General features: G+C 41.9%; 5 protein-coding genes, 1 long non-coding RNA gene, 2 other non-coding genes and 1 pseudogene across 19 annotated transcripts; 5 read left to right on the forward strand and 4 right to left on the reverse strand.

Annotated features, from left to right (window-relative positions):
• Positions 1 to 4,192: 4,192 nt before the first annotated feature.
• Positions 4,193 to 32,962, reverse strand: C4H7orf57 (chromosome 4 C7orf57 homolog). The gene is made up of 9 exons (XM_019959650.2): positions 32,853 to 32,962; positions 32,466 to 32,627; positions 24,414 to 24,599; positions 22,474 to 22,582; positions 21,875 to 22,031; positions 9,126 to 9,223; positions 7,704 to 7,903; positions 6,722 to 6,736; positions 4,193 to 5,066 (listed from the first exon to the last, which is right to left on the reverse strand). Exons 2-9 carry the CDS (start codon positions 32,518 to 32,520, stop codon positions 5,020 to 5,022), a joined length of 867 nt encoding a protein of 288 aa, XP_019815209.2. The 5' UTR covers positions 32,521 to 32,627; positions 32,853 to 32,962; the 3' UTR covers positions 4,193 to 5,019.
• A 129-nt stretch (positions 32,963 to 33,091) lies between these two features.
• On the forward strand, positions 33,092 to 84,854 carry SUN3 (Sad1 and UNC84 domain containing 3). 3 transcript variants are annotated; one of them, XM_019959649.2, is made up of 10 exons: positions 33,092 to 33,266; positions 44,111 to 44,172; positions 53,685 to 53,788; positions 63,879 to 63,919; positions 65,448 to 65,619; positions 66,896 to 66,980; positions 69,458 to 69,573; positions 71,017 to 71,184; positions 76,934 to 77,026; positions 78,013 to 84,854. In XM_019959649.2, the coding sequence occupies exons 2-10, from the start codon at positions 44,136 to 44,138 to the stop codon at positions 78,127 to 78,129; spliced, it is 933 nt and encodes a 310-aa protein (XP_019815208.2). In that variant the 5' UTR covers positions 33,092 to 33,266; positions 44,111 to 44,135; the 3' UTR covers positions 78,130 to 84,854. The 3 variants fall into 3 exon arrangements, with proteins under 3 accessions (XP_019815208.2, XP_070643556.1, XP_070643555.1); XM_070787455.1 differs by lacking the exon at positions 33,092 to 33,266 and adding an exon at positions 35,046 to 35,159; XM_070787454.1 differs by lacking the exon at positions 33,092 to 33,266 and adding an exon at positions 38,705 to 39,061.
• LOC139182890 (U6 spliceosomal RNA) lies at positions 61,455 to 61,558 on the forward strand. Its single transcript, XR_011566449.1, has one exon. It is a non-coding gene; the product is annotated as a U6 spliceosomal RNA (small nuclear RNA).
• A 10,725-nt stretch (positions 84,855 to 95,579) lies between the features above and the next one.
• CLDN12 (claudin 12) lies at positions 95,580 to 176,214 on the forward strand. Of its 3 annotated transcripts, XR_011566158.1 has the most exons (8): positions 95,580 to 95,697; positions 97,155 to 97,242; positions 155,490 to 155,536; positions 161,935 to 162,028; positions 164,109 to 164,202; positions 167,891 to 167,952; positions 170,296 to 170,361; positions 175,912 to 176,211. XR_011566158.1 is itself a non-coding variant. In XM_019959647.2 (3 exons), exon 3 carries the CDS (start codon positions 106,629 to 106,631, stop codon positions 107,361 to 107,363), a length of 735 nt encoding a protein of 244 aa, XP_019815206.1. In that variant the 5' UTR covers positions 95,580 to 95,697; positions 97,155 to 97,242; positions 106,592 to 106,628; the 3' UTR covers positions 107,364 to 109,938. The 3 variants fall into 3 exon arrangements, 1 of the variants encoding a protein (XP_019815206.1); XR_011566159.1 differs by lacking the exons at positions 95,580 to 95,697; positions 97,155 to 97,242 and adding an exon at positions 148,686 to 148,976 and having other exon boundaries at positions 175,912 to 176,214; XM_019959647.2 differs by lacking the exons at positions 155,490 to 155,536; positions 161,935 to 162,028; positions 164,109 to 164,202; ... (1 more) ...; positions 170,296 to 170,361; positions 175,912 to 176,211 and adding an exon at positions 106,592 to 109,938.
• An 18,962-nt stretch (positions 176,215 to 195,176) lies between these two features.
• LOC139182831 (U6 spliceosomal RNA) lies at positions 195,177 to 195,275 on the reverse strand (annotated as a pseudogene).
• A 70,311-nt stretch (positions 195,276 to 265,586) lies between these two features.
• On the forward strand, positions 265,587 to 930,645 carry CDK14 (cyclin dependent kinase 14). Of its 8 annotated transcripts, XM_070787460.1 has the most exons (15): positions 265,587 to 265,992; positions 271,455 to 271,486; positions 418,447 to 418,695; positions 439,213 to 439,307; positions 477,519 to 477,598; positions 535,719 to 535,813; positions 574,370 to 574,432; positions 596,341 to 596,464; positions 641,819 to 641,939; positions 675,365 to 675,458; positions 748,980 to 749,043; positions 777,379 to 777,427; positions 820,268 to 820,407; positions 827,512 to 827,653; positions 927,260 to 930,645. In XM_070787460.1, exons 1-14 carry the CDS (start codon positions 265,902 to 265,904, stop codon positions 827,625 to 827,627), a joined length of 1,413 nt encoding a protein of 470 aa, XP_070643561.1. In that variant the 5' UTR covers positions 265,587 to 265,901; the 3' UTR covers positions 827,628 to 827,653; positions 927,260 to 930,645. The 8 variants fall into 8 exon arrangements, with proteins under 8 accessions (XP_070643561.1, XP_070643562.1, XP_070643558.1 ...); XM_070787457.1 differs by lacking the exons at positions 265,587 to 265,992; positions 271,455 to 271,486 and adding an exon at positions 306,636 to 307,401 and having other exon boundaries at positions 927,238 to 930,645; XM_070787459.1 differs by lacking the exons at positions 265,587 to 265,992; positions 271,455 to 271,486 and adding an exon at positions 307,275 to 307,401.
• On the reverse strand, positions 846,812 to 846,883 carry TRNAC-ACA (transfer RNA cysteine (anticodon ACA)). Its single transcript has one exon. It is a non-coding gene; the product is annotated as a tRNA-Cys (tRNA).
• A 46,486-nt stretch (positions 930,646 to 977,131) lies between the features above and the next one.
• LOC109558184 (uncharacterized) lies at positions 977,132 to 977,530 on the reverse strand. Its single transcript, XR_002180623.2, has 2 exons — positions 977,428 to 977,530; positions 977,132 to 977,265 (listed from the first exon to the last, which is right to left on the reverse strand). It is a non-coding gene; the product is annotated as an uncharacterized lncRNA (long non-coding RNA).
• A 2,551-nt stretch (positions 977,531 to 980,081) lies between these two features.
• Positions 980,082 to 982,783, forward strand: FZD1 (frizzled class receptor 1). The gene has a single exon (XM_019959644.2). It carries the CDS (start codon positions 980,566 to 980,568, stop codon positions 982,501 to 982,503), a length of 1,938 nt encoding a protein of 645 aa, XP_019815203.2. The 5' UTR covers positions 980,082 to 980,565; the 3' UTR covers positions 982,504 to 982,783.
• Positions 982,784 to 1,153,433: the final 170,650 nt, after the last annotated feature.

Here is a 1,153,433-nt window from a genome sequence, read left to right on the forward strand (position 1 = left end):
TTTTGGTTCCTGGTTGACACCCCACAAGCGTATATCCTGTTGGAATTGCCCAATGGCCGTGGTATAAGACCACAGGGTCTGAGCCTCTGGATCTAGGAAGAGGTCATTGACATAAACAAAAGGTCATCCATATAGCATCTCATAGGATTAAGACCAACCTGTTCCGTAGGGGCAATACAGGTGTTCAGTTCAGTTCAGTTCAGTCGCTCAGTCGTGTCCGACTCTTTGCGACCCCATGAATCGCAGCATGCCAGGCCTCCCTGTCCATCACCATCTCCCAGAGTTCACTCAAACTCGTGTCCATTGAGTCAGTGATGCCATCCAGCCATCTCATCCTCTGTCGTCCCCTTCTCCTCCTGCCTCCAATCCCTCCCAGCATCAGAGTCTTTTCCAATGAGTCAACTCTTCACATGAGGTGGCCAAAGTACTGGAGTTTCAGCTTTAGCATCATTCCTTCCAAAGAACACCCAGGGCTGATCTCCTTCAGAATGGACTGGTTGGATGTCCTTGCAGTCCAAGGGACTCTCAAGAGTCTTCTCCAACACCACAGTTCAAAAGCATCAATTTTTTGGTACTCAGCTTTCTTCACAGTCCAACTCTCACATCCATACGTGACCACTGGAAACACCATAGCCTTGACTAGACGGACCTTTGTTGGCAAAGTAATGTCTCTGCTTTTCAATATGCTATCTAGGTTGGTCATAACTTTTCTTCCTAGGAGTAAGCATCTTTTAATTTCATGGCTGCAATCACCAAGGCTGTGTATTGTCACCCTGCTTATTTAACTTATATGCAGAGTACATCATGAGAAACGCTGGGCTGGAAGAGCACAAGCTGGAATCAAGATTGCTGGGAGAAATATCAATAACCTCAGATATGCAGATGACACCACCCTTATGGAAGAAAGTGAAGAGGAACTAAAAAGCCTCTTGATGAAAGTGAAAGAGGAGAGTGAAAATGTTGGCCTAAAGCTCAACATTCAGAAAACTAAGATCATGACATCTGGTCCTCACTTCATGGGAAATAGATGGGGAAACAGTGGAAACAGTGTCAATACAGGTGTGGAGGACAGCTACTGGTAAAGCCTCCTTCCATCCCAGGGAGGTCTCCTGGGTTATCTTTTTTATTGCTGATTTTAAGAATTGGTTGGCTCTTTTTACTTTTCCTGAAGACTGAGGCTATCAGGTACAATGGAGATAATAAGTAATGCCCAAAGCTTTAGAGACCCCTTGGATGAACTTAGAAGTAAATGATGTCCCATTGTCATTTTGTAATGACCTGGGCAAGCCAAATCTCAGAATGATTTCATGGAGCAATTTTTTTTATCACCTCCTTAGCCTTCTCAGTCTGGGTGGGAAAGCCTTCAATCCATCCTGTGAATGTATTTATCATGACTAATAGGTAAAGATAGGCTCAATAAAGGACAGAAATGGTATGGACCTGACAGAAGCAGAAGATATTAAGAAGAGGTGGCAAGAATACACAAAAGAATTGTACAAAAAAGATCTTCACGACCCAGATAATCACAGTGGTGTGATCACTGACCTAGAGCCAGACATCCTGGAATGCGAAGTCAAGTGGGCCTTAAGAAGCATCACTATGAACAAAGCTAGTGGAGGTGATGGAATTCCAGTTGCTGCTCTTGCAGCTGCCAAGTCGCTTCAGTCGTGTCCAACTCTGTGCGACCCCATGGATGGCAGTCCACCAGGCTCCCCCGTCCCTGGGATTCTCCAGGCAAGAACACTGGAATGTGTTGCCATTTCCTTCTCCAATGCATGAAAGTGAAAAGCGAAAGTGAAGTTGTTCAGTCATGTCCCACTCTTGGCGACCCCATGGACTGCAGCCTACTAGGCTCCTCTGTCCATGGGATTTTCCAGGCAAGAATACTGGAGTGGGATGCCATTGCCTTCTCCGAATTCCAGTTGAGCTATTTCAAATCCTAAAAGATGATGTTGTGAAAGTGGTGCACTCAATATGCCAGCAAATTTGGAAAACTCAGCAGTGGCCACAGGACTGGAAAAAGTCAGTTTTTATTCCAATCCCAAAGAAAGGCAATCCCAAAGAATGCTCAAACTACCACACAATTGCACTCATCTCACACGCTAGTAAAGTAATGCTCAAAATTCTCCAAGCCAGGCTTCAACAGTACCTGAACTGTGAACTTCCAGATATTAAGGCTGGTTTTAGAAAAGGCAGAGGGACCAGAGATCAAATTGCCAGCATCCACTGGATCACATGAGATCTTTTGCTGTGGCACGTGAACTCTTAGTTGCAGCAGGCAGCATCTGGACTCTGGTTCCCTTACCAAAGATCTAGCCTGAGTCCCCACATTGGGAACATGGAGTCTTAGCCACTGGATCACCAGGGAAGTCCCTATTTTAGGATTTAACTCGCTAATATTTTGTTAGAGATTTTTGCATCTATGTTCATGAGAGATATTTTAATTTGCATCCATAATTTTCTTGTAATGTCTGTCTGAATTTAGTATCCAGATAATGATGATCTCATGAATGATTTAGGACTTATTCTTTCTGCTTCTATCTTCTGGAAGAGATTGTAGAATTAGTATAATTATAATTAATTCATATAATTACAGATTATAATTATATATTTATAAATATGTTTCTATTATATATTAATCATAAATTTTAATTATAATCATTTATAATTATAAATAATTACATATAATTGTTTTATATATTATATAATTATAATTAAATTATAAATTCTTCAATGTTTGGTACAATTCGCCAATGAATCCATCTGGACTTTCTTTTACTTTTTTACAGTCTGGCCAATTTTTTAAACTGTTTCTCGGACTCAGGTTAGGCCTATCGAGGGGTTCAGAGCCTCATTCTCTTCCATCATCATGTCTGCTCTAACTCCTGACACTCACTTCTGCTTTCTCTCCATGCTGCCTCACGGTTGCTTTTGTTCTGCACTCTCCTCCTTGAAGTGCTTCTCTGGTCTTTTCAGTTTTCCACTAATTTCTGCTTTGCTTTTCATGGGCCCATTTCAGCAGTTCTCAAGGCTGTGTATAAGCGGAAAGTACACCAGCTGACAGAAGTAGGAGTCACGGCTTTCTCCAGGGACACTGCTTTTCCTCTGTGGGTCTGGGCTCCCTTCACTGTAAGCTGACCACCGAACTGAGCACTGGATCTGAAAGCCGAGAGAATGATTGAGTACTGTGTCAGATGTTGTGTCAGGAACCTCGCTGAACTTTATTTTGGTTAATGCTCACAACAGCCTTTGGATAGGACGTATCTCTTTTTGAGAAAGAAGGAAACCGAGGCCCGGAGCTAAGCTCTGAGAGCAGTCTGTGGTGAGCTGAGGTTGCCAGATGCTTGTCACAAAACCATCAGGACCCTGGAAGGGTGTGCTTGCCCATGCCTGCATGCACATGTGTGAAAAGAGGTATTTCATTAAACGCTTTTTTTGCTAGTTGAAGCTGACAATTTTTCTTTAGAATGATTTTGCTGTATTTTCTTACTTTTGGCAAAAGCCCTTTGTTTCAAAATAATTGGATGGAATGTGCAAAACTTCTGTTTTCATAAAGTCTGTTGTTTATTACAAAGCAGAAAGTTAACTGCAGGGTTGTTTTTTACCAGTAACAGACACCAGAGACCTTGCATGGAACCAAGGTCTGGTCACAGGTTCCCTGCTCCAACTCTGTCCTCTTCCTAAACCACAGGTTTCTGTACTCTAATACCCTCAAAAGAGAATTAAATAGTCATAAGCTACTGTATGGGGCTTCCCTGGTGGTTCAGACAGTAAAGAATCCACCTGCCATGCAGGATACCCAGGTTCGATCCCTGGATCGGGAAGATCCCCTGGAGAAGGGATCTTCTCCCACTCCAGTATTCCTGCCTGGAGAATCCCCATGGAGCCTGGTGGGCAACAGTCCATAGGGTCACAAAGAGTTGGACATGACAGAGCAACTAACACTAAGCTACTGTATCTGTTCCTGATGGTTTTTTCTTGGGGAGGGAAGGGTGAGGATGGGGTAGGTTTTAAAGAAGAGGAAGGAAAAGGTCACAAAGGAAAGAAAGTTGGCACCTTCCCCTAAAGCGAACTCTCTCTGTTCAGCACACACACCACTCACAATCTCCCTATGGCTGATTCAAGGATACAGATCCATGTGCTCAACTCAGTGTCCTTAAATGAAGAATTAATTGAAAACTTCAATTTGAGGTGAGCAAGTACATGATAAGTTTATTCTGGGAAAGAAGCTAAAATATCTCTGACTTTACTTGGCTGTCTGAAATCTTCCAGCAGAAAATTATTATTTTATTAATGAATTAAATGTACAAAATATAAAATTACATTTTATGCTAATTACTTACATTTAAATGGCAATGAAATTTATAAAATGAGAGAACTGTCTCTGTATTAAAACATTTTTGTTAAGAATACTAAATTAAGTATTTAAACATTTTTACTTAATGCAAAACAATAAATGTTCGCTACTATGAATTTCAGTTGATGCAAAAAATATTATCAAACATTTAAAACTAGAAAATGCAGCAATGTTTTTATATTAAATGTTTAAAACTTCAAGGTATAACAAATCAATCTTTTTCTTAATATAAACTATATCACAATATTCTGGAATTAAATGCTGTTTTGTAACAGAAAAATTATTTCTACAAAAATTTCAAGACCAAAACAATGAAAAAGTTTTGGTGAGTTTTTTCCAGTTAAGCATCTAAACCACGGATTTCAAAAGAGGTAGGACCCACAGAGGCTCACACGGCAGGAGGTGACGTGCTATCTGCTGAGGATGGGGAGGAAGCAGCTCTGGGACATCCCAGGCCGGCAAGGCGCAGCGGGGCAGAGGCCACTTGCCTGCCATCCCAGAGAGACGCAAGAAACAAAACCCAACACCAGCACCGCCACGCAGCAGGGAGTTCACATCTGTTCTAAGACGGGTCACTCTGTAAAATCTGTGTTAATAAACTATAACAGGGGACTTGTGACTATAGCTGTAACATAGATCCAGGATGCCCTTTATGTCCGGGATTATTTGAGCTCCACGGGTGTTGAGTCAGGTGGAGGTGCTGCTGAACCTGCAATATAAAACAAAGAGTTGACAAGTAAAGATATTAAGATGGCCTGTTTCATAAATTTAAAAATCTAACCTATTAATTGTATTTTTTTTGCAAGCTAATTTTTTTTAATGTGTACCATCTTTTTTTTTGATAGGTAAGAAGTGGGTTTATTTAGAGAGAAACAGGGTCCCCAGACAGAGTGTGGGCCATCTCAGAAGGCTGAGAGGCTCATGTGTACCATTTTTTAGTCTTTACTGAATTTGTTACAATATTGTTTCTGTTTCATGTTTTGTGTTTTTTTTGGCCAGGAGGCAGGTAGCATCTTAGCTTCCTGATCAGAGATCAAAGTTGCAACCCCTGCATAGGAAGGGGAAGTCCACCCCTGGACTGTCAGGGAAGTCCCTAACTTATTAATCTATTTTAAATAAAAGAAAAGAAATGTCTCTGTACTGATTTACTAAAGTAGTAATCCTATTTACCGGATTCTAACTGTAGTCTACATAAAATTCTAGTGTACTGTCCTACCCACAAGGACTAATCACGTGTCAGAAACACCGGCTTCCAACTCGCAGGCAGCTGGTGGTCCCTGAGTCAGTCCCACGTGTGCTGAGATATTATACAACACGTGCAATGATTTATTTCCCAGTAGGAAGTATATAACCTTAGACTAATGTTCTTTAACCAGATAACATATTTTGGTGGTGGTGAAGTAAATTCTACCTACTTAAGACGATGCAGAAAAATGACAATAAAACCCCTTGGAGACCCTCCGTAGGTGGGCCTTGGTGCCTGCCACATCTGTATTTAAATTGGGGTCCTCTCGTGGCCTTTCATTCTTTGTGCTCAGTTGCTAAGTCATATCTGACTCTTTTGTGACCCCATGGACTGTAGCCTGCCAGGCTTGTCTGTCCATGGGATTCTCCAGACAAGAATACTGGAGTGGGTTGCCAGTCCCTTCTCCAGGGAGAAGACCTGACCCAGAGGATGAATTTGTGTCTCCCGACTGGCAGGCGGATTCTTTACCGCTGAGTCATCTTGGAAGCCCCTTTCACTTCTTTACCATTATTTAAACCCACATCTCTCACACGGTGCTTAATAAAATGTAGGTCTCTGGCACCTCACTCCAGTACTCTTGCCTGGAAAATCCCATGGACGGAGGAGCCTGGTAGGCTGCAGTCCATGGGGTCGTGAAGAGTCGGACATGACTGAGCGACTTCACTTTCACTTTTCCCTTTCATGCAATGGAGAAGGAAATGGCAACCCACTCCAGTGTTCTTGCTTGGAGAATCCCAGGGACGGCAGAGCCTGGTGGGCTGCCGTCTATGGGGTCGCACAGAGTCGGACACGACTGATGCGACTTAGCAGCAGCCGCAGCAGCAAAGTGAACTATACTATGCTTTATCTTGTGTGATCTGCATAAAAGACTAGTCTTATTGTAATAATGTAAGTGCTCCTTCTTTTGCTGTCCCCAGACTGTGTTGCTAGAACTCGACTTTTTAAAGGGGTAGATGGCACCAGCTTTCGTAGTTAGGACACCAGCAGTTTAGAGAGGGATCTCATAGGCTTCTGAGACACGTCAGCTTCAGGTTCAAGAACTATGTCCATCGACTGTTCTGTGCGTCTAAGACACGTTTTATATTTGGACGCAGGTCAGTTTCTCTAAAAATACTCACTCAGAGGAGAAGACTCTGGAATAAAGAACAAGTACATTAGTTTTTTAATTCAATAAAACAGGCTAATTTTAAAAGAATTACTTTTAATAATTACTTAAAAATTAGTAAAAAGTTGTATGACTTAAGATGGCATCATGGTGACAGTGGAGGGAGTGTGTCATTAAGACAGTGGCTGGGGCAGTGAGGTGCCCACTGGACAGGAAGGTGCACAGAGATCACACTTATATATAAAACATTTGAGATGCTTGAAGGGACATAACACAGTTCCTGCCTCCTTAATCGGAGAACTGAAGCCTCAGGGTGAAAATAAGTTTCCTAGAGGTAAACGGTCAATAATTCCTAGAGCTACCTACTCTGGGAGATTGTGAAGGACAGGCAAGCCTCGCCTACTGCAGTCCATGGAGTCGCAGAGCTGGACGTGACTTGGCGACTGAACCACAGAAACTAAGCATAGTACTCGATGGATTTGAAGACGGACGTGGCCAAAAAATAAGACCAACTGTCCCTGTGACTGCGATTGTTAAAAATCAAATAGAGTTTCTGGGTAGCAAATTTCAGGGAAAGGACTAAACTGTTGATACGTAAAGTTTAATGACAAAGTGTAAGAAGTGCTGACAATGGCACGACTCCAACGTGAACTGCTAGTGCTTTTCAGAAACCATGGCTTTTTCTGAAGCTGCCCCAGAGAAGACCAGTCATTGCGTGGGTCAGAACCTTTTGGATCCAGGAGACTAAAATCGATATTATGTGTGTGGTACAACACAAGAAGCGTCGGAATTTTCAACAACTAAAAGAAAACGTAAAGCTACAGAAATAATGACTTTTGCTATTCATCCGAATAAACAGGGAAAAAAATAAAATACATATTATCCTCATGTGTTCCTGTAACCTCAATACTTCTGTAGGTTTTTTATGTGGCTTTTGGATCACTCATTATGATACAGTGAATGAGACAAGGGGCCTCGGTGGCCATGCTCCTCACCTGCGGCTTCCGTGGTGTCTCCGGGAGCCTCTGGGTCTGCGGGCAGCTCAGCGTCCAGTGGGGACGGAGATGAGACAGAGGACTGAGGGGTCTGCGGGGCCCTCTTGTCTGAGTCCGCTTGCTGCTGTAACCACTCATCCTTATATCCATTGCTAATCAGTTTGGAAAAGTTTGTAGGTGAACTGGGTCTTTGACCAGGTCTCAAAAAGAGAAAAATTAAGTACTTAAGAACAAAGGTGAATGAAAACCCAGAAGCAATCATATTCATGGTAAATTACATGTGTTATTGTTCCTAAAGACATAATAGAGATGGTTCTCTTCTCTCCCTGCCTCTCTCCACCTCTTTCTCAATCTCTCTCCACTTTTAAACATAAAGAAGTGACCAGCAAGCACGCCCTGGACACTTATACTTAGTTCAGCTCACACTTAGTTCAGCTTCCAAAAGCCTTTCTTCAGAACAGACAATGAGAAGAAGCAGAATTCCAGCATTCTCTGGAGAGCTCTCCGGAGAAAGCACTGCCCTGTCCCTGGGGAGGGATGAGTGACTCTGACTCTACCACTTTGCAACAAATTATTATTTTCTTAATGAGTTCTGCCCAGTTCACATTACAGATTATCTTCTGCTTCTCTGCACAGATGATAGATGATTAGGGGAATAGATAGAAGGACGAATGGATAGACAGAGAGATGGAAAGTTAGGTAGATGATAGAATTTTTTTGCCCTCATAGTCTGAGTGCGGCGCTCTCATGACATTTGTCACACATAATGTGACTGATTGATCACTCCCCTTCCCCTCCACCCACTAGCGGAGAAGCCATTTGAAGAATTAGTCGGACAATTAACGGCATTGGTTCTGGCACTAAAATGGGATTCTGGGAAAGTGAAGAGAAATAGAAGGCATCAGGGGCCCTCTCTCCAGCCAGGCAACTACCCACATGTCAGGGCACCTGATGGATGCTCCAGCGGAACGCAGAGTCGGGGGCTCACTTGGCATGGACACTGGGGGCCAGGCCCCAGGGACAGAAGGCGGCAGGACTGAGCAGCACACACGTATTAGGCCGAGTGGTCCCAGGTTGACAGGGTGAGCCTGGGTGAGGGGGTTCCTGAGAGGGGGAAGGCAGCACTCGGGCTGATGGAGGAGACAACTCAGCCCGCGCTCACAGGCGCATGAGACAACAAGGGGACAAAGGGGGCCATAGGGTCCAGGGGCGTCAGGAGGGAAGGGGAGACGGGAGAAGAGGCCAGTGGACAGGCCGGGCCGCGGGAGGTTGTGCAATTGCAGGGACACCCCCGAAGCCTGCTGCTGGGAGGTGAGTAGCCTTAGGCGGCATCCGCCTGTGGTGTGGGAGGGTGCCTGCCACCTGGACCAAAGACCAAACCCACACCGAATCCAGACTGCGCTGCCCAGCCCATGCACTTACATGGGTGGAAAGGACAGTTTGCTTCCTGCAGGCTCTCTGTGGCCAAGAGGGGTCCCCACTTTGCTTGGATACTTGGACTTGATGGCTGGCAGCCTCACCTGTGGAGAAGGGAATGGCAAAGCACTTCAGTATTCTTGCCTTGAGAATCCCATGAACAGTATGAAAAGGCAAAAAGATAGGACACTGAAAGATGAACTCCCCAGGTCGGTAGGTGCCCAATATGCTACAGGAGAAGAGTGGAGAAATAACTCCCAAAAGAATGAAGAGACGGAGGTGGATGAAACTGGAGCTAATTATACAGAGTGAAGTAAGTCAGAAAGAAAAACACCAATACAGTATACTAACACATATATATGGAATTTAGAAAGATGGTAACAATAACCCTGTATCCAAGACAGCAAAAGAGACACAGATGTAAAGAACAGTCTTTTGGACTCTGTGGGAGAGGACGAGAGCAGGATGATATGGGAGAATGGCATTGAAACATGTAAAATATCGTATGTGAAAGAAATTGCCAGTTCAGGTTTGACGCACGATACAGGGTGCTTGGGGCTGGAGCACTGGGATAATCCAAAGGGATGGGATGGAGAGGGAGGCAGGAGGGGGGTTCAGGATGAGGAACACATGTACACCCATGGCGGATTCAAGTCAATGTATGGCAAAACCAATACAATATTGTAAAGTTAAATAAATAAATAAATAAAACTTAAAAAAAAAAAAGGAATGAAGAGACGGTGCCAAAGCAAAAACAACGCCCAGTTGAGGATGTGACTGGTGAATGAGAAGTGGCCAAACAAGAGATGGCAAGAGTGAACACTGACATTTTAGGAATCAGTGAACTAAAATGGACTGGAATGGGTGAATTTAATTCAGATGACCATTATATCTACTACTGTGGGCAAGAATCCCTTAGAAGAAATGGAGTAGCCATCATAGTCAACAAAAGAGTCTGAAATGCAGTATTTGGGTGCATTCTCAAAAATGACAGAATGATCTCTGTTTGTTTCCAAGGCAAACCAATATCACAGTAATCCAAGTCTATGCCCCAAACAGTAATGCTGAGGAAGCTGAAGTTGAACGGTTCTAAGGAGACCTACAAGACATTCTAGAACTGACACCCAAAAAAAACCCCCAATAATGTCCTTTTCATCATAAGGGTACTGGAATGCAAAAGTAGGAAGTCAAGAGATACCTGGAGTAACAGGCAAATTTGGCCTTGGAGTACAAAATGAAGCAGGACAAAGGCTAACAGAGTTTTCCCTAGAGAATGCACTGGTCATAGCAAACACCCTCTTCCAACAAGACAGGACATGACTCTACACATGGACGTTCACCAGATGGTCAATATTGAAATCAGATTGATTACATTCTTTGCAGCCAAAGATGGAGAAGCTCTATACAGTCAGCAAAACCAAGACTGGGAAGTGACTGTGGCTCAGGCCATGAACTCCTTATGGCCAAATTCAGACTTAAATTGAAGAAAGTAGGGAAAACCACTAGACCACTCAGGTATGACCTAAATCAAATCCTTCATGATTATTCAGTGGAAGTGACAAATTGGTTCAAGGGATTAGATCTGATAGACAGAGTGCCTGATGAACTATGAACAGAGGTTTGTGACATTGTACGGGAGGCAGGGATCAAGACCATTCCCAAGAAAAAAGAAATGGAAAAGGGCAAAAAGGTTGTCTGAGGAGGCCTTACAAACAGCTGAGAAAAGAAGACAAGTGAAAAGCAAAGGAGAAAAGGAAAGATATGCCTATTTGAATGCAGAGTTCCAAAGTAAAGCAAGGAGAGATAAGAAAGCCTTCTTCAGTGATCCATGCAACAACAACAACAAAAAAAAAAAAAATAGAGGAAAACAATAGAATGGTAAAGACTAGAGATCTTTTCCAGAAAATTAGAGATACCAAGGGAACATTTTATGCAAAGACAGGCACAATAGAGGACAGGAATGGTATGGACCTAACAAAAGAAGAAGATATTAAGAAGAGGTGGCAAGAATACACAAAAGAACTATACAAAAAATATCTTCACAACCCAGATAATCACAATGGTATGATCACTCATCTAGAGCCACACATCCTGGAATGCAAAGTCAAGTGGGCCTTAGAAAGCATCACTATGAACAAAGCTAGTGGAAGTGATGGAATTCCAGTTGAGCTATTTTAAATCCTAAAACATGATGCTGTGAAAGTGCTGCACTCATTATGCCAGCAAATCTGGAGAACTTAGCACTGGCCACAGGACTGGAAGGTCAGTTTTCATTCCAATACCAATGAAGGGCAATGCCAAAGAATGCTCAAACTACAACATGATTGTACTCATTTCACACACTAGTAAAGTAATGCTCAAAATTCTCCAAGCCAGGCTTCAACAGTACGTGAACCGTGAACTTCCAGATGTTTGAGCTGGATTTAGAAAAAGCACAGGAAACAGAGATCAAATTGCCAACATCTGCTGAATCATAGAAAAAGCAAAGAAACAGAAAAAGCATAGAAAAAACCATGGAAAGAGATGGGAATACCAGACCACCTGATCTGCCTCTTGAGAAACCTGTATTCAGGTGAAGAAGCAACAGCTAGAACCAAACATGGAACAACAGACTAGTTCCAAATTGGGAAAGGAGTACATCAATGCTGTATATTGTCACCCTGCTTATTTAGCTTATACGCAGAGTACATCATATGAAATGCTGGGCTGGATGAAGTACAAGCTGGAATCAAGATTGCCGGGAGAAATATCAATAACCTCAGATATGCAGATGACACCACCCTTATGGCAGAAAGTGAAGAGGAACAAAAGAGCCTCTTGATGAAAGTGAAAGAGGAGTGAAAAAGCTGACTTTAACTCAACATTCAGAAAACTAAGATCATGGGATCCAGTCCCATCACTCCATGGCAAATAGAAGGAGAATCAATGGAAACAGTGAGAGACTTTATTTTCTTGGGCTCCAAAATCACTACAGATGGTGACTGCAGCCATGAAATTAAAAGACACTTGCTCCTCGGAAGAAAAGCTATGACCAACCTAGACAGCATATTAAAAAGCAGAGACATTACTTTGCCAACAAAGGCCCACCTAGTCAAAGCCATCATTTTTCCAGTAGTCATGTATGGATGTGAGAGTTGGACTATAAAGAAAGCTGAGTGTCAAACAACTGATGATTTTGAACTATGGTGTTGGAGAAGACTCTTGATGAGTCCCATGGACTGCAAGGAGATCAAACCAGTCAGTCCTAAAGAAAATCAGTCCTGAATATTCTTTGGAAGGACTGATGCTGAAGCTGAAACTCCAATACTTTGGCCACTTGATGTGAAGAACTGACTCATTGGAAAAGAGCCTGATGCTGGGGAAAGATTGAAGGTGGGAGGAGAAGGGGACGACAGAAGATGAGATAGTTGGATGACATCATCGATGGACATGAGTTTGAGCAAGCTCCAGGAGTTGGTGATGGACAGGGAAGCCTGGGGTGCTGCAGTACATGGGATCGCAAAGAGTCGGACATGAGTGAGCAACTGAACTGAACTGAGCCTCACCTGTGCAGAGAAACACAGGATAGAACGGGCTTGCTCCCCACACTTTCTCAGCCCTGCACTTTCTCAGCCCCTGGATAACTCTGTCCATGGTTTGGGGGCAATGCAGCATTTCAGCCTTTAACAGGGCATGTGCACCAACCCTGTTTACCATCTATCTGAAGGCTCTGGGTATTGCTGGGAGGTGTTGCCAGAAACATGCATGTTCCTGAGAGCAGCTCATTCAGTGATTGTGCAAACGCCAAGACTCAGGTTCAGGGCTGGGACTGGGTGTCTTGGGGGCAAACAGCCAGCTAAATATAGGCAGCTGACCCTGCACATGGGGCTCAATTTTCCAAGCCCCAAAATAAACTTCCAAGGGTTCTCCTCCAACTAGACACTGGGAAGTGGGCCTCAAGGCTACTCCCTGGCAAGGCAGGGTTGTTGTGTGTGTGTGTGTGTGTGTGTGTGTGTGTGTGTGAGTGTGAGGGTGGCAAGGCTGGCTCATTGCCGGGACACGGCTGCTAGTTTTAACATGAACATCACTAGCTCACCCATAGATCCCCACGTCCCAGGAGCTGTGACCAATGGCCTCTGAACTGAGACACCACCATAAAGCCACCAACCAGGGATGGCCTTCCATGGCTCCCTTGAAACAGAAATGCCTTAAAAGTGTGTCACCCTGGAGCCAGCATTCCTTCAAGGTCAAATACACTTGTGGGGTTTGTGCAGCTGCAAAGCACTGTCTCCTCTTCCCTTCCTGTCCACACAGTATTCTGGGGAATTTTACCTTAAACCCTCAAACAGAATGGGCTCATTCAGGAACTGGATAACGTCCTTCCTGTCTGGGCAGATGAGAAGTGATGGCTAACTTTCCCCATGTCAGCTCCTTAAACAAAAGGCAGTCTCACATCACAGGTTTGATGTTCATAAAGAGAAAAGGATAGGGCGGTCCTGGGATGGCAGAGGAATAGGATGGGTAGACCACTTTCTCCCCCACAAACTCATCAAAAGAACATTTAAACGCTGAGTAAATTCCACAGAACAACTTCTGAATGCCGGCAGAGGACATCAGGCACCCAGAAAAGCAGCCCATTGTCTTTGAAAGGAGGTAGGAAAAAATATAAAAGACAAAAAGAGAGACAAAAGAGGTAGGGACGGAGCTCTGTCCCGGGAAGGGAGTCTTAAAAAGAGAGAAGTTTCCAAACACCAGGAAACACTCTCACTGCCGAGTCTGTGGCAAGCCTTGGAACCGCAGAGGGCAACATAAATGGGAGGAAAAATAAATAAGTAATTAAAACCCACAGATTACATGTCCAGCGGTAACTTCCCCAGCGGAGAAGCAGCACAGACGCCTGCACCCGCCACTAGCAGGCAGGGGCTGGGCAGGGAGGCGTGGGCTGCATTGCTTAGAGTAAGGACCAGGCCTGAATGCCCCGACGGCAATCTGAGGGAACTAACTTGTGCTAGCAAACCAGACTGCAGGATAGCCACCACACCCAAAGCCCTAACCTAAGACACCACCAGGCCCACTCACAGAACAAAGGACTGACTAGAGCTACGAGAAAAGCCCTAACCTAAGACCCCGTCAGACCCGCTCATAGAACAAAAGACTGAACAGGGCTAGTGGGCTGCAGACCATCCCCCTCCGGTGACAGGCAGCCAGAGCTGGAAGGGGGCAATCGCGGCCCCAGAGTGGCATTATCTACCAAACTGCAAGCAGGCTTCTTCACTAACTAAGACTTCTTGGGATTCTGGACAGTCAACATCCGCCTGAGAAGGTGTGCTGGTTGTACACCCAGAAAACCGAGCGGCAGGGATGGGGGAGGCGATAAGTCACAGCGACCACGCTCGCCAAACACCTGGTCACCTGAGCTGCTCAGACCTGGGAAGGGCACAAAATGCAGGCCCAACCGAGTCTGCACCTCTGAGGACTACCCAAGTGCCTGAACCTGAGCAGCTTAGACCTGGGAGGTGCATACAACCCGGGGCCGGCCTCAGACAGTTCCCAGCAGGGCAACCTAGAGCCTGAGCAGTGTGGGCAGGGAGGGCACATGCGCGGTGAGCTGGGGCAGGCCCAGTGTGGCTGAGACATGCGAGCACATGCCAGTGTTGTTTGCAGTGTCCCTCCCTCCCCACAGCGCAACTGAACAAGTGAGCGTAAAAAAGTGTCCACCACCGCCCCCTTGTGTCAGGGCGGAAATCAGACACTGAAGAGACCAGCAAACAGAAGCTAAAACAGAGGGAACTGCCTTGGAAGTGACAGGTGCAATAGATTAAAACCCTGTAGTTAGTACTGACTACTTAGGAAGGGGCCTATAGATCTTGAGAAATATAAGCCGGACCAAGGAATTATCCGAAAATGAACTGACCCCAAACTGTCCACAACAACACCAGAGAAAGTCCTAGATATATTTTTACTATCATTTTTAAAAATTAAAAAAAAATGTTAAGTCCTCTATTACTCCTTTAATTTTCATTTTTATAACCTACTATTACTTTGCAAAAAAAAAAAGAGACCCTATTTTTTAAAGCAAACTTCATATATATATATATACACATATATATATATATTAATTTTTGTGACTTTTTTTCTTTAATATTGTATTTTTGAAAATCCAACCTCTCGTCTAGATTTTTAATCTTTGATTTTTGGTATTTGTTATCAATTTTGTACTTTTAAGAACCTAATCTTCAGTACCCATTTTTACTTGGGAGCAAGATTACTGGCTTGACTGCTCTCTCCCCCTTTGGACTCTCCTTTTTCTCCACCAGGTCGCCTCTATCTCCTCCCTCCCCCTTCTCTTCTCTACCCAACTCTGTGAATCTCTTTGTGTGTTCCAGATGGTGGAGAAAACTTAGGGAACTGATTACTGGCTGGATCTGTCTCTCTCCTTTTGATTCCCCCCTTTTTCCTCCTGGCCACCTCTGTCTCCTTCCTCCCTCTTCTCTTCTCTGTATAACTCCATGAACATCTCTGAGTGGTCCAGACTGTGGAACGCACATAAGGAAGTGATTACTGACTAGCTTGCTCTCTCTTCTTTTGATTCCACCTCATCTCATTCGGGTCACCTCTAACTCCCTCCTCCCACTTCTCTTCTCCATGTAACTCTGTGAACCTCTCTGGGCGTCCCTCACTGTGGAGAAACTTTTCATCTTTAACCTAGATGTTTTATCAATGGTGCTGTATAGATGAAGAAGTCTTGAGGCTACTGTAAAAATAAGACTGAAAACCAGAAGCAGGAGGCTTAAGTCCAAATCCTGAGAACACCAGAGAACTCCTGACTCCAGGGAACATTAATCAACAGGAGCTCATCAAACGCCTCCATACCGACACTGAAACCAAGCACCACCAAAGGGCCAACAAGTTCCAGAGCAAGACATATCACACAATTTCTCCAGAAACACAGGATCACAGCCCTGAGCTTCAATATACAGGCTGCCCAAAGTCACTCCAAACCCACTGACATCTCATAACTCATTACTGGACACTTTATTGCACTCCAGAGAGAAGAAATCCAGCACCACCCACCAGAACACCGACACAAGCTTCCCTAACCAGGAAACTTTGACAAGTCACATGTACAACCCCACCCACAGTGAGGAAACTCCATAATAAAGAGAACTCTACAAACTGCCAGAATAGAGAAAGGCCACCCAAACACAGCAATATAAACAGGATGAAGAGACAGAGGAATACCCAGCAGGTAAAGGAACAGGATAAATGCCCACCAAACCAAACAAAAGAGGAAGAGATAGGGAATCTACCTGATAAAGAATTCCGAATAATGATAGTGAAAATGATCCAAAATCTTGAAATCAAAATGGAATCACAGATAAATAGCCTGGAGACAAGGATTGAGAAGATGCAAGAAAGGCTTAACAAGGACCTAGAAGAAATAAAAAAGAGTCAGTATATAATGAATAATACAATAAATGAGATCAAAAACACTCTGGAGGGAACAAATAGTAGAATAACAGAGGCAGAAGACAGGATTAGTGAAATAGAAGACAGAATGGTAGAAATAAATGAATCAGAGAGGAAGAAAGAAAAATGAATTAAAAGAAATGAGGACAATCTCAGAGACCTCCAGGACAATGTTAAACACCCCAACATTCAAATCATAGGAGTCCCAGAAGAAGAAGACAAAAGAAAGACCATTAGAAAATACTTGAGGAGATAATAGTTGAAAACTTCCCTAAAATGGGGAAGGAAATAATCACCCAAGTCCAAGAAACCCAGAGAGTCCCAAACAGGATAAACTCAAGGCAAAACACCCCAAGACACATGTTAATCAACTTAACAAAGATCAAGCACAAAGAACAAATATTAAAAGCAGCAAGGGAAAAACAACAAATAACACACAAGAGGATTCCCATAAGGATAACAGCTGATCTTTCAATAGAAACTCTTCAGGCCAGAATGGAATGGCAGGACATACTTAAAGTGATGAAAGAAAATAACCTACAGCCCAGATTACTGTACCCAGCAAGGATCTCATTCAAATATGAAGGAGAAGTCAAAAGCTTAACAGACAAGCAAAAGCTGAGAGAAGTCAGCACCACCAAACCAGTTCTCCAACAAATGCTAAAGGATCTTCTCTAGACAGGAAACACAAAAAAGGTGTATAAACTCGAACCCAAAACAATAAAGTAAATGGCAACAGGATCATACTTATTAATAATTACCTTAAATGTAAATGGGTTGAATGCCCCAACCAAAAGACAAAGACTGGCTGAATGGATACAAAAACAAGACACCTATATATGTTGTCTACAAGAGACCCACCTCAAAACGGGGGACACATACAGACTGAAAGTGAAGGGCTGGAAAAAGATATTCCATGCAAATAGAGACCAAAAGAAAGCAGGAGTAGCAATACTTATATCAGCAAAATAGACTTTAAAACAAAGGCTATGAAAGGAGACAAAGAAGGACACTACATAATGATCAAAAGATCAATCCAAGAAGAAGATATAACAATTATAAATATATATGCACCCAACATAGGAGCACCACAATATGTAAGATAAATGCTAACAAGTATGAAAGGGGAAATTAACAATAACACAATAATAGTGGGAGACTTTAATACCCCACTCACACCTATGGATAGATCAACTAAACAGAAAATCAACAAGGAAACACAAACTTTAAATGATACAATAGACCAGTTAGACCTAATTGATATCTATAAGACATTTCACCCCAAAACAATGAATTTCATCTTTTTCTCAAATGCACATGGAACCATCTCAAAGATAGATTACATCCTGGGCCATAAATCTAGCCTTGGTAAATTCAAAAAAAATTGAAATCATTCCAAGCATCTTTTCCGATCACAATGCAGTAAGATTAGATGTCAATTACAGGACAAAAACTATTAAAAATCCCAATATATGGAGGCTGAACAACATGCTGCTGAATAACCAACAAATCACAGAAGAAATCAAAAAAGAAATCAAAATATGCATAGAAATGAACAAAAATGAAAACACAACAACCCAAAACCTGTGGGACACTGTAAAAGCAGTGCTAAGGGGAAGGTTCATAGCAATATAGGCATACCTCAAGAAACAAGAAAAAAGTCAAATAAATAACCTAACTCTAAACCTAAAGCAACTATAAAAGGAAGAAATGAAGAACCCCAGGGTTAGTAGAAGGAAAGAAATCTTAAAACATAGGGCAGAAATAAATGCAGAAGAAACAAAAGAGACCATAGCAAAAATCAACAAAGCCAAAAGCTGGTTCTTTGAGAAGATAAATAAAACTGACAAACCATTAGCCAGACTCATCAAGAAACAAAGGGAGAAAAGGCAAATCAATAAAATTAGAAATGAAAATGGAGAGATCACAACAGACAACACAGAAATACAAAGGATCGTAAGAGACTACTACCAGCAGTTATATGCCAATAAAATGGACAACGTGGAAGAAATGGACAAATTCTTAGAAACGTGCAACTTTCCAAAACTGAACCAGGAAGGAATAGAAAATCTTAACAGACCCATCACAATCACAGAAATTGAAACTGTAATCAGAAATCTTCCAGCAAACAAAAGCCCAGGTCCAGATGGCTTCACAGCTGAATTCTACCAAAAATTTAGAGAAGAGCTAACACCTATCCTACTCAAACTCTTCCAGAAAATTGCAGAGGAGGGTAAACTTCCAAACTCATTCTATGAGGCCATCACCCTAATACCAAAACCTGACAAAGATGCCACAAAAAAAGAAAACTACAGGCCAATATCACTGATGAACATAGATGCAAAAATCCTTAATAAAATTCTAGCAATCAGAATCCAACAACACATTAAAAAGATCATACACCATGACCAAGTGGGCTTTATCCCAGGGATGCAAGGATTCTTCAATATCCGCAAATCAATCAATGTAATACACCACATTAACTAGTTGAAAAATAAAAGCCATATGATTATCTCAATAGATGCAGAGAAAGCCTTTGACAAAATTCAACACCCATTTATGATAAAAACGCTCCAGAAAGCAGGAATAAAAGGAACATACCTCAACATAATAAAAGCTATATATGACAAACCCAAAGCAAACATGATCCTCAATGGTGAAAAACTGAAAACATTTCCCCTAAAGTCAGGAACAAGACAAGGGTGCCCACTCTCACCACTACTATTCAACATAGTTTTGGAAGTTTTGGCCACAGCAATCAGAGCAGAAAAAGAAATAAAAGGAATCCAAATTGGAAAAGAAGTTAAACTCTCACTATTTGCAGATGACATGATCCTCTACATAGAAAACCCTAAAGACTCCAGAAAATTACTAGAACTAATCAATGAATATAGTAAAGTTGCAGGATATAAAATCAACACACAGAAATCCCTTGCATTCCTATACACTAATAATGAGAAAATAGAAAGAGAAATTAAGGAAACAATTCCATTCACCACTGCAATGAAAAGAATAAAATACTTAGGAATATATCTACCTAAAGAAACAAAAGACCTATATATAGAAAACTATAAAACACTGGTGAAAGAAATCAAAGAGGACACTAATAGATGGAGAAATATACCGTGTTCATGGATTGGAAGAATCAATATAGTGAAAATGAGTATACTACACAAAGCAATCTATAGATTCAATGCAATCCCTATCAAAATACCAATGGTATTTTTCACAGAGCTAGAACAAATTATTTCACAATTTGTATGGAAATACAAAAAACCTCAAATAGCCAAAGCAATCTTGAGAAAGAAGAATGGAACTGGAGGAATCAACCTGCCTGACTTCAGGCTCTACTACAAAGCCACAGTCATCAAGACAGTATAGTACTGGCACAAAGACAGAAATATAGATCAATGGAACAAAATAGAAAGCCCAGAGATAAATCCATGCACATATGGACACCCTATCTTTGACAAAGGAGGCAAGAATATACAATGGAGAAAAGACAATCTCTTTAACAAGTGGTGCTGGGAAAACTGGTCAACCACTTGTAAAAGAATGAAACTAGAACACTTTCTAACACCATATACAAAAATAAACTCAAAATGGATTAAAGATCTAAACATAAGACCAGAATCTATAAAACTCCTAGAGGAGAAAATAGGCAAATCACTCTCTGACATAAATCACAGCAGGATCCTCTATGACCCACCTCCCAGAATATTGGAAATAGAAGCAAAAATAAACAAATGGGACCTAATTAAAATTAAAAGCTTCTGCACAACAAAGGAAACTATAAGCAAGGTGAAAAGACAACCTTCAGAATGGGAGAAAATAATAGCAAATGAAGCAACTGACAAACAACTAATCTCAAAAATATACAAGCAACTCCTACAGCTCAATTCCAGAAAAATAAACGACCCAATCAAAAAATGGGTCAAGGAACTAAACAGACATTTCTCCAAAGAAGACATACAGATGGCTAACAAACACATGAAAAGATGCTCAACATCACTCATTATCAGAGAAATGCAAATCAAAACCACTATGAGGTACCATTTCACGCCAGTCAGAATGGCTGCGATCCAAAAGTCTACAAACAATAAATGCTGGAGAGGATGTGGAGAAAAGGGAACCCTCTTACACTGTTGGTGGGAATGCAAACTAGTACAGCCACTATGGAGAGCAGTGTGGAGATTCCTTAAAAAACTAGAAATAGAACTGCCTTATAACCCAACAATCCCACTGCTGGGCATACACACCGAGGAAACCAGAATTGAAAGAGACATGCGTACCCACAATGTTCATCATAGCACAGTTTATAATAGCCAGGACGTGGAAGCAACCTAGATGTCCACCAGCAGATGAATGGATAAGAAAGCTGTGGTACATATACACAATGGAATATTACTCAACCATTAAAAAGAATACATTTGAATCAGTTCTAATGAGGTGGATGAAACTGGAGCTTATTATACAGAGTGAAATAAGCCAGAAAGAAAAACACCAATACAGTATACTAACGCATATATATGGAATTTAGAAAGATGGTAATGATAACCCTGTATGCGAGACAGCAAAAGAGACACAGATGTATAGAACAGTCTTTTGGACTCTGTGGGAGAGGGAAAGGGTGGGATGATTTGGGAGAATGTCATTGAAATATGTATAATATCATATATGAAATGAATCACCAGTCCAGGTTCGATGCATGATACAGGATGCTTGGGGCTGGTGCACTGGGATGACCCAGAGTGATGGTACAGGGAGGGAGGTGGGAGGGGGGTTCAGGATTGGGAACACGTGTATACCCATGGCGGATTCATGTTGATGTATGGCAAAACCAATACAATATTGTAAATTAATTAGCCTCCAATTAAAATAAATAAATCTATATTTTTAAAATGTTATTATAAAAAAAGAGGAGAAAAGGAAGTTAATTTATTTTGGCCTCTGACCTTTGTATTTTCCAGTACTTTGGCTATCTGATGAGAAGAGCCAACTCACTGGAAAAGACTCTGATGCTGGGAAAGTTTGAAGGCAGGAGGAGAAGGGGATGACAGAGGATCAGATGGTTGGATGGCATCACCGACTCAATGGACATGAGTTTGAGCAAACTCTGGGAGTTGGTAACGGACAGGGAAGATTAGCGTGCTGCAGTCCATGGGGTTGCAAAGAGTGGGACATGACTGAGTGACTGAACAACAACTGGCCTTTGAAAAAATCAAATTTAAAAGGCAGATTCCGGGGCCACGAGACACACACAGCTGACAAGCAACGCCATGCTATCTATCTGGTGCTCCTGTCACCTTTTTTTTCTCCTTTTCAAGTTCCTCGGCCTCTCTTTGCCAAATCGTCTTCATGTCAAAGTCAAAGGGGCCCATTCTGGACTCGAAGTTGCCAGTGGCCTGATCTGGGTTAAACTCTTCATAAACCATGTAGTCAGGTATGGACACAGCAGGGACCCTGCAGAAACAAAGGAAAGGGCCCCGGCCAGCTGCTTAGGACCACCTCCGGATTCCCCCTCCCCTGCTCCCCCATCTCCAGCACCCGGTACTGACCTTCTCCAGGCCCCGCCCACCTCCCCCCACCCCTCATTTTCTTGGCTCCTCATTCAGCTAGGATAAACTTCCAACTCTTAGCTGGGGGAAAGGAGGAAGGGAAGGGGAAGAGTTGAGAGGGGGAGGGAAGGGAGGGAAGAAGGGAGGGAAAAGACAGCAGGGAAGCGGGGAAGCCTCCGGGATGCAGGGCCCAGGAGAAGCTAGGCAGCCAGCAGAGCGCCAGGAAGGATGAGAGAGAAAAGGGCTGCAGCGGCAAGGAGGCTGCAGGCGGAGTGGCCGGGAGCGAAGTCAGAGGCTGGGGGTGCCGGGCTGGGCGGTGGCTGCAACGCGGGGGTCAGGACACTCACTGTCTCTGGTCTGCCGTCGGCGGCTTGCTGTGGTGGATGTACCAGTCTGGCAAGGAGTAGGCCACCGGCGAGCCCTTCGTGGTCCCGGGGGCAAAGTGCTTCAACAGATCTCGAAGGCAAAAAGACGTGGCGGTGACCATCACCGCCCCGATCCGAGCCTGAGCATCACCAGCCAGCACGTCCCCGCTGCTGACAAGGGAACTGGGCTTCCTCCTGAGCTTCTCTAACTGGGGTCGGGGTTGTGTGGGGGTGGGGGCGGGGGGCGGGGGGCGGACTTCAGGGTGTCCCTGGTTCTCACCTGCCAGCGCTGCCTGCCCAGAGAACAGCCCCTCCCTCTGCCCCACCACCTCCTCCTCCCATCCAAGCGTCCCTGGAGGAGGTGGGGGGTGTCGTTGCTCCATGCCAATGACTGTGGAGACAAAACTCATCGGGCTAGGGGGCCGGGGGGTCGCTTGCTGTCTCCTTTCTCAGCCCAGGAGGGTCTGTTCTCTGTCCCTACTCCTTCACACCCGGGGCATTTCTGGGGTAAGCCTCCAGGTTTCTGGTGGGAAGCGGGCACCAGCCCCTCTAAATCACGAGAGTAGGGGTCCTATTAACTGGTGTCCCCTTCAGAGCCAGGCTGAGAGGCACAGAGACTCACTCCAGCTCCCAACCCACCCACTTGCTGCCAGGTCTTCGTCCCCCTCCCCCAGGCTGGAGGCTTTTCACAGGGGCAGCTCAGGCAGGAGGTCGATGGGCCCCAGCTGGGAGTGACTGGTTTGCCTGCTAAGCAGGTTTTGCCTGCTATGGGGGGGGGGGGGGGGGGGCAGTGGCCAATACTATTAGTAGACATTTGAAACTTTTTTAATATGTGAACTTTCATTGTTTAAATATTTCAAATGTAGACAAAAGTTCCCTCATATGGTATGAATTCCGCTATACCCGTCACCCAGATTCCCCAAACACCATGCTTCGTTTCCCATTTGCTCGTTCTTTCTCTCCCCCATTAGTATTGTCACTGTCTGTTGCTTATTGGGGGACCATGTGGGGTGTTTCCAGTGACAGTTATGACATAATCACAGTGCAGTGATCAAAATCAGGAAGTCAGTGTGATGCAATCCTTTTATCCAATTACAGATCTTATTCAGATTTTGCCAGCTGTCCCACTGATGTTCTTTTAGCCTAAGGCTCAGAGTGAGGAGGGGACCCTGCTTCTGTGCTTCACACGCAATGAATCACACAGTCTGTTCTGGGTTTTGTAGCATCACAGCCCAGATGCCACCATCTGCCACGTAGCCCATCTTCTCCGCGACAACCTTCATGGAAGGAACGGCGGCCAGAAAGAGAAAGGTCAGCGTTTCTCAGGGTCGCTCTCCACAAAGGCCCGGCCGAAGGTGTTCCAGACGTGACTCCTAACCTGAGCAGCAACCTGAGTTAGGACAACTGAGCAAGACTTGCTCAGCGAAATCATGGATAAAGGCCGGATGTTTGTCAACATCACCGCTGACACTCATCAGCCTCTACCATGCAGGAGATATTAATATACCCCTGAGGGATGAGGAGACCGAGCAACAGGAAGCAAAGATGCTTCACGGGCAAGTGCAGAAGGGGCAACCCCTTCTTACCCCCCAGAAGGGTGACCGCAGTCAGTGCAGAGACAGCGACTCTGCAGTTAGACAGTGAGGCTGGCGTGGGAGTCACCCCAGGGTGGTGCTCAGGAGAAATCCAAAGAAAATCCCAGTCTGGTGAATGCACAGTCCAGTCGGTCTTTCCCATAAACGGCAGCATGTCCCTGAAGAGTCTGCACCCTGGGCTGTATCAGGTGACCTGGATGCCCTATGACCTTGGGCAAAATTCCTACACTTGACAGTAACAAGTGTCCAGATCACAGATGGCATCTGGATGTCCAGACGACAAGGTCACACCACCTGCCCACCGCCCCCACACACAGAAGCACTCACCAGGGCGGCCACCTTGCTTGGCCAGCTTCACGTACTCCGAGTCTGTCTCCTTCACCCAGTACCTCCGCAGCCCGAGCGTGTGCCCGCTGGGGGCTTCCCTCGGGTCGCTGAGGCCAGGAATCTGCGATGCTGGCGGGGAGTCCACAGCCTTCTCTGACTGCTTCACAGGAAGGTGGTAATACCAGTCTAGGGAAGAGGAGGCCCAGGGTCGGGATGTTACTCACGGAGCCCAAGCTGGCTTGGCCCCCTGCCCAGGAGACATCAAGGAGGCTGTCTCACCCTCCCCAGGACACCGGCAAAGGAGAAATTGCCCTCTTCTGAACACCTGTTACCTGATGCGTCTCCCTGTGGTCATGGAGTCGGCAGATCCTAAAGGCCACCAGCAGCAGCCACAGTGCCCAGCAGGAGAACACCCTCGAGGGGGCCGGCTGGCCTCTGCGCCCAGCTGCCCCGCTGTCCCAAAGCAGTGAGACCAGAGCCCTTCCCTGGGGGTCTTAGCCTCCCAGTGAGGTTTCCAAATTCCCTAATTGTCTCTCTCTCTTCTCCTTCAATCTTCCCTGAATTGGGACTTGACTGCATTTCTGGATATGTCAGGAAGTACGCATTCCTGATGGAGCGAGAAATGGCAACCCACTTCAGTATTCTTGCCTGTAAATCCCATGGACCCAGATGGGCTATATAGTCTATGGGGTCGCAAAGAGTCAGACACGACTGAGCATGCATCATGCACCCACACATTCCTGAAAGATCCAAAATCACTTAAACATGGGCAAGTCTCTGGACTATGGGGCCAAAAGTTGGCCAAGATTTGATCAACTTAGACTTTTAAAACACTGAGATTTCATGATAAAAACTCTCACCAAAGTGGGCATAGAGGGACCTATTTCAACATAATAAAAAGCTACTATGACAAACACACAGCCAGCATAATACTCAATGGTAAAAAGCTGAAAACCTCCCCACTAAACTCTGGAACAAGACAGTGATGCCCATTCTTACCACTTCTATTCAACATAGTACTGGAATCCTAGGCAGAGCAGTCAACAAAGAAAAATAAATAAAAAGTATTCAAACTGGTCAGAAAGAGGTAAAATTGTTATTATACACAGGTGACATGATACTATATACAGAAAACCCTAAAGACTCCAAACAAAAACTACCAAAAATGATAAATGAATTTAACCACATAGCAAGATACAAGATTAGCATACAGAAACCTGTTGCATTTCTTTATACTAATAATGAAATATCACAAAGTAAAAAAAAAAAAAAATCCCTTTTAAAATAGCATAAAAAATAAATAAATAAAATAAAATACTTAGGAATAAACCTGATCAAGGAGGCAGAAGACACATATGCTGCTAATTGTAAGGGAAATTGAAGATGATTTAAAGAAGTGGAAAGATATCCCATGCTCCTAGGTTGGAAGAATTAATACTGTTAAAAAGACCATACTACCCAAAGCAATTTACAGCTGTAACGTGATCCCTATCAAATTACCCATGACATTTTTCACAGAACTAGAACAAATAATCCTAAAATTTATATGGAAAATATTAAAAGATCCAGAATTTTCAACCAATCTTGAGGAAAAAGAAAAAGTTGGAGATATAATTCTCCCAGACTTCAGACAATACTACAAACCTACAGTAATTAAAACAATGTGGTACTGACACACAAACAGACAAACCAATCAATGGGCTAGAATAAAGAGCCCCGAAATAAACCCACACACCTGTGGTCAACTAACCTTTGACGAAGGAGGCAAGACTATACAAGGGGGGAAAGACAGTCTCTTCAGCAAGCGGCATTGGGAAAGCTGGACAGTCACATTTAAATCAATGAAGCTAGAACACACTTTCTCACCACACACAAAAATAAACTCAGAATGGCTGAGAGAAAAATATGACATGACACCATAAAGCTCCTAGAAGACAGCACAGGCAAAACATTCTCTGACATAAATCATAACACTGTTTTCTTAGGTCAGTTTCCAAAGGCAATAGAATAAAAAGAAACAAAGGGGACTAATCAAACTTACAAGCTTTTGCACAGCAAAGGAAACTTAAGCAACATGAAAAGACAAACTATGGACTGGGAGAAAATACTTGCAAACTATGTGATGGACAAAGGCTTATGTCCAAAATACACAAACAGCTCATACAATGCAATAACAACAACAAAAAGCCCCCCCAAAAAACAATCAAAAAATGGTCAGAAAAGCTAGACATTCCTCCAAAGGAGACATACAGATGGCCAACAGGCACATGAAAATATGCTCAACATCATCAATTACTGCTGTTGTTCAGTCGCTAAGCCATGTCCCACTCTGTGACCCCATGGACTGCAGCATGTCACACTCCCCTGTCCTTCACTGTCTTCCAGAGTTTGCTCAAGTTCACGTTCATTGAATTGGTGATGCCATCCAACCACCTCATCCTCTGTCACACCCTTCTCCTCCTGCCTTCAATCTTTCCCAGCATCAGCGTCTTTTCCAATGAGTCAGCTCTATTCTTCAAATAGCCAAAGTATTGAAGCTTTAGCTTTAGCACCAGTCCTTCCAATGAATATTCAGGGTTGATTTCCTTTGGGACTGACTGCTTTGATCTCCTTGCTGTCCAAGGGAACTCTCAAGAGTCTCCTCCAGCGTCACAGTTTGAAAGCATCAGTTCTTTGGTGCTCAGCCTTCTTTATGGTCCAACTCTCACATCTGTACCTGACTCTTGGAAACACCATAGCTTTGACTATTTTGGCCTTTGTCAGCAAAGTAATATCTCTGTTTTTGAATATGCTGTCTAGGTCTGTCATAGCTTTCTTTCCAAGGATCAAGTGTCTTTGAATTTCATGGCTGCAGTCACCGCCTGCAGTGATTTTGGAGCCCAAGAAAATAAAACCTGTCACTACTTCCACTTTTTCTCCTTCTATTTGCCATGAAGTGATGGGACTGGATCCCATTATTTTAGTTTTTTGAATGTTGAGTTTTAAGCCGGCTTTTTCACCTTCATCAAGAGGCTCTTTAGTTCCTCTTCACTTTCTGCCATTACAGTGGTGTTATCTGAGGTTATTGATGTTTCTCCTGGCAATCTTGATTCCAGCTTGTGCTTCATCCAGCCTGGCATTTAGCATGATGTACTCTGCATATAAATAAAATAAACAGAGTGACAATATACAGCCTGATGTACTCCTTTCTCAATTTTGAACCAGTGGGCTGTTCCCTGTCCAGTTCTAACTGTTGCTTTTTGACCTGCATACAGGTTTCTCAGGAGGCAAGTCAGGTGGTCTGGTATTCCCATCTCTTTAAGAATTTTCCACAGTTTGTTGTGATCCACACAGTCAAAGGCGTTAGCGTCATCAATGAAACAGAAGTAGATGTTTTTTTAAATTCTCTTGCTTTTTCTATGATCCAACGAATCATCTGATCTCTGATCTTTTGCCTTTTCTAAATCCAGCTTGTACATCTGGAGGTTCTCAGTTCATGTATTGCTGAAGCCTAGCTTGAAGGATTTTCAGCATAACCTTTCTAGCAGGTAAAATGAGCACAACTGTACTGCAGTTTGAGTAATCTTTGGCATTGCCTTTCTTGGGGACAGGAATGAAAATTGGCCTTTTCCAGTTTTGTGGCCACTGCTGAGTTTTCCAAATTTGCTGGCATATTGAGTGCAGCAGACAGACGCACATCAAAACTACAATGAAGTCATTGTAGTTTTGTAGAATGGTCATCATCAAAAAGTCTACAAACAAAAAATGCTGTGGGTGGGGAGGAAAGGGAACCCTCCTACACTACTGGTGGGAATGTAAATTGGCGCAGCCATTATGGAGAATACTATGGTGCTTTCTTATGAAACTAAAATAGAACTTCCATACAATCCTACAATCCCACTCTTGGGCATATATCTAGAAAAGAAGAAAACTCTAATTCAAAAAGATACATGCACCCCAATGTTCTTAGCAGCACTATTTACAATAGTCAGGATATGAAGACAACCTAAATGTCCATCAACAGATGAATGGATAAAGAAGATGTGGTGCATGTAATGGAATACTATGTAGCCATAAAAAAGAATGAACTAATGACATTGCAGCAGCATGGATGGACCTAGAGCCTATCACACTAGGTGAAGTAATCAGACATAGAAAGACAAATACCATGTATCACTTATAAATGGAATCTTAAAAAATGATACAAATAAACTCAATTATAAAACAGAAACAGACTCACAGACATAGAAAACAGACTTAATGATTACCAAAGGGGAAAGATGAGGGGAGGCATAAATTAGAAGGTTGTGATTCACATGTTGCTGCTGCTGCTGCTAAGTCGCTTCAGTCGTGTCCGACTCTGTGCGACCCCATAGACGGAAACCCACCAGGCTTTCCCATCCCTGGGATTCTCCAGGCAAGAACACTGGAGTGGGTTGCCATTTCCTTCTCCAATGCGTGAAAGTGAAAAGTGAAAATGAAGTCGCTCAGTCGTGTCCGACTCTTCGAGACCCCATGGACTGCAGCCTACCAGGCTCCTCCGTCCATGGGATGTTCATGTACACACTGCTATATATAAAATACATAATCAATAAGGACCCACTGTATAGCACAGGGGATTATACTCAGTATCTTTTAATAACCTATAATGGAAAGAATTTGAAAAAGAATGTATATATATGTGTGTGTGTGTGTGTAACTGAATAACTTTGCTGTACATCTGAAACTAACACAAACCACATTGCAAATCAGCTATATACTTCAATTAAAACAAACATACTGAGACAGAAGTCACAGCTTTAGTGAACGTGTTTGCTAATTTGACAGGAGCAGGACCGAGTGCCACCTCAGGAAGGCTAGATGGTGAGCAACCTGACCTGACACCCACTCCCCAGGGGGGCATCCTGGCAGGCCCTCCTCCCAGACGCTGGCCGCACCCTCTCCACACAAGCCCCTCAGCTTTCCTTTTGCTCGAGGCGGGAAGCAGGACATCCTGAGAGGTCAGACGGGAAAAGGGAGAAGCACCCTGAAGGGTTGCTGAACAGAGAGGCAGGGGCTTTGCCCTGGGCAACCTCGTGCTGTGGGAACCCTCTCAGGCTGCAGACTGATCGGGGGCTGAGTGTGGTTCCCATGGAAACATCCAGCTGGGTCCCGCAAAACTGACGTGCGATGAGTACAGATAAAGCGTGTGTCCAGTGGTTAAAAATCCGTCTGCCAGTGCAGGGGATGTGAGTTCCATCCCTGGTCTGGAAAGATCCCTTGTGCAATCTTGCAGCAACTAAGACCGTGCACCACACTACTGAGGCCACGTGCTGCAACTCCTGAAGCCTGTGTGCCCTAGAGTCTGCACTCTGCCAACAAGAGAAGCCACTGCAGCGAGACACCTGCTCGCCACAACTGGGGAAGGTCCATGCAAGCAGCGAAGAGACAGTGCAGGCAAAATAAACAAATCCATTTTAAACAGTGTATGAGATTTCTAGGATCTGAGATCGGATAAAGACGAGGGTGGGAGGACAAAGCGGGATAAGAGAAGGCCAGCTTACTCTCTCACCTCCCTCCCCATTGATCTGTTGACCCCTACCTCCCCCAGAGAGTGGTCATGGGTGGTGAGCAGAACGGGCCTTGGCAGAGCCCTGAGGCCCCTCAGTGGGCACCCAGGACAGAACCCTGCAGGTGGCTTTGGTGACCACCTATGAGGGTCCCTGCCAGGAGCAAGAGGTGTCAGCAGGAGCCCAGGGACCTGCAGTTATCAGGTCCACTCATAATCCCACAGAGAGAAGACGCTCGGGCTGTTGGCGTTCTGGTGACACTTTGCATCCAAAACTGATGAACCCACGTGTCCAAATATAAGAACAGACATCACAGCTGACTGAGAACTAGGGGAACAAAATCTAGAAGGGATGTGAAATTAAAAAGACGCCACTACCATGGCACAAGTGTCTCTAGAATTTAAGAGCTTACTGGAACCAGCTGTCCAAAATGCACGACAGTCAGGGTCTAACACAGGACCAGCTCCTGGCAGGTGCAATGGGTGATTTCCTGCGTTCACTTGGCTAGGCCACAGTTCCCAGACTGAGGTCTCCTGAGAAGGAAGGAATTCTGCCCCCAGACAGCCTTCCAACCCAGGACTGTAGCATCAGCTCCTTCTCGGCCTGCTCCACAACTGTGTGAGCCAGTTCCTTAAAATAAATCGATGTCTCAGTCAATCTCCCTTTCTCTTTCTACACACACACACACACATACACACAGGCACAGATGTTGTTGGGCTCTGGAGAATTCCGAGTGATACAGCAGGATCACAGGAAAGCAGGCTGAATAAGATGGCTTTACACAAGCACACACGGATCCCAGGAACAAGAAGTCGTCTTCCTCCACAGCTAAAAGTTAGCCACGCAGTTTCTACTTAGAACTAAAGCTGAGTTCACTGCGTAAAAAATGAATGTTCATGGAAAAATCTTTAAAATATCTGAACAACAATAATGAGATGAAAACTATAGTGAAAACACAATAGAGGGAGAAGGAGAAAAGAGAAAGGGTGGGGGGAACCCAACAGGAAAGCTTTCAAGAAGTTTGCCTGAGCTCACAGAGTTAGTTTTAGATCCAGGAGGAAGGGCTTAGGAGCATCATATCTGATCGTCTTCAGCTCAAATATTTTCTTTCAGAGGGAAAGCATTCAGTTCTTGCTTTATTTTTCCTCTCTGTATTTTGATTACTAATTAATCCACAGAGAACAGTTTCTACATCTCATTACTGGAAGCTTCGGGCAGGAACTGAGCTCTGATTTGGTTGGCAGTTTATGATGGCGTGCCCTGCAGAGAGTCAGCACATGAGTCACTGTGAACCAACTGTCTCTCTCACACACACACACACACGTGTGCACACACGTGTGCACACACACACACACACACACACACACATGATTAGTACTTGTCTGGCACCAGATCACTCACGACCGTGTAGATTTCTTTACTGGCTCCCCTGTCCCAAGGAGCCCGGCTCAGAGATGACCATAGCGTGACTCAGTCCTGCAGTTCTCTGGTCTTTGAGCCATGAGAGGCAACCCAAAGGCAGGATCCTGGCAACCAGCCTCAGCCTTGGAGAACAGGGCAGCTTTTTGAAACTCTAAGCCTCAGGTTTCTCATCTGCAGACCAGAGCTAACAACCCCTCAGCAGGTTGTCCTGAAGTTCAATGTCAGTGTGACAGTGTTTAGCACACAGGGGAGGCTACGCAGTAGGGCGCTGAGATACCAGAAAACCAGGCTGAGAGCCCACAGTAGAGACTGGGACCCAGGCCTCCTGTGCCCCTTCCCCTCCATTCCAGCACAGCCACAGCCTCGTCAGTAGCGGCCACAGTAGAGCTCTGGGCAAGAAGCACGGGGAGACTGTGAAGGCCACACTCGGGCCCGCTGCCTGCAGTCCAACCCCTACCCCGCCTCTTCCAACAGAGCTTCAGGGCCCTCTTCTCCATCCTCCTACTCCAGCCCTTCACGAGATGTGGAAGAATAACAACAAAGTCAAAATCAGACCAGAGCAGCTAGGTCTTCTTTCCCTTCTTCCAACTTCACAATGAGAAGCCCACTGCAGTGCCAACCTCCGCCGGAGGCTTAATTCCTGTGTTAATCCGCTTAAAGCAGGAGACAGTTACCCTGGTTGGAGTCTAAATTAGGAGCAAGAGATAGGTGATCAATGAAATACATAAGGATGCAGCTGAAAATGAAAGTGTCCAAGTCAGCACACGGTTACTGATACAGAGAAATTTTCAGAGATGCTATTGCTCCAAGAACTGAGTAGCTCTAACAGCAGTGGGCCGGTACCCTGGCTTTCTTTTGTTGAAAATAGGGAAACAAACGAAAAAACCCCAGAAGTCAAGTTCCCCTCTACCCCTAGATCCCCACCTTGCTTTTAAGCCTTACTTCCACCCAGGGGCACAGGGGCAGTGTGTAGCTTTCTTTGATGGTACCCCGTGTTAGTCCTGTCCCCTCCCCACCGCCTTCTCCACACACGCATGCAGAATACAGGTGAGCCTGTCCAGTAGCAGAACAAAGGCAGATCTCCTCTCCTCTGGTCACTCACCGCAGGGAGCGTAGCGGCTCGCGGCCCCATGCAGCTCCTTGCTGGTATTCCTCATGCCCTGAGACACGCTGGGCCGGGTGTTCACGGGTGAGCCAGGAACCGTTGCCGGGGCTGAGCTGCAGAGGCTGGGTCCGCACCCCTACTCGGTCCGTCCTCCTCCACCTGACAGGTATGCAGGAGTCTCACCATTCAGGTAGTGCGCGCATGCCCAGGCAAGCCATCAACAGGAGCGCGTTCAGCCAGGGTATATGCATCATGGGCACACATGCAGAGTAGCCAGCAGGAGACAGCAGGTACCGAAGTCCCGCCCCGGCCCGGTGCTCCCCCATTTCAGGAGACAGGGGTCCCTCCCGGTCCCGACCCCACTGGCCGTCTGACCCCGCTCACCTGCCGACCTAGGGTCTGGATGGGTGCCACCTGCAAAGTCTGATACCAGTCTGTTCCCGCTGGCGGCTGAGACCAATCCCAAACTCCCAGAGAGGCGCGGAACTACAGCAACCCGCGTCGCCAGGGCAACGGCCTGGGCCAACCGGCGGCCGCGGACGGAGCACAGGCAGCCAATTGGCGCAGTGTGAGGGCAGGCCAATCGCGTCAGGGGCGTGGCTTGGGCGCCTACAGTCAACTGCCTGGGGCTTGGGGGTTGTCGAGGTGGTGGCGCCGGCTTGGCAGCGTGGCTGCTGGGGCGTGCCAGCCTCAGAGTTCTCCTGGTGAGACCTCCGCCCACCTGACGTCCTGGAAAACCCAACAGCGGTTTTCTTGTCCATCTCCGGTTTATTTAATACATTGTTAAAAAGAGGACGAGTAAGTACCTGGGGAAACTCAAAAGACAGCCATTTCTGCCAGTTGTGTATTAGTAGGAAAATTACTATGCACACGTCTTTCCTCATACGTTATTTTTTTCAGTATTTCTGGTTTGGAAACTTGGTTTGTAGTCCTTCTGTGATTCCACCAGCCCAGGCAGCAGTTGGAGCTAAGGTTGTCTTTTGCTAAAATAGAAAAATCACGATGTCTTAACGGTGGTCATTTGGCAACTTTAAACAAGGCGCTGCTTTTGCTACTACACAAGTTAAGCATTAGAAATCTAGCAGAAGAGAGGTGATGTAACCATTTGGTAGGGAGAAGAGAATTCTTGTGACAGGAATTTACTCTCACTGTGGGTTATCCAGCTCTCATATAATATTTTCAGGATCCTCAGCTGACCCAGTTTTGAAAGCAAGCAAGACATCACTTTTCAATGTCAAATGTTTGTCCCATTGCAGGTAGACATGTAGACTCTCACTAAGTATAACAGGGTTTCCTGTTGCATAAGTCAGGGCATTGTTTACCCAGGGAACTGTGTGCCAAGAGAAGGTGGTTTTTTAAAATAGTGTATCCTACTGATTGAAGCCATCCTGCCTAAAGAATATCTTTCTCTCTTCCTGAGCTTGGTTAACAGAAGAGAAGGAAACTTACTCAAGTTGACAGCCCTTTTTACTAGTTGAAATCATGATTTGAGCTATAATGAAGAATGATCATTCCTCAGAATAAAGTTCTGACTTTTGGAATGTGACTGAAATCACAAGTATTTGCAGGTGCCAAATTAAATAAGAACGTAAGTGAGCTGCTATACAAATGAAAACATGGCACAAGAAAAATCTATTGTGAAGATTTCTCTGTTTATTTGCTATACACATATGATCTTTCTTTCATACAATAGCCCAGAGTTTTTAGAAGGATCCAGCCTTTCCTCATATACAATCTCACTTCATGTACAGATTTAGTCAGCAGTTTATGGAGAAAAAATATTCAATTATTTGTAGATGTTTGTTTAAAGTATTATCTCTATTTTATATATGGATAAATTCTTAGAGATTTGTATCTTACATAGATATTGTATATGATTATAAACTGTTTATGAGTTTTGGGGGAAGAGGAAAACATGTATTTGAGTATAAATTCCGATTTTTTAACAGCCCTCGGACCCTTCCTTCTTGCCTGCTCTTGGTTTGCTCATGTTGTTGACTGAAGCTAATATTTCTAAACTCCTAAGACACATCTTCAGGCTCAAGCCCATCCTTGTTTCATCTTCCAACCCAGTAGATAAATTCCTTTCCCTAAACATCATTCCCAGGAGACTCAATCCTCCATAATATGCAGCATATTCCTTAGACTAGTTTCATAAAATGGGGGGGATTTCCAAATTTGGTGTTTTCTGTTTGATGATAATCTAATCATTTCAAGACAAATGCTTCCTTTTCGACACATTTATGTATTTCAGTATTAGGCAGCATTTTGGGTTTTCAGTCCAGTTGAAAACTGAGATTATCATCTGTGGAAACAAGATTATCATCTGTAGTTGGCACAGAATGAGACAGGATTTCTTTGTGTCCTTATCAGCATCTCCCCTCCATTATGTGTTAAAGTGATAATGATCTTTCTCTTTGGTAGAAAAACTTCACATTTTACAATAAATTTCAACAGATTACCTTTCTTAAGATGTAACAGTAAAATGTTTTGGAAAAGTGACAGAGTAAAAAAATATATGAAAGTAACAGAACAGTTTAAATCGTTTTAATTTAAATTCCTATAATGCAGGAGTTGGTGATGGACAGGGAGGCCTGGCGTGCTGCGATTCATGGGGTCGCAAAGAGTCGGACACGACTGAGTGACTGAACTGAACTGAACTGAATGCAACAATTTATATATAATGCTAAGGTAATTGTATTAGTTTTGAAGAAATACTTCATATTTGAAAAATAGTAAGGCCATTTATCATGTATGATTTATTATTGAAAAAGCTAAGTTGTTACAGGCTATCAGAAACCAATGTTTTTTAAATTTTTTTGGCCATGCCACTTGGCTTTCAGGAGAAACTCCCTGGACCAGGGGTGGAACCCACAGCCCCTGCATTGGTAGTGCAGCCTTAGTCACTGGAACGTTAGGGATGTCCTGGACATCTGTCTCCATGTGCTGCCTGCATTCACTGCCAGCCCTACTGTATGAGACAACTCCCAGTTTTTTCTGCCAGTTACAATGGGTTTGATCACTGGTGGGAGAACTAAGATCACAAGTGGAGCAACTGAGCCTACATGCTGCAACTGCTGACCCGTAGACCTGCACGGTGTGATGAAGGTCCTGCATGCTGTGACCAAGACCAGCCAAATAGATAAATAAATATTTTTTAAAATAAACAGTTACAAATAGGTTGGGGTCTTCTGCCAAATACAAGCTTTGGGGTTGTGGTCTCAGTTCAGTTCAGTTCAGTCGCTCAGTCGTGTCCAACTCTTTGCGACCCCATGAATTACAACACACCAGGCCTCCCTGTCCATCACCAACTCCCAAACTCATGTCCATCGAGTCGGTGACGTCATCCAGCCATCTCATCCTCTTTTGTGCCCTTCTCCTCCTGCCCCCAATCCCTCCCAGCATCAGAGTCTTTTCCAATGAGTCAACTCTTCGCATAAGGTGGCCAAAGTATTGGAATTTCAGCTTTAGCATCAGTCCTTCCAATGAACACCCAGGACTGATCTCCTTCAGGATGGACTGGTTGGATCTCCTTGCAGTCCAAGGGACTCTCAAGAGTCTTCTCCAACACCACAGTTCAAAAGCATCAATTCTTCAGTGTTCAGCTTTCTTCACAGTCCAACTCTCACATCCATATATGACCACTGGAAAAACTATAGCCTTGACTAGATGGACCTTTGTTGGCAAAGTAATGTCTCTGCTTTTGAATATGCTATCTAGGCTGGTCATAACTTTCCTTCCAAGGTCTCAAGTACCTCCTATTTCCAAACTTATAATGGCAGTAGATGAAATGCAAATAGAAAATAATTTACAACTCTGGAAGTCATGGGAGGCCAATAAACACAGAGGATCAGAGACGAACAAGAGTGAAAATAGGAAACTCTTCACTCAAAATAAGTCTGCCATGCACAACCCTAAGTCACTGTAGAAACAAGCCATGGAAAGATGGTGACTCATCAGAAAATGAGTAATCTCCAGGCAGATTTTATTTTTAATTCAGTTGCTTGACAATGACTTTTAAAATAAGTACATACTTAAAGAAATAACTATACACTTCAAGACATAAATGAGGGCTTCCCTGGTGGTTCAGTGGTTGGCAGACCACCTATCAATGCAGGGGACACGGATTTAACCCCTGGTCTGGGAGTATCCCACATGCAAGCGAAGCAACTAAGCTTGTGAGCCCCAACTGCTGAGCACAAGTGGCACAGCTGCTGGGGTCCATGGGCCTTGGAGCCCATGCTGTACAGCAGGAGAAGCCACTGCAATGACAGGCCCACACACTGTATCTGGAGAGTGGCCACCCCCAACCCCGGCTCCTGGCAACGAGAGAAAGCCCACGCACAGCAACGAAGACCCAGCATGGCCAAAAATAAATAAAAATTTAAAAAACAAAGACCTAAGTGAAAGAATGATAATGAATTTAAAAATACGTTTCCAAGCAAAAGAAACAAAGCAAAAACAGGTAAATAAGAAAAGCAGAACCCAGGAGAATGTGGGTCTTAACCACGTGGGGAAAAAAGCTCAAACTCACTCATCAGAATGCAAAAAGAAACTCTCCTGAGGTACCGTTTTTACAAAGGTATTCAATTGGCAAAGATTAAAAGGTTGATAATACACCATGTTGGTGAATAAGAGGAAAATATCATAAATTCCAGTGGAAACTTAGCTGGCAGAGCCTCTGGAGAGGACAAAGGCAACATTTATCAAAATGACAGACACGGAGAGACGTGGACTCAGCGGTTCGTATGATTTTTTTCCTCCAAAAAGGAGAAAAGATTAAAAACCATGATCACAATGTGGTACATTGCTGAAACTGAAGAACATCAAAGATGAACAGAAAACCTTGAAAACGACCAAAGGGAAAAGAAAAACCAAGTTGCCACACAGTCTGTCACACAAAAAAGGAATAAGGAGAGATGAAGATTAGGCAGGATTTTTATCCCCAACAGCCAAGTCCAAGACTATGGAATAGCATCTTCAAAGGACTCAGAGGAAAATAACTGTCAGCCTGCAGTTTTATGCCCCAAGTAAGCATGCTCATCATTCCAGCAATTCCATTCCGGAGGTTCACCCAGGGAAGCCCTTGTGGTGTGCACGGGACAAAGGCAGGCATTGAACTTTGATCGTGTTGCTAAAAAACCAAAAGCAACTGATAAAAGACTGGGAAAGTGAATTGTGATGTGTTGCCTGCCATTCCAGTAAAGAAGGAATGCTGCCCGACCATCAGGCCATCAGTCACTGCCGACAGGACTCACAGTGGAGAAAAGCAGGATGCTAGCCCTGTAGAGTTAAGGTCTATGTCAAAGGCATGATTTCAATGAGCCCAGACTCTTGCATCTTCCCATTAATGGAGAAGCATTAATCCATTAGTTCAGATGTGTGATTAGCAGTCATCTTTTGATATTCTACTGCATGTAGGTCTGTTTGATTTTCAGCAAAATCCCCTATATATCTTAGCTCCTTCCTTACCTCTTCGGGACAGTTCCTCGGAGCTACCTGAGAAATTTTGTGTTGGTCTAGTCCTCAGGGCATTTGAGCTCAGTCAGTTCAGTCGTGGATGATTCTTTGCAACCCTGTGGACTGTAGCCTGCCACTCTCCTCTGTCCATGGCATTCTCCAGGCAAGAATACTGGAGCATGTTGCCATGCCCTCCTCCAGGGGATCTTCCAGACCCAGAGATCAAACCCATTTCTCCTGTGTCTCCAGCATTTCAGGCTGATTCTTTACCACTGAGCCACTGGGAAAGCCCAGCCCTTAATAAGGCCACTGAAAAAAACTTAACTTTCAGATTGTGAATTTGTCTGTCATCGACAGATGTATATGTGATAAAACACTATACAGCAGTTAAAATGAGTAATCTGAAGTGAGTATTTCTCAAGACCAGTAATCTAAGAAATCTGAGAGTAGCTTATCATTTGAATTCACAGCATGAAAACATTTGTGGATACATATTTATGTGGTAAAATATCAAAAACGTTTTGTATATCAATTTTCATTTTTCTGCAGGAAAGAAAGGAACGGAGTGGTGTTCTGGGGTCTTCCCAGAACATGATATTATGTTTGTGATATTTAATTTTTTGAAAAAGTATTGAAGCAAGCACAGTGAAACAGAGATTTCTTGTGGCAGAAGCGTGGGACCTGGGGGACCCTGGCGTTTCGCAGTGTGTCTGGGAGCTGCTGCCATGAAGCCTTGTGATACACGCTCGGGCTGGGTGCTTGCTGGTGAGGAGGCCGCATGCCCCCTGCCTGGGCGTCCAGCCATTGTGATGTGTCACAGAAGGTGATGCAACAGAAGAGCCGGGGTGCCTCCTCCAGAGTTAGTTCACTCACAGTTTCCCCCTCGAAGGAGAAACAGCCGAGAAGGAAGAAGGCAAAGCCCCAAGCCAATCCCAAACCATTTTGTATCACCTCATGTTTTCCATCAAGTAGCAAAGAGGCTGCCAGCAATCAGCTACTCGGCTGGGGGAGATGAGTGGGAGACCCAACTCGAGAGGGAGCTCCAGGCTCTTCAGGGCTCCCTCTGAGGACGCCAGCAGCGGCTCTAGTGGGAGCGCTGTGCTCCCACAGCAGGAAAACCCCGACGCCAGCGGGTACGTAACTGCAGGGTGATCTCCTTAAGATTTGATAGCGTACATGTCATGTATCACGTGTGCTCGTCCCCCTGGAAAATAACCTGCCTTTATAGAGAGAACCTCTGAAGATTTCTCTGGATCCCAGTACTTTCTGACCTGTTGTCTCCTTCTGTGGTAGGGGTTAATTACAGCAAGTGGGAGGGAAGATCTCCCAGAGGAGGGCATGGCAACCCACTCTAGTATTCTTGCCTGGGGAATCACCATGGACAGAGGAGCCTGGTGGGCTACAGTCCACAGGAACACAAAGAGTCGGACATGACTGAGCGACTAGGCACAGCACACACAGCAAGTGGGGGACGAAGTTTGTGGAAGAGAAGACATTCTTTTTAAAGGAATGAGTCTCACCAGCAGTGTGAAGTTATGACTGCAACCTGCAGCCTCATGGGTCGATCATTTGTCAGTGGCCTCCTGCTCAGTCTCTGCCAGGTGCAAGGTCCAGCACCATGCTTTGCAAGTCTTTACATGGAGGGCGCTTGTTACATCCCTGGGTGAGAACTGACTACACGGGCTGTTAGTGGGTGTACGTTTTGAGCTAACAACTGTGCTTCCTCTAACTGGAAGAAGGGGAAACAGCAGGAAATCTTGGACCACTTGGATGGCCCCAAAACCCAAGCCTCATCAACTTTGCCCTTGAAGGCACTGCCTGCTGGTAAAACAAAACAGAGAGTAATGAAATAACCACCCCACGGATAACAGCTAAGGTTTAATGAAAAAGCTTAGTGAACCTTTGGTTAATGTTCATTTAAGCCAGTCCCTTGGGAGGGTCTTATGACCTTTGAGTAACTTTCTTTAGACAGTGGATCCCTCATGTGACCAGTGAGATGTGAAGGATGGTGGTTTCAAGATTTCGTGTCCCTTCAGAGGAGACTTTTGGGACTACCTTCTTCTCTGTTGCTTTTAGCACATGTCTACAACAAACCAAGACAGTGTATTAAAAAGCAGAGATATCACTTTACCGACGAAGCCCATATAGTCAAAGCTATGTGTTGAAGCAGTCCAAGCTGGGATTGGAAAAGGATTTCCAGACAGAGTATTGCAGAAAGGAGAGTTTATTAAGAACAAAGAACAGAGATAATGTGGGCACTGCAAGCGCAGCGGGTCAACCTCCTGGCAGACCAGGGATGGTTGACAGTTTTTGTGGGTTAATAGCCAATTTTTATAGCCTCAAGGCAAAGAAAATTCCTACAGGAAAGCTGACACTAGTTGATTGGTTGGGCATCTTTGCCTAATTGGGAATCAGGAAGCTTGTTAGTGATTATTAGGGGGCTTTTGGCAACGGTTACAAAGGGGCTTAGGTTCAGCTTCAGAGGTGACCTTGATTCTGGGCTCTGCTTCTGTGGTTTTGGTGCAAAGCCTCCCACCTATGGCCTGGGGGACAGGACTCAACACTATGATTTTTCCACTAGTCATGTACAGATGTGAGTGTTGGACCATAGAGAAGGCCAAGTGCTGAAGAATTGGTGTTTTCGAACTGTGGTGCTGGAGAAGTCTCTTGAGAGCCCCTTGGACTGCAAGATCAGGCTACTCAATCCTAAAAGAAATCAACCCTGAATATTCATTGGAGGGACTGATGCTGAAGCTGAAGCTCCAATACTTTGCCCACCTGATGTGATGTGAGGAGTCAACTCATTGGAAAAGACCCTGGTGCTGGGAAAGATTGAAGGCAGGAGAAGAAGGAAACAACAGAGGATGAGATGGTTGGATGGCATCACTGACTCAATGGACATGAGTTTGAGCAAATTCTGGGAGATGAGAAAGGACAGGAAATCCTGGCGTGCTGCAGTTCATGGAGTCACAGAGTCAGACACGACTTAGCGACTGAACAACAATAACAATAACACATTGGACAGACAATGGGCACTATTGCTTTCTGTAAGTGGATGAGCTACTTAGAGATTCTGTACTGGGTGAAATTAGGTGGCTTGTGCTTCAGTTCAGTCACTCAGTCATGTCCGACTCTTTGTGACCCCATGAACCACAGCACACCAGGCCTCCCTGTCCATCACCAACTCCTGGAGTCCACCCAAACCCATGTCCATTGAGTTGGTGATGCCATCCAACCATCTTATCCTCTGTCGTCCCCTTCTCCTCCTACCCTCAATCTTTCCCAGGATCAGGGTCTTTTCAAATGAGTCAGCTCTTCGCATCAGGTGGCCAAAGTATTGGAGTTTTAGCTTCAACATCAGTCCTTCTAATGAACATCCATGACTGATCTCCTTTAGGATGGACTGGTTGGATCTCCTTGCAGTCCAAGGGACTCTCAAGAGTCTTCTCCAACACCACAATTCAAAAGCTTCAATTCTTCAGCGCTCAGCTTTCTTCACAGTCCAACTCTAACATCCACACATGACCACTGGAAAAACCATAGCCTTGACTAGATGGACCTTTGTTGACAAAGTAATGTCTCTGCTTTTTAAAATGCAATCTAGGTTGGTCATAACTTTCCTTCCAAGGAGTAAGTGTCTCTTAATTTCATGGTTGCAATCACCATCTGCAGTGATTTTGGAGCCCCTAAAAAGAAAGTCTGTCACTGTTTCCACTGTTTCCCCATCCATTTGCCATGAAGTGATGGGACCAGATGCCATGATCTTTGTTTTCTGAATGTTGAGCTTTAAGCCAACTTTTTCACTCCTCTTTCACCTTCATCAAGAGGCTCTTTAGTTCTTCTTCACTTTCTGCCATAAGGGTGATATCATCTACATATCTGAGGTTATTGATAGTTCTCCTGGCAATCTTGATTCCAGCTTGTGCTTCCTCCAGCCCAGAATTTCTCATGATGTACTCTGCATATAAGTTAAATAAACAGGGTGACAATATACAGCCTTGACGAACTCCTTTTCCTATTTGGAACCAGTCTGTTGTTCCATGTCCAGTTCTAACTGTTGCTTCCTGACCTGCATACAAATTTCTCAAGAGGCAGATCATGTGGTCTGGTATTCCCATCTCTTTCAGAATTTTCTACAGTTTATTGTGATCCATACAATCAAAGGCTTTGGCATAGTCAGTAAAGCAGAAATAGATGTTTTTCTGGAACTCTCTTGCTTTTTTCATTGATCCAGTGGATGTTGGCAATTTGATCTCTGGTTCCTCTGCCTTTTCTAAAACCAGCTTGAACATCTGGAAGTTCAAAGTTCACGTATTGCTGAAGCCCAGCTTGGAGAATTTTAAGCATCACTTTACTAGCATGTGAGATGAGTGCAGTTGTGCGGAAGTTTGAGAATTCTTTGGCATTGCCTTTCTTTGGGATTGGAATGAAAACTGACCTTTTCCAGTCCTGTGGCCACTGCTGAGTTGTTCAAATTTGCTGGCATATTGAGTACAGCACTTTCACAGCATCATCTTTCAGGATATGAAATAGCTCAACTGGAATTCCATCACCTCCACTAGCTTTGTTCGTAATGATGCTTCCTAACAAAATTCGCCCCCCACCATGCAATAAAACTTTCTCTGCTCCAAACTCCACCTTTCTGTATGGTCTGGCCTCACTGTGTGACCGGCACAGTCGGTGACAGCTTCACCCCCTTTTCTGAGCTGTGACTCAGTGCTTCTCCTGCTACATCAAGGTGCCTTCTGTAATTAATGAATGACTCATCATCAACTGGTTTTTATATGTTTTAAATAGAAATTTCAATTTGCTGTCTTAGAGTACTTTGTCCCAAAGCTCCTAGCCTTCTGTTTCAGTGAGATTAGTCTATTTTAGCCATTTTCTTTTTTTTTTTTTTCTCCTTTAAAAAAAAAATCTTTAAAGTTGGATGTGGAAAGGTCACTGAAATCACTTTGTGAAACTCTTTGGAAAGATCTGCTGAGACCGGATATGCACTAACCCAGCAATTTCTGGCCCAACAGAGCAGGACCCCATGGTGCTTGTCCCAACGCCCCTTGTCCTCCGCCTGCCTTTTGTCTGTGGAAAACTTGAGTCAAAGAATAAGTTTAATCAGGGAAATGAGAAATACAGAAACAAAAGAAAACGAAGGAGACCAGATAATAATAATGTAGTCATTAAGCATAGTCAAGGACCTTTTAGTTCCTAATATTCTGAGCCATATCCTGTGAGCTGTCTTATAGATAATGAAACCTCAGATAGAAGGAGTTAACTGCATAATGACCAGACTTTCCAAGGTGAACCCACAACTTAAACTGCCGAAATTCTGAGAACTGACCTCAAACACATGGGGAAAAATTGGACCCTGAAATTGAAGATTAACTGTACCTAAAACAATCAGGATGATGCTGGTCAGACCACCCGTGACCAATCTGAAGACAGCTATGGGAGCTGACTGTGCTGTTTCTGCATGGAGCCGCCTCCTGTCTACAAAAGCCCTTGTCCCACTGGTTGCCAGTGGGAGGGTGGAGTTGGCCTTTGGATCCACTGAGCTGTGCCATGATCTGTGCTTTTTTCTTTATGTATGTTATATTTCAATAAAAAGTGAGGGAAAGGGTTAGGATTGCTTTAGAGAATTTTATCAGAATTTTGTGTTCATTGACATAGTTCTTTGGACTTCCCAGCTGGCTCAGCAGTAAATAATCAGCCTGCCAGAGCAGGAGACACAGTTTCGATCCCTGGGAGGGGAAGATCCCCTGGAGTAGGAAATGGCAACCCATTTCAGTATTCTTGCCTGGAGAATTCCATAGACAGAGGAGCCTCGTGGGCTCAGTCCAGACTCTTTTTTTCTTTTTTCTTCTGGACTGATGATACATTGCAGACCTCTAGGATAACCTCCTTTGCTTTCTTCTTCATAAGCATTTGTAGGCATAAAAACCTGCAACAACAGGACAGTAATATGTGTGAAAGAGAGGGCTGTGTATGGTGTATATATGTGTGAATATGTATATATACCACTCTGAGTACTGTTTTCCCTCAGTTTCACAGTGGATTAGGAACTAAATTAACTCACATGCTCAGCCTAGTCATGTCTGTCGACTTGGTTGTAGAGGTTAAAGTTCAAATTAAAGGTTAAGAGTGGTGTATTGCTAAATTGTTTTTGCTGTTATTTTTCTTCTTTTTAGGTTAACTCGATCATGGAAGGCTGTCATGGGTATGGTGTTTATACTGACCTTACTTCTTCTAGGTGAGTCTTACTAAGCAACGATCCTTGAAGCCATTTCACAGGGTGTGTGTGTGATGAGAGAGCTGGCAGGGGAATGACTCACATTTGCAGTAAATGCCCCAGAAACCTGGAAGTGACTGAATGCTCTTGAACCATTCCTTCCCCTCGCTCAATATTTATTTATGAATCTGTTTGGCAGCATCAGATCTTAGTTGCGGCATGAAGAGTCTTCATTGCGTCATGCAGGGTCTTCCTTGTGGCTTGTGGGCTCAGTGGTTGCAGCACTCAGGTTCTCTTGTAAAAGTGATCTGGGTTTCTTTGTTGAAAACTTAGTGAGAACTTTATTTCTCTTAGAGTTGTTACCAGATCTAAGCTTGTTCTGTTTGACAAGAACAGGTCGATAAATCGGGAGACAGGGTATCAAGGCAAGAAATAGAGACTTTATTCAGAAAGCTGGGCATCCGAGAAGATGGTGGATGAGAGTCCTGGAGTACTATGTTATGGGGTCTGGATGCCAGTTTCTTTTACAGAACAGAGGAGGAGGAGGAGGAGGAAAGGAAGTAAAGTAAAAAGACCATGAAGCGAAAGTGTAAGTCACTCAGTCCTGCAGTGCCGAGTAGTAGTCGTAGTGGTAGTGTTAGTCACTCAGTCGTGTCTGACTCTGAGACCCCATGGACTGTAGCCCACCAGGTTCCTCTGTCCATAGAATTCTCCAGGCAAGAATACTGGATGGGTTGCCAATCCCTTCTTTCTCCAGGGGATCTTCCCAACCCAGGGATTGAATCCAGGTCTCCTGCTTTGCCGTCTACTCCAGTATTCGTGCCTGGAGAATCCCATGGACAGAGGAGACCCACGGGCCACAGTCCACGGGGTCGCAAAGAGTCAAACACAACTGAGCGACTAACACTACTGAGCGACTAACACTACCATTACTCCTGCTTTGCAGGCAAATTCTTTACCATCTGAGCCATCTGGGAAATCAAAAGGCCATAAGTGTTGCAAAATACCTCCTGGTTTGGCCATCCTCAGGGAAGGGATGCATTCATTTCTTTTTCCTGCTGTCATTCACAAGTGGGCAGGGTCAGAATGTCTCCCAGTGAGCTGAACAAAGACACTTTAGTTTAACATTCATGCAGTAGGGAAGGGTTCCCCAAGGCAAGCCATTATGTATAGACAATATCTTTTTAATGGACAAAAGCCGTGGGAAGCAATGATTAAAGTAAAAGAAACAGATCCAATATGGAGTCAGATTTTTTTCTTCCCTGTTACATAATCATGGTTCCAAATAAGAGAAATTGCTTTGAAGTTAGGAATCCTTGATATTTCTATTGCAAACACATAGAATTGATCTTTTCTAAATCTGGGCGACTCATCTTGAAGGATTTTGACAACCAGAGACTGACTCATCATGGGGTTCTTGAAGAAATGCTAGAACACATGCTTTGCCATTTTCTGGCTGTAAATATCACACACCATGAATCCAAGTACAATGAGGAATTGTTCTGTGGTACGTGGACACCTTGAATTGCAGAGTGTCCAGGGACGTCAGAGTTTCACCCAGCTATCGCCACAAAATGCCATTTTACGCAGCAACGGGGGCTGTTCAGTTGGGCTTGCACATGGATACCTGGACTGAGGGCTCTCTGAAGTCTGTGCCAGCCTTCCGTCAGCTGCATCTTAGTGCCCTGAGCACCCACCCCATCTCAGCAGACCTCTAAACTTCATCTTGAAGTTTCCAGTTCTACTGAGAACTGCACACTGTCTGGCTCTGTTGCTTCCATCTGTCTGGTCTTCACCTCTGCTGATTTCAGCCTGTGAGCTTCAGCAGCCCTCCCCCGACCCCGTGGCTGTTGCCGGCTCCTGACTCACGAGCCCTCTGCCCCGACTCACGAGCCCTCTGCCCTTGAGACTTCCCACAGCCCTACCCCAGCCCTGTGTCCAGTGACGCACGCCTGCTCTTCTGAGGCTCCACCGCCCTGCCTGTGTCAGGAACACGCCCTGTGAACAGTAGAATTGTTTGTGCTCAGAATTTTCCTTATTTTGGAAACGAATGCCCTATATCCCTTAGACATTTTTTTTGATGATTTTTGTTGATGTGGACCATTTTTAAAGTCTTTATTGAATTTGTTACAATATTGCTTCTGTTTTACTTTTTTTTTTTTTGGTTGAGAGGCATGTGGGATCTTATTTTCCAACCAGGGACTGAATCTGCAATCCCTTCATTGGAAGGGGAAGTTTTAACCACCGGCCTGCCAGCAAAGTCTCTGCTTTGACATCTTTTAAGATTGAAATATATACATCTTCTTAGTGCGTACAAACTGCTTCTTTGTCTTTCCCCACTCAGGTTTGATCCCTGGGTTGGGAAGATCCCCTGGAGACGGCAATGGCACCCCACTCCAGTACTCTTGCCTGGAGAATCCCATGGACGGAGGAGCCTGGTAGGCTACAGTCCATGGGATCACAAAGAGTCGGACACGACTGAGCGACTTCACTTTCACTGTAAGGTTACTCATTTGCCCACAAAAGTGCCAGATCCTTTTTAGCCACCACTGACGTGTTAATGATTTCAATGGAATTAAACTGAACTTGCATCCATTTTTATTTGCTAGGGTGAAATCCACATAATATAAAACGAACCATTTTGACATGAACAACTCAGTGGAATTTAGTGCATTCACAATGTTGTGCAAGTACTACTTCTATTTCCAAAATATTTTCATCGATGCCAAAAGAAATCCCACACTCTTAGTCAATCCCCAGCCCCACCCCACCCCCACCCTCTGGCAACAACCACCAATATGCTTTCTGTTTCTAAGGACACACGTGTTCTGAATGTGTCATATAAATGGAATCATACAATGTATGGCCATTTTTGTTGGGCTTCTTTCACTAAGCTCATGTTCTTGAGGCTCATCCCTGTTGTAGACGGATCATTCCTTTTTGTAGCTGAATAACATTGCAATGTATGGATAGACCACAGTTTGTTTATCCATTCAGCTATGGATGAACATCCAGTGTGTCCACCCTTTGGGTATTGTGTATAGAACATGTATGTACACGTATTTGTTTCAGTCAGTTTAGTCGCTCTGTTGTATGTGACTCTTTGCAACCCCATGAACCACAGCACGCCAGGCCTCCCTGTCCATCACCAACTGCCAGAATCCACCCAAACTCATGTCCATCAAGGCGGTGATGCCATCCAACAATCTCCTCCTGCCCTCAATATTTCCCAGCATTAGGGTCTTTACAAATGAGTCAGCTCTTCGCATCATGTGGCCAAAGTATTGGAGTTTCAGCCTCAGCATCAGTCCTTCCAGTGAATATTCAGGACTGATCTCCTTTAGGATGGACTGGTTGGATCTCCTTGCAGACCAAGGGACTCTCAAGAGTCTTCTCCAACACTACACTTCAAAAGCATCAATTCTTCAGTGCTCAGCTTTCTTTATAGTACAACTCTCACATCTATACATGACCACTGGAAAAACCATAGCCTTGACGAGACGGACCTTTGTTGGCAAAGTGATGTCTCTGCTTTTTTAATATGCTGTCTAGGTTGGTCATAACTTTCCTTCCAAGGACTAAGCGTCTTTTAATTTCATGGCTGCAGCCACCATCTGCAGTGATTTTGGAGCCTCCAAAAATAAAGTCAGCCACTGTTTCTATGGTTTCCCCATCTATTTGCCATGAAGTGACGGGACCAGATGCCATGATCTTCGTTTTCTGAATGTTGAGCTTTAAGCCAACTTTTTCACTCTCCTCTTTCACTTTCATCCAGAGGCTCTTTAGTTCTTCTTCACTTTCTGCCATAAGGATGGTGTCATCTCCATATCTGAGGTTATTGATATTTCTCCTGGCAATCTTGATTCCAGCTTGTGCTTCATCCAGCCCAGTGTTTCTCATGATGTGCTCTGCATATGAGTTAAATAAGCAGGGTGACAATATACAGCCTAGATGTACTCCTTTTCCTATTTGGAACATGTCTGTTGTTCCGTGTCCAGTTCTAATCGTTGCTTCCTGACTTGCATACAGGCTTCTCAAGAGGCAGGTCAGGTGGTCTGGTAGTCCCATCTCTTTCAGAATTTTCCACAGTTTACTGTGATCCACACAATCAAAGACTTTGGCATAGTCAATAAAGCAGAAGTAAATGTTTTTCTGGAACTCTCTTGCTTTTTTGATGATTGAACAGATGTTGGCAATTTGATCTCTTGTTCCTCTGCCTTTTCTAAATCCAGCTTGAACATCTGGAAGTTCACCATTTACGTATTGCTGAAGCCTATGTTGGAGAATTTTGAGCATTGCTTTACTAGCGTGTGAGATGAGTGCAATTGTGCGGTAGTTTGAGCATTCTTTGGCATTGCCTTTCTTTGGGATTGGAATGAAAACTGATCTTTTCCAGTCCTGTGGCCACTACTGAGTTGTCCAAATTTGCTGGGATATTGAGTGCAGCACTTTCACAGCATCATCTTTCAGGATTTGGAATAGCTCAACTGGAATTCCATCACCTCCACTAGCTTTGTTCGTAGTGATGCTTCCTAAGGCCCACTTGACTTCACATTCCAGGACGTCTGGCTCTAGGTGAGTGATCACAGCATCGTGATTATCTGAGTTGTGAAGATCTTTTTGTACAGTTCTGTGTATTCTTGCCACCGCTTCTTAATATCTTCTGCTTCTGTAAGGTCCATACCATTTCTGTCCTTTATTGAGCCTATCTTTGCATGAAATGTTCCCTTGGTATCTCTTAATTTTCTTGACAAGATCTCTAGTCTTTCCCATTCTATTGTTTTCCTCTATTTCTTTGCATTGATCGCTGAGGGAGGCTTTCTTATTTCTTCTTGCTATTCTTTGGAACTCTGCATTCAAATGGATATATCTTTCCTTTTTTCCTTTGCTTTTCACTTCTCTTCTTTTCACAGCTATTTGTAAGGCCTCCTCAGACAGCCATTTTGCTTTTTTGCATTTCTTTTTCTTGGGGATGTTCTTGATTCCTGTCTCCTGTACAATGTCACGAACCTCACTCCATAGTTCATCAGTCACTCTATCAGGTCTAGTCCCTTAAATCTATTTCTCACTTCCACTGTATAGTCATAAAGGATTTGATTTAGGTCATACCTGAATAGTCTAGTGGTTTTCCCCACTTTCTTCAATATCGTCTGAATTTGGCAATAAGGAGTTCGTGATCTGAGCCACAGTCAGCTCCCAGTCTTATTTTTGCTGGCTGTATAGAGCTTCTCCATCTTTGGCTGCAAAGAATATAATCAATCTGATTTCAGTGTTGACCATCTGGTGATGCCCATGTGTAGAGTCTTCTCTCGTGTTGTTGGAAGATGGTGTTTGCTATGACCAGTGCATTCTCTTGGCTGAACTCTATTAACCTTTGCCCTGCTTCATTCTGTACTCCAAGGCCAAATTTGCCTGTTACTCCAGGTGTTTCTTGACTTCCTACTTTTGTATTCCAGTCCCCTATAATGAGAAGGACATCTTTTGGGGTTGTTATTTTAGAAAGGCTTGTAGGTCTTCATAGAACCGTTCAACTTCAGCTTCTTCAGCATTACTGGTTGGGGCATAGACTTGGATTACCGTGATATTGAATGGTTTGCCTTGGAAACGAACAGAGATCATTCTGTCATTTATGAGATTGCATCCAAGTACTGCATTTCAGACTCTTTTGTTGACTATGATGTCTACTCCATTTCTTCTAAGGGGTTCCTGCCCACAGTAGTAGATATAATGGTCATCTGAGTTAAATTCACCCATTCCGGTCCATTTTAGTTCACTGATTTCTAGAATGTCAATGTTCACTCTTGCCATCTCCTGTTTGACCACTTCCAATTTGCCTTGATTCATGGACCTGACATTCCAGGTTCCTATGCAATATTGCTCTTTACAGCATTGGACCTTGCTTCCATCACCAGTTGCATCCACAGCTGGGTATTGTTTTTGCTTTGTCTCCATCCCTTCATTCTTTCTGGAGTTATTTCTCTACTGATCTCCAGTAGCATATTGGGCACCTACTGACCTGGGAAGTTCATCTTTCAGTGTCATATCTTTTTGCCTTTTCATACTGTTCATGGGGTTCTCAAGGCAAGAATACTGAAGTGGTTTGCCATTCCCTTCTCCAGTGGACCACATTCTGTCAGACCTCTCTACCATGACCCATCTGTCTTGGGTGGCCCCACACAGCATGGCTTAGTTTCAATGAGTTAGACAAGGCTGTGGTCTGTGTGATCAGATTGGCTAGTTGTCTGTGATTATGGTTTCAGTCTGTCTTCCCTCTGATGTCCTCTCTCAGTACCTACCGTCTTACTTGGGTTTCTCTTACCCTGAGTGTGGAGTATCTCTTCACGGCTGCTCCAGCAAAGCGCAGCTGCCGCCTCTGACCTTGGACGTGGAGTAGTTCCTCTCGGCCGCTCCTGCGCTATCGCAGCCACTGCTCCTTTGTTTGAATACCTGTTTTCAATTCTATGGGTTATGCACCTACTAGTAAATTGCTAGGGAGGAATTGCCACTGTTTTTTGGAAAAACTGCACCATGTTACTTTCCCAGTAGCAGTGTGTGGTGGTCCCAGTTTTCCCACATCCTCACCAACACTTGCCATTCTTTTTTCACAACTGTAGCCATCCTGGTAGATGTGAAGTGCTGTCTCACTGGGATTTTGTATTTTTTATTCTGTACTTTATATTTCCCTAATGACTGCTATCTAGAGAAGGACATAGCAACCCACTCCAGTATTCTTGCCAGGGAAATTCTGTGGACAGAGGAGCCTGGCAGGCTACAGTCCATGGGGTTGCAAGAGTCGGACATGAGTTAGTGACTAAATCACCACCACCACCAATGAATGATATAAACTAATATTGAGCAACTTTTTACGTACTTGTTTGCCATTTATACCTCTTCTTTGGAGAAAATTTCTTCTAATCTTTTGCCCATTTAATTGGGGTTTTGTCTTTTTGTTGTTGACTTGTAAGAGTTTTTTAAAAATATATTCTGGATACTAGACTCTTCTCAGATACATAATATTTCCCTTCATTCAATAGATTGTCCTTTTACTTTTTAAGTAATGTCCTTTGATGCGTAAAAGGTTTCAGTTTTAATGATGTCATATCTAAGAATCCATTACTAAATTCTAGGTCATGACAGCTTACCCCCATGTTTTTTCTGAGAACTTTATGATTTTTACTGTTATGTTTAGCTAATCGATCCATTTTGAGTTACTTTTTATATATAATATGAATTTTTAAATTTCATTTTCATTTTTTAGCAAATGAATTAAAAATGAACCAAATTCATTTTTTAGCAAATGGATATCTTGTTGTCTCAGCATCATTTGTTGGAAAGATATTTTTCCCCATTGAATGGTCTTGTTACCCTTGTCAAAAAATTCAGTCAGCCCTAGATGTATAGGCCTAGCTCTGGATTTGCAATTCTCTTCTTTCTCATCACACTTGATAATCTCAGTTGTTCTATTTTTGAGTTCACTGAATCTCTCTGTTGCCTGCTAACATCTGCTGTTGAGCCTATTTAGTGAATTTTTTCATTTCAGCTACTGTACTTTACATCTCCAGAACTTGTACTTGTTTCCTTTTGTAATTTTTCAATTGATATTCTCATTTCATTCATACTTCATTTCTTTGGTTTTCTTTACTTCTTTTCTATGGTTTCCTTTAGTTTTTGAGCATATTTAAGACAGTTGATTTGTAAAGTTTTTGTTCAGTGAGTTCAAAGTTTGAGCTTCCTCAGAGATGTCAGTCAAATTTTTTTCCCTTTAATGAGGTGTACTTTTCTTTGTATGCTTTGTAATTTTGTGTTGTAAACCAGACATTTCAGTTTCATAATGCAGTAACTCTAGGAATTGGCATTTCCCCTTTTCCAAAGGTTGCTTTATTACTTGTTGAGGGCTGTAGTCATTTGTTTGTTTAGTGATGGTCACTTTTCTGATATCACAGTGGTCAACCAATGTCCTGACAGGTTTCCTAGGATCAATGAATAAGAAAGAGAGAGCAAGGATGTGAGAACCGCTCTCCCAGTCCGGGCTGTTTGGCTCTAAGCTGGGACACTATTTCAAGGCCAAACTGGGCCACCCACAACTCTGTCATAAACTTCACCTCCTGTTTGCATGCAGCCCACAGATCCACCTAAGGTGCAAGCCTGGGGTCTTCTCTGGGATCTTTCTTGAGCATGTGTCCAGTCCTGGACACTCACACCGCACTCTCCCTTCCCTTCCAAGCCCTTGTTCCCACATGAGCCTTCATCCTCTGCCTTCTCTCTCCCTTGATGTTGGATCTGTCTGCCACTTTCTCCATTCACAGTCCCTTGCTCAGATGGTCATGGCCAGTTTATGTCTTTAATTCTTTCAACAGTCATTATACCCTCCCAGAAGATTTTTCTAGTGCATGGGAGTGGATGGAAACAAAGATTGGCCTCTGCACTAGACAATCAGGGCAACACCAGGCAGATAAGCACATAGAGTCAAAGTAGTTGAAGAATAAGGTCTGTGTTAGATCCCTGGCACAAGCAAGCTGCATCAGAAATATTGGCTGCCACCCACAAAGCCACTGCCACCATTCTGGGCGATAGTATGCAAGTGAGTGATAATGCCACACTGCTCTCTTGCCAAAAATAATCTGCCCTTTCCTTCAGTCCTCTGGTTGATGCAAGCTTGTGATTAGGTTTTGGAATTCCAATAAAGTTGATCTTGATAGTCTTTGCCAGCTGATGATTGTTTCAATGGAGAAACAATTTTTTGAGCACCTTTTGCTGCCATTGAAAATTATTGTCCCTCAAGATCCTGACATAGGACTTCCCTGATGGTCCAGTGATAAACAATCTGCCTGCCAATGCAGGGGACAAGGGTTTGATCCCTGGTCCGGGAAGATCCCACATGCTGAGGAGCAGCTAAGCCTGTGAGCCTCAACTACTGAAGCGTGTGCAGCGTAGAGCCTGTGCTCTACAACAACAGGAGTCACTGCGGCGAGAAGCCTGAGCACTGCAAATGGACAGGAGCCCCCTTGGTCTCAGCTAGAGAAAATTCCCCACAGCACCGAAGACCCACAACACAATGAAAAAAGAAAAAAAAAAAGTAACTTGCTATAGCTTCCCTCCTTAGAGAAATTTATATTAATATATGTTGTCAACAACAATTCAACTAACAATCAAGTTAAGAAAAAAGAGGAATTTTATCCAAGCTAAACTGAGGATTGTATCCCACGAGACAGACTCTTAGAAGCTCTGAGACCTGTTCCATGTGTTAGAAGTTGAAGGCACAGTCATACACATTTTTGAGACAAAGGCTCATATGTTAAAATGACACACTGATATTTATATAAAGTTCATCCCCATTTTTGAGGCACTCTGATTAACGTGTAATGTGCATGCACACCATACATCAAGGAGGGAGGGAGGAGGCCTGAATGGACACAGAGAAGGAACTTTTATTTTTTTCTTGTGCTGCCTGAAAATATAAATTGTTTCATCAATGTAAAATATAAGTATTTCAAGATAAACTCTTTAACCGAAGTTGATCTTTTCTTTAACAGGATTTATAAATCACATGAAGCTTAAAGAGAAAGCGTTTCCTCAGAAATCTAGACAAATTTATGCTGTAATTGCAGAATATGGTTCACGGCTTTACAATTACCAGGTGATGTTTCCTTAAATCATTTTGTCTGTTACTCATTTAAAATTTAATGTGCTACAAAAGAGAGTCCAACTAGACATGTGTTATATTGGTTTTGCATGTGACTATCTAATAGAACATCTAATAGGTGTTCAAGCTCGATTTAGAAAAGGCACAGGAACCAGAGATCAAATTGTCAGCGTCCACTGGATCATTGAAAAAGCAAGAGAGTTCCAGAAAAACATCAACTTCTGCTTTATTGACTATACCAAAGCCTTTGACTCTGTAGATCACAACAAACTGGAAAATTCTTCAATTGATGGGAATACCAGACCACCTGACCTGCTTCCTGAGAAACCTGTATGCGGGTCAAGAAGCAACAGTTAGAACTGGACTTGGAACAACAAACTGGTTCCAAATCAGGAAACGAGTACATCAAGGCTGTATATTGTCACCCTGCTTATTTAACTTATATGCAGAGTACATCATGAGAAATGCTGGGATGGAAGAAGCACGAGCTGAAATCAAGATTGCCTGGAGAAATATCAATAACCTCAGATATGCAGATGACACCACCCTTATGGCAGAAAGCAAAGAAGAACTAAGGAGCCTCTTGATGAAAGTGAAAGAGGAGAGTGAAAAAGCTGGGTTAAAACTCAACATTCAGAAAACTGAGATCATGCATCTGGTTCCACCTCTTCATGGCAAGTAGATGGAGAAACAATGGAAACAGTGAGAGACTTAATTTTTCTGGGCTCCAAAATCACTGCAGATGGTGGTTGCAGCCATGAAATTAAAAGACGCTTGCTCCTTGGAAGAAAGTTATGACCAACCTAGACAGCATTTTAAAAAACAGAGACATTGCTTTGCCAATGAAGTTCCACCTAGTCAAGCCCATGGTTTTTCCAGTAGTCATGTATCGATGTGAGAGTTGAACTATAAAGAAAGCTGAGCACCAAAGAATTGATGCTTTTGAACCATGGTGTTGGAGAAGACTCTTGAGAGTCCCTTGGACTGCAAGGAGATCCAACCAGTCCATCCTAAAAGAATCAGTCCTGAATATTCATTGGAAGGACTGATGCTGAAGCTAAAACTCCAATACTTTGGCCACCTGATACGAAGAACTGACTCATTTGAAGACCCTGATGCTGGGAAAGATTGAAGACAGGAGGAGAAGGGGACGACAGGATGAGCTTGTTGGATGGTATCACCAACTTGATGGACATGAGTTTGAACAAGCTCTGTGAGTTGCTAATGGACAGTGAAGCCTGGCGTGCTGCAGTCCATGGGGTTGCAAAGAGTCGTACACAACTGAGCGACTGAACTGACTGAGTCGTAAAGAATCCACCTGCCAATGCAGGAGGTGTAAGAGACGCTGGTTCGATCCCTGGGTCAGAACAATCCCCTTGAGGAGGACATGGCAACCCACTCCAGTATTCTTGCCTGGAGAATCCCGTAGACAGAAGAGGCTGGCGGGCTACAGTCCATAGGGTCTCAACTGAAGTGACTTAGCATGCATGGATATGTATAACTGCTTCACTTTGCTGTACTCCAGAAACTAACATAGCATTGTAAATCATCTGTACTCCAATAATTTTAAAAAAAAAAATAAATAATGTTGGGACTGGAGATCTACTAAGTGGTTTTATGACTGCTGCTGCTGCTAAGTCGCTTCAGTCATGTCCGACTCTGTGCAACCCCATAGACGGCAGCCCACCAGGCTCCCCTGTCCCTGGGATTCTCCAGGCAAGAACACTGGAGTGGGTTGCCATTTCCTTCTCCAATGCATGAAAGTGAAAAGTGAAAGTGAAGTCGCTCAGTCGTGTCCAACTCTTAACGACCCCATGGACTGAAGCCTACCAGGCCCCTCCACCCATGGGATTTTCCAGGCAAGAGTACTGGAGTGGGTTGCCATTTCCTTCTCCAGTTTTGTGACTAAGAGACTCTAAAAATCCTCCACAGTCTCCAATCCCTGTAAACTCCTGCCACAGATTGGATGTTTCTGATTCATCAATTTTTCTGCTTTCCAGTTTCTCCCTTTTGCGATGGGAATGTCTATAGTATGCTGATCCCACTACTGTATTTTGAAAGTACACAATTTGTTTGATTTCACAGCATCTTAGCTGGAGGGGAGGTTGCTTTGGATGGATTGTATGCGGGGTCTCATCCGTATCTGACTTGGATGATATTTAGTTGAGGCATTGAACTTCAGACATAAGTTGATGCTGGAATGAATGAAGGCCTTGGGGTCTGTTGGGATAAAAGGATGTATTTTGCATATAGGAACATTAATTTGGGGGGCGAGAGTTAGAATGTCATAGACTGATTGCTGTGTCACCTCCACAATTCATATGTTGAAACCTAATCCAAGGCATTGGAGAAGGAAATGGCAACCCACTCCAGTGTTCTTGCCTGGAGAATCCCAGGGATGGGGGAGCCTGGTGGGCTGCCGTCTATGGGGTCACATAGAGTCAGACATGACTGAAGTGACTTAGCAGCAGTAGCAGCAGCAATCCAAGTATTAAGGCTTCCCTATTGGCTTAGTGGTAAAGAGTTCACCCGCCAATGCAGGAGACTCAGGTTCGATCTCTGGGTCAGGAAGATCCCCTGAAAAGGAAGTGGCAACCCACTCTAGTATTCTTGCTTGGAGAATTGTGTGGACAGAGGAGCTGGCGACGTACAGTCCGTGAGGGTCAAAAAAGAGTTGGGCATGACTTATCAGCTAACCAACAACAACAAACCCCAGGTATTAGGAGGTGGGTCCTTTGGGAAGTTATTAGGTCATAAGGGTGGAGCCCCCTGACTGGGATTAGTACTATAAAGAAAGAGAACCCAGGACTTCCCTGGTGGTCCAGTGGTTAAAAATCCACCTGCCAATGCAGGGGACAGGGGTTTGATCCCTGGTCTGGGAGGATTCCACATGCCAAGGAGCAACTAAGCCTGTGCCCCACAACTACTGAAGCCCGTGAGCCTAGAGCCTGCGCTCCGTAACAAGAGGAGCCAGCGCCATGAGAAGCCCACCCACCACCGTGCAGAGTAGTTCCCGTTTGCCGCAGCTAAAGACCTGGGCACAGCAGTGAAGACCCTGTGTAGTCAAATGAATGAGTGAATCAATACAATGTAAAAGAGAGACCCCAGAGGGTATCTCTCTGCCATGTGAGGACACAGTGAGGAGACATTGTCTGTGGACCAGAAGTGGTTCTCATCAGACACCAGCTCTGCTGGTGTCTTGATCATGAAATTGCAGCTCCAGAACTGTGAGAAATCAACTGTTCTTCACAAGCTGACCAGTCTCTGGTGTTCTGGTGCAACCCGAACAAACTAAGCTGGCACCCCAAGGGAAGCTCCGGCAGATAGAACTTCAGTTAACCCCTGCCTGGAGCTCTGGACGGAATGGCTTCGTGTTGGTCCTGGAGCTAGCTAGAGGAGAATGGCCCAGACACTGGTGTTTGCTCTCTGGTGCATGCCCTGGCTCTCCAGTGCGCCAGGAGGAGCCTTGTCCATCCTACACTTTGGCCTCTGAAGACAAGAGAGGGGAAGAAAGACAGGAGCTTCAATCAAGTCAACCACTGCTCTGTCGGAAGAAGGGACAGATCAATGAATTCACCCTGTCAGCAAACTTGACCTGAGTTCCCTTGGGGCTTTTGAAATTCTCTGTTTCCTGGTTCATCCAGCAATTTCTGAATCTCAGGGTGCTTGTCATGAGGAGCCCCTAAAGGGGAAGATGGAGCTCGTGTGGTCCCTGCAGCTTTCCAGCCTAGTGAGGATTGTTCCCTGGGGAGTTCACAGGTCACACGGGAAGCACCCACAGGTTCAAGGATGCTGCTCATTTTGCCCACACTGAGAATCTGTGAGAATCAGGTCCCAGATGGAAGGGCATCTCCTTGTGGGTCTGTGGAAACCCGAGATAACTCCTACACCACGAGGTCCCCACATCAAAGCCCAAGGCCCTGGGCTCACAGGAGGAGCCAGAGAAAGCTCATCACCAGAAAAACAGATGAGACATGGTCAACGGCGACCTCCAATAATTGCCAAATCGTGATCAACTGTATTGTGATGCCTAATTTTATGGGCCACTTTTGCTAGGCTATGGTGCTCAGATGTTTGGTCAAACACTAGTCTAGATGTTACTCCAAAGGTATATTTAAAGTAAGTTTAACATTTAAATTGGTAGACTTTGAGTAAAACAGATTATCCTCCATATGGTGGGTGGGCCTCGTCTAACCAGTCGAAGGTTTTAGGAGAAAAAGACCAAGTTCTCCTAAAAAGGAAGACATTCCACCTCCAGATGCCTTCAGACCTGAGCTGCAACATCAGCTCTCCTCTGAGTCATGGACCTGCTGGGCTGCCCCACGGATGTTAGACTCCCAGCCTCCACAATCACATCAGTTCCTTAAAGTAAGTCTCTCTGTGTAAATACACACATCCTGCTCTGTTTTTCTGAAGAACCCTGACTAATATACTCCCTCTGCCTATGATATTCTGCCCCAGATCTTTGCAGGAGTAACTCCTCTCTGGCATTTCAGCCCAGCTCACGTGTCACCTGGGAGAGGCTTCTGTGGCCAGCCGCCTACTGGTGACAGTCCCCGTACATCAAGTGTTGCCTCTACTTCACCGTGGACTTGTTGAAATGAGCAGAGAGCTTGTGCAAGCCTGACACCGTTCCCGGAACACAGAGTCTCCACAGACACTGGCATGAGTCAATGAAGGAATGAATGAGAGTGCTGTCATTTTGAAAGGCCACCTTCCTCTCCACTTCATGGGTTTAGGTGGATCAGCACACTCGACAGTGCCTTCTCCTTAATTTCTAAGGCTGAGCATATAAAGCCGGTATTTTTCACACGGGTAGCATTTTACTGGGTCTCCCTGGTGGCTCAATGGTATAGAATCCACCTTCCAATACAGGACACACAGGTTCTGTCCCCTGCTGGGGAAGATCCCCTGGAGAAGGAAATGGCAACCCACTCCAGTATTACCTGGAAAATCCTGTGGACAGAGGATATCTGGCAGGCTTGGGGTCTCAAAACAGGCAGACTCGACTTAGCAGCTAAACAACAGCATCAGCATTTTACTATGATCAATAACCAATGGTTAACCTGTTTTTCACACAGAAGAAAGTTCTGTTACAAACCACATGAATCTGTGACTCATTTCCATGTGACTTCTTTATAGATCCCAAGCTACATGCAATAGAAGCTGTTTCTCAGCCTTTTTTAAAATTCAACTAACAATAGATTTGAAGATGTTCCCCTGTCTTTAGACATTATTGTTTTAAAAAATATTTATTTATTTGGCTGTGCTGGGTCTCAGTTGCAGCATGCAAGATCTAGTTCCCTGACCAGAGATAGAACCAGGGCCCCCTCACTGGGAGCATGGAGTCTTGGCTACTGAGCCACCAGGGGAGTCCTTAGATATTATTTTTAACAGCATTTGATTGCTAACTAATATTCCAATGAATAAATAATATATTCAACAAATACTTATTTCTCAACAATCGAATTGTTTTCAACTTTTCAATATAAATGTCATTGTTGCTGAATCTTTTCACTCATTCTTGATTTTTTACTTAGGATAAACTAAAAGAAGGATACAGGAAGGATATTCACAATTTTTAGGTGACCTTTTAATAGTGAATCTTAATTAATCAATACCACTTTTTTTTTTTTTTTTTTGCCACAAGGCATATAGTATTTTAGTTCCCTGACAAGGGATCGAATGCATGCCCCCTGCAGTGGAAGCATGGAGTCCTAACCACTGAACCACCAGGGAAGTCCCAATATTGCTTTTCAGAAAGTTAGATGTGCCCCACCCCCCAGTCTCCCACCATGGAGAACGGGAGGATAATGCGCCAGAAGTTATTTGTAAGTACATTAAATACAGGTATCACTTTATCCTCCAATGGGAGCGAATCTATTTATAGATCAGGATGCTGGATCAGAACAATTGAGGGAATTTCTGTGTGTGCCTAAAGCAACACAGCTCTAAATTCCAGAGATGAAAGACAAACTCCAGCTTTGCTGTGCGTGGCCATTGGTCTGTCCTGTTTACTTACGCTAAGGACACAGTTCAGCTGTCACACACGGTACAGTCTCAGTGGACCATATACTCACCATCACAATGAAGGGCTTAAGACCAGTGATTGCAAATTACTTGCTCCAAATATTTAATTGGTTTAGATCTAAAACTCTATGTAAAGCAGCAAGCTTAATGATCTAACTGCAGGTGCAATCTGCAATCATTGTATTGGGTTAGCCAAAAAATTCCTTTGATTTTTTAGGTAAGAATAAAAGACACATTTTTCATTTTCACCAAGAACTTTATTGAATGTATTCATCATTTTGTTCCACTATCTTTTGCCATTTTTCAGGCAACTTCATAATTCCATTTTCCCAAAATGTTTTTGAAACTTTTTCCATTAAGAGAATTTTATAAAGACTGAAATAAATGGAAATCCAAAGATGCAGTGTTTGGGAATAGAGCAGATGAATCAGAACTTCCCAGCGAAGCTGCAATAGTTTTTGCCTGGTTATCAAAGAAACATGCTGTCTTGCATTATCATGATGGAAGATTATGGGCTTTCTGTTGACTGATTCTAGACACTATTTATTGAATACTAACTTCAGTTGGTCTAGTTGAGAGCAGTACATATTCATTTGGTGTGGCTGGTGGTGGTTCATTTCACTTGCCCCACAGTCTCTTCAGCTTTTCATGGTTCATCAGAATTTGTTTTAAAAACAGACCATTTTCATTATGTTTCAATAGAGAATCACAGGTGGAAATATGGTCAAGAAGGCTTTATGTGGAACCCTAACATCAAAGCGATTAACATAACCAAGACTTCATGTCGCGATTTAATCCCTGTCAACTGGTCTACCCGAACGTGGAGCATCGTTCAGCCAGAAATCTCCAGCACAAAACTTCACAAACCACTTTTGACGTGTTCGATCACTCACAGCAGCTTCTCCGCAAATCTTTGTGTTTCAGTTGCATTTTTATCTTTCTTGATATATTAAATATGCCCAAAATGGTATATGAATATTATGCCAAACATAATATGCCAGAAATGTTCCTTTTTTCTTCTGTCTTCAATATTAAAATGGCCACACAAAAATTCACCAATTTGATAAATTTTTTTTAAATGCACACTGATATGTCAGCAGTCACAATACAACCTAACAAAATTGTTTAAAACAAAGTTAAAGACAGCTAAACACTACTAGAGCCATTTTACAGGAAAAAAACTGAACAAACTTTTGGCCAATCCAATAGCTTCCAGGATTCACCTGGAAGTTACAGGGTTTAAAATTAGATAACTTGCATGCGTGCTCAGTTGTTCAGTTCTGTCTGACTCTGCGACGTAAGGACTGTAGCCCGCCAGGCTCCTCTGTCCATGGGATTAGGGAAGAATATAAGAGTGGGTTGCCATGTCCTCCTCCAGGGGATCTTCCCAATCCAGGGATCCAATCCGCGTCTCTTCTGTCGTCTGCATTGGCAGGCAGATTCTTTACCACTAGCGCCATCTGGGAAGCCCTAACCTGTGACAGTTTTGTCTAAAAAAAGAAAGAAGTACTGGCCATGTGAGGCATTTGTGAGCTCTTGCATCCAATCTGTCCCAGCTCTAAGTATCGGAGCCACATTCTAAGACATAAAGTTTTGGATCTCAGTCAACCTTACCTGAAAAAACAAAACAGCGCTCAGCTTGGCAGCTCATATACAAAAACTGGAACAATGCAGAGATCAGCACAGCCCCCATACAAGGACGACTTGCAGATTTGTGAAGGCTTCCATATTTTTAAAAATATTTATGTATTTTTAATTGATAAGTCTTCCATATTTTTAAGGGTAAAACAATGAAACAACAAGAAGAAGCAAGGCTGTGGCCCTGCCCACAGCTGTTTCTTTGCGTTCTCTCCTTCACCTTGTCATTTCTCAGGAGGCTGCCAATTCTACACCCATTCAACTGACTGCAGATGCCCACTGGCCCTCCTTTAATGGGCATGTTTAGGGTTGGCCAGCAGGTGATTTGTTGGAGTTGCTGCAGAGTCTTAATGAAGGCTTTGGATGTCTGTCCTAACCTTCCATGGGGCTCTGCCCACCTGCCAGGAAGGAAGCCCTGGGAAAGTTCTTAGGAGACACCCAGCACGTTCTTATCACAGGAGCCTCATGGAAGGGATGGATTACCAGCCATAGGCAAAGCAGCCTCTGCCACATCTTTGAGGTTTTTTTTTTTCCCTGTGGACCGCTGTCAACTCTTGTCTTCCCCATTCCCTCCCACCCACACCCAATTCCGCTGTTACAATGTTAGGAACAGATGTAGGGCCACAGCTGAGAACTCCAGGAATTGAAGTCACACTCATCTTTCACACGTTTTCGTCCTTTTCCAGTCCTTGTTTTCTATTCACTTTCATTGCCTCATCTTTTTGTTCAATGACTTTTTATTCTATGTTTGTTCGTAAAGTGGAAGCCACCTGAAGTCCTTTTGGGAATGAGGCAAATGCTTTTAAAAATTAGGAGAATGTTAGCTTTCAAAGAACTCTGAAATTCATTTATCAGCAAATTAGTGAAGGCATACTTTCTATATGTTCTTTTAAGGGTAAAACAGAAAAAAGTAACAGAAATGCAAAACACTGCCCCTAGCGAAAGGAAACCTATTCAAACAGCAACTGAAACACTGGAAATAAGAATTTATCCCTACCAAAAATCAGCTCCCAGCTTCAGCTCCCAACTCCACATCTCTGTACAAAGAAAAATATCGAGGAGAGCCTGTAATAAGTTAAATTGCTCACTAACGAGAACCTACTGTATAGAACAAGGAAGTCTACTCAATGCTCTGTGGGGACCTAAATGGGAAGGAAATCCAAAAAAGAGGAGATACGTGTATACGGGTAGCTGATTCACTTTGCTGTACGGCAGAAACTAACACAACGTCATAAAGCAACGATACTCCAATAAAAACTTTAAAAATGAAATTAAAATGCTCAGCAGGAAAAAAAAAAGCGAGGTAACTGTTTTCTGTGCAGTGTACAGTGGCGTGGATAAGATGTCCCTCGCCCCTTGAACCATTTTGGCAGCAAACTGATGGGAAGCCAGAGTCTTTGAAACATGGAAGCAGACTTGTCGGCTGAGAGGATGGGCCTCGTTTGTCAGAGAACACATGGATGGTCCCTGCGGTGAAAGTGAGCCCCGAGAAGCTATTTCATGGCCCAACCCCCAGAACCTGCCCACAGGACCTTTATTTGGAGAATGAATCTGCAGACGTAATTGGGGATCTTGAGATGAAGTCGTCCTGCCTCTCCCAGATGGTCTCTCAAGCGCACTGAGATGTGTCCTCATGAGAGAGACACAGAGGAGAAGCACCCGGGGGCGAAGGGCCCGTGGGGACGAGGCAGAGGCCTGGATGGTGCTGCACCAGCCAGGAAGCCGAGGACCGCCAGAAGGTGGAAGAAGCAAGAAACAGACTCTCTCTGGAGCCTCAGAGCAAAGTACGGCCCTGCCCACAGCCTGCCTTTGGACTTTCGGCCTTCAGGCCCATGAGAGAATTCACCTCTGTCAGTTTAAACTGCTAGCTTTTCAGCCATTTCTGGGGGATCCTGAGTGGCATGTGGAGCCTCCCACACAGAGGAGCTGGTGGGGGTACCAGGGTCGGGGCACGGCAGCCTGAGCAGACCCTCGGTCCGCTGTCCCTGTGTGGACCGCCTCCACTGAGGCCGTGCACATCCTTGACATCAGTAGCATCGTCACCCTGGCTGGGGCACCACCTGTTCACACACAAGACGGTCCTTCTGAGACACCCTGTCGGTGTTAGATAAGCGTCTGTGATCCTCCTGATGTCATGGCTAATGGATTCCAGCAGCCAGCTTCCTCATGTAGAAAGGGGATGCTCCTCACTGTTTACAGGGACAAGCCTCAGGGCTGGATGTCTCTGTGTCTCCTCTAAATATCACTCTTTGCAGGAAGATGTAGGTGTCTTAAGAGACTGTGGGCCCTGCTGGCTAGGTGTGTCTATCAAGGGTGGTCGTGTGACTTCCTTCCCCCTCCACAAATAGGAAAAAATAACTCCGCCCGAGTAAGCAGGATTTGGAATGAAACGGCTTTGCTCTGTTTTATTTTTCAGGCCAGGCTTCGAATGCCAAAAGAGCAACTGGAACTTTTAAAGTGAGTGAGATGTTCTCATGTGTGTGACTTTCTGGTGTGTGTCCAAACACTGAAATGCTTTTGCAAAATTATAAAGCTAATTTCTACTTCTGTGGATCCTTCTTGAAGGGAACGTACACTGGGAGGTGCTTTCAGTATTATTTATTTTTTTAAATGGGATAAAATTAGAAAAATAAGCCAGGTTTTAAATGCCTGGAATAGAGAATTATGAAGCCATTAAAATAATTTAAAATATATTTGGTTATCTGAGAAGTGTAGTGGGACACAAAATTATTTTATTATTTAATACAACTTTTTTGCATGGGATAAAAACTTTTACAAAAATTATTAACAGTTTCTATTTCTTCAGCAGTTTTACATTTTCCAAATTGTGACCATATATTGATTCATAAGTTTTTGTTTGCTTGTTGCTTTTAGTTACTAAGTCGTATCTGACTCTTTGCAACCCCATGGATTGTAGCCCACCAGGCTCCTCTGTCCATGGGATTTCCCAGGCAAAAATGCTAGAACGAGTTGTCTCTTCCTTCTCCAGGGGATCTTCCCGACCTAAGGATTGAACCTGCATCCCTTGCATTGGCAGGAAGATTCTTTACCACTGAGCCGTGAGGGAAGCCCATTTTATAAACTGGGGGGAAAGAAGTGGCTTCCTTGGTAAAGGGAAAGCCAGCAGTAAAGAATCTGCCTGCTAATGCAGGAGACATGAGTTCAGTCCCTGGATGGAGAAGATCCCCTGGAGGAGGAAAGGACAACCCACTCCAGTGTTCTTGCCTGGAAACTCCCATGGAAAGAGGAGCCTGGCGGGCTACAGTCCATGGGAGTCACAAAGAGTCAGGCACAACTTAGTGACTAAACACACACACACACACACACACACAATAAGTATTGACAGTACTTACATTTTTTCAACATAAAGAAATACCCATTGGTTTAACATTTTCTTATTCTCTCTACCAGTAACTCTCAAACTGTACAAGTAGCAGAGCCGATTCTTGGGAAGTAAAATCTTACACCCTTGAGCTGGTGAAAGGCAGCTGCCCCACCCCCACCCCACTCCTCTAAGCCCCCACACCTGGGCCCCTGAATCTTTCAGTCACTTGTCTCTAAAGGCTGATTCACAGAATTTCAGGGCTTGGTTGGCATCCCCCTGCTCCGTACTGTACTCAAAGTGCAAGGTGCCCTGCCCCTAAGGCGATGAGAGGGGGGTTTGGGGCACTGTGGAGTTGCCCAGCTCAAGTCAGCGTGGCCTCAATCCCCGAGGGAGGAATGGGATGAGTGAAGGCCTTTGAGCCCCCCTTCCCTGCACAGACCGCAGCCCACGCCTGCGATGCCCTCAGGAGTGCTTCCCGAAATGTCTTTGCTCCTCATGCACAGCGCAGGGCCGTTCTCTAGAAAAGGGGGCACCCCTCACTCAGGGTTCTCTCTTCTGCAAGGTAAAGCGCTGCTTAGTTTTGCTGGCCCTGAAGCCCAGCATGGGGCTGGCAGGGAGCCCACTGCTTCCTCCTTTCACAGTGAAGGTCTCCTTTCACAGGAAGGAGAGCCAGACTTTGGAAAACAACTTCCGGGAAATTCTCTTTTTAATTGAACAAATAGATGTTCTGAAGGCATTGCTTAGAGACATGCGGGATGGTCTGCACAACTACAGCTGGAATGCCGACATAGACCCAGCTGAAGGCTGGAACCACACCGAGGTCATCGACGAGGTAAGTGAGCGTGGGAGGGAGGCAGGGGCGTGTCCCCTTTCAGAAAGTGGACAACTTATGATAGGGAAATGTAATGATTGATGGCTGGGATGTGTGGTCTGTCTTCTTTCTTCTTGAAAATTCCTTTTCTACATTAGCTTGTAAAGTGAAGTGTTAGTTGTTCAGTCATGTCCGACTCTTGCAACCCCTTGGACTGCAACCCGCCAGACTCCTCTGTCCTTGGAATTCTCCAGGCAAGAATACTGGAGTGGCTAGCCATTCCCTTCGCCACAGGATCTTCCCACCCCAGGGATCGAACCTGGGTCTCCTACATTGCAGGCAAACTCTTTACCATCTGAGGCACCAGGGAAGCCCCTACTTTACTTTTACTAAGGCTCACCCCTAGAAGCACACTTTTTCATAATGGCTGTGTCACAGGGAAGATTTTGTATTGCAGTAAGACTGACTTTCCACCCAAATAAGTAACTGACCGTTTTATTTTGCAGTTAAAAAAAAAAAAAGACTGCTCATTCACAAATGGCAGTCTCTGAACGTTTATAAACAAATACTTAAATAGTAAAATATTTTTATTCAGGGACCTAACGCTAGTGTATCTGACCGGATGAGCACCATGATCAGGCAACATGATGATGAAGACCAAGAGCTTGTTTTTACTTCTTCTCCTTCTGTTAGCACTGGCTTCGTTTCTTTTTCCTGAGATTCTGTTTTTTGAAGTACACATTCTGCTGACGCTGACCACCACTGCCTCCAAGCCCCCATCCTCACGGCCCTGGGACAAAGTGCTTTGTCATTTAGAACTCAGACCGTTACATTCTCTCAGGATGCTTGGTTTCTTAAGACTGAGAACATCCTTATAACCCAATATTGATTTAAAAGAGGAATAATTTCTAACACAAGCAATCATGTGCTCTGTGTAAACTGCCTTCGATTCCCAAACAGCTACAGAACACTCCAGTCTTCATTGCTAAGCAGGGGGGCCCAGCGGGTCGCACACACAACCTCACTGGGCTGTTCCACTGTGCGAGCATTTTGGGGTGCTCCTCAGGGGACTGACATCCAGCCTTCTTCCATGACCTTGGTGAGTGGCCCAGCACCTCTCAGCTCCCTGATACCTCAGCTGCCTGTGAAACACGGATCCCACTGATCTGCGGAGGGGAGAGGAAGAACCTGTGTGTGTTTGGCCGATTAGCAAACGTAGGTCCGAATCAGTAAATTGTCAAGACTCAAGAAGGTGATGGAGATTCTTAACAGGAAACTCTTTTTACAATTTGTATAGGAAATGTCCAACTTGGTGAATTACATACTGAAAAAGCTGAGAGAAGATCAAGTCCAGATGGCTGATTATGCCCTTAAGTCAGCAGGTGAGTAAAGAAACGTTAAGCTCGGTGTAAAAAGTCAGGACTTCAGAACGATCTCCGTTCACTAGCGTCTGTGAAGAGGACCACAGAGAAAGCCTGCCTGCCACAGCAAGTTTGCGTAAGCATCACAAACTTCGTTGCATTTTGTCTTCTACATACAAAAATGACTGCTAATGACTGGTCTCAATGCACCATTAGTGATTAAGTGATAGTGTCTCAACTCTATGTAATGTCCTTTTTTAAAAAAAAATTTTTTTTTAAATACTGGTCTGCCCTGGGTCTTTGCTGCTGTGCCAAGTTTTCTCCAGTTGCGGTGGGTGGGGACTACTCTCTGTTGCGGTGCACGGGCTTCTCATTCCGTTGGCTTCTCTTGTTGAGCACAGGCCTGCGGGCTTCCGTAGTCGCAGCACGTGCGCTTCGGAATTGCAGCACGTGGGCTCGTAGTTGCGGTGCACAGGCTTAGCTGCTCCGTGACTTGCGAACCTGGACCCCCTGCCTTTGGAGTGCAGAGTCTTAGCCGCTGGACCGTCAGGGAAGTCCCTGATGGGGTTTTAATACATGTAGATGTGACAAGTCTTGAGGGAAGGTCAATGGGTGAGGTTAACTCTATGGTTATAAAATTTTGAATTTTACACATGTTGGTAAGATATTAACTGTAAACTGACTTTGAAAAGTTAGTTATGTGTATTAATATTGCCAGAACAATCACTAAAAAGAACACAAAGTATGTAGAGGGAACCTACCTCAACGTAGTAAAGGCGTCTATGACAAGTCCACAGCTAACAGCGTACTCAGTGTGAAAAGTGGAACGCGTTTCCTCTAAGATCGGAATCTGGACACGATGCCTGCTCTCACCACTTTTGTACTTTTGTTCAGCATCGTATTGGAAATCCAGGACATAGCAATCAGAGAGGAAAAGAGGTAAAAGGCATCCAATTGGGAGAAAAAGAAGTAAAACTATCATGATAGTAAAACTATCGTGTCAATTTGCAGGTGACACGATACTATATATAGCCATCAAGACTCTGCCAAATAATTATTACTTACATAGAGATTTACATAGAGAATCATCAAAACTCTATTAGAATAAGTGACATTAGTAAGTTCAACTGTGTATATTTCATTTTTAAATGCTCATGATCAGAAATTGGGAAAAGAAAATTTAAAAACAGTCCTATTCACAATGACAGTGCAAGACATGAAATTCTTGGGTGTAAATTTAATAAAATTTTCATAGGATCTGTGTGCTAAAAACTGGACAGATGAACAAACAAAACCCACAAATGGAAGAAATAACAGAAGACCTAAATGCTGGACAGATCTTCCATGTTTGTCGATTAAAAGTTTCAATATTTTTAAGATGGCAATTCTCTGACTAGTTTGGTGATTCAATACAATCCTGATCAAAATCCCAGCACGACTGTTTGTAGACGTCTACGAACTGTCTCTAAAATAGCTGAAGCAGTTTTGAAAGAAGAACAAATTTGGAGGACTCCCTGATGTTAAGCTACAATATTATAAAGCTGCGGTAATGAGAGTTTGAAATCAATGGAACATAATAGGAAGTCCAGAAATAATCCCACACTAATTAACTTTTGACAGTAGGGAAAAAGCAAGTTGATGGTGCTCAAAGAGTTGGACATATAGTTCCAAAAGGAAAAGAATGGGTAATTTGGGCTTCATCCAAATTTAAAACTTCTGCTTGGCGAGAAGATATTGAAAAGAATGAAAAGACAAGTCATGGGCTGGGAGGCAGTATTACAAACCAAATAGTTGACAAAGGCCTTTCATCCAGAATTTGTAAACACTCTCAAACTTCACTATTGCAAAGCCTGCCTTCTCAGAAAAAGCACTGGTGATTTGATAGTCATTCATACTTGTGTTTTTTTAATGCTGTGTTTTGATACCCAGATGGAATTTAAGGACGTGGTTTGCATTTGATTTCTTAAAACACCTTTTATTTCTAAAGTGAAGTAATTTGAAGGGATAATATTTGATGAGCATATTTTTTATTTCTTTGATTAAAATTAAAGCTCAATGAATCCAAAGAAAGGCCATTATAAATACAACTTGTTAGTATATTTATGACACAGTTGGTTTTCCTGCTTTTGTTTTTGAGTGAATCAGGTTTATTTATCACAAAAGCTGTTAAAATGTGGGGATCCATGTTTCTTTAGGTAATAAACACAATCCACCTAATAGTTCCATGTCTAAATCAGTGGCTCCAGATTTCATTTTTTTATCATAATGTCAGTTCCAGAAATTTTGTGAAACCACAGAACAAACATGATTTTCTCAAAGTGACAAGATTTCAGTGGTAATTAAAGCTGAAAATCATACTTCTACCACCAATTTCCTGGTATGAGTTTTACCTCATTTGTGAGTTGCCCAGTAATAGTTTTCCAGCAACATTAAAATCTAAGTGGTGTTTTGAATTGTGTGATTTTTTTTTAATTTAAAAAATTATTTTATCTTATCAGGAGCCTCTGTTGTTGAAGCTGGGACCTCAGAAAGTTACAAAAATAATAAAGCAAAACTGTACTGGCATGGGATCGGCTTCTTAAATTATGAAATGCCTCCAGACATCATTCTCCAGGTAAGAGTTAAATTAAAAATAACCTGTTTATATTTTAGGATCTTGTTCCTATTATTTATCATGAAAATATTAATGTCTGAAAGAGATGCAGCTCTGAACTTGTCAGAGAACCTGAAACCATCTCCTTGCATTTTTATAGTTATCAAAATACATGGGCAGAAAATGCATTTTTATACTCATCAAAATACATTATTTCTTATTTTATGGGCAGAAAACTATGATTAGCTACTTGATTACTATTTTAAGATCAGTGAACTAGACTATGTACTTCTCAAATAGGACATATACATTCCATATCTTCTCTTAAAGCTGATTCTGTAGTCTTCCTTTTGCACCAAAAACTTCAGTCACTTGACAAATATTTGTTGAAGGTGAGTGACCCCTGAGTGCAAGTACTGTGCTTTGTGCTGTTCAGGTCACCACATTTTTATAAAGCCCAATTTTAACAGCAGAAATTTCCAAGTAATATTTTCATTAACATTTCAGTTCAATTCAAAAGGCCCTTGATACCAACTGACAGGAGAGTGTTTAACCATAATTACACACCTGAATTTATTTCTAATTTAGAAATACCTTCAGGAGCAAACCTATAAATCTCAGTCCAGAGTACAGTCTAGATCTAGAAAATGGTGGACATCATTTTTCTTCCTTAGTACCAGTGCCAGGATCACTGTCACCACCGTTATCATCTCTATTATCTCTATTATCATCATCACCACCATCGCAACCACCATCGCCACCATCATCACCAACCACCACCATCATCATCATCACCCATCACCTACCATCACCACCAGCACCAGCACCACCAGCACCACCATCACAACCACCATCATCACCATCGCCACCATCATCACCAACCACCACCATCATCATCATCACCCATCACCTACCATCACCACCAGCACCAGCACCACCAGCACCACCATCACAACCACCATCATCACCATCGCCACCATCATCACCAACCACCACCACCATCACCACCACCATCATCACAACCCCATCATCATCCTCACCCATCACCACCACCATCACCACTATTATCACCACTATCACCTACCATCACCACCATCACCAGCACCACCACCACCATCACATTAACCATCATCACCGTCACCTGCCGTCACTGTCACCTCTCTCTTCGTTACCACAACCAGCACTATCTTCTCCAGTGCTATCACCACTCATACCAACCGGCTGCATCTAGCAGCTTACAGTCTTAATTAGAGCAACAAAAGAAGACACACATGAAATAAAGGTTCTGATTGACATCAGCACACCTGTGGGACTCTGGCAGCTTTGCTGTTTGATATGTCTCACACAGTGCCTTCATATTACAGGCATAAGCAAGATCTATCGTCAGTAGTGATTAGCTGGCCAACCTTGTAGGAGTGGAAGTATATAAGCAAGTCAGGGATTGATGCAGTGCTTTCTTTCCAGCCGGACGTCCACCCTGGGAAGTGCTGGGCCTTTCCAGGCTCCCAGGGTCATGCCCTAATCAAGCTTGCCAGGAAGATCATACCAACTGCTGTTACCATGGAGCACATCTCAGAGAAGGTGTCCCCCTCAGGAAACATCTCCAGCGCACCCAAGGAATTTTCTGTCTATGTGAGAAGCTGTCTAAATCTTCCTTCAGAAGGGGTTATAGGAGGTGATCAGCTAGGAACTGGGAGCTGGGGTCTCATCTGAGCTGTGCAGCTAAACATTTCTGTGTATTACTTCCAGTATCTCAGCTTTGTCATCTGCAAAGTGAGAGAGTTGGACCAGATGATTACTACTACTTAATGCTATTTTAAAAAATTTTATCCAAGTTCAGTCAGTCAGTTCAGTCGCTCAGTCATGTCCGACTCTTTGCGACCCCATGAATCGCAGCATGCCAGGCCTCCCTGTCCATCACCAACTCCCGGAGTTCACTCAGACTCACATCCATTGAGTTAGTGATGCCATCCAGCCATCTCATCCTCTGTCGTCCACTTCTCCTCTTGCCCCCAATCCCTCCCAGCATCAGAGTCTTTTCCAATGAGTCACCTCTTCGCATGAGGTGGCCAAAGTACTGGAGTTTCAGCTTTAGCATCATTCCTTCCAAAGAAATCCCAGGGCTGATCTCTTTCAGAATGGACTGGTTGGATGTCCTTGCAGTTCAAGGACTCTCAAGAGTCTTCTCCAACACCACAGTTCAAAAGCATCAATTCTTTGGCACTCAGCCTTCTTCACAGTCCAACTCTCACATCCATACATGACCACAGGAAAAATCATAGCCTTGACTAGACTGACCTTTGTTGGCAAAGTAATGTCTCTGCTTTTGAATATGCTATCTAGGTTGGTCATAACTTTCCTTCCAAGGAGTAAGCATCTTTTAATTACATGGCTGCAGTCACCATCTGCAGTGATTTTGGAGCCCAGAAAAATAAAGTCTGACACTGTTTCCACTGTTTCCCCATCTATTTCCCATGAAGTGATGGGATTGGATGCCATGATCTTCATTTTCCGAATGTTGAGCTTTAAGCCAACTTTTTCACTCTCCACTTTCACTTTCATCAAGAGGCTTTTGAGTTCCTCTTCACTTTCTGCCATAAGGGTGGTGTCATCTGCATATCTGAGGTTATTGATATTTCTCCTGGCAATCTTGATTCCAGCTTGTGTTTCTTCTAGTCCAGCGTTTCTCATGATGTACTCTGTATAGAAGTTAAATAATCAGGGTGACAATATACAGCCTTGATGAACTCCTTTTCCTATTTGGAACCAGTCTGTTGTTCCATGTCCAGTTCTAACTGTTGCTTCCTGACCTGCATACAGATTTCTCAAGAGGCAGATCAGGTGGTCTGGTATTCCCATCTCTTTCAGAATTTATACAGTTTATTGTGATCCACACAGTCAAAGGCTTTGACATAGTCAATAAAGCAGAAATAGATCCAAGTTTTATGTGTACAATTCCCATAGATGAAAATGAAACAAGATTTTCCCTTGTCTCACTTCTCCCACCAATTTTTACTCCCTGGAAGCTTTCACTTGCCAGAGTTTGGGCTGCTTGTGTGGTTACTCCCTTCATATTTGCTATTACTGTTATTCCTTGATTTTTCAGTTTTGATTGTTACAATTGACTTCCTTGAATGGAAAATGGAGATTAGTTCTCTTCCATGCCTCTCCCAATTCTCCCAAAATGTTTATGTCTTAACTTAAAAGAAAAAAAAAAACAAGTTTATTGAGATATAATTCACACATCAGCAATTCAGTCAGGTAAAGTGTACACTTGGTAACTTTTGGTATATTCACAGAGTTGCGTAACCATGATCATGATCAATTTTAGAGTGTTTTTAGTATTCTCCAGAGAAACCCTGCACCCCTTAGCTGTCACTTCTCATCCCCCACCTCACTGCCCCAGCCACTGACAACCACTAGTCTCTCTTGTATCTATAGATTTGCCTCTTTCAAATGTTGTCATTGTTGTTTAGTCACGAAGTCATGTCTGACCATTTGCAGCCCTTTGGACTACAGCCTGCCAGGCTTCTCTGTCCATGGGATTTTCCTGGCAAGAATACTGCTCAAGTACAGGTTGCCATTTCCTTCTCCAGAGGATCTTCCCAATCCAGGGATAGATCCCATGTCGTCTGCTTAGCAGGCGGATTCTTTACCACTGAGCCACTTGGGAAGCCCTATTTTGGATAGTTCCTATAAAATGGAATCATATTGTATGTGAATGGTTTTTGTGAATGGCTTGTTTCACTCAGCATAATGTTTTCAAGGTCTATGTAGGCTAAAATGTGTCAATATTTCATTTTTAATTGCTGAATAATATTTTACTATATGGATAGTAAAATATCCATTTTTATTTATCCATTCAGCAGTTGCTGGACATCTTAGTGGATCCCACTCTTTTAACTGTTATGAACAATGAACAATGCTGCTGTGAGGCGCTGGGTACAAAGCTTTCTGTGGACCTGAGTTTTCATTTCTCTTGGGTTTGTGCCTTGGAGCAGAGTTTCTAGATCACATGATAAATCTGTGTTTCATGTGTGAGACACTGGCAGATGGTATATCTCAGCTTCAGTACACATCCAATGTGTTCATTGTGAGTCTGTGAACAGTATTGTTCTTAGCTGAGTCATACAATGCCCTTGAATACATTTTCTTTTTTTAAAACCTTTTAATTTTGTATTGGGGTATAGCCTATTAATAATGTGATAGTTTCAAGTGACCAGCAAAGGGACTCAGCTGTACATATACACGTATCCATTCTCCCGAAACTCCCCTCCCAACCAGGCTGCCACATCACTGAGCAGAGTTCTTTCTCTGTGCTCTACAGCAGATCCTTGTTGGTTATCCACTTTAAATGTATCAGTGTGTACATAGCCATCCCAAACTCCATAACTATCCCTTCCCTGCATCCTTCCCAGGGATCGCACCCATGTCCCCTGCATTGCAACCCAGACTCTTCACCACTAGACCACCAGGGAAGTTCCTTTATTTTTTAAAGATATCCCTGGGGAGCAGTCTGCTCACATCTCTTCCCACCTGGTGCCTGGTCAGGCCTGCTGCACAGCTGTTATCAGGGGATTTCAGCTCCACTCTCTGAGGATTTGACTTGTTTTAAATCTGTTGTTTTAAAAATGTTTTTAATGTTTCTTCTTTGGTTTTCTGTTTTACTGTTTGGAATATCTAATCAATTTATATTTTAAACCTAATTTTGAATATTTAAATTCTGCTGTTATGATTATTCTGATTTTTTTTTTTTTTTGCAAATGCTCCCTTTTCTAGAATCTAAATATCTTCCTTCATGGTTACAATACTTCCCTCCAACGTCTGAAGATATGAGCAGATGTAGATTTGTTCCATGTTTTCAGCTCCTTCACATACTCCCAAGTACCTCCCTTGCTATTTATAATATGGGCTCCATCTTCCTTGCTAAGTGCTTTCCTCGTGTGTTTGGTGATGCTTGTCTGTCTCATTTAAGAGCTGAACAGTCAAAAGCTGGCTTTTTCTGCACACATTATGGGCAAGCTGACAGCAAGCTTCACAGCTCGATGGTCTGGTTGGAGACCCCAGAGTGTGGTTTCTAGAAGGTTGACCCCAGGAATCCTACAACCTTGTGCCCAGGGGTTTTCAGCTCCGCCCACATCCTGGGTGTGGCAGTGCACAGCCCATCATTCATGATAGGATCTACCTTCCCCTGTTATTTCTGCAGGATGCTCTTGAGGTCAGTTGTCCTGGAGGTGGGAAGAAAACGACAGTTCTTTTCTGCACCAGGACAGGAGTGATGGCTAGGCTCTAAATGCTCCTTAAAAAGTCCATCAGAGGAACTTCCCTGGTAGTATAGCAGATGGGAGTCTGCCTGCCAATGCAGGGAACACGGGTTCAATCCCTGGTCTGGGAAGATTCCACTTGCCGAGGGCAACTAAAGCCCACACACCACAGGTACTGAGCCTGCGCACTGCAACTACTGAAGCCTGTGTGCCTGGAGCCTGTGCCCTGCAACAAGAGGCGCCACCGCTGTGAGAAGCCCATGCGCAGAAACTAAAGAGTGGGTCCCGCTCACCGCAACTAGAGAAAGCTCGCACACAGCGAAGACCCGGTGCGATGAAAACTTAATCGCTTTTTAAGAAGATCATCAGCCCACCCTCAAATGAGGGGACTCCCAGCTTCATGCTTGGCCTCCACACCGTGGCCCCACCTCTGGCCCTTTCTAAACTGGGAGTCAGCACCAGCTCCAGCGTGCTGCTGGTTGCCCCCTGCAGCCAGCGCGACTTGAGTTTCCTCTAGGCCAGTGCGCCATTTGGCCGCCTCCAGACGCTTTTCTCTTCGGGTCTGCGCCCGTGTTTCCCTCAGAGGTTTATGCCTTACTCCGTCCCCTCAGGGTCCCTCTCTGAAGGGGGCTCAGCGTTAAACACGGCGCTTACCTGCCTTGTGTATCATTGGAACACCTTTAGATGCTGTGGCTCTCGAGTTGTAAAACAGATTGCCATCCTTTGATGCGAGCCTGCTGGCACTCACAGTCGGTGTCTACAGACACTTGTAGTTGAGTTATACTGGATTGGAGCAGGTCAAACCTGTCTCAGAAAAGTGCACACAGTTGCTCATTAGAGAGGAATTATGAGTGAATCCTTCAGGCAAGAATCCTTTAAGAAATTGACCATATTTAAAGAGTGAAAAAAAAATCCTTTTAGTAAGACAAAATACTTCTCACTGTTTTTCTCAATATTAGCACATTTATGAACCAAGTGAAATTAAAACAGGATCATAAAGAAGGTTTGAAATAAAACTAGCATATCTCTCTGAACAGGCTAAAGGAACTATATGAGATGATATACATATATGTCAAATATGAAATATGTATGTTTATATATGTCATTGTATAGATGAAAAGTATATATAATTGTGGGGCATTATTTAATCATGATGTATCCAGTTCTTTTAGTTATCCATTTATTTCTGGCTGCGCTGGGTCTTCCCTGCTGCGTGTGGGCTTTCTGTAGTTGCAATAAGCAGGAGCTACTCTGTTGCGGACAGTGGGGTCTGGGCTCTGGGCTTCGGTAGCTGTGCGCACAGGCTTAGTAGCTGCAGCTCGTGAGCTCCGGAGCGAGGGCCCAGTACTTGTGGCCCACAGGCTTCGTTGCCCTGTGGCGTGTGGGGTCTTCTCGGATCAGGAGTCCAACCTGCATCCCCTGCATTGGCAGGCGGAGATTCTTAACCACTGGATAACCAGGGAAGTCCCAATTCTTTTACAAAATTGACTCATATTTTAAATATTATGATTTTCATTACAAAATGATTGAACTCATGAAACTTTATTTTTTGTTGAGGTGCTGCAATTCAAAGACTCTAACCATAAACTTTAGATTTGCAAGATAATGTCCACCAGTGTGCTCTCTCTCTCCTCATAAATCTTCAGCTTTAAAGGGTAGAGAAGAAAGGTCAAAAGCACAAGGGAAATTGCACACACATATCAACAAAAGCTTACTTTTTGGATGGAGCTATCTGTGTGATCAAAGTTCAGCAAACTGGTGAAGTTTAACGCATTTTGGGTCCATGTTGGGGCTCATTTTTTGGTTTATTTTACCCAAAGCGTAGTAAATACAGTTAGGAGGTCAAAGTCAATGCTGACATGTGCTGTCATCTGTCTCTTCATCCTGTCTGTCTGTCTCTCTCCATCTTAGTCTGTTCAGCCCTTTGATTAGGCTGGTTCTTGCCTCACAATCCTCCCCCCCTTCCATACCCAGTGCTGACATGCAGCGCAGCAGTGTGTCCCTGATGGACACCCAAAGATGTCTGGGGAATTGTTACTTAAACAGACAATTGACTCCGTTTATTTTAACAGAACACACATTCATTACAACCTCCCTGTCTGTTGCTTTCTTTATAGGGCGTCTTGAAACAATGTGAAGGAGAAGAAATTTTTCTAGGTCAGTTTGTATATAACAAAACAGGGACCACCGTCCAAACATTTGCACTCCAGGTAATGAGAGCCTTGGGAGAAGGTGCGGTATCCATGGCTCCATCCCCAGGAGGGATTTGTGGGGTTGCTTGATGTAAAGTGGTGTGTGAGAATGACTGTGACAGAAGTGTGAGATAAGCAAGCCTTGTCTGAATTCCAGTTCTTAGCTCCAATCATGTTCATAAGTTTTAAAGCAAAAAAACAGGCAAATATAATACAAAAGTTGTTTCCGAGACAAATTTTTTTTATTATTTGCTATTACTTTTATACACACACACACACACATACTCTTCCTCAGTCCTTATTTGTCAGATTCCCTTGATAATATTTAATCTGACAGTCACTATCTTCTTCCTTGGGTAGAGGGGGTGGGGATGATGGTACAAAACAAGATGATTGGAGGCAGAGAGGAACTTAGAGAGAATAGATATCTCATACCAGATAAGAAAAACTTCTTAGCCTAACTCAAAGGGGAAGGAATACCAGTTGGTAACTTATAAATCCCTAAAAGTCAGTAAGGCATAAGAAATGTAATTCACTAGTTCTCATTAGTCACAGGAACTAGTGAAAAGATGTAAAAGGCACCTCAAGCCGTGTAAACACAAGTGTGTTACGCCTCTTGGCCAGTGGCGAGAAAATCTAAGCTGAAAGCAATGTATGTGTCAGAAATGAATGCCCTTACCGAGTTCCACAGTCAACTGTACATCCATGTCGCTCCCTGCCCCTCCCTGGGGCAGCTAGTCAGGACCACCGTGGAGGCAGGAGAAGGCGGAGAGGGCCCCGGTGTGCAGACCACCGTGCTATCTGCCTTCCCCGTGTCTGCCTTTTTATCAGCTCTTTCCTGACGGTAGACCAGGATGTCATCCGTTAGACTGGTGCTTGAAAGTACTTGAGTTAAGAAGGAAAGAAAGTGTTCTAATTTTTTTCATTTATATCAGCATTACTTGAGATTCTTTGAGATAGTTCATTTGATAAGACATTAATTTTAATCTTTTCTATTTTTTCAGCATGTTCCTGAATTCTTGTTATGTGTGAAACTTAAAATTCTCAGCAATTGGGGACACCCAAACTATACTTGTTTATATAGATTCAGGGTTCATGGCACCCCAAAAGATGACAGCTAGAAGAACTGGTGCAGGCAGCCATGATCACAAGTCCAAAATAGTCAGGTACTCCAATTCCCTTTGATTATATCACATCCATAGGAATCAAAAATCAGAAGTGGGAGAGAAACCTTAAAGTGGTTCTTACCTGCAGTAAAAAGTGAATGAATTTTACTATTAAGAATATGAAAATAAATTCAGTCTCTGCATTAGTGTGGCTTCTGAGGATGAATCATGTTGTTGAAGCACTGAAAAATGAGTTTGCATTTAGAAGAAGATGGTAATTCTCAACACTCTTTCTCGTAATAGCATATTTGCTTTCATTTATTAATTCATCCACACCAGGCATGGATATCTGCTGTTACCACTATTACTTAACACTGATCTGGACACACTCTGTAATTAGAGAAGCTAAAGAAATTAGAGGTAAAATTTAAGAAGGCCAACCATAATTCATTTGCAGATGACTTGATGAATTCCTTCAAAAGCAATAAAATCAATGAAAAAATACATTATAAACAAAGATGGATACAAAATTATCATATATAAATCAAAATAAAAAATATAAACCACAACCAGTAAGAGGATATAATTTACAAAAGCCTCAATGGAAATTTTAAAAAAATCAAATGAAAGAATTAAACTGTATGAAGACCCAATAAAACAGCAGTGGATAATGAAAAGACCTAAAAAAATGGAAAGATTATCCTGCCTGTGGATACAAAAACTTAGCTGTCAAGAAGTCGATTCTGTCTAAACTGATCTACAAATTCAGTTAAATCTTAAATTAAAACCCAGAAAAAAAAAAAAAATTCTGATATTTTGGCCATATGTGAGGGCTTGTGGACTGCCTCAAATAGTGACAGGATTTCAGAGGCCTGTTTAATATCCTTATTGTTTGAGGTTAGAAGCCACCTTTCTTTCCAGATTGCCCAGTGAACCTGCCCCACGGAGGATGCATAGTGGGAGCCCGAGTATATATCAGCCAGGAGCTGATTTCTGCCTTCTGAGCTGAGGTCCCTGGGGGCAGGGCTTTTGCTTTAATAATCCCTTTAAGTATTGCCACTGCATACCCAGGGGCTTCCCTGGTAGCTCAGCTGGTGAAGAATAAGCCTGCAATGCAGGAGATCACAGTTCGATCCCTGGGTTGGGACGATCCCCTGGAGGAGGACATGAGTTTGAATTAACGCCCCAAGGCTTATACCCTATCTCTCATGTATATACAGTTTGAAATGCTTTTTAAAGTCTGGGAGTGCCAAAGCTGGGGTTGAGAGTAACTTTATTAACATTTTTATTGTTTCACAGACCGGTTTGGCACTCTTTAGTCCCAAACAGGGGTTCAAGGTCACGTCCCTTCAGTGCCCCGCTAGAGGGGTTTTCGCTGTGAGCCCGTAGTTTGGGATCTAAATCCGACAGAACCCTGCCATTTCCAGAAACCCTCTCAGTTGGCTGTGGGTCTTGCTGCAGCTGCTGCTAAGTCGCTTCAGTCTGACTCTGCGAGCCCACAGATGTTCCCAATTCTGCAATTGCTTACTTCCTATGAGGCCAAAGACCCCCGCTGTCCTTGAGAGAGAGCAAAGCCTAGATACTTGCTCTTTGCATATCTGGGCCTTTTTCTGGGAGGCCTTATATCCACAATTGGCCAAACAGTTCAGAGTCCTGATGGTATTTTGTACACATGTGTCACCTGTAGGACTCGCTGTGAGCAAGTCATGCACATATAGGAGTAAGAGTCCTTCATCCAATCTTAAATTTCTAAAGACTCTAGCTGGCATCTCCCCAAACAAGGTAGGGGAATTCCTAAATCCTTGAGGCAGGACTGTCCAACAATACTGTTGGATTACCTGTGTTTCTGGGTCCTGCTATTCAAAAGTAAATAGATGGCTGTGATTTTTCTGTAATTGGAATGTGTAAGAAAGCATCTTTTAAGTACAGGACTGAGAACCAGCCATATTCTCCTGGAATAGTTGTAAGCAGGGTACATAGGGCTTCCCTTGTAGCTCATTCGGTAAAGAATCTGTCTGCAGTGCAGGAGATCTGGGTTCGATTCCTGGGTCGGGAAGATCCCCTGAAGAATAAAATGGCAACCCACTCCCATATTCTTGCCTGGAGAATCCCATGGACAGAGGAGCCTGGCAGGCTACAGTCCATGGGGTCACAAGAGTCAGACATGACTTAGTGACTAGACCACCATGGATTAGGTCCCACAGGGTATAAGACTTCATTAACAGCCCTCAAGTCCTGGACAGACTGATACTCTGTGGAGTCTGGCTTCTTAACCAGGAGGATTGCTGTTGCTGCTAAGTCGCTTCAGTCGTGTCCGACTCTGTGCGACCCCATAGATGGCAGCCCACCAGGCTCCCCCGTCCCTGGGATTCTCCAGGCAAGAACACTGGAGTGGGTTGCCATTTGTTATATGCAGACCTGCAAGGTTTAATCAGTCCTATTTTCAAAAACTTTTCTAGAGTTGGCTGTATTCCCTTTTGGGCTTCTTGTCTCAGAGGATATTATTTTAGATTAGGTGTCCCAGAATCCCTTTTTGATGGGATTTGTATTGGTCTTGCTTTTTTGGCCTTCCCCAGAGTGCTATCAGTAGGTGAAGAATCTGCCTGCAATGCAGGAGACACAGGAAATGCAAGTTCAATATATGAGTTGGGAAGATCTCCTAGAGAAGAAAATGGCAACCCACTCCAGTATTTTTGCCTTAAAATCCCATGGAGAGAGGAGCCTAAAAGGGGTCTAAAAGGGTCACAAAGACTCAGAAACAACTGAGAGACCAAGCACACACACAGACAGTGCTGTCAGCCCACACTTCTGGCCTTACCTTTTCACAGACCTCGGTGGGGAAGAACTCTGTCTCCTCCTCTGGGGTTTTCATGAGCAGCATTTGTAGGCTCAGCACATGCTCCAGTGGGACCCTAGTGTCAAGCTGTTCTTGGTGGAAAAAGTTACTTGAGCATTTAATTTACAAAGGAGATTTCATCCCCAAGGCGGGGCTAGGGCGCTCTGACACATAAGAAGTTGTGTTTCAGGCTGAGATCCCCTAGTTGGCATTATAGAGGTAGTTAAAATGAATGGTTTACTACTTGTCCAGAACTCCCAAGACTGGGATACACTGGGATGTTTTCTGTGCCACCGTGGTGTTCACTGCAGAATATGTAGCACCCGTATCTGTTAGAAAGCCCATCGATTTATTCCCCACTGGCAGAGTCACCCGGGGCTCCTGTGGCAAAATTAGAATCAGATGCCTCAAGCCTAAGGGAGCCGGTGGGACTTTTCATTCATTATCAGAATATTCCCCTCTTTCTACCATATGAGAGGCTCCTGTCCCCCTGATATACTTTAGGGCCATCATTTTTCCAGTGCCCATCCTCCTTGCAGTAAGCACACTGTTCCTCCCCCAGTGGTGGTGGCTTACCTCATTTAGGTTATTCGGCTTCTGGGAATCCAGTACTGCTGCCAGAAAAGCTGCCTTCTGGTTTCCATCTTTCTTGCTTCTGCTCTTGTTCCCTATGGTTGAATACTCTAAAAGCAACATCTACTAATTGAGAAGGGCTCATTCTAAATACATCATCTAATTTTTGTAATTTTCTTCTTATGTCTGAGGCACTTTGCCCAATAAAGGTCATATTTATCATCCTTACATTCTCAGGGGCCTCAGGGTCTGTATCCAACACCATGCACCTCTTGATATGATGCAATGAGAAGGTCAGATCATTGCTTTTGTCCTACTTCCACTAAAAACATCGCTTGAAACTCATCTTGAAGAATCGTGTAGCTTATCAGTTGTGCTTTTGTTTTTGCTTCCTTCTCTACCTCTCCTGATCTTATATTTACACAGTAGTGCCTATAAGTTTGATAAATCCTTTCCAGAAACTCTGATGGATCTTCATTTGGTTTTTGTTTTACCTTCTGGATTTTGTTTAAGCTCCTTTGTTCAGGTATCCCCTTTTCAGATCAGATCAGTCGCTCAGTCGTGTCCGACTCTTTGGGAGCCCATGAATTGCAGCACGCCAGGCCTCCCTGTTCATCACCAACTCCCGGAGTTCACTCAGACTCACGTCCATCGAGTCAGTGATGCCATCCAGCCATCTCATCCTCTGTCGTCCCCTTCTCCTCTTGCCCCCAATCCCTCCCAGCATCAGAGTCTTTTCCAGTGAGTCAACTCTTCACATGAGGTGGCCAAAGTACTGGAGTTTCAGCTTTAGCATCATTCCTTCCAAAGAAATCCCAGGGCTGATCTCCTTCAGAATGGACTGGTTGGATCTCCTTGCAGTCCAAGGGACTCTCAAGAGTCTTCTCCAACACCACAGTTCAAAAGCATCAATTCTTCGGCTCTCTGCCTTACTCACAGTCCAACTCTCACATCCATACATGACCACAGGAAGAACCATAGCCTTGACTAGATGAACCTTTGTTGGCAAAGTAATGGCTCTGCTTTTGAATATGCTCTCTAGGTTGGTCATAACTTTCCTTCCAAGGAGTAAGCGTCTTTTAATTTCATGGCTGCAGTCACCATCTGTAGTGATTTTGGAGCCCAGAAAAATAAAGTCTGACACTGTTTCCACTGTTTCCCCATCTATTTCCCATGAAGTGATGGGACCGGATGCCATGATCTTCATTTTCTGAATGTTGAGCTTTAAGCCAACTTTTTCACTCTCCACTTTCACTTTCATCAAGAGGCTTTTGAGTTCCTCTTCACTTTCTGCCATAAGGGTGGTGTCATCTGCATATGTGAGGTTATTGATATTTCTCCCGGCAATCTTGATTCCAGCTTGTGTTTCTTCTAGTCCAGCGTTTCTCATGATGTACTCTACATATAAGTTAAATAAACAGGGTGACAATATACAGCCTTGACGTACTCCTTTTCCTATTTGGAACCAGTCTGTTGTTCCATGTCCAGTTCTAACTGTTGCTTCCTGACCTGCGTACAAATTTCTCAAGAGGCAGATCAGGTGGTCTGGTATTCCCATCTCTTTCAGAATTTCCCACAGCTTATTGTGATCCACACAGTCAAAGGCTTTGGCATAGTCAATAAAGCAGAAATAGATGTTTTTCTGGAACTCTCTTGCTTTTTTGATGGTCCAACGGATGTTGGCAATTTGATCTCTGGTTCCTCTGCCTTTTCTAAAACCAGCTTGAACATCAGGAAGTTCACGGTTCACATATTGCTGAAGCCTGGGTTGCAGAATTTTGAGCATTACTTTACTAGCATGTGAGATGAGTGCAATTGTGCGGTAGTTTGAGCATTCTTTGGCATTGCCTTTATTTGGGATTGGAATGAAAACTGACCTTTTCCAGTCCTGTGGCTACTGCTGAGTTTTCCAAATTTGCTGGCATATTGAGTACAGCACTTTCACAGCATCATCTTTCAGGATTTGGAATAGCTCAACTGGAATTCCATCACCTCCACTAGCTTTGTTCATAGTGATGCTTTCTAAGGCCCACTTGACTTCACATTCCAGGATGTATGGCTCTAGGTCAGTGATCACACCATCGTGATTATCTGGGTCGTGAAGACTTTTTTGTACAGGTCTTCTGTGTATTCTTGCCACCTCTTCTTAATATCTTCTGCTTCTGTTAGGTCCCTACCATTTCTGTCCTTTATCGAGCCCATCTTTGCATGAAATGTTCCTTTGGTATCTCTGATTTTCTTGAAGAGATCCCTAGTCTTTCCCATTCTGTTGTTTTCCTCTATTTCTTTGCATTGATCGCTGAAGAAGGCTTTCTTATCTCTTCTTGCTATTCTTTGGAACTCTGCATTCAGATGCTTATATCTTTCCTTTTCTCCTTTGCTTTTTGCTTCTCTTCTTTTCACAGCTATTTGTAAGGCCTCCCCAGACAGCCATTTTGCTTTTTTGCATTTCTTTTCTATGGAAATGGTCTTGATCCCTGTCTCCTGTACAATGTCATGAACCTCATTCCATAGTTCATCAGGCACTGTATCTATCAGATCTAGGCCCTTAAATCTATTTCTCACTTGCACTGTATAAGGGATTTGATTTAGGTCATACCTGAATGGTCTAGTGGTTTTCCCTACTTTCTTCAATTTAAGTCTGAATTTGGCAATAAGGAGTTCATGGTCTGAGCCACAGTCAGCTCCTGGTCTTGTTTTTGCTGACTCTATAGAGCTTCTCCATCTTTGGCTGCAAAGAATATAATCAATCTGATTTCGGTGTTGACCATCCGGTGATGTCCATGTATAGAGTCTTCTCTTGTGTTGTTGGAAGAGGCTGTTTGTTATGACCAGTGCATTTTCTTGGCAAAACTCTATTAGTCTTTGCCCTGCTTCCTTCCGTATTCCAAGGCCAAATTTGCCTGTTACTCCAGGTGTTTCTTGACTTCCTACTTTTGCATTCCAGTCCCCTATAATGAAAAGGACATCTTTTTTGGGTGTTAGTTCCAAAAGATCTTGTAGGTTTTCTTAGAACAGTTCAACTTCAGCTTTTTCAGTGTTACTGGTTGGGGCATAGACTTGGATTACTGTGATACTGAATGGTTTGCCTTGGAAACGAACAGAGATCATCTGTCATTTTTGAGATTTGCATCCCCTTTTGAAGACCCGTTAAGATACATCTCCTGCAGTGTTCTAAAAGTGGCATGCCTCTGTTATTAGGATCCCAGTAAGGCTCCACAATCGGAGAAGACAATGGCACCCCACTCCAGTCCTCTTGCCTGGAAAATCCGTGGGTGAAGGAGGCTGGTAGGCTGCAGTCCATGGGGGCGCTAAGAGTCGGACACGACTGGGCGACTTCACTTTCACTTTTCACTTTCATCATTGAAGAAGGAAATGGCAACCCACTCCAGTGTTCTTGCCTGGAGAATCCCAGGGACGGGGGAGCCTGGTGGGCTGCCATCTTTGGGGTCGCACAGAGTCGGACACGACTGAAGCGACTTAGCAGCAGTAGCAGCAAGGCTCCACAATAGGGACTGCAAGATTTTCCTTCTGGAGTTCCATTTGGATCCGCTAGATGGTGCTGGTGCACTTTCTCTCCAACCTTGTTAGTGACCATCCTCCTTTCATCCCTGCTGCTGCTGCTGCTGCTGCTATGTCGCTTCAGTCGTGTCCGACTCTGTGCGACCCCATAGACGGCAGCTCACCAGGCTCCCCCGTCCCTGGGATTCTCCAGGCAAGAACACTGGAGTGGGTTGCCATTTCCTTCTCCAATGCCATTTCATGCATTCTCCAATGCATGAAAGTTAAAAGTGAAAGTGAAGTCGCTCAGTCATTTCCGACTCTTAGCGACCCCATGGACTGAAGCCCACCAGGCTTCTCCCCGCCCATGGGATTTTTCAGGCAAGAGTACTGGAGTGGGGTGCCATTGCCTTCTCCGCCTTTCATCCCTAGAAAGCATTATATTTATAAAAGGGTCAGTGTCTGCCCAAGTGGAGTCAGTTCAGTTCAGTCGCTCAGTCGTGTCCAACTCTTCGAGACCCCATGGACTGCAGCTCGCCAGGCCTCCCTGTCCATCACCAACTCCCGGAGTTTACTCAAACTCATGCCCATGGAGTCAGTGATGCCATCCAACCGTCTCATCTTCTGTTCTCCCCGTCTCCTCCTGCCTTCCATCTTTCCCAGCATCAGGGTCTTTTCAAATGAGTCAGTTCTTCACATCAGGTGGCCAAAGGATTGGAGTTTCAGCTTCAACATCAGTCCTTCCAATGAATATTCAGGACTGATTTCCTTTAGGATGGACTGGTTGGATCTCCTTGCAGTCCAAGGGGCTCTCAAGAGTCTTCTCCAACACCACAGTTCAAAAGCATCAATTCTTCAGTGCTCAGCTTTCTTCACAGTCCAACTCTCACATCCATACATGACCACTGGAAAAACCATAGCCTTGACTAGATGAACCTTTGTTGGCAAAGTAATGTCTCTGCTTTTTAATGTGCTGTCTAGGTTGGTCATAACTTTTCCTTCCAAGGAGTAAGCGTCTTTTAATTTCGTGACTGCAGTCAACATCTGCAGTGAATTTGGAGCCCCCTAAAATAAAGTCAGCCACTATTTCCACTGTTTCCCCATCTATTTGCCATGAAGTGGTGGGACCAGATGCCATGATCTTAGTTTTCTGAATGTTGAGCTTTAAGCCAACTTTTTCACTCTCCTCTTTCACTTCTTCAAGAGGCTTTTGAGTTCCTCTTCACTTTCTGCCATAAGGGTGGTGTCATCTGCATATCTGAGGTTATTGATATTTCTCCCAGCAATCTTGATTCCAGTTGTGCTTCCTCTAGCCCAGCGTTTCTCATGATGTACTCTGCATATACGTTAAACAATCAGGGTGACAATATACAGCCTTGACATACTCCTTTTCCTATTTGGAGCCAGTCTCTTGTTCCATGTCCAGTTCTAACCGTTGCTTCCTGATCTGCATACAGATTTCTCAAGAGGCAGGTCAGGTGGTCTGGTATTCTCAAGTGGGTCGGTGGCTGGCCAATACGGAGGTGAAGAGTTCAGTGGTACGGAGTGGGTCCTCTTGGCAGGCAGGGTTGTGGTTTCCCCTGGGTTTCCTTTCAGCGGTTGTACCACAGGGTGGCAGTCCTCTGATTCCTCTTCCTCCTGATGTAAGTGCATAAATGCTTCTGCATACGAAATCTTATCTCTTTTCCCTGCTCTTTTGCAAAACACTTCCAACTGTGAGATTGTAAAATAACTGAAAGAGCCGATCAGGGGCCATCACTCTTCTGATCCTCATACACATAGTGTACAAATTCCATTATAATAGTATATCCTGTCTTTCTTAGTCATAGGCTCATGGATCTGTCTGGCCCATTTATCTGATATACACCACAAAAGGCTCTCCTTCAGGACAGATGGAGTATTTACTATTTTTATGTTTGATAGCACCAAGCAGATCCAACATGGAATCGGGTCTTCTATGTAACAGGAGGATCAATAAAAAGGATTGGCCATTAAATGATCACTGAATTTAGGTACTGGTTCACAAGGTTTCAGTTAATACTATTCTGTCTACATTTATATATGTTTAACATTTTCCATTTTAGCAAGTTTTTAAAAGATTAAAACACATATACATAGAAAACCAAAGGGATGTGTTTTCAACCAAATTGACTCTAAACTTTCAGTGGAAATATAAGCTCAGTGGGAAGCTGGAGAAGGTGTCACCAGAGAATGAAACCGTTAGATATCAGTAGCATCACTGACTCAATGGACATGAATTTGAGCAAACTCTAGGAGACAGTGGAGGACAGAGGAGCCTGGCATGCTGCAGTCCATGGAGTCACGAACGGTTGGGCAGACTTAATGACTGAACAACAACAAAAATAAACCTTGAAAAAAATGACAACAAAGGGAAACAGCTGTATGACTATTATACTATGATTTACAGTAAGAAATATACATTTGGTTTTCTTCCCAGTTTATGGGCTTCTCTTTTGGCTCAGTTGGTAAAGAATCCACCTGCAATGCAGGAGACCTGGGTTCAATTCCTGGGTTGGGAAGATCCTCTGGAGAAGGGAAAGGCTCACCATTCCAGTATTCTGGCCTAGAGAATTCCACGGACTGTACAGTCCATGGGGTTGCAAAGAGTCAGACATGACTGAGCGACTTTCACTTTCACTTCACTATGGTACAGAGCTCCGAAAATCCTTGGAATTTCCAAAGCCATAAGAGTGAGCAAGGTGTCTTTTATTGTGTCAATGAGGTAACTTTGGAAAGGATGGGGGATGGTTGCCAGGAGAAGCGACCACTGATTAGATTGGGACCTTCAATCTCAGCCCCCAATGTCTGGGGACTGGAGAGGAGATGGAGGCTGAATGGAATGCCAGTGATTAAATCAAACCAATCACACTTATGTAAAGGCACCTTCATAAAAATCCGAAAGGTTGAGGTTTGGACAGCTTCCACACTGGTGAACCTTTGGAGGTTAGGGAACGCTGGCCAGTTCTGAGGGATAATGGAAGCAGTGAGCCCCTTCATCACACCTCACTTTATTCATCTCTTACATTTGGCTGTTTCTGAGTTACTTCCTTTTGTAAGAAGTAAGTAAAATGTTTCTCTTGAGTTCTGTGAGCGGCTCTGGCAAAATATTCAAATACAAAGAGGGGGTCATGGTACCCCAGTTTATAGCCCGTTGATCAGAAGGATAGGACTGTGACGGGGGAGCTGAATGAGGGGGCAGTCTTGTGGGGCCTGTGGGGTGTGTCAGACTTGATTCATAGGACACCCGGCTGGTGTTGGAGCATTTCTTCTGGTGGGAGGAAAAAAACCCCACACATTGGACTGGTTTCCCAGAATTATTAGTGACATAGATATAAATAATTTAAGTTGTGTGGCACTGGAACGCTGACAAATCAATGGAACAAACAAAAAATTATATTTCTGATATTTAGAAATAGATTGATATCTACATCAAAATGTAATATTTACATGATAAATGTGGCATTTTTAAAAGCATAGGGAAAAACAAATGGCTTGGAACAATAACCTTGTCATTAAGAAAAGAGCATTCCATTCATACTTCTCCATTGGTGAAAGGAAAGAAAGAAAGTGAAAGTGGAGTTGCTCAGTCATGTCTGACTCTTCTCGATCCTGTGGACTGTAGCCCGCCATGCTTCTCTGTCCATGGGATTTTCCAGGCAAGAATACTGGAGTGGGTTGCCATTTCCTTCTCCAGGGGATCTTCTGGATCCAGGGATTGAACTCAGTTCTCCCAAATTGCAGGCAGACTCTTTACTGTCTGAGCCACCAGGGAATCCAGTTGGTAACATGTTGAATTCCTAACATGGTAAAAAATTTACAGGTGCAACAGAATCAAAACATACTATAAAATTATAACAGTAAAACTTGGAAGAACTCTTGTATGACATTGGATAGAGGAAGACCTTTGTAACTATGACTCGGACTTCAGAAGTCACAAAAGGGGGAAAAAAAGTTCTAATACATCAAAATGAAACATAGCAGACACCCAACAAGGCTTCCCTGGTGACTTAGTGGTAGAGAATCTGCCTGCCAAGACAAGATGGGGGGTTGATCCCTTGGTCGGGAAGATCCCCTGGAGAAGGATATGTCAACCCACTCTAGTATTCTTGCCTGGGCACTCCCATGAACAGAAGAGCCTGGTGGGCTACAGTTCATGGGGTTGCAAAGAATCAGACACAACTTACCAACCAAACAGCAACAGGCACCCAACGAACACTGGACATCAGTTCTCCTGGGTGGAGGGGCTCCTTCCTCAGAGCCCCAGCCCCCAGCACTGTACCTAACACTTCTAATGGGCCCCACATATGGTAATGTTCTAAAAAATTATGAAATGTATTGGTGTATATTTCCTTTAATATCTAAAAGATGAACAAGAATTTCTGAAGACTTGTTTAAGCAAAACCTATCATTAAAGTAGTAAAAGAGTAAAGAGGCAGAAGATATTAAGAAGAGGTGGCAAGAATACACAGGAGAACTATACAGAAAAGATCTTCATGTCCCAGATAACTATGATGGTTTAATCATTCACCTAGAGCCAGACATCCTGGAATGAGAAGTCAAGTGGGCCTTAGGAAGCCTCACTACAAACAAAGCTAGTGGAGGTGATGGAATTCTAGTTGAGCTCTTTCAAATCCTAAAAGATGATGCTGTGAAAGTGCTGTAAACAATATGCCAGCAAATTTGAAAAACTCAGCAGTGGCCACAGGACTGGAAAAGGTCCATTTTCATTCCAATCCCAAAGAAAGGCAATGCCAAAGAATGTTCAACTTACTGCACAACTGCACTCATCTCACATGCTATCAAAGTAATGCTCAAAATTCTCTAAGCCAGGCTTCAACAGTACATGAACCATGAACTTCCAGATGTTCAAGCTGGATTTAGAAAAGGCAGAGGAACCAGAGATCAAATTTCCAACATCCACTGGATCATCGAAAAAGCAAGAGAGTTCCAGAAGAACATCTATTTCTGCTTTATTGACTATGCCAAAGCATTTGACTGTATGAATCATAACAGACTGTGGAAAATTCTTCAAGAGATGGGAATACCAGACCACCTTATCTGCCTTCTGAGAAATCTGTATGCAGGTCAGGAAGCAACAGTTAGAACTGGACATGGAACAACAGACTGGCTCCAAATTGGGAAAAGAGTCTGTCAAGGCTACTGTCACCCTGCTTGTTTAACTTATATGCAGAGTACATCACGAGAAACGCTGAGCTGGAAGAAGCACAAGCTGGAATCAAGATTGCCGGGAGAAATATCAATAACCTCAGATACGCTGATGACACCACCCTTATGGCAGAAAGCGAAGAACTAAAGAGCCTCTTGATGAAAGTGAAAGAGGAGAGTGAAAAAGTTGGCTTAAAACTCAACATTCAGAAAATGAAGATCATGGCATCCGGTCCCACCACTTCATGGCAAATAGATGGGGAAACAGTGGAAACAGTGTCAGACTTTAATTTTTTGGGCTCCAAAATCACTTCAGATGGTGACTGAAGCCATGAAATTAAAAGATGCTCGCTCCTTGGAAGAAAAGCTATGACCAACCTAGACAGCATATTGAAAAGCAGAGACATTACCTTGCCGACAAAGGTCCATCTAGCCAAAGCTATAGTTTTTCCAGTAGTCATGTATGGATGTGAGAGTTGGACCATAAAGAAACTTGAGTGGCAAAGAATTGATGCTTTTGAACTGTGGTGTTGGAGAAGACTCTTGAGAGTCCCTTGGACTGCAAGATCAAACCAGTCAATCCTAAAGGAAATCAGTCCTGAATATTCATTGGAAGGACTGATGTTGAAGCTGAAACTCCAATATTTTGTCTACCTGATGCGACTGACTCATTGGAAAAGACCCTGATGCTGGGAAAGATTGAAATCGGGAGGAGAAGGGGACGACAGAGGATGAGTTGTTTGGATGGCATCACCGACTCAGTGGACTTGAGCTTGAGCGAGCTCTGGGAGTTGGTGATGGACAGGGAAGCCTGGCGTGCTGCAGTCCATGGGGTCGCAAAGAGTCAGACACGACTGAACTGAAAGTAGTAGTATTCTCAAAAGACATTTACTCATGCCACCTCTGCAGTACACTTTCCCTCATTTTACAGTTTTCTCGTGTAATAGGAAAAAATAAAGACAAATGCTGCCCATCAGGATTGCCACAGTACCTCTTAGCTATGTCAGTCTTTCCCCTTGGGTAATTTTTCTGACATTAACTGGTAACTACAGGTCTGCAAAAAACCTTCCTCAGGGGACTGGGGACTGAAGTGAGGAAGTAGGCGCCTGACAGACACTGGTAGACACAGCTTTGGGTAAGAGCTAATAAATACATGGGCTTCCCTGGTGGCTCAGATGGTAAAGACTCCACCTTCAATGCAGGAGACCCAGGTTTGATCCCTGAGTAGGGAAGATCCCTTGCAGAAGGGGATGACAACCCACTCCAGTATTCTTTCCTGGAGAATTCCATGGACAGAGGAGCCTGGTGAGCTACAGTCCGGGGGTCGCAAAGAGTCGCAAAACACGCACATAATAAATAGTTATCCAGGTAGAGTTTACCGTCTCTGCAATTATGAAAAGGTTAGTTCCTTACTTCCAACTCCACACCCAAACTGATGTTTTGTATGCTTCACTCTAATTGCATTTCCGATGAGGGTATTTCCTTGCACAATAAACAAACATAATGAGTAGCGTCCACACTGCTCCCCAGCTCCTTTAATCATCTCCACTAGAAAACTATGTATTAGATAGACCAGCAACAATGTGAATATGTTGTAGGAAGGGGGGCCCCTTCCAGGGCCTGAGAGTGGGTTCTTGTCTAACACTCGGAAATGAATTGTCTGAGGAGGCACATGTGCTGACAAAGCAAGAGACTTTATTGGAAAGGGGTGCCGGGGCGGAGAGTGGCAGGGCAAGGGAACCCAGAGGAACTGCTCTGCCACATGGCTCCCAGTCTTGGGTTTTACAGTGGGTGATGGGACGAGTTTCTGGGCTGTCTCTGCCCACTGATTCTGACTCAGGGTCCTTCCTGTGCTACATGCATTGCTCAGCCAAGGATTTCAGCAAGGAGGGTTCTGGGAGGTGGTAGGACATGTGGCATCTCCTTTCATTCTTTCCCTAATTCTTCTGGTTGGTGGTGGCTTATTGGTTCTGTATTCCTTACCAGGACCTCCTGTCGTAAAATAACTTTTGCAAACATTCACTACAGAGCCTAGTCAGTGTGGTTCCTGTAACACTCGGGCATGTAAGTATTTCATCTTTTCTGTACCGAAGGCAAGCTAACCATAGACCTGCACTTGATTAAGAAGTCTAGAAAAAGAGTTGTCTCCCCTTCTGTTTGTAGCTTTAAAAAAAACTGTTATCAGCTACATATACATCCCAGCTAAAGTCTGCTGCTGCTGCTGCTAAGTCACTTCAGTCGTGTCTGACTATGTGCGACCCCATAGATGGCAGCCCACCAGGCTCCCCCGTCCCTGGGATTCTCCAGGCAAGAACACTGGAGTGGGTTGCCATTTCCTTCTCCAATGCATGAAAGTGAAAAGTGAAAGTGAAGTCGCTCAGTCGTGTCGGACTCTTAGAGACCCCATAGACTGCAGCCTACCAGGCTCCTCCGTCCATGGGATTTTCCAGGCAAGAGTACTGGAGTGGGTTGCCATTGCCTTCTCTGAAAGTCTGCTAACCAGATTTAACTAATCATCAATGATTGGGAAAAAATATATATATATAATGATTTTTGTACACAGTTATCTGATTCAGTTCCATTTTCTACATTAGAGAACTGAAGTTCAGAGCAAAGAATCCTGTGTCGTATTGTTCTTGCCTGTCTGCTATTACCAGAGCTGGCCTGCAGCCCAGACACTTTCTGTTCCCAGAGTTTCTTTACTATCTAATGCTGCCCTCTTTCTCACTGCCACATCTCTTGGCCTGGCTTTGGGGTCAGATCGCTTCTGGTTTTTAATTATCTTGCATTCTCTGAAGCAGTGTGGCAGATGAGAAAGTGGTAGCAATGCACAGATAGTGGCTTTTTCCATAACTAGTAAATAGTCCCGTTGTTACTAAAGCAACAGAAAAACGGTAATTGCAAACACGTACAGTCCTTATTGTGTGTTAGACACTATTGCAAACTTTTCTGTGTTATAGCAACTCATTTAATCCTCACTGCAGTTTTTTATATAAATAATTATTACAGATGAGATTCTGAGGTACAAACAGGTTCCTTACTTTGCCCAAGGTCATACAGCAGCAAAGTGGGATAGGAATGGATGCCATCCTTTACTTTTATTTACAACTACGATGCTTTTTCTCAAACTTTTTATTTTGAAAAATTTCAAAAGTACAGAGAATTTTAATAGTACAATGAACACCCGCATACATAACTCTCTCTAGATTTAACAGTTACCAACATTTGCCACACTTACTCTATCTGCATTTATGTGTGTGATCATGACACTTCAACATCTGTCCTGGGCAGGTCACCCCCAAATATGCCTCAATGGCATACCCATTGTTTTGAAGTAAATTTACTTCAGAAACAGCAGGTGGGGAAAAAATAATATACTTGGGATGGACATGTACACCCTGCTATAATGAAAATGAATAATCAACAAGAACCTACTCTACAATACATGGAACTCTGCTCAATGTTATGTGGCAGCCTGGATGGGAGGGGAGTTTGGGGTGAATGGATCGGCATATATGTGTGGCTGAGTCCCTTGCTGTTCACCTGAAACTATCACAGCATTGTTAATGGGCCATGAACGTGAAAGTGTTAGTGCTCAGTCCAGTGGGACTCTCAGTGACCCCGTAGACTCCTGGCCCACCTGCCAGGATCCTCTGTCCATGGGATTTCCCATGCAAGAATACTGGAGTGGGTTGCCGTTCTCTTCTCCAGGGGATCTTCCCAGCCCAGGGATTGCACCCAAGACTCCTGCATTACAGGTGGATTCTTTACCATCTCAGCTACCAGGGAAGCCCAATAATGGGCTATCAGATCAGATCACTCGGTCAGTCATGTCCGACTCTTTGCGACCCCATGAATTGCAGCACGCCAGGCCTCCCTGTCCATCACCAACTCCCAGAGTTCACTCAGACTCACGTCCATCGAGTCAGTGATGCCATCCAGCCATCTCATCCTCTGTCGTCCCCTTCTCCTCTTGCCCCCAATCCCTCCCAGCATCAGAGTCTTTTCCAATGAGTCAACTCTTCTCATGAGGTGGCCAAAGTACTAGAGTTTCAGCTTTAGCATCATTCCTTCCAAAGAAATCCCAGGACTGATCTCCTTTAGAATGGAGTGGTTGGATCTCCTTGCAGTCCAAGGGACTCTCAAGAGTCTTCTCCAGCACCACAGTTCAAAAGCATCAATTCTTCGGCGCTCAGCCTTCTTCACAGTCCAACTCTCACATCCATACATGACCACAGGAAAAACCATAGCCTTGACTAGACGAACCTTTGTTAGCAAAGTAATGTCTCTGCTTTTGAATATGCTCTCTAGGTTGGTCATAACTTTCCTTCCAAGGAGTAAGCGTCTTTTAATTTCATGGCTGCAGTCACCATCTGCAGTGATTTTGGAGCCCAGAAAAATAAAGTCTGACACTGTTTCCACTGTTTCCCCATCTATTTCCCATGAAGTGATGGGACCGGATGCCATGATCTTTGTTTTCTGAATGTTGAGCTTTAAGCCAACTTTTTCACTCTCCACTTTCACTTTCATCAAGAGGCTTTTGAGTTCCTCTTCACTTTCTGCCATAAGGGTGGTGTCATCTGCATATCTGAGATTATTGATATTTCTCCTGGCAATCTTGATTCCAGCTTGTGTTTCTTCTAGTCCAGCGTTTCTCATAATGTACTCTGCATAGAAGTTAAATAAACAGGGTGACAATACACAGCCTTGACATACTCCTTTTCCTATTTGGAACCAGTCTGTTGTTCCATGTCCAGTTCTAACTGTTGCTTCCTGACCTGCGTACAAATTTCTCAAGAGGCAGATCAGGTGGTCTGGTATTCCCATCTCTTTCAGAATTTCCCACAGTTTATTGTGATCCACACAGTCAAAGGCTTTGGCATAGTCAATAAAGCAGAAATAGATGTTTTTCTGGAACTCTCTTGCTTTTTCCATGATCCAGCGGATGTTGGCAATTTGATCTCTGGTTCTTCTGCCTTTTCTAAAACCAGCTTGAACATCAGGAAGTTCACGGTTCACATATTGCCGAAATAAAAAGTTTAAAAGCAAATAACACTCTGACTACCCCCAGCCCCCCAAGTGGGGCGGGGTAAATAAAAAGTGGTAAATAAATTACTTAGTGGGAAATATTTATTTGGGTACCCAACTCACAATTATTTTTGGCTCTGTTTCCTCTAACTGTTTTGTAGACCTATAACCCAAATCTAAACGTAAGTTAAGGTGTTAAAAGAATGGGGGAGGTGGGAAACAGAGCAGAAAGGCGGGAGGTGGTCGCAGGATATTGCCTGGGACTGCCAGCTCAGTGGATTTTGGGAATTGTAGTCTGCCAGTCATCCAGGGCATTCCTGTTTAGGGAACCTGACTACGAGTCCCAGAAGCCTTTGGAGCGGCTCTCTGGGAACGCACTTCCTGGGACGCCGAGAGGAAGACGCTCCGAGAGGCTCCTCAGTGTGGGCGAGTGAAAATGCCCTGGATGTGAGAAACAGGTAGGTGTGGGCAAGAATGTTCTGGTTTCTGGGTCTTTTGCATAAGTAGTTGAGGATTTTTGTAAGGTTGCTTAAACGAGGAGAGTCACTCAGCATTGGAACGTGCTGACCACCTTTGTGGACGTGAATGCTGAATGAGGAGGTGTTTGATGAAGCTCTCAAAATTACTTTGGACCCAGAAGTATGAAAATGTCGACGTGTCTGGCCAGGGCTAGGGGCCTGGCTGGCCAGGTGTGTGCTGTGGAGGTGCAGGTTGCTATTTTTGAATCACTGGCTCATGCTGGTTGTGTAATGATGACCTGGTCTCTATTCAAACCCACTTAGTGGTGCAGGGATAAGCTTGTTCTGAGAGCGTACAGTCACTGCTGCGGTCTCTTTCCACTGGCTCTAACCAGGAAAGCTCTCTCTCTCTCTCTCTGTCTCTTTTTTCAACCTCCTCTGTCTTTCTACCAACTCTGATGCTCCTGAGGACACAGCTCAAAGGGAGTGCAGAGAGGGTAGTGGGGAGGCGGGCTTCTCTGGAAGCCCACTTTGCTTTTCTCTGAAGCCCAAGTTCTGTGTTACAGGCTTTGCAAGGGGCCAGTCGTGACATTAGAAGGCCAGACTTGGTGACCTGACTTTAAAAGGATTGCTCAGAGATCCTATTGTGTGTTTATATTGTGACACTTATCAGTAAGTAAGTAAGCAACTGTGATTGAAACCAACCAGACATACATTTAGAAAAGAAAAAAAAAAAAAAAAAATCTGGCTGAAATCCCTTTCTTGCAGACTGTTGGAAACATCATTCTACTTTATGATCATTGTAGGGCTAGCAATATATATGTATATAGACACACCTTGAACCAGGAAGTTCTTAGGCGTTACAAGTTTTCCTTCTCATCCTTCTACTTGAGGTAATTAGTGTTTGAAGAGGAAGTTGTTGATGCTTAAGAAAGACATATGAAAACATTTAAATGGTGGGTTGAGCTGTTGGTGGAACTATAAACTGAAGAGAAATTCTAGTTGCAAGTTTTAGGGGGCATGGTAAAACCAAGCAACTTTGACTAGTTTTGTTGTCAGTATCCTTTTAAAAGGAATAAAAGAAACCTCAGGAATGTGTTTTATGCCAAGACAACTAATTACATAGTGCTTCATCAGCCCTCCTTATTCTTTCACTGTAGTTATGAAAAGATTTCCAAAACAGTGAAGTGATTTTCATCCTTGTTTTTCCTATCTTCTTAAGTCACAAAATGAGAGTTAATTTTTTCTTCTGTAGCTCACAAATAGATATTGTGTGAATTTAAGAATAAACTACCTTTTTTTTTTTTTTTTTTTTTAACTTACTGCCCACCTTTTTTTGGCTTAAGATTTCTTTGGTTTTAGATGATTGGTAATTATTTTTCCTAGCTCCATATGAATTCAAATTGAGTTTTTAAAGAAGTACTATATTAATTTGGAGTGCTTTTCCTGTTCTTTAGGTCCAGGCCATCTTGACTGTGTTCAGACGTGCATACATTTCTTCTAAGTTGATTAAAGTTGTTTTGGAACTATCAAGTACCTCAAAGAGTAAGTACATGCCCTGATTTTATTTCTTCCTTTTACTTCCATATATATGACACTTTTTTCTCTTAACAAAATAAAGTTACAGGATAGATCTCCATTCCAGGTGCTATGTTGATGATCTATATCTTCTAAGAAAACCCTTCTGAGGGAGACAGTACCTTCTAAGGTAGAAGGGACTGCTAGTGTTACGACCGAGGATTAATGTGGCTGCTATTACAGATGTGTTCTCATGTAGCTATTCCTTAGAATTGTCTCTGAAAAAAATACAGTAATGGATCTGAGAATTCTTAAAGCTTTTCGACATTATTCCTGCTTCAAACTTCTTTGAACTCATTCAGACCTACAGGAAAGATATTCTTTTGAAAAATATTTTTATTTGAAATATCTTTGATAACCTTTAATTGTGTACCATCTCCTCTGCACGTCATTGTGGAACAGTCAGATGTGAAGTGGGTGTTTCGAACAGAGGCTTTATCTGATTTGGTCAGTAGCTGTTCTCAAAGAGAATGCTCTCCAATAAACCTACCAGTAATGGTCACAGACTTAAATTTCCCACCCTATTCTGTTTTACGAAGGGTTTTACTATTTATGATCTCACAACTATCTTGGGGGACATTTGAGAAATTTGAGATGCAGAGGGCATAGGACTTGGCCGGTTTGCAAATGGTGGTTTGTGACTTGCGTTTGAGTCTTGGGTCGCCTGGGCTACAATACCATGCTGCCTCCCAGATGGAAACAGCAAACCCACACATCTGTATATACAACTCAGCTCAAGACCTGTCACCCAGCTAGTGTTCGTGGGTGCTCCTCAGATTGTTAAAGTGTATTCTTAGCCTTGCACATCTGCTGCAGTCGCTAATAAGAGGCTTTCATATGGCAAAAAGATGTTTATTTCTTTTCCTCAGTTGGGAAAAATATTTTAAAAAGGAAATAGAAATACAAGTATAAAAAATTGCTTAACTTTGATAAGCAAACATTAATTCAATATATGAACCAGTAGTCTTAAAGGCACATCCTGTATGTAACATACCTATTAAGTTGAAAACACGAGAATCAACTGTCATAATTATCTAACCACGGTGGGAATTAACCAGTGTTGCTAAACTTAGATACGTGTTTCTAGAAGCAGAGGCTGCATATAAATAACCTGGGAATGGCTTCATCTTTCTTAGGAAATTTCTGGGGGAAGAAAATGAACTTCATTTTTAAAAATGAGAGAGACTTTGGCCAGTAAAGAGTGGAAAGCAGGGGCACATTCTAGAAGCAGTTTGGAGGCTTCAGAACACAGAGTATGAAAGAATGTAATGAGTGGAACTGATCCTGGAGCAAATTGATAACTCTCTGTGTCCTCACCATACTCATATGAACCTTCCATTTGTTTTTTTGTTCATTCATTAAACAAATAATTGAGTGCCTTCCGTGTGCCAGTGTTGGACACAGTGAATAAAACAGAAGGCTCTTTGTCCTCCTGGAATTTACAGTCTGGTAAGACGGATAAACACTGAACAGAGAATATAAGCAAATTCACTGCTATCAAAGAAAAATTACAAAGGTGCAACCAGGGCGTGTAACTAGGGAAGGGGGAAGGGGAAGGGTTGGAGAGAAGAGGGGAGGTTTAGGTCCAGCCTCCCTGGAAACTAGAAAGGTAAGTACATGTCAGCTAAGCAAAGAATAGGATGGGATTAAGAAAGTTCTAGGAGGAAACACAGCATGAGAAAAAGCCCACATTGAAAAACATAATTTGAAAAGTTAAAAGAAAAGCATTATGTCTATATAGACTAATATGTAAGGTAGAAAACTGACTCAGTAAGGAGACTAAGAATCTGGCAGGAACCAGATGGTGGGAAGTAAAACTTTGGAAATTATGGGAAAGATATGAAACTTTGGAAACTTTATTCTGAGGAAACTATTCAGTAGAAAGCTGCTACTGCTGCTAAGTCGCTTCAGTTGTGTCCGACTCTGTGCCACCCCATAGATGGCAGCCCACCAGGCTCCCCGACCCTGGGATTCTCCAGGCAAGAACACTGGAGTGGGCTGCCATTTCCTTCTCCAATGCATGAAAGTGAAAAGAGAAAATGAAGTCGCTCACTTGTGTCCGACTCTTCGCGACCCCATGGACTGCAGCCCACCAGGCTCCTCCGTCCATGGGATTTTCTAGGCAAGAGTACTGGAGTGGGGTGCCACTGCCTTCTCCCAATAGAAAGCTATTGAATGGTAAAATGTAGTGAAATGATCAGATTTGCAATTGAAAAAATAATGCGTGGTTTCAAATTAATTGGTAGAACTCCAAGAGTCAGCGTATCTTTCAGTTTTAAATCACTGAACATATTCCTTCTCTCACTGTCCCTATAAGATGTTACTTTATCCCTCTATGGGATATACTGGTGCTGTTGCTGCTGCTAAGTCGCTTCAGTCGCGTCTGACTCTATGCTTTGTATCAAATCATACACATGTAGAGTTATGAGCAGGGTATAAAATGTAAAGCAGCCAAAGAAGTTTACAAACAGTGAGGACATTAATTCCAGCACCGAGATTGAAATTCAGTTAAATTAAGGTTCATAATATTTCCCTTCTGAAAAATGCCATATACTTGTTCAGTTCAGTTCAGTTGCTCAGTCGTGTCCGACTCTTTGCGACCCCATGGACTGCACCACGCCAGGCCTCCCTATCCATCATCAACTCCCATAGTTTACCCAATCTCATGTCCATTGAGTCAGTGATGCCATCCAACAATCTCTTCCTTTGTCGTCCCCTTCTCCTCCTGCATTCAATCTTTCCCAGCATCAGGGTCTTTTAAAATGAGTCAGATCTTCGCATCAGGTGGCCAAAGTATTGGAGTTTCAGCTGCAACATCAGTCCTTCCAATGAACATTCAGTACTGATCTCCTTTAGGATGGACTGGTTGGATGTCCTTGCAGTCCAAGGGACTCTCAAGAGTCTTCTCCAGCACCACAGTTCAAAAGCATCAATTCTTTGGTGCTCAGTTTTCTTTATAGTCCAACTCTCACATCTATACATGACCACTGGAAAAACCATAGCCTTGACTAGATGGACCTTTGTTGGCAAAGAAAATATCTCTGCTTTTTAATGTGTTGTCTAGGTTGATCATAACTTTCCTTCCAAGGAGTAAATGTCTTTTTAATTTCACAGCTGCAGTCACCATCTGCAATGATTTTGGAGCCCCCAATGTAAAGTCAGCCACTGTTTCCACTGTTTCCCATCTATTTCTCATGAAGTGATGGGACCGGATGCCATGATCATAGTTTTCTGAATGTTGAGTTTTAAGCCAACTTTTTCACTTTCCTCTTTCACTTTCATCAAGAGGCTCATTAGTTCTTCTTCACTTTCTGCCATAAGAGTGATATCATCTACGTATCTGAGGTTATTGGTATTTCTCCTGGCAATCTTGATTCTAGCTTGTGCTTCCTCCAGCCCAGTGTTTCTCATGATGTACTCTGCATGTAACTTAAATAAGCAGGGTGACAATATACAGCCTTGACAGACTCTTTTTCCAATTTGGAGCCAGTCTGTTGTTCCATGTCCAGTTCTAACTGTTGCTTCCTGACCTGCATACAGATTTCTCAGAAGGCAGATAAGGTGGTCTGGTATTCCCATCTCTTTCAGAATTTTCCACAGTTTATTGTGATCCACACAGTCAAAGGCTCTGGCATAGTCAATAAAGCAGAAATAGATGTTTTTCTGGAACTCTCTTGCTTTTTTGGTGATCCAGCGGATGTTGGCAATTTGATCTCTGGTTCCTCTGCCTTTTCTAAAACAAACTTGAACATCTGGAAGTTCACAGAAGCCTGGCTTGGAGAATTTTGAGAATTACTTTGCTAGCCTGTGAGATGAGTGCAATTGTGTGGTAGTTTGAACATTCTTTGGCATTGCCTTTATTTGGGATTGGAATGAAAACTAGCCTTTTCCAGTCCTGTGGCCACTGCTGAGTTGTCCAAATTTGTTGGCATATTGAGTGCAGCACTTTCACAGCATCATCTTTTAGAATTGGAAATAGCTCAACTGGAATTCCATCACCTCCACTAGCTTTGTTCGTAGTGATGCTTTCTAAGGCCCACTTGACTTCACATTCCAGGATGTCTGGTTCTAGGTGAGTGATCACACCATTGTAATTATCTGAGTCGTGAAGATCTTTTTTGTACAGTTCTTCTGTGTATTCTTGCCACCTCTTCTTAATATCTTCTGCTTCTGTTAGGTCCATACCATTTCTGTCCTTCAGTGAGCCCATCTTTGCATGAAATATTCCCTTGATATCTCTAATCTTCTCGAAGAAATCGCTGGTCTTCCCATTCCATTGTTTTCTCTATTTCTTTGCATTGATCCCTGAAGAAGGCTTTCTTATCTGTCCTTGCTATTCTTTGGAACTCTGCATTCTAATGGGTATATCTTTCCTTTTCTCCTTTGCTTTTCGATTCTCTTTTCACAGCTATTTGTAAGGCCTCCTCAGAAAACCATTTTGCTATTTTACATTTCTTTTTCTTGGGGATGGTCTTGATCCCTGTCTCCTGTACAATATCATGAACCTCTGTCCATAGTTCATCAGGCAGATCTAGTCCCTTAAATCTATTTCTCACTTCCACTCTATAATCGTAAAGGATTTGATTTAGGTCATACCTGAATGATCCAGTGGTTTTCCCTACTTTCTTCAATTTAAGTCTGAATTTGGCAATAAGGAGTTCATGATCTGAGCCACAGTCAGCTCCTGGTCTTGTTTTTGCTGACTGTATAGAGCTTCTCCATCTTTGGCTGCAAAGAATATAATCAATCTGATTTTGGTGTTGGCCATCTGATGATGTCCATGTGTAGAGTCTTCTCTTGTGTTGTTGGAAGAGGGTGTTTGCTATGACCAGTGCATTCTCTTGGGAAAACTCTATTAGCCTTTGCCCTGCTTCATTCTGTACTCCAAGGCCAAATTTGCGTGTTTCTCCAGGTGTTTCTTGACTCCCTACTTTTGTATTCCAGTCCCCCATAATGAAAAGGACATCTTTTTTGGGTGTTAGTTCTAAAAGGTCTTGTAGGTCTTCATAGAAGCATTTAACTTCAGCTTCTTCAGCATTACTGGTAGGGGCATAGGCTTGGATTACCATGATATTGAATGGTTTGCCTTGGAAACGAACAGAGATCATTCTGTTGTTTTTGAGATTGCATCCAAATACTGCATTTTGGACTCTTTTGTTGACTATGATGGCTACTCCATTTCTTCTAAGGCATTCTAGCCCACAGTAGTAGATATAATGGTCATCTGAGTTAAATTCACCTATTCCAGTCCATTTTAGTTCACTGATTCCTAAAATGTTGATCTTCACTCTTGCCATCTCCTGTTTGACCACTTCCAATTTGCCTTGATTCATGGACCTAACATTCCAGGTTCCTATGCAATTGGACCTAACATTCCAGGTTCCTATGCAATAGTACTCTTTACAGCATCAGACCTTGCTTCCATCACCAGTCCCATTCACAACTGGATGTTGTTTTTGCCTTGGCTCCATCTCTTCCTTCTTTCTGGAGTTATTTCTCCACTGATCTCCAGTAGCATATTGGGCACCTACCGACCTGGGGAATTCATCTTTCAGTGTCCTATCTTTGTGCCTTTTCATACTGTTCATGGGGTTCTCAAGGCAAGAGTACTAAAGTAGTTTGCCATTCCCTCCTTCAGTGGACCACATTTTGTCAGACCTCTCCACCATGACCTCTCTGTCTTGGGTGGCCCTACACGCATGGCTTAGTTTCATTGAGTTAGACCAGGCTGTGATCCATGATGTGGTCCATGTGATCAGGTTGGTTAGTTTTCTCTGATTGTGGTTTCAGTCTGTCTGCTCTCTGATGCCCTCTCTCAGCGCCTACCATCTTACTGGGCTTTCTCTTACTTTGGACATGGGGTATGTCTTCACGGCTGCGCCAGCAAAATGCAGCCACCACTCCTGACCTTGGATGTGGGGTAGGTCCACTCCGCTGCTTGCCGTGCAGCCACTGCTCCAGGTATACTTGTTGGCTCTCTAAAAATATGACTTAGTTAGTTTCTGAGATCTGAGCCAAGTATAATTGAGCAGAAGCCAACTCAGGGGACTGATCCAACATCTGGATTGATATGATGTTTGATAAATTTGAACACACTTAAAACTGAAATAGATGTTAAGTATTGATCTGGCTCTGTTTATTAGTGTCATTTGATAATCTATAGGCTAAGAACTACAGAAATTTATTTATTAGTAATAAAATTCGTTCTGATCTTGTTTCTCATTTTGTTTGTAGGAATCAGGGGTACAGGGGAGCTTGAATGAAAAAAACTCAATTATACTGATACTCCAAGTATTTGTTCCCTACCTCTGAAAACAGGAAGGAATTGTGATTGGGTTAGGACTTAGCAGTGGTGATCTGAAGGCTTTCTGAAGCTTTGAAAGGAATTGAGGGAAACTTTTTTTTTACATCTTCACAATGTTGATTAAGTCTTCTTTCTTTTCATTGCTCAGTTTTTCTCTAAGCCTGAATTATTCATTTTTATGAACTTGTATGGAAAATCCCATGGACGGAGGAGCCTGGTGGGCTGCAGTCCATGGGGTCGCTAAGAGTCGGACACGACTGAGCGACTTTATTTTCTCTTTTCACTTTCATGCATTGGAGAAGGAAATGGCAACCCACTCCAGTGTTCTTGCCTGGAGAATCCCAGGGACGGGGGAGCCTGGTGGGCTGCCGTCTATGGGGTCGCACAGAGTCGGACATGACTGAAGCGACTTAGCATAGCATAGCATAGCATATCTTATTTGGTTGATACCTAATAATGATCACTTAATATGTAGTAATCAGATGCCTTTTTCATTATCAGCACTTTGAGTTTTGATAAAACAGCATATTCTTTCCCTCAGTCTGATGGTTAACATATTGGGGCAAAGTCCAGATCTTCATGGCCTTGGGTGTGCCTCAAGGACCTAACAGAGTGTTCTGCGTGTGCTGAATAGTAAATCCCTGCTGAATGAATGATTGCTTAGTAATGGCTACTTCCTTGTCCAGTTCTATATCATTAAGAGCCTACCTTTTTAAGCTCCTGTGGTCTTGGGTCAGAGCCTAGTATTTATTTATTCAAATATTCCTAAAATGACTTGTGTGCAAGTTGCTGTCAGTATACTGGGGAGAAGATACATGAGCGGAAACCAACAGGAAGCTGGGTTCTGGAGCCTGACAAAACTAGTGGCGTTTTCCAGTGTAAACGTCCTCAAACCTGCGCCAGTTTCCATCGTAGGACTCAGGTGGTTGGTAGGTTGCTAAAATCAGGCATTTAAAATTTGCAGGAAAAAAAAAATAAATTATGACCATAATTCCCCCAAGTATTTTCATCCATAACATTTTTTTTAAAACAATTACTACTTTTAGTAATATTGATAGAAGACAACATGATAAACAAATAGTAAACTAAGAACAGAAAAACTTAAAACTAGTTATTCTTGAGGACTTTAAAAAATGGTCACTTTTATATTTTACAATATAAAAATCACTTAAACTGATTTTTATATTGTACACTTACATATGTGTGTGTGTATAAGCATGTTCAGTTCAGTTCAGTCGCTCAGTCGTGTCCGACTCTCTGCGACCCCATGAATCACAGCACGCCAGGCCTCCCTGTCCATCACCAACTCCTGGAGTTCACTCAGACTCACGTCCATCGAGTCAGTGATGCCATCCAGCCATCTCATCCTCTGTCGTCCCCTTCTCCTCCTGCCCCCAATCCCTCCCAGCATCAGGGTCTTTTCCATTGAGTCAACTCTTCACATGAGGTGGTCAAAGTATTGGAGTTTCAGCCTCAGCATCAGTCCTTCCAATGAACACCCAGGACCGATCTCCTTTCAGTCCAAGGGACTCTCAAGAGTCTTCTCCAACACCACAGTTCAAAAGCTTCAATTCTTCAGCACTCAGCTTTCTTCACAGTCCAACTCTCACATCCATACATGACTACTGGAAAAACCACAGCCTTGACTAAAAATTATTCCCAGTTTTTGTGATTGGACTAAATATATAGTAAATTAAAACAGTCTGTTCTGTTGCCTTGCAGGACACATGATAGAAAGTAGAAAAAATACATTTGAGTGGTGTTTGGAGAGTGAGTTTCACACTCCTGAAGAAATAAAGCTGAATAATATACTGGTTTTTTTTATAATATGTCATATACAGATGAAGAGTCCAGCCTTTTAATTTGAGATGAAGCGTCTTGCTAGCATTAATGCAGATAGGTTGTCATTTCAGAAATCTTTGCATTCATCTTATATGAGCAGTCATAGTAGACTAACCAATAGTAGTATGTCAGTATTATAACCAATAACCAATAGTTTAATCTGAAAAGCATGCCAGCCATAGTCAATCAGTGAGGAAGTGATGATGCAGAATAATGTCAGGGACCTTTTTTCTGTCTTTTTGCTTTGACTAACTCATTGGAGAGGAGTCTATTTACATTTTGTGTTTTCTGGTATGCCTAGTATATAGGAATGAGCCGTCTGCTTTTTCTTATTTAACGTTTACTCCACAAATGTTCTTTGAACTGCTCCATGATGCCAAGCACTGAGCTGATCACTGAGTGCTTAGAATAGTTGACACTCACATCGCACTTCCAAGGCACCAGGTATAATTTTAAGCACTTGATGTCATATTAATTCATTGAATACCTAGAAAAGCTGTGAGTTAGGCACTGTTACTTTCCCCATCTTGCAGATGAGGAAAGTGAGGCGCACAGAAGTAGTGTTGCTGATCCAAAGGCACTTGGGTCACTTGGCTAGTAACTGAGGAAGCAGGGATTCGAATTCGAGCCGTCTAGCTCAGCGTCTGCCTTCAGCTACTCCGCTGCCCTCTCTCCTCACACCTTTGCCTTTTTGCTAGTCTCCTTTTACATCTGCGTGAGCATCGGAGGCCGAATTTGTGTTTGGACTTGATGGTGGTGTGTTTGTGGATGGTGCTGTGACCCTGCATATTTGAGTATCTGACACACCTAAGTGCTTGGTAACGTGGGTGTCGAATGAGTGATTTTTGAAAACTGAGAGAATTTCAGATGTGATGTTAAGTGAATTTGGAATTATGTTGGTTGTTCCTCTGATTTCACCGGATAGAAAAATGCTCGTGCGTGAAGACTCTGGTTGCTGTGTGAGCAGTCACTGATGAGCAGGGGTGTGCATGTACGCCTGTGTTCTGCGGTCACGGCATGTGTGTTCATACCCGTTCCTACTGCATATGGAGACAAGGGACAGAATTCTGTCTGATTCCATGTCCCTGGTGTGTTTCCAGACAGCCCCACCCTTCCTGCTCTGCTCTCCCGGGGTCCCCTCATGATCTCTCCTCTTCTGTGTCCCCCCAGTCTGACTGGCAGTACTGCACACGCCTGCCTGCCTGCCATGGGCTGTCGGGATGTCCACGCGGCCACCGTGCTGTCCTTCCTGTGTGGAATCGCCTCCGTAGCGGGCCTCTTTGCAGGCACACTGCTTCCCAACTGGAGGAAGTTACGACTGATCACGTTCAACAGAAACGAGAAGAACCTGACCGTCTACACAGGCCTGTGGGTGAAGTGCGCCCGCTATGACGGGGGCAATGACTGCCTGATGTACGACGCTGCCTGGTACTCCTCCGTGGACCAGCTGGACCTGCGGGTCCTCCAGTTTGCCCTGCCGCTCAGCATCCTGATCGCAATGGGCGCCCTGCTGCTCTGCCTGATCGGAATGTGTAACACGGCCTTCAGGTCCTCCGTGCCCAACATCAAGCTGGCTAAGTGCCTGGTCAATAGTGCGGGCTGCCATCTGGTGGCCGGGCTGCTGTTTTTCCTGGCGGGTACTGTGAGCCTCTCCCCGTCCATCTGGGTCATCTTTTACAACATCCACCTGAACAGGAAGTTCGAGCCAGTCTTTGCGTTTGACTATGCTGTGTACGTCACTGTGGCTAGTGCTGGGGGCTTGTTTATGACGGCCCTGCTACTATTTATTTGGTACTGTGCATGCAAGTCCTTGCCCTCTCCTTTCTGGCAGCCGCTGTACTCCCACCCTCCCGGTATGCACACGTACTCACAGCCCTATTCAGCCCGTTCCCGCCTCTCTGCCATTGAAATCGACATTCCAGTAGTTTCCCACACCACCTAATGGGGAAGTCATTGTTCAAGAAACCTTCTAGCCTCACATTTCCCTCGTGAAGAAGCCGTTTTGGACCTATATCCATTTTCCTCGGTTCCTGATCAGTCAGTGAAGCCAAATCTGTATGTCTTGGTAGGATGAAGTGCTGCTAGTTTTTATGAAAAGTACAATATTTTAAATGTGAATCATTCCTTTTATCTTGCTTCTTGTGCTCAAAGCATTTTTAACCTCCATATTGATATCTGATCAGTTATTTAGGTAGAAAGGACCTGTGTCTCAATTGAGGTGATTTAGAGCCACATGGTAAAAAATGGTTATTAAGAGGAGCTGTTATATGTGATCCTTAGAAATATTTCAGAATGTCAGAATGTGTATCGCCCTTTTTCTATAATACCTTAAATTGGTGGGAAAAAATGGACAATTTCAAATTAAGATTTTTTTTTTCAGGTAAGGGTAATAGTTTATCAGTAGCCAGTCTACCAGCTAGGCTGTAACTTTTCTTACTTCTTTCTCGGGGCTAATTGTATTGAATAGAGTTTGGTATTTTGAAGATGACTTTCTTTTGTGAGTTCTTATCTTCTACCTCATGCCTATGTTTAAAAATAAAATGTATCTTAAGTGATGTCAGAATAAGCCTAACCTTTAAAATATCTATTAGTATGGATAACATTTAACCTAATTATAAAAGTTAATGGTTCTATAAGTTGTATTATTAGAGTTAAACTGTGCCATGTGATGGGTTGGTGCTTCCTTTGAGGCAAAAAAAAAAAACCTTTTTTTTTTTTCCAGATATCATCAACCAGGTGGCACTCAGGCCCACATGTAATCTCTTAGTGACCAAGAGAAAGAAAGAGGCCCGAGTGGTTAGTTCTTCAGATAGTGGCAGGGGACAAGCATCTGCTCTTCGGTGACAGCTGCAGAGGTTCATTGGGGTGACTGCCTTTTGGGTGATGGGTGGAGTGAGGCATGGCCTCCCCATGACCAGGTTCCCTCTTGATTCAGTTCCCGCCCCATCACCGACTATTTCTGTGAGTGTATATCTTTGCCCAGCACGTTACTAGGTGCAGTTGAGAATACATGGAAAGTATGAGATCTCGTCCCATCTACTAAGAAATTTTACTTCAAGATAGAAGATCATACGGTTAATGACCTCAGTGGCAGCTGGTCTTCACTTAGTCATTGTGCCTGGAGTACATTTCACCCAAAGCATGGCTTTCTGGCAGCCAGGCTTATTGTAAATACCAGCAATATTTGGATCCAGAAACTCAGTTTGTTGGATCCTGTAGAGCACCTACCTTAGTCTTGATGCTGTGATAACAGGGTATCAGATTCATGAGAACTGGATGGGCCACAGTGGTAAAAAAACAAAACAAAACCCACCAATTGTTCCCTTTTCACCTCTAAAAATATGATGGCATATCAAAGAGGGAGAAGTATCTAAATCTCTCTTCTAATGAGATAATGCTTAGAGGAAACCATGTTAACACCGAGATGAATGCTTACAGATTCAGGGATATTGGGTCTTTACCCTTCGGAATTTGAGCTGCGTACTTATTTGATGTCATTTGCTCCACATCAGTGCTGTGTTCATGCGGAATTTGTTCTATTACCCATTACAAATCTCACGTACAACTAGTTGCATGATTGACACGTTATTGTGCCTCTTTTGCAAATCTGAGTATGCTTCTGGAACTTCTGTGCATAAAGCAGTACTTTCGTTTCTAATTCCAAACACTGGTTTATGTAAATAGCAAGTACATCCAGTTGTATAATTTTTAAATGCCTTCAGTTGAAAGCATGCAAAACTCTGGTTTTTAAGCAATAGCTTCTGATTTCCTTCAGTTCTTTTTACTCTTCTTGGATGTAGCTGAGTTTTGATCATTCCAAGACAACAGCAGGTAAAATGTTAAGATTAATATTAATTTTCCTTTTACTAATTAATTTCTGTTCCCATTTTCACTCACTTTGTCCAGAAGTGTCAAGAATTCCACCATTCTTTGTATAAGTAATGTTAAAAGCAGACCAAGCCATTAATATTCTAGACAGTTTTTAGTCCGTGGGACCATATATATAAATACATATAAAATGTTGAACTTTTACTACAAGCATTTTTTGGATTCTTTTCATAAACTATAGCCTCAAATTAGTGTTTATTATGGATTCACGTGGCAATAGAAACAGGTGTTTCCCTTATTGTCATTAATATTTCAGATTTGCTGTCAGAAACTATTCTTATTCTTCAGAGCCATCAAAGGAATCCATATATTTATAATTTTTTAAATAACTTTTGAGCATTCATCAGGCTATCATTGTGATGGGGGATATCTTTCTTTTGTTGTTGCAAGTCTCTTCATGTTAAAGGCCTTTTACAGAAGCTTGGGAAACAGTTTGCAAGACCTTAAATGTAGTCTGATGGACCAGTTTTGGTTTATCCAACCACGGGAGGAAAAAACGCCTGAGTTTACTTTACTTGTAAATAAGTATACACTATAATAGATAATATGTTTGCTGTAAACTGCAGTGTAAAACTTCGATAAAACTGCACTGTACTTCTTGATGTTTATTAAAAGATGTATTTTTACAAGTTTCTGTTTCTGTCCTCATTTTCATCAGTGCTTTAAGGTGAAATATTTTGAGAAATGTTTCTCAAATATGTGCAAATTGTAAAAGACACGGCCCCTTTTAAACCCCTGTAGAATAGCAGTTGGAATCAGAAAACTTGGCATTATTGTTTCAGAAGCATCAAGACCCTTCATTTCTAAGAATGGTCTTAGGAGTTCACTGGACTATTTCAACATTCCACAGAAAAACAACAAATAAAGTCAAATAGGCCAGACTTGCCTCATCAGTGTAGTTTTCCAGCCACCTGTGCTCTTGGCGATTGCGAGTTCTCAAATGGTTAAGTGAGAGGACCTTTCTTCATTCTTCAGAACTCAAGGTTGCCAGGAAAAGTGGTCCTAATAGGTAAGCACCTCAAAATTTCCAGGACCTGGAATGAGCTTTTAGTTTTTGGCCTCCCAGTGATAGCATTCACAAGCACCCCTCACTGAACCCATGGCTCTGATGGGACATTGGATGCCAGAGCTGTTGCACTAGAAGTGTGAAGCCATTTCAGGCTGGCCATCACCATAGCTGATTATACTAACACACTACAGTCTGGAGTCTGCCCCCAAGTTGCACAAGCTCCCTGAGGGTGGCCAAAATGCTGGAGAAACTCTTCATGCTAACCAAATTCACAAGTGATTTACCAACCAGAAGTGAAAAATATAGATGGCTTGCAATCACTATCCAAGACCAATTTTTAAAAATATCCCCTACACAGAGCTCTTTGGAGAAAAAGAATGATTCTAGTCCCGGGGTAGGAAAAGTGCAAGATGAGCCCAGCACATTGTCTTCTGCAAAAAGAAACACTCGAAGAAGGATGGGGACTTAACAAATTACACAGGAGCCGGCTTAAAGAGGTTCCCACTGGTTCAATCTGGGACAATCTAAGCATCAAAATAACATGGAATCTATTGAATAAAGCAAAAAGCCATGCATCCCTACCGATAGAAATAGGAAAAAAGAAAAGTTGCTTCTTCAGTAAACTACCAAGTGATCAGTATAGAAAAATAGATGGAATTGGGAAAACATCAATGGAATTAAAACTGGTGAAAGTTTGACAAAAAACAGGATATTTACATAATCTCAAAATACTGCTCCACAAATTACTAGTTTCTGAGGGGAAAATAGTAACAATGGATCAACTTGGCAGTTGCAGCTTTAACCAGGTGAATAAATTTATCACCAATGTTAAACCAACACCATGCACCTCTTGATATGATGCAATGAGAAGGTCAAATCATGGCTTTTGTGATAGTTCCACTAAGACCATCGCTTAAGACTCATCTTGGGGAAACATGTAGCTTGTCAGTTCTGCTTTTGCTTTTTGCTTCCTTCTCTACCTCTCCTAATCTCACACTTCTTCATTTTTATAAAAAAGCAGAAAAACTTACAGTCAAAATTATCTCTAAAATATTTCATGTTTAGTAGAGAATTTGAAGAGCTTGCGTCAGGTTTCTCTGGAAAAAATAAAAAGGTCCTTGCAAAAGAGATATAAATCAAAGTGACAGAACCACAGGACTCAAGGGATCTGAATTAGCTGTCCCATTTCACTGATTATCAATAACTACAATCCTGAAGCATACTGACAGGTTAGCATAAGGGCTGTCCCCCTCCCTTCCCCTCCCCTACACTGGAGAACTTTTCTAGGAGAGAGTCATTCTCCCTGTCCCTGCTGGGTGTCTCCAGCCAAGAAGGTTCTGTGTCAGTGCCATAGCGTGCCAGAGCCCTTTAAAACCTCACGGTAGGACTGGAACTCTGCAAGAAAAAGCCCAACTATGGCCTGCCTAATATTCTTATGCAAATCTGCGATTAACAGAGAATTTAGGGTTTTTTCACTTTGTTTGGAAATAGGCCAGCTTTCCACGCTGTTCTGTGAAACAAATGCTTCAGCAAATTTTGATGAAGACAATGAGATGGTGGATGAGGAAAGAAATTTTTTATTTTCACATTGTGAAAAACCTAGTGTGACTGGGTCCTATTAGTAATAATGTAGTAATCATGGTTTCGAGTGGTCCTTGTTCACTTAAATCCTCTATGGAAAAAAATATGTATGTAGAGTCATGTCTCCAGGGTTATGCTTTATAGAAAAAGGTAACAGCTTCTCATTAAGAGTAAAGGCATAGTAATAATTTAACTGCATTGTATATCTAGTGGCGTTGCTCCACAATTCATTCTTTTTTTTTTTTTTAAACTTTACATAATTGTATTAGTTTTGCCAAATATCAAAATGAATCTGCCACAGGTATACATGTGTTCCGCATCCTGAACCCTCCTCCCTCCTCCCTCCCCATACCATCCCTCTGGGTCGTCCCAGTGCACTAGCCCCAAGCATCCAGTATCGTGCATCGAACCTGGACTGGCATCTCGTTTCATACATGATATTTTACATGTTTCAATGCCATTCTCCCAAATCTTCCCACCCTCTCCCTCTCCCACAGAGTCCATAAGACTGTTCTATACATCAGTGTCTCTTTTGCTGTCTCATATACAGGGTTATTGTTACCATCTTTCTAAATTCCATATATATGCGTTAGTATACTGTATTGGTGTTTTTCCTTCTGGCTTACTTCACTCTGTATAATAGGCTCCAGTTTCATCCACCTCATTAGAACTGATTCAAATGTTTTCTTTTTAATGGCTGAGTAATACTCCATTGTGTATATGTACCATAGCTTTCTTATCCATTCATCTGCTGATGGACATCTAGGTTGCTTCCATGTCCTGGCTATTATAAACAGTTTGAAAGGCTGTGTGTGCTGTGCTTAGTTGCTCAGTCATGTCTGACTCTTTGCAACCACATGGACTGTAGCCTGCCAGGCTCAATTTGTCTATGGGGATTCTCCAGGCAAGAATACTGGAGTAGGTTACCATGCCCTCCTCCAGGGGATCTTCCCAACCTAGGGATTGAACCCAGGTCTCCTTCATTGCAGGTGGATTCTTTCCCATCTGAGCCACCAGGGAAAACCATGAATACTAGAGTGGGTAGACTATCCCTTCTGCAGGGGATCTTCCTGACCCAGGAATCAAACTGGGGTCTCCTGCATTGCAGGCAGATTCTTTACCAGTTGAGCTACCAGTAAATGAATACAGATAATTCACTTAAATTTAAAAATACTTTTTGCCCCTATGCCCATGTCCTTTTTCTTGTCCTTACTCTTAGGCTAATTCTGTGGTCTGGATAGTCCAGGTTGGAAGTTGAGTACCAGCATGTTTCTGTGGAGGGTGAGGACCCTGGCTCCTGACTGATCCCCTCTGGGGTGAGCAGGTGCCTAAGAAGTCTGTCTTCCCCCTTGCTGGCCATGTAAGTAAGGACTTTGGGTCATGTTCTGACCTACTGACCTGCTCCTGGATGCTTCTGCTTAAAGAGCTTGAAGGTAGCAGTGGGTGCTGGAGCCTGGTGGTATCAGCCAGGTGTACACATCTCTTCCCAGCTCCTTGTCCAGTGAGATCATGTTTGTAGTTTGAAATTGGCCATGGTGAAAGTATTGATGCCACAGAAATTAGCAGATACTACAAAGTTTTATCTTTTCCCTTTTTGTCTTCTTTCCTCTCCTCCCTCCCTCCTTGCCTTCCTTCCTTCTTTCCTTCTTCTCATTCCCCACCCTCCTCAGCTGTTATTAAACACTAAATAAGCACATACCATTGCTCAGGTGAGATTAATTTGCTGAGCTTCAAATTAGTTAATGAAGGAGCTGGAAATTATAACAAGTGTAAAACTTTATCTTTGATAAAGGGACTCTCTGAAACAGACTTTTAATGGGCCTATTTCCAGTATTGCTCTTTCTTCCTCCCCACCACCAACCCATCCCGTATACTGACTACAGAAGGAACCTAATAAAATCCAAACATGACCTTGTCTCTCCTCAGCTTTATTCAGCAGTTAGTTACCTCTCAGAACAGAATCTACATTCTTGCTCTGAGACTGAGTGGTAGGTCTTGTGCAGCAGTAAACAAAGGAGTACATCAAAGAACATGGAGCCAGGAAAAGCACACTGCCTGGCATAGCACAGCCACACAAATTACCTGGAGAGTTTTATTTTTTCATTGTGCCCATCATTGATCAGACTTTTAGCAATTATTGACACTAACAATATCTTAAAAGTTAGGGTTAGTTATTGAATGCAAATTCAATAATAAATAATAGCGACTATCCCTTCTCGAGGACCTTTGGATTGGTCACATACCAATCCAAATTGGTCACAAGAAAGAGGCCTCACTGTCTTGGATCATGTCCTCTGGGGCGAAGCCAGCTTCCATGTTGTAAGGATGTACACAGCCCTATAGTTACTTTAGGAAGAACTGAGGCCCCCTACCAGTTTTCCAACCATGTAGGAAAGCCACGTTGGAAACAAGGAATTTCTGTTTCCTATATGATGGAAAGAGTGGCATAATGAATGTGATAGCTAGCCTTTAAGATGGTCTGCAGTGATCCTTGCCTCCTGGGATTCACATCCTTATGCAGTCCTGCTCCCATACTGAATATATTAGAGTCCAAGCTCTCTCTGCTCGCAGCATGACAGGCCAATAAACTTGGAGATGAGGTGTTGAAACAACGAATACAATTTCATTCGGAAAACCAACTGACAGAGAAGGTGGCAGACTAATATCTCAAAGTAACCATATTATCTGGATCTAGATGTTAGGGGGTGAGGAAGTAAAGTAAAAAGGCCATTTATCCTGCAACATAGGAGGGGATGTGTTAATTTCTTTCCTGCAGCCATTCACAGGTGGGCTGGAATGCCCACCTGTGCATTGCATTCAAGTTGTCTCTCTGTGAGCTGAACAAAGGCACTTTTAGTCAGGCAGAGGGGCAGGGTCCCCAAGGTAAGCCATTACGTATGATTATAATAATAAAGTAACGAAAAGCAAACCAAAGAAATAGATCCAACTAGGAATCACAATTGGCTCTTCCCTGCAGCAGGGCTGACATGTGTTACCAGTAAGACTTTGCAGAAATGATAGCTTGTGACTTCTGAGGTTATAGGTCATAAAAGATGTAGCTTCTGCCTCTCTCTCTTGGATCACTTCTGCTGGGGTGAAGCCAGCTTGCATGTTGTAAGGACATACACAGCCCCTAGAGTTAATTTAGGAAGAACTGAGGCCCCCTACCAATTTGCCAGCCATGGAGCTTCACGTTTGGAGAGCCAGAATCACTGATGACTGTGACGTCCTTGTTCACTGATATGGCAGGAAATACTCCGTTTCTCAGGGGCAGTTTGTTATATGGCAGTAGATGACCTACAAAGAGCATAAAGCAAACTCGGGGGTAACCTTGAGGAATATTTGTCTTTACGCTATGAAGAGGTATTGTGAGCTTTCCTGGCTCCGTGTCAGAAAAAAATCTCTCTCATTATCCCAGATTCCCTTAGAAAATGCTAAATATTTATTACCAAAAGGTGGTAAAACAGCCTAATCTGGGTGGGAGGTGAGAAATACCTGGGTTTAGGTTGGGAGCAGAGTCCTTTCTAATTCTGGTTAGGTTATAAGTGACTGCCTCTGTTACCAGGGAAATAAACTGAAGAATACATGGGGTTTGGAATAGATGTTAAATCATGCATTTACAGTCAAACTACTATGATATATAGGAGAAGGCAATGGCAACCCACTCCAGTGTTCTTGCCTGGAGAATCCCAGGGACGGGGGAGCCTGGTGGGCTGCCGTCTATAGGGTCGCACAGAGTCAGACAGGACTGAAGCGACTTAGCAGCAGCAGCACTATGATATATAAGAAGTGGAATATTTCCTGCCATATCAGTAAACAAGGGAGGTCACAGTTATCAGCAATCGCAGCCATCACAGTGGAGAGCTGGTGAGTCCTGAGGGAACTCAGGAAGGAAGGAATACCTGCCCTCTATCATAGCAGCCATCAGACTACAGTCACCTCCTGCGGTGAGCCCTGAGGAAACTCAGGATGTGGAAACACAGGATACAGGCCCCAGACTCTGAGGTGCATACCAAAGGAATGATTTCAGTGAGCTCGGACTCTTGCATCTACCCATACAGCCATCCAGTGCAAACCACCACCATGGCTCACTGGTGGTGCAATAGCTTGTCAGTGGTCTCCAGGATTCCATCCTTTTCCTGTATCATTGATTCTCCGCCCAGCAGTCAGTGGTGGGGGTGGTTTAGTTGCTAAGCTGTGTCTGACTCTGTGCAACCCAGTGGACTGTAGATCACCAGGCTCCTCTGCCCATGGCATTTCCCAGACAAGAATACTGGAGTGGGTTGCTATTTCCTTCTCCAGGGGTCTTCCTGCCCCAGGGATAGAATCCTGTTCTCCTCATTGCAGGAGGATTCTTTACTGACTGAGCTACCAGGGAAGCCCTCCCATAAATAGAAAAGCCCTAAATTCCTTAACTTGGGTTATCTGGTTTTCTCTAATTAACAATAATCTCTTGCTGTTCAGTTTACCTGAACTTTTTCTGCAAAACTTCTATATAATCTGGCTCCTCCCCTCGCCTCTTGTGAACAGTTCTCTTAGGGTCACTTGAGATACTGTCTCCTGGATTTGAAGTCCTAAAAATCGCCGCTGAATAAAATGTAACTCTCAGCTTTTAGGCTGTGAATTCAAGTCCACATATATATAGTGGTTGGGGCTTCCCAGGTCACACTAGTAGTAAAGAACCACCTGCCGATACTGGAGAAGTAAGAGACTCCGGTTCTGTCCTTCAGGAAGATCCCCTGGAGGAGGATATGGCAACCCACTCCAGTATTCTTCCCTGGAGAATCCATGGACAGAGGAGCCTGGTGGGCTACAGTGCATAGTGTTGCAAAGACATGGACGTGACTGAAGCGACTTAGCACAGCACACATACACAGTGTTATGTTGGTCTGTGGTTATCAGGAACGAATAAACCATCCCTTAAAAAAATATATCGTTTGTTTTTATCTAATGGTCAATTATTTCTGGGGTCAGCCTTTCAGGAAGAAAAATAAAGCTGATAGTTTCCTAGGTAGAGGAGGAAATAGCTGATTCTAAGATTCACCAGGCAGTGGAGTGACAAGCAAAACCTTCCTTTGGTAGAACAAACGGCAGGATAAAATCCTGTGGCAGAGACTTCCCTGACAGTCCAGTGGTTAAGACTCCGCACTTCCAGTGCAGGGAGTGGGGGTTTGATCCCTGGCTGGGGAACTAAGATCCATATGCCGTGCAGCCAAAAGAAAAATTAAAAACTTGATGACAGCAATTGTGAGATCAGCATTAGGAGCAGGAAGCTGAATTGTATTGGTATTTCAGTACAGTGAAGTTAATCTGATTGCTTTCCTAATACTTGGCCTGAAAAGGGCACAAGCTAGGTAGCTTAGGACTCCCAGAGCGGGGAGCCTAACGACACTGAATTCCTCAGTTGGGGAATAAAAGAGACTGAAAGAAAAAGTGACCTGGGAGGTGGGGGTGGTGTGGGGTGGGGGTGGGGAGAATGGCTCAGCCACGGAACGGAAAGCATCAAAAGCCAACTGTCCCTACCCTTCTTAGACTGCTTCTCTCTCCACCAGCCGGTACAACTTTGGCAGGCACAGAGGGAGAAAAAGCCATTAATGCTAATAACATGGAGTTAGGCTGTGTGTGTGTTTGTGTGTGTGTGTGTGTGTGTGTTCAGTTGTTCAGTTGTGTCTGACTCAACCCCATGGACTGGAGCCCGCCAGGCTCCTCTGTCCATGGAATTCTCCAGGCAAGAATACTGGAGTGAGTTTGCCATCGCCTACTTCAGGGGATCTTCCGGACCCAGGAATGGAACCCTGTCTCTTGCGTCTTCTGCACTGGCAGGCAGATTCTTTACTACTGGGAAGCCTGGAGTTAGGGAGAGACTGATACATTTCCCCTAAAGCAGAACCACCGTGACCGGGAACAGAGCAAAAATTAAGGAAGACCTAACACTGGAAAGTGGAAATTATCTAAAGTTCTAAAGTTCAACTCCAGTGAAATTCTTGCTTTTAGAAGTGGTACCGTGAAAGGATGATGACTAGAAATTCAGTTTATTCAAAGGACAAAAGTATGATTGTTAAGGAAGTAAAGGAATCAAAATTTAGGATGCTCCAATGAGAAAAAATGGCAAAAAAAAAAAAAGAAAATCATCTTACCCTGATGTTTTACTTGGGAGCCCTGCTATCGACAGTCGCCCCTCAAGGGACTGGCAGCCTTTTTTCCTGTGTTTATGTATTTGTTTTTGTTTCTACAGATGCCTCTGAATTTTTTGTTAGAAGTAAAGTCATTCTCCCTGCCAAGATACATTAGCAACTCTTTTACTGTGGCACATGCACAAGCTGTACCATGGACACATAAGAAGCACTCCCTGGTTCCCCGAGACCCAGCTGGATCTGTGCTCTGGGAAGGTACTGTGTCATGGGAGCAGGGCTTTGTGGGACCTGTGCAGGCACATGAGGTCCTGGGTTCAGAAGGGCTCTGCCCTTGGTTTAATAGTCTGGCCGCCGTCTGGAAATTCTTTCTTTCTATATTCTTTTCTAGCTGTGCTGGCTCTTCATTGCTGCGCGGGCTTCCCTCTTGTTGTGGGAAGCAGGGGACACTCCCCAGCCACCGTGTTCATGCTTCTCATGGCCGTGGCTTCTCTTGTGGCCGAGCACTGGCTCTAGGATGTGCAGGCTTCAGTGGCTGCAGCTCAGGGGCTCAGCTGCTGGGGCACATGGGCAGAGTTGCCCCGCAGCATGTGGAATTTTTCCAGACCAGGGATGGAACCCGTATCCTCTGCGTTGCCAAGGCAGATTCTTAACCACTGGACCACCGGGGAAACCCTGCCTTGAAATTCTTAATTTGTTTCAGTGGGAGGCAGCAGAGGAGCCCTGCGTGTGGAGTCAAGAGCACTGAGATCCCTGTAGTTCCGGGTCTCCTCTCACTAAGTAGGCTATGGGCAGGTGTCTGAGAATCCCAGCTCCTGTTTCTCAGTTTCTACATCTGTACCTTGACACAGTATTAACCACTTTAGTAGTAGTCTTAGTCATTCAATCGTGTACTACTCTTTGCAACCCCATGGACGATAGCCCACCAGGCTCCTCTGTTCATGGAATTCTCCAGAAGAATACTGGAGTCAGTAGTCATTCACTTCTCCAGGGAATCTTCCTGACCCAGGGCTCAAACCCCGGTCCCCTGCATTGCAGGCAGATTCTTTATTGTCCTAGCCACCAAAGAAGGCTAATAGCCACCACACTTCTTTTCAAAGATGGTTGTGAGGCTGCAACGGACTTTTCTTAAGTTCTGTTTGTGTGTGTGTGTGTTCGGTCACTAAGTCACATCCAACTAATCCAACCATCCCATCCTCTGCTGGCCTCCTCTGCTTTTGCCCTCAATCTTTCCCAGCTTCAGGGTCTTTTCAGATGAGTCGGCTCTTTGCATAAGGGGGCCAAAGTATTGGAGCTTCAGCTTCAGCATCAGTCCTTCCAATGAATATTCGGGTTGATTTCCTTTAGGATTGACTGGTTTGATCTCCATGTTGTCCAAGGGACTCTCAAGAGTCTTCTCCAGCACCACAATTTGAAAGCATCCATTCCTTGGCACTCAGCCTTCTTTATGGTCCAACTCTCACATCTGTCTGTACATGACTACTGGAAAAACCATAGCCTTGACTATATGGATCTTTGTCGACAAAGTGATGTCTCTGTTTTTTTAATGTGCTGTCTAGGTTTGCCATAGCTTTCCTTCCAAGGAGCAAGCATCTTTTAATTTCATAGCTGCAGTCAGTGTCTTCAGTTTATTTTGGAGCCCAAGAAAATCTGTCACTACTTCCACCTTTCCCCCTTCTATTTGCCATGAAGTGATGGGACCAGATACCACAATCCTGGTTTTTTAAATATCGAGTTTTAAGCCAGCTCTTTTCACTCTCCTCTTTTACCCTCATTAAGAGGCTCTTTAGTTCCTCTTCACTTTCTGCCATGTGAGTGGTATCATCTGTGTATCTGAGGTTGTTGATACTTGTCTTGGTAATCTTGTTTCCAGCTTGTTTCCAGATTCATCCAGCCCAGCATTTTGCATGGTGTACTCTGCATAGAAGTTAAATAAACAGGATAACAATATACAGCCTTGACTTACTCCTTTCCCAATTTTGAACCAGTCTGTTGTTCCATATCTGATTCTAACTGTTGCTTCCTGATCCATATACAGGTTTCTCAGAAAGGTAATGTGGTCTGGTATTCCCATCTCTTTAAGAATTGTCCACAGTTTGTTGTGATGCACACAATCAAAGATGTTAGTATAGTCGGTGAAGCAGATGTTTTTCTAGAATTCCCTTGCTTTTTCTATGATCCAACGAATGTTGCCAATTTGATCTCTGGTTCTTATACCTTTTCTAAACCCAGGTAGTACATTTAGAATTTCTCAGTTCATGTACTGTTGAGGCCTAACTAGAAGGACTTTGATCATAACTTTGCTAGCATGTAAAATGAGTGCAGTTGTACAGTAGTTTGAACATTCTTTGGCATTGTCCTTCTTTGGGATTGGAATGAAAATTGACCATTCCCAGTCCTGTGGCCAGCACTGAGTTTTCCAGGTTTGCTGACATATTAAGTGCAGAACTTTTAGTGGCATCATCTTTTAGAATTTTAAATAGCTCAGCTGGAATTCCATCACCTCCACTAGCTTTGTTTGTAGTAATGCTTCCTAAAGCTCACTTGACTCCACACTCTAGGATGTCTGGCTCTAAATGAGTGACCACACCTAATATTGGAGCTGAGAATGAAAAAGGTGATGCAAGGTAGCATGTTGCACATCAGAATCTTCCTTTAGAGATGCTTGTCCAGAAAGAACGGTAGTGCGCTCCATGATGATATTTGAATTTGGATGATGAGTTTCGTGCATGTTCAGTCACTTCAGTCATGTCCAACTCTTTATGACCCCACAGCCCCCCAGGCCCCTCTGTCCATGGGAGTTTCCCAGCAAGAATGCTGGAGTGGGTAACTATTTCCTACTCCAGGGGCTCTTCCTGACCCAGAGATTGAACCCGTGTCTTCTGCATTGTAGGTGAATTCTTTACCATGAGCCATGGGGGAAGCCCAGATGAGTATGACCCTATTCAAAATGCATTACAAGGACTTCCCCACTGGTCCAATGGTTAAGAATCTACCTTGCAGGGAATATGGGTTTGATCCGTGGTCTGGGAAGATTCCTCTTGCCACTGGGCAATGAAGCCCTTGTGCCACAACTACTGAGCCCCTGTGCCTAGAGCCTGTGCTCTGCAAGAAGAGAAGCCACCACAGTGAAGCCTGGGCACCACAAGCAGAGAATAGCCCCGCTCACCACAACTAGGGATAGCCCACGTGCAGCAACGAAGCCCCAGCGCAGCCGTAAATAAATAAACAGAATTTTTAAAATAACCTCAAAACAAAATTTAAAAAACCCAAAATGCATTACAAGTTTAAAGAAACACAGTATCACGCTTAAGTATTTTCTCCTTAAACTAGCCTTCTTAAATAAGACAAAGTAATTGAGCCAAGAGTTATGAGACCTACCTCTCCCCTTTTACTATGATTTTTAGGGGGGAATACAGGAATGAGTAAGTCATTAGCTCAGGGAAGGGCCCAGTGGAAAGTTGATGCTGCTATTACGGACAGGAGTTTGAGTGGGTGTTGAGTGGGTGGAGGAGACACCATAAAGGAAACAGTCATTGGTGCTGGTTACACAACATTCGGAATGTATTTAATTCCACTGCACACTTAAACGTGATTTAGAGAGTACATTTTATGTTATGTGTATTTTATCTCAATAAAAACATTTTTAAGAAAAGATAAACAAGTGGTGGGCTGGGTGTGGCTGGGTTGGATTTTGCAGATCACTGCCCTGATGGATCATCATGGGTGCATCCATGCTTAGAAGACCCCTGGTCTACAAAACTGTGTGTTTGCACAGTTCTCCAATAATATGACCTAAGATAAACTGGGTGGGGGAAAAGACCCAGCCCTTAACCAGTTTAGAGCTACCACACTGCTCTTCCATCATGTTAGGATAAAGATGTAACCCTTACCATTTAGTTCAAGCATAAGAAAAAATGGATGATGGCATGGTGCAGGAAAAGGTATTACTATTTATTCAGTTACAAACCATGGAGAAGGGAATGGAAACCCCCTCCAGTATTCTTGCCTGGAGAATTCCATGGACAGAGGAGTCTGGCAGGCTACAGTCCATGGGTCGTAGAGTTGGACACGACTGAACAACTGACATCATAAACCATGTCCATTTGAAAAAGACATGAATGAGCTAGAGCTGTGAGGCCAGGGGAGGTGGCTAGGGGACTGGGTCCTGATGTCATTTCTAGCTTTAAAAAATTTTGTCCACAAACAATCAGTTCAGTTCAGTTCAGTCGCTCAGTCATGTCTGACTCTTTGCGACCCCATGAATCGCAGCACTCCAGGCCTCCCTGTCCATCACCAACTCCCGGAGTTCACTCAGACTCACGTCCATCGAGTCAGTGATGCCATCCAGCCATCTCATCCTGTCGTCCCTTCTCCTCCTGCCCCCAATCCCTCCCAGCATCAGAGTCTTTTCCAACGAGTCAACTCTTCACATGAGGTGGCCACAAGCAATAGGCAGACTTATTTTCCTCTTTCTGAAATGCCTAAGGTTAAAGATATTTAATTCAGTTGGACCTATAGGTTGGATGGAGAAAATTAATTACAGGCTGATAGTACTTTTTATATCAATCCAAAAAAGTCATTCTATAGGAGAAAATCAAAGAAAGTATGAAAATCTGCTTTGAAAATTGTAGACAGTACCATGGACTAAAGGTATTAATATGGAGCTGACTAATATCTAACACTAAATATGCTTACATATATCACTTTGTTAATATAGTAACAAATGTTGTAATTCATTACAAATGAAAAACTTTCAAAAAGCACCTGAATCTTCAGGTTTGATATTCTGTTTTGCTTTGCCAAAGTGAGACCTTCTCAGCCCTTTCATTACCGATTGTATTTTACATCTGACATAAAACTAGTGAGCAACTATTTGTCAAAGTTATCACCTAACACTGTTGATCTGCTTTCCTGTTCAGTTGGCACCTCCTGCTTCTGTATTTGATGAAGAAATCCTGGTTTTAAAGCCAAACATTTATTTAGCCCTCTGTGTGCAGTTGCTTTTATTTGGAACTTCTTAATCGAACACTAAATATGGGCTTGGTTTCAACATTTGCTTTGACTATTAGTTTCTGAGTACAGAAACAAATAAGTGATATGTATTTCCTAATATATTTGTGTGTGTTTACTTTAGATCAACATCAAATATGCACTTGATATAAGGGAAATACGGGTGGCATTAGGAAAGCGTTGTGAGAATGCAGGTTTTGATAAGCCACATGCGATCTAGGGTCTTAGGGTCCCCGAAGTATTCACATTTCTCAGAAGTAGATCTCACTGGATTGTGTCATGTCTAGCTTAAAGGGCGATCAGGTAGACGTGCACAGCCCAGCCTGAGCCGTGCTTCCCAGCACGCTGTCACCCCGCCCCACCTCGTTTCCTGGGCACTCATCTTACCTTTCTTTCGCAGTGGGCTTTGTTCTTGTTTAAAGCTCAATAAATCTTCACAACTATTCAGTAACAGTGCTCAAAGGGTCACCTCATTCAGAGATATTTTACAGTTAACACTTATAAAGATTGGAAACTCTTAAACTCCTCAACATTAATCTCTCATAGTGAAATTTTAGGAATTATACATGTTTGTGGTGAGATTCCTTGAAGCCTGAGTTCCTCCTGGAAGCTCCCAAATCACACCACAAAAGCCTACTCCATTTTAGTGCATTTTAGAATAAAGTTTTATAAAAGCATATAAAAACCCACTGAGACTTCTTTGTGATAAATTTTTTTTTTCTTATTTTTAATTGAAGGATAATTACAATGTAGTGTTGGTTTCTGCCACACATCATCATGGATCAGTCGTAGTTATGTATACATATGTCCCCTCCCTCTAGAGCATCCCTCTCACCTCCCTCCCCATCCCACCCCTCTAGATTGCCGCAGAGCCCTGGTTTGAGTTCCTTGATATGAGAAAAACATTTTTTAAAAAGAGAATTTGAAGATCACTTTGTGAAATACTGTTTTACAAAGTACTTTGTGATGTACATTGTCCTTGTTGAAGAGTTGGGTGGCCTGGATAAGCACCAATTATCTTGAAGTGAAAGCCTATATGGGGGTTTCCCAGGTGGCTCAGTGGTAAAGAATCCACTTGCTAATGCAGGAAGCACAGGAGATGCTGGTGCCATCCCTGGGTTGGGAAGATTCCCCTGGAGGAGGAAACGGCAACCTACTCCAGTATTCTCGCCTGGAAAATAACATGGACAGAGGAGCCTGACAGGCTACAGTCCATGGTGTTGCAGAATCTGACATGACTGAGCATGCACACATAAAGGACTATATATACAAAGTTCTTTATTACCTTCAAATTTGATTGACTTTAGCTATAGCTTTATTTTTGTGCAACAATTGTGACATCTAGTGGTTATTCTAAGTAATTCTAAGGAATGGTTTCATGTGTTTTCATTAAATGCATTCAAATATGAGAACATGCTATTTAAATAACACTATAACAAATATCCTTACAGACACCCTTTTACGTACTTAATTATATGGGATAAAGACCAAGGAACAAGCTAGTGGTGGTTTAGTCTCTAAGTCGTGTCTGACTCTTGTGATCCCACGGACTGTAGCCTGTCAGGCTCCTCTGTCCATGGCATGCTCCAAGCAAGAATACTGGAGGAGGTTGCCATTTCCTTCTCCAGAGGATCTTCCTGACCCAGGAATCAAACCTGGGTCTCCTGCATTGCAGGCAGATTCTTTACCAACTGAGCTATGAGGGAAGCCTAGTGGGGGTGATGAAATTCCAGTTGAGTTATTTAAAATCCTAAAAGATGGAGCTGTTAAAGTGCTGCACTCAATATGCCAGCAAATTTGGGAAAACTCAGAAGTGGCCACAGGACTGGAAAAGGTCAGTTTTCATTACAATCCTAAAGAAGGGCAATACCAAAGAAGGTTCAAACTGCCATACAGTTGTGATCACCTCACATGCTAACTAAGTTATGCTCAAAATCCTTCAAGCTAGGCTTTGACAGTACACGAACCGAGAACTTCAGATGTACAGGCTGGGTTAAGGAAAAGCAGAGGAACCAGAGATCAAGTCGCCAACATTCATTAGATCATGGAGAAAGCAAAGGAGTTCCAGGAAAACATCTACTTGTGCTTCATTGACTGTGCTAAAACCTTTGACTGTGTGGATGACAACAAACTGTGGAAAATTATTAAAGAGATGAGAATACCAGACCACCTTACTTGTCTCCTGAGAAACCTGTGCGTAGATCAAGAAGCCACAGTTGGAACCGTATGTGGAACAACAGGCTAATTCCAAATAGGGAAAGGAGTATGTCAAGGCTGTATATTGTCATTCTGCTTCTTTAACTTATATACAGAGTACATCATGCAAAATGCCAGGCTGCATGACTCACAAACTGTAATCAAGATTGCCAGGAGAAATATCAATAACCTCAGATATGCAGATGATACCACTCTAAGGTCAGAAAGTAAAGAGCCTCCAGATGAGGGTGAAAGAGGAGACAAAAAAAGCTGGCTTAAAACTCAACATTCATAAAACTAAGGTCATGGCATCTGGTTCGATCACTTCATGGCAAATAGGAGAAAAAGCAGAAGCAGTGGCAGATTTTATTTTCTTGGGCTCCAAAATCACCAACGATGCTGACTGCAGCCATGAAAGTGAAAGATGCTTGCTCCTTGGAAGAAAAGCTATAACAGCTAGACAATACATTTAAAACCAGAGATATCACTTTGCCGACAAAGGTCCATATAGTCAAAGTTATGGTTTTTCCAGTAATCACATATGGATGTGAGAGTTGGACCATAAAGAAGGCTGAGTACCAAAGAGTAGATGCTTTCAAACTGTGGTGTTGCAGAAGACTCTTAGAGTCCCTTGAACTGCAAGACCATCAAACCAGTCAATTCTAAAGGAAATCAACCCTAAATACTCACTGGAAGGTCTGGTACTGAAACTGAAGCTCCAATACTTTGGCCACCTGATGGGAAGGGTTGACTGATTGGAAAAGACCCTGATGCTGGGAAAGATTGAGGGCAAGCGGAGAACTGGGTGACAGAGGATGAGAGGGTTGAATGATATCACCGACTCAATGGACATGGGTTTGAGCAAACTCGGGGAGATAGTGAAGGACAGGGAAGCCTGGTATGCTACAGTCCATGGGATCACAAAGAGTTTGACATCACTTAGAGACAAATTACAACAACAAAACTGAGGAGTGGAATTTCTGAGTTAAAAGATGTATTTAGAATGTTGGTATTGTCAATTCACCCTCCAAAGAAGATTGCACCAGTTTATACTTCTGCAACTGCAAGTACAGAGTTCTTCACATCTAACCAATGATGACAGTTACCAAATGCATTCATCTTCATTTGATTTTCATTTCTTTATGAATGGGCATTTCACCTTTCTATGGCTGTTTTTCCTTTTTCTTTCTTTTGTTTTTATTTTGTTTGGCTACTTGTTTTTCTTTATCCCTGAAATGCCAACACACACTGAGGAAATTAGTCTATAATTTATCTATAACTTGCACTGAAAATATCTTTCTCAGTTTTTCATTTATTATTTATACCTAGTGATTTTTGTTTGTTTGTTTCACTTTGCAAATGTTTGAGATTTATGTAGTCAGGGATATCAGATTTTTCCTTTATAATTTTAATTTTATGTCATATTTCAAAAGGCTGTCTCCCAGGGGATAAAAATTAAAAGTTATATATCTTTATTTATGTAACATTTATAGTGTTTAAATTTACATGATTATGTTACATAAATATATTACTATAAATAACACTATATATATAACATATATTACCAAGAACATGTATTATGTATGTTACAAAAATTATTTTACTTAACACTATAAATTTAAATTATTTTATTTAACACTATAAATGTTACATAATTTATAATTTAAATTTATAGTGTTATTTATTTAGTAAATATATATGTTATATATATATGTTACATTTATAGTGTTTTAGTATTTTTACTAAATAAATAAAATAATTTTTGTAACATACATAATACATGTTCTTGGTAATATATTCAAATAGTAGAGCGCCGTATGGAGACACAAGTCAAATCCCACTTATCCCACCAGCGTCTCACGGGCACTCCCTAGAAGTGCCCGCTGCAATAGTTCAATGTGTGCATGCGTGTGTATGTGTGTATACATCCTTTCAGATATTTTCTGGGCCGTTGCAGGGAAATTGTTTTTCTACATAAAAGGAATCATATTATCAATATTGCTCTACCCTTTACATATTTTTGACATCTTTTCTCATCAGTATGGAGACCTACCTCAATCTCCTTAAGAGCTATAGTTCCATTTACCAACCTCCTTTACGCATACACACATTGAACTATTGCAGTGGGCACTTCTAGGGAGTGCCTGTGAGACACTGGTGGGATGAGTGGAATTTGACTTTCGTCTCCATATGGCGCTCTACTATTTGAATATATTACCAAGAACATGTATTATGTATGTTACAAAAATTATTTTAAAGTAATAGTTAATAATATGGGAAGATATTTAGGATCTGTAGTTAACTGAAAAAGCAAGTTATAAACAATAAGTAAAATATGATCCCATTTTAGAAAACAGAAGACTGTCCATGTCAAGAGAAAAGACTGCATGGATATGCACCAAAATGTTAACCATGATCTCAGAGTTGATCTCAGATTCGGGTCATGTGTATTGCTTTCTTTTGTACTAACCTCTATTTCCCAAATACTTTACAGTGGACACACATTTCATTGTGATTATAAAAAGTAAATATATATTTATATATGTACACACACACACGTGTATATACTAGAATTGATTAATTCTTGTAAGATACATGAACTGTACTTTCACATAGCTTATGGTTTACTTGGACTTCCCAAGTTGTGATAGTGGTAAAGAACCCACCTGCCAATGCAAGAGATGCAGGTTTGATCCCTGAGTCCAGAAGATTCCCTGGAGAAGGAAATGGCAACCCACTGCAGTATTCTTGCCTGGAGAATCCCATGGACAGAGGAGCCTGGCGGGCTACAGTCCACGGGGTCATGAAGCGTCTGACGCAACCGAGTGACTGAGCACACGGCACATGATTTACTCACCTAAAGCCCTAGCACTGTCCGCTCCTTCTTCCCCACTCCAGTAACCTATTTTATCGTTAAGCAGTTTGATTTGATGTTTGATCAAACATTTCTTATAAAATAAGATGATATGCTCTTTGATACTTTTAAAGGGAGAAGTTTCTGGTTCATGGAGCCAGAAGATAATTGAATACAAAAATATCTGACATGAAGGTTATTTCTTCCACCAAATTTCAGTCATGCAAGACTGCTTAATCCTAGGGTTTCTCCTCCACACTTGACTGATTTCATCTATATTTTATGTGGAGTAAGTAGCAAATACTTTTGACATTCTTCTAATTCTTTTAAAATTATTTATATAATTTTACTCAGTCTTGTTCCAGAAAGGATTTAAAGTCCTTACTAAAAAAATACACAAGTTTTAAAAATAAGTGAAGTGTAACCAGAGAAAGGAAAATGTGAAATAAGCGGGTGGAGAAATCAAGATAAAACAGGACAGAAAGAAAGAGAAAATGAAATCACAAGATGAAATCTATCCCTTAAGAGCCATTTTTCTTTTGAGGGTGATTTGACTCTTCTAAATAGCTCCCTCACCCTAAAAGAAAGAGATCAGAGTTGGGGAGGCTCAGACTGTTCTGAGATTGAGGCCAAAGGGAAATGAGTCAGTGCAGGAGGTTGATATAGGACAGTAACAGTGGCCACAGCTTCTACTCAGGCTCCCTGTGGGTCAGAAACCAGGCTAAGCTCTGTAACTTTTTTTTTTAATTGATGTGTTGGTTTGTGCCATACATCAACACAAATCAGCCACAGGTAAACACGTGTCCCCTCCCTCTTGAACCTCCTTCCCATCTCCCACCACATCCCACCCCTCTAGGTTATCACAGAGCACCAGGGTGAGCCTCTGTGCTATACAGCACTTCCCATTAGCTTTCTCTTGTACACATGGTTATGTGTATATTTCGATGCTACTTTCTCAGTCTGTCCCTTAGGGGTATATGCCCAGTAGTGGGATTGCTGGGTCGTGGGCAGTTTTATTTCCAGTTTTTAAAGAAATGTCTGTACTGTTCTCCATAGTGGCTCTATCAGTTTACATTCCCACTAACAGTACAAGAGGGTTCCTTTTTCTCCACACCCTTTCCAGCATTTATTGTTTGTAGATTTTTTGATGATGGTCATTCTCACTGTTGTGAGGTGATACCTCACTGTAGTTTTGGCTTACACTTCTCTAATAGTAAGTGACACTGAGAATTTTTTCATGTGCTTGTTAGCTATCTGTGTGTCTTCTTTGGAGCAATGTCTGTTTCGGTCTTCTGCCCATGGTTTGATTGGGTGGTTTGTTTTTCTAATGTTGAGCTGCTTGTATATTTTGGAGATTAATCTTTTGTCAGTTGCTTCATTTGCAGTTATTTTCTCCCATTCTGAAGGTTGTCTTTTCATCTTGTTTATGGTTTCCTTAGCTGTGCAAAAGCTTTTAAGTTTAAATAGGGCCCACTTGTTTATTTTTGTTTTTATTTCCATTAATCGGTGGGTCATAGGGGATCTTGCTGTGATTTATGACAAAAGTGTTCTGCCTATGTTTGTTTGCTTGTTTTTTTCTAAGACTTCTATAGTTTGTGGTCTTACGTTTAGATCTTTAATCCATTTCAAGTTTTATCTTTGTATATGGCGTTAGGGAGTGTTCTCGTTTGATTCTTTTACACGTAGCTGTCCCATTTTCCCAGCACCACTTATTGAACAGACTATCTTTTTCTCCATTGTATAGTCTTGCCTCTTTTGTCGAAGGTAAGATGCCTGTAGGTGTGTGGGTTTATCTCTGGGCTTTCTATCTTGTTCCATTGGCCTGTATTTCTGTTTTTATGCCAGTACCATACTGTTTTGATGACTGTAGCTTTGTAGTATTGTCTGAAGTCAGGAAGGTTGATTCCTCCAGCTCCATTCTGCAAGTCATGGTTCTGCTTCATCTTTACAATAAAACCATTCTTAGTGGGGGACTTTTTTTTCCTATTTACTGTGTTTCTTCTCCATTCCCCGGGTCACTTTGGGAGTGACTTGTTGGGCTACGTAATCTTCTCCTGTGTAACTCCTTCCTCCTCAGGATGAACTTGGGAGAGTTGGTGGTTTAAGAGAAGGGAAAGCAGCTGCAGCTTATTCCCTGGGGAGGCTGTGCCCCAGCCTAGGGGATTCTCAGTCCCTCTGTACACGCTCAGAACCCTGCCCCTGTACTTCTGGGGTTCTGATGTGTTCCCCAATTCAGCTTTCTTTGTAATGTACCTGACATTACACAATTCCTTATCTGAAGTTCCTGGGACCTGGTGGGTTTCAAATTTGAGAAATTTTAAGACTTCAGAAAGGTTATATGTCTTACTTACAGGTTCTGCGACAACTCCCCATTATCACTTTGTTATTTATGCAATAAAAGGTATGAATGTTCATGCAATGTTGGATAAATTAAGACTATGTCTCATTAAGTCAGACCAGATTTTATTGTCAAATGAGTTCAAAGATGTTGGATTCTGCTGCCAAATGAATTACAAAAACTCTTTTGGGTTTTAAAACTTTTTGGATTTCGAATTGTAGATAAAGGATTGTTTGGCTGTATTTTGATCTCCAACTGTGTCTACTTTCTCAGTTGGTTCCTGGTTTAGAAAATACAGAAATGTAGAGGTAGATAAGGGCTTCCCAGGTACCATTCAGTTTAGTCGTTCAGTCGTGTCTGACTCTTTGTGACCCCATGAATCGCAGCACGCCAGGCCTCCCTGTCCATCACCAACTCCCGGACTTCACTCAAACTCATGTCCATTGAGTCGGTGATGCCATCCAGCCATCTCATCCTCTGTCGTCCCCTTCTCCTCTTGCCCCCAATCCCTCCCAGCATCAGAGTCTTTTCCACTAGCTCAACTCTTTGGATGAGGTGGCCAAAGTTCTAGAGTTTCAGCTTTAGCATCATTCCTTCCAAAGAACAGCCAGGACTGATCTCCTTTAGAATGGACTGGTTGGATCTCCTTTCAGTCCAAGGGACTCTCAAGAGTCTTCTCCAACACCACACTTCAAAAGCATCAATTCTTCAGCACTCAGCTTTCTTCATAGTCCAATTTTCACATCCATACATGACTACTGGAAAAACCATAGCCTTGACTAGACGGACCTTTGCTGGCAAAGTAACGTCTCTGCTTTTGCATATGCTGTCTAGGTTGGTCATAACTTTCCTTCCAAGGAGTAAGTGTCTTTTAATTTCATGGCTGCAATCACCATCTGTAGTGATTTTGGAGCCCCCCAAAATAAAGTCTGACAGTGTTTCCACTGTTTCCCCATCTATTTCCCATGAAGTGATGGGACCAGATGCCATGATCTTTGTTTTCTGAATGTTGAGCCTTAAGCCAACTTTTTCACTCTCCTCTTTCACTTTCATCAAGAGGCTTTTTAGTTCCTCTTCACTTTCTGCCACGGCGGTGGTGTCATCTGCATATCTGAAGTTACTGATATTTCTCCCGGCAATCTTGATTCCAGCTTGTGCTTCTTCCAGCCCAGTGTTTCTCATGATGTACTCTGCATATAAGTTAAATAAGCAGGGGGACAATATACAGCCTTTTCCTATTTGGAACCAGTCTGTTGTTCCATGTCCAATTCTAACTCTTGCTTCCTGACCTGCATACAGGTCTCTCAAGAGGCGGGTCAGGTGGTCTGGTATTCCCATTTCTTTCAGAATTTTCCAGTTTATTGTGATCCACACAGTCAAAGGCTTTGACATAGTCAGTAAAGCAGAAATAGATGTTTTTCTGGAACTCTCTTGCTTTTTCCATGATCCAGCAGATGTTGGCCACTTGATCTCTGGTTCCTTTGCCTTTTCTAAAACTAGCTTGAACATCTGGAAGTTCACGGTTCACGTATTGCTGAAGCCTGGCTTGGAGAATTTTGAACATTACTTTACTAGCATGTGCTGCTGCTGCTAAGTCACTTCAGTCGTGTCCGACTCTGTGTGACCCCATAGACGGCAGCCCACCAGGCTCCCCCATCCCTGGGATTCTCCAGGCAAGAACACTGGAGTGGGTTGCCATTTCTTTCTCCAATGCATGAAAGTGAAAAGTGAAAGTGAAGTTGCTCAGTCGTGTCCGACTCTTCACGACCCCATGGACTGTAGCCCACCAGGCTCCTCCGTCCATGGGATTTTCCAGGCAAGAGTACTGGAGTGTGAGATGAGTGCAATTGTGTGGTAGTTTGAGCATTCTTTGGCATTGCCTTTCTTGGGATTGGAATGAAAACTGGTCTTTTCCAGTCCTGTGGCCACTGCTGAGTTTTCCAAATTTGCTGGCATATTGAGTGCAGCATTTTCACAGCATCATCTTTCAGGATTTGAAATAGCTCAACTGGAATTCCATCACCTCCACTAGCTTTGTTTGTAGTGATGCTTCCTAAGGCCCACTTGACTTCACATTCCAGGACGTCTGGCTCTAGGTAAGTTATCACATGATCATGATTATCTTGGTCGTGAAGATCTTTTTAGTACAGTTCTGTGTATTCTTGCCACCTCTTCTTAATATCTTCTGCTTCTGTTAGGTCCGTACCATTTCTGTTCTTTATCGAGCCTGTCTTTGCATGAAATGTTCCCTTGGTATCTCTAATAATCTTAAAGAGATCTCTAGTCTTTCCCATTCTGTTGTTTTCCTCTATTTCTTTGCATTGATCACTGAGGAAGGCTTTCTTATCTCTCCCTGCTATTCTTTGGAACTCTGCATTCAGATGGGAATATCTTTCCTTTTCCCAGGTACCATTAATGATAAAGAACCCACCTGCCAATGTAGGAGACATAAGAGATGTAGGTTCAATCCTTGGGTTGGGAAGATCCCCTGGAGGAGGGCATGGCAAACCACTCCTGTATTCTTGCCTGGAGAATCCCATAGGTAGAGGAAACTGGCAGGCTATGGCCCATAGGATCGCGAAGAGTCAGATATGACTGAACCCTTCACTGGCCTTATAACTTTGTATTTATAATTTTATATTCTTTCTCTTTTTTTAATTTTTTTTTCTAGAAATAGACTGTATTTAATAACATAGTATACAATAAAGGATGCATTTTTTTTTTTACATTAGGTATAATTTAATAGAGACAAATGGCAGACCTTGTATTAGGTAGAAAAACAACACCATCCATTCATGATAGATTTGACAAGACTTAACAGTAGCATATGCAAAAAAGAAATATATTTTTTGTTAACTGTATTTTTTCTTTTTTTTTTTTTTAATTTTTTAAAGTATACATGTGTTCCCCATCCTGAACCCTCCTCCCTCCTCCCTCCCCACACCATCCCTCTGGGTCGTCCCAGTGCACCAGCCCCAAGCATCCAGCATCATGCATTGAACCTGGACTGGCATCTCGTTTCATACATGACATTTCTTTTTTTAATTTAAATTGATTTATTTTAATTGGAGGCTCATTACTTTACATTATTGTATTGGTTTATATTCTTTCTCTTAAAGAGATCCCTAAAAAATACAAGCTTCAGACCCCATAAAACCTAGGGCCACCCTGGGGAGAGCTATGGTTGCCTTCTCTAAAACCCAATAGCCTAAAGTTAGGTACCAACATCATCCTCATTTTTCTTAGGAAGGGATGGAGACAAAGAGGTTAATAAGTTGGCATCAATTATAACTGGCAGAGTATGGAGTCAAACTAGGTCAGTGGAGCTAATGAGTCTGTGCTTTTAACCACTGACTTTCTACATCTGTGGATAAAAATAAAATAGTTGACAGTCTCTTTTCAGTTAAAGTAAATCCTGGAGGATAGCCCTTACCCCACAAAAATAACCTCAGATCAGATCAGTTGCTCAGTCGTGTCCAACTCTTTGCAACCCCATGAATCACAGCACGCCAGGCCTCCCTGTCCATCACCAACTCCCGGAGTTCACTCAGACTCATGTCCATCGAGTCAGTGATGCCATCCAGCCATCTCATCCTCTGTCGTCCCCTTCTCCTCCTGCCCCCAATCCCTCCCAGCATCAGGGTTTTTTCCAATGAATCAACTCTTCGCATGAGGTGGCCAAAGTACTAGAGTTTCAGCTTTAGCATCATTCCTTCCAAAGAAATCCCAGGGCTGATCTCCTTTAGAATGGACTGGTTGGATCTCCTTGCAGTCCAAGGGACTCTCAAGAGTCTTCTCCAACACCACAGTTCAAAAGCATCAATTCTTCAGCGCTCAGCCTTCTTCACAGTCCAACTGTCACATCCATACATGACCACAGGAAAAACCATAGCCTTGACTAGACGAACCTTTGTTAGCAAAGTAATGTCTCTGCTTTTGAATATGCTGTCTAGGTTGGTCATAACTTTCCTTCCAAGGAGTAAGCGTCTTTTAATTTCATGGCTGCAGTCACCATCTGTAGTGATTTTGGAGCCCCCCAAAATAAAGTCTGACACTGTTTCCACTGTTTCCCCATCTATTTCCCATGAAGTGGTGGGACCGGATGCCATGATCTTCGTTTTCTGAATGTTGAGCTTTAAGCCAACTTTTTCACTCTCCACTTTCACTTTCATCAAGAGGCTTTTGAGTTCCTCTTCCCTTTCTGCCATAAGGGTGGTATCATCTGCATATCTGAGGTTATTGATATTTCTCCCGGCAGTCTTGATTCCAGCTTGTGCTTCTTCTAGTCCAGCGTTTCTCATGATGTACTCTGCATATAAGTTAAATAAACAGGGCAACAATATACAGCCTTGATGAACTCCTTTTCCTATTTGGAACCAGTCTGTTGTTCCATGTCCAGTTCTAACTGTTGCTTCCTGACCTGCATACAAATTTCTCAAGGGCAAATCAGGTGGTCTGGTATTCCCATCTCTTTCAGAATTTTCCACAGTTTATTGTGATCCACACAGTCAAAGGCTTTGGCATAGTCAATAAAGCAGAAATAGATGTTTTTCTGGAACTCTCTTGCTTTTTCCATGATCCAGCGGATGTTGGCAATTTGATCTCTGGTTCCTCTGCCTTTTCTAAAACCAGATGGAACATCAGGAAGTTGACGGTTCACATATTGCTGAAGCCTGGCTTGGAGAATTTTGAGCATGACTTTACTAGCGTGTGAGATGAGTGCAATTGTGCAGTAGTTTGAGCATTCTTTGGCATTTCCTTTCTTTGGGATTGGAATGAAAACGGACCTTTTCCAGTCCTGTGGCCACTGCTGAGTTTTCCAAATTTGCTGGCATATTGAGTGCAGCACTTTCACAGCATCATCTTTCAGGATTTGGAATAGCTCAACTGGAATTCCATCACCTCCACTAGCTTTGTTTGTAGTGATGCTTTCTAAGGCCCACTTGACTTCACATTCCAGGATGTCTGGCTCTAGGTCAGTGATCACACCATCGTGATTATCTGGGTTGTGAAAATCTTTTTTGTACAGTTCTTCTGTATATTCTTGCCATCTCTTCTTAATATCTTCTGCTTCTGTTAGGTCCATACCATTTCTGTCCTTTATCGAGCCCATCTTTGCATGAAATGTTCCTTTGGTATCTCTGATTTTCTTGAAGAGATCCCTAGTCTTTCCCATTCTGTTGTTTTCCTCTCTTTCTTTGCATTGATCGCTAAAGAAGGCTTTCTTATCTTTTCTTGCTATTCTTTGGAACTCTGCGTTCAGATGTTTATATCTTTCCTTTTCTCCTTTGCTTTTTGCTTCTCTTCTTTTCACAGCTATTTGTAAGGCCTCCCCAGACAGCCATTTTGCTTTTTTGCATTTCTTTTCCATGGAAATGGTCTTGATCCCTGTCTCCTGTACAATGTCACGAACCTCATTCCATAGTTCATCAGGCACTGTATCTATCAGATCTAGGCCCTTAAATCTATTTCTCACTTGCACTGTATAATCATAAGGGATTTGATTTAGGTCATACCTGAATGGTCTAGTGGTTTTCCCTACTTTCTTCAATTTAAGTCTGAATTTGGCAATAAGGAGTTCATGGTCTGAGCCACAGTCAGCTCCTGGTCTTGTTTTTGCTGACTGTATATAGCTTCTCCATTTTGGCTGCAAAGAATATAATCAATCTGATTTTGGTGTTGACCATCTAGTGATGTCCGTGTATAGAGTCTTCTCTTGTGTTGTTGGAAGAGGGTGTTTGTTATGACCAGTGCATTTTCTTAGGCATCTTAATTTGTACCAAACAACTCAGCCTGATAAGAGAAGAAGGAAATTCTTCAAATAATGTCCTCTAGTAATGTAGGGGGGAAAAAGCACGAAAATTAACATCTCTGTACATGTTATTCTAAAGATAATCCTCGGGGTTAAATTCTGTTCATGCATGATCATTCCCCTGATATTGCGCCTTTGATATCAGGCAGAGTTTATTCTTTTTCCCCCCAAAGTGATTGTCTTTGCACTCCCCTGCTATCTTAACTACACTTGGCTTTTTATAATGTTCAGCCTGAAAATCTGTGAAAATCATGTACATAGGATCCTCTGTCAAATTTGCATCACTCCATTTACTCTGCACAGCAAGCTGTGCGAAGGGGAAGCAGGGAATACCCACGTGTTACAAATGAAAGAGACTGAGGTCAGGAGAAAGGAGCTTCTCCGAAGTCACCAAGTCGTGGCACAGCTGACCTCCTGACTCAGGACATTTTCCTCCCTAGTCCAGGGCCACTAAAACCACATCTGTTTCATAAAAGCTGGAGGGGTAATTTTCTCCATTAGGGGAACTGTAGGAGGTTGTTTTTCTAAAGCATCAACTCTGGTCATGTAGGTTCCAACTTATTGCATGTTTCATCTCTGGCTAACTTGTTGGCGAAGTGCCTAAGAAAAATAGAACTGTTCACTCATTCAGACTGATTCTTATTTCACTCTCAGATCCTCCACTTGGTATAAGAGAACAATAAAAAAAAAAAATCTTTTTGTGCCATTCCTTACAATTACAATGGCATTTAAGCACATTTTTATGAAATATAAGTAGTTATAGAAAATAATGATGATCCCTTGAAGAAAACAATGATACTCACCACACAGCTACAATACACATGATCATTTTACCATATGTTTGCTTCAGATTTTTTTTTAAGTAATAAAGTACCAGTGAATGTTTCTCCAATTCCATTCTTTACTTGCACCTCCCAGAAGTAACCAGCAACCTAAAATTTTTATATTAACCCATAAATGTTTATATAGTACTTTAGCATGTAAATTTTTAATACCAGTTTTGTACTTATATAAAAAGATAAATTTATCAAATTTATATGAATATCTATCCTGTATCTACCATGCTGTACTTCGTTTTCTACATTCAATGTTGTTTCTGAAATTATGTTGATATTTAAAGCTAATAAATTTATATCTTTAGCTTTTATGATATTGTAGATGGGAACTTTGTTTCAATTACATTTTCCAGTTGGTTTTGACTAGCATATGAGAACATTGATTTGAAATCAAGAAAACTTTTTGAACTCATTAATTCTTATAACTTATAGATTCTCTTGGATTTTCCATGTGAGCAATCATCTGAAAACAAGAAGAGGCAAGCACTTTTAGAAAGATCATATTTCTCAGTGTGACCTGCTGTTTTACAGAATAGCAAGCTAAAGCTGAAACTCCAATACTTTGGCCACCTCATGTGAAGAGTTGACTCATTGGAAAAGACCCTGATGCTGGAAGGGATTGGGGGCAGGAGGAGAAGGGGACGACAGAGGATGAGATGGCTGGATGTCATCACCAACTCGATGAACATGAGTTTGAGTGAACTCCGGGAGTTGGTGATGGACAGGGAGGCCTGGCGTGCTGCAATTCATGGGGTCGCAAAGAGTTGGACACGACTGAGCGACTGAACTGAACTGAACTGAACTGAAGGTTATCCGATTTCTGAAATAAAATCAGTATCCAGTATCTACAAGCATATGTTCCAGCGATATTCAGGATATCCCAAATGTTTCTAGAAGTATATTAAGGGCTTCCCTGGTGGCTCTGATGGGAAATAAGCCACCTGCAATGCAGGAGACCTGGGTGCAATCCCTGGGTTGGGAAGATCCCCTGGAGGAGGGCATGGCAACCCACTCCAGTATTCTTGCCTGGAGAATCCCCATGGACAGAATATCCTGGGGATTACCGTCCATGGGGTCACAATGAGTCGGACACAACTGAGTGACCATGCACAGCACACACATATGAATAGTTATAATCATGTTCTTTTCTTGCTCTGTTGCTCAAAGCCTCTATTCCTTGGTGTGACTTCAAATGGACCAGCACAAAACCAAAGAATTGGAAGCAAATGGGTGATACTCAGAAGAGCATAGTATCCCACTTAATATCTGTGATTAAAAAAAAAAAAAAAAACTATTTATTTGACTGCGCTAGGTCTTAGCTATGATACTCAAGATCTTTGATCTTTGTTGTGGCATGTGAAACCTTTTAACTGAGACATATGGGATCTTGTTCCCTGACCAGGGATGGAACTTGGACCGCCTGCATTGGGACTGTGGAGTCTTGGCCACTGGACCACCAGGGAAATCCAATACCTGTGATTTTTTAAAGAACAGAAATCTTCGGGGAGAAATAGTCTTTAGATTTATGTAGCTCCTAATCACATTTCTCTGTAAATAGAATGATACAAAGCAGTTCTCTCTTTGTTGATTGGTAAAAAACAAGTTGGAGGAGAGATGTGAAGTCAGCATCATCTGTTCCCTTTGAGAAGTAACATAATGTCATATAATGAAAGTCAAGGTCAAAGACCCATTATCTTTGTGGCCATTTATTCTGACCACCTGTCAGTGCTAGGCAAAATGATCAGTAGTCTTAATAAAGCAAGAGTCTCCTGGGAGAGCATAGTCTGGTTTCCATGTGAACTTGAAGCCACAGATTTACTGCATGTCCTTTCTTATTATTTTCAACTGACATTGTTAAGGGACGTTTCCCCCAGATTCTGCTCAGTAGAAAACATTATTGGACCTCCCTGGTGGCCCAGTGGTTAGGCATCTGCCTGCCAATGCAGAGGACATGGGTTCGACCCCTGATCCGGGAAGATGCTACATGCAGAGGGTCAACTAAGCCTGTGCATCACAACAAGAGAAGCCAGGCACAAAGCTAGAGAAACCCCATGTGCACCGACAAAGAGGAGCCAGAAGTAAAATACATAAAGTTTCAAAAGAAGATAAAAGCATGACATTATCAAATAAACTCTATGTGTCAATTAGAATTCTTTGGATGAAAATAATAGGAACTAACTTTGCCTATATAGATTCGTGCAGTTATCCTTGATTTTATTCCATGGTGCTTGCCAGATTACATAACTTTGAATTCCAATCTATGAGCGTGTAAAAGTTTGTGCACGCATTGAATGAGAGAATGAGGAGGGTCTAATATTTACTGAATGTTGCACGTCAGATACTTTGCTAGGTTTATTTATTTATTTATTTATTTATTTATTTATTTTGGGGGGGTAACAAACAAAAGCTAAGATTTTTCTGAAAAAGATTTTCAAAGCTAGATGCAAACATTTCTCTCAGAACTGCAAACACTCTGCTGAAAGAAGGGGCAATTCAGCCATCCTCCTGAGAAATTTGAGCCTCATTTAAGACTGAAGCAAGGATTTAGATTTAATTTTCCTGTTAGGAATAGGTAAATTCTCTGCCAAAGACATGACCTTCAGTTTCCCACCCCCCCAAAACAATGTCTTTCAGAGCCTGCAAAACAAATTCAGCTCACATGAGAATGTAAATCAAGTTAGGATATGAAATCACATATGCTATTCCACACTCCATGGAAGTTTGACAGTAGAGTTTAGGTTGCAACAAGCTTCAAGGTATCTGAGAAAACCTTTCATTTCAGGGCTTAAAATGATTAGATGATTCAAATTGCTCTTTAATAATTAAACATGCCATCTGTATAAGGCAGAGTGTGACCTTTCACCCAAGGTCTCTCAGACTGTTCTAGAATTTCTGCAGTTGGCACATATGGTATCAGAAATCCATTGCTAGTCTTCCTTTGAAATATTAGAGGAGCAGACTTAGAGCAGCTGTTTTTGTGCTGCCAGGTTTCATTGAAATGTGGGTTTTAAAAGCCCTTGGCTTGTCATTTTGAGTTAGCTTACCTTAATCACAAATTTCACCATAATATAATCCAACTGATGCCTGAAACTCAGTATCACGGAACATTTGATGAACAATGCACTTAACAACAGTGTCCAGCCAGAATGTACATTCTCTACTGAAATGTCCTTTTCATGTTATACGTGCCCTCAGAAATGTCCAACTAATCATAAACATTCCTTTTTTCTGTAACAACAAAATACCAAGAAAACAATCCCCACTATGCTTTCTTTCCACTGGTTGGGAATGTAAAAAGAATGTGAAGTCTAGAGAAGTGTCTACTGTATTACCGAGGTACTGCTTAAAAACTGGTGCAGCCCTGTCACTGAGCCAGCAGTAGTACTAGACAGTAAGTAATGGGCCCAGTTGCACGTTTGCCTTAAGCGTCATCTCACGCAACTTTCAAAGCTCAGTGACCCACAGGTGAAAAAGGAACGTCAGTCACCAAAACACAATTTCTCTATACTTTGGGGGGAAAGGGGCATCGATACCAACTTTAATAGTATTCACTAATTATTCCAGTAGTATCCTGGAGACTTTTCATCTGCTTGCCTTCGATAAGCAGTTTAGTTATCAAGGTTCGGCTGTTAGACAACATTTGAGTGCTTTAAATTTTCACTTTAGTGCTTCTTTTGGTGATAAACTCAATTTTTCACTTCCATTAATAACCTATATTGGAAAAAAATCTGAAAAAGAAAATATATGTATAACTGAATCACTTTGCTGTACATCTGAAACTAACACAGCATTATAAATCAACTTTTCTCCAGAATAAAATTAAAAAATTAAATTCAAAATAAGAAACAAAAATGTGGACTTTCAAACCCCAAACCAAAGATAAATGAGCTAGTATTATTTAAATAATGGAAAATTAATTTTTAAAAGGCAAATTGTGCTATAAATTCTTAGATTCTGCTGTGTGTTTCTCATGTCTGCATATAGCCAGCAATCAGGAACAATTATCCTGTTTTTGTTATTGACATCTTTATTATACTTAGGAGCCAGATGGAATTCATTGGTCATTAAAATGTAACACAAAATTAGTGTACATTTTCCCTTATTCCCCCAGCAAAATTTTAAGCCATGGAGACAGACAATAAGTATTCATTCATTTAGCTATTCAAAAATTATTTATTTATTAATTCCTCCTATAATGGGTAATGGCATACTTAACACCATGAATGAGGCATGTAAGAACTGAGTCTTGATTTAGTAAAGGGAGCCAAACACATAAAATGAAAATTCATAATACAACATGATTTTATATACAAATACATATTTGTGTATAAGTATATATCACAGGAGAGGGCTATTTGTTTTGTGAAGTAAAGGTATAGATTATTCACCAGCTAAACTTTCAAACCCATTCTCCACCCTCCTCTGCACTGCCCTGACATCTATCGATTGGATTGCATTATTACCTGAGTTTCTTTGCCTCTTTGGCTTTGGGAGGTTTATTGTTGTTCAGTCGCTCAGTCATGTCCTACTCTTTGTGACCCCATGGACTGCAGCATGCCAGGCTTTCCTGTCCTTCACCATCTCCTGGAGTTTGCTCAAACTCACGTCCATTGAGTTGGTGATGCCATCCAACCATCTCATCCTCTGTTGTCCCCTTCTCCTCCTGCCTTCAAGCTTCCCCAGCATGAGGGTCTTTTCAAATGAGTCAGTTCTTCGCATCAGGTGGCCAAAGTATTGGAGTTTCAGCTTCAACATCAGTCCTTCCAATGAACACCCAGGACTGATCTCCTTTAGGATGGACTGGTTGGATCTCCTGCAGTCCAAGGGACTCTCGAGAGTCTTCTCCAACACCACAGTTCAAAAGCATCAATTCTTTGGTGCTCAGCTTTCTTTATAGTCTAACTCTCACATCCATACATGACTACTGGAAAAACCACAGCCTTGACTAGATGGACTTTTGTTGGCCAAGTAATGTCTCTGCTTTTTAATATGCTGTCTAGGTTAGTCATAACTTTCCTTCCAAGGAGTAAGCGTCTTTTAATTTCATCTGCAGTCACCATCTGCAGTGATTTTGGAGCCTTCAAAAATAAAGTCTCCCACTGTTCCCACTGTTTCCCCATCTATTTGCCATGAAGTGGTGGGACCGGATGCCATGATCTTAGTTTTCTGAATGTTGAGCTTTAAGGGAACTTTTTCACTCTCCTCTTTCGCTTTCATCAAGAGGCTCTTTAGTTCGTCTTCACTTTCTGCCATAAAGGTGGTGTCATTCTGCATATCTGAGGTTATTGATATTTCTCCTGGCAATCTTGATTCCAGCTTGTGATATATAAGATACATATATACGTATTTGGTCTTCATCCTATTTCTGGCATAGAGCTCCTAAAACTCTTGGAAGTTCGTTCAGCCATTATTTTGTGATAAGTGTCAATGGAGTACAATCTGTAAAAATACTGACTCACTATGCTGTACTCCTGAAACTAGTATACTATTATAAATCAACTATACTTCAACCAAACAGTCCCTTGGAATTTCTCAGTAAGGACCACGATGGCTGGGTGCGTGAATGCTCAGTGACGATGGCTGGGTGCGTGAATGCTCAGTGACTTCAGTTGTGTCCGCCCTTTGCAACCCTGTGGAATGTACCCTGCCAGGCTGCTCTGTCCAGGAGATTCTCCAGGCAAGAATACTGGAGATGGTTCCTTACTGCTGAGCCACCAGGGAAGACCCAGGACCCTGATAAAGGTGCCTTTTTAATGTAAATGAGGTGACTTTTGGAGCCTCTAAGTATGGGAGCTGATTGCCAATTACCCTCTTCCCTCCTTTTCCACCCCTGCCACTCCCCTCCACTCAAGAGAGGCTAGAGGTTGAATCAGTTGCCCATGGTCAGTGACTTAATCAAACACACCTCTGTAATGAAGCCTCCGTAAAAACCACAGAGGAGTGGGAGTGAAGAGCTTCCCAGTTGGTGACATGGGGAAATGGGAGAGTGGTGGGGCTGGAGAGCATGTGGAAGCCGCTCAGCCTTTCCCCATACCTTGTCTTACGTATCTCTTCCATCTGGCTGCCCCAGAATCATGTCCCTTTATAATAAACTGATGATTTTTAAGCACAGCGTTTCTCGGTGCTCTGTGAGCCACTCTAATAAATTAACTGAACCAGAGCAGGATGTTGTGGCAACCTCGAAAGCACAGGCGATAACATAGACTTGCTCTGACTTGTGTCTAAAGTGTGTTGGGGTAGGGGTGCAGTCTTGTGTTACTGAACCCTTCCCTGAAGAATCTGATGCCACCTCTGGGTAGACAGCATTGGAATTTAGTTGAATTGTAGGGCACCCAGCTGTTGTCCAGAGCACTGTGGGGGGAATATCCCCCAACATGTTGAAATTGGTGCCCCAAACCTAAAAGAGTTGTGTTTTTTTCCCCATATTTTACAAACAATTCTCTCTACCCGATAAACACGAAAGCAGGGAAAGTACTGAAAACCATTTTCGTAGGCGCACATTTGCTTTTGATAAAGGCAAGAATACAGATGAGCTGGAAAAAATGCAAACGAGGGAAAACAAAGTTTGCATGTGCACAAGGAATGAATTTTTTTGACAGGAATAATTCTGAAGGACAAAGAGTGAATCTCAGGATGAGGGGAAAGTGCTATGTCTGACTCTTAGGGGCAGAATATGCCCCTCAAATTTATGTCTATGGGGTTTCTCAAGCAAGAATACTGGAGCAGGTTGCCATGCCCTCTTCTGGGGATCTTCCCGACCCAGGGGTTGAACATGCATTGGCAGGTGGATTCTCTACCACTGAGCCACCGGGGAAGCCTACGCACACCCAGAGGAAAGGCCACATGAGAACACGGGATGAAGGCCTCGGGAGAAACAAATGCTTCTGGCACCTTGAACTTGGACTTCCAGCCTCTGGAACTGGGAGAAATTAACTGTTTAAGCCACCAGTCTGGTATATTGTTATGGCAGCCCAAGCAGACTTACCCACTAACCAATGGAAAATAATCCACAAGAGACCAGGACAAGTGACTAAAACAATTAAAAACTGTTTGTGTATGTGGCTAAAGGACTGTGATTAATATCAAATGACTGTTAGCCTTTGGAAAGGGTTAGGCATTTGTTCCAAAATTAAAACTGAAGAATGACTCTGAGGCTTCCCTCTTAAGTGACTGGATGGATATTGGTGCTGTAAATCAAACTGGGAAGACAGCAGGAAGAACAAATTTGATGGGAAAAAATGAGACTGACCTTGGGCATACTGGGTTTGAGACATCTGAAGGATGTTCAAGTAGAGATTTCTTGGAGTATAAGACCAGAGCCAAGGTGATGAATGCTTGGGGATATAGATTCAATTTGAAAAATTGAGCATGTACTATGTGCTTGGCATTCTTCTAATGTTTGCATTGTATGGGTAAACAAAAGAGACGGAAATCCTCACTCTGTGGAGTTTATATTTCCAGTGGACAGGAGAAAGGAAAAAAGCAGTAACATAAGAAGCAAATTTTATAGTATTTTAGAAGTTAATACAAAGCCTAAAGACAATAGAGCATGCTAAGGGGATTGGGAGGACTGCTATAAGGGGGTGTGGCTTGCAATATTCTCCAAGGGGGTTCAGGAGAAGCCTCGCTGAGCAGATGCCATTTAATCAGAGACTTGAAGGAGCTGAGGGAGTTAACCAAGGGGCTATCTAAAGGAAGTGCGCTCCAGGCAGAGGGAACACCCATTGTAAAACCCTGTGCTGACAGCATAGTGAGTATATGTGAGAAACAGCAGAGATGCCAGCATGGCAGGAGCCTAATCACACGAGGAGAGAAAGAGAGTAGCTGATGCCAGAGGGGCCAGGCAGGGAAGTGTCAGACCACACAGTCATCAGCTTTCTGTAAGGAGCTGAGTAGTACTCTCAGATGGAAGTTTCCAAGTAGAGATGTTACCTGGTCTGACTCTTAACAGAGTTACTCAGTTCAGTTCAGTTCAGTTGCTCAGTCGTGTCCGACTCTTTGTGACCCCATGAATCACAGCACGTCAGGCCTCCCAGGCCATCACCAACTCCCGGAGTTCACCCAGACTCATGTCCATCGAGTCGGTGATGCCATCCAGCCATCTCATCCTCTGTCGTCCCCTTCTCCTCCTGCCCCCAATCCCTCCCAGCATCAGAGTCTTTTCCAATGAGTCAACTCTTCACATGAGGAGGCCAAAGTACTGGAGTTTCAGCTTTAGCATCAGTCCTTCCAAAGCTGCTGTGTTACTGACAGGCTGGGAGAGTAGGGCAGGACAAGGTTGTGAGCAAAGAATAACAGAAGAGGAGGGAGAGGTTTATTCATCTGAAGACAAGAGGTGATCTGCTAATGAATTTGGGTGCAGAGTGTCAGAAAACAAAACAACAAGGATGACTTTAAGGTTTGGGGACTGAAAAATTAAAAGGATAGGAACATGGATGGAAGATCATAAATTTTGACTGTCTAGAGATAAGATGTTGTTTGAAGCTGTTGAATAGGCATTTTGATATATTTGTCTGGAGTTTAGGAGAGAGGTCCAAGTTGAAAATAGAAATTTAGGAGTCAGCAGCACATTGGATGATATTGGCCATGATATTTAAAACCATATCACTAGATGAATAAATGTATTTAGAAAAGAAAACCAAGGATTCGCTCTAGACTACGCAAATATGAACAGGTCTTGGAGAAAAGTAGCATCAAAAAAAAAAAAAAAACTAAGCAGGAATAACCTGAGGGGTATAACATTCAAGAGAGCTTGGTGACCTAGAAATGAACTGAGAGCGGGTATCAAGGAAGATGGTGCGAGCAACAATGCCAGTTGTTGGCCATCAGTCAAGGAAAAGGAAGGTTGAGATCTGATCATTGGATTTAGTACATGGAGATCATTAGTGTCCTTGACAAGAAGATTTTTGGTGGAGTTGGGGTTGGGGAATATGATTAGAGAGAGTTTAAGAGACAATTTGGACTTTTCTGGGAAAAGACCCTGATGCTGGGGAAGATTGAAGGTGGAAGGATAAGAGGGTGACAGAGGATGAGATGGTTGAATGGCATCACCGATTCAATGGACATGAACTTGGACAAACTCCGGGAGATGGTGAGGGACAGGGAGGCCTGACGTGCTGCAGTCTGTGGGGTCACAAACATGAGTTGGTGACTGAACAATAACAACAACAAGAGACAATAATGGATGAAAATTGAAGTCACTAAGTATAGGCTCCTCCTGAGAAATGAGGTGATACCTAATAAAAGAAGTAGAGTTAGGACAAAGTTTGTATGTGATTTTAAAAACAGAATCAATAAGAGCATATTGTATACTATTGAGAATGAACCAATAGAGACTGAAAAACAAATAATGCAGAAGAAAAAGAGGAGAGTTGATGGAGCAATTCTATGGGAGAGACATAGAGGGTGAAATCTTAAGTGCCCATGGAGCAGCTTTGCCTTTGAACAGGAGCACGAAAAATTTTTCTATGGTTACAAACAGGAAAGCAGAGAATGTGAGTGCAGATGCTGGGCTAAGTGTGGAAGTGGAATCTAGGTAAATTTCCTTTGGACTGGTTCCATTTTCTCTGGTGTAGTAAACAAGGCCATCAGCTGCAAGTGGAAGGCGATGAGTAAGTGGCAGTTGTTATGTCGGAGTATATGAGGCTGGTTTCAGGTCAGCCAGAGTTGGGGCAACCTCTCTGGGCATGATGGTACTTGTGATGAGGCGATAAAACCTAACTCGTGAAGTGCCAGGAGACTGAGGTCAGTCCAAGAGTTGCAGGCATGGTGGGTGATCACATCACATTCTCATCCCTCTGCCTGAAGTGGGATGCTGCAGTTATCTGAATAGATTCAGGGACTCAGAGCCACTGAGGTCCACATCAGGACAGGGAAGGCATTAAGTGACACAGGAGAGAGATGCCGTGGGAGAGTGTCCTGACCAGGCGCTACGGTTCTGCGCTAGAAATTAGGGGTCTCCTGTGACAATCACAATGTTCTGTTCTGAATGTGGGACTGTATAGAAGTGGTACCTTTATCTTGTATGTATTTGGATAGATAATTTTGCTTATTTGGATAGGTAATTTTGTATGTGTATGTACATATGCAAATGAGTGTATACAAATGTACATATGGAAATGTGTATGTAGATAGAAAGAGCAAGAGAGCAAGCTTCATTTATGAACAAAAGGAGTTCCATACATGGGATCTGTTGAGTTACAGATTCCCTTTCCTCGCTGCACATATTCACATCAACTCCAGAAAGGAGCACAGGGACTTTGCTTAAGAACAGTGTCACAAATCTATAACCACCGCTTTTCCTTCCTAGGAGGAGTCTTGATATGTTGCTGTTGAGGAATGCTCAAAAAGACAGAAAACATAACTCAAATTGGCTTAAGCAAAAGGAGACTTATTGAGTCAGATGATTGAACAATTTGATTCCAGGGATTGTCTGATTCAGTGTCCAAAAGGATCAGCAGGGATTTATTTCTTCTTCTGAAATGACTATTGTTTTTCCTTCTGTCCTTATCTTGTCAGTTTATGAGTACTTTTCATATTATATTAACAGCTCTATCTGTCCTCTGCATTACAGAGAGGTGAGGAAAAGAGACTCTGTGCTGGTCACACTCACCATCTTTATTGTCAGTACTGGATTCATCGTCCTCAGCGTGAAGTCTTGATCAATGTGTCAAGGAGGCCATGGGACAGCTCCATCATTCAGCTTTAAAAAATAAGAGACTTCCTGGGTGATCCGGCAGTTAAGACTTCACATTCCAAAGCAGGGGCTTCAGTTTGATCCCTGGATAAGGAACTAAGATCCCACATGCCTTGGGGCCATGAAACCAAAACAAAAAAAGATGCAATATTGTAACAAATTCAGTAAAGACTTAAGAAACAACAAGATAGACCCTGATCAAGCAGAGGCCTCTATACCCTGTTCCTTCCCACCATACCCCTGGGCACTGGGGCAATATTGCTCAAGTTTCAGTCATTCTGGAACCACCTTCACAAATTTTGCCTTATCCTTTAAACCATACTATTTCTATTTCTGAAACGTGACATCTTTACCTAGATTATTTTGAAAGAATAGCATATATTGTTGCCAGTATATCATTATGACTTTGTCGTTGTTCAGACTTTGTTGTTCAGTCGCTCAGTCGTGTCCGACTCTTTGCTACCCCATGGACTGCAGCACGCCAGGCAGGCTCCTCTGACCTCTGCTGTCTCTGAGTTTGCTCAGATTTGTATTCATTGAGTTGGTGATGCTATCTAACCATCTCATCCTCTGCTGGCCCCTTCTCCTTTTGCCTTTAATCTTTCCCAGCATCAGCATCTTAACTACTAGTTATATTTTCCCCATCACTTTAAAAATAAAAACTAATAAGCAGGCGAAGAAAGCTGCTACTGCTTTCTATCTATTGAATGGTGGAGCTTAGAATTCAGGCCTTCTTCAAAAGCAACAACCCAGCAGGGAAACGCTGTGGGTTTGGGAGAGTAATGGACTTCGATCGAGACCAGTGGACAAAGCGTAGGTGGTGACCATGGTAGGCCAGTGTTGCATGACAAACATTCTGCATTCTGGCTGGAACATTAGTGGTACTAAAATTCTGCGAATTTTGCTGGAGTCCAAGGCTCTGAAAGAGCTGCCTCGGAAGGGACTGCTGGGATGGCTCATGGTCCGTGAGTGGGTCCGCAGGTCCAAATAAGTACCTGATGCCTACCACAGTCCCTCTGGCCAGCAACTGGTGGCACCCAGGTCCGAGGAGCTATGTGCTGCCTGCGGTCGTGGAGCCAAATCCTCCTGCCAGTTTTTATCTCTCTCTTTCTCATCCAACTGTTTATCAGCTTCTCAGAAAATAGCTTTCCCCAAATCTCCAGATACAAGAACAAGCACAGACCAAAAGCTATGGATGATGGTAGGTAAGCCGTCCTGAGCCCAGAGGCTTCACGTGTGCCATGGCTTTTATATTTCAGCCTTCCTGGAAGGCTGAAATTTACATCTCTAAAGTTGCCTTTGGGTGTTGACGGTGTTGACTAAAAAGATGCACAACATGTGAGATACTAATGAAGTTTTTGAGGGGCAAAATAAGGACTGCAGCCTGGGAGACAGCACCTCAGATAGCTCTGAGACACCACTCCAAAGAGGCAGTGGGGGAAGGTCAATATATGAGGTTTTGGTGAAGGGGGAGCTCAATGCAATCAAATGCTTTCTTACAAGAGGTTTTCTGCCAGTCACCAGGAGCTGATGTCACCATGAAGGGATTTAGTGATTTTTCTATATATGAAGAGATGTAAGGATTGGGATTGTGAAATCAGTTTGTGAAAATATCTAAGTATCTTAAGACCTGTCCCACCAGATTCCTTGGAGCACAGAGTGCCTCACTCCACCCTGAACTCCTTCAGCGGGTGTTCAGTGTCCTCAGAGGCAGACGGCAAATGCCCTTGGCAAGTGCCAATTTGTAGTTGACAATGGGAAGACATTTTTAAAAGATCTTCACGTTTTTGGTGAAATCCAGTTAAATTGGGGTCTTCCCAGGTGGCTCTGGTAAATGGTAAAGAATCCACCTGTAATGCAGGAGACAATTCTTGGGTTGGGAAGATTGGGAAGATTCCCTAGAGTAGAAAATTGGAACCTACTCCAGTATTCTTGCCTGGAGAATCCCCATGGACAGAGGAGCCTGGAGGGCTGCAGTCCACGGGGTTGCAGAGTCAGACAAGACTAAGCACTCACACAGTCTTTTTTTAGTGTTTTAAAGTCTTAACTAATAAATTCTTAGTTTGGGTCTTGTCAAGTCATTACTTTGGTTTAGAGACTTCCCTTGGTTCCCCTCCCCAACAGAAGAAATGTTGAAATGTTAAAAGCCTTACTGAGTTAAATTTACGAACCTGGAGATGAAGTTTCCAGTATCCTAAACTGGAAATGTATAGATAGAATAAGGACAGGATTTGAACTACTTGGAAAATGCCCTGTAAAAGCCAAGGTTGCCATTTTTATGAAGACTGAGACAGAATAATTACTGCTTTCTGGTTTTCAGAGCCAAAAAGATAGTATCTATAACCAAGTTTGTCTTCCTTCCTAAAACCGAACCGAAAACTCTTAGCTTTGCCCTGAAGTGAGAAGTTCCTTTGAGAGGGTGGAGGGTGGGGGCGGCTGAACCGGAAGACCTGGCTTGCTTCCTTGGGTTTCATCTCTCCTGTACACAGAGTCGGACCCGACTGAAGCGACTCAGCATGCATGTACATGTTTCTCACTTAACCTCGCAATCATTCCCATACATACTTTAAGCAAAACAATGTTCTCTTACCACACCTGCCACATTCTCCCCACAAAGAGTGCCTAAAAACATAGGCTGAACGTAGAAACAAATCTTTCCCTTTGTCCCCCAGCAAATTGGAGTCATACTAGAATTTTTTAGAAAACCATGTTAAAATACTGAGGAAGAACAAAAAGGGAGGAAACAAAAATAAATCAAGAATCATAGATGACAGCCATGAAATTAAAAGCATGCTCCTTGGAAGAAAAGCTATGACGAACCTAGACAGCATATTAAGAAGCAGCGACATTACTTTGCCAACAAAGGTCTGTCTAGTCAAAGCTATGGGTTTTTCCAGTAGTCATGTATGGATGTGAGAGTTGGACTATAAAGAAAGCTGAACACTGAAGAATTGATGCTTTTGAACTGTGTTGGAGAAGACTCAAGGAGATCAGTCCTGGGTATTCATTGGAAGGGCTGATGCTGAAGCTGAAGCTCCAATAAATACATTGGTCACCTGATGTGAAGAGCTGACTCAATTAGAAAAGACCCTGATGCTGGGAAAGCTTGAAGGCAGGAGGAGAAGGGGATAACAGAAGATGAGATGGTTGCGTGGCATCACCAACTCAACAGACAGGAGTTGGAACAAGCTCCAAGAGATGGTGAAGGACAGGGAAATCTGGCGTGCTGCAGTCCACAGGGTCACAAATAGTTGGAAATAACTGAGTGACTGAACAGCAAATAGATGACAGTCTTGTCTTCTAGCCAGCTTGGTTCTGGGGCTGACCAATCTTGGTCAGTGTTTCTAAGAAAACAACTTCCCTTTTGGAGGGAGGACCTGGTTCAGCCTATTTCTGAGCCTCTCCTGAGTGTTGGCTTCTTAGCGTGGGGTAATTTCCCCTTTGAGCACATTCAACCTTCCCCTTTTATAAGCATATGGTTTCTTAGACATGATACTTTCACTTCCAAAACCTCTTCTAACCTCTCACAGGAGATTTCCACCTCCATCATTTCTAACACTCCGAGTGATAGACCTTCCCACAGGTACCCACAGGACTCTGTGAATGATCCCACATCAAGTGAGATCTCCTACTAAGTGGGTTACTTTGATCCCCAGAGCTTTTAACCCTGATGTTCACTTACATTTGAGAGTTTAGTAAGCAATATCTGAAGAAGTTCTAGTTTGCTCTTGGTACTTTGGATTAAGAATCTTCTTCTCTATTACCTAATGAGTGAACAAAAATACTAAACTCTAGAGAAGTTCTCTTACTGGGAGCAGTCAGACAACAAAGGGGAAGCATGGAAAGAAATAGAAGACTCTGGATCAGAACAGAACAGCACAGCATGGCAACACTCCAAATGCCACCATCACCCCTTAGAAATGACCCAGTCACTAAATTCCAAAAATGTTCATTAGTACTCCCGGATCTAGAGAGATGCAAACTGATTGGGTGTCCTATTTTTCACCCTGTTCTGAAGAACAGAGAAATAGTTACAGAGAAGAAATAAGGAAAACAGAGAAATTGAACAATGGATCTGACTCTGATGGAAACACAAGTTCCTGGGCTACACACTGGATTTAGGGAGCAGATCTACAATTCAAAGATATCCCCTGTTTGGAAATGAGCAATTTTAGCAATTAGCTAGAGTGAACCCTGCAGTGGAAAAAAGACAAAAGCTCAGAAGAGAGTACAGAGTCCAGATACCATAACAAAGTCTGGTGGCACAGGCTCACGTGAGTTCTCTCCCTTTATCAAATGCTCAGAACGGCCAAGTGAGAAGAATGTGCTGTTGTGTGTGTGCTCAGCCATTCAGTCGTGTCTAACTCTTGGCAACCCCATGGACAATAGTCCACCAGGCTCCTCTGTCCATGGAATTTTTCAGGCAAGAATACTGAAATGGGTTGCCATTTCCTACTCCAGGGGTTCTTCCTGACCCTGGAATCAAACCTGCATCTCTTGCATCTCCTGCATTTGCAGGTGGACTCTTTACCAGTAGTGCCACCATAAAATATGGTACAGCTAGTTTGTCAGAAGAAAATTTTCAAGGACAGTGGTAAGGTGGCCAAGATGTCACTTATACTATGTCAGCACACATGGAAGTTCTGAAAGAAGCTGTCAAAGCATTAGTAAGGTGAAAATGGACAATATAGAACCTAAGCAAACACTGCACAGCTAACAGTAAATAGTGAAGGAGCACATGGTCACGTGGGCTTCCCAGGTGGCTCAACGGCAAAGAACCCGCCTACCATGCAGGAGATGTGGGTTTGAGTCCTCGATTGGGAAGATCCCCTGGAAGAGGAAATGGCAACTTGTTCTCTAGTATTCTTGCCTGGAAAATTCCATGGGCAGAGGAGCATGGTGGGGTACAGTCCATGAGGTTGCAAACAGACACAACTGAGTGACTGAGCACACACGTATGGTCACATGCAGAAAAACAGATAAACTGTCCTAGAAGAAAGCATAACTCAAGGAACAGATGACAATCTCCCCCACAAGGGCTGAGCTAGGAAACCACCAAAGGAGAAACAGATCTCAAAGTCAGAATGAGATGAAAAGTCAGGTCTCTCAAAGAAAATAAAATGAAGGCTACATATTTGAAAATGAGGCAAGGCTTGCAGGTTTTCTCTTTATTTCTGTAGTATATATTTGTTTATTTCTGCTAATGGTGAACACACCAAGAATATCTGTCATGCAGACTCTACATATACTTATTATATTGGTTTCTGGTAGCTGCCTCCTTCCTCTGCCCTCTAGCATAGCATGTACTGATATCTGGGGTGAGCTGGGTCTTCGCTGTCTTCCTCCTGGTAGATTTCTCAATCTTTTCTATCACCTGGGTACCTGACTCCTATGTTATAACCTATTTTATATATAGTCAGAGTGACTTCTGTCACTCTACAGACCCTCTCTGAGAAAGGTGTGCCCAGGGATATTGTTCAGTAAAATGAAAATGAACTAAGGGGAAATGTGGGATTCAAAAAAGAGTAGTAAGCAAAGAAACCAGTGAAACAGAATTAATTATAAATGATTGATTGCAAGTTGGTAGCAGTGTAAATGCACTGATAGTCTAATAATAATTGATAACCAATAATTATTAAAATTCCAGATGACTTCTTCCTGGGGAGTGGTGTGGGAAAGGAAAGGAAGAAAGTTAAAGCACATTAAGATCCTTGTATAGGTGGAGAATGTAGATCTTGATAAATCAATGAGAGAAAGAAGAATATAAAACATATCTCAAAAAATTTTAAGGAAACAGAAACAGGTGTGACTGCAGGGTGTGACTAGAGGAAATAAAGGAACAAACAATAAATTGATGAAATAACATATACACTGAAAATGCTAATGAAAAATAAAGCAAGTATAGCAACATAGTTAGATAAAACAGAATTTAAATAAAAAAACATTTAAGGAGAATAATAAGCAATATTCCATACTGACATACAGCTCAACACATGGAGATGATATATTATGAATCTTTATTCACCTAACAATATAATTTTGAAATATAAACTATGAAATAGAACTACTTTCTAGCCAAAGCTGATAGAAACTTTAAAAAGCACTTAACAAATTAAAAACCCCATGGACTCACTTTACATGCCTATATAAGAAATCAATAAAGTAAATAAAATATAAAGAGGTGGTCTAGAGAATAGTAATAGTAATATATGAAATCTTGTTATCCATTGCCTAAATTATTCTCTTACCTATCAAAAAATTTTGATTCCAAAAATATTTTTACTCATCCTAGATAAACTTGTCAGATTCAGTTGTTCAGTTTTTTAGTTATTATTTGCAATGCCAATCAAAAAGAAAGTTTTTGCTTTGATATGGAGTATAATATATTTTGATGCCTGGCGTCTCTAGGTATTTGAAATTGTGATCCCTCATAGAAGAAGAGAAGATCAAGGATGGAACTTTATGGAATAGCAACATTTTAGGCATAATTAAAGCAAATGGAACCAACCAAAAAACTCAACAAGAATGGCCAGAAACATTCCAAGAGAACTAGGAGAGAGTGATGCTGCAGGTATTAGGAAAATGTATTCAGGAGGACGGAAGTGACTAGATAGAAAACAAATACACACAAAAATCAGTCTTTAGAGTACAGGGAGAATCTGGCCCTGAGAATGCTGTGGAAATAGCTGGTGTCTCTTTCTTCAGGCACAGAGGAAAAGAAGGAAAGAACTCATTGCTTCATGTAGCCGATGGTCATGTAGGTCAGCTGCCCTTCATTGGTTTTTCAGTAATAGGAAGAAAGACTACAAGAAGGACCACTGGTTAGTTCTACAAATACTTCGTCTAAATCTCTAAGATGGACCCAGATCAGCTCATTCCCTGACCTGAAGTGCAGGCTGCAGAGAAAGGAATGAGGCCATAAGGAGCAAATAGATTTGGAAAACGATGGAAACGTCATGAAAAGTAAAGGTCTGAGTCATGCCAAAATGCAAACAAGAGGAAAGGAGAGAAGATTCTAGTCTCTGACTAGATTTAAGATTTTTAAGTATTTAAAAATTTAAGATTTAATGGTTGCAGTCCTCTGTAATGATGGCAAAATTCAAATTTAGATCATGGTGATAATTTGTTTAAAATAAGATGAAGCATCAGAATTTCTCTGGATGGTGGGATTTCAGCTGACTTTTGATTTTTATGTATCCTTATTTCTTATATTGAATATGTATCACTTTTATAATTACACAAAGATAAAAACCCTATTTAAAATTTTGAAGAATTGGAGATCTCTAACCCTCAAGTTCCAATCTGTAAATCATGGAAGGAGGCTTCTGATTGGTCTGACTTTGTCAGATTCCTTTTCCCTGGATCGGTGAGTGCAGTGTGGGATTAGTCCAATTTGCTTCAGAGGCGTAGCCTTCGATGTCTGGTGGGACCAGGGAGTTAGTGTAGGAGAGGGAGGTTATTTTTTAGAACTTTACTTGTCTCATCAAAGTTGGATGGTGCTATCTCATTTTTTTCTGAGTTTAAGAGGAGAAAGTAAGGAGTTAGGGTTTAAATAGTATCAATGAGAAAGTGTCTAGACTTATGAAAATAATAAAGGAAAATGCTCCAGGTATGGATACATTTGCCATGAAACAGGAATGACTTAACAAAATGCATTTTATCTAAAATCAAGCAACAAAAATATTTATATTTTTGTACTTAATTTTTTTTTCAGAATGTACTGCAAAGAATGATTGTCAATCATGTATAAACAGAAAGAAAGTAAGTTAACTTTTATATGAAGAAATTGTCTTGGGAGTATTATAAAGTCATGTAATTTACAGTTGTAGTCTAAAAGGTATACCAAACTTCATTTACACAGTTCTTTAATAATAGGAATGACTGGTCACAGTTATTAAGATGTATTTCTGCATTTCACACCATTCCTTGAGAACCTAGAAATAAAGGAAAAACTTAGTGTGAACATGTACTTCCTTCTAGAAAATTATACTTCAAAAGCAAAATAATTTTTGTTTGAAAAAATTATAATTCAATTTTATTTATTATTTTTAAATATAAATTTATTTATTTTAATTGGAAGCTAATTACTTTATAATACTGTAGTGGTTTTGCCATACGTTGACATGACTCCGCCACGGGGGACATGTGTTCCCCATCCTGAACCCCCCTCCCACCTCCCTCCCCATCCCATCCCTCAGAGTCATCCCAGTGCACCAGCCCCAAGCATCCTGTATCATGCATCGGCCTGGACTGGCGGTCTGTTTCATTTATGATAATATACATGTTTCAATGCCATTCTCCCAAATCGTCCCACCCTCGCCCTCTCCCACAGAGTATAATTCAATTTTTAAAAAGAAAAGAAAAAACACACTCTTTAGTCTGGTTCAAAGTCCATCTCCACTTGAGAAAAGTTTGCCTTTCCCAATAATTCCACAAAATCCCACGATGACAAATCTCACTCCCACCACTATGGAAGCCTTTTCTTTTGTATACATAACTTTACTGGTTTGTCTTGGGCTGTGCTGGGCCTCCGTTGCTGCTTGGGCTTCTCTTTGGTTGTGGAGTGCACGGGCTACGGTCTCGTGGTGGCGCTCAGGCTTCACCCTATGCTGGCTTCTCCTGTTGTGGAGCACAGGCTCCAGGGCGTTGGGGCTCTCAGCGGTTGTGGCACATGGGCTCTGCAGAGCCCTTGACGCTGTGAGCTCTAGGCTCCCGGGCTCAGCAGTTGTGGTGCAGGGGCTTAGTTGCTCTCAGGCATGTGGGATCTTCCTGGAACAGAGATCGAACCTGTGTTTCCTGCACAGGCAGGCAAATTCTTTACCACTGAACCACCAGGGAAGCCTGAAACCTGTTCTTTTTTTTATTATTATTAATTGGAGGCTAATTACTTTACAATAGTGTAGTGGTTTTTGCCAAACATCAACATGAATCAGCCACGGACTCACTTGTGTTCCCTATCCAGAATCCCCTTCCCACCTCCCTCCTCATCCCATCCTCTAGGGTCATCCCAGTGCACCAGCCCTGAGTACCCTGTCTCAATGCATAGAACCTGGACCAGCAATCCGCCTCACATGTGATAATATACACGTTTCAACGCTACCCTCTCAAATCATCCCACCCTCGCCCTCTCCTACAGAGTCCAAAAGACTGTTCTTTACATCTGTGTGTCTTTTGCTGTCTCGCATATAGGGTCATCGTTACCATCTTTTAAATTCCATATATATGCATTAGTATACTATATTGGTGTTTTTCTTTCTGGCTTATTTCACTCTGTATAATAAGCTCCAGTTTCATCCACCTCATCAGAACTGATTCAAATGCATTCTTTTTAATGGCTGAGTAATACTCCATTGTGTATATGTACCACAGCTTTCTTATCCATTCGTCTGCTGACGGACATCTAGGTTGCTTCCATGTCCTGGCTATTGTAAATAGTGCTGCGATGAACATTGGGGTACACGTGTCTCTTTCAATTCTGGTTTCCTCAGTGTGTATGCCCAGCAGTGGGATTGCTGGCAGTTCTATTTCCAGTTTTTTAAGGAATCTCCTCCATAGTGGCTGTACTAGTTTGCATTCCCACCAACAGTGTAAGAGGGTTCCCTTTTCTCTGCACCCTCTCCAGCATTTATTGCTGAAACCTGTTCTTTATTCTACCATAGCTTCTGTGTCTAAAGCCCTCCCTTCCTATATAGATTTTTACCTATTCTTCAAAACTCAGACAAATTCTTCCTATTTTCTGAAAGAAATCTTATGTAGTTAATCAACTAGGAGTGAGTACTTTCTCTTATGAACTACTATCACATTTATTATCTGTTCCACTCCTTTCAAAATTATATTTTTCCACTTAGAGACATTTTTTTTTTTAATAGAGTGGACATATTATGTCTGCTAGTTAAATTTTCAGCCTCTAGAAAACAATACTTTAGGGCTTCCTTGCCAGCCCCCAGTGGTAAAGAATCTGCCTGCCTATGCAGGAGACACCCAGATTCAATCCCTGATGTGGGAAGATCCCACATGCCACGGAGCAACTAACCCTGCACCACAACTATTGAGCCTGTGCTCTAGAGCCTGGGAGCCACAATTACTGAGCCCACGCACCCCCAGAGACTGTGAAAAGTCACCACAATGAGAAACCTGAGCACTGCGACTGGAGTAGCTCCCGTTCGCCAAAACCAGAGAAAAGCCTATGCAGCAATAAAGACCCAGTACAGTCAAAAGTAAATAAAAGAATAAAATTATAGAAAACAATGCTATTTATATCAGTGTAATCTAACCTCTATTATCTCTAACGCTTGGCCTTAAATAATTAGTAAATACTCTTTATCCTCTCTATGTCCACTACTATGAAATCCCTCTTTGCACAGTAAGTACCTTTCTCCTCTCTGCATTTTTTTCCATTCTAATGATATTATCCATCAGTCTAAAGTCTGTTAGCTGACTTCTCACTTGTCACTCTCTGAAGGGTCTCTGGTTGGCATGGCTTTGTGTTTATACAGGTCATCTTCCTTAGCTACAGGAAAAAAAAATCCTGTAAGTTGTCCTAAATTATGCATTAGTAATTTAGAGAGGTTGAATATATTCTGCAGTTCTTCTGGGTAATTTGAAGTTCTGCTCTTTGAAGACTTTTTAGCCTCAGTTAAGGAATTAGATCTTTTTGTGATAAGTGACCCAGCTCAAACTAATTTAATCAAAAGAGAATATATTGACTCACAAAACTGGTAAGTCCAGGGTGGCCTTGACTTTACACACAGCTGAGTCTAAAAGGCTGTTATTCACATTTCCTCTCTTTCTTTTTATCCCCCAGCTCTGCCTCCCTCTGGATGTACTCAGTCGCTTCAGTCATGTCTGACTCTGCCATGCTATGGACTGTAGCCCGCCAGGGTCCTCTGTCCATGGGAGTCTCCAGGCAAGAATACTGGTTTGGGTTGCCATGCCCTCCTCCAGGGGATCTTCCCAACCCAGGAATCGAACCCAAGTCTCCTGTGTCTCCTGCACTGCAGGCGGATTCTTTACCGCTGAGCCACTGACCTCATTGTGTTCTATGGTGAATGAACATTCCAGAGAGCCGGGGAAGAGGCAGGCTCTTAGCAGATCTCTCCCAATGTCTATACAATTCCCCGGAAGATTCTGATCGACCCTACTTGTCTCTCCTGTCCGGTTCAGCACTAGTTACTGGGCCAGAGGAACCAGCTGCTCTGGGTACCATCACCCGCATCCGGTGATTCCAGTAGGAAGAAAGTGGTGGAGCGAAGCTGGCTGATTGCTGTAGCACCCCAGAAAGTTGGGGAAGAGCTCCACAAAGGAAAGAGGGTACGGTTAGCAGAGGAAGCAGGGTGGTGAAGAAGTCTAGGCAGACAGAGAGGAAACAAAGAAACTACCTTAGGCGCCTGTTTCATCCTTTGACCTTTAGGAGGCACATATTCTATCTTCCTCATCCCTACATTTTAAAAAATGCTCCTGGCAAAATAATGCATCTAGCCTTCAAGTAAAATTGGAATTATTCAGAATCATTGTCAGTTATTGCCTCCCACTCCCACCCAGCTATAACTTTGGAATCTCAGGGAAATGTGCAGATATTCGTGGAATTTCCCTGACCAGGCAGTAAGTTATTGATCACCCAGTCTGGCTGCCACCTGCCCCGCCACCCCCGACCCCCCGGCTCAACCTGCAAAGCAGCTCCCTCTTCCACTGTTCCCTAAGCTCCTATCAAAGAGAGGGGCAGGGGAGAAAGTCTCTTCTGGGGGCTGCACTGCCTTAGAAGCTCACATGCTGTGAACCTGGTGTCCGGGGCCAGGGCACCAGCCTGGTGCTGAGTGACCACAAGCTCCTCTCTGACAGGTTCAGGTTTTTCCTGGCAACTCATCTCCCATAAAACCCTGCTAGAGCTGCCCTGATGGTCCAGCATTTAAGACTCTGCCTGACAATGCAGGAGACATGGGTTCGATCCCTGGTCCAGGAAGATCCCACATGCCGCCGAGGAAATAAGCCCGGGTGCTACAACTGCTGGGTTGCCCTGGAACCCGTTCACCACAACCAGAGAAGCCACCAGAATAGAAACCTGTGCAGCATGATGAAGACGCAGCTCAGCCCAAACAAAACAAAAACCCTGCTAGATGGCATGAACTTAGAAACTTCAAGATCTAATGACCAAGGCCTGAAGTCTCCACAGTGTAATCTTTGATTCTAGCCCTTGACCTTGAAGTTCCAGTCTTTAAGCAAAAGTCCAAGAGGACAGGACCCATTTAGCCTAAATGATTTCAATCTGAAACTTACCTTCACTTGACCTTTGATCTTGGCTAACACGAAACGAAAGCTGACCTGTGATGTATCTCTTGTTCTCAGGAAGTGTCTGAAAAGTGTTCATTGTTCAATTGTGTCCTACTCTTTGGGAGTCCATGGAGTGTAGCCCTCCAGGCGCCTCTGTCCATGGAATTTCCCAGGCAAGAATACTGGAGTGGGTTGCCATCTAAGGAGTGACTTTTTACATTGGAATGTATATCCTGCTGGTCTCAGGATATCCAGCAGGAGGAGATTGGGAGGGGTCTGGGAGCAGTCTCATAGGGTTGGTTACCAGCATAGAATCAGATTGGTTGCGTTAGAACCTACGCTTCCCTATTTACTAGATGTGTGACTTCATGTGAGTTGCTGGACTGCTCTGTGCCACCTTCTGCTCCTCTATAAAGTGGACATAACAGTCCATAGCTTATAGGGTTGTCATGAGTGTGAAGTGACTTAATACATATACAGGGCTCAGAATAGTGCCTGTCACGTGGTAAGCCTTATGTAAGTGACAGCCATTTTTACCACTCTGCTGTCCTTATCTTTTTTTTTCTTTTTATTCTTCTAGATTCTGGTCTAATCTCCCATCAGTGCTTGCCACCGTTATACCTTGCTTTTACTTACTTCAACAAGGGACTTAGAATTCAGCTTTCCTATTTACGAATGATCATCAACCACCAGAGAACAAAAAGGGGAAGGGGCCAAGGCAAGGCTGGTTGACAGCACCTCCAGGCCCATGTATAGTAGAAGAGGAATCCCCAGAGGAAAGTGAGAGTGCTGCAGACAAGGGGGATAGGAAAGAGTGTTCGAGAAAGGGGCCAAAAAGCAACCTATCTACTGAAATCCTTATTAATGCTCTGTGAAGTAATGTGTTAGTTCACTAGGGCTTCCCACGTGGCTCAGTGGTAAAAATTCATGTGCCAATCAATGCAAGAGACGCGAGAGACTCAGGTTTGATCTGTGGGTTGGGAAGATGCCCTGGAGGAGGAAATGGCATTCCAGTATTCTTGCCTGGAGAATCCCATGGACAGAGGAGCCTGGTGGGCTACAGTTCATGGGGTCGAAAGGAGTCAGACGTGACTGAGTACACTCACACAATCTAACAACCACAGAGCCTGAGAAAGAATCCAGGAACATGTGATTCCTTGAGTGACTGCTGTTCAGCAAAATTATTAATATGAAGGAGTAAGGGACTCAGAGAAACTAAGGGACAAGAGCCAAGCTAAGATGTGATCTCGGCCAAAGCCTATACTTGGCCTGAACCCTGGGCAGCTCTGGGGCAAAAGGTTATATAGCAGATTGGTGCCTGCCTTGAGGCAAGCAAACCCATCACTCAGAACCCCGTGTACCTGTCAGTTGACAATGCACAGTGGCTCAAGTGATGAGGAGTCCACCTGCCAATGCAGGAGATGCAGAAGACATGAGTTTGATCCCTGGGTCGGGAAGATCCCCTGGAGGAGAGCATGGTGACCCACTCCAGTATTCTTGCCTGGAGAATCCCATGGACAGAAAAGCCTGACAGGCTACAGTCCATGGGGTCACAAAGAGTTGGATGTGACTGAGCACACCCATGCAACAACACAACATACCTGTCAGTTACTGATGGAGGTGGAAGTAACCTCAGAGGCAAGTTGGTACCTATCCATGAGGACAATGCAAGAAAAAGGGCAGCTTGAGCCACTGTCTGTCACCACACACTGCAGCTGGGTTTGTGTGTTTGGGCCTGGTAAAGCAGATCTGAGCAGACCACCAGCAGCATCAACTACAAATAATAATAATATGATGATGATGATGGCTGTTATAAATTGAATACTTATCAAACTAGTACCAGAAACTTACTGAGATTGTGATTATTATACTTTTTTTTTCCTTCCAAACAGTGTTTTTGGTGCAGTGAAGAAAAGGCTTGCAAAAAAATTTGTTTTCCAAATTCTGAGTGTCCTGTCAGTTGTTCATTTTGGTTAAACTGTCAAGGTGAGTTGTCCTTATTTGAATTTTTATGCACTTTTTAATAACAGACTTGCAAACACTACTGATTTGCTAAAGTTGAAAAATTATTATATTTACTTTATTAAAATACAGCAAATCTGTTCAGTTCTGTTTCCCCTCATTGCTTCCAGCCAGCTTCCAAATTACTGCTGCTAAGTCGCTTCAGTCGTGTCCGACTGTGTGACCCCATAGACAGCAGCCCATCAGGCTCCCCTGTCCCTGGGATTCTCCAGGCAAGAACACTGGAATGGGTTGCCATTTCCTTCTCCAAACTAGCTTCCAAACTAGGTCAACCTTCATTCTGATTGGTGGGTGCCTTACCTTAAGTTCAGTTCAGTTCAGTTCAGTTCAGTCGCTCGGTCATGTCCGACTCTTTGCGACCCCATGAATCGCAGCACGCCAGGCCTCCCTGTCCATCACCAACTCCCGGAGTTCACCCACACTCACGTCCATCGAGTCAGTGATGCCATCCAGCCATCTCATCCTCTGTCGTCCCCTTCTCCTCCTGCCCCCAATCCCTCCCAGCATCAGGGTCTTTTCCAATGAGTCAACTCTTCGCATGAGGTGGCCGAAGTACTGAAGTTCAGCTTACCTTGCTGCTGCTAAGTCGCTTCAGTCGTGTCCGACTCTGTGCAATCCCATAGACAGCAGCCCAGCAGGCTCCCCCGTCCCTGGGATTCTCCAGGCAAGAACATTGGAGTGGGTTGCCATTTCCTTCTCCAATGCATGAAAGTGAAAAGTGAAAGTGAAGTTGCTCAGTTGTGTCCGACCCTCAGCGACCCCATGGACTGCAGCCCACCAGGCTCCTCCATCCATGGGATTTTCCAGGCAGGAGTACTGGAGTGGGGTGCCATTGCCTTCTCTGTCAGCTTACCTTACCAATTGTTAAATACTTCAAATTTCATCCCTAAAATACTCCTATATACAATGACTATAACTCAGTGAAAGGAGAATTGTGTTCTTAAGTTGCTTTAGGAACTCCAGGAGTTTCTTATAAGCTAATCCTGGGGATGAGGACATACTGATCCCAGTGGTGTTATTATAATTTATATTTTCTCAGCTAATGTGTTTAATACTGAGAATTGCCAATCAAAAAGAATGATTCCCTAGAACTAAACTCATCTCAATCATCAAAGAATCTTTAAATTATATCTGTAATATTGTATTTTTTTAAATTAAAGTGAAAGATTACAAATTTTTCTCACAAACCCATGTTTTCTTCAGATACCATCAGGTAAATTGAATTCATAATTGTTTGTTGCAAAGAGCTGATATGAGTGAGTGACACTTTGTGTATTTAGTATGAATGGGGAACCCCTAGGCTCCTACTTCATCTTCTGCCCTCTGGTTTCATTTTTCAGGTACACCAGGCTGATAAGTTAAATAGTATTGAGAGGAGATAAAGTTTCCAAGTGCTGGAGATCTGATTTCCCAGCAAATGTTGCTTGTCTTTTTGATAAGGAACTCTTGAAACTCAAACAATAAACCATCCCCCACTACCCACTATTTGTATTTGTACAGAAATAGTAGCCTGAAGGATCTTTTTTTTTTTTTTTCTGTTGAGATATCACCTGGGAATGAGTTTAGAGATAAAGGAAAAAAATAAGCTAGTGGCCTAATGGTTTACCAATCTAGAGATGAAAGTACTGTTGGTCATTCAGTCCCGTCTGACTCTCTGACATGATGGACTGTAGCCTCCCAGCCTCCTCTGTCCGTGGAATTCTCCAGGCAAGAATACTGGAATGGGTTGCCATTCTCTTCTCCAGGGAGTCTTCCCAACCCCGGGATCAAACCAGGTGTCCTGCATTGCAGGCTGATTCTTTACTGTCTGAGCCACCAGGGAGATAAAGAACATTTTTTAGCAACCCAGATTATTTTCAGATGTTAGTGATGATTGCGTTAAAGATGGTTTTATTGGAGTGTATAACGTATGGTACTGTATAATTTTTAACAATGACCTGTGAATTTGTATTTAAGAATTAGACTGCGTGGTAGTAGAAATGATGAAACTATGAGAAATTAACCTTCTATCGGCTTAAAATATAGTTCTTTTCATTCATTTCAGTTGACATGTTTGGATTCCTGATGCTTCTACTCCTTGCAATCATGGTTATAGCGTTCATTTGTCAATTCTGCATTTATCAATATTACCTACAGAGGTATGTTCATTTTATCCTTAGTAAGAAAACACTTTGGGATAATATCACTGAAGAGAATGAGCTAGTAATCAAGGAATGGTTTACCTTTTTCATGTAATAAAAATAATACATGTATCCATATGATAAGGGCACATCACTTTTTCGAAAAGTACAGAAAATTGTCAAATAAAAAGTTTAATTTTCCCATTCCCCACTCCACCTCTGACACCTCCTCTCCAAAAGCAATCCTTTTAGTGTGATTCTATTTGTGGTTCTTCTTTTGGTTAACTCCAAGTCTTTGAACAATATGGCTTTTTCTCTTTTTCATGATTTATTGACTTTAGATATTATCTATCTGCTCCCCATCATGAAAACTGAAAAATGTATATTGCACGATCCATATTTCTTTTTGTTTTTCACTGTTACAGGATATTATTATTTTGCTATTTTAGAATTTTAACTATCCTTGTTACTACTAGCTGTTAAGATGCCTAATATTTCTTCTGTTGGCCATCTTTTTTACTTTGAGTAATCTGCTTAGCCCTCTATTTCTCTACCTATCAATACTTTTCCTGTTAATTAAGATCAGAAAATCTGGAAACCTGTTTCCTTCTATTTGTCTTCTTCTCTCTCTAACTCCTAAATTCAGTAAGCTTTCTCACTCATTTGACTTTTTTCAGTGTATAGTATTTGCATTCTGTTCTGTAACTTTATTTATATCTTGAAATACTTACTCTATAATTTGAATCTAAATTTTTTTTAACTATTAAAAAGAATAAAACACATTGTGATTGTGCAAATAATGTTTAGGAAAGAACTGAAGTGGAAATATGCTATGCTATGCTAAGTCACTTCAGTCATGTCTGACTCTGTGCAACCCCATGGACGGCAGCCCACCAGGCTTCCCCGTCCCTGGGATTCTCCAGGCAAGAACACTGGAGTGGGTTGCCATTTCCTTCTCCAATGCATGAAAGTGAAAAGTGAAAGTAAAGTCGCTCAGTCAAAAGGTAATTCTATGTCACAAACCTGTATTGCTTAACAAAGAATTACCTAGTGTTCCAACCAAATAGTCTCTTTCTTTACTCTCCATTTCTCAAAATCCTGATACATTTCAGCTTGAATTGTAACTTTCTTATACAGCTTTTGGATTTCCTGGAGTTTTAGCTACCTTTATTATTTCTTGACAAAAAGGACACAGGACACATGTATCTTTATTCCTAACACTGTGGTTACTCATTTCAGTCACTTCAGTTCAGTTCAGTCGCTCAGTCGTGTCCGACTTCTTTGCGACCCCATGAATTGCAGCACGCCAAGCTTCCCTGTCCATCACCAACTCCTGTAGTTCACCCAGACTCACGTCCATCGAGTCAGTGATGCCATCCAGCCATCTCATCCTCTGTCGTCCCCTTCTCCTCCTGCCCCCAATCCCTCCCAGGATCAGAGTCTTTTCCAATGAGTCAACTCTTCGCATGAGGTGGCCAAAGTACTGGAGTTTCAGCTTTAGCATCATTCCTTCCAAAGAAATCCCAGGGCTGACCTCCTTCAGAATGGACTGGTTTACTCATTTAGTATTTGGTAAAATATGTTCATTTTCTTATTATAAATATTCTTTTAAAAGTCCTCTGACTTCCTGTTATAATTTACAAAAATTAGTTTCTTTTCACTGCTCTACTGAGTTAGAAGAACTTTTTGAATCCCATATCTTCCTTTTTTTTAGAATTCATTATTTTTTTCTTTTGCTGGAGTGTATTTTCAAGTAACTTTTTCAAAAGGAGTTCACAAACGGTATGGAAAATATTTTCATAGTCCATACACTTTGAGAAGCTTTTCTCCATTCTCCTTCAAGCCAACACAATATTATTTTCTTTCTTCAGTTTGTGTGCCTTTTTCAAGAAGAACCCATAGACAAGATAGAAAGATCCATAGATAAGGCAGAGGCTCATTAATAGGCCCATCTGTAAGTAAAATGTGCCTGTATGAAAAAATAAGTGTTGGCCAAATGTTCTGTTCACTTACTTAAGACCACTAATTTGTCCAGGACTTTGTATTTTTCTGGCTATGAGACTTTTTATCCTCTTCTTATTAACATATAAGGAGAAAAGAAACAGTAAGATAGAAGATAATTCCTTATTCTTTACATCTCATTACAAAAATATACCCAGAAAGAAGAACCAAAAAGTGTACATTACATTTGTGGCAAGAGGCTGTAACAAACTTGTTGCTTTTTTAAAAAAATACCTATATTTTCCCTAGGGCCCTGGTCTTTTATAAGTGTCATCACTTTTTTGCATAGTTGCTTATCAGTGAAGTGGCTGATTATTCCCACAAGAGAATAGGGGCCCGAGCAAATATCCATCACTGAAGCTTCTGCAGTTTGAATGGAAAGCTTTGAAACCCCTGTAAATATGGGCCAACAACTGCCCTCATTCTGGTTTTGCTCTGCTATTCACCTGCTATCTATCTCTTCTTTTTTTGTTTTCATTTAGAGATCTGTTGTTTTACAGTCACTAAGTCGTGTCTGACTCTTTGTGACCCCATGGACTGCAGCACATCAGGCTTTCCTGTCGTTCACCATCTCCCGGAGCTTGCGCAAACTCAGGTCCATTGAGTCAGTGATGCCATCCAACCGTCTCATCCTCTGTCTCCCCCTTCTCCTCTTGTCCTCAATCTTTCCCAGCCTCAGGGTCTTTACCAATGAGTTGGCTCTTTGCAGCAGGTGGCCAAAGTATTGGAGTTTCTGTTTTAGCATCAATCCTTCCAATGCATATTCGGGGTTGATTGCCTTTAGGATTGACTGGTTTGATCTTGCTGTCCAAGGGACTCTCAAGAGTCTTCTCCAGCACCACACTTCAAAAGCATCATTCTTCGGTGCTCAGTCTTCTTTATGGTCTAACTTTCACATCCGTACATGACTACTGGAAAAACAACAGCTTTAACTACACAGACCTTTGTCAGTGTAGTTATCTCTGCTTTTTAACACACTGTCTAGATTTGTCATAGCTTTTCTTCTAAGCATCTTTTAATTTTGGAAATCTTATTAATTCCATGAGAACTGCATCCTGTTAGGGAAATTTGTGTTAAGGACTTATTGTGCTTCATAATACAAAGATTCTTCTTGGGTTCCAGAAACATCCATTTTTCAATTAAAAAATGAATGAGTAATGGGGCATTAAAATATTGATTATTACATCTGATCTAATGGTCTTATTATCTAGCAGATATGCTTCTAAGTTAAAGCACTTTTTAAAGTTCCAAATGTCAGATAACATAAATGTTTAACTGTTCATGTACTCAATGCCTCCTTGACTCTCATCTGTTTCAGTAAATATTTACTGAGTATTTATTATGCCTTATGTAATGTGGTTGTCACTAGGGACATAATTATAGCAAGAAAAGATAAATCCTTGCCTTCACATAGTTTACATCCTACTGAGAGAAGATGTGGAGAAGTAAATTAGCAGTTGTTAATTCTATTGCTAACTTACTGAAATTTTAAATGACATTTCATTAATTTTAATTTTATTACCATATCCTTAATCAAACACTTTAAGTCTCCTGATGGATAAATATAAGGAGAATTTAATATGTGATAAAGCAATGGTAATAGAACATTACATAAATGTAATCTAATGAAATAAAATAACTCCAATGATAAATTTATTTTCAAAATAAGCCTCACTAATTTCAAATTTATCATCCTTTTGAACAGAACTCAAGTCTATATTGGTGGAAGACCACACACAGTTTACATGCCTCATGGGGGTGATCCTGGCAAGTATTTTAATTTATTTGATGAGATGCCCCATACTCTTTCAGTAACTCACAATTGAAATTCTTCCCCTTACTTATTCCAGGCATCAAAATTAAAGTATGAGTATTAAATACTGTTCTCATTTCTAAAACATATTCTTGTAACCTCAATAGCTAATCTAAAATGGGTAAAAACCATCATATTGATAGAGAAGACTAAAATTTCCAGTCAGAGTTGGGTATTAATAGCTTTCCCAGTTCCCCCTACTCCCACTCCACAAAAAGAACTCAACAAAAAATTAACTTTGCTTTAAGAAATCCTTGAAGACTTTTCCCAAAACAATTTGCCTTGCTTAGTCGACTGACCCTGGCTCTACTTTTTTTCAGCTTGATTCTTTAAGCCTTCCCCTACTTACAAGGTTCCTCCTTACCCAGAACTCAAATCTTAGCTTCCTTCCACTAAACATGGACAGCTCTGGGTAGGTTCTCACATGCTTGCACCCATGCCTGGACCCTGGAAAGTGAAAGTGAAAGTCGCTCAGTCATGTCCGAGTCTTTGCGACCCCATCAACTGTCCATGGAATTCTCCAGGCCAGAATACTGTGAGTAGCCTTTCCCTTCTCCAGGGGATCTTCCCCAACCCAAGGATTGAACCCAGGTCTCCTGCATTGCAGGCAGATTCTTTACCAGCTGAGCCACAAGAGAAGCCCAAGAATACTGGAGTGGGTAGCCTATCCTTTCTCCAGGGGATCTTCATGACCCAGGAATCAAACTAGGGTCTCCCACTTTGCAGGTGGATTCTTTACCAACTGAGCTATCGGGGAAGCCCCTAGATCCTGGAAGCCCAACTAAAGTCAGAACCATAGTACTCTTGTTCACCTGGATGTCTGAACCATAAAATATTGACTGATGAAAGGGTACTGCAAGGTCCTTTATAATTTCCATTAAAAATAATGTCAGGGGATATCCAGGTTATTGTGCTGTTTTGGGCCTCTGGGACATTATACTATATCTGAATGAGAAGCAGGGTAAAATTTGTATGGTTTAAGGATCAACTGTCAAGCATGTATAGACTCCATTGCTAACCCCTAGCTCTTGTTACATAGAAATTGTTTCGATGGTAACAGGATCATGAACTATTTGGAAAAGCTATTTAAGAGAGTAGCATTAAAACATATACATTACCATATGTAAAACAGATAGCCAGTGGAAATGTACTGTATGATGCAGGCAGCTCAAAGCTGGTGCTCTGTGACAACCTAGAGGGGTGGGATGGGGGGTGGGAGGCGGGAAGGAGGTTCAAGAGGGAGGGGATATATGTATGCCTATGGCTGATTCATCTTGATATATGGCAGAAACCAACACAACTTTGTAAAGCAATTATCCTCCGGTTAAAAATAAATTAAAAAAAAAAAATAAAGCTGTTTAAGGAGAGGAGCTGAAGTGCTGCTTCCTAGGATTGAAATCAAACCAGAGGACTGCAGAGAACGATGTGGCATTTCAACTTGTGTCCATCCACGTTCAATTCCATAGCAACTGGGCCAGGAGAAATGCTTTGAAAAGAGCACAGGGTTGTATGTGTGTGGCTGAGTTGCTTTGCTGCGCACCTAAAACTATCACATTGTTAATTGGCAGTACTCCAATACAAAATAAAAGGTTGGTATTTTTTTTACCAAAGAGCACAAGGTTGGATATTTATTCATTTTAGGTAGAAGCAGTTATGTATTCACATTTTGAGAACAGTTAGTTACAGGAGATTCATTGTAAGAATATAATGTAATCAAATTCACAAAGCAGCTTTACTTTTACCCAGAAGAAACTTCTCAGGCTTAAGGGACTGCCTGTATTAAAAGGTTGAGTAAAGGAAACAAGACTCTTCAAAAGGAATTCATTGTGCATCCACAGGCTGTCGTCAGAGACAAGTTGTCTTGTGGTCACCACCAGATATTTGGCCTTTTTCTCTTTGACTCACACCCAATTTGATAATACCTTACGTCATTTCAGCCTTAATTATTAAAACAGAAGTTGGGTGGCTCAGCAGTAAATAATCTGCCTGCAATGCAGGAGATGTGGGTTTGATCCCTGGGTCAGGAAAATCCCCTGGAGGAGGAAATGGCAACCCACCCCAGTAATCTTGCCTGGAGAATTCCATGGACAGAGGAGCCTGGTGGGCTATAGTCTGTGGGGTCACAAAGAGTTGGACACAATGTTGTGAATAAACAACAATATAAAAATCTCAGAATAGAAATCATATGATATTCATAAATATTTTATGTTTAGCATTTTTTTTGAAAATTAGGTAAGTCATCATTGACTTTGCCTAGGAAGACTTTGAAAAGGTAAATTGATTGTCTCTTCTCGCAGTATATAATGAATAGATAACTGAAAAGCTGGATTGCCCAGATAGAGAAGAAGGAAGTTTCTTCAATGGTAAGCTTTCAAATTATATTGCATGAATTTTCTGCATGACTTCCCTCCCTTCTATAATGAAGCTTTTCAGAAATGTAATCAGAGTGGTGCAGAAAGTAAATGGAAATAAAATCTGTGAAATGTAAAGTGATTTTCAGTGCCTGAAACGTGAACCAGAAAATGGAGCTATAACAGCTCCTAAGTCAGGCTGCCTGAGTTGAAATCTGGGCTCCATTTACGAAGTATGTCATCCTAGACCACTAACTTGGCCTGTCTGTGTCTTAGTTTGCTTATTCATTAATACTCTCTAGTAATCGTGACTAAATTAGTCATTTTGTCTGAAGACAAAATGAGATTTTTATGGGCAAAATTTTTAGAATTTCCCTCATGTTCAGTAAGCCCTTAATAAATGTTCACTGTTTCTAGGGGAGTCACGGAATCTCAGCCCTTGGAGGCAAATAAAGGTCACCCTGCTCAGCTCCTGCTCCAGTGCTAGGACCCTCTTGCCTATATCGCTGGCATGCTGGATGGTGAGCAGCTGGGGACTGTCACTTGGATTTAAACAGTTAGTGATGTGGCTTTGTGTGGTGTGTGTGCATATACGCTGTGTGCACACACAGGTGCTTGACTTTGAACAGGATGAACACACAGGCACACTCCTATTGCTACCTCCTACACCCAGCATCCGCGTGCAGGGAAAGGGAGTCCTTACCTAGAGGCGTGCTGCTCCCTGATCCTGTGACTCTGCCGTTGTCAGTGCAGGTGAATAAGGAAGGGGGGAAAGAGAATGCAGGGAACCCCCAGAAGCCTGCAGGCCCCCTAGAAGCCAGGATGGTCTCCAGGAGAAAAACTAGAGTTTAAAGGACCGATGACACCTGGATGACTGTCTGTCATCCAAACCATTTTGAAAGTAAAAGTGGTAGTACTAACAAGTATGCTGGGAGGCCAGGTGTAAACCAGGAGTCTCGTGCACAGGTGAGAATGTGCCGCTGTGCTGGTTGGTGCCCACTGCCGGGAGGGACACGTGTGTGTCTGTGTGCTGTTGGAGGGGCTGGGTATCTCTACAAACTTTAAAAAAGGAAATCTGACAATATCTGTCAAAACCTTTTTTGAGTTACTCTATGACTTGGTAATTCTGTTATTAGTTAATGGAGATTTTTCCCCTTATGAATTACCAAAATTATACGTATTAGTTGAATCATTTGAAATTTCTAGGTTTGTCCATTTGTGACATATTAAAGGAGCAATTGCATATAGTTTAATAAAATGATCAGGAGTTGATCTTGGTGTTGTGGGGTCTGAAACTTATGGAATTTGGAGACCTTCCTAAAAATTGTTTTTATATCATCCTTTTCTTAATTTTATAAAAATGTTTGATAACACATATTCCCAGGGTCATGAAAGGCCTAGGGCAACTGAGGGCTCCTAAAGCTTATGCTCTACACACACATATTTTATTAAATGTTCTAAAAAATAGGACACAGTTCTTGTCCAGGCTTGAATAAGAATGGGAACTGACATATACTATGTTTAGGGATATAAATTAGTAGAAGAGTTCTAAAAATCAGTTTGCTAATATGAATTAAGAACCTTAATCTTTTTTACTCTTTAAATCCCAATAATGTCACTTTTGGGAATTTATCCTGTGAAAATAATCTGAAATAGTTTCAGTTTTTAACATTTAGCTCTATGATCCATTTGGAATTAGGCATAATATATGCTGTGAGATTCAGTTCAAGTTTTGTCTTTTTCCAAATGGCTGTCCAACACAATTTATTTTAAAAGTCCATCTTTACATCAGTGATGAGATGGAATCTTTTTCATAAATTAAATTTCCATACATATTTGAGTATAGTTTTGTATATCTATTGACTGCCATTGGTTTGTCTGGCTCTTCATTCCCTAACACCTTAATTAATTATGCTACTAAGTCGCTTCAGTTGTGTCCGACTCTGTGCAACCCCATAGACCGCAGCCCACCAGGCTCTGCTGTCCCTGGAATTCTCCAGGCAAGAACACTGGAGTGGGTTGCCATTTCCTTCTCCAACGCATGAAAGTGAAAAGTGAAAGTGAAGTCGCTCAGTCGTGTCCGACTCTTAGCGACCCAATGGACTGCAGCCCACCAGGCTCCTCGGTCCATGGGATTTGCCAGGCAAGAGTACTGGAGTGGGATGCCATTGCCTTCTCCGTAATTAATTATGGAGGATATGTAAATTATTTTAATATCTGGAGATGGTGTTAAGCTTCTTCCCACCTCACATAAGTCTTTTTGTTTCCATTTTTTTCTTAATTTTAAGTTCAAGCATAATAAAGATGAGTTGTTTATTCTAACTTGCACCAATGCTGGAAATTTCAAAAAGTTAAATATTTGGTATCTGGAAAAGATAATCTTTCCCGAACTTCAGAGGTTCTGCACGTAAAGTAGGAGAAGGCAATGGCACCCCACTTCAGCACTCTTGCCTGGAAAATCCCATGGATGGAGGAGCCTGGTAGGCTGCAGTCCATGCGGTCGCGAAGTCAGATACAACTGAGCGTCTTCACTTTCACTTTTCACCTTCCTGCATTGGAGAAGGAAATGGCAACCCACTCCAGTGTTCTTGCCTGGAGACTCCCAGGGATTGGGGAGCCTGGTGGGCTGCCGTCTATGGGGTTGCACAGTCGGATACAACTGAAGCGACTTAGCAGCTGCAGCACATAAAGTAACTCATAATTTTACAGTTATTTCCTCTTGATTTGTTTCAACTTGGTTGTCCTTTCCTGTCCTGTCTTTCTTCCTCTTCCTCTTTTTCTCTTCTTTTTCTTCTTGCTCTCTCTTCTTTTTCCTCCAACCTTCATTTCTTCCTTTCAGAGCAGACTTAACCAAAGAAAAATTTGATGATATTAGTATATCTTTTAAATTTAGGTCTTCTTATGCTGCCTTGCTGTCCAACTTTTGTAGCAGAGCAGTTTGTTTTGAATAAATAGCTATTGCAGAGGGAAAATGTTGTTTCAGAAGAACTTTTACTATGCATTTGACCATATAAACATCATAGAAATACTTTCAAATGCATAATATAAAAGTTACAATTTTTAATGCTTTTTGGTTAGATAGTATGTTAAAAAATAAAACAGTTGAAACATTTAAAAAATAGACATGATATTCCAGCCCCAAAGTATCTTTTATAAGGCAACATTTTGAAGTCTTAAAATAAGGCATTAAAATATACTAGCACAAATTATATAATGACTTTTCAATTCTTGTTTATATCTAACCAGTAAATTTGAAGAAAAGGTAATGAATTCTATTGAGAGGAAAAGAATTGACCCAGGATTGTGAGCAAACAGGACTTTTGAGCAGAGAGGAATAAAGAACTAGAAAGACTGAGATTCAGGGAAGCCTTTGAGTGATGAGAATGGAATGAGAGAAAGAGTATTAGAAGAGGGAGCTATCTTAAATTGGGATATAGGCTCCAAGGCAGAGTTTTTCCTATAAGAATTTATTGGAGAATGCTGTTAGGAATAACTCATGTGCGGGAGAGAGAGAAGGAGACTTGGGCAGGGGGGAAATAGTCATAGAATCACAATAGAGACCTCAGTCAATTTTACAGAGAGTTCTGGAACCTGGTAGGCCTCTCTAATTGAGACAAAGGGGCCCAAACCTCTGTATCAGCTGTCATTAAATGTGGAATGCTCTTCAAAAGGAGACTTAACTTTGAGCGGGGCAGCTCCCTTTGACTGAGGGCAATTACCAAAGACAGCCTGGCCACTGGAGGAATGAGTACCCTGTTCTGGAAAGGGAGGTCCAGGCATCTACCACAGCAGCTGTCATTGATTTGGGGGGATATTGAGATTAGCAATGCTGGGAAGATAGGATTTGAAATGTTCTTCTTGTTGTTCAGTCACTAAGTCATGTCCGACTCTTTGCAACCCCATGGACTGCAGCATGCCAGGCTCCTCTGTCCTCCACTATCTTCTGGAGTTTGCTCAAATTCGTGTCCATTGAGCCAGTGATGCTCTCTAACCATCTCATCCTCTGTGGCCCCCTTTCCCTTTTGCCTTCAACCTTTCCCAATATCATGATCTTTTTCAATGAGTCAGCTTTTCACATCAGGTGGCCAAAGTATTGGAGCTTCAGCATCAGTCCTTCCAATGAAATATTCAGGGTTGATTTCCTTTAGGATTGACTAGTTTGACTTCTTTGCTGTCCAAGGGACTCTCAAGACTTATATTACTTTTTAAATGCACACTCCTCCATTTCAACTTTTACATTTTCTTTACAACCCAAAGGAATATTAACATTTCTTTCAATGATATCTTTCCATTATTATTATTTTGATTGACCTTATGCAGAGATTGGGCCACATGTGACTATATTTAAATAAATTTTGGAATAGAATTAATTGTGATACCGAGAAGGGAAAAATATGTAAGCAGAAGATGGTAGATTTACTAGGAAAAGAAGGCAATTGAAAAATGGTTGTCTTGAAGAAGTAGAAATAAAAGCAGATCTAATGGGACAGAGAGTGGGGGTGTAGGTTTGTCCCCAGGGATTAAAATGTCTTCTAGAACACTAAGAGATGGGACAATTTAGGAATTAACAAACTTTTTCCATAAAGGGCCAGATAGCAAATACTTTAGGCTTTGGGTGTTTTCTGGTCTACTCAACTTCGCTATCATTCTGCTAAATCAGCCATAGACAATATATAATTGAATGTATGTAACTGTGTTCCAATAACATTTTATTTGCAAAAACACAAGAAGGCCAGGTTTGGTTTGTCAGCCACAGTTCATGGATTTCTGGTTTAGATGATGAAAAAGAAGATTGCCTATCTCATTACATTGACTTTGTAACAAATATTTTCGAAGATTCCAAATAAAATAGACAAAAGAAGACACAAAAGGAAAGCCCAAATAGGGTAGCCATTATGTAACTAATAATCCCATCAATTTTGTTACATGGTAAATATTGTATACACAGGCTTTCATTTCATGATTTATTAATGTTTCATCTTTTGTTTTTATATTCTTACTTCTAAATACTGAGTTTTCTGAAATAGAAGCAAAAATTAATCCAGTCAATATATGCCACCCTGATAAATTCAGACAAGTTTTGGCAAACACATCTTGCTGCTGCTGCTGCTGCTAAGTCGATTCAGTCGTGTCCGACTCTGTGCGACCCCATAGATGGCAGCCCACCAGGCTCCCCGGTCCCTGGGATTCTCCAGGCAAGAACACTGGAGTGGGTTGCCATTTCCTTCTCCAACGCATGAAAGTGAAAAGTGAAAGTGAAGTTGCTCAGTCGTGTCCGACTCTTAGTGACCCCATGGACTGCAGCCTACCAGGCTCCTCCGTCCATGGATTTTCCAGGCAAGAGTACTGGAGTGGGTGCCATTGCCTTCTCCGAAACACATCTTAAAAAGTAGCTAATCTCATAAGAAATGTAGCAGTAATCCAAAAGTAATAGATTAGACTTCTGAAATATACATGTGATAAGTGTCTTTCCACTTAATTTGTGTGATTCTTGACAAATCTTTTGCCTTCTGTACTTAATTATTCAACTGTCCAATAAAAACACCTTTGATACTTTTCCAGAGTTTTGAAATCTACATGACAAATTTTAAACTCCTTTGAAAAGGATGTTCAATGCCTTTTTGGAATAAGGCAATATTTTCCACATTCAAGTTGCTGCCTGGCCAAATCCACAAACAGGAATGTTACTGAAGAAAGTCTTCGTTGGATTGTAGGTGAGATGAGATGACCCTAATCATCGCAACTGTACAACCAATAGAAATTTACTCCAAACTTTCACTTATTCTTATAAATTGGGCCCTCAAATAATAAAAAGGGAGAACAAAAAGAGACGCCTTTATGTCACTTCTGTTTTTTTTTTTTTTGGTAAACATATGCTGTTGAATTACCGTCGAGCATGCCAGAGCCTCATGAGCAAATTTGTGACTGAAAATCATGGAGGTAGATTTAACTTTCTTTTTTCTGCTGGTAGAAGAGAGCCCACAGTTAAAAGGCTGAGGGTGAGTGGCAGACAACAGTAGCTTTGTTAACCTGACTCTGTGGATTAGATGATCACTGCCTGAAATGCAAACTTCTGGTTGGCTATAAGAAAATGCCTTTTTTTCATTTCACTCACCAGCCTTCTCTCCCCCATTTAAATGGTAATTATACATTTATAATGCATTGCAAATACGTCCAGTTTTCCTCAGAATCTTCTAGAAGCTCTGGAATCTGGTGCTTTCATAATGAAGGTTACTGTAACTCCACTCTTTTGGAGTTATTCTTTGCTTGGGAAGATCTGGGTTCTATTAATTTTCTTCTACTTTCACTTGCCCGTTGTTTCCCCCCAAAACCAGCAGGATATTTCCAATCAAATAGTGAGCGCTGGCAAAAGGGAATAATGGTATTCAAGTCATGTAACTTTAAGTAATATCTTCTAAGTATCTTTTGATCAACTTGGAAGTTGCTGCATATTTACTTAGTATTATTGCTTTCCCATAAATAAGTGAGACTAATTGCCAGTAAAATCACCCCCTCCCTCAAGTTTTTCCTTTTCAATGTTGTATTCTTATAAACTCTTAAATAAATCTAGTGTTTGACTCTGATCCTACATCTTTTCTTTTCCCTTTCTTTCTTTGCTTGGCATTTAGTTCAAGATCTATTTTGGTATTCATATCAGTGCCTATTGTTTAGGTTTAGTATTTTATCTTGACCTTCCACATAACTTGAATATAATAGAAATACAGCACAACCCAATTATCTGGTGAAATTAATAATGACAAGTACTAAGTGTAAATCTCTCAACATATTCCTGACCTAGTATTTACTATTTTTTATATCAATGTAAGTGTATATAGTAATACTTTCTGTCAAAAGGGTGTCTAAATCATTTTATATCAATAACTTTTTCTGACATCAAGGTCGTTTTTATGTAAATTTCTATCAAATTCTTTGGGGAACAATCATTTTTCTGCCAAGTTATTTATAATAGGCAGGATTAATAGTTGATATATAAAGATAAAAGTTGATAAAATATAATGCAGGGATTGACTTTTTTCTATTCAATATAAATGTATATAGTGATACTTTCTGTCAAAAGGGTGTCTAAATGAAATATACCAACCTAAATGAGACTCTGGGAAGGCAGTAACATTTTTCTAAAACGACTCTCCTAAAATGTGACAAGGCTTTTGGGAAAATGGGGGAGTTCAGAGGTCAGATTTACAAGATGTGTCTGGAATTTATTCACTGTAAGATCTCAGGTAAATTGCTGAGCCTTGATTTCTTCATGCATATAGGAATAATGGGCTTCCCCAGTGACTCAGCAGTAAAGAATCTCCCTGTAATGCAGGAGACGCAGGTTCGATCCCTGGGTTGGGAAAATCCCCTGAGGGAGCACATGGCAACCCACTCCAGTATTCTTGCCTGGAGAATCCCATGGACAGAGGAGCCTGGCGGGTTGCAGTCCCTGGGTTGCACAGAGTCAGACATGACTGAAGCAACTGGGCACATCAATTCAGTTCAGTTGCTCAGTCGTGTCCAATTCTTTGTGACTCCATGGACTGCAGCCCGCCAGGCTTCCCTGTCCATCACCAAACCACAGAGCTTGCTCAAACTCATGTCCGTCGAGTCAGTGATGACATCCAACCATCTCATCCTCTATTTTCCCCTTCTCCTCGTGCCCTCAATCTTTCCCAACATCAGGGTCTTTTCAAATGAGTCAGTTCTTCGCATCAGGTGGCCAAAGTATTGGAGTTTCAGCTTCAGCATCAGTCCTTCCAATGAATATTCAGGACTGATTTCCTTTAGGATAAGAATAATAATAACTACTTTGCAAGGAAATTGAGGGGAAATGTAGGAGAAGCTCTTAGAATATAATATACACTCAGTAAGTGGTAGCTCCTGGGCAAGGGAAGGAGCCTGGCAAGATACTACCATGAAGTAGTCTGGTCCCTGAACCAGCAGGATCCTAGGTTCTCATCTCGGCCCAACAGTTTTGGGCTGTTTGCTTGCATGCTCAGTCATGTCTGACTCTTTGCGACTCTTTGGACTGTAGCTCACCAGGCTCTTCTCTCCATGGGATTTTCAGGCAGGAATACTGGAGTGGGTTGCCATTTCATCCTCCAGGGGATCTTCCTGACCCAGGGATCGAACCCACATCTTCTGTCTCCTGTGTCTCCTGCTCTGAAGGCAGATTCTTAACCTGCTGAGCCACTGGAGAAGGCTTTTGAGCTGTTTAATGCTAAGCAAATTATTTATTTATTTTTTGGTGTTCATGTTGGTCTTTATTGTAGATTTTACTATAGAGTAATAAAAATTGGATAATTAGAGAGACTGATTATAACGATTTTAATATATAATTAAAAACCCAACATGAATCAGCCATAGGTAAAAACCCAATTAAATGATAGAATTTTATTAGTAGTAACTAAAAACAATTCTAACACCCAAATGTTTACAGTGTTTGTTTTACAGTGGTGGGATTCAGAACAATTTCACTTTTTTCATTTTCTAAATTTCCTCAAAAAATATTTACTATTTCATAATAAAAAATGAAGTATACTTCAAAAATTATAATAAAACTCTCATAAATTTAAATTCATGAATTTTAAAGTTGAATTAGATTTTTTGCTTGCTTGTTAAGCAAATTATTTAAATACTAAGTCATTCTACAGGAAAGGGAAATAGCAATACTAAAAATGTTGTTGTGAGAAGTAATTTTTGTAGTGCCTGGCATACAGTAGATACTCAATAAATGGTTCTGTTATTGCCTGTTATGTCCCTGTATGTCTGTAGGCGCTGTAGAAACATATGGAAGAAGCTTACAGGTTACCTTTAGACACTTAAAATCTTTTGAGGAGGACAAGGTCTTAAGATATACGAGTTTAAGTTTAGATAGTACAAATAGTAGTGAAGTCAGGTTCCACAACAGGGGTCCATAGGTGCCCCGGAGTTGAGTTAAAGTCTAGACAGCTCATATTTGTAGGGGTCAAGTAAGTCCTTCATGGCAACAATCACGGCAGCTCAGTTGAGTTTGAAGCGTGGGCAGGCAGAGATTAGAGCTGCAAGGGGAGTTAGTTTGGGGGAAAGAAAGCAGGAGGATCGATGAATGCCATGAAGGTGGAAAAGCACAATTATACATGAATAAACTAGTAAGCCAATTCTGTTTCTTTAACGTATAAGGAACAGGGAAGGGGCATGATTAAGCCCTGACGGTTGCTGGGCAGTCATTGCCTGATGCTGCCCTGAGGGCTGTGATTCACTGAATCCTCACAACAGCCCCACAAGAAAAGCCTTAGTGCTGGCTCCACTGAATGTATAAGGGAATAGAACCTTAACAGTGCCTATACGTGAAACAGAAAGTGGTGTCGCTTTCCTGAGCCTGTAGAAGCCCTGTTCTGAGGCAGCTTGGTGAGTGGAGGGCTACACTTCTACCCCTGCTCACACCTCGCCCTCAGTCACTCGGGACACCTCAGCCTACACGAGTGCGTGCAGCAGTCCTGCTTAGTGTCTCAAAGCTGGGCGCTCTGGCTCTAGGGTCTGAGCTTTTAATCATGATACTACTACATGATACTTTTAATCATGAGAAAGGCATCTGGTCCTTTTTCCTGGAGAACCTTGAAATCCCCACTGAGGAATTTGAGCTTCATTTTTAAAATAAAGGAGATACTGACTTTATTTTGAAGAAACGTAGAAGCACACTTTGGCAAAGGTGAAGAATAGCAATCACATTTGCAAGGAAATATATCTTGATAGTATCATTGAGGGGAGCAGGACAGGAGATGGGATGAATGGATGATTTAGAGAGGGGAGATTGAGGCAGGAAGAGTGCCAGTCATTCAAGTAGGCACAGCTGACAGCATGAAATTGGGAGGAGACTTGAATGACACTTGAGATTAGAATTCACAAATCTTCTTGATCATTTCGGGCTTCCCTGGTGGCCCAGGTGGTAAAGAATCCTCCTGCAATGCAGGAGACCTGTGTTCAATCCCTGGGTTGGGAAGATTCCCTGGAGAAGGGAATGGCTACCCATTCCAGTATTCTTGCCTGGGAAATTCCATGGACAGAGGGGCCTGGTTAGCTATAGTCCTTGGGATGACAAAGAGTCGGACGCAGTTGAGCAACTGAGCATAGGAGGAACTCAGGCTTCAAAGAATATCATCACTACCATGCATAATACCTAAAATTCCACCACAGAAGATTAATTTACATTCCCAGCTGGCTCAGAGGTAAAGAATCCACATATGGGGAACCCAAGACATGCGGGTTCAATCCCTGGGTCAGGAAGATCCCCTGGAGGTGGAAATGACAGGCCACTCCAGTATTCTTGCCTGGGAAATCCCATGGACAGAGGAGCCTGACGGGCTACAGTCCATGGGGTTGCAAAGAGTCAGACACGACTAAAAGACTGAACTGAACTGAACTGAACTGAAGAGCTTCCCAGGTGGCATTACTAGTAAAGAACCTGTCTGCCAATGCAGGAGACATTAGAGACACAGGTTCAATCCCTAGGTCTGGAAGATCCCCTGGAGGAGTGCATGGCAACCCACTCCAGTATTCTTACCTGAAAAATCCCTTGGACCCAGGAGCCTGGCTGGCTACAGTCCATGAGGTTACAGAGTCAGACACAACTGAATCAACTTAGCAGCAGCAGCAGCTTAGGTAATTAAAAGGAGTTTGGGTTGTGTTAGATGTGACTGAGAGGATCGGATTTTCAGCTGACTTTGTTATTTAGTCACTCAGTCATGTCCAACTCTTTGCAACCCCATGGACTGTAACCTGCCTCCTCCATCCATGGGACTTTCCAGACAAGAACACTGGAGTGGGCTGCCAGTTCCTCCTCCAGTAAGCTCACTTTAAGACTATGTAAAATGTAGAGAAATATTTGGGATTAGGTGTTTGAGATGGAAGAGCAAAGCCATGAGGTTGTGAGGAAGAATGGTATCAGGAGATGAAATAGTCTGAAATGGAGGAGTTGCGCTGGGGATTATGAGAAACTACTCTCTTTCAGAGGCTATCAGTCTATAGAGCAGCTGCTGCCTTACAGTAATGGACTGGACAGGAATTTTATCACAGCAGATGAAAAGTCGAGCCGACGTGGTCACCTTTTGGAATAGATGGTTTCTTTTCTGCCAAGTCGAACCTTTTCTGGGAGTATTTGTGCTGAGTAAGCTCCCTGACCTTAGAGCAGGGCGGATAAATGCTATCCTTCACGAACATTCAACCCTTTTCCTTTCATGTCAGCAGAAGGAAATAAATCACTTATGTTAGTTTGAGTAATTGAAGAAGCTTTTCATTTCCAATTTACCCTGCTGCGTGTGACTAATTTGAGTTGATAATCACTATTACCCACGCACAGCTTTTCAAGGGAAGGACCATGAGTTGGAGAACATTATATTTCTATGAAAATTGGTGTAATGGCCTTGAACTTAAGCTTCCTAGTCTAACGTGAAACCTGAGAGTTAACGTGGTATTACATTTCCAGTAATGACTGTGTCCTTTTTCTTTCAGGCTTCCTTTAGGATTTTAATCATCCATACAGCCTCTATGAGAACGGTTGAACTTCCAAATTCCCTTAAGTTAAAAATTTAAATTCTATTGAACACTTTTGTAGAGTATTTCATTACTTTTACATTATGACTTGTGAAGTAATTTGTGATTCTAAGGGTTGAAAAAACTCTTGAAACAAGATTTTATGGTTAGTTAAAAAATTTTTTTTTTAACTTTTGAATAATCTCCTTCCTCACTAGCTTTATAATCTTAATATTCTTCCCTTTGTATATAACATGGAATAAATATAGAATGTACGAGCACCTGACATGTAAATTTATGCATGGCAGAAAGATTAGTGGCTACACTCTCTGTTTATATGGGCTTCCCCAATGACTCAGCGATAGAGAATCCACCTGCAACGCAGGAGACGTGAGTTCCATCCCTGGGTCAAGATCTCCTGGAGGAGGAAATGACAATCCACTCCAGTATCCTTGCTGGGAAAATTCATGGACAAAGGAGCCTAGTGGGCTATGGTCCATGGGATTGCAGAGTCAGACATGACTGTGCACGTAGCACCTATGTTTGTGTCTGAAGTTGCTGTGATGACCAGACAATAAATAAAGATTCTGATCTTGCTTACATTTATCATTACAAAAATGCTCCACTATTCAAATCTTCCCTACAGTAGTAAATTTTAAGTAATGATCGATGTTATTAGAATCTGTGTTGATGAATATATATCAATGATAATATATTTTTAATGCTATAGATAGTTTAAAAATAAAAGAGATAATGTGATTGCCGGGGGAAGGATGGGGGGGGATAGTTAGTGAGTTTGGGGTGGACATGTACTCTCTGCTATATTTAAAGTGGATAACCAACAAGGACCTCCTGTACAGCACATGGAACTCTGCTCAGTGTTATGCGGCAGCTTGGATGGGGGTTAGTTTGGGAGAGAACAGATACATGTGTATGTATGGCTGAGTCCCTTCACTGTTCACCTGAAATTATTACAAAATTGTTAATTGGCTATACCTGAATACAAAATCAAAAGTTTTTTTTCTTAAAAAAAAAAAAAAGAGAGAGATAATGACTCTTAACAATGTAAGAAAAATACTCGAGGATTTTTTTTTAGAGGATTTTTTAATAGAACAAAATTATGCCAGTCTTGTTTCAATACCAAATAGTTTCTTCACTAAAATTCAGTAATGCTCTGAAATATTCATTAAGTGGGTTTCACCAACATTTTTTTTTTAAACTTTACCTATTAGGCAGAATTTGGAAAAAAGAAGGCATAAACTTATATTTGATATTTTTGCTACTTGCAGTACTTTCATGTAAACTAACATGGCTTCAATCAAACTGGGAGTGGGGGATGTGATATAAAGAATTGTGAAGAAAACAATCAATTATCATTATAGAATGAATAAAACTTGATTCTGTATATATTTAGAAGTGTTTCTCAAAGCTATCAAGGCTGGAATAACTTGAGCGAGGAAAAAACAAATTTTGGTTGATGTGGCTGTAACTCCAGCAAAACAGATCTTTCACTGGATGAAAGACTGATTTCTATGCTAGGCAGAGAGACTCCATCTGCAATCGCCGTGGGTTGGATCCCTAGGTTGGGAAGATCCCCTGCAGGAGGGCATGCTACCAACTCCAGTATTCTTGCCTGGAGAATCCCTTGGACAGGGGAGCCTGGAGGGTTACAGTTCATGTGGTTGCAAACAGCTGGACACCACCGAAGCAACTGAGCATGCAGTGAACTGTAACAGCAATGCAGAAGTAAGTAACTCTTTGTTCCACCAAAATCTGAGAAGTGAAAGTCACTCAGTCGTGTTCGACTCTTTGTGACCCCAAGGATTCTACAGTCCATGGAATTCTCTAGGCCAGAATACTGGAGTGGGTAGCCATTCCCTTCTCCAGGGGATCTTTACAACCCAGGGATCGAACCCAGGTCTCCCTCTTTGTGGACAGATTCTTTACCAGCTAAGCCACCAGGGAAGCCCAAGAATATTGGAGTGGGTAGCCTTTCCCTTCTTCAGGGGATCTTCCTGACCCAGAAATCAAACTGAGGTCTCTTGCCTTGCAGGCAGATTCTTTACCAGCTGAGCTACTAGGGAAGCCCAAAATATGAGAACTTCCTGTCTTTTTCCCTCATGAAGTAACAACCCTGACCTTGCTCCTCTCTGTCTCTCTCTTTCTGCTGTTGCTTGTTTCCCAATGCTTGTCCTCACTTTAGTTCCTTTGACCTAGCTTTGCTGAGGTATAATTGACAAATAAAATTACATATATAGGGAATTGCCTGCTGGGCAAGTGGCTAAGACTCTGCACTTTCGCTGCTGAGGGCCTGGGTTCAATTCCTGGTTGGGGAACCAAGGTCCCACAAGCCACATGGTGTGGTGAAAAAGCAAATCACATATATAAAACAATACAGCATGATGGTTGATATGCATATATATTGTGAAATGAGTACCATAACCAAGTTAATTCCTACATCCATCACTTCACATACTGATGTGTGAACGTGTATATGTGATGGGAAAGTTTAAGACTATGCTTTAAGTTCAAGTGTAAGGTACAGCATTATTAACTACAGTCACCATACTGTGCATTATATCTGCAGAATTTATTCATCTTACGACCAAAGGGTTGTATCAGTTACCCCCAGCCTCTGGTAATCACCATTCTACTCTGTTTCTATGAGTTTGACCTTATTTTTTTTTTTTTTAATATTCTACATGTAAGTGATATAACACAATATAATGTTTGCCTTGTCTGGCTTATTTTAGATAGGATAATATCTTCCACGTTCATCTATGTTGTCACAAATGGCAGGATTTCCTTCTTTCTCGTGACTGAATAATATTTTGCTGTTATGTATACATATTGGGGTAGGAAATGGCTCCAGTATTCTTGCCTGGGAAATTCCATGGATAGAGGAGCCCAGTGGGCTACAGTCCGTGGGGTTGCAAAGAGTGAGATGCAACTGAAGCAATTTAGCATGCGTGCACATATACACATAACATACATATACATATGCAACATATGTTGACTATTTATACAATTACCATTGCCAGATTGAAATATATCCTTTTTATTAGAGGAATTCATATCTCAATAGCATGCTAACTTTCAGAATGTTAAACATACATTCATGATGAAGTCGCTCAGTCGTGTCCAACTCTTTGTGACCCCATGGACTGTAGCCCACCAGGCTCCTCCATCCATGGAATTTTCTAGGCAAGAGTACTGGAGTGGGTTGCCATTTCCTTCTCCAAGGGATCTTCCCAACCCAGGGATTGAACCCGGGTTTCCCGCATTGTGGGCAGACACTTTGCCGTCTGAGCCACCAGGGAATCCAAAAATTAACACAAAAATACATTCATTTTGTGTTAATACAACATTTTAAAATCTTTCAAAATCTCATTAATTAATATTTGGTGGGAGTTTCTTTTTTGTTTATTTCACCAAGATAAATTCCAATTTAGGTTCTTAGTTCAAAATAATTAGGTGTAGGCTATATTATCTTCTGTAGAATATCATGTCATTTCTACTAAATTGTGAAAAAAAATCATCTTTTAGTTGTATAATCTGAGTATGGCTCTTAATTTTCAGTCATCTAAAAGAGGGCTTCTATAAATAAATACCAAAGAAAATAATAAAATATTAAGCCATACTTATTTTATTTTAATAGACTTTTTCAATTAATTTTTTCATGACTGTTCCTAATTAATTCATTTTAAAATTCACTATAATTCTACATTTATAAAAATGATTTACTAAACATTTTAGAAGTTTTTTTCTCAATCACTTACTTTATATAGTCAGATTGAATAATTATCAATATATCATAATTCCAAATTGAACAATACTATATTTTTTTAACAATACTATATTTAAAGGATTAATGACTTTGGAGTTGTTTGGCATTAAGTGAAATTATGAATAATCTTGCTCTCTGTGCTCTGTTTGACATTTTCATTTCATCACCTATCAGGGAATCTATAAAAAAGAAAAGTGCAACTCAGCTGGATGTCTTTGAAGAATAATAATTTGAGATGAAAGTAAGTTGATAGTGTAGTAATTGTCTGGTGATAGCTTTCCCAGGAGACATCTTATGCAAAAATGATGGAGACCTGCCCATCACAGCACATGGAGTGCTGACGTTCTTGACTTTAATAAGAAGGCTTTTATCTTTTGTACCTGCTTCAGGACATGAATAGCTGTCATGCACTCCATCAAAAGAGAGGAGAACTGTCACTATGATTTACGAAATATGCATTGGTGTAAGAAAAAGCAAAATATTTTGAGCACTTAGAAATTACTTTTCTTGCTCTATTAGGCCTGGTTTCTACAGTGATTTATTTAAATTATGTTTAATAGTGTTAGAATTTTCCTATTGAGTTCATCAGTATGACTTCATCATTATAGAAAGCTCTTTGAATTATTAAAGAGACCCTGTGTGTGTGTGTCAGGAGTAAAAGATTGTGCATTTATGATTACCAGATTTTCAGTAGTATATAACAAAATGAAATACCTAGATAAAATGTAAATGTAGTCTTCACAAGTTTATCAGTAAGACAAAATTTCCTTATAAAGTTTTAAAACTTATTCCTAAAGGTTCATTAATTTAAATGAGTAAAATAATGGAGTAAAATGCACACTGAAGTTGATTTATTGGAAAAACAGAAGGTTTTCTTAAAGGCTTTTAGATTCCTGACAACTTGACAATGGAACCAGAGCCTTTAAATGTGCTAAAATACTGCAATGTTACTGCTTTTCTACAACACTTTTGTTTCTAAATATTACTGCTTTACCAGGTGAAATTATGAAGGAAGGCTGTCAGATCTTTTTTACATCTATGTTTTCCCAGCAGGTGTTTCCTCCCATGGCATTTTATATGCTGATTTTTCTTTTCTTGCTGTCTTTCAATTTTAACTTTCCTTTTTAAAATACACAAGAGATTTCAAGATGATGTACATGAACACGCAGTGTGTGTATGTGTGTGTACATATATATATAAAGCATAGCTATACTTTAATCTGAATCATCTTTTAACACTAAAATTAAGAACCAAAATTGATTTTCTCCCTTGAGGATATTCACTATTTGAAATTATTCACATATTTCACTTCCGATGTTACTTGAAATGTCTTTAAGAACCTGTAGAACATATAAAAAAACATCTTCAGTGGTGGCAAGTCATCAAATTTTAAGGATGGTTGAGAGATGGGAACAAAGAATTTGTTTTTGAAGTAGCAGATAGGCATTCATACCCATATGTGATGAGAACAGGTAACTGATTGCTTCAGAAAATCCATTTTTGGTCCAAGTCAGGGATAGGCTATGAAAAACTTGGAAAAATGAAAAGGTAGGGAGGAAAGGGAGGGGCTGAAATTGATTATGATAGGATAGCAATTTGAAAAGAAAAGTTCAAAACTATTTCAGCAGTGGTTGAAAAACCTTTGAATTTTCAATGGTGACTGGAAAGGATGCAAACATTTGGAAGTAGTGGTGGCGCATGAAGTGCTGAAATTTTATATGATTTTAATTTGTACTTCTGAGTTCATATCTATATTGGGATTCAGAGTAAACAGCATATAAATCAAAACTGAATCTGATTAGTTCTTCCCAAGGCTCTTCCATTCACCTGGCATCAATCTGGACAAAAGCCTAATTCTCCAGCTTGCACCAGCCTGTTTGATTCTTACTAGGAAGACATCTTAGCCTTCTTAAGTTTCTGAAAACTCGAGTTGCATCAGTGCAGTTCAGTTCAGTTCAGTTCAGTCACTCAGTTGTGTCTGACGCTCGGCAACCCCATGGACTGCAGCACGCCAGGCTTCCCTGTCATCACTAACTTGAGTTGCATAGATGATGCTGAATCAAGGTGAGTCCAGAAAACATTAGCTTTGACGAGAGGAAGCAAAGTAATTTTATAAAGGAGGAAAGGAATTTAGATTCAGAGAGAGAGAGTCTCCATTCCAAATCAGAACTTTGGTTTACCTTGAAGAGTGAAAATGCTAGTTGCCCAGTCATGTCTGACTTTTTGTGACCCCATGGTCTATAGCCCACCAGGCTCCTCTGTCCATGGAATTTTCCAGACAAGAATACTGGAGTGGATTGCTATTCCCTTCTCCAAGGGATCTTCCTGACCCAGGGATCAAAGACTCGGGGTCTCCTGCTTGCAGGTGGATTCTTAACCAAGTGCTTCACCAGGGAAACCCATGGTTTTCACCTTAGAAAGATATAATCTGCAGAGGGATCAAAAATGATCATTTTGATACAAGCTGCTAGCTGAAATTTCATACTGATTATTCAATTTTCTCTGTCGTAACCTCATGAGATTGAGTGGTATGCTTGGAAGAGGTGTTCAAATTTCAGATTTAGGACACCTGGTCCTAATTTCAATTTTTTTTAATTGGAGAAAAATTTCTTTACACTGTTGTGTTGTTTTCTGTAGCACAATGCAAATCAGCCATAATTATACATATATCATCTCTCTTTTAAGCCTCCCTCTCCTCCCCTCATGTGACTCCCTAATTTTAATCCTGACCCCAAATTATTTGTGGTCAAGACAAATTAATTCAAGAAAATGGTGTTTTTCTCATTTTCTAAATGGCTATTTTGAATTAGACAGGTACTAGTGCCTCTATTTTATAAATAAGGTATTTAAACAAGCAAGGCTCTTCTGTCCGTGGGATTTCCCAGGTAAGAATATTAGAGTGGGTAGCCATTCCCTGCTCCAGGGGATCTTCCCAAGCCAGGGATCAAACCTGGATCTCGTGAATCGCACCTGCATTGCGTCTGAGCCACCAGGGAAGTCCCTTAAACAAGCCAGCCACAGCAAAATGAGTTGTCCAACATCATAATGGGTTTAAGACATGAAGGTAGGCTTGGAAGGACACAGCTTTTGTCACGTAAAAAGCTGCTTCTCAGTGAGGTAATACCACAAAAAATTTCTTTCCATTTTTCTAAAATCATGCAAAAAAGAGGTTATTGTGCTATTAAATAGAAAAGACTTTCCTCTCAGTGAAACTGAACAATTCTAGAGGAAAATGCTTTTTCAGCTCTACAAGATAAACCAGAAAACTTGATGCTTAGTTTTGAAGTGAAGGACTGGTATGCTTTTTATTACCCTTTAGTTGGTTCAAACACTTCCACTGACTTACAGCTCAAATGTTTACTTTGTTCATCACGGTGAAAATCCTAAATTTCAAAAGATTATATTAAAGACAGTCTTCTAGCCATCTGGAAATCATATACTAAAACCTTAGTGAAACGGGTTCCATTTTGGGGAAGAGTTTTGTGCCCAATGTTTAATCCTAACAACATTTGAGGCCCTGCTCTGTGCAAAGCATTATAGGTTTTTCATAATAATTGCAATAACAGTGCCCCAGACATCACTCACTGTAGATACAGATTCTAGCTAGTAGGATATTTTCATGTTTGCTTGCATGCTCTAAACTTCATGCTCTAGACAATAGACAGGTTATTTCATCTTAAAACATAATGACACATAGAAAAAAAATCCGTGGAATATACACAAACATCAGCAATTGCCAATATTTTTTCTAAGTCTGTGTATATTTTTGTCAGTAATAAAGATATTTTATCACATATAACTCCCTTTTTTTGTTCCAAAATCTTCTTGACTTGATTTTTCTTCCTTGAAAATTCTTCTAACATTTTCCTTAAAAAAGAAAACAACAGATAAGGACTGTGGCTAGTCTCAGTCTTTCCACAGCTAGAATGCTTTTTTCCTAATCTTGTATCAATCTTCTATGTTGAGAAATGTGAGTTAAACAAGATTTTTTAAAACAGAAACACACTACCGTATATAAAATAGTTAACAGCAAGGACCTACTCTGTTAGCACCGGGAACGACATTCAGTATCTTGTAACCTATTACATATTATAACCTATAATGTATATATTAGGTATATATTATAACCTGTAATGGAAAAGAACCTGAAAAAGGATATGTATGTGTGTGTATAACTGAATCACTTTGCTGCACACCTGAAACTAACGTAAAATGGTGAATCAACTATACTTCAATTTTTTTTAAAAGCAAGGGGGAAAGTGATTTTTTAAAAAACCAATATTTGTTTTGTTTTTTATAAAAAGAGGACAGAAAAACAAAAAATCTATACTTCAAAATGCAAGACACTAATAAGTATCTTTTAGTCTCTTCAGCTGTCTCAAAAGTGACTGGCAGACTTTCTCCAAAGAGCCCTAAGCATTCTATCATCTTACACGTTCTGGCTTGTTGCACTATGGAAAAAAGAAAGGCTAGAATTGTTTTAGGAAGAAGAACTACTTACAACGTCTGTGACATTGAGCTCTTTTAAGTGCAGTGCTATGAGACAGTACATTTTACTATTTCCTATACACCGTGCTGTTGTTTAGTCACTACCTTGTGTCCAGCTCTTCTGTGACCCCGTGGACTGTAGCCCGCCAGGCTCCTCTGTCCCTGGGATTTCCCAGGTAAGAATACTGGAGTGGGTTGCCATTCCCTTCTCCAGGGGATCCTCCTGACTCAGGGGTTAAACCTGCATCTCTGCACTGGCAGGCAGATTCATGACCAGGGAGCTGCCAGGGAAGCCCTATACACTAGCTAAACCATTTGATATATATTATGTGTGTGTGTATGTGTAAATTTTAAACATAGCAGTTTGCTAACTTTCATAAAAATTTTGAATCTGGGATCCCTTAATCAAGAATGTAACATTTACCATATTTTTCTTTGGGAAAAAAATCAACTTGAATTATTATTATTAGCTTATATAATAACAAAATAAAATTTTATACAACTTTATGTTAACAAAGCATTGCCAATGAAGGGCTTTTTTTCTTCTTTGTCTACATCACTCTCCCTTTCTCTCCTTCATTTTTCCTTCCTCCACTCCCCCAGTTTTTTTGACATTTAGTTAACATGTAACATTGTTTTAGATATTCTGTATAATTATTTGATACATATGTGTATATGTATGCTGCTGCTGTTAAGTCACTTCAGTCGTGTCCGACTGTGTGCGACCCCAGAGACGGCAGCCCACCAGGCTCCCCCGTCCCTGGGATTCTCCAGGCAAGAACACTGGAGTGGGTTGCCATTTCCTTCTCCGATGCATGACAGTGAAAAGTGAAAGTGAAGTCACTCAGTCGTGTCCGACTCTTCGCGACCCCATGGACTGCAGCCTACCAGGCCCTTCTGTCCATGGGATTTTCCAGGCAAGAGTACTGGAGTGGGGTGCCATTGCCTTCTCCGGTGTATATGTATATATGTACATATATAGCAAAATGATGACCATATAACTATAATTTTGGGGGTTTTGCTATAGAGTTGTAACAATTTTTTATATTTTTTTGAATATAAACTGTGGGAAATTCTGAAGGAGATGGGAATACCAGACCACCTGACCTGCCTCTTGAGAAACCTGTATGCAGATCAGAAAGCAACAGTTAGAACTGGACATGGAACAACAGACTGGTTCCAAATAGGAAAATGACTACATCAAAGCTGTATATTGTCACCCTGCTTATTTAACTTTTATGCAGAGTACATCATGAGAAACGCTGGGCCGGAGGAAGCACAAGCTGGAATCAAGATTGCCAAGAGAAATATAAATAACCTCAGATATGCAGATGACACCACCCTTTTGGCAAAAAGTGAAGAAGAACTAAAGAGCCTCTTGATGAAAGTGAAAGAGGAGAGTGAAAAAGTTGGCTTAAAGCTCAACATTCAGAAGACTAAGATCATGGCATCCGGTCCCATCACTTCATGGCAAGTAGATGGGGAAACAGTGGAAACAGTGTCAGACTATTTTTTTGGGCTCCAAAATCACTGCAGATGGTGACTGCAGCCATGAAATTAAAAGACGCTTACTCCTTGGAAGAAAAGTTATGACCAACCTAGACAGCATATGGAAAAGCAGAGACATTACTTTGCCAATAAAGGTCCGTCTAGTCAAGGCTATGGTTTTTCCAGTAGTCGTGTATGGATGTGAGAGTTGGACTATAAAGAAAGCTGAGTGCTGAAGAATTGTAGCTTTTGAACTGTGGTGTTGGAGAAGACTCTTGAGAGTCCCTTGGACTGCAAGGAGATCCAACCAGTCCATCCTAAAGGAGATCGGTCCCGGGTGTTCATTGGAAGGTTGATGTTGAAGCTGAAACTCCAATACTTTGGCCACCTGATGCAAAGAGCTAGCTCATTTGAAAAGACCCTGATGCTGGGAGGGATTGGGGGCAGGAGGAGAAGGGGATGACAGAGAATGAGATGGTTGGATGGCATCACCAAATCAATGGACATGAGTTTGGGTAGACTCCGGGAGTTGGTGATGGACAGGAAAGCCTGGTGTGCTGCAGTCCATGGGGTCACAAAGAGTCGGATACAATTGAGCGACTGAACTGAACTGAACTGAACACTTTATCAGACCTATGATTTGTGAATATTTTCTTTCATTCCACAGGTTGCCTTTTCACTTTGTTTATGGTTTCTTTTGTTGTTGAGAAGCTTTTTATTTTCATTTAGTCTCACTTATTTTTGCTTTTGTTATCTTTGTTTTTGGTGTCAAGTTAAAAAAATCATTACCAAGACTGATATGAAGGCACTTTATGCCTATGTTTTCTTCTAGAAATTTTATGGTTCAAGTCTTGCTTTCAAGTCTTTAATCCATTTTGAGTTGATTTTTGAATATGGTTCAAGATAAGGGTCCAGTTTTATTCTTTTGTATACAGCCTGTTCAATTTTCCTAATACCACTTATTGAAGAAACTGTCCTTTCCTCAGTGTATATTCTTGGCTCCTTTCTTGTAAATTACTTCACCATATGTGCATGGGTTATTTTCTGGGCTCTCTCTGTTCTGTTTGATTGGATTATGTGTCTCTTTATGCCGATACCATACAGCTTTGATTACTGTAGATTTGTAATATGGTTTGAAATCAGAGGGCACGGTGCCTCCAGCTTTGTTTTTTTTCTCAAGATTGCTTTGACTATTCAGGGTCTTTTGTGGGTCAATACAAATTTTAGGATTATTTGTTCTACTGCTGTGAAAGATACCATTGGAATTTTGACAAGGGTTGCATTGAGTCTAGATTCAGTGTCTTGGGTAGCATGGACATTTTAACAGTATTAATTCTTCCAGTCAATGAACACAAAATATCTTTCCACTAATTCATGGCTTCTTAAGTTTCTTTCATCAATGTCATAATTTTCAGTGTATATGTTTCACCTCTATTGTTAAATTTATTCCTATGTTTTTAATTCTTTTTTAAATTTAAATTTATATCCTTTTAATTGGAGGATAATTGATTTACATTATTGTATTTGTTTCTGTTATATATCAACTATTTTATTCTCTTTGATTCAATTAGAAATGGAATTGTTTTCTTAATTTCTCTTTCTTATAGTTTGTTATTAGTGTATAAACGTGTAACTTATTTTTTAATATTGCTTTTGTATCCTGCAACTTTACTGAATGTATTTATTATTTCTAACAGTTTTTGGTAGACTCTTTAGCATTTTCTTTATATAACATTATGACATCTGCAAATAGAGACAATTCTGACTTTTTTTCTTCTTTCTTCTTTTTTTTTTTTTTTGACTGCCTGTTGTGGCTTGGACTTCTGGTACTGTGTAGAATAAAAGTGGCAAAAGTTTCAGATCCTAGTAGAAAATCCTTCAGTTTTTCACCATTGCACATTTTAGCTATGGCTTGTCATATATGTTTTAGCACATACACCGTGTTCAAGTGGGCTTTATTCCAGGTATAAGGACGTTTCAGCATCCACAAAGCAAGCCTTCATTTGTCTTTGTTTAGGCCATCGTATGTCCCAATTTGCCTGGGACACTTTTACTTTATGCTTGTTTTCTTAGTGTAATTAAAAATAGTGCCCCCTCAGATAAGCTCATGAAAACATGTTCAACATCATTAGTCATTAGGGAAATGCAAATTAAAACCAAAATAAGATACACAGTCACTAGAATGGCTAACGTAAAAAACATTGATCATAACAATTGTTGGTGAGCATATGGAGAAAGTATAATTTTAATACAGGGCTATGTGACATGAAAGTGTCAGTCACTCAGTCGTGTCCATCTGACTCTTTGCAACCCTTGGGACTGTAGCCCACCAGGCTCCTCTTTCCATGGGATTTCCCAGGCAAGAATACTGGAGTGGGCTGCCATGCACTCCTCCAGGGGGTCTTCCTGACTCAGGGATCAAACCAGCGTCTCCTAAGTCTCCTGCCTTGGAAGCCAAGTTCTTTACCACTAGCACAACCTGGAAAGCTCTCCTTACCACGGGACCTCTAGGAGATTCCTAATAGCCTCTTAAAAACTGAAATGCATCTACCGTATCACCCAGCCATTCCACATGTAGATGCTTATATAAGAATGAATACATATGTTTGTACCAAAACTTTTACAAGAATGTTCATAGCAGCTTTATTTTTGATAACTCCAAACTGGAAACCCAAACATCCAACAATAGGAGAATGAATAAACAATCATGATTTAGCCATACAGTGGAATATTACTCAGAAATCCATATGAAAAAAAGTGTTGATACATAACATACAATGTTTAAGAATCACTATGTGGAAAAAAGTCAAACAAAAAAGAATGTAGTGTATGATTCTTGAAACAGCACATTAACAAAATGAATTTTAAAAGCATATTATCATCTCAATAGATGCAGAAAAGACCATTGACAAAATCCAACCTCCATTCATGATAAAACTCTCAGCAAACAGTGTATGCTGCTGCTAAGTCACTTCAGTCGTGTCCGACTCTGTGCGACCCCATGGACTGCAGCCTACCAGGCTTCTCCGTCCCTGGGATTCTCCAGGCAAGAACACTGGAGTGGGTTGCCATTTCCTTCTCCAATGCATGAAAGTGGAAAGTGAAAGTGAAGTCGCTCAGTCGTGTCCGACTCTTAGTGACCCCATGGACTGCAGCCTACCAGGCTCCTCTGTCCATGGGATTTTCCAGGCAAGAGTACTGGAGTGGGGTGCCATTGCCTTCTCCCAAACAGTGTATAGAGGAAACATATTCAACATGATAAAGGCCATATATGACAAGCCCATAGCTAAAATGTGCAATGGTGAAAAACTGAAAGCTTTTCTGCTAAGATCTGATTCTGTCAATATAAAATTCTATAAAACACAAATGTAACAGAAACCAGATGAGTGGTTGTCTGAAGATAGGGAAGGTAGGGGTGAAAGGAGAAGTTACAAAGAGATACAAGGAAACTTTTTGAGATGGTGAATATTTTTATTATTTTGTGGTGAATAGTTTAACAGGTATATGCCAAAACTCATCAAACTGTAAATTTATTTTTTTATTTTATTATTTTTAAAATATGGAGTGCTCCACAAATTCATGTCATGCCTGCACAAGGCTCATGCTAATCCTTTCTGTACAATTTTAGTATATGTGCTGCTGAAAGGAGCACAAACTGTAAATTTAAATATGCACAGTTTATTGTATATCAATATACCTCAACTGGCTGTTAAAAAGTAATGCCACCTTTCATTCTCAAAAATATTTCAGTTTAGGGAATTCCCTGGTAGTCCAATGCTTAGGATTTGATACTCTTACTGCTGGAGCCCCACTTTGATGCCTGGTTGGGAAACTAAGATCCCAGATGCTGAGCCAAATACATTTTTTTTTTTTTAAAAAAAAGGAACATATCTGAGCTTTGTTGGTCATACTCTATTCCTTAGTCTGGGTACTGATCTTATAGATTTTTTTAATCTGGTTATTTCATAATAAATCTATTTCATAGATATATTCAGTTTTTGAAAATCCACTTATGATCCACTTTTCTATATATGTATTAAACTTCAAGCCAAACTTCCCCCATAAAAGGACCTGAAAGAATGTCTGAGGGAAACATGCAGAAAGTGTCCCAGCTGGACAATAAGTTATAGGCTGACCCTATTCTTTGCCTGGAGAAGGAAATGGCAACCCACTCCAGTATTCTGGCCTGGAGAATTCCACGGACAGAGGAGCCTGGCAGGCTACAGTCCATGGGGTCGCAAGAGTTGGACACGATTTAGCGATGAGAGAGAGAGAGAGAGAGAGAGAGAGATTCTTTGTATTTTTATTTTTTCTACTGTAGAGAAAAGAAAAGTAAGATTTAGGAACAGCTTTCAAAAGGCCACAGAAATATTCAATATTTCAGTGTAGACTTCAGCTAGGTTTTGTTTCCTGAAAAATCTAGGTGCTTTCCTGTGCCTTTCAGCTCAGTGAAAGAACTGGCTTATCTTTAACGAAGGTTTGTTATGTTACATAATAATTAGCCTTATTTTTTTATAGTCACTACTTATATGCATTTATATTATAACGCTTGATGATTTACGTTATATTCCTTCAGAGCTGAAGAATAATATTCATTTCCATTTTTATAGCAGGTTTTGGAACACAAAGCAACTGACCCCTTGTCAGTTAGTACGACAGCACCGATATGGTTGTCAAGACAAGGAACTGTAATTTTAAAAGATTTTAAGGAAATGAGAGAACTCCCTACTAGAGGAGAATGTAATTCTGATTATAGAATGAAATGACTAGTAGAGAAAATAATACATTTACTAGCATTTCAAGGTACAGTGAATACTTAAGGAAAAACTCCATGAGCTGATGTGGATTCTTATGTGTCTTGGTGGCACCACGCGTGTGCTCAGTCGTGTCTGACTCTTTGTGACCCTTTGGACTGTAGCCCGCCAGGCTCTGTCCATGCGATTCTCCAGGCAAGATTCCTGGAGTGGGTTGCCATTTCCTTCTCCAGGGGGTCTTCCTGACGCAGGGATTGAAGTCTCCTGTATCTCCTGCATCACAGGCAGATTCTTTACCCACTGAGTCATTGGGGAGACCCTTTTGGTGGCTGCAACTCAGTGTAAATCTTTTCTCTTGGAAGATCTGTGATTACCAGGGTGAAAAAAAAGAAACAAACAAACAAGTTTTGGTATCAAATAGCAATTTCATTACTCTTATAAAATAATTAAACTGACGTAAAGAATATGGTTTATAGTGTTGTAACAAACACGCCCCGAAGACTGTTATATTGATATGGTGCTTTGCATGCGGTAGGCCCTGAAAGTGGTGTACGCTAGTTTTAGTTCACGACCAGTTTAGGGAAAACGTTGGGAAGGAGAAAGTGGTGAGGCAGACAGGAAAGAAGAAAAAAGAATTATTTGGTTATTTTTGGCTGTCCTGGGTCTTCACTGCTTTGGTTGGGCTTTCCCTAGTTGTGTCGAGTGGGGGCTACTCTGTGTGTGGTGTGCGGGCTTCTCACTGCGGAGGCTTCTGTCGTTGAGCACGGGCTCTAGGTGCGCAGGCTCCGTAGTTGTGGTGAATGGGCTTAGTTGCCCAGTGGCATGTGGGATCCTCCCAGACCAGGGATCGAACTCATATCGTCTGCATTGTCAGGTGGATACTTAACCACTGGACCACCAGGTAAGTCGGAAGAGGAAAACTTTAGGTGTAACAGGGCAAGAGACAGCAAAGAAATGCTCTGCAGGTTCTAAAATAAATCATTTCCAGTGATCTTCAGCTGTTGCTTGAGGCTTGGGGTGCCTAATAGATTTTAGAAGATTTTTTTGGTTGTCTACTCAATATTTATTTCTCTGCACACTTGTGCTAAAATGACCAAGGTTTTGTTCAAAGAGCTACCCTCCTCCATGTGACCACATACTAGTAGGAGGCTGGCCCTATTCTAGCCCAAGAAGGTAAATCATAATGGCTCGATGACACTCTGATTTTGCCATTGGTTTAGGAAGGATACATGACCCACTTCTGACCAATCAGAAATGAGAAATCTGCTGGACTCCTCTAAGAAAGGCTTTCTTACTATTAAAGACAACTTCCTTGTTTTCAGTTGGACAATATTATACCTAGCTGTGATTCCCAGAGCTGCTCCACCTACTTTCCCAATCACTGAGATAAACATGTGGAAAAAGTGAATACCTTGAAGGAGGCAGAACTGAAACTGGAAAGAACCCAGGTCTTCAGGGATGTCATTGAGCCACTCATTTACCCATCCTTGGGGTTGCTACAAACCAGCCAAGGTATCTGGGCCTCAGCTTCCTCAACTATAAAATGAGAAAGATGATTTTTCAACCCATCCATCTGGGACCTTTCTGCTGAATCATCATTCCATGCTTCTTGCAATCCACTGACCATGACACTGAAGTTAACTGCGTCCCTCTTGCTGGTGAAAATACATAACCCGGAGAATGAAAACATCATTGAGCTCTAATATGATTTTCTGTGTAGTTTCTAGAAGCATGAGTTTTAAAAGTTGCCTAGGGCCAAGTTATTAAAAGATTTCCAGGCATTTCGAAAGTTGATATATGCCCCATGTTGATATAATGTGAGAAATAATTGGTAAGAATGTTGAGTAGGTGCCGAGCAGCAAAATCTAGACTGAGAGTCCCAGCATCCCAATACTGGCCTGTCTCTTTTGCTTTCAGTGGTATTGCTGCTGCTCCTGTTGACTTACATCCAGTATTTCAAAGCCATTTTCTCCTTGTTAATGATGTTTCAAAATTGCCTAACCTTGCAATAACTTTCAAGGCAATAAAAAAAGGATTCTTGCATCACACTGGGTTTTAAGCCAACTGATCTCCAAGGCCGTTGTCCCATTCTTGAGAGTTCCTGAGAAGTAAACCTTTTCTCCAGTGGAATTTTTTCTATTTTCAAAAACAACTATTAACATGTCTCAGCTATTGATAGAAAAAGCAACTTTTAAAGTTTTAACCCATCTCAAGCCAGTTTTATATGTAGACAAAGAAGTGATTTTCAGGTCTTTCAGAATATTCCCATTATGTAGTATTTGCCTTTGAAATGCCTGTTAACTATCTGAAAATTTCTCCTCCTCTGTAAAGAAAAGATGGACAAGAGAGCTTTCCAAATATTCTTCTAAGCTCAAGTTTCTATGAGTCAGTATGACATGAATTAGGACATTAGTAAAGTCTATCTTACTTTCTTCCATATGAATCATATATTTGATTAGTCCCCATAATATATGAGTTGTGTGTTTGTGCTGAGTGTCTCAGTCATGTCTGAATCTTTGCAACACCATGGCCTGTAGCCCACCAAGCTCCTCTGTCCATGGGGATTCTCCAGGCAAGAATACTGGAGTGGGTTGCCATGCCCTCCTCCAGGGGATCTTCCCAATTTAGGAATTGAACCCAGGTCCCCTGCATTGCAGGCAGATTCTTTACCATTTGAGCCACCAGGGAAGTCCATGAATACTGGAGTAGGTAGCCTATCCCTTCTCCAGAGGATCTTCCTGACCCAGGAATTGAACTGGGGTCTCCTGCATTGCAGGCAGATCCTTTACCAGCTGAGCCACCAGGGAAGCCCAATATATGAGTTACTATAATTTTATTTTGGGCCCCCCCCCCCCAGTGACTCAGCAGTAAAGAATCTGCCTGCAATGCAGGAGATGCAGATTTGATCCCTGGGTCAGGAAGATCTACTGGAGGAGGGCATGACAACCCACTTTAGTATTCTTGCTTGGTGAATCACATGGACAGAGGAGCCTGACAGGCTACAGTCCATAAGGTTGCAAAAAGTTGGACACAACTGAAGCAACATAGCTCGTAGGCACACAACCAGAAAATTAACCCAAAAGAAATGGAAATACCCTTAGAAATCCTCAACAAAGAAAGCAAGTGATAGGGAAGGAGTTGGGAGTAAATCCTGCAGTATGTGGATTGAATTTAGTTGTACTTTAGTTCCCCATCTATGTAATGATAGTAAATTGAATATATTTGATTATTAATAAAAACTGACTGTTTATAAAGGGCTTAGAATTTTATGAATTATGGCAAAACAAGCATAAACATAACTTGGGGATCTTGAGACTAATAATATTCTCATCTAATGCCTTTTTAAAAAGTGTACAAACTCTGTTTTGGTCACAATGATTCTAACATTGCAAATAACACACTCAAGAGACCAGCTTTTCTTTGAAGAGTATTCTCTCTGAAAGTAATGTCAGGGAAAGCCAGCCTGGTTTCCTCCCTCTGACTCACCATCTTTCCTTTGGATTTTCTACAGATGCCATCTACTCACAGACACAGTTTCACCCATACGCTGTGTCCAAGCATAGACTCCCAGACTATCTACAAGCCTGTCAGAGCTAATTCGTCATACCAGACTCGGTGTGTCGTGGATGCCCGGGCACTCCTGATCTAGAGCTTTCTTCCTCCTCTCCCTGCTGAGTGGTTCCGTCCTCCCCCTGGTTGGTTTGTCCATGGATGCATGTCTGCCTCTAGTCATCCTGTCTGCCTTCTCACCTTCCTTACTAAGAGCGGTGCCCCTCCTCCTAGGAGCCACCAGTTCCTGCCAGGCCATCCTCTGAAACAAGCCATCAACATATTACAATTGAGAACCGGATACAATTTCCCAGTATCATGGCTGGCCTTCCAGCTTAAACACACATCCCTCTCTCTAGCGACAGTTCCAGCTTTTGCTTGAGATTCAGCCTTCACCCATTTTAGTCTGAGTAGACTAGGTGGACCTCGGTTCTAAGTCCTAGGCAGTTTGGGAGCCAAGATATCCTATTTGAAAACAGTGATTGGTTCAGAGATGGGAATGTGGCCTAAAAAAGACAAGCAGAGAAAACGTCAGGACTTCCTCTGAAAGTTGTAGGATAGTCGGCCCATCTTCTTTGATTTTAAACCTGAAAGGTTATAACCTAAACAGATAATATGTGGAAGTCACAGAGCAAGGAAACAAGAGGAGGCTTATGTTCTAAGCATAGAACCATGTGCTTAAATATGTAAAATCTCACACAATGTTAAATACTAATTGTTCTTTTACTCTATTTCTCTGGTGGCTCAGGCGGTAAAGAATCCGCTCACAATGCAGGAAACCCAGGTTCGATTCCTGGGTCAGGAAGATCTCCCAAAGAAGGGAATGGCAACCCACTCCAGTATTCTTTCCTGGGAAACCCCACAGACAGAGGAGCCTGGTGGGCTACAGTCCCTGGGGTCACAAAGAGTGGGACATGACTGAGTGACTAACACTTTGATTTTTGGACAAATATACTTTCATAATGACCTTGAAGGCAAGGTTCAAATCCTCAGACTCTTCAGATTTCTGCTCTGAAACACAGCTGGATGAAAGGATCTGCAAACCATGGTCCAACTGCTTCTCTTCTTACTCCTGCCTCAATTCTGTGCCAGAAGGGGACTCATAAGACATGTAAGAGAACCCCATCCTGCTCATCTAAATTCCATATGCATCATCTGCAAGCAGCTCACTCTTGAGCCTGAAGATGTGCAAGCTGTCAGTTTCACTCACCTTCAGGGGGATGGACTAAAGCAGAGTTCCACTCAGGACTGAGAGCTAGCTTGCAGATTTGGGGCAGGGAATCCTTGGGTCCGTGGTACCCAGAGTGTGACCTAGAGGGATGTGAAAAGCTTCTAGGGGAGTGTGTGCCTTTGGCTCCTGAGGCTCTTTGCCCCATAGGGAAGGGCATGGCTGAAGCAGATCCAGAGAAGAACTCCCTAGAGTACAGGGTCCTGTGAGCTGGGGCAGGGTCCCGTTTCAATTGGACTGAAGGATGGCACTGCTTCAGGAAGCTGTCTCACAACCATAAAGGTAGGATGTATCTTAAATCCAACACATCAGAGACTTCCATGGTGTCTTAGTCTTAATCTTGGTTAAGATTTGGCCTTCTAATGTAGGGGGCATGGGTTCAGTCTCTGGTTGGGGAGCTAGGATCCTACATGCCTTACAGCCAAAAAAATATAAAATAAAAGAGAAGCAATATTGTAACAAATTCAATGAAGACCTTTGAAAAATGGTCCACATCCCCGCCCCCCAAAAATTTTTTTAAATCCTACATATCAGAGAAAAACCAAGCCAAACCAAGAGGTGGAGAGAACTGGATTATGGTTATATCATGTAAGTTTCCACATAAGCCTCACCTACACTCTCCTGGGACTATCCAGTTTATGAGCTAATTCATCTGGGTTTTGCTCAAACCAATTTGGGATGAGGTTTCTATTACTTGCGACTAAAAGAATCACGTCTGGTAGATTTCTTGATGGTATTGCGTGAATGACTCATGTCTGGTCTGCTCTGTCTGCTAAGGCTGTGGATTAACCTCGATCCAAACAATCTCTGCAAATGAGAGAGCTCCCCTATCTTGCTCCCATGCACCTTGGTAGAACAGGGTTCTACATCCAGTGTAAATCCTCTTCCTCATCAGCTCTATTCTGCCTGGGTACCAACCTGCCTCATACATATGTCCTCCTAGTTTCCAAGGGGAATGAGCTATAAACTGCCAAACAATGATCCACTCTTAAAAGTATTGGTAAATTTATAACCCCCAACAGATGGGCCAATTGAAAATATGCTACAGTGTGATAGATGTCAGAGAGAGACTCAAATTACTTCATGAACTCTGTATTCTTGAAAGCATCAATTCTTCATCATCAGCTTCTTCAGAAAGAGTACTCTAAACATGTGGGATAGAAATATACCTACTTTGAAAACTGGTTCTTCTGTTTATTGACAACTGTTGTTTAAGATGTGTATATGTGTGCAGGGCTTCCAATGGGGCATTAGTGTAAAGACTCTGCCTGCCAATGCAGGAGACCCAGGAGATGTGAGTTTTATCTTTGGGTTGGGAAGATCTGTTGGAGTAGGAAATGGCACCCCACTCCAGTAGTCTTGCCTGGAAAATTCCATGGGCAAAGGGACCTGGCAGGCTACAGTCCACAGGGCTGCAAAAGAGTCAGACATGACCTAGCGGCTGAGCACACACACACACACACACACACACATATGAAAGAACTTTGCTTCTCATTCCCCTTTGCCAATGGTCTGTCTTATTTCAGTACCAATCAATAAAGGTTCAGCTCAGAACTTTGGTACCCTAGGGTTTTCCTGGTGGCTCAGTTGGTAAAGAGTCCACCTGCTATGCAGGAGACCCAGGTTCTATCCCTGAGTCAGGAAAATTCCCTGCAGAAAGAAATGGCAACCCACTCCAGTATTCTTGCCTGGAGAATCCCATGGACAGAGGAGCCTGGTGGGCTATACAGTCCATGGGGTTGCAAGAGTCGGACATGACTTAGCAACTAAACCATCACCAGCAGAGACTTTAAATCCCAGAAATTAACTTGAGGTCACAGGGAACAACATGAGAACGGAGCTTTATCAACTTCAGTTGACTTTGTTCTCTAGGAAATCATACCCTAATCATCATCATACCCTAATAGTCTTCTCAGTGAAGTTATAAAAATACAGTGCCACTTAGTCGTATAAACTCTTGAACCTGTCTAGAAGTTCACACTTAGTATTACATGAAAATGCACAATGTGATGTCTTTAAATGCACAATGAGATGATTTTTAAAAAATAAAACCACCTCATAAATAAAATTGCCTTGAGAAAAATTTCTAAATATAGATTCTTAAGTGGAGTCTAAATAGGACTTCACTTTTTCTTTTCTGAAAGGAAGATAGTATTTTCCCCATGTGTTGCCTGCAGGCATTGTAAGTGTAGACTGCCTTCTCCCGCCTTCTATGTTTTTTTGTTGTTCTTAAACACTCTCAGAACAGTCAGTGATTTTACCCTCTTCTGGTTATATCCTTTTTAACCTTTTTATTTTATGTTGGAGTATATCTGATTAACAATGTTGTGATAGTATTAGGTGACAAGCAGAAGGACTCAGCCATACATATGAAGTGAAGTGAAGTCGCTCAGTCGTGTCCGACTCTTTGCGGCCCCATGGACTGTAGCCTATCAGGCTCCTCCGTCCATGGGATTTTCCAGGCAAGAATACTGGAGTGGCTTGCCCTTTCCTTCTCCAGGGATCTTCCCAACCCAGGGATCGAACCTGGGTCTCTGGCATTGTAGGCAGACGCTTTTACCGTCTGAGCCACCAGGAAAGCCAGCAGCCATACATGTACTTGTATCCATTATCCCCCAAACTCCCCTTCCATCCAGGCTGCCACATAGCATTGAGCAGAGTTCCCTGTGCTATACAGTAAGTCCTTGTTGGTTATCCATTTTAACTATAGCAGTGTGTACGTATCCATCCCTAACTCCCTATCTCACCTTCTGCTTTTGATCTAAGTTAACAGAACTGCAAGCTCAATTCATTTTTCTTCAATTTAATATTTTTTTGACTTATGATAAAATTATTAATTTGTAAGCAAGATCTTTCAGAATGCCCAGCTCATGTTCATTTTGTTTCAAAATCACAATTTATTAAAAAAAATAGGAAGACAATGATGTGAATTTTTATAAGTATTTATATTCAGCTACCAGAATTGTGTGATTTTTCTAACAAAGAAAAATGTCAAGGATGAGAATGCATACATGTGGATTTTTTTAAGTGAACATGAGAACATAACCTTTTGAGGGTATTAGCCCAAACACAGATCATCTCCAATTCTCCGAGAATCAAGGTCCCCTGCTCCTGTAGGTGGAGGGTATGTCTGCTCTGTGTATACAACATGCCTTATGGCTACCACTTCCACCTTTGACCACAGAGAGCAAGAGAGGAGGGAGGGGATAGGAGTGGGAACAAAGCTGAATAAAGGAACAGAGACGAGAGAGCAAGGGAGTCCAGAGAGAGACACACACCACGAAAGAGTAATGGTGAAGATCGCGGTCACCAGAGGCCACCTTTAGTTTCTGCCTGTTTATTCTGAGAAACTCCCTGTAACTTTCCAGTAAAATATGTTTTTTGTTTACTCTTTAGGTTTGTACTGCTTTAAGTGAAAGTTCTTAACAAACACCTACTTTATAAAAGTCTGTCTTCTAACTGGAGTACAGTCGTGGATTTTTAGCTCATTAAACTCTAAAGCAAATCTGAAGAGTGACTTTTTTTGGTCTGGGCACATCTTGAAGTGCTACGATTACTGTCACTTGAATGAAGATTTGTTCCTCTGCTACATAAGAAAGTTCTATTTAAAGCAGTCATTTTTACCCTGGATAATATGAGTGGTGCAATTTGCAATGTTCTTGAGGATTTTAAAATAAAGATCTTTCCTCTAAATATCTCAGTGGTAATTAGATTTCTGATCAATTGCTAAGTCCACAAGTGACTCAAATCTTCAGCAAACTTGAAACTATTGAACTTCATCTTTTAGTTTTAATGGTCTCTTTTTACTTTTTATTTAAGTGATTCTAGCACACATTGAAACTATCCTTGAGTAAAAGAAAAGTTCTCTATCTACCTGTTTTTGCTAACCTTGATTAATGCCCCAGGCCTTCTTTTATTAAAAAAAAACAACAACAAACTTTTATGAAAATCTATCTATGATTTAAGTATTTATATTAGTTGGCTGGGGCTGCCATAACAAAGAACCACAGACTGGGTGGCTTAAACAACAAAAATATGTTTTCTCAAAATTCTGGAGGCTAGAAGTCTGAAATCAAGGTGTCAGTGGGGTCGGTTTTTTCTGAGGCTCGTCTCCTTGGCTTGTAGGTAGGATAGATGGCTGTTCTCTCCCTATGTCTTTGTATGGTCTTTCCGCTGTGCTTGTGTCCAAATAGCCTCTTAGAATGACCATCAGTCATTTTGGATCAAAGCTCACCCTAATGACCTCATTTAACGTTAACTATCTCTTTAAAGACTCTTGTCTCCAAACACAGCCACTTTCTGCGGCACTTGAGGGTTAGGACTTCAACATACTAATTTTGGGAGGACACAATTCAGCTAATAACAACATTTAACCAATATATTTTGAGTGCCAAATATAAGCTGTACTAAAGACTGGGGACAACTATGAAAAAGAAAAATCTTCCCACCCACCCTTGTAAAGATCCAGTCTTGAAGGGTACGTTCTATCTACAATGCCGTGTAAGCCTCTGTGACAGACAGACCCCAGAGTGGAAGAGATGGAACTTTCTGTCCACACTGGAGTCCTGAGTGGGACAGCTAAGCCTGCAAGACGGTTGTGTCATCTTGACTTGACTTCCCCTTTGGTCACAGGGCAGCTTCCTGACTCTCAACCCCTGCGGTAGAGTGGAAAGGAAAAGGCACACTCCTGTTAAGAGTCTGACCTAGAATTTTTACTTAACTATTTCTGGTCAAAAGGAAGTCATAAATCCACAGGTGTCAGCAAGGAAGGCTGAAAATGTAGTGTGTATCTAAGTGGTCATGCCGGCGTGGGCGCTCAGTTGCTTCAGTCGTATCTGCCTGGTGCAGGGGACATGGGTTCCATCTCTGGTTTGGGAAGACTCCACGTGCTGCAGGTCAGTTAAGCCCAGGCACCACAACTTACTGAAGCCTGATCGTCTAAGCCTGTGCTCCACAGCAAGAGAAGCCGCCACGACAAGCCCGTGAAACTGGAGAGTAGCCCCGACTCTCGACAACTAAAGAAAGCCCACGAGCAGCACAAAGACCCAGTACACCCGAAAATAAATACGTCTTTAAAAATACATGGTATTTAAGAAAATGTGGACCAATGACATGTCTTCCCTGCCTAAAATTCCAACTTGGCTTTCCGTCGCCCTGGGAACAAAATGCTAATCCGTCCCACCATCTGCAGGGTCTTTCCGCGTCCTGCCTTTGCCAACTGTGCAGACTGAATCTCCAACAGCTGTTTGCTTGGCTCGTTCAACTCCAGCCCACCAGGCTATAGTCAGTTCCTAGCCTTGGCTAATGTCTCTCCCACTCTTAAGGGCTTGGCAAATATCACTTTCAGGGTGTCCCCAGTGGTTTAGTGGTAAATAATCCACCTGCCAGTGCAGGAGACACAAGAGATATGGGTTCGATCCCTGAGTTGGGAAGATTCCCTGGAGAAGAAAACGGCAACCCACTCCAGTATTCTTGCCTGGGAAACCCTATTGACAGAGGAGCCTGGCAGGCTGAAGTCCTTGGGGTTGCAGAGTTGGACACGACTGAGCAACTGAACAACAAGTATTACTTTCACTTAACCTACCAATCTCCCAGTTCTGATTGATCTGTTCTCATTATTCAGATCTCAGTTTAGCTGTCATCTCTTCTAGGACTTTTTCTAAGCACCGCATCTGCTGTGTCTCCATTCCCCACCCCGCCCAGCAGTCAATCTCCATCTCGCTGCCCCAATCATTTTTCCCTTAATTACTGTACTACACTTTTGACTTAGCAGTCTCCCTCACTAGGAAGCCAGGAACTTTCTGTGTCGTATTTGCTGTTGTATCCTTGTGACTCCAACAACGCCACCAAGGCTTTGTGTTTTCACTGAAGGGAGGGGTAAATGGGTCAGGTTCCCAACTTTTCAGTGAGCATTTCCCTTTCAGTAGTAACTAAGAGACATTTAGAAGGAATATCTTGCTTGAAGGGCATTCTTGCTATCAGGAAGGATTTTTACCTGTTGTATAACTTGTTCAGATGCTCAGTTGTATCCGACTCTTTGTGACCCCAAGGACTGCAGCATACTACGCTTCCCTGTGCTTCACTATCTCTTGCAGTTTGTCCATCGGGTCGGTGATACCATCGCATCCTCTGTTGTCCCTTTCTCCTCCTGGCCTCAGTCTTTCCCAGCATCAGGGTCTTTTCCAGTGAGTCAGCTCTTCACATCAGGTGGCCAAAGTACTGGAGCTTCAGCTTCAGCATCAGTCCTTCCAATCAATATTCAGGGTTGATTTCCTTTAGGATTGACTTCAGTTCAGTTCAGTTCAGTCACTCAGTCATGTCCGACTCTTTGTGACCCCATAAACCACAGCACTCCAGGCCTCCCTGTCCATCACCAACTCCCGGAGTCCACCCAAACCCATGTCCATGGAGTTGGTGATGCCATCCAACCATCTCATCCTCTGTTGTCCCCTTCTTCTCCTGCCCTCAATCTTTCCCAAGATCAGGGTCTTTTAAAATGAGTCAGGTCTTCGCATCAGGTGGCCAAAGTATTGGAGTTTCAGCTTCAACATCAGTCCTTCCAGTGAACATGCAGGACTGATCTCCTTTTGAACCACAGTTCAAAAGCATCAATTCTTCAGTGCTCATCTTTCTTTACAGTCCAACTCTCACATCCATACATAACCACTGGAAAAAACATAGCCTTGACTAGATGGACCTTTATTGGCAAAGTAATGTCTCTGCTTTTAAATATGCTGTCTAGGTTGGTCATAACTTTCCTTCCATGGAGCAAGCGTCTTTTAATTTCATGGCTGCAATCATAATCTGCAGTGATTTTGGAGCCCAAAAAAGTAAAATCAGCCACTGTTTCCACTGTTTCCCCATCTATTTGCCATAAAGTGATGGGACTGGATGCCATGATCTTCATTTTCTGAATGTTGAGTTTTAAGCCAACTTTTTCACTCTCCTCTTTCACTTTCATCAAGAGGCTCTTTAGTTCTTCACTTTCTGCCATAAGGGTGGTATCATCTGCATATCTGAGGTTATTGATACTTCTCCCGGCAATCTTTATTCCAGCTTGTGCTTCTTCCAGCCCAGCATTTCTCATCATGTACTCTGCATATAAGTTAATAAGCAGGGAGATAAGATACAGCCTTGACGTACTCCTTTTCCTATTTGGAACCAGTCTGTTGTTCCATGTCCAGTTCTAACTATTGCTTCCTGACCTGCATACAGATTTCTCAAGAGGCAGGTCAGGTGCTCTGGTATTCCCATCTCTTTCAGAATTTTCCACAGTTTATTGTGATCCACACAGTCAAAGGCATGGCATAGTCAATAAAGCAGAAATAGATGTTGACTTAATCTCTCTCAGTTGTCGTATCTAGTGATTATCCAGGCCTACTGTTGTTGTTTTCAGTATTTATTTGGCCGTGCTGGGTCTTAGTTGTGACATGTGGGATCTTTTTCCCCAGCCAGGGATGGAACCTAGGCCCCCTGCACTGAGAGCTTGAAGTCTTAGCCCCTGGACCACCAGGGAAGTCCCCAGGCCTATTTTAGTTGCTCTGTTCTTCTTACTGGGCTTCCCTGGTGGCTCAGCTGGTAAAGAATCCACCTGCAATGCAGGAGACCTGGATTCGATCTCTGGGTTGGGAAGATCCCCTGGAGGAGGGCCCACTCCAGTATTCTTGCCTGAAGAATCCCCACGGACAGAGGAGCCTGACGGGCTACAATCCATGAGGTTGCAGTTTGGACATGACTGAATGACTAAGCACAGCACATTCTTCTTACAAAATCTAGGTAGGAGTCTCCACTCTACAGAAGAGAAGTGACTAAATCTCTGTAAAAAACACAAAAATCTGGAAAGCTTTCACCCATATAAATCATGTCATGCATAGCAGTTAGTGGGCAAAACCCATTCTATCATGATAACTCTGTAAAACTCACGGTGAGCATGAGTTCAGTCCCGTTTAGGGCTACAACTGCCTCCCCTTCTAGCTCAGGGGTTCCTCCACCCTCAGCACCTCACACCTCGGGTCTGCTTCATCAACACCACCCACCCACGGACCATTCTACCCTCTTCACATCCCTCAGGCCCTGCGGCCCCCATCTGCCCCCCTCAGGATCCATGTGTCAACCATGCTTACTGGCTAATCCTGCTGCTGCTGCTAAGTCGCTTCAGTCATGTCTGACTCTGTGCGACCCCAGAGATGACAGCCCACCAGGCTCCCCCGTCCCTGGGATTCTCCAGGCAAGAACACTGGAGTGGGTTGCCATTTCCTTCTCCAATGCATGAAAGTGAAAAGTGAAAGTGAAGTCGCTCAGTCATGTCTGACTCTCAGCGACCCCATGGACTGCAGCCTACCAGGTTCCTCTGTCCATGGGATTTTCCAGGCAAGAGTACTGGAGTGGGGTGCCATTGCCTTCTCCAACTGGCTAATCCTAAACCTCCTTGTTTCGCTGCCTGTCTGAGAAACTCTCAACTCTGGAGAAATCCAACGGCCCGTCTTCTCTCCATGTTGGTATCTTGGCTTTAAGCGGTCTCTGGTTTAGGAAAATTTTATCTCCTGCCTTACGATGCCTCCTTATGTTCCCGTCTTTAGATGTCCTTTGTTCACTAAATGCTTGAATCTAAAACAGTAGGTGAGTCAAGGCCGAGTGATACAGAACCTGAATATTTTCACTTTTTCAATATTGAAACATTTTCAACATTTCACTTTCATGATCCAGCAACATGTGCACACACGGGTGAGAGAGAGGGCTGCGCGTGTCAGTTTTTATCAAAGCCATATCCACTGATGCAGTGGCCAAGCATTCACCAGGTGTGGTGCGCTCACTTGGCAGAGAGCAAAAGGCTGATAGCTACTCCCTGTCTCCAGGCAGGCCTCCAGTCTAAGGAAATTTTCTCATTCTTCTTACAATAGGGCTAGTTCTTCTTTTTTTTTTTTTTTTTCATTCTTGACTTCATTTATTTATTTTAGAATTTTATGTATTTATTGATTGATTTTTGATTATGCTGGGTCTTCATTGCTATGTAGGCTTTTCTCCCTTTGTGGCAAGGAGGGGGCTACTCCCGAGCTGCAGTGTGCCTGCCTCTCACTGACGTGGCTTCCTCTGTTTTGGAGCATGGGCTCTAGGGCATGCAGGCTTCAGTAGGTGCAGCTCACAGGCTTAGTTGCTCCAAGGCGTGTGGGATCTTCCTGGACTGTGGATTGAACCTGTGTCTCCTGCATTAGCAGGTGGACTCTTTGCTGCTGAGCCACCAGGGAAGCCCAGAAAAGGACTAGTTTTATATATAAGAAATGAAAGCATCAGAGTAGAGCTTTAATTAGGTTTTATTAAAAAGGTGAAGTTAACAGGTGAAACTATTTCCCAAAAATTTGTTTTGGGGACTTTTCATTTAAAAAAAAAAAAAAAAAGATCTTCTCCAAAGTAATCAATGAGAAGTTTCTAACACTCGCCTGTTGTTGGTGGATTTAACTATCTTTAGCAAGCATGAATTCCAGTGAAGGCAGACGAATAGACAACTTTATGGTATATAACTTAGGAACCCGGCCTATTTTGTGCTAACCTGACTCTCCATGAATTTCGCGGCAAATGAAACTGTGTGACAGATTCCTTTTTTAGACTCTGACACTGACAGCTACTTTGTTCAGTTTTATGGTTATATAAATTTTGGTGTCAGCTTCAGCAATTTTTCGTGCTTTCCATGTCACCCTAAGGGAAAGTGGGCAATCATCAGAAAGTAGCCGTGGAGAACTTCCTCTTTCCTTTACTAAGTGTTGCTGGAGAAAAATCACCTTCTGGGCAGATTGATTTGGCTATAAATTTGTGGATACCCTCTTCAGCTGGGCTCATAACATTCCTACTCAGTTCTCTGTTTCCTGGCTCACTTCTTTATCTTATACTCAACAGGGATTGTTTCAAAGCACTATCAAAACTCCAATTTCCTCTTGTTTCATTTTTAAAAAAATAGACCATGTGTCTTACTTGGCATAGAAAATAGAAGCCATCTGAACAGAAATCTCTCCATTCTCACTACAATTATCCGAAACTACCCAAATCTAGATCTGACTCTTCCCCCTTCGTTCTTTATCAGGGAAGAGGTCTCCGTTTTTTGTTGATAGTTTATCACTCTGGTGGCTCAGACGGTAAAGCATCTGCCTACAATGTGGGAGACCCAGGTTCAATCCCTGGGTTGGAAAGATCCCCTGGAGAAGGAAATGGCAACCCACTCCAGTACTCTTGCCTGGAAAATCCCATGGACAGAGGAGCCTGGTAGGCTACAGTCCATGGGGTTGCAAAGAGTCAGACACGACTGAGCAACTAAACTAAACTATTACCTTCTGATCGGCAGTCTGTAAACTGGCTCCAGTGGCTCCTACTTAGCGATATTCATCAGCTTCCTTGGAGGCTCAGGAGTAAAGAATCCACTTGCCAATGCAGGAGACACAGGAGATGCAGGTTCCAATCTCTGGGTCGGGAAGATCCCCTGGAGGAGGAAATGGCAACCCAATCCAGTATTCTTGCCTGGAGAATCCCATGGACAGAGGAGCCTGGCTAGCTATAGTCCATGCAGTCATAAGAGAGTTGGACATGACTGAGCAACTGAGCATGCACACAGCCATAGTCATGCTCTGTAAACCCCTCTCCACTCAAATGACAGTCAGACATAGGTAACTTCTTCCCTAAAATAGAATACAGTCAAAGTCATAGAGTGTCTCTTCTATGGCTAGGTTAATAAAAATATTATGACTCTGTCTTGGGTACTCTCTAGCTCTCTCTTCCTCTCTCACTGACTGATCTTGGAGAAAGTTCAGCTGCTATATTGTGAGGTGCCCTCCGGAGAGGTTCATGGGCCAAGGAAGGCCTCTGGCTGACAGGCAACAAGGAACTGAGGCTCAGCAGCCTCTGAGGAACTGAATGCTGATGATAATACGTAAGTACAGAAGCAGATCTCTTCCCTCCTCCCCCTGCCACTCTTGAGTCACCTGATGAGACCACAGACCAAGCAAATAGCCTGACAGCAACTTCATAAAAGACCTCGAGCCCTGGATGTGCCCTGGTTTCTGACACACAGGAATTGTGAGATAGTAAATATTTACTGTCTTATGCTGCTGAATTTAGGGATAAGTTATTATGCAGCAATAGATAACTAATCAACCTTCATCTGTGCTCTGAATCCTTCTCACTTGCTTCTCTTTTTCCACATCTTCAAATCTTCTCTATCTACCTTCTCCTTCTAACAAGCAATTACCAATGGAAAAACAACTTAAAACAAAAGAAACCTTCAATTCCAATTTCCCTTCCAGCTATAGCTACATTCCTCCCCTCCTCTTCAGAGCCAAACTCCTTGATTATCTCCACTCAATTTCTCTTCCCCTCATCCCCTTCTCTTCTCTTTCATTCCATTTACCTCCTGTTCATTCCCTTGCTATGTAGTCATTAGCTCCAAGAAAATAGAAAAAGTTCTCTCACAGTGTGGCCAATGAATGTAGTGGGAATGTTCAGACCTCATCTTACTTGACATTTCTTAATCATTCAGTACACTTCAGTTCTCTCAAAAATGTTTTCCTTCCTTTTTCCTTTTCTGTCATAGCAAATAACGCACTACCTGAGTAATACTAGCTCAAGCCAGAAGAGTGGTCGACTTGACTCTCATCTGTTCATGCACCAAATTGTTTCTCTTTTCTTAATAGTTCACAGTTCTGTCTACTTTTCTCCATGCACAATGCCACAACTCTAGGACACCACTGTCTCTCACCTGTAACAGCCTTCTAACTGGTCTTCAATTCATTATTCTCTCTGAAGTCTTAAAGGACTGTTTCAAAACTCTTTAACAATGTCAATTCTCTGCTTAAAATTCATCAGTCTCAAAAATAATCATCAATCTCTTCCCATTTGGAAAAAGTCAAAGTTTTGCCTGTAGGAAGTATGGCCATTTAATTTATTGTCCAAACAGGACACTTTGGAGAGTGAAAGGAAGTGCTGTTAATAATTATGAAGGAACAAGTGTATATTCTGAGACTGTCTGAGAAAATGGCCTAAGAGGTCACCCTATTTATAAAGTCCTGTGACATCTGGTCCCTGACAACCTCACTGCCCATCTCCTGTGTTACCACACACTCCAGTCATTCTGAGCTTCATTCAGTTTTCTGAACTCACAGTAACTCTCTTATTTTGGGGGTTTGGGACATATTGTTGTATTTCCCTGGGAAACCTTCCACCCTTCCTGTTCTGAAAAACTCCTGTTCATCCATATGGAATCATCTTAAATGTCCCCTGTCTGGGAAGATCTTTCTTGACCTTTAGATTCCTCTGCTGTGGGTTCCTAAAACACACAGTACACCTCATATCATGCCTCTTATTGCTCTGTATTTATAATTTACTTGAGGACTGATTTCCCAGCTGAACTCTAAACTCTTTAAAGGAAGATACTCTCTCTGTTTTGTTCATAGGAAAGACGTTTATGGAGGTAAAACATTCAAAGTCCCAGTGTGGGTCTGAGAAAAACACATTCTGGGAAATTGCAGTAGAGAAACAACAGTTAGAACTGGACATGGAACAACAGACTGGTTCCAAATAGGAAAAGGAGTATGTCAAGGCTGTATATTGTTACCCTGCTTATTTAATTTGTATGCAGAGTACATCATGAGAAATGCTGGGCTGGATGAAGCACAAGCTGGAATCAAGATTGCCTGGAGAAATATCAATAACCTCAGGTATACAGATGATACCACACTTACGGCAGAAAGTGAAGAAGAACTAAAGAGCCTCTTGATGAAAGTGAAAGAGGAGAGTGAAAAAGTTGGCTTAAAGCTCAACATTCAGAAAAAAAAGATCATGGCATCCGGTCCCATCACTTTATGGGAAATAGATGGGGAAACAGTGACAGACTTTATTTTTTGGGGCTCCAAAATCACTGCAGATGGTGACTGCAGCCATGAAATAAAAGATGCTTACTCCTTGGGGGAAAAACTATGACCAACCTAGATAGCATATTGAAAAGCAGAGACATTACTTTGCCAACAAAGGTCCGTATAGTCAAGGCTATGGTTTCTCCAGTGGTCATGTATGGATGTGAGAGTTGGACTGTGAAGAAAGCTGAGCGCCAAAGAATTGATGCTTTTGAACTGTGGTGTTGGAGAAGACTCTTGAGAGTCCCTTGGACTGCAAGGAGATCCAACCAGTCCATCCTAAAGGAGATCAGTCCTGGGTGTTCATTGGAAGGACTGATGTTGCAGCTGAAACTCCAATACTTTGGCCACCTGATGCGAAGAGCTGACTCATTGGAAAAGACCCTGATGCTGGGAAAGATTGAGGGCAGGAGGAGAAGGGGATGACAGAGGATGAGATGGTTGGATGGCATCACTGACTCCATGGACATGAGTTTGAGTACGCTCTGGAGTTGGTGATGGCATGCTGCAATCCATGGGGTCACAAAGAGTTGAACATGATTGAGTGACTGAACTGAACTGACCTGAACCCAACCTTCTATTTCTTCTTCTTCTGGTCTCCATAGCCTAAGACAAGTGCAGGAGGAATTTTTGAGGATTAAGATTTCAGCCCCAGAATTTCTGACTCAGTTGGTCTGGTGTGGGCTCAAGAAACAGTACTTTAGAAAAGTCTCACAGGCTTCCCTGGTGGTCCAGTGGTTAAGAATCACCTTCCGACGCAGGAGACACAGGTTCTATCCCTGGTCATGGAACTCAGATCCCACATGCCGAAGGACGATGAAGACCCCACATGCCACGACTAAGACCTGATGCTGCTAAAAATATAACAGATACTTAAAAAATACAGGCTCTTAGGTCCCATACCAGTTTGGCTGAGTCAGAATCCACATTTTAACAAAATCTTCAGATTATTTGTATGAACATTCAAGTTTTTCTTTAATTTACCAAGGTATAGTGGACATGTATTAATTTCAGAATGAACATTAAAATTTGAGAAGCACTCACTTACATGATTTTGTGTAAATCAGACAGTTCCAAGGTTGCCTTGTGAATACTTTTGTGCTGTAGAATTACTCTCATACCTTCATTTAGCTTTTGCCTTTCAAGCTGCTTTTTTAAAAAAGAGTCAAATCATGTGTGACCCTACTCTTGGCTTCATTAATTAATTCTTCTCTAGGTCTAAATTTTCTTCCTGAAAACGCAGAAATCCTCACAATAGATACATGATGCCTCACAAGAGATGGAATATGTTACATCTAAACCAAACACTTGGTATTATTGTCTGTGGTTTATATTCTGCTAGTAAAGCTTTGCAGCTTATTCTTCAAACTTTTCACAGGTTACCTTTCTTGAGGTTGCTTCCTGCTGCCCTTTCAATTTCCCTCCAAGCTGAGACACTTCTCCCTTTTGAACTTCCTCACTCCAGTACTCTTGCCTGGAGAATCCCATGGACGGAGGAGCCCGGAAGGCTGCAGTCCATGGGGTCACGAAGAGTCGGACACGACTGAGCGACTTCACTTTCACTTTCCTGCATTGGAGAAGGAAATGGCAACCCACTCCATGTTCTTGCCTGGAGAATCCCAGGGACGGGGGAGCCTGGTGGGCTGCCGTCTATGGGGTCGCACAGAGTCGGACACGACTGAAGCGACTTAGCAGCAGCAGCAAGCAATATCTAGCTATAACTTTCCCAAGAACTTAAGAGTCTATGGAATGGAAACACAGGCAGAAAACTAGCCACTGGAAAAGGGTGCTTCTGGGGCTCACAGCTAAACCTTTCTCAAGGAGTCCGACCTTTGATTTTATCACTGTGCTTAGTTGCTCAGTTGTGTCCGACTCTTCGAGACCCTTTGGATTCTGGCCCATCAGGCTCTTCTGGCCATGGGAGTTTCCAGGCAAGAATATTGGAGTGAGTTGCTATTTTCTCCTCCAGAGGATCTTCCCAACCCAGGGATTGAACCCAGGTCTCCTGTGTCTCCTGTATTTTAGGCAAATTCTTTACCCACTGAGCCACTGGGGAAGTCTTCACGTTGCTAAAATGCTGCTCACCTACCTGCCCCCCCCCCTCCCCGCCCCTTGACCCCTGACTTCTACCCCATATTTGTGCCTCCTCCAAAGTACTGCTAACCCAGAGCATAAACCCCCATCTCATCTGAGGGCCAATGACAGAGAAAACCCAGTTTTCCTCTCTTGTCCTGATGGAAAGCCTGTCCCAGTCCCCCGTGTGCCACCATGCAGTCTAGTTCCTGCTGCTGCTGCTAAGTCGCTTCAGTCGTGTCAACCTAGAAATCCTTGAAACTCCAATTTAGAAGAGACTTGAGCTTTATTTTTTCAGAGTCAACAGATCCACTTAAGCCCACCCCTGCCTCCCAAATATTTAACTAGCTTCACAGGCACTTAGTGAAATAGAAAGATGCTGCAAGTTTTCAAACAAGTCAGGATTCCGCTGCAGATAGAGCACACTTTCCGTTTAAAATAGTTTTGTTAGTTCATTCAGAGGAATAGCGCTAACTGTCAGAAATGCAAATGTGTGGCTGTATTTTTTTTTAATATCGAAACTTCCCTGACAGCTCAGTGGATGATGACGACTTCATCGTCCAGTGCAAGGGGAATGGGCTTGATCCCTGGTCGGGGAGCTAAGCTCCCACATGCCTCCAGGCCAAAAAACCAAAATATAAAACAGAAACAACATTGTAACAAATTCAATAAAGAATTAAAAAATGGTCCACATCAAAAAACCTTAAAAAAAAATTAGCGGTCTTTTGTGCATGTTTGTTGTACGAGTTCAAAGAATGACTTAAGTATGAGTCAAGTGCCCTCTTTACTCTTAATTTCCCTTTTTTCAAGAATCATTTAAAATTTTCCTGTTTCTTGATATAATTTCAGTGAAGTTAATCTTGAATAAAGTAATTTCACCAGACAGTGCTGAAACAACTAGATATTCATGGGGAAAAAAACGGAATTCAATTCATACCTCATCCCATACACAAAAATTAATTCAAAAAAAAATTTAATTCAATGTGGATTATAGCCCTAAACATAAATTCTAAAACAATAGAGATTCTAGAAGAGATCATAGGACAATATCTTTGCAGTACTGGGGAAGGCAAAGATTTCCTGAGGGGAAGGGAAAGCACTAACCACAAAAGGAAAAAAACAAACATTAAATTGGACTGCATCAAAGTTAAACACTTTCAAAAGACAATGTTAATAGAATGAGTAGATAAACCACAGACTGGGAGAATACGTTTACAGCACATGTGTCTGACCAAACATTTGTACCCACCCCCAAAAAACCCCTACAATTTAATAATATAAAAAATCTAATCTTAAAATTAGGCAAAAAAGTTTGAACAGTCATTTCACAAAAAAGATACATAAATGGCCAATAGGCACTTGAAAAATGCTCAACATCTTTAAGGTCTTATAAAAATGCAATTTTAAACCACAGTGATACAATGTACACCCACTGCTGCTGCTGCTAAGTCACATCAGTCATGTCCGACTCTGTGCGACCCCACAGACGGCAGCCCACCAGGCTTCTCTATCCCTGGGATTCTCCAGGCAAGAATACTGGAGTGGGTTGCCATTTCCTTCTCCAGCACACCCACTAGAATGGCTTAAAAGAAAAACTCCAAACTCTTCATGTTTTGCAGATAAAAGTATAAAATAATAACCATTCTGGGAAATTGTTTGGCAGTTTCCTGTAAAGTTAAACATATATTTATGGGGCTTCCCTGGTAGCTCAGTGGTAAAGAATCCATCTGCAAATGCAGGAGACACAGGTTCAATTCCTGATCAGGGAAGACCCCACATGCTTCAGGCCCGTGTGCCCCAACTACTGAGTCTGTGCTCTGAAGCCCAGGAGCCACAACAGCTGAAGCCCAAACACTCCAGAGTCAATGCTGCACGACAAGAGAGGCCACCACAGCGAGAAACCTGAACGCCACGACGAGAGTGACGCCTGCTCACCATGGCTACAGTGAGGCCTCCCACCAGCGGAGACCCCGCACAGCCAAACAAGCAAATGAGTGGCGTTTTAAAGAGATGCATGCTTATCACACAAGTCAGCAGTCCCACTCCTAAATACGTATCCTGGAGAGATGAAAAGATGATTACACACCGAGGAAACCAGAACTGAAAGAGACACATGTACCCCAGTGTTCATCGCAGCACTGTTTGTATAGCCAGGACATGGAAGCAACCTAGATGCCCATCAGCAGATGAGTGGATAAGAAAGCTGTGGTACATACACACAATGGAGTATTACTCAGCCATTAAGAAGAATACATTTGAATCAGTTCTAATGAGGAGGATGAAACTGGAGCCTATTATACAGAGTGAAGTAAGCCAGAAAGAAAAACACCAATACAGTATACTAATGCATATATATGGAATTTAGAAAGATGGTAATGATAACCCTGTAAGCAAGACAGCAAAAGAGACACAGATGTATAGAACAGTCTTATGGACTCTGTGGGAGAGGGCGAGGGTGGGATGATTTGTGAGAATGGCATTGAAACATGTATAATATCATATATGAAGTGAATCGCCAGTCCAGGTTTGATGCAGGATACAGGATGCTTGGGGCTGGTGCACTGGGATGACCCAGAGGGATGGTACGGGGAGGGAGGTGGGAGGGGGGTTCAGGATGGAGAACACGTGTACACCCATGGCGGATTCATGTTGATGTATGGCAAAACCAATACAATATTGTAAAGTAATTAGCCTCCAATTAAAATAAATAAATTTAAATTTAAAAAAAAGATGATTACATAAAATCCTATACATAAATGTTCATAGCAGCTTCATTTCTGGTGGCCTTCACTTGGAACCAGTCCAGGTATCCACAAACAGGACAAGAGATAATCTGTGATATACTCTTACAGTAATACAATGCAGTGATAAAAAGGGACTCATACAACTACAGGGATGAGTCTCACATACATTGTGCTTGAGTAAAAGAACCCAGATTAAAAAAGAGTACATATTATACTATTTAGTATGAAGTTCAAGAACAGGCAAAACTAATCTATGGTTGCAGAAATCAGAATAGCTGTTGCTTGGGGGTAAAGGTGATGGGCATAACCGGAAATGAGCTGAGAGAATTTCTGCTATTAGTACATTCTTTATCTTGATAAATGTGTGGATGACCGCAGGTGCCAGAACTGAAGCCTGTTGGGAATTTTGTTAAAACTGACAGGACTGTACACATAAGATCTGTGTATTCTCACTGTTCAAATGGTATCTCAATCCTTAAAAACTTGAGCAGTTTAAAATAATATAATAATTGCATTTAGTCTCTGTCATAACCACTGATTCATAGATCCTACTAATTCTACTGCTGCTGCTACTGATAAATCCCTTCAGTCGTGTCCGACTCTGTACGGCCCCATAGACGGCAGCCCACCAGGCTCCCCCGTCCCTGGGATTCTCCAGGCAAGAACACTGGAGTGGGTTGCCATTTCCTTCTCCAACGCATGAAAGTGAAAAGTGAAAGTGAAGTCGCTCAGTCATGTCCGACCCTCAGCGACCCCATGGACTGCAGCCTTTCATGGTCCTCCATCCATGGGATTTTCCAGGCAAGAGTACTGGATTGGGGTGCCACTGCCTTCTCCTAACAATGGTCAATTACTTGATGTTGCTGATGAATAACAGTTCATATGTTATCTAAGTAGGTTAAACTATTGTTGATTTGGGCTTCCCTGGTGGCTCAGGGGTAAAGAATCTTCAAGCCAATGCAGAAGACATAGAAGACACAGGGTCGATCCATGGGTCAAGAAGATCCCCTGGAGAAGGAACTCACAACCCACTATTCTTGCCTGGGAAACCCCATGGACAGAGGAGCCTGGTGGGCTACAGTCCATGGGGTCACAGAAGAGTTGGACATGACTTAGCAACTAAACAACAACATTTGAATCTTCTGAATTTTGCAAAACATAGCTGCACATGTATTTCTGTTTCTACTACAACGTCTTGTATATTTGTTCTAGAAGATGACTGATTTTCAGCTCAGTTCCCTTAGTGCTTTACACAAACATGCAATCCACTTACATCTTTTTGTTCATCTTTATTTTCTGATCTGAAATGTTTTCAACAATAGATTCTTTGCCACCAAAATCCCATCAATCTATCACAGCCCAGTTCAAGTGCCATTTCCTCTATGAGGCTTTCATTCCCCCCTGCAGCTAATGTAGCTCTTAATTCTTTCCTGAACCATTGGAACACTTTTCCTTTCAAGTCCTAATTCTCATGATGTTGCAACCGCTTAAAATGTATTTGGAACTTCTTTTCTAGAAATGGCCATCTTTTCTAGAGTGCAGACTACACAGCGTTAGGCACACAGAAGGTACTCAAATACTTAACTAAATATTTGAACTTAAAAGTGTTTAATGTAAATCTTAGGTAATGAGGATCTCCTTTCCCTCAATGGAAGAGTATACATATAAGACAAATAATTTAATGTGTCCAAATAGAACTTGCCTTTTTCTAAAAAGAATAATAAGAAAATTTGAATAGTACTCCACCTTTTAAATTCTTACAGTTAAAATGTATCGTTTTGTAATCACAGTCATTTTGTACATTACAGTCATTATACTAGAGAAAGTTCAACAAAACACAACAAAAGTGACTGTTTCCTTTTTATTATCAAAAGACAAGAGGCTGGTTGGACTAGAAGTGTGTTTTCAACAGGTACATCCTGTTTATCTTTGGCCGGAAGTTAAAAAACAGCTCTATAAGATTATATGGAGCAGTGACAAACCTAGCCAATTCTTTAATGAGAATATTTTATTACTGTGTGATATGAGAGCCTTTAGCACGTATTAGGGACCATTACTTAATAAATGTATTCTAGTGTTCATGCAGTTTCGATTGTTATATTCTGCATTTTATGATTAAAGCTTGTATCAGTCATTCCTGTATTGTCATGATAATAAAAGAAACAATGGTAATAACTGATGATTTGTTATACGGGATGTACAAACTTAGATTCATGAATTCTCTTATTGTTTTCATCTTTTCTGGACACTAGGCAGTGTCCATTCTTCTCAAATGAATAAATATTTCAAAGCCCCTGCCAAATAAGTACATTTAGAAAATATGAATGAGTATGGTATTGAATAAACCACAATACCTTAAAGATACTTCACATCAGATACCAAGGTAGTTCAAGATATTTACTAAATTAAAAGCCACCAGAGGGCAGCTTAATACAATAGTGATGCAATACTTTTAAGTATGGTAGCAGTATTTTTAAAATAATTCCAAGAGCTAGATATTACAGATATAGAAAGTGAAAAGAGACATATTTAATAAAATGTTTTAAAATTTCAATTATAATAAATGTTTCTGAGTTTTATGTATTTTCACTATGTTTTATATACAGTGCACTTTTTAAGTTGATCTTCAAATACAACTGTGAATTAAATTTACCCCCTCACTTTTTTTTGGCAGCACTGAGAGTAGCCATGAAGTCAAGCAATTTGGCCAATATGAACATTGTAAAATATGATCTTGGTTACCCCCTCTCTGTGGTGACTGGTGTTCCTCCTATAAGAAGGAATTGGAGAAGGGAATGGCAAACCACTTCTGTATTCTTGTCTTGAGAACCCCATGAACAGTATGAAAAGGCAAACAGATAAGACACAGAAAGATGAACTCCCCAGGTCGGTAGGTGCCCAACATGCTACTGAAGATCAATGGAGATATAGGTCCAGAAAGAATGAAGAGACAGAGCCAAAGCGAAAACACAACCAGTTGTGGATGGGACTGGTGATGGAAGCAAGGTCCGATGCTGTAAAGAGCAATATTGCATAGGAACCTGGAATGTTAGGTTCATGAATCAAGGCAAATTGAAAGTGGTCAAACAGGAGATGGCAAGAGTGAACATCGGCATTTTAGGAATCAGTGAACTAAAATGGACTGGAATGGGTGAATTTAACTCAGATGACCACCATATCTCTACCATGGGCAAGAATCCCTTAGAAGAAATGGAGTAGCCATCATAGTCAACAAAAGAGTCTGAAATGCAGTATTTAGATGTGATCTCAGAAATGACAGAATGATCTCTGTTCGTTTCCAAGGCAAACCATTCAATATAACGGTAATCCAAGTCTATGCCCTGATCAGTAATGCTGAAGAAGCTGAAGTTGGACAGTTCTATGAAGACCTACAAGACCTTTTAGAACTAACACTCAAAAAACATATCTTTTTCTTTATAAGGACTGGAATGCAAAAGTAGGAAGTCAAGAAACACCTAGAGTAACAGGCAAATTTGGCCTTGGAGTACAGAATGAAGCAGGGCAAAGGCTAATGGAGTTTTGCCAAGAGAATGCACTGGTCATAGCAAACACCCTCTTCCAACAACACAAGAGAAGACTCTACACATGGATGTCACCAAATGGCCAACACTGAAATCAAATTGATTATATTCTTTGCAGCCAAAGAAGGAGAAACAGCAAAAACAAGACTGGGAGCTGACTGTGGCTCAGATCATGACCTCCTTATTGCCAAATTCATACTTAAATCGAAGAAAGTAGGGAAAACGACTAGACCATTCAAGTATGAGCTGAATAAAATTCTTTATGACTATACAGTAGAAGTGAGAAATAGATTTAAGGGACTAGATATGATAGACCGAGTGCCTGATGAACTATGGACGGAGGTTCGTGACATTGTACAGGAGGCAGCGATCAAGACCATCCTCAAGAAAAAGAAATGTAAAAAAGCAAAATGGTTGTCTGAGGAGGCCTTACAAATAACTGTGAAAGAATAGGAGCTAAAAGCAAAGGAGAAAAGGAAAGATATACCCATTTGAATGCAGAGTTCCAAAGAATAGCAAGGAGAGATAAGAAAGCCTTTCTCAATGATCAGTGCAAAGAAATAGTGGAAAACAATAGAATGGGAAAGACTAGAGATCTCTTCAAGAAAATCAGATATACCAAGGGAACATTTCATGCAAAAATGGGCTCAATAAAGGATAGAAATGGTATGGACTTACCAGAAGCAGAAGATATTAAGGAGAGATGGCAAGAATACACAGAAGAACTATACAGAAAAGATCTTCATGACCCAGATGATCACGATGGTGTGATCATTCACCTAGAGCCAGACATCCTGGAATGTGAAGTCAAGTGGGCCTTAGGAAACAGCACTACAAACAAAGCTAATGGAGGTGATAGAATTCCAGTTGAGCTATTTCAAATCCTAAAAGATGATGCTGTGAAAGTGCTGCACTCAATATGCCAGCAAATTTGGAAAACTCAGCAGAGGCCACAGGACTGGAAAAGGTCAGTTTTCATTCCAATCCCAAAGAAAGGAAATGCCAAAGAATGTTCAAACTACCTCACAATTGCACTCATCTCACATGCTAGTAAAATAATGCTCAAAATTCTCCAAGCCAGGCTTCAGTAATATGTGAACTGTGAAATTCCAGATGTTCAAGTGGGATTTAGAAAAGGCAGAGGAACCAGATCAAATTGCAAACATCCATTGGATCATTGAAAAAGCAAGAGAGTTCCAGAAAAACATCTATTTCTGCTTTATTGACTATGCCAAAGCCTTTGACTGTGTGGATCACCACAAACTGGAAAATTCTGAAAGAGATGGGAATATCAGACCACCTGACCTGCCTCTTGAGAAATCTGTATGCAGGTCAGGAAGCAACAGTTAGAACTGGACAGGGAACAACAGACTGGTTCCAAATAGGAAAAGGAGTACGTCAAGGCTGTATATTGTCACCCTGTTTATTTAACTTATATGCAGAGTACATCATGAGAAATGCTGGGCTGGAAGAAGCACAAGCTGGAATAAGATTGCCTGAAGAAATTTCAATAACCTCAGATATGCAGATGACACCACCCTTGAGGCAGAAAGTGAAGAGGAACTCAAAAGCCTCTTGATGAAAGTGAAAGAGGAGAGTGAAAATGTTGGCTTAAAGCTCAACATTCAGAAAACGAAGATCATGGCATCCGGTCCCATCACTTCATGGCAAATAGATGGGGAAACAGTGGAAACAGTGTCAGACTTTATTTTTGGGGGCTCCAAAATCACTGCAGATGGTGACTGCAGCCATGAAATTAAAAGACGCTTACTCCTTGAAAGGAAAGTTATGACCAACCTAGATAGCATATTCAAAAGCAGAGCCATTACTTTGCCAACAAAGGTCCGTCTAGTCAAGGCTATGGTTTTTCCAGCGGTCATGTATGGATTTAAGAGTTGGACTGTGAAGAAAGCTGAATGCCGAAGAATTGATGCTTTTGAACTGTGGTGTTGGAGAAGACTCTTGAGAGTCCCTTGGACTGCAAGGAGATCCAACCAGTCCATCCTAAAGGAGATCAGTCCTGGGTGTTCATTGGAAGGACTGATGCTGAAGCTGAAACTCCAATACTTTGGCCACCTCATGTGAAGAGTTGACTCATTGGAAAAGACCCTGATGCTGGGAGGTATTGAGGGCAGGAGGAGAAGGGGACAACAGAGGATGAGATGGCTGAATGGCATCACCGACTCGAGTGACATGAGTTTGAGTTAGCTCTGGGATTTGGTGATGGACTGGGAGACCAGGCGTGCTGCGATTCGTGGGGTTGCAAAGATTGGACATGACTGAGCGACTGAACTGAACTGATAGTGTTGAGAAATGGCATATTTCCTGCCATATTAGAAAACAAGGGCGATTACAGCCCTCCACTTTGAGCTGGTGAGCCCTGAGAGCACTCAGGAAGGAAGGATTATGTGCTCTGTAGCAGCCACCAGACTGCAGCCACTCCCCACGCTGAGCCCTGAGGAAACTCGGGATGTGGAAACAGGGGATACTGCCCCCAGACAGAGGACCTGCATACCAAAGGATTGATTTCAGTGAGCCCTTTGTATGTATGCACCTTTCCATGCATAGAAAAGTGCTAAATTCCTTAACTTGAGATATCTGGTGTTTAGACTACCCACCCTTTGCTTCAAAACTTCTGTATAACCTATCTCTTCCCCTCACCTCCTCAGAGCAGTTCTCTCACGGTTAATTGAAATTCTGCCTCCTGGGCTTAAGTCCTAAAAATTTCCACCTAATAAAACATACCTCAACGTTTAGATTGTGAATATTTTTTTAGTCAACAGTATTTAGATCCTCTTTCAGAAGAGAAATTTTTGATTAAAAATTATGTTGTTTTAGAGACTTCCCTGATGGTCTGGTAGTTAAGACTCACGCTTCCAGTACAGAAAGTGTGAGTTCAATCCCCAGTCAGAGAACTAAGACTTCATAAGCTGTGTGGTGAGGCCAAAATAAATTTTTTTCAAGTTATTTTAGTCTGTAGTTATATGGTCACTTGGGAGATGAATAAACCTCTCTATTGAGGATACCAATAATTTATCATATGTTTTATCATATCATACTAAAAATTTTATCTTATTTTCCCCACTTTGGTATTTTATCAGGTACCAAACTCATCTGTGAGTACAACAAAGTGTCATGGATATATAAACATGCCAGTAATGACAAAAACCAATAAGTGCGTGTGTGTGGGTGGGTGCATGTGTGAATATACATGGTGTGTGTAGCCAAACGTTTTATGTAGGTGTAAAGAATTCTTTTTTACACTTCAAAAAGTTAACCATAGTCCAGAATAGGAAAATCTACAGAGACAGAGAGTAAATTAGTGGTTGCCAGAAGCTAGGGGGAGGGGAGAATGGGGAATGACCGCTAAAGGGTAGAGATTTCTTTTGGGCATGATGAAAATGTTCTGGAATTAGTCAGTGGTAATGATTGCACAACTTTGTGAAACTGCTATAAGCCACTAAATTGTACAGTTTTAAGCGGGTGAATTTTATGGTATGTGAGTTACATCTCAGTAAGTCCATTATTTTAGAAAGTCAATATGCTTATTTCTCGAATAACCACTTGAAATTTCAATTTTAATAAAAATGACAATGTGTTTTAAATCATTTTCCCAAGGCAAAAGAAAGAGCAGAGGCATGTAGGCTTACTGATCCAACCATAATTCAAGGGTAAAGGGTGCAGGGTTTCTATTTGAGGTTATGAAATTCTTCTAGAATTAGATGTTGATGATGGTTGCTTAGCCTTGTGTGGATACTAAAACCCAGGAAAGTGCACACTTTAAAATGGTGGGTTTTATGGTATGTGAATTATATCTTAAGTTTTTAAAAGTTTATTTAAAAGGTTGCAAGTGCTACTATTTGGCCCAGCCATTCCACTCCTAGATCTGTATTCAGGATGGGACTTCCCTGGTGGCCCAGTGGCTAAGACACATGCTCCCAATGCGGGGGCCTGGGTTTGACCCCTGTTCAAGAAACTAGATCCCCTCACACACACACAAAAGAAACTAGATCTCACGTGCTGCAGCCAAGACCCGGCATAGCACCCTCTCCCCAGAAGATATACACTCAGGAGAGATGGGTATGTATGTCCACACAAGAACTTGCACATGAGTGTTCATAGCAGCATTATTCAAAATAGCCCTGAAATGAAAAGCACCCAAATGTCCATCGCTTGATGAAAGAATTAATAAAATGTGGTGTAGCCACACGTTGGAATATTACTCAGCAACAAAGAGAAGTGAAACATAGATGCATGCTGCAGTAAAATGAACCTTGAAAACACTAGGTAAGTGACAGAAGCCAGTCACAGAAGACCACATAGTACACGATTCCCTTGTGTGAAATGTCCAGAACAGGCAAATTTATAGACGTAAGGAGAGTAAGTTAGTGGTTTTCCTAGGAGAAGGATGGGAAATGAAGGGTAACTGCTAATAGGCAAGGGCTTCTTTTAGGGGTGATGAAAATGTTCTGGAATTAAATGGTGGTAACGGTTGTAACAATCTTGTGAATATTCTAAAAAACTTGAATTGTATACTCTACTTGGGTGAATTACATGGTATGTGAGAAGTGTAGCTCAGTTAAACTGTTTAAAGAAAGAAAAAATGCTAACAAATAGTTACAAAATGTTGAGATAAATGTTGAAGAAAAACAGATGGTAAAAGATGGTCTCTGCTAATATAATGTTAAAAAAAAAAAGAAAGAAAACACACACAAAAAATCCCTTTTTCACTTTCTCAGCTTTCTCTATGAATTGTAGACAACAGTTGCCAATATCTTGAATCTATAATGATGCTTTAAACCCTTTTCTCCTTTCTCATTCCCTGCCAGGGTTCACTGTTCACATTGCAAATGTCCTTCTTACTCAGAGTTTATGAAACCCACATGCAATTTTTTTTTTTTGACTAACATTATTCTGTACTATGACTTGATTAAGAGTTTAATACCATCTTCAATTTTTTACTTTTACTGTGAACTCTTTTTTTTTTTAATAGAAATTCTAAATAGTGTTGATGTTATGCATTCATGCCAGATAGTCACCATGGCTGAGTCTGCCAAGAGAACAGCATTTCCCATGGGCCTCTGATTCTTGTTATTATTCAACTCCTACTAGAAGAAAATTATGTTTCCTTAGTAATTGAGTTGTTTTAACTATTGTTTTGACTTTTAGTAGCCTTAGAAGTAGAATTGTGTCAAATGTTTTAAATTATAGAACTTGCAAATTCATTCAACAAATATTTATTGAGTACCTGTTATTGACCAGGCACCATTTACTTACATTTATTTATAACAAACACTAGAGAACACTAGTTGGTTAATCAAGTATGATTTTTTTTCCTTACAGATACTGGTAAGAGCACTCCAAAGATGTGAATCAGTTTAATTCAGGGCTGTTGCTTCTAGCAGATAAGCCAGCCTACCTGCTGTTGAATGACGTGCAAAAAAGAAAGTGGGAAGAAGAAAGTCATTTGAGTAAATTCTTTTTGCATTTGTAGAGCGCTTTTGTTTTTGGGGATTTTTTTTTTTTAAACAATAACATTAAAAAAAAAAATCCTCACGAGAACCTTAGGAGTGGTGCTGGGCAGCACTTCCCACGTGATTCTCCCATGGATGAGGATAAGGAAGTCAGAGAGGTTCTGTGATGGTCTTGCTTGGATATACACAATGAGAAATGGAATGTTTCCTGTCCTATCAGTAAACAAAGATGTCACAGTCATCGGCAGTTGCAGCCACCACAGTGGTGAGCCGGTGAGCCCTGAGGAAACTCAGGATGGAAAGAATACCTGCCCTCTAGCAGCCATCAGACTGCAGCCACTCCCCATGCTGAGCCCTGAGGAAACTCAGGATGTGGAAACACGGGATCCTGGCCCCAGACAGCTGAGCTGCATACCAACGGAATGATTTCAGGGAGCCTGGACTCTTGTATCTTCCCAAACAGAGAACAGCACTAAATTCCTTAACTTGGATTATCTGGTTTTCTTTAATTAACAGTAATCTTTGGATGGTCAGGCTACCTGATCTTTTTGGTAAAATTTCTATCTAACCTGGCTCCCTACCCCACCCCCCTGCCCAATCTTGGAGCAGTTCTGTCAAGGTTGCTTGAGACGCTGCCTCCTGCTCGTGAAGTCCTAAAAGTTCCTACCAAATAAAGCATAACTCTCAACTTCAGAGAGGCACCCTGGTGGCTCAGATGGTAAAGCGTCTGTCTACAATGCAGGAGACCAGGTTCAATCCCTGGGTTGGGAAGATCCCCTGGAGAAGAAAATGGCAATCCACTCCAGGACTCAGATCAGTCTCTCAGTCGTGTCTGACTCTGCGACCCCATGAATCACAGCACGCCAGGCCTCCCTTTCCATCACCAACTCCCGGAGTTCACTGAGACTCACGTCCATCGAGTCAGTGATGCCATCCAGCCATCTCATCCTCTGTCGTCCCCTTCTCCTCTTGCCCCCAATCCCTCCCAGCATCAGAGTCTTTCCCAATGAGTCGACTCTTTGCATAAGGTAGCCAAAGTGCTGGAGTTTCAGCTTTAGCATCATTCCTTCCAAAGAAATCCCAGGGCTGATCTCCTTTAGAATGGACTGGTTGAATCTCCTTGCAGTCCAAGGGACTCTCAAGAGTCTTCTCCAACACCACAGTTCAAAAGAATCAATTCTTCGGTACTCAGCCTTATTCACAGTCCAACTCTCATATCCATACATGACCGCTGGAAAAACCATAGCCTTGACTAGATGAACCTTTGTTGGCAAAGTAATGTCTCTACAATTGAATATGCTATCTAGGTTGGTCATAACTTTCCTTCCAGGAGTAAGTGTCTTTTAATTTCATGGCTGCAGTCACCATCTGCAGTGACTTTGGAGCCCAGAAAAATAAAGTCTGACACTGTTTCCACTGTTTCCCCATCTGTTTGCCATGAAGTGATGGGACCGGATGCCATGATCTTCATTTTCTGAATGTTGAGCTTTAAGCCAACTTTTTCACTCTCCACTTTCACCTTCATCAAGAGGCTTTTTAGTTCCTCTTCACTTTCTGCCATAAGGGTGGTGTCATCTGCATATCTGAGGTTATTGATATTTCTCCTGGCAATCTTGATTCCCACTTGTGTTTCTTCCAGTCCAGTGTTTCTCATGATGTACTCTACATATAAGTTAAATAAACAGGGTGACAATATACAGCCTTGACGTACTCCTTTTCCTATTTGGAACCAGTCTGTTGTTCCACGTCCAGTTCTAACTGTTGCTTCCTGACATGCATACAAATTTCTCAAGAGGCAGATCAGGTGGTCTGGTATTCCCATCTCTTTCAGAATTTTCCAGTTTATTGTGATCCACACAGTCAAAGGCTGTGGCATAGTCAATAAAGCAGAAATAGATGTTTTTCTGGAACTCTCTTGCTTTTTCCATGATCCAGAAGATGTTGGCAATTTGATCTCTGGTTCCTCTGCCTTTTCTAAAACCAGCTTGAACATCAGGAAGTTCATGGTTCACATATTGCTGAAGAAATCAGATTGATTATATTCTTTGCAGCCAAAGATGGAGAAGCTCTATACATTCAGCAAAAACAAGACCGGGAGCTGACTGTGGCTCAGACCATGAACTCCTTATTGCCAAATTCAGACTTAAATTGAAGAAAGTAGGGGAAACCACTAGACCATTCAGGTATGACCTAAATCAAATCCCTTATGATTATACAGTGGAAGTGAGAAATAGATTTAAAGGCCTAGATCTGGTAGATAGAGTGCCTGATGAGCTATGGAATGAGGTTCGTGACATTGTACAGGAGACAGGGATCAAGACCATCCCCATGGAAAAGAAATGCAAAAAAGCAAAATGACTGTCTGGGGAGGCCTTACAAATAGCTGTGGAAAGAAGAGAAGCGAAAAGCAAAGGAGAAAAGGAAAGATATAAACATCTGAATGCAGAGTTCCAAAGAATAGCAAGAAGAGATAAGAAAGCCTTCTTCAGCGATCAATGCAAAGAAATAGAGGTAAACAACAGAATGGGAAAGACTAGAGATCTCTTCAAGAAAATCAGAGATACCAAAGGAACATTTCATGCAAAGATGGGCTTGATAAAGGACAGAAATGGTATGGACCTAACAGAAGCAGAAGATATTAAGAGGAGATGGCAAGAATACACAGAAGAACTGTACAGAAAAGATCTTCTGTACAGAAAAGATGATCACGATGGTGTGATCACTGACCTAGAGCCAGACATCCTGGAATGTGAAGTCAAGTGGGCCGTAGAAAGCATCACTACGAACAAAGCTAGTGGATGTGATGGAATTCCAGTTGAGCTATTCCAAATCCTGAAAGATGATGCTGTGAAAGTGCTGTACTCAATATGCCAGCAAATTTGGAAAACTCAGCAGTGCCACAGGACTGGAAAAGGTGTTTTCATCCCAATCCCAAAGAAAGGCAATGCCAAAGAATGCTCAAACTACCACACAAAAACTACCGCACAATTGCACTCCAGGACTATTGCCTGGAAAATCCCATGGACAGAGGAGCCTGGTAGGCTACAGTCCTACCAGGACTAGGATCGCAAAGAGTCAGACACGACTGAGTGACTTCACTTTCTTTCTTTCTCAACTTCAAGGTTGTGAGTATTTCTTAAGTCAACAACAGGAATCCAGAAAGTCTGGCTCTTACAGTTTTATTTCAGCTTGACCTCTAGAAGCAAGAAAGACTGATGATCAAGCTGCCTTAATTTTTTCTAAACTGTTTATTTTATTCAAACTTGATTCTAATCTGAAGTTGCCTTTAATGAGAAAAGAGCCCCTCCTAGCTTTTGCCCAGTAGGATCTGGTATTCCATCTAATCTCTTCAGGTTAGTGTGTAAATGGACCAAGGTTAAAGAGAAAACAAAATCTTTTGTCAATGTCTGGGGATTGTGGAGTAGGACAATTTATCTGTAAAGCAAAAAAATGGTAAACTGTACCTCTGCTTTTTGGTAAGAAAAATTCTGAAGTGATTGTGTTTTGTTAATGAAAACTTCACAGTACTTCACAGTACTTACCTTTGGCTAGAGATTAAACATGGAAAAATCCATTCACTCAAAATCATAATTTTTATAAAATTATATGTAGTGAAAATGCATGGATCTTATTCTTCATTGGTTGCTGAAATGTTACAGCTTCAAACGTTGTGTCTAAATGCTTTATTTGGAGTCAATTCATAATAGTACTGTCTTTCTTTTACCAGGTACTAATTGTGTAGAGAAAACCTAAACTGCCCCTGTGTATCTCTTTTACTCTCACACTACTACCACACTCACCACACTTCTGACACCAGCTGTGTGGTTTTTACCCCACAATATGCAGTCCTGTGACACCAGCTTCATGTCCTACAATTTAACTCAATTCTGACACCGTCTGCTTGGAGATAGCACCAGATCCCACATGTTAAAGGCTCAGTCCTACAGGACTGCCCCTGCCCTCCACCACTTTAGATGCCACTCACAAGTAGTATTGTTGCAGGAAGGGGGATCCCTTCCAGGGCCTGAGAGTACTCTCTTGTCTAACACTTGGAAATGAGTTGTGTGGGGAGAGACATGCTGAGAAAGCAAGAGACTTTATTGGAAAGGAGTGCCTAGACAGAGAGGAGCAGGGTACGAGAACCCAGGAGAACGACTCTGCCATGTGGCTCGTGGGCTTTATGGTGATGGGATTGGTTTCTGGCTGTCTCTGGCCAGTCATTCTGACTCAGGGCCCTTCCTGTGGTGCAGGCAATGCTCAGGCAAGATGGATTCCATCAAGGACTGTGGGAGGTGGTAGGAGATGTGGGATCTCCTTTGGACCTTTCCCGAATTCTTCTGGTTGGGCGTGGCTTGTCAGTTCCGTGTTCCTTACTGGGACCTCCTATCATAACATAACTCATGCAAATCGCGACTGTGGTGCCTGGCCAGGTGGGCAGTTCTGGTCAGTGTGTTTCCCCTGACAGTAAGCCCTCAGGTAACCCACAGCCTGCGTCTAACTTGGCTACGAATCAAATGTTCTCAAGAACTCCTCCCCTTTGGATTTGATTATTTTCTAGAACGGCTGACAGAACTCGGGAAAACACGTTTACCAGTTTATTAAAGGGCATGATAAAGGATACTGCTGAACATCCAGATGGAAGAGATCTGAAGGGCAAAGAATGTGGGAAGCGGTGCAGAGCTTCCACGCTCACTGTCCCAGCACCTCCACGTCTTCCACAACCTACACTAGAAGCTCCTAGAACTCCATACCTCGGGGTTTTTTTTTTTTTTTTTTTTTTTTTAGGCTTCATCATGTAGGCATGAAGGATCTTTAACTCCATTTCCAGCCCTTTTCCCTCCTCTAGAGAATGGGATGTGGGTTGAAAACGTCACACTTCTAATCATGGCTTGGTCTTTTTTTGGTGACCAGCCCCCATTTGAGAGCCCACCAAGAGTCACCTTATTAGAAAAAAGATTGTTATCCCTCAGGAAATTCCAAAGGATTTAGGAGATTGGTGTCAGGAACTAGGGTCAAAGACCAAATAGTAGAACAAAAGATGCTCCTAGAGGTCTTAACCACTTAGGAAATTAAAAGGGTTTTAGGAGCTCTGTACCAGGGACTAGGGGTAGAGGCCAGTACATGTATATTTTCTATTATCTCACATTTACTAAAACCTATTATAAGTGGTTTATAACTATTAACTTCTCTAATTCTCACACAACACAAGAGCTTCATATGACGAAACTGAGGCACAAAAAGAATGAGTTTCTTGATCAAAGTCTCATAGCTATTAAACATTAAAATTTGAACGCAGCACTTAAGCACTACCTTCTTCCATCTTATTTAGAGCAAATACTCTCATGTTAAGCACATATTCTTAGTTCAGATATTAGCAGTCTGTAATAGCTGTAGATAGATAGATAAATAAAAGCTCCTGTACTCAGCAGCTTCCCTGGTGGCTCAGATGGTAAAGAATTCTCCTGCAATGCAGGAGACCCAGGTTTGATCCCTGGGATCACAAAGAGATGGACACAACTTAGCAACTGAACAACAAGAACAACCTTACTTATCAAAAGCAAATAGCTCACCAACACCAGGGTTTTAGTAACATTTGAAATCTTTCTTCAGCATGTTTCCATTTCCCTGCGTTTGCCCATGACTTCCCTTCTTCTGGCCTCATCTACCCCTTTCCCTCTTCCCATGGGCTTCTCCCAAGCCCTGGCCCCACAGCCCCATTGAGGGCAGCCTTTCCAGCAAACTGACCTGAATCTTCTTTCTGAATCTAAATTGCCTCCGCCATTGCTTCAGCTACTATGAAGAAAGCCCAGTAGTATTTTATGTCTACAGAGGAACCTGTTGCTTAGGCCAGGGCAACGAAGTCTGGTCAGAACTTGCAGGTGACTGGGACTTCAGTCCAGTGGTTAAGACTCGAGCTTCCATGATCCCTGGTCGGGGAACTAAGATCTCACATGCTGTGTAGAGCAGCTAAAAAAAAAAAAAAGAAAAAGAATTTGAAGGTGATTGAAAACAGTGAGTTCCTTAAGGCCATTTTCCCTGTGGCTTATTCCACCCTGGTCAGAGAACAGTGCAGAGGGTAGACGAGACACCACGGAGGCAGAGGAGTGGCCACGACTGTCCCCTACCTTCTCAGTTCCCTACATAATGTACCTAAGCCTCGATGGGATTTCCTAACTACAGTGAAACAGCAGCAGAGCCGAGGAGCCCCACACAGGGGCCCGCTGCCCGTGCTGTGTGCGGTGGGGAAGGGGTCACACCACAGCTCGAGGGCCTGCCCTTTCCACCTGCTTGCAGATGCTTGCTGCTCTCACGCTCATGCTCAGTCGCTTCAGTCGTGACTGACTCTTTGCGACCCCATGGACTGTAGCCCACCAGGCTCCTCTGTCCATGGGATTCTCCAGGCAAGAATATGGGAGTAGGCTGCTGTGCCTTCCTCCAGGGGATCTTGCCAGCACAGGGATTGAACCCCTGTTTCTTGTGTCTTTTGCATTATGGGCAGATTCTTTCCCCACTGAGCCCTGGAGGAAGCCTGCTTGCTACTCTACAGTCATTTAATTCTATGTTCTAAGTTTCAGGGCCTACAGAGAAATTTACCATAAAGCTAATAACTTTTAAACCTCAGGACTCCTCACATCCCAGGCCCCTGAGAGTGGTGGGAGTTGCTTGGAGTTGTAGAGGGTTCCAGGTGGGGAGGGAAAGCTGGTGCAATCAAGAAGGATGTCTCTGAAGGTATAGTTCCCTAGAGACCTCAGAAGAAAGGTACTTGAATTTCCTAAGCTCCAGGATTTTACTGTGATTTCTCATTCTAAGTAAATAGCCAGCTTTGTACCAAATTTATATTTGTGATTCTGCTTTATTTGTTTTTTTGTTTTATAGAGGGCTCACAAAATTGCATCAGGATCGGGGCCCACAAAAATGTGGAGTCACACCTGGGGCCTGCCTGGTCCTTTCTGTTTTATCGGAACTGAAAAGGAACCAAGTTTGCTGAAAAGGGATTTGAGAGCAAGCTGCTTGGGCTTCCCTGGTGGCTCAGATGGTAAAAAATCTGCCTGCAATGTGGGAGACCCGAGTTTGACCCCTGGGTTGGGAAGATCCCCTGGGGAAGGAACTGGCAAACCACTCCAGTATTCTTGTCTAGATAATCCCATGGACAGAGGAATCTGGCGCCAAGAGCCGAGTCAGAACGTTTGAATCCACTGCCAATGTTATGTATAGATTATGAAATACAAATTGTATCATTTTGTGATTCTTCATCCAAGTTAAATGCTCTTATACTGCATTTAAAATTGACACTGCACAATGTAAGTGGTAAACTTTGTACTAATCACTTAAACTTTTAATGTTTTCTTTATTTAAAATGGTGTGAAATAGAAAAAAATTTAAAACATGACCCATCAAGTGAAAGGGAATGAGAGATGGTGAAAGAAAAGCTAAAGTTTTAGATTTCAAGATCTTCAATTACTTTTTTTTTTTTTTTTTGATTTTTCAGTTTGCACTGGGCTTCACAAATTTATGTACTGGGTCATAGTTAATGATTCTTCCACCCAAGGCTGCAGTTCCTGATGGTGGCCCTTCCCTGCCACAGGCCTCCCTGGGTGCCCAGAGATGATCCCTCTCCCTTGCACCTTCAAGCCTGCTGCTGGTAGTACCTGCCACTACTACCAGTCTGGTGGGGGGGGTGGTGGGGAAGGAGATATCACCTTCCCTGATTTTCCGTTATCCTCTGCCCAGGCCTTTAAATGTAAATCACTTTCACTAGTCCTTCTTCCCTTGTAGCTCAGACATAAAGAATCCGCCTGCCAATGTAGGAGACGGGGATTCGATCCCTGCATCGGAAAGATCCCCTGGAGATGGAAACGGCAACCCACTCCAGTATTCTTGCCTGGGAAATCACACGGACAAAGGCGCCTGGCCGGCTTCAGTCCAGCAAAAGAGCTGGACGCAAGTGAGTGGCTGAACAAGACCCTCTTTTCCATGCTTCCATTTTCATATATCTTAGGATAGACTATTTCAAACACAGACGAAAAAAGAGAAATTAGTGTAGTGGATGCCCACATACCCGCTACCCAGGGTCAATGATACTTCTTTCATTTCTTTGGCACGTGCCATCTGTTTCTGGCTGGGATCCTGACTGATGTAGGGCCTCCCTATGCACTTGAATTACTATTTAGAGTCATTAAACCTCCCTCTTCAACCAGGACAGACTATTTCTGAGAAGAACCAAATGGACATTATCCCACAGGTTAAGATAGGGCAAGTGGCTTTACACATATTTCCTGCCTCTTCAATGCAACTTGGCTCCCTAACTCTGCCCCACCGCCTCCCCGCCCCAGTCATCCTGGCTCATCCAGGCTTTGTTTTGTACCCAAAGCTGCAAAGAGAGGGCATACTTGGTGCCATTTAAAACAAGTGAAAGACACTAATCAACAGTATATTTATTCCCACAGATTAATACGTGCTTGTCATTTCACTCAGAAGAGAATAGGAAACACTTGGAAGAAATTTTTCTTTGTGAGGTGGTCCTCTTTGTGAATACAGTCTGTGGGGTTGCAAAGAGTCCGATATGACCAAGCGCACATGCTCAAGCCTCTTTGCAAGAGGATTGATTACGCGGTCATAGGTCGGCAATATATTTGTCTTCCACAATTTCAGGAAAATAATTTTGTCATTAATGAGATTTGCTAGTAAAGCAGAAAGGTCATATCCACAAGGATAGAGTCATCTGTAATATGAGACCTGTGTCTCTTAGCAAGAAAAAAGAATCACTTCAGATTTAGTCTGTTTATTAACAGACACAATAAAAGTAATATACTCATCTATACGTGGGTATTTGGAATTAGACTCTTGTTCATCACACCCCATCAGGGATACCATAGAATTGCTTGAATCGATAGGAAGCTATAGAAGGAAGGAGTGGGGAAAGAACTAATATTTATTGAATGCCTTCTTTGTGCTATAAGTGCCCTCAGGTTTATTATCCACCTAATCCTCATGGCAGTCCTAAGAGGTAGATGTTATTATTCCTGTGTTATGGAGGAGGAAAGTGAGGCTCATGGCAGATAAGTTGCCCAAGGGCCGTAGTTACATGGTAGTTAAAATAGCCACTATTTATGTATGGCTATGTTTGACTCTGGCTTCCCTTGTGGTGCTAGCGTAAAGAACCCACCTGCCAACACAGGAGATGTAAGAGACGCGGGTTTGATCTCAGCCTGTGCGCCACAACTCCTGAAGCCCGCATGCCCTCGAGCCCATGCCTGGCAACAAGAGAAGCCGCCACAGTGAGAAGCCTGCACACTGCGACTAGAGAGTAGCTCCCTCTCCCTGCAGCTAGAGAACCTGTAACCCGGCCTCTCACAACCCTGTAAGAGACCAGGCTCAGCGTGGCAACCCACTCCAGTATCCCTGTCTGGAGAATCCCATGGATAGAGGAGCCTGTCGGGCTGCAGTCCCTAGGGTCCCAAAGAGTTGGACACTGAGCGACTTAGCATGTGTGCACGCATGCTTGACTCTGTGCAAAGCACTTTACATTGAAATGTGTGAAACTGAACCCTGTGTGGTAAATCATTCTACGCCCATTATACAGATGAGGTGGCTTAAGAATTTTGCCATGGTCATGTCAATAATACTGGCAGAATCAGAATTCTGAGTCAGTTCTGGCTGACTCAAATCCTTGTTACTTCTCCTGGCTTCCAAAGGAAATGGGTACACTGCTACAGCTTTTTTCCCCCATCTTTTTAAAAACTATGTATTTACTTGCTTTTGGCTGTGCTGGGTCTTCACTGCTATGTGGGCTTTCTCTAGCCACAGGGAGCAGGAGCTACTCTCCATTTGCAGAGCACAGGCCTCTCACTGTGGCGGCTCTTCTTGTTGCCAGGCATGGGCTCTAGGGCATGCGGGCTTCAGTAGCTGTGGCGCACAGGCTAAGTTGCTCCGTGGCATGAGGGATCATCCTGGACCAGGGACTGATCCTGTGTCCCCTGAATTACAAGGCGGATTCTTAGCCACTGGATCACCAGGGAACCCCTTCTTTTTCCATCTTGGGCGTCTCTTCCTCTTTACCAACGTCCATTCCATCATTCTTGTTAGATCTTTCTCTCTGATAAAGGACACGAAAGAAATGTGAAGAGACAGGTCCTTTGTCATCATATTTCATTGTGCAATCGGTCTCAATAGCAGGCCTGTTCTTCCCTTCATCATTTTCTTGTCTAACATGATTTTCTCCTTTTGTTGTTTCTGGATGTGTTCACTAAAGTACTCCTAAAATATTTTAAGATGCAATACATTCCTCACCACATTTTTAAGTTGATGCCTAGAATTTTTACCATATCGAGCTACAAATATATATGTACAAATATATATATATATGTCCCAGCACACTATAAATAATGACATTTAAAAATAAACTATCACATCACTATTTAATATCTATCCAGTTGAATCTAAATAATATAGCAATTTGATGACCCATCATACTTTTAAAATACACATAAATAAGTTCTTATTTGTTGCTGTTGTTCAGTCGCTCAGACATGTCCGACTCTTTGCAACCCCATGGACTGGAGTGGGCCAGGCCGCTCCCGGAGTTTGCTCAGACTCATGTCCATTGAATTGGTGGTGCCATCCAACCATCTTGTCCTCTGTTGTCCCCTTCTTCTCCTGCAAATGATACAACAATTTGATGCCCCATCATACTTTTAAGATACACATAAATAAGTTCTTCTTAACCCATCAGAAATTTTCTTTGTTTGTTTTTCTTCTTGATATTGTATTTCCATTCTATTTCCTAATATATTTTATACTTTAAAGTATTTCATGAATAACATACTTCTATGCATGTTAAAAACATGGAAACATGGAAAAAATGGGAATAATTTAAAATTTCTATGTGATCATAAGATTCTGAGTGTTAGAAACCTCTACACAATTTCTCAGAACAGCATAAATATATTGCAAATATTGATGAACCATTAGTAAACCTAAAATGTAAAATTGCAATGGAATTCCAGCTCTTCATGAGACAAGTAAAGCCTTTCTCCCCCATGTATCCAGGGATAAATATACAGGAGTCAGCATCAATGCTGAATGTTTGGTTTGGCAGATAGTTGCTAAGAAGGTCTTCACCCAAATAAGTAAATGGGAGCGATAGAGTTTTATTATAGAACAGGACTCAATTCTTTGGATTCTTCTCAGTTATATACCCCAAATTACATGGTAATACATCATCAAGATTATTTTTAGTAATCTGTCATCTCGACAACTTAATTAGGTGTCCTTCCTCTTTGTGGAAAGCAGAGAATTGTAGTCCACTTGAGTAGCAAAGGATTAAGTACCCTATTATTAGAGTCATTCGACTCTCCTTTCTTCAGCACCCTAGAGGCTTTTACACTCCAGGCAATGCCTAGACAGCGTATTAAAAAGCAGAGACATCACTTTGCCGGCAAAGGTCCATATAGTCAAAGGTATGGTTTTTCCTGTAGTCATGTACAGATGTGAGAGTCAGACCATAAAGAAGGCTGAGATCCCAAGAATTTATGCTTTCGAACTGTGGTGCTGGAGAAGACTCTAGACAGTCCCTTGGACTGCAAGGAGATCACACTAGTCAATCCTAAAGGAAATCAACCCTGAATATTCATTGGAAGGACTGGTGCTGAAGCTGAAGCTCCAATACTTTGGTCACCTGATCCTGGGAAAGACTGAGGGCAAGAGGAGAAGGGGGTGACAGAGGATGAGATGATTTGATGGCATCACTGACTCAATGGACATGAGTTTAAGCAAACTCTGGAAGCTAGTGAAGGACAGGGAAGCTTGGTGTGCTGCAGTCCCTAGGGTTGCGGAGAAACACGACTTGGTGACTGAACAACAATAACAATGCCTTAGTAGGTTTGGGGTGAGTGTGAGGTATGTCTTTCTATGATCAATTGATAAAAGAAATTGAGCAGAAGAGATGGGAAAGGAGAAACAGCCTGAAGTCTGGACACAGGAACTTTCTTGGGTCAATCCATTCTAGGAAAGCTTATCTGAAAACGAATTCCCTTGAAACAATTTGTGCCCACTTACCCATTGGTTATTCTTCCTGTATCTCCCCTCCTCTAATTGAAGACCTTGGTGTCTAGCATTTGTTTTTCTAAGCTTTTGGTCATTTGGCACTTTAGCATCCTAGCATTGCTGATAAGCTCTGTGGTTAGTCTTTTATATTTGTTCTGTGAAGAGGGCCTTTTTTTCTCCCCATCTCTTGTACATATTTTCTCAAACTTTAAGGTCTTCTGAAAGCTCCTATAAGGTCTTATAAGTAAGGCAACTCTATGAACACAGATATTTAACTATCCCGGCCAATCTAATAGAAAGAGAGAAAAATAGAGAGGGAGGGAGAAAGAAAGAGAGGAGGAGGGGGCTTCCCTGATGGTCCAGTTGTTAAGAATCCACCTGCCAATGCAGGGGACATGGGTTTGATCCCCGGTCCGGGAAGATCCCACATGCCCTGGGGCAGCTAAGACCATGCACCACAACTGCTGAGCCTGCGTGCCCTACAGCCCATGCTCAGCAACAAGAGAAGCCTCTGCAATGAGAAGCCCAAACACCACAATTAGGGAGTAACCCCTGCTTGCTGCAACTAGAGAAAGCCCAAGCAAGCAACGAAGACCCAGTGCAGCCAAAAATAAATAAGTAAATAAATTTCCTTTTTTTTAAGAGAGAAGAGGGAGGGAAGATCACAAATATTGTTAAAGATGCAGATGGGATTTTAAATTATAAGAGTCTGATTCCATATAGTGGGGCTGTGCATCAGGCTGCACTTATTCAGGTTTCTCAGGCTCACACAGACTGATTGGATGTCTCCATTCAACAGCTCTTCCTCCTTTTGAAACTGAGCAGGGCAGTGTGGAGCTCGCAGGCACGAAGGCCTTTCTTTCCCCCATTTCTTGTAGGCAAGACTCCAGCCATTATGACCTTCCCTGAGTTCCAAAGGGCAGATCTGAACAGTTGCTAACCAAGGGAGGAGCAGCAAAAAAACCAGCTGAGCCGAGATTAAAGGGGCCAGAGAAGCTCCTCAAGATGAGGAAACCGCCTGAGACCCTGCTCATGTGCTAGTCTTGTCAGGGACCCCTGTTAACAGTTGACTCACTTATAAACCCCTCAAGTTCTTTGGAGTGAAGACACACGGCTTTTTGAGGCAGAAGCCCAGTGAGTCCCCCTTTGCCTGGCAAAGCAAGCAAACTATTCTTCTTCACGAAAAACTTCATCTCCGAGATTTGATTCAGCACCAGCTTACAGAGAGGCCTAGCTTTCGGTAACACTTCCCCTCACTGCGAGTTCCCCCAACTCATTCTCAGTCACAAGGGTTTGGTGATTGATCCCATCTTAGCCCTGTGGTTCTGACGTGGTCATTGACCTAGGCCAGTGTATCCCATATTCTGTAGGAATTGATTGGTCTGAGAGAGCATATAATTCAATCCAGGAGATTTTCCCCAGGCTTCTAGGGAGAAAGAAAACATAAAAAATTCAAATATATGTTTTGGCAGAAGCTGCTGGCAGAGATGCTTCCTTTGCTTTTGGACATGAATGATGAGAACAAGCCCCAAGCATCTCCAGTAGCCGTCTTGCAAGCACGATGGCTATTGTCGTTATTCTGTTGTAAGTTGTGTCCGACTCTTTGCGACTTCCTGGAATGTAGAATGCCAGGCTCCTCTGTCCATGAGGGCAGAAGTCTTTTAAAAACAGATCCAACACTATTTGTTTGTAGTACAATTTTTTTTTTTAATTGGAGGATAATGTTGCTTTACCATGTTATGCTGGCTTCTGTCAAAGAACAGGGTTAATCAGCCCTAAATAGGTATATATCACCTCCCTCTTGAGCCTCCCTCCCCCACTGCTCTTCCTCCATCCTGTCCCTCTAGGTCATCACGGAGTGTAACGGGAGGGAAAGGGGCAGGGCGCAACTTTTGAAAGAACGGCATAGGCCAAGCACACAACATAAACCAATCAGAATCAAAAGGAGCCGAGATGGCAGATAAGGCTAGACCTTGATCCTCAATCAGCAAGTGAAATGACACACCCAGAGGTGCCACGACAGTTCCAGTTCAGTTCAGTTCAGTCGCTCAGTCGTGTCCAACTCTTTGCGACCCCACGGACTGCAGCACGCCAGGCCTCCCTGTCCATCACCAACTCCCAGAGTTTAGCCAAACTCAAGTGCGTTGAGTCGGTGATGCCATCCAACCATCTCATCCTCTGTCGTCCCCTTCTCCTCCTGTCTTCAGTCTTTCCCAGCATCAGGGTCTTTTCCAATGAGTCAGTTCCAAGGCACTGTTAAAAGTCTAAGGAGTGGGCAGTGGCCCAAATCCTGGAAATCTCCACCCCTTCCCCAAAATAGTTGGAATAGCCCTCCCACTCATTAGCATATGAAATTACCCAGCCTATAGAAACTAACCAGGCCACATTTCAAGGCCACAGTCGCCCTCTGCAATGGCCCACAATCTGTCTGTGGAGTGTGCTTCTCTCTGAATAAATCTACTTCTTACCTATCACTTTGTCTCTCACTGAATTCCTTCATTGATGAGACATCAAGAACCTGAGCTTTATTAGCCCCTGAAACCAGGTGCTGTGGGTGTTGGCTGGGTTCGAGTCCCAGCACAAGGGTTCAAGTCCCGATCTGAGGTAAAGGGTTTCAAGAGCACTGGGCTGATATCCCTGGAAGTTATACAGCAGCATCCCACTAGCTATCTATTTCATGAATGTGGATGTATATATGTCAATGCTATTATCTCAGTTCGTCCCAGACTCTCCTTCCCACCCTATGTCCACAAGTACAATTTCTTTTTCCATCTTGAGCTTCTCAGAGCTCTTGGCAGAAACCAGAACTCCTCAGAGTCATTTAATCTGGGACCATCCTCTCCCAGATACATATAAATTCCCAAATTTTGTCATGTGACCTAATGAATTTTTCTCATTGCTTGCTAATCTGAGTTGAGTTTCCTGTTACTTGCTACATAAAAGTGATAGTTAATATAATCACTACTGTAACCAGGACATGTCTGCATTTATTTTGTTAGGTTTTTTTTTTTTTTCTTTTCCCACGTATTGGGGCTAACATACATGGTTACAAGAAAGGATATCATGCTTAAGACAATTGCAAAGCCACAGACCTAGATTTTCATAAATTTTAGGAAAGAGGTATTGGTGTTTATTATGGGTCAGTATATACAGAATATATGTTCTCTTTTCTTTACCTGATCTCCAAAGACAGTGGGCCCCAGTTCAAAATGTTAGTTTTCCTACAGATGGAGCTGTGTGGTCATTGCTTAGCTTATGCTTGGAGCAAGTTTCCTAATACTTTGGGCCTGAACTTCACACTCAGCCACAGGCTATGCTGAACCAGCACACACCGGTCTTACGAAACTCCTGACAAGGGTGCCTAGGCAGATATATAGCTTCAGGAGAAGGGGAGAAGACGCGGCATGGCTGCAGCACCCAGTGGCTAACCCCAACCAGTCTGTCAGCCCTCTTACCAGGGATGAGATGAGTGGGAGGCAGGGGCTGAGAGTCCAGAAGGCAGATGTACTAAAAGACCTGGGTGGAATTGTGGCTCATACCAGGAAGGAAACAAACAATGCCTTGTGGAAAAAAATGAACGGACAAGGATCCTTTCAAAGGGGTAAGTAATCTGGCAAGGCTCTGTGAGATGACATCTGAAGTGAGACTTGGAAGATGAAAAGAAGCCTGTCATTCAGATGAGGGAAGAAGATGGGGGCTTTCTTGGTAGAAAGTGAGCAAGTATAAAAGCCGTAAGGTGTAGAAGAATGGGGATGATGGGGATGGGAGGTGGCACAGGATGAAGCTAGAGAATTAGGCGAGGGCCAGACCACGTGGAGCTCGTGAGAGATGGTCAGGTGTTTGAACTCCCAAGTGCAATGGGAAGTGGTCAAGCCACTAAACAGTTTAAATAGGAGAGTGACATGAACTGATATGTGATTTTAAAAGATCCCTTTGGTTGTTCTGAAAATGAGGTGAGCAGATACAAGAGCAGAGACAGGAAATCAGTTGGAAGGATGCAGTAGTAACCCAGAGGCTTCCCTGGTGGCTCAGATGGTAAAAAGTCTGCCTGCAATGTGGGAGACCCGGGTTTGATCCCTGAGTCGGGAAGATCCCCTGGAGAAGGAAATGGCAACCCACTCCAGTATCCTTGCATGGAAAATCCCATGGATGGAGGAGTCTGGCAGGCTACAGTCCATGGGGTTGCAAAGAATTGGACACGACTTAGCGACTTCACTTACAGTAGTAATCTAGGTTACTACTGGCAGTAACCCAGAAAGGATGTAGTAGTGACCCAGAGAGAACGATTTCCTGATCTAGAGCAGTAGCAGTGGAGATAAGCAGAAAGTGAAGGGTTTGAGACACGTTTTGGAGCTGGTCTATACAATTTACTGATGGATTAAATATAATATGTCCTTTCTTCTTTCTTTCTTTCCCCTTTCTTCTCCTTCTACTCCTCTTCTTTATCTTTTTTATTTTTTTGGCCACACCTCACAGCATGTGGGATCGTGGTTCCTCAACCAGGGATCAAACCCATGTCCCTTGCAGTGGAAGCACTGAGTCCTAATACCCTGCACCGTCAGGGAATTTCCTCCTCTTCTTTTATCATCTTTTTTCTTATTTCTCTTTGTATGGGAGGAATACATCAATATTTTCTTTGTAGACATGTTAAACTTGAGGTACACAGTTGAGACTCAACTATATGGATCTAATAGTCTGGAATTTGCATTTGGAATATACATTTGGAATTATCAGCAATTAGATGGCATTTAAAGCTATGGGAATTGAGAGCGCCACCTGATGCAAGGAGCCAACTCATTAGAGAAGACCCTGATGCTGGGAAAGATTGAAGGCAGGAGGAGAAGGGGACGACAGAGGATGAGATGGTTGTATGGCATCACCGACTCAATGGGCATGAGTTTGAGCAAGCTCCAGGAGATGGTGAAGGACAGGGAAGGCTGGCGTGCTGCAACCTATGGGATCACAAAAAGTCAGACACGACTGAGAGACTGAACAATGAACAACAACAAGGGAAGAAGAAGATAAGGAGAAGAGTCTAAGGAATCAGAGGATCCCCTATGTTTAGAGGTCTGATGGAAACCAAGAAGTAGGGGGAGGGGGAAATGGAGAATGAGCAGCCAATTAGTTAGGAGCAAAACAAGAGTATCGCCGAGAAGCGTAGAGAAGGGAGTATCCCAGGACTGCAAGAACACTCTTAAGATGAAAACAGAGGTCTTCTGTATTTGGCCCCAGGAGGTCTTAGCTGGCTCAACAAGGGCAATTTCTGTGGGGGAGGGAAATCCAATTGTCCTACAGTTGAAGAATGAATGGGAGAAGAAATGGGAACAGAGTTACCTGCAATGCTTTTGAAAGATATTTTTGTGAAGAGGAATAGAGAAGGTACAAAGGGAAGGAAACGGGGGCCACGGAGGATTGTGTATGTGTTAATGATGGGAGGTTTTAGAGCCATTTGCTGATGGAGATGATCCAGTAGGGCGATGGTGACACGCAGGGGAGAAGGGCGGGGGAAAGCAGTGAGGTGCTTGGGGAAGAGCATGACTCCAGAGCATAAGAACAGAGGTTGAACATTGAGAGGGAAGGCCTGTCATCTACCTAATAGAACAGGGAAAAGGAGGGGGGACCAGGCGTGAGTGGTCAGAGAAGATGAGGGAGGTTCTCTGTCTGATTCTTCTGTTTTCTTTCTGGTGTTCAAGGCCTAGGACAGAGTAATATAGTTACATCATCCCCAGTAATTCCAACATCTTATCGTAATATTATGTTAGCTGTAAATCAAAATATGATTTAATTTATAACACTGTGAGACTTTCCATAGATAGAAATTCACAAAGAAAAACAAATTTCTTGATTGGGATATGTGTGCAGATTTTTTCACTATAAATAGCACATTCTAATTGACCATATTTAGAATTAAATATAAAAGAGCCAAGAGTATCCTATAATTATGATTACAGATATAATCACTGACATTTGGAATCCACTTGCTTGAGTAGACCAGATAATTAGAATATCATGTTAAATATTCTGAGGTGCAAACATGTACAAGACTGAATGCTTTGCACAGAGAAAAAATTTCATGGCTAGAGAACTGCATTCTTAACCTGGGCCAGGTATTTAGAAAACATGCTGTTTTGGTTATAAGGGAGAACAGGGAGCGGGTGGAATGCATGGGGAAACACTACAGAAGCTTTTGTGCAAACTCATCTGCATTGTTGGAAAAACAACACAAAACCACGACCAGTTCAGTAACATTATCTTTGGCCTCTAAAGAACAGTACATGTTTTGGCTGACTGTCATCCTCAAAAATTTATCTTGTTGTTACATAATATGTTTCCTTAAGAAAACTCAAAGAACCCTACACAAGTTATGTCATTTGTCTTTATAACGTTCTGAAGCTGAAAACAGAAGGGAAGTTGTCTAGACCAGTGCAGTCCAATAGAAATATAACACGAGCCAAATAGAAAGTAACTAGAATTTTTCTAGTAACCACATTAAAAAAAAGTAAAAAAAAAAGTTAAAAAGGTGAAATTACTTTGAATATTATAATTAACCCAATATATCTAAAATATTATCATCTCAACATATAACAAAGATAAAAAGTTGGCCGTGAGTTCTGTTCCGTTCTTTTGCTGGTACTGAGTCTTTGGAATCTGGTGTGCATGTCACACTAAGCACATCTCAGTTTGGACTGGTCACATTTCAAGGGCTCTGTAGTCATGTGTTAAGTCACTTCAGCCATGTCCGACTCAGTGCAACCCCATGGACTGTATCCACCAGACTCCTCTGTCCATGCGATTCTCCACACAAGAATATTGGAGTGGGTTGCCGTGCCCTCCTGCAAGGGATCTTCCTGGCCCAGGGATTGAGCCTGCATCTCCTTCTTGCATTGGCAGGCAGGTTCTTTACCACTAGCGCCACCTGGGAAGCCCCAGCAGCATCTCGATTCTAGAGAAAAATGGAAAGGGTGATGGTCACAGAATCCAAAGTCTGGACTTGATTGCAAGCTAATGCAGTGTGAGTCAGAGTTTGTCGTCGTCCTGCTGAAAATCCTCCCGGCTTCTCATCACTCTCCACACCACAGCTAGCCTCTTGCGAGGCTGAGCGTGCTATGGCGCTGCCTCCCTTGGCCACCATCTGGCTGACCAATCCCCCCCCCCCTCATTCTGTGTGCCCTCTGCTCCCGCCCCCATCTCAGGATTGTGCCACTTCCTCCGTCAGCTTGGAATGCATCTTCTCCTGGCTCCATCCCTGAGTTCATTTAGCTTTTTGCTCTAATATCATCTCAGGAAGGCCTGTGATCTAAAATATAGCTCTCCTTGCTAGCCACTCTCCAGCTATTTACCTTGATTTCTTGGTATTCATGACACTAAATACTGAGAGTACACAAGCTGTTCAAAATTTTGTTTACCATCTATGTCCTCCAGTAGAAAGTAGGATTTGTGAGGTCAGGGCGTTGTTACGGACACTGCTGGATTACCAACACCTGGAGTAATGCCTGGCACACAGGACGTTTGTTGAATGGACAAGGGAATAGTATTATTTTTGGCAGATTGTTTAGAGGGTATAGTGAGTGCAGTGTTGAAGACTGTACAATCCGGAGTCAGACTATCTCTTTTTGAGATCAAATTCCAGCCAGTCTGTTTATCATCTCTATTCTTTTGAGTAATTGCTTGATTTCTTTAAACTTCAGGATCTTTATCTGAAAAATGGGGGTGTTAACAATAGTATGTATTTCGTAGAGATGGTGTTGTTTTGGAAATTAAATGAGCTAAAGGATGTAACGTACCTAAGTCAGCATGTTGCCATAATAAGCACTCAAGAAAATTTCCTATTATCTTTTAAACATTGATGAAAATGAGTGTCCTGACTCACAAGTATTCTTCAGCCTGCCTACCTGCTCCGCAGACAGGGCTCTTATCAAGGGTATTTACTTTCCCTCCTCTTTTCCTCTCCAGCGTACTGCGGTGTTCCCTTTCAGCTCCTTGGATATGGCTGAACATTCTCTTCCCTAACTTCCTGGTGTACAGAGACCTTGCTATGGCCTCTGCACCTATTCCCTTTTCCTCCCCTTTGCCAACTCCTCTTCCCTGTTTGTATTTGCTCAGGCTTTGTCTTTGGTGCTGGTTACTCTACGCCTACTCCCTGAACAGTCTCTCACTCCCAGGACCTCAGGGCTATTCCTATGCCGCTGATGCCAGATCTCCATCACCAGCCAGGCTTTCTCTCCTGAGCCTGAGTATATCCAATACAAAAGTCATTCTATTTCCTTCAAACCTGCTCCTCTTTTGGATTTTCTGGATGATCCCCTGGACGAGGGCATGGCAACCCACTCCAGTATTCTTGACTAGAGAATCCCATGGACAGAGGAACCTGGGGGGTTACAGTCCATAGGGCTGAAAACTCAGACACGACTGAAGCAACTGTAAAACAATTTGACAATGTTGTTTCTGTTTGATGTTTTGGTTTCTTGGCCACGAGGCATGTGGGATCTTATTTCCCCAGCTCAGTTCAGTTCAGTTCAGTCACTCAGTCGTGTCCTACTCTTTGCGACCCCATGAATCGCAGCATGCCAGGCCTCCCTGTCCATCACCAACTCCCAGAGTTTACTCAAACTCATGTCCATCGAGTCAGTGATGCCATCCAGCCATCTCATCCTCTGTCGTCCCCTTCTCCTCCTGCCCCCAATCCCTCCCAGCATCAGAGTCTTTTCCAATGAGTCAACTCTTTGCATAAGGTGGCCAAAGTACTGGAGTTACAGCTTCAGCATCAGTCCTTCCAATGAACACCCAGGACTGATCTCCTTTAGGATAGACTGGTTGGATCTCCTTGCAGTCCAAGGCACTCTCCAGAGTCTTCTCCAACACCACAGTTCAAAAGCATCAATTCTTCGGCATTCAGCTTTCTTCACAGTCCAACTTTCACATCCATACATAACCACTGGAAAAACCATAGCCTTGACTAGACGGACCTTTGTTGGCAAAGTAATGTCTCTGCTTTTGAATATGCTATCTAGGTTGGTCATAACTTTCCTTCCAAGGAGTAAGCGTCTTTTAATTTCATGGCTTCAGTCACCATCTGCAGTGATTTTGGAGCCCCAAAAAATAAAGTCTGACACTGTTTCCCCATCTATTTCCCATGAAGTGATGGGACCAGATGCCATGATCTTTATTTTCTGAATGTTGAGCTTTAAGCCACCTTTTTCACTCTCCTCTTTCACTTTCATCAAGAGGCTTTTTAGTTCCTCTTCACTTTCTGCCATAAGGGTGGTGTCATCTGCATATCTGAGGTTATTGATATTTCTCCCAGCAATCTTGATTCCAGCTTGTGCTTCTTCCAACCCAGCATTTCTCATGATGTACTCTGCATGTAAGTTAAATAAGCAGGGTGACAATATACAGCCTTGATGTACTCCTTTTCCTATTTGGAACCAGTCTGTTGTTCCATGTCCAGTTCTAACTGTTGCTTCCTGACTTGCATACAGATTTCTCAAAAGGCAGGTCAGGTGGTCTGGTATTCCCATCTCTTGAAGATTTTTCCACAGTTTATTGTGATCCACACAGTCAAAGGCTTTGGCATAGTCAATACAGCAGAAATAGATGCTTTTCTGGAACTCTCTTTTTCCATGATCCAGCGGATATTGGCAATTTGATCTCTGGTTCCTCTGCCTTTTCTAAAACCAGATGGAACATCTGGAAGTTCATGGTTCATGTATTGCTGAAGCCTGGCTTGGAGAATTTTGAGCATTACTTTGCTAGCGTGTGAGATGAGTGCAATTCTGCAGTAGTTTGAGCATTCTTTGGCATTGCCTTTCTTTGGTGTTGAAATGAAAACTGACCTTTTCCAGTCCTGTGGTCACTGCTGAGTTGTCCAAATTTGCTGCCATATTGAGTGCAGCACTTTCACAGCATCATGTTTTAGGACTCGAAATAGCTCAACTGGAACTCCAGCACCTCCACTAGCTTTGTTCGTAGTGATGCTTTCTAAGGCCCACTTGACTTCACATTCCAGGATGTCTGCCTCTAGGTGAGTGATCATACCATCGTGATTATCTTGGTCATGAAGATCTTTTTTGTACAGTTCTTCTGTGTATTCTTGCCACCTCTTCTTAATATCTTCTGCTTCTGTTAGGTCCCTACCATTTCTGTCCTTTATCGAGCCCATCTTTGCATGAAATGTTCCCTTGGTATTTCTAATTTTCTTGAGGAGATCTCTAGTCTTTCCCATTCTGTTGTTTTCCTCTATTTCTTTTGCATTGATCACTGAGGAAGGCTTTCTTATCTCTTCTTGCTATTCTTTGGAACTCTGCATTCAGATGTTTATATCTTTCCTTTTCTCCTTTGCTTTTCGCTTCTCTTCTTTCCACAGCTATTTGTAAGGCCTCCCCAGACAGCCATTAGTTCCCCAACCAGGGATTAAACATGTGGCCCCTACAATGGAAGGCAAGGTCTTAACCACTGGACCGCCAGGGAAGTCCCTGGATTTCGTATTTTAATAAATGGCACCCCACTTACTCATTGTTCAAACCAGAAAATGGAATATTAGTCTTCAGTCTTGAGTCTCTTCCATCTCACAGTACAATCAATCACCATCTTAGTACTGCTACCTACCCCTGTAGCCATACCTGAATCCAGGCCAACTTCCTGTCTGGATTTCAGGCTAGACTAGCTAAGCTTCTTGATAGACACCACCATGTGCATTCTTTCCTTCCTTTGATTCCTCTCCATAAAGTGACAAGAGTAATCTCAATGAAGTGCAAACTGATCTCACGATCATGCTCAGAGCCCCATTGCTTAGATCACCAAGGTGATGGGTAGCTCTCCGTTGCCTTTAAGATAAAGTCTGATCTGAGGGGCAATTTAATTATATCTGTTTGAGAAATTATTCATGCACACGTGTTACAAACGAATCCTCCCCAGCACTGTCCTCTATTTCTTATACTTCAGCCTCTTCGGGCATGCATGCATGCTGCATGCTAAGTTGCTTCAGTAGTGTCTGACTCTGTAGCCCTCCAGGCTCCTCTATCCATGGAATTCTGTAGGCAGGAATACTGGAGTGGGTTGCCATGCCCTTCTCCAGGGGATCTTCCCAATCCAGGGACTGAACTCAGGTCTCCTGCATTGCAGGCAGATTCTTCACCATCTAAGCCACGAGGGAAGCCCCCACGAGTCCAAGGGAATTTCAAATAGGGCAGACTTTAGCTCATGTTTAGGAAAATTCCCCACCATGCCAGCTCCACCCTTTAACCACAATAAAAGCCCCCAAACCACCCTTCAACCTTTGTTATTTCCTCATCAAACCTCTATATGAGCACTTTTCCTGCTGGGAACTTCAAAAGTTTAGTATTCTGTATTATATTCGTGGGTGGATGCATTCTGTCAAATGTGTCTGGACATCCAGATAAATTCCTAAGGGGAGTGTTCACCTTTGGGCAGACTGAACTATGTACTTTCTGTCTATGCTCAGTTGCTTAGTCGTGTCCAGCCCCATTTACTGTAGCTCACCAGACTCTATCCATGGGATTTTCCAGGCAAGAATACTGGAGTGGCCTGTCATTTCCTACTCCATTTTTTCTGGATACTTATCATCAATACATTCCCAAATTGCCCCACCCCCTGTTTTACTACTTCCTTCAGCATTCTTTACATTCCACTCTCGTTTTCTTGGTGCTCACTCTCCATGGCCTCTGTCCTGCTCCAGCCCAGCAGATTGGTTGATCTTTAGGCTTCCTTCAGAGCTGTGGTCTTGGATTTTCTCTTCACTATCACCCGGACTTTCTCGTGTATCAGAATTCCTTTCCCTGGATTCCGTCTTCTCTTTTCTTATTTTAGTTGAATAAAGTATCTCATAGCTCCCTGAAAAATGGACCAATCAGGTAGTGTTTTTGCTCTTTCACATCAGAAAAATACATATTCTGCCCTCTCAGTTAGTTACTCATTTGCCTGGGGGACTCTACATTAGAAGTCTTTTCCTTCTACTAGTTTCTAGCATTCAGTGTGGCTGCTGAGAATTCTAAAGCCATTCCCATACCTGACTCTTTTTAAAATCCTGTTTTTCTTGCCTGAAAGTTTTTAGAATATTCTGTGTGTCTACAGGGTTTTCAGTTTCATGATGAATGTGTCTCAGTGTAGGTTTATTTTCATCCATCGTCTTGGAAGCTCAATAGGCTCTTTCAATTTGGAAAGTCAGGTCTGTTCATTCTAAGAAATTTTCTTGAATTGGTTCTTTGATAGTTTCAGCCCCTCCATTTTGTCTGTTCTTTCTTTCTGGAACTCCTTTTATTCAGATATTGCACTTCATGGACTAGTCTCTGCCTTTTTCATCTTTTATCTCCTCTTCTCTTTCTTTTTGTTTTACTTTCTGAGGGATTTCCTCAATTTTATACTTTAAACCTTCACTAGAAAATTTCTTTTATACTATGATGCTTTTAATATCCAAGAGTTCATCTTTATCCTCTGACTGCTACTTTTAAAATCATTAATACCATCTAGCTCTTATTCAATGGCTGCAATATCATAATGTGTCAGTATCTTTGAATCTTTAAAGTTATTAATAATACGTTTTATTTTTCCCTCCTGCATCATCTTTATTTCTTCTTTGTTTCTTTTCTGTTAGTTTTGGCCACTGTCTTTCTTATTAGAATATTCTATCAACTGTCTAGAGATCCTTGGCTGTCCACCCATATCTAGAAGAGAGGCACTAGAAAGTCTGGGGCAAGTTCAATTTACACGGTTGTTGACTTGTTAACTGTGGGTTTCACTGGAGGGCAATCTATTGGGCAGAAGTATGGAAAGAAAGTGAAGAAAAAAGTCTAGGTGTCTTTGAGACAGGAAGAGGGCAGGGCAAGACCTTTAAAAGAATGACAAGCCCAAGGACATGACATAAAACTGATTTGAACCAACTAGGTCTAAGAGGTCAGAATCAACTTCCACCTGACCTCAACCTCAGTATATGCTCCTTGTAATACATCGCAGGTACCTCGATGGTTCCAGGAATGACCGCAGAAGGTCAGAAAGTGGGTGGTGGCTCAATTCCTGGAAAGCCCCACCTCTTTCCCCAAATAGCTGGAATACTCCTCTCACTGAATCAGTTCAGTTCAGTTTCTCAGTCCTGTCTGACTCTTTATGACCCCATGGACTGCAGCACGCCAGGCCTCCCTGTCCATCACCAACACCCAGAGCTTACTCAAACTCATGTCCATTGACTCAGTAATGCCGTCCAACCATCTCATCCTCTGTTGTCCCCCTTTCCTCCTGCCTTCGATCTTTCCCAGCATCAGGGTCTTTTCAAATGATTCAGCTCTTTGCATCAGGTGGCCAAAGTATTGGAGTTTTAGCTTCAATATTAGCCTCACTTTCATCAAGAGGCTCTTTAGTTCTTCTTCACTTTCTGCCATAAGGGTGGTATCATCTGCATATCTGAGGTTATTGATATTTCTCCTGGCAATCTTGATTCCAGCTTGTGCTTCTTCCAGCCCAGCGTTTCTCATGATGTACTCTACATATAAGTTAAATAAGCACGGTGACAATATACAGCCTTGACGTACTCCTTTTCCTATTTGGAACCAGTCTGTTGTTCCATGTCCAGTTCTAATTGTTGCTTCCTGACCTGCATATAGGTTTCTCAAGAGGCAAGTCAGGTGGTCTGGTATTCTCATCTCTTGAAGAATCTTCCACAGTTTGTGGTGTTCCACGCAGTCAAAGGCATAGTCAATAAAACAGAAATAGATGTTTTTTCTGGAACTCTCTTGCCTTTTCGATGATCCAGCAGATGTTGGCAATTTGATCTCTGGTTCCTCTACCTTTTCTAAAGCCATCTTGAACATCTGGAAGTTCATGGTTCACGCATTGTTGAAGCCTGACTTGGAGAATTTTGAACATTACTTTTGCTAGCGTGTGAGATGAGTGCAATTGTGTGGTAGTTTGAGCATCCTTTGGCATTGCCTTTCTTTGGGATTGGAATGAAAACTGACCTTTTCCAGTCCTGTGGCCACTGCTGAGTTATCCAAATTTGCTGGCATATTGAGTGCAGCACTTTCACAGCATCATCTTTTAGGATTTGAAATAGCTCAACTGGAATTCCATCACCTCCACTAGCTTTGTTCTTAGTGATGCTTCCTAAGGCCCACCTGACTTCACATTCCAGGATGTCTGGCTCTAAGTGAGTGATCACACCATCATGATTATCTGGATTGGGAAGCTCTTTTTTGTACAGTTCTTCTGTGTATTCTTGCCACCTCTTCTTAATATGTTCTGCTCTGTTAGGGTCATACCATTTCTGACCTTTATTGAGCCCATCTTTGCATGGAATGTTCCCTTTTCTTGAAGAAATCTCTAGTCTTTCCCATTCGATGGTTTTCCTCTATTTCTTTGTACTGGTCACTGAGGAAGGCTTTCTTATCTCTCCTTGCTATTCTTTGGAACTCTACATTCAAATGGGTATATCTTTCCTTTTCTCCTTTACTTTTCACTTCTCTTCTTTTCACAGCTATTTGTAAGGCCTCCCCAGACAGCCATTTTGCTTTTTTGCATTTCTTTTTCGTGGGGATGGTCTTGATCCCTGTCTCCTGTCCAATTGCATGAACCTCCGTCCACAGTTCATCAGGCCCTCTAACAGATCTAGTCCCTTAAATCTATTTCTCACCTCCACTGTATAATTGTTAGGGATTTGATTTAGGTCATACCTGAATGGTCTAGTGGTTTTCCCTACTTTCTTCAATTTAAGTCTGAATTTGGCAATAAGGAGTTCATGATCTGAGCCACAGTCAGCTCTTGGTCTTGCTTTTGCTGACTGTATAGAGCTTCTCCATCTTTGGCTGCAAAGAATATAATCAATCTGATTTTGGTGTTTACCATCTGGTGATAATGTGTAGAGTCTTCTCTTGTGTTGTTGGAAGAGGGTGTTTGCTATGACCAGTGCATTCTCTTGGCAGAACTCTGTTAGCCTTTGAAGTGCCTCTCACTCATTAGCCTATGTATTACCCAATCCATAAAAACTGACAACCCTATATGCTTGAGCCTCTTTTGCCTTCTGAGATGGTCTGCAATCTGTCTATGGAGTGGTTAAGAATCTGCCTATAATGCTGGAGACCCAGGTTTGATCCCTGGGTTGGGAAGATCCCCTGGAGAAGGGAATGGCAACTCATTCCAATATTTTTGCTGGAGAATTCCCATGGACTGAGAAGCCTGGTGGGCTATAGTCTGTGGGGTTGCAAAGAGTTGGACATGACCGAGTGATTAACACTTTCACCTTCTCTCACTTTGTATGGAGTGTGCTTCCTTCCTAAATAAACCTTCTTTCTCTTTATCTGGTTCACTCTTGAATTCTTTCCTGTGTAAAGCCAAGAACCCACACTTGGTGGCTGTACCTGGGACCCAGATGTGACCATCGTCCCTGCATCTTGACCGGCAGTTATAAGCTTTCAGTAGGTTGCCTCCCAGGCTGGCCAACTGCTGGCTTAGGAATCAGCTTTCTTGGGACTGGCAAGTCAGTTACTACTCAACCATTATTTTTCCAGTTTCCAAATTTTTCTGGTGCTATTTTTCCTTTCAATATCTATCTGCTGGTGGACTTCCACTCTTAAAAAAATGCATTCTTTATCATTTTCGTGGGTTTACAGGAGGAACAGAGACTCCCCTGAGTGTTCTCTGACATTCTGGTAGGACTTAGAGCTTACATGGTCTTTACTGTATGATTATTGAAGTGCCTGCCCTTTTGGCCCTTCTGAAATTCACTAGTCTTATCTCATGTCCATTCTATGTGGGCCACCTTTCAATTTCTTGAACGACTACAGTCTCCCTTTACGCCATCTGGTCCCCACCAGTGCTGATCCCTCTTCCAGGAGCTCCCCCTCAGATGCCTCCGTGGATCTTTGATGTCTCAGTTTACATGTGATCGCTCAGAGTGGACATCACTGACCCTCAGCTTAGTGTGAAGTCTCCTTCCCCTCCCATAAAGTGGGCCACCTTTTATTTTCCCTCACTAGTCTGTTAAGCTCTGTGAAGGCAGGGCTTGTGACCACGCTCTGCTGCTTTCACTGCAGGATATCCACCTCTTAGCGCAGGGCCTAGGACATAGTAAGTGCTCAGTTTGTATCTGATGAAGGACAAACGAAGACAAGTAAAAGGACTTGCTTGTGACAAGAGAACAGATTTAGTACTGGAAATCCATTCTTTCAATCTTTTCAACTATATTGGCCTATTCCTTGGTTAGAAGAAATCAAAATAGACTTGATTTGGGAAAGGAGATAACAGTCCCTTAAATTTGTATATAGGCAGCACCAGGATAATTGTCTGTCTTTGCTATTAACAACGGAGAAGGCGATGGCACCCCACTCCAGTGCTCTTGCCTGGAAAATCCCATGGATGGAGGAGCCTGGTGGGCTGCAGTCCATGGGGTCGCAAAGAGTTGGACACTACTGAGCGACTTCACTTTCACTTTTCACTTTCATGTATTGGAGAAGGAAATGGCAACCCACTCCAGTGTTCTTGCCTGGAGAATCCCAGGGACGGGGGAGCCTAATGGGCTGCTGTCTATGGGGTCACACAGAGTCGGACACGACTGAAGCGACTTAGCAGCAGCAGCAGCAGCTATTAACAAAATCCAATAGACTAGGTGACTTAAAAACAATGAAAATTAATTTCCCACAGTTCTAAAGGCTGAAACTCCAAGATCTTGGACTTCGCTAGAACTGTCTATCTTTGGTTTACAAATGAGGAAGCAGAGGATTAGTAATATTATACAAGTCATGAGAGAAGGTTCTAGAACTGAGAATTAGTTCTCTTCTGGCTCCTAATCCTGTTTTGTTTTTTACTGCTTGAGACACATCTAGGATTTACATCTCCAAGCTTATTGCCTTTTATGCTTCATGGATATTTTTGTGTTGTTCTCTAGGTATACGGAGAAGGCGATGGCACCCCACTCCAGTACTCTTGCCTGGAAAATCCCATGGATGGAGGAGCCTGGTGGGCTGCAGTCCATGGGGTCTCGAAGAGTCGGACACGACTAGGTGACTTCACTTTCACTTTTCACTTTCATGCATTGGAGAAGGAAATGGCAACCCACTCCAGTATTCTTGCCTGGAGAATCCCAGGGATGGGGGAGCCTGGTGGGCTGCCATTTATGGGGTCACACAGAGTTGGACACGACTGAAGTGACTTAGCAGTACCAGCACCAGCAGCTAGGTATACTTAACTTTCATCAAATAACTACCATCATGTTGCTACTTAAAGACTAAATCAGTGATTCTCACTTGCTGCAGGTTGTGCACAGTCATCTTTGAGGGTTTTTCAATCTCTTTGTGCCCCATTCCTCCTCCTCTCCCTGCCTAGTGGTCCTTTGGAAATGCTACCCAAGTGCTATAGACTGAGTATTCGTGTTCCCCCGCCCCCACCACCCAAAATTCATGCTTTGAAAACTGACTCCCAGTGTGACAGTATTTGAAAGGTCACAATGGCACCCCACTCCAGTACTTTTGCCTGGAAAATCCCCTGGATGGAGGAGCCTGGTAGGCTGCAGTCCACGGGATTGCTGAGGGTTGGATGCGACTGAGCGACTTCACTTTCACTTTCATGCATTGGAGAAGGAAAGGGCAACCCACTCCAGTGTTTTTGCCTGGAGAATCCCAGGGATGGGGGAGCCTGGTGGGCTGCCATCTATGGGGTCGCACAGAGTCGGACACGACTGAAGCGACTTAGCAAAAAGCAAAGAGAGATGATTTGGGTATGAGAGTGAAGCTGTCACAAATAGGATTAGTGCCCTTACAAAGAGGTGATAAAGAGCTTCCTCATGCCTTTTGCTATATGAGGACACAGTGAGAAGTTGACAGTCTTCAACCCAGAAGACGGTTCTCAGCAGAACTCAGCCATGCTGGCACCTTGGACTTGCAGCCTCTGGAAGTGTGGGAAATTAATTTTTGTTGTTTTACCCAGTCTGTTGCATTTTGTTATAACAGCCTGAATAAAGACACCAATTAGTTTTGATATGACTCACTTTCATGGACATGAAGTATTGGATTAACTATTAGTTATGAGCAAAACTGCATTAATCCATTACTAACACATGGGAGAAATATCAGTAACCTCACATATGCAGATGACACCACCCTTATGGCAGAAAGTGAAGAGGAACTAAAAAGCCTCTTGATGAAAGTGAAAGAGGAGAGTGAAAAAGTTGGCTTAAAGCTCAACATTCAGAAAACAAAGATCATGGCATCTGGTCCCACCACTTCATGGGAAATAGATGGGGAAACAGTGGAAACTGGCAGACTTTATTTTTTGGGGCTCCAAAATTACTGCAGATGGTGATTGCAGCCATGAAATTAAAAAATGCTTACTCCTTGTAAGGAAAGTTATGATCAACCTAAATAGCATATTGAAAAGCAGAGACATTACTTTGCCAACAAAGGTCCGTGTAGTCAAGGCTATGGTTTTTCCAGTGGTCACGTATGGATGAGAGAGTTGGACTGTGAAGAAAGCTGAATGCCGAAGAATTGATGCTTTTGAACTGTGGTGTTGGAGAAGACTCTTGAGAGTCCCTTTGACTGCAAGGAGATCCAACCAGTCCATTCTGAAGGAGATCAGCCCTGGGATTTCTTTGGAAGGAATGATGCTAAAACTGAAACTCCAGTACTTTGGCCACCTCATGCGAAGAGTTGACTCATTGGAAAAAACTCTGATGCTGGGAGGGATTGGGGGCAGGAGGAGAAGGGGACAACAGAGGATGAGATGGCTGGATATCATCACTGACTCGATGGACATGAGTCTGAGTGAATTCCGGGAGTTGGTGATGGACAGGGAGGCCTGGTGTGCTGCGATTCATGGGGTTGCAAAGAGTCAGACACAACTGAGTGACTGAACTGAACTGAACACATGCTACAATGGTTCAACAAGTGATACTTTTAGAATGTTCAGTTCATTTATAAACACTAATTAAAACACTATTTTTCAAAGTCGAGTGTATATCTCAACTCTGCGACCCCATGGACTGTAGCCTGCCAGGTTCCTCTGTCTGTGGGATTCTCCAGGCAAGAATACTGACTGGGTAGCCATTCCCTTCTCCAGGGGATCTGTCCTACTCGGATTGAACCTGAATTTCCTACACTGCAGGTAGATCCTTTGCTGTCTGAGCTACCAGGGAAGCCCTATCTTTCAACATCACACTTCTAATTTCTTCCCCTAAGGTAGGAAAAGGCAAAACACAGCACTAGAGTTTAGGAGTTTTGATCCATCCATTAGCCTGTTTGAGTTTGGCTAGTTCCTTGCTCTCTCTCTGCTTTAAAATAGTTCCTTTCTACATAATAAGGACAACCATAATTATATCCAAAATATACCAAAAGAAAAAGAAGACACCACACAAGTTGTTAGAAAAATGCTTTATGAAAGAAGAGATTTTGGTGACCAAAGTGTGTCTCAGTCTAATACTGGGACCTGTGTAATGCTCTGGGAGATAATCTCTTGGCATCTCTAGGCCCATTTCCTTTATGTTACATAGTGATAATGATAATGTCCTTGGAGTAGTATGGGTTAAAATCAGATGAGATCATCAGTTTATAGCCCAGTATAAAGCCATAAGTTATTCTAGTTATTTTATAATTATATATAGTAGGCCATTTTAGCTAGGAAATATGATATGTCCAATGACACCATCAATACAGTTATCCTATGGATAGTTTTTCTGGCTTGTAAGCACTTGATTAGAACAGGCATGTGAATGTAGATGAACTGTCAAGGGCCTTGGGAAGAAGGATTAGAATTTTTTTAAACTTTTTTTTTTTTTTAAAGACTAGGATAGTTTTGGTAAAAAAGCTACATTTCTAAATCTAATTACTGTTAACAGGACTTGTGTAGACTGACCAAAAGGCACAGGGTTCGGGTTCCCTGGAAGTATTAACTGCTGACTGCTTTTGCATCCATGTCCGGAGCTCAATTACAGTACTGGCCTCTGAAGTTTCATTCTGATGGGTGCAACATGATGCACTGAGACTGACGACAACCATAAACAAGGACCCTCTAGTAATGACATGTCTGTACCACACACACAAGCAGCACCAAAGGGCTAACTGAGTGAGTCTCGAGTTAGAAATGATAGTAGATAGTTTCTCATACAAAATTCTATTGTACAAATAATACCACAGTGAAAAACAGGAATGAGAGGCCATTCTTATTTTTAAGTTTGGTTTAATAGGGGGCTTCCCTTGTGGCTCAGCTGGTAGAGACTCTGCCTGCAATGCAGGAGACCTGGCTCTGATCCCTGGGTTGGGAAGATCCCCTGGAGAAGGGAATGGCTACCCACCAGTATTCTTGCTTGGAGAATTCCACAGATAGAGGAGCCTGGCAGGCGTGGGCTTCCCTGGTAGCTCAGAGGGTAAAGAATCTGCCTGCAGTGCAGGAGACCCCCAGTTTGATCCCTGGGTCATTTACTAGATCTTTAATGATTTGATAGGAGAGGGGAATTTATCAATATTTCAATGTACACTTTGACCTCGATAGTTTCTTTTCTTCAAAACTATTCTGAGCTAATTTATCCTTGACACTATTTGAATGGGTTTGCAACTTCTTTGTTCTTTCTGCAATCATTTGCAAGTAGGTCAGCTGACTTACATCCCTCGGTCTCCTGAAATATATTATGAAAAAAATTAGAATTACCTGCAAAATAATCAAATATAGGTTTTATTCTTGAACAAACTGAGAGGTTTATGTCAGCACTGAGTGATTTCTGTGAAAGTGAAAAGGATTTGAATTATGAGTGACTAGGTAATGGATCGGAGAAGGCAATGGCACCCCACTCCAGTAGTCTTGCCTGAAAAATCCCGTGGACGGAGGAGCCCGGTAGGCTGCAGTCCATGAGGTTGCTAAGAGTCGGACACGACTGAGCAACTTCACTTTCATTTTTCACTTTCATGCACTGGAGAAGGAAATGGCAACCCACTCCAGTGTTCTTGCCTGGAGAATCCCAGGGACGGTGGAGCCTGATGGGCTGCCGTCTATGGGGTCGCACAGAGTTGGACACGACTGAAGCGACTTAGCAGCAGCAGCAGCTGGTAATGGATGGGTGTTAGAACAGAAGAGAAGGAGGCAGGAGAGCCTCCATTTACCTGAGTGTGAGAAACACTGGTTTCTGTGCCCTTCCATTTCCCTCCCTTTTTTTGATTTTAATTAAAAAAAATTGTTTTAAAATAATTATTATTTGTTTATCTATTTTTGACCATGCCACACAGCAGGAGTGTGGGATCCTAGTCCCTGACCAGGGATCAAACCCGCACCCCTGGCAGCAGAAGTGCAGAGTCTTAACCGTTAGACCGCCAGGGAGGTTCTCCGTTTTTTAATTTTAATTTTCTCTTTGTCAAAACAACAACAATAACAAAAAGGAACCCGTAAGATTGGACATTACCCAACAGCTGGGACATAAAAGTCAGTGGTGAGAGCTCTGAATTCCATGTGCCAGTTTCACTGATGACTCACTGGGAACTTGGTATAGGTCACCTAAACTTGTGCTACTTCAGTTCCTGGATGTGTGGGGAAAAAAAGGATAATATTTGATCCTAAAAATAATTAACTAGGGTAACTGTTTAGAGTTTGAAGAGGATATTTAATTAGGTAAGTTTCCACCACTTTAATAGCTACACTCAGCTATATGCCGTAATCATTAGCTATCTACCATAATTAAATAGTAAATATTTACATTAATAAACATATATTTTCACTTTAACTTCACTTTCCAGCTCTAGTCCCCACATCCTTGTTTCATAGCTTTCTTTTCTCTGATACCATCTTCTGATACTGTTTCAGATCAGTAAATCTGCTTCTACGGGGACTTAAGATTCTAATCAAATCCTGTATATTTCATCTCATTTGGATTAAGATTCATTCTCTTAAAATTAACTGCCAGCATATGAGCCTACTATTTTTCTTATATGAACAAGATCCATTAATAATAAGAACATAATTTTTGTATAACATGACTAGTGTATCTTGGTTAAATTTCACAACATTTTCATTAGTGGATCTTTGTCTATCTTACTTGTGTATTAATTACTCTTCCTTAATGTATCCCAGTGTATAAGCTGAGAGAGGAGAAGTGTCACCATTCAACTTAGAATTAGAATTTTGCAGCTATGGATGACCCTAGAGGTCAGCTACTTGGAAATCATCATTTCATAGATAACGAAGTGGGTAAGTCACCTGTCTAAGGCCACACAACATCTGGGGATAGAGTAGGGATGAGAACCCATGAGTCCTGGGTCTCCAGCAACCCGCTGGAATTACTTGAGGCCTAACTAATACCCTTTGATCCCTGGGTCAGGAAGATCCCCTGGAGGAGGGCATGGCAACCCACTCCAGTATTCTTGCTTGGAGAATCCCATGGACATAGGAGCTTGGTGGGCTACAGTCCACGGGGTCACAAAGAGTCAGACATGACTGAGCAAATTAATACACATACATGCTTTAACTGATTAATTTGATTCAGTTCCACCCGTGCTGGGTTCAGCCCCTCAGTAAGCTTATCTGTTTATAGGCAGATACTACACCTTTAATTCAGGCCAGAGACAACTGGCACAGATCCATTCTCCCTCTGAAAATACATATGCCATACAGATGCTGGAGAGTCATCTTTGCTTCTGAGGACAACACGTAACTTCTCAGTGGCAGCAATACATTCTGAATTCATCTGAAAGTGAAAAAGAAAGTATTAGTCGCTCAGTTGTGTCTGACTCTCTGCGACCCCGTGGACTGTAGACCCCCAGGCTCCTCTGTCCATGGGATTTCCCAGGCAAGAATACTGGAGTGGGTTGCCATTTCCTCCTCCAGGGGATCTTCCCGACCCAGGGATTGAACCTTGGTCTCCAGCACTGCAGGCAGATTTCCTACTGTCTGAGCCTTGACAAATATTTAATTTACATCCACTATGAAACAGGTATTATACCTTTCATATCTAGGGCCCTACAGTCCATGGGGTCACAAAAAAGTTGGGTATCACTTAGTGAGTAAACAACAACACCACCCAAGGCCCTAGCCCTTGGGGAACTTACACTGTAAAATGAAGGCAAATATGGAACAAATGACCATACTAAGAGTTGAGTCTGGGAATGCCCTGGTGGCCAGTGGTTAGGACTTGGGGTTTTCGATGCAGAGGGCATAGATGCTAGTCCTAGTCTGGGAACTAAGATTCTGAAAGCTGGGCAGCACAGTCAAAAAAAAGTTGAATCCTATAACTTTAGTGTACATATCTTAAAAGCATCCAGTTAAAATTTCCTTTTTAATATCACAGTTTCTTGGAAATTAGCCATTTTAATTTATAACTGATGAAGGGAAGTTGATTTTTCATACTTGCCAAGCTTTACATGGCCCACTACTAACAGTTGTTTCTCCTGCAAGATATACCATGGCAGTTGCGTGAAATTTTTTTGGAGTGGGATACGTAAAAATGTAGTAACTATTATGTTTATGTTTTAAATTATTATTTCTATTACTATAAAATTAATGCATTTTGGGGGTAAAGCATTTAAATTATATTTAAGGGTACAAAGTGCAAAGAAAACATTCTCTCTATCCTGAGTATACACACTCAGCTTTTTGTTCCTCTTCCGAAATTTTCTAAGCATTTAGAAACACATATATGTGTATTTTTTCTTATAACTATGAAAATGGGTTAACGGTAAATATAGTTTTTTCCACTAACCCGAGACATATTTATATATCCACACATATTGATCTGTTTCATTTTTTAAAATGTTTACCTACTCTACCATAGACTACATATACCATAATTTATTCAAACAGAAGTTGATCTTTTAAAAAGTCAATGATACTAAATACTGGGAAGGTAAAACAGAGAACATGAATTATATATATGTATACACACACACACACACACATATATAAACATATTCACACACACACACACACAACATTGTCAGAGTGAGCAATAGGATTAATAGGCTAGCCACAGAAGCATAGTTGTCAAAGTCCATTCAGTTAATGACTACTTCATCGCTGTTGACTGGTAGGTACAACCCATCAGTATCTTGATTGGTGGTTTTAGACTTTTCATTCAAAGCTGCTGCTACCTTTCTCCCCAACTAACCTGATGTAGTGGAAAAGTCAAACCTTCTCCGTCTGAGGCCACACTTGGTGCTGTCAGTAACATCTTGTTAGAGGCACCAGGACCCAACATCCATTTTAACTCATCAGTTTAACTTTCTTAAGGAATTCCCCACCCTCTGCTCCCCACTTGGGTTGACTTCCTGTCTTCTACCAGTCGCCATTTATCGAGACCCTATAATGTGCTCAGTGCAGAGCAGAACCAATGGAAGTGTTCCACCTCACAATTTAAGGAAGGCAGGGGGCTAGTTTTTGTTTTCAGATAAAAGTCTATTAATAAAACATAAACTCCCTAAAACTTCCTGTAAACCAAATAGCATTGTCACATGCTCACAAACTCTCATTACTTTCATAGCCAGATGACTCAAGATTACTACATTTCTATTCATAAGGACTTTCTTGGCCCGAAATCAACACAGTCAGGCCTTTCCCCCATCTTCCTTCTATCTCCCTTGGGAAACAGACTTTTGGAGGCTAGCTCCAGAATGAAGACATGTGTGTCTGCTGCCTGAACTGTAGGTTCTGGGATTTTATAAAGCCCGAAATCCTCTTTTAAAATTCTTGTTTTGAGTTTGGGGAAGTGGAGGTCTGAATTTTTTTTTTTTTTTTTTTTTGCCTCTAAGCCTTTCAATTTAGAACCATATTCTAAAAATGGTAAATAGACTAAGGCCTTCTGCTTGCTACTTACTATAGAACTGGATATTCATATCAGAAATCAGCCGCGTCTACATTACCGTCTGTCACTCAGCGTGACGGCGGATGAAGGGAACAGACCACCAGCCCTGCCCTGCCTGGGGAGTTTAACACTTGAAGCTTCTGCTTTTGCACTTGACTCTCCTAAAAAACGGGCTCACCTTCCTGTTTAGTTCTTTCGCTTCACAGTTTCCTTGTCAAAACTGAAGAAAAACAAAAAGTCACCATCAAACCTGGGTGCATCCCCGAGGCTCTTCCACTCCTCGGACCGAGAGGAAGCGATCTCGGCCGACCCCACCTCTACCCCCACCCATCCCGCTCTTTTCACAGGCGATCGCGGCAGGGACAAAACCGCTGTCATAAACGATCCAGGCTCACCCCCTTTCCTTTCGGGGCCTCCCCACAGCGCGAGACGGGGTTCCCAGCGGCAGCCGGCTCCCAGCCTCGCCCGATCGCGTTCCTCCGCCGGCCGGGGTCTTGGACCGCGCGGGCAGGGCCGGCCGCCGTGGGGGGGGGGGGGGGGGGGGAGGGGGGCGAGCGGGCCGGGGAGGGCGGCAGGGAACGTGGGGTCCGGGCCGGGGGCCGAGGTCGCGCCGGGGTCCCGCGCCCCGGGGGCCTGCGCCAGGGGGAAGGCGGGGCCGAGGCGGCGGCGGGAGGGGGTTGAGGGCGGGGCGGCTGGCGGATCCGCGCCGCGGCTTTCTCTCCCGAGCGCCCGAAACTCGGGGCTGAGAACTTCTCCCCGCCCGCGCCCCGCGCGCTCGGCGACCGCCCCCCAGCCCGGGCGCCCGCACCCCGTCCCCGGCCCGCCCCCGCCCCCGCCCCGCCTCCGCCCGCGCCGCCCCCACCGCCGGCCGCCGGCCGCGCTTCTGTCGGTTACAAAGGAGGGAAAATGAGCTGGGCGGCGGCGGCGCGGCGCGGGGCCACCACGGCGGCGGCGGCGATCGCGGCCGCCCCCGGCACCACGTAGAACGCCCCCGCCCGTCCAGCCGCGGCCCAGGCCCGAGCCGAGCCTGCTGCTCCTAGCTCGCCTCCCCAGCCCTGCGCTTCGCCTCTCGGTCCGAGGAGGAGGTGGAGGAGGTGCAGGAGGCGGAGGAGGCGCCGCCTTCGCCGCGCCGCGCGCCCTCGCCGTTGTCTGCGCTCCGCTCTGGACCAGTTTGGGGAAGTTGCCCGAGCCCCGTGTCGCCCAGATGTGCGACCTCATTGAGCCGCAGCCGGCCGAGAAGATCGGCAAGATGAAGAAGTTGCGGAGAACTTTGTCGGATAGTTTCAGCCGCATTGGTAAGTGGCGTGCTGTCCCGGGCACCCGGCCGGGCGCCCTCGGCCCCGCGCTTCTGGCACTAGCGGCTCAGGGGCCACCCGGGACTGGCGTGGGGTGCGCTGCGCGCGAAGGGTGGGGGAACAGTGCCCGGGACCTGGGGGAGGGCGACGACAAAAAGAAGGGACACCTCTTCCCCTCATGATCGGAGGGTTCATTTCTGCCTGATTTTAAGCCTACGACTTGGGTTCCCTCTCCTCGCCACTAGCGCTCCTGCCTTCGCGCCCGCGGGGGACAGGCGAGGGCACGCTCCGTCCCCCGCTGCTCTCCCAGCTGCGCGGCCGCCTGGGTCACTTTTTTTTTTTTTTGCTCTCAGGCCTTGGTATGGGGTGTTTAGTCAGTAATTTAACTTTGGGAATTGGTGAAATGTTGAGTTTGTGCCATGGTATTGTTTAACATCCAGCCTAAAGAGAAGTGGGACAGATACCTTGGGATCTTTTGTTCGGTACTTCGGGTCCTCGAAACCGAGATTTGGTTGTTGAGTCCCGAGTTATCTGAATCTTTCCATTGCTGCAGAGAAATGCGCTCTGTGAACCTGTCTGAACATTTTAGGAGTAAGTCTCCCAAACTTCTTCCATATACTGGAGCTCCAGGGCTATTGTCTTTAAATCAGCCTGCCAGTTGACCGACAGATAGCCGACCGAGAAATATTCGGGACATTTAAGAATAAATCCGTGTCACAGACTATCACAGGCTGACAACAGTGTCACGTGGAATGGGTTGGCTCGATTTCTAGGGTTGGCCATAAAACCCCCTTTAACCTGACAACGGCGGCTACCTTTTCTAACATCTGAACTTTCATTTGCACAGGCAACTGTTTTCAGCAGGAAAATGGTACAAGTACTAAAAATAATACCTCGGAGTCCCTAAGAAGCCTTTTGAGTCCCTCTAGCCTTTGTTTCGCTTGTTTAACATGTCATCCATGTTAATGAAGGTGTTAATGGAAATTAAACGTAAGGTGCTTCATGCCTTAAACTAAAACCGTGGAGTGCATTTGAGTATTGTCTTGTCCTTCCATCCATTCATTTAAAAATAGTGGTATAAGTGCATCGTGAAATATGCAAACTTCCCACAAGTCAAAATATGTTTTTAGTCTAGGTTTCTTTGTTGTCTTCTAACTTAAAAAATTTCGTATTGGTATACATAATCTTTCCCAAGATGACCATAAAGTTATGGTATGAAACCAATATTTAGCCCTGGTTTATTTATTTTGTGTATTGGGTATTTGCAGTTTTATGAGTTAGGGATGCCTATGAAGAGCCCTTGCATTCAAATGAAGTTTGAAGCCAAAAAGAGTGTGAGATAGCAAGGTGTTGAGTCTCTGTGCATTATTAAGAAGGATGTTTCAGCCCCCGACCCAAACTATCACAGAGGCAGATTCTGGAGTCCATTAAGCCCTGTTCTAAAAGGCACTAAATGTATATTTACTAATGCTAATAACTCTGTTGGAACCCATCCAGTTTTGTGTTAAATAATTCATTGCAATTGAGTCTCAGTAAGAAGCCAAGGACATTAATATAAAAATTCCTTATGTTTAAATAATTTCCAGGTTTTGATCGACAGTCAGTAAAATTAGGATTAACTACAATGCTGGCAAATGTGATATTGTTTTTAACTGGATTTTATAGCTTATAGAGATTTAGTGATGTGGAACTCCTTTTGATTCCAACTCTTGTGAAAAAGAGGGTTAAGTGACTCCGGTAGTACACCAAGCTCAAGACATTGATTAGAAGTAGCATTACAGAAGAGACGTCTTTGTTATCTACATATTTTTTAAAGTTTTATTTGCAAAATCAAAAAGCAATGAAATCGATCCCAGTATTTAAGGATTTTTAAGGTACCGGAGGCTGCTGAGTTGAAGCGTCACTATGGGATCACCTAGTGTATAGATTAAAGGTATGGGCTGTGCGTCAGGTGGACTGGGGTTTCCCGAGTCATCAGTTACAGTGGAGTGACCGTGGACAGGTCCCTCATCTCTGAGCTTGCTTTTCGAGTCACTTTGTTATTGGCACTTAGTTAAGTAAAGCATAAGATGTCCTGTGTTGTATGGCATTGAAGACTCCATAGATGTTCCTAATGTGTTATGTTAATGATTACAACATCCTGACATATGGATCTTCTGGTGGAAAGCAAGAGAAAAGAAGTGGCCATTGACTTGATGGTAGAGTTAACCTGAAAAATGGATGGGTTTGGGAGTTACACTGATCTGGGTTCGAATCCCATTTCTGTTGCTAGCTGTGTGCCTTGGCCAACTAGCAGAGTTTCCCTAAATCCCAGAGTCCTCATCTGTCAGTTTTCCTAAGGCCGTTATGAAGATTAGATCAGGTAAAATACATAAACTATCCAGTGAATATCTTTCCCGTGGTGAAGATTGATCCTGGAGGCTGTTACTGTTCCTTCTGATTTCTCAGTTTATCTCCTTTATCTTCTTCCTTTCTTCCTTGGTACTTCTTGAGGACATCAAAGAGTGAATGATTTATTCCTGCTGAGTAATTCAACGTGTCAGTATATTCATTCCCTTTAACCAATCTACTATGGGTTTTGAAATAAACATACTGACTTTATTTTGCTTTTTTAGTATTATTCAAAAATATAGTTTGTTATAGGGTAAAATATATAGTATCATTGTTTAGCCATGAGAAATTAGTAATCATCTACAGAAAATGAGGACAGTTTTGCAAAGTCTGTGATTTTCCTTAATTATGGATTAATAATCCATTATTATAAAAGATTAATAATAATAACTCTACATATCGGTGACATTGCTCATGTTTAATTTACTTGCACATGCAAGATCAGCCAACTTTGTCACTACCCACTTCAAATACAGCTGATCTGAGATTACTCTATTATAAAAGGTCTAATAAAACACACTGGCTTTCAAGCCATAGCACTCTAATTTATGACATTTGCCAGGGAGTGACACAGCTATGGTTCTTTTGTAAGATGGGTGTAATTGAATTTCAAAGTCATCCATTGATTTCAGTAGTGAGTATTTATGGTTTTTTGCTAAATAGTGTTAGTGTGTTCACTTATTAGGAATTACTATAGTTGTGTCACTTAAAAAAATTAGCATAAATAGAGACAAATGGGAAATTGATTGTTTAAATATTAAAATCCATTTCCTCTTTTCTTTCCTTGTTTCTTTTATTTTCAGATGACTGCTTAGAAGGAGAAAGGCTTTCTGTAATACCTAATGTGAGGTTAAGGTTGAACTGATGTTTCTTCATATTCGTTTGAATGCATTTCTTCACACTTACTTGGATTATCTCCCTGAGAAAGGAAGTTTATACTCTGTGATGTTTGAGACGAACCCTATGTATACCATTTCTTTAAAAGATGAAGCTTGTGAGATAACTGAAAAAAAGGAAGAGGCTGTGGTTACTTTGAAATTGGGGGTTTGTTACCTTGTTCTGTAAGAGTGTAATTTTAGAGTCCAGCTGTCACTTGATAAATCCATTCTGTCAAAAAGAGAAATGTAAGGTTAAAGGTTCACATGCAAAATTGAACTATTGTACCATATCCTCTCCTTCCCCATGCAGTTTCAAAAGACTTTACTTTGAAAACTGTGATATGGAATTTATATCTATGATTCTTTCATAAGAGACAATACTACCTGGATTCTTTCATAAGAGACAATGGTACCTGGTTTTCACATGCCAAAACTTAATGTATCTCAAAGGGTAAGATGCTATTCTTTTGCCCTTGAAGTATAGCTCATTAATTCCACAAATAATTATTGAGTACCTCCTGTGTGCTAGATATTGTGCTGGTGTTCAGAGTCTGTGACCATTGATACTGCTTCCTGTCCCTCAAAGACTTTAAGAGAAGACAGGCCAATGAATGAGCATTGACAAATTCTACCAGGAAGATTCGCATGATTTGCTGTTGGGAGAACATAGGAGGGATACCATTTTGGTCTTAGTGAGATCATGGAAAGACTTCTAGAGGGAGCAGGGTCTGAGCAGAGGACTGAATAGAATATCTGATTTTTTTAGATGGCTTAATATATGCCCCTTTGTTAACCCAGAAAAATGTAATATGCTTGTTATTCCATGATATCCTTGAAGACAGTTGTGAGTTTGTATTTACATGAATGATTAATGACAAGCAGGGAATGTAATCAATAATGAGATGTTGTATGCTTGTTTAGGTCAGAGTTTCATCGGTGACCTGATAAATATTTGGCAAAGACAACTTTAATTGGTCTTTTTTGTTACCACTAATTGCTCTTCAGGGAAGGGATTCAGTGTTTAAAAGAAACAATGCAAGGTGTCAATTTAGTAATTAAGTGTTCAATGAAGGGGTAGACTTCTTGGTCTTAAAATATTCTCCCCTGTGGTGTCCTGGGTTTGAGAATAGTATATACGGGAGATTATTTGGCTTCCTTCTCTTTATATATTAGAAAATACACCTGCAATTCCCCCTTTCTCTTTCCTCCTTTTCTTTCTACCTATAGATCCCAGCCCTTTATCCAGAAGGTTGGAGGAATTGGTAAGACTTAGGTGGCAAGAAGGAAATAGTCCAGTCTGGGTGTTAAAGATTTTTTAGTGTCTACTCTATTGAGCCTGAATAGAACTTTAGCGGATAGACCAGTAAGCCCCTATGCACAATGTGTACATCTGAAACGTTTCTCCAACTCATGATTTCAGTTAAATTTACTCCTTTGTGCATTCTTTTCAATCTCAAACATTCTAAATAATTGTAGCATTTAAGGACCTAGGTGTTTGTCAGCGAAACATGAAATACTTCTCTTTCTTTTCAGAGTAATTAAATGCCTGTTCTGAGGGTATAAATATTTCAAGTAAATTTCAAGTATTTACTCGTTCCTGTGAAACACCCCAAATGTATTGTTTCCTTTGGTGATACCCTGTTAGAAAAGTGATGTTGAGAATGTTTGAAGATGTTTCTGCAGTGCTTATTTTGCACATCTTATCTTTTATCATCAAACTTAAACTTCTCTCAGTATGAGAATCTTGTTCGGGGCCCTGTGCAGAGTCGGTGTCTTCCTGACAGTTGGTTTGGGAGGTTCAGCCACCCTCTGCATAATGGTAGACGAGCAAACAACAGAAGTTTAAGGGGAAATTGCTTTAAGATTCCTTTTTGATTCTTTCATACTTTGATGAAAACATTTTTCTACTAAAGGAGAAATAGAGGAAAGATATGCCTACTACTTTTCCATGGTTGGGAGTGTAGTTTCATTTATGTATTTATGAAAGTGCTTCACGAAGGTGTGTGCTGTGCAGTTCTGTCGTTTGCAGCTTTCATATTGGTATCGTAATATTGTTATTCAGCTTGGGGTACGATTTTACTTTCTGAAATGGAAACACCATGCTACGTCTTTTTTAAATTTCCTAGAACTTAGATACTTGGCCTCTTTGAGATGTTTCACAATAATTGTTTCCTTTCCCCTTTTATTTTATAGCCTTGAAGAAAGAGGACACCACCTTTGAAGAGGTAGGTTAAATTTCTTTATCTAACGTTAGAAGTGTTTGATTACTGCCAGGTAAACTCAGTAGGTGTCAACTTTACACTTAGAAGCAAACAATCTTAAAAAATGCCTTAGAAAAACAGACAAGCGACAGACAAAATACAACAAGATTTACGTTGTATTTTCCAATTTTAAATAACTGTTCAGATTGAATTTTGTTATCAGTCAACAGAAAGGTGTCTTTTGAAATTAACAAGCGAACGCAAGACCCCTGCGAGCTTTGTTTGGTTGCTTTGCTGACGATGGTGGTGTTGGTGAAGCCCAGTGTGATGTGTGTGCTCAGGGCAAGTCTGGAGCTGTTGGCAGGTCGGGCCCCACTGCTCTGAATGAGGGCGTGATGCGATGCTGACGCCACAGATCGTCTGTCAGACTCCCAAAGGAGGTGCTGTCTTCTCTTGTTCTAGTTTTCCTGGTCTTTGCCTATCAGATCTGTCTTTATCTACTTGCCGCAAGGTAGCATTGTTCCAGAAAGGCAGGGGGTTCCTATGTAATTAATAGCACTCTGAATGTGATTTTTCAGTTGTACTCTCTGAATTTTTGATAGTATCTGTGGGAATCACTAGACAAGTAACGTGTTTCCAGAATGTTCTCAAGAACTCTGTAGAGTGAAGTGTTTCATTGTTGCCATCCAAAGCCACTGTCATTGATATATGTTGTAAACGGGGCCGTATATGTGTATATATATATGTATATATGTGCTCAGTCATGTCTGTCTCTTTGCAACCCCAAGCACTGTAGCTCGCCAGGCTCCTCTTTCCATGGGATTCTCTAGGCAAGAATACTGGAGTGAGTTGTCATGCCCTCTGGCAGGGGATCTTCCCAACCCAGGGATCGAACCCCAGGTCTCGCATTGCAGGTGGATTCTTTGCCATCTGAGCCACCAGGGAAGCCCAAGAATACTGGAGTGGGTAGCCTATCCCTTTACACACACACACACACACACACACACAGTATGTTTATGCGTGAACACATACGTATCTACATAATGTACTTATCCTGTAGCCTGATGGAAGAATAGATGAGTTTGGTTGTGGTTTGATTTGTCTTAACAGTTGCAGATTCCACGAAAGAGGCTACCCGACTCCCCTGTGCTGCAGTGCTTCAGAGAGGAAAGGCCACATGTGCTAATGGAAAGTTCCCCGGGCCATGTGGCTGGCTGTGGTGCAGGACAGGGGCACTCAGGGAGAACCTGCACCAGACCGGGATTTCTGGAAGGTGCCCGAGACATTCAGCTCTCACGGTCTGCCACTTCGTCTGTTGCACCTGTTCTTTCTTCCCCACTGGGTCCAGCTCTACACATGGCTTCCCCGGTGGCTCAGCGGTAAAGAATCCTCCTGCTGATGCAGGAGAAACGGGTTCGATCCCTGGTTCGGGAAGATCCCCTGGAGGAGGAAATGGTAGCCCACTCCAGTATTCTTGCCTGGAGAATCCCATGGACAGAGGAGGCTGGTGGGCTACAGTCCACGAGGTCTCAAAGAGTCGGACATGACTGAGTGACTGAACAAGCTCTACAAAGCTGCGTGTCCCTGGACTCCAAAGCGACTTTCCCTGCCAACATTCCTGAGATACGCTGTGAAATTTAGTGATTCCAGACCTGAAGCAATAAAGGAGTCTTTTCTTTCCCATCCATAGTGGGTCATAATGCTATTCTCCTTGAAACCTGTCTTTCTGGAATTTCTGCAGTGTTACCAAGATGTTTTCCGGAGAGTATTTTCTTTCTTCTCGGAAGAAATCAGTGTGAGAATATTGAGCACCTTTTTTGTGTAAAGAAAACTCTCCCCTCTAATAACGGAGGTAATTTAAGTTAACATTAAAAAAAAATAAGGAAAAAGAGAAGAAAAACCTCCCCAATCCTATTATTCAATTACATCTGCTATTGAATGTCCTTGCCTCTTTTCTTGTGTAAAGAACAAACAAAAACAACCTCCGCCCCCAAAACTGTAGCCCATATATTTTATCCCACTTTTTTTTTCAACCTCTGTTTTTGAATATTTTTACAGATGACACCTAATCTTTGTTAGAAATTTTAAAAACCTGTTGTCGTGTTTAAACACCATGAATGATTGTGTGTTATTCTGCCACGTGGTGGTGACATCAGCTTTCAAAAACACCTGAGGCTGGAACCTAGATGGAAGTTCAGGACGAATGAGCGAAACTTGTAACTTCGTGCCCTACCTTACCCCCACACTTTTGCAATTTGGGGAAGAATTATCCTTAGCTTTTTTTAGAAAAGAATTAATTGCTTAAGTTTTGGCAGTGCTGGGTCTCCCTTGCTGCGCAAGTTTTTCTCTAGTTATGGTGCAGGGGCTTCTCACTGGGGTGGCTTCTCTTGGTGCAGAATCCAGGCTCTGGGGTGCAGGGGCTTCAATAGTTGTGGCGGGTGGGCCCTGGAGCACAGGCTCACCAGCTGTGGTGCACAGGCTTAGTTGCTCCTTGGCATCAGGGATTGAACCTGTGTCTCCTGCATCAGCAGGTAGATTCTTTACAACTGAGACACCAGGGAACCCCTATCCTTAACTTTTATAAAGCCATTTTTTTTTCTCTGCTAAAGGAAAGAGATTGGATAGATAGCTTACATCAGTAAATCACAGAATGTTCCATCTTGAGGAGACGCTGGAAATCAGGTGGTCAACTTCATTGTTTCAAAGGTGGAGAAACTGAGGTCCGGGGCAGGGGAACAGGTGATTTTTATTTAGTCAGGAGAGGACCCAGGGCCAGGAGCCTGGGAGACAGGATTAGTAAAGACATGCTTGAACGTCAGCCCCAAATCAATCAACTTCCTTTCTCCAGGCCTTTTATAAAATAGAGATGTGATAGTACCTCCTTCCTAAGGTTATTGGGAGGATTGTGTGTGTGTTAGTCACTCAGTCGTGTCTGACTCTTTGTGACCCCATGGACTGTAGCCTGCTAGGCTCCTCTGTCCATGGAATTCTCCAGGCAAGAATACTGGAGTGGATTGCCATTCCCTTCTCCAGGGGATCTTCCTGACCCAGGGATCGAACCCAGGTCTCTTGCACTGCAGGCGTATTCTTTACCATCTGAGCCACCAGGAAAGCCCATATTGGGAGGATTAGTTAAGCTAAGTATATAAAGATTCCAGAATAGCCACTGGCACATAGTAAATGTCTTATATTTCATCATGTCACTGTCCTTGTCCTCATCATTGCCATCATTATTGATGCTCTTAACATGATATCTGCCTTCTGTAGTTGAAGGGCTACAAGGAGGATGGAAAGATTAAATTCAAAGGTAAGTATATAGTCTATGAGGAGAATTATTTTCAGATATTCCCTTAAAATTTCAAAGACTTCGTGCGATGATTTGCATATTAAGACTGTAAAACTAGTATCTAAAAACCTACCATTTTTTAGATTCCCTGAAGGGATGACTGCCTGCATTCATTTTGTAGTTCCTCTGTGTCTTGCATGTGGTTAATGTTCAAAAAAACTATTGAATATGAGTGAATATATGTTGCAAATGAAAAGAAAGTTCATCCCAGGGTCAGCCAACATGGGTTCTCATTTGCCACTTCCTAGCTATTTGTGCAGGTATTTACTTTATCCAGGACTCAGTTTTCTCATTGGTAAAACCAGTCGGTAAGGCTGTGATCTTCAAGTTGCTTTCTATCTGTCAGTGCAGCGCAGAATCCTGCAAAACAGTCAACATAAAATTACAGTTTTACCAAGATCAGAAATGTGTACTAGATCCGTGCTTATGTAAACAAGAAGTCACTGAGGTTTTTGTATGATCATTTTCAGATTATAATGGTAGAAATTTTCTTGAATTCCTTTCATGGTCTTCCACTTCTCCTGTGGGAGTTGGGGAACTCACAGTCCACTGGAATCCAATTAAGATTTGAGTCTTGGAATCTGGGGGCTGAGTGTGATTCTTAGATATGCGTGAGGTGTGGCGACTCCTTCCTCAGTGTTTATGAGCTGGAGAGCGCCTTATCTCAAGGAGTGGCTTTCTCTAGAGTGCCTAGACGGGGAGCGTGGTAGCTGCTCCCTTATTCATGTAGAGTATTTCTGTAGGTTGTGTAAATGTTTGACTTTGAACAGAAAGAGAAAAAGAAATGTGGATTTCTTTGGAAGAATTTTTTATTTTTCCTTCCCTTTCCCCCTCTAACCCTCCTTACTTTCCTTCTTTCTTTATTAACTTATAGTATATTGTATTAGTTTCAATAATGATTCCGTGTTTGTACATACTGCAGAGTAATCACCACAATAAGTCTAGTTCACATCTGTCCCTATACATAGGTACAAAATTTTTTTTTCTTGTGATGAAAACTTTTAAGATTTTGGTTCAGTTCAGTTCAATTCAGTTGCTCAGTCATGTCCGACTCTTTGCCACCCCATGAATTGCAGCACGCCAGGCCTCCCTGTCCATCACCAACTCCTGGAGTTCACGCAAACTCTTACTCTCTTACAAACTTTCAAATGTGCAGGACAGTGTTATTAACTATAGTTACAGGGCTCTACAGTACATCTGTTGGTCATCTGTATGTCTTCTTTGGTGTTTGTTCAGATTCTCTGCTCATTTTTGAAATATGATTGGTTTTTGCCGTTAAACTGTATTACATCTTTATATATTTTGGATAGTAATCCCTTACCAGATACACTATTTGCAAATATTTTCTTCCATTCAGTGGACTGCCTTTGCAATTCTTTCTGTAATCCGGTTGCCTCGTTGATAGTTTCTTTTGCTGTGCAGAAGCTATTTATTTTTGCTTTTGGTATCAGGTCCAAAAAATTATTGTAAAGATTGATGTCATGGAGCTTACTGCCAGTGTTTTCATCTAGAAGTTTTAGGGTTTCAGGTCTTATAATCAAGTCTTTAATCCATTTGAGTTATTTTTTGTGTATGGGGTAAGATAGAGAATTTTTGTGTATGGAGTAAGATAGTTTTACTCTTTTGCATATAGTTACCCAGTTTTCCCAACACTATTTATTAGAGTGTCCTTTCCCCACTGTATATTCTTGGCTCCTTTGTACGTTAACTGAACATAGATGTGTGAGTTGATTTCTGGGCTTTCTATTTGTTCCACTTACCTATGTGTCTCTTTTTATGCCATACTGTTTTGGTTACTGTGGCTTTTTAATATAGCTTGAAATCAGGGGCATGATGCCTCCAGTTTTGTTCTTCTTTCTCAAGATTGCTTTGGCGATTCAGGGTCTTTTGTGGTTTTATACAGATTTTGGAATTGTTTACACTATTTCTATAAGAATTGTGAAATCAGATTCTATTTGCTATTTTGGGTGATGTGGACATTTTAACAATATTATTTCTTCCAGTCATATATCTTTCCATTTCTTTCTTTCATCAGTGTCCTATAGTTATTAGTATACAGGTTTTTTTTTTCCACCTGCTTGGTTAAATTTATTCCTTGATAGTTTAGATTCTTGATTAAGTTGTAAAGTGAATTGTTTTCTTAATTTGACTTTCTGATAGTTCATTATTTGTATATAGAAACAACAGATGTCTGGGCATTGATTTTTGCATCCTGAAACTTTATTGAATTTATTCTTTATTTTAAAAAATTCTTTATTTTTGTTTTTGGCTGTGCTGGGTCTTTGTTGCTGTGTGTGGGCTTTCTCCAGTTGCAGGGAGCAGGGCAATTAGTTTATCTCGCTGCAGCTCTCTAGTTGCAGGGTGTGGGCTCCTTATTGCGATGGCTTCTCGTTGCACAGCATGGGCCCTAGGGTGTTCAGCTTTCGGTACTTGTGGCACATGGTTTAGTAGTCTCTGTACATGAGTCTAGTCGCCCTGAGGCATGTGGAGTTCTCCTGGACCAAGGATTGACCCCATGCACTCTGCATTGGCAGGCTGATTCTTAACCACTGGGCCTCCAGGGAAGTCTTCGTTTATTGCTTCTAGCAGTTTTTTGGCGGACTCTTTAGTTTTCCATATCTAGCATTATGTCATCTGCAAATAGTGACAGGTTTATGTTCTTTCCAATTAATGCTTTTTATTTCTTTTTCTTGCCTAATTGCTCTGGCTAGGACTTTTGGTACTTTGTTGAATAAGAGTGGTGAAAAGGGCTGTCCTTTTCTTGTTCCTGATTTGAGAGAGAAAGCTTTCACCGTTGAGCATGATAGCTTTGACTTGTCATATATTCTCTTTATTATGTTGAGGTACACTCCCTCTATACTCACAATTCCAGTGTTAGGGACTCTGAACCTCCACACAGTCAAAAATCCATGTGAACTTTACAGTTATTTCTCCATATCGGGGGTTCCACACCCATGGATTCAGCCAACCCAGATTGGGAGATAGATGGGGCATTGTACATTGATCTGAGTTTCTAGTTCTTGTCCCTCTTTTGTTATTTTGTATAAAGGTATAACTCTGATACCCCAAATAATAGATAGGGCAGTGATTTTTTAATGTGAACCAGAGACTAGGGGTTAGGTACAAATATTTTGGGGATATTCCTGGTGATTCTTTTCCATCCTTTGTGGATGGCAGAAGCCTTTGCATTCTTTTTTCACCCTAACTGTCTTCATCACTGGAGCTCTCAGTGTCTTGTGAATGATGTGTGTGTTGTATACAATGTTGCAGCTTCGCACTTCCCTGACTTCTCATCTAAAATACTAAATTTTGGTAACAGTGGTTCCTTAGCCCTCTTGCTGAGGTTATACTCCTTGTATCTCTTCTATGCTGGTTTCCAGTTTGCAGAGGACCCCTCCTCTGCCTACCTTGCCTCCTTCTTCCAGCCCACAACTGATCCTCCCTTCCCTATTTCCTTTCTGTTCATGGTATATCTCTCCCTTGACAGTATCCTCAATGGCCTTACCCCTTTGTACTTTGCTTGTAATCTACTCTGCCAGCTCTCGATTTTGACCTGGCGTCTTTTCCTGTCTACCCAGTGGCTGCCAAAGCTGCTTGAGAAAATCACTCTGTAAATAAATCTATCATCTCCGTTCTTCGCTGGAACCCGAGGCAGCAGTGCACAGTCTTGTGCTGTGTGGCTGACCTGTTTCCTGCTGAAACATTTCCACTCCCCTCAAACCTTCTAACTGCCCTCATCCAACCCTCCTTCCTTTTCTACATGACGTTCGCTCTCTATTAGTTTGCTAGAGTTTCCATGGAAAAACATCAGACATTTTATTATCTCACAATTCTGAAGATCAGAAGTCTGAAGTCCAAGTGTTGGCAGCTTTGGTTCCTTCTGTGGGCTGTGAAGGAAGCATCTATTCCAGGCTTCCTCCCTTAACTTGTAGATGGTCCTCTTTTCCATGTGTTTTCACATCATCTTCCCTCGGTGGGTGTGTATCCAAATCCCCCCACCTTTTTTTAATAAGGACCTCAATCATATTGAATCAGGGGCTCACTCTAATTAGGGGCTCACTCAATCTCTGCTCTGGTTTATTGTTGTTCAGTCGCCAAGTCATGTCTGACTCTTTGTGACCCCCTGAAGAGTAGCATGCCAGGCTTCCCTGTCCTTCACCATTCTCAGATTCATGTCCATTGAGTCGGTGATGCTATCTACCCATCTCATCCTCTGCTGCCCCCTTCTCCTCTTGCCTTCAGTCTTTCTCAGCATCAAGGTCTTTTCCAGTGAGTCAGCTCTTCACATCAGGTGGCCAAAGTATTGGAGCTTCAGCTTCAGCATCAGTCCTTTCAATGAACATTCAGGGTTGATTTCCTTTAGGATTGACTGATTTGATCTCTTTGCTGTCTGAGGGACTCTCAGGAGTCTTCTCCAGCATCACAATTTGAAAGCATCAATTTTTCAGCGCTCAACTTTCTTTATGGTCCAACCCTTACATCCATAAATGACTATTGTTACAAATTCATCTTAATTTAACTAATTACATCTGCAGTGACCCTGTTTCCAAGTAAGATCACATTCAGAGGTACTGGGGTAACTTAAGACTTAAACATAGACATTTTTGGTAGATACAATTCAACTGATAACAACCTTCTTAGAGCCCTTAACAACATTAGGTATTAGCCCCTTGCCTATATATGTACATTATTTGCTACAATCATACTTCCTGTTTTTCTCTACCTGAGAGGAAGATATGTCTTTTTTTCCTCTTCTGGTTTCTCCTGATTCCTTCCCCTTTTGTCCACTCCAGAAGCTTGTGTAATTGATTCTTTCCTTTATTTGTATAATTTATTTTATTTTTAAAATTTATTTTAAAGTAGAGTGTAACTGCTTTACAATGCTGTATTAGCTTCTGCTGTTCCGCAGTGTGAATCAGCCATTTGTATACATATGTGCCCTCCGTCTGAAGCCCCGCGCCCCACGTCTTCTGGGCACCATGGACCCCGGCTGAGGCCCCTGTGCTGTGCTGCAGCCCCGCCAGCTCTCTACACGTGGGAGAGTGCATGTCAGGGCCACTCGCAGTCTGTCCGCCCTCTCCTTCCCACCGTGTGTCCACAGCCCGCTCTCTCTGTCTGTGTCTCTGTTCTTGCCCTGCAAGTAGGTTCATCAGTATCATTTTTCTAGATTCCGTATATCTTCGTTCATATTTGTTTTTCTCTTTCTGGCTTACTTCACTCTGTATGACAGACTCTAGGTTCATCCACTCTCTTACACTGTTGGTGGGAATGTAAATTGATACAATCACTATGCAGAACAGTATGGAGGTTCCTTAAAAAACTAAAGATAAAACTACCATATGACCCAGCAGTCCCATTACTGATCATATACCCTGAGAAAACCATGATTCTTTACTTCCTTATCTGCGTTTCCTGTCTCTTCCCTCTTATAGGCATTTCAGCAGAGGCTCTGAGCATGGTTAAGTCTATCCAGCTGCCCATTGGATGTTTCTGCTTCTGTATCTTGTAGTCACCTGGATTTCAGTGCATCAAATACAGTTGGCCTTCTAATGACATGGGTTTGAACCACAGCGGTTGGCTCACATATGGATTGTTTTTAAAGCAAATGCAGTTGGTTGAATCTGTGGGTGCATAACTGTGGATACAGAGGGCTGATTATCAAGTTATACTCAGATTTATTTTTTTTAAGCTGTATATATTTCTCTGTTTTTAGCTGTGCTGGGTCTTCGTTGCTGCATTTGGGCTTCTTCTAGTCACTGAGAATGAGGGCTAGGCCTGGGCTTCATGCTGCGGTGGCTCCTCTCGTTGCAGAGCACAGGCTCTGGGCGCACGGGCTCAGTAGTTGTGAGCAGAGGCACACGTGCTCAGTAGTTATGAGCACAGGCTCTGGACCCACGTGCTCAGTAGTTGTGAGCACAGGCTCTGGACACATGGGCTCAGGAGTTGTGAGTGCAGGCGCTGGACACGTGGGCTCAGGAGTTGTGAGCGTAGGCTGTAGGTGCACGGGCTCAGTAGTTGTGAGTGCAGGTGCACGTGCTCAGTAGTTGTGAGCACAGGCTCTGGACACACGGGCTCAGTAGTTGTGAGCGCAGGCTCTGGGTACACGGGCTCAGGAGCTGTGAGCACAGGCTGTAGCTGCACGGGCTCAGGAGTTGTGAGCGCAGGCTCCAGGTGCTCGGGCTCAGTCGTTGTGGCACAGGGGCTTCGTTGCTCCTCGGCATGGGGGAAGTCTTTCCAGAGCAGGGATCGAACCTGTGTCCCCTGCATTTTCAGGTGGATTCTCAACCACTGGACGACCAGAGAAGCCCTATATTCAAGTTTTTGGCTGAGCAGGGTGTTGGTACCCCTAATTGTTCAACGGTCACCTGTGTTACTAATTCCTATATTCTCTAAATGTGCGTCATTTCTCTTTCCTATCTCAGTGGTTGCTTTCACAGCCACATATTTTTGAAGGCAGAAACATGACCCCATTCTACACATTCCTCTAAGCCCCACATCCATGCTTTGGGTCGGTTCTTATTCCCTCGTGTTCCATCCTTTCCCCTGCTGAGGTAAGCATTCAGCCTCTCTTGTCTGGACAGCAGTAGCCTTCTGACTGGCATCCCTGCCTACAGCTTGCCTCCTATTCTAATAGAATAACAGATCTAAGATGTAAATTGTGCTGTGCTCCTGCTTAATGCTTTAAAAGCCCCATGTTAGCTGCAGGTTCAAGTCCAAACTGACTTTTAAGGCCTTTCATCATCCGTCTCTCACCTGCCTTTCCACCTTATCAGACAGTCATCTCTTATTTTAATGCCTTAATTACCAGTCCAGCTGCTGCCACTTCAGGTCAGGACTTCATCACCTTTACTTGTTTTACACCAGCAGCCTTTCATCGGCCTTACTGCTCCGTCTCTCACGCCTCCACTCCAGCCTTCCCAAGGCATCTTTCTTGTTATGTTGTTGTTGTTAGTCACTCAGTCGTGTCCAACTCTTTGCAACCCTGTGGACTGTTGCCCACCAGGCTCCTCCGTCCATGGGATTCTCCAGGCAAAAGTACTGGAGTGGGTTGCCATTCCCTTCTCCAGGGGATCTTCCCAACCCGGGATCGAACCCAGGTCTCCCTCATTGCAGGCAGATTCTTTAGCATCTGAGCCACCAGGGAAACAAGATCAACTTGTCATGATCCTTTCCTAATCAGAGATTTGTGCAGCAGGCCTTCACAGTCAGCCCTCCCTCTCTATGGCTTTTGTGTCCATGCATTCAACAAACCTTGGATTGAAAATGTTTGGGGAAAAAAAAAATCCCAGAAAGCTCCAAGCAGTGAAGGTTGAATTTGTTGCATGCTGGCAACTATTTATGTAGCGTTTACATTCTATTTACAACTATTTACATTGTACTTGCAACTATTTACATATCATTTACATTGTATTAGGTATTATAAGTAATCTAGACATGATTTTAAAGTATAGGGGGAAATGTGGAACTCTGCTAAATGTTACGTGGCAGCCTGGATGGGAGGGGAGTTTGGGGGAGAAGGAGTACATGTGTATGTATGACTGAGTCCCTTCACTGTTCACTTGCAACTGTCACAACATTATTAATTGGTTATACCCCAGTATTAAATAAAAAGGTAAAAAAAGTATACGGAAAAAAATAAAATATATGGAAAAATGTGTGTGTTATGTGCAGAACTACGATGCTTTTTATAGGGAACTCAGCATCCACGCCGATGGTACTGAGGGACGGCTGAATCGATGTCTGTTTTACGCCAGGCTCTGAATGTGCTCAGAACCTGATTCTCACTCTAGTTGATTTCCAAGATCATGCCACTGGCATTCACAGATTGACCAGCCCCTGTTGGCTTACAGCTCTGGGCTTGGGCACAGACTCAATCTCTTTATATTAAGATTTTATATTACTTTATATCCTGTTTTCCTCTTGCCATGGCCATGTTTGCCAACCTGGGATGCTATGAACCTGTCACCTGAAAAGAGGTCTAGAAATTAACAGACAGTTTCCTGATGATGTCAGTACTTTGGTAAGTCATTATCTTTCCAGTTCAGCATTTTAGATGGCTGAGAAAGAACATCATTTCCTCTTTAATTCTCTCTTTGGAAATTGCGTTGAAATTTTCGGATTCTTAAAACTTCGTCTGTGCTTCATTTTTTCCTTTCTATAAATGTTTGATCACATTTACCCTCTCCCTAATTATGGTAGACATAATTGCCATAATTATATCTAGTCCCAGACAGTGGCTAGAATGTCTGGGTAGTGCTCTAAAGGTTCAGAGAGGAGGTACATGTCCCAAAATGCAAAACGTATGACAATTTGAGAGAGTTCATCGCTTTGATAGTCTTCATTCTCCAAAGACACAATGTTACGGAAGTGGAAAGCGCTGAACAGCATCCTCTCTGTCTCTGTGGGCACTGTGCATCCTGACAGCTGCTGCGTTAGACTGTAGGAAGCCTCTCCTGTACGGCGGCTGGTGTTCCCTTACGGACAGTGCTTTCATTTGTGTGTTTGAATTCACTTACAGAAAGCTGACCTCTGGCTTAGGAAGTCTCTCTATGCAACCCAGGTACTTACGATTTTCCTCAACAGGTTCAAAATGGATCCAGCTATACGAAGTACGTTATACCCATTTTCCTTTTGACTGAAATTTGAGCCGCTAATTTATAATCCTCAAATCCTTAACTAGCTTGGTTGTGTTGGTCTTTCTTGGCAGCTCAGCTGTTAAAGAATCTGCCTGCAATACAGGAGACCGGGGTTCAATCCCTGGGTTGGAAAGATCCCCTGGAGAGGGCATGGTAACCCACTCCGGTATTCTTGCCTGGAGAATCACCATGGCCAGAGAAGCCTGGTGGGCTACAGTCCATGGGGTCACAAAAAGTCGGACATGACTGAATGACTAAGCACAGCACACAGGTTTGAAATGGCCTCTTATTCATGGAGCCGTAACCATGAACTAAGCCAGGGGTGAGGGTTCTCTGAGGACTGGAATCCTCGTCTACACTCGATTGGGAATGTGCTGACCTTTAGGGCTCTGGGATGCCTAATGATGCTTCTCTGAGGATGATACATTTATTAATTTTTTTTTTTAACAGTCCAAAGGTGATTCTCAGGTGGCACCCACTCCACTATTCTTGGCTGGAGAATCCCATGGACAGAGGAGCCTGGAGGGCTACAGGGTTGCAAAGAGTCAGACATGCCTGAAGTGACTTAACGCTCACGCACAGTCCAAAACACTCATGACTCTTCTTCTCTGTGTCATAAAATTTACAAAAGCCTCAGTTATCAAAACTTGGAACTAGCAAAATGCTGGTTCCAAAATGCAAGTTTGATTTCTCCAGAATGGATCCATGTCTGGCTTCCTGAAGGAGCTCTTCAGGAAGGAATACTCAATTTTTCCTTCTGAGTCAATTTTATTTTCAATATATAAAGTTGTTGTTGTTCAGTCGCTCAGTCGTGTCCGACTCTTTGCGACCCCATGGACTGCAGCACGCCAGGCTTCCCTGTCCTTCACCATCTCCCAGAGCTTGCTCAGACTCAAGTCCATTGAGTCGGTGATGCCATCCAAGCATCTCGTCCTCTGTCGTCCCCTTCTCCTCCTGCCTTCAGTCTTTATTGATATCAGGGTATTTTCTGAAATATAAAGTAGGTTCTGCTTATCCTTCAATTTTTTATTCAGTTTTAAAATTTTAGTTTCTCTTTTACTTTTTTCTGCCATCCTTCCTTTCTTTTCCTCCCTCCCTCCTTCCTTTCTCCCTTTCTTCCTCCCTCTCTCCCTTCCTTTTCAATATACGACTCTGGGCATTTTCTTAAAACTGTGTAAGTTTTATGATCTGAAAGTATGACAGTACTCTTTATTACAGTGTCTTACACTGGAACATTATATGCTTAAATTTTAAAATAATGAGATTAATAGCTTTTTGTGTAAGTTTAAAAAAAATATTTCTTTTTATTTGTCTGTCTGGCTGCACTGGGTCCTAGCAGCATGTGGGATCTAGTTCCCTCACCAGGCATCAAACTCAGGTCCCCTGCACTGGGAGCAGAGAGTCTTAGCTATTGGGCCACCAGGGAAGTCAATGTGTAAGTATTTTAAATAGCTACTCTAAATTTTAAATTGCATGATGTTATATCTTACATGCATGGCTAATGAATGTGTGGGAAAAACTTTTTAAACACTATTATGACCATATAGTTAAAGTAGAAAATCTGCTTCAACATGTAATTGTAGACTCAGCCTACATTGTATCAGGTAGAGTATTTATTTGAATTTCCAAGGATAGTTTTTTCCAACCTGGCAAATCAGAAGTATTGAAAGAGACTTGGAACTGGATGGAGCGTCTGGGAAGGTCTTGAAGTCTTCGGTTCCATGTGTTTTCGAATCTGTGGATCGTGTTATCTCAGTCTCTGCATACTCTCATGTGAAATGCCTATAAAGTGTGATGTTTACAATGTATCTTCATATTCTGTGTTTTGCTATGTTCTGATCAGCTGAAATATTAACTATGCAAATAGCTTCCTATAAAAAAAATAGCAGATTGAGATGTCTCCATTGTGTTTTGATGTATTTTCTTGAGTGGGAAAGAACAGGGCTGAGCTGCAGTTACAGGACCAGGAGTTTGGCACATTCCAGAGTTTGCCCGTGGGAATGTGCCAAGTATGAAACAATTACCCATGACATATGTCTTAGTGGAAACCAAAGAAATATGTTCCTTTAGTCTGTTCCTTGCTGTAAGGCTGGGCTATGACTCTACTTATCTCAGAGCATGATTTGTTCTATTTTAAAGGATTTTCAAAAATGGGGATTGCACCAGCTCTATAAAACAGTGATGGTGTGGAGGGTGGACGTTTTTTAAATGCTCCCTGAATAGAGATTGGGGGCAGGAAAATTCCTCCTATCCCAGATCACACACCTTGAGAATACTGCTGTTATAGTTAGCGCAGGTCAGGTTTTGAGAGTGTCATATCCCACAAGTGTGTTTGATGATAGAAATGACTGAGACCCACTCTTCTAAAATATCTGTTACTGAACTATTAGAAGTGAGTTGAAGATGGATATTGGTACAATCACATGCAGTCTGAATTTTTTTGAACAGCTCTTGATTTTAGATCATATGTCCTAAGTTTTGGTCCTGAAAATAGTCTTAGTTCTACAATTGTGTATTTCCTAACATCACATTGATTTTCTAGGTATTTTAGCTACAAGAAAAGTGCAAGAGTACTGGAGTGGGTTGCCATTGCCTTCTCCGAAGAAAAATGCAGACAGTGATAAAGAAATGTTTAACAAAGAAGGGACTAAGTAGATAATATCTACAATAGGTTCAGAAGGAGTAAGAGTAACTTATGGTTATTTTTTCAATTTTAATGAAAAATGCATTAATTAAAAACATTATAGGTAAAGAAGAGATAAGATTGATGAAATAAAATTGTATGTTAGTCACTCAGGGCATGAATTACATCTTTTGTGTTATTGATGCTCATTTATTTTAAATTCTATTTATTTGACCTCACTGTGCAGCATGTGGAGAAGGCAATGGCACCCTACTCTAGTTCTCTTGCCTGGAAAATCCATGGACAGAGGAGCCTGGTAGGCTGCAGTCCATGGGGTCGCTAAGAGTTGGACACGACTGAGCGACTTCACTTTGACTTTTCACTTTCATGCACTGGAGAAGGAAATGGCAACCCACTCCTTGCCTGGAGAATCCCAGGGATGGGGAAGCCTGTGGGCTGCCGTCTATAGGGTCGCACAGAGTTGGACATGACTGAAGCGACTTAGCAGCAGCAGTGCAGCATGCGGGATCTTAATTTCCTGATCAGGGATGGAACCCGTGCCCCTTGTGAGGAAGTGTGGAGTCGTAACCACTGGGCCACTAGAAAAGTCCCTGGTCATTTATTTTAAATCTTCTTCAGCTGTATAGCTCGCCTGATATTGTCTTCAGGTGAATATGATGGAGAATGTTCTGCAGTGCTTGATTCTCTTCTCCTAAAAGGCAGACTATTTAATTTTATGAATGAGCATCCTTGGGTCATTAAGTATTGGGGTTCAGGTATGCAGAAGACTTGGTAACATATGGCCTGTTCCCAGATGCCCTAATTGAGCTCAGAACTCTCCCCAGGAGATTTGCATTACTTTACCTAAATGGTGTGTTACATGAACAAGAGCTTTGTCCCATGAAAGGAAAAGATAAATATGTACTTTGCAAGATACGCAAATCTATCTTTATGTTACCCTCGCTACACTTATTAGAAAATAAAAATGTTAAAACCTGTATGAAACACATTAATTGGGTGACCATAATTATGGTTGATTCACTTTTAGTATCCACAATGTTCCTTTTCTGTCCCTTATTATGATATTATATATGTGTGTGTGTGTGTGTGCTAAGTCACTTCAGTCGTGCCTGACTCTGTGTGACCCCATTGACTGTAGCCGTCCAGGCTCCTCTGTCCATGGGATTCTCCAGGTAAGAATACCGGAGTGGGTTGCCATGCTCTCCTCCAGGGGATCTTCCCGATCCAGGAATCACCTACGTCTCTTACATCTCCTCCATTGGCATATCCATTGTGTAAATGTATGTATAAATTTATATATACATATACACACACATACACATATATATGTGGCTTCCCTGATGGCTCAGTGGGTAAAGAATCTGCCTGTAAATGCAGGAGACATAGGAGATGTGGGTTTGATCCCTGGGTTGGGAAGATCTGGAGCAGAAAATGGCAACCCATTGCCATAATGGCAAGCCACTCCAATATTCTTGCCTGGAATATCCAATGGACAGAGGAGCCTGGTGGGCTAGAGTCCATGGGTTACAAAGGGTTGGACATGACCGAGTGACTAGCACTTTCTTTCTCTACACACACACACACACACTTTTTTCTCTCATTTAAATATTTTTTGTTCAGGCAACACAGCATATTGAAGTCACCCTGGACATTTTTTTTCTGGTTCACAATTTTCCCTTCTTATCACAATTATGTATTTATCACTGAGTAGTTTTAATATTTCTATGAAGAAAAGTAAGGATGCTCGTTGCAGAAAATTTATGAAATACTAAAAAATAAAAATGACTATGTTAAGTGAAAGCAGCCATTGTGTATAAGTCTGATCTCAGCTTTGTAGAACATATGTGTTCTCTATACGGGGGAAACATCAGAAAAAAGGGAAATCAATGAATGGTTAATATGGAAGTTGAAGTTCATTGATGCTGTGACTTGCTCAAAGCCCCTTAGCTAGAAACTCAGTTAGTCTGTAAGTACAAGGTAGTCTGTCTGATGCCAGTGTGTGCTTGACGTTTTTCTAGGCTGCTTCCTAGGAGAAATGAAAGTTAAAAGTGAAAGTCGCTCAGTCATCTCTGACTCTTTGCGACCCCATGGACCATACAGTCCATGGGATTCTCCAGGCCAGGATACTGGAGTGGGTAACTGTTCCCTTCTCCAGGGGATCTTCCCTACCCAGGGATCAAACCCAGGTCTCCCGCATTGCAGGCGGATTCTTTACCAGCTGAGCCACAAGGGAAGCCCAAGAATACTGGAGTGTGTAGCCTGTCCCTTCTCCAGGGGATCTTCCCAACCCAGGAATTGAACTGGGGTCTCCTGCATTCCAAGTGGATTCTTTACCAACTGAGCTATGAGGAAAGCCCTCCTAGGAGAAGGGAGGAGCAGTGCATGGGCACTGTGTGGTGGTGTCGCAGATAGATGGAGAAAGGACCCCGCATTCTTACAAAGGTGCAATTCGTGTTGGGTAGTAATTCTAATAGATGAATGGTTTTGCTAATAAGGCACAGGGAGTGAATGAGCCTAAAAGATTCCTGCAGCCGAGCTATGCTATTTTTGAACCAAGTTACACGTAACCATTTTACAGAGGGGAAACTGAGGTCCAGGTAGATGAAATCAATTGTGAAGAGAATATGGTTGGTTAGTGTGAGATCCAGGAGGTCTCTTGTCTAAATAGCTCTTTACATTTCAGGTTTCAGTTTCATGGTTTTATTAAAACTGTGCTTTGATTGCCATTTTTTATCTGGATATAGATGGGGTTTAGGTGGAATGGTTTGAGACATAAGCTTGATCCTTAATCACTTAATACAAATTTCCGGTTAGACATTAAGGCACTGCCCCAGTGAAGGGTATGGAAGGTTATCTGTTGCGTGAGGTACCCTGGATCACCAACAAGCCTGCCAGTAGGTTGGTTGGAGCTGGGAGACATGAGGGTGATGCTGGTGTGGGTTTTAACTGGTGTGTTCAGAAAACAGTGTCAGAACACCTTTCAGAGGATGTACATTGCCTTCCTCAAATAAGGTAGATAGTTAATATTGAACAGAAAGTGTCAGATGATAAATTCATTTCTTTTCTCCAAGTTCTGGCTATGTATACACGTGGGATTATTAGCTTGTGCATGTGAAGTGACTCTAGCTTCATTTTTATTTCCAACTGTGACAACTGGAATGTTTGTGAAGGCTAAAAATAAAGAGAAAACAGGCAGATCTTTTCAATAGATCTTAGTAAGAAAAAAAAAGGCTTGTAGGTGGGCATGGAGAGAAATACTGAACGCTTCATATTCCTTTTTATTAGTAGGATGGGTGCTGAGAAAAGAGACCATTTCTGCCTCCTTCCCTCCTCCCTTTCTTCCTTTCTCCCTTTGCTCCTTCCCTCCATCCCTCTTTCCTTCTTTCCTCCCTTCCTATGCTTCCAGTGTCATTGGGTTTCCTTTTTTCCCTGAAACTGCTTGTTCTTGGTGGGGACCCTCCGCTCCTTCTTCTCTGAAGCAAGCGATCTAAGTGGTAGCCACTGGGCTTTCTTTGGCCTGAGCTCTTTCCCGGTCCAGGCACTGGGTCTCATCCATTGAGTAACCTTTGTGGCTGCTTTTACATCCTCCCACTGTGACAAACACGATTCTTTTCTGGTGCGTGCCTGGTGCGGGTAAGGGTAGAGTTGCAGGCGGGTGAGGCAGATGCCCTATAATGATTGACCCCTGCTCTGCAACTAGTCGACAGAATTATAGCCCCTAAAAAAAGGCCTGAACTTCCTTGTGCTCCCTGCTGCGTTTCATGGACTAGTTGTGCATGTGTATTATTTGATTTACTTTATCTTTCTGCTTTTACCACTGATCAAGTTGGGAGGTTTTGAGTACTCAGATGTAAGGAGTGATTTTTATTTTTTGATTTATTTATTTTTATATTTAATTTAATTTAATTGGCTGTGGCAGGTCTCAGTTGCTGCATGTGAGATCCAGTTCCCTGACCAGGAATTGAACCCGAGACCCCTGCATTGGGAGCTTGGAGGGCTTAGCCACCGGACCACTGGGGAAGTCCCGAGAGTGACTTTTAGATTTTTCTCTGGTACTTGTCAGTGGGCTCAGAACTAGAAGAATGTGTGCCTTCTTAGTATTTTTTTTCTTTCTTTTTTTGATGAGAAGGAGCAGGGAAGTGAAAAATCTCAAGAGAGCAGTATCAGTTTTCCGGTCACCAAGCTCATTAAGTTAATATTTACTTTTAAAATGAATGTATTTGCCAGCCCTTCCTGCTGTTTGTTTGGGGACCATTTAGCTCACATGTGAGAGCCTCTAACTGGTTTCCACTTCCACTGGGCCTTTCACCTCTGAGGCCAGTGACTAGTCCGATGGGCCGATTCCTGTTGTAACACCTGTTTTTTATTTTAAAGCTTCAAATTACATTTATCTTGAGACTAAATAAAAGGAAAGAAATGAAACTTCGTCAGTTTTCTCGTGTTTCTCTGTGTCTACTGCTCAGTCTTGTTAAACTCATTTCTGATATTAATAACTCAATTCACACATATATAGAGGCTTAAGAAAACTGGAAAATTGATTAAAATACAGCCTCAAAACTCAAAGATGTTTTGAGTTTGAAGGCTTTTGATATTTTTACCATTAATTCTAATACTGTTGTAGTTTTACATTGTAAAATAAACAGCTGGTCATTAATGAAAATGTAAAAAAATACAGATGATATAAAAAAGGGAAGTTTAAAATATTAAGTTTTATATTTAGTAAAAAGTTTTCTTTTCACACTTAAAATATCCTTTTCAAAAAGTTTATTTTTTTTTTAAATCCAGAAACATAGGATATTCTGATATCATTTAAGCCTTTTGTAAAAAATAAAAATCTCTTCATAAACTGTTATAGTTTAAAAAATTTTTGTGACCTGCTTTTTTATTTGTCAATGATGCTATTTTGAGACTTCTTTTAAAAAATAATTGTTAATTAAGAATGAGAATTAATTTTTATCTCTTCTGCCTGTTTCTATAGATTTTTACATGTTTATTTTGTGTTTTGTTGTTTAACTCAACTCTGTTAGTTCCACTGTTCTTCAGAGGTTTCCTTTGGGTTTTCTTGGTATATAATCATGTCATCTGCAAATGATTTTTTTATCTCTTCCTTTCCAGTATTGCATGAGATGATATCATTTTTTTTTCTCTTGATGTTTGTAACTTTCTAAATGAAGGCTGTCATTTTTCTTCAGGTCTCAGAAGAGTTTTTTCAAAATAAAGAAATGTAGTGAGCATAAGATATTATTTCTACTTCTAGATATTTAATAATCAAAGGGTCCTCAGATACATGTTATAGTAAGTTTTGTTGGTGACTTTTTTAAGCCTTCTGTATTAGAGAACTGCCAGTTATGTTTGATTATTTGAGGAATTCTTAAACTTACTTTTGAAAAAGAGAGAGATGCCTTTTGTTCAGTATCTTCTTGATTTTCCATTGGTCTTAGGAGTCTGTATGTGAAATGGTTCTGTGATGAAAGCCACAAGTGTGCCCTGGGTCACCATTAGCCCAGGGTATTTTTAATCTAGTCAGAAACCTGAAAAATGTGTATGAACTTTCTGTGGCACATCTATCGCCATTTCTGAGATCAGCAAAGATCACCAATTCAGGGACGATTCTCAGGAACTTCTGATTCAATAATTGATGGGTTGGGTATTTTTTTTTTTTGAGATTAAAAAAATTTTTCAAGTGGTTGGTGCTGGCTGTCCGTGCGCCTGCAGCGCTGCGTGGCTTCTCTCCATCCCCAGCGCCCCGCGAAGCAGAGTGCCGAGTGGAAAGCACAGGGACAAGAGCTTTGGGGTCTCGCTTCTTCTGCAGTCCAGTGGAGTTCTCCACCCCAACGCCCCAGACTTTGTGCACCTCCTTTTCCTTATCTGTGCAGCAAGGATAGTGTACCTCGCAATGTTACTACTAATATTTTTTTTTAACTGCAAAGTCAAAGTGTTAGTCGCTTAGTTGTGCCCGACTCTTTGCGACCCCATGGATTGTAGCCCGCCAGGCTCCTCTCTCCATGGGGATTCTCCATACAAGAATACTGAAGTGGGTAGCCATTCTCTTCTCCAGGGCATCTTCCCAACCCAGAGACTGATCCCGGGTCTCCTGCATTGCAGGCGGATTCTTTACTGTCTGGGCCACCAGGGATGCTCTAAAGGGGACTCTGGCTGCAGGGCCGGGAATTGAACCCGGGCCTCCCGTCTGGCAGGCAAGAATCCTACCACTGAACCGCCCCTGCACCACTACATTTTTAAACTTCTATTGTGTTTCTTTTCTTTCTGGCCACTCTGGGTCTTCACTGCTGCAGGGGCTCTCTCTAGCTGAGGTGAGCAGCGGCTCGTCTCTTGCTGTGGTGTGCAGTCTTCTCTTGTTGTGAAGCATGTGCTCCAGGGCCTGTGGGCTCAGCAGTTGTGGTGCACAGGGCTCGTTGCCTGGCAGCATGTGGGATCTCCCTGGACCAGGGACTGAGCTCATGTCCCCCATACTGGCAGACGGACGCTAACCACTGGACCACCTGGGAAGGTCCTGGCAGTGTTACTATGATTAATCAGATAATACCTGTCCATCCTTTGTCAGACTGGGCACATGGCGGGCACTCTGCTTACAGGGCTCCGTTGTGCCACTCACAGCATCCCTCATGCTCAGGGACACCTGTGTCATCCTTCTCTCAGTGTGAGCTCTCCCATCTATGGGGGGGCGGGCAAGGCGCTCTCACAAGCTGGGGGTCACACGATGGCTGGCTTTATTGTGACATACCAGTGCTAGAATTTAAGAAACCTCCTTATTTTAAAGATAAGGGCTCTCTGAAGTCCAGGCTGAGTCTTCCTCCTGCCACTGCCCCCTTCTCCTCCATCTCAGTGGCCTTGCCATGGCCTCAGGGAGTGTCTACTGGTGGGGTGTGTCAGCTCCATGGGTTTGGTGGGTGGACTTTTGTATCCTAGGAGACAGTCATGGACTCTGCATTGGTAAGAATTCTTCTTTTTTATAAAGAAGATAAAACTTCTTATTTTGTACTGGGATGTAGCCAGTTAACAATGTTGTGATAGTCTTGGGTGAACATCAAAGGGACTCAGCCATACATATACATGTATCCATTCTCCACCAAACTCCCCACCCATCCAATCTGCCATATAACATTGAGCAGAGTTTCCTGGGCTGTACAGTAGGTCCTTGTTGGTTATCCATTTAAAATGAAGCAGTGTGTATATGTCTATCCCAAACTCCCTAACTACCCCTTCCCTCCATCCCTCCCCCACCCCACTGGCAACTCTTAACTCTGTGAATCTGTTTCTGTTTTGTAAGTAAGTTGATTTGTATCATTTCTTTTTAGATCCCACATAGAATGGATGTCATGGAATATTTCTCCTTTTCTGTCTTACTTATTTCAGTCAGTATGACATTCTCTGTGTCATCCATGTTGCTGCAGATGGCACTATTTCCTTTTTTATGGCTGAGTAATATTCCTTTGCATATATGTACCACATCTTCCTTGTCTACTCCTCTGTCAATGGACACTTGGGGTGCTTCCATGTCGTGGCTGTTGTGGTGAGCATTCTTAACCAATGTTTTAGTAGGAAACAGTGGTCACATACACCACATCTACAGTGTGTGTCTGTTGACAATTTCCAGAAAGATCTCCAGGGCTTACCTTAGCTGTAGAGCGAGGAAAATCTCCCCATCCTTTCCCACTTCTAGGTCAGTGCTTGCCCTGTAGTTTCTCTGGATGATGTCTGTGTGGCCCTCTTCCTTGGTTACCAATATTTTTCCTGGAACTTATTCATGATCGGTTGCAGCCCTTTGTCCCTTTCTGTCTGTCCTGTGCCTACGTGTTGAGGAATTAGTTTTTTTTCCCCCCATCAGGATGTTATCCCATCATAGGTGCTTCTTATTAGGATCTTAGGACCTGTTACCTGAGCAGATACTCACATCCTTAAAATCATCTTTTATTTCCCCAGCAAGAGTGTTTGGCTCCAGGGGGCAGAGGTCATTTCTCACTCTTTCTAAACCTCCTTTGTTCAACACTGTGCTTTGTACCTAGTATGTGCTGAGTAAGTGGTGCTTGAAAGAATAAGTAGAAGACACATTTGGGGTCTTTTTGGTGAGTTTATTTCCGTAATTCACACAATATCTTTTTCTTTCTCTCTGTCCTTTTTTGAAATTCACTAATCACTTATTGATGGTGAGACTTGAGAAAAACCCAATAAACTGTTTAAATGATTGTTCTTTCTGCACATTATTTAGTCTTCCCAATAATATTGGCATTGCTGTTTCTACTTTTGCACATGGGGAAACGGAAGTTTGGAGAAGTTAAGCAACCAGCTCAGGATCCCAGGGCTGTGAAGTGGCAGAGCTGGGGGTGACCTCCACAGCCCCCTTTCAGACAGCTAAAGAAGCTGCTGGGAGGGACTTGTGGGATTGTTGGCCTTTTAAAAGGAACACTAAGTTCCTTGCATTTAAATGACGATTAACATTCATTATTGAATTGTGTGAATTTTAAAGCTGCAAATGAATGCTGAGAGTATATTAGAGTAGCCCCTGGCTGTGGGGCTAATTGAGAAACAAAATGGAAGTACTGCAGACACAGTGATTTTCCTGCTTAGAGTAGGGGCTTCCTCCCAGCCCATCCATCCTGTGATTTTCCCACTTAGAGTAGGGGCTTCCTCCCAGCCCATCCATCCTGTGATTTTCCCACTTAGAGTAGGGGCCTCTTCCCAGCCCGTCCATCCTGTGATTTTCCCACTTAGAGTAGGGGCTTCCTCCCAGCCCGTCCATCCTGTGATTTTCCCACTTAGAGTAGGGGCCTCTTCCCAGCCCGTCCATCCTGTGGCATTTCCCCAAAGGATCCTTTCTTCTCCAGTTAAACAGTACAGGCCAGATGTTATGTGTTGTCAATAATTTAGTAACCATGTTTTTTGCCCCTATGGTTAGTTTGGAGACAGCAAGTTAGAATAATCTGTGCACATATTTTAAAAATGTAGAATGACTGTCCATTTGCATAGTCATGTTTTTGCTCATCTAGAGCTTGTGGGAATTTTGTCCTTGTCTTGAAACTGTCCTCTAGAAAGACTGTCTGTCCAGTGTCGTGTCTTTTCCCAGAAGTCTCTAGCTTCTCATGGGGGAAACAAAATCTGTGATTCTTTTGGTTTTTATTTTTTAAGACTTTTTTTGATGTGAACCATTTTTAAAGTCTTTATTGAATTTGTTACCATCCTGCTTCTGTTTTATGTTTTGGTTTTTCTGGCTGCCAGGCATGTGGGATCTTACCTCCCTGACCAGGGATTGAACCCTCGCCCCCTGCATTAGAAGGTGAAGTTTTGCATCTTTGGTTTTTCCTCCTATTCTCAAGTTACATACAAATTAAACATTCCAGATTGCACATCAGTGTGCTGGGTTTTTCTCTGGGCTTGTCCCTTCTTTAAGTGGGGAGTTGGGAATGTGAGGGGTGTGGCAGTGCTTAACTAACTTTGGTAGTAATTAGGAGACTGCAGGATTCTTATCCCAGACATCCTGAGCAAAGATGACCCCAAATGTGCTTTTACTGAGAGCTCTTCCTGTCATTCTGGGTAATTTTATACTGTTTATTTATTTACCTTTTTGTAAGGAAATTCCTTCTTTACTGTCCTATCTTATCTTAGATCAAAGTTTCCACCCAGGAACGCTTTCTTAAATAGTATTGTCTAAGGTCTGTGTTTTCTTTCCTTCTTTCTTCTTCTTCTTTTAAAAGCTTTCTGAGTTTTTGCTCCATGAGCACTCTCTGGTATCCTTTCATTCTATTTATGACTATTGTGTAATGAATATTCATAGTTTCCATCATTAACGTAGTAGCATGTCATTTGTCAGTGCACTGGCTTCCTTGTACTGTAATTGTTTAAAATTCTGTTTCTTTTATTTATTGTAAAAATGTTGGCCTCTGTCTTAAATTTTTTTTTCCTAAGGTTTGTAATCATGTGAGTTTCTGTCTCTAGCTAAGGCATATGTGCAAGCCTAAAACTACACCGTGCAAGATGTCAAATGGCTTAAAAGGATTTCTGTTGTGGCCTGAAAGAGTGGCTCTGTCTTCTGATGGTATAGTCTGACCACATGAATACCAATAATTAGGCATCCTTTATTTTAAGAGAGGGGCAGCTGTTACTGGAGTTGAATTAGAAGATCTTGAGCTATTTTGCTCCTCTTTTTAAAGGGCTGTTCCCCATATATGCATCTTCTTGGCACGTTTGGTAACGGACTTTGCTACTGGCGTGTCCATAATGTGATACATGGAGGGAAAATAAAAACATCTGAAAAGGATTATCTGAAGTGTTCTGAACATTCAATTTTAAGGTATTGGTTTGTTTTCCTAAGTTTTTTTTGTTGTTAGTTGATTTAAAAAAATGTAAAGTATCTAAGCATTGTACATGTCATTCATTTTTAAGTAATTTTAAGGTAAAATCCTTCATCTTGCATTTGATCAAAGGGTCTAGCAATGAAAGCGCCCCTCGAGCATCCTTAGACATCTCTTGGAGATTTGATTAGGAAGGCACTTGCTGAGGTGATTTGCCTTCCGGAGTTTGTAAGCCTTTTATTTAAATCCGTGTTTATTATCTCTTACTGTTGTTTAAAAACACAGCTCGTAACCTGAGAATCCAGTGGTTAATTCACCTGGAGGCTGAGTTACTGGGTTTGTGGGATGAGAGGGACAGACCGCGTTCCCCCTGATCGTCATCCGAGGTCCTGAAACCCTTTCTCATGCTGGCTCATACCAGGCAAGAGCATCACTGTGTTTTCAGAACAGATTTTATAGGGCTTCAGGGTTTACAAAACAATTTCATATGTTACTTCAGTCATTTCTTGCAACAACCCTGTGAAGCAGTGGATAAATATTTTCATCCCTGTTTTGTGGAGGGGAAACTGCATTCCAAGAAGGGGTGTGCTGGGCCCCAGGCTACAGTTTTGTATTCTCACAGTGGAGCTGGGTCTGCAACCAGGGTTTCCTGTCCTCCTGCTTTGACCCCATTATTCTGCTTCACCCACCAAAGTCAGGATTTAAGGATATTGCATTCAGGATCAAATCAGGCAAGCTCTAATAACGTGGCCTCCAAAGTGGTATTTAATTTCCTCAATCTTATAATTTTAATGAGAATTAATGTGACTCACCCACTAATTTATCCATCTGGACAGATGCATTTGATTTTCTATATTCCATGACAGATTTTTAGACCTGAATACTTACTTCTACATAACTGTGAAGAGGGCTTCCCCAGTGGCTCAGTGGTAAAGAATCCGCCTGCTGTGCATGAGATGGAGATGTGGGATTGATCCCTGGGTTGGGAAGATCCCCTGGAGGAGGGCACGGCAACCCACTCCAGTATTCTTGCCTGGAGAATACCATGGACAGAGGCGCCTGTTGGGCTACACTCCACCGGGTCACAAAGAGTCGGACAGGACTGAAGTGGCTGAGCAGCAGCAGCGGCAGAGCATCGATCCTCTTTTGTATTTTTCAGATGCCTCAAGGGCCAGCAGCTCAAACTGTAGTAGGAGTCTTGGCAGTTTAGCTAAGCGAACAGAAGGGAGAAGTGGCTAGCCACTCTTCCCTGGGGCATAGGGAGAACATACTTGTGACAGCATTACAATCTGGGCCAAAGGTTTGGTGCAAACAGGAAGCTGCTTTTGAGAAGAATTCAGCATTTGGTATGGGTGTGAGTCCTTGCTCCTCTCTGTAGGCTCTTTGTTAGGACGGACAGTCAGTCTCTGGATCCTTCTGAGCCTCTGTCTCCTGTCTGAGGGTGAAGGCTGTGAGGCAGTGCCAAGTGTTAGGTGAGAGTTCAGGGTGCCGATGCGGCGGGTCTGATGTCATAAACCTGCAGTTCCGTCCAGGCTCCAGCACCTCTTGGTTGTGTGATACTCTACCTCCCCACGTATCCTGAACAGGGGGACATTGATAACACCTACCTCATGGGATTCTGAAGATCCCCTGAGAAGGAAATGGCAACCCACTGCAGTATTCTTGCCTGGACAGAGGAGCCTGGCAGGCTACAGTCCATGGGGTCGCAAAGAGTCAGACATGACTGATGAGCGACTAACGTAACTGAAACATAACCTGAGGTTGTTAAGATCATATGAATTTTAATACATGAGTGACTTAAAAGTTTCTTATCAAAAGTTAGTCATTCTTAAATGTGACAAGGTAGGGAAGTACCTGGTGCTTCTATTAAGCTCTCAGTATGTTGGTTTCTTTTTCTCCCTTATAGATTTGTTGAGGTTTAGCCTAATGAAAGGAATTTAAAAACCTTTAGAATATATTTTCATATAAGCACTAGCCTCCCTTTATGTAGTTATTGGCCTCCTACACGTTGGACACTTATGTTTTAAATGTGATATTTTTGTATTATTAAACTCTTAAAATACTGTGTTATACCATGTCTAGGAAATTCATGATGAGCCTTTTGAAGAGAGAAGGCTTTGTGATAAAAGCCAGCTGCCCAGACATTTCCACCCTCCTCGCCCATCCCCCAGCCGACTGCAGAAGCAGAGCCTTGGCAGAGATCCAGGCTTCCTAAGTGATGGGATTGTTCCCAGGCGGGAATGAAAGGAATCTGCCCAGATTGGATATGGCTTCAGCTCCTCTGCTAGTTTCAGATTGGTAGCCCCATTCCCAAACTGACCAACCCAGCACCATTTTCCCATTGTTGGGGATACTGTTTTCACACTGGAGTGTAAGGTCTTATTAAAAAAAACTTTTTTGAATCTACTTTTTAATCTCATGGAAGTTTTTCTAGTTTTTATTTGTAGTGCACAAGAATTGTGAATTCATTTTCATTTATAGTTTCATCTCTGCAATCAGTATGGTCAGCCCCTGGTGTTCTACAGGCCTGACACCTTTCTTGATTGGATCCATGTACTGAGCTTGTGGTTTTCACCTTTCCCATTTTAGGGGTGGAAAGGTTTGGTGATTTGAGTGGCTCAGGCCAGGAAATTATTGGCTATTGTCAGTGGAATTTGTTTATCTTTTCTACGCCTCTGCATTCCTGGACTCTGAGAGAACTCATCATCGCTGGGGGATTGCCTTTCAGTTAGTGTCAGCTCCTCCCCTTGCTCTATTTTTATTAAACACTTGATGTTTCTCGCTTCTTTGGATGTAAATTCAGGGACCCCTGCCACCCCTCCTCCCCGGCCCCCTCATTTCAGAAAAGACTCACTTGCTCAGCAGTTGTTAAAATAAAAAGATCTGCTGAACACTTGCCATCCCCTTTTAAGTTTGGCTACCTCCTAAACACAGTTTCTGCAGTTATTGTCTAGGACTTATCCATCTCCATACTTATTTTAAACATAGAGTTGATGCATGTATAAGTCTAATGAACTTCTTGACCCGTACTCTCCAGTGGATCTATAATGTAAATCACATTAAAACTTACTAGAAAATGAGAAGTTTTCTAGTAGTCACATTAAAATATAAAAAGAATAGGTGACTAATTTTATATAATATTTAATCTAGCATATCTAAGTATGATTTGGACTTTATTGAGGCCCCCCTCCATTGATGCTTTTGAAATGTGGTGCTGGAGAAGACTCTTGAGAGTCCCTTGGACTTCAAGGAGATCAAATCAGTCAATCCTAAAGGAAATTAACCCTGAATATTCATTGGAAGGGCTGATGCTAAAACTGAAGCCCCAGTACTTTGGCCATCTGATGTGAAGAGCCAACTCACTGGGAAAGACCCTGATGCTGGGAAAGGTTGAAGGCAGGAGAAGAAGCGGGGGACAGAGGATGAGATAGTTGGATGGCATCACCAACTCAATAGACATGAGTTTGAGCAACCCTGGCAGGTAGTGCAGGACAGGGAAGCCTGGCGTGCTGCAGCCCATGCGGTTGCAGAGTGAATATGACTTGGCAACTGAACAACAAATGGTGAGACTTAGCTGTCTGAATAGGACTCAGAATTTAGCACGGTCTCTGGATGCTCTGCCATGCACGGAAGCTGGGGAACTCCTTCTGCAAAGCTGTGAATGTCATTTGTGATTGACACCTGCCTCCCATATGTTTCAAGTTTATCGGGTTTAAAAGGTAAAAGAAGACAGATCCTTGTGCCAGCTCCTGTGCTTTATGTTTCATCCTGTGTCCTCGTCTTTCCAGGATCTCTCTATTACTATTTTAGAGAAAAACGGTTCTTGAGGATTAAAGATCATTTTTGAGTCACAGTGTAGATGGCTATGGCTGAATTTCAGCCATTGGAAGGTCATTTTCTATTCTAGGACAGTGTTTCTCCAACTATGATGTGGATGTGAATCACCTTGTTAACAGATTTAGGTGCAGTAGGTTTGAGATGGGGCCTGACATTTTGCCTTTCTCAGAAATTCTCTAGTGATACCGATGTTACTGGTTCAGAGGCCACACTTGGAGCACCAAGGATTTTGTGCTATGGTCACAAAATGCCAATCTTTGTTTAAGTTTTTCCTAGCCTGAAACAAAAAGAGAGAAATAATAATGCAGTGAGTAAGGTTTTCCACTACACTAAACATGTTCTTGTTTTAGCGACTCTTTTAAAATTCAGAAATAATTTCTTTCCTGCCTTCTTGTTACCATGGTGATGGTAAATGGTAGTTCTTATTTTTTTTTTTTAAATGATCTTTCATGGCAAAATCAAAAAACCGACAAACCTATTTATGTCTCCAAGTTAATAAAAGAAAATATTTTCACTGATCTGCAGACTTCTAAAGTCTGATGCCACCCCACGATCTAAATTATTAGTTTATTAATTTTCTTTCATGGCACAGAGTGTTTTATATTGACGTAATTACTTGGGTGTTGTTTAACTTCACTTTCTCCACTGTGCTCTAGGTTCTTTTTTTTTTTTCAAGTTTTTTTTTTATAGATATTTGCTATAGTTATTATCCTGTTTTTAAAAACATTGATTTATTTTAGTTAGTTTTGGCAGTGAGTCTTTGTTGCTGCCCCTGAGCTTTCCGTGGTTGCAGAGAGCAGGGACTCCTCTTCTTTGTGGCCTGACTTCTTACTGCCGTGGCTTCTCTTGTTGGGAAGCACAGGCTGAAAGGTGTGCAGGCTTCAGGAGTAGCAGCACATGGGCTCAGCAGTTGTGGCTCTGGGACTTAGTTACCGCAGGGCATGTGGGATCTTTCTGGACCAGGGATCGAAGCCATGTCCCCTGCTTTGGCAAGTGGATTCTTAACCCCTGGAACCCAGGGAAGTCCCTACACTTGTTTTTTTTTTTTTTTCACCACATTTCGCTCGTGTCTTGCACTGGGTCTGGATCCTGTGAGTCCCCAGGCAGTGCTTTTCTGTAGAGCTTTATTCACTGGGTCTCAGTGGGAGGGGGACTGCTTCCTCCAGGAGTGTTTTGGAAATCGGTGGGAACTGACTGGTGGCCCAGGAGCATGGAGTGTGTGACTGGTGTTTGGTGGGTGGGCGACCAGAGATCTAGGCATTCTGTAGTTTAGAGAACAATAGTGACCAAACAAGTGAAAGCTTACCCTGTGCGTTCTGCAAAATCTTGCTGCTGCTGCTGCTGCTAAGTTGCTTCAGTCGTGTCCGACTCTGTGCGACCCCATAGACGGCAGCCCACCAGGCTCCCCCGTCCCTGAGATTCTCCAGGCAAGAACACTGGAGTGGGTTGCCATTTCCTTCTCCAATGCATGAAAGTGAAAAGTGAAAGTGAAGTCGCTCAGTCGTGTCCGACTCTTAGTGACCCCACGGACTGTAGCCTACCAGGCTCTTCCGTCCATGGGATTTTCCAGACAAGAGTACTGGAGTGGGGTGCCATTGCCTTCTCCCCTGCAAAATCTTAGATTATCCTTATTGGGGGTTTGGTGAAATATCTGTCTGTAATTACCAAAAACCTAACTCTATTTGACATATAAAGACAAAATTTTGGGGACCCAGTTTTAATATTAATATATATTGAAATTTTCAGAAAATATGACTGCTGAATACTTAGAAAGCTGCACTTTGATTTCTGCCCATAGCTTTCATTCCAATCCCAAAGAAAGGCAATGGCGAAGAGTGTTCAAACTACCGCACAGTTGTACTCATCTCACACTCTAGCAAAGTAATTCTTAAAATTCTCCAAGCCAGGCTTCCACAGTACTCAAATCGTGAACTTCCAGATGTTTAAGCTGGCTTTAGAAAAGGCAGAGGAACCAGAGATCAAATTGCAAACATCCACTGGATCACCGAAAAAGCAAGAGAGTTCCAGAAAAACACCTATTTTTGCTTTATTGACTATGCCAATGCCTTTGACTGTATGAAAGTGAAAGTCACTCATTGGTGTCCGACTCTTTGGGACCCCATGGACTATATAGTCCATGGAATTCTCTAGGGCAGAATACTGGAGTAGGTAGCCTTTCCCTTCTCTAGGGGATCTTTCCAACCCAGGGATCAAACCCAGTATCCCGCATTGTGGGCGGATTCTTTACCAGAGCAACAAGGGAAGTGGGATCACAACAAACTGGAAAATTCTTAAAGAGATGGGAATACTAGACCACGTGACCTCCCTCCTGAGAAATCTGTATGCAGGTCAAAGCAACAGTTAGAACTGGACATGGAACAACAGACTGGCTCCATATCAGGAAAGGAGTATGTCAAGGCTGTATATTGTCACCCTGCTTATTTAACTTATATGCAGAGTACATCATGCAAAATGCTGGGCTGGATGAAGCAAAAGCTGGAATCAAGATTGTCGGGAGAAATACCAGTAACCTCAGATATGCAGATAACACTACCCTCATGGCAGAAAGTGAAGAAGAACTAAGGAGCCTCTTGATGAAAGTGAAAGAGGAGAGTGAAAAAGTTGGCTTAAAGCTCAGCATTCAGAAAACTCAGATCATGGCACCTGGTCCCATCACTTCATGGCAAATAGATGGGGAAACAATGGAAACAGTGAGACTTTATTTTTTTGGGCTCCAAAATCACTGCAGATGGTGAGTGCAGCCATTAAATTAAAAGACGCTTAGTCCTTGGAAGAAAAGCTATGACCAACCTAGACAGCATATTAAAAAGCAGAGACATTACTTTACCAACCAACAAAGGTCCATCTAGTCAAAGGTATGGTTTTTCCAGTAGTCATGTATGAATGTGAGAGTTGGACTATAAAGAAAGCTGGGTACTGAAGAATTGATGCTTTTGAACTGTGGTGTTGGAGAAGACTCTTGAGAGTCCCTTGGACTGCAAGGAGATCAAACCAGTCCATCCTGAAGATTTGAAATCATTCCTGAATATTCATTGGAAGGACTGAAGTTGAAGCTCCAATACTTTGGCCACCTGATGCGAAGAACTGACTAATTGGAAAGATTGAAGGAGGGAGAAGAAGGGGATGACAGAGGATGAGATGGTTGGATGGCATCACCCACTTGATGGACATGAGTTTGAGTAGGCTCTGGGAGTTGGTGATGGACAGGGAAGCCTGGTGTTCTGCAGTCCATGGGGTCACAAAGGGTTGGAACATGACTGAGCGACTGAACTGACTGACTGATTTTGACTTATTTGTAACTTTTCAAAGACATGTCCACCTTTTGGTAAATTCTTTCATCTGTAGCAGTGCTGTTTGTGACATCTGAATTGTACCAATACGTATTTGTGGGCAATATAATGATTATTAATACACACACACACACACACACACACTTAGCCTTTATTTAAAAATATACAACTTATGGACATGGGGAGAGGGGAGGAGAGGGTGAGATGTATGGAATGAGTAACATGGAAACTTTGATTACCACATGTAAAATATCAGCCACCGGGAATTTGCTGTATGGCTCAGGAAACTCAAACAGGGGCTCTGTATCAACCTAGAGGGGTGAGATGGGGAAGGAGATAGGAGGGAGTTTCAAAAGGGAGGGGATATATGTATACCTGTGGCTGATTCATGTTGAGGTTTGATAGAAAACAGCAAAATTCTGTAAAGCAATTATCCCTCAGTAAAAAAATAAATAAAAGCAAAGCAAATAAAAATATCCGATAGAAAGCATTGAACATTTTCAGATGAATGCATTTTACTTCTTTTAAGTTCAGACTCATTTGAAATAGTTGCAAGCATCTTACATCATTATCATTAAATCATTTGATGTGGTCATGTCTGTTTGCATCTCAAAATATGTATACATGTAATTTACACATATGAAAGATGGCCAAAGCTGTTCCCTGTCATTTTCCTTTATACTACAGTTTTCTTTATCTGTATGTGTACATATTCTCTGTGGATTCCAAAGGTTTGGTGTCTAGAGGTGGCATTGGTCTGGTAGGGTTGAGAACCTTTGTTCTTATGGAAACATCATGGAATCAAGGATTCTTGCATTCTATCTTTGGCTTATTTTTCCAAGCCGCTCATTTAATGTCTCTGAATTCACTAGATGCTCTACATCATTCCCGGTGGCTCTGATGGTAAAGAAACCACGTGCAATACAGGAGACCTGGGTTCCATCCCTGGGTTGGGAAGATCCCCTGGAGAAGGAAATGGCAACCCACTTCAGTATTCTTGCCTGGGCAATCCCATGGACAGAAGAGCTTGGTGGGCTACCATCCATGCGATCGCAGAGTCTGACATGACTGAATGACTTAATACTTTCACTTCTACATCACACGAGTTGTAGTAAATGGTTTGTGACTGACTGAACACGTGGTAAAATGTCTTAGCTTACTTGGTGACTTCTTGCCTGGAGCTCCTCAGAAAGGCAGAGTGCCCACCTGAGACCCACTGCTTGGCTTCCCTTGTGTTTTTATTAATAATAGGGAAGACAGACTGTGTCTAATCCCTGGAGGAAGAGATTAGGAAAATGCTGAGGTATGAAGGGGTGTGGAAAGTGCTGGCAGTCGTGGAGGTGGGGAGTTTTATGAATTAAAGTTCAAGTGTCAGGTGAGTAAAAGTAGAAAGTGTTTTGGTTTTCCAGGAAGAATTGAAGATTCTTAGAGTGGGGGCCACTATTATAAGAATTTTTTGACAATTACATGTGTTGCTGCTGCTGCTGCTAAGTTGCTTCAGTCGTGTCCGACTCTGTGCGACCCCATAGACGGCAGCCCACCAGGCTCCCCCGTCCCTGGGATTCTCCAGGCAAGAACACTGGAGTGGGTTGCCATTTCCTTCTCCAATGCATGAAAGTGAAAAGTGAAAGTGAAGTCGCTCAGTCGTGTCCGACTCTAGCGACCCCATGGACTGCAGCCTATCAGGCTCCTCCATCCATGGGATTTGCCAGGCAAGAGTACTGGAGTGGGGTGCCATTGCCTTTTCCAATTAAATGTCTACTCCAGAGTAATTAACAATGGGATCTTTGGAATTCACGGACCGGGGAGGCGTGTGTGTCTTGCTCAGTGGTTGTCTTGAGTGAGTCTCGGGGCTCAGGGAGGGGGGTTAGTAAACACAGCCCATGCTTGGTTGGTGCTGGGAAAGGCTCCTGGGGCTGAGCTGGAGCAAGATGACTGTGGGGCCCACAGGAGAAGTACTGCAGGTGGGCTTAGATCTGGCTAAAACGTTGCTCATTAGTTGGAACTAGAAAGAGAGAGGAGGCTCAAGGACCGTTGACCCTGGAAAAAGGTCACTAAAGGTGAACCCATGGGAACGAAGATTGACATTTCATGATTTCTGTGCATATAAAGTGTGATTGGGATTTGGTCTTTTAGAAAATAAACTGATCATCATGAAAATAAAGTTCATTTTAGTTTTTACTTGCAGTTAATTAGAAAAATATGTGCCAGTAATTAGGGGAAAAAATGAATAAGGTTTTTGGGAAAAATCATTCCTGCAATTGTATAATAACATATATGTTGTTGTTAGTCGCTCAGTCACGTCCAACTCTTCGCAACCCCATGGACTGCAGCATGCCAGGCTTCCCTGTCCTTCACCATCTCCTGGAGTTTGCTCAAATTCACGTCCATCGAGTTGGTGATACCATCTCATCCTCTGTCGCTCCCTTCTCCTCCTGCCCCCAATCATTTCCAGCATTAGGGCGTTTTCCAATGACTTTTTAAGTATAATCATGAGGAGGGTCTTATTTATTTTCATTTCTCTAAGAGATTAAAAAATTTGATGATTATTATATTCTCTTTTAAAGTATCTATAAGCTTGTAGATTTTAAAACCTTTCATTGTGGATTATAAAGAGAATCCTGTGGTCCTCTTCTTTCTGTGGTCCTGTGCATGACAAGCAGTTTTCCAAAGTCACTTTAATTAATCTCATGAAATATTGTTTATTTGGCAAGATTTGTAGTTGATTTGTTTGAATTTTCATGCCACTGCAGAAAGGGCAGATGGGAGGGAACGTTTGCCTGCGGAACTGATTTTATAAGTCATCAGTTCCCCAGAGGGTAGTTTTGAATGAAGACAACCTAAGTTTGGAGATAAATATTAGTATCACAAATCCCCTTATAGCCCTCGAATTCTTTGGGTATTTCGTTATGCCAGTTAGGTGATAGAATCAAGGGGTGAAGTGTGTGTATGATCTCTGTGTCTATCATTGAGTAATATGCAAGTAGAATTAATAATAAATACTTGTTAATGGAATTATTTTGAATATCATGAATTTATATTCTTTTGTGACTTCATATTTGCAGATTTTCTCCAAGTTGCCAAAGGTTGCCATGATACAATTTAGCGTAACATCTTTTTTATGTTATACTTTATAAGGTAACAATTTCATCTAATATTTGGATCATGACTGCTGAATGTTTGCTTCAAATAGGACAGTTTGTTCTTTGAAATTAATAATAATTAACCCCCCACACACTGAATAGCATCTGTGCATGGATCTTTCCCTTCAATATTATGAGCAATTATGAATCATGACCAAAGAGAGACCTTGTAAATTATGAATAATCTGAAAACAATGAGGCATATTCTCCTGCTACAAAGATAACACCAGAGTTAATGGAAGTGCCATATGCCTAGAGGGGAGATGCCATCAAGACAAACATGTTGTTTGTCAAAGTGACGTCTAGATGAGTGTAAGCAATATTAATCCAGTCATACACTTGTCAAGCTTAAGCCGGGTTTTCAAAATATAGGTTTTAGGCTAATTTGTATATCTCTGTCTGGTGTAACAAGGGATTTGAAGCCATCAAACTTTAGAGTAAAAGATAAAATTGCATAAAATTAATCAGCGTCTGGATCTCTTCTTGGATGTGTGTGTTTGTGTGTGTGCTCAATCAGTCTTGTCTGAGCCTTTGCGACCCATGGACTGTAGCCCACCAGGCTCCTCTGTCCATGGAATTTTTCAGACAAGAATTCTGGAGCGGGTTGCCATTTCCTTCTCCAGGAGAGCTTCCTAACCCAGGGATCGGATCTGCATCTCCTGCATTGGCAGACAGATTCCTTACCTCTGTGCTACCTGGGAAGCCCTTAACTGTGAGTAGTTATAATAAAATACACAAATAAAAAATAATTAGAATAATTGAATTTAGAAGAAAAACATTAAAGACTAGATTTTGTGGTCACAGGAGATCAAAGGCATTTAACTTTTAAGTATGTATGAAGCTGTTACACAGAAGTACAATAGAGTATTAATAAATCGGAAGACTATCAAGCATAAATACATTAGCATGAACTTCTGAGGGAGAAGAGGAATGAAATGTTTCAAAGAGCAAAGGGCATGATGTCCATTTCCTGGCCTTTGTTTATGTCTGTTTTATATGGACTATGGTGGGAATGAAATCTCCATGATATTTAGGCTTCTCTGGACACATTTAAAAGAATAGTGTTAAGAAAGTGAAAAGACAGCCCACAGAATGGGAGAAAATTTTTGCATGTCGTATATCTGATAAGGGGTGAGTAGCCAGAATATATAAAGAACTGTTACAATTCAGTTATAAAAAGACAAATAATCCTATTGAGAATTGTCAAAGGATGTGAATAGATGTTTCTTCAAGGAAGTTATACAAATGGTCAATAAACATAAAAAAAGATGCTCAGCGTCATTAGTTATCAGAGATTTGCAAGTCAAACCACAATGAGATGCCACCTTACACCTACTCGGATGACTAGAATAAAAAGGACATAATTACAAGTGCTGTCACAGATGTGTGTAATTCAGCTGCTTTTGAAAGCTGTCTGTAGTTCCTCAAATTGTTAAACATACAGTTACGATATAATCTAGTAAATCCACTCCTTAGTGTGTATCCAGGAGAAATGAAAACAAGCCCATACAGACTTACACCAGTGTTCATAATAGCTAGGAAATGAGAACAATCCAAATGTCCGTCAACTAATGAGTGATAAGTGCTCTATCTTGTGCAATGGAATGTTATTCGTGAATAAAAAGCAGTATTGATAGATGCTGCCATGAATGTGCTTTGACAACGTGATGCTGAAAGAAATAAGCCAGTCACAAAGGACTGCATAGTGTATGATTCCACTTATACAAAATCTCCAAAGTAGGCACATCTGTGGATGTGGGAAGTAGATGGATGGCTGCCTGGGACTTGGTTAGGAGGATGGTGAGATGGTCAGGGACTGACAACCAGGGAGTGTGGGGTTTCTTGTTGGGGCAGGGGCAGTGTTCTCAAATTCAGTGTGCATGTTTGTTCAACTTTGTGAATGTACTAAAAGCCATAGAATTGTATGCTTTAAATGAGTAAATTGTATGGCATGTGAACTGTACCTCAATAGAGTTCCTTAACAATAATGTAATAGTTCTGTTTTTAAAATGTCAGTGGTTGGAATATGCCAGAAAGGACATACTTTGGATCCTTTAAATAAACTTAAGGTAAATTGTTCCAGATGTAACTTTAAACACTGGAAAAAAAAAGTGCCATATTTCTGCAGTCATAAATTATCAGTTTTTTGTTGCATAATATTTCATTGAATTGATGCAGACTGCTTTGCTTACTCTCTTCCTATATAAGGATTTTCTCATATTTTGGTATTTTAAATAATGAAACTTTCCAGACAAACTTTTTTTTTTTTTCTTCTGTTATTTTCTTTGGATAAAATTCTAGCTGACTCTCAGGAATGAATGGATTGCTGAGACTTTAAATAGGTAGTGCCATGTTATTTTTCTGAAGGGTTGAAGAATTTTTTGAACATTTAAAATACAATTTTGCTATTTTGTTAAGTATAGTGTCCCCTACCAATTAAGGGACAATTTAAAGTTTCTTTAAATTGTATTTCTTTGACTAAACAAATTGTTTTTAAATGTTTGTTTCTTTTGATTACCTCATGAATGATGGACTTTTTTATTTATTCAAGAGTGTTTACTGAACACCCCAGAGGCTCTGGCGGTTAAGAATCTGCCTGCAGTGCTGGAGACCTGGGTTCGATCCCTGGGTTGGGAAGATCCCTTGGAGGAGAGAATGGCTACCCACTCCAGTATTCTTGCCTGGAGAATCCCACAGACAGAGGAGCCTGGTGGGCTACAGTCCATGGGGGCTCGAAGAGTCAGACACGACCGAAGCGACTAACACTTCCACCTGGAGTCAAGACTTGTGCCAGTTGCTGGGTATACGCAAAGATGAGAAAGGCTTATTTAGCTTGTGCACTCAAAAAATTCCATTTCTCATGGGAAAATAATTAGTTATAGTAGGTACAATGAGCGTTTCACTTAAAGTATAAGAAGGTGTTTAAGGAGGAACCTGGGGAATGTGGCCAGCATAGGAGCGAGGTTATGTATATGTGCAGCTTGAATATGTGCCGTCGTCTTTGCCTGAAGGGAGGAACGATGAGGGGCAGAGAGAGTGTGAATTATAGACAGCCACCAAATCCTGTGTTGTGGGCAAGGAGTTCCCAGAGGTTCCCTCAGGATGAAGAACTGTTAGGTCCTTGGTGTTTTCTGTTTATTCATGAGTACATGCAGTTGTTTTTGTCATTAACATACCTCCATTCCGTTCGGATGCTAATATTAGTGTTAATTATTGTCACGTTTAAGACAGACATTCTGTTTTAGTCTGTTCTTTGACTTTTGATTTTAGTTACTTTTCAGTTTTACTTTCTCATCACATAGAATTATGATGACTTGTTTTGATTCATAAAATTACAGATTTGGCTGAAACAGCAGCAGTGAAATCTTGTTTCTGAAAGTGGTTTCCCCACTAAGTGGTGAGAAGGGTTGTAAAATGTATGTGGAGCCCACCATTCCCACACTCAACTCTTTGCAGGTCTTAACTCCTTGATGGTAAACAGCCTTGTATTCTTGCTGAGTTAGCGAGCCAGGAGACAGTGTCTCTCTCTCTTTTTTTACTACATCTTCTCTAGGTTGAGTGGCTTTATGTGTTTGACTCAGAGAGCCAAACCAACAACCGTATCCTCTTTGGGTCTGTAGCAGCAGGAAAGGGACAAACTTATTCACATCTCGACAGCCTGAGGTTTTTAGTCTTCCAGCAATACAGCAGATACTCACGCGTGAGAGGATCGAAACCACGTGAAAGGGGGCTTGCTCCCCGCTGATTGTGTCCTCCCTTAATTTCTGTGCCAAAACTTTTCCTCCAACATGACTGTATTTGGAGGTGGGGCCTTTATGATGTGTTGTTGTTTGGTCACTAAGTCATGTCCTGCCGCTTTTGACCCCATGGACTGCAGCACACCAGGCTTCCCTGCCCTTTGCTAGCTCCCAGAGTTTGCTAGAACTCATCTCCATTGGGTCAGTGATGCCATCCAACCATCTCATCCTCTGTTGCCCCCTTCTCCTCCTGCCCTCAGTCTTTCCCATCATCAGGGTCTTTCCTGGCTCTTCTCATCAGGTGGCCAAGAATTGGAGCTTCAGCTTCAGCATTAGTCCTTCCAGTGAATATTCAGAGCTGATTTCCTTTAGGATTGACTAACTTGATCTTCTTGGTGTCCAAGGGACCCTCAAGACTTCTCCAGCATCACAATTCAAGAGCATTAATTCTTTGGCCCTCAGCCTTCTTTTTGGTCCAACTTAGGTCATAAGATAATTGATAACATTTAAATGAATGTTTTTAGATAGTTACAATTTATTTGTTGTGAGATGAACAAAAGTACCTCACCTGTGAGCAAATAAAGCCCATTTTAAGACACAAAAGTTCTCATCTTTAACATATTGGACCAAAGAGAAGAAATGTTCTTTTGTTTTTTTTCGCAGTCCAATTTTTTGTTTTTGTTTTTGTTTTATATTGGAGTATAACTGATTAACAATGTTGTAATAATTTCAGGTGAACAACAAAAGGACTCAGGCATACATACACATGTATCCATTCTTCCCCAAACTCCCCTCCCATACAGGCTGCCGCATAATATCGAGCAGAGTTCCCTGTTCTATACAGTAGGACCTTGTTGGTTATCCGTTTTAAGGATAGCAAAGTGTCCATGTCAATCCCAAACACCCTGTCTCTTCCCCTCAAAAGAATGTTCCTTCTGAATGCAGTTTCCCTTCTGTGTCACACACCCTGAGAATAATTAACCACCACTTACTAGACTTCTTTTCAAAGAAGATCACTGATCTGGGAAGTGCTCACTTAGTCTCAGGAAGGGTTTGGCCAACAGAGAGGAGGATCACATGAGGCTGGCATTTATGGGGGGAGGCCGTTGGCAGGGGCAGCCAGCTTTTTGACAACAGCTGTGTGCTCTGGACCAGTTAGGACCGTGAATGCTGACTCCTTTGTATTTCTTTAACCTTGCCGCTCTTTGCCTAACATTCACATTAAGGCAGCTCTATCACATTTCATGATTTGTGATGCTTAGGGCAGGAAGATGATCGCCTTGTGGAGCCCTCCCGTCTTTGAGTTAGTGGTTTGCATTAAGATGGCCAGAGAGCTCTGGTTCTGCAGTTAGTGAGAGGCATGCTGATGGTGTGAAGGACCTTTTTTTCTCTCAGAGGTGATTTTTAACAGTTGAATGTACATGTGAGTGTCTTAAACTCAAAGCCAGACTCCGGCTACTTGGATGGACTGTGTTTTAAATTACTTGGAAAGTAGCTGTAACTTAACTCTTTATTTTTTCTTTTGTTCTTTTTTCTGTATTAAGCTTCCCCCCTGCCCACACACACACTTTAAAAAAATTAGAGTGTGTGCATGTACAAATGAGCATATAGCAAAAAGATTTCCTCCTCCCAAGTAATTAGTATCCCTTCCTAGTGGCAAGTGGGAATGGCATTTTAAAAACTCCTCCCAGGCGTTTTCTGTGCTTGGGTCTTCCTCCCTCTTATATTAAGACATATCTTGTTTTTCTTTCTAACAGTATACCTTGACAGTGTTTCCTATCAGTTGTATATAGATACAGCTCATTCTGTTCATAGATTGTATGCTGTTCATTATATAGTTGCAATGAAATTTATTTACCCCCTTTTAAAATTGGCAAATATTTAGATCTTTTATAGGATTTTGTCCTTACAAACAGGATTTTGCCTTTCCCTGGTGGCTCAGATGGTAAAGCATCTGCCTGCAATGCGGGAGACCTGAGTTCGATTCCTGGGTTGGAAAGATCCCCTGGAGAAAGAAATGGCAATCCACTCCAGCACGCTTGCCTGGAAAATTCCATGGACGGAGGAGCCTGATAGGCTACAGTCCATGGGGTCGCAAAGAGTCGGACACGACTGAGCGACCTCACTTTCACTTTCTTTCACTTTAGGATTTTGTCCTTACAAACAGGAGAATGGATAATTTTGTTCACAATGGAAAGTGCAGAGTCACGTGGCTATTGGTTTTCACTTGCTAAGTTGTGTCTGGACTCTTGTGACCCCCTAGACTGTAGTCTGTCCATGGGATTTCCCAGACAAGGCAAGAATACTGGAGTGAGTTGCCATTTCCTTCTCCAGGGAATCTTCCCGTCCCAGGGGTTGAACCCCCATCTCCTGCATTGGCAGGCAGATTTTTTACCACTATGCCACCTGGGAAGCTCCACACATGCTATGAGAAGTTAAAATTTTAATATACATTGCCTGAATTACTTTTTGAAGAACATTCATCGATTTACCTACCCCCCTCCCCATGCAATGGCAACCCACTTCAGTACTCTTGCCTGGAAAATCCCATGGACGGAGGAGCCTGGTAGGCTGCAGTCCATGGGGTCGCTAAGAGTCGGGCATGACTGAGCAACTTCACTTTCATGCATTGGAGAAGGAAATGGCAACCCACTCCAGTGTTCTTGCCTGGAGAATCCCAGGGACAGAGGAGCCTGTGGCCTGCCGTCTATGGGGTCGCACAGAGTCGGACACGACTAAAGCGACTCAGCAGCAGCAGCAGCAGTAGCAACTCCCCATGTCTATTTCTCTACCCTTTGCCCTAATGTCTTTTCTGGAACTGGAAGATTTTCCAACCAGGCACATGTAAATTAATGTTTGACTAGTTCTGTTATTTTTGCATTAGTTACTAATAGGCTGAGCATCTTTTTAAGTTTATAATGGCTTATAAGCCATTTTAATTCTTTATTTCCCTGTGAACTCCAGGCCTCTTTCAATACTTTGTTGTAACTGATGAGAATTACATCACAGTTTTTTGGGGAGCACACCCAGAGACTTGCGTCTTAGAAACTTCTTAGTGTGATTAGAAACCTTATGGGCCATCTGGTCCCACCTTCCAGTTGGTATAGGAAGTACTTTATAACCTTTGATCATCTGCTTGAATACTTCCAGTATTAAAGGGGCTTAAAACCTCATGGGCATCTAATTCCTCTGTTGGCTTAGTTGACAGAAAATTCAAGATATCTTAAAAGAGTAGTGGAATAGACAGAGAGGGTGGGAGCAGCTGGACTCTTTAAATAAACCATCTTAATGAAACTGGAAGATTCTTTCAGTCTCAATCAGGAGACTGGGAGCAATGCCTATGAAGCAAATCTTGTCCACTTGACTAAAGAATATGACCAAGTAGGGCTCAAATCCCAGGGACAGGGGAGCCTGGTGGGCTGCCGTCTATGGGGTCACACAGAGTCGGACACGACTGAAGTGACTTAGCAGCAGCAGCATCAGGGCTCTTTAAGGGTATGTTAATTAGCTACTGCTCCATAATAAGTTACCTCTGATCTTAATGCCTTAGAACAGTAATAAAAATCTGTTATCTCAGAGAGTTTCTGAGGGTCAGGAATTGGGAATCAAAGTCTGCTGGGTGGCACTGACTCTGGGTGTCTCAGAGGTTGTATTCGGGACGTTGGGGCTGTAGTCATCTGAAGGCGCGACTGGCTGGAGGGTGTGCTTGTACGTGGCTCATGTAGAAGGCCTCAGTTCCTTGCCACATAAACATCCCTACAGAGCTACAGTGAAGGTCCTTGCATTCCAGCATCTGGCTTCTCCCACAGTGAGTAATCAGAAAGAAAGCAAAATGGAAGCCATGATGTCTTTTCTGACTTGGAAGTCATGCATGGCTGTCCCTGCAATACTCTTGTATTGCGGTTCCACTGGTCAGTCCTATTCAGTATGGGAAGGGACCATACGAGGGTGTGCATTCTAGGAGACACGGTTCACTGGGGGCTTTCTTGGAGACTGACTGTTCACCTTCTGGCCCCCAAAGATCTGTATTTCTCTTACCTGGAGAACAAAATACACTCCTTCTCAGAGCCCCCCTCCCCCATACACACACACACACACACACACACACACCCCTCATCCCAGTGCAGAGGCCAACTTTTTGGGTAGGAGAATTAGGGGATACTTATTTAAACAGATTTTGGAAATGCTAGAAGTCTATTAAGAATTTTCCTTTGTTGGAGGAGAAGTTGGTAGTATTTGGCTAGTGTTCTCCATTATAACAATCATTCTTTATGCTCTATCTTATGAAATTTCTGTCCCAAATAAATAGGAATATTTATAATCCTGAGAGGGGGAAAAAGGAGTTTTAGTGAAGTATTCCAACTGATTTTTAATCAGAAAAGCTTCATGACAGTCAGTGTTTCTCAAAAAAATAAAAAAATCAGGGTTGGGTTCCTGGAAAACCAATATTAAAGAGTTTTCCATTGAAGACCCTGAAACCTAATAGGGAACATGTGGATATCCCACTGTGCTGGCTCTTCACTTGTGGTCTCAGCCTCAAGCCCACCATTTTCTGCTTTGTTTTGTGAGGCTGGGGCTGGAACTCTGAGAAATCCATCTCCCAGATCCCCTCACATCTCAGTTTCTGTTGGTTTCTGGCAGGCGGAGCTCTGGTGGAAGATTGAAACGTAGGAGCAAGGGGGAGAAGGGACTTGGCTGTTTTCAGCTCCCGTCCACGTTTCTCCTGTGGCCAGCGATAGCTCTAGTCTGTAGTTTCTTTAGGAATTTTTGGCATCCCTTTACTGTGGTCCCAGCCAGGTTCGGAGTATCAGTTATCCTGTGTGTGTCCTGTTCTCCCCACCCTGCTTCTTTCGTTTTTTATTTATTATTTTTGACTCTGCTGGGTCTTCGCTGCCTCTCCAGGACTCTCTCTAGTTGCAGCGTGGGCTTCTCGTTGCTGAGCACAGGCTCTAGAGCCGGGGCTTCGGTAGTTGTGGTGCATGGGCTTAGTTGCTCCAAGGCATGTGGGATCTTCCTGGACCAGGGATTGAACCCTGTCTCCTGCATCGACAGGTGGATTCTCAACCACTGGACCACCAGGGAAGTCCCTCCCCAGCCTGCTTTGAGTCCTATTAATAGTCCCTCCCTTGAGAAGCTAGGTTCTGGTTACCCCACCTCTTCCCTTTTGTTTCTTGAGCCCTAAGGTTAAGGCTGCTTCTTGCAGTGATGGATATCAAGGTTATCTCTGTGTCCCCTTTTTACTTTTCTAGTCTTTTAATACCTACATAACTGATTTCTTCTATTAAATCTCTGCCATTGAAAATACATAGCATTCCCACTGACTGAAAGTTACTCAAGTTTCTAGGTATGTCATCCCTCACAATTGTCATCTCTTTGAAGTTATTTTCTCTCTCGCAAGGTCAGAGCTGAGAGGCATTGGTTTGCCTCATGTGGTTCTTTGTCCAGATGTTTAGTGTTCTTCTGTATTTTAGCACTTACAATTCTTGACTTCGTTTTATGGGTCTGCGCACATGGGCAGACCTCTGGGATCCTGCTTCATTGTTTCCATAGTGGTCTTAGAGATGCAGATTATCTGGGATGCCTGAGTGGTTTTGTTTAATCTATTCAACCCCAGTATTTTCCTCTTTCTCTCCCAATACAAAAGAGCATCCACTGAATAGCCTTGGCTTTACCAGGTCTTGCCTGAGCATCTGCTGTTTTTCTCCCCACTTCTTGAGCTTCCCTAGTGACTCAGTGGGTATCCTCCTGCCAATGCAGGAGACACAGGAGACGTGGGTTTCATCCCTGGTCTTCCCTCCAGGGAAGATCCCCTGGAGGAGGGCATGGTGACCCACTCCAGTATTCTTGCCTGAAAAATCCTATAGACAGAGGAGCCTGGCGGGCTACGGTCCATGGGTTGCAGAGAGTCAGACTGAGTGACTGAGCACACTGCATCTACACAGCACACATTTACTGGCCTCCTTCCTCGAAGACACTGCCCACCGGTGGGCATGGGGGATACACCCTTATCTTTCCTCATCTTCTTTCATTTTTCCCAAGACTTTTACTCCTACTCTGCCATCTGCTTTATATCCTTTTCTATTCCCAACTCTAGTTCCCTCTTTTTCTTATTATCCCCAACTGGAATGATGCCAAGTTTGTACATATTAAAATTTGCTTGAAAAGAGATATCAACTTATGAATCAAGTGAGTACTTTATAGGCCAGAGGAAACGTCTAGTGATTTCATTAGTGATGCTTCTGTTCTGCAGGTTAATAAATTAATTAAGCCTTTCTCTTTTTATTGGAGGGGTTATGTGTTTCTTCAGTAAATATTATTTTGTTGCCCTGTTTACTCAGCTCACTATATCAGGTAGGTGCATTGAGGGATAGCAAAGAAATAAAATGTCCCAACTCTTGCCTGTCTTGAAAGACTATACAGTGTACCTGGAGAGACAGAACTTATACATTAAACATTAAACATTAAGGGACAGAAATAAGTGTAAGATTATGTGCTAAAAACTGTCCTTAAGTGTGTGCTGTGGGGCGTGTAATAATGTCACTTCCTGTTCACAGCCACTAAGCACTCTGTAGATCTCATTTAATCCTTGCAGTTCTCAAGCAGTCCCTCTAGCTAGTTCTGTTTTGCAGGTGGTGAATCTGAGGCTTCGCGATTAAGTCATTTGCCCAAGGATACTCATCAATGAAGTGACGGGAATTAGGAGTTGAAGGCTAAGTTGGTTTGAGTCTACAGACTCTCATAAGCAGAAGGGGAGGTTGGGAGCGCTTGGGGCATGCTGGTGGGCATGTGTGTTTTGAGATGTGCTGGGTGTCTTCCATTTGCTCCCCTGGATGCAGTCTTCATCCTGCCCATCCTGCTCTGTGCCTTGGGTGGCCGACCTGTGTGGGTTACACCAGTGAATGCTTGCCCTCTGCTTCCAGACTGATTCCACCAATGGGAAGAAATAGGAGCTCCGAGGGCAGGTCAAGAGTAACGGGTGTTTATTCCTTCAGCTTTTTTCTACTGGGTCCCGGCCTGTTGGCTTCATACTTTTACCCTCACGGCTTCGTGCTTTCCTCCTCTCTCTGTCTCTCTGTCAATTCCAGGAATCGCTTTCACCCCTTGACCTTTCCAGTCCAGAGTGAGTAACATAGCAAGAGCCCTGCCCTGCCTTTAAAAGTGGTCTTTTGAGCAAACTCAGTTTGAATGTATGATACCCAGTTTGAGTGTATTGTGTGTTTCTGGTTGAGACTGATAATGAGCAAATATTTGTAAAGTGTCCTTTCCTTTCCCCATGCCTTCTGCCTTCCATCTTTTCTCAGTATGTTCAGTATTGAGGGTAAGAGATAGCTAAGGCACAGCCCCTGCCTTAGGGGAACTAACGTGTGTGCTCAGTCACTATGTCGTGTCTGACTCTTTGTGACCCCATAGACTGTAGCCCACCGGGCTCCTCTGTCCAAGGGATTTCCCAGGCAAGAGCTGGAGTGGGCTGCCATTTCCTCCCCCAGGTCTCCTCCTCCCGATCTCGACGCGGGATCGAACCCATGCCTCTTGTGTCTCTTGCATCGGCAGACAGATTCTTTAGCACTCTGCCACTTGGGAAGCCTCCGGGAACTTACAGTGCAGGTTAAAATGTTCATAATAATAGTAATGAAAAGGAAAGTGGTAATGGGCTTGAGAAGCAGCGTGACTGAAGGACCGTCTAGCACAGGAAGTGAGTTGGTAACTCAGGTGAAACATGGCCAGCAGTGTAAAAGCTGCTTACTGATTCTGTCTACCTGTACATTAGCTTTGTCTCCTGCCCAGAATTTTGAAAATTGACAACAAAGAGGAGACTATAGTTTTTTTAAAAAGTAGCCGGTAGTGTGGTTTTTAGAACTCATCATATTTACAAAAAGGCCAAGTTCACCAGAAAAGTTGTCAATCAAATAAAATTCTTTACTTGTGTCCCTGGGTTTAAGCTGCATATGGAGTTTGGGAAAATCTATCAGGCTTCTGTTTTTTTAACTTAATAGACTATTTTATTGGAGCAATGTTAAGTTTACAGAAAATAGTTCTCATATCATTTCTCACTTTAATTTCCCTTGCTCCTAACATCTTGGATTTGTGTGATACATTTATTACAATTGATGAGCCAATATTAACTGATTATTATTAGCTAAAGTCCATCGTCTACATTAGGCTTCACTGTGTTTACAGTTTGGTGGGTTTGGACAAATGTCTGATGACGTGTATTCACTGTGCAGCATCATACCCAATGGTTTCCCTGCCCTGAAGATCTCCTGGTTCCTCCCCTTCATCCTTTCTCCTCTTTCCCGAACCCCTAGCAACCACTGATCTTTTTGCTGTCTCCATAGTTCTGCTTTCTTCAGAATGTCATGGAGTTGGAATCATACAGCATGGAGCCTTTCTAGAGAGCTTTCCTTCACTAAGCAGTATGCATTTAAGGTTCCTCCATATCTTATGGCTTGGCAGCTCATTTCTTTTTATCACTGAATGACATTCCATTGTCTGGATGTACCACAGTTTTTTAACCGGGTTTTAACCGGGTTCACCTATTGAAAGACATCTTGATTACATCCATATTTTGGCAACTATGATGAAAGCTGTTGTAAACATTTGGGCATGGGTTTTTGTGTGGACCTAAGTTTTGGACTAGTGTCCCAGGATTTAAGATGTAGGTGGAGTTTGGGAACATAAATCTTTTCTTAACAACCAGGAGAAATGTAATTTTTTCTCTGTTAATGTTTGGTTCTCACCCTATTATAATGATTTCGATATTAAACAAGCACTAAGGCAAAGACATAACATTAAAAGGTAACACAGGAAAAGGAAGTATACTACCTACTCAGATGTAAAGTCCAGACTCTAATCCTGAAGAGGGGTTTCTTTGACTAGTCAGAGACAAAGGCAGATAGTTGCTTCTTTGCCAGACATACCAAGGCTTAATTAATGGCTTAATTAATCACATGCTAATACATGACCTGAGAATTAGAGGTGAAATACAAACTGAATATCTGACATCATAAATCAAGTATAAAATACTTATCTGTTTTATAATTTTATATGAGCAATTTACCAGATGACTTTTATTTCAAACTGAGGAAAGTAAACACGTTACAAATACATGCTTGACGTATGAACACATCTTTGGGATGTTAATGCGGCTTTCCCTTTCTTTTGAGTAAGCAAAGAGCCATTCTTTCGAGACTTCCTGTGGCCACTAATAATTCTGCCAAAGGGGCTGACATCCTGGGAATTTGCCAACCTTTCCTCAGAGGGTTTAACTCAGGCTGAAACACCCCTAAGAGTTTCTAGTGGTCGGTTTAAATCTTCTGGTTCAGGGTATGTGGGTGCTGAGCCAGAATCTATAAATTCCCATCTCGAATCACCTAACTCTGAGTGGTGTAACTTCATAAAAATCACTTCAACTTTTTTTGTGTGCTTTTGAGCATACCAAGCTTCTTTCTGCTGCTGCCTAGGGATATTATAAAGGTGGATTGGCCCATGTTTTTAAAGCACTTAAAGCTCCCCAGGGAAAAGTGCCTTGCAACTTCCAGGCATAATTACTGGGTGTATTCTAGCTGGAATAAGGCCAGCAGAGCCAAACACTCAACCCTTTTCTTCTGAGGACTCCCATTTAATTCCTTTAGAAGGGTAATGTATTTTGAATGTGAGAGCATTTGAGTTGCAGTGGGAGAGATTTTAATTATTACTCAATATTTCATCATAAATTGGTACTCTTGATCATTTTGGTGTGTGTGTGCTCGATCACTCGGTTGTGTCTGACTCTTTGTGACCCAGTGGACTGTAGCCCTCTAGGCTCCTCTGTCCATGGAATTTCCCAGGCAAGAATACTGGGGTGGGTTGCTATTTCCTGCTCCAGGGGATCTTCTGGATCCAGGGATTGAACCTTCATCTCTTGCCTCTCCTGCATTGACAGGTAGATCCCTTACCACTGGGCCACCTGGAAATCTGAACTTAAGGGTGTCATATGCAGTGGCCCAGAATTTTCCTTAATCTAAAGTGGACAGGTGCTTTTCCTCCCAGTTTCTGAAGATCACTAGCAGACTGAGCTTCTTGGTCTGGTTTTGCCTGTTTCATGGAACCGTTCCAGTCTGTGGATTCTCCATGTCGCTCAGAGCATCTAGTGTGATGATAAAAGTGAGAAACACTGAGGGATGGCTTGGTCATTTTTTACAATTGTTAATAGAAATCATAAACAAGATTTTTGTATCTATAAATTGGATCTATTTTTTGTTTCCTAGAAAATGGCTGGGAATCTGCCAGCCTTTCTTTAGAGACTTTGACTCATGCCCTTAGAGTCTCTAGTGGTCTGTTGAGAGCGTCTGGTTCAGGGTTGTATGGGTGGTGAGCCAGAACATAGAAATTCCCACCTTGACTCACCAAACTCTGAATGGAAATTACCTCAATTTTTTGTGTTTTCAGGAGTACCAAGCCTCTCTGCTGCCTGGGGATATTATAAGGTGGATGAGCCCATGTTTTTAAAGCACTTTAAAATACTTTTGTATTTAAAAATATGACACAGCATCTCTTGGAGACTTAAGCCTCCTTTTGTTGACATCAGTTGATAAAGCGCATGAACTGGAAACAGCTGCAGAGAAATAGATATTTTAAAATATTTTCTATAAAAATGTAATTTATGAATGAGAAATTTGTGTCACAAGCATTCAGAGATTGCTGTTGCTCACTGACTTAATTCCTCCCCCTTCTCATTTTGTAATTATAGGAGACTGTCAGACTTTTGCACTTTGGCAGTGCTTATTTAACAGCCTAAACAATGTAACTGTGATAAGGACTTTGGTTGCAATTTGATTTGTTTTTATTTCTTCTAGTTTGAAATATGTCTTGCAAGTATTTTCTGTGAACATTCCTTAATTTCCCCTCTGTCTTATCATTGTCTTGACAGAACTTCTAGTAGCTGATGCTTGTAGTGTTTTCGGCTAAGTGTGAAAGTTTAAAGTTGAATGTAAACTGTGTTTATTTTTACATTTAACGTGATCACGCATTGGAGCGTCTTCAGGTCTCTAGTGCAGTGATGGTAAATGTGTTCTGGAGCTACAGAAATTCATCAGTTGATATTTTTCTGGGTTGGTGCTGTTACTGTAGTTACTAGACTTTTGTGACTATTAAGCACGTGAAAAGCGTCTCCTGGAACTGAGTTTTTAAATTTTAATTAATTTCGATTTAAAGAACCACACGTGGCTAGTGGTTACTGTGCTGGACAGCACAGCTCTGGTGAGTCATGTTTTATTTTAACGTCCTCACATGCTTAATAAGAGCAACAAAAATAAAAATTTGTGGAGCATCTGTTTACTCTGTGCTAGAGACGTTGCTGGGTATGTATTGTTCATGATTTGTAGCAAGCTTGTGAGCTCCTGTTCTACTGTGAGGAAGGCAAGGCCCAGGGAGCATGGGTACCATGGCCAAAGTCACTGAGCTGCTCCACGGGGCTTGCTCATTCTATGTCAGCACAGGATCTAATTTCAGTTCAAACCACGGCATCAGTTATTTTGTAGGATGTCACTCAATTTGGGTTTGTCTGATGTTTTCTTATGATTGAAGTTTTTTTTTGTATGTCTTTTTTAAAAACATGTTTAATGGGAGGATAATTGCTTTACAATATTATATTGGCTTCCTCTGTACGAGAACATGCATCAGCCGTGTGTGTGTGTGCACGCTCAGCATGTATACATGAAGGCCCTCCTTCCTGAGCCTCCCTTCACGCCCCCCGAGGCCGTCAGAAGGCACAGGCTGAGCTCCCTGTGCCGCCCAGCTGCCTCCTGCTGGCTGCTGTGCACATGGTGGTGTCTACCTGTCAACGCTGCACTGCCCATGGCCCCACCGTCTCCTTCCCCAGGATTGAAGTTTTATAATGGTTCATGACTCTAAAGTGAAGCCCTGACCTGCTAGCAGAAACTGCTTCTCATCTCTTCTCTCCAGCCCCTCACAACCGCAAAACTACTTTTCGTCTCTATAAATTTCCTTATTCTAGAGATTTCACCTAAGCGGAATCATATAGCGCACTATGTGGTCTCTGTGACTGACTCCTGTTGAAGTCTGTGCGAGTCCTTTTTTCCTTTGTACGGTTGAGTAATATTTCCCCTTTTGTTTATTCAGTCATCAGTCGCTAGAGACTTCGGTTGTTACCACTTTTTGGTTGTTACGAGTAATGCTGCTATAAATGGTTATGCACGAATTTTTGTGGGGCCATATGGTTTCATTTTGTTTGGGTGTTTACCCGAGAGTGGAATTGCTGGTATTTAGCATTTCTGGGGTAAGGGTGGTTTCTCTTTTGATACATATGATTGGTTCCTCATTGTTTCTTGGGTTTCTGTCCACTAGGGAATTAGGGTTACGATAGAATGACATTCAAGACAACAGCAATAGTGTATCTGATACTCTCCTTTAGTACCAGGTAAAAAATTTATAAAAATAATCAATACTTATTTTCAGATTTCTGCACAGGCCATTGAGATTTTTAAAAATGCCTGACAAGGACTTCGTTGGTGGCACAGTGGGTAAGAATCCACCTGCCAGTGCAGGGGACATGGGTTTGATCCCTGGTCTGGAAAGATTCCATATACGTTGGAGCAACTGAGCCTGTGCTCTGGAGCTGAGAGCCGCAGCTCCTGAGAGCCCGCGAGCCTGTGCTCCCCAACACGAGAAGCCACCACAGTGAGAAGCCTGTTCACTGCAGCTAGAAAGAGCCCCACTCCCAAAGCTAGAGAGAGCCCCCACACAGCAATGGAAACCCAGTATAGCCATAAATAAATAGACCAGGGTGTACATGTCAAAAAATTTTAAGTCTTATAAAAATTCATGACAGTCTTCCTTCTTATCTCTTTTTTCATGTTTGAAAATATATAGTATACATATATAGGCTGGTATTTATGTAAGTTGTAGTCTTAATGTCATGTGGACAACTGGAGTCTACAGATTGTTGGTAGAATAGAAGTTGAAGTAAGAATCTGCACTTTTGAGCATTAATGGTATCTGGGAGGAAAGTTTATGAACCCAAAGCAGTACAATAATCTCTGTTGGTTTATAGCATTTTCTAGGCATTATTATGTTCAGACCCTAAAGGGTTGGACTACATGCCTCCCTACTGATCTGTCTGCAAGAAACAGCAGAATTTTAAAGCAGCATAACTTTTTTTTTGGCTCAATAAATAGACATTTCTTGCTGAGATGACAGAAGCCTTAAACTACTCTTTAAAAATACACATAGTTTAACTCTGAATGTTGCCAGAAATGATCTTATGATGTACTTTCTGCAAAAATATTGCCCTCCATTATGGTACAGTTAGTTTTTTCTTTTTTTTTTTTAATGTCCTGGGATAAGAATCTCCACATTTATTTGTGATGTTGCTTTGATTTCCTGTGTTTCATCCCAATATTTTCTACTATATATTTTCTATCCTGGGTGCTGAGGAGACCATAACAGTGGCATGTTGTTCCTGTCTTCAAGGAGCTTATGGGAATAGTGATATAAAGCAGAAACGAGGAGAGGCTCCAAGAATGATTCAGAAGACTGTGGAGAGTTCAGTAGTTCAGAAAGAGCTCAGCAGTCTAGGAGGCTTGAAGGGGTTGGAATCCTGGAGCTGGGGACTACGTGTGGATATAGATCTTTGGATTGACTCTTTTCCCCCCAAACATTTTAGTTTTTTTAGAGGAGTTTTAGATTTACAGTAAAATTGAGAGCTACAGAGATTTCCCAAATATACCCTTCCCTATCCACACATAGCCTCCTCATTATCAGCATCACTCATCAGAATGTAATATATATATATATGTTATCAGGGACCTTGAATTGATTCTTTATAGTAAGAGCGTGCGTGTGTGCTAAGTCGCTTCAGTTGTGTTTGACTCTTTGCAACCCTGTGGACTGTAGCCCACGAGACTCTTCTGTCCATGGGGACTCCAGGCAAGAATACTGGACTGGATTGCCCTTCCTTTTCCAAGGGATCTTCCTGACCCAGGAATTGAACTCATGTCTCCTGTGGCTCCTGCATTGCAGGCAGATTCTTTACTTCTAAGCCACTGGGGAAGCCCTTGTAGTAAAAGTGTACCTTGTGTATTAATTTGAACTCCAGTTAAGGAATTTTGAGGAAGTATTGTGTAAGGATTGAATTTTAGATAGAATTTTCCAGGAAACTAGTGGCCTCAATGACATAAAGTGAATGTTTGATCCATCAGAATGTAACGGTTTAAAGGAGAGAAGAGAATGGTTTGGACCACTCGATAATAACATAACATGTATGTTAACATTCCAGCAGCGTGTACTGAGTCTGTAGAATGTGGAGAAAGAACAGTGTGATGGCTAAGACCACAGATGCAGACATCGGACTTTCTGGATTCAGACGTGCTCTACTACATTCTAGCTCTGCGGCTTGGGCGAGTTACTTAACCTCTCTGATCCTCAGTTTCTTCTGTAAGATGGGAATAACAATTTTGCCTACCTTATAGCATTGCTGTGAGGATTGAATGTTAAATAGATCCATGTTTGGTGTCCAGTACGCACTCATTAGGGCTTCCTGGGTGGTGCTAGTGGTAAAAAAAATCTGCCTGCCAGTGCAGGAGACTCAGGTTTGATTCCTGGGTCAGGAACATCCCCTGGAAGGAATGGCAGCCCACTCCAGTGTTCTTGCCTGGAGAATCCCACGGACAGAGGAGCCTGGTGGGCTGCTGGACCATAGGGTCACAACGCATCAGACACAACTGAAGTGACCTAGCATGCATGCACACACCCATTTTATTTTTTGAAATTGTATTTATTTTTGACTGTGCTGGGTCTTCATTGCTGTGTGAGCTTTTCTCTAGTTGTGGTGAGTGGGGGGTGACTGTCTAGTTGTGGTGCGTGGGCTCCTCATTGAGTGGTTTCCGTCATTGCAGAGCGTGGGCTTGAGGTTTGCCGGCTCAGTAATCACGACTTCTGGGTTCTAAGCGCAGGCTCAGTAGTTGTGGCGCGTGGGCTTAGTTGCTCTGCTGCATGTGGGATCTTCCAGGATCAGGGAGCGAACTGGTGTCCCCTGCATTGCAAAGTGGACTCTTAACCACTGGGCCACCAGGGAAGCCCCACTTGTTGACTGTTATTAATGTGTTCCTAGCACTGTGCTAAGTGCAGTGGAGAGATATGAGAAAATTTCTGGTGTCAGAGGTCTTACAGACTAGCAGGTAAAATAGCGCGTATTGATAAAGAATATATATATACACCTTCAATACAACACAGAAGAGCCAGGTGCGGGCTTTCTTTGTTGCGATTTAACAACTAGCATCAATTCAGTGGACATTCTAAAACCTAGTTTGAACCTCTTCAGATAACATAAAAATAATAAATTTTCTTATACTGTGCCCTGTGGTTTAGACTTTTCCGTAAGTTCTGATGACTTTCTCGTAGTTGGATGGATTTCCTAAGATTGGACTATCTGGCCCACTGGGGAAATGCACACTAACTTCACCCTGACATCTCTGGTGAATGTACCAAGTAGGAGGAGATGCTCCTATTTCTTGAAGGTTTGGTTACAGTTCAGCTGCAAAGGGTGGCTCCCGAGTCTAAGGAAGGAGAAACTGGCAAAACCATGGAGTGAAGCCACTGCATGAGGTGACTTCAGCCTCATTAGCTGGCACGTAGAGACGGAACAGACGTTGTCCTTGGGTCATTTCCCAAGGATTCTGAAACCTTTCATGGTAGAATGTGGAGCCACAGGTCAAGTAAGTCCTATGTCTGCATAGGAATCCTGTGAAAAGGGCTAAGATTTGCCCACTGAGGTCTGTCTGCTTAAGGTGAAGTTAAGAAGCAGTATACTTTGCACTGCTGCTGCTGCTGCTGCTGCTGCTAAGTCGCTGCAGTCATGTCTGACTCTGTGCAACCCCATAGACGGCAGCCCACCAGGCTCCCTCGTCCCTGGGATTCTCCAGGCAATAACGCTGGAGTGGGTTGCAATTTCCTTCTCCAGTGCACGAAAGTGAAAAGTGAAAGTGAAGTTGCTTAGTCGTGTCCGACTCTTCGCAACCCCATGGACTGCAGCCCACCAGGCTCCTCCGTCCATGGGACTTTCCAGGCAGGAGTACTGGAGTGGGGTGCCATCACCTGTGTTTAAAATGGAGAGCCAACAGTATCCTGCTATGTAGTGCAGGAAGTCTGCTGGATGTTATGGGGCAGCCTGGGTGGGAGGGGAGTTTGGGGAGGATGGATACATGTGTATGTGTGGCTAAATCTATTCACTGTTCACCTGAAACTGTCACCTCATTGTTTGTTACTTGGCTCTACCCCAGTACAAAATAAAAGGTAAAAAAAACAAGAACCAGTGTACTTTGCAAACTTTCTGTTGACCAAAGGTGCTCGTGGCTGCTGCTGCTCTCTTTCTGGCTTTGTTGCTATTTTAGAAGTGTGCTGAGCCAGACCACTGCAGTACACAATGCCAGAGGACAATATTTATTAGGTAGTTTATGTACAGTGTGCTCCCTGAAGTTGTGAGGGACACAAACTGCACAGCTGCTGAGGGCAGTCCTCGTCCTGAATTTGACTCTTACTTTTGTTCTCGGAACCTGTTGTTACAAGGCCTTTGGAATGTATCCTGGTCTTATGGATGAAATTGAACCTTCAATTGGTCGGGGTGTTGAACTCTAAATACTTAGATAACCCACTTGCCTCCCCTGTCTGGTTTGATGTTAATCCAAACTCTCACTGTTGTTACCCAGGTTATTAGGACAGGTCTTACCACTCTTTAATCATTTGGTGCCTGGTTTAAAGGAATGCGAACCCACGTGTGCTAGGAACTTCACTAAGCATTCTTCACTTGTGAGCCTGATTTGTATTCCTACAGCTGCTGTTGCTGGGATTGATCTTCTGGAAGGTCTGCGGGGTTATAAACATATTGATGGTGTGTGTAAGAGGTTGCTGGTCTCCTGCAGCAGGGCGGGCCATGCCTCCAGCTGCTCCAGGCGGGGTCTCAAGGACCTCCAGCAGCTGCCCTAGGAGTCTGCAAAGCCCTCTCCTGCGTTACACCAGGATTAAATCTGCTATTTGCTAGAGCTGTGTCTGGCAAGAGGCTTAGAACACTTCCAGGAAAGAAAAACAAAATTGTGTTTCAACAAAGGAGAAGGAAATGTTGGCACTGATCTCTATGAGGTCACTTGAACTGGGACAAAAAGTTTGTGTTCTCTTTATTTTAACCAGTTTTCTAGGTACTTCAGGGAATACTTTCAGCTTGTGATTCTAATTTAGAGAACTTAGGAAAGTGAAAAATAACTTTGGGGTGATTGGAACCAGGATAAATACATTTTGCTTGTATAGGTTATAATGAATTTATATTTATTCAGCAACTAATTCAGTGGTAAAGAATCCGCCTGCCAAAGCAGGAGACGCAGCTTCGATCCCTGGGTCGGGAAGATCCCCTGGAGAAGGAAATGGCAACACACTCCAGTGTTCTTGCCTGGGAAATCCCATGGACAGAGGAGCCTGGCGGGCTAGTCTTTGTTGGGGTCACAAAGAGTCGGACAGGACTAACGCAACTGAGTGAGCACACACGCACACCTCTCCCCATGCATGCACACACGCACACACGCACACCAACCAAGCAGATCACTGCCCACATTTCTTTCCTTTTTCCTTCCTTCTTTCCTTCCTTTCTTTTCCCCCCGCATGTTTGGCAGTTAGGAGTGTGGGTGTTAAGCAAGTCTGATTGATTTAAACCACAAACAAGTTTAGAAGTTCTGGTATCATTTAGCACAAGCTCTTTTTTAAAAAATTAAGTAATTAGTTTACTTTTGGGTGTCCCGGGTCTTTGTTGCGGTGTGTGGGCTTTCTCCAGTTGCGTAGAGTGGGGGCTCCTCTTCGTTTTGGTGGCGTGTCTTGTCGAGGGGCACAGACGCTCAGCGGCAGGCTTCAGTAGTTGCGGCCCACGGGCTTCGTTGCTCTGCAGCATGCGGGATCTTCTCGGACCAGGGATCGAGCTGGTGTCCCTTGTGCTGCAAGGCAGACTCTTAACCACTGAGCCACCAGGGAAGCCCTGTCACAAACTCTTCCTTTTACAGGTGTCAGAGCTGAGTCCCAAAGTGGCAGAACTGATGGGTGGTGACAGAGCCTGAGCCAGCGCCCAGACCGTGCTGTGCCAGGGAGACCCACGTCCTACTCGGTTCTCCCTGACCCAGGGGCCCTGGAGAAGCCAGAGACCTGCGGGGGTTATTCAGAGAGCCTCTCTGTGTAATTGAGGTGATGCTCATTTGACCACTTTATTGGAATGGTGTGGAATGTGCTTATAAAGGCCCTGTCGCTTACTGGAAGAGTGACCTTGGACAGTTAGTTTACCTCTGTGAGCTTCAGTTTCCTTTCCTACTAGGAGAGATGCAAGGATGTTGTGTGTGAATACTTGTAATTCCGACAGTGTTTGGCATAGAGTAGGTGCTATACGACCATGAGCTGATAGGATTATGTGTTGAAAGTTTCCTTTTAATTTTTTAAAACTCGCATGTGAGCGAAAGTATCTGCAGAAAAGCTTACACAGTCATCTTGAGACTTTGTAATACGAGGTTGAGGAGGGGAGAAACTTTGGCGTCAGGTAACCATAAATTTCAGTCTGGGCTTCTTGACTTGCTAGCCATGCAAATGGATTCATCTCATGCCACCGGCTTGGTTTGCTCATGTACTAAGTGGCTATATGCTCATGAGGTTATGATGGTTAGAGGAAATGGATGTGCAACTAGCCTTAGCACATAGGTGGCACATGCTTTTCGTTCCCTTAGCACTGAGTGCAATGTCTACACACACACAGACACGCAGACACACACGCACACATGCACACACGCACACACGCACACTCTCAGGTGGAGTTCTGTTTCTTCTGTGAGTCCCCCTTCCCCCATCATTCTCCAACATTCATAGATCTCCCTTTGTATAAACTATGGCACACCTGCCCGACTTTCTTTCACGTCATGTGTATTATCTTGAATTATTTAACATCGTTTGTCATGTATCTGCTTTCTCTCTCTGAGAAAGAGCATTAAGAAAAGAGAAAAATAGAGCTTCCCTGGTGGCTCAGTGATAAAGAATCTGCCTGCCAGTGCAAGAGACACAGGTTCAATACCTGGTCCAGGAAGATCCCACATGCCGAGGAGCAACTAAGCCACTGTTGAGCCTTTGCTGGAGAGCCCTCGTGCTGCAGCTGCTGAAGCCCAAGTGCTTTAGAGCCTGTGCTCTGCAACAGGACACGCCACCGCAGTGAGAAGCCTGTGCACCTCAAACAGAGAGTAGCCCCCGCTCTCCGTAACTGGAGAAAAGCCTGCACAGCAAGGAAGATCCAGCGCAGCCAGTAAATAAATACAGTCAAGAAAAAGAAAAGAGAAAAACATATAAATGCATATATATGGATAGAAAAATGGTATGATGAGCCTATTTGAGGGGCAGGAATAGAGACGCAGATATAGGTAATGCACTTCTAGATAAAGAAGGGGAAGGAGAGGTAGGGACACATTGAGAGAGTAGCATTGACGTGTATACGTTATCATGTGCAAAACTGATAGCTAGTGAGAAGCTGGTGTGTAACACGGAGCCAGCCTCGTGCCCTGTGATGACCTACAGGCGTGGGATGGGGTGGGGAGACTCAAGAGGGAGCAGTCCTCATGACTGATTCACATTGTTGTACAGTAGAAACCAACACAACGCTGTAAAGGAATTCTCTTCCAATTAAAAGAAAAGATTTGCACTTATTTTGGATTACCCTCACCTTGGTACTGAGTGTGTGAAAGGTGCTCAGGAAGGAAATGTTGGTGTTGATGGAACAGTTCATCCAAGTGACTAAGGAGTGGCTCTTCTCCTGCCAGCATGTTGGGGGCCTGCGTTCTTCAGCCACTGTATTTAATCTCAGTATCTCTGTGTTAGATGAGGACCTTCTGCTTCTCATCTCCAGAAGCCATTGTTCCTTTGTTTCTGTTGTTCTAATGTAAAAAAAAAAAAAAAAAAAACTAGAGATATTCCCAGACATTGACTTGTTATGAGCAAAGTTTCTGCATAAGATTTTTGGCCATTGTCTTCTATTCAGAATGTCTCTCTAAAAATTTATTGCAACCTTTAGTCACCTTTAATAAAACAAAAACAAATTTCCATTGCTTTCCTGGTTCTGGAGGTCTTTGGTAATGCACGCATTTTATAGTACCTTTTCTCTGCAGAATAGAAATTGCTTTCTAAAAAAGTATTGAGTTTTTACAGTTTTAGAGCCTGAAACCAGTGGAGAAAGTATTTACATTCTCAATCTGGAGTGCTTTTAAATATAGTATTTTCTAATACTTTTTATTGTAACACATTTTTGCTTTTTACTTCCCACATTTTGCTTGAAAACGTTCTAAATGCATCTTCCCTGAGTGTTGCTTAAAATTATATTGTTGTTAATAGTATTTAAGGATCATTCATTCATCCAATATGTATTATGCATTCTATGGCAGGTGCTATGCTAGATTCTAGGAATATTATAGTGAATGACACAAAGTTGTTTTAGACTTTGAGGAATTTACAATATAGTGGAAAGTAGGGGGAAAAATAGCCTTCAAATGAAGTAATGGGTAAGGAAGAATTAAAGTCAGCAGAAGTTGCTAAATTGTACTATTAATAGTACTGAAACTAATGAATATTTTTAAAAATGTTCAAGATGTGATGAACTATGAAAATAGGTCAAGACGAATATATCCCCCTGCCACTGCCGCCGAGATTGCTTATACTTGTGCAAGGACTTTTATAAATTACCTCTAAACTTTATGTGGCATGGAACCTGAAGGATCTTAGACGTTATCCTGTGGCCAGCTGACATCCACAACAAATTTAACCCCTTGGAGCAGAGTGTTTGAACTTCAATGTGAAGCAGATAATGGAAAGGAAAAAGCAACTTTCTATGAAACACAAGCCTGGGAAATTCCGTGGACCAAGGAGCCTGGTGGGCTACAGCCCATGGTGTTGCAAAGGGCTGGACTCCTTAGCGACTAAGTCACCACCATAAAACACAAGACAACTGGGAGAGACCAGGTGACTTTTCTGTTTCCATCAGAAAATGGGTAACCCCACACTGAGGTGAGAGTTTTGGTGCCTTTACTCTGTGCTAGATTTATCTGATAAGTATAATGCTGAATAGCCAGTCACTCTCTTGGCTAAAGCGTCACAGCCACTCTCCTGGCTAAAGCGTGAGCAGGTAATTTCTCCTCGTTCCCTTTGTTTCTTCATAGCTTGATGATATTTTGAAAGCTATGTACACATCCAGTGTAAAATAAAAAGTTTTCTTTCACTTTTTTGAAAGAGGTAAGGAGAAGTGACTATTAAGACTGAGTTAACTAAAAGAAAAGTCAACAGAGCTTCATACCTTTGATAAGGTTTATCAATCAGAAATGATTTATGGCCTTTATGTGCTATTAGACATTACCTACAGGGTTCAGATGGATAGTCCACCGCGAGATCACAGAAATATTGAGTCTGCTCTGGGTTGAGATAAATTGTAAAGCTCTGAAGATTAAAGCTAGTTGAAGGGGGACTTCCCTGGTGATCCAGTGGCTAAGATTCCTCACTCCCACTGCAGGGACCTGGGTTTGATCCCTGGTCAAGGAACTAGATTCTACATTCCACAGCTGAGATCTCACATGCAGCCAAATAAATAAAAAGAAATATTTTAAAAAATAATGAATGAAATAAAGCTAGTTGAAGGAATTCTACTCTGGGTGGAGGTGGTGGGGATTCTGCTAAATCTCAGTTGATCAGCTCAGCCTTACCTTGGAATCCTAAAATTTTTTACTTGTGGAAAAAGAATCTGAAGTCATGTTTTACTTAGACAAAGTCAAGATTCAACAGCAGTAATTACTTGCTGCATTTTGTGTAATTATATCCCCCAGATGCCTGGAAAATCTATTTGCTTTTTCTGTGTAATTGGTGGGTATTGTTTTTATTGTTAATGATCCTGTGTTATGTATTTAATTTGATAAGCTGCTTAAATTTTTTTGGATGAAATTTAAGTCAGTATGAAAAGTGAAGTGAAAGCGAAAGTGTTAGTTGCTCAGTTGCGTCTGACTCTTTGTGACCCTGTGGACTGTAGCCCTTAAAGCTCCCCTGTCCATGGAGTTCTCCAGGCAAGAATATTGGAGTGGGTAGCCATTCCCTTCTCCAGGTCAGTTTAAACCTATGTAATAAAAATACAACCAGGCAGCACAGCCCACACTCCATGAATGTGAATGTGCAAAGTGCAGGGTGGTTGGGGTGCTTTTTGTATTTGGAAGGTTCATTTAAGGGGTGCTGTTATTTTTTTATCTCTAGCTGATTATATCCCTGCAAAAATTCAAGCTCAGTATTGCCAGGTCTATAAAAATATCAAGGAACTCAAGAAATCCAGACTTTATGTTAAATCACTAGATGGTTAAATGCTCTTAACTAATTATTATCATTTCTTTGTTTTAAGAGTGCAATGGATGGCAGACAAACCAGTGAAAAAGCAAATCCCCAGCCACACAGTAAGGGGACCGTCTTTAACCTCAGCTGCAGTCAGGGTCAATAATTGAAAGTGCAACACGGGAAACGACTGGCGAGGATAGCTTTTAAGTAATGAAGGGAAATTCTTTCAAGTGGCAGCATATCCTGGAAGCTTTCTCTTTTTTCTAGAAATCCTAGCGTCAGAGAGAAAGAATGAGAGAGAGCGAGAGAATTTCAGAGAAGTATGTTCCATGTGTGCAGTACAGGGGAATAACACATTTAAAAGTTTTTGCGTTTGCAGCCAGTGGTAGAATGAGTTGGAAAGAAGACCTAAGTGGATTGGGCCTACGCTGAAGTTTGAGTAATTGTCAATGTGGACTGGGGAATTGCTTCATTTGGCAGATCACCTTTTTTGTTTTTGTTTTAAATTTTACTTATTTGTGTTTGGCTGTGCTGGGTCTTGGTTGCTGTGCGGCTTTCTCTAGTTGCAGAGACTGGGGGCTGTTCTCCGTTGCGATGTGTGGACTTCCCATTGCTGTGGCTTTTCTTGTTGCGGAGCACGGGCCCTAGGTTGCGTGTGCTTCAGTAGTCATGGCACATGGGCTCAGTAATTGCGGCTCTCGGGCTCTAGAGCACGGGCTCAGTAGTTGTGATGTGTGGGCTTAGTTGCTCCACGGAATGTGGGATTTTCCTGGACCGGGATTGAGCCTGTGTCTCCTGCATAGGCAGGTGGATTCTTACCATTGAGCCTCATGGGAAGCCTGCAAATCGGTTTTCATATAGATACGTGACTTAACCAGAGCAAATCACCATGCTTCAGGGTAAATGCATCTGTATCTGGGGACACCAAAAAGAATTGGAGGTTTGACCACATCCTTCCTATCTAGTCATTCAGCGACTTTCCACTGCTTACACTTTAACCATACCAGCCTAGCAGAGCCCTTCCTGACCTGGCCCCTGCCTGCTCCTTCAGCCTCATCTTCTGCCAGCCCCCTTCCCTTGTGTATTCCTGCTTCCCAGAATAGGGGACTAATCTCAGTTCACAAATGCTTCTTGCTTTTGCATCCCTGCACTTGTTATTCCCTTTGTCTTGAATATAATGTTGCCTGATTAGCTTCTGTGGTTTCCAGACTCAGCTTAAGTATCTTTTCTTAAGCAAATACTTTCTTATCTCTAAACCAGCATTTCATAAACTCTGGTTCAAGTCAGAGCTTAAGAAAACAGAGAAAATTGTATTTATATCAAGCTGTAGAAGTGATTCTGACTCTCTGCCAGGGTTGCAAGATAAGCTAAATAAATAAATGGAAGGCTTCCCCAGTGGCTCAGATGATAAAGAATCTGCCTGCAATATAGGAGACGTGGATTCGATCCCTGGGTCAGGAAGATCCCTTGGAGAATGGGATGGCAATCCACTTCAGTATTCTTGCCTGGAGAATTCCATGGACAGAGGAGCTTGGCAGGCCACAGTCCATGGGGTGGCAAAGAATCGGACATGACTGAGCAACTAACACACACATAAATCAATGGATTGACGTGAGCTTCCCAAATGAGGCATATGGTAGCTCCTTTTGAATGACGCACCTTGTGCTTGTGAGCATACTTACAAGTCAGAACATTGTTTGAGTCAGTGTTTCTCAAGCTTATTTGACAATGGAACACTGTTCTTTGAGAACATTTATTAAAGTCTTGAGGGAAGGCTGACTTGGGAACATAGTTTGGGGACAATCTTGCCTTAAAATGTGGTTTTGCTTAATATGAGGAAATATCTTAGAAAACAATGTCTCTGGAATGATGGAGAGACCAAATAGATTTTGTCCATTTCTTTGAATGGACTTCACAACTGCATTTCAGTATTTCAATATTTGCATCATTTTTAGTGCAGACACCTTATTAAAGCCATGGCTTCCCTGATAGTCACACAGTCCAACCACAAGAAATACAAATTTGTATCACAATCTCTTAATAATGTTTTATTTGAAAAATTTCAAACATACACGGAAGTAGAGAGGAGAGTATGTTGAACCCACATATGCTTATTACCAAGATTTAACAGTTATTAAAATTTTGCTTCATTTTTTCTTTATTGTCTATCCTCCTTTTTTGCTGAACTGTTTTAAGGCATATCCAAGACATCATATCATTTCATTCTTTCACTCTTTCAGTGTGTCTTCACTAAAGTGGACATTGCTTATATTACTTGCAATAATATTGTTGCATTTATCAAAATTATGGTAATTTCTTGGGAATGTCTGTTACCCAGTTCACATTCTAAGTTTGAAAAATATTGAGATATAGTTCACATAACATAAAAGTTAGTCTTTAAATAGAAAATTCAGTGGTTTGTAGGATATTAAAAAACATATGCAACCATCACTCCTATTTTCAGCATCTTTTTATCAGCACCCAAAGAAACCCATACTCAGCAATCACTCCCCATTTTCTCCTCCCTCCTTTAATCTAATTCCTGTCTCTAGATTTTGCCTATTCTGGGCCGTATCTGGTCTTTTCTGACTGGCTTCTTTCTTTTAGCTTAATGTTTTCAAAGTCCATTCATATTTTAGCATGAATTGGTACGTTATTCCTTTCTATGTCTGAGTTATGTCCCGTGGTATGGATATGTTACATTTTGTTTTCACCAAATGTTGGTGGACATTTGGGATGTTTCCACGTTTTGTCTATTTGAAACACATCATTATGAACATTCAGGCACATTTTTGTGTTGACATATATTTACATTTCTTGTGTGTATATCCCTAAGAGTGGAATGGGTAGGTCACATGGTAACTCTATATATAACTTTTTGAGGAATTGCCAAACTGTTTTCAAAGCAATGGCAATGTTTTTCATTCCTATCGCGTCAACTTTTGAGAATTCTGATTGCTCCGCATCCTCACCTTTACCTGTTACTTATCGTCTGTCTGTGAGATTTAGCAGTCTTAGTGGGTGTTGACGTGGTATCTCATTGTGATTTTGATTTGCATAATCAATTATAAATATATAATTGATATAAATATATGTAAATTATATGTTATAAATATATAACATGTTATAAATATATAACATATAATTTATAAATTATAAATATATAATATATAATCAATTATATTTCCCTAATGACAAATATTAAGAACCTTTTCATTTGTGTATTGTCCATTTATATTTCTTCTTTGGAGAAATACTTACTCAAATCCTCCCCTAGCTTTGAAGTGGGTAATTTGTTTTTTTACTATTGGATTGCAAGAGTTCTTTGTATATTCTGAATACCAGGGCCTTGGCAGATGTATTATTTGCAGGTATGTAAATCTATTCTTCAGGTTGTCTTTTCACTTTCTTGATGCTATCCTTTGAATCACAAAAAATTTCAAATTTTGATCGAGTCCAATTTACCTGTTTTTTCTTGCTTCTGGTTTTGGTGTTATACCTAAGAAACCATTGTCTAATCCAAGATCATATAGATTTATGTCTATTTTTTTGTGAGAGTTTTTAACTTTAGCATTTATTTTAGGCCTTTGATACATTTCAAGCTCATTTTTGTGTGTGTATGGTATAAGGAAGGGGCCACACTCTTAAAAGTGAAATTTTAGCTTCAGCCTTCAGGTTGACCTGGAAAGACAGTTATTTTCCTTCCGCCTGCATGTCCTGGTGGACCCCACGCCCCATCCCGACTCTTCTATCCTTAGCAAATCAGGACACAATTTATTAGAATTTCTTTGTGTATTAGGGGCAGTGTAATCAGAGTACGAGAGGACAAAGTCTTCATTACAAATTTGATTACATTTAATTAAGCAAACAAGCACGGTATAATAGACATCTGGTGTTTTCGTCCTCCTCCTGTTTGGTTTGTTTGTTCTTCCCTTCCTTGCTTAGTCACTGTCACGTTCGCCTCTTTGCGACCCTGTGGACCACAGCCCTCCAGGCTCCTCTGTTCATAGAATTCTCTGGGCAAGAATACTGGAGAGGGTTGCCATTCCGTCCTCCAGGGGATCTTCCCAGCCCAGGGATCGAACCCAGGTCTCCCACATTGCAGGCGGATTCTTTACTGACTGAGCTACCAGGGAAGCCCTTTGCCTTCCTTGACGACTCCATTTTTCTGGAAATGGCACGTGGGTTGTGGAGTCGGCTTCCCACAGTCCCCGTCTGTAAGCTGACCTTACAGCACATACGCCTGTTCAAGGAGTGGGCAAATTGTGCTGACTTGGCTGATGAGAACTTAATATCTGGAGCCATGGTGATTGGTGCAGAGATGTACATAGAACCAAAAAGGATCAACAGAGATGTATGTAGAATTAGTGGGAAAATAAGTAGGTGTAGCCTGGAAGTCCTGCTGTCTTAACATCAGAAAGGGGTACATTACATTCAGTTGCTCAGTTGTGTCCGACTCTGTGACTGCATGGACTGCAGCATGCCAGGCCTCCCTGTCTATCACCAGCTCCCGGAGTTTACCCAAATTCATGTCCACTGAGTTGGTGATGCTATCCAACCATCTCATCCTCTGTTGTCCCCTTCTCCTCCTGCCTTAAATCTTTCCCAGCATCAGGATCTTTTTCCAGTGAGTCAGTTCTTCGCATCAGGCAGCCAAAGTATTGGAGTTTCAGCTTCAGCATCAGTCCTTCCAATGAATATTCAGGACAGATTTCCTTCAGGATTGAGTGCTTTGATCTCTTTGCAGTTTAAGGGACTCTCAAGAGTTTTTTCCAACACCACAGTTCAAAAGCATCAATTCTTCAACACTCAGCTTTCTTTATAGTCCAACTCCTGCATTCATACATGACTACTGGAAAAACATAGCCTTGACTAGATGGACCTTTGTTGGCAAAGTAATGTCTTTCTTTTTAACATGCTGTCTAGGTTGGTCATAGCTTTTCTTCCAAGGAGCAAGTGTCTTTTAGTTTCTTGGCTGCAATCACCATCTGCAGTGATTTTGGAGTCCCCCCAAAATAAAGTCTCTTACTGTTTTCATTGTTTCCTAATCTATTTGCCATGAAGTGATGGGACTGGATTCCATGATCTTAGTTTTCTGAATGTTAAGCTTTAAGTCAGCTTTTTCACTCTCCTCTTTCAGTTTCATCAAGAGGCTCCCCAGTTCTTCGCAGAAAGGGGAATCTGTCTGTTAATAAAACCAACATGTTGTATGGCAGAAACCAACACAATATTATAAAGCAGTTATCCTCCAATAAAAAGCCAAGCAATGTGAGGAAAGGTGAGTTGAGAGATGGGTTCTTACTATCCACTCAGCAGCAGGACCCAGCTTTGCCTGAGGTTTAAACCATTCCTGGACCTTCTGAATGCATGAGATACACAGATATTCCTTTTTAGATTCACAGCTGAAAGACTTGTGGTTCTGCTGCAGATAGAATGATGGAAGCTGAAGACACAGACTGTAGAAAATGCTTTGTGCCTTTTTGGACTTGACAACCTAGAAGGGAAACCAAGAGAGAGAAAGAAATAAATGTATGACAAATGCACGAGTAGACCCCTGAATAAAACAGGTGAACAGCACAACTACTGGGGCGGGAACTGGAAAAAGTCTTCAGAAAGATAATTACTGATTTGGGGTTGAGAAATGAACTGGCGTTCACTAACTTGTTTTGCAAACAATAGAACCCATTCTTCCACCACGGCTTACAGAAATCATTTCCATTATGTTGTGGAAGAAGGACACTTTGTTACACTCCACCAGTAGTGTGGCAGCGACTGTGAGGTAGCCCATACCATGACACCTTTCTAATGGCCACGAAGAGAAGCTGGGGACTGAAGTACCAGGTTGTTAGAAAATTCATAATTTGGGAAGTGGCATTAAGGTTTTGAGAGCCTTACTATATTTTACTTAGTGTATTAAAAAAACCCAAGCTTTCCTTTTGCTTACACGGTTTCCGCTGCTGTGCACAGACTCTCCCTAGTGGCAGCACGTGGGGGCTCCTCTGGCTGCAGCGCGGCTCTCATCGCGGGGCTTCTCCTGTTGCAGAGCACGGGTCTAGGCGCACAGTTTCAGTGGTTGTGGCGCATGGGCTTAGGTGCCCCACTGCGTGTGGAATCTTCCTGGCACAGGGACTGAACCTGTTTCTCCTGCATTGGCAGGCGGATTCTTATCCACTGTACCACCAGGGAAGTCCTATTTAGTGTAGTTTTGAGATAAAGGCCCTGTATAGTATTGTGCTTTGTGTTGTTTTAACCCTATAGACTTAGGATCATTCAGTCCAACTCTTTCATTTCACTGAGAAAAGAAATTATAGCCCCTCTAGAGTGTACCCCGGAGAAGGCAGTGGCACCCCACTCCAGTACTCTTGCCTGGAAAACCCCACGGGCAGAGGAGCCTGGTAGGCTGCAGTCCATGGGGTCGCTAAGAGTCAGACACGACTGAGCGACTTCACTTTCACTTTTCACTTTCATGCATTGGAGAAGGAAATGGTAACCCACTCCAGTGTTCTTGCCTGGAGAATCCCAGGGACGGGGGCGCCTTGTGGGCTGCCGTCTATGGGGTCACACAGAGTCGGACACGACTGAAGTGACTTAGCAGCAGCAGCAGCAGCAGCAGCAGCAGAGTGTACCCGAAGTCACGCAGCAGGGAAGGAACTATAATCTTGGTTTCTTTATTCTTAGTTTAGTCTTTCTTCTATTTCATATCTTTTATTGAGGCTTCTGCTGCAGGAAAAAAAAAAATCACTTTCTTAAGGACAAAAGCTGGTGAGACTTGGAGTAAAATTGTTGAGGAGAAAGTAAAGAATAGGGCAGGATTTTATGGGGACGAGCCTTTTGTTTAGCAGATTGCCAGCTGGGTGTTTTCTTCGTTCTGAGATTGGTACCCGGACTCCACTGGAATGGCTGGATGGCTGTCACTTTTCATCCAGATGGTGCTCCCCCTGTCTGTTAAATCAGGCGGGAAACTGTGGTCCTTACGCAGATTCTCTTCACACCTATTTCCAGCACACAGGATTCCCAGCATACTGAAATTGACATCAGGCAATTATTAGAAGTCTCATATTCTTTTTTTCTCTTGGGAGATGATTTTTTTTTTCTTTTTTACTGAACCAACTTCTCCCCTCTGCAACTTGCATAATAAGAAGGTTATACAGACCCACTACAGCTTCAAAAAAGATGCTCAGATATTAGCATAAAACTATTAAGATGTAAGCAGACAAAATAAAGAAAAGTTAGAATTTTTTTTCTTCAGAAAAGTTGATGCTAATGTTTGCTCCTTTCTGCTGGGCTCTCAGGGGTTTCCCAGGTGGCGCAGTGGTAAAGAATCCACCTACCAATGCAGAAGACTTGGGTTCAATCCCTGGGTTGGGAAGATCTCCTGGAGGAGGAAATGGCAACCCACTCCAGTATTCTTGCCTGGAGAATCCCATGGACAGAGGAGCCTGGCAGGCTACAGTCCATGGGGTCACAAAGAGTCAGACGTGACTGATTATGCACACAATTGACTCTCAGAACCTTTGTATAGAATAGGGTCAGAAGAGGAAATCTTTGTGATAATTAAGAGGACATGTCTTGATGTTTCTTTTAGATAGCAAGCCCACATTATTTTGTGTGTGTTTGGGGTGGCTGAATAGAGGGCCACTGGTGGAGTCTGGGGAGACAGGGTGATGATGCCCTTCTCTCTCTCTCCTGTAGCAGACTTTGGTGTTTAGCACCACTGGCTGTTGTTTCATGTCTTTCCTGAGGCTCAGTGGAAGTGTTTCTAATGAGTTTCCCACTATTGCAGTTATGAAACTTGCCTAACACATAGAAAGTTCCTTTGGCACATTTCCTAGTAGTATGTCAAAAGAAAAGTGAAATTCACATGACATGCACTCACTACAAGTTTGCTGTCTAAAACTGAGGATGACACAGAAAGACAAATGTGTTTAAGCTAGCTGCAAATTATTCTGTTCTCTTTGGTGTCCAGGAACCATTTGCTAGAGCTTGGGAAATTGAATAGCTTGTTAGTTATACTCACCGTTGGGTGTAGTCTGTCTTGGTGGATAAGTGAAATGGAAGGAAAATACAACTTTTGGAATTGCTTGGACCTAGTGTAGGAGGGAAACTGGAAGAGATGAAGTCTGAGTGAAGCTGGGAGAGAAGAGTATAGGCATATAGAATATAGGAATGTAGAAAATTCTATGTGTGTGTGTATATATATATATATTTTTTTTAGTAATAGTTGTATTGAGATATAATTCACATACTATACAACTTCACCCATTTTAAGTTTTTCAGTGGTTTTTAGTATATTCACAGAATTGTGCAAACAATACCATTGTCAATCTTAGAACATTGCATCACCTCAAAAAAAAAAAAACCTCATGGGATGAATTGAGAGAGTAACGTTGAAACATACATTACCATGTGTAAAACAGATAACGGGGGGGAGGGGGTTTGCTGTCTATAACACAGAAAGGCTCAAGAGGGAAGGGATATTTGTAAACTTAGAGCTGATTCACATTGTTGAATGGCAGAAACCAGCACAATGTTGCAGAGCAATTATCCTCCAATTAAAAATTAAAAAAAAAAAAAGAAACCTTGTATGCTTTGCCTATTGCAGCCCCCCAGCCCTGAGCAGTCACTGTTTTCCTTTCTCTGTGTTTGGGTTTCCCTACTCTGGACACGTTTGTATTAATGGGATCGTAACATTGCAATGTGTGGCCTTTTGTTTCTGGCTTCTTTCATTTAGAATAAAGTCTACAGGATCCTTCTGTGCTATAGCAGACTTCAGTGTCATATTCATTTTTATGACTGAGGAGTATTTCATGGTGTGGATATATCATATTTTGTTTATCCATTCATCAGTTGATCCACATTTGTATTGTGTTTACCTTTTGGCTATTAGGGATAATGTTGCTATAAGGATTTGTTTATACATTTTATTTTTACACAGATGTAATACACAGGTCAGTGGGAAATTATTCTATTAATAACAAAGATGTCAGAAATATTTTAGCTTACTGTAGTTTCAATACTAATTGATGTTTTATCATGTAAAACCCGTGTATTTATTTCTAAGGAGTAGGTAAAAAATTCAGAAGTCTGATTTTAGTTTAGTTATGGAGCTGGAACTTTTTTAACTGGTTCCATTTTAAGAAATTATTAAACTGTTCCCCCAGACACATCACTATCCAAGATATTGGTTCTCACACTCTTATCATTTCATTCTGACTAAGGGGTAGGAAATACATGAGGAAACAGTGGAAACAGTGTCAGACTTTATTTTGGGGGGCTCCAAAATCACTGCAGATGGTGACTGCAGCCATGAAATTAAAAGATGCTTACTCCTTGGAAGGAAAGTTATGACCAACCTAGATAGCATACTGAAAAGCAGAGACATTACTTTGCCAACAAAGGTCCATCTAGTCAAGGCTATGGTTTTTCCTGTGGTCATGTATGGATGTGAGAGTTGGACTGTGAAGAAGGCTGAGCGACAAAGAATTGATGCTTTTGAAGTGTGGTGTTGGAGAAGACTCTTGAGAGTCCCTTGGACTGTGAGGAAATCCAACCAGTCCATTCTGAGGGAGATCAGCCCTGGGATTTCTTTGGAAGGAATGATGCTAAAGCTGAGACGCCAGTACTTTGGCCACCTCAGGCAGGGAGTTGACTCATTGGAAAAGACTCTGATGCTGGGAGGGATTGGGGGCAGGAGGAGAAGGGCACGACAGAGGATGAGATGGCTGGATGGCATCACTGACTCCACGGACGTGAGTCTGAGTGAATTCCGGGAGTTGGTGATGGATAGGGAGGCCTGGCGTGCTGCAATTCATGGGGTCGCAAAGAGTCGGACACGACCGAGTGACTGAACTGAACTGAAAGGGGTAGGACCTTCTGCCATCAGGCGCTGGGGCTGGCTCCATGCTGCTGATGCTCCTGTAGCAAGGAGACGCCGTTAGTAGAAGAAATTAGCACATGGATTGACTTCAGTATGTTGGATGGCATTGTGGGGAGCCGTTACTGGAGAAGGAAGAGGAATGATGGCTTCACACCTGGAAGGGTCAGTGAAGACTGCATTTCACAAATGTGGTCACATTCAAATTTGAGTTTTCCAAAAATGAATTAGAACCTTTTTTTTTTTTTTGCCACAATATAAAATAATTTAAATTTTTGCTCGCTACTTTCTTGTTACCATCATAATCACTATTATTTAACACTCTGTGTTTTCTTTTTTTTATTAGGGAAACAAAATAAAATGAATCATGTTCACATAACAAACTACCAAACCTTGTCAGTTGTACAAAATTAAAATTTCTTTTTCTGTGGACTTACATTATTTCTACTTTCTTTTGAGCTATTTTATATTTATATTAACATTTTGACAAGCTTTTCTTTTTTTTTTTTTAATCCATTTATTGAACAGAAAACTTGGATATTAATGAAGTAGAATAGGGGTAACTTTATATGGAAAGATGAAGTTCTTAGTATTGAGATCATGTATTTTACTAGAGTTTAAAATTAATACAAATTTTTTCTTAGGTTTTTCTCAGTATATGTTTGGTACACAAATAGTATTTTGAAGTCTAGTCTTTATTTTTAAAGAATAATTAATTATTGTCTTACTTACAAGTGTTGTGAAAATTGCTTATTTTGTTATATCAAGAACTATGGAATTTGAAAGAAACTCTTAAAATTGTTTAGTTCATTGCCCAGAGACAAAATAGATGGTGCTTATTAACAAGATTTTCCCTAGAAGTCTTCTAATTTCAGTATGACAATGATTCCGATATGTATCATTGCACTGAGAATAATCTGTATGTGAATAACCACAAGGTCATCTTTTATAAATCACAAAGCTATAAATATTAGGCCTTATTTGTTATGTAACACATCCTTACTTTGCTTTCATGGTTACTTCTGATTGCACTGGTAAAATGATGAAATACTGTAATTGATATATTTTTAACTATTCTGGCATCCACTAAATTTATTCGAAGTTAAAAGTTATTGTTATGTGGATATTAAGACTCTAATAAACTGAATTAACTTGTTTATCACTTGTTTAAGCAGCCTCCACATACATGCTGCTTATTGCTTTTATAGAATGTTCAATCATGCTGATTGCATTGAAATGAGTGCTTTGTTACGAAAACACTTTTTTGGACATTTAGGCATTTAAATGAAGTTGGCTGTTTTGACCCCTAGTTCCGTGGTGAGATAGCCTATTGTTCATAATGAAGGGGGATATAAAATTGCGAGGAAATTTTGAATTAGTCGTATGAAAAGGCTGCTTCCAAAGATGGAATAACGTTTTTAAGACTGCGCTTATCTATAGCAAGAACATTAATACAGCCTCTGAAACAAAGCCATATATTAATTATTGGGCTATGGGCCCACCAGGTTACAATCATGAGGGAGACCTCTGGCTGGTGGAGGTGGCGGGGATCACTTGGTGGGATTGTCAGAGTTTGGATTGGTGGTTTCAGCCTGAACAAATCATATCCGTCTAGAGAGAGCCTTGGAGAAGGAAATGGCTGCCCACTCCAGTAATCTTGCCTGGGAAATCCCATGGACAGAGGAGCCTGGTGGGATGTAGTCCATGTGGCCTCAAGAACTGGATACGACATAATGACTAAATGACCACCACCAGAGAGAGCATGGTCATAGCTAGAGAAGAACGACCAGTTAGTAAAGGTGGGACCACAGACTCCTCTAGAATTCCTACAGATTTAGACGTGTCCAAGGTGAGAAGAGAAAGGAACTGTTGAGTAACCTTGGCAGCTTAGTGGCTTCCATAATTATACTTGGAAATGGGGAGGTAGGACACATTTAAACTTTTAGATTTTTTTTAGATTTACATATTTAAGGGATGATTCTCTTCTCAGAGGGCTAGGAAAATATAAAATGCATAATTATGGTTTGTGTAAGGATATTTTCCCAAAACATTTTGTCTAGGCAGTTTTGAAAATGGTGGGTAGAAACCGTAGTGACTTGCTTGCCTCCCCGCCCCGGAAGCACTGGCTCCTCCTACCCTGCACTCTGGCAGCTCCAGACTCCTGGGACAGGCGGAGCCCCCTCCCTGCACTCCCCAATCTGGCTGTGAAACCAAGCCAGGCATTTCTCTTTTCTTGCCTCTCCTTCCCTCCCTGGATGGGGCACACCACCCTGGTCAGAAGGTAGAATTCAGCCCTGTCCGTCTGGGATTTATTTTGATCTAGGGTGTTAAAGGGGCTTCCTTGGTGGCTCAGTGGTAGGAATTCTGCCTGCCAATGCAGGAGACATGGGTTCAATCCCTGGGTTGGGAAGATGCCCTGGAGAAGGAAATGGCAACCCACTCCAGTATTCTTGCTTGGGAAATCCCATGGACAGAGGAGCATGGTGGGCTGTAGTCCATGGGGTCGCAAGAGTCGGACATGACTAAACAACAGTTATATAAAAGACTTACATAGGCTCCTCTCCTCCATGCCCTCGCCAATAGTCAATTTTAGGAGCCCCATTTATTAAGTATAGTTCATTCTCATTGTGTGGTGTTTGGTTGTGGTGGGAGAAACATACTGACTTATCAGCAACATGGAGCTCATTAATATTGAGATGGTTTGGGGTTGGGGATGACTTTGTGGATTAGAAAGCCTGGAATCCTGCCCATTCAACATTCCCTTTACATATATCAAGTCTCTATATGTACATAGTTCAGTTCAGTTGCTCAGTCATATCGGACTCTTTGCGACTCCATGGACTGCAGCACGCCTGGCCTCCCTGTCCATCACCAACTCCCATAGTCTAGTCAAACTCATGTTGATTGAGTCAGTAATGCCATCCAACTATCTCATCCTCTGTTGTCCCCTTCTCCTCCTGCCTTCCATCTTTCCCAGCATCAGGCTCTTTTCCAATGAGTCAGTTCTTTGCATCGGGTGGCCAAACTATTGGAGTTTCAGCTTCAACATCAGTCCTTCCAATGAATACCCAGGACTGATCTCCTTTAGGATGGACTGGTTGGATCTCCTTGCAGTCCAAGGGACTCTCAAGAGTCTTATCCAACACCACAGTTCAAAAGCATCAACTCTTCAGCGCTCAGCTATCTTTATAGTCCAACTCTCACATCCATACATGACCACTGGAAAAACCATAGCCTTGACTAGACGAACCTTTGTTGGCAAAGTAATGTCTCTGCTTTTGAATGTGCTATCTAGGTTGGTCATAACTTTTCTCCCAAGTAGTAAGTGTCTTTTAATTTCATGGCTGCAGTCACCATCTACAGTGATTTTGGAGCAAAAAAAAAAAAAAAAGTCTGACACTGTTTCCACTGTTTCCCCATCTATTTGCCATGAAGTGATGGGACCGGATGCCATGATCTTCGTTTTCTGAATGTTGAGCTTTAAACCAACTTTTTCACTGTCCTCTTTCACTTTCATTAAGAGGCTTTTAGTTCTTCACTTTCTGCCATAAGGGTGGTATCATCTGCATATCTGAGATTATTGATATTTCTCCTGGCAATCTTGATTCCAGCTTGTGCTTCTTCCAGCCCGGTGTTTCTCATGATGTACTCTGCATATAAGTTAAATAAGCAGGGTGACAATATACAGCCTTGACGTACTCCTTTTCCTATTTGGAACCAGTCTGTTGTTCCATGTCCAGTTCTAACTGTTGCTTCCTGACCTGCATACAGATTTCTCAAGAGGCAGATCAGGTGTTCTGGTATTCCCATCTCTTTCAGAATTTTCCACAGTTTATGGTCATCCACACAGTCAAAGGCTTTGGCATAGTCAATAAACCAAAAATAGATGTTTTATAGTAGGATTTTTTTTTTAAAACCTTGAGATACCATTTTCCATTTATCTACATGTCTGTTCTTGTGCCAAAACTGTGCTGCTTATTGTAGGCGTACAAGACATTCTAATACCTGGTGTGGCCAGGCTGGCCTTTAATTCATTCTGCTTTCAAACTTTTTGACCTATTTTCATTTGTTTGAATACTTATTTTTTAAGATCTGAAATAGGCTTCCCCCACCATGCCAAATGAGCATTGATCTAGACTGTGTAGAGCTTTTGTTCTTGAAATACAAATTTGGCTATTACTGACAAACTAACCATAGTTAATTTGGGGGTATCATGAAGTTGATAGCAAGGTACATGCTCTGAAAAATAGCCAGACAACTGTAACTCTATTAAAGGGTTTTTATGCTTTACCTTTTTAACAGCACCTTCTTGAATTACACTCAGAACTGATTCAGTGCACCAGTGCAATTTATCTTCTTCTCTATGTGTGTAAAGTATGTACACAAATCAGCTGTTTTCTACGTCAGTTAATATCAGTCACCTCTTGATGAGCTTCTGGTATGATTCAAAGATTGCAGCAAGGTGGAAAGAGAGAGAAAACCTTCCACGGGAACCATGGTCTTCTATTTATTGATTGCTTTACATCCACTTGCTTTCCCCAACAATTTCAGGTTGCTGATAATGAATGTCCACTTTCAAAAAGACCGAAATCAGTGACTACAGGAAAGCAGAAGAAAACTGAAAAAGGAGGAGGTGGGCGGTGAGGCTAAAGGTCAAGAACTTTGGGTGAGGCGAAGGTCCTGTGTGGTCACACTAGCAAACTGTGCAGCTTGGCGAGAAGGCAGACGGTAGGACCATCTAAGCATGGTCTTTATGTAGATTTATTCATTTATTCAGGAAATATCCACTGAGCACGTACTCTATGCCTGGTCGGAGAAGGCAATGGCACCCCACTCCAGTACTCTTGCCTGGAGAATCCTATGGGCGGAGGAGCTTGGTGGGCTGCAGTCCATGAGGTCGCTAAGAGTCGGACACGACTGAGTGACTTCACTTTCACTTTTCACTTTCATGCATTGGAGAAGGAAATGGCAACCCATTCCAGTGTTCTTGCCTGGAGAATCCCAGCGTGGCGGAGCCTGGTGGGCTGCCATCTATGGGGTTGCACAGAGTCGGACACGACTGAAGTGACTTAGCAGCAGCAGCAGCAGCAGCACCAGCAGCAGCTATGCCTGGCATGAGAAACAAAGTAGTCAGCAAATCAGACCCAAATCCCTGCTCTCCTGGAGCTTCCATTTTAGTGTAGGAACCATAATAATATACAATCTATGTTGTATATTGGATATTAGTAATTGCTAAGAAGAAAAAACTCAAACCTGGAAGGTAGGGGAGGTAAAAGATTGGGGAGGATACTTGATAAAGTGGTCAGGGAAGGTCTCCCTGAGAAGCTGTCTTTGGAAAAATGACCAGAAGGCTGTGAGGGTCTGGTGGGGATATTAGGGGAAGAAAGATTCTGGCTGTGGGAACAGCCAGTTTAAAGGATGGTGTCCTTATAGGAGGCTGGAGGGAGGGGGTGCTGGGCAGAGTGCTGGAAGGATTGTGGTTAGCGCCTGCAACTCCAGGAGCAGACCTAGATGTTTTCAAGGCTCTTTGGGTAATAAAGGGCAGGACCTCGAATAAAAACAATCCCACTCCTGCGCATGTGTCCAAGGAAACTCTAATTTGAAAAGACACATGCCCCCAGTGTTCATAGCAGCGCTATTTATAATGCGAAGACAGAGAAGCAGCCTGAATGTCTGTCCACAGATGAACAGATGAAGAAGACGCGGCACACGCATACAATGAAATGTTACTCAGCCATAAAAAGGTATGAAACAGTGCGACATGCAGCAACACGGATGGTCATAGAAATTGTCATGCTGAGTGAAGTAAATCAAACAGAGGTGAAATATCATATGTTATCCCTTATATGAGTAGTGAAGTTGCTCAGTCGTGTACGACTCTCTGCGATCCCATTGACTGTAGCCTACCAGGCTCCTCCATCCATGGCATTTCCCAGGCAAGAATACTGGAGTGGGTTGCCAGTTCCTTCTCCAGGGGATCTTCCCAACCCAGGGATGGAATCCAGGTCGGCCACATTGCAGGCAGTGGCTTTACCTGCTCTGTCCTCCCAGGGAAGCCCAGGGAAGCCCGGGGAAGCCCAGGGAATCCTTTATATGCAGAATCTAAAAAGAAATGATACAAATGAACTTATTTACAAAACAGAAACAGACAGACTTAGAGAATGAACTTATAGTTATGGGAGGAAAGACTGGGGGAAGGGATAGTTACGGAGTTTGCGATGGACATGTACACACTGCTATATTTTAAATGGGTAACCAACAAGGACCTACTGTATAGCACGGGGAACTCCACACTGAAAGTCGTGTGGCAGCTTGGATGGGAGGGGCATTTGGGAGAGAATGGATACATGTGTATATATGGCTGAGTCCCTTTGCTGTTCACCAGAAACTATCGTAATGTTGTTAATTGGCTGTACTTCAATATAAAATAAAAAGTTTCTTTTTAAAAAAACAAGGAAATTAGCCTTGTCATACTTCATAATTTTTATTCAGTTGTATATCAAGTTTTTTATGTGCTCAGAGTTTCCGACGCTTGGAAGAATGAAGAGACATACTGGTGTGTACAGGTACCAGTTTACAGTTTCTCTTCTCTTTACTTTGACATAGACCATTTTGAAGTTTTAGCAAACATTTTAGGATGTCCTTCTACATTTGGTACATCATTGTTTATTTTGGACGCAAATAAGAAAAGACCTCTTTGGATCCATTTGACATTATGAATACTTCGATGCCCACCAGAAGAGTATTGTGCTCTAAGCTGGTGAACTCTGTGGTTTGTAATCTCATTTAAGGAGTCAGAATTGCAGATAATGATCCCTGAAATATAATTTCCTGTCATTCACCTACCTGCCAATTTCCTCTAAATTTATGGGTTCCTATAAAGCTTACTGTGAAACTCAAGATGCTCGTAACAAGTCAATTTCAGACTAATTTTATACTTTTTTTTTAAGACAGAGATACCTTTGTTCGGGTCTTGTAGTCATTTTCACACTGTCTTATTGTGTTGTTGGCTTTTTGTTATCTGCTTATTTAGAGAAAATAGAGTGAGGTTTATAAAATCATGGTTTTAGTTCCAGAATCTAACCCGATAGTCATTTTACCAAGGTCTCCTCTGTATATTCTCTAAGGAGGAAAATATCAAATCACTTGGCATTTTCGAGGCGACGAGAGAAGAATACATAATGTATTTCCTTGGAAGCTCTTCTTTCTTCATGTGAGTAGGAGGAGGAAAGTCCACCATCTGCACCCTCACACATGTGTAATCAAGCCTGATTCCTCTGAAGTTGATGTTTGGTATTTACAGTGACTTGATTTTTCCGCCTTAATGACATTTGTGATTTTTATCACTTTGTTTACGGAAAGGGGAGATGGGGGGCGGGTGTTAATGCATGTCAGGTCTCTGTGGTTGATGATTAGCACCCCACTCCAGGGCATGTTGCTGACTTAGGCTGTCAGGGGAATGGGTTAGGGAGATGCCCAGTGGTGCCAGCTGATGTGGCTGGCAGGCAGCTGGGCCATGGAGGCGCCTCTTTGGCGGAGTTAACAGTTGGGCCAGAAAAGGCTGCAAATCAACGATGAGTGTAAATATTAGTTTGAACGGTTAGGAGGAGCAGAGCTTCTGGCCTTCGGTTATTAGCCGATTATAGGAGTGCAGTGGTGGAAAGCTGCAGCCTTTGTTGGAGAACAGTATTATTGGAAGCAAATAAAATAGGGGCTTTCAGAGAAGGAAAGAAAATGTCCTCTATTTTTTGTTCAGAATATCCAGCGAAGCTGTGATGTTGGAAGCATAGGCACTCGGTGGGCTCTGTGAGGCTGAGCAGGATAGCAGATGGGAGAGAGCGGAAGCGGTTTGCCTGGCTCCTTTGGCCAGTGCTTGGGCTGAGAGTAGAGTGTTGGTTGCTGAGACACCGCACAGTCGCTACATGAATGGGGAAACTTGATTCACACCTTTAGGGGAGGAGGGGTAGGGAAGCCAAGGGAACAGCATACAGGACTACACGCATGCATTATTATTTGTTTACATTTTCTCTCTCCTCCACTGGACTGTGGATGCCCTGAGAGAGGTGTTCATGCATCTTCATCTTATATCAGCATTGTTTACTGAAATGAACTGAAGAGTGGGGTGAATTTCCCCTTTTAATGTCATCTTTTTTTAAAATTGGGGGATGATTGCTTTACAATGTTGTGTTGGATTCTGCTGTACAAATGGGAAGCAGCCATGCTGTGCTGTCCTCAGTCGCCCAGTTGTCTCCGGCTCTTTGCGACCCCACGGACTGTAGCCCGCCAGGCTCCTCTGTCCATGGGGATTCCCCAGGCAAGAATACTGGAGTGGGTTGCCATGCCCTCCTCCAGGGGATCTTCCCGACCCAGAGATTAAATCCAGGTCTTCTGCACGGTAGGTGGATTCTTGACTGAGTCACCAGGGAAGCCTAAGAATACTGGAGTGGGTCGCCTATCCCTTCTCCAGGGGATCTTCCTAAGCTAGAGATAGAACCAGGGTCTCCTGCATTGCAGGTGGATTCTTTACCAGCTGAGCCACCAGGGAAGCCTGAAGCAGCCATAAGTATACATATATCCCTCTCTCTTGAGACTTCCTTCCACCCTGCTCCCCATCCAACCTCTCTAGGTTGTTCCAGAGCACCAGGCTGAGCTCCCTGTGTTGTAAAGTGATTTCCCACTAGCTATCTATTTGACACTAATGTTATTTTTAACCTCTTCAGTTTGATGGTGACTTGTTTTTCAGCTATGTTCCGAGGAGCCCACTGTGTGTAAATTTACTCTCTTCCTTTTGAAAGTATGATCTTTAATGCAGAAGGATTGTACAAGAGCAGAGGACAGGACCATCTTTATATAAACGCAGGAATCATCACTGATGCGTTGAAGATCCATCCATCCATTCATTCATTCATTCATCAAATGTCCTGGATACCACCTATTAAATGCCAGCTGCTGGGATACAAAATATAATCTCATCAGTGGCTTATGAAGGACCTCACAGCTTTCTTTATTTGAAATAAAAAGAGCAAGAGAATAATTATCCACCTAAATTATCTCCAAAGGAATTGTGTTATGTAGAGTTGAAGGAGAGTTGGGAACAATTCTTAAGAAATGTAACTCAGAGATAATTTTGTGTGATCCACTTAAAATATATTAACTGATAGCAACTTGAATTAACAAAATAATTTCAGTTACACATTCAGATATAGCATTTGAAAGCTCATTACTTTAGATACATTTTTCTGATAATTTACTCAAAGTACTTCTTTTTGTATAATAAAACTGATGCCTTATTAGGGTAAGTAATACATTGTCTGTTTAATATCCTGTAACAGAAGTTATTTCAAACTGAATTAATGTGTATTTTGTCAAACTGTGAATCTTTTACTTCTTACAAGGACCTCCAGAAACATTAGTTCCCCAAAGCAGTTTCTGTCTTTTCTCCTTTGTCTTCCACTCACATTGAGATATAATCTACATACGAAAGTCGCTCAGTTGTGTCTGACTCTTTGCCACCCTATGGACTGTACAGTTCATGGAATTCTCCAGGCCAGAGTGCTGGAGTGAGTAGCCTTTCCCTTCTCCAGGGGATCTTCCCAACCCAGGGATCGAACCCAGGTCTCCTGCATTGCAGGCACCTTCTTTACCTGCTGAGCCACCAGGGAAGCATGTAGTAAGCACTGTATAAGTTTAAGGTATATAGCATAATGATTTGAGTAACATACATCATGAAATGCTTACCACAGTAAGTTCAGTAAATGTCCATCATCTCACACAGATACAGAATTAAAGACGCAGAAAAAAAATTTTTTCCTTGTGATGAGAACTCTGAAGGTTTACTCTCTTAACAGCTTTCCTGTATAAGTACAGTAGGGTTTCGTTATATTTGGCATGTGCATTACATACCTAGAATCTTTTTTTTTTTTTATCTTACACCTGGAAGTTTGTACCTTTTGACTGCCTTCATCCACATTGCAAAGAATGGTGAAAGATCCAACTGATGTGATTTTTTTTACCTCTTAAAATACTCTGTGTATTGTGGCTCTGTAAGAAATACTCTGAAGTGACCCCAGTCGTTTTATTGGATGAGAGGAGGTAGATTTTTCTTAAAAATTGTTTTATCTTATTATTATTTTTTAACAAGTCAACCCATTTTTGTTGGCAAAGTGCAGCTGTGTCATATGATTTGCTTTATAAATCATTGAAGCTCTCATTTTTAAGAATGACTTTTAAAGTGATCTTTTGTCATATAGATTCATAGTCACCATGGCTATTAAAGAGACTGCCTTGGTTGATTCTGCAACTTAGAAATGTGTGGTGACTCTCAGAGGCCATTATCTTCATTATTTTTCCCCTGGTAATTTAGATGTGATTAAAAATGCTTCTGTGTAATTGGGAATCAGGGGCTATCGCATTACTATTCCCCCTTTTTATATATAAATTTATATAAACTATAACTTTTATTTATATATTTAGTACATATATATTTTATATACATATTTGTTTATGTATATTATACATATATTTGTGCGTATATGCACAAATACACTCCATATATATATATAGAGAGAGAGAAATTTGAGGACTAAATAGAAAAATGTCTCCATTCAGATAGTAGTCTTGTGTAGCATCTGACCTTCTGTATATTGTGAAATATTAGCTCAACTAATGATCATTGGAAGGACACCAATTTATATCTGCTGTAGAATTTATGACAAACCTCTATGAGGTGAACTCAAGTTTTGTTGTATCATTGTATATATTTTCTGATGTCTGATTTTAAAATGCTCAAAATACTTCAATGTTGTCTTACATTGTCAAGTATTATTTAATATAATTAAATTTCTCCAGCCATGAGTGGATGGAAGAGCATCGGTTCTTCATTGACTGGACAAATAAAATATAGCAAGAATAATACATTCAAAAATCACAGCAAAGAAAGAGCCAGATGAGACCTGGAGTCGGACAAAATGAGCTTCTATTTGTCTTGCTCCCGAAGACCTGTAATATGGAAATCTGTTGGGCAAATTAATCAGATTCCCTCTGTCAGCTCTTCATAACAAGATAGTGCATTCAGTTGCATGTCTCGTTTTCATCACATATCAGATCTGCATAACAAGTAGTGATTCAGATCGGCTGCTATGGCGTTTGGACACTGCTGTTCCTTTGAGTCCTTGAGGGTGGAGAAGAGGTGGATGTGATAGAAGTTAGCTCCAGTTACTCGGACAGTGATCTTTATTTTGTTAACACATAGTTCTAATGGAGACACAGTTGCGATCCTAGATTAAAAGACTAAATAACTTATTTTTTAAATGCATTTTATGTCTTTGTTGATTGCACCGGGTCTTTGTTGCTGCCTGTGGGCTTTCTCTCGTTGCCACAGGTTGGGGCTACTCTTTGTTACGATGTGTGGGCTTCTCATCGCAGTGGCTTCTCTTGCTGTGGAGCACAGGCTGGAGGCACACAGGCTCTAGGGCTTCAGGAGGTGCAGCACGTGGGCTCAGTAGTTGTCCTGCAGGGGCGTAGTTGCTCCGAGGCGTGTGAAATCTTCCCGGACCAGGGATCGAACCTGTGTTCCCTGCATTGACAGGCAGATTCTTATCCACTGTACCACCAGGGAAGTCCTAAAGAACTTATTTTAGTGGTTTGAAACTTTGTAGGGTTAACCAGGTTTCATCCATGCCTGAGTGCGCTTTAGAATACGACCATGAGTGTAATTAACACATTTTCTAAAAACTCTGTTGGAAAATTAAAGCCCCTTTTATGGGTTCTACAGAGATAGATTCTGCATTTGGAGGTAGTATACATGTCAAAAGTATGGATGCTTGCATTTATTTTATAAGACAGCATCAGGGTCTTTAGCTTATTTTATAAGACAGCATCAAGGTTAAACATCAAATTTTAACTTTCCTCTTGTCTTATATTCTTGTTATTCCCTTTTAGCTCATGTATTTCTGTTTTTAATGAACTATTTTAAGACTTGGCTAGTTGGGGGTGCAAATTTCAAACTGTTGTATGTTATTTAGCACCAGACATTTCTTCTCTCTCATATTGCTGGTTTGTAAGAACACCAGGAGGGTCTCAAAGAGTCGACTTGCCTATAACTTTGGTCAGATGTCACTTTAATCCTTGTGCACTTCTGGCAGGCTAAGACCTCTTTATGAAGTGCTTAGTTCACTTGTTTGAAATGAGTGTTTTCAGTACCTAGTAGAGGTGACTCCAATTCGGTATCTACCTGACACTGTCATAACTAATCTCCACCTAGTAGTCTTGTAAGACTAACAGGAACTGTCCATTGCGTCTAAGAAGATTCTGAGCACCTAAGCCCCTGTGTTCAACTACTGAGCCGGCGTACCACAACTAGAGTCCGTGCACTGCAATGCAGGATTTCGAATGATGCAACTAAGACCGAGCACAATCAAATCAATAAATTAAAAGTCTGATCTTATTTCACCTTAATTTGATTTGCCTGTGTTTTTAGGAGTTTTGAATTCATATTCATAAATGAGATTGTTTTAGAGTTTAAAATTTTGCATTACTTTTGTCATGTTTGGATACGAGGGCTCTGCTAGTGACCAAGGGATTATCTGTTCCATAAAGATTCGGTAGATTTGCCTCCAAAGTATTCTTTAGGTAGCTAGATCTTTGATGACTTTTCAATTTCTTGTATATCAACTTTTCTGTATCACTTGGATTAATTCTGATAATTTATATTCTTACAATATCCTCCATTTATTTTTTTCCTCCACAAATTTAGTACTGAATGTTTCTTGAATTTTTGTTTTTCTTTTTCCATTCAATGCATTAAATTCTACTGCTGCTTCTTTTTTTCCTTTTTTACCCCATTATTCTCCCACCTACTTGTTGGAGCATAACTTTCATGTGATCGCTGATGTTCTGCTTTTTTCATCAAAAGGCCACGCACATTTTTCAAAATTTTAATTTTAGTTTTAATTGGAGAGTAATTCCAACATTGTGATGTTTCTGCCGTACATCAACATGGATCCCTGTAGGTATACGTATGTCCCCTCCCTCTCAAACCTCCCTCCCACCTCTGAGCCCATCCCTCCCTCTGGGTTGCTGCAGGGCGCCAGCCATGCACATTTTTTGAAGCAATAGATACTTCATCTTGTTAAAATCACAATTGTGATACATCATGATTTATTTAGCTAATTCCCTGATAGTGGACAATTAAATTCTTTTTGCTTTTCTGCTATTAAAATTAAGGCTATAATTTGCATCCATATTTTTGTGTATGTTTCATCTCTCAGAATAAATTTTAAGAGAATTAAGTCAGTGTGAAATTATATTTTAATGGAAATAATCAAATTGTTTTCCAGAAACATTGTACCAAGTTAACTGTATAGGAGCCTTATACCATTGGAATTTCTAGGTCTTCTTCTTTGCCTAAATTGACATGGTGAAAACATTTAGTTTTTTATTTGTATTGCCTTGATGTCTACTTGATGTCTACAATTGCACTCATCTCACACGCTAGTAAAGTAATGCTTAAAATAATCCAAGCCCCAGGCTTCAGCAATACGTGAACCGTGAACTTCCAGATGTTCAAGCTGGTTTTAGAAAAGGCAGAGGAACCAGAGATCAAATTGCCAACATCCGATGGATCATGGAAAAAGCAAGAGAGTTCCAGAAAAACATCTATTTCTGCTTTATTGACTATGCCATAGCCTTTGACTGTGTGGATCACAATAAACTGTGGAAAATTCTGAAAGAGAGGGGCATTCCAGATGACCTGACCTGCCTCTTAAGAAACCTGTATGCAGGTCAGGAAGCAACAGTTCGAACTGGACGTGGAACAACAGACTGGTTCCAAATAGGAAAAGTAGTACGTCAAGGCTGTATATTGTCACCCTGCTTATTTAACTTATATGCAGAGTACATCATGAGAAACACCGGGCTGGAAGAAGCACAAGCTGGAATCAAGATTGCCAGGAGAAATATCAATAACCTCAGATATACAGATGATACCACCCTTGAGGCAGAAAGTGAAGAGGAACTAAAAAGCCTCTTGATGAAAGTGAAAGAGGAGAGTGAAAAAGTTGGCTTAAAGCTCAACATTCAGAAAACTAAGATCATGGCATCCGGTCCCATCACTTCATGGCAGATAGATGGGGAAACAGTGGAAACAGTGAGAAACTTTATTTTTCTGGGCTCCAAAATCACTGCAGATGGTGATTGCAGCCATGAAATTAAAAGATGCTTACTCCTTGGAAGGAAAGTTATGACCAACCTAGACAGCATATTCAAAAGCAGAGACATTACTTTGCCAACAAAGGTCCATCTAGTCAAGGCTATGGTTTTTCCAGTAGTCATGTATGGATGTGAGAGTTGGACTGTGAAGAAGGCTGAGTGTCGAAGAATTGATGCTTTTGAAGTGTGGTGTTGGAGAAGCCTCTTGAGAGTCCCTTGGACTGCAAGGAGATCCAACCAGTCCATCCTAAAGGAGATCAGTCCTGGATGTTCCTTGGAAGGGCTGATGTTGAAGCTGAAACTCCAACACTTTGGCCATCTGATGTGAAGAGCTGACTCATTTGAAAAGACCCTGATTCTGGGAAAGATTGAGGGCAGGAGGAGAAGGGGATGACAGAGGATGAGATGGTTGGATGGGACCACCGACTTGATGGACATGGGTTTGGGTGGATTCCGGGAGTTGGTGATGGACAGGGAGGCGTGGCATGCTGTGGTTCATGGGGTCGCAAAGAGTTGGACACGACTGAGCTACTGAACTGAGACTGAACTGATGTCTACTGAGGTTGAATTTTTTTCAGTTGCTTATTGGTCATTTGCTTTTATGTGTGTGTTTGTGACTTGGAGAAGGCAATGGCACCCCACTCCAGTACCCTTGCCTGGAAAAGCCCATGGACAGAGGAGCCTGGTAGGCTGCAGTCCATGGGTTTGCTGAGGGTCAGACACGACTGAGCAACTTCACTTTCACTCTTCACTTTCATACATTGGAGAAGGAAATGGCAACCCACTCCAGTGTTCTTACCTGGAGAATCCCAGGGAGGGGGAGCCTGGTGGGCTGCCGTCTATGGGGTCGCACAGAGTCAGACACAACTGAAGTGACTTAGCAGCAGCAGTGTGTATGTGTTCTGTTCTTAACCTTTGTCAGTTTTTCCATTGGAATAGTTCTTTTTCTTATTATTTCAAGAGCTAATTCTTTTTCTAGGGACAGCCATCTTTACTTTCCATATTTGTGTAGCAAATAACTTTTTTCCCGTCTGTCATTTTTCCTTCAAATCTATATAGTTTTTTTTTTATGTGAAGACTGTTTTTCATTTTCAGGGAATCATGTCCATCAATCCTATTATGGTTCCATATTGGAATCATGTTTATAGAAGTTTTACCTACACTATATAAGAAAAATGTCTTATTTTATTCTGATAATTATATTTTTTAGTTATATGAAATTTATTTTAATATAAGGTTTGCAGCAGGAACCCACCTATTTCAAATTGCTTTTCATTTGTCTTACTAGCATTTATTGAATAATCCATCTTTTCCTCACTCATTTGAAGGTCGACTGTTATCATAAATTAATTTTCAGTACATACTCTGGACTGTATCTTGGTGATATTACATTGATTTGTCTTTTTCTACCTGTGTCAGTACCACTGTTTTAATTACCAAAACATGCTGATCCATTTGTCATACATTTAGTCTTCCAATGAATATTAGAATTTCTTTTTCAAAATAGAAAATATTTCATACTGAGATTTTGACTAGAATAGCACTGAATTTAGAAATTGACTAGGAAGGGTTAAGAATATTGAAGTCTTTCTGTTCAAAACTAAGTTACCTTTTCCAATTATTTGTTTTCTTCTTTGTTACTCACTTGTATTCGTTTTCGTCAGGTAGGTACTATGGATTTCTTATTTACTCCCTGATGGTCTATGCTTCCTTTCTTGATAGCTTGATTGTGCTTTGCACTCAGCTGTCTTTTCTGTCTTTTAATATTGGTACGTAAAAAAAACTGTTTTAGTCTACATACGAATTTTAATAAACAGTAGAGCACAGTGTGTGTCTTTGGGAAAGTTACTTGCTCAGACTTTCTCATCTTTAAGATGATAGTTGTATCTGCTTCATAAAAATTGTTTCAAGTTTAAATGAGATGATTTTTAATTAGTACATTGTAGTTCTCAGCAAATGTTAATTGCTGTTATGATGATTCTTAGTTTTTGACAGGTTTCTCTCTGCATTTTCTTAGTGTTTCCAGTAGTTTCTTTCATTTGATTTTTCTATAATTTCCAAATATTTAGTCCCTTATCCCTTTATAAATATTTTGTTTTCTGTTTCAGGTCAGGTAAGATTTCAAAGTACCTTTCTGCAAACCAGTTTAATCAGGGAAAACGTGTCCTGGATCATTACCATTTTCAATTGTCTTTGACTTCTCAATCAAAATATCAGCTATCTCCTAATGTGAATGAATTTGGGGAATTAACTAGTGAAGAATGAATGATAGAATAGGCGTTGTTTATTTCTTTGAGAAGCTTTTGGGAGACATGGTCTGTAAGCAAATGTGCTGTCCAGAATGCCCCAGTTAAAAGCCAAAGTCAACATCAACTTATTAAAAGGGGACTCTCTTGTTTCTTAGTATATCTCCTCTCCCTCAAGAGTGCTGGTTAACCTTATTAACTAAGAGGATTAAATGGAGTGCATAAGATGTTATAAAAGTGATTGCTATTATTGTTTTCTAAAAGTAAAATGTTTTTGGGGAAAATGATGAATTCAGATTGCTTCTAGTAGCCATCAATCCCGAGACAGGGATTTGTTGAGAAAGTCAGCGAAATATTATTTTGTCTCCAATTAAAATCTTCCATGTGTTAGACATTCTGTCGTGCTTAAAGTGAATTTTAAGTGAGTAATGCAGTTGCATTATATTGTATGAAGAAGAGAAAATGAGATACTCTAACCACATACCAAACTGTTCGTGAACTGAAGACGAGGGAGGAAGACAGACTTAAAAATCCATTCATCATGGTCGCCTCTCACAAGTGAATGCATGATCTAATTGTGAATGAATTTTTTTTTTTTTTTTTAAGCAGCAGCTGTGACTTACAAAGTTTAGAAATGTTAACTTGCAACCAGATCAAACCATTCACATCAGGGCAGAAGGGATCATGGATTAAAAAATGGATTTCAGTATTTCTTAATCCATGATCTGGGTGGACTGCAAAATATACATGAGAAATAGGAAGATTTAAGTAATGAAATGTGTTCTTTTTTTTTTCCCCTGTAAACCAAAAAAAAAAAAAAAAAAAGAAATCATTTTCAATATGGGTCTGTTATGTTAATCACCCATTGTTAAGGGTTTCAAGGACAGGCTGGGTAAGAAGAAATCATTGGATAGTATTTTTAGGTTCAGATCAGATCAGTTCAGTCGCTCAGTCGTGTCCGACTCTTTGCCACCCAATGAATCGCAGGACGCCAGGCCTCCCTGTCCATCACCAACTCCCGGAGTTCACTGAGACTCATGTCCATCGAGTCAGTGATGCCATCCAGCCATCTCATCCTCTGTCGTCCCCTTCTCCTCCTGCCCCCAATACCTCCCAGCATCAGAGTCTTTTCCAATGAGTCAACTCTTCGCATGAGGTGGCCAAAGTATTGGAGTTTTGGTTTCATCATCAGTCCTTCCAATGAACACCCAGGACTGATCTCCTTTAGGATGGACTGGTTGGATCTCCTTGCAGTCCAAGGGACTCTCAAGAGTCTTCTCCAACACCACACTTCAAAAGCATCAATTCTTCGGCGCTCAGCCTTCTTCACAGTCCAACTCTCACATCCATACATGACCACAGGAAAAACCATAGCCTTGACTAGACAAACCTTTGTTGGCAAAGTAATGGCTCTCTTTTGAATGTGCTATCTAGGTTGGTCATAACTTTTCGTTCCAAGGAGTAAGCGTCTTTTAATTTCATGGCTGAAGTCACCATCTGTAGTGATTTTGGAGCCCAGAAAAATAAAGTCTGCCACTGTTCCCACTGTTTCCTCATGAGCTATTTCCCATGAATTGGTGGGACCAGTTGCCATGATCTTCATTTTCTGAATGTTGAGCTTTAAGCCAACTTTTTCACTCTCTACTTTCACTTTCATCAAGAGGCTTTTTAGTTCCTCTTCACTTTCTGCCATAAGGGTGGTGTCATCTGCATATCTGAGCTTATTGATATTTCTCCCAGCAATCTTGATTCCAGCTTGTGTTTCTTCCAGCCCAGCGTTTCTCATGATGTACTCTGCATATAAGTTAAATAAACAGAGTGACAATATACAGCCTTGACGAACTCCTTTTCCTATTTGGAACCAGTCTGTTCTTCCATGTCCAGTTCTAACTGTTGCTTCCTGACCTGCATACAAATTTCTCAAGAGGCAGATCAGGTGGTCTGGTATTCCCATCTCTTGAAGAATTTTCCACAGTTTATTGTGATCCACACAGTCAAAGGCTTTGGCATAGTCAATAAAGCAGAAATAGATGTTTTTCTGGAACTCTCTTGCTTTTTCTATGATCCAGCGGATGTTGGCAATTTGATCTCTTGTTCCTCTGCCTTTTCTAAAACCAGCTTGAACATCAGGAAGTTCACGGTTCACATATTGCTGAAGCCTGGCTTGGAGAATTTTGAGCATTACTTTACTAGCGTGTGAGATGAGGGAGGCTAATTCAAACAAGAACTGTGAGGGCAAAAGGCTTTGATTTGAGTAGAGGGTTGAAGATTTGTGTAGAAGGTTGGAAAAGGAGGGCTTTCTGGACAAGAGGGAAAGATGAGCGTGATTGTATTGAAAGTGGAAGGAATAATGATGTGTGAGAGCCAGGACGGGTCTAGATACATATTAACAACTAAATGTGTAATTGGCTGGGAAACCATGTGCTAAGTTTTTGGAGTGTCTTGGTTGCCAGGCAGGTTTTCTCCGCATGTCCCTGAAGGATTGAGGCAGTTCTATAGCATGGCATTTTACCTCTAAAATCTAATTAACTTCTTCCAAAGGAATTTGAAAGACATTATTAGTCACAAAGAAACTTCACTTGCTTTAAAAAAAGCAATTTCTGAGATACTCTGATAAATAAAATAGTGAAATAGTGGTGTCTTTTGCTGATGATCTAAAACAAACAAGAACAGCGCTGGTAGCTTAAAGCGGTAGCTGCCGAAGGGCAGAAAAGGCAGTCAATAAATACTCGATTTAAGTCACCGGATTTGACAACTGAGAAATATGACTTAGAATTATGATGTCTTTTTTTCTCTGTGTCACCTGAATCAATACCAACAGTATTAGAATGATAAAGTATAAAGTTAAAAAGCTCAGGCCACAAGGAAGGTATTAGGAGGGAAATTCAAGAAATCCAGGTTGGACCGTGCTAATCACAGAGCAGTCGGAGCCCACATGTTGAACACATTCCTATGCCCTTTCTTTTCCTGCATCTAAAATGAACTAAATGCAATTTTTGCTTTACAGATTTCCTGTGGACATCCAATATCTGGTTTTGACAGCTGGGATCAGTCATAGACCAGTGAATACAGGTTTAATGGGAGTCAGTAATGACACCTTCAGAAATAAATAAGAAATAGACATAGAAGTGGAGATAGCATGTCTCTTGTGATCATATTAAAAAGCCTAACAACCTGAAGATTTAACCTTCACTTGAGTCAGTTATTGTTTGGTTGCTAAGTTGTGTGAGCGTGAACTAGCTCCTCGGTCCATGGGATTTCCCAGACAGGAATACTGGAGTGGGCGCCATTTCCTTCTCCAGGGAATCTTACCGACGCTGGGACTGAACCTGCCTCTGCTGCACTGGCAGGGGGACTCTTTACCACCGTGCTGAGCCCCAACTGTGGTGTGTTCCACTTTGAATTCTAGCTCTGCAAGAATCCCAGTAGAGTATCTTACTTTTTCAGTGCTCTTGTTTCCTCATCTGTAAAATGGGATAACAGTGGTACTTACCTAACCTCAAAGGACCGTTGTACAGATTAAATGGGCTTCCCAGGTGGTACAGAATCCACCTGCCAATGCAGGAGACTCAGGAGATGCAGCCTGATTCCTGCATCGGGAAGATTCTCTGGAGTAGGAAATAGCAACCCACTCCAGTATTCTTGCCTAGGAAATCCCATGGACAGAGGAGCCTGGTGGGCTACAGTCCACGGGGTCGCAAAGAGTCAGACACGACTGGGCGACTGAGCACAATGGCAGTGACAGATTAAATATGGCAATTCATGTAAAATGTTTAGAAGTACCTAGTGTTGTTATTAATAATATTAACTTCTGTCACTGTATGTATGTAATTGTGATTTAGAAAGTATTTATTAAGTGAATTAGATAAAATACCACAATGTAATTTATCTTAGAAGGAAATTCCTTTACAAACATTAAATACTGCACTTATAGCAGTATTCAGTATAATAGTGTGGTTTCTCTCACGTTGAGCCAGATGGCGTTCTCTAGCTACAGAAAAAAGAATCCTTTATCTGTGTGTCACTTTAGGAGCAATCACATACATTAGTTTAAAATGAAATTAATATGGAATCAAAACATTGACAATCGGGCAACCGTATAGAATTTTCCACTCAGTTGTAAATAACTGTTTTCACATACAAGTATTGTTAGAGCATTAAAAGGTCATTAAGATAATTACACTTGTAACAGCTTCTTTTGACAGAGATTACTTTGGAAAGTAAGCAAATAAAAGCAGAACCAAAAAAATCTTGATTGTAAAGTTTGATTGTAAATGTGACCATGATTCTTCTGATGCTCAACTCTGATTTAAGTTCTCAGTGTACTCTGGACTGTGATTTTTCTATTTTATTTGTATTCATGATAGTAATTACTTGAAAATGCATTTAAAAATATTTATTTCCCTGTGCCAGGTCATAGATGAGTCATGTGGGATCTAGTTCTCTGAGGAGGGATTGAACCCAAGCCCCCTGTGTTGGGGGTGTGAGTCAAACCGCTGGACTATCAGGGAAATCTCTACTAGAAAATATTTTTTAAAAACTGTAAACTGCACTCACATGCAGTTTGGTGATTTGCAGATAGAAGTTACTTCATTCCTGGGTATTTACTGAGCATCTAGTATGTGTCTATCTCAGGGCTGAACAATGAAGTACAGCAGTGAGCAAAGCAGACAGAAATCCCTGCCATCGCGGAACCGAGTTGTGAAGGGAGGCGGATGATAAACCCGTAGGCAAAGTTTGTCTGATGGCGTAGATACCATGGGGAGAAATAAGGCAAGGGAGTCTATAGGGAAGTTGGTCATTTTAATTAGGAAGGGTGAAGAAAACGTCACAGGCAGTGTGATTTGAGGGCCATGAGGGAGTGAGCCATGTGGCTTCTTGGGGGAAGAGTATTTCAGGCAGAGGGAACATAAGGGAGGCCGTTGTGGGTGCACAGAGTGAACAAGCGGGAGAATGGCAGGAACGAAAAATAAGCTACACCAGAGAGGGCTTATTGGCCTCTGTAACCCTGACTTTTGTTCTCTATGAAATGAAAAGCCATGTAGAGGGCGGTCATATTTGTTTTTGGCCGCCCCGGGTCTTGGCCGCCCTGTGGGCTCTCTGGGGTCCCTGTGAGCGGGGCCGCCCCTGGTCTTGAACCCCCCGTGGGTTCTCTCCGGTCGTCGTGAGCGGGGCCGCCCTCTGCGGGGCGCCGGCTTCTCTTTGCGCCGGCTTCTGTTCTGGAGCAGAGGCTCTAGAGCGCAGGCTTCAGCCCTTGTGGCTCACCAGCCTCGTTGCTCCGTGGCATGTAGGATCTTCCCTGACCAAGGGTCGAACTCACATCTTCTGCATTGGCAGGCTCATTCTTCACCCCTGGAACCCCAAGGGAGTCTGGAAGTTTTTGAGCAGAATAAAGTGACCTGGCTTCCATTTGAAAAGAATCACTTCATGAGCTCTTCTGGGAAAAGAAGGGAGGGAGCAGCAGGAGCCCAGTTGAGATGCTTCTTCAATGATCAGTTAAGACGATGGTGGATCACATCACCTTCCAATTAGAGTGACTGCTCTGGAGATACTGAGAAATGGGTGGGGTCTTGATACACTTTGAAAGTAGAGTCAACAGGATTTGCTAACGGATTGGATATCAAATTAGAACCATCCAAGTGCTGGGCAGAAAGTGAAGAAGAGCTAAAGAGCCTCTTGACGAAAGTGAAAGAGGAGAGTGAAAAAGTTGGCTTAAAGCTCAACATTCAGAAAACTGAGATCATGGCATCCGGTCCCATCACTTCGTGGCAAATAGATGGGGAAACAGTGGAAATAGTGGCAGACTTTATTTTTTAGGGCTCCAAAAATCACTGCAGATGGTGACTGCAGCTATGAAATTAAAAGACACTTACTCCTTGGAAGCAAAGTTATGACCAACCTAGACATCATATTAAAAAGCAGAGACATTAGTTTGCCAACAAAGGTCCATCTAGTCAAGGCTATGGCTTTTCCAGTGGTCATGTATGGATGTGAGAGTTGGGCTATAAAGAAAGCTGAGTGCTGAAGAATTGATGCTTTTAACTGTGGTGTTGGAGAAGACTCTTGAGAGTCCCTTGGACTGCAAGGAGATCCAACCAGTCCATCCTAAAGGAGATCAGTCCTGAGTGTTCATTGGAAGGACTGATATTGAAGCTGAAACTCCAGTACTTTGGCCACCTGATGCGAAGAGCTGACTCATTGGAAAAGAGCCTGATGCTGGGAAAGATTGAGGGCAGGAGGAGAAGGGGGCAACAGAGGATGAGATGGCTGGATGGCATCACCGCCTCAATGGACATGGGTTTGGGTGGACTCTGGGAGTTGATGATGGACAGGGAGGCCTGGCGTGCTGCAGTCCATAGGGTCACAAAGAGTCGGACACAACTGAGTGATTGAAGTGAACTGAACTGAAGTGCTGGGTCTGAATATAACTTGAATGATGGGATTACTGTTAATGGACCCTTTGAAAGTCCGTTGAGGAATCTGTTTTAGGATTGTTGTGGGGCAGTGGCTCAGCGGTTTGGTTTCTGATGTGTTCAGTTTCAGGGGAAAGGTGCAGGTTTCTACATGGAATCCCAGAGCACATGTATTGTTGCACTTACAGGTTAAAAAAATTACATTTTTTAAGAGCTTAACACTTTCTCTTAACACTTTTTAAGAGAAGGTAGCATTGATGTAGGTACACTACTATGTGTAAAATAGGTAGTTAGCGGGAAGCTGCTGTATAACACAGGGAGCCCACCCTGGCGCTCTGTAATAACCTAAAGGGGTGGGATGGAGTCGGGGGAGGGAGGCTCAAGAGGAAGAGGCTATAGATATACATATAGAGAGTATATATATCAAATATATAGTTATGACTGATTCGTGATGTTGTACAGCAGAAACCAACACAATATTGTAAGACAATTATCCTCCAATTAAAAGATAAATATAAGGGAAAATGAGATAGGTTGTGCTCCAATTTGAGAAATACATCATTTACAGTTTGAATTCCTTTAAAGATTTAGAGATTCACTTGATTGCAGATATTTAGGAAGCCATATTTCTGTTTTGCTTCCTTATGTCATTGTTCTAACATTTCCTTTCTGGTAAGCCAAGAATGATTTTTTTGTTTGTTTGATTTTAGGCAGATATACCCAAACATTCCATTGCATATTTATCTTTAGGGACTTATCTTTCAAGCATAATCTACGTTGGATAGCTGTGTGTTTATCCCAAAATGATGCCACAGTTGCTCAAATATTTTTGGAATTCTGTTCTTATATTAATTCACAACTAGCTTGTAAGCCACACGGGAAAATTAGTTTTTTAAAGAGAGTTTCAGTTTTTAGACATTGACTTTCATTCAACCTCCACTTTGGCACATTGTACATTGATACTCCTTGGGAGCCAACAACTTTGCATGTGCCAAATTTAGTCTTAAACCCATCAGTAGTCTAATGATGTGGACAAATGAGCCTGCATGAGACTTTGCCTGCTAGAGCCTTGCTGGGGAGGGGGCTAGGCCCTCCTTGTCCTCTGCTTCCTGCCCCAGGATTGCAGAGCACCAGCACTGTCCTCATCTTCAGGGCCAAGGGGAGAGGGGTCTGTAGGCATTTAATACCTTCTTATTTCTCTGAAATAGGTATTAGATATTAAAAATCTCTGTATTCCCAATAGATTCTTTGAAAATAAATGAGGCATATTGCTGTGTTTGTATAAGTCTTTTATTGTATCATCTTGGTGGAATCCTTGCATAAGTTTTTCTTGTTTCCTATATCAGAATTTGGGCTTCCCATGTAGAGCTTGTGGCAAAGAATCCGCCTGCCAATGCAGGAGATGTGGGTTCAATCCCTGAGTCGGGAAAATCCCTGGGAGAAGGAAATAGCAAGCTACTGCAGTATTCTTGCCTGGGAAATTCCATGGACAGAGCAGCCTGGCAGGCTACAGTCCATAGGATCACAAAAACTCAGACATGACTGAGTGACTGAACAGACATGTCAGGATTTAGTTATAATTTTCCTGAAAATAATGGCTCTGTTTTAAAAAATCTATGGACACTAAATCATGTCACTTATGGCTGCTAAAAGCCTACTGTCAAATTTGTTGTCTAGAAAATGTGAAATGCTTTTCCTTTGACTTAAATTTTCTCTTGCACTTATTTTTAAATTTAATTTTCTTTTAAATTATGGTAAAAAAACATGTAACATAAAACTTAACTGTCTTAACTTTTTTAAAGTGTATAGTTCAGTTGTGTTAACTCTACTTACATGGTTGTTCAGCAGATCTCTAGGACTTTTTCATCTTGCCAAATAGAAACTCTCATCTGTTGAACAATTCCCGTTTCCCGCTCTCACTGGTTCACATAGTTTTAAGGATTACTTAAAAAAATATCTAATGTATGTACACAGAGCACTAAAATGTGAAATCATTCTAAGTATTCATTGATTGTGAGAAAAAAAACAGTGATTTCCTATTTTCCATGCACACCTATGGTTTTCTCTCTCCCTCTGCTAGTTCTTAATCTATGTAGACAATGACATTCAGCTCTTTTTATGTAGTTTGTCAAGTGTTTTTAGCTTCTGTCACCATTCTTATTTTAAAAAGTGGTGTATGTTTGCATTATGAAGCCTGCATTAGCATTTACTACCCAGTGCGGTGGTAGACTGATATGTTGCCATTCTTGTACAACTCTGTTTCAATTTGAGTTAATAATTAAGACTTTGTTGCCCATTTGGTTACTTTTCTAAACCCTTACCATTTCTCCCCTCAGATGTGAAGGCTATCTTTTAAATGATTGACTGCTTTGGGGGACTTCTGTCCTGAAGCTCTTACTTTTGGGTCACAAGAGTCTCCATTGTTCTGGTTCTTCCATCAGTGCTGCTTTAGGATCCTCAAGATCCCATGCCTTCTGCTTTCTTGTTTGGCAGAACACTCAGTCAATAGTTTTCTAAGGAAAGGGATATGGGGTGCTAATTTTTTGTTCCTTAAATGGCTAAAGGTCCCTTTATTCCTGGTATCACACTTAAATGATAGTTTGGCTGGGAATAGAATTCTGTGTTGAAAATAATGTTTTCCTATAGAATTTAAAAATCAGTGTTCTGTATTGTCTTCCAGATTCCATTTTTACTTTCAAAACTCTGTTATTGTAATTTCTAGTTAGATAAGTCTGTATGTGCCTTACCTTTTTTTTTTTTTCTTTGGGAGCTCTTTGAGTCTTTTGGATATTATTATAATCTGGTATAGTACAATGTCATAGTAATTTTCCTTATAGATCTCCTTTTGTTTCTTCATGCTGAGCCCTTGGTGAGTTCTTTGAATCTGAAGACTTATAACAACATTTGGTTCTAGGATAAGTCTGCAGACTTTCTGTTCTGGGAATTTTTTGGTTTTATTACTTTACTAATTGCCTCTTCTCAATTTTCCCTATAATTTAGGAAACTTCTGTTAGTTAGCTTTGGGGATCTACTGGATGATGGGATTGGTATTCTAATATTATTTGTTCACTTCTATTTACTGTTCCTTTCTCTTTCGTTTCTGCTTTCTGGGAGATTTCCTTGACTTAGTTTCGAACATCTTGTTTTAAAATTTTAGTTATTAATTATATTTTTAATATCAGGAATATCTTTCTTTGTCACTGGTGATTCCTTCTACATAGCATTCTGTCCTTATTATATGATTTCTTCTTTCTCTATTTAATAGAGAAGATATTAATTTTAGGTTCTTTTTGGGGGGGGGTCTGTGTTTAAATGATTCTCTAGGCAATATTGAATATAATTTTTAAATAAAGAATTTCTCTCTGCTTTTAAGGTATTCTGTCTGTGCAATGTCTTTGTTATATCCATAGCCCTCCCCCCCCCCTTTTTTTTTTCTGTTTATTTTGGTATGTTGCCCTTATATGTTGGAGACTGTTCTTAAGTGTGTAGTTATCATTTTCTATCAAGTGATTTCTAAGATTGAGTGCTGACTAGCACCCCTCCTCTGTATGTACAGTTTATTGGCAGGTTATTTTGGCTGTATGGTGATGAAGTGGGAAGCAAGGTGCTTCATCACAGGACTGACTCATAACTGTCAGTATGTGAAGCCTTTTTTCTTGGAAAGATCGAATTTTTCTAGATGAGACTCTTTCAACCTCGTAGATGGGGCATTTGAGTCCTATATGTGAGAGCAGATCAAGAGAGTTAATCTGAGACTCCTCATGTCTTTCTGTTTGCAAGTTTTTACTCACTCTTTGTTCAGCCCTGGTTTTCAGGCCTTATTTCCTTCATAATAACTCTGATCTTCAAGCCTCTAAAGGTAATTTTCCTTTTTTTAAAAAAGGATTTATTTATTTTTCATTGGAGGATAATTGCTTTATAGTGTTGCATTTCTGCTGTAAAGGTCATTTTCTCCAGAGAATAACCTGGCTGTACTGACTGAGGATGAGAAGGGGGATTCAGTTCGCCCAGCCCTCCTGCTTACAGTTCTGTTCCTCTCTCTCTGCTCGGTCAGCCTGACCTGTCAGAGTTTCGTGTGGGAGTTGGCTCACATCTCACTGGTATCCCCCTGACAGACACTTGACCAGCAGCTTTCTAGCCTGTCAGATCTATAATTGTTTCTCCAGCATTTGTTGAAATGTTTCTAACTTTCTTTTTGTCCTGGTGCATGCACTTTCTGTCCCTTACTGGCATATGTTTTGAGAGAGAAAGAAGACAGAGGGTCTGGGTGGTTATCTGCCGTGTTTTATCCCATGTCCCATTTGGCTATTAACATTTTCGTTTTATCTTGCTATAGTCTGAGTATTTTCCTGTCCACCTTAAAAGTCATTCTGGAATACGGCTGGGTACAAAATGCTTTAACAGCTCATTTTAAAGGATAGTGTTGTGAATGTAGATATAGAACTTTAATATGCATCAGAACACAAAATAGAGAGATCCATGGAACATTAATATAGTGATATGTTAGGCAGTGTTAGCGTTAGTCGCTCAGTCGTGTCCGACTCTTTGTGACCCCATGGACTGTATCCGCCAGGTTCCTCTGTCCATGGAATTCTCCAGACAATAGGATTTAGTTTGATTAAAGACAACCTTTGCAGTTTTAGATGTCTGAAGTAGGTTATCACTGTTCCTTCTACGTAGGCTATTCTCCAAAAAGAAGAAAAAAAGAAAGGAAAAAAACTGCTAAAGAATAATGGAGTATGCCCGCGGGCACATTTTGTTTCCATTGCTCTCTCTTTCCCTGCTTTGTGAGTTCTTTAGAGCTGTGGGGATTTTGACAAATAGCTGTGTGATTTTTTTTTTTTTTTTTTTTTGCTGATCACTGTGTATTTTTTAAATTACTAAAAATAGATTGTAAAATAAAAGAAATTCAGATTTTGTAGTTTCTAGGTTTGATCTGGGTTTATTTTTCTTTGTGACAGAACTAGTCCATGAAAGTTCTCAGTGATGAATTATGACCCTGTTAAATTTCAGAGATAAATGCAATCTTTGGTGTCATGAGACTTAAATCTAGGTAGGCAAGTGAAATTGTATAAGAACTATTTTATATTTATGTTTACTCAAATAGGGTAACTGAGATGATCTACTTGTATGGAATTTAGTAATAAACAGGCCAAATTCTCCTTATATTTGTTTTCTATGCATTGGATAGATTTAACATATTTTTGTGTATATCTCCTAAACAGGGAATAATGCATTTATTTAAGAGTAGTTTCCTTGCTGAAGGGCATTTCTTATAATAATATATAGATATAAAACATCTTATTTGAAGGTTAATTAGCTTTGGAGCACATAGTAATTGGATTTTCCATCTCACTGCTTTGTGCATTGGCAAAAGTTCAGTATTTGGCCAGAGGTGTTTTTATGTTTGTTTTATGTAATAAAGACTTATATAGTGTTTAAAAGTTTAAGGCATTATTCTAAGTTCCTACAAAGATCAACTAATTTAATTCTTACAGCAGTTGTTTGAGGTTGGTACTATTATTATCTCCATTTTCTGGCTAGGAAATGTCAGAAAAGTGAAGGAATTTGCTGGAAGTCACATAGCTGGTCGATGAGAGTCCTGATGTAAATCCAGGCAATTTAGTTCCCAAGTCCATGGTCTTGACCATTATGAAATAAAATAGTAGAATGGTCACTGTGTGTCAACATTAAGTTGTTAGCAGCTCCCCTTCAGTCTTCGTTTGAACCACGATATTTGTTAAAGAGCTTGTAGTGTAGCCGTCATAGCGTGTGTGTGCTCATTCATGTCCAGCTCTTTGCGACCCCATGGACTGTAGCCTGCTGGGCTCTTCTGTCTATGGATTTTTTCCAGGCAAGAATACTGGAGTGGTTTACCGTTTCCTACTCCAGGGAATCTTCTGATCCAGGAATCGAACCAGCATCTCTTGTGTCTCCTGCATTGGCACGTGGATTCTTTATCACTGCACCGCCTGGGAAGCCCAGAGGAACCATAAGATTCCAAAGGAAGTAAAAGTCTGGGCTTCCCTGGTAGCTCAGCTGGTAAAGAATCCACCTACATTGCAGGAGACCCCAGTTCAATTCCTGGGCCAGGAAGATCCCCTGGAGAAGGGGTAGGCTACCCACTCCAGTATTCTTGGGCTTCCCTTGTGGTGATAAAGTGGCTCCACCACTTACATGGCCTTGGACATGCTGCTCGACTTCTCTAAGCTTCATTTTTCTCATCTATAAAATGGGGAGAATAATAGTATCCATAAATGTCAATAGGATGTCAATAGGATTGAATGGATGATATGAACAAGCCTTTAGTACCATGACTCACATGTTGAAAACACAGTACATTTTGGTGATAATAGTATTAGCTGCAGCTAGCAGCAAGGCAGTAACATCTCTCTCTCCTTCACGTACTCACCCTACTGCTTTCATTTGCAAATGTTTCTCAAATTTCTTTTCTACTCCACTAACCTCATGGCAACCCACTCCAGTACTCTTGCCTGGAAAATCCCATGGATGGAGGAGACTGGTAGGCTACAGTCCATGGGGTCGCAAAGAGTCGGACACGACTGAGCGACTTCACGTACTTCACTTAACCTCAGTCAAAGTTTTCATCTCTCACCTAGACTCCTACAGTAGTGCCTTGTCTGGCTGCAGTCACTCATTCTGTGCCTCTGAGATCGAGCCTCAAAATTCTAGCTAGTGATCACATTAAAACTCAATTATGCCATTGCCCCTCAACTGCTAAATCCCTTTCAATGTACTTTATAGCCTTCAGGATAAAGGTGATCCTTCTCTTAAGTGCGGGAGGAGATTCTCTACCCAGGTGGTTTTTTTCGGCTATTCCAGACTGTCATTCACAGCCTTGGAGAAAGGGATGAAGCATTCTTTCCTTGCTACATCTTAGATCATAAAGGCAACCACTGAGCACCCCTCATTGCTACGCTGCGTGGCCTTATGAAAGAGTGATAATGGCCTTGACACCTCCTCCCTGCCCATGATCATCTGCCCACGATCATAAGCCAAGTCAGTAAGCATTTATGAACTGCTGGCCATGAACTAGACTGGACTTGTTCTTTCTGAATCTCTGTCTGATGCCGTTTTCCTTTGATAATTGTCGAATTTATTGTGGGTTGGAAATTTTATTGGAATGTTAAAGCAAGTACAGTCTATGTATTAGTTTTTTTTTTTTTTTTTTTTAATCTTATTTTGTCTCCTCTTGAATTGCTATCTATCTGTTTAGACAACATAGGAATTTTGGGATGAAGGCTGGTCGTCAGGATTGGCTTCCCAGCAGGAGGGTTCCTACATTCATAGGATTATTTTATATTTTCTTTGTTCCTACTGTGTGAACTCTAAAGTCATAGATCTGCTGTCTTTGTAGACACAAACCCAAGTTTCATTTTCTACCTTATAGCATCGACTTGCATTTTTCATTATGTTTTGCATAGAGGTCACTGCACTGTTATGATGTGAAAGAAAAACTGCTTTAAATTCAAGGCCTTTTTTTTTTCCTGTCAAGTTAAAAAAAAAAATTTCTCCCCAGAGAGAAGCATTTTGCCAGCAGGGTTCTGTAGCTTATGGGGTACTAGGAAAGGGTGCATAAAAATGTGAAGCACATGAAGGAAAGAATAGTTCATTTAGCCTGTGTGTGAAAAGCTAGACTTCTTTTTCAGGCTGTTATAGGAAATATTTCAGATTTTCTACATATTTGCTTTTTTTCCATTTTGAAATGGTTACTCTATGACTTCTTCCCAAAGGTACTTAAAATGTGATGACTTCTGTGGAATGTAAATATTAAGGTTGATGTCTAAAGGTCATTTTAAAAATTTAAAACATCTACGCTCCTTCATACTTAAATATTTATGGAACAGAAGTTGTATAAGTTATATAAATGGTAGTGAGTCCTGGAATAGACCCCCGTCTGTGATTCCCGCATAGAGTGGGAGGAAATGGGCCAAGATTAACACCCACTCTGTAAGTATTCCCAACTGGAGACAGACATCTTTAGGGGTTTTCCTGTTTTCCTGTAATTTGAATCTTCTTGGTGAATAGCTATGCAGATGCCATTCCTTTTGGTTTTCCCTAGATGCCCTAGGGGCTTCCCTCGTGGCTCAGTGGTAATGAATCCACCTGCCAGTGCAGAAGATGCTGGTTTGATCCCTGGGTTGGGAAGATCCCCTGGAGAAGGAAATGGCAACCCACTCCAGTATTCCTGCCTGGAAAATCCCATGTACAGAGAAGCCTTGCAAGCTACACTTCATGGGGTCGCAAAAGAGTCAGGTACAACTTAGTGACTAAACAACAGCAAAACGCCCTACTCTCATTGTTAGGAACAGTTCACTGGGGAAGTGGAGGAGGAAGGCATAAATTGAGCTAGCTTGCACTACAGCGGAACTGTGGCGTGTACCCTCTTTGTCCCTAGACTCAGTTCAGTGAATGTCTCAGGCACACATGAAGAAGTCTCAGTGACAGAAAATCCACTTGGTCATTGACTTTGGGTTCTGCCTTTGTTTATTCTTGCTAATTGACTCCTTTTCTAGATCCTCTATGACTTGATATTAACCATAAACCTGCTTACTCAGCAGTGAGAAGTTATTTAAGCTGGCTCTAATATCATACCTTGTTTTTCCTCTGAGTTATTTTGCTTCCTTGAATATTAAAGTCCTTTTGCTTCTTGAATATTAAAACCAAGCTATTGTTTTAATCTTAAACATCCAGTATTTTCTAATGCCTCTTGTCTAGATGAACTGAACTCTTTTTTACTTTAATTTGAAATTTGTATTGGATAAACTGTAGACTCTTTTGATATTTGAATGATCAGATGCCAGTTTTTCACTAATTAAAAAAAAAACAAAACCCATAATTGAATTTTCTTGTTTAATATTTCACTACCCAATATAGTATTAATGTTTAGTATTGTAAGTTAACTGATTCACTGTGTGTATGCATTAATTAAAGACTGTCATGTAAGTGTTCTTGAATTGGAGAGCTAATTGATTAAAAGCTGAAAATATTCAAATAGGAACATGCTGAGAAAATATTTCATTAGGAAAATTAGTTACAGGTTTGTGAGCCAGAAACTATGAATTCCTTTTAGGTATGAAAAAGGGTTAAATAATTGTGGCTCAGATGGTAAAGAATCTGCCAGCAATGCAGGAGACCTGAGTTCGATCCCTGGGTTGGGAAGATCCCGTGGCAAAGGCCTGTGGAATTCCATGGGCAGAGGAGCCTGGAGGGCTATAGTCCATGGGGTTGCAAAGAGTAGGACACGACTGAGAGACTAAGCACAGCACAGCACAGTTTTTTAAGACTTATGTGGCATGTCTTATTTCTATATATCTTATGTCTATATTTCTATATTTCTTGAGCAGCAAAATTGCTACTTGAACTCAGAACAGACATGATTATATGTGTTATATAATCTATGTTACCAGAGTATTTTTTTTTTTTTCAAATGAAATTCTGATTGCTGTTTCCCTTTTTATGACTCCCTGTTGCCTACAAGATAACACTTGAAACCCAGGCCAACACAGAAGATCCTTCATGGTTGCCCTTTATCTGCTTTCAGCTTTGTTCCAAGCTTCGTCTTTTTTTCCTATCCTGCTTTCTTTTCCCCCAGCTTTCCTCAAATTTTCTGTAGGAAACTACCCACCTTCCCACTGTTGTTGTTGTTCAGTCACTAAGTCCTGTCTGACTCTTGGTGACCCCATGGACTGCAGCCCACCAGGCTACCCTGTCCATCACCGTCTCCCAGAGTTTGCTCAAACTCATGTCCATTGCGTTGGTTTTGCCATCCAACCATCTCATCCTCTGTAGCCCTCTTCTCCTCTTGCCTTCAATCTTTCCCAGCATCAGGTCTTTTCAATATATAAGCTCTTCGTGTCAGGCGGCCAAAGTATTGGAGCTTCACCTTCAGAATCAGTCCTTCCAATGATTGGGTCCTAAAGGATTGATTACCTTTAGGATTGACTGGTTTGATCTTCCTGCAGTCCAGGGAGCTCTAAGAGTCTTCTCCAGCACCACAGTTCAAAAGCATCAATTCTTTGGTGTTCAACCTTCTTTATGGTCCTACTCTTACATCCACACATGGCTATTAGAAAAACTATAGCTTTGACTAGATGGACCTTTGTTGGCAAAGTGATATCTCTGTTTTTCAATATGCTGTCTAGGTTGGTCATAGCTTTTCTTCCAAGGAGTAATGGTCTTTTAATTTCATGGCTTCAGCCACCCTCCACAGTGATTTTGGAGCTCAGAAAAATAAAATCTGCCCTTTTCCCCCATCTCTCTACCATGAAGTGATGGGACTGGATGCCATGATCTTAATTTTTTGAATGCCGAGTTTTAAGCCGGTTTTTCAGTCTCCAGTTTCACTCTCATCAAAAGGCTGTTTAGTTCCTCTTTGCTTTCTACTGTCTCCCCATAAATTTGTTATAATATTTTCTACCTTATTTATTTTCCTCATGCTGTTGTTTCTGTCTAAAAATCTGTTTGCTCTCAATATGAGGCTCTAAAAAAATAAGTTGAAAAATATTTAATGATTCCTTTTGACATTAATATGTATTAAAGTATAAACAATTGAAATATATATACTATACCCCAGTAAGAATTGAGTTGGCGTTGTTTAATTGCTAAATCATGTCTGACTCTTTGCAACTCCATGATCTTCAGCTTTCCAGGCTCCTCTGTCTTTGGGATTTTCCAGGCAAGAATATTGGCATGAACTGCCATTTCCTTCTCCAGGGGATCTTCCTGACCTGGTGATTGAACTTGTGTCTCCTGCTTGGCAGGCGAATTATTTACCACTGCGCCACCTGGGAAGCCAAGAAATGAGTAAGAGTATAGAAATGATTCATTGATGTACTCATTCAAGAAATACTTTTGGAGCACCTACTATTTGTCAGGCATTGTTCTTGGCCCTGGAGATTCAAGAGAGGCAGATGGAGAAATCCCTGTCACCATGGAACTTTTGCTTTAGTGGGGATAAGAAGCAGATGTATGTGCTCAGTTGCTTCAGTTGTGACTCTTTGCGACCCCATGGACTGCAGCCCTCCAGGCTCCTGTGTCCATCAGATTCTTCAGGCAAGAATACTGGAGTGGGTTGCCATGCCCTCCTCCAGGGGATCTTTCCTGACCTAGGATGGAACCTGAGTCTCTTATGTCGCCTGCATTGGCAGTAGGTTCTTTACCACTAGCACCACCTGGGAATCCCTAAAAAGCAGATAATAGACACATATAATGGTCAGGCAGACATGCAAAGACTACAAAACAAGGCAAAGAGAAAGAAAGACGTGGAGGAGAGTGTTGATAAAATGGTCAGGGATGATATTTCTGTGGTCATGTTTGAAGGTAGATGTGTAAGAATGGCAATGGCACCCCACTCCAGTACTTTTGCCTAGAAAATCCCATGGACGGAGGAGCCTGCTAGGCTGTAGTCCATGGGGTCCCTAGAGTTGGACACGACTGAGCAACTTCACTTTCACTTTTCACTTTCATGTATTGGAGAAGGAAATGGCAACCCATTCCAGTGTTCTTGCCTGGAGAATCCCAGGGACGGGGGAGCCAGGTGGGCTGCTGTCTATGGGGTCGCACAGAGTCGGACACGACTGAAGTGACACAGCAGCAGTGTAAGAATGGAGGGAGCAAATTGTGGTCATATCTGGAGGAAGAGGGTGCAGCATGAGGTTAGAGGGGCTTAATGTTCTTAAGAAACAGGAAGAAGTGTAGATGCAGTGAGCAGGGGACTGATGAGAAGGGCAGAAAGGTAGTACTTGGTGGTCATGATTAGAGTGTAACATTTTATTCTAAGTCAGAAACAGCTTTTCAGCAAGAGAGTGGTATTTTTTTTTTTTTAACTTGGAAGATAATTGCTTTATAATGTTGTGCTGGTTTCTGTCGTATCATAGTGTGAATCAGCCATAAGTGTACACATATCCCCTCCATTTTGAAACTGCCTCCTAGCCCCGACCCCCATCCCACCCTCCACACTCCCATCCCCGCCCCCACTCCCCATCCCACCCCTTTAGGTCGTCACAGAACACTGGGCCGAGCTCCCTGTTATACGGCAACTTCCCACTGGCTGCTGTTTTACACATAGCAGTGTATGTATTTCAGAGCCTCTTTGCTTTTGGCCCACCCTCTCCTTCCCGTGCTGTGACCACGAGTCTGTTCTCCACGACTGCTTCTCTATTCCTGGCCTGCAAATAGGTTCATCGGTACCATTTTTCTAGATTCTGTTTATATGCATAAATATATGGTGTTTGTTTTTCTCTTTCTGACTTACTTCACTCTGTGTAGCAGGCTCTAGGTCCATGCACTTCAGTTCAACTGACTCAAATTTGTTCCTTTTTATGGCTGAGTGATATTCCATTGTCTAGACGTACCACAGCTTCCTTTTCCATTCATCTGTTGATGGACATGTAGGTTGCTTCTGTGTCCTGGCTATTGTAAATGGTGCTGCAGTTAACACTTGTCTTTTTGAATTACAGTTTTCTAAGGGTTCATGCCCAGTAGTAGGATTGCTGGGTCATATATTAGTTTTATTCTTAGTTTTTTAAGGAATCTCCACACTGTTCTCCATAATGGTTGTATCAATTTACATTCCTACCAACAGTGCAAGAGGGCTCCTTTTCCTCCACATCCTCTCTAGCATTTACTGTTTGTAGATTGGCTATTCTGACTGTGTGAGGTAATACTTCATTGTACTTTTGATTTGCATTTAAGACAGTGGCATTTTCAAAAACTTTGGTTGTTGGTGTGGATTGGGGCAGAGAAAAAGATAGGATAGTAGCAGCAGAAAGACAAGTTAGGGAGCTGTTGTGCTCATCAAGTTCCATGGTGGCTTGGAGTAGGAGGGAATCAGTGAAGGTGCTGAGATGTTCTGATAAAAGTGGAGCCAAGGGAACCAAACCAGCTGCTGGATCGGACGTGGGATATCAGACACAGGAATCGAGGACTCTCCAGTTTTGGACCAGAGACATCAAGTGTGTTAACGGCAGATATAATGTTGGGAACCCTCAGTGTGTCGATGGCATCTAAACCACTGGACCCGTGACTCTTGACTCACCTAAGGAGGGAGTGTTCAGTTCAGTTCAGTCGCTCAGTCGTGTCCCACTCTTTGCGACCCCACGAACCACAGTGTAGATGAGATGAAACTCCATCTTTAGAGGATGGGAAGAGAAGGCTCTAGCAAAGGAGACTGAGAAGGCAGAGCCCATGAAGTAGCAAGAAGAACCAGCCTTGGAGCCCAAATAAGGAAAGAGTCTGAGGATGGAGGAGGGGTCAGGTGTGTCTGTCACTGTTGAGGGGTCTAGGGGTGCACCCATGGCCTTGGCAGAGTGGAGGCCATGGCTGACCATTGCAGGCATGAGGGGTCTGAGGCCTGAGTAAAATGAGTTTAAGAATGAAAGAGAGTTTTGAGAATTCCCTGGAGAGCCAGTGGTTAGGACTCCATGCTTCCAACACAGAGGGTGTGAGTTCAATCTGTGGTTGGAGAACTAAGATCCACATGCTGAGTGGCACAGCCAAAAAATAAAATTTAAAAAGGAAATGAAGAAAGGAAAGGCAGTTTTGGCTATTGTTGCATTTACTTTTGGTGTCAAAAACCATTGCCAGTACTGATGTGTGGTAATTATTTTCCATATATGTGTGTGTTGTATATATATGTATTGCCATATGTGTGTGTGTGTATATATGTATATGTAATACACATTATGTTATAAACCTAAAACTAATAAAATGATATATGTTAATTATAGCTCAATTTAAAAAACAAACAAAAAGCAATAACAGCGAGAAAAGGCACTGAAGCCAATTAGGATTAATTAATTCAATTAGCAAGCCAATTAATTCTTCCTGAGGAATTTTGGTATAAAGGGAACAGAGATGTGAAGAGGGGAGGGGTTCAGAGATCAGGAAGGTTTTAAGGAGGAAGATAACTTTGGGAATAATGGCAATTTCATTCCCCTCCCCTCTTTTTTTTTTTTTTTGTTGATCAACAAGAAGACATTCCCTAGCTGAAGCATTCCTTAGCTCTAACGTCTACAGGTCCTATAAAAGAAATGACAAGAATTATCATGGAGAGAGAGAGCTTTTTGCATTCTTTGTGGTGTTGAAATCTTTTAATATAAAGTATTAGATTTCAGTGCACTTGCAATGTGGCTTTCATCTTTAACTTTCCAGATATCAGATGGTATCTGTAAACTGGTATAAAGCTGAACTACCCTGTGTGAGATGTTCTGTGAACCAGAAGTAATTTCAGAATAAAATTTTTAGAGAGGACTTCTGTGTCTGAAACAAAACTGGTGACAGTTAGAGTACTCTAATTCTTTAGAATTCCTCATGTTCATGCCAGTTGTGTCCAGCTCCTTGGGACCCCATGGACTGCAGTCCGCCAGGCTCCTCTGTCCATGGAATTCTCCAGGGAAGAATACTGGAGCAGGTTACCATTTCCTTCTCCAGGGGATGGATGTTTCCAACGTATGCAGAGTTAAACAAATCAGGCATTTTCCCAATAAAAAGAAGTGGTAGATGGATGTGCCAGTTGTTTAAAAACATTTGAAAAGTACTTAAATACTTGAAGAAAATTAGCTTATACGTGCTACTCAATGTTTGTTCTCATAGGTAGGGTTAGTTTTAGTTGAAATTAATTGTCCACATGATTATATGCTCATCTGGCATTTCAGTGTGTTGGAGGGAAATCTCTTGGAGAAGCCTTCTTCTGAATCCTGTGGTTGGTGGCATTTCCGCCTGTACTCGCATATTGCTGTTCTAACAAAAATTGCTTCTTTTAAGTGTTTATATTTTCACTTTAATTTCATGGTAATTGCAATGAGAGCTCAGTATTGAATTCTATGTATAAATTTCTTACCTACTAATAAAATGCAGTTTCGAAGTTATATTACCTTAGGCTACCTGCCCATAGAGGGAAGGAAATACTTTTGTAAGTGAGAGGAAGAGCAGATTGGTGGTGGGTTCACCTGATGAAGATTTAGCACCTGTGGGTAGACTCTGCTTCTCCATAGAGATTATCAGGGATGATTTTCCAAATTTTTACAAGAAAGCCATTTATTTGTGTATGTTTTGAAAGCTGGTGCATCAGAATTTTATTTCTTCTTTGATCACACAGAACATTTTGTTTAGTACAGTCTCAGAAGACAGAGTCCTGCTTCCTGATTGGCATATCTCAAAATAGCATCCCGTGCTTTTTTTTTGAAATGTGTGCCTTCCAGTTTTAGTTCAGTTCAGTCGCTCAGTCATGTCCGACTCTTTGCGACCCCATGGTGAGCAGGGACTACTCGCTAGTTGCGGTGCCTAGACTTCTCACTGTAGGGGCTTCTAGGTGCGAGGGCTTCTGTGGTTGGGGCACAGGGGCTCAGTGGTTGGGCTGCACTGGTTTTGTTGCTCTGCAGCATGTGGGATCTTCCTGGACCAGAGATCAAACTGGTGTCTCCTGCATTGGCAGGTGGATTCTTTACCACAGAGACACTGGAGAAGCCCGAGAGGAATTATCTTAACCAGGGTGGGTTGCTCAGTTCAGTCATTCAGTAGTGTCTGACTCTTTGCAACCCTATGGACTGTAGCATGCCAGGCTTCCCTGTCCATCACCAACACCCGGAGCTTACTCAAACTCATGTCCATAGCGTAGGTGTTGCCATCCAACCATTTCATTCTCTGTTGTCCCCTTCTCCTTCTGCCTTCAATATTTCCCAGCATCAGGGTCTTTTCCAGTGAGTCAGTTCTTCTCATCAGGTCACCAGAGTATTGGAGCATTGGAGTATTCAGCATCAGTCCTTCCAATGAATATTCAGGACTGATTTCCTTTAGGATGGACTGTTGGATCTCCTTGCAGTCCAAGGGACTCTCATGAGTCTTCTCCAACACAGTTCAAAAGCATCAATTCTTTTGCGCTCAGCTTTCTTTATAGTCCAACTTTCACATCTATACATGACTACTGGAAAAACCATAGCCTTGACTAGATGGACCTTTGTTGGCAAAATGATGTCTCTGCTTTTTAATATGCTGTCTAGGTTGGTCATAGCTTTTCTTCCAAGGAACAAGCATCTTTTAATTTCATGGCTGTAGTCACCATCTTCAGTGATTTTGGAGCCCAAGAAAATAAAGTCTCTCATTGTTTCGTTTCCCCATCTATTTTCCATGAAGTGATGGGACTGGATGCCATGCTCTTCGTTTTCTGAATGTTGAGCTTTAAGCCAACTTTTTCACTCTCCTCTTTCATGTTCATCAAGAGGCTTTTTAGTTCCTCTTCACTTTCTGCCATAAGGGTGGTGTCATCTGCATATCTGAGGTTATTGATATTTCTCCCGGCAATCTTGATTCCAGCTTGTCCTTCTTCCAGCCCAGCGTTTCTCATGATGTACTCTGCGTATAAGTTAAATAAGCAGGGCGACAATATACAGCCTCGATCTACTCCTTTCCCAACTTGGAACCAGTGTGTTGTTCCCTGTCTAGTTCTAACTGTTGCTTCTTGACCTGCGTACAGATACTCAGGAGGCAGGTCAAGTGATCTGGTATTGCCATCTCTTTAAGAATTTTCCAGGTGGGTTGCTACATGGTTGTATTTCCTTGAAATCAGGTGGTCCTGCCTGTGCTGCAGTTCAGTTCAGTTCAGTCGCTCAGTCGTGTCAGACTCTTTGCGACCCCATGGACCACAGCACGCCAGGCCTCCCTGTCTATCACCAATTCCCAGAGTTTACCCAAACTCATGTCCCGTGAGTCAGTGATGCCATCCAACCATCTCATCCTCTGTCATCCCCTTTTCCTCCTGGCCTCAATCTTTCCCAGCATCAGGGTCTTTTCAAATGAGTCAGCTCTTCGCATCATGTGGCCAAAGGATTGGAGTTTCAGATTGAAGCCCTGTAGTTACTCTGTGCTTTTATAAGAGACTAATTGTGATGGGGTCATCCAAGAAGAGTGAATGGAATTATTTTGTTTTATTTTATTTTTTTAGGAACTTTTGTATGGACTGAACCTTCCTTCAATGATTAGGAGAAATTGAGGCAATCAGATGCTTCAGAGGAGAACTGGTAAAACTAAGTAGATAGGTTTGGCCTTTGTTTTGTGAAAAGTAAAATTCCACCAACCCTAAATTAGAATCAGTATTGGAGAGAGGAATCAGAAGTAAAGATGCTCCCTGAGTTTCTTGTGACTTGCTGTTGCAACAGTTTTCAAAGGTCAGTTTTCCTTAAGCAATACGAAAAAAGAATTTGGTTTTCTGTGTCCAGGGTAACTAGGAGAAAACACATCTTTGAACCATATGGTCAGGCCGTGTACATGGAGTCCCTGGAGTCCATCCAGATAATCTTCCACCAGAGGGGAGAAAAGAACCATTGTTCATGAGGGTTCAAATCATGGAAGTTGTTCAAGTCTTCTAAGCTGTGCTCCTATGGTTTTACAAAGGGTCTTTGTTAAATGATCAAATTACATCCAAATATTGATAACAGTTATTGTGCTAGGAATGGTCATTGCTAGTGTTTGGATGTACACTTCTCCCCACCATTTTACCTATTAAATTCTTTGTAACTCTAGGATGCAGAATTTTGATGACTGTAAGTGAAAATCTGCCAATTTTGCTTGGTCCCATTCAGAGGCTCCCTCGTTGTGAGCCCTCCCTCATTCTGAACTCCCTTAATATTTTATTTTCCTTATTCTATGGCAATTGTTACTTGTATTATATTTAATATTTGTATAAGTATCTGTGAGACCAGCAGATTCATTCATCTTGAATGCTTAATATCAAGTTAAGAAAAAGAAATCCTTTCTTGATGAAATACAGAAAACGTACTTTTCTTTACATCTTAGCACTTTCTTTACAGACTCCACCAGTCCCTTGTGTACTCTTGTGGCTTTTTCCAAAATCCCCTTGCTGTTAGTTCTTTAATTTTTAATAACCCTCTTTCCTTCATGGCCAGAAATCTTTAATGCCTGGGGTTGGTATAACAAACTGATTTCCCTTTCATAATTCCTGTGACTTTCTTAGCTAGTGTGGGTACCAACAATTTATAAGTAAGTCAGTTTATTTCCCTTTAGGTGCCTAGAATGTGAATTTATGCTGTTATGGCACCTTGGATGCCTGGGTACAGTAACTGGTACAGGCATTCAGGTATCCTACAGGTACAGATAACTGAGTAATAGGTCATGCTCCATGACTTATGGTAGTTATATAAGTTCCCCTGTAAATTATAAGAATAAATAAGTAATTTTAACATATATGATAATTTAGTAACAGTTTATAGAGATATTATATATGGTAGGTTTATGAGATAGCTAAAACCTTTGCCTGCTATTAAACCCTCCTTTCCTGCCATCAACATCAGCCTTAAAGTCAACATCAGCCTTAAATCCTCTTTTCCTAGAGTTTAAGGCAACACATCTCTTGTTACTCAGCTCTAGCTCTGACATTAGTGTTTTCCAGTAGCTCTGCATCCTTCTACATGTATTACCGTGTGAAATGACGCAAGACTCTGGGTTACAAAGAACTGACAATCAACTTGAAGTCACTAAAGAAAAAAATGAGATTTATTGGGAAGGTGCTGCTGCTAAGTCGCTTCAGTCGTGTCCAACTCTGTGCGACCCCGTAGATGGCAGCCCACCAGGCCCCGCCGTCCCTGGGATTCTCCAGGCAAGAACACTGGAGTGGGTTGCCATTTCCTTTTCCAATGCATGAAAGTGAAAAGTGAAAGTGAAGACGCTCAGTCGTGTCCCACTCTTGGCAACCCCATGGACTGCAGCCCACCAGGCTCCTCTGTCCATGGGATTTTCCAGGCAGGAGTGCTGGAGTGGGGTGCCATTGCCTTCATTGTGACAGAGTAGACAAGGACTTGACAGCCAGGCTTTAGAAAGTCAGACATCCAGCTGGCTGGTCTTTAAGGGCTAGGATCACGGGTTCCACGTTACCTGTGCTCTCTTTTGCTCTCATCTTTACTCTTAGTACTTGGTAGTTCAGCATCCCTGTCCCGATTCTCTTACCAGGCTGGAAACACTGAGACTGGCTGCTTATAAGCTGGTGTTTTCTCTGCTTTGCTGCCCTCAGAGGTGCAGAGGTGAGGTGCAGCTCAGTTTTGGTTGGAGAAGTCCCAGAGAATGACTGGCCCAAGTGGGATCTCTTGTCTGCTGCTAGTCAGGGCACAGCGCTCCCAAGACTGTGGTGGGTGGCAGCAGGGAAGATCCATTCCAGGCAAAGGGAAAAGATGTGCTGGCCATTCAGAACTTCTGGTTCTACTTCTTAGTAATAGGTCATGCTCCATGACTTATGGTAGTTATATAATTTCCCATGTAAATTATAAGAATAAATAAGTAATTTTCACATATATGATAATTTAGTAGCAGTTTATAGAAATATTATATATGGTAGGTTTATGAGATAGCTAAAACCTTTTCCTGCTATTAAACCCTCCTTTCCTGCCATCAACAGCAGCCTATTTCAGTAGGCTATTTCAGTAACCAGAGAGTGAGCATGGTTCTCTTGCATCTTCTGCATTGGCAGGCAGATTCTTTACCACTGCAGCTCCTGGGAAGTCACTATTTTAAGGGGAAGTTAAAGCATTTCAGAGTTGTTAATATCCTTGCTATTTAGGCACATTTGTAGCAAACATTATTCTCTGTTGCACCAGTGAGATTGGAGTGGTAATATGATAGTAACATGGTGATTTCTCCTTAGATAAATGATCACTTTGATTTGCTTTCTCTTCGTTGAGGATGATGTCCATGTGGTTTCAGAATGATCTAAATTGTATCAGTCCTAACTTGAAAAGGCAAATATCAGTACTAAGACATTTTCCACAGCAGTTAATTAGATTACTCAAGGGAACATGTTTTCATTTCAGTTGTGAGTTTCTTTAGTTAGTCGTCTTTATATTATCACAACTGTTTATTGTTGAAGGTACAGCATCGTTTTCCATTTTTTCCCCATGGTCTCGCATCGTGGTTTATTTCTTAAGTGTCTAGATGAGACAAAGGACAGATTGCTTAGTGAATACTCTGTTTTAATATTTGAAAGTATATATGAGTTCCTGAGTCAGGGTTATTTCTAGATTTAAGAATGCCAAATATAATTTAATTTAAAGTTATTTCTGTAAGTCTGTTTGGCAAGCTCTTTAAAGAAAGTTTTTTCTTCATTTTGGGATTTTTCTGATTTTCTAACCAAGTGAAATTTTAGAAAGCTGGATAAAGTCCTTAAAAGCAAGAAAGCTGACTTTTAACCCTGAACTAGAAAATTTGTTCTCCTCTCTTCATAGTTAACTCAAAAACTTAGAGAAGTTAAAAACAGAGAGAGAAAGAGAGAGAGAGAGAGAAAGACGAAAGACTTAGTTCCTTAAGAAGCTTTTGATACTTATGGCTCTGTAGCATCTGTCCTTACTGGAATCTTGACACCAGGAAGGGAGAAAAACCCTCACATCTTTTCTCAATGCTTTAGCCTTTCTTCTTGAATCCTCTACCTGAGGATTTTGTGTCGGCCACTGCGGTCTTGTAATTTAATTCACGTTTCTCAGATCATATTCGTTCTACATTTTTGGAACTCTCTAATACTGTTCTTTTGTGAATGTGGTTATAACAAAATCTCTTCTGCATCTGGATTCCTCTGCTTTATCTCACAGCACATCAACAATCCTGTTGTCTTTCTGCTTGGGTGTTAATAGAAAACATTCTACTGGGCCATGGGAATGCCCATGCATTTTATAGATCACCTGAATAATTATCAAGTTCATAGATGTGTGTGTATATTTATGTAAAAACCTTATATGTTTTAGTACAAACACAAGTCTTATGCGACAGGGATTAGAAAAGGAGAAGCAAAGACTGAGATGCAAATAGGTTGTTCAGTTCAGTTCAGTCACTCAGTCGTGTCCGACTGTTTACGACCCCATGAATCGCAGCACGCCAGGTCTCCCTGTCCGTCACCAACTCCCAGAGTTCACTCAAACTCATGTCCATTGAGTCAGTGATGCCATCCAGCCATCTCATCCTCTGTCGTCCCCTTCTCCTCCTGCCCCCAATCCCTCCCAGCATCAGTCTTTTCCAATGAATCAACTCTTCGCATGAGGTGGCCAAAGTATTGGAGTTTCAGCTTTAGCATCAGTCCTTCCAAAGAACACCCAGGACTGATGATCTCCTTTAGAATGGACTGGTTGGATCTCCTTGCAGTCCAAGGGACTCTCAAGAGTCTTCTCCAACACCACAGTTCAAAAGCATCAATTCTTCAGCGCTCAACTTTCTTCACAGTCCAACTCTCACATCCATACATGACTACTGGAAAAACCATAGCCTTGACTAGACGGACCTTTGTTGGCAAAGTAATAACTCTGCTTTTGAATACACTATCTAGGCTGGTCATAACTTTCCTTCCAAGGAGTAAGCGTCTTTTAATTTCATGGCTGCAGTCACCATCTGCAGTGATTTTGGAGCCCAGAAAAATAAAGTCTGACACTGTTTCCACTGTTTCCCCATCTATTTCCCATGAAGTGATGGGACCAGATGCCATGATCTTCCTTTTCTGAATGTTGAGCTTTAAGCCAACTTTTTCACTCTCCACTTTCACTTTCATCAAGAGGCTTTTTAGTTCCTCTTCACGTTCTGCCATAAGGGTGGTGTCATCTGCATATCTGAGGTTATTGATATTTCTCCTAGCAATCTTGATTCCAGCTTGTGCTTCTTGCAGCCCAGCGTTTCTTATAATGTACTCTGCATAGAAGTTAAATAAGCAGGACGACAATATACAGCCTTGACGGACTCCTTTTCCTATTTGGAACCAGTCTGTTGTTCCATGTCCAGTTCGAACCTTTGCTTCCTGACCTGCATACACGTTTCTCAAGAGGCAGGTCAGATCTTCCAGTATTCCCATCTCTTTCAGAATTTTCCACAGTTTATTGTGATCCACACAGTCAAAGGCTTTGGCATAGTCAATAAAACAGAAATAGATGTTTTTCTGGAACTCTCTTGCTTTTTCTATGATCTAGCGCATGTTGGCAATTTGATCTCTGGTTCCTCTGCCTTTTCTAAAACCAGCTTGAATATCTGGAATTTCACGGTTCACGTATTGCTGAAGCCTGGCTTGGAGAATTTTGAGCATTACTTTACTAGGGTGTGAGATGAGTGCAATTGTGCGGTAGTTTGAGCATTCTTTGGCATTGCCTTTCTTTGGGATTGGAATGAAAACTGACCTTTTCCAGTCCTGTGGCCAGTGCTGAGTTGTCCAAATTTGCTGGCATATTGAGTGCAGCACTTTCACAGCATCATCTTTCAGGATTTGGAAGAGCTCAACTGGAATTCCATCACCTCCACTAGCTTTGTTCGTAGTGATGCTTTCTAAGGCCCACTTGACTTCACATTCCAGGATGTCTGGCTCTAGGTGAGTGATCACACCATCGTGATGATCTGGGTCGTGAAGATGTTTTTTGTACAGTTCTTCTGTGTATTCTTCTCACTTCTTCTTAATATCTTCTGCTTCTGTTAGGTCCCTACCATTTCTGTCCTTTATCGATAACAGGTTGTTACCCAGGGTAATTGAGGACACGCACCCAGGAATGCATAACATACAGCAAGGAAGAAAAGTGTTCCCTAAAAAGGATTAGGCTAAAACCTTGCATAGGAGCAGAACTGTAATCAGACCTCAGATTTTTGAAATACAGGCAAAAATCCAACCTGTCTTAATTATTGTAGCCTGTTTCTGGTTTTAGATTCCTGACTCTCTACCTTCCATGCTGCTTTTAGCAAACGTAACCTAAAGCTCTGCTGCTCTAGCTTTATTCTTGGACTTTTTCAACCTAGAAGGAAGTTCATAACTGAATTGTTTTCACCCGGACTTGTTTTCTGCAGTTCACATAGAGCAGCACAGGATTTATCTCTAGCCAAGAAACATTGATAGTGCCTCTGTTGTATGCAAGACCTAATATCGTCACTGTAGGGAATTCAGAGAGGAGCAGGATGTAGCCTGTGTGCGTGTGGTAAGATTTTTTTTTTGCTTGGTCAAATAAGAGTTTTATAAATTATTACAATCAATAAGTGAATTTATAAAAGTCAAATTACATGTAAATTAATTATATAATTAATTTAGATGTAAATTAATTATATAATTAATTTAGATGTAAATTAATTATATAATTAATTTAGATGTAAATTAATTATATAATTAATTTACATGTTATTGGCAACAAACTATTAGAAAAGTAAATAAATTGAGAAAAAAGGAAAGGTTGTTTCTTTTACACTGTTAGAGTGATCTGCATCCTACCTAATCACATAAACAGAGCCTAGAATAGACATTGTTACAATCAGCTCTGAATTTTCAGTTATGCAGAAATGTCCTTAGGAAAATATTCAAGCAGTTTCCCTGAAAAAGATTGTGATGGTAAAGAATGTCCTGTGACCATTTATAGAGCTTTGGTAAGTTATCCTCTGATGGTTGATAGCTTTGGTTTTCGGGAGAATAGTGCATCTTCCCGGAGAAGGCAATGGCACCCCACTCCAGTACTCTTGCCTGGAAAATCCCGTGGACGGAGGAGCCTGGTAGGCTACAGTCCATGGGGTCACTAAGAGTCGGACACGACTGAGCGACTTCACTTTCACTTTTCACTTTTGTGCGTTGGAGAAGGAAATGGCAACCCACTCCAGTGTTCTTGCCTGGAGAACCCCAGGGATGGGGGAGCCTGGTGGGCTGCCGTCTATGGGGTTGCACAGAGTCGGACATGCCTGAAGCGACTTAGCAGCAGCAGCAGCAGCAACAGCAGTGCATCTTCCATGAGAAGCCATGCTTACACTCAGTTGCTCAGTTTCGTCCCACTCTTTGTGACCCCATGGACTATAACCCTGTAGGCTCCTCCATCTATGGAATTTCCCAGGCAAGAATACTGGAGTGGGTTGCAGTTTCCTTCTCCAGGGATTTATTATTATTTTTTTATTAGTGCTCTAGGTGCATGGGTTTTGAATAGTCTGTTCTCAGTCTTATTTTCCCAATAAATAACCTTGTTTTCAGGGTGCAGTTGAACGGAATGCAATGCTTTTCAGGGACAAATGTATTGGTTGATGGAATTATCCAAATTTACTGATAAAATTGGTTCATTTTTCTCCCTCCAGAATTTAGAAAACATTCAAAATTGTGTAATATTAAGGAGAAAATTCCATGGACAGAGGAGCCTGGCAGGCTACAGTCCATGGAGTTGCAAAGAGTCAGGCATGACTGAGCAACTATCACTCAAGGAGAAAATCGCAAAGTTTCTATGAAATGCCATGAATGACATGTCGATGTTTTTGGTACGTGGTTAAGAAATGACTTTTAAACATGCAATTCAAACTCCTCCGGAATTTCACAGTATTTTGAGATTTAGTTGATTTACAATGTTGTGCTTATTTCAGGTGTACGGCAAAGCAGTTCAGTTATGCATATGTATGTATCCGTTTTTTTCAGATTCTTTTCCCTTAGAGGTTATTACAAAATATTGAGTATAGTTCCCTGTGATACACAGTAGGTCCTTGTTGCTTATCTATTTTATATATAATAGTGTATATATGTTGATTCCAAACTCCTAATTTATCCCTCCCCCATTCCCTTTTGGTAGCTCTAAGTTTGTTTTCTATGTCTGTGGCTCTATTTCTGTTTTGTATATAAATTCACTCGTATCAGCTTTTTCCATATTACACATGTAAGTGGTACCATATGATATTTGTCTTTGCTTGCTTCACTTAGTACGATAATCTCAAAATCCATCTGTGTTGCTGCAAATGGCGTTTCATTTTTATGGCTGAGTAGTATTCCATTGTATAAACATACATCTTCTTTATCTGTTCATCTGTTGATGGACATTTAGCTTGCTTGTATGTCTTGGCTATTGTAAATAGCGCTGCAGTGAACACTGGCATGTGTGTGTCTTTTCAGATTACAGTTTTCTTCAGATATATGCTCAGGAGTTAGATTGGAGGATCATATGGTAGCTCTATTTTTAGTTTTTTAAGGAACCTTCATACTTTTCCATAGTGACTGTACCAATTTACATTCCCACCAGCAGTGTAGCAGGGTTCCGTTTTCTCCACATCCTCTCCAGCATTTATTATTTGTAGACTTTTGATGATGGCCACTCTGACCATTGTGAGGTGATACTTCATTGTATTTGCATATTCTTAATAACTAGAGATGTTGGGCATCTTTGCATGTGCCTTTTGGCCATCTGTATGTCTCCTTTGGAGAAATATCTGTTTAGATCTTCTGCCCATTTTTTGATTGGGGCATTTATTTGTTTTTTGATATTGACTTGTATGAACTATTTGTATGTGGGTGCTAGTCACTCAGTCATGTCTGACTCTTTGTGACCCTATGGACTATGGCCTGCCAGGCTTCTCTGTCCATAGGATTCTCCAGTCAAGAAGACTGGAGTGGGTTGCCATTCCCTTTTCTAGGGGATCTTCCCAGCCCAGGGATCGAACCTGGGTCTCTCGCTTTGCAGGCGGATTCTTTCCCCTCTGCGCCACCAGAGAAGCCTCCTGTTTATATATGTTGGAGGTTAATCCCTTGTCAGTTACTTCATTTGAGAAAGTATTTTAAATAAATAACATTTCAATGAATATGTGGGAATTAGGTAATGACTAACACCAGAGGAGAAGTATTAAGTCATAAAGTTTTTAGGGCTTATTAAAAAGTTAAGGGTTCACTTCAGTTCAGTCGCTCAGTCGTGTCCGACTTTTGTGACCCCATGAGCCACAGCACACTAGGCCTCCCTGTCCATCACCAACTCCCAAAGTCCACCCAAACCCATGTCCATTGAGTCGGTGGTGCCAGCCAACCATCTCATCCTCTGTCGTCCTCTTCTCCTCCTGCCCTCAATCTTTCCCAGCATCAGGGTCTTTGCAGATGAGTCAGCTCTTAGCATTAGGTGGCCAAAGTACTGGAGTTTCAGCTTCAGCATCAGTCCTTCCAATGAATATTCAGGACTGATTTCCTTTAGGATGGACTGGTTGGATCTCCTTGCAGTCCAAGGGACTCACAAGAGTCTTCTCCAACACCACAGTTCAAAAGCATCAATTCTTCGGCGCTCAGCTTTCTTCACAGTCCAACTCTAACATCCATACATGACCACTGGAAAAACAGGTTTATTGAAATATCCTGAACATTTGCAAACCAATCATAATGTGAACATTTCGCTGTAAAGCTTTACAATAGAAAGAAATTGCTAGGGTTTCATGGAACTATTAAAATTTAAATTGAACCTTTTTTGGGGAAATTTCAATCTTTTCTCTATCACTTTTCAAAATAAGCTGTGTCCCCTCTTTATACCTAAGTATTTAATGATATTAATTCATTAAGTAAATGACATTGTATTAGAGTTATATGCATAAAGTAACCTTTTTCTCTTAACCCTTTTCCTAATCTTTAAACAGTTTCCTTAATGTTTTCTTTTTTCAGTTTTTTAAAAAACCTTTCTCCATTTTTTCTGGATTTTCCAGATGGCACAGTGGTAAAGAACCCGTCTGCCAATGCAGGAGATGCAAGAGACATGGGTTTGATCCCTGGGTCAGGAAGATCTCCTGGAATAGGAAATGGCAACCCACTACAGTATTCTTGCCTGGGAGATTCCGTGGGCAGAGGGGCCTGATGGGCCACAGTCCATGGGGTGGCAAAGAATCAGACATGACTGAGCATGTGGGTGTGTGCAAAGAGTCAGACATGACTGAGCATGTGGGTGCACACCCACGCGCACACACACACACACACACACACACACACACACACACACACTTTCTACCCGCCCAACCCCCCACCCACCTCACCCCCTCTGCATCCCTTTTTCCAAGTACCTGTTTTCTCCAGGTTTAATCTTCTTTGGTCCCATCTGCCTATATGGCCCTACTTGCGTGAAGATCAGACATCTGGCAGCCTTATATGTCTGAGCTAGCTCCACATAAGTTGATACGAAGCAAGAGTTTCTGCACAGATGACAACTACCACAAAGCCTATATGGTAAAGCCTGTGGTCAGTGGATGCCCGAGCTAATATTTCTCCACTCAGGAGAAGGTTCCTAGTTCTGCTTTGAACATACCCTTTGACTCAGACCTCTGTTCACTGGGTGTTCTAACAAGCCTGTTTATCTAAGCTGCTCAGCACAGGGATGGTTGAAGAATCTGTGGCAGGACTGAGGAGGGTGTGGTGGTGTTAGAAGGAAGTGGCACGGTTACAGCTGTAAGAAGGAAAGCTTAATGGCAAAGAAAGGATGAAGTGTCTCAGTGAAGCAGAGGAGCTCACAAATATCGATTATTGAGATCAGGAGGCAGTGGCCCTGTATACTTGCTGTTAAAACCTGCTGGCTGTCACTGGTTCATAATTGACCCCATCATCAATTGAAGATTAGTTTTGGTTTATTATGTGATATTTAAAATGTTATAGAAGTGCATAGTACTTTTTAGAATTAAAAAAATTTTTTTTCATAAAGGCAGGCATTTCAAGAGATCAAGTTTTGTTTACTTGTAAATATGACCAAAGCAGATGTTAGTACAGTATTTTTGTTAGTTTCTTTCCCATCTTTTCCTCTATGTCCACTGAGATGGTGTTTTTACAAAAGACTTTTGTCTCTTCTCTTTGAAGACAGATCCTTTATCTTAATTTCTACTAACGCTCTTCTGTGGTGTGGTTTGATATATACACCTCTGCTAACTCCTAAGTCGCTTCAGTCGTGTCTGACTCTGCGTGACCCCATAGGCGGCAGCCCACCAGGCTCCCCCGTCCCTGGGATTCTCCAGGCAAGAACACTGGAGTGGGGTGCCATTTCCTTCTCCAATATACACCTCAGTGTCCCCTAATAAAGATAGTCTTCATAGCAGTAGATAGCGAATCCTTCCTATAAAACATGAGCATACTGGTTAATTTTCCACAGCTTCACCTTCAGCCTCTCTCCTTACTTTTGTTACATGGCCAAGCTTCTTATTTACCTGTATATATTTGGTGACACTTCTTTCCCCCACACACCTCTCAAGCTTCCCCATCCATTTCCACTCTACAGGAGGCCCCAGAGTTGGCTTGAACTACTGGCGTCAGCAGATCCTCCTGATATTGATTGATGTAACAAGTGCGGAGGCTGTTTTAGGGGCTAGGAAAACACAGGAGAGCCAATGAGTAGAATTCCAGGCTCTTGAGTAGTTTGTGTTCTAGTAGGGGAGGAAGACAAACAAATAATTTAGATAGTGAAGCAAGAACAGTGGGTGTGCTGGGCTGAGGGGGCACCAGTGCAAGAGGGGAGCCCCAGGAGGGCTCTGAGGAGGAGCTACCTGAGGACCCACCCAAGTCGGGAGGAGTCTTTGATTGCAGAGAGCATGGCTGCTCATCGCTGGGTGCATCGGTGCCTATTCGTTGAATGAATAAATGAAAGAATAAAGCAGAAGATTATTGTGTTAAGTTTCTTGTGTTTTATACAGAATAGTTTAGTGAACACAGACACCGTACATGCCCTTATCTACCAACTCTCTAGAAAGAAAAACACATAGGCACTACTTAAGTGAAGAAACTGAAGCTAACACTTCTGATGTGAGAGGAGATTATCTAAGCCTTAAAATATGGAGTTGGGAAATTCACTAATTCTTAAAATTTTTAATTTAAAATTTGCTAGATGTGTAGCAGTGTGTTAACATGCTATGGAGGAGTTAAAAAAAAAAGAAAGATGGAATTAATGTGAATTTGTTCCTCAATGGCCTTCATAGGGGAAACACCAGTACTATAGGAGAGTTTTATGAGACAGCATATGGTTAATGATTCAAAGGCTTAAATGATTCAAGTAAATGTTGTTGGTCCTGAAAAAGGAGAGTCTTTGTGGGCTGGAGCTTGAGCAGTCACAAACACAGCTCCAGATTCTTGAGAGACTTGTTGAAATGAAGTCTGCTGCAGAGAAGCAAAGTGCATATAACTCGATAGTTTTCCCATATTAAGGAGATAACTTTCTGTCCTGGCTTTTGTGAAGAGCAGGCTACATACTATTTGTGTTTGAAGAACTTTTCGTAAGATTTTTGGATGAGCTTTGGTTTTGCAGAAAAATAGTTCAGTGTCTTCCCATTGTCACTGAGGAGGACGAGGATGAGGATGGTTTGCGAATAGCAGATACGGGAGATGATTCCTTTGAACCAGTTAGCACAAGTATACATGAGCCCCTCCCCCTTGAGCCTCCCTCCCACCCGTCTCGGTCGTCACAGAGCACAGGTTCCCTGTGCTGGAGAGCAGCTTCCCATCAGCCTCTAGTCTGCACATGGCATTGCATATATTTCAGTGCTACTCTCCCCCTGAGGTTACTGATACGTGTGCACTAGTCCTGGGAGCTATGGAAATATTTGACATTGTTGTTACCTCTTCTTGTCCTTTGATTTCTTAATTAAGTGAATATATGAGGTCAGATGTCATGCCTGACTTTTTTGATTTGTTGCCCAATGTATTTCTTGGCTGTGTCCTAATCTACTTTTTTGCCCTTTTGCAATTCTGTCTTCTGAGGATAGGAGATAACTTGAAACAAGGGTGAGTTGTAGATCAGTCTCTCTCCTGTAGGGGTCGCTACGAGAGTGGCAGTTTGGGATCTTTGCTGGCCACCCAGCACCATGTGGCATGACTTGACACAATAAGCCTAAGGATTGTGAGATCTGGTTTGTGTTGATATTTTACTTTTGAGGGTCATATGAGCTGTAACTCCCATCAAGAATTGTGCAGGCTCATTACTATGTATTTTATCACTTTGGTTCCGTAAATGCTACACCTGTGCTTTTTTTTTTTTTACCTCTCATATTTGGTGCATGGTTATTTTAGAGTTCTCATCATGCCCCATTTGCAAATGAGAAATCTATGCACATAGATACATTAAACGTTTTAGTGGCTTTTGCAGCACAAATGCAAATGATGGCAGCCTAAACTTGGCCTTCTCTAGGACCTCAGATTACTGTTTAATGGGTTTGTCACTCAAGACACTTACTGGCTGGCCCCAGTGCTTTTAAAAAATTGAATCGAGCATGATGAGGTGCATCCCTTTGATTAAATGTTTTTCCTCCTATGCAATCACCATTATCTGTTTGGCTCCCATTCTTCTGAGGCAGCCCTGCATTGCAAATCAATATCTTTCTGAAGAGACAGTGTCTTGTGAATTGCCTGGACAGAATATGCACGGTTACTTTGGCTGCAATGCTGCTGCAGAGCCCGGATTACTCTGTCTTCCTGGGAACTCCACAGGCAAGTCCATCGTGTTTAGAGGAAAAAAAAAGAGATTCTTTTGGGAAAAAAATTAAAGTGTTAAAGTTATTGATCCTGAATGTGAGCATGTCCTTTGTGTTCTTCTGAACCATTTTTGGTCTTCTTCCTTGGAGATTAGCTTCTCTAGGTATTTCTGGGTGTTTTTCTTTTTTTTCTTTCCCCTGCTTTTGCTTCCCCCTTTCTTGGTTGTAGTACGGCCGTACCATTTCAGCTTGCTAGTGCAGAAAGATGTGAATTCAGTTGCTGTATGAGCCTGGCCTGGTGCAAACACATTGCTAGAGACATGCTAAAGAGTTCCAGGTGATTCGAGCCTGAGAGAGACAACAGCGAAACGGTAAGACGGAGCATGCTTAAAATTAGAGCAGGGGGTTTAATTTGGAGCATCTCAGCAAGTCTGAATCCTGACTCACTCATTTACAACTTGAAAAGGATTCATTTTGTGCATGTCATTTTACTCACTCCCTTCTATTTAACTGCCAAAACCCATCACAGGTTGATCCAGGGGCTATTTAAGCTAAAGATCTGACAGGAGGTTACCGACGGCAGAGTCTCTTGAGGTTTCCGAGGCTACTGCTTGTACTTTGTAAACACCAGAAGCAGCGATAAGATGAGGAAAAGGTTTGCGACTGTGCTTCTTTGCCAGAGCTGAATGTTATTTCTTCTGAAACTCATCTTATTTATTATAGCTTAAAGAGATCTTACGGATTGTTTTGCCCGGCTATGCTTGGCTGAATGCCCTCTGAGTCGAGCTGGTGAAGGACGGGAGACCACTTTTCTCATTGGATAAACTGATGTCCATGAATTAGCTGGAATGGCTCTGAGTGCAATAAACACCTCTAATATATTAGGCATCTGGGGCTTCCTCCCTGCTCCTCCCCCCTCCCTTCTGGAGCACGGAAATGCACCTGCTTTAAGTGTTTGCTGCCTGGCAGAGGTCAGTGCGCTGGTATTTTGCATCTTCCCACCTGGGGTGGTTGTGCTTTCATGTACAGAAGTGGGCATCCTTCATGCAGCTCTGCTTGAAGTGCTGACTCTAAGAGTGGACTGTTAGCATTCTGGATGCTAATGGAGAACTCCTGCAGGCATGAAGGTCCAGGCAGCAGAGAGGCGCCTCCAAAATGATGCCCACCTGCTTGGGGAGAAGATAACAGCTGAGAGACAGAAATGTAATAAACCGTGATCTCTGCAGAGGTTGAATTCCTATTTCCGTTTGTTAATGGGCACCTTGTCTTAGGGGTGGGGGTGGTTGAAGTTGAAAGACATGTTTTAATATTGTTCAAAGTGAGACTACTACATTGCACGGTTCTGGTGATTTTATAAGGTTCCGACTGTTGTATAGGTACTGGATGTTAAGGATGTCAGCATTTGAATTTTTTGGCTTTAAAAATGTTCTCCTTAAGTATACTTTAACTGAGTACTTCATGTAAAATGTAAATGATGATGATAGTGAATATTAGTTGAGAAAATCATCAGTAACTTGGTGTGGCATGTTGGTCATAAGCCCGTTGTAGGTAATTTTGTGACATAAGTATTTCTAAGAAAGAACACTTGATTACTTGATAGGCTAGTTGAGAGAATTAGTGATAATGTTTGGGTTCACTTGAATTTTTTAAGGGGGACCTTAAATATTCTTCTGTATTCACTCAACTATTTATTGTAAAGGTCAGACGTTAATTTTTGGCAAGGAATATTTGGATTTTCTTCCAAAGATAGTTAAAATTTTCTTTTATTTTGACCATTTATTTTTTCCTAAAAAATGGAGATGAACTATACAAGCTATCTTTTCTATACTTCAGTTGTTCTTTTTAAAAAAAAGAAAACAACTTTTTTTTTCTGCTCAGAACATGATGTGACTGTGTTTGCTGTTTCTTTTCCTGAGAGTGATATCTTCGAGTTATTTATATTTTACCTTCGCTTTTTGTAAGCTATGAGGTTTCTTTTTTTTGTCCTGTGGCAGGAGTTGTACGTTTGCAAAAAGTAATTTTTTAAAAGGAGAATAGTACAGCAGTTAATAAGATTGATTTTCCTATCAGTTTTTTTAAAATTCCTCATTCTGCAAACATTTATCAGCCATTTACTCTATGAGGCATCCTGAGATGTGCTGTGAAGGGAGTAAAGATGAGATAGATATACTGCCTTCCCTGAAGGAGCTTAGGGATCGTAGCTTTGGTATTTTTCTCAGGAATATGCCCCATTATACTCTCTCATGAATAAGCAAATTTGATGCTTTTTGTATTTTCCTACTTAGGAGAATTGTCCTCTATTTATATCTTTTAATCATTTGTTTATTAAACAAGCATTTATGGAGAGTCTACTGAGTAACAGTGTAACTGCTGAGACATAGCTAGTCCCTGTCCTCAGGAAACTTACAATCTACTCCTTAAAATAGTTCAAGGAGACGTTTTTAAATTTTTTCATTTTGGGCAGTTATGAAACATACACTATATACTTTCATTTTTTTCCATTTAAAAAATTGTGGTGGAAAATATATGTAACACAAAATTTCCCATTTTAACCATTTTTAGGTATGTAATTTATTGGCCTGAGTACATTCCCAATGTTTTGCTATCATCATTGCTGTCCAAGTGCAGAACTTCCCATCATCCCTAATAGATGTTCTGTGTCGATTAAGTGATAACTCCCCAGTCTCTGTGTCCAGCCTTTGGTAATTTCTAGTCTGCATCCGTGTCTATGAATTTGCCTTTTCTTGGTATGTCATATCATATCAAGTGGCATCATAAAGTATTTGTCCTTTTGTGTTTAGTTTATTTTATCCAGTGTGTTTTCAGGGTTCATCCATGTTATACCATATATCAGAATTTCATTCCTTTTTAATGTATGCTTTAATTTTTTTTAATATGGAAAAGACAGCAGTCTCCCGCCGCCCCCCCCCCCATATAATTTCAATAAAGCAAGTTCCCATATCGACTTCTATGGGCATTTAATAAATATGGATAATTTAGAAATACTAAAAAGCCTAGAGGAAAATGTAGGATTGAGGAATAGAAATGCACTGATCTAAGGAATGATCCAAGGATATATTCATTTGGATTCTTTACATGGCCTGGTAGTTGAGCATGGTAATTGGGCTAGTTAGATTTTCATGTGAATTTTTTTGCTTATAGAAAGCAACTGTCATCTGAAATATATAGCGGAAGGCTGGACTGTGGGTTTTGTCATTGTGAACATTCAGATTTTACCCACTCTGCTTCTAGTCTGTTAAATAAAAACTTTATAAGCAAAGGCTGATCATGTTGAGATCTCTTGCAGAACCAGAGACTCTTAGAATTGGGAGGTACTTCAGCAGTCAGTCGTTTAACCAGTTGACTCATCTTCGTTTCATCTGGCCAGTTGGAGGGTGAGACTGCACTCATCTCTCGATGCCCACCGCAAGTCTTCTCCCACTCCCCAGTGCTGTTCTCAGTGTACACCCAGCCCCCAAATCACAGATCTCCTCTGAGTTAGAGGACAATGAGAAAGGGGACAAGATTCATGCCCATTAAGCAGATTTCCATTGGATGAGGTCAGCCTGGCTTCATCAGTGTAGCATTCTCCTTCTCACATTTCTTCCTGATGCTACTATTAAATCTAAATGACTTTCTCATAGATCTTTTTTAGAAAGCCGAGTTAAGGCTCTAGAGCCTCTGTTTATCTACCATTGACCAATATGATGATTCTTAGATGGGTTCAATCAACACTTTATATCCATGCCTTTAATATACTCTTCAGGAAACACAGGGCTTCCTTGGTGGCTCAGATAGTAAAGAATCTGCCTGCAATGTGGGAGCCTTGTGTTCGATCCCCACGTCAGGAAGATCCCCTGGAGAGAGGAATGGCAACCCACTCCAGTATCCTTGCCTGGAGAATCCAGTGGACAGAGGCTACAGCCCATAGGGTCACAAAGAGGCAGACTCGACTGAGCAACTAACACTTTCACTTCAGGAAACACAAACATACATGGGAAGAGGCCTGAGCCTTCCCATCTTCCCCATCAGTCTGTCCTTCTTAATAAATCTTTTGCTTTCTGCCCCCACCCACATACACCCTAATACTTTGATTTTCAGCCTTGACCTTTGATATGAGGATCAACTTTTGATAAGATTGAGAGCCAGATTAGTCAAAAGCATGTTAAATTTACATGGTGGAAGTGATGAGGAGGTGACAAGGATGGGTCGGAAAACCTCAAAGCACAGAGCAGTTATTTTGCTCAGTTCTAAAAGCACTTTTCTTTTGTATCAGGAGAAATAGTGAGAGAAGTGTGGCAGGTCAGATCTGTGCTTTCCTTATTTCTCTCAGGATCTAAGTCCCAAGGGACATGTAAGGAAGATAACCTGGTGGTCAAGAGCTTGGGCTTCACAGTCAAAGCCCTGAAATAATTCCCATTTCCTGTGCATGCTCTGTGTGGTCTTGGACATGTTATGTAACTCTTGTGTGCCTCAATTTAATCATCTGTGAAACTGGGATGATAATTGTACCTCTTGAGGGTGTTGTAGAGATTAATTGAGAAACTACTTATGCAACTTTTAAAATAGTATCTCATTTAATAAGAGTTTAATAATAGCCATCATCCCAGGTGGCTCAGTGGTAAAGAATCTGCCTACTGATGCAGACACGCAAGAGACACGTGTTCAATCCCTGGGTCAGGAAGATCCCCTGGAGGAGGAAATGGCAACCCACTCCAGTATTCTTGTCTGGAGAATCCCATGGACAGAGGAGCCTGGCAGGCTACAGTCTGTAGGGTCGCAAAGAGTCAGACATCAGATACGACTGAGCACACACAGTAGCCTTCATCATCATTGTCATGGTCATCTAGAAATCCTTGATCTCCATCTCTCTTTTCTATCAATTTATATCAAATCTTGCCCAAGATCCTTCTCCAGTTTGCTAGTTTATTGGGCATATGTGACAGTTTCTTAATGTTATTGGGTTTGGGTATAAAAGGTGAATAAAAGAAAAAAGTCTTTAGTATTCTAGTTACAACCTGGCAGGTTTGGGAAGGATTATATGTTCTGTAGATTTCCTCTTTGACCCAACTGATACAAATTTGCTCCAGTGGCTTATTCCATAGCTAAATGAGATCTTGCTAAAAATACAAAGCTGACAGTGAAATGTTCCTGGAAGCACTGGGGCTTGTTTTCAGGTGGCAGCCAAACAGCAGGGCGTGTATATCCCACTGTTCTGCTCTATTCACCTTGAATGTCTCAGTTAGGATTCACTATTGAATTTTGTCAGTCATGGGAAAGGTTTACAGAACCAGTCCTCATGAAAGCAGTCAGGACTTCATTATTAATGGATTGCTGTCAAATTTATTATCGTCGAAATTTTAGTTCTTTACAAAAGATGGGCCAGCTGTTAAAGCTACATTGAGAGATACTTCCATTTTCTGCCCAGAGGTTCATTGTTCCCTGTGTTTCTCTTCATGAGCTCTGTGTGGTTAGTGACCCATATATGATTCTCTGAAAATTTTAAGAGCTTCAGAAGTCAATTCTATATTGAGTGGTGCCCTATATATTTCTGAATTCTTTGGTGAGGTTTGCGTCTAGATTTATTTTATTAGAATAAAACCATTAAACTTCTAAACTTTCTAGCATCACTCTCGACATTGATCACTGTTATTTCCCAAGCATTAATAATACATTTAGATGTTATTAAAAAAAATGGTTATCATAGTTGAGGAGATAGAAGTTGTGTTTATTTATACAGCCATCTGTTTGAGAGTAAGAAGAAAGTACACAATTTTATTTCTCCTTCAGGGAAGGAATTTAAACATATTTATAATCTTTATTTTTAAATGCTGTTCATATGGTTACCAGGGGAAAGAAATTCAGGTCCTGATGGATCAGTAAGTACCTGCAGTAGTGTCTCGTTTCAGCTTTATATTTTTAATGTTATTTTACCTTCTGGATGCTTTATCTTGCATGAGGGACAGAATAGTGAGCTACAGATATTTGAAACGTTTAAACATGAAGGAAGAACTAGGCTAGTTTAGTACAAAGAAGCTGTGGGTGGTGCAGTGAGGCTAGGAACAGAAAACAGAATTCAGAAGGCATTGAGACTCTTGTTTTCACAGCCTTTGAGACACACGACAGTTTCTCTTGTCCTCATGATGTTAAAAAAACAAACAAAAAAACCCCCTCAAATGCTAAGCATATGTGTACAGAAAGCAGTCTGACCATGTTATTGATTTTAAACATCTACGACTCTGAGTTCAGCCTGGTCTCTTTATTGGTTGGTAGTGCTTCTGACATGACCAACCTTTTAACATTGCCCCAGTATTAGTCAGCGCCCCTCCCTGGGTTATTTTGTACCTCTGCATGGTATGGGGTCCTTTGAAAACACAGCCTGGTTTGTCCTTCTCAGGTAGGACCCCAAACAAAACCTAATAAAGAGAAAAGCTCTATTTAAACCTGTAAATTCTATGAGAGAGGTGAGGAAAAGTCCCTATTTGCAGGAACAGACTTTTTTCTAGAGTAAGAGCTGTAAGGGAGTAGTGTCTCGGTGAAGAAACTAATTAGCCATGCCGTGTGAGCCGTGTTCTGTAGCTCAAGTCTCCTGTTGGGTCGAGGGTGGGTATTCCAGTTCCCCACTGCAGCTGTGGGAGTTCTGTGGGTTAGAATAGGCTTTTGCTTTGTGGAGTCTCAGTAAAGCCACTCCTGTTTCGTGCATGCGCATTCTCATTTCATGTGTCCATTTCTGAGCCCTCTGGCTCTAGATGGGAAGGGGGAAGCAATAAAGATGTCGATGCTAACATTTCACCTCCCAACACCCTGTGTTCATGTGGCTTATGATGTGACCGTCACACCCATGGCTCCCTTTTTTTCATGATGGAATTTTTTAAAAGATCTGTTTATTATTTTTATGGCTTTGGTGGGTCTTTGTTGCTGCACGTGGGCTTTCGCTCGCTGCAGCAGAGGTCCCTCTCCACAGCGGCGTGCGGGGCTCTTGCCGTGGCTTCTCTTGTGGCAGTCACAACGTCCAGGAGAGCGGCTTCAGTTGTTGTGGCTCATGGGCTCATGGGCTCTGGCTCAGTAGCTGCAGCGCCGGCCCTCAGGTGCCCTGTGGCATGTGGGATCTTCCCGGAGCAGAGATCAAACCTGTGTCTCTCGCATCGCAAGGCAGATTCTTAACCGTTGGACCACCAGGGAAGCCCCTTGATGGAATTTTAACCAGCATATAATTATGGTTGTCAGGTGGGAAGCAGAAAATTCACACATCGTCTCCTTTCCTCTCTGGGCCTTTTGGAGATATTTAGCAAGTTTTTACTGGAAATAGTTAGGAAAGAGGCCCAGACTTGCAGAGAATTGCCCGTCCTTCTGTTTGGGAGTAGGGGTTCCAGTCCTTTTGTTAGACTAGGGCAGGAAATGAACAGTTACGTCTCATAGGCAGAGGGCTTTTTTTTAAACCTGTTTTATAGTACATGGCACTGTTCATATATGTAATAAGTGCCTTTTATTATTTTTTTCTTTTTTTAATTTTGTTTTATTTTTAAACTTTACAATATTGTATTAGTTTTGCCAAACATCAAAATGAATCCGCCACAGGTATACCCGTGCTCCCCATCCTGAACCCTCCTCCCTATGTAAGTGCCTTTTAAAATTTCATTTATGGATCCTGAAGTGACTTCCTTTGAATTCGTTTTTTTTTTTTTTTTTTTCTTTTCAAAGTTACCACATAAACTCTGGTAGATAAAGAATAAAGTGAAATTCTCTATTCAATTCTTCTTAGAATACTTACGTGGTAATTTTTTTCACAGATAATAGTGGCCCAGAGAAAACCTTGGAGAAGGCAATGGCACCCCACTCCAGTACTCTTGCCTGGAAAATCCATGGACAGAGGAGCCTGGTAGGCTGCAGTCCATGGGGTCACTAAGAGTCGGGAACGACTGAGCGACTTCACTTTCACTTTTCACTTTCATGCATTGGAGAAGGAAATGGCAACCTACTCCAGTGTTCTTGCCTGGAGAATCCCAGGGACGGGGAGCCTGGTGGGCTGCCGTCTGTGGGGTCAAACAGAGTCAGACACGACTGAAGCGACTTAGCAGCAGCAGCAGAGCAAAACAATGGCTTCTGCATTAGAAACACATAATTCCATAAGTTTCTACACAGGAAGTAATGTTACTTGTGTTCTTATAATCTATGTGTAGTTTTCTCTACTCCTCACATGCTCCAATCCCATTGCTTTTTAAAAATTCATGTATATATTGGGTGTATCTTACTGGAGAATTTGTCTTCAGAGTTCAAAATTATATAAAGGAATTAGCTGAAATTACCATGATATCTGTTGGGAAGCTTGAGCAAAAATGCTACCCAAGGAATGTTGAAATGATTATCACTTATTTTGTACACAAAGACTGAAACAGATTTTGCCTCTCTAAAGCTTGACTTCTTTCACAATCTCAGTTCTTTATTTGACCGTAGCTGCAGACTTTACTATTCTTCCATGCGTTAGAGCATTGCACCTGACTTTAATGTCCACACAGATCCCCTGGGTGTCTTGTTAAAATGTAGGTTCCAGTTCGGGAGGACTGAGGTAAGGGCAGGGCCTGTGATCCTGGGTGATGTCTGTGCTGGCGTTCTGAGGGCAGCCAGGGGTAAAGACTATTCCAGATGAAATCCTGATCACCCAAAATAACCACATTCCAAAAAACAGACAAAAACTAAGAGCAGAGAGGGCATTTCAGCCCTTACTGTGAATGTTCATTCAACCTCATGTTAGATTTGTCATTATGAAATCATGGAATTTTAACCAGCATATCATATTGGATATCAAGTGGGAGTCAGAAAATTTCAAATGTCTTCTTCTTTCTTCTTTTGACCTTTTGGGGCTAGTTAGTTTTTAGTGTAGAAATAGTATAAAATAAAGAACCTAGAGGTCAGTAAATACATGCTTCTGTCTATGCCAGCCTTTAAGCAAACTGAATCTCTTACATTTAAATCAAGTGTATAATTATACCAGAAGGGAAAGCAACTCAATAAAATCATTTTATTAATGCATATTGAAGTTTAAACTCCTGGGAAGACTACCTACATATTTCATAATACAATCAGGAAAACCACGATTGAGTCTCTTGGTGATAAGCACTGAAGCCCAGGAAGGACGTAAGGAGACTACAGTCACTGAAGCGGCATAAAGGAATGTGATGTCCTCAAGAGTTCTCCATTCAGCTGTGTCCATTAGCTGACAGATTCAGACTGAATGAAATTAGGTCAGACCCCAAAGAAACCGGTCAGTAGAAAAAAAAGCATTTTAAAGTTAAATTCCAGTAACGGAATTCTGGCTAGTGGGAACGGCTGGTGAAGCCTTTTCATTGACGGGGGAAGAACTGGTCTCAGAAGGTACCTCACTGTACTGTACGTAGTTTCTTAGGACTCATTCTTGAAATGGCCTGCTGCTGCTGCTGCTAAGTCGCTTCAGTCCTGACCGACTCTGTGCGACCCCGTAGACGGCAGCTCACCAGGCTCCTCTGTCCCTGGGATTCTCCAGGCAAGAACACTGGAGGGGGTTGCCATTTCCTTCTCCAATGCATGAAAGTGAAAAGTCAAAGTGAAGTCGCTTAGTCGTGTCCAACTCCTATTGACCCCATGGACTGCAGCCTACCAGGCTCCTCCATCCATGGGATTTTCCAGGCAAGAGTACCGGAGTGGGGTGCCATTGCCTTCTCCATGAAATGGCCTATGTTTAGTTAAAAGGGAAGGCTTAAACTAAGGAAAAAGGAAACAATAAGGAAAACAATCCATCTCTGAATAACTATTATCAGAGTACCCATTTCTTGCTGTCTTTTGAGCTCTGAGAATATGGAAAAAATGGAAGGTGTGGTTTTTCTGCTCAGGTGTTTGCAGTCTGGTTGTAGAAATAAAAATACATGAGCAACAGAGCAAGACAAACGCCTCCTCCCACCCCAGCAGATAAACCAAATGCATGAGAACAAATTCCATAGTAGCTTATATGAAAACACATTGGACGGTATGTATTTAAGTGACAGGTTATGAGGTACAGTCTAAACAGGTGTGGTTCTTATTGCGGGCATTTTTGGTTGCGACAATGACCGTGACACAGGGACATGACTAGCATTTAGTAGACAGGACTGGGGTTACCAGTGTCCCACAGTGTGACTGCTGCCGTGTGCTGCGTGCTCATAACCAACCCCTCAGCCAAGAGGCCCCAGACGCTGTCACTGAGACAATGCCAGGACTAGAGAGTTAAGGAAGATCCACGGAGGCTGGAGCTCTCACGAGAGGTGTTCCTGGTGTGAGCCTGTCTGCCTCCTCTCTAAATCCTAAAATCCCAAGAGAAAGAAAAGGTAAAATGAAGCACAGAGAAGTGAATTTATGTGTCTGGTCTTATCTTTGTAGTTGTTCTACTTAAAATCATTTACCAGCAGTGAATATTAATAGTAATTTATAGCAAAGGGGAAAAAGTGGAAATGGTAACAGATTTTATTTTCTTGGGCTGCAAAGCCACTGTGGACAGTGACTGCAGCCAGAAATTAAAAGATGCTTGCTCTTTGGAAGGAAAGCTATGACAAACCTAGACAGTGTATCAAAAAGCAGAAGCATCACTTTGCCGACAAATACCCATATAGTCAAAGCTATGGTTTTTCTAGTAGTCATGTACAGATGTGAGATTTGGACCATAAAGAACGCTGAGTGCCAGAGAATTGATGTTGCTGGAATTTGAATTGTGGTGCTTGAAAAGACTCTTGAGAGTCCCTTGGACTGCAAGAAGATCAAACCAGTCCATCCTAAAGGACATCAGCCCTGAATAGTCATTGGAAGGACTGATGCTGAAGCTGAAACTCCAATACTTTGGCCACCTCATGCGAAGAGCTGACTCATTGGAAAAAACCCTGATGCTGGGAAAGATTGAAGGCAGGAGGAGAAGGGGGAGGTGACAGAGGATGAGATGGTTGGATGGCATCACCAGCTCAATGGACGTGAGTTTGAGCAGACTTTGGCGTATGGTGAAGGACAGGGAAGACTGGTATGCTGAAGTCCATGGGGTCACAGAGGGTCACAGAGTCAGATACAACTGAGCGACTGAACAAAAACAACCTCCAGCAGTAAGTTGCTGTCTGGAGTTTGTAATGGAAAGGTTGAGCTGTCAAAGGCCTGAAGAGTCGTTTGCTCCAGCTGTGTCAGATGAGAAGACCGAGACCCAGGGAATTGAAGTGATTTGTTCTGAGACATTTGTTGTAGTTTAGTTGCAAAGTCCTGACCAAGTCTTTGCAACCCCATGGACTGAAGCCTGCCAGGCTCCTCTGTCCACAGGATTTCCCAGGCAAAAATACCAGAGTGGGTTGTCCTTTCCTTCTCCAGGGGATCTTCCCAACTCGAGGATCGAACCTGAGTCTTCTGCAGTGACAGGCAAATTCTTTAGCACTGAGCCACCAGGGAAGCCCTCTGAGTAGTATGGGTAATAAGGGTGGCATGCTTGCCTATATATTTGCTAATGTTCTGAAGGTGATCTTAGGCAAGATGTTGGTTCTGATAAAATATAGTTGTAAGTGAAAGGACTCTTGGGCATATATCCCGTTATATACATACAGAAAGTGCTTTCTGTTTTTTTTTTTTTTGTTCCATGTAGTCATTCACACTGTCACTGCTATACACACTCGTACACACAGAGGAGAAAAGAGGAGGCTACAACCAAAGAGAGGACAGCGTGCTTTTAGGTCTTGCAGGTTTAGGTTAGAGATGAAAGCAACTTAAGAATTACGATTCTAGTGGCATTAGAAATTTCTCCTATACTCTCCCCCTTCATTCCCCATTCACCAATTCTTTACAGTGGACGAAGCTTTTTATCCTATAATGCTTAACATTCAAATAACCCAGGGAGAAGTGGTACTCTGATTTTAAGTGTTCAAAGACTTGTGAATGACTGAGGATTGCTTTTTAATTGGGAGCAGATTTTGAGAGAAGAAGATTTTTGTCTGAGTAAGACAAAGCCACGAGGCCCTCACTGGGTAACAGATGACGGGAAAACAAATGGAAGAGGTTGTTTCCGTGTCAGGAATTGTGCTGCTTTCAGTTTTGCATTGAATCTGGCATGGATATTCCTTTTATGAATGTCAGGAGATCATGATGGAAGCCGGTTCTTTTTCTGGTGTTTGCCTTCATAAAGAGTGTGGAGTGAAGTAGAGATCACCCTCTGAACCCAGTAAAATGCCGCTCGTCAGAAAATGGTTGATTCAAAGGGACAGTTTTCGGCCCCAATGAATTTGCTTGCAGTGAGTGCCTACTTTAACAGAATTAAGTTGTGCTGTTTCAAATCCACTGCTGTGAGTTTGGGAGACAGTTGTCTGGATTTTACATAGCTCCAAGCTAAAATTGTAGGTCAAACCGTGACTTTTGGAGCCTCCAACACTGTTTGAATTGCTAACAATTTTTACTGAGTTTTCAGTCTGTGAGCTTATATACAGACCCCTCTTAATGATGAGTGAACCGAAGTAATGGATTCCGATGAACGTCTAAATGGGTGGGTGCATCTCTAACCATGTTTGAAATTCTGGGTTCTGTGGAATTTACCGAAAAAAAGAAAGGAACAGAAGTTTATTTTGGTATTTGTGATGATTTCTTTTTTTCTGTTTTCAAGTACCATCAGACATCCCTGCTTATGTAAATTTTGTCACTTCAGTTTCTAAGTGGATCAAGGAAGTGTGAAAAAATGCCGTCACAGAGAAAACATATCCTGTTTCCTGGTAACATTGGAATGTCTGTTGTTTTCAGGCAGTACTGCTGGTGTAGCTATTCACTGTGATTGGCTTGGTCCAGGGCTTGGAGTAAGAGGAAGTTTATGGCTTGGTGTGCCCTGTGCTGAGCAAAGGACAGTGAAAGCTGATGGTGAATATCATGTCTAAGAGTCTTCTGTGCCTGGAACATCCCCAGCTAGTGCCCACATCATTAAAAATATATGTAGTTAATGTAATTTTGAAAACCAATTTGTCTCAATCTATTTAAGTACCGATTACTGCCTTAATTAAATTCCCTTAATTTCAAATACTTAGTGTGACAGATTATCTTAACATATTTCAGATACTTTTTAAACAAGGAAAACATGCACAAATATTCTTGCACATTAGATTACCACACTTATGCTCATCCTATTTTAAAACACCAGCACTGGGTTTAATTAATTTCATATTATTTCTATATTTCTTTTTATGCCTTCCTAAGAATATGGGTCTACTTAATTAGATTCCTTCTAAGGGTTTCAGTAATAATGTTTTTGAATCTTCTTGGGATTGTGTAATCTTTTCTGTTGTTGTAGTTTAGTTGCTAAGTCGTGTCCAACTCTTTTGCAACCCAATGGACTGTAGCCTGCCAGGCTCCTCTGTGCATGGGATTTCCAAGGCAAGAATAAGTGGGTTGCCATTTCCTTCTCCAGGGGATCTTCCCAAACCAGGGACTGAACCCATGTCTCCGGCTTTGGCAGGCAGATTCTTTACCACTGAGCCACCACGGAAGCCCATTGTGTAATCGTTACAAATCCACAATTAAAACAATGTCTTCGCAGAATAGCTGGGGTTACAAGATCTGGAGTTGTAGACTGTTAAGTTCAGTTGCTCAGTCGTGTCCAACTCTTTGCAACCCCATGGACTGCAGCACGCCAGGCTTCCCTGTCCATCAACAACTCCTGGAACTTGCTCAAACTCACGTTTGACTACTGTGGTCCACAAAAGGCTTGTTGATTTTTTCCAGAGTGATTCAGATCTGAGTCATTGGTTAGCACTTGAATTGAATTTTCTGTTTAAGGGTTAAATTTCACTTAGTTTTAAAAAGTTAACTTATTTCCAAAAAATGTCTTCCACAATGACATCACATTTCTTTACCATCTGGTCTCTCTCCACTAAATGTATTCTTTGTAAAACATTGCTTAGGCCCTTTAGTTTATTGCTGTGTTATATTGACCTGGTCTGTTGTCGAAACATCCTGCCTTGCCGTTCTTTGCGCACTTGGGCTGTATAGACCCTCTTTGCACAAGCCTTGAGCGCCCACTCCTGTGTTGGGTACAGCTCCTACTTTTTCTGGCACTGCTTGGCTCACTCACAGTTCCACATGTGAAAGCCAACCGTGGATCCTGTTACATTCATCCTTCCTCACAACTGCCATTTGTCCCTTAATAATGACTTTTCTCTCTCAAAATCAGAATGAACTCAGGGTCTTTCCATAACTCACTTGTTCCGTTTAACCATAATTTTATTTTCTCTTTGATGCCCAATTATGTAATCACAGCTTGACCAGTAGGAATCCCTATATCCAGATTCCTTTGTCCTTCTAACATTGTCCCTGACATTTTTGAAAGAATCTTAATTTTCTGGTAACAGCTGGGTATTTCACAGCTGTTTTGTGCTTCCTACCCTGTGACCTGGAATCAGGTTGCTTCCAAGGATTCCTCTTTCTTCACAGTGGAAAATTGGAACATAGACCAGGATCTGGGCACTGGGGCTGCACATGAAAGTTAACAGTGGATCAAAGGACTACTGTTCTGTAGTTGAAAAAAAATCTGCCTTTTTGAAGTTATGGGTTCCTGCTGATTTTTTTTTTTTCCAGTTTGACATATTATGCTTTTATCCTCTGTTTTTCATAGAGATTCTGTCACCAAGACTTCTACTGCACCAACCACAAGCATTTTGTTGTGAGAAGAAATATTCTATTTGGGGGTGCAAATGTAGCCCACATGCTTTCTGGGTGACTCAGTTGTAAAGAATCTGCCGGCCAGTGCAGAAGTCAAGGAGATGTGGGTTTGATCCCTGGTTCGGGAAGATCCCCTGGAGAAGGAAATGGCAACCCACTCCAGTATTCTTGCCTGAAAAATCATGTGGACAGAGGAGCCTGGCTGTCTACAGTCCATGGGATTGCAAAAAGCTGGACACAACTGAGCAGCTAAGTGCGCACGCACGCTCAGGGTGGCACGCGCATTCAGGGTGGCGCACGCACAGTGTTATTTAGATTGCTGACAGGTTGATGGAAGGATTCAAGCGAAGCCTTGGGCACTGGAGCATAGCCCTAGTGTATAATCTGCCTTCTAGAACCCTCTTTTACACTAGGACTCTTGTCAGCTCACCCTTTTCTTCGCACACCATGTGCGCTTTAATAATTTAATTATACGGTGGCGGTAGTTTAGTTGCTAAGTTGTTTCCGACTCTTGTGGCTCCATGGACTGAAGTCCGCCAGGCTCCCCTCTCCATGGAATTCTCCAGGCAAGAATACTGGAGTGGGTTGCTATTTCCTTCTCCAGGGGATCTGGCCAACCCAGGGATGGAACCCTGCATTGCTGGTGGATTCTTTACCAACTGAGTCACCAGGAAAGTCAGAAATGGCAGCTAAGGGGAATGAGGGCCACTCTTAATTCACCTTGCCTGGCTCCTTCTGTGGGCAAGACCCCTCCCTGATGAGTTAATGAGATCAGCGAGGCTGCCTCCCCTTATCCTTCTGCAGGGCCTGGATTCTGCTCTCTGTTGTGCTGTGGTTAACAGAGATGGCCAGATCCAGTTTAAGTTGTTGGTCCTAAATACTGGAAACTTGAAACTTTCCAGAACAGTCACCTTGCCCTATGTGGAAAACGCAAGTATGGATTACTCTCCCTGCATGAAGGTACCTGCACAAAGTGGGCCTGATACTCGTTTTATTCATACAAACCCAAGTGAAGGGGACACGAGCATAAATTGTTTATTAATTTAGTTACGTGGAGAATTTGTTCATGGGTTTTATATTGCTGATGGAGTTATGTCATGCAGAAAGCTCCCAATAATATGGTCATTTACGGATAGCAATCCTTAGAAATGTTGCCTATCTCTCTTGGATCTGATACAGTGTATCAGTAGAGAAAGTGGTACCTGCAACATGTTTCTAAGAACATTTTGCTCAAATATCTGAGTGCTTCAGACAATTTCACTAAAGCGAGTTTATTAGTTTTCTGTTGGTATGTAACGCATTGCTACGTACTTACTAGCTTATTGTCTTACAGTTTTTGTAGTTTAAAAGTCCAGGCACAGCATAGCTGATTTTTCTTCTCTAGGTCTCACTGGGCTGAAGTCAAGGTGTTGGCCATGGCCGTGCATCTCACCAGGGGCTTGGGATCAACTTACAAGCTCACTAGTTGTTGGCAGGACTCGTTTTCTTGTGGTTGTAGGACAGTGGTCCCATTTGTTCCAGTTGTCAGTAACTACTGTCAGCCCTTAGAAACTACCCTCTATTCTGTGCCCTGTGGCCCCCATAGGCAGTCATAGCATGAAATGTTGACTTTCTTCCAGGCTAGCGAGATCATGTCTCTTACTTTCTGTTCTGAAGCCAACTGGAGAAAATGCTCTGCTTTTAAAGGGCTCAGCTGATTAGGTCAGGCCCAGCAGGCCACTCTCCCATTTGTCATATCACATAAAGGAACCGTGGTGTGATATCTCATCAAAGTCACTCTCAAATGGAAGGGTATTATTCAAAGGCTCTCTCATAGCTCAGTCAGTAAAGAATCTGCCTGCAATGCAGGAGACCTGGGTTCGATTTCTGGGTTGGGAAGATACCCTGGAGAAGGAAATGGCAACCCACTCCAGTATTCTTGCCTGGAGAATCCCATGGACAGAGGAGCCTGGTGGGCTGCAGTCCATGGGGTCGCAAGAGTCGGACACTACTGAGCGACTAAAGAGAGAGAGAGAAAGGTGAATTGGGTGTTGTAGAATTCTGCTGATCACAATGAGCTTGTAGTTTAAAAATACTTTTACTGACAGCATTTTATGAATATATATGTATATTTATTATTTGTGTGTCAAGATTGCTGTATGTGTGTGTGTGTTTTGGTTTGTTTGTAACAGTAGATCTTGAATAATAAATACTGCAGAACTTCAGCCCTTTTAGCAAGAGAGCATGAAGACTGATAATTTGGATGAATCCTCTTAAATCTGGTGGATTAATTCTAGAGAAACTTGTTGCACTTTACTGTGGGCCAAGCACTGAGCCAGTAAGGAAAGGGTTAAGTGATATATACAACATCCTTGCCTGCATGGAAATGCATCAGAAGATGCTGAGTCTCCCGTGTGTTCTTCTGATGAGCTGCCTGGAAAATCTGACACTCTGCAAACCACCACGGAATATTGATACCTTTCTAAATTATCATGTGAATTAGAAACTGACTAGCCAGAAGTATGGTTGTGAATGTAGTAAGTAAAGTAACATCCAAGGCATGTATTTGAACAAGTATACTGTTTCCCAGAAGTTTATTTTGCATTTGTAGTTGTTTTCTACTTGTATTTAGTCGTTTGCTAGAAGATAGCAAAAATGATAAACATGAAACATTTAAGAATGTTTGTGGGAAATACTTTAATTTTAGAAAATTTTGTTGAAATACTTTTTCCTGTTAAAAATTAGAATTGGGCTGCCTTTTTTGTCTTCATGGCTTTAGAGAACTTGGTTTTCCACAGGTGTACACTTTACACTGATGTTTACAATTATCATGCTTGTCTGTTTAGTAGGATGCTACCCGACTGAAAACATGTTAATGTAGGGCTCTTAGTATAAGGCATGAAGAAGGAGATAAGGCTTTAATCACAGTGTATTCTGTAACAGTTTCTCTTAAAGAGTTATCGGAATTTCCGATCCAATGTACCCGTGTCTCTTAAAGTTAACAAAAAAACCGTGTGAATATTAGTTTTCTCAGAGTTGGAGGCAGGAAACAAATGAAAGGTTTATATGAGTTTATCTGATATGAGTTTATCTGAGTTTATCATAAACTGGCTAAGAAGTAAGTTCGTTCCTTTTTAGCTTTGAAGGTGCCCTTATAGCTCTTCTTTCTTTTGCCAACACATTGAAGTGACATTTGTCATTTTACCTTCTCCCCCGCTATGGTGTGCTGGTGTATGTGTGCTAAAATGTTATATTTTATAGTAAAATCTCCCTATATATTTGCAGGAGTTTTTCCCATGTATTTCCTCATGAATATGCCAAAAAAAAACTTTTTTGATAAAGTCGAATTTACTAAGGTAGTTCAAAGAGCTTGAATAAAAAATAGAATGTAGAGTTAAGTACGGTGCTGTGTTAGCTCCATATTTTCTTTGGCAAAATTAAGAGTTTCCATGGGGTTTATACTTCCTGGTGCTACTTTCAAGGATAGGGTTGGAGTTCAAATGTGGTCATCATTTTCCCATTATCATTGTATCCATTCAACCCCCATTTGTACCTGTTTATGTTATCATTTCATACACATTTATCACCCTGCTTGATAGTTATATTAAATCTTCTTTTAAGAAATTCAGTATTTTATGGCTGAAACACAGAGGTTAACTTCTTTCTGAAAGTATCACAGTGGATTGAAAGACCCGTGAGTTGGTTGGTCCCTTTGTTTTATTTTTCTCAAGCATACTTTATAGTTTCTGTGTACAGATTTGCACATATTTTGTCAGATATATCACTAAATATTTTATATTGCTTGAAACTGTTATAAACGGTGTTATTTTTAATTAAAATTTCTGATTATTATTAGTATCTGAAAATACAAATGATTTTTGTATGTTCATCTTAGATCTTGCACCCTTGATAAACATGTTAATTCTAGTGTTTTTGCTTTTTTCTTGGTAGATTTCATTCAACATAGATGATAATGTCTTCTGTGAATAAAGTTGGTCTTATTTCTTCCTTTTCAATGTGGATGTTTTTTATTTCTTTTTTCTTGCCTTGTGGCGTTGTCTGGAGCTTGTAATACAATGCTGAGTCAACATGATGAGAGTGGACATCCTGTTCTTGGGAGAAAGGCATTCGATTTAACCGTTACTGTTGGTTTAAAATCTAGGACTCCTTACTTGAGTGTCTGTGACTCAGAGTCTTGTATGAAGTTCCAGTCAAGCAGGGGCAGGGGCTGTGGTCACACTTGAAGGCTCAACTCATGTGGTTGTTGGCAGTCCTTCTCATAAATGCACCTCTCTACAGAACCACTTTCTGATGTGGCTGCTGACTTTGCCTTGGATAGTGATCTAGGAGACGGGATGGGAGTGAGGAGGTACCAATACAGAAGCCACAGTCTTTCTATAATCTTCTCTCAGAAGCGATAGCCCGTGATTTCTGCTGTATTCTGTTTATTGGATCTAAGTCAGCAAATAGAGCCCACGTGGAAGATCTGCAGACGAAAGAAGAGTGTGGCTGCCTGAAAGTGGCCATCACGGGGAGCCGTTTTAGAGATTTCTGATGTTGTGTAATAAAATGGTGAATGACACATTTTTGAGTATTAAGCCAACCTTGCCTTCCTGTGATTAATGCCACTTTTTCCTTATTATTCTTTTTATATGTTGTTGGATTCAGTTTGTTAAAAATGTGCCAATAATTTTTAATCAATATTCATCAGAGAAATGGATCTGTAGTTTTCTTACTTTTGTCTGGTTATAGTGATAGAATGATGCTGGCTTCATATAATGAGTGAGAAAGTATCTCCTTCTCTTTAATATTTTGGAAGAGTTTCTGTGAAATTGGTGTTTTTTTTCCCTTAAATGTTTGGTTTACTTCACCAGCAATCTTTTCTGGTCCTGGCATTTTCTTTGTGATAAGGTTTTTGGTTACACCTTTGATTTCTTTGAAATCACTTTGCTTTCAAGTGAACTTTGGTAGTTTTTGTCTCTCAAGGAATTTGCTTCATCTAAGTTGCTGAACTTATTGGCATAAAGTTCTTGATAATATCTGTTGAATGAGTAGTGCTGTTGCCTCTCTCATTTCTGTTATTGGCAATGCATGTTATTTACCTTTCTTTCTTATCAGTCTGGCTAGAGGTGTATCAGTTTGTGTTTAATCTTCTCTGGAAACTAGCTTTTGGTTTCATTGATTTTCTTTGCTGTTTTTCATTTTCTATTTCATTTATTTCCATGATGAGATATTTTCATTATTTTAATTCTCTGCTTATTTCAGGTTCTAATAAATGTTCTTTTTATGGCTAGTATTTTAAGGGGTATTCTTTTTTAAAAACAAGTTTATATATTTATTTGGCTGCCCGGGATCTTAGTTGTGGCATGCAGGACCTTCTGTTGCGGTGCGTGGGCTTTCTCATTGTGGTGCATTGGCTTAGTTACTCTGAGGCTTGTGGGACTCAGTTCCCTGACCGGGGATCAAACCCGCATCCCCTGCATTGCAAGGCAGATTCTTAACCACTGAACCACCAGAGTAATCCCTTAAGGTGTACTCTGACTACTTTGAGACTTTTTTTTTCCTGCTCAATGCATTTACTATTATAAATTTTCCTACAGTTAAAATACTATTTAAGCTGTATCTATTTTGATATTCTGTTCAAGAGATTTTATTCAATTAATTCAAGAGACTTTCTAATTCCCTATTGTTTAGTTCCCAAATATTTCCTGTCTTCTCTTTTAAAGTACATTTTTCCCTCTGGCCCCTTTTTAAGCTACTCTCTTTTTTACTGGTTTTAAGCAATTTGATTTTGATGTACCTTCGTGTCATTTTCTCTAGATTTCTTATATTTAGGGTTCATTGACTCCTCAGGTTCATGTGTTTATATGTTGCAATTCAGTTGCCTCAGTGAGATGAGTGGTTTCATATCCATATCACATCTACTGCTTTTTGCTTTCATATCTGTATGAGGAACACATGAACTCTTAAAAGTACTGAATGCATTTAATATTGTGATAAATCGTTAGCTCTTGATCAGGAGTAGAGGACTCTGCCTTGTCTTTTAAAGATATCTTCAGCAGTTTTGTGATATTGTAGAAAGTATATTGATCTCCTTCTTATTGGATTTAATTAAAATTCAACCTATGCTTGGTATTTCAGATACACTCATAGCACAGAGTTGATACTTGGTATTTAATCCAAATTTTGCTTCAGTAACTTGAAATAATTTAATTATACACTTTACTATTTTCAAAAAAATTACATGTCAAGCATGTTTATTATACAGTTCAAAAAATACAGGGGTATGTAAAAAGTAAGTAATCTTACCCTTTGCCCCTTCAGGTCTGCTTATCTGGAGGTATCTTAACACTTTGGTGTATTTCCTTCTATACCTTTATATTAATATGTGCTCATACACACACACAAATATCTCTATCTGTCATATATATATATATATATTTATCTATTTATATCCATACGCATAGTTTCATTTCTTTCCAGTATGGAATCATCCCATATGTATTACTCAGACACTTAAATGTTTACTTTAACAATATGAGATTTTCTTAGATACCGTCTGTTTTCCTGCTTTCTTAAATAGGAATGTGGAAACTTTTCACAAGATAAAAAAAATAAAACTTTAAAAGCAAATTCAGAGTTATCTTTTCTTTAGACTGCATAATAAAGTTACCTTACTTTACAGGCAAGCTAGAGGCCATGAAGTTACTAGTAAAAATGTCTCGAGAATATATGGAGAATGAAAGAGCTGGAACATACAGTGGAAAACAAGGAGCAAACATCAGAGAGACTAAAATAAAACGAGAGGGGTTCAGATTATGCCAGAAGAGAATGAATAAAATTGAGAAGGAAATAGGGGTATAACAGAGTAATACAAACAAAATTTTGAAATGAGTGTCATTCCGTGTTTTTCTTTGTGGTATTATTTTTCCTTTTCATCTGTTAGTTTTAGTATTAGAAAAAACATTGCTTTCAACTTTCAGTATCTTTAACCATTAGCCCTTTTATATGCTCCATTCTAGTTTAGAGATGAAATCAAGATGGGGATAGATTTTAAACATGTATTCAAGCTTTACATGTATTAAAGCTTTACATGCATTTACATGTATACATATTTTAAACATGTATTCAAGCTTTACATATACAAGCTTTAAACATGTATTAAAGTTTTGAAGAACATAGTGATGTTTTTCTCTAGCTGTGTTAGTTGCTTCTGTGATGGCCCATCAATTAAAATGGCCTTCTGAATTAATTGAACTGATTTTTTTTAAAAAATAAAGGCAATTTATCCATCTTTTAATGATTCAGAAATAATGCCACTTGCAGTCAAGGTAAAATAAATAACGGAGTTCGAGAACCACCTCAGGGCACTAGCAGTCCAGGTGTTAAGCTTCCTGTTTTAGGGATAACATTTTTAGTGTCAGCCCTCAGCGAATATAATCAAAGTGTTAGTTGCTCAGTCTGTCTGACTCTTTGCGACCCCGTCAGGCTCCTCTGTCCATGGAATTCTCCAGGGTAGGTAGCCATTCCTTCTCTAGGGGATCTTCCCAACCCAAAGATTGACCTTGGGTCTCCTGCATTGCAGGCAGATTATTTACCATCTGAGCTACCAGGGAAGCCCCCAGCAAGTATGGTAAGTGGAATGATGGCGACGAGTTTTTCATATTGTGGTTTAAGCTAGTGTAGCTTTTAGAATGGAGAAGGCAATGGCAGCCCACTCCAGTACTCTTGCCTGGAAAATCCCATGGATGGAGGAGCCTGGTAGGCTGTAGTCCATGGGGTCGAGAAGAGTTGGACACGACTGAGCGACTTCACTTTCACTTTTCACATTCATGCATTGGAGAAGGAAATGGCAGCCCACTCCAGTGTTCTTGCCTGGAGAATCCCAGCGATGGGGGAGCCTGGTGGGCTGCTGTCTATGGGGTCACACAGAGTCCAACACGACTGAAGTGACTTAGCAGAGCTTTTAGAATATAGCCTTTAGGGGTATTTCCTGAGATAAAAATGGGCGTGTAGGATAATAAATCCTCTTGTGTTAAAGTTTCAGTGGAGTGATCTGAGTTTAATTTCTCTCTCTCTTTTTTCCTCCAGATATGTGTCACAAAGATGTCCACACGAAACTGCCCAGGAATGGACTCAATGATCAAACCCCTGGACACAATTCCTGAGGATAAGAAAGTCAGGGTTCAGAGGACGCAGAGCACTTTTGACCCGTTTGAGAAACCCACTAATCAAGTAAAGAGGGTGCATTCTGAGAACAATGCTTGCATTAACTTTAATAAGAGCTCCTCCGCTGGCAAAGAGTCTCCTAAAGTTCGGCGGCACTCTAGCCCCAGCTCGGTGAGTGCGGTCTTCTGACTTACCAACGGGTGAGCAGAGCAAGTGTCTCTCTGGCACGCTGTGCAGGGAGACAGCAGGTGGCTTTATCAGTGCATTATTATGCATTCTCTCCTTACGTGGTTCAACATTTTCTGGAAGAGAGTGTGTAGGCATGCGCAAGTACCAACTACATATACAAATTCTTGATTCACAGGCACCCAGCAAGCCAATGAAAAATGATTATTTTTGGAAAAATCATTTTTTTTCCCTAGCTGTTTCCAGTTAGAGGAATTTGTCATTTAAACTCCTTGGGTAATTCAAACTCTTGGAGAGGATTTTCAAACTTTACGGTGTTGGCAGGCAGTAAGGATAGTTTTGAATTTGACAGAGATTCACGAAGAATTTCATTTCAGAATACTTGTTAAAAGTTGTTCACTTGTCTTATTATAGTTGGTTTTCATTGTCAATATTTTAAAAATTAGGAGCTAGACATTGAAATTGATCTTATAAAGAGAAATCTTATTCATCACAAGGAAATTTTCTGAGTTCAATCTGTATTAAAGCAAGTCTTGCCTTTGGGCCCAAGAAGGGATAAAGTTCAGAGGTGATTGCTGCTTTTTGACTGTAAAGAATTTTATTGAAACTCATCTTTCCAAGACTGGCCTTCATTTAACATGGTTAAAAAAAAAAAAACAGCTTTATGATCTTTTGAAATTCAGTAATTTTCCGAATTAACCCACACTTAAAAACTTTATGATGTAGTCTAAGAATTTAAAGTGTAAGAAAAGAGTGTTAAGAGCATTTGATTCTGTCGTCTCACTAAGAAACATATTCCATTTCGCAGACTTTAAATATTAAATTCCATGATGGTCAAAAAAAAAGCGAGAAATGTCAGCTGCTAGAATATTGACACTTCAATTTAATTAAAGTGTGGGATACTACGAAAATCTTGTGTCACAGGTTTTTTGTTGTTGTTGTTAATTAAGTGGAAATAAATATTGTTAATGCAACATTTTTGAGGAGAATTGATTATCTGGGTTTCCCCAAATTGGTCCCTGTAATCTTATCTATGATTGCAGTGTAGTGTCTGTCTAGGTCACGCATACAACACTAACACTTGGGAAAACTTTTAGATTTAGTATCATTGAGAAGAAATGAAGAGAATCTTTGAGAATGATTAAACTTCTGTTATTGCAAGAGAATTATAAATGTATTTTACTATATGTATTATTTGTTCAGTTGTGTCAGACTCTCTGTGACCACATGGACTGTAGCCTGCCAGGCTTCTCTGTCCATGGAATTCTCCAGACAAGAATACTGGAGTGAGTAGCCATTTCCTTCGCCAGGGGATCTTCCCAACCCAGGAATCAAACCTAGGTCTCTTGCATTGCAAGCAGATTCCTTACCACCTGAGCCACCAGGGAAGCCCCATTTTACTGTATAGTTATCTTAATAATGTTATTTGTCATCCTATATCTATATGATATATAGAAATTGGCATTGAGATAGTGCAATGAGGCAAATGTATTCACTGTTTATATGAAGATCAAATTAAACTAGTTATTCTGTGTTTTATCTTCAATCCTAGTTATTGTCCAATGGTGCATTATTTCTTTTGTTGCTCAGATTGTTCCTGCTTCAGTCGTTGGTCATTGGGAGCTCTTTTAGGTTGGCCCCTGTGTCCTTTTGAGATGTCTCATCCCCCTTTTTTTAAAATTGTTGAAATGTTTATTATTTACTTACTTATTTTTAATTGAAAGACAATTGCTTTACAGTATTGTGCTGGTTTCTGCCATATATCAACATGAGTCAGCCTTTGATACACTATGTCCTACCTCTTGACCCTCCCTCCCACCTCCCACCGCATCCCACCCCTCTAGGTTGTCACAGAGCACAGGCTTTGAGTTCCCTGTGTTACACCACAAATTCCCACTGGCTATCTGTTTTACATATGGTAGTGTTTGTGTTTCAATGCTACTCTCAATTTGTCCCTGCTACTGCTGCTAAGTCGCTTCAGTCGTGTCCAACTCTGTGCAGCCCCATAGACGGCAGCCCACCAGGCTCCCCCATCCCTGGGATTCTCCAGGCAAGAACACTGGAGTGGGTTGCCATTTCCTTCTCCAATGCACGAAAGTGAAAAGTGAAAGTGAAGTCGCTCAGTCGTGTCTGACTCTTAGCGACCCCATGGACTGCAGCCTTCTAGGCTCCTCCATCCATGGGATTTTCCAGGCAGGAGTACTGGAGTGGGGTGCCATTGCCTTCTCTGATTTGTCCCATGTACCTTTTAAAAATATATTAAAAATTTTTTTTAATATTTTAAAAAATATTTTATTATTTTTAGTTGATTGATGATTAGTTTATAATATTGGTTTGATTTCTGTCGTGCATCAACATGAATTAGCCATAGGTGTACATATGTCCCCTCCCTCTTGAATTTCCTTCCCACCCCTCTAGGTTATTACAGAGCCCCAGTTTGAGTTCCCTCAGTCATATTGCAAATTCCCATGGGCTGAAAAAGACACATGTACCCCAGTATGCATTGCAGCACTCTTTACAATAGCCAAGACATGGAAGCAGCCTAGATGTTCACCCACAGGTGAATAGATAAAGAAACTGTGGTACATACGTAAAATGGAATACTACTCAGCCATAAAAAGGAACACATTTGAGTCAATTCTAAAGAGGTGGATGAACCTAGAGCCTATTATGCAGAGTGTTTTTTTAGCACTTCTGTACTTTCTTGTCCTACAAGTTGCTCTTGGCTTATCTTGTATTTTCCCATCCCCAGACCCAGATTCAGGCATTTCTCCAGAGAGCCCTGTTTATTGAAGCATGGTATTTAGAAACCAGAATTGGGTGTTGGGTGTGTTTGCTGCTACTAGGGGTCATGTAACCTTAAAAGTCAATGTGTATCCTTTCAAAGAACCAGCTTTTGGCTTTGTTGATTTTTGCTATGGTCTCTTTTGTTTCTTTTGCATTTATTTCTGCCCTAATTTTTAAGATTTCTTTCCTTCTACTAACCCTGGGGTTCTTCATTTCTTCCTTTTCTAGTTGCTTTAGGTGTAGGGTTAGGTTATTTATTTGACTTTTTTCTTGTTTCTTTAGGTATGCCTGTATTGCTATGAACTTTCCCCTTAGGACTGCTTTTAAAGTGTCCCACAGGTTTTGAGTTGTTGTGTTTTCATTTTCATTAGTTTCTATGCAAATTTTGATTTCTTTTTTGATTTCTTCTGTGATTTGTTGGTTATTCAGCAGCGTGTTGTTCAGCCTCCATATGTTGGAATTTTTAATAGTTTTTATCTTGTAATTGAGATCTAATCTTACTGCATTGTGGTCAGAAAAGATGCTTGGAATGATTTCTAGTTTTTTGAATTTACCAAGGCTAGATTTATGGCCCAGGATGTGATCTATCCTGGAGAAGGTTCCATGTGCACTTGAGAAAAAGGTGAAATTCATTGTTTTGGGATGAAATGTCCTATAGATATCAATTAGGTCTAACTGGTCTATTGTATCGTTTAACGTTTGTGTTTCCTTGTTAATTTTCTGTTTAGTTGATCTATCCATAGGTGTGAGTGGGGTATTAAAGTCTCCCACTATTACTGTGTTATTGTTAATTTCTCCTTTCATACTTGTTAGCATTTGTCTTACATATTGCGGCGCTCCTGTGTTGGGTGCATATATATTTATAATTGTTATATCTTCTTCTTGGATTGATCCTTTGATCATTAGGTAGTGACCATCTTTGTCTCTTTTCACAGCCTTTGTTTTAAAGTCTATTTTATCTGATATAAGTATTGCTACTCCTGCTTTCTTTTGGTCCCTATTTGCATGGAAAATCTTTTTCCAGGCCTTCACTTTCAGTCTGTATGTGTCCCCTGTTTTGAGGTGGGTCTCTTGTAGACAACATATGTAGGGGTCTTGTTATTGACAAACCATTAGCCAGACTCATCAAGAAACAAAGGGAGAAAAATCAAATCAATAAAATTAGAAATGAAAATGGAGAGATCACAACAGACAACACAGAAATACAAAGGATCATAAGAGACTACTATCAACAGTTATATGCCAATAAAATGGACAACGTGGAAGAAATGGACAAATTCCTAGAAAAGTACAACTTTCCAAAACTGGACCAGGAAGAAATAGAAAATCTTAACAGACCCATCACAAGCACGGAAATTGAAACTGTAATCAAAAATCTTCCAGCAAATAAAAGCCCAGGTCCAGACAGCTTCACAGCTGAATTCTACCAAAAATTTAGAGAAGAGCTAACACCTATCCTGCTCAAACTCTTCCAGAAAATTGCAGAGGAAGGTAAACTTCCAAACTCATTCTATGAGGCCACCATCACCCTAATACCAAAACCTGACAAAGATCCCACAAAAAAAGAAAACTACAGGCCAATATCACTGATGAACATAGATGCAAAAATCCTTAACAAAATTCTAGCAATCAGAATCCAACAATACATTAAAAAGATCATACACCATGACCAAGTGGGTTTTATCCCAGGGATGGAAGGATTCTTCAATATTTGCAAATCAGTCAATGTTATACACCACATTAACAAATTCAAAAACAAAAACCATATGATTATCTCAATAGATGCAGAGAAAGCCTTTGACAAAATTCAACATCCATTTATGATAAGAACTCTCCAGAAAGCAGGAATAGAAGGAACATACCTCAACATAATAAAAGCTATATATGACAAACCCACAGCAAACATTATCCTCAATGGTAAAAAATTGAAAGCATTTCCTCTAAAGTCAGGAACAAGACAAGGGTGCCCACTTTCACCATTACTATTCAACATAGTTTTGGAAGTTTTGGCCACAGCAATCAGAGCAGAAAAAGAAATAAAAGGAATCCAAATTGGAAAAGAAGAAGTAAAACTCTCACTGTTTGCAGATGACATGATCCTTTACATAGAAAACCCTAAAGACTCCACCAGAAAATTACTAGAACTAATCAATGATTATAGTAAAGTTGCAGGATATAAAATCAACACACAGAAATCCCTTGCATTCCTATACACTAATAATGAGAAAACTGAAAGAGAAATTAAGGAAACAATTCCATTCACCATTGCAACGGAAAGAATAAAATACTTAGGAATATATCTACCTAAAGAAACTAAAAACCTATATATAGAAAACTATAAAACACTGATGAAAGAAATCAAAGAGGACACTAATAGATGGAGAAATATACCATGTTCATGGATTGGAAGAATCAATATAGTGAAAATGAGTATACTACCCAAAGCAATTTATAGATTCAATGCAATCCCTATCAAGCTACCAACGGTATTCTTCACAGAGCTAGAACAAATAATTTCACAATTTATATGGAAATACAAAAAACCTCGAATAGCCAAAGCTATCTTGAGAAAGAAGAATGGAACTGGAGGAATCAACCTACCTGACTTCAGACTCTATTACAAAGCCACAGTTATCAAGACAATATGGTACTGGCACAAAGACAGAAATATTGATCAATGGAACAAAATAGAAAGCCCAGAGATAAATCCATGCACATATGGACACCTTATCTTTGACAAAGGAGGCAAGAATATACAATGGATTAAAGACAATCTCTTTAACAAGTGGTGCTGGGAAAACTGGTCTACCACTTGTAAAAGAATGAAACTAGAACACTTTCTAACACCATACACAAAAATAAACTCAAAATGGATTAAAGATCTCAACGTAAGACCAGAAACTATAAAACTCCTAGAGGAGAACATAGGCAAAACACTCTCTGACATACATCACAGCAGGATCCTCTATGACCCACCTCCCAGAATATTGGAAATAAAAGCAAAAATAAATGGGACCTAATTAAACTTAAAAGCTTCTTCACAACAAAGGAAACTATTAGCAAGGTGAAAAGGCAGCCTTCAGAATGGGAGAAAATAATAGCAAATGAAGCAACCGACAAACAACTAATCTCAAAAATATACAAGCAACTCCTACAGCTCAACTCCAGAAAAATAAATGACCCAATCAAAAAATGGGCCAAAGAACTAAATAGACATTTCTCCAAAGAAGACATACAGATGGCTAACAAATACATGAAAAGATGCTCAACATCACTCATTATCAGAGAAATGCAAATCAAAACCACAATGAGGTACCATCTCACACCAGTCAGAATGGCTGCAATCCAAAAGTCTACAAGCAATAAATGCGGGAGAGGGTGTGGAGAAAAGGGAACTCTCTTACACTGTTGGTGGGAATGCAAACTAGTACAGCCACTATGGAGAACAGTGTGGAGATTCCTTAAAAAACTGGAAATAGAACTGCCTTATGATCCAGCAATCCCACTGCTGGGCATACACACTGAGGAAACCAGAAGGGAAAGAGACACGTGTACCCCAATATTCATCGCAGCACTGTTTATAATAGCCAGGACATGGAAGCAACCTAGATGCCCATCAGCAGATGAATGGATAAGAAAGCAGTGGTACATATACACAATGGAGTATTACTCAGCCATTAAAAAGAATACATTTGAATAAGTTCTAATGAGATGGATGAAACTGGAACCTATTATACAGAGTGAAGTAAGCCAGAAAGAAAAACACCAATACAGTATACTAACACATATATATGGAATTTAGAAAGATGGTAACAATAACCCTGTGTACGAGACAGCAGAAGAGACACCGATGTATAGATCAGTCTTATGGACTCTGTGGGAGAGAGAGAGGGTGGGGAGATTTGGGAGAATAGCATTGAAACATGTATGATATCATGTATGAAACGAGTTGCCAGTCCAGGTTTGATGCATGGTACTGGATGCTTGGGGCTGGTGCACTGGGACGACCCAGAGGGAGGGTAGGGGAGGGAGGAGGGAGGAGGGTTCAGGATGGGGAACGCGGGTATACCTGTGGCGGATTCATTTCGATATTTGGGAAAACTAATACAATATTGTAAAGTTTAAAAATAAAATAAAATAAAAAAAATAAAAAATAAAATAAAATTCTCCCTAGCAAAAAAAAAAAAAAAGTCAATGTGTACATCAGAGTATAAATAACAATGGGGGGGTTTTGATATTTAATTGTAATTTGAAATAAGGAATCAGCTGAAATTCTTTTCAAGGAAAGTTGAGACTTGTCTGATACATTCTGTATTTCTCTTTCTTTTTTTGTTGTTGCTGTTGTTCAGTCAATAAGTCTTGTCCAACTCTGTGACCCCATGAACTGCAGCATGCCAGGCTTTCCTGTCCTTTACTATCTCCCAGAATTTGCTCAAACTTATGTCCATTGAGTCAGTGATGCTGTCCAACCATCTCATTCTCTGTCATCCCCTTCTCCTCCTATCTTCAATCTTTCCTGGTATCAGTGAGTTGACACTTCTCATCAGGTGGCCAAAGTATTGAATCTTCAGCTTCAGCATCAGTCCTTTCAGTGAATATTCAGGGTAGATTTCCTTTAGGATTGACTGGTTTAATTTCTTTGCTGTCCAAGGGACTCTCTAGAGTCTTCTCCAGCACCATCTTCTTTCTTTTACTTTTTATTTTATACTGGAAAGTGAAAGTTAAGTTGCTTAGTCGTGTCTGAGTCTTTGCAACCCCACGGACTGTAGCCTACCAGGTTCCTCTGTCCATGGGATTTTCCAGGCAAGAATACTGGAGTGGGTGGCCATTTCGTTCTCCAGGAGATCTTCCCAACCCAGGGATTGAACCCACGTCTCCTGCATTGTAGGCTCTTTACCTTTACCGTCTGAGCCACCAGGCAAGTCCAGTCCTTTATACTGGAGTATAGGTGATTAATGGGGCTTCCCTGGTAGCTCAGCTGGTGAAGAATTGCCTGCAATGCAGGAGACCCTGGTTCAGTTCCTGGATTGGGAAGATCCCCTGAAGAAGGGATAGGCTACCCAATCCAGTATTCTTGGGCTTCCCTGGTGGCTGAGACGGTAAAGAATCTGCTTGCAATGCAGGATACCTGGGTTTGATCCCTGGGTTGGGAAGATCCCTTGGAGGAGGGATGGCAACCCACTGCAGGATTCTTGCTTGGAGAATTCCACGGACAGAGGCTCCTCACGGGCTACAGTCCATGGGGTCGCAGCGTCAGACATGACTGAGCAACTAAGCACAGCACAGCATAGGTGATTGATAATGTTATGTTGGTTTCAGGCGCAGAGCAAAGTGATTCAGTTATACGTTTACATGTTATCTGTACTTTTTCAGGTTATTTTCCCATTTAGGTTGTCACATAATATTGAGCAGAGTTCCCTGTGCTATACAGTAGGTCCAGAGTTCCCTGTGCTATACAGTAGGTCCTTGTTGGTTATCTGTTTTAAATATAGCAGTGTGTATGTGTCACACAGGGGCAGACTCAGGGAGGGTGGCAGTGGCAACATCGGCAGCAAATAAAGAGGAGGAGGTTTCTCCGGGAACCTCAAAAGAGGAGTGAGGGGAGCAAACCGCGTGCAATTTTAAGAAGCATATGCTATCAGAAAGTGTAGTGGAGGAAGCTCAGGAAAGGCCAGGGGACTAGGGACTACTCTCAGAGCCAGGAAGCCCTAGCATAGCCACCAGGGGCATGTTGGGGCCTTGTGAGGACAGCAGCTGCGCGTGGAGGGGACTTTGATGCACCTGTGGGCGGATGCAGGCCCAGAGACCACGGGGTGTCTGCTGGTCTTTCTCCTTGCATTCTCTAGAATATCAGATTGAAGCACCTTTTCAGGGCAAAGCCTTGTACTGAGTAGACTTCTGTGCAGGGCAGGTTCAATAGGGAGAAAGAAATTCCAGAAAGAAGTGTTGAAGTGAAGCAAAAGGGGAAATCTCAATGTGTGTGATATATGTGTATATATATATATTTTTTACATTTTGTTTTTCTTTTTACTTCATGAAAACAGAGCAAAGAACTTTATTCCATAAAGCTAGAAAAGCTATCTTGGTCATACCCTTCTCAAACTACTGAAACATTCCTTTTCCTTAAAAATAACCAATAGAAAAATTATTGGTTGAATCCCATACAAACCTGTCAAAAAGAGAGAGAATAAGGAGTAGCATATCATCTCTACAGATAATGAAAGCAAATGAGAAAGGGCACAGTTTTCCTTATTGCAGATTTATGATGCTATATTTGAAAAAACCAAAGAATCAGTGGAAATACTACAAACAATGAGAGAAGTTAGATTGCAGATTGTAACATTAATATACAAAACCCAATAGATACCACTATAAGGACAAATAAGAATTAGTGTTGAGGTACTTCCCTGGTGGTCTAGCGGTTAAGATTCCAGGCTTACACTGCAGTGGGTGCTGGGTCGATCCCTGGTAGGAGAAGTAAGATCGCGCATGCTGTGTGGTATGGCCAGAAAAAAAAAAGAAAAGAATTAGTGTTGAAAACTGGTAAATAAAGCAGATGATTAAGCATTTATTTTCAGTGATTTCTACATGAAATTCACCTCAAGGTAATCTAGTCATTGATGAAGGGAAGTTTCTCTTTTAGAAGTGTTAGTTTCTCAGTTGTGTCTGACTCTTTGCGACCCCATGGACTGTAGCCCATGAGGCTCCTCTGTCCGTGGAATTCTTCAGGCAAGAATCCCGACCAGAGATCGAACCTGTGTTTCCTGCATTGCAAGGCAGATTCTTACCCACTGCACCACCAGGAAGTCTCCTTCCCTACTTTTTGCCTTTAGTTAATATACAGTATTTACAATCTTGAGATGATGTGCATACCATTGTTAGTGAGGTCCCATAGTGTACTATGATTAACTTTCTTTGCTTGCACAACTTTTTGCTTTTCCTGCTTGTACTTACCTCTTCTTTTCACTTGTTTGCAATTAATACAATTAATTAATAGAATTTTAATCACAAATTGAGGCCCCAAACTATTTGATAAAACTAGAAAACTCCTCTGAAACAAATCAGAATGAGGCAATCTGTTGGGTTTTTGTCCCCTGAGGTTGTCCTTATGGTCCTCCATTGGCCTCATCCAGTCTGGACTGGTCCATCTCCTAGTAGCTGTCAGGAGCATCCTTTCATTCCTCCAAAGCTGATCGACCAATCTAGATTTTAGGATATGTAAGCCTAGTTGCTGTTTCCAGAGATGATCAAGAAGGGGCTCAGGCCCTTTTTTGTGCATTGTTTTCATTCAATCTGATTCTTAATCCTGATTTTCATAATTCTTGGTGTCCTAGTTATGAGCCTTTCACGTTCTACCTCTTCAGAGAATAAACCTGTCCCGGGATCAGGGATGGGCAGACACCTGATTGGGAGAGTCTAGGGGAAAGGACTTGTTCTTTAAATCTAATCTGACCAATCATTTTGGTTTTCACCCCTCCTTGAAGTTCAGCTTCCGATTCTTGAGTGTTTCAGGGATTCTGAAGTGGGAATGGACCTATTTCTCATTGACTCCCATTCTTGGTTTCCATCTGTGGTCATCGTCCTTGTCAGTGACCTCCTATCCATTCGTTTCCCAAAATTTGTTTCTCAAAATTTTTGTTTGTATCCTGTCTGCAGTCTTCCCTTTATTCATTCAGTTGCTCTTCTTTGCTTTCATTTTAATACACATTGGTTTATGGGGGAGAAATAAATACTTGTGTTCAAGGCACCATGTGCTCAGTTGCTCTCATGTCCAACTCTTTTGCGACCCCATGGACTGTAGCCCTCCAGGCTGCTCTGTCCATGGGATTCTCCAGGCAAGAAAACTGGAGTGGGTTGCCATTTTCTTTTCCAGGGGATCTTGCTGACTCAGGGATCAGACCCGAGTCTCCTGTGTCTCCTGTATTGGCAGGCCAATTCTTTATCACTGTGCTACCTGGGAAGCCCCGTGTTATTCTTTAACAGGAGGCTTACCAAGGGAACAGACTGAACAGCTGTGTGGGGTAAACATACACGTATGCACAACATTATTAAAATGTCGAAACAGAGGAAATCCTGCCCTGGAATTCCAGGCTACCATGTTTAACTGGAAATGTCCACTATTTCTCACCCATTATATTAACTTCCTTTAGATCCTCTTTCCTGAGAGTTTCTTATTGAGTTTATCCTTTTCTGGTCCACTCTGGGATGCCTTTCTTCTATATCAGGGCACTTCTATTATTGTGTGTGGCAAATGCTTTGCTTTCTTTTCATTTTGGGAGCTTTTTCTTCCATTCAGTATGCCCTGGAAAAACGCTTTTGCTTTTTCTTGTTCAAGCTGGAAATAGTTTTCCTTTTTTCTCTTTTAGCATGACACCACAGTATTCTGTTTTATTCTGAGTCCTCCCTGCCCACTGCCTTTTTGTTCTCGCCCTGATTGTAGTGGGAGGGGGAATTTTATCATACTCATTTTCACAGGAAGACTGTTTTCCTTTAGATTCCTCACTGGGTCAATAATGGCAGTTTTTGTGCAGCCTCCTGTCCTATAGGTATGGGATATTGATCACTTCATACTCAGGGGGACATTGAAATAGGATCTTTATGGAACATTTGATCATTTCATACTCAATGGCATGAGAGTTTTATGATATGTTTTATTTTTAAAGATTTTTTTTTAATGACTGATGAGTGTCCAAGGATATCCTTTATCTAAAGGCCACCAAGATTAACGTTATATCTTTATTTTACTGTTATTTCTTTGAAAGTATTAGGTATCTTGAATGGGCTCCAAGAGTACTGTTGAGAAGGAGGGGGAAGTGAGCAGCAGGGTGGTGTTGCTGCTCCTGTTTTTATGAGGAAGCAAGGTAGCCACTCATGTTTCTTGAAAATACTGTAGTAGAAACAGTTATGCACTATTATATCTCTCTGCTGTTCATATACTGGTCATTGTCTATGTGAGGAGTCATGACTAAAATTATGGAACTAAGAGTGCCTTAGCCTTAGTGACCATCACATTCATCTGAACTTCCTGATTTTGTCCAGACAGTGGCACTTTAAAATTCAGACTCAGAGAACAAACTTATGGTCACCATGGGGGAAGGACAGGGGAAGAGATAGTTACGGAGTTTGGAATGAACATGTGCACTCTGCTATATTAAAATGGACAGCCAACAAGGATGTTCTGTATAGCAGATGGAACTCTGCTCAATGTTGTGTGGCTGCCTGGATGCGAGGGGAGTTTGGGAGAGAATGGATACATATGTATGTATGGCTGAGTCCCTTTGCTGTCCACCTGGAACTATCACAACATTGTTAATTGAGTATACCCAATACAAAATAAAAAGTTTCAAAAAATAGAGTGAAATTCAGGCAGAATATTATGGATGGGATTTTATTTAAATGGGTATATTTCAAGAGGTGTTTGACAGATTTTGTGTATTTGTTTCAGATGAGTTTTAAGTGCCTACTCTCCCTGGGTCCAGTCCCTGGGTGGTATTCAGCACTGTCCCTGACAGGACAAACTTTTGTTCCCTTTTTCTTACCACCTCCTCCAACCAGGCTGTGCCCTTCAGTAGCTAAAAGTATTGGCAGTGCTGTAGGAGACTGTCTTCCTGGTCCAATTTAGAAGGATTTCATTGAGCTGTGCTATCATAAGCTGAGCTTAAAGAGAACATATTTTCAGAAATTCATGTTTAGATTAAGATCCTCTATGCTTTCTGCAGATTTCTCCCAAATTTACTTCCTTTCAGCCAGAGTGGGGGTGGGGAAAGCTGCATCCCGTGACAGGCAGGCTTTTTTTGGAAAGAGAGAAGGAAGATGCAAACTTGAAGATGAGAGTCCCACTACAGTTCTCTGACGCTCGTACTTGGGGATCTCATTTGGCATTGCGTCCTTCTTACCGGGACTAGGAAACTCCCAGATGGAGCCCCGCCCGGGACTTCCCTGATGATCCAGTGCTGGGACTCCACACTCCCGATGCAGGGGTCCTGGGTTCAATCCTTGGTCAGGGAACTGACCCACGGCCCACAGCTGGAGTTCGAGTGCCCACATGCTCTCAGGAAGATTGAAGGTCCCGTGTGCTGCAGCTGAGACCCAGTGCAGTCAAAGACATAGATAAAAAGATAAATACAAGAACCTCTTGTCGGGTTGTTAGTATGTGGGGAGGTTGGGTCTGTTGCCCTGTCTAGCATCTAGATCTATTTTGTAAGCAAGTTACCCATCAACTATGAATTATCTTAGTGTTACAATGTTTAAAAGGGCTGGGAATGAGCAGGATGATAGAGCCTATTGTGAAGATCAAAGACGAAAGAAAAATTAGCCAAGGAATGTTTGACTTCCAAAATCCTTGTTTAATGAGGTCAAATAGCTCTTTTTTTAAGAGAAATTTAGTTATTTATATTGCGCCATGCTGGGTCTTCACTGTTGCGTGCAGGCTTTCTCTCGTTGCGTCGAGTGGGGGCAGCTCTTCTAGCCGGCTTCTCCTTGCAGTGACTTCTCTTTTTGCAGAGCGTGGACTCTAGGTGTGAGTAGTTGTGGTGCACAGGCTTAGTTGCCCCACGACGTGTGGGACCCCTCCCCCCGGGACCAAGGGTCAAACAGATGTTCCTTGTATTGCAAAGCGGATTCTACCAGACCACCAGGGAAGCCCAGGTCAAATGGTGCTGATTGAATCTGTCCCACTTCCCCCTCACCCAGTCTCACACTTCTTTAGTGTAATGTAATAGAGCAGTGATTCTTCCTTGTGGTGTTCCTACAATGCAGGGGATCATCAGCAGTCTGAAGTAAGGGATTATGTTTGAAGGTTAAAGTAAATTTTCAGTGAATTCAGTGTAAAACTGTGTAGCCATATCACAGTATCACTGCAGTGAGCACTCAGGTATACTCGTGCAGTTTATTAAAATCTGGTAAAAACCCCATCCTTGTTTCCAAGAATGGGACTTCAGTGGATGATAGACTTGAGCACGATTTAAATCTCCTCCATTTGGGTGGGAGTTAGAGCCTACCAATGTAGTAGTACAAAGAAAATAAGTTCTCAGTTCCAGTCCACTTGGTTTGAATTCTAGCTCTAGCACTAGCTTTAAGATCTTAGATGAGTTACTTTGTTTTGGAGTCTTAAATTCTTCGTATTCAAAAAGGGGTACTAATAGAACCAACTTCAACGTGGTGTTAACAGGGTTTAAATTTAGATAATGAATGTAAAGTGATAAGCTCAAAGCACGGACCATAGTAAACAATCCATAGTAGCTGATTGTTTTTGTGGATTCCATAGTGAACCTAGAGCAGCAAGGGCCAGGAGCATCTCCTTCAGGACAGGGTGATAAACACCGTTCAGCTGGAATATTACCTTGACTTTTTCATTATCCATGCCAGCGTTCCCCTCCACTGATCCAGACAATTGACAGTTCTCTGTGCCTTTATTCTGTTAAAAAAAAATGTATTAACATTATCTCATTAAATTCTGTGTCTCTATGCATGTAGTGTCTGTTAATAATTGCTGATTAGCCCTCTGTATATCCAGTCCTCTAAAGTGCTATCTCAAACCTGCAGTCTAAATGGAGGAAGTGATTAAGCAGAGAATAGTGGCCCCATAAAGCTATTTCCATCCATCCATGCACCTGACATCAAAGAGCCAAAGATAATGTTGGGGTTAACTGCTTATTGGTTTGAGCTAGCATCTTTATTTAAAATGTGATGATTTAATGAAGTTTCAAGGGAAAAAGGAAAAAAAAAAAGGCAAACCAAAGGCTCGGGCTTTAATTATCCAAGAAAACAGGACTTTTTCTGAATTATTCTTAGTTGGCTCCTTTGATTGGAAGTATTTTAATATTGGCCTCTCAAAACACTTGGCATTTGAGTTCCTTATTTATATTCAAAATAATTAAGATCAGAACATTTCTGTTTACTTAAAATAGGAGATTAACTTTACAAGAATTTAACTCTTAAAGCTCAGACCATCTCACAGACATGGCCTGTTCCATGGACCCATTCTTTGGTGGACTAAAATCACTTTTAGAGAGCCACTATCTGTGTGTGATTCTTTCTGTCTTACAGCATGATTGATCTGTAAATTGCAGTATATTTCCACAGTGTGTTCATATCAGTTGCACAAGGCAAATCACATTGACTGTTTTCCCACCCAATGTGGCAAAATAATCATTTTCTGCCATCATATTGTTAATAGAATGTACTTTAAGCATGGCAGTTAATGCACCCAAATCTACTCAGTTAGATAAATAGAATACTTTGTGTCATTAACATCTATTGCTTTATTTTTTCTTATGGGTAAATGAGATATAGCCTAAAAAAGAGTGTTATCCTTAGTTTTTGAATTTCTTTAATTCAGTTTCCTCAAATAGTAAGTTTAATATGGTCCATGTCTTAAAATTACATAAACTAATATAGGCAGTTTAGGAAGAGTGAAATATATCCTTTTTGGAAAATTATCTGCACCTTTCCAGAAAGATAAAATAATAGCTTCCTATTATGTTACCAGCTTTGTGTAACGTGTCTTGTCCTTGCTCTCAGTACACATTAGCAGTTTATCTCCTAATAGGACTAAAGAGGTAATTTTCTGCTGTTTCTTTTTTCTTTAACTTAGATTGAATTTAGTCTTAAAGGAGCACAAAAGCAAACATACAGACTCCTCATTCTGATTTTAAATAATTTAGAGTGGAACTGTGAACACAATATTTTCCCATTGAAGATCATTTTATACTGAAGTTTAATATAGGTTTTAAAATTTCTATTTAAAACTTGGGCTCAGGAGGGTGATGGTAAAGTGTGACATTCTCAAGCTGTTTCTTGGTGATGAAAAATGCATGAGAACATAACCCACACAGGACTAGTCAGGCGCTTTTGAATGTAATTTTCCATCAAGTTTTACTTGATTCAACTCAACATGTGGTTGATGCTTTACCAGTTTCTTGAAGAAAAAAGAATAGATGGTCCATTGTCTATTAATTTCTTCTTGTAAAGTTTTTTTTGTTCATTTTCTAACTGCAGTTAAATATCTAAATCATAATACTTCAACCTTTCTTCTTTTCTTGTGTGTACACATTTATTTAAATTTTCTTTTAGGTATAGATTTGCCTGCATCCCATGGGTCTTAAAATGTCATGTCCTCAATGCCGCCTATGTACTTATAAATTTTCAATTTAGATTTGCTTTTTAACCCATATGGCTAGACTATTTATTTTTCTTTTTATTCTTATTAATAATTTCTAATTTGTTGCGTTGTGTTCAGAATAAGTAACTTGAAGTGTTTCTTACAGTTTTGATGTTGAGATTTTTTTTTTGGTGGCCTAATCTTTCACCATTTTTTGTGAATGTTAAATGTGTACTTAAAAAGAATATATGTTAATATGCATATGTTAAAACGTTATTTCTAATACTCAAGCCCATATGTCTCTTACTTATTGGTCATTTGCCTGCTCTGTTGATGTCTGAATGATGAGTGTTTGTCTTGCATTATCACTGTGGATTTCACATTTCTCATTTTATTGTTACCAGCAACTATTTCATACACTGCAAAGCTATGTTGTTTGGCTCATACTAGTGTATGATTAGTAAATTTCTTGGTGGATTTTAACAAGGACCTACTGTGTAGCACAGGGAACTGTGCTCAATGTTATGTGGCAGCCTGGATGGGAGGGGGGTTTGGGAATGAATGGATGCCTGCATATGTACATGGCAGAGTCCCTTCCCTGTTCACCTGAAACCATCCCAGCATTGTTAATCGGCTATAACCCAATGCAAAATAAAAAGGTTTTTAAAAAGTAATCTCTTGTTGGATTTTATTGGAGAAAATAATCTATCTGCTGTTTTGTGAATTCTGTCTTGTCTGCCATCAGTGTTACTATAATGTACAGTTTTGCAAAAATACTTTTTTTGGCTAGATTTCCCTTTTTATTTTCAGATTTGCTCTTTTGTGTGTGTTTTTTAATTTGTTTGTTTGTTCTTTTGTCTTTTCTCAATAGCACATTGCTAGATTGTCTTTCCAATCTGAGAACTTTCTTTTAGTAGGGAAATTTTTAACGTTCTATTTATTATAAACATTGAGATGTTTGGATATAACTTTCTTATTTTATGATTTTCTACTTCATATGTTTGTTATTGAGTATATGCCCCTTCTCTAGCTTCTCCATTCTTTTCCCTTTTTTCCCTTCTTCTTTTCCCTTTTCTCTTACATTCTTTCTCTTCTTAACTTGTTTGGGATTTGTACATCTTATTTATTCTAGTAATTACCATCTAAGTCTTAAGAAATGTACTAAAAATTGTGCATATGGAGTTAATTAGTATCTGCAATCTGTCTTTAACAATCCAGTAAATCCCAGTATGCTTTTATTTTTATTATTCTACTGTCTCTTGCCTTCCTGCACTTCCCCCGTCACTCTGACTCTAACTTATATGGAGATAAAATGGAATTTTGTACCTTTTCTTTCCCTGTGGGTGATAAAATTGCAACTTTTCCATCCCAACTGATACTCAGCTATCTTGAGTATCAGTTGCTTGGTTGTCTTTTTTCAGCCATTGTTAAATCTATAAAAATACTATGCTGGTTGAAAAAATTTTCTGTTTAAATGTAACTTCTCCCTAGATTTTTTTTTGAAAATTCCATTCAGACGTTGAACTTATTACTTTTTCACCTGTGTACATTCTTTTAGTCACGGCCCATATTAAATATTTAATCTCTAAATCTCTGTTTCTTTTTAAAGGATACAATATCTTCTTGGATCTCTCTTAAGATACTGGTTATTTTTATTCAGTGTTGTTACGTTTTCAATAAGATGTTGGTATTCCTGAAATGATGTGTGATTCTTGGTTGTATACTCAGTTTTGTATTTTAGAATTGCTCTCAGCTTATTCTGTTTTCTGTACCTTGTCTCTGGTGATTGTGTGAGAGGCAGGGACTGACTACATTTGAGGAAGTAGATGTTTTATTCTTTCTCTGGGTATTACCCACTCAGTCCTCGCTCTGCCCTTCTAGCCTGAATACCCACCTTCTCAGCTGTCTCCTCTGCACATGTTCCTGCAGTTTGCTTGGGAGGACATTATGTGTTCAGCTCTGTCGATCAGTCTCCTACTTACCTAGTAGTAGTGTTAGTCGCTCAGCTGTGTCCAGCCCTTTGTGACCCCGTGGACTGTAGCCCGCCAGGCTCCGTTGTCCATGGGATTCTCCAGGGAAGAGTACTGGAGTGGGTTGCCATTCCCTTCTCCAGGGGATCTTCCTGACCCAGGAACTGAACCCGGGTCTCCTGCATTACAGGCAGATTCTTTACCATCTGAGCTATAGGGAACCGCATTTACCTAGAGGTTCCTAATTCTTTTATCTGTACTAGTTTTCTCCTACATATTAAGGCTCTACGTCCCCCCAGTTTTTTTGAAGTTTTGATTCAGATTACTTTTTGTGTTTTAGAATTCCTCAAAATATGTGATTAGAAATTGACACTCTTTTTTGTTTCCCTTTTGTATTTCTGATTTATTATTTTTGAAAAGTTTCTTTTCAGTCATTCTGTGGCATTCTAGGTAGGAAGGAGGTAAACAGCATTGCTCAATTTGCTGCATAGAATCTTTATAAACTGTAGGAGTCAGATTCATTGAGGGTAAATTGTGTTTTTTCATAAGTGGTATAAGAGCACATGGTCAAGAATAGTGTAACATTAAGTTTCTTGCCCTAAGCTTCTAAGATTGGTTTCTTACAGAGTACCACACAGTCATTAGTAACGTTTAATCAGTTACAAATATACTTAAAACTGTGATTACATAATACTTTTAAGAAGTTATTAATTCCTTATAGAATATTCATTTTAATGTGTATTGATACTATATTTTTATAGTGACATTAAAATAACAGGTAATTTATCCTCATAGAGGACAGCACTCCCTTTTTCTTGCTGTCTGGTGAAAGTGGGGTGGGAGTTGACCGCAGCAAGAGTGATGAGACCACTTGCTCTTAGCACTTTTGTGGTCATGATAGGATGTACGGTTTCTTAAGGGAGAATGATTTTGTTGCAGCTTAACCTTAAGGATTGGTGTATGTAGACATAAGAGAGTTCATTTTGTAATAACTAGTGTTACCTGAATGTATTTGATTATTTGTATTATTGCTAAAAGGTATCAGAGAGGTAACTTTATATGACTGAATTTTATACAGTCATGATTTATAACAGGAGTCAGGTAGTAAATATTTTCAGCTTTGTTGGCTATATGATCTTTATAGTAACTATAATTCTGCTGTAGCTTGAAAAGCATAAAAGTGAAAAGTGAAAGTGAAGTCACTCAGTGGTGTCCGACTCTTTGCGACCCCATGGACTGTAGCCTACCAGGCTCCTCCGTCCATGGCATTTTCCAGGCAAGAATACTGGAGTGGGTTGCCATTTCCTTCTCCAGGAGATCTTCCCAACCCAGGGATTGAACCTGGGTCTCCCACATTGTAGGCAGACACTTTACCATCTAAGCCACCACGGAAGTTGAAAAAGCATAAAAAAATATGTAAATGAATGAGTGCGACTGTGTTCCAATAATGGGCTTCCCTGGTGGCTCAGTGGTAAAGAATCTGCCTACCAATGCAGGAGACCTGGGTTCCATCTCTGGGTCTGGAAGATTCCCTGGAGAAGGAAATGGCAACCCACTCCAGTATTTTTTGCCTGAAAATTCCATGGACTGAGGATCTTGGCAGGCTACAGCCCGTGGAGTTGCAAAAGAGTAGAGCACAACTTAGCGACTTAAACAACAAATGTTCCAATAAACTTTAGGTCACTAAAACTTGATTTTCATATAATTTTCACATGCTATGAAATTTTATTCTTTTTTAGATTCCCTCTGCATTAAAAATATATAGAGTTTTCTTACGTTTACGAGATATGTAAAACTAGGTGGTAGGCTAAATTTTTTAGCCCCTAATTTAGTTTTTCCAGTAGTCATATATGGATATGAGAACTGGACCATAAAGCTAAGTGCCAAAGAATTGATGCTTTCAAATTGTTGTGCTGGAGAGGACGCTTAAGAGTCCCTTGGTCTCAAAGAAGATCCAACCAGTGCATCCTAAAGGAATTCAACCCTGAATATTCACTGGAAGGAGGATGCTGAAGCTTGAAGCTCCAATACTTTGGCCACCTGATATGAAGAGCCAACTCATTGGAAAAGACCCTGATGCTGGGAAAGATTGAAGGCAAAAGGAAGAAGGGGGTGGCAGAGGATGAGATGGTTGGATAGGATCACCAGCTCAATGGACGTGAGTTCGAGTGAACCCCGGGAGATGGTGAAGGACATAGGAGTGTGTGCTGCAGTCCATGGGGATGCAGAGTCAGACACGACTTAGTGATGAACAACAACCACAGTTTAGAAGACTATATGATAACACGGAAAATATTCCTTTTGAGTGAAAAAAGCAGGTTACAAAACACTATCTGTAGTGTGATCTGTAGTGATGAATGTTAGAAAGCCTTCATCAGCATACAGAGAACACTAGAAGAGTCACTGATGGTGGTTCCCTGTTGGTGATTAGATCATGGGTAAATTTAAACTACACTGTGTTCATATGCATTTTCTTAGTTTTGTATCCTGAATATTTATAATGTTTTTAAAAATAAACATTCTTATAGCAGAGAGGAGTTATTTAAAAACTGATAGAGAATCAACATTTTCAGCAAAATTGGGTTATTTATTGTTAATTCGTTTGATACAATCTGTTTTGTTTACCCTCTGCTTCATTTTTAGCCAACAAGTCCCAAATTTGGAAAAGCTGACTCATATGAAAAACTGGAAAAACTAGGGGAAGGATCTTATGCTACAGTATACAAAGGGAAAAGCAAGTAAGTTCACTCAGTTTTGAATATTTCACATGGAAAGTATGCCTGCTCTCTTAGTACAAAATAACAGTGTATTTAAATAATTTTCACAAACCATAGACTTTCCTCCCTCAGGTTTTCTGTTATTTGTTGTTGTCATTGTTTTAACAAATCATTAGAATTGGTTTTTTTCTGTGAGCAAAGTTTTGCAGACTTGCCCAGTTCCTCTTTTCTATGCTACCCCTCCCCTATCTTTATTTTCTCTTTCTCTCCTTGGAGGTGGAACCCTCCAATGACAATTCATTTCCAGGTGAATGATGTGATTAATTTCTTCTGGAGGTTTAGGGTTTGCTTAAGAATAAGAGGACTGATTTCATGGAGTCAGATGTATTGACCATTCTTGGGACCTTTTTTTTTTTTTGTATGTTCTTTTTTTTTTTATAATTTTATTTTATTTTTAAACTTTACAATATTGTATTAGTTTTGCCAGACATTGAAATGAATCTGCCACAGGTATACCTGTGTTCCCCGTCCTGAACCCTCCCCCCTCCTCCCTCCCCATACCCTCCCTCTGGGTCGTCCCAGTGCACTGGCCCCAAGCATCCAGTATCATGCATCGAACCTGGGCTGGTGACTCGTTTCATACATGATATTATACATGTTTCAATGCCATTCTCCCAAATCTTCCCACCCTCTCCCTCTCCCACAGAGTCCATAAGACTGGGACCTTTTTAAACTGAGCTTTTATGCCATCTTTCAGAAGTAATTAAACTACAAGCTCTTTCTTCCTGTCTCCTTTGACCTCACGCTGTAAGTATTTCCACAGACAGAAGCAACTCTTCTTCTTTCCCCCATGCTATCCTGGGATCAGGACACAGACTTGGATTCTTTTTTTAATTTTTTTTAAAAAATGAGGTAATTTTAAATTTAATTTAATTTGGTGATTTATTTTGGCCTTGGTAAGTGGCATGTGGGATTCCTAACCAGAAATTGAACTTGTGCCCGCTACAGTGGAAGCATAGAGCCCCAACCCCTGGACTGGCAGGGAATCCTGCAAATTTGGGTTCTTCAGAAGCTTGCCTCTGTATGTTCCTGATATGCCTTCTCCCTCTCCCTTTTTTATTAACACTGAGTTACTGTATTTGGTAACACGTAGCGTGTAAACTGTCCTCGTTTTTGTCTCTCTTTTAAGTCATTATGAAGGGTAGGAAATTCCAACTAAGCAATCAGTTAGCAATAATTGAGTTACTCACTAAGATAAGTAATTAAAGAGCTATAGAAGACAGTTCTGTGAAGGATCATTCTAAACTTGTCATTGGAAATTTTGACTATTTGCTTATTGAGGTACTCTGGCTTTTCTGGAAAGTAGTCTTACACCGCTGTTCATAGTTTTTAAGTTAAGAAGGTGAAGCAATATTCCTGATAAAGGAAGATATGTAAGTATGGAAATTCAGGAATGCTGTAGATCAAAAATTGAGTGTTAATTTTGAGATTTTATTTTTTTACTTAAAAAAGCCTTATAAATTTTGAGTAGGAAAAAAATATGGGGAACGAAGTAACAAAATCTAGAGGGCTGTTGATGACTTCATTCTATCCCTTGAGCATAATGAAATATCATGAAAATGGCTTCACTAGTTGAGTTAATTTCAACAGTGGTTGTATCCCAGGTTTTTTTTTATTTTTTCCTAAGGAAAAATAGTATTCTGCTGTATAAACATAACTTGCACCTTTGATGTTAAGAAGGTGAAGATAACTACACTGAATTAAGCAATTGTTTTGTATAAAGTATGGTATATTCATTGTCTCAGTTACTCCTCACGACACTCTGTAAGATAGGCCCCATTATTACATTATTGCCATCTCCGCTGGACCAGGCGTCTTGGTGCCTAGAGAAATTTCGTCCCTTGTCCAAGTCCATGCAGGTTATTAGTGACAGAGCTTGTCTTGGCTCATGTCTATCTGATTTGAGGTCGTCTTTTCCTAACCATTGTCCTTCCACAGGATAAGGTCTTCTTGGAAAGACTTGGTCCTGCGTAAATATTCCAGATGGTTGTCCCAGATGCTCGGACTTATTTTAACTGTGAATCGAACTGAAGCAAACATAGCATTTCGTTATATGGAAATGAACCAATCACTTTGCAGTGCCCTCCCATCAAAGATATGCTCGCCTGGTTTCCAAGTACCAGATTACAACTCAGATGCTTCAGATTTATGACAAAATCTTGAGACATAGTTGAAACGTTCTGTTTATTATGCCTGAATAAAACAAAGACTGCTTTTTAAGTACCTACAGTCTTTGAGAAGGATCCTTCTGGACAGTTAATACTTTTCACTCCAGCAGGTTTCAGTGTAACCTGTCAGCATTTCTCGAGCAGTTTAAAACTCTCTGGTCACGTGAACTATTTAATTTCCTCCAGCTGGAGATGGAATCCACTGACCACTCACCTGCTTTAGGAGATGACAGGCTGCTTGGCTTATTTTACAGTGGTAAGTGGCCTTACCTTTACAGTGGCAAGGTCAGGCCAAAGAACAATAGTCACGTGCATCTAGCAACATTGGAGAGCTGAATTTGGTGTGTCTTCTGAAGCACTACATGATTTAAAGAGTCAGCTGAATGTCGGGATCCTTGTTCCAATACTACTCACTCTCTCATAGCTGTCTGCATCCCTACTTCTTCGTTTTTTTTTCAATTGTTCATTTAATTCATCTCTTTGACTGTGCTGGGTCTTAGTTGTGGCATACTGGATCTAGTTTCTTGACCAGAGATCAAACCCAGGCCCCCTCCTTTGGGAGTCTTAGCCACTGGACCACTAGCGAAGTCTTCGTGCTTCCATCTTTAAATATTGTCTTTAGCATCATGCTCAAGAGCAGCTGTCATTACATTGCAATAAAGCTGCCTGTCATTTGTAGAGATACCACTGATGCTTGAATGGTGAGCATTTTACGTATGTGTAAAATGTCAAGTTTGGATTTTGCCATAGAGCTCATTTTATTAGTTTGCTAGACTGCTAAAATAAATAGCATAGCTTAAGCATGGCTTAAACAGCAGAAACGTATCATCTCCTGGCTCTGGAGGCTAGATCTAAGATCAGGGAATTGGCACAGCTGGTGTTCTTACGGCTGGTGCCGTAAGGCAGACTCTGTCCTCGCTCGTGAGGTGTCCGGCAGTCTTTGGCGCTCCTGACTCGGTGCTACGTCACCCTGATGTCTGCCCTCGTGTTCACGTGGTGTTCTCTTTCGACATGTTTGCCTCCACATCCCAATTCCCCTTTTTATAAGAACGCTAGTCATTTTGGATTAGGGCCCACTATAATGACCTCATTTCGCTTGACTACTTCTGTAAAGATGCTGTGTCCATACAAGGTCACTTTCTGAGGATTTAGGACTTAGAACTTCAGCATATCTTTTTTGGAGGATACAGTTGAATCCATAACACTCATTCATTTCAGACCTCACTAATTTAGCATCAGTGTGCATGGTAATATTCTTCTTTACCATCTCCATTTATGGTATAAGTACCTCATCTTTTATTTCATGGTTCAAATAAAATAGGCAAAGAATATCCCCCCAATCAAAAGACTTGTGTAATTTTTGACTTTGATACCGTTGCCGTTAGCCATTGTTTAGAAACCTGAGTAGAAATAGAAAGATTTTTTTTTTACTCTTGAATTCACTTGGGTTTCTTATTCCTGTAACAGTACATAGTCTGGGGAGAAGTTGTCTGAGATTCCTATACTGTGTAGCTTTTTGGTAAGGAACTTGCCTCTAAAAAGTATGGCTAGTTAACTGCAACCATTTCAGCGTACAACACTTACAAACAAGTTTCTTATTAAAAAAAAAAATTTTTTTTGAACCCTCCCACAGTTCCATGTTTAAGTAGAGATTTGTTTTGTTTTGAAACCAGTGTTCTCCAGCTTCTTAATACTTTCTTTGTGCTTATGTGTGTTTATGTTTGGGATGGGAGGCAGTTTATCATCACTCCTGTTACTAATCTTTTTCCTGGTTTGATTTCCTGGTTTTGTTCTCTCGTCTAAATCCCTGTAACATTTAATATAGGATTTTAAAAAATCATGCAGTGTATAATACTCTACATTTTAAAACTTGTGGCATTTAAAGATATCTTTAGTTCAGCACCTTGAAATCCTCTGTTTTCCAGAACACTTTTGTACATTCAGAGATTTGTTCACGTTTTTTGAGTTTTTAAAACTAATGGTGAGTGTTCTATGCTGCAGGTGGATAGAAAGAAGCTTAGATACAGATTCTGCCCTCAGGAAACAACAGTTTTGAAGGGAGATGGTCCATATGCTATAAATAACTCTGTATAAGTTAGAATGTTGTTATTGTTGATTAGTCACTAAGTTGCGTCTGACTCTTTGCGACCCCATGAACTGCAGCTTGCCAGACCCCCCCGTCTTTCACTATCTCCCCGAGTTTGTTCATGTCTATTGAGTCAGTGATGCCATCCAGCTATCTCAACCTCTTTCGCTCCCTTCTCCTCTTGCTCTCAGTCTTTCCCAGGATTAGGGTCTTTTCCAATGAGTTGGCTCTTTGCATTAAGTGGCTACAGTATCTATCTATCTATTTACATATACATACAGCTAGAATGTAGTCAGAAAGGCCCAGGGGAAATGGTGTGAAATTTCAAAAAGAAGAATGTTGAGTAAAGTATTTATTCTCTCCAGTGGTGACTGGTTGAATTCATAGCCTCATGTGCTTTTAAATCCAGCCTCCCTCATCGCTGTGTGTTATTTGTAGGACTCCTTGGGAGAGTTTTCTTATGGGACTTGGTCCTCTAGGCACACACAATGACATTTTCACTGTTTGTTACCAAACTCTTCACAAAGTCTGTGAAAGCCCGAGGGCCATAACGTAAAAGCAAGCTGCTTTATTTGAATTATTGTGCAAATTTAAATAAAAGCCCTAGTGTTGTGTTTGAGTGTTAACGTGGGATTGGCGTTAAGCAATAGAATTTGAAAGGCTTGGCGGGTTGTTCACGGGTGAGCTCATGAATGGCTGCCTGTTGTAGGTAGGAGCTGTGAGCGCCAGCCACTTCAGCTCCCAGACTTGGAGTGTGGTGGGCTTGTGTGTTCCTCACTGCGCTGGGATCTGCTGGAGGGGTGCACCTGCATCTCCTCCTCACCCCAGATGCTCGAGTTTTCCCGGCTTCCACCCCCTGCCGCGAGTGGTGAGAACCTTTACTCTTGCCTGGGACAGACTTCAGGCTCCTCTCTTTTCCTTCCTGTTTTATCTAGAGAGGATGGAGACTGTGGCTGCTTGTTTTTAAATTAATGCATTCCTTCATTTGGCTGCCTCAGCTCTCTGTTGCGGTACTGTTTTAGCCATGGCATGCAGCGGGAAGCCGGGCCCGCTGCCCTGGGAGCACGGAGTCTTAGCCCCCGAACCACCAGGGAAGTCCTGTTGCTGCTTGTTTTGGATTTTCTCATACTTCTTGTGTCATTTAGAGGAAGAGAAACTTTGTTCTCTAGTTCCGTCTCTGGAATTAAGAGTATGGGACTTAGTCATCCCATGGATGCTCCTGATTTCTGGTCTTTTTTTTTTTTTTCCCCCATCTCGTCGTCAGTTTCTATTGAGGTGAAGGTACCAAAACCTTCCTCCTGCAGGAGCCTGCTCGACAGAGAAGCCTGCCCACGCTGGTGTGTGCCAGCTCTGAATCGTTATCTCAGAGGTCAATAGGAAGGAACAATGGAGAAATTTGCTCATTTTGTGTAACACAAGACTTATGTGATTGCAAGTGCCAGTCTTCTTTTAGCATTTCTTTCTGCCAATTTGTGCCGAATAATTGAACTTGAAATCAATGACCTCATAAATTGAGAGACTACAGCCAAACCAAGGCTGAGCCATACTAAATACGTTTCAAAGAGCTCTTCAAAGGCCCAGGAGAAGTAGGGGAAGAAATGCTGTGAATTAAAACAAGCAGTAGCAAGAAGAAAGGCAGTGGCAGTTAACCACCTTTTCAGAATATCTGAGATTAAAGAGGGGCTGGCTGTTACTGCTGGGCCCTGCAGGTCAGCTCCACTGAAACACTATCAGCAGAGTGTGAAGCATTCTAGAAGTCAGAAAACCCCAGACGCAGAACACTGGACTCCGGGTTCACTGAGGTTCTGGTCTTCAGTGTTGATACTTGGACTGTCATACCGACTTTCAACATCCTGAGAGGTTATCTACCCACAAACAGAAGCTGCAGACGAGAGGCAAATCTGATTACTTTTTATCGGCTCTGCTGCTCTCCGTTTCTCATTAGGTCTGCTCTGATTTCTTTTTGACTTTGGGTCCATAGGCTTATTGTCACAGCTCACTTCAAAGATCAAGCCTGTAAGCACACTATTCGTCACATGGTGTGAAAAACAGCAGCCTGCTATGATAATGCAATCCATGTTAGTTTTGTAATTTAATGCACAAAGTACGGTATTACAGCGTACATCAAGAGACACTGGATTAAAAATGGAATGAATGGAGTTGGCACCATGTAATTTCCAAACTGGGGGCTCCTTGTGTACAGATGAACATTGGAAAAGTAGAATTTTTTATCCTTACTTAGTCCGAGGAGGATAACAGCCCACACACCGGCATCTACTAATTTTATTTTTCAAAATCTTAAAGCCTATTCACATTGCAGACTCAGCCCAGACTTCCTTTGGAAGAAGAATGCAAGGCATTGCAAGCTGGTTCGTGGGCACAGCTGGTTTCCTTTAGTTTGCAGCAGATACACAAACAATACCTAATCTTTCTGACAAAAGTGACAATGAGGATATTGTTTAAGCAAGAAGCATGATTTCAATCGTTAGACTACACTGCACGGGGATAGCTTTCCTATTAGACAATATTTTAATGATGGCATCCGTTAGCCATTTTCATTATCAGGGTTCTTTGATCATTTGATTAGGAGACCCTCAAAATAATCAGTGATATTTCCTGTCTTTAGGGTTGTAGTCTAGCTGGTGAAAATGGAGGCATTCTTTGGAAATTAGGAATCCTTTGAAAGAGTTAGTGTAGAATATCCAATTATCATAATGTCAGGGCTCTTAGACTCTCTTGCAGTTCAGCTTAAGTGGTTTTTGAGGAGGGCTTGGAATGACATGGTAAGATTGGTTTCAGTTTAAAGCAAACCCACATTCCTGAGTTGCTTCATTATCATTGCCATCCTTTTAGTTTAAACCAGGATGCATTTGCTGATGCCTGGAGACATATTTGTTTTCATAACTGGGGGAGTGGTAGTGGTGGTATTGGCATCGAGAGGCCAGGGGTGTTGTGAAACATCGTACAAAAGAACAGGACAGTCTCACGCAACAAAGACTCGTTTGGCCCCAAGTGTCAGTAGCGCCAAATCTGAGAAGCCCTGGTCTCACCAAGGAGTGTATAGAGGTGTTGCCCATTTCAAAGAGCTCTTTCCATTGGAGACGTTTCCTAAGCTGGTACCGAGTTTGGGGTTCTGGGCCAAGCAATGGATCTGTTGTTGTCGTTCAGTTGCTAAGTCGTGTCCAACTTTTGTGACCCTGTGGGCTGCAGCACCCAAGGCTTTCCTGTCCTCCACCATCTCCCAGAGTTTGCTCAAACTCACGTCCCATTGAGTCAGTGATGCCATCCAACCATCTCATCCTGTCACCCCCTCTCCTTCATGGTGGACCAAAGAGAGTTTTGCTTTCCATGGGGCCTGTCATCTAGTGGGGAAGGCAAACATGACTCAAGTCAGCAGCCTGTGTGCTCGTTGCTCAGTCGTGTCTGACTCTTTTGCAACCCTATGGACTGTAGCCCACCAGGCTCCTCTCTCCATGGGGTTTCCTTGGCAAGAATACTGGAGAAGTATTCTGCTACTTCCTTCTCCAGGGGGTCTTCCTGACCCAGGGACTGAACCCACGGCTGTTGCATTTCCTGTGTTGACAAGTGGATTCTTTGCCACCACGCCACCTGGGAAGCCCCAAGTCAGCAGACAAATTACAGCAGATGTAGTTTTAAATCACGTAAAGGAAAAGTGAGCTGCTGCTGCTGCTGCTGCTGCTGCTGCTAAGTCACTTCAGTCGTGTCCAACTCTGCGACCCCACGGACTGCAGCCCACCAGGCTCCCCCGTCCCTGGGATTCTCCAGGCAAGAACACTGGAGTGCGTTGCCATTTCCTTCTCCAATGCATGAAAGTGAAAATGCTCAGTTGTGTCCAACTTAGTGGCCCCATAGTCTGCAGCCTACCAGGCTCCTCCGTCTATGGGGTTTTCCAGGCAAGAGTACTGGAGTGGAGTGCCATTGCTTTCTCCGAAAAGTGAGCTAGGAGAAATAATTAAGGTAGCGGGTAGTGGTTTCTATGTTTATGTCAGGGACAGCGGTAGGCAGTGCGTCTACCTTAGATGAATGGCCAATGGAAGCCTTGCTGATGAGGGGACATTTACACTTAAATCTGAAGGAGGAGATGTAACCAACCAAGTAAAGATCAGGGACAAGAGAGTTGCACGTCAGACCCTGGGAAGAGCTTGGTGTTTTCTGCAGACTCAGAGAGCCCCATGTGACTGGGAGTTCAGGGGAGGTTGGTATGATTTGAGCTTTGAAGAGTTGTCAAGGATTTGAGGATAGTCTTAGGAATGTTCTGCTTATATATTACTGCAAAATGAACTACCTCAAAGCTTAGAGAGTTAAAACAGCAGCTGCCATTTATTTTGCTTATGAACTTGCTATTGCGAAGGGCTGGATGGGAAAGGGTTGTAGCTGTTCCATATGGTGTCATTTTTCACAGCTGAACTGGGAAATGAGGGGTCTGTATATGATTCACTAAGTGGATATAAAATGCTCAGTAAGAGGGGGAAGAAAAAGAAGAAGGAAAAGGATAAAGCAATGAATAGAAAACAGTTACAAACAGGATAGATATTAGTGCACTTATATGAAAATCACTTTGAATGTAATTGGTGTAAATACTCCAGTTGAAAGACAGAGATTGTCAAAGTGGATAAAATACAAGATCAAACTAACTATATGTTCTTTATCAAAAACCCACTTTAGGTATAAAGATTCAGGTTAAAAGTAAAGTAAGAGAGAAAAATATACCATGCTAACTCTAATTAAAAGAAAGCTGGAATTAGTGATACTCATTTCAGACTAAGCAGACACTTCTGATGATTCTAAAGACCATCAGAGATAAAGAGGGGCATTCCATAATGATAGAGAGGTCAGTTTTCTAAAAAAGACACAAAAGTTCTTAAAGTGTATGTATCTGACAATAAAGTGTCAAAATACATGGGGCAAAAACGGATACAACTGAAGGATTGATAGGCAAACCCCCTGTAGTAACTGGAGACTTCAGGACCCGTCCGTCTGTCAGTAACTCATAGATCAAGCAAGAAGGAGTATTAGCAAGGAATAGATGCCCTGAACAACAACAGAATACAGAAGGTGGAAGCCGCCTACATGGTAAGGCCCATGCCCAGCACCGAGGGGTCACTGTCAACTTCATCAATCAACTGTTGGAAGAGACCAGATTCCCGGGAAAGGGGATGCAGACTGCACTTCTCAGCGAAAAATGTCAAAGAGTCTTTGGGCCATGTTTTAATACCTCACAATACTGCTTGGATTTCATTTTAGTCTGGAATTCAATCTTTACTCCTACCTTTGCACAGGGTTCTTTCACTTGTCTTTTCATTTCCTACTTTTGGATTACCCTCACTCATTTTGTATCATATTCCCAAGAGGGACAAGGTGTTTTGGTGTAAGGTGCTTTTTGGAAAGGAGGACCTTATGTCCTGGTTTGCTTGGGACAGTCCTGATTTATGCTTCCTATCTTTGTGTAATTATTTATTGCTCATTTTTGCTAATTCAGTGTTTTTTTACTATTCACTGTCTCCATTTGGATGATAAAATATGTGATCACCTTCCTTATGTAGTGCTTTATTCTTCTAGAACTTGACAAAACATTTTGCCAAAAACAAAATTCCTTTAAAGTATTTTACTGTGGAATCTAGTTGAGTGTTTAGAAGCATCAATTGCAGTGAACCTTGGAGATGTTTTGAATTGTTTGTGATTATCACTGAACCTCTAATGAAGATTTGTCAATTGATTTAAAAAGTTTCATGGCTAATTAGTGAGTTTTAGGTATAGCACATGCTCTAGGACAGCAAGGTATGGAGGCTAGACTTCAGGAATTTTGTAGCAACTGATCAGTCTAAAATTCATATGATTTACCCAGATCCCTTACTACTCATGCCATAAAACATAGGCTCAGAGCCACTCAAGGTAAGAGAAATATTGAACAATATTGAAACATGCATTAATGAGTAAGCTGGGGCTTGGATGAAATCAGGAACTTTTAGAGCCCAAAGCTAATAGTTTTTACTGTCAATACGTTTTAGTCAAATGCTGACTGTCTGTTTAGCACTGATGTGTACAAAAAGAGTATATTAAACCATTACGTGCGTCACGTCAGTCAAGTCCGACTCTTTGCGACCCTATGGCTCCTCTATCCATGGGATTCTCCAGGCAAGAATCTGGAGTGGGTTGCCATGCCCTCCTCCGGGGGATCTTCTCAACCTAGGGATCAAAACTGACTCTTGAATTTCCTGCACTGGCAGACAGATTCTTTATTACTAGCACCGCCTGAGAAGCCCTCACTATACCATTAGGAGCAATTATAACAATGGAGACATGTCATGTACTTGACAGTTTCAGACTACAAATTGTATAGAGTAATTGAATGCAAAATTGGATTGTAGACCCTGTTGATTTGGGGTGACTTTTAAGGAATACAAGGAGAAGGCAATGGCACCCCACTCCAGTACTCTTGCCTGGAAAATCCCATGGACGGAGGAACCTGGTAGGCTGCAGTCCATGGGGTCGCTAAGAGTCGGACACGACTGAGCGACTTCACTTTCACTTTTCACTTTCATGCATTGGAGAAGGAAATGGCAACCCACTCCAGTGTTCTCGCCTGGAGAATCCCAGGGATAGTGGAGCCTGATGGGCTGCCGTCTATGGGGTCACACAGAGTCAGACACGACTGAAGTGACTTAGCATAGCATTAAGGAATACAAGATCTGGTAGGTCAGGGGATTGATCTGATTCTTTCCCTCCGTATGCTTGAGTTGCCCCTAAAGTTCAGCTTCAGGCTCTTGGTTTTTTTTGGGGGGGGTGGTGTACCCTGTGGCATGTGGGATCTTAGTTTCCTGACCAGGGATTGAACCCATGCCTCATGTGGTGGAAGCGTGGAGTCTTAACCACTAGACCGCCAGGCAAGTCCTCCAACTTCAGGTGCTCGTTTGTTGCTCCGTTATAATTAATCGGAGAGTGTTATCTACCTTTGTCAGTAAAATTTGGAAATGGAAAAAGCTTTTATGAAGAAAAATATCCTGAGCTCAACAAATCTCAGACAGGAAATTATTTTAAACATCCCAGGCATGAGACATTTCTCATGCTTAATGGTTGATTCCAAGCAAATATGTGCTCCCTTCCTTCTAGGGTTCAGGGAGACAGATATATATATATATATATTTCCCTGTATAAACAAATTCTTTGAAAATTTAAAAGATAATTCTGTTTCTAGTTTGAAATGGTCTCCCTGGGATTGCTGTGTTTTTAACTATCGCTGTTTTAAGGGATTTAAATAAATGATCCTACAGATCCACCAGCATTGACTGAGAGGAAGGAAGATTGTAAACACTAGGAACTCTGGTTACCAGTTGAAAGCCCTGTTCTAACTCAACTGAGAATAAGATAGACGTCATTCCTAATTGGCCTGATGGGTGAGACAAGGGATATAATTCTGAAGCAGCTTGGTAGGCAGCGCAGGTACCGACAGACAAAAAAAACCCAGAGGAAAAGGAACCAAAGGCCTTTGCTATGTGTCTGATCAGACCTCCTAGGAGAAAGAAGAAGGAAATGGAGATACTGAGAAACCAAATCAATGTTACAAACAAGGCCTACTGGGGATCGCAGAGGAAGCTGAGTTCCTAATGAGAAGGCAATGGACTTGGTTAAACAGAGTGACACTCCTCCGCCCACTCCCCCGATTCATGTCCTGGGAAAGTTTCAGTGTCAAGCTCTGGAGAGTTGAGGGCACCTGGGATTGGGCCCAAAGTGAAGCATAGAGGATGATTAAATTAAAACTGAATCTGTCTCTTCTCTGGGTGAAATAGAAGGGATGAAAAAATAAAGTGTTAATAGAGTTGGACAAAGGAAGAACTAAAGACTGTGAAAGGGGTTGCTAGGAGAAGGAGTAAGAAAACCAGCCAAGCGCCAAGGAAGGATGAGAGTTGCTGAAAAGTGTGGATGATGGTGTCAGATATTTGGCAAAGGCGAATCAGAAGAGTCCTGAAAAGAACCCCTTACAATTAACAAGGTGTTTCTTAAGTATGTGTAGGGGACTGATGAGGGCTACAGCCCTATTACTTTGGTTGAAGAGAGAAGGGGGAAAATGGAGGATGAAATGCAAGCTCTTTTTTTTTTTTTTTTTGGCCATGCCACATACGGTATCTTAGTTCCCTGACCAGGGATCGAACCTATGCCTCCATTTGGAAGCTTGGTGTCCTAACTCACTGGACCACCAGGGAACTCTGCAAGCAATTCTTTTGAGGGGTGAGGCAGGGGAGAAAAGGAGAATAAGAAGAAAGGGCAAAAGTGCTTTGTGACAACCTAGAGGGGTAGGACAGGGGTGGGGTGGGAGAGAGCTTCAAGAGGGAGGGGACAAGTGTATATTTATAGCTGATTTGTGTTGTTATACAGCAGAAACCAACACAATATTTTAAAGCAATTATCCTCCAGATAAAAATAAATTTTAAAAGTAATAGCTAAAACTGGAATATAAGAATGGGAATAAATATAGCTAACATGATTTCTGCTGATACTTTTAGACTTTATCTTCTACTCTATGTACTTGAAAATCATTTATAAGATATATAATTTATTATTCAAAAAATTTTAAACTAGCATAGAAAATACATGACAAATTAGGAATATAGCTATAGTAAGAGTGGCTACATATTATGTTTTATATGTAAAATACTATGTGTGGTATTAATAAAGGCTATATTATTGTAAAAAAGTTCTTGAAAAATAAGAAAAAAGTAGCAAAATTTCAGATGGCTAAAGAACATGAAAAACAACCCAACAGAATGGACACAAATGGCCAATAAGAACATGGAAAAGAAAGAACAAGGAGAAAGGGCAAACGTGTTTTCGATGTTTTGGCTTTAAACTAAATGGGAAGGAGCTGAGTGTGTGTATAGATTATAATAAAGGAGCCAGTAAAAAGGGAGAGAAGAATTGATTAAAGAATCACTTCTGGATGCAGAAATTTGAGGTACTCTCTTTTCTCTGTCACTTGAACTTTACTCGTATGTCCCTGGTAATTGGTCTTGCCGTTTCTTATTCTGATAATATATAGGTCTGAAATCATTGTTTTCCTTGCCAGCTTTGTCTCATGTTGGACTTAGACTTATGAGAACATGAAAGTGTTAGTTGCTCAGTCATGGCCGACTCTTTGCGAGCCCGTGGATTGTACCCACCAGGCTCCTATGTCCATGGAATTATCCAGGCAAGAATATTGGAGTGGGTTGCCATTTCCTTCTCCAGGGGATGGGATTGAACCCGGGTCTCCTACATAGCAGGCAGCTATTCTGTACCATCTGAGCCACCAGGGAAGGCCATGAGAACATAATCCTTCTTAAATATCTCTTCTCCTCTTATTTGTGTTCTTTAAAAATTCAGATATATTCCTGAACTGTCTGTGTAGCCCATTGGTTTCTCTTCTTGGCCAATTTTTCTTCCCTGGTGCTAGTTAAGATTTTAAAATAACACTGATTTATGTAAATCTTCTATTTTTTGATGCTACCTATCTCTTGGTGATTAGGGTCATGATGTAAAGCTTATATTTATTGAACGCTGGGTTAAGCCTGATTTTCTCATCCGTGAAAGTAGGGCTGATAATGAAATTGGTTTCACATGGTTGTGAAGAGTGTCTATGAATGAATACCTTTGGAGTGTCTATAACTGTGTCTCACGTGTTAAATGAATGTTGGCCATTACTTTTTTCTTTGTTTCTATTAACAATAGTAGAAAAGCTTTGAAATGAGGTTACTTTCTTGTTTTACAGATGTAGAAACTGAGGTCCATAAAACTTGAGTAACTTGTCCATAATCACACAGCTCAATGACGGAGCTGGTCACTCCAACTGAAGATCCAATTTCTTAAATTTTATCTCCTTTCATTTTTCAGGGGGTGTGTGGGAGACATTTGGACATCTGTTGTCTTAAAATCTATGCTGTCGGGACTTCCTGGTGGTCCGGTGGATAAGATTATGCGGTCCCAATGCAGGGGACCCTAGTTCAGCCCCTGGTCAGGGAGCTAAGCTCGCACATGCCGCAGCTAAGACCTGGCACAGCCAAATAAATGAATAAGTAAAGAAAAATATTTTAAAGCATCTATGCTATCTATGATCACTGTATCCCTTGTTAATGATCAACACTAGGGGTACTTAGCCATTTTTTCCCCTATGATTATTATATCTTTCCTCTGTGTCATTTTCATTTATCATTCATATTCTCCACTATTCTGGGCAACTCTACAGTGACACCATAGTGATTTTTCCCTGTATTTCACCCAAGTGGTTTATGGCCTTCCAAATAGTAGGTGCCTGCATGAAATAGAACTCTTACTGTTCCCTTTTGTTGTCTATTGGATACGTTTATTTTGGACAAGGTTTCCATCCCATTGCTCCCTTTTCATGGTGAACCACAGACCAAGGTTGGATGGCACCAATTTCTCTTACCACTTTTTAAAAATTCTTTTCATATGGCAGACATAACTCCGAATCTGCCAGCACCTTTACAGCTCTTTTATCCTTCTCATAAATAATGGAGCAACTGATATGGCAGTAAGAATTGTACCTTAACAAAATAAAATGCTTTCCAATAGGTTTTTCAGTAAATCAGAAACTCAATACCCTTGAACCCCTACTCAAAGTGTATTCCCAGCACCAGCTATGAATGTAGTTTGGCATTCCAACCTAGAATTAAGAGGAGAAAATCATTCTCTATACCTATTACATCCTTTGAAAGTCTTGTCAAATTTTCATGGGCCTTGTTCTTATATTAGTCACTTCCTTTTGTGTTAGTATCTAAGCAGGTACCTTTTTTGAATATATTTGTTCACCAGTTTTCAGGTGACTTGATTAATTTCAAATCATTTTTAGAATGCTTGACATGACCTGAGCTTACTTGCCGTTGACTCATCTGTTAGAACAGAAGCTTGCTTAATTAATAAGACCTGGAGAGAACAACTGTAGTTAAGGTTATTTTGCCTAATAAGTATGGTTATGTGGATGATGCTTCATCATAAACACAATTACTGAAGCTACGTGCATGCTCAGTCACTCAGCTGTGTTTGACTCTTTGTGAACCCCCTGGACTGTAGCCTGCCAGGCTCCTCTATCCATGGAATTTTCCAGGCAAGAATGATGCAGTGATTTGCCATTCCCTTCTCCAGGGGATCTTCCCAACCTAGGGATCAAACTCATATCTCCTGCGTCTCCTGCATTGATAGGTGGATTCTTTACTGCTGAGCCACTGGGGAAGCCCTGCTGAAGCTGACACGGCCAGTTTTCTATGTAGAGACAGTGTTGCTGCTGCTGCTGCTAAGTCACTTCAGTCGTGTCCGACTCTGTGCGACCCAAGAGACGGCAGCCCACCAGGCTCCCCCGTCCCTGGGATTCTCCAGGCAAGAACACTGGAGTGGGTTGCCATTTCCTTCTCCAATGCATGAAAGTGAAAAGTGAAAGTGAAGTCGCTCAGTCGTGTCCGACTTCACGACCCCATGGACTGCAGCCTACCAGCCTACTCCCATCCATGGGATTTTCCAGGCAAGGTACTAGAGTGGGGTGTCATTGCCTTCTCCGAGAGACAGTGTTAGTAGCTACTTAATAATTAGCCTGTATAGTTTTATTTCCCTTTATATGTGTCAAAACCTTTCCCTTGTATTATATATATTCATATAGCTTATTAATATAGAGGTATTCATATATATGTATATATATGAAAAGAAAGTGCAAAGAGGTTGTAGTAGAGATTTTCTTTGAAAGTTGAAGAAAGTGGAGTTGACAGGTTGAAAGATAGGTACAGGTTTATAGCTCTGAGTAGTAAAATTTCTTCACTGAAAACTTGTATCTCAGCTTATCATCTGATACTTTCTCACCGTATTGAAGAGTTGGAGTCATTCCATCTATCCAAAAATGAGTTAATCTCTCTGTTTTTTCACGTATCCTGTATAATTGAGTCACACTTTCTCCTTCAGTTCAGTTCAGTTCAGTCACTGAGTTGTGTCCAATTCTTTGTGACGCCATGGACTGCAGCATGCCAGGCTTCCCTGTCCATTACCAACTCCCGGAGCTTACTCAGATTCATGTCCATCGAGTTGGTGATGCCATCCAACCGTCTCATCCTCTGTCGTCCCCTTCTCCTCCTGCCTTCAGTCTTTCCCAGCATCAGGATTTTTTCCAATGAGTCAGTTCTTCACATCAGGTGGCTGAAGTGCTGAGTAAGCTATGAGCGTAATGACTGAATGCTTGCTTGATAACATGATTAATCCTGTCCTCTCAATTTCTAAAGTTAATAATCTCAGATTATTAGTGGTTTGGATTTCTTTTTTGACGTGGACTGTTATTAAAGTCCTTGTTGAATTTGTTGCCATATTGCTTCTGTTTCATGTTTTGGTTTTCTGGTCACGGGACATGTGGGATCTTAGCTCTCTGACCAGCCATTGAACCTGCACCCCCTGCATTGGAAAGTGAACTATTAACCACTGGACCACCAAGGAAGTCCTCATGGTTGGGATGTTTAAAATAAGGGTTAAAAAGAAGAATAAGCAATGTTCAGTTCAGTCGCTCAGTTGTGTCCGACTCTTTGCGACCCCATGGACTGCAGCACGCCAGGCCTCCCTGTCCATCACCACTCCCGGAGTTTTCTCAAACTCATGTCCATTGAGTCAATGATGCCGTCCAACCATCTCATCCTCTGTCATCCCCTTCTCCTTCTGCCTTCAATCTTTCCCAGCATCAGGGTCTTTTCAAATGAGTCAGTTCTTTGCATCAAGTGGCCAAAGTATTGGAGTTTCACCTTCAGCATCAGTCCTTCCAATGAATATTCAGGACTGATCTCCTTTAGGATGGACTGTTTGGATTTCCTTGCAGTCCAAGGGACTCTCAAGAGTCTTCTCCAACACCACAGTTCAAAAGCATCGATTCTTTGGCGCTCAGCTCTCTTTATAGTCCAACTCTCACATCCATATAATGACCACCGGAAAAACCATAGCTTTGATTAGACAGACCTTTGTTGGCAAAGTAATGTCTAGCTTTTAAATATGCTGTCTAGGTTGGTCATAACTTTTCTTCCAAGGAGCAAGAGTCTTTTAATTTTGTGGCTGCAATCACCATCTGCAGTGATTTTGGAGCCCCCCAAAATAAAGTCAGCCACTTTTTCCACTGTTTCCCCATCTATTTGCCATGAAGTGATGGGACCAGATGTCATGATCTTAGTTTTCTGAATGTTGAGTTTTAAGCCAACTTTTTCACTCTCCTCTTTCATTTTCACCAGAAGGCACTTTAGTTCTTTGCTTTCTGCCATAAGGGTGGTGTTATCTGCATTTCTGAGGTTACTGATATTTCTCGTGGCAGTCTTGATTCCAGCTTGTGCTTCATCCAGCCCAGCGTTTCTCATGATGTACTCTGCATATAAGTTAAATAAGCAGGGTGATAATATACAGCCTTGATGTATTCCTTTCCTAATTTGGAACCAGCCTGTTGTTCCATGTCCAGTTCTAACTGTTGCTTCCTGACCTGCATGTACTTTTTCTTTAAATATTTGTGTATTTAAAAACAAAGAAACAAGGAAAGGAAATGAACCCTTATTTTAATCCTCTGTGTTGTTTGTGTACCGTGAACACAGGAGATTAGTTTTCTAGTATCCGTTTTCATTGTAATTTTATGTATTTATTTTTATTTTGTGCTGCCCTGGGTCTTCATTTCTACACGCAGGCTTTCTCTACTTGCAGTGAGTAGAGGCTACTCTTCCTGGCAGTGTATGGGCTTCCTCCTGTGGTGGCTTCTCTCGTTGCCAAGCCCGGGCTCTTGGCATGCAGGTTTCAGTAGAGGTGGTACAGGCAGCTTAGTTGCTCTGCAGCATGTGGGACCCTCCGGGATCAGGGATGAAACCTGCATCCCCTGCCTTGGCAGGTGGACTCTTAACCACAAGATAACCAGGGAAAGTCTTACTGTAATTTTAATATAGTGACTTTCCATTTTTTTTTAAACAAGAAAAGAGTATAAATATTATAAAAGGAGAGGATGTAGACAATTACTAAGTGAATAGATATCTGTGGATATTTGACAGAAACATTTAGGTATGTGTGTTTAATTTACCCAAGTTACAGATGTACTATTTTTTAAACTCATTGTAAGGTAACATATTGTACTAGCTGAAGCCTCATTTATTTTCTGGGCTAGGATTTGTAAATACGATGCTGTTATGGAAGAGTTCTTCAACTGGATGACTACTGATGATTTCCCATCTGCTTCAGTTGGAAAAGAGTCATGGCAGTTGTATTCATCCCTCATTTTAGATGAAAACCCAGCAAATATTTAGTTGCTTTTGAGTATATTGTTGTTCAGTCGCTTAGTCGTGTCTGACTCTTTGGGACCCCGTCGACTGCAGCACATCAGGCTTCCCTGTCATTTATTATCTCCTGGAGTTTGCTCAGATTCATGTCCATTGGGTTGATGATGCCATCCAACCATCTCATCCTTTGCTGCCTTCTTCTCCTCCTGCCCTCAGTCTTTCCCAGCATCAGGGTCTTTTCCAATGCATCAGCTCTTGTAGGAAACCTGAGTTTGGGAATTTCTTACTTATAGAAATTGTTCTATCAGGAGAGCTGATGTAAAGTCCTGTCTATATTTGTTTCCTAGTTTAGTCCTGGTTTGAGATAGTTGACTTTGTTCATTCATGCGTGCAGTATTATTGGAGCCAGACTCCATGAAAGCCATAAAACATGATTTCTCCTTAGAATGGCTAGATTGTTTCATCTCATTGAGTAGAAATTAGATTTCTTATTAGAAGTAGATTTAGTGGGCGAGCCTTAACGTTACTGAATAGTAATTTAAGATCTTGTCAGTTTTCCTTACTCTGTAGCACCAAACCTAGCAAAACAGATTGCTGTGTGTAGAGAAAGGATGCTAATGTCCTGTTTGATGGTGATAAACACATGTTACTGCTTGGAAAGCCTTGAAAGTAGCATAGTTGGATTTAACAAATTGTATTCAGCTTTCTTTCTCATTACAGTGCAGATTTGCTACCAAATATTTTATAGTTCTGTATATATTTGTAACTACAGCATTTCAATCCTAGAAATGTATTAATATTTGTTGTGGTTTAGTCGCTATGTCCAACTCTTTTGCGAGTCCATGGACTGTAACCCACCAGACTCTTCTGTCCATGGAATTTCCCAGGCAAGAATACTGGAGTGAAAAAAAAAAAAGAATACTGGAGTGGGTTGTCATGCCCTCCAGAGGGGAAGGGGAAGAGGGAAGAGGGGAGCTTCTTCCCTGGAGATGTAAGAAACCAACTCGCATCTCTTGTATTGGCAGGCGGATTCTTTACCACTAAGCCACCTGGGAAGCTATATTAATATTTAGTAGGTTTTAATTTATATTGATAACTGTATTCATTTTACAGTCTGTTTTTAATCTCTGCGTATATCATGGAGATATATTTAACAGACTTATAAGCTCTGTTAATTTACCTTTGTTGGTTGGGAATAAAAATGCGTATTTAACACAGGGAGCTCAGCCCACTGCTCTGTGATGACTTAGACAGATGGGATGGGTGAGAGGTTGGGAAAGAGGCTCAAGGAGGAGGGGACATACGTTTACTTACTGCTGATTCATGTTGTTGTATGGCAAAAATCTGTACAACGTTGTTAAGCAATTACCCTCCAATTAAAAATTTTTTTAATGTAAAAATTTAATGTAAAAATTAAAAAAAATTTTGTTAACTTTAGAAGCCTATTTGCTTCTTTCAAAGCTCTACCCTGAAATATGTAGGCAGATAATGAAGATACTGCTGTCTAATAAGATCAGATATCTGATTGCTGGTTCAATTTTGTAGGCAACCCGGCATCTGCTTTTCTTGTCTTATGTCCTTCTGCTTCCCCAGTTTCTACTCTCTGTGCTTTGAACGTGCCTCCCCCCCCCACCCCCGTACCCCTTCTGCATCTTTATGATGGATCCCTTTATGTAAGCGGCTTGCCTCCTCTTTTTACATGTCCACATTCTATCCCATCTTCAAGTCCTGTTCATGTTATGAGCATTCCCTGGCTTCTGACAAGATACTCTCTTGGAATAAACTTCAATTATGTTACTCTAAGGGCTTCCCTGATAGCTCAGTGGTAAATCTACCTGCAGTGCAGGAGACGTAGGAGACACTGGTTCGATCCCTGGGTCGGGAAGATCCCCTGAAGCGGGGCATGGCAACCTACTCAAGTATTCTTGCCTGGAGAATCCCATGGACAGAGGAGCCTGGCGGTCAACAGTCCATAGGGTCCCAAAGAGTTGGACAGGACTTCAGCAACTGAACACACATGTGTTATTCTAAGCTCTCTTTTGACTGGGCCTTGACTTTGCCACTCCCTCCCCAGCCCTAGCCCTGTCCTTGCCAGGCCTGCCTGGCCCAGTTTTAGGAAGGATCCTGCTAAGTCAGTTTAGAGAAAATCCCCCCACCCTTGATATCTGATGGCTCTGGACTGTTTTTAGCAGGAATCTTAATAGATCGGTTGAGCAAGGTTCCCTCCTACCCCTGATATCTCCTCTTAGTAATTTTCTGTCCATCTGCTCTTTGGCTAGAAAAACCCACCTGTTGTTGCTGTATTCAAAGTTGAACCATATCTCTCTTTCCATTGTTGCAATAGTCCTGAATAAAATCTTACTTTTTAAGCAAATATCAGAATAGTTTTTTCCTTCTTTTTCATAATTTTGTTACTGCCTTGCTCGACAGCTCCTTTGCCTCATATGTATGTGACATATTCTCATATGCATATAACTTATTCTTCAGCACCTGTTATAGTACTATTAATAGATGCTTAATAAAGATTAACTATGTGGGGCTTCCCTGGTGGTTCAGTGGCTAAAACTCCAATGCTCCCAGTGTACGGGGTCTGGTTTGATCCCTGGCTGGGGAACCAGATGCCACATGCCACGAGTAAAAGATCTCGCCTGCCACAAGTAAGACCTGATGCAGCCAAATAAATAAAATATTTTAAAAAGTACGTAATGTTTGGGGGACATGTTTAGGAATGCTGTCAGCAGGCTCTTTAAGTATGAGAAGAGACTTAGACATTTGGCTCTTGTATGGAGAGATTTACCATACAAATCTCTTCTTAGTCAGGACTTAAGTTCTTTCTTCAAGTACACATTTGATTATCGTGTTATTATTATTATCTCCATTCTCCTAAGATCATGTATCTGGCTTCATGGAGTTAAATATGCTAGAATGTCTTTCCTGGAGGTGACTTACGTGATTCTTTTCTGTCACTGGGTTGGAGCAGCCCCGGAAGACTGAATTCCAGTCAGGCTGACTCGGAACAACTGTGCCCCGAAGGTTCTGCCCCTCATTCAGGCCTCTATTGCTTCTAGCAGAGTTACTTTCATCAGTAAATCACAGTACAGGAGTCATGAGATTTCATGAACTAAAGAAGTACTGGGACCACTTACCTTAAAAGGAAAATGTGGGCTTGTTCAAACTTGAGGCTTCCTGGTTCTTACTGCAGCCCATGCAGTAAAATAATGATTTTTAAACTAAAGTGGAAAAGTAGATGACCAAATATGGGAGGACAGCATTTATAAAAATCTGCAATAGGGGAAAAAAGTCTAGATGATTCTTTTGTTGAAGAATTTATCACTGAATACTGGGATTATTGTTGATGTAAATTTTTTTTTCCTGTATTTTCCAACTATTCTCTGATACGCATGATAATTAGAGTAAGACTCATTAATGCTGTTCTAAAGTATATTGGTTTATTTTGATAATATTTACAAAGCATTAGAAAACACAAAAAGTAATGACGTTGCTTTGAGAGTAAGTAATATGTGTCTGGTGTAAGCAGAGTGCATCTGTTGAAGGGAGAATATGAGGGTATGGGCCACACACCTTTTTTCTGTAGTTTACACTTTAATTATTGCTACTCCACAGAGAATTTATGAATATGGGCCTTGACGTCTAGTCTCCTAGGTCCAGTTTGTGGACCTACTGCTTCTAATATGTGCCTCAGTTTCTTTATAAACATGGAGATAGTAATACTATCTGCCCCACAAAGGTGGTGTAGTGACCAAATTACTGTAAATAAATTCTTTGTCCCAGGCCTGCCACAGTTAAGGTACTGTGGGTACCTTAACAGGAGCATTTAACACGAATGCTATTTTTAAGGTAAAGATAACCATCTTGATTTTAAACTTACTGGCGGTATAAAAAATCATTTTATTTCAAATCGGGCTGACTAATTTATACTGTTGATAGGATTTGGAAGTAAGACTAGCATAGATCGTATCATATCAATTATATATTATTTTTATGAAAGTCTTTCTTTGTGTAATCAGCTTCCCTGGTGGCTCAGATGTTAAAGAATCTGCCTGCAATGCAGGAGACCCAGGTTAAACCCCTGGGTTGGAAAAATCTCCTGGAAAAGGGAATGGCTACCCACTCCAGTATTCTTGCCTGAAGAATCCCATGGACAGAGGAACCTGGCGGGGTACAGTCCATGGGGTGGCAAAGAGTCACACACGACTGAGCAACTAATATTTAATGTTTAAATATACTTAATATTATTTACTAATATTTAATCAGTTCTTTCCCAACGTATGAATCAATATAAACCCTGATCTTCAGCATGTATAGGTCGGTTATTTTCAATATTATAGTTAGGAGAATCATTTTTTACTTTGAGACTCTACTTGCCTAAAAAGCAATCCAGTTGAGTGTCACTTTAATTTCTAGAAGTGCAGCCTTTTAGATTTAGATAATTCGTGATGCTGTAGCATTTTTGTCCCATCATTTTTGTCATAAAGACAAGTCAAACTAGATACATTTGGCTTTGCTTGATATTTTTGTAAATTTTCATTAAAAACTTACAACAATAACAGATTTTCTATAATTATGAAAGTAAGACATTTTCATTGGAGCAAATTAAAATCACTCATAATCTCTTTGACTTGATATAAGTCTTCTAGTCCTTTAACCAAGTTGCAGTGTATTTATAATAATTTTCTTTGTTGATTCTTCATGGTCTGTCACAGCCAAACCAAAAAAAGAAAACATTAGCTTGCTGTCCTGTTTGTAACATAAGCTGGAAGTGTGGGGTGTGTGTGTGTGTGTGTGTGTGCGCGCACACACATGTCTTTATTAGAATTGGGAGAATGGGTTGAGAATAGTCTGAACTCTGAATACCCCTGCCTTAATGGCTCTCCTGGGCTGCTTTAATTGTTTAATCCTGCTGTTCCAAACTTCACTTAATTTTGTAAGGCTGTGTTTGAATGGAAAACACAAGATCTCTGTGGTTACCATTACTTGGCAATGAGTATTTGGGGACTCCTCAGAGTCTCTTGGTGAGTCGGTGATGAGCTTTTGGCACATCTCATTTAACTTCTTTGGAGATGCTTTTTTCCTGAGAGTGGAAGCTTGACCTCTCTCTTAGGATGCTGAACATGTATGTCTTTCCTAGAGGAGGGGGAACATTTATGACTCTCCTCGAGAAATGGGAATATCATCTTTTAAACATACCTTTGAACTAGGAAGCTTGAAATGCTGTAAGAGTTAGTATCAGACTTCATCATCTTTTCTTTAATCCCAGCTCATGTAATCAATGACTCATTGTCATCCTGATGTTGTAGTTAGACTTTTTAAAAATTATGAATTATTTTTATTTTTAGATATATTAATGGTATAAGATATTGTTATTGTTCAGTTGCTAAGGCATGTCCAACTCTTGCTGCCCCATGAACTGCAGCACGCCAGGCTTCCCTGTCCTTCGCTATCTCCCTGAGTTTGTTCAAAAATAAAAGAGATGCCGTGTAAGAATTATCCAGGAAATAGTAATCCAAGACAGGTAAAAATGATAATATCATCAAGAAATATGTCCATTTCTTTTCTGCTTTTTTGGGACCATTTTCTATGGGGAAAAAATAGCTACAGAAGATAAAAATCGTTTTGAAGTGGCAACTTGACCTCAGAAGAAGAAAATGTGATTTCTCTAGAAATGTAAAATGCAACCTTTCCAAAGACTGCAGTAATATGTTTTCTAAGACAAGTGTTCTTGAAAGTGGGGCTAGAGAAAAACAAAGTAGAAAAAGCCCTCCTACTTCTTTTTGTTCCTTGATCTTCCCATCATGCCCTAATTCTTAGTTTTCATCTCTATGTGTACATATAGATGTATGTTTAGGGATATGAACTGCAGTACGTTAAAGATGAAAACTTACAGAACTAATATAGTTAGCTTCAAATCTCACTTTGTGTGAAAAATCAGTCTCAAAACTCCTAATAATAAATTACATTTACTTAGGTCTTATGAAACCCTCTCATCTCATCAAATAAACAGTTCTTCTCCAGTAACTTCAGGAGTAGTGTAACCAACTACCTTTACATCTATGGGTGTCCTGGGCGTTATTTCCAAGCTTCTTGCCTTTTCTTGAAAAGTTAATTCTTTCATTCCTTGTCTTTGATAAATTTGCTTTACTTTTTTTTTTTTTTGACAAAGAACTTACCTTTATTATGCATTTAAGTTGCTTGATACTGTCTTATTTATTCTTTGGCTGGTAATCTCCTCAAGTACTATATGCTGGTAACTTTTTGCTCGCCCCAGAATGGTTCCTTGCAATTGGAGATACTCCAGAAGAATACTGAGATGTGTACAGTGGTTTGCCCTAAAACTCTGGAAGGTTAACATGTCAACATGGGTGATAAAAATCTCTCAAAATCCAACAAACATCAAGATAACTACAATACAGTCCAGCTCAATGATGGAAGGAGAGGAAGTATTAATAATTCAGGAAAAGCTCAGGTTTGATGTTTACATACAAAAGATGCTGTTGGGCTAGAAATAAGCACAATTACTCTATGTTTTGCTGACACCATAATGCTGGGAAGAGTTCCTTTTAAGCCCCAAAGTGCAAAGCAAATGTAGGAGTGAATTAAATTATCAGATGTCTCAGGAAGTCTGATCGTACTATGGTTCTCTGAGGGATTCTGATTTAGGGTCTGAGATGTTTGTGTCACAGACTTTTAAAGAAGTTGGGAGTTGAGATTGTCCCCTCATTGCTAGTCATCTTTGAGGATCTGTGGAAAACTGGGGATACAGTAAGCAGCCTTGAGCTGTCCAGATGTTCACAAAGAAGATGGAAATGGGTCACCTAACCCTTGTATGCCTTTTTTCATTCCCCCTCCTCCAGCTGGAAATTTTAGGACAGATGATCCACTCAGATGATTTCTGAGTAAGTCAAAATAGAAAGAAAAATAGTGTTCTAGGAGTTCATACAGAGAAGGCAGTGGCACCCCACTCCAGTACTCTTGCCTGGAAAATCCCATGGGCGGAGGAGCCTGGTGGGCTGCAGTCCATGGGGTCGCGAAGAGTTGGACATGACCTAGCGACTTCATTTTAACTTTTCACTTTCATGCATTGGAGAAGGAAATGGCAACCCACTCCAGTGTTCTTGCCTGGAGAATCCCAGGGATGGGGGAGCCTGGTGGGTTGCCGTCTATGGGGTCACACAGAGTCGGACACGACTGAAGTGACTTAGCAGCAGCAGCAGCAAGAGTTCATAAAAGATTATGTCATACCTAAATAACTTTAATTCTTCTTTTTGAGGAGATAGTTAAGCTAGTGGACTGGAACACTGTAAATGCTGGATATCTGCTTGTTTTTCCAACATGGGTAAATGTTCTGATTATGTTCTGGTAGGTTAGACGGCCACAGACAATTGAGTGATCTGCTGTTTCTGGTGGTAGATTTAAAACAGGCTGGTCAAAGTGGTAGGATTTTGAGTACTTCTTTTATAAGGTAAAGGGTTGACTCATTCATTCACCACTGAACACTGTGTAATACATGCAAATTTTCCAGAACAGTCCAGTGGTAGAGGTAGAAGGTCAGTGTAGTGGTTTGGGACAGAGTGGCCATGGAGAGGAAGGGCTGGGTTAGAGAGTCTGAAAGGGAAAAGGGAAGGAGGAAGGAGAGAGAGAGAAAAAAAGAGAAGACAGTCAATGAAGCCAGGTCCCCCTAGAGGGGATGGGATGGGTGTCGAAAGCGTGGTGTCAAAGAGCACTGCCCTGGGGACTCCTTGGTAGCTTCCAGTGGCTAAGACTCCACACGCCCAGCTCTCAGGACTGATGCTGAAGCTGAAGCTCCAGTACTTTGGCCACCTGATGCACAGAGGCAACTCATTGGAAAAGACCCTGATGCTGGGAAGGATTGAAGGTGGGAGGAGAATGGAGCGACGAAGGATGAGATGGTTGGATAGCATCACCAACTCAATAGACATGAGTTTGAGCAAACTCTGGGAGATGGTGAAGGACAGAGAACCCTGGTGTGCTGCAGTCCATGGGGTTGCAAAGAGTCGGACATGACTGTACAGCTGAACAACAACAAATGGGTTTTAAAATGTAGACAGCAGTGAGATCCTGTACTTTGGTCTCTTGCACAGCTGCTGGGCTGGCCCTAACCCACTCCAGGCCTTGCCTCACACACACAGGGGTGGCTTTGCTGAGTAACAGCCAAGACAGGATGGACTTGCCTCTGCCTCACACGGCAAGTGTGGGGTCTGGCTGCTCACTGCTCAAAAGCCAGTGAAGAGGCCAGGTTGGTGGAAAGGAATTTTGCTTTTTTTTGGATGCCCGCAACCGGTCCAAAGGCCGCCGGTCCCCCCACTCCCACAGCCTGCTGACAGCCAGCGCATAGAGCTTTTATAGACAGAGGGAGGGGGCTCCATGCAGAAACAGCACTGGCAGCTTTGACAGTCATCTTCAAATTGGTCACTGGGGTCTGATCAGTGTCCGTTTGGTTGTTTTAGCTTCAGTTCTAGGGTCAGTTTGTTTCTAATTTTTTTTTTTTTTTGAGGTCATTTCACGGAATTGTGGCAGCTTGTGTCATGGGTAGAGTCTGGTCATCATGCAGTTAACTTTTTCAGCCTGGTGGAGGTTTCAGTATCTATAAGACAGCTCACAGGATATGGCTCAGAGGAACTAAAGCCTTTGAAAAGCTATTGCCCTTGAGACGGAACCAAAGGTCCTTGACTTTAATGAACATATTATTATTTGGTCTCCTTTGACTATTTTGCTTTGTTTCTGTGTTTTCTCACTTCTCTGACTATAAATTTATCCTTTGGCTGAAGGTTTTCCATAGACAAAAGGCAGACTGAGGACGTGGGGTTCAAGGACCATAGGGTTCTGCTCCATTTCAGTACCTCTGTTTGCTACAGCGCTCAGCCGGTTCAGTCTCTCAGTCATGTCCACTCTTTGTGACCCCATGAACTGCAGCACACCAGGCCTCCCTGTCCATCACCAACTCCCGGAGTTTACCCAAACCCAAGTCCATTGAATCTGTGATGCCATCCAACCTTCCTCCTCTGTCGTCCCCTTCTCCTCCTGCCCCCAATCTTTCCCAGCATCAGGGTCTTTTCTAATGAGTCAGCTCTTCGCATCAGGTGGCCAAAGTATTGGAGTTTCAGCTTCAGCATCAGTCCTTCCAATGGATATTCAGCACTACCTGTGGTATATAACTTCCCGGTTTTCTATCTACTGCTTGGTAATCTGTCTGTCTATCTGCCTGTCTGTCTATGTATTTATCTGTTACCACAGCACCACCCGTGGTATACAGCTCCCTTGCTGTATAGGTATACAGCTATAAGGTGTACAGCTCCTTGGTATACAGCCCCACCTCCCTTCTCGCTGCTCCCACTGTTGAGTTCCTTCAGTCTTTTCTCCATACCATAACGAGGGAGCTGCAGGCATGTAATTTAATCATGCTATCTCTTTTCTGAAGAGTCCCAGTGGTGTTTGTTTTAATCAGGCCTTTCTGTGGCCCTTAAGACCTCAGACCTCAGACCTTTCTGTGGCCCTCAGACCTCACTGAGGGTCTCACAGAGTATTTCTTACTCTGTCTCCTACTCTGTCCCTCCCCCTATCCTTCAGACTCTTTTCATGTCATCTAGATTTAGAATACCATTCTCTGATTCTACCTTTTTCTTAGTGTTTTCTTTACTCCTGCTTTAACGGAAAACTGGCTGTCTTGAGATTATTGCTTCCCTTGAACTCCTCCAATGATTCACACATTTTTATGTCTAGCTTAGATTTTTGTACTGAGACCCAGACTCATAAACACGAATGTTTCCCTTATGTCTGCACTTGGTCACTTCTAGACTACTTTCCTCCCAAACAGACTCTTGGATCTCTGTCTAAATCTCTTCTGTAGTTTCCCTTGCCTCAGTACACATACTTCTACCCACGCAGACATTGCAGTCAGGACATGTGGAATCATCCTTCACCACTTGCCCTACACCCAATCCAGTTGATGCTTATAGACTGTTGAATCTGTCTTCAGAATATTGTTTTCCTTTTTCCCATTGCTTTTGCCAATGCTCTGGTTCTTGGTGGCGAGCATCTTTTCCCTGGACCAGAGCAGTCACTGTCCCACCTCCCTTCTCGCTGCTCCCACCGTTGGGTTCCTTCAGTCTCTTCTCCACACCATAGTGAGGGAGCTGCAGGCATGTAATTTAACCATGCTATCTCTTTTTCTGAAGAGTCCCAGTGGTGTTTGTTTTAATCAGGCCTTTCTGTGGCCCTTAAGGACCTCTGTGATCAAGCTTTCCTGCCTTCTCTCCACGTTCCCCCATCCATGCACCCTACCCCCCAGTGACAACAAGCCTCAGCCACTCTTTCTTATATTTTTGTTTAATGCATTGTGTTCTCTGCCTCTGGGCTTTTGTACAGGTTGTTCCATCTGCCTGGAATGTTATTTACTTCCTCTTGCTATATTTCTTGTTTCAGCTCAAATGTCACACTTTCAGAAAATCCTTCTCTAACTGTCTCAAATAGGTTATTTTTTTAAAGAAAAACTGAGGTACAGTCAATTTACAATGTTTTAGGTGTAGAAAGTGATTCAGGTATACATATGTATATATCCTTTTTTAGACTTTTTTCCCATTTTAGAAGATATTGAATATAGTTCTCTGTGCTGCACAATAGGTCTTTATTGCTTATCTATTTTATTTATAGTAGTTTGTATCTGTTAATCCCAATTCCTAATTTATCCCTCCCCTACTTTTTCCTTTTGGAAGCATAAGTTTGTTTTCTGTTAGTCTATTCTGCAAGTAGAAGGCAATGGCACCCCACCCCAGTACTCTTGCCTGGAAAATCTCATGGACGGAGGAGCCTGGTGGGCTGCAGTCCATGGGGTCGCTAAGAGTCGGACGTGACTGAGCGACTTCACTTTCACTTTTCACTTTCATGCATTGGAGAAGGACATGACAACCCACTCCAGTGTTCTAGCCTGGAGAATCCCAGGGACGGGGGAGCCTGGTGGGCTGCCGTCTATGGGGCTGCACAGAGTCAGACCAGCGACTTAGCAGCAGCAGCATTCTGTAAGTAAGTTCATTTGTATTTCTGTTAAAATAGGTTCTTTATCTTTTTTATGGCATGCTGTGATTTCCTTCATGGCATTTATCTCAATTTCTATTGGGAGTTTGTTTTCATTTTTAAAGAACATACTATAGAAAATTAGAAGAGACTGGAGTTTTCATAACTCCCCATGATGCCGTCCTTGACAGCCTGTGTATTTCGTCTGTCTTCATTCCTCCCAGTTATTTTGAAACAAACCCTAAACATCATTGTATATTTTTTCTTTGAAAGATAAGAACCTTGTTTTAGATAAGCACCTAATCACAATACCATTATCAAGTATAAAAATTTTAGCAATTTTTTAAATCGTCAAATATATAGTCAGTGTTAAAATTAGCTTTGTTGGAATCAAGATAACATTGCAGTTCATTTCAGTTAGTTGATATCTCTCTCTTTTAAGTTGTGGGCTTTCCCCCACCTTTTTTTTCTTGAAATTTATTTGTTGAAGAAACAGGTTCCTATCCCTATAGTTTCCTATAGTGTAGACTTTTCTCACTCTATCCCAATAAGAAATGGTGTTATTTATTTAATAAATTGTTCCTTTGTTTTCTTAAAATAAGGGATTAGATGATACTTGGTCACATTCAGATTGAATTGATTCCACTGAGGTGCATGAGTGCTCCCATCAGGAGGCACTTAATATCTGGTAGCTTTTTTGTGTGATTTCAGCAGCTGTTAATGTTGATATTCAGATTTTGTCATTTCCCCTTCATTTTTCACATGATGCGTCTCTACAGAGAAATTTCACATATCCACTATCCGATCACACTGAGGTGTAGTGTGTATGGCACGCTGCAGTCAGTCCATGGAGTCGCAAAGAGTCAAAGCAACTTAGCAACTGAACAGTGACAACACGTAGTATATAGGAAGGTATATGAAAAGGGAAGCGAATGCTTGACATGTTCTCTTTAACAGTTTTTAAACTAATGCGTGGGATCCATAGTACGCTCCAAATGTAACTCATGAGTTTCTTCTAAAGTCTCATTATAGGGGACTTCCCTGGTGGTCTGGTGGTTAAGACCTCACCTTCCAATGTAGGGAGTGCAGGTTTGATTCCTGCTTAGGGAGGTAAGATCCCACATTTCCTCATGGCCAAAAAACTGGAACATAAGCCGCAGAAGCAGTAGTGTAACAAATTCAATAAAGACTTTTAAAATGGTCCACATCAGAAGCTGCCCTATAGCACAGTGAGCTCAGCCCAGTGCTCTGTGATGGTGAGTTCGGGGTGGGTTAGGGGTGGGTTCGGGGGATTGGGTATAAGGGTTGGAAGGGACGTTCAAAATGAAGGGATATATGTATACTGAGGGCTGATTACCTTGTTGTATGGCAGAAAGTAACACAACATTTTAAAGCAATTATTCTCCAATGAAAAATAAACTGAAAAAAAGAAAAAGAAACTTAAAAATGATCCACATCAAAAAAAAATCTTAAAAAAATAGAACTTATAAGTAAATAATATCTCATTGTATATGAAAAACACCAATACAGTATACTAACGCATATATATGGAATTTAGAAAGATGGTAACGATAACCCTGTATACAAGACAGCAAAAGAGACACTGATGTATAGAACAGGCTTATGGACTCTGTGGGAGAGGGAAAGGGTGGGAAGATTTGGGAGAATGGCATTGAAACATGTGAAATGTCATATATGAAACGAGATGCCAGTCCAGGTTCAATGCACGATGCTGGATGCTTGGGGCTGGTGCACTGGGACGACCCAGAGGGATGGTATGGGGAGGGAGGAGGGAGGAGGGTTCAGGATGGGTTCTTAAATTTGTAAGGAATATATTAAATTAAAAAAAAATTAAAAAAAAATAAGTAAATAATATCTCATTGTAAACTTATTGATTTAAACATATTTACTGCCTTTCAATCACAGGTATTAGTTTAGTGATGGTTAAATTGTCCTGTTTTTGGCAAGCGAGCATCTCCTGCCCCCCTTTGATTAGCTGTCTTTGTAGATACATGTTTTACATCTATCTCCTCCGTGAGCCGTGAGTGCAGGGACCGTGTCTGGGTTGTTTATTCTTTATCCCCAGCACAGCTTAACATTCTCTCCATTAGTATTTGTTGAATAGGAGGCAGGATAGTAAAACTTCATTAAGTGGAGGGCTGTCTTGAGGAAGAGCATTTAGTTTAGTCTTTGTGGACTCAGAACTTGATTGAGAGAGTAGAAGTTACAGGAAGCCAATTTTGGCTGAACATAAAGAGGGACTAAAAAATGTGGACGTTTTAGGGGATTTGAGTTCCAACAAAGTCTTCTGAGGGAGTGCTTTGTTCCTGGGAGTGACAATCAACCCAGTAAGAATTTTTTCGTTTTGAGTGATCACTGAGTTTACTTCTGTTTTTTTAAATTAGTTTTTATAAATTGAAGTATAGTTGATTGACAGTATTGTGCCAATCTCTGCTGTACAGCAAACTGACTCACTTCTCAGTTACGTTATACACATGTATACATTCTTGGTTGTGTTTTTTCCATTGTGTTTATCACAGGATAGTGAAAATGGTTCCCTGTGCTGTACAGCAGGACCTTGTTTATCCATCCTAAATGTAATAGTTTGCATCTGCCAACCCCAAATTCCCAGTCCATACCCTCCCTCCACTGAGGTTACTTTTTTAAAGTTCTAAGATTCTCAAATCCTTTACTGACAGACTTTATTTTAGGAAAAATGCAAGTTTTAAGTTATTGAAATGTAATTGTTTTCTTTTCTCCCAGAAACAATATATATTCCTCTAATTTTATGTTTCAAAGTATTATGAGTTTGTACATTTAATGAAGCATCATTATCAATATTTTATCAAACGTACAATCTCATAATAATTGTTGGTTGAGTGCACCCTTTTTCTCATTGCATTAAATTATTAGACTTTTTGCATTGTTAATCATATCTTAATAAATAACCATTATGCCATTCTTTTATAAATCTTTTTTTTTATTTAAAAAAAGAAATCAATTCAACAGAAATAACATTAGTCTTCTTCCTGTTTTTTCTGTATTGTTTTGATAAAGATTAGGGTGAGGTGTGATTACTGACAACTTACCTTGAAATTCTAAATTTACTTTTCCAGAATAAATAATGTACTTTTAGAGTATTTCTGAATATCAAAGGTTAAATAGTACTGAGATGGTTTCTCTTTTATACCTGAGTGAAAATTGAATTTAGGCGGAGATGGTAAGACCATGAATATTTAGTTGCCTTTAATTTTTGAAGTGTGTATGTGATACAGTATCATCAGCATTCCAACCAGTGTCTTAAGAGAGAACAAATGAAAGAAACACTGATGCTAAAACCTTTAAAATATTTTTAATGACTTTGCCAAAAAGGTGTAAGTTCAGTTCAAAATATTGTCTTGGATGTGCTCAGCCTTGCTATTGCCACTCTCTCAGTAGTAAGTACATTTCCTTCTGTTGCTTTAAACCAATACAGCGAGGAAACAAAAGCTGTGTATCTCCGTGCACTCGGTATTATTTTCCATAGCAGTTTCTCTTGAGACAGACTCATAATGGAAGAGAGAGGCAGAATATATTAAATTTGCCAGAGTATGTTAAATTTCTTTTAGGTGTATTGCCTTAATTTCCTTTATATCCTCTAGACATAATTTCTCCTAGATGTTAGCACATGAACACTATTTTCAGAGATGACCTAGATAATGTTTGTTATTTTGTTTTATTGTACAAAGTTACCTTACGAATTTGCGGTAACTAATCTGATAGAAAACCTTTAGGCTTTCCTTTGAGAATTGTCCATTAGGAAATTCTCTTCGTGCATCGTCTTTTGAGCCTGGAAAATTGACCCTGAGTGGGAAAGTTTTGCTTTGTAGGGTTCATGAAATGTCAAAATAGTACATGCGTGCAAAAATGAATAGGCCATTCTCCTTATTCAGAACTTCTCCGTCTTGCTTCACCCACACAAGATAATTTTATTATTTACAGACTTATGGGCACACATATCTGTGGACAGAATTTCTGAAGTTGGCAGAGATTTGGATTTGTGGTTAGAACCAGTTTGAAATCACACGTCCTTGAGCATGCAGCGAGCTTCACAGGGAGGCCAAGCTGGGAATGGCAGTTCTTGGAAGAATTAGAGACTGATAGCTAGTCTCTGAAATTAAAACAGCTCCCTGTATGGCTTAGAACAGCTAGACATGAGCCTGGCAATTTCTCCAGCAGAAGGTTCTGTGGTAGTATTAACACAATTTAAAGCATTTTAAAAATGTTATTTACCTGGGTTAATGTCTCCGTTGCCAATCAAGTCTTGATTGCCTTCTATTCATTAGCCTTTGATTTAATTAATAAGACTTGTTAAAGAGGAATCTTCAGTGTTTTCCTGTAAACAGCTCTAATTTATTGATTCAATTTGAATTTTGTAATTATTCTAAAGAACTTAAATCAATGTTTGAAGTATATGTTTTGCATATTTAATTAAACAGTTTAACTACACAAAGTAATTATTAGATATGCTCCAAAGGTTGAACATTAGAATATTTGTAATTATTTTTTCAAAAGATACCTTTTCCAAAAGTTGAGCCAGTGACTTAATGTTTTTACTAGACTATGCTGAGGGATTCAGTAGTTAGTGAGTGTCTAGACGTGTGGAGAAAAATTAAGAAAACAGTCACAGTGACTCCTAGGTTAAAGAACAATTTGATGATCAATATGGTTCTTAATGGGAAACCAATTAAGCAGTTGAAAAAGAGGGAGAAACTGATTAGCGGTCTGAGCTCAGATTATTGAAGATACTGAGGGGTTTGAAACAGGTCTGTTGGGTGAAAAAGGTTAATTAACAAAGCATTCTATAAATTCTAAAACCTTAAGGAAATGAAAATTTTATATATCTGCATGCATCATCAAAAACAAAGAGACTCCACCTTTAATTTGAAAAAAGAAAATATTTATTTGTTTGGCTGAACTCTCCAGCACGTGGATCTTCGTTCCCCAACCAAGGATTGAACCCATGGCCCCTGCAGTGGAAGTATGGAGTCTTAACTGATGGACCGCCAGGGAAGTCCCAAAATAAATATTTAAACTCAAACATTGAGAGTTTTGTGATTGACAGGAACATGCCAAATAGATGACCAACAAGGACCTACTGTTAAAAAATTAAATGTGAAAGAAGATATTGAAATCTTTTAAAAAATGTGATATTTCTGAAATCTTTGAAAGCAATAATTTTTACATTTTATTCTTGAATTATCTTGCAAATGTAAGGAAAGAAATGTTAGTATATTAACATTTTTAATATTCATTCAATCAAATATTTTGAGTGTATTCTGTATGTCAGATGGTTTTAGGCATTGGGCATGTAACAGTTAACAGAACAGAAGAAAGTTCCTTTGCTCCTAAATCTAATAGTCTAGTATAAATTTTAAGGAATTTTTTAGTTTCACATAAAATCCCAGTGTCTTTAACTCCTGTGATTATCATAACTATAGAAATTGATAGTTGGAGGTTTAACTCATGGAGCATTATGCTTCATAGTCAGGATTCCATTAACCCGGATCTTGTTCTTTCAGGCAGTTTATCATAGTAAATATGTTCAAGGTTTATTTCACCTCAGAAATGATGCACACGGTCTATGAGGTTGCTTAAAGGTGTTCCTTCTCTGGTTGCATTTAAAGTATCAAGGCTGGTTCAGTTAAAGGCTCATCGCCTTTCAGTGTATTACAGGGGAATCATAGCTTCATGGTCTGCATCTGTTTTAAGCATATAGCCTTCCAAAACCATAAATTCCCTATATTCCAGAATTCAGTTCGTGTAAGCCAGCAATCTCAAGGGAGATGGAAAAGCTTTGTGGGAAGAAGGCTCTGTGTGTGTATGTGTTATTGGTGATGGGAGACTATCTGTAAATGAAAGGAGAATTCCAAGCAGTTCTTGGCCTCAGTTCCCACCTCCTTAGGGAGCCAGTGATGAGCTCAGCTGGGCTGAGAAAATCTGTGCAGATGTCAATACTGACTGCATCCCAGCTTCAAGCCCGGCTGGAGGCCTCCCTCAGCCGTAAAGAGCAAAGTGGAGAGGGCAAGGTACAGTCAGTCTCCAGTTGAACCCCATATGAATATTAATGTTTTACTTGCACCTGGTACCTAGAGCATAATCAGGATTAGAAAGACATCAAGGTGACATACTCAGGAGAAGAGAACTGCAGAGCAGAAAAGTGCCAGGCCTGTCCTCCCAGCTGAAACACAGGGGAAAATAAACCAGCCCCCTAACCCAGAGGAGACAGCACATTGCAGAGCCTTATAATCAGATGTCCTTTGATTACTGTAACCAGTAATGTATTTGAACAATCAGTTCAGTGAGGGATGCCATTAGGATGGCTGGGTTGTGATAAATCCCTGACCTTTCAAATTCTGTGTCTGTGGCAGGATTTTTTTTTTTTTAATAAAAAATAGACCAGTTGGATGCAGTTTACAAGAAAGAGACTTTCAGATTCTTTTTTTCAGACTCAGGCACTGGATTCTCTGGGACGCATGGGCTCTCTGTTGATTCCATAAGCTCTAAAGACTTGTGGTTGCAATTTAGACTACAGTGAGAACCGCTATTCCTCCATCAAGTTGGCCACATCAGTGGTCGATAACCTAGGATCTATCAGTAAAGGGGGAACCCAAGCTCCTATTTGCTATAGGTAGTAGAAATTGGTACAACCTGTGTGTAGGATAATTTCTTAATGTTCCACTAAAAAGCTTGTTGGACAAGGCGATGGCACCCTACTCCAGTACTCTTGCCTGGAAAATCACATGGACGGAGGAGCCTGGTGGGATTCAGTCCACGGGGTCGCTAAGATTCGGACACGACTGAGCGACTTCACTTTCACGCATTGGAGAAGGAAATAGCAACCCACTCCCGTGTTCTTGCCTGGAGAATCCCAGGGACAGGGGAGCCTGTTGGGCTGCCATCTATGCGGTCACACAGAATCGGACACGACTGAAGCGATTTAGCAGCAGCAGCAGCAGCAGAGGATTGGAATTAAGTTAAGCATACTACACTTAGACAAAGGAACACCCTGTGGTTTTCTAAAAACAAAAGACGATTTCTATGAGTTTATGAGGAAGTCACCCAAATATATTGAGAGATAAAAATAATATACACTGTACCCCGTATGGCATATTACCATTTGTATATGTGTGTGTTAAGTACACATATCAAGCTAAGTTACCTGAGTTAAGTGACCTCAGAGGGTGGGAGCTGGCTATGTCAGGGAGATTTACTTTTCATTACAGCTTTCTTGTAGCTTTTACATTTTTAATATGTGCTTATTTTACTTATTTTATTTAAGTATATTAGTATGAAATATGTTGGTAAGCCTAGTCAAGGTAAAAGTAGAACATTCAGCTAGAAGAATGTCTTTATTTTATTAACAGAATTGATTGTATAGAAAGTTACTTGCCTAGTGTAATCTTACTTTTAATTAGAGCTGATGCACATTTAGAATGTGTCTAGAAGAACCATCTGTTTTGTATGGGTCTTGTATAATTTTGTAATAGTAAAATATTCTTAACTTTTATTGTGATGATATATAGCATTATAAAACATCATCAGACTAAATACAACTTTAGGAGACTCTAGCTTAAGAAAATGGCAAAAAAGAGAGGAACAGGTGGTATTGATAGAGACAGAGAAAGAAGAGGGGAGAAGCAAGAAGCCAGGGTCAGTTTTCCATCTTTGGGGACTGAATGACGTCAGCTTAAGACTGGAAATGAAGTTCTTGTTGTTCAGTCACTCAGTCGTGTCCGACTCTTTCTGACCCCATGGACTGTAGCCTGACAGGCTCTTCTGTCCATGGAATTTCCTAGGTAAGAATACTGAAGTGTGTTGCCATTTCCTTCTCTAGGGGATCTTCCTGACCTAACCTGTGGTCTCCGGCTTGGCAGGCAGATTCTTTACCACTAAGCCACCTGGGAAGCCCTACAGACATTTGATCCTAAGAAACAAAGGAGCTATTGGAGAAATAAAGGGAGAGTGTTATTCTGAGTACTTGATTTTTAATTAATCTGAATAATTGATCAAACACAGTATTTTTTTTGTTAAGCACTAGTTACATGTTGGAAAGCACATTGAGTGAATCACAGAAAACTTGAGTTAAATCTTGGACTATGCAAGTGTGAATATTTAAAATGTGAATATTTGAAGTGTGAATATTTATGATGATGATATAGGGTTCCCAGCCTTACTGAAGTTAGTCTTGTTGTGGTGGCATAATTGAGTCACTGCCATTTTTAGTGCAAATCCATAAAATACAAATCGTAATGAAGACAATTAGAACAGTGTGTACTAAATCCCTTCAGTCGTTTCTGACTCTGCGACCCCATGGACTGTAGCCTGCCAGGCTCCTCTGTCCATGGGATTCTCCAGGCAAGACTACTGGATGGGTTGCCATGCCCTCCTCCAGGGGATCTTGCCAACCCAGGGGTCGAACCCGTGTCTTTTACGTCTCCTGCATTGGCAGGGAGGTTCTTTACCACTAGCGCCACCTGGGAAGCCCAATTAGAACCCTAACAAGACCATATGTTCATGGATTTCCTTCTCTTCTGTTTCTCCGTTTCTCCAGGGTGAATGGAAAGCTGGTAGCCCTGAAGGTGATCAGGCTGCAGGAAGAGGAAGGTACACCTTTTACAGCTATCAGGGAAGGTAGGCATTTTCCCCTGTTATCCTTGCTTTTGTGTTTGTGTGATGCCCATAACTGTTTAAATAGTATACACCTCTGAATATGCTGTTTCTAAAGTATATGGCTCTATTTCTAATTGGAATGTGTGAACTGAAATATAAAATCAGCACCTCTTACAATCACATCAAGTCATGTTAAATACAACTATCCTGCTGAGTATTCAGCTGTGGGGGGAAAAAAGTATGTGCTGATGGTGAGACTATAGCTGGCTGAGGGATTTTACACATCTGATTTTGTTTGCAGAGTTCTTAAGGCACATGTTAATCTAAAATTACTCTATACTCATGACTTTTAAGGAAACTTCTTAAAAATGGGGGGAATTATGCTATCTTATTAATCTTTTGTATTTCATCTTTCTTGATTTCTTTTTTCCTATTCTTTATTTTCTATTGGCTTTGCTTATTGATTTATAGATGCTCTTTATGTATCAGCATTATGTTGTAATATTTTTTTCTACTGTCATTTTTCTATAAAGTATTCTTATTTTTTTATATTAAAAAAATCCTTATTTTTGGCTGCACTGGGTCTTTGTTGCTGTGAGCTAGCTTTCTCTAGTTTGGGCTAGCAGGAGTTATTCTCTATTTGCCTTGGGCAGGCTCAGTAGTTGCAGCCCGCAGGCTTTGTTGCCTCATGGCATATGGGAGCTTCCAGGAGCAGGGATCAAACCCACGTGCCTTGCATTGCAAGGTGGATTCTTAACCATTAGACCACCAGGGAAGTCCTAAAAAGTCTTTTAAACAGTTATTTGTTACATTTAAATTTTTATAAAATAAAATTGCTCTATCTTTTGCTTTATACCTTCCTGCATAGTTTTCTACTTCAAGGGAATAAATCACCTTTTATTAGTGGGATCTTTTCAGTTCACTTTCAGAACTTTTACTTCTACTGCATGTTTTTATGGAAAAGGAAATGGCAACCCACTCCAGTGTTCTTGCCTGGAGAATCCCAGGGATGGGGGAGCCTGGTGGACTGCCGTCTCTGGGGTCACACAGAGTCGACATGACTGAAGTGACTTAGCAGCAGCAGCAGCATGTTTTTAAAGTATAAATGATCTTGAAATAAGACTTTGGTTTATTTTGGCTTTGCAGGAACTATGACTACTTGTCTGCTGATCCACAATAAGATAAATAATAATGATTTACTTCAGTAGTAGTATTAAGATATTGATGAACTGAATGTAGTATGTCACTGCTCTGATTTGTTTCCCTGACCAGGGAGTGAACCTGGGCCACAGCAGTGAAAGCCCAGTATCCTCACCACTGGGCCACCAGGGAGCTCCGAAGAAGTCTACTTCCTATTTTCACTTTCTCACCGTTCATTCTCCTTTTCCTCTCTCTTCAGTTTGGTTTCTGTCATTCCTGTTTAGCTGGAAATATTGGAAGGTTCATCAGTGAACTTCTTACTGTCACATACAATAGACACCTGTCTTATCTTATCCAGCCTTTTATCAGGTTGTATGTGGTTAAAACATTCTCTTCTATGAGACCAGATTTTCCAAGTAGGTAACTGTTTCTCTTTCTCTTGTGCTGTCTCCTTTTCTAAGTGTTACGGAGTTCCCCTAAACAGGGAAAGGACCTTCTTTTCTTTAATCAGCACTCTTTCCCATGTGATTTTATTCATTTCATGAGTTAAATAGTAACCATAATGTGATGACCAGCACATACCTCTCTTGAGCTAAGATTCTGTCTTTGTTTCCATTCTCACATATCCTTCTGCGTATGTGGCATTTCCTCTTGAATCCAGTAATATGTAAACATGAAAATATATCACTGTCAGGTGAGATTTATTCCAGGAATAAAATACTTGTGTTCAGTCTGATGAAACTGGAGACTACTAGCTGAGATAGGGCAGTGGGTTCCCGTTGACCTGTGAAGTTTAGTTATGGTACACTCTGAATGTTAGGAAGTAGGAGAGTGCCAAAGAGTTGCTGGGCCACGAGAGAAGCAGGAGGGGAGTGACTCTGGGCAGCAGGCATGCTCCTTAGCAGGTGGGGCATGTGCTGGAATTAACCAGCTTAACCATGCTGATGTCTTCCCAGATTCAAGGTTAAGAGGAAGTTCCTAGTGTTATCAGAAGATGCAGTTTTGACAGTTTGCTCCACCATGGGAAGCTCAAGAGAAGAAGCAAGAAGTAGGGTCATATTAAGGTTTTTGATGATCTGTCTATTCATACTGGCTGGGTATGAGGCAAGGCCTTTGGGCACCTGGTATACCTTGAGATGAGCTTAGAAGCTGGCCCTGAGCTGTGGTTGTGTTGTAGAATGAGGGTATTGTAGTTGGGACCTGTTCTGTGGCTTAGAGGGCTTCTGAAGACTTTTGAGCTGAGTTTATTAGGAAGATAAATCTGGTATTAGAATATGATATAGATTAGAGGAGGAAACTGGAAGTGGATAAATCAGTCATTCAAAGCAGTGTAGATTTGAAATTATGAGAACTCAGGGTTTATTAGAAAGCAGGGACAAACAATGATGTTGTAGAGGAAAAAAGGTCAGATCTAGGTGAATGATTGGTTATAGGTGATTTCAGAGGGAAGTATCAATGGTTTTGAGTTTGAATGAGTTAAAAAAAAAATGGTGCCAGAGAGAGAAATAGCTTGTCATTGCACGGTCAGTTCAGTTCAGTTGCTCAGTCATTTCCGACTCTCCGTGACCCCATGAACCACAGCACACCAGGCCTCCCTGTCCATCACCAACTCCCGGAGTCCACCCAAACCCGTGTCCATTGAGTCGGTGATGCCATCCAGCCATCTCATCCTTTGTCGTCCATTTCTCCTACTGCCTTCAATCTTTCCTAGCATCAGAGTCTTTTCTAGTGAGTCAGCTCTTAACATCAGGTGGCCAAAGTATTGGAGTTACAGCTTCAAAATCAGTCCTACCAATGAACACCCAGGACTGATCTCCTTTAGGATGAACTGGTTGGATCTCCTTGCAGTCCAAGGGACTCTCAAGAGTCTTCTCTAACACCACAGTTCAAAAACATCAATTCTTCAGCACTCAGCTTTCTTTATAGTCCAACTCTCACATCCATACATGACTACTGGAAAAACCATAGCCTTGACTAGATGGACCTTTGTTGGCAAAGTAATGTCTCTGCTTTTGAATATGCTGTCTAGGTTGGTCATAACTTTCCTTCCAAGGAGTAAGCATCTTTTAATTTCATGGCTACAGTCATCATCTGCAGTTATTTTGGAGCCCCCCAAAATAAAGTCTGACACTGTTTCCACTGTTTCCCCATCTATTTCCCATGAAGTGATGGGACCAGATGCCATGATCTTAGTTTTCTGAATGTTGAGTTTTAAGCCAACTTTTTCACTCTCCTCTTTCACTTTCATCAAGAGGCTCTTTAGTTCTTCTTCACTTTCTGCCATCAGGGTGGTGTCATCTGCATTTCTGAGGTTATTGATATTTCTCCCAGCAATCTTGATTCCAGCTTGTGCTTCTTCCAGCCCAGCATTTCTCATGATATACTCTGCATGTAAGTTAAATAAGCAAGGTGACAATATACAGCCTTGATGGACTCCTTTTCCTATTTGCAACCAGTATGTTGTTCCGTGTCCAGTTCTAACTGTTGCTTCCTGACCTGCATACAGGTTTCTCAAGAGGCAGGTCAGGTGATCTGGTATTCCCATCTCTTTTAGAATTTTCCACAGTTTATTGTGATCCACACAGTCAAAGGCTTTGGCATAGTCAATAAAGCAGAAATAGATGTTTTTCTGGAACTCTCTTGCTTTTTTAATGATCCAGCGGATGTTAGCAATTTGACCTCTGGTTCCTCTGCCTTTTCTAAAACCAGCTTGAACATCTGGAAGTTCACGGTTCATGTGTTGCTGAAGTCTGGCTTGGAGAATTTTGAGCATTATTTTACTAGCGTGTGAGATGAGTGCAATTGTGCGGTAGTTTGAGAATTCTTTGGCATTGCCTTTCTTTGGGATTGGAATGAAAACTGACCTTTTCCAGTCCTGTGGCCACTGCTGAGTTTTCCAAATTTGCTGGCATACTGAGTGCAGCACTTTAACAGTATCATCTTCCAGGATTTGAAGTAGCGCAACTGGAATTCCATTACCTCCACTAGCTTTGTTCGTAGTGAGGCTTCCTAAGGCCCACTTGACGTCACATTCCAGGATGTCTGGCTCTAGGTGGGTGATCACACCATCGTGATTATCTGGGTCGTAAGGATCTTTTTTGTACAGTTCTTCTGTGTATTCTTGTCACCTGTTCATAATATCTTCTGCTTCTTAGGTCTCTACCATTTCTGTCCTTTATTGAGCCCATCTTTGCATGAAATGTTCTCTTAGTATGTCTGATTTTCTTGAAGAGATCTCTAGTCTTTCCCATTCTATTGTTTTCCTCTATTTCTTTGCAGTGATCACTGAGGAAGGCTTTCTTATCTCTCCTTGCTATCCTTTGGAACTCTGCATTGAAATAGGTATATCTTTCCTTTTCTCCTTTGCTTTTTGCTTCCCTTCTTTTCACAGCTATTTGTAAGGCCTCCTCAGACAGCCATTTTGCTTTTTTGCATTTCTTTTTCTTGGGTATGGTCATGATTCCTGTATTCTGTAAAATGTCACGAACCTCCGTCCATGGTTCATCAGGCACTCTATCAGATCTAGTCCCTTAAATATATTTCTCACTTACACTGTATAGTCATAAGGGATTTGATTTAGGTCATACACTTTCTTCAATTTCATTCTAAATTTGGCAATAAGAGGTTCATGATCTGAGCCACAGTCAGCTCCTGGTTTTGTTTTTGCTGACTGTATAGAGCTTCTCCACCTTCGGCCACAAAGAATAATAATCAGTCTGATTTCGGTGTTGGCCATCTGGTGCTGTCCATGTGTAGAGTCTTCTCTTGTGCTGTTGGAAGAGGGTGTTTGCTATGACCAGTGCCTTCTCTTAGCAGAATTCTATTAGCCTTTGCCCTGCTTCATTCTGTACTCCAAGGCCAAATTTGCCTGTTACTCCAGGTGTTTCTTAACTTCCTACTTTTGCATTCCAGTCCCCTGTAATGAAAAGGACATCTTTTTTGGGGTGTTAGTTCTAGAAGGTCTTGTAGGTCTTCATAGAAATGTTCATGTTCAACTTCAGCTTCTTTAGCTTTACTGGTCGGGGCACAGACTTGGATTACCATGATATTGAATGGTTTGCCTTGGAAACGAACAGAGATCTTTCTGTCATTTTTGAGATTGCATCCAAGTACTGCATTTCAGACTCTTTTGTTGACCATGATGGCTACTCCATTTCTTCTGAGGGATTCCTGCCCGCAGTAGTAGATATAATGGTCATCTGAGTTAAATTCACCCATTGCAGTCCATCTCAGTTCACTGATTCCTAGAATGTCAACGTTCACTCTTGCCATCTCTTGTTTGACCACTTCCAATTTGCCTTGATTCATGGACCTGACATTCCAGGTTCCTATGCAATATTGCTCTTTACAGGATCGGACCTTGCTTCTATCACCAGTCACATTGACAACTGGGCGTTGTTTTTGCTCTGGCTGCATCCCTTTATTCTTTCTGGAGCTATTTCTCCACTGATCACCAGTAGCATATTGGGCACCTGCGGAGTTCCTTTCAGTGTCCTATCTTTTTGCCTTTTCATGCTGTTCATGGGGTTCTCAAGGCAAGAATAGTGCAGTGGTTTCCATTCCCTTCTCCAGGGGACCACATTCTGTCCATCGCATTCTGTCATTCTGTGATTGTGTGGAGAATTGCTTTGAACACCTTGCAATTTGAAAAGGCTGTTATCCAATTTAACCTTCCTTCACATTCGCCCTTTGAAGGTTTTTTTGAGAGGGGCAGATATAGAATTAATATGGTTGGTAAAATTCATATAGTTAATATGGAATTAAGGCTTGGAGAGCTTAGACAACTTGTCCAAGGACTTTAATCTTGTACTTAGACTTTCTTAGATTTAAAACAGTGTCCATACTAACTTTGTGGAATAGTTGATTGGGATTTTAGACATTAGGGTTTGAATTCATGAGACATCTATGTGAAAATCTCTCTGGTGATGTGGAAGTGAAGCTCCCAAGAGTTCAACATAAACAGTGTACATTGACATGGTCTTTTACAAGTTGAACAAGTGTAGGATTTTTATGGGAGAGAAGTTTGAGTGAAAACAGAGAGTTAAGTTGCAGGACAGTGCACTGAGTTGGAAAGCCTCATGTTAGAGTCTGCAAAGCTGGGTTTTAATCCTGGCTTTGTTTTGCATCACTGTGCTACTTTGCTAGGGCTGCCTTAACACAGACTGAGTGGCTGAAGCAACAGCAATGTATCATCTCATGGTTCCAGAGGCTAGAATCTAAGGTCAAGGTGTCTGGGCGCTCCTCCTTCTGATCCCGAGGGAAAGGCTTGTGTCAAGTCTTTCTTAACTAATAGATATGGCTGTCGTCTGCTTGTGTCTTCAAGTTAGCTTCTCTCTGTACCTTTGTCCAAATGTCCTTTACTTATAAGGACAGCAGTCATATTGGATAAGGTTCTACTCTGGTGACCTCACTTGAACTTAATTACCTCTGAAAAAAATTCTATTTCATATACTGTCATAACCTGAGGTGCTAGGGTGTTGGGACTTCATATGCATTTTGGGGGACACAATTCAATCCACAACATCACTTAATGGCTTTAGGCCTCAGTAACTGTGTGCAGAAGGGGCTTCCCCAGTGGCTCAGCAGTAAAGAATCTGCCTGCAATCCAGGAGACACAGGAGACCCCAGTTCAGTCCCTGGGTCGGGAAGATCTGCTGAAGGAGGAAATGGCAACCTACTTCAGTATTCTTGTCTGGAAAAAATCTTGTGGACAGAGGAGGCTGGTGGGCTGCAGTCCATGGGGTCGGAAAGAGTCGGATATGACTCAGCGACTAAGCATGAAGTACAAACCTGTTATGCAGAACGTGGGAGTTGGTTTGTGCCATTTCTCAGGCACCACCTAGCTCTGCACTGTGGCTTTGATTTCCCAAGGAGTCCTTAAACTCAGAGTTTTGAATGCTCTGGAGATGAGTGGTGTAAGAATTGTAGAGGCGTGTAGAAACTGATCACAGTGAGACATTGTCTTTTCCCTTTGAATAAAATATTTTAAGATTTTCCAAGTAAAATCTGACTTCCAAGTGATTTTTATTGGAGATAAATGACCGTATAAGAAAAAGAATTAAACTCTAGGCAGTTTTGGTTATTTGTTCCACTCTTACCTTTTATAAGTCTTATTTTTCTGCTATTTATGTGTGGACGCAAGAGCAATCACCAGTGTTCGTTCTCTTTTGGTGTTACTAATCCTAGAAATCCATGCACAGAACTCCTCTGTGCTTCCTGTGGTTGAACTTGGAATAGTTAGGACGAAGGTGGTAGATGCTTCGTTATAGACATTATAGATGCTTCGGTAGACGAAGGAGGGTTATGTTCGTTTTTACATTGATGAGGGTTCTGTCATGGCTTGTTCAACTGAGAGGAAGCACTTTAATTTGAGTTTTCCCCTTTTCTGCTGTTTTGGTCAATTTCCTCATTCACCAAATGTCAATAGCAGGAAGATTTCAAATGAAGAAAGCCCTGTGCATTGTAAAGTAGTTTTCAAGTGGCTGCTTGCCAGTTATAAGCTTACCTGGGAATTTAGATGTTAACGCATAATTTTCCCCTAAAGTGGAAACACTTGTAAGCAACCCTAATCTTACCTAGATTTATGTCCAAAGATGGACTTTGACTTTTATCTCATAGAGCTAGAGTACTTAATGACTTTAATTCAGGTTCAGGTGCTTTGAAACTCATTCTGTCTTTGATGGGAGCTTAGAGAAATTAAGTAGCTGTGCTGAGACCAGCTTTTCTATTTTATTCTAAAATCCTTGTATGATACTGTCATGAGTTTTGATTGTACTGATAAAGCATCAGGAGGTACAAGAAAGGTTTGAAAGGAAGTAGCTGAAATGTCTTAGGATACAAGAAATGAAGCAGTTACAGAAAGGAAAAATAGGACGTTCAGTCTTGACTAGTTAAGTGTGAGGTCTGACATTCACATGGCATTTGTTTATACGGTTTGCACGTTAGGTAATAGGTCGGTTGCATGTAAATTGGAGACGTCATTCAGCATTTCCTGAGTGATTTCATTTAATCTTTCACCATTGTGAGAGAAGTTGATGTTACTGTCTTCGTGTTAAGAAGTTTTTATGAAGCTGGGATCTAAAGACATTTTTGTCCAAAGTCACACACATACTTTGTGACAGACAAGGAGTTCAGCTCGGGTCTTCCTACCCAGTACGCAGCACTGTGCCTGACACATGATAGCTGTTCTGTGCATGTTGAACCAGTGAGTGAGTGACTGGGTGTGAAAGTCCCAAATCCTTACTGATCCAATTGTATGTAGAGTCTTTCAGGCTGCTAAGAAATAAAGAGGTGAAGTTCCATATAGCAAAGTTGTGATGAAGACTGTGCAACTACCTAAGTATCATGAGCAAGTTACTTAACACATTTTGTCTTCGGTTTCTTCATCTCTGAAGTAGCAGACTCGAACTGTCTGATCTTATGTTGCTGTTGTTTAGTCACTCAGTCGTGTCCACCTCCTTTGGGACCCCATGGACCGTAGCCCGCCAGGCTCCTCTGTCCATGGAGTTTTCCAGGCAAGAAGACTGGAGTGGGTTTCCATTTCCTTCTCCAGGGCATCTTCCTGACCCAGAGATTGAACCTGGTCTCCTGCATTGGAAGGTGGATTCTTTACCACCGAGCCACCTGAGAAGCCCCCATATGCATCATGATTAAAATACTAGTACCAGCATGAATCTTTTCCTGGACAAAGGATCTATAATTGTATCATCAGTATTCCGCATCCACACATTCTGTAGTGTGATACACATTACTGTGCTCAGAATATTTCTTTTAAACCTTCTAATAATAACCTTTTATGTCTGTCACTGAAGAAATTAACATCAGTTGCTTCAGAGCATTTGACAATTGACAGACAAAATTTTTTTTAAATGGAAGATAAAAATCTATGAGTCTAGACTTTGATTCTAAATAAGCTTATGTAAATTTCCAAAATTGTTATTCTTTGTAAGTCTGAGCAATTTGATGAGTGTCTGCCAATTGATACCAACAAAAAATTTGCAAGCTGTTAGATCATGTGACTTTAAAAACTATAAAACCATGTCTTATCTTTTTCATGTCTTTAATTTTTAAGGATAAAGTTTTTTTTTAATGAAACATCTATTCTTGTCTGCCTTAAATTTTTAAGAAGTTTTATATTTTGTCTTTTCTATTTGGAAGTAATAGTTTTCAGCTTATATTTGGAAATATACATTTTATTGGATATATAAGTAAACATACATTAAATTAAACATAAAATAAACATTTTATTGGAAATACAAATTGAGTTCTGATATATTTAAATTGAAAACACATTTAGGAGAACTATATAACTGTTTCTAATTTGAAGGCATTTATAACTGGCTAAAATTTTTTATTTATTTATTTAAAGCCAGTTATAAATGTGTTCAAATTAGAAATAGTTACATAGTTATTTTAAATATGGACTTTTTTTGGTGCCTGAAATGCTAAGAACCTTTTAAAAATGTTATCTTGTTTAATTCCCAAAATATCTCTTGTGTTAAATATAAATATCAGTATTTCCATATTACTGATGAGGTCATTGAGGTCCAGCAAAAATAAATTATCCTCTGTTATAGAGTTTACTAGGAAACAGCCAGGGCTTCCCTGGTAGCTCAGCTGGTAAAGAATCTACCTGCAATACAGGAGACCCCAGTTCAACTCCTGGGTCGGGAGGATCCCCTGGAGAAGGGATAAGCTACCCATTCCAATATTCTTGGGCTTCCCTTGTGGCTCAGCTGGTAAAGACTCCGTCTGCAATGTGGGAGACCTGGGTTCAATCTCTGGGTTGGGAAGATCCCCTGGAGAAGGCAAAGGCTCCCCACTCCAGTATTCTGGCCTGGAGAATCCCATAGACTGTATAGTCCATGGGGTCACAAAGAGTCAGGCATGACTGAGCTACTTTCAAAAAAAAAAAAAAAGCATGTATATGGAATCTAGAAAACTAGTACTGATGAACCCATTTACTGGAAAGAAATGGAAAAGCAGACTTAGAGAATGACCTGTGGACACTGGAGGGGGAGGAGAGGGTGGGATGAATGGAGAAAGCAGCATTGGCGAATATACACGAGGACGTGTAAAACAGATGACTGGTGGGGAGCTGCTCTATGCCGCAGGGAACCCAGCTTGGCACTCTGTGATGACCCAGAGAGGCAGGATGGAGGGAGGGGAAGGAGGCTTCAAAGGGAAGAGTTGTATGTAGTATGGTGATGACTGATTTGAGTTATCGTATGGCAGAAACCAACGTTGTAAAGCAGTTTTCCTCTATTAAAAAAAAGTTTTAAAAAAGCAAAAAATAGAAAGAGTTGAAGTCTTCTAGTTATAAAGGTGACATTATCAATTCTGAAGGTTTCCTCATTCCAGGAAGACAGAGGGCGAGTAGGAGCAGTCTCTGTGAGCTGAACTGATCTTTTCTAACCAGTTGGGAGAAGGAAAGAACGGTCGCACCAAAGAACTTTTGAAGCATGTTTTGTTGCAGTTGGTTTTTGACAAGTAGCTTTAATCACAACACAGTATTTGTTTGGTGAGAAAAAATAACCCACTAGAAGTAAAAAAAAAAATCATTGTATAACTTATGGAGCCAGGAAGCTGTCTGTAAATGGCAATTGACAGATTGTACTTTTATGACTACCCAGTGGAGAAGTGGTCAGAGAAGAAGCTGTATTGCATAGGAAGAAATGTCCCTTGCCCTGCCTGAGTCCTCCCAATCCCTCCTCAACTCTGCTTGAACCATCTTTTAAGACCTTGTTGAAGTCCTGTCTCTTTCCTGAAACCCTTTTGACTTTCACAGAAATAATCTTTTTTCCTTTTTGGCTCTTCTGGCTTGCTCTGCTTCTGTTGTTGTTGTTCTTTGTACGCTTATCTTTTAGCGTGTACTGCATTGTACTTTCGGAGAAGGCGATGGCACCCCACTCCAGTACTCTTGCCTGGAAAATCCCATGGATGGAGGAGCCTGGTAGGCTGCAGTCCATGGGGTCCCGAAGAGTCGGACACGACTGAGCGACTTCACTTTCACTTTCCACTTTCCTGCATTGGAGAAGGAAATGGCAACCCACTCCAGTGTTCTTGCCTGGAGAATCCCAGGGACGGGGGAGCCTGGTGGGCTGCCGTCTATGGGGTCACACAGAGTCGGACACGACTGAAGTGACTTAGCAGCAGCAGCGGCATTGTACTTTATGATGTGGTCAGTTGTGTTCAGTTGTAAACTAACTGATAACCTCTGGGCCTTTTTATTCTGAGGACTGTGGTATGAAGCTGGCATTGACTCGTCATGTCCCAGCTCTTTCTCTGCCCCATCAAAATGAAACTAATCAAGGATCCGGGTAGTGTTTGAACGGAGTTTAAGCAGTACTGAAAATGACTGTCGGAGTGTTGGGATTAAAAGGAACGCGATCTCTGGTGTGGACATGGACGAGATGAGATTTGGGCTGAGCTTAAGTCATAGTACCATGGCTTGGGCTGCTATAACAAAATCCAGAGACCAGCAGCTCTTCAACAGCAGAAACATATGGCTCACATTTCCGGAGGCTGGAAGTCTGAGATCACAGGGACAGGATGTTTGAGTGAAGGTCCTCTTCCAGGTCAGAGACTTCTCATTGTGTCCTCATGTGGTAGAATTGGCTAGAGAGCCCCGGGGCAGCTCTTTTTAAAGAACATTAATCCTGATTCCCTGGCAATCTGGTGGTTGGGACTCTGGGGTTCTACTGTAGGGGGCATGGGTTTGACCCCTGATTGGGGAACCAAGATGCCACACAGCACACACGGCAGGGCCAAAAAAAAAAAGAAAGAGGACTTCTCTGGTGGTTCAGTGGTGAGGAATCCACCTGCCAATGTGGGAGACATGGGTTCGGTCCCTGATCTGAGAAGATTCCACATGCGCTCCAACTGTTAAGCCTGTGTTCTAGAGCTGGGGAGCTGTAACTACTATAACTACTGTGTCCTTGTGCTAAAACCACTGAATCCTGTGTGCTCTAGAGCCCGTGCTCCAGAGCCAGAAAAGCCACTGCAGTGAGATGCCTGCTCACCACACCAGAGAAAGCCTGAGCACAGCAGCCCAGCACAGCCAAAGATAAATAAATAAAATTATTTTAAAAATGAAATAACATTAAGCCCATTCATGAGGGCAACACCTTTATGAGCTAATCACCTCCCGAAGGCCACACCTACTTCTATCATCACCTTTGGGAATTAAGATTACAACATATGAATTTGTGGGGAGTGGACGAGGCACAAACATTCAGACCATAGCTGATAGGTAGGATTCACATAAGGAGAAATGAAGAGAAAATAAAGAAAGCTAAGTGCTGAAGAATTGATGCTTTTGAACTGTGGTATTGCAGAAGACTCGAGAGTTCCCTGGACTGCAAGGAGATCAAACCAGTCCATCCTGAAAGAAATCAGTCCTGAATATTCATTGGAAGGACTGATGCTGAAGCTAAAACGCCAGTACTTTGGCCACCTGATGCGAAGAACCAACTCATGGGAAAAGACCCTGATGCTGGGAAAGATTGAAGGCGGGAGGAAAAGGGGATGACAAGGATGAGATGGTTGCATGGCATCACTGACTCCTTGGACATGAGTTTGAGCAAGCTCCAAGAGTTGGTGATAGACAGGGAGGCCTGGCATACTGCAGTCCATGAGATTACAAAGAATCAGACACTACTGAGCAACTGAACTGAATTGAACTGAAGAGAAGAAAGCATGCCCATTAGAGTAGTTATCTAAGGTAGGATGAATCACTTTCTCCCCTCCACCTCAATCCCATCACCAGTTTGCAGCCATTGAGGAAGTAAATCTCTTGGCAGTGGTGTGTGTGGGTTGTTCCTAAATGTTTTCTGATGAAAACTGTACCTGTTCTTGTGTTTGTTGATAGTCTACTAAAAAGATAATTTGTGTATTTTTCTGTGCAAAGATTTTGTTTCTAGGACTTTTTGGTAAATTGTTATTTTTTTCATTTGTTTTGTTACTCCAGTATTTGTTACTCTGTGTTTCATGGTTGAACCCAGATCATTAATGTGGCCAGGACACGTGGGATAATTGATGAGGAGAAAACCAGGAGACCCAGGGATCTGTAAGGGAATGCCATGGAACCTGAGAAAGGCGATCTAGAACAGTATACTGAAAAGGAAGAACATGCCCAGTTGAGGGGGATTGATAAGGCGCTAAGGACAATTTGAGTGTCTTGGGCAAGAATTGAGTTTGAGGTTGATAGAACCTACATTTATAGAAACGAATCCAGAGGTGCATGCATGCATGCTCAGTCGCTTCAGTCATGTCGAACCCTTTGTGACCCTATGGACTGTACCCAACCAGGCTCTTCTGTCCATGGGATTATCCAGGCAAGACTACTAGAGTGGGTTGCCATGCCCTCCTTCAGGGGAATCGTCCAGATCCAGGGGTCGAACCCTTGTTTCTTAAGTCTCCTGCATTGGCAGACAGATTCTTCACTGCTAGTGCCACCTGAGAAGCCCCGGAAGCCAGAGGTAGCAGCAGTTTTATAGTCAGAGGAGTTAAATAGATGTTACATATGCTGAAGTTGAGGTGAGAGCCATTTATATGAGTTAGAAATCACCAAATCATAGGATTTTAGAGCTGAGAAGATCTTCAGTGAGTCTGTCATCTGGTTCCTTCATTTTGGAAAAGAACAAGCTGAGTCCTGGAGAGTTCGGTAGATAGTTTATAACTACCAAGATCAGGACAGTTAGGCCTGGAGTGAAAGTCAGTTTGAGTCATTATTGTAGAGAAGATGCTCAGAGATCTTGGCAGTGAATCACTACTTAAAAATGCAGCTCTCACCACAGATTATAACTGATCTCGGTGGGAAGTGCCAAAAAGATACGTCATTTCAATTTTCCTCTATTTCTCATTTTCTTCTGACACTTTGGAATGTGCTGGAAGCCTTCAGAAGACCGATCAAATAATTCTGATTTTGGTTCTTTACAAAAGAAAATTAATCCCATACGTGGAGAAGATGTACCAGTTTGTTGTGGGAAAACTTTAGAAGCAGAGAGTTCAAGGAAATTTTAGTATAGGACATTTGTATGTTTTGGGCACATGCCATCCCAGTCAAGTCCCTGAGTATACGCAGAAGAATTGATTTGATAATAGCACTTTTTAAAAGCACGAACCATTTGAATAGAGCCCAAGAAAAAGAATTAAAGGAAATAATGAGCATGAACTTGGCAGTGGTTCTGTCATCGGTGAGCTGATAGTTCTTCCTTCTGTCCTGAAGTTTAGGGCTAGGGTAGGCAGGAGCTCACAGCATGCTCAGTTTTAATGACAATGACTTGGTTTCAGAGAACTACTTATGATTACAAAATTTTCTTGTTGAAAGACCAGGATTAATTTTTCTGCAGGGACATTTTTTTTTTTTTCCTCAGAGATTTGAGAAAGTATGCATGATGAGCAGCAGATTGGTTGGGTTTATTTATTTAAGATGATCTGGGTAGTATTTTAAATATTCTGCATGCATTATAGGCATTCAATAAGCAGTTATCTATTTCATTGCTTTCTAAGTGCCTTTAAATATATTTTTAAAATTATAAGCCTGTGGGAAACAGTTAAACATTTCCTTTTTTTTTTTTTATTATTATTTTTGGCTGCTTTGGGTCTTTGTCCCACGTGCAGGGTTTCTCTCGTTGAGGTGGCCTCTCTTGTTGCAGTGTGTGCTCTAGAGCACAGGCTCAGTAGTCGCCCCGTGGCCTGTGGGATCTTATTTCCTGAACCAGGGACCGAAGCTGTGTCCCCCGCATTGGCGGGCAGATTGTTAACCACCGGACCACCAGGGAGGTTCCACAGGTAAACATTTCTACTTTTTGACTTCCAGGGTTGATTTGGCTCCGGAGTATGTCCTTCCCTCTGCCCCTGTTATATTAATACATCTGGTCTAACTACAGGTGGTTGATGGTGTTGCAGGGAACCAGTAACTCCCACCACCTACCCATTCTAACCAGCAGATTGTAAACCCACAGAATTGACTACCTGATGAATTTGAACGCAGCTCCATCTGACTCTATAGCACGGCTATTAACACGAGAATGTACCACTTCCTAGAGGCAGGATCCTAGAGATGAAGATTTAACCTCTCAATGATTTGTACTTGATTGGGGCCACAGATCAGTTCCCCAGTTCCTGTTCCAACTTTCCTTTCTTAGCCTAGTACATGCAGTCTTCTCTAGTAGAATCATGAATGTGTTAGAACAGAACCGAAATTTGCCTGGCAGGATTCACCCATAACCAATTAACTGTTGGAACATAGATTAACCAAATACTAGATATCTTGCTAATTTTAAGGTGATTAATATTGCAGAACTTATTGATACTGCCCTTAGTGGAATAATTAGTGCAAAAGAAAATATTTTTAAAAGTGTGATTTAGCTCCATCCGGGGAGCTAAATCAAACTGAAAATGGAAAAACATGAAAACACAGCTGTTTACCATACAATTTTGATTTCAGACACATACTTGAAAGTTTTCAGAATTAGGGATTGCTTGTAGCTTAGCTCCTGCTTGAAAAACTGGACTTCCAGGTACTTCTTACATTTCCAGAAGAGTTTTACCTCAGTAGTAGATTATTGAAAATACTTGACAGACAAGCCTATGCTATTATCATTTAAGCTTTACCTAAACCATTAAAAGTAAAGTCATAAAAATATTCTGCACAAGTGATCTTAAACTTGGTTCATTAAGATTGTCAACTTTGAATTTTGTCTATGAGATAGAAAAATTACTGGTGTGAGACACTGCAGTCTTTAACCAGAAGTTCCTGCCTTCTTTAAGTAAAAACTTCATCAACCTATACTATTTTAAAAATTAATAAATGATTAATTTATTTGTGGCCTGCGAGGTCTGCGTTCCAGGCGCGGGCTTTCTCTAGCTGCAGCGCGTAGGCGCTGGCTCTGGTTGCGGTGCTGGGGCTTCTCATTGCTGGGGCCCCCCGTGTCCTGGAGGATGGGCTTTAGGCACGTGGGCCTCACTGGCTGCAGCATGGACTGTGGTTGCAGCACACAGGCTTACTAGTTGTGGCAGATGGGCCTAGTTGCCCTGCAGCATGTGAAATCTTACAGACCCGGGATCGAACCCACGTACCCTGCGTTTGCAGGTGGATTCTTAACCACTGGACTACCAGGAAACTCCTATAATGTTTGGGTAAAGAACAGTCTTAAAACTTACAAAGAACAAATGGCCACTTTGTGTGTGTGTGTGTATATATAATTTATTACCCCAATTCTTTATTTGTTGCTGTGTTATTATACATATTGCTGTACTTGAAGCAAGAAATATGACTGGAGAAATATATGGTTATGTTATTTCGATGATTTGATAAACCCATGTTTTGCTTTTGGGTTTCATAAAGCATCTAGGCAAATCCTTAAGTATGGTGATAGATTACCTTGGTCTCTGAATGGAGTTGTTAGTGGAAGCTTTATGTGTCATTGGAGGGCAGTACATGGCCTTTTATATTTCAGGGATGAAGTATAATGCAAAAGCTAATTTGAGATGACAGTCAAGAATTGAGATTTTCAAACCTGTGGACTTTTCTTAGGGAGAATGTTTGCTTTTCTTTGTTTATAAGGAAGTAACCGAAATGATTTGTTTTGCATATATGGCCTAGGGGATATCTAGGAAGGTTTCTTCAATGCTAATATTTCCTAGCTACAACCCTTTCTGTTATATATGCACATGAATATACACATCGACACATTTCTGCAAATTAAAAGCCTATTTTAGATATATCATGTTTAATAAGTGCAATTCATGTTTTCCATTTCCCTGGTGTGTGTGTGTGTTTTAATTTCATAGACATAAACATTTAAGGAGCTGTCTTCCTTTTTATTGCTGTGGGCCCCCGGAGTTCCTGGTATCACTCTAAGCAATTTGTAGTCTTTAAGAAGAGCGAGAAGACATCTTTTAAAGGTTTTAAATGGTCATTTAAAATGCATATATTAATGTAGAAAACCAGTCTTTTGAGCTTCATATTTTTGAGCAATCTTAACCTTCCCCTAGTTGGAAGAGGAGGATTTCTAATGCTGAACATTTGTCCTTTCCCTGGAGAAGGGGTAAAATGCCCTGCTCCCCCCTCCCCCAACCCCAAACAATTTTTGTAAAAGAATAATTTAACCAGAAATCAAAATGTTAAGAGAGCACACATTGTCATTCAAAACACAGGAATCAGTCTTTTACAGGATTTTTCAAATAAAACCTAGAATGTTTTCCCTTAAAGGTTACCAGTGACTTCCACTTAGCAAAAACTCATGACCTTTTCAAATTCTTGGTCATCTGTAATACCATTTTATTATTTGACACTGTTTTCTGCTGCCACTGAAGAATTGTATGTCCCTTGCATTTCACTGGGCATGCTGTGTTTTTATTTGCTAAAGCTGGCCTCTCGTAGAACCCTTTCTTTTCTGCAGAGACCTTCTCTTTTGGCTTCTTAAGGGCATCCTGCAAATCCACGGTGTTGGCTCTCCTCACTCGCTCACGGGAGATCATGATCCTTTAGTACCAGCTGTCACTTCTCTGGGCTGATTCCCCAAACCACAGCTCTAGCCTTGACTGTGTATGCCACCGCCTTCAGATAACCTAGTATAACTCATTAAAGGTTCTGTTGCTCTCTCCAGCCCAACCCAACAGTTTTAGATGCGTCGGGACCAGTGTGTTTCAGGCATAACATTATTTCCTTTGACTGAAACACATCAGGTTATCTACGCTGGGCCGTGTTATATTAGACTCCCCTCTTCCCTCCTAAGTAATCTGCCTCCACTGCAGGGTTTTCCTCACAACAGCATCCACTCTCTCCTCTTCCTTTTCATCTTCCTTGCTTTTTTCCTGTCCAGACATAAAGTTGTGAAGGTCCATGAAGTGGTTTCCTCTCTGGGCCCCTCTGGTTCATGGGGCCATCCTTTCAGTTCCTTCCATTTTCTGCTGCCGGATTCATCCTCCTGAAGCACAGTCTTTGGCTGGGTTCCCTGGAAACAGACTCAGAGGCCAGGTTACATGCAGGTTAATGGGAAGTGAAGGTGCTCTCACCTGCAAGGAAGTGAGAAGACAGGTTGAATGGAGAGAAATTTGCCTGCAGTGAATTTGTAGCTGAGCCCACAGAGCGCTCACAAATGGAGGCACAGGACCAGACCCTTCAACACCCTTAGCTCTATCAAGACGTCCCTGCTGTGGTTCATTTCACAGGCCCTAGCTTCCTCTCCTGTATGGCTCTGTTTGCTTTGCTGTTGCTCTGTTACTTAGTCATTCAGTCATGTCTGACTCTTTGCGACCCCATGGACTGTATCCCACCAGGCTCCTTTGTCCATGGGGATTCTCCAGACAAGAATACTGGAGTGGGTTGCCATGCCCTCCTCCAGGGGATCCTCCCAACCCAGGGATTGAACCAGGGTCTCCTGCATGGAGACAGATCTCACTGAGCCACCAGGGAAGCGTTCTGCTCTGTGACCTTGCTGCCTCCTCGTGTGCCTGGCTCTAAGCCAGATACCCCCACTGAGAGCGGGCAGGAACCGAGTGAGTCTGTTCTGCAGCCAGGGGCTCCTCGTGATAAGGGACACACGGCAGAGCAGCCTCTGAGAGATGAGTGTGTTGATGCTGAAGGGGGCTGTGAGTCCAGCCCCACGAGACTCACTCCAGCCACGCTGAGCATTGCTCTTTCCCATGTAGGAACCTGCATTGCTTCCTTCCTGCCTGCTTCAGGGTCAGTGTCTCAGCCTGACTGTGAGGGGCCCTCTGTGATCTGGGCCCGCCGCATCTATTACTGAACTCAGCGTCCCACCGTCTTCCCTGCCCGCCCTCCAGTGCAATGAAGGTTGACCTCGGTGTCACCCGAGTGGTCAAGTCTGCTCTGTAGCCTCCTTGAGATCCCTGTCACCCTCATTCAGGGTGACTTGTGCTGTCCCCTTGCCTGCAGCGCCCCCTCCTCTAAGTCTGTCCTTTCACACCCAGTGTCTTAGTCCTGCTTCTAGTTACACCATATAATTCTGTAATTTATTGCATATTTTATCGTATTTCTTCAGTAGCTTGTGATAAGCTGTTCTCATTTTCAGTGTTCTATTAATTTGGAATGTGGCGCATAGTACTTCACCTCTTGAGTGTTCTTGGCAGAATCTAGCAGCATGTTAGCTTCATAGTATAGGATCCATGAGAAACTGTTTTTGCTTTCCTGATTGTTTTTGTAGGTGGCGCAGCCAAAAAATTGAATCTCAAGAGTGATGACTTAAGGTGGAAGGGGCCTTCTAGAAAGATTGTGTTTGAACTCAAGGGATGAAATTTGTCTTGCAGAAAATTTCAGAGTGTCCGAGTTACAGGGTTTGCATGGCTCCTGAGTGGATGAGCTTTACTACAATCATGAATTCATAGCACTTTCCTTCTCTTCTTGTCCTGGCTCACTTGCTCACATTGTCCTGGGGCCACTGCAGCCTGGAGTTCCTTCTCTGGGATTCTCGTCCCCTTTTAGGAATGCTGTGTGGACTCTGGGATTGGCACGTAAATACCTGCTTTATATGTTGTCAAATCCACACAAGTTCCCTATGGGGTATATGCTGCCATTTTACAAAACAAAACAAAAAAAACCTTCAAGGAAAGGGGTGCAGCTTGCTCAGAAACACACAGTTAGTGAGGGAGTCGGACAGGTGTTCCAAACCTCTGTAGCCATCTGAATCATCCTAAGAGTGAACACAGCATCTGTGGGGTACCAAAGTTGTTTTGGAAACAGTTGCTCCCAGGGGAACTGAGAGTTGATTCAGTTCAGTTCAGTCGCTCAGTCGTGTCTGACTCTTTGCAACCCCATGGACTGCAGCATGCTAGGCCTCCCTGTCCATCGCCAACTTCCAGAGTTTACTCAAACTAATGTCCATCGAGTCAGTGATGCCATCCAACCATCTCATCCTCTGTCATCCCCTTCTCCTCCCACCTTCAATCTTTCCCAGCATCAGGGTCTTTTCCAATGAGTCAGCTCTTTGCATGAGGTGGCCAAAGTATTGGAGTTTCAGCTTCAGCATCAGTCCTTCCAATGTATATTCAGGACTGATTTCCTTTAGGATGGACTGGTTGGATCTCCTTGCAGTCCAAGGGACTCTCAACAGTCTTCTCCAATACCACAGTTCAAAAGCATCAATTCTTCAGCACTCAGATTTCTTTATAGTCCACCTCTCACATCCATACACGACCACTGGAAAAGCCATAGCTTTGACTAGACGTACCTTTGTTGTCAAAGTAATGTCTCTGCTTTTTAATATTCTGTCTAGGTTGGTAATAACTTTCCTTCCAAGAAGTAAGCGTCTTTCAATTTCATGGCTGCGGTCACCATCTACAGTGATTTTGAAGCCCACAAAAATAAAGTCTGACACTGTTTCCACTGTTTCCCATCTATTTGCCATGAAGTGATGGGACCAGATGCCGTGATCTTAGTTTTCTGAATGTTGAGCTTTAAGCCAACTTTTTCACTCTCCTCTTTTACCTTCATCAAGAGGCTCTTTAGTTCTTCTTCACTTTCTGCCATAAGGATGGTGTCATCTGCATATTTGAGGTTATTGATATTTCTCCTGGCAATCTTGATTCCAGCTTGTGCTCTATGCAACCCAGCATTTTTGATGATGTACTCTGCATATAAGTTAAATAAACAGGGAGACAGTATACAGCCTTGATGTACTCTTTTCCCTATTTGGAACCAGTCTGTTGTTCCATGTCCAGTTCTAACTGTTGCTTCTTGACCTGCATACAGATTTCTTAAGAGGCAGGTCAGGTGGTCTGGTATTCCCATCTCTTTCAGAATTTTCCAGAGTTTGTTGTGATCCACAGAGACAAAGGCATTGGCGTAGTCAATAAAGCAGAAGTAGATGATGACTTTCTGGAACTCTGTTGATTTTGATGATCCAGTGGATGTTGGTAATTTGATCTCTGGTTCCTCTACCTTTTCTAAATCCACCTTGAACATCTGGAAGTTCACGGTTTGTGTACTATTGAAACCTGGTTGGAGAATTTTGAATATTACTTTACTAGTGTGTGAGATGAATGCAATTGTGCAGTAGTTTGAGAATTCTTTGGCATTGCCTTTCTTTGGGATTGGAATGAAAACGGACCTTTTCCAGTCCTGTGGCCACTGCTGAGTTTTCCAAATTTGCTGGCTTACTGAGTGCAGCACTTTCACAGCATCAGCTTTTAGGATTTGAAATAGCTCAACTGGAATTCCATCACTCTACTAGCTTTGTTCATAGTGATGCTTCCTGAAGCCCACTTAACTTTGCATTCCAGAATGTCTGGCTCTAGGTCAGTGATCACACCATCGTGATTATCTGGGTCGTGAAGATCTTTTTTGTACAGTTCTTCTGTGTATTCTTGCCACCTCTTCTTAATATCTTCTGCTTGTGTTAGGTCCCTACCATTTCTGTCCTTTATGGTGCCCATCTTTGCATTTCTTTTTCTTGAGAGTTGATTAGGGGGTCAATAGTTCTATCTCTGCTCTTCTACAGCATTTATTTCCTTGTTTCTAGTGGTGCAGTGTCTTCATTGCTGTGAGCAGGTTTTCTCTAGCTGCGGTGCTCGGGCTTCAGTAGTCGGCACACAGGCTTAGTAGTTACAGCCATGGGCTTGGTAGCTGTGCTTTGTGGGCTCCAGAGTGTGGGCTCAGTAGTTGTGGTGTGTGGGGTTAGTTGCTCCGTAGCATGGGGGGGGGTCTTCCCAGGCCAGAGATCAAAACAGTGTCCCCTGCATTGGCAGGTATATTCTCAACCCCTGGACCACCAGGGAAATCCCCACGAAGCAGTAGCTAATAAACGGTTACCATGTTTCCATGGAAAGGATGTGGAGAGAGAACTGGTTTCAAGCCCTTGCCACTCAAAAGCTTTTCTGTAGTCTTGGATAAGTTACTTAACAAAACAGGGTATCTATTTCTTTTAATATCTTTAAAGAGGGATAATGGGCTTCCTTGGTGGCTCAGATGGTAAAGAATCTGCCTGCAATGCATGAGACTGGGTTCAGTCCCTGTGTTGGGTAGATCCCCTGGAGAAAGGAGTAGCAACCCACTGCAGTATTCTTGTCTGGAGGATTCCATGGACAGAGGAGCATAGTGGGCTACAGTCCATGGGGTCACAAAGAGTGGACATGACTTTCATTTTCAAAGAGGATTGAGAAATAATGTCCTTTGCCTTTTTGTTCTATGGGACTACTGTAACCAAATCTGGGGTTTATGAATTGTCAAGTGCTACAAAGGAAGTTATTTTTGTTAACAGTGTAAAGTAATACACATGGTGATGCTAATAATAATTATATGTTGATGATGCTTTAATAACAATCATAATAATAATGATTTAAAATAGTAAAAAAAATAGTAATAGCTTTGCATCAGATGGCCACAATGATTGAACTTCCCTTTGCTGGCAATATTTCAAATATTTGTTGATTAAGTTCTTTTGGTAGATTTTCAGCTTTTGCCCTTCTTGGCTCAAACAAGCAATTAAATTCTCCTCAGGAAATTGTGAAAGGTTACCTTTAGTTGTACAGTCTATGCTCCTGAATTTTGGCGTCAGTTCACAATTCATGGCCAAATTAACATCTCAATCACTTGAAACCTATTCATAAAGAATGGGATTATGTACATAACTTGTAGTACTTAGCTATTAAGGAACTTGAGTTTCACAGTGTAGCCAGGAGGAAGAGAATATACTTATTTCTATACTTTGTACTCTGACTCACAGGCTGAAGTGTGGCCATATAAGCCTGTGTTTATACGTAAGTGAGCATCACATTTGGGCCGGAACTTGCCAATTTAACGGAGGATGCCTCCAATTTAGCATTTGAGATTTGTAAAGGATCCCTAGGGCCTTCCAGGAAAATTTTTGTATAAATGAAAGATAATAGCAACATTTTAGTCATTTGCAAATCATCTCTTTTAAGTAAAATGCCTTATGGAAACCAATAAAGCCATATAATTCTTTCTAAAAATGAAATTCAAATACTCTTAGAGGGAATTCTTCAGAGCTAGAAAACATTTACTTCGTATTTTTGTATTGGTTGTCGTTGCTTTTCTTTCTTGCTGTGGTATAAGTAATGGAGACGTGTATAAAAGCTGGTAAGTTGAAAGTGATTATTTTTGGATCAAAAAATTGGGGGATGAATTTTTTTTTTAAAATAGCTTTGTATGTGCCATGTCCATCTCTACAACCCTATGGACTGTAACCCTCCAGGCTCCTCTGTCCATGGAATTCTCCAGGCAAGAATATTGGAGTGGGTTGTCATACCCTCCTCCAGGGGATCTTCCTAACCCAGGGATTAAACCATTGTCTCCTAGGTCTCCTGCATTGCAGGCGAATTCTTTACCCCTGAGACACTGAGGAAGCCCTTTAATAACTCTGTATGCAATTTATAGCAAATACAGTCCTTATGGAATTTTTCACATAGTACGAACTTTAATATTAAGGACTTGGCAAATGTGTGATTTTTTTTCATGAATTGTTTTGCTAATAAGACTAATTCTATTTGACTAGATTTCTGTATCATACATTTATTCATCATTGTTTAAAAATTTAATTACTCGTATTTTGAAAAGGACTCTTTAAAGGTAAATTCACATCAGAACGACCACACAGAGTGTGGTAGGTATACTTCTGTTAGTCAAAACTCCTAGCAGTTTCACTTTTTTTAGATTAAAGACCTGATTAGTCATCTGGATAGAAATTTTAAGAAACTGCTTTTGCAATTATAGCTATTTTAGAGGAATTCCTTCCAGAGAAATTGAGCAAGAGTGGCAATTAATTCCAGCTGTTGGAGTGAACTAGATCTAAATGTCTGAGTTCAAGCTCTAGTAACTTGCAGGGAAGCTTCTCAATCCTATAATTTAGCAGCCATTAAGCTTTGTAGACCATTGTCCACTCATTTGATGAATTCTTAAGTGAAGCCTTGATTTCTTCATTTTCTTTTTCCATGAGCTCAGAATCCCTGACACTACTGACCATCTCTGTGGAGGGCAAAGAGAAGAAAGAAAGGGAGGCTTAATTTTTAAAATTCTTACGATTTTTAAATTCTCTTTTTCTCTAGAAAGTTGCTTATGTGTGCTTTTAAAAAAATTAATATACTTTTTTTTTTTTTTTAGAATAGTGTTAGGCCTACAGAAAAGTTGAGCATAAAATGCAGAGATTTCCTGTACACCCTTCTCCCCAGGCCCAAATTTTGCTGCAGTTAATGAATGAAGTCATGATTAACTGAAGTCCACAGCTTACGTTAGACTTCACTCTGCGTTGTACAGGTTTATGGTTTTGACAAATGCATGACAATGTATTCATGATTACTAAGGGCTTCTCTGGTGGCTCAGATGATAAAGAGTCCACCCGCAATGCAGGAGACTGGGGTTCTATCCCTGTGTCAGGAAGATCGCCTGGAGGACGGCATGGTAACCCCGGAGACTGGGGTTCTATTCCTGGGTCAGGAAGATCCCCTGGAGGTGGGCATGGCAACCCAGTCCAGTATTCTTGCTTGGAGAATCCCATGGACAGAGAAGCCTGGTGGGCTACAGTCCATGGGGTTGCAAACAATCAGACACAGGATTATTGAAAGGCTTTGCTGCCTTAAAAATCCCTTGGGCTCCATCTGTTTATCCCCTCACTACCTTACTCCCTTCTAACCCTTGACAGCAGCTGATCTTTCACCATCCCTCTAGTTTTGCCTTTTCCAGAATCATATAGTTGGAACCATATTGTATATAACCTTTTCAGATTGGCTTCTTTCCTTTATTAATCTGCATTTAAGTTTCTTTCATGCTTTTTCAGGGCTTCATAGCTCATTTCTTTTTATCACTAAATGATATTCCATTGTGTGGCTATAACACAGTTATTCATTCACCTACTGAAGGATGTCTTGTGTGTGTGTATGTGTGTTAAGTCGCTTCAGTCGTGTCCAACTCTTTGCGACTCTATGGACTGTAGCCTATCAGGCTCCTCTGTCATGGGATTCTCCAGGCAAGAGTACTGGAGTGGGTTGCCATTGTCTCCTCCAGGCAATCTTTCCGACCCAGGGATCCAACCCATGTGTCATGTCTCCTGCATTGGCAGGTGGGTTCTTTACCACTAGCGCCACCTGGGAAGCCCTAGGACATCTCAGCTGCTTCCAGCTTTTGGTAACTGAGTAAAGTTGCTCTAAGTGTTCTGTGCAGGATTTTGTGCAGATGTAAGTTTTCAACTCCTTTGGCTACTTAGTTTCTTTCTTTAAAATGTTATGGAAATACCCCAAAGAACATTTTGGCCAACCCAGTACCTAGAGAGCAAGTAGACACTGGATATGTAGATGAGAGTCAAGATAAACACACCATTGTTTATGGGAGTGGGAGGCTGGGATGGGGGAAGATTGCTCACTTTAAAGTATGAGTCCAGCGCTGCAAACGCCAGTCTGTCTCCTGCCAGTGGATAAGTAGACTTAGGGGAGAAGTTGGAAGGATGTTTTCCTGCTTGGTTACAGTTCAAAACAATCAAGGGGAGTACTAATAAACAGCCTTAATCAGTCCCAGTTACAGGCCTAGCTAATTAAATTCCCATAAACACTTTAAAACTGCATTTATAAATTTAATGTACTTGGTTCTTCTTAAGTGTCCAAGGACCTTGATCTAACAACTGGAACTTCTCCAAGTACTTGAACTTTTCTTATAAACCTAACACAAGTTTTTAAGTCCATCTTAAGAATTCCAGTGCTTGGAGCATCTAGTAAAACCCTTTTACACCTTTCAATTTATTTATTTTTAAAATATTTATTTATTTTTATTTGATTGATGGTTGGTTTACGATATTGGCTTGATTTCTGTTATATATCAACATGAATTAACCATAGGTTAATATGTCCGCTCCCCCTTGAATCTCCCTCCCACCTCCCACCATTCCCACCCCTCTGGGTTATTACAGTTTGAGTTCCCTGAGTCATACAGCAAATTTCCATTGGCTATCTATTTACATGTGTTACAAACATATGTTACACACATATGTTACATACAGAGCGTTCATGCTACTCCCTCCATTCATCTCTCCCTCTCCCTCTTCTCCCCTACTCTCGGCCATAAGTCTGTTCTCTATGTCTGCGTCTGCAATGCTGCTCTGTGAACAGATTCATCAGTGTCATCCTTTTAGAGTCCATATATAAAAGATATATAGATTCCACCTTTCAATTGAAAGTCACAGATTCAAATAAATGGAGATTACAAGTATAGTCTGTTAACATGTCAAAGTGTCTTAAACATAATAAACATGTTATCAACTAAATATTGAACCTGTCCATGCTGGAGTGGGTAGCCATTCCCTTCTGCAGGGGATCTTCCTGACCCAGAGACTGACCCGGGTCTCCTGCATTGCAGGCAGATTCTTTACCATCTGAATCACCAGGGAAGCAAGTAATGACTACACTATGATTCCTAAACTTAACATCGGAGATTTTAATACCTAGGGTTAGATTTGATCATTACGTCTCTATTGAAATCTAAAGATTCTTGGAGTTCTTGTCACCCAGAGTGATTTAGGGTTGCCATCCCAGGAAGAGTCAGGCTCCTTGTGTAAAGCGAGGTCGGTCACTTACCAGCCAGAGGCCTGAGACCTGGTGGAGGGCGTGGGTGTCACAGCTCTTCTTCCCCAGGCACTGAAGGATACACTGCACCATCTGCATAATCAGGATAACAGCAGGAGGATCCGGGTCTCTATTCTTAAGTAATTCTTTGATCTTATTTGACCCTGCAGTCCTCCTAATCAGAGGCACTTGAGTTCTCTCAGCTAATCTCTCTTCCTCTTTGTGGAATTGTATATTCTTTTCATATGTTTCTTGCCTGGTTAGGTCAAAACCCTTAAAGCTATTTTAATCTAGTGCTACCACTGAATTCTCTGTATCTCTCACACCTCTGTCTGTCTCAAGCCATGACACTAGAATCTGGCTCGTGACAGCCGTGCTGAGTTTTCAGACGTGTCTGACTGGGACACTTGTCTGCTCATTGAATGAGTCACTGAGAAAATGGTGATCGTGAATCATACTTAGTAAGGAAGGTGAAGTAGTAGCGTTCTAGAGTTCAGATATTTGAAGTCTTGCATAACATTTATATTATATGGAAATGTATTGTTCTAAAAGTGCCAGGGTGATTTTCAAATCCAACTAAAGGCTTTTCACAAAAGATTTATTGTGAAGGACAGTTTTGAGATGAGGTTATTGGGATGAACTTGCTTCTTTCTCTCACCTCCTGCGTCTAGTCCATTGATAAATTCTGTTGGTTCCACAGGAATCACCAGCTTTTCGGCGCCTCCTTGGCCGTTGTTATATGTCACTTGGGCTCTGTTGTTAGATCGCCTCCTAATGTATTTTTCTTGTTTGTTCATTTTCCTTCCACAGTAACCCCACTCCTGCCCATAGTCTGTCTTCAACACAGCAGCTGGCTTGATCTTAAACCATAAATTAGATGAGTGACCTACTACTGTCAACGCTGCCGTGGCTTTATTTCCTTATTTTTATTTTTGATGGGAGGATAATTGCTTTACAATGTTGTGTTGGTTTCTGTCACACAACACTATGAATCAGCCGTAAATATATATCTGTCCCCTCCCTCCTGAGCCTCCTTCCCAGCTCCCCTCATCCCATCCCTCTAGGTCACCTTCAGTCTTTCATCGTATTAGTAATAGACTGACATCCAGATACTTTTCCCGTGTGTCCCAGATCCTGGCTTATCTGTGACCTCACGTCCAGGCAGTGTCCTTAGCCAGACTGGGCTCCATGTTTGTTATTCCTTTACTTGAGGTTTCACCTCAGCACCTTTGAACTTGAGTGTGCCTCTTCCTGCGACCTTGTGTTCTATAATATTAGCATTTACTGAACACTCTTCTCTGTAAAATTAATAGTAATTTTGATGTCCCTCACATGAAGAATTACCTCCTCAGAGACGTGTTCAGGGAGTGCGTCTGACCATCTGATCACCGCTTTCTGATTTAAACTCCCTCTCTGTCCCCCCTCACCTCCCCTACGTTGTACCCTCGTCACCACCTCTCTGTGGTTTCTCATGGATTAATTTTTATTCATAGTCCTCACCAGCAGTTGGCATTGTTTTTCTTGTCTGTTTATTCATTTATTGTTCCAAGTTCATTACTATACCCTCAGCACCTAAATAGTTCCTGGTGCCAGTAATTATTCAGTATCATTTTAACATAATATACTGCATGAATGAATGGTTTTCTCATTAGGATAAAAGTCCAGTAGGGCTTCCCTGGTGGCTCAGTGGGGAAGAATCCACCTGCCAATACAGGAGACATGGGTTCGATCCCTGATTTGAGAAGATCCCACATGCCATGGAGTAATGGAACCTATGCAAAAAAAAAAAGAAAGAAGAGTGAAAACCTAATGACAGTAAGGGCTATGCCTGTCTCAGTATAGCTGCATCCGCAGGACTTGACACATACAAGCAAGCACTTGATGAATATTTATCGAGTGAATGATGGACTGGTTTGAGTTCAGATCTCTGTGAGGCATTTCCATTCCTGGTCTTAGATGCCCTTGACCATGCCCTACTCACTGACAGTCACTTTCCTTTCTGCCTCCCTTGCTGCTTGCTCCCCTTCCCAGTGATGAAGCAGCTGAAGGGAGTCTTTTGTAAGTTACATATAAGAGACTAATTGAAACACGTGTCAGTGGATCCTTTGCTGATTTCATTTTCCTCTTGTACTGCTTTATAGCGTCTCAAACCAAACGTAAAATTAGTGGTGTAAGCACAAAGCTGAGAACAAAATAGAATACTTGAAATTATTTGAGGACTTAGAATTGCTAAAGTAACTTACAGTCTTCCACACGGAGTGTACATTAGACACTGCCATTTATAGTTTTTTTAAGCCACTTTTCATACAGAGTAATTGATAGTAAAATACTTAGTATCTTACAAAAAGATAGTCATGCTTAAAATATATACCTGAAATCTCTTAAATAAGTTTGAATTTCTAAAATAGCATCTCAGACTGGAAAAAAAAAAAAAGTGTTGCTAAGTACTGAAGTATCATTGAGGATACAATAAGCTCTTAAGTTTTAATAGTGTCACACAGTTCATGGAGCACTCTCCTCTGCTTTATCTTAAGCAGCCATGGGCCTGGGATCGCATCTGATAAAAATGCTTTCCTTCAGAATGGAGATCATGAAGAGAAGCTTACGTAGAAGGCTCTGAGGAGGTTCTTTTAGAGGAAGGTCTTCAGAGTGGTGGGTAACTATGCCTAGGATGGTCCACGGAGATGAGAAGGGTCATGTGTGTTAGCACCTGGGGAACTTTCTGGAGCTGTCAGTGGCACCTGCAGAGTCTCTTCTCATGCATGTAGGCCTCTGCTTCCCACACCTCCTGTCCTCACCTTGTCATCCACCATGTCAGCACTCAGCTCTTTCTTAAAAAATAGTTTTATTTATTGTTTCATTTTTGTTGCCTGTGGCTGCCCTGGGTCTTTGTCACCACGTGCAGGCTTTCTCTAGTTGCGGCAAGCAGGGGTTCCTCTCTGGTTGAGCTGTGTGGGCTTCTCATTATTGCGGAGCACGGGCTCTGGAGTGTGGGCTTCGGTAGTTGTGGCACACAGGTTCAGTTGGTCTGCAGCATGAGAGATCTTCCCGGACCAGGAATTGAACCGGTGTTCCCTGTATTTCAAGGCGGACTCTTAACCACTGGACCATCAGGGAAGCCCCGCGCTTAGCTCTTGGTACTTCCTGAGCAGTGAGATATCATGGGACTCATGATCACCAGGCCTGTTTATGACTTCAGCTCCACCACTTCACCATTTTACAGCCTTTTTCCATTTCAGATCTCATTCATGTTCTATAAAGATGGGATTACATCCAATGCTTAGTTGACTGATAATGGAAACCGACTGATGTCTAAAATTTGTGAAACCCTTAGTCAGACTGTCATGATAAGACACCGTGTCAGGGCTCTGAGGCTGCAATTCGCCAGTATTCCATGCACGAGGATCCCTTGGAGAAGGGGAGAGTGGTTCCACACACATCCCATGGCACACCCAGCTATGCTGAGTCAGAGCCTTTGAGGCTCCCGAGCAGGGATCTCGGTGGTAAAGTTCTGAAACCACTGTTCTGGGGACAGAACAAGAATTTTAAGGCAGAGTCTCTGCCTTCAAGATACTTGTATCTCGTCAGAAAATGAAAGTGAACACGAATGACATAGTTGGATTTCTTTTTATTTGATTGATGTGTTTGGAGGGGAGTCTGGATATGACAGCATAGGTTTGAGTGTCCTTGATTTATTCCCGGGGTAGAGAGTTTGGGTAGAAATGTACCAGATGGCCTAACTGGTATAGTATGGTTTATTTTAGCATGTCAATCATTAGTTTGGCTTCCAAGCATATATAGGGTTAAGTAGACGTTTAAATACCACCCCACCCACCCCCTCTCCCTAAGCTGGTAAGATTTTTCAGCAATGACTTAAAAATAGACCCAGTCATTTGGTTAACTTTTTTGTTGTGAAAATAAATTCCCTCCCCCACGTGTTTTATAAATTTAAGTTGCATCTCTTTTCAAATATCTTAGAATGTGAACTTTGCGTATTGTGTAATAGTTCCCATGATCTTAGAGGCAATTTAAAACTGTGTGGCATCTATATTATCCACTTGCTTTATTATGAACTGTTTACACTGTGACTAAGAGACCCCTTCCTTACTGGTGATGAAATCAATCATTAGCTATTGGTGTTTGTCTTATGGTCAAAAAGCTCAGTGGCTTTCTAAAGCTTTACTGTAAAAGCTTTTATAAGTAAATGATCTGAAAATAAGATGGAGTCAATTAGAGGCTGTGTCACTACTTTGTATCTTTCACATTGCATATATAATTAGTATATCTTCCTAGAAAAGACTTTGAAAAGCATATTAATCAATGATGCCAGTAGGGATTCTCTGAGAAAAACCTTGATTATCATCACATAGGTTTAGTTTGTTAAAATAATAGTACTATATCTGGATGTAGATTGACTTGTTTGAAAATAAAGCATAGAGACTGAGGCAGAGGGAGCGGTCAGGTAAAGCAGGACCTTGTATGTAAAAAGCTATGATTTTATTATGAGTACAGTGGGAAGCCATTGGGGTAGTTGGCAAGGAATTTAAGGATTTGTTTGTTTACAGGGGAATGATATAACCTGATTTAAGTTTTAAGAGACTTTATAGTAGACCAGGAAGAAAGATGTTGGTAGTTTAAATTAGGGTAATAAACAAACAAACAAAAAAAAATTGGGGTAATAGTTTGGAGAAGGAGAAAAGTAAATGGAGTCTGGATATATTTTGTTGATGTTACTACTGCTGGATCAGAGTGAACTAGAAATCAAGGTTTAGCATTCACTGAAATGTGATATGTTGTAAGAATAACGGGTTTGGAGACAGACCTGGAGGAAATCAAGCATTCATGAGTCATCCAACTTGACATATGTTTTTTGGCAGCTGGATGGATAAGACTGGTGCTCAAGGAGACACTGGGGCCTCAGGGAAAAACTAGAGATTTATTAGTGAATTAGATGGTTTTAAAGCCACAGAAATTGATAAATCACCTACTGAGTGAATGTAAGCAGAGACGAAGAGTCAGGACAGAGTTCAGCATTTAGAAGTCAGTCAGGAAAGAACGCAAAAGCAAAGGTGACTGAAGAGAGGGAAAAATGTAAGCAGGAGAATAAAAACATTGAAAGAGGGTGTATTCAAATTTGTTAGTTTTCTTTTTTTACAAGACAGAAATTGACTAAAAGTAATGAAAAGATGGATGCCAGACTGGATTGTGGGTCAAACAGGAGATGATCAGAGGAATGAGCAAGGACTGACATCTCTGAGCAGGAACTAGAAATGGTTGTCAAGGGTGGCAGTTGTGGGCTGAAGAACTTGAGGTCAAGCAAGTACTTTCTTTTAAGATGACACTAGGGTGTGTTTGGTATGACTAGTGCGTTCTATAGGCAAAACTCTGTTAGCCTTTACCCTGCTTCATTTTGTGCTCCAAGACCCAATTTGCCTATTATTCCAGGTATCTCTTGACTTCCTAGTTTTGCATTCCAGTCCTCTATAATGAAAAGGGCATCTTTTTTGGGTGTTATTTCTAGAAGGTCTTATAAGCCTTCATAGAACTGTTCGGAAAAAAAATAAAAAAACCAAAAAAAAAAAAAAAAAGAACTGTTCGGCTTCTTTAGCATTACTGGTTGGGACATCGATTTCAATTACTATGATATTGAATGGTAACATAGTTTTGCCAAGAGAACACACTGGTCATAACAAACACCCTCTTCCAACAACACGAGAGAAGACTTTACAGATGGACATCACCAGATGGTTGACACTGAAATCAGATTGATTATATTATTTGCAGCTGAAGATGGAGATGCTCTATACAGGCAGCAGAAACAAGACCAGGAGCTGACTGTGGCTCAGATCATGAACTCCTTATTGCCAAATTCAGACTTAAATTGAAGAAAGTAGGGAAAACCACTAGATCATTCAGATATGACCTAAATCAAATCCCTTACAATTATATAGTGAAAGTGACAAATAGATTCAAGGGATTAGGTCTGATAGACAGAGTGCCTGAAGAACTATGGACGGAGGTTCGTGACATTGTACAGGAGCAGTGATCAAGACCATCCCCCAAGAAAAAGAAATGCAAAAAGGCAAAATGATTGTCTGAGGAAGCTTTACAAATAGCTAAGGAAAAAAGAGAAGCTAAAGGCAAAGGAGAAGAGGAAATATACACCCATCTGAATGCAGAGTTCCAAAGATTTATAAGGAGAGGTAAGTAAGCCTTCTTCAGGGATCAATGCAAAGAAATAGAGGAAAACAATAGAATGGGAAAGACTAGGGATCTCTTCAAGAAAATTAGAGATACCAAGGGAACATTTCATGCAAATATGGGCACAATCAAGTACAGAAATGGTATGGAGCTAACAGAAGCAGATGATGTTAAGAAGAGGTGGCAAGAATACACAGAAGAACTGTACAAAAAAGATCTTCATGACCCAGATCACCACGATGGTGTGATCACTCACTTAGAGCCAGACATCCTGGAATGTGAAGTCAAGTGGGCCTTAGGAAGCAGCATCACTATGAACAAAGATAGTGGAGGTGATGGAATTCCAGTTGAGCTATTCCAAATCCTAAAAGATGATGCTGTGAAAGTGCTGCACTCAGTATGCCAGCAAATTTGGACAACTCAGCAGTGGCCACAGGACTGGAAAAGGTCCATTTTCATTCCAATCCCAAAGAAAGGTAATGCCAAAGAATGCTCAAACTACTGCACAATTGTACTCATCTCACACATTAGCAAAGTAATACTTAAAATTCTCAAAGCTAGGCTTTAACAGTATGTGAACCATGAACTTCCAGATGTTCAAGCTGGATTTAGATAAGGTAGAGGAACCAGAGATCAAATTGCTAACATCCATTGGATCATCGAAAAAGCAAGAGAGTTCCAGAAAGTCATCATCTACTTCTGCTTTATTGACTATGCCAAGGCCTTTGTCTGTGTGGATCACAATGAACTGTGGAAAATTCTTAAGGAGATGGGAATACCAGACCACCTGACCTGCCTCCTGAGAAATCTGTATGCAGGTCAAGAAGCAACAGTTAGAACTGGACATGGAATAAGACTGGATCCAAATAGGGAAAGGAGTACATCAAGGCTGTATATTGTCACCCTGCTTATTTAACTTATGTGCAGTGTATGTCATGTGAAATGCTGGGCTGGATGAAGCACAAGCTGGAATCAAGATTGCCAGGAGAAATATCAGTAATTTCAAATATGCAGATAACACCCTCCTTATGGCAGAAAGCGAAGAAGAACTAAAGAACCTCTTGATGAAGGTAAAAGAGGAGAGTGAAAAAGTTGGCTTAAAACTGAACATTCAGAAAACTAAGATCATGGCGTCTGGTCCCATCATTTCATGGCAAATAAATGTGGAAACAATGGAAACAGTGAGACTTAATCAGTGCAGATGGTGACTGCACATGAAATTGAAAGATACTTGTTCCTTAGAAGAAAAGTTATGACCAACCTAGACAGCATATTAAAAGCAGAGACATTACTTTGCCAACAAAGGTCTGTCTAGTCAAGGCTATGGTTTTTCCAGTAGTCATGTATGGATGTGAGAGTTGGACCACAAAGAAATCGGAGCACCAAAGAATTGATGCTTTTGTAACTGTAGTTGGAGAAGACTCTTGAGAGTCCCTTGGACTGCAAAGAGATCAAATCAGTGAATCCTCAAGGAAATCAGTCCTGAATATTCATTGAGAGCACTGATGTTGAAGCTGAAATTCCAATACTTTGGCCACCTGATGTGAAGAACTGACTCACTGGAAAAGACCCTGATGCTGGGAAAGATTGAAGGTGGAAGGAGAAGGGGACGACAGAGGATGAGATGGCTGGATGGCATCACCGACTCAATGGACCTGAGTTTGCGTAAGCTCTGGGAGTTGGTGATGGACGGGGAAGCCTGGTGTGCTGCAGTCCATGGGGTTGCAAAGAGATTGAACTGAACTAAAGGGTGTGCTTGATGGCAGTGATCTAGTAGAGAAAGAAATATGAGTTATCAGAGAGAACCAACCCACTGTCACTGCTCACTTTCCTTATCTTCTCCTCCCGCCTCTTTCCCTCCTCCACTGTGTGTGAGTGTGTTTGTATAATGTTTCTCCAGCTACGAATAGCAAGTAGGAGGTTCATCTCTTTTCAGTTATAGACTCTTGAAATCTGATGTAAGCATTGAGTCTTCCTTCATCAGGAAAATATAAAACCATAAACATTAGCACACATTTCAGGGGTTACTTGAACACCAGGGGCTTTCCTATCTTCCCCACATTAAGACTTGGTTCTTTACCATCTGAGCCCTGAGGGAAGCCCAAGACTCAGTTCTTGAGTTTAATGAAATGATGGGGCCATTTTCCATCAGTCTTATGGACTTCAGAGCAATGAGTATTTCCGGGCACTGTGATCAACTATGAGGTTCATGTGAGAGGATGTCTATGTGCCGTGGAGAGTTTCTTTTAGATGTGCTGTACTAATACAAGGGCTTCCCAGGTGATACTAGTGGCAAAAAAAAAATCCACTTGCCAATTTAGGAGATGCAGGAGATGTGAGTTTGATCTTTGAGTCAGGAGGATCCCCTGGAGTAGAAATGGCAACCCGCTCCAATATTCTTGCCTGGGAAATTCCATGTGAAGAGGAGCCTGGTGGGCTACAGTCTATTGCACTGCAAAGAGTCAGACACAATCGAGTGAGCACATACTAATGCAGAAATATTTTTAGTAATATTTACAAATGAAATACAATTCTAGACGACAGAATGATAGGCTTTGTATATCAAAACATGGTGTCAGGAGTCATTCAGATAACACAGAGGGAGGGAGAGATGTACCTGCCGCCACTCTCCCATCAGAGATTCTGTCTGTCTGTTGCTCCCTGGTTTTATAGTCAAAGGCTGGGTGTGTTCTTTCTTTTCTCCATAGAGGAGAAAGGCATGCTGGCCCAGAGGAGCGTGGCCCAAGTGTTAGAGATGGGCTTATGAGCCCACAGAGCCTGTTCTTCTTTGACTTTTGTAGCTAGACTTTTGCCTTTGTGTTCGATTTGCCCCAGTCGGAGCAATTAGGCAGAGGTTCATGTGGATACCATCTGTTTTCCAAAGATGTGCCTCGGTTTTGTAGGATGAACTGTAGATTTCCAGAGTCTCAAAACATCAGTGTCAGAAAGCATATTGAACATCTTTTACTGTAATGGTTTTCAAACCTCGATTGGTTGCATGTTAAAATTGTGATGGGGAGGGGAAAGCAGGTGTTGTTTGGAAAACCATGTATAGGATGCCTGTTTTCATGATACGAATAACAGAAAAGACACTGATCAGAATTCCCTTGGCTGTGGCAGACATGCTGGCAGTCAAGTGAGAAAGTTTGGCAGAAAGTTTGGATGAAAACATGTTGATATCTAGTCCCCCCATTCATATAAGAAGTAAGCAAATGAATCAAGTACCACAGGTGAACTGATTTACCCCGGATTCCATAGCTAATAGTGTAAACTGGAGACTGTAGCTTGTTCTCCAGAGTTCTGACTCTCCGTTTTTCCCCTACTGTGCTTCTGCCCCTGTGTGTGTGTGTGTGTGTGTGCGTGCGCGCACACGCTTGCACGTACGTGTGCGTCTGCTCAGTTGTGTCATGCTCTTTGCAGCCCCATGGACTATAGACTATAGCCCCTAGGCTCCTCTGTCCATGGGATTATTCCAGGCAAGAATACTGGAGTGGGGTGCCATGTCCTACTCTGACCCAGGGATCAAATCTGCCTCTCTTAGTGTCTCCTGAATTGGCAGGCAGATTCTTTACCACTAGTGCCACCTGGGAAGCCTCCCTACAAAAAGTTCATTAATCATTATGAACTTGCTGTTCCTGTGTGCTGAAATTCACAGCAAGCTTGCTTTTTAGTAGCATAGGTTGTAAGCGGAGAACCCTGTTTGCTTATTCCCTCCCACCCATCTATTATTTTCCTTAGAATACAGTACTTTAATGGTCTCCACTTAGCACAGAGTATCTCAAGATTCAGACAAGGATTGGAAAAAAAAAAAAGAAATGAATGGCTAATTTGTGCCTCAGGAGTCTTAGAAAGGTTTTATAGAAACCCTACAAATTGCACCTAAGAAACAAATACTTGTATTTTCTGGTCATCTTGCAGATTTCTTCCACATAGCACCACTGGATTCTGGGCTTACGTTAACTTATCTAGCATAAACCATTGGTTTTACTGAAACATAATTATTATAGCCAAGAGAGTATTATACAGTTTTCATTCAGAATAAAAATGAAATGTGTGCCCAGATGCTTATGAATAGTGAATTTTTTCCCCTTTTAAAATTGTTTCCTAGTATTATGGTGATTCCTTGTCCATCCTTTCTGAAGCAACACACAGGTTTGCCTGCTGGGACATTCAGTTCAGAGCAGCCAAAACTTATACCCACTAGAGACATCTGGAAAGATACAGGAAGAATGAAGAGTGAGAGTTAAGCTGTCTATCATTTACACTTTGTAATTGATGGATGAGAGGCTGGAAATAACTTGTTTCAGAGGACAGGCTACATCTATTTTCCTGCTAAGAAGGACTGCCTGTCTTATTACCTTGTCACTGTCACCAGAAGCTGTCAGCCTTTCAAGCTAAGATGTTCTTTTCTCCTGTCTTTTCTAGCCCAGCAACCCCTATCTTTGTTTCAATGCCCTGTTTTATTTTAAATGAGTGAAAGAGATATTGAATGTAGTTCACTGGGGAGACTGGCAGAGTGATTTTCAAGAATCAGCAGATGATCGGAACTCCAGTCTTATCAACTGAATTGTAAAGTTTGGAAAGTTTCAGTCAATTCAGTTTATTCGCTCAGTTGTGTCCGACTCTTTGCAACCCCATGGATTGTAGCACACCAGGCCTCGCTGTCCATCACCAACTCCCGGAGTTTTGATCTCAAGCTCATGTCCATCGAGTTGGTCATGCCATCCAGCCATCTCATCCTCTGTCATCCCCTTCTCCTCCCGCCTTCAAACTTGCCCAGCATCAGAGTCTTTTCCAGTGAGTCAGTTCTTCACATCAGGTGGCCAAAGTATTGTAATTTCAGCTTCAGTATCAGTCCTTCCAATGAGTATTCAGGACTGATTTCCTTTAGGATGGACTGGTTTGATCTCCTTGAAGTTCAAGGGACTCTCAAGAGTCTTCTCCAACACCACAGTTCAAAAGCATCAATTTTCAGCACTCAGCTTTCTTTATAGTCCAACTCTCACATCCATACGTGACTACTGGAAAAACCATAGCCTTGACTAGATGGACCTTTGTTGGCAAAGTAATGTCTCTGCTTTTTAATATGCTATCTAGGTTGGTCATAACTTTTTTTCCAAGGAGTAAGCATCTTTTAATTTCATGGCTGCAGTCATCATCTGCAGTGATTTTGGAGCCCCAAACAGTAAAGTCTGTCACGGTTTCCATTGTTTCCCCATCTATTTTCCATGAAGTGATGGGACCAGATGCCATGATCTTCATTTTCTGAATGTTGAGCTTTAAGCCAACTTTTTCACTCTCCTCTTTCAATCTCATTAAGAGGCTCTTTAGTTCTTCTTCACTTTCTGCCATAAGGGTGGTGTCATCTGCATATCTGAGTTTATTGATATTTCTCCCAGCAATATTGATTCCAGCTTGTGCTTCATCCAGCCCAGCATTTCTCAGGATGAACTCTGCATGTATGTTAAATAAGCAGGGTGACAATATATAGCCTTGATGTACTACTTTCCCAATTTGGAACCAGCTGTTGTTCCATGTCCAGTTCTAACTGTTGCTTCCTGACCTGCATACAGAATTCTCAGGAGGCAGGTCAGGTGGTCTGGTATTCCCATCTCTTTAAGAATTTTCCACAGTTTACATAGGCACTTAGTATTGGAGGCTGGAGGAATAGGCCTGTGGAAGTATAGTCAGCTTGGGATGTTAGGAGAGGTGAGTTCAAAATCTGCTTTCAGTAAACCTTGATTTTGGCCAAGGGATTTGACACTTCAGGATCTCAAGTTGTAATCTACAGAATGAGGAGTTTGGTCTCACTCATATGAAAGCTCCCTTTCAGCTCACATGGTGTCCATCTAGAACAGATGGTGAAAAGAACATTGGTCTTAAAGCTAGGAGGCAAGGGTTATAAATTCCTGAACTGGGTTTCAGTCTCTCCTGAAAACGAAGGATGAAGCCAGATTATCTTCTTGGAACGTCTAGAGAGGACATTCTTTATTTTCTCGGTTCTCTACTTTGTCTATGTTCTGTAATTATAGAATGGTTATGTTCTAGTTGCACAGATTTTCAAAGAGGTGGTAGGAATGATGCCCGTGTTTCATCCTGGCCTCCAGGTTGCGTAGTTCAGGTGACCCTGCCCTGTCTGAGGTCAACAAATGATGATGAGAAAGTCTCTGCCATTTGAGTCCTTCCTTTTTCTCCGCAGTGTGCATTATAATCTAACAAACCACATATTTCATACGTTTCTTTTTTCTTTTTTCTCTCTGTGGTCTCTCCCCAGCAGAATATAGGCATCATGCAGGCAGGGAGTTTGCTCGCTCTACCTTTTTCTCACTGCTATGTCTCCAGTGCCTCTCTTGTAGTAGTCACTCAATAAACATTCATTGAGTGAGTGAATGAATTCATGTGACATTTTAAAAGCAAGTATTGCATGATACGTATCTGTGCTCTTTAAAACCACATTTTCCATAGTTTAAGGTATTTAAACGATAGAAGTCACTTTAAGTAAATCTGGTTAAACATTTTTTGACATCAGTGTTTTTACCCCACTTGTTCTAAAGACTTTGGTATATTCTTCATCTTTTGTAATCATTAACTGGAAATGTTATTTTCTAGGTGAAATTTCCATCAGAAAATTGAGTAAGCTCCTTATCTGAATTCTTCTTGCAATCCATTTTTCATCACAAATGAAGTGGTAATTTAGAACTGGCAGGAAATAATATGTCCAATTTCAAATGTACAGTGTGTAGGCAAGTGGAAATTGTTTTTGCTGGCTTTCTTTCCTGGTGCCACTCATTTGAATATGTTCCCAACAAACCTTCTTGTTAGATTTGTTGTGGTAAATTATATTATTTATGTGACAAGTAACAGGTACCACTGAGGGCTAACCTTTTATTAGACATGTACATTTTCATTTCAGTTAATGTAATACCTGTCTGACATTTTCTGAAAAAATGAAATGAGAATTGTTTACCCCCTCCTCGGTGACAGTATTATGTCACTGAGGTAGGAGGGCAGTTAGTAATCTAGTTTCTATCCATTAACATCTGTTTGCCAAACAGTCACTAGAAGAGTACATTCAGGTCATTAATTTTATGTGAAAAGGCGTCCTCTTTTTAGATGACAGTCCACTCTCTGAATCTTCAGATCCTGTTTGCAGGTCCTGTTTCACCCTCCCCTCTTTTTTGTATGCAATAATATAGAAAAGCCATGGAGACCCAATCCTTTGTTGCTAACCTTGTCTCCATTTCTTTTCTTCATACATTTTCTTTTTCTACCAAAATAAACTACCAAACATTTCCCCATTTAGGACTCTTGTTCTTTGAAAGAAAGTGAGTGTTAGTCTCTCAATCATGGCTGACTCTTTGTGATCCCATAGACTGTAGCCTGCCTGTCTCCTCTGTCCATGGAATTCTCCAGGCAAGAATACTTGAGTGGGTAGCCATTCCCTTCTCCAGGGGATCTTCCCGACCTACGGATTGAACCCGGGTCTCCGGCATTGCAGGTAGATTCTTTACCATCTGAGTCACCAAGGAAGCCCCTCTTATTCTTTCCCAACCCTCAGTTTCCTTGAGGTTAGAATGTTCCATCTTCCTATAGCACACCCATAGTCTCCTCTAGATTAACTCTGATGCCTGTCTTATGAGATTCCACACTTGGCTCCCGTTGGAAGTTCTCTCTCCTTCCTCTTCATCGCGTTAGTATTTCAGTTGTCCAGTTACTACTCTTTCATGGCACTTACACAGATCTCTGATCGTTTATTGTGTGTTGCTTCTTGTCCACTTGAGTGTGCGTGTTTTATATAAAGTGAGGATCTGGGTGGCATTCTTCTTGGAGAGACCACAGTCTGTGCTGTTGCTGAACACTCTGTAGAATGTTCTGGGACTGTGGGCGAGAGACCATCTCAGTGTGCTGAAAGCAGCTTTCCTGCCCATTTCCATCAAACTGTGCAGTACCTCAAGAGTTAAAAGGGGACACAAAAAGCTACCTGTTTATTGAGGCAGCAGGAAAAGAGGAAGAAGATACAAACACATCAGTTGCCCAATCTCCCACACCAGAGTAGGTTAGACCTGTGATCTGGGCAGAGGATAGCTGTGGCCAGCTTTGGTGTGATCAGCCATTACCTGGTTGTAGGCCCATTGTTGACCGTGGCTTTTATGAGGTGATTCACTGGGAAAGAGATGAGCATCGTGTAAGTAACCAAAATGGTACCCAGGAGTCTCACAGTGGGGCCTTGCTCCTGTGTGGAGTCATTCCCTGCAGTTTCCATCTCTCCCTTCCCCTTACTCTTTGTCAGTAGCAGTTTGTTTTCTGGCTGGTCCATTTCACCAAAGCTGTTATGTATGAATGGAGGAAGGTCAAACAGAACCTCAGCTCTCATTACCGTCTTTCCTTCTACGGCTCCATCAAAGAATTTGGGGGACGGGCTGGGGGAGGGGCTGGCAACATGATACTTACTTCTTTTTTCATTTAGTTGCTTTATCTCAGAGAAGCAGAGCTAGTAATTGTACTTTTCAAAACGTTTCTCTAGGCAGAGCCTACCAAGCAATAGGAGTTGGTTTTATATGCATGTTTATTCCATCATTAACCCACATAGAGTATGACATCCAGGGTTAGATAGTTGCAAATAAATCACAGGCCTTCAGTAAATGTTAGTTGAATGAATGAATAAGCAGTTTGTTAAAGAGATGCCCACCTAACAAGAGAGCAGAGAGCAAAGACTTTTGAATTTTTTTCATTAAATTTTTTATTTAATAAAGAATTTTATTTTTATTAATATAAAATGCTAGCTCTAGATAAAAAAAAAATTAAACAATAATAAATGTAAGAGAAAAGTAAACTACCATCCCACCCACGCGTCTGCTGAGCCCAGGGTCATTCGGTGCAGTGTTCATAGATTCTGGAGTACTGTCATCGTTCTTTAGTCGTTAAGTTGTGTCTGACTCTTTGTGACCCTGTGGACTGTAGCCCACAAGGCTCCTCTGTGAGATTTCCCAAGCCAGAATACTGGAGTGGGTTGCTGTTTCCTTCTTTAGGGGATCTTCCTGACCCAGGATCAATCCTGTGTCTCCTGCATTTGCAGGCAGATTCTTTACCACTGAGTCCCCAGGGAAGCCCTTCTGGACTATATCCACCCCTTCCACTTCCCTTTTGAATACAGACTGCTTTGAACCTGAGGCTTTTTCCCCCACTGAGTATATCTTAGGCATTTCAATATTACTGCTTATAGTAACTTACTGCATTCTTTTTAATGACTGTGCAATTTTTGTCATATGAATGTGCCGTATTTTATTCAACCAAAACACAATGGATGGGCAGTTAGTTGGTCAATCATGTCCGACTCTTTGAGACCCCTTGGACCATAGCTCACTAGGCTCCTCTGCCCATGGAATCTCCAGGCAAGATGCTGGAGTGGGTTGCCATCTACTTCTCCAGGGGATCTTCCCAACCCAAGGATTGAACCTGGGTCTCCCACATTGCAGGCAGATTCATCTGAGCCACTTACTATTTATTAAGAACATTGAAGAGAACATTCTTGGGTCTTTGTCTGTCTATTCCTTGAAGAAATGCTGGCTCAGGGGCTATGAGAAGTTTTTTCATTTTTGATAAATTTTGACCAGTCTCCCTTCCTACCCCAGTAATATCTGGTCTCAAAGTGTATGAGTGTGTTTATTTCCTTACAACCTTGTCAGTAAGAAATATTATTTGCATTAATTATTAATGATTTGAGTTTCCTGCTTTAGGTTTCCTCTCTAATAAGTGCCCTGCCCCTCATTTATTTCCTTTGTTTGTGCATCGGGGGTAAAGGCTATCAGGCCCATGAGCTTTACCTGTCATTCTCTGACTTAAAACCCCACAGGTTTATAGGCAGAAGCCTTAGCACTATGGTTTGGGAATCAGAGATCTGGCTCTTGGCCCAGCTTGGCGCCTGACTAACTCTTGCTACCTTGAATAAGTCCATTTTGTTTGTTTACTTCTCGTTTTTCTTAGGAGGTAAATATCAGATGTTTAATGCCCACCTGATTTTTCTTTTTTAATCAGTCTCTGAGAGTGAATTGGAGAAAAGGGGCTAGAGAGGCGAAGTGATATACCAAATTATATGGCTTTTGACAATCTCTCCGGGCCAAGGTACTTTATCTGAAAAAGTGCAAGTGTTGGACTACATACCCTCTGAGGTCTGTATAGATCTTTCAGATCTGTATTTGAAATGATGTGAGAAAGAAGTCCCATGCTGGTAACTGTAAGGGCGCTGCCTCTTCCACCTAGTTTTTTTCATTGGCACTTTGAGCTGTACCGTTTGAAATGGACATAATTTCATTTCCGTCTATTCTCTTTGGTAGGAATTGTGACTTTTCTGTAGTTACAACTTCTTCCTTGTTCTCTTTCTAGTTCCCTTTCTCTCTCTTTTGTTGGTCTGTGGGACTCATAAAACCCACCTTGATTGGCTGCTTCCAGTTTCCTCATAATTATTACTGCAGCTTGTGTGATCAAAGTAATGTTGGATTTTTTTTTTATAAAAGATTGGGTAATTTTTGGCTGAGCTGGGTCTTCGTTGCTGTGCGCAGGCCTCTGCTTTAGGTATAGCGAGCAGGGCTACTCCCTGTCAAGGCGGGAGAGCTTCTCGTTGCTGTGGCTTCTCTTGTTGCGGAGCACGGACTGAGTTGCCCCGCAGCAAGTGGGATCTTCCCAGACCAGGGTTCAGACTCACAACCCCTGTGCTGGCAGGTGGATTCTTAACCACTGGACCATGGGAAGCCCGATGTTGGCTTTTTAACACATGAAATATTAATTCATAGATCACGAATGTAGAGGTCCTTCAAGTAACAGGCTGGAAGAGCCTCTGTCACTCTGGAGGACAAGGAGGATGGGAAGCCGTAGCAGTAACGTGTTGTGTAAGGACCAGTTGTGTAGACACAACTTTTACCCACACCTGTTACTTCTGAAGAGCCAAAGTTGTGCATTTTATGTGAAAACCTCAGCTTCTTCAGTACTTATTAAATCTCTAAAACATTTTGCAGGGCAAACAAACAAAGCCATGGGTTGGCTTTGACTGTGCTGTAAACCCACATAAGGGTTGAAAACATCTTCCTTCTCTAATTGGTACCACCTTATTGTTATGAGATTATCTCATGCTGGGTAAAAATGTGAGGATGTAATTTTAGTTTTTAATAGGAGTTTTAAGAAATAGAATGTGGTTTAAATCTTTTACCATCTTTCCATAATCTGAAATATGAGTGGAAATAAAATCCTGCCTTTTTGGTTGTAGCGTTGTATACAGCATTCCACCTCCTTATGAAAGGAAAAGGCCTGGTGACATCCTATAAGATGTTTCCTTGCTTCTTTATTTAAAGTCAGTGAAATATATAGCCTCAGTGTGTTTGTCAGTTACTACAACGTTTAGAGTGGATTTATTTTGATCAACATATCCAGGCAGAACTAAAAGCATTGTAGTAAGATAACCAGTCCACAGTAGAGCTCAGTCTTAGGGACTGTTCTTGCTGATGGCGATTTATGGGAGATCATGTCAAGATTTTATTTTTCTCGTTCATGCGTATTATTCAAGCTGCACTCAATAGACGTCTTCCATAAATTCAGCACTGAAGGGATTGCTGTGAGAAGAGCAGGCGCATGCGTGTGTGCTAAGTTGCCTCAGTCATGTCTGACTCTTTGCAACCCCCTGGACTGTAGCCCGCCAGGCTTATCTGTCCACAGGCTTCTCCAGGCAAGAATACTGGAGTGGGTTGCCATGCCCTCCTCCGGGGGATCTTCCTGACCCAGGGATCAAACTCACATCTCTTATATCTCCTGCATCGGAGCAAAAGCAAATGATGAGTGAGTGGGGGATACAGACAGGTGGAGTTAGGTCACTGGGTAATTATAACATTGGGATGGGACAACTCACCGAGCTCAGAGACTGACAGAAAATGAATGCTTCTAGCTTGAGCTTGGCGGTCAGCAGACCCTTTCAAAGGAAATGACAGCTAAGTTGAGCTCTGAAGAGATGGCAGGGATGTCTGAGGCTCAGAGACTAGGAGGAAGGGAGCAGAAGAGATAGCATCCCAGAGGTCTGAGAGGATGAAGTGAATTGGAAATCTGTAAGAAGCACAATGCTTCCTCGGTGGCTCAGCAGTAGATTCCACCTGCAATGCAGGAACTGCAGGAGACGCGGGTTCTATCCCCGGAAGATCTCCTGGAGGAGGAAATGGCAACCCAGTCCCGTGTTCTTTTCTGGAGAATCCCTTGGACAGAGGAGCCTGGCAGGCTACAGTCCATGCGGTTGCAAAGAGCTGGACATGACTGCAGTGATTTAGCACACACACCCAGACAAGAAGTGCCATATGGCTGGAGTTCATGGTGTAGAGGGAGGCGGAGCCTCTGAGATTAAGAGCCTTATCGCTCAGGTCGTTGGGAGTTGTGTTAGGCAGCCATTGAAATGTTTGAAGAGGAGGGACTTGATCAGAGAAAAGTGAGTTTTTTAAAAAAAGATGGATATTTTGGCCATGCTGGGTCTTTGTTGCTGCGTGCGGGATTTCTCTAGTTGTGAGCAGGGGCTCCTCTCCTGTTGCTGAACATGGTCTGTAGGCGAGCGGACTCGGCAGTTGTGGCTCATGGCTTAGTCACCTTGCGGCATTTGGGATCTTCCCAGACCAGAAGTCGAACCCGTGTCCCCTGTATTGGCAGGCAGATTCTTACCCACTGTGCCACCAGGAAAGCCCTAAACATGATTTTAAAAAGCCAGTTTGAACAGCAGTTGCCCCCTTAGCTCCCTTCTTTACCTATTACTCTCCTTTGAAGCCTCTTTAGTCCAGGTGATGATGCTTCAGGTGAAGAGTGTAGATAGGTTTGTGATAGCAGATGTCCTTCTAGTCTTCTTAGCTTCAGGCTTTTCTGCCTTTACCACCTGGAAAGAAACAAAGATAAAGGGAAACCATGATCACAGCAAAAGACGAGGAGTGAAGAGGAGAGAACCAAGACAGTGAGAGAGAGGATGATGCTTTTGATTACAGAAACAGAATTCTCCTGTGTGAAGGGGTCGGGAGGGCAGGGTTTGAGTCTTGTGACCAAACTTCCATATATGAACTTCCTCAGTTGTCAGATGAAGGGTTGGATTAGATGCTCTTGAGGGTGACATTTGGCTATTAAATTCTATGAGGACTGTTTGAGCTGTGAGTGATGGCTCAGTCACCTTGCGTTAAGTGAAAGATGTCTTTCATGCACTAAGATTTTACATATCTGTGTATGTATGAGTGTATGTGTGTGTGATACATATGAAACAAGGTGAAATTTCATTAAGGAGGAACATGTGGGTCCACAGGAGATAGAATACATTTGAGAACACGGCAGTCATGCCCATCATGGGGGGATGTTTGTCATAGTCCGGGAGTTGACTCCACATATGGAAAGGCAGGTTGTGTGAACAGGAACCGTTGTCGGTACCAGTCTCAAGTCTCAAGTGTGCCTTGCAGAGACACTAAAAAATTCTGCCCAGTCACAACTTTCGAGGACCAAATGTTGAGCCTACCTTGGTAAGTGTAAAACCCAGTTATCCCTTCCCCTAGTTCCTCTGGTTGGCAGTATGGAAGACAGATGTACAAACTTCTTGGAAACTTTGAGATCATAGTACTATTTTTCTTTCCCCTTGTCGTTTTCTTGCATGGCTTTTTCTTTTTTCTTTTTAACTGCCGTGACAGTCTGAAGTTGCCTTGCTAATTTAGAAGCATAAAATGTGTAATGTACAACTTCCTTGTCTTTAACTTAACTTGTATAGTTATCACAGCAGATAGATGTTCTGTCTTAAGCAATCCTGTGATACCTTGCATGAAATCTAGTACTTCTAAGATGTTGCCAGTTTCTGACAAATAGCTAGTGACTTTAAAAGGATGAGACTCTAAGAAAAATTTTTTAAAGTTACTATTTTTGTACTGAAGTGACTTTTTGAGCATAGAAGCAATTTAGAAAGTTCTTATTTTCAGAAGAGGTTGGGAGGAACCCCTCCCTAAACTCATTAAATACCATTTTTGCCCATGTGACTTTGCATTAACAGTTTTATTATCATCATCATAGGATTCTAAATGCTGAACACTTAAGATGTCACTCTGCCTTTCATAGGTGTGTTTGTTTTCCTGGATTTCCAAATATAGAAACATCTCCTTCAAATGCTCCCATAGCCAAGGCCATATGAAGCAGGAGCTAGTGAGAGCTCTCAGAGATGGGGTTTGCTAGCCTCTCTTTGTACAGTTGGAAGGCAATCCCTGAGTGAGTCTTTAATTGCTTGTCTTAAGTATCTTGTAAAACTCCTGAACATGTAAGTGGTACTGTGTTTGTGTGTGTGTGTGTGTGTTCATGCTCAGTCATGTCTAACTCTTTGTGACCCCATGGACTGGAGCTCACCACGCTCCCCTGTCCATACAATTTCCCAGGCAAGAATACTGGAGGGGGTTGTCATTTCCTTCTCTAGGGGATCTTCCCAACCCAGGGTGTCATTTCCTTCTCTAGGGGATCTTCCCCACCCAGGAATTGGACCCGCATCTCTTACAGCTCCTGCATTGGCAAGTGGATTCTTCACCACTGGTGCCACCCAGGACGCCTGTTAAGTGGTGCTAGAACCTGTCAACTGTTGTGCCGTCAATAGCTGAGCATCAGTGCAGACCAAGCATAGGGACCACGTGACTGAGCCGAGCGGACTGGGACTCGGCGTATAGCGACCTTCTCAGAAGGGGCAGAGCTTCCTTGGCTGAGATGAACTTGGCTTCTCACCTGGGCCACCACTGATTAAGGCCGCATGAAGGGAATTCAAGGTCTGGTCCAGGCCTAGGGACAGCGGGGTGACTTCTGTCCTGGGGAGGTCAAAGTGAAGGTGATGTGACTGCCTGAAGCTGAACTAATTTTGTGAGAAACACGGTGCTCTGGGACTGTGTACTGTCTACTGAGTTCTGCTTTCATTTGTAATTTTTATGACTCTGACTTTCTTGTTCAGTCAGATGAAGTGATGTTATGTGTGAAGTTTCAAGTCAGGGGATATTCAAGGGTAGAAATGAACCCCCACTGAGATTCCTGTTCATTTTTCATAGTCTTTCACTTCGCCTCCTCCTTTGCTCATCGTCTGTTTACAGTTATCTCCAGACCTGCTGTTGGTTTCTGTTTATCAAAGCTCTGGTGCTGAGGCAATAAAATGTATTGCAAACATTTTATATAAAACTTAGCTCTTTCACAGAGTTTAGAAATTGTGGTGGAATTGTAAAGAAAGAAAGAAAGAAAGTGAAGTCGCTCAGTCGTGTCCGACTCTTTGCGACCCCATGGGCAGTAGCCTGCACCAGGCTCCTCCATCCATGGGATTTTCTAGGCAAGAGTACTGGAGTGGGTTGCCATTTCCTTCTCCAGGGAATCTTCCTGACCCAGGGATTGAACCCAGGTCTCCCGCATTGTAGACAGGCGCTTTACCATCTGAGCCACCAGTGGAATTGTAAAGGCCTTATAAATCATGACCTTTTCAACATTTTATTCATGTTGAAAATATGACCTCACATTTTTGGGGTTTTTGAGCAGGAGAAAATCCACATACATCAAAATGCCATCAAATTTTCAGAATAAAGAATTCTCTTTGTTTTCTAGGCCAAGACTATATTTTTTGGTGGAAATCTATCTTAATGGCTGTGTGTGTGTGTGTGTGTGTGTGTGTGTGTGTGAAAGGGAGAGACAGAGAGAAACAGAGACAGATAGAAGTAGATACTAGGTACATTAACTGATCAAATTGCTGTTTTTATTTATTTGCTCTTGGAACAGTGAGTAGATTGCAGTGTGACTAAGTTCATAGACACACCCACACTCACAGACACACACCCCCCTCAAGTAGTTACCCACTGTATTTAAAAACCATGACACAGCACTGCGATTTTCAAACTGTAGGAGATGTAAGGGTTGAATAGAAAACTTGGTTGACATATAACATACAAGTTCCATGAGAACAAAAGCGTACATGTTTCCCTGTGGTGATTGGCACATGGTAGATGTTGACTACTTGTTGGGTGATTCTGGGGCCCAGCGCCCGTAACCTTGGCTTTGGTAGATTTGCGGTGGGGCCTCATTCACTGGCCACTTGACTTTGAGAGGTGGCTGAAGCACCACGCTTGGCGAAGCACCTCCTGGTGGGACCACAGCTGTGGCTGTGGGGAGCAGGGGATGGAGAGTCCTGTGTCTGAAAACCTGCCCTGCTGTGTGGAGGAGTCCGACAGTGCTTTCGAGGGCCAGAGTCTTAGGTGCAGGTCCTTAGACTAGGACTTGCAGCCATGGCAAGGAGTATATTTTATGACTTTAGACTTATTTTAATTTTTGTAAAAGAATACAGTGATAGCAATTCACATAATTTTATGTGGGGAGAGGTTATTTAAGTCTAGTCAGACAGAGATAGCCATTAATGTTATGATATAAATGTTTATTCTTCTTAACAAAGTGTAAGGGGATTGATGCCAAATCACATTTTTTTTGCATACTTTGCAATATTCTTTCTGTCTATACATGTAACCCACCATAATAAAGTGTAAAAATAGTTCAAAAAAGTAAATTGCCTAACAACTTTTATACCTGGTTTTTATGGCCAGACGAAAACAACTTGGACCAAGTCTTTCAGTAACCCTCAGCACCTCCATGGTCTCTCTCCTGCCTAAAAACAGCACATGGAGCATGACCACCACTGTCTCCAACCCTGTTTGCTTGGCATGAGTTTTTTTTTGTTTTTTTGTTTTTTTCTGCCGAAGGTACTAGTGAGGTGTTTACATTTGAGAAGAACGGCATGTCTTGCACTCATGCACATCCCATATATGCATGGCTGTGTCCAGGGGCACATAGGAACAAGATTAGCTGGAGCAGAAGGGCAGCCGGTGGGTCATTTATAGGTTCAGCTGGGAGTTGTTTAGTCGCTAAGTCGTGTCCAACTCTTTGAGACTCCATGGACAGCAGCCCACCAGGCTCCTCTGTCTGTGGGGTTCTCCAGGCAAGAATATTGGAGTGGGTTGTCATTTCCTTCACCAGGGGATCTTCCTGATCCAGGGATAGAACTTGTGTCTCTTGCATTAGCAGGGGGATTCTTTATGACTGTGCCTCCAGGGAAGCCCTCAATTGGAAGTAGTTGGAAACAAAAGTAGATGTCTTTTGCAGTGAGTAAGTTAACCTTAATGTGGGAAAATGACCACTTAGACAAGAAAAACTTTCAATATTTTGGATTTCAGTGCAAATTAGAGGCCTCCCAAGTTCCAGAATATGAAAAGAAACCCTCATAATGCACGGATTGGCACCACTCCCTTTGTGAGAAGGGGTCAGTAGTGAAGGGTCACCCTACAGTGATAATCATTAATTATTATAGCTGCGCATTAATTGCGTAAACAGCAGCGTACCTTTTGTAAGGCCTTCCTAGGTGATGATGGAGGTAAAGAACCTGCCTGCCAATGCAGGGGATGAAAGTGCTGCAGGTTTGATCCCTGGGTTGGGAAGATCCCCTGGAGTAAGAAGTGGCAACCCGCTCCAGTGTTCTTGCCTGGAGAATCCCATGGACAGAGGACCCTGGCGGGTCACAAAGAGTCAGACATGACTGAAGTGACTTAGCACACAAAATACTATTTTATAGCATTATTTCAATTTTCTTTGGCCAATCTTATAGTGTTTTTTTAGTTTTATTTGGCCAATCTACTGTAATAAAGAACTTTTCCAGATATGTCTTTTATTATAAAAGGAATATATCTTTATCATAACAATTCAAATGTTATCAAAAAGTACTCATACAAATTGTTTCTATATCCCTCCCCTCTTCAATAACCATAGTTTCATGAACAGATGCTTCCTTTTTTTTTTTGTATTCAGGATTGATTATTGACCATTTGGCAGCTGATTAATTGGTTTCAATGTTAACAATGGGAAAAGTAACTATGCCTCTGTGAAAAAGTTAAAATTGGTTTGAACCAGGTAAACTCTGTTGGGTTGAGCCACTGGAAATTGCTGTGTTAGTAGATCAAAAATGCCAAATATTGGCTGTTTCATGTGGCTAAGCTGTACTTTTTGAGGAATCTCTTCTTTGAGTGATTTAGGAAGCAGTCCTACAGTGTGGAAATAGACCCCAGATGACTGATCTTTGCCAGTAGTCAAGAGGATACACAGGTACTGATGGCAGGGAGAATAGTTGAGGTTGTAATGTCAGGACTACATTTCAGGTCTGTGACTTTGTGGAAATTGGGAGGGGAAAAGAGCAGGGGAAATATGTAGTGGGGTTGAAGTTAGTCTATTCCCCAATGCTGCTGCTGCTGCTGCTAAGTTGCTTCAGTCGTGTCCGACTCTGTGCAACCCCATAGACGGCAGCCCACCAGGCTCCCCCGTCCCTGGGATTCTCCAGGCAAGAACACTGGAGTGGGTTTCCATTTCCTTCTCCAATCCATGAAAGTGAAAGTGAAAGTGAAGTCGCTCAGTCGTGTCCGACTCTTAGCAACCCCATGGACTGCAGCCCACCAGGCTCCTCTGTCCATGGGACTCTCCAGGCAAGAGTACTGGAGTGGGGTGCCATCGCCTTCTCCACTATTCCCCAATAGCAAGTCTTAACTAGGGAGTAAGTAAAACAGTAGACTTTTTGGTGGATGGAAAACAAGTTTTGTGATGTTTATAAAGTATTCCTAACCTGTCTTATTATCCTTCCACATTTGGACAGCATCTGGTGAGTGAAAAACATGTCTCTAAATCCTTAATGTGATTTTAGCTAAATTAAGTCTATAGGGCATCACATGCGTTTTAGCTTTGTGTTCTGGATTAGCTGTGGTCTCTTTCCCCTTAACAGAGAGTTAATGCTTTTTCATGTAAACTTGGTATGTGCTGTGCTTAGTTGCCCAGTCCCATCAGACTCTCTGCAGCCCCATGGACTGTGGCCGCCAGGCTCCCCTATCCGTGGGGATTCTCCAGGCAAGAATACTGGAGTGCTTTGCCACTCCTTCTTCCAGGGATCTTCCTGACCCAGGGATTGAACCCACATGTCCCGCATTGCAGGCAGATTCTTTACCATCTGAGCCACCAGCGAAGACCGAGAATACTGGAGTGGGTTACTCTATCCCTTCTCCAAGGGATCTTCCCGACCCAGGAATCCAGCTGGGGTTTCCGGCGTTGCAGGCAGATTCTTTACCAGTTGAGCTACTGGGAAGCTCAAATTTGGTGTAAATGTGTATAAAAGTATAAAAAGTAAACATGAAGTGAAAAATACAATTCCGTTTTTTTTTTTTAACCCGATTCTCTCACTTTTTCACTTCTTAGTTTATGGTTTGTGTGAGTATGTGCATTTTAGATCAGATCTCATTTAGGGGAAAATTCAGAACTGAGCAGGACTACACTATTTCTCCTAATATGCAGCCACAGTGCGCAGCATACCTTCTGGAACCATGCGCAAGTTACCCTGGAGCTGTTTTCAGGGCAGGCACGAGTTCTTTCTCTGTTGTGATCACCTCATTACAGGCAAGCACTTTCGTCTTTCTCTGTGTTTATCTTGTTGTTCTTATTTGCCCTTAAGTTTTTCCCATTCAGAATATTTTTGCTTTCAAAATATTCAGAATCCAGTAGCAAGTAAGTGAGAACTTCTTGCAGAATATAAATAAATAGATAAATTAGGAGTTTGTGATTAACATATACGCAGTACTGTGTATTAAATAGGTAAACAATAAGAACTACTATATAGCTTCGGGAACTATAGTCAGTGTCTTGTAATAACATATAATGGAAAAGAATCGGAAAAAGAATGTGTGTGTTTGTGTGTGTGTGTGCATGTGTGTATACACCTGAATCACTTTGCCGTACACTTGAAACTAACACAGCATTGTAACTAGCTATACTTCAATTAAAAAATAAAGTAGGCAAAGGAAGAAAGTATACTATTTCTAGTATAAGGCGAATATCAACAGCTTTAGATCTATCTGGGCTTCCCTGGTGGCTCAGATGGAAAAGAACTTGCCTGCTAATGCAGGAGACCTGAGTTCGATCCCTGAGTCAGGAAGATCCCCTGGAGAAGGGAAAGGCCACCCACTCTAGTATTCTTGCCTAGAAAATCCCATGGACAGAGGAGCCTGGAGGGCTTCAGTCCACGGGGTCGCAGAGCTGGACACACCGAATGTCGAACACACACAGATCTGTCTATCTGCGGGCTTGAGGCAAAAGTTTAGTCTGTTGGGGTTGTAGTTTGAAATATGGTTGCTTTCTTGTGTAATAATAAGTAATAATCTTTGTTTTCTGGGAAAATCAGGTAGCAGCACCTCCAGCCCACACCACTGGGGTTGACACAGAAAGGGAACATGTAAAATGATGAGGGGAGAATGTGAACACACTTGTTCCTTCCAGAGGCTAAAGGGGAGTGAGCAAGCTTGGATTGCATTTATTTGTGATATCTCCTTTCCTAGCAATAAGATGTCAAATAATGACCTAGAAGACTATTTGACTTCGTAAAGAAAGGTTCTATTTGTCATTTCTTTGTTAACATTGCTTTTAAAATAACCCCTTCAGTGAAAAAATGAACACGCTCTGAATTTTTCGATAACATAATTTATTTTAATCATGATGAGGTTGGTGTTTAGACTGAGTGCCGAAGAATTGATGCTTTTGAACTGTGGTGTTGGAGAAGACTCTTGAGAGTCTCTTGGACTGCAAGGAGATCCAACCAGTCCATTCTGAAGGAGATCAGCCCTGGGATTTCTTTGGAAGGAATGATGCTAAAGCTGAAACTCCAGTACTTTGGCTACCTCATGCGAAGAGTTGACTCATTGGAAAAGACTCTGATGCTGGGAGGGATTGGGGGAAGGAGGAGAAGGGGACAACAGAGGATGAGATGGCTGGATGGCATCACCGACTCAATGGACGTGAGTCTGAGTGAACTCCAGGAGTTGGTGATGGACAGGGAGGCCTGGTGTGCTGCGATTCATGGGGTTGCAAAGAGTCGGACACGACTGAACGACTGATCTGATCTGATCTCATCTGATCTGTTTCACCTCAGAGTGGAAACCTAGGATGTTTATTCTGAAAGCAGAAGGTCGAGGTCTGTATATGGTGGATGAGTGGGTGTCTGAACTTGTTCCCGCACTGAGGGGCGGCTCTCTATGTCCTGTCCTGCCAAGACTTTGCGATTATCTTTATGAGCAACATGTTTTTCTGCTTTTGTACTGTTTCAACATGGCCCCAAATTGATTGTTAGAAATTTTACCCTCAACCTTAATTACAAGTCCTTTATGTCATGTAGAATCATACCTTTCCAAGCCTCACTGGTGAAATGAATTTAAAATGTTTGCCATATGTTTGCTTAAAACTTACGGGAAACCAAGTGTGCTGGGATTGTTAAAGCCAGTGTTACAGGATTTGTTTTGTATGTAAACGATGAGAAAATAACATGTGGTATATTTGAGATATTATTAGGATTACATGGAGTGTTATTTTGACAGTGTTTGTCTTGCAAAGGGAGACATAGTGGCTCTGGGACTTGTGGTGTTAATCACGCACCCGCTTGGCAGCCAGGAGGCTTCCTCGCCTTGGCAACCAGGAGGCTTCCTCGCCTTGGCAACGGCAGGAATGACAGTATCTGGCACCTGGCTTGGAGCAGAGACTGTTGTGCTGGCAGCTTTCAAGTTAGTCAGGTCTGCCACCTACCCTCATGTTGGTAGATATTGTGGACGGTTTTGTGCCCTTCAATGCCATTTTTCTGCCGTCAGTTTTGAAATTAATGGCTTATCCTTTTCCAAATACGAGTTCATTATGTTAATCTCAAAAGAAAAAGGGCTTGCTTTCAAACAGTTCTTGGTCATTATTTAACCGATAGTGTGTTTTTTAAACTGTATGTAAATATAGTTAGAAGTCTAAAACCTATAATAATTGAGAGTTAATACATTGAAACGTGGAGGCTTTGAGTGTTCCTGTAGAAATGGTAAAAAAAAAATACCATATTTAAAAAAAAATGAAATGACAGGGACTTCCCTTGTGTTTCAGTGGTTAAGACTCTGCTTCTAATGCAGGGGTCATGGGCTCAGTCCCAGGTTGGGGAACTAAGATCCTACATGCCACGGGGCACAGCCAAAAAAAGAAAAAAAGAACATGGCCTTTTTTTGTATAATATTGGTCACAGTTAAGAAAAGATGTTTTTTTCACAGGATGAATGATGGCAGAGATTTGATTTTACTGAAATTGTAGGAAAAACACAATGGGAAATGATGGGCATGAAGTCGTTGCTTTGAGAAATGGGAAACAATTTAGGTCTAAACGGTCAGAGAAGCAGGGTGATAGTGGGAGAAAAGTAATAATCATAATAAAAGCAACAACAAAATTCCTAGACAAAGGGTTCTTAGAGCGTGGATCATCCATAGATTGTAAGCTTCAGTACCTTTTTGGAGGTCTTGCTGATAAGGATGGATCAGCGCTTGACAAACTGAGGGGATAACTTGAAAAATGAAATTGGACAAAATTACAAACGATGTATATCTTTCCAAAACTTGCCTCACAAAGCTAGGTTCCTTTCATAAGCGTGATACCCATGAGGTCCTTAATTCATTTCACCTATGCATATTCCCACACTGCGAAGTACTGTGCCTGGCCATCATTTCCAAATACCCTGTTGTGGTTTGAAATCTTGATCTCTAAGGATGAGTCTGTCTTAGAAGACTAATGTGGGGCCAAGTGTCATTTTAAAAATGAGCACATGTGAAGCTGGTCCCCAGACTGATGATGAATGCCTGGAAATTAGCCATGTAATATGCTTCAGTTGTTTGAGGCTGATGGTTGAATAATTAAATATTTGAATAATTAAAAGAAAGAAGATTGTAAATTATTGGAATCAACAATATACTAAACCCTGTCATACATCTTTGTAGTGCTTATTTCTTCAAAGTTTGTGTGCTGTACTGTTATTGTTATTGTTATTTTTGGTAAGTATTTTGTCGTGAGTGCTAATTTTACAAAGCTCTGATAAATCTGTAAATATTTCATGTATGTATTTTATTTATTTATTTTTGGGTACCCCTGGTCTTTTCTACCATGCACAGGCTCTCTCCCATTGCAGCGAGTGGGGTCTCCTCTCCAGCTGCAGCGAGTGGGGTCCCCTCTCCAGCTGCAGCGGGTGGGGTCCCCTCTCCAGCTGCAGCGGGTGGGGTCCCCTCTCCAGCTGCAGCAGGTGGGGTCCCCTCTCCAGCTGCAGCGGGTGGGGTCCCCTCTCCAGCTGCAGCGGGTGGGGTCCCCTCTCCGGCTGCAGCGGGTGGGGTCCCCTCTCCGGCTGCAGCGGGTGGGGTCCCCTCTCCGGCTGCAGCGGGTGGGGTCCCCTCTCCGGCTGCAGCGGGTGGGGTCCCCTCTCCGGCTGCAGCGAGTGGGGTCCCCTCTCCGGCTGCAGTGAGTGGGATCTCCTCTCTAGCTGCAGTGAGTGGGGTCTCCTCTCCAGCTGCAGAGAGTGGGGTCTCCTCTCCAGCTGCAGTGAGTGGGGTCTCCTCTCCAGCTGCAGAGAGTGGGGTCTCCTCTCCAGCTGCAGTGCGTGGGGTCTCCTCTACAGCTGCAGTGCACGGGGTCCCTACTGTGGTGGCTCCAATGGTTGTGGCACTGAGCCTAGTTTCTCTGCTGCATATGAAACCTTCCCGGATCAGGGACTGAACTTGTTTCCCTGCATTGGCAGGTGGATTCTTTACCACTGAACTACCAGAGAAGTCCAAAATATTTTTACTTTTTTGTAGGACTTCCCTTGGATAGCTTAGACTTCCCTGGCCTTGGGCAGCACATGAAGCTGCCAATTCGGTTTCAGAGGAAAAATACTTCTTCGTGGTCTTCTGGTGTTGGAACCAGCCACACCAGGGAATTCTCAGTCTGAATGGCCTTCTTTGGGCCAATTAGGTATTTATTGAAGTATATCTTGGGATTAAAGATATATTACCATCCTGAAGTAGGTTTGCCTGGTGAAGACAGTGGAAATTCAAGGCAATAATAACTAAAAACAGGAGCTTGCATTCATGGGAGTCATACAAGAATGTACTAGTCTCCATGTTTTATCTCTCTCTTCTCTGGGGACTGTCCTGTACAGCTTTTTTTGCATGATGACTCCATATCTAAAATATCATTTTATTTGAGTAAAATATTAGATAATCTAGATTTGTTTCTTTTAGTATGTTAAAACACAGGTATATCTTTTTATTTTTTAAAATAGACTTTATTTTTCTAGAGCAGCTTTAAGGTCAAAGCAAAATTGAGTGGAAAGTGCAGAGGATTTTCCTGTACTTTCTTCCCTGCCTCCCACCCCAACCCTCCCTACTGTTGGTATCTCTCACCAGAGTGGTGCATTTGTTACGATAGAGGAACCTACCTTGACACCTGATAATCACCCAAAGTCCGGAGTTTACATTAGGGTTCACGTTTGGTGTTATAAATCCCCTTTTAAAGAGGTGGGCTTGCAACACTATTGAGTATCAAGGGTTTGAGGTTTGTCCAGGGCCGTCAGTGTCAGTGACTAGGTTCTCAATAAATATTTGATGAATATGTGAGCAATTACAAGTTCCTGATAGAAAACATGTAAAACACATGTTTGGTGTTTCTCTTTTCTCTTTAGGGTATATACCAAAAACCAAAATTGAAGACACAGTGTTACTAAAATAATTAACAATGGTAGAAAAAGCTTCTGTTCTTTAAATGTTCTACCTGAATGGTCATTGGTATAGGCCAAAAGAAAAAAAAAAAAAAAAAATATATATATATATATATAAAAGATACACCATATGAACACTAATCAAAATCAAGCTGAAGTGGCAATATTAATTGCCAGGGACAAAATACTTCAGAGTGAAGAAAATTACAAGGGACAAAGAGATGCTTTATGTATTGATAAAAGGGCCTGATTCACAGAATGCAACAATCTTAAATGTTATGTGTAGCAAACTACAGCTTCAAAGCACACAAAGCCGAAACTAAGAGAATTCAAATAAGAAATTGACAGATCCCCAATTACAGTTGAGGATGTCACCATCCCTCAGTCATTGAAAGAACCACTCTCCAGAGAACTAGCAAATATATTGAAGAATTCAATGACAACATCAACCAACAGGCTGTAATTGACACTTACAGAAACCACCATTCAACATCAGCAGAATATTTATTTCATACATATGGAGATAAGCCATATCTATATTGGCATAGAAAGTGGAAAAATAGGTATATTTCATCTGATGATGTACCAGTACAATAAAAGAAGCTTATCAGTTGGTTGTTACCCATAATAACGTATCTGTTTGTTCACTTTCTCTTACAGCCTCTCTGTTAAAAGGACTAAAACATGCTAACATAGTGTTACTTCATGACATCATCCACACCAAGGAGACACTGACACTTGTGTTTGAGTATGTGGTGAGTAAGATGAGAATTCAGATTTTATAATTATAAGCAAAAGTCTTATAGTATTATCATAGAGTTTTGTCTTTAGGTAGCTATACTGAAGTATTTTATCTGAGTACATGAGACTTATTTTGCATAATTTTGAATGGTATGTGTTTTAAAGAAAAATCCAGAAAAAATGTTCAGTTGAAGTTTCACTAGCTATATGATCTGTTATAACCTGTTTGTTACTAGTACACTTTCTAAATTTCGGCTTTATCAAGTAATATAAAACAATATGATGGTGAGCACTCCATCAAAGGAAGTTCACAGACAACAAAAATGTTTTCTCCTTTGGATTTATAACTTGGGTTCAGAAAAGCATCCTTATTCGGGTGATATTTGTAGAGAAAAGGCTGATACTTACAATTTAGACTTCACAGTTTTTCCCCTTGGTTAGTATTTCAGCTATTAATTAAAACTTCCAATTTGCATAGCACACGGTGTAATGATCTTATTCTGTTGAGACTTGGGCTTGAACTCATAATTAAACTTTCTCCGTTTCTCTTAGAAAAACATATGGTATTTGTGTAGCACCATTTCAGCATTTAACTGTGGAATCATGAAATGTAACCATGATAATTAACATCCCAATTTTCACAGATGGATCTGAGAACATGTAATTTACAAGATACAAATGACATTGGTGGAGACTTTTATTGAGAAGAGTAGCTGTTGGTATTGTGACTGTATTAAGATCCCATTTTGTAATTACCACACTACTTTAAAAAAAACTGAAATAGTGTCCATTTTTCCTTAAAAATATATAATAGAATGAATATTTACAACATTTTATCTTGCTAATGTCTGCCTAAGTCTGTTTGTCATTTAAAAATTGTTGTCTTATGAAAAAGCCATTCATCTTGTCTATTTACATATAAATGATGGATACATTTGAATAATATGGTAATGTGGCTACAAGGACAGCTAGAACTGAGCAGTTGCATATATTACATGCTACCAAGAATGGATGCAGATTCAGACATCAATGCAAATATAATTTCTTTTGTTTAATTGATGATTTGGGGGTCAATAATGTATTCAGCTGATGTAAAATTGGAATTTTTGTTCCATATTTTCCAGTATGTCTAGTTGCAGTATTTCTGTTAAATCCAAATTTTTTTTCTCAGTATACTTCAGTAACTTATAAAAGAGGTTTCAAAAATATACTTGTTCCATCCCCCCAAATTGGATAATTTAATTGAGAAGAACAAAAACTTAGTTTGGTCCCTAAAATCAGTAACGTTGATAGAGTAATGAACAAAAATAATGTGAAATTGGGTCTTTCGAATCTTAAAAGAAAATGAAATATATTTGTGAGGCTAAAAATATGCCCATTGAAGCACACTGTCATTTTGTGCTTTTATATTCTGTGGAAATTGCCATATAAAAGGAAGGAAATGCACCATCCTGCAGTATTTGTCAACTGATTGCAACTGACTGCTAAACTCATTCTTCTTTGTGTGAGTGAACTTCTCCTTGGCCCCAGTTCTTGTGGAGACATGCCAGCTCCTCTTCAATAAGCCACATAATAGCATGCACATATGCAGTACTCTGTGGGCATTTCATGCCTTTCAAAAATGGAATATTGCCTGCCATCTAGCAGCCATCAGACTGCAGCCATGCCCTACCGTGAGCCCTCAGGAGGCTCAGGATGTGAAAAACACAGCAAACTGGCATGATCTCAGTGAGCTCTGACGCTTGCATTGTGCCATCCTGGTGGCTCAGTGGTAAAGAATCCACCTGCAATGCAGGAGACTTGGGTTCAATTCCTGGGTCTGGAAGATCCCCTGGAGGAAGAAATGGCAATCCACTCCCATGTTCTTGCCTGGAAAATTCCACGGGTAGAGAAGCCTAGTGGACTACAGTCCATGGGATCAAAGATTCAGACACGACTCAGCGACTGAACACATTATAATACATACGTAGAAAAGCGCTGAATTCATTAACTTGAGAAGTCTGGTTTTCTTTAATTAACAATGATCTTTTGATGTTCAGACAACCTGCCCCTTGTTGCAAAATTTCTATATAACCTGGCTCCTCCCCTCGCCTCCTTGAAGCAGTTCTCAGGTTCACGTGAGATGCTGTCACCCAGGCTTGAAATCCTAAAATTTCCTGCCAGATGGAACATAACTCTCAGCCTTTAGGTTGTGACTATTTTCAGGTTGACACCTAACTTCTCTGGGGCAGCGAAGATGTAGATTTCCCTGTTCTCTTTTAGAGAATGGGCATACTCATGTCATTCATTTCTTATGACTGCCCTCCTTGCCTCATCTCTAGTTCTCTATTCCACCTATATCTCTTTATATTCCCACTGTTCTTTGCCTCTCTCTTCACTGCCTTTCTTTGTTTGTTATTTTCTGTTCACTTCATCTCCTGCCCTTTTGCCTCTCTGATGAAGTTAGTACTTCTTGTGGCCTCAACTGTAGTTTGTTTGGCTTTTGTTTGTTCTAAGGAAAATATTCCACTGAATGTCTGAAATCAGAGTTGGGGAGGCTGGGACAACGGGCTGGGGAGGGGAAGAGCTCTGTGCTGTAGAAATTCCTTAGAAGAGTTTTCCAAGTTAGAGTTGGGAAGGTGTAGACTCCTTGACAGTATTAACCTGACTCAGTGATAGTTGCCTAATACAGAAATAACTTCCTGAGTATTTCCTAAAGCTTTTGTTTTCTTACACTGTTTTTTCATTGCTTGTTTTTTTTTAACATATGCCAATGGAAAATTAAGATTCTTACATACTTTAATGAATTAATTGGGGCTTCTCTCATAGCTCAGTTGATAAAGAATCTGCCTGCAATGCAGGAGACCCCAGTTCAATTCCTGGATTGGGAAGATCCACTGGAGAAGGGATAGGCTACTCAATCCAGTATTCTTGGGCTTCCCTTGTGGCTCAGCCTGCAACACATTTTTATATGCCAATGGAAAATTAAGATTCTTACGTACTTTAATTGAATTAATTTAATCAGATTGCTTTCCTCACAGTATCTGGCAGGAATAAATTTTCTTCTCTTGCATGTTTCACAGCAGTGGAAGGGTGATAGAAATTTCAAAGCATGATATGCCACAGGAATTAGAGCAGATCTACTGGAGGGATGCAGAGCAGGAAACAGGAGGCACTTGTAGATTTGAGATGATGAGTGAAGGGTCAGAAAGGGAGGTAAAATAATGTTTAAGACAAGTGCCGGGGTCCAGCCCCGGTGGATCCAGGGAATTCGAAGCGGGGACGGCGTCAGCGAGGATCAGGAAACAACTGCTTAATTAAACTTTAATTAAGGATATAAAGAGTAATAGAATAAGGATAGCTCAGTGAGGAAATTCAGTGGAGAAAAGAGGCTGAATAATTCAGCCAGAAGGTAAGAGAAAGAACGACATGGGGAGACCAAGTTTCAGTGAACAAGGCCCGCACTTTATTTTCCAAAGTAGTTTTTATACCTTAAGTTATGTATAGAGGATAATGGGGGAAGGGGTAGAGTCATGCGGTAAGCCAGGCTTTCTTCCTGCAAACTTATCATATGCAAAAGTTTAGGTGATTTGCATCATCTTCTGGCCAGGAGGCCTGTTAACATTTTAAGAAACTTATTTTTCTCTAAAGGTGATTATTCTAAAGTCAGGCGCCAGCCTCCAAAAAGCATTAGATAAAGTTGCATTCCTACAGAGCAAAGGTGTGGTGGGCTATAACAAGAAAAAGAATTAACTCAAGGGTCCCAGGTTACAAACATTAAAGCTACTACTTACACCAATTATATTAATCAGTACACTGCCAGGGACACAGCAGGTAAGGGATATGGAGTCTTAGCAGCAAACATTGGCCCGACAAGTGAAAATCCCTTCACCAATACAATTTCTAATCAATCTTTTAACTGCTCAAAGGAATCTGTATTTAGACAGTTTAGAACATCTTATGCCTCTCACAGTTGGGAGACTCTGAGCAATCACATGTGGCCGGAAAAACCTGTTGAGGCAGGCTAGAGGACTTCCAAAGGAGTTTGTAGGTTGAAACACTGTCACACCCAGGAATTATTAACTGGAGCTGTAAGCTAACTCTTTTTTCAGAGAGAGGTAGTGGGGGACAGCCCCCCGTAAAGTCAGAGGTGTAGGTGAAAGCACAAAGCAGAAAGTAGGCAGACTCTGGTTTTGGGGGTAGATGCTCGAGAATTTCCAGGGAGACTCCTGAGGCTTGATCCCGACTTTGCGTATGCCAAGCCTCCTTCCTCAAGACCTTTGCCGGGGGCGGAGCTTGCTCCCCGCAGACAAGTATGACCACAGTACTGAAAACCAGCACTGAAAACGTATTGAGTTTTATGCTGGGCACTGTGCTGGGGTTTTACGTTCATTTTCGCTTTTGATGTTCTCAGTAGTCTTATGGGTCTGTGACTATTGCCACTTTATAAAGAAGAAACCTAAGCGTTTGGGAGATGAAATGCTTTTTAGGATTTTGCAGCAAGAAAGATAGACTCAGATCCATCTCACTTTGAACCCTAGTGGCAATATTGTGTCTCCTGTTTATGTTCCACTTTACTGAGGGTGCGCCTTTGGTCAGAAGGAGGAAAGGAAACTCTTTTTTCTTTCTACAACTCTTCTTTTTTCTGCACTTTAAGATATAGCTGTATTTAAATCCCAAATATGGTTCAAGTGCTTTACAGTTTAAATAAGTATTATAGACTCACTGAAAACCCAACCCATTTAAAATTTTAATTATGAAATGTTTTATGTCTCCAAAAGGCAAACTTATAAGTGACATGTACATGCCTGATGTGTTTCACTGGGATCTACTTAATACACACACACAGTCTTGTTATTTAGCAAGACCTAAATAAGACTCAGTGACTTCACTTTCACTTTTCACTTTCTTGCATTAGAGAAGGAAATGGCAACCCACTCCAGTGTTCTTGCCTGGAGAATCCCGGGGACGGGGGAGCCTCGTGGGCTGCCGTCTGTGGGATTGCACACAGTTGGACACGACTGAAGCGACTTAGCAGCAGCAGCAGCAAATCAATATCAGGCTTCCCTTGTGTCTCAGCTGGTAAAGAATCTGCCTGCAAAGTGGGAGATCTGGGTTCGATCCCTGGGTTGGGAAGATCCCATAAAGAAGGGAAAGGCTACCCACTCCAGTATTCTTGGGCTTCCCTTGTGGCTCAACTGGTAAAGAATCCGCCTGCAATGTGGGCAGTTTTCTGGCTTGGAGAGTTCCAGGACTTTTAGTCCACGGGGTCATAAAGAGTTGGACACAACTGAGCGACTTTCACTTTTCCCTGATATCTCAGTTGGTAAAGAATCCGCCTGCAATGCAGGAGACCCCAGTTTAATTCCAGGGTTGGGAAGATCCCCTGGAGAAGGGATAGGCTACCCACTCCAGTATTCTTGGGCTTCCCTTGTGGCTCAACTGGTAAAGAATCCGCCTGCAATGTGGGAGACCTGGGTTCAGTCCCTGGGTTGGGAAGATCCCCTAGAGAAGGGAAAGGCTACCCACTCCAGTATTCTGGCCGGGAGAAGTCCATGAGGTAGCAAAGAGACATGACTGAGTGACTTTCACTTTCAAAATCAATATCAAACATTTTAATCTGCAGTTTCCCAAACTTAATGATGATATAGCCACATTTAAAAATTGTTAACATCAAAGTTATTTTCTAAAAGATATTGATTTTGTAGTTCTATGTAACTAACAGTATCTTTTTTGAGGGAGTAGACCAAGTATGTTAAACGGTGTAGGAAAATCCATGCCTCATACCATTAAAACCTAGATGTGTAGGGAAAGTAACATAATTTAAGATTCATTAGTTATTATTGGATCTTTCCTTTGGACTTTATTAACTAAGTTATCAAGGGTGTTTTGGAGGTATCTGTGGAATTTGTTCCACAGTGTAAAAGATTCTTATTTATGGTAGTGTACACACTGTATATAGTTCTGTTTTTGTGCTTTTAAAAAAGAGCTCTAAGCCTGGCTGCTTTATATTAAAAGTCCCATGAATGATATTTTAGGTTACAATAAAGTCTGCTGAAGGCCAGAATAATTAAATAAGTGATGAAAAGTTAGGGATGTGAAAGAATATTTGAGGAAATGACTTTGGAGGTCACTCTTAACGTGATCCTGAGACTTCCCTGGTGGTCCAGTGGTTAACACTCTGCCTTCCAATGCAGGAGGTGTGGGTTCGATCCCTGGTAGGGGAGCTGAGATCCCACATGCCTTGTGCCCCAAAAACCACAGCACACACTAAGAAGCAGTATTGTAACAAATTTAATAAAGGCAATCACTGCAGATGGTGACTGCAGCCATGAAATTAAAAGATGCTTACTCCTTGGAAGAAAAGTTATGACCAACCTAGACAGCATATTCAAAAGCAGAGACATTACTTTGCCAACAAAGGTCCATCTAGTCAAAGCTATGGTTTTTCCAGTAGTCATGTATGGATGTGAGAGTTGGACTGTGAAGAAAGCTGAGCGCCGAAGAATTGATGCTTTTGAACTGTGGTGTTGGAGAAGACTCTTGAGAGACCTTTGGACTGCAAGGAGATCCAACCAGTCCATTCTGAAGGAGATCAGTCCTGGGTATTCATTGGAAGGACTGATGCTGAAGCTGAAACTTCAGTACTTTGGCCACTTGATGTGAAGAATTGACTCATTTGAAAAGACTCTGATTTGGGGAAAGATTGAGGGCAGGAGGAGAAGGGGACGACAGAGGATGAGATGGTTGGATGGCATCACCGACTCAATGGACATGGGTTTGAGTAAACCCCGGGAGTTGGTGATGGTATCACTGACTCGATGGACATGAGTTTGAGTAAGCTCTGGGAGATGGTGAAGGACAGGGAAGCCTGGCATGCTGCAGTCCGTGGGGTCGCAAAGAGTCTGACATCACTGAGCAACTGAACTGAACTGAACTAGGAAACAGGATCATTAAAAAAAAAAAAAGAAAGTGATTCAGTGGATAAGAGGAGATTGTTAGTGTAGGCTATCTCAGAGTATTGGGTAGAACTCCTAAAACATCTGAAAGTTACTTTCTTACACACTTTGAAAATGTTTAGCCATAGGGATCTGCAAGCGGCAAGGTTGACATCCACTTGGACACGTGCTGCCCACACGGCTCATGACCCTTGTGTAGCCTGTGGGTCCCCCGGTTGGTCCTTCCTCCTTCCAGTTGTTAACCAGGCAGTGACTCTTAGTAGCTTGGAAAGGTATGTGGTTTCATAATGGTCTGAAATATTATTATAGCCATGTTCTTTCTCTTCATAGGTTTGAAACATGTAAGAGAAATATAGAAAATGTGAAAATGCTAATAAATATTTTTCCTACTTAAACAGGAAGTTAAGCAATGTAGTTTTTACTTTTTTTTGCCAAAGACAAGTAAGTGCCACGTTGCCCTACTTAACACCATGCTAAAAAATCTAAAACAGACTCTGTAAGTGGAAATAATATCAATAAATTAGTAAACATGATTATGTAAATAAATATTACCATTAGTTAAAGTGTACAACTGTTCTGTTCTATTTTAAATTGCATGAGAGCAAAGTATGTGTAGCAGCATTTTTCATTACCTATTTAATAATTATGTACAAGAAGGAAAACCAGCAGGCTTATAACTAATCATAATTATTCTTTGGAGCAATCATTTTATTTCTTCTACTGTGAAAAATTCCAAACTAATATGCACCATTATGTAAAAGAAAAATCTCTATTCCACATTAAAAAAAAAAAAAAAAAAACTATGTCACCAAAAGTCATATAAAGTGCTGTATGAGTCACCAAAAAATCACATTTCCCCCCCTTTTTTTTCACATAAGGTATTTTTATAGTGTTTTACTTATTAAAAGCACTCTCTCATAAATGTTATTCCATTCGACTCCATCTTTCACGTGCTCATGCTCAGGCTTGTCTGACACTTTGCACCCCTGGCTGTGGACGGGGATTTCCCAGGCAAGAATACTGAAGTGGGTTGCAATTTTCTTCTCAAGAGGATCTTCCCAATACAAGAATCGAACATGTGTGCCCTGTGTCTCCTGCACTGCAGGCGGATTCTTTACCACCGAGCCACCAGGGAGGTACATAAGACCTGTATTTTTGTTCAGTTTTTTTCACTGATAGAGAGGAAGAATGCTTTGAGAAATTAAGACTTACTGAATCACCTGGATAGACTAAAGGGTAAAAGATAAAACTTTAACCCATCTGTGGTGTCTGTAGATCTTTATTACTCCATTTTACCCTGCAGCCTTCTCATATTAACCATCTTCCTAGTTTTTTTTTTTAATTTATTTTGTATTAGAGTATAGCTGATTAATGATGTTGTGATGGTTTCAGATGGACAGCAAAGGCACTCAGCCATATATTATACATGTATCCATTCTCCTCCATACCCCTCTCCCATCCGGGCTGCCACGTAATATTGAGCAGAGTTTTCTCTGCTACACAGTAGGACCTTATTAGTTATCCATTTTAAATGTAGTAGTGTGTGCATGTCCATCCCAGACTCCCTAACTATCCCCTCCCTTCTTCTCCCCACCATTAACCATGAGTTCATTCTCTAAGTCTGTGAGTCTTTTTCTGTTTTTTAAGTAAGTTCATTAGTATGATTTCTTTTTAGATTCCACATGTAAGGGATGTCATATGATATTTTTCCTTCTCTGTCTGAGTTCACTCTGTATGATAATCTCTAGGTTCTTCCATCTTGCTGCAAAAGGCATTATTTCATTCTTTTTTGGTAGTTATATTGATGGTCTGAGGTATGTATTATGTTATGATATGGGACTGGCAGCTGAAAAGTTATGTTCTGTCTTTGCACCCTGCCACACAATTTACCTAATTGTTTTCTATGCCTCATACATTTTGATTTCTGAAGATAATAAGAATGCTTTAATTTGCATGATTTTATACCACATCTGTTCTCAAAAATGAGCTCTCCATCAGTCTTCTCATTTCCAGATTAAACTATCCCAAGGCAGTTGAGAATTTTTCTGCTTTCCTGTGAGACACAATATATGTGCACACATGTGTGCATGTACAGCTGTAGATGGTGGTGATCAGGGAAGACCTTGCTGAGAAGATGAGAGGTCTTTCGGTACAAAGGGAGGTTTAGAAGACATACATATTCTAGTCAAGAACTTTCCAGATAGAAGGCTCGTGTGAGGAGCAGCAGGGTTCCTATGGCTGAAACGAAGCAGGCAAAGAGGATGGTACAACGAGACAAAATGCAAGACGCAGTGGGGTCCAGATTGCTTCAGGCCTTTTTTTAAAAAAAAACTTTACTGAAGTATAGTTGCTTTGCAGTGTTGTATTGGTTTCTACTGGACTGAAAAGGGAATCAGTTATATGTATATCCTCTCTTCTTTGGGTTTCCTTCCCATTTAGGTCACCACAGACCACTGAGCAGTGTTCCCTGGGCTGTACAGTAGCCTCTCATTAGTTATGTTTTCTTGTAGTGTTTTATTTTGATGAATTTTGCTTTTGCTCATAATGAGATGGGAAACCAGAAAAGGATGCTCAGCAGAGAAATGATCGGCTCTGACTCAGTTTAATTGAATCTCTCTGACTGCTTTCTTAAGAATAGATGGGCCAGTTCTGAAACAGGGAAACCAGTTAGAAGGCTGTCACAGTTGTGTGGCATGATGTCGGCAGTGGAGGTGGTGAGAAGTGGATGAATTGTAGACATTTATCTAAGGTTGATCTGATAGCATTTGGTGTGGGATTTGAGAAATGAAGACAAGACAAGGATGATCCCAATGATTTTGGCTGTTGTTCAGTCACTCAGTCATGTCCGACTCTTTGTAACCCCATGGACTGCAGCACGCCAGGCTTCCCTGTCCATCACCATCTCCCAAAGTTTGCTCAAACTCATGTCCATGGAGTTGGTGATACCATCCAACCATCTCATCCTCTGTCATCCCCTTCTCCTCCTGCCCTCAATCTTTCCCAGCATCAGGGTCTTTTCTAAGGAGTCAGTTCTTCACATCAGGTGGCCAAAGTATTGGAGCTTCAGTTTCAGCATCAGACCTTCCAATGAATATTCAGGGTTGATTTCCTTTAGAATTGAGTGGTTTGATCTCCTTGCTCTCCAAGGGACACTCAAGATCTTGTTTTCTTCAGCACCACAGTTTGAAAGCATCAATTCCTCATTGCTCAACCTTGTTTAAAGCTGAAATGGCTATAATAGTGGAGCTGCTATAAGGAGACATAAGGCAGACTGCAGGAAGATGCAACTCAGCCTTTACGGGGTTTAGTTTGAGATGTTTATTATATATGCAAGTGGAGATGTCACGGGGCTGTTGGGTATATGGGTCTGGAATGTAGGAGAGAGATCACAGGTGGAGATTTGCAAGTTGTCTGCATTATGATATTTAACAAAGGGATTAGATGAGATCACCAGGTGTGGTCACTGTTACCTTGTTGGCTCTAAAGGAACCTTGCCTTTGGATACTCACGCCTTTGTGTACTCCCTGCCCCTTATGATTAGGCTGGGCTTGTGACTTGCTCTAACCAATAAAGTAACATGCTGGAAGTGACACAATGCCAGTTGTGGCCCTGACAGCTTCTTTGCCCTGTTGAGCACCTGCTCAGCCATGTTAGAATTCCAGTTGTTCTGCTGGGGAGCCCATGAGAAGAGGCCCTTGACTGTATGGAGAACTGAGAACTCAGAAGGCAGTGTGAAGTTAGACCTGAGACGGAGACCCCAGCCAAGCCATTTGCCCAGCAAGCTATCGTGCTTCTTGGGTGGGGGCAAAGGGCAAATTCCAGTCTCACGGACATCGTGTGGAGCCAATGTGGTTTGGCCCCTGCTCTGCCTTTTCTGAATTTTGACCCAAGAATCATTAGAAGTAATTCACTGGTTGTTGATGTAAGCCACTAAACTTTGGGTTAGTTTCTTGTCCCGCAGTCAATAATTAACCTCTGTGTGAGCAGATGGACCTAAAATGTAGAAGAGAAGTTCAAGGACTGAGCACTGGGGCACTTCAACTTTCAGCATAACATTAAGGCGTCAAAGTGATGAAGAACACCAGCAGTGGGTATTGAAAAGGAATGTCAGGAAGGAAGGGGATTTTTTTGTGAACCCTGATAAAGCTGTTTCAGCTGAAATAGCTAGATAGACTGGGGTTTTACAAGAGCAGAGACTGCCTCTCCAGTGCCTAGCAGAGTGGCACATAGTATTAGCCAATAGTTCTTGTATGAATGAATAAGTGACATTTGAAGCAGGAAGGGCCAGCAACTATAAGGGGCCAGAGACTGCACAGGCCCCTTAGAAAGTGTCTGGCCTTTCGACTTTTGTCACGACAAGGAGGTCTTGCCTTCCATCAAAATTCATGAAGCAGAGGATTTTCTCAATGGAGTGACTATTTTCAGATATAGGACTTAAAGCTCCCTGCTCTTCCCAACCTCTCTCCCTCCGAAAAAAAAAAAAAAAAAAACCTATTCATAAACATCCACTTCAATAATTCATTATGTAGTCCCAGATAAATGACATCTAGAATGTGAAAAAAAAAAATACTATTGCATGTAATCTTTGAGAACTCATCAAGAATGGAGATGAGGTTTTTTAAAAGATGGTAGGAAACAAACCTATAAGCTTACTATAGAACATTAGTGAAATGCAAAAATAGAGTTTTAGACATTCAAGTCTAATCGTTACCTTTTATAAATAGTAAGGAACATTCTTACTCCCTGATTTCAGCCAAGATTGTGACAGGGACTCTCATGAGATCCTAATAAACATTAACATTGAAACTCAACTGTTCAAAGATTATTCTTTCAGTTTATTCTGGTTGAACAACTTCACCCAAAGCCAATTGATTAATGAATTGACATCAGGATGGAGAAAAGTCTGCTGGGGTATGCTGGAGGGCGTTGTCCTTGGCCTTGTCCTGTTTGGTATTTTTATTAATGACTTAGTTGAAGGCACTGAGATGATGTGCTTGACCTATTGCATATATGTTGTCGCTGGGAGCCATAATTAACACTTGGATGATGGAATCAGGGCTCAAAAAAGATCTGATGAAATGATAAGTTGAACCTTACAAGGCGAATTGCTGTGGGGATAAGTAAAACAGTGTATTTGATTAAAAAAAAAAAAGGCAGCCCAACATAATACAGAAAAATAAGGCTAAAAGCAGTTTATGTGAAAAAGTCTAGTAATTTATTTGGTTCAAAGAACTGAAGTGGACGGGAGAGTGCACTGAGGAGGGCTTTATGAACAGATACAACGTGGAACCAGTAAAGATACCAGAATTTAGGAGAATTGAAGCTGTATTGGGGAGAGCAGAGAAAAGGGAACATGAATATTCCAGATAAGATAAGAAAGCCAAATGTGAGAGTTCTGGAGAGGCTAGTTTCGGCTTAATCCTGGGGAGAATGTTAAATGCTTTGTTACAAATTTAAATTCAGTGCCTTGAACACCTTATCACTAAAAGCATTCAGTAGAGGATAAGTGGATTTACATAGAATATTGTAGGGAGGGTTCCTAACCTGTAGTTATGCAAGGGATTGAAATATGTAACTTAGATACGTTATTTCATATAGTTCCGACTGATGCCATGACGTGGGGAATCCCTCCATTTTGCAGATGAGGAAATTCATACTTAGATGTTAAGGCTCCATGCACGCCCTTTCCAGTGGCTGCACCGTATCATATCCTGTGTTGAGTGTGAATCTGGGTTACTCCAAGTTTACATAGCAAAGGACTGCCCAAAATTTTTACACTGCTGTTTAAACTAATCCCATTTGGCATATTTTTTGGAAGCAGAAATACAACTTGCTATAAACTTTCACCTAATAATTCAGTTTTTCCCCCTCCAACACATATAGACTGTCTTCTGTATGCCAGGGACTGTCCTTAAACTCAAGGGATAGCCCTTACTTTTAAGAAAATTTTCAATTGGAGAATAGTTGCTTTACAATGTTGTATTGGTTTCTGCCATACAGCAACATAAATCAGCCATAAGTATGCATATATCCCCTCCCTGTCCAGCATCCCTCCCACCATCCCCATTTCTCCCCTCCAGGTCATCACAGAGCATTGTACACAGAACATTGTACAGCCCTTGCTGAAGAGGTTGGAATCTGGTGATCTCAGATAATACCTCTGATCTCAGATAATCTCCATGTGCCATTTGAGTTCTCAGTCACTGTTACAGATCATCATGTGTCACGGACTAGAACGTATTTATGTTTTAGTGACAACAGTGGGAAGACGATTTGACTCGTGGACTTTTCTTTATTGGAAAACTTTCAAGGATGACTCAGTTTCATATATGGAGAACTAGTTATGCCGCGTGATAGTACGATCTTATATTCTGAAAGGGTGAGTTGCCATGCAGAACCGATTACTGCGAGTGAGCAGATGTAAACATTGTGGATGACAGAGCGTGCACTCAGCGTAAGATACAGCTATTCTGAATCATAAGGAGAAAGTAAAGAAATGAAACAAACCAGCTTTCCACCATTGCTCTGTTGGAAATGTTCCGTTTATCTGATTGGTAGGACAAAGTCCATTATCTTCTTTTCTATCCTTTTCCCTCATGGGTTTTTCACATCTGATAGGGAGTCATGGTCTCCTTTGTGCTGTGCAGAACTGTTAGTCCCTCAGTCGTGTCCGACTCTTTGTGACCCCATCGACTGTAGCCTGCCAGGCTCCTCCTTCCATGGGATTCTCCAGGCACGAATACTGGAGTGGGTTGCCATGCCCTTCTCCAGGAGATCTTCCCAACCCAGGGATTGAACCCAGGTCTCCTGCAGTGCAGGTGGATTCTTTACCAACTGCGCCACCAGGGAAGCCCATGAATACTAGAGTGGATAGACTGTCCCTTCTTCAGGGAAACTCCCAACTCAAGAATCCAACCAGGGTCTCCTGCATTGCCGGCAGATTCTTTGCCAGCTGAGCTACCAGGGAAGCCCTTAGGGTCTCCTTTAGTCATTTTCAAATGTGTTGTTAGTTCCTTATCACATTGGGTGCTGAGATTTTAGTTTATTTTTTCTGTTTACCTCATACCTATCTTTTCTGTTTTCTAGTTTTATTTCATATGGTTGCCATCCATTTATTAGAAGGTCTTGATCACAGTTGAGTATTTTAATCTACAGGATTTAAGACGGAACTGTGTCTGATGTTTAACTATTGTGATAGTAAATACCTGCTTATTTACAAAGATACACAATTTATGAGTACCTTCCACTATAGATGGTACTTCCATCCATTTTTATTTGGAGGATAATTGCTTTACAATGTTATATTGGGTTTCTGCCATACCACACTGTGAATCAGTCATAACTGTATATATATATCCCCTCCCTCTTGAGCCTCCCTCGTACCCACCCCAATCCCACCCCTGTATGTCATCACAGAGCTCCAGGGTGGGCTCCCTGTGTTCCGTAGCAGCTTCCCACTGTCTGTCTGTTTTACACACAGTAGTGTATACGTGTCACTGCTACTTTCTCAAGTTCGTCCCCCTAATTCCCCTGCTGTGTCAACAAGTCCATTCTGGACAACTGTGTCTTCATTCCTTCCCTGCAAATAGGTTCTGAATCAGGCAACTTTGATGAGACTACACTATGCCACTAGGGCTTCTTTAAAAATTATTTTTCTTACTCTCATTTCGAATTTCACCACTTAAACTACAGACATGTACTGGGGAAGTTGCTATAATCTGTGACATGTGGAAAGAGTGGACTGAAAAAACAGACTTCATTGGTAGAAGGAAGTCATACAGAAGGTAACAGTAGTAAAAAGAGAATTCCTTTAGAAAGGAAGAAACATATTTCACATATTAATTATTTTTTTTTCCTCACAGAAATTGTTTTCATGTTTCCTAAGTTAAGGAAGTAGTAATCTTGAAAAAAACCATGCACACATCATGGGGCAGGTGGAAGCAGGAGAGAGATGCCTTAGTAAGTCTGACAATAATAATCAGCTTGGGTGAAGAAATTGGACAAATGTTCCAGATAAAGTACTAAAATTGCCGTCTGATGAAAGTACTCAAGACCAGGATGAAGATGATCAATAATTCCAATTACCTTCACATTATGTTTGAATAGACCATGAAGTAATTGGAGAAAAAAATCATTAGCAAATCTAAGTGAAGTATAAATTATTATATATCGTACAAAATGGAGTGCCTACAGCTTCTCACCAATTTTCAAAATCAGTCATTTGATAAATGCATATCCTTACAATGACCATCATAATGAATGATTTTCTTTCATATGATGATTATTAATTACATTTCAAATTCATTTGTTAGCATCACTTTAGTTTTGTGCTTTGGTAAAAGGCAGTTAAAACCACTGCAGAGTCAAGTCATTCATGTTTGTTTCTGTGATGGTTGTTCTATGCACATTGTACATCGTATGTGTATAAAGGGCCAGGTCATTCTGTGGCTTGTTATGAGAAATGGCTGTTTTTATTTTCAACTCTTTTACCTGATTCTTTCAAAGTTTTCTCTAAATACCTTAATAAGACTTTCTTTTATTGCTAATTCTTAATTTTTCATCTTTTGGCATCATCCATTGATTCCTACAGTGAAAAATGGGAATTTTTAAAATTAAAAAAAATTTTTTCCCCACTTTCAAACAAGTGAACCCATCCTATTCTGCCACTGTCCCAACCTTCCATCCTCTCAATATGGGTATATTATAATTTTTATTAGATCACAAATTCAGTATTTACATATTATGTCAATATAAATATTGTTTATAGCTGAGGCATGTAGTACAGTATGTAATGAAAAATGGGAAATTATTAATTTCAGGGAAACCAAACTGGTAAAGAATCCACCTGCAAGGCAGGATACTGGAATGGGGAGCCTTTCACTTCTCCACGGAATCTTCCCAACCCAGAGACCGAACCCGGTGTCCCACATTGCAGGCAGATTCTTTACCAGCTGAGCCACCAGGGAAGCCCAAGAATACTGGAGTGGGTATCCTCTCCCTTCTCCAGTGGATCTTCCTAACCCAGGAATCGAACCAGGGTCTCCTGACTTGCAGGTGGATTCTTTACCAGTTTGGTTTCCCTGAAATTAATAATTTCCCATTTTTCGTTTCTACTGTTAATTCAGGACCTTCCCCAGTCTCTACCTGCTGTATCTCGTCACTGATTTCCTGGGGTGCCCTTTCCATCACTACTAGGTTGGAGCTCTTTTTCTTCCATCCCACGTTTTGTTTGGGAGTGGACATAATTTCTTTTTTTTTTTTTTTGCAATGGAAAATTATTTTATTATTATTTTTTTTTACTGTTTAATTCTTTTTTTTTAAATTTTATTTTACTTTTAAACTTTACATAATTGTATTAGTTTTGCCAAATATCAAAATGTATCCGCCACAGGTATACATGTGTTCCCCATCCTGAACCCTCCTCCCTCCTCCCTCCCCATACCATCCCTCTGGGTCGTTCCAGTGCACCAGCCCCAAGCATCCAGTATCATGCATCGAACCTGGACTGGCAACTCATTTCATACATGATATTTTACATGTTTCAATGCCATTCTCCCAAATCTTCCCACCCTCTCCCTCTCCCACAGAGTCCATAAGACTGTTCTATACATCAGTGTCTCTTTTGCTGTCTTGTACACAGGGTTATTGTTACCATCTTTCTAAATTCATATATATGCATTAGTATACTGTATTGGTGTTTTTCTTTCTGGCTTACTTCACTCTGTATAATAGGCTCCAGTTTCATCCACCTCATTAGAACTGATTAGGGTTAGGGTTAGGTGTGAGAGGGACGGGAGCCGGGGTGCAGGCCTCAAGGAGGAGAAGGGGGGTCACCCCTTCCCCCCCCCCACCCCCCACCCCACCCCTAGACATTTCTCCAAAGAAGACATACAGATGGCTAACAAACACATGAAAAGATGCTCAACATCACTCATTATCAGAGAAATGCAAATCAAAACCACAATGAGGTACCATCTCACACCAGTCAGAATGGCTGCGATCCAAAAGTCTACAAATAATAAATGCTGGAGAGGGTGTGGAGAAAAGGGAACCCTCTTACACTGTTGGTGGGAATGCAAACTAGTACAGCCACTATGGAGAACAGTGTGGAGATTCCTTAAAAAACTGGAAATAGAACTGCCTTATGATCCAGCAATCCCACTGCTGGGCATATACACCGAGGAAACCAGAAGGGAAAGAGACACGTGTACCCCGATGTTCATCGCAGCACTGTTTATAATAGCCAGGACATGGAAGCAGCCTAGATGTCCATCAGCAGATGAATGGATAAGAAAGCAGTGGTACATATACACAATGGAGTATTACTCAGCCATTAAAAAGAATACATTTGAAGCAGTTCTAATGAGGTGGATGAAACTGGACATAATTTCTGATAGCTTTCTGGGAAAGAATGTGGGGGAGATTTTTATTTTTTTGAGATGCTGCATTTCCGAAAATATCTTTATTTTGCACTTACATTTGATTGGCATTTTGGCTAGATATAGGTTTCTTGGTTAGAAATAATTTCAGTAGAATTTCAATGTAATTGCTCCATTATTGTCTAGTTTCCATTGTTTCTGTTAAAACACTTCTCTTTATTTCCAGTGTTCTGAAATTTCATGCTGAATCAAAAAGTTGGTCAAGATATAGCTTTATTTTCTTTGGGTGCACTTTTTCATTCTGGAAATTCGTGCATGTCTTTCCTTTTTTTTTAATACAACTTTATTGAGATACAATTCACATAACAAAATTTACTCTTTTAAATAAGTGTAAAATTCAGTGGTTTTTAGTATATTTTCAGAGTTTGGGAACCATTACTGCTAAATTTTAGAAAATTTATCACTCTGAACAGAAGTCCCATACCCATTAGCAGTCACTCTGTAATCTCCACCCTTCTAACTGCTAGCAACCAGTAATCTACTTTATATCTTTATAAGGATTTTCCTGGACATTATATATAAATGGAATAATTAATATGTGACTTTTTGTGCAGGCTTCTTTCACTTATTATAATGTTCTTGGAGTTCATTCATGGTGTAGCCTTCATTCTTTTTTATGGCTGAATAATAGTCCATAGTATGGCTTGATGACAAATTGAAATGATAATGATATAATCATAGACCAGGCATACAGAAACAGTGTCAGGCAGTCATTGAGGATCTGGTTTCAGACACTGAGGCTTTGAATTTTCTCTGAACTCAAGTCAAACTGTATAACCCCACCACCTGTGTTTAGAACATTATCCCTTAACTGCAACTTTGTGAGTTCAAAGTCCTGCCTTGTAACTACACAGCCATTTCAGACCCCAATCCATCCTTCCTTAATACGCATCCTTAGTTCTTGCCAGTTCAAATTATAATTTTTGACAAACAATTTATGTCATTAACTGTGACCTTGCAATTTCTGCCTTTAGAAGTTTCCTCTGTTTTGTGCCGTAACAGAGCACAATTCAAGGACTCCTTGAGTTTGTTTTTCTCACATGCAGTCCTAACAAACTCCAAATGAATGCCTCTTTATTTCAATCAGGCTTTCATTTCTGAAATCTTGATTAATAGGTTAATATCAAATTTGTTTATCCACTCGTCGGTTGATGTACATTGTGTTGCTTTTAACCTTTCGGCTCCTGTGAATAGCAGTGCTGTGAGCATTTGTGTATAAGTGCCTGTTTTCAGTTCTTTTGAGAATATACGTAGGAGCAGGAGTCCTGAGTCATCTGATAACGGTCTTTAAATTTTGAGGGACCATCTTAAGACCGTGTTCCGAATTGGATGCACCACTTCACAGTGTAAGCCGCGGGGTGTGGGGTTTCCAGTCTCCCCACACTCTCCCCAGTGCTTGTTCTTGTCTGTCCCTCCTGGTACAGGGGGTCTGTGCCAGTTTCTCACTGTCTCTCCTCGTGACGGTGACTAATGAGGTTGAGCTCTTTTAAGGTCCTTCTGTTGCAAGAAAATATTTTAAATTATTTTGAGTTCTTCCCTTTACTTTTTCTTTTTTTTTTTTTAGCTCTTTTATTATGTAAATGTCAGACCTCCTGGATTGCTCTTCCCATTTTCTTGCCTTTTCTCTCCTATTTTCTAATTATTTTTTCCTTTAGCTCAGCATTAAGGGACTCAACTTTGTGTTTCATCTATTTTATTGACATTTAAAATTTCCATATTAATTTCTTAGAGACCTTTTCGTTCTCAGAATATTCCATTTTATAATAGCCTTTTCTTGTTTCATGGTTGCTATACCTTTTCAAATGGTGCGGTAACAACTTGATTGGGAGCTCCAAGTGCGTTGGATAGCTGGTTCACCATGAATTTCACTGTAGGAATTGTCTCAGCCATTTTGTTGAGACACCTTTTGCCGGGGTCCAGCCCCGGCTGATCCAGGGTATTCGAAGGGGAGACGGCTTAGGCAACTATTTAAATATTCATCAAAGATATAAAGAGTAATAGAATGAGGATAGCTCAGTAGGAAAATTCAGTGGAGAAAAGAGGCTGAGTAGCTTGGTTTACGCGGGAGACCAATAAAACTTCAAGACAAGAAGCTTGCACCACTTACGTAGGCCACAGGCGTCCTTCCGTTCTCCCGAAGGAGAGGAGACACTGAGGCCTCCCCGGTCAGATCTTAGAAACCCAGGCATAATTAGTAAGCATGGAGGGTTCCGCGCTCCAGATGGAGACTCAACCAGAGTGGGAGAGAGAGCGACATGGGGAGACCAGTATCTCGAGAAACTGATCCCAATTCTTTATTTTCCATGGTCTACTTTTATACACTGAGATGTTATGCAAAAGTCACGCAGGGTCAGCAGTCCTGACTTTTATCAAAGTCAGGTGCTTCATACAAATGTATACAGAGGTCTTAGGGGTGTTACATCATCTTCTGGCCAGGGGGGCCTGCTGACAAATTATGACCCTCTGCTTGTGACAGCGGTCAGTCAACCAGGACACTTATTTCTCCAGGGGTGATTATTCTTAAAACAGGCGCCACCCAAATAAAGTTACATTCCTATAGGGTGAGGGTGTAGTGGGTTTCAGTTAAGGAAAGAATTTACTTAGCCTAAGGTCTAACATGATTAATATCAAAGGTTAATACTTATTTCTTCTATATATTCATTAATGTGTGTAAGGGCAGGGGATGTGGAGACTTAGCAACAAACATTGGCTCAACAAATGAAAAACCCTTCACCAATACAATTTCTAATCAGCCCATTATACTTATACTAATAGTTTTCTAACTTTTCTAAGGAACCTGTTTTTAGAAGGTTTAAAGCATCTCGTGCCTCTCACGGTTGGGAGTCTGTGAGCAATCACATGTGGCCGGACAAGCCCGTCAGGCAGGCCAGAGAACCTTCAGAGGAGTTTGTAGGTTAAAACACTCTTGTCACGCCCAGGAGTTTTTATTAACTGGAGCTCTAGGTTAACTCCTTCTCCGAAAGAGGTGGTGGGGGACAGCCCCCTGTAAAGTCAGAGATGTAGGTGAGAGCACAAAGTAGTAAAGTAGGCAGGCTCTGGTTATGGGGGTAGATGCTCGAGGATTTCCAGGGGGACTCCTGAGGCTGGATCCCGCCTTTGCGTATGTCGAGCCTCCTTCCTCATGACCTTTGCCATGGGCGGAGTACCTCACTCTGGCCCCCAACAACCTTTGATATCACTATCTTCCCTGCAGTGCTATAAGAGTTCTGGTGAAGATTCTCCTAAACCCCTGCCTAGAAGACAAAGTCCTAGCTGACAATCTTCTGAAAGCAAAATAGAGGACAGGAATCCACTTAATCCTCCTGTTTCAAGATGGTATGCCTGTCCTTAACTGGCTGGGTTTCCTAGTTAATAGTTTTATCATCTCTGGGTTTCGGAGAGGCAATTACCTGTGTAAGCAAAGTGGAATAAAGGTATAACGATTAAAATCTACTGAAAAGGTTTCCCACTACTCTTGCATATTTCTGACCTCTATATGTAGATCTCCTGTTCATTTTCACCTCCTGGTGCCAGCTCTGAGCCATTTGGTTGTTCTATCATACAAATAAGGTCGCTTCTAGGCTTTCCCTGCTGCCATTGTAATAATCCATTGTTGTTTGTTTGTGTTTTGCTATGCTGAACTTGCTACCATCTGTTTCAGAGCTCCTAAAATTTTGGTGAGTACCTATTCAAGAGTACAGAATGGGTATGCATGTCCAGCTTGCCATCTTTACCTTCAAATTACATCCATTCTTCAGTTTAAATATGAACAAATGTTTGAGCTTGTCACTGTGTAAACCACTGTGTAATTAGGAATTTTTTCACATCGCTGGTTGTGAAGCATATAAATCTTTGCTACTTATCAATTATCAGAGTTTATCACATGTGACAAGGCTAGTGGGAGTAAAAACATTTGAATTAACTGTTACTAGATTCCCTGGTGGCTCAGACAATAAAGAATCTGCCTGCAGTGCAGGAGACCTGGGTTTGATCCCTGGGTTGGGAAGATCCCCTGGAGTAGGAAATGGCAACCCACTCCAGTATTCTTGCCTGGAGAATTCCATGGACAGAGGAGCCTGGCGGGCCACAGTCCATGGGGTTGCAAAGAGTTGGGCATGACTGATTGACTAACACTTTCACTTTAAGATTATTATCCCATCAGTAAAATTTTAGGCACACAATCAGTGTCTAGAGCATGATTATGCCTTTATTAGGATGCCTTGTCTTGATGAAAAACATTTACTATTATTACTTGGTCCATGAGTCATTTTGCTTTTTTTTTTATTATAGCTTGTTCTGATGATTGTAGGAAGTTGATAGCCTGTATAAACACACACTCACACATTTGAGAGCATTTTAAAAGCTATTAAGAACCTTTTTACAATGCAAGTTGTATGTATAAGGAATGAACAATGGTGAAGGCTTCTGATTTTAAAACATAATTAAGAATGTATAGGTTGCTCATTTTGAAGATTCTTTATGCTTTTGATAGGTGTATAGTATGAGAATCTTCCTTTTGAGAATATGAACTTTAGTGCTCTAAGTTAACTTCCAGCTTCAAGTGAGTCATTTACTCCTTTTTCCCTGGCAGATACCAGTTCAGCTATAAAATCCCCAACAGATGCTCATGGCTCATTTTGATTTCATAATTCAGAAGCTGAAAAACTAATTTGTCATGGCAGCTATTTGCTAAGTAAAGAATTTTCCATCTTCTGGGTCTTTCCTTTTTTCTTGAATATGTGCTCTTTGTTTTAAAGCTTTGGATCTCAGCTATTAGTTTTCATTTTGGCCATCCTCAGGGACATTTGAAAGACTGACCTGGTCTCTTTTCTCCTGTTTAGCTTTCTCTTCCCTTTCTATTTGGATTAGAAGCAACAGGGAAAGATGATATGTTGAGTATTTTAGCCAGGATTTTAGGAGATGTGTTGAGGAACAGTGTCTAATTCTAGCAACAAGATAGAAAACTAGCAATGCTGAGGGGAAAGGGTGTGGGGCGGGGTGATCAATAACAGAATATTTATTAGAAATCAAGAAGACAAGAAAGGATTAGTTTTTTTGCTTGGTTTTCTTTAAATCAGATCTCACCAGCATAAAAATACAGTGAACTGAGTGGTGTCTTGTAAAGGGTGAGCAGGGCAACAGGATTGTTCCTGCCTGTCGTTCTGACATCTGTGTGAGATGCAGAAGCAGCTCCTGTTCCTGAGCGCAGCGGCTTGTTCCTCGTAGTACGTAGTATGTCTCGTAGTACAGTTACAGTATGCACTCTATAAATCTTTGCCAAATTGTTATATTCTTTTTTCCCATAAAATAAATGCATCAGATGTGATTGAGTGTGTGTGTGTGTGTATAACATAAATGTAGTCATTTTTCAAGGATGTCATTAAGCACCCTTATAGAGTGTGACAGACACAGAGATACGGGCTCCATATCCTCTTTAAAGGGGAGCGCTCTGACTAGCCACAGCAAGCATAGCTGTATGTCGCCAGAATGCATCCCTCAGCAGCAGCCCAGGCTCTGACCAGGGAGGAGGGGCGTGTCTTGAATGAGGTCGTGCCTCCCCCAGGCATCCTGTGTCTGGTGACTGTGTGAAGTGGGGGTGGAGAGGCCTGGCCTTGCCTGCCTGACACAGGGCAAATGCTGGTACTCGGTTGGCCAAGGCTTGATTGGCCCGCATCACACTTTCGCATCCTTTGTCCAACCCTGCTTCCTTTACATTCCTTTCACCTAATGAACATATTTTATTTTTATTAACCTAACAAGGGTGCTGTGGCCCTAAAGTCCACCTGGAGAGCCAAACCTATGACCTGGTGTCATAAAGATGGATTTTATTTTATTTTTTAACTTTTTATTTTATGTTGGAGTATATCAAATTAACAATGCTGTGATAGTTTCTGGTGAGCAGGGAAGGGGCTCAGCCATGCATACACATGTGTCCATTCTGCCCCAAACTCCCCTCCCATCCAGCCTGACACATAAGATGGAACAGGATTCCCTGTGCTGTACAGTGGATAAAGATTAATTTTAAAATTTAACAAGAATTTTTTTTTTATCTTTTAGGGAATTCCTGTTAAAAGGTGGGGTTCGGATTTACATATCCAAGAATATCAGGACATCTACTAGAAAAATCTAAAGATTTTTCAGAGTTTAGAGGGGAAATAAATAACCTGGGATAGCAGGAATTTCTGGAAAAGTTGACTTTGGATGAGAAATAATTGAGTTCATAAAATTGTACAATCCTTTTGAAATTATTAAACCCTTGGCAAAAGTTTCTTTTAAAATTCAGTGCAAATATATGTGTATATATATTTATTATTCTTACTATGGTAATGGTTTAGTCACTAAGTCATGTCTGACTCTTGTGACTCCATGGACTGTAGCCTGCCAGACCCCTCTGTCCACGGGATTCTTCAGGCAAGAATACTGTAGTGGGTTGCCATTTCCTTCCCCAGGGGATCTTCCCAACCCAGGGATCAAACCCAGGTCTTCTACACTGAAGGCAGATGCTTTACCAACTGAGCTATGAGGGAAGCCCTATTCTTCCTATATTCTTAGTATAGTAGCAGTTAAAAATGAATATAATTTGCCTAATATAGATAATTATATTATTATTTTCTAGTATTTGGATTCCAACTCCTGCAGGAAAATTATACCTCTTTTCTCCATTAAACCAGGGTGTGACCTTGTGACTTGCTTTGGCCAAAAAATTTTGAGCAAGAGTTATTTGTTATCACAGTATAACTTAGCCTATCCTGACTGACATATTCCAGATTACTTAGTATCCAGCCACCCGAGAGAAAGCTAATGCTAATGTGTTTTTTTTAAAGACTTCTTTTATGATTCATACTCAATGCATGTTGGCATGTGTATATGTGTATATATATATATATATATGTACATATATGTACACTATAATTTATAGTACATATACGATTTTTTAATCTTTTAAAAAGCTTTCAGAAGTTCATGCTACTGTTGTTTCAAATCACTAAATGTGGTTATGTACCAAAGTCTGCCCACATTTTAAAATTCATGCACCCTTTGTGTTAATATAAAATTCCCATGCTTTTCTTTGATACCATTTAAAATTTTGGATAAATTGGAAATTCTTAATAAAACAAATTTAAATAGTGATTTTTAAAAAATATTTTATTAAGCACTTGATTCTGGTTTTTGACAAAACTAAATGTTTTATCAGTGAGGGCACTAAATCAGCATACTTACCACAAGTTTTTGTGTGATAGTGTCAATGGTGAAGTACAGATATGGTCACCTTCTATGTCAAGAATGGTTTCTGCTGTTTTTCTTGATAGAAATGGTTACAACCATGTTTATATATTGATTATAGTAATTACGTGCTAGGCCTACTAATTTGTTTTAAGGTAAATACAGGAATTTTTGCCTCAGATTCTCCACTATGATTTTCTAAAATTTTTTTCTAATTGATTTAAAATTTAAGCACTAGTAGCTTTTATTAAATTTTGCTAAGATTGACTTAAAAATAAATTTATTTATTTTTAATTGGAGGATAATTGCTCTACAGTATTGTGTTGGTTTCGGCCAAACGTCGACATAAATCAGCCATAATATACATATGTCCCCTGTCCCCTCCCTCTTGAACCTCACTCCCACCTCCCACCCCATCACACTCCTCTAGTCTGCCACAGAGCACAGGTTTGAGCTCCCTCTGTCACACATCAAATACCCACTGGCTATCTATTTTACATATCCTAATCATACAAAGACTGACTTTCAAGTGGTATTTTCAACCACAGCATCAGGAAAGCACTACCTGAATTCATCCTAGACGGACTTGGTGAGATTTTATTATTTCTCTTGACATTTTTTTTCAGTAATCTTTTTATGGCAAATTGCACTAAGTCAAGAAAAGATATTTTTAGCTCTGATTCACTGAATATATAACTAGATTTTGGCATTAAAGTTTAAAACATATCATGAGGAGCAATAATGTTGGCCTTTGCTTCTTGAAGTTTCAGAATTCATATTCAAAATATCAACTATATCTGCCAAATATGTCAAGCTCTTGGGAAAGTTATTATCTTGGCAAGTTTGCAAGTGTCTAATGATGGAGGGGAAAAAAAGCAGTTCTGTTTCCAGGGTATCTTTAAGTTCATACTCATGCATGGCAAGGAACTAAATATATTTCCTTTGTACATGGATTAAGCAAAAAAGCAAGTAGATAAAGAAAAGAAAAACAGTGATGATTTGATCTTTGGTAATTCTTTTTTTTTAAATATCAGGTAAGTCAGCAATTTGATTTTGGTGGTGGAACCTAAAAAAAAGATACTTGGGAATTTCTGCTTCATTTTAACTTTCGGTAAAAGGCAGAATACAAAAATTCTTTTTTTTAAACCCCCTCTGTGATCTGAGATCTTTTTATTCTTTGGTATTAAAAGAGCTACTTCAAGCAAAACTTTTATAATTTTTTGTGGCCCCTTAATAGTCTACTTTACTACTCTTCAATTTTTCATGCTTCAGAGCATCAAAACCTCTAAGTAAAAGCTTGCATTAAAAAAAAAAATAATGTTGTTGTGATTCTTTTACTCATAGAATTTGAGGAAACCTAAATTACTTTTCAGAGAAGGCAATGGCACCCCACTCCAGTACTCTTGCCTGGAAAAACCCATGGGCGGAGGAGCCTAGTAGGCTGCAGTCCATGGGGTTGCTAAGGTCGGACACGACTAAGCAACTTCACTTTCACTTTTCCCTTTCATGCATTGGAGAAGGAAATGGAAACCAATCCAGTGTTCTTGCCTGGAGAATCCCAGGGACGGGGGAGCCTGGTGGGCTGCCGTCTATGGGGTCACACAGAGTCGGACACGACTGAAGTGACTTAGCAGTAACAGTTAGCAAATTACTTTTGCCGCTTTATGTACTATATTATAATAATTTAAATTAGTGGAAAACAATAGATCGTACCTGAGTGTATTTGTAATGTACTTATGCTTCAAGTGTGCTACAGGATAGCAGTATGACATCTCTTTCATCATGTATGACAAACATACATTTCATATATGTCTCTTTGTCTTGCTTTGCCTGAAAGCTTTATCATTCTATATTCTTTGTATTGCCACCAGCCACAGATTTAATTGAAACTATAAATGAATTTTATGTTTGTAGTACAAATTTATTTTTCAAACTATTTTATCAATTCAAGAGATTTTGATTTGTCCCATTTTGGAGTCTGTAGCACACAACTCCTGCTCCATAAATAATCAGATATCCATAACCATCTTTAGAAACTTTAAGGTATTTTGCATTGTAAAATCTTAATAATGTTGCTTCTATTACATCCCTCTGTATTTCCTCCCTCCTTGGGAGGAAAAATGCCTAACATTGCCACTAGTTGTTCAAATGATAGAATACTGCTGTAAATGTGTCATTTAAGATAAGGGAAGGAAAAAAAAAGAGATAAGGGAGAGAGTATTATTGATTTATCATTCTTGTTTCCCTTGCAGTCATTGGTAAGCTGTTAAAGAGTGAATACTGTTTATCCGTTTTTATCCATTTTACAATGTTTTACCCATTTTGAGTTTCAGAGTATATTTTGAATATCGGTTGGTATGCCAAACCAAAAGACAGGATGACAGAGTTGAACAGTTGTAATTGTTTAATATTTTCCTAGTGTGTTCCAGAACTGCTATTTTTAATATTAAAAATAACATACGCTGTTGTAAATCAACTATATCCAATAAAATTTTTAAAAGTAACATGTACTGAAAGTTCATTGCAGTATAATTCATAGAATTGTCTGAAACACACATCTGGTTTGATCTGTCCTTATGTGGGTGTTACTCTTACCCACTGGGCTTCACTTGTGGGTCAGTGGGAGAGAACCCGTCTGCCAGTGCAGGAGACATGAGTTCGATCCCTGAGTCAGGGAGATCCCCTGAAGGAGGAAATGGCAACCCACCAGTACTCTTGCCTGGGAGATCCCATGGACAGAGGAGGCTGGTGGGCTGCAGACCATGGTGTCTCAAAAGAGTAGGACATGAGTCACTAAACAACAGCTCTCTATTTTGTAGCCAGAAAACGTTATTCCAAGATAGCCACCATTGATTCCTCTGTCCCTTCTCCCTCTCTTTCTCTCTCTTCTTTTCCATTCTAGCTCTCTGTCTCTAATCTTTTCTCTCATGTTGCTTTTACCCTATAATTTCGGAATCTGTCTTATTTCCAGCAGGACAGCTCCAGAGGGTGTTTTCAGAGTTAATATTGTTCCTGAGAACTGTTCAGTTCCTTTTTCATTTTTTCTGTCTCATAGTTTGACTCCAGAAAATGTTTCATGGCCCACTTTGTTAGCCTTTTTTTTTCTCTTCAAATATTTGAGGGTTTTGAGTGATCAGAGCATTCCATTCTTCATACCCATTGGCTTTTTCCCCCTTTAAACTTGGCTTCAAAATAGTATGAAAATCTTTTTAAAGTGGCTGTGTGACTCTGTTAAAATTTATTAAATGGTTTAGGCTTGTGAATGGTGTGCCAGAGGGCATATAAACCAACCAGAGTAGTCCTTTCCTTCACTCTTTGAAGAGAGCAGGTTTATACAGTCCTGTAACGCAGCAATAGCATTTAGTTCTGTAGAACCTCAATGTTCTTCTTCTAGAAGATTTCGTCCAGTTTTTTGAAACATCCCAACTCTATACCTTGAATTTATTTAAGAAAGGATTATCATTTGTACCTCGTAGAGGTGTTCTGCAGTGATGTGGACATAGATATATGTTTTATGAATTATCCCCTGTAATATTGAAACTACTTCAGACATTTGAACTATTGGAAAATAAATGTCTGCATTCTTTTTATCGGAGAAAAATGACTCCCAACAGTCTTACTGCCTGGGTAAAGACATACAGCCTTTCCCATAATGTCATTGCCAGAAGCCAAATAGTACGTTTTTTGTTTTAATGGAAAAGATCTTTCAGGTTGCCGATTTTACATGGTTAGAAATGCTTCCTGCTCCAGTCTCCAGCCCCAGGCTGCCTATGTATTTTGAATTCAGAAATGACAGCTGAAACCAATTAGTCAGAATTAGGGGATCTCTAAGTCACATATAGGTTATGTCCAAAAAGGAGAACAATACATTATATGATTAAAAAAAAGAAGCAACTAATTTAATTAGGACTAAGCTGAGGCAGTATGATTACTATAGGGGATTTTTATACAGTATTTTTTTGTATTTTAAAAAATTCTTTGTTTAATTGGAGGATAATTACTTTGAATACTGTGATGGTTTTTGCCATACATCAGCATGAATTGGCCACAGGCATACATGTGTCCCCCATCCTGCACCAGCCTCCCACCTCCCTCCCCGTCCCACCCATCTGGGTTGTCACAGTGTAATGACTATGGAGGAGTTTTATATGGTATTAACCATTGTGTGTGTGAGCTACCCTTGCCCTCTTTAGGAAATAGGTGTGGGGTTTACTGGTAGAATTTCAAACATTTTCTAAGTGGCATAAAAACAGCTGAAAATAAAATAACCCAGACACAGGCTTTGGAATATGTAAAGTAAGTCTTGGCAGTAACAGTGGAATATTTGAGAGTATTCCATTTAAGAACATATTTTACGTATGATGGGATAGATCAGAAGACCGTATTTTTCTCTTATTGTCGTATCATGTCCTGTGATACAACTTGAGACACAGTAATTAGAATTTCTATTAGTACTTCAGAGGGAAGAGATAGTACTTTTGTAACTGCTCATGAATGTCTTGTTTTTGTCATTAAAGATAAGGGATTTCAGTTCATTCGCAGAATACCTAAATAACATATAATGGAATACTTACAAACTTTTATTTTTTAACCACTGTTTTAAAAATGGACCCTTTGATATATAGTGGATACAGACCTTCTCCATAAGGCACCTTGCATGGCTATGAGTTTGTTTAAATGGAAAGTTGATTAATATTTCTTTTCATTTTTTCTCACTAACGAATAGTGCTCACATGTTTGAACCCACATTAAAATTTTATTTATTATAATTTGGGAATAAATAGATGAATACTACAAAGCTGGATGGGGGGAAGTGCAATTTCAAAGTCAATTTAAACCTGTGGACTTCATATAAGAACAGTTAGAAACTAACTGCTCAGTAATTTGATGTATTAATTCTCACAGCAATGTAGACTGATTAAAACAGAGATTATAGCCAGAGGAAAATGGCATTGATTGTGTAGAAGAAAGGAGGGCTCAGCTTCTAGAAGTTTTCTTCAATTGCCTCTAGCAGCAGCCATTCTCCAGAGAATCACTTGACTTAAATGAGCTACAGGTAAAATATTGATAAATTAAAAATTAAAACGATAGTGAGATCTCCCAAATGTATTACTGTTTGAGAGGTGTGGTTTTAGTTAAAATGTGTGTGGTGTATCCCAGACTGTAGTGAAGGAGACACTGGCCAAGAGAAGAGTAAGTATCACAAGTAAGCCTCTGCCTTGGATACATGAACAGTTAGCATTGTTGCCATTCATTTCGGGACCCTATGGGGTACCACTGAAGAGTGGAAGGAATTGCTCTTGAATGCTCTTGTGCTTTAGATATTTGCAAATTTCTTAATATGCTCTCTCACCAATAAGAGTAATATTCAAAGTTTTTTGTTTTTTTTTTAATAGTGGATCACTTACCCATTATAAGGAAGAGATTAGGGTATAATCAAACTGGGATGAGGAGCAAGGAGCTCCTTAAACAATAAGGATCAGTCTGGATAAGGAGGGCTTGATATTTTTGTGTGCTCTATATTACTGTGCCTTGGCTCTATATTTTCAAGGGGTACATGTTATCAACTAGTTCTTAACATATCTCATGTGTTTGTTTTTTTAATTTATTTATTTGGTTGTGCTGAGTCTTAATTTTGGCATGCAGGATCTTACTTGTGGCATATGGGATCTAGTTCCCTGACCAGGGATCAAACCCAGGTTCCCTGCATTGGAAGCAAAGAGTCTTAGACACTGGACCACCAGGGAAGTTACCCCCCCCCCATCTTTTTGTTTTTTTAAAAATTCAGGTTTTCATTTAATGTTTCATTTTTTTTAAAACGAGTATTCATTGATTTCCAAATAAAAGTATAGCTGAGGTGTGATGCTTGTTTTTTAAATTAATTCATTTTTATTTGGAGGATAATTACTTTACAATATTGTATTGGTTTCTGCCATATATCAGCATGAATTTGCCATACATTAACATGAATGAACTGTGGTATTTAAATGTAAAATAAGCCTATTCCTCAAGAAGAAAGAAATTCAGAATTAGTTTTATTATCTCTGGAATCTTTCCAGTATTCCTACTATTGTGAAGCAGTTTTTTTTTTTTTTTAATGCTATAAGATTACATGAATCCTGAATATACTGACTTCTGTCTTGCTGTCAAGATGGAACACTAACATGAAAAGAAGAATATGGAGTGTGTGTGTGGCAGAACTTCAAAATGAGGATTTCTGTTGGTTATCCCCATGGAAAGACTTCCTTATTTTTAGCCTAGATGCTAAAAATAGGGCTGTGCTACTTTCAATATCACATTTTGGCAGTGCTTCTGAAAAATATCAAAAATTAGCTGACAAATATCGTTGACACCATGCTTAACATAAGAGGGTGGGGGGAAAGAGTGTGTTGGGGAAGGTGCTCTATTTAGATTCCTGCTTAATGAGTAAAGGTCAGTCTGAAATTCATTGCTGATATTAAAGCATAATTTCTCTGAGGAACTTGGCATCTCTTGAATAAGAAGTTTGATCTTTTCAAGGAAAAGTAATTGGAAAACCTCATTTCATTGATAATACATTGATTACAAAGAAACATAAACCCATACTAACAGCTCCCCTGGTAGCTCAGATGGTAAAGAATCTGCCTGCAATGCAGGAGACCTGGGTTTGTTCCCTGGGTCAAGAAGATCCCCTGGAGAAGGAAATGGCAACCCACCCCAGTATTCTTGCCTGGAGAATCCCATGGACAGAGGAGCCTGGTTGACTACTGTGCCTGGGATCGCAGAGTTGGACACGACTGAGTGAACTAACATTTTCACTTTCAAACACATACTAAATGATGAAGCCTACTTAATAATTGACTTATACTTGTTTCTTCCCTGGTCAGCTTTCATGTCCAAAAGCTTGTCTGACTCTGGGGTCTTCTGAGAGCTTTTTACCAGTGGTGTTCAGTGAAAGCATGTTACTTCTTTTCCCTCACCCAAAGTCAGTTTTAAAAGGAGTAAGGAATGGAGAATTCCAGGAAAACATCTACTTCTGTTTCACTGATTACGCTAAAGTCTTTGACTGTGTGTACCACAACAAACTGTGGAAAATTATTAAATAGGTGGGACTATCATACCACCTAACTGATGGCACCCCACTCCAGTACTCTTGCCTAGAAAATCCCATGGACGGAGGAGCCTGGTAGGCTGCAGTCCATGGGTTCGCGAAGAGTCGGACACGACAGAGTGACTTCACTTTCATTTTTCACTTTCATGCATTGGAGAAGGAAATGGCAACCCACTCCAGTGTTCTTGCCTAGAGAATCCCAGGGATGGGGGAGCCTGGTGGGCTGCCATCTATGGGGTCGCACAGAGTCGGACATGACTGAAGCAGCTTAGTAGCAACCTGCCTCCTGTGAAATCTGTATTCAGGTCAAGAAGCAACAGTTAGAACCACACATGGAACAACAGACTGGTTCAAAACTGGGAAAATAGTACATCAAAGCTGTATATTGTCACCTTGCTTATTTAACTTATATGCAGAGTCCATGCGAAATGCTGGGCTGGATGAAGCACAAGCTAGAATCAAGATTGCTGGGAGAAATATCAATAACCTCAGATATGCAGATGACACCACCTTTATGGCAGAAAGCGAAGAGAAACTAAAGAGCCTCTTGATGAAGGTGAAAGAGGAGAATGAAAAAGCTGGCTTAAAGCTCAACATTCCAAAAACTAAGATCATGGCATCCGGTCCCATCACTTCATGGCAAATAGATGGGGAAACAATGGAAACAGTGACTGACTTTATTTTCTTGGACTCCAAAATCACTGCAGATGGTGACTGCAGCCATGAAATTAAAAGACATTTGCTCCTTGGAAGAAAAGCTATGACCAACCTAGACAGAATATTAAAAAGCAGAGACATTACTTTGCCAACCAAGGTCTGTCTAGTCAAAGCTATGGTTTTTCTGGTAGTCATGTATGGATGTGAGAGGTAGACCATGAAAGAGGCTGAACACCAAAGAATTGATGCTTTTGAACTGTGATGTTGGAGAAGACTCTTGAGAGACCCTTGGAGTGCAAGGAGATCCAACCAGTCCATCCTAAAGGAGATCAATCCTGAATGTTCACTGGAAGGACTGACGCTGAAGCTGAAGCTCCAGTAGTTTGGCCACCTGATGCAAAGAGCTGACTCACTAGAAAAGACCCTGATGCTGGGAAAGATTGAACAGGAGGAGAAGGGGATGACAGAGGATGAGATGGTTGGATGGCATTACCCACTCGATGGATCTGAGTTTGGGCAAGCTCTAGGAGTTGGTGATGGACAGGGATGCCTGGCGTGCTGCAGTCCATGCAGTCACAAAGAGTCGCACACGACTGAGTGACTGAACGACAACAAGGAATGGAGAAGGGAAAACAGGAAAAGGTGAATGTCATAGTCCAGCTTGTTTCTCATCTTTTTCTTTGGCTGGATTTTTTTTTTTTTTTTCTGGTTATCTTTTGAAGGGATGTTCTCCACTCAGGCCTGTTTAAAACTGTCATCATATTTATAATTTATCTTTGCAGTCTCCTTTCATGTCTTTCTCTTTAAGTTTCATGGGTGTGTTCTGTTGGTCATCTAGTTCTCCAGTCTACATATGATTGAAATTAACTGAGACTCTGCTGTGTGAAAGTGCTTATGAGGAAAAAGCCTTTTCTTCAGTATTTTATGGTCTTTCTATATGCTGCTTTTTTACAAAGAAATATCTGTCTTCTGCCTTCTAAACTGATCCTGCCACAGTGTAATGAAGTCAAGATGGAGAAACCCAAACTGTAAATGTGGTTCTTTCACAGAAAACGTTTATGTTCAGGGGATTATGGTTTCAGATATGTTCTTCAAATTCCTTCCCCTTGAAACACTCATGCACCTTTGTAAATCCTATAATAAATGCTGCATACACACATGCCAAGTCGCTTCCGTCATGTCCGATTCTTTTGTGACCCCCATGGACTGCAGCCCACCAGGCTCCTCTGTCCATGGGGTTCTCCAGGCAAGAATACTGGAGTGTGTTGCCATTTCCTCTTCCAGGGGATCTTCTCCACCCAGGGATCAAACCTGCGTGTCTTACTTATGTCTCCTGCATTTACCGCTGGAGCCACCTGGGAACCTTAAATAAATGCTACTTGATGGATAATCAACAATGAGGAAAGAGGAACCTGATCTTGAAAGAAATGTATGCAAGTGTGGGGATTGAACCCTCCAGCTTCTTTCTGCTCTCACTCTTCTGCGTGGTGTACAGATCTAGCCACACTTGATAGCTTAATTTCAAATCACACACTCTAGAGGGAAGACTGGCGAAGTATTCTTAGGCATTCAGGTATAAACCTGTCAGACACAAGTACTTCTAAAAGCGTTGCCCAGAAGAACAGCAGCAGTTGTAGAGTGAATGAGAGGGAGATGCAGGAAGATGAAGTGGAGCATAATGTAGTGCAGGCCAGAAGAGATGCTAGCCACGAGCCAAGATAGAGACTGGGGGGCGGAAGAGTGACTGGGTTTGGTCTATAGTTACCAGGCACCTAGTCTAAAGATATTCCTTTTATTTTTGGACCAAGAAATGGCCAGAGATCAGGCCAGATGGATCTGAGACTATGCGTGTCTCATCGGTGGAGAGTGATCTGTTGGTCATGTGCCACAGGGGCCTTCTGTTCAGAACTTGTATGTGTAGGATGGCTTTCAAAAGTGTAATAACAGAGAATTACCTCCCGGCGTGATTGTTAAGGTTACTTCTGTTATTTCTGGACCAGGAAAAGTCACAAGGGTCACAGAATCCAGTGAGTTGAATGAAGGAGAGAAGTTAAAATGAAGAGATTTAATGATATTTGTAATTTAGGCACGTCTAATATAGTTTGACTGTGAAGAAGGCTGAGCATCAAAGAATTGATGCTTTTGAACTGTGGTGTTGGAGAAGACTCTTGAGAGTCCCTTGGACTGCAAGGAGATCCAACCAGTCTATTCTGAAGGAGATCAGCCCTGGGATTTCTTTGGAAGGAATGATGCTGAAGCTGAACCTCCAGTACTTTGGCCACCTCATGTGAAGAGTTGATTCATTGGAAAAGACTCTGATGCTGGGAGGGATTGGGGGCAGGAGGAGAAGGGGACGACAGAGGATGAGATAGCTGGATGGTATCACTGACTCAATGGACGTGAGTCTGAGTGAACTCCGGGAGTTGGTGATGGACAGGGAGGCCTGGCGTGCTGCGATTCATGGGGTCGCAAAGAGTCGGACAGGACTGAGTGACTGAACTGAACTGAACTGAATGTAGTTCCAGGCATAGTATTGTATATTAAAAAAAAGAGGAGGGGGAGAAGGTTTTTAAATAAGGTAAAATGGAAGTTTGCCAGGATACAAGACCTTATACCACCTTTTGTCTTTTCCTCCATTTGAGGTTCTCTAGATTCTTGCCCCTAATCACCCAGAGCAATCTGAGATTAATGATGTATTTGCTGGAAGTAGTCTCATAGGTTGTGTACGGAGAGCTGTGGAGTATGAATGAGAATGTCTGGACGTATAGACAGGAAGAACACATATAATAAGGATGAAATGTTACGCCTAAGAGTTCCAGTTCTCAAACGGTATTTAGCATTTCATTTTGAATTGCAGTTCTCCAAAATATCCCTTCGTACTCTAAACACACTACAGAAAATCTTCATCACCATCATTATCCTTATCATCACCTGTAGCAGCTACCCCGTGCTGGGCATTATGGATATTTACATAGTAATTTTCACAATATCCATATGCAGTAGGTGTGCTAGGATTATCCCCTTAACACAGATGAAGACACTGATACCCAGAGGTTATATGACCCACCTACAGCTACATGGCTAGTGACAGCCATGTGTGTGTGCATACATACATGTTCATGCCATACAGCTGCTGCTGCTGCTGCTGCTAAGTCGCTTCAGTCATGTCCGACTCTGTGCAACCCCATAGATGGCAGCCTACCAGGCTCCCCCGTCCCTGGGATTCTGCAGGCAAGAACACTGGAGTGGGTTGCCATTTCCTTCTCCAATGCAGGAAAGTGAAAAGTGAAAGTGAAGTTGCTCAGTCGTGTCCGACTCTTCGGGACCCCATGGACTGCAGCCTACCAGGCTCCTCCATCCATGGGATTTTCCAGGCAAGAGTACTGGAGTGGGTTGCCATTGCCTTCTCCACCATACAGCTGAGGGAATACAAATTTAAAATTTTTAAAGGTTTGGGAAAAATCTTTTTGAAATTTCCCAAGATCCCATTTCTGGAGAAGCCTCCTTGTTATTCGTGTTGCAGTATCACTGGGCATGCATATATACACAGAAGGATATGAGGTATACATGAGAATCAGGAACTTTTCCCCCCGTTCGTGATATATTTCCATCCTCATAGTTAAGTGGGGATTTTGTTTGTTTGTTTGGTTTCAAACAAAATGCTTGAATGCTTTATTCTTTGAAAAAAGTTACAGTAATTTCACAGGTATATTAAAATCCACAGAACGTTTGAGTTCTCTGAAAGCAGAGACTGTGTCATTTATTTATGCACAATTTGCATTTAATGCATATATGTCAAGTAGAAAGTACAATGGAAGCTTTGTCCCTAACATCATTTCACTTCTTTAAGCATATGTAGCATAAGTTTATTGGGCGTAAAATTAAACATGCTTTTTAGTTGTTATTCATATCCTTTATATAACCTCCTGTTTACTTTTTAATTTTTTTGTCAATTTCATTGGTTGATTTTCTTTTTTTAAAGAAGTAACCTTCAAGATTTTGTGAAAATTTAAGCTTCTTCTTTTATTTTGATCAGTATTTGCTTTATAGTGATATGCCATGTTGCTAGCTGAATAAATGTTTAATCCATTTTCTTTGAATTCTGTTATGTTTAACATTTACATTGATAAGTTGCTCTTTGCTTTTTATTGGTATTTGCCAGTATAAATATCATAAAATACAAATAAGATCAATATATAATATGATGTATCATTCCTTTACTTTCAGATTTTATGTTATTTTTTGTTGTTTATTATATTTAGCCTTTATCTTGGAACGAGTATGAGTTTGATTTTGTTGTGTAAACTGAAAATTTACATTTTTAAAGAGATTTTAACATGTTTATGTAATTATTGTTATGATTGGATGTACTTTCTATTCACCAGTTTATTATGTGTGAGACAATGAGCACATTATAGTTGTATATCATGTTATATATTAAAAAGTACTTTTTCACAGACCATTTTATATGTCCTGTTACAGCATTGTTAATCGGCTATGCCCCAGTACGAAATAAAAATTTTTTTAAGTATATAGTTTTTGTCCTCAGTGTGTGGAAAAGAGAAAGGCAATACAGCCTTAGAATATATCCAAGACCATTTCTTCTATCCCATGTTCTTTCCCTTTGTTCTCCATGGCTGACCTTTTTCATTCTCTATTCGGATCTTATTTGAAAGTATCACTTACTGTGGCCTGTTTTTAGCAGGCATTAAGTGCCCCCCTCTATGTCCTCAAACAGTGCCCAGTAATATTCCTAATGTACAACTTACTGTACAGTCATTACACACATCCTGGTTTTTTTCCACCTACATCTGTTTGCTTGAATTCTGTATCCTTACTGACTAGTGTCACTAAACTCCAGAGCTTTCTTTGGCCACCTGATGCGAAGAGCCGACTCATTGGAAAAGATTCTGGGAAAGATTGAAGGCAAAGAAGAAGAGGGCAGCAGAAGATGGCATGGTTAGATAGCATCGCTCACTCAACGGACATGAGTCTGGGGAAACTCCGGAAGATAGTGAAGGACAGGGAAGCCTGGCATGCTGTAGTCCATGGCGTAGTAAAGAGTGGAACGTGATCTAACAACTGAACAACAGCAATAAAATGACTGGTGTAGTGCCTGGAAAATAATGAGCTGAGAAATACATGGTGAACAGTGAATGAATGCTAAATTCTGCACTGTATTCTCAGCAGTTACCAGCTGGCATGCAATAAAAACTCAGTAAAGGAATCTGAACTGTTATCATCATGGCTACAACCACGTACAGCTTTATGAATGTGTCAAAAGCTTATAATTCCTCAACAATTGAAACCTGATAATGGGGCATAAATAATCACGGTCACTGGTTTTTACAGAGTGATTAAATCATAAAATTGTTACTGCCAATAAATAAGATTAGGAAAATTTATATAACAACTCTACATGTTTCTTTAGAAATTTTATGTAGCTCATAATATAAACAGAAAAAGCATTAAAAAGAAAATATACAATTGTGTGCAAATTCAACTTGGGATATTTGGAAAAATTACAGTATAAGTTGCTATCTAGGGATATTTCTTTTTAAAATAAATCTGGATGTATTTGTCTTAATTTATAATTTTGGAAGTATTTGCATTGATTTAGAAAGTAAATCATTATAAAGTTTTATAAAATCAGTATTTTTTCAAATATATTCAGGAGTGCTGAGAATCTGAAAATTATCTTTTAATGAATATAGTTATGAAAAAGTAAATACATCCAATGATTAATTTTATTAGAATGATCTGTTTGTAATGTTTACATGTCATACAAAATAAATAACCATCACCTTCATTTCCACTTGAAAAATGCAGGTAAGTGAAATTGTATTTGGATTGGTTAACTGTATGCTTATGTGCTTTTAGTTGAAGTTAAAGTATATATATTTTAGGTAAGTTTTCTTCTTATTCCACTTAAGAGATACATATTCAGTGTGAGAATTAGGCATTTAACAGATTAACAAATTGTGGACATAAATTCTTTCTAATGCACAGATATGTTTAACGTAAGATAGAATCTGGAGTAATGATTCAGCTGTGGTCAATATGGAGGGTGGAGGAGCATGCAACTGCATACACTAAAAAATCCACCCACTTGCCTTATATTTGCTTAGTTCAGAAAGTAGTGATGACTTTGAAACAGAAAAATATTGATTCATTGTTTTATAGCCAAAGGGATGTTAATACATTTTCCTTTTTTCCTTCTAGCATACTGATTTATGTCAGTACATGGACAAGCACCCTGGGGGGCTGCACCCAGATAATGTGAAGGTAGGAAAAGATCTTTTAAGTCGAGGCTTAGCATTCTTCATGTGCATTTTTTGAGCCAAAAGCTAATCTCTCTACTATAATTTTTTTTTTTAATTGTGTGAAGAGAAGTGATTCTGAAGTGAACCATAGTCATTGATTTGACAATGAAAGCCATGCTTGGGCATTAAATATTTTCATTGGACTATTATTATTTAAACTGTACCCTATTTTTCCTTCATGGAGAAGCATTTGCCAGTAATGAGAGGGATCTACTGGAATCCTGCCAAAACTATGTTTTCAGTAGAGAGGAATCTCCAGTCGCTCTAGCTTAGCGCTCCATACTGAAATACCAATTGGTTTCAAGATAATGTATTATTATGATCCAAAACAGTGTTATGATGAGTTCATGGTGCATATTTTTTCATTTGTTTGTATAAACAGATAAAAATGATTTTTCCTTCAGTTTTCTTTTATTTCTTTTACCAGATATTGGATTAGTATGTGTAAAAACAATTAAGCTTTTCTAAGTTTTGACCTAGCAACCATTTTGGAAAATTTTCCCCATATTTCAAACTTAAAAGAGGAGATTCTTTTCTTGGCATATGTTAGGGAGTTAGAAGATACTAAAGTTTATCAGTGGGCTTAATGATGTGCTTACATTTTAGTTTTGAAATGGCTACATTTCAGGATCCTGAGAACCCATTTAGTGATATAAATGCATTTGAAGTATCATTATTTGTCTCCTTTTCATCCCATTCATTATCTGCACCTTTCTTGCAGTGTGGCATGGTTTTTCTGTTGTACTTTTCCCTTTGCTAATAGAGGTAGATTTCACATATAGCGTTACATGTGTTCATTTCTTTTTGCTTTATAAAAATAATGTTTTATTGTATATAGTTTCTTATTTTCTTGATATCTAGTTAATGGGTTTTCTTTATTAATTAGAGATGTGATGTCAGTTGTAATGAATTTAATTGAAACATTTGCCCACGTGGTGGTAAATGACAGAAGGATTTTTTCTCTACATTCCCTAGGACTGACTAACCAGTCATTAAAACTTTTGCCATTCTGACGAGTGAAAATGAAATGTTTTTACATTGGCATTTTCTTGGCTGCTAGTGACACTGGGCATCTTCATGTTTCTTGACCATTTGTGATTCTGCCATTGCAATTTGCCTGTTCTTATATATTGTTCAATTTTCTATTGCATTGTTCTTTTCTTAATAAATTGAAGGCTATTTTTAATAGTTGTAACATTAATGATGGTACTTTTTAAGGTATCGCTTTTGTTATACAATTTTAAAATATGGGAAACTGTAGGAACTCTGGCAAGACATTCTTTTTAAAATAAATACTAGAATCAGTATGGTACTTGAAGTATGTGTTGACTTTTTTCATATATGTCCTTTTTCACTGTTGTGATTTTTTGTTTTATTAAATTTTTATTTAGATTCAGTTTTTTGACTATTCGCTTTTCTTAAACATGTGTATTCATTGACATAGATAGATTTTTAGTGGTTGCACTGGGCAAGAAATTTTAACAGGCTAAGAGATTTTTTATTAATCTTGTTTAATACTAATTAATAGTATTATTAATTACAATATGAATGTTTAATGACCGCAGTTTTTTTTTCACATCAACATCACCGACTTGATGGACATGAGTTTGAGTAAACTCTGGGATATTATTAATTACAGTACTAATGTTTAATGACCGCAATTTTTTTTTAACATCAAACATCACCGACTCGATGGACATGAGTTTGAGTAAACTCCGGGAGTTGGTGATGGACAGGGAGGCCTGGTATGCTTCAATTCATGGGGTCACAAAGAGTCGGACACGACTGAGCAACTGAACTGAACTGAATGTTTAATGACCGCAATTTTTTTTTTAACACCCAAACATCTCAAGTCGTCTCATTAATACATTTAATGTTCTCTTTTTAGGGTTGATTGGGTTCAAAATCAATAGTATGGTACCTCCTTACTCCTATCTTCCACTTCAGCCCAGGTAATCTGCAGAGAGCCCAGCTAGTGAAAGCCCAGGACCTACTAGAATCAGTGGAAATCAGAGGCTACTCTGAGCTAACTTTGACCTCCCGACTTTAAATTCAGTGACAGGATTGAGATTAAAGAGCTGACTCAGCCTTTGCGAAGAACACAGGCATCACTGGATTTCCATTATCCTGGTTTGGTCTTCTCACCAACACTTTGCTGTTATTTAGTCACTTAGCCATGTCTGACTCTTTGTGACCCCCTGGACTGCAGCACGCCAGGCTTTCCTGTCCTTCACTATCTCCTGGAGTTTGCTTAGACTCATGTCCACTGAGTCGATGATGCCATCCAACCATCTCATCCTCTATTGCCCCCTTTTCTTGCCCTCAATCTTTCCCAGCATCAGGGTCTTTTCCGTTAGTCAGCTCTTCGCATCAGGTGGCCAAAGTACTGGAGCTTCTGCTTCAGCATTAGTCCTCCCAATGAATATTCAGGACTGATTTCCTTTAGGATGGACTGGTTTGATCTCCTTGCAGTCCAAGGGACTCTCAAGAGTCTTCTCCAACACCACAGTTCGAAAGCATCAGTCCTTTGGCTCAGTCTTCTTTATGGTCCAGCTCTCACATCTGTTTAAGACTACTGCAAACACTATAGCTTTGACTACATGGACCTTTGTTGGCAAAATGATATCTCTGCTTTTGAATACGCTGTCTAGGTTTGTTATAGCTTTCCTTCCAAGGAGCAAGCATCTTTTAATTTCATGGCTCATTAGTTATGGGTAAGAATTGGTGGAAAACTTTATCTGTGAAGCAGAGAAAGAGAGCTCTTCCCACAGAGCATTGTTGTTTTCAGCTCAGGCTGGCATCACTGGTGATTTCTGTAGCCTTTGTAGTAAGTTCTGCTTTTTCCATTACATTACATTTTTCCTTAATTTCTTGATAGTCATGGAGAGATTGAGCTTATAGGTTACTGATTTTTGGTTACTAGGCGGCACTGCTTGAAATTGTGTTTCAATAATTCTTACCCGTTTTGTAAGCTTTTCTTTCACCCCATGATCTGTCATCATATACTTAGTATGTGTATATATGCTGCTGCTAAGTCACGTCAGTCGTGTCCGACTCTGTGCGACCCCATAGACAGCAGCCCACCAGGCTCCCCCATCCCTGGGATTCTCCAGGCAAGAACATTGGAGTGGGTTACCATTTCCTTCTCCAATGCATGAAAATGAAAAGTGAAAGTGAAGTCACTCAGTCGTGTCCGAGTCTTAGCAACCCCATGGACTGCGGCCCACCAGGCTCCTCCGTCCATGGGATTTTCCAGGCAAGAGTACTGGAGTGGGGTGCCGTTGCCTTCTCCGATATGTATATATACATCATTCAAATATTTAGTATGTATAGCTTTCCAAATATGAGAGGCAGCAATAGGTATTGATATCTAAGTATCCCTTTCCCCATAGCTATTGAGGTCTTGGCTTCTTTGAGGATTTGCCAAAATATTCTTGATTGTCCCAGTTCTTGGAATACTTAAGGGGGCAAGAAATTTTGATTGGCATCGAAGAGGTCTTCAAGCTGGGCTCCATAGCATAGTCATCTGTGAAATTAAAAAAATATACATATATGTATATGTGTTTATGTATATATATCTATACGTGGGCTTCCCTGCTGGCTCAGCGGTAAAGAGTCCGCCTGCCAATTCAGGATATATGGAATCTATCCCTGAGATGGGAAGATTCCCTGGTGTAGGAAATGGCAACCTACTCTAGTATTTTTGCCTGGAGAATCCTGTGGACAGAGAAGCCTGGCAGACTACAGTCCATGGGGTCATAAAGAATTGGACATGACTGAGCAACTGAGCACACACACACACACACACACACACACACACATATATAGTCTCTTTTCTTTTCCCAGAATCAAAATTTTAAAAGCACCCTAAGGAGGAAATGGGCTTCCCTTGTGGCTTAGCTGGTAAAGAGTCTGCCTGCAATGGGGGAGACCTGTGGGTTGGAAAGATCCCCTGGAGAAGGGAAAGGCTCCCACTCCAGTATACTGGCCTGGAGAATTCAGTGGACCGTATATAGTCCATGAGTGACTTTCTCTTAAGTAGGAGATGGTGGGCATTTGCTCAGGCCAGGGCTGAGAGGCCTGGCTCCTCGCACAAGCCCCAGCATCAGCTGCTTTCCTGTGGCCTGTAGGCGTTTGCCTGCAGCCTGGAGCGCTGGTGGTGGTGAGGGCCTGTGCTCTCTCACAGCCCCGCAGCCTGGCTGCCTCAACAGCAGTCGCTCTGCCAGCCAGCTGGCTGGTGGGGTGTCCCAGAGAACAGCAGGGGCTGGGCAGGTAGGAGGGGATATGGGAGCTTCATAAAACAGGTCTCAGACCCAGGCCTGAAGACTGAAAGCGTCTTTTATGGGGCATCGGGTCAGTCCAAGAGAACGGACCTAAAGGATCTAGGTAACGCTACAGCAAAGGCCCCCCCTTGTCAAATAAGTGACTCAGAGGAAGCAAGGTTGGTTTGTTTTGATTAGACACAGAAAGAAGCATCAAAAAATTATGAATAATAATATCTAAGAGGCAAAAGAGAGTCATACACCTGTAAAGCACAACGCTGCATTACTTTCGTTGTTGTTCAGTCACTAAATCATGTCTGACTCTTCGCAACCCCATGGACTGCAACACACTAGGCCTCCCTGTCCTTCACTATCTCCTGTTATTTTAAACAGGATAAATCAGTGAACATGAGGTAGCTTTGGAAATTAAAAATACGATGACAGAAATTAAAAACAACAACAGTAATTTTTAAATGGGAAACAGGATTACTTAGGATGCACTTTACATCATTGCTGTAGGTAAACTTTGAAATTTGCTTTTGTATTTTATATTCGCCTTCAGGTTTCTATTTTCACTATTTAAGTTAAGCAAAGTCTACTTTCTTCCACTTTTCTTCTTTGTACTTTCTAAAATAAAATGAAGCAATTACTAATATAATAAAATAAACAACAGTCGTAAAAATGGATGGAAGAATAAGTTGGAGAATTGTACCAACTTGTGCTTATGCACAAAGTAGAGCATAAAATAGAAATCTGAAACATGAGACAAGAAGTATTAAAAAAATTTAGAATCCACTTCAGGAGATGGGCCATCTGAATAATTGGAGAAAATAGGATGGAGTTATTAAAATAATAAACTTTGAAATATGCTTCTTCTAGATGTGAAGGATGTGAACTTCAAGATTAAACAGATCTTTTAAATGCCCAGAACATTTAATGAAAATAGAAGAACAGTAGTATTTATTACTGCAGAATTTCTGAACATGATTTCAAAGACACATCCTACCAAAAGGAAACAGATTTACTGCTCAGAATCAATAATTACAGTGGTGTCGTCACCATTTAGGGGGTTTTTCCTGGTGGCTCAGTTGGTGAAGAATCCACTTGCAATGCAGGAGACGGCTTGCAATGCAGTCGTTCGGGTTTAATCCCTGAGTCAAGAAGATCCCCTGGAGAAAGCAATGGCAACCCACTCCAGTATTCTTGCCTGGAAAATCCCAGGGATAGAGGAGCCTGGAGGGCTATAGTTTATGGGGTCGCAGAGTTGGACATGACTTAGGAACTAAACCTTCACCATTTGGACTTCAGCAGCAGCCCTAGAAGGGAGACGGAAGTGGGACAATGACTTGACAATTCTGATGTAAAATTGTCCAATCTAGTATAATATGCAAACTATCAATGAAGTGTGAAAGCAGAATAATTATTTTCAGATGTTCAAGGAGTTGAAAATTTTGCATACCTTGCATCCTTTCTCAGAAAACGACTTGAAGATATACTCCACCCTGTAACTCAGGGAATAAACCAAGGCAGAAAAGAAAAGGAAACCTGGCAGTAGAGGCTACCTCTAAAGAGGGATGGAGATCCTTGAGATGATGAAAAGAATCCCAGTATAACAGTGGTGCATCAGGCTGGAAGAGTAACCCGTCAGTCCAATCGCACAGGTCAGAAGACTCCAGGCGAGATTTCTAAGATGAAATTGTCAGATAGAATATCAAATGTGTTTGAGCAGATTTACAAGTTGGAAGGGGCTTCCCCGGCACCTCAGTAGTGAAGAATTAGCCAGTGCAGGAGCCACAAGAGATGCGTATTTGATCCCTGGGTCAGGAAGATCCCCTGGAGGAGGAAATGGCAACCCACTCGAGAAGAATCCCATGGACAGAGGAGTCTGGCGGGCTCCAGTCCACGGGGTAGCAAAGAGTCAGACACAGATTAGTGACTGAGCACTCAGGCACAAGATGGAAGAAGAATTTGGTGTTGAATTAGTGATAACCCCAAAGAAAACTCAACAACAGCAAACCAACCAACCAACAAAAGATCTAGATTGTTACACCAGGAAAAACAAATTATTGTGTGGTAGAGAAAAGTATTCATATGAAACGTAATGGCTCAGCTGCAAATAACATTTACATGATGATAATACAGTATTATAATCAATATGTAATATTGTAATATGTAATCAATATTACATGTTGATGTATTACATAGTTAAAAAAAGACAAACACCTCTTTAGGATTCTGCTATGGCCAGCCTCATTCCAGGATTAGCATCCTAAAACAGTCTTCCATTTCAACTGCCACATTTGATATAAAATAAAGATCAACATGATTTTGTCAGAGCATTTTGACTCTTTGTCCAATGTTCTTTTCCTTACATTGCATGATTCATTTATTAAATTACTGCAATTAGCGTTTTATTTGTGACTTTATGTGCTCTCAGTCACATAGGTTTGTCAGCATTTTCATAGTGAAGATAATAGTCCTACCTTCTCTGAGGGTACGGGAAGTTAAAAAAAATAGAATGCATCTTGTTAATGCCTGTGTTTTGGCATCTGAATTGCAGTGCATGGAAGCAGACAGCCCTTATCACCACGTTGCTTTCCATGGGGGGCCACTCAGCTAATTACGCACTGGCATTTCTTCACAGTTTGTCTGCACAGAGACAGTGCCCTCCTCCAGAGCTCCATGTAGGATCTGCACTGCAGGTGAAATTATTCTCAAAGAAGCCTGACTATGACACAGTGGCAGAGGTCCCATGGGTATTTCTGTGTGATGGATTAACCTATTTTTTTCATGTGGTGATGTTTATTGTCACTTAAGATTTCTGAATGCAAAATGAAGAACCTAAGAATAATATTTACTAAGTTAACAGCTGTTCATAATGCTGTGCTGGATGCTGATAAAGAAAAACAGCTGAGCTAAAATAAGATCTTTTAATGGGTCTCTATAAATGCAGGGTGTGAAATCAAGGTGAGATAAACGATTGTCTTTAAAACAGCAAGTTCTTGCAATAACTCTGAAGCTCTGCATCTGGTTAAATACTTCATGGATTATTAAAGGGTTGGATGTGATAAATAGAAGATATTGATTATGGTGAACAGAAGGAAAACATACTGATCAAATCTTGCTTCTAAATTTGACAGTTTTGACTTTTGCTCTCATCACTATGTGGCATGATGATATGGAGAAATATTTTAAACATTTCTCTCGGATTATAAAAATGTGCATATCTTTGTTTAGATTTCGTATAACTTGTTTATTGTAAAAAGCTGGGATACCATGCATCTAAGAATTCAGGCGATTTTTCTTTACGGTAAATCAGGTCAGCTTGCAAGCGTTACAAAGGTGATGTATCACTGAGGAATGAGGGGGTAGAAAGGAACAAAGGAAAGAGTACATAGCTAGTGATTTCATAATAAGCCACAGAGTAGTCTATGGTCATTTTGTACTAAATCCCAGCAAAACATCTGTTAAAGTTTTATCTTTTGTGCTACATACTCCTTGTAAGCTTTGGAATAAGCACATCAGAAAAAAGATTGTTTCAGTGTTAACTAAATTTCTGTAGTCACTCTGCTGCTTTAATGGCCTACAAACTGAGTCTGTTTGCAATATGGTTCTGAAATAAATATTCACTATTAACTAATGGTCTGTATTGTAGCATAATATCAATTTTAGACAAATGGGTAATTTTAGCAGTTAATTACTTAGAGGGCAATTTAAAACCTGAATGGAAAGCCTGAGGACACTGGCCTTGTTATAAATATTTATGATGATTAAAGGCATAACAACCAATTGCTAGAACATGATAATTGGTTTGTAAGAATTTGGGGGGAGGGTAGTTCATTTTTCTCCCCTTTACAAACCATTCACTATGAATTTTATTGGGTGTTGACTATCATAGTTGAGTTGAAGACAGAACCTGAAGTTCTTCACTGTATAATCCTCAGTGATTTACAGATTGATTGGTTTTCTAAAAAGTGACCGTGACAGTCTAAATCTCTTTCATTCAGGTTTTCGTGTGTTCTTTAAAAAATGGCAAGCATGAGAGACTGAAAATTGAGATTCATCTTTAAAAAAAAGATTAATTGATGCTGTCTCCAGCTCATATCCAGAAATGTAGATGCTTACATCTTATTACCATGACAACCCTGGATCTTCCTGTATTTTTTATGTAATTACCTTCATTTCCATGTTATCGTAATGACTTTTCTAGATGATTTTTTTCTAAAAACACATTTGTCTTTTTTTTTTTTTACAGAACTGTAATCAAAGATATCCAAAGTAATTCTGAATTCTCTGCCTTATTCTCTGAAGCATCTGAAATTCTTTTGATGTAAAGCCTTTTTATTTTGTATCTAAATATCTGTATTAATTAAAAAGACTTGAGGATTATTATGGTTGAAAAATTGCTATTTTTCTTTCATAGTCCAGAGAACAGGCAGGTGTATAACAGTCAGAATAATATTATGCCAAATTAAGATTGTCTTATACAGATGGCACAGTGAATGGATTCCTAAATGAGAATTTCTAATGTTGAGATAGGAAATCAGATAACACCTGACTTTCTCCATATTTTGCATTAGAACTTTCATTTAGTTGGTAATGATTCCCTACTATGTATTATAGTGAATATTATAAAGCCTTTCCTTTTTCTGTATTTTGGGAAATATGGTTATTTCATGAAGTCATTCCAGTGTTTTAAAAATTTGACACCTAGTCTCAGCACCTGTCCAGTTTTCTTTTGAACCTTTTCATCCTATTTCTATTATAACAAAATAATTTTCCATATCTAGAAAGTGAAAGATTAACAATGAAAAGAGTGAAATCCATGTGTCAATTCATACTGTGTTGGATGTTCAGAGGTAGTCTGAATAGTGAATTTCTGGCTAAGATGCGGGGCCTGCATTTGCTTGTTGAGAACATGTCTTTTGTATCCTTGGCATCATCTGCTGATCTGCTTATAACGATTTGAATCAGACAAAGAAATCAAGGCAGCTAATTAAACAGCCCACTCTTTCCTAGAGGTGCTTTAAAACCCAGATTGAAATGGAATTAACCCAAAGATTGATGAAATTCACATAGTCATTAGAATAATGCCATGTGATATTTTAATTGTCAGATAGAATTACCCAGCTTAGGGGGCAGATATCCAGGGGGAATAGGAAAAACACCCTCCTGGATTTTAAGCTTCAAGCCGTTCACCTTGCCCCTCTCCTATTTAAAATGAATCTTGCACTTGACTCCTTTGTTGGCGTGTTTTCCTAGACAAACAAGAGAACGCAGGAGGGAAATTAGCTGAGTGGTAGTGTGTGTATACACTCCTGGGGATTTTCCTGATTGGTTTAGACAGGTTCTGCCTCCATGTGACTAGCCAGTACATTTCATAGATATTTTCTCATTAATACAGAAATTCTTGTCACTTGTGACCTTTCTAAAGAGGATGCAGAGAAGTTTATTTATCATACCTATCAAACTCAGAGTCTTTACTGCATGCCACTTGAAACATATTTTTCTCTATTGTTTAGCTTGCAGATGTGATCTTTCTCTAAGACTCTTATGCTCAAGATTCATCAGCTCCATCAGTTTTTCAGTCTGCATCTCTCTCTCATTTTTTTTTAAAGTTACATTGGCCTTATCAAATGATACTAAGACAATTCATGCTGATAGTGTCTGAGATGTTACTTTAGGCAGTAAAACCATTTTATTGTTGCCGTTCAGTTGCTCAGTTGTGTCCCACTCTTTGTGACCCTGTGAACTGCAGCCCACCAGGCTTCCCTGTCCTTCACCATCTCCTGGAGTTTGCTCAGACTCGCATCTATTGAGTCAGTGATGCCATCCAACCATCTCATCCTCTGTCGCCCCCTTCTCCTGCTCTCAATCTTTCTCAGCATCAAGGTCTTTTTCCAGTGAGTCGACTCTTTGCATCAGGTGACCAAAGTATTGGAGCTTCCGCTTCAGCATCAGTTTTTCCAATGAATATTCAGGGTTGATTTCCTTTCGGATTGACTGGCTTGATCTCCTGGCAATCCAAGGGACTCTCAAGAGGCTTCTAAATTCTATTTTTTTCTTTTCATCATGTATAAAAAGAATGGCTCTGAAGTTGGGGAAGCAGTGCATGCATTCACAAGTGAAGTTGAGTAAAAATTTGTATTTCATTCTATTTCTTTTTGGTTTCAAAAAGTGCATACCAGTAAGGTCAATGTATACTCAACATTATTTTGTTATTTGAATTCCTTGAAACAACTGTTTCAGTTTTTCTCTTGGAAAATTATGTTGGGTAACTAATAAGCCAGTAGCTTAAATCTGATTGTCTTGTTTCTACTCAGGTAGGGAATATTCCTAATACTAAATTTAGGCTACTGAGCAACTTTTTATTTTTTAAAATAATTTTTATTTATTTGTTTTATTTTTGGCCATGCTGGGTCTTTGCTGTGCGTGGGCTTTTCTCTAATTGTGGCGAGCAGGGGCTACACTCTAGTTTCAGCTTGTAGGCTTCTCGTTATGGCGGCTCCTCCTGTTGTGGAGCACGGGCTCTAGGGCACGCAGGCTCTAGGGCACAGAGGCTCTAGGGCACAGAGGCTCTAGGGCACAGAGGCTCTAGGGCACGCGGGCTCTAGGGCACAGAGGCTCTAGGGCACAGAGGCTCTAGGGCACGTGGGCTCTAGGGCACGCGGGCTCTAGGGCACAGAGGCTCTAGGGCACAGAGGCTCTAGGGCACGCAGGCTCTAGGGCACAGAGGCTCTAGGGCACAGAGGCTCTAGGGCATGCGGGCTCTAGGGCACGCGGGCTCTAGGGCACAGAGGCTCTAGGGCACGCGGGCTCTAGGGCACAGAGGCTCTAGGGCACAGAGGCTCTAGGGCACGCGGGCTCTAGGGCACGCGGGCTCTAGGGCACAGAGGCTCTAGGGCACGCGGGCTCTAGGGCACGCGGGCTCTAGGGCACAGAGGCTCTAGGGCACGCAGGCTCTAGGGCACAGAGGCTCTAGGGCACAGAGGCTCTAGGGCATGCGGGCTCTAGGGCACGCGGGCTCTAGGGCACAGAGGCTCTAGGGCACGCGGGCTCTAGGGCACAGAGGCTCTAGGGCACAGAGGCTCTAGGGCACGCGGGCTCTAGGGCACGCGGGCTCTAGGGCACGCAGGCTCTAGGGCACAGAGGCTCTAGGGCACGCAGGCTCTAGGGCACAGAGGCTCTAGGGCACAGAGGCTCTAGGGCACGCAGGCTCTAGGGCATGCAGGCTTCAGCAGCTGTGGCATGTGAGCTCCATAGTTCCCCTGGGCTCTAGAGTGCAGGCTCAGTAGGCTTATTATTTGTGGCACACAGGCTTAGTTATCCCGCAGCTATGGGGGTCTTTTTGGATCAGGGATCGAACCCATGTCTCCTGCATTGACAGTCAGATTGTTTACCACTGAGCCACCAGGGAAGCTCTGACCAACCTTGTTAAATGGAAGGTTCTTGTCCTCAGCCCTCCCCAGTTCATCATCATACCTACAAACCCTCATAACTGGGAAGCCTACTTATTATCTAATACATTATACATTAGTGTAATATATTAGCGTTCTAAAAAAGCTAATGAACTTCTTTCAGGGAGCATGGGCAAACCAGGCTCTGTTTTTGCCGTTTGACTCCTTGTAAGTATCCCAGTTCTGGATCCCACGAGCCCAGTCACCTTCGTCCCTGCGGGCATCTCGGAGCTTAGAATAACCCCTTGCTGACGTCCTCCATTGTACTGAGGCGGGAGGAGTGGGCAGAATGGGAAGCCAACTTAAGGGGCACAGAAAGTGTGCAAGGTCATTTCCCCCAAGACTTTGCCCAAGTACTTGAGATTCTTATTCTCAGAGTTATTCCCTTTTCCAGAAGGTTATCATTTTTAGTATAGAAGATTAATGTACAAATGTAGTAGAGTGCAAGGTAAATTTGGTTACATTATCTGGAAATGATGAGGCGTGTTACACATCTCAGCAGAGGGAGTGGAGTGAAGAAGCAGAAAGTTGACTAGAAGAACTCAAATAGAACAAGATATGTCAAGGCAGACTCCCCTAAATCCTCAGATTTCCTGAGAACTGAATCTGTGCATGTGTGCGTGCTAAGTCGCGTCAGTCATGTCCAACTCTGTGCGACCCTATGGACTGCAGCCTTCCAGGTTCCTCTATCCATGGGATTCTCTAGGCAAGGATACTGGAGAGGGTTGCCATTCCCTTCTCCAGGGGATCTTCCCACCCAGGGATCAAACCTGCGTCTCTTACATCTTCTGCATTCGCACGTGGCTTTCCACTAGCATCACTGGGAAGCCCCAATCTGACTGTAGTACATGGCAAAAAAGGGGTGCATCTCTGATCTGACGTCCTGGCATAAATGTTTCTCTTACACCATCCCAGGAGCACACTTAATATGTTCAGAATGTCCAGAGTGACAAATTATACCATAGTTTTTATTACCTGGACTTTTAGTTCTATCTCCCTTATATCTCCATAGAGCTTTCTTAGTATTCTTTTTTTAAAAATCCAACACATAAAATTACAAAGATGCTTTATAAAATATAAACTATTTGGGCATTAATTATGTACATTGCATTACAGATTAGGATTTGATATTTGCATTAGGTATCTTCAAATTTGAAACTCGACTAAATGAAATAAATCATACTTTGAAAAATTGAAGAAGACCTATTATTGCAGTAAAATCATTATCTGATTTCTATTAGAAAGTATTTTACTATTCACTAGATATTTCAGGACTCAAATTTTTAAATTATTTTTTACTCCTAGAAAGTTTGATGTATTGAGTAATTCAATGCTTGTGCATCTGTGGATTTTTAAATAATATGATACTAACCATGAGGCATATTATTTGAAGCGTTTATTACCCATGTACTACTTTGGTTTCTTTGCTAATGTCATGTTTCCTATCCTTGTAGTCACACAGTGTATTACTTTTGTTACCGTTTGTTTAATCAAACAATATACATACGCTTTTTGGTAGCAGTATTTTATTTTATTTTATTATTTTTTTTCTTTTTTTTAAAATTTTATTTTATTTTTAAACTTTACATAATTGTATTAGTTTTGCCAAATATCAAAATGAATCCACCACAGGTATACATGTATACCTGTGGTAGCAGTATTTTAAATTGTGGGTGTCAGAGCAAGACGAAAATGGGAAATATAAGTATTGGGAATGGGAAATGGACCTCTGCTACATGTGCTGTGTCTCCCTTTTTCCAATTCATGTGATTTCTCTGAGCCTTTATTTCTTTATCTGTGAAATAAAGATAATAGGATCTGCCTAGTAGAATTGGTAGGAAGATTAATTTACTATTAAGTACTTAGTAAACAGCAGTTACTGCAGTTGCTTAAATTGCAGAGTCTCTTCTATTGCTGTTATCCATACAATAATGAAATGAGACAGTTTTATAGCTTGGACAAATATTAAGGGCATGTGAGAAAATTAACCATTTTCAAGGTGAGCAACTTAAGATGACGGGTATTTAACCTTGGTGTGCAAGTGACAGAAAAGTAGCTTGACTGTCTCTGTAAGAATTAGTGCTGTTCAGTGAATGGGTGAAGAAGTTGGGGTATGTATGTGGTACATACATACAATGCAATATTGACCATAAGAGGGAATGCATTTGAATCAGTTGGAGAGAGGAGGATGAACCTAAAGCCTATTATACAGAGTGGAGTAAGTCAGAAAGAGAAAAACAAATATATTATATTAAAGCTATATAATCTGGAAAAACGATACTGATTAACCTAATTTGCAGTGAAGGAATGGAGACAAAGATGTAGAGAACGGACGTGCAGAGTGCGAGGGGATATATATATATATATGTATATATATCCTGCCTCTCTCTGTATATATAGTTATGCCTGATTCTTGATGTTGTATGGCAGAAACCAACACAAGATTGCAAAAACAATTATCCTTCAATTAAAAATAATAAAAAATTATGGCATGGTCAGCGAAAAAAAGGACTGAGATTTTACTCTTCATGAAGAAGAATTAGTGCTGTCCATGCTGCTGCTGCTGCTGCTAAGTCGCTTCAGTCGTCTCCGACTCTGTGCGACCCCATGGGCAGCAGCCCACCAGGCTCCCCCGTCCCTGGGATTCTCCAGGCAAGAACACTGGAGTGGGTTGCCATTCCTTCTCCAATGCATGAAAGTGAAAAGTGAAAGTGAAGTCACCCAGCCGTGCGCGACCCTCAGCGACCCCATGGACTGCAGCCCACCAGGCTCCTCCATCCATGGGATTCTCCAGGCAAGAGCACTGGAGTGGGGTGCCATTGCCTTCTCCGTGTTATCCATAGGCCTTTCATCTATTGCTAGTTGCTCCAATAAACCCTAAGAGATGATGGACATCCCTTGAAGATCGTGAACCCTTGCCTAGAAAATCTGCAAATGTTCACCGTGCTGAGTCTCATATTAAATGGACCCTTATACATTAAATAATGCATGCCTTTCAGACCATTCATAAATCTGATTGTAAACATTGAGACAAAGAGCATCAAAATCAGATATCCTTAGATTTTGAGGGGGGATGAGGGGGGTAAAAAATTTGTTGCTCACTGCAAGTGCCAATAATTCTTCTGAGTAACAGATATAACGTGCTGAGTCCAATGATGTGTGTGCTTTTAATCAACTTGCTCTAAATATTCTGATAGCCTTATCTTGATATTGTTTTTTTTATCTACTCAAAGTCCAAAGAGTTTCAGAAGAGACTAGAAGGAGTATTAAGGATATTCCCAAGCAGTATCTGCCATGGCCGCGAGGATATGAGTTGCTTTCTGCTGGGGATGGCAAGATAGCAGGGTTATAGATAGATCTCCTGCTGGCAAAATGTCCTTGTTCATCACGTCATTGCTGTTTTAGGCATTTTCCCATTGGGGTTCTTATTGCAAAAAGTGAACATATTTGAACTGGAGTATAACTCTTCAGTGATCCAACTGAAGAATCTGAAGACCTCTCCCTTCATAAAGTTGAGTATGGCCCTCTGTGATGACTGGGAGGGGTGGGTTGGGGGGGGAAGGGAGGGAGGCTCAAGAGGGAGGGGATATATGTATAATTACGGCTGATTCACACGGTTGTACAGCAGAAACCAACACAATGCTGTAAAAATTTTTAAAAAAAATGCCCTAAGGGGACAAAATATTCTTAGGAAGACCTTATGGTTACTACAGTAGATAATAAGCAAATAGAAAGGAAAAATATGTTAATTTATCAACTTCAGTATATAAAGCTTTCTGCTGCCATAGTATTTACTTCTAAGAGGATTTTAAATAGCAAAAATAGACATTCAAGAACCATACGCTTATTACATACTACATTAATTGAGACTTTTACAAACTTGGGTTCACTTAATAAAAGTACTTTGATTATATTGGGTGTATAGCTGTATTCATCCATGTGTTTAGTAAGCATCATCCTTGGTTAAGATAATGAGGTGTAGTGGAAAGTTCACGAGTGTTGTGTGATGGTTGGATTGACTGAGTAAGTTTCTTGGGCTTTAAGAGCATTAGTTTTCTCATTTGCTTAAAAGAAAAGCAAAAAAATACGAGATTATGAAAGACACATAAAATTACTTAGTCTTTTTTCAAGTTTATTTATTGCTTATATCTCTGGCCGCTCCGGGTCTTAGTTGCAGCACTTGGGGTCTTTTAGCTGCAGCACACTGGGGCTTTTGTTTGTTCAGTTGCAGCATGTGGGATCTAGAGGGCTTCCTAGTGGCTCACTGGTAAAGAATCCTCCCGCAGTGTAGGAGACTCGGGAGACACAGGTTCAGTCCTGGGGTGGGCAGGATTCCCTGGAAGATGAAACGGAAACCCACTCCAGTATTCTTGTCTGGGAAATCCCATAGACAGAGGAGCCTGGCAGGTTACCGTCCATAGGGTTGCGATGAGTTGGACACGAGTGAGCGACTAAGCATACCTGTGTGCACGTGGGATCTAGTTCCCTGAGCAGGGATTGAACCCGGGCCCCCTGTATTGGGAGTTGTTGAGTTCTAGCTACTAGACTAGCAGGAAGTCCCAGAACAGTCTTCAAATGAGTGTAAACCTTCAATTACTATGAGTCTGTCTTCCGTTTTTGTTTTTTTTTTTTTCAGTACCTGAGATCGCGTCGACATTCACCAAGTTTTATTAGGGAGCTACAAAGCTGATGTTTCCTCTTCCTCTGCATGCAGCCCCTCCTTTGGTGGTACTTCTTGTTCTCATAGTACCCTCTGGTTTTCACAGAGATCAAACTTAGCTTGTTATGTGGTGATTTCTACAACAACCCAGTGAACTGGCTTTCTTAAAAATTTACATGGGCCAGTTAGATACTTGCCTGTATGTCTAAAGAAAGAAATCCCTAAGACTTGGGTTCTCAAAACATTCCCAAGCAATGTTCTATGGCACATTCTGTTAAACTCGGAATGACTGCTCTTTCCTTGTCCCTTGAAGGGACAATATAATTCACTGAAACCATTAGTAAACTTGGTGTTTTAGAAATAACATTTTAAGGTGTTTAACAGAAAATGCTCCAAGTTTACTAATGGTTTCAGTGAATTACATTGTCCCTTCATCACCATTACTATTATGATGGTGTGTTGATGGTTTTACAGTTTCATATATTGTCAGGCCAGAATACTGGAGTGGGTAGCCTTTCCCTTTTCCAGGGGATCTTCCCGACCCAGGAATCGAACCAGGGTCTCCTGCATTGCAGGCGGATTTTTTACCAACGGAGCTATCAGGCAAGCCCTTACTAATGGTTTTAGTGAGTTATATTGCCCCTTCACCACCATTATTATGATGACGGTATGTTGATCATTTTACAGTTTCATATATTGTCTTCTTTTCATTAATTACAATTTTTCTTCTTATTAATTCATCTGCCTAGTGATTTCCTTGCTTGCTTTCCTCAATTTTTTCCCTCAGAAAAGCAAGAGGTTTGTCATGTAATACATTGTCTCATCTTGTGTATCTAATGAATGCTCCTTTTCCTACTAAACTTTTATGCGTAATGAAGTGTCCTCCCTCCTGTGGGCCTTCAGTTACACTCCGTTTGTGTAGCTGTCATAGTGCTGCTGCTGCTGCTGCTAAGCAGACCTCTTTAAGTGCAGTTAATCTGCTTATGTGCTTCCCAGGTGGGGCTAGTGGTAAAGAACTGACCTGCCAGTGCAGGAGATGATGGGTTCAATCCCTGCCTCAGGAAGATCCCTTGGAGAAGGGCATGGCAACCCACTCCAGTATTCTTCCCTGGAGAATCCCATGGACAGAGGAGCCTGGAGGGCTACAGTCCACAGAATCTCCCAGGTCAGAAACAACTGAAGCCACTTAGCATGGATACATGAATCTGTCTATGTGTCTCTCATATCCAGTGGGCTGTGAGTTCCTCAAGTCAAGGAACTACATCTTACATCCTATTCATCTTTGCATCCCTCTTACATGATAGCACCTGGCAGATGGTTGGCACTTCGTAAATCCTTAAGGAATGTATTATCTGGGGATTTGTTCTGACTTAACTTTGTGCATTGTTCAAAGATCTAAAAGTTTGTATGGGGCTCTCATTTGATGCTCTGGGCTCTGTCTGTCTTATTTGGAGCTTAGTTCATCATGTATACAACTGTAGTTGAGTGTGTGGTTGCATCTTTCCCTAACACTGATTTTCTTAATCCTCTTTAATCTGCTATCCTATTTGAATAGCTTCTGGATTAACATGAGGATTATATATTTCTGCTAATTAGTAAAGGTGTTAAAAGAAGAGCCCTTTGGGATTGTTTGGTCTTCCCACTTCTACTCTTAGCTTCTAGAAACTCCCATTCCAGGAGTCTGTTCTTTTTTCTATCTGCTTCATCCAGATGTCCCTAAATCCTGTTCAGTCATCACATTACTTAGTAATGAGTGTCAGCTGTGGGAGCAGATTAGGAAGATGGTTGAGGCAGTCTGAAATTAAAAGACGCTTGCTCTTTGGAATAAAAGCTATGATGAACCTAGACAGCATATTAAAATCAGACATCACTTTGCCGACAAAGGTTCATCTAGTCAAAGCTATGGTTTTTCCAGTAATCATGTATGCAAGTCAGAGCTGGACCATAAAGAAGACTGAGCACTGAAGAATTGATGCTTTTGAACTGTGGTGTTGGAGAAGACTCTTGAGAGTCCCTTGGACTGCAAGGAGATCCAACCCATCCATCCTAAAGGAAATCAACCATAAATATTCATTGGAAGGACTGATGCTGAAGCTGAAACTCCAATACTGTGGCCACCTGATGCAAAGAGCTGATTCATTATAAAAGACCCTGATGCTTGGAAAGATTGAGGACAGGAGGAGAAGGGGACAACCGCGGATGAGATGGCATTACCAGCTCAATGGACATGAGTTTGAGCAAACTCTAGGAGATAGTGAAGGACAGAGAAGCCTGGCGTGCTGCAGTCCGTGGGGTCACAAAGAGTTGGACCTGACTGAGTGACTGAACTACAACAACACATTCTGGGGAGACAGGGGAATCCCATCCTGTGATAGGCAGATGTAGCAGCTGCCCCTGGAGCACAGAGGAGGAACACCTCACACAGACCTGCAGGGAGACTGAAGGCCTGGGGTCCAGGGAGGAGTGGCGTTTGAGGAGAGACCTAAGAAACACAGGGAGATTAGCAGGCAAAAGTGAGACAAGGCTTTTCTGTGAGAGAAGACGTAAGAACGAGGGAAAAGGGTTGAACAGCAATATACTTTGAGTGTGCTTGGGGTCGGAAATGCCTGGGCACCCAGCTGGAGTCAGGGCTCAGCTCAGTGGCCTCGAAGGCCATGCTATTAGACGCCTGTGCTTTTTCTTGCCGATTGGAGGAAGCAGCTTCTGTGTGGACACTGCCTATTTGTGTTCTGGCCAGGATTCCTAGAGTAGAGTGGTTAAGGGAGTAGATTTTGGAGTCAAATTTCTTGGATTTGAGTCCCGGCACTTAAACTGATTCCAGTTTCCTCATCACTGATACAGATAGGATGTGATGTGTGCGTGTGTGTGGGCACAGATGTGTGCAATCATTTGTGTCTGACTCCTTGTGACTCCATGGACTATAGGAGCCTGCCAGACTGCTCTGTCCATGGGATTTTCCAGGCAAGAATACTGGAGTGGGTTGCCATTTCCTTTTCCAGGAGATCTTCCCGACCCAGGGATCGAATTCTCATTTCTTTCATCTCCTGCATTACAGGCAGAGTCTTTACCAGCTGAGCCACCAGGGAAGCCCGAAATAGTGGTACCATCACCATTAAAATTGTTACAGAGGTCAGGGACTACCCTGGTGGTCCACTGGTTAATACTTCGCCTTCCAAGACAGTACAGATTCAATCACTTGTCAGGGAATGAAGACCCCACATGCCTTGGGGTCAAAAAAACCAAAGCATAAAACAAGCAGTGTTGTAACAAATTCAATAAAGACTTTAAAGAAAATATGGTCCACATCAAAAAATCTTTTTAAAAAATTTCTTTACAGAGATCAAAAGAATTCATATTCTATGATGCGTAGAATAGCAGCTGGCACTTTGTATCATTTGCTTGTTCAACTAAAATATGTTGCTGTGGTTAGGTAGATAATCACAGTCTGGTAAGTCCCAGCTAGCACCTTGCAGAATGCAGACTTTCAAAATCAGTTTATTTTTGAAATTCAGTTTATTTGTTTTGTGATCTGCCTATGTGACTGATGAAAAGCTTTTGAAAATGCAAAGTGGCTTTATTTGCTCATCCTTTTTCCCTTCTGAACTGAAGGGATTTGGATTTTCTTTGAAATTGTAAGCTTTTCCGCTTCGAGATGCAGGGGGTTTTAGAAGTGAGGAATGAGGCTGGAAGCTGCTGCTGATGGCGTTAAGTCTTTCCATCTGCTACACAGGAAGGACTGAAAGGAGGAGTCCAGGAGAAGTTTACTTCCTGAGATTCTTGAGCCAGTGATTTAATCCAGCCTAACACAGAACAGGTGTTTAGTTTCTGGTGCTTAGATTCTGGAAATAATGAATCTAGGCCTTCCCGACACCATAGCTTATTATCATATACAAAGATTTTGAAATGAACGTATCTACTGTCTTTCATGCTGGGAAGGATTGAGGGCAGGAGTAGAAGGGGACGACAGAGGATGAGATGGTTGGATGGCATCACCCACTCGATGGACATGAATCGGGGCAAACACTGAGACTTAGCGTAGGACAGGGAAGCCTGGTGTGCTACAGTCCATGTGGTGGCAGAGAGTCGGCATGACTTAGCAAGTGAAGTGTTCCAAGGTATCCCCCCTTTAAACGTTTTACTTGGCTTTCAGAGCCCCTAGTTAGTTGGAAAATATTCTGAAATGTTAGCTCCCATGGCCCTTGAGGAGTTGCCAGTCTTTTTTATGTGAAGATTCTAGAATCCTTATCCTACCAGTATGCACGCTAAATTGCTTCAATCATATCTGACTCTTTGCGACCCTATGGACTGTAGTTAGCCAGGCTCCTCTGTCCATGGGCTTCTCCTGGCAAGAATACCAGAGTGGGTTGCCATTCCCTTCTTCAGGGAATCTTTCTGAACCACGGACCAAACCCGTTTCTCTTATGTCTCCTGCATTGGCAGTGGGTTCTTTGCCACCTATTGCCACCTGGGAAGCCCTATCCTACCAGTATTTGGCAGCTAATTCCTTTAAAATTTCCCAGAAAGTGCATTTTGTTACTAGCTGATTACATAGACTACAGTACTGATGGCACTTAAAACCACTTGTTTTTAGTTTTGTTTTAGGAGATTGTTTTTTTTAAAAAACTATGTCAATTAGGATTATTTTGGCAAGTAAATAGTTTAAAGATAGTCCTTTTTTTTTAATAAACAGAGTATTGGAAAGCCTAGTGGATCACCTTTTTTGTTATAAAAATGGAAATATTTATTATGATCCAATATGAATGGAAACAGAGAAGACCATCAGGCGCTTCTTAATTGTATTTCTTATGAAACTCTTGCTCTTGAATTCTTGATTTCTCTGTTTTCTGTGATTCCTGTCCCTTTAGGTTGGGTCTGTTCTGTAATTAGCAAAAGTACACGTCTGTCTTTAGGCAACAACCTAATCTCTGTGGCCATATGTGCCGAAGCAGTGTAATTACAGTGTAGTAATAATTGGACCCCGTGACTGTTTCTGTTTTAATTATTTGAAATCATCTTATCTTTCTATTCCTTAAAGCATGTTATTGAGTGAATCACTGGATACCATGTTTATATCATTTCCATGGAATTAAATATATGTTAATTAAATTTACACTAAAAAATTCTGCTTCCTTTTATAACATTCTGAATAGGGTTTTTTCTCTGTCTCAAGCATCAGTTCAGACCTGAGGAAATCAAATATTATTTAGAAAATGGTTCTTTACATTTCGCTTAATTTCTAGAACAAAGATTGGATTATAGATCTTTCTGGCTAAGGAACTCTGGGTTGACATAATAGGTTGTTAAAAATTTTCAGATTTAGTTTGTGCATTAGGAATTTCCATACATGTATGCAAATTCTGTTTCAATAGTTTGATAGAAAATTTAGTGATGGGTACCCATTTTCAAGAAATACAAGTACTTGGCGGACTGTATGTAGAAAGTGGCATTGGACTGTGTTCGTATTTTAACTTTTCTCTCCCTGTTTTTCCAGCTGTTTTTATTTCAGTTGCTGCGAGGGCTGTCCTACATCCACCAGCGCTATATTTTGCACAGAGACCTGAAACCACAGAACCTTCTGATCAGTGACACGGGGGAGTTGAAGCTGGCAGATTTCGGTAGGAAAGCAGTTAATTACCAGTCTATTTTGTCACACGGAGAGAATGCCAGGCATATGGCGGCACTGCGTTCGTTTAGGTGCCCGTCTTCTGTCGTTACAGATCCTGGTAACATTCTTTCAGGAGTGAAGAAATTTTTTTTATGATCAACATCATGCTTGATGGATTTTTTTTAAAAGTCTACATTGCTTATTAAAGTCTTAAATAAGCACAAATCAGATTTCATATATTTCCAAAGTTGAAGTCAGTATAATTTTGAATATAAAATACTTTGAAAGAAATCTTTTTTTTTTTTAATTAGGAAAATGTCAAACGCATTCTTAAGTAGGATACCTTAAGGGGTCTCCCTTACTCTTGATCCAGCTTCAACAATTATTGTCAAACCTGAATTTTAAACCTCTGGACAGTTTCAGAGCATCATAAAATACATTCAGTGGTGTTTGTTGTCAGAAATCTAAGGGCATTGTTAACCTTTCCAAAAATGACTGTTGTTTCAAAAATTCTAAAGGAAGACACTGATGCCAGTTTAAAAGTGGAGGTCCTGGCCTGGCCCCATAGTAAGTCACCCCTCCCTGAAAGGTTTGGAGATTGGCCTCTTCCAGCTTAGAAGCTGTCCTCCAGCACTGACTTGAGCGCCAAAGGGGAACAGAACTGCTGTGTCCTGCTTGTTGGTCTGATGTGTCTGCGCTGCCCGCGCTCTCTGTCACATTGGCATGCAGAGTTGATTCCCAGCATCAGGAGCGCTGATGGCAGCATGATCTGTTGACATTGCATTGCCTCAATTATTTTTGGATACATATTCTGATTAGAAATTTGTTCCATTAAGAGTGGAATGGAAATATTACCCTTGGGACGTAAGGACGCCTGAGATTGAGATACGGGCTTTTCCAGAATATGATTATCTTTTCTCACTCCACCAACCCCCCCGAGAAATAAAAGAGAGCAGGAAATGTTTATTGCTTATTTCAAGGTTAGGAGAGTGTTCAGTATGTTTGGAATTAATCTATTCTTGCATTTTGTATATTCTTTTCTTGTAAAATTGAAACAAAAGTTAACATCGTTGGTGATATATTGCAAGACATTTTTTGTTCTTTTCTTATTTGTGAAAATTATGAAACTGTGTGTGTGTATGTGAGCTAGAAAGTTGTTTGTTGTCAAGTTTTAGCATCAGAATAATACTAGGTGGCTAGATGTAAAGTGTTTCAGTTCAGGGTAGAAAATGATGATGAGAGAAGAGGTGTGGAGGAGAGAAGATTTGCAGTTCCTCAAATTCAAGGTCATTATGTTCACCATGAACATATTTTTTTAGTTTGTTGATATTAGTATTAAACTAAGAAGAATTCATAGTGATTTTCTTCTGTTATCTTAATATATAGTATACGGTATATGTTTACATAATTTATTGTATTGAACATTTAATTTTGCTGAACATGGTTTTCTTGTGTATTTATAGAATGCATTTTTTATTAACTTTATTTTGTCTGTATAACTAGGGGAATAATAGGATTGTATCTAAGTGCTTACTAGGGATTATTTTTTAATTTTATGATGACTTTTTTATTATAATGGGTAAATTCATGTTAAAGGATTCTTACGAATCTTTAAAACTAACATTTTGTAATAGATTCAGAAATAAATTGAAATGTAATTTTAAACAACTTAGAAAACTTTTTAGAAAAGGAGAAAAATCTAGAGACTATGAACTACTCTGAGATTACAAATGTTAACATTTTTATTGTATATTTTCCCACTGTTTCTCCTCATTCTTTCTTTCTTCTTCCATTTATTATGTAATCCTCAAAAGAAGAAACCCACACTGTTTTGTAAGCAGTTTTCACTTAGGAATATGTCATGGACATTTTCTCATCTTATTCAATATGAAAAAAACCATTTGTTACAATGTAGATTTTCCCTTAATGGCCACAACCTCGGCCTTTTACTCAGTCCCCCATCGCCGAACGTTTTGGTTCTTTCTAATCGTCACGGTTATGTGCCGTCCCGCTGTTGAATGTCCTTGCAGAGCAAGCTGGCTGTACTCCAGCTGCAGTGCTGAGTGTTTTAAAGTGTTTGACCAGAGTGCTCTGCAGAAAGGTTGAACCTCAGTGTCACAGACGGAGTCTTCTTGCCTGGAACACAGACTTGGCATGCGTCCTGTGCACAGAGTGTAATGAGCGAGACTCACTCACCAAATGACAATTTCCTCCAATTAATTGTGCATCATTTTTGTCTTTTAATTTAAGACATGCAATTAACTGTGATTTACTGCGCTTGGGCACGTGTCTGGGTCTCAGATGAAGGCAGTACAGTGGAAGCCGTGGAGGAGCTAGACAGTCAAAATGGGACGGTTCCAGGCAGCAGAACAATTAGAAACACCGGGTCTTAATTCAGTTTGATGTGTCAAGAGCCATAGCAGCGGTTCCTTTGTCCTACCTTTTTCTCTCATGTGAAAAATACCATCATATTTTGATTAGAAGAGACAGAAGGAATCTGTATGAGCGTAATTCTTGTATTGTTAATGCTATTTTTATTAGAGAAAATATATGGGGTGGGGGGGGACAAACACTAAAATTTACTGAGTTTATTGTGTGTGCCAGACCCTTAGAAATTCTTATTTCATTGTCTCATAAACCTAGGAAGTTATTCTAACCTACACTTTGGAGAGAGCCAAGATATTCAGAGAGGGTTAGAAATTTGCCCAAGCTTGGCTGTATGAGGGTAGCTGCTCACAAAACTGGAATTCAGATGCTTGATCCATATCTTTCAAATTCAGGTGGCCCAGGGTCTTTATATTTATTTACATAGATATTTTACCTTATAAAACTGCCTAATCTTCCAATAAATTATTGATCATCACGTGTTTATATTTATATATCAGTACTATTATTAACCAATGGCAAATTATTAACCATTATATGCGCTTTCTACATACAACAAATATGACACTCATGCTATGAATATAGATTGCACTAATACCCCCCAAAAAATGTATCACATAATTTAATGAACATTTTGTCATTTGTAGTGAGTAGTAGTAATTCAGTAGGGAGTGATTTCAACCTTAGTCCTTTGGAGCTTTTTCCTACTGGACAAAGTAAACCAGAAGATAATTTACCTGCTGGACAAAGTACCCAGATGATAATTTATATGTAAACCCATTCAGATTTAAACAGAATGCAGTTCTGAATTCCAGTTGGTCAAAGTACTGTACTGTTTTTTTTTTCTTGTAAACAAAGTCATATTGAAGCACTTACCTGAGACTTATTTTCTATATGCATTTGGAAATAAGTAAATTATACATGGTTTAGAATCACTGTGTTTTCCTAATGCAGAAGTTTGTCCCATCTGTATATAATAAGATAATAAAATTGTGTAGAATACAGATTCATTTCTAACAACTGGTTCCTCTTTACATTATTTTTGGGAAAAAATATTTCAAACCCCAAATGTGTCCACACATCAGAACCTCTTACTTAGCTTTTCCCATTTCCTGGAACACTGTTCTCCCTGCTTCTCACATGGCTGACTCCTTCTCATCACGCAGCTGATAGATCCTATGTTACTTTTTCAAAAAGATCACCTCTTGAGAATTCCCTGGTGGTCCAGTGGTTACGATTCCACATTTTCATTGCTGAGGGTTTGATCCCTGGTCAGGGAACTAAGATCCTGCAAACTGTGACATGGCCAAAAAAAATTTTTTTTTAATAAATAAATGAAATATTTTTTTAAAAGGCCACCTTTCCAAAATCATCCAGTTCAACTTCTTCAATAGCACTTACGGTGCACTGAAATAATTTTGTCATTTGTTTATCTGTTAATTTTTGGCTTGTACTATTTGATTGTAAATCCCATAAGGTCAGGGACTAGGCCTGTCTTGCTCACTCTTGTCTCTGCTATGTCTGGAACCTTAGAGGTGCTCAGGAAATACTGCCTGAATGAAGAAACAATATGTGTAACAAAATTGAGTATTAGTGTAAAGACCAAGACCCACCTGCATTTCCCAATTTTTGCTTGATTCACTTTAGCAAACCAGCAGTTTACAAATTAATTTTCTCTTCATGAGTCCTGTCCTGGCTGGGCACAGTCAAGAGTGCAGATGGAGTTAGATGACCTGAGTATTGAGAGTGTGGGAGCCTCAGGAGCGTATCGAGGCTCTTACACATCAGCCTTGTATACCTGCTTGGTATTATTGTATTTGTAACCTCAGGCTGCAGAAATAAACACTCAGTGAATATAAACATGTACAAAAGATGTATAAGATTTGACGTTCCTACTCTACAGACCTTAAATGATTGATTGTACTATTGTTGAGAGCAAAGCGTATTGAGCTTTGAATTAAGAGGCCTGACTCTATAAGTAGCTTTTGTCTATAACTGTCTATAACTAGCTTATGACTTCAAGCTAGTTTTCCCCTCTGAGCTTTATACTCCTCAACTAAAAAATAAGTGCATTGAACAGATACTAAGAGTCTTCTCAGTGCTGTTTTTATTTATGTTGTACATTTCTGAAATGAATTTATTTTCTAATGATCAGGTATTCACTGGTGGGTAAAAATCAGTTGAGTGAATCCCTAACCAGTGCTACACGTCCCTTCCTAGGACCTCATTTTTTATTCTGGTTTCTGGAAATTCAAGTAGGTGAGAATCCGACTTTTGTGATATGCGTTGAGATCACATTAAAAGAAAACTGTTGAAGTGTGACAAGTAAATGTACAAACTCACCAAGAAACTAATGTTCATTTGCAGTATGATAGTATGAAAACTAAAAAGATATGTTTCCATGTAAATGAGATTAAAGCAAAATAGATGAGTCTGTAGAGTAGCAGCTTCTTGCAATTTTTGCAAGAAGATGATGGTGTCACACACATTTTCCAGCCATTCTTCTGCTATTGTACGGGGTCATGGCCTTGCTCTGGGGCTTCCCAGGTGGCTCAGTGGTAAAGATTCCACCTGCCAATGCAGAAGATGCAGATGTGCGAGTTTGATCCCTGGGTTGAGGAGTTCCCCTGGAGGAGGAAATGACAACCCACTCCAATATTCTTGCCTGGAGAATCCCCAAGGACAGAGGGGCCTGGCAGGCTACAGTCCATGGGGTTGCAAAGAGAAGGACACAACTGAGCGACTAAGCATGCATGCATGCATGCACAGCCTTGCTGCATGGAAAGACAGCTGGGTTAAATTTGCCTCTGAGAAAAAAAAGACAGTGCAAACTCTGTGATACAAGCATTTAAGGTCTTGGATTATTTTACTGGCTTTCCTAACACAGGAACAGAGTTAAACAGTTCTGTGGTTTTAATCGAGTAAAATTACACAGGTCTCTTTCCCAGCAGAGGTCTAAACATATGACCTTCCTCATGTTGGTAGTTTCCTCCTCCAGGCTGTTCCTTGACTTGATTTGAGAAAGGAAATTATTATAACTCACATTTTAGATTAATTTGCAGAACACTCCAGAGATGTAACTCTGCAGAGGCCATGGTGAGTGCAGGGTTTGTTTGTAATCTGCCTCTCAGAATTCATGTAGAGAATAGTAGAGAACAGAAGTCAAGAGTAGCATCTATCAACTTGATAAAATCTAAAGTCTCTGAATAAGAGCCTGTTAGTCCCCAAATTATAAACTTTTAACTGTTTTTTTTGTCATTAGCATATACAATTTGGGATTCCCAGATGTTACTAGTAGTAAAGAACCCACGTGCCGATGCAGGAGATGTAAGAGACGGGGTTCAATCCTGGGGTCACAAAGATCCTCTGGACAAGAGCATGGCAGCCCACTTCATGCTTTGTCTTTTCTGCCTTGTTTCCGTTGGTATGATGGTCTCTAAGTCTACCCATGTGGCTTCAAATGGCATTATTTCATTCTTTTGGGGGCTAAGAGTCCACGGTATAGATATACCACATCATCTTTATTTATCCATCTGTCGATGGACGCTGGGTTGCTTCCATGTCTGGCTACTGTGAATAGTGCTTCTGTGAACATTAGGGTGCATGTGTATTTTCAAATTAGAGTTTTCCCAGGATATATATGCCCAGGAGTGGGATTGCAGGATCGTATGACAACTCTTTTTAGCTTTATGAGGGAACTTCATGCTGGTTTCTATACTGGCTGTACCAGTTTACATTTTTATCAACACTACAGGGTAAGAATTAATTTTTAATGGGATAATGATGGTCATTCTGAGTAGTGTGAGGTGGTACCTCATAACAGTTTTGATCTGCCTTTCTCTAATAAGTAACAATGTTGAGCATCTTTTCATGTGCCTGTTGACCATCTGTATGCCTTCTTTGGAGAAATGTCTATTTAGTTCCTCCACCCATTTTTTGATTGGGTTGTTTGTTTTTGATTGTGCTATATGAACTCTGTATATTTTGGAAATTAACTCCTTGTCAGTCACATCATTTACAAATGTTTTCTCCCATTCTATAGATTGGCTTTTCATTTTATTTATGGTTTCCCTTGCAATACAAGAGTTTGTCCATTTGATTAGGTATTATTTATTTTTGCTTTTATTTCTATTGCCTTGGGAAACTGACCTAAGAAAACACTGGACAAATTGTGTTGGAGAATGTTTTGCCTGTGTTCTCTTCTAGGAGTTTTATAGTGTGATGCCTTATATTTAAGTCTCTAAATGGACTTTACTTTCAAGAGCAATTTTAGATTCACAGTAAAGTTGAATGGAAAGCAGAGAGGATTTCCATATACCTCCTGCACTCACACATGCATAGCCTCTTCCGTTATCACCATCCCCCACCAGAGTGTTAACACTTGTTACAATTGATGAACCTACATGAACACAGCAGTATCACCCAAAGTTCATACTTTACATTAGGGTTCACTCTTAATGTACCTCCTCAGTTTTGACAGATTATAACGCCATGTAATATATTTGCCATTATTATATCATAGAGAAGAGTTTCGCTGCCCTAAAAATTGTCTAAAAACTTAGCTATATTTTTTAAGTTGTAAATGGGAACAAGAGAGAAACTTATATAAAATGCAATTAATAAGCATATTCTCCTCTATATATGAGAAATCTCTCTGTTCAATCACCATAAAGCAGATTGAAGCAATGTGGTGAGGGGTTGATTGCTAAGAATGGCAGCTTCAAACTCCATGGAAATGAGAAAATTCAAAAGTGTTAGTTCATTTTTAGCCAAATCATGCATGTGAGGTAATGAGACATCTTAAAATGCAGAACAGACGCTTCAAATAGGGCTGATCATCTCATTCTCTACTCTTGATGGAAACCTGCTGGGCAAAAAGATTTCAATATGCAAAATATTTTTTGTTCTGTACAATATGAGGGCAGATTTGTTGGCAGCAAGTCAGATAAGGAATGCAGACTGAGTTGAAATACACCAATATATCTTTTAAAAATCTACATATGAGATGACTGGAACCCTAAGGGTTGTCAGTGATGACCAGAGTGGAAGTATTATGTGATGTCAAGAATAGCACTGTAATGAAATTTAGAATTAGGTAGCACTCACTTGCTATTTATGGAGAAGGAAATGGCAACCCACTCCAGTGTTCTTGCCTGGAGAATCCCAGGGACAGGGGAGCCTGGTGGGCTGCTGTTTGTGGGGTTGCACAGAGTCAGACATGACTGAGGAGACTTAGCAGCAGCAGCAGCAGCAGCACTTGCTATTTAAGACAACTGTGATTACACTTGAACATGAGTTTTCATAATCGTTAGGTAAGTGTAGAAGTCATTGATGTCCCTTATTTATGGATCTCCCTTTATCTTCTGCTCTTTGCCTTCCAAGAAGCATTTTAAAATACAGCCAAAGTCAAACTTGACTGATACATGCATCAATACTCTGATTTATTCTAGTATCGTGGATGACAGTGAGTCATTGCAGGCGAAGGCATATGTTTTCTAAAAATTTACTGGAAGCAAGAAAAGCTTACCATCTACTATGAAAAATCCAAGATATACTGTAAATTCTGTAGGTTAGACATACTTGAAAATCTTGTGATTTTGATTGTTTTTGTGCTTTAATACTATCAGTTCAATATTAGTTTGCTTTCCTCTTGTTTGCTAAAGATTATTAAAATGCTGTATGTGTTGGTTTATTACTTTTGAAATAGTGCACATTCATATTCATATATACAACCCACAACTACACACAGTGATAAAAAGGAAAAAGGCCAGATACAGGAGAGTACAGAAGAGTACATGTTGTAAGATTCTACTTACATAGAAGGCTTCCCTGGTGGCTCGGTTGGTAAAGAATCCACCTGCAATATAGGAGACTGACCTCAGGAGACCCAGGTTTGATCCCTGAGAAATCCCAAGGACAAAGGAGCCTGATGGGCTGTAGTCTCTGGGGTCGCAAGAGTCAGACATGACTTAGCAACTAAACCACCACCACTTATATAAAGAGTGAAAACAGACAAAAGCTAATCAATACTGTTAGATATCAAGACAGGGATTCCCCCTTGGGGGTGAGTAGTGACTGGAAGTAGGGGAGGGCTGAACAAAAGAGGGGTTTCCAGGGGAGGTCATGAATATGTACTTTAATAATAATTATTCAGATAACATTCAATGAAGAACATATGTATTTTGGAAAAATAATTCCCTTCTCACCTTGAATGGTTTCTTCCATTACAATAGATAATCATAGAAAGCTCAGGCCTTCTTTGCATTTTAATGAAAGAATAAAGTACTGCTGCTGCTGCTAAGTCGCTTCAGTCGTGTCCGACTCTGTGTGACCCCATAGACGGCAGCCCACCAGGCTCCGCCATCCCTGGGATTCTCCAGGCAAGAACAATGGAGTGGATTGCCATTTCCTTCTCCAATGTGTGAGTGAAAAGTGAAAGTGAAGTCGCTCAGTCGTGTCCAACTAGTAGCGACCCCATGGACTGCAGCCTTCCAGGCTCCTCCGTCCATGAGATTTTCTAGGCAAGAGTACTGGAGTGGCTTGCCATTGCCTTCTCTGGAATAAACTACTAGACAATTAAAAAATTTTTTAAAAAAAGCAATTAAGAGCTAATTTGCTGAGGAAATTCAGTTACATGTCTGGAAAGGTATGTTAATTTTATCACATACTTTAAATATGGAGGAGGAAATGGCAACCCACTCCAGTATTCTTGCCTGGAAAATCCCATGGACAGAGAGGCCTGGCGGGCTACAGTCCATGGAGTCACAAAGAGTCGGACACAACTGAGCATGCATGCATGTCTGTATGCATAAGATAACCTTGTTGTGTGTAATCAAGGCTGCAGATCTGAGATAGTGTAACCTTTTTCAGAAGTTCAAACTTTAAAAATGGAGCATCTGTCTAGTACATATCTGTCAAGTTATTTGACATTCTAATTTTTAATCTGAAAAGATAACTGATATGAAAGGCAAATTGAAGTGTTTCTTCTAGTTTTGAAGTAGAAGTGTCAGCTAAAGAAATCAGTTGAGTGAAACAACAAACAGCCCATCCTAAGTATGGAAAAAGAGTGCTGAGGACCAGCCCAGAATCGTGAACTGATGGGCAGTGGGTGAGAGAGGTCAATGAATGGGCTAAATTGAGTGCTCTCAGCAAGAGAATGGAAATCGTGAACTGATGGGCAGTGGGTGAGAGAGGTCAATGAATTGGCTAAATTGAGTGCCCTCAGCAAGAGAATGGGACAACAGGGCATGAGAAAAGTTGGAAGATTCTGAAAAGTTACCAGTCAGCTCTCCACATACTTAAAATAAGTTATGAGCATCTAATGAGAATCACTAATACGAAGATTATAAGAACAATACAAAATAAATATGATATGCAAGTATTTGGTGACAGAATTGGAAGCAGAGTATGGTGTTTTTGTTGAAGTCATCATCTAGCTTTTGACTGAATCATATCACTGAGAAAGTTTTGTTCTTTTTGTTTTTCAGAATAAAGATAACTCTAAGGGGAAGGTTGAAATCTGTTGTAATTGTATAATTAAAAAGGAAAACCTGACATTCACATTTACAGAAATTTTTTATTTTAGATTTTTCTCTGGATTTTGAAGGAACCCCTCATTATCTAGTCCAAACTCCCCTCATTTCAAAATGTATATTCTTTGGCCCAGAGGTGAAAACCCAAGTGAGCATCATGCCTGTTACTTGGCAAGTGTTGTGTTAAGTTATTATTAATATTGGGCTGCAGGGAGATCCAAGCAGTCCATCCAAAGGAAATCAATCCTGAATGTTCATTAGAAGGATGATGCCGAAGCTCCAATACTGTGGCCACCTGATGTGAAGAGCTGACTCATTGGAAAAGACCCTTATGCTGGGAAACGTTGAAGGCAGGAGGAGGAGGGGATGACAGAGGATGAGATGATTGGATGGCACCACTGACTTAATGGACCTGAGTTTGAGCAAACTCTGGGAGATGGTGAAGGACAGGGAGGCCTGGCGTGCTGCAGTCCATGGGGTTGCAAAGAGTTGGACACGACTGAGCAACTGAACCAGGCCAAGTATTATTATAACCAGTGTCTCTACAGCCCTAGTGTAGTTTCCAACAGGCTATTGATAACTTAGCACATGTGTGGATGGTCTTAGCCCCCAAATACATGAGAAGGTACAAGTGCTAACCAGATATCCAGGTCAAAGTAACCTTTGGCAACCTGATGACCTGAATCAGCTGAACAGTGAGACCATTCCATACTAAACACTGGAACTCGGACATGTGTCTTGAGGAAACTGAAAGAAACAGCACAAAGAACATAGCTCACAGCAGACTCGTAGAAAGGCTTGTTGGAAATATAAATTGGAATAAAGGCTTGGTGATTTATGAATTAGAAGGAGCTACTTTCTTTCATTATATTCCTGGGATAAATTAAAGCATTGAGAAGCCCTGTGGACAAACAAAGGCTGAATTGATTTGAACGATGTTCCCCTTTAATAACAACTCAGCAGTTCAGTTCAGTTCAGTCGCTCAGTCGTGTCCAACTCTTTGCGACTCTATGAACCGCAGCACGCCAGGCCTCCCTGTCCATCACCAACTTCCAGAGTCCACCCAAACTCATGTCCATTGAGTCGGTGATGCCATCCAACCATCTCATCCTCTGTCATCCCCTTCTCCTCCTGCCCTCAATCTTTTCAAATGAGTCAGCTCTTTGCATCAGATGGCCAAAGTATTGGAGTTTCAGCTTCAGCATCAGTCCTTCCAATGAACACCCAGGACTGATCTCCTTTAGGATGGACTGGTTGGATCTCTTTGCAGTCCAAGGGACTCTCAAGAGTCTTCTCCAACACCACAGTTCAAAAGCATCAATTCTTCAGCACTCAGCTTTCTTTACAGTCCAACTCTCTCATCCATACATGACTACTGGAAAAACCATAGCCTTGACTAGACAGAACTTTGTTGGCAAAGTAATGTCTCTGCTTTTTAATATGCTGTCTAGGTTGGTCATAACTTTCCTTCCAAGGAGCAAGCAGTACTAGGTTAAAGATGCCCTTGATACCGCCCCCACCCCCACCAGTGGGAGGAGTCTCTTGTTCAAATCTTACCTTTTCCAAGGGCTGGAAAGAAACAGTACACAACTGCAGGGCAGATGGAGCTGTAACAGAAGTACTAATTAAAATGTTGGGTCGGACAGAGAAGACTCTTTCCATGGACATGAATAAACCCACATCAAGAAACAAAATAAAGACAAATATTCCAGAATGGTTAGGGTGCAGATTCTGCAGTCAGATGCCTGAGTTTGAATCCTGTCCCTGCTGTTTACAAATTGTGAGTTACTCGAGTTCTCTGCCTTAATCTGTTTGAAAGTGAAGCTAACGATGGTGATACTAAATTATAAGAATTAAAGCAGTTGATACTGTAAGTCATTTAAAGACAGTGTGTGGCTTGTAGACTGTTCATATAAATGTCATGTTTATTTATAATCTTTAGGGTTGCTGCTGCTGCTGCTAAGTCACTTCAGTCTTTAGGTTGAGGATTTTTTAATTAAAAACGTTTAAAAATTTTTATTAGACTTTCTTCATATATGTTTTTAAGATATAATTTTCAAATGTTAAATTCCATGTACAGTTGTTACAAAATATTTGCTACATACCCCATCTTCTTTTTTATCCATTTATCTGTTCATGGACATCTAGGCTGCTTCTGTGTTTCAGTTCTAGTGAGGTGGCTGAACCTAGAGCCTGTTATACAGAAGGAGAAAAACAAATATAGTATATGATGGCATATGTATGGAATCTCTAAAAATGGTGTTGAAGGAACCTGTTTGCAGGCGATGCAGATGTAGAGAATGGACTTGCAGACACAGTGGGGGAGGGCGAGGGTGGGAGGAAAGGAGAGGTGGCGTCAATGCATGTACGCTATCAGGTGTAAGATGGAGAGATGGAGAGCAGCTGCTGCATAGCACAGGGGCCAGCCTGCCGCTCTGTGATGAGATGGGAGAGCAGGAAGGCAGGGAGGAGAATGTATGCACGGTTATAGCTGATGTGTATTGCTGTATGGCAGAAAGTAACACAGCATTGTAAGAATTAAAAAGAAAAACATCTTTACTATACACACTGTGTTTGCAGCCAGCCCTATGCCCAGGAGCTTATGTCTCCCCTCTCCTCGCAGCCCCCACTGGCAAGCCCTCGTTTGTTCTCTGTACCTATGAGTGTTTCTTTTTTGTTTTGTTCACTAGTTTGTGGTAGTTTTAAAATTCCACATGTCACATATAAGTCATATCGTACAGTATTTGTCTTTCTTTGTCTGACTTAATTCACTTAGCGTAATACCCTCCAACTCCATCCATGTTGATGCAGTTGGCAACATTTCATTCTTTTTTATAGCTGAGTTATATTCCATTGTGTGTGTTTGTGTGAGTATGACATCTTTATCTATTCATCTGTTGATGGACACTTAGGTTGGGTTTAGAGGTTAAGTGTTCAAAATGTGTTTATTTTTAATTTTTCCCCCCTAAAATATACAACATGATTTCTTGCTTTCTTAAACAAGGATGTAATGTGGACTGTTATTCACTAGTTCATTCAACAGATTTTTACTGAGTGCCTGCTGTATACTCAGCGGTATGCTTGTGGCTCAGTGCACAGTGGGAAAGCAAGGCAATGTGGTTTTTGCAATCCCACTCTAAGCTTTCCTTACCATTTACAAATTAATGTTAAAAATTTCCTGTGGCTTGTATTTCAGATTAAAGAATATCTCTATGACAGTGCCATTCACAATGTCACTATCACTCTATCACAGTGCTTCCCTGAGAAGGGGACTTAGGATAATTTAATAAAAGGGAATTATTACCGTGATAAAAAAATTTTATCATAGATTTGTAGTACTAGGGCCATTCTTTGAGGAAAAGATTATACTTCATGTTAATTCCTTTAAGAGGTTGAACTTTGTTAATCAACCAAAAATTCACCAGTATTATACATTATCTCTTCATAAGCAGCATCTGAGTGCTTCTGTCAAATATTTCATTAGGAGAGACCTGTGAGATGAGAAAACTTTGCAAATCACAAGAAAAATAAGTCTTAATGAAACGTATCACTGCACCTTAGTGTACAGTTCAGTAAAGAAATGAGTAAACCCTCGAAATGTCTAGAATGAAGACTACTTCTGTGCGCTGTCACTGTTCGTAGTCTCTTAGAAGATAATCTTGCTGGAGAAATTGCTTTCAGATTATCATAGAATCTTAATGCAAAATGGCATACTGTTTTTTTAAGGGTCTTCAGAGGTTTGCTGCTCTGTAAAACAGTGAAAGTAGTTGGTAAGAAAACTATGTGTAACCATTATAAAATGTATTCTGAGACCTGGCAGTTTTCTGAAAGTTAGACTTGATGTCAAAGTTCATTTGACCAGTCTTCTAAAATCTTAAGAGGAAATACAGACAACAGAAATTTGTGTAAATACAGGAGTATACTTGTAATTTTCAAAAAGGAGTATGTGTAGATTGTCAAAATAAATGATTTGAGATAATGTTAGATTCCTTAGCTCATTGAGAAATCAAGTGCATGTATCTTCATTCCAATAAAAATATCAATACCCTACATTTCGTATCAGCCTCAGCTATGACAGCAAACTTAGTCACTTCTTAAATTTTAGGAATTGTTTTTTAGGTTTTTTTGTAAGTGACTTGCCTGTGGTCTGCTTTGGATATGGGCCTCTGTCCTGTGCAGAGTTGAAACTGAGGAGGATCATTTTGCCTAGAACAAGAATGTAGAAGTTGCTGCAGACTCCAGAGTCTGAAAGCATTCTTATTTTTTAATATTAAATTTAACATTTGGAAGCATACTGGTAGTTGCATGGGGCTTCCCTGGTGGCTCAGATGGCAACGAATCTGCTTGCAATGTGGGAGCCTGGGTTCAGTCCCTGGGTCAGGAAGATCCCTTGGAGAAGGGAATGGGTACCTGCTCCAGTTTTCTTTCCTGGAGAATTCCATGGACAGAGGAGCCTGGCAGGCTACAGTCCTTGGGTCACAGAGTCAGACACGACTGAATGACTAATGGTTGAATCATTGAAACATTTTATTTGAAGACCTTGGCATTAGATTGCACTTAGGAAATGAAATTGATTCCCATCTCTGTTGTTTCTAATAATAATAATAGCAGCACTTTAAAGTTCATCAAGTGATTTCATAACTCTTATTTTGTTTTATTCTTATAGTCCTGTGTAGTGGATGGTACAGGTCTCATTACCCTCTTTTAATTATGAGAACATTGATTTGTGCTTGTAATATTAACTCAACCTGGGTATCAGAATGACTGATATTTTAACACTGGCATTTCTGTTGAGTCTATAGACAAAAATAATTTGTCTCAGAATCATTTTACGAGATCATATGACTTTTTTCTATCTTTTAAATAATGGCACAAAGAGTGTTCAAGTTGTTCAGATTGTCATTATGATCAGTGATCTTCTAAATATGACAATTATAGATAAATACATTTTGCTATCCAGCTCTTATCAATGGGAATAGGTATACATAAACTGTTTGATATCCCTCCGAGAAAAGGAAAATTTAATTCAAGTTTAAAATTGGTCTTGAATCATTAAAAGTGAAAGTGATAGTCACTCAGTCTTTTCCAACTCTTTGCAAGCCTGTGGACTATACAGTCCATGGACTTCTCTAGGCCAGAATACTGGAGTGGGTAGCCTTTCCTTTCTCCAGGGGATCTTCCCAACCCAGGGATTGAACCCAGGTCTCCTACATTGCAGGCAGATTCTTTACCAGCTGAGCCACAAGGGAAGCCCAAGATCACTGGAGGGAGTAGCCTATCCCTTCTCCAGGGGATGTTCCTGACCCTGGCATCAAACCAGGGTCTGCTGCATTGCAGGTGGATTCTTTACCAACTGAGCTATCAGGGAATGCCAAAATAATCATTAGCACTTTTGCCCACTGGCACTAAATGGTTATCTAAAACTTTAGAACAAAAACATTAAAGGCAGTAAAACATTCTACCATCTGTGTACTTGCCCTTTCATTGCCAAAGACAGAATTTCTGGAACTCAGAGAGGCATTCAAAACCAAAACCAAAACTCAAAACCTTCTTTTTAACATATGTGACACCAAGCAAGGTGTTCGTTAGACTTTAATCTGCCCCTTCCCTTCCTCTCTCCAAACTGCCCTGTCCCATTCAGTCTATCAGTTCGCTGACAGTCACCATGGATGCTGGTAACATGTGACGCACATCACTGCTGTGATGGGGAAACGAGCGGAAAGAATGAGAACTACTGTTTGGTCATCTTCATAGCTGGGAATTGTTGAGAGACACAAGTGTATGATTCATTTTATTCATAAAAATATCATGCTTGGTATATTTAGAGTGATGAAAGACCAAAAAAGACTAGAGAAATACTGAAAGTGAAATTTCTTCATTTTTGTATAATATTATTTCTTGAAGGAGCCACAAATCTCCCCCAATTAGTTGGATGGCTCTTGTCTCTCTGTACACTGAGCCAGCCAGAGCCAGCTTTTGATTGCTATTTCTTTTATGGCTTCTCTAAACCTGAAGACTTTTTAAAAAAATTGTGACCCATTTAGCATTAATTAAAGAAAAATGGTTTTTAAAGTTATTAAAACTTTTCTTGGTCACATCAGTTTTGGGTGAGCTGTGTGTATTTTTCCCATTTACCCACTCCCAGTGGAATCACAGCATATATTAGCTAGTGATTAAAAGATTCTTGATCTTGCTGCAGTTAAATCTGACATTACACCTCCTAGATTTATTTCATTAAGGACAGATTTTTGGCTTGTGGATAATAAGTCGGAGAAATGTTGGTGTATTAGTTATCTTACTGCCATGCAACAAATTACCACAAAGTAAGCTTGTAAAAGCCTCTTGATGAAAATGAAAGTGGAGAGTGAAAAAGTTGGCTTTAAGCTCAACATTCAGAAAACGAAGATCATGGCATCCGGTCCCATCACTTCATGGGAAATAGATGGGAAAACAGTGGAAACAGTGTCAGACTTTATTTTGGGGGGCTCCAAAATCACTGCAGATGGTGGCTGCAGCCATGAAATTAAAAGATGCTTACTCCTTGGAAGGAAAGTTATGACCAACCTAGATAGCATATTGAAAGGCAGAGACATTACTTTGCCAACAGAGGTCTGTCTAGTCAAGGCTATGGTTTTTCCTCTGGTCATGTATGGATGCGAGAGTTGAACTGTGAAGAAAGCTGAGCACCGAAGAATTGATGCTTTTGAACTGTGGTGTTGGAGATGACTCTTGAGAGTCCCTTGGACTGCAAGGAGATCCAACCAGTCCATTCTGAAGGAGATCAGCTCTGGGATTTCTTTGGAAGGAATGATGCTAAAGCTGAAAGTCCAGTACTTTGGCCACCTCATGCGAAGAGTTGACTCATTGGAAAAGACTCTGATGCTGGGATGGATTGGGGGCAGGAGGAGAAGGGGACGACAGAGGATGAGATGGCTGGATGGCATCACTGACTTGATGGACGTGAGTCTCAGTGAACTCCAGAAGTTGGTGTTGGACAGGGAGGCCTGGCGTGCTGCGATTCATGGGGTCACAAAGAGTCAGACATGACTGAGCAACTGAACTGAACTGAGATGAACTGAAGCTTGTTAAGACTACCCAAGTTTATTATCTCACTTTTTCTGTGGATTTGGAATCTGGGCATGGCTTAGCTAGGTGCCTCTGCTCCCAGGTCTCTCACAAGGCTGCAGTCTGGGTGTCATCTGAAGGTTCTACTGGAAAAGGACCTACCCAAGTTCACATGGTTCTTGACAGAATTCAGTTCCTAGCTGTCTGTAGGACAGAGGGCCTCTCTTCCAAGCTAGCTGCAGGCCAGAAGCCACTCTCAGCTTCTTGTTTTGTGGACCTCTCCCGTGTGGCTACTTGATTCACCAAGAAAGCAATGAAGAGAGTCTGTAGCAAGCTAAAAGTTATAGTCCTATGTAAACTGAATATTATAAATGATATCTCACTGTCTACGCCATGTCCCATTTTTTAAGAAACAAGTAACAGGTTTCACCGATGCTCAAGGGCAGGAAATTCCCCAAGAGCATGAATACCAGGAGTCAGGGGATTGTGAGAACTACCTTACAGCCTGCCAACTTGATTTAAAAGTACTGTCCAGTTATTTTATGGTAGTTATGCTGTTTGATATGATTTTCCGTAAAGAGTTAACAATGAGCTGTGCATATAAACCCTATGCAGTGTAAGGATGTATAAAGGGTATTGGTGATGATGTTGGTGATGATGGTAAATGGTGATAATAAATAAGCATTGATTGGTGTTGTGTCAGATAGGAGCCCTCTGCTTGTGTATCTTTCTTGATCCTTATATAAGCTTTCTTTGTCCAGAAACCAAAATAGAAGTTTGAGAAGTTAAGTAAGCAGTAAGTCTGTAGGTTGTTCTCAAGTGACTTACTGAGAATAGACAATTCATGCCACTAATTATAAAATTTTCACTTCTCTATACAGAATAGGGGCCCAGAAAAAGGTGCCACACTTTTTGCTGGGGAGACTTAGATGGTACAATGTAAAGAAGTCTTTTGAAAGAATGAGTAGGATTTTATGAGGTTTCTGAGAAAGTGTAAGTTCTGAGACAAGTTGACTTATACACGGTTTAAGTTAAGAATGGTAATGTCAGGTTGGTTTATTTCTTTCCCTCTGTTCTTCTCTGGTTATAACAAAGATTGGATACAACATACTAGTTACAGCTCAGTTGTAGCTCAAGCAGGTAGAATTTTATTAAACAAATAGCACACAATACACCCTGGAGACGTGATGGTGGGCCAGCCCCAAAGGGGTGGCTATGATCCTGCTTGGCTTCACGTTTTTTTACATTCTCCAGCTCTCTGATTGGTTCAGCCTTATGCAAAATAGGGCTTGTACCCACCACCAATTAGGGAAGGGAATGCAAACGGTCGCACTCTTAAGGCTAATCAGTGACGAGGGTTGTCTCGGGGCGGAGGGGGGGCCTGTTTTCCTGCCAGAAGGTCTCACTCCCGCCCTCCGCTTCCTTTTTGTCTGCCGGCTCTCCGCTGTGGGGTTTCTAGTTGCCGCTTTCTGGAGTCGCCATCTTGGAGTCCTTTTTCTCCCCCAGACTACCCACCATTAGTACTTACAGCCCCTCTCCAAGTACCATGACAAAAGGACAAAGCTTTTACTGTTTAGCCGCAGGTAGAGATGCTGGTGGACACGTGGGCAGCAAAGCCACACAGCAGATTAAATGTCAGTCAGGTGGTGGCACAGCAGCAGATGGCAACTGTTTGGTTATATTTTTTTTATGATTTATTTATCCTCCTCCGCTTTCCAGAATGGCCCTGAAACAGCTGCTAATCTGATGGTCCACTTGCTTTATTCTTCTTTAGCCTGAGGCTGTTCTAGGCAGACTTGTTTCTGCCCGTTTCCCCATCTCCAGTTTCCATCTCTGGGCTTCATCTCCAGTCATGTGTGTCTGCAAAGGCACGCTTGCCAGTGCCTGGAGGCCCCAGAAGCTGCAGCACAAGAGGGTTTAGCACTCATTTCTCTGGCCTTCTATCAGCCATAACCTACTGCCAGTCGGCCAGGACCTGGGCCAGGCCCAACCCTTGCGCAGAAGAGCCCCTGGGGCTGTGAGAGGGCACTGAGCCAGGTGGCTGCAAACTGCAGTTTGCCACTCAGAGCCCCTTGACAGATCCGGAGAGGTCAAAGCTGAGAGAGTAAGTCCTGGTTGGGTTACCAATCCCCTAGGTCAGAACAGTGACAGCCAAGCCCACAGCAAAGACTGTGGGTGAAAAATTAGGAACCTGCTGGAACCCCTCCTTTGGAGAGAGATGGCAGCCCTGCTCATTCAGCAGTGAAATTTAGTAAAAAAAAAAACATGGTAGCAGGGGTGATGAGTCCATGCGCTTGTTCTAACATTTTTACTAAATAGTTGCTTGATGCTGGACTTGTCACTTAAACAGTTTTACTTTCTGAAAATTAAAAAAAAAAAAAAAAAGTAAGACTTCATTTAACGTTCTTTAAGCTTTAAATTAAAGCAGAGACATTACTTTGCCAACAAAGGTCCGGCTAGTCAAGGCTATGGTTTTTCCCGTGGTCATGTATGGATGTGAGAGTTGGACTGTGAAGAAGGCTGAGCGCCAAAGAATTGATGCTTTTGAACTGTGGTGTTGGAGAAGACTCTTGAGAGTCCCTTGGACTGCAAGGAGATCCAACCAGTCCATTCTGAAGGAGATCAGCCCTGGGATTTCTTTGGAAGGAATAATGCTAAAGCTGAAACTCCAGTACTTTGGCCACCTCATGCGAAGAGTTGACTCCTTGGAAAAGACTCTGATGCTGGGGGGGGGAGGGGGGGGCAGGAGGAGAAGGGGAAGGCAGAGGATGAGATGGCTGGATGGCATCACTGACTCGATGGATGTGAGTCTGAGTGAACTCCGGGAGTTGGTGATGGACAGGGAGGCCTGGCATGCTGCGACTCATGGGGTCGCAGAGTTGGACACGACTGAGTGACTGAACTGAAACTGAACTGAACTGAAGCTTTGAATTCCAGGTTTCAATATTTTTAAATGTCCCTTAAAAAACTATTCTTCTAAATAAGTTTGTTCTCTATTGTATACACATAGTTTGTGGTCATTTTCTTGTAGATAACTTAAACTGCTTTCCCCGTGAAAATGCAAACCCAAAAGATACAGAATTATTTGACTACTGGCCTTATCTAGAGCGGAGTTTTTATTACCTTTCTTAGTATGGTAATTCTAATGTCTGTAACTAGGAAACAAGGAAGAAGAATGAAGAACTTTTAATGCTTGTGGAAAGTGTCATTTTTAAAAGTAAATTCAAGGGATATCTTTACGTTACACCCAAAGAGAATGCACAGTTCTTTTCCTCCTTCCCGCTTTATTATTCTCAACACTGAGAATAAGATGACAGGACCAAAGGAAACACATTTAAAATCATAAGCTTGTGAACCTAGTCCCAGTAGTTATTTTAAAATTTTCTAAATACTTTTAATTTATTGGTAACATGCATATATATCTTCACATTTTGTTGTTGTTGTCCAGTCACTAAGTCGTGTCCGACTCTTTGTGAACCCTTGGAGTGTAGCCTGCCAGGCTCCTCTGTCCATGGGATTGTCCAAGAAGACTGGAGTGGAGTGCCATTTCTTTCTTGAGGGAATCTTCCCTGCCCAGGGATCGAACCCAGGTCTCCTGCATTGGCAGGTGGATTCTTTACCACTAAGCTACCAGGGGAGCCAATTATCTTCACAAAATAACAGTTATGTATCATTGATAGCATGGATTCTGTTTTTATCACTAACATAGAGAAAATCTTTATATATGATTTTTCTATATTAACTTTAAGTCATGCATGTTTTTTGTTTTAAAATAGACATTATAGCCTACTGTAAAGAAGAAAAGAAACATTATATAATTTTCTTTTTTTTATAACATAGGCTCTGTTAACATACCTCACAATTATTTTGTATACTTAACATAATGACACATTTTTCTTTAAAAAGGTAAATTGCTTAATTTTTTAATGGTGCATACATTGCTTTTGAAGGCTATATAATTTTATTACTTTTCTCACCAATCACCAGTTTATTAGTTGTCCAAAATGATGTTTCTGGTAAGGTGGTACCAGAAATGCAGTAGACAAGTGGACAAATGTTCTTCCATAAAATGGTCACAAACTTTATATTGAAATACAGTAACATTGTATTACAACACAAATAAACCTTTTGCTACCTTGTACATTCATATACATGAATATACTATTCAGATTTTTAACAAAAACTTTTGTGCAAAAAGCTTGATCTCTTTTAATGCTGTTTCTTTCTTTTTTCTTTGAACTGACTGCAGTTATTAGATTGTTTCTTTTCTCATTAAGAATTTTTATTGAAACATAATTGATTTACAATATTATATCAGTTTCAGATTTTCTACATAGTGATTTGATATTTTTATACATTATGAAATAATCACCACAAGTCTAGTTACCAGTCAGTTGCTTAGTTCAGTCATTCAGTCATGTCCAACTCTTTGTGACCCCATGGACTGCAGCACGCCAGGCCTCCCTGTCCATCACCAACTCCTGTTTACCCAAACTCGTATCTGTTGAGTCACTGATGCCATCCAACCATCTCATCCTGTCGTCCCCTTCTCCTCCTGCCCTCAATCTTTGCCAGCATCAGAGTCTTTTCCAATGAGACAGCTCTTCGCATGAGGTGGCCAAAGTACTGGAGTTTCAGCTTTAGCATCAGTCCTTCCAATGAACACCCAGGACTGATCTCTTTCAGGATGGACTGGTTGGATCTCCTTGCAGTCCAAGGGACTCTCAAGAGTCTTCTCCAACACCACAGTTCAAAACCATCAATTCTTTGGCACTCAGCTTTCTTCATAGTCCAACTCTCACATCCATACATGAGCACTGGAAAAAACACAGCCTTGACTAGACAGACCTTTGTTGGCAAAGTAATGTCTCTGCTTTTTAATATGCTGTCTAGGTTGGTCATAACTTTCCTTCAAAGGTGTAAACGTCTTTTAGTTACGTGGCTGCAATCACCATCTGCAGTGATTTTGGATCCCAGAAAAATAAAGTCAGCCACTGTTTCCCCATCTATTTGCCATGAAGTGATGGGACTGCATGCCATGATCTTAGTTTTCTGAATGTTGAGCTTTAGGCCAACTTTTTCACTCTCCTCTTTCACTTTCATCAAGAGGCTCTTTAGTTCTTCACTTTCTGCCATAAGGGTGGTGTCATCTGCATATCTGAGGTTATTTATATTTCTCCCAGCAATCTTGATTCCAGCTGTGCTTCTTCCAGCCCAGAATTTCTCATGATGTACTCTGCATATAAGTTAAATTAGCAGGGTAACAATATACAACCTTGACATACTCCTTTTCCTATTTGGAACCAGTCTGTTGTTTCATGTCCAGTTCTAACTGTTGCTTCTTGACCTGCATACAGATTTCTCAAGAGACCGGTCAGGTGGTCTGGTATTCCCATCTCTTTCAGAATTTTCCACAGTTTATTGTGATCCACACAGTCAAAGGTTTGTATGGTCAATAAAGCAGAAGTAGATGTTTGTCTGGAACTCTTTTCCTTTTTCAATGATTTAGTGGATGTTGGCTATTTGATCTCTGGTTCCTCTGCCTTTTCTAAAACCAGCTTGAACATCTGGAAGTTCACGGTTCACTTATTGCTGAAGCCTGGCTTGGAGAATTTTGAGCATTTCTTTACTAGCGTGTGAGATGAGTGCAATTGTGCAGTAGTTTGAGCATTCTTTGGCATCGCCTTTCTTTGGGATTGGAATGAAAACTGACCTTTTCCAGTCCTGTGGCCACTGCTGAGTTGTCCAAATTTGCTGGCATATTGAGTGCAGCACTTTCACAGCATCATCTTTTAAGATTTGAAATAGCTCAACTGGAATGCCATCACCTTCACTAGCTTTGTTTGTAGTGATGCTTCCTAAGGCCCACTTGACTTCACTTTCCAGGATGTCTGGCTCTAGGTGAGTGATCACACCATCATGATTTTCTTAGTCGTGAAGATATTTTTGGTACTACTCTTCTGTGTATTCTTGCCATCTTTTCTTAATATCTTCTGCTTCTGTTAGGTTCATACCATTTCTGTCCTTTATCGAGCCCATCTTTGCATGAAATGTTCCCTTGGTATCTCTAATTTTCTTGAAGAGATCTCTAGTCTTTCCCATTCTGTTGTTTTCCTCTATTTCTTTCTACTAATCACTGATGAAAGCTTTTTTTATCTCTCCTTGCTCTCTTTGGAACTCTGCATTCAAATGGGTGTATCTTTCCTTTTGTCCTTTGCTTTTCACTTCTCTTCTTTTCACAGCTTTTTATAAGGCCTCCTCAGAGAGCCATTTTGCTTTTTTGCATTTTTTTTCTTCAAGATGGTCTTGATCCATGTCTCCTATCCAATGTCACAAGCCTCCGTCCATAATTCATCAGGCACTCTATCAGATCTAGTCCCTTAAATCTACTTCTCACTTCTACTGTATAATCATAAGGGATTTGATTTAGTTCATACCTGAATGGTCTAGTGGTTTTCCTCCATTTCTTCAATTTCAGTCTGAATTTGGCAATAAGGAGTTCATGAACTGAGCCATAGTCAGCTCCCGGTCTTGTTTTTGCTGACTGTATAGAGCTTCTCCATCTTTGGCTGCAGAGAATATAATCAATCTGACTTCAGTATTGACCAACTGGTGAACGTCCATGTGTAGAGTCTTTTCTTGTGTTGCTGGAAGAGGGTGTTTGTTATGACCAGTGCATTCTCTTGGCAGAACTCTATTAGACTTTGCCCTGCTTCATTCTGTACTCCAAGGCCAAATTTGCCTGTTACTCCAGGTGTTTCTTGACTTCCTACCTTTGCATTCTAGTCCCCTATAATGAAAAGGACATCTTTTTTGGGTGTTAGTTCTATAAGGTCTTGTAGGTCTTCATAAAACTATTCAACTTCAGCTTCTTCAGCGTTACTGGTTGGGCAATATTGAATGGTTTGCCTTGGAAACGAACAGAGATCATTCTGTCTTTTTTGAGATTGCATCCAAGCGTGTCGGACATTTTTGTTGACTTCGATGGCTACTCCATTTCTTCTAAGGAATTCCTGCCCACAGTGGATATTGTGGTGCATATATCTTTTTGAATTAGTGATTTTTCTTTAGCTAAAAACCTAGATGTGGAATTGCTGGACTGTATGATAGTTTTATTTTTGGAGGACCTTCCATATTGCTTTTCATAGTGAAGGCAATAGTTTACATTCCTACAAACCATATACAAGGATTGCCTTTTCTCTGCATCTTGGTCAACACTTGTTATTTCTTTTTATTTATTTTTTTGGGAGAAGGTGAGGGTGGGATGATTAGAGAGAATAGCATTGAAACTTTTGTGTTACCATATGTAAAATAGATGACCAGTGCAAGTTCAATGCCTGAAGCAGTACACCCAAAGCTGGTGCTCTGGGACAACCCAGAGGCATAGGGTGGGGAGGCAGGTGGGAGGGGGTTTCAGGACGTGGGGCTCACACATGTGTCCCTGTGGCCTTTCCTGTTGATATGTGGCAAAAAACCATCACGATACTGTAAGTATCCTCCAGTTAAAATAGATTATTTAAAAAGAAGAGGAAAAGACTATTGCTAATAATAGGGAAATATATGAAGGGAAAACATCTCACTGTTAAAGGCAAATATATTCAGTAAAGGCAGTAAATATACCGGTTTAAAAGCTTGTATGACAAGTGGACAAAAATAATAAAATTAGCTATAGTTACAATGAGTAGTTACGTATTTTCAAATATGTAAAATATGTCAAAAACAGAAAACATGGAGGTGAGGAGTAAAAATGTGCTGTTAGACTGTATTCAAACTCAAGTGACTATAGGTTTAAAACAAACTGATACATATATATATATGCACACACACACACATATTTATATATGTTGTTGTTGTTTTTCAGTTGCTCAGTCGTATCTGAGTTTTTATGACCCCATGGACTGCAGCACACCAGGCTTCCCTGTCCTTCAACATCTCCTAGAGCTTGCTCAAACTCATGTCCTTTGAGTCAGCAATGTCATCCAACCATCTCGTCTTCATCTCCCCCTTCTCCTCCTCCCCTCAATCTTTCCCAGCATCAGGGTCTTTTCCAGTGAGTTGGCTTGTCACAAAAGGTGGCCAAAGGATTGGAGCTTCAGCTTCAGCATCAGTCCTTCCAATGAATATTCAGGGCTGATTTTCTTTAGGATTGACTGGTTTGATCTCTTTATATATGATGAAGTATGTGAACCTCATGGTAACCAAAAACCTGCAAAAGATTCTTTTAATGTAGATTTGTTCAGTCTTGTTAAGTGGTCATTGTTTTAACTTAATTTTGAATGTGTGTTGTTGTTCGGTTGCTAAATCTTGTTAAATTCTTTGTGACCCCATAAACTGTAGCACAGCAGACTCCTCTCTCCTCCACTATGTCCCAGTGTTTGCTGAAATTCATGCTTTCTAACCATATCGTCCTCTATCATCCCCTTCTCCTTTTGCCTTCAGTCTTTCTCAACATCAGGATCTTTTCCAATGAGTCAGCTGTTTGCATCAGGTGGCCAAAGTATTGGAGATTCAGCTTCAGCATCAGTCCTTCACTTGAATATTCTGGGTTGATTTTTTTTAGGATTGACTGGTTTGATCTCTTTGCAGTCCAAGGGACTCTCCAGAGTCTTCTCCAGCATCACTTTGGTGCCCAGTCTTCTTTATGGCCTAGCTCTCACGTCTATACATGACTGCTGGAAAAACCATAGCTTTGACTATTTGGACGTATGTTGGCAAAATGATGTCTCTGCTTTTTAATGTGTTGTCTAGGTTTATCATAGCTGTCTGGTTTGTGTATCTCAGGCTAAATAATTCTTTAAAATCCTTCCGTTCTGAGACTTTAGCTTGGGTGCCGTCAAGAAGGGAAGAGTCTTCATCACAAAATAATTACTGCTCTGTGATCTACTTCTTGGTACGTGGATGAATAATCATGTTGTATCTGACATCCAAATTAAAGTGTTTTTAATAATTCAAGGTGTAGGGCATTGTAAAAAATGGTTAAGAATAATTTTTCATAGTTCTACATTGTTTTGTATTTAATAATTCATATAATAAATTATAGAAACATTTCTACCAGAAATCACAAAATCAGATTATTAGCTTATTTTCTTTATTATGATCTTGTAATACCTTTTAGTTTAAAAATTTTTCCATCTATAACAGTCAATTTACTTCAAATGTTATCCTTGAGTATTTTTGTTTGTTGCATTATATTTTACATAAAATGAAATTTGCCATTTACAATTTGACGAGTTTGATAAAGGTATATAATGATAATACTACCTCCATAACCAGGTTATAAGAACACTTTCATCACCTGAAAAAATATTAAAGCAGTCAAGTAAATACTGCTTTTCTTACTATTATTTTTTAACTTTTTTTCAGACCTTAGTCAATCTTAGAGACCCTGAATAATAAAAAGTACTTGGAAAAGAAAATTACTGTCTTATGAAAAATTCTAAACTGGGGTTAGCCAAGTTTTTCTATAAAGAGACAGATAATAAATATTTTTGGCCATGAAGTCTCTATCACAACTATACAATTCTATTGCTTTAGTGAAAAAGCAGCTACAGACAGTATTTCAGCAAATGGATGTGGTTGGATTTCGTCCATGAGATGTAATTTTTCAACCGCTGCTCTAGACCATTGAAACTCAGTATTTCTTATTAATATAACCAATGAGCTGGTAATAAAACATTTAGTTCAGTGAGCTTTTCAAAGCAATACATTAGTTAATAAAATAATTTGTAGCATTTTAATTTACCATACTTGTCTTTTAGAAGTTATTAGTTCTGAAAATGTCCAATATATGAGATATGCCAACAACCCACAAAGTACAATTAGAATAAATTAACTTTATTCAATTTTTTGTAGTAACAAAGAGATAATGAAAAAAGAGTTGTTTGAAATTAGTATTAGTACCAAAAGCTAAAACCTGGATTGTACATCGTAAATCATAGTACCAACCTACAAAATCTTTACAAATGCTTAACATCTGTCATACTGTATTTTCTCATAGTATGGCTGCTCTGAATGGCATAGTGCCTTGTTTTTGAGTGAATAATCTGCCTTTATTTTGTGAGTGTTCTGCAACCATTTGAAGAGTCTTACCAAGTCCTCAGGGTTCAAGAGCTTGATGCAGGAGAACAGTGGTGCCATTTGGAATGACTGAGCATCCTTAGAGACTAGGCTGTGACGGAACGCTTTTCCAGGTTGGAGTTTTAGCCTCTGAATGTAAGACGTTTGTCAGAGTATCTTTTCTTTGCTCAAAGTCCAAGTTTATAATGTTATGTTGTCTTCACCAAGCAGCTTTTAACTTAAAGCCTAGTAATATTATATATATATAAAAAATCAGCCGTAATTTACTAATTCGTACATCATTGAGGAAGAATAGGTTATCATAGGAGCTGTTGTTGCTGTTTAGTCCCTAAGTCACGTCCGAGTCTTTGCATCCCCATGGACTGCAGCACACCAGGCTTCCCTGTCCTTCACTATCTCCCAGAATTTGTTCAGATTCATGTCCATTGAGTTGCTGATGCCATCCAACCATCACATCCTCTGTTGCCCCCGTTTCATCCTGCCTTCTGTCTTTTCCAGCATCAGGGTCTTTTCCAATGAGTTGGCTCTTTGCATCAGGTGGCCAAAATATTGGATCTTCAGCTTCGGCATCAGTCCTTCCAATGAATGAATATTCAGGCTTGATTTCCTTTAGGATTGACTGGTTGGATCTCCTTGCAGTCCAAGGGACTCTCAGGAGTCTCTTGCAGCATCTTAGGTGCTAGGTAATCAGTGATTTGTAATAGGAAATAGTCATTTGTGACTTTGTGATAAGAACATTTCAAAAACTGGACATTAACATAGAAAAAGTATTTTGGGGAAAAAAATGTTATATAAGACATCTCACCTTTCTACTTAAAAGTAAGTAATGTGTAAATTACCATTTTTTAAGGCAAAAAAAAAACCAAGTTCATAGAAAATGATTTAGTATAAAGGATATCTTTTTTAGAAAGCATGGATGATTTGTTTTGAAGATAAATTCCCTCAAAATATATGTTTAGAAATATATACTGCATCTGTTCATAAAATTTGATGTTGTTGTTGTTCAGTTGCTCTGTTGCATCCTACTCTGTGCAACCCCATGGACTGCAGCACGCCACACGACCCCGTCCTTTGCTGACTCCCGGAGTTTGCTGAAACTCACGTCCATTGAGTGGACGCTGCCATCCACCCTGAGTCGGCTCTTTGCATCAGGTGGCCAAAGTATTTGCTGTAGGGTCATCTTTAATGGCGTGTATTGGCTTAGAGTCATTCAGTGCCCATGAGATACTGTCTCATACTTTTCGATTTTATTTTTTTTCTTTTCGATTTTAATATACAAGCATGATTTCAAAGATTAATCAATCTACACAAGTACTAAATTGTACCTGACTTCCAGATATGTATTTCAAGTATTTTTTCCCTTCTGTGCTCCTTTAATGAAGGGTTTAATGAAGGAACGAGTAGGATCAAGAAGAGAGTAGATAGCAAAACAGAGAGGACTTCATGACTCTGGAACTCAAATTGGTTGGAAGAAAGTTTCTAAATTTAAAATGCCTTAAGTTACATTGTAAGCTTTCAAATAAAGCTTCCCTGGTGAAGATAAATGCCTTGAAGAAGGAGTTATTTGGACTGACAAGATGGGGATATTTAAAGTATATTTAACAGATTCTAAAAAGGACATGTGCTTCAGATGGTAGGTTTCTGTCTTTAAGTCTTAAAGGATAAGACAGTTGTCTAGTATAGCACAAGCTGAGTTTACATTTCATTACTGACAGCTCTTTTAAAACCACGGCAGTCTTTTGTGAACACTTCTGGTCCTCTCAAACTTAGCATGTGTGATCTGTGCTGACAAGTGAGGATAAATAGATTGTCGGGCTACTGATTCTGAGTTCAGACTTTTCAAAATCTACCTGATACTCTTAAAACCATGAGTCCTGGGTTATTTATTTAGAGAGTGCCATGCCTTTGGGTGTGTTAACTGGATGTAGAAGTGAAAGCTTCATTGCATGAGTTGTAAGAATTTAAAAATCCTAGCTGCTCGGGCAGTCTTGACACTTTCATCTTAGGGAAATGTATTCTAAGTACTATACTTTGAAGCACGTTTCCCTTTAAGGAAGATTTTTTTTTTTTAAACTTCAAAATTGCCTGATGATTCACATTACTCATGCAAGCTTATCATCGGTCTTAGTAGCTAAACTGGCTATTATGCAGACAGACGAGAGCTTTAGAAGGCAGCTTGGTTGTGGTGGTGAGAATATCTAAATAATAGTTTATTTCTGCCTGTTCCACCCAGTCATTAACTCACCACCACCAGCCATCAGTTTTCCTGCGGCACGAGAAAAGCCTATCGTTTACAACCCATGACTATTTTAGGACCAGCGCTATAAAGTATAAGGAATAGGCTGAAATTTTAGGGTGGGGTTGAAAAAGGGGGCGCTAAGACTGCACAGGGCTGAGTGAGGATATATTCGATCCCTTTTATTTCTCTTTTAAAAACCAGTATTTTTGTTCAGTCAGAACACGTGCACAACAGTAATGGATACTTCCAAGAGGGAAAAAGGGGCATTTAGTGAGAACAGTGTCCTTCTCTCTCCTGTCGCCATGGTTCCGCACAGGCAGGTCGCTTCTACCTGTCTCTTATGTCTCTTTTCAGAGACATCATATACATGTATAAGCACCTCTCTTTTTATTCAAATAGTAAATATCATGCTCACTGTTCTTTTTTTAAAGAAAACTTTTTATTTTGTGTTGGGGTATACTCAGTTAACAAACAATGTTGTAACGGTTTCAGGTGACCAGGGCAGAGGGGTTCAGCCTTACATGTATCCATTCTCCCCCAAGCCCCACTCCCATCCAGGCTGCCAAAGCCCTGAGCAGAGTTTCCTGTGCTATACCGAAGATCCTTGTTGGTTATGCATTTTAAACATAGCATTGTGTACGTGTCTATCCCAAACTCCCTAACTATTCCTTCCCCCTTCTTTCCCCCCTCCCCGCCCTCAGCAACCATAAGCTCCTTTTAGAAGTCTGTGAGTCTGTTTCGTAAGTTCATTGGTATCGTTTCTTTTTAGATTCCACATATAAGGGATGTCGTATGATATTTATGCTTTTCCGTCTTGCTCACTGTTCTTTATTTTGCCTTTTCTCTTAGGAGTATGTCATTGCTGGTTCCATATTAGTACATGTAGATTTAATGGCCTCATTGGCTGCATTTTTGTACTATAATTTATTTAGCTAGTTTTCTCCTAGAATTTGAGGTTATTTTTAGTCTTTTAGTATAAAAAGCACCACAGCAGATATCCACGCACATAAGTCTTTGTGTGTATAAACATGGGAGAAAGATGCCGTTGATCACTTTCTGGAACTTACTTCAGAACACACTCAGTGACTTCCAAGTTCAGTTCAACCAGCCACCTCTGGGAGCACGTTACTCATTCTGGGCCCCGTCTAGGCTGGTCCTGGGGACTGTGCGGCATAAGGCATGGTCTCCGCCCTCCACAGGGCACTGTCACTCCTCAGTGATCGCAGTGCTTCGCGATCTAGTGCTGAGTGACCAGTGAGAGGGGCAGCAGACTACCGTGGAGACCCACAGCCGGGGGGAGTGACTTCTGATGTGGGGGTCAGGGAATAATGGAGGGTGGGTTGAATTAGACGTCCATGTCGGAAGTGGCATGGACGTGTGAGAAGGCGTATGGGGAGGGTCCAGGAAGGTGGGTGCACGGCCCTCCACACGGGGCCTCCTCACCAGTCCTGCCTTGTGCCAGGCCCTCTCCCACTTAAGAACGCTGGCACTTATTTTCCCTTCTGTCTGGAATAATACTTCCCTGAGATTTCCTATTTGGCTGCACCATGCAGCATGTAGGACCTTAGTTCCCGGACCAGGGATCAAACCCACGCCCCTTACAGTGGAAGCGTGGAGTCTTAACCACTGGGCCACCAGGGGAGCCCTTCCCTGAGATCTCTTGATGGCTTGTGTTTGAAGTATCAAGATGCAGCTTAATTTCACTGCTTGCCCCAGAACAGTGGGTAGGGACTTGCTTTACTTTTATACAACAGAAGTTGCCATTTATACAACATAAATTGCCATCGTTGGATTTCTTAGACTAGAGGAACAGTTAGCCTCAAAGGTAAATTTCAGGTCTCTTCCTGTCAGTAAAACTAAACATCTGGAAGCTTTGAAATGAGTGTTTGTACTTCTGCTCATCAAGGGTTTTTTTGTTTTGTTTTTAAAAAACTCTCAGGTCTGCACATACCTCTTTCCATGCTTAAGTTAACTTTTTGAGCGGCAGCTAAGGTGCCATGCAGAATCAGAGTCACTTGCTGGTGATACAGTTGGGATCTAGGCTGGTTTCACACACAGGAGCCGTGCAGTTCATAGGCAGGGGTTCTAGTAAGTAGAGGCAGATCGATCCTCTGTCTGAACGTGCTTTAGTCTAGTGTTATTATTTCTTTTGGCCATGCTGGATCTTCCTTACTGTGCACAGGCTTTCTCTAGTTGCAGCAGGCGGGGCTCCTCTTCAGCTGCAGCGAGCAGGCTTCTCACTGTGGTGGCTTCTCTTGTTGCCGAGCGCAGACCCCAGGGTGTGAGGGCTCCAGTAGTTGCAGCTCCCAGGCTTAGCTGCCCCACGGATTGTGGGATCTTCTCAGACCAGGGATCAAACCTGTGTCTCCTGTGTTGACAGACAGATTCTTTGCCACTGAACCACCAGGGAAGCCCTTGAGTATGCTTTAGGTAGTCTTGTCTAAGTCCTGTGTTTTACAGGAGAGTCTGTTAATGTTGGGATGAAGAAGGGGGAAGTGGTAATAAGAAATGGGCAATCATAGGGAATTAACATTGCTCATAGGGAGCTTATAATATATAATAGATAAACATGAATAAAACAGTTTTATACACTTACTGTCAAGTGAGTTGACTAGAGAGTGAGATATGATTTTAAAATTTGGAGGAGAGATTGACTAGTTCTTGAGGTTTCATTGATCTAAATTTTAAAGATCATATTAAAGTTTGCGACATTATGGAGTTTGTTAGGAAAATAAGTATCACTTACATTGCTAACCAGTAGCTTGAATATTAATAGCGTTATGGTATGATACCCCTTGTTATATCTTTATTTTAACATGTTTATGAACATCATAAGTGAATTAAAGCATCTTATAAATATTTTGAGTTTGTGTGTGTGTGTGTTAGTTGCTCAGTCATGTCTGACTCTGTGACCCCATAAACTGTAGCCTGCCAGGCTCCTCTGTCCATGGGATTCTTCAGGCAAGAATACTGGAAGCAGGTTGCCATTTCCTGTTCCAGGGGATCTTCCCAACCCAGGGATCCAACCCCCTTTTCCTGCAGTGGCAGGTGGATTTTCTACCACTGTGCCACTTAGGAATGTATCTTGTTATTATAGACCAAGTGCACTATTCATCACTTTCCATGCATTTCTCATTTAATTCATAGAAATACCCTATGAGTCAGGGATGGTCATTGTATCCGGGATCCTACAGGAAAACAAAGGGCGACTCTCACGGGTGATTGAGGAGGGGTGGATGAAGGAACTCTGTATGAAACTGTGCGCAGGGCTAAAGAGGTGTGCCCTCACTCAGCCCTGCAGGATTAAGGGAGAAATACATTTAGAACTGACTGAGCAAGAGTGTATCCTTCCAAGAGAGGACTTAGCCACGGCCATTTCCGTCCAGCTGGGAAGGAGCCAGGGGAAAAAAAAATACACCAACCTTACTTTTTTTTCCTTCTCTGAGATTTTTGATCCCTTTGCCTCCCCCTGGCCAAACCCAGCTTGAGGCCAGGGGACCTAAGACTCTGTAATTACAGGCCCATTAAGGTCACCCTCTGGGGAGCAGAGAGCAGGAAGGAGGAAGAGTCAAGAATGCGTCAGGAGAGGCAGACAGAGAATATCCAGCAGGGTTACCACGTGCATCTCATATGTGAAGCAGCTACAAGCCAGCTCAGTTAATCACTGGCCCCGAATCACACAGCTTGTGAATGGAGGTCCCAGCTGAGCTCACAGGGGAAGCTTTCACACATTACAGGGAACCGTCTCGTCCTCAGATTATGGCAAAGGACTCGGAAGGGCCAACCTGGCAGCTGGGAAACCAGTGGGGAGCTCTTTCCAAGATTCAAGACCCAGAGGGATACGTTTGAGGGCCTGAAATGCTAGTGCCATAAAGACAGAAAGAGGGGACAGGATTTGAAACAGTGGAGGCAGATTGGATAGAACTGTAGGCCTCCACTTCCTTCTAATGAGAAATGATAATATAGGGACTTCCCTGGTGGTCCAGTGGCTAAGACTCCGCCTCACCCCCCAAATGCAAGGGGCCTGGGTTCAATCCCTCGTCCAGGAACTAGATCCCACGAGCCACAGCTGAAGATCCCGTGTGCTGCAGCTAAGATCCGGTGGAGTCAAATAAATAAATACTTAAAAAAAAAAAAGAAGTAATGTAGGGAACAGCTGTCTTAGATTCTTTCCAACACGAAAGCTGTAAGACTCATCTCTGCGATGATTGTGATATATGTTTCTTTTATGCAATTGATGTATCTTTAAAATATTCCCCGAATGCTCAGTTTACCTCCTTTTGGAGATTTAAAGTTTATTTCTGTATTCAGTCAGTTCAGTCGCTCAGTCGTGCCCAGCTCTTTGCGACCCCATGAATTGCAGCACGCCAGGCCTCCCTGTCCATCACCAACTCCCAGAGTTTACTCAAACTCATGTCCATCGAGTCAGTGATGCCATCCAGCCATCTCATCCTCTGTCGTCCCCTTCTCCTCCTAACCCCCAATCTCTCCCAGCATCCGGGTCTTTTCCAATGAGTCAACTCTTGGCATCAGGTGGCCAAAGTATTGGAGCTTCAGCTTTAACATCAGTCCTTCCAAAGAACACCCAGGACTGATCTCCTTTAGGATGGACTGGTTGGATCTTCTTGCAGTCCAAGGGACTCTCAAGAGTCTTCTCCAACACCACAGTTCAAAAGCATCAATTCTTCGGCACTCAGCTTTCTTCACAGTCCAACTCTCACATCCATACATGACCACTGGAAAAATCATAGCCCTGACTAGACAGACCTTTGTTGGCAAAGTAATATCTCTGCTTTTTAATATGCCATTTAGGTTGGTCATAACTGTCCTTCCATGGAGTAAGCATCTTTTAATTTCATGGCTGCAATCACCATCTGCAGTGATTTTGGAGCCCAAAAAAATAAAGTCTGACACTGTTTCCACTGTTTCCCCATGAAGTGTCTATTTCCCATGAAGTGTTGGGACCAGATGCCGTGATTTCTGTATTAGTAATGCCCAATCCCAGTATCAGGACAACCAGGATTGTCACTGGGTGTCATAAAACATGTTTTGAAATCATCCAAGTAAAGTTAAAATCATCAAAATAATGTTCATGTATTTTCATAAACATTTTCTTCTAATGATAATGTCTGAAATCCTGTAGTGAGTAGTACAGTGTTGAAACCCCAAAATATAACTTGACCTCTGTTCAAATAGTAGGAAAAGAAAAAAGTAAAAGAGTGGGAGAAAATAATTCATAAAAATCGGGCAACAACCATAACATTTTAGAAGTTTCATAATGACTTAGTGTAGCCCAAACCACTCCCCTCCGTCCTTGACATTGGCTCGGTGATTACCTCATTAATTGGAACTCATTTCGTTGGGCATTTACCCTTATAAAAACAGAAAAACCTCTTAGCTCAAGTTTGAGAACAGTGGCCTACTTACATCACATGGAATAGTTTTAACATTCACTTCCGTAAGGACACCCCAGAAGAGCCTTTTGTTTATGTGTTGCTACTACATATTCTTCAGGTTAGCTTAACTGCACTCAAGTTTGAGGTTTCTGAAGGAAAACATGGGCCTTGGGTTCCCGTAAGATAAATAATGCCCCCGCCCTCCCAAAACTGAATTGCTAGCTGTTACTCTCCAAGTTACCACAGCCTTCTGGCTAACTACTCCATTTCTGGGGCCACTGCTTTCTGCCAATTTCCATTTTAAAAGACAAGCAAAGCAGCTGATAATAATTGTTCTCATTTCGGCAATCAGAGCCTAACTTGAAGTTCTGAGCCATTTCTCTTGCTCAAATGTCTCTTTGCCTCGAGGGTTGTCTGTTCTGTGAGGCTCTCTAGACAGCGTCAGTCATTTTCTGTTGAGTTTATGTCTTTGGAGCCTCCTTTTAGCAGAACTAGCTGTTTTCTCTCTTCACTTTCCTTCCAGTGTCCCCTGCCTCCCTGTCCTCACCCCAACCCTCTCCCTCTGTCACAAACCTGACTTGTCACCGTTTGGGGGCTTTCAACCCACTCAGGCTGTGCTGCTGCCCATCTGGAGCTCAGGCACAAAGAAGTCCCCAGGTTCCCAGTCTTCCCCAGGAGACAATCACACTGCATGCCTTCAAAGCCTAGCACAGCCACTTATTACCATATGGCCAGAGGTAAATGAGTTTCCTTTGTGTTTAGCTGTGATACTAAAAATTATGTTAGGGCTTCCCAGGTGGTGCTGGTGGTAAAGAACCCACCTGCAAATGCAGGAGACACAGGAGACCAGGTTTAGTCCCTGTGTGGGGAAGATCCCCCTGGAGAAGGGAATGGTAACCCACTCCAGTAATCTTGTCTGGGGAATCCCATGGACAGAGGAGCCTGGTGGGCTACAGTCTGTGGGGTCTCAGAGTCGGACATAACTGAAGTGACTTCGTGCACAACAATTATTTTACTTAATAGGTTATTTTAATGATTAAGTGATATCACACATTCAAAAGTCTCAGAATACCCAGCAGATTGTAACTGCTCAAGAATTTCTCATCAGGTTTGCTGCTATATTATAAGCACTAGCATATCCACTGATCTTCGTATTTTTATATTATCTATAATGAGACTAGAATATTGTCCCTCCCCTATTTTTACAAAATTCTAGGTGGGTTAGGAAGGAAATGGAAATAATTTTCGCAAAGATCTCCAAAAAGAACACTCACTCTCATTTATTATCTTTCTTCAAAATTAAAGAACATAGGTTATTTTGAATATTATGTATATATGGTAATTTCATCTTTATACTTTGGCTTCTTTCATATTAAGCACAAAGCATACATTTGGCATAATATTGTAATTATTCCAACAATATAGGAATATATTGTTTTTATCTTCTATGCAAAATAGAAAATAAAATCTTCTTATATATAAAATTTAAGTATAGTTACAATTATTCAATAAATAATCTCTTTAAAACATATAAATGCACACTCATTATATTTTTGTTATATATATTTATAAGTAAATGGTCTGAAAGTTCTGAGTATTACAGCTTGATTTAAAACTTGGATTCTTATGATAAATTTAGTATGTTTTGCCTTTAATTTTAAAAAACTGGAAACAAGCATGGATATGGAAATTCATCAAAATTGCCAATTTAGTCAAAGTTATAAAATTCATTTTCTATATTGTGTTGTCATCTAACCTTGGAATAATAACTGTGAGTTTCATTAACTGAGAAGCAGAAACTAGAAAATGAAATGTAAATCAATGAACTGTGAAAATGATGATATATTCACATATACTCTCTTGAAAATGATTTTGCATTTTCTGCTAATGCAGATGTGATGCGGGATCAGTGAGGTGGAATTATTGACTTAAAAGGGCTTTTTAAGAACTTGAGCATCTATGATCTTCATACATTTAGTGAACAAAATTCTTAGTAATATTTTCTTAGAATCTGTGAGTTTTAGTACCTGTATGGACTTTAAAGGATTTCCTTAGCCTGACCCCATAGGTCAAGAAACTTTTTCTTAGAGGACCAAATTACTAAATTTTGTAACTTTATAGGTTATGCTGTGTGCTAAGTCACTCAAGTCCTATCTGACTCTCTGTGACACCATGAACTGTAGCCCGCCAGGCTCCCCTGTCCATGAGATTCTCCAGACAATAACACTGGAGTGGGTTACCATGCCCTCCTCGAGGGGATCCTCCCCACCCGGGGATCAAATCCGCCTCTCTTACGTCTTTTGCATTGGCAGGTGGGTTCTTTACCGCTAGCGCCACCTGGGAAGCCCTTACGGGTTATACAACTCAGCTTTGCTGCTGAGTGCAGAAAAGCCATAGACAGTATGTGAAGGAACAGCTATAATTGTGTTCCAGCAAAATTTATTTACATCGACAGGTAGCCTGCTTGTAGGCTACAGCTGGCTGACTCTGATCTCAGCCCCTTTATTTTACACATAGCATAAGCGAGAGAGCTTAAGTGACTTAAGGGCACACAGCTAGCTGGCTAGTGTCAGAACCACGATCAGGCCTTTAGTTTTTTCTTATTGCAACTTCCAAAATGCAGAATACTGCTCTGGTAGCAAAAGCATGTTTTCTACATGGTAGTCGGCCGAAAAACTCTGGCTAATTGGTCTTACCACCTCACCTATCAGTTTCATGTAAAGCAGTATTTCCCAAAGGAATGTATTGCTTTTTATCTTCTATGCAAAATAGAAAATGAAATCTTCATATATATAACATTTAAGTATTTGAAATGTTCCTTTCTTATTTAGAATGTCCTGTTTAAAATATTATGATCCTTCCTGCTATTTCAAAGGAAAGATAAAAAAATGTGCCCTTGTGGATAGACAGAAGCTAGGCATAATTTATTAACTTAATTCAAAGATAATTAAATAATAGCAAAATAAAATATTACCTTAAAATGTATTAATGTCTTGTGGGCTTAATTTCATTTTAATCAGAGTTTGTTTTCAGAGATTACTCTTAGTTAGTTGAAAGCCTCTGACAAATGCCAGTCATAACATTTTAAAGGGATTTCAGTATCCTGTGAAGAGTACCTTCTGTTAAAGTAGAAGTCTGGACAGAAACAAAAACAAAGATATTTCATTTAAAGGAAAGAAAAGGAGGTTATAATTGTTATCTCAAAACTTTTTTCTACCTTAAGAAACAATATGTGATATCAAAGGTATTAAAAAAATAAGTGTGTCCCCCAAATGCTCACATTTCCTGCCTCCTGTTATGGCAAATATGAGGCTAGAGAATTGGAGGGTGCTCATAGTGGGAGATTGGTCATGTAAGTCTTTTATTATTCACATTGAAGAGTGTTCCATGTAAATTTTAATTTTCAATAAAATTAATCTCAATTCATGTAGATCATTTATTGTCCAGAATATATTTCAAACGGAGAAGGCAATGGCAACCCACTCCAGTATTCTTGCCTGGAAAATCCCATGGATGGAGGAGCCTGGAAGGCTGCAGTCCATGGGGTCGCTGAGGGTTGAACATGACTGAGCAACTTCACTTTCACTTTTCACTTTCATGCATTGGAGAAGGCAATGGCAACCCACTCCAGTGTTCTTGCCTGGAGAATCCCAGGGACGGGGGAGCCTGGTGGGCTGCCGCCTATGGGGTCGCACAGAGTCGGCCACGACTGAAGTGACTTAGCAGCAGCAGTAGCAGCATATTTCAAAATTGGTAACTGTTTGCCATGGATGAACCTGAGGCTGCAATTACATTCCTGCAAGAGATGATGATAATCTGAGGAGAAGGAAGAAAAGAGAGAAACTATGATGTAAAATCCATTGAATTTTTAGAAGCTTTTATTTATTTGTTTATTTTTGACTGCTCTGGGTCTTTGTTGCTTTGCACAGGCTTTCTCTAGTTTTAGCAGGCGGGGTTGCTGTGCACGGACTTCTCATTGTGCTGGCTTCTCTGCGGAGTACAGGCTCTAGGGCGCGTGGGCCTCAGGACTTGTGGCACACCGGCTCAGTAGTTTGAGCTTATGGGCTTGGTGGTTGCGTCTTGGGAGCTCCAGCACGCAGGCTCAGGACTTGTGGCACACAGGCTTCATTGCTCCACGGCATGTGGGATCTTCCTGGACCAGGAATCGAACCTGTGTCCCCTTGTCCACTGTGCCACGAGGGAGATCTTCCATTGAGTTTTGTAATTTTGGAAGTGAAAGGAGCCTATCATGAAACAAGACTGCCGGCTTTAGTGAATGGATGGATAGTGACATTTAGTGGTAACTTACAGAACACTGGAGGTGGTTGTACTGTTTGGGGAATTGGGACCAATAAAAATAAACATGCATACGGAGGATCTCAATTGTTATTTTTATATAGAAATCTTAAGTTTTAGGGGAAGATTGATAGTAGAGATGCGTATTTGGGATCTTCAGCAGATAGGTAGTAACTGAAGACATGCGGGTAAACCACATCCTCCAGGAAAACCAATCCAGTGCAGAGACCAAAGGTCAAAGCCAAAACCCTGAACATCCCTAGAAGAAAGTACTTTTCTCTTTTGTTTTGTTTGATAGTTGTTTATTGATACACTCTAAGAGGAGCAATAATGAGCTTTACAAATTAATTTAACCCATCATCAGATACTTAATGTAAATCCTCTGAGAGGGAGAGAATGCCATTAAAAATATCTATTTAAAAAGGAATTCCTGGACTTCCATGGTGGCCCAGTGGTTAAGAATCTGCCTGCCAATGCAGGGGACGTGAGTTCAATCCCAGGTCCAGGGAGATCCCACATGCCGCAGAAGAACTAAGCCTGTGCACCACAATACTGAAGCCCGCACGCTTAGAGTCCTTGATCTGCAACAGGAGAAGCTACGGCAGTGAGAAGCCCACACACTGCAGCTAGGCAAAGTCCACACGCAGCAGCAAAGACCCAGTGCAACCAAAAATTAGAAAAAAATTCCTGGCCAGGTCCCAGGACTGTGCAATGGGAAAGAAATGTAAAAATCTTCTTCTGCCCTTACTCCATGGATTAGCGGACAGAATAGAGAACGTCTTTTCCTTTTCAGCCTGACAGCCTAATGGTAAAATGTTACCCAAGTATGTCATGTCTGTTTCAAATCAAGTATTGAAGAAAGGAGCCCCTGTCTTAGAAATATCACGTTGTGATTAGGAGCAGAACATTCTTTCTGATCGTTCAGTTTGGGGAATGAGGTATGATGAGAGGGACCTGTGGGAATTGATCTTAAATGAAAGCAAAACCACTGAGAAGCGCTGAACAGTGGCGCGTCCTCTGGAAAGACTGAAGTGGTGAAAGACGTTCCTTTATGTCGTGTTTCAGTTGGCTTTCACAAGACCATCTAGCTTTTGCCATTACCCCACTTAGTTTGAAAGAAACAAGTCAATGTTGCCAGTTCTTTTGCAATTCCGTAGTCAAAGCAAAAACATGGAAGTGAGCATTCTTGAAGCCAAATTCTTAGTTTAGCCACTTTCTTCATGGAGTCAGAGGGAGAACTCAAGTTTTCAAGCAGGGTTGCTGCTGCTGCTGCTGCTAAGTCACTTCAGTCGTGTCCGACTCTGTGCGACCCCATAGACCGCAGCCCACCAGGCTCCCCCGTCCCTGGGATTCTCCAGGCAAGAACACTGGAGTGGGTTGCCATTTCCTTCTCCAATGCATGAAAGTGAAAAGTGAAAGAGAAGTCGCTCAGTCGTGTCCGACCCTCAGCAACCCAATGGACTGCAGCCTACCAGGCTCCTCCGTCCATGGGATTTTCCAGGCAGGAGTACTGGAGTGGGGTGCCATTGCCTTCTCCGCCAAGCAGGGTTACCACCTGTAAAAAGGATGCATCAGGATTTGAAAGAATAATTAGATGTGCATGGAATAGAAATCTATTGGACATGAGTGTGTAGCTATTAATAAAAGAATTTTAGTCTGTGGGGTTCTTAAAACTGTTTACTAGTAAATTGCCATTTGACTCTGGACTCATAGCACCTTCCCTGTATTAATAATACAGTTTGCTATAGAGAACTTGCAGTCGGTGTCCAGTTTAGTGCCTGTAGTACATCCCCATTCCTGTACTTGGAGAAAGAAATGGCCACTGACTCCAGTATTCTTGCCTGAGTAATTCCATAGATAGAGAAGCCTGGCAGGCTATAGTCCATGGGACTGCAAAGAGTTGAACACGACTGAGTGATACTGGTGAGGAATTGGGTAAACCCATATCTGAAGCCCACACAGAAGTATGAGCTGGAGATAAAATAAGAGAAATCTCCTAAGGATGACAGTTAAAACTTGGCATGAGCCACAGTTATCCACAGAGTGTATGCATTGAGAAAGCATTGGTTTAAATATGTAGCTGTAGACAAGTCCATCAGTTGTGGAGCAGATAGAGGAAGTTCTAGAAGCTGGCCAAATCACTCCTGTTATCTCTTCCATAACTGAGAAGTCAAGGGAATAAATTTAAAAGATTAGGAGGGAAGTTTGGGGGAGAATCGATACATGTATATGTATGGCTGAACCCCTTTGCTGTTCGCCTGAAACTATTACAGCATTGTTAATCAGCTGTGTGCATGCATGCGTTCGTGCTAAGTCCCTTCACTCATGTCCATCTCTTTGCGACCCTGTGGACTGTAGCCCGCCAGGCTCCTCCATCCAAGGGATTCACCAGGCAAGAAAACTGGAGTGGGTTGCCATGCCCTCCTCCAGGGGATCTTCCCTACCCAGGGATGGAACCCACATCTCTTACATCTCTGCATTGGCAGGTGGGTTCTTTACCACTAGCACCACCTGAGAAATCCAATCAGCTATACCCAAATACAAAATAAAAAGTTAAACAAAAATAACCTGCCATGTGGCAGATACATATTTTATTATATTTCATGCTTGCATGCTTAGTTGCTCAGTCGTGTCTGACTCTGCATCTCCATAGACTGTAGCCCACCAGACTCCTCTGTCCATGGGATTCTCCAGGCAAGAATACTGGAGCAGGTTGCCATTTCCTCCTCCAGGGGATCTTCCTGACCCAGGGATCGAACCGGCATTTCCTGTGTCTTCTGCATTGCAGGCAAATTCTTTACCCGCTGAGACATCTTCTAGACTATTAGTGCATTATATTACATATCACATAATTTTATTTGCATATTATTATACATTTCATCTTATGTTACATATAATAATAAAGTGAGATAACAAAATAAAATAAAAGAATGGGAGTGGTCAACTGTATCCATTGCAGCTGAGAGAACTTTTAAGATAAGGTTTGAAGAATCTCCGTTGGTTGATGCCAGAGGGTTAGTTCGCTTAAGGCAAATGTTGGAAGAACTGTCACATGACTTACTTTCTGTCCCTGCCAGAGGGTAGAACCAGACTCAGAATGGCAGCAGAAGTTAGACTGTGTCATAGAGATGTGAAGAGGAATTCTTTCCTTGGGAAAGAACTTACCTGTAAAGCTTCTGAACTCTTCTGGAAATCTAAGCTTCTGCTATGCTAACTCATATTAAGGTTGCCCAAATTTGAATAATTGGCAACAGGCCTTGAATATTAGGATTTTTAACTCTGCTCTTTAGGGATCTTTCCTTAGTTAGAAGTGGTAACATCTTTTCGTTGGATACTCTTAAATGGTTATGCAAGCCAATTTAGGTGCCCAAAGGAACGTGAACCCTTTCATATACACACACTCAGCCGAAGCAGCAGCGTATAAATAAGCTATACTCATCTAGTTAGCATTTCACTTTGCTTTTTTGACTTTTAATTCAGACTAAACATTAATATAAGAAGTTTTGATAATAACCCCTGAACTTCATCCTTTTTAGAAGGTAATGTAGCTCTCTTCCTGTAGGGTAACCATAGCAACTGACAGGGAACAGAGAAAGAAAGCTTTCACACATGCTGTGCTAATTAATCCTATCCTACAGATTCCCTTCAGCTGGAGGATACAGTTTAATAAATTTTGCATGAGTAAGTGTGTTTTGATGCATGAACTATATAAATACATAGGAGTAGCTTTACTAAAAATATTTATTTTAAAAATGTGGTTGTGTATTTCTGCTTCAAGGTGTGCTTTTTTTTTTTTCTTTTGAATCATTGATTTAATAATTTGCTCCCTCTCTGAAAAGTTTGGGGATTTATCTCTTTAACTGAACAGAAATATTTTTAGGGTGAAAAGCTTTTGTTTAACAATATACAAGACATTTGCCCCAAGAATATGTTTTAATTGATCCTATGATATATTGAGATGTGAGTTTTTCTCAAGTGATGCAGGAGAGCGTATCTTAAAAATATCATAACATTACTCAATATAACACATCTACAGGCAAACCATTTTAAGAAACTGTCTTAACGCATTGAAGAGTTAGAACATCGAAAACTCACTTTCCCTGATGATTTGGGAAGTTATATGACCCGTGTGAATGGAGTCTGGGTAGTCCTTGACCTAAATTTGGGGCTTCCTTCTGGTGACTATCTTTTGGTGGCTCAGAAGATAAAGAATCTGCCTGCCCATGCAGGAGACATGGATTTGATCCTTGGGTTGGGAAGATCCCCTGGAGGACGGCATGGCAATTCACTCCAGTATTCTTACCTGGAGAATCCCATGGACTGGCAGGCTGCAGTCCATGGGGTCGTAAAGAGTTGGACATGACTGAGCGACTCAGCACTCACACAGTTGGCCTAAACTTGAGATGGAGAAAAATAATGTAGACAAAGAGCTTTTTCTGTTTCTAGTTTTTCAGAACTATTTAATAAGTTTTACAAACTTATATTCAGAATGAGCATAACTGACGTGGAGTCATACATCATTATTTAGATTTATATTACTAGGTTATTTTGAGGTCTGGTTCTCTCTTTAAAACTGGGAATATCACAGTTTTCTATAACCAGTGTGGTCTTCTGAGCTGTCAAAGAAAATCTCAGATTTTTAAATTCTCCTATCCCTCTGGCCTAGCTTTCTGTCAACAGGGCTTTGGCAAAACCAAGAAAACCCAGCCTGAATGTTTTTGGCATCCCGTTTGCCTTGACAACAGCATATGGAGCAAGTCAGAACCGATTTTGGGACTTACGCTTAGCTCCTTGGTCTGTATAGAAACATGCTCATTTGAGGAAGGAAACCCTTTGATGGTTTTACGAAACTCTGGAAACACGTTAATGCCCTGATTGTTTTATCTGTTGTTCAGTTTTGCCTGCTTTGAGGTAGGATAAATCCTTGCAGAAAAAAGGAGAAGAGGTTATTATGGAAATCTATTTTCAGAGATAGTCATTCCAGTCATGTGTAGAAGAGACCATATATGTGTATGTATGTTTGAATGTGTCAAATCTGTACACTTTAATATGGAATACTTGTAACACTAGTCAGTTTATAATATGCCATTGTATGGTTATAAAAACTGTATGGTAGGGAAAATTGAATTATTGTAACCAAACTGAACTAATTAGAAATTCTTCATCTGACCAGCTACCCTGTTAATTTTAATATTTACATATGATACAGTAAAGGAAATGTCATTAAAAAGTGTTTAATAAACAAAAAAAGGTAATGTTCCTTTTTTATTACATAAAAACTTAAATAATCAAAACATTAAATATGTTATGGTAGGTTCACTGTAAAAATGTTTATTTACTTAGAGCATCACAGTGATAGATAAAACTTTACTCTCATCACTAATGAACATACTCAGATAGAAAACTATCATACAGTTTTTTTTTTTCTAAAAAGAATATCTTTAATTTTTGATTTTTAAAGGAATTATGTATTCATTGTATAAAACTTGGGAAAAATTCAGGAAATGTATTAAATTAAAAAAACTAAATATTTCTATATTCAGAACTAACCATTGAAGATATTAAAATATATTTTTCAACAGTCTTTTTCCAGTGCCTAAGTATTTATGATTGTGAGGTTAAACTGTACATAATTTATCACTTAATATATTATTTTGACCACTTTCCCAATTTTTTTTTCACTTTCCCAATTTTTAAACATTCTTAGAAAACTTTAATTTTATTACATGATATCTCATCTCCATGTACCAGATTTATTAACTATTCCTTTATAATTATTTATTTATGTATTTCAAATGACACTCTTGAATAGCATTTCTTAGTGTTTGACAGAACACTGACACCAAAAGAAATTTTGGAAAAGACCTTTGAGAAAAGAGTCATATTCTCTTCTTTCGGATTCGTAATACATGTTAGAAAAAATTAAGGGCACTGAGAAGTCTCACAGTATACAGACCTGTTTTACTTTTTAAACCATCTTTTCTCAAAGTTATTCAGTCTTGGAACTTTTTCTTATAATACTTATTTTTAACTGTCAGAACCAAAGTACCATGAAACAATCTTTGGAAAGCCAGGAGATTTCTAAGCTTCTGTATAATATCTAATAGTTTATGAATCATTTGTTTACTCTTTGGGGATTTTTTTTAGGTTCTTAGTGCTTTATTAGGAAATATAAAGGATTTATTGGTTATTAGCGTGTATTTGAAACAGATAAACCAAAATATGCTTTTCCCAACCTTTTGCGTAACTTTGACACTGCATTCGTGATTCTGTATTATAATATCACGTTTGACCTTTTAAAACTGTGAACATCCAAATTTAAATTACTTTGATCATTAATGTCTATTAAACTTCATGTTCTCTGTAACCCACAGGTCTCGCAAGAGCAAAATCCGTCCCCAGCCACACATACTCCAATGAAGTGGTTACCTTGTGGTACAGACCTCCAGATGTCCTCTTGGGCTCGACAGAATATTCCACCTGCCTTGACATGTGGTGAGAAATGGAGCTTTACTTGAGCTAATTTATCTGTAGTGCTTGGTCTGGGTCAAGCCTAGACAAACATCCGAACAGTCTGAATGAAGATTAATGGTACTGGAGCGTTTGCCGGTGTGTGGCAATACCGCTGGAGTTTTTGAAAACATAATTGGGAATGTTCCCTAATCAGGGGCTCTCTTACAGATGGTGTCTGGTAAAGGCTCTTGATGGACAAGGGCAGAGACATTTTTCTAGCTGTCAGTTCAGTGATTTTCTCCCTAATGGTCTTAATTTGTGGCTTTGTTTTATAACAAGGGAGTATATATCTCCAAACAGCAGTATGAGTAGGAAGTAGTAGAAGCATGTTTAAATTCACAGCAAAATTCAGATAAATGGTCTGAACATTTTGCTATAACTGTAAGGTGCTAAATTTGGTACAATATACCCCTGAAAACTGTTGGTGCCAATTATTCAAGATGAAATAAAACAATCACTTTTAAAAAAATGTCAGAGTAAGTTTAATTCCAGTAGACTCACAGTTCTGCACAATGGTTTCACATAACTTAAAAATCTGTTATAGGAGGCGCAAAGTCCGGTGAGATTTAATGTATGATTATTATTAATGATAAACTTTAATGAGTTTCCAGTCTAGTATGATCTAGTTCAAATAAGGGAATAATCTTCTTTTTAGCTACCAGGGAAGGCTTAATAGTGAATGTTAAAAATGTCATTTATTAATAGAAAAATTCCTTTTCTAGACTCACAGTTGTGTTTAAAGTAAAACAGTTCATATAGCACATAGTTTTTTAATAGCAGGAATCATCTTCCATGAATGATGATGGCCCATATACAGAATTCAGCTACATGTTCACATAATGTTTATGACCTCAATAAAGCTGCAGCGTTTGTCATTTATCTTCTTGCCATGTAGTTACTTCACCGCTCTACCCTCAGTAATCTTGGCTTTTAGTTAATTAGGCTGTGATGTGGCCTGGCTATCTTCCCTGATGTTTCTGATCCAAACACTTTATGGGGAGAAAACAAGGAAGTTTCTTGTGTTGTAAGGCACAGTATAGATTTACTTAATTTAGATTCCAGCAACTCCCTTGGACATGGGATTTGGGGATCTGTGAAGCCACTGAAAATCTATGCAACATTTTGTGTACACATGGATGTATTTATTTTTATGAGGTGTAGATCTCTAGCTTTCAGTAGAGCTATAAAAGAATCTGGGTCATCAAACAGCCTAAGAGCTATTGCCATAGATTTTGTAATGCCTTATAATGAATCTGATACCATTGTAAATACATGCTCCAAAACACTGAGCATAAAGATGACCGTCTATCATTAAGGAGCCGGGCTAATCCATTTTTTACATCAAACTTCCTGACTTTTTTTTTTTTGGACCATTGTTTCCACAATTAGATTTTTTTTTTTCCTCCAAAGCTAAGCAGGGGCTTGAACAAAACAGCTATTTTGGTCATTAGCTGTAATGGAGGAAAAGATTGGAAATAAAGGTCAATGAATGCATCCATCTGAATATCAGTTACTGTCTCATTCCCTTCCTCCTTCATGCCCTTATAGTTGCAAGTTGGCTATGCAAATAATCATTACTTAATATTCTGAGTTAGGGAGTGTTTTTCTCCATTTTTTGAGAATAGGAATTCTAGATTGTCTTTCGATGAGGTCAGTCAAGGACTCTGCTAACAGAACATAGTTTGGAAACATTTGTAACTTGGAGCCAGTCTTGTCTTAGTTGCTTGGCAGGGCACTTCAAGCTCTACCCTTAGACTGCTGCTGCTGCTGCTGCTAAGTCGCTTCAGTCGTGTCTGACTCTGTGGGGAGAAGCTATTTTTTTATACGCCAGTGGCTAATTTTCCCCAAAGCTTTGAAAGTGCTCTGTAATGAGCAAAGAACTACATGGATTATGACTTGCTAATATGTCTGTTTCTGACGTGTAGTACTTGATGTCCAGTCTGTGTGTTTCCACTGCCCCCAGCCCTAGCCTTTCTTTCTTTCACATGTGTGTGCCTGTTGGTATCCATCCTTTTAAGGAAGAAGGTTTGGTTGCTTTCTGCCAATTTGCTTTAACAGAGACATAATGAAGCCTAAGAAGAAGATCGTAATTTAAGTGGAAGGGGGGAAAACTGATATGAAATAGTAGACCCTAAATACCCTTTTGTCTGCATGCCAAGATTATTCATTGCCATAAAAACAAAAAATAAATGTGTTATGTTGGAGCACTTTTCCACATTAATGGCTGTTCATTTCTGAGTTATGTCTATACTATGCCTTTCACTCTGAATCTGATTTCATTCCAAGCCGTTTTCTAACAGCCGTTTTGTTATTTTCCAGGTAAAACGTATGTATGTTTCCAGTCAGAGAAAAGTTCACAGGGCACTGATTTTTGCATCATTGGTGACCTTGATGCTGGATATTGAAAGATCTAGAAATGGGACTGTGGTTGAGTCTTGGCTCAGCTGCACCAAAGAGCAGTGTGAATATTAACCCATAGACAACAGCGGGGAGGCAGGTGGCAGGGGTCTCAGGCTGTTTTACAGTTCATTTACCTTCCTGGGGCAGCAGGGTAGTAACTAAAAACTAACGATCCCTACCCAGTGTTACAGTTTCCAGGATTCTGTTTAAATAGCTTCGGGCAATAAAAATATTAATGAAGACACTTTACGCATTAACATTGGCAGCGAGTGATGGAAATCAGAGCTCTCCCATTGTGATTTACTGCTGTAGGTCTCCAGCATGTGGGTGATGTATAGATATACTGGGCAGTTTGAGAACTCATCAGGAAAGGTAGTTTTTGGTACCTTGACTGCCTCCATGGAGGAGGACTTAAGCAAAGGAATCAAATTGGACTTCGTCTGGTGTATAACTTCCCTTAATTCTTGGATTTTATAACTCTTTGTTTAAGTCCAGGCATAGGAAATCATCTTTAAGCTTCTAAACCAAAAAGGCTTACCAAGTACTGAAAACCACATTAAGAGAAGTGCAGATGTGCCAGTGAGCTTATCTGCGTAGTCCGTCCCTTGTCAAGGAGTTCTGCTCCAGCTGTCCAGGTCATTGCTCTAAACAAGCTTTATATTGCTTTATAGAAGCTCATAAATATATTTAGAGTGGCGTTTGTTTTCTTAAGCAATAGGTCACTTGGGATTGTTTTAAGGGATTAAATTTTAACATAGGGTGACAAAATTATCTGTAGCTAATAAATACCTCGTCAAGATCATGCTGCTTTTGGGAGGGGCCACAGTGTAGAGTGGCACCACCTTGTGTCAATTCCATGCTCCCCAATAGCATGTCAGTCTCCCCTTTTCATCATCTTTTTCAAAGCTAATTAACATATTAACTATGCTTGTCAAAATGTGGGGTGAGTCGTTTATAAATAAGCCTGTCAAATGTAATGAGATTGCATATTAAATCACCCTTTCTCTATTACATCTCTGATTTAGGATTAAAATCAATTTATTTAACATTGTAGCAGCTGGGTGGTTAGAAAAAAAATTTCTGTACTGATCTTGATATATAGAAAAATGTCTGCATCAAAATTGATTTTCCATATATCAGAAAAGAAATTGCCTATTTATTGAGTATTATAAGGCCATTTAGCATTGCATTTTATTAAAGAAGCCTAATTACCATACATATTGGCAATATAGAGTTCTGCCCTCATCCTTAAGAGTCTCTCCTGAACAAAGGACATTTATGTAATAAAGTTTCCTAAGGACTCAGGTTTTTAAGAGAAAGAATCATAAACGATTCGTACTGTAGTGCCCACCCAGAAAAGAAATGTGTTCCATGTGAGATAATATCTTGAGTAATTGGCTACTAGTAATAATAATAATTAAGTCTTACCATTAGTAATAACAATGGTAATAATAAGAGATACTTTTCTTGGACCCAAATTGTATTCTATGCTCCTTTATACATTAAAAAAAAATATGCAGTGTTTATTTTGTCCTAATACTCTTTTTTTTTTGAAGAGTATGGTTGCTTGACAATGTCATGTTGGTTTCTACTGTATGGCAAAGTGAATCAGCGACATGTATACGTGTATCCTCTCTTTTGGGGATTTCCTTCCCATTTAGGTCACCACAGAGCCTTGAGTAGAGTTCCCCGTGCTGTAGAGTAGGTTTCATTGGTTATCTGTTTTACACACAGTATCAATAGTGTGTAAATGTCAATCCCAATCTCCCAATTCATCCCACCCTCTTCTTCCCCGTTGGTATCTTTACGTTTGTTCTCTCTGTGTTTCTATTTCTGCTTTGTAAATAAGATCTTCTATTCCTCTTATATATTTTAATTACTTACCTGCTGTTCCATGATAAAGTGAAAGAAAGCAAAACCTGGAGAGACTAAATAGAATAATAAAGGTCATGTATTTAGTAAATAGAGTCAGCATTCAAACTCAGAGCTAACCCACTCCAAAACCTTTTCTCCCTAAAACATATTACATAGTCTCCTAAGTTGATTTATAAACAACTGTGTTTTTTTTTCATTTTACTAGTAAAGTGATTCCAAAACACACATCAGTAAAATACCTCTTTGAGAATTTAGGTTATACTCTGAATCATGTTGGGTCCTTTGCATGCTTCAAACCAAGTGGAGCCTCTCAATTTTATTCAGGGTGGAGCTTTTTTGAAATAAACTTAAGGCTTGACTCATTGGATTAAATACATTTTTGTGGGACCAATATCTATACTGGCAAGTATTTTCCCAACTCCTAACCAATACTCATTTACCACTTTTGCTAAAATGAATGTATCTATTTGAAAAAGAAGGCTGGTTAAAAATGAGACTTTTTCATGGGCTACATAAAGTCATCTAACAGTTCACATTATTTACACATTTTCCAATTAATCAGATCATAAGACCAAGGAGGATTCAGATTAGTCACTGTCCAAAGTAACATCTCTTTAGGAGCTCTTGAGAACTGCTTAAATAATACATGATGCAAATGACTTATTGGTATTGCCAGAGACCGGGCAATGCCACAGAAACAGAAAAACAGAGGTCATCAGGAGGGTGTTGGGGGGCGGGAGGAAGGTGAAAGCTGAACTCCTGGTGCCGACCATGGTTTCTGAGTCTCTTCTACTATTGAAATTCTTTAAAAGTAGGGTGACCATAGAGTATTTTGTCCATACTGGGATACCTTTCAGAGTTAATAGTTCTGCTAGGACAATGTGTATAAAATGGGGATTTAATTGTGACTTGCGGGCGTCTTACTCATAGCACTGGAGCAGTAATTGCTAAATACTGGTAGTCAGAAGACACAGTGCATTTGACTGCTTGTTTCACACCAAAGGAAAGCTGGCTGCCAAGTTCCATTCCACTGCTTTGTAACAGATTATCTCCAGAAGTACAGTTCTCTCGTATGAGACTTATGACACTGGTGGGTGGTGGCCAAAGTGCTGTCTTTAGTGATGATTTTCAAATGCTGATGGAAACCAGTTCTCTTATCCTATCAAAAGTTTAGTGTGTTTATGGTTCTTACATCCATGTTGTTTATCCGTGTGTGTTTGTGTGAGAGAATCTATGTGTGTTCTCAGGGAATATATTTGGTCACTTGTTATATAATGGGTTAGCTGAATCATAGCATATAAGATGAGACGTTGTATGTGTATTTCACTACTAAATATTTTACAAACAAATAAAAACTCCCCTATGTGCATCAAAGTTGGCAAAGTAATTTATACAGTGGAAGTGAGAAATAGATTTAAGGGCCTAGATCTGATAGATAGAGTACCTGATGAACTATGGAATAAGGTTCGTGACATTGTACAGGAGACAGGGATCAAGACCATCCCCATGGAAAAGAAATGCAAAAAAGCAAAATGGCTGTCTGGGGAGGCCTTACAAATAGCTGTAAAAAAAAGAGAAGCGAAAAGCAAAGGAGAAAAGGAAAGATATAAGCATCTGAATGCAGAGTTCCAAAGAATAGCAAGAAGAGATAAGAAAGCCTTCTTCAGCGATTAATGCAAAGAAATAGAGGAAAACAACAGAATGGGAAAGACTAGAGATCTCTTCAAGAACATTAGAGATACCAAGGGAATATTTCATGCAAAGATGGGCTCGATAAAGGACAGAAATGGTATGGACCTAACAGAAGCAGAAGATATTAAGAAGAGATGGCAAGAATACAAAAAAGATCTTCACGACCGAGATATTCATGATGGTGTGATCACTCACCTAGAGCCAGACATCCTGGAATGTGAAGTCAAGTGGGCCTTAGAAAGCATCACTACAAACAAAGCTAGGGGAGGTGATGGAATTCCAGTTGAGCTATTTCAAATCCTGAAAGATGATGCTGTGAAAGTGCTGCACTCAGTATGCCAGCAAATTTGGAAAACTCAGCAGTGGCCACAGGACTGGAAAAGGTCAGTTTTCACTCCAATACCAAAGAAAGGCAATGCCAAAGAATGCTCAAACTACCGCACAATTGCACTCATCTCACACGCTAGTAAAGAAATGCTCAAAATTCTCCAAGCCAGGCTTCAGCAATACATGAACCGTGAACTTCCTGATGTTCAAGCTGGTTTTAGAAAAGGCAGAGGAACCAGAGATCAAACTGCCAACATCCGCTGGATCATGGAAAAAGCAAGAGAGTCCCAGAAAAACATCTATTTCTGCTTTATTGACTATGCCAAAGCCTTTGACTGTATGGATCACAATAAACTGTGGAAAATTCTGAAAGAGATGGGAATACCAGACCACCTGATCTACCTCTTGAGAAACCTGTATGCAGCTTAGGAAGCAACAGTTAGAACTGGACATGGAACAACAGACTGGTTCCAAATAGGAAAAGGAGTACGTCAAGGCTGTATATTGTTACCCTGTTTATTTAACTTATATGCAGAGTACATCATGAGAAACGCTGGACTGGAAGAAACACAAGCTGGAATCAAGATTGCTGGGAGAAATACCAATAACCTCTGATATGCAGATGACACCACCCTTATGGCAGAAAGTGAAGAGGAACTAAAAAGCCTCTTGATGAAAGTGAAAGAGGAGAGTGAAAAAGTTGGCTTAAAGCTCAACATTCAGAAAACGAAGATCATGGCATCTGGTCCCATCACTTCATGGGAAATAGATAGGGAAACAGTGGAAACAGTGTCAGACTTTATTTTTTGGGGCTCCAAAATCACTGCAGATGGTGACTGCAGCCATGAAATTAAAAGACGCTTACTCCTTGGAAGGAAAGTTATGACCAACCTAGAGAGCGTATTCAAAAGCAGAAACATTACTTTGCCAACAAAGGTTCGTCTAGTCAAGGCTATAGTTTTTCCTGTGGTCATGTATGGATGTAAGAGTTGGACTGTGAAGAAGGCTGAGCGCCGAAGAATTGATGCCTTTGAACTGTGGTGTTGGAGAAGACTCTTGAGAGTCCCTTGGACTGCAAGGAGATCCAACCAGTCCATTCTGAAGGAGAGCATTCCTGGGATTTCTTTGGAAGGAATGATGCTAAAGCTGAAACTCCAATACTTTGGCCACCTCATGCGAAGAGTTGACTCATTGGAAAAGACTCTGATGCTGGGAGGGATTGGGGGCAGGAGGAGAAGGGGACAACAGAGGATGAGATGGCTGGATGGCATCACTGACTTGATGGACGTGAGTCTGGGTGAACTCTGGGAGTTGGTGATGGACAGGGAGGCCTGGCGTGCTGCGATTCATGGGGTCGCAAAGAGTCAGACATGACTAAGCGACTGAACTAAATTGAACTGGCAAAGTAATTGGTTGCCCACAACTGGTGTTTGGATGACTTTTTGTTTGTTTGGTTACCTCAGATATTTTTATTGATTTCTGAGTTCACAAAGCAGTATAGCAGATGTAAACTAAGTTTTAAGGCCATGTGTGAGATCCCTAAAGAGTAAGAGTCGAATGGAAGTGCACACTGCTACGCTGACTGAAAGAACAACTGGGAGAACTGAAAATCTGACATAAAATTCCAAAATATATACTATTCTGGAAGCACGAGTGTAAGATCAAATAGCCCTATACAATCCAAGACGCACCGGAGGACTCACTATATTAGAACTCAATACATTAGTGTGGTCATTGGATGAGTTTTAAATAGCCAATTGCGATGACTAACTTTCGTGTTACTAAGATTGCCCTTGGTACACTTAGCTGCCTCACTGGTTGATGAGAATAGCAAGAGATGGGTAAATGGGAACTTCTTTAAGAAATATACGACTCCATAAATGTTGAAAATGGTGTATCGGCCAAGCTAAATATTTTGCATTTCTATTAAAGTATGCTGTGGACAGGCACTGTGGAATATATTAAAGAATTAGAAGCTTCTGTATTTGGTTTTAGGGAGATTAAGACACTGTCTGTGTCTAGAAACTTAGAGAGAAGTTTGGCCCAGGATGTTCTGATCTTACATGTGTATGTGTGTGTCTGTGTGTGCACCCATACATTTAAGTTGGAAATATATGTTAGCGCTCAGCATTTGGAAAATACTGGATGCTTACTAGTGCTTTTTATGTTTTGTAAGTTGTGCATTTTTTTTCATTTGCAACTCGATTCTCTGCTCCTGGTAACTGGCAGTGGTTTGCTGTTTAAGGAAGCTGTATTGTAGTAGAAAACACATCAAAAGCCCAAATTAGGTTCTGACTCTGCCTGTCCTTAGCTGTGTGAACATAGCTGATGAAGTTCCTTAACTACCCTTCTCTTCACTTTCCAAATCAGAACACTTTGATGGTTAAGTCTACATTAGTTGTTGTTGTTCAGTCGCTCTGCTGCTGCTGCTAAGTCACTTCAGTCGTGTCCGACTCTGTGTGACCCCATAGACGGCAGCCCACCAGGCTCCCCCGTCCCTGGGATTCTCCAGGCAAGAACACTGGAGTGGGTTGCTGTTTCCTTCTCCAATGCATGGAAGTGAAAGGTGAAAGAGAAGTCGCTCAGTCGTGTCCGACTCTTAGCGACCCCATTGATAGCAGCCTACCAGGCTACTCCATCCATGGGATTTTCCAGGCAAGAGTACTGGAGCGGGGTGCCACTGCCTTCTCCAGTTCAGTCGCTCAGTCGTGTCCAACTCTTTGCAACCCCATGGACTATAGCCTGCCGGCCTTCCCTCTCCTTCACTATCTCCCAGAGTTTGCTCAAATTCGTGTCCATTGATTTAATGATGCCATCCATCCATCTCATCCTCTGTCGCCTTCTTCTCCTCCTGCCCTCAGTTTATCAGTTATAACCAGTAGCTAATAGCTGCCACAATTACAGTGAGCAGCCATCTCTTGCCCCCTCCTACTCACCCTCTAATCCTGTTTCTCAGAAGCAGCTACTACTTTCAACTCTTAGGATCTGTCTCCATATGTCTTAAATAATTATATTGCTACCCATTCATTTACTCTTTTAGACATGTCTACTAAGTAGGTGTGTAGTAGACAAAGATTTAACTTTCTTCCATCAACCTTCCCTCACTCCACCTTCATCTCATTGTGTCAATATAGAATTTATATCCCATTTTGAAATATTAATATGTGCATATTTTTCATGGTGAAGTCTTATAGTATTCATAATTATGTATCCTTTCTTGTACAGTGTTTTGCTCTTCTTAAACTTTATAATTGTCTCTGATTTTTTTTAGTTTAGTTGTCTTTGTCCCTGCTGTTATTTATAGGCATAAAAGATTTGTCAATTACACATGAAAACTATTTTCCAGATGCTCAAAAGCATCAGCAAATTTGTCAGTCCCTTTTAATTGTCTTGACATCTCCCTTTCCCACGCTTTTCCTTAAAAGCTTCCTCTCTTGGCTGTGTGATTTCTTGCCTTAGTACAGCTGAAAGCCTCCATTTCAGGACTTCCATTTACACTGTCTCCTGCTGTTATGGGTCCTTATTTCGTTATTTTCTGTCCCCTGCCGTATCTGCTGTGTACCTCCTTCTGCCCTGACCTAGGTCCTGGATGGCTGACCACTAAGGAACACCTCCTCCAAGCTGCCTCTGCTACTGGTTTCCAACTGAGTTCAGGCAAAGGGCATGTGAGAGGGTTGGATATTCATCCTTACTTCTTCCCTGCTTTAAACCGTATTTCTGGGAATGGCTAACTACAATTTCTGTGAGAAAGGACCTCTGTCATGGCTCTAGCTGTGAATCATGCTCGTGCCCCGTCATGTCCAATTCTTTCTGACCCCACGGACTGTAGCCCACCAGGCTCCACAAGAATACTGGAGTGGGTTGCCATTTCCTTCTCCAGGGGATCGTCCTAGCCGAGGAATCGAGCCCATGTCTCCTCTGCTTCCTGCACTGCAGGTGGATTCTTTACTCGCTGAGTCACTGGGGAAGCCCCTGTAGCTGTCAGTAGATTTCAGTGACACCTGACCTTTTTGATCCTAGGGTCAATAATGGCTGTTAGTTATAAGGCAGGTAATGACTGGCTTCCTGCTGTTACTAGCCTCTCAGTGTTTCAATACATCTTCTTCGTTCTCTTACACCTCTATAAGTAGTAAATTCATTCTGTCCTGGGTTCCATTCCTTTTCCTTCTGACCTTCACTGATCATAGATTCTCTGTTCCCTGGGTTCCTTGTCTTCCTCCTTTAGTTTCCTAAGAAAGAATATATGAAAGATGCAAGTTTTCAAATTCTTGGTTTTCTCAGAATGTCTTTATTCATCTCCCACACATGACTGATAATACTTTGGATGAGAACGTAATGACTTCCCCACCCCCCTCAGAATTTTGAATGTATTATTTAATTTCTTCAGAGCTTCTAGTTTTGCTGCTGAAAAGTCTGATTCCATTCAGATTTGCAGTCATTTATGTGTCTCATTATACTTTCTCTCTGGAAAGTATTAAGTTCTTTTGTCTAACCCTGGTACTCTGAAATTGCTTGATAATGAGCTTTGCTGTTTATTTTATTATCTATTTATTTTGGCTGCACTATGTGGCAAGTGAGATCTTAGCCCCCTGACCGAGGACTGTGCCCCCCCGGAACTGGGAGTGCAGAGTCTTAACTACTTAACCACCAGGGAAGTCTCCAAAAGTGAGCTTTGACTGTGTCTTTTTCTGTTGGTGCCAATAGATACACAGATCAATTAAACATGTTTTTTACTAAATTTCCCCCTTTCCAGCTCTGCCTCACCCTGCCCTCACCACTTATCCTCAATTAGAGCCTTTTTGGATTTAATTTCTCCAGATGATAAATATCGGGTGTCTCGCTGGTGGATTGGGTGAGAAATGGTCAGAGAAGGCCTGTGGGTTAATTGCTTTGTACACACTTCCAATCCTCCACCTTATTTCCAGATGTTGATTCACGTCACACTTTCTAGAACTGAGTCTCCACGTCCTGTGCCTTTTGTAAACTGCTGTACATGAATGCTTTGTCTGTAACTTGGGTAGTTATAACTGCCTATGGTCTGCCTAGATAGCCACACCTGTGTTCACAACTGAAAAACCTCTCTCTCATCCTCTTGTGTCTCCTCATCTATTTCGTGTGCTCAGTCACTTCCACTGTGTCCAGCTGTTTGTGACCCCAGGGACTATAACTGCCAGGCTCCTCTCTCCTTGGGATTCTCCAGGCAAGAATACTGGAGTGGGTTGCCAGGCCCTCCTCTAGGGGATCTTACTGACCCAAAGATGTGAACCTGCATCTCCTGTGTCTCATCTCCTGCATCTATTTTATCCTTGTTTAAAATGTTATTCCTTAACTGACACTTCATTCACTTTGGGGGGCAGGACAGCAGGGTTTGTGTACATTTTACTAAATGTCCTACTCTTGTTAATTTAATATCGACTGCTGTACTTATGGACAATTGACTGCTCAGGTCCTCATCCTGTAGAAAATTGTGATTTTTCTTGGGTACAGATTTGAGTTGCAAGTGTTGATGAGTCGGAGCCAGTCAAACAGCACAAGGCAGGCAGGAGCCTCTTGACTGCCAGAATCTTAGTGTGGTGGTAGAAATTTGTAATCCTTGCCATTTAACTGTGAATGCAGTCATGACAGCTTTGTTAGGAAAACAAACATGAAAAGAGAGCCATGTACTTTTTGACAAGCTAATGATGGGAAGGAATAGAAAGGGCAGTGATAATTTTTTCAAACATAAAAATTTTCCATGAATTGAGAGAAGTGATTACAAGAAGTAGCTCTTTGGATCAACGGCGTGTGTGAATCCAACATGAGCTTACTATTAAAACAAGCAGAAACAGCTAGTCTAACTCAGCAAGTGTTCCAGGCGATATAAAGTTTCTAATCCAATAAGGGTAAAAAGGTAGCCTGTTAACTTACATGCACAAGAAAGATATGATTGAATGGAAATGTGATTGGAGAGAAGCTAGGAGCTTGTATAAACATAATTGTTGGTACAGGGATCTAGGTGTCAGAACTGTTCATTGAAGGAAGAAAATGGGGTCTTCGTGTGGTTACGACATTTGTGAATTAACTCCTCAAGACACTACTAAAGCATGTACTTTAATTAGAAATCACATTTTCATTTACTGGTATTCTGCTGTATAAATTAATGTAACTTAAATATACTAGTAGCTTTCTTAGTTTTAGACTATATTATGTAATTGATCGGAGAAGGCAATGGCACCCCTCTCCAGTACTCTTGCCTGGAAAATCCCACGGATGGAGGAGCCTGGTAGGCTGCAGTCCATGGGGTCACAAAGAGTCGGACATGACTGAGTGGCTTGACTTTCACTTTTCACTTTCATGCATTGGAGAAGGAAATGGCAACCCACTCCAGTGTTCTTGCCTGGAGAATCCCAGGGACAGAGGAGCCTGGTGGGCTGCCGTCTATGGGGTTGCACAGAGTCGGAGACAACTGAAGCGACTTAGCAGCAGCATGTAATTGATAAACTTGAATGTTTGTGTTTCTCTTTTTGTTTTGCTCTTCAAATGTAATGTACTTAGATTCTTATTGATCAAAGATATCACTGGAGAAATAGAGAAATAGTACAATAATTGAAAAAGAATTAAAGTCAAATTTAACTAAACTAGACTATCAGTGGCCAAGAAAGAGCCTGCTTTAAATTCCATCAAAATATAAAACAAAATGTAAATATAGTCTGTCTTAATTATAGTCTGTCTAAGGAACAAACGCAGTCTAAGGGACTTAGCAGTTACTGAGGACCAAATCTGAGTAGCTTCCTGTTTTCCTCTACACATGTGGATTATTCATCTTTTGCTATGGCATTTTATATTTCTCTGTATTTCCATGTGAGAGAGTACAATTCTAAGAACGACATGTTCACATAATTGCCTTGTCTGCAGAGCTTGGCAAACCGTTTCTGTTCTCTCTCATTGATAGTTTGGCGGTTCTTCCCTGATAGCTGGCTTTCACCATGTTTGCTTCTGAAGACAGAATATATTCATAGCCTAATGTAGACTCAACAAATTGAAAACCTTTATTATATCAACTATATACATTTTTGTCCGTCATATTTAATCCTAACATGTTTAATTTAGAAGCTGTTTCAGAATTTTAGCTACCTAATGGTATCAATTCACAATTTTATTTTAGTTTTATGGCCATTTTGTACCCCTGCCTCCCAAATCTGAAGATTCTTGGTTATTCTGTTCATAGTAGCTGGTTGGTGGGGGCACAGAGGGAAAAAGAGCTTCTAGAATCCCACAGTAGCCCCCTTCCCATAAAGATCTCCCTTGCACATTGTGATTATCTTTAGTCATTCATTCATTTAACAAACCTTACAGAATGTCCAGAGGTTCAAGAGTGAAGAAGACCTGGTCCCTGCCCTCAAGCAGTACCCTCTAGTTAAGCATGATACCACTCCAGGGGGCATCGTCCACATTGTACGCAGTGTCTAATCTGTACAGTCACATTCCAGGGCAAGTCTTTGCGTATATTCCGAGAAGCCCACAGACTTCACCAAAAATTGGACAATAAGGATTTATAGTGGGAAGATTTTTGCCTTTGGGTCTTCCATATATTATCTAAGATGGTTGTCATAGCAGATGGTTGTCAATCATTTCATTGTCAAATGCCATCCATCGAGTTGTATATCTAAGTGGTGCTCATTCCAACGTTCTTAACCATTGACTGTCCAAGTCCAGCTGTGGCCTTTGATAACTAGAACTAAATACATCAGCTTAACACTCTGTAAATTGAAGTTTAGAATTCTCCTTTCAGGAGAGCACTTTTCATGACGATTTCAGCAGTGATTTGTCCTTGTGATTTGCTAGATATAGTTTCTCTAAAAAGATTGCTTGAATGTGTCGTTTACTTTGATCTTTAAGATAATTGCCCACAAATAATTTTTTTCCTAATTCCCCACATTATTCAGGATGATTAATACATTTGGAGGGAGAAATCTTATGACTTCCTTGTTGTGCCTCAGCTGTCATATAAACAGGAATTAAAGATGTGTGAAGCTTATTAATTGGTTTTTTCTTGTCCTGCATGGTCTACAGTTATTCCTTGGAGATGTGCTCTCGGTTGTAGAATTTTAAATGACTGATCAAATGGAATCTATCTCTTCCTTTATGGTTTCATAGTATAAGAAATAATATTTCTCAGCTATTCGACGCAATATGTTGAGTTCTACATTTTTTCCCCCTATTGTAGTCCTCAGTAAGGGCCTTTCTTATTTACATTTTTGTAATGATTGTTCCTGGTTTCTAGATATAACTAGTCTGAATATTCCCAGTTATCTGTGTAACCTGTGGCTCTTGTTTTAAGACTTAATCTCTGGAGTTTTCATTGTCTATGGATTTCTGTTTTCAACTTTCAAATATCCTTGAACCCCCATCTTATTTTCTGTACATTATCAACAGTGATAGACTTCAGTTTTTAAGGATAGTTTTCTTGTTTTTTCTTGCCCAGACCTTAATTTTGAAGGCTTTCCTTTTGATTTTATCTTCATCCTTCTCAGCATTTGTTACCAGGCTCGAGAACGAATTTGCCATCTCTGTTTCTTCTTCTTTAATCTGACCAGATCGACTGCATAAAAACACGCCGTTCTAATTGAGGAGGCAGTGTGGCTTAATGCTCACTGACCCAGGATTCTCAGTCACATTTTCAAGTTCTGGGGTTGACATGTAAACATGTAGTAGGGTTTACTTGCATGTAAAAATCAAAGCAATGTCTTATGAATTCTGTAAAGCCCCTCTGTCTCTAAATTTTAGCAATCAAAGAAATTGTACTGCTGAACCAGAGGTTTCCATGGAGACGGTTGGAATTCCTTTGGAGTGACATTAAATGAAATTTGGGTTTAGATATTTTCGTGTAACTGAACTGATTTTTTTCTATTTAATTTTATATGATGATATTGGATCTAAATCAAATTCCTATCTCTATTTCAGTTGCTTCTGTGCACTCCTCAGAATAGTTTGTTTAATTCATTCATCAATTCATTTATTTGAAAGATATTTATTGAACACTTAATTCTGTGTCAGGCACCAGGTAAGGTCCTGGGGATTATAAAAATGAGAAAGATCCTTCCATGCTTTCAAGATCAGAAGGAAAAATGGTGTAATAAGCCATTGAGAGAGCTAGAGCTGAGGATACATTGGCCAGGTCATGAACAAAAATACCCCGCCAGGAAGTGAAGCAGCTGATGTTTGTGTGTAGGAAAGAGGAACAGATTAAGAAGCAGATAGAGAAAAAGGAAAAAATGGAAAGGGGGGAAAGTGGCTGGAAACCAGAATGGAGGACTATTCAACCCACTCTAGTACTCTCGCCTGGAAAATCCCATGAACAAAGGAGCCTGGTAGGCTGCAGTCCGTGGGGTCGCTAAGAGTATGACATGACTGAGCGACTTCACTTTCACTTTTCCTTTCATGCATTGGAGAAGGAAATGGCAACCCACTCCAGTGTTCTTGCCTGGAGAATCCCAGGAATGGGGGAGCTTGGTGGGCTGCCGTCTATGGGGTCGCACAGAGTCAGACACGACTGAAGCGACTTAGCAGCAGCAGCAGCAGGAGGAGGTGAGAACTTGATTGAGTGAGAGTGATAAGGGAAGGGCAAGGGTTTTAGATGATTCCTGGATTTCTGACTGAGGTGACTGGACCAGAAAGCAAAAATACAGCTTTGTGATTATTCAGCCATAGAAAGGAACAAAGCTGGGTCATTTGTAAGAGGTGTGGATGGACCTAGAGCCCATCATGCAGAATGAAGTAACTCAGAAAGAGAAAAACAAGTATCATGTATTAATGCATAGTCCCTTGGACTGCAAGGAGATCCAACCAGTCCATTCTGAAGGAGATCAGCCCTGGGATCTCTTTGGAAGGAATGATGCTAAAGCTGAAACTCCAGTCCTTTGGCCACCTCATGCGAAGAGTTGACTCATTGGAAAAGACTCTGATGCTGGGAGGGATTGCGGGCAGGAGGAGAAGGGGACGACAGAGGATGAAATGGCTGGATGGCATCACTGACTCGATGGACGTGAATCTGGGTGAACTCCGGGAGTTGGTGATGGACAGGGAGGCCTTGCATGCTGCAGTTCATGGTGTCGCAAAGAGTCGGACAGGACTGAGCAACTGAACTGAACTGAACTGAACAGATAGAACCTGTTTGCAGGTCGGGAACAGAGAGGCGGACATAGAGGACGGACAGATGGACACAGGAACTGAGGAAGGGGAAGGTAAGACGGGTTGAGAGAGTGGGATTGACATGCGGACATACCATGTGTAAAATTGAAAGCTAGAGGGAAGCTGCTGCATAGCATGGAGAGCTCAGCTCAGTGCTCTGCGATGATCTGGAGGGCTGGGACGGCGGGGTGGGAGGAAGATGCAAGAGAGAGGGGTTATAGATATACTTACAGCGGATTCGCTTCACTGTACATCAGAAACCAGCACAACATTGTAAAGTGATTATACTCCAATTTAAATAAATATACATGTATGTATGTATATGTATTTTAAGTATACATTTCTATATTATATTTAATACATATATTAATTATATTTTACAGAAATATATTAAAAGTCTGTATGTACACACATCCACATACACTAAAATGCACATATGTGTACTGGAATACACACACTAAAATATTATTGACATAGAAATATGCATATTAAAGTGTGTGAGCAAAAATCATCATTGTAACTTCACGAACAGTGTTGCCAGTTGGTACTTTAAGGTGGCCAGGCTTCTAGATCTTTCTGGTCAGTCTTATTTCAGTGGACCATTTCAATGCGGACCATTGCCTGATCTCTCCTCTCTGGCCAGCAGCAGGCCACCCTGTGCCTTGGCTTCATTGAACTACCTTACTTCACACACTTCATTCTTTGCTTTTATTTAATTTTTATAAGTATCATTCTTAGAGAATTTTGCTTCCTAGTTTGAAAAATAAATCTTAAAGTTTCCCCATATAGAAAAAGTTGGTTGTTTTGAACTGAAGGTTCTCTGAGATGGGCTTTTATCCACAGTCTAGAGTTTGGATTGGTTTTGTTTTCATTCTCTGAGAGCTAAGTACTCCGTAGAAGTATTTGACTAAGATGTATTGTGCCTATCTGTACCTAATGAAGCACTAACCGCAGTAAATGGTGAGTGACAGTTTAATCAATTCAGTTCCTTCAGTAGTCACCAAGGGCGCATGGGCTGTAATTTTTTAATCTTTCACTTTTCAAATACTGCAAATGCCAACATGAAAAGATCACCTTTGTTATGTGGCATACATTTTCTTGCAAGTTTAACCAAAAAGCCATTTTTTTACAGAAAGTCTTTCATCTTTTAGAAGCCTAACTCATAGGGAAAGAGTTATATATTTTGCAATTATATAACATATTCCAGCAGAGAAAAGTAAGATAAATAAATGGCCACCTTGTGCATCAGCTTGCACTAGCTTTAATTGCATAATGGTATATTTCAGTGAACCATGGCTAAATAAAATTACCTATTAGGTTAATTAATGTGAAACCTTTCTGAGTTAGTAATGCATCCCTGTGTGTTAAATTCTGGTTGTGTTTAGCATTTAATCTAATTTACTAGTCTATTGTTTCTTTGTGGTTCCCTTGGATGGATGCTGAATATATATTTAGAGGATTAATCTTAGTTATAAAACTCCTTTCAACAGAGAATTACTTTCCTTTAGATTAGAATTAAAAAAGAATTAGTTTCCTAAATTTAGATTCCTGCTCTTCACTTTCTGGTCTTGTGAACAACAGCATTAGCACTGCTGGGAAGCTTTGTTAGAAATGCAAGATCTCAGAGCTCCACCCAGACCTCGGGGGTCAGAATCTGCATTCTGACCAGTTCCTCTTTTGGACCTGTTAAAAGGTGAGAGGCACCGCTTCAGATGCGTTTTTTTAGTGGACACATAGGCTTGGAGATCTTGGAGGAGATTTCTGGTGCCCTCATAGTGCTGAAAAAGAGGAAGGCAACAGAACTCACTTTGCTCAGTAATGGTTCTGCTTGGGGCTTCCCCAGTGGCTCAGTGGTAAAGAATCTGCCTGAAGTGCAGGAGACCTGGGTTCAATCCCTGGGTTGGAAAGATCCCCTGGAAGAGGGCATGGCAACCCACTCCAGTTTTCTTGCCTGGAGAATCCCATGGACAGAGGAGCCTGGCGGGCTACAGTTCATGGAGTCGTAAAGAGCCGGACACGACTGAAGCGACTGAGCACAGCACACACATGGTTCTGCTCATCTGCTGTCATCCTGCCAGAAGCACTCTGATGCTGGCTTTGTGCACAGCCCACTTTCCAAAGGTTTGACACTGCAGATGGTTCTCAGTGGCTCTGAATGACTTCCCACGAGCTGAGGCCTTCTAACTCTCCGTGAGGGCAGGCCTCCCTTGCGGTCAAAGCGTGAGCTGGGTGCAGGGCTGGTGGCTGCTCTGCTCCCACTCTCGGGCACGGGCTGCATCATAACCCTGTAACTCCTCCCAGGCTCTGAGGCTGAAGAAGCTGCCACTCGAGAGTGACACTGGCACTCTTTGCCTAAAGCTCTGGGTCCTAAGGAATCTCAAACCCTTACTAATAAATGAGGAAATTAGAAGCTAAAATTTAGGAGGGTGGGATTTTTGTTTTGTTTTGTTTTAATTGCACCATATTTTAAAATGTTAAAATCTTTCTACAGTATCTATTGAGATTGAACCAAACTGTTGCCCAGAGACTTGGGGAAGAAGGAGAAAAACGTTTTATTTTTTGATTACCAAAAGAACGTTCATGTCAAGTAGATAAATAATAACCTCTGCATTCTATTTTATACTTCTTCAGGTGGGATAACCACTTACTGGGTTATTTACATCTTGCAACAGTGTGTTTGTGGGGAAATTGGGTACACATCACATGAAATGTGTCAAATGCAGGTATTACTTCAAGATGAGAGGTGATGGATCTAATTAATACCTATTTTAGTCAAAAGATGTAGTTATCCTGCACCATAACATCCCAACAGGATGTAGGCTTGTGGACACAGCAGGGGAGGAGAAAGTGGGATAAACTGAGAGAGTCACATTGACATATATACATGAGCATGTGTAAAAGAGGTAGCTAGGAATAGCTAGATAGGAAGCAGATGTATAGCACGGGAAGCTCGGCACAGTGCTCTGTGACGACCTAGAGTGGTGGGATGGGGAGGCGGGTAGGAGGGAAGCTCACGAGGGAGGAGGAGATGTATATGTACTCATGGCTGATTCACGTTATTGTATGGCGGAAATCAACACAGTGTTGTAAAGCCACTATCCTCCAATGATTTTTCTTAAAAAAAACCTATGGTAACTTTGCAAAAATAAATAAAATTCACTTCAGTGATTAAAAAAAAAAATACTAATCAGTTGAATTACATTGCATCTTAGCTGGAGACTATGATGACTATGAGACTTGGACTTCCCTGGTGGCTCAGATGGTAAAGCATCTGCCCAAAATGCAGGAGACTCGGGTTCAGTCCCTGGGTTGGGAAGATCTCCTGGAGAAGGAAATGGCACCCCACTCCAGTATTCTTGCTTGGAAAATCCCATGGACTGAGGAGCCTGGTAGGTTACAGTCTATGAGGTCACAAAGAGTCGGACACGACTGAGTGACTTATGATTATTATGACTATGATGACCTAATCCTGTTTCACTCAGGTCTGGGTGGGTAGCTATGTTGTGATAACCCCTCTGACTCATTTGAACTGTGTCTTAAAAGTAAAAGAGCAAATTCTTGTTCTGAGAAAGATGACAGTGATGATTACTTTTACAAATAAATAAATTACGGTTGGAGGAAGTCATATGAGAAGTGTTGGAGTTAGGGGACCTAACCTAGTCTGGTTGATCAGGAAGCCTTCCCAGGGAAGTGACATTGAACTTGATGTCTCCTACTCCGATTGAGAGAAAGTCTTGCCCCTTCCCCAGGGAATTCTTTTTTTCCCTCTGCATTCCACTCTCCCCACCATTACCCCAAATTTAGTAACTTAGATAAATGTCATTTTGAGTTCCTTTGCCATGGAGTGCATACATCAGTGTTCAAATACCTTCACATCTAGTTTAATTAATCTTTAACTGATTTGCTTCTCAAGTTATTCAAGGTCGAACTTTAACTGACATTTCATATTCTGGTCTGCAGTTCTAGATGGCTAGTGTTGATTCCAAGGCAAATTTATTAAAATATATATGAGTTCTTTTTTCCTCATGTAGGGAAAACCCAAAATGCCATGGGTCTTCCACTTAAAATGATTACTTCTATATATGGTCCCAAGGAGATGCTGTTCTTCATTTCACCTTTCTTAAAATAAACTTAGTTTTAGAGGCGTTTTATATTTATAGAAAACTTGCAAAGATGGTAAAGACTTCTTCCTACCTATTCCTCACCTGGTTTCCCGATTGTTAACATCTTACATTACTACAGTACCTTGTCACAACTAGGAAACCCACAGTGGTATGTTACTATTAACCACACTTTATTTTGATTTTACTAGTTTTCCCCTAGTTTCCTTTTTCTGTTTTAGGATCCCATTTAGGTGACCACATTACGTGTGTTAATAGTTGCTGTGTTTCCTTAGCCTCCTCTGGGATATGGTAGTTTCTCAGACTGTCCCTGTTATTCTTGACCTTGACAGTTTTGAGGCATCTGAGGTATTTTGTAGAATGTCCCTCAATTCGGATTCGTCTCATGTTTTGGAAAAGAAGACTGCAGAGGCCAAGTGACATTCTTGTCATATCATGCCAACACTATATGCTATCAGATGCCTTATCACTGATGATGCTAATTTAATCACCTGATTAAGGTTCTGCTTTCCAGTTTCCTCCATTATAAAGGTACAATCCATCCCCTACCCTCACCTTCATACTTTACTCTTTGGAAACAAGTCACTAAGCTCAGCTGTCCCTCTGGAGTGCAGAGGGAGGAGGAAAATACTGCTTTTGATTATTCATTCAAGAAATATCTTTGAGCCCTTACTATATGCCTGACACTCTACTGTGCCCTGGGGACAAGGTGATAGCCACAACCTTGTCCCTGATCTTAGAGGTCTTTTATCTGGCTGAGATACAACCCTCAGAAGCAAAGACAGACGAGCATCCTTTGAGTGTAATGAAGGAAACAAACTAGGGAAAGAAGGGCGAGACACGGGGCCTTGATAATAAGGAGGAACCCGCCTTACATATGGTGCTGGGAAAGACATTTCTCAATGGAGCCATTTCAGTTGACCCCCTGAATAACAAGAAACAATCACAATGGAATATTACTCAGCTATTAAAAGGAATGAAATAATGCCATTTGCAGCAACATGAATGGACCTAGAGACTGTCATACTGAGTGAAGTAAGTCAGACAGAGAAGGAGAAATATTATATAGTATCCCTTATATGTGGACTGTCAAAAGAAATGATATGAAACAACTTATGGTTAATGGAGGGTGGAGTGGCAGAAAGGGATAGTTAGGCAGTTTGGGATGGACAGGTACACACTGTTATATTGAAAATGGATGACCAACAAGGTCTTATTGTAGAGCACAGGGAACTCTGCTCCATATTATGTGGAAGCCTGGATGGGAAGGGAGTTTTGGGGAGAATGCATCCATGTATATGTATGTCTGAGTTCCTTTGCTCTTTACGTGAAACTATCACAGCATTGTTAATCAGCTATGCTCCAATATAAAATAAAAGGTTAAAAAAAAAGAAGCAATTATCTGTGCAAATAGGGAGGGAAAACGTGTTCTGGGCGGAGGGAACACGTCATGCAAAGATACTGAAATGGGGAAGAGCTTGGTATGTTTTAGGAGCAAAACGGCAGAGCAGCCTGACTGCAGTCTCGGAGTCATGTCATGGGTAGAGGTGCCATGTGGAAGCTGGAAGGCATGTCAGGTTTTGCTTTCTGCAGTCTCCATTCTTGATTTTCAGGCAGGAAAAAAAGCTTAAGAAATAATTTGTAAAATCTGTCTTATCTCCTTTTATCAACATAGTATCCTTGTATACAGCACATAAATGAAAGGCTAGATCTGTGCTCCAATAAAACCTTGTTTATGAACACTGAAATTTGAATTTCATATAATATTTATATATCACCAAATATTCTTTTGATTTTTTTGACCATTTAAAAATTTAAAATCCATTGCTAGCTTGGAGGCTATATAAAAACAGGCCCTTGGTAGCATTTGGCACGTGGCCCTGTGCATTACTGTGTGATGCCCCTGCCACATACCCAGCAGAGGAAGGGCTTATAATACTGCTGGTCTCATTCCTTTGCTACCATGAGTGGGAAAAAATGAGATAGCTTTGCAACTAGTGGTTGTAATTTCTTCTGTCCTCAAAGCTATTAGAATAACCAGGTTCTGGACTTCCCTGGTGGTCCAGAGGATAAGAATCTGCCTGCCAACACAGGCAACACCAGTCCGATCCCAAGTATGGGCAGATCCCACGTGAGCCCATGTGCCCCACTGCTGAGCCTGTGGTTCAGAGCCAGTGCTCCGCAGCGAGAGAAGCCACCACAAGGAGAAGCCCACACATAGCAACTAGAGAAAGTGCATGCAGCAGCAAAGACCCGGCACTGTCAAAAATAAATGAATGAAATGAAAGAACGGGATTCTTCATGGTATGTCCAACTTTATTTGCCACAAGTATTGGAATATAGGGAAAAAGCGAGAACTTCTAGCCCGGGGAATAAAACACAAATTCTTAGAGTAGAATATGGTCTGTGGGCTCTTTTTAACTTCTTCCGTTTTCCATGCAGAGCCATGACACTAGTGCTTGGCTCTGTCAGGATTCCTTAGTTACTGGCTCCAAGCTTTTTAATTCAGGTGATTCTTCTTCACCTGAAACGCACTGTTCTCACTCCTGGCTCTATCACTTCATTATCTGTCAGGTTCCACTCATGCAAATGTTTTCTCACAACCCCCATCCCCAACACACACACACACACACACACACACTGAGCTGTCCTTTCATGCTTCGTTGGTAACTTTTCACAGGAATTGTGTATAAAGTTTTAGAATTCCTGTATTTATAGCATATATACTTGAAAGACATAGGATAGACATTTCCCCACAAATGAAAATAGTCCTAAAAGTTTGTGTGGTGGTACCAATAATAAGTGAAGCTGGGAAAAAAAAAAAAACAGAACTTTTTCCATTTTGTTGGTGTTCAGTAGCTAAGTTGTGTCCGACTGTTTGCAACCCCAAGGACTGCTCATAATGACAAAGAATAATCGATTCTGCTTAAAATCTTGATTTGAATTTTAATGCAAAAATATTTACACAGCTGTGGTATAAAATTAAATCAAGAAATTTTGATTTTGAAAGAATTAAAGATGTGTGAGCATGGGTGGGTATTTTATAATATTACCTTGCCTGGTAACTAATCCGAAAATAAGAGTTTGAACACACTGCATTCTCTGACACCTTTAATTGTAAGCTTTTGTAACCAGTTTTTATTCTTGAAAATTTTAAATCAAGTGCTTGGTAATTACACAATGATTCAAATTCCCAATAGAAGCAAATTAAAGGAGACATTTGCTGAAACAAAATTACATATCATAAATATAGAGCTTAAGTGGATGAATTCTTTCTCAGTAAACCACTCAGGGAAGTCAGCTTAATCCATTAAGACAGGTAGCACAGCTAATGGAGGGTAAGGAAAAAGGAGGGGAAAACAAAGGGAAAGCAGGCAATGCTGCTGAGTCACTTCAGTCGTGTCCGACTGTGCGACCCACAGACGACAGCCCACCAGGCTCCCCCGTCCCTGGGATTCTCCAGGTAAGAACACTGGAGGGGGTTGCCATTTCCTTCTCCAATGCATGAAAGTGAAAAGTGAAAATGAAGTCGCTCAGTTGTGTCTGACTCCTAGCGACCCCATGGACTGCAGCCTATCAGGCTGCTCTGTCCATGGGATTTTCCAGGCAAGAGTACTAGAGTGGGTTGCCATTGCCTTCTCCAAGCAGGCAATAGTCCCTCCATATTAAATTGAAGTGTTTATTGTTTAGCAGTAAAGAAGCTCTAGTAATAAAGTATTCTGCTGTGTTAAGACGTTGATGTGTTTTATATTTCTACTTTTTAATTTTTTTGTGCTTTGTATCTCTTTTTGTAAATCCTTTGCATATAATTCTCTAAGCTTTATTAGTATCTCCTCAAGCATCTTTGAAAAATGACACCATGGGAAACATCCATTAGAAATGAGAGTTCAAATCCTTTAGCCCACTAAGCAGATAAGTGCCTATTGAAATGCTGTATCATTTCATTGCAACTGAGAATTGCAGCATAGATTTATCTTTTAATTGTTCTAAGCACCAGATCATGAAGATATTATGGACCAAGTACAATCAATGGTAAAAGAATTTCCATTAAGAAGTTCTGACAGCGTAAAAGTTACCTCACCAACCAGCTTAGCAGAGTTCACAGTGGGGTGGTTATGCCTTCTGCTGAGGGTCTTTGCACTTAGTTGCAGCTTGTGTTGGGAAAGACTAAGGTTGATACACGAAGAATAGAAGGTATATTCAGAATAGAGTAAAGGAAGGTGCTGCTGCTGCTGCTAAGTCGCTTCAGTTGTGTCCGACTCTGTGTGACCCCAGAGACGGCGGCCCACCAGGCTCCCCCATCTCTGGGATTCTCCAGGCAAGAACACTGGAGTGGGTTGCCATTTCCTTCTCCAATGCGTGAAAGTGAAAAGTAAAAGTGAAGTCGTTCAGTTGTGTCCGACTCCTAGCGAGCCCATGGATTGCAGCCTACCAGGCTCCTCCGTCCTTGGGATTTTCCAGGCAAGAGGACTGGAGTGGGTTGCCATTGCCTTCTCCAAGGAAGGTGCTGGTGGCTGTTAAAGATTTAAGATATTTTCTGTATACTTGTATACATATATACTGTATGTATATTTTATGTGTACCTGCCGACAAAGGTCCATTTAGGCAAAGCTATGGTTTTTCCAGTAGTCACGCATGGATGTGAGAGTTGGACTGTAAAAAACGCTGAGCACTGAAAAATTGATGCTTTTGAACTGTGGTGTTGGAGAATACTCTTGAGAGTCCCTTGGACTGCAAGGAGATCCAACCAGTCCATCCTAAAGGAAATCAGTCCTGAATATTCATTGGAAGGAATGATACTGAAGCTGAAACTCCAATACTTTGACCATCTGATGCACAGAACTGACTCATTGGAAGAGACCCTGATGCTGGGAAAGATTGAAGACAGGAGGAAAAGGGGATGGCAGAGGATGAGATGGCTGGATGGCATCACTGACTCAATGGACAATAGCTTGAGCCAGCTTTGGGAGTTGATAATGGACAGGGAAGCCTGGCATGCTACAGTCCATGGGTCGCAAAGAGTTGGACATGACTGAGCAACTGAACTGAACTGATGTAAACTTGTGCATTTTTCTCTATGAGTTTGATTTGTGTGTGTGTGTACTCAATCATGTCCGCCTCTTTGTGACCCAATAACTGTAGCCCACCATGCTCCTCTGCCCACGGAGTTTTCCAGGCAAGAATATTGGAGTGAGTTGCCATTTCCTTCTCCCGGGAATCTTCCCGACCCAGGGATCAAAGCCACGTCTCTTGTGTCACCTGTATTAACAGACAGATTCTTCACCACGGCAGCACCTGGAAGACCTTATATAACATAATAAGAAGGCAGTAGAAATGTAGGCCAGTGTCTTAGAAAAGAATTCTTGGTATAAAAAATGTAAAAATCCATCAAATTGAAATCTTAGATCTAACTGAATGTTTGAAGCCCTAATAGCTATAAGAGTATCATTACATTTTAATATACAAGTAAATGAAGTCTTAATACCAATATAGATATTCAATCTTTTAAAATTTTTATTAGTATTATTACTATCATTGTTAATTTTATACTTTTTAGTGAGGTGTACTTGATTTACAAGATTGCATTACAGGTGTACAACATAGTGATTCAATATTTGTATATATTCCACTCCATTTGAAGTAATTACAAAATAATGGCTATATATATCCCTGTGCTATACAATGTATCCTTTGTTGCCCATTTACTTTGCACATAATATTTTGTATCTCTCAATCCCATACCATTTTCTTGCCTCTTCCACTTCCCTCTTCCCACTGGAAAGCACTAGTTTGTTCTCTGAATCTGTGAGTCTGTTTCTGTTTAGTTATATACATTTATTTTATTTTTTAGATTTAACACATTAGGTGATAACATAAAGTATTTGTTTTTCTCTGTCTGCCTTATCTCACTAAGCATAATACCCACTATGCTTAGTGATTTATCTGTGTTATTGCAAGTGGCAGAATTTCATTCTTTTTATGGCTAATATTCTGTAGTATGTGTGTGTATGTATGTATTCACATCCTTTTTATCCCTTCGCCTGTTGATGAAAGCAACTAAGGTTGCTTCTGTATCTTGGCTATTGTAAATAATGCTGCTACAAACATTGGGGTACATGTATCTTTTCCAAAAAGTGTTTTTGTTCTCTTCAGATATATGCCCAGGAGTGAAATTGCTGGATCATAGGTTAGTTCTGTTTTTAGTGTTTGAGGCATCTCCGTAATATTTTGCGTAGTGGCTGTACCAATTTACATTTTTACCAAGAGTTCACCAGGTCCTGTTTTCTCAACATCCTCACCAGATTTGTTATTTGTACACTTTTGGATGGCAGGCACTCTGACAGCTGTGAAGTAATGTCTCATTGTGTTTCTGATTTGTGTTTCTCTGACAATTAGTGATGTTGAACATCTTTTCATGTGCCTGTTGGCCATCTGTATATCTTTTTTGGACAAATGTCTATTCATATCGTCTGTCAATTTTTAAACTTTTTAAAATAGTAAGTTGTATGAGCTATTTAGTATTTTGGATATTAATCCTATTTCAGTCATATCATTTGAAAATATTTTCTCCCATTCCATGGGTTGCCTTTTTTTTTTTTTGGGGATCATTTCCTTTGCTGTGCAAAAGCTTTCAACTTTAGTTAGGTCCCATTTGTTTATTTTTGCTTATGTTTCCTTTTCCTGAGAAGATTGATCCAAAAAAAATATTGCTATATTCATGTTAAAGAGTGTTCTGCCTGTGTTCCCTTCTAAGAGTTTCATGGTTTCATGTTTTGTGTTAAGGTCTTAAACCATTTTGAGGTTTTGTTTTGTGTATGGTTCTAATTTCATTCTTTTTTATGCAGCTGTTCAGTTTTCGCATCTCCACTTAGTGAAGAGAATGTCTGTTCCTCATTGTATATTCTTGTCTCCTTTGCCATAGATTGTTTCAGATTGAGGCTCCAGGTCTTTAATAGCCTTGGTTTTAGTCAGTTTTGTCGAAAATACTGAAATTAAAGCATTGTAATAAATATTCTGGTGAAGATGTAAATGTATTAATATTAGTCAGGAAAGATATCTTTAAATATATTTCAAAAGAAAGCTGCATGTTCCTCGTTAAGCACTCATTTATAAACATTCAGAATACCATAAAAAGGACCCCACCATAAGTGCATGGGTTTATTTCTGGCCTATCTGTTTTATTGATCGATTTTCATGCCATTACTGTACTGCTCTGATTACTGTAGCTTTGGATTATACTTCAAAGTCAGGGAACTGTTTTCTTTTTTCTCCTCTTCAATTTTTTTGGAATAGTTTGAGAAGAATATATATCATCTCTTCATTATATGTTCAGTGGAATTCCCTTGTGAAGCTGTCCAGTCCTGGAGTTTGTCTGCTAGGGGTTTTTGTTTGGTTTGGTCTGGGTGTTTTGTTTGCTTGTTTGCTTTTAATTGCAGATTCATTTTCACTACTAGTGATCTATTCAGAATATCTGTTCCTTTGGTTCATTTTTGAAAGGTTTTATGTTTCTAGAAATGTATTAATTTCTTCTGTATTGTCTAATTTGTTGGCGTATAGCTGTAGTATTCTGTCCTGATTTTTTAAAATATCTCTACCATATCAGTTGCTCTTTCTCCTTCTTTACTTCTTATTTTATTTGGATCTTCTCTCTTTTTTTCTTGATGAGCCTTTCTAAAGATTTATTAATTTTACCTTTTAGAAAAACCAGCTCTTGATGTCATTGATCTGCTGCATTGTATTTTGGCTTTCTATTTTATTTCCTCTCTGATCTTTATTATTTCCTTCCTTCTGCTGACTTTAGACTTTGTCTGTTCTTCTTTTCTAATTCCTTCAGATAGTAGGTTAGGCAGTCTATTTGAGATTTCTCCTATATCTTGAGGTAGACCTGTATCACTATAAACTTCCTTCTCAGAACTCCTTTTGCTGCATCCCATAGATTTTGGGAAGTTGTGTTTTCATTTTCATTTGTCTTGGGGTATCTCCTGGTTTCCTCTCTGATTTCTTCATTGACCCATTGGTTTTTAGTAGCATGTTGTGTCTTTCTCTGTTACATTAGGTGGACAGTTGCAGGTTATGGTCTTAAAGGGGTATCCTTTGTGGAAGCATCCTTGTATAGTCTGTGTGTGCCCATTGGCTTTGGTGGGAGAACTGGATCTCTTAGAGTGTGCTGGCAGCTATTACTTGTTAGGAAGAGGGGCTTGAGATGGAGTGGCTAGAGCAAGAGCCAGGGCTCCCCTATCCTTAGTGGCCAACTCTACTCTACTGGGGGCAAAGTCAGCTCCCAGGCTGCTGAGCGGAGTCCTGAGGGTCGGGTCTGAGCTGGGTCAGTTCCCTCTGACTGTGTCTGCCTTCTCCCAGCACCAGTACCCTTGCCCCTGAATCAGGAGGGGCTGGCTGGAGCAGTCACTCAGTGTGGATCTGGGTGTGGTCTATGGCAGAGTGCTGGACTGCTTCTGGTGCATTGCCCACTGAGGTGCCAGATGCCATCCTTACCCCATTCACATGCCACTTGGAGTCTGAGCTGACTGGCTCTGAGCTGCCTCCCCACCTCACCAGCATGGGCTCTGCTTTTCTATGGCAGCTCTCATCCCATGTGGAGTGGCATTGCAGAGCAAGTGGAGCCAGAATGAGCTCTTGGCTCAGGCGGGGGGTACGTGCCAGGCCAGTGGTAGGAAACTGGCCAGAGTGCAGTGTGGTTTCCATTTGCTTTCTCGACCTTGTTTTGGGAGTGAGCAAGTGTGTGTGCACTCTGCACAAGTGGAGTCTAGGTTTTTTACAGTCCTTCTTGAAGTCCCACTGGTTTTCTAACCAGCTGAAGAGACTCATCTTTCCTCCTACTGCTGACCCCAGAATTGGGATGCTCAGTGTGTGACTGGAACAGCTCGCTCCCCAGGAAGGAGGATCTCCCTCTTCTGAGTCCCGTCCCAAGGGCACAGGTCTTGACATGATTGCTTCTCTTCCCTTCCTACCCAGTTCCATCTGGACTGTTCTTACGGGTTGTACAAAAGCCTTTTTGCAAGTCTTCAGTTAGTTTTCACTGAGAATTGCTCCATGTGTAAATGTGTGTGTATGTGTGTGTATGAATTTTATTTTTATTTTTACTTTTTTTTAACACAAAAAGCATTTTGTATTGGGGTATAGATGATTAACAATGTTGTGATAGCTTCAGGTGAACACTGAGGCGACTCAGCTGTACATATACATGTATCCATTCTCCCCCAAATCCCCCTCCCATCCAGGCTGGCACATAACTCGAGCAGAGTTCCACGTGGTATACAATAGGTTTTTGTTGGTTATCCGTTTTAAATACAGCAGTGTGTACATGACCTTCCCAAAGTCCTTAACTATCCCTTCTCCCTGGCAACCATGATTTCATTTTCTATGTCTGTGAGTCTCTGCTTTGTAAGTAAATTCATTTGTATCATTTCTTTTTAGATTCCACATATAAGGGATGTCATGTGATATTTCTCATTCTCCGTCTGACTTACTTCACTCAGTATGGCACCAGATCCATGCATGTTGCTGCAAATGGCATTATTTCATTATGTGCCTAGAACGCTGCTTTTTTCTAATGTTTCTTTATTTGTAGTTGATTATGATTGCTTTATAACACTGGTTTGATTTCTGTCATACTTCAACATGAATCAACCACAGGTGGACATATGCCCCCTCTGTCTTGACTCTCCCTTCCACCTGCCACCTATTCCTTCTCCTCTAGGTTATCGCAGAACCTAGAGTCTATTATACAGAGTGAAGTAAATCAGAAAGAGGAAAACAAATATCGTATATTAATGCATATATATACGTATATATGTGTATATATATATAGAAAGAGAGAGAGAGAATCTAGAAGGATGGTACTTATGAGCCTGTTCACAGCGCAGCAATGGACACACAGACATAGAGAACAGCCTTGTGGCCAAAGGTGGGAGAGAAGAGGGAGAGGGTGAGATGAACGGAGAGGGTACCTTGGAAGCACATGTACTAACGTGGGTAACTAACTAACATACACGAACAAGGGTAAATAGATAGCCAATGGAAATTTGCTGTATGACTTGGGGAACTCGAACTGGAACTCCGTGATCACCTAGAACAGTGATTTTGAAATTAATTCTTTATTACTAAAATGGAATTATTTTTATGATATAAAGTCGCACTTGTTTGTTTTCATTTTGACTCTATATACTGTTGGTGTTTAATTTGGATAAAAATTATGTGATGTAATAGAGATTTCTGCTGATGTATTACTTTTTAAATTCAAGATACTATTCACATACAACTGGTGCAGCTACAGAGAAGTGAGTCATCGTCTTTAACTTCCGGAGGATCTGAAATAAGTACACAAGGGACTGCTCACTCTAAACTGAATATGAGGGACGCCCCTGGTGGCCTGGTGAAGACTTCACCTTCCAGCGCAGGAGGTGTGAGTTCGATCCATAGTCAGAGAGCTCAAATCTCACTTGCCTGGTGGCCAAGAAACCCAAAACATTAAAGAGAAAGCAATATTGTAGCAAATTTAATAAAGACTTTGAAAATGGTCCACATCAAAAAATCTTTTTAAAAAATGAATTATGAGTGCTGCAAGTGAAGAAGTGTCTTACTTTCTTTATGATTTTATTACGGTCTTTTCAGGAAACATAAACTCCTTCAACGTAGAGCCATTTAATAAAATCATAGAGAACTGTAAGAAGTTAGAGAGATCTAACAAAAACAGTGAATTAATCCAGGTCTTCAGAAGGTGGGAATCAGGTCAGTTCAGAGAACTTCATCTGCAGGAAGCTGGCCACTTTTTTGCCAGCTCTGCCATTAAAGTGGTTTATTTCATCAACATGTGCTAGTTTCTTTCCATCCTGTCCCCAGGTGACTTTAGACTTTCAGCATAAGTGTCTGATTTACTTTCTGCCTGTACTATGGGTCAGGTGTTCCTATAGGGTTAGGTGCAGGCTTCTGGGGTCTGGGAGGCAAGGTCTCCTAATACACTGGACTGCCTTGCCAGATAGCAGCTGTAAGCATGACCGAAGAAGTTGACCATAGTAGATGTCTGGTATTGAATGAGAGTTTAACAAACAAACTCAGAAATATAGCTGTCCTGTCTGCAGAATGTTCATGGAAGACTTTGTGGAAGAGATCGTATTTGTTGTTGTTGTTTAGCCGCTAAATTGTATGCAACTCTTTGTGGCCCCGTAGACTGTAGCCCACCAGGCTCCTCTGTCCATGGAATTTCCCAGGCAAAAATATTTCAGTGGGTTGCCATTTCTTTCTCCAGAGGCTCTTCTTGACCCAGGGATCAAACCCACATCTACTGTATTGCAGGCAGATTCTTTACCACTGAGCCATAGGTTGGGTTGTATTTACATGTCAAGAGCAAACAGGTAAAGAAAAAAGGAGTTCTAGGAAGTGGAGCAGTTTGGGCCGAGTTGTCTAGATTTATGCTTGGCCCATGGGCAGATCAGTCTGGTTCAGAGATCCTCTCTGTTCAGTTCAGTTCCATCGCTCAGTCATGTCCAACTTTTTGTGATCCCATGGACTGCAGCACACCAGGCCTCCCTATCCATCACCAACTCCCGGAGCTTGCTCAAACTCATGTCAAACTCATGTCCGTTGAGTCGATGATGCCATCCAACCATCTCATCTTCTGTCGTCCCCTTCTCCTCCCGCCTTCAGTCTTTCCCAGCATCAGGGTCTTTTCCAGTAAGTCAGTTCTTCTCATCAGGTGGCCAAAGTATTGGAATTTCAGCTTCAGCATCAGTCCTTCCAGTGAATATTCAGGACTGATTTCTTTGAAGATTGACTGGTTGATCTCCTTACAGTCCAAGGGACTCTCAAGAGTCTTCTCCAACACCACAGTTTAAAGTTCACAGATCCTCACTGTAGTTGCCCTAAATCAACTAAATGCCTGACCTCCAACTGATTGAAACCAGGTCTCTGGAGTTTGTGTTCAGATCATCTGCTTTGTTTTAAAAGTTCCCCACTCCAGTGCTTTTGCCTGGAAAGTCCCATGGATGGAGGAGCCTGGAGGGCTGCAGTCCATGGGGTCGCTGAGAGTCGGAGACGACTCAGCGACTTCACTTTCACTTTTCACTTTCATGCATTGGAGAAAGAAATGGCAACCCACTCCAGTGTTCTTGCCTGGAGAATCCCAGGGACGGGGGAGCCTGGTGGGCTGCCGTCTATGGGGTTGCACAGAGTCAGACACAACTGAAGTGACTTAGCAATAGCAATAGATGATTTTGATGCAAAGAGAGCCCTGGAAAGTTGGAGAGGACAACACATTATGAATTTGTGAAATCGAGTTGGAAAAGCATGGTAGAATAAGACTGTGGAGGCTTTCTATATTAGGCTAAGGAGTTTCTTGATTGTATCCTGAGTGAAGGTGAGTCAGTGAGATTCACTGAATTGGGTTCCACCATTTTCTGAGCCTGGTGTGAAACAGTGAAAAGTGAAAGTGTTAGTCACTCAGTCATGTCGGACTCTCTGTGACCCTGTGGACTGTAGCCCACCAGGCTCCCCTGTCCATGGGATTCCCCAGGCAAGAATACTGGAGTGGGTAGCCATTCCCTTCTCCAGGGGATCTTCCCGACCCAAGGATTAAACCCTGGTCTCCCACATTGCAGGCAGATCCTTTGAGCCTGGTATAGTTGTATCTGTTTGGAACCCTTTCTGGGCAGTAGACAGAGAAGGGCAACAAAAGTTATGGGGTCTAGGTGAGAATGTTATTTATTCGCTCTTTCTCTTTGTAGGAGTAGATGTTCTAATTGCAGATTTAGTTTTCTAAGCAGAATATATTGAAGTTTTTGTAACAATTCTTTCTTCTCTCTTTAGGGGAGTTGGCTGCATCTTTGTTGAGATGATCCAGGGAGTTGCTGCTTTTCCAGGAATGAAAGACATTCAGGATCAACTTGAACGAATATTTCTGGTAAGTTCTTTACAGAATGCTTCTGAGGAATGTTGGTTCTGAATGCATTCCTTAGTGACAAATCCTACAGTGAAAGTGGAAAATAATTTCAGATTTGTTGGTTGTCACATTTAATTCTAACATATTTTTGGGACCTTTGCAAAAGCAGGAAATTAGTGAAGAATTGTGTTTTTAAACTACTGCACATGAATAATATGCCAAAACACTAAGAAAAGATAGAATGTCAGAAGCAATATAGAAGAGTGGGCTAAAAATGAAGGCTCTGATAAGAAAATGCCAAATAATTTATTTAGATAGCCCCTGCTTTACACCCTGTTGCTGTGTCTTGACTCCCTCCCACACCCACCCACTTTTTTCCAAAAAGCAGAGCATGAAAAGAGAGAAAGGGAAGATGGTAACTTTAGAATGGAGAAGCCGGGCAGCTAGTGCCCCAGCCTGGTCTTCAAAGTTGAGATCATCACAGGGAAGTCACACTGAGAGCGTGTACCCTTTGTATCAATATATTGAGGACGGCCCTTTGCTTCTGTGGTCTTCCTCCCAAAGTTATAACTCCACTCTAATCAGGAAAAGACAGCACACAAACCCAGATGGCAGGACATTCTACAAAACACCTGACTAGTACTTCTTTTTTTTTTTTTTTAATTGGAGGCTAATTACTTTACAATATTGTGGTGGTTTTTGCCATAGATTGATCTGAATCAGCAATGGGTGTACATGTGTACCCCCATCCTGAACACCCCTCCCCTAACTGCTGCTGCTAAATCGCTTCAGTCGTGTCCGACTCTATGCGACCCCATAGACGGTAGCCCACCAGGCTCTCCCGTCCCTAGGATTCTCCAGGCAAGAACACTGGAGTGGGTTGCCATTTCCTTCTCCCCTGACTAGTACTTCTTAAAACTGTCAAGGTCATGAAAAACAAAGTCTGAGACACTGTCACAGCCGGAAGGGGCCAGGGAGACATGAGAACATAATGTCATGTGGTGTCCTGCATGGAATCCTGGGAGAGAAAAAGAGCTTTAGCGAAAATGTAGTACAAGGCAAGTGAGGTGTGCAGTGCAACGCATCCGCATTGCAGGCTGTGCTCCTTGCATGTGGTGGATGCTCCGTGTAACGTCAGGTTTCAACAATCGGGAAACTGGGAAAGGCGTAAACAGGAACCCTCTGTCCTGCTGTCCACGGTTTTGTATAAATCTAAAACTATACTAAAATTTAAAAATTTTTAATCTGCACAAAATAAAAAATGTGTTCTGTAGCTAGATAACCTTGGTTTGCCACCTACTCTGTCACTCTGGGCAAGGAACTTAGCTCGCTGAACCTTAGTGTTTCCCTTGGGCAAGATGAGGTTTATTATATACCAGGTGGCTCAGTGGTAAAGAACCCGCCTGCCAGTGCCAGTGACGTGGGTTCGATCCCTGGATTGGGAAGATCCCCTGGAGAGGGAAATGGCAACCCACCCCAGTGTGCTTGACTGGGAAACTCCATGCACAGAGGAGCCTGGCAGGTTACAGCCCGTGGGGTCTCAGAGTTGGACACGACCAAAGCAACTTACTTATTATCACTATAGCAGTAGTACCAAAAATTTTGTTTCATGAAAGCATAGTTTATTGATACAGTTTAGTCAAAGTTTTAATTTTCAATATTATTTTTATAATGTAAGCATTTCCAATAGGTACTATCTTGTTAAATTGTTTCTTATATGGAGATTTTGCAATTATTTCTTGATTTTATAGCAATTATTTCCTAATTTTATGGATATTCAGATACCTTTGAGCTATGATGAGGCTTTTAATAAATCATTGTAAATTTTGTGTGGAAACATTTATAAACCAAGCTATTGTTTGCTCTTATTAGAGCACAGAGACCCTTAAATGCAGATAAGTATCATAATTTATGATAATAATGCCTTCATTTACTGTAATTTTTTTTACATGTGTAGTGATTTTTACAAGTAAAATGTCCTTTAGTAATTAGATAAAGATCCTCATCTATATAAAATTGCTGCTTTAGAATTAAATAATGTTAAGTTTTACCCTAAAGAATTAGATGTGACCAAAAAAAGAAATCTACAAACTTCTCTTGACAGTAAATGTTATCCTCTTAAATATTTTATTTCCTCCACTGACTCCTTTAACTTTGCACGTGTTAGCCATGTGACACATTAGACTAGCAGACTCTCTCAGGAGTTGTGGGATCACTGGAAGAAGAAATTTTAGTAACCAGTATAGTTGAATCACTAGGAAAAAATGCTTTTCCATGGTGACCTTTCATGTCTGGTCTGAAGAGGAATGACTTAAATGTGATTAAATCCACATTCCCAGGCTTCCCATGTGAACTGCCAGAGACTTTTCTAAAGCAGCATACCTGGCCTCTGGGAAAGCATTGTCAAGGAGGTAATGAACTCTGAAAAGTCATGAAACGTGGGATTGTTTGGTTTGTTTTGCGTTTTAATACAGAGATTAAGTCCATTCATTTGCCTGTGAGCTGTATATAGAAAGGTGTTTAATAACTCTGAAGCACAGAATTAATAGCTTGTTCCCCACCATCACTAATATAATTACTCCCACACATTGAGTCTTTATGTGAAAAGCAACCAAGATCAGTCACTAGAGCCTTTATGTTATTCTTTTGAAGGTTTTCTTTCTTCTGATGTTTTTCTTTTTTCTTCCTTTGATGGGAAGGAGCAGTTCACATTTTTTAACAAGTCCAGTGCATTCACTTCCACATACAACAACAGTGTTGATAAATGTAGGCTGAGCTGGCTATTCTGCAACTTGAGATTTCACCATTAAATCATTTCCCTTGAAACTGTGATGCTCGTATACAAGAAAAGAAGGAAAGTAATGGAATTTTGACAAATTATATTCAAGACATTTTGAATCACCAGGTGAATGGGTACCTACTTCTCTAGCAGTGACTCTGCTATTAGAGTGAAAGAGTGATTTATTTTATTTCTTCAATGTTACTCACTTTTTAATGTGCCATGATGTTTTCTATTTACCTTTATTAGTTGCAAAAATAAGCAGTAGATGTCTACACCCAGGTAAATACACACTCAGAGTGACAAGATCATAACTAACAAGAAATTTTGTATTCTAATCACATTGTTCTGAATTGAAAGAGAAATCTACTTGATGAAACCCTGGGAACATTCTTCTGTCATTTCACAACAGCTGGACAAAGGGCAGAGAGTGCTTGCTCAGCTGTTTGAGATCTTGGCAGATGCTTCTGGGTTTGTGTGGCTCATGACCCCAGAGTACCGCAGCCAGGACGGAGAGGCTGGCATGATTGTGTCTTGAGGGCATGTCCCAGTTCTTCTTGCTTTTGAATGTTGACTAACCCCAGAGGTTCACCTTTCGCTGTCTCCTGGGTCTTCTGGCTTGCAATGGCATTTCATCCGCCAGTTATTTGTTAACACATCATACATTATTTGATTGGTACCCTTGTTAAGTGTTTCTCTTCCTCGTATATGTCATCCAGAATTTAAAAGAGTGTGCGTCTGTGTATGTGAAAAGAGCCACTTGCAACTTTGAAATCTACTACTCATCCTGGCTTTTGAGTCAGATCCTTCTTTGAGCTTATGTGTTTCGCAGTGAACTGGCTGCAGAGATGTTGTCTGTGGATCCAGTTCCAGTCCCTGTTTTCTTATCCTGGCTCTCTTTCCAGGATCTTTATTATTTTTTTTTTAATTGGAGGATAATAACTTTAAATATTGTGTTGGTTTCTGCTGTACAACAATGTGAATCAGCCATAAGTATACATATATCCCCTTCCTCTTGAGCCTCCCTCCCCCTACCCCTCATCCCACCCCTTGGGTCATCAGAGAGCACTGGCTAAGCTCCCCATGTTATATAGCAGCTTCCCACTAGCTGTCTGTGTTCGACATGGGTAGTGTATATGCGTCAGTGCTCTCTTAACCATAACCCTGAGGTTTCATGATTGGCTAGAACAGCCATGTAGTATGTAAAAGAAAGTTTCCACCACTTCCTCTCATGGTCATTACCAGCCAGTTGGATGTAGCAGCCATATCGTTCAGATGGAATATTGCTGTCACAGATTTGTATCTTCACTTCCACCGCTGGGTTGCTTGAGGTGATTTCTGCCATATTTCTTCAGCACTCACTCTGCAGCACTGGGTACAGTGGAGATGGAAAGGAATCTATCTGCCATGCTATCTGCCCTGGAATAAATGAGGACGATCAAGATAGGCAGGCTAGACATACCCTTGGGAATGGAGTCATGAAAAATTGCTGAGCAATTGCTCAGCAGATGGGAGATCCAGTAACTGTAGGTCCTGTATTCATTAAAATACTTAACTCTTAAGAGTTCAATATTGAATTCCTGAACAAACCATCTTTTCTAATTGGATTGTAGTTTCTGCATCTGTAAAGGGAGAAGTTGAGCCAAATGATTTTAATAATGTCTTGCTGCTCTAACCTTTTTTAATTCTAAAAATGCATGATATTACAGGATTATGCATAAGGGCTGTGGGCGTTCTGATAAAATTGCTAAGAACATTTTCCTTAAGCATTTAAGAAAGGATAAGGTTTGAAGTGGAGTAAGGGAGATGGGGAGTCCAGGAGAGGAGTAGGATAAGGTTTGAAGTGGAGTAGGTATCCGTCTTATATGCCTGGAAGGTGACATTGGACATTGAAATTTAGACCCTGAATGATTGAGGACTTCTAATTTTATTTTATTTTTTAAGTAATAAAGAGACAGTACAGTGTTTAACAAAAGAATAATAAAGGTTAAAATGGCATTTCAGCAAAATTAATATTATATCATGATAAATTCAACTGTATAAAGGCTGACAGAAGCAGAGAACTAAGCAAGGGATCCTGGAGTGAAGAATACTAAAAATATTAAGCAGTGCTTTTGCCTCAGATGGTAAAGTACCCACTTGCAGGGCAGGAGATGCGGGTTCGGTCCCTGGGTTGGGAAGATCTCCGGAGAAAGGAATGGTTACCTACTCCAGTATTCTCTCCTGGAGAATTCCACAAGGAGCCTGGAGGGCTACCGTCCATGGGGTTGCAAAGAGTCAGACACGACTAAGTGACTTACACTTTCACTTAGGAAATCCAAGTCAGGAAGATGGGCTATAATACTGCCCACCTGGAAGTAAATGCCTTTTCTAATGTGTGCATGTTTGTTTCAAGCCTTCCATCAAAAGGCATAGTTATTTCCATGGTGGTAAATTTTCTTTAGAGCAGTAAGTTTTTTAAAAAATAAAGCAGTTAGAAAAAATTTTAAAGCAGTATGAAAATAAGTAAAAACCACCATTTAGAGATAACCAGTGGTAAATATTTTTATATTTTCTAGATTTTCACAACTGGGTTAATAATAAATTTATGATTTTTGTGTTCAGCTTCCCTTTATTTTCATGTTAAACAGGGAGCAATTTCCATGCCATTAATATATGCTTGAAAATATTTTAATTATGCTATAATATCTTATTAATGTGCCCACACATTGCACCATCACTGGGTAATTTACTTGAAATTTTTATGCTATAGTAAACATCACACACTTTTATTCCGTTCACTTATTCTTTCATCAAGAATTGTTAGGCATCTATTCTGTGCCACGCGCTGTGCCTACAGCCAGTGGGAAACCAGCAGACACGGTCTCTGCTCACCTCAAGTGTACTGTTAGCTGGGCTACATTGGAATAGCTTCTAGAAAGTCAGATCAGAAGGATGTTGTCACAAAACCGTGGTGATCCATAATAATTCGGAAGAGAAAGGAGGCAAAGATGACTCCAGAGTGTCAAGCTTATGGAACTAAGTGAGCCATGAAGTCATGGAAAATAATGGGGACGGTGGAAAGGAGTGCCATCGGAGGGAGGAGAAGAGAGGTCCAGACAGTGGACTTCAGATGATAGCAGCTGACCCCGACGGAGACGTCTAGCACACATCTCTTACCGAAGGGACTCGGGAGCTAAGTGCGGATCCAGGGATCATCCACCAGGACCAGACAGCGCTAGGTCCTAAAGCATGCTCGTTCTTGAATAACGAGAAGCTGGAGGAGAAGGAGAAAGACCCCGCCTAGCCCTCGGGGATGCTTATGGTTTGTGGGGGTGGGATGGGGGCGGGGAACCAAACCAGGAGAGAACTGGGACAGTGACACAAAAGTCAAGGTAAGGGCAGGCAGCAAGGACGTGAGGATAAAAAAAGGAAAAAAAAAAATCACTCCCTTGAGGGAAATTGTAGATCTACTCAGGTGTGTTTATCTGGTGGGTGAGAAATGCCGAGACCAGTGCCCTTCGTTTCTGTGTTTCCGCAGCATGGCCCCCTCACTGCCTACATAGTATGTCACACACATACTGTATTTTTACTATATTTATGCTTTTAACCCAGAGGATGAACTAAGTGTCCTATTGGAGAAATGGAAGAGTTGACATGGAAAATTCATCTGAGTTTAGTTAAGAAAGCATAGCAGACTATCCACAGGGCTTCCCAGCTGGCACGGTGGTAAAGAATCTGCCTGTCAGCGCAGGAGATGCAAGAAGATGCGGGTTAGATCACTGGGTCGGGAAGACCCCTGGAGGAGGAAATGCCAACCCTCTCCAGTATGCTTGCCTGGAGAACCCCACGGGCAGAGGAGCCTGGCGGGCTGCAGTCCACGGGGTCGCAAAGAGTCACACACGACTTAGCAGAGCACAGCGCTATCTAGGGTTTTCACAGGAGACTTAACGATTCTCCTCAGTGTCTCATGGATGCTGGAATGAAGGTGAGCAGGGGAGCAGGTTCCAGCCCCTCCACTTAGGACTCTGTTTCATTAAGGTTTTGTATGTGAAATAGGTCTCACTGCTGAAAGGAAGATTAGAAACCCTTGGGCTAACAATACCTTAAGTTCCTCCCAGGTCAAGAGTTCTATGAAAAAGAAGAGTCCATGTGGAAGAAAAATGATGGAGAGAAAGCAAAGATGTTAGAGAAATAAAAATTGAGCTACTCCCACATGGAGACCTCAGATAGATGTTCTAAGAAAGAAAGTTCTGTGCTAGTAAGCTAATAGAAAGTTTGGTAGCAAACTTCAGTAAGATCATTTCTGTTGAGAAAAAAAGAAAGATAGTGGAATGTCCTACTGTAGAATAATCACATTACTTTTTGCAAAGAAAGTTTGATTAAGCTAGCTGTTACCCAAACATATGAATTGACTCACATGGTGAAAAACATACTGTTTTACCCCGTTCTTACATTTACTTTATAATGTTACAAACTTTCTATACATGGAAATGAGAACTTTTTCATTAAATCATTCACTTTGTAGTTGTTATGCATTTTTCAATAAATATTTATTATGTGGTTAGCTGCTCAGTCATGTCCAACTTTTGCAATCCCATGGACTGTTGCCCATCAGGCTCCTCTGACCATGGGGATATTCCAGGCAAGAACACTGGAGTAGGCCCTCCTCCAGGGGATCTTCCCAACCCAGGGATTGAACCCAGGTCTTCCACATTGCAGGTGGATTCTTAACTATCTGAGCCACCAGGGAAGCCCCTACTATGGGCTAAATACTCTTCCATGTTCTAGGGAGACAGGATTGCACCAAAGCGTGTGGTCTCATGAAACCTATATTCCTGTGAGGGAAAATAGACAACGAGCAAATTAATATATAATGTGTCTCCTGAGTGTTGCCTGAGAGATGCCACTTTACATATGGCATTCCTGGGAGGTCTCTCTCAGAAGCGTGGTGATACTTGCTGAGTGAAGTTAATCAAGGCATAAGACATGCAGGTACCAGGGATCAGAGCATTTAGGTGCAGAGAATAGCAAATTGGTGCTTAAAATCAGAGTTCTCAAACCTGAATTTGTTGAATTAAGGATCGTTCTTCTCAGTGCATCAAGGTGACTGCTAGTATTCTTGTGACTTTGATCTCCTATGTAGAAAGCATTTTCTTACATGAGAAGTCCTTGCTTTGTGTGAAGCATTAAATTCCTGTATAGGTTGATATTCAGACATCAGATTGAGCAAATCAATAAGAGAGTTTGAAGTACACCCGTGTTTCAAGTCAGAATTATGGTGGAGCAAGAGATTTGGGTTTCCTGATTTAGTTCATCAGAAATGTTGGTATAGAGACAAGAAGATGAGGAATGTTTCTGTTGGAATATTTGGAGAGTAGATAATGATTTAGAGGCGAGAACAGAGAAAGAATACATACAAATCAAAGAAAGCCAGTAAACACTTTTTTTTTTAAAAAAAAAGTCAAAAGTAAAAGAATTTCAGGAATTCCCTGGTGGTCCGGTGGTTAGGACCCCAATCCCTCACTGCCTGCCTGCCTAAGGCACAGGTTCAATCCCTGTTGAGGAAACTTAAGTTCCCACAAGCCACATGGTGCAGCCAAAAAAAAAAAAAAAAAGTAGAAAAATTTCAGAAAGAAAAGCTCTATCAACTGTGCCAAATACGACAGTGAAGAAGGGGGCAGTGTTGAGAAAAGACCACTGGTGGCTCCTTTTAAAGAAATAGGTCCGATAGTGTTGGCTATTTGAAGTCAGGTTACAATGGATTTAAAGAGTAAGTGTGCAGCAAAAAAAAATTGGAAACACTGAGTGTAGACAACCTCTTGGAGAATTGTCTGAGTGAAGAGGATTAGAGATCACCTTAAGGGTACTTTTGAAATCAAGACATAAATTTTATAATCTGTCATAAAGATTTTTATAATAATGAGGACAAGAAGGGACACCAGAGATCTAAGGAAGCATATTTGATGGGTCAGGGTACTGGTAGGCAAGAGTGGATGGGCGGAAAAGACAAGGTCTTCAAAATGGGGATGAAAAGATTTTCCAGAAGATCAGAAAGAAGAAAGGAAAAGGAGAGGAAGATGTAAATACATGTGGTAGAGGAGGAAAAAAGGAAGCTGAAGATAACGTGATCTGTATGATTCTCAATGAAAGGGACAGTGTGTGACTGATGGTGATGCGCATCTGTGGGGATAAATGTTGAGGGAAATGGATAATATTGCAAAGCTCCTGTAACACCAAATGGTATTATGATTTCTGATATGACAAGAGAAGGAGGGCATGGCTGACCACATTTGTTAATCAGTTGATCTGAGACATATTATAGGAATAAAAATGCTCTATTTCCAATTGTTACGATTTGTAACCATTTACTTTCCTATTATCATAAGATTACTTTTAGGCATATCCATCTTCACTGTTAATGTTTCCCAATTGTAATAGTTTTCACAAAGACCTTCCTGGAGGCAGTGGTTCACATCTGTTGTCTAACTCTTAAATGTTTTGAGAATATTTTAACCTCATATACCCCTCTTTCATATTACCATTTTCTTTATACATGACTTTATTGTCAGTGTGGGATTACTTACTGGCTGTTACAATTATCTCTTGTTATGCAACTACCTCAAAACAGTGGGCTAAATCAACAACAGTCGTATTTTTAAATTATCTGTCATCCTTTCAGGGTCAAGAATTCAGTAAGGGGTGGGCCAGGCAGTTCTGGACTTGGGAGGAGGATCTCTCATATGGTGACATATATTATGGTCGTAGCAATCAGAAGCTGGAGCAGTTGAGGACTAGCCAAATTTCTCTCTCATTGTGTTCTTGAGGCCCTGTGTGGGTTTTTCTCTATGTGGGCAAGTTTGAGCTTCTCATTGGGCTTCCCTGGTGCCTCAGATGGTAAAGAATCTGCCTGCAATGTGGGAGACCTGGGTGCAATCCCTGGGTTGGAAAGATCCCCTGGAGAAGGGAACGGCGGCCCACTCCAGTATTCTTGCCTGGAGAAATACATGGACAGAGGAGCCTGGCGGCTACCGTCCATGGGGTCACAAAGAATCAGACACAGCTCTGTGACTTTCACTCACTCACTCATGGAATAGTGGTTGCATCCCAAGAGTGGATTTCCTAAGAGGACCAGATAGAAATTTCTTAGTTTCTCTTAGCTTCAGAGGTCTTACGGCAAGTCTCTCAGTCAAAGTCATCACAAATCTTACGGCACAGGCAAGGGGAGGGGACATAGACTCCAGTTCTAGATGGAAATGAGTGTCAAGAATCCGGGGGCCATGTTTTAAAACTGCTGCATTGCTTATGTACATTCCCGTAAGCATGTATTGCCATTTTGAGCTGATAAAACAGCTTTGTAGGAAAAAAAAAAAAAAAAACAATCTGGGAAACAGTTTTTGTCAAGTTTCTAAAATTGTTGTTATTTTTTCCCATACTCCTTATGGCCGTCCCCACACTGCTTCTCATGATAAATATGAAAGTGCGAATTGTCACAGAGTGTTACTTGATGGGTCATGAGGTCCCTTATTTGCTCATCCTCCTTTTCTTCCTTTTTTGACTAACAAGTTCACAGATATGTCAGCCTGAAAAAAAAAAAAATCGTGATATACCGCCATAGGGTTGCACATATGAGGTGAGTGAGAAGGTGGTGACGCTTCTTAGCAAATTCTCAGAATGTTATCCATAAAGTAGATTTCTGTAGCTCAAATTCTGCCTTATTTTTTTTTTTTCCATTTGGAACATGTTTCCATATAGATCTTTCATTCCTCAGATTGTCACACGTCATCTCTTGTGGTATGGCGCATGTCATCTAATACGGTGCCCAGTGACGCCCACCTCCTGGTATTTATGCCCTTACGTAATCCCCTCCCCTTGAGTGGGGACTGGACCTAGAGACTTGCTTCCGATGGATAGACTATGACAAAAGAGAACAGGATGTTACTTCAGCAGCTAAGTTACACACCTGCCACTTCCTTCTTGCTCACCCTCTCTTACTGGCTCACTGGCTCACTCTGGGGGAAGCCAGCTGCCATGCTGTACGTTGGAGAGACCCTCGTGTCAAGGAACTGACGTTTCCAGCTGGCAGCCAGTGAAGCCCTGAGGCTGGGCGGCAGCAGTGTGAGTGGGCTTGGAAGTGAATCCTCTGCTGGTTGAACTCTTTATATGCGAGATGCTAGGGACGCTAGTACTCAGTCGGCCAGGTGTCTCAGACTCTTTGGGACCCCGTGGACTGTAACCTTTGAATCTCCTCTGTCCATGAGATTTTACAAGCAAGAATGCTGGACTGGGTTCTCATTTCCTTCTTCCAGGGGGTCTTCCTAATCCAGGGATCAAACCTATGTCTCTTGCATCTCCTGCCTTGGCAGGCCAATTCTTTACCACTTGCTTCACTTGGGAAGCCCTTCCTATGTGAGACAGCAGCTGTAATTAACACTTTATTTTTTTTTATTTTTTATTTTTAAACTTTACAATATTGTATTAGTTTTGCCAAATATCGAAATGAATCTGCCACAGGTATACCAGCGTTCCCCATCCTGAACCCTCCACCCTCCTCCCTCCCCTCCCCTCCCTCTGGGTCGTCCCAGTGCACCAGCCCCAAGCATCCAGTACCGTGCATCAAACCTGGACTGGCGACTCGTTTCATACATGATATTAACACTTTATTTTTTTAGATGTTTATTAATTTGTTTGGCCATACTGTGTCTTAGCTGCAGCATGTGGGATCCTGTTCCCTGATTAGGGGACAAACCCGGGCTCCCTGCTTTGGGAGTGTGGGGTCCTAGCCACTGGACCACCAGAGAAGCCCCGGTTAACACTTTAACTGCTACCTTTTGAGAGACTCAGAGGCACCCAGTTAAAGATATTACCACCAAAATGGCAGTGTTCTCAATCCTTGTCCCCCAAAGGAAAGAATTCAGGCAAGAGACATAGTAAGTAGCAAGAGTTATTAGGCAAACAAAAGTGGGCTCCAGAGAGACAGAAGGAGGAGTGAGTAGTCTGGAAACCAGAAGCAGAACTGCAATAGGGGTCTGGTTGGTGACAAGCCCCTCTCTGTGCCCTGACATTTGACTGACAGGGTGATTGACAGCTTTAGGTTATGTCTCTTTTCTCCTCGTGCACAGGCTTACACACGAGCACACAAGCATACCCTGCAAGATGGCTGGGGGTAGGGGAGGCGAAAACCTCAGTGCTAATTTATTACAAATACAGCACAATGAACCTCAGTTTCCCTAAGATCTTTTTAGATCTCTGTGTATCTGTGCCAACCTGTGCTGGTGGTGGTGTCTTTTGGGTTTTTTTTTCTCGTTTGGTCCTGATGAGGCTGGAAACTTAGTGGTCCTCATGTACAGAAAGGGAAGATCTTCGGAATCTTTCCTGTTTTCAGTTTTATTTATTTATTTTTAAGCAATATAAAAATTTATTTTTTCTCATATCATGAGTAATCTGGGGTAGGCAAATGCTGGCATTGGCTTAGTGTCTCCATAATATCACAGCAGAGTCGCCATGTTGGGAATCAATTCCTGAATATACGTGCTTAGGCCCCACTCAGGGCTTCCCAGGTGATGTTAGTGGTAAAGAACCTGCCTGCCAATGCAGGAGATGTAAGAGACTCAGGTTCAATCCTTGGGTTGGGAAGATCCCTTGGAGGAGGAAATGGCAACCCACTCCAGTATTCTTGCCTCAAGAATCCCATGGACAGGGAGCCTGGCGGGCTACAGTCCACAGGGTTGCAGAGTCAGACACAACTGAAGCAGCTTAGCACGTAGCACAGGGCTTTGAGAATCAGAGTTTCTGGGGATGGGACTTTGTGTATTCAGACAAACAAGCAGACCCTAGTTGATGAGTCCTCCTGATTAAGAAATTCTTACTTTAAAGAGATGCATGTCATACTTTCAAATTACGCATGTTTTAACTTTTCTGGCCTGATGTGACAACAGGTAGTACGGCTTTCCTATCCAGAATACAGAAATCATTAATCCGTCAGACCATGTCCTGTGTTTCTTCCTTTTGATATGTTTCTCAAGGGGCATGCCTAAAAATGAGTATATCTGGGGGGTCCATTCACATGACTTTGTATTCATAATATTACATAACTGGTATTAGAATTGTGTACACAAGCAAACCGAGATCTGTAATCATCATATCCCAGATGCTGTAACTTCTTCTCTGGCCTGATTACTTGATTAAAATTTTGGTTCCTTCCCTCATTTTGCAACCTATCTCTTCTTAGGCCTCAGAAGACTTTACCCAGAAGGCTAAATCTGTCCATGCTGTTCATCTTTTTGTGAGGCATGAGTTTATTTAAAACCTGACCTTGTATCATCTCTTGCTCTACCCCTACAAGGCAAAGGAGCATCCTCAAAACATTCTGTTGTAAATTGCCTCATCATTTTATATCTTGAAAGAAAGCTGTTGCTGTTTGATTAAAATTTATCATATAAAATAATCTACCTAAGTCATTGGAGTATGTCTCCTAGAGAACAGTTTAATCCTAAGTTGGTTAGCAAATATGACCTTGGAGCTGAATTTGCTCTTTCACTTGCCTCTTTCAAACATGCCAGGCATACATTTGCCAGGAAGTGTGTGGACGATTGCGTTTTTAAAATTCTTTCTAAAAATCCCTTTATCTGTGAGTTTAGTTGTACTGGAAAAGTGTTGATAAGCCTGTATCATAGTTTTTACCCATTTATTTATTTTATATCCCTAGTTTATTTAGTGTGTAACTAAAAGTTTGTACAGTTTGACCCCCCTTCACTCATTTTATCCATCTCTCCCCAGCTATATACCCCCCTCCCCTCCTACATTCCTGATAACCACCAGTCTGTTCTCTGTGTCTATGAGCTTGGTTTGTTGTTTATTTTTGTTTTTTTAGATTTTCACATGTAACAGAGATCATACACTATTTGTCTTTCTCTGTCTGACTTATTTAACTTAGTATAATGCACTCAAGGCTCATCCATGTTGTCACAAATGACAAGATTTCGTTCTATGACTGAATAATATTTCATTGTATATATTACCATATTTTCTTGAGAACTATTTTAAATGCACCATTCAAAGAATTTTTTCCTCAGTATTGTGTCCAATCCTCAGACTTTTGTTAGTTTTGGATAACTCTATATACTAAAATCATCAGTGAACTTGAGTTTCTGCTTGGGAGGATATTATTCTCCATGGTCAGAGCAAATGATAGTCTTAGCCTTTGCTTTTCATCTTGGCCAGGCCTTGGTAAATAGGCAAGAATTGGTATAGAAATACATCCTATATTCTCAGAGTTCTATGCCTTTACCCCATCAGGAATTCCTCCTGTCTCCAGCATCTAAATCTAACCCATTCTTCTAAATATTAGAAATGTTTTCCCTCTAATGAATTTTTCCCTGGTTTCCCAATTACCAATTCTCTCTCCTTCTTTTGAACTTCTTGGTTCTTCCCCTAAACCCCTCTGCTGTCTCTCTTGTTTCGACCTTGTCTTGTGGCTGTTTTTGCTCTTATTCCCCTGATAGAGTTTAGGATTTGGGAGTAGGGGTGGGGAAGAAAGGAGTACTTGGTGCAAATTAAGCATTAGCGTGTTCCCTAATGCTACAGAAGTAAACTCATGATGAGAGAATCATTTCATTTTTAAAACTTCACTGTGTTCTTTTTAAAATGCATCTATTGGGGGAACTCTGTGGCAATGACATTAAGAACCACTTTAAAAATTAAAGACAATTTTCCTTCCTTCATTTGTTTGTTTGTTTTAAAATAATTATGAGTTCATATTTTTCTTTTAGTTTCTTCTTTGCAGTTCCTTGTTCTAATAACATGTAAATCACTCACAGCAGATAACATTTAACATTCAAATACAGAGCTCATTTTATTGAAGCTCAGAAGAACAAATTACCATCAATTTGTTCTCAGTAAAATTCAGTATTAAAAATTTTTCATGTTTGCCAAGTGAAAAGTAAATAGCTGAAAGGTGTTAATAAAACCTTTTTCCAAGAGTAATGTTAGGCTCATTTTTGGATCCCACCTTATTCCCAATAAAATGAAATATTGTTTGTCTCTCACACAGATTAGTAATGTATGAGCATTTCAATCTGATTATTGCCTCTTGGGATGTGATTCAAAGCACTTGTGAGTACCTATTATATACCCAGAAGTGGGTTCAGTAAATTTCTATTTTGAAGAAGTTTGACAAAAGTTTCATTGAGTTGTCTTTTTAGTACTTTGCTCTGGGAGTGCCACTCTGAGGAAATCAGGAAGCTAAAACCATAAGGGAAGTAAATTTGATTGCTAATTCCTTATTAATTTTTTTCTTGTATTTAAAGTCATTTTTAGACATAATCGAGTAATATATAGAGTGACTCTTCTTATAATTGTGATCTTCCTGATATACCATGATGTCAAATTGGATGTGAAATGGACAAGGCGTTAACGTTGGTGAAATTATAACCTTCTATCTGGTGAAAAAAAAATTTAAACAAATGTAATACAATTTCTTTTTCATCGTTCCAAATACTAAGCTCAATTTTTGCAAATCATAAGGTGCTATTCTATGGAAATCTTTGTACCTTCCGGTCAATTTTGCTGTGAATCTGAAACTGCTCCATAAAATAAAGTCTATTAGAAAGAAAAAAGAAAAGACGCCATAGATGAAACAAAGCAGAATACTGTTCTCAAAAATCTGTTCTCCTCTTTTGAGTCAATACTAAGATTCAATAGTAATTCTAGGAATTATACCTTTTTTTTTTTCCTGCCAGGGAGTCACTGTGGAAGGGAGTAGACAATTAGGCAATAAAAATATTTATTTCATGGCAGTTTAATGGAAACTGTGCTAAGTGGAGCCAGGAGATGCAAAGATAAGCCAATATCAGGTCGTGAAGCAGTTTGGCCGGCAGGATAGTAACAAGATCAAGGTGAGGCATTACTTGGTACTTTGAGAGTAGTGAGTATGGTTAGGGGACATTGCTGGTGATCATTCCTCTTCCTGTGTGTGTTTAAGTTGATGTGAGTTAGATATAAGGGGCGCATTCATTCATTTGAATGAACTTGCGTCAACATTACTGAAAAAAAAAGGTAAGAGATTCTACAGCATGTAGTCTATCACACAAAATGCAATGACGTTAATAGAAATTAATGAACACTTTACCTTTGAGCTCTAAGGTAGAGAGTGGTCTATTTGTTAAAACATAAATATTTCTGACTTACAAATTTTTAAAATTTTTGATTGGAGGATAATTGCTTTACATTGTTCTGTTGGTTTCTGTTGTACAACATGAATCAGCCCACCCCACCCTTCCTGACTTACAAGTATTGAATTGTTACTTACTAGCAAATAATTGTCTCAGCCACCACTGTATTTATTTTTAAGGTTTATTTTTATTTATTTGGTTGCACCAAGTCTTGGTTGCAGCATCCAGAATCTTCAGCTGTGGCATGTGGGATCCAGTTCCCTGATCAGGGATGAAACCCGGGGCCCCTGCGTTGGGAGCTTGGCATCTTGGGTACTTAGTTCTAGTTACTGAACCACCGGGGAAGTTTCCTTAGCTCCCTTTTTAGCATTTCTTTAACACCAATTTGAGAAACAATAATGACTCAGGCATAGGATGAAATGGTTTCATTCTCTCAACTGATATATGAGTTTCTTTGTCTTTGAGTTGCCAAAGTGATGATTTTATTCATGAAAAGACTTCGAGAAGCAAGCTGTGATTTTTAAGTAAGCCAACTGCTTGCTATTTCTTTGCTCAGAAAGTTAGGGAGCTGAATGAACCACAACAGAACGCTCGTTTCCTCTTGCCTTTTGACTTACCAGCCCAAGAGCAGAGTCTGACAAATGCCAGGAATCTAGCCCATAATTTGAATTTAGTGTTCAAAACCCTATATTAAAGTCAAAAGAACTACAGATATGTTGACTGGAGGCTCCTTCCATTTCAGTGCTCAATATTTGATTGTGCTTTCTCATCCCCTGCATCCAGAGCAGCTGTGCTGATGTGCACACTTATTCCAGATTGTTTCCACTGATGTCAGCTGGGCCTGACAAGCCAAGCCTTATGTTTATAGCACTACTGTGGGATCCAGGAAGGTCTTAAAAGGATGTGGCTACCCCTGCAGGTACAGAAAAAGAGGCTGAGATTCCCACTGTGGTATGTATATGTTAGTCGCTCAGTTGTGTATGACTCCGTGACCCCATGGACTGTAGCCTTCCAGGCTCCTCTGTCCATGGGATTCTCCAGGCAAGAAATCTGGAGTGGGTTGCCATTCCCTTCTCCAGGGGATCTTCCCAACCCAGGGATTGAAGCCAGGTATCCTGCATTGCAGGCAGATTCTTTACCGACTGAGCTACCAGGGAAACCCACTGGTATAAGTAGTTCATTAAGATGTTGCTCCAGCGATAAAGAAGGGTACCCTGGCGTTTTCCTTCCAACATACCCCAGGCCTGCTCTTTAATAATCTTTTATGCTTCAGGCCTGCCTTACAACAGTATTTAGGATGAGCTTTAGAAAGTAGAAAAAACAAGACAAAACAAAGTAAGAACTCATTTTTAAGAGGCTTTTTCCCAACCTCCTAAAAAAGGAGATATTCAAATGAGAAACTGCACATTTAGTGACAACTTCAAAAGAGTAGCTTGTAACGGGTATGATTCAGGATGCTTCTCCGAGCTTCAGGAAACCCTACTAAGACATCAACATATTAACTAAGAGGATTACGCATTTTAAGAGCCACGGCATCTCTAAATCTTTTTACTCGTATTTTGTCTTCACTGGAATAAAGTTTATGGCAGCAAGGTAGTCCTGTGGCAGATTAGTTTTCAGAAATGTGTAATTAAATGCAGAAATAGCAAGTACAAATTAGCAGGCAAAAATATTGTTGCGATTAGTTTTGGTTTTTAGTCTTCGCATTTACAAAAATTCAGTACTTCCCTTTGTACTCTTCCGCACCTTTTGGTTAGAAATGTTTCCTTTTCTTTTGTTCTGGCTCATCTATTTATGATAGCATTTTATCCTTATTGAAATAGGCTTTTAAATATTGTGAAGGAGCAGTACACTGTCTAGGATGACAGATTAATTACCTTGTTTTTCCCTTAAGGGAGCGTAGTAAGAATTTGAAGATGTATTGGCGCTGAGAGCTTACCCCTAAGGTCTGCGTGTTCTACCAAAAATAATGAAAAAAGGAAATGCATTCCTGCTATTCACTCTCAGGATACACAGCTTTGATAATACCAGCCTGTCGTTTCAGATAAGATTTAAAAAAAAATCAGAAAAGAAAGAAGAAAGCAAATGAAGGGATTTTATCCACAGAACCTGCTGGAGGAAATAATAAAGTGATAATGAAAGCATAACATGAAGGTGCCTTCAGTTGTACCCTGCTTTCTGTTTTTTCCTTTCTTGGAAAAGGCAATACCTTTTTCAAATGTAAATATAAAAAGATTTTTTTTTATCCTATCGCTTTGTCCTTTACTTCTGATTAGTATTTAATTAATTCCACTGAAACCTCAGGGGGAAAATTAGGATATGTTATAGGAATATCTGTCTTCACCTCCTAGTAGTTTGAGCAACAGAGTTGGTTGACCTGAATGCTCTGTGCGCATCCCTTAAAATAACTCACGCATAAGTCTTTGCTGTAACTGTAGCCAGCAGAGCGTAAACCCCGTTGTTGCCTTCAAATCCCTTTCTCATTGCACTTTACTGTGTTTAAGCCCAGTATAAGCAGTGCTGCTGCTGCTGCTAAGTCGCTTCAGTCGTGTCCGACTCTGCGCAACCCCATAGACGGCAGCCAAACTTATGAAACTTATGACCCTACCAGGCAATAGATAGTAAATATAAAAGTATGTTAGTTGTATTCTTAGATGAATTCTGGAATGAAAGCTCACAATCTCTGGACTGGCCATTGGAATATCCAATTTCTGTGTCATAATTCGAATTGTGGCATGCTTAAGTACAGTTTCTTCACCTGTAGGCTAGAGTAACCATAACTTGCCAAAAAAATTTTTTTAATAAAATAGTTTCTTTTTTGAAGTAAAATCTATTCCCTAATGGCTCAGTGGTAAAGAATTGCCTACAATTCGGAAAACTGCCTGCAATGTAAGAGACGTGGGTCTGAGCCCTGAAGGTGCTCTGGAGGAGGAAGTGGCAGCCCACTCCGTATACTTGCCTGGAGAATTTCAGGGACAGAGGAGCCTGGCAGGCTACAGTCCATGGGGTTGCAAAGAGTCGGACACGACTGAGCAACCAATTCACCTGTTATCCTGAAATCCCAAGTCCCACCCTCTTGACCTCCTCGCTTTGTCCCCACAATAGTCCTGATGTGCCTCCAAGAAATTGTATAATTCCAAGGAACATTGTGTAAGAACCGCAAGACTAGATGATCTTCATGGTATCCCCACAAATTCTGAGTTTCCTCCACTGTACTTAATTTTGTTGTATCAGTTCAGTTCAGTCCCTCAGTCATGTCCGACTCTTTGCGACCCCATGAATCGCAGCACGCCAGGCCTCCCTGTCCATCACCAACTCCCGGAGTTCACTCAGACTCACGTCCGTGGAGTCGGTGATGCCATCCAGCCATCTCATCTTCTGTTGTCCCCTTCTCCTGCCCCCAGTCCCTCCCAGCATCAGAGTCTTTTCCAATTTTGTTATATAGTATCTCTTATACATTTTTAACATTAATGTCATAAAGGGTCCCTTTATGCCTCAATAGATTTAAATATATTGCCTTCATTAAAATCCTTATCCTTGTCTTCTGATTTCCTTTAGTTACTTAGTTAACTATTTTGATCAGTGTGAAGTGTAGATAAGTATTTTGATCCCATAGCAATTTTTTGTATAGCTCATAGTATGACTTGCCTTTCACTAAAACTCAGGATCACACACCACTTAGTGACTGAACAACAGCAAAAACTAAGAATTTATGGACTAATTCACCAGCATTTATTGAATATCAGTTTTATGAAAGATACTGTATTAGAAATGAGGATGTAAAAATAAATAAGACATTCTGCCACCTTTGAGGATCTCATAGTCTGGCCAGGGAGAAAAACAAGAAAGCAGATCGCCTTAGGAAGCATCACTACAAACAAAGCTAGTGGAGGTGATGGAATTCCAGTTGAGCTATTTCAAATCCTAAAAGATGATTCTGTGAAAGTGCTGCACTCAATGTGTCAGCAAATTTGGAAAACTCAGCAGTGGCCACAGAACTGGAAAAGGTCAGTTTTCATTCCAATCCCAAAGAAAGGCATTGCCAAAGAATGCTCAAACTACCCCACAATTGCACTCATCTCACAGGCTAGTAAAGTAATCCTCAAAATTCTCCAAGCCAAGCTTCAGCAATACATGAACCGTGAACTTCCAGATCTCCAAGCTGGTTTTAGAAAAGGCAGAAGAACCAGAGATCAGATTGCCCACATTTGCTGGATCATCGAAAAAGTAAGAGAGTTCCAGAAAAACATCTATTTCTGCTTTATTGTGTATGCCAAAGCCTTTGACTGTGTGGATCACAATAAACTGTGGAAAATTCTGAAAGAAATGGGAATAACAGACCACCTGACCGGCTTCTTGAGAAACCTGTACACAGGTCAGGAAGCAACAGTTAGAACTGGACATGGAACAACAGACTGGTTGCAAATAGGAAAAGGAGTATGTCAAGGATGAGATGGTTAGATAGCATCACTGACTCTATGGACATGAGTTTGGATAAACTCCAGGAGTTGGCGATGGACAGGGAGGCCTGGCAGGCTGTGGTTCATGGGGTCTCAAAGAGTAGGACACAACTGAGCGACTGAACTGAACTGAACTGAAGTGCTGAGTGCCAGCCTCATGTATCCAATTTCCTGAGTAATCCATGCACTTGGATGTCTAATAAGAATATCAGATATAATCCATCTAAATCATGACTCTTGATATATCACAAATAAAATCATTCAAATATTTTCCTCCGCAAGTTTTCCTTTGTCAGTGTTCTTGATGCAGTGGTTCAAGCCAGCAATTTAGAAGTCATTTTTTAATTTCTATCCTTTACTCATTGCATGCATCAGACTTATCAGTTAGTCTTCTTTTTTTTTAATTTAATTAGTTTATTCATTTTTGACTGCACTAGTTTTTTGTTCGGAGAAGGCGATGGCACCCCACTCCAGTACTCTTGCCTGGAAAATCCCATGGATGGAGGAGGCTGGTAGGCTGCAGTCCATGGGGTCGCTAAGAGTCAGACACGACTGAGCGACTTCACTTTCACTTTTCACTTTCATGCATTGGAGAAGGCAATGGCACCCCACTCCAGTACTCTTGCCTGGAGAATCCCAGGGACAGGGGAGCCTGGTGGGCTGCCGTCTATGGGGTCGCACAGAGTCAGACTGAAGCGACTTAGCAGCAGCAGCAGCAGCAGTTTTTTGTTGCCATGCGTGGACTTTCTCTAGTTGAAGTGAGCAGGGGTGATTCTCTGGTTGCAGTGTGTGGGCCTCTCCCTCTGGTGACTCTCTTGTTGCGGAGCATGGACATTAGAGTGTGGACTCGGTAGTTGTGGTGCTCGGGCTTAGTTGCTCTGCAGCACATGGAATCTTCCGGGATCAGGGATCGGAAGAACCCATCTCTTGCGTCAGCAGGCAGATTCTTACTGGAACACCAGGGAATTCTATTCTAAAATAGATTTTCACTTGATCCACAATTCTCTGCTGTGCTAGTCCAAGTCACCATTATGTTTCACCTGGTGAATGCAGTAGTCTCCATCTGGCCTCATCTTGCCCCCAACCCTTCACAATACTCCTGTGTCTTTCAAATAGCAGTGAAAGTGTATTATGTAGCATATTAGTTGGCTACTTTCAAACAGGCAAAAATAGCTTGTCTTAGAGAAAAATAAATGGTTCTCTTGTTCATGTATAGTACAAGCTGGTGGTTCCATGAGGTCATCATACTAGATGAAGAAAAAGAATCAGAATTCCATACCCATCCGTGGTCAAAACTCTAAGAAAACTAGAAATACAAGAAAATGTCCTTAACTTGATTATAGATATCTACAAAAAAAATTATACCTAATGGTAAAATTCTCAATGTTTTAACTCTAAGGTTCAGAACAAAGTATGTAATTCCCTCCTTCCACTCCTGTTCATCATGTGACTGGAGGCAGGGTGCATAAGACAAAAGGAAGGAGAGGGGAGGAGAAGAGAGCAGAGGGGAAGAGAGGAGAGGAATACAAGCCATAAAGGTTGGAAATAAGTAATACTGTCCATATTCACAGGCATTATCACCTATGTAGAACATCCCAAAGAAACTACAAAAAGCTACTTAAAAAAACAGTATACAAAATCAACTGTATTTTTATATACTAGCAACAATTTGAAAATTTAAAATATCATTTATAATAGCATCTAAATAATGAAATACTTAGATATATATATATATATATCTCCAATAAATGTTACACATTTGCATTCTGCAAATTATAAAAACTACTGATTGAAACTTAAAAGATTTACATACATAGATATACCATGTTCATCAGCAAATAGATCCAGAGTTGTTGTGAGGTCTTCTAAAATTGATGTCCAGGTTTAATCTGTTGAGAGAAAGAAAACATGGGGCAGTTAACCGTAAGGAAGATCCTGACTGATAAAATCAAGAATATAAAACAAATATGTTATATATCAAGTTGGAGGGATGGGTATTGGTAAGAACCAATTTCAGCTTTTTCTATGAAGCTGAAAAGAATGTGAGCAAAGTCAAAAGGAGGACAATACAGGAATTTAAAAAATTTGTATTCTGATGGAAGCTCTCACTTTTTCTTTAAGAGTATTATTTGGTGTCATTTTCTGCTAGTAAGTTGTTGGTAAGCTTAATGAATTGGAATCTCAAGGACACAAGCTAAGGTCTGCAATAACCTGGTGGATGGTGTGCCATAGCAACGGTGAGAAATGAAGGATGAAATTAAGGAACAGCACTGAGGTGACTAGAGGTTAAAAGTTGCTGTCTTCTTCAGGTGATGGTTATCAGTTAAGATCCAGTCTGGAGTTGCAAGCCACACTGTCATTTGAAAAGGAATGATTTAATATAGAGGGATTTGCTCGTAAGAGGGTATAAAAGAGAATTCTAAAGACTGTTTTAGGCTGAGGAAAAGAACTCAAGAAAGGAACGAACTTGGAAAGGCTCTCTTTCCCATTTGAGGTTCAGACCTCATTGGAAAAGGTGTGTCTGAAACTCAGTGGATCTGGCAGAGAAGTCCACGGGATTGCCCCAGACCAGAAGTGGTTCATGGCTGTAGGACAGAAGCTGACTATATGGAACTGTCGGCCAAGACTAGCTTCCCTGGTGGCTCAAATGGCAAAGAATCTGCCAGCAATGTGGGAGACCCAGGTTCAATCCTTGGGTTGGGAAGATCCCCTGGAAAAGGGAATGGCAATCCACTCCAGTATTCTTGCCTGGAGAATCCCATGGACAGGGGAGCCTGGAGGGCTACAGTCCATGGGGTTGCATAGAGTCAGACAGGACGGAGCATGCATGCATGCACATCAGCCAAGACTGGCTAGCTGGGAGTGCCCCCTCTGGGCTGCCAGCGAGCCTAGCCTGGTGGGCGGGGCATTGTGTGCAGGAAATCCCTCCTGGGTTCTGACTGGCAAGCAGGGCAAGCAGGAATCTTCTCACCAGGGCTAGAAAGCTGGAAGGTGAGCACCACGAGGTGGCAGAGAGAGTCACCTGCCACTGAATCAAGGGAAGATCCTTCCTATTCCAGGGTACCTCCAGAGCCATCTATGGATAAAACTTAACATTGTGCCAGCTGGCAAAGGAGAAATATTCCAGTTTCACAGGTGGGCAATGGAAAGTGCATTCAGAGCTACTTGGCATGACACTGACACAGCGAGCAGTTCCTGACTTTGTACTGCAGCCTTATTAACAATTTCAGGGATTTTATTTCCTTTTAAGTCACGTGCAAATACATATGCTAATTTTTAATTAAATGGCTTCCCAGATAGTGCTGCTGATAAAGAAGCTGCCTGCCAATGCAGGAGACTCAAGAGACGTGAGTTCAATCCCTGGGTTGGAAAGATGTCCTGGAGTAGGAAATAGCAATCCACTCCAGTATTCTTGGCTAGGAAATCCCATGGCCAGAGGAGCCTGGCAGGCTACAGTCCATGGGGCCATTAAAGAGACGGACATGACTGAGTGACTGAGCACATTGTTAAATACAAGAGGAAAACATCTTATAGACTGTGAAGCTAAGAAGAGAAAGATTATGATTCAATTCCTGTTAGGACTCATGGTCAACAAGCCTTAGGACATAAGCAATTCAAAACTGCATTTGCTACACTTGGCAGAATTTTTCAGTTTACAATTTCACATTCCAGGATGTGGCCACTGCACTGTTCCGACACAGAATTAGCATCTCCAGTTAATGTTATGTAAAACAGAGGCCCGTGAGGCAGAGCCCTAGGAGATGGTTCCTGGTGAAGCAAATAGTATTTTTAGGCCCAGACCGGATTTTTCCTTTAGGGTCCACATGGCACTAAGCAGATGGTGCCGTGGGCGGCTGTGGTTTAAGATCTGAGGCAGTTCATCCAGACACTGGGTCTTGTCCTAGTCCCGCCCTGGAGGCAGTGATGGCTGCAGGCTGGTCCAGGCAACAGGATGGGGTGAGCCGTCCCTGTAGGCCAACCCTGCTGGGCCCTGCAGACTGGCAGCACCCTCGGCTAGACTGCAGGGCAGCTGGGAACTCAGCCTGCTGGCATCTTCAGAATCAGCATAATTGTGCCTATTTTAATCTGGAAAGGGCTTGGAGCTTTTTTCTCTCCATAGTGCTCTTTAGTTTTTTTCTTTTTCAAAACATCTTTTATTTGTTTGGCTGCATCGGATCTTAGTTGTGACATGAGGGATTTTCTTTGTATCACGCAGGATCTTTCGCTGTGGCGTGTGGGCTTAGTTGCTCCAGGGTATGTGGGATCTCAGCTACCAGATCAGGGATCAAACCCTAGTCCCCTGCATTGCAAGGCGGATCCTTAACCTCTGGACCACCAGGGAAGCCCCTTTAGTTGTTAAATGTGTAAAAGTGTTGAATCTCCCCTTCCCCAGAGGTCCTCTCTTTTAATTGTTCTTTAATTTCCTATGGTCTGTGATTAGGCTGCATTTATCTAGAAACTTGCATTCTGGTTGGTTGATGGCTAGGGAGGAGAGAGAAAGTCATTTAACATGTGCTCATTTTTTCCAGAAAAAAAATTCTGTATTCTCTTTCATAGAAATTTCTTACTCCCAGCATCTGTATTACCAATTCACTTTCATAATTTGATCCCATCCCCCCTTTTCTCATTCATTCTGTATGTCAGTCTCCTGTCCCATTTATTTCAGATTGATTCGATCTTGTCGTATTTTTATAATAATTATTACTTTATTGATTATTATTAGTTAAAAATTAAGAAGCACTCCAGATTCCACTGTATCATGAAAGTATGTACATATAAAATTAAAAATTAACTCCAGCATCAATGTAATCTCCTCCCTGGTAAGCTTTATGAAAAATTTCATGTACGTTCTTTTTTCTATTCCTATGCAGTCATGCACATAAATAGTATTTGTGAGTGATGTGAGTTTCACCAAAACATGTTGCAAACTTTGTTTTCAACTGGCTCCACTTTGTTTTGACCATTGCATAATGATCCTTTCTGTGGCTGTTACATGTTTATCTCACCAGTCCTGATAATTACTAGTTTTTTATCATCATAGAGGGCAGCATCCTGGTTTATACCCAATGCTTTGTGCACTCATACATTATCTCTGCAAGAACAATCCCTAGAAGATGACTACTAGATGCCCTTTGAACATTTTTATAGATTTTGGCCAGCCATCCTCCGAAAATGTTGAACCGGTTTTTGCTCCATCAGCAATGGCGCAGGAGCTCTCCTGTCCCACTTTTAATGCCGTCATCACTGATTCTCCTGCTCCCGCAGAAGCTGCACTCCTGTGCACTGGGGCTGGTAGGCACTTGAGTCAGTGTCATTGTTCAGCCTATTTTCTGAGATAGGATTGTAGAGGAGGAAAAATACATTTGTCTCTACCTTTCTGAGTTCTTAGCCGAGACTCCTGCAGTAAAAGACAGATGAACAAGAGAAAAACGAAAGTCCGTTAACATGTCTGCCTCGTGTATATGGGGCGGTAACCAGGGGAAAATGACTAACTCCCTGATGCGGTTTTGAACGCAGACCTCAGTACCTTCTTAGTAGGAAAAGAGGAGGCGGTGTAAGGCTCTTAGAGGAGAGGGAATGATTTGTAGAAAAGAAGAATGGGCCCTGAGAAGAGCAGATGAGAGGTATGATAGTTCATGACCAAATTTGTCAGTGTTTGGCGTTCACTTCTTTTTTTAAATTTACTTTTAATTGGAGGGTAAGTGCTGTAAGATGTTGTGTTGGTTTCAGCTGTCCAACAACACGAATCAGCCCTAAGTGTACTTCTGCCCTCTCCCTCTCCAGCCTCCCTCCCACCTCCCATCCCATCCCCTTCCTCTAGGCCACCGCAGAGCTCTGGGTTGAGCTCCCTGAGTCACACAGCAGCTAACCGTTAGCTATCTCTTCTACATATGGTAAAGTACATGTTTCAAAGCTACTCTCTCAATTCATCCCACCCTTTCCTTCCCCCTCTGCTTCCATAAGTCTGCATCTCTATTCCTGCCCTTCAAATAGGTTCATCAGGACCATTTTTCTAGATTCCGTATATATGTGTTAATATACGATATTTGTTTCTCTCCTTCTAACTTACTTCACTCTGTGTAAAAGTCTCTAAGTTCATCCATGTCACTGGAACTGACTCAAATTCATTCCTTTTTATGGCTGAGTAATATTCCATTGTATAGGTAATATTCCATTCTATATGTGGACCACGTCTTCTTTATCCATTCATCTGTCAATGGACATTCAGGTTACTTCCATGTCCTAGCTATTGTAAATGGTGCTGCATCGAACACTGGGGTACACGTGTCTTTTTCAGTTATGGTTTCCTTGGGGTATATGCCCAGCAGTAGGATTGCTGGATCATATGGTAGTTTTATTCCTAGTTTTTTAAGGAATCTCTGTACTGTTCTCTATATCAGCTGTATCAATTTACATTCCACTGACAATGTCCATTTCTAATCTTCCTGTTGTAAGAGTCATTCTCCTCTGGCTGATGAAACTTTTTCCAGGGAGGCGATCTAGGACAATTGAATTCCTCGTGGAGAATCTGTCTTCAGGCCATGAGTTCAGAGAAAGCCTCTCTTACATTTGCTATTTTTCAAGAGCCTACAGCATAAAAAATAATCAGTATGCCAAAGTGGTGTCTTTTGAAGTGTTGTGTTCTGCTAACCCTTCAGAATAAACCCAGCGAAAGCTTATTTCCTAGTTTAGATAATTGCCACAGTATCATCCTTCCTTGGAGACAGTAGTCAGCCCAGACCTTCCTGGGAGTTATTATAACACATGCAACGTGTGTAGTGAGGTCTCGGCTGCCTCACTAAATTAAGGCAGGGTCGGTTTTCTTCATCCTGTGGAATGCCAGATAAAGTTAGGATAGCTTTTTACCTAAATTATATACATTTCCAGACAGAACACTGCCAGACACATTTATAAGATAACAATCAGATAACTGTTACCCGTAATTGGCAGTCAAGCGCATCTTCTACAGCTCCAACCACCCACCACAGGAGCAAAATAAATTTGTTATTTTTCCTTTTTTCCCCAGATGAATAGAAGCCTCAGACTCATTTCAGCTGGATGGAATAAAAGAAAGCCTTCAAGCCAGCAGCTGTCAATAAACCTTTTTTTCCTCTATAAAGACAATATCCCATCAATAAAGATAGTGAAGAGGGAGGGGGGAAAAAGCCCTAACAACTACCTTATTTTCATTTTTACATGTGTCAAGATTTTTCATGGTTGAAATCCTTTCATATATACAATTTTACATTCTTTTTTTTTTCACTTTAAAACTGACATTTTGTTCGATTCTCCAGTAGCTGCATCCTTTGTGGTCATTGGGTTCAGGTAAGGATGGTGGTGGCCTCCCTAGAGAAGAAGTAGACCTCTCTAAATGTCTTGCTTCTGGACTAGAATTGCTCATTCCGGGCACAGCAGAGCCTCATGGAGGGTCTGGGAAGGTGAGCCAGGGGAAGGAGAAGACCAGGAAACAGGCGGTGGCCTTAGTTGGAATAACTCCAGGAAGCAATCGGTTGTCTGATGCGTCACAAAGCCCTGCTGACTCAAGGGGGAGCCAGCCAGCAGCTGAAATTGTGAATTTAGTGTGGCCAGAGGGATAATCAGAGTAACCAGGGGTGAGGGAAGGACAGGCAGGTGAGGGAAAAGGAATAAGCAGCTACCTAAACTAGCATTGTGGCTTTTGATTCGAGTTTCAAACAAAGGCCAAACCGAACCAACAGCAAACTAAGCTTGAGGTCATTCTTTGAAGCTTCCTGTGTGTTTGGTATTTGTTGTTAATTTTCTCTCTCCCTCCCTCCCTCCATCTCCCTCTTTCTGTCTCTCTCCTTCGCCTCCTTCCTTCCAAATGCCTAACTGGAAGGATATGCAGTTAACTCTTTTCTCAAAAACTTAAAAATTATAATCTCAGAGGAACTGGATTATATCAAAGTGAGTGAAGAATTCGCAGTTTGGAAAAGCATGTTTAGTTACCTATTCTTTGTTCCTGTTAGAATACTTAATTCCTTCTGAAGATTTAAGTAACATTTGTAGGCGGCATGAGGATGTCTTTCAAAGAGGTTGCTGAGTTAACTAGAGTCTTAGAAACACTGCTCTAGAACTAAAGTGCCAAGTCTCATTTTAGGCTGTTTTCACCTTTTGAGGCTGTGTCTCTTATAAAAGAATTGTCATTACTTCTGAGGAATAATTGACACACTGTATTTAAAGTATACAATATGATAAGCTTTGCCATTTGTATACACCCATGAAGCCATCTCCACAATCAAGACAGTGAACATATCCGTCATCCCTGAAAGTTTCTTTGTACTTCTTTTTAATTCCTCCATCCCTTCTCTTTAACTCCTCCAGCTCCAAGAAACTGTTTTTTTTTTAATTATTTATTTTTATATATCCATTTGGCTGCACTTAGTTGCAGCACTCAAGATCTTTGATCATTGTTGCAGCATGCCAGTTCTTTTTTTCAGTTCAGTTCAGTCACTCAGTCATGTCCGACTCTTTGCGACCCCATGAATCGCAGCACGCCAGGCCTCCCTGTCCATCACCAACTCCCAGAGTCCACCCAAACCCATGTCCATTGAGTCGGTGATGCCATCCAACCATCTCATCCTCTGTCGTCCCCTTCTCCTCCTGCCCTCAATCTTTCCCAGCATCAGGGTCTTTTCCAGTGAGTCAGTTCTTCACATCAGATGGCCAAAGTATTGGAGCTTTAGCTTCAGCATCTGTCTTTCCAATGAATATTCAGGACTGATCGCCTTTAGGATGGACTGGTTGGATCTCCTTGCAGTCCAAAGGACTCTCAAGAGTCTTCTCCAACATAACAGTTCAAAAGCAATGATTCTTCAGTGCTCAGCTTTCTTCACAGTCCAACTCTCACATCCATACATGACCACTGGAAAAACCATCAGATCAGATCAGATCAGATCAGTCACTCAGTCATGTCTGACTCTTTGCAACCCCATGAATCACAGCACACCAGGCCTCCCTGTCCATCACCAACTCCAGGAGTTCACTGAGACTCACGTCCATCGAGTCGGTGATACCATCCAGCCATCTCATCCTCTGTCGTCCCCTTCTCCTCCTGCCCCCAATCCCTCCCAGCCTCAGAGTCTTTTCCAATGAGTCAACTCTTGGCATGAGGTGGCCAAAGTACTGGAGTTTCAGCTTTAGCATCATTCCTTACAAAGAAATCCCAGGGCTGATCTTCAGAACGGACTGGTTGGATCTCCTTGTGGTCCAAGGGACTCTCAAGAGTCTTCTCCAACACCACAGTTCAAAAGCATCAATTCTTCGGCACTCAGCCTTCTTCACAGGCCAACTCTCACATCCATACATGACCACTGGAAAAACTATAGCCTTGACTAGAGGGACGTTTGTTGGCAAAGTAATGTCTCTGCTTTTGAATATGCTCTCTAGGTTGGTCATAACTTTCCTTCCAAGGAGTAAGTGTCTTTTAATTTCATGGCTGCAGTCACCATCTGCAGTGATTTTGGATCCCAGAAAAATAAAGTCTGAGACTGTTTCCAGTGTTTCCCCATCTATTTCCCACCTGCAGTGATTTTGAAGCCCAGAAAAAGAAAGTCAGCCACGGTTTCCCCATCTGTTTGGCATATAATGGTATTTATTTGCTTACTTTTGGCTGTGCTGGGTGTTCACTGTTGCGCCGGCTTTTCTCTGGCTGTGGCAGGCAGGGGCTACTCTCTCGTGGTGGACAGGCTCCTCTCGTTGTGGCGCACGGGCTCTAGGGCCCTCGGTCTTCAGTAGTTGCGGCACGTGGGCTCAGTGGTTTCGGGTCCTGGGCTTTAGAGCACAGGCTCAATGGTTGTGGCTCACGAGTTCATCTACTGCATGGCATGTGGGATCTTCCTGGATCAGGAATCCATCCCCTGCCTCCTGCAGTGGCAGGTGGATTCTTTACCACTGAGCCACCAAGGAAGTCCTCCAAGCAACCATTGATCTGCTTTTTGTCACTGTCAATTAGTTTACATGTTCTTAAATTTCATATAAATGGAAATACAGTATATACTCTTCGTTTGTGGTGGTGGCTCTGGTTTTTTCCCCAGTGAACATAACAACTATTTTTCCATTCATCTGTGCTGTTAGTGTTAGTAGATCATTCTTTATATTGCGGAATGGTATTCCATTGAGTGAATGTACCCCATTTTACTTATCCATTTACCTACTGGTTGACATTTTGGTTGTTTCCGGTTTTGTTGTTTCTGGTTATTACAAGTTAAGCTGCTGTGAATATGTCTTTGTGTTGAGAAAGATTGTCTGTGCCCTTGGGTTTGTGCCTGTGGCTACAAAGGTTGGATCATACTGTTGGTGCATGTTTATCCTTTTTTATAAAGTTGATGTATCATTTTACATTCTTATCAGCAATGTATGAGAGTTCTAACTTCACGTCTTTGATTTTAGACATTTTTGGAGTGTAATGATATCTCTTAGCAGTTTTAATTTGCATTTTCTAATTACTGGACATTTTATTATATTGAATTATTTGGGACAGTTTTTCATACCATCCCTCCCTGTCTTCTTTGAGAAAGTGTTCTTTCAAATCTTTGGCTCATTTTTCTTTAATTGGATTACTTTTTTCCCCCCAATCATTGAGATTTGAGAATTCTTTATATAGACTAGATATGAACTCTGTCAAATGTATGATTTGCAAATGTTTCTTAGTTTCTTTTGAAGAGCAGAATTGAATAATTTTGATGAAGTCCAAAGAAATTTTGACCTATCCTGTAGCCACAAAGATATTTTTCTGTATTTTTTTTTTCCTGAAGTTACAGCTTTAGGTAGGTCTGTGATTCATTTTTAGTTAATTTTTGCATGTGATGCCAGGAATAGATCACAGTTCCTTATACAGCTATCCTGTTCCAGCACAGTTTGTGGACACGTTCGTCCTTTCTCCCCTGAACTGCCTTTGAAACTTCAACTGGGAATCAACAGTCAGTCTCAGTACCGTAACCTCAGTGCCTCAAGTATTATGAGGCTTTCTCCTCTGGCTGTTGGCAAAGTACACTGTTCTCCTGGGCGTTGTTCTCTCTAATCATCTGAATGGTGGTTTTTCTCGTATTGGGTAGTTTCCTTAACTTTATGCACTGATCATTAATTTACTGAGTCACCAGTTAAGATGTTGAGTTTTCTCTCAGTACAAATATTTCCTCTCTGATAGCCTGCTCTGCACGTTCTAGCAGCCTTTGCTTCGGAACTCCCAGCTGCATATTTTACACCGTTAGAGGTTCCTAAGCTCTCCCTCATTTTCCTTTCTCTACATCATGACCTAGAAATTTTCTCCAGATGGTAAATTAGAGCAGTCGTAGATTTCACCTTGTTTCTTTCCTGTTTCTCAGGAATCACTGTCCTTTACTGCCTGGTATTTAAATACTTGAGAGCCATTATTTTATATATTTTCTTTATTCTGTCTTTATTGCTTAATCTTGGCTAAGAGTTATGACTGTTTCTTAATATCTCCTAGCATTCAGCATGCTGCTAGGTACATAGTAAATAGTCCTCAGAGACTGACTTACACATAAATGGGTGGTGTGAAAGAAAGTGAAAGAAAAGAAAGAAAGTAAAAAGAAAAGAAAGTGAAAGAAAACAAAATGTAAGCTGTTGAAAGGGTATGACAGTAAGTAAGAAGTGTCGCATGCCAGTGCATTTCTGATCAGGCTTTCCTGGGGTCTTCCTGGACTGCACCTTGCCCTGGCGGGTCACTCAGGGCACCAGGGCCTCTGAATTTGACCTGTTCCCAGCACTGCCGAACAGCAGAAGCAATATGGGTGTGTAACTACTTAATTTGTTACCTAACCTGATTGATCAGAACCAATGGGAGAGGCATCAAGTCACCACCCGTCTCCCCAGGAAAGTCCTAAAGATAGGCTCAGATTTACATAGCAAACAAAGCTGAAGTTCACTGGTACCTTGTGTTCCCTTGCACTCTGCCCAGCTTCCTGCCCAGTGCCTCCCTCGGGGATGTCTCTCAGCCTCTGATCTGTTCTTCTGTGAGAGACGTCGCTGCTGTTGAATTAATCTATTTTCACTGTCCTCTTACTTGGAATTCTGCTTCCAGGCAGGGGATCGTTCTTCGCTTGTGCCTAATCGCTTCTACCAGTTATTAGAGCTTCTTTGTATTTTATTTTATCACCTATGCCTTTCCAAATTTTATAAGCCCAGAAACTGAGTCACGATTTAAGGAAAGACATTCTGGAAATTGTCAAAGGAAACTACCAGGTTATTTCCCACATGAGACTTTTAAAAAAAAACAAACCCACTCCAGCATTGACAATATTTGAGCTGCTTTTCTTCATTAATAACTCTAGTCTTGCTAAAGCCTAGGTTTCTCTCCTATCAATTTACCAATGTGTTTAAGGAAAGACGTTGAACCCACAGTGTCATTATCTTTGTGTTTTTTCTTATTGCTTCTTCCTAATTTACCTTCTTCCTGATTTAAGGTAAGGAAAGGCAGTTAGTTGTAAGACAGGAGAATCTTTGTGTCTGACTGTAATAATCACAAACTTTATGTAACACAATTAATTTGAGGTTACATTAAGTAAGATTCAACCTAAAGAGGGTTAGCTCTGCACAGCTGAAAATGCTGGAAAGTGTTTTTAGCCTTGTATGAATCTGTGTGACTAGTGAAATAGCCCTTCAGAATTGGACAGTTGGGCTGGAAAGTAGGTGACCTTCTTTTCTTTTCTTTTATAATCACGGGGTGTTGAGATTATCTCAAAAAACTCTTCTAGCGTTTAAGCTGATGATGTTTTTGTTACTTGTCAAGATAGTAGAACTTTAAAGCAATGCATTAAGCATATCATTCTGCTGGTTCCATCACCGAACTTCATCTTCAGTTTCGTGTCATCTAATGCTGACTTATTATAGACAGGAAAAAGCAGAAACACAAAGGTCATTCCGGAACAAAAGTGGAAATCATTTCTCAAATTCTTCCTTCTTTTCTTGGAATCAAAACATGAGTTGATGTTTAGAATGGTGGGCCATCCCATTTTTTTCCCTCCAAGGTTTAAAAAAATTGTTACCAACGGTATGGCATTAAATATGCCATCACATACAATGATGATGATTTTTTTCCTCATCATTGTTAGAATATTGTCACCAGATTACATGTCATGTAGAGGTGGTGGTGAACTAGCCAAGCATAGGGATTCGTTATTAATAGCACTATAGAAACTAACATTTTAAGCAAACGTGCCAGTGGTTAAACTGGATTAGCTGCTGATAACGATTAGTTGTCATTATTGTTACTTAAGGAGGCTTGTTTGAGATGAAATGTGAGTATCCAGTGCCAATGGTTTGTACCCCCAAATGTGTGAATGGACAGCCTGCTCAGGTTCCACTGCCCAAGTGCCCACTTGCCTAGCAGTGTGGACCAAGCGTTTATGCAGAATCACCATCAACTGGGACAGCTGGGAAAGCCCCCTTCTGCTCACAGTCTTTGAGTTTCTTATTCATATTAAAACATCCTTGAAACTAAGTTTTCAGAAGTTCTTTCCACTGTCACTGAGATTTATTAATGTGCTTCGTAATTTTCCTTCCAGCGTGTTATCGCCATCTGACAGAATGTTCTGTTAATGTGTTCTTTGACTTTGCCTTAGTCTATTTGTGCTTTTGCTTGTTGTCTTTCTGCATTAGGTGAAGTCCAGACACCTTCATCTCTTCTTATCTGACTCGAGCTCCTTGCCCACTGTCCCTCCGTATCGACTCTAGGTGGTCTCCTTAGTGACCTCCTTATTTGCCAAGCTCATTCGTATCTCTTGTTTTCTCCAGCCTTCACCCCTTCCTCCAGGCACTTCCTGATCTCATTCCCTTAGCCACGTTCTGTGTATTCTTTGCCACTATGCTGTGTGTAGCCTTGGGAAGTTCTTCGGTTACTAATTCTTCATTATTCACAATGCACATCACACATGGGTGGTGTTTATCCTGTATGCTGTGGGCAGCCAGCATTGCTGACAGTAATTGCAAGTACATCAGCAGCACTTCTCTTCCCAGTGAACAGGGTTGCTTTTTTATTTTGTTTTGTTTTTCCCCGGTAGAACACCTCTACTTCATGGAATATAGGTATGACTCAGTTCTGTGTTTATATGCAAAAAACATATATGAACATCTGTAAAACATTTGTTTGATTTACAGAAAGTATCCTAAAATGATGGTTGCCCACCGATATCATTAGACTACAATGTTTTAATTACATTTGGGGAAGTTGATTGTGGGGTTAGGGGTTTTGACATGTTAGCATGTCAAAATTTCTCTCACTCTCAGTTAAATTTATGGGAAATAGACTCTCAACAGAGCTTCCCTGGGGGCTCAGACGTTAAAGAATCTGCCTCCAATGCAGGAGCCTGGGTTTCCATCCCTGGGTCAGGAAAATCCCCTGAAGGAGGGCATGGCGCCCACTGCAGTATTCTTGCCTGGGAAATCCCATGAACAGAGGAGCCTGGAGGACTGTAGTCCATGGGTCCACAAAGAGTCACACATGACTGAATGACTAACACTTTCACTTTTCAGGCTGGTATCATTTTCATGCAGAACTCTGGCATTTTGGAAATGGATTACCAACATAACATGAGCAATTTTTATACTAAGCACGACTAAATATATGGACTTCCCTGGTGGTTCAGACGGTAAAGCATCTGCCTACAATGCGGGAGACCAGGGTTCGATCCCTGGTTTGGGAAGATCCCCTGGAGAAGGAACTGGCAACCCACTCCAGTATTCTTGCCTGGAGAATTCCATGGACAGAGGAGCCTGGTAGGCTACAGTCCATGGGATCGCAAAGAGTCGGACAGGACTGAGCAACTTCACTTTCCTTTCACAGCTAAACAAACAGACCCCGGCTAACTGTGGCACTGCAGAGTGCTCTGTGGAGCTACCGAGAGCTGCCTCTGGGAAGAGCAGCCCTGCAGCCAGTCTCCACCTGCAGATCTCTGCCTGCAGATGAAAGCTTCTGCCCGTATGAGTTGTTTTAAAGATTTATGGGTTTTTTTTTGGAGCACGTGTACTAGGTCTGTTGCCCTGCACCGACTTCCTCTAGTTGCCGTGAGCGGGGGCCACTCTCTAGTTGCAGTGCGCGGGCTTCTCATTGCGGGGGCTTCTCTTGAGGCAGAGCACAGGCTCCAGGCACACAGGCTCGGGAGCTGTGGCTTAGTTGTTCTGACGCATGCGGAACCTTCCTAGAGCAAGGACTGAACCCATGCCCTCTGCATTGGCAGACAGATTCTTAACCACTGGACCACCAGGGAAACCACCCATGTGAATTTAGGTTTGAGAATGTTTGAAATCTGACATGTTTTCTCCACTTTAATGAAGACTTACTCCAAACATGCTTCAAGCATTCATGAATATCCATCAAGCTGTTTTTATAACTGGTGAAATCAACTGGAGGGCTATTTTATCCTTGTTAATTTATATTCTTAATAGATTATACTCTGTTTAGTGTGTGCTACATGGTTCCATGGGGCTTCCCGGGTGGCGCTAGTGGTAAAGAACATGCTTGCCAATGCAGGTGGACATAAGAAACACAGGTTCGATCCCTGGGTTGGAAGGACTCCCCTGGAGGAAGGCAGGGCAACTCACATACTTGGCTCTTACTTGGAGAATCCCATGGACAGAGGAGCCTGGTGGGCTACAGTCCATAGGATTGCACAGAGTCGGACACAGTTGAAAGGACTTAGCAGGCACACATGCATGCACCTGGCTCCATTGGACTAAGAAATTCTGTTAAAGTGTGAATTGTGCATTTTTGCTGCTCCTCCTGAGCCCACCCAACCCAGCCTCCAGTCGTCTATTCAGTAAGGACTTCTTAAGAGAATTTCAGTCTAGGTCAGGTGCAAAATTGCAACATGTGTTTGAAATCTAAATAACATATTTTTTAACCTCAGTCTTTGCTGTGATAAATCCAGTGCTGTTATACATAAGATGCCTTTTATGTGCATCCCTTATGGCAGGTTTTAATGTTTTAGAAACTGTATTCTATAGGAGGAGTGGGGGGGGGGTGTGGAGGACATGTGTGTGAATGAATTTTTATTCATCTGTCAAAGTTTCAAACAAAACTAGACAAAGCACTGCCTATGGTAACTTCATGTACACTAGTCCTGTAGAGGCACAGAAAGTGCCTAGAAGGACCTTTGTTAGGGCTTCCCATAAATGTCAATATGCCTGTTGTTCCTGTTAAGTAAAAGAGGAAATGGGAATAAAAGCAGAATCCAAATATCGAGGAAGGAGACAGAGTTGAAATCCCTAGGACACTCTTGTTTGTCTGTTCTTGGGTCCTGTGATGTTTCCTTTCTTCATGTTTTCTGTTGGAATCCATTTGTAATGAGCAAAAATGGTTTAAGAAGACAGGTGTATTTTCTCTGAAGTTAATACTTCTTAGTGAGATACATTTCATTTTCAAAAGAGACTGACCTAAGACTTGATTCCCCACTCTTTTCTCCAATATGGAAAGATTCTCAAGATATGCAAAAGAAAAAAAAAAAGTATAAAATAGGTCTAAGTGCCCATTAGTGGAAGAAATAGAGAATGTTCTGCTGAAAAGAAGAACATGATATGATGTCCAAAGTGTGCAGGGAGCATTTCCAGATGGTAGTTGCCCAGCCGGCTCAGGAGTGGGCCTGGGCTCTCTCACTTTTTATCCAACATGCTTCTATACTGTCAATTATTATCATTTGGTTACTTACATATGCACTGGGCTCCCCAGGTGGCTCAGTGATAAAGAATCTGTCTGCCAATGCAGGAGACGTAGGCTCGATTCCAGAGTTAGGAAGATCGCCTGGAGAAGGAAAAGGGCAATCCACTCCAGTATTCTTGCCTGGAAAATTCCATGGACAGAGGAGCCTGGCAAGCTACAGTCCATGGGGTCACAAAGAGTCAGACACAACTTAGCAACTAAACAACAAAATTTACATATGATCATTCATAATAAATTTTTTTACAGCTGAAAGTTAAAAACAAATATTTTAGAGAGGCAGGTCCCTTAAGACAAGACATATTCTGGTCCGCATTTGTAGGAACTTCCAGCTTAGCAGGACTGGCTGCTCGGTGACGCTCCTCAAATGCTGGACTTGGGTGTGTGTCGCTGCCATTGATGATTCTAGCTGCCTGAATGGGTGTTTGTGTTTGACATAAGCAGGACAAACAGGCAGTGCCATATGATGAATGAGTGTCAGCACTTCTTGAAGGGCTCTGCATTCAAAGTGCTCTGGGAGGAAGGGCCTACACCAGTGTCTTCTGTTACTCCTGTGTTCTGTGAAAATGTGAATCTGTGCACAGAGATAACAGAGTATTTTGAATTACAGGGCCACCGGAGTGCAGAAACTAGCCCGCCTTCCAGATTATTTCCATAACTAAAGAATGGCGCTGCTCTCCAGCTTCATCCAATTTCAGGGCTTGGACGACATCAAATTAGATTGACTTTGTATCAGCCAGGGGTTGTGCTGGCAAACCGTGGACAAATGTGGCATTGCTTCCTGCACAGAGGCATGGGGATGGTGGGATTTCTGAGGGAATTGTTATATGAGTCCTGACATTAGTGATGGGTAGATAAGTTCGAAAGGAGCAAGAAGAATCAGAAAGGACTGGAAGCCATCTTTGTTCAGAAACTTTTGGAGCAGATGATGGTGCAGAAAGAATCTAAGCCTTCAGGTCAAAGCTCTGTATTCTTTCCTCATCCTCTACTTACTACTATCGGTTTGCCTTCTTACATCAAACTTCACTTCTGAGTGTTTGTTTCATGAACACAAGAGGACCTAACTTGTTGATGTCATTGTGGTGATTGTGTACACACACACACACAATCACACACAATCACACACAGCTTTCCAGGTGGTGCTAATGGTAAAGAACCTGCCTGCTGATGCAGGAGATGTAAGAGACGCAGGTTTGATCCCTGGGTCGGGAAGATCTCCTGGAGGAGGGCACGGCAACCCACTCCAGTATTCTTGCCTGGAGAATCCCATGAACAGAGAAGCCTGGCGGGCTACAGTCCGTAGGGTCACAAAGAGTCGGACATGACTGAAGCAACTTCGCGTGCACGCACACACACACATTCAGGAGAGGGAGAGCCCAGCATGTAGTAGGTCCCAATCAGTAAGAATAACTTGGCTCTTCTTATCAGCAAAAATGTAGCAGCCTCGGTGCTAAGCTTGCTTCTGCTCCCTTGTCTGCATCGGTGCCTGCGGACCAGCTCAGCTCTGTGAAAGAACAGCTCCATCCATCTAACAGCTCCCTGGGACTGCTTCTTTCGAGTCTGTAATATTCAGCTTTGACACTCCTTCTACAGCCTTACGCAGGGAAAATTACACCAAATAGACCTAGCTTTGATCTATTTTCGATTTTACTAAATTATGGACAATAATACTGTATTTTAAAGTATTAGCCAGAGACTCCAGGCTACAAAAATTCAAAACCTTTTTAGTCTTTTCAGATCTTGAAACCAGATGATTAACCATTGTCAGCTCTACATGGACTTGGGCTCTCTTAGCTATTGAACTCCTGGCTCCAGTTCACACCTTCATTCTCCTTTAATCTCAAATAATTTTTCTGTAATGCCATAATTTCAGAAGTGCATTTATGCATTGGTTTTGTTATTTTAGCAGAATTATGATCTTTGGTGTGTTCTAACCTAAAATCTGCTTTTCTCATAATGGTTACAAAGTATCCTATGACCAACAGAAAGGACTATTAAAGCATCAGTTTTATCTTCCTTTACTTCTAGAGCTTTCTTCCCCAGAATGCCAGTGTTATGAAATTCCACATCAGTAAGACCTTGGGTAGACTGAAAGTACAGAAGAGCTCCTTAGCGCCAGGCATCGTTCTGGGTGATGAATACAGCAGTGAATAAAACAGTTCTTGCCCACAGAGATCTCACATTCTAGCCGGAGATGAACAATAAATAAATGTGTATATGTTCATGAGTGTGTAATAGGTCAGAGAGTAAAAAGTGTAACGACAAAAAGCTTAGGGTAAGTAAAATAATTCACCTCTTCCTGCCCCAGAGATGGCCACTAGTAACAGTTTGGTGTTTGTAGTTCAGGGGTAGATAGTGGAGCCTGACCACAAGGGTGTGAATCCCTGCTCATATTTATACTTCTTTTTTTGTTTGTTTGCTTTATTTGGGATCTTGGACATGGCTGTTATTTTTCCATTACTTCCTAATAAATTCCCACAAAAAGAGTACCTGAAATCAACATGCATTATCGCCTCCTAGTTTGTGAGTCAAGAGTCCAGACATAGCATAGTTAGATCCTCTGAGCATGGTGTCAAAAGGTGCAGTCTAGGTGTTGACTAGACTGTAGTCCTTTCTGGAGCTTGGACTCTCACATGGTGATTGGCAGAATTCAGTTACTTACTCATGGTTGTAGGAATGATGTCCTTGCTTTCTTACTGTCAGTCAGGGACTGCTTTCCGTTCCTAGAGGCCCCCATTGTTCCTTGCCGTGTGGCTGTCTTGTAGTACCTCGTACAACGTGGCAGCTTATTTCTTCAAGGCCAGTGGGAGAATCTCTCTCCAGGCTCCTAAGGCGTCTACTAAGACAGTCTTACAATCATAGGAGTGACCCTTCTATCACCATTTCCATAAACTATTGGCTAGAAGCAAGTCACAGCACTCTTGATCATTTGAACTGGATATATTCCCCATCATAGTGGGCTGTCCTGCTTAACAGCAGACCTGCTCTCTATCCTCGTCTTTAAATGCCCATGGCAATCCCTACCCCCAGTTGTGACAACTAAAAATGTCTACAGATGTTGCCAAATACAGGCTTGCCAGGTGGCTCAATGGTAAAGAATCCATCTGCCAGTGCAGGAGACACGGGTTCGATCCCTGGATCTAGAAGATCCCCCGGAGGAGGAAATGGCAACCCACTCCAGTATTCTTGCCTGGAGAATCCCATGGACAGAGGAGCCTGACAGGCTACAGTTCATGGAGTCAAAAAAAAGAGTCAGATGTGACTGAACACAGAGAGTTCCCCAATGTCCCAGTATATTTTGTATATATTTCCATTTTACATAGTTATGAATGTCTTAAAAAATAATTAAAATGTGCATAATTAAAAAAAATTCAAATAGTACAAAATAGTAACCAGTGAAAAACATATCTCTTACCCCAGGACCCCTGTACCAGATTTCTACTCCAGAGACAAACATGTCACCATCATTTAGGTCACAAGAGATCTCCAAGATTGCACTGAGATTTATATAAATACAGTTGGGTGTCTAGTTCTTATAAGACACAGGCACATGTGTTATATTTTTATTAGCAACTTTTTTTTTCTCATTTGTGTTCAAGATGAAAATGACCCAAAAGAATCGCTTTTAGTTTGTTTCCAATGTACTTTAAAAAAAAAAAAAGCTTGTCAGCGCCTTCTGGACTGACGTATGACCTCTTAAGGAGAATTATTCCCTGCACTATGAGACTGCATCGCTTTAACTTTCGTGTAGCTTCAGGAGCCTCCTACCATGATCTCCTTTAAGACTGATGCTGTGTGGCGGTAAGGAAGAACTCTTGGGGGCATCAGTATTTTAAGCCCTGGAAGGAGACACTTTTCATCTAATGAAACAACTCAATCTTTCCAAACTACTAACAGCCCCTGGTTTTTCGTTGGAAGTATGTGAACTGTGCTTTTCATTGATTTCCTTGTCCTGATGCGGACTCAGTGTGCATCATGAGGTCGTATTTTTCATGTCACAGGACCACCCTCTCAGATGGTGGAAGGTGGCGTTCTCATCAAGGCTTGTTCATTTGTCAGCGTGTATGGTTTACTGCCTCCATAATAAATGTGTTGTGGTTCCTGCTCCTGAGGCATCTATTTTCTGTATTATGGTAACGCAGAATTTCAGTTCGATTTTTGTTGGTCTTAATCATGGTAATGGTGACCACCACATAAAGACTTCCACAGCTACAGCCAGATATATAATCCTTCAGGGAAGATTTTTCAAAACAGTCACTCCTGTTCTTGGCAAGATGAAATACATACTCTCAAACTCTTGGTGGGATTGTAAATTAACACATGGTTCTGCAGAAGAAGTTAGGAAAAAATGTTAAATATTCATATTATTTGGTGTCAAAATAAGACTTCTTGGAGTTGCTAAACAGTCACAAGATTTCTAAACAGAAAAGTGCAACAATGAGGAAATAGATAAATATTTCTAACACCTCTGCCTCTACCACCATTGAAAGTGAAAGTGTTAATCGATCTGTCATCTGATTCTTTGTGACCCCATAGACTGGAGCCGGCCAGGCTTCTCTGTCCATGGGATTCTCCAGGTAAGAATACTGGAGTGGGTTGTCATTCCCTTCTCCCAGCGATCTTCCTGAACCAGGAATCAAACCAGGGTCTCCCTTATTGCACAGAGATTCTTTACTAAAGTTACATAGTAAGCATTTTTTATTCGTTATCTCACTAACTCTCACCATGTTGTGAAATAGATGCTATTATTATCCCATCACCATAAAAGGAAACTGTGTCTTAAACCTATTAAATGATGGTGGTGGTGGTTATACTGATATTTGGCAGCTAATCATCGGGTGCTAGTGTGTGCCCCATGGGGCTCTAAATACTTTACATAGATGAGCATATATCTTCGGACCAAGAACCCAGTGAAGTAGGTACTCTTTGTTATCAGCATTTTACCAAAGAGGAAACTGGGGCACAAGGAGGTTAACTAACAGGAATGAAAGAGTTAAGTTACAGCATTCACAATATTAAGTAGAGGTTTGAGTGTGGATAGACTGATTTTGGAGGCCATGCTCCTCTCACAGTGCCTACCGCAACCTTTGTTTGGTCAGGTCTAGTAGACAGTCTCTTAATCACCGAGTGATATAGCTGATTACTTAAGCTAATTCCATTTGCTGGATTGTCTGGTAGACCATAATGCGATTATTTACTCTTTTCAGAGCTAAATGGGAAATAGCATAAAACACACAGAGGCCATCAAGGACAAGGAGGAGATGAGTTCACTAATCATATTAAAGTTGCCCCACTCCCCCACCCCCTAGCTTCCCTAGCCTCCTCCAGGATGTGATGGTAGCTTCCCAGCTGGAAAGATGACTGAGTGGGGGTGGACAGTTTCATCCCAGAAGGAAGGATACAGCCTGAGCCTAGCACCTAGAAGCAGAATCATATTAAATAAGGAGTTAGAGCCAGATACCCCTTTCAAATCTCGCCTCCTCTGTCTGCGTGGTGAGGTCTTAATTAAGTCTTTTAGCACCTCTAAGCCTCAGTCTCCTCATCTGTAGTGTGGAGGCATATGACCTGCATGAAGGCTTTGTTAAAAGCATTGAATAGATGATGTACTAAAGACACAGGTACCCCTTTGTTCACATCAGCCCTGTTCACAATAGCCCGGTCATGGAAGCAACCTAGATGCCCAACAGGAGATGGATGGATAAAGAAGATGTGGTACATATATGCAATGGAATATTACTCAGCCATAAAAAAGAACAAATCTGAGTCAATCATAATGAGGTGGATGAACCTAGAGCCTACTGTACAGAGTGAAGTAAGTCAGAAAGAGAAAAAAAAATTATTCATATATATGGAATCTAGAAAAATGATGCTGATGAACCTATTTGCAGGGCAAGAATAGAGACACAGACGTAGAGAATGGGCTTGTGGACACAGCAGAGGGTGGGAGAGAGTAGGACAAATTGAGAAAGTAGCAGTGACATGTAGACACTGTGCTGTGCCTAGTCACTCAGTCGTGTCCGACTCTTTGCAGCCCCATGGACTGTAGCCCACCAGACTCCTCTGTCCATGGGATTCTCCAGGCAAGAATACTGGAGTGGGTTGCCATGCCCTCCTCCAGCAGATCTTCCCAACCCAGGGATCAAACCCAGATCTCCCACATTGCAGGCGGATTCTTTACCATCTGAGCTGACGGAATACTTGAGTGGCTAACTTAACCTTTCTCCATGGGATCTTCCCAACCCAGGAATCATACCGGGTCTCCTGCATTGCAGGCAGATTCGTTTACCAGCTGAGCTACCAGGGAAGCCCCCATATATACACTACCATGTGTAAAATAGATAGCTGGTGGGAAACTGCTTCGTAACACAGGAAGCTCAGCTCGGTGCTCTGTGGTGACCTAGAGGGGTGGAGAGGGGTGGGGAGGGAGGCTCAAGAGGAAGGGAACATATAATTATGGCTGATCTGCGTTGTTGTACAGCAGAAACTAACACACCCGTGTAAAGCAGTTATCCTCCAGTTAAAACATAAGGCAATGTATCAACATGTCCTGCACCAAGGGAACACCTGTTGATCCTTCCTTTCCCTCAGCTCTCAGCTGACACTCTCCAAACACCTCTCCTGAGTAGCAGCCCTTGAGTACGTCAAGCTTTCATCGTGCATTCTGAAATCTGCAACTGCGAGCATTCCTTGTTATCAACCTTCTACCTTACCCTCTTCTCCAAACACAGTCGAGCCTGGCCTCAAATGCAAGTAATGTCGAGTAACTTTAAAGCCACTTAAGAATTGGGGCTCTGTGTCCTGAGGCCTTTTGCTTGTCTACCTGCCTGGCCACTGGCATCACCAACAGTGAGTGAGGTCCCCTCCGGTGCCGGCACCTAGAAGCATAGACCTCTTCTGGAGATGACCTAAGTCACACGGTTCCACTGGCGCATACTACCTCAAGACAAATTCACCTACCAAGGAAAATATTCATAATATAGCATTAAATAAGAATACTGTCACATAAAACATGACTAGTGTGAGTAAAAAGACAGAATGTTAATGGTGCTATTTGTGAGTGATTTTGTTATTTATACATATGCCTTCCTGTTTGTCTGTGAGTAAAATATATTAATTTATAATAAAGTGCATAATAATTTCAAGAAAAAGTGAGGTCTCGGTTGGGTCTGAATATTTTCAAAGTGTTTGTTTCTAATCCAGTTTGTTTCTAATTCTCATAGGACATGTGAATGAGAGAATCCAAGTCTGTTTTATGTTATGAACATGCCATAACAAAACTGAATTGCTTGGCACTGTTTGGATCTTTTAAAGCTGAAATCAGTGACAGAAGAGCCAATTAAGGAAGAGATGGGTTTCTTTCAGGGGATGGTCTAAAGATGGAAAAGATTTTCAGAGGCATCTTGGGGAAACCTAGCTTTTCAGTTCAAGCAGGAGGTGGTTTAAGGTTTCCTCAGTGAGTAAGCTAGCAGAGGATAGTGAGTTTTATTGCACTTATGTGAGCATGGTCCGTGGAATGAGAAAGTACTGAAAATGATGGTGATTGTACTTGGACTCAAATCTGGTGCTCTAAGGGACTGTAGATGACCTCGATCATCTGCCTGCTGCCCCTTTTGATAATGCTTGTAGGAGAAAGAAAGGCACAAATGTTTTGTAAATTACAGTGCAGTCTGAAAATGTATCCACTGAGGGCAATTTTGTGCAAGTGAGACTGAGCCAACTGCTCGCGCTCTGTCTCTAAAGCAACGTAGGGAAGTTAGAGCAGCAGTGAGTGTTTCCTTCCGTTTTTAATTCGATTTCACTTATACCAAAAGAATGAGTCCCTTGGACTCTTAGGCAGCAGTGCTGTTGGCCAGAATTCTCATTTTTTATCTTTCAAAAATGCCTATCCAAACTAACGATGAGCTACTGAATAGCACAGGGACCTCTGCTCAGTGTTACGCGGCTGCCTGACGGGAGGGGAGTCTGGGGGAAATGGATACATGTATATGTACGGTCAAGTCCCTTCACTGTTCACCTGAAACTGTTACAACGTTGGTAATCAGTTATACTCCTGTACCAAAAGTTAAAAAAAAAATGCCTAGCCACCCTCAACCTCTGTTCCTCAGCTTGTTGCAGTGGGAGCCTCTTTTCATCATAAGAAACAGAGGTGACTGAGTGTTAGAAAGTCTAGGAGAGCTCTTTGAAAGAACTAAGTCTTCTGCCTTTTTAGTGATCGTGGTCATTAAGATGCTTTGTGCCTTGTGTGGACTGGTCCTTTTTCCCTTTTGTTGACAGGCAGTCTTGTAAGGTTGTCCTTTGTCCCCTATAACCTTCAGCGGGAGAATGGGGCACAGCGGGGAGGAAATGATTAGAAGCTGCCTTCTTGAGAAAGGGGAGCTAAAGCGGCTACTGACAGCTGCCATGTGACGAGGCCACACATGTCAACATGGAGATTCTGAACTTGGGGGAAACTTTATCCTTTACTGAAAACGATAAACCATGCCAGTAATATTTTATGATGCATTGATCATCCAGGGTGAAAACAGCTTCTCAAGAAATAACAAAACAGGATAGTCTTGGAGAAGTATGCTGGGGAATAGGAATAGATGCCATTGCTGGCCAACACCTCATTTATCTGGGTATCTTTAACCCCCTTTTTATCCTTCAGATGAGGATAAAATTCATGGTCAGAGGTCATCATGAGTGTTTAAATTATTTTTACAGGATAATTGAATGGCAGGGAGCCTGTTAGTTCTCTAGAGTTTGGAGACCATCCCTCTCCCCTCCCCACACCTGTCACCCTGGGCTGGGCGGTGGTTGTAAGTCACTCGACCTATCTCAGACACCATCTGTATGTCTTTGTATAAATCAGAGATCCCCATTTAGGGATTTTTTTCATTATGTCACTTTTCATAGTCAGAGATGCTGAATCCCCCCTCCCCCCAAGCCCTTTGAACACTGTAAAGTCTCTGTCCAGACTTGTGTGATGCAAGATGAACAGTTTGTGTTTCTCACCTGAACCTCCCCTAGGATGGGCGCTGACTTTCTTTTCCTTGGCACACTCAGGCAGGCGAAACATCTCATTGGCCTACCAGCCCATGCTTCTCTATCTAACTGTGGAGATAACTCTAAGTTCCTGTGTCTTTTTTAAAAAATGAGCCCTGCTCAGTCACTCAGTCGTGTCTGACTCTTTGCAACCCCATGGACCACAGCCCGCCAGACTCCTCTGTCCATGGGATTCTCCAGGCATGAATACTGGAATGGGTTGCCTTTCCCTACTCCAGGGGAATTTTCCAACCCAGGAAAAATCAAACCCGATCTCTTGTGTCTCCTGTATTGGCAGGTGGATTCTTTAACACTAGCGCCAGCTGGGAAACCCAAGTGAACTCTGTGCTAGTCGCTCAGTCGCGTCCGATTCTTTGTGACCCCTTGGACTGTAGCCTGCCAGGCTCCTCTGTCCATGGCAATTCTCCAGGCAAGAATACTGGAGTGGGTTGCCATGCCCTCCTCCAGGGGATCTTCCCGACCCAGGGATCGATCCCAGGTCTCCCACATTGCAGGCAGATTCTTGACTATCTGAGTCATGAGGGAAGCCCATGAATACTGGAGTGGGTAGCCTATCCCTTCTGTAGAGGAGCTTCCTGACCTAGGAATTGAGCCAGGGTCTCCTGCCTTGCAGGCAGATTCTTTACCCGCTGGGCTCCCAGGGAAACCCTAAATGAACTGTAACGTCTTTGCTTCTGGTGGTGCCGGTCTCCCTTCGAGTGGGCCTTCTCTAGCTGCAGCGGCGGGGCCGCTCTTCGCTGCAGGTGCAGGCGTCTCACTGTGGCAGCTCCTCTGATGCGGAGCACAGGCTCTAGGCCTCGACGGCTTCAGCAGCTGCAGCACACAGGCTTGGTGATTGGACCTCTTGGGCTTGGTTGCTCCACGGCATGTGGGATCTTCCAGCCCAGGGATCGAATCTGGGTTTCCCGCCTTGGCAGGTGAATTCTTATCCACCGCACCACCAGGGACATCCAGTGTGAGTTTCCTAGTCACTACCAACTGCAGTGACAGAATACCATGGGCTGGTGGGCGTATGTAACGAATGCTTCTTTCTCAGTTCTGGAGGCTGGAGGCCCTAGATCAGGATGCCAGCACAGTCGGGTCTTGGTGGGGCCCCTGTTGATGTCTCTACATGGCCTTCCTTGGACTGTGCACACAGAGCAATCCTGGGTGGTCTCCTCTTTTTATGAGGACCTTAATCCATCATGAAGGCCTCATCCTCTTGACCTAACATAGTCCTAATTATCTCCCAAAGACTCTACCTCCAAATACCATCACATGAGGGGTTACAGTTTCAACATCTGAGTTTTGGGGGACACAAGATTCAGTCCATAGCAACAAGTATATGAAAAACACAGATTAAGGGGTAAAGAAGAATTAGGTATATATCTGCTTTGGCATTAGTCTCTTAGCTGACCCGTTTATAACTCACAATGCACAACTGTCATGATTTCTAGTTATTGGAAATTGGCCACATATGCATTTGGTGCAGAAATGCATTAAAATATAATGTGGAGTTAACAAGATAGCTCACAACAATCTGATACTAATGAAGGTAAATTAATACCAGATTAGAATTTAGAATTAAGGATAACAGCAAACTGAAAAGTTACAATGAACTCCTTGTAACACTGATGAACCTTTAGCTCAGTGCTGTCCAGAGAATGGCAGAATTCCAACTCTCTTGATGTGCCAGTGGTTGTCAGGAATGTCCAAAGTTGTCAGGACTTCAGTGGCTGCCATACTTCCTGATCGAGTACCTCATTTTCAACTCTAAGTAATTTACTGGTTTTACGTTATGAAAACTAAATCTTAACATTGGTATTCTAAATACCAGTTCTTGACCTGCTCGGTCTCTTAGGAATAAGTAATCCATTCGTAGGGGGAAAGTCTGTGATATTTCATGTCTGTTGCCAAGACAGTGTTGTGTTGAAATTGGGAATATATTCTTGACCAAGTCCCTGGAGGACCTGGAGTTTATCCTGAAGATCACGTTTGTCAAGGACTACCTTTTCCGTAGTTGCATCCCAGCTTCTAGCACAGTCCTTGGCAATAACAAGTTCACAGTAACCTTTTATGAATAAATAAATATTGATATTTAGTCACTAAGTCGTGTCGAACTCTTTGTGACCCCATGGACTATGGCCCACCAGGTTTGTCTGTCTGTGGGGATTCTCCAGGCAAGAATACTGGAGTTGGGTTGCCATTTCCTTCTCGAAGGAATGTTCCCAACCCAGGAATCAAACCCACATCTCCTGCGTTGACAGGCAGATTCTTTACCCCTGAGCCACCAGGGAAGCCCTGAATAAATGAATACTATTTAATAATATACATATATATGTTGACATTGTAACCGCATATATCTGAATAGTATACACACAGTTGCCAGAACTATAATAAAATATTGCAAACGTAGCACATGCTATAGAACTGGCTTGACCTCAATTTCTTAACAGCCTTTTTATGGGTAAACTTACCAGAGGTTTAGTTGTAACTGACACATTCCTGCATACCCCATTCGAAGCTCTAAAAATAACCGCATCCTTTTTTAGCACAGGTGAATGTATGGATTTCCTTTTGATAGGCAGCCCTGACCTATATACTCGGGATACGGGCTCAGCCTTTACTCTCTGCACGGCTGCTGATGCCATGCTCTTCTCCCTTCTCCTCCTCCGCCCCTCCCCGCCCCCACCAACACAGACACAGCACAGGGGAGGGGGCACCTCCTTCCCATATTTGCCCCTTCTTCCAGGAGCTCCTCCAGTTCTACCTCTCCAAAACCCCATCCTCAGTGCAAATAGGTACCTCTGTGAATGAAGACATACACAGCCTGCGAGGAGAGAAAGAAAACCCAAGCCTGTCACCCAGTGGAGACACCTCAAGGGCAGCCTCCCGATCCCCCCACCCTATTGCTTTGCCCCACATTGTACATGCACATGTGCTTGGGCGTTCAGTCATGTCTGACTCTTTTCGACCCCATGGACTGTAGGCTGCCAGGCTCCTCTGTCTATGGGATTCTCCAGGCAGGAGTACTGGAGTGAGTTGCCGTGTCCTCCTCCAGAGGATCTTCCTGACCCAGAGATCAAACCTGAGTCTCCTGTGTCTGTCTCCTGCATTGCAGGCAGATTCTCTACCACTGATCCCCCGCTCCCCATTATCCAGTGCTAACCAACGCAGAGAAAATGATTTACTTTCTGGCAGCCCCTCACCCTTTCTGCCAAAGTGCTTGTCATTTCTTCCAAGTCACAGCTCCTGCCTCTCCTTGGCTTCAGTCTGCATCCCAGCCTCTCCGTGGACTTGGAAGCCTCAGGCCAGCCTGGTCTCCCTCCTCTGGGTTGGACTCTCCGCCCCCCACTTCAGCATGGGGAGTCTTGGGGACAGGAGCCCTGTCCTGCTCCCTGGCCACCTCCATAGAAACCACTGTGATTTCCACACAGCTCCATCTTGATCAGAAGCCCTATTGTACAGAGTGGTTTGGCTCCATGGCACTTTTTGGTTTGTTATAAATTCAGCAGGCTTTTGTGCAACAGCCAGGGGAGAGAATTGTTTCTTTGGGGAAATATATTGTGAATCCCAAACAGTTCTCAAACTGTTAGAACGCAACTCCATCTTAGATGCCAATATTTTATTTTTTGTATTATGGAATTTTACAGCAGTGAAAGGATAATAAGATCTCTGCTGAGCTTTCAACTTAGTATTTGTACATCATGTGATTTTCCTTCCCCAATACTGTACAGAAACTTATAACAACACAAATGCCTGTCTGTAAGAGCATGGATGAATAATATTCCATTCATAGGATAGGGTTTGGATGAATCTTGGCAATAAAATGTGAAGTCAAAAAAAATCTCAAAAGATTGGCTACAGTTCTGTATCCTGTATGGGTCTTCCCTAGTGACTCAGTGGTAAAGAATCTGCCTGCAATGTAGGAGATGCAGATCGATCCCTGGGTTGGGAAGATCCCCTGGAGAAGGAAATGGCAACCCACCCCAGTACTCTGACCTGAAAAGTCCCATGGACAGAGGCGCCTGGTAGACTACAGTCCACAGGGTCCCAAAGAGTTAGACATGATTGAGCATGCGTGTATTCACATATTATGTTTAGAAATTTTTAAATAATTAAAAATATTTTATGATCTTTATAAGGACAATAAAACTACATTTCAAAGAATGGCATAGTAATGAATGTGCTTCAGGATGAAGCTTACAGCCGGTGAGGGTGGGGAGGCTGGATGATCACATGGAATCCTGAGGATTAGATGTAGCAGTTGTTAATTAAATATTCTAGCTCTTGTCTGGGGTGATGAACTCACGGGTGCTTATTATGTTAATATAAACAAAATTCTGTTCATTAGGTCCAAAGAAAGAAAAAAATAACAGGGTTTTGTTTTTTTTTTCTTTTGGTTTTGAGGGATAAGCACTTCATTAACAATCCTCAGGGTTGAGTAAGAATAAATGACAAAATCAATTTTCTTAGTAAATAGCTATGGTGGCGCTAGTGGTAAAGAACCCAACTGCCACTGCAGGAGACATAAGAGACCCGGGTTCCATCCCTGGGTCAGGAAGATCCCCTGGAGGAGGGCATGGCAACCCAGTCCAGTGTTCTTGCCTGGAGAATCCCATGGACAGAGGAGCCTGACGGGCTATAGCCCATGGGGTCGCAGAGTCAGAGAGGACTGAAGCGACTGAGCACAGCTATATGAGAGCATCTCTCCTTGACTTTGAAACCCGTCTCAGTATGTCCAGTAGGTCAGCAGAAGCACAGGCAGCGCCTGCTGGGAGGAAAGGGGCCACACAGCTGGAGAGGTCGCCTGGCTCCAGTCTTTGCTGGTCTCGCGTGTGTAAGGAGCTTTAGGGGTCAGCTGAGCGGAATTAACAGTTTTGTGAACAGTCTTGCCCTGGCGTCCAAGCGACGTGAGAAGGTCACCAGACCCAAATCCAGGTTGTGTCCTGGCTCTGCTGCTCTCTTCAAGGACACTGAGGCAGGCGCCTCGCTGTGCAGTTTTCTCACCCGCAGCGTTGCCAATATTGTCCTATTTTATTTATTTATTGGCTTGATAAATAAGCCTATTTATTGGCTTGATCACGGCTCATATGAAATAATAGGTGTGACATTGCAAACAATCAGGCGGTTTATGTTAAGTTATTGCTGCAATTAGACATAGTTCCACAGCGTCTGGGTTTCCTTCATGTTGTATGTGTGGAAATTCCACTTTGAGTGTCATTAGAAATAGTATCTGGTAAACGGTCATTCTACTCTGTAGTAGGCTACATAGCGAAAACAAAGGACATGAGCCCCCAATCCCCAGACCTGTAATTAGACCTTATTTAGAAAATGGAGTTTTGTAGATGAGATTAAGTTAAGGATCTTGAAATGGGGAGATTATCCTGTATTATCCAGGAGGGGCCTCAGTGCAGTCAGCAGTCTTTCTAAGAGAGAGCCAGAAGGAGATTTGATACAGAAGAGAAGGCAGTGTGAAGACTGAGGCAGAAATCAGAGTGGAAAATGCCCTTAGCCACCAGAAGCCGGGTCAGGCAAGAGAAGAATTCTTCCCAGGAATCTCCAGAAGGAGGGTAACCCTGCGGACATCTTTATTTCAGCCCAGTGATTCTGACTTTTGACTCCAGAACCTCGAGAGAATTAAATGTCTTGTTGCTTGAAGCCACCTCCTCTGTGTTACAGCATCCACAGGAAACTAATACTTTCACACTAAGATGTTTTGAAAATTATATTATTTTCTAAAACACTCTCAAGGATGTCAGAGTTTCCTAGTGTTATGAATCGGTTCAACGGCTTTGTCCTTTTTAACGTGAATGTAATAAAAATGAATATCTAAAATACTGCATTTTCAAGGGCAAAATGTAGTTACACATTTTTGTGCCTCCCAGTAATCAGCACACTGCTTGCAGAGTCAGTGCTCAGTAAATAGGAAAACTACTTGCATGCAAGAAGATGACAATCCATCTAGGCATGTATTTTATGTCACATATGACACATTTGTCTGTCATCGGATTTTAATTGGCCTCAAGTTTGCCGACCAAGTAAAGAACATCAGTGGATGAATGGAGTATTTCTTTCATTATTATTGTTCTTCACATCCTGCCAGTATTGAGAGATAATTTGAAGCCTCTTGCTGTAAGAGACACCTAGGGTATAAGACTATTAAAGTAAGGACAGGAAAGTCGGTGCTGGTGGGCGAGCTCTGACGTACAGAACGCTGAGCCACGCTCCGTGCAGTTTTTGTCATCTGCACGAGCTCCTGATGGGAGGCGCCCATCTCTCTCTTCTGAATGCTGTCTGAACAAATAATCTTCCATGGGAACTGGACGTGAAGGTATATCTGAGGTGATAACTTCCTGCCAAATGCTTGGACTTTTTTTTTTTTTTTTTTGGTTGAAAATTTCAGTTTCTAACTGAAGTTAGAAGTCCTTCTAGGACTTCTTTCGAAGCGGCTCAGCTGACACTTAAGTTGGAAGCACGGTTCGTGTTGAGCTAGAGATTCCAACTCCTCAGGTCAGGAGCAAGGACTGAGCTTTCTTCCGCAGGTGATGCTGCTAGTCCGGGGGCCCCTTTGGCTCTGGCATCTAGTGTTCTTGCCACCAGGTGCCTCTCTCTGGATTCTGCTTTTCTCCTTCTTTTTTGTGCAGCCACCTTAGGCAGTCACCCTCATTCTGCTGCATCTGCTTGGCAACATTGCCCCCTCCAGCCTCAGCAGCCTCCACCCTCAGGCTCTTGAGCATCGCATCAGTGTCCCTGGGGCTCCCACAGCAGGGGGCTGACATTCTGCAGCCCTGTCAGATCCCTGTCACAATATCATCAGTCAGTGAAAAGAAGAGAGAAGCCTTGAGATGAGAGTGAGATCGATGAGGGCGCCGAGGCCAGAGGGACAGGAAATCGGAATAGCAGGAGAAAAGAGAGAGAGAAAAATAAAAAAAAAATTTTTGTTGGAGGAAAACATATTGTAAATTCCTTTCGCTATAGAATTTTCCAGTTTCTGAAAGCACTTTCTGGAGTAGTCTCAAATTTAACTGCAAGTTAACCTCTGATTTCTCTAATAAAGAGCCAACTGCTTGTTTTGTTCATTCATCTACTGAAAATCTTTTGTAACCCTCTGGACTGAGGCTGAAGACTTTAAAAAAAAATAAACCTATATGCTGTCTGACTGAACGGAGGGCCTCAGAGAGATGGCCTAGTTTGATGAAGACCAGTCAGCAAGCTGAGCCATTGCTGTAACATTAGAAGCACTGGGGAGGTTTGGAAAATTCCACATGCCTAGCCTGCACCTTGGACCAGTTAAACCAGAACCTTTGAGGTGGGTCCCAGTCTGTAGTATTTTTTTTTTTAAGTCTTTATTGAATTTGTTGCATCTTATTTGTTTTTATGTTTTGGTTCTTTGGCCATCAGGCATATGGCATCTTAGCTCCCTGACCAGGGATTGAATGCACACCCTCTGCATTGGAAGGTGAAGTCTTAACCACTGGACCACCGGGGAAGTTCCATAATTTTTTTTTTTAATCTGTATTTTTTAATGCTTCCCGAATGACTCCATGTGCAGCCAAGCACCACTAAGTCAGGTCTGTATAGTCTAGCCCATGAATTGAACCCATTTTAAATAAAACTCTTAAGAGCCGTCCTTTCCATATCTCAGTTCCTTCCCATCTAAGCCTTTGCTGTGTTGGAAGCTCCACAGGGTATTTTGGAAACACGATCTTTTTCAATCCAGCAACTTCAGTTGAGCCGCTGATTTCTGCTTTCTGCAGCTAAGGCCCAGTGGCTTTTCATTTCCACGGTCCAGCTGCTCCCTCTGCTGGCCAGTCGTAGGTAAAGCTTCCTGATCTGCAGAAGCTCTCTGCAGTCTGCTGCTCTAACCTGGAATCACACAGCATGTTAAAGCAGCTTTTCTAATCCCGCATTCAACTCACATCTCAGTGGCCACTGCCAAAAACGAAGCATCTTAGCACACTAACCCCGTATCCAGCCGCACTTTTGCTGTTGTTCAGTTGCTAAGTCATCATTCCTTTGCAACCTCCAGGCTTCCTTCACTATCTCCTGGAGCTTGCTCAAACTCATGTCCATAGAGTCGGTGATGCCATCCAACCATCTCATCTTCTGTCGTCCCCTTCTCCTCCTGCCTTCAATCTTTCCCAGAATCAGGATCTTTTCCAATGAGTCAGTTCTTCACATCAGGTGGCCAAAGTATTGGGGTTTAAGCTTCAGCATCAGTCCTTCCAATGAACACCCAGGACTGATCTCCTTTAGGATGGACTGGTTGGATCTCCTTGCAGTCCAGGGGACTCTCAAGAGTCTTCTCCAACACCACAGTTCAAAAGCATCAATTCTTCAGCACTCCACCTCCTTTATGATCCAGCTCTCACATCCATACATGACTACTGGATAAACCATAGTTTTGACTAGAGAGGTAAGGCATAAGGCATGATGGAGGAAAGAAACTCTATGTGTGTATGTCTGTGTGTGTATATACACAGATACAGCACACACACACCCCACATGTGTGCAGATATTTTGCTTATGTTGATACCCGAAGGTATTCTGACATTAGCCATTGATTGTACTTGTTCCCTGCAGAATGACTGACTTTGATATATACTTGAGTTAGAAAATAGGGAAGGAACGCTTTCATCCATACCTTCTCTACCCACTTTCACATATATCCCTATCAGCTCACTTCTCCCATCTGCCTTACAGTTTATCATTATGGCCAAATGCAAACGCAGGTAGATGTAAACAGGTGACCTCATCTCGTGGCCCAGACTGTGGCAGCATTGTACCAGATGTTCACTCTGCACAATCCTTGTGCCTGTGGACACAGAATTGGATCCTTGTTCTGTCTGCAGGCCAGATGTGGTGCAGCCCAAGCCTGGGGTCTGATGGAGCCTCCTAAAGCTGTCTACTCCATGTTTTACAGCTCTGGTCATCCGCATGCCCTTCTTGGGCCTCGACTCATATCTCACCCCATTGTTCCTACTTGTTCCTACTTTAAATATTTTTTTAACACTGGCTCAGCCATCAGAATGTGACATGTCCCAGGCTTCCCTGGTGGCTCCGTGGTAAAGTCTTCCTGCTGGTGCAGGAACCGTGGGTTCAATCCCTGGTCTGGGAAGATTCCAGGTGTTGTGGAGCAATTAAGCCCATGTGCCACAACTATTGAGCCTGTGCTCTAGAGCCAGCAAGCCGCAACTAGTGAGCCTGTGAGCCTAGAGCCTGTACTCCTTGACAAGAGAAGCCACCACAATGAGAAGCCTGCCCCCTGCCACTGGAGAGGAGCCCCCACTCACCAGCAACAAGAGCACGCCTGCGTGCAGCAGCAGCAGCGAAGACCCAGCGCAACCGAAAATGAATAAAGAGATAAATCATTAAAAAAAAATATTACACATCCCTTCTGTTTTGTGTCATCTGAAAATACAAGGTATTCACTGATGAAATGCTGAAGAGATTGGTAATGGTACCTAGCCTGTGTGTGTTGGACTAGAGAGAGAGAATGAAAAAAAAGCCTTGCTCCTAATACTCAGAACCTCCTTCCAGAGACTGGCTAGTTGGCTGTGAATGATTTAATACCATCTGAGCCACATTCTCTGATCACCTCCCCCCGCCCCCAGGGCATGCAATGGCACAGCTCTTAAAAGCATAGTCTCCCTAATCAAACCAGCTTGATCTTAAATTCCAGGTCCACCCACTTTGATACATTATTCTCCTAGGGAGTGCACTCACAGGATGAGAGTTAGGAAGTTCTACTTTCTCCTCGGCTCATCTTTGATCTTTATACCATCTGTTCCAAGCAGAGTGTGTAACATCCAAGCCGAGTTCTGTGAATCTTCTTCACAAGTTGGCATTGAGGACTCCTCACCGAGGAACCAGAAAAAACATCTTCCAGAACCTAAAGTAGCACACAGCTGTGAAGCAGTCGTGATTGTAGAGACGCTGTTCGCGTGGACTTTTGGAGAGTCAGTTTCAAAATCATGGAATTTAGTCGATTGTTCTCCATTCCCTTAGTCCCATTGCTAAGTCAGTTTGGAATCGTCAACATGACTGTAGAAGACGAAGCTTGGAAAACTGAGCATTCCACCTGGGACCCCAGAACGTCCCATGCTCATCACTTCCTTAGGACAGCCTCGTACGTAGCTAGGTTTGTCTTGTGTGATATGCTAGAATTCCCCTGCACTGGAGTCTCGGTTAGAGACCTCCCTAACCCCTGGGTCTAGGAATGCTATTAGCAGTCCTTGTTCTGTTTCAGTGCTTCCCAGGTGGCTCCAGGGTAAAGAATCCACCTGCCAATGCAGGGGTTGCAGGGGATCAGGAAGATCCCCTGGAGGACATGGCAACCTACTCCAGCATTCTCACCTGGGAAATCCTATGGACAGAGGAGCCTGGCAGGCTACTGTCTGTGGGGTGGCAAAGAGTCAGACACAACGGAGCACACATGCATGTTCTATTTCAACCACAGGTATTATTCCGAGGAAGCCCAGGAGCTCAGTTTTAGCAGCTCTGGGACCTGTGCAAAAGCAAAGACTAGCAAATGTGAGAATTGGTGGAAGAGCAACTCACTGTTTCTCACAGACTTAGAACATTCTGAGCTCTGAAAGTTAGGAACTCACTTTTCTTCTGTTATTGGTAAAGGAGGTGTTTGAGCAGAGAGGCCCACTCTTTCTCAGCATCTTCCTCTGCCCATCAGAGAGGCCCACCTGATAGGTGGGATTTAGGCTGTACCTGTCAGCACATAGGTGAGACCAGATGAGTAAGTTCGATGTCATAAGTCATAGTTCCTCTTCTGGTTTATCCCAGGACACTGCATATAGTTCCCTGTACTAACCCTGAACTCACAGTCCGTCCTTCCCCTGTGAGCCGTGTGATAAACGGAAGTAATGGTCATGTTTATAAGATAGGTTGGATATGTTCTTATTCTGTTAAAGTTTAATTCAATTTTAAATCACATCTTTCTTTTTAGGCAGAGCATTTTAAAAGAAAGCATCAACTCTTGACAATTACAATGAAAATATTTAGAAAACTTTATTTGAAAATGTTATTTTCAATGATAGTTAAAAAAAAATCATAGTTCCTCGGGGTCAAATAGTGTCAACTTCTACTGAGAGAGTAAGATAGTCCCTTGTTTTTTTCTTAACAGAGGCTTAAAAGTCCAGGAAATCACAGAGATACCTTCTGGGAGCTGTGTATGTATGAATATAGGGAAGGGAGACCATTTGGTACCAATAGCTGGTATTTGGGTCTTTGCTGCTACTGTATATATGCTAAATGTTTTTCTTGATCTTAAATCCCTCTCTTATTATCCATGTCTGTATTCTCTCCTGTCCTTTGAAGGCGCTTTTCCTTGCTGTACAGATCACTGAACACTAGCAAAAGGTTTTGTCCCCATCTTTGTGTTGTCATGCTATAGCAACTGAGCCTATCGTGAAGATAGGTCAGCTATACTGTGGAGCTCTTTAGTTAGTAGGGAGAATCGATCATAAGAGACATCTAATAAGAATGAGGCTTCCCACTACAGTGACATAACAGACAGCTAACTGCAGCTTCTGACCCAAATTCCAGTCCTGGGGTGTGACTGAAACTAGTCCTGTAGCAAAGAGCACAGCAATAATACCAGTCAGCGATGGAGTCCAGGGTTGACAGTGAAAATCCATTGATATTCTGATAGCCAGATCCTTGGCTGGCGTTGTTTTTGCGCACAGGTCACATCTGGCCCTGATCTGGACATACAGGGTTGGGAGCTGAGGAATCAAAGTAGTGGCTCAGTAAACTCTCCAGCGCAGTTTTTCCTAAGTGAGTTGTCTCAAGGTGTTGTTTTACCAGCTGGATTGTTATATTGCTGAGGACAGAGAGTCTTTGGTCTGGGAGCTTCCGGCAGCCCTCTTTTTCTTTTATTCTTCCTTCATTTAGAGCCCATTGATCTTCCTTGGTGTATCTCGGGGATGGAGGCAATTCTGGTGCCAAGAGAACCTTAAAGATTGACCTGGGGCCAACTCGGGATCGGTTGGGTCGCCGCCTCCTTGGCTGCCTGGTCAGCCAACCAGTTTCCTTTGCTGATTGCATCAGTTCCTCGTTGATGTCCTTTACAATGGATGACTGTCACTTGGGAAGGCTTCCAGACTGCTTCTAACAGCTGAAGCATTTCTTTTTGGTTTTTAATCTCCTTTCCCCTTGCTGTCAATAGTCCCCTTTCTTTATAAATGGCTCCATGTACATAAGGCATACCTTGAACCAGTATAGATGCTGACTCATTTCCCTTCGGCATGCCTTAGCGCCTGGGCGAGTGCCCACAGCTCAGGCTGCTGTGCTGACCACCCTTGTGGCAAGGTCTCAGCTTTCGCTATCTCACCAGTTGTTGCTATGGCAGAGCCTGCTCTGCACTGCCCGTCTTGATGAAACCGCTTCTGTCAGTGAACAGTTCCAGTTCTGGGTTCTGGAGAAGAATGTCCGTCAGGTCCGGCCTGCTTGAGTCAATTTCACCATGAGCTCCTCACAGTTATGGTCGGGGGTTCCCGCTTCCATAGGTAAAAATCTGGCGGGGTTCAGCATCCGCACAATCTCGAGTTGGACCTGTGGGTTTTCGCAAAGCAGTCCTTGATAGCGAGTCACCCAGGAGCTGGTCAGCCACTTATGCCCCTGGCTGTTATCAGTGCAGACATTTATATTTTGTCCTAGAGTAAGCTTATCTGCTTCTCTGACCAAAACCACAGTAGCAGCTACTGCCTGGAGGCATGCCGGCCACCCTGCGGCCACTGGATCCAGTCGCTTTGACAGCTATGCACCTGGGCGCTGCTGTGGCCCAACTGTTTGTGTGAGGACCACCAGTGCAGTGGGGTTTTTCTCAAGTACAAAGAGGTTAAAGTCCCATGTCACATCTGGCAGCCTTAATGCTGGAGCGCTGGTCAAGAGTCTCTTTGTCTCCTCGGAGGCCTTTTCCTGTTGAGGTCCCCACTCTAGGGGGTCCTTACCAGACCCTGCTGTGGCTGTAAACAAAGGCTTGGCAATTTCAAAGAAACCCGGTATCCAGATTCAGCAGAATCCGGCAGCCCCAAGGAACTCGCAGACTTCATTCTTGCTGTTCGGCCAAGGTATTGAACAGATGGCTTGCTTCCTCTCATGTCCAAGCGCCCGACTCCCTTTTAGATGACAAACCCCAGGTACTTGACCTCCTGTCTGCCGGTCTGAGCATTTTTCCATGACACCTTGTACCATGTGGTGGAGAGTAGGGCCAGTGGGGCTTTGGTGCTTCTCCAGCAGTCCCCTTGGGCGGGACTGGCTAGCAACAGGTCATCCACGTACTGGAGTAGGTGTAATTGAAAGTTTCTTCGGGAAAGGTAGCAAGGCCTGCAGCCAGAGCTTCACCAAACGGGGCAGGTGAGTTTTTGAAGCCTTGTGGCAATCAAGTCCAAGTCAGCTGTTTCTTTCTCCCGGTGTGTGGGTCCTCCCATTCAAAGGCAAACAAGGGCTGGCTGGCTGGTGAACAGGCAGAAGAAGGCGTCCTTGAGATCAAGGCAGGTGAGCCAGCTTGCCTGAGCGGGTAAGAGACTCAGGAGAGTGTAGGGATCTGGGACCACTGGGTGGATGGTGACCACTGCACTGTTGATGGCGTGGAGATGCTGGACAGGGCAGTAGTCATTGCTTCTAGGCTCTTTGACTGGCAAGAGCAGAGTGCTCCAGGGAGACTGCCTTTCGATTAGAATCCCGGCATCTCGTAGGTGCTGGGTGTGGTCCCGCGTTCCCAGGCATGCCTCCCGTGGTCCTGGATATCGTTTCTGTCCAGCAGGAGTGGACAGAAGGACTGGCCTCAGGTCCACTACAGCGGGGGCATGGTTTTTGGCCAAACCTTAGGGCCCTTTCTCTGCCCAGACATCAGGGAATTCTTTTGGCAGGCTGGGGGATTTATTTGTTCCCTCCCTGAGGAATAGAGACACCATTCATCTTCCCTGGGCATGGCCACAGCCATGATCAGAGTTGATTGGCTCCCCAGGGTGAGGCTTGTGGGCCTTCTGGGGGCAGAGGTGATTTGCACCCCCAGCTTTGTCAGTAAGTCTCACCCAGCAGGGGAATGGGGCATTCCGGTAAGGACAGAAATTCATGAGTCCCCAGATGGCCCCCTAGCTGACACGAATGGGCCTTGCAAAATGAGAGGGCTGCCATGGCCCCTGTGGCCCCAACAACAGTTGCTGTTCAGCCTGTGAGGGGAGCCACAGGTGTGGTTACCATGGAGTGTTCAGCTCTGGTGTCCACCGTAAAAGTCATTGATTGGCCCCCAACTTTCATCGTGACCATGGGCTCCCAGGGGTCCAGGATCAGGGAGCCTGGTCTCCCCTAGTCTGATTCTGCTCTGGCCGATCAGGTTTTGGACAGCCGGCTCAGGCTGGTACCTTTCGTTGTTGGATGGACTGAACTTCTTTGACCCTTAGATGTCCCTCTGCGATGAGGGCACTTGTTCCTCCCGGGTCCAGTCTCTTTGCAGTGGGCACACTGGTCGTAGCGTAGTGGTGGTCTCTGCTTAGTTTCCCCTTTCCACGAGGGAATGGTCTGCTCCTCTGGATCTGAGCTCCTCAGTGCCGCTGCTAGCAGGGCCGCTTTCTGTTTCATTTTTTATCTGCTTCTCGTTGGGGTTCACGGTCTGAGTCCACAGAGACTTTATTTGCTACCTCCAGGAGCTGTGTGGCATTCATCCCACTGAAGCCTTCCAGCTTTTGGAGCTTTCGTTGGATGTCTGCACAGGATTGAGCCACAAAGGCAGCCTTCATCATCCGTTGATTCTTGGTTGTCTCAGGGTCAGAGGGGGTGTATGTCTGAATGCTTCACGCAGTCTTTCATAGAAATCAGTGGGGGGTCTCATCCCCTTTTTGGATTACTGTTGTCAGTTAGGACATACTGGTGGGCTTTCTGGCTCCCGCTTGAAGTACCTGTAGAAGGGCATCATATGTTGACCCCAGGTTTCTTGTCCCTCTCTGGTATGGAAGTCCCAACGAGGTCTTATCTCCGGCATTGCCTCTCATGCCCATCCTTCCATATCTAAGACCGCTGTGGTGGCTTGACCTCCGAGCCATTTTTGGGCTTCTGTCGAGATGCTTCGCCTTTCCCCAGCAGTGAAGAGAGGCATAAAGAGCTGGTGACAGGCATCCCGTGAGGGCTGATGGGTGTGGAAAGTGGACTGTAGGAGGTCGGTCATGGTCTGTGGTTTATCAGAGTACGCTGGGTCATGGTGTTTCTGGTTTAGGAGATCCGTAGTGCTGAAGGGCTGATGATAGAGGAGGGAGCGACCAGCTGGACTGAGCCAGCCCCGTTCACTTGCTGAGGACCTTGAGTTTCTTGCAGTGGCATCTGAGGGCCGCGGCCAGCTGGTTAGATGGTTGGGCTGAGCAGAGCCGCGTCCCTACTGGCCCGGGGCTGGAGTCTTGCTCATGAGGTGGTGCGGGGGACATGGTGGGAGGCGGACTGTCTGGCAGTGGGTCCGGCGCTGGCTGTGCCCGGGCTTGTGGAGTCAGGGGAGCAAATGGCGGGGGCAGCAGTGGGTCTTCTATGGGATCGCCCTAGAATATAGGTTTCTTCCTTTTTTCTTTTTTCTGAGTGGTTGGGTCACAAATACCCTACTCTGTCCCTGTCTGTTAGTGCAGACTCTTGCCCAGGGGGGCAGGTTCTGTGCTCTTAGAAGCCAGGAGTCTATGTGTGGAAGCTGACCTGGATGTCCTGGACTCCCAGGGACGCCCTGGTGCATTGCTGGGACAGGGGGCAGGTCGAGAGTGCCCTCTGGTGGCCATCCAATGTCAATGGCTGGCCTATCGAGCTCACATAAGTTCTAAAGCTTCCTGGGGGCCAACTTGAATGCAGCTCCTCCGTCCATGGGATTTTCCAGGCAAGAGTACTGGAGTGGGGTGCCATTGCCTTCTCCAATCTCCTGCAAAGCCCTTCTTAAAGTTATCATGAAACCTAAAACTGTTGGCTTAGAGGAACCTCCCATGTTAACAAATGTAGTCTACCTGGCAGAGTTTTCAGGAAAACTTAATCTCTTAGATGTCAGCTCAGGGAGTCAGTCCAAAGTAGAGGGCGGGTCATGGTGGAGAAGTCTGACAGAATGTGGTCCACTGGAGAAGGGAATGGCAAACCACTTCAGTATTCTTGCCTTGAGAACCCCATGAACAGTATGAAAAAGCAAAATGATAGGATACTGAAAGAGGAACTCCTCAGGTCGGTAGGTGCCCGATATGCTACTGGAGATCAGTGGAGAAATAACTCCAGAAAGAATGAAGGGATGGAGCCAAAGCAAAAAGAATACCCAGCTGTGGATGTGACTGGTGATAGAAGCAAGGTCCGATGCTGTAAAGAGCAATATTGCGTAGGAACCTGGAATGTTAGGTCCATGAATCAAGGCAAATTGGAAGTGGTCAAACAGGAGATGGCAAGAGTCAACGTTGACATTCTAGAAATCAGCGAACTAAAATGGCCTGGAATGGGTGAATTTGACTCAGATGACCATTATATCTACTACTGTGGGCAGGAACCCCTTAGAAGAAATGGAGTAGCCATCATGGTCAACAAAACAGTCAGAAATGCAGTACTTGGATGCAATCTCAAAAACAACAGAATGATCTCTGTTCGTTTCCAAGGCAAACCATTCAATATCATGGTAATCCAAGTCTTTGCCCCGACCAGTAATGCTGAAGAAGCTGAAGTTGAATGGTTCTATGAAGACCTACAAGACCTTTCAAAACTAACACCCCAAAAAGATGTCCTTTTAATTATAGGGGACTGGAATGCAAAAGTAGGAAGTCAAGAAACACATGGAGTAACAGGCAAATTTGGCCTTGGAATACAGAATGAAGCAGGGCAAAAGCTAATAGAGTTTTGCCAAGACAATGCATGGGTCATAGCAAACACCCTCTTCCAACAACACAAGAGAAGACTCTACACATGGACATCACCAGATGGCCAACACCAAAATCTGATTATATTCTTTGCAGCCAAAGATGGAGAAGCTCTATACAGTCAGCAAAAACAAGACCGGGAGCTGACTGTGACTCAGATCATGAACTCCTTATTGCCAAATTCAGACTGAAATTGAAGAAAGTAGGGAAAACCACTAGACCATTCAGGTATGACCTAAATCCAATCCCTTATGATTATACAGTGGAAGTGAGAAATAGATTTAAGGGACTAGATCTGATAGATAGAGTGCCTGATGAACTATGGAATGAGGTTCGTGACATTGTACAGGAGACAGGGATCAAGACCATCCCCATGGAAAAGAAATGCAAAAAGTCAAAATGGCTGTCTGGGGAGGCCTTAGAAATAGCTGTGAAAAGAAGAGAAGCAAAAATCAAAGGAGAAAAGGAAAGATATAAGCATCTGAATGCAGAGTTCCAAAGAATAGCGAGAAGAGATAAGAAAGCCTTCCTCAGCGATCACTGCAAAGAAACAGAGGGAAACAACAGAATGGGAAAGACTAGAGATCTCTTCAAGAAAATCAGAGATACCAAGGGAACATTTCATGCAAAGATGGGCTCGATAAAGGACAGTAATGGTATAGACCTAACAGAAGCAGAAGATATTAAGAAGAGGTGGCAAGAATACACAGAAGAACTGTACAAAAAAGATCTTCATGACCCAGATAATCATGATGGTGTGATCACTGACCTAGAGCCAGACATCCTGGAATGTGAAGTCAAGTGGGCCTTAGAAAGCATCACTACGAACAAAGCTAGTGGAGGTGATGGAATTCCAGTTGAGCTATTTCAAATCCTGAAACATGATGCTGTGAAAGTGCTGCACTCAATATGCCAGCAAATTTGGAAAACTCAGCAGTGGCCACAGGACTGGAAAAGGTCAGTTTTCATTCCAATCCCAAAGAAAGGCAATGCCAAAGAATGCTCAAACTACTGCACAATTGCACTCATCTCACACGCCAGTAAAGTAATGCTCAAAATTCTCCAAGCCAGGCTTTAATACGTGAACCGTGAACTTCCAGATGTTCCATCTGGTTTTAGAAAAGGCAGAGGAACCAAAGATCAAATTGCCAACATCCACTGGATCATGGAAAATGCAAGAGAGTTCCAGAAAAGCATCTATTTCTGCTTTATTGACTATGCCAAAGCCTTTGACTGTGTGGATCACAATAAACTGTGGAAAATTCTGAAAGAGATGGGAATACCAGACCACCTGACCTGCCTCTTGAGAAACCTCTATGCAGGTCAGGAAGCAACAGTTAGAACTGGACATGGAACAACAGACTGGTTCCAAATAGGAAAAGGAGTACATCAAGGCTGTATATTGTCATCCTGCTTATTTAACTTCTCTGCAGAGTACCTCATGAGAAACGCTGGGCTGGAAGAAGCACAAGCTGGAATCAAGATTGCCGGGAGAAGTATCAAAAACTCAGATATACAGATGACACCACCCTTATGGCAGAAAGTGAAGAGGAACTCAAAAGCTTCTTGATGAAAGTGAAAGAGGAGAGTGAAAAAGTTGGCTTAAAGCTCAACATTCAGAAAACTATGATCATGCCATCTGGTCCCATCACTTCATGGGAAATAGATGGGGAAACAGTGGAAACAGTGTCAGACTTTATTTTTGGGGGCTCCAAAATCACTGCAGATGGTGACTGCAGCCATGAAATTAAAAGACGCTTACTCCTTGGAAGGAAAGTTATGAGCAACCTAGATAGCATATTCAAAAGCAGAGACATTACTTTGCCAACAAAGGTCCGTCTAGTCAAGGCTATGGTTTTTCCTGTGGTCATGTATGGATGTGAGAGTTGGAATGTGAAGAAAGCTGAGCACTGAAGAATGGATGCTTTTGAACTGTGGTGTTGGAGAAGACTCTTGAGAGTCCCTTGGACTGCAAGGAGATCCAACCAGTCCATTCTGAAGGAGATCAGACCTGGGATTTCTTTGGAAGGAATGATGCTAAAGCTGAAACTCCAGTACTTTGGCCACCTCATGCGAAGAGTTGACTCATTGGAAAAGACTCTGATGCTGGGAGGGATTGGGGGCAAGAGGAGAAGGGGATGACAGTGGATGAGATGGCTGGATGGCATCACTGACTCGATGGACATGAGTCTCAGTGAACTCCGGGAGATGGTGATGGACAGGGAGGCCTGGCATGCTGTGATTCATGGGGCCGCAAAGAGTCGGACACGAATGACCGACTGAACTGAACTGACTAATTTCTCCCTCCCTGTGTTTCCCACCCTGAGTCGGTGGTGCAAAGACAGACAAGGGTGGGTGCCCCCTCAAAGAAGGAGATCGTTCAGGTGCCCACATGGCCGTGTCCCTGGGGGGAATGTACATCCCTCTTAGCATTGGCGAATCAGTGTAAACCTCTGATCCGGATCTGTCTCTCTGGGTCCCCCAGAGGCAGACACGGCCTTGAGCCGTGTGAGGTCACCACGGAACCGCAGGCTAGGGCCCACTCGGACTCTGTAGCCATGAAGGCCCTGAAGCCACACAGTGGAGCCTGAAGCACAAGCGGATCAGGCTGCACACTCATTCCCGTTCATTTTTCGTCTGCCTGGCCGCTCTTCCAAGGGAGACTTAAGACACCTCTTAGCATTGGGAGGTCAGTATAAACCCCCGAACCGGATCAGCCTCATAGGGAGGGATCAAATCCCCCAGAGGCTGGTACTGCCTTTCAGCCTTATGAGGTCATCACGGGACCACAGGTTTTAGACCCTTACAGGCTCCATAGCCTGAGGACTGTGGAGCTCACTTTCACTTCCTTCAGTCAGCAATCACGCATACACAACCACTCAGAGGTCACGATACCTCCCTTTTCCGGAGGCCCCAGGTCTCCCTATCTGATGCTCCCTTCCTGAGAGCTCCAAGGAAGTGATCCGTCTCCTCTTCTACCCGTCGGGGTAGGACCTCCTGACTAGGGACTGGCCCCAGGGCTTTACCTGATCCTGTGGCCATTCCTGGTGAGTTGGTCCGTCCCTTTAATGAGTCCAGTCAGCGCTCGACCATCCAGAGAGTCAGAATGCCGGTCTGAAAGAGAACGCGAATACCAGCGGGTGGCACGCCTCCTTGTTCTGTCTCCCGGCTCCTCCGATCCAGTCCAGCCGAGCCACCAGTCTGCCTGGCTCAAGGGGCAGGCGTGGTTGGAATCACTGGGGCCTCCAAAAATGTTGCAGAAACCAGTACTCCAGAAACCAAGCACCACACTAGGAGAATTGGAGAACTCAGGTTTATTATGAGTTAACACTACAAGCTCTGAGCCCCGAACAAAGGGGTTACAGAGATCTTATTCACCCAGACAGGCATGATTAAGCAGGTGGGTTTGCAGGGGCTAGGGGCATTGCAAAGAGCAGGACAAGGGTGGGTGAGATAGGCTCCAGTTCCTAGTATTGTGAGTCCCCACTTTCTGAGACCTACATCATCTAGACTTTGCAAGGAGCAAGCTGAATTACAGAGGCAGAAGGAGAAGGAGGTAAAAATTTAACTTTTCCTCATTAGTACAAATGTGAGAGTTGGACCATAAAGAAGGCTGACTGCCTAAGAACTGATTCTTTTGAACTGTGGTGTTGGAGAAGACTCTTCAGAGTCCCCTGGACAGCAAGGAGAACAAACCAGTCAATCCTAGAGGAAATCAACCCTGACAATTCATTGGAAGGACTAATACTGAAGCTCCAATACTTTGGCCAACTGACGCAAAGAGCTGATTCACTGGAAAAGACCCTGATGCTGGGAAAGATTGACGGCAAAAGGAAAAGAGGGCCACAGAGAATGAGATGGTTGGATAGCATCACTGACTCAATGGACATGAATCTAAGCAAACTCTCACTTATCCAAGAGATAGTGAAGGACAGAGGAGCCTCGTATGCTGCAGTCCGTGGGTCCACAAACTGTTGACACAACTTAGTAATTGAAGAACAATAGCAAGGGCTCGAGTTTCACTGTAATATACTGGCTGCTGTTGTAGAGCTGGAGCCATTGAAGGGTTTCCAGCGGTCCTTATATATGGTCTGATGTCCTTGAACTTGTCAGTCTTGCCTTTATGATTGATGCCTGAGAATATTGTATTTTCAGTGCTTTGCCATGGGCAGTGTTTCCTGCAGAAGCAACGTTGACTTCTAATTCTTCTTTTCCCTTGCCCACTTTCCGTCTCCTGTGCAAATGGCCTAGTAGTTGTAGACAGGGGAATATTTTTTTGTGACTTGAAATCTCACCAGTCAGTATTCTAATGACTGAAAAAGAAAGTCTAATGTATTTTTTCTTTGCAGGTGATTTTTGTGAGATGACCATGGTATTATCACTTTGAAACGAAACACTGGTTATGGATGAGGATAATGCCGGTGAAAAAGCTTTGTAACATAAACATTGTAGATGCAGGTACAGTCAGGGTATCAATTATACCTTTATCAGAAGTGAGAGAACAAATTTCCCATTCTGGCTGTACTAGCCATTGTTAACAAGACTTGGTTGTTACTGTTGTTCAGTCCCTAAGTCATGTCCAACTCTGCAACCGATGGGCTGCAGGGTTCTCTGTCCTTCGCTGTCTCTGGAGTTTGCTCAAACTCATGTCCATTGAGTTGGTGATGCCATCCAACCATCTCAGCCTCTGTTGTCCCCTTCTCCTCCTACCCTCAATCTTTCCCAACATCAGGGTCTTTTCAAATGAGTCAGCTCTTCACATCAGGTGGTCAAAGTATTGGAGTTTGAGCTTCAACATCAGTCCTTCCAATGAACACTCAGGACTGATCTCTTTTAGGATGGACTGGTTGGATCTCCTTGCAGTCCAAGGAACTCTCAAGAGTCTTCTCCAACACCACAGTTCAAAAGCATCAATTCTTTGGCACTCAGCTTTCTTCACAGTCCAACTCTCACATCCATACGTGACCACTGGAAAAACCACAGCCTCGACTAGACGGACCTTTGTTGGCAAAGTAATGTCTCTGCTTTTTAATACGCTATCTAGGTTGGTCTTAACTTTCCTTCCAGGGAGTAAGTATCTTTTAATTTTATGGCTGCAATCACCATCTGCAGTGATTTGGGAGCCCCCCCCAAAAAAGTCAGCCACTATTTCCACTGTTTCCCCATCTATTTGCTGTGAAGTGATGGGACTTCATGATGCCATGATCTTAGTTTTCTGAATGTTGAGCTTTAAGCCAACTTTTTCACTCTCCTCTTTCACTTTCATCAAGAGGCTCTTTAGTTCTTCTTCACTTTTTGCCATAAGGGTGGTGTCATCTGCATATCTGAGGTTATTGATATTTCTCCCAGCAATCTTGATTCCAGCTTGTGCTTCTTCCAGCCCAGCGTTTCTCATGACGTACTCTGCATAGAAGTTAAATAAGCAGGATGACAATATACAGCCTTGATGTACTCCTTTTCCTATTTGGAACCAGTCTGTTGTTCCATGTCCAGTTCTAACTGTTGCTTCCTGACCTGCATACAGGTTTCTCAAGAGGCAGGTCAGGTGATCTGGTATTCCCATCTCTTTCAGAATTTTCCACAGTTTATTGTGATCCACACAGTCAAAGGCTTTGGCATAGTCAATAAAACAGAAATAGATGTTTTTTCTGGAACCCTCTTTTTCGAATTTGATCTCTGGTTTCTCTGCCTTTTCTAAAACTAGCTTGAACATCTGGAAGTTCACGGTTCACATATTGCTGAAGCCTGGCTTGGAGACTTTTGATCATTACTTTACTAGTGTGTGAGATGAGTGCAATTGTGCAGTAGTTTGAGCATTGTTTGGCATTGCCGTTCTTTGGGATTGGAATGAAAACCTTTTTCTAGTCCTGTGGCCACTGCTGAGTTTTCCAGATTTGCTGACATATTGAGTGCAACACTTTCACAGCATCATGTTTTAGGACTTGAAAGAGCTCAACTGGAATTCCATCACCTCCACTAGCTTTGTTTGTAGTGATGCTTCATAAGCACCACTTGACTTTGCATTTCAGGATGTCTGGCTCTAGATGAGTGATCACATCATTGTGATTATCTGGGTCATGAAGATCTTTTTTGTACCATTCTTCTGTGTATTCTTGCTACCTCTTCTTAACATCTTCTGCTTCTATTAGGTCCATACCATTTCTGTCCTTTATTGAGCCCATCTTTGCATGAAATGTTCCCTTGGTATCTCTAATTTTCTTGAAGAGATCTCTAGTCTTTCCCATTCTGTTGTTTCCCTCTATTTCTTTGCATTGATCGCTGAGGAAGGCTTTCTTATCTCTCCTTGCTATTCTTTGGAACTCTGCATTCAAATGGGTGTAATCTTTCCTTTTCTCCTTTGCTTTTCACTTCTCTTCTTTTCACAGCTAGTTGTAAGGCCTCCCCAAACAGCCATTTGACTTTTTGCATTTCTTTTTCTTGGTGATGGTCTTGATTCCTGTCTCCTGTACAATGTCATGAACCTCTGTCCAAAGTTCATCAGGCACTCTGTTTATCAGATCTAGTCCCTATGAATATTAGTGTTAATTAGTGCTTGCAAGAATTGTATTGTCTGATCCCCCAAACCCAGTGTTTCAAGAGGAATGGAATACCTGTATCTAACCCTAATTCGTCAGAGCAGGAAGCAGTGAGTGCAGCTCCCCTTTGCCATCACAGCCTTTGTATGCATGCATGTTAAGTCGCTTCATTCATGTCTGACTCTTTGCAACCCCATGGACTGTAGCCCTCCAGGCTCCTCTGTCCGTGGGATTCTCCAGGCAAGAATGCTGGAGTGAATTGCCATGCCCTCCTCCAGAGGATCTCACCAACCCAGGCATTGAACCCAGCTCTCCCACATTGAAGGTGAATTCTTTACCATCTGAGCCACCAGCGAAGCCCATCACAGCCCTTACCCCCTAGAAAGTCAATGCATGAATAGTCAGAACTCTGTGTTTCCTTACCTCCTAGTAGAATCTGCTAATCCCCAGAGATGAAGTGAGTAGGCATCATTTCCTCCCATGATGTCTGCCACATCTCCAGTTTTGCCAGCTTCTGCCTTTATATCTTCCCCTTCCTAACTCATTTGGTTGTCCATATTGGCCTATCATAGTTTTGAGTTACACATTTGGCACTGTCTCCCCAGATCAGGGGATCCCTATGGAAAAAGTGGGTGGGCTGGTTTCTGCCCCATTGCCCAGACCTCCTTGACCTGACCCGTTTTCTAAGACTGCTTTGAATAGCATCTAATTCTTATGTAGTGCTTACCGCATGCCAGGGCGTGTTCTGCCACAGGTGATGAAGTTGCTGTTATTGTTGTAGTCACGCGTTCTGGGAAACAAACTCATTCAGAATGCTGCAGATAATGGAGTGCAGTTTATTACACCAGCGGGTCCAAGCAGAGTCTTCTCTTAGCTAAGGACCCCAACCAGTTTTTGTGAAAACCTTATATACCCTAAGTGTACGTTCCCAAACCCACCTCCCCAAATTCCCTGAAACTAGTCTGAACAAAGGAAAAAGAAAGATATAATCAAAGTTAACCCATGATTCATATGCCTTAAGCCTAGGTGGTTAACAGTGGACAGTTATCGGTCGGCCTGTGGTCATACCCCAATAAGCATAATAGAATGTATGATTCTATTCAGTTACACAGATAATTAAGGTATTCTTTTAGGCAACGGACAGTCTAGGTAAGAGCCCTGGGGCTCTTCCTTCTGGGGACCTGGTTTTCCAGTTGGTTGTCATTTCCATAGATACTGGGCATATAGCTAAAAGTCCACAGTCCGGCCCAAGATGGAGTCCTGCTTTCCAGACAGAACCTGTTCTGTCTGTTTCCTCCTTCATTATCACCCCGGTTTACAAAGCAGGAAATTGAAGCTCTGTGAGGTCCCATGGCTAGCAAGGAGGGGACTGAAGGGGTCAGTTCTGTCTGCATAATCTGAGATCCTAAACCTTTCAGCTTCACTGCTCTCCATCAGCGATCTACCATGATCACTGAGTGTAATAGCTATGGATGGTGGAACTCAAAATTCAAAAAGAGCATGCCCAGTTACAGATGAACCGCAACTGCCTTTTAATGACTTTGACCAAATCAAACACTGTGGGTGAGAAATGTAATATTTCCTGCCATATCAGTAAACAAGGATGTCAGAGTCATCAGCAATTACTGCCGCCTTGGAAGGTGAGCTGGTGAGCCCTGAGGGAACTCAGGATGGAAGGAATACTTGCCTTCTGGCATCCATCTGACTGCAGCCACTCCCTACAGGGAGCCCTGAGGAAATTCAGGATGTGAAAACACAGGATTCTGGCCCCAGATAGCTGAGATGCATATGAAAGGAATGACTTCAGGGAGCCCAGACTCTTGTATCTTCCTATACAGAGAAATGGAGAAGGCAATGGCAACCCACTCCAGTACTCTTGCCTGGAAAATCCCATGGATGGAGGAGCCTGGTAGGCTACAGTCCACGGGGTTGCGAAGAGTCAGATATGACTGAGCGACTTCACTTTCACTTTTCACTTTCATGCATTGGAGAAAGAAATGGCAACCCACTCCAGTGTTCTTGCCTGGAGAATCCCAAGGACAGCGGAGCCTGGTGGGCTGCCGTCTATAGGGTCACACAGAGTCGGACACGACTGAAGCGACTTAGCAGCAGCAGCAGCATACAGAGAAAAGCACTAAATTCCTTAACTTGGGATATTTGGTTTTCTTTAATTTGCAAAAAAGCAAAAACTTTTGAAGTTCAGACTCCCTGACCTTTGTTGTAAAACTTCTACGTAACCTGACTCTTCCCCCAGCACCCGCTTGTCTCCTTGGAGCAGTCCTCTCAGGCTCACTTGAGATGCTGTCTCCTGGGCTTGAAGTCCTAAAAATTCCACCAAATAAAACATCATTCTCAACTTTCATGTTGTGAATATTTATTAAGTGGACGTGGGGACAGAAAAGTAGACGGTCAACTAAAAAGGATGCACAACTTGAGAGCCACATGTTAAGTTTTATTTCGGACAAAATGAGGACAAAACCAGCCCAGGAGGCAGCACCTCTGATGGCTCTGAGAGACTGCTCCAAGGAGGCAGTGGGGGAAGGTCAGTATATGAGGTTCTGGTGAAGGGGGAGCTCAATGCAATCAAGCACTTACTGTACAAGAGGTTTTCTGCCAGTCACCAGGAGCTGACATCACCATGAAGGGATTTAGTGATTTTTCTAGATATGAAGAGATGTAAGGATTGGGATTATGAATTCAGTTCCTGAAAATATCCAACTGTCTAAAGCCCTGTCCCAGCAGATTCCCTGGAGCACAGAGTGCCTCACTCCACCCTGAACTCCTTCAGGGGTGTTGAAGGTCAACAGCCACAGCACAGGGTTCAGTCTCCACAGAGGCAGATGGCAGACGTCCTTGTTGTTCAGTCACTGGCAGTGCTCTTGTGCTGTGCTGTATACTTAGTTGTTCAGTGGTGTCTGACTCTTTCCGACCCCATGGACTACAGCGCTCCAGGCTCCTCCGTCCATGGGATTCTCCAGGCAGGAATACTGGAGTGGGTTGCCATGCCCTCCTCCAGGGGATGTTCCCAATCCAGGGTTTGAACCCTGGTGTCCCGCATTGCAGGTAGATTCTTTACCATTTGAGCCACCAGGGAAGCTTGGCAAATGCCAATTTGTAGTTGACCATGGATGGAGAAGGCAATGGCACCCCACTCCAGTACTCTTGCCTGGAAAATCTCATGGATGGAGGAGCCTGGTGGGCTGCAGTCCATGGGGTCGCGAAGAGTCGGACACGAGTGAGCGACTTCACTTTCACTTTTCACTTTCATGCATTGGAGAAGGAAATGGCAACCCCTCCAGTATTCTTGCCTGGAGAATCCCAGGGATGGGGGAGCCTGGTGGGCTGCAGTCTATGGGGTCGCACAGAGTCGGACACGACTGAAGCGACTTAGCAGCAGCAGCAGCAGCAGCAGCATGGGGAAAGAAACTGAAAGTGTGGAAAGGAAAAGATAGTATAGGGAGAACAGTATTTGGGGGTGAGGAAACTGTGTGTCACAAGACTAAAGCTGTTAACTATAACAAATAGGGCGGCCAGTGGAGAATGTAAGCGTCCTAAGCCGTCTGTCCTGTTTCCTTGAAACATTCTGCTGCCCAGAGAGCAGATGTGGGGGAAGAAGTTACAGAATTCTTAGCACTGTTAAATGATGACATGTCTGATACTGCCGTGAAGGACAAAAGCCCTTGAAAGAGTCATGAGGGGCACATACATACTTTATTCAGGTCTGTGAAGATGGCAGCTCATCCTTTGCGTCCCAGGCCTACTTCTTAAGTTTGGAGTTGATAAAACAGCAGATTTAACTTGCCTTACCGCATTTAGCTGCATTTGTTAAAACACAGACATTCGACTCGGGTGGCTCTTTAGCTGTTTTTCCTGAAATAAAATACCTGGCACACAATAACGGAAAAAAAAAAAAAAAAGAATCAAGAGTTTCATCATATGCAGTGTATTGTTTTCTACACTGGAGAATCTTGAGTGCTTTGAAAATAATAAGTCTGTCTCCACAATTTCCTGCTCTCCACTAGGTTCTTGGAACGCCCAATGAGGACACATGGCCCGGAGTTCACTCCTTACCACATTTTAAGCCAGGTATGTTTCACTGATTACAAACAACTGACTGCTTCTGACATGCGAACAGTGAATGTGTAGATGTGCCCCCTGAGGCTAATGTCTTACCTGGAAAATTCTGGTTACGTTGGCCACTGTGTACTCTACCTCTTACTGGAGTTGTTTCGTCTTCACGGTTTATTTGTTGGTGAAAACAGACTGAACGACATCACCCATCAGTGTTTCACTGTATGTTTTTTGTTTGATTTCACTGGCTAATCTTGAAGTGACCTCTCATTTCATCATCAGTTAGACTAGCTTCCATGTCTGTGAAAAAATAAACTTTAAATCTAGCTGCTATAATCCATCTGTGCGATTTCTAGTAATAATACTAAAAAAGTGTTAAATTGGAAAAAGTAAAAATCATATTTGATTTATGTTTAAAAACTCTAGTAATACACAGTCAATTAATTTGAGTTTAGACATAGAAAATGTTCTATATGTCCAGTATTCCACTTAAAAAGAAAATGTTAAAATATTTACAGCCTGAACCAGAAAATCAGAGAAAATGTGAAACTTTTAAAATGCTGTCAGTTTTTTCTTACCAGCAGGTGGCAGTCAAGGAACTTCCAGTTTCAATAATGACACTCAGAAGACCCTCAAAATGGTCTATGTAATTTTTATAGGCGAATGAAAGCTTTAGAATTGGAAAGTTAATAAAAAATATGTGGGATGAATTATTGTAAAGTATACTTTTGTTTTTATTTTCTTGGTTAAAAAACATGAATTATAAAATGCAGAAAGTTAATGTTGTTAGTCGCTCAGTCGTGTCCGACTCTGCGATTCTTTGACGGACTGTAACCCGCCAGATTCCTCTGTCCATGGAATTCTCCAGGAGAGAATACTGGTGTGGAGTACCATTTCCTTCTCCAAGGTATCTTCCCAACCCAGGTATCAAACTCAGATCTCCTGTGTAGCTGGGAGAGTCTTTACTGTCTGAGCCATTGGGGAAGCCCTACCATTAAATTACTGAAAGGAATTTTATGGAAGATCTAATGGTCTATTGTTTTATGAGGGAAGAGCTATGAATAATCACTGTTACAGGAGTCAAATACATTCCTTTTCTCCCCTTCCTCTCTTCTGGGAGACCATCAGGAATTAACTATCAATCCCAAAGAATGACTGAGGTGGGAAACTATTTTTTACTCTTAATATTTCTCTTCTGAAGGTATACAGTGTGCTGAGAATTCTTTTATCTTCTTTGGCTGCCCCAAGGACTCTTTGTACTTTTACTGAATATTTTAAATAACCTCTGTGTCCTGAAAGACTATAGAAAGTTACCAATTGAATGTGGATTTCTCTTTCTTTAACTGAGCAAGAAGCATTCTCTAACTGCTTTTATGGCATTTACATGAGAACAGAGCTCTTAATAAATATTCCAAGTGTGGGCTCTTGAAGAAGGCTAGCTTCCTTGTGTTAATATCTAAAACCTTAAGTCCTAGGGAAATAAAACAGAGAATATGAAAAGAGTTGAAATGAATAAAGTTAGATGCAGAAAGGAACAATTAAGATAGTCAATTGGTCTCCCGAGTGTCTGGACTAGAAAACATGGAATAAGTGGTTTATTTTGGTGTGAATAGGTTTATCTTTGTCAACAGCATACAAAAGCACTTATTAAATGTGTTCTGGGAAAGTATTATGATGTGATGAAAATTGAACTAACAGTTTGAGAACTTCATGAGATTAAGGACACTGACTAGTACATATTTTGGTTCAATAAATGTCTGTTGCCCTGAATTATATTAAACGTTTAAGCATTATTTATGTGACTCTGATGATAGACATATATAAGTTAAGGTATATGTATACACATACACACACACATATATATATATATATGTTTAAGTTATTAATTTTATGTATGAGTGTAACCACAGATATATAAAAGGTAATGGGGGATTTCCCTGGTGGTCCAGTGGTTGAGAATTCTGGTCCCAGAGGATCCCACAGGCCTCCAGGCAGCTAAACTCTTGCACCACAACTGCCGAGCCTGCACACGCTAGAGCCCAGGCCCCGCAGCAAGAGAGGCCATCGCAATGAGAAGCCTGAGCTCCACGACTGGAGAAAGCCTGGGGGCACAGAAACAAAGACCCAGGACAGCCAAAAATAAATAAATAAAATTAAGAAGAAGAAGGAAAAACAAGTAATGGGGATCCAGAAGAATAATGTGTTTAGATGTGCATAAGGTACGGATGCTGACAAGCAAAAAACAGCTCCACCTAATGCTTAGGGCTTGTGGGTGAGTAGATGTGGCAGATGTACTCCCTTGGGTGGAGTCAGGGAGAGACGAAATAATAGACTGAGACAAAGGGCGTCTTCTGAGACCATCAGGGGAGTCCTGGGGAAGGAGTTTCATATTCCCAGAGGGGAAATTCTAGTCCTAGGGCCTACCTGCCCCACCCCACGTTCCCCCTCCGCATTCTGTCCCCAAAGAGTGCCTCAATAAGTCTCAGGGATGATGAGAACGTCTGAGCCTTGAAGACATACTTTGTTTTGCTTTGTTTGATAGACTTTCTTTTTTAGAGCAGATTTCGGTTCATAGCAAAACTGAGCAGAAGGGGCAGAGACTTCCGGTATACCCCCTGCCCTGACGCATGTGCAGCCCCCCCATTTATCAGTGTCCCCCACAGCTGGTACATTTGTTACAGTCTGATGAACCTCCACTGAGACATCATTATCCTCAGTGTGCACAGATTACATTAGGGTGTATTCTTGGCATGGTGCACTCTCTGGGTCTGTGCGTGCATGTGCTGAGTTGTATCCAACTCTTTGAAAACCTCATGGACTAGCCCCCCAGGCTCCTCTGTCCATGGAATTTTCCAGGCAAGAATATTGCAGTGGGTTGCCATTTCCTCCTCCCGGGGTTCTTCTCAACCCAGGGATCGAACCTATGTCTCCTGCATTGGCAGGCAGACTGTTTACCCCTGAGTCACCTGGGAATCCTCTAATGACTTGTGGCCACCACTGTGGTGTCATACAGAGTAGCTTCACTGCCCTAAGGATCCTCTGTGTTCTGCTTCTTTACCCGTCCCTCTCCGCTCACCCCTGGCAACCCCTGATCTTTTTACTATCTTCATAGTGGTGCCTTTTCCAGAATGTCATGTAACTGTAATCATACAGGATGTTGCCTTTTCAGATTGGCTGCCTTCATTTACTAATATGCCTTTAAGGTCCGTCCAGATCTTTTCCTGGCTTGATAGCTCATTTCTTTTTAGTACTGAATAATACCCCATTATCTGGATGCACCCCTGCTTATGTAGTCATTCACCTACTGAAGGACATCTTGATTGTTCCAGGTTTTGGCACTTATGAATAGAAATGCTATAAACATCCCTCCACAGGTTCTCTTTCTTCTTCGTCTTCTTTTTTTAAAGTAAATCAAGTTTATTTTTTAAAAGGAAAAATTAAAAACCCCTCAATGGCATTGATTTTTAAATTGGTAGAAAGTCGTTATGCTGTTTCATAATGGACCAAGAGGTATAAGATATAACAGGATAAACACTTTCCAGATTACTTTAGTTCGTTTTCCCCTATTAAAAATAATGTTTATAGATCTGTCTAACCTGTGAAAACAATTTCAGTCTAACTACATGAAATCATTCCAGAAACACCGATGGGCCCTTTGGACATCCAGAGATGGGCTGGCTGAAATTGTTATCCAACTCTGTGCAGGGTTTCTGGTGGACATGTCCATGGGTTCTCTTCTCTTCCCTCCTCTGTCCTGCTCTGTCCTCTGTCCCTTCCCATGGCCCTGCTCACTCCTAGCTGAGCCTTGACATAGTTCTTCTGTTGTTTTTATTTATTTATTCCTAGTTAGTTATTTCAAAGACTTTATCTTTTAGAGCTGTTTTAGATTCACAGCAAGATTGGCCATAAGGGACAGAGATTTCCCATATATTCCCTGCCCTCATGTATGTATAGCATAAAGAATTTTTGGGGCAGTAAAACTACTCTGTGTGATACTATAATGGTGGATACACGTTTACGTATGTCTTCCAAATCCAAAGAAAGGACAACATCAAGAGTGAACCTGAATATAACTTGGGTGGTAGTGATGTGTCGATGTAGGTTAATCAGTTGTTAACAGATGGACCACTCCGGTAGGGAATGTTGCTAATGGGGGAGCTAAGCCTGCCTAGTTTTCATGTGGACATATGTTTTCAGCTTCTCTGAGTAGATACCAAGGAGTGTGATTACTAGGTTGGACATCCTTTGCCCAGGTTTTGAATAGATAATAAGTTTACGCAACTCACAATATCTAACAGTATTATAAAGGAACACAGTGCAAGGCCTCCCACCCCTTTCTGCCCCCTGCCCCCTTCCCCAGAACCACTGCCCCCGCGATAAGCCCCCATTTTGTTAGTTTCCCTTATATTTCTTTCATGTATGTAAATGTAAGAAATTGTGAATGTCTGGTTTTGTATTTCCCGTATTAAACACGATTTGGGGTCTTGCTCTTCTCATGAATGCATTCTGTAGATCCTTTCCTGTCACCATTTAGAGGAGGTCACTGGTGGCTTCCCTCTCTTCCTGCAGCCACATAGCTTTACACTGGGTGGATTTAACCTGTCCCTGGGCTTCCCACATGGCTCAGCAGTAAAGAATCCACCTGCCACTGCAGGAGCCACAGGAGATGCGGGTTTGATTCCTGGGACAGGAAGATCCTCTGTTGTAGGAAATGGCAAGCCACTCCAGTATTCTTACCTGGAGAATCCTAGCTACAGTCCATGGAGTCACAAAGAGTCAGACACAACTGAGCCACTGACCAGGCACGAACCTGTCCCTACTTGTGGATGTTTGGGTTGTTTCCAGTGTTTTGCTATTGTAAATTATTGCAACCCTGTACATATATACTCATAAATACGCACATTGCATGTATGCAAGTTTTTCTGAAGGATAAATGACCAGAAGTAGGGTTCAAGAATTAATAACTGTACTGACCATTGAACAACATGGGTTTGAGCTGTATGGTCCAATATACATGCGTTTTCTCCATTAATACACTCTGCATTATGGTTGGTTGACTTGGGGAGGTACCACACAGGTATCAGAGGCAGCCTGTAAATTATCGGCATATTTTCAACTGCACAGAGGGTCGGCGCCCCTTACTCCTTTGTTGTTCAAGGGTCAGCTGTATACAATGACAATTTTGAACACTTCTGTGAAATTGTTGTCCAAAGTTCAGTTCAGTTCAGTCTCTCAGTCATGTCTGACTCTGCGACCCCATGAACTGTAACACACCAGGCCTCCCTGTCTATCACCAACTTCCGGAGTTGACCCAAACTCATGTCCATTGTGTCGGTGATGCCATCCAGGCATCTCGTCCTCTGTTGTCCCCTTCTCCTCCTGCCCTCAATCTTTCCCAGCATCAGGGTCTTTTCAAATGAGTCAGCTCTTCACATCAGGTGGCCAAAATATTGGAGCTTCAGCTTCAAAATCAGTCCTTTAGGATGGACTGGTTGGATCTCCTTGCAGTCCAAGGAACTCTCAAGAGTCTTCTCCAACACCACAGTTCAAAAGCATCAATTCTTCAGCGCTCAGCCTTCTTGACAGTCCAACTCTCACATCCATACATGACTACTGGAAAAACCATAGCCTTGACTAGACGGACCTTTGTTGACAAAGTAATGTCAACAAAGCTTTTTAATATGCTGACAAATTTTAATGTTTTTTAAAATTTTAATTTAATTTAATTTAAATTTTAAAATTTTAATGTTGACAAAGCTTTTTAATGTGCTGTCTAGGTTGGTCATAACTTTCCTTCCAAGGAGTAAGCGTCTTTTAATTTCATGGCTGCAGTCACCATCTGCAGTGATTTGGGAGCCCCCAAAAATAAAGTCAGCCACTGTTTCCACTGTTTCCCCATCTATTTGCCATGAAGTGATGGGACCAGATGCCATGATCTTAGTTTTCTGAATCTTGAGCTTTAAGCCAACTTTTTTACTCTCCTCTTTCACTTTCATCAAGAGGCTCTTTAGTTCTTCACTTTCTGCCATAAGGGTGGTGTCATCTGCATATCTGAGGTTATTGATATTTCTCCTGGCAATCTTGATTCTAGCTTGTGCTTCTTCCAGCCCAGCGTTTCTCATGATGTACTCTGCATATAAGTTTAATAAGGAGGGTGACAATATACAGCCTTGATGGACTCCTTTTCCTATTTGGAACTAGTCTGTTATTCCATTTCCAGTTCTAACTGTTGTCCAAAGGGATGGTACCATTTGACTGTTATGAGCAATGCATGAGAACTTCTTCACTCCACGGGGTATAGTCAGACTTTTTGATTTTGCCTGTTAGCTGACAAAAAAGTTTTTAATATAGTTTTAATTTGCATGGGTTGAGCATCTTTTCATATTTTTCAGGATCTCTTGTGTTTCCTTTTCTGTGACCAGCTAATCACTTTTGCCCAATTTACAGTTGAGTTATGTGTCCTTTGTCATTTTCTTAATTAATTTCTAGGAATTGTTTATATATTAGAGAAAGTATCCCTTTTTCTGTAAAAAGCTTTTGTATCTCTGGAATTTTTTAAATGATTGTTTCTAACTTTTAACCAATTTTTAAAATAATCCTCATTCACATATCTTACTAGATTTGTATAAATTGTTTTGTCTCAAGAGAAAAGAAATCTGTGTGACTTAGAACAGTACAGTCATTATATTTTTTAAAAAGACCAATTGCTATTATTGATAGATATACGTACAAATTTTTACATATTTTTACATAAATTGGAAAAACCAATTTGTATTTTCAAATGGATTGTTTCATGACTGTCATCTGGATCATGAATAAAGCTTAAAAGCTGAGTCTCTTGAATGTAGCATCTGCTCATTTAATTCCTAATAGGTCTTTTAAAAAATTCATTGATTCATAGTTTATTTCTATAGAATAAGTTAAACTTATTTATTAATGCAACAATATGTGCTGAGCACCATTTGTATGGTTAGCAAGTGGGAAGATTGCAGTGAACAAAACACATAAGACCCTGGTAGGTGGGAGAGATGTATGGTAAGTAAAGTAGATTATGAAGTGGGAGACAGTATACACAGGGAAACAGAACAACAATGGGTGCAGACAGTTGCAGGGAAGGGAGTGACTTACACTTTTAAATTGTAAACAGAATCAAGGCGGTCATCACTGAAAAGATAATGACTGACTGAGGGGCAGGAAGAGAGAGAAGCAGGCAGGTATTTGAAGGAAGAACTTTCCGGAGAGAACAGCAAGTGCAAAGGTTCTGGGGTGGGAAGGAGGGCGGTGGAAAATGAGGTCAGAGGCAATAGCACTGGGGCAGGTCAGAAAGAACCTTGAGGGCCTACTAGGAGACCTTCACCCTTTACTCTGAGCAAGACAGAAAACACAGGGCCATTTTGTACAGGATGGCACATGACCTGGGTTACATGATGGTAAAATCATATCACACTGGGTCTTGTGCTGAGATTGGCAGCCCATGCAGAATTGGGGAGGTCAGTTAGGAGACCATGATGGAGTCTAGGGGGGAGATGAGGAAATGTGCGTGAATAAGATGGTCTTACTTTCTCAACTGCTCCATTTTAGCTCAGAGCTTAACACGTTTTCCCTTGGAAAGTAGGGCCAAAGTGAAGGAACATTTTGAGAACAATTGTTAAGATATTAAAGGAACAGTTAGATAACAATTGGGATTTATTCTTTAATATTTAGCATGAATGTGTCCTCCTCTGCACTTATATTTATGCTAACACAAAATTCCTTTACCTGTGGTCTCCATAGCAACCAGGCAGCAGGGACAGGCCACAGCTGCAGAAAATAAATAAATATACGTAACACACAGGGGCACATGTGCACACACACGTGCGTGTGTTACATGTAATAAGGAGTCCAACCTTGGAGCTTTCATCATTCGCTTCTCTTTAAATTTCTCTCTAAAGAATTGGGAAGTGAGTCTGTCTTCTTTGAACCTGATTGCCTTCTCATTTCTTTTCCCTCAGCCTCAAGTTCTGTGGTTTATGATCTCCAAATGAGAGGTCTCTCCATATATGAAGTTAACCCTAAAAATGCATGCCAGTATATAGTAGGTATAGACAAATACTGTTTGATTCCACTTATATGAGGTACCTGCTGCTGCTGCTGTTTAGTCCCTAAGTCGAGTCCGACTCTTTTGCAACCCCATGGACTGTAGCCCACCAGGCTCCTCTGTCTGTGGGATTCTCCAGGCAAAAGTACTGGAGTGGGTTGCCATGTCCTCCCCCAGGGGATCTTCCCGACCCAGGGATTGAACCTGCATCTCTTGCTTGGCAGGCGGCTGTGCCACTGCACCGCCTGGGAAACCCTCCATTTGTACAAGGTACCTGGAATAATCAAATGCATAGAGTCAGAAAGTACACCGGCAGTGCCAGGGGCAGGGAGGGGGAATGGGGGCTTAGTGTTTAATGGGGCCAGAGTTTCAGTTTAGGAAGGTAGAAAATTTAAGAAGTGGATGCTGTTGAAGGCTGCATTAGTGCCACTGAAATGTACACTTAAAGGTGGTTAAAAGAGTGTGTTTTATATTATAATTATTTTATATTTTCAAAATATAAATACAAAATATTTATATTTTACCACAATAATAAAAAAAATGAGAGGTCTCTCCCTCTCTGCCTCTCCCTTCAGTCCTCTCTGTTTCTCTCCCCCCCTCTCCACCTTCCCCCCACCTCTCGTACCAGAGTGGCTCCTCTGTCACCATCTCCAGGATGCTTGCTGTGGATCAGCCTCGGAGGTGCGAGGTGACACTCTGGTATTCTTAGCGCTACATTCTGTCACCTTTGATGAGATTCATCACCAGCCAAACCTCATTGTCTATCAAAAGTAAGAGTCCATCGCAAAATGACCACATTTGCCCTTTCGCTTAGTTCACCGTGACTCCCTCCCAGCATGCTTTTGCGTAATGCCCTCTGCTCCATTTCCTTCTGGGACAAGAAGAGTCTTCCCCATCTGGGTCCCAGGACCACTCTGTCCTGCCTGCTTTACATCAGCAGAGGCCACATGACTCATACACCTCTGATGAAGTGATGCTTGGAATTTTGGGATATAAGACAAAGCATTAACATTTTTAAAATACATCTTGTGTATGTTTTGGAGGGATTGATTGGATTTTGTAGAATTGTGGGGCTTCCCAGGTGGCTCAGTGGTAAAGAATCTACCAGCAATGCAGGAGACACAGATTCGACCCCTGAGTTAGGAAGATCCCCTGGAGTAGAAAATGGCAACCTGCTCCAGTATTCTTGCCTGGGAAATCCCTGGACAAAGGAGTCTGGCGGGCTATAGTCCAGGGTGTCACAAAGAGCTGCACTCAACTGAGCTGGAACACTGCCTGTCTGAAGATAAAGCTAGGATGCTGGACGTCCTGCCTTGTGTGAGGCAAGCCCACATTTGCCTCGCATGACCTGCCAGTCTATAGGGAACAGGCCTGAGAATTGTGGTAATCCCAGATCAGGGCAGAATATAGGTTCTATAGGCAGATTATAGGCATTTGAGGTTCTCCAGACAGGTAGAATCAGGGTGAGGGATTGAGAATTCTGAAAAGATTTTGCAGTTCCCTGCTGTCAAGGAAAACTGCGGGACTCCTTGAGCTGGGAGTGAAAGCGGTGTTTTGGTTGTGCCTTAACTATTGGAGCAAGCTGAACATTACAGCAGAAAGAAGTTCCACGGGGCATCTCGCCCTGCTCAGTCTTTCGTCAGGCAAGGAGCCGAGGTCAGAGATATTAAAGGACTTCCCCAAAGTCACTGTCAGGTGGAAGTAGATCCCAGGAGATCTCAGCCTGGATTTCAATTCAGTGCTCTTTTTTTGCAGAATGAACCATGGGGGATCATGCTTCTGCATCTATATTGTAATTTCTCATTGACTTTCTTCTAATGGACAGTTTCTTGACAATTAGGCTAACAAGAAAACAGCCAGAAAAAAAAAAAAAAAAGAAAGATCTGATATCTGTATTTAGAAACCACAAACATCACTTTTGTATGAAATAGTTTGGGCCCCAAATAACATGTAGAGTCCATATATGACACTTGTATTCATCTCTTAAATGCTTCCAACACAGAGGGCATTCAGCAACTATTTAATGACCAGTTATTATTCAGGAGTTTAGAAAAGGAAGCCACTGTAAAATTCAGGGAGAGAAAAATGTTCCTAGACCAGAAGCAATTCAAAATGATGAAATTAGACTGAAATAATTCTATTTTCCTGAATCAAGCAAGGAAACAGAGAATTTCTAAAGCAATTGTACTATTCTGAAGAGAAAGTTATCTAATCCAAGAAGCAGCTTGAGGAAAGTTTGTGAAAGTCTGCAAGAATTTCTTGCAGTGAATGCAGTAAGATAAAAAAAAAAAAAAAAGAATTAGCTGTTGGAAGCAAATTGCAAGATGATAATATTTTAAACATTCTGTGCCCAAAACTAAGCCCACAGACATACTGACCTTGAAGGCAACAGGCAAGTTTGGATTTAGTTGTACTCAGATTCTGTAATGAGGTAAAAAACTTGTCAGTCCTGCCTATTCACAGGCCGAACTGAAGTCCCCAAACTAAATCGATCCAGACTTCTTAATTCCAGAGGGAAGATGTAAATTACTTCAGGAATAGATACCATGATGATAACACCTTATATTTATGTTGTATTTTAATCAATACTACTTACAAAACATTTCAACATATTATCTCATTTGGTATTTAGAATAACTGAGTGGTTATCATGTTACTTGCTAAGTTACCCTTGGTGGTGGTGGTGGTTTAGTCTCTCAGTCGTGTCCTACTCTTAGTGACCCCGTGGACTGTAGCCCGCCAGGCTCCTCCATCCATGGAATTTTCCAGACAAGAATACTGGAGTGGATTGCCATTTCCTTCTCCAGGGGATCTTCCCAGGGGTCGAACCGAGTCTCCGGCAGCTCTTGAGTTGACAGGTGGACTCCTTTCCCAGTTGAACCACCTGGCAAGTTACCTGCTAATGTTACCCTCCATAAATATGGGTATCTTCTCTGAAACTTGTGCTTCCAATAAATTGTCAACTCCAAACTCCCTGTGGATGTTTAGTTTTAAATGTCCAGTCCTTGGTACATGTTATGGGAACTGCTCAGTTTCATGATTTGCAGCCCAGAGATCTGAAGCCTAAGCCTTTGTTCCCCTCAGAACTTTCCCCTGGTCTTTAAAAAGATGATGGGAAAACTGCAAGCAGTAGAAATTGTTAGTGGGATGTTCAGTGCAGGGAGGTTGAGAGGAGGGCAGTTTCCTGACAGGATGTTGGCCTGCAGAGACCACGCCTGCTCTTAGGGCACAGCTGTGGACATGCGGGGTCATCTTCCTTACTTTTCTGGAAGCTTCCCATCCACTCCCTCCAGCTCACAGAAGTCCTATGGCGGTTAAATGAGATCATCCATTTTTATATTCTGTTTACCACCTTTTACATACTTACTTTTAAGAAGATTTGAACTAATATAAAGATGCTTTTAAATTGTTAAGAGCATGTATCTACAAATTAGGATTGTACCATTTATATTGTGTCCTCTACCAGGTATTTCCTTTCCCACTTTATGCTTTTCCTCAAGAATCCCTCTTTATGTCTTTTTTTTTTTTTTTGAGTGATTGATAGCAAATGTAACAGTCATGGGTTATGTCTGAATATTCAAGGGTGTAACTATGTGACAGTTATAAAGATTGACTTGAAAGATTCTTCTGCAAATCTATAGCCATCATCTCAGATTTTTTATTAATCTGTTTATTATCCATTTTTGGCTGCGCTGGGTCTTCGTTGCTGCCTGCACTCGGGCTTTCTCTGCTTGTGGCGAGCAGCAGCTACTCTGCAGTTGTGGTGGGCAGCCTTCTCACTGTGGTGCCTTCTCTGGTGGGGCTTGTGGGTTCAGTAGATGTGGCATATGGGCTAAGTGGCCCCATGGGCATGTGAAACCTTCCGAGACTTGGGATCAAACCTGTGTCCCCCAAACCTGCATTGGCAGCCAGATTCTTAACCACTGAGCCACCAGGGAAGTCCTATCTCAGATTTTATTGCTAAAACCTTGTGGGTCTGCCTGCCCTAAGGCTCAGGTCATTTAAAGCTGTCTCCCTGCACCATCGACCACCACCTTTTTCAACTCTGTGCTTCCTCATCCCAGTAAATGCCACTACAGTCCCACAGTGAAAAAGCCAGTTAATTATTACATTTATGGGGTACATGAACTTTACAGAGCAGAGGAAGTTAAACAGTGTTAAACATGACCAGAAGGGTACACTGTCTGGACATTCGGACTTTCTCATCCTGGCCCTTGTGCTGTGAGTCATGGGCAGCTGCAAGCAGGGGAGAAAATGCTGGAGCTGAGAGCTCACGTTTCAATCAGCAAGAGCCAGATGCTCCAGACACTCTCATGTACTCGGATTCTTAACAAGTGCTCCCTGGGTGCCAGGCAGCCTTGGAGGTGCCAAAGACACAGTTGCGAACAAAGCAGATAAGCCCGTGGTTTATGAGGCATCCGTGCCAGAGGGGAGACAGGTAGTAGACAAATTACAAGTCAGCGTGAATGGAGCAGTGGGGGTGGGTTCCTGATGGCCAAGGTGAAGAGCTAGGATTTTTACTCGAAGTGCAAAAGGAATCAGTGAAGGGTTTTTGAGCAGAGGAGGAAACTGATATTGTATATTTTCTGAAGGACCTGCTGGCTACAAAAAGTCACGAACCTGTTTCAGAGATGGAAAGCGGCTTCATCTCAAGTGTGAACTCCTCTTGATTGATGGTTTCTGCCCACGACTCTGGGCTGAGAAGGGTGCATAATAGCAAATCCAGGCTCAGGGAGTAATTATTTTCATACCAGTTAACAGTGATGCCATAGACATGGGCTGTAGGCTTTTCCCCATAGGTCCGCTTATAACTGACAAGGATTTGATATGCAGGAAAAAAAAGTCATACATATGGCCAACACTATAAAATAAAAATTTTAAATAGCCAAAAATCATGATAATTACTGAAAATGTAAACTAATAATTCAGCTCTTCCCCCATAGGCAAACCTGTTGGGGGGAGATATCTTTAAAAATTGTAGAAATTCATTTCAGTGCAAGGAAGGGTCTGTCTATACAGACTTTCTGCGTATCTGCTTGAAGAATTTCCCATTTATCTTCACTAGAGGGCATCCATAATGAGGGAGACAAACATTGTCCAGGAAATGTCAGAGAAAATGTAGTGAGATTACATGTAGTGAAATTCTTCTGATAATAATTGTGTGCATGCGTGCTCAGTCACTTCAGTCATGTCCGACTCTTCTTGACTCCTTGGACTGTAACCCGCCAGGCTCCTCTATCCCTGAAATTCTCCAGGCAAGAATAATGGAGTGGATTTCCATGCCCTCCTCCAGGGCATCTCCCCTACCCAGGGATCGAACCTGAGTCTCTTATCTCTCCTGCAATGGCACTTTACCACTAATGCCACCTGGGAAACCCCTCGATAATGACTATGGAACAATAACTCTTTTGCTAATGTAGAGGTGGAAGGAAAAGAGCTTGTTTGTTTTTTTTTTTTAATTTAAGATTTTCCATTCAGTTCAGTTCAGTTCAGTCACTCAGTCGTGTCTGACTCTTTGCAACCCCATGAATTGCGGCACTCCAGGCCTCCCTGTCCATCACCAACTCCCGGAGTTCACTCAGACTCACGGCCATCGAGTCAGTGATGCCATCCAGCCATCTCATCCTCTGTCGTCCCCTTCTCCTCCTGCCCCCAGTCCCTCCCAGCATCAGAGTCTTTTCCAATGAGTCAACTCTTCTCATGAGGTGGCCAAAGTACTGGAGTTTCAGCTTTAGCATCATTCCTTCCAAAGAAATCCCAGGGCTGATCTCCTTCAGAATGGACTGGTTGGATCTCCTTGCGGTCCAAGGGACTCTCAAGAGTCTTCTCCAATACCACAGTTCAAAAGCATCAATTCTTTGGCACTCAGCTTTCTTTACAGTCCAACTCTCACATCCATACATGACCACAGGAAAAACCATAGCCTTGACTAGACAGACCTTTGTTGGCAAAGTAATGTCTCTGCTTTTGAATATGCTATCTAGGTTGGTCATAACTTTCCTTCCAAGGAGTAAGTGTCTTTTAATTTCATGGCTGCAGTCACCATCTGCAGTGATTTGGGAGCCCCCCAAAATAAATCTGACACTGTTTCCACTGTTTCCCTATCTATTTCCCATGAAGTGATGGGACCAGATGCCATGATCTTCGTTTTCTGAATGTTGAGCTTTAAGCCAACATTTTCACTGTCCTCTTTCACCTTCATCAAGAGGCTTTTTAGTTCCTCTTCACTTTCTGCCATAAGGGTGGTGTCATTTGCATATCTGAGGTTATTGATATTTCTCCCGGCAATCTTGATTCCAGCTTGTGCTTCCTCCAGCCCAGTGTTTCTCATGATGTACTCTGTATAGAAGTTAAATAAGCAGGGTGACAATATACAGCCTTGATGTACTCCTTTTCCTATTTGGAACCCCATGTCCAGTTCTAACTGTTGCTTCCTGATCTGCATACAGATTTCTCAAGAGGCAGGTCAGGAGGTCAGGTGTATCTTTTTCAGAATTTTCCACAGTTTATTGTGATCCACACAGTCAAAGGCTTTGGCATAGTCAATAAAGCAGAAATAGATGTTTTTCTGGAACTCTCTTGCTTTTTCCATGATCCAGCATATGTTGGCAATTTGATCTCTGGTTCCTCTGCCTTTTCTAAAACCAGCTTCAACAACTGGAAGTTCATGGTTCAAGTATTGCTGAAGCCTGGCTTGGAGAATTTTAAGCATTACTTTACTAGCGTGTGAGATGAGTGCAATTGTGCAGTAGTTTGAGCATTCTTTTGCATTGCCTTTCTTTGGGATTGGAATGAAAACTGACCTTTTCCAGTCCTGTGGCCACTGCTGAGTTTTCCAAATTTGCTGGCGTATTGAGTGCAGCACTTTCACAGCATCATGTTTCAGGATTTGAAATAGCTCAACTGGAATTCCATCACCTCCACTAGCTTTGTTTGTAGTGATGCTTTCTAAGGCCCACTTGACTTCACATTCCAGGATGTCTGGCTCTAGGTCAGTGATCACACCATCATGATTATCTGGGTCATGAAGATCTATTTTGTACAGTTCTTCTGTGTATTCTTGCCACCTCTTCTCAATATCTTCTGCTTTTGTTAGGTCCATACCATTTCTGTCCTTTATTGAGCCCATCTTTGCATGAAATGTTCCCTTGGTATCTCTAATTTTCTTGAAGAGATCTCTAGTCTTTCCCATTCTGTTGTTTTCCTCTATTTCTTTGCATTGATCGCTGAGGAAGGCTTTCTTATCTCTTCTTGCTATTCTTTGGAACTCTGCATTCAGATGCTTATATCTTTCCTTTTCTCCTTTGCTTTTCGCTTCTCTTCTTTTCCCAGCTATTTGTAAGCCCTCCCCAGACAGCCATTTTGCTTTTTTGCATTTATTTTCCATGGGGATGGTCTTGATCCCTGTCTCCTGTACAATGTCACGAACCTCCGTCCATAGTTCATCAGGCACTCTATCTATCAGATCTAGGCCCTTAAATCTATTTCTCACTTCCACTGTATAATCATAAGGGATTGGATTTAGGTCATACCTGAATGGTCTGGTGGTTTTCCCTGCTTTCTTCAATTTCAGTCTGAATTTGGCAATAAGGCGTTCATGATCTGAGCCACAGTTAGCTCCTGGTCTTGTTTTTGTTGACTGTATAGAGCTTCTTCATTTTTGGCTGCAAAGAATATAATCAATCTGATTTTGGTGTTGACCGTCTGGTGATGTCCACGTGTAGAGTCTTCTCTTGTGTTGTTGGAAGAGGGTGTTTGCTATGACCAGTGCTTTTCTTGGCAAAACTCTATTAGTCTCTGCCCTGCTTCATTCTATATTCCAAGGCCAAATTTGCCTATTACTCCAGGTGTGTCTTGACTTCCTACTTTTGCATTCCAGTCCCCTATAATGAAAAGGACATCTTTTTTGGTGTTAGTTCTAAAAGGTCTTGTAAGTGAACCATTCAACTTCAGCTTCTTCAGCGTTACTGGTTGGGGCATAGACTTGGATTACTGTGATAGTGAATGATTTGCCATTTAAGATTTTAGTTAAGTAATATTTTACCCCCCAAATATTTAAGTAACACATAATAAATGGACTACTGACAATTAGCTCAGTTTTAAGATAGTGGTGAAATTTCCTTCACTTACACCCACCCTTGATGAGCACTGTAGGGGTGAACAAGGTTGAGATTATTGAGAAAAGACATAAATGTGTATGTGCACAGATGGTTTTGCTTCTGGAACCAGCTTTGTAGCATCAACTCATAGTCTCTCAACTAAAAAAGGGCAATTGATATTGTCTCAGAAAGCCAATCCTTGCTCTCCACTAGTGCATTAAAATCATAGACTCACAGGAGTTTGAAGAGTATTCACCTGTCTGTGATTTTTATTCATTTCTTTAACTCTTGCCACAGAGGGTAATTTAGAATAGCTTAAGTATTTACCCTCCCTGGAGTAACACTGCTTTCAATATACCCTATGTCTGCCTTGTGTATGTACAGCATAACAGTACAAGATGATCCGTTGTTAAAGCTTATTATTAATAGTAATTTCCAGTGGTAGCAATAGCTAGCAGATATCGAAAGTATCTTATGCATTAGACACTCTTCCCAGCTCTTGAGGGGATTTTCTTATTGAAGATTCACAATAATTCTAGGAGGTAAATACTGCTATTTCTCCCATCTGTGAAGGAAACTGAGGCACTGAAAGATCTGTCTTTTTTCTTTTAAGTAGTATGTCCAGGATCGCTGGAACTTGGCGGTCATTGGTCTGGCATTTCCCATGAACACGAGACCCATTTGTTCTAAACTAAAAGGCTGAGGCTCTGCAACGTGCGGAAAGGGAGTCGGGGGTGGGGAGAGCACTGCTTGTGTCACTGTCGCTTTCTAAAGTAGACTTCATCGTTTCTTTCTCTGTTTGGCTGTGCCGGGTCTTCTGCGTGTGGGCTCTCTCTAGTTGCAGCAATGGCGGCCACTCTCCAGTCGTGGCGTGCGGGCTTTCTCGTGGCGGAGCATGCGCTCTAGGGCGCATGGATTTACTTGCCCCACTGCATGTGGGATCTTCCCGGACCAGGGATCAAACCGGTGTCTCCACCATTGCCAGGCGGATTCTTAAACACTGCACCGCTAGGGCAGTACAGTAGACTTAAATTTTTTTTAGAGCATTTTAAGGCTCACAGCAAAACTGAGCAGAAGGTAGAGAAATTTTCCATATGCCTGCCGTCCCCACACATGGCACAGCCTCCCTCCTTATCAACATCCCCCACCAGGGTGGTGCATTTGTTCAGCTGACAAACCTACATCATTATACGTCAGAGTTCATAATTGAGGGTTTTGCTTTTGGTGCTGTATATTATGTGGGTTTGGACAGATGTATCAGGACACATGTTTACCATGCAGAGTAATTTCACACTCTTGAAAAAATCCTGTGTCCTCCCCTCATTCATCCCTTTCTCCCCTCTAGGCAACCAGTGATCTTTTTATTGTCTCTAGTTTTTTGCCTTTTCCAGAAGGTCTTATAGTTGGAAGTGTGCATGTTTTTTAACTGCTAGTTAAAGAAACTTTGATCTGCTGGTGCTGCTGCCAGCATTGTGCATTGCTGAGGTCAAACTTCAAGTCTCTTCCATTGGACACATACAGATATGTCATGGTGTCGTGGCTGCAAGCCTTGACTCCACATTCAGACCGCCTGGGTTCAGATCCCAGCTCTGCCGCTTGTGAGCTATGTGACACAGACAAGGTGCCCAGTGTCTCAGTGCCTCGGTTTCTCTGTGTGTCAAATGGAGAAGATCTTATCCCCTCGCCCACAGTGTTGTTATGTGGACTAAATCAAGTTGCAGACCAATAGGACACAGGACATTTGTGCTAAATATCAAATAGGAGGCTTGGATCACTCAGCTCTTTGGTAACAAGTGATAAACCAGGAGCTGAATCCTGGTTCAGCCTCTGCCACTTGCCTGTATCATGACCTCAGGCAACTCAAACTTTCTAACCTCAGTTTAGTCATTGGTAGAAAGAAGTGATCAGACCACAGTATGTCCCCTACATACGAACGCATTCTATTCGGAGAGTGTGTTCTAAATCCAGTTTGTTCATGAAGCCCAACAAAGTTAGCCTAAGTACCAAGCTAACACAATCGGATATAGAGTACTGTACTGTTATAGGTTTATAAGACTTTTCACATAAATAATACATAAAAAGCAAACAATAATGAAAACATTTTTAATCTTAGACTATAATACCTTGAAAAGTACAGTAGTGCAGTATATAATAGCTGACATACAGGGGCTGCCATCGAGTGAACAGGCAGGAAGACTGACTGGAGGAAGGGGAGGACGGGGAGGCGGTGGGGCTGAAGGACTGTCAGCAGGAGGAGACGGGGCAAGCTGCAGCTTCACTCACACCTGACATCCCTTGCTGCAGCCAGACACACATTCATATCTTTGAAAGTTCGCACCTTGAAGGTTCATATGTAGGGGACCTGCGGTACTGATGGCTCACATTTCCCCTCGAAGGTGCCGTCTTCCTGGTCTCTTTCCCCCTGTGGAGAGTTTGCATGGAGGCATGGTGGGGATGCATGGAGACCGAGACACAAAATCTTTCTTCTCCTTTCTTTTCTGGGAGCTATAAGGATTCCATCTCATTGGTGACTAGTACACTTTGTGATAAATGCCCAACAGATTAAACTGGCAAGAGAAGTGTCCTGTAAGTTTTAGGTTGAGAAAGGTGTGGCTGGTGTAAAGACCTCAGCTGGGAATATGCACACACAAACCCATATCTCTATGTTTATCTGTTAGGAAAACCAAATGCCATAGGAAGTAAGAATGTTTAACGAATAGAGTAGATGTTTGTTTCTAGAAGTTGCTCAGAGATTGTTCTTTTTTTCTCCGTTTAATTAATTTATGTATCTGGGCTGTGCTGGGTCTTCACTGCTCTGTGCGGGGTTTTCTCCAGCTGCGGTGTGCAGTTTTCTCCTTGTGGAGGCTTCTCTTGTGTTGTGGAGCTCAGGCTTTAGTAGTTGCAGAGCATGAGCTCAGTACTTGAGGCTCCTGGGCTGTAGAGCACAGTCTCAATTGTCGTGGCACACAGGCTTAGTTGCTCTGCAGCATGTGGGATCTTCCCGGGCCAGGGATCGAACCCCTGTCTCCTGCATTTGCAGGTGGATTCTTTACCACTGAGTCACCAGGGAAGCCCAGAGATTGCTCTCTGAAAACACACACTGTTGGTAATGAAAGGATGATTTGCTGCAGCCAGGTCACGGCAGGACGTTTCAGTCCCCTGTTTCCAGGACTGAAGATGGCTACTCGGCCTTTGCAGGAAACCCCTCTGGGTTTTGCAACAGGGCAGTATGATTCTGTTCTGAGTTAACGTGTCACATCAGAGCCTCTCGCTGGTAACGCTGGGGCTGTGTCAGATCACAGCCAGTATATATTTGGGGGATAGCAAGTGTTTTAAAGCTGTGAGTTGCAGTTGTGCAGACACACGAACTTTTCTAAAATGCCTTTTTGGATTACTGTGCTTTTTTGGAGCTGAGACATCTAAAAATCCCTGTATTTTGGAACAAGTGTAACCCTCTCTGGGATAGACTCTCATCTGCCTGTGTGAATGCCTGTTCAGTCCCTCAGGTGTGTCCAATTCTTGGCGACCCTGCGGACTGTAGCCTGCCAGGCCCCTCTGTCCATGGGATTCTCCAGGCAAGAACACTGGAGTGGGCTGCCGAGCCCTCCTCCAGGGGATCTTCCCCAGGGATCAAACCCAGGTCTCCTGAGTCTCTTGTATTGGCAGGCAGATTCTTTACCACTGAGCCACTTGGGAAGCCCCAAACTCTCATCTGTTATGCATGAACTCTTACTTCCGGTCTGAGGACTATAGATATTTTAGATCCAACTTTTCTGTATCTTGGCCAGAATATCAGCTGAAACGTTGACCACTGGCTTGGTTTTCCTAATAAGAAAGTCAATTTTGCATACAGATTCTTTTGAACGCCTGTAAATAGAATTTTCTCCTATGGATGGCCCCTTGACGCTGGCTTCCATGAGTCACTGTAGGCTGTGGATGACCTTGTAGGTTTTGTGCGCCGATTTCCCAGAGTGCCTGGCAAACAGTATGTACATGAGAAGTATTTGTAGAGCGAGTGAGCGAATGAGGACTACTCATGTCTTCTAAAGGATTCATGGCTATAATCTGCCACATAAGCAATTAGAGGGATAGTTGGGAACATCAGAGAGTGATCCGTGACTTTGTTTACTGTTCATCCTCGCAGAGGACTGGACCCCTTTTTGCTCCACTGAAACTGTCTTGGGACAGGCATCAGGTTCAATACCTGAGCCAGATGATAGCTGGGCCACAGCTCTTGGCTTCAGTCGTTACTACTTTCTGACAGGCTCAGGAGGCAAGACTAAATGCATTTGTTAAAATGCAAAATAACCCTAACGAATGGAAATTTTGAATAGATGAATATATGGTTTAGAGGCATTCATTATAAAGTACATCTAACATTTCCTAGGGCATTTTGGACGTACTCATTTTTATATTGATTTACAGTTATTCCAGGATATTATTTAAAAATTCACTGCTATTAAATCCAAAAAAAGAAAGAGAAGTGTTCTTAAAAATCCTGGATTAGCCTTCCAAGTCCCTTGAACATTATTGGAGTTTTTAGTTGGTTGGTTTTTTGACTACTTATTTATAAGTTTTCCCATTGTTGAAGTTAAAACCATAGCGGTGTCTTATGAGATCCAAAAAATACGCTGGTGAGAAGGACATACGGAATATAAAAATTAAAAGTACCCTCCTAGAGTATACAGTATGTACATATAAGCAAATGGGAAAATTCCAGTTTAGGTTTTATTTGTTTTCTCACTGCCTCAAGGCATTCAGGTTTAGTTCTTTTTCTTCCCCTTGCTCTTTGCTCTCTTATTTTTAGTTAAATTAAATTTTTTATTTAGAGCATACTTGCTTTACAGTGTTGTGTTAGTTTCTGCTGTACAGCAACATGATTTGACCATATGTTTACGTATATACCTTCCCTCTTGAGGCTCCTTCCCACCACCTCCCATTTCACCCCTCGAGGTCATCACAGGGCGCCGAGGTCATCGCAGGGCGCCAAGGGCATCACAGGGCGCCGAGGGCATCACACGGCGCCGAGCTGAGCTCACTGGGCTATACGGCAGTTTCCCACTAGCTATCTGTTTTGCACATGGGAGTGTATATATGTCAGTGCGACTCTCTGAATTCATCCCACCCTCCCCTTCCTACCCTATGTCCACAAGTCCATTCTTTATGTCTGCATCTCAGATGTAGCTCTTTTAAGCTGGGAAAGTTCAGAATCTATAGCATTGTTCACCAGTATTTTCCCATGAAATTGCAGCGAATCACTGCCTATAAGCATGGCGGTGTGAGCAAAACCTTTCCAGCCTCTGTCCCCCACCCCCATCACATCGCAGAACAAGCTATTTCTTCTCTCTGAGCTCTCCTCCCTGGCTCCCTGCTGGGTGCGACCATCCTCTGCCGTCCCTGCAATAAGAGGAGAAGGTGAAAATCAGCCTGCAGGTTTAAATTAATTGCACTTCTCAGTTACACTGTGAGTTAGCCAGTGCTTTAAATCACCGCATTCTAAACTTCTAGTTTAAACATAATTGAAAAGAGAAAGCTGACGTTAAAGTAGTGACAGAATAAACCTAACTAAAGGAGAACAGTGTGAGGCACTCCTAATCAAATACTGGAATAATCTGTGAAAATCGTGCATAAGCAGTTGACTGTTTTATTAAATACACCTCTTCCTGATTTGGGACACTAATTTAAGCCCCTTTTTGTTTTCAAAACTTACCTAGTGAATTAGGTTGCTTTCATGCTAATGGAACATTATTTTTACTTATGATGCAATTGTTTTCAAAATAGAATTTAAAACGTCTAATTCTAAACGTTATCAGAAAATGTTGGAAATAGCTCTGTTTGAAATTGTGTGCTTTGACAGTTAAGATCTGAACGATGTTGATGCAAGAGATCAGGTCTTGTGTGTTACCGGCACTAGCTTCAGATATTTGAGTTTATCCTGTCTTCATTTGGAAAAGAAAACAGATGCAGTTAGTGGCGCTGCCTCTGGGCTCCCAGGGGACTGTGTCCATATCCACAGTGAAGCACTTTTCACCCTGTGTTGGTAATTCTGTATTTACTTTCTGGGCCACCGAATTGTAAGCAGGATGTCCTCATTTCTGTGTGCCCGTGGTGCATGGAGTGCCTGGCGTACGAGCCAGTGGCAGGTGACATTTGCTAGAAGAATTTAGAGTTTGACGTCCCTTATATGTGGAATCTAAAAAGAAATGAGACAGAGGAACTTAGGAAACACACAGAGACTCACAGACAGAGAATGAACTTACAGTTGCTGGTGGGAGGGATGGGGGAGGTGATAGTTAGGGAGGTAGGGATGGATTATACACACTGCTGTATTTAAAATGGATAACCAGCAGGTCCTGCGTAGAGCACAGGGAACTCTGCTCAGTGTTACCTGGCATCCGGATGGGAGGGGAGTTTGGGGGGGAATGGGTACATGTGTATGCATGGCTGAGGCCCTTCGCTGTTCACCTGAATCTATCACAGCATTGTTAATCAGCTGTATCCCAATACAACATAAAAAGTAAAATAAAAAAGAGTTCATGTGAGTAGTGACGGAAAGTAAAGGAGGAAGACTTTGTTATTTTTTCCACTTTCATGTGGCATGTTTTGCTATCAATTTTGGCTCTTTTATGCATAGCTAAAACTGATGTATTTCTGAAAAAAAAATTTCTATTAGCATATCCTGTCAAACTCTAAATAGAGGCAATCCTTAGAGCTCATATTTGTGTGCAGTCCTTAATTGCTAAGAATGATAATTTATTAGGAAATGCAAGATTGTATTAATGTTATCTGGAATGGAATTCTTCTTCCTTCCTGAAATGATAGCAAATTATTAAAATTGCATGTGGGGAGTACAAAGTCAAGGAGATCAAATTTGTATTACAAGGACATTTGAGGTAATTAATTTTTAAAATATATCTTGCTTTTAAAATACCAGACTATATTTATTATACATAATAGTAATTTTTCTAAACCTCCATAAAAAGCTATTCTTGCCATTTCTCCTTTCTTTGTCAGTTAATTCTCAAACCTAGAATACGGCTTTACCTTTCTGTTCTACACCAACTGACTGAATTATGTTGGGTCTTATGTAATGCAGTCTAGTAGAGAATAAATGCAAATGTTACACATTCTTGTGAACCAAATAAGTACATAATTGCTGGTGAGCGTTTTTGCCTGTAGCTTTAAAACAGTGACTGTTTGTAATCAGGGCTACTCCTCAGCTGGTGCACACCACTGAAGCATAATGGCTAGTTTCTGTACTGATTGGTCCAAGCCTTGCAGAGTATCAAATATTTTGACAACTACCTCTGCTTAAAAGATGACTGAAACCCATGCAAATGTCAAATAGCTTCTGAGTCATCATTGGGAGTATTAATGCATTCTCAGAGTAATATTACCTGATGCGAAGAGCTGACTCATTGGAAAAGACCCTGATGCTGGGAAAGATTGAGGGCAGGAGGAGAAGGGGATGACAGAGGACGAGATGGTTGGATGGCATCACTGACTCGATGGACATGAGTTTGGGTAAACTCGGGGAGTTGGTGATGGACAGGGAGGCCTGGCGTGCTGCGGTTCATGGGGTCGCAAAGAGTCGGTCATGAGTGAGTGACTGAACTGAACTGATGAAATTCCAAATCTTTGAAACATGGAAATTGGAGAGTGATAAGTGCTGCACGAGCCACCCCAACGCCTACCTTTCTGTCACCCCGTGTCTAGTTCATCAGCACATCTTACTTGCTCTACCTTGAAAATGTTTTCAGCTTGTCTTCTCCCTCTGCGTTCACTCTGTTGCCATAGCCCGTGTCGCGTCCTGTCTCTCCTAGACTGTTGTGATAACCTTTATCGATCTCCCAGCTTCCATCTTTGCCTCCAATGGTAGTGTATTCAAACAGAGGCCAGAGTGAACCTTTAAAAAAAATTCTAAATCACAAGCTAAAGGCCACAGAATCTGCGTGAGCCAGCCCTCCACCCATCTTCCCGGGCTGCCTGCTCCAGCCACTCTGTTCTTCCAGGTTCACATCCCCTCCTGGAATATGAGTGGCTTGCAGGCAAGAAGGTCTTCTCTTTGGTTCTCTCCCATATCTTCCATTCCAAGAAGTATATTGGCACACAGTAGTTGCTCAGTGAATAGTAGTTGAATGAATGAATCATTGCACAGATTTCTAGTCATTTCTTTTGAATAAACTCTGTATTTAGAGATAGGAAGCTGAGTATGTTCTTAAATTTCTTTTTGTTCTTTTTATCTAACAGTGTTGTTACATGTGAAACATACCAAAGCAAAAGCAATATAAATCATTTGGATTCTCTTCTTAAAAACTTATAATTAAAAGCAGATAACATCAACAAAAGGTACCAACTAATATAAAGCAGAATTAAGTCTATTAAGTATTAAATTATGAAAAAGAAATGAGATCAATATGAAAAAGAAATCACTTAATTCTACTGTATGCACAAATCCTTTCTAAATGGAAAGATTTTAAAAAATAAACATTTTTCTGAACCTTTATCAAAGTACACTTTTTCCTATATTTTATATTAAAAGCTATGTTAGGTGGAGGCTTAATCACTAAGTTGTGATCAACTCTTGCGACCCCATGGACTATAGCCCTCCAGGCTCCTCTGTCCATGGGATTACCTAGGCAAGAAACTGCAGTGGGTTGCCATTTCCTTCTCCAGGGGATCTTCCTGATCCAGAGATTGAACTCTAGTCTCTAGCATTGCAGGCAGTCTACTGCATTCAAGGCAGATTCTTTACCAAATATGCCACCAGGGAAGTCCTTAAAAGCTAAGTTTAAGAGACACTGGCATGTCTCACACGCTAGCAAAGTAATGCTCAAAATTCTCCAAGCCAGGCTTCAGCAGTACATGAACCGTGAACTTCCAGATGTTCAAGCTGGTTTTAGAAAAGGCAGAGGAACCAGAGATCAAATTGCCAACATCCACTGGATCATCGGAAAAGCAAGAGAGCTCCAGAAAAACATCTATTTCTGCTTTATTGACTATGCCAAAGCCTTTGACTGTGTGGGTCACAATAAACTGTGGAAAATTCTGAAAGAGATGGGAATACCAGACCACCTGACCTGCCTCTTGAGAAACCTGTATGCAGGTCCGGAAGCAACAGTTAGAACTGGACATGGAACAACAGACTGGTTCCAAATAGGGAAAGGAGTACGTCAAGGCTGTATATTATCACCCTGCTTATTTAACTTATATGCAGAGTACATCATGAGAAACACTGGGCTGGAGGAAGCACAAGCTGGAATCAAGATTGCCGGGAGAAATATCAATAACCTCAGATATGCTGATGACGCCACCCTTAGGGCAAAAAGTGAAGAAGAACTAAAGAGCCTCTTGATGAAAGTGAAAGAGGAGAGTGAAAAAGTTGGCTTTAAGCTCAACATTCAGAAAATGAAGATCATGGCATCTGGTCCTATAACTTCATGGGAAATAGATGGGGAAACAATGGAAACAGTGACAGACTTTATTTTGGGGGGCTCCAAAATCACTGCGCAGCCATGAAATTAAAAGACGCTTACTCCTTGGAAGGAAAGTTATGACCAACCTAGACAGCATATTAAAAAACAGAGACATTACTTTGCCAACAAAGGTCCGTCTAGTCAAGGCTCTGGTTTTTCCAGTAGTCATGTATGGATGTGAGAGTTGGACTATAAAGAAAGCTGAGAGCCAAAGTATTGATGCTTTTGAACTGTGGTGTTGGAGAAGACTCTTGAGAGTCCCTTGGACTGCAAGGAGATCCAGTCAGTCCATCCTAAAGGAGATCAGTCCTGGGTGTTCTTTGGAAGGACTGATGTTGAAGCTGAAACTCCAACACTTTGGCCACCTGATGCGAAGAGCTGACTCATTGAAAAAGACCCTGATGCTGGGAACAGTTGAGGGCAGGAGGAGAAGGGGACAGCAGAGGATGAGATGGTTGGATGGCATCACTGACTCAGTGGACATGGGTTTGGGTGGACTCCGGGAGTTGGTGATGGACAGGGAGGCCTGGCGTGCTGCGATTCATGGGGTCACAAAGAATCAAATATGACTGAGCGACTGAACTGAAGTGAGCGGGTGTAAGTTAAATAAATAACAAGGATGTATTGTACAGCACAGAGAGATATAGCCATTATTTTGTAATAACTTTAAATGACATGTAATCTATAAAAATATTGAATCCCTATGTTTTACACCTGAAACTTCTATAGTATTGTAAATCACTGTTCTTCAATGAAAAAAAAGTTGTTTGATAAATATTGTTGTGCATATATTTTTGTTCACTTGACTTTTACCATTCAATTCACTTTTTAGGTAAATTCCTATAGGTAAAATTGCATAATCAAAAAATATTTTAAATAAATGGAAAGATACAATATATTTTTATATACAAAAATTATATATCAGCCTTTTCAGATAAATACATATTTCAATGAAACTCCACCCAGGTTTCCAGTGGGATCTTTGTTTATTGTGTTGATTGACTGTTTTATTTGAAATTCACCTTCCTTCACCACCCAACCCAAAGTGTCCCTTGCACTCTACATCAGACCTCCATGTTTTATTTGGTAGAACACCGTCTTTTCCTTCAACTATATTGGGTTATAACTGACAGCACTGTGTAAGTCTAATATATACAACACAGTTATTTTATATGTGAATATATTACAGAATGCTGCCGTAAGTTTGGTTAACACAGCCATTACTTCACATAGTTTCAATTTTTTATTTTGTAGTGAGAGCTTTAAAAATCTACTGTCTTGGCAACTTTCAAGTAAATATGCAATGCAGTATTGTTAACTATAGTCACCACGCTTTACATAACAGCCCCAGAACCTATTCATCTTATAACTGGAAGTTCATACCCTTTGACTGCTTTCATCTCTTTGCCCATCTCCAGCTCTGCACCTCAGCCACAGCTCTTGTCTGCTCTCTGCTTCCATGAGTTTAAGTATTTCTTTAGATTCCACACAGAAGATAGATCGTGCAGTTTCTGTCTTTGTCTGACTTATTTTGCTTAGCATGCTGCTGCTGCTGCTGAGTCGCTTCAGTCGTGTCCAACACTGTGCGACCCCATAGACAGCAGCCCACCAGGCTCCCCCATCCCTGGGATTCTCCAGGCAAGAACACTGGAGTGGGTTGCCATTTCCTTCTCCAATGCATGAAAGTGAAAAGTGAAAATGAAGTCGCTCAGTCGTGTCCGACTCTTAGCGACCCCATGGACTGCAGCCCACCGGGCTCCTCCGTCCATGGGACTTTCCAGGCAAGAGTAGTGGAGTGGGGTGCCATATGACCTCATGTTCTAGAGAATATACAAACATTCCAAGTCCTGCACTACAACAAGAATAAAGGGAGTCCTTAAAGTAGAAGAAAAGGACCCCAGACAAAAATGTGGAAACGTAGGGAGAAATGAAGAACCCAGGAGTGAACTAACATGGATGGACTTGGAAGGCATTATGCTATGTGAAATAAGACAGAGAACAACAAATGCTGTATCACTTATATGTGGGATCTAAAAAAATACAACAAACTAGTGAAAATAACCAAAAAGAAGCAGACAGATGGATACAGAGAACAAACTGGTGTTTACCGGTGGGGTAGGGGGTGGAGGAGCAGTGTAGAGATGGGGAATTGGAGGCACAAACTGCTGGGTATAAGATAGGCTCCAGAATGTATCATAGAAACGGGGAATACAGCCAATATTTTGTAATAATTGTAAATGGAAAGTAACCTTTAAAAACTGTATAAAATTTTTTTTAATTAAAAATAAATATTTTAAAATGTTAAAAAAAAAAAGAGAGATGTCTTCATTGAGAAAACAGCAGGTTTCACTGGACTGGTGTGGCAGTATTCTTCTATAAATGTGCCTATAGTTTGCAGGTTTGGAACTTGGATTTCTTTTTTCAACCCAGTTAAAACTTATTCTAAGAGAGAATTACTAGGAAGCCAGGTTATGAAACAAGCCACTCTAGACAAAAGAAAACAATCTTTCGTTGCTTAAAGTGTTAAGCTCTTGGTTGACTCTTTATAACTGTTTAATCTGAGGTGAAGACCTAGTTTGTCTAGCATAACTATGGCTAAATCCAACAGTAACATTTTAAAAGTTTTTTTTTTTTAAACATACTGTCAATATGGACATTTGAAATAAAGACTGTTTATCATTTTTCTTTTTTATTTCAGAACGCTTTACCCTGTACAGCTCTAAAAACCTTAGACAAGCATGGAATAAGTAAGTTTTTAATGCAGATTATGCTTTCTCTTTCTCTCTCTTAATTTTTGAAACTCTCCTGATAAGTTTCTCATGACGTTCTTTCATTTGTTCACCCAATTATCTATTCATCCATTCATTTAGCCACTAGACAGTTATTTAGTCCTATTCGCCAGCCCCTGTGTTTCACCTGAGCCAACACTCTTCTATGAGCAGAGTGAGGTTGTATTCATTGCTTTAGAGTTGTTAATTTTGAAATTCACTGTGGTGTCTCTTCTTCTAACTAGATTCCAAGAAATGTTTTAGCATCCTAAAATGATGTTTCTTAAGTACAATATATCCACTGACTTTCTGATCTGATTAATGTTGGTGACAACCTTTGAGCTAGATGAAACTGATCTTTCAAATGTTTTCAGTTTACCTAATTTTTTTTCCCCTGAGCCTTAATGGGAAGTTAAGTACATGTGCCACTTGGAGTATATGTACACTGTTGATTTAATTTCTATTTTGTCATCACACCTTGTTGAAATTGTTTTATTGATTGGTTTCAAAATTTGGTGACGTCTGATGATCTGAGTGTCTCAAGTGATTCAGGGATTTTGGGTTTTTTTTTTTTTTTTTTTGTAAGCCAGACTGCTAGTAAATCTTTGAAAGTTAGGAAGCAGAGTAATTGAGTCACTCCCATTTGATTGTGAGCATCACATCTCAAGAATTACGTTGGGGGGAAAGGTAACTGGTTCTGCTTTGATTAAATATTATTTGTCATAACAAAATTTTGCCTACAGGGAATTTAGTGTTATTGTCTCCCTTTTTACTCTTTTGACATGTTTAATTTTATATGTCATCAATTATGGGAAAAAATAGAAGCTTTTTATAATAAAAATGCCTTTAATCAATGATGTCAGTAGATAACATCAGACAGCTTATTATGAGGAACTCATGAAATGAATACATTAAATTCTTCAGTGGATTCTTTGAAAGATTTGGCAGTTTATTTTGATTAAATTCATACTTAGAAGAACACACCATATAATTATTTTTGTCTAACACAGAACTTCACATTTCCCATTTGAAAGGTCAGTTCTTAATATCTACAGAATCTCCCCTGGGCAGCACGCCCTCAGCTGGGTGGGGACATTCTGTGTGTGTTCCTCACCCTTTTAACTTCCTCCACCCTAACTTCACTGATCAGTGGTCTAACATATTTTAATTAAGTGCTTTCATATACCAGGTACTATCTTCAGTATACAGTTCCCGTTTTAATTAAATCATCAAACACGTTTCTCATAACTGCTCAATAGTTTTGACCAACCTGGTATCCACTTTATGAAACAATTCTTGATAAAGCAGTTGAATCTCTTAACTCCATCTCTGAAGTAACAGAAAAACTGGCAGATCTATACAGAGTAGCGTTTGTGGAGAACAGCCTTCGGTTTAGCTAACCCTCCATTTCCTTCCTTCAGAGGGACAGAGCTGAAATGACTTACAAATGGCCCAGGAAAATAAATGGCAATTTTTATCCACTTAGAGTAGCTGAGAAAGGACAGGGCAGGAAGACATCAAGATTTTCTTGGATGTGTTTGTTCTGTCATCCTTGGTGTTACAAAGTGGCTGTAACAACTCAGCAGCATTTCTTCAAATGACAGTGTCCAGAACCAAAGCAGGAAGCCAAGTAGACAGCACTAAGGGAACTTTCTCCCCATCCTGCTCGTATCAGGGAGGAATATCTTGGAGATGCCCAAAGAGATTTATCCCTATGTCTCTCTGATGGGGCGGACCGCATACCCTCCGTTGGCTGGGCATTGGTGAAAAGGGAGGGGTGGACTGCTTTGTCCCCGGCCCTGACATCTTGCTGCCTGTAAGGCAGGGTTTTGTTAGTAGGGAGGAAACAGTTAGGTACAGGCAGTCCATGATAGCTGCCACCATGATTCGAAAATGCTGTCTATTGTAGTAAACTAAAGTACATCTAGGTAGGCTTTTCTTTAATGCTCAGTTACCTTTTCTTCTTCTAAATAAGTCAGTTTTAATATTTTAGTGCATATTCATTCAGATTCCAAAATTGTGTATGTTACATGTGAGAATACAAACATGCTGTTTTATCACGTGCTTCATCTCAAAAATAAATACAGTTCTTCTATGTCAACAGAAAAGAAAGACAGGGGAGGGGAGGGGAGGGCAGTTGACGATGCTACGTGATGTTGGGTCCGCTGTCCTCCTGTGGACGGCACCCAACAGCATCTAAACCTGACCCACTCCAGTCTCTCACCTTCGCATCTTATATTCAGCACCTACCATCTGTATGCCCAGACGGACGGCCTCTTTTTGTTCAGCCATTCATGGTGACTAGTGGGACGCCTCTCAGAGGAGATACTTTTGTCCATTTACGTCACTCTGTCTCAGGAGAAGCTAGGCTGTCTCGTGTCTTTCAAAAAGAAAAAACAATGGAAGTACTAGTCAAGCTTTGCATTGCTTTGCTTCATTCTGACCACCTAAGACCTGATGCTTTCCTTTCTCTGAGAGGTGCTGTTCATGTCACGGGTCTTGTTCAGTCGCTAAGATGTGTCTGACTTTGCAACCCCATGCACTGCAGCAAGCTCGGCTCCTCTGTCCTCCACTATCTCCCAGAGTTTGCCCAAACTTATGTCCATTGAGTCGGTGATGCTATCTAATTATTTCATCCTTTGCCGCCCCCTTCTCCTTTAGCCTTCAGTCTTTCCTCTATAAGGATTTTTTTCCAATGAGTCAGCCCTTTGAGTCAGGTGGCCGAAGTATTGGAGCTTCAGCTTCAGCATCAGGTCACAATAAAAGTGATAAACATCACTAACAAAATTAGGCTGGCTAACCCTCCAGTATTGCTGCTGTAGAAATTTTGAAAACTGGACATTGTGCTCAATCTCGAATTTTTTCTTCAAAGATGCTAGATTTAGTAAATATGATTTTACTTTTGAGGGCAAATAAGAATTCTTCAGAATATGATTTTTCACAAAATAAGGACGCCGTTTCTCTTTAAGGTGTCACTTGAGAAATATTTTTTATTTGCATTTTCTGTGAACATAGGATTTATATTTTTTCTACTAAAAACAAGTTCTAAGAAACTAAAGGAAAGATGTATTTTTATGTCAAGTCTTTTAAATCATTTGATAGAAGTGCAGTTAATATCATTATTTATACAGTCACATATGCCTTTTTAAAAAACCTAGGATTAATTCATAGTCATTTAATAGAGTCCCACCCTTAGATTACTTTAAAAGCATTTTAAGGAAAATATTAAAATTGAGCTTTTGAAGTAATGTTTTAAAATTGTAAACATGATATGTTTAGAACCATGCTACTTTCAAATCCCCACAAGTCTTTTGTGGTTGTTGTTGTTGCTGCCTTAAGAGTTTATTTCACAAAACACCAAGTAATAGATTCATCACTAAAAATATTATAAAAATATGATTTTCTGGTATCCGTCATGTACTGAGCCCTTAAAGTGATACTGGAGCCTCCAACCAATTTGAACCCAATGTGATTTACAGAGAAGTAAGAATTCTGAGATATGAATTATATTATTGATCCTTCCTCCAAATGGACTTGTGACCTTGTAACCATCATTGACATGTCAACATCTCTGCCTTAAGAAGGGAGTCTGGATTTGGAAGAATGGCATTTAAGGACAATTAGGCAAATGCTGGCTTTCTCCTTTGCTGCTAACTAATTTGCTCGTCGACAGCACAATTACGAAACCAAAGCAATTGCTAAATTCTCTTGTACAGCAGTAATAGGCTCAAAATAAAGTGAACTAATTTGCAAGGGCTGGTTTGAATTCAGTTTAGACAGGTTAATATAAGATGAGCAGGTTAAGAGACAAGTGTAAGTCACTGTTCAGAATTAAGAAACACTGTCTTTAAGAATATGTATTAACACAGCTGTTTAAGCTAGTGGGTATGTTAACCTGCCTAAGAGTAAGAATTTCTTGAGAAATGAAGCCTTACATCTCTTTGAACAGCTGTAACAAGTGACCCAGTTTATTTTGGGACCAAGTCTGCCCTAGGTAACTCCCATGCAATTCCCTGCTGACTTCATTTATACCAGTGACCATGGGCATAGTTTTATCCTTTGAAAGAGTTTTTTAGTATTCTGGTGAAACAATGCAGTGATCAGAGAAAAATATCAAAAAGATTCAGCAGATATCTAAACTGAAAAGGACAATATAAAGAAGAAGTCTTAATTATAGGATCGAGAATAATAAATACATATTAATATAGAAAAGAAGGTCCTTTTATTCCTTCCTACTGGAATTTTATGATCCATGTGGTTTCTCTCTTGCTTGAAGGGGATTTTGGACTAAAGGGAGACAAATCTTAATTTTATAAATACATGTTCTGTTTTCCAGTGGCCTTCAAAACATTCCATTTTATTTCCTTGGAGTTATAAAGAGTCCCCCTATTTTTCTTCCAGATCTCTCTATTTATAGTTGTCTGACATTGGCATGCATGTGCAATCAACCAAGAATTCCACCCACTTAAAAGATCTTTTATTATTTTGGCTGGAGAAGAAGCCTTAGTATATATTATCCAGCAAAGTTAAGGGTAGGATTCCAGGAATGCATTTGCTTGTTTTGGAACTTTTTAGCAGCTGAACAATTTTGGAGGTTTGAAAGTAGCAAAAAGAGAACTAAGGATAAACCACCAAGTCAGATTTGGAAAACAAATTTCATGGCTGATAAAGCAAAGCATGTCCACAGACACTGAACAGGTGTTAGCCAGCCTTTTCTACTCCCTCCACCTCCATGCTTTAGTTCTGCTTATAAGCCTTCTAGTTAGTAAGTCCAACTAGATTTCCCTAAGAATTCAAAAAAAGAAAAGATGACACTTTAAGATGTGCAATAAATTCAGAGACATTACAATGAGAATACCCTTACGGAAATGCAAAAATAGAGACGATAACATGCATGTATTGTCAGATACCAGTAGAGCCGCAAACCCTCATTTAGGAGTTTTAGAAGTGTTTTCTTGCTTGGCATTCTTGAACTTTCTTTGAACGTTTTATCTAATTTGATGATTAACTTCCAAAACGTATTTTTAAAGTGGCAATGGCTTGCTAGAAAGTTGTGTTCCGTGTTCATAAAGCACAATGTATTTAAAATAATATTTAGAGGAGTAACATAAATCTCACTCTGTATATTTAAATTGGTGGTTCTCTACTGTGTATTTCTTATCATATGGTATTGCATTCCATTAAGATACAAGTAGGTGACTTCTCAAGAAAGAAAAGCCCTGTTTTCTACTCTGCCTTATTGTTCGAAGTCGACCTAAAATTTTCTAAAGTAATAATGTATTGCAGAGGAAGTCCAAGCTTTCGATTTCTCTACAGTTGCTTAGAAATCTTAGAGGAAGGTAAGAACAGTTTTTGACACTAGGGGGAGCAGTTGAGTTGAGCCAGATCTTTGAATCCTCTTTTTCCAGTTTCACTTTTTTTTTTTTTTTTTCCTCATTGTTGATCATTTTTGTTATAATTCTGTTTACTTCAGAGTAACAGTTTTAATATATTTAGTGCCTGGAGATTTCTTCTCAGCATATTTTCAAAGAGATTGTTCTTTACATCGTCCATCACCTTTTTAGGGATAGGTTTATTAAGATGACAAGCAGTAAAACGGACAGTAAAGCAGACATTTTGGAATCCCTTTCTCTTCACTCAGAGGATGAACTGAGCTGCAGTTGTCGACTGCCCAGCTCTGGGGATTTGAGCCTAGCATCGGAGGCTATGAGGGATGTAGTTCCTCTCCACACCCTTAAAAATGTGATTTTTAACACTTGGACAGTCATATCCAAGCAGGTCTCTTGTCCTGACCTTGGACACCCACACATGGTATTGTTCAGAAGCTCCTGGTCTCACCTGCCTGCTTACAAAAAAAAAATCACAGTTCAGAGCAGTTTCTGGGGTGACTTATTTTCAGAAGGATGAATCATTAGTTCAGTTACTGAAAGCATTATGGAGGTGTAATGTTTATCTGATCTATTAACCCCCTTGCCACTGAACAGAGAGCAATTCTTCTAGAAAACCAAAGAGTAGATTCTTGAAGGGGAAAGAGGAGGAGGTCCTCAAGTAGGAAATGCCTTCCAGGCTCTGGTGGGAGTCAAAGAAGACAGCATAAAAGTCTGTCCAGAGATGCACGTTGGAGGCAGCTACCAGGGGATGAAGAGAAGGCTGTCTAAGCAAAAGCTGGCAAATCTGTCAAAGGCCTAGCCCTGATCACTGATAGCAGCTACAGCATAAAGTGATAACATGTGAGAGGCACCTGGTAAAAAGCCTGACATACACTCACTAATCCATAGTCCTGATGCTGCTGCTGCTAAGTCGCTGCAGTCGTGTCCAATTCTGTGCGACCCCGTGGACTGCAGCCCACCAGGCTCCGCCGTCCCTGTGATTTTCCAGGCAAGAGTACTGGAGAGGGTTTCCATTGCCTTCTCCGAGTCCTGACTGTGATGGGTAATAAACCATCGGACAGCCCTTTGCAATATAGAATTGGCTCTCACGTATGTTGTGCCATCTTCATATGCTTATAACAGTATTGGAAGGTAGGGCAGATATTATCATCTTTACTTTATAGCTTGAAATAAAAAGCATGCTGAGGACATTCAATCCATGCTATTGAGAGTTACAACTTAGATGGTATGCCCCAGAGTGAATCTTAGGAAATATTGTCATTTTGAAAACCCTGATATTCAAACAGGGTTATCGGTGCCTGATTTTTTTTATTGTTGTTGCTCTCACTGTGACTCTGGGTCAGGAGATCTCTTCTGGGGCGTGGTGTCGTTCATTCCAGGTCTAGGTTTTCAGCAGTGGGAGAGCGGGGATGGAGTACAGACCCGATTTCCTCTCTCCTACGGAATAGTGTTTGTAGCAGACTGACCACCCACGCCATCAACAAAGGTGTCTCCTGCCACTGCTGGGTAATGTGCCATTGGCATGAAGGCGGGTTGGTGACAAGACAAGGGCTGGAGATGAAGGGCCTGCCAGCCACCCACTCCGACCCTGCTGGTGGAATTTGTTGCCCATTCCACACAACTCCCACTGGCCCAAGAAATTATCTTCTGTCATTTCGTGTCATTGCCAGATTTCTCATCCATGTCTTTCTTTGTGTAGCAAAGAATTCGCTGACATTAGTAACTCCTGGTGACGGCCAGAGGGCAGGCCCCGTGCCATTTGCTACATTTTAGGTTTTTCGTTTCCCTTCTGATATGCAGAAACCATCCATCTTCCCTCTTACTAATTGGCAGTACGTGCCAGGCTTGGGAGTTGGCAATAGCCGTTGTTTTTCATCCTTTCAGATTATGTGTTGGACTGTTCATTCAAAAGTACACACTTCTGGTGCAGCTAAAACCTTCTTTCTCCCATCAGCTTATTAAGGGATAAAACCCAACCACACTTCTGAAACAGCAAAGAGTTTCCAAGAGCAGCTGGGCTGCTCGTTTCCCTGAAAGGACGGTAGAATTAGGCTTTCTTGAACTGTTCTCCAAAACAGATCCTTGAAGTGTGAACTGAGGAGGTTGTCTGCTTCTCCACAATATAAAATGGTGTATTTGTATTCTGTGGCTGCTGTAGAATATTACCACAAATTTATTGATGTAAGACACCACAAATGTATTGTCTTCTCTTGGGCTCAGCTGGTTTCTTTGATCTCGGTCTGACAAGGCCAAAAACAAGGTATTGGTAGCTGGCCCCTGTCTCAGGGCTCTTGGGGAGAATCTGCTTCCAGCCTTATTCAGATAGTTTGCAGAATTTAGTTCCTTATGGCTGTTGGACTGAGGTCCCATTTCCTTTCTGGTTGTCAGTTGGGGACCTCCCCCAGCTCTTGAAGGCCGTGTATATTCCCTGTCATCATGCCACCTCCTTCTTTAAACCAGCATCCATGCAACAAGTCTCCTCATACTTCAAACTCTCTCTCTCTCTTGCCCTTTTGTCCCATCTATTCTGCCTCCAGGAAGAGAAAGGTCCCTTCTTCCAAATTGTACAATCCAGCTTAACCTTTCTATTTTAAGACCTTAGTTGCACCCTCAGGATGGGTCCCTTTTGCTTGAAAAGTAACACATTCACAGGCTTCAGGAATGGATGGGTGAGAGGACATCATTGGGCCTTTCTGCTTTTCATGAGTTTTACTGGGGTTTCCTACTCAGTGATGAGTTGTACTGGGGTTTCCTATTCAGTGATGAGTTGTACTGGAGTTTCCTATTCAGTGATGAGTTGTACTGGGGTTTCTTCCTACTCAGTGATGAGTTGCGGGGTGAGGCAGAGCAGAGAAGGCAAACCCAGCCGTCATCCGGTCAGACACTGCCTGTTTTGCCCAATCTCTGGCTAATCAGGTGACAAGCATAGGCCCCTGACCCTAAAGGTCCCATATTGCCTGGTTCACATTAGCTCCGCTCAAAATTATATATAAGGAAAAAGTCTGTTTCCATCCTAGCAAAGAGAATAAAAGAGATTATTCTCAGGAAAGCTCATCGTCTCTTAAAAGTAAAAATTTGGCCTGACATTTCTTTCCCCTGTAGGTCAGTGCCGTCCAGCAGAACCTTCTCTGTTGATGAAAATCTATAATCTCCACTGCCCAGGGCAACAGCCATTAGCCCACCGTGGCCACTGAGTACTTGAAATGTGGCTTAGGAACTGAATCTTAAATTTCGTTTAAATTTAATTACCGTAAGTGCCCTACATACCAACAAGTTCCATTCTGAGAGCATGTTCGTAAGTCCGATTTGTTTAAGTCCAACAAAGTCAGCCTAAGTACCCAAATAACACAATGGGCTATAGAGTACTGTACTGTAACTGGTTTATAATACTTTTCACAGAAATAATACGTAAAAGACAAACGTAAAACATAAAGAGAGCATTTTTAATCTTGCAGTATATAGTACCTTGAAAAGTTCAATAGTACAGTACAGCGGCTAGCATACAGGGCACATTCACATCTTGAGCGTTTGCAGTGTGAAGGTTCGAATGCGGGAGACTTACTGTAATTTAAATGTAAATAGCCAGCACTGGTATCTACCAAACTGGGCAACACAGCTGTGGCTCAGCATGTAAACTATCCATTTATTTTAGGTGCCCACCAATGTAATTCAAGTGTGGGTGTCTGATGCTTGGAAACTCTGTGCTCAGAAGTCCTTGCATTTTACACTCAAGTGCCTGAGGATCCTGCTTGATGTGCTTGCTTCTCACCTCTGTCTTTTGTTTGTAAAAACTCTGGGCCTCCCTAGTGACTCAGATGCTAAAGAATCCGCCTGCAATGCAGGAGACGCAGGTTTGATCCCTGGGTTGGGAAGATTCCCTGGAGAAGGGAATGACAACCCACTCCAGTATTCTTGCCTGGAGAGCTCTGTGGACAGATGTTCCTGGTGGGCTACAGTCCATGGGGTCACAAAGAGTCAGATATGACTGAGTGGCTAACATTGAAAAGATAATAGCTCTGGAGGACCCAATAAGTGTGATAAATCTGCAGAGGGAATGGTGGAAGTATCAGGGCACCCAGCAGACATGCCGCCCCTGCCCCTCCTTCCAAGGGCCATGCTCTTCCTTCCTGAGAGCTCTGCCTACTTCAGGTGTCTGCATCCCTTCTCCTGTTCACCCTTCATCCCTTCACTCTGCATTTCCTTCTCCTGTTCTCTCCACTCTTTGCTGTTGGGAACTGCTAGGGGTTAGACACACAGCTGTCTACCCTTTTTGAACTCCCTGAAGAATTCACGTCTTTGCTGTTTTCCCGGCCTCCTTGAACTCCCTCGACTCTGATCTGAAAATGCAGAAAGGCTCAACTTCCCCTTATCCACATATGAGATGCTATTGAGAGGAGCTCCACCTACTAAATAAGCCTCTCATGGTCCCTGTGGGGACATATGTTAATTCTTTAACTTCAGAACATTGTAAATTGCCGCATCTAAAGTAACTCAGAAGGAGATAAATATCATATTCTAATGCATATATACGGAATCCAGAAAAATGGTACTAAAGGATTTACTTACAGGGCAGCAGTGGAGAAACAGACATAGAGAATAGACGTATGGATATGAGGAGAGGGGAGGAGAGGGTGAGATGTTTGGAAAGAGTAACATGGAAACATACATTACCATATGTAAAATAGATAGCCAACGGGAATTTGCTCTATGGTTCTGGAAACTCAAACAGGGGTTCTGTATCAACCTAGAGGGGTGAGATGGGGAAGGAGATGGGAGGGAGATTCAAAAGGGAGGGGATATATGTATACCTACGGCTGATTCATGTTGAGGTTTGACAGAAAACAACAAAATTCTGTAAAGCAATTATCCTTCAATAAAAAAATAAATTAAAAAGCCTAAAAATTTTTTTTCTATTAAATTGGAAAATTACATTGATACATTTTCAAAATGTTAAATCAGTTTTACTTTTTGGAATAAAACTGCCTTGGTGTTGAAAGAAAAAATATGTAACATTTTTAAGCATGAACAGAAATGCAGAAAATTGTATTGCTCTTCATTTATTAAAAATTGCTGGCTTTGAGATCCCTTTCCTCAGCACTTATTTTTTTCATTTTTCTTTTGATTAAGTAAATGTTTATGAATTTAGTGAATCGTCAGACTCTAAATTAATATGAGCAAAGTTGTCACTGGAAAAGATGATTTGAACAACAGTGTCATCTCTTGTATCGACTGTCACCCACTTCACACTTGACCTTGGTTGATTTTCATGAAAATTAGGATTGGACAAGGGACCCAATCATTTGTGAGGACGAGGGGTCCCCCTCATCCTTTGGGGAGACTTTCTGTAAAGCTGGGGCTCAACTTCCCCTCGTTGTGAAGAGACAGTTAATAGACTGTTCGTGTTGACAAGTGCCTCTGACATCTGCTCGGCAGCCAGTGGTCCTACTGATCTGGTGAAAATACAGTCAATAAATATTGCTGATACAAGTCAAAAAAGAACAGAAAAGGGGAAAGATGCCCGTGAAAGCTCATTATTGGTGCAAACGGCCAGAAATCACTTGAAAGCCACATAAGCTTTGGTATGATAGGGGCCAAGTTCCAATCTTAGATCTACTTCTGAACCATTTAATATTCAGGAAGCTCACTAGCCAGTCTGAGCCCCAGATTTTCAGTCCTTAAGACCCTTGGCAGGATTACATTCCACCCCCGTCCCACTTGTGTTTTTCAACATGCCCTGCCCTTTCCTTCCAGTCCAAGGGTTTCATTCATTTCAAGATAAGTAATTGTCCTTGAAAATGAGTACCACTGCTATAAAGGGTCCTCAGATATCTGGAATATTCCTTCTGCCTTTCTAGAAATTCATATGCTGAATTTCTTGGACACCAGATAATTTTTTAAAAATACTTCTTATTTAGAAACAAAAGTCCTCTTCCCCAGCAGTTCCTTCCTAAGAGTGATATGTTAGCAAATAGTGTTGTACATAATTCATGGAAAACTGTGATTTACCCTAGGTCTTGAAACTCATCTTATTAGACAGTTTTCCTAATTAAAGTGAAAGAAGCCCCATAGACAAGCACTGTTACCAAGTTCAAAGCATCTTTTAGACCTCTTCCGTACATGTACATGAACTCTGTACATAAGCTGCTGGGTAAGCCCAAACCAGTTACATAGAACCTGGGTGTCCACTTGACCTGAGGGTTTCATTTGTGAGACTCAAAGTAATTATTCTTATTGACTGCAGCTCCTGCATGGGGAAGACTTATGTTTAGAAACACAGAGAATAAAGGCTGGGAGCATGACTTTAGTTTGGTTCGCCTGTCATCACTGACAATCAAATGGGCAGGGGACACCAAAGGAAACTGCCTTTTTTTTCAGACACTGAGCCAAGTCCATACCCCAAGGCACAAGTCCCATGTTACTTTACTGTATCCGTCATGGGAGTAACAATAGATTTTATTTTGTCTTTGACAAAAACAATAAAGATACATGAAAAAGCCTTAAACACACATATATACAATCTGCAGGTCAATTATATTTTGTCTTATCTACAAGAGTATTTTTAGATCATTTCTACATTTTGGGGGGTATCAGAAAAATCCAGTGGCGATTTAAAATGGAAGTGTCAGAGTGAGAGACGTGTCTGTGTGTGGTTGTTATTACTTACCCTGACTATAAATGACATATATACGAATAGAAATGTTAACACAAAGGGATCGATATTCTGGCCCTCACTGCATTATTAGCCAGCACATCTTTGTGTATCTGTATGTGGATTCTCTGCTGGTCCTCAGCTGAATTTAATCCCTCAAGACTTGATATACAAACAGAGTGCCAAATAGAGAACTTCCCTTGAATTATTCAAGTCTCCCCATAAGTGATTTCCCACTCTTCCTGCAATGGAAAACATTTGATCATAAATTCAATTAAATCAGCCATCATCTTTGTGATGTTTGTCCAGCTAAATCCTTTAGTGAATAAACCAATAAACATGCCAGCTCTGTGTGTGTGGGTGTGTGTGTTTGTTTATGGCATGATCGTTGGGGAAGAATTGATTTGAAGTCAAGACGAAGAGTAGTTCTCATTTCTTAGGCCAGATTTTGACCACTTTACTGCAGCCAAGGTTTAAAAGATTAAACTCTTAGCAGGGATAAAATCACGTGCACTCCTTAAATTTATTGGCTTTTATTCCCCATCTCGGGGCCTTGTTTTAATATATTAAGTTTCATATCAAAACTAGATATACTTTGGAGATGTTAATTAAAATGGTCATGCCACACCAATCATTTTTCTTCCTCTTACTTCACACTCTCTCCTCCCTAGTTGAAACGGAGGAAATGTGACTGTTGACATGCTTTTAAATTTCTCCAGGAAAATGCCATCATAGGACTACAGTGCTGTTTATGATTTCTCATATTTATGTCAGCGGAAGAGGTAAGGTTTATTGTTGCTGTTGTTCGATTGCCCAGTTGTAGCCAACTCTTTGCGACCTCTCATGTCCATTCCATCAGTGATCTCATCCTCTGATGCCCTCTTCTCCTTCTGCCCTTAATCTTTCCCAGAATCAGGGGCTTTTACAGTGAGTTTTCCATTCACATCAGATGGCCAAAATCCTGGAGCTTCAGCTTCCCTATGAAGCTCTAAGGTTTATTCGAGGTTTATAAATGTTGGTTGCTTCTCATCTTCATCCTAAAGCCTTTTGGACAATAGATGTAATCAACCGCCTCTCTTCTTTTTCACTATATCTTACTGCTGATGCTATTAATTTGGATATACTGCTGCTGCTAAGTCGCTTCAGTCATGTCCAACTCTGTGCAACCCCATAGATGGCAGCCCACCAGGCTCACCCATCCTTGGGATTCTCCAGGCAAGAACACTGGAGTGGGTTGCCATTTCCTTCTCCGATGCATGAAAGAGAAAAGTGAAAGTGAAATCGCTCAGTCCTGTCCAACTTTTCGTGACCCCATGGACTGCAGCCTACCAGGCTACTCTGTCCATGGGATTTTCCAGGCAAGAGTACTGGAGTGGAGTGCCATCGCCTTCTCTGAATTTGGATATAACTGACCTTTATTTATGCATTATCTTTGAAACAATTGGAAGTGAAAGTGTTAATTGTTTGGTTGTGTTTATCTCTTTGTGACCCCATGGACTGACCACGTTCCTCTGTCCATGGGATTCTCCAGGCATGAATACTGGAGTGGGCTACCATGCCCTCCTCCAGGGAAATCTTCCCAACCCAGGGATCGAACCTGGATCACCTGCTTTGCCAGCAGTCTTGACTTTCTGAGCCACCAAGGAAGCCAGTGCATCTTCACATATGTGTATATTCTTGCGGCCTCTAGGGGGCAGCATGGTCTGGGAGGGAAAAAAAAGGTTAGAAGCCAGCTACTTATCTCCGTGAACCAAGAACTTCCAGATGTTCAAGCTGGTTTTAGAAAAGGCAGAGGAACCAGAGATCAAATTGCCAACATCCGCTGGATCATCGAAAAAGCAAGAGAGTTTCAGAAAAACATCTATTTCTGCTTTATTGACTATGCCAAAGCCTTTGACTGTGTGGATCACAGTAAACTGTGGAAAATTCTGAAAGAGATGGGAATAGCAGACCACCTGACCCACTTCTTGAGAAACCTATATTCAGGTCAGGAAGCAACAGTTAGAACTGGACATGGAACAACAGACTGGTTCCAAATAGGAAAAGGAGTACGTCAAGGCTGCATATTGTCACCCTGCTTATTTAACTTCTATGCAGAGTACATCATGAGAAACACTGGGCTGGAGGAAGCACAAGCTGGAATCAAGATTGCCAGGAGAAATATCAATAACCTCAGATATGCAGATGACACCAGCCTTAAGGCAGAAAGTGAAGAGAAACTAAAGAGCCTCTTGATGAAAGTGAAAGAGGAGGATGAAAAAGTTGGCTTAAAGCTCAACATTCAGAAAACAAAGATCATGGCATCCGGTCCCATCACTTCATGGGAAATAGATGCAGAAACAGTGGAGAAACAGTGTCAGACTTTATTTTGGGGGGCTCCAAAATCACTGCAGATGGTGACTGCAGCCATGAAATTAAAAGACGCTTACTCCTTGGAAGGAAAGTTATGACCAACTTAGATAGCATATTCAAAAACAGAGACATTACTTTGCCAACAAAGGTCCATCTAGTCAAGGCTATGGTTTTTCCTGTGGTCATACATAGATGTGAGAGTTGGACTGTGAAGAAAGCTGAGCACCGAAGAATTGATGCTTTTGAACTGTGGTGTTGGAGAAGACTCCTGAGAGTCCCTTGGACTGCAAGGAGATCCAGTCAGTCCATTCTAAAGGAGATCAGTCCTGGGTGTTTATTGGAAGGACTGATGCTCAAGCTGAAACTCCAGTACTTCGGCCACCTCATGTGAAAAGTTGACACATTGGAAAAGACTCTGATGCTGGGAGGGGTTGGGGACAGGAGGAGAAGGGGACGACAGAGGATGAGATGGCTGGATGGCATCACCGACTCGATGGACATGAGTTTGAGTAAACTCCGGGAGTTGGTGATGGACAGGGAGGCCTGGCGTGCTGCGATTCATGGGGTTGCAGAGTCGGACATGACTGAGCGACTGAACTGAACTGAACTGATCTCCGTAAAATATGTAAGATAAGCAACTGATTTTTTTTTCAATCTTCAGCAAAACAAGTAAGATATCTCAAATAGAGAAGTCAGTGTTTCCCCATGGTTTGATTGGCTGCACCTGTCCGCCACTTTGGGCATCTACTTGGATGGCCAACATTTTTTTTTTAATGCTTATTTATTTGGTTGTATCTTAGTTAGACTATAGGGCTTCCCTCATAGCTCAGTTGGTAAAGAATCCACCTGCAATGCAGGAGACCCCAGTTCGATTCCTGGGTCAGGAAGATCCGCTGGAGAACGGATAAGCTACCCACTCCAGTATTCTTGGGCTTCCCTTGTGGGTCAGCTGGTAAAGAATTCACCTGCAATGCAGGAGACCTGGGTTCATTCCTTGGGTTGGGAAGATCCCCTGGAGAACAGAAAGGCTACCCACTCCAGTATTCTGGCCTGGAGAATGCCATGGACTATACAGTCCATGGGGTTGCAGAGAGTCGGATACAACTGAGTGACTTTCACTTCACTAGTTAGACCACACAGGATGTTCTGTGCGTGATGCAGGGTCATTTGTCCATGCGGTGCCTGGACTCTGGTTGTGGCGCACTTGGGCTTAGTTGCCCCATGGCATGTGGGATCTTAGTTCCCTGATCAGGGATCAAACCCGCATCTCTTGCGTTGCAGGGCAGATTCTTAACCACCGGACCACCAGGGAAGTCCCTGGATAGCCAACATTTTTTATGTATTGGCTCAGCTACCTTGGTGGAGAAGGCGATGGCACCCCACTCCAGTACTCTTGCCTGGAAAATCCCATGGACGGAGGAGCCTGGTAGGCTGCAGTCCATGGGGTCACGAAGAGTCGGACACGACTGCGCGACTTCACTTCCACTTTTCACTTTCATGCATTGGAGAAGGAAATGGCAACCCACTCCAGTGTTCTTGCCTGGAGAATCCCAGGGACGGGGGAGCCTGGTGGGCTGCCATCTCTGGGGTCACGACTGAAGCGACTTAGCAGCAGCAGCAGCAGCTACCTTGGAGGCTACTTAAATTAGACCAGGTTCCATGCCTTTGTCTCCAAATGGAACTAAATATATATTATTTTTATAAAGATGAAGACAAATGGGTTTTTCCATTTACCTCTCATTGCTGGTCACCCTTGACTGAAGGTTAAAATTGTACCCAGAGTTCTAATTTTATCCAGTGGTCAAATCAGGCTTTACTCTCCTTTCTTAGAATTCAGCTACCTCACATTCCTTACTTTTAAGTTGTGAGGCTGAAAGAATTCTGATGTCTCTTCTTCCCAAGGAAGTGAAAAATGTTTCCACGGGGATATCTTCCATCCATCATGATTTTAGGCTTCTTCTCTTACCAGCCACCACATCTTTGGAGTAATCCCTCACCTAGCCCTCTTCTCTGTATCTATATTCACTGATTTTCTCAATCCAGTCTGTATTCTTCATCTAAAGAATAAAATCCTCCTGCTGTATACATGACATAATTCTTTTTTAAATTATTCTTTTAGAAATTTCTAGAAGCTGCAGCAGATATTGGAAAGATCTTTATTTATGCATTGATACAAATGTTTTATATCTATGCTGTCTGATATGGTACCTACTAGCCATATTGGGACATTAACTTAAACTGTGGTTATTGCAATGGAGGTACTAAATTTTGGTCTTGTTTCATTTTAATTAATTTAAATAGGCATCATTATCTTATTTAATTTTAATTAATTTTAATTTGATAGTCATCTGTGACTTGTGGCTAGCAAATTGCATGATGCAGAACAGAGCACAAATTCTGATCAGTTTCTAACCAGTATCTCACCAGAATATATTGTGAGGGGATTAGATTTCGCTGCTGAAAACCTCCTGTCCAGGCTTTTATTCTCTTGCTTCTTTCTTTCTCGTGTAGCTGTAGGCTTAAACCCAAATCCTCTGACTCTGCCCCAGGATTTTCTCTCTCTGAGAACATCTGAGAAATTTTCAGTTTTCAAATTCTTCGATTTTGTTGAATATTGAACATATCTCTCCTGGGTATCCAGAATGGAATTTCAAAGCATGGCATATGGACAGCCCTGATTCCGGGGGCACTGGCCATTTCACCACCTCAGCCCTGTCACCTCTAGAGCTGGTTTTTCCTAAATATAGGAAGAAAACTTGGGAATGTGTTAACATGTGCCTAAAAGCTGCATAGGCTTGGCGCAAGGTAACATATTCCCTGAATTGGAATGCCCCCCACCATTATATGTGGGGCTCTGCAGGTGGCTCAGACAGTAAAGAATCTGCGTGCAATACAGGAGACACAGGTTCAATCCCTGGGTCAGGAAGATCCCCTGGAGACTGGAGTGGCAACCCACTCCAGTATTCTTACCTGGAGAATTCCATGGACAGAGGAACCTGTCAGGCTACAGTCCATGGGTTGCAAAGAGTTGGACACAACTGAATGATTAACACTTTCACTTTCTTTCATATATAAATATATATATGCAGCAGTTATTTACACTACCAAGAAAGCCTATGTTTGTTCCATCCACTATATTCTTTTAAAATTTTCTTACTAGTTCCCAAGTAATCATTTTTAAATGCTTCCATATGTTTACACATGATCTGTAAACACATGTCTCAGTTTTTTGCAATATACTGGTATTGTTGATTTTAAGACACAGAAGAGGTTTTTTTTTTTTTTAGTGGTTTGTGTCATGGCTCTGACTTCTGCCTCATGTTGGACACATGACTAAATCCAGCCTTTCTTCCATATACCTGGCCGTTCTAAGTACCTGGACCCCAGATGATAATCAGTGTGTAGTTTTTAAAATTCTCTCCATTTATCGTTCTCTTATTTCAGCTGTAAAGATAGAATTAGCACTCAAGAAAATAAAGAGCTCAGCAATTATGCCAGTGTTGGGGGCACCTCTAAGCCCAAGTGGGTATGGAATAGCATCTTTCCATTATAAACCATTTTCTATAAAGAGGTGAATGTAGCATTAAGGGCAAGAAGAAAGAAATGTGCAGCCCAAAGGCTGTGCTCACTTTCAGTAAAGACAGCCTCAGCCTATTCTGTGCTCACTGTCTACCCACTCTTCATTGCACTCGTGCCCAGAGACGCACAATGTCCTCACACCGTGGGAGAGCGGGAGCCACATTGTTCTTTAAGAGACTGGCCTCTTGGAAAAGCCTAGGCACCCCCACACCACAGGGCATGAGGGAACGAAATAGGAAGGGATCATGAGTTTCTTGTCAACACCTTGTTAGTAATGGGCTTTGTGTTTTTAATTGGAGTATACTTGGGTTAGTTTCTGCTGTACAACAATTCGAATCAGCTATAAGTATTCATATATCTCCTCCCTCTTGAGCCTCCCTCCTACTCCCATCCCCCACATCAAGGTCATCCCAGGGCACCGCGCTGAGCTCCCTGTGTTATATAGCAGCTTCCCACTAGCTTTTTATTTTACACGTGTGTGTGTGTTATGCGCTCTGTTGTGTCCGACTCTTTGCGACTGTACAAACTGTAGCCCACCAGGTTCCTCTGTCCATGGAATTCTCCAGGCAAGAATACTGGAGTGGATTGCCATTCCCTTCTCCAGAGGATTTTCCCGACCCGGGGATCGAACCCTGGTCTCCTGCATTGCAGGCAGATTCTTTCCGGTTTGAGCTACAGGGAGGTCCTTATTTTACACATGGTAGTGTATTTATGTCAGTTGTGGGCTTTAAGACTGGGCTCCCATGCACAAAGCCCATTCCCTGCCATTTTAAGACGGGTTGACCTCCTGTTAATGGACATGGGAGTCATCTGCGGGGAAATCATTGGCCAGAAGTCTCTGTAATGTAGTAACTACTTCTGTGCTGAGAACAGCTGTTTGCAAACTCCAGAAGCTCTTGTAGTCTATTTGATAACAGTGATGTAATCATGTGCAGATTCATACAGGTATAGAGACCAAAAATGAAAGGTCAAAGGCAACGGCTTAGAACTAGGAGAAGAATGTAAGGGACCAGTTCTTAACTCCTCTGCAGTTGGAATGCACCCTGTAGGTTCATTGCTAAAAATCACTCTCTAAATTGCACATTCTAATGTAAGGGGAAATGCTGTGTTTTTATGAAAATACATAAAATAATCTTTCTAAAAGTTAAAGAAAATCTTTCCTCTGATGGTTCTTGTATTTATAACATACATCATATCGTGGAGTAGGATAAATTATTTTCCAGGCCTTGAACCACAAAACAAAAACAAACACAGTAAGAAATGTTTTCTCCAGACTACGTTCAGCATCAGTCCTGGACATGTAAGCAGTTAACAGTAATCCCTCCCCAAACACGCAAAGCAGTTACTCAATATTTCAGTGCATGTCAGCTTGATGTGCTACAGCTCTGGAGGCCCTGGTTCACATGACGGTGAGTCACTCTGTTTGGGGGCCATTTGAACAGGAGGGTTGGGAGCAGAAAAGGAGGAATGAGGATGGCAGAGTAGAAGAAAGGCTTTTGCTTTGTTGTCTTGATGAATCTGAACTTGAGGTCAGCACCCTAGGTCCTGGTGTATGTATGTATGTATGTGGTAGTCGCTCAGTGGTGTCCGACTCTTTGAGACACTGTGGACTGAGGCTCTCCAGGCTCCTCTGTCCATGGGGTTCTCCAGGCAAGAAGACTGGAGTGGGCTGTCATTCCCTTCTCCAGGGGATCTTCCCGACCCAGGGATTGAACCTGGGTCTTCCGCATTGCAGGCAGATTCTTTATTGTCTGAGCCACCAGAGATGCCCAGGGCCTGGTAGGTAGAAGGAAATCAAGACATGTAAGATAGGACTTCCCTCGTGGTCCAGTGGTTAAGAATCTGCCTGCCGATGCAGGAGACATGGGTTCAATCGCTGCTCCAGGAAGATTCCACCTGCCAAGGGCCAACGACACCCATGAGCCACAACTAGCATCCTTGCTCAGCAACAAGAGAAGACACGGCAATGAGAAGCCCTTCTTAAACTGCAGTGCTGGTATAGAGAAATGGAGCCATTTATTTACTGCTGACGGCACTGGAAACCGGTAAACAATGTAGAAAACCTTATGGAAACATGTTAAAAGCTGTAAACATATTCATTTATGGCACATTCAAGAAATATGGCTTAGCATCGTCTAAACGTTCTGGATATTTGGGAATGCACAGATGAGGATCTTGTTTTCATAGAGTTTACATTCTAGAGTATCTAGGACAATAAACAAGTAATAAAACGAACCAAGTAATCTCAGAGAGTGATGAGTACATGAAGACAATAAAACATGGCAGTAGGATTTTTTTTTTAAGAAATAACAGTGGCAAGATGTAAGCCGTATGAAAGCTGAAATTTTGACTATTTTGTTTCTATATTCTTTGTACCTATGACATAGTCCATCACATAGTAGGCACTCAAGAAATATGTGTTTAAGAACGAAGGTGGTAAGAGTGTAGTAAGTGTGAGGAGAGTGAAAGGAGATGGGATTAGAGACTGGAGGCAGAGGCCAGGTGAGGAAAGGCCTTGTAGGCTACAGTTGAGAGTGAGTGAATGTTAGTCACTCAGTCAGGTCCTACTCTTTGTGACCCCATGGGCTGTAGCCCGCCAGGCTCCCCCTGTCCATGGAATTTTCCTGGCAAAGATGCTGGAGTGGGTTGTCATTTCCTACTCCACAGCTGAGATGTGATGTCCAATAGGAAGCCCGGGGAATCAAGTTTATGACCTAGTAATCTGACTCTTTTGGGGGGCCTCCAAAATCACTGCAGATGGTGACTGCAGCCATGAAATTAAAAGACACTTACTCCTTGGAAGGAAAGTTATGACCAACCTAGATAGCATATTAAAAAGCAGAGACATTACTTTGCCAACAAAGGTCAGTCTAGTCAAGGCTATGGTTTTTCCAGTGGTCATGTATGAATGTGAGAGTTGGACTATAAAGAATGCTGAGCGCCGAAGAATTGATGCTTTTGAACTGTGGTGTTGGAGAAGACTCTTGAGAGTCCCTTGGACTGCAAGGAGATCCAACCAGTCCATCCTAAAGGAGATCAGTCCTGGGTGTTCATTGGAAGGACTGATGTTGAAGCTGAAACTCCAATATGTTGGCCACCTAATATGAAGAGCTGACTCATTTGAAAACACCCTGATGCTGGGAAAGATTGAGGTCAGGAGGAGAAGAGGACAATAGAGGATGAGATGGTTGGATGGCATCACTGACTCAATGGACATGAGTTTGGGTAGACTCCGGGAGATGGTGATGAACAGGGAGGCCTGGAGTGCTGTGGTCCATAGGGTTGCAAAGAGTCGGACACGACTGAGCAACTGAACTGAACTGAATCTGACTCTTCCGTGCTTCTCCCAAGAAAATAAATGATGGAATAAAAACCTAGTTGCCCAAAGAATCTCATTACTATGTTATACTTTTAAATTTTTAAAAGTAAAGACTTAACCAAGATTAAGGGAATGAGGAAATATTTAATATGTCATGACTCGTGAACCCAGTGGAATATTTTTTAATATTTTTTGAGACTCTTTTGGGGGGCTGCTTTAGATCTTAATTGCGACATGTAGGACCTTTCGTTGCAGTGCATGGCCTTTCTGGATGTGGCGCGTGGCTTCAGAGAATGAGGGCTCGGTAGTTGCGGTGTGTGGGCTTTGTTGCTCTGCGGCATGTAGGATCTTACTTCCACAACCAGGGATGGAATCCACATCCCCTGCTTTGCATGGTGGGTTCTTAACCACTGGACCACTGGGGCAGCCCCAACCCAGTGGAATATTACACAACAGTGTTAGGATGGTATTATGAAAACTTTGAAAACATAGGGAATGCTTCAAATTATTTCTGGAAAAAAGCAGAATAAAAAACTATATATATATTGATATATTAACTTGAAAATTATGTCTATGAACTGTGACTGAAGTGTAATATACAAAATAGCAGAATTTGAGATCATTGTTTTTCTACTTTTCAAAAATTGTCTTTATTATTATTGTCACATTATTTTAATAAAAGTGTTGCTAAATTGATATAGATTTCCTATTTGGGGTGATGAAAAGGTTTGAAGTAGACACTGGTGATGGTTGAACAATATTGTGAATGCAGTTAATGTCACGAATTATACACTTGAAAATAACACATTTTAGGTTACATAGGTTTAGTCGTTGCTATTGTTCAGTCGCTAAGTCATACCTGACTCTTTGCAACGCCATGGACTAAAGCACACCAGGCTTTCCTGTCCTTCACTATCTCCCTGAGTTTGTTCAAGTTCATGTCCATTGAGTTGGCGATGCTAACCATCTCATCCTCTGCCGCCCCCTTCTCCCTTTGCCTTCAATCTTTCCCAGCATCAGGGTCTTTTCCAATGAGTTGGCTCTTCACATCAGATGCCCAAAGTATTGTCATTTCAGCTTCAGCATCAGTCCTTCCAGTGAATATTCAGGGTTGATTTCCTTTAAGATTGACTGGTTTGATCTCCTTGCAGTCCAAGGGCCTCTTGAGAATCATCTCCAACACCAGTTTGAAAGCATCAATTCTTCAGGGCTCAGCCTTCTTTATAGTCCAACTCTCACGTCTGTATATGACTGCTGGAAAAAACAGCTTTGACTATATGAACTTTTGTCAGCAAAGTGATATCTTTGCTTTTTAATATGTTATCTAGGTTTTCATAGCTTTCCTTCTGAGGAGCAAGCATCTTTTAATATCATGGCTGCAGTCACCATCCATAGTGATTTTGGAGCTCAAGAAAAGAAAATGTGCTTTGCCACAGTTAAAAAAACACTAGATCTCTTTTACAGTCATCAGTATGGTGTAGCAGTCTCCAAGATGGCCCCCCCCCAGTGATCCTGTCTTCTGGTCTTCACACCCTTGGGTGGTCCCTCTCTCTTTGTGCTAGGATTGGTCTTGGTGACCAGTCACATACGGCAGAAATGATGGGTTGAGGCTGCCATCTTGCTTCTGCCTGCCCCCCTCTCTCTCCGTTCACTGACTCTGGAGAAGTCAGCTACCATGTCTTGTGAACACTTCCTCCCGTGTGGGAGTGGCCAACACCGTGAGGAACTAAGGCCTCCTGCCGACAACCATGTGACTGAGCCACCTGGAGTGGGCTCACCAGGCCTGGTAGTGCCTCCAGTGACTGCAGCCCTGAGCGCCACCTCGACTGCAACCTTGTGAGAGCCCTGGAGCCAGAACTACCCAGTGAAGCTCTTCCTGGATTCCCGACCCCCAGAAACTCATGTGACCTCAATATGGACTTAAGTTTGACTTTCAGGAATTTAAAGAGAGCTTTTTAAATTTGGATTTTAAAAGGAAATTTTATGTGAAAAAAATGTATACAGGGATTTTTTTGTTACTGTCATCATTTAATTGTTAAGTCATGTCTGACTGTTTTGCAACCCCATTGACTTAGCCCACCAAGCTCCTCTGTCCATGGGATTTTCCAGGCCAAGAATACTGGCAGGAATACTTCTCCAGGTGATCTTCCTAACCTAGGGATCGAACCTGAGTCTCCTGAATTGGCAGGCAGATTCTTTACCACTGAGCCACCAAAGAAGCCCATGCAGTGATAAAAATTGCAAAGAAGTAAAATGGTGTATTTGCTCAGACCTATACACACAGTGGGAGAAAGCAATGGCACCCCACTCCAGTACTCTTGCCTGGAAAATCCCATGGACGGAGGAGCCTGATGGGCTGCAATCCATGGAGTCTAAGAGTCGGACACAACTTCACTTTCACTTTTCACTTTCATGCATTGGAGAAGGAAATGGCAACCCACTCCAGTGTTCTTGCCTGGAGAATCCCAGGGATGAGGGAGCCTGGCGGGCTGCCGTCTCTGGTGTCGCACAGAGTCGGACACGACTGAAGCGACTTAGCAGCAGCAGCAGCAGTATACACACAGTAGTAAACACTGAATTGACTAAAAAAAAAAATCACTATCTCTAATTTATAGACATATGAGATGTTTTATTTTCTTTTACATGTTTCAAGATTTTGTAAATTCTCTAGAGTGATATGTCTTCCTTTTATAATGAGGGGGAAAAGATATAAATAGAGACTCCAGAAGGGTGATATAGAAAAGAGAGCTCCTGCATTCGAGACACGTAACATGTGTTACCCCCACCTGCTGTGTGACTCTGGCTGTGGGCTCCTCCCCTCTGAGGCTCATCTGTAAGAAGTTCCCTCATCTATAAGAAGAGATAGTAGTGATCATCTCATAGCTCGAAATGCTGAATAAGGGAGACTGTATGCAAAGTCACTAGCACATGTGAATCTTCAACAAATGCCTTGTCTCCTTTGTGTAGCTTCCTATAGTATTTCTTTTTAACATGTATTTATTTATCTGGCTGCATTGGGTCTTCGTTGCATGATGTGGGATCTTTCATTTTGGCACATGGGCTGTGTAGTTGTGCCACCTAGGCTCCCGAGCCCACAGGCTCGGCCAGGTTCCAGAGCCTGGACTCAGTAGTTCCACGGCATATGAAATCTTAGTTCCCTGACCAGGGATCAAACTCTCCTCCCATGCATTGCGGGGCAGATTCTTAACCACTGGAACACCAGGGAAGTCCCTCCCGTAGTATTTAAAACAAAGGTGTCCGTTGCTGGCTGGTCATGTCTTTTGTGACAATCAGGGATGGACAGATAGTTCAGCAGGTAGTTGGTTCATTGTGCGGCCAACAGGCCACTCTTTGCAGGAAAGATAGAAGGCTTAGGAGCAATAAGCATTAAAAGCTATTTGACTTTTCTTCCTAAAGATCATCAGCCTCTCGTAGAGGCCACCCAACTTGTCAGTGTTAATCCAAGTCTTGTTTTAGATATAAACACACAGGCCACCACTTCTTTACATCATAATGAAATCATATTTTCAAATTCCAGATGCAATGTCATAAGATAAAGAAACCGAGAGTCTCCAGAAAATTATATTTAACATTTGCCTGGAACCAAACTTTAATAACCCATGAGCTCTGACCTAACTGAATATTCTTTCATATGAATTTAAATGGAGAACTGGTTTTGGTGATTTTCTCCAATCCTAACCGTTTAATATCTTTAACCTACAAGGCAACAATTCCTTTTTTTTTTTTTTTTTTTTTAAGGGGTAGGAAAACATTATCTCTTCTATATCAGCACAGGATGCTAAACTGTATGTTTGCCTTAAAAAAAAAAAAATCTTTCCTTTTTACATTTTTCTTGTTATCTTGGATCATGTCCAGTCTCTAAGGAAATAAACATGCGAAGAAAGAGTTCTGTGGAATGTTAACTGCACTGATATTTTTCTTCCTTTTATCATGCCTCCAAGATTTGCCAAAGTTGATATAAATTCACCATGCCTTCTTTAAAAAGCATAACAGCAAGCTATTCTTCCTGTAGGAATCGGACTGTAAAAGGTGATTTCCTTTTAGTCCATTTGGTTTAAGCCTGTAAAAAGCATTAAGTGAAAAATCTGATATATTTGTTAGGGCATTTATTGCATTACTAAGTTATATTTTCAGTTCTCAGTGAAAGGTTTATTGAGAACATAAACTTTGAAGAGGTTTTGTTCAGGATTACAGAATATTTTTTTATTCTCTTTTGGTGAAATATTATCACACAAAATGATACCTTTCAGGAGCTATTTTTAGCATTGTTTACAGTTAAAGGACACAGGGTTCCATTCTAGCAAAGCAAATATCAGCTTCCAATACCAGCCTCTGATGATGAGATTTGTAGCTTCTCTAGGGTTTCAGAGGCATGAAAGGCTGTGAAGTTACCATTTTCCATTAAGTCAATTTACCCTAATATAGATGCACCAATAAATTAAACTGTTTTGCAGGAGTATTTTAGAGTGAAAATGGTTTTCATATTGGACTAAATATTTATGACTGATCCATCTGAAATGTAAAAACATGAGCCATTGCTAAACTTTAATGTGGATTGATTTCTTTTTTGATAGAGGAAGATTTGAATTTAATCTCTTGGTGCAATCTTCTATCATCAAAAAAATGAGAGTTGTCTTTTTCGGATGAAACAGTGCTATCATCAACCACTTTGAATTCAGGAAAATTGGATAATCTTCATTCTCTCAATAACATAAATATCAAAAACATCACAAGGGTAGAAAATTCATTAGCAAGTTACTTTGCTTCACTCTTGATTTACTAAAAATGTTTGGAAAACTTGTGAAATAGGTGAAATAATATGATACTTTTAATTGATTTCAACAAGTTTGATCAATCTTTACAGCAGTCCTGTGGAGTAGAAGAGGGCTAGTAATTTTATCCTAATTCTGCATGCGCAAGTCAGAAAGTTTACGAGTGTTGATATCCTTCAGATAACAGTGGAATTTTGCGTGGGGGAAGGTCACGTGGTTATGAAGGGTTAGAGTTTATGAACTCTAACTGAACAATAAGCAAAATAACTGGGAGGCTGGAAATAAATTCTGTTGTTGAATGCACATCCTTTGGGTTTTGAAAACATTCTACACCTATTGGTGAGTTTAGAATTTTTTTTAATATTCTATAAGTTTTAACCTTCTGATTATAAGGACTAATTATTATTTCCATATTTTTCTTCATTTATCTTACTGAAAGAAGATACTTCCTTTTCTACAATGTCCTTCAATCAGAAGATTGAAAAGTCACTCTTTGTGCCTCTTCTGCTGTTCACCACATTATTAAAGTAAAATACTAAACAAAAATATAATGTCTTATGAATACTATTCAGCAAAATCTACGAATGTTTTCTAAAATGTAACTATAATGCCTGACAGCTTTGTGCTATTCCTATATAAGAAAATTGTCGGTATTTGGCAAGCTGTAATAAACCTTCAATAAATTTTTTAAAATTATGTAGTGACTAGAATTGGAGGTGAGATGCATGGGGGTTGTAGTGTTTTACATAAATTACTAAAAACCACAATTTTACAACTCAAAAAAGTCACTGCTACTGTGTGCTGGGGAAGTGGCATCTCTGCAGAAAACAGTGTGGTCAACCAGTTAGCTCTTCCTTTCCTATGAGCAAATTGCATGGGAGCATGATCTAAATTTGTGGTAAAGTAAAAGTAAGTGTAAATACACAGGGCTTTTGTTGCAAAGAATATAATAGGAGTTCACTTATATTAACTGTTCCCCATGAATATTTAATGATAATATCTGCATCTTAGATTTATGAAATATAACTATGAAAATCTATAGCTCTGTAGTTCAGTTCAGTTCAGTTGCTCAGTCATGTCCAACTCTTTGCAACCCCATGAACTGTAGCCCGCCAGGCTTCTCTGTCCATGGGATTCTCTAGGCAAGAACACTGGAGTGGGTTGCCATTGCCTTCTCCGAAAGGCTAGTATAGTTACAGACAAAAGTTAACCCTGGGTCAGGAAGATCCCCTGGAGAAGGGAATTGCTACCCATTCCAGTGTTTTTGGGGCTTCTCTGGTGGCTCAGATGGTAAAGAATCTGCCTGCAATGTGAGAGACCAGGGTTTGATCCCTGGGTCAGGAAGATCCCTTGGAGAAGGGAATGGCTACCCACTCCAGTATTCTTGCCTGGAGAGTTCGCTGAACAGAGGAGCTTGGTGGTCTGCAGTCCATGGGAGTCCCAAAGAGTCGTACACCGCTGAGTGACTAACAACCAATTTTTTAAAACCAGACCACTCTATTTGATTTCAGACTGAACTTAAACGTTTAAATTCAGTGACATCTCTTATTTTCTGGGGAAGGTAGAAAATTATAATAAATAAAATCAAAGCAGAAATTGGGGGTAAATAGCTAAGCTCTGAAATCCAAAGCAAGAATGTAGCGTTTTCCTTTTTCTGGCCCACTTTTTGGCAGTTTGTAATACTCTTGGTCAGTGCTAGCATTTTCAAAAACTCGATTCATTCACAGCCTTCTCAGGGCTCTACAGCACTTTCTGTATTTTTCCACCAGATAGAGTTTACTGCGAGGGCGACTATATGTTGAGTAAGGGTTAGATCTGAAAGAAAGACCCAGCAGTGCAGATTAGTATGACTGGCTTTGGGGTTATTCATCTTGTTCATGTTAAGGCTGGACTTTCCCTGTTGTCTTAGTATCTAGTAAGGGCACTGGAAGTGTTAGCAAGAATAAAGGAAGAATAGTCTCTATAGCAATAGAGTTCAGAATTAAAGGAAGAGAAATACAGAAACAGGTAAGGTGTCCTTAAGAAATTTAAAGTAATCCAGTAATCCCTTTACAAACTGAGTACTGTATAGCTTGGTGTATGCATATGTATGTATGTATATATATATATAATTTATATGTATGTGTATATATACACACATGAAGAAAAATGAGATGAAAGGGTAGCCACTCAGTCATGTCCAACTCTTTGCGACCCCATGGACTGTAGCCCACCAGGCTCCTCTGTCCGTGGGATTCTCCAGGCAAGAATACTAGAGTGGGTTGCCATTCCCTTCTCCAGGGGATTTTCCCAACCCAGGGATCGAACCCAGGTCTCCCACATTGCAGGCAGATTCTTTACCATCTGAGCCACTAGGGAAGCTCATATATACTTACATACATATGTACAATCAATTTTTGGCATTATATATATTAACATGGGTTTCCCTTGGTGATTCAGATGGTAAAGACTCTGATTGCAATGCAGGAGACCCTGGGTCAGGAAGATCCCCTGGAGAGGGGAATGGCAACCCACTCCAGTATTTTGAGGAGCCTGGAGGGCTACAGTCCATGGAGTCGCAAAGAGTCGGACATGACTGAGTCTAATCCAATAATCCCTTTACAAACTGAGTAACATATAGCTTGGTGTATGTGTGTGTATATATACATTATTTATATGTGTTCACACACACACACACATATATACAGTAAATCTTTGGCATGACATATAATGGACACTAAAGAGTCAGAAATCTCAACACTTTCCATCTTGTAAGTGTAGCCTTTGATGATCTGGATCAAATAAAATTGTATGTGTGAAAGCACTTCATAGACCATAGAGCTCTCTGTAAATATCACTATCATTATAGCATTTTAACAGTCACGTAAGCTGACCCTTATGGGAATGAGGGTCTTCCAGGGAGATTGTATCATTAAGCAGTTTAACAAGAGTAGATGGATGAGAATTGAACAATTTTCTGTGCACAACAAAACTCAACGTATTCATAGAAACTCATATAAAAATGTTATCTGTTTATCTTTGAAGGGAGGACTCATTATTATTATTGTTATTATTATTTTAACCAGCAGTGCATTGACAAAGAAAGTCCCAGCATTAAACAACTCTGTCCTCATGATTAGAGTCTTGCCTCTCTAATTTCATTGCACAATCCAGCACCTGGACTTGAGATTCACAGCCCAGACCTAAATCTTGCCTTATATGAGTCTTTATTTTCTTCCAAGAGTTTATTCCAGTGTCAGGGATTCCCTTCATCTTCTGCTTGACCAGTTACTAACCCCTCTTTGCAAAATGAATAAAACCTGTTTGCTTTTCTTTTTAGTAACTCACTTTGTGAAAGTTTTATGACCACGGTCTTCCCTCTAAGTCAGAACTTTGATATGAAGGTGATTAAATGAGCATTTGGCTTTTGATATATAGATGAGAAAGTGCTGTTTCTGACAGTTCTGGTCGGTACAGCTGAGGAAACAGTCAGCCTTGTCTTTGTGGGTGGGTGGGCTTCTTCACAAATCATTTTTAAGAGCTCAGTTGCAGTCTATTCCAGTGGCCAGTGCCCATGTTGGCATCACTGCCACAGAGATAAGATGTACACTGCCCAATGCATGGACCCAGGTCCTCTGACTTTGCTCTGTGACAGGAGTGGCCGTGAGTAAAGCATGAGTATGGACCCTCCCGATCATCCCCTCCAGGTCACTCTATCTCCAGCTCTGTGAGACAGAGCACACTCTTATGCTTCAGACATCAGCCCGCAGAGTACACCGTTCTTTTCATCACAGAATGCAAGTGAGGAATATTCTAGAACTTTCTCTTCTTTTTCCATTGCCTTTTAAGCCGTTTTATGGAAATAGGTATCTCCACTGAACACCTTAATACACAACTTGAACTTGCTACAGCTTTACTCTTTATGTCCCGCTTTCATGAGCTAAAAATGTTAATACATCCCAGTCAGGATTTTTATAGAGATATTTAGAAGTCAGCTCTTAGGAACAAAATGTAACTTGTTTTAGTTGTTGTGCAAGCCAATCATCAGTTTTAGAGGGAGTCATTTGAAACCACAACGTGGAAAAAAAAAACCAACAAACAAATGGAAACCCTTGCTGTCCCAGTTTATAAAGTAACTTTAAAAAGACAAGGATGAATTTCTTTCCCACTTAAAAAACAGTTATTTCTGAAGCATGTATACTCTGAAGATGTTCCATAAGCACCAGAACCTGGCCTTAACATGTTTTCGCCCCAAAATGATTGTTTATTTTTTAAATTCATGTGTCTCAGGTAAGGTAAAACCTCTGTAGATATGAAAATGAATACAGTCAGTTCTCAAGGAAACACTCAGTTGTTCAGCACATGCTGTGTCCCCACACTGTACCAGGAACTCTGCAATATAAGAAGTGGTCCTCTTTGCCTTGCCATCACCCAATTCTTCCTCTTTTTTTGCACCACTGTTTTCATCCTCTACTTTCTTGGTTTTTTTTTGACCGCATCAAGCAGCATGTGGGATGTTAAGTTCCCCTACCAGGGACTGAACCTGTGCCCTCTGCCGTGGAAGCATGGAGTCTTAACCACTGGACCGCCAGGGTGGTCCCCATCCTGTACTTTCAATTTTCTCTACCCAGTGATAACCATCTTCTTTAGTGTGGCAAAAGACTTTGCTTTACTCTATTTTCAAGATGGCTTAGAAACCTGGGTGAACTTGTAAAGCAGTTCGTTGACAGGCTGGGTGAAGGGAAGTGAGAGGCCCTGCTTGGACCGTTGTCTGGTCGGCAGAGGAGAAAGTTGTGGGGGATGCGCGGTGGCCGGCCAGTACAGCTGTGCGCATGCTCCCTGCCTCCAGGCCGCACTCAGGTTCTTCCGAGGTCAGAGGACACCTGATGCGAGAGCCCGGCAGCCCTTAACGACCGTCTGTTCCATCTGCCTCATTTCTGAGGTGGAAAAAACTGCACAAAGTATAAAGAAAATATCCTGCTCTCTAGTCATGTTTTTTTGCTATTCATGTTATATCCTTGCACATTTTTTTCCACCTCAGGTAAAGTGTGCGAGTGTGTGTGTGTGTGTGTGTTGCATAAGTAGGGACTCGGAAAAGGATGCAAGTTTGTTATGATTAGAACAGCAGAATGCTGTTATTTTCAACTATATTAAAAGCATTTGTCTGAAAGTTAATCGTAAGACTCTCTCCAAAAAGAAAAAAAAAAACCCTCTGAATTCAGTAGATATTGTTTCTCTTCATTGTCACACAGATTTATAATTTTGAAATTCCTTAAGATTTTTCCCAGAGAGTTTCCACAAACAACAAAGACATCTTTTACTTAAAAAAAAAAAAAAAGAATATATGGCACTTCCTTGGTGATCCAGTGTTAAGACTCTGCACGTCCACTGCAGGGGGCGGGGGTTCGCTCCCTGGCTGCAGAGCTCAGATCCCACATGCCACCTGGTGTGACCAATAAATACATGAGGAATAAACACGACAGTTTCTGTCACACGTGCCCTGCCTGGTTTATGTGACCCTCTAGGAGCTTGTAGCTGGTTGAGCTCACCCTGTGGGCTGATAGGCGCAGTTCTGACAACCTAAGGCAGACCCCCACTCAGTGACCTGGGATCCAGCACTGAACTCTATAGCTTGGGAGACTCACCATTAGCAGTTGAATCTCCCCATTTGCTGGGACATCCCTAGAGGCATCAGAAGTCCCGATGTCAGTCACTCACCAGAGCCAGCCTCCACCCGTGATATCTAAATATTCCTTGTGACAAACCTGTAACACTTCATCTCTCCAAACTGCTTCCTTTGCTGAATTTCCTTGACAGGTTCCCCTGACCCTACCTTCTCCCATCTCTAGATGGCCTGATCTCTGTCCCCCTTGATCAAGACATAGAGCCATTTGAAAAATATCCTCTGGTGCCCCTTTCTTAACCTCTCCTACCGCCAGCTTCAGACAATCTCTGATCACTTTTCTGTTTCTATAATTTTGCCTTTTTCAGAATGTCATCTAAAGAAAATCATTTGTATGAAGCCTTTGGCTTCTTCCACTTAGGAAAATGTACTTGAGAGTCATCTATAAAGTTGAGTGGTGGGGCTTCCCTAGTGGCTCAGTGGTAAAGAATCTGCCTACCAAAGCAGGAGACACAGGTTCGATCCCTGATCCAGGAAGATCTCATGGGCTGCAGAGCAACTAGGCCTCTGTGCCACAACTATTAAACCTGTGCTCTAGAGCCTGGGAGTCACAGCTACAGACCCCCTGTGGCACAACTACTGAAGCCTGCGAGCCCTAGAGCCTGTGCATGGCAACAAGAGAGGCCACCTCAATGAGAAGTCCCCGCTTGCCATACTAGAGGAAAAGTCAGCACAGCAACAAAGACCCAGCACAGCAATAAATAAATTTTAAAATTATTTTTTTTAAAAGCTGCATGTAGAAGGAACATTAGCCTGAAACAACTTCACTTAAGCTAGTTTTCAAGGCTTAATAGAGGTGACCTAAAAGAATTAATTAAAAAAAAAAAAAAGAGGTGAAATAGCAATACCAATTTTTGATTATTCCAAGGAGAAATGCCTAAAAATTGCAAGTGTAGATGATTTTATAGTAGCTACTTGGATTATAGAGTACGAGTTGGGAGTAGGAAAGTCTGTTCTACTACCACTAAAAATCACCTAAATGCAAGATAAAATACAAGCACATCCATTCAAATGTGTACCCATAGCTGAACCAAGAAGACATTACGTGAAATCTCCAGGGGCCAAGAATGGAAAACACAGAGTGATAAGTAAGTGCTACAGTTGGAGCTGCCCTGGAGGTGTTCCTAAAACAGGAACATGGAGCGATCTGGGGGTCAGGAAACAAGACTTTGGGCCTGAGAAAGTTGGAAGGGTATAGGAGTTGAGATTCCCCACAGAGAGTCAAGGCCTTCAAAGCACTTCAGTCAGTAATGGGCTAGCTTAAAAAAAAAAAAAAAATCTACTTCGAGCAAAGAGAGACTGCAAGGACCGTTGTTTGTGTTGGCCATGGCTCTGACTAGGGATGAAAAAGACTCCCCTGAGAACTCTACACATTTAGGTTTGAGTTTATATAACTCACTTGGTCTTGCAAGCCAGCAGAAAGAACTTGGAGTTCGTAGATGTTGAGAGAGCTCCAGGGCTTCTGGCAGAAGCGTAAGAAAATCCATATAAAGAAACATATTCTCAACCCAGACACCTCAGGAGCCCCACGGATAATCAAAGCCAAGCATGAGCCCCAAATCCAGAATTATAAAACATGAAAAAGTCATCGTGAGTGACGCTCAGTAGCAAAAACAACAAAACTGGACTCCTCCACCTCGCCCAGAACTTCGGATATTAGAAATTATCATAGAACAAAACTGTATTTACAATATGCTTCTCTGTCCATGGGATTCTCCAGACAAGAATACTGGAGTGGGTTGCCATTCCCTTCTCCAGGGGATCGTCTCAATCCAGGGTTCGAACCTGGGTCTCCTGCACTGAAGGCGGTTCTTTACCATCTGAGCCACCATGGAAGCCCAAAAAAGTAAAAGATCACATTAAAAACTTGAACAGGAGACCATTTAAGTTGAAAATGCAAATTTGTCAGAGATTTAAAGAATTTATAAGAACAAAATGACTAGGGAAAACAGCATATTAGATGGCCCTGATTAGAGTTAGTTGAGCTGGAAGATGGCTCTGAAGTCATTATCCAGAATGGAGAACAGAGGGACTAACAGATGGAAAATATGAAAGAATAACTGAAGACATGGAAAATTTAATAAGATGGCATTACATTGGTGTTATTAATACAAAATGAGGGAAGAGAAAATTGAACTAAGGCAGTATTCGAAAAGTAATGACTGAGATCTTCCTCCAGAATTGATGAAAGACATGCAACCTCAAATTCAGGAAACACTGTGAATACCAAGCAGGTTAAATCAAAAGAAGCCCATACATCACACCTACAGAACTCTGAGCATGAAGAGAAGAGCTAACAGGCATCAAGAGAAGCCTGTTTAATGGTATCTTCTGAGTTAAGGGAAAATGCTTTAAACCTAGAATTATACCACTGGGCAACCATTATCCTGTATGAAAACAAAACAGAGAATTTGCCACCAACGTCCGAGGTTAAAGCATCTGCCCGCAATGCAGGAGACCTGGGTTCAATCCCTGGGTTGGGAAGATTCCCTGGAGAAGGTAATGGCAACCCACTCCAGTATTCTCGCCTGGAGAATCCCATGGGCGGAGGAGCCTGATGGGCTATAGTCCACGGGGTCGCAAAGAGTTGGACACAACTGAGCGACTTCACTTCTTTATAGTACTTCTAAAGTTTGTATTTCAGATACAAAAAAGTTACCTGGAAAGGAATGCCTAAAACGTGCAAGGAAAGCTGATTAAATAAATGATAAACACAGGTAAACTTTAATAATAATAAAGAAAACAGTGTTTAATTGTGTGTCCTTGTGTAGAAAGCAGAAATAAAATATTAGACAGTATAACATGAAAGAGGGGACCAGTGTCATCAATATTCAAGTGTTTCTATTTTTTGTTGTTGTTGTTTGGCAGGAGGGTAGAGAGAAGGTGTCACTTTGAACTTCAAGTATTTAGAAAGTTAAGGAGCCCCACACACTTGGAGAACTAAGGGTGGAGGTATATAGTGTGGAAGCTTTTATGATGCACTTGATGGTATTAAAAACACTAAGCCAGCTTACCCTAAAGAGAACTCCGCTGGCTGTAGATTGGGCAATCCTGTGATGTTCTTGGTTACATATTTATTTTCCAGAGTGCAGTGGAGATTCTTGCTAGGAGCACAGCATGACCTCTAAACAGACAAGTGAACTATAGAAATTCATTACTGTGTCACCAAGAAGATCCATCAGAGGGCTTAACTAGGACCCAGGAGGATTGACTTAAAACCAGGAGAGCAGGTTACAAGAGCTCTGGCCTAAGAAAGAGAAAAGCAAATACTGTGTATTAACACACATATATGGAATCTAGACACCACTGTGCTGATGAATCCATTTGCAGGGCAGGAACAGAGACACTGACTCAGGGAGCGGACTTGTCACAGCGGCGCCAAGACGGGGTGGGACGAATTGAGAGAGCATGTCCCACCCTCTCCTCCCCCGCTGTGACCACCAGTCCGTTCTCATGTCAGTGTCTCTATTCCTGCCCTGCCAGTGCAGGTAGACATAAGAGACACAGGTTTGATCCCTGAGTCGGGAAGCTCCCCTGGAGGAGGGCATGGCAACCCACTCCAGGATTCTTGCCTGGAGAATCCCATGGACAGAGGAGACTAGCTGGCTGTGGTCTGTAGGGTTGCGAAGAGTCGGACACAGCTGAAGCGACTTAGCACGCACACATATATACAGCTAGTGCAAAGTTGCTGTACAGCACAGGGAACTCAGCCTGGTGCTCTGGGATGACCTAGCGGGGCGGGATGGGGTGGGAGGTTCAAGAGGGAGGAGACATACGTATACCTATGGCTGATTCCTGTTGATGTAAGGCGGAAACCAACACAACATAGTAAAGCAAGTATCCTCCAATTATAAATATATAAGTTGTTTTAAAATTAAAAAAAAAAAGAGTTCTGACATAGGTGAGCTAAACTTGGGGAGCTTCCTTTCTGTTGCCTCATTACTGGATTACGGATTTGCTAGGGCTTGCCAGGAAGATCATTTCACTTCCCATTACTCCCAGCATCATACGCAAAACGCTGAGAATTTCAAATTTAGTGTATTGAAGTAGACGTTCATTTCCTTACACCATCCTTTGCATCACTTCTGTGATGAAAATTTTTATTTTCATATAATCCCATTGAGTATTTTTTTAACCTAAATTAACGTGGCTCAAATGAAGAGACCACCTCTTGTGAAGTCATACACAGAACAGTCTAACTAGTGTGACTTTAACAAATGCATCAGTTCAGTTCAGTTCAGTCGCTCAGTCGTGTCCGACTCTCTGCAACCCCATGAACCACAGCACGCCAGGCCTCCCTGTCCATCACCAACTCCCGGAGTTTACCCAAACTCATGTCCATCGAGTCGGTGATGCCATCCAGCCATCTCATCCTCTGTCGTCCCCTTCTCCTCCTGTCCCCAATCCTTCCTAGCATCAGGGTCTTTTCCAGTGAGTCAACTCTTCGCATGAGGTGGCCAAAGTACTGGAGTTTCAGCTTTAGCATCATTCCTTCCGATGAACACCTGGGACTGATCTCCTTTAGGATGGACTGGTTGGATCTCCTTGCAGTCCAAGGGCCTCTCAAGAGTCTTATCCAACACCACAGTTCAAAAGCATCAATTCTTCGGCGCTCAGCTTTCTTCACAGTCCAACTCTCACATCTATACCTGACTACTGGAAAAACTATAGCGTTGACTAGACGGACCTTTGTTGGCAAAGTAGTGTCTTTGCTTTTTAATATGCTATCTAGGTTGGTCATAACTTTCCTTCCAAGGAGTAGGCATCTTTGAATTTCTTGGCTGCAATCAACATCTGCAGTGATTTTGGAACCCAAAAAAATAAAGTCTGACACTGTTTCCACTGTTTCCGCATCTATTTCCCATGAAGTGATGGGACCAGATGCCATGATCTTCGTTTTCTGAATGTTGAGCTTTAAGCCAACTTTTTCACTCTCCTCTTTCACTTTCATCAAGAGGCTTTTTAGTTCTTCCTCACTTTCTGTCATAAGGGTGGTGTCATCTGCATATCTGAGGTTATTGATATTTCTCCCGGCAGTCTTGATTCCAGCTTGTGTTTCTTCAAGTCCAGCGTTTCTCATGATGTACTCTGCATAGAAGTTAAATAAGCAGGGTGACAATATACAGCCTTGACGTACTCCTTTTCCTATTTGGAACCAGTCTGTTGTTCCATGTCCAGTTCTAACTGTTACTTCCTGACCTGCATACAGGTTTCTCAAGAGGCAGGTCAGGTAGTCTGGTATTCCCATCTCTTTCAATGCGTAGAGGAACAAATGCATAGAGGAACTTAAAAAGTGTGGTGTTAGCACACAGTAAGAATATGTGAAGCAGCTTACAATACTGCTCGTGTAGAGAAAAGTCATCAGGTTTTTGGTTGGCTGAAGAATGGTGATGCACTGCCATCTAGCTGGACTGTGGATGACTTATTATGTCTTCTAAAATGAAGTTTCCTGGGACTTTCTGGCAGTCCAGTGGTTAAGACTCTGTGCTTCCAATGCAGGGTGCAAGGGTTCAGTCCTCGGTCAGGGAAATAAGATCCCACACGCTGTGCGGTGTGGCCAAAAAGAAGGAAGTTTCCTAAAGAATTATCAGCGTGTTACAGGTCTGGGCAGAACTCTAATGTTTGTTGTCTTAGCATAAATTGAAAGTGTATTAGCTGCTCAGTCATGTCCGACTCTTTGCAGCTCCATGGACTGTAGCCCACCAGGTCCTCTGTCCATGGGACTTCCAAGACAAGAATATTGGAGTGGGTTGCCATGCCCTCCTCCAGCGGATCTTCCCGATCCAGGCATCAAACCCAGCTCTCCCACATGGCAGGCAGATTCTTTACTGTCTGAGCCACCAGGGAAGCCCCATTAATTGAAAGCAGAGTGAAATATGAAGATGCAGTACAATTTCTGAAAAAAAGTGGAACCAAGATTTTTTAAAACAAGCACCTTTTGTATACGGGGAAGCATTGTTCTAAAATCCAGCTGCACTTCATGGATACTAGCAGTCTTAGACCCTACTGTTGTAGTCAGTAAGGCTAGACTCTTCTATGTCTTCATTTCCTTGGAATTGGAACTTTGGACTGGATGCAATTTATTGTATGTGTTAGCCAACATATAGGTGTGGTGAATGATAAGTCTAATGAAGCTTTCATACGAGCGCTGATAAGCATTTTTATCAGGCCTCAAGCTTAGCAGAATTGCAGCCTCTGTGTTTGGATTGCAGTCAACCTGTTTGGAAACTTAGCAAAAAAATATTGCTGTTCAGCATTTAAAGCATGCTTATCATTTTGATCAATTGACCTTCCCGAAACCATGCAGTATTGGGTTATAAGTCTTCAAATCTATTCCCATTCCAGAATCTTATCAATACATAGGAATTTTAGAGAGACTAGGTGCTGAAATATCCAGCACGATACTTGTGTGTTTTTAATATTGTGCAGAATTAAAATCCCGGGAACTGTCCTCCGTGGTTTATCCCTTCGGTCATTTCAGACATTGATAGGAGGGCCTGTATGGCTACTTGCCTGCTCTTTTATGTCTGTATCTGCCATATTTAAAACAGTATACATAAGATTTGTACAACCACAGATTTTGTTGGCCTTTGATCAAATTTTATGTTGATTTTTTAATTTGTTGTTGTTGTCCAGTTGCTAAGTCCTGTCTGACTCAGCGACCCCATGCCAGGAGCATGCCAGGCTCCCCTGTCCTTTACTAAATCCAGGAGTGTGCCCAAATTCATGTCCTTTGAGTCCGTAATGCTGTCTAACCATCTCATCTTCTGTCTGCCCCCTTTTTTTGCCTTCAATCTTTCCCATCATCAGGGTTTTAATGTCTTTCTATAAATTTCATTTCATGTGGTTATGAAAAGCTCCATTTTTAAAATCACAAATCTCTGGTTGTAAAGTTCACGTAAAGTCCACATTGTACAGAAGTACATATTTTAATGTCTCTAGACAAAAATGTCTTAAAATTAATTTAATGTTTACACTTCGAGGTGCAACTTAAAAGAGGCCTGAAAACAGACTGGGAGTGAGCTGTTAAGTATTTTTGGCAAAACACTGTGTGTGTCTCATGTAGAACATATAGAATATGCCCATTAGTTTAGCCAATATTTTTTTAAAGGTAGACATGATCCGTTGTTTTAGCTAAAATAATTCTAAATCAAAATTTCTGAAAATCCTTTAATTTTTTCCAGTATTTATTGGAAATTGTTCACCTACAATTGTTGCTAGAGAGTGTAAATTTTTTTGCTTCTTTCTGTCTTTCTTACAAAAGGAGAAATTTGTTTCTGTTGACAAATTGAGCAGACGTCTAACATTTTATATTCCTGTTGAGGTGTATAACGTAATATTTGTACACTTGATATTTTGTCTGATTATTTAATTGGTGAAATGGTGCTATATATGGATGTTAGTTCAATCATATATATACTCTCTGGGTTGTATGATTATAGTTCTTTGGAAAAATACTTTGTCGCAATACAAATTATGAAACTTACTGCTCGACTCTAAACATTGAAATAAATATATTGAAATGAAAAAAGTAAAGGAAAGAGTAACAAGTAAACCCATGGAAATGGAATGTATAACTTCTAAAATAGAAGATGGAAAATGTTGAATTTTAAAACTCAATCCAAAAAAGATAGGGAAAGAGGGAAAAGATAAAAGCAGGACAAAATAGGATGCAAGATTAAAATGGTAGCAGTAATTCCAAATATATCAGTAAAGTAATCATGACATATAAATGGACTAAATTTTCTCCTTAGAAGACAGGGATTATGAAATGTTTATGAGAGACACCTTAAAATTACTGGTGTGAAATAAAAGAGGATGACAAAAGGTATACCAGGCAAATACTAAACAAACAAAAAAGCTGAGGTCATTACATTAATGAGAAAAAAAAAAAATGTTAGTTCAGAAAATTTTATTAAAGATAAACAAGGTCATCATAGAAGGATTAAAAACTGAATATACCAGGAAGAGATAACAGTGCTAGAGAGCTAAGCTCTTAATTACCTAACTTTACCATATATAAAACAAAATTTGGCTCCCATCACAGTGGGTGACCGAAAACAACCACAGTCATTCTAACATCCTGATAAAGTTAACTAATTGCTTGGGATAAAACTTCCAAATAAGACATCCCAGAAGTATCATATCTCAGACTATTTAAATGGACTCAAAAAGAGGTTCTGGTAATGATGAAGACTGTGAGGTGGCAAGTCCGTGTGGAGAGCTGGAGTGGACATGGTCATTTGTTTGTTTCTGGCTGTGCTGGGTCAGGCTTTTCTCTAGCTGCAGCGAGCAGGGGCGGCTCACAGTTGGGGGCCTGGGCCTTTCATTGCGGTGGCGTCTCCTGTGCAGAGCACCCACTCCTGGGCACGTGGCTTTCAGTAGCTGTGGCTCGTGGGCTCCGTAGTTGCAGCTTCTGGGCTCTAGGGCAGTCTCGGGAGTTGTGGCACACCGGCTGAGCTGCTCCGTGGCATGTGAAGTCTTCCTGGTCCAGGGATCCAACCCATGTCTCCTGCGTTGGCAGGAGGATTCTTTACCACTGAGACACCATGCAAGCCCAAAATGTGGTTCCTGAAATACAAGATAGCAAACTCTCCAAATTAAAATTTTATATGATAATTCAAATGTTTGTGCATAAACTGAATAGCACAAATAAGCATTTTATTGTTTTATTGACTTTATTAACAAGTTTGGTCTATTTGGAGAAAGGGAAATGTCTTCTTGATTAATTCCCTATATTCAGATGTGTATACATTAAATCTAGATATTTATCATAAATATTATCAATTTATCATGCTTAAATATTATTTATGCATTTACATTAAATCTAGATACTTACCATTCTTCAAAATAGTGAAACCACACTGCAAGGATGATTCATGGCCTGTTGAAGCTGGAAGGACTGCAGATGTAATGTAGTTCATCTCTCTTGTAACAGAGTCAGGCCTAAAACTCATATCTACTCTCAGTCTGGCTCTGATGTTGTGTTTTATCAAAACTGTATAAAATTGATACCAATATGTTATTCACCGTGATTACACATAAACTATACATTCAATATAATTGAAGTTTTTATCATGAAGTCTACCTATCTCAAAGTTTGCATTTGATGTTTAGCAAGATGTTAATGAAAATTTTTTACTAGCGAAATAGTCTTAGTAAGAGGAAAGAATGACTTGGATGGTCCTGGACCCTATTAAAAGAAAGAGAAAAAGCACAGAGAATTTTAAGAACACCTCCTTTTCCTTTAGACAGGTTTCTCTTTGCCAGGTAGAAATTTAAAACCAATACGCTGATCAGTTTTTTAAAAACATCCCTTGCAGTAGCCAAACACTGAACCCCCATCAGTGAGACCTGTACCTACAAAGATTTAGAAAGAAGGTCTCTTAGACTGGATCTTTGGATACTGTAATATTTTTCTTTGCTCTCCTCCTTTTCTCTTTCTCTCCCCAAATTCATGAGCTATTTTCCTCTTCCTCACCCCTAACCCATCCTCCCCTCATACACACCATTAATAATTTTAAATCAGCCCTTAAGAGATGCTTGAGGAGGGGGAGGGAGAGAATTTTTGATCATTGAGGAAAAATGTTTATTGGTTAATTGAATTTTTTGTAGTGTCAGGGCTTTTGAAAGAATACCCACTAGCAGATGCAGCTTTTCTTCACATTCTTTTGGCTGTCTCAGAGCCACTGACTTAACTGCATCTTACTGCACAAACTCTGGAATCTGTGGGTAAAAGCCTTTTGAAACTTTCTGAGAGTTTTGGTACATACAAACCACTTTAGAGTCAACTGTTTCTAGATGGATTGGAATCCTTTCAACCTGCTAATTGGGCAACTTATTACCTTCTCTGACTTTCACTTAGCTCCCCCTGATGTTAAGATGGAAACAGAGTTATCTTGCCAAATAGTAAATATGAGAGTTTGTGAAAAGTGCGTAAGAATGTGCTTGACACATGTTCAACTACTCGTAAGTAGTAGTCACTCTTAGGAAGAGTTTAACCATCATCTTTAGGTTAACTCTCTGGGTTTGATTGCTCTTAGAGGTGAAAAAGAGATTCCATGAAAAATAAGACTGGGCTGGACAGTGTGGTCTGCTACTCATTTGAAAGTTGTACCACATGGAAAATTTTACTCTTCTGTTTTTTTGGTAATCTTGAAACATATTTTCTATCTACTGTTGTTTTAAAGGTCAACTTGAATTGATTCAGTCCCATATGGTTTAAACTCATCCCCTTTGTTAACCTGCACATTAATATTACAATTGTTAATATTTGAAAGGGCATTTATTCCAATAATTTTTCATTCAATGTAAGAAAATGTAAATTCTTCAAGGAAAAGTAACTTTAGTAACTAGAGAATTTAATAGAAGATTTATTTTAATTCTCCTGCTTATTTTATATTAATTTCCTTGTAAATATATCCAGATGTGTATGCAGTACATATACTCTCTGAGCAAATTCTGGCTACTATTTGATAAATTATGTTCTGAAATTTTCTACCTTGGGACCTAATTCTATATTGAAAACATCAACCCTCGGCTCATATAGAAATATGTTAGATCAATGAGGATACTAAGAGTGAAACCTGGTTTAGAGTAACAGATACTTCAAGAACTACTGTGAAGGCTGCTTCTTTTTACTTTCAAAGGCCAATTTAACTTGTTTTCTTGTCCGGGAATAAATAGGCCCAGAAAAATTAGGTGAGCCTAATGTCTCAATCTTAAAGGAAATCAACCCTGAATATTCATTGGAAGGACTGATGCTAAAGCTGAAATTTCAATACTTTGGCGACCTGATGCCAAGAGTTGACTCGCTGGAAAAGACCCTCATGCTGGGAAAGATTGAGGGCAGGAGGAGAAGCAGAAGACAGAGGATGAGATGGTTGCATGGCATCTCTGACTCAATGGACATAAGTTTGAGCAAACTCCAGGAGATAGTGAAGAACAGGGAAGCCTGGTGTGCTGCAGTCCATGGGGTCCAAAGAGTCAGACACGACTTAGCAACTAAACTACAGCATGTCTTACTTGAACTTTCTATTTGTTCTGATTTCTCCCTTTTTTGCTTGTGTTTTCAGGCTCAGCTATGTGAATCATGCAGAAGATCTGGCCTCCAAGCTCCTCCAGTGTTCCCCAAAGAACAGACTATCAGCTCAGGCTGCCTTGAGCCACGAGTATTTTAGTGACCTACCCCCACGGCTATGGGAACTGACTGATAGTGAGTATGACAAGTTTGAAACATCTAATTGAAGCCGGGGCATGATTTTAGCATCCATGTGTAACATACATGTAGAGGGGTTCACATGTTTGTGCTTCTGTAATATTATGTGTGTTTATGTTAATATATGCATTACATGTATATGTACGTAACGTGTGTATGTGTATACAAAGAGAGAGAGATAGAATGGGGGAAGGGAGGTAGTGTGCATATATATTTAGTAGAATCCTGCCATTCAATTGTGAGCTTACCAGACACAGGAAGAAAATGGATTCCTTATTTTGCTATCTCTGCTCTGCAGTCAGCAGCTGCATGTCTTTGTATTTGATTATGTGTGTGTCCAAAAAAATGATCTGAGCAGTCATAAAGGAGAAGGAAAATATGATTTACATATTTAGTACTTTATGCGTACAGTACTTTTTAACTGGCTGCAGAACACGGAGTAGAAATGATTCATTTCTGTTTGATTCTCAGAGACTATCTTGGTTGTAACAATAACCTTAAAAAGGGCTGCTATGTAGTGAGCTGACGAACAGAGTTGGCAATTGGCTAATACACTGAATTGACATGTAAGAACTGAAGACATGTAATTCATTTTAACTACAAATGCTCTTGGTATTCATACAGAGTTCTTCTCTGGGTCTTTTAAAACAAAACACATTCCTGGGTGGGTTTTTGTTTTGTTTTTACAAGTGTTCATATTTACACAGCCTTTTCCAATTACATTTTAAATATTTGGGGGAGGATTTATGACTGGGAGGATCTCATCTTTCTTCCAAAGTGTGAAACAAAATTCTTGTGAAATTTTGAAAAATACTGTTGCAGTAAGAACACTTTTGTTCAATGGTGATACATTCTTTCCAAATGCCAGTGAGAGATACTTCTTCTCATACTCTTTTCTTATTCCCTTAAAAATTCATATACTGCATGTATGGATGGATATCTATAATATCATTATTAATCCTTGAATATACATCACTTACCATGGACATTGGCCTCCCAGGTTGCACTGGTGGTAAAGAACCTGCCTGCCAGTGCAGAAGATGGAAGAGAGGCAGGTTCGATGATCCCTAAATTGGGAAGATCCCCTGGAGGAGGGCATGGCAACCCACTCCAGTACTCTTGCCTGGAGAATCCCATGGACAGCTGAGCCTGGTGGGGCTATGGTCCATAGAATCACAAAGAGTCAGACATGCCTGAAGCAACTTAGCATGCACACACGCATCATACATAAAAGTTATGTCTTTATTCTCTTAGACTTTAGACTTCCCCCATTGGTAAGCACTGGAATCTCCTTGACAACAATAACCTTTTATTTGGCAACTAAATCCCAAGTAACAACTCGAGGGTGTTCCTACCCTGAATCTTTTCTATCTCACAATGAATTCTAATTACCTTTTTTTTTTAACTCTAAAGTGACTCTAGATGTATTAACCCACTACTACCCTGTACTAATCTTCTTCAGTAGTTTATATATTCCGAGTCCATATTATCCGATATTCCCTACTTACTTTCCAATAGTCTACCCATTGATCATTACTACTGCTATCCCCATTAAAAAAAAAAAAATTAAAGATGAAATCCCTGTAGAAAAATAATCAATTGGTGACACATCTTCCCATACTGAAAACAAACTAATGAGTTTCTGGCTCATTGAATTCGAACACATGATTTGTTTTTCCCTTTAGTATAACTTGTAACTTGATAGCAGTCCTCCTTGGTGACATCTCAATCCCATCTGACTTAATGATTGAGTTTAAGCCAGGATTTTGATGGTCTATGAATTCTGAATTCTGTAGTAGTACTTTTTTGTTAATATGGACTTATTACCCACTTGCCACTTAGTTTATCAGCCAGTGGTTAAATCCAGTTTCTATCAGTAAGTAAATGCCTCCACATTATCACTCGGCAGCAGGCTGCCAACGGAGACAGCCTTGTCCCCGTCATTAACAAGCACAATGTATGCAGAACACCAGAGGGGAATTAAAACCACAAAAAATACCTCAGGGTGGTATTTTTAATATGAGAATTTAATTTGTAATTTCACAGATTAAGAATTTTGGCTGCATTAATCCCTTTATCAGCTCACAGCAGGCTATTTGCAGAAGCATAACCATAAGGCGATATTCATTGGCAGAAACACGCCTTTGCATAACGTTAAACATCAGGGGCAGTGAAACCTTTTGAAGGGGGGAGAATAAAGATGAAAAATCATTATATTTTTCAAGCAAGATTCTGCTAAATGCCTCCGGTAACAATTTTGAGTTACAGAAATGCTATTTCTGTGTCTAGTAGATAATCATTATGAAGCATAAATCCAGTCGCAAGAAAGGACAATCCCAGTCTTAAATACCACAGTCATTTCCATCTCGAACAACGTGGTCGTCCTTGTAAACATGTTTACAAAACAAAGAATTTCTAGGCTCTGGAGACTTTGGGAACTAGTTTCTTTTTAGGTGAAATGACTGGTTTTGGTGACTGTTATCTAGGTTAATATTCTGCAGAATGTATTTAGAAGTTCTTGAAATTCTTAAAATTAAATTTTATGTTAATGTGGAGTCTTGTAAAAGTTTACCACCTGGCAAATGGCAGCAGCAGCAGCAGCGCCAGTATCCTCATATCTTCATATCCTCATACCCTCCTTTTCAAGGAGATTTGGAAAGAGGGCCATCTGAAAAGAAGTGTTGCAGAACCGATAAATGGGTTGTCTTAGCAACCAAGTCATGGTTTAGACTGACCAGCTTTAGGAACCTCACTTTAATACGTAATCTGCTCAGGCTGCAATAACAACATAATATAGACTGGGGCTTAAACAATAAACATTTATTTCTCACATTTCTGAAGGCTAGAAATTCAAGATCAAGGTGTTTGCAAAATCAAGGTCCCCGATGAGACAGCGCCTCCCTTATCATCACATGGCAGAGAGAGAAAAACCGGGACATCTCTATCTCTTCCTTTTCTTATAAGCCACTAATCTCATGCTAAGGGCCACACTCTTATGACTGCATCTAACCCTAATTTCTATCCAAAGACCTCATCTCTAAAAGCTTATCACATTGGGACTCCAGGATTTGAATTTTGGAGGGATACAATTAAGTCCACAGCATCACATTCTTAAAGATAGGTCATGGCATTTTTTTTTTTTTTTTTAAAGAAAAGAATGTCCACAAAGAGAAAACACTTATGCAAGCAAAAAGCAAACCCAGGTAAAGAGAAGAAGATTGTAACAAAAGTAAGTTCAAAGTGGGCTCCAGCCTTCTTGGCCTACTTTTAATGTAGCAGACCTTTTGAGATGAGTATCAAATGTTATTAGAACCTTGGTTACACAGAGCCCTGCAGTCATTCCATGAATTCTTATAAAAATGAAGTTATATGCTGATGCCAGACTGTTATTTGCTTTGGAAGAACGTATAACAATATAATATCTTTATTGTGCTAGTCCTTAAAACCTCACCAGTTTACATAATACCAAAATTTAGAAGTAATATATTAGTGTGCCACTGAAGAAGGAATTATAAATTCATCAAGCGAGAATTATGGCACAGTTACCTGGGGATCTGACAGTTAAAGCTGGCTAATTCTAGGGGCACCCTGTCATTCTCCCTCTATCCCAAAACCCCAACAGCCTTGCCCCACTTCTTCACAAAGATTTAATTGCAGGGAAGTAAATCGAGGGCTGATTTAGAAGAAATTCATTACTTTCCCCAAATACACCACAGGGCATTCTCCTGTGTATACTATCAAGTTACATAAATTATTGAAGCTGAACTACCCTTGTCAAAGTAAATGAACAAAATACACTTCATAGCGCAGAGTCCTTGATTTTATTACATTCATTTGCTAATTCACAAAGCTCAGATCTACAGTAAAAGAAGGCCAACAAATTGGTGCAGTGTGAGGAGCGCTGAACTGGGAATCAGACCGCCTGGACTCTAGCTTTATAGCATCAGCTCCACTATTAACTAGCCAGGCAACTTTGGACAAGTGCCCTAGTCTCTGTGGGTTTCCGGCTTCTCATTTAGAGACACAGTGAGCCCTGAGGACCTTTCCAGCTCCTCTGTTGGTAGGATTTCTGACCTATTCCTACATATGTCCTATATATTATCCTAAAACAACATCATGCCTTGAATGGATCTCCATGCCATCTTTTTAAAAATAAAACTCACCCTGTTGAAATATATTTGCTGCTCCAGTTCCTAGACTTCCATTTTCTCTTAATTCCTTTTGTGCCAAACTTTTGCACCCAAGATGCCACAGCTGTCGGTTTCAGGCTCTATCCATGGATCTTTGGCCCTCATCTTGACCCATTAGCTTAATTCACAATTGACCACCATCTCCTGCTGGTAATATTTCCTTCACTTGGTTTCCAGGACAGGACATTTTCCTTTCACTCAGCTAAACATTTCTTTTCATACTCCTTTGCAGATTTCTCATCTGCCAAACCTCTCACTCTTAGAATGCCCTGGGGCTTAATCCTCAGATCTTCCCATCTGCATACACTCCCAAGAGCCCAGATGATTTTATTTAATCTCATGATTTAGATATCATCTGTGTATACTGACAGCTTCCAAATTTCAATCTCCAAGCCCATCTTCCTTGATTCCAGACTTGCATATCCAGCTCCTACTTAACATCTCCATTTGGATGTCTAGTAGGCATCTCCAGCTTCATATTACCAAAACTGAACTCCTTATCTTTTCCCCCAGACTTGCTCATTTTGTAGTCTTTATCTTGTTCATAAATGGCAATGTCATTCTTCCAGTTGTTCGAAGTTACCCTGGATTCTTCTTTTGTTACACCCAAACCCAGTTCTTCCATAGACCCTGTTAGCGTACCTTCAAAGTAGATCAGTAGACCATCCTGACTTCTCCCCTGCCATTTCCCACCCCATGTCACCTACCATGGTCTTTCACCTGCATCTTACAGTAACCTCCTAATTGTTTTGCCTGCTTCTCCTTAGAAAGGCTTTGATGTTTGCTCTTTCTTCGGTTCATCCTTGATCTTCCTCTAGATCTTTCTATGACTTGCCCTCTCACCTTTTTTGGGTCTCTGCTCAAAGGTACCTTACCTGGGAAGCTTTCACTGACCTGCTTCCACTACAGCACTTCCTGTTTCTTGTCCCTGCTTTATTTTTCTTCATAACACTTAGAACTAGTTGATTTATTTGTCTGAGTATTTATCATCAGTTCAGTTCAGTTCAGTCGCTCAGTCATGTCCCGACTCTTTGTGACCCCCATGGACTGCAGCACACCAGGCCTCCCTATCCATCGCCAACTCCTAGAGTTTACTCAAACTCATGTCCATTGAGTCAATGATGCCATCCAACCATCTCAGCCTCTGTGGTCCCCTTCTCCTCCTGCCTTCAATCTTTCCCAGCATCAGGGTCTTTTCAATGAGTCAGCTCTTCACATCAGGTCGCCAAAGTATTGGAGTTTCAGCTTCAGAATCTGTCCTTCCAATGAACACCCAGGACTGATCTCCTTTAGGATGGACTGGTTGGAACTCCTTGCAGTCCAAGGGCCTCTCAAGAGTCTTATTCAACACCATAGTTCAAAAGCATCAATTCTTCGGCCCTCAGCTTTCTGTATAGTCCAACTCTCACATCCATACATGACCACTGGAAAAACCACAGCTTTGACTAGACAGACCTTTGTTGGCGAAGTAGTGTCTCTGCTTGTGAATATGCTGTCTAGGTTGGTTACAACTTTCCTTCCAAGGAGTAAGCATTTTTTGATTTCATGGCTGCAGTCACCATCTGCAGTGATTTTGGAACCCAAGAAAATAAAGTCTGCCACTGTTTCCACTGTTTTCCCATCTATTTGCCAGGAAGTAATGGGACCAGATATCATGATATTAGTTTTTGAATGTTGAGTTTTAAGCCAACTTTTTCACTCTCCTCTTTCACCTTCATCAAGAGGATCTTTAGTTCTTCTTCACTTTCTGCCATAAGGGTGGTGTCATCTGCATGAGGTTATTGATATTTCTCCCTGGAATCAATCTTGATTCCAACTTGTGCTTCATCCAGCCCAGCATTTCTCTTGATGCATATAAGTTAAATAAGCAGGGCAACAATATACAGCCTTGACATACTCCTTTCCCGATTTGGAACCAGTCTGTTGTTCCATGTACGGTTCTAACTGTTGCTTCCTGACCTGCATACAGATTTCTCAGGAGGCAGGTCAGGTGGTCTGGTATTCCCGTCTTTTGAAGAATTTTCCAGAGTTTGTTGTTGGTCCACACAGTCAAAGGCTTTGGCAGAGTTAATAAGGCAGAAGCAGATATTTTTCTGGAACTCGCTTGCTTTTTTGATGATCCAGCGGATATTGGCAATTCGATGTCTGGTTCCTCTGCCTTTTCTAAACCCAACTTGAACATCTGGAGGTTCACTGTTCACGTACTGTTGAAGCCTGGTTTGGAGAATTTTGAGCATTACTTTACTAGCGTGTGAGATGAGTACAATTGTGTGGTAGTTTGAGCATTCTTTGGCATTGCTTTTCTTTGGAATTGGAATGAAAACTGACCTTTTTCAGTCCTGTGGCCACTGCTGAGTTTTCCAAATTTGCTGGCATATTGAGTGCAGCACTTTCACAGCATAATCTTTTAGGATTTGAAATTGCTCAACTGGAATTCCATCACCTCCACTAGCTTTGTTCATAGTGATGCTTCCTAAGGCCCGTTTATCATCTGTTTGCCCTAAATGAAGTCTACAAACACCAGAGTTTCTTTTCCTTATGATTTATACACTACAGGATTCTGAAAGCCTGAAACAGTATGGGGCTCAATAGATACTTCTCCAAATAATGAGTGGAAGAGTGGCACAAAGAAAGGGCAAAATATTTCATCTCCAAATTCAAGCTAATTGTTCTAGATCAGAGAAATATGAGAGGTCAACTGAGCTGTGGTTTGGAGGGGAAGTCAGACTGTCCTGTCATATGTGTGTGTAAATCTGTGTGTTTGTGTGTGGTTGTGACAACTTGACAATTTCAAAGACCAATGTATACCATTTTGTTTCATGTACTGGACATCCAGCATTGCATTTCCACCTCACTTTTTGAAAGAGACGATTATAAATATATAAATGGAAACTTTTTATTCTGTCCACAGTGTCTTCTATTTTTACCGTCCCAAATGTAAGATTGCAACCAGAAGCCGGAGAAAGCATGAGGACCTTTGGGAAAAACAATAGTTATGGCAAAAGTCTATCAAATAGCAAGCACTGATGCGCACAGCATTCTCAAGAGCACAGGTAGGGTGATCTACTCTACTTGGAAAATAATTGTGAAAAGACACCAAGTCGATCTTTCAAATGAAATATTTCAAATTTGTTTTTTTCTATCCAGTGACTCTTTTATGTTCGTTATGGCCTTCGTTACAAGTTGAAGTCATTTCCGTATTTTTAGACACCTTCTGGATTCTGACCAAAATGGTATTTTATTTATATAGGCATAGGCAAACCATTGTAGTCATAAGCAAATCATTTCCCTACTCACACATTCTTTACTGAGGTTAGAAATGGTTAATCTTGGAGAATATCTACGTCACAGACCTACTGTGTGTGGCCCATGCCATTTTTTTTCCCCTTGGTTGCTCTCATTTTAAAATTGGGTAATTTTACACAATGTCTAGATTTCTGGCTTTTCTTGAAAAATCAGCAACTCTAGCCGTATTGCACTCACATTCCTGCCAGAAGTTTGTGTGTAGAACTGAACTGTCTACCTCCTTGGAAAAGGGCATGGGCTCCCCAGGTTTGCTTAATGGCCATTTGGGTCATTTCACCCCCTTCTGATTCCTGCGTGGCCCCTGGTACAATCCTTATCATAGCGAACCTTTTCTTTTCCTTCTTTCCTATTCTTTGACCTTTGCTATTCTGCAGATGGAAAGTAGAACCTAAATGAGACAATCTCTAGGCATGTCAGACTGTCCCATTGGTTATCATATAGGAATTACAGAAACAAGCATAAGCTGGCAACCTCTGAAAAGGCTGTGTCTTTATTGCCAGTTGGGAATGTCTGGGTTATTTGGAGGTTTATGCTGATATATACCTTTTTGTTTAATGAAACATAATGCTGAAGTATATAGAGAATCAACTTTTTTGTGGGGAAGGCTTTTTATTTGCTGGCCCGTATGTTACTTGCTTGTGTCACTGTTCAGTCATTAAATGTTCCAGTTAATCCAAGGATACAGACAGTATTGCAGGAGCTCCTCTTTCTTCCTCTCACTCTTAATTTGAAATATATTAACAGGCTGAACTATCAGAAGGTTAATTGTCCACATTGTCTACTGGATGGTTAGACTATACCCGTGGACTCAGGTTTTGAGGACTCTCAGTGAATGTGGGGGTCAGTTTTGGCCTCTCAGGAGTTCAGTGGTGATTTATGAGTGATTGGAGAGTAGATTCCCAGATTGATAAAAGATGGTGTATAAATGCCAGTCAGGAAGTATTACTAGTAGACTTGCCATTTCATTCATAAGAGTAAGATTCTTCCTTCTTCTGGTTATTTCTCTATATTGGATGAAAAGCTACCAAGAAGTATAGCTTTATTTGCCCAGCAGCATTTACAGTCTCTCTTCAATTGGTCGGACAAAGCATGGGGCTGCATTTTTGACCAGTTATCCCCTGGTTCTGAGAATGGTTTTAATTCATGAGGGTTACAGCAGATGCTTTTTAAAGTATTTAACCTGCATTACCATAATGAGAGCCCCTGGCTTTATAAACCCTTTAATTCAGTAGAGCAAAACAAAAAGTGAACTTCATTTGTGCTGCTGCCTTACACACACACACACACACACACACACACACATGCAAGCCTGAATTTCCATCGCAAGGCTGTATCCTTTCTTCTGTGCTCTTTGGAGGTCTCTCTGAGCTGAGCCTGGCCAGTCAAAACTGCTAGAACGTGCTTTAGGTCAGCTTTTCCATATAAATTAAATCAGGCTCACTGGACAGAAGCGTTCCCCATAAGGTCTCAAAAATTGCTAAGCAAAAAGGGATTCTGAAGAGCCGTTCAGAAGTAGTCATCGGTATTCAAAAGCCTTTACAAAGATGATTTTTCTTTGTAGTATGTTTTTTAAACGTATTAGAATATTAGAATTATCTAATAATACTACAAATATGTTCTCTATGAATTTTGTCTTTTTCACATCAACTTTTAAAGCTTTAATATTATTATCATTATTGTCTTTGTTGTTTTCTTTGAAATCCAAATGCCTCTGTTTGATTCAACATTATATTGAGGAAACATCTAATTTTTTTTTCTCAGAAAAGCTGCATGGAAGTTGGATTTTAAGAGTTTTCTGTCAGCAAAAAAAAAAAAGAAATCACTTTAATTTTTTTGCCTTTCTAGGATTTTACATTAATCAAATGGGTTTTTCTCTTAGAGTTTAAATAACATAGACTATATATTGGCCTGAGACATCCTGCATAGTGGAGCTGATTCTGATCAATAGCTGAATATCAGTGTCTATATTGCAGACATTATAGAGTCAAAGTCTACATAAATAAGGGTATTTGTAAGGAAAATATATATTTCCCTAGATTTTGATGAACTAATTGTTTAGAGCGAGCTGTGGCATCTTAAATTTTCCTGAAATGTCCCAATTCTTTATAAACCTTAGAGAGATTGGGAAAAAGAGGAAGAGGGAAGAGGTTGAGGGCTCACAGAGGCTCAGACTGTAATCTAGCATTTTGACTACCTTTCTTTGGGGGGTTAGAGGCAAATATGGAAAATGCGTTGTATCACTTCTGATTTTAAAGTGATGGACAGTAGGAGTTCAAGTCTTAGTTTTTCTCCTATACCACAGTGCCCAACTATTTCTAAACTTGCATACTAAGGTCACTTCAGTCATTTAGTTAATAATTCTGGATTTGCATAAACTGGCCTTATTGGAAAAGCTAATGAGGAGCATTTTTCTTTGCAGTAGAAAGCAATTTTGGTTTCAGAGTCTTGTAACCAAATGAAATGAAAAGAAAACCACATGCCCCAAAGTTTAAAAATGGGATAGGAGGCAATGGATGATCAAAATCCTGTGCTTCCTACAGTTTGTTATCCTCTAAAGATGTGAATAGACCACAGATTGCCTAGGTTGTCCCCATCTTTTTATCAGCATGGAAGGATAGGATTTTCTTAAAGTCTGAGAGCGCCGTAAATGTGCATAGACATGTTCCCCAAGGGAAAAACCAGAAACTATATTGAATATCACATCCATTAGTATCACTTATATTTGTGCACAGCAATACCAAATACACCCCATGCTGAGCTTAATTTTCCAGTCATTCTCAATTGAGACAGGAAGTGCATAGTCACCCTGTCTGCTCTCCTTTTGCCGAATACAAGGGATAAGAATGGTCTCTGATCTTTTAGACGTTTTATAATTTTCCTGAAATAGTATATGCTCATTATGGAACATCTCTTTTCAATGAATGCACTGGTCTTCAAACCCTATTAAATTCATAATAAATATACAAATGTCTGTCTCGTGCATGAAAAAGCTGTATTTGGTTCAGGCGCAAGAATTAACTGCACACATGTTTTGGTGACGCTCTCCTTGCTTCTAGTATATATCTTTGCTAATCAACGTTATGTAAGTATGAAATGAAAACGGAAGAAAACATGTAGTAGACTTTTTCTGTTTGACTCAGTCATTAAGCAATAATTTCCTAAAGTAGGCTGCCAGGTAAACAGTAGGATGCAGGCATTGCTCAAAACTTTTGATTAAATAAAGCAAGGATTTTTTTTTTTTTTAAACCAAACTCCAGACAAAATGTAATGCATTGGTGCTTAAGATTCTTTGGCGTCACTATCTGAACGTCCAGTTGATTTGTTTGCTTGTTTACTTATTTATTTTTGGCTGCACTGGGTCTTTCTTGCTGCTTGCGGACTTCCTCTAGTCCCGGTGATCGGGGGCTGCCCTTCATCGTCGTGCATGGTTGTCACTGCGGTGGCTCCTCTTGTTGCAGAACACGGGCTCTGTGCGCTCAGGGTGAATAGCAGCAGCTCTCGGGCTCGAGAGCACCGGCTCTGTAGTTGGGGCACACAGGCTCAGTTGCCCCATGGTGTGTGTGATCTTCCCAGATCAGGGATGGCACCAGTGGCCCCTGTGTTAGCAGGGGGAGCCTTATCCGCTTCTACTACCGGGGATGTCTTCCCCATTGAGTTTTTAAAAATCTAGGTTCCTGGAGTACATGAATCTGCATTCTAAAACCCCAAAGAACGTTGATGCAGGTAGCCTTTGAACCACATATTATGACCTCTTCAGTAAATATTTAAGAATTATACATTAATGAAGTAAAGTAATTAACTTATTTGGGTCAGGACTGGATAAAGACAAAATGGGAAAACCTATCCCTTCCTTTCCCTTCTTTTTTTTTTAAAGGAAGATTAGTAAGTTGTGCTTTATTAATATTTATTAATAAAAGTTGTGCTCACCAACAAGGTAACCACTAGGCACCTATCTATCTAAAGTAGCTAACTGAAGTTTATTTTTAATTAATTAAAATTAAACTAAATTACAATTCTGTATCCCCAGGAGCAGTACCACATTTCAAGTGCCCACCCATGGGTGACCCACCCATGACCAGGGGCCACCATATTGGACAAGGCAGAGAGAGAACCTTTTCAGCATCACAGAAGGTTCTGCTGCCCAGCAATGGTGAAGGGCATTCCTCCTGCCTGCTTTTGTGAAGAGGAATCAGGGAAATTAAACTGAATTCACTCAGTAAAATTATATTTCAGTTCTAGAACATAATGACTTCAGAGGAGCTCAGAATGTTTGAGAGAGAGAAATACTCAAGTGAGGAAGAAGTTGGGTGACACAGAGAGGGACAGAGATGAAGACTGGGTGACATGTTCCATGCCCTCAGGGACAGGAGCCCCTGAGAGGAAGCGTGGGTGGGGATCCTCTGAGGGAAGGAAGCGTGGTGAGGTTTCCTTGGTTGACTGTGGTCTCGGCTGAGATTGTGTGGGAAAGTAAGGAAGAACAGGTGGACAGTCTGAGAAGCTGCACAGGCAGACCTCACAAGAGACTGAATGTCTGTCAGGATCTGACAGGAGCTGTGGTTTGTCTGCCATCAAACTCAGCCATCCTCTCAACTCTGGTACCTGCTTCTGGAGAAACAGCCCCCTCGCTCTCAACCAGCCTGTGACCTCTTGTGTCTCTGCATTGACTGCTGCTGCTGCTGCTGCTAAGTCGCTTCAGTCATGTCCGACTCTGTGCAACCCCATAGACGGCAGCCCACCAGGCCCCGCAGTCCCTGGGATTCTCCAGGCAAGAACACTGGAGTGGGTTGCCATTTCCTTCTCCAATGCATGAAAGTGAAAAGCGAAAGCGAAGTCGCTCAGTCGTGTCCGACTCTTATCGACCCCATGGACTGCAGCCCACCAGGCTCCTCCATCCATGGATTTTCCAGGCAAGAGTACTGGAGTGGGGTGCCATTGCCTTCTCCGCTGCATTGACTAATGGTGCTTTAATCTCCTCTGCATCTCATGGCTTCTGCTGACCCATCTGCTTCTTCATACACCTTGCTTCTCTTGTCTCTCTTGTTTCTGGGGTAGTCTACTGCCGAACTCTTTCCCTCAGATTCAGACCCTCCTCCAGAGCCACTCTACTTGGTGTCACCATCATCACGGAGGGAGAGCATGGCTGTTGTGTGGGTCCAGTCAGCTGATGGGTGGCCAGCCATTCCTGAAACAGCCCCTCAGAAGAGGACTCTGGGCTTGGCAGCCTCTGAACCTTCTAGAAAAGGTATAGCCAGAAGGCGCTTGGCCTGGTCTGTACTCTATCAAGGCAAAATCAGACAAGTTTGAGCAAACTCCAGGAGATAGTGAAGGACAGGGAAGCCTGGCATGCTGCAGTCCTTAGGGTCACAAAGAGTCGGACATGACTTAGCAAATAATAACAAAATAGAGGGAAACTCCAGTTTTAATGGAGTAAAAATGTCCTCAGTGTGTGATTTATTAATCAATTGATTGACTGATTTGGCTGCATGGGGTCTGATTTGTGGCATGCAGGAATCTTCGTGGTGTGGTGTGAGACCTTTTCCTTGTGGTTCAGGGACTCTCTAGTTGTGGTGTGTAGGCTTAGTTGCTCCGTGATATGTGAGATCTTAGTTCCCCAGCCAGGGATCAAACCCATGTCCCCTGCATCGCAAGGCAGATTCTTAACCACCAGACCACCAGCGAAGTCTCATGTATGATATTTTTGACTAAAGGTCTTATTGAGCCATGTTACATTTTCTTAACGATAGACACAAAAGGAGATGACACCCATTAGAACTTCATTTTCACTTTTCACTTTCATTCATTGGAGAAGGAAATGGCAACCCACTCCAGTGTTCTTCCCTGGAGAATTCCAGGGACGGGAGAGCCTGGTGGGCTGCCGTCTATGGGGTCGCACAGAGTCGGACAGGACTGAAGTGACTTAGCAGCAGCAGCAGCACTTATCACAGTATAAGAGATTCAAGTGTTGGATCTAGTTTTGTTTCAGTAGCGGAAAGATTTATGATTTTTTTTTTCCCCTGCAAGAACTGTTCTTGTCTGCATGACTCTGCAAATTTTTTTTCCTATCAAACAACTACAGTTTTATCTCTGTTGTCTCAATAGTTGTGGAAATAACAGGCAGAGGGGGAAACAAGCCTGAGTCTTTCTCTTAGGTTTCATTTGAAAGAATCCCTGGTTTTTGTCTTTACTTCCTCATTGCTGTAGATTAAGAAATCTTATTCGGGAAATGGACAGTGCTTCGAACCATTGTGAACACTTGATTGAGAAAAGGCTGGGATGTGGCTTATTTTCCCCACCCCAACCCCACCTTTCTTTCCTTACTTTCTCCTCTACCCTAGAGAGTCTATTCCCTCCTCTGAACCCTGATGCAAAATAGGAGGCTAAGGGGCATCTGCAGATACTTGTCTGCTCTCTTCTCTTCTCTCCTCCTTTCCCTGCCTCTCCACTCCCCTCTTCCTTTGGCTCACCTCTGCTCTGTACCCGACACTCCATCAGCTTTGTGAATGGGCTCACCAAAGTCCTTTACCATCTAATCTGCTTAATTACATCCTGGGATTGTCACAAAGCAGAATGAAAAGAACGTTTACTGTATCCTGCTTCGTGCATCCAGAGTGCATTTTTTAAAGGATATATTTTTCTCTGTATGGACATGTTTTCAGATTTACAGAAAAGTTGCAGGAGTAGTAGTACCAAGAATGCCTGATACCCATCACCCACTTCCCCCAAATGTTTGCTTTTTACTCCATTTGCTGTATCATATTCATTCTCTCACCTCTCTTTCTCACAGATACACACGTGTACACATCCACATTGTTTTTCTAAACCAGTTTTTCTTCACATGATCCTCCATTACCTCTAAACATTTCAATGTTTTTCTTAAGCACAGGGAATTCAGAGTTAATATTTTTTACATTAAAAATACAGGGTTTTTTGCTTTTGCCTTTCCCTGACTGAGAGTTTTAAAATGCGAAATGGCTAAAAGAGAAGAACCTGGTTTGATGCTCCACAAACTGGTTCATCAGCCCATGGAGGCTCAAAACTTGACTATGTTTTTGTGATTCAGTGTTTCCAGGTCAGATGAGCTTTCAAATTGAGGACTGGGGGGATGGGGAAGGGGGGGTGTGGTGAGAATAGCACTGCAACTTGCGTCTTCTGTTCTTTTTAAAACCTAAATTAATTTCTTAGGGACTATTTAGCCAGCAGCATAATATGAGTGAAGTTTTCTTATAAATAGTGGGCACAAGATGCGATAAGGCTACTAGCGAGTTCTCTGTTAGACTGCTTGGCCAAACTATTATGAAGTTAGCTGTCACATAGAACAAGGAGCTATAATCAGTCCAGGTGCTCTATTTTCCCCCTTCATTTCATGTTGATTCTTAAGAGTTTGGGATACAGAGGGACTTGTCTGTGCCCTAAGTGCACTGTATTGTATTATTAATACCAGTAGAGCAGCTGAGTCCCACTACACAGTCTTTGTGGTCTGCAGATGCTCTAAGAAGTGTCTGAGCATAAAAGGAGGCTGTTTGAGTTGAAGTGGGCTGATGGTCTGGGATGACATTTGAACGCGTGGAGGACAATGTCTAAATGACAGTGCCGAGAAGGGAAGGCAAAAAAGAAGAAAAAAGCTGGAAACTGTTGCCATTGTCCCCACATGCTCACCACTCTTGAGATACTCCTCACAGACGAGCTTTGTCTGGGAAGAAATGGGAGACGGATCGAGGAGGGTTAGACATTGGGCCCCTGGGACAAAAGCCAGGGATTCGGTCCTTAGACACATTAAAATTCTAGACAGATAGCCAATGTGATGAAAACCACAACCTGAATGGATTTCACGTCTTACAAAGTTAAACATTTTAGCTAAATTATTACAAATATATTTAACAAAATGTTTGCAAAACTTGGAGATGCTTCAATGAATAAATAAAGCTTTTAAGAACATCAAGTTGGTTGTGCAAATGAATAATATAGTGGGTCTGCTTTGGAATTTAGGATAGCTGTCTCCTCTACCACACACACACACATACACACATACATACATACATACATACATAACACATACACTCTGTACACTCACCCAGCCAAATGGAATAATTTGTCAACAGCCCTAGAGTTGTTAGGATAACATCATAGATTAAGCAAAGGATAACTTCTCCAGCTGATAAAATAGTGCACAAGTTCTAGAACAAAAACAATGCAGAAGTTTGAGAAATCGATGGAAATTTGTCTCAGAATAAATTCTACCTGGTATGCCAAGCATGGAGTCAAATACTGTGCTGTTAACTTCCATACTTGGCTGAATTTTTTTCCTTGAAATTATCACCATTCTTTTAATGTAGTTTGCACTATGTATAGTGCCCTTGGATTTTTAATTGCTCTGGATTATCATTTTCAATGCAATTAGTAAAATGCCCTCAATTACATATAATAATTACTGTAAATGGGGCTATTGGCCTAATTGTTATAAATGGGGAAAGATGTTTGATTATCATGTGCAATGAAATCATGTACAGTATTTATTTTACATTATTACGTAAATGGTGTAATGATAACACGTAATTATATTGTATCATTCCTCGGTCAACAAATCTACTTCATGTCAAGATCTCTAGAATTACGATACATTACCAAAGATCCACATAGTGGATCTTTTTTCCCAAAGTAATTGGGTTATTCTGTGGGTTGGGAACCCACTTAATAAACCGATTATGCACGGGGAAGAAAAATCTGGAAAGAAAAAAAACTATTTTACCTCCCTTTAAAATCAAGAATGTCCAGATTATCCAATGTCGTCAGTCTTGAATCCTCCCGGAGCCCAGTGCCAACCTTCACCACATCTATTTGTTTTTATGTAAACATGTGAAAATCAACATCCCCCTAAATGGTGGCAACATTTAAAATATGCCTGGGGAAGAAAAAAAAGGAGGTCCTTTCTTCACTGTGGCCAGCATGATAATCATCCTTAGTTTACAGATGCACATTTAACAAGCTTATAGCACATGATTAATTCTGCAAAGGAACCTGTCTGACAGAATGGGATTATAAGAATTGCATATTGATAGTGGCAGGAGAAATACATCTATTTTCTTAGTGTAAGGTAGGGTGTTCTTGTGTTCTTTAGAAATTGGCACATCTCATAGGTGTTGCTCTCAAAATGATCTCAGGATGGAAAGAAATCAGTAATTACAGAGCCAGGCATTCAGTTGTGTCCTAATTTTCCCACCAGTTTTTCAGTGTTTCAGCTGCCTCCGAGACTTAAAGTATTCTCATTAGGTAGCTGCAGAGGCAGCCGCTTGCCTACTCCCTCATTCTCTCACTTGCGTTTCTTTTTTTTTTTTTCTCCATTCCTGCCTTGGGAGTGACTGTGAAGATCATTTGCTGGAATGATTGGCAGGTTAGAGGATTCGATCAGATGAGTTCCTCTTAGCGCAGGTCAAAAAGGCTAGTTAGCAGGAGCTGTCGAAAAATGCCAGCAGCATTCGAAATGGGAAATGTCATGACTTCGAGGCAGGGGGTGCCACCTGGAACAGAAAGCCCCCAGCTCATTAGCAAGTTACAGGATGCGGGCTTAACTGGAGGGAGCAGAGAAGGAAAGATAATACCCAATAGGGAAAATGATTGTGAAGTGGAATTGATTTCATGTATAATTTGTTTATCACTAGAGGGGACAAATGCTGTCCTTCTGACATGAGCCGAGGAGTGTGGACTATGAATGAAGCAGCTTAGCATAATCTCCAGGTTGAGCTTTGGATTTAAAAAATGCAAACTTCTTTATTCTTAACTGTGGAAATGATCAGGTCATGTTACATTAATTAAAGCTGACATACTCTCAAATGTTTTATCTGAGCAGTTGTGGCAATTCCACAGAAATAGATGGAGATAGGCAACTTTAGAAAATAAGATGGATTTTTTTTCTTTTTCCTCTGCTGGTGGAAGACTAGCTCAGCTGCATATGGAATTAGAACAGGCTTGGTGTTTATCTTCAGTGGTTAGCCAGGCTGCACAAATCAAACCGGGTTCCAGATTCTCATGCAATCTCATTTACAGAGGAGTGTGTTTGCCCTTTGGGAGATTTAGATCTAATCCATGTTAAAATATATATGTATATTTTAAAATATGACTATATCATATTTTAGTCCAATGTTGAAATTTTTATCTTCCTTTTTTTTTAAAGGAACAGCTCTCCAGTTTCATTCCTGCCTAGTTGTAGTTAATCTATAATTTGATTTTTTATCATAAAATCAACAACTTAGCAGTAGCCATAGTTAGAAAACAAAGCTAAAATAAAAAGGTGTCCTTATAGGAAGAATTAATCTGCAATTTGTAAAGAGAGTGTAGTGGCAAAACAGAAAATCAAATTGCCTAGCATGCAGTCAAACCAAATGCCAGATTTAAAGGTTCCAGTATTTTTACTGTATATTAAATGGGCTTTAGTGTAAAGCTTTTTCCTACATAAATTGAATCAGAAAATGTATTTGCTTTTGATAAGAAAGTTTTGCAATATCATTTATCTTTAACATAGAGATCTTCACTGTATTATTTTAAGCGACAGATGCCACAGCTGCAAGTCTTTCTGGCTGAACACTAAAGGATGTTTACTTAGCATTCCAGATTTTGGTTACAACATATATTTTCAAAATGTTTTTGTCTTGAGTTTTCTCTTCTCTTAAGTATTGGGACATTTTATGAGGCAGTTATGAAATAGCCAGTACTTGTTTTATCAAGCAGCTTCAGACTGCTGTCTGAAATGAATAGGAATCCTAAAACCTCCTAGTCGAAACACTGGTGGAAAATTCATTCTGTTCTGTATTCAGCACAAAAAGCTTAGCATTAAGCTACTGAATATAGCTGCCAAAATTGCCTGCATTACTTTTGTCAAATCTAAAAATTTAAACATCAGTGTGAATCCACTCGTCCCCTCATTTGGGGGCTTTATTGTGTGGTCCAGGAGCTGGCCTTTAAAAAAAAAAAAAGATTTTTGAAATGGTTCATCTAAACTTAAGATTTTTTATTCTTCCATAGTAACTCAATTTGTTAATGACTGACAGATCTATTAGAAATATGAATAAGTCAATTATTTTGAGAGAAAAGATTATCAAAAAAATGTTTTTAACAGGAGATTTGGTTCTAGTTGTCTTCCCAAGGACTTCTCAGCCTTCAGAAGCTTGAAGTAAGGTGCCCTTACTACTTCTTAAGACAGGCCAGCCAAAGGCATCTGGCCACGAAGAGCTGGAGGTGAATATCCGGTCTCTCTTCTCACCCTTCTCTATGTACTCTGCCTTCACCTTGGCCTTCCAGAGTCAGCTCTGCCTTCACAGACTTTGAGACTCTCCACTTTGTTGCATTCTTCTCAGTTAATTTCCTCTCCATCAACTAGAATAATATCTGATACATACTGATGTTATATTTATCATTCTCCTTGCTGAATCCTTTTATTTGAACAAAATATAAAGATTTTCATTTGTACCTACATGTTGTTGCTGTTCAGTCACTAAGTTGTGTCCAGCTCTTTGTGACCCTGTGGTCTGCAGCATGCTGGGCTTCCCTGTCCTTCACTATCTCCTGGAACTTGTTCAGACTTACATCCATTGAGTCAGTGATGCCGTCCAACTATCTTACCTCTGTCGTTCCCTTCTCCTCCTGCCCTCATTCTTTCCCAGCATCAATGTCTTTTCCAATGAGTCGGCTTCTTTGTTGAATCTTTCTACAGCTCTGTGGATTAAGTGACCTTGTTGTTGAGAGTTTCACCGTCAGATTTGTGGATTCCTCTTAGATAAGTTTCCTAGTTCCAAAGATAAGAAATGGTATCCTTATAATTGTCGCCTTTATCTCAGTTCTCCTGTGGTCTATATACCCTGGGGATCCCCAGAAGCTCCCTGGGGGTCAAAACTAATTTCATGATAATACTAAGATGGTCTTTGCCTTTTGCGCTGTGTTGGCATTTGCACTAATGGTGCAAAAACAACGCAAGTAACGCCACTGGCTCTTAACATGAATCAAGGCAGTGGCACCAAACTGTCTTCCTAGGCACTGTTTTCTCTACCGTCACACAGTGGTAATTGTTTTTAAAGTCCAGTTTCACTTAATAATGTTCTTGGTAAAACAATAAAAAGGATTAATTTTATTAAAACTCTGCCTTTGAATAGATATATTTTTAATATTTTTTGTGTGTGCCCAGTCCTGTCTGACTTTTTGCAACTCCGTGGACTGTATAGCCCACCAAGCTCTTCTGTCCTTGGAATTTTCCAGGTAAAAATACTGGAGAGAGTTGCCATTTCCTTCCCTAGAAATTTTTAATATTCAGTGTGTCTAAATGGGAAGTTTGCATAAACCATGTCCACTGTGTACCTAATTACTCTGGTTGTCTCAAGGAAAAGCTGGGGTGCAAGTGTTTGGGTTATAACGGAAACTGGCTGTTTTTTCCCCTGAAAACATGGTCTTTAACGGATGACTGACTGATGGTGGTTACTGGTTATGGTTATTCAGACTTGAATATTTGGCAGACATTTCCTCAAAAGTGAATCTGTCACCCCAGGAAAACAACCAATAGTATTTTCTGCCTAAGATAAAATGAAAGCTTCCAATGGAAAATTAGGATATGGGGAAATCACAGAAAACTTTATTTGCTACCAGAGCTTGAGATCTTTCCAAACATTTTTCCAGTGAGATGGGTGGTGAAATAAGCAAATGTGATTTTGTGATATTGTATAGTGAAATGTGTCAACATTTGAAAGACTTAGATAAGTTATTGAATCAGTACTTTCCAAATGACCAGTGCATACTTGTACAAAATCATTGCATGGATAAAATGTTTGCTAAAAGTACAAAAGACACCAATTGATTTTAAAGTAACAGAATATAAAGAATTCGTTGATATGATTTCAGATTTCCCAGTGCAACTAATCTTTAAGCAACTACCACTTGTTGAGTTTTGTTATATTATAAAAATATATATAACCACAATGATCTGAAAGGGCTATTAAAATACTTCTGTTTTTCCAATCTACTTATCTGTGAGAGGCCATACTTTTGCTTCAACTATAACAACATATCATAGAACAGATTGAATGCAGAAACTGTTATGAGAACCCAGCTGTCTACTATTCAGCCAGATATTTAAAAGTTTTGCAAAATTGTGAAATAGTGTAACCCCTCTTGCTAATTCTGCTCAGAAAATATGGTTATTGTATCAAAATAGTGTTTTATGTTAACATGCTTTTAGGTTCTTTTTAAAGAATTAATAAATATTTTAAAATTTAAATTTTAATATCAAATATGGTAAACATTGATGCTGGGACAGATTGAAAGCAGAAGGAGAAGAGGGTGACAGAGGATGAGATGGTTGGATGGCATCACCAATACTATGGACATGAACTTGGGCAAACTCCAGGAGATGGTGAGGGACAGGGAAGTCTGATATGCTTCAGTTCATGGGGTCAAGAAGAGTTGGACACGACTTGGTGATTGAACAATAACAACAAATGGTAAACAAATCCATAGAAACAAATGCTTTTCGCGGGGTGGGGGGGGGGGTCCTTTATAACTTTCAAGAGTGTAAAGGGTCCTTTAAGACCCAAAAGTATGAGAGCTGCTGCTAACTGTCCATACTGTTATGCATTAATTCTGACATGCTAATTATTCTAGTAACATTTTCTCCTCCCTTGAATATATTACTCCTCACTGTACTATTTTTGTTTTGCTCTATGAAGTTATTCCAGTTCTATCAATCTAATTGACTATCTCCATTTTTCTGGGTACAGTAGATAAAATTCCAATTCTTGTGTTCACACAGATGTCATCTGGAAATTACAGTTGAGTGCCATTAAAATCTATGTCCTTGATGATTAGAAGGCTAATTCTTAAAGGATCTTTGCTGTATATTAGTTTGGGAGGCTGTAGTTCAGTTCAGTCGCTCAGTCGTGTCCTACTCTTTGCGACCCTATGAATCACAGCACGCCAGGCCTCCCTGTCCATCACCAACTCCCGGAGTTCACCCAGACTCAAGTTCATCGAGACAGTGATGCCATCTAGCCATCTCATCCTCTGTCGTCCTCTTCTCCTCCTGCCCCCAATCCCTCCCAGCATCAGAGTCTTTTCCAATGAGTCAACTCTTCGCATGAGGTGTCCAAAGTACTGGGGTTTCAGCTTCAGCATCATTCCTTCCAAAGAAATCCCAGGGCTGATCTCCTTCAGAATGGACTGGTTGGATCTCTTTGCAGTCCAAGGGACTCTCAAGAGTCTTCTCCAGCACCATAGTTCAAAAGCATCAATTCTTCAGCGCTCAGCCTTCTTCACAGTCCAACTCTCACATCCATACATGATCACAGGAAAAACCATAGCCTTGACTAGACGAACCTTTGTTGGCAAAGTAATGTCTCTGCTTTTGAATATGCTCTCTAGGTTGGTCATAACTTTCCTTCCAAGGAGTAAGCGTCTTTTAATTTCATGGCTGCAATCACCATCTGCAGTGATTTTGGAGCCCCCAAAAATAAAGTCTGACACTGTTTCCACTGTTTCCCCATCTCTTTCCCATAAAGTGGTGGGACCGGATGCCATGATCTTCATTTTCTGAATGTTGAGGTTTAAGCCAACTTTTTCACTCTCCTCTTTCACTTTCATCAAGAGGCTCTTTAGTTTTTCTTCACTTTCTACTATAAGGGTGGTGTCATCTGCATATCTGAGGTTATTGATATTTCTCCCGGCAACCTTGATTCCAGCTTGTGCTTCTTCCAGCCCAGCGTTTCTCATGATATACTCTGCATATAAGTTAAATAAGCAGGGTGACAATATACAGCCTTGATGAACTCCTTTTCCCATTTGGAAACAGTCTGTTGTTCCATGTCCAGTTCTAACTGTTGCTTCCTAACCTGCATACAAATTTCTCAAGAGGCAAGTCAGGAGGTCAGGTATTCCCATCTCTTTCAGAATTTTCCACAGTTTATTGTGATCCACACAGTCAAAGGCTTTGGCATAGTCAATAAAGCAGAAATAGATGTTTTTCTGGAACTCTCTTGCTGTTTCCATGATCCAGCGGATGTTGGCAATTTGATCTCTGGTTCCTCTGCCTTTTCTAAAACCAGCTTGAACATCTGGAAGTTCACAGTTCACATATTGCTGAAGCCTGGCTTGGAGAATTTTGAGCATGACTTTACTAGCGTGTGAGATGAGTGCAATTGTGTGATAGTTTGAGCATTCTTTGGCATTGCCTTTCTTTGGGATTGGAATGAAAACTGACCTTTTCCAGTCCTATGGCCACTGCTGAGTTTTCCAAATTTTCTGGCATATTGAGTGCAGCATTTTCACAGCATCCTCTTTCAGGATTTGAAATAGCTCAACTGGAATTCCATCACCTCCACTAGCTTTGTTCATAGTGATGCTTTCTAAGGCCCACTTGACTTCACATTCCAGGATGTCTGGCTCTAGGTTAGTGATCACACCATCGTGATTATCTGGGTCATGAAGATCTTTTTTGTACAGTTCTTCTGTGTATTCTTGCAATCTCTTCTTAATATCTTCTGCTTCTGTTAGGTCCATACCATTTCTGTCCTTTATCGAGCCCATCTTTGCATGAAATGTTCCCTTGGTATCTCTAATTTTCTTGAAGAGATCTCTAGTCTTTCCCATTCTGTTGTTTTCCTCTATTTCTTTGCACTGATCACTGAGGAAGGCTTTCTTATCTCTTCTTGCTATTCTTTGGAACTCTGCATTCAGATGCTTATATCTTTCCTTTTCTCCTTTGCTTTTTGCTTCTCTTCTTTTCACAGCTATTTGTAAGGCCTCCCCAGACAGCCATTTTGCTTTCTTGCATTTCTTTTCCATGGGGATGGTCTTGATCCCTGTCTCCTGTACAATGTCATGAACCTCATTCCATAGTTCATCAGGCACTCTATCTATCAGATCTAGGCCCTTAAATCTATTTCTCACTTCTACTGTATATTCATAAGGGATTTGATTTAGGTCATACCTGAATGGTCTAGTGGTTTCCCCTACTTTCTTCAAGTCTGAATTTGGCAATAAGGAGTTCATGGTCTGAGCCACAGTCAGTTCCCAGTCTTGTTTTTGCTGACTGTATAGAGCTCCTCCATCTTTGGCTGCAAAGAATATAATCAATCGGATTTTGGTGTTAACCATCTGGTGATGTCCATGTGTAGAGTCTTCTCTTGTGTTGTTGGAAGAGGGTGTTTGCTATGACCAGTGCATTTTCTTGGCAAAACTCTATTAGTCTTTGCCCTGTTTCATTCTGTATTCCAAGGCCAAATTTGCCAGTTACTCCAGGTGTTTCTTGATTTCCTACTTTTGCATTCCAGTCCCCTATAATTAAAAGGACATCTTTTTTGGGTGTTAGTTCTAAACAGTCTTGTAGGTCTTCATAGAACCATTCAACTTCAGCTTCTTCAGCATTACTGGTTGGGGCATAGACTTGTATTACTGTGATACTGAATGGTTTGCCTTGGAAACGAACAGAGATCATTCTGTCGTTTTTACGATTGCATCCAAGTACTGCATTTCGGACTCTTTGGTTGCCCATGATGGCCACTCCATTTCTTCTGAGGGATTCTTGCCCGCACCCTTTTTTGAGATACATTCTCAGTTCAGTCACTCAGTCATGTCCAACTCTTTGCAACCCCATGAACTGCAGCATGGCAGGCTTCCCTGTCCATCACCAACTCCCAGAGCTTGTTCAGACTCATGTCCGTCAAGTCGGTGATGCCATCCAACCATCTCACCCTCTGTCAGCCTCTTCTGCCCCTGCCTTAGATGCATTAGGAGCATCTGATCCTCCATACTAACTCATCAGGAGCTCTGATCCTCCATACTAACTCATCAGGCCATTTTACACGGCTCATTTATACGACTCAAGAGGACTTTGTGCACAGCCACCTGAGCAGATTCGGCGTATATTCAACTTCTTTCAGGAGAACAGACTCTGTCTTTCCCTCCCTGCCTATTTGTTGTTGTTTTAGTTTAGTCACTAAGTCAAGCCCGACTCTTTATGACCCCTTGGACTGCAGCACGCCAGGGATCCCCGTCATTTACAGTCTCCCAGAAAGTGAAAGAAGGGAGTGAAAGTGTTAGTCACTTAGTTGTGTCTGACTCTTAGTGACCCCATGGATGGTAGACTGGCAGGCTCCTCTGTCTATGGAATTCTCCATGGCAAGAATACTGGAGTGGGTAGCTATTCCCTTCTCCAGGGGATCTTCCCAACCAGGGATCAAACCCAGATCTTCTGCACTGGAGGCAGATTCTTTACCATCTGAGCCACCAGGGAAGCCCACAATCTCCCAGAGTTTGTTCAAACTCATATCCAGTCGGTGATACCATCCAACCCTCTCATTCTCTGTTGCCCTCTTCTCCTCCCGTCCTCAATCTTCCCCAGCATCAGGTTCTTTTCCAATGAGTTGGCTCTTCCCATCAGGTGGCCAAACTACTGGAGTTTCATCTTCAGCATCAGTCCTACCAGTGAATATTCAGGACTGATTTCCTTTAGGATTGACTGGTTGGATCTCCTTGCAGTCCGAGAGACTCTCAAGAGCCTTCTCCAGCACTACAGTTAAAAAGCATCCATTCTTCAGTGCTTAGCCTTCTCTATGGTCCAACTCTCAAATCTGTATATGACTACTGGAAAAACCATAGCTTTGACTACATGGACCTTTGTCAGCAAAGTTATGTCTCTGCTTTTTAATATGCTGTCTAGGGTTGCTGTTGCTTTTCTTCCAAGGAGCAAGCGTCTTTTAATTTAATGGCTGCAGTCACCATCCATGGTGATATTGAAGCCCAAGAAAATAAAATCTGCCACTGTCTCCATTTTTTCCCTTCATCTATTTGCCATGAAGTGATGGAACCGGATGCCATGATCTTAGTTTTTTGAACTACCATGAGGTAGCTCATGAAAATCTGAGTACATTATGGGGTTTGGAACTGAAAGCAACAACTCAGCATGACTTGCAGTCAGTTTAGGGTTATATTTGCTAACTCTCTATTTTGAAATATTTTTAGATTTATAGAGGAGCTGTAAAGACAGTACAGAGAGCTATAGCCTTCACCTAACTTCTAAAATTAATAACCTTGGACTTGCCTGGGGACCCAGTGGTTAAGAGTTCACCTGCCAATGCAAGGGACATGGGGTTGATCCCTAATCCAGGAAGATCCCACATGCCATGGGGCACCTAAGCCCCTACACCACAACTACTGAGCCCTTGCTCTGGAACCCAAGCTCCACAAGAGAAGCCACCGCAAGGATAAGCCCATGCACCACAGCTGGAAAATAGCCCCCACTCGCTGTAACTGGATAAAGCCCAAGCAGCAGCAAAGACCCAGCACAGCCAGAACTAAATAAATTTTTTAAAAACAAAATCAAATTAATAATCTTAAAAACAATGATACATTTAACAACTTTCTAAAGTAACATAGATACCATACTGTTAATTAAACTACAATGTTATTTATAGTTCACCTGTTTTCACACATGCATGTCCTTCTTCCATCCTAGGAGTCCATCTAGGGTTCCACATTGCATTTAGTCTCCATGTCCTCTTAGCCTCTTCTGGTCTCCAGTAATTTCTCACTCTTCCCCCGTTTCTCATGTCCTTGATGCTTTTCCAGAGTATATTGTTCAGGTGTTGTGTGGAATGTCCCTTGTGATGGTTTCTCTTGTTTAGTCTGGGGTTATGAGTTTCGGGGAAGATTATCACCAAGGTGAAGTGTTCCTTTCATCGTCATGTCAGGAAGACCATGATGTCCACCTGGCTTCTTACTTGTCCTGTTGACCTTGATCACTATGAAAGTGAAGTCGCTCAGTCGTGTCCAACTCTTTGCGACCCCATAGACTGTAGCCTACCAGGCTCCTCCGTCCATGGGATTTTCCAGGCAAGAGTACTGGAGTGGGTCGCTATTTCCTTCTCCAGAGGATCTTCCCAACCCAGGGATCGAACCCGGGTCTCCTGCATTGTAGGCAGACGCTTTACCATCTGAGCCACCAGGGAAGCCTAGGTAGAGGCAAGTGAGACCTTAAAGCCAGTGTAATATCCAGAAAGTAAAATCAGAGAAACAGGAGTTCTGGCACAAGTTCTCAGTCAGATGGAAGAAATTCAAGACCAGTGATCAGGGCTTTCTCAGCAGGAGAGAGAGAAATTACTCTCAAGACTCAGACTGAAAATGGGTAGAAATGAGGAGAGGAGTCCCTGACAGAAAGGACAGTGTCTGAATTAAGAATCCTGAGATGTTCCAGCCTCAGACTCAGGATCAGTGAGAGAGTTTAGCAAGATATCCGGCAGAGTATGAAATGCTTTTTGTGAACACAAATAAATGTATGGCTAATTTACATTTGTTGGGAACAAAGTTTGAGTTTCAGCCCCTCTGTATTGAAGTTAGCTGTTATTTTTGTGTCCTCCCCACTGACATCTAAAGCTAGAATCCAGGAATCTGCTTACTGGTTTTTCCTCAATTCATAACTTTGTCTCCATCATGTAGTATGGCACAAAAGTTCAGTTCAGTGGCTCAGTCGTGTCTGACTCTTTGTGACCCCATGGACTGCAGCACGCCAGGCCTCCCTGTCTATCACCAACTCCCAGAGTTTGCTCAAACTCATGTCCATTGAGTTGGTGATGCCATCCAACCATCTCAGCCTCTGTCGTCCCCTTCTCCTCCAGCCTTCAGTCTTTCCCAGCATCAGGCCCTTTTCCAATGAGTCAGTTTTTTGCATCAGGTGACCAAAGTTTGGAGTTTCAGCTTCAGCCTCAGTCCTTCCAATGAATATTCAGGACTGATTCCCTTTAGGATGTACTGGTTGGATCTCCTTGCAGTCCAAGGGACTCTCAAGAGTCTTCTCCAGCATCATTCTTTCGCGCTCAGCTTTCTTTATAGTCCAACTCTCACATCCATACATGACCACTGGAAAAACCATAGCCTTGACTAGACAGACCTTTGTTAGCAAAGTAATGTCTCTGCTTTTCAGTATGCTGTCTAGGTTGGTTATAATTTTTCTTCCAAGGAGTGTCTTTTAATTTCATGGCTGCAATCACCATCTGCAGTGATTTTGGAGCCCAAGAAAATAAAATCTGTCACTATTTCCACTGTTTCCCCATCTATTTGCCATGAAGTGATGGGACCAGATGCCATGATCTTAGCTTTCTGAATGTTGAGGTTTAAGCCAACTTTTTCACTCTCCTCTTTCACCTTCATCAAGAGGTTCTTTAGTTCTTCACTTTCTGCCATAAGGGTGGTATCATCTGCATATCTGAGGCTATTGATATTTCTCCCCGCAATCCTGATTCCAGCTTGTGCTTCTTCCAGCCCAGCATTTCTCATGATGTACTCTGCATATAAATTAAATAAGCAGGGTGACAATATAATCTATATTGGCATAATTTATGCCCATTCAGTTATGGAATTAGTGGATGTTCACCTGACTCACCATACTATAATCTTCTGTTCTTTCAACAAGTATTTTTTGGAGCAGCCACTGTCTTGGTGCTGTTCTGTTGTTGCTGTTTAGTGACTCAGTCGTGTCTGACTCTTTTCGACCCATGGGCTGTAACCCACCAGGCTCCTCTGTCCATAGGAGTCTTCAGGTGGGAATACTGGAGTGAGTTGCCATTCCCTTCTCCAGAGGATCTTCCCCTCGACCCAGGGATCAAACCCACATCTCCTGCATCAGCAGGCAGATTCTTCACCACCGAGCCACCAGGGAAGAGTACGGCTCTTTAGTATACATTTTCAACACGTACATAAATGCGTTTCTTGAAAAATTATGCATGAAGTCATCATTTTAGTTGAAAGAGTATGCCTTCTTTGTTAGCATACTTTTTGTAAAATGAATAATGATCCCCTTAATTTAACTTTTGTGAATAAGTAAAATTCCACATATTGACACACTGACAACACTTAGGGGAAATGCAAAAACTAAAGAATGATATAACTGATTTTCCAGGGATAAAAATTAAAGATCATTTTTGAAGTTGAAAGAAACATTTAAGAATTTAGTCATTTTTGAAGTTGAAAGAAATGTTTCAGAATTTAGTATCCTCATGGTATAACTTGTAATATGCTCAGCACTGTGTAGGTATGCAGATGTGTTTTTATGAAAATTCATACTGATGTTTATGAACTTAAAGCTCCTATAAGAGTTAACAGTAGTTTTCATGCCCATTTGTGCCTAAAGCCAAATAAAGTGTAAATTATTTGAAAATCTTAAAGTGAGTCTTAAATTTCTTAAAACCACCTCATATTTAGGAATTCAGTAAATTTTTTGAATGATGATGATAATGAGAAAGAAAAAATGCTAAGATGGCTAAAATAAGACAGATGGAACATAAGATTTTTGGAATAGACCACTTAAAGTATTTTTTCAAAGAAATTATTAGGTAGACCAAACTGGATGGAATATTATGCAGTCTTAAAAATGACCGTCATAAACGGGCAAATACCATGGAAAAATACATGTGGTAAGTGGAAAAAGAAGATAATTCTATGTGTATGTATACACTGTATGTGTAAGGAAAGTGACAAAGGAAATGCATTAAACTGGCATTTCCCTGGGGGAGCAGGAAAAACAGCTCCTGGTCATAGTTGTGCTGGTCTGCCTGCAAGAACATAATATTAATACAGTCCTCAGAGGTCCATGCCACTTGCCAAGGCTTTAACCATTTGCAAGAGGTGAGAGTTTAAGATTCTTGACCTTCTCTTGCTCTTGTCTGCAACTGAAGGATAAAGAAGAGAGCTGGTGAGACAAAATCGTTACCTTGTATTTGTACCTTTTATTTGCACTGCTGGGTGAAAATAAATTTTGAGGGAAAAAAAAAATGTGTGTCCAAAAATACATTTGTAGGGTTTTCATATTGTGTGTATACACAACATATTTGGGGCCTGAAACCAGTTTATTATGTGGTCATTTAAAATAAATAATATTATTTATTATATACTCTAATAATAAGACTCAGACACGACTGAGTGCACACGCGCACGCACGCCTGTGCTTAGGCACTTCAGTCGTGTCTGACTCTTTGCAACCCCGTGGACTGTAGCCCGCCAGGCTCCTCTGTCCATGGGATTCTCCAGGCAAAGATACCTGCTGCCATTTCCTCCTCCAGGGGATCTTCCTGACCCAGGGATCGAACCCACATTTCCTATGTCTCCTGCATTGGCAGGCGGGTTCTTTACCACTAGCCCCACCTGGGAAGCCATGAAAGTGGAAGTCCCTCAGTCTCATACTTTCTAGGAGACTAGAAACGGAGAAGGCGATGGCACCCCACTCCAGTACCCTTGCCTGGAAAATCCCATGGACGGAGGAGCCTGGAGGGCTGCAGTCCATGGAGTCGCGAAGAGTCGGACACGACCGAGCGACTTCACTTTCACTTTTCACTTTCATGCATTGGAGAAGGAAATGGCAACCCACTCCAGTGTTCTTGCCTGGAGAATCCCAGGGATGGCGGAGCCTGGTGGGCTGCCGTCTATGGGGTCGCACAGAGTCGGACATGACTGAAGCAACTTAGTAGTAGTAGTAGTAGTAGAAACGGAGAAGGCGATGGCAACCCACTCCAGTACTCTTGCCTGGAAAACTCCATGGATGGAGGAGCCTGGTAGGCTATAGTCCATGGGGTCGCTAAGAGTCGGACGCGACTGAGGGACTTCACTTTCACTTTTCACTTTTATGCATTGGAAAAGGAAATGGCAACCCACTCCAGTGTTCTTGCCTGGAGAATCCCAGGGACGGAGAAGCCTGGTGGGCTGCCTTCTATGGGGTTGCACAGAGTCGGACACGACTGAAGTGACTTAGCAGCAGCAGCAGAAACTAGTAACTAGTTGCTGCCTTTCCTAGTCTTTGCCACTCCGTGGACTGTAGAGTCCATGCAATTCTCCAGGCCAGAATACTGGAGTGGGTATCCTTTCTGTTCTCCAGGGGATCTTCCCAACCCAGGGATAGAACCCAGGTCTCCCACATTTCAGGCAGATTCTTTCCCAGCTGAGCCACCAGGGAAGCCCTTGGAAGCCATATATTATATATATAAACACTTGTGTCAGCAAAACAATCTGTTTCCTTTTTAATTCTCTTTCAGTTTCTTTGACTTCTCATGCACTCCTTCAGCATTCAGTCAGTTTTGCTTTTTGAACTGTATACCTGTAATTTCCAATTTTCACCTTCATCCCATCTCTTTTCTTGAAATGTTACCAGCGAGCAGTAGAAAAAAGAAAAGTTGTGTGTGTGGTTGGGAGGCTGTGGTGGTGTGAGGTGAAAAGAAGACAGGGAGAAAAGACTGTTGAAGGGCGAAAAAAAGATTTACTAGAGAAGGAGAATGAATGCTTCACTTGTTGGCTTTTAGCACAATTACCATACCTTAGGAAGTATGCAAGGAATCGTTAATTACGACTAAATGAGGCTCTTTTAGAGGCTATGGCAGGCCCTGGGAGCTGACTGTCAGAGCAGTGAAAGATGTTGAATCTGAAGGCTGGACTCCGTGTCAGGCAGTGGATGGTCCGCCAGGGAGCCAGACAGAGAGTAGCCTGCGATTGGGGACCCGTGGCTAGCATTTGCATACTTTTCCTGCAAAGGGAGTTTAATCCAAAGAAAGAAAGAGATTTCAGTATTGTCAGGCAGCCTTTGTTCGGGGTGAAGAGCAGAAGGAGATCTGCTGAAGGGGCCTTTCTCAAAGGCTTGGTCTCAGCCTTGAGGTTGTTCTTGTAAAGTTATGTTCTCGAGGGTTGTTTGCACACTATTGTATGTCTAAAGATCTTCAAAACCCAAAGGGCTCGGAGTATCCCCCTTCGCCAGCACAAAGGATGGGAATTTGTGTGGTAAGAATGACTCGTGTTGCAAAATGAACCCCAGCACCCTTTGTTCTTGCACAGAATACTCTGAAGTTCCGAGGATGTCTTTTTGAGCCACACGGAGTGAGTCACACTGTAAAAGTTTTTGCAGGCTAGCAGACGAGGTGAAACCAACCCAGACTTGTGTCTTTTTTTTTTTTTTTTGCAAACTCAATGAAGGCTTTAATGCAATCACCAGAAAAAAAAAAAATGGCTTAAAAAAAAATATGACAGATAAAAAGCTTGTTATTGCCATGCATCATTTTGCCTTTTTTCCTTTCAAAATGTTCTGAAGTTCAAATATTTGAAATTAAGACAAGTTATTTAGACAACTAAGTAGAACGCATTTTCTCACCACTCAATCAACCTTATGTTTTATCTGGTGAGAAACGGAGAATTTCCTGCCGTGGAATAGTTCCTGCCACATCAGTAAACAAAAGATGTCACCATCATCAGCAATTGCAGATGCTACAAAAGGTGAGCTGGTGAGCCTGAGGGAACTCAGGAAGGGAAGAATAGCTGCCTTCTAGCAGCCATCAGACTGCAGCCATTCCCTCCAGTTAGCTGGTGAGCTACATGGAAGCTCAGGATGTGAAAAAAAAATAAAAGAATACTGGCCCCAGATAGGTGAGGTGCACATCAAAGGAATTATTTCAGTGAGCCCAGATTCCTGCATCTTCCTATAGGTAGAAAAGCCCTAAATTCCTTAACTTAGGATATCTGGTTTTCTTTAATTAACAATATTCTTTTGATGTTTAGACTACCTGCACTTTGTTGCAAAACTTCTATATAAATTGATTCCTCTCCCTACCTCCTCCTTGGAGCAATTTCTCAGAGTCACTTGAAATGCTGTCTCCTGGGCTTAAAGTTCTGAAAAATCCCACCAAATAAAATATAACTCTCAGCTTTTAGGTTGTGGTTATTTTTTAAGTCAACACTGGCAACATGAGTTTATGACTATGGTCTGTTTCCAGTTTTCAAAAGATTCCTTCTTTGCTAACCCAAGAAGAACTAGATGGTGTGCAATGGTCTATTCTTCACTGTAAGTTTTTCTAATAGTCTACACATCTGTATTGAGGAGTGTGTATCTGTAGTACCTGCTTACATGTTAAATCATCACAGTATTTGTGGGTCAGACACCAGGACTCATTTCAACTTCACTAGTTGGTCTATATTTATAAACATCCATAATCCTTATAGTTCAGGAAAGTATGTACTCAAAATACAAAATGGGAGTTTTTAAAAATAGCAGTTTATTTGTTTATAAGGATAATGTGGGCAGTTGTGAGTGCCTTTCAAATTTATGATCTTCTACATGGAGCTTAAAACTTCAAAAAAAAATCGCCCCTGGTTCGATTCCTGGGTCGGGAAGATCCCCTGGAGAAGGAATAGGCTACCCACTCCAGTATTCTTGGGATTCCCTGTTGGCTCAGCTGGTAAAGAATCCACCTGCAATGCAGGAGACTTGGGTTCAATCCCTGGGCTGGGAAGATCCCCTGGAGAAGGGAACGACTACCGCTCCAGTATTCTGGCCTGGAGAATCCCATGGACTATACAGGGTTGCAAAGAGTCAGACACAACTGAGTGACTTTCATTTTCACTTTCACACATTGCTTATAGTTGATCAAGCAGGATATACTGTAAAAGTTGACATTGGAGATTAGGGGGAAATATGTGTATTTTTAACAGTAAAAATACATAACACATAACATGAATTTAGCTTAAGATTTTTCTTTAATTAAGGATATTACTTTAGGATATTTTTGTTGTTGTTGTTGCTTATCCCTTTGCTGGATTTTTGGCTCATTTGGAGACCTGCATAGAAGACACCATACAAATTCAAAATAAAATGAGTAATGAAAAATCTGCTTGTCTAAGAGTCTAAAAGACCAGGAAATGTCCACCTGAGTTTCAAAATAAAGGCAAAACCTGGGTCTTATAGAAAGAAAGAGAAAGCTTACTTTGAAATGAACATGAGCCGGCTTCTAAGAGAAAATGTTTGCCTTCTTCCTTGGTAGAATAATTAGGAAAACCTTTATCAGGTCATATTTGGGGATTTCCATGGATGTGAAAAAGACAGTGAGCATGGTTCACAGGTGAGGTTGGAAGCAAAGACACTGGTGATGGCCAGATAAGAGCTTTCTGAAATTATTATAAATGAGTGAATACAGTGGTGCTTGTCACTTTCCTACACACTTTAATTTTTTGTTATGATTGAGATGCTGGTGTCTGATCTCAGTAAACTCTGCTTTGCTGGAAGTGGTGCTTTTCTGCCTCCTGCTTTGCATTTCGCCCTGTGAGAAGCGTGTCTGAGTTGGGAGGACCTGAATATACCTCTTTGTTGCTGAGCTTGTCAAGCACAGCACTGTGTTCTCTTTCCCACCAGGAAGGTCAGGCCACTGGGGGCCGATCTGCTGTCTGAAATGAACCCTACTGTCTGTCCCTGGTGTCTGACAGATTGAAACAGTTGTCTGTGTTACAGCGCCTTCAATGCTTTTTAAATGCCTCATTTTCTGAGAGAAAGGTAATGGATGTAGGCTCCATTGAAAAGATAAATTTTTTCCAAGGGCTGGATTTTGGGTGTTAATATTTATCTAAAAGGAAAATTTAATTAACTTTCTAAGAACATATTTACAGATTCAGGAAGTTAAGTGTGTGCACTGTGTGGGCACGCGCACACACACACACACGCACAGTCGTACCAAGATAAGCCTTCACTTATGAGTTCTACTTCTAAAGACTTATATTGTGGGTTTTTTTTAATTGGAGTAATAAAATTATGAAGTATGGAACTGTTTCAATAGTAGAATTGTCGAAGTAAGGGTCTTTTGTTCACTGAGATTTCAGTTTCATGTGTTTTGATCAGAGGTATGTATAAAGCCTGAAGAAATTTGTACTGTGCTGAGCCTCAATTCAATACTCTCCAGATAATTGAGCTAATTAAATCTTTACCAACATTAACACAACTCCAGCATTCCTTGGACAGTGGATAATTATTGTATGAACATGGCGAGCTTAAACTAAACAGATGAAAATAGAGTTCTGTGGAATGGGTATTGAGTTTATTCTTTATTCATCTTTTGATAAGGTTTAATTAAAACTGCCTCTCTCCATTGTGGTGAGAATGAATGTGCTTGTTTTCTTAGTGAAAAGCAAATTATTCACTTCAGCCATGGTTCAATAATCAAAGCCTTTGCAAAGTTTTGGGTTATAGTGTAGCTATGGGGATATAATTGCTGCAATTCTGTATGAAGGCTTTATCTTTTTTTTTATTACTTTCTTTTATTTATTTTTGTAGAAAGAAACTTATAAAAGCCCATTTTGGGATTTGGTGTGGAAGTACATATGTTTGAAGTCTTATTATAGGTTGGCATGGCTAGATTTTTCATTTTAAGGTGTATTTCTTACAACCTCTTGTTTAAATGAAACATAGAAAGGGACACATCTTTAAATAGTTGGTGTTTGAGACTGATCTTTCAAGTTAGTGAAGAAATTCAATAATGCCTTGAAATCCTGTGGCTGCCCCTAGATTGACACAGTGACAGTCCTAAGGGTGGAAAAGTAATTGACATTGGGAGTTCTCTTTCTGCAAATATGTATATTTGCATTCTCTTTAACTTTCTTTAAATTCAACAAAAATATTTTCTATATTCTTCTTTTAAAGGGTTTTTTGTTTCTATGTTGGTGATACTTTTGTAGCATAAATAGATTTTATGTATACTAATGACAACTTATTTTCAAACTTACTATCATGACTGTGCTAGACGTCTTTCTTTCTTTCAATGAGAGAAGTAGCTTTATTTAGAGAGATACCTACTCCACAGACAGAATGTGGGCCATCTCAGAAGTCAAGAGGCTGTGCTAGGTCTTCTTGTCCATTCTTTCTTCTTCTTTTTAATGGAATGGGAGATTACAAGGATACAGGATGTTTATGGAACCAAGGACTGAAAGAAAGCTGTGCCTTGGGCGTAAACCAGAAGTCCATAAAAGGAGTCAAGTACAGACACACTCTTGCTCCTTTTCCGTGTTTTAGTTGTCTGGATTCTGACTTTGCCTGCTTCTCTGGCCATGCAGTGGAAATGAAGTTGACTTGTCCTAAGGTTTGTCATAAGAAAAGTTAAAAAGACATCTCTCTTGGTCAGCATTCCAATTCCCTGCAAAGGAAATCTGTCCTTAGATTGAGTGAATCAGCCTGAAATCCAAGTTTTAGTGCCTCCACTTACCGCTTCTTTTTATAAATGTTATTTATTTATTAATTTATTTTTTGGCTGCGCCAGATCTTCATTGCTATATGTGAGTTTTCTCTAGTTGTGGGGTGAGGAGTCCTTGTTTGGGGGCACAGGCTGCAGGCACACAGGCTCAGTAGTTGTGGCACACAGGCTTAGTTGCCCTGAGGGGTTTGGGATCTTAGTTCCCTGACCAGGGATTGAACCAGAGTCCCCTGCATTGCAAGGCAGATTCTTAACTACGGGACCATCGTGGAAGCCCACTTGCCACATCTTTTCTTCATCAGTTTCTTGGAGAGGAAGGGCATGCAAATGTGAGCTAAAGTTTCATCATCTTTAGAATTTATTTTGAGGGTGAAGTCATTGAATGCCATGTTCTTCAACTTGCTCTCAGGGGCAATGATATCAATCTCATGGACTGGAAATGTGTTTCTTAAATGGAATAGTCTAGATGAGAAGGAAAACTGTTAAAGATGATCACATGTAGTAAGAATAAAGATTTTTCATCCAAGTTTTGTCTTAGTGACACGTGTGTGTTTGTGTGTATGTAACTGCTCCTATACTGAGTTACTTAGTCAAACGTGTTTTGACAGTGAGTTGTGCCCAAAACAAGTTTGCAAGCCAGTGACTGCTCCTCAGATCCCCTTCAAGATTTTTCTTGGGAGGCAAGGGAGGGAGGCGCCCACTGGGAAGGAGTCCAAGCCCCTCACTCTCCCCATCAGAGCAGCTCCACTTTAATCTGCTTTGTACTCTGTTTCCACCTAAAATATCTTTTAAACAAAGGATGCAGCAGCCAGAAGTTTGCATAAGTGATTTCCCAGGTCCCTTCTTGGGATTTTTAGAGCTAAGTACAGTAACCATCAGGAGTGGATCAGGAATTATTTTGGTGTTCTGTGTGAAGGATGGCTTGAGAAGCCATCCAGCCCTCATTTGCTTGAGGTATTTTTTTTTCCCTGTCTTTCTAACACTGAAATGCAGTTTCCCTACTTAATCCTATAGAAAACTGTGAGACTTAGCATATAACCAAGACAACACTAAATCTGAATGGACTTGAAGCAGCCTTATGATTTTTAAAAAAGGAAAAACAGCGAGTCCTCCTCCCGGCCCTTCCCCCATCCAGTTCTTTAGGGAGGGATGAAAGGCAGAAGTGAGCAATGGCAACATGAGAGAGAAAGAGGTTGCAGCTCCATCACGTGGTCCTCAGAGAAGTGAGCATCCTGGGGAAAGACAGCTTCTTTAATACAAATAAATAGTGTGAGAGTGGAAGTCACTAAGTCATGTCCAAGTCTTTGTGACCCCAGGGACTGTCCATGGAATTCTCTAGGCCAGAATACTGGAGTAGAAGGGATAGGCTACCCACTCCAGTATTCTTGGGCTTCCTTTGTGACTCAGCTGGTAAAGAATCCGCCTGCAATGCGGGAGACCTGGGTTCAGTCCCTGGGTTGGGAAGATCCCCTGCAGAAGGGGAAGAAGAAAAAGGAAGTAGTAAGAAAACAAGACTAAATAAGAAAACAAGCTAAAGGGGCATCTTATAGAACCTCCTTTGGGAAGTTGCAATAGGCTTAGCTAGTCCTTGTTTCTGCCCTTGACGTTGTAGAGGGGCAGACTGTCCTAAGAGCTTTGATCTCATGTTGAGCTCTTTTATTTAATTTTAGGTCCTGTTCTGCCTATTTGCATACAGACCCAAGAGTGGGACCTTATGTTGGTGAACATTTGGTTAGTCATTCATTGCACTCACACCTGTCCTGTTAGCAGCGGACTTCACTTGGTCCAGGCAGCTCTCTTTAACTCACAGAAGCTGTGTAGGCTAGGGATGAAGATCCTGACTTGGGTCAGCCATCTGGGCTTTGAGACTACACTGCACTACTTAACAGTTCCGTGACCCAGGCTAAGTCTTAACCTTCCCAAGCCTCCAAGTTTTTCCGTCTGTAAATCGGGACTAGAAATAGTGTCTGTGTTGTCAGCTTGTTGTACAAATTAAATGGGATGATAATGTATTTAGCATAATGGCTTGCTTGGTTCATAACAGGCACTCAGTAACTGTTATGAATCCCAAATTTCATGAAGACTGTGATACAAAAGACATATTGATTTGAATTCTTTGTGATAATCATTTTTCATTTGTCTTTCCATTTGCTGCTGTTGTTTAGTCTTGAAGTCATGTCAGACTCTTTTGCAATCCCATGGACTGTGGCCATCCAGGCTCTTCTGTCCTTGGGATTTTCCAGGCAATAATACTGGGGTGGGTTCCCATTTCCTTCTCCAGGGGATCTTCCTGACCCAGGGATTGAACCTGTGTTTCTTGTATGGGCAGGTGAATTCTCTACCACTGAGCCACCTGGGAAGCTTTTACCTAACATGAAGAAAAGCTAGAATTCTGACAGTGCAGCACATTTCTTGGTACAGATCATACATAATCATGAGCAGAGGAAGGGCATATTGGGACTTGGTTTGGCATGAGTTTTAAAGAGAATGAAGAAGAGGGATTTGGGGAAATTGAGAAGAGATATTCAAGATATTCTTTAGGAAGTCAGCAAGAAAGCACAAGAGGAGAACTGAACATGTTACATCCAGGGGATATGCGATGTGAGGAACACGGTAGAGTGGGGGCAGTCTGGAAGAAAATTTGTTTGTTTCGTGGCCCCAGTAGGGGTTGTTGAGAACCATTCCAAGTGAGAGGGGCTTCCCTGGTGGCTCAGACAGTAAAGAATCTGCCTGCAGTGCATGCTTATTAATGCAGTGTAGTCACGTGGTAACGTGCCAGTGCAGGAGAAACAGGAAACTCGGGTTCAATCCCTGGGTCGGGAAGACCCCCTGGAGAAGGAAATGACAACCCTCTCCAGTTTTCTTGCCTGGAGAATCCCATGGACAGAGCAGCCTGGTGGGCTACAGTCCATGGGGTCGCAAAGACTCAGACATTTTTTAACAACTGAACAACAACAGAGAATTTTTTAACGACTGAACAACAACAAGAGATCTTACATAAAAATCTTCCTTTTTCTACAACTCACTAAAAACATAAATAAAAGGGTGAACGAGCCATTCTGGGCATTCTCTAACCACAGTGTCAGGCAAGGGTTGAGTAGAGGCTGCCTTTTTAGGAAAGGCTGTGTTCTGAAATTTGCTGCAGTCCCTGGCTCTCACAGGTGTCCTGCCAGGGAGGGTGAGAAGCAGTTGCTGTTTACCTTCATCTTTTTTCTGTTGTTTATCTTACAGTAAAGGGAAAAGAAAAATGAAGTATTTCTTGTAACTATATCTCTGTCCTAAATGACAAATGTGAAAATAGCCCAAAGGAGCCTTTGTTGCAAGAAGAATTGGCAAGAACATACTTCTTTGTATAAGTAACTAGCCGATTTCGCTCAGTAGTCTCTTGGCCCTTAGAATCTTTTCTAACTATTTAACAATTAATCAGGTTTACTGTTATATGTGTTTATGTTTGCGTATAGTTTCCAGGGAACCAGGAGCAAAATGAAAAGAGTTTAGCAAGTTTGTAGGGAAGAAAGATATTCGTGGAAGTAAAGGGCCCAGATGAATGAGAACCAGAAGAGAGCTGGCAAACATTTATGCCAACAAATCCCATAGATGGCTTTGGGAGAGAGACCAGGACACGGTGGTGCTAGTCAGCTCGGGCTCCCGTAACAAAATACCGTGACTCGGGGCTTTCGATGACTGGCTTGACTCCTGATGAGGGCTCTCTTCCTGGCTTACAGACAGCCACCTTCTCACTGCGTTGTCACATAGCATGGTGGGGGGTGGGGGAGTGGATATCTGACCCTTCGTATAAGAACACTAATCCTGGGGCTTCACTGGTTCTCCTGTGGTTAAGAATCTGCCCTGCAATGCAGGGGACACGGGTTCCATCCCTGGTCCAAGAAGATACCATAAGGCAACTGAGCCCATGTCCCACAACTACTGAGCCCATGCTCCGAAACAAGAGTAGCCCCCACTCACCAAAGCTAGAGCAAACCCACACATAGCAACAAAGACCCAGCAGAGCCGAACATTAAAAAAATAAGTATATAAAACTAATAGAAAAAACACGAATCCTGTTATGGGGATCCCACCCTCATGAATTCGTCTAAACCTAATTGATCGACCAAAGGCCCCGCGTTGGGAATGAGGGCTTCAACGTGAATTTGGGGGGGCACGTTCAGTCCATTACAATGGTCACCATTGTCAAGCAGTTTACAAGGCAGTAAATGGCATGAGATACAGATGATTAACTCAAGGTAAAGCGTGAATACTATTATACAGGCCTAAAAAAAATGCAATCAAAAGAGGAGGGGCAGACCTCATTGAGTCAGGGGATGCTTCATGGAGAAGATAGCATCTGGGCTAGAGCTTGAAGCCTAATGGGAAGCTGCTTTGAACCACAGGGAGCTCAGCTCTGTGCTCTATGATGACCTAGAGGGGTGGGATGGAGAAGAGTGGGGAGGGAGGGCCACAAGGGAGGGGATACATGTATACATACGGCTGACTCGCTTCTTTGTACAGCAGAAAGTAACCCAACATTGTAAAGCAATTATACTCCAATAAAAAATAAATAAAACTTGAAGCCCAACATCCCACAGCTGAGAGGGAGCTGCATTCATAGCCCTAGGCAACAGTGTGCTGGAAATGTAAATGAGTCCCGTGTCATCCCACTGCACTCACCATTGGTCTGATTTCTGACAAGCCTGCTTCATTTTAGATGTTTCGATCACAGTCAGTCCAAGCCTATGCAGTCATTTAGTTGCTGATGTCTAGAGGAACTTGGACTACCTCTGGAGATAAAATTAGATCTGCGAGAACTGCAGTGCCCCCAGCCCCTTGTCCAAATTGAGTTAATTAATCTGTAACTCGAACACCCTAAAGGCCCTATTTAAATACAATTTCACTGTTCGTGAGAAACTCCAGGAACCATGATTAAAACTGAATGCAGTCAGAAATAAAAAGTGTGAATCTGTCTTTAATCTGAAATTCTCAACATGAAAATGTGGCATAAGTTTCATATTGTTTCAGCTGGCTCTTAAATACATATCACAATTATTAATAAAATGATAATATTCTATATAAACTTCATGAAGATACAAATGGTCTGAAAATATCTAAGATTTCCACATAAGCACTTGTTTTTAAAAATATACACAAGATGCTATCATTATGGGCCATATTTAGATGGTATTATTCTTTCATAAATATTTCAGAATTAAAAACACAGTGTATGCATGCTAAGTTGCTTCAGCCATGTCCGACTCTTTGCAACCCCATGGATGGACTATAGTCTACCAGACTTCTCTGTCTGTGGGATTCTCCAGGCAAGAATACTGGAGTGGGTTGCCATGTCCTCCTCCAGGGGATCTTGCGCATCTCCTGCACTGGCAGGCAGGTTCTTTACCACTATCGCCACTTGGGAAGTCCAAAAATGCATTGTTGCTGCTGCTAAGTCGCTTCAGTCGTGTCCAACTTTGTGTGACCCCATAGACAGCAGCCCACCAGGCTCCCCCCGTCCCTGGGATTCTCCAGGCAAGAACACTGGAGTGGGTTGCCATTTTCTTCTCCAGTGCACAAAAGTGAAAAGTGAAAGTGAAGTCACTCAGTCGTGTCCGACTCTTAGCAACCCCATGGACTGCAGCCTACCAGGCTCCCCCGTCCGTGGGATTTTCCAGGCAAGAGTACTGGAGTGGGGTGCCATTGCCTTCTCTGCCAAAAATGCATTAGGTACATAGAATTCAACTGCAGCTTTTGTCTCTGACTAGCTTTCATAGATTCAGGCAGCTGTCCCATATTTATGTCAATACAAGGGAGAAGTGACGCAGATAATCCAGAAGTCATTGAGAGGATGCTTTGTTTGAACTGCAGCTGTCCTTTCAGAGTAATTTTCAGCATGGTCTAATAGTAAAATGAGTTTGTGCTTCTTAAAATGGTAACCATTTTGGAGTGGAAATTCCAGAATGTCTCAATACCTAGAGCAAGGCCACAAAAGGAATAATCCACTGGAGTGGGAATTCCAGAAAGTCTCGATACCTAGAGCAAGGCCACAAAAGGAATAATCCACTGACAGATATTAGAGGGTTTTTAAAAATGTATATTGAAAGCAAGCCAAGTGAAGGATCAAAGATGAGAAAAGAAGAACAGGAAGATGATCAAAAGAAGAGAACATAAGCTATTTGTAGCTTTTCATTTCTACTCTTAGACTTTTAGGTTATGTTCTTAGAGTTAAATAGGTGTTGCAGACCAGGGGGCAGGAAAAAGAGAAAGACATTCCCTGGTGGTCCAGTGATTAGGACTCTATGCTTCCACCCCAGGGAATCTGGGATTGATCCCTGGTCTGGGAGCAGAGATTCCACAAGCCGAGCAACCCTGCAGACAAGCTTTTCTACATGGAAATTTGAACATTGAGATAGTGTTACTGTCTTGTCATTCACACTCTTTTTATCCTTAACTAGTTGCTGAAACTTGCCTGGGGAAAGCCATAGGTTTTTGCTGCCCAGATAGAGAGCAAGCGCTGCAGGGACTTCCCTGCAGTCAGCGATGAAGACTTCACCTTCCAATGCAGGAGGTGTGGGTTCGATCCCTGGTCTGGGAGCTCAGATCCCACATGCCTCGAGGCCAAAACACTAAAACAGTAGAAACAGAAGCAATGCTGTAACAAATTCAATGAAGACTTTAAAAAGGGTCCGCATCAAAATCTTAAAAAAATAAAATAAGATGTCAAGTACTCTTAAAAACAAAAAGGAATGAGTCCTAAGAAAAACACTAACCGGGTGAGACAGAAGGAGAGGTGACCTGTTCTCTTTAGTGTTGTAAGATTTCCCGCTGCTGTTGATAACCAATAAATGTGAAAACCTGTTCTGATTGAGCAATCTCACTGCAATCCATACAGTGCCTTATTTCTTTATACATACCTTTTTAGAGGGCTGAAATGTACATTAATAAACCAGCCAGGGCTGTATGCCAACATGACTTGAAAGTTGACTGGAATTTATTGATCTGCAGCCTACAAGCTGTTCTTTGCTGCACTGCACATAAGAAAGTCAGTCTTTAAAGTCGGCCAAATTTTTTTTTTTTTTTTTACCTCAAAAAAGATCGTTTACATCTTGAGATAGCACTGTTGTTTGGCGGGTACCTTCTCCCTTCTACCCCTCTTCCCCTCCTCCCAAACTGGGTCATTAGGGACTAATGTTGACAGCAGTGATAACTAATGCAGCATCGTAATTCCTGCTTCATTTTCTGCATCAATAGAGGGGAAATGAAGCTGTGGCTCACCAAGCTGGCTACTTTTCAGCCCCTGTCTGTGAGGGGTGTAGGGGAGGGGAAGTTTAAAAGGTAGGGGGACAACAGAAAGCTCCTGGTTGCCTTTATTAACCTGTTAAGAATCTAGCCTCCCTGGATGTCCCAAACGCCTTAAGCCCATTTCAGTTTTTCACTAGACGCTTTCTCTTGAAGAGCCACCTGTTGGGTGAATCTAAGCCCTTCCTATCAGGTGTCCTGAAAGAGCCTTTTAAACTTCAAAGGGGTTTACCTGGCTTTACTGTTCAGACAGTGAGTATAACAGACACCCGCCCGTATGTCCTTTGTGATTTTACAAACTTTTCCAGTGGCCTCTCTCAACTTCTGGTTTTTCTAAGCTGAACAAACTAACAGCCTCCATTTTCCTATTGTGTTTCTTCGGTCTCTGTTTTTCTTTGATCTCTTCACATACACACACACACACTCACACAAGTGTTGAGGTTTTTTTCCTTCCACTCTCTAAAACAGCACCTAAGACATTTTATTTTCCCAGTTTCACTGGACTTGCCTAATCAAGTACCTTTCAAGACATAGTAATCAAACCTGCACATATTGGATAAGTGCAGATAAGCCAGTTTGGTATAAAGAGCATCCTTTACTTATCATTTTTCTGGTCCGCTAACTGCCCTACCTCCACCAACACCTAAATCTCTCTCTCTCTCTCTGGCTCTATCATGCACGCAGATCTTTCCATGACTTTAGGCATTCTATCACCTGCAAGAGGTAAATGGATTCTGCAGATAAAGCTTTTTCTTTTTTTTTAAAGTGTGCTCACTCTCTCTCATGCCAACATAATTTTTAATATTAAAAAGAAAATCCAGTTGATGCTGGCTACTAGTTACTTTTAATACTTCTGTGATGGAAAATGTTGGTTCTACTCATCATTTCCCATCTTTAATCAAGTCCTCTCTCCATGAGAAAACACTTTCCCCAATCCCATGTTAACTCCACTTTTATAAACTGTCTTTGATGTGGAACCTTGTCAAAGGCTTTTGAAAGTTTAAATAAATTATGTGCTCTCTCAAATTATTTACCCTCTCAAATAACTCAGAATGATTGGAAAGACATGCCCTCTCTCTGTATAAAACATGTTGCCTTTCCCCTAACAGATTATGTTTGCACGTATGATAAATATCTTATACTTTATCATAGATGTTACTGACTTGCCAAATATGAAGTGAAGCTTTGAGTTTCAGGATCCAAACTGAACTCATTTTTTTTTTTCCCTTAAAAATCTGGATAATGGATAAACAATCCAGGAAAACAACCAACTCTGAAATTATTTCTCTTTTGGTATGATAATGCTGCTGCTGCTAAGTCGCTTCAGTCATGTCCGACCCTGTGCGACCCCATAGATGGCAGCCCACCAGGCTCCCCGTCCCTGGATTCTCCAGGCAAGAACACTGGAGTGGGTTGCCATTTCCTTCTCCAATGCATGAAAGTGAAAAGCGAAAGTAAAGTCTCTCAGTCATGTCCAACTCTTAACGATCCCATACACTGCAGCCCACCAGGCCCCTCCGCCCATGGGACTCTCCAGGCAAGAGTACTGGAGTGGGTTGCCATTGCCTTCTCCATTTGGTACGATAATACTTAATATAATTCTTTATTCTTCTAATCTACACTTCTAATTATATTTAACCTTAAAATGATCATGTTTTAATGGTAAAATCACCATAAGGAAATCAGTCAAGAAGTAAAAAGGGAGCAGTTAAAATTTTGTTTCTATATCTTTTTGTGTATCAGTCTGTCTATATGTATATACATATGTACATATATAACTCATAACCAGATTCTAAATAACATGTGAATGATACAAAATAATTCATTTTAAAAGAGAATTTGCAAATCAGGTAATGATGTGCACGTAATTACATTTTACTCATACAGGAATTCTGCATTTCCAGTCCCTTTAATAAGATGTGATGGCCGCATCTTTGGTTAAATGTGAAGTTTGTGAGGTAATAATTAGTCCCTTAGGTAGAAAGTGGAGTGCCCCCTGTAAGTCCAGTCCTTTTCTGGATGTTTAGACTACAAAATCAAGTTGGCCTTAGTGCCCGTCTTTTGGGATACTGCAGTCTTGCGGGGAAGACAGACGGCAGTCATGAGTCTGCCCAGAGTCATGAGGAGTGTGGTCAGGGATGCCCAGGAGTCCCAGAGGAGCATGAAGAGGCAGGTGTGAACACGGTTTCTGGTGTCATTGTTTAGTCACTAGGTCGAGTCTGACTCTCTGTGACCCTGTGGACCGCAGCACGTCAGGCTTCCCTCTCCTTCACCATCTCTCAGAGTTTGTGCAAACTCAAGTCCCTTGAGTCAGTGATGCCATCCAACCATCTTGGCCTCTGTTGCCCACTTCTCCTCTTGCCTTCAGTCTTTGCCAGCATCAGGGTCTTTTCATTCCTGTTTAAAAGTAGTACATCCAAGTCAACAAATGCTTATCCAGTCCTTGCTGTTGGCCAGGCATTACAGGAGACAGGATATAGCTGCTGTCTATAAGGAGTCTGCAAACTAGCAGCAAAAGTTGTTGAGATTTTATATAAAGACATAACACACTATATATATATTTATATATATAAAACTCCCTCACAGTTAGGGAGACTGTGCCCTAGATTAATGGCCTAATGATTTTCAAGTGCTCTGGATGAACCAATAGTCCCAGCTCATTTTTAGTGGTAATATTTGTTCGATGCTCAGACTTTTACCATACAACAATTTTGCACTGTTTTAATTTTATTTGTTTTTCTCCTAGTTTGGGCTGCACTGGGTCCTTACTGCTGCAGGCAGGCTTTCTGTGTAGCGGTGAACAGGGGCTGCTCTCGTCCCAGTCCGAGGGCTTCTCATTGCAGCAGCTTTTCTTGGTAGGGAGCGCAGGCTCTAGGCGGGCGGGCTCAGTAGCTGTGATGCACGGGCTTAGTCGCCCCGAGGCATGTGAAGCTTCCCAGACCAGGGATTGAACCCGTGTCCCCTGCACTGGCAGGCAGAGTCTTATCCACTAGACCACAGGGAAGTCCCAATTTTGCAGTCGTGAAAAAGAATCATGATGTGAATACACGTGAAAGGACAATTAGAGGATACTGAGTAAATAAGTAGCCCTGCCAATAGAGAAGTAGACATAAGTTATGAGATATTATTTAAGTGGGATGAAGGGTTTATTCCAAAACATTCCTTCCCTGTTCTGAAGGCCTTTTCTGCACATGCCCTTTGCATTAGGAGCTTCTTCAAGAAAAAAGCACCACCTTCAACACACGCTACAGCCTATTTCTTTGTGTTCTTCCCTTTTTGACTATCCTCCCCTTGTGCCAAGCTTCCCTGCAGCCCCCATCCCCAGGCGCCTGCGCACACAGGATTCCAGGTGAGGAGAAGGCCTGCTGATTGCTGCACGTGATGTTCTCATAGTTCTTGGTGGTCATGTTCTCATAGTTAGTGGTTCAGACTCTCCTTCTCCCTCTCACTTAGCATGTCGCTAATGCATAAAATGTTAATACCCCTTAGAAAGAACATATGTTACAGCCTCAGTGTCTTGTCAAGCATACTCTAATCCATTAACAATTTTAGACCTGACCAAAAGCTTATTCTTGACTGCGTATCTGTTGCTACACTCTTTCCTATTATGTATCCTGTGCAAGTTCTGAGCACAATGATGACTTTAAATAGCATGTGTTTTGATTTTGTTAGCTCTAACCTTCTTTATATGAATACACTTAATTTCACTATATGAAATTAAATATGTCGTTTGGGTGTGTTCCAGTTGCCCTGAAACATTAATTTTATTCATCTCCATTTTCCCCATCTTTTTATTGACCCAGTGCATCGGGATCTATAATGTCAAAAAAGAAAAAAAAAGATTGATTGACTCGGGGAGTGGGGAATTGGAATGTAGTGATTTCACGCTCAGCTGTTGGCTAACAAGGCACCGTGGTCTTTATTTAGTGAGGCCGCAGAGGTAGGAGATGAAGAATTGTGTAGGGCCCAGCTGCCGTGGCTACAGAGCAGGCAGCTTAAAGGGCTTCAGGGTTCCAAGTGTGAGGGGAATTGTCTCTTCCCAGCAGGTAAGAGATAGATCTAGACAGAGTCTGTCGTGTTCAAGATGCTGACTGGCCCGGCCAATTCATAAATCCTAAAAATTACAGCATCCTCTGGTTGGGAGGAAGTGGGAGAGGCATTTAGTAGAGCGCTTAACCCTTCTAATGCCAGGGAGGTAAGGCCTCCTGATTGATGATTGTTTATGAGGGGACAGTTTGTGTTTAAATCATTTTTAAAACTATATTTCCCTTTTCCAGTCTCCTTTTAGATGAAAATATATTGTCAGCTAATTAATTATCTCTTTAAGTGAAATTGGAGAAGGAAATGGCACCCCACTCTCCATGGAGCCTGGAGACTCCCATGGACAGAGGAGCCTGGTGGGGTGCTGTCCATGAGGTCACACAGAATCGGACACGACTGAAGCCACTTGGCAGCAGTAGCAGTTACATGAAATCTTGTCAGTCCATCCAATTTACTTTTGCTGCTCTGTAGCAAAATAGGGTAGTATATTTATATTATCTTTCAGACAATTGGTGGGTATTTTTTTACACGTTGGCCTAAAATAACTAGAAAGACCTACTGTCTTGGTTGTGTGTGTGTATGTGTGTGTGTACATACACCGCACATACACGTATGAAGTGAAGTGAACTCTCTCAGTCGTGTCCGACTCTTTGCGACCCCATGGACTGTAGCCTACCAGGCTCCTCTGTCCATGGGATTTTCCAGGCCAGAGTACTGGAGTGGGTTGCCATTTCCTTCTCCAATTTCACTTCCCAACCCAGGGATTGAACCCGGGTCTCCCGTATTATAGCCAGACGCTTTTACCATCTGAGCCACCTGGGACTCCTAAATTTATATAACTTTTTAAACATTTAAGCTTTGGTATAATATATAATGGGCTTCCCTGGTGGCTCAGATGGTAGAGAATCTGCCTGCAATTCAGGAGACCCAGATTTGATCCCTGGGTTGGGAAGATCCTCTGGAGAAGGGAATGGCAACCCACTCTAGTATTCTTGCCTGGAAAATTCCGTGGACAGAGAAGCATGGTGGGCTACAGTCCAGGAGGGGTTGCAAAGAGTCAGACACAACTGAGCGACCAACACTTGCACTTTCCTTTATTCATAATGCATAATAATTTTTGGTAAGGCAGTGTCTATGAAAACTAGTTTGCTAAGGCAGTAAATTTTCTGAAAAGAATGCAAAGGGCAGTGTTTACCCTATTAAGAAAATTATTTTCAAGCACATTGAAGTTACTGTTAATGTGCTTATACCAGGTGAGCCCAGGAAGGACCTCTCCTTGGCAGATTTAGCCCTCCTCTAGTTTCTGTGCATCCTTAGAGATAATATGATTGCATCTCTTTAAACAGTATTAAACCTTAGATTTTGATTCAGACATGTCTTTCCGGCCATCGATCCAAATTAGGTTTTACTATTACAAATATAAGATTCTTATTTCTTGATTTTGTTTTTGCCTCATTAATGATTAAAGTATTTTTTTAATTTTGTTGATATGGAGAAAGGACACTGATATCATTATTTTTGTTGTTCAGTTGCTAAGTCATGACTGACTCTTTGCAACCCAATGGACTGCAGCACACCCGGCTTCCCTGTCCTTTACCACCTCCCAAAGTTTGCTCAAACTCATGTCCTTTGAGTCAGAGATGCCATCCAACCATCTCATCCTCTGTCATCCCCTTCTCCTGCCTTCAGTCTTACCCAGCATCAGGGTCTTTTCTAATGAGTTGGCTCTTCACATCAGGTAGCCAAGATATTGGAGCTTCAGCTTCAGCATCAGTCCTTCCAATGAATATTCAGGGTTGATTTCCTTTAAGACTGACTGATTTGATCTCCTTGTTGTCCAGGGGACTCTCAGGAGTCTTCTCCAACACCACAGTTCAAAAGCATCAATTCTTTGCTGCTCAGCCTTCTCTACGGGTCAACTCATATCTGTACATGACTGCTGGAAAAACCATAGCTTTGACTAGATGGACCTTTGTTGACTAAGTGATATCTCTGCTTTTTAATATGCTTTCTAAGTTTTAGCATTAGCATTTTTAGCATTCTTTTCAAGGAGCAAGCATCTTTTAATTTCATGGCTGCAATCACTGTCCTCAGATACCATTAGTAATGTTCCTTATTTAATGCCTGCCATGTCCCAAGGATCATATATCCCAGGAAACATAGCTTATTCTGAAGACTGGAGTTCCCTTGTGGAGACTGCTCCATTTCTTCTGCTCTTCTGTTCCGCCGTTATTCTCACTCCCATCTTGCTCACACTCTGATCTTCAGGCTGTCTCATAATTTGGGACAGAACTCAAATTCCCAGTTCCAAAGTGAGTCTCATCTGTTACCATGGTTACAGGTCCAGGAGGAGCATCCTCATCCCAGGGTCCGTTCGGTGCACATCATGTCCTCAGTACAGAATGACCCTACTCACAGTGGCCCATTGATATTCAGATCCAGGTAACTCTGGGTGTCATCATGCCCTCATTTCTGCAGAACATAACTTCACCTGAGAAAAGCCTGAGGGAATGTGATTTGCCTGTAAAGTGCGGGATTGGACCTGAGCTTCCTTCTAGAGTTATGATGGGTTCGTCTTTTCTTTACTTTTTAAATATTTTGGCCATGCTTAGAGGCATGTGGGATCTTAATTCCCCCACCAGGGATTGAACCCCCTTCATTGGAAGCTCGTCCTCTTATTAAGCACTGGACCACCAGGGAGGTTCCTGATGGGGGTTCATTTTAAACTATGCCATTTTTATTTCTCTGGTTGAACTCTTAGGAGTTCTATTTTAAATCATGTTTGCCATACTTTTGCCACAGTCTAAATAAAAACTGGTTTGAAATGACTTCTCTCTTGGAGTTCCTCATTTGGTTCCAGAAGGGTGCATTTGTTCCTTATTCCGTAGATGAAGAGGAGGAATGCTTTCCTTCTCTTTCTCTGTGTATTCTCCCTCTGGTCCAGGTTCACACCTAGCTGGATAACGGAATCCACTGGTAGCTAAATATCTACACTTCATGGCCTCGTGGTCATAGCTAAGATAGAAAGCAGAGACACATTTTTTCCCACTTACAACGTAATGTTAGGACCCATAGAGCTCAAAGAGAGAAATGAAGTAGTCTAAAGAAATGGAAATGAGGGCCAACGCGAGGTGGAAAAATCCTTGCAGTATGCAGACTCAGTTGGAGTTATACCCATGCATTATATAAAACCAAGCCTGTGTATTTAGGATTACCATGTTCTTAAATGCGACCAGTGGCTTGATTGGCTATATTCACCAGTCAGACTTTCCTCGTGTGGTTATAAAGCCCCACAGGAAAATTATAGCTCCCATCTAGACCTCTTATTCATACAGCATTCTGTCTTGTCAATCGTGGTGTGATCTTTTGGTTTCCATAGATACACAGCAACTTAAGGGTAATTTAGGATATAGTCAGGGGAAAGTAACAACTAGAGTTACCCGTTTGGGAATTTTCACAACCGGTAAAAGTTCTTTTTTCCTCTTCCTTCTCCCCTGATCCATTTTATCACTAAATCTCTAGGTAGGAACCATCTTGCCATGTAAGAAATTAATATGATGGGTAAGACTTCAGTTCAGTTCAGTTCAGTCGCTCAGTCGTGTCTGACTCTTTGCGACCCCATGAATTGCAGCACGCCAGGCCTCCCTGTCCATCACCAACTCCCGACTTACGTGTTCCAATACTTATGGCTGATCCATGTTGATGTATGGTGGGAACCAACAAAATATTGTAATTATCCGTCGATTAAAAATAAATACATTTAACAAAAAAGACTTACATGTTCCGGTTAGCTTTTATGCATCTCTTCGTTATCTGGCAAAGCTAAGTGGGCATGGGTCATATTTTCAGCTTTAACAGTATCACATATGGAGATTTTCAACATTTCTGGTGTTTGGTGTTTGGTGTTATATTCTGGTCATCAGTCATGTGAAAGTTGCTTCCAGGATTTTCCTCAAGCAACTTAACTTTAAGTACAGATTCACCCATTTCCTCTAATCTATAATTTATTCAATAAGTATTAGTTGAGTAGCTACTGTGTGCTATGTGCCACAGCTATAAAGCTTAAGTAGATATTATTAATGAACTCAAGGAACTGGCAAAAGAGCAGAAGAAGTATACTTGTAATTACACCAGATTGATTGAGGTGGGAAGTGCTGTCACTCAAGTGTGAAAATGTGGTAGAGGAGACAGAAAATAGCAATTAAGACCAGCGTGTAAATAATAAAGCTTCAGCACGTAAATGTGGGAGACATTATTAGTGGCACTGGCCTGGCTTGTATATGGTAATGATGACTTTTTATAATAACTATATGGCCCATGGGTTGAGAGTCATTTTCCACACACGGTAAAACTACAAAGAAGTACCAAATTATTCTGGACAAATCCAAGTTATACTCTAAGAATCCAATGGAGGAGCTGATGCATATGTGTCAGTGAGGTGTGAGTGATGGAGCAGGGCTCTGGCTGGACCATGGCCCACCACGGAGCTGGTAGCTGATGGTAAGACAGCATACTGAAGGGATCAATTTGGCTGAGGTTTCCTGGAAAGACACGGAGGTTGGGACTAAAGAATCAAAGAAACCTAGACCCAGGGGCTTTAATTGAAGGTAAAGAAACTTTCAACCAAAGCTTAACAGACAGTAAGTATTGTCTTCTCCTGGGAAATGATACTACAGAAATAGTGGGATTTGAATATTATTTTTAAAATAACATTTATCACAAGAGGGGGCTCTGATAATGAAGTATCATATATTCATTAAAAATTTGGGGGAAAGCATGAAAATAAATCCTCTATGGTCCCAGTACCTTAGAAACAATTTTGGTTAACATTTTAGTATATTTTAGGTTTTATTTTGGTTTGGAGTTTGGGGGTCTTTTCCTTTTTTTAACTAAATTGAATTCATGTTCCATATGGCTCTATATAATTTATAATCTGATCCCCCAACACTTGGTAAGTCTTGAACATTTTCCCATGTCATCAAATACTCTTCTGCAATGTCATTCTTTTTTTTTTTTTTTGTATGGTTTTATTTATCTACTTATTATTTGGGGCTCTGTTGGGTCTTTGTTGCTATGCAGGCTTTTCTCTAATTGCAGCAAGCAGGGGCTACTCTTGAGTTGCGGTGTGTGGGCTTCTCATTGTGGCGGCTTCTCTGGTGGAGCGCGGGCTCTAGGGTGTTCAGGCTTCAGAAGTTGCGGCTCCCGGGCTCTCGGGCAGAGGCTCAGTAGTTGCTTAGTTGGGCTTAGTTGCTCTGCAGGATCTTCCTGTACCAGGGGTCCAGCCCATGTCTTCTGCTTTGGCAGGTGAATTCTTTTACCCCCGAGCCATCAGGGAAGCCCAAGAGTGTCATTCTTAGTGGAGTAGGTAGGTTGGTGCGTGCTCTGTGTCCGACTCTTTGTGACCCTGTGGACTGTAGCCCACCAGGCTCCTCTGTCCATGGGGTTCTCCAAGCAAGAATAGTGGAGTGGGTTGCCATTTCCTCCTCCAGAGGATCTTCCCAACCTAGGAATCATCAGACCCACGTCTCCTGTGTCTCCTACACTGGCACACAGATTCTTTACCACGAGCCACCTGGGAAGACCTCTTAATGGTGTATAGTTCCCCGTATGAATGTGCCACAATCCAGTTCCAGTTTGAACTATCATTTTGTGTTGAAGATCCCCAAAAATAAATCTTTTCATACATTGCTAATTATTTCCCTAGGATAAATTTCCAGAAATTTTTACTCAAATTTTCAGCCAACAGATACGGGTCATGGAGGTTGCTAGGACTACTGCCACATATAAAACACTGTTTTAGGAAAATATGAAGTGGATGTAGTGTGCAGCATGGCTTGGACAAGAGATTCTGTGAGAAGCAGTTTAATCTGGTGCTGAAGAACTAGACAGCTTTGATTCCTATCCCAGTTCTCCTTGCTGTGTGACCTCAGTCAGAGAAACTCATCTCTGTGCCTTGATTTCTTCCTATGTAAAGAGTTCTAATCATATGAAGCAATTAAGGCAGTGCTGGGCACATCACAGCTGGCATTATTGAGTTACCGTTAGCATTATTATGGTAATCAATTAGGTTTGAAGTGCTAAGAGTCTAGATCGAATTGAAAGGAAAACTACAGAGAGAGACAAATCTGTAGGACTCCGTGACTGATGGCTGTATCGGCCAAAGGAGAGAAAACATTGTTTTTTGAAACAAAAGTCAAAGTTTTTAAGCCTGGAGGAGTGAGTCTCCCAGAGTTGAGGTGGCTTTGGCCACTGAAGTTGACACAGTGGGAGAGGGACAGCAGACAGACCGAGGAAGGGCACGTTGCTGTGGGATGATCAGAAGCGACCTGTCAGCGTAAGAGACTGAGCTCCCAGGAGACTGAGCTTGGACCACTGCGGGTAGGAGGAGAGAGGCAGGGTCAAGAAGGCAGACAGACCAGACCAGCCAAAGAGACTGAAGAGATGCCATTGCAGAAGTGGACAGAGAATCAGATTTGGGGCACCAGAGAAGGATAAATGTCACCAAGACGTGTGTACTCATCGGTGCCAAAATGGCAGAGTTCAGAGATTGGGAAGCCCTGGTAGCTCAGTGGTAAAGAATCCGCCTGCATTGCAGGAGACCCAGGTTCCATCCCTGTGTCGGGAAGATCCCCTGGAGAAGGGATGCCTACCCACTCCAGTATCCTTGCCTGGAGAATTCCATGGGCAGAGGAGCCTGGCGGGCTACAGTCCATGGGGTCACAAAGCGAGTCAGACACGACTGAGCCATTAAAATTTTCACTTTCTTTCACTTTCAGAGATTGACAAGAAATAAAAACCTTTACTAATTCTAGTTAGTAAATTGAAGGTAAAGAAGTTTGAATTTTCTTGATGTGCTCTATGGTGATGGTCTTTTCATTAGTTTTTCTTCCAATATCTTAAAACTTTGTGAATTTTAGTCACTGTGTGTTTTGGGTCATTTACAAACACTACTTAGAATTCTTTTTTACCCTGTAAGTTACATTTTCGGAAAACTTGCAAAGCAGTTTTCCAGCTTGCCTCCTAAGATATCTTTGTTTCTCAATCATAATCATCTTCGGCACAGTTGCCTAAGCATTTGGTTCATGTAACCATTAAAAACGCAGGGACAAAAATGCTGTAAAATAAACAGGACTGCAGATTTTATGCAGTTATCACTTGCCAAGTTTCTCCTTTGAAACCGAAGCCATTTTTGTGTCATTGAAATATAGTAGAATGACCTATAAACAAGATTTCTGTTGCGTTTATATATTACAACAGATGAAATCATTTTAAGTAAAATGTTAAAAGCATTTACTTCCTAATTCAGACCAAGCTTGATCCAAAAAATATTCATCGTTCATCCAGAATTTTAGAAAATGAAATATAACTGCGTTTTGATTCTCAGTTCATTTGCTTTTTAAACCTGGAAGGACTTTGCAGATATAAAAGCTCCATCACGAATGTAAATCCTTTCTTATTTCTTTTCTTTCTTTCCACTTTGTGCAAGTTGTTTTCGCCTGATCATTTCACTCTTATATATGTTAAGGCTTTTGGCTTATTGGCACTCGCTCACCCCCTTCTCACTTTGAATGTTACTCTTACTAGAACTGGCCCCCAGACCTCTCATTGCTAGTTACCTGCCTAGTAACCAGACATCTGATTGGTGTTTTCCATCAAGCATTAAAGGACACTTTGTTTTGTTTGGGGTTTGAATTTAATTTGAAGAATAATTTTCCTCAAGTCCTGGTCTACCTGACTTTGCATTAAATCATTTCTGAGTTTGATTTTTGCCTCAAAACACGTGTTTGGATAATTTTTAAATCTCTTTGTTAGATTCAGCTTAAACTGTGTTTTTTTTTGCCTCCTGTTTCCTATTATTTCATGGGTGCTCCACACACCACCGAGCCCAGATGGATTCTTTGACGATTCGAAGGAGGGAGTGAGGAGATTCTTTCTTTTTTTTTCTCCTGTCTACAGCTGCTCTCAATATGGCTCATCATAACTGAAAGGAAATGAATAAAGATGAGTTATCTGAACTGAAAATCAGCCACAGAGCAGAAGCAACTCATCCACGAATCCAGCAGGGAAAAGGAAGTCATTGCTGTCGTTTATTTATTCATATATTTTTAATGGTGGCAGGATTATTTTTTTAAATCGTGTACCTTTGAGTCATGGCCATTTGGAGCATTTGGGAAGGACCATATGGTTCCAAATGAGATTCCCATCACATTCTGTGCATTTGAAACCATTTATGCTGCGCCTCTTGGCACGACCTACTCCTGGAGGATGAGCAGACACATGCAAGAGCTGTAGACAGAATGAGAGAACATGCAAATAGCATTGAAGGAAATGTTAGTGGTTTGACTTGCCATTTTTGGATCAGCCTTCGTTTGGATGAGACAACCTATATTTTATTTTAAGCAGTGATTATCTCCATATTTTGTGCATTACATGTCTCCCATGATTAATATCTACCCTCGTGACTTAGGCACCAGCAGGGCTCCGAAGCATTTCAAGCAGGGGAAACATGTGGAAAGAGAGTTTTGAGTTTGAGTCCAGATTAGGATGGAGGCTAAGGGTCGTCACAGAACTTGCTGAATCACATGTTTACCCTGTAAGCAGAAAAGATGTGGGGCTTTCCCAGTGGCTCAGTGGTAAAGAATCTTTCCTCGAGTGCAGGAGACACAGGTTCAATCCCTGGTCCAGGAAAAACCAACATGCCACGGAGCAACTAAGCCCATGAGCCACAGCTGTTGAGCCTGTGTTCTTGAGCCCAGGAGCTGGAGGTACCAAAGCCTGCAAGTTCTGGAGGCTGTGCTTCACAGCAAGAGAAGCCTATCGCGCCAATGAGGGAAAAGCCCACATAGCAACAAAGACCCAGCACAGCCCCAAATTAATTAAATTATAAACAAAAAAATTATCAAAAACAGCCAGCACACACACACAAGCAGAAGAAAAAAAGAAGAAAAGATTTAAGTGTGAAAGGCAATGTCTAACTAAAGTAATCTCGTGTCCTGTGGGATTTGCCAATAGGAGCACCTAAATTCTGGCCAAGTCAGCTTTTATTCATAACAAACAAGAGACTCGCTGTCGGAAGTCACGTACTGGGTCTGGTTGTACTTCAGATTCACACAGACCCAGGGTCAAATCCCAGTAACGTCATTTCTTGCTTTGTGTACATGAGCAAGTCCCTCAGTCTCTCTGAGGCTCATTTTCTTCATTTCCAGGTATGCATAATAGTACTGATCCTGCAGTGCTGTTGGAGAATTATTTGAGAGAGCAGTGCCTCACGTTACGTGGAAGGCACTGAGGCAGTGTGGCATGGCCATTCGGAATTCTGGTTTCACAGTCAACAGTCCAAGTTCTTCTATTTAAAACAATATATTTATTTATTTATTTGGCTGTTCCAAGTGTTAATTGCAGCACGTGGGATCTTTTAGTAGTGGAAAGCAGGATATTATTTCCTGACCAAGGATCAAATCTGACCCCCCTGAGTTGGGAGTGTAGAGTCTTAGCCACTGGACCACCGGGGAAGTCCCCAGCTGTCCCAACTTCTGACACTTAACTTCGTGACCTTGGAAACATAGCCTGGTAATCACATTCACATCTCCTAGAGCTGTGACGAGAAGTGACAGAGAGGTGACCTGTGTACGGGAGGGCAGGAGGAGAAGGGGACGAGCAGTACTTGCCCAGTATTTGGAAGTGCTCACTACTCTCATATGCCGACCTTGCAGAATGGTCAGGCAGATGGGAGTTTACGCCTGCGATTCTTGGCACATTATGAATGAACAATAGTGGAAATTGCTGCCCCTGTCATGTAAAGTAATCCAGTGTGGAGTCCCACCTTGCCAGGAGCACCCTTGATGAGACACACCTGGCTCCTCATTATGGAGTTCCTTATGGCCACAGGAGCATCTGGTCCGGCACTTAACATCTGTCATGATCCTTCTCCAAAGCCAGGATAAGCTCTACAGCCCCCAGAAAACTTTTTTTTTTTTCCTTGCCCAACTCAGAAGTTTTTGACATCCCATTAGGCTATGGCACTTCCAGGCTTGTTACACTGGAGATGTGGAATTGGTCACAATGTACATATTCATGAAATATGAGGCATTCTGTATTCTGAGTAGTTCTGCCTGCAAAGTCATGTGTCCTCTCCAGCATAAGTTACATTATGTTAAGCATCGCTTTGGAAGGCAAATGTATGAGTGAGGGATCTTTCCAACCTGACACAGGTGAGACTGCTACTGCTGCTAAGTCACTTCAATTGTGTCCGACTCTGTGCGATCCCATAGACAGCAGCCCACCAGGCTCCCCTGTCCCTGGGATTCTCCAGGCAAGAACACTGGAGTGGGTTGCCATTTCCTTCTCCAATGCAGGAAAGTGAAAAGTGAAAGTCAAGTCACTCAGTCATGTCCGACTTTTAGCGACCCCATGGACTGCAGCCTACCAGGCTCCTCCATCCATGGGATTTTCCAGGCAAGAGTACTGGAGTGGGGTGCCATTGCCTTCTCCGACACAGGTGAAGAACTGGTGGCCAAAGGGCTGACGGTTTTCTCCAGCTCTGATATAGTCAGGTCATGGGCAATGGGGAGCTTTCGATGGCCTGGCTATCTTGAAGTAACTCAGAAAAATTGCTCTGAACTTCAGGGCTCCAGGAGAGAAGGGAAAATATGTTGCATTTTCAATAATGTGGCTTCCCTCATAGCTCAGTTGGTAAAGAATCTGCCCGCAATGCAGGAGACCCCGGTTTGATTCCTGGGTTGGGAAGATCTGCTGGAGAAGGGATAGGCTACCCAGTCCAGTATTCTTGGGCTTCCCCTGTGGCTCAGCTGGTAAAAAATCTGCCTGCAATGCGGGAGACCTGGGTTTGATCCCTAGGCTAGGAAGATCCACTGGAGAAGGGAAAGGCTACCCAGTCCAGTATTCTGGCCTGGAGAATTCCATGGACTGTATAAGCTCTCAAAGTTGTTAGTTATTCTGATTTTTTTTTTTTTTTCTGTAATTTACTGAACCATCCTTCTTATTGCTGAATGCTTGAGTTGCTTCCATTTTTCTCTTTTTGTTATTATAGCTAACATTGGTAGAAAATATAAATAAATAATAAGCAGTGGCTAGAACTGGGATTGTTTCTATGTCTTTATATCTGAAGTCAACAAATTGATGAGGAGGATGGCTTCCGACTTGGAAGACTGCTGGTAGAGGTGGCATTTGACCTGGATCTGGGCAAGGCAGCAGGAGTGTGGATATTGAGGGGCAGAAGTGGGTGGGTGGGGCAGCAAGGACTCAGCCAGGTGCGGGGGCACCGGGTCTGTGGCGGGCCGGCCAGGGCGTCCTCTCAGGGCAGCACAGGGCAGCGGCCAGAGGGCGGGTTTCTTAGAAAGAGTGGAAAGTAAAACTGAAAAGCTGAATTCACTGATTTTAGAAATCAAGACATTCACTGTATAAGTTCCAGTGTTTCCTGAGAAAAACCTGACTGGTGAGACTCCTGAATTGCAGGGTTTATTGCTCAAAACAGTACATTTTTCTTTAATACCAGAGCTGAGTGAGGAATAAGTTTATATTTTGATTCCAGGTAACAGCACAAGCTATTTCTGTGATAGGCTAATCCTTAAACAGCTATGGAGTAAAGGTACCCAAATCCTGCTTTTACAATGGAGTCAGTCAACCTCTTCATTATTTTAATTATACTCTTCTTAATGAACTTCAATAAACTTAACTGTTTCCAAACAGTTTGAACAAGACAACTATTTAATAAATAAAAAACCAAATGAGCCAAAAATGGATTTTTAAATCTAAGATATGATTACAGAATAAATAGTTAAACCAGATATTAAAACAACAAAATGTGTAGATACCGTTAAAGTCTTCTTGGTGTTCAGCGCTTGGCTAGAACATAATAAATAAAATATTAGTCTTAGTTTTCCCCCCAATTTGTGAGTCAATAATTTCTATTAACAGTTCGTAAAATGGCACATCAACATGAAATGTAAGTGCATTTCTTATAGAATGCTGAAGTAATAAAATCTCCACAGAAGTCGAGAAAGCAAATTAGCTATTCTCCCTTCTCCTACCTTGATGTTTAAGAAAGATTAACTTTTCTCTTGGTGTCGCAGATGTTTGTTATTTTTTAAAAAGTCATGAAAGAAGCACATAAAAGAGAACAGTCACTGCCTTCTTTGGCAGGCTGCTGGCATGAACAGACTTGTTAGAAAACCCTCAATGGAGGACTTTATAACACGTGGAAACATTAGATTATACACATTCTCACAAAATGGTCTTTCTTTCAGAAGAGCATCTTCTTAAAGGCATCCAACAAAAACATCCAAGTGTAAGTTTTTAAAAACCTCTGTTAAAATTCCACAGTCCCAAGTTGACTTCATTCATTCGGCCACTGAATACGTATTTATTTATTGCCTCTTGTATGTGCAAGAGGGGTTTCCCTGGTAAAGAATCTGTCCACATGTATAAGAAATCGCGCTGGGTGCAACGGTTTCCTTAAGCACTGATTTCTCTAAAAATATGTATTTGTATTAGTGAGTACCTTTTCATTTTTTTATATTAACTGTTTCTTCTCTGTGTACTCCTAGTAATTATTTAAGCTTCATATGGAAGGGAAGTAATTTTTTTGTGTGTGGTTGCTTCAGTGATACCTTTGCACTCATTCCTGAGGAAGGCAGGTAGGAAGACTTTTGGAAAGGGATGGGGGAGGTAGTAGGGCTTCCCCGATGGCTCAGTGGGTGAAGAATCTGCCTGCAGTTCAGGAGACTTGAGTTGGATCCCTGGATCAGGGGAGGCAGGAGGCAGGAGACTGAGGAGCCCAACCCAGCCCTGTGCAGGCTCCCCCTGGGGAGCAAATGGGAGAAATGGATTACTGTGAATTGGGCTAGGCAAAGGGCAAGGGAGCCGAGGACCGAAGGCACCTAGAGACATGGGACAGGATGAACAGCAGAGGCCCCAGGATCAGAGTTCAGATCCCAGCCTTCCCACTTCTGACTCTGTGACCTGGGCGACTTGCTTACCTCTCTACACTTCTCCTTTGTTGTTTTTTAGTTGCTAAGTCATGTCCGACTCTTGTGCGACCCCATAGACTGTACCCTCCAGGCTCCTCCGTTCATGGGATTCTCCAGGCAAGAATACTGGAGTGGGTTGCTATGCCCTCCTCCAGGGTATCTTCCCAACCTAGGGATTAAATCTGCATCTGGAGGTGGATTCTTTACCACTGAGCCGCCAGGGAAGCCCACACCTCTACTTCCTCATTTAATAAAAGGGAAGAGATAATGGTAGTAATAATAATAATTGCATCTACCTCGTAGGCTTGTTGGGAGGGTTAAATGGAGTCAATATATATATAAAGTTCTTAGGATGGTGTCAGACATGTAGTAAGCGATGGATAAACTTCAGCTGTTATTATGGTTAGAGGTCCTCTTAGGGAAGGCCATGCAGTCAGAGAGGTCAGCCTGAGCTGGGATGATGTTCTCAAAGCCATTCCAGACCCCTTTCCTGGAAGGTGTGCATACAAGGTGTGCATTTAGTATACCTACATCATTGCTCCTCAGTTATCTCTGTCTCCAAAACAAGTTTATCTGTATGAACAAACACAGAGTCTACAGCATACATCCTATAATCATGTGCTGATGTAGAAACTGTAAGGAATCGGTGTCATTTATCTGTCTTTCATCACATTTAGGGTGATAGGGTGAATGAGCACCATGTTAGGAGTCCAAAGACATGGGTTTGGGACTACATCTAACCTCGTCACTGACTAGCTGCGACCTTAAGCATGTCCCTTCTTCTGTACGAGGTCTCTGACTCCTTTTCTGTAAAATGAGGATAGCCTTTGGGGCTCCCAGAAGCCCTTTCAGCTCTAATAGTCTGTGCTAAAGCATTACTAAGTTATAGCTAATAACAGTTTCAAGTGGGAATGGTGTTCATTCATCACACTATACTGAGTAAAATCAGAGAGCAGGAAGACCAAGGATGCGGACCTCCTAAAGGTGGCACCCAGGAGCTCCATCCCCACTGCCCCCAGGAGTGAGGACAGGAAGTCACCCCTGACCAACGAGGTGTTCAGTCACATTTCAGGAACTGTGTCCTACAAGCCTGTAGCAGGCGAAAGCAGCAAAGAAGATCTTATTGCTGAAATGTAATTATGTTGCCTCCTCGGGCCCCTGACACTGCTCTGCATGTCCATTCTGTATCCCGCTGGCCCAGAAGTCTGGACTGAACCAGTGCGAGGGCATGTCCAAGTCCCATAGAAGCCAGTGCAGCAGCTGCTGGGAGGTTTGCAATGTGACCGTTTCTAATAGTAGGTTAAGTGTTTTAAATGGAGGGCCTTGGGCCCAAGGGGAAAATAACAATGCAGTTATTCTGAATTATTGCAGAATTAGATGATCTGCACTGTAGGTGGATCCAGTGGTGAAGAACCCGCAGGAGACTGATGAGACGTGGGTTTGACCCCTGGATTTGGGAAGGTCCCCTGAAGGAGGGCATGGCAACCCACTCCAGTATTCTTGCCTGGAGAATCCCGATGGGCAGAGGAGCCTGGTGGGCTACAGTCTATAGGGTCGCAGAGTCGGACACAACTGAAGCGGGTTAGCACGCACACATACACACTGTAAGAAAAATTTTAGATAAATGGAGTTTGCAGCTTTACATGCACAAGTTTGTTGCTGTGGTAGCCACTTTGGTATCTGAATCTTGGGCTTGCATGTAACACTGAACTAGTTGTGTGAGCATATCATATTTATATTGCCTAAGTCTTTGTTTCTGCATTTGGGAAATGGCAATATTAAAAGCATCCACCTCATAGGGAAGCTGTAAGGACAGATTTCTAGAAGTGGCAGGTGACATACAGCTTTATCTGCATAGCCAGGACGTTGGAAACTCAATGTTGAATAATAGGTGAATGGTTGAGCCAATTATTGTACAGCCATATGATGTTCATTAGAGTAACAAGCCATTCTTTCACTGATGTAAAAGTAATTACAGCCAGCTGAGATCCAAAATGATGAGGAAGTCTTAACTTGGTAGAGAGGAAATAATAATTATAATCACTAATATTTATATAGTGGTCATATGCCAGATCCTAAGTAAGCCTTGCATTTGTAACTACTCATTAAATCCTCAGAACAACCCTAAGAAAGAGCTACTATTCTTATATAAACTCATTTTGCACATGAGGCTACTGGGGCAAAGTAATATTAAAAAATCTATTGGGGGCTTCCCTTGGGGTCCAGTGGTAGAGAATCTGCCTTGCAATGCAGAGGACACTGGTTCAATCCCTTATCTGGGAAGATCGCACATGCCACTGGTCAACTAAACCCACTCACCACAACTACGGAGCCCGTGCACCTTGAGCCCATGCCCAACAACAGAAGCCACCGCAGTGAGAAGCCTGCCGCCACAACTAAAGAGCAGTCCCTGCTCGCCGCGACTAGAGAAAGCCCTGCGTGCAGCAGTAAAGACCCAGCGCGGCCAAAAATAAAAGTTTGGGTTTTTTTAATTAAAGAAAAAAAACCATATCTGGCCAGTAGGTGGCCAGGCCAGAATTAGTATAAAGGAATTGGGGGATGTGTGTGTGGTTAGGAAGCAGAGTGGACGAAAGATGTCTCCGCCAGGTGTCACCTAACTAAGATTTCCTTGATAAATGTAGAAGGAACATGGCTGTGTTGCAGATGAATGGAGCACACCATTATAGCAGTGCTGGCATCGGAGCCTAGCAGCCCGCCCAAAATACAGATGGAAACCGCCACATACGCTGCATGGAAAGCCCTTCACGTATCAAGCCTGGCGGCTGATGATTCCGTAAACTTAATATCCGATTGCAGACCTTTTTTTTTTTTTTTGCCTGCCGGTTCTACGCTGCCTGCCTTTCTTTATTGAACACAAACTGTGACGTCCCGAAGGAATCCAATATAAATTTGTAAGACACCATGTCAGGCCCTTTTTAGTCCCAGTACCCCCTGGTGATCCAAGGTTGGGGTCTAAAAACTAGAACAGAACAGAGACAAGGAAGAAAACACCGACTTGCCACAAATACATGTAGAGCGAAGGAGGTATTTTTGTTTAAAAGACAGACAGCTGAGAAACAGTTTATTTGATCCCTGCTGCTTGAGGGACAGTGGGGAAAGAAAGGTGTTTTTGTGATCACTTTTCAGCGTTCCCTGCGCAGCTTGATTCGCACAGTCACAAGAACATGAGCTCTATTAATACATCACCACCAACCACAGATATGTTGCTGGCATTATGCATAGTAGTAACTACCATTCAGCCCCCTTTTGATTACTTCCAGGCCTGTGACATTCAGATGGCTGCACATTTCTTCTAACCTCAGAAAGTTCAGAGTTGACGGCATGCATCCCATAATCGCGTGCTGACATAGAAACTGCAAGGCGTCGGTGGCATTTATCTGTCTTTCATCACGTTTAGGGTGATAGGCTGAATGAGCACCGTGTTAGGAGTCCAAAGACGTGGGTTTGGGGCTGCATCTAACCTTGTCACTGACTAGCTGTGACCTTGAGCGTGTCCCTTCACCTCTACAAGGCCTTGGACTCCCTTTCTATAAAATAAGGCTAAAGCCTCGAATAGTCTGTGCTAAGGCATCACTGAGTTCCAGCTAATAACAGTTTCAAATGAAAATGGTGTTCATTCATCACATTCCACTAAGTAAAATCACAGAGCAGAAAGACCAAGAAAGTGGGCGTCTCAGATGCTTGTAATCTTCACCCGTCAGCTGGCGACGGCTCATGTAGTTCTCCAAGTAAGCCATGCGTCCCTTTTCTGAAAGGAGACATGGGAATGTTAACGTGCATTTAAGCATCGTAATGTCAAATGCCTCTGTGTTGTTTCTTTTTAGATGGTTTTAACTTTATTTTTAATGGGAAGGTAATGGTCTTACCATGTTGTGTGGGTTTCTGCCATGCATCAACATGAATCAGCCGTAAGTGTACGTATATCCCCTCCCTCTTGAGCCTTCCTCCCACCCCACCCCCTCACATTGTTTTTTAATTTCTTTTTATGGACTCATCACTCTCAAAGTTAGTCAATCGCAGCATTACCGGGAAAGATAAACATGATTTTTTGAAAAAAAAATATCACCTAAGTCTCTCCTATACTAAATTTTACTCTGTTACAACATGCTTGAACATGTGTGGTTTGTAGGTTTGGTCAGCAAGTGCCTACTTTTTGAGCAAACTAACGTATAATGTGAAAAGAATAGTTTTCCCTATTTCCCACTTCTTGTATTTGTGGGTGCCCTTCACTGGTAACTACACCAGTTCCCACAAGTCACTCCATATGCACTGTTTGCCAAATACCTGTTTCCCTGGTCAGGGAGCCATGTGTTAATGACAGCCTTCTGTGTAGACTGTCTCATGCAGAAAGACTCATAAATGCGTAACTGGTTTTCTAGATTGATTTTTTTTTTCCCCACAAAAGTCTAACAAATTCCTGTACTCAAATCTTAGGGACACACGTGTGTTTGGTAGCTTGCGCCTGCTGCCTGGACAGGCTCTGTGTGTCTGCTCCGAAAGACCAAATATCATCCCAGAGGACCTGACCTAGTTGAACATAAATACACCATTGAGGAGCGACTGGCTTCAGAATTAATAAAATTTATAAATAAATAGGATGGCCTTGCAAAGAGGCTAAACTTGAAGTGCCTCGTAATTAATTTTCGTAAGGCAGGGCACCAGGCTTTAGCTGCCCTGCTAGTGACAGAGTCTGTGAAATGAAATTGTTTGGGAGGAGGCAATCAAATTGTTCATACTTTGCAAGGTTAGATAAATGAACTGAACCCACAATAGGATCATAATACAGAGCCTTATATTTTTTGGTAAGGTGCTAATCGAGCCTAGAAGGTCAGGGTTTGGGCTGGTTTTACTACTCAAGTAATTTGACACTCTTCCTTTCAATGTTAGGTCTCTGAGTAGGTGTGAATATGTTTGTAAGTCAGTTCTAATGAGGTGGATGAAACTGGAGCCTATTATAGAGTGAAGTAAGTCAGAAAGAAAAGCATCAACACAGTATATTAACACGCATATATGGAATTTAGAAAGATGGTAACAATGACCCTATACACAAGACAGAGAAGAGACACAGATATTAAGAACAGTTTTGGACTCTGTGGGAGAAGGTGAGGGTGGGATGATTTGAGAGAATAGCACTGAAACATGTATATTACCATATGTGAAACAGATGACCAGTCCCAGTTTGATGCATGAAACAGGGCACTCAAAGCTGGCGCACTGGGACAACCCTGAGGGATGGGATGGGGAGAGAGGTGGGAGGAGGTTCGGGATGGGGGACACACGTACACCCATGGCTGATTCGTGTCAATGTATGGCAAAAACCACCACGATATTGTAAAGTACTTAGCCTCCAATTTGTAATAAATTAATTTTTTTTAAGAAAAGAGCCTCTCAGTTTCAGTTTTTGTTGCTTATAGAGTACACTCGCTGGTTTCTGTTACCTCCTAGCAATACAGCTCCGTCTGCATCTGAGATGCTCACTGATTAAAATTTAGAGAGGTGAGCAGCCGCTGTTCTCCCAGACCCGCCAGTGAAGCCCATTAAAGAATCGACTGAACAGAAGGCACCCATCATGGAGGCTGGAAAGGAGGCACCGTGATATCACTTCCCTTGAGGATATTATTCAGAAAAGAGGAATATTTTTCACTTCTTGCCACCTAAGCTGAATTTTAAGAAGTAACCATACGAGATGAAGCTGAGAATTATTATAATTGGGTCTTTGGTAGAGACAAACTGTACTGTGTCTTTTTCTTATTTTAAATTTCTCCTGAAAGGTCACTGGATACAAAGACAGTCTCTGAATTTATTGAAAGGAAAGCTCCAAAGCCGTTACATGCAGCTCTGTATATGCCTGTTTCTATTTCACACTCTCTTTTGTCAACCAGTAACAAACAAACCAAATGGAATTCAACCTGAGAATTTCTTTACCGTCTTCTAAAGATTTACTTCAAGGACTTATTTCCAAACAATGAGGGAAAATACTTCTAACTTAAAAGAAGGAAAAAACAAAGCCCCCCACGCTTGTCCTGCTACGTGGTATCCTTTCCGCCTTCAGAGTGGCAGATGTTCAGAGTTCACCTGGGTGAGTGTGGACAGAAGGTCACTGGGTATCTCTTCAGCTCCTTTGCCAAGGAAGCGCATTTTTGACATGGCGGCCATTGCTGCATTTGAGCTACAAAGACTGCCCTAATGTAAGCAGGGCTGTGCTTGCATTATAGTGTGAACCCAGTCTCCATGCAGTGATACATTTTGAGCTATTTTCTGAGGGACTAGTTAGGTCTCAACAGTGTGTCTCAGTTTTGGATTCCAAATTAGCTAAGTGGGTATCATGACGTTGCCCCCCAGGTAACAGGGTCTTTGGGTCCCTGTGATGCAAAGAGACGGGAAAGCGTGGTGAGAGCCAGGCTTCTATTGCTGTCTCGTCGCTCAGTCATGTCTGACTCTTTGGAATTCCATGGACTATGCCCGCCAGGCTCCCTCTGTCCATGGGATTTCCCAGGCAAGAAAATGGAATTGGGTTGCCGTTTCCTTCTCCAGGGGATCGAAGTTGTGTCTCCTGCATGGGCGGGCAGATTCTTTACACTGAGCCAGCGGTATAGCCAGGCTACTTGAGTATGAATCCTGGGTCCGACACTTGGCTGCTTTGGAAATTGCTTAACTTCCTGGGGCGTAGGATTCTCATCTTTAAAAACATGTGAAAACAGTGGTATCTATATCATAGGATATGAAATGAAGTTTTTTGCAAAAGATACTTGACTTGTTCACATTTTACAAGATTAAAAAATGTATTTAACCCAAAAGGAGGTCATAACACAGAGCCTGATACTTTTTGTAAGAAGGCAGCTGAGCCTAAAACCTGATCACTGGGGCCAATCTATGTATGGTCATGTAAATTAAATAAATTAATTTTTGTAAAGTGGTTAGAACAGCACCTGGTACATAATAAGTATTTTGTTAGTGTTAGCTATCATTATTAGTGTAAAGTCAGGAGTATGCTAATCACAGTCAAGGAGTCCCTTGCAGAAGTCATAATTGAGAAATAAAATATTAAGCAAAGTTTTTAAGCTATTTAAAATTTCACTTGTCAGGCATGGTGTTAATCATATTATATTCATTGTCTTGTTAAAGACTACAAGATTCCTTGAGGAATACATATTTTACTCTGTTAAAAAGAAAATTAAATTTTATATATATATATATTTAAAACAGAGAAGGCAATGGCACCCCACTCCGGTACTCTTGCCTGGAAAATACCGTGGGCGGAGGAGCCTGGTAGGCTGCAGTCCATGGGGTCACACAAAGTCAGACACGACTGAAGCGACTTAGCAGCAGCAGCAGCAGCATATATTTAAAAAGAAAAAAAATTAAACAATGAGCTTTGAAGGAGTATGTAGTTATTATTTTTATATGTAGACCAAATACCCATTAATACAAGTTAAATTTCATTTCTTAAATATTTCTTAAATACCACACATTATCCCATCATGCTGTATTCCTTTTGACTTTTCGAAAGTCCTTTCTCAGGAATTCTTGTTTGCTTGTTTGTTAGTGTGTTTACCCATTTGGGGAGGTAGACAAGTCTTATTATTTTAAATTTACAGAAGACGACACTGAGTTTTGTGTAACCGAGGGGACCATCCAAGATCATAAAGTGAGTTCTGGTCCAGGACCATAGCCGTAACCCAGCTCCAGGTCCTGTGGGCCTCGATTACAGCCCTTTGCTGTGCTGGGCTGGGGACTGTGGCAGCCTCATTTTGCATCTGCCAAACGACCTTTACCAAGAACTGAATAAAACTACCAGCTTTGCATGATTTCCAAAGCTATTGATTGCACACCTATTCTTCATTCATCTTGTGGATAGTAAATCCATCCATTTAAAGACAAGAAGAATTCAGTGTTCAGCTGTGATCTGCTACACACATGTCCACTTTCCTTCCATTTTCTTTGAACGGAGCACAGTAAAACCTATTGTACGGCTCACCGGCGTGATATCGCTTTGATAGACACTGAGTGACCTAATATACACACTCCAGTGTACTCTAATCTGTGGTCTCCCAGCTCCCACTCGGCGGGAATTCTGAGATGTTGATGGAACCCCGTGATTTAACAGAGCAGCCGAGCTGCCCTTTGACCCCTCACACTGCTTCTGACAGCTGCCTGCCATGTGTAGAGAAAAACCGCACAGGCTGAAACCCTGTCGCAGAGTAAAGGTCCTTGAACAAACATACAAGCATGATTATGCTACTATTCTAAAATTAAATTGCTTTAAAAAAAACAAAACTGAATTTGCTGCGGGAAAAGTTTACAGCTGAAGACCCAAAGCGCCCCAGAGCGTACCAAGTACCTTCTCCTTTTAAAAAAGAAAACAAAATCACACACATGTACTTGAGTTACCTATCTTTTTCAAATGGGTTAAGCCAGTTCATCAATACCCGGATTTTTCTACTCTGACACAGTAACAGGCCTGCCAGAAATGATGGGCAGCATTTCCTGGATCGGTTGGGAAACTTGATTTGCGTTGAAGCTGTCAATTTAATCCACACTGCCTTTTTACTTTTAGCGGGATGTTCTTCAGGTAGAAAAGAATGGAAGGAGCTTTTAGGCACGACTACCGTCCTAAATATAAAGTTGGTTTAAAAAAAAAAAAAATCCCTGCTCGGCCCAAATAGCGCGGTGCTTTATAATTCATTCTTTTCACATACAGTACCCTGCGTTATCATGGCTAATGTTTTCCTGCTGCGCCGCCATCATCTTTTGTCAAGCTGTCAGGGTATTAAATTGATGTACCTTCCACATTTGGATAGAGGTCATTATCCTGTTGCCTGGTTGCATTGCCTCTGCTGAGCAGGTTAACTGCTTGAGGCCTTTCATCTAGATAAATGTTCGCCAGCACTTCTGCTCTGTGATGACATGAGCTGTTCCTTCAAGGTCAAATACTGATGCTATGATAAGTTGTTCCCTTTGAGTTCACAGATTCAGAAAGAATGAGAGTCCAGATTCCATCATTGGTCTAAAAATAATGATAAATGCCCATTTTGGCGTATTTCTCGCCAAAGTACTGGACTTGGGACTCTTTAAAAAATACATACTTGTGCTTAATTTTTTTTTTATATATAGAAAGAAAATTTTTGCTTATAAGTATTTTGTTGTTTGAGTATCATCAGTGATTCTACTGTGTCAGAATTGACTCTTTAGTTCTGATGATGGCAGAAATGAATTGTGTGTGTGTGTGCATGCATGCAGAATAGATAAAATACACAGTAAATTTGCAGGTTTGCTAATCTTAAAATACTATTTTAAGAGTATTTTGAAGACTACAATATTAGACACCTTTTAACATCCAAATAGGAAGACCGTTTTTAAGTGGGGAGATATAATTGTCTTTTCACTTTAGTTATATTTGATTTGTGAACTAGAAAGAATTCTGTATGTTGTTGTTTAGTCAGAAAGTCGTGTCTGACTCTTTGTGACCCCATGGACTGTAACCTGCCAGGCTACTCTATCCATGGGATTTCCCAGGCAAGAATTCTAGAGTGGGTTGCCATTTCCTACTGCAAGGGATCTTCCCCACCCAGGGATCAAACCCACATCTCCTGCATTGGCAGGTGGATTCTTTACCACTAAGCCACCAGGGAAGCCCCCCCTCCAAAATTTTAGTGCTTTTATTTCATTTTTCTAATGAAGAGTATGCAAAATAAAAGGAAAAATAATTTTAACAGATTTTATTATAACCCAATATGACTTTTGTAAGAAGCTTGTTTTTTATTCAATTTTTTTTTAAAAATTTTATTGTGGTAAAAGTAACAAAATGTACCTTGTTAGCCATTTGGTGCCTCAGAAGGTAAAGAATCTGCAGTGCAGGAGACCTGAGTTTGATTCTTGAGTCAGGAAGATCCCGTGGAGAAGGGAATGGCAACCCACTCCAGGATTCTTGCCTGGAGAATCCCATGGACAGAGGAGCCTGGCGGGCTATTTAGTCCATAGCATCTCAAAGAGTTAGACACGATTGAGCCATTAACACTTCACTTAAGTGGTAGCAAATATATCTCTAGAAGTTTTTTTTTTTTTAAGTGATTTTCTTAAAAAAATTATTCATTTATTTATTTATGACTATACTGGGCCTTCCTTGCTGCACAGAGGCTTTCTATAGTTGCTGCGAGCGGGGTCTTCTCTCTAGTTGCGGTGCTCAGCTGCTCACTGCAGTGGCTTCTCTTGTTATAGGGTGTGGGCTCTGGAGCACCTGGGCTCAGTAGCTGTGGGGCGCAAGCTCCTCACTGCAGTGGCTTCTCTTGTTATAGGGTGTGGGCTCTAGAGCGCCTGGGCTCAGTGGTTGTGGGGCACAGGCTTAGATGCCCCCCAACATGTGGAATCTTTCTGAAGTAGGGCTCAAACCTGTGTCCCCTGCATTGGCTAGCAGATTCCCGTCCACTGCGCCACCAGGGAAGTCCTCAAGTCCCTGGTTTTCCAACTGAAGCAGGCTTCCCTCTCTATTTACCATGCTGTCATATGAGCTGAAAGATACTTTTATGAGTAAATAGCACACATTTTTTAAATAGCGTCTTTTTTTTAATGCTACTTTAGGGCTTCCCAGGTGGCTCAGTGGTAAAGAATCCACCTGCCAGTCCAGGAGGCGTGGGTTCGAACCCTGGTCCAGGAAGTTTCCACATGTGGTGGGGCAGCTAAGCCTGTGCACCACAACTGTTGAGCCTCTGCTGTAGAGCCTGGGTCCCCCAACTGCTGACCTGCTTGTCGTTACTGCTGAAGCCAGTGCTCCCTAGAGCCCATACTCCACAAGAGGAGCCTCCTCAACGAGAAGCCCACACAGAAACTAGAGCAGAGCCCACACAACAACAAAGACCCAATACAGCCAGAAATAAATAAATCAATAATCTAGAAAAAAAAAAAATGCCATGCCACTTTAAACTATAGTCTCTTTTAAAATGTAAACACATTATCGCATGTAGAATTAACTGTCTTGACTCTGTAATTTTAGGCCAGTGCTTAATTTCAATATCTGATGGCTGCATTTCCAATTGAATGGTGCAGTCTTCTAAAAATATGTTTATGTTTAGTTTTTTTAAATACGTATTATTATTTTCAACAACTGGACTAGGTTTTAAATTACTGTTTTATTATTAAGGGTCAGTTTTTAGATTATTGTTTTATTATGAAGGGTCAGTTATAAATTGTCCACAAATTTTATCATAAAACAAAATTTAAAACCTGCTTAGATGTGCCGTCTTGGGGAACTTGGAATTAGTGAGGTCAAACGTGCTGATAGTTTATTTATGTATTCACTAATAATTGTCAGGTGGTGTAGAAACAAAGATGAGGAAAATGTGAGACCTGTCTTCAAAGGGAGCTTTTGTATTCCCTTTGCTATCTGTAATTATATCAGCAGCATAACTGCCCAACCTAGAGGGTTCAGCATCCTGCTGATGGGCCGTGCTTCTTAACCCGACATTGAGTGAACCACCAAGACCTCCAATCCCTTCTGAATAATATCTTAGCTCTGCTATACTCCACACTGTTTTGTGATCTTAATCGAGGCCCTGTTTATCCCCCATCTGCTACCTAAGTTGTTTCTCTGCATCTAGTTACTCCCACTCCTGTCCCTCACCACCCTCCACCTGCCTTATTTCCAAGAGAGTATTCTTTCCAAAACACCAATCTGATCAGTCACTCCTTGCTTAGAAATGTTCTAGAGCAGGGATCCCAACCTCTAGGAGCTAATGCCTGAAAATCTGAGACGGAGCTGATGTAATAACAATAGAAATAAAGTACACAACACCAATACAGTATTGTAAAGTAATTAGCCTCCATTAAAATAAATAAATTTAAATTTTAAAAAAGATTAAAAAAATAGAAATAAAGTGCAGAATGAATGTAAAGTGCTTGAATCATCCTGAAACTACTCCCCAGCCCCAGTCCGTGGGGAAACTGTCTTCCATGAAACCAGTCCCTGATGCCAAAAAGGCTGGGGGTCGCTGAGCTAGTGGGTCCTATTGGCACGAGGGTGAAGTGAAGAATACAGAACCCTCCCAGCCTGACCGTGACTGACCTTTCCATCTGCTCTTCCAAACCCATTCAGTGCTTCAGTCAGGGGGTGGTGGGGGTGATGCTGATAAACGCACCTCACCCCCCTGAGTCCCGACACCTTGAAGGTGGTGTGGGGATGCCTCCTTCCTTATTCTCTCAGACTTACTCTTCTAAGAAGCCTTTTTTTACTTCCCCATTGTTCTTCCTCTTTGACCTTGTACCTTACTACTGCACTCACATTAAATTTTATTTTTGTTAAATAATAAAATTATAATTAATGGTATAATTATATAATATAATTTATATAAAATGTAATTTGTATATGGAGAAGGCAATGGCACCCCACTCCAGTGCTCTTGCCTGGAAAATCTCGTGGATAGAGGAGCCTGGAAGGCTGCAGTCCATGGGGTCGCTAAGAGTTGGACACGAATATAGTTTAATTTATATATAATAATATATAAATACAATTTTATTATTTAACATATTATATGTCTCCCCTATCAAATTATGAGTTTCTGTAAAGCATGGATGTCATCTTATTTCTGTAGTTTTGCAACTACGATAATTGTACCCCTTTATACCCAAACTCTTCCCTAATTTCCTCTTCTGTTCTAAAATTGATCTTCTTGAGAATACCTGCTGATTCTCCTTTCCCAATAGCCTCTCTTCCATGCTAGCTAAGAAAGCATCTTCTCATCCATCCCAACCTTATCGTGTTGAATTGTCATGAGCTGTGCAGATCTCCAGGTAACGAAGCGATAGAGACCCACCTTATGCTCAGTCACTCAATCGTGTCCGACTCTTTGCAAACCCATGGACTGTAGCCCACCAGGCTCCTCTGTCCATGGGATTCTCCAGGCAAGAATACTGGAGTGGGTTGCCATGCCCTCCTCCAGGGGACCTTCCTGACCCAGAGATTGAACCCACATCTCCTGTATTGTCAGGTGGATTCTTTACCACTAGTACCACCTGGGAAGCCCTTTAGACTCACTTTAGAGGCCCAGAAAGCCTCCTATAATTGAAGCACCAAGACTCACTTGAACGTGCTCTGTTTCTAGGGATGCATCAGCTAACTTGGGGAGAAGAGAGGCCACCCTCATCTACCTCATTAAGAGATGTTTCCAATAAAAGTTTAATGTTCAATACTTACTTTCTGTTTTGTAGTATTTTGACCCTTTGATCAATTTGTTGTAGGAAAATTTTTTAATTTAATTTGATTCCCATATATATTTATGCTATTGAGTATTATAGAACGATAACATAATTCCATGATGAGAATGTATTATATTGGGATAAAACTCTGTTTAGGGAAGTGGGATGGGAATACTAAAGGAGAAAAAAGTATGATGTAAAATTTCCAACTGTTAAAGAATAACTTAATCATGTGCTTCTGAAACTGGAAGGTGATAGATTAAATATACTGACATTACAGTAGACCAAGTTTAAAGAATGATATAACATCTTTATTTGAAAATTTCAATGTTTTCAATAAGCCAAACATTACACCTTTTGCTACTATTAAATTTATGATAAAAATATCCTATTTCAGCTTTGAAATATGCAAGAAGAGTACATGGTTTAACAAAAACATTTATGGAGTAGTCATGCAAAAAAGATTGAAGCATATTAAATTGGAATAATCAGATTCCAGTCCTAGAAATGCTGAGCAAATATATGGAATGTTTATCCCTTACACCTTTAAAGAGGTTGTTTTTTTCACCATTACTTTATTTTACTGTTATTAAGAGACAAGTAGGCAAACTCACTTTCCTCCCAATTATGCTGAACAGTAAGTATTATCCAAAGGCTAATCAGTAGCCACCAAGGACACACGTCTTCTGCAAATCTCTGTCGCTGGGTCTGCTCCAAAGGGCCTCACTAATCTCCAGTGGGTGCAAAACTTACTGGATTTCTTATGTAAGCACATGACTACTCTTCCCAACTTTATTAATCCTGTCCTTGCTGCTTATCTAGCATGAAAGAAGCTGGGGCAAGAGTTCAGTCTTCTTATTTGGATTTAGAATTATATAGTTGAGAAATTAATGACATCCAACATTGTCATTAAACATACAACTTTCTAGCCTTGATTTTTTTTTTTTTTTATTACACTCAAGTACCAAGAGCTCATAGCCAGGACATTGGGGTGGGTTAAAAGTGTAATAGGATCATTTTTCCACCAGTAGAAAGAGAGTGTCTGCAGAATCCCATGGACCGAGGAACCTGGCAGGCTATGGTCCACAGGGTCTCAAAAAGTCAAACACAGCTGAAGTGTCTTAGCACGCTATGTATGCAGGATCATTTTTCATGGATCCATGGTTTTCAGACTTCCCCTGTCAGCTGAGATACCAAAGCACAACCACCTGACTAACTCAAACAGATATTCCCCCCGAAGGAGACATCAACATTGATCATGAAAGAATCTCTGCTAGATGCTTGGGATGCTAAATGCATTATGAATTCACATCATTCCTGCCTTCAAGGAGTTTACTTTCTAGTTTTGGTGGAAGGTTTAAATAATAATGCACCCCATGCCAAGGCTATTAAATAGTCCTTAAAGTAATAATTCATGACATACTGAAATGTTCTCTGTGCCCATCGTGAGTGAAAACAGCAGGATGTAAACAGCTCCGTATAGTACAGCTCCATTTCAGTAACAGAAGTGGACTCAAATATGCTTGAAAAAGAGGGTGGAAAATTGTAGGCAAAATGCTAACAGTCTTTCTTGATCAGGTACAACTGTGTGGGAGTTTAATTGCCTTTTCACATTGATAACTTTTCCAAGGAGAAGATCCCTTCGATAATAAAGCCATTGCTGGTGGGTCTGTGGTGACTCTACATTTTAGGTACGAGGCTATGGGCCTTAAGGGCTTCCCTTGGGGCTCAGCTGGTAGAGAATATGCCTGCAATGCGGGAGACCTGGGTTCGATCCCTGGGTTGGGAAGATCCCCTGGAGAAGGGAAAGGATACCCACTCCAGTATTCTGGCCTGGAGAATGCCATGGACTGTATGGTCCATGGGGTTGCAGGGAGTCGGACACGACTGAGTGACCTTCACTTCACTTTATGGGCTGTGAACAGGGGAACAGACTCTTAAGATGAACATCCCAGACTGTCCTGGTGGTCCAGTGGCTGAGCCTCCACATTCCCAATGTAGGGGGCCCAGGTTTGATCCCTGGTCAGGGAACTAGATCCCAAAGGCTGCAACCAAAGAGCCAGTGTGCCACAAGTAAGACCTGGCACAGCCAAATAAATAAGGTAAAAAAATAATAATAATAAAAGATAAACATCCCTGAAGATCATCTTTGGAGGCCAGATCCTCCAAACGTCCTCTAAACCGACCTGTAGAGAGGGCCAGGCACCCATCTGCTCACTGCCATCAGCCCCACTTCTCATCCGTGTTCTCCGGTGACCTGTCCATCTTTGCTGGGACGCCATGAAGGACTGGAGGCAGAAGTGAGCCGTCCCATGAAGCTCTTATGCGACACACACTTAGCCCTCTGTCCCCTGTCACCTCCAGGACTAAGTGCCTGAAGGAGGGCGAGTCAGGGTCAACATATATGGTCCGAGGGCCCCATTTTCTGCAGCCTATTTCCATATTTCTCTCAACTTTTTTCCAGTTACTGAAAAGTATTTTGACATTTTCCCTTAGGGGTAGAAGGAAAGGGAGCTTGTAGAGAGAACTTTGTATTGCTGTAGAGGCCTGGCTCCAGCCCTTACACGCTTGCTAGATCATCTGGAAAGTTCCTTCATGTCTCAGTTTATATCAGGAAATACCTTTCAAACGGGAATTGTACCACCTGCCATGCCTCTTTAAATGAAAATTTGAGAGAACAAGAAGAAAGCACTTAAAAAAAAAAACAAAAACAAACAGAAAAAGACCTACTCAAACACAAGAGATTCATATTAGAAAAGTTAACTTTACATTGAGTGATTTATCCAGAGACTCAGTTCTTATTGATATTTTAACCAAGTCTTATTTCCTTGAAAATGTTGAGGAATAAATTTTGTACCAGAGAGGGAAAGAACCTACTCATTACCTTAGCGGAAGTTCCGATTTCCAATACAGATCCGTTTCCATGAGACAAGCAAACATCAGCTCAGAGATTCATGCTGCAAACCTCTAATGCTTAGACTTCTAAGGGATTTAATCAAGCAACAGGATACATGATTCAAAGGACAAAAAATAAAGTGATTAAGAAAAATCTTCTCTGTGGCAAGAAAAAGGCAGAGGCAGATTGTTTCCATTCATTTTATGAGTAATTTTGTTTTTGTTGGCAGAAACTTAAACCCAGGGCAGGGGTGGTGCCCAACGGGAGGGAAGACTTCTTGGAACAGCACAAGGATTGTGTCACAGACTTGCCTTACTACACAGTGACTTAGGCACGCGTGAGTGCACATGCTAGCCCCTGCAACTCAGTGCATTCGAAGATGGGCTCTTCTCCCGAGATAAGATGGCTCCCCCTCCCAGCTTGTGTCTTCTCATCCTTGGTCGCACTGTGCTCGCTGTGGCTCCTGTCTCCTTTCATCTTCATCTCTTGCTGGCCTCCAGGGCCTGCCCATCATTGCCCGGAACGGTCTCTTAATGTCTGTACTTTTCTCCATTCTCTCACCTCACACCTGTGTTTCTGCAAGAGATTCTCTGGGCTCCACCAGTCACACAGCAAACATTTATTGAGGTCTTGCTGCGTCTAGAAGCTCCCCCTTGTTCCTCACCACCCAGAATGGTGACATCTAACAGGTCATCCTAAATGCTGTTTTCATCACTTCATTTCTTTTCTCAGAGATCTGAAGGGACTGTCTTTCTTTCCACCACAAGTCTAGCCTCTTCTGTTTAGATTTCAAGGCTTTTCACAATCTGAGTCCACCCTAATAGAAAGTGAAAGTCACTCAGTTGTATCCAACTCTTTGCGACCCCGTGGACTGTAGCCTACCAGACTCCTCTGTCCATGGAATTCTCCAGGCCAGAATACTGGAATGAGTAGCCATTCCCTTCTCCAGGGGATCTTCCCAACCAGGGATCAAACTCAGGTCTTCCGCATTGCAGGTGGATTCTTTACCACCCAAAATCCCACTTTCTCTACCCTGATCAGATTCTGTTTCCATGATTCATTTATTCATTTTCTCCATATGTTGTATACCTGCTATACACACGCACACATATGCCAAGCGTGGTGCTAGGCACTTAAGAATATCTTGTGTTGTATCTTGTGTTGTATATTGTGTTGTATACCTTCTAATGGTTCCATCCATTAGAAGCTCCAAAAGTCCAAAGGTGGAACGATGTAAGGAAACAACATAATATGATGTGGTCAAGGTTTCATAAGGGTTTGTGTAGTGTGTTGCGTAGGTTCAAAGAGGAAAAAGTGCTGATTCCACCTGAGGAGGCAGGCTGATGATTGTGTCTAGTGGGGCCAGGGAAATGGTCCAGAGGAAGCCAAGTCAAGACCAAAGGAAGGGAAAGCTGAGAGTCAAAAGCTGGTGTGCCTACTTCACACTAAAATCCAGATCTAAATCCCATGAATAAGAATAAAACTTCAAATGAGGAAGGAGTCAAGAGTCAGATGGAAGGGAAGTCAGAATGGGAGCATAGGAGGATGAGAGGCCGTGTCCTGTAGAGCCAATGAGAACAGTGTTAGAATGTGGAGGCTCGTCTTTTTTCAACGGTAGGTGTTGGTGGGAGGAAGGCAGTATTAGGAGGCAACACGTGGAAGAATAGGATTACTATGATCTGAGCACAGAACAGGTTTGGAAATGTTTATGATGGCACAGGAATATTAAGGTCACATTGAGAAGGGCTTTGATGGCCAGCCCCAGATGCATGGACTTTATCCTGTTTGCAGCTGGGGTGGGACCATCACAAGGGAGATTGGCCAGGCAGCAGGATCGGGGCAACTCATAGATAAACTCATAATTAACTCTCCCAAATACAAGTCCTAGAGAGAAGCTGCATCAACCTAGGAGAAGGGGACCCCTTTTTAAACTTACATAAAGACACACATTGGGAAAAGGATTCCAGTAACACACGTTTGTTCATGGATTCAGTTTATATTTCTTGAGCACGCCCTGTGGTTCAGACATCATTCTAGACCCAGGGGACTCAGTGTAAATAAGAGAGATCTGTCTCTACCCTCAGAGCCCAGAGAAAGTAGACAGTGATTCTAGAAATAAAAGAACTCTTTCAAAGGCTGTTGTCCTCCCCTTGGCCTTTCTTTATCCAGTTTTAAAGCCCACCTTCTAAAGCTCTATTCCAGCCACCTTCCCCAGTGATTGTCCTTATTTATCTCCTCCAGAACTCATACTGAAAAAACTTCTTTAAAAACTCTGACACTTAACTTTTTTCTGATTACAGAAATAACATATTCAGTATACAAATTCAAAACAATGTAAGTACCTAACATAAAGAGAACACACACTCACTAAAAAGAACCACTTTGCATTAATACATAGTCCTCTGATATTTTGTGTGTGTGTTTAGTCACTCAGTTGTGTCCAACCCTTTGCAACCCCCATGGACTATAGTCGACCAGGCTTCTTTGTCCGAGGGGGTTCTCCAGGCACAAATATCGGAGTGGGTTGCCATGCCCTTCTCCGGGGGATCTTCCCAATTCAGGTATTGAACCCAGGTCTCCTGCATTACAGGCAGATACTTTACCATCTGAGCCACCAGGGAAGTTCCTCTAATATTTTACTTCTATGCAACCACCAATGTATTGTCGTCATCATCATCTTCATCATTATAAACTGATGCTAAAGCTGAAACTCCAATACTTGGGCCACCTGATGAGAAGAGTTGACTCATTGGAAAAGACCCTTATGCGGGGCAAGATTGGAAGCAAAAGGAAAAGAAAGTGGCAGACTATGAGATGGTTAGATAGTCTCCCTGACTCAATGGACATGGAATGGAGCCAACTCTGGGAGACAGCGTAGGACAGAGGAGCCTGGTATGCTATGGACCACGGGGTCACCAAGAACCATACGTGACTTAGTGACTGACAAACAGCAATCTAGAGAGTACATGGGATTCTTTCACTTTTACAACTTTATTGAGATATATTTCACACCCCACAAAATCCACCCATTAATTCACCCATTTAAAGTGAGCAATTCTGTAGTTTTTAGTATATTCACAGAACTGTGCAAATTATCACCACCATCTAATTCCAGAACATTTCATCATCCTGAAAAGAAACCACATACCTATTACCAGTCATTCCCTATTCCCATTTCCCTGCATCCTCACAGCCCCAGACGACCACTAATCTCCTCTCTGTCTCTGTGGATTTGGAATTCTGGACATTTCATTTCAGTGGAATCATACAGTATGCAGCCTCTTCTGATCGGCTCTTTCACTTAACATAATGTTTTCATGTTGCAGCATGCATCAGTGTTATATTCTTTTTCTTTTTTCAAAGTCATATCCTTTCTGTGGATACAGCACGTTTTAATCTACCCATTCTTCAGTTGACAGACATTTGGGCTGTTTCCATTTTGGGGCTATTATGAATAATGCTCTTATAAATATTAAGGTGACTGCATCATTTTTACATCCCCACCAGCAGGGGATGAGGATTCCAAAGTCCCCACTTTCTCATAGGATTTCTTTGAAAGAAGATGCCCCTACTCTGGAATAGAAAGGTTTGAGGCTGGATGGCTGCTAATCTTCTATTCATTGTATGTGTACAGATTACAAAAACTTTGTCTTCCAAGTTTGTGATAAAGTCTAAAAAGGTACTTCTGAATGAATCCTTCTTTTGGTGGGGGGGCGGGCAGGATATGTATTTGGGTTAATGTTCTTCACCGAAGAGTTATATTTGATTATAGTCTTTCGGCAACCACGTGAATCCAAAAGGTGGTTGGGGTTTTTTTCTTTAAATTCTGAGACAGGGAAAGATTGTGAATTTAGATACCAAGAGTCTGGACTCTTGACAACCCCAAAGAGACTGTGATAATTAAAACATTCTCTTTGAGAATTAGTTAGTTATACCCTTTAAGGGAAAAATATGCACATGAGATTTTATACTTGGTAACACTCCTGGAAAATAACAGAGCTACAAAAAAACCTGTAGGAGGAAAGAACCTCCAAAAACAGGTTAAAAGTAAAATATTAGTTCAATAAAGTATGAGAATAGAATGAGAATTAAATAAAGCAGTCATAGAGAACAGTTAAATTATTTAAAATGGTATATAATTATATCTATATCATTGCATCTCTTTAAATTTAAATTTAATAAATTCTAACTCATTTAAGGGATTCCCTGGTGGCTCAGGTGGTAAAGAATCCACCTGCAATGCAGGAGAACAGGGTTAGATACCTAGGTCGGGAAGATCCCCTGGAGAAGGGAATGGCTACTCCCAGTTTTCTTGCCTGGATGATCCCGTGGACAGAGGAGCCTGAGGAGCCTGGGGGCTGCAGTCTATGGGTCACAAAGAATCAGATATGACTGAGCAACTAAGCACGCAGCACACAATTCATTTAAATATAATGATTACTCTTTGCTCTCATAATAAAATATTCTATTTTGCTTAAAAACATATGGGTGCTTAGTCACTCGGTTGTGTCCAACTCTTTGTGACCCCATGGACTGTAGCCCCCCAGGCTCTCTTGTCCATGCGAATTCTCCAGGCAAGACTACTGGAGCGGGTTGCCACGCCCTCCTCCAGGGGATCTTCCCAATGCAGGGATCGAACCCAGGTCTCCCACATTGCAGACGGATTCTTTACCATCTAAGCCACCAAAAACATATAGTTAATCCATAAATAACTAATGAGAACATATTGTATAGCACAGGGAACTCTACTTAATGCACTGTGGTGACCTGTATGGGAAGGAAGTCCAGAAGGTGAGGGTGCGGGGGTATATGTGTATGTATGCCTGATTCCTTTTTCTGTACAGTAGAAACTAACACAACTTGCCAAACCACTATACTCCAACAAAAATTAATTTAAAAAGAAAAAATCATGCAATACAATTTGCAGACATAACACACACAGATATATAGTTAGGTACTCAGAAGCACTCTGGTGAGCTCTTTATCATAGTTAAGACATCCCTCTCTTTTTCATATTGCAGTCAAAATCCATGAGAATCAGTAAACAGTCACCTCAGCATTAGGTTTACATCCACACTTGATCAAGGACAAGTATCACAAGGAGTATGTAGAAATCTCTTAAGACAGATGGTCAGTAACTTGTTCCAAACATATTTCTGAACACAGTAATAATGTTCTTTTCACCACTAATCTGGTAATTTCCTCCCTTCTTATTATGAAGTATTACTTTCATTTGTTGAGGATAGTGGTCATTTTCAGATCAGGAAGAATGAGGGAACCGCACTGAATGATCCCAGAGTGCTGAGACTTATTTTGTGATTCATAGTCATGTTTTTAAAAAAGAAATTTGATTTCCAATAGTTACATAAATATTTTGAGGAATATTACTTAATCATTCCTCATGTATTTTAACTCACACCCTTTATTACTGATGAACAAACAGTATGAGAAAATGCAGATGTTGATCAACCCTGATCACCGGGAGTTGGTGATGGGCAGGGAAGCCTGGCATGCTGCAATCCATCAGATCGCCAAGAGTCAGACATGACTGAGCGACTGAACTGAACTGATCAACCTGATGTTATTGAGAGGAAGGAAGTCATGGAGAGCATCTAGTGTTGATCCCCTCCCCGCTAAGCAGGTGGCACCACTGTCCAGACGAAGCAGAACCCTCACTGGTAGTGGAATTCCCCAGTGAAGTAACGGATTGTCAGTTTCTTCCCTTCAATTCTGAGCTCACCAGCAAAGAGCTAGACACTCAGGCCAAGGTACAGTGTGCAGATTCAGAGGTGGCTTAAGTATCTTTAAGACAAATAGATGATGGAAAATAAGCAGAAGAAACATGCTGCTGTTATATTTAGAGTAAGATTTCCAAAATCTGTAGTTTAAGTTTTAGATAAAAATTACGGAGTCCAAATCTTTTGTCTCAGTGCTCAGTATGGAATGTGTATATAAAAAAATTATTCATTGCATGAAGAAGGTAATTCGATTGCCTTATTGTCAATGCTGTATCATACCTTAAGATCAAGTATGAGATTGCCTTATTGTCAATGCTGTATCATACCTTAAGATCAAGTATGACTGTGGAACAACAGTTTATCAGTATGTTGAATAATTGTTGATCAATTTAGAAATAAGAGATTCAAACCTTGTTTCCTCTCTGTAAATAAGAGGATAAAATTAAAACATCTTGAATTTGAAGAGTTAATTTAATATTAACCAAATTTTAGTGCCTGAAAGGTGTACTTATTTGATTTTCTTTCTTCATACATGTGTCTTAAGTGTTTTTAGTTAAAGTTTTGAGCAACATTTGACATTCATGATTATTTTCTGTTTAGATATCATAGCTCTTTTTTCCCTCTTTATCATTTCATTTCTAATACATTGAAAAGATGTCATTACTCCCAAAAAATCACAAAATAATTCGGTTTCTCTATACAATGTGAAAGATGAAACCCATTTCACTTCTTCCTTCCTTTTCTGAACAATTCTGTCTTCAACTTAAGGATATTTCACAAGGCTTTAAACAGTGCTGAACAAGTTTAGTCTGTCATTGCAATTGCCAGATATTAGCCATCTCACCAAATCAGCAGCTATTCATCACATTGTGTGTATATTAATTATAAGAATAGCTAGGAGCTGGGACTTCCCCGGTGTCCCAGTAGTTAAGTCTTCCCCTTCCAGTTCAGGGGATGCAGATTCAATCCCTGGTTGAGAATACAGATCCCGCATGCCTCAAGGCCAGAGAACCAGAACATAAAACAGAAGCAATACTGTAACAAATTCAATAAAGACTTTTAAAAACACTTCATTAAAAATAATAGTTAATAGTTATTTATTCCAGTCATTAAATTTCAGTAATGGAATTTTCATACTGGAAAGGATTCAAATAACTCATAGAAACATGTAGTAAAGCTTTAAAATTCTCAACCTGCAGAAAATCTGGATCCCTTTCCAGGGTTAGCCACTATTAATAGCTGGCATGTATGTTTCCAGATTCTTTTTGATATACATGACATCTCATGCTTATAATTTCAAAAGATACTCTTCCTTAAATTTTTACTCACATTCAAATTATATAAAATTCAAATTACCCAACCTGAGAGTGATATTCATATGAGAATTCCAATTTTTGCACCAGATATCTAGAAACTTTCCTATTGCTAAAATAAAGAAATAAAAGCAAAAATAAAATACTGTAATGGTTGACAGATGTACCTAGTTGCTGCTATTCATTTTTTACTACAAAAGCATGCATTTTTTTCTATGGCTTGTGGTATTTTTCTTTTTGCCTTATCAGATTCTGTTCTATTGCTTTTCAGAATTGAATCCTCTCTCCTGCCCACATCATTTAAGGGTTACTACCATCATAATCCCTGGTGGCTCAGATGGTAAAGAATCTGCCTACAATGCAGGAGACCTAGGTTCGATCCTTGGGTAGGGAAGATCTCTTAGAGAAGGGAATGGCTACCCACTCCAGTATTCTTGTCTGGAAAATCCCCATGGACAGAGAAGCCTGGCAGGCTATAGCCCATGGGGTTGCAAAGAGTTGGACACGACTGAGTGACTAATACTTTCACTTCACTTTTCACCATCATGATACAGTAGAAAAAGTATGGGATTTGAAGTAATAAAATCTGGGTACAAGTTCCAACTTGGCCACTTACTAGCTGTGAGTTCTTAAGTAAATGATGTGTGTTCTCCACCCCTCATTTTCCCCATTGTAATAAGGAATGGCCACAAAAAAAAAAAAAAAAAAACCACTGCCTCACAAGGATTGTTTTAAAGAGTAGATAAGTTGCAGTTCTTGCCCAAGGACTTGTGATCCAAACTAGACATAATAAGCATTGTGTCGTTCAGGATAGACTCCGTTTTCCTGTGGCTTAATTAATAGACCTTTATTTCTGGTTGATGCTGTGTGGTCATATGACTCTTAAGGGGCTCTGCTCAGGGATGCAGGATAACCAAGGGTGCATCTCCATACAGGCTTCTTCAGCCAACTTGGCAGGGGAAAGAGAGATAGCAAGAAGATTACTGGCTTTAAAGGCAGCCACATGGATGGGTACATTTCATTGGTCAGAGCAGTTTGAATGATCATGTCTGACTTCCACAGTTGATGAAAAAGGCATTCCACCCAGGGTCCAGGAGCCAGGGAGCTGGAAATTAGTGAAAAGCACGGATGACCAGCACAGAAATGTTTACAAACATTAGCGATAATATAAAGTGTTATAGGGAAAGGGTGGAAAGTCATTCTTTGTTATTTTCTCAGACTCCAGAGATGTTCAAGAAAGATTTCCAAGGGAGTCTGGGGACAAAGATAGAAACCTAGTATGGGTGTCAGGCATGGTAGACGGGAACACAGGGTGAGGAATTCAGTAAGAAAAAGTGAGAAACTTCCCTGGTGGTCCAGTGATTATGACCCAGAGCTTCAATGCAGGGAGTCAGTTCAGTTCAGTCGCTCAGTCGTGTCTGACTCTGCAATCCCATGGACCGCAGTACGCCAGGCCTCCCTGTCCATCACCAACTCCTAGAGTCCACCCAAACTCATGTCCATTGAGTCGGTGATGCCATCCAGCCATCTCATCCTTTGTTGTCCCCTTCTCCTCCTACCTTCACTCTTTCCCAGCATCAGGGTCTTTTCAAATGAGTCAGCTCTTTGCATCAAGTGACCAAAGTATTGGAGTTTCAGCTTCTAATTAGTCCTTTCAATGAACACCCAGGACTGATCTCCTTTAGGATGGACTGGTTGGATCTCTTTGCAGTCCAAGGGACTCTCAAGAGTCTTCTGCAACACCACAGTTCAAAAGCATCAATTCTTTGGTGCTCAGCTTTCTTTATAATCCAACTCTCACATCCATACATGACTACTGGAAAAATGATAGCTTTGACTAGATGGACCTTTGTTGACAAAATAATCTCTCTGCTTTTTAATATGCTGTGTAGGTTGGCCATAACTTGCCTTCCAAGGAGTAAGCGTCTTTTAATTTCATGGCTGCAGTCACCACCTGCAGTGATTTTGGAGCCCCCCAAAAAATAAAGTCAGGCACTGTTTCCACTGTTTCCCCATCTATTTCCCATGAAGTGATGGGACTGGATGCCATGATCTTAGTTTTCTGAATGTTGAGCTTTAAGCCAGCTTTTTTACTCTCCACTTTCACTTTCATCAACAGGCTCTTTAGTTCTTCACTTTCTGCCATAAGGGTGGTGTCATCTGCATATCTGAGGTTATTGATATTTTGCCCGGCAATCTTGATTCCAGCTTGTGTTTCTTCCAGTCCAGCGTTTCTCATGATGTACTCTGCATATAAGTTAAATAAACAGGGTGACAATATACAGCCTTGATGTACTCCTTTTCCCATTTGGAACCAGTCTGTTGTTCCATGCCCAGTTCTAACTGTTGCTTCCTGACCTGTATACAGATTTCTCAAGAGGCAGGTCAGGTGGTCTGGTATTCCCATCTCTTTCAGAATTTTCCACAGTTTATTGTGATCCACATAGTCAAAGGCTTTAGCATAGTCAATAAAGCAGAAATAGATGGTTTTCTGGAACTCTGTTGCTTTTTCAATGATCCAGCAGATGTTGGCAATTTGATCTCTGGTTCTTCTGCCTTTTCTAAAACCAGCTTGAACATCTGGAAGTTCACGGTTCATGAATTGCTGAAGCCTGGCTTGGAGAATTTTGATCATTACTTTACTAGCATGTGAGATGAGTACAATTGTATGGTAATTTGGGCATTCTTTGGCATTGCCTTTCTTTGGGATTGGAATGAAAACTGACCTCTTCCAGTCCTGTGGCCACTGCTGAGTTTTCCAAATTTGCTGGCATATTGAGTGCAGCACTTTAACAGCATCATCTTCCATGATTTGAAATAGCTCAACTGGAATTCCATCACCTCCACTAGCTTTGTTTGTAGTGATGCTTCCTAAGGCCCACTTGACTTCACATTCCAGGATGTCTGTTTCTAGGTGAGTTTTCACACCACTGTGATTATCTTGGTCATGAAGATCTTTTTTGTACATTTCTTCTGTGTATTCTTGCCACCTCTTCTTAGTATCTTCTGCTTCTGTTAGGTCCATACCATTTCTGTCCTTTATTGAGCCCATCTTTGCATGAAATGTTCCCTTGGTATCTCTAATTTTCTTGAAGAGATCTCTACTCTTTTGCATTCTATTGTTTTCCTCTATTTTTTTGCACTGATCACTGAGGAACTCTGCATTCAAATGGATATATCTTTCCTTTTTTCCTTTGCTTTTTGCTTCTCTTCTTTTCACAGCTATTTGTAAGGCCTCCTCAGAGAGCCATTTTGCTTTTTTGCATTTATTTTTCTTGGGGATGGTCTTGATCCCTGTCTCCTGTGCAATGTCACAAACCTCTGTCCATAGTTCACCAGGCACTCTATCAGATCTAGTCCCTTAAATCTATTTCTCACTTCCACTGTATAATCATAAGGGATTTGACTTAGGTCATACCTGAATGGTCTAGTGGTTTTCCCTACTTTCTTCAATTTAAGTCTGAATTTGGCAATAAGGAGTTCATGATCTGAGCCACAGTCAGCTCCCAGTCTTGTTTTTGCTGACTGTATAGAGCTTCTCCATCTTTGGCTACAAAGAATATAATCAGTGATTTCAGTGTTGGCCATCTGGTGATGTCCATGTGTAGAGTCTTCTCTTGTGTTGTTGGAAGAGGGTGTTTGCTATGACCAGTGTGTTCTCTTGGCAAACTCTGTTATCCTTTGCCCTGCCTTATTCTGTACTCCAAGGCCAAATTTTCCTGTTACTCCAGGTGTTTCTTGACTTCCTGCTTTTGCATTCTAGTCCCCTATAATGAAAAGGACATCATTTTTGGGTGTTAGCTCTAAAAAATCTTGTAGGTCTTCATAGAACCATTCAGCTTCAGCTTCTTCAGCATTACTGGTTGGGGCATAGACTTGGATATATTAAATGGTTTGCCTTGGAAGCAAACAGAGATCATTCTGTCGTTTTTGAGATTGCATCCAAGTACTGCATTTCAGACTCTTTTGTTGACTATGATGGCTACTCCATTTCTTCTAAGGGATTCTTGCCCACAGTAGTAGATATAATGGTCATCTGAGTTAAATTCACCCATTCCAGTCCATTTTAGTTCACTGATTCCTACAATGTCGACATTCACTCTTGTCATCTCCTGTTTGACCACTTCCAATTTGCCTTAATTCATGGACCTAACATTCCAGGTTCCTACGCAATATTGCTCTTTACAGCATCGGACCTTGCTTCCATCACCAGTCACATCCACAACTGGGTGTTGTTTTTGCTTTGGCTCCACCATTCATTCTTTCTGTAGTTATTTCTCCAGTGATCTCCAGTAGCATATTGGGCACCTACCGACCTAGGGAGTTCATCTTTCAGTATCCTGTCTTTTTGTCTTTTCATACTGTTCATGGATAAAATGTGGTGCAAGGAAAAGGGAGTACAGGGAGCACAGATTCTATTCCTGGTCGGAAAACTAAGATCCCACATGCTTACGACACGTGACCTAAAAGAAAGAAAGAAAAGAAAGTGAGAGAAGGGATGAGATAAAAGTGAAACAACCTAAGTTTATATGTGACAAGAGATTAAGCCACAGGTTTCTAGGTCTGAAGAGGGTTGCAAACTACAGCCTAGGTGAACTCTTCCTCAATCCCCTCCATGGATCATCAGATGTGGGGGACTTCCCTATAGCTCAGACAGTAAAGAATCTGCCTGCAATACAGCAGACCTGGGTTTGATACCTGGGTTCAATCCCTGGGTCAGGAAGATCCTGTGGGGGAGGAAATGGCAACCTACTCCAATATTCTTGCCTGAAGAATCCCATGGACAGAGGAGCCTGGCGGGCTACAGTCCATGGGGTCTCAAAGAGTTGGACATGACTGAGCAACTAACACACACATCATCAGATGTAGGATGCCTGCCTCACACAGAAGACCTTAGAGCCACTTCACTCCACCTGTGAGCTCAGTTCCTGCTGTCGCCTCTGCTTTCTGGCATTATGGTCTTGCTCAGTTCTTGCTCCTCCCACTGAACTGCTCCCTGGTTCAGGTGATCTCTCTCCCATTGACAGTTCCTAGGGCTCTTTGTCATGGCAGATCACTACCCAATCCATGTTGGCAGTGCCATGGCCACCAGGCTTCAAAAGCCACTAAAACAGTAACAGCAGGGTTTTCTTTCTGTCCCCTCAGATTCTCTAAAGAGCATCGTGTTTTTCTCTGATGCTTTAAAATCAAGGAATTAAGCCTCCCTTATTATTTAAAAGGAAGGCATGCCAACTGCAATGGAGAAAGTTTAGATTGTTTTATTCCACATCCCGTTTTGCCTAAGATTCCTCTGTGTGTGCGTGCTACATCGCTTCAGTCATGTCCAACTCTTTGCAACCCTATGGACTGCAGCCCGCCAGGCTCCTCTGTCCATGGGATCCTCCAGGCAGAATACTGGAGTGGGTTGTCATGCACTCCTCCAGGGGATCTTCCCATCCCAGGGATTGAACCCGAGTCTCATCATGGTTCCTTCACTTTGGCTTAATTGTAGAAGAGTTACAAATCTCCAAGATGCTTAGGCTCCCATTTCTATAAGTTTAGAATTTCTCTGATCAGAATATTTCTTCAAAAATTTCACCAGCGGGCACTGGAATGGTGTGGGTGCGTATTTGCGTGTGTGAGTGGGCTGAGGGCAGAGCCCATAGGGAAGAGGAAATGTAAAGCTTCAAGAAGAGGAAACAGGGAATGGTCTCATTGCATTTGATCAGTGGAAAACCGTGGTCAAAAAAAGTACATGTGTTTTGTTTTTGAAATTTTTCATCTCTATTTTATGGTCAAGGGACAAAATGGTGTAAAATTCAAATTGTATAAAAGTAAAATTATGCAGATAAGAGAACTGAAGCAATTCTGTGCGGATTCCCTTGATCACCTGAAGCAGCGAACAGATCAGTGGGAGGAGCAGGGTGGAGGGACAGTTAGATGCAGTTGCCATGGCAACCATGTGAGGATTGGAATAAGACTGAGGCATCTTGATTCATCCCTGGCTCTGCATTTTCCCTTACCCTCTTCTTAACTGGCTCTTGAGGATTTGCAGTCCTTGGAGTCTGGGTGCTATCAAACCAGGTCACAGAGAGACAACATATAGCCTGAGGTAGCTGTCCCCTAGCCAGTAATGCACAGGTTCTTACTGTGCCTCGATAAACAGGGAATAAATGTAAGGTTTAATCAGGGAGACGAAAGCGAGCAAGAATCACCAGAATGCCACGCTTCCAGGCCAAGTCCTGGAATGCCGCAGTTCTGAAATGTAAGGCTAGAGAAGTCAGATGAGTCTGTGAAGTGCGGGTATAAAAGACCGTGAGTTCATTTTCTGATGTTAAGAAGAAACTCTGGTGTTGATACGAGAGACAAAGCTTTGTCCAGAGAGTAGGAGTGGGAGGCACTTTTCCAGCACGTATTTCTGAGCTTCAGCTTTCTTATCTGAAAGATAAAATAAAAATGCCTGCCTTGAAGGTTGTCATGGGGACTAGAGACCCAGTATATCCTCCTCAGCAGCTCAGATGAGTTGCCTGTGACCCTTTCAGAGGGGGAAAGCATGGGTGGCCATACTGAGAACAACTGCAAAATCTCAGCTGATAGTGTTTCTACCTTAATAGGGACGATAGAGGTTAACATCATCGGTAAAGCTGTGAAAAGCCCTCGTCCTCTGAGGATCACCTCCTTAGATCCCTACTTAGGGGCTCACAATGCCCATTTGTGCTTCTCCTGTGGGCAGTTGCCTTCATCAAAGAACATAGACCAGGGTCAACCCCTCTTGAAACATGATGCATGCATTAGGTGAGATTTTTATTTTGCTTTTGTTTGTTTGGTTTTCTTTTTATCATCTAGGGAGGGTGTAGGAAATTACATAAGCCTGTGTGTGTGTGTGTGTGTGTGTGTGTGTGTGTGTGTGTGCGCGCGCCTATGCACTCAGTTGCTCAGTCACGTCTGACTCTGTGATCCCACGGACTGTAGCCTGCCAGGCTCCTTTGTCCATGGGAGTCTCCAGACAAGAATACTGAAACAGTTTGCCATTCACTCCTCCAAGGGCTCTTCCCAACCCACGAGTCAAACCCCCGTCTCTTGAGTCTCCTGGCAGGTGGATTCTTTATCATTTGTGCCATCTGCAAAGCCCATGTCAGCCTCCACCCACTCTAAACAGGCATGTCCATAGGCTGTGCCTCTTTTTCAGAAGGAATTATACCTTCAAGTACATAACTTTCAGGGAAAGTTATTCCTTCTGCATACTGTCTAGAATTTCAGCTCAGTGGTGGACTCGCTATTTTATGCTCCACATTCAGACTTTCCAATCCTAAAGTTCTTGACCTGCAGCACATGGGTCTGTGAATGGAATTCAGAAGGTCTGTGACTGCAGCAATTTTCATACAATTTCTGCAACTGAAATTGTATGAAAAAAAAAAAAGCCTGCATGTGGTTATATACACAGATGGAGTTTTCTGGAGATTCTCGGGGTTGGCAGTGACTCCAAAACTTTAAAAATATCACAGTCTAAGTGTTCTGTGCCTATTCTGTTGTTGGTAGTCATACTCATGTGTTTTGCCCACTGAGGAGTTCGTAAGAGTAGAAAAAGAGGGATGTGATTAAATAATTTTTTTTAGTAAGAAAAACCATATTCTCAGATTCCAAACTAAAACTGAATTCTCTATTACCTAGCACTGTGACCGTTCCTGTGTAATACCACTAAAACTTCATCAAACAATGTACTCAAAATCTGTGCATTTTACTATAGGTAAAAAACAGTCCCTGGTGGTTCAGACAGTAAAGAGTCTGCCTGAAATGTGGGAGCCCCGGGTTCGATCCCTGGGTCGGGAAGATCCCCTGGAGAAGAAAATGGCAACCCACTCCAATATTCTTGCCTGGAAAATCTCATGGACTAAGGAGCCTGGCAGGCTACAGTCCATGGAGTCGCAGAGTCAGACACGACTAAGCGACTTTACTTCTTCTTCTTCACTATAGGTAAAATTTACTTAAAACCATAAGTATATAATGGGCTCTAATTAATAATATGCATATTTAGGGGTGAAGTCCTGATACTGGCAACTTACTTTGAAATGGATCAAAATAATAAGATAGGTTAAGTGATGGATAGAAGCATAGACAGAAGAAGAGATATGTTACAAAGCCAATGCATCAAAATATTAATTGTAGAATCTTTGTAGTAGGTATATAGATGTTCACTGTATAATTCTTTTGTTTTTCTTGAAAAGTTTAGTAAAATGTTGGGAAAATACATGATCGTAATGTTTGGAGTACATACAGCTCTATATATGACACATAAGACAGAATAAGGGTTGAAAGAGAGACTGGAAATTGATTTTATAACTTTGATATTGATTGATTCAGTTTGGAGGTAATTGCTTAATACATAGAATTAAACCTACAAATGTTCAGATTTCAAGTGCAAAGAATTCCTGGTCAAGAGGAATTACTGTGATGTATCTGTGTGAGTATTAGCAAGACAGCTCTCCAAACAGTGACCATTATTGCCTGTTTTTCCCTAGATTTGGTAAGATCTTTTCATAGTTTTATTTTGGAGCTTATTCTAACACAAAGCTCCTCTTGCCATTAATTATTTTCTAGTCTCTCTAAATATTTCTTTGCTTGATTTCACACCATTAATCTTAGTAATTTCCTTCTACCTACCTACTTCAGATACATCTTATCTTAACCACCCATCTCTAGTGTGTTGCCAGTCTTCACACACTACACCTCAGTGAATGAAAGACTTGCCGTGTTCTTCTTTACATTTTACAAGGCATACGTCAGTCTCTAAAAATCAACCTGTTAGAATTTTTCCTTAACAAGAGAGTACTAAACAAGGTGAGATTTAATTTTACCATGTTAATCCAGGCATGAGTAGTTTTATTATCCTGCTTGGATCAACATGCTTAATAATTGATCATGAGAACCATAGAAACTCTAGCACTAAAACTCAGAAAGTTACTAATTAAAAAATAAAGCAGTTTTTCCATTTTAGCATGGCAGGCCCTGGCTCACTGTGGGTGACAGCTCACGCCAAGCCACTGCATCTAAGAGCAAATGAAACAAAAGTAGCAAAACCAAAAGGGCTTATTGGGACAGATGAGGTGGTCTTGTTTTTACATTTGTGTGCTTCATGCAGTATTCATTATAGGTAATTGGACTGTTGCTTAGCTGCGAAGTCGTGTCCGACTCTTGCGACCCCCTGAACTGTAGCCCACCAGGCTCCTCGGGGTCTGTGGGATTCTCCAGGCAAGAATACTGGAGTGGATAGCCATGCCCTCCTCCAGGGGATCTTCCATATCCAGGGATAAAACCTGCATCTCCTGCATTGACAGTCAGATTCTTTACCACTGAGCCATCTGGGAAGCCCAACAGTTAATTATTTTGTTTCAGATAAAACTGTGGTGATTTTTTCCCCCATGACAATAAGCAACTAAGACACTAGATCTGTTTTGTTTTTTTTTTCCTTTTCCTTTCAAATGACCCCAGTGTTCAAAGTCAGATCTTTTGAAAAGGACTTAGAGCATCATGAGACGTGATAGGTGCTTGGAGTGCAATTTTAATGCCAACAGACTGGAAAACAAACAGCATAATGCAGACAAGGGATGACTTTGTTCTTTAGCATCTGCGTGAAAAGGAAATCAGATCTTTCTGGGTTGTGCTCCCGCTCACAGGTGGGGAGGAGAAGATGTCAGTTCCCGACTCACCGCATTGTGGGTGGGATTCCGGTTTGGGGGACAAGGCAACGGGCTGTTGCATTGTCTCTCACAATAAGTGCTCAATTCACCTAACTTCGTGGGTGTTTTGTTTCCATCAGCCACAAGTGGACATTAAAAAGGCATGAAGCGTCCCTTAATCCCATGAGCCTGGTGTGTGCTGGCTCTTGTCACTGCATTCTCCAACTCTGTTGCCAATGGAAGTGAGAGATTGACCCCAGGCCTGCCACCAAACCACTGAGTTGTTGTCACTTTAATTGTTTTACACCAGGAGGAAGCCAATTGTGTGGATGTGAATGTCTTATTCATCAGACATTACAGGCTTCACATTTTCAATGAGCTGAAATTCCCAAGTCCACAACGTGTAACCGCAGTGAATCGAGACAAGCGTGCCGTGATGACGTTTTCTAATTTATTGCAGTTGCTCTTTAAAAGATTTGACAGTGCTTCAGAATTCTAAACACCACAGTTTGGAAGTCTGTCTGAGCTTGTGTGCTAATCAAAAACAGTAAATCATGTTTGACTTATAAAGGACAGCACAGTAGTAAAACTAAGAGTTAGTGCATATTTCCCCTCTTTTTTGAATGTATAGACAAGTACAGAGACTCGAGTGAATAGACAATTTATCAAGGACCTACGGCATCTTTCTGGTGCCTGAAAATGTCCAAATTATCCCCATGGGCTACGTTTCAAAAATGCAATTATTGTGAAGAAACTTCGTTTCTGTGTCACCCAGAGTCCAGGCCTCTCTGGATGTTTCTTGTGGGCAGAAAAAGGCCTTTCCACACCAGGTACTACAAATACCAGCGCTTTATGAGCCTACTACATTATCTGATTTGATGTCGTCCTGAAAAAGACAACTGTTTACCCATGAGTTTCACAGAGGCAGCTGAGACCTCACGTGTGGGTAGCACACAGCTGCCCTTGGGTTACAGACGGGCGTGGCAACTCCCTGGTAAAAAGCCTCCAAGACCTCCTCCCTGCATAAAAAATAAAGCCCACAATGCTCAGCAGGACATGTGAGACCCTCCATCCCACCCTTACCTACCCTGCCCACTTCCCCGCATCTATTTCCTGACATCCAAATACATGCCTGCCCCATAGACCGCTCGTTGTATCCCAAAGCACGCTAGGCTATTTGAGACTGCCTTCCTTCCTCCTTTCTACAAGTTAAACTTTTTTGCAATTTTTTAAAACTAATTTTATGTATTTACTTTTGGCTGTGCCGGATCTCCATTGCTGTGCGGGCTTTTCTCTGGTAAGCAGGGGCTACTCTCCTTTATATATTTATTTATTCTAATTGGAGGATAATTACTTTACGATATTATGATGGTTTTGCCGTATATCAGCATGTGTCCCCTCCATCCTGAACTCCTCTCCCGCCTCCCTCCCCAGCCCATCCCTTCAGGCTGTCACAGAGCACCTGCTTCGGGTGCCCTGTGTCATACATCAAACTCCCACTGGCTGCTTTACACATGGTAATGTGTATGTTTCAATGCTGTCCTCTCAAATCATCCCATCCTCTCCTTTTCCATTGAGTCCAAAGTCTGTTCTTTACGTCTGTGTCTGCTTTGCCGCCCTGCATGTAGGCTCGTCAGAACAATCTTTCTAGATTTTCTTGTTGCAGACCACTGGCTCTAGGTCATGTGGGCTTCAGGGGCTGCAGTTCCGCGGGCTCTAGAGCCCAGCTCAGTGGCTGTGTGCACGGGCTTAGTTGCATCGTGGCACGTGAAATCTTTCCGGATCAGGGGTCAAACCCCTGTCTCCTGCATTGGCAGGCGGATTTTTTACCACTGAGCCACCAGGGAGGCCCTAAACTTTTATTCATCTCTCAAAGCCCACTTCTTCCTCACTGCCTCTGTCCCTCTGGGATAGCACTGTTACTTTCCACTGACTGAGAGGTGGTTGTTGTCCTGGCAATGGTCGAGGGCAGCAGGGAGGTGCTGGTAATGTTTAACCGCCCTCTCCCCAGAAAGAGCAGAAAAGCCCTGATTGGTCAGTAGTCCGTATCCCATGATGTAAATACACCTCCTTCCATTGCCAGTTTCAAGGGTGGCTGTGTTTAACAACAGCTTGCAAAATTCCTGAAAATGTCAACATCAGGCTGTCTCACAAACCAGTTCATGCCAGCTTCAGAACAGCCCTGGGACCTCACTTTAATAGTCTGTCACAGTCTCTTCCCCCACTAAACACTGGACTGCTTTAAAAATAGATGCTCAGTGTCTCCTGAATTGAAGTAGGCAGGCTCAGCCCCTGGTCAGTGAGTGTGGTGTCATTTGCCACAAAGATTCAGGGGATGTTTGCACTTCTTGTCACTTGAGAGTGGGGGCCTTAGCCATCTCCTCCATGCAGCACCACATGGGCATATGTGAATTTAAACAGATGGATTTATTGGAAGTGCAGCTGAGAACTGCGGTGAGGAGCAAGTTGATGGTCTTGAATTCAGCAACCTCATTAGAACACAATGTGATCTGCTGTGGCGTCAATAAAACACTTACAGAGGAAAGCCTGAAATACAGATTCAGAGAGATAAGTGACAAATCCTTTGAGGGGCTGAGAGGAGAGAAGGCTGTAGGTTCAGTTCCCGCCTTCTTTTCAACAGATCCTTTGCCATTCTTTATGTGGAACCTTTGTCTTACTCTTGTGGCTCACAATTTGGGATTGGAACATCAGCATATTTGAGTTCATGCAGTAAAGTGCAAAGCTGGCTGGCTCTGTTTTTATAATCAACTTGGAAATAACAACATATCAATCCTGTTGTTCCTATTAGGGTGACCAACTCCCTCTGGTTTACTCCAGATTTGAAATTGGAAGTCCTGAATCCTGGAAACTCCTTCAGTCCTGACAGAGTGGGACACTGGCCATCCCAGTTCCTGTAAAGGCTGTGCTTCCTATAGTGAACGCTCTGGGTCCCTAGACTAGGAATATACCTCCTGCGGCTGGTATGTCAGGAGACGCTGGAACCAGTGACTAGAACTTTTTTGAAAGCCCAGTTTATAAAATTTGTTCTCCTCTTAGGGTTATGGTACTATTTTTCAGGCACATTCTCTAAGTGAGAAGATACACAGAAATGCTACATGTGCACAAAATTTGCTATTTATTTCTCATAATGATATACGTGTCCCAAATCTATTACGTATTCTCAGAACTTGTCTTAGGTAGGAGAGAAATACAGCAGCTTGTTATGATGGGATAACCAGTCTCAAAATCCTTTAAAATATCATATTATGATTTTGGGGGACATACATATCAGATGATACTTCCCAGGTGGTTCAGTGGTAAAGAATCCACCTGTCAGTGCAGGAGACACAGGAGATACTTTTGATCCCTGGGTTGGGAAGATCCCCTGGAGGAGGAAATAGCAACCCACTCCAGTATTCTCGCTTGAAAAATCCCATGGACAGGAGCCTGGTGGGCTATAGTCCATGGAGTCACAAAGAGTTGGACACGACTGAGTGGGCAGACGCACACACATGTATCAGATGACTTTGCTTGTGGAGAGTCTGAACTTCCATCAATCAGCCCTCGGTGGTTTGTCGTTCAGTACCACTGTTCATCGGAGAAGGCAATGGCACCCCACTCCAGTACTCTTGCCTGGAAAATCCCATGGACGGAGGAGCCTGGTAGGCTGCAGTCGATGGGGTCGCTGAGGGTCAGACACGACTGAGCGACTTCACTTTCACTTTTCACTTTCATGCATTGGAGAAGGAAATGGCAACCTACTCCAGTGTTCTTGCCTGGAGAATCCCAGGGACTGGGGAGCCTGGTGGGCTGCCGTCTGTGGGTTGCACAGAGTCGGACACGACTGAAGCGACTGAGCAGCAGCAGCAGCACTGTTCATATGGTGAACACGGGAAAGAGTTGGTGGGGAGCTCAGCTGGGTGTCCAGTGTCCGAATCCTTCACATGACCTTGTTGGACCGTCCTCGCTGTCAGCAGACATTTCCTGGTGGAAATGATGTGTTGTGGTCATGTCCACAACGTGTTACTTTGTGACAGTATCAGATTGTGCCCCACAAGAATAGACGTTTCTCTTATGATATGACATATGTGTTCCTAACTATGTTTAGCAAACTGCCACAGTAAAAATTGTGCAGTTTACAGGAAGAAAGAGAGTAAGGTGCAAAACACTCAAAGTATTCAACATAGTGTTTTAGTATGTTTGAGCTGCTATAACAGCATGCCATAGACACGGTGATTTCTAAACAATAGAAATTTCTTTCTCACAGTCTTTGAGGCTTGGAAGTCCAAAGTCTAGGCACCAGCAGATCTAGTGTCTAGGGAGGACCCTCCTCCCTCTCTTGCTGAGTCCTCAGCTTGACAGAAGGGACGAGAGAGCTCTCTGGGATCTCTTAGTTGTTTAGTGGCTAAGTCGGTAAGTCATGTACAACTCTTTGCGACCCCATGGACTGTGGCCCATCATGTTTCCTGGAGCGGGTTGCCATTTCCTCCTCCAGGAGATCTTCTGAGCTGGGGATCAAACCCATATCTCTTGCGTCTCCTGCTTTGGCAGGCAAATTCTTTACCTCTGAGCCACCAAGAAAGCCCGGAATCTCTATATAAGGGCACTAATCCCATTCACATGGACTCCACGTGAAATACCATCACACTGGGGCTTAGGTTTCAACCTATGAATTTGAGGGGGGATACAGAGATTCAGTCTATAGCACATAGCACTCACAAGAGCTATGAAAAAACTACTCAAAATACTAGCATAGTTTACAGGTGAAGGAAGTTTGGTAGAAGGATTGAGGCTGCCAAATTTGGATCGAAAGGGCAAAATGTGCAGAGACCCAGGAGAACTATACAATAAACAATACCAGGAGTGGCCAAAGCAAGCTGAGATGAAAGCAGACAGCGTGTACAGTACTGTAGACCCTTTCAGCTTGCACGCAAATGTGTTTATATCTCTTGCACAACGGCTGCTGTGACTTAGTGGCTCAAAACTGTAAGACCGGCAGGAACTCGCTCGCATGAACCAACACGACTTCTGGTTTATGCTGACACTGTTCTCTATTTACCAATCAAATGTGATCTAGAAATACGTTTTAGCTTTGCAGATTTCTGCTGAATAAGATGATTCATGAGACAGATTCAAATTGTAGGTGATCATATATATTGAATTCAAAAAAAAAAAACCTTAACATGAAATTTTCTTGTGCTTCAACACTTTGGACAGTAATAACTAGACAGCTTTTAATTTGAAAGAAAAAAAAAAATCCACCCAAAATGAAGTCACATCTCCTTTCAGATCTTTTAATTAAAGTCAGACATGAACTCTCGTGTTTCTCTGACTGCTAAATACTTAGAAGTGGTTTTATGAGATTTGTGTGTGTGTGTTTTAAGTTGTAAAAAATGCACACACTGCTGGGTTACATGACTTTGGTTTATTTAAATATAGTTTGGTAGGACTGTAATATATAAGGAAGGCGAAGGGGTCAGAATTCTGTTTAATTAACTTATACCCACTTGGAACCAGTCAATTATAAAGGTATGCCGAACAAATAAAGCTTCACATATGAAATCCTTGAAAAGAATAAGCCGCAGTGGGACTTGTCTGGTGGTCCAGTGTTTGAGACCTCCCCTTCCAATGCAGGGGGTGCAGGTTCGATCCCCGGTCAGGGAACTAATATCCCACATGCCTTGTGTCCCAAAAACCAAAACATAAGACAGAAGCAATATTGTAACAAAGTTAAATTTTACAATTATAATATTTGTAATGAATCATTATAAAATTAATATTGTAACAAAATTAAACAAATTGCAACATTCTAAGCAGAATTAAAGATAAAGACTTTAAAAAAAAATCATTCACACCAAAAAAAAATCTTAAAAAAAAGAATAAGCCACTTTGGTGAAGGCTTTCTTATTCTTAACTTTGTCATTAAAAGTATTTCTATGAGGTCTTTCCACCTTAGATTACATGTATATATGCATATGTGTGTATATGATTATATATATGATTTTTATATATTTATGATTATATATGATTGACTATATATATGAATCTTTAAAAGATTAAAATATGCCTTGGTGACTCTCGAAGACCCCAGCACTTCCCCTGCACACTTTTTGCCTTTACTGAGATAGGACGTACTCCCAGTATTGCTGTCCTTTAATCCACATGTGTCAAAAATACGAGTAGTGTTTCACATTTACATAAATCTGATTTAATAAGCAGTCACACCATTAAACTAGAGATTCTTTTCAAACTCGGCTAATTACATATCATATAATGCCTGGTCTTTAATGAGGATTTCAATAAATGTTTGTTGATAATGATGATTATTAAAATGATATGTAAAGTCAGTCTCCCTGTACAAGAAATGCTTTGTTTTGAAATGTTAGACTTAAAGCTTTGCCTAAAAATTTTTAATTAAAATCACCACTTTGGCAAGAAGCTTAAAATGTGCAAAGTCGCTGCAATTAGTGCATTGTGCATCCATATGGGTGTTACCAAACAGCTTTCAACTTAAAGGATTTGGGCTATTTTGAGTGATGGACCTTCTGTTAAGCTTAAAACAAAGCCCAGCTATCTCTACATTCGTTTTAATTAATATTCTCTTGTTAGTCTCAAAGATGCGTTCTCTTCTGGGGAGTACTGCAGGGATTATCACAAATCAGAAACAAGTTACAGAAGCAGGTCTGACTCATTTTCTGCTCCCTTCTGTCTCATAGCATTTCTCCCCCCCGACCCGCCCCAAGCAGCTTCAGTGCAATGTCAGAGTCCCTGGAAATCACTGATTTCAGATGTTCTCAAAGAAAACCTATATTTCTAGCCAAGTCACAGCATAATTAAACTCACCAAAAAAAAAAAAAAAATGAACAAATTAAACCGTCCCTAGATCTTTGGAATTCTGTGTGAAGTTTAAAATATATCATTTTGAGTCCAACATTCCTATAAAATCTACAGGGTAAAATTTGAGTGTATATGTTGTATAAATACAGCTGAGTCCATGTGTCATATATGTGTATATTTGTATATATACATGATATTTCTACTTCAGAGAGGTTCATAGTTGCCTCCGTGCTTGGGGTTTAGCAACCTTATTTGTGTGGACTTAATTTTCTACAGCGAAGAGTTGACTCATTGGAAAAGACTCTGATGCTGGGAGGGATTGGGGGCAGGAGGAGAAGGGGACGACAGAGGATGAGATGGCTGGATGGCATCACTGACTCGATGGACGTGAGTCTCAGTGAACTCCGGGAGTTGGTGATGGACAGGGAGGCCTAGTGTGCTGCGATTCATGGGGTCGCAAAGAGTCGGACACGACTGAGCAACTAAACTGAACTGAATTTTCTACAGTAGCAAGCTCTGCTGGAGGATTAATTAGCTACAAAAGATTAATTTGATTGTTTCAGTTTAGTATTTTAAGCAAAATCAAATTCAAAATGGCACAGCCTGGTGGGTTTTTGGTTTGTTTTTCTTTTTTCCCTGGATATTTTTCATGTGAATCTTATTAATATGGTACTTGGGGAAGAAAAGCTTTCTGGTCTTTTTTTTTTTCTTCTTTCATTAAGTCAGAAGAAATTCTGTAGGTGCTTGTGTGTTTGTTGAGGCCCGGATTTTTTAACTATTTTCAAACATCTCCCCTACAACCACTCTCCATATGCCTTCAGAAAGATAATCACTCCAATGACCTCTGGAGTCCTCTGACTACTGGAAGGCCCACTTTAGGCCAACTGTGAATGCTGGTTTCAAAAGTAGACAGCGAAACTGATCCCCCCAAATGTTCATCAAATTCTTAAGAATAAGATAAATGTGAAAATTACAAGGAGGCTTCCCTGGTGGCTCAACAGGTAAAGAATTCACCTTCAGGGCAGGAGACACGGGTTCGATCCCTGGGTCAGGAAGATCCCCTGGAGGAAGAAATGGCAACCCACTCCAGTATTCTTGCCTGGAGAATCCCATGGACAGAGGAGCCTGGTGGGCTACAGTCCATGGGGTCACAAAGAGTTGGATACTACTGAAGTGACTTCACACAAAACAGAATTGTAATTTACCAGAACACATGGGTAAAATAATTCATCCAATATATGAGTGGAAAGGCATAAAATCATTAAGTCCACGCAGTCCATGGGGTCAAAAAGTTGGACACGACTGAGCGACTTCACTTTCATTTTTCACTTTCATGCATTGGAAAAGGAAATGGCAACCCACTCCAGTGTTCTTGCCTGGAGAATCCCAGGGACGGGGGAGCCTGGTGGGCTGCCGTCTATGGGGTCACACAGAGTCGGTCACGACTGATGCTACTTAGCAGCAGCAGCAGCAGAACACACCATAGCAGGTTCTGTTTCTTTTTTTTTTTTTCCTTTCTAATTTTATTCCAGCATTATGGAAATTCATTCCCTCTAGCCACTAGATTTGGGACAAAGATACTCTGTTTTTCCCATATTGCCTGAACTTTTCATTTTTATTTCCTTTTTGTAAGCATGTGATTAATTATATACCTATCTTTAAATTCCTCCTTACATGCTGGTCTTTTGGGTACTACATTTGAAGTGAAGGGAATAATGGAATTAGTTTTGTTCTAGATGAGAAGTAGATAAAAGATAAAGATGGTCAAATAGCACACACTGGTTTTCTTGAAGGGAGGCTAACTATTTTATAATTCTGTACTGTCTTTGCTACCACAAGGCAGTTTCCTATCAAATTTTTTCCCTTTCTGTTAGGCATCTTTACAAAGAATTCCCTCAAATAGAAATGAGTGGATTACCCTGCAGCTTCACATACATCCTGGTGAATATCCCCTTCACAATTTAGGGGATGAAAGGAAAACCTACAGTTGTTTTAATTTGGAGGAAAAATAATCACTTCTCTCCAGTGAGGCTTGGTGGGGGGGGGTGGCAAAAAATGGGGCAGAGCCTTCCTGTAGAAAAAAGGAATACTTTGTGGAGGGGCAGTGCAGCAGGGTTAAAAAAAAATGGAAAATAAAACAAACATAGAACCTTCGAGTGGGTAAAGAGGCCAGTGAAAGACCATCTGGTACAAGCACCCTGAGCTGGGCTCCTTGGGCTGTGTTGTCCCGCCAGCATGTAAACTGCACGTGTGCACGTGTGTGTGGGGGTGTGTGTGTGTGTGTGTACACATAGAGATTTAACAGGGAGCACAGAGGGAATTAGAAAGAGCCTGGCCCGTTTTTAATTTGGGTCTGTTTGCTTGCATTGAGCACTTAAGGGCTTCTACATTCAGTTTGCTCAAAAGAGTGATGAAGCGCTCCTTGCTTATGCCTCAAATCAGAAATGCATGAAGTGCGGCTGCAGAGATAATACATTTTCCCCAAAGGCTTTGGCTGAGCAAATTAGGTGTCAATGGGGTGCCTGCGCAGGCAGTACTCTCTCTAATTAGTCTCTTGAGCCTAGTTGGTGGCGGGTATGAGATGATCTAATCAATTGGTCTGTGTCTGATGGTTCGTGTAAAAACCCTACCAGGCAGACTCTCTCCCACAGGTCACCCACCTGCACAGCGGGGCTGCTCATTTTCATTTTTCATCTCTTCCATCACATGACGCTGACAGTTGGTTTTAAGAAAATTGAATCCAAAAAATATCTAGTTCATAGGGCACATGGGTCAGAGCAAAGTTGCATTATGGGTACCAGCGATCCAATTAATTAATATTTATAGCCGAGAAGTTCTATGTAGATATTTCTGAATAAGGATTTTATCAATAAAATGCAATTTCCGCTTTAAAACATTCGTTTCTAGAGAAAGAACGTTGTGAAAACAGAAAGCAGGATACCAATGGTATCTGTTAATCTTATGGTTTCTAGACCTCGGAGTTGATGTGCGTGTAGTTGAGCCTATCATTGATGTTCAGTTTCATTTTTGTTATGTGTGCAGTGCATTTGAATAATCTCTCGCATAAATGTAAGGGCAGGATTTTGCTATTGTACCTTGCTTCCCTATGAATGCGGTGTGCCATCTCTCCTTCGTCCCTATCCCCACCTGTCAAATGCATGACTACATTTAGACTTTAGGGACTTTTTCTACCTCATATGCAGTCCTTAAAATCTGAAATGGATGCTGATGCTGCCCAAGGATGAAGAATGGCCATCCGAGCTGCCGGTGACCAGCGTCAGGCAGCAAAGCGGGCGCGGCTTGGGCTCAGCTTCTCACAGAGATGGGAAAGAGTCTAGCTCTCACGGGCACCTCCCTTCTTTTCATATTATTGGCTCCTTCCATTGAATGTCTGAGCCTCAACCTAAGTAACAGACTTTTCATCATCACTGTTTTCACCACTTACTATCCAATTACAATTAGTATGTTTATCCTTTATTCCCCAACTCTGCTTATGCCCTGGGTTAGGTCCGTAGGATTCTCCTAGAATTTATGGCCAAAGAATCAGGGCAAAGGCAAGGACACAAACAATCAATGTGTCTCTGAAATCAGGCCAGTAGGACAGTTCCATGCTGTGGACAATTTATGGTTACATGAAATCAAATATGCGTGCGTACTACGTCGCTTCAGTCATGTCCAACTCGTTAGAAGGCCCATGGACTGTAGTCCGCCAGGCTCCTCTATCCATGGGATTTCCCAGACAAGAACACTGGAGTGGGTTACCATGCCCTCCTCCAGGGGATTGTCCTGACCCAGGGATCGAACTCGCATCTCTTACACCTCCTGCATTGGCAGGTGGGTTCTTTACCACTCCAGCCACCTGGGAAGCCCGAAGTCAAATATACTGCAAATCAAGTCATTTCTTTCTTTCAAATAGAATGTCATGGAGTTTAAAAAAAAAAAAGTTCAGCCTATAGGCAGGTGTTAATTGGACCCAGGCTTCTCAGCCTGCAGGGTATCTGGAGATGGCCTGCTCTGTCCCCAGCCCTTCGGTCTTTACGCAACAGCAGAGGCACAGCATGTGCCCCCCGTCACCGTGCCAGGGGGAGTTTAACATCTGAGAACATATTCCACTCCCAGTGTCTCCAAGTCTACCTTTCTCCTTCCTGTTCAAACTGCAGTTGTTTGCTGAGGACCTGCCCTGGATCTGGGCTATGCTCTAGGGACATGATGGCCAACAAAACCAAGCCTACTCAGGAACACAGTGACGCTCCTAGGCGCTCCCCCACAGTAAATGCCCCCACACATCAGGAACACTGCATGAAGTCTCTAATTCAGAAGGTCAGCTTGGGGGCCAGGTCTGCATTCTGCCAATAAAAGTGGTGGAGTGGAGGAGAGCCAAGTAATGACTGCTTCACCTGGGTGTGGCTGTCGGAACTCTGTCTTGGCAAGCAGACGTCAGGACAAACCCCGACTCCTGTTTGGCCAGGGTGGACAGGCCTCCTGGAAGAACTGGCATCTCTTAGAAGAAAACAATAGGGGTGAGTCTTCATGACCTTAGATTTGACAATGGATTTTTAGATATGACATGGACCTCTCAGGTGGCTCAGACAGTAAAGAATCTGCCCGCAGTGCAGGAGACCTGGGTTCAGTCCCTGGGTCAGGAAGATCCCCTGGAGAAGGGAATGGCAACCCACTCTAGTATTCTTGCCTGGATAGAATTCCATGAATAGAAGAGCCTGGCAGGCTACAGTCCATGTGATCACAAAGAGTTTGACACAACTGAGCCACTAACACACTAAAAAACCACAAGCAACAAAAGAAAAAAAATGGATAAGATGGACATCATCAAAATTAAAATGTTTGTACATCAAAGGACACTATCAATACACTAAAAAGGCATCCCACAGAATGGGAGTATATATTTGCAAATCAAGAGATTACCATCCAAAATATATATTTTTTAAAAACTCCTATAACTCAACAACAAACAGCCCAATTTAAAAATGGGTGAAGGACTTGAATATTTCATTCAAAGAAAAAATATATATTTCTTCAAATGAAATATACAGATGGCCAACAAGCACATGAAAAGGTGTTAAGCATCACCAGTCATAAGGGGAATGCAAATCAAAATCACAGTGAGATACCAGTTCACATCCACTAGTTTTTCTATAATTAAGAAAAAGCAAACACACAAAAAAACAGAAAATACCAAATGTTAGCAAGGCTGTGGAGAAATTAGAACCTCTGTGTATTTCTGGTGGGATTATAAAATGTTGCAGCCACTGTGGAAAATGATTTGCCAGTTCCTCAAGAAGCTAACGGAGAAGGCAATGGCACCCCACTCCAGTACTATTGCCTAGAAAATCCCATGGACGGAGGAGCCTGGTGGGCTGCAGTCCATGAGGTCGCTAAGAGTCGGATATGACTGAGCGACTTCACTTTCACTTTCACTTTTCACTTTCCTGCATTGGAGAAGGAAATGGCAACCCACTCCAGTGTTCTTGCCTGGAGAGACCCAGGGATGGGGGAGCCTGGTGGGCTGCCGTATATGGGGTCGCACAGAGTTGGACACGACCGAAGCGACTTAGCAGCAGCAAGAAGCTAAACAGAATTACTGTATGGCCCAGCAATTCCACTTCTAATTGTTACCCAGGGAGTCAAACAAATATTTGTATGTGCATGTTCATAGCAGGACTATTCACAATAGCCAAAAGTTGAAAGTAACCCAAATATACATCAATTCATGAATCGATAAACATAATGTCTTATATTCATATAATGGAATATTATTTGGCCATAAAAAGGAATGAGGTACTGGGACAAGCTACAACATGGGTGAGCTTTAGGAACATTATGTTAAGTCAAAGAAACCAGACATCACATATTATGTGATTCCATTTACATGAAATTTCCAGAATAGGTACATATGTAGAGACAGAAAGTAGATTCATTGCTGCCAGAGGCTGGGGCAAGGGAAGAATGGGAGTAAAGGATTCAAGAAGTATAAGTAAAGAATATAAGCTATCCTTTGGGGGTGACAGAAGTGTTTTGGAATTAAATAGAGGTGCCAGTTGCACAGCGTTGTGAAGGCACTAAGTGCCAGTTAATTACATACTCTGGGAGCATGCTCAGTCACTGAGTCGTGTCCGACTCTTTGCAACCTCATGGACTGTAGCCCGCCAGGCTCCTCTGTCCATGGGATTTTCTAGGCAAGAATACTGGAGTGGGTTGCCATTTCCTTCTCCACAGAATCTTCCCAACTCAGGGGTTGTACACTTGTAAGATGGTTAATTTTGTGTTATACGAATTTCATGTCAATTTTTAAAACAAGATGGAAAGTTAACCTTTTAAAAATCCTCATAGTAGGTGGGGGGAGGGGGATGAGTAGAGGGCAGAAAGGATACTATTCTAATGGTTGTTCACTGTCAGATGGGAGCTTTCTGCTTCCTTGGTCAAGGACGTGCCATTCAGGATGACACGGTAGGGCAACTGTACTATGAGGTCTCAACAGGGGCCGTGGGGTCCTGTCTGCACAGGAAGGGGACCATGTGGCACTGTGGAAGGGGACAGGTGACCTCCAGCTTCTCTACTGAGATAATGAGTTGGTCCTGGGCCTCCATGGAGCTGATGGATAGAATCTCTCGGCTGTGTGCCTTGACCTTGGCAGCATTTCTTTTCACCCTTCCTAGCAAGACATTCTTTTCCTATCCTAGAAACTCAATGAAAATGCTGAAGAGCCAAAAAGAAACAGAGAGAGAAGCAGAGTGAACATTCCTCCTTTCTTCTGGAATGATTCATATTCCATTCGGAAGCAGTTACCAAATTTAAGCAGGCATCACTGGAAACCCACAGTTGTATGCAGGGTGGTGGGAAGAGCCTAGCAATTCAGGTCATGCTGACCAATTTTCATTCAGCTGAAACTAGGTCTGATAGTCGGCACCGTGGACTTACATGCAGCTGGATTTAAAAGGAAAAAAGAAAGAATGTGATCCATTTTTCTATTTCGTGCCCAAAAAATGAATACGATCTGTCCTTTTAATGATCTGTATGATGCCACAGGCACTTAATTAAGACCAGTATTAGTGCTAATGACTTGGGGAAGGAGATTTGCTGAATTTCTTTTTCTCTAAATAATCCAAGAGGAGGTTAGACCATTTGAATTCATGGAGTTGAATTATTTTAATGGAAGAAAATGCAATCAGAACATTTGTTTATCGTATTATAAGAACTGTCTTGGCTAAAGAGAATGCTCAAGGTAGCTGTGGGGAAAAAATGGACAGGCTCACTTTGGCCTGAGCATTTTCGATGTCTTGTGTGATTTTGGAAAAAGAATGCTGTAAGATTTGTTTGTTTTGTTTTTTAACATATAACAGTTTTCTCTTTTCCTCCTTCCAGGATTAAGTTGTCATCGTTCTGGGGAGAAAAAAAAAATTAATGAAGTGGCCAATAATACGAAGGGATTCATGGATCAGTTTCCTTTCACTCCCTGGGGTGGATTTCACTTAGAAGAAAATTGAAGCTGGCAAGACCCTGTTTTCTCCGCAATTTATTTAAAACCTTGCACGCATTTGGATACCTTGTGATTTCCAAGAACTATGTGAAGATTAAGTTTTGCTTACTGATACATGGCATGTATTCTTTTCAGTCTTTTGTGTTTGATTTTGTTTGATTTCCCTCTGCACCGCGGCGTCTCTGTAAAGGTTTTTATGCTTTCACCAGCCATGTCTTAAATACATTGAGACAACACACTCGGTGTTCACACTTCTTCAGTAATGTCTGTACTTGAAAGCCACACAGTGGCATAAAACAATGTGTGTTTTCTTTGAGAACAGTGCACATTTTGCAGCCACCAGGAAGGAAAATTGTAGCTAAGCAAACCCATGTTCTCTGACTGACTTGACAACTTAGTCTCTGGCGGTGGAGCACCACTTGTCTCTTCCCTTTTGAGAAGGTTTGCAAATGTGCTTTTTTTTTCCCCCCCTCGGAAACAACTGCACATTTATATACGATATCGGAATCTGCTTAGCATTTTCAAACCACACAGCATGACTGTTCTCCGAGCAGGCTGGAAGTGAAGAAACAAATAGGAAACATTAAGAACAAAGACAGGGATAAATCGCTTCCTTTTGAACCTCTGGAAATTGAGGTAACTTTTTACATGTTTTCTGGGTCTTGTAACATCTTATTTTTTCCATCCACTTTGTTATGCTTTGTATTTTCTAAATGGTGAAAAGTGAGGAACAGAACGTTTAAATCGTGGGTGCAAAAAGAATTATATCTTCTGGATGAGCCCCGAATACTGTCTTTACTAGTCAACATTGAAAAAGCAGATTACCAAGTTATCCAGAGTGTGAAATTTTCCCGTTTACACCAAAGCACCTTTGAACCACATTTTTTTTTTTTAATTTTAAACATTCCAAGCTGATTGGAAGGCATCATTGGGTACCCTAACTGTAAATGGTCTCCGGGAATAACTGTACGGATGCAGGTGTTAGAAACAAGGCAGGAGTCTTGCTTTAAAGATGGAAAGGGGTGGGGAATAGAAAGGCCCGGCTTCCCTTGTTTAAGAAGCTGAGAGACCTTGGAGGATGAAGGCGAATATGTGACATGGCACGAGATGTGGACTGCATATGCGGACTTGGATCCACAGGGATCGCTGCCTGGCACAGATCTGTTCCTGGTGGGGCAGCCCCTGCTGCAGATGCCAAATAACACAGGCTAATGGGGAAGTTAGGAAGCTTCATCTAGAGCCTGAAACCTAGCTCCTCAGGACACCAGTTCCTATGGAAATCCCGGCGTGTACCTTGTTTTACATTTCCTGTTAGGAGAGTAGCACTTTCTTGGGTCAAGAATAGGAATTACCAGCCAGCTTGACAAAGACTTTGCCCTGCGCCTCAGGTGAAGGAAAAGCTTTTCTGTGGTCAAACCCAGTACACATAGGAAATCCGACCCAGAATTTCTTAACATTAAAACGGTACTTTCCCTGGAATGGGATGTGAGGATAGATGTTAAGGTCACAGTCCATCTTGTCCCCAAAGTAGCAATCATTGTAAGCTTCTAAGTGCTAAGCCATTTACTGCTTGATTTTAAAGAGAGGAAAAGTTATCCAAGGCTATCCAAATGTTTAATCTTTGCCACCTAGAACTCCTTCCTATTCTTCTTCCACACATTCCAACTCTTTGGAAGTCTGCAGAGGGATTTTGACTTAATGTGTATTTACGTTAGGATTTCTTAAAGTAAACATGGAAAGAAAACTTGACCTGCAATCAGAAAACAAGCCTCTCCTGTGATTTGTTTGAATTATTCATTCTGCGGGAGAGGCACAGCTTTTGTACTTAATGAAGTTTAAACCAAGGGCAACTGATGATGAAGTCTTGCTACATAATAAGCTTTCTAACTTGAAAATTTGAAGATATTTAATGTTTAAAGACTTCAGTTAAAAATGTTAAGTTATGCACAGATCTATGACCCTATTACTGACAGTTTCTCTTGCAAAATGAAATGTGATACTTCTCAGTAGAAGGAATATGTTTTATTACAGTGACGTGTTTCAGAAGGGCCTCACTTAGGAGACTTCTGGTTCCCCTTGCTTGCCGCTGGTACAGGACATCCAAAGTTTCCTTCTCTTTCCTCTCCCACTTGCAACTACCTTTTCCTTTTTTTCCCCTCCTCTCACTGAGGACAGCCATGAAAATCACTCCAGACTGTGTTCATGAGCAGATTGATTATTCTGTTGAGAAAGCACTGGAATGTTTTGTGAGATATTTTTATATGAAGGAGTAGCTTCAGTTCAAACAGCTGGAATAGTTAGAACATGTTAGCATGGTAGCTATATCCACACGACTGCACACACAGTGCTCCGAAAGGAAACCTGGGACTTCGTTTCCATTGTCTTGAAGGAAGAGTTTGGTTGACTTAAAAATACAAGATACACAGGACGTGGAAAAACAAAATGTATGCAGTACTCAGAAAAACAAACAAACAAACAAACAAAACAGGGGTATAAGGTGGGAATGGCTGTCCATCCAGTGACCCAAGGGTGAGAAGCTATTCCTACCTCCCAAGACGGACGAGAAGAGTCCTCTGAGGAGCCGCCAAGCTTGCAGAAAGCACGGTCTCTTGGTATCCTTTCCTCAGTGTGTACATGATAGCCAGTGTGATCAATACCTTAGGTAATGAGTCTACACAAGATAATCATCTGTGAATATTACTGGTTTTGTAATCTTTGTTATATAAGAGGATGTTTAGGCTGTACATACGGGGGTAGATTATTGCCTGCCCCTTATACATAGGAATATGCTGCATAATTGCATAGAACTTCCATCTCCCTTCCCAGCTTGTAGGCAGAGGAAACCATACATGCTACTGCCTTGTAAATTTCTCAGACACCAAAAACCAAACCAAACAAAGTCAAATCAAATAAGCAGTCTCCTCAGTCACTTCCTATAGCAGCATATTTTAGAGGCACATACGAAATCTAAAGTCTCTAGTTGGGAGTGGATTTTTTAAATTTTTCTTTTATCTTTTTTTTATATATATATATGATACACTGAAATGTGTACTTCCTAACAGGCGGTTGGTACCTAAGAAATGAGCTAGCATCATTCAGAAAACTGTTGTCCTTCAAAATGACACATAGTAAAGGAGAATGGAATAATACATGTTGCATATTTGTTACCAATTGTAATTTGTCTGTATTATGAAAGACGTAATGGTTTGTCAGCTGTCACTGTTGTTTTCTTGTAACATGGTATGGAATAAAGTATAGCAGAATCTCTGTACATTTTCTTGGGACATCTTCTTGGTGAGTCTCAAATAACACCTTATATTCCATCAAAGAAACATTATCTTAAAAACTCTTAGGTACAACCATGCTTAAAGAGTATAGGGACATCCCTGGCAGTCAGTGATTAAGGCTCCCAGCTTCCAATTCAGGGGGCCCAGGTTCAATCCCTGACTGGTGAACTAAGATCCCACAAGCCACACAGTGTGGCCAAAAAAAGAAAAAAGGGGGGGTGGTAAGAATAGTGCAAATACGAGACCAAGTATACATGCTTTTGGATGTGCGGAGGAGTGAGTTAGCTGGGATGTTCCAGGTATCTTAAACTCTCCCTTTGCTTGGTTTGCTCAAACTCATGTCCATTGAATTGGTGATGCCATCTCACCCTTGGTTGATCTCTTCTCCTCCTGCCTTCAGTCTTTCCCAGCATCACGGTCTTTTCCAACAAGTTGGCTGTTTGCATCAGGTGGCCAAAGTATTGGGGCTTCAGCGTCAGCATCCGTCCTTCCAATGAACATTCAGGGTTGATTTCCTTTAGGATTGATAAAGGCAAAGGAGAAAGGTGAATAGGTTACCCTCCATTGAATACAAATCAAAGCCTGAACGTGCTGACATTCTGTCAGAGGCATTACTGTTTTTGGAACGGAGCACACTTCTGTGGACCCTGCGGAGCGGGTGCCCGCACCTGACCCAGCACTGCTGGGCGCTGCAGTGGGAAGGACCGTGCCACCTGGGGAGGCCAGTCTCATTTCTATCACCACCTCCTCTTTCCTGTTGGATCTTCATAACCCCAAACAAATCCCCATGAATTGATAATAAAGTTCACACCAGATAGAGCCATCAACTTCTAGATATGCAGTTGGGCGATCATTAAATGTTTCTCCGTGAAGCGAAAATATCAAAATTCATATTTCATGTTAAGAGGAGCTGGACCCCTGGCTTTCTCCCCCTGAGCAGACCCTCACCCACCAGCAGCAGGTACTTCAGGTGTCCCTTCCCTGGCTCCTTTGCCAATAACTCCTGTGATATGGTTTATAAGCCCCCACAAGCTGACACTGTCACAGAACCGAATTTAAGTATTCTCAGTTGATGTGAATTGCATGCTGCAAGAGTTCATGAGAGCACTGCATTTCCAGCCCTCAAATGCCCTTGCTGTTTCCCTGAAGCATCTAGTCATCTATGTCAAAGGCACGTACGTTTCCACACAGTTCTGGCCTCCCCAGCGGGTTCTGAGATGGGGAGTGGGTAGAGCTGCAGTCCCCAGCCTTTTTGGCAACAGGGACCGGTCTCATGGAAGATAATTTTTTTCCATGGACAGGGGCGGTGGGGTTGAGGGGGTGGGGAGGGAAACATGTTTCAGGTGGTAATACCAGTGATGGGGAGCGATGGAGAGGGACAGATGAAGATTTGATCAGCTCACCCACCACTCACCCGCTGTGGTGGGCTTCCTAACACGTCACGGGCTTGTTTGCAGGGAGGGTTGGGGACCCCTGGCGTAGAGGCAGACTTCATGGTAGCCAAGGTGGAGATAATAGGCACATTTCTTAGTTAAATGGGAGCCACGAGTGACCTTGGAAACTGATTAGAACTGTACAAGGGTCGGAATAATAACATGTTCCTTGTGGCTGTTTCAAGGGAGCAAAACGTCGGCCATCATCCCACGTTGGTGATTGACAGGAGAGCAGATAGATGCCCATTGCTGATGTCATTTCCAGTAGCCTGGGGGCGGGGCGGGGTGGGGCGGGGCTCCGCTGAGTACCTGGGGTGACGTCATCCCACAAGCAGTTGGAGAGCTGGGATTCACAGGAGGCCAAAGAAATAGCTTTGAGAAATAGTTCTAACTTTTTAAATGGGGCAGTAGAGATGACGATCATCTTTCCACTCCATAATTGCCCAGTGTGTCCCTGTGCTTTTTCAGCAGGTGGGGGCCGGGGGCGGTTCCAGCTCGGCCAGGTGGGAGCATGTGATGTAGGCTCCTTGAGGCAAGCGATGCGAGTCAGGGAGGCGGCACTCCTCCACTCGCTGTTGGTCCCCAGAGGAAAGAGAAACCAGAGGGGAAGGTGTTGGAGCAACCCGGTGCCACTTAGGTTAACACGTCCTGGTCGCTGAAGAATGGCGGGCATTGTGAAAGCGCTGCCGCGAGGCCCCGCCGTGGTCCAGTAGCCTGCTGCTACCAGTGGGTGGTGGCGTTATGGGCATTAGCTTTGAGGAGCTTATACAGCAGAGGGGGCTGGGATAAAGGACACAAATCAGGAGAAAACTGACAAGATTTGAAAAAAAAAAATCCCAGGCTTCGTATTTACTGTTCATCCCTGTGCTCTCGGTGGGCTATATTGTCTGCGTTGAGTCATGCTGAGCCGAAGCCAGGCACAATAATAGCGCAGAGCAGGCCTGCAGCCCCCGAGCCAGCCTCCGCTGACGGTGCTGAATGTGCCGGGGGAGAATGGGATTCTGATAGAGTTGTCTCTTTTCTCCTTCCCTGCGAGACCACCAATAATTACAGCGTGCACGCGGCAAAGATGGGGTAAGGATTCCCTGTTGGAGTGAATCCTGAGAAGGGACCCGGCGGGGGTACCTACTATAGCAGGGAAAGTCTGCCTGCCCGAGTGATGTGGACAATGCTGGGGACATCCGGGGACATGTGTTTGAAGCACCGGTTCAAGGATTTAGGTTCAAATGCAGCTTAGTTTGAGGGCTTCCCAGGTGGCACTAGTGGTAAAGAACCCACCTGCCAATGCAAGAGATGTAAGAAACATGAGTTCCATCCCTGGGTGGGTAAGATCCGCTGGAGGAGGATCTGACAACCCACTCTAGTATTCTTGCCTGGAGAACTGACAGTGGAGCCTGGCAGGCTACCATCTATAGGGTTGCAAGGAGTCAGACACAAGTGAAGCCACTTAGCTTGCTCACACACAGCTTAGCTAATACCTCCTTCTACAGTGTGAAACAATGACTCTTCTCTCCCTCCATCTTCTGCCAAACGGAGTAACTGGGTAGCTTGCAGAGCCTTGGGGCAAGCAAGAACAAGTTCTTATTCTGCCGAACATTTGGGAAATTCAGACCCTCAGATATCCAATCCCCTCAGCCCAGTGGCTCGCAGCTCTGGCTCTCATTAGAATCATGGGAAGGTTTGGAAGGCACCCAGACCCCAGACCAATTCATTCTAGAAATACGGAGGGTGGGTCCCTGGCACTGGTCTGCTTAGGTGCTCAGCAGGTATTTCTATCATGCACCCCACGTGAGAACTACAAGACTCTTCCCTTCTTCCTGTCTGTCTGCTCCTCCAGGAAGCGAGCAGACAAACTTTCTCTAAGAGCCAGACAGTAAATATATTCCACTTTCTGAGCTGTACAGTCTCTGTCTGCTCACAATAGGGTTGACTCACTATTCGGTTAGAATGTGAAAGCAGCCATGCCCAATACATAAATGAGTGAGCATGGCTGTGTTCTCATAAAACAATTTATGGGGCACAGAAGTTTGAATTTCATGTAATTTTCACATATATATATAAATATATATATGTTGTGAAATATTTGGTTTTGATTTTTACAAGCTGTTTTAAAAGTAAAGCCCACTGGTAGCTCACAGCCTGTATAAAAACATGCAGTGGGCAGGGATTTGTCCAGGGGGCTGTGGGTTGCTTTCCTCGGTTTAAAATGGGCCCTGGTGATGGGGTAGGCCAGGAGCAACCCTGACACTTGCAGGACCCAGAGCAGAGTCCAAATGGAAGCCTACTTACCATGTAACTATTTCAAACTCTGAATGCAACTGACAAAGTGTTAAATAACTCCTGTTCTCTTACCTTGACAAATACATCCTCATAATGACCTAGAAAGCCAGGTTTGCACTTAGAATTCTTCAACTCGTCTAGGTTTACCAAAACCTGGCGGCATGTAGCATGCGTGCGTGTGAACACCCCAGTTCCCTGCATCACAGCCTGCCCATATCCTTGGCAAACAGCCCCTCCTAGGCCAGCCCCTGGGCATCAGCTGTATACGCGTTGGGAGGATGTTTCAGGGGAAAACTCCATGTTGGCTCAGACCACCTGCAATGGTAAAACATCCACCTGCAATGCGGGACACCTGGGTTCGATCCCTAAACTGGGAAGATCCCCTGGAGGAGGGCATGGCAACCCACTCCAGTATTCTTGCCTGGAAAATCCCATGGACAGAGGAGCCTGGCAGGCTACACTCCATGGGGTTGCAAGAGTCGGCCATGAGTGAGCGACTAAGGACATACTCATGTCAACCCACACTGACAACTGGCTTTGCACATGCTCCTGGGTTACCATCTTGCTGAAGAACCCCAGGGATTCCCACTTACACAGAATAAAATGTGACTGGTACCCCAAGTTCTGATTATCTATTGCTGCTTAACAAATCACCCCAAAATTTAGTGTCTTAAAAGCAATAGTTACTTATTATTAATATCTCTCATAATTCTGTGGGTCAGGAGATCAGGAACCGTTCAGTTGGGTTGTTCTGGCTTGAGATTTCTCATGAGACTGCAATCAGATGGTGGCTTAGCCAGGGTCATGTTTAAGGCTCATAACTCACAAATCTACAGGAAATCAACTCTGAATATTCATTGGAAGGACTGATGCTAAAGCTAAAATTCCAGTCCTTTGGCCACCTAATGCAAAGAGCCACCTGGTTGGAAAAGACACTGCAGCTGAGAAAGACTAAGGGCAGGAGGAGAAGGGGGCAACAGAGGATGAGATAGTTGGATGGCATCACTGACTCAATGGACATGAGTTTCAGCAAGCTCTGGGAGATGATGAAAGACAGGGAAGCCTGGTGTGCTGCAGTCCAAAAAGAATCAGACATGACTGAGTGAATGAACAACTCATATATCTGGTGCCAGATTTGGGAAGTCTCAAAGAGCTGGGAACTGAAACATCTAGGGCAGAGCACCTCTAACTGAATGTGATTCCTCCACAAGGTCTCTCAAGCATGATGGCTCAAGTCCATACAGTGGCTCAAGGCTCCCAACACATGCACCAAGAGAAGAAGAGAACCAGGGAGAAGGTGTACTGCTTTTTATGACCTGGCATTGCTTCTGTTAGAAGTGAGTCACAAAGTCCAGCCTATATTTAAAAGGGAGGAGAATTAGACTCCATCGTTTGGTGAAAAATGTCAAAAAAATTGTGGGTATGCTGTAAAACCACAACAGCCTGCCCTCTGACCACAGGTTATATATATTGATCCCACTTGCAAAATATACTCGTGAGTGCATGCTAAGTCTCTTCAGTCATGTCCAACTCTTTGTGACTCTATGGACTGTAGCCCACCAGCCTCCTCTGTCCCTGGAATTCTCCAGGCAAGAATACTGGAGTGGGTTGCCACACTCTCCTCCAGGGGATTTTCCCAACCAAACGATTGCAGCGGCATCGCTTACATCTCCTGCATTGGCAAGTAGGTTCTCTACCACTAGTGTTACCTGGGAAGGAAATCACACTCACCCCTTCCCACATATCTCTTGTGGATGGCATCCATTCACACAAGGTGCAGTGCTCCATCATCCAAGTCAAGTTCAGGCGCTGCAGACGAGGCTCTGTAAGGGCAGACTCTCAGTGACAGCTTCCTGAGTCCAGTTCTTGAGCTGAAGATCTGTGGACTAAAGTGACAAGTTATTTGTTCCCTATAGCCAACATACTTGGCATAGGTATACAGCTGTTTGGTGGGATAGGCATAGGAGAGCCACTACAGACATTTCTGAGTTCTAGCAATCACGTAATCAGTCTGTAGCATTCTAAAATCAAACCAGGCACATGTTACCAGTTCCTTTTATTTTTTTTTCAACTTTATTTATGTGTTTATTGGGCTTCCCTAGTGGCTCAGTTGGTAAAGAATCTGCTTGCAATGCAGGAGACCCAGGTTCGATCCCTGGGTCAGGAAGATCCCCTAGAGAAGGAAATGGCAACACACTCCAGTACTCTTGCCTGGAGAATTCTATGGACAGAGGAGCCTCGTGGAATTGCAAAGAGTCAGACACAACTGTGCGACACACTTTCACTTTCACTTTTGATTGCATTGGGTCTTAGTTGCCACTCTGCGGGTTCGTTGCCCCAAGAAGTGTGGGATCTTAATTCCCTGACCAGGGATCAAACCCATGTCTCTTGCATTGAAAAGCAGATTCTTAACCACTCCACCACCAGGGAAGTCCCGGCCAGTTCCTTGATTGGAGCTCAGTATGGTTCCCTAAGGGCTTTCCCTGGTGGCTTAGATGGTAAAGAATCTGCCTGCAATGCAGGAGATGCGGGTTAGATCCCTGGGTCAGGAAGAACCCTGGGTCAGGAAGATCCCTGGAGGAGGGCATGGCAATCCCCTCCAGTATTCTTGCCTGGAAAATTCCATGGACAGAGAGCTTGGAGGACTATAGTCCATGGAATCGCAAAGGAGTCGGACATTACTGAGCGACTAACACACAGGGTTCCCAAGTAATGATTCTCCTTGGCTCTTGACTTCATTCTTTGGGCTCTTGTGGCCTCCCTCTGAATTATCCCTCCTGTTCTACAAAATTTTTATAGCTGTGTAGTTATCTCAGCCTGCTTCTTTCCCATAGCACTCTGGGAGTCCAAAAGCCTCTTTTCATTGTATAGCACCTCTGCTCCTTATTGACTGAGTTGGCAATGTTCTCGTTAGTACAAGTCTCCTTCATATTTTGTTTCTCATCGGTCTTGTTAGGACTGACACAAGCTTTTCTCTCCCTTGTCTGTGGGCTGTGTGGATGTGTGCCCAATCACTCAGTCATGTCTGACTCTTTGCAACCCCCTGGACTGTACCTGCCAGGCTCCTCTGTCCATGGAATTTTCCTGGCAAGAATACTGGCGCAGATTGCCATTTCCTTCTCCCGGGGATCTTCCCTATGCAGGGATTGAACCCACGCCTCTTGCATCTCCTGCACTGGCAGGTGGATTCTTTACCACTGCTTTTCCTCCATGCCTACTGCAGGACTGTGCCCTTAAGATTTTCTAAAGTATTTTTGTTTAATGAAAACATCTAAAAAGCATGCCTTTCATATCTTTCAAGGAACTTTTGTTGGTTTGAAAGAATATAGATTCTTTCAACCTCCAATCTGGTTGAAATCTTAACATAGGGCTCTTCACCATTGCCTTCATCTTTAGATATAAATGACATATTTTAATTTTAGCCTCGTTAGCCATCCAGAGAAGATTAAACTGAGGAATAGCTTTATTTTTGAACCCCCAATCTTGGCTCTTTTATAATTAACAATTCTTTATTTAGTTCATCTTTCTCCTCTTGTATTTCCCACGGGCAGCTGGAGGAATCAAGTGTGTCTTGAACACTCTGCCTGGAAATCTTACTACATCATGAGTTTCTTAGATATATTTTCTATTTCTCATGTTGTATGTCAGTTGCTCAGACTCTTTTGCAACCCATGGACTGTAGCCCACCAGGCTCCTCTGTCCATGGGATTCTCCAGGCAAGAAAACTGGAGTGGGTTGCTATTTCCTTCTCTAGGGTTCTTCTCGACCCAGGGATGGAACCCAGGTCTCCCGCATTGCTGACAGATTCTTTACTATCTGAACCACCAGGGTAGTCCCATTTTTCATGTTACCATTGGTGAAAGTATTCCTAGATTTTCCACTATTTCATAAGCAAGAAATCCTCTCCTCCAGCTTCCACCACACCTTCCTCACTTTCCTTTAATCCTTCTCCAACAACCTCTTCAAAGCTCTTCCCATCTCCACCTCTATCCAGGCCCCCAACCACTGCTACATGTTTTTAAGGTTTGTCGTGGCAACGACTCACTTCTAGGTACCAAACTGTTTCCATTTGTCTGTTGTTTTGAGACAAGTCACCCCCTAAATTGGTAGCCTAAAAGCAGCATTCAGCTGTGTTCTCTTTCATGGTTTCTTTGGATCCAGCATTCTGGATCAGCTTGTTTGGGTGGTTCTGGCTCAAGAACTCGGAGGTTGCTGGGGCTGGAGCCAACTCAAGTGCTTCTGCACTCACGCATCTGGCTCATGGGCTGGGAAGACCTGAACTGCTGGGTCTCCAAAGGCATCCTCTGTCTGTCTCTACATGCTCTCTCTCTGCGGTTTCTCTGGCATGATGGTTTCCATGCCAGAGAATATGCCTCCAGAGAGAGAGAACCAAATAGAGGCCTATCACCTGATGAATTAGCCTCGAAAGCCACACAGACTTATTTCTCCTACCTACTCTTGGTTAGGGCTTCCCAGGTGGCTCAGTAGTAAAGAGTCCTCCTGCCAAGGCAGGAGACACAAGAGAGGTGGGTTCAACCCCTGGGTCAGGAAGATCCCCTGGAGGAGGAAATGGCAGCCCACTCCAGTATTCTTGCCTGGAGAATCCCCTGGACAGAGGAGCCTGGTGGGCTACAGTCCGTGGGGTCGAGAAGAGTCAGACACTGAGCACACACGCACAAGTCTTAATCAGAAGCAAGTCACTAAGACCAGCCCCGTATTTAAAGGGAAGGGCATTAGACCTCCTGACAGGAGTTGTTTCGAGTCATATGCAGACTTGTGTAAAGCTGCCGCAACTCTTACAGGCACTGTCCTAGTATGTGTTTGCTTACTGATCTGGAGTTTGGTAGAATGGGAGAAAATCCAAGACTGGGATCTTCTTGGAGTCCTGGGAGCTAGGTCTCTGCTTTAAAAATTACTTGCAACTGCATGTTATCCCCCATAAGCACTTGGGAAACCTTTGCTTTTGAATCTGGAGGTGATAACTGCCTGGGGTCCCACTTTCCTCAGCGGAAACCACATGTTATACAGAGGAGTTTTGTTCTCTGTTCCTCATTATTTCCTGCATCCCTAAGCCGGGCAGCCACTATCCCAAAGGATAAAGCACCCTGCTCAAGTAGCCAACACTCAGCGTTCCCTCCACCTCTAGTCTCTAAGATTTGCTAATGCATAGATTTGACTTAGCCTGAGTAAGGAGCTTTTTAAAACTAATTTTTTAAAAAACCCTGCTGTGCCAAAGAATTAAATAAGCATGTGTCTAGCTTTAAATGCTTTGCAGGGGACTAAAATAACATCTTCAAGGACAATCTCGTTTTCAACTCCATCCCATTTGAGGCTTCCCTGGTGGCCCAGTGGTAAAGAATCTACCTGCCATTGCAGGAGACACAGGTTCAATCCCTGGCTTGGGAAGGTCCCCTGAGGAGGAAATGGCAACCCACTCCAGTATTTTCGCCTGGGAAATCCCAGGGACAGAAGAGTCTGGCAGGCTACAGCCCAGAAGAGTTGGAAATGACTTAGCAACTAGATAACACCAACAGAAATAACATCTTCCAGGACAATCTGGTTTTCAACTCCATCTCATTCAAGGAACAAAATCTGTCTTCTATCAGGTTTGATTCTGTGGCCATAGCTCTAAGATTGTGTGCCAACATTTTCCAAGTGTAGAGAATTTCTCAGGGTGCAGAGATTTTTCTCTGCAGGCTGACAAATGAAAGGGTGTATTTTGATGTCTGAGGGTATTGTCAGGGAGTGATGGCTCAGCCCTCAGAGATTACTGGAGTCTCTGTTTCTATATTTAGACTGTATCTTGCATTTCATGAAAATGAATTGCTTGTTCTTTTTCCTCTACGTCATTCTCTCTCTGCCCTCTACACTCCCCTGGGTTTATTTATTTATTTTTAGAAATAACTGAGTTACAAGTGATTCCTTCCTAAAGCTTAAGACTTGTTTTTAACAACTTGCTCAAACATAAATCCTATTGTTCACATCCTTAGGGAGAGTGAGTTACTCCAGAGGGAAAAAAGGAGAGATTTCACATACATGTCTTATTCAGTGAATAATTTACATTAAAATAAATGGTACAGAAAATGTCAAAATCTTTGCATAATCCAAAGATTACCATACTGAAATCAGAAGGGAAATGACTGGAATCCACAAAGCTTTAGAGGGAGCAGAGCAGGGAAGTTTTCTTTCAAAGTTTTCCAATGATGTCTTCACTGTTGTTTTGAAAACTTAGGTTCTATTGTTCCAGGAGACACCTTCCACGCCATCTTGCTCACTTTCTCTTGCCCACGGTTAACAAGTGTTTGGACTCTAGAAAGTTTTGACAGAGACTCGGCTAAGGTAAGGGCTTCCCAGGTGGCACTAGTGGTGAAGAAGTCACCTGCCAAATCAGGAGACGTGTGAGACGAAGCTTCAATCCCTGGGTCAGGAAGATCCCCTGGAGGAGGGCATGGCGACCCACTCCAGTATTCTTGCCTGGAGAATCCCATGGACAGAGTTGGTGGGCTACAGCCCACGAGGTTGCAAAGGGTCGGACATGACTGAAGTGCCTTAGCACTCGCACACACACACAGCTAAGGTAAATCTCAGAGATCATTGATTTTTTTCCAGATGAATGAAAAAAAAGTGTCAGCAGGGGAGCAGAATGAGTGAGAAAGAGAAGCAGTAAGTTATGATGGCAAAGTATCTTATTGGATCAGATCGCTTCCTGCTCTTAGTCTCAATTTTAATCACATCTTTTCTTCTTGGCTATCAACAATATTGCTGCCAAAACCCTACAGCTATGGGAGACATAAACATTTAAATCTTCCAGAGACAGATGGCAACATAAATCTCCATTGTTGCTCCCTTAGAGGAGTCCCAGCGCTGCTTCTCTCTTTGGTAAATGGGAGGTGACTTTTTCCCACAAGGGCTCTTTTCAGATTTACTTTCAGGAAGTAACGATGCTTCATTGTTTTAGGGGGAATTTTGTTGGCTGCGATTGTGGGTATTACAACAGCAATAGAGCGCCAGTGCTGGAATAAAATGTACCAGTTAGCAGCTCTACCACTTCCTTTCTGCTCAGCCCCTAGGACAACAGATGTGGTTGTAACATCTGGCCACCTTTATCCAAAAGGTTTGTAGGTGACCATACAGAGTGGCCAGACTAATAGCATTAATTATAACAAGGGAAAGCCTGATAGTCTAGCCCTGTTTTTGATCAGAGAATCTCAAAAATTAAATTTAAGTTTATGATCCTGCACTTCACCAGAATATGGCCTTTTGCTGAATTGTTTTTACTTTTTAAAAGTCCCGTTTTTGTGTTCTGTGACAACCTTTGGTTGATTGAGCTTCACTAAATACGTGGTAACATTAACACTTTTTTGAGCTAGAACTAGGATTTGGGCTTCCCTTGTGGCTCTGAGGGTGAAGAATCGTCTGTTATGCAGGAGACCTGATTCAGCCCCTGAGCTGGGAAGAGCCCCTGGAGAAGGGCATAGCAACCCACTCCAGTACTCTTGCCTGGAGAATTAGCTGGACAGAGGAGCGTGGCAGGCTACAGTCCGTGATGTCACAAAGCGTCAGACAGGACTGAGAGCTAGGATTTACTATGTTCTATTTAAAACACTTCGTGTGGTTGACTTTAAAAATGGAAATCTGCATATCTTCTATAATTATTAACAGCTTTCACTACATTTGACACGTCAGGAAGGGTGACAGTTATGTCATTACTCTGAATGGGCATCGTCATGTTTTCTGGTGATTGGCATGTTGACATCTGTTTTGAGTGCCAACAGAGGAGCAAAAGTGGCTCATGTCTGTCTTAGCAGAGCAGAGGGAACATGAGGCAGTCGATTCAAAAATCCTACTGCGAACATTAAGAGGCAGAGTAGAGATTCCTGACACTGTTCAAGGAGGCATGTGGAGTGAGAAACAGTTCTGGATTCAGAAGAGACGACGTTCCGTCGTCTTTGATTAAAACCTCTTCCACCACAAACATAAGTGTTAAAACAAGCAACTTCTACCAGCCGAGAATGCCATCTGAATTTAAACATTTCCGGGGAGGGATTTTCAGGACAGAGCCTAGCACAAAAAGCCATCTGGCAGCGGAATCCTTTATGTAGAAAGATAGTGGAGCCTTTCTAGAGATCGAAACCAATTACACCAGCACACCTGGGTCTCACAGAATACCTGGAGGAAATGATCACTCGCAGGGTTTCCTCAGCTCTGAGCGCCACTGGACTTGACTGTCAGTGTGTCCACTGCCTCCGTGAGCCTTAGGGTCTCAGGATTCCCAACCAAACAGCTTCAAGTGCTCTTCCTGCCCCCCACCCATTCCCCTTCAAACCCTCCCCCGTGATGTGGCCAACGGAACCTCTGGGAACCCCCTTCTGCTGCATGCCTCCACTGGCTTCTCCTGCCTTCTGCGTCCAGTGCATGCCAGGCATGAGAGCCTTTCTGGTGGCACCCTCTTCCCCATGTCTCACTCCCCAGCCTGATCCTTTGCCTGTCTCAACCTCTGTCCTCACATCTGGGTCTTTGCTGTGTATCCTCTGGGCAGGTTCCTAGAACATAATAACTGTTTTTTATATAGCCCATTTTATTATAACTGTCCTCCCTGCACAACTCTGTCCTCTCGGCCTGAGCCCTGGGGTATGGAACACTGTGAGCTCTTAACAAAGATGGGCTGAGTGAGGGTGTGAGTGGTGCCCACATCATGCCCCTCTTGCCACCTAAAATACCACTTTATCCTCAGCCATCCTGCAAAGCTGCCCTAGGAAACCACTCTGGACCCCTGCCCCTGCCTTACTTCCTCAGTATCCCATATATAACTTTTCCTTTATTTTATTTCATCTACTTAGATTATAAATACTTCCCTCTTCAGCGCGGCTCAGATGGTAAAGCGTCTGCCTGCAATGCGGGAGACCCAGGTTCGATTCCTGGGTCAGGAAGATCCCCTGGGAAAGGAAATGGCAATCCACTCCAGCACTCTTGCCTGGAAAATCCCACGGACGGAGGAGCCTGATAGTCTACAGTCCAGGAAACCACTCTGGACCCCTGCCCCTGCCTTACTTCCCCAGTAGCCCGTATATAACTTTTCCTTTATTTTATTTCATCTACTTAGATTATAAATACTTATGTTACGTATCTACTTATATGTTTGCTGTTTCTGTAGGTCAAAAGGACCAACTATCAGCAATTTCAATTCTAAGAGAAAACCAAGAACCCATGGTGGGTATTTATAGACAGACCTAGGTGAAGGTTGGAGCTGTAGCTTCACTTGCCGTGTGTCCTAATCAAGATCCTCAGCTTTTCCATGTCTTAGTTTTCTCATGTGTGAACTGGAAATAATAATACAACTAAATCCTAATGGTGTCCTGAGGATTAAATGAGGCACTTCATGCTAACATGCAGACCCTAGGGCTTGGCTCCTGTGATAAACTTTAGCTACTCTTAGTTAAGAGATAACTATTTCCTGAGGTTTACTGTGTGCTAGGGATAGTAACAGTTGAGGAGGTACGAAAGATAAGAGAAGAGCAGATTTGCCTTTGTGGTGCTCATAGCCACTAAAAGTGCAGTACCGAGTCTGATCTATGCTACGGATGAAGAAGAACTGAGTGCCAAAGCTGCCTCTTTCTTAGCTCTCGTGCTAGCCCATCACTGGCCAGAGGTGTATCAATGCATCCTGTACCCAACGGACTTTCTAGTATCTCAGCTGGTAAATAATCCACCTGCAATGCAGGACACCCCGGTTCAATTCCTGGGTCAGGAAGATCCCCTGGAGAAAGGATAGGCCACCCACTCTAGTATTCTTGGGCTTCCCTGGTGGCTCAGCTGGTAAAGAATCTGCCTGCAAAGCAGGAGACCTGGGATCAATCCCTGGGTTGGGAAGATTCCCTGGAGAAGGAAAAGGCTACCCACTCTAGTATTCTGTGCAAAGTTGTTGCTGCTGCTGCTCCTGCTAAGTCACTTCAGTCGTGTCCGACTCTAGCTTAAAATTGATCAAGGGTTCATTATTCAACTTATGATTGTTGATATCATTCACATTTTCATCATTTTTGTTCCAACCTTGTGTAAAAGAGATGTTAAATTTTCAATGATGTGTTGAGAAGTTTTGAGTGAAGAAGAATTTTTTCTGTGAATTTTATGCAGATATTTTCTCTGATTGTCTAAGTGACGTATATACTATTGTCTCAGAAGATGATAATTCTTCAGAATATAGTTCCGATTTCAACAATATGAATAACAGACCAACAAAAAAGACTTAGTGATTGATTCTGATACAGAAAGTGAAAATGAAACTCATGGTGCTGGAGAATGCGCCTTTGCTTCTACAGAAGAGTGGATTGAAGACAACGTTTCATGAAAATTAGAAGACTTTACAAGTGTGTGAGGTGTAGCTATTGAATGTAATAACCTACAAAGTGTTAGTGAAATAACAGAATAAAGTTTTGGCCAGCCAAAATAAAAATTGTCATCCACAGGCATTAGTTCTGAAAAAATCCCCCTGTCAATAATGAGCTAGCATGGAATCGTCTTGACACAACTCTGGTTACCCAAGTAAACCATGAGAGGTTTTAACTATCTTTCCCCCTGGTATATGGTGGATATTATAGTTCAGTAACTAGCATAGAGTGGATACTCAGTAAATGTGCATTGAGTGAATCAACGAAGGAATCAACTAAAGAATGAATGAGCTGTTGCTCCAAGTCTAAGCACGTAAAAAACAGAAGTCTCTCAAGTCAGCATTCACAGCCAAAACAGCCGGGATTTCTTCCTTGGAACACTGGAGTTGTTCATAAAGCACGATCAGGCTGAGTGACCCCTCCTTTATTTATTTATTTATTTATTTGCCATTTCTATTAAAAATAGACTCTGGCTCATAAAACTTCTGTTTTACTACCAGAATGGCAAAAGGGGTCACTCAGCCAGATCCTGGGTTACTATTTTTTAACTTTTTTTGTGGCAAACACACAAAAATGGGTTTTTGAACATCCCTATTTTTGTAAAGTCTAATCATAAAAGCAAACAAAGAAGAGAAAATGAGAGATGACTTTTTTCAGCTCGCAATTGACTCATTCATTTATTCAATTTATGCGTCCCGTGAGCATTCTATGAGCATTCTATGTGTACATAGCAAATGTACAAAGTGCGGGGAAACAGCCAGCCCCCAGCCACACCCTTTAGTGACCCTCTGCCTCAGGATCTTGTTTCTCTTCTCTCTGAACTTATTTCATTGTGCACATCTATTCATTTATTTGAGGAAGCAGCTCTATACCGGGCCCCGAGGACTCTGTGATAAGTCAGCACTCCCCCAGTCTCTTTTTCCCTTAAACTTGGAGTCTAACACAGGGGAGGGCAGACAGTATCAAACAGTGGCATAAATATATAATCAAACTGCAATTACTGCAGCAAAGAAAGAAAAAAAGAGAGTGCAATGAGAAGATACGGCAGGGCGCCTGACCCAGGGAATCAAAGCTCTGAATGTTGAGAGGAGGAGACGGGAGCCAGAACTGAGGAAAATGGTGTGGGAGTGCAGGGGGTGAGGGGCCCATGGAGATGAAGTAGGGGGCTGGACAGGGCCAGGGAGACTCACACCAAATAACAAAGTTTTAAGAATGTTAAAAAGGGTTGTGATCCGCTCAGATTTACATTTCTCACACTGTTCACTATCAACGAGATTGTGGGTTCTTTCTGTTATGAGGCTGTGTCGTACTCCTTTTACATCTCGGACCACGTCCAGCAGAGGGCTTTGGATGCAATAATTTGGTGCTCAATGAATGCTGATTGGATGTGTAGAAACGATGCAGTGATGTGACCTTGCACTGGGAGGTTAACAATGATCTTGCTCAGTGGATTCTTGTCTCCCCAAACCAAAAGACACCCCTAGAATCCCCAGGGTTTCCCCACCGCCCCCCCCCCTCCCCGGCCGTGCAGGTGAATGAGAAGGGCCATGACACTCTGTTTTGAACTTAAATGTTTCAGTTTGTACCATTTCTCTGTAAGGGAAAGAGTGGTACCCCTTTCTCTGTACTACAGAGAAAGTAGTATCCCTTTCTCTGTAAGGGATAAGAATCCATCCCCTTGCTTGGATATGCATTAGGAGAATTGCTAGTTGGTCACAATCTCAACTGCAAAACGCGCTGATCATCATTCTGATGACTGCAGGCCAACAGGGGTGGAAAGTAGAGGTAGAAATGGAGATTCTCGGGTGACTCTGTGGTAAAGAACCCATCTGCAATGCAGGAGATGCAAGAGACAGGTTCAATCTCTGGGTCAGGAAGATCCCCCTAACCCTAACCCTTGGAGTAGGAAATGGCAACCCGCTCTAGTATTCTTGTTTTGAAAATTCCATGGACAGCGGAGCCTGGTGGGCTACAGTCCAGGGGGTCACAAAGAGTTGGACATGACTGAGCATGCCATGCCATTCCATAGGTGGAGAGTGGATTTTCTCTCCTTAGTTCTTCTAGTTCATCTCTTTCACTCCATCTGATCATCTGTGTGGGGTTTCATATCCCTGACTTGGCTCTTTTACATTCTGAAGGCCTTTGCTGCCCATGAGCGCATCTTTGGGATTACAGGTGTCCCTCTGGGACTGGGACTTCTGTGGAACTGACAACTCTGAGATTTGGAGACTGATGCTTGGCTGTGGCAAATGCTCTCATCCTCTGCTAGAGAAACGCTGCCTTGGTGCTCATGAATGGTACACTTGCCACCTCCATCTTCAGATACTAAGGGAAAGGCATTTTGGAATAGGGACAAGAGATGGAGACAGGTTTCAGAGGCCCTTTTCACACCATGATGATTCTCTCACAATGGAGCCAGGTTTCAAGGATCTTTGTCCCCTCCAGTGAGGCTTTTCTTCCCAGTGTGTGGCGAGTATGTGAATGTGATTACACAAATGCAGCAGGAAGATGTACTCCCCATCTACTCTATAAATCATCTGAGGCTGGCAGTGATCTCACTTTTAAAACTATTGGTAACCATGAATGGTGGCTAAATCACTAACATAGTCTTAAACAGCTTCCATATTTATCTCTTTGCTTTCTTCATCCCTTCTTCTCCCTCGTGCTATTCTGCAAAACGGCCTCAGCCTCAGAGATTCAGAGCAACTGTCTGCTGAACACATGAATACTAAAGACTCGGTTTCCTTAGTAACAATAACCATGAAGCAGCTCTCAGGACTGCCTGCCTTTCTGTCTGTCTGACTCTTTTCTGTTGGCCACAGAGAAAAAGATGCCCAAACCAAGCCTGCCCAGAAAAGAAAGTGAAGTGAAGTTGCTCAGCTGTGTCCAGCTCTTTGCGACCCCATGGATTGAAGCCTACAAGGCTCCTCCGTTCATGGGATTTTCCAGGCAAGAGTACTGGAGTGGGGTGCCATTGCCCAGAAAAGAAGCACATAATTATGACCCCTAAGCAGAAGAGGGGGCTGCCCTGGTGGTTCAGCAGTAAAAGAGTCTGCCTGCAATGCGGGCCCGTGGGGTTCAATCCCTGGGTTGGGAAGATCCCCTGGAGAGGGGAAATAGCACCCCACTCCATCCAGTATTCTTGCCTGGAGAAGCCCATGGACAAAGGAGCCTGGCGGGCTATAGTTCATGGCGTTGTAAGAGTCGAACACGACTGAGTGACTAAACCTCCACCACCAAGTGGAAGGGAGGCGTGTTTCTGCTGAGACCACATTCCCTTTCTCCACCCGTTGCCCTCTTCTGTGCAGTTAGGGCTAACTCAGAGCACCAGCAAGTCCATGACTCCCTCAGAACTCTTTCTTTCGAGTCGAAATCTGGAACCAGAAAACCATCATGCAAGCCACATCACCAAAATGACACTTTCTCTGTGGGAAACCAACATGAAACTTACCCCAAAAGAAGATCTTCTTTATCTCCACAGTATTGCTAATTATAACAAGAAAATGGGCAAGTAGAGAAACTTTGTTGATTATCCAGAATATCTTTTTTTCCCTCCCCTGTCTGTTTGTTGTGAGAAATCGCCCTGTTTCCTGCCCCTCGTCCCAGCTCTAGTCAGAATGAACCCCAGCAGCTACTCTGAGAGGGAGCCGAAGGGGATGTGCCTTAGGAAGCCTCAGGGTCCCGTCCTGCGCCTGGGTGCTGACCGTGTTGTCCAGATGCTTCTGATGGATTCTGCCATCTCACCTCCTGGGCGCACACTGGGTGCCTGACCCTTTGTGGCCCCATCTCCTGGCCTGGATTCCCAGCTGTGCCCACAGAGGCATCAGCCCACCTGGCAAAGCACACACTTGCTCCTTCTTGCCTCAGTCGTCTTCCTAGAGCTGCATCAATTGATGTGCACACACCAACTGAGCAACACTCGGGCCTAGACAGGATGCCAGACACCACGGGTATGGGAATGTGCACGCACAGTCCCTGCCCTATGAGGTTCGAAGTCTGAACAATAACCTGGATGCAGGGCAATAATTAGAGTACACTGCAATAGGAGCAGGAGAAGGCAATGGCACCCCACTCCAGTACTCTGGCCTGGAAAATCCCATGGGCAGAGAAGCCTGGTGGGCTGCAGTCCATGGGGTCACTAAGAGTCGGACATGACTGAGCGACTTCACGTTCACTTTTCACTTTCATGCACTGGAGAAGGAAATGGCAACCCACTCCAGTGTTCTTGCCTGGAGAATCCCAGGGACGGGGGAGCCTGGTGGGCTGCCGTCTATGGGGTCGCGCAGAGTTGGACACGACTGGAGCGACTTAGCAGCAGCAGCAGCAGCGACACCGGGGTGGTGAGGGCCCCACGAGAGGAGTATCTAATGCAGCCTGTGAAACTGGAGGCAGAACAGAGAAACATTCCTGCAGAAAGTTAAGCCTAAGCTGTCTTAAATTTTTTTTAAAAAAGGGGGATTCCCTAGTGGTCCTGTGGTTATGGCTCTGCACTTCCACTACAGGTTGGGGAACTAAGAGCCATCATGCCTCGTGGCCAAAGAATAAAAATTAAAAAATAACTATGTCCTATGGATATAAAAAAAAGCTAATAATAAAAAGGTAAAATACGTCGAACACATATTTGGACTAGGATCTTGACTTGTGTGATACCTGCGTTATTTAATTCAATTCCCACAGCGGTGTCCTGTGAAGCAGGTTCCATTACCACTCCCACTTTACAAACTGGGGCTCACGGGACAGAACTCACAGCCGATCACACAGCTAAGAATTAGATGAGCCCGCCGTCAAACCCAGAGGTGTGACGGTAAATCCAGTATCTTAAGCACCAGTGGAGTGAAAGGAGGGGGTCCTGACTGCTCCGCAGTGACAGGCCCGCAGGTGGCTGCTTTGCCAGAACGTGAGTTGTGGGTGAACTTTGGCAGGCTTGCCGACGAACTTGGCCTCGGTCTTCAAGGTGAGGGCCAGATGCTGAAGGGTTGTAAGTGATGTTTGCATCTAGGGAAGACAATTCTGGCAATGGTGAGGAGGGTGGATTTGAGGAGCTGGAACTGGTGGCAGAGAGATCACTTAGGAGCCCCTCACAGTCATCCGTCCCCATAAGATTTGATGTTGGCCTCAAGTGGGTGATGACAATAGGGAAGCTTTTCCCACGACGCTCCACCTGCTGGACGTCTGCATCCAACAGCACACCTGCAGCTCAGGCTCCAGGCCTGCTTGTGACCTGGTATCTTCAACTGATCCAACCAGTCCATCCTAAAGGAAATCAGTCCCGAATATTCACTGGAAGGACTGATGCTGAAGCTGAAGCTCCAATACTTTGGCCACCTGCTGCAAAGAGCTGACTCATTGGAAAAGACCCTGATGCTGGCAAAGGTTGAGGGTAGGAGGAGAAGGGGGCAACAGAATGAGATGGTTGGATGGCATCACCAACTCAATGGACATGAATTTGAGCAAGCTCTTGGAGATAGTGAAGGATATGGGGAGCCCGGTGTGCTGCAGTCTGTTGGTTACAAAGAGTCAGACATGACTCAGCAATTGAACAGCAACAACAAATAAATAGGTATTAATAGTATCACTTCCTCTGCCTTGAATTTGACTCTAAGAAACAAATGTCAAACAGCCAGAAAAGAAAGAAGCAGAACTCCGTGCAATTTCCTATTTACTTAGATATAGAGGCAGCGATGAACTCTCTCTTCACATTTTTGCCAATTAAAAATTGAGCCAAGTCTGGTGGGATGATGACAAGTTGAACTGGGCAAACACACACAAGCACGCGCCTGCACACACACACACACACACACACACACAAACACACACAGATGGCTGAGACATTCTAATGAGTTTAGGGCCTATTGTGTAGCAGTTTGAAGGTAACACAGTTTACGGCTAATAATTTGAATAGCTTCTCCCATCTGGTCATCTTAATTTGTCCGGAAGGAGTAAAAAAATGTAAAAGGAAGTACAACCTGCACACAAATGTTTATAGCAACTTAATTCATAGTTATCAAAACTTGGAAGCAACGAAGATGCCCTTCAGTAGGTGCATTGTATAAATAAACTGTAGTACTTCTAGACAATGGAATATTATTTAGTGTTAGAAAGAAAAGAGTTATCTAGGCATGAAAAGATATAGAGGAAACTTTAATGCATATTGCTAAGTAAAAGAAGCTAATCTGGAAAGGATAATTACTGTATGATTTCAACTATGGAACACTCTGGAAAAGCCCAAACTATGGAGACCGTGGGGTGGGCATGAAGAGGCAAGAATTCCTGATTTTTAGGGCAGCAAAACCATGTTGAATGATACTATCCTGGTGCATGTGAGTCATTATGTGTGTCCTGCTAAGCTACTTTAGTTGTGTCCGTTGCAACCCCATGGACTATAGCCAGCCAGGCTCCTCTATCCGTGGGATTCTCCAGGCAAGAATACTGGAGTGGGTTGCCATGCCTTCTTCCAGGGGATCTTCCCGACCCAGGGAGGGAACTCACGTCTCTTATGTGTCCTGCATTGGCAGGCAGGTTCTTTACCACTGGTGCCACCTGGAAAGCCTATACATCATTATACTTTCGTCTAACCCGTAGAGGGAAATGTAATGTAAACTGTGGACTTGGGCGATTGTGCTGTCTTCGTGTGGCTTCATCCTTATTAAAAAATGTACAAGGACTTAGCTGGTGGTACAGTGGATAAGAATCTGCCTGCCAGTGCACCGCAGGGGACAGCTGTTTGATCCTGGTTGGGAAGACGCCACATTTCTCGGAGCAACTAAGCCTGTGCGCCACAACTACTGAGCCTGGATGTGGCAACTGTTGAAGCCTGAGTTGAGTCTAGAGCCTGTGCTCCACAACGAGAGAAGCCACTGAAACGAGAAGCCCTGGCAATGGCACCCCACTCCAGTACTCTTGCCTGGCAAACCCCATAGAGGAGCCTGGTAGGCTGCAGTCCATGGGGTCGCTGAGAGTCGGACACGACTGAGCGACTTCACTTTCACTTTTCACTTTCATGCATTGGAGAAGAAAATGGCAACCCACTGCAGAGTTCTTGCCTGGAGAATCCCAGGGACGGGGGAGCCTGGTGGGCTGCTGTCTATGGGGTCCCACAGAGTCAGACATGACTGAAGCAACTTAGCAGCAGCTGCTCGGCAACAAAGAGTAGCCCCTGCTCACTACAACGAGAGAAAGTCTGAGCAAAAGCAGCAAAGACTCAGTGAAACCAAAATTAATTAATTAATTAATTAATGGCATGAATTTTTAAAAATGTACTAACTGGTGAATGATGTTGGTTCAAATAAACATCAGGGGCTACAGTCTTTCTGTTTTGTTTGTTTGTTTTTTCAAGAAAAGAGTTAAATTGGCTTAAAGGGCATAATGGGCTTCCTAAGTGGCACAGTGGTAAAGAACCCATCTGCCAATGTAGGAGACACAGGAGTCGCAGTTTTGATCCCTTGGTCAGGAAGTTCCCCTGGAGAAGGGCATGGTAACCCACTTTAGTATTCTTGCCTGGAGAATCCCATTGACAGAGGAGTCCATGGGGTCGGAGAGAGTCAAACAGGACTGAAGTGCCTTAGCGCACACATATATGTCCCGTGCCCATTTTTAGATAGCTTCCTAAGAACAAACCTGAGGTGGACAAAGGATTCAGGAACCCGATTTGTGTGGGACCCTATCCTCGTTTGTATGACAAGATGTATTCCTGTTTAAAAAAAAAGAAAGAAAAAAAACCTGCAAATAAATGCAAAGGGGGGAATTAATGTAATTCTTTTCCACCTTAGGAAGAGCCTTGTGGCCTCTGACTCACTAGCAAAAAGCAACGAATTAGCAACAACAACTCAAAGAGACACAGGAAAATACAACCAGGTCTTCAAAAAACCATAAAATAGCAATTACCATATTTTAGCATAAGTTTCTACACAGAATTATCTCACAGTTATAATTAGGTTGCTAATGCCACACAGAATTGGACAATACACTAATTTGGTATACCCTTTATCTAATCTGATAGAAATGTAACATTTAGAGGGCTTGACTTTTTTTTCACAAGCAATTAAAAAGGACTTCTTCAGCTTAACTTTAATATCACACTTTAAAAAATGTGTTGCGCTTTATAATGTGTGTGGGTAGTGGATAAGAGAAAGAGAAAAAAAGAGGGGAATTCCAACCCAATTATAGGCACAAGGCATACCCTCTAGTCTCTGATTTATTTCCACCATATAAGATTCTTTTCTTTCTTGCTTTCTTTTTCAAAATCTTTTTTCTTTTTTGCCTTTGGTAAATTAAAACTGAATTTTCTTCTCTAGGACAATTCTCTATTCCAGTCATAGTAAATACCAATTTCATTTCCATCCCATTATTTTTCTAATTAAGCATTTGTCATGCAAAAGGAGATCTGAGGTGCCTGCACTTTTCATTATGCAAAAAATTCAGTTATGATAATAGCTTTGGGATGGCATCTTGAAGGTGTTATGGAAAAAAATCAGGAGAGAAATGGAATAAAATAAACTGTATTTTACTTTGGGCTTTCACCTATTTATTTTTTGCCACAATTGTGAATATTGACAACATCCCTATGTAGGATGGACACAAAATTAGCATCCTTTAATAAGGAGAATTCTATTACATCTTCATCTAAACATTTTAGAGGTTGAAAATGTCACCCTGCCTCTCATTTTTTTCTCTTCTGTTCACACTTAGCAAAACCTATAACTTCTATACTTGATGAAATGTGCTTCTGACTCAAATTGTTTCAGAACAAAGTAAGAATGTGCCAGGAGGACCATCTGATATTTCTTGGAAACTCTTTCTTCCTCCTTATGACAAATCCCAAGGGCCTAGGCTCTGTCAAAGGAGAATTTATTTTCTAAACCCTTTGAACACAGAGCTTTTCCATTTTCTGTGGCAAGATATTTTTCCCAGACAAACATTAACCACTGCATCTTATAGCTATATTTATGTCCACACATATGCTACATATCCATATGCATATATATGCATATCCATATGCATGTATTCTGCATTCTATATTTCTATATGTATATTTTAATCTATTGATTTATAAAATCTAAGGTTTTTATTTTTCAGTTATTTCCATAGTTTGTGCAGAATTAGCTGGGCAATTCATTGGAGAAGGAAATGGCAACCCACTCCAGCGTTCTTGCCTGGAGAATCCCAGGGATGGGGGAGCCTGGTGGGCTGCCGTCTATGGGGTTGCACAGAGTCGGACACGAGTGAAGTGACTTAGCAGCTGGGCAATTAGATTTTTAAAAAGTGGGACTGTTTCTTCTCAATGTCTCAAAATGTAGACCAACTTTCTAGTTTTGGGAGGAATGAGTGTATTGTCTGAAATTGCCGTCTCCTGAAACACACTGTGTAGTGTGTGTGTGTGTGTGTGTGTGATGAGATAGTGCTGTTGGTTGAACTCACTGTGATCCATGTGCTCAGTATTTTCAAAGATGCTTCGTGGTGGTTCCTCCCAGACCCCGTCTGTTTGCTGTCATCCCCAAGCTCTGATCTCGGGTGGCCTCGGCCTGCAAGAGCTTGGAGCAGGGCTTGGGATCCCAGCTGGAGACTGGGCTGGGTTGTGGTGGCGAGAGCACCCGATCTTACCCACTAGACTAGTGATCAGTGACAAGAGCCCTGGCCCTTTGGCTTTGCAGAAGAGAATCCCCACAAAGATGGCAAGGAGCAAAATAAAGTACACGTTCAGAGGAAAAGAGTACAGAATGTGTAGAAAGCACATGGGTGGCCTCAGAGGGAGAGTCCCTAAATTGCACCCTTGTGGCAGTCTGAGTTACTCTTATGGGTATTTCTTCCAGGTTTGCTTTGGCCAGTCATTTGATTTGCCTGGCTTGCACTCCGTAACTGGTAAATATCTCAGGATCCTCCCACTTAGCCAAGACAGATTTTACCAAAAAGGCATCTGGGTCGAGCATCCCTTGACATAGCTTCCCTCTGGCCTCTAAGAAGCCTTTTCTGCACATGTGTGGTTAACAGAGATCTCCTGACTTCAGGAATAAGAAATAATGTGGTTCTGGCAGGGCCTAGCCTCCTCCCTCGGAGAAGGCAATGGCACCCCACTCCAGTACTCTTGCCTGGAAAATCCCATGGACGGAGGGGCCTGGAGGGCTGCAGTCCATGGGGTCGCTGAGGGTCGGACACGACTGAGTGACTTCACTTTCACTTTTCACTTTCATGCTTTGGAGAAGGAAATGGCAACCCACTCCAGTATTCTTGCCTGGAGAATCCCAGGGACTGGGGAGCCTGGTGGGCTGCCGTCTGTGGGGTCGCACAGAATTGGACACGACTGAAATGACTTAGCAGCCTCCTCCCTAATTGTCTATTCTTGTCTTGGAGTTTTTGTCAATAGAGAACGAATCTCCAATTGCTTTACCCCGAGGGGGCGTTGGGGGTGGGTGGGAGGGCATCTGCCTTCTGCCTCAGTTCCACCAGTTGCTCTGCTTTTTGCCTGCTGAAGGCTCTCAGGGAAAGTTGTCCTGGGAAGAGGAGGCGCCTCGCTCAGGAAGTCGGTAGGGGGAGGCCGCAACCAATGACTGGTTGGGAAGCCTTACACACGGCTCACCTAGGCAGCTAGGCAGCAGCCCGGGAAGGAACAGTTCTGTGGGTGGTTAAGGTCCACAGCCCTCCCCTCCCCAACGCTGCGGACACCGGTGGGCTTTTTCTGACACCACATCTGCTCCCTGCCTCTTCTGCTTCACCCCTTTCCTCACAGGATTTTTCCTGAAGGACACTTGCTCAGGATCATGGCACCCAAGTCCCTGTCTTCAGCTCTGTTTCTGGAAATTTTCTTTTGATTTTAGACATTTAATGTCCTGGTCAATAAAATGTGTATAATAAGCCCTGCTTTGTCTATCTCTCAAAGTTGGGGTACAAATGGTGCGGAAAAATTTTGTCAACAGCCAAAGCAGTAAAAATATTTTGCAGGCAGCATGATATATAATTTGTTTAAATATTGAACCTTCAGTGGGACTTCCCTGGTGGTCCAGTGGTTGAGACTCCACTTTCCAAGGCAGGGGGGTGTGGGTTTGATCCCTGGTCAGGGAGCTAACATCCCACTTGCCTCACGGCCAAAAAAAGTTTTTTACTTTGCACAAAACAGAAGCGGTATTGTAAGTAATTCAGTAAAGACTTTAAAAAGGTGGTCCATATTAAAAACATATATATTTAACCTTTGGTTTAATGAGAGTAAGGCTGATTTCTCCCAACTTGGGTTTTTTCACACTTCAGGCTGATGTCCACCGTTCTGGCTTTACCACACCCTGTTGAGGGTGGATGTGTTTAGAGCTGCTGATTGGTGTGCACTCCCCTCTGAACCGGGGCTTTCTAAGGCAGGCGAGGGAGAGACAGGAACCCAGCAAGTGGCTATGTTGACCGGAGAGCACACAGTCCCTGCCAAAGGCCAACTAAGCAGTAACCCTAAAGAGCCTGCCTGCGAATGCGTGAGATACAAGAGATGTGCGTTCAATTCCCATGGCGGGCAAATTCCCTGGAGAAGGCACTGGCCACCCACCCTGGTATTCTTGCCTGGAGAATCCCATGGACAGAAGAGCCTGGCGGGCTACAGTCCATGGGGGTCACACTAACTGAAGCGACTTAGCACACAAGCAAAGTCAGACACCAGATTTATATGTAAAACCTCCAGCTTCTTAAATACTAATCACACATTTTTAAAAAAACTTTGTGTGTGCACTCGGTTGCTCACTCGTGTCCAACTCTTTACGACCCCATGGACTGTAGCCCACCAGGCTCCTCTGCCCATGGGATGTCCTAGGAGTGGGTTGCCATTATGGAGAAGATCTTCTCCATAACATCTTCCCGATCCAGGGATCAAACCCAAGTCTCCTGGGTCTCCTGCACTGGTAGGCAGATTCCTTACCACTGTGCCACCTGAGAAAAAACTTTAACACTCCACTGTTCAACCAGAGCATAACTGGAGGCCCAACTGGGCTAGCAGTGTGTTAGCTGTGTCCAGATTTCAGTGCCTGAAGTAACAGAGCAGGTGATGCCCGGTGAGGTCTCAGCTCCAGCTCAGCACCCAGCACCTGATCCATGAACGATCTGGGGTGCACAGGATCACCATTAGCAGTGCTGGCTTCCAAGGAGTTAAAAGAATGACTGCTAGTTTTAGTGAATAGTTTTCTACTTTGTAAAAACCACTTAGCATATGATTCTTTTCCCCAAACAGTATTACAACATGTGCAGATTTTTATTCACTTGCCAGCTTGCTCTTGCACAACTTTTCAAGGACACTTAGTCTGTTTCCTTGTCTATGAAACAGAAATAATTATGCCTGTTCTGAAAATAAGCAAAAGGCATGTAAAAGGACTTTGCAGACAGTGGTGATCAATCCAGCTGTAAAAAATCACTGCTCCCTAGATTCTGCCCTGGGATCTAAATCCCATACTCAGAAATCTGAAACAAACAGAGGCTCTCTCTTATCTTTCTTCCAAGGTGATGCTTCCTTTGGTCATGATTTTTGCTATAAAAACTGCATTATTATTTTCTATAACTGTTAATTACTTTCTACTACTATTAATTACTATTAATCTTTTCCTTTAAATCTAATATTTTTTTTTACTTATTACCAACTATCTTCTTCAATTACCAACTTTATTTTTGCCTAAGCAACAATATCCGTGAATACACAGGTTTTATGTCCTAGTATTTAATTTTTGACACACACATATAAATGTATATGTGCATGTCTATATACACTTCTATATGTGTTTGCCGTACATACATATGGGCTTCCCTGGCAGATCAGTGGTAAAGAATCCACCTGCCAATGCAGGAGATGTGGGTTCGATCCCTGGGTTGGGAAGATCCCCTGGAGAAGGAAATGGCAACCCAGTCCAGTATGCTTGCCTGGGAAATCCCATGGACAGAGGAGCCTGGCAGGCTATAGTCCATGAGGGTCGCAAGAGTCAGATACGACTTAGTGACCAAACAACAACATATATTACCTGAGTGACTGAGTGAAGTTGCTCAGTCGTGTCCGACTCTTTGCGACCCCATGGACTGTAGCCCACCAGGCTCCTCTGTCCATGGGATTCTCCAGGCAAGAGTACTGGAGTGGGGTGCCATTGCCTTCTCCAGGGGATCTTCCCAACCCAGGGATCGAACCCAGGTCTCCCACATTGCAGGCAGACGCTTTAACCTCTGAACCACCAGGGAAGCCCAATTACCTGAAAGGTGTTTATCATCTTGCTTAAAACCAACTACATGTTTGCCATTTTGGAATACTCTATCCTTTCAGGGATAGTAATATTTTACAGAAAAAATTTTTGTCTCTACCAGTTCATTAACTTACTCATTGAGTATTTGTCACCTACGGTCTATCCCATGTAAACCTGGAACAGGCGGGAGAAGATGAACATCACTGGTTTCACAAAACTTTAAACGGCTCTAAAAAGCTTTGTGAGCCCATGCAGCTAATGAATGTTGATAGGAAAATTCACAACCCAAATCTTCCCGTTCCAGATTCCTGTGGACTTGGGAGCTCTCAGGGATCACTTAGGGGGCCATGTTCCTAACCCTCCAACCACCCAACACTGTAATTTCTACGATTGGCTTTAGTCATTTAATAAGATAATGGCATTCAAACCAGTCACCATTAGAATACCAGATGATGTTAATAATTACAATCTGTGTTTAGGTGGCGCCTCTCCAGGCAAGCACTAAGAGTTCTACAAACATTATCTCATTTTCATCTTCATGACACCCTTGTGAAGCAAGCCTTTTTTATAGCATGACTAGAGAGAGCAGCTGAGGCGCGAAGAGGTGAAATACATCCCCCAATCTGAGAGCGCATGTGTGATCACACTTCTCAAACTTGGTTTGATGTTGTCTTGAGAAAGTCTCTGTAATTGTGTTCACGTAAGAGTTTCACACTAAATGCAAGGGATGTCTCTGAAAATATTTACATTTATGTCTGTAAAGGCATGGGCTCTTTAAACTCTGTATTCAGTGTATCGAATTAGCAAACAAACAGAGTCTAAGTGGAGTTCAACATACTGAATACTATCTTGCCAGATAACTTATTTAATAAGTCATTATGTAGCACTTGATTTTACCTGATACTGTTTCAAGTGTATTATAATTATCAACTCCTCTACTCCTCACAGTGACTCCGCTAAGGAGATGCTGGCATGTTCTTCATTGAACATGGGAGAAAATCAGAAAGTTAGACAACTTGTCTAAGGTCCCAGAGCTGGTAAGCAACAGAGCTGAGAGACACACTGCTATATTTAAAATGGATGACCAACAAGGATCTAACATATAGATCCTTGCAGCAGCCTGGATGGGAGGGGGGTTTGGGGGAGAACCGATACATGTATATACATGGTTGAGTCCCTTCAGCTGTTTACCTGAAACCATCACAACATTGTTAATCAGCTGTACCCCGATACAGAGTAAATTTTTTTATTTTTAAATACACACAGTTTGGTCCCTGAGTTCCCATCTTTAAACCAGAGCATTCTGTAACTATCAAGCTTGTAATAGTTATTTGAAATATATATTGTTTCTCTCTTTCTCATGCCGGTCAAAGGTTTTTGTCCCCCCAATCCTGACCCCCACCCGCTATGTCGGTGGTTATCCACTCCAGCCTATTCGAGACAGAATCTCCCTAATGTGGCAAGTCATCCTGCCCCGTCCTCACTGTGCTTGAAGTCCAGGTGTATAACTTGCTGGTACATCGGCCGAGAGCCTAGAAAACAGGGTTTCAGAAGCTCAGTAAGTCACAATCCATTCCATACAGAGTCCACAAGGCATTGCCCTCAAATACTAAAAATTCCTTTCTTCATTTGTGCTTTGGGAAAGGAAGAGTAAAATTCTCCCCCTAGTTCTGTCCCAGGACTGGGATGAGTTTTAACAGTAAGCAGAGATATTTTTCACAAGTGACTTATGCAATATACATTATGCTTGGAGAGTGCTTTCAAAGTGTTCTATGTATTCACGAGCTCATTTGATCCTTACACAACAGCCAGTGAGATAATGGGGAAGCTACTTTCATAACCACCATTTTACAGATGAGACAACTGAGGCTCAGTGTCATTAAATAAACTTGTCCAAAGTCACCCAGCTAATGAGCCACCGGAGCAGAATACATCCAGTATCATGTGTTAATAAAGCCTATAAATTACCTCATCACATATTAAACTTAATCACTTCTAAGATCAGACACTTAAATAAAATTCAGAGTGATTCCTCCTCAAGGGTGCAGACAGGACAGTTGAGAATACTTAATGATTTCCAGGTTCAGCTCTCTTCTCCTTTTTGAAAGAACGTGAAACAGACTTTACAGGGTCATTAAAAGGAGTAGAGCTTCACCACATGGCCCAGCAATCCCACTCCTGGGCATATACCCAGAAAAAAACTGTAATTCAAAAACATACATGGGGACTTCCTTTGTGGTCCAATGGGTGAGAATCCAGGTTCGATCCCTGGTCCAGGAAAATTCCACCTGCCTCGGGGCAACTAAGCCTGTGCAGCACGACTACTGCGCCCATGCTCTAGAGACCATGAGCTGAAGCTGTTGAGCCCACATGCCGCAGTTGCTGAAGCCCAGCAAGTCTAGAGCCTGTGCTCTACAGGAGGAGCCACCACAATGAGAAGCCCGCACATTGCAACGAGAGAGCCGACCCTGCTCCCCACAGCCAGAGAAAGCCCAGGCTTGCAAAGACCCAGTGCATCCAAAAATAAACCAGTAACATTTTTAAAAGCCTTAATACTGCCCACTTAAAGAGACACATGCATCCCAGTGTTTATTGCAGCACTGTTTCCAATAGCCAGGATGTGGAAGCAGTCCAAATGTCCATCAACAGAGGACTGGATATGGCGCTAGTCCTCTGGATGGTTACTCAGCCACATAAAGACTGTGCCCTTTGCAGCAACGTGGATGGACCTAAAGACTGTCCCACAGACTGAAAAGTGAAAGTGAAGTCGCTCAGTCGTGTCCGACTCTTTGCGACCCCATGGACTGTAGCCGACTAGGCTCCTCGGTCCATGGAATTTTCCAGGCAAGAGTACTGGAGTGGGTTGCCATTGCCTTCTCCAACAGACTGAATGAAGTAAGTCAGAAAGAGAAAAACAAATAGTGTATAATATCATTTATATGTAGAATCTAGAAAAACAGTAGAAATGAACTTATTTGCAAAGCAGAAATAAAGACACAGAAATCAAGAACCAAATTATGGATACCAAGTGGGGAGAGACAGATGGGATGAATTAGGAGATTGGGATTGATAAATATATACATTGATATTATGCAAAAAATAGATAACTGATGAGAACCAACTGTATGGCATAGGGGACTCTACTCAGTGCTCTGTGGTGACCTAAATGGGAAGGAAATCCAAAAAAAGTGGGTATATGTATATATGCAGCTGACTCACCTTGCTGTACGGCAGAAACTAACCCAACATTGTAAAGCAGCTATACTCCAATAAAAATTTTAAAAGTGGCCTTGTGGCCACTTCCCCCACATGGGTATGTGGTACTCATACCTGCTGACTCATTCAAATGCCCACTGCCTGAATGAAAGGAATCCCTAGGTCTCCAGAAGAGCCATCTCCCTTGTTCCAAACATGTCCCTCCTCCCCTGCTTGTGGACACTGTGTGCTGAGAATTAGCTCCACTAAATAAAGAAGGAAAAGGCAGTTCATTCAGATGAGGTATGTATGAGTTATATACGTGCCAGGCGTTGGGCCCTGGAGGCCCAATCTGCCAACTTTTACTTTCTCTATACAATGCTGACTTTTCTTTTTCAACTGCTAGAACAATGGCAGTGAATCATCACTTGTGATTTAAGATTTTTTATACTGAGTCTGCCTATTTATTATTATTTACTTATTATTGATATTCTTCCAAATAGGCTATTGCTGAAACCACTGGCTGCCCTCCTCCTCTGCCTATGATCTTACTGCCAACTGAGTGGGATCCCACCGTCTGATGACATGAGCTTCTTCAGCTTTTCTCTCTGTCTCAGGATTTCCTGGATTTTCTCCCAGAGTCAGTCCCACTTTCATGGGAAGAGGTGGCCTCCTGCCTTCCAAGGCCAGATCAACCCCTTCTTCTCCTAGAACCCCCTCCCTGTCACCACTTCTTTGAAGGCTTCCGTGGTGACTCAGAGGTAAAGAATCTGCCTGCAATGCAGGAGACCTGGGTTTGATCCCTGGGTCAGGAAGATCCCCTGGAGGAGGAAATGGCAATCCACTCTAGTATTCTTATCTGGAGAATCCCATGGACAGAGGAGCCTGACAGTCCACAGGGTTGCACAGAGTTGGACACGACTAAAGTGACTTAGCAGCAGCACCACCACCACCTCTTAGAGAATTTCTCTCAATCAGTGACAAATGTCTCTCCCTTCACTCCCATCCCACAGCATGCCCCAGCCTTTCTCTCTTACCTGGAATACTTTCCTTTATCCACCAAGAAATTTAAGTCTTTTCAATGGCACCGTCTCTCTGCTGGCTTCTATGACATTATAAGTCATAGGAAAAAATCCAGTGCCTCCCAAAGAAATGGAAAAGAAATCCACATGGAACCTCTTCAGTGGCTATTGCTATGTAACAAACTATCCCAAAGCTGAATGGCTTAAAACACGACAATTTATGATGTTTTATGTCTGTGGATTGATGGGGCTCAGCTAGGCAGTTCTTTGGTTCACAGGAATATAACCAAGATCAATTAGGAGCTGCACTCAGCTAGGAGCATGGCTGCAGGAATCTCAACCTCTGGGACCTGTCTGTTCCCTCTCACCCTCTAGTCCTGGACTCTTGACAGCATGGCAGCTGGCTTCCAAGAGCACAAAACAGAACTGCCTGCCTTCTGAAGGTCTAGACCAGCAATTATCATAGCATTGCTTCCTCTTTATAGCACTACTGGTCAAAGCAAATCTCACAGTCAACCCAGGTTCAGATCAGATCAGATCAGATCAGTCACTCAGTCGTGTCCGACTTTTTGCGACCCCATGAATCGCAGCACGCCAGGCCTCCCTGTCCCTCACCAACTCCCGGAGTTCACTCAGACTCACATCCATCGAGTCAGTGATGGCATCCAGCCATCTCATCCTCTGTCGTCCCCTTCTCCTCCTGCCCCCAATCCCTCCCAGCATCAGAGTCTTTTCCAATGAGTCAACTCTTCACATGAGGTGGCCAAAGTACTGGAGTTTCAGCTTTAGCATCATTCCTTCCAAAGAAATCCCAGGGCTGATCTCCTTCAGAATGGACTGGTTGGATCTCCTTGCAGTCCAAGGGACTCTCAAGAGTCTTCTCCAATACCACAGTTCAAAAGCATCAATTCTTCGGCGCTCAGCCTTCTTCACAGTCCAACTCTCACATCCATACATGACCACAGGAAAAACCATAGCCAGGTTCAAGGAGAGGGGAAATAGATTCCATCTCTCAATGAGGGGAAGGGCAAGGAATCTGTAGTCAGCTTGAATCCAGCATAGATGTCCATGTTTGATCAGCTCAAATCACCTCAGCAATCACACTAGCTATTTGGTATTATTCCCTGAAGTTTTAATAAATCTGAGTTAGCTCATCTTATGTAACTCATAGTATTACTGCTTCTCCAAAAGAACAAAATAGCTCAATTTCTGGACTTAGGTTAATAAGAAAGTAATTTTTATAGACTCTTAAAATTCAAGACCTGCTTGAAGAACTATTTAAAATTCAGCTAGAATTTATATAGGTCTGTTTTATAGATACAAAGATCAGGTACCATATCTATAAAATCTAGAGAAAGTAGGTGAAGTGAATTTTAATCAACCTTTTTTTTTGTTTTGCTTTCCCAAAAGAAAAGCCAATATATTTCTGTAAAGAAGGTGAATATTTCTGAAAGACAAGAACAGCCATAAATCAGAGGCGTCAGCTAGCTCTACTACTGAACAGTAGGGAAGAGCTTACTGTAGCCCTAGGCGCCCTTCCCAAGAATTCAGCAGTGCCCTTACTGACCACTAGGTGTCCCGTTGGTTTCCTCCAGCGGGTGGGGGCGGGGTTGCTGATGGAAGGGGTGTGAGGATGGACATAAGACCACCAGTCCATTAGTCAAGATATGCTATTGGCTATAATTGGACTCTCCAGGTGCTGCTAGTGGTATAGAATCTACCTGCCAACGCAGGAGACAAAAGAGACCTGGGTGGCGTTCGATTCGAAATAAAGTGCACAATCAATGCTACGTGTTGAATCATCCCGAAACCACACCTCCCTCCTGGTCCCTGGAAAAACTGCCTTCCACAAAACTGGTCCCTGGTGCCACAATGGTTGCAGACCGCTTCTGGGTGACGGGATTATATCTCTCGTCCACAGAGAAATCTTCTTTGAGCCCACCCAGCTCCCAAAATTAGGTCAGATGCCAATTAGGACCAATCCTACATCTGCTGTATAAACAGTTTTGCCGAGGCTACCTCACCCCTTCTCTGGGGTCAGGGGTGGCCCCCACCAGTGTGTATACAGTGAGACCAGCTTCCCTGGTTCTGACCTATGAGTCCAGAGGCAGACACTAACCTTAAGATGGACCAAAGACATTTCCTTCTGAACTGAAAGATGTGGAGTTTTGATCACTAGTTATATTAGTGGAGCACATCAGAAGGAAGATCCATAAATTTGTGCCAAAGAGGGAGAGCTAATTTGCCTCTTGCGCTTGTATATCTCCTCCTCATATTCTGTTAGACACCTGTATGACTTTCTCATGGATTCTGGTCTTTCCTGAAACTGCAGAATTTTCTACAGCTCAAAGACTTAAAACAATTTATACTAACTGGAATGAACTCACTTATGCACACATAATGACTAGTGTATTTGTTCTGTGCCCTTTTCAGTGCTGGAATGATGGTTCTGTGGAAACAAGAAGATGCCTACCTTGCTTGGCACTGTGCCTTGAACACCAAGTGAAGTGGTTGACCCACGATAAGTGGCCCATAAATATTTATTGAATGAATAAGTGGAAGCATAAGACTGATGCAGGACTTGCCTGGTGGTCCAGTGGTTAAGAATCCACCTGTCGATGTAGGGGACACAGGTTTGATCCCTGGTCTGGGAAGATCCCACAGGCCATGGGGCAATTAAGTCTGCACATCACAACTACTGAGTCCACACTCTAGACCCCGTGCTCTGCAACAAGAGAAGCACCGCAGTGAGAAGCCCCGGGCACCACGATGAAGACCCAGGGCAGCCAAAAATAATAAATAAGGACTTAAGACCAATGCAGCTCTCCAGGAAATGCCTGGGAGAGAATGAAACTTCACGATGGTTGGGTGGGAGGACTAAGGGACTGTTGTGGGTTTGGATGCCACGTTGGCGAGAAATGTTTTGAATTGAGACTCTTGGTCGAATTGCTCAGGTTTGGAAAAACATCCTGTATTATCTGATGACAGAAAGAGTCAAGTACAAAGACCCTGTTTACCTTCGGATGCCAAGACTAGCTGAAGGAGAGAAAGTGAAGTCGCTCAGTCGTGTCCGACTCTTTGCAACCCCGTGGACTGTAGCCTACTAGGCTCCTCCGTCTATGGGATTCTCCAGGCAAGAGAGCTGAGGCTGAAGCTGAAGGAGCTATAGTCAAAAAGAAAATCTCTGTAACTTGGGTAGTGCAGGAGAGAAGGAGCGTAGCTCTGTGAAGCAGTGGACCCTGCAGGGCTGTGTGACTCCTCATAAACTGACGGGAGAGAGGGCAGCCCTGAAGCAGGAATAATGCCAGAAGTCTCTGATGGTCAGGGTGAGGACAGAGCAGCCATGACAGCCATTTGCAGCAAGGAGAGTGAGTGGGAGTGGATGGAAGTGAAAGGCTAGAGAAGATCCCATTTCCTGTCTTCTGTAGTTCCCTGGAAACAGCGCAGGGAGGGTGTACATTCAGTATCCATATGGCTCTAAAGCCACAGAACTCTGGGGCCGCTCACTACACCTTGGTGTTTCCAGGCCGGTGTCATGGATAGAGGAGCCTGGCAGGCCACAGTCCATGGGGTCACAGAGTCAGGCCCAGCTGAGCACGCATACACAGGGCTCTCTATCTAAGTTACAGGCTGAAAGATTCTAGTAAGAAGCAGGGTTTGATTCACCACAGACGTGTGTCTCTGCAATTTTACATTTTTTTGGAGGATGTGAACCTGCTAGCTCACTTGTCTGATGTGTGGATATTGAGTTCAAAAAATGGAAGCTTTGTGTCTCTGTGCTATGGCTACCTACCTTCTAACTACCCTGAAAGAGGAGACAACTTTATGTCAGAATATGTCTTCATATCAGCCGAATTCTGAATGGAAAACTATCTCTGATTTTGGAATGATATCCAACTAAGAGTCCAAGAGGAAAATCTGATTTCCCAGCAGTCACAATCCAGGGGCCTTCAAGTCCTGTGAGTCATCTCTTCCTTCTTGGGGTAGGTTCCAGCTCTACCAGTTAAATGTGTCCAATCTTGCCAAGAAAATACTCTGCCAATGTACAGGTGTCTTTGGAGAGCTGAGATATTTTGTTCAATTGCTACCGGACTGAGACTGCCACATCTGTCTTAGTAACAGTTGTATGCAAAATGCTTCTTAATATTTGTTGAGGGCTGTCAACTACAAATTGGCACTTGCCATCTAGCTCTACAAGCATTAAATCATATGTTCCGTCAGCTACTGAACCCTAATACCCCTTGAAAGGAGTTGAGAGTGGGGAGCAGAAATGAGCCACTCGGTGCTGGGGGAAAAACTGGCAGCACAGGTCTTCAGATATCTTCAGGAGCCAATTTTATGAGCCCAATTACTGTATCTCCCCTTATCGAGAAAAGCACTAAAATCCTTCATGGTGATGACTGTTCCTTGTGACTAGCAAAGTTTCGTGAGACTAGTAGAAACCTTCTGGGAAAATATGTGCTTGATTGCATGTATTCCCTCTTCACCAAAATCACATTTATACTGACCTTTCCCAGTTGGCTCTTTGAAACAGTGTCTCAGAGCTATCTGAGGTGCTGTCTCCCAGGCTTGCAGTCCACATTTTGCCCCCAATAAAACTCAACATTTTCAACTCACGCTGTGCAAACTTGTTAAGTTGGCAGGGTCCATAACTTTAATTTTTTTGTTTAACAATTCTTGAAAAACTTTGCTCTAAGGCGCTAAGGAGGAAGGATAGAGCCCACTGATGAAGCGCCTCCAGTCTATAGCCAGATAACCCTGCTTCAACCTTCGTTCTCCTGTTCAGCAGGGTGTGGCCAGTTCCTTACCATCCCTAAGCCTCATTGTCTCCTCTGTGAAAGGGAGATAACAAGAGGACATCCCTCAAAGAATGAATGTGAGAATTAACTTGCACGTAGTAAGCACTCAGCAAATGTTATTACTCTAGCTATCTTTGTTGTTTTTGTTCAGTCGCTAAGTCGTGACTGACTCTTTGTGACCCCGTGGACTGTAGCACGCCAGGCTCCTTGTCCTCTGCTATCTTCCAGAGTTTTCTCAGATTCATGTCCATTGAGTCAGTGATGCTATATAACCATCTCATCCTCTGTCGCCCCCTTCTCCTCTTGCCCTCAATCTTTCCCAGTAAGAGTCGGCTCTTACATCTGGTGGCCAAAGTATTGGAGCTTCAGCAGCAGTCCTTCCAATGAAGGACTGTATGAAAATGGCTATTGTTGTTGCTGCTGCTGCTGCTGCTGCTAAGTCACTTCAGTCATGTCCGACTCTGTGCGACCCCATAGATGGCAGCCCACCAGGCTCCACCATCCCTGGGATTCTCCAGGCAAGAACACTGGAGTGGGTTGCCATTTCCTTCTCCAATAATATAAAATAAAATTATTTTATAAATTCGGATTTCTTAGCATGGCAGTTTTTTAAAATGATTATAAATCCTTTGACACTGCTCCCATGGAAGTGGAGTCCAGGTCTCTTCCCCGTGAATCTGACCAGGCTTGTGACTGCTTTGACTCTAGAATACATTGGCAGTGACCCCATGTGGCTTCCAAAGCTTGGTCATGAAAGAACATGCAGTTTCTGCCTGGCTAGCTGGGCCCCTGAGCCGCCCCATGCACTCTGATGACCCCAAGGCTTCCATGATGCTGGAGAGGCCACAGGCCATCACTCTGACTGACGGTCCCATCAGAATCTGGCGTCCCTCCCCAGGGGCCAAGCATTCTGAAAGTGGATCCTTCAGCTCCAACTGTTCCAGCCCTCAACTGCCTGAGCTAGCTAGAGTCCTTCCAGCTGAGTTCCCAGACCTTGAAGACATACAGACAAATCATTCTGTCTGTCTTTGTCCAAATTTCTACTCCATGAATCATAAACATAATAAAATGACTATTATTTCATGCCACTAAATCTGGGGTGGTTTGCTATACAGCAATAGGTATATGGAAACATTCAGAAAATAATAGATTTGAAGGGAAACAATGGGGCAAAAGAGGAAATTAACCATATCAAAATCATCAGATCCTGGATGTCCATCAACAGATGAGTAGATAAAGAAGCTGTGGTACATATACACAATGGAATACTACTCAGCCATAAAAAGGAACACATTTCAGTCAATGCTAATGAGGTGGATAAACCAAGAGCCTATTATGGAGTTAAGTAAATCAGAAAGAGAAAAACAAATATCATATATTAGTGCATCTATATGGAATCTAGAAAGATGGTGCTAATGAACCTGTTTGCATGGCAGCAATGGAGACATAGAGAATGGACTTATGGACCCGGGGCAGGAGGAGGAGAGGGTGGGACAAACGGAGAGAGTAGCAGGGAAACATATACACTACTATGTGTAAAACAGACAGCCAGGGGGGATTTTCTGTATGACTCAGGGAACTCAAATCAGGGCTCTGTGACAGCCCAGAGGGGTGGGATGGGGAGGGAGGTGGGAGGGAATTTCAAGAGGGAGGGAACATATGTATCCTATGGCTGATTCATGTGGATGTATGGCAGGAACCAACACAATATTGTAAAGCAATTATCCTCCAAATAAAAATAAATAAATTTCAAAAAATCATCAGATCCAACCTTGATCTGTGGACATAATTTTCAAATATCACATTTTTTTTAGTGGACCAATTTTAAAGTCTTTATTGAGTTTGTTACAATATTGTTTCTGTTTTATGTTTTGGTTTTTGGGCCATGAGGTATGTGGGAACTTAACTCCCTGACCAGGGATCAAACTCACAACCCCTGCCTTGGAAGGTGAAGCCTTAACCACTGGACTGCCAGCGAAATCCCTCTATCAGATTTTACTTATGGCAAAATTTAATTTCTTCTTTCTAAGCAGAAAGTCTGTGTTCATCTGAAGAGCCTGCAGCAAACAGAATGCCATACGAACTTCACACTGCAGGGCCCCAAGGGGAAGCTCACGAGCCCGTACAGACAGGTACCCCTCTTACTTCTGTTCTTGAGAGAACTGAGAGGGCCTGAAAGCTGAAAAGAAAAGCCCTTGGTTTAAATGGACCCCAATTGCATTTCAACTTATCAGATCAATAATGCAGAGATTCCTAAAAATCAATGTGCTGAGGCATTTTACCAAATGCAGTAGCCTATTGATTAATACCCTGACTTTTAAATATAAATGTGCATATTTCTTTGTTGTTGTCCAAATTACAGCATGCAAAAGCCAGCAAACTACATAATCTAATGGATAGTCATCAGATTATCATCCTAATTTTGTAAATGAGAAAACCGAAGCTGGGGAAAGCAGGGAAACTCACCATGATAAAAGAAACGCAGGGGCCTTTTGTTGAGCACAAAGAATACCCCAGTGTCCAAGCTTTTCTTCTGATGCAAAATAAATGTAAGGATGGTGAGTATATCCCCTAAAGGTCTACCCATGGATCAGATCAGATCACAGGAAAGCTGCATTTTGAATCTATTTTTCTGACTCCTTATGGAACACCTTCCCTCATCTAAAATGCACCGTTATTTCTTGGGTTTTATCATGGGTGGGCACGAGAAATGGCCATGTGACAGTCACCTGAAGTGTTTGATGTCCTTTACACTCAAACATCCGAATAACTGTCTGAGGGCTAGATTCTAGGCAGAATTTTGGATTTCCTAATGAGCTTTATTTATTTATTTTTTGAACTTTTAATTTTGTATTTAGATATAGCCAATTAACAATGCTGTGATAGTTTTAGAACGGCAGAAGGGACTCAGCCCTACATACACATGTATCCATTCTCTCCCAAACTCCCCTCCCATCCAGGCTGCCGTACAGTAGGTCCTTGTTGGTTATCCACTTTAAATATATAGCAGCATGCAAACTCCCTAAATATGCCTCCCCCTTCCTACCACCCCTGGCAAACATAAGTTCATTCTCTAAACCTGTGAGTCTTCTTTCTAATGAACTTTATTTAATTAGGTCACAGAAGCTGTGGAATCTTATCTTGTTTCCCTGGGTGTGCTGCTGTGGAAATGCATGTAGCAGCTGCGTTTGAATTTTGGTTCCCATGATGACAGGCTAGGTGAGCAAGTCAACATCTAAAGCCTCCGTTTCTGCCTCTGAATCGAGAGTCATCATCTTGCTACCTTCATCAGTGCTGTTGTAAAGATTAAGTCAAGTACTAAGACACAACAACTTTCATGAGAAAATAATGGTTCTTTCTCACTTCTTTTCATGTATTAGGATCTCTTTCACTTTAGATGTCTAAGAAACTACGAACAACCCAGTGCTTTGCTTTACTCTGTCCAAAGAAATGTTGGATCTAAATGAAAATGCCTGGTTGCCTGTTCGATTTGTTCTTAATCATAATTCCAAAGACGTCAATTTAAGAAGAAATTTTACTAATACTTTAGACACCATGGATTAATTTACATGTTATCTTCAGCCAGAGGATTTCAGGTTAAAGCAAGAAGCAAGTAAACAAACAAACAAAAAACCGAATTTGATAAGTCTATGGTTTTAAAAATATGTATAATATTATTTCCCAATCCCTTCCTTGACAAAAAATGTCAAGTCCTCCAGAAGGGAAAGCAGACATACTTGCTTACAGAAGTACAAGTTTTACTCGTTCTCTTAAAAATTATTTTCTGCACCAAAATGATTCCAAACTCGGCTCCCCACATCTTAGCAAATCAGAGAGGCCTCTTTAAAGAAACATAAGGTTTTAATTTACAAGGGATCATCTATATTTCTTTCCCAGGGCTGCACAGAAGGACTGCATTCTAAAACCAAGACAAATGCCTATATGTTCTACAAAAGTTTTCCCAGATAGTGCACACTATCTCCAATGACATAATGACAACCGAACTCAAAGCTCAATCATGAGACAGCACTTTGTATTTTAAAGTGAGATTTAAGTAATATATTTAATAAAACCCCCTTTTATAGTTTAATCTTTGAATTATAAGAAAATTTGGAGTAACAACGACCTGATCTTGTTGATGATAATTCAATAATGGTGATTTTGTTTTCCTTTCATACTTTTATTTTTTTTAATGTGTTTTGTGAGATTTGTGTCTACAGAATCCATGATTCATACCTAGACCTAGTGAATATGCCCATTTATATTAAATCTTTGAATCTTAACAATGTTTAAAATGTAAATTCTAACAAATGTTGGCTGAGTCAGAAAAAACAAGTTAGTTTAAGATCTTAACACAAACTGGCTATAAGTGCCCTGTAAGATAAAAGTCAACGTAGTGAAATGGACTGTCTCCTTCAGTAAGTTGCCTTAGGGAAAGCAATATATATTTTTAAAAGATAGACCTTTCAAAGAGAGTCTATAAATTGAGGTTCTGTGTATAAATGAATCCAAGAACCATCTCACCAGTGTCAAGAACAGATCTGAGTAAGAATGGCGGAGAAAAAATAATAAAGAAAAGACATTTAGTTTTAGAATTATTGCAAGCTTTTTTAAATGTTTTGGCAATTAAGAATTAGTTTATGTCATAATTCCTGGATTCAAGGAAATTTAAGAAGAGAGAGATAGAAATCTATGCTGAAAGTTTACGCAGATCTCTGCAAAGACACTATAATAGGGCTCCTCGGGTGGCTCAGTGGAAAAGAATCCTTCTACCAGCACAGGAGACAAGTTCGATCCCTGATTCAGGAAGATCCCACATGCCATGGAGCAGTTGAGCCCACGCACCAAAACTGTTGAGTCTGTGCTATAGAACCTGGGAGCTACAACTACGGAGCCACGCGCCACAGGTGCTGAAGCCTGCATGCCCTACAGCCCTGCTCCGGGCGCAGCAAGAGAAGTCACCAAAACGAGAAGCCTGTGCACTAGTCCCTGCTCGCCACAGCTACTCTGAGAGAGTAAAGCCCACACAGCAACCAAGACCCCAGACGCCAAAAACGAATACATAAATAAAATTAATTTTATAAAGACACTCTAATAGATTCTTAGGTGATGCCTCAGAGTAAGGCAGGAATAGCATAGTCCAGTCTTTCTTTTTTTTTTTCCAGCTTTCTTAATTACTACCAACTCCTGAACCAATCAATTTCCCTTCACTAGGAATTCAGATAAGGTTCGGAAACATATTAAGCCAAGTTCTCACTCTATACTCCTAACATACGAAAGTGACACAGAGGTGCCAGTCCAACCTTACAAAGTTTAGTTTTAAAATACCTTAGATCTAATCCAAGGTTTCTCATCCTGTATTATTCAGAGCTGTCAAGCTGTCGTGTGTGTGTGTGTGTGTGTGTGTGTGTGTGTAATCCCCAAAGTGGGAAATAGTAGGTAAGACTAGTTTTAAAAGGATTCTTAACCTCAGGACTTCTCAAAGTTTTCATTAGGCTAACGTGGATCTCCAGTAAGGACATAGAGTATGGCCTTTTCCCAAACTTAGTTGAATTTTTTTTTTTCCACAGAACATCTTTGGGGGATGATGTTGTATTTCACAGAAAAAAATTAGGAAATGCTGATACAACTCTTCAGTGAGTCCCAGCATTAATGCATCCAGATTCTGGTATAAAAGACTATGTTGAATATTGAGGAATCACCATGATCTGCACCCAGAAACCACATTTTCTTCTATAGTTTTTAGAAGAGGACATGTTTACATAATGATACCAATGGAAATTCATGGACTTTGGTTACACATAAGGCTTACTCTGGCACTTCTTGGCTATGGGACCTTGAACATTACTTAACTGCTTTGAGCCTTAGATTCTTCATCTATTAACAGAAGATAATAATTACTACATATTCAGAAAGTAGTAAAGTTTAAGTGTTGTTGTTTTGTTGTTCAATTGCTAAGTCATGTATCTTTGCCACCCCATGGACTACCAGGCTTCCCTGTCCTCCACTATCTCCCAAAGGAGTTTGCTCAAACTCATGTCCATTGAGTCGGTGATGCCATCAACCATCTCACCCTCTGTCACCCCCTTCTCCTCCTGCCCTCAATCTTTCCCAGCATCAAGGTCTTCTCCAAGGAGCTGGCTCTTCAGGTCAGATGGCCAAAGTATTAGAGTTTCAGCTTCAGCATCAGTCCTTCCAATGAACACACAGGGCTGATCTCCTTTAGGATGGACCGGTTGGATCTCCTTGCAGTCCAAGGGACTCTCAAGACTCTTCTCCAGCACCACAGTTCGAAAGCATCAATTCTTTGGCGCTCAGCCTTCTTTATAGTCCGGCTTTTACATCCATACGTTACTACTGGAAAAACCGTAACTTTGACTATATGGACATTTGTTAGGCTAAGTGATCTCTCTGTTTTTTAATGCTGTCTAGGTCTGTCATAGCTTTCCTTTCAAGGAGCAGGCATCTTTTAATTTCATGGCTGCAGTCATTGTCCGTATTGATTTTGGGGGCAAGAAAATAAAATCTGTCACTGCTTCCACTGTTTCCCCTTCTATTTGCCATGAAGTGATGGGACCAGATGCCGTGATCTTACTTTAAGTGTACATAGTGTATATTAAGAAAAGCAATGCCAAATACATATGGTAGGAGCTCAAAAATAAGAGCTTAACCTGTGTTGTAATCTCCAGTATTCAAGAAGACAACGCAATCCTGCCACCCACAAGCCAGCAACAAACGACTCACCTAAAAGCTCAAGGTCTGCCTGATTGCACTTGGAGCAACTGGCGTATCCATGTCCACCCGACTGTAATTGGCACTGGTAACTATCCATATTCAACCTGATATAAGCAGTCTGGAGAAACTTCTGAAGATTTGGGAAAGGGCTGATAAAACAAGATCTTTGATAGAAGAAAACTTGACCGGTTCTGCAAGACTTCCTGATAAGCATAAGGACCTTGGCGTTTCAGAAAGCCCTGTGTCCTGGGAGTCACCTCAGAGGCACCTGCCCCCTCGCCCATCACACACTGCATGTTCCCGGGGAATCTGGCACTAAGCCATTCCTAGATGACTTGCTTCCGGGTCGGGGGTTCCTGCATAGCAGAGCAGCTCCCTTACTGCAATGTCCTGAAAAATCAGCCCCAGGCACAAGGATTTGTTTTGGAAAAAAAAGAAAATTTGACTGAATCTGATGCTTGAAGAATCAGTATCAAGGAGGAAATGGGTTGTGTTTATAGTTTATACCTGATTGAAATATTTTTATCATCAAGTTCATAGTAGTTCATACTTAGTAATTTTTATCTGGATCTCAAACCCTTCCACTGTATATGAGAAAATAATATATTTTAGAGTCAAGATATGCTGTTCATATTTTCCCTCTAACATTTTATTATTCACTGCCTTCACCTCCCCAAAAGACCTTCCATAACACTAACTGTTCTTGGTTACAACCCTGAATTGTTTGTTTTTAAGAGTTTTTCCTCTGTATCATGTAGGTTTGATAAATGAAATAACATATTGGTATAAAAATAAATAGACAATCCAGGTTTAAAAAAAAAAAAACTTTGGAAGATAAGTCTTGGGAAATGATTTCTTGTTTAGACAAGCCATTGAGAGAGAACGTCTACAGATGCAGATGTTGAGAACAGACTTGTGGGCACAGTGAGGAGAGGGGGAGTGTGGGGCAAATGGAAAGAGCAGCAGGACATATATGCACTGCCACCTACGAAACAGCTAACGGGAAGCAGCTGACAGCACAGGGAGCTCAGCTCCTCCCTCTGTGACAGCCCAGAGGGGTGGGATGGCTGGGGCAGGGCGAGACAAGAGGGAGGGGATCTCTGTACACACAGTCGATTCACTTCTTTGTACGGCAGAAATTAACACAACACTGTAAAGGAATTATATGCCAATAAAAATGTGTAATAAAAAATGCGAAGAATGATAGCTACTCAAAAGAACATGCATGCTAAGTCGCAAAGGGTCTAACTCTTCGAGACCCTATGGACTGTAGCCCGACAGGCTCCTCTGTCCATGGGATTCTCCAGGTAAGAATACTGGAGTGGGTTCCATGCCCTCCTCCAGGGGATCTTCCATAACCAGGGATCAAGCCCATGTCTCTTCTGACTCCTGCAGTGGCAGACAGGTTCTTTACCACTAGTGCCACCTGGAAAGCCCTAAAAGAACATAAAAAGTGTTCAAATAAGTGTCTAATGAAATTTAAGCCAAACAAGGCCATTTACCCTGTAGCTCTTCCTTTAACATCTCTGGTATTTTTAACTATAAACTAAAGAAGATTAACTAGTTCCTAGACAATATTTTTGGTTCCTTCCAGTTCCATGATCTGGAAAAAAAAATGACTTTTTTTTTTTCTTTTTAACTCTTTCTGCTCTTCTGAGCCTCCTCTCCAGTAAACTCCCCTGTCCAGTGGAAGATAAAACAAGCTCAAGAATTTCAAAAGGAGAGGCCAGGACGAATGGAGGAAGTAGCATCAACATATGTGCTAAAACAGATAACTGGTGAGAAGTCGCTGTAGAGCACACGGAGCCCAGTCTGGTGCTCTGTGATGACCTAGAGGGACAGGATGGGCGGAGGGGAGGGAGGCTCGAGAGAGAGGGGATATATGTATACTTACAGCTGATTCACTTTGCTGTACGGCAGAAACCAACAAAACATCGTAGAGCAATTTTCCTCCAATTAAAAAAAAAATAAAAGAATGTCAAAAGAACAACTTTGGAAGCAGTACAGTGTGACCTACTGTGGGGAACAGAACTGCCTTCTGCCTAACTCCCTGTGCCCCACCCCGCTGGGGAGAAGAGGAAGCGCTTGGAGTGATGGCGGACATTTAATGCATGTGATGCTTCTTGGTAAGTAGTACAGTAGAATAAATTCATTTTTCCCAAGCCCGGTCACCAAGAATGACCTTGAGAGAATAGAACATAAGACAGAGACATCTTTACACAGGAGGAGTGGCAGAAGAAACATGGCTTGATACAGTTTCTAAGCATGGGATGCTATCAGCGGAAGAAAGAGCATCAGGGCGGGAAGCTAGAGAAAAAGGGTCCCTGGGAGGCTTGTGGAACAGGATGCTGGGGGAGAAAATGAACGCCTATGTACCGTGAGTGCTCAAAGGACCTCAGAGAGCACCTGTGCTTCCCAACCTCCTGTTCAATATCATTTTTCATGAATTATTGCCAACACACACACAGACATACAGACTCTCATTCCCATATGATACCTGTTGTACAGCACATTATGATACCTGTTGCATTTTCTTTTAAAAATACTAGAAATCCAGAAATGGTTTAAGACAAATATGAACTTTAAAAATTTACTACATCCATGAATATTTGAAAAATAATAACATATGTATCTGAGACAAATACACATCATTTTAACAGGCAAAGATACAACAGCACAATCTTTAGAGACACCAACATACGTGATGATGAAATTCACAGTGTCCCGTCAGTATGCAGCACAAGTACACTCACCTTAAGCAGTGTCCTTTCCTTGTTTAGTTGCAAAGTCATGTCTGACTCTTTGTGACCCCATGGATTGTAGCCTGCCCCTCCTCTGTCCATGGTATTTCCCAGGCAAGAATACTGGAGTGAGTTGCCATTTCTTACTCCATGGGATCTTCCCGACCCAGGGACTGAACCCATGTCTCTTGTGTCTGCTGCATTGGCAGGCTGGTTCTTTACCACTGAGCCACCCTTTACATCTAGGCTAAAGGTTTTTTTGTTTCTTTAAATATTCATTTTTTAAATTTATTATCTGGCTATGTCGGATCTTAGTTGCATTATCCAGGATCTTCCTGTGAGGCGAATGGACTTGAGTTATGGCAAGAGGGCTGAGCTGCTCTGCCTCATGTGGGATCTAATCCCCAACCAGGGATCAAACCAGAGTTGCAAGGCAGATTCTTTACCACAGGGAAGTACTGTCTAGACTAATGTTTAAGTTTCCCAATGACACTGCCCCAGGTTCCCTCTTCCCCAGTCATCCTGAAGCCACCGGTTGAATTACTGCAAACCTCAGATAAACTCTGGGGCTCTTAAGAGTATTTGTGAATATTGATGAATTGAGCTTTTTTTCAGTGGGAACGTTATCCAGATGGAATTATCTTTTAAGATCCATCCTATGCATTATATGAGAATAAAGAATTTTACTTCCAGTTGAGTTTCATGCTTCATGATTTATTAACAAATGATTTATGAATGAGGGCTTTGTGTTCAGTCATCTCAACTCTTGGCAGGTTTGTGGTCTGATCCATTCTCGGGAATTAGATGATCGATTCAACTGCATAGATCTGGAGACCAAATTGATTAGACAGCAAATGATCAGGCCAAATATAAATTACCATTTAGTATCAACTACTATGACAATTTTAAAATGGAGTTGACATCAAATGTTTAATAAAGTGTTCAGTATAGAAAAGAACACAACAGTTATTCTCTAGCATCAGACTCACCTGGATGTCAGACTCAGGAAGGCCTAGGTGGGGCAAGAGAATCTGAATTTTTAACAAGTTCCCAAGGGCTGCTGCTAGTTCAGAGATCACACTCTGAGGAGCACTGCTGTTTAAAAAAGAAAAGAAAAAGCTATATTTTAGTTGAACTTAACATATCAAACAGATATGAATTATAACAATATTGTTCAGCCACCCCTGAAGCCACTCCCCACTCATGTGGGGAAAAGTCAGCCTCCACAGCTCCCTTCTGTCTGTATAATTTAGCCCAAATGTTTTCAGTTCAGTTCAGCCGCTCAGTCATGTCTCTTTGTGACCCCATGGACGGCAGCACGCCAGGCCTCCCTGTCCATCACCAACTCCTGGAGCTCATTCTAACTCATGTCCATTGAGTCAGTGATGCCATCCAACCATCTCATCCTGTCATCCCTTCTCCTCCCACCTTCAATCTTTCCCAGCATCAGGGTCTTTTCAAATGAGTCAGTTCTTTGCATCGGGTGACCAAAGCATTGGAGTTTCAGCCTCAGCATCAGTCCAATGAATATTCAGGACTGATTTCCATTAGGATGATCTTGTTGGATCCCCTTGCTGTCCAAGGGACTCTCAAGAGTCTTCTCCAACACCACAGTTCAAAAGCATCAATTCTTCAGTGCCCAGCTTTCTTTATAGTCCAACTCTCACATCCATACATGACTACTGGAAAAACCATAACTTTGACTAGAGTATGGGCTAAAATTTTCTCTTGCCATAATATCTCAGCCACACCCACCGTGTCTCCCCCTTTGGCAATTTAAGCACTTTGGAGCTCCTGTCTTTTGCATCTTCCATCCACCTCACCATCAGATCCCTCCCCACCTTTTCCACTGGCTGGCTACTCTCCTGTGTTCCTTGAGCTTGTGTGTGTTTAGTGGCTCAGTCATGTCTGACTCTTTGCAACCCATGGACTGTATTGCCCCCAGGTCCCTCTGTTCATGGAATTCTCCAGGCAAGAATACTGGAATGGGTTGCCATGCCCTCCTCCAGGGGATCTTCCCCATCCAGGGATGGAACCCAGGTCTCCTGCAATGCAGGCGGATTCTTTACCATCTGAGTCACCAGGAAAGCCCCTCCTTCAGCTTGCTGCTGCTGCTAAGTCACTTCAGTCGTGTCCGACTCTGTGTGACCCCATAGACAGCAGCCCATCAGGCTCCACCGTCCCTGGGATTCTCCAGGCAAGAACACTGGAGTGGGTTGCCATTTCCTTCTCCAATGCATGAAAGTGAAAAGTGAAAGTGAAGTCGCTCAGTCCTGTCCAACTCTTAGAGACCCATGGACTTCAGCTTAGGGATGTGCATTTAGAGAACTGATCTTCATCTCTGTGCCCTGCTGCACTCTGCTACCTGTAAGGCTAGGCCAGGTCTGGCCTATCTGTGTATTCTACTACCTAACAGTGCTTCTAGGACAATAGGAGCTTGGTAAGTATTTATTAAACAAATGAATGGATAAACAAAAGACAGAAAATAACTGTAGGAAAGGATCCCAAGAGACAGTCTAATCATAGGCCCACAAAACCTAGGTAGAATTAATGATACGGTGGCATTTTATTGATAAAACTGAGTCACTGGTTAGACCATTACTTGAAAATATCTTACAGGAAAACAACAACAAGGATGTAAGTGGGCTGAATTGTTTTGTTTTTTTGAACTGGCATCCCGCTGTTCTCCGTCTGAGTGGAACACCATTCTGCAGCCCAACCCAACTGGCCCAGGTCTGACCCTTGCACACTTCCCCGGGAGCCGTGGGCGTACCGGCCTGTGGAAGCCTCCCTGAAGCTCCCCAGGGTCCAGGCTGCCCCCAAGCCCAGCTTTGCCCTGAACCCCCTCTGGAGTCTCAGGCATCCAGAACTCTCTCCTCCTTGGTCGGGCTCTCAAGTTTTTCTCTCGAAATATTTAATGGGTAGTTTCCCTTTGCTTCTGTTTCTGGATTGATAAAAGGAGAAAAAAGGAGTTTGACTACAGAAAAGATAGTAACAGCGGACAGTAGATCTGGCTTTACTTTTTAAATGCTATCGAAGTTTGTGTTTGGTTGTGGTGGTTTTTCATCTGACGGCGATCCGGCGAACTTCTTGGGGGAAACGGCGCGCCCAAAGCCCGCCAAGCCCAGCCTGAGAGCTCTAGGATTTGAGAGTAATATTTTAAATAAATATTTTAAATAAAACCTCGACAGATACAAACTCGAAGGAAGCCGTGCGTTCCTTAAGTCAAAGGAATCTATTCGGATCGAAGTGCTCGGTCTGCTGTTTGTAACCAGCGTTCAGAGCAGGATTTTTAAACACGAAAATGGATAAAAGAAAAGAAAAGCTAAATCGCGCGGTCGGCCGACTCCTATTCATTATCTCCAGCAGCATATGGGACCATTCTCCTACTTGTCCGCGCCCTTTCTTCCGCAAAAGCAAAAGCAACCAAGCCTGTCCCGCTTCATAGCAAACCCACTCTTTGTGCCGGAGCGGTGCCTCGGCCACCGCTCCCCCTCCCGCCTCCTCCTTCTCCCGCCCGCCGCCGACTTTCGCTCTGGGAAGCAGGCGGCGGGGGCCCTTTGCGCCGGGAAGCCAGTGCAGCGATTGGGCGACGGTCCCTGAGCCTCCAGTTCCGCGTCGGTTTCAAGGCTCCTCCCTCCTGGTGAAAGACAGACTGCGGGGCGCCTGGAAACCGGTCGGAGGGCGCGCGAGGGAGAGGAGAGCGAGCGAGTTGAGGGATTGACACAAATGGTCAGGCGGCGGCGGCGGAGGAGGAGGCGGAGGCTCAGGGGGGAGCCGAGGCTGCTGGGTTGCCGAGAGTTGCGCGCTCTACCCGGCCGCCGCCACTAGCGCGGCGCCGCTTGCCAGGAGCCAGCTAGCCGAGGGCCAGGAAGGCGGGACGCGACCCTCGGCGCGCCCGAGCCACCCGGGCTCTCCCCGCAGCCCGCGCTTCATGAATCGCAAGTTTCCGCGGCGGCGGCGGCTGCGGGACGCGGAGCGGGAGCCGGGGGAGCGGGCCGAGCACGGCTCGGGCTCGACGGAGGGCACCGGCGGGGAGGAGATCGCCCCGGCCGCAGGGGGAGCATCCTCCAGCCGCGCCACAGCCAGCTTCAGCCGAGCGGCGCCAAGAAAGGAGCCGAGAAAGTATGGCTGAGGAGGAGGCGCCTAAGAAGTCCCGAGCCGCCGGGGGCGGCGGCGGCGGCGGGAGCTGGGAACTTTGTGCCGGGGCGCTCCGCACTGTACCGGCGGCGGAAGGGAGCGGGGACGCGGGCAGCCGCCGCCGCCCCCCGGCTGACTCCCGGCGCTTGGCGCGCCGGCTACTACTACTGCTTTGGCTGCTGGAGGCTCCGCTGCTGCTGGGGGTCCGGGCGCAGGCGGCCGGCCAGGGGCCCGGGCCGGGGCAGCAGCCCCCGCCGCCTCAGCAACAGCAGAGCGGGCAGCAGTACAACGGCGAGCGGGGCATCTCTATACCGGACCACGGTTACTGCCAGCCCATTTCCATCCCGCTGTGCACCGACATCGCGTACAATCAGACCATCATGCCCAACCTGCTGGGCCACACGAACCAGGAGGATGCGGGCCTCGAGGTGCACCAGTTCTACCCGCTGGTGAAGGTGCAGTGTTCCGCCGAGCTCAAGTTTTTCCTGTGCTCCATGTACGCGCCCGTGTGCACCGTGCTGGAGCAGGCTCTGCCGCCCTGCCGCTCGCTGTGCGAGCGCGCGCGCCAGGGCTGCGAGGCGCTCATGAACAAGTTCGGCTTCCAGTGGCCCGACACGCTCAAGTGCGAGAAGTTCCCGGTGCACGGCGCCGGCGAGCTGTGCGTGGGCCAGAACACGTCGGACAAGGGCACCCCGACGCCCTCGCTGCTGCCCGAGTTCTGGACTAGCAACCCCCAGCACGGAGGCGGAGGTCACCGGGGCGGCGGCTTCGCGGGGGGCGCCGGAGCTTCGGAGCGAGGCAAGTTCTCGTGCCCGCGCGCCCTCAAGGTGCCCTCCTACCTCAACTACCACTTCCTGGGGGAGAAGGACTGCGGCGCCCCCTGCGAACCGACCAAGGTGTACGGGCTCATGTACTTCGGGCCCGAGGAGCTGCGCTTCTCACGCACCTGGATCGGCATCTGGTCAGTGCTATGCTGCGCCTCCACGCTCTTCACCGTGCTTACCTACCTGGTGGACATGCGGCGCTTCAGCTACCCTGAGCGGCCCATCATCTTCCTGTCGGGCTGCTACACGGCGGTGGCCGTGGCCTACATTGCCGGCTTCCTGCTGGAGGACCGGGTGGTGTGTAACGACAAGTTCGCGGAGGACGGGGCGCGCACCGTGGCACAGGGGACCAAGAAGGAGGGCTGCACCATCCTCTTCATGATGCTGTACTTCTTCAGCATGGCCAGCTCCATCTGGTGGGTGATCCTGTCGCTCACCTGGTTCCTGGCAGCCGGCATGAAGTGGGGCCACGAAGCTATCGAGGCGAACTCGCAGTATTTTCACCTGGCCGCCTGGGCCGTGCCGGCCATCAAGACCATCACCATTCTGGCGCTGGGCCAGGTGGACGGTGATGTGCTAAGCGGGGTGTGCTTCGTGGGGCTCAACAACGTGGACGCTCTGCGCGGCTTCGTGCTGGCGCCCCTCTTCGTGTACCTGTTCATCGGCACGTCGTTCCTCCTGGCCGGCTTCGTGTCCCTCTTCCGCATTCGCACCATCATGAAGCACGACGGCACCAAGACCGAGAAGCTGGAGAAGCTCATGGTGCGCATCGGCGTCTTCAGCGTTCTCTACACTGTGCCGGCCACCATCGTCATCGCCTGCTACTTCTACGAGCAGGCCTTCCGGGACCAGTGGGAGCGCAGCTGGGTGGCCCAGAGCTGCAAGAGCTATGCCATCCCCTGCCCCCACCTCCAGGCGGGCGGCGCCCCGCCGCACCCGCCCATGAGCCCCGACTTCACAGTCTTCATGATCAAGTACCTTATGACCCTCATCGTGGGCATCACGTCAGGCTTCTGGATCTGGTCCGGCAAGACCCTCAACTCCTGGAGGAAGTTCTACACTCGGCTTACCAACAGCAAACAGGGGGAGACCACCGTCTGAGACCGGGGACTCAGCCGGTCGCCAGCCCTCGGCCTGGTCCCAGCCCCCCTGGCCCTGTGGAATCCTGGCCAAGTCTGGCTACTCTCCCTAGCCATTCACTGCTTTTAACAAGGCTCCTGCAAAAGCTTCTGTCCCCGGGGGCACAGGGACCCGAGGGCCCAACTGCCAGAGGCGGGGGGGATGGACAGACCTTTCTTGCTCTGGTACCAGGACTGTACGCTTTTATGACTTGTAAATAGCCTGTGTAAGATTTTTGTAAGTATATTTGTATTTAAATGACCGTTCACGCGTTTTTCTTTTACTCTCCTTGTTTGTTTGTTTAATTTTAATTATTTCGGGCGGCTTGACCATTTTTCCTTCTAGCCCTTTTCAGAGCAGCACAGATAGAAAACCACAGCGCAGTGCTCGGAGCTTCTGCGGGTGCTGGCGCGCCCCTCCCTGCAGCGGGTGGGGAGCGCCTGGGCCGCACCACCTGGGTCTCTTCCCCGCTCCTTTCTGCTCCCTCCCTCCCTTTCCTTGCTAGGGTCGGGACTCTCTCAGGTACAGAAATCCACAAAGCTTCCACATCGGAAGGTGGGCCCCGGCCGATCCCAAGTCTGCTCTTGTCCGGAGCCCAATTGCCAAGACGGGCCCTTAGACTATCCGAAGCTGAAATTTTCACAGTCCAGAACCTTCCCCGGCTTCTAGGAGGCCCACGGATGTGGGCAGGGGCAGCCCCGGGCTCCTTGGCTCAGGCCTCCAACGCCCAGACACTCCCTCCTTCCAACTAAGTTGGTTAGAGGGTGAGTGGGGTAACCAATGCCAAACTTTTTTAAGTCTCATTTTTGGTGGATGAGCTCATTTCATTCTCTAGCGTCTAAAACCTGGTATGGGTTTGGCCAGCGTCATGGAAAGATGTGGTTACTGAGATTTGGGGAAGAGGCATGGAGCTTTGTGTGGGTTGGGAGAGACAATTCTAATTGCATACGAATACCTGGCAAACTGCCTCTTAAGATTGAGAGCACCCCTGTTTAGATTTACCTTTCTGAAAAGTGGAAACACTAGGTCACCTGGAAAGCTTTGTTAAGGAGCTGATGATCTTTGCTTTCCTTAACAGGAGAGCAAGACCGTAAACTGAATATGAAAACTTGAAGGAGATTTCAGTGTAATGGATGTCCTCAAAATGAAGTGGTACTTTATTTTCAATCAAATAGTAATTAGACATATGTCAGAAAGTTTAAAATGTACATTGTACATTTGTACATTGTAACATATGATTATTATTCAACAACACATTCTGAGGGAGGAACAATCCACATCACTAATAATAACCTGGTAAGATTCCATGAAGTAAAGGAGGTGGAATAATTGATGGGATTAGCCACCGAAATAAACAAAATATGGGCATGTATGCTAAAGGGAGAATGTGTGCTGCGGGTCTTCTGCACTAAATCCTGTGTGTTCCTTTTTGGATTTACAGAAATGTGCCCAATGTAATCTTTCAAAGCCATTTAAAAATATTCACTTTAGTTCTCTGTGAAAAAGAGGAGAAAAGCAATCTTCCTGATTGTATTGTTTTAAACTTGTAAGAGTTTTATAAAAATGCCCGTACTTAGGACATAAATCTATCTATGTCTGTCATACCCTAAAATGACAATGCTCGTTGAATTTGGTATGCATTTATTCTGTTCACTATCACAAAATCATCTATATTTATAGAGGAATAGAAGTTTATATATATATATATAATACCATATTTTTAATTTCACAAATAAAAAAAATCAAAGTTTTGTACAAAATTCTATGATTTTTGTGCCTGAAAATAATAGAGCTGAAACTGTCTACACTATGCACTAACTGTCTTTACATTGTATAGTGTCTGTAGGCAAATCCACAGTATATAAATTCAGGAATTCAATGAAAAAGTCTATCTTTAAACCTTCAGACCAGTCCTTCCAAAAAATTAACTGGCTTCCATTGTAGTGATTGATGATGTGAAGTCCCTAGAAAAGATCTGTTTCCATGACACAAACAATATAACAGAAGTTTGCAAATTATTTCCTTACCTGCAGAAGATTATTAAAAAGAAAACTCTAATTTTATGATAGCTTTTTTTCTGTAAAGAATAAATTTACATAACTTTCTATAATATGGAGGTTGATTTTTAAATCATCAGCCATCATCTTTGTCACAATTTTTATGAGGTGTTATCTTATATTTGGATATTCCAAAACCATAAACAGGCAATCAATAAATGGTTACCTGTGTGTTTATAAGCATTTTAAGCAGCAGTTAGGTGGATAAGGCTGTTTTGTTGTTTGTTTCTGAAGACCCATTTTTATATTGTTCAAAGAACTTGCCCTAGAGGAATTATCTGGTTGGTCTACTCTTAGAATTTATATAAATGTATAATATGTAGTGTATATAAGTATATATCTATGTCTATATATAAAATATACACATATACACACTAATTTTTTTAAATTAAAGATACAAAGTTTACTTATATATTTTACAATATGGAAATAAGGTTATGAGAAAAGGAGAATTCCAGATGGAAAACCTCAAATACCTTTGGAAAATAAGTCTCTTATCCCTTTATGCACTAAAAATACCTATATTAAATTTTCCCATGAAAACATTTTGTGATAAAATGACAAGGGGCTGAAATGAAGACCTTTAATACAATAGAGTTAGTTTCATGGTTGTAAGGCAGTTGTCACATAAGTCATCATCATCATTTTAAGGCAGATGACAAAATTAAATCTAACTGAAAATAAGAGCATTCAATTTCAATTACCAAGGTGCAATTTTATGTTTCTTTTTCTTTGTTACATTAATCTAGTATTAGACGATATTGAAGAAGGTTTTATTGTATAGGCACATGAAAAATAACAATGCTTAGGCTAAGTTAAAAACATCTTCTCACTAGATAATTCAACAGATAATTTCTGGAAACAAATTTAAGATTATTAGTCTATCCAAATAATAAATATAAAGCATTCTTATTATGGGTGTTCTTAAAATGATGTAACTATAAATTTAATGCAGACAGGTTTTATAATGCTAGCTTTAAGCAACTTTAAAAGACAGTTTTAAGTCACCACCAGGCTTTGTTTTTAGAAAACAACTTTTAAATTGTGTAGCATATAAAAAAGCCAATGTATTCTTTTGTTTCTTGTAACAGTGATGGCAAAATAAGACTTGCCTGAAAAACCATAAAGCTACTGGGAATATGGTCCCATTAATAAGCTGTTTCCATGACAAACCCTATTTTCAAATTATTTGGTTTGCCTATTTTATTTTTTTAAGCCAGCTATCAATTGGAGTCAATTTTCCCCCTTACAGTGTGTGTGCTTGGTTCAGCTTTTGTAGTAAATCTATGCATAGTATGAAAGCTTTCTAATGCTCTGTTTAAAAAAAAAAAAAAGGCCCATTTTTACTTATATTTTGTGGGGGGCAGAAAGTCATATTTTTAATCTCAAAGCCAGTCAGTGTCAAACATATGCAAAACAGCTGGACTGGATTTTTCGGTTTGTCTGAGGCAGGCACTTGTTAGCCTGAGTTGGTCTTGGTTCTTTTGTCTCCTCAGAGCACTGAAGCCTTCCGCTGTAGTCGTCATTCTCAGTCTAGCAGTGAACTAGGAAAGGAGACCACAGTGAGGAGTTGGTGGCCAATTAAAAAAAATGCCTAAACCACAAACCATTTCAGGACTTGAGTGACTTCAGATCACTTTCCATGATACCATGTTTCAATCCTGGTACATATTTATTTTTTTAAAGGATGTCATATTTTTCAGTGTGTATTTGTGTTCATCTTCAGCTGCTCTTTTATTGCTTTCTCATCCATCTGTTGGCTATAAGCCAGATTTTATGTCATGTACATGCAATTAATTGAAACCAGTGTTATGGCACTGGATAGCTCTGATACATTTCTGATTATAATGTTCTGTGTAACTGGGGCCTAAGAGATAGTCAAAATGTGATCATTACATATGTCTTGAGGTGGACACTAGGAATATTGTCAATAAATACTTCATGGAATATATTAATACAAACATAAAAGTCTTGCAGGATTAAGCTGTAGAAATAAAAATAAGATGTGGACTACATATAAGAGTTCCCCAGTTATATTACTAAAAAGGAATTGTGATACAACCTTAAATTCAAGACTTATTTTAAGACCCTTACATTTGAAATGGGGTCTTACAAGGGAAAGGCCAAACATGATAAAGTTAATTCTGGTGAGTAGTAGGATTTATATCCATATTTTGAACTGTTGGCAGATACCTTTAGAATTTGTGAAACAGTTTTTGAGCTTCATGACTCAGAATTCTGTAAAACTTCTGGGGCTTAAATATTTCTATTCAGTTTGGTCATAACTTTGACAATGGATGGATAAAACCATAACTATAGTGACAAAACAAATTATTGGTAACCTGGTGATAAAAAGAGAGACTCCAGACTAATTTTCTTAAGTTTTATCATGAGCTGTGGTGACACGTGTCTCTACTCCATTACAGAATCAAGTTCCTGTTTAATAACACTTCCATTGGGGACTTTTGTTTATAAGTTGGTTTGGGAGCCTAATAATGGATCAAATAAAAGGATTTATCCCAGAAATCTTTCTCATGTAATGGATAGGATCAAGTATAATCTATATCTTACAATGAACATATAATAAATATTCTAAAGGTTATCATCAGTTTTATAGGTCAAGCTGATTCTTAAAACTGTTTGAAAAGATAACATTTTCCAAAAGCAGTTTCTCTAAATAAATCCTTTTAAGATAGTGATATTCTAAAAAGGTATAATTTTGAGTGATAAAAATAAAATGACACTGAATTTTCTAAAGGAATCATTAATACACTAGTTGAATGTCATATTTATATAGTTAATAATCCTAAAAGCAAAGTACTAGAATAGCATTGATTTGCACATTTTATACACGCATGCTACTTTTTAAATCAATTTGCTTGAAGACAATTTTTAGCTTTTAAAATTGGTAATATGCATATTTCATATAAAGATGATCTCAAGAAATTTCATTCACAATATAGGCTTTCAAAACATGTTCACAGGACTAGAGTGATTACCATGAAAAGGAAGCACTATTGCTGTTTCGAGATAGTTCTCAGTGGCCTGGATTTCGTTTCTTTCCTTTCCTTTTTAAAGTCCAAGTATCCTCTAATTTGTGGATATCTCCATGTTTCAGATCTCTATACCTGTTTGAATTAAATTTGCAGGGGAATACCTGCAGGATCCCCCCATAGACAAAGCGTGGCCTTTATTTCTTTTCAAGTTGGCAGCGTGTCCTTGCTTCAATGAAGCACTCAGAGACAGACTGTTCCCTTGCGCTTGGAAATGCTCATCTTCACAAACACAGCAGCAAATACCTGGAAGTCATACAGGCTAGTTAAATGTATATTCCAAATGCCAAGTGCTACTTGACTGTTAGAAAACAGAGTTTTTTTTACTTTAAAGGCAGATTTAGATACTGTTCTTGACCTTATCTTTCCAGCTCTTGGAAGATACTTTCTAAAAGTTGGCTTCAATAAATATTCTGTCAAAAACTCATAAGTCAGACTGGGTACCACTGTTTGGGTTTGTCCAGGACTGAGGAATTTCTCGGGATGTGGGATTTTCAGTGGTAAAACCAGGAAAGTCCTGGGCAAACTGGGATGATGGATCAAATTGTGCTTCCAAGATAGAGTAAAAGCTGTGGCAGTCACCAGTCCAGCATTAAAACTATTCCACTGTAGTTTTAGCCTCATTCATTACTGGATGAAAAGCCAGTGAATACAGCCCTTTGTAACTGATCTTAACAGTGAGTACCAATCACCAGAGGCTGAGTGGAACATGAAGGTATATTGGAACAAACCACACTGATATCTTGGCCATTCTGTCTCTGCCTTCTGGAGAAATGGGGCACAGAGATAGAAACTGAAGTGGCCACTTGGAGCCCTGTTCTTGCTGCTTATGAAACCAGGTCAAGTAGCTATTTTTATAAAAGACTCTCAAAAGTATTCCTTTGGAATACAATGTTTTGTTTTGTTTTGTTTTCTGATTGATGTTAGAGTTTATCAGATTGTAAGGAATTGTTAGACTTTTGCATATGGTTTTCTTTTATTTTTCTGTCAGTACAGTTCACTGTAATGAGATTACAAACTCAAGCAGGGATCACCCCAATGGTCATGCATCAACACTTAATTGTCATACTTCTTCTCAGAGGTAAATAGGTTTAGAACCCATGTTTTCCCCCCAAATGAAAAGTTGTATCTACAGGAATGAAAAAGAAGTAAATAAATTTAAAATTCTATGGTGATTATTGGGAGTTGGAAGAAGTAGGGTGTGGACTGGGAAATCCATGGCATTCTGATATCTATTTGCACGGAGCTCTTCAAATTGGTCTACGCCTTTTTATATTGACTTCATCCTTCTTGTCATCCTTCTGATTCATCCATTCCTATCAATCTTCTTGTAAATACACATAAATTTTCACTGCCTTTGTTGCTGAACCAAAACACCATTCTTGCTATCTTTGAATTAAACTCGATGTAAAGAAATAAAAAGATGTGCAGATAATGTAATTATTTCAGGAGGTACCTACACATTTGACTCTAAAGCCAAAGTTCTCAATAGGGAGCAATTTTGGCCCCAGGAGATATTTGGCAATATCTGGACTCCTTTTCAACTGTCATAACTGAGGGGTAGAGTTACTATGGGCATTTAGTGAGTAGAGGCCAGGCAGGATACCAGACATTTCACATGTACACAACAGCCCCTAACAACAAACAACTGTCTGATTCCAAGTGCAAAAGTTGAGAAACGCTGCTTTAGAGGAATACTTAAAATTGTGAACACATATTTTTAAATAATTAAACATTACATTTATGAAATAGGATTGAGAAAAATATGGATTTACTTGTGCCTCCAGCATGGGCTTTACTTTTGACTTGCAAACATTGTAAACATTGATGAATAGCCTGATGACATTGTATCGCAGTCATAGGCAATGTCTTCATCTGCTTAGGCTGCTGTAACAAAATACCATGGAGTGGGTGGCTTAAACAACAGGCAGCTATTTCTCATACATAGTTCTGAGGTCTGGGAAGTCCAAGATCAAGATGCCAGAGACAAATTTCCTTAAGTATGGAACCCTGCCTCCACATACCTACACGGTGGGGATCAGGATTTCAACATATGAATTTTGTGGGGAAGCAAACATTCAGCTCATAACAGTCAATAAAATAAATGCTGCTTTTATTACTTCAATCTAGACAAGGACACAGAGTATCATAATTTTAGTGGGGGGAAAAATCTGTAAATTAGTTTATTGGAAAATCTCTTTAAAGTGTTAGTATTATGCTATTATTCCTCATATTTCACATTTCCAGTTTCTTTATGCAGGTCCCTGCATCACTGAAGTTTCTTCTACAGAGGAAGAACCTTGGCCTGGGGGACAGAACACTGGGGTCCAGTCTGGACTGGGCTAAGCACGCTGGAGTTCCTTGAGTGAGTCTGACACACAGGATTTCATGAGTCAAATGGAGACACTAATGAAATAATAGACTGCAAACCCTAAACAGTGAGTGAAGTGTGCAAGTCGCTTAGTCGTGGCCAACTCTTTGTGACCCCATGGACTGTAGCCCACCAGGCTCCTCTGTCCATGGGATTCTCCAGGCAAGAATACTGGAGTGGGTTGCCATTTCCTTCTCCATATAAACAGGGAAGCTCTGTACAAACCCTAGGGGTTTCCACTCTCTCTCACACTGAGCTAATTAAGGAGGAGATTGAAACATCTCGAAGACTCTTGGCTTTGACTACTCCCTTCCACTACTTTTGTAAAAGGACGTTCCAGTCACTGAAGGGACTCAAGGAGACTGGGGGTCTTTCTGCAGTTTTCTTGGTCACAGGCCTCTGACTTTATCACTACACTTGGGTTCTCTGGGACACACACAGGATTTTCCCCAGTTTTTATGAGACTGTGGTTCAATTTAGGATGAACTGATCTGCAGTGCCTACCGCACTGAATGGGGTTGAGTCCTCATGAGGAGAAAGAAGGGTTTTGTTTGAGAGGGCTGGTGTGGGGCAAGAATTCGCTCCAGGAGTGTTTAAAGGTCAGAACCGTAGGAAGGTTAACAATATGTTCCAGGTCCAAAAGCCACAAAATTCACAGGCAGACGCTCTGGATTGGGAGCCCTCACAGAGCAGCACAGGTGCCTCAGGACTGTCAGTTCCTTCATTAATGAAGCTGGGGTAGATGTGTGAAGCAGCTTGAGATAGTCTGCTTGATGTCCTCAAGACAGACAGGTTGGGGTCATTTGGCACTGGAAGCGGTGCAAAAGAAAGGGATATAATGCAAACCAAAGCCAACCAGTCTTTCTCAGAACTGAGTCTCATGGGAGGAGACAGAGTGGTAGCTGAGTGGACACATCTGGTGAATAAGGCCGTAATCCTGAGTTGGAAATATGACCTTTCATCTTCCTCTTTTTCAAAAAAATCAATTTCAAGATAATAGACTCGTGGACACAAAGAGGTTGAATGTCATCTTGGAAAAGAATTTTGGATTTGCAAGACGTGGTTTGAATCTCAACTAGCTCTTAGCCTCAGATCCATTTCTCTAAAATGGTAGTAATCACAACTTTTTACTAATTCATATGGTTGTTGGGAGGATTAAAGAAATAAAGTATATAACAGCATCTTAAGCAGGTGGCTCAGAGGCAAAGCCTCTGCCTGCAATGAGGGAGACCCGGGTTTGATCCCTGGGTCAGGAAAATCCCCTGGAGAAGGAAATGGTAACCCACTGCAGTACTCTTGCCTGGAAAATTCCGTGGGCTAAAACCCATGGGGTTGCAAAGAGTCGCATACGACTGGGTGACTTCACTTTCACTTAAGCACTAGATCTAGAGACGTTATCCTTCCTCTCCTCACTGTATATTTCTTTTCTCTCTTTTTCTTTATTCTTCCCTGGAGAATCCCGTGGACAGAGGTGGGCTACAGTCCATGGGGTTTGCAAAGAGTCGGACACAACTGAAGCGACTTAGCACACGCATAATTCTAACTATTATTCTCCCCTCCTCACTTCCCCTCCTCACTCTTCTCTCCCGTAATTCCCTCCCCTTCCCTTCTTCCCTCTGTAAGTTATGTTTGTCGCTGATGGAAATTGAAAATGCCTAATGCAAACTAATATATTGTTCCTGCACGCTCTTTTCAGGCTAAGCATCTTTTACAAGACTTATTCAGATGAAGATTAAGTTAATGGGCAACCTTAAGGTTAAGTGACACAAAAAAGGTTCTGTATATTAATCAACTAGCGATGTTGCCCTTATAGTATAAGTGCGTTTTTCTGCATTCCATACCCACCGTGGGATTCACCGTTTCAAATTCAGTTTCTTTGTGGATGCTAACAATTCTGACCTAACTGGTAGGTTGCACACTTGGGTAATATGGCAGCAGTTCTTCAGCGCTGCTCTAAATCATGACCAGGAAGAGTCATATCTTCCTTTTAGAAAGAAGCTCCTCTACCAGACTGCTAACTAATTGAATTGCAGGAGTCCTTTGTCCCTGTTGACTATGTTGCCAAAGGGAGCTTGTTCGATAGTGATTGTGAAAATATTCCTTTGATATTACTGGAACATACTGAATATATTTTAATGCCTGAAGTGTAGCAGGGTTGAGGGCTTACATGGGTGCAGTTAGTCATTTCATTATCTCATTATTTTTTTTATATAGAAAGGGCAGCTGGACATTCTAGTGCCTTAGTGACCCCCAGGGTCTAGAGTATCGGTTTCTTGTTGCTGCTGTAACAAATTACCATACACTTGAAAAATACAAATCCGCTGTCTTGCAATTCAGAGTGTGACATTCATTGGACTGTGAATATCAAGGTTTTGCATGGCTGTGTTTCTTTCAGTAGGCTCTAGAGAAACATCAATTTTCTTGCCTTTTCCAACTTCTAGAGGCTGCTCCCCTGACTCTTGACACCCTTCTCCCATCCTCAACCCAGCAATATTGGATCAAGTCTTTTCTCTCACTGTCTGACTCTCACCAGCTGGGACTGGTCCCCTGATTTCAAGGACACGTATGACTAGATCAATGCAGGACAAGGCTCTAAGAATTAGAGTGTTTGAATTCCACCTGCCACATCTACATTTAGCTGTTGGAAACAGCTAGAGGACCTTTTTTTTTAGAAGAAGAAGTATTCCCATCATATTCTCATTCTTCACAATTCCAGTTTTTAGAAACTGGCTTCCTAAATTCCTTCTGTTCTTCATTTTGTCCTCTCAAAGCATGTTTTTCTCAGTGGTCAATCCCTCACTGACTGCCCTAAACCCCATTTTCTGTTAAGCAGGCTGCACATCAGGTCTCATCCTCTAATGCTACCAGATTTCCTTGTATTCCCGATGTCATCTTTCTTCATGTTCCTTGCTACGTATCCTCTTGTTTGCTACCCTTTTTGTTACCCTATGTGTCTTTTCAATACATTTCCCTCCGGATTCATGTTTTATGTCTGTCCTAGAAATAGGTCAGAAAGTGACAGTGACTGACGAATGTCAAACATCATCTTCCAAGTGAACAATAAGATAATCCCACTGTTTTTTAATTGCAGGTGATAAAACTCAATGGTTTCCATCAGAAGCACACCTGTCAAAATGATTGTAGTTTTGCCCTTTAAGGAAGCACTGGATGTGAGAAACGGTTTACCTAATTCACCCCATTTCAGATTAATTTGATCTGTATTTCTAGCTGTGACTAAAGATTTTAATTCTTTATGAAGTTACCACCATGTTCATAGAGAAAATTTTTTCTCATCGTTAAATTTAAACATTTTGTTGAAAAAGAAAAATTTCAATTGCCTGGGTTGCATTTTTAGACAAATTCAGGTAATGAGCACACCTGCCCTAATTTAAAATGTTATGTTGACATTTTTGGAGGAGAAATTTTTCTAGCATTACAAATGCATCCTTAAAAATGTTCTCTAAAATATGACTTTTAGCCTACACTAGAAACAAACTGCAAGATTTTTTTTTTCTATCTACAGTGTTATGGCTAAAAGTACATATTTTCCTCCCATATACATATAAATATGTCTGAAAAAATATGCCTTTTTCAGCAAGTTATTTAAGAAGTAGGATTTCAAATATTCATATTTATTGCCAAATATGCATTATTTGCAAGCATCTGCATTCGCAGGGATAATATAGGGATACAGAGAATTTCTCAAAATCAATAATGAGTTAGCATGTACAAAGTTATGGTCAAATACATCTATCATTTATCTCTTTTAAAATTTACACCATTCATCCTCTCTATATTTTTTTCCAAGTAGAGATAATTTGATGAAAGTTCATTTGAATGCAGCAATTGTTCTATAAAGATGTTTTTATTAATATACAGCTTCATTAGAGTCCAGTTGAATTAATATAGGAGGTATAGGGTGTGTATGAAGATCTCAGATAAGGCAAGTTATAATGAAAACTCATTCAATGCTAACTGAAATAAAACTATATGATCCTCAAAACATGCAATATTTATCAAGGAGGGTAATGGATTATTAGAAATTCTTAATATTGAGTGTACAGTAGAACCACTCAAGGAGCTTAATAAATATGAGGCTTTGGGGCATCTGATTTTGTTGGCCAGGGGAGGAGGTTCCCAAAGCTCCATTCTAGTGATTCTGACACAGGTGGTTCTTGAGTATATATATTTGGCTGCATAGGGTCTTAGTTCTGGCACTCAGAATCTAGTTCCCTGGCCAGGAATTGAACCCAGGCTTCCTGAATTGAGAGTGCAGAGTCTTAGGCACTGAACCACCAGGGAAGTCCCTTGAGGTGTTTTGATTGAAACATGTGGATTGGGCAAAGTTAAGGAAGTGAGTATTAATAAAAGAGTGCTCAGTCCAGGAAGAGAGCTAGCTTGGAGAAGGAACGCCCTAGCAGACCGAGTCGGGGTAGTGGGACCTTGGACTGACCTGGTGACTACATACACGGAAGGGGCAGTGCCAGTAGGACCCTCTGCTCTACCTGCCTTTCCCTCAGTTTTTGATGGGGACAGCTGAGGTTTCTCAAGCTTGTGTGAAGGGTTTAACAAACATAACCTCAAGACAAGTCCCTAGCCCTTTCTCCTATCTACAAACCTCCTTTTATAAAGACAGTGTAGAAAATTCACTGGACTCAGAGCCTGAGAACTATAAGAACTAGCTTTCTAGAACTCTCAGCAGGGAGGTGACTCATCCTGCTTGCCTTTGTCCCTGAAGATCAAAATTAGAAACAGCCAGGTGCCAGTCCGGTGTGCCCAACGGGCCCCTCTCCAAGGCCATGTCTAAAACTCTTATACTTTTTTTTTTTTTTTAAGGATAGGGCTTTAATTCCATAGTGGAGTGAAAGTCGCTCAGTCATGTCTGACTCCAGCTCCATGGACTGTAGCCCGCCAGGTTCCTCTGTCCATGGAATTCTCCAGGCAAGGATACTGGAGTAGGTCCTTCTCCAGGGTATCTTCCTGACCCAGGGATCGAACCCATACCTCCTGCATTGCAGGCAGATTCTTTACCTCTGAGCCAGAGGTTAACTTAGAGTGACTCCTTTATTAATAGTTAGAAGACTTTCAGAATCCAGTCAGTTCACTGATCACGAGGTAGGGAAGGAGAAGGGTCTCCTCTTCGCACTTACATACAGCATCTGACAGCGACATGGAGAGGGAGAGAGAGCAACAGGTGGAGGGTTGATGGGCAGGCAGAGCAGGGATTTCAAAAGGCTCCTGTTTCCCCTCAGCCTGGGCCCTTCATTTTCAGCCGGGCAGCCACTGGCAGAAGCTGAGCATGGAGGCCTCTTAGGCAACTCAGCTTCCCATCCATTCTGATCTTGTTTGTTTAGGTTTTTGATACAACTGACTTCTTAGAAGGCCCTTTCTTCCCAGGGAATTCACTAATCAAGGTGTTACTCTATTTATTTCCATAAACAAAGCCTTATGAAAGAGCAGTTCATTCATTAAGAAATGTGATCATTTCCCCTGTTGTACCTGAGTACTTCAAAGCACCAATGTTGTTGTTCACATCAATTAAGCCAGGTAACTGGGAAATATGAGTAACACAGGACTAAAATATATCCCAACTGATTTTACAAGATTAAAAAAAACCCACCAAACCTAGGATATCTAAAGTCATGTTGTCTTGAGCATGTTAAGAACTTGCTTCATAGGGAAGAATAATCAGTGTTACAGAGGAGAGGACGGTCACATCTTTTTAGAATGAAGTAATTTTATTCCATACAACTTACCAAAGCTTGTAAAGTTCCAAGTGGCTTCGTCCTTTGTGCTGGGAATATACCAGAAAGTAACACCTCCTCTTGGAAGAGTGAATGCCATGTTAGCATCCAGCAAAGGAGTATGCAGCTTCTCTGGTGGCTCAGTGGTAAAGAATCCATTTGCCAGTGCTGGAGACTTGGTTCGATCCCTGGGTCAGAAAGATTCCCCTGGAGGAGGAAATGGCAATGCACTCCAGTATTCTTGCCTGGGAAATTCCATGGACAGAGGAGCCTGGCGTGTTACAGTCTGTGGGGTCGCAAAAGACTCGGACACGACTGAGCGACTAAACAGTAACACATAGAAAGAGAAGTCTCTCAGTCGTGTCCGACTCTTTGCGACCCCATGGACTGTAGCCTATCAAGCTTCTTCGTCCATGGGATATTCCAGGCAAGAGTACTGGAGTGGGTTGCCATTTCCTTCTCCAGCGGATCTTCCCGACCCAGGGATCAAACCTAGGTCTCCCGCATTGGAAGTAGACGCTTTACCATCTGAGCCATCAGGGAAGCCACGATAACACATGGGAATATGGAAAACAATTTTTGATCAACATTTTTATTATTAAAGTGTTTTTGTGGTCTAAGTAAAGATGGATATTAAATTTCAAAAACAAATATTAGATTTAACTAATTACCTATGCTGTTGTTGTTTAGTCCCTAATTTATTACTTGTACATAGTCTTAATTCAAGGGACAGCTCATGACTAAGAAGGAAAAAATGTCATTAAACAATCATCCCCTCCAGTTAACAAACTGTACACATTTCATGGTGACAGAAAACAATTTTGTGACAAGTTTTAAAGAAAGTTACAATAGAAAGTACCTGAAGTAAATAGAGATGGTTGAAGTGGTAATCAGTTAAAGCCTTTTACAGAAAAATAAAATTGACCTCTCTCCCACGCCTTCCACTTGCCCCAACTAATTCTTTCAGTCTTTTTCTATTGAGATGTAATTCACACACCATAAAATTTACCCTTTTAAAAAGTGTAAAGTTCAGTGGCTTTTGATATTTCACAAAGTTATACAACCTCACAACTACCTATTTGCAGGATATTTTATCACACCAAGAAGAAATCCTGACCCTTTAGCAGATCCTCCTCATTCCTTCCTGCCCCCACCCCACTGGCAGCTATTAATATACTTTCTGTCCATATGTATTTGCTTATTCTGGATATTTCATATGAATGGAACCGTCCATGTGGCTTCTGTGTCTGGCGTCTTTTACCTAGCATAAGGATTTCTAGGTACATGCGTGTTTTAGCATGTACCAGTACTTCACTCCTTCTTATGACTGAACAACATTCCACTGTATGAATATAACATATTTTGCTATTAATTCATCAGTCCATAGATACTTGGGTTGTTTCCACTTTGGTATATTAGCAGAATGCTTCTATGAATATTTGTCTACAAGTTTTTGTGTGGACATATGTTTTCAGTTCTCATGTGTATACTTTTAAGAGTGGTGCTGGCTCATAGTAACTCTATGTTTTGAGGAGCTACTCAACTGGTTTCCAAAGTGGCCTTACCATTTTATATCCCTGCCAACAATGGATGAGGGTTTCAATTTGTCCACATCCTTGCTGAGACTTGTTATTGTCTTCTTTTTTGTTATAGCCATTTTAATGAGTATGAAATGGTATCTCACTGTGGTTTTGATGTGCATTTCAATTTTGCCTCTTTCAATGTTTTGAAATTGATTCAATGGTAAAAAAGGAAGGAAACTCATGATAGTTTTCATACCTCCAAATAAACTGAAAAAGGAAATTCTAGGGTTAGATTCTAGAATTGGTTCATAGCTTACCTATTTCTTTATATATAACTATTAATAAAAGGAAGCCTATAGCTTATCAAAACGTATAACATAAACATAGGAAAATATAAAACATTGCTACAAGTAATATAACTGTGTTGGGTGAGTAGAAACTTAAAATATGCAATGGGTGTATTATAAGGTTTTGTTCTCAGGTGGCGTTAGTGGTAAAGAACCCAGCTGCCAATGCAGGAGACATAAGAATCTCCAGTTCCATCCCTGGGTTGGGAAGATCCCCTGGAGGAGGGCATGGCAACCCACTCCAGTATTCTTGCCTGGAGAATCCCATGGACAGAGGAGTCTGACGGGCTACAGTCCAGGGGGTTGCAAAGAGTCAGACACGACTGAAACGACTTAGCATGTGGGCACACTTACTAGAGGAGGGTTAAGTTTTTGTTTTTGAGCTTCCTAGGATCCAGAGTAAAGTGATGAACTATAAAATTTGTAACATTAATAAAATTAAAAACAAGATATACTCTATTATTGCCACCGTAGCATCATTATCTTCAGCACAAGCCTTCCAGTGTCGAGGAGAGGCTAAATCCTGATGCAGTCCCTCCCACTGCTGACTCTTCAGATGGTAGACCTAACAGCAGCCTCTGAAGTCCTTGTGCCCAGCAAGTCATCTTCACTCCCTCTTTGTCCTGCCCACCTTTTCCACTGAGGAGATCCAAACGCGGGTCTTCAAGGCCAAACTCATATGTGACTGTTTTTTCTTGGTCGATCCTTCATGCCCCCCAGACAGAATCAATCTTCCTTTCCCTGTGCTCTCACAGCACTTTGTAAGCAGCCACCATATAAACTTTCTAGGTGTCATTTGCTTAGGAGTCAGTCTTCCCTGGTGGACGGTGATGGGTTTCATGGGGAAGGAGTTGTCTTCACTTTCCTGTCTTTGGTGCCTGTCACAGAGCAGATCTTCAGCAAAGGGCACTGTGCCAGCTTGCTGTTGTCAGTCAGTACTGACTTCTCACCCTCCCATAGACGCACCTCAGTTCTTCACTGTCCGTCTTTAGAAGCGATCCCCAGAGTGAAAACCACGTTTTCCAGATTTTAGCCCATCAGGGTGCCGAGCGCCCATCTGCTCTGGAAACCGGGTTTTCCTCAGCTTTCACTTTCTAATCTAAATGTGAGCCTTTGTTTGTATCCCTGATAAATGTCATCTTGTTCCCTGCGGGAACAGACAACTTCATCTTGCCAGACCAAATCGAAAAATCTCAGTGGTAACTCTGTCACGTGTCACATCAGCTCTATCAACTAGCTTGATGTCATTGTGTGTGGGAGGATAATGTGAAATATATGCATTCGCCTTTTTAATTTCATTGTGGACTTAGCGCCAAAAGAGAAAATATCCAGCCAGTCTAATTTTTTGTTGGGAAATTTTTTTATTGTCCTTCTAATTCAAGATTCTAAAAAAAAAATATATATATATATATATATATATATATATACATTCCTCTCTCCCGCCATCCCTCATCAAAACTTCAGATAGATTTGGAAAAATACATCATCATTTAAAATACATGTTCTCTGCCTGATGACTCCCTGACCCTTACAGATACTCTTTTTTTTTTTTGGTGGTAATTTTTTAAAATTTATTTTTAATTGGAGGATGATTGCTTCACAATGTTGTGTTGGTTTCTGCTGTATAAGAACATGAATCAGCCGTAAGTATACATATATCCCTTCCCTCTTGAACCTCCCTCCCTCTCCCCCCATCCCACCCCTAGGTCGTCACAGAGCACTGAGCTGAGCTCCCTGTGCTCTGCAGGTTCCTACTGGCTGTCTATTTTACACATGGTAGTGTAAATGGTTCAGTGCTCTCAATTCATCCCAACCTCTCCTTCCCGCCCTGGATCCACAAGTCCCGTGTGTCCCAACTGTGCACTCCAACAGCATCTTGTAACTCACCATCAGAGAGCTTGCGTCATAGTTTATATCATTGTCTCTATCCCTTACCCATCTACAGTCTCAATATCCAGATTTTACTCAGCATCTCACTAGCTTAGCACATTGCCTGGCTAGAATTTTGAGTCAAATCTACTTTAGATCAATTAGATAATATGTATAAACACTATATTCTTTTGTGTGGTTCCACCATTGACTGGGGGGCTTCCCTGGTAGCTCAGCGGTTAAAATGTCTGCCTGTAATGCAGGAGACCCAGGTTTGATCCCTGGGTTGGGAAGATCCCCTGGAGAAGGAAATGGCAACCTACTCCAGTATTCTTGCCTGGAGAATCCCATGGACAGAGGAGCCTGACGGGCTACAGTCCATGGGGTCATAAAGAGTCAGACACGACTGAGCAACTTTACTTTGGCTTTTGACTTTGACCACTGACTGGATCAGTCACTAAAAAGATGGGGTAAGTTATGTCAAAGTAACAAGTGACATTATTTCAGGGAAAGAAAGGCAGTCAGCAGATCACATTATTTCTCTGATAGCAGCTTCTCAGGTTCCCATAAGCTAATCAAATGATGACTTACATTCAGCAAAATCGTAAACCTCCTAAAACGCAGAACATAACAATTTATCAATAAACAAAATGTCCATTTGGAACGGACACATTTCAAAGTGTATTTGTCGCCCTGAAATGTCTGCATAACTCTAGGCTGCAGTGCTGAGTTTCCAAGTTGAGGCATCTGAGGCACTACTCAAGGGGTTTTATTCCTGGAGCAGGAAGGTCCCCTGGAGAGGGGAATGGCAACCCACTCCAGTATTCTTGCCTGGAGAATTCCATGGACAGACCAGGGAGCCGCAAACAGATAGGCACGACTGAGCAACGAACACTTTCTCCTCACATTCCCGGAATGTTTAAAAAGATGTTATTAAAAGCCACTCGCCCCCTCCAAAGGAGGTCCCATGGTGGGAAGTCTAAAGGAGTGTTCTGGTGAAAACTCAGTATAATTTGGTTTTTAAAAACTCTCCTCTGCAAGACATCTCCATGATATAAATATTCCTAATTAGCACAGAATTTCAGTTTCTTCGTACAAAATGCTGCAATGTGACTTAAGGCTGCTTCAAATGATCTTAACTTGTCCCATTTGGCAGACTAGGCTGGGGTCTTAGGAAGCCCAGCGCCGCAGCGTGCAGGAATGCGAGCTGGCTATGCGAGCTCTGTCCGGATCTGAGAGAGCCTTTTTGTTGACCTTACCCTGAATTCTTAGATTCGAATATATCATCAGAATGCAACAGCCAGCTACTGGCTAACTGACAAGAGAAACTTTGGGAACACCAACGCAGAAAAATGTGAGAAGTGGAAACCTACCCAAACCGAAGCTTTCCACGTATCGTTTGCTTCTTAACATAAAGCAGCCCTAATGAAAAGTAGGCTTTCCATGAGCACATCATGAAGAGACAAAAATACTCTTCTTATTTGTTCTCTTCCTCTTTGGTCAGCTGTTGGATGCCATGAAAAAGAAAATACATCTCTATTTCCCAAACCCACCCAATTTTAATATCTTGGCATCTATATTTATATTCTGTCAAAAAGTTAGTAATATGAAATGCATGCCAAGTTGCTTCAGTCTTGTTCAACTCTTTGTGACCCCAAGGACTGTAGCCCTCCAGGCTCCTCTGTCCATGGGATTTCCCAGGCAAGAATACCGGAGTGGGTTGCCATGCCCTTCTCCAGGGGATCGTTCTGACCCAGGGATCACACCTGTTTCTCTTATGTCTCCTGCATTGGCAGGCAGGTTCTTTACCACTAGCGCCACCTGGGAAGCAATAATATGAAGAATTTATCATAAATCCTTGAGTTATGTTTTCTGAACCAGAACTTCAATTACTAAGGATTCGTATGTGTGTGGCTCTGAGTCTGTGTTATGACATGGTCTTGTTCTCTAGAACCTAACAGTTGACAGATTTTTTACATGAAAGATTTCCCCCATACTTTCTTCTACCACCATGAAAAAAATTATAAGAAGTCTGAGAATTAACAAAATGAACAAACGTTTTTGAGTCGCTAAGTCATGTCTGACTCTTTTGTGACTCTATGAACCATGGCCTGCCAGGCTCCTCTGTCCATGAGATTCTCCAGGCAAGAATACTGGAATGGGTTGCCTTGCCCTCCAGGAGATCTTCTTGACCCAGGGATGGAACTCCCATCTCCTGTATCTGCTGCAGGGGGATTCTTTACAATTGAACACCAGGGAAATGAACAGATGGTACAGTAATAAAAAAAAAAAAAAAAAAAAAAAAACCCATGGGGCTTGGGAAGCCTGAATGGAAGATGGGACAGGGAGGCAAAAGGTAAAGAGAAAGGGGCCCATGAGTATAAATAGATTAAGAAATTCTTGCATGTAGTAAATAAGATCAGGCTATGATTTAAACGTGCCTGCATAGCAAGGGCACTGTGGGGAATGTGTTTTAATTAGGACCAAGGCACCTCCTGGGAAACAGCTCATCTTAGGCTGAGAGTCACATGCCCCAGCTTGATGGAAAATTAGTGCCAGAGTTTTGGAGTGGGACATATGAGTGTATTGCCCTTGGATGGATTCTGATGGAACCTTCTCGAAAGCCTACCAAAAGGGAAACCTGAGAATGAACGTGAACAGTACTGTTTTCATTTAAACGAATTGCCAGTCCAGGTTCGATGCATGATACAGTGTGCTCAGGGCTGGTGCACTGGGATGACCCAGAGGGATGGTACAGGGAGGGAGGTGGGAGTGGGGTTCAGGATGGGGAACACATGTACACCCATGGCGGATTCATGTTGATGTATGCAAAACCAATACAATATTGTAAAGTAATTAGTCTCCAATTAAAATACATAATTTTTTTTTAAATTACCATGAAGGGGGTGCCCTTGGTCACTTGAGAGTTCATCTTGACTTTGGGTTGCTGAAAGCATTGGATCTTTACATGCTTGGCAATTTGATTACATTTGGTTTACTTAGAGCTATCATGCAAGGAATGTGAGAGACCTGGGTTTGATCCCTGGGTTGGAAAGACCCTCTGGAGGAGGGCATGGCAACCCACTCCAGTATTCTTTTTTTTTTTTTTTTTTACTTTATTGATTTTAATTGAAGTATACTTACTTTATAATATTGTGATGGTTTTTGCCACACATTGACATGAATCAGCTATGGATGCACATGTGTCCCCCCATCCTGAACCCCCCACCCACCTTCCTCCCCACACCATCTCTGGGTTGTCCCAGAGCACCAGCTTTGCCACTCCAGTATTCTTGCCTGGAGAATCCCATGGACAGAGGAGCCTGGCGGGCTACTGTCCATGGGGTTGCAGAGTCGGACATGACTGAGCGACTAAGCACAGAGCTATTAAGTCACAGCATCATCGGTGCTGTAACTGGTTTTGACATGAAACGGAAGTGGCCCAGTTCCAATGCGGCAGCAGAGGAGTTGCAGGAAAGCCTTCATAGAACTTCTGTGGGTGCTGCTGATTCAGAAGCACATTGAGGGAAGAGGAAGTTGGTGCAAATCATACAAGAGTGGTGAGGGCAATGGTCTTGAGTACATGTGAGATGGCTTTCAGAGCTACTGAAATTCATAGGTGAGTGAATTTTGAAAATGGACTGAAAGAGTTAACATACATAAGTCTAGAGTGTCATTATGAATAGAGTAACAAGTAATTTGGGTTTCCCAGATGGCTCAGTGGTAAAGAATCTTTCTGCCAATGCAAGAGTTGCTGGATTGATCCCTGGGTCGTGAAGACTTCTGGAGAAGGAAATGGCAAACCACTCCAGTATTTCTGCCTGGGAAATCCCGTGGACAGAGGAGCTCGGTGGGCCAAAGTTCATGAGGTTGCAAAGAGTTGGGAATGACTTAGCAACTAAACACCACCACCGCCAACAACAACAAGTAATTTGTCATCCAAACAGGATGACTCTGAGAATGAAGGGTATGTTATTAATAATGCTAAGACAACTGAGGTCAAGTAAGAACACCCCACAGGCAGAGGAGCCTGGCAGGCTATAGTCCATAGCGTCAAAAAGAGTTGGACACGACTGAGAGACTTAGCACAGCAAGAACATCCTGGACAAACTGCCACGTAGAGTCACAAATAGTTTCTCCTAGGAACTGTCGCTTCCACTCTTAGTTTTATAATGTTTGCAGTTTAATCCTACGCATGTATGTTTTAAATCAGAAAAATATATAAAATTATATAACTTACACATCTAAAGGGCTTCCCAGGTGGCACTGGTGGTAAAGAACCCGCCTGCCAATGCAGGAGACATAAGAGATGAAGGCTTGATCCCTGGGTTGGGAAGATGCCCTGGAGGAGGGCATGGCAACCCACCCCAGTACTCTTGCCTGAAGAATCCCATGGACAGAGGAGCCTGGCAGGCTATAGTCCATAGGATGACAGAGAGTCAGGCATGACTGAGTGACGGAGCACAGAGGCACACATCTAAACGAAGCAAGAGGATTGAGGTCTCACAAGAGGGACAGGGCAAAGATAGAAGCAGTGTTCCATCATTGTTCCAACAGTCATGTTGTTATTTTGACCCTAGTACCCCACTTCCTGATGCCATATTATAGTCTAGAAAGTTATGTCTGTAAACTCATTGTCAGTTATTCTTTACCCACTGGCAACCCCAAAGTGGCCTACCTTGCATAAAATGGTCAGGCTGTCCCAGTGGTCCTGGTATGCCCCACTTTAGCTATTTGATCGTACTCTCTGCTTTGTTTCCTCTTTCAGATAGTAGCCTTTCAAGGTCCAAAAGGATGTTTTTATGTTAAAAGCCTGGCAGTCCAGTTTAGAAATACGTCACTTCTCATCACAGCTGGCCACATCAGTCCTGTCAAGACACTAATGGTAGAAAATCTCTTTAGAGTACCCATGAGACCAAGATCTAATTTACTTTGTTCCTAATTAACAAAGTTGACTTCTTTTTTTTTAAACTAGCTGAGATTTTATCTTTAGTGAATTTTAACATGTAGCTAGAAGTTTCCATTGCAAAGTGTACTTGTTTGGTTTTAAGCTCTTTCAAGTGACTTTTGAAAAGTTTTGGCATTGTAGATTGAACTCTTCCTCTGTCCATAGGACTGGTAGAGAGAGAAGTGTGCAGTCTCCGGCCGCTGTCCCAGACCACTTCCTTGAACACTGCCTTTATGAGGGAGATGAGATGTGGCGACTGAGCTCCCCACTGCTCTCAGAGGTTTGAATAAAGCTGGAATCGGTGCCCTGTATGAGAACATCTGGGCTGCCAGTCCACTGACTCTGCGCATGCTCAGTTGCTCAATTGACTCCAACTCTCTGTGACCCCATGGACTGTAGCCCGCCAGGCTCCTCTGTCCATGGGATTCTCCAGGCAGGAATACTGGGGTAGGTTGCCATTTCCTCCTCCAGAGGATCTTCTTCACCCAGGGATCAAACTCAGGTCTCCTGCCTGCATTGGCAGGCTGATTCTTTACCACTGAACCTGGGAAGCACTCCCCACTGACTCTGAGTCTGATGCGTTAACCTTTCATCAGTGATCAGGACTGATATCATCTGCCTTGGGATGCTTTCTCTGTGAAGAAATGGCAAAGTTCTGAGAGAAGGACCCATGGGGCGGGTAAGTTTGATACTGGGGCACAAAGCACATCAGAGCACAGGACAGGGCCTGGGAGGGGGCAGCCCCATCCTGCTAGGGGGCTCACTGTAAGTGGACAGCCACTGGGCGGCTAAGGTTGAGGGGTTGGGGGAGCAGGATGTGAACAGAACAGCAAGGGGGCCCCTATGACCAAAATATCTATTGTCTCAGTTCAGTTCAGTTCAGTCGCTCAGTTGTGTCCAACTCTTTGCGACCCCATGAATCGCAGCACACCAGGCCTCCCTGTCTATCAGCAACTCCCGGAGTTCACTCAAATTCACGTCCATCGAGTCGGTGATGCCATCCAGCCATCTCATCCTCTGTCATCCCCTTCTCCTCCTGCCCCCAATCCCTCCCAAAATCAGAGTCTTCTCCAATGAGTCAACTCTTTGCATGAGGTCTCTATTGTCTACCCGGGAACGAATCATGTTACAAAGATGAGAAGGTCAGCATTATTCTCAGAAGGTTTTCAACTTGGGACACAGTTCAAGTCCTCTTTGGTTAGGTTCCATGTCTGTAAGACTTGGGTCAGCTGTAGAAGCTTAAGTTGGCTTAGAATTTGTACTATTAATATTTTCACATTTGGTAATAATAATTCTTATACTTTACATATGTATAATGCAGTGTATATTATTCAGTTCAGTTCAGTCTCTCAGTCGTGTCGACTCTTTGCGACCCCATGAACGTGTGTATAATATATATATATATATATATATATGTATATTATGTGGGGCTTTCCTGGTGACTCAAATGGTAAAGGAATCCGTCTGCAATGCAGGAAACCGGGTTCAGTCCCTGGGTTGGGAAGATCCCCTGGAGAAGGAAATGGCAACCCACTCCAGTATTCTTGCCTGGAGAATCCCATGGACAGAGGAATCTGGCAGGCTACAGTCCATGGGATTCACAAAGAGTTGGACACAACCGAGTGACTAACACTTTCACTTTTCATATATTATGTATATAATCTATTTGGTCTCAATAACTCTGTGAGGTACATAGGGCATGTAATAGTAATTCTATTTGGTATACGAAGAAACTAAGGCACAAAAAATTAAGATGTAACAATAGTGATAGAAGCCCCCAGAGATGGGGATTCAAACCATGGTTTTCTGACTTCAGATTCAAGGATACTGTTTAAACCATACTTGCCTGATTCTCAACCACAAATTAATTGGTAGCATCTTGCAAGCTGAAAAACAAAATTGTTTTGAGTATTTTTTTTTCTTTTGTCATTAAATAGAAAAACCTTCTGGGTGCTACCAGCTTGCTGTCCGTTAAATATACTAATGGAAGAGTAAAGTAGTTTTATTCGCTAAACTAGAAGTTCTGGAGGATACATACCAGAAAGAAAATATTAGGATTCTTACCTTTATATTTTTGGATGTGTTGGAATGAGCATGGTATATCACTGCAGTATACCTTAACACATATATACATAAATAAACACACACATACATATATATATATGCCAATAAATGTGTATAATTTATAAGTAAGTATATTTATAAATATTGAGACAAATTCTTAAAAAACAAAACAAAACAAAAACACAGAATTACAGGCTCAAAAGTGCTTGGAAATCATTCTTCCTAACTGGTAACAACCTTCACTAAAATGTCTGCACCATTTTTAGCTAACCGCATTCCTCCTTCTGTTTTACCGGATGCTTCCTGCAAGAGCGCATGGCAGGGGCTGCTGTAACCAGAGTAACAGAAGCTTTGAGTGAGAAGGGCCTGGAGGGATCAGTTCTCCTAACTCTTTCATTTGACAGAGGAAGAAACTGAGGCTTACAGGGGGTTAAGGGATTTGCCCAAGTTGACAAGTTTAGGTTGAGCCCAACAGTATGGGAAATCCAGTTAAAGCTTAGTTAGCCATGGTAATGTGTCATGGGCCTGGCTTGCAGAAATTAAATCCATTAATAATCCCCAAACCTTATTTTAGCCAGAAGTTTTACACACCTCACCTATCAAACCTTTTACTAAAGATGATAATGTAAGGGGTTTGTTTCTCTGTGTACCCAAAAATGTCTGCATTAAGCAAAAATGTCACACATTCACTGCTCGCTGGATATCTGGTTATATACAAATGTGAGGAATATATGTAGACATTTAATTATATACAGCATTTGGTAAAAACAATTGTATTGAAATAAATATGTGCTCCATCCTGCCTGCTGTAAAAATGGAACCAAATTACATTATTCCCCAACAGGCAAGTCATTACTCAGAATCCGGTGAATTTTGAAATACTTTGTCTGCTTCTGAAGGGACCATCATCTCCTTGGAATTTAAGACCAGGCCAAGGCTGAACTATTATCAGATGCTAAATTCCAGTGTATATTTGGTTCTATTTCTATTAATAGACTCTCAGTTCCCTTCCACTGATCTGGCCATGTATTTAATTATCAGTGCACAAGGGTTTTATTTACTGTAATATGGCAGATAAGACTAGTCCCCCTGTGTTATCTCTTAATTTTAAAAATGTCTAGACTATTATTGAATGACTTACTCCCACCATGAACTTTAGGATCACTTCTCCTATTCAAAAGCAAAACAAAGCAAAACACTCCAAAACACCAACACCAACAACAAGCTCATCTTTATTGAGAAACTTGTGAAATGTAGAGATTGCTGTAGGGAGAACTGACTTATGCTGTTGAATCATTTTTTCCCCCCTAAATATTAGGCTACTTAATTCATTTCAGTTAAGATATATCTTTTTTTTTTTTTTGTCATTTTATGGCCCCTTGACAGATTTGCTTCTTAAATTCTATGTTCTATTGGATTGCACATTGTATGTAAGAAAGCTGTGAACATTTTTACAAATCTTATAATTTGTCATTTTACTGAATTTTCTTGTTTTATATATATAATAGCAGGTTTTAGTTGATTCTCTTGGGGTTTTCTACACAGATGTCCATCTCATTTGTGATTAATGACTATTTTGCCTCTTCTTTTCCAATTTTTAGGCTTCTTATTTTGTTCTCTTGTGTAACTGTATCAACAAGTACTTGTAAAACAATTATATACCTAAAGCTCAATTAGTGACCACTTAGAACAATGTGGTGAACATTCACAAGAGAGTTTGAGTAGTTTGGGTCATTTCCTTAGGATAGATTCCTACAAGTGTAATTTGTTGGGTCAAAAGATTTAAAACTTTTAAAGACTTTTAATACGTTTTATTACATGACTTTCCCCAAAGGGCCTATCAGTGACTATACACCCCCTTCCTGCTCTGTTCGAAATCCCAAGGTTCCTGTCACAGACATCCTCTTATCCCAGCCCTTCCTCTGTGTGCCTTCCTTGGCCACACATGGAGGAGATCCCCAGGGAGTCCCAAACCAAGCCCCCTCCCCAAACCAAATAAGAGCAAAACACAAGAACAAAAAACTGCTACCAATAATTATTATAGTGTTAGTCCCTCAGTCGTGTCCAACTCTGCAGCCCCATGGACTGAATGTAGCCCGCCAGGCTCCTCTGTCCATGGGGGTCTCCAGGCAAGAATACTGGAGTGGGTTGCCCTGCACTCCTCCAGGGGATCTTCCCCGTCCAGGGATGGAAACTGAGGCTCCTGCATCAGCAGGTGGATTCTTTACTATTTGAGCCACCTTAATGAACTTGGAAACGAAATTTAAATGCTTTGGGGATTATTTGTTGATCTTGTAAGTCACCTAGATGCCTCCTTTCCTGGATCTCTCACACTCTAAAGCCACAGAGTCCCGTAGGTTTAACCAGACTACCTTCTCTCCTATCCACTTTGTTTTTCATCCACACCATTATCCCTCTAGTTCAGGAACTCATCCTCTCTCTCCTCTGGGCTGCTATAATCCCATCTAAGTGATCTTACATCTACTGTGCAGTGCTTTCTCTGCCCCCACTCAGAACACTCAGTGGCAGCAGACACTGCAGGATGGCCACCATCTGTGTATTTCTCCAATCTCTCACTTTCACCTCTATCTCACCACTACCTGCTAGCCAGACCAGAGTATTTGCAGTTGCCTGCCAGGTATGATTCAAAATCTCCCTGTTTCTACTTTTGCCCTTCCAACCACAAGAATGTTCTCCTCAGCACCTCACACCTCCAGCCCCATTTACCTAGGAAACGCCTGTTTATGTTTAAGATCCAACTCAAGGGGTTCCTCTCTGGTGAAACAATTCCCATTTCACCCCTCGCTCCCACCCTACAACTATGATAGGAAGGGCTGTCCATTGGATTGAGTCTGGCCATATTTCCTGAGATTCCTTTCATGCCCAGTTTGCCAGAGTTCTGATGGAAATGGAACCGAGATCGGTAGGGACTGGCATTTCCCCTCTTTTTGGTGAATCGTATTTGTTTAAACGTGACTAAAATGTTACTCGATACAAACCTATCCCCACCATCAGTATAAATGCAAGGATAGGCACTGCAGAAGGGGCCTGGATCGTGAGCTTGGGAGGAGGCTTGAAAGGTAAGAAGGCGCTCTGCCCCTCCCGATTGCTCGTGCTTCGGGGCACTTGCCTTGCTGACTGTTAATGACCACCTTAGGCCGTGAAGCACAGGATGAGAGACCCCCAGTGACTAGTGCAACTTCAGACAAAGCTGTTGGTTGCCCATCCCCCCACCTTTTTTTTTTGACGGAAGAGAGATTTAGAAATCCTATGAGCTAGTTTCATAGAAAGGTAAAATCTTAGAGCTGGAAAAGGGCGGGGTGGTCAGCATAACATCTAATGCAGTTCTTCGCTTCCAGAAAGACTAACCAGTACCTCCAGTTTTTAAAGGTCTGTGGCAACCCACTCCAGTACTCTTGCCTGGAAAATCCCATGGGCAGAGGAGCCTGGTAGGCTGAAGTCTGTGGGGTCGCGAAGGTCAGACATGACTGAGCGACTTCACTTTCACTTTTCACTTTCATGCATTGGAGAAGGAAATGGCAACCCACTCCAGTGTTCTTGCCTGGAGAATCCCAGGGACGGGGGAGCCTGGTGAGCTGCCGTCTATGGGGTCGCACAGAGTCGGACACGACTGAAGTGACTTAGCAGCAGCAGCAGTAGCAGCAGTCCTTTCCTATGGATGGAGGAGCCTGGTAGGCTGCAGTCTATGGGGTCACGAAGAGTCGGACACAACTGAGCGACTTCACTTTCACTTTTTATTTTCATGCATTGGAGAAGGAAATGGCAACCCACTCCAGTGTTCTTGCCTGGAGAATCCCAGGGATGGCGGAGCCTGGTGGGCTGCCGTCTATGGGGTCGCACAGAATCAGACACGACTGAAGCGACTTAGCAGCAGCAGCAGGAAATGAAAAATCCTTTGTTTTTTTGCGGCCAGCACCTGTCAGCCCTCATTAACAAGGAGTCTCTGCGTCTCACTTCCTGCCCGTGCCCACCACCCATCTCCTTATCTCTTCTAACTCCATTTCTTGCCTCTAGGGTGACTGGCTTCATAGCTCCAGGTTCCAGGGGCTGCCAGGAAGCAAGAGGGCTCCCCGAACACGCCAGTTACCTTGTATCAGCGCCTCCCTTGGATTCGTGTTCTCAAAAGTGGGTGAGGTTGGGGCTGGAGGAGGGCGCCAGTGTGGAAAGCCTCAAGTGTAAACACGGCTCTGGCGATTCATGGCGGAAACGGAAGGGGTGTTCCCATCGCACACCTGGGGGATAGATTTTTGCTTCCCCCAGCACAGCTGCCCTTCTGCAGACTGTTCCAAAGCCGGCCGGTTTATTCCAAATTCCACTGCGAGTGTTGGTTAATATCGAGTGAGATGTTCAAAGCCAGTTAACCATCTACGAGTTACGGGGGGTTGCTCTTTTTTTAAGTGGATTCATTGAGAAACACAGACAAAACTGCTAACACATGTTTCTGTTGTTCGGCCTTAGCCTTATCACAGTTTGAAACTGTGGAAAATCAATTACGTGCTTTGAATTACTCCCTGCCCTGGCACCAAAGTGTTTCTTCATTCTTTCCGGACAGTGAACACTTTGCAACATCTACCAACTAACAGTCTGTTAGGATTCTCTGCTAAATGGATGTCAGACAAATAAACGGAACAGAAGGCTGGTGGAATGCTAAACATCCCTGCTCCCCTCTGCTGTGGCCGCCGTGCAGCTTGGGACCTTTCTGACTTGCTGCTCAACATCTGGACGGCATTCGCGTTGCTTCTCAAGGACACAGGCATGCACCTCCGGTGAATTTCAACTTTCAACATCTCTCTGGCTCTAATCTATATTTAATGTTTCATGACTGGTAGTCAAAGAAGCTTCAGCTAAATATCAGGTTGGAATGAAAATGATCCTTGGGAGAACATTTGCTTCCAGCGTGCGCCAGCAAAGTGTCTGTGACAGAAGCTTTCCCCAGAGATGTGTCGCCCATTCTCTTGCAGTAATAATAATTACGCCTTATGATTGCTGTGCCCACATAATCAAAGATCGCTTCGTCAAATGTGGTCCCAAGGGGCCGCTGCCTCCGCTCCTAGCGGGATGTCAGTCACAGAGAGCAGCACCCCTAGGGATCCCCAATCTTTCGCTTGCCCTTTTCAGTCCCGTGTTGTTAGCATTGTGTTTCTTCATTTTCTTCTCGATGCAAATGATGTGTAAATCATGCCCTCCAGAAGGCACATGTGGTGAGGGGGAGAGGGTGGGCAGGGGGTGGGGCTGGTGTATTCTTCTCCCCCAGCCCCCCTCCCCAACCTACCACAGGGATTTCTGGCATGGAACATAATTACATCTGTGCCATATGGGCTCATTTATATTCTATTACAGGTTAAGCTAATACGACTCAGAAATATGCTAAAAATACCTCAAAGTATTCTAGAGCTGTCAAAACACTTGTCATGTCTTGCTCACCCTTTTGATTGCTAGTGTTTTTGTTTTTGTTGGGAGATTCAGAGAGCTAAGAAAGCATGGTGGCATGATGGTGTCCAGTCTATAAATATAGTTTAATTTCCTGTATTATTGCAATCCGCGGGCTTGCAAAGAAAAGATCTTTCTTAATAAACCTGGAATGGCCCCAAGACATGGGCAATGAAGCCCGTGAACTTGTAGATTTTAATTTCCCAAGAGGTAGAAAATACAGATTTCAGATGTGTGGTTTTGTCAGCTTTAGAATATTTCTTGTCTTTGTTTGATGTAATTATTCATTGTGATAGAGAAATACCTGCAGCGGGCTGACACAGGAGAAGCATGCTGCTGCAGTTAGAAGAGTCGGTTTGGATGTCAGGCAAATCTTGCCAAGATTTTACATGTGGCATGATAATGAGAAGTATAATCTGCAATGAGTAATGAGTTCAGTAATGATTTACAAGCCATGTTGGGTTGTTTTCATGCAATGGTTAAAGCCCGTCCACCCATTCATTTCTACTATCATTTTGGAAAATTGGTGGGTCATGCCTGTGTAGACTCTTAACCTCACAGTTTATCTTTCCTTTTTTCATTATTACTATCAACACATTAGTGGAAATTAATAAAATTTGTCTTCGGAACAGGAGAGCATGCAGAAATGTTTTAATTTTCCATGCTTGACAAGCAACATTTCCAAAGCATATATGGTGCTAATTATGCTATCAGCCATCAGATACACAATCCATTCTACTGAGAACTGAATTCACACAAAGGCATACTTTTCCAGTTTTCCAATAATTGTTCTATGCTATCTGGTTGAAGGAGTGGTTAAGACTGCCTGGTTCCAATCTCCAATTCTGCTACTCACTAGCTTGTTATCTTGGCAAATTCTGTAATTTTTCTAGTTCCCCCATCTATAAAATGAACATAATACTAACAGATACAAACCATTATATACAGAATGGGTAAACAGAAAGACCCTACTGTAGTGCACAGGGAACTCTATTTGATATCCTGTGATAAAATGTAATAGAAAAGAATGTGAAAAAGAATGCATATATATGTATAGTTGAGTCATTTTGCTATACAGCAGAAATTAACAAACGTTGTAAACCAACTATACTTCAATGAAATAATTTTTTTAAAAAATGAGTATAAGAACAGTAGTTCTCTCCATGGGATTTTTGGAAATACTGAATGAGAATGTATGTAAAATATTAGGCACAGTTTCTGGCATGTAGTAAATATTTATTATTATTGTTGTTGATTTTAGCTTTAACATAAGCAGCTTCTTTATACAGCTATGCTGCTGCTGCTGCTAAGTCGCTTCAGTCGTGTCTGATTCTGTGCGACCCCATAGACGGCAGCCCACCAGGCTCCCCCGTCCCTGGGATTCTCCAGGCAAAAACACTGGACTGGGTTGCCATTTCCTTCTCCAATGCATGAAAGTGAAAAATGAAAGTGAAGTCGCTCAGTTGTGTCTGACTCTTCGAGGCCCCATGGACTGCAGCCCACAAGGCTCCTCCTTCCATGGGATTTTCCAGGCAAGAGTACTGGAGTGGGTTGCCATTGCCTTCTCCTTATACAGATATACGGCTCTTTTAATAAGAAAAGTATATTTTTGCCAAAATCATATTAGTTGCATAAACTTCCACTTATCTTAGATCATGCAGGCCAGAGTTTCTTGGTACTTCTGGACTATGCAGCCAAGTTCTTACTTTAGAATCAACAGAAATTTCATAAATTGGCATGGGAAGAAATAGAAAAATTCAATGTTAATATAGTAAAAACTGTTTTTGGATGTCTATAATTTTTAAATATGTGTACATTTATGATTGTTCAGAATACAAAGTGTCTGAGCTAATGCAATTGAAATGTTCCATTTAAATAAGAAAGAATTCCAGTTTATAGTGGGCAGATGTTTTAACCAGTAACTATAACTAAATTTTTAGTTTTTGCTTCTTTCCATCCTTAATATAGAGCTATCTCAAGACTTTGAAGGTGTGTGTGTGTGTGTGTGTGTAGAGAATCTAAACTAGATACATGCACACAAGAGAATCTAATTTTGACGTCTTCATTCAGCCTCATGTACTTTCCTAGTCTGTAAGATTGGGGTCTCTATTACCCCTCAGGTGTTTTCTCCTTTCAGGCTGTTTGTACTCCCATAAACGGGCTTCTCAGGCAGGGCATTGGTAAAGAACACGCCCTCCAATGCAGGAGGCACAAGAGATGCGGGTTCGAACCCTGGGTCGGGAAGATCCTCTGGAGTTGGAAATGGCAACCCACTCCAGTATTCTTGCCTGGTGAATCCCATGGACAGAGGAGCCTGGTGGGATACAGTCCATGGGTTCGCCAAGAGTCGGACGTGACTGAATGACTCAGCACACATACTACCATAAAAGTGGAATTTTAAATATTGGAATTATTATAAGAAGGGCTATAAGTCACCTAGACACCTCAAACATATGTCTTACATAAACTTCATGTAGAAATAGGGGTCTTGTTTTTCATTTGCTTTGACCTTGTAGTTAGGGATCGAGACAAAGACAGCACAGGTTACAGGCGATATTTTACAGGGGGAGCCACTCCATCTTCCTCCCTCCCCAGGCTGTAGGCACTAAGTTTTGGAATGAGGATACCAAAGATTTGGGGCTTCCCAGGTGGTGCAGTGATTAAAAAATATCCACCTGCCAACGCAGGAGATGAAGGAGACATGGGTTCTATCCCCGGGTTGGAAAGATTGCCTGGAGTAGGAGACAGCAAACCACTCCATTATTCTTGGGCTTCCCTGGTGGCTTTCCCTGGTGGTAAAGAATCTGCCTGCCAGTGCAGGAGACCCGGGTTCGATCCCTGGGTCGGGAAGATCCCCTGGAGAAAGGAGTGGTAACCCACTCCAGTATTCTTGCCTGTAGAATTCCATGGACAGGGGAGCCTGGTGGGCTACAGTCCATAGGATCACAAAGAGTCAGACATGACTGAGTGACTGAGCATGCATGCAGGCCAAAGATTTAAAAGGTGCAGTAGCCAGGGAAACAGCCATGTGAGTCTAGGCCCTCATGACGTATGAAACTTCATGTTTAAAACTAGTATCGTTCAGTTCTCAGAAAATGTTTTTTTTTTTTTTTTTTCTCTCAAAATCACCCCCAGAGATTTTTCTGCAGAGATGATTAGACACACAAACTTTTGATGGTTAAAGTTCAGTCATATTTTCTTTTTAGTTTTCTCCTTGCAGTTGTAAGTTGCTTTAAAGTAAAAATAAAAGTTTTCCTCTTTAATCTTACATGTTAAAAATAAAATAAATCTCTAAAATGGTAAACGGGATTTATTTCTCAGGTTGGGTCAGTGTGAGATTAATGGGTTCCAAAATGTCATATGGTCTGACCCTAAGTCTTTTCTTAGAATATCTTGCCTAACCTATTCCTCTATTGTCAACATGAGACTACAGAGGGTGTTCGAAATAAGGGCTGGTAGAAATCTATTCTACTGAGAGTCAAAAGCAGGTCTTTCTCTTTTCCCCTGTAGTTACCCTTAATAGGTCAGGAAAAAAATGATCTGGGAAAGCTGGAAGTAAAGATGAAACAAAATAAGACAACCAGTTAGTTCACAAACACGGAAGTTTATTTGTCCCTGGTAGGGAATAAGTATGTTTGTGCTAATTACTTAATTATAATTTTTATTAATAAATGAACTGCATTCTCTTTAAAAATGCCCAGCTACAAGGAACAAAGACACACCCCCCTCCCCCATTAGAAGCCTTGTTCTCCCAACTTAGCCTCTTTTTTCTTTAATTGGAGGATAACTGCTTTACAATGCTGTTGGTTTCTGCCTTAAAAAAATGCATAATTATATATGTATCCCCGCCCTCTTGAGCCTCCCTCCTCCTCCCATCCCACCCCTCTGGGTGGTCACAGAGCACCAGGCTGGGCTCCCTGTGTTAAATAGCAGCTTCCCAAGAAATCAAGTGAAAGTCACTCAGTTGTGTCCAACTCTTCGCCACCCCATGGACTGTACAGTTGATGGAATTCTCCAGGCCAGAATACTGGAGTGGGTAGCCATTTTCTTCTCCAGGGGACCTTCCCAATCCAGGGATCAAACCCAGGTCTCCCACGTTGCAGGCGGATTCTTTACCAGCTGAGCCACCGGGGAAGCCCAGCAGCTTTCTGCTAGCTATCCGTGTAACACATGGTAGTGTGCATATGTCCACACTGCTCTCTCAGTTCCCACCCTCTCCTTGCCCTGCTGGGTTCACAAGCCTGTTCTGTCTGCCTGCGCCTCAGTTCCTCCCCTGCCAATAGGTTCATCAGCACTGTTTCTCTAAATGCCATATATATGCATGAATAGATACTAGTTTTTCTCTTTGGGACCTACTTCACTCTGTATAACAGGCCCTAGGTTCATCCGCTTCACACACAACTGATTCAAATTCATTCCTTTTTATGACTGAGTAATATTCCACTGTACATATGTAGCACAATGTCTTTATCCATTCATCTGTCGATGGGCGCCTAGACCAACTTAGCCTCGAACAGCAGAAGCTCTACAGAAGTGACCTAAGTTATAGCCATTCCAGCTCTCCACGCCAGATCTGGATGCTTAAAGCTTTAGAAATAGAACTGTGTGCTCCCGTATCCTCTGTAAAAAATAATTATCCTATCTAGAAAGGAAAGATCATTTCAAATGTGAACATCCATTTATAGAACTCTCAGGAGAAATTTCTAGAGTCCCAATTTGTCCCAATTGAGACACATTCCTAGAGTCCCAGTTAACTGAAAAAACAAACTATTGTATAAAAAAACTCTCTGAAGATAAAAGAAAATGTAAACTTTAACCATAGAAGTGTGACATATTTCACATAACCTATGTAAGATATCGTCTAGAAGACTGTGAGAAACCTGAGAGTTGTGACTAAATTTTTAAAAAAATACTCAGGAAGCTTAATGCACTGGAATTATAATTTAATGTTACTGTCTTGTTTATTGTCTTTTTAAAATTCTTTTTTCTTGTGTTGTTTTGTTTTGGGGAGGGGGTAGGAAATTTAGAAAAATCACAAATGATACGAAGAAGAAAATAAATTTCACATCAAGATAAACCTCCTTGACATTTTATCTCCTTCTAGTCTTTTCTCTATCTGTAAAGATATAATTTAAGGTAATTATGTACTGCATACAAAATTATAGATCTTAGATTTTTTCCCCCCTTTGGCATTCTTTCATTTTCTCACATCTTTAAATATTTTCCCCAAATTCTGTTTTTAACAATTGCATAATATCTCATTGCACAGTTGTACCGTAACTTTGTTTACTTTGCCATTTGAGATTTTACCTTCTTGGTGATTTCAGTATTGCAGTGAATGATCGTTCCAGGGCCTTGGGGACTCAGATCTCTGGCACCTTTTCCCTAGAGGTGGTGCCCTCCCTGCTTCACTACCAGGTCATGCCATTCCCACTCCCCCGGTGTCATGTATCCCACTCAGACCAACATCTTCTGACTTTCTGGATCATTCCCTTTAGTATTCTTTTTTTTTTAATTTATTTTTAATTGGAGGATAGCTGCCTTACAGTATTGTATCGGAGTCTGCCATACATCAACATGAATCAGCCATCGGCCCATATACACGCCTTCCCTCTTGAACCTCCCTCCCGCTTCCCACCCTATCTCACGCCTCTATCCTTTAGTGTTCTGACTAGAATTCTTTGACCCCACTGGGGCCTGCAATTCTAACAGCTTTTCACTGTCTCTTCCTCCTTCATGTCCGGACTCCTCTTGACCCAGCTGAATTCCATCCACAGCAATCAGCACCACTGTGCACACCTCCAGCTTCCTCGCCCCTCTGCTGTTCTGTCTTGTTTGTTTGGTGAAGCCGTAATGTTGCCTAAATACAGCTCTTTGTCTACGCTGGAGGGCCACTTGTCATGGCTGGAGAAGAACACGACTATACTGATTGATCTCACTTTAAATTCAGAAGCACACACTCAGTGCACCCTCAGTACTCACTGTACCCTTTCTATACCCCGCTAGTCCCTGCACTCACCTATTCACCACCTATTTGACATCTTCTCTGTCCTCAAACCTCCAAGGTCTTTCCCCCCATCTTCATCATCTCAGCTGAGGATATTATATCCTAGTTTACTGAAAAACTGAAGATATTAGACGAGAACTTCCACTGACTCTAATCACATCTCCACCCTCCACCTTCCACAGTCAAGCTTCACCCTCCCATCTGTCCCCTCCTACACTGTTGCCCCATTTGCGATCAGAGATGAGCTATCCAGACTCCTGACTACACGGACACTGGTTCCCATCCTTTTTCACCTACTTGCCTTAGCAATTGTTCTCTCTCTGCTATATTATCTGGGAGACCGTGAAGGACAGGGAAGCCTGGCATGCTGCAGACCATGAGGTTGCAAAGAGCCAGACATGACTTAGCAGCTGAACAACGCCTATATTATCAAGATGTTAGTTCTGCATTAGACCATTTCCAGTAGCATACCAACATGCTGCTCTTCTCCCATCTTTCCTTTACGAGCTATCACGTCATTTCTTTGAGTACTTCAAAATATGTTGAAAGGGATGTCACGACCTTCCATTTCTGATTCTTCTTCCTTCCTCACCAGAGCCCTCTCCAATCGGATGTGCACCTCTTTCCACTATTTCACTGAGACTGCTCATATCGAGACCATGAATGATCTCCCTATTGTGAAATCCAATGGTCAGCTCTCGATTCTCACTTGTTTCCACCTTTCTTCATTTGGCTTCTGGGACACCACCCTCACTGAATTTCTTTCTGCCTTACTAGTTGTTTCTTCTCAGTCTTACTTACTGGTTTTTCTTTCCCCTGATCTCTTTATATTGAGATCCCTGGTATCTCCGTTCTTGGTCCTCTTTTCTTCTCCATCTACACTTACTTTCTTGGTGACCTTTTAAAGACTCATGACTTTAAATACCACTTTTTAAAAGATTCTTTTTAGGTGGACCATTTAAAAGTCTTTATTGCATTTGTTACAATATTGTTTTTGTTTTATGTTCTGTTTCTTTCTTTTTTTAACCATGAGGCATGTGGGGCTTAGCTCCCTGACCAGGTATCGAACCCAAAATCTCTGCATTGTAAGGTGAAGTCTTAATCATTAGAGGATCACACTTAAATGCCTAGGACTCCTAAACTCAACACTTCACCCTAGACCTCTTCCTTGATCGCCAGGCTCATGTATAGTTACCAACCACATTGTCATCTGGTTGTCTCAAACTGAACATACCCCAGACTGAGCCCCTGACACCCACACTTGGATCCCCTGCAGCTGTCCCCATCTCACTTAAATGGCAATGAAATCTTCCTGAGGCTCAGCCACAACTTTGGCAGCATCCTTGACATTTATTTTTCTCATGCCCTATAGCCAGTTCGGGCTTCCAAGGTGGCGGTACTGGTAAATAACCCACCTGCCAGTGCAGGAAACATAAGAGACATAGGTTCAGTCCCTGGGTCCGGAAGATCCCCTGGAGGAGGGCATGGCAACCACTCCAGCGTTCTTGCCTGGAGAATCCCACTGACAGAGGAGCCTGGCGGGCTACAGTCCATGGTGTGTCAGAGCGTTGGACGTGACTAGAGTGGCTCAGCGCACACGCATACCCATCTCATCAGAAAACTTCTCCCTCTGCCTCAGTCATGCATCCCGAGCCTGACCATTTCTCAGCAGCACTTCTGCTGCCGTCTTGGTCTGCATCACCATTACCAGCTTCCTAACCTTCCTTGTTTCCAGCCTTATCCCTTCCAACATCTATTCTCAGCACAACAGCCAAGTAACCCTCTTGTATCTAAATCTGATCAGATTACATCTCTGCTCAGAATCTCCTAAGGACTTCCCAGTTCAACCAGATTCGAAGCCAGAATCCTTGCAGTGGTCTTTGGGGCCCTGTGTGTTCTGACCCCAGTTCCCTGGCTGAGCCTTTTTTTTTTTCTCCTTCTCTCCCCTAAATTCATTTCCCTTCAGCCACACTGGTCTCCTTGCTGTTCCTTAAACATGCCTGGCTAATTCCCACTTCAGGGCCTTTTGGGGGGCTGTCACTTTTTCCTGAAAAAGCAAATACTCTTTATACAGATGTCAGCTCATCAATAAAACCTGCCCCCAGCACCTTATTTTATATTGCACCCTCAACACCTCCCATTCTCCTGATCCTCCTTATCCTGTTTTCTCATTTTTTTTTAAATCAACATATGCTCTTTTTTTATGTTTGCAAATCAGTAGTTTTTATTTTATTTTTTCTGGCCATGCCATGTGGCATGTGGGTGCTGGGAGCCAGCAAAGGAGATCCCACCCATGACAAGGTCGTGTGGAAGAGACCTGACAGGCAAGGCGGATCAGGACTCAAGGGGCTCCCTGGACCTGCTCGAGCATCTACCCCTAAACCAAAGTCTGTCTGTCTACTGTTTACTATAATATGCCTTTCACCAACTCTTCTGACATTAACAGGGGGCTATCCCCGACCACCTTTCTCTGAAGGAGGTCAACTTAGGGCTCTAGTTAATAAGTCTCCTGGGCATGAAAGGAGTATTTCAATTCAAACTCCTGTTGGCATTCTAGCTTGCTTGGCAGGTTTATCCATACTCTTGCAAACGCAACATCCCAACCATGACCTTCGAGCAGTGGAAAAGTTTTATTAGAATAATACTGCATTGTTGAGCCAATGCTTGCTTACCCACTGTGTGCCTGGGAGTGCATTAGTTAATATAGTTGGAATGTAGAAAAAACAAGTAATAGCCTTGGCATTAGCAACATAAGACCTTTGCGTTAATAAGTTCTTTCTTTGTTGTAACCCACTACACTTTTGCTCCATAAGAATGTAACTTTATTTAGTACTTTCTGCATGACTCTGCATCTTTCACTTCTGGAAATGTGTAACTCAGGGTATAAAAGCTCCTTTTGAAAATAAAGCTGCAGACCCCACTTCACCTAAGCTTGATCTCCCCATGTTATCTCTCTCGCCGATGCCGTTCATCCTGAGGGTATCCCTGGACTCTGCTGAGGCTGGACCCCAGCATGTGGGATCTTAGTTCCCTGACCAGGGATTGAAACATCACCCCTGTGGTGAACGTGTAGAGTCTTAACCACTGGACTGCCAGTCTGGTATCACATAGGAAGTTTCTTAGCAATCTGTGTAATTTATTTATTTATTGCATTTGTGTTTATTCTCAGCATTCCTATCTGAAATGTAAGCTCTCACAGTTTCAGAGGCTTCATTTTCTTCATTGTGATACGCTGAGCACTGAGAAAAATGTCCGGCACATCATAAGTGTTCGATAAATATTTGTTCAAAAACTTTAATAAACAGAGAAAAGGCAAACATTTTAAAGGTATGTTAATCTTCTCACTTCAGTCAACATTTGTTTTGAAAAACTTGCTCTCTGAGTTCAAGTGTAATTTCTAACTTTGGTGTAGAACCCCTTACTTGAAGCTTCACCTTGCCATTCGTTGGAGGAAATGGCTTTCAGAAATGTTTTGATGATGGATGAAATGAGAAAGAATAGCCAGGCACACCGAAAAGTCAAGTGAAAAATTATGACAGCCATCTGGATATTTCAGCTACATGGACTCCAGCAGGGAACCCCTGTCATCTAGCAGAATATATAACTCCCAGCAGAAACACTTTAATTTGTGAATTGGGGCATGGAGCGTGGTGAGTTGGAATGCGCATGATGGAGGGTTGGCCATGAAAAGGAAGTGGAGAGTAAAATGGCAGGAAAATGACGCATTGAAGAAAGCATCAAGCACTCAACCCTTGTCAGTGACCGTGCGTGCAGTTGTATATGCTGGCAATGCCTGTCTTTCTGGCCGACAAGACAGTGATATGCATTACTGCACAGCAGAGAAAGGCTGGTCCTTCTCAGATCTTCACTACTGTGTTGGCTTTGAACTTCCACTGAGAATCGAACTGTACAAGGTATGCTTAAACTTCTCTCCCACCCCACGATTCAGAGCCTGAGCACATGCTGCTACAAATCTGCTGGGGGAACAGATTGAAGGGATCCTTTTCAAGTATGAAGGCATTCAAATCCAGCCAGGGGGACAGGCGGGGCAACCACTACGCAAACACATGCATTCATCAAGAGGCACTCAGAAACAGCGCTGGATCCACCTAGGATTTTGCAAAGGAAAAAGCTGGCTTCCACCAAAGAGGAAAATAAAATTGCTCACAGGAAACCAGTCATGTGTGTGCCACTCTGTAGCCATTTAAAATCATTTCCTCCTGATCTGCTTTAATCAGTTTCCTATTAGTTTCTTTTCCCCCAGTTGAGAAAAATTACATTATCATTTATTTGGTGGAGAGGGTAGGGGAGGAAAGGGGCAGAAGTCAGGGATGGGGGAACCCAAGAGAGTAGCCACTCTCCTTCCTGAACAGTGCTGTTTTACTTGTTTGGGAAAAACAAAGGAAAAGAAAATAAATATTTCACTAAGGATGCTGAGGCTTCAGAGGGGCAATAGGCAGCCAGGGTAGCTGTTGTTCGGTTGCTCAGTTGTGACCGACTCTTTGCCACCCTATGGACTGTAGCCCACAGGCTCCTCTGTCCATGGGATTTCTCAGGCAAGAATACTGGAGTGGGTTGCCATTTCCTACTTCAGGGTATCTTCCCGACCCAGGAATCGAACTCATGTCTCCTGCATTGGCAGGCGGGTTCTTTACCACTGACCCACCTGAGAAGTCCAGAGTAGCTGAGTACAGTTTTTCTCTTTTTCTTTTTTCTTTTTTCAGGAAAATGGAGAAAACTGACAGGTAAGGAAAGGCATATAGAGAATGCTAAGATGTGTGTATGTTGGGGGAATACTGCAATTTTCAATAGAATGGTCAGACAGTGATTTACTGATAAGATGACATTTGAGCCACTACCTAAAGGGAGAGAGGTCTTAAGCTGCAGGAAGGAAGAACATTCCAAGTGGAGGAAAGAGCAAAGATTTCAGAATGGAAACACAGTGTGGGCTTGAAGAACATCAGGGATGTGATGAGTGATGAGCTCCACGGACTCGAGCTAAGTGACACTGCTGTATTGCTCCCTGTAACACTCATCACCATGTGACGTGCTACAGGTTTTCTTACTGATTCCTTTATTGCTCATTCCCCTAGGTCTACAATAGTGCCCGTGGTGGCACACAGTGGGCACTGCAGTAGGTGCATGCTTCAGGGATGAAGACTACTGGAAGTCCTGCAAGGGAGAGACCTCATGGGAGATTGCCTACAGCTTAGACAATTGCATGGGGTCACTTCTTCTTCCCATCGGGTAAGACTGATCGGTGCTGGGGAGAAAGGTCTGTATGCCATGCCCACCTTGGGACCACTGTGAAGGACCACCCAAGTTCCAGACCTCTCCATGGGGTTGGCTGAAGCCTTCCTTAAGACTGCATCAGTGTTCAGGTTTTCCTTCTGCCCAGTTCTGCTTCCTTCCTCTCCTTTCCACAGATGTGGATTTCAGGAACATTTCCTACTTGATATGCTGTCTGGTGAGCTACAGTCCATGGGATCATAAAGAGTCAAACATGACTGAGTGACTAACACACACACACTCTGCTTAATCTGGGGCTTCCCAGTTGGCTCGGTGGGTAAAGAATCCGCCTGCAATGCAGGAGATACAGGAGACCCGGGTTCAATCTCTGGGTCAGAAATATCTTCCAGAGGAGGGCACAGCAACCCACTCCAGCATTCTTGCCTGGAGAATCCCATGGACAGAGGAGCCTGGCAGGTTATAGTCCAGAGGTTCGCACAGTCAGACACGACTGAAGTGACTGAGCACACACACACGCTGCTAAGCTCTGTCTCACAGTCTGCTTCCAGGGAAACCCAACCTGAGATGACTCAGGAGTGGCACTGAGGAAACAGATGCTTAAATGGGATGCTGGAGGTGAACCACCTGCCAACCGATAGGCAGTGAGGACTCCAACATGGGTGGGATGTGGCACGTCCCTCACACTAGGTAGCAATTTAATGGTGGTAAGTCAGGATTGTATACTAGTGAAAATAAAGGCATTAGTTGGTACATTGGAGAGGCATTTGAGAAGTATGGGAGAAATCATATCTATAAGGACTTTGGAATTGGGTGGTGATTTATTGCTAAGCTCAGTTAACACTCTGGGAAAAATTTTTTTTAAAACATGCTAAGGGCAATTACTCAGCAATTAAAAGTCAAGTTTGAAAGCCAAGGGGAGTCTTCCTGGTAGCATATGAAGAATCTCCCATTTCCTGCAGTGTAAAGATGTAAAAAGCTGAGGAACAGGCTTAAGATTTAATTAGAAGACGAGCTCTGATGAATACTAACTCCCAACCGAGCGTGGTCTTCTATCCCAAGGTCAGGACCTTCACTGTTAGAGAATGGACCCTGACACAGGGCATAGGACTTCTAGGTTAATGCCCTGAAATCTGAATCCCTAGCTTCAGTGAGTACTGGTAAGGGTCTACCAACTGGCTCTCCAATGCACTTCTTGGACACACTTTTAAGTTTACTGTATGTCATTACTTCTCCATCACTTTCTCTGTCTGGACAATCAAACAGACAATAGTGAATTAAGCCCTGACCTATAGTGCTGTCTAATTTCCGTGGGATAAATACTCCCACCATAGCCACTGTCGGAGTGACATCGTTGAACATGGAGTTTAAAAGGCTATTCATTAGCATCCCATTATATATATATATATATATAAAATACATATATGCACATAGTGAATAGTGTGAAAGTCGCTCAGTCATGTCCAACTCTGTGACTCCATGGACTATACAGTCCATGGAATTCTCCAGGCCAGAATACTGGAGTGGGTAGTCTTTCCCTTCTCCAGGGGATCTTCTCAACCCAGGGATCAAACCCACCACATTGCAGGTGGATTCTTTACCAGCTGAGCCACAAAGGAAGCCCAAGAATACTGGAGTGGGTAGCCTATCTCTTCTCCAGGGGAATCTTCCCATCTTCCCAACCCAGGAATTGAACTGGGGTCTCCTGCATTGCAGGCAGATTCTTTACCAACTGAGCTATCAAGGAAGCCCTGTGTGTGTGTTGTGTGTGTCTGTGTGTATATATATATATATATATATATATATATATATATATATATATATATATAATTCTGCCATACAGATACAATAGACATAAATAACCTCAAGAGCATAAATAACAGTAAAATACAATCAAATTACTAGGAAATGATGATGAGTTTTGAATACTTATTTCCCTTATGTTTATCTGTAATTTTTTATAATCTTGTTAATAATAATGGGTGCTTTTATAACTGGTTCACAAAATTCCTGAAAATTGAACAATTGGCTCTTGAGAGCAGGAGGACACTGGTATAGAATTCTAACTTGATTGAAAAACTTATTGGGATCTAACACATTAAGAGAAAGTGAAAGTGAAGTCATTCAGTCGTGTCCAACCCTTTACAACCCCATGAACTGTAGCCAACCAGGCTCCTCTGTCCATGGGATTTTTCAGGCAAGAGTACTGGACTGGGATGCCATTTCCTTCTCCAGGAGATCTTCCCAACCCAGGGATTGAACCCAGGTCTCCCACATTGTAGGCAGACGCTTTACCGTCTGAGTCACCAGGGAAGTCCTACATATTAAAATTTCCTTTATACAGTTAATGCACCAGTGAACGGTAGATTATAAATTGACTAATCCCTTAGGCTACCATTTTGCCAACTTCAGTTGGGAATAACTGAGTTTTAAACTGTACATACATTTTTTAGAATCTGTCATCTTTTTACATATGCGAGAATCAATTCAATTCCCTTAAACAGTAGAACACAACAATTGTTCTCTTTTCACCGAAATTTTGCCAACAGCAATGACTTCTCAGCGACAGAATCCCTGCAGTTGGTTAGGGATTATTTTACAATGTGACAAAAGATTGCAATATAAAATTTGTTCCAATTAACATTCTTAAAATGTTTGCCTGCCAGAGAAAGGACTTTTCTTTAAAGTGCTATGCATTAGTCTCTCAGTCATGTCCAACTCTTTTCGACTCCTTGGACTATAGCTTGCCAGGCTCCTCTGTCCATGGAATTCTCCAGGCAAGAATACTGGAGTGAGATGCCATTCCCTTCTCCAGGGGATCTTCCCGATCTAAGGATCGAACTCAGGTCTCCTGCATTGCAAGCAGACTCTTTACCATCTGAGCCACTAGGGAAGCCCCTTAAAGTGCTGTGGATTTTCATTTAACATGTTTTAGTTTAAACCTCCTGTTTCAGCTTAGTGGAGTTGGCCCTAAATAGTGGGATGAAGCCCAGAAATCTGGTTTAAGACAGAAACTACTATGACCATACCCTTAGGTTGCAAAAATAAATCTTGAACAATGATAACATTTGGAGTTATTTATTATTGTCCTATGTTTTATTTGAGCATTTCTTCACTGAGCTATGGAATTAGGTAATCCATCATTCATTCATTCCTTTAATGACTATTTATAGAATGCACCATGTTGTTCAAGGCACTATGAAAACAGTTTAAAATCATTTATCTAGGGGATCTTCCCAACCCAGGGATCGAACGTGGGTCTCCTGCATTAGCAGGCAGCCATCAGGGAAGCCTTATTTATTCAGAGGCAACCTAAATAAAGAAGTAAACTGAGGCAAGCTTGAAATAACCAGAAATTGAGTTTATTTGGCAATAGCAGAGGAAATACAGTTCAGGAAACACAAAAGGCAACAAGCTGCAGGCATGTCTGGGGAAGGTTGGAGGTGAGCTGTATCTGTGGGCGAGGAACACAAAGAGGGAGCATCCAGCCACAGTCCAAGTAGCAAGTTCATTGACTTGAGGATGGGTAGAGATGCTGGGATGTCTCTTGATCAGAATAAAGGATTTGTTTTTTCTAGGATGGCTTTGTATTTCCTTGATGAGTGTCTGGCACAGAATAAGAGCTCTGTGATTAGTTTCTGAACAAATATATAAGTGAATAGGGACTTCCCGGATGGCCCTAGTGGTAAAGAACCTGTCTGCCAATGCCGGATGTGTAAGAGATGCAGGATAGATCCCTGGGTTGGGAAGACTGAAAGACTGAAGAACCCATTCCAGGATTCTTGCCTGGAGAATCCCCATGGACAGAGGAGCCTGGCAGGCTACAGTCCATAGGGTGGCAGGGAGTTGGACATGACTGAAGTGACTTAGCACGACACACACATAAGCAAATGGGCATATTTAATTGCTTTGAGTTTTTGTGGTATATTCTTCACTAGGAGTCCCATGATGAATTCTAACATTTAGATGATATATGTTTAGCTTATGTACTTAACATTCTGAATGCTGAGCCAGCTACTTACTGGTTGTCACAGTCCATTTAAAAACATTAAGGGATTTGTTACCATGATCAGGTTTGTTTTAGACTTTTATAGGTCAAGATTTTCACTGAATAGTGCCTCTCCAAAATATTTATAGACTTTGTATCATCTGTCTTACTGTGTTATCACTTTATTTTCAGTGATATTTAAAATTAAACTTTTTAATTTAAAATAAAACTTTGTTTTACACAGCTGTTTATCTTGTATATAGCTTAGGGTTCCTAGGTATGGACTGAGTAAATGACCAGAGATATAAGTGATCAGAGATGTATGACTTAAGCCTACAGGGAAATGTAACTTTTGTATCTAAATAAACGAGTTTGGGCTAAGAGGTCCAGGAAGTGAACCAAAACCTAGTCTAATCTAAAACAGACAAGTTGTAATTTATAATATCACTGGTAAACCTGCTTGAATCAGGCAGACCTAATTATGTCTTGCTTCACAGTTATTACACAACTGTGATATCTCAAAGAGCAGACTCTATGTGCCAATATTACCAGAAAGTTCACTGTTTTTCAGGGCTGCCCACAAAGACTATTTCCAAACACACTGGAGGAAAACTCGTATTTCCCACAATTCTCTCTCATTGTTGCTTGCCTTCATGGCCATGCATCATATTATAGACAGATTCTATAATCATTCTAAAACTGGGTTGCCAGTTCAATGTTCCTGACTTTGCTTTGTTCATGGGCCTGTCTCAACTTTCCCAACCCAGCTACTATCATGCAGTAACATTTAAGGAACCCTACCAAGCAACTTGAGTATCACAAAATGGCCACAGCCAACTCTCTCATCAATTCCCGCCTGTTCCTACATTGTGAAGATTGCTCACCTTCTGCTTTCCTTTCCCAAGCAGAATTCCAAATCCCAAACCCTTCCTTCAGTTTCAACTGATGTCTTCATGGCAATGTCTGATAGATTGAATTATTGGGCCCAGTTCTTCGCCTCTCCCTTTATCCGTACCCTCTGCCTTACAGCTTTGTATTCCCTCTTATTAAAGTCCCTTCGTCTTGACCCGGGCTCCTCCGTGCGTTTTGTTTGGGGTTGAAGGATGTTAGCAGCTGCAATGCAGAAATCAGCTTGGAAAGCGTTCAGGTGGTTGGGCTTGCCGCTTGATGTGCCTTTGCCATCACCCTAAGAATGTGTCCAGAGGAGCCCAGGGGGCCAGAGAAGATGAAAGACATGAGGGAAAGACCCAGAGTTGCAGATCTGCAGTGTGAAGCAAAACCAACCCAGCTGACGCAGATCTGTGGAAAAACAACTTCTGTTTCAGTCACTGCGTTTGGAGGTTTTGTGTTGTGCACCATTATTGTGGCAAAAGCTAATTTATTGAAGATGTAACTCTTTCCATGGTAAAGTCAAATATTGACATCTTTGTGCAAGGTAGTTTGGCTACTTATGGCCCCGAGAGTCCCCATTCCAGAGTAGCATTTTGGCTTTACTTCTGCATCATCAAAATGCATGTTAAGAGTGCTTTCTCCAAATAAGAACTCTTCCTATAAAGGTGAATTTTTCCTCTTACTGTAGAGACAAACCAAAACTACTTCTAAATGGCCACTTTTCCATCTTTGGAAAAAAAAAAAAGTATAAACCTTGCTGAGCTCCAAGTTCCAGCTGAAAAGCCAGATTTGTCAAAAAGTTTCAGAGAAGAAGTGGTATTGGTGATGATTCTAAAAGACAGGCTAGGCTCTGAGTTGACAGATAATAGACAGAAATATTGTTTAAGTAAGAAGTGAAGTGAATAAAATGTGATGACTAGAAATCACAAAGCTCATTCAGAACCATTTAAAACATAATTTACTTTACTTGTATCTATTTTATATTAATAACTTTATATTATTTTATATGATTTATGTACATAAACTTTAAATATCTTTAATTGTCCAAATGAAGATAATTTATTATTGAACTTAAAGGCCAATCAATATAAATAGAACTTCTTAGGGTATTGAAGAAAGTACAAGTGAAGAGAAAAACTGCCCCAAAAAAGAGCTATGTTGAAAATGGTAAGTAGATACATTACAATGCCAATGCAATTTCTATTTTAATCCTACTATTCCCAATTCCCCTAGAAATTCCACTGAGATTTGCTTTATGTCAGCATTCTTTATGTCATTACTTCTTGTTTCTCAGACTTACCTTGAAGCATATTTGAATCACATGGATTCAGTATATTCCATCTACCACTTATCAAACCATTTACATTAGTTTGCATGTAGCAAGTGCTCAAAATAGTTTCTATTATTATTTTTAATTAACACACATTATTAGCAATAACTAATCACGTTGATTTATCATCTCAATAGCCCTGTGACGTGGGTACCAAACTTAAGTCTCTTTTTTTAGTTGAAAAAATTGAGGCATAAAGAGATTAAATGATTGAGAGATGAAGTACCAAGTCACATAGGAATAAGTGGCAACACCACGACTCAAGTTCAGATCCACCTAACATCAGCACCAATCAAGCAAATAAGCAAGCTATTTTGAATTGTACTGATACACATGATTTGAAAGACCGTATAGAAGCTACTATATACCAGCCACACTTTCTATTCTAGGCCATGGCCAAATATCATTGCAATACAAAGAAATGTGCTATACATTATATAAATGTATGTGTATGAATATATATATAGGTTGATTTGTCCTTCTCATTTCCTAATGATAAAACTTGAAGAATAATTGTTTCTGTGACACATAAATTGTAAATGTATTTTTTTTTTCCAATTTGCATTCTCTGGAATGCTCATTTACCCTCTTCAGCTTGGGAATTACAGTGCACTCATAGCTAGCAAGAGTGAGCTGCTGCTGTCTTAGACTCAGTGCTTAAAAATCTCATAAAAAATTGAAATTCCCACCTTTATTCAAGCCTGTCAGGAAATCTCCCTATAGCCCTTTGTATTTGAAAATGCATTATAGTTTGTTTAAAGCACTGTGGGAAACAGTTTTACAGTTGCACATAAAATCATTTTGTGAGCTGCCAAATGAAAACTGGGAAAGCTCAGTGAATGGGGATGCCACCTTCAAAACCCCCGTGTGAAATGGAGCTGTCATGTTCCCTGCTTAACTAGCAACATGGTTACTTTATCTCTTCATTTGACTCCTAACTACAAATTAGGAATACTTTAAGACATACCCATTAGTTAAAGTGAGACATAACCAGTGGTAACTAGCAGAAAGGAGACAGTGAATATCCCTCCAAAAGCTATTCTCACCAGGAAGGGTTCAGAGTTGAGATGGACTTGTATTGGAGCAAAGTTTTTTATGCTGTTAAAATTAGGCTGGTATTAACCTAAACTAGCCTATATTAAGTTAAGATGTTTATTGTAGTCCTCAGGACAACCACTAAGAAACTAACTCCCAAAATACAGTAAAATAAACCACAATGGCACACTAAAAACATTTGTTTAATACAAAAGAAGGCAGTGATAGATCAAGCAAGGAATATACAAGATCAGACATGGGAAAAAAAATAGATAGTGGCAACTGTAAATCTTAATTTGTCAGCAATTATGTTAAATGTAAATAGATTAAACACTTCAATTAAAAGCTAGAGATTGGTAGAAAGGGTTTTAAAAAAATCCAACTACTTGTGCCTACAAAAAATATACTTTGTATTCAAGAATACAAATAGATTGAAGGCAAAAAAGATGGAAAAAAAATATGCCATGCAAGCAATAACAAATGCAGAGCTGAAGTGGCTATATTAATATCAGAAAAAAAAATAGACTTTAAGACAAAGACTGTTAACAGAGATAAAAAATAGTATAAAAGTTTTAATCTATGGTCAATCTGTCAGGAAGATATAACAATTATAAACATAAATGCGGAGGAGGAGCTAAGATGGCGGAGGAGTAGGACGGGGAGAACACTTTCTCCCCCACAAATTCATCAAAAGAACATTTAAACGCCAAGTAAATTCCACAAAACAACTTCTGAATGCTGGCAGAGGACATCAGGCACCCAGAAAAGCAACCCAAGTCTTCGAAAGGAGAGAGAAGAAATACAGCTCCACCCACCAGAACACTGACACAAGCTTCCCTAACCAAGAAACCTTGACAAGCTACCTGTACAAACCCACACAGAGCGAGGAAACGCCACAATAAAGAGAACTCCACAAACTGCCAGAATACAGAAAGGACACCCCAAACTCAGCAATTTAAACAAGATGAAGAGACAGAGGAATACCCAGCAGGTAAAGGAACAGGATAAATGCCCACCAAACCAAACAAAAGAGGAAGAGATAGGGAATCTACCTGATAAAGAATTCCGAATAATGGTAGTGAAATTGATCCAAAATCTTGAAATCAAAATGGAATCACAGATAAATAGCCTGGAGACAAAGATTGAGAAGATGCAAGAAAGGTTTAACAAGGACCTAGAAGAAATAAAAGAGAGTCAATATATAATGAATAATGCAATAAATGAAATTAAAAACACTCTGGAGGCAACAAATAGTAGAATAACAGAGGCAGAAGATAGGATTAGTGAATTAGAAGATAGAATGGTAGAAATAAATGAATCAGAGAGGATAAAAGAAAAACGAATTAAAAGAAATGAGGACAATCTCAGAGACCTCCAGGACAATATTAAATGCTACAACATTTGAATCATAGGGGTCCCAGAAGAAGAAGACAAAAAGAAAGACCATGAGAAAATACTTGAAGAGATAACAGTTGAAAACTTCCCTAAAATGGGGAAGGAAATAATCACCCAAGTCCAAGAAACCCAGAGAGTCCCAAACAGGATAAACCCAAGGAGAAACACCCCAAGACACATATTAATCAAATTAACAAAGATCAAACACAAAGAACAAATATTAAAAGCAGCAAGGGAAAAACAACAAATAACACACAAGGGAATTCCCATAAGGATAACAGCTGATCTTTCAATAGAAACTCTTCAAGCCAGGAGGGAATGGCAAGACATACTTAAAGTGATGAAAGAAAATAACCTACAGCCCAGATTATTGTACCCAGCAAGGATCTCATTCAAATATGAAGGAGAAATCAAAAGCTTCTCAGACAAGCAAAAGCTGAGAGAATTCAGCACCACCAAACCAGCTCTCCAACAAATACTAAAGGATATTCCCTAGACAGGAAACACAAAAACGGTGTATAAACTCAAACCCAAAACAATAAAGTAAATGGCAACGGGATCATACTTATCAGTAATTACCTTAAACGTAAATGCGTTGAATGCCCCAACCAAAAGACAAAGGCTGGCTGAATGGATACAAAAACAAGACCCTTACATATGTTGTCTACAAGAGACCCACCTCAAAACAGGGGACACATACAGACTGAAAGTGAAGGGCTGGAAAAAGATTTTCCATGCAAATAGGGACCAAAAGAAAGCAGGAGTAGCAATACTTATATCAGATAAAATAGACTTTAAAACAAAGGCTGTGAAAAGAGACAAAGATGGTCACTACATAATGATCAAAGGATCAATCCAAGAAGAAGATATAACAATTATAAATATATATGCACCCAACACGGGAGCGCCGCAATATGTAAGACAAATGCTAACAAGTATGAAAGGAGAAATTAATAATAACACAATAATAGTGGGAGACTTTAATACCCCACTCACACCTATGGATAGATCAACTAAACAGAAAATTAACAAGGAAACACAAACGTTAAACGATACAATAGACCAGTTAGACCTAATTGATATCTATAGGACATTTCATCCCAAAACAATGAATTTCACCTTTTTCTCAAGCGCACATGGAACCTTCTCCAGAATAGATCACATCCTGGGCCATAAAGCTAGCCTTGGTAAATTCAAAAAAATAGAAATCATTCCAAGCATCTTTTCTGACCACAATGCAGTAAGATTAGATCTCAATTACAGGAGAAAAACTATTAAAAATTCCAACATATGGAGGCTGAACAACACGCTGCTGAATAACCAACAAACCACCGAAGAAATCAAAAAAGAAATCAAAATTTGCATAGAAACTAATGAAAATGAAAACACAATAACCCAAAACCTGTGGGACACATTAAAAGCAGTCCTAAGGGGAAAGTTCATAGCAATACAGGCATACCTCAAGAAACAAGAAAAAAGTCAAATAAATAACCTAACCTTACACCTAAAGCAACTAGAAAAGGAAGAAATGAAGAACCCCAGGGTTAGTAGAAGGAAAGAAATCTTAAAAATTAGGGCAGAAATAAATGCAAAAGAAACAAAAGAGATCATAGCAAAAATCAACAAAGCCAAAAGCTGGTTCTTTGAAAGGATAAATAAAATTGACAAACCATTAGCCAGACTCATCAAGAAACAAAGGGAGAAAAATCAAATCAATAAAATTAGAAATGAAAATGGAGAGACCACAACAGACAACACAGAAATACAAAGGATCATAAGAGACTACTATCAACAATTATATGCCAATAAAATGGACAACGTGGAAGAAATGGACAAATTCTTAGAAAAGTACAACTTTCCAAAACTGGACCAGGAAGAAATAGAAAATCTTAACAGACCCATCACAAGCACGGAAATTGAAACTGTAATCAAAAACCTTCCAGCAAACAAAAGCCCAGGTCCAGACGGCTTCACAGCTGAATTCTACCAAAAATTTAGAGAAGAGCTAACACCTATCCTGCTCAAACTCTTCCAGAAAATTGCAGAGGAAGGTAAACTTCCAAACTCATTCTATAAGGCTACCATCACCCTAATACCAAAACCTGACAAAGATCCCACAAAAAAAGAAAACTACAGGCCAATATCACTGATGAACATAGATGCAAAAATCCTTAACAAAATTCTAGCAATCAGAATCCAACAACACATTAAAAAGATCATACACCATGACCAAGTGGGCTTTATCCCAGGGTTTGCAAGGATTCTTCAATATCCGCAAATCAATCAATGTTATACACCACATTAACAAATTGAAAAATAAAAACCATATGATTATCTCAATAGATGCAGAGAAAGCCTTTGACAAAATTCAACATCCATTTATGATAAGAACTCTCCAGAAAGCAAGAATAGAAGGAACATACCTCAACATAATAAAAGCTATATACGACAAACCCACAGCAAACATTATCCTCAATAGTGAAAAAATTGAAAGCATTTCCTCTAAAGTCAGGAACAAGACAAGGGTGCCCACTTTCACCATTACTATTCAACATAGTTTTGGAAGTTTTAGCCACAGCAATCAGAGCAGAAAAAGAAATAAAAGGAATCCAAATTGGAAAAGAAGAAGTAAAACTCTCACTGTTTGCAGATGACATGATCCTCTACATAGAAAACCCTAAAGCCTCCACCAGAAAATTACTAGAACTAATCAATGATTATAGTAAAGTTGCAGGATATAAAATCAACACACAGAAATCCCTTGCATTCCTATACACTAATAATGAGAAAACTGAAAGAGAAATTAAGGAAACAATTCCATTCACCATTGCAACGGAAAGAATAAAATACTTAGGAATATATCTACCTAAAGAAACTAAAGACCTATATACAGAAAACTATAAAACACGGGTGAAAGAAATCAAAGAGGACACTAATAGATGGAGAAATATACCATGTTCATGGATTGGAAGAATCAATATAGTGAAAATGAGTATACTACCCAAAGCAATTTATAGATTCAATGCAATCCCTATCAAGCTACCAACGGTATTCTTCACAGAGCTAGAACAAATAATTTCACAATTTGTATGGAAATACAAAAAACCGCAAATAGCCAAAGCTATCTTGAGAAAGAAGAATGGAACTGGAGGAATCAACCTACCTGACTTCAGGCTCTATTACAAAGCCACAGTCATCAAGACAGTATGGTACTGGCACAAACACAGAAATATTGATCAATAGAACAAAATAGAAAGCCCAGAGATAAATTCACGCACATATGGACACCTTATCTTTGACAAAGGAGGCAAGAATATACAATGGATTAAAGACAATCTCTTTAACAAGTGGTGCTGGGAAATCTGGTCAACCAGTTGCAAAAGAATGAAACTAGAACACTTTCTAACACCATACACAAAAATAAACTCAAAATGGATTAAAGATGTCAACGTAAGACCAGGAAGTATAAAACTCCTATAGGAGAACATAGGCAAAACACTCTCCGACATACATCACAGCAGGATCCTCTATGACCCACCTCCCAGAATATTGGAAATAAAAGCAAAAAGAAACAAATGGGACCTAATTAACCTTAAAAGCTTCTGCACGACAAAGGAAACTATTAGCAAGGTGAAAAGGCAGCCTTCAGAATAGGAGAAAATAATAACAAATGAAGCAACTGACAACAACTAATCTCAAAAATATACAAGCAACTCCTACAGCTCAACTCCAGAAAAATAAATGACCCAATCAAAAAAAGGGCCAAAGAACTAAATAGACATTTCTCCAAAGAAGACATACAGATGGCTAACAAACACATGAAAAGATGCTCAACATCAGAGAAATGCAAATCAAAACCACTATGAGGTATCATTTCACACCAGTCAGAATGGCTGTGATCCAAAAGTCTACAAGCAATAAATGCTGGAGAGGGTGTGGAGAAAAGGGAACCCTCTTACACTGTTGGTGGGAATGCAAACTAGTACAGCCACTATGGAGAACAGTGTGGAGATTCCTTAAAAAACTGGAAATAGAACTGCCTTATGATCCAGCAATCCCACTGCTGGGCATACACACTGAGGAAACCAGAAGGGAAAGAGACACGTGTACCCCAATGTTCATCGCAGCACTGTTTATAATAGCCAGGACATGGAAGCAACCTAGATGCCCATCAGCAGATGAATGGATAAGAAAGCAGTGGTACATATACACAATGGAGTATTACTCAGCCATTAAAAAGAATACATTTGAATCAGTTCTAATGAGGTGGATGAAACTGGAACCTATTATACAGAGTGAAGTAAGCCAGAAAGAAAAACACCAATACAGTATACTAATGCATATATATGGAATTTAGAAAGATGGTAACAATAACCCCGTGTACGAGACAGCAAAAGAGACACTGATGTATAGATCAGTCTTATGGACTCTGTGGGAGAGGGAGAGGGAGAGGGTGGGGAGATTTGGGAGAATGGCATTGAAACATGTATAATATCATGTATGAAACGAGTCTCCAGTCCAGGTTCGATGCACGATACTGGATGCTTGGGGCTGGTGCACTGGGATGACCCAGAGGGATGGTATGGGGAGGGAGGAGGGAGGAGGGTTCAGGATGGGGAACACAGGTATACCTGTGGCGGATTCATTTCGATATTTGGCAAAACTAATACAATATTGTAAAGTTTAAAAATAAAGTAAAAAAAATAAACATAAATGTGTCTGACAATAGAACACCAAAGTACATAAGCAAAAATGGACAGAACTGAAGGGTGAAATAGACAATTCAGTAATCATAGCTGGGGAGGCCTCAACGCTCCACTTCTAATACAGGAGAGAATAGGCAGAAGGGCAATACCAAAGTGGAAGCCTTGACCAACACTATAAACTAACGAGACCTACCAGACATCTACGGAACATTCCAATCAACAGCAACAAAATGCACATTCTTCTCAAAGTCAAATGGAACAGTCTCCAGGATAGACCATATGTTAGTCATAAACAGGTCTCAACACATTAGAGAGGACTGAAATCACACAAAGCATATTCTCTGACTGCAGTGTAATCAAAGTAGAAAAAATATTAGGACAAGATTTGGAAAATTCACAACTAGGTGGAAAATTTTAAGACATTCTCCTAAAAAGCCAGTGCATCAAGGGAAAGTAGAAACTGTTTTGAAAAAGTATACATCATGTTGAAAACGATGAGAGACAGCTAAGTCAGTGCTTAGAAGAAAATTTTATAGCACTAAAGACCTATATTTAAAAAGAAAGATCTCAAATCAATAACTAACCTTCCACCTTAGGAAACTAGAAGCAGAAGAGTAAGCCCAAAACAAACAGAAGGAAAAGAAGAAAAGAGATGATTTTTCAAATGCAAAGAGTATTAGTGAGCTTTCTGTAAACTTTTAGTGGAATTTTTCATTTGAAGAGCTAATCTCTGTGCTTAAAAATGACAGTTGCTTGACCTGGCCTGCCATTTCCCAGCTCACCACTCAGCTGGGAAGCTGGGTCTGTGGGTAAAGGCCGCTTGCATGTGCCATGCATGAGGATGTCGCCAAAATGGAAACCATCTATGCTGGGGGACTCCTCCAAGGCTGAATAGATCAAAACACTGCCTAACTCTGGAGGAGAAGAATTTGGATTGCCTGTTTGTTTGTTTATTTGTTCATTTGTTTGCTAATGGAAAGGTAGAACACAGCAGGGAAGGTTGTTCTCTTGAGGAACATATCCACAAATCCTATAAAGTCAATGAACCGGACAGTTGACATATCGGTTCAGATGACAGACCTCCTCCCCTCAGATGCGCCATGACCCGTTGTACTGAACAGTTCAGCCCTTGGCCAACATGTGTTGAGGGCCAGCCCTATCCTGTTCTCACTAAACCAAAACTTAAGAAATGTCTTGGGAACCTAGAGAGTCATTTACCTTTAAAACACAACACATGACTAAAAAAGATTAAAAACTAAAGTTAATACAGTAAGTCCCCGACACACGAGCCTTCAGGTTGCAAACTTTCAAAGAGGTGAACGTGCATCTGCCTGTTCATTCACGTAAGTTGGTTCGCCGGCCTGGCGTACGTCGTCATGTGTGTGCATGCCTACAGGTGGCTGCTTACTGTACAGTACTGTGTTGTTGGTCAGTTGCTCAGTTGTGTCCAGCTCTGTTGGGCCCCATGGACTGCAGCACGCTACGCTTTCCTGTCCTTCACTATCTCCCAGAGTTTGCTCGAACTCACTGAGTCAATGATGCCATCCAACCATCTCATCCTCTGTCGTTCTCTTCTCCTGCCTTCAATCTTCCCAAGCATCAGGGTCTTTTCCAATGAGTCGCTTCTTTGCATCAGGTGGCCAAAGTATTGGAGTGTCAGCTTCAGCATCAGTCCTTCCAATGAATATTCAGAGTTGTTTTCCTTTAGGATCAACTGGTTTGATCTCCTTGCAGTCCAAGAGATCCTTAAGGGTCTTCTCCAGCGCCACAGTTCAAAAGCATCAATTCTTCTGCGCTCAGTCTTCTTTATGGTTCAAATCTCACATCCATACATGACTACTGGATAAAGGACTGTATAGAGCACAGTATTTCAGTATCTTTATTTCAGCCCAAGACATCTGGAAGCAAGTATAAAAGTAGTGATAATGTAGCTGCTACTGCTAAGAAGTGCCAAGTGACAACAATGGAAGCAGCAGTGAAATAATTGAGTGGAGCGAGATGAAAAGATGGTAGACATCACTTGTTCTTATACAGTATTACAGTACAGTACTATATAGCCAGTTATTGGGTACCTAGGCTGACTTTGTTGCTGTGAACAAATTGGACTTACACATACACTCTTGGAGCAGAACTTATTCATATGTAGGGGATTTACTGTATTTATTTATGGATTACTATGTCCCAAGCTTCCCACTGAATTCTCACAGTAATTCCATAAGGCCAGTATAGCTATCCAATTATACAGATGAGAAAACGGAGGCTCAAAGAGGCAAGCAACTTGCCCAAGATGGCATGAAATGATAGAACCTGAACTTGAACCAGCCCTGACTCAAAAGTCTTAACGAGGGCTTCGTTGATAGCTCAGTGTTAAAGAATCTGCCCGCCAGTGCAGAAGACACAGGCTCAATTTCTGGCTCTGGAGGATCCCACATGCTGCAGAGCAACTGAGCCGGTGCCCCACAACTGTTGAGCCTGTGCTCTGCTGCTGCTGCTGCTAAGTCAATTCAGTCGTGTCCGACTCTGTGCGACCCCATAGATGGCAGCCCACCAGGCTCCCCCATCCCTGGGATTCTCCAAGCAAGAATACTGGAGTGGGTTGCCATTTCCTTCTCCAGTGCATGAAAGTGAAAGTGAAATTGCTCAGTCGTGTCCGACTCTTAACGACCCCATGGACTGCAGTCTACCAGGCTCCTCCATCCATGGGATTTTCCAGGCAAGAGTACTGGAGTGGGGTGCCATTGCCTTCTACGAGCCTGTGCTCTAGGGTCTGGGAATTGCAATTATAGAACCCACGTGCTGCAAATTCTGAAGCCCACTTGCCCTAGAGACCGTGCTCTGAAAGAAAAGAAGGCCCCTGCAATGAGAAACCCTCGAATCGCAACTAGAGTAGCCCCCGCTCCCTCAGAGAAAAGCCGATGCAGCAATGAAGACCAAGCACAGCTAAAAAATAAATAAATAAAATTATATATTTGTGCGAGTGTGTGTATATACATGAAAGGTTGGTAAATCTTTCAAAAAAGAGTCTTAACCACTATAACTATGCCAGATATCACATCTGGTATCAGACATCGCACATCAGGGTCTTAACTATCCTACAATAAAATCTCTCCTGTAATCTGAATTAGTAAAACATTTGGAACTTCACTTTGTTTAATTACTTTTGAGGATATTCACAGAAATGAGGAATCAGGCTATAGTTGCCAGTAGAAGAGAATGTTTTTAAAAAATTTTTCATTGAATAGACAGCAGTGATTTATAATTAGTCACTGGTTTATCAGTTGATTACCCATTGATGGATGTTTCTGAAATAGTGAAGGGTTCTTGAAGTGAAGTAGCTTCCCCACTCTCCTACAATCTTATTTATCCTATAATCTGCAAAATAAATCATTTATTCAGAGGTAATAAATACAGAAACTTCACTATAGCTCCTATCTGATTTCTCTCAAATGCAGAATTTGTGGAATCCAAACTTACGACTTTAACTGAGAGGCTTTGCATTTCTGGGTTCTCTGTGACATAACTGTCAGGGGGAGGGAAGTGTGGCAGGGAGAAGACAGTCAGCCGCAAGTGTGACAGAGGGCACTGACTGCTTTCTGGAGAGAAAAATCGATTCCGGGGACATTTACAGCCTGCTCAGAAGCTGTCAGAAAGCCTGGGGCTGGCCTTGTCCTCTAGTCCTCCTGCCCCGAGGGGGCTCCAGGACAAGCTCACACAGAGCCGGCTCAGCACTCACCTTGGCCTTGCACTCCCTCCCCTTATCTCACAAAGTCCAAGAGTCCCTGCTCCTGGAAAAGGTTGAATCAGCCTCTTCAATAAAAATTCATTTCCCAGTATCTTTCCAGAAGAAATTAACTACTTTGTTGCCAAGAAAGACCTATGCCACATTTTGACAAAATAATGGGAAAATATGCAAGTGTATATGTGTCTCTTTGTTCTTTTAAGTCTTGAAAAGGAAATCTGATAAGGGATGATGTAGGACTCCTGGTTGGCTGCTTATTTCTTATACCATTTCCTGTAGCCCCAATCTTTGCCTTTTTCAATTACAATAGTAACCCACTTCCTAACGTTATTGTTATGAAAGGTGTCCAGCATGTTGTAGACACTGGCTGTTCAGTGAAATTCCTTGCTATGGGGAACCACTGCCCCCCAGTTTGTGCCCTCACTTTGCTTCCACTGCTCCCAGAGATGGGACCAGGAGCTTCACCTGCCATGAGCATGAACACTGGCCCTAGACCCAAGTTACGCTTCAGGAAAGGGCTTGATCCTTAACAGAAATGGGATGAAAATGTCAGAGTCTTAGCTGGGGTTCCTTTGAGAGCTAGCAGGAAATTCTCTTATTCTTTCAGGCCATTCTATCAGGAAGATCTGAAGTTAGCTTGTTATTGTTTAGTCGCTCAGTCCTGTCTGACTCTTTGCAACCCCATGGACTGTAGCTCACCAAGCTCCTGGATTTCCCAGGCAAGAATACTGGAGTGGGTTGTCATTTCCTTCTGCAGGGGATCTTCCAGACCCAGGGACTGAACCCAGGTCTCCTGCATTGGCAAGGGGATTCTTTCACCCCTGAGCCACCACGGACGCCCAAAGTTAGCTAGCAGCCATATGTTTGAGCTCCTTGAGGGAGGCAGCTGTCTGGGATAAAACAGAGTGAAGATAAACATGGAGGAAGGTGGAGTCAGTGGGGGAGACGATGAGGGCATTACCTGAGCCCCCAGCTTCAGCTACCCATTGGGCCTGCTCTACCTGTGTGTTCCCAGCGATGGGAGCCAAACCCTTCCTTCTGCCTTAGGCTACATTCTCCTTGTTCCGAAACTTTTCTCTAAAGGGTCCTAGTAAAGCTTCCTTCCATGCATATTCAACACCTATTTCCCTCTTTTCTGATTTAACAAAGTAGGATCATTCTGTACATCTTACTTAACAATTTGCCTTTTCACTTAACGTGTCATGGGCACTTTTCAAGGTGGTACATTTAAAGCAACCTCATTCTTCTGAGAAAAACAGAGCATGCCATATGAACACATCGTTCCTCTATTATTTTTACACAGTTCATTGATGAGTGGACATTTTGATGGTTTCTGTTTTTGATATTACAGCCTGCAATGTACTTCTTAATAAAAATAGGCACTTAGCTAGGCATATAAGATAAATGCATGGCGATGGCATTTCTGGGCTAATCATTTCATGGAATTCTTCATAGAAGTGGCCGAATTGCCCTCCAGGAAAGTCGTGTCAATACTGGGCTCATAGCAACAGCATACATGAAAGGGGCCCGTTTTTGCACATCCTCACCAAGGTGCAGGGTATTGTCAATCTTTTTAATCCTTCTCAGTCTCTAAGGTAAATATATATCTCATTGTTTTCTTTAAATGTGCTCTTTAAATGTTAGTTGGCTGAGACTCCTTCCTTCTGCTTAATGGTCATGTGTGTTTACACACTTGCCTATTTTCTGCTGGGGTCTTCATGTTTTCCCTGCTGATTTGTGACAGCTCATCGTATATCAAGTATATCAATTCACTGCCTGTTAATATAGCTTACCATTCTTTTCTAAGTCATCTCAGTTTTCAAAATTCTAATTTATGAAGTCTTCTGCTAGGCAGAAAATTTAATTTTCACATAGCCAAATATAGAAACACTTTGCTTTTATTATTCATTTTAAAAAGCCCTCAATAATGTTAGGAATTTACTCCTAACACTTATTCCAAAATCTTTTAATAACAACCTATAAAGAATTCAGTGTTTTTGGATAGAGGATTGTGTGCTAGCGCTTTCAGACTACTAGATGTAATTAGTGATAATTTTGTGAGGAAATTACTATGTGTCTCTTTGAAAACTATTCTAATTCAATGTATGTGGTGATTTTTCCCTCTGAAAAATCTGTTCATAGCCCACCCTTCAATTAAGTAATGATGAGTAAGAGTTGAGATGAGGGCTAAGAGACTGGGTTCTAGCCCATCTCTGACGGTCTTGGTCAATGACCTCGGGTGAATCATGTCAGCCCTGAGGTTTCAGGTTCTTCATCTGAAAGGAGAGGGTTGAATGAAATAAGCTTTGAAAAATCTTTCTAGCACCAAACTTTCAAGCCTCTATGAATTCTTTGCTCATATTTTTATTTATTTAAATATTGTACTAAGTGATAAGTCATTTTCTAATACACAGTAAGTAGTATTCCATAGTTTTTTTTAAGGTTTTTTTTCTGGGGGGGCTGGTTAGAGGAAGGAAATTATATTTATTAAGTGCCTATCAGGTTCTAGGCACTGTACATATATTGTTTTATTTAGTGTACACAACAAACTTTGAGATGGAAAATGTAAATCCATTTTACAAATGAAGAAACTATAGTCCACTGAGGTTGTGATGGAACAGTTGGTGGACTTATGAAAAAAACGAAATAAAATACACCTTGACCCTTAACCGATACATATAAAATTCAACTCAGTATGGCTCACAATCCTAAATGTCAGATCTAGGGCTATAAAACTTCTAGAAGAAAACATAGGAGAAAATCTTGTCACCTTTGAACTTGGCAAAGACTTTAAAACTCAACACTGAAAGCACAAAACCCAAAAGGAAAGATCAGTAAATGACACTGTATCAGAATTTTAAAGTTTTGCTCTTCAAACAACACAGTTACAAAAAGGATAAGTCAAGCCACAGGCTAGGCAAAAATATTTGCAAGATAAATATCTAGCAAAGGAATTGTGTCTAAGCTATATAAAGAACTCATGACTAGTTAACGAGATAAACAACCCAATGGAAACCAGTAAAATTTGAATAGACACGTCACTAAAGAAGAAATATGGATGCCAAATAAAGACATGAAAAGGACAACACTGGTATCCATAGGGGAACGCACATCAAAGCCACAATGAGATGGCGCTTCACACACATCAGAATGGCTCTACTGAAGGAAGCTGACTGGACCAAGCGTTGAGAGGACAGGAAGGAGCCAGGAATCTCACACACTGCTGCTGGAGATGCGAAAGAGGACAGCTGCGTTGGAAAACTGGCGGTTTCTTAAAAATTTAAACATGCACTTAACTATGACTCAAGAGAAAAGAAATCATATGTTTCTACAAAGATTTGTACATAAATGTTCACAGCAGCTTTATGAATGAAAATTAAAAACTGGAAACATCTTAAACAAGCATCAGCAGGTAAACAAACTCTGGTATATCCAAACAATGAAATTAAATAAATAATAGGAATATCTGGAATAAGTAAGAATAAGTAGAATAAAAAGGAATAAATAATAATAGAAGAGAATAAAATTCCAATACCCACAAAAATATAGAATCTCAAAATAATTATGCTGAGTGAAAGAAGTCAGAGAAAATAGAGTAGATATTGTATGACTCCATTTACATAAAATCTTAGAATCCATAGTGACAGAAAGTGAATCAGTGGCTGTCTGTGGATGGAGGACTTATAAAGGGGCGAGAAGAAACTTTGGTGGGTGACAGATGGGTTCACAATGCTGATTATGGTGATGGGTTCATGGATGTTTACAACCAACAAAGCATTAAACTGTACACTTACACATATGCAGCTTTTTAAGGTCTATCTTATCCACTTTAAGCTTGTAAAAACGAATATATTCAGAGAGAATTTCTTTGATGCAGTGTAACAGATAAATGTACTAGTTCTAAAGACAATCAACATCAACTTCATTTAAATAAAAGAATTTGCCAAATTTTCAGCCTTTTTTAAAAAAGTTTTTAATGGACAGTTTAGTTACTTATGTATTAAAAAAACTTTTAGTTAATCATTGCCTGTATATACCAGTATTCCCATGCCATGGATTCCTTGCATTAAAGTTTTTGATTAACCTCAGAATGACTTTCACTGATATTACCCAGAGTGGTGATAAATTAATCTCTTAGGCATAGAGAAGAATGTTGGGTGTATCGACTTTTACTTTTTTTTCCATCTGGAAAATAAAAAGAGCTTAAGATTCTTTGCCTAAGAGGTGATCTTAGAATAATTTCACTCTGGTGTTATTTGCAAAACCAATGTGTTTTTATTTTCTTAAGAAACAAAACTTCTTACCTATGATGATCAGATTTTAAAAACAGAAACAGATTTTTAAAAACATAATCTCTCCCATTCTGTTGTTGAATTGATTTGTAAGCAAATACCTCATAATCATTAAGTTCAGATTAGAGCCCCTTCAAGGCAGCCATGGGTGAGGACACGTGTGTTGTTTCTTCTGCTGGTACTGCCCTTTCTCCAAACATTTTCAAAACTTTTTTTTTGGTAGGGTAGTCTTTGAGCCAAAAGGAAAATTGGTCTTTTTATTATAGTTAAAAATTGTCCAAAATATTATTGCAAAGTTTTTTAACCTAGTCAATCTTCCAGGGCTGGTTCCACTTCTCTTTAGACTATTTTCAAAAATTCCCCCAAATTAAATCCCCAAACAAAAATTTGCAATAGTGCTTTGAAAAAATTCTACTCTTACTAGACTAGACTAGTAGGTTGCTTGACCAATATCCTCATACAGGGGCATGTCTTTGTATTTTCAACAACAAAGAAACAAGGCATTTCATCTTTTACATTTAAAATGGTCATTAATACATTAGTTCTTCATGGAGGAACCAAGACTTAAAATACATGTACAATAATACAATGTTAATAAAAATAGAAACTACCTATACTAAGATCATTTTAGTTAACTCTTATAATTTAAATATTAGAAAATGAGTTTTTCTTGATCCAAATTAGTGAAATCTTAAAAAAAGATTGTCTCCAGAGACTATCATGTAAGAGGACAATGTCATTTTCAGACACATTCTGAAATTCTAACTCATTTAGCAGTAGAATTACAGAATAAGGTTTTAATTAAATTTGTTTTCCAAAAACCTGTCAGATATCCATTTCTTTGGGAGACACTTTCACCAGTTAGCTGCCCAATTGCCCGGGTTGAGCTTTATTCATTACTATTAAGACTATTAGAGATATTAAGAATATTAGAGAGATTACATTTATTGCTTTTCATCTTACCAAAAAACAAAGGCTGTCTTGCTAGACTAAATGAGTATCTTTAAAGGCAAGCAGGCACGACATCCCCACAGCAATTTCAAGGAAGGTACTCAAAGCACCAGTGATGTCACCAACAGGCATGTCTTGCCTCTCCATGAAAAGAAGAATGAGCAAGTTAAAACTGAAGCTGCAAAGAATATGTAGTCACTGGCATTGCTGTAGAGGGGTTCGATACGTCCAGGGCCCTGTCTAGATAACTAATCTGTGTGCTTACACAAACTGGGAGGCTTAGACGCAGAATCCAGGCCAAGGGATGTCTCAGCTGAGTCTTCTCAGCAGAACGCTCTTTAACACGACGCCCAAGCCTTTAACATAGCTAACTAAAAGCGCTCTGCTCACGGAATGATTAGAATGTTTGCTTTTGTGGCGAGTTCCTAACAAAGATTAACAAGACTACAGTGACCACGAGCATTGCAAAACCCACAAAATGTGGATCACCTCGCTCACAAGACATTTAAAGTCTCCACGTTCTCTTCTTCTGGAACACAAACGACTGTAACTGGAGATCTTCACAAGGACGCTGAGACATCCTAATGGAGGCCCTTGGGGACTGATCCGAATGCCTAAGCTGTGAACTTGGCCACCTCGCCAGCTCCCATGGAGAACGGTCCAGCCACCACAACCCATTCTTTAAGATCTGCATGACCACTTTGACATGCTCTCACGGATCCTGTTCTGGTAAGTTGCAGGAGACCTTGTTTTTGTTGGTTTTATTTCGAAATGCAGCTTTCCCCAATAAAAATACTGGAGCTCATAGGCCATCCCAGACTAACACATAAAACTCATATAACCCAGGCTTTTGGATGTACCCTTTGTTCCTGAGGAAGCTCCTACCAATCACATCCAACACAGAAGAGAAACTGTTGGCATTGGAGCAAGTATGATTCAGCCTTCAAATCTCAGATTTTCACATCACCGTATAGGCTCACAGTCTACACAGCACCTTCATTCCCGGCCCTCTCCCCCTCTCTGATTTCATCTATGTCCAGTGGGAAGTGGGCACAGCCAGGGACACAGCTGGCCTTCTTATCAGGAAGTGACCAGTTGTACATCTTCAGGAGGATCCCCAGCCAACTCTCCTGCCACTGCTAGCATGAGATCGTGCCCTGGTGGCACCTGTTTCTGAGCTGTGTAATCATAGAGTCAGTAGACACATATCTTATGGTTAAAAGGAACACACCATTGACTGTAAAGCTCAATTTAAAAGGAGAAGGGTTCCCACCAAGCATGTGGCATCTCAAACTGATTTCTTAAAAGGTGATCTGAATTTGTATGTGTGCGTGTGTGTGTGCTTAATTGCTCAGTCGTGTCTGATCTTTTGTGTCAGACTAAGCCCCACGGACTGTAGCCCACCAGGCTCCTCTGTCCAAGGGATTTTCCACACAAGAATACTAGAGTGGGTTGACAATTCCTTCCCCAAGGGACTTTCCTAACCCAAATCTAACCCAGATCTCCTACATTGGCAGGTGGGTTGTTTTATCACTGAGCCACCTGGGGAGCCCTTTGAATTTGTATATTTGTGTGTATAATTCAAAGAGTGAGATCAGATTTTTGTAAACTGGTCAGAAAATCCCAACCCAGGAGATGCTAAAGGAAGAATCATCACAGAATGCCTCTTTCTTCACAACTACCCTTTCAGAATTGTTAATTTCCAATTCTAAGTATCAGGAAATAAAGGCCATTGGAGATTTTGCTTGAGTATATGTGCTCCAATAACTGGCTAGCTGAAGTGTCAGTCTTTCCATCTCCCTTTCCTAACTTCCTCAGTTCACACTTGACGCCAGCCCATGAAAGAAAGTCAACTCCGAGAGGAAAACCAAAAAACCTTCCTGAGAAGCTCCTCCACCCAGAAACGCTTGCAGGCAGAATTTAAAGGAGACTGTTAGTTTCTGCTTATTTTTCTAGTGACTGGTCTCCCCACCCCCAGTCCCTTTGCCTGTGGTCAGCACAAGTGCTCTGGATGCTTCACAGAGCCTCACTTCACTCTCAGACACAGCCCGAAGGGGCCACATCCCTGAAGGATGGGAGAGCCCAGTGCTCGCAGCACTGAGCCCCTGGCCTTTTCTTGTCAGGGATGTGGCAGGCAAAAGCTGCGGGCTATGTTCCTGCGTGGGAAATGGGGGCACCTTTTGCTGACTGTGCTGTCTCACAGCCTGTCATTGCAAAGTGAAACTTGGTGTGCTCCTAATCCAGAAAGGCAGCTGGAATCTTCATTCATCTGCTGTCAAAGGCACTGTTGATGTCACATTGGATTAGGTGATAATGGTGAGATAAATCCTGTCACGACTTATCTCACCCACACCACAGATAGAAGAGTGAAGCAGGACGGGCTAGGTAACCAGCCAGAGGGCAGCGAGAGGACTGTTTCCTGAGCCACGTTCGGGTAAAGGAGGGCATTTGGTTCACTGCCTGGCTCACCACGTGGTCCCTCTCCAGGGGCCTCGTGGCATGTGAGCCAAGTTTATTCCACCCAGTAGGACTGACTTTCTCAGTTGGCTTCTTTATTTTCTAGGTAAAACATACCTATAAGGAAATAACCTTTATTACTTGCTACCACTGAGAGAGCCTGTCTCCATAACTGATTCTTTTCCCAGTGTGATTCTCCAGGGTGAAGGGTGGAGGGCTGGCGTGGGGTGAAGAAGGCAATATTTTCCTCCCACTTTTTCTCCCCGAAGAGCCTAGGGGAGAGGCCTGAGCCCTACTCACTGTTCATTTAATGATGACCTATAACGTTTTTGGGCTTCCCTGGTGGCTCAGTGGTAAAGAATGCGCCTGCCAATGCAGGTCCCTGGGTCAGGAAGATCCCCTGAAGAAGGAAATGGCAACCCACTCCAATGTTCTTGCCTGGGAAATCCCACAGACCAAGGAGGCTAGTGGGCTACAGTCCACGGGGTCGCAAAGAGTAGGATTAGCAACTGAACAACAATACGGTTTTTTGCTCTTTACCCAGTAGAGCAAGCCTGGGTCATCACTCACAAGAAAGGGTTAGTGAGAAGGAAACCATGCTGAGCTTGAGGATGGGAATCCTGGCTCCAGACCCAGACTCGGACTTCACCAACCATGGGAACGTTCTGGACTTTGTGTCCTCGTTCACAAACTGCAGAGATTCTTAGAATCTTGAGATTCTGAGAAAGTAAGAATCAAGTGAGAGGAGGGATATGAAAACACTTCATATGTGGAAAAAGAGATGTAAAAACACAAGGCTTTTATTACCGCCCACTAGTCCAAGGGTCCCAATCTGATCATCAGAGGGGTCTGGAAGCTTATTTAAAAAGAATGGACTGTATAGCACAGGGAACCCTGCTCAATGTTACGGGGCAGCCTGGATGGGAGGGGAGTTTGGGGGAGAATGGATATATGTGTATGTGTGGCTGAGTCCCTTGGCTGTTCACCTAAAACTATCACAACATTGTTAAATTGGCTATATCCCAATATAAAATTTAAAACCTTTGTAATTAATAAAGACATCTGGAAAATGACCAAAAAAGCATGGAATTCTGGGGCCAACCCAGACCTACCAAATTAGAATCTCTGGGGATTAGGCCTGGAAATAAGTACTTTCAGAGCTTCCTGAGCAATTCTGATGCTTACTCAGGCTTGGGTTTGAACTTCTTAAAGATGAGGATTGTGTATCGTAGTATTTTAAAAGATCTGCACACCTAGAACTGGTATTTATATAACAAGACAGTGACCAAATGCTCACTGTACAAGCATTTACCGAGAGCACACTGGGCACCAAGCACCATGCTGGCCACCAGGGAGACACACAGCAAAGCCTGGCCCTGCGCTGGGGCTCTGCCTGCGGGTGGGGTGGGGCTAGACGCAGGCACAACAGCCTCACTGTGATATGCCACTGTCGGAGAACTCAAGCCACTCAAGTGTTCTCAGCAGTCTTTTGATACGGTCTGATGTCCTTGAGCTTGTCGGTCTTGCCTTAATGATTAATGCCTGAGACCATTCTATTTTCAATGCTTTGTTATGGGCAGTATTTCCTGCAGAAAATAGTGAGAAGCATGTTGGGGGAGATTGCTAGTGGAAATATGAAGTCTGAATACCACAGGGGCAGAACAGGAGCTACCAAAGGACATGCCATGAAAGGGGAGAATGAGAAAAGAGATCTTCTGGGAAGATGAAAAGAATTTTCAAAACATAAGGAGATTGTGAAAAGAAAAGTTAAAATTCCAGTATCTGTCTTGGGATGTGAAGAACAGCAGAAAGTTCTCAATTCAACCCCAAATGGCCCATCAGCCTGTGTCTGGCTAACCCTAACAGAGCTGGCTGACCTGAGTTTTGCCCATCCCTTGAACCAAACTTGAACCCTATGCAAGTGCTGAAGTCATTTGGAAGATCATTTGAAATTATTTTCCTATCTTGGCCTCCTGGCTTGGACTGAGAATGCTCTGAGGAGAGCCTTGTGGAATCACAGGGGAGACAGAGTGCTTTCTTTCTATATTTATGTGTGCTTTTTGGATGATTTCCTTCCAAGTGTTGGCCGGCAAATGAATGATGAGCATTGAGAGACTCCTTGATTTGTGCAGGGTGGTGTGAGCTAACATGGTTTCCCATCAAGGCATTATGGTTGGAGAAGAAGAACTGGATTCAAACTGAGAAGCCGTAGTTCTGGTGTCCTGCTCTAAGCCAGCCGTTCGATACATGCTGCTAAAGGAAGGAAGGGGAGCAGGTAGGTCTGATTAAGACATTTCACTTGGGTTCTTTGGTTCATTGGTACAGAATCTGCCTGCCAATGCAGGAGACAGGGGTTCAGTGCCCGATCCGGGAAGATCCCACAGGCTGCAGAGCAACTAAACCCACGCGCCACAACTACTGAACCTGTGCGTTAGAGCCTGGGAGCGGCACCTACTGAGCCCATGCGACCAAGAGTTGTGCTCTGCAACAAGAGAAGCCACCGCAATGAGAAGCTCGTGCACTGCAACTAGAGGGTGGTCCCCGCTCACTGCAACTAGAGAAAAAGCCCGAACAGCAGCAAAGACCCAGCACAGCCAAAAATGAATAAACTAAATGATATGAAGAAAGACTTCATGACACATGAGACTAAATTACAGCAACCACAGAAATCAAGGAGCAGGGGGTTACCATACTGGGGGTGTAAATGTATCCCAGATGCTGGGCTAGTAGTGGAAACTTAAGATGTTGTAGCCCCTTCTGTTCACAACCTGAGACCCACTGAGCGATAAATTCAGAATTCCATAGGCAGCTGGTACAAGGAGAGGTCTGATATTGGATGTGCATTGGGGAGGGGTTAGGACTCTGACTGAGTCTTGAAGAGAGAAGAGGTTTGGATAGACAGAAGAGAGGGGAAGAAAGCAGATTAAGTAACAGGCTAAGCAAGAGCGCAGAAGTCTTAGAATCATGACGATAATGTTTATGAGACAGCAAGCTGACCCAGATGACTGAGGAGGTACTGGGAGGTCACTGGGGAGCTGGTGGGCCTTGAAATGGGCAAAGAGACTAGTACGTGGTGTAGCAGAAGCTCAGGAAGGAACAGGGCACCATTGGAGGCTCTTGAGGGGACAGCAATGTCCCTGGATGGCTTCTCTGGCAGAGTGGGTACCTCCCACCCACTCCAGGATGACTCTTGCTCCTTTGCTTGGCTGCTGAGGTTGATGGAAATTCAGTGGTCATGTCTGTGGCTCTCCAGGTGAGCACGTCCCCAGACTGGCCCCTCCCATGCTCCCTTGTCCAAAAATTAACCAACATGATGGAGAGGAGATTACACACTCTCAAAACAAACCAAGAACCTCTTCCCTCTAATAGGATTCGCCAGATGACAGATGATGCCAATCCCTGTAATTACTTAGATACTTTAATTGACTTTCGGTGGCAGTAATAAGTAACTGGAGTTCGGGCTTGTAGAATTTCCTTCCTAATTGTGGCTGTTAAACTAGTCATTATAGGGATAAATAACACGCCACTTTATTTAAACCGTTTCCGCCGTTCATGCAAATTCCGGCGGAAGTGCCCCAACACTTGCAGGGCCTAAGAGAGCGGTTTGGGAGCGTGGGTCCTGGCGGAGCAGCTTTGGGAGGGCTGCTCAGGCTGGTTGTCTGCTTCATTTGAATTAACAAGCCACAAGCTTCCAACACTGACGCATTTCCTAGTACTTCGACTTTAAAAGGCTGTAGAAAGGATAATTGACCGCAGCTTGTCAGCACCAGCGATTTACTGTCATTAGTGCAAACTCAGATGAATTATTTTAATATCACGGAATATAAAAAATGGGCGGCGAGTCTTCTTGCTCTGTAAGTTAAGACTACTTAAACAGCTTTTCACACTTCGGTTCTGCATTTGGATGTCAGGGAGAGAGGAAATCATAAAGGGCTCAGGAGTGGGAGTGGAAGACAGGGGTGGGACTCACTTGGCAGAAGTAAGGAAGAGTAGATTTCAAAATATCGGATCAGATCCAAGTCAACAGACCTCTCAGGGTTGCTTGTTTTCAGGGTGCCATAAAAGCTAAATAGGGATGAACCCACAGCCTGTCATACAGAGTGAAGTAAAAGGAAAACAAATATTGTATATTTACACATATATCCCTGGTGGCTCAGATGGTAAAAAAAAAAAAATCTGTTTTCAATGAGTGAGACCCAAGTTGGATCCCTGGGTTGAGAAGATCCCTTGGAGAAGGGAATGGCTACCCACTCCAGTGTTCTTACCTGGAGAATTCCATGGACAGAGGAGTCCCACAGGCTGCAGTCCACAGGATCGCACAGACTCATACCCAACTGAAGCGCTTTAGCAGGCACACAATAGTGATTCAGATGTAGACACTGGACTTTGGACTCACTGGGGGAAGGAGAGGGTGAGACGAATTGAAAGAGTAGCAGTGACATATATACACTCTCCAGGGGATCTTTCTGACCCAGGGATTGAACCTGGGTCTCCTGCACTGTAGGCAGATTCTTTACCATCTGAGCCACGAGGGAAGCCCATATGTACAAAATAGTTAGTGGGGAGCTGCTGTATAGCACAGGGAGCTCAATTTAGTGATCTGTGTCCACCTAGAGGGGTGGGATGATTGTGGGAGGGAGGCTCACGATGGAGGGGATACATGTATACGTAAGGCTGATTCATGTTGTTGTAGAGCAGAAACCAGCACAACATTGTAAACCAATTATCTTCCAATTAAATTTTTTTTTTAAAAAGCAGACCTGAAGCTAATAAAAAAGCAAAATAGACATTCTTTTAAGTTCTCAATATTGATTTCTGTTTTCCAGTGTAGTATTTAGAAAATTCTATTAAAACTTGTCTTCTTTGTGTCTTGGCCCAATGGTAGACAAAAAGAACTAGAAATAAAGCAAGGTAGATTCTAAAACCTTTCTTACACCATAGATACAAGTTTGGGAAGCCTGAAGTTTTTTTCACTCAGGGCCATGCAGATAGAGTCCCTTACATGTCCTATTTTGTTTTATTTTGTTTCTGAACCATCCATTCTTCTGAGGACTGTGTAAAAAAACAGCCAGTGCCCAAAAAAGTCAAAGAATGCCTGGAACTGGAGCAATTTATTTTTGTTTTGCTTCCCTATCGTTGTTTTTGCAAAAATATTTGCTGCCTAACTCTCAGAACCCAAGGCAAGCTTCCACTGGCAATTATCTCATTTCGATTTGGGGGAGGAGGGCTTTATTTCTGTCTGATCTTGAATTTAGACTTTCTTTGCAGTCTGTCGCCTTCTTCCACTAAGATACAAACACACAGGCCTGGTTCCTGTTGTTCTATAACTGAAATGGAACTGATCTCACTCATTTCTGTAGGGCTCAGCACTGCAGGTGAGTATCTCTGAATGATGTTGCCAATTACTGTTGCTCGACTGGCAGGTGGTAAATGCTGTTTGTTATTCTCCCCTTTTTCTTTCTCCAACATGTAACATATCTGAGAGGTGAAAGTCATAGAACATCCCTTCTGAAAAGAGGGGAGAAAATTGTAACATCCAAGAGAGTATTTAGTTACTGGATACTTGATTGACTCCCTTTCACTGCTGAGTGTCATGGCAATAACATAGAGGGAGATGAACATTTCACTAAATGACCTCATTAGGAGCGCCATTGTTTACACACATAAACTGCAGCCACAATGAACTTAAAGGCACTACTAGTCTCGGTCTCTCCTTGCACCGGTCCTTGTACTTGTTCCAGGTCTGAAGCTGAGTGGTGTGGACTTCTCAGGATCAGTGAGTGGTAGAAATTCCAGAGACTTAGGGCTGCAAGGTCTCTCCCCAACTTCTGGTTTCTGGTGGGTAGAGTGAGTTGTTGCTACATCTACATCCCATCAGTCTGGGAATGGCTCACTTCCAAATTGCTTTGAGAGCATCATGGTTTGAGTTTCCTGATTCCGTTTTAAATATGCAACTGGAGGTGGGACAGCAGAGTCCCTAATCCCCTGGCTATTTGTCCAGACCTTGTGCGTCTGTTTCACAGAGAAGGGCATCATATTTATATTTAAAGACAAAAAGTCATATAAAGAGAATAGACTTAGGGTGAAGAGAGAGCTGAGGAAGTATAGTCAAAACTGTCCAAACCCAGTTATGAAATGTTTGCTCCTGCATCCACCTGCAAATGCAGGAGGCTCAGGTTCCATGCCTGGGTGGGGAAGATCCCCTGGAGAAGGAAGCGGCAACCCACTCCAGTATTCTTGCCTGGGAAATCCCATGGACAGAGGAGCCTGATGTGCTATAGTCCATGGGGTTGCAAAGAGTCAGACATGACTGAGCATACACACTCCAATCCCTACCAGACGGCTAGTAATAGAACTGCCTTTATCATGTGTGTGAAATGATGGCACTCTTCATAGGAGAAAAAGAACGTGGCAAGAAATAGTGGCGTACCCGACTAGGATGCATTAGCATGATGCTGTGTGGCTTAGTCAGGGCTCCTCTCATGTTCTCCAACACAGATTGGATCTAGGCCTGACCAGGATGACAGCATTTCCTCTTGAATGGATGGCCATGTGTTTCTTTATGTAAAATCTACACCCTCTGTCTCTGCCTAGCGTGTAGCTTTAACTGGCCCATCATATGCCTGGTGGAGTGTCTGAGCCCAAGGCAGGTTGGAAATAAGACAGCACAACATACTAGAGATGCTTGCAGAAGGGTTGAAAGTGAAAGTGTAAGTCACTCACTCATGTCTGACTCTTTTCAATGCCATGGGTTATAGCCTGCCAAGCTCCTCTGTCCATGGAATTCTCCGGCCAAGAATACTTAGAGTGGGTTGCCATTCCCTTCTCTGGGGGATCTTCTCAACTCAGGGATCAAACCCAAGCCTCCTGCATTGCAGGCAGCTTCTTTATCATCTGAGCCACCAGAGAAGTCCTTGCAGAAGGGGTGGGAAGAACAAACAAACTCAATGCTGTTCATGCCCATGGTAGAGAGTGTGCAAAACAGACTTACTCCAGCTCTAGCACCAGGGTGTGGTGGGGGGAAAGGAACATTGGCTTTTTGTTTTCACATCTATCTGTCTTCCAGTTTTATTGAGATACAACTGACAGACAATGCTGTGTAAGTTTAACATGTACAACATAATAATTTGACCTACATACAACATGAAATATTTATCACAATAAGTTTGTGTGTGTGCGTGCTGAGTCGCTTCAGTTGTGTCCGACTCCCTGTGACCCCCTGGACCATAGCGCACTGGGTTCCTCTGTCCATGCGATTCTCCAGGCAAGAATACTAGAGTGGGCTACCATGCCCTCCTCCAAGGGATCTTTCTGACCCAGAGATCAAACTTGAGTCTCTTATGCTCCTGCATTGGAAGGTAGGTTCTTTACCACTAATGCCACCTGGGGAACCTATCACAATAAGTTTAGTGAACATCTGTCATCCCATTTAGATATAAAATTAAAGAAATTCAAAAAGGTATTTCTCCTTGTGATGAGAACTCAGGATTAACTTTCTTAACAACTATCAAACCTATATGCAAGTCAGGAAGCAACAGTTAGAACTGGACATGGAACAACAGACTGGTTCCAAATAGGAAAAGGAGTACATCAAGCCTGTATATTGTCACCCTGCTTATTTAACTTATATGCAGAGTACATCATGAGAAACACTGGGCTGGAAGAAGCACAAGCTGGAATCAAGATTGCCAGGAGAAATATCAATAACCTCAGATATGCAGATGATACCACCCTTATGGGAGAAAGTGAAGAGGAACTAAAAAGTCTGTTGATGAAAGTGAAAGAGGAGAGTGAAAAAGTTGGCTTCAAGCTCAACATTCAGAAAACTAAGATCATGGCATCTGGTCCCATCACTTCATGGGAAATAGATGGGGAAACAGTGGAAACAGTGTCAGACTTTATTTTTGGGGGCTCCAAAATCACTGCAGATGGTGATTGCAGCCATGAAATTAAAAGACGCTTACTCCTTGGAAGAAAAGTTATGACCAACCTAGATAGCATATTCAAAAGCAGAGATATTACTTTGCCAACAAAGGTCCGTCTAGTCAAGGCTATGGTTTTTCCAGTGGTCATGTATGGATGTGAGAGTTGGACTGTGAAGAAAGCTGAGCACTGAAGAATTGATGCTTTTGAACTGTGGTGTTGGAGAAGACTCTTGAGAGTCCCTTGGACTGCAAGGAGATCCAAGCAGTTCATCCTAAAGGAGATCAGTCCTGGGTGTTCATTGGAAGGACTGATGCTGAAGCTGAAACTCCAATATTTTGGCCACCTCATGCAAAGAGTTGATTCATTGGAAAAGACCCTGATGCTGGGAGGGATTGGGGGCAGGAGGAGAAGGTTGAGATGGTTGGATGGCATCACCAACTCCACGGACATGAGTTTGAGTGAACTCTGGGAGTTGGTGATGGACAAGGAGGCCTGGCGTGCCGCTATTCATGGGGTCACAAAGAGTTGGACACGACTGAGCGACTGAACTGAACTGATCATATATAACATATGGCCGTGTTAATTATTCTTTTAATATTGTACATTATATCCCCTGTACTTATTTATCTGGCAACCTTTAAACTTAAATATGGCAGCTTGCCACTCAGAATTGTTTAACATCTCTCTGCAGGGATGGCTTGGCCCATATGACAGGTTATAAGACATGTTTGAAATTCGAGAGAGATGCTGGGAGAGAGCGAAGGGGAGCGTGGAGGGAAGGAGAGGAGAGACAAAGGAAGGGGAGGGAGAGAAAGAGAAGGAAGGGAAAAAATAAAGCCTGGACTTTGTTTCTGCAGCTGTTTCACTTTTTACTACGGATGCTAAATAACCCGTGTTGAACGCTTCACCTGGTCGTGTCCTAATGGGCACGTGCACTCCCGGATCTGATGGGCATGTCATACGTGGGCATGCTTTCCTGGATGTCATCCGCCTTGCAGAACACGCCCCTCTTCACTGTCGCCTGCACTCCCCTGACAGCTCAGCGCATTTTTCTGCCAATAGCGAGACCACCAAGCACCAGCAGGCTGACCATGAATACTGAGGAAGGTGGTGGGGTGCAAATATTAAATCATAAGAAGACAAGGCTGTGTGTGGAGAGACACCACTGGGAAAGGGCCAGCTGGCTTCCACAGACACGGTTTCCCTGGATTTCACCACCTCACTGAGCTTGTGTGCGCAGAGGGAATTTGCAGTAACTGGACCTGGCCCCTGAGATGCTGTGGCATTGATGTTGATGGTGGCTGTTAACACGTTTCAGTTTGGCCTTAATATCTGTATGGCCCGCATTGTCATGTGTTTCCTCTCCCCTCCCCCAATTTAAAGAGCTTCACTTTCATCGTCTTGCAAAGCAGTTCGTACAATGCAAAGAGGTATAAAGAAGTAAGGAAAAATAACTGTTACCCTTACTATCAGTAATAACACCTTTAATATTTTTCTGGATTTTTTTTCTGTGCATATATACACACAAACACATATAAACACAAACATACATATGTTGTTTCCAAAACTTCCTTTTTTATTTAGAAGCACACGTGTTCAAATTCCCATGCCCATAACTACATTCTATAGCATTCTCTCAAAAATTTTTTTTCTTTCTATTTTTGGCCTTGCCTCATGGCATGTAGGATCTTAGTTCCCTGACTAGGAATCGAACCTATGTCCCCTACAGGGGAAACAGAGTTTTAACCACTGGACCATGAGGGAAGTCACTGGTTTCTTAATATTAATCATGTGCTGTGCTGTGCTATGCTTAGTTGCTCAGTCATGTCCAAGTCTTTGGGGCCCCACGGACTGTAGCCCACCAGGCTCCTCTGTCCATGGGATTCTCCGGACAAGAATACTGGAGTGGGTTGCCATGCCCTCCTCCAGGGGATCTTCCCAACCCAGGGATTGAACCCAGGAGTAATAATCATACAGTTTCTTTTTTCATTATTATAAAGTACTTATGGATATATCTTTTGATACTTTTATAACATCTTTAGGATAAATCTCTAGAATTGCTTATTTGAAGATTAAAAACATTTGAAATTTAGGTATGTTCTGCATCACCTTATAAAGTCATATTAGTGATAAGTATCATGGATGAATCTCTGGTGGATTTTTTTAAAGGATGTTTATATATTTATTTCCTGCCTTTCCATGATATAGAAAAAATATCTAATGACAATATAAGACTCTTTTAGAAGGAAAAGTCAGGTTATAGTCAGATGATTATTTTGCCAGGTCAATTTTCCCATGACAGTTTCTGGGTCTTAGTTATTATTTGCTGCTAAGAAGTAAAATCATGAATAGTTATTTCTTTAAGTTCCTATGTGATTTTCAGTTATAATTTTGTGGTTTCATGCTAATGATGTTGTGTGGGCATGGCGACTCTGGGGTAGCGTGTAGGCAGGCATATGTGGTTTTGGAGTTTTGGTTACTGAACTGCTAAATGGTGCCCATGGCCAGTGTATTGTGACTGCAGTAAGAATGCGCGGGACAGTTCCTCCCCATTCGGTGTGAAAATGGTACCCAACCCCTTGACCAGCAGCCAGCAGTGTGTCTGTTCAGGCCCGTGTGTGTGTGACGACGTGTGCCAGGGAGACATGGACAGATACAAAGTTCTTACGTCATTGCTAAAGAAACATGTCCACAGTCAGATGAAAAAACAGAAGACAGGTGAACTGAAAGTGTCACGTGTGAGTGGGAAGCGGGGTAGGGAAGGAATTATCGGGACTGAAAGGTATGAGAGACCTTGGGAAAACGTGGGGGAAATTAGGGAAAGTAGTGCTTTCCCCAGAAAAAGCCATCCTATGTAGGCTTTTTAGACATTAGCAAAATAATCAGATTAAAGTTGAAGAAATATAGTCTCGGTGGCAAAACTGAAACTCAGAAGCAAAACAAACAGCTCTATCAATCCAATGAGTCTGGTTTTTATGGATTTAAATATATGTGTGTGTGTACGGCTGTGAACTTGCATAGAGTTCATTGTTCAGGAGCAGGAAGGCATATATCACAGCATCTGATACATTGGATCATGAAGCTCAGCTCTTTAAACATGAAGTCATAGCCGAACCCTCTGGGTGCAAGCACTGCTGCCATCAGCCTCGGTATCTAGACCCTTCATTAATATTTATGGAGCCATAGACTAAACATCGACCCCTCATGACTTAGGGAGCCAATGCTGTACTCTGAAAACAGTTTAGTCTTGGCTTTTAATGTCAAAGTAAAAGATTCTAAATGCTTTCAAATTAAAAAAAAAAAAGTGCCTCAAGTAAAATACAGTTCAGTTCAGTCGCTCAGTCATGTCTGACTCTTTGCAACCTCATGGACTGCAGCACGCCAGGCTTCCCTGTCCATCACCAGCTCCTGGAGCTTGCTCAAACTCAGGTCCATCAAGTCAGTGATGCCATCTAACCATTTCATCTTCTGTTGTCCGTTTCTCCTCCTGCCTTCAATCTTTCCCAGCATCAGGGTCTTTTCTAATGAGTCAGCTCTTCGCGTCTGGTGGCCGAAGTATTGGAGCTTCAGCTTCAGCATCAGTCCTTCCAATGAATGTTCCCAGTTGTCGAGTAATATACCCAGGCAAGAATATATTGACTGAAGCCGTTGGGGGGCTGTCCTTGGGATTCTGGATATTCCTAAAATGTGCTGAAACCCCATGAAGATATTTCAGTCCAGAAGCAACATGGTTTGTTTTTTCCAGAGCTCACTTGATTTCCATGTGAAGGATTTGCTGGAGGTGAGCGATATTGAGGTGGCTTCTTGCCAGGTGTAAGAGAGTATCATCTCACTGAACTCGCAAATTCAGACTGCTCTGCTCCTCGGTTGATCAGAAAAGGCCACAAGGTCTAGCCTATCCCTAGTTAGGCTTTTGCTAGCATCTCTCTGGATTATCCTAACTTATCCTCTGTGGTTCTTTTCTGAGGTAAGACTCTCAATCTAAACATTTAAGTGGAACAAGCCTATGGGACCATCTGTAAGTCTTCTAAGCTGGTTGGAGCTGAAAGAGATAAGAGGTGGGAGGGAAGGCGAAAAACTGGCCCCCTTGGGTGGTCATCTGCCTCCAATGATATAAATCCCTTTAGGATAAAGGGAGGAAAATATTAAGGACCAGACATGCTTTCAAGACACAGAACCCATAAAATCATGGAATTTTGGAGCTGAAAGAGACCTCAGGGAGCTGACCTCTGGTTTTTAGCAGGATTCTAGAAAGAGTATTAGAACTTGAAATAGAGAGCCTGGTGGACTTAGGACAGTTTGTGTGACTTTAGGGAAGTAATGGACAAACTCTCAGAACCTCAATTTTTTCCCTTAATTAAGGACAATAACACCTACCTCTCGAAGTGTTATGAGAATAAATTTTCTATGTGAAAAACATAAAATCATGTGCAAAACAGCTACTCTTTCAGATAAGGAAACTGGGCCACAGAGAAGCTGAGTGGACTTACAGAAAGGTGGTTAGGTTTCTTCCCAACCCTGACCTATGAAACCCAGCATGGCTTTTCCAAGTCTGTGAGCATTACCAACCTGACATTTAGTGGTAAAATCTTCTTTCAGGCCCTGTGTTCTCATGTTCTCTGAATTTTAAACATTTCTCGCTTTCAAACAGCTGATGCCACTGAACCCTGCCTGTCAGTCTTGATTTCGGCAGTGAAGACTTAGGGTGGGTTTTTAGCCAGCATTTCACAAGCTGCCTCGGGGTGCCTCAGTATCTCCGCATCTCTTGAAATCCCTCTGTGGTTGCGTCTGGAGCCTCTGTGGTTGTGGCTGGAAGGGGTCCCAGTGCTGACTTCACACAGGTGTGTCAGCAGGCAGCCTCCCTGATCTGCCATTTCCTTCTCACTGTTGCCAGTTAAAAATGGCTGCCTGCCTGTTGAGGCAGCCATTATGCTTATCACGAGCAACTGAGCAAGAAGACAGGGGATTCTCTTTACTGTTTCACCCTTTCAGCATCAGCCTTGTCTCTTCTTACTCCATATACAGACCTACCCTTTCTCTCCCTCAAGCCATGGCCTATTGGACATGAGACAAGTTCTTCACTTAGTCCAGTGGCTTGATTGCATCAAAGCGGGAGACACCCAAGATGTCAGTGAAAAGGATTAATTGCAAGAATGGGAAAGTGATCGTATTCTGGGAATGACTTTTTTTTATTATTAAAAACGCATTTTAAAAAGTCTTTTTTATTAAAGACTCACTGAAAACAATTCATTTTTTTCCCAATGATTTTATTTTCTGCCTGGACGAGACTCCCATTTTGACTGTGATTACAAAGCTCCTACTGCTGCCCTGACCGATGGAGTTAGTCACTGATGGCTAGACCTTGCACACTGCAGTCCTGGATTTGATTGTCCAAGAGTGGGGACGATTAACTCCTATATCTCCAGTGTCCACTGCAGCCTCCCTTCTATCCTGTTCTGCTGTCTTCCCTGTCATGATGACAATAACAAAAACAGCAGTAACTATAGCTAATACTTACATTAGAGTTTCCTATATGCAGGGCACTTCCTAAGCACTGTACCTATATTAACTCACCTAATGCTTACATACACTCTCCTTTGTAATCTCAAGGAACCTGGGAACAGAAAACTGCTGGTCAGTGCTGAGATAGGGTTCACTGTCAGATGGTAAGGACTCTAGTACCAAACAATGGTTCTCAACATGGGGGGAGTTTAACATTTTTGACTGTCTCAACAGGGAGGTGGTACAGCATCTAATGGGCAGAGACCAGAGCTTGTGCATGCATGTGTGGTTCAGTCGCTCAGTTGTGTGTGACCCTTTGTGGTCTCATGGACTGCAGCCCATAAGGCTCCTCTGTCCATGGGATTCTCCAGGCAAGAATACTGGAATGGGTTGCCATTTCCTCCTCCAGGGGAACTTCCTGACCCAGGGATCGAACCAGTGCCTCTTGGGTCTCCTGCATTGCAGGTAGATTCTTTACCAGTAGCACCACTTGGGAAGTACTGGGTAGAGACCAGGGATACTGCTAAACATCCTATAATGCACAGGCCACCTCCCCCTCCCCGCCCCACCCAACCACCTGCAACAAAGAGATATACAGCTCAAAGTGTTGCTAATGCAGATGCTGAAAAACCCTGGTGCCACATTATTTAAATGCTCTTATCCAGATTGCCTAAATGCCAATTCTGCTTCTGTAACTTACTGCTGTGGGTCTTGGGCAAGTTGCTTAACTTTTTATTGCCTCTGTTTTCCCAGCTTCACAATAGAAATGATGAGGGCATGGCAACCCACTCCAGTATTCTTGCCTGGAGAATCCCACAGACAGAGGTAGGATACAGTCCATGGGGTTGCAAAGAGTCAGACACGACTGAAGCAACTTAGCACGCACATAGTTGTATTAAGTTATGGTGCTGATGTTATAATGAGATGTACTAATACATGTAAAATGCTTAGCTCAGTCTCTAGCATGAAGTAAAGGCTCCCTGGGATAGCTCCTATTTTTATTATCCTTTCTGGCCTTAGGGAGACAAATTGGGTTTCTCTTTGTCTTGAAAGAACACCTTCAGTTCATGCCATCCAAGGGAATAGCTTTTCTCCATCTTAATCCTGAAAACAATGTCCTATCTTAGCCTATTAGGAAGTGCAGGAAAAATGATCTTTGATTTGTTTCAGTGAGATAGCTCTCTCTCATCTTTTCCCCCCACCTCTTTTTTTTTTTTTTTTTTTTACAGAAGAAAGACAAGGTTCTCTCTGTTGCACTTGCATTTTGTTGCTTTGCTGCCTCCATGCCTACCTACCATGACTTAGCTTGTGTCCCTTGCTCCCCCCACCTTCTCAGGCCATGTGCTACACTTAGTGAGAAGGGAGCCCCACTAAGACGCATGTGACAGAGTCAACATCCCCTCCAGGACGGGATAATCTTGCTGGAATTATCTCAGCACTGAGTTTGAGAGAGGTTCACTGTCTTACCTGAATTACCCAACCAGTGAGTAAGTGAGGAATACACATAGCCTCTGGCCTCCCACTCAGTAAACGACGCCTGCATTTCAGGTCTTCAGGGTCTCATGAAATTATTAACTTTTTGTGTGTGTAGTGGAAGATATAATTTGAATATAAGTTGGAACAAGATTACAGCTCACACTGGCTAGGCATCTGTGAATTGGTGGAGCAGGCCTGCTGGAAGATTCTACAGGAAGAGGGAAAGCTGCTTCTGGAGGGAACTGGAAGCTTGAAAAGTGTGCCCTGGTGCTGGAATTTCAGGGTTCCAGGGAAGGGGGGTAGTCCTGAGAATGGGACAGTGTCGGTCACGTAGTTCATGAAGACGAGTCCTCTCTGAGCCCAAGGAGTTTATGTGTGAGTTGTGTGGTGAGCAGGGAGTAGATTTGGAAGATTTGTTTCAGGAAAATTTTGTAAAACTTTGCGCCCAAGGAGCACAGCTGTGCGTCTACCTAACAGAACGTGAACAAGAACAAAACAGTGGTTTGGCAAGTCGAGGTTTCTGGTGTGTGCGCTGAGGGGAAAACATGCGTGCTGGGAGGTGTGGCAGAACCATCCGATGTGGGAGGAAAGATGGCAGAGAAATCGGAGGTTCCGCTGGGGTGGACAAGATATCCTCACTCAAAACTCACCAGACATTTCTAGGAAATACTTCTGCAGGCAAGAGCCTGCGAGTTCTGATTTACAATGTGACCGCACTGGTGTATGTAGGCCTAAGGAAATGGATGTTCTTGGAAATTTCCCAAATACTTTGTTACCTCAAAATGCTAACAAATATGGTGATTTGTTATACTTTTCTTTAAATCCTTCAAATTGGCATTTGCCTGTGGCATGCATGCTAGACTATTACTTTCACAAGTCTGCAACACATTGCTAGAAGTAATACACTTATGGAATAGCCTGAAACCCTGGATGAATGCTTCCAAGATATCATTTATGAATTACCTCAGTATTAGACAAAGCATTCACAGCAATCAAAACACATTAATTTTACACAATGTTCCATGTTTTAGACCACTGTCTATATTACACACACACATACATATGTGTATATATATATATATAAAACCTACTAAGTCCATGTTGAAATAGTTTTAATACAATGGAGGTCCAGAGAAATGTCAGGCAAAATATAACTACCCAAATTATAAGGTAATTGGTAAATGTTTGAATGGCAGCCAAAGGTTGGATTTTAAAAAGACGGGAAGGTACTTCCCCAGAGAAATCCAAACTGTGAAGCAAAGATATATTTTGGAATTTCATCCAGGTGGAATTCGTGTATTCAGTATGTTGACTGCCCACGGTTGCCTGGCAGAGATCAGGCAATGGAGGCAAGGGGGTATTGTGAATCTACCAGGAGTAGATTGGTGAAGACAGTTAGTGTCCTAGTTATCTATTAATACTTAACAAACCATCTCAAACTTAGGAGCTTACAACAGTAATTCTATTACCTCTTACAATGGCCCCAGTGGGTTAACCGGGTTCTTCTCTCAGAGTCTTTCATGTGGTAGAGAAGGTGGCACAAGCTGAATAATTTGAGATGACTCTACTCATCTCAAGTGTTGGCAGGGTTGCCTGGAAGGCTGAGATGTCTTTCTGTATTAAGATGTCTCACTTTGGGGCTAACTTGGGCTTCTTTAAATAGGCCTCTTAAATCTAAATCTCAAGAGTGGGAAAGCAAAAGTAGCCAGATGTTCCAAAGGCTTAGACCCAGACTAGCACAGTGTCAATGATGTCTTGTTTTATTGGTTGAAGTAGATCACAGGGTCAGCCAGATTCAAAAGTCAGGGGCTATACAAAGTTGTGATTTCTGGAATATGTGGCTCATTGGGGGCTGTCTCTGGAGCCTGCTTATCGTAAACAGCTAAGGTAATAGCATTAGAGACAAAAGACAGGGAAAGTGAGCTCTGAGCTAAGGCAGACAAAAAGAGTTCATTCATAGATAGATTAAAACTTATTAACTGTTAATAGTGTAAAGAATCTGCCTGCAGTGCAGGAGATGCGAGTTTGATCCCTCGGTTGGGAAGATCTCCTGGAGGAAGGCATGGCAACCCACTCCAGTAGTCTTGCCTGGAGAATTCCATGGACAGAGGAGCCTGGTGGGCTACAGTCCATGGGGTGGCAAAGAGTCAGACACAGCTGAGCATGCATGCAAGCATCAGTTACACCCAGAGCATAGAAAGTTATACTCATGCTTGAATAAGGATCTTTTTAAATCCTGAAAGATATACTGCATGTCAAAGAAATGGATGAGAGTGATCTTGGGTTTCTAATTATGTTGCACCAGAAGAGAAGGAGGACCTTATTTATCTGGAAGGGGTAGAAGTCAGAGGAGAGAGCGACACTTTAATGCAGAGAAACTCTGGAAGGGTGAGACTGTGGAATTCGTACTGAATGCCCTTTTTTTCCTGGGGGTTAGGAAAGTGAGTGTTTACTCGGGGTTGAGAAGAGCAGTTAAGTGTGGCATATGCTGTGGTAAATGGAAAATGGTTCCCACTGAAGGACATGGTATGCCGAGAAGCCCTGAGCCCAACTGATGCTGACCCATAGCTGTGTCGCGTGGCCCATTAGCAGAACTGTATGGCTTCCTTCCGTAGCACATTTGAAACAGGTGACAGAAGCAGAAATCGGTAGCTAGGTCTTCATGAAAGAACAGATTGTGAGTGTTGGAGGTATGTTCCTGTTACTTTCTTCGGAGAAGACTGTAGGGAGACAGCTTGAGGATCTTGAAAACATCATTTTTTTTTTTTTTTTTGGCATTTTCTCTTTCACCTTCCATCCCTCTTCTACTTCCACGAGGAGCATTCTTGCCTAGTACAGCTTCCTCCCCTTCAAAATAAACTCTACACACAAGATACAGCCTCTAGGACTCATTCTAGTTGAGTTCAAGATGGAAAGGATACTTCATAATTTATTTATTTCTGCAGTTTTTCCATATCAGTAATTTATAAAGTTTAAAAAATAATTTATGTAAGTAATGCATATTCATTATAGAAAATTAGAAAATACAGATGAGCAAATGACTCTTGAGAGTCTCTTGGACAGCAAGGAGAGCAAACCAATCAATCCTAAAGGAAATCAACTCTGAATATTCATTGGAAGGACTGATGCTGAAGCTGAAGCTGCAATACTTTGGCCACCTGATGTGAAGAGCTGACTCATTGGAAAAGACCCTGATGCTGGGAAAGATTGAAGGCAGGAGGAGATGGGGGCAACAGAGGATGAGATAGCTGGATGGCATCACCAATTCAATGGACATGAGTTTGAGCAAACAGCTGGAGATGGTGAAGGGCAGGGAAGCCTGGTGTGCTGGGGTCGCATGAGTCTGTGGGGTCGCAAAGAGTCAGACGACACCACTTAGCGGCTGAACAACAACAACAAGATGAGCAAAAGAAAAGAAAACTGAAAATCACCTTTTTTCCCAGAAATAACTAAGTCAATAATTTGACACTGACTGCAGCTTTTGTCTTACATGTATATACAAGTTGTCTTAAGTAAGTGGTAGGCAGTGATCATATTCAGAACTAGCTACATAATTTGGGGGGCCCAGTGTAAAATTTGGCTTCCCAGATGGTGCTAGTGGTAAAGAACCCACCCACCAATGGAGACATAAGAGACACGGGTTCGATCCCTGGGCTGGGAAGATCCCCTGAAGGAGGGCATGGCAACGCACTCCAGTATTCTTGCCTGGAGAATCCCATGGACAGAGGAGCCTGGCGGGCTGTAGCCCATAGTGTTGCAAAGAGTTGGACACGCCTGAAGCGACTTAGCATGCACACAGTGTAAGATTAAAATATAGGTCTCCTGGTTCAAATATTAAGAATTTGGAGATGTTGACAGAAGACCATTAAATCAATTGTGGGCCCTTCAAAGTGTGGGGCCCTGTGCAGCTGTACAGATTGCATGCCCGCGAACTCAGCCCTGTTTCTCTCTTCTTCTCAAGCATAAACAACTTACTGGCTGCAGGACTTCCTCCTCTCTTCCCTTCTCCTGGCTTTCAGGGAAGCTCTGGGGCTGCCAGAGTGTTTGCAGCTACAGATGTGGTTAGCCCATCCCAGGGACCCTCCTCAGGTTTCATCCTCAGCAACATGTAAAACAAGTAGTTTGTTTCACAGTATTTTCTGTTTTCTCCTTTCAGTTCATGCCACCCTCCCTTCAGCCGCATCTCCAAGGGCGCCAGGCCCTCCTACAACTCCATGGAGGCTCGGGTCCCTGAAGCCAGCTAGCCCAGCAGACAGAACATTCAGCCACAGAGGATTTTGATCCCCAAACCTAATGGAATTGGCCTTGCTGGGTTTCAGGCATGTCCGCATCCTGTCACCAATTTTTCCTCTCCCCGTTTCTACCTTTTGGCACAGGAATGCTTGTCATATGTGCGTCCCGTTGTTGTATTTTGGGAGCAGATAACTTGCTTTCTAGGTTTCACAGGTCCGGAGATGGAGAGAAAGTTTGCTCGAGGATGGACTGTGCCCAGAGTCTCACCCATACCTGAAAGTGTGAAAGTGAAAGTCTCTCAGTCATGTCCGACTTTGTGACCCCATGGACTATACGGTCCATGGAATTCTCCAGGCCAGAATACTGGAGTGGGTAGCCTTTCCCTTCTCCAGGGGATCTTCCCAACCCAGGAATTGAATCCGGGTCTCCTGCATTGCAGGCAGATTCTTTACCAACTGAGCTATCAGGGAAACCCTACCCATACCTGATTTAAGATGATTTAGGAGACGAGAGTTGGGATCTGGGGAGTCAGTTATATTTAGATGAGATTTTAGACTTAGAATTGATGCTGGAATAGGTTTAGACTCTTAAGGATCTGAGAGGAGGTGAATTTTGGAGGAACAGATGTGAGTTTTGGAGACACCAGAGGGTTCACTGTACTTAGCTGAAATGTGTCTCCCCAGAAGATACAGTCAAGACTTAACCCCTGGTACTTGTGAATGTGACTTTATTTGGAAATAGGGTCACTGCAGGCATAATCAAGTTAAGATGAGATCATACCAGCTTAGGGTAGATCCAATCCAATGACTGGTATCCTTATAACAGGAGGGAGATATGGACATAGGAAACACATAGGAAGAAGTCCATGGAGGCAGATATTAAAGTGATCCAGCTACAAGCCAAGGAATACCAACGATAGCTGGCATTCTCAAGAAGCTAGATGAGAGGTATGGAAAAATTTTTTTAGAGCTTCTAGAAGGAACCAGGAGAAGGCAATGGCACCCCACTCCAGTACTCTTGCCTGGAAAATCCCATGGACGGAGGGGCCTGGTGGGCTGCAGTCCATGGGGTCGCTAAGAGTCGGACACGACTGAGTGACTTCCCTTTCACCTTTCACTTTCATGCATTGGAGAAGAAAATGGCAACCCACTCCAGTGTTCTTGCCTGGAGAATCCCAGGGACGGTGGAGCCTGGTGGGCTGCTGTCTATGGGGTCGCACAGAGTCGGACACGACTGAAGCGACTTAGCAGCAGCAGCAGCAGCAGAAGGAACCAACCCTTGTCAATACTGTGAATCCAGAATTCTAGCCTTTAGAACAGTGAGAAAATGGAGAAGATTTTAAGTACCACTTATGATCATTTGAAAATAATTACTATAGGTAAGCATGAAAAGAGGACTTTAGGGGAGGAAGAGTATTGGTAAGCAGACAAATCATTCCCCTGTGACTTACTCACTGGTCCATGAGAGGAGATGCTGGTGGCTTAGACAAGGGTTAGGGACTTCCCTTCTGGCTCAGATGGTAAAGAATCTGCCTTCAATGTGGGAGAAATAGGTTTGATCCCTGGATTGGGAAGATCCCCTGGATGGCTACCCACTCCAGTATTCTTGCCTGGAGAATCCCATGAACAGAGGAGCCTGGCGGGCTATAGTCCATGGGGTCACAAAGGGTTGGACACAACTGACCTGACTCACACACACACACACACACACACACACACACACACACACAGAGGCATGACATTAAAATAGTATTAACATTTCTTAAGCAAAATTCTTTTAAAATTCAGTTAATTCTTTTTAAAACAATGAGCCCAAGGTAAGTTGTTCCTCTGCTCTGCCCCCTCACCTGGACTCTCTCCCCTGACAATGCATCACTCCCACAGCTCAGGGAAGCAGCCAGCATCCCCATGTAACCGCCTCCTGGTAAAGCCGGTTCTCTCATCAGATGCAGACCTCCGAGGCTGCAGAGTCAGGGCTCATCTGCCCACAGCTGGCTGGCACTTCACACCCCAGATCCCCAGGCTGCCTCCTTGGGGCTTCCAGCCTTCCCCTTCCCAGGAAGAGGGGCTGGCTCTTGTTTCTGAGGCACTGCTGGAGAGGAAGAGCAGGGTGAGGTGGGGAGTATTGTTAGCTTCGCCTTATTAATAAAATAGGGTCAATGATTTATTCATAGCTGGGACAATGGCGCTCTGCTCTGGGGAGCCATGCAGAACTGCTGCATTACAGAAGGGCAGCTGCCTGCCTGGGAAGAGAGGTGAGCTCTGAGGACTGGTCCCAGGCTGTTTCCGCGAGGCGGAAAGCAGGTTTCTCTGGCCAAGTGGGGGCTTGGAGGCAATTACTTGTGTACTGTGGCTGTTGTGGGATGAATGCTGGTGACAGACGTCCCAGGGAAGATGCCCCCCAACCCCCACTTCTCCATTTCTCTTCTAATGAGTGTTTGTTCACCTTCTTGCTTTAGTCTTTCCTCCTCCTTGGTACCTGCAAGATGCCGGAGTTTGTAATTCAAGATGTGTTATCTGGGGAATATCTGTGTAGAACACACATCTGAACGTGATCCCCATCAAAGGGACCTCATCCTAGGAAGCAGAAGAGAGAAATGGTATTTGGGCTTTTCTGGTGCCAGTCTAAGCACACACGATTTTTAAAGATTAAATACTTCAAAATCACCTCTCTTCTTTGCCAAATGGATTGTAGAATTTTTTTTAAAAAGTAAATAATTAGGAAAGTGGTTTAATCTACTGTGGGATCCTGATAAATAACTGGGAGAGGGAACTTTTTCTTAATGCCAATTACCACCACTTGTTAAGAACAGGATGGATTTCTGTTAGCTCCGTGGTTGGTTAGATGATCAGATGGTTGGTGTGGTTCAGAGGGCAAGGTGAGGCAGGATTTGACAATCTCCAAGAAAACAAATGAAAGGGCATTCATTTTCCACCAAACCAAATCAGCCTTAGCTGGAATGGGCAAAAATCAGATTTATTTTCTATTGTTGCTATTTGGGCTTCCCCAGTGGCTCGGAAATAAAGAATCTGCCTGCGATGCAGGAGCCACAAAAGATGCGGATTTGATCCCTGGGTCTGGAAGATCCCCCTGGAGGAGGGCATGGCAACCCACTCCATGGACGGAAGAGTTTGACAGGCTACAGTCCATGGGATCGCAGAGTTGGACATGACTAAAGCTACTGAGCATGCACGCATGCATGTTGCTGTTTTGGCTGCACTGCCCTCCATCTGAGCCTCCCTGGCCTCCCCTGAGACTTCAGGAGATTTAGATAAAATGTCAGAGAGGAGAGCTGGATATTTTTCTCCTCTGGTGCTTGGCTAGAGGGAGAAGTCAAGGCCATAGGAGGTACTGAAGAGATCTTGTTGGTGTGTATTCTTCCACCCAGCAAGCCTTCCGGGGGGACTCCCCACCCCCTCTGCTCAGCTTCCTAGAGAAGAGATCAAATGTTTCAAAGCATTTCCACCTTCACTAATTTTTAATGCCTCTACCAGACTGAGACTTGCCCACTGGGGGGAAAAAAAAAAAATCCATGCTCGTTGAAACAGTCAAAAATAAAAGTGATCTTCTAACAGTAGCACATTTAACTTCCTCCATGACTACCAGCAGGAGCCAAGGCAGATAGCTTTGGCCCAGTATATTAAGCCTTAATAGTGTCCTGGGGAAATGATCACACTGGAAATCAGAATATGTTTTGACATAATTCACAAAATTCAGAGTCTCCTTCCAGAAGAATTGAAGAAGCTCTCACCCAGATCCTTCCCTGTAACTTCTCCAGTTCCTGACACCACCCTGCCCATCCTTTTCCTCTGCTCCCTTGCCAAGTTCCCCCCCAAAAACCACCCACGTGGGTCCATGTGGGAGCCCAGACTGTAACCCCACAATCTGGTTTCCCAGACCATCAGAAGATAACACTGCCTATCAGCCAAAAAATAAAGCTTCCTGACTATAGTTGCAATAATTACAGCTAATTACACACTCCATGCTTCCTGCAAAAGATATATATTTTAAGCTGCTGGGCTGACTTTCTCCCTTGGCTGTATTTAAAGGTTAGTTTCTGACCTGCTTCCTGGTTTAATGGAATAGTTTAAATATTACAAATCCTTACTTGATTCTGATAAATTATGACTCCCCTGACACCTCACAAAATCCTTATCATGCCAGAGGAAATAGTTGGAAGGAAGAGCGCCGTCTCCATGATAATAAACAGAATAACAAACCAGAGGGTTGTAGATTTGGGGGTCCCCGGCTTCTTGGGTGGTTGAAAGTGTTTGGCCCTGGCCTCACACTCGCCCCAGCACCTGAGGCCTGTGGCTAAAGCAGCATGAACTTCACTCCCCCCGCCTCGCAGGACTGTTCACTTGGCCTAATTGTCAGCTCCTGCTAAGAACATGTAACATCTCATTTTCCAAGAGACTGTGGCAATGTTGAGCTTTGCTTGTAGCTGAGGACAGGTTTGTGGAGTTTCCACTCTTGATAGGCAAGTGCTGTGGATCACATGAACCTCCCTCCGGAGGATGTTGTTTAGGATAAATGAATCCCAGTTTCTAGTTCCAGTGGTGACCTGGAGTCAGTCTCTGTGTGTAACAGTATGTGGGCAGAGGGCCTCATCCACCTTATCTGTTTACAGTATATTGCCAATCTTATTAAATAGAAGAAAGTAACCAACACACACACATGTGCAACCACAAAAGTGATATTCAAGGCATCAAGAAAAGGGCATGTGAAAAGCCCTTCTCCACTCCCCGGGAACTGGAGGGAAGAGATTCAAGTCTCCTGATGTCAGCAAAGCAGAGAGAAGCAAGACAAGACTGTGGAGAGGTCTGCCTTGACAGCTAAGTCCTGAATTTCCCTGTCTCTAGCTGTTGGACTAAGACATCCGTATGGAAAGTGAAAAACCCAGCCACATGTACAGATGATTTGTTTCATGTGGTCCCAAATGTCCTGATTTCCCCTTCAGTGACTAGAGGATCTGAAAACAAAGTAACCACTGAAGGACCAACTATGGGATCAGATCTCTCACTATATGAAATTTTCTTGCAGAATACTGAACTCTAGATAATAGGACTTTTGCAGTGCTTGATAACCCATAATTATTTTTTACAAAGGATGAGCCTTGTGAATGTATGGGTTTGAGTGGCTGTGTTGATAAGACTCAAAGATCTACCCTATTACATGACCTGTTAAAAAAATCTCTTACACTGCTGTGTGTAGGTATTTACACCTTAGAAACAGATTTGGTTTTTTCTCAGGAGGTTCCCCCATTAAAATCCAAAGTCTTCGGTTCACCTTGGGAGGGGAAATCTAACATAATGGTCAAAGCAAGAGTCTTAGTGAAAGACACACACTATCTATGCCTTGCAGAGAGGAGAGGATAACGCAGAAATGTCCCACAGGGGCTGAAAGAGCTCCAAAGCGAGACTGACCATCTTTGCAACATGCAGTGTCAGGGTCAGTTCTCTTAAAGGCTATTAGCAAAAAGGAGACGTGACCTCCCACTGGACAGTTATTGTTGCTGTTGTTTAGTCGCTAAGTCGTGTCTGACTCTTTGTGACCCCATGGACTGCAGCTTCCCTGTCCTTCACTATCTCCCAGAGCTGTCTCAGACTCATGTCCATTGAGTCAGTGATGCTCTTTAATCATCTCATCCTCTGCCACCTTCTTCTCCTTTTGACTTCAGTCTTTCTCAGCGTCAGGGTCTTTTCCAATGAGTCGGCTCTTCGCATCAGGTGTCTAAAGTATTGGAGCTTCAGCATCAGTCCTCCCAATGAATATTCAGGCTTGATTTCCTTTAGGATTGACTGGTTTGATCTCCTTGTAGTCCAACGGATGCTCAAGAGTCTTCTCCAACACCACATTTCGAAAGCATCAGTTCTTCAGCACTCAACCTTCTTTATTGTCCAACTCTCACATCCATATATGACTACCGGAAAAACAATAGCTTTGACCTACACGAATCTTTGTTGGCAAAGTGATGTCTATGCTTTTTAATATGCTATCTAGATTTGTCACAGCTTTTCTTCCAAGGAGCAAACTTCTTTTAATTTCATGGCTTCAGTCACCATCCCCAGTGATTTTGGAGCCCAAGATAATAAAATCTGTCACTGCTTCCACTTTTTCGCCTTCTGTTTGCCATGAAGAGATAGGACCGGATGCCATGATCTTAGTTTTTTTTTTACCATTGAGTTATTGGTCACTTCCAAATAGGCAAGTGAATACTCAAATGGAAAACGAAGGTTCTTTTGTATGTATGTACACACTAGTGTACATACTACACTAGTAAAATTAGTATTTGGAGCCTTTTATTGTTAAGGTTGTCATTTCTGAGACTGAAAGAGAGTGAGTGAGCAAAAATGGAAAAAACAGGATGCTTGGAGTCACTTTCTCTGAGACAAGTTAAGTGAGACAAAAACTGTACTATTGATAGATTTGAAGGGAAATACAATCAAAGCATAACCCAGTTTTCAAGGGAGATCACATCTAACAAGATGAATGCCATGAAACTTGTTTTGTTGTTGCTGTTGTTTTTCATTCAGAGCAGAGGAGGACGCAGAGAACTGGAGAAACCTCAGCTCACTTTTCATTGGGGAAGAACAAAGTGACTCACAGATTCCAGTTTGCTTTGGAAGGAGATGTATTTTGAGGGGGTGCTTCAGAATCTTCATAGCGCAGAAGGAAGGCTTTAACATAATATCTCCTTCAGCAAACTAGTTTATCATACTCAACAGAAATGACAGAAGGAAAAAAAAAAAAAGGATGGGAAACCATTCTGGGGTGAGCAAAGGGTGACAGCTGGATGGGAAAATCCAGCTACACCAAGTATTTATTCATGCTTATATAAACCTCAATTAGCTATCTTCAAATGCTAAGTCTCTGCTGGAGAGAAAGAGCATTTGGAAATGTGACTTGGAAGTTGGTGGATGTCAGCTATTTTGCTGCATTGTTGATTAATGTAATTGAAGTATATATTACAGAAACAGAAAAGGAAATGTGACTTCTTCAGGGACCCATTAATTTCTTAAGGATAAAGTGTTTGAAGGTTCAAAGGCTTTGTTGAAGCTTATTTTAAATTTAAAATTTCCATTGCCAAGGGATTGATTACCATTCTTATATTAGCTTTGTCAAACACCAAGTGGATCTTAGTTCTTTCAAAGTTTTGTGGCACTTAACTGTTTTCAGAGCATTTTTAAAAAGAGAAGCCTGTCTTACAACTTCTCCCAAGGACAGACTTGTTTTCCCTTTACAAGAACAGCAAGATAAAAATTTCTAAAGTCTTGAAAAGAGCAATTCCCACTCTCCCCATCTTTGGGATTTTGAAAGTCATTACTGCCAGTCAGGTACAGGTACCTCCTCACTCAAACACTTTCCCGGATTAGTTTCTGTTTGGTTTTCCTTTGACTTTAAAACACCAATTTATTTAAGTGTCTTTGTGTATCTGAAGCTTAGTGATGTTGTTTAAGGACCCGCTGCGTCAGATTAGTTAAGCTTTTCCCATCTCTCCACCCCCATGACTACACAGAGTTCTTTTTATAACTCTTCTCGCTTCCTCTGATCACTGTTTAAGGCACTCTCATAAACACCGCCCTTCGAAAGTAAGCCAAGATGTCCCAAGCACCCGTCTTTATTTGTGCTGTCCCAACAGTGAACTCGTTAGTTCAAAAAGTCAGACAGCAGCATTTCCGGCTCCTTTGAAACCCAGCCCAAAAGAAGACTGTGGTTTCACACAAGAGCAAGAACAGGAACGACGCCAGTGGGAAGTCAGGGTTAAGGTGGCACTGCCATCCACCCAGGTGAAGTTGGTCTGAGGGAACTGGGAGGCTGCATTAGAAATGAAAGCATTATGGCCCAAGGATTTACCACGAGCAAATCGATAACGAGAGTGCGGATAAGCCTGAGAGCAGTTCCACAGAAAGTTTTTGTTTCTTACAGGGAGAAAGCTATTTTCTCCTCATCACTTTTGCTTTTCCCTGCCCTTCCGTTCCTGATTCTGCTCCTTCTGTGTGCTTGGTCAGCCAGTCGTGTCTGACTCTTTGCGACCCCATGGACTGTGCCTCACGAAGCTCCTCTGTCCATGGAATTCTTGTCCAGGCAAGAATGCTGAAGTGGGTAGCCATTCCCTTCTCCAGGGCATCTTCATGACACAAGGATTGAACCCGGGTGCCCCACCTTGCAGGCGAATTCTTTACCGGCTGAGCCACCAAAGCAGCCCCGACGTTGCTGCACGGTATTGGGAGTGTGAGGTCCAGCCAGCAGAGGGCGCTCTGTCGGGCTGTGCCTGCTTCCGGGCTGTCTCTGGGTCACGCACTGGGTGGGAATCGCGGACTAACTGGTGGGCTCAGACCTCGAGAACTGTCCTTCCTCCGCAGCACCCAAGCCTGGACTCCACGCAGCGCTGAGAACTGTTCGGCATCAGCTAACGAGGACACACATCCTCCCTTCTGGTGTGGGAGACTGCCTCAAGAAAATGCTATCACTCACATTGACTGTATTTTCAGTGTTTTTTCAATTTGAGCCCAATGATCCTGTTGCAAATATCTGGAGGGCAGCTCTGGGCTGGGTCTGGGTGGAAGAAACATGACTTTGAAGATGCTCCCCTCCACAGTGGTGTATTCTACGCCCCCTCCTTGTTCCAGATCTTCGTCTCAGCCTTCTCCCTGCCAAACCAACGCCCAGGCATAAACATACTCCAGGTGCCTGCTTCTGAATCCCCCAGACCCAGAGAACTGGTAGGAGTATCTGGACTAAAATGGCTTTAATGTGCTCTAAATATCTAGGAACATTTGCTTATTAACTAGCTCTCTACCTCTTGGCTGAAAATAGTAAGTTGTGTGTGTGTGTGTGTGTAAATAGGGATAAAGAGTGGTGAAGACATTTGGGGATGGGGACGCTTGGAGAGCAATTACATGTTAAACCGGAAGTGGAGCTGATCCCCTGTTGTACACAGACAGTGAAACGCCCATTGGTGGGCCCTTAATAAAGGCAATGAATGATGGTGATGATGATTGGGACTGGGGAGGAAGGGAGAATGTGATATGGAAGCACGAAACAGAGGCTACGGTTTCACTGTTGCTAAAAAATATCCCCAGTGGGTGGCTGGTGGGCAGCATGGAGAAACACTTAAGGGGGCTGGGCTTTGCTGACCTTGTCAAGCTGCACCTCACCCCACTCCTGGGTATCACATTCCAGTCTGGCGAGCCCTGGAGGGAGTCTAAACTGGCTCTCTCATGGGCAGTTGAGAGGAGCTGGAATTTTACATCATTTTTAAACTTTGCAGGCTGGTTTCCTTTATATCTAAGTGCCTGGGGACACCTTTGGCATTCTCTACTCTCAAAGAGCCTTCCTCTGTGAGGAGCTGCAGGAACAGAGCTGGTGAGTGACCTCTGCTCAGTGTTTTTGGTTAATAGTAAGAGGATAAATGCCCTGGCAGGTACCTCTCCCTCCCCATTTCTTCAGGATTCAACAGGCTCAGACCTACATCCTCATCCTAGGGTCAGGCACTGTCCTAGGCGTTCAGGATACAGGGGAGTATGTGGCCCCTGCCAGGAGCTGAGGATGTAGGTTGTATTATCACTCCTTGGCAGATGACAAAAAACAATAGGAGAGGTTGAGTGGCTCAGAACCAGGGTCTCCTAAAATCAGAACCTAGATTCCTTGCCAAAGGGGAAGGCAGGGGGGAAGGGATAGTTAGGGAGTTTGAGATGGACATGTACACACTGCTATATTTAAAATGGATAATGAACAAGGACCTATTGTAGAGCGCAGGGAACTCTGCTCAATGTTATGTGTCAGCATGGACGGGACAGCTTTGGGGGAGAATGGATCCATGTATATGTATGACTGAAGCCCTTTGCCGTTCACCTGAAACTATCACAACATTGTTAACTGGCTATACTCCAAAACAAAATCAAAAGCTTTTAAAAAATCAGAACCTAGTTTCCTAATAACTTCACTCGTTATTCAGCTTGAGAATTTGAAGGCTACAAGAGACCTTTACAGTTTTCACAGTCATTTCTCCTCCTGGGGAGAAGACACAGGAACTAAGCCATGATACAACTCTTCCCCATCACATCCCCATTGAACGGGTGGAGAACTTGAGCAGAAGTGGTTGCGACCCAGCCAGCCATAAGCTACTAGGGCCATGTTATTGCTATGCCTCTACCAGTTTGTTCAATCTCAGTCACCTTTTCACAGGGGCCTAGTCCCACCTTTCAGTCACATCCTGGATCAACGAATGGTGATGATGGTGAATCAGAGCATGGCTGAAGCAATAAAAACCAGTCCTTCTGCTATGACCACTGTGTTTGTTGATACTTAATTCATCTAGGTGCCATTTTTGCTACAGTGCTACATGAATATCAACCCTGCAGGCGTTTTTCTTATCACTGCAGTATAGTAGTTGAGCACCTAAGCTTGTGAGTCAAACAGACTGGGATCAGAATCATTATTTTCATGTTATAAAATTTAGGAAATTGAAGCATGTAGAATTTTGTTACTTGACTGAGATCACATAGCTTGTACGTAGAAAAATCATGCCAAGATGTGACCTGTTTCTGTTTTTATTCCAGAACCCACACTTACTTCACTATGGGATGCTATCTAATTAATCCCAGCATTTATTGATAATAGGAAAATTAGGCATTTTCCTATATATCAGAAACTATGTATGCTAAGTCGCTTTAGTTGTGTCTGACTCTGTGTGAGTCTATGGACTGTAGGCTACCAGGCTCCTCTGTCCATGGGATTCTCCAGGAAAGAACACTGGAGTGGGTTGCCATGCCCTCCTCCAGGGGATCTTCCCAACCCAGTGATAGAACCCCATCTCTTATGTCTCCTGCATTGGCAGGTAGGTTCTTTACCACTAGTGCCACCTGGGAAGCCCCATCAGAACCTGTTCAAAGCCCTATACATATATTGTCTCCTTGAGTTATCTTCAGTATTCTTTATAATTGCTTCCATTTTATGGAAGAGGGAAGGAAGCTTAGGGAGTTTAAATAATGTGCCATAGTGAGAAAGTAGCAGAACTCAAACTGGATCCCAGGAGTGTCTGACTCTGAAGCTCATTTTCTTAAGGACTGTGTATTCTGTTTTGGAGAAGGGCATGACAACCCCCTCCAGTATTCTTGTATCCCCAGTATCCCCTCCAGTATCCCCCTCCAGTAATCCCCATGGAGAGAGAAGCCTGCAGGGCTACAGTCCATAGGGTCTCAAAGAGTCGGACATGACTGAAGGGACTAAGCACTCATGTATGCTGTTTAGACAAGAGATCTGGAAAGAAGTAATGGATTGCCGGGAGCCAGCATGGGAGATCCCACCCATGACAAGGTCATACGGAGGAGACCTGACAGGCAAGGCGGATCAGGACTCGAGGGGCTCCCTGGACCTGCTCGAGCATCGACCCCTAAACCAAAGTCTGTCTGTCTACTGTTTACTATAATATGCCTTTCACCAACTCTTCTGACATTAACAGGGGGCTATCCCTGACCACCTTTCTCTGAAGGAGATCAACTTAGGGTTCTAGTTAATAAGTCTCCTGGGCATGAAAGGAGTATTTCAATTCAAACCCCTCTGTTGGCATTCTAGCTTGCTTGACAGGTTTATCCATACTCTTGCAACTAACGCACATGATTGTTCACAACATCCCAACCATGACCTTCGAGCGGTGAAAAAGCTTTATTAGAATAATACTGCATTGTTGAGCCAATGCTTGCTTACCAATTGTGTGCCTGGGAGTGCATTAGTTGATATAGTTGGAATGTAGAAAAAACAAGTAATAACCGTGGCATTAGCAACATTAGACCTTTGCGTTAATAAGTTCTTTCTTTGTTGTAACCCACTACACTTTTGCTCCATAAGAATGTAACTTTATTTAGTACTTTCTGCATGACTCTGCATCTTTCACTTCTGGAAATGTGTAACTCAGGGTATAAAAGCTCCTTTTGAAAATAAAGCTGCAGACCCCCCTTCACCTAAGCTTGGTCTCCCCGTGTCATCTCTCTTGCTGACGCCGTTCATCCTGAAGGTGAGAGAGTCATTTCCTAGGCAGGTTGATAGGGAGTCTAGGGGTCCCCAAGGAGAGAGGGGTCTGGAATTCTCAAGGAGGAAGAAAGGACAAACTTTTTTTCCTTCTCTACATTCCTTAGGATTATATAACAATAATGTATCCTGCCTGAGGACAGTCTTTGGATTAAACCTTCTGGCTAATTCTGTTATCTTAAAATGTGAATTATGGGAGTAGGTCTGATGAGGTCTTTACAACCTCCAGACATTCTTTGGAGTATATAACTTCATTGTTAACACTAGCAAGCGGGTATTCTTTCTGCCCCCTTCTGATGCCTATGTCAGAAGCTTTCTCTATCTCCTTTATACTTTAATAAAACTTTATTACACAAAAGCTCTGAGCGATCAAGCCTCGTCTCTGGCCCCAGATTGAATTCTTCTCCTCCGGGGGCCAAGAATCCTGGTGTATTCACGTGATTCAACAACAACGTTTCAAGGGTATCCCTGGACTCCTGCTGGGGCTGGACCCCGGTAATGGATCAGTGCCATATTTAAAATTTCCTTTCCTCACTGCATATAAGTTTCTATCACTGCCTTCTTGGATACGGAAGAACTAAATGTTCAGTTTAGAAATGCGTGTTAGTGGTTAGCAGCACAGGAGAAACAAATATACAGAAACACAGGTTCTGGAATCATTAAACCTTTGATTTAAGGGGAACTTTCAGATCATGTAGTCCAACTTGTTTTTTAGTTCAGAAAGTTGATGTTTTCATAGCCCTGCCAGATGGAGGAGAACTCATACCTAAAAAGGAGAGTTCCATCCTGGATTATCTAAAATGTATTTTGTTCTGAAATTTGATTTACTTAAAAGAGCCAAGATACTGAATATCAGATTGGGTTTGTTAATACTGATCAATGTGGTGCTATGTTTAATTAGCCTTGACTTCCAAACTGTGTAGGTTAACTGTGGGTCTAGGAATGAGGGATTTCATACTGTGCTTGTCTGTGGCAGAAAGTGAAGAGGAACTCAAAAGCCTCTTGATGAAGGTGAAAGAGGAGAGTGAAAAAGTTGGCTTAAAACTCAACATTCAGAAAACGAAGATCATGGCATCTGGTCCCATCACTTCATGGCAAATAGATGGGGAAACAGTGGAAACAGTGTCAGACTTTATTTTTTGGGGCTCCAAATCACTGCAGATGGTGATTGCAGCCATGAAATTAAAAGACGCTTACTCCTTGGGAGGAAAGTTATGACCAACCTAGATAGCATATTAAAAAGCAGAGACATTGCCAACAAAGGTCCGTCTAGTCAAGGCTATGGTTTTTCCAGTGGTCATGTATGGGTGCGAGAGTTGGACTGTGAAGAAAGCTGAGTGCTAAAGAATTGATGCTTTTGAACTGTGGTGTTGGAGAAGACTTTTGAGAGTCCCTTGGACTGCAAGGAGATCAAACCAGTCCATTCTGAAGGAGATCAGCCCTGGGATTTCTTTGGAAGGAATGATGCTGAAGCTGAAAGTCCAGTACTTTGGCCACCTCATGCGAAGAGTTGACTCATTGGAAAAGACTCTGATGCTGGGAGGGATTGGGGGCAGGAGGAGAAGAGGATGACAGAGGATGAGATGGCTGGATGGCATCACTGACTCCATGGACGTGAGTCTGAGTGAACTCCGGGAGTTGGTGATGTACAGGGAGGCCTGGTGTGCTGCGATTCATGGGGTCGAAAAGAGTGGGACACAACTGAGCGACTGAACTGAACTGAATTGATGTGTGTGTGTGTGTGTATATATATATATATATATATAAACACATTTTAATATATAAAATCACTCCCACAGTTAGAAAAACTGTAAAGAGAAACAAACACATCAGATTTCATTAGTATTGCATGGTGAGGTGGAGACAGCGGAGGCCTCAGAGTTCAGCGAACCTGGCTACTGAATCCCTGTTCTGCTTTTGTAATTTGTGTGGCTTTAGCCTCTTTTTTCACCTCTCTGAGCGTTGGTCTCCATCTGCCAGTGGTGTTTCTACCTACCTTCCAAGACTGTGTGAAACTTTAATGAGATATTGGTGTAACTCGCTTGTTAGGTCTCTTCCCTCCTTTTCCCCTTTATTCTTTTCACCAGTTAAAAATACAACTTTCAGCGGGTGAGGGCAGCTGGGAGTGGGGGTGGGGCAGGGGACTGTTAGATTAAAGCTCCTAAAAGTGTTTGGCAAATGATGAATTACAAAGTCCTAAGGTTCTTCCTACAGTGTCTTGGGGATGGCAGTTAATGAACTCATAAACATAAAACAGATAAAAAGGAAATTGGACAAGGAGGAGGAGGAGGTAGCCCGAGATACAGTAAGAAAACATGTCAGGATTCTATAGCATTCTAATGTAAGTCCTCATCTGCATCTCATTATCTTAATAGTCCAAAACAACAGCCCTTTGCTGGCTCACACAGGAGGATGCGAAGTGACTCCCTTGGACAGGGTCCCCAGCCTCTATCACATTAGATAGTATTTCCAAATGCTGAGTGTCACAGGAGTGTTTCACATTCTCCTAACCATTAAACAGTTTGGCTTTCCTTTGGGACGGGACGAGTTTAGCAACCGCAGAGCAGCCTCCTGGAAGAGACTTCTCCGGGATTCCAAAGCTCCAGCAGCAACATAGCACAGCACGGTACATGGAGCCTACTCCATAAGAAGTATTTTATCCAAACCTGCATCCTCCTTTTAGGGTTTATAGACAAAACTCAGTTCAGTGGGCCATGTAGGATTTCTTTCTTTCTTTCTTTTTTTTTTCTCCTGGGAAATATGATGTATGAGAACTATTTATTTGAAATATTTCAAACTTCCCAAGGACTTGCAATAAGAATCCAAAGGATCTCATATGCCCTTCACACAAATTCCTCAAATGCTAACATTTAGCACAGTTGTTTTAATTATAATCTAATTATATATACTTATTATCACTTATTTTCTAAAATCATTTGAGAACCATTTACAGATATGAAGCCTCTTTGCCCCTAAATAAGTGTATTTCCTAAAAATAAGGGCACGTTCCCACATAAACACAGTGCAATTATCATCGTCAAGAAATTGGCAGTGCTATAACACTGTTACTTAATCCTTGGCTCTTTTTCAAATTTCACTCTTGTCACAATGATGGACTTTATGACAAAAGCTTCCAGTCTGGAATCAGACATCGCCTTTCATCTCTTCAGTCTCCTTTAATCTTGAACTCTTCTTCCGTCTTTGTCTTTTAGGACCTTGACAATTTTGGAGACTACAGGCCATTCATTTTGGGGAATGCCCCTCAATTTGGATTTGTCTGATGTTTCCTCGTAACTATTTTCAGCTTATGCACGTTTGGCAGGACTGTCCTAGGAGATGTTTCTCAGTGGATTATTCCAGGAAGCACCTGATGTCAGTTTGTTCTATTTCACCGTCCTAACTGTGAGGTTGTTCTTCTCTTTGTAATTAATAAAAACCTTGTAGGGAAATACTTGGAAACTGTTTAAACATTGTCTTTCTCCTCCAACTTTCCCCTTTTGTAATTTTTTGGCTAAAAATAACAAAGTGGTACTATTAATGAAAGTTAATCTCCCCAGAAAGGCATAGAGAAGAAGGATGTGCTTCGAGGTGCACGAGGCCATCCCATGACAGAGCCCAGACGCCCAGAGATCAGGCTTGTGTTCTCTCGTGTCTCTAAGGCCCTGTGTCTTTTAACAATTCCTTCCGCTCCCCCTGGGAGAGAGCTCTTTCAAACAGTCCTCCAAGCTGGCGTTGGGACAAACTGGCCCCCTGCCAGCCTCCAGAGAATCTCTCATGCCTGTCTACTCCCGTCCCTGAGACTGCAGTCTGTGGCTTGTTTGGGGGACCTTTTGCAGAGCTTTTGTCTTTTCGAATCTGTGGGTCTCCTTACAACGGCTTCTAATTGTTTACATTGGAAATGGTTAGCTTTCACCTCTAAGCTCCGAGCCCCGTGTCTGAACTGGGAGACTAGAGTGATCACCAGTTGGGAGGCTATCAGAAGGGCAAGGAGAAGCCCCCCTACCACCTGAGAGCTCAGGGTTTACTCTTCCGAAGACCCTGTGCAAATGCAAACAGCTTGAGAGCAGTGGCACCATAAGCATGGCAGGAGTCGCCAGGGCCATCTGGGAGTCTTCCCGCCATGGTCCCCTGTATGTTCATCCTGTCCTTCCCCTAGGGTCCTGTGAAAATTTTAAGTGGCTGCAGTCTGCGCTACCTGCCAAGCTCACTTGGACAGCAAATGCTGAACTGCCGAGCCCAGCCTGGGTGCCCACAGCCACAGCCCGCTTTGGAAAAAGCCACATGCCTGCTTCCTTCCATCCTCCTTCACTCCTCCTCTCTTTCTTTCCTTCTTTCTTCCCCTTTATTTCTTTCCTCCTTCCTTCCTTCTTCTCTTTCTTTCTCACTTTCTCACTCCCCTTCCCCTTGCTTTTATAAAAAATCCATGATATGAATTGAAGTATAATAGGTAGTTTTAAAAATCAAGACATAGTTCACATACCATGCCGTTTGCCCATTTAAAGTGTACGATTTGAGAGTATTAGTATTTTCACAGAGTTGGGAAACCATCACCACAATCAAATTTAGAAAACAAAAAGAAACTCAATACCTAATAGCAGTGACTCCCAAGGGGCAGTTTAAAAAGTGATTGACGCTCTTTCTTGAGCTGAACTTAACTGTTCAATCACTATCTTTCAGAAGAGCTGTGCCTGCAGTGGGTTCTCTGAGAAGACTTAACTGATGGCAGCTATGCAATTGGGTTTCCTTCCCCGAGGAGCACTAACCTGAACTTGGCTTTCCAATTTAGAATTTCTTCTGACTTGTTCTCTGGAGAATCATGAATGGATTATCCTTAGGAAATGACAGGATTATAGGAATCATCTTTTCTAGTATTTACAGTTTGAGTAGAACTTTCATAATACACAGTGTTACTTTTTCCCTCCCAAACAATAGTCACAAGTGAAAATAACAATAGACTTCACTTAATAAGTGCTTATTCTATGCTTGGCAACTCTTAAGTGCTTCCCATACGTGCATTAACTCATCTAATCCTCAAGCACCAGATGAGACAGGGCTCTGGTAAAATTAGCCAGAAATGCAGAGAGGTTAAATGATGACAGGCCCAAGATGGTAGAGCTGGTAAGGGCAGAGTTGAGATGTGAGCATGTGCAGTGTGATTCCAATCTGAACTCTACATACCACTCTAATTGCCTTTAGTGCTCCCATTTGGGAAGCAAGGACTGAGGCTTTGAGAAGTTATACATTATGAGAAGAACTAGTTGGGACCTGAATACATGTATTTGGACCCCAAGCTTAATGCTATAATGAGGCAACATGCCTCTGCCATCATGCCAACTAACCAATGAGTTAGTTCAGCATCTTGCCAGGTACACAGAATCAAGTCCTTCAGCTAAGCCAAACAAACAAACAAACAAAAAGAAATAGAAAACATTCCTGGTTGAGGCTTGTTTTTGAGCTACAATGTCGTTATTGTGACATTATAAGATTGGCCCTACTTTCGGTGGGCCAGAAGCATTTTTCAAACCGATTTCCAAGGTCAGTTTTTCCTTCCTGTTTTTGCCTCGGTTTGCAACTTCTCTTGATTTCTCTTTCTCCATGTTTCCTATCCACAAACAAGGAATGAGCCACATGGATTTAATAACTGGGGCAGTGATTCATGTAGACTTTCATTTAATCAGAAAGAACAGTGGAAGGTCCAAGAACTCATTTAGTTATATATCATTTTAAAAGAGTTGACACACATGTCCTTTAGAGTAGAGAGAAAATAATAAAATTTAAAAAGCAAAAGCCAGCTCAGACCTGCCAGCTGCAATGACTGGTTACACAGAAGAGATCCATGGAATTCTGAAGCCATTTGGGTTTTGTTATGTTTGCTGAAACAGCACCAACTGTGATCTCTACCTCTTTAAACGGTTTAATGACTTTTGGATAAGCCTTTGGAGTTAAATGGTTAAATCACCAAATGCTCCATAAAATAATTACACAAACAATTTTCTGGCTAATTATCTAACATGAACAGAAGCACACAGCTGCTAAGATATATAATTACTGTCTCATCAGGGCTAGCTATTGTATATACACGATTCCTTTACTGATCTCAGTGTGGTTTGGTGGGAGGCCACTAACATAATATCTCATGAAATGAGCAAGTTAAAATTCCAAGCTCTGGTCCAGTTAGTGACTCTTTTTGATTTTTTTTTAAAGGAATGGATTAGGGCCTCAAATCCATCCATAATGGTCAAGCACATAACTAGTATGCACATTTATGTGGTCTATCTGAGTCTTGGACATGTGTATTTAAATGTCCAGTGTGGATAAATATAAATATTCTAACTTACTGGGTATAAAATGTACATATAGAAAAGCATACATATCGTAATTGCCAGTTTACAAATGAGCACTCTCATATAACCAACCCCCAGAGTATCACCAGGACCCCAAACACCTCTGTTGCCCTCCTCCCAATCTCTACTCCTTCCAAGGGTAGCCACTAACCTCAGTTCTATCAACAGAGATTAATTGTACATGTTTTGCACAAATTTAAATGAAACCATACAACTTATGCCCTTTGTGCCTAGCTGCTTTTACCATGTCTGTAGAATTTATCTCGGAGAAGGTGATGGCACCCCAATCCAGTACTCCTGCCTGGAAAATCCCATGGACAAGGAGTCTGGTGGGCTGCAGTCCATGGGGTCAAGAAGAGTCAGACACGACTGAGCGACTTACCTTTCACTTTTCACTTTCATGCACTGGAGAAGGAAATGGCAACCCAGTCCAGTGTTCTTGCCTGGAGAATCCCAGGGACAGGGGAGCCTGGTGGGCTGCCGTCTATGGGGTCGCACAGAGTCAGACATGACTGAAGTGACTTAGCAGCAGCAGAATTTATCTATGTTGTTGCAATTTGTTGCAATTCTTATTGCCATGTACTATCCTATTGTGTGACTACTATAGTTTATCATTCTACTGTTAACAGGTTTGGGGATATTGTGAATAAAGCTGCTATAAGTGTTGAACATATGGCTTGGTAAACATATCCACGCCCTTGGGTCTACACATGGGAGCAGAACTGCCGGGCTGTCTGGTGTGTGCATCTTCTGTTTTAGTAGACACTGCCAGTTTCCCCAAAACAGTTGTGCCCTCTGCACTCCTACCAGCACTAGAAGAAGCTGGGGTGAAAGATGTGAAGAATTCTAACCAATGCTTGCTAGATTTTATGGGATGGTACAGAGTGAGGAAGAAGTGTGAACAGCAGATCTAATGGAAAGTGTTCCTCACGACCTTGCAAGGGAAGGATAGGATTGAAGAAAGAAGCCTGGTGAAGGAAGCAGTCATGTTTGAGGTCATTTGGGAGGTAGGAGAAGACTATGGATCTTTATCACCCACTCTGCCTTTTTCTGTAGCATGTGACATGGTCCTAGAAAATCACCTCTCTCTTCTTTTTCTCTTTAGTCCTCATGGCTTGGGCTCAAGGGTATGAAGTCCACTCTGGAGACTTGGGGATGCCCTTCCTCTCATATGGCTGCCCTTGCTATGGTATATATGTACTGTACACAGATGTCTGGCCCCTCTGAGGCTAGGGGCATGAAGGATGAGAAATGAATAGCAGTCAATGAGAAATCAGAGAGAACAGAAAGAAAATCTGAGTGGGGTCCAGTTATCTGGTTTTGCAACTCTAAGCAAATCACTTAAATCTTCTCATGGCTTTGGTTTCTTTAGCTACAAAAAATTGAAGGCAACCATTCTTAATTCACTGGGTTTATTTGATTCTCAAATGAGTTAAAAGAATATATGCAGGAATGTTTTGGAAACTCTAACAAGCAAACACTGGCTATTTCTTAAGCTGATATTATTATTAATAATCAAATTGTCATGTTGAATAGGACTGTATCTCCAAGAAATGGCATTAAACTCCATTTTTCTATTCAAATTATAACATTTGCATTAACAGACTAAGACACAATCCTTCTCAGTAATATTAAAAAGAATAACAGATACAAATGTCTGAAATAGTGGCATTTACCCAGGATTACCTGGAATTCATTGGGCTCAGTCATCCAGCGCTCTATCAGACTTGCACCCGTTAATTAATTCTTTTAACAAATAGTTTTTTATTGAATACTCTTTTGTTTCAGTATGATTCTACACAGAGATTCACAACAGTATTCAAAGATGCACTTCAAGTGGTCCCTGAACCTATTGATCATGTATGGAGGGGAATGTGGGGATGACTTCTGTAAAACCAGCCCCCTCTTCAAATCTAAAGTTAAGACACACCATTTCAGGGAGGTGTCAAGTAAAGGAATATGAACTCCATATAAAATAATGCAGTTATTTCTATAAGAACTGCAAATTAAGTTGACAACAGACTCCCCATTAGCAATAATAGATGCTACATAATAGAATAATATCTTTAAAATGCTGAGGAAAAACAGAAATTAACTCAGAATAATACACCAAGCTTGATTATTATTCAAGCATTTTCAGAGAAACAAAGATTGAGAGTTTACCAACTCTAGACCTTTGTCAAAGTAACCATTCATAGGTATCATTCAAGAAACAGGGATTTTTAAACCTAAAGTAAAAATGCAAGAGGGAATGATGCACAGAAAAAGTTGTAAATTGTTGTAAATCTAAAGAAGCACGGTTTCAAAAAAAATCAATTAGGAAGTTGTAGAGACAACAAGAAACTGAAATGCTAGATGACAATAACATGGACAAAAGGGGTTGGGAGAGGCTGAAATGATAAATTCCAAGTTCTGTATGGAGGAAGATGGAGATAGGCTTAACCTACACTTTAAGCAAGTATGCCTTTTAAAAGTTATGAGTAATGCCTAAGTAATAGGGAAAAAATGTGTAATTTTAAAAACAAGTACATGCAAAAGAAAGAACTAAAGAATTCTAGAATGATCTAATAAGAAGCAGAGGAAAAATATGTGTAAAAGCTAAGAAAAAAAAAATATAGCAGAGAAAGTCTAGATATATTAGTAATCTCAGTAAACGTAGATAGATTAAACTGATTTGTTCCAAGGCAGAGATCAGTTCATTTTTAAGAAACAATCCATTATGCGTTGTTTACAAGAGTTGTACCTAAAACATGATGGTGCTAAAAGATTGAAACGATAGGGAAAGATAAAACAAGTAAAGAATAATACTGCTGGAAAAGCAATGTTAAGGCAAAAACGTGTCGTCTGGAATAAAGTCATGATTTAAGGATTGCACAAGTATTATTATAGGAAAGTAAAAGCAATGCTGAATCTGTATATTTCGAACAAAACAGGCTCCTAGCTTACAAAATAAATTTGCCAAATTTCTCTTAATGGGAAATATTTTTGTAGGCCTATTTCATAAACTGATCAAGCAGTAAAAGTTGGTAAAGATATAGACACTTTTGAGCAGTATAAGTAACAGAACAGCTGTAAAGGAGGCCTGTATAGAAGAAGCCTGTATTCCTCACACAGAGAATTCACATTCTTATCAAGTACACATTGAAAACACCAACTTACAAAAGAAGTCCTAAGAAATACCAAAGAATTGAAAACACTGACCACTTTCTCTTTCTATAATGCAATTATATCGGACATCAACAACAAAAAAGAGCCAAAAAATCAATATACTTGGAAATGAAAATAATCTTATAAATATTCATGAATCAGAGAAGAAATAGTAATGGAACTTATGAAATATTTAGAACTGAGTGACCACAAATTATCACCTAAAAAAAATTATGGGATGCCAGCCTGACCTTAAATTTGCAATTACTCAAATAATGTGGAAACTGCAATGATAAAAGCTAGGTAAGACTATTTTGGAGGAGGAGAAGATCGGGAAAGTTTTTAAAGGAGGAATGGCTGATCTAAGGATTAAAAGATAGAGAAGAAGAAGAGGTAGTGGAGGAATGTGAAGGAGAATATTCTTGAAAAAATAATCAGTGGTAAATTATACTGCTGCTGCTAAGTCATTTCAATCATGTCTGACTCTGTGCGACCCCATAGACAGCAGCCCACCAGGCTCCCCCCTCCCTGGGATTCTTTAAGAAGGAGCTATTGTGCCTAAACTGGATAAGGCAATGGCACCCCACTCCAGTACTCTTGCCTGGAAAATCCCATGGATGGAGGAGCCGGGTGGGCTGCCGTCTGTGGGGTCGCACAGAGTCGGACACAACTGAAGCAACTTAGCAGCAGCAGCAGTATTGTGCCTAAAGATACACTGGGTTTGTTGGAACTTTGTTTTAGACATATCCTCTGAGTTTTCTTATACAAAAAGTTCCTTTAAAGTTAAAACAGAAAGTTATTTAAGTAATAAACCTATAATTGGATTGGCTCTTTATAGCACAAAATAATTGGTTTGAATGTTACAAGGAGTTTAGAAATGTTTCATAAACCATTAGGTGTTAAATCCCTGAGCCAGTAGTAGGAAATGGTCTTTAGAAAAAGATCCTGTGAAGGAATTGGGATAATTGACATCAAAACTACATATTGGGGTTCCAATTCCTGTATGGAGAGAATAGCTTTTTCTGGATTAATGCTTCTGAAGACACAAAGTATCATGTCTGACTCTTTGCGGTCCCATGGGCTGTAGCCCACCAGGCTCCTCTGTCTATGGGATTTCCCAGGCAAGAATACTCGAGTGGGCAGCCACTCCCTTCTCCAGGGGATCTTCCGGACCAGGGATTGAACCCATGTCTCTTGAGTCTCCTGCATTGGCAGGCAGGTTCTTCACCACTAGCACCCCTGCATAGCCCCTCCGCAGATACTAGATGATAAAGAGCTGTTTGAAAGCACTGAACAGTGGCCAGAAGTAGGCAAACACAGGGGAGCATTTGGCCCTTGAAAGAAGGGAGCTTGTCCTCTGAGGAGATTCCCAGGCTGCACACTACACAGGGAGCTAGAACGTAAGCAAGAAAACCTACAATCATTCTGCCTGAAGGGATAAGTAGAATGGTTGGAAATGGAAGGTGTGGATCCCAGAAGTGAGGAAGCCCTGGTGAAGGAGCAGGCTAAGTTCTGCATATAAACTCCTTTCAAAACCATAATTGAGGCCTCCCGGTGGCTCAGTGGTAAAAAAAAAAAAAAAAAAATCTGCCTGCCAAGGCAGGAGACAAGAGGTTCAGTGCCCGGTCTGGGAAGATCCCGCATGCCACTGAGCAACGAAGCCCATGAGCCACAACTGTTGAGCCTGTGCCCTAGAGCTGGGGAATGGCAAGTCCTGAGCCCACGTGATGGAACCACCAAAGCCCACACCCCCCAGAGCCTGTGCGCCTCAAGGGAAGCCACTGCAGTGAGAAGCCCTCGTGTCACAACCAGAGCAGTAGCCCCCTGCTTGCTGCAACTAGAGAAAAGCTCACACAGCAATGTGGACTCAGCACAGCTCAAAATAAATAATTTAATTTAAAAATGACCATCATTGACTTCTGAGTAGTACAGGCACAAGTAGGATTCCAGATATCCTAAGGAGAAAATGACATCTAGGAAGCTGAGAGAGCTGAGAGAAATTGCTCCTGCTGGAAGCACAAGGGAAACCATTTGCAGTGTGAGTTAGGACAAGTTAGAAGAGCTCGGTTGGAGAAGGCGACGGCACCCACTCCAGGACTCCTGCCTGGAGGATCCCATGGATGGAGGGGTCTGGTGGGCTGCAGCCCATGGGGTCGCTAGAGTCGGACATGACCGAGCGACTTCACTTTCACGCATTGGAGAAGGAAATGGCAACCCACTCCAGTGTTCTTGCCTGGAGAATCCCAGGGACAGTGGAGCCTGGTGGGCTACTGTCTACGAGGTCGCACAGAATCGGACACGACTGAAGTGACTTAGCAGCAGCGGAAGAGCTCAGTAAACACCTTGGATTTGCCACTGAAATACCAGGGAGACCTTAAGAGTAAAGACCATGTAACAAGATTAATGGGTTTACTCTGAAACTAAGGACAAATGAAAATACATCCAGTAAAGCATAAAACAAAATCTACAGAAGTTTATGCTGATCAGTTAATAATCTGACTGCTTGCTGGAACAAAGTTTAACACTCTTCAGGATAAGATCGCAGGATACCGACTCTCTACAAGGTGATGATGTGATCAGCAACCCAGAGAAAAATCAGACTGGTAAGTGCCCTGGATGTTGGAATTATGGGATGGGAATTTCAGGAGAGAGTGAAAGACTGAGAAGGAACCAGATGGAAATCCAAAAATTGAAAAATATGTTATCTGACGTTTAAAAAAAAATCACTAAATGGAAATTAACAGCTTGTAGAAAAATCATTTTTTAAAAATCAAGAACCTATAAGGCAGATGAATAGAAATTATCCAACCCAAAATGCAGAGAGAAAAAAGATTGGGAAGAGAACGAACATGTAGGTCAGTATCATGTGACTTGATACAGGTGTAAATTGATTTCCAGAAGGAGAAGAGAGAAATAATAGAAAGAAAAAATATAATTCAAAATAATGGTTCGATATAGTTGCACTCATCTCACATGCTAGAAAAGTAATGCTTAAAATTCTCCAAGTCAGGCTTCAGCAATATATGAACCGTGAACTTCCTGATGTTCAAGCTGGTTTTAGAAAAGGCAGAGGAACCAGAGATCAAATTGCCAACATCTGATGGATCATGGAAAAAGCAAGAGAGTTCCAGAAAAACATCTATTTCTGCTTTATTGACTATGCCAAAGCCTTTGACTGTGTGGATCACAATAAACTGTGGAAAATTCTGAAAGAGATGGGATTACCAGACCACCTGATCTGCCTCTTGAGAAATTTGTATGCAGGTCAGGAAGCAACAGTTAGAACTGGACATGGAACAATGACTGGTTCCAAATAGGAAAAGGAGTACGTCAAGGCTGTATATTGTCACCCTGCTTATTTAACTTCTATGCAGAGTACATCATGAGAAACGCTGGACTGGAAGAAACACAAGCTGGAATCAAGATTGCCAGGAGAAATATCAATAACCTCAGATATGCAGATGACACCACCCTTATGGCAGAAAGTGAAGAGGAACTAAAAAGCCTCTTGATGAAAGTGAAAGTGGAGAGAGAAAAAGTTGGCTTAAAGCTCAACATTCAGAAAACGAAGATCATGGCATCTGGTCCCATCACTTCAAGGGAAAGAGATGGGGAAAGAGTGGAAACAGTGTCAGATTTTATTTTTCTGGGCTCCAAAATCACTACAGATGGTGACTGCAGCCATGAAATTAAAAGACGCTTACCCCTTGGAAGGAAAGTTATGACCAACCTAGATAGCATATTCAAAAGGAGAGACATTACTTTGCCAACAAAGGTTCGTCTAGTCAAGGCTATGGTTTTTCCTGTGGTCATGTATGGATGTGAGAGTTGGACTGTGAAGAAGGCTGAGCACCGAAGAATTGATGCTTTTGAACTGTGGTGTTGGAGAAGACTCTTGAGAGTCCCTTGGACTGCAAGGAGATCCAACCAGTCCATTCTAAAGGAGATCAGCCCTGGGATTTCTTTGGAAGGAATGATGCTAAAGCTGAAAGTCCAGTACTTTGGCCACCTCCTGCGAAGAATTGACTCATTGGAAAAGACTCTGATGCTGGGAGGGATTGGGGGCAGGAGGAGAAGGGGACGACAGAGGATGAGATGGTTGGATGGCATCACCGACTCAGTGGACATGGGTTTGGGTGGACTCCGGGAGTTGGTGATGGACAGGGAGGCCTGGCGTGCTGCGATTCATGGGGTCGCAAAGAGTCGGACACGACTGAGCAACTGATCTGATCTGATCTGATTTTTTTAATATTTAAATATTTTTAAATTTGATTAAAAAATAAACTCAGTATCTCATGTATCAAAGATGCTGAATGACCCCAGTGGATAAATATTAAGAACCCTGCCACAATAAACACTAAGATTAACCACTTATAGGAACATCATAGACAAACTGCTGAAAACCAGTGATAAAGGAAAACTCTTAGCACAGTCACAGAAAAAGACACCTTTAATATAGGGGACAATGATTACTGCTGACTTCAGAAGCAGTTTAAGCCAGAAGATGATAGAATGACATCTTTTAAAACTCATCATCTAGAATTTTATATCTAGTGAAATATCTTTAAAAATTAAAGTGAAATAAAGACATTTTTAGATAAAAGCTGAGGACATTTGCACCAACAGAACTGACTACAAAAGAGTACTAAAGATTCTAAATGTCTAAATTTAAAACATAATTAAATATAAAATCCTAAAAATTATTCAAAAGGGAAATGATGTAAGTTGGAAATTCAGATCTACAGGAAGAAAGGGTGAGTACTAGTAATGGTAAAGATGTAGGTAATTATAAAATACTATTTTCCCTCTTAAAAAAGTCCTTATAAGTCAGTTGATAAACAATTTATGTGGAGCATTATAACAGATATAGCAATACAGTATTAATTCAACACAGACTGTGCTGAGTTAAGCATGTATATTGTAATTCCCAGGAAAAGATACAAGTGTAGGAAAAAAGCCAACAGAGGATAAGATGAAAGAAAATACTAAAAATTCATTGATTATCACAAAAAATAACACAGGAAAAGAGGAAACAAAAGAATAGAGAGGGCAAATAAAAATGAACAGAAAGATAAGAGACTTAAACCCAATTATATTGATAATTAGATAAAATGTGAATGGATTAAACACTCCAATTAAAAAGGAGAGATGATCAGACTGGGGAAAACAACAACAAATAAGACCCCAACTATATCTTGTTTATATAAGAGGTATTTTAAAATATAAAGACATACATTGAAAGTTAAAGGGTGAGTGGCTTCCCTGGTAATCCAGTGATCAAGACTTGGTCTTCTAATGCAGGGGATGTGGGTTTGATCCCTGGCTGGAGAGCTAAGATTCCACATGCCTTGAGCAGTATTGTAACAAATTCAATAAAGACTTTTTAAAAATGGTCTACATCAAAAAATCTTTTTAAAAAAAGTTAAAGGATGAAAAAAGATACACCATGTGAAGAATAAGTGTAAGCCATGTTAATATCAGACAAAGTTGACTTCAAGGCAGAATATTATCAGAGATAAAAATAGTGTATCATAATGATAAAAAGAACCAATTCATCTGTAGATGCAACCATGGTAAATGTGTATGCATTTACTAATTAGACTGCATATAAAACAGCGGAGTGGCAAAGTTGCCCCCCATTTTTGTGGGAGAGCTCCTGTCCTTTCTGCGGCTGTTGCATACCCAGGAATGACGTGAGATGGTTTACATGGTGTAATTGTACGGAAGTGTAATTGTATGTGTAGGTGTAAGTGATTGTATGTGTAATGTAGGTAAGTGGTATGCTTCTTCCTGCCTAGAAACTATATTTGGATTTCAGGTGGCACTTGTTTCTTTTTTATCTCGAAAATAAAAAACATTACCATTTCTGTGGATATAACCCCAAGTTCATGAAGTATATTTAGGGATCTCCTTTGCACACTTCTCTAGCCAGGAGTCGTGACTTTGAAAATAAGCTGGGTGAACAGCCCATGGTAGCCTATGTCATGGCCATAATGTGTCCTGTGGTGAGGCCGTCCCCTTGCTGTTCTTTCTCCATTTTAGGCTCCAGTTGGCCCCATGGGTTGCTGAAATCCTGGCATTAAAGTGGAGATAGCAATCAGCATGCAGTCATGTTGCTCTACCATAATAACACATCGCATCATCCCACGATTCAACATCTCCTGAAGTTTGGTTGGCCATGAAGTTTTCTGGGATGCAGAAATAATTGCAAGTCCTAGGAAGACTCTCATATTGACCCACCAAAATGAACAAAAGGAGAACTTTAGGAAAGAGAGAATCAGAGATTCATTGAATTCAGAAGGATCCCTGTCAGTCATCTCAGCCAGCACTTATAAAATTTAATGAACATTAAAAATTACCTGCAGAGGCTGTGAAAATGCAGATTCCCAGATTCCCATCTCTAGAAACTCAGATCTAAGGTCTGGGATGGGGCCTAAGAATCTAAATGTTTAACAACTTCTCTGTGCAAGTAGACCTCAGACCACACTTTGAGAAACACTGATCTAGTTTCAACAGATCAGACGTGACAAGAAGTTTCCAGTGTTGGCTTGAACCCCCAGCCATGGTGAGCTCACCAGCCCACAAAGCAGCCCCGTCTCATTTTAGCAAGTTCTCCCTTGTTCCCAACCCAAGTCAGTCTCTGCCTCCTTTATTGTCTGGTTCTTTCCTCTGAAGCTACACAGAAAAATCAAATATCTCTCCTATTATGATGACCCTTTATATATGTTTTTATTTTATTATTCTTAGTGTTATTTTTTTTTCATTTTTTGGCCATGCTTAGGGCATGTGAGATCCTAGTTCCTCACCCAGGGATTGAACCCATGCTCCCTGCATTGGAAGCTCAGAGTCCCAACCACTGGACCATCAGGGAAGACTATATTTTTAATATAGCTATTGGGTTTCCTTAATAAATCCCTTTCTTTTCCAGGTTAAATATTACTAGTTACTTTGATAGTTTCTAAAACTGGTATTCTAGCTAGACATATCACCCATCTTTATGGCTGTAGTGTGTGTCTTAAAATGCACTATCAGACCTGAGAAACATATTTCAATTTATCCTCACAACTGTACAGTTCAGTGAGGGTCATTACTGTCATTGGTTTGCCTTCGGGGATTTGCTTCTTTTTAAGAATCTCTAACAGGTTGTGTGATTTATCCAACTCTGTCCTTTTAAAACAATGTTTTGGCTCTTGTAGGCCCTTTGCATTTCCATATAAATTCACAATCAGCTTCTCAAGTTGTCCAAAAGAGCCTGTTGGAATTTGTTTGGATTCCACTGAACCTACTCATCAATTTAGGTAAAATGGACATTTTAACCATTTTAATTCCTGTGATTTATGAACACAATTTATTTAGGTCTTCTTGATCTTCCTTCTGCAATGTTTTATATTTTTTGAAGTAGATGCCTATGTATTTTACATTTTGATGTTATTTAAAAATGTTCAAATTAAGTTTCCACTCATTGCTAATATATTGACATACAATGAATTTTATATATATATTGTAAATGTGCTAAACTCACTTGCAGTAGTTTTTTGGTAGAGTTCATAGGATTTTCTATTTAGATTACAATGTCATCTGTGAATAAAGACAGTTTTACTTCTTCTTTTCCAAATTGGGAAAAATTTTTTTCTTACCTTATTTAACTGACAGGAACTTCTGACACAATGATAAAGAATAGTGGGGAGAGTGTATGTTCATGTCCTTTTTCTGATCTTAGAGAGTAGAGATTTTCACCAGTAGGTATGACGTTAGTTGTAGGTTTTTCGTAGATGCAGTATATAAAGTTGAGGAAGCACCTATATAATCCTACTTGCTGAAATTTGTGGGGTTTTGTTTCAAATCAGGAATGAAACAGAACTCAGCATTCCTTTTTCTATAAACAGACAAATACCTTAGGTTTTCTAGGACATATATTGTCTCTGTCACACATTCTTTGATTTTGTTGTACAACCCCTTAAAAATATGAAGCACATTCTTAGCTTTATGGACTCTAGTTTGCTGATCCCTGACTTGTTTGGTATGCCTGCAATTCTCACAACTCCCACCAGGAGGCAGTAGTATCAAATTGCTAAGCCCCACATTCCCAGTTTTGGGATACCAGAGGAATGGAATGAATTGACAACTTAATTTTAGCCTTCAAATATACTACTTTTCACTAAAGCATTCCCAGGAAGAGACAGTAATCACTATTTGCCTATATTGACGTAATAGTATATAGAGAGAAGGCTAATGAGAAAAGATATGAATGCTATAATGAGTAACTGAAAATCAAAACACCTTCATCTTTTGCTCGCCTACAAAGTTTTCAGTTATTAGAGTAATGCACTCTGTTCTCCATTGGTCCAGATGAGCCAGTCAGTAACTGACTCAACTCTTTCAGCCTTTTTATATTTGTAGATCTGAATTATACCACTCATCTAAAGAAAGTTAAGGTCTTCTGAGATCTTTTGGACTCCTCTATTTTCTCTGTCTATTGCGTTCTACACCAGAGGCTTGTTTCTCTATGTACAAATACTGAATATTTCATAATATGAGCTCTCACCAGAGAAGACAAAGCACCAGACCCCGTGAGGCTATGACATAGCATAAAAGCAGGACAGGAGAGAAGCATGGTGCATGTGAAATAGCCCAGGCTTAGGTAAAATGAGACAGCTTTGGGATCCCATCCCCCTCCTCCACTGCTTCTCAAGTGTGTGACCCTGGGCAGTTCATTTGTATGGGCCTGACATGCTAAGTTCTCAGTAACTGTTAGCTTTCCTAAGAGAAGAGAAGATGGAAAAGTCTAGAACCATCATTTCCAGATACCTTTTTCCTTTTTAAGCATTGGAGTTTCTCCTTAAAACAATAGCCTACATGTCCAGCCCATAAAAATGAAGCTTCTGTAGCAGAGTAGTATAGTTTCTGAGCCATATATGTTGAATGCATTTCTGGACCCTACCCTTATCCCCTCAGCAATATCCACTAGGCCGTAGGATTTCAGGAAGCACAGTGTGAGAAAAAATCGTTTGCAGCGTGGATGTAGGAGATCCTGTGAAGGTAACCAGACTCCATAGAGCCAGAGCAGAGAAGTATTTACAACCTTCGGACTGCCCCAGTGGTCCAGTGGCTAAGACTCTGCACTCCCGATGCAGGAGGCCTGGATTCCATCCCTGGTCAGGAAACTAGATCCCACAGACCACAGCTAAAGATTAGAGACCCAGAATGCTGCAACTCAGAGCAGCACAGCCAAATACACAAATAGAAATAAATTATTTTAAAAAGATATTTATAGCCTTATTACTCAAAGCACAGCCCTAGGACCAGCAGCATCACCCGAATCAACAGCGTCACCTATCTAGACCTACTGAATCAGAATCTGCATTTTGACAAGATACTCAGCTGGGGCTGTGTGTGCTGTAGAGTCTGAGAAACCCTAGTGCAGGAGAGTGGGGGGAAAGCACCCAATAGAGTCATCACAAACGTAAGGCATACCAAAAGAACGCAGCTCAATTTTGCCAAAGCTGTACTCCATTATCCTCTTTAGAAATTTTATAATTTGTGTAGTATTATTAGCATTTTTTTCAAATTTCTTCGAGGAGTATGAGTTTATGAAAAGGATAATGTGCGTGTATGCATGCTAACTTGTGTCCGATTCTTTGCAACCTCGTGGACTGCAGCCCGGCAGGCTCCTCTGTCCGAGATTCTCCAGGCAAGAATACTGGAGTGGGTTGCCATACTCTCCTCCAGGGGATCTTCCCCACCCAGGGATCGAACCTGCATCTCTATGTCTCCTGCACTGGCAGGCAGGTTCTTTACCACCAATGCCACCTAGGAAATCCTAAAAGGATAATACACTTTACTTTTCTCTTTTCTCTTTGACCCTTCAGACCATTTATGGATTTATAAATTATCTTTTGATTATGTCTACAACCTTCCCTGAGGATTAATGGGTTGTGATTATTTTGTTTAAAACAACAAATTTTCCAGCCAGAAACAGAAATTCATACTTATCTGACTCTATAATGTGAGTTGTTAATCGAATATTAGCCATTTGAGTAAAAAGGTACTGCACACAAATAATTAAAAAAGACAAAGAACACCCAGGTGAAACTTTCTATTTCTTTTCCACAGCAGTGGCTCTGCAGCTCTCCGTCTAGATGTTAGCATTCTTTTTGTAAATGATTGATTTTCCCACATCTGAATACTGATAAATCTATAACCACTTCTGATGTTAATATTGTGCCAAGATGAAAAACAGAATAATAATAACACAGCAGGGGTTACAACACTGAAAGAGAAATTAAGAATTCAGCAAATGGAAAGGAGATTTATCTGTTTCTTTGTAATCTGACCGGGAGTCCAGAAATCATGATGTCCTTCCAGTTCATTCCTTCATCTATGAAGTTTGGATTAGTTGCGTGTGTACTAAGTCACTTCAGTTGTGTTTGACTCTGCAATCCTATGAACTGTAGCCCTCCAGGCTCCTCTGTCCATGGGATTTCTCAGGCAAGAATACTAGAGTGGGTTGCTGTTTCCTTCTCCAGTGGATGTTCCTGACCCAGGGAATGAATCTGCATCTCCTAATTCTCTTGCATCGGCAAGCAGGCTCTTTACCACTAGCAATACCTAGGAAGCCTTTGGACTAGTTAGTGATTTCCAAATTGTTTTGTAGCTATGGAACCCTTTGGGCAAAGGAAATGGTACAGGAAGCCTATATATGGAGGAAATTAAACAAAAAAAAGAGGGGGACAGGTTTCAAACACCTGGACAAGCTGCTCTTTCTAGTGTCGCCTAACTCAGAAAATGGAGCAACACAATAAGCAGTGCTGGAAAAGTAATGAGTTGAAGCCCATGTGTATTCATTTAAATAATACTTGTATTTATTCTTGATAAAAATGATTTTTACGTCACATTGCTGAGGGGCATCTCTGTTTAAGTTAATGGGTCCTGGCATTTATTTGGTTGACATCAAGGAATCAAATTCCATCAGTTCTTTCTGAGCAATACATTTACCATTCATTCTCTTCTTGCAATTCTCACAGCCACCATCCCAGCTCAAGCAAACATAACTCCTGCCTGGATAATGATGACAGCCTCCCAAAGGGCTTCCCTCCACCTCCAAACCTTTGAGGGGAAAGCCAAGGTTTACACATGCCAAGCATGCAAGAGATCCTGCAATTTGCTCCTGGCTTTGTTACAAAGCCCTACTGCTGATGGAGAGCAGAGTCCAAAATCCCTTGGTTGGCATGAAGAGCTCCCTGTGTGGCCTCTACTGAGCTTTCTGTTTCTCATGAGCTTCTTGGTTGGTACAGCCCCCCAACCTGGTCAACAGGGACTACTCTCCTATTGTAATTTGCACACCAAGAGGTGAAGAACCTGCCGGCCAACGCAGGAGACATAGGGGACTCGCGTTCAGTCCTGGGGCAGGAAGATCCCCTGGTGAAGGACATGGCAACCCACTCCAATACTCTTGCCCGGATAATCCTGTGGACAGAGGAGCCTGCTGGGCTAGAGTCTGTGGGGTCGCAAGAGAGTCAGCTGCGTCCGAGCACCGACACACGCCAGTGCCTTCTCTCATCACTCTCTTGGCCTATCATGTCTTACCCATCCTCTTTATGTATCTAAATAATACCTGCCTTTGGAAGACATCTCAAATGCTGCCTCCTCTCTGAAGTCCTTCCTGAGTTTCTTCGTCCTTCCCAGTCTTCCCTGTCTCTGCTCCCCAGACTCGTAATCACCCTGTGTGTGTGAACTCAGTCATGTTCAGCTCTTTTCAACCTCATGTAGCCCACCTGCCTCCTCTGTCCATGGAGTTTTCCAGGTAAGAACACTGGAGTGGGTTGCCATTTCCTTCTCCAGGGGATCTTCCTGACCCAGGGATGGAACCCTCATCTCCTGCATTAGTAGGCTGATTCTTTACCAGCTGGGCCACAAGGGAAGCCCAGGAATTACCCTATTACTTAATGTATGTATGGACCCCACTCTGAGCACCTACTTTATTCCAATTTGAGTTATAAGCTCTATACATTTAGCTCCCATTATTTTATGATTAGTTTTCCCACTGTCTCTCCTATTGGCTATCTGGAGCATGAACCTTGTCTTGTTTAATTCTAAATTCCTCATGGGGTCTAACACATGCCAGATACATAGCAGATAGTTGATGAACAAAATATGGTCTGCTTTCTATAATATGATTATTATCTCACTGAGAAAACCTATGTTATGAAAACAATAGTTCCAATAGGAACAGGGGCTCGTGTGATGTGTGTGTTCTCAGTCACTTCTATCATGTCCGACTCTTTGGACCCCATGGACTGTAGCCCGCCAGGCTCCTCTGTCCATGGGATTCTCCAGGCAAGAATACTGGAGTGGGTTGCCATGCCCTCCTCCAGGGGATCTTCCCCACCCAGGGATCAAACCTGCATCTCCTGCACTGCAGGCGAATTCTTTAACCACTGGGCCACCTGGGAAGCTCAAAAGGAGGTTATGGCTAATAAATTTAGTTCAGTTCAGTTCAGTTCAGTTGCTCAGTCGTGTCTGACTCTTTGTGACCCAATGAACTGCAGCACGCCAGGCCTCCCTGTCCATCACCAACTCCCGGAGCTTACCCAAACTCATGTCCATCGAGTCAGTGATGCTGTCCAACCATCTCATCCTTTGTCGTCCCCTTCTCCTCCTGCCTTCAATCTTTCCTAGCATCAGGGTCTTTTCAAATGAGTCAGCTCTTCGCATCATGTGGCCAAAGTATTGGAGCTTCAGCTTCAAAATCAGTCCTTCCAAAGAACACCCAGGACTGATCTCCTTTAGTATGGACTGATTGGATCTCCTTGCTGTCTAAGGGACTCTCAAGAGTCTTCTCCAACACCACAGTTCAAAAACATCAATTCTTCTGTGCTGAGCTTTCTTTATAGTCCAACTCTCACATCCATACATGACCACTGGAAAAACCATAGCCTTGACTAGATGGACCTTTGTTGACAAATAAATTTAAGGTCACAACAAATTGTTTTTCTTATGTGAATTTCAGTAATAAAACTTTTTAATATCTCTATGTATATTTTGCTACTGCAAGTAGATATAATATATTGGGTAAACATAACTCATCAAAACAACCTAAATGCTTCTTCACTGCCCTTTAATCTGCCCATTAGGAGTCTCTTGTCCTTTATCTCTCTTGATCCTGAACTTGTGCTTTTGCTTAAAAAACACTTCCAAACTAATCACAGTGAACCAAATCTAGGGAGGGTAATTGAAGGACGAGAGCAGAGAGACAAAGTAGTTCCTGTTGACCAGACTGTGGGGTTCACCAGGGCCACAGGAGAAATAGAAAGCTCAGCAGAAGTCACACAGAGAACTCTTCATGCCAACTAAGGGATTTTGGACTCTGCTCTCCGCTGAATGCAACAGGGAAGTCAGTTCCCTGAATTAATTTTTTTTTTTTTTGCTTTGTATGGAAAATTATGATCCCATTGCACCCTGTAGGATATGTTGAAAAGGGGAGGACTTTGGCTTCCCTGGTGGCTCAGACAGTAAAGAATCTGCCTGCAATTCAGGAGACCTGGGTTCAATCCCTGGGTCAGAAGAGCCCCTGTAGAAGGGAATGGTGACCCGTTCCAGTATTCTTGCCTGGAGAATTCCATGGACAGATGAGCCTGGCAGGCTGCAGTCCATGGGATTGCAAAGAGTCAGAGCAACTAACATTTTTTTTTTTTATTCCCCACCTCACTTCCTATATCTCCACTGGTATTCTGCCCTTTCTCTTCCCTTGGGGATTGTTGGAGACCTTCCCTCACCCCATAAGAGGAAGAGTGAGCTGACTTGGTCAGAACTGGTGTCATAGAATGGACAGAATCTCTCAACACTGTAGCTCACACTGCGCCCAGGTCCCCAGCTGAGTGGGTAAGGAGACTTGGAGGCCACTCCTCAGTAGGAGTCAACCTGTCAAGTAAACCCTATGGTCTGGACTCAGGTGAGTGTTAGAATGACTCAATGCCAGCCTCAAGGTCACCCTGTGTTCTCTGATCTCTGTGTTCTCAGCACTTGCATTGTGAGGAACAGTGGGTGTTTTCTCTGTCAGTTGCAAAGTCTATTCTCAGTCTGTACTGTTCTCTTTGGCTTGTTATCATTACACGTATTCCCTGTCAGTCTGAACATAGAAAAGGGGAGGGGTGAGTCGTGGACTCTCTAGCCTCTGACACAAAAACACTCTTGCATTTTTAAAATGTTTTATATATGACAAGGCATGTTTACTTCTAGTAGCTTGATGTTTACCGCTGGTAGCATGCTTATTTCCCTTGATTCTCACAGCCCTGAGAGATACACTAAGGTCTTCTTAGCTTTGTCCATGATCTCAGAGGGTCCGAGTCCTTTGACACCAGAAAAATGTTCTCTGTGCTTCATCTTGAAATTGGCCCTTGGCAGTGACTTGAGCAAAATTCCTTCTATTCTGTTTTCTGTGAGCTAGGGCTAGGAATTCTCTTCAGAAACACTCTCAAGCAGAGTTTCCCTCTGAACTAGGGGGCAAAATGCACACAGAGAGGAAGATGTCTACAAAATGAACTTGAGAGGAAGAGATAGGAAAAAGGAAGCTTCGAAATCCAGCAGCTATGGCAGAAATGCAGGAGAAGAAAGGATTTTGGAAGAGCAGGTCTTTATTCCTTGGTCCTCTGAACTTCAGGAAACCTGGAGAGTCTAGTTGTGGAATCTGTAATACACTGTAGTGTAGAGAGGGAGAGTTGAGACACGCAGAGACCTGGGAGACCATTGGGTCACGCCTATTGGTACTGGAAAGCAGTTAAATATCATTAATGACCCTGAATTGAATAAAAACAAAACTATCTCCTCTTCCCTCGATCTTTCCCATCTAAGCTAACACACACCGTGGGAGTTACCCAACGGACAGAGACAGACATGCTGCTTGAGCCAGCTTTCTATTTATTTTTCAAAAGCAATTTTTTATTTTTCTGAAACTGCTGCTTGGCAACCTGGATTTAAACCTTCACACACTGGATGCCACTCGTGTCATCTGCAGACAGGACTCTAAAGGAGAAGCTGTCAGCGAGCATGTATCTTGCAAGTTTGGGCTCTCAAGCTCTGGACCTGCCTTCTTGCTAGGACCCTTGGCATGTTTGTCTTCGATCTTGCCAGCCTAGTATTTAATTGTATACTTTTCTTGGGCTATTTCAGAGTAGATTTGTCATACACACCTTAAGAAAGAAGAAAAGGATAGAAAAATGTATCGAAATTCATCATTTTTTTCAGGCAGGATGCCAGGTGATTTATAAAAGTTGTCACATTTACCATCATCCCTTAGACAAAACCAAGGCACCCAGTCACATCTCATATTTATAAAATCAACCAGTTTGCAGTTCATATAAATGATCCCATTTAATCTTCACAGTGTTGCTACTGTGAGGAGGGCATGATCCTCAATTTTATAAATGGAAATCTGAGACTCAGAAGGGTTGACCAATAAACCCAGGCTACAAGGAGAGTTTTAGGAGAGCTGACACTTGCACCCAGATCACTGTTTATTCCACCAAGGCCCCAAAGGCCTGACTTCCATGTCTGACCTATTCTGAAGGCATGAGAAGAAGGCAGGCTTCAGAATCATCTAGGCATGGGTTCAAATCCTAGCCTTGGAACACCCTAGTTCTGAGTCCTTGATCAAATCTTCTAATCCCATGGGGCTCCAGTTTGTCCATCCAAAATGGGGGAAACAGTATCTATCTCATAAAATTGTTACACAATTTAAATGACATCATATACTATGTGCTTGAAGCTTAATAGTTTTTCACAAATGTTCCTTTCATCTTCTATTAACCTTTAAGTAAGCAACAATGGAGTGATAAGTAAGAGAAAGTCTAGGATCAGAGACTGGGGTATACAATCAGAGATTTGAGAGTGTTTATTAAAAGGAAAGATACACTTCAAAAGTTGAAAGTCACCGTTTTAGAACTGATTAGTCTCCAAACACGTGAGCCAGTGTTTTCTTGTGTACTTTTCTCATGAAAAGCCCCATGTTGGGTACAGAAGGGAATAGAAGATGCAGTCCTGCCTTCAGAGAGTCAAATTTGGTTTGCTATGAACATCTCTTCTCCCTCCAAGAACTGCTGTGGAATGAGGTGTAGACTCTCAGATTCAAGGTTATCCCCCGTGTCTCTAAGCACTCCTTCCAACCTTGTGGGATTTCTTAAGGAGTTTTGCCTGTACCTAAGGGGTTAAACAACAGAGGATGTATTTTAAGGGGCATAAGAAGCCTTTTAAATTTTCTCCCAATACCACCCCTGACGATCCATTCGAACATACTTGGAACTAGGTTTGCTGGGTCTCTCCCCACTTTTGTCTTACGGTCTTGTGTCAGCCATGCTTAATTGCTCTGACATAGTTTTCTCATTAGTGGGTCATGAAGGTAATTTAGTAAGTCTTGGTCAGCATTTATTTTTCCTTTTAAAAAGACTTTCAGTTCAGTTCAGTTGCTCAGTCGTGTCTGACTCTGCGACCCCATGAGTCGCAGCACGCCCGGCCTCCCTGTCCATCACCAACTCCCGGAGTTCACTCAGACTCACGTCCATCGAGTCAGTGATGCCATCCAGCCATCTCATCCTCTGTCGTCCCCTTCTCTTCCTGCCCCCAATCCCTCCCAGCATCAGGGTCTTTTCAAATGAGTCAACTCTTTACATGAGGTGGCCAAAGTATTGGAGTTTCAGCTTCAGCATCAGTCCTTCCAATGAACACCCAGGACTGATCTCCTTTAGGATGGACTGGTTGGATCTCCTTGCAGTGCAAGGGACTCTCAAGAGTCTTCTCCAACACCACAGTTCAAAAGCATCAATTCTTCAGTGCTCAGCTGTCTTCACAGTCCAAAGACTTTACCAGATTAGAAAATACCAAAATGCATTGTCTTTATTCTTAGTAACGTTTGGTTCCCCCTCTGTGAAACATAAGCCTGTGTAGGATATTTTTTAGTACAGGTAGCCATCAAAAAAGTTTGAAAAACATGTCTTCTAAAAACAAGATCTTATCTTATGAGCACCAAGAGTACTTGTGGAATAAGTGGCAAGGCTTAGATGCTAAGTTTAGCACTTTAGAAGTTATTTTCTTCTAGGCATTTCCACCAAAATGTATGTAACTGCCATTAGATAAATGGCTTTCTCTTCTGTTATGGCACCATGAACCAACCAGCTAATTTTCTATCAATATTATATTCATCCCGCCACCACCATCACCACCGCCTCTTCCTCCTGTTTTCCATAGGAGAATCTCTGAGGTAGAGCCCTCAGATCTAGTCCCTAAGGGCTAGAAGTATCTTCACCTAAGGGCTGAAGTATCCCAGCCCTTATCTTCTACATCTCCTGAAAATGGGTACATGATCAGTTCACCACCAGAAATAATCCAGTCTTACTCAAAGTTCCCGGAAATCCATAGAGTCCAAAGGATAGGATGGGCTCTTGTTGCCTGTGTTGCTGTTCTCATAAGCCACCTTCCGCTGTGCTGTGTGGCATGGATGCCTGGACACACCCTTTCCCTTGGGATCCTCTCCTTCATCCGTTTCTACCCATTTTTCCTTGGGGAACTCAGCTTCATTCTGCCACCATTCCCTATATCCAAACCACTCAAGCTACCACTCGAGCTCATCCCACTGCAAGCTATCACCATTCAAACAGCAGATTCTTTTCACCTAGATCGTCCAGTTCTTCAGAGTGGAGTCCTCCTAAGACTAAAACCTTTCTCTGACTGCTACTACTCATCCTCAAGACATAACTCTGAGATTAAACGTGACAATGATTGGAAGAGACGAAGGGGACGAAGTGGATAGAGCATCTCATCCTGAAATACTGGTTTTATCTCATTAGACTGAGTCTCTGGTTTCTGTACCACAGGAGTTCTCCACATGGGACTGAGCCAACACTCAGATTTCAAAGAAACTATGCTCTATCCCGCTGAATATAGTTGAATCCAAGGATACTTTAAATATAGTACACATTAGGACTTCCCTGGTGGCACAGTGGATAAGGACCCACTTGCCAATGCAGGGGACATGGGTTAAATCCCTGGTCTGGGAAGATTCCACATACCATGAAGCAACTAAGCCCATGTGCCATAAGTACTGAAGCCCACACACTCCAGGGCCCACAAGCTGCACCTGCTGAGGCCCACGTACCCTCGAGCCACACACCACAAGTCCTGAGCTCGTGCACCTTAGAGCCCACACTCCGCAACAAGAGAAGCCACTACACTGAGAAGCCCATGCGCTGCAACACAGAGCGGCCACCACTCACCGCAGCTAGAGAAAGCCCTCGTGGAGCGGCAAAGACCTAGGGAAACCAAAAGTAAATAGATAAGTTTTAAAACTACAGTACGCATTAGTCCCTTCCCAGTATCCTGTAGTTCCATAAGTGTTCAGAGGACGTGCTGCTGAGGATTGGAATGATGACGGAAGGCTTTGTGGGGCAGATGAAGCTTAAAGAGAACCTGGATAGGTGGGCAGGGCTTGGAGACAGGAAGCAGTGGAAACAGGACTTGCAGACTAACAGGACCAACAAGCAGGGCAGGAAAGAGTCAGGAGACCATGCGTGAGTGAGTGGGCCAGGCCGGCGGGATGGAGCGTTGGTTCGGAAGTCTGTCGGAAGGTAGAGTGAAAATATGGATTAAGACCAGAGCTTCATGGATATACTTAAATGCCAGAAAACAACTGTTTAAGCAAATGAAGATGGTATTTCAGGGATATTAACATTCTAGTGTATGGAACAGGATTTGGTGCGGAGACCCCCAGGAGGGTGGATCACAGGAGGAATCACTGTCGTTATCCTGGCTTGAGGCAAACAGGGCCCCAGCCACAGTGAATCAATGAGGACTGAGAAGGCAGCTTTTACCAGACAGTGTGCCATTGACTCAGAGCAAGCTAGTCAACAACACTGCATTGGTCTTGAACCAGTTAATGTGCCCTTCAGATGTATCTTTCCTGAATATGTAAACTCTCTCATTAAGATACAAGCCATATGCCGGCTTTGAAGCAAAGCCAGACCCCACCTAATGCTGCCCCTTGCCTCTTTTTTTTCCTCATTGGTAATCAGCTCACTGAAGCAGATGTTACTTCCTGACTCTAAAGATGCCAACAGCCTCAGAAAGAAATGGATTATGGAACCGGGGTCTGCACTCAGCGTGATCCAACTCTGGAAATCAAGCTGAGCCTTCTCAGGCTCCATGCTTGGGAGGAAAAATGGAAAAAGGGCTTAACACTGGGCCCCAAAAGACACAGTGGTTACCAGAGCTGTAGTGGAGGCATTTATTTGCCCACAGAAAGTCTTGCCAGTAATAACAATTAAAGTCGATGGCATCCTTTCAATTTACCTTCATGGATTAATTCAGCAAATACTTATTGGCTATGTGCCAGGCATTAAACAAGGCTTTGGGGATAAAAAAAAAGACACAAAGGACAGAGTTCTTGCCTTTGATAAAGTTTCCAGCTGAGCAGGAGAGACAGAACCATAAACAAGTAAATAACATTACAATGGCATCTTCAGCTCTCCACACCAAAAATTGTAAGATGTGATGCTAGAGAGAGAGCTTGGGATTAAAGTCTTCCCATGGCATACTTATAAGCAATCACTTAGGAGGTCAAGAAGTCACATATAAACACCTTACACTGAACCTTTTATCTGAATAAAAGCAGAAAAGAAAACTGAAGTCAACAAGTCCTCAGTAAAACCTGGGAGTTGGCCCCAGAATTATTTAGCCTTTTCCCCTGGGCCTTTATTTAACCCCAGTTGTGGTTACGCTGTCTGACCTTCTTTTACAGAAGCCTTGAACTTCACAGTGTGGAAGGCCCTTCCACTCCAGTCCTTAGGGTGAGTCAGGCTGCTGGAACTTAGCAGGGGACAATTCCAACCAAGAGCCTTAGGAAAAGCAGGAACTCGAAGGAGGACAGCCAAGGAGAGCCCGCAGTGACATCTTTCTGCGGGAGTTACAGACAGGTCTAGAGAGGTTTGGGTCTAGGAAGTTTGGGAAAAATGAAAACCTTGTTGGTGGACATTTAATCTTTTCTGTGACTTGTTATCATCTCTTTTCAGACAGAACCCTGTTCCTCAATAGGTATTGCTTCCCAGTGAAAACAAACCGAAGTCATCTGAGAAAAACTCAGCCCAGGATCACCAAGTAAAGAACAGATTTTGTTGTTAGTCGTTTATTTTTTTCTATAATAAACTGTAGGTCTTTGCTAAAAAACTAGAATCATATATGATCATGAGTCTTTTTTTTTTGCACACAGCCTCAGTCTCTCCATGGTATGTGGAATATTCCCGGACCAGGGATCAAACCTGTGTCACCTGTATTAGCAGGCGGATTCTTTACCAATGAACCACTGTGGAAACACCTTTTATTTTTTTAGTTTAAACGAGGTGGTTTTTAGCGGGAGAGGTTATATGAGGTTGAGGTGGAAAAAAGCTGACAAAAAAGATGTTGATTAGAAATAAATGCTGTAATTATATTGGCTTTAAGGGTTATTTCAAACTTTAGGAAGAGAAGAAGATATTGAGTACTTTCTCTTTCTTTCTTTTTCCAGAATTTGTAGATACCACGTCTCTATATAGTTTCAGGCTAGTTTCCTTGGAAAACATACTGCTTCCTTTCCCCGACTCAGATCCTTGTTAGGTTTAGCTAAATCATAATGTGAGGGGCCAAAAAAGCTTTTAAAGCTGATTTCCAGCAGTTTGTGATTCTTTGCCAGGAACTAGAGGACTGATTGGCCATGCCCTCTGCAGTCTCTGGCTGTTTGTGAGAGTATTAAAACAAAACAAAGCACACATGCCTATACAGACACACACACGCGCGCACACACACACACACACAAGCGCGCACGCACACACACACACACACACACACACACACACACAGAAAGCTCACTGAGAGACAGTACCACAGAAAAATATGTTCACATTAACTCAATTTCGCTAAAACTGGAAGTGGTTTTATGGAAGGACACGAAATCCCATTAGTAGACTGTTTCCTCTTCCTCAGATGGAGATGCCTGCTGATCACAGCACTTTCCCAGAGAGGGAAGCCACAGACTGCCTTCGGCCACGGTGGAGAGAAGACCTGGGTCTTCTGCTGGTCAAGGACGAGCCAGAGTCTGTCCATGGGGCCTGGGAATGTTGAGAGGAAATTACAGGACTTCTGTGCTCTTTGCTTTTCAAGTGAACATTAATGAATTCAACAGCTGTGATTTACTCCCACTCATCCCCGAAATCAGTTCAAGGGGTGCACAACAACAGAAGCAGTGAACTGTCTGCTCTGCTGTGCGGCCAAGTGCCAGGGGTGACCTTCTGCAGAGTTCAGGTGATTACTTATTCTGAGTAAGGCAAGACTCCACAGTTCCTCTTCTTGCTGATTTATAAGTTTTTCTCTTGTTAATCAAAAGAGCCTAGAAAACTATATGAATCACAAAGGTATTGAAAAACATCAGTACAACACATGTCGAGCCAAAGTTGCCAACGTCTAACTTATTCTCTAGTAATGTTTCTACATAGTTTAACATTTTAAAGCATACGTTATCAGCCTTTCAGCAAGTCTAACCTGGTTCTGCCTGTGAGAAAGAGAGGGTCTCTTTATTCAAATTAAACACAAAGGGTATAATTTCCCATCCTCTTAGGAGGAAAGCGGACTTGCAACATTCTTTGGAGTGCTATACAAGGCAACTAAAGAAAGGGTCGGAGTCGTTCATTCAGAAAATATTCTTTGAGTATCAACAACATTTCAGGCATTACTAGTTGCTAGAGAAACAAACACAGCCTTGGCCCTCATAGAGCTTCTACTCTAGACTTCTACATATCTGGGATGCTTACACAGCAGAAGGACCAGATTCAAATTATGCACACTGAAAAGGTGGCCAAGGAAGTCAGGGGTCTGGGAATTAAGTAATATAAAGAACGGTTGAAAGAAATTGGAAAGTTCAGGGACAGTGCAGGTATTATCCTCGGTGGCTCTAGAGGACATAAGCCTCACCAAGAGGTGCTGGGTTTCAGTTCAATACAGAAAGGGTATAATGTTTAGAATCATCTCAGGATGGAACCATCTGCGTTGGAAGGTGGCAGGGCACCCTACCCTTATGTACTGAAGCAGCTGCCACCTTAAATGCCTCTGCTCAGAGCTGTTGTGGAGGCAATTTTTGCAACAGGCAAAGGTTTGCACCAGATGATTTCTAATGAGTCTTCTAGTTCTAGGGTTCGGTTCTGCATTCCGTAAACCTGATGACCAGTGACCACAGAAGCTACCGGCTTGGTTTAGCAATTCATTCTGCAGCCCGCATTTACTGAGGCCAATGAAGCACAGAAACTCAGTCTTTGTTCCAGGTGAAATAACACCATCGAGCAATAGAAACGGCTCCTTCCACTCAGCACAGATTCATCTTTAAATATCATCTCTCTAGAGAGATGGTTACCGACCAACGATTCTATGGAAAAGGTCTTCAAAATTATGTAGTAAGTTGTTCAAAGATACATAGTTCAGGAACCTCCCTGGTGGTCCAGTGGCTAAGACTGTGCTCTGGTTCAATCCCTGCTCAGGGAAGTAGATGCCACATGCCACAACTAAGTTTGCATGGAGAATGCAGATCTTATATGTTGCAACTAAGACCTCACACAGCCAGACAAATAAATAATTTTTTAAAGATATTAAAAAAAAAAGATACATAGTTCATTGATTGCAGAACTGACAATAAGTGCTGCTGTTTGAGTTCAGCTCATTTTCTATGACATGCAGATTGGAAATGGTGAATTTTGAATCACGATTTGAAGAGTAAGAGGATAGGAATATTTGATTGGGCTGATCACAGGCTGAGCCTAGTATATGGAGTCATTCAGTCCAACTCTTCATGTATTTATTTCATTCCACAACATGCCAGCACCAGTCTTCCAAGCTGCCTACCTGTAAGATTCAGACCAGAACAATCCTCAACTGCTTTCCCTCCATTTGCAAGTCTCCCTCTTTTCTCTTTCTTCCAGCTCAAACTTGGAGGTCCCATGACTATTTATATAATCAGACACTGTTTCAGAAACTAATGTCTTTGTGAGGAAATGCCCTGTAAATGCTCAAAACCTCAAACAATTTTCAAATCTCTCGTTTCTTTTTTGAAAAATGGAAAGAACAATTAAAGAGATTTGAGGGGGAGACTCTGGCATGCAACACCCTCAGCCAATTTCCAGGGTATTTTCTTTGGAGGATGTGATTACAGCTGTTCAAACTTAAAATTATTTACATTGAACAAAAACCTTGATTTTAAAAAGTCATATGACTATGTATAAACTGAAACAGGGCACCGAATCAAGCCCGGCGTTTTTAGTGGACATACATTGCCCATGGGCTAGCACTTCTGAGGGGAGACTTTCCAGGCTCTGGGTTGGTGGGAAATGATGAACGAAGACTGAAGAAAAGGAATTTTGCCTAGTGAGTCATACTGGGTTGCAGCTGAATTGGAAAACAGCAGGTAGTCATCAGAAAGGTTTATGTGAAATCTAATGAATCAGAAAGAGAAAGCAAGAGGAAATAGTTTCTTTTCATACAGAGCCAGATTCTCATCTGATGTAAGTTCTGGAGAATTAGCCGACATATGGAAATTATCCCCATGTGGTCATATGGGATGGCAGTATGAGGAATCATTAAAGGAATGGGAATATTTAGCTTTGTGAAAAGAAGATCTGGGTGGGACAGATAGCTCTTTTCAAATATTTAGAAGGTCAGCATGTAGAGAAAGGAGCATTGTGTGTTGGTCCTAAGGGCAAAACATGGGAGAAACTGGAGGGAAGGGCTGTAGTTGGCTGTTCTCTTGCTCCTATTAGGGCAAGCAGAACATGGCTACTTCCCCACAGCAAAATAGTCTCCTGCTAAGGGACAGAAAGATGTTTCTGGAGCTGTCTGCGAAGAACTGGGATGGGAACTAAGGAGGATGACCCAGATATAGGGCTGACAGCAGAGTTTCTGCCTACCAGGCATTGGTGTTCAGTTGCTCAGTCATGTCTGACTCTTTGCGACCCCATGGACTGCAGCATGCCAGGCTCCCTGTCCTCCACTCTCTCCCAGAGTTTGCTCCAACTCATGTCCATTGAGTCGGTGATGCCATCCAATCACCTCACCCACTGTCATCCCCTTCTTCTCCTACCAGGCATAGCTCAACTCCAAATATCAGTATCCATACGCAGGTCAGGCAAACAGGCAGCAAGGAGGAATGGGAGGCACCTGGACTTGATAGAGTCCGAAGGGTCTAGTTTGAAACCCTGGCCCTGCCGCTTATTTCCTGTGTAACCTGGGGAGATCTGCACAGCTTCTCTGAGTTGCAGTTTCCTAATCTGTAAAACAAAGATTATGTCACATTAGTCTGGGCTTCTTGAATCTGTGTTCTCATCATTATGCTTATAATTAGTCATAACTTCAGTCCATTTAATTGTGTAAGTTGACTATTTAATCAGTAAAATGATTGCTTGAGGTCCATTATTTTACATTTTATTCAATGTGAAATAAAGTGCACTTGAAGCTGGAAAAAATAAAACAGGAATGATGTCGCCTATACTAATAGACAGCTGTTAGGTCCACTGGGAATTCACTCTCCCTGCTCTAGGAAAACTAGCATGATGTCCCCCAAGTCCAGCAGAGTCCTTGTGTCAACCAAGGAGGCCTGCCTACTGCTGGACAATCAAACTTTGCCTCCCTGGAATTTCAAACCTGAGTGGGGTGACCCAAAGATTGAGTTGATTCCTTCTGAGGATGACATCATGAAGGGACTGTGTCCGTCAGTTCCTGATGCCCACCCTCACCCTTGCTCAGGCCTCAGAGAGGGAGCAGGTATGAAGTGGGCACCCTGCCCCTTAGGGCATATTTGGATGGAGGGAAGGAAGATGGGCACGTGGCCTGAGTGCCTGCCCTCAGCAGAAGTACTGGGTGTGGGCTCTTGGGTGCAAAGGAGAGAAGGTATGGATGCTCAGATTTCTTCCATCCACAGGCCTGATGGGGTTATAGGACTCAGAGGGCTTCTTCTCTGTCCCACAGGCCATGACACCTGCAGCAGCCAGGCAGCTGTTTAGTGGAAGGAAGGGAGCAAGACTGTTCAGTCAGGAGGACAAAAGACTTGAGGACAACTTATGAGATGGAGGAGGCATGTGAAAGTCATCTTCAAGAGAGACTAGGTTTATTCTCCATGGTCCCAGGAGCAGAACTCCAGGGTGGACCTGTGCCCAAGCCACCGTGGCCCCCACTCCTTGTGGCAGAGGCTTTTCCATCAGAGCTGTTCCAAGAAGGAAAGAGCTTCAACCAGAGACTGGGAGCTCACCTCGTGGAGAAGTTGGGAAGGCATTTTGGAAACCCATTGGGTGACTGGGCAAGAAATGCACAGAGATTCCTTTCTCCCTCAAGAATCTAAGAAAACACAACCTGAGTCTGAGAGCATGTTGGAGAGGAAAACGAATCAGTTCTCTTTTTCTTAAAATGGGTTTTGTGAGGTCTTCATGAATGCATTAGGGATGATCATGAACCAAAGAAACCCTCTAAACCAAAAGCATGCCCATCGCCAGAGTCAGATAGCAGGAGTCTGGAGACAGAATCCCAGAATCGCAGAACCGCTGACACACGCTGGACAGCATGGAGAACCGTGTTCATTCACGCTTCTGAGTTCCCTGCTGCACACAGGTGTAGGTATTGGGACAGTGACAGGATGTTTATGGCCCAAGGAAAGAATGATGTATTCGGAAAAAGGCATTTTTACCAACCCCAAACTCAGGATTAACACTGAGAAAATGTCAGAAATATTCAAATATAAAACAAGAGAGAGTGATTGAAGGGATTCCAGCTGTAACTCAGAGGGTTGGCATTCCCCAGGTCTGTGCTGCACCAGGTGAACATTTTCCATGGGGCAGACCTACGCTGTGACCACCCACATCTCCTCTCGCCGGCCCGCAGCCCCGGCAGGGTGGGAGGTGGAAGGAGAAGGCGCTCTGTTCTTGGTGGAGACTTTCACTTACCAATATTTGAGTTGTTGAAAGCAGCTCCTGTAAACTCTTGGTTTCCCTTCCCTGCTCTCTTTTTCTTCTTTTTATTTCCATGGTGCTTTATTGATCCTTTGTCACCACCTCCCCATAGACTGGGGTGAGGGCAGTCATGGGACAGGCAGCAAAAGTGAATGAGTAATATTTCATTGCATATATGTACCACAACTTCTTTATCCGTTCATCTGTCAGTGGAGGCACAGACCTAGAGAACGGACTTGCAGGCACAGTGGGGAAGGAGAGGGTGGGAGGAATTAAGGAAGTAGCATGGAGACAAATAAACCTCCATGTGTAAAATAGATAGCCAGTGGGAATTTGCTGTATGATGTAGGGAGCTCAAACCCGGGGCTCTGTGACAACCTAGAGGGGTGGGATGGGATAGGAGATGGGAGGGAGATTCAAGAGGGAGGGGACAGATGTATACCGATGGCTGATTCATATTGATGTATGGTGGAAGTCAACACAATACTGTAAAGCAATTATCCTCAAGTTAAAAATAAATAAATTTTTAAAAAGTGAGTGAGGTGAGAGAGAAGAAGTGAAAACACTTTCTGCCTCCCCTCCTCAGTCTGTGCCACTAAACCCTACTGTCCAGGTGATGTTAAGCCTCACAACGCCACATGAAAGCAGAGATGTGCCCTCATGATGCAAGCACTGCAAGCTGCCTCCAGATCCAATGAGCTTCTGCTTAATTGTGTTAAACATGTATACACACACACACACATTTTTTATTCAGGTTTAAGGGAAAGAATGACTCCATTCTCATTTGAACCAAATATTGGAGGACATATTTCTGATTTGAAAATTACTGCTTAATTTTGTATGCTTTTTGATTAGAAAAACACCAAGTCTGGAGGGCTTATATGCCAGAGAAGGGCATGAGAAGGAAGGAAGGTGAAGCCAGGAGGAACCCTTGACAAACAATTTCAATGGAGCTTTGTATTTTCAAAGCAGTTTTAAATCATGAAGTGGCCCACCCAGTGATCCCGGGAAAGTAGGTCAGCACAATATTTTCACAGGTGAGGAAACTGAGATACAGTGTTCGGGGGTTCACCCCACACGTGCGACTCGGGTCGGAACACAAATTTCCGGGTTTCCATCCGGACACACTCAAGTAGGCTGCCTTCTTCCCAGAAAGAAAATACAGGCAGTTAGCAGCTTATATTTTATATTTTTATATGCTAACTAGGCTAACACTTGGTTGCTAGAGACCAAGAAGTCTTATGAAGGAACACTGAATGGTAGATCTTTCCCAACCTAGTCAACAGTTCAGACGCTCTGTTCTGGGCATATGGTAGCCAGAGCCGCTGCTGCAGAATCAGATTGGGAGGCCTGGGCTCGAAGAGTACGTGGCCTGACTGCAAGAATCATTTAAAATCTGAGCCTTGCTTTTTCATCCTCAAACTGAAGACAATATTTTTGGAAAGTTTTGCATGTGAAAATGCAGAAAGACAGAAAACAGTCAAATCGCTCATACTTTGTGCTTTCTGAAAGTGATAGTTGCTCAGTCGTATCCAACTCTTTGGGACCCCATGGACTGCAGCCTGCCAGGTCCCTCTGTCCACGGATTCTCTAGAATCCTGGAGTGGGTTGCCATGCCCTTCTCCAGGGGATCTTCCTGACCCAGGGATTGAACCCGGTCTCCGACACTGGCAGGTGGATTACCTCCTATTTGAGCCATGAAGGAAGCCCTGTGCTTTCTGAAGAGGGAGGGGCAGTGTTTCCTTCTCCTCCCCTTCAGTGTCATCCCAGAGCGCGAGGCATAGTTTCTAGGCCCATGCCAAGACATAATATATATTTACTTAAATGTATGTAAAAGTCACACATGACCATTTTTAATGAAAATGGAATCATGCTGTACATGTTGTTCTGTAATTTATTCCTTTACTCAATAGTGTGGCACCATCCCACTTCATACCGATCCTGCTTTAAGGGTTGCAAAATGCTCCATTGCCTGGATGTTACATAATTTGTTTAGCGATTCCTTTTTCTATAGTCTTTTGTAAAATCCAAGGGAAATACTACATGAGAAGTGTTTTGTAAGGTTTGGTTTAAATATAGTGGATTCTTTTCATTATTGACCAAATATAAATGACCTAACTCTGTTGGTTTTACCTTCTAAGCTCTCAATGTATTTAACACTCAGTAGATATACAGAGAAAGAAGTATTATGCCTCTTGCAAGGCAGTCATCATCATCATTTGAAAGCTGATTTATTGCATGGATTTAGAAGAAACTGTTGATAGCTGAATGTACAAGGCAACATATAATGGGTTCTCTCAAAGGGGAAAATTCGTTTTTATCCAATGAGTAACCTCTACTTATTCAGCTGATAATTTATATTCTAAAGTAGATTATTTAAATCCCATACCTTATTCTTATAAGTAAATCAGCATTGAAGGTTAAAAACTATAAAGTCAAGTGTGTGAAAAAAAGGTGTATTGATGTGCTCTGATACAGAGCATAAAGATGAGCTTTTGTTTCTTTGTTTTGTATATGTGTCTGTTATGTTTGCCTTAAATTGTCCCTGAACTAGCAGTGGAGTAATAGCAGGTCTTTTTTTGTCAAAGGACAGAATTGGAATTTTTACTAAGAAAGCAGAAGCTGAATATTCTATCTCTGATATGCTATCCACAAATTGAAAATAAAATGGAGCAGTAATATTCTTAAAAGCAAGCCTGCTTTTAAGAGGAATATGTGAGTCTTGGCTTTAAATTTCCAAGTTCCTTATATGTGTTAATTAATGTTGATTAACTGGACCATTCTCCACTTCATTTTGTCTGTTCAACACAAGAGATGGTACAAAACAGAATCTGCCTTCCTTCCATGTCTTAGGCACTCCCCTGGTGGCTCAGACGATAAAGAAACCTGCCTGCAATGTGGGAGACCCAGGTTTGATCCCTGGGTCAGGAGGACCCCCTGGAGAAGGGAGTGGCACCCCACTCCAGAATTCTTGTCTGGAGAATCCCCATGGAGAGAGGAGCTTGGTGGGCTACAGTCCATGGGATTGCAAAGAATCGGACATGACTGATCAACTAACACACTTTCATGTCTGAGGGTAAGCAGTGACATTTAATGGGACCTTCTCCAAAAGACAGAGTTGGCATATATGGTTTGTAATCCCCCTCAAAACCAATGCAATCATTTTTCTTGTCCAAGGGCTGAAAGACAGAGGTTCAAGGGCAAGTAGCCTTTGCTACTTGCCACTCCGGTAAAAGTTCAAAACTACAGGCTGCCCCTTAGATCTCTGAGGCCACACCCCCAAGTACTTGGAAGGGGTGTTGCTAACACTGCAGCTGAGCCTTGACCCTGACCAGCAGGCCAGTGGGTGTGAGACAGCCATCAGCTCAGGGTGACTAACTTCTCAACCTTTATTCCTCCATGTCTTCATGGGAGATACTGTTCACAAGCACAGCTCACGGTCACAGAGACACGCAGACTACGGGAATGGCACCTTTGCTTTGACACCAGGCAAGAAAACACATCAGAATGCAATTGACGGAACGTGACATTAACCTGGAAATAATCCTTAATCCTTCTGATGCAAAACTCTGACACTTTGTTCACAAGTGATTGTGACCCACCAGTGTAGGCCAGTGGGACATCTCGGGACCACTGGGCAAGGTCAACGTACGCTGGTCTCTTTCTCGTCTGAACTCTCTGACTCTGTGAAAGAAACAAAGATCCCAGTCACAACCGGGCAGCGATTCCTTACGGGCTTTTGATCGGCCACAGTGATTTTGTACAGAAACACCCAGAAAGCTGGCAGGGAACCAGTCTTTCTCACATGTAAGAGACAACATTTCCTAACATGTGGCCTGGAGAGAATTCTCCTCTGCTCCTTCACCCACTTCACAAATGCTGAAAGACTTCTGCCTCAAGCTGCATGTGAATGAGGCGGTTACAGATAACAGGTGGAAACGCAGTTCCACATCTTGTAAAAATCTGAGGAAAGGTCCACAGAGGACGAGACCCAGGGAAGCCAAGAAGGCCAAATATCACATATTTAACTATCAAATGTTATTTAAATATCTGATAGCTCCTGATATCTCCCCCCACTCCATCTCTTTTTTTTTAGTTCTAAGTCACTGATTAAAGGTTGTTTACAGATTGCCTCTTCTATTTAAATTCATCCAGAGAAGGTAGTATGGCACATGGAACTCTGCTCAATGTCATGTGGCAGCCTGGATGGGAGGAGGTTTGGGGAAGAATGGGTACATGTATATGATGTACATGTATGGCTGAGTCCCTTCTGCTTCACTGTGAGACTATCGACACATGGTTTATGTATCTGCTATTCTCTAATCCAGGGGCCTCCCTGGTAGCTCACATAGTGAGGAATCTGCCTGCAATACAGAAGACACAAGTTCAATCCCTGGGTTAGGAAGATCCCCTGGAGAAAATGGCAACCCACTCCAGTATTATTGCTTGGAAAATTCCATGGACAGAGGAATCTCCATGGGGTCGCAAGGAGTCGGACATGACCGAAGTGACTAACACCTCACCTTCTTTTGCCCCAATACAAAATAAAAAGTGTGTGTGTGTATATATATATATATATATATATATATACATACATGTAAAAAAAAAGTGCTTCTGAAGTGTCTCTGAAGGTTCTCAGGCTGGTCTCACCCTGGGGGAAGGGAAGAGGGGCCTCTTTGCACAGAACTCCCCCCTTGCCTGTGGGCGTGCATGCTCAGTCACTTCAGTCATGTCTGACTCTTTGTGACCCCATGGACTGTAGCCTACCAGGTTCCTCTGTCCATGGGATTCTCCAGGCAAAAATACTGGAAGTGGGTTGCCATGCCCTCCTTCAGGAGATCTTTCTGACCCAGGGATCAAACCCGGGTCTCCTGCATTGCAAACAGATTCTTGACCGCTGAGCCACAGGGGAAGCCCCAGGCTCCCGTCTGCTGCTGCTGGTAAGTCGCTTCAGTCGTGTCCGACTCTGTGAGACCCCATAGACGGCAGCCCACCAGGCTCCCCGTCCCTGGGATTCTCTAGGCAAGAACACTGGAGTGGGTTGCCATTTCCTTCTCCAATGCATGAAAGTGAAAAGTGAAAGTAAGGTCGCTCAGTCGTGTCCTACTCTTAGCGACCATGGACTGCAACCTACCTGGCTCCTCCATTCATGGGATTTTCCAGGCAAGAGTACTGGAGTGGGGTGCCATTGCCTTCTCCGAGGCTCCCGTCATCCAACCTCAAATCTGTCTTTTCAGGATTGGTGAACGTTTCCATGTCTCCTGCTGGATGCTGATCTCACATGCACTCAAGTGTTCATAGACAGAAGGGACATGTCACTAAACGCTGCTGCCCACTGAGCTCTTGATTTGCTCCGATAGGAGCCCCGTGCAATGGCCTGCTGAGAAATCGCCACAGCAGAGAAAACAGAGAAAGTTACCTTCAGCTTAGTTACTCTCATTCTGGAAGGCACTCTCTATTCAGCCTTGTGTTTGTGAAACATGAAACTACATGCTGTAAAAATGTTCTGCATATAAATGAAATAATGCAAAGCAATTATTATGCTTGTTAAGAAGGCAACAATATGATTATGACATGAAAAGTGATAATAGTGAATAAAATATGTTTTGACTTGTTCAAAATGACTTGCCTCTCTTAAATGCGCTGTGTGCAAATAAAACATGGGAAGATGCCACATGGAAGGAGCATATAAGAGGCAGAAAGCGAAACACGATTGAGACAAAAGCCAAAACCCCCAAAAGTCAAGTTTACTGTGTTATCTATGGTGACTGACTGTCAATACTGTTCAAATTAGCAGGTTAATTGCCAGATCTCCAGTTTACTTCAGGCTGTGAAGATGGAGTTTGTGTGTCAAAATTAGATGCTCCATAAATGTCTCTTTTGATAGTATCTTCAACTTTATCTCCTTTCCTAAGTAGGGCTATTAAAGTAGCTTCTACAGGGACAGCAATCTTTCCAGCTAAAGGAAAATAGCTTAAATGTTTAATGGGTCCAATTCTCTGGAGAAGCCCTAGGGTGAGGATGCTGGGTGTGAGTATTTAGCAAGTAGTCCCTACAGGATCCTGGGGTTGGGTAGAGCAGGGGGTCAGCGAGTAGACTGAGAGTCTCTGCTCCCACCTTCAGGGTGCTCTGGAAGTGTAATGGAGACCATGAATAATCAACCTCAGTCCTAAAGAGCTCTCAGCCTGGCAGGCCAACTCAAGATCTTCTTCTTCTCGTATCTCCATTCTATTCAATCTCCAACCTGGCTCTCTGCCACACACTCCCCGTCTCAGCCCCTGTCTTTCCATCCCACTCCCAGAGAAACATCAAAGGAATCACCCAGGAAGCCCTCCTCTTCTCCTTCCTTGCTTACAGACCGCTGCCCATCCACACACATTCTCTCTTCCTTCCACTGTCTGGGGTCCACCCCTATACCTGGCTTTCGGATCCCATCCCTTCACGATCCTCAGGGGCTTCAGATCACCCTCCAGCACAACTTCCCTTCTCTCCTTTGTATTCAACTGGCCTCTTTTAACCAGAGAGTTTCCACTGACATTAAACATTGAAAATGCCATCTGACCAGAGTGGGCTTGCTGGGTTAAATACAGGGTGAACAAATGGGCTCCCAGGTGATGCTAGTGGTAAAGAACCTGCCTGCCAGTGCAGGAGACGTAAGAGACGTGGGTTCAATCCCTGGGTCAGGAAAATCCCCTGGAGGAGGAAATGGCAACCCACCCCAGTATTCTTGCCTGGAGAATCCCATGGACAAAGGAGCCTGGTGGGCTACAGTCCATGGAGTCACTAAGAGTCAGATGCAACTGAAGCAACTTAGCATGAACAACAAATAATCTTTTAGTATAAGTATGTCCCCAGTATTGCAGTGGATATACTTGTACTGGAAAGTATTTGTTGCTTATCTGCAGTTCAAATTTGACTGGGCATCCTTCATCTTCGTGTGTGTGTGTGTGTGTGTGTGTGTGTGTGATATCTAGCAGCCATACACCAGAGAGGTCTTTCTTGACCATTCATTGTATAAAACAATATTCCCCCTATGGATAGTTTCTATCACCTTCCTTCACTTTTTTTTGTCTTCACACACTACCATCAGTGGGCATGTTATGCTTTATATGTTTAGCGATTGTCTCTGTCCCTTCTCACTAGGAAGTGAATTCCACTGGAACAAGGTTCCTTAAGTCTTTGCTACGTCCCTTTTGCCTAAATCGGGCTGAGTACAAGGTAATGTCTGAGTACAGGTGATAGATATGTGTTGAACAAATATATGCTTGAGTCTCTCTCTTTTTAAAACAATGTCACACAACCCCATAGTCCTCCTAGATCTACTCCTCCATCTCCCCCATCCACTTCAGAGACCGATTTTGTAATAGATCTTAACACTCATTGTCCCTGTGAGTTCATCCTAGTTCCGCTTCTTCCCACTCCAGCTTGGCTCCGCTCTTACTTTTCCATCAAAGCAGCTGAAGGTCATGGGTTAATTTCACGTTGTTAAATCACATGGCTATTTTTTACCCCCAGCTAATCTCTCCGCAAAAGTTGATGCTGTTGATCACTCCCTGCTTCATGAAATAAGCCCCTTATTTCACTGGTACTGCATCCTCTGGGTTTCCTTCCGCCTCCATAATCACTTCCATTGCCAGTTTTTCCTTCTCAACCTGGCTATTAAAGTTTGACTTTAGTCCTAGGCCCTCTTCTCTTTCCGGTTTATGTTCTCTCCTCCAGGTAAACTGTGTCTTCAACCACCATTTATTTGCTGATGACTCCCAAATCTGGGCTTCCCTGATAGCTTAGCTGGTAAAGAATTCGCCTGCAATGCAGGATACCCAGGTTTGATTCCTGAGTCGAGAAGATTCTCTGGAGAAGGAATAGGCTACACACTCCAGTATTCTCGGCTTTCTCTTGTGGCTCAGCTGGTGAAGAATCTGCCTGCAGGGTGGGATACCTGGGTTTGATCCCTGTGTTGGGAAGATCCCCTGGAGAAGGAAAAGACTACCCACTCCAGTATCCAGGCCAGGAGAATTCCATGGACTGTATAGTCAATGGGGTCACAAAGAGTCAGCTATGACTAAAATCTGTACATCCAGCCTGAAACTGCCCTCTTAGGTCCAGACCTATATGCCTATTTGGCATGTCCACTGAATGTCTCAAAGTTATCTCAGGCTCAATTATTTAAGACTAATTTAATGTATCTCCTGCTTACCTAGGGTTTCCCAGCTGGCATTAAATTTAGGGCTGAAAGATCTAATCCTTTCCTTCTAAATAAGGACAGGAAATAAAGTTCCAGAGAGGAGCATGGAATGACTAGAGCCACACAGCTCTTTAACAGCAGGGCTAGAAGATAAATGCCTAACTCTAAAATCATACCTCTTGACCCAACTGAAGAGTGAATAACTAATGGGATATAAAGTGACTTGAGAATTAACATAGCTCTAAAGACATGGAAGTGGAGAAGGCAATGGCACCCCACTCCAGTACTCTTGCCTGGAAAATCCCACGGGAGGAGGAGCCTGGTAGGCTGCAGTCCATGAGGTCGCTAAGAGTCGGACACGACTGAGCGACTTCATTTTCACTTTTCACTTTCATGCACTGGAGAAGGAAATGGCAACCCACTCCAGTGTTCTTGCCTGGAGAATCCCAGGGACGGGGGAGCCTGGTGGGCTGCTGTCTATGGGGTCGCACAGAGTTGGACACGACTGAAGCAACTTAGCAGAAGCAGCAGCAAAGACATGGAGGAGGGATCAGAATGAGGCTGAGGCAGATGAAAGGAGTTGAACCGACCCACCAATCAACCAGCAAACGTTCCCACAAGAGAACTAGTGAGCCTTCAGACACTGGAAGCAGGAACTTTGTCAAGGAGCTTTTCAACTAGATTGAAATAATTTCTGGAAAAATAGTCAGTGCAAGTGAATTGGACCGGGGTAGGGCGGGTGGGGGGGGGGCGGTGAACCAACTGCTCAGAATGTAAGGAAACAAGTGGGACCTGCCCAGACTTACCAAGTGGGAGTCCACCTTCTATTGAGTCAGCCATATAAGCCAACTGTTGTACGTGGGTAAGTTGCTCAGTCGTGTCTGACTCTTTGCGACCCCAAGGACTATAGCCCACCAAGCTCATCTGTCCATGGGGATTCTCCAGGCAAGAATACTGGAGTGGATTGCCATGTCTTCCTCCAGGGGGTCTTCCCAACCCAGGGATCGAACCTGAGTCTCCTGAATTGCAGGTGGATTCTTTACTGTCTGAGCCACTGGGGAAGCCCAAGCCAACTGTTACCACCTGAGATTTTCACAAAGAATCCTTTCTGGCTTCTATGAGTCCCTGAAGAAATAAAAAATTTTCAACTTGATGTCCACTGAAAGTTACAAAGTTAGGGCCACAGATTCAAGACACCACTGCTTCCTGACAGGTAAAGCTATCATCAGAAAGATCCTGGTCCATTGCCTTTCAAAGGAAATCCCAAACTACTGAGCACAATTCATACTCGGAAATTAAACTTAACATTCAATGGCCAAGGGAAGCTTTCTGGAGGACACTGCTACTAAGATCAAGAGAGGCAGAGTAAATACCCTGTGTGTGCTTATCACCACAGGCCCTGAAGTGTGAATGAGTGTGAATGTTGCCTTTTGGTGTCCAAAGACCTGACAAGATTCTTTTCCAAATGGGATTGAAATTATTAGTAACTCTGTTGAGCTGAGAGACACTCTTTATCAGCTGTAAGTATTTTTAATTGGTTTCCAGGGAACACCTGTGTTAGGGTTATAAGCATCAAAGGTGATAAACAACTTAATTATCCTCTTAGAACCATTAGGAAAAAGTATCACTGTTGGTGAGCTTCCTTTCATGCCTTTTGAAATACCATCCTGCTACTATTGGGGGGTTATTTGTAGTTTGTTTCTCAGAGCTTTGATCCTTCCTTCATAAAAAGAAAAGGCAGTTAGAAGTCGATTAATGAAGTTAACAACATTTATACTGGTCAGATATATCTCAGGTTACCACTGGGCAGAGCTTCTTCTTGGAGAAGCAGCAAATTAAAGAGAATCAGAAGACTTTGTGAGGAGGGATGAGGCATGAAAGCCTAGGAGGAGCTGGAAAGGCCTGGAGATGGGACCCATTCTTTTTATCGTGATGGTTTCCATGAAAAAGGGAGTTGGCAACTGGGAGGTTTTTAGAAGGAGGGAAGGGAACAGTTTCACATTTTGTATATTTCCAATCACTATTTTGGGGGCTTCCCTGGTGGCTCAGACTGTAAAGAATCTGCCTACAATGCAGGAAGCCACGGTTCAATCCCTGCATCAGGAAGATCCCCTAGAGGAGGAAATGGCAACCCACTCCAGTATTCTTGTCTGGGGAATCCCATGGACAGAGGGGCCTGGTGGGCTACAGTGCGTGGGGTTGCAAAGAGGTGGACACCACTGAATGTCTAACACTGTCGCTTGCACTGATCACTGCCTTTAAATTTTATTCATGAAGAAAAATGGAAACATGAAAGTGGAGTATGGTAGTTGTTAGTAAACCAGACTTTGTTCAATGTACTTTCTTCCCTCAGTTTCCATCTTTGGAGCAGGAAGGTTTTTTTCACTTTCTAGACTCTACTCAAATACAACGTTCCTGGGAAGATTTACTTTTTTTAATTTTGACCATAACAGAGAACAATAACCTTTCTGTAGAGAACAAAGAACAAGCAGGAAGTGGGATTTGAATAGAGGCCAAAGATGGATTTTCCAAAATTCAGTTTTGCTCAGGACTAACACTGAGTTGCTTAGCAATTTGGTCTTGCCTCTTTTTTTTTTTTAATTGTTTTTTTAATTGAAGGATAATTGCTTTACAGAGTTTTGTTCTTTTCTGTCAAATCTCAACATGAATCAACCACAGGTATACATATATCCCCTACCTTTTGAACTTCCCTCCCATCTCCCTCCCCATCCCACCCCTCTAGGTTGATACAGAGCCCCTGTTTGAGTTTCCTGAGCCATACAGCAAATTCCCATTGGCTATCTATTTTACATATGGTAACATAAGTTTCCATGTTGTTCTTTCCATACATCGACCCTCTCCTCCCCTCTCCCCATATCTATGTCTATTCTCTATGTCTCTTTCTCCATTGCTGTCCTGTAAATAAATTCTTCAGAATCATTTTTCTAGATTCCATATATATGCATTAGAATATAATATTAATCTTTCTCTTTCTGACTTACTTCACTCTTACAATAGGTTCTAGGTTCATTCACCTCATTAGAACTGACTCAGATATGTTCCTTTTTACAGCTGAGTAATATTCCATTGTGTATACATATCAGTACTTCTTTATTCATTCATCTGTCAATGGACATTAAGGTTGCTTCCATGTTCTAGCTATTGTAAATAATGCTGCAATGAACAGTGGAATCCATGAGTCTTTTCCAATTTTGGTTTCCTCAGGGTATATGCCTAGGAGTGGGATTGCTGGGTCATCAGTGCAGTTCAGTTCAGTCACTCAGTCGTGACCAACTCTTTGCAACACCATGAATCACAGCACGCCAGGCCTCCCTGTCCATCACCAACTCCTGGAGTACACTCAAACTCATGTTCATCGAGTTGGTGATGCCATCCAGCTGTCTCATCCTCTGTCGTCCCCTTGTCCTCTTGCCCCCAATCCCTCCCAGCATCAGAGTCTTTTCCAATGAGTCAACTCTTTGCACGAGGTGGCCAAAGTACTGGAGTTTCAGCTTTAGCATCAGTCCTTCCAAAGAACACCCAGGACTGATCTCCTTCAGAATGGACTGGTTGGATCTCCTTGCAGTGCAAGGGACTCTCAAGACTCTTCTCCAACACCACAGTTCAAAAGCATCAATTCTTTGGCACTCAGCTTTCTTCACAGTCCAACTCTCACATCCATACATGACCACTGGAAAAACCATAGCCTTGAAGAGATGAAACTTTGTTTGCAATGTCTCTGCTTTTGAATATGCTGTCTAGGTTGGTCATAACTTTCCTTCCAAGGAGTAAGCGTCTTTTAATTTCATGGCTGCAATCACCATCTGCAGTGATTTTGGAGCCCAGAAAAATAAAGTCTGACACTGTTTCCACTGTTTCCCCATATATTTCCCATGAAGTGATGGGACCAGATGCCATGATCTTCGTTTTCTGAATGTTGAGCTTTAAGCCAACTTTTTCACTCTCCTCTTTCACTTTCATCAAGAGGCTTTTTAGTTCCTCTTCACTTTCTGCCATAAGGGTGGTGTCATCTGCATATCTGAGCTTATTGATATTTCTCCCAGCAATCTTGATTCCAGCTTGTGCTTCTTTCAGCCCGGCGTTTCTCATGATGTACTCTGCATAGAAGTTAAATAAGTAGGGTGACAATATACAGCCTTGACGTACTCCTTTTCCTATTTGGAACCAGTCTGTTGTTCCATGTCCAGTTCTAACTGTTGCTTCCTGACCTGTATATAGGTTTCTCAAGAGGCAGGTCAGGTGGTCTGGTAATCCCATCTCTTTCAGAATTTTCCACAGTTTGTTGTGATCCACACAGTCAAAGGCTTTGGCATAGTCAATAAAGCAGAAATAGATGTTTTTCTGGAACTCTCTTGCTTTTTCCATATGGTGGTTTTATTCCTGTTTATTTAAGGAATCTCCATACCATCTTCCATATTGGCTATATCAATTTACATCCTAACTAACAGCCCAAGAGCATTCCTTTTTCTCCACACCCTCTCCAGCATTTATTGTTTGTAGACTTTTTGATGAGGGCCATTCTGACTGATGTGAGGTAATGTCTCATTGAAGTTTCGATTTGCATTTCTCTAATAATGAGCGATGTTGAGCATCTTTTCATGTGTTTATTAGCATATGTATGTCTTCGTTGGAGAAATGTCTGTTTAGGTCCTTTTACCACTTTTTGATTGGGTTGTTTATTTTTCTGGTATTGAGTTTTATGAGCTGCTTGTATATTTTGGAAACTAATCCTTTATCAGTTGTTTCATTTGCTATTTTCTCCCATTCTGAGTGTTATCTTTTCACCTTGTTTATACTTTCCTTTGCTGTGCAAAAACTTTTAAGTTTAATCAGGTCCCACTTGGATACTTTTGTCTTTATTTCCATTACTCTAGGACCTGGAGTCCTAGAGTAATGAGGATCTTGCTTTGATCCTCATAGATGATCTTGCTTTGATTTATGTCATTGAGTGTTCTGCCTATGTTTTCCTCTAAGAGTTTTATAGTTTCTGGTCTTACATTTAGGTCTTTGATCCATTTTGAGTTTATCTTTGCATACGGTATTAGGAACTGTTCTAATGTCATTCTTTTACATGTAGCTGTCCAGTTTTCCCAGTACTATTTATTGAAGAGACTGTCCTTGCCCCATTGTATATTCATGCCTCCTTTGTAAAAAAAAAATAAGGTACCCATAGGTGCATGGGTTTATTTCTGGGCTTCCTATCTTGTTCCATTGGTCTATATTTATGTTTTTGTGCCAGTACCATACTGTCTTGATGACTGTAGCTTCGTAGTATAATCTGAAGTCAGGAAGCTTGATTCCTCTGACTCCAGTCTTCTTTCTAAAGACTGTTTTGGCTATTCGGGGTCTTTTGTGCTTCCATATGAATTGTGAAATATTTTTGTTCTAGTTCTTTGAAAAATGTCATTGGTAATTTGATAGGGATCACGTTGAATCTGTAGACTGCATGTGGTCATATAGTCATTTTCACAATATTGATTCTTCCTACTCAGGAACAAGGAATATCTCTCCATCTGTTTATGTTGCCTTTGATTTCTTTCATTAGTAAAGTAAAGTCGCTCAGTCATGTCCGACTCTTTGTGATCCCATAGACCGTAGCCTACCAGGCTTCTCAGTCCATGGAATTTTCCAGGCAAGAGTACTGGAGTGGGTCACCATTTCCTTCTTTCATTAGTGTCTTATAATTTTCTGTGTACAGTTCTTTAGTCTCCTTCAGTTCAGTTCAGTTCAGTTGCTCAGTTGTGTTTGACTCTTTGCGACCCCATGAATCGCAGCACGCCAGGCCTCCCTGTCCATCACCAACTCCTGGAGTTCACTCAGACTCACGTCCATCGAGTCAGTGATGCCATCCAGCCATCTCATCCTCTGTCATCCCCTTCTCCTCCTGCCCCCAATCCCTCCCAGCATCAGAATCTTTTCCAATGAGTCAACTCTTCACATGAGGTGGCCAAAGTACTGGAGTTTCAGCTTTAGAATCATTCCTTCCAAAGAAATCCCAGGGCTGATCTCCTTCAGAATGGACTGGTTGGATCTCCTTGCAGTCCAAGGGACTCTCAAAAGTCTTCTCCAACACCACAGTTCAAAAGCATCAATTCTTTGGCACTCAGCCTTCTTCACAGTCCAACTCTCACATCCATACATGACCACTGGAAAAACCATAGCCTTGACTAGACGGACCTTTGTTGGCAAAGTAATGTCTCTGCTTTTGAATATGCTATCTAGATTGGTCATAACTTTCCTTCCAAGGAGTAAGCGTCTTTTAATTTCATGGCTGCAGTCACCATCTGCAGTGATTTTGGAGCCCAAAAAATTCAAGTCTGACACTGTTTCCACTGTTTCTCCATCTATTTCCCATGAAGTGATGGGACCAGATGCCATGATCTTCGTTTTCTGAATGTTGAGCTTTAAGCCAACTTTTTCACTCTCCACTTTCACTTTCATCAAGAGGCTTTTTAGTTCCTCTTCACTTTCTGCCATCAGGGTGGTGTCATCTGCATATCTGAGGTATTGATATTTCTCCCGGCAATCTTGATTGCAGCTTGTGTTTCTTCCAGTCCAGCGTTTCTCATGATGTACTCTGCATAGAAGTTAAATAAGCAGGGTGACAATATACAGCCTTAGGTAAGTTTATTTCTAGGTATTTAATTCTTTTTGTTGCAATGGTGAATGGGACTTATTCCTTAATTTCTCTTTTTGATCTTTCATTGTTACTATATAGAAATGCAAGTGATTTCTGTGTATTGATTTTGTATCCTTCAACTTTGCTAAATTCACTGAGTAGCTCTAGTAATTTTCTGATACTATCTTTAGGGTTTTCTATGTACAGTATCATTTCTATGTACAGTATCATTTCTATGTACAGTATCATTTCATCTACAAAACAGTGAGAGCTTTACTTTATTTCCGATCTGGATTTCTTTTATTTATTTTTCCTCTCTGATTCCTGTAGCTAGAACCTCCAAAATTGAGTTGAATAATAGTGGTGAGAGTGGACATCCTTGTCTTTTTCCTGATCTTGGGGGGAATGTATTCAGTTTATCACCACTGAGAATAATGTTTGCTATAGGTTTGCCATATATGGCCTTTACCATGTTGAGGTAGGTTCATTCTATGCCCATTTTTTAAAGAATAAACTGTGGAAAATTACGAAAGAGATAAGAATACCAGACCACCTGACCTGCCTCTTGAGAAACCTATATACAGGTCAGGAAACAACAGTTAGAACTGGACATGGAACAACAGACTGGTTCCAAATAGGAAAAGGAGTACATCAAGGCTATATATTGTCACCCTGCTTATTTAACTTATATGCAGAGTGAAAGAAAGTGAAAGTGAAGTCACCCAGTCGTGTCCGACTCTTTGTGACCCCATGGACTGTAGCCCACCAGGCTCCTCGGTCCATGGGATTTTCCAGGCATGAATACTGGAGTGGGTTGCCATTTCCATCTCCACGGGATCCTCCTAACCCAGGGATCGAACCCAGGTCTCCCACATTGTAGGCAGATGCTTTACCATCTGAACTACCAGGGAAGCCCTTATATGCAGAGTACATCATGAGAAATGCGGGCTGAATGAAGCACAAGCTGGAATCAGGATTGCTGAAAGAAGTATCAATAACCGCAGATATGCAGATGACACCACCCTGATGGCAGAAAGTGAAGAGGAACTAAAAAGCCTCTTGATGAAAGTGAAAGAGGAGAGTGAAAAAGTTGGCTTAAAGCTCAACATTCAGAAAACGAAGATCATGGCATCTGGTCCCATCATTTCATGGCAAATAGATGGGGAAACAGTGGAAACAGTGTCAGATTTTATTTTGAGGGGCTCCAAAATCACTGCAGATGGTAATTGCAGCCATGAAACTAAGGGACGTTTACTCGTTGGAAGGAAAGTTATGACCAACCTAGATAGCATATTCAAAAGCAGAGATATTACTTTGCCAACAAAGGTCCGTCTAGTCAAGGCTATGGTTTTTCCAGTGGTCATGTATGGATGTGAGAGTTGGACTGTGAAGAAGGCTGAGTGCCAAAGAATTGATGCTTTTGAACTGTGGTGTTGGAGAAGACTCTTGAGAGTCCCTTGGACTGCAAGGAGATCCAACCAGTCCATTCTAAAGATCAGTCCTGGGTGTTCATTGGAAGGACTGATGCTGAAACTGAAACTCCAATACTTTGTCCATCTTATGGGAAGAGCTGACTCATTGAAAAAGACCCTGATGCTGGGAGGGATTGGGGGCAAGAGGAGAAGGGGATAACAGAGGATGAGATGGCTGGATGGCATCACGGACTCGATGGACATGAGTTCGAATGAACTCCGGGAGTTGGTGATGGACAGGGCGGTCTGGCGTGCTGTGATTCATGGGGTTGCAAGGAGTTGGACACGACTGAGAGACTGAACTGAACTGAACTGAATCATAAATGGTTGCTGAATTTTGTCAAAGGCTTCTTCTGCATCTACTGAGATGATCATATGGTTTTTGTTATGGTGCTAATATGGTGTATCACATTGATTGACTGATTTGCATATATTGAAGAATCCTTGCATTCCTGGAATAAACCCAACTTGATCACGGTGTATGAGCTTGTTGATGTGTTGCTGAATTCTATTTGCTAAAGTTTTGTTGAGGATTTTTGTACCTATGTTCATCAGTGACTTTGGCCTGTAATTTTCTTTTTTTGTCTTGTCTTTGGTTTTGTTATCAGGGTGATGGTGGCCTTGTAGAATGAGTTTGGAAGTGTTCCTTCTTCTACAATTTTTTGAAAGAGTTTTAGAAGTATAGGCATCAGCTCTTCTCTAAATATTTGATAGAATTGTCCTGTGAAGCAGTCTAATCCTGGGCTTCTGTTTTTTGGGAGATTTTTGATCACAGCTTCCATTTCAGTGTTTTTAATTGGGTTGTTCATAATTTCTACTTCTTTGTGGTTCAGTTATGGAAGATTGAACTTTTCTAAGAATCTGTCCATTTCTTCCAGATTATCCATTTTATTGCCATATGGTTGTTCATAATAGTCTCTTATAATCCTTTGTATTTCTTCATTGTCTATTGTAACCTCTCCTTTTTCATTTCTAATTTTGTTGATTTGATTCTTTTCTCATTTTTTCTTGATGAGTCTGGCTAAAGGCTTGTCAATTTTGTTTGTCTTCTCAAAGAACCAGCCTTTAGCTTTACTGTTAATTTAGCTTTACTATTAGTAATTAAGCTTTACTATTAACCAGGCTTTAATCTTTACTATTGTTTCTTTCAATTCTTTTTCATTGATTTCTGCTCAGATATTTATGATTTCTTTCCTTCTACTAATTTTGGTTTTTTTGGATCTTCTTTTTCCAGTTGTTTTAGGTGTAAATTTAGGCTGTCTATTCAATGTTTTTCTTGTTTCTTAAGGTAGGATTGTATTGTTATAAACTTGCCTTTTAGGACTGCTTTTGCTGCATCCCATAGGTTTTGAGTTGTTGTGTTTTCATTGTCATTTGTTTCTAGAAATTTTCTGATATCCCTTTTGATTTCTTCAGTAACCTGTTGGTTATTTAGAAATACGTTGTTTAATCTCCATGTGTTTCTGTTTCTTACAGTTTTTTTCTGGTAATTGATATCTAGTCTCATAGCGTTGTTGTCAGAGAAGATGCTTGATATGATTTCAATTTTCTTAAATTTACTGAGGTGATTTGTGACCCAAGATGTGGTCTATCCTGGAGAATGTTCCATGTGCATTTGGGAAGGTGTATTCTTCTGCATTTGGATGGAATGTCCTGAAGATATCAATGAGATCCATCTCATCTGTATCATTTAAGACTTCTGTTTCCTTATTAATTTTCTGTTTTGATGATCTGTCCATTGGTGTGAGTGGGGTGTTAAAGTCTCCTACTATTATTGTGTACTGTCAATTTCTCCTTTTATGTCTGTTAGTGTTTGTCTTATGTATTGAGGTGCTCCTATGTTGGATGCATAGATATTCACAATTGTTATGTCTTCCTCTTGGATTGACCCCTTGATCATTATGTAGTGTCCTTCCTTATCTCTTGTAATCTTCTTTATTTTAAGGTCTATTTTGTCTGATATGAGGATTGCTACTCCAGCTTTCTTTTGCTTCCCATTTGCATGGAATATATTTTTCCATCCTGTCACTTTCAGTCTATATGTGTCTTTAGGTCTGAAGTGGGTTTCTTGTAGACAGCATATATATGGGTCTTGCTTTTGTATCCATTCAACCAGTCTGTGTCTTTTGGTTGGAGCATTTAATCCATTTACATTTAAAGTAATTATTGATATACACGTTCATATTGCCATTTTCTTAATTGTTTGGGGTTGATTTTGTAGCTCTTTTTTCTTCTCTTGTATTTCTCGATTATATAAGTCCCTTTAATGTTTGTCTTGTTTGGTGGTACTGAATTCTCTTAACTTTTGCTTGTTTGAAAATATTTTTTTCGCCCTCAATTTTGAATGAGATCCTTGCCAGGTACAGTAATCTTGGTTTTAGGTTTCTCCCTTTCAGTACTTTTAATATATCTGGCCATTCCCTTCTGGTCTGCAGAGTTTCTGCTGAAAGATCAGTGTTAAGTGTATGGGGTTTCCCTTCTATGTAACTTGTTATTTCTCCCTTGCTGCTTTTAATATTCTTTCTTTGTGTTTAGTCTTTGTTAGTTTGATAAGTATGTGTCTTGGCGTGTTGACTATTTCCTTTTCCATGTTGGGGAAATTTTCAACTACAATCTCTTCAAAAATTTTGTCATACCCTTTCTTTTTCTCTTCTTCTTCTGGGATCCCTATAATTTGAATGTTGGTCATCTGATATTGTCCCAGAGGTCTCTGAGACTATCCTCAGTTCTTTTCATTCTTTTTACTTTATTCTGCTCTTCAGAAGTTATTTCCACCATTTTATATTCCAGCTCACTGATTCATTCTTCTGCTTCAGATATTCTGCTGTTGATTCCTTCTAGAGTATTTTCAATTTCAGTAATTGTGTTGTTTGTCTCTGTATGTTTATTCTTTAATTCTTCTAGGTCTTTGTTAATTGAATCTTGCATTTTCTCCATTTTGTTTTCAAGGTTTTGATCATCTTTACTATCATTATTCTGAATTCTTTTTCAGATAGTTTGCCTGAATGTGTTTCTAGTTTGCTCCTTCATTTGTGTAGTATTTCTGTGTCTTTTCATTATTTTTTTTTAAGTTATTGTGTTTGAGGTCTCCTTTTCTAGGCTTCAAAGTTGAATTATTTCTTCCTTTTGGTCTCTGCCCTCCTAAGGTTGGCCCAGTGGTTTGTATAAGCTTCATATAGGGTGAGATCTGTGCTGAATTTTTATTTGTTTGTTTTTCCTCTGATGGACAAGGCTGAGTGAGGTGGTAATTCTGTCTACTGATGATTTGGTTTGAATTTTTGTTTTGTTTGTTGTTTAGATGAGGCATCCTGCACATGGTTCTTCTGGTGGTTCGATGATGCTGGGTCTTGTATTCAAGTGATTTCCTTTGTGTGATTTCTCACTATTTGATACTCCCTAGGGTTAGCTCTGTGGTAGTTTAGGGTCTTGGAATCAGTGCTCCCTTTCTAAAGGCTCAGAGCTTGATCTTTGGTCAGGAATGAAGATTCCAAAAGTGGTTTTTTATGGCATTAAGTGAGAGTAAAACAAATATCCAAAAGTGAGAAACCAAGGAAGAACCCCAGACAAATGGCAGTTATAAAATCTGGCAAATAATAATTAAAATAATGGAATATGCACATGTACATATACACCCATGAGCAAAGTCAAAACAGTCCAACAAAAATAAATACAGTAGATTGACCCAGCAAACAAAGGAAATAAAAAATTATATTTACCAGTTAAGAACAAAACTAACTAAAGCACAAACTAGAAAATACATTAAAGCAAGGTGCCAAGTGGGGAATAAAGCAGTGAAAACAAAACTAACAAATCTGTTGAGAGGAAAGGAAAGAAAGAATAGATATGCAAAGTTAGATAGAGGTAGATGAAGAAGATTTATATACACTAAAGGTTAGCTGCAAGGGGAAAAGAACAGTAGGAAAGGAAAACAAAGGAATAAATGTAGAAAAATATAATAGGCTTAAAAATATTAAAATTATAAAAAAGAGAAAAGAAAAAAAAGGAAGAAGAAAGAAAAAACTAAAAAGAAAAAACAAAAGAAAACTCCACAGAACTGCAAAGCCCAATGTAGAGGCAGTGGTTTACAACAACAATAAAAAGTGTGACTGAATATACACATATATATACCCATAAGCAAAATCGAAACAGCCCCACAAAAATAAAGCACAATAGATTGACCTGGCAAACAAAGGAAACCTTAAATTGTATCTACCAGAACAAAACTAACTAAAACACACGCTGGAAAACAAAACTAAAGCAAGGTGCCAATTGAGGACTAAAGCAATGAACATAAATGTGACTGAGAAAAGAAAGAAAAAAAAAAAAGCTCAAAGGCTTAATTGGATTTCATAGTGCCAATAAAATTGACGATTACAATGGGGGTGGAGGGGGGAAGGAGAAAAAAAGAAAAAGAAATCCAAAAGAATCTACAAAACAAGTCAAAACATCATCATAATAAATGTTTTTCTTGAGTCACTGCTGTCAGAGTCCCTTCGCTCACTGGGAGTCACAGTCCACCTCGCCTCCCTAGGATGCCCCACACTGTGCTGGTCTCTGGACCTGCTGTGAGGGCAGCTCAGATTCTAATCTGGTCCTACTCCTGTGTGTTCTTGCCTCCAATGTCCACAGCTATCAGAACTAGTGCATTTTCTTCTGTGGGAGCTCTCAATGACCTTTTATATATTCTATAGACACAGAGTCAGCTTTGTTGATCATGTGGATTTAATCTTCAGCTTGTACAGCTGGTGGGAAGGTTTTGGGTCTTCTTCCTTAGCCACACTTCCCCTGAGTTTCAAGTGTGGTTTTATTTCCACCTCTGCATGTCGGTCGTCCACTGGGGTTTGCTCCTGAGGCTGCCCTGGAGGACTTGGGTTTGCCCCTGTGAGGGTCAGGTGTGGAGGTGGTGGCGGCTAGGGCAGTAGGAAATATAGTGTTCTAGAAGGGTATGGCAACCAGTGTTGGCCAATACGCCAATGGAGGATTGTCTAGAAAATCCCCTATCCCTGACAGAGAAGTCTCCCTGACAGAAATAGTCTACAGGGTTGCAAAGCATTGGACACTACTAATGCGACCCTGCACACATAGACACAAGACTTTTTTTTGCCTGTGGCAGCTCTGCCCCAGTGAAAGCTGAGCATGAAGGTGGTGCAGCTGCTTGGCTTGCAGGGACCCTGGTGGCACCAAGTGTGCAGGGACATGGACTGCCTCTGTCACAGAAGTTATGGCCCTATCAGAGTCTTACTTTGAGACTCTTGTAGCTGGTGATCAGAAGGTCTCTTTGGCCAGTCTTTCTCCATAGCTCTGCCCGCTCAGGCACTTAGAGGGCTCCCCCTGGCTGGGGTCCTACTCTGGATAGGCACATCAGTCCCTTACAGGGGTACCCTGGGTGGATCCTACTGTGTAGTTCAGTGTAGTTCAGTGCTTGATGGGCCAGCATCTGTGTTGTTCAGCTGTGGATGGTAGCCTGTGGGGAGAGGGAGGCTGTGGTGATGGCTCCACCCACTATTCGTGACTCAGCAGTATCGCCTTGCTTCCATGGCTGCTGGGCTTTCCTCCACAGACATTTCCCACCACAATCTCCTCCTTTACATCCCCTCAATCTGTCTCTCCTCAGTCAACAGCAGCCCTCGCCCTGGGATTGCCCCACAATCCCTAAACTCCAGCTCCCACCTGCTGCGCCTTCCAGGGGACCTGTGTCCCTGTCCAGGGTATGCATGGCTGTGGCAAGGACTGTCTGATTCTCATTCCATTTAGGCTGCCACAGATTAGCTGTTTAACTCTCAGCCTTAACTGCTTCTCCTCTGACTCAGACAATTGCCCCGATGTGGGGATCGGATCCCTGCGTTAGTTCCTCACCCACCAAGGGCATGTCCAGTCCTATTAACACTCCTGTTTTTCCCCCGTGTTCCTTCATTCTACCAAGTTGTGCATGGTTCTATATATTCCTTTCTGCTGGTCAGGTACTCCTGCCTGCTCTCAGCTGATGTTCTGCATGCACTTCTGTGTCTGAAGGTGTATTCCTGATGTATCCATGGAGAGAGATGTACTCCACGTCCACCTACTCCTCCGCCATCTTGTTTTCTCTTTCCTGTGTTTTTATAGCCCCAGAATGTCAAAGCTAAGGGTTAGTGACAGAACTGGAATTAGTCCTGGGGTGTTACCTTATTCTCTGAGTTAAGGTAGAGGAAGCTGATGCCTGGAAATGCAGATCTGACATAGCTTGCCTTTTTCTTATTTCTCTGTTACATGGGAAATTTTTCTGGCTCTCACCTTCCCTCTTTGAACTGGGTTTATGTGATTAGACTTATCTATCTTTTTACCTGGCATAAAATGAATGAGAAACACTCTGTTTTGAGTGTCTCAAAAAGTGATGCCATAGAGAATCAGGGGAATATACTACGGATCATTTTTAGACATTTCATACTTTAAAAAATGTTAACCAAGATGAAAAGCACAGTTGGGAAGGGACCTCAGGGAAGCTATTCTTGTCTCATTTTACAAACAAAGAAACTGAGGCCCATCTGGAATCAGCTATGAGCCCAAGGCTCCTGGAAAACTAACCCATTGCCTTCCCTCTTGATTCTGCTGAGGGAAATCTTGCACCATGGTAGGGACTAGAATCATATTAAATAACTGTCTCCATGTGATGTCTTTGATATTGAATAGAGTTGAAATGAAGCACAGTGCCACCATCCTTTCAACCCTGCCCCACAATGGCAATCTACCAAGTAGGCCAAAGATTAACTTCTCAAAGTCATTTTGAAGCATGGAATATTATATCATAATAAAAATGTCAGTTGGACATTAAAAATAAGTGCTTTGGAAAAAAAGTATTTTCAAATACCTGGCTTGATTGCTTTGGATTTAAACTGAGAGGCGAGCAACTGAGTAGTCTCTTCACGTGACTTGATTCAAAAGAAGTGGGACCTTCTTTGGGCACGAATGGGTCTATTAACCTTGATTGAGACTGGGAGGGGTTCCCAGGTTGCTTAGTAGTAAAGAATCTGCCTACCAATGCAGGAGATGTGATTTCAATCCTTGATCCAGGTAGATCCCCTGGAGGAGGACATGGAAACCCACTCCAGTATTCTTGTCTGGAAAACTCCATGGGCAGAGGAGCCTGGCGGGCTACCGTCCATGGGGTCACAAAGAGTCAGACACAACTGAAGTAACTAAACAGCAACAACAGCTAGACTGGGAACCTACAGCAGGGCTTGCCTCCTTCACATTCTTCTCCTCCACCATCAGTTTCCCCTCTCCAGTTCCCTTGTCCAACTGGTCAGCTTTAAATTCTTTCTGAATGTTGATGGGAATTGTTTGTTGAAGAACAAAAGGTCCAGCTATATCCATTTATATAATACAAGCTTTAAGGAAAGAGACAGTCTATTCCAATTGTATTTGGTATGTGGTATATTTTGCCTCCAGAAAAGCATTTTAAAAATCCTGGTTATCTCAGACAAAATCCCCTGAAGACCCTAACACCACTGCTCTATTTCCTACATATTTCTACCACAGCCCTATTTCTGAAATCTTTCTAGAGGGGGCAGATAAATGAGATACTTCCTCTGGAGTTCAGTTTCACACCAGAGAAAGACAGATATCTTCCTGCTATTATTATTATTATTGTCAACAAGGAAAGCACAAAGACTGCAGATATGAGAGCATTCAACAAGCAAGAGGTCCACGGCCCACCATATTTGACTTCTCAGCAATTTCTGTCAGCTCATGACAGAAAGTTGGTCATCGACGAAGTCACAGTATTGTGGGAGCTCAGCAGCCAAACTTCTGGTTTGCAGTAGAAACAATGGCATAGAAAACACAATGGTTTTTAGAGACTAAAACCCATGTGTTAGAATTCTGCATTTTCAAGACATGTCTCAAGTTTTCCTCAAGCTCTTTCTGGACCCTAACTACAACAAAGAGATGTAATGCAAGGTGCCCAGTATCTGTGGCTGTCTGTGACCTGGCAGATGTCCTTAAGGGAGACTTTGTGCCCTTAAAATATTTGCCCTGATTTATTTATTAAATTGTTTTTCAAATATCTACTATGATTAACACTGCTAGAACTGCTAGAAAGACAGTTAATATCCCAGTGCTGTTCTTCCCCGCCAGGCTCGGGTTAGGGCTTCAGAATGAACTTCAATACTTGTTGAAGACAGAGCTGCAATCCAGGTGATTTCCATCTAGGGAGATCTTTCATCTTTATATCTCATTTTTCTAGTAACCCCTTAGCATTTTTCCTCCCTGAATGGCCAATGGCAACCTCACTGTAGCATCTGATCAGTGTCTGACCTCTCTAAACAATTCCTCTCACGTATGTCAGCACATCTCCTTTGCTAAAACTCTATTATCTTCCCAGATCGTCTATGTTAACAAAACTTTAGCATGCTGTGTTCCTTTTTTTCAAGATCTTGTGGAAAACCATTGAGAGCTCTAAAACACCAGCACATAATAAGGTTACAAGGGCAATACTGTAAGCCCTTAAGAGTAGTTGTTTTAGAGTCAAATCATGATACTTAAAACACTGCATTGTAACTATGAATGGCCCAAAGAAAAGCTACTATTATGTACTGTTATTCATCAACAGCAGCAGCAGCAACTATTAATGGTATGATGATCACCCTCCCCAGTATTATAATTTTTATTCTGACTTTCAATGATTTTATCCATTAAAGTACATGTGTGCTAAGTAGATTCAGAAGTGTCAACTCTTTGCAACCCCATGGACTATAGCCCACCAGTCTTCTCTGTTCATGAGATTCTCCATGTAAGAATACTGGAGTGGGTTACCATGCCCTGCTCCTGGGATTTTCCTGACCCAAAGCTGTCTTGGGTATTAAGACTTGTAAGAGATCTTAACATCTCCTGCATTGGCAGGTGGGTTCTTTACCACGAGTGCTACCTGGGAAGCACCATCCATTAAAGTAACAAATGTGAAAGTTTCTGCCTACTAGCTGGCCAACTGGGGCATGGTCTTGCTGAGGTGTTTTCAATCCTTCTAATTCTTCTGTTCTGCATTGACGGCATCAGCCCTGATCAGTGGCAGGGCTCGGACAGCACACAGCGGAGAAAGAAATGGCCAGGAAGGGTGGGCTCAAATGCAGCCACTTCAAGTCCCCTCACTTGCTCTCTTCTCAGGAGCCACATGGCTGGTGCAGCCCTGAAGTCCTCATGTTCCAAAGCTGAAGTTCATGAAGCATCTTTAAGCTCAGTGTAGGATGAACAGATAAGACAAGGATTTTCCTTCCTCTAATTTAAGCCCAGCAGTCTTAATATTCCCCATGACAGTATTTAAGACTAATGAAGAATCCTTTGTAATGTGTGTGGAAGAAATAGGCAAATTCTCACCCTTCCCTTTATCCTCAAGAGAGGCACAGGAATTGGCATCTCTTGAACCACTTGTAAATGAGACTAACGGAGTGGTGATAACATTCCAGAGCGGGCCATGGAGCCCTGCTTGTTCGACGGATGGTGGGCCTTTCCTCTCTGCTGACCTCAGTCTGTCTGTAAGGATGCTAGCAGTGAGCCATGTGCCCAGCACTAATGCCTTCTCGACTTTGGCTATCACGCTGTGCTGGCTCTAAAACAGAACATATTTCTCAAGTGAGTTAATGCCCACTTACTACTTTGTTGTAATGTGTAATTATCATAAATTACATTTAATTGTTTAATTACTAGACCAAAGGATAGATAAAGACTTGTTGCAAGCAAAATATAAGACCAAGTTTCTCTCTCTGTAGAAAGGCATATGCAATGTATATGCATATGTACTGTGCATGTTTGTGCATGTCTAGAAGTATTTTATACAAGCATTTATGTGTAAATCTATACTTGCAGAGGCTTTAGACATATCCAGTGGTCACGAGTCCAATCATCATACACGTAGACCTCAGGAGAGATGCAGGGTTGAGGAAGAAATGGTTCGGTTGGCCCAAGGGTGAATTCTCTGTGCACAGTTTGCAACAGTATTGCTGAGGACCATTACCATAGAGGCTGCCAAGAAGGGCTGATTCTGTCCTCTTGTTGCTCTCCTCTTTGAGAAAATAATTCACACTGCAGGGAAAGTCTATAGTGATTGGATTGCAGGCGTGTATTCTTAGTTGCCTCGGTCGTGTCTGACTCTTTGTGACCCTATGGACTGTAGCCTGTCAGGCTCCTCTGTCCATGGGATTTTCCCAGTAAGAATACTGGTGCAGGTTGCCACACCATCCTCCAGGGGAATCTTCCCAACCCAGGGACTGAACCCACACCTCCTGCGTCTCCTGCATTGTAGGCAGATATTTTAGCAGTGAGCCACCAGGGGAAGATGGCACCAATTCAAGAGAAATAGAAGGTGGGCCAGCTGAATACGATCTCTTAGCTGGAGTCTTACCCGGAAGAAGCAATATTCACTTAAAAATTCTCTGTGATTTGTGCTCAGCAGTACCTACAAGTCTTTAAGAATGTTGACCTCTTTCTTTCACAAAAGAAAAAGATAATGAGATCTGAGAAATTCAAAGCAATTCTAGGTTGTGCTCTTCTCAGAACCAAATGTCTTCAGAGAAGCCATTCCTTGTCACTCATTTCTCAAACACATTCACTGAGGCCCTTGGGAAGTTATTTTCAGCTTGTAGCGCCTAATAGTAAGAGTACTAGCTCGTGTTAATTGAGCACTTACTATGTGCCAGAAGCTAAGCTAAGTGTTTTACCTGTGTTCACCTATGTATTTATTTCTTACAATGATTCTACTAGGTGTATCCTACTTATATCTGCATTTTATAGATGAGGAAATGAAGACTTGGAGAGAGTATTGAGCCCATCACCATACAACCAACAAGTAGCAGAAGCAGACCCTGAACCCAGGCAGTCAGGCCCCAGATTCCATCACTTTAACCAACCACTTATATATTAGTACATCTTTTACTGGTTTGGGGCTGATGCTGAAGTTTTCAAAAACTCATAATTAGAAAAACTGGATTGGTTCTCACCAATTTTGAGTGTCCTCCTCTGCCAATGGGAAGTCTTGGAAAATATTTACCAAGAAAATGGAAACAACAGCAGCAGAGGTTCTGGTGAACCAGTGTCTCTTTGCGACTCAGTCCTTAGGAACAAGTCAAAACTCCTAGATTTGCCTGCTTGGCACTAACTACTGTAGCAGAAGCGGGAGGTTTCGTGGAAGTTAACTGTGGGATAACTGTGTTCAGCAGCTCCCACTGCTGGGTTTCATTAACCACAGAGGAGATGGATGATGTCAAACAAAAATAGTCTCACATTCCCAAGCTGAAGGGTAAATTACATATTCCCCTCAGAGGACACTTTTATTGCTGCCACAAAAGTATTAGGGTTGTTAGAAAAAAACACAGGTGAATCTTTATATTTTCGTGGCTGCCTAGTACTATCATATGTGTATTCCATATTCTTAGAAGAGTCTTTAAATGTCATGAAATCCACAAGAGGATTTTACAATAATCATCTTGTACAAAGTCCTTTCTAATTTCCTTCCAAATATATGAGGTGACTCTACTCATTTGACAACTGGATCAATTCCTGGATCAGGGATCAAAACTTGTGTCTTCTGCATTGGCAGGCAGATTCTTTACAACTGAACCATAAGGAAAGCCCTACTTAATTTTATTTTATCAATCATCACAATGATCTTGAAAGGTAGAACAGTTATTTCTACTTTCCAGGCACTGCTGCTGCTAAGTCGCATCAGTCGTGTCCGACTCTGTGCGATCCCTTAGACGGCAGCCCACCAGGCTCCGCCGTCCCTGGGATTCTCCCGGCAAGAACACTGGAGTGGGTTGCCATTTCCTTCTCATTTTCCAGGGACAGTTTCAGGTAAGTCAAGGATTTTGCTAAAGGACAAACAGCTTCTGAGGTGCAGAGTCAGATTTTGACCCAGTAAGTATAATAACTCTAAAACTCAAAGTCCTTCCTCGCCACCTTTATGCCTAGATCAGTGATGACAAATGAGTTCTCAGAAAGAAGGCAATTGCCATGCTCGTATCATTCTGATGACCCCCTTTGTACTACTGGTGTTGGTTTTCACTTTAGGATTTAATTTTTCTTTTTAGTATGTAAATTAGTACACAATGCACTTCTACACAGGTAAATATTGTAGGAATGTTAAAGGGAATGGCAGGGGTTCATCACTTTGAAACGGGTGATGGAGGAAATCAGAGTGTTTTCTTTTATTGAATCAAGATCTAGGAAGTGAATACACAGATTAAGTAAAAAGTCAGCTCATTAAAACGTTTTCTCCTTCAGGAAATAATTTGCTTCTAAATAAATTCAGCACAATAAAAATATTAGAGAATAAGAAAAATGTCAAACCCTATCACATAATTTTAAGTTTGACTATGTCAGTGAATAAATTAAATGACAGTAGAGGAGAAAGATGCTGACATGGCATCTTATGGATAGTCCTCTGTCCCCAGGGTTATATCTGCTCAACAGGGAATCAGATGACAGCAGGAGACTGGAAAAACTTGCCCTCCACCTCACATTCAATTATGGTGTTGCCTCTAGATGTTAAACTTTCTTATGTAACATATCTAATAGGAAACAAAACTGCATGATGCTTTTCATTTTTAATATAAATGTGTGTGTTAGTTGCTCAGTTGTGTTCAACTCTTTACAACCCCATGAACTGTAGTCCATATGTAGTCCCCATGAACATAATCCATAAAGGAAGTGACAAAGGTTAAAGCAGTCAACAGTAATTAAATGACCAAAAGCTGAGGGAAGTTGATCTGTATTAGCTGAAGGCCATTCCTGTCTTTTAGAGTGTTACGCATCAGGAAAGAGAGAAAAAGAAGGCTTCCGCTATTTTGATATAGAAATATGTCAGTTCTGAGCCAAGGTCACTAAATCAAGGCAGCAGTAGATTTCGAGTAAACATTCTAATGTTCCACACCTGCTGGCAGGTACTGAAATAGGAAAGATCCTTTAATAAAGTGGTGTGGGACTGAGTTACAAGAGCTGCATTGGTTTGCTGGCTGTTTACCCTTGTGGAAGCTAAAGGCAGATGACTCAGTCCAATGCAAACAGAGGTGACAGTGGCAGCTCAAGTTTTTAGCTGACATGGCATCTGATGGATAGTCCTCTGTCCCCAGGGTTATATCTGCTCAACAGGGAATCAGATGACAGCAGGAGGCTGGAAAAACTTGCCCTCCACCTCACATTCTGTTCTGGTGTTGCCTCTAGATGTTAAACTTTCTTATGTAACATATCTAATAGGAAACAAAATGGCATGATGCTTTTCATTTTTAATATGAATGTGTGTGTTAGTTGCTCAGTTGTGTTCAACTCTTTACAACCCCATGAACTGTAGTTCACCAGATTCCTCTGTCCATGTGACTTCCCAGGCAAGAATACTGGAATGGGTTGCCATGCCCTCCTCCAGGGGATCTTCCCAACGCAGGGATTGAACCTGGGTCTCCCATAGTGCAGGCAGATTCTTTACCATCTGAGCTACCAGGGAAGCCTTATTATGAATGCTAACATTACAAATGATCAATCATTATTATTAATGATGATGACTACCATTTATTCAGTGCCTTCTATGTTCTATAGTCTACTCTGTCCTGGTTCTTTTATGTAGATATTGCTGTCCCTAGAACTCTGGAAAGTTCAGTTCAGTTCAGCCGCTCAGTCATGTCTGACTCTTTGTGACCCCATGAACTGCAGCACACCAGGCCTCCCTATCCATCACCCACTCGTGGAGTCCACCCAACCCATGTCCATTGAGTTGGTGATGCCATCCAACCATCTCATCCTCTGTCGTCCCCTTCTCCTCCTGCCCTCAATCTTTCCCAGCATCAGGGTCTTTTCCAATGAGTCAGCTCTTTGCATCAGATGTCCAAAGTATTGGAGTTTCAGCTTCAGCATGAATCCTTCCAATGAACACCCAGGACTGATCTCCTTTAGGATGGACTGGTTGGATCTCCTTGCAGTCCAAGGGACTCTCAAGAGTCTTCTCCAACACCACAGTTCAGAAGCATCAATTCTTCTGCGCTCAGCTTTCTTTATAGTCCAACTCTCACATCCATACATGACTACTGGAAAAACCATAGCCTTGACTAGACAGACCTTTGTTGACAAAGTAATGTCTCTGCTTTTTAATACGCTGTCTAGGTTGGTCATAATTTTCCTTCCAAGGAGTAAGCATCTTTTAATTTCATGGCTGCAATCACCATCTGCAGTAATTTTGGAGCCCCCAAAATAAAATCAGCCACTGTTTCCACTGTTTCCCCATCTATTTGCCATGAAGTGATGGGACTGGATGCCATGATCTTCATTTTCTGAATGTTGAGCATTAAGCCAACTTTTTCACTCTCCTCTTTCACTTTCCTCAAGAGGCTCTTTAGTTCTTCTTCACTATGGAAGGTAGGTATTACTATTATCACTTTCTATGTGAGGAAACTGAGGTTCAGAGGAAATAAGTGACTTGCTGAAAACAAAGGCTGAGATAGTAAATCAGTGTAGGCTCCTCTCTACTTTTTACATTTTACGACATTGCTGCGGATTCACTCCCAGGAGTCCAGATTAGAAAGAGCAGACTTTAATAAAATCCTTCATATCACCCAGAAGGTGTGTTATAGAGTAGAATTAATGCACATTTTTAGAGTGGTAAGTAAATATGATTAAGGCCATTGCCATACAGCATGGTTGAATCAATAACAACAACAACTAGAAATTCATTCACCATCATATTTGCGTCATATTCTCTATCAAGTTATGTAAAAGACAGTCTCTTCAGCATATAGTGCTGGAAAAGCTGGATACCCACATGTAAAACAATGAAGTTAGAACATTCCCTCATACCATACACAAAAATAAACTCAAAATGGCTTAAAGACGTAAGTATAAGACGTGACACCATAAAGCTAGAAAACATAGGCAAAACATATGTTCTCACAGGAAAGAACATAGGCAAAACATTCTCTGACAAAAATTGTACCCATGTTTTCTTGGGTCAGTTTCCCAAGACAAAAGAAATAAAAGCAAAAATAAGTAAATGGAACCTCATCAAACTTATAAGCTTTTGCACAGCAAAGGAAACCATAAACAAAGTGAAAAAACAACCTAGCAAATGAGCAAAGGAGCAAAATGAGCAAAAATATTTGCAAATGATGCAAGCAACAAGGGTGTAATTTCCAAAATATACAAACAACTCATACAACTCAATGTCATAAAAACAAACACCATAGTCAAAAAATAAGCAGAAGACCTAAGTAGACCCTTCTCCAAAGAAGACATGCAGATAGCCAATAGGCACATGAAAAGATGTTCCACATTGCTAATTATTTGAAAAACGCAGATCAAAACTACAATAAGGTACCACCTCACACCAGTCAGAATGGCCCAGTCAAGATGGATACAATACAAAATTCTGCAAAAAACAAATGTTGGAGAGGGTGTGAAAAAAAGGGAACCCTCCTACACTATTGGTGGGAATGTAAATTGGTGCAGTGTGGAGGTTCCTTTAAAAGCTAAAATTAAAAAGTTACCATGTGATCCAGTCAGAGAAGGCAATGGCACCCCACTCCAGTACTCTTGCCTGGAAAATCCCATGGATGGAGGAGACTGGTAGGCTGCAGTCCATGGGTTCGCTAAGAGCTGGACATGACTGAGCGACTTCACTTTTCACTTTCACGCATTGGAGAAGGAAATGGCAACCCACTCCAGTGTTCTTGCCTGGAGAATCCCAGGGACCGGGGGGCCTGGTGGGCTGCCATCTATGGGGTCTCACAGAGTTGGACACGACTGAAGCGACTTAGCAGTGGCAGCAGTAATCCAGTAATCCCACTCATGGGCATATATTCAGAAAAGATGAAAAGCCTAATTCGAAAAGATACATGCACCCCAATGTTCATAGCAGCACTGTTCACAATGGCTAAGACACTGAAGCAACCAAAATGTCTATCAACAGATGAGTGGATAAAGAAGTTGTGGTATATATATCTATATCTATATATACAATGGAATATTACTCAGACACTAAAAATAATGCCATTTGAAGCAACATGGATGCAAGTAGAGATCGTCATACTAAGGGAAGTAAGTCAGACAGAGAAAGACAAATGTCATATATCACATACATGTGAAATCTGAAACATAGGATAAAAATTTACTTATTTACAAAACAGAAAAAGACTCATAGACATAGAAAACAAATTTATGGTTATCAAAAAGGAGAAGGTGGGGGGAAGGATAAATTAGGAGTTTGAGATTAATCGATACATATTACTTTGTATAAAATAGATAAACAACAAGGTCCTACTGCATAGCACAGAGAACTATATTCAATTCCTTGGATTAACCTATAACAGAAAAAGTTCTGATAACTGAATTTCTTCCCATACTCTGGAAACTAACACAACATTGTAAAGCTTTCAATATGCAACACATAATGGTTTCTAAATAAGTTATTCCTATATTTTATTTGCTCTCATTGTTTGTTTGTAACTCTCTGTTGTCAACAAGATAAGAATTACCTTATCTCAGAAGACCTGAGACTTTTTAGGTGTGTTTTCAGGTACTACTTCAAGGACCGTTGAGAGATAAAGTGTTTGTTGTTACTATTACTAAAACTTTCAACATTTAGTATCCCAGAGTGTGTAAATGAACTTCTTATTAAAGATTTAGAAGCAGTGAGTGGAGGTTAATTTATATCATGTGCATATTTAATGCTCTGGGATTGTAGAAAAACACTAAATAAATTAGCAAAAGAAGGGGCAGAGAAGAAAGAAGACCCTTTCTTTTTATTCCCCACATGGAATCAAGTGAATATACTATAATATTCCCATGACCTAGAACTTATCTTGAGTGGGGAGGATAGTATTATGACACGGCCATGATATAAGTTTACCATGAGTTTTTTCAAGGCTGGGACTGTCCAGTATTGCAGGTGCTCAAAGCTCTTATTAATCAGGGCTCATTCCTTTTTCATCCCCAATATTTGTGCCACACCAACCTCATGGTTGGGCTTACAAGTGGCGCTAGTGGTAAAGAACACGTCTGCTAACGCAAAAGACAGAAGAGACACAGGTTCAATCCCTGGTTCGATCCCTGGTTTGGGAAGATCCCCTAGAGAAGGACATGGCAACCCACTCCTGTATCCTTGCCTGGGAAATTCCATGGACAGTGGAGTCTGGTAGGCTACAGTCAACGGAGTCGCAAAGAGTCAGACACAACTGAAGTGACAGCACAACCTCATGGTAAACTGTCAACCAAGGTCACCATTAACTAGCATTATTGAGGGAACCAGGCATCTTCACCTTCCCCACCTGCCCACATCCCACCTGTGACTCGTCGAAGAATAACAGTGCAGGTATGAGGCTCCTGCAGGCAGGTTTGTGACGCACAGGCAGCGAAGCACATGAGCAGCAAGGGAAGTGCACCGCTTTCCCCTTCCTCCACTACGAACTGCTCTGGAAAGGCACTTGGGCTGCATGTCTCTCTGGAGAGCAGTGGTGATCTGAAGCAATGCTTCCTTCTCTTGAAAGAACCCTTTCTATTCACAGTGGAATACTCTTGAATTTTGCAGATCGTCAAACACACACAAAAAGTTTTTTTTTTAATAGTTGAGGAAATAAGCCTAAAGAAGATGTGTACCTAATCCTATTAGCTGACTTAATATAGAATTATTAAAAGCCTTGATATACAGGATTTAACACAATCTTTCTAGCAGGGTGTGATGTAATCTGTTTTTGTTCCTCAGCTAGCAGATGGCTTACCTTTAAGTAATTTCCAATATGTTAAGAGATCAAAAGCCAGCCTCTCGCCACCAAGGCAGTAATCGTTCTTCTCTGCTGGGGGTTGCTGGGTCCTGTGGTAGGGATATGCAAAGGCTTCTGGCATTTCCAAAGATAGAAAGGCGACATTTCTTCAGACTTTGAAGTTAATAATCCTTCAGAAGTCAAAAAACTGAGGGATTTTTCAAAACCCTTTTAATGTTCTATATGCCATGTGAGAAAGTAAATATCTGTAAGAAATCGCGGAGGGCTGGTGCAGAGTTTGGAGGAGCGCTCAGCAACCTCCCATGTCATGGACTGGCGGGATCTCTTGCGGCTGAGGGTATGAATAGGTTGTGCCTCCATCAAGTAGCGCTCTTTGGAGTGTGCAGTTCCTGTGTTGAATGTTCTGACAATGATGCTAGGAATAAACATGGAGAGTGTTGCCTGTCCTGTCGCTACGGACCCAAGTAGTGGCATCATGACAGGCCTATAGCAACTGTCAAGATAAGACTCTTCCTAAGGAGACGGTGCTTCCTCACGCACGGTCTAAGTTGTTGAAGACTATCTGTTGGTGAGATGATGGAGTATATTTGCATTCAGGATTCTGTTTGATCTTTACTACTAGAGAGAAAAAACGTTTTATATCTTCATGGTTTAATATGCTCCTAATGGACCCAGAACCTTCAGTCGCTCTTTGTAAGATATAATTCAGATTTTTTGATTTGCTGAGTGATAGAAACCTGCTGAATTTTGAGTTCACACAAACCTTAGTGTCTCAAGGTTTGATACCACCTTTGCTTAAGGCTCTTGCTTTTGAAGAAACGAGGTTTCATTTTATTCCTTAGACCAGTTATTTTCAGGCTACTTAAAATAAGGGAAGATTCTCAGTAGGAAAATATATTCCTAGGTCTACAAGAAACCAAGGTTCACTCTGGCCCTCGGAGTGAAATGAATTGTTCTAACATAAACAGCAGGCACCTCTACTATCACCCCCATATTTTCACTCTTTTGGCACTCGCACTTGATGCCTAGAATGTTAGCAGGCAATGGGTGGATAATGGAGCACCTGATAGTCATCAAGAGAAATAGAAGGAGAAAATAGGAAATAGAACTCCAGAGGCAAATGCAAGAAATTCAGGCAGCAATTTTCATTTGGAAGGGAATTATGGGCAAATGGCCTGGGATAAGAACAATTATGAGATGAGAACTTGAAATATCATAATAACATACTACTCTAACACAGAAAATCATGCATGAATAGAATACCAATTTCCCCACAACAGATTCACCAAACTGTTGGTAGCTTGACATAATATCTGCTCTCTGTTTTAACCAAGTGCCTACAATGAGCAAAGTCCTCCAAAGATTCTATCCCAACTTTTCTACAAGGTACTTTCCTTTATAGATTTTTCTGTTAATTTTGTTGTTTTTGTTCAGTCATTCAGTCATTTCTGACTCTTCACAACCCCATGGACAGTTTTCCCTGTTCTTCACTATTTCCTGAAGTTTGCTTAAACTCATGTTCCTGGTGGCTCAGATGGTAAAGAATCTGCCTGCAATGTGGGAAACCTGGGTTCAATCCCTGAGTCGGGAAGATCCCCTGGAGGAGGGCATGGCAACCCATTCCAGTATTCTTGCCTGGAGAATTCCCACGGACAGAGGAGCCTGATGGACTACAGTCATGGGGTCGCAAAGAGTTGGACATGACTGAGCAGCTGAGCAGCAGCAGCAGCATGTACACTGAGTCGGTGATGCCATCCAAGCATCTCATCCTCTGTCGTCCCCTTCTCCTTGCCCTCAATCTTTCCCAGCATCACCGTCTTTTCCAATGTGTTGGCTCTTTGCATCAGGTGGCCAAAGTATTGGAGCTTCAATTTTAGCATCAGTCCTTCCAATGAATATTGAGGGTTGATTTCCTTTACGATTGATTGGTTTGATCTCCTTGCTGTCCAAGGGACTCTCAAGAGTCTTCTCCAGCACCACAGTTTGAAAGCATCAATTCTTTGATATTCAGCCTTCCTTATAGTCCAACTCTCAACATCCATACATGACTACTGGAAAAACTATAGCTTTGACTATATGGAATGAAGTCAGCAAAGTGATGTCACCGCTTTTCAATATGTTGTCTAGGTTCATCATAGCTTCTCTTCCAAGGAGCAAGCGTCTTTTAATTTCATGGCTGCAGTCATCATCTGCAGTGATTTTGGAGCCCAAGAAAATAAAGTTTGTCACTGCTTCCATTTTATTTTCCATATTACTTTAAGTAGCCTGTTATAACTGATGCAAGGAATGAAATGAAACCTCTCCATATCAAAGGCAAGAGCTGGTAAGAGCTGGGTGAATGATTTATAATGATTCTCACTCAAATCTTCCTGGCTGTTCATTGAGTTCATTCCATCTTTCCAAACTGATTTCAACACAACTGTTTCCCATTCTCCCTGGAATCTCTTCTTAACCTTGTAAAACCATTGTTATGTCCCTGGTTTCTTCCCTTCAGGATAAAAGGACCCTTGGTTTCTTTAACCTGGCTTTCTGTGAGGCCTCTTTCTCCCTCGTGGGTCTCCTCTAGGTTTGCTACCCTCTGCATTATGAAGGAGGGAACGGAATGTGGTAATTCAGTTTGAAGGCTGAGACTGGGAGACCACAGGTCATGTAATAAAGACAGCCTGACTTTGAATGGAATGCCTAAATCCTGACCATGAATGCTGGAGGATTCTGGAAAGAGGTGCAATTTGGGAAGTCAGGGTTTCTGTTTGAATGTTGGTCTCTCAGCTTGGATAATAATTTCCCATCTTCTGAGACAAGAGAAGTAAAGCAGGCAACTCTCTTTGAACTGGGTCAGTGAGATTGGGGTAGGAGTGGATGGTAACAAAAAAATCTAAGCACAGAAATGAAATTAGAATTATGATTCAATTATTCAGCATTGTCCTAAGTGTCATTAAGGAGCAGTGTGACCCACAACATGCTCAACCCCGAGTACTGCTTAAACAAAGAGTTGCTTAGTTCCTCTCCTCCCCCCAGAAGAGAGTGTTTAAGACTTAATGTTCCAGGGATTCCTGTTGGAAGAAAGAAATGAGTCAGAGGATGAATGAGATGACTCTGTCCCTTCTGCCTCCATTCCTCACAACCGGAGCCACTCTGTTAACCCCTGTGTCTATCTTCAGGAAGTCAGTGATTAGCAATAACAAATGTTATTGTTATCAGTACCAGGCAGCTCAGCTGTCAAGACTTCACATTCAATACAGGAGACCCGGGTTTGATCCCCAGGGTGGGAAGATCTCCTCAAGGAGGAAATGGCAACCCACTCCAGTATTCTTGCCTGGAAAATCCCCTGGACAGAAGAGCTTGGTGGGCTACAGTCCATGGGGCTGCAGAAAGTCGGACACAACTGGGCGACTGAGTATATATACCAACCAGTGCGTAATTATTCAGCTCCCTCCTCCCGTGGGTAAATGTCCCACCGCCTTGCTATACCTGGGTCAGTTAACCCATGGGTCCATAAACAGACACTGCATAATGTCTAACTCATTGTATAAGACATTTGCTGTATGATCAGGCATCTAGTTTTAAAACATGGTAGAATTTTAGGTCATGAATCAACGTGATGCTTGGTTCATAGAGAAACTGTGATCATTCTCAGAGAGTTTGGATTTCTTGAAAGGAAAAGACTGCATAAATCAAAAGACTAGCTTTGTCCCTAGCTTCTCAGAATAACAAATTCTCTCTCAAGCTGGGGTGAAGAGACATACCCTCTCCAAGTGATGTTAGCCTGCAGAATATTGACAACTGCCAACCTCCTTCCCCAACCTCCCCGTATCACAGGCTCGGGAACGGATTAATTTTCTACACTCTGGACTCAGACTGCAGATTCCAATTCTTCTTTCTTTGCTAAAATTACAGGGGAAAAGCCCTACCTGTAGCGAAATTAGAATCACAGTGCCAGAAAGGACTTTTGGAGGTCAATAAATGCAACTCTCTGCCTTTCTGCGGGATGGTGCCCCTTGCCACCAGGTGAGAGCTCCAGGGATTTTGAGGCAGTGCAGGATGAATGCAGGCTATCTATGACTCCAGTGCACAGTCAAATACTCGGCCCAGCAGTGAAGGCACAGCACTTTCTGTATTCCCACTGTGCCCTGCGTAAATAAAAGACTTTTCACTTCATATATCATTCACCACTTGCTACAGGGATTTCACAAAGCCAGTACATACCCTTTACACAAAGAAAAGCAGAAAAAGAATAGGTCTGGGAAAGGAAAAACCAACAATAACCTAAGGTATGTCTGCCAAGTGTAGTATTATCAATGGGGAAATGAAAAAGGCACGAAGCAGTTGGGGATGTTAATTACACAAATGGAGCTGCTCATTCCGTTCACATGTTTGAAGAAATCTAGAGAATTTCAAACATGGTTAGACAGTCGCCTTTTCTTACTGGGCTCTAGGGCCATGAGGAGCAAGGCAGAAGACGATGGAAGTTGGAAGCTATTTTTGCCCCTTGAGAGGTCTGGTAAACAGATGCTAAGTTAGTCCCAACCATCTGGCTCACGGAATCCCAGGGTCCCAGAGGAAGATGCCACCTGGAGGTGACAGAGATACTATCAGTGGTGGGTATGCCTTCCCCAGTGGTTGAGGGGAGAGGCCCTGAAGCACACAAAAGGAAAAGAAACCTTCACTTGAGTTCTTAAATATCTGAACCCAGATTTTCCTCCACAAATAAGTGAAAAGACAGCATGCTGCTGCTGCTGCTGCTAAGTCACTTCAGTCATGTCCGACTC

Source organism: Bos indicus, chromosome 4 (assembly GCF_029378745.1).
Source record: "Bos indicus isolate NIAB-ARS_2022 breed Sahiwal x Tharparkar chromosome 4, NIAB-ARS_B.indTharparkar_mat_pri_1.0, whole genome shotgun sequence".
NCBI classification, from domain to species: Eukaryota; Metazoa; Chordata; class Mammalia; order Artiodactyla; family Bovidae; genus Bos; species Bos indicus.

Excerpts from the sequence above, each read along its gene's own strand:
- C4H7orf57 (XM_019959650.2), bottom strand. The coding sequence starts at position 32,520 with ATGAGGAATACCAGCAAGGAGCTGCATGGGGCCGCGAGCCGCTACGCT. Across the intron at positions 24,600-32,465 it reads GAGCCGCTACGCTCCCTGCG|ACTGGTATTACCACCTTCCT; the intron begins GTGAGTGACCAG and ends CCTCTTCCCTAG. Across the intron at positions 9,224-21,874 it reads TTGAAAAGGAGAAAAAAAAG|GTGAGGCTGCCAGCCATCAA; the intron begins GTGACAGGAGCA and ends CCTTCTCCACAG.
- SUN3 (XM_070787454.1), top strand. The coding sequence starts at position 38,940 with ATGAGTGGGAGACCCAACTCGAGAGGGAGCTCCAGGCTCTTCAGGGCT. Across the intron at positions 39,062-44,110 it reads GAAAACCCCGACGCCAGCGG|GTTAACTCGATCATGGAAGG; the intron begins GTACGTAACTGC and ends TCTTCTTTTTAG. Across the intron at positions 77,027-78,012 it reads TCCAAACATTTGCACTCCAG|CATGTTCCTGAATTCTTGTT; the intron begins GTAATGAGAGCC and ends CTATTTTTTCAG.
- CLDN12 (XM_019959647.2), top strand. The coding sequence starts at position 106,629 with ATGGGCTGTCGGGATGTCCACGCGGCCACCGTGCTGTCCTTCCTGTGT.
- CDK14 (XM_070787457.1), top strand. The coding sequence starts at position 307,177 with ATGTGTGTGTTTGTGTGTGTGCTCAATCAGTCTTGTCTGAGCCTTTGC. Across the intron at positions 574,433-596,340 it reads TGCACCCAGATAATGTGAAG|CTGTTTTTATTTCAGTTGCT; the intron begins GTAGGAAAAGAT and ends CTGTTTTTCCAG. Across the intron at positions 820,408-827,511 it reads GCTATGGGAACTGACTGATA|TGTCTTCTATTTTTACCGTC; the intron begins GTGAGTATGACA and ends TTCTGTCCACAG.
- FZD1 (XM_019959644.2), top strand. The coding sequence starts at position 980,566 with ATGGCTGAGGAGGAGGCGCCTAAGAAGTCCCGAGCCGCCGGGGGCGGC.